Here is a 1074168-nt window from a genome sequence, read left to right as displayed (position 1 = left end):
CACAAAATATACAGAAGATCTCCCAAATGTGTGGGTATGGAAAAAGGCAGAGAGGATGCTCATGAAGACACGTCTCAGAAAAAGCAAGCAAAGTCTCCTTCTCCAAGGTGAAACCGTACCCTTAGGAGGTGTTATCTCAAAATCCTTCTCCAAGGTGAAACCACACCCTTGGGAGTTGTTATCTCAAACTGTGTTTGCAATAATGGACCTCGGTACGCCAATTGGTATTAGACACTCCCCTGAATGTCTCTTACTATTTTTTACATCAGGAAGGATGCCTACATGAGAAATCAGGCTGACAAATCATATTTGCAGGAAGATGTCTATCAATAAGACAAAGATGAAGGAAGAGACCCTGAATTGGAGTAGTAAATACTAGAACAAAACATGCTCTCCATTCTACTTCATAATGAAATATTGTCTGGCTTGAAACACTAACCCTACTATCTCCCCACACAAACTATTCAATATTTGCAAATAGCTGGCAAATAACATTAACACTGCTACCAAACCAACAAAGATTATTTAAGTGAGAATATTATAAGCCAACTTATTGAGGAATAGCATTGAAAAATACTAAACACAGTTAGCAAACATCAGAAGGGCCATGGAGAAGTAGGGGTTATTCCTGGAAAGCTAGGATGATCATATGTGTATTGCCTTGCATATTTTAATATAGGTGTATTTAAAAATCATGTGCATGTGTGGAGAAAAAAAACACATGATTTCCTAAAAATCCTAACAAGTTAACTAATTTTTGAAGAAAAAACTCTGAATAACATAAATATGTCCTTAAAGAATCAAATACCTCAACGTAAAGTCAGCCTGGGGCATAAAGGGGAAGCTTTAGAACTATTTCTGGCCAGACACGATGGCTCACATCTGTAATCCCAACACTTTGGGAGGCCGAGGCGGGCAGATCACGCGGTAAAGAGATCGAGACCAGCCTGGCCAACATGTTGAAACCCCGTCTACTAAAAATGCAAAAACTAGCTGGGCACAGTGGCTTGCGCCTGTAATCCCAGCTACTCGGGAGGCTGAGGCAGGAGAATCACCTGAACCCGGGAAGCAGAGGTTGCAGTGGGCCAAGATTGCGCCACTGCACCCCAGCCTGGGTGACAAGAGCAAGACTCCGCCTCAAAAAATAAAATAAAATAAAAAATTTTAAAAAAGAACTATTTCCATTAAAAATCAGGGACAAGACCAGGTTGTCTACTTTCACCTGCTGTTTATCGCTGTTCTGGAAATGAACAAAAAAAGGTATACAATGGAAAAGGATGAGGTAAAGTTAATTTTTATTTGCTGTTAATTAGATTATATGCTCAAAAAACAGACAATAATCAAACAACTATTAAAGATAATAATAGAATGACATAAATCGACTAGGCCAAAAACTAATATACAGAAATCAAGAACTTTCATGTAAACAAACAATACTCAGTCAGAAGATAAAATTGTGAAATATCCCCACTTAAAATAGCAAAGAAAAAATCCAAATAACATGGAATAAGTGTAATAAGAAATGTGTAAGGTCTATATGAAAATAGTTGAGAGACTCACAAAAATGGAAGGGCAATGACAATGCCAGTACTCTCTAAACAAATTATAAATTTAATATAAATTTAATGCACTCCAATACATTTAATGCAATCCAAATAAAAATACCTGCAGAATGTTTCGTCGGGGGAAGAGGGAGGGTGAGAACTAAAGAAGTTGACTTCAAAGTTTGAACATAAAAATAAGCAAGAATAGTCAAGGTTTTGGGCAGAAACGACTAGTGGAAAGAGAAACTGGCCCAATTACATTTTACGCATTAGAAAGTGACAGTAAGTGTTTGTAATAACAAAACATTGGAAATGTCTGAATAATGAAGTAACGTTTAGGCTTTAAAAGAGAAAAAACAGCTGGGTGTGGTGGCTCACACCTGTAATCCCAGCACTTCGGGAGGCCGAGGTGAGTGGATCACCTGAGGTCAGGAGTTTGAGACCAGCCTGACCAACATGGTGAAACCCCGTCTCTACTAAAAATACAAAAATTAGCCGGGCGTGGTGGCAGATGCCTGTAATCCCAGCTACTCGGGAAGCTGAGGCAGGAGAATCACTTGAACCCGGGAGGCAGAAGTTGCAGTGAGCCGAGATGGCGCCACTGCACTCTAGCCTGGGGGACAGAGTGAGACTCCATCCCAAAAAAAAAAAAAAGAAAAAAAAGAGAGAGAAAAAACAGGCCCTTTATATACTGATGTAGATGTACAACATTTTGTTAAGGAGAAAAAAAATCCATAAAAAGTTTCTATCTTTGTCATTGGGAGGAAAAAGGAAGAAAAACAGTGTTTATAGTACAGTCTCATTTATGAAGAAATGATGGCAGCATGATTACTGAATTTCTAGAAATTAACATACATAGAATATCTCTGGAGTCATTGACAAGAAACTGATTATTAGTTGCCTCTGGAGAAGAAAAACAGGTAGAATTTGGGATAGAGGAGAGAGAATTTTAATTGTTATTTCTTTTGGTTCTTTTGGATTTTGATGAGATGAAAAAAATCAGTCAATATAGAAATATTTTATAATTAATTTTGTGGAATTTATCTCATTTCAGATATCAAATGACACCCAGCTGGTCAATTCTGTTAAATCAAGGAGACAATACAGGTTGGGTGGTTTACGTGTTTCCACATCATGATAGCAGCTCTATCAGATGTCCTCTCCAAGGACAATCAGGACGATTCTCACTGTAGACCACTACAGAGAGCTATGTGTAAGGCTGGCAAGCCAATCTTGTTTCTCCGTTGCCAAAATGAAAAAAAGGTCGGGGTCGTCAGTAGGCCACTGGGCACATTTTCTCCTATGGTGGTCTGATTGTGACAGTAACATTGGCTTTTTATTTCACAATAGGCCCATTTTGGTTCTACTTGTGCAAAACTCCCTTTCAGCTCAATTTTGGAGTTACTTCATACTGCCCTCCCGGACTATGTAAATGTTGCTAATTTACAGCCCCACTCCTATCATATGCTCTAAATTTTTCCAGAGATTAACATCACTTTCTAATCCAGGCAATGGATCATAGGAGCAATTTACACTTTACATGTTGATCAACAATGAGAATTATCTGTTGGTTTCAGGCTTTTTGGAGTCAGAAACTGGCAATATGCTTAAACCATGTCCCAACAAGCCCTACGATAATGAAGTTCAATTAATCTAAATTGGGCCCCACAATACTTGTTATTTCCTATCCACATATTTTACCTTATAAATGCTGTCTGTAATTTGTCAGCATACCCTTAAATTAGGGTGCTCATATTTTTCAAGCAAAGAATGAGAATCAAAAAAAAAAAAAAAAAAAAGAGTATTTAGCTTACAGAATTTCAAGATAGATCTAGAAATAGACCCCATCCACAGAGTTCCTCCCAGCACAGGGAAAACCAGACTTGCGGTGCCAATGGTAACACAAATTGTATATTCTTTGGCTCCTCAAATAAAACAAAAATTAAAATATAGATATACCATGGTGAAAACAAAAACAGAAAGCAAGAAACCCCAGATGTAAATATTTGGATAACTCTCAAACCTTTTTGCTAGAGTTTCAAACACCAAATTTAAGTTTTCCAGCCTTGATTAGACACCCAATTCATAATCTGGTATCCAATATCTCCTTCCCACAAATTAGCAATTGCATCGTGTTGAGTAACTATGGTCTTGCTAGATGAAGAATGTCCGGGCAGCAGAATATGACAGATAAAGGTGGTGGTTTGGAAGGCTTCATGTGCGCCTGGTTTATTAAACACACTCTCCTTGCCTTCGGGAATGTGAGTTGGGAATGGGGCTCAGGCCATCAGTGCATCATCAGGAAGATGTGGCATTGCTCAAACAGCAGAGCAAGGAGGGTTGCCACCAGGAAGGTGAGGAGGAGCTGGAATTGTCTATGGCAACAGATACGCATGGGAGGAGGGAGGATTAGAAGCCTGTGTACAGCCAGAGGAAGGCAGTGAAATGAAGGATCAAAAGGTCCCACTTTTACATCAGGCAATGGGCAGACATTGCCTGAGGAATGTTACTCATTTTCTCTGATGTTTCTTCACCTCCGTACTCTTAAAAATTTGTTTTTTTTTTTTCGCTGAGACGGAGTTTCACTCTTGTTGCCCAGGCTGGAGTGCAATGGCGCGATCTCAGCTCACTGCAACCTCGGCCTCCAGGATTCAAGCGATTCTCCTGCCTCAGCCTCCTGAGTAGCTGGGACTACAGGCATGCACCACCACGCCCGACTAATTTTGTATTTTTAGTAGAGATGGTTTCTCCATGTTGGTCAGGCTTGTCTCAAACTCCCGACCTCAGGTGATCCACCCACCCCAGCCTCCCGAAGTGCTGGGATTACAGGCATGAGCCAGTGCGCCTGCCAAAAAGATTTTTTAATTGACAAATAATAATTGTACATATATATGGGGCACATAGTGATGTAACATATATAATGTATAGTGATCAGATCAGGGTAATTAGCATATCTATCGTCTCAAATTTTTATTATTTCTTTGTATTGGGAACATTCAATATCCTCCTTGTAACTATTTAAAATGATATGACATATTATTGCTAACTTCCTATTCTTCTAAAGAAGCATTTTCTAAGGTTACTTGGCCCCGTGTTCCTCCACTGTCCCTATTAGAAGTCTCATATATGGGCTGGGTGTAGTCCCAGCATTTTGGGAGGCTGAGGTGGGTGAATTGCTTGAGCCAAGGAGTTCAAGGACCAGCCTGGGCAACATCGCAAAACCCCAACTCTACAAAAAGAGAAAAATTAGCCAGGCATGGTGGCATGCACCTGTAGTCCCACCTACTCAGGAGGCTAAGGTGGGAGAATCGCTTGAGCCCGGGAGTTTGAGGCTGCAGTAAGCCAAGATTGCACCACTGTGGAGGACAGAGCGAGACTCTGTGTCAAAAAAAAAAGGAGAGAGTTGGAGGAGACTTGACTGATTGAGACCAGGGCCATGATCCCGCCACTGCACTCCAGCCTGTGTGACAGAGTGAAACCCTGTCTCACAAACAAAACAAATAAAAAAAAGTCTCATGTATGTTCGTGGATTTAGTTACGATCTTTTTGCTTTAACATCAGTTTCTCCAGATCTAGCTGCTCATATAAATTTGTCCTATTTCTTCAAACAGGGAAAAAGTTTCATTTACATAAATGTTTCACTATCACCACAGACCCAACATCTATAAAAACCTGCATCAGTATTTTCTATAACCGGATCCTCATTTATCTCGGGCTGCCCATCTGTTGCACTAACACCCCCCTTCCAACATCGAATTCTATGACTACTTCACATATTTGTCTTTTCTTTCAGATCCAATTCTATTACCTGGTCTGGCCCTAACCTTCAGTTTATGTTGTTGCAAGAGCCCCTGAGCTGGCCTATCTGGACCCAGATTCTGTTCCCTCCAATCACCCAGCATGTTGTGACTAGAATAACCCTTGATCCAATCTATCAGCGATTTTCTATTTCTTATGATGTCAGGTGGAACTTGCTCTGCCTCTTTCAAGGCCCTCCATGTTCTTTCTTCTCTGTCTCCTCCTTCCCCCCATGCTTCAGCCCCCACACCTACCCTTAACACACAGAGAAAAGTGACTATTCTGTTGCTCTCCCCAGATACCCTCTTCAGGGCTGATGTACCCTCCCATCTCACCATCTCACCTGGCTGCTGACCCTCACTGAAACTAACAGCTGAATCCTCACTGAGATTTGCCCTTAGAGGCAATACACGCCCCCTTCTAGGGATGGCTTGTGCACAGTGACTGAGGGATGTGGGCTACAAAAGCCTGTCTCTCTCTCTTCAATTTGGCACCACTCTAAAATTCGCCCCCCAGCTCTAGCTCCAGAGCTCCCCACAGGATCAGACAAGTCCTCAATTGTGACCTGATGGCTTTTCCCACTGCACAGTCCTCATGTGCTTACAGGTCTCTGTTCTGCAAGCATTCCCCCAATAAACCTTCTGCTCACAACCCTGTCTCAGAGTTTGGAAAACCAATCTGAGGTAGACAATTCCAGTTCCTAGAGAAGGATACTTGAACCCAGGATTGGGAGAAAGCTCAGTCGTTTGGCAGCTGCTGAGTATCAGTCCTGGCATGCTGTAGCTGTGCATTGTTAAAACCCTTCCCAGAGGTAAATTAGGATGGGATGCTGGTTGGGAGACTCACTGGCTGGTGCAATATTGATACAGGAACTCAAATGAAATTATTTAGACAGATAATCAGATAATGAGGGTAAGAGAGTCCTCAGTAAAGTTTCCCTTTTGATAAAAAGCAGTCCCCAAATCATTTTTTTTCTAACAAAGAGCAGCCTGAAATATCAAGCTGCAGATATAGAAAAGCAGCCAGAAGCTTGCACAGGGGAATGCCGGCAGCTGTGCCAATAGGAAAAGGCATCTGGGGGCAAAGCCTCTTCCTCATGGAGGCTCCATCTTGCCTTTTCTTTGTCACTTGTGTGCAATCAGGGAACAGGCAGCATGGTGCTGGGCAGGTAGATAACCCATCTGCATAATAAAAGATTAGGGTGGGGTGGCCAGCTTCACTATGTAAATGACACACCTAACCCAAACAATCCATTGCACCCTGTGTAAATCAGACACCGCCTCCTCAAACTCATCTATAAAACCAACTGCATCTCCCCACAAGTGGGGAGATCCCCTCAGAACCCCTTCCCTCTGCACAAGGGAGCTTCTCTCTTTTGCCTATTAAATTGCTGCTCTTAAACTCACTCCTGTGTGTCTGCATCCTTGATTTCCTTGGCATGAGTCAATGAACCTCACGTGTAACCCCAGAGGAATGATGCTGCTTTAATATCTTTGGTGCTTAGAAGTTGTGAGGGGCAGAGTGATTATAAGGACTTTGGGATCGGGTACCTGCTTACAAGTGGTATTGATTTGTTGAAGAGATAATAAAAGACTCAAAGTGATTAATCACCAATTCAGACAGAATGTAAAAGCTGTAGATAGGGTCTTCTAGGTAGCATTCAATTAAGCCCTAGTCTCCTGCAGTCATAAGAAGGCTCAATTGTAAAGAGGAGCTCTGTTTCAGAGAATTTTGTATTCTCAGCTTCAGCAAGTCTCTTGTCCCAAGATTAGAACCCTAATAGGGAAGTAGAACCCCTAAAATTGGGAGAGGAGTACCTGGTTAGATGCAGTTGGGACTCTCAAAGTCCCCTGAGCCTGCTAGGTCTGTTGTTAGACTCTCATCTCTGCTGGGGATCTGCTGGATTGGCTAAGGGAGGAAACGGACTATACGGTGAAATCGCAGCAGGAGCCGGGAGAAGAAGGATGGGAATGTGTCCCAAGGCTGCTGTATCAAGGAAGAAGAGCAGGACATTAAGTTGGATAATGCTTATCACCACGGGAGCAGTCTCCCATGATTCATAATTTGAGCCTGTGGAAAATCCCCCAGGAATGGTGATAATAAGCTACTAGGACAATTCTTGGAGTATCTCAAACGCTTTGATTCACACTCCATGAAACGAAAATATAAGAACTTCCATGGTGCGTGATGGACAAAACCACCCTAAGGCTCAGAGAAGTGGGTGTGCTAAAGTGGGTTTGCTCTGTAAAGCTATGAAAACCAAACCACTCACCAACTGTGTTCCCAGGAAGGTCTCTAGTTACCAAAGCTATGATGCTTGTGTTAGTGAGAGGGATAGCAGCTCTAGTGCTCAGTAGTGCCATCATCTGTATGCCAGGGATAACTGTAGGAAGAGATGCTGCTATAAAACTAGATTCCCTGAGGGACACGAGAATAGCAAGATCTCAAAATAAAATGAGCCAGATTGTAATGCTTAGCTTTCAGAAGTGGGCACAGTTATTGCAAAGAGGGGTAGGACTATAGTGGCGTCCGTGGACTCCCAACTTCAAGATGGTTACTAGAACATGATGTTCCTGAAGGCAAGATGGATGGGGGGTTGTGGGGGGAGGGCAACAAGAAGTATTGTTTAATTTACACAGTCAAAATAAATCAATAAAGGAAAATCAGAGACAGAGGGCAGCATCTCAATGAAAATGACAATCTCTTGTTCGGTTTCCAGATCAGACCTGAAACCCACTGGCTGAAGAAGTGGCTGATTCCTTATGACCCTGCAATACCAGGGCAAATCTATTCATTTGTTATTTCCCTACTTCTTAACCAGGGAGCTCAGGACCACTTTATTCAGGCAAATGCAGTTTGGGAGAGAAGAAGAAGACTCAGCATTTTTGAGAATTATTGAACACTGGGTCTGAACTGACAGCAACACCTGGAGACCCAGTGAACCACCATGGCTCCCTCCTAATGTGGGGGCATACAGCGTCTACTAGAGTCCTCCAAGCTCTGGCTCTCAGTGGGCCCACGGGTCCACAGACTAACCTGGTGATCCTTTCCCTCATTTCCAAATATGTAATTAGAAGGGACACTCTTGGTAGTTTGAAGAACCCTCACATTGACTCTTGAGTTCTTAGGTAAGAGCTATTGTAGTGGGGAAAGACAAATGGAAGCCCCTGAAGCTGCTCCCCACCCTAGAAGAAAGAGTAAATCAAAAATGATGCTGAATTCCAGAAGGAATCGGGGAAATTATGAACCCCTCAAAAGACTTTAATACTGTAGTAGCCCTGGCTATATTTTCATTTACTTTACCATGCTCGCTCCTACAAAAATCAAATGGAACATGGCAGGATGTTCCAGCAGTAGCCCCAGTTACACCTACTGCACTCAGTGTGAACTCTTTGCTAAAGTGGATTAAAACAACTTCCAGAACTTTACCTGGCAAGGGTGTTTTCCATCATCCTGGTAGGTGAGAGGACCAGAGGTAGTCTGCGTTCCAATGGGATGAACAGTTTATATTTATGGTCTTATACCCAGACAATGTAAGTTATTATGCTCTTTGTCAAAATGTAAACTGAAGGGACATTCTGTAAATCACTACACAGATTCATCATATGATTGACATCATATAATAGGACCAGATGAGAGATATGGCGCAAGTTATGCCAGAGGACTTGGTAAGCACACACTCCATACACCTTAGAAAGTGGGCAATAAACCTTATAAAAATTCAGGAAACTTCTGATTCTGGGTAAGATGCATTAGACATATTTTTTTCCTATTCCCTCCACTAAAATCTCCAGATGTTATGTGTGTGTAAGTGTATACACCATTCTCTCCTTTTTCTCGCACAATATATACACTATACACTATATATATATTGTGCGTATATACACATGCACACACACATATAACAAACATATGAGGCTGTAGAAGGTGGAGAAAAGAAGGCAGAGAAGGTAGGAAACTCAGGATTCAAGGAATGATACAGCAGTGATTTCCCTGGTTTTGTTTGTTTTGCCTTATATTCTAGACTAAATACTAGCTAAGTCAGTAACATCAATGGATACAAACAACAACAACAAACACTGCACGGTTTCCCGTATTTTGTTTTTGGTAAGCTGAATGGGCATCTGCTGTGTGTGAGAAGCAGGGTGAAGGGGTGGCAAGGTTGGGAATTAAGGAGAATTCAGAAAATAACATGATGAATAAGACATTTTAGGCTGCTCTGCCTATGAAGTAGGCATTCTTTATTCCTTTACTTTCTTAATAAACTTGCTTTCACTTAAAAAGTTTTCATTGCATTATTTATGACTTGGTCTTATTGTTATTATTCATGCAGACATTAATAATCAGTGGTGATAGGTCAATCATTAAATAAGCTTTCTGGGAATAAATACATTCTAAGTTGTTCACACAATAGCAAAAGTCATTCTCATTGACTTTATAACTTAAAAATCAGCTGGCCAACTTCAAAAACAAGTGAGTTAGAATATGTTAGCAGTGAAATATTCTGTCCCATTTAATAAACTAAGATGAATTATTTACTAGGAAGTTGAGTTTAATTTCTTTAAAGTCTACACAGTGGATCAACCATGTGCAATTTGATTGTGGATTTTATTTTTTATTGATTATTGAGTTTTCTTAAATGGCAGATTAAGTCAATTAATAGAAAAATGGAGATGCTGTAAACTAAGAAATATTTAAATTAAGAAATGTTGGAACTCATGAGGAGTAAATGTGAAAATGAACAAAACTCAGAACAAGTGTGTCCCTGGTGCTAACGGAGAGACTAATAGTGGACTTCCATTTGCTGCAGTTTCTCAGGGCTTCCTTGTTTAGTTTTTCTCATTCAGCCAGCACAGTGAGAATACTCTGTCTTCAGCTGGCAGGGGATCTGGAAGAGGCTTGGAAGCTCCCAAAGACCAGGATTGAGGGCTACCTCCATCACTTCTGCTCCTTGGATGCCTGATTCTAATTCTCTTAGAAGATTCCAGACCCCAAAGGAGGTCATGTGACATAAGCTAGAGGTTGAACTCACCATGGTTGAACAAAAACACTCTGAACGCACAGTGCTGCTTCACAGCTCACTGCAACAAGTTAAAAATTCCACTTTTATGGCACATCACACCGGGATCACATATAATCCTAGATTATCTTTATTTGTTCTATAATTTAATAGTATACCTATAAAATAATTACATTATACTTATAGCTTTTCTTCATTTATAAACAAAACAAAAAAATTAAATACAATTTGAGCCATTATAAGGTAAACTTTGTACATACGATAACCCCAGAAGGAGCTTCACACTGCAGCATATCATATTGCTTTCATTGCTACACCCACAATTGGGTTCGAAGAGAGTGTGCTCGTGTTTGCATTCTGTAAGTTCTTAGGTTAATCCCTCCCCTATCTGTGTGGGTTCCATGTTAATAAAATGATAGGGGTTGGCTCTGCAGCTGGTCAGAGACTCTCCTCCACTCACCTCCCAATCCATCCCTAGCCTCCATTACAATCACGTAAATTTCCTTCCTTCACAGCTTTTCTGCTGCATGTTCTGCCACCGAGTCTGACTTGAAGTTTTCCACTAAATGCAAAAATCACTCCTGACCTTGAAGACCCTTCTCTCCATTTTCTCTCTATCCTCAGGTTCCAGCCCTCAAGGATTTCTTTTGATTTCTGCCTCCTGAGTTCAGGCTGTATATACCCATTTATGAAACCAAGACCCCCTCTGCCACAGCACATTCTTGCTCAGGTCTCATGGTGTTGCAGAAGTGACAGAAATGGACCTTGCAGTGCTGTGGCCTGAGATAGATTCACCACCCCACCCCACCCCAATCCTTGCTCTTCAAGTGAATGTCTCTAGATCCACCATCACTACCTAGTATCAGGAAGCTAAGTCCCCACAGCAGCTTGCAGAGGGTCTCTCTCACATACTAGGGAAGTGGCCCCTCACAGGAGCACTTACCGGGGAATCATCAGTGAAAGGTTTTCAAAGTTTACTGATTCCCACCAATGGCAGCTCATTCACATTTGTCAGATTCCATAAGCATTACTCACAGGGAAGCCTTCCTGGCGCAACTAAGCAAAGGATCCCAGAAGAAGTATAGAATTTTGCTGGAAAATAAGTTATGTCTACTTCCTTATATCAAGAGACCACAGCATGGAAACGTCAACAATTCATTATAAAAACAAAAGGTGACCTAATGTTTGTTCGTCCCTTTTGAAGTCTATTCTTTGAAAAGGAAGCATGTTTTGTGCAGAACAGTTCAACTAGATTACTATTCTATATATTTTATTCCTTACTCCCTTCTATACCACAAAGCGACTCAACTCCTTATATTTTTAAATATCCTTTTCTTTTTCTCTTTCTTTTAACAGGAAATATTTTTTGCTTAGTGTCATGGCAATGAAAATAGTATACCGTTTCACTCCACATATGCATATTCCACATTATAGGGGCTCTCTAGTTTCAGGTCATCAATTTCCCAACAAATGCCCTTCCCTATACCTATCCAGCCCAAGCCAATTTCTACATTGTGCTGCAATGCTTAGTAACTTCAGTGAAATAATATTCAAAGTAAAAATCACGACTCTTCCCATCTCCCTGCCCAATCTGAAAATAGGTGCATGACAGTGAATTGCTGACCAGGCATTTTTTTTTCTGAGTAAAACACCTTCTGGGCAGATCATCGCCTGCTCTCATCCTTACTCAGAATGGTGCTGCAAGCCAGAGTCAAAACATGTGAAATAATACATGAATAGGTCTATAATACTTTTTAACAGCTCTTTACAATATACGGTCACTTATAAAACCAGCGTTAATATAGAGACCTTTGTGTGTGATAATATTCTAATTGCAGCAATAATAGCATGCACACCAGAGTTCATCTTTAGTCCACAAATAGGGGGCGGGGACAGTGAGGAAGAAGAGGCGGTGGGGACTGAGGGTGGGGGATTGTGTAGCCTGCTCTGCTCAAGGTTTCCCGGGAAGCCCACTTCGGGATCCAAGTGGCTCAAGTTGTCTTCTTGGTATCAGGTTTATTAGGAGACGCCCCTGTCCACCGACATATTTATGGAGGTTGCATATATCCTCATCACAGCAGCAACCGAGGGCAGCCTGCCAGTCACAAGAATGAACGCTCCCAGCCAGAGGTCCAGGGACCAGCAGGAGAGGTCTGAGGGGCGGCTGAGAAAAGTGACACATCCTTCACTTCGCGCGGGAAGGGGGCGAGCTGGAGTGCAGGACGGGGCCAGGGAAATCCTTGCTTTTCCACATGGTGGAAACATCAATGCCGGATTTACAGTGCATCACCTTGAAAGGTCCTCTCTGACTGCTGGGCTGGGTGGCGGGTGGTGGTTTTCCAGCATTTTCCTTCGGGCCTGATCCACCACCTGGTTTAGGGGGCACAGGTGGGACCCGGGGTCGGTCAGGAACACATCAGCAAAAGCTCCACTTGCGATCCACGTTTGTGACAAGGACACCGTCAGCCCTAAGAGACGTGCTTGCTGCTGAGGGGGAACACCAGGCAGCGTGAGAGTGGGCTCGGAGGGCAGGGGCAGAGGCGGCGGCGGCGGCGCCACCCAGCGGCCGGGCGCGTGCGGGGCTGAGCTGCGTCCGGCCCGGGCTCACTGCTTGTCCGAGTCGCTCAGGTTCACGGACATGCACCGGCACTGCTTCACCTTCTGGATTTTCTTGAGTCGGAAGGGTGGGTCCAGGCCGGGGCATTCGAGCTCCACGAGGACGGAGGTGACGCGCTGGGGCTTGCAGAAGGCGCAGGACTGGAAGGACTCCTCCTCCTTCTTCACGTGCCGCGGGATGTAGAAGGAGTTGCACTGGCCGTAGCAGAAGCGGTTGAGGATGGTGCGGCTCCGGCAGCCCTCCTCGCTCACCGTCTGCCGCAGCGGCTGCGTCTTGCACCAGTCACTCTTGAGGTACTTGCGCTCGGTGACCACCAGGGCCTCCTGGCTGGAGGCCAGCACCTCCTTGATCTGGTGCTGCCATCTCTCCGAGTTGTTGCTGCTACCGTCCTTGTAAGGCGAGGGGATGGCGCCCGCCGGCCGGTTCTTCCGGGCTTCCGCCACCTTCACCAGCACCGCCACCAGGAACAAGGACAGGGAAAGCTTCCAGAACATCCTGCAACGAGAAAAGAGAAGGACTGGCTGTGAAGGGCGGTAGAGTACGGGATCAATCTTTTATTTATTGCCTTTATTTTAGACATGGCTGGCTCTGTTGCCCAGGCTGGAGTGCAGAGTCATGTAGCTTGCTGCAGCCTCAAACTCTGGGATCCTCCTGCCTCAGCCTCCTGTGTGGCTAGAACTACAGGCTTGCACCACCACGCACATCTAATTTCTTTTTTTTTTTTTGTAGAGATGGGATCTCACCATGTTACCCAGGCTGGTCTGGAACTCCTGGCCTCAAGCGCTCCTCTGCCTCAGCCTCCCAAAGCCCTGGGATCATAGGCGTGAGCCACCAGGTCTTTTTAATGCTGTACGGTTTTACTAGCAGTGACAGTCAGGTGGGGTATGGCAGACTGATGGCTGCCTAGGGGCAGCTGGAGGTGAAAAGGGATTAAATGGTACACGTGTAGGCAGTTAGGACTGCACCCCAAATAATGCCTGGAAGGCAAGGAGGCGGGCAAAATGGCCAGTAACTTATGCAGTAAATGCAGTTAGAAAACACGCGTGTTGAACAGTTACAGAATTACAAAGCAAATGCTGGGAAGAGAGAACTCAAGCCAGTTTGCAGAAGTACAGATAATAGTTAATACTCAATATTTACTGTGTTTTACTCTGTGCCAAGTGCTGTCCTAAGAGTACATCTCATTTACATGTATATCTCATTTCATCCTAAAAATAGCCTTCAGTTGGAGGTGGTATTATGACCCCTTTACAGTGAAGGGGTCACTTTACAGTGAAGAAAACTGAGGCTGGGGCCCACAGAAGTTGAGTCATTTACCTGAGGTCACACAACCACTAAACAATGGCCCAGGATTTGAAGCCAGCCAGGCATCTACCTCCAGAGCCATCAGTGTTAACCAGCAGACATGGATATGATTACAAAAAGTGGTTAAGTACAAAGTAGAGAGAAGATGGGTGTCGTTCACAGGGTTCTTTAAAAATGAGTATTAAAGATAGAACTGGACAGAGGCTAGGAAAATTACTAGTTGCATCTGTATTATTACATATGAATAATAACATTAGCATTTAATGTCTGCATACAGATACTCAAATCATTCAAATGAGTCATAAATTAGAGTCTCCTAGTAGAAACTAATTCCCAGGTGTGAATTAAGAAATTTCCCTAGCTGACTTTGGGAGGCCGAGGCAGGCAGATCACGAGGTCAGGAGATCGAGACCATCCTGGCTAACACGGTGAAACCCAGTCTCTACTAAAAATACAAAAAATTAGCCGGGCGTGGTGGCAGGCGCCTGTAGTCCCAGCTACTGGGGAGGCTGAGGCAGGAGAATGGCGTGAACCTGGGAGGCGGAGCTTGCAATGAGCCGAGATGGCGTCACTGCACTCCAGCCTGTGTGACAGAGCAAGACTCTGGCTCAGAAAAAAAATAAAAATAAAAAAATGGAAATTTCCCTAGCTGTATTAAAACTGATGACAATGCAAAGTGTCATCTCATTTGTATTAAGAGACTATGACACAAATTCAATAGGAATGGCAATTGGAGAGAAATTATTTTTATGCTATCTAAAACGTGGCTTTCAGGGGGCAAGCCAAAGTCTGACTAAAGTGAAAGATAGACTTCAAAGTGTAATTCACATTTTAAATTTTTGTATTTTTAGTAGTAGCCCCAAGGAACACTAATACCCAGCAATAGAGAGGACTCTGATCTGTTTTTACAACGGTAGCTACCAATGTAGCTGTTACCAACATCATCATCATCATCTTTACGTTTACTCATTTTCTGTTTTACCATCTCTAGGACTCCATGAATTCCCATTCTTTTAACATGCATACCCTAAAATGGACATGTAACAATTATATATACATCATATGTATCATATAGTAATATAGTATATATCAGTTATGTTATATTTATCAATCATGAGTATATAGAAATGACTAAAATTGAATATTAAGTATGTTAAATGTTTGAATTTTTTACATGTCTTAAATATATCCATGCTAATGGTAATAGCAAATATTTATTGATTCTCAAAGTACATCAAACACTTACAGTTTACTTTCATGTATAAAGGTATTTAATGATCAGAGTTCTATGAAGTAGGTACAATTATTTTCTGCATTTTATGGATGAGGACACTAAGCCATTGACAGGCTGCCAAGATTCTACAGACAGTATGTGAAATATTTGAATCCAGGCATCCCGGCTCCAGAATCTGAGCTCTGGGTGAGTATAGCTTCCTCTTTGTTAAAAATATTTACGTTAAAATATCTATGCTAAAATTATTTCTCTGAGTCTTAGTCTAAGTCTAAACCACAAGAGGCCTTTGCATGCTACCTTGGAGATGATTCCTTTATTCATCAAGTATTCATGGAGCGTTTATTCTGGAGTAAGCACTGTGATAAGCTTTGTGAATTCCAGTATCTTAGAGAATAAGGCAAAGGTTTTTTTTGTTTTTGTTTTTGTTTTTGTTTTTTGATGGAGTTTCACTTTGTCACCCAGGCTGGAATGAGTGGTGCAACCTCGGCTCACTGCAACCTCTGCCTCCCAAGTTCAAGCAATTCTCCTGTCTCAGCCTCCCAAGTAGCTGAGATGACAGGCGCGCACCATCAGGCCCAGCTAATTTTTGTATTTTTAGTAGGGACAGGGTTTCACTATGTTGGCCAGGCTGGTCTCAAACTCCTGACCGCAAGAGATCCACCCTCCTCGGCCTCCCAAAGCGCTGGGATTACAGGCCACTGCGCCAGGCTAAGGCAAAGTTCTCACAGGGTCAGAAGAGCCTTTACAAGATCTCCCCACTTCCCTGCATCTCACCAGCCTCCTCCGTCCTCTCTCCCACTTGCTCACTCTGCTCCAGCCATACTGGAAACAGCCTATCTGTTTCTAGAATGAGCTTGGCATTCTTGTGCTGTAGAGCCTTACCTTGTCTTTCTCCCAGATGCCTACTTGGCCTTCTTCCTCGCCGTCTTCAATTCTTTGCTCGGTTACCACCTCTGTAGTGAAGGCTTAGTGTTACCTTCACCACCACCCTGGACGTCACCATCTCCTCCTTCCCTGCTTTATCTTACTCCAGGGAACTTATCATCTAATGAGACAGTATTTCATAATCGCACTTGTCTTTCTTGTCTGACTTTTCTCCTGGGAATGTAAGGTCCAAGAGAGAAGTCCTGCCTGTTTTGTTCATTGCCGTGTCTCCTGCTCTCAGAACAGTGCCTGGTGTACAGTAGGCACTCAATAAATGTGTTAAGGCCAGGCGCATTGGCTCATGCCTGTAATCCCAGCACTTTGGGAGGCCAAGGTGGGCGGATCCCCTGAGGTCAGGAGTTTGAGACCAGCCTGGCCAAAATGGTGAAACCCCGTCTCTACTAAAAATACAAAAAAATTAGCTGGGCATGGTGGCACACACCTGTAGTCCCAGCTACTCGGGAGGGTGAGGCAGGAGAATCGCTTGAACCCAGGAGGCAGAGGTTGCGGTGAGCCGAGATTGTGCCATTGCACTCCAGCCTGGGCAACAAGAGTGAAACTCCATCTCAAAAAAAAAATGTTGAACGAAATATGGATACTATATAAGTCATTGCCTTCAACAAGTCTGTAATTAAGAAGCTAGAGAAAGGCATGCAAATGACTGCGTGACAAAGGTATTTAGGAACAATGGCCTGGGTCCTTGTGGTAGTGATCCCCTGACCAACGAAATCCGAATCACGTGTGGTACTTTACAGTGCACATTCCTGGGCTCAAGAAGCATTCTTTTTTAAAAAAGTTTTAATTAAATTTTTTTTAATTTTTAATTTTTGTGGGTACATAATGGGTATATATATTTATGGAGTACATGAGATCTTTTGATACAGGCCCCAAAGCATTCTGGGTCAGTATTGTCAGGGTGGGGTTTCAGATCTGTGTTTCTAAAGATTGCCTTACCTAATTCTGATGGGATCCAATGGCCACAAAGGATAGTGAGGGCAAAAGGGAAAAGCACTGGTTCTACCTGGAGAAGGAGCAGGAGGAGCTTAGGAAGTCACAACTAATTGGGTCCCTTGAAATCTGAACAGGATTCCTCAGGGCGATGATATGGGCAAAAGCAAAGGGGTTTGGTACTGTTGATGACACTGGGCAAAGGGAGTAAAAAAAAAATTGAAAGCAGAAAGGAGAAAAAAAAGTTTTTTTTTGCAAAAACATTTTGTCCAGCACAATTATTAAAATTTTAACGCCTCATTTTTAAAGGGTTTTTCTCATGCCTCCTTAGTTGCACACATGAAATGTCATATGAAAATGGCCACGCTTCCAGCTGGCTCAGGTAAGTGTCAAGTATTGGACTTGCTCAGCTTACATAGCTTATTATATTTGTGGAATGATTTGTGATCTCAATAGCCTCTTAAAAAGAAAGTATTTTGGTTCCATTTTAATAATTTCCGAAATTATTAACATTCTGAGTAAACATAACCAAGAGTTTGCAAGTCCCAGCCAGGAAAGATTGACAGAGTCAGTCTGATCCTCAATTCCTGGTTCCAGTAACAGCTTCACATGCATGGTTGATAGGCTCAAAAATGCACGCTTTCCTTCAACAGGTCCTAGATCTTATCAGAGAGAACAGAGCTAAGACAGAGCTAACAGAGCTAAATCAGATCAATTTGAGGCAAAAACTCTTAGGGCCAATAGTATTAGATGTGGTGCTGGGCATTCTTTGAACTCATTAACACGTTTGCAAAATATCTGGCAATCATCCTTAGAAGTTAGGTCTCACAGGAAGCGAAGCAAAAATGCAAACCTTCAATTTTCAGGAAGGGGGAAAAGAGGTTGAGGAAATCTCGATGACTGGGGCCAAGTCAGTCTCTTCTCTCTTTCCTTTCCTACATCTCATTTCTTTTCTTCTTCACACATAGCAATAGTAAGATGGCCAAGGATCTGGCATCTCACTGTCAGACAGGTAAGTAAGCAAGAGGTGTTTGGCCATGGTGACCCACAGCGACTGTGAGGCTGTATCCTCCTACTTCAGAGCATTCAGGCAGTTGAGCCAGCAACTAACAGCACCTACACTGCTGGCCCTTGGCTGTGCAGAGTTCACCAGGGGAGAAAACGTGCTTGCCTCTCTGTCCGTTCGCTCACCATCCCTTCACAAGCATGTCAGCGGCCCCGCCAGGACTTGAATTTAGCAATTTATAGAAAGTCTCACTCTGTCCTGAACCACTTTGCTAATCAGAAAAATGGTTGGCACACAATTAACCTCTCAGGAATGTTGCCACCCCTGCCAGTAACGACAGCACGAGGATACTTCATTTTATTCTCACATCTTGTATTTGGCTTGTATCAGAAGAAACTCATAAATAAATCCTGTTGGTTTTATTAACCATCTTTCTGGCCTGACCATGTTCTCAATTTGCAAGGGGTGCCAGGACTGTAAATGCTGATGGTCTAAGCAGACTGGGTTGGCCAAAGTTGGTTGTGCAAAGAGAGAGGTAGTGGAAGTGCTTTCCTTTTAAGTGAACGCCCTCAGGCCTGGCCTCTGTAGATACCAGAATAAGGACTGCACAGGCCAAAGCAAGCCAGTATTTAGGCAGCTAAAGAATCCATCACAGGCCCCTTCTATCAGCCGTTCCTAAAAGTGGCAAGACCTGAACAGGGGTTCTACAACAGGAGCTTGAACAATAAAACTTCCTGATTTCTAGGAAAGAATACAGTAGTGCTGAGTCATCCTTCCTGACAGGCAAATGCAAGTGACCAATGGCAAAGGGTACAGCTAAGCTGATGAACTCACTCCCCGAGTGGCCTTCTTGAGTTTTAGAAGTCAAATAAAGTTAGCCCTGGGCTGTGCAGGAATGGTGAATGGCGTGGGGCTGAAACTTTTTCTACAACCTGAGGATTTTATGGCATTCTTGGAAAGTTGAAGGGAAGTCCCCAGGGCTGAATAGCAGAATACTGATAGGGACATCTGGGATAAACTTGCTCCCATTACCCAAGTGAAAACCATCGCAGAACCAAACAAAACTCCCAACAAGATTACACTTCAGAGGTCATTTTTATGAGGTTTAGTACTGCCACAGCCTCAACTACTAAAGGTATTTCATCGATGACTTGGATTCTTAGGCTGGGAGGGTGGTGGTCTGGCTCTTTAATTAAACCTTTAGAGACAGAGGTCGATGTTTCTTGGCCCCGGGATCAGGGATCATCCTCGCAGCCAAAGATTGCTTGCTTGCTGAAACCACTTACCTCCAGCTTCTATAAACTAAGGCGAACTATGGCCCACAGGCCAAACCCAACCTGAGATCTGTTTTGTAAATAAAGTTGTGTTGGAACACAGCCACAGCCACTCATTTAGTCTATGGCTGCTTCGGTACTATAAGGGCAGGGTGAGTGGTGGAGACATGATAATATAATGCCCATGGTCTAAAATATTTACTTTCTGGCCTTTTACAGAAACACTTTGCTAAGTCCTGCTCCAAACATTTTCTATCCAATTCAATCTTTGCCTTCTCTTCAGTGTTGAACTCTTTTGCCAGAAAAGTAGCTTTCAATTTAAAAATTTCTAGCTATGAAACATTTCAAACAGAGAGCAAAACAGAAAATATAACAATAGGTACTCACCAGAAAGATGAAAACAATACTGACATTTCCCATTTTTATTTTGCAATCTCTCTTTCAGTTTTGAAAACATAATATAAGTAAAGCTAAAATGCTCTCCTATCTCCTCATCCCTCACTGAGATGACCAGCATCCCGAAGTTGGTATTCGTCGTTACTGTTGATGCTTTTGCTGCTCATGTTCTGTGTATCAGAGTATGTTTGTGTGTGTGGATAATCTTTTTTTTTTTCTTTTTTTTCAGACAGAGTCTCGCTCTGTTGCCCAGGCTGGAGTGCAGTGGCTTGATCTCAGCTCACTGCAAGCTCCGCTTCCCGGGTTCACACCATTCTCCTGCCTCAGCCTCCCGAGTAGCTGGGACTACAGGCGCCCGCCATCACTCCCATCTAATTTTTTGTATTTTTAGTAGAGACGGGGTTTCACTGTGTTAACCAGGATGGTCTCGATCTCCTGACCTCGTGATCTGCCCATCTCGGCCTCCCAAAGTGCTGGGATTACAGGCGTGAGCCACCAGGCCCGGCCGATAATCTTTTTTTTTTGAGTCGCAGTTTTGCTCTTGTTGCCTAGGCTGGGGTACAATGGTGCGATCTGGGCTCACTGCAACCTCCGCCTCCTGGGTTCAAGCGATTCTCCTGCCTCAGCCTCCTGAGTAGCTGGGATTACAGGCCCGCATCACCACGCTTGGCTAATTATTTTGTATTTTTAATAGAAACAAGGTTTCACCGTGTTGGCCAGGCTGGTCTCGGACTTCTAGCCTCAAGTGATCTGTTCGCCTTGGCCTCCCAAAGTGCTGGGATTACAAGCGTGAGCTACCATGCCCGGCCGACAATCTTTACATAAACTACATCACGCTCTTTTGCAACTTTTTCCCCAAAAAATATGTGTTTGGGATTTTATGCACATGGATATTTGTAGAAGGAGCCTGTTTATCCCCACCACTGAATATTAAAGTGCAGTTTATTCATTCAGCTTATGGAGGAAGAGTTGTTTTGCTTCTAGTTTTTCACTATTGCCAATAGTGCTGCACTGAACATTTTTGCATGTGTTTATTTATGTCCATCTGTTAGAGTTTTTCTAGAGGAGACACCGGGCAGTGGAAATGCTGGGTCACAGGATACCTACAACTTGAGCTTGACTAAGTTGTGCCGAGTTGCTTTCTAAATGCTGGTACCAGTATCCTTTCCCCTGGGTAATATGTGAGTCCCTGCTGGTGCACATATTTGCTAATTCTTGGTGTTACCAGATTCATCTCCTTTTGCCTATCTGAAACATTTGAGATGGCGTCTTATGATGATTTTAATTTGCAGCTCTCTGATTGTACATCAAGCTCAAACGCCATGGCTGTGTGACTGAAAATAAATGATTACAACTTACCCAAAGTGAGAGAAATTAAAATATGAGGAAAGGAAAAATAAGAATTTCCAACTATAAATCTTCTGAACTGTCATGGAAATAATAGAAAGTGACTTGCAACTTCAAAGCAGAAAGATCAGGGCATCCCACATGACTCAGAAGTTTGAAATCCAAATGGATTCATTTACTTTTCCAAGTGACATTGCCTGAGTGGAACATTGACTATCATTTTGTTCCAGGAGAAGCTTAATTTCATCTGGAAAAATTATATTATGTTTTCTTAAAAAGGTTTTCAACAGAGAAGAAATGATGCTATCATTACTTACTTTGACTTCTGGACAGCAAATGCATCATTAGGGAATTTGTAATCAACGTTCTAAATCTTTGAAGAAATTGTTGGGATAAATTCAGGATAAGAAATGGAATGCTGAAGCAAGATGGCAGCAAAGCATTAAATTAAATAAGGAGATGAATGAGGAAGCGCTTGGAAAGCTGTGCGTTTATACACACATGGGCTGCTTCTGTCTAGGTCACATCCATGTGTGGATGGGAGGGAGAACGTGGTTTCTGGGCCCTGAGCTGCCCATGTTGTGACCCTGTGTGACTCACTCCCAGGCTTCTCTGGGTTCTCCCCTGTAAAATGGTGTTAATGGCACTTGCCACCCTCTGGACCCTGTTGCTGTCAGAAGAATGTGACACTGAAATCACATCAAAACCCAAAAACCCTCTGAGCAAAAAGGACCATGAGTTTTATTTGAAAGGAAGGAAGAAATCAGAAACTATCCATTAGAATTTTACAGCCAGTGACATTGTTCTCTGCAGCCATTAGGCAGTACCTAAATTTTTTTTTTCAGATAAAGATTTTAGGCTGCTGCCTGAAACACCAATCATGCTCTCGTGATTCCACACCCCAAACACCCCCTCTTCGACCTTCCTAGGACAGCATTCTGTGTCCAGTGAGAGCTAAAATAGCAGACGTCCACTTCCCTTGGAGCAGAGTATAGATTTTCTGTCTCTGTATACATAAAAATTCGAGAGGCCTGTCTAAAATGCTTTGAACAAAATCAAAAACATGCTGTCCATGCAACCCACCAACTTTTCCTGTTCACTCTTACTTCAAGCTACTTCATTATACTTGCTGTATGTTAGTTTGGAGGAATGGTGACAGAGCACATAGCAAAGCCTGACGAACATATCACTATGACCACTTTTTCCTCTGGAACTCTTGAGAAAATATTTTTAATTATTTTGCTTCACTCTTCCAATATCTTTTTATGATTTTTCTTTCTGTGCTCTCCTCTTAAAGGTTGGTGTTCCCCAAGAATTTTTCCATAACCCTGTCTTCTCATTCCTCACATTTCTACTAAGAATTTCATTCATGCCTACGACTTCAACTAGCTCTCTGCTCATGACTCATAGACCCTCTACTCAGCTGCCTATCAAACATTCCCCAAATGTCCTGTAGGCACCTCAAATTCTGTATGTTCCAAATCTTATCATATCTTCCTACTCATCTGCTCCACCTCTGGTAGATACTATCCCAATGAACAGAACAGCACTGATCCTTTCACCTCAATCAGAAAGTTGAATTTGAACAGACTCTGTTCACTTACTTCCTGAGAGTCAAGATCTCCATTCTTCCTTACTAACAGAACCATAATTTGTTCAGGTATTGGATTTCAAGTTCTTCATAGACCTTTCTACACGCTGTGGAGTTGAAAGTTGGTTGGTCCAAGCCAACTGGTTATTCCACTCTCCTTGCAAGCAATTGATTTAAACATGGGCAATAAGGTAACTGTGAGGCAAGGTGCAGCCTCCTTGGAAAAGTTTTTATTCCCTGATAAAAACAGACATGCCAGGAGAAACTACCGTTCAGGTCTTTATTGTGATTAGGCAAGGATGTGATGACTGAGGCTATAGCAGCTTCCACGAGGGGGCAAGCATGGGATGCAAGTCAAATCTTTGCAGTATAGAGCACAAAATGGAAAGCAACTGGATTCTTGATTATGTTATTAAGCCACTGTACTCAGCAGCCCTGGAACTGCTTACCTCTGGACTTTGTGTTCGTGAGTTAAATTCTTTAGTATTTAAATCACTTTTGCATAGCTACTGGAGAGTATCCTAGTTTATCTTCCCGTATATTGAGTCCATCAACAAGACCTCATTTTCTTTCATGCCTCACTTCTTAATCCCACTGTTGCCACTTTGGTTTAGATCCTCATCATCTGAACATTGTGATAGTCTCTTCACTGGCCTTCTTTCTCCCTTCAGATTCACACTCTCAGATCCATCTTCTCAACTCCTATCGGAGTGGACATTTTAACATGCAAATCTGTCTGTGTTATTCCTTCACATTAAACTCTTTAAAGATTTCTCATCACTTACAAACAAGTTCAAAGTCTTCGGCACAATGCATAGGCCTTCTGCAACCTTTGTCTTCTTCCTGTCCCATCAGATAGTATCCCTTTACCTTACAGCTTATGCTTGAAACGCACAAAACTATGTGTTCTATCTACCACATGCAAGGCTGCTTTCCACTCCCAAATAGCTATTGCTTTAGCCTGAAATATTATTTCTCTGGCCACTGTTAGTTACTTAGGCTTCATTAAAATGCTATTTCCTTTGTGAAACCATACGTGTTTCCTGTGCTCTTTATTTTTGCCATGGTCATGACAGACTGCCTTCATGTAGCCAATAGACGTGGTGTAGCTATTGTCTGCACATTTTCTCCCCCACTGGAGTCTAAGTAATTGGAAGAGAGGGGTATTTAATCTTTGTTTCCACGGTCACTTACAGTGGGTCTAGAGCATGGTTTTAAATATTTATAATTTATGAATGAATGAAGGACTGGATGATTGACTAGGTTTTACCTACACTAGTATAGATGTGACGTTTTTTTCTATTTTTAAAAACTGTAAAGAAGAGCTTGAAACTGGCTTAACTTCTCAATAGGGGTGATACTTTCTACATAAGCCTTTAATCACAATAATTTAATGCATATCTAGGTATCAAAATCAGAAGTGAACATAATTATTAAAAATGGAATATTTGAAAAAATGGAAAAAAACCTGTTCGGTACTAATAATTTTTGCAGGTCCTCATCTTCCTTTTATTTCAAAGTGTGTTCCACTCCTCTTTGCTCCTTCAATCACTGATCTAATATTCTTTATTATTTCTCATCTTAACTACTACAGCAATTCTGGGTAACTGGTCTTCAAATCAGCATATGTCTAGTCCTCGGGGGCTACACGTAGGCTTTCCAAGAGGTATGTGTACAAGGGTAGTTTTAGGGGAATCACTATACAAATCCTCAACTTCCGTTTGTTTCTTTCCTTCCACAAGATCTGCTTGAGGAAGTGCCTACAATGGAACGGACAGATTATCCTTTCCTGCCTGTCTTCTTGCACTTGACAGAAGAAAGTGATACCTCCCATCCAACCCACTCTTATTGTGGTGTACCGCCTAAGCTACAACAAAGGCTCTAGGGCACCAAGCAAAGGGACAATTCTAAATATTGTTACCCTCACTAAAAAGTAAATGACTAATCAGTTCCTTTTGCAAGTCAGGCTGTTTCCCATAATTTTCTTTAAACCAAAATTAAAGGAGAATCTAATTACATTAACAGCCAATATATCACCAAAAATAATTTTTTGATAATGATTGCTGTTAGATTTTTTTTCACATCTAAGTTTGAAGGATTTTAAGAAATCAAGACACTGCTATTAAGAAAATACATTGTATTATATTCTATTTATGTGAACACATTTCCTTAGTATATATTATATATATAATAGATGATATAGCTTGGATCTATGTCCCCGCCCCAATCTTATGTCAAATTATGATCTCCAATGTTGGAGGTGGGACCTGGTGGAAGGTGATTGGATCACGGGGGCAGTTTCTAATGGTTTAGCACCATTCCCCTAGTGCTGTGCTCATGATAGAGATGTCACGAGATCTAGTTGTTTAAAAGGGTGTGGCACCTCCCCTATCTCTCTTCCTCCTGCTCTGGCCATGTGAGAAGTGCTGGCTCCCACTTCAACTTCCGCCGTGACTGTAAGTTTCCTGAGGCCTCCCCAGAAGCTGAGCAGATGACCAACATCATGCGTCCTGTGCAGCCTGCAGAACTGTGACCGAATTAAATCTCTTTTCTTTATACATTACCCATTCTCAGATATTTCTTTATAACCAACTAATACCGTATATATTGCACATATAATTATACTATATAATCATACACACACACAGAAGAGAATGTCTGCTGAGCCCTGTCTCCTTTCTAGGAAAAAGTAGTATTCATATATGAAAACAAAAACAACAATAAAAAAACTCCATTCATGGGGCATCTACTTAAGAGACGAAAATAATTGAAATTTACCTTTTTGTATTTAATAATTATTTACTAAATTTATAAAATATTTATGCTATTTTGTCCTCTTTTTTCAGTGTTGCTGGGTATATTTATGCCTTTTTTATCAAATAATGGTCTTCACTCTAATGTGTAATCAATCCAAAGAGCCAAAAATATTAATCCCCAAAATTTAAATACTGAAATCTGACCACATAATTAAAATCAAAATCTACATGCATTCTTTTTGTCATAGAAAAGAATGATAGGAAAAAAAAAGAATGATATGGTGAAAAACCTTTTATATATAAAACCTATTATGAAATAGTTCTATGGGTAGAAGTACAATGAAACATGAATTAAGGAGAAAAAAGTGTAAAATTTCCTTTAAGGAGTATTTCTACACGTATTTTTCTTAAAAAATGTATAATAGTGGGTATAAAATAGCAATGGTATTTATATTCCTCTGGAGACACTTTAAAACGTGGTATAACCATTTTATTTTAAAAGATCCAGTTTGCGATACTCTTTAAATAATATCTACTGCAAATTTTAGATGTCAATTAAAAAGTGTGAGAGGTCATAGATTTAGAACTGAAAATGTTTGGAGAACAGTACACTGAAGTATATTAAAGTATATTATTATATTATTATTATTTGCAAGCATGAGAATATCATTAATGACTCTGGGCAAGAAGAATAAGTCATTCTGGAACTCTTTGATATGTAAAAATTTTATGTCCACATGAAAATGTTATAAAGAAAGACCTCAGGCTTCATTCCTCTCCTAGTCACTCACTCACGTCTCTTGAATTCTGCAGCCTCTCTTTCCTGACAGTTTTTCAAAACAGTCTATTAGCTAATGGGTCCATAGAGGACTGGAAAGTCCCGTATTAAGTAATCTAATTGAAACAAGAAGTCTGGTTTCGTCGGTGTTAAGTCTTACGCACCCTGCCTTTTTCAAGTTAGCTTTATTGACAACTGATGCTGAATTCAGACAAATTAGAGTGCAAATTCAAGGCTCTCGACCAAGGAAAACAAACATAATCAGAAACAATCAGGAGACTTAAAACACACCAGTGGATATGGAGTTACGGAAAAAGTGAAGAAAAAAAGTGTTGAAAACGGATTAAAAATGAATACCAATACCAAAAGCATTTTCCATTTATGAGGCTATGCTAGGCAGCACTTTTGTTAAAGTTGTGCACATTAATTTATTCATTCATTCATTTTCCATGTTCCATGCACCTTCCTAATGTTTGAGATACAAAGAAGAATAAGAGGTTGACTTCCTCCCTGGAATAAGACAAAGAAACCAAAAGGGACAATAAACCTGGACATTGGAGGCTAGGGAATTGGCTGTTTGAGTAAGCCATGAAAGACAATGTGAGCCTGGGCTAAGTGGTGATGGGGCTAGGGGTGAAGGAAACGTTTTAGATGTTTGGGCTTTAGCATGTTGAAGGGATTGAGTGACACAACAATGAAGAAGGGGGACATCTAGGTGGCTGCTTCAGGCAACTGGATGATGGGGCTGGAGCTGGGGCTGGTATGCACCATGTTAGAGAATATCAGAGGAAGGGCTGGTTTTGGGCAGGGCAGGGAGTTTCTATGGCACAAGGAATAAAAGATGTCTGGTAGAACATGGGCTTCAGAAAATTGCTCTGCAGCGATGCCCAGCTCTGTGTGGGTAATAAGATTACTGAGCGGTAGAGTAAGAAGAAAAGTGGGCTGAGAGTGAAACTCGGGGGAACACCAGCTTTTTCCTTCCCTCCCTTCCTGCCTGCCTGCCTGCCTGCTTGCCTGCCTTCCTGCCTTCCTCCCTCCCTCCCTCCCTTCCTTCCTTCCTCCTTCCCCCCCTCCCTCCCTTCTTTCTCTCTTTCTCTCTCTCTCTCTCTGTCTCTCTCTCTCTCTCTCTGTCTCTCTCTCTCTTTCTCTTTCTCTCTCTCTCTCTCTGTCTCTCTTTCTTTCTCTCACTCTTTTTGCCCGGGCTGGAGTGCAGTGGTGCAATCTTGGCTCACTGCAACCTCCGACTCGGGTTCAAGCGATTCTCCTGCCTCAGCCTCCCAGAAGTAGCTGGGATTACAGGCGTGTGCCACCATGCCCGGCTAATTTTTGTATTTTTAGTAGAGACAGGGTTTCACCATGTTGGTCAAGTGGTCTCAAATTCCTGACCTCAAGTGATACGCCCGCCTCGGCCTCCCAAAATGCTGAGATTGTAGGTGTGAGCCACCGTGCCTGGCTGGAATACCAGCTTTTCAAGGAAGCAAGGAAATCTGCAAAGGAAGACAAGGAAAAGCAGGAATGGCAAAAGCTATAAGAAGGCAGATGAGGGAAAGGCTGAAAAGTCTTCACTGGATGGAGAGAGGTCACCTCGGTGGAAGAATTTCAGAGACGGAAAGTGGGGGTGGGAGGGAAACAAGATTGCAGTGAGGAAGAAGTGAAGACGACGTGTACAGAATCCTATTGACTATGCTTTAAAATGTTGCTGATAAACCATAATTCATCTGCCCTTCCAAATATTTAAGGATCTACTCTAAGTGAAGTAAATGAAATAACTAGAGAGGATAGAAGGTGTTTTCTGACCCACAGCATTGGGAACCCAAGATACATCATCCTGAAAAGCTAAACAATGAGGTACATGCCGAGCTGGTGCCTGGGCTTGAAATTCCCTCTATTTTTTCTGAAATTTTGCTTGTTTCTCAAATAATTAACCTTCTCCTCCAAATACCTAACTTTACTAGCTCTCTACAATGGAAAACTTCATCAGGGTAGAGACTAAGTCTGTTTTGTTCACCACCGTATCTCTGGATTTTAGCACAGGTCCTGGACACATAGTAGATGACCAATACATATTTATTGAATGAAAGAACACACATCTAATGTTTCAGAGAAACTGTAGATGTTGTATTTGCTCATATTCAAACAGCCAGAATATAACTGATATTTGAGAAGGGGAATGTCTGGGAGGTTAGGAGAATCATTCCTTGGCCTTTTTATTTTGGAAATAAAGCAAATGTAAGTGCCATTCATGCAGCAAATATTTACTGAGTGCACATGTGCTCGTGATGTTTCGTGTCCATTCTGCCTTTTATAACTGTTTAGATCTTTCCTAGGATCAGCCTAATTATAAATAATGTAAATAAAAAGGACTTCTAGTGAACTTTTGAAGTATTTGTAGAGAATGTTTCTTGTTAACATCAAACAGAACCAGTTATACCTTAAGCCAAGCTTATCAAGTATTTTTTAATACATTGTTTCCAAACACAAGTATTGGCACATTTTTCCACAGAGCAAGTTCTATTAACAATCTATTACTTGTATGCAACACAAATTCAATAAAAGACTCTTTTTCTTTTATAAGTGGATCTCAGACTTCATTATGAACACAACACACCTGGGAATGCAGATTCCAGGTCCACGTACTTCCAGAATTCCCTGACTCAAGATCTGAGCTGGAAACTGAGAACTGATATTTTTAATAAGCACCCCATACTCTGAAAAACAAAGCCCAAATTATTTGTCTAAAATGTAATTATTTGGGCTCTGGTCCATTGCCTGGGGCAAACTTCATTAATTATATCCTCATTAATAAGGACCAGAGACTAATGCAGTGATACGTAGCAATCAGTGTTAGAGTTAATTGAAATTTAGATCTAACATCTCTTCTTTCTTTGAGCAATTTCCCCATGTTTAGAGTAGAGGACTTCTTTAATGATTTGTGACAGGAAGATGTGAGGGAAATTATTTGAAAGTAATTGTGACATGTGTTTCCAATTAGGATGCCTTTCTTCTCGAGCCTGTGTGCTGTGCCTTCTGCAGCTCTATGGAGGGTCATGTTGAGAGAGGCCCCTGCACCGGGCCCAGTGGACAGGGTGTGAAGCAGGGACCTGGCTCACACCAACTCAGGTGTAGTGAAGGTCAGCATGCTATGTCCAAGTAGAGGCCTGCCCAGGAGCCAGCTCATTTGATTTTTTTTTTTTTTTGAGACAGAGTTTCACTCTTGTTGCCCAGGCTGGAGTGCAATGGCACGATCTTGGCTCGCTGCAACCTCTGCCTCCTGGTTTCAAGCGATTCTCTTGCCTCAACCTCCCAAGTAGCTGGGATTACAGGCATGTGCCACCAAGCCCAGCTAATGTTGTATTTTTAGTAGAGACGGGGTTTCTCCATGTTGGTCAGGCTGGTCTCCAACTCCCAACCTCAGGTGATCCGCCCACCTCAGCCTCCCTATGTGCTGGGATTACAAGCACGAGCCACCGCGCCCGGTGCTCATTTGACTCTTATGACCTGCCTGCCCCTTTCTCGCCCCACTTTCCCATGAAGTTCGAATCTCTTTCAGTCAACACACACTGAATGGGAACTTAAGAAGCGGAAGAGAATCTCTAGGCAGGCATCTGTTATGGTAGAAGGGGTCATAGAAGGAATTCTGCATATTCAGTATGAAGAAGATCATATGTATTTGGTGGACGTAAGAACTGGAGAGGATAGTGATGGGGTGTCAAGAAATCATGATCCCTGAGAGCTGCTGTCTAATATTTGAAGGGCTGTCATGTGCAAGCTACGGTTAAGCCTTCCTGGGCTACTGTTGAGCAAAGCTGAGACCAACGAGCAGAGAGACTGGGAGAAGTATTCTTACTCAATACATCCATTTATAAAAATAATTATAGCTCTTTAAATAGCAAATGGTAGGCCGGGTGCGGTGGCTCACGCCTGTAATCTCAGCACTTTGGGAGGCCGAGGCGGGTGGATCACGAGGTCAGGAGATCGGGACCATCCTGGCTAACACGGTGAAACCCCGTCTCCACTAAAAATACAAAAAAAAATTAGCCGGGCGTGGTGGCGGGCGCCTGTAGTCCCGGCTACTCGGGAGGCTGAGGCAGGAGAATGGCGTGAACCCGGGAGGCGGAGCTTGCACTGAGCCGAGATCGCGCCACTGCACTCCAGCCTGGGCGACAGAGCAAGACTCCGTCTCAAAAAAAAAAAAAAAAAAAAAAAAAGCAAATGGTATCCGGAATATGTAAATCCACAGGGACAGATTGCAGATTGGTGGTTACCAGGGGCTGGGGGTGGAGGGAGAAAAGGAAAACAGCTCTTTAATGAGTACGGGGTTTCTTTTGGGGGCAATAAAAATGTTTTGGAACTAGATAGAGCTGGTGGTTGCAAAACTTTGCAACACTTTTCAGTACTAAAGGCCCCTGAATTGTACACCTAAGATGGTTAAGGTTATGTTACGTGAATTTCACCTCAATTAAAAGAAATGAATTAGCAGAGACATTAATTAAAGTGGTGATTTAAAAGTTTTCGATGAACAAATTCAGTTTGTGGTTAACATTTAAATTAATAAAAAATCAAATATTGTTCTCTTTTTCTCTGAGAAAATACATAAATGAAGGTTTTGTGATTATTCTTCCAGGAGACAAAAAAGAGACATCTGCATTAAGTAGAAAGTGGCACTAGGTATGAACCAAGTTAACCCGCTTTTCTTTTTAAAAAACTTAATCCTTTTGTCTTTAAATTAATTTTATTTTGATTACAAAAATTATTTGCTATTTGTAGAAATTTTGGAGAATTTAGAAAACATTAATGACAACTACAAGTAACTTTCAATGACTGTCTAATCTAACACATATGTGTGTTCAAAGTAGTTAATTATTCTTCTATTTAGGTTGTTTCCAGTTTTCAGCTTTACAAGTAATACTGTTTTGAACAGTAGTGTACATATTAATTTTGGATTATTATGATAAGTTAGGTATCTAAAAGTAGCATTAGTTTCTCACTAACAGACCTCGAACTCTAACATTTGGTAAGTTTGGGTATAGTCAGCCCTCCACATCCACAGTTTCCACATCTGCCTATCAAAAATATTCAGGAAAAAACCCAAACAATGAAAAATAACACAACAATAAAAAATAATACAAATAAAAATACAGTATAACAACTATTTACATAGCATTTTTGTTGAATTAGGTATTATAAGTAATCTAGAGATGATTTAGAGTACATGAGAGAATATCCACAGGCCATGTTTATGCCTTTTACAAAAGGGACTTGAGGCCAGGCCTGTTGGCTCACGCCTGTAATCCCAGCACTTTGGGAGGCCAAGGCGGGCGGATAACCTGAGGTCAAGAGTTGGAGACCAGCCTGGCCAACACGGTGAAACCCCGTCACTACTAAAAACACAAAGAAATTAGCCGGTTTTGGTGGTGGGCGCCTATAATCCCAGCTACTTGGGAGGCTGAGGCAGGAGAATCGCTTGAACCTGGGAGGTGGAGTTTGCAGTAAGCCGAGATCGTGACACTGCACTCCAGCCTGCAGCCTGGGCGACAAGAGCGAGACTCCATCTCAAAGAAAAAAGGGACTTGAGCGTCCATGGATTTCGGTATACTTGGGGGATTCTGGAACCAATCCCTTTTAGTTAGCTAAGAATGACTGTATCTGTTTAGGAAATCAAGTGTCTGTGGTCCAGGGAAAGATGAATGAGATAGCTGCTGAACCCCCTCGTACCCCAATAAGAGTAAGTGTGGAAACTGACACTTCAAAACTCCAGACCAGGCCAAGGAGCCAGCAGACCAGACAGAAGTTAAGCAGAAGCAGAGAAAAGAACATGTGCTTTCCATCTTCTCTGTACACTTGTCAAACCATTTTAATTGTAATTTTTGTTTGCTTGGGCAAATGGTTTTTAAGCATAATAGATTTATGTTGAAGATCCAGTTACCATTTCAATGCAAGGGAATAGTGAAGGACAAAGGAAAATTATTTGAGGGAGATTTTTTCTCAAGAAAAATACAAGAGAAGAATTTACTGGTGAAGAATAAAGAATATATGTGACTAGAGCATCAGTATGAAAACTTCTAATAGTGTGTTAAATAAATACCTATTAATAAGACAAAAGTCTCAGCATCAAATGGGACAATATCCTTCAATATTAATAGAAAATATACATTTTAAAAATAAAAAGTGACTTGTCTGGATAACTCAGCACCGGGCTAGTAGAATCATTCCAGAAGTTATAATTAAAATTCCACCTATTTTCCTACTTCTAAGGCCCTTTCCTTCTTTTCACAATGAATTACTTATTCATCTTGATCCGTTTCTTAAAGTGAGCTTCCCTGACCAGTAATATAAACATCATCCGAGAACTTGCTAGAAACACACATTTTGTGCCACCCCCCAGACCTACTAAATGAGAAACTCTGTGAAAGAGATGAGGTGCTTTGGAGCCCAGCAATCTGTATTTTAACAAGCCCTCCAGATAATTCTGGTTTTTCACACATGAATTTCTGTCACAGAACTTATAAGCAGAGGACTTTAATGAAAATAATTTTAACCACTGAATGCACTTTGCTCTACTTTTTGCTAATTGTAATACATTCTTACTTCCCTGACACATTGATTTAAAGAAAAAAAGGAGAAAAGCAATACGACATTTGAGATCTTACTTGTTTGAAACGCTGTATTCAAAAAAGTTTCCAGAATAATTCCATGTAAGTTTTCATGAAAAATACTCACATTCATATTTCAGTTTGTTGACAGAATTTGTTATACATTTCTTTTAAGTTATTAAAGTTATGGCCCTGATATTAGTAGAAATTTAATATCCTCTATAATCCCAATTCCTGTTCCTGAACTCTCCATTAGACAACACTACTTTAGCACTTTCAAGGAGACGTAAATTAATTCATTCTCAACACATACTTATTGTGAGCCTACTATGTGCCAGGTGCAGTGGTGGGCACTAGGAATACAGCAGATATGATCCTGTCTTTCCTAGAATCTACATTCTAGAGAGGATACACAGACAATACACTAGTAAATGTTATAAAATATTTTCAGATAGCAGGAAGTTCTACGAAGGACATAAAAAGAGATGATGGTAGAGAGAATGGTGTGGGGTACGACACAATTAAATTGAATGGTTAGTGGGCTTCCCTACAGCGTGCAACGTGAGACCTGAATAACAAGCAGGGATGATACCCAGATGTGTGAGAAGAGAGAACAGCTAGCATGAGAATGAACTGGGATGAGGACAAACTTTTCAGTTTCTTAGAAGAGAAAGGTGACCGGGCACGGTGGCTCATGTCTGTAATCCCGGCACTTTGGGAGACCAAGGAAGGCAGATCGCGAGGTCAAGAGATCGAGATCATCCTGGCCAACAAGGTGAAACCCCGTCTCTACTAAAAATATACAAATTAGCTGGGCATGGTGGCACGCGACTGTAGTCCCAGCTACTCGGGAGGCTGAGGCAAGAGAATCGCTTTAACCTGGGAAGCAGAGGTTGCAGTGAGCCGAAATTGCACCATTGCACTCCAGCTTGGGTGACAGAGCTAGACTCCATCTAAAAAAAAAAAAAAGAAGAAGAAGAAGAAGCGAAGAGAAAGGCCAGGATGGGTGGAACTTACAGTGCGAGGGGGCCAGTATCCAGAGATGGGGATGAGGCAGATGGGGACCAGATCATGCATGGTCTTATGGACTATGATAAATGTTTGGATTCTGTTTTTGGTGAGAAGCCACAACAGGGTTTACAGTAGCAAAGTGGCATCATCTAATTTTCATCTTGGGAACTTAACTCATACTGCTTTATAGAGAAAGGAAGGTATATTGGTGAGAATGGAAGTGGAAGACCATTTAAGAATTACTGGAATAATCTACAAATGAAAAATAATGACAGTTTGCACTAGGGTGGTAGTGGAGAAAAAGAGACAGAAATGGCTTTAAGAGTGTTTCAGAAATAGTCCGGGTGCGGTGACTCATGCCTGTAATCCCAGCACTTTGGGTGGCTGAGGCGGGTGGATCGCCTGAGGTCAGGACTTCAAGACCAGCCTGGCCAACATGGTGAAACTCTGCCTCTACAAAAAAACACAAAAATTAGCCAGGCATGGTGGCACGCATCTGTAATCCCAGTTACTCGGGAGGCTGAGGCAGGGGAATCGCTTGAACCCAGGAGGTGAAGGTTTCAGTGAGCTGAGATGGCGTCATTATACTCCAGCCTGGGCAACAATAGCGAGATTCCATCTCAAAAAAAAAAAAAAGTGTTTCAGAAACAAAAACAACGTGTCATATATTCCATGAGAGGTGAGAGTGAAGCAAAGTTTTTGAAGTAAGCAAGATTAGAGGAAGAAGAGTTTTGGCCATGTTAAGTTTGAGATGTCTATTAGATTTACATTTGAAAAACTCAGGTTTTCTAAAGTTTACGTGAAAGGTGAGAGTGAAATGTACACACTGGAGTAAGAACAATGCTTAAAGTCAGGGATATGGATGAACATATTTAGACAGAAACTAGAGAAGAACAAGAGGTAAGAAACAGCTCTGTGGTCCTCCAGCCTTAAAAAATACTATGAACTTTAACAAGAAGGCCAGGAGCAATAGCCCACGCCTGTAATCCCAGCACTTCAAGACGCCAAGGCAGGAGGATTGCATGAGGCCAGGAGCCCAAGACCAGCTTCGGCAACATGGCGGAACACCATCTCTACAAAAAAATTTAAAAATTAGCTGGGCTTGGAGGTGCACACCTGTATTCTCAGCTACTCAGGAGGCCGAGGCCGAAGGATAGTTTGAACCCAAGAGATCGAGGCTGCAATGAGCTCGATCTCCTCTGCACTCCAGCCTCTGTGCCTCTGCACTCCAGCCTCTCTGCCTCTGCACTCCAGCCTGGGCTACAGAGCAAGCCTCTATCTCAAACAACAAACAAACAAACAAAAAACTGAACAAAACAAAACATACTTTAACAAGAACACTTTCAGTGGAAATGTTTTGAAGATGAAGCCACATTAAATAGGAAAGAGGTGAGGATGTAGAAACCATACCGATAAGCAAGACTTTTTGGAGGTTTTATAAACACATAGGACAGAAATAGCAGCTGGAATGGGGAGGAGGACTGATGAGGTTAAGGAGGGGTTGTGTGTGATTTCAGCCCAAGTGATGTGCAATTGTGCCATTAAGCTTGCTCTTCAATAAAACAACTACAAATGATTCCAACAAATCCTGTAAATCCTCAATACATACACTTTTACAAGTCTAATTAATTGGGTACTAATTTCCTCCATTCATAGTTTTGATTATTTACTAAATGATTTTTATTAAATGGACCTACTAGTCCAACTTCTTTTTGCCTCACTTTCACTCTCCATAGTTAAAATAATCTGTTACTTTCTCCCCCTTTAATGAGATCAAAGTACATCAGAATTAGATAATATCTCAGAAGTGCTTTAAGCCTCTTGGAAGTATTCTATATCAGGGAGACTTTTATTATTTCTCCTCATTTACTCATTTCCTTTCTCTCTCTGGGAGGGCACTTTTGAGATTACATGAGGTTGGAATTTATGAGTAAAACAACACAAATACTTAACCCAAGTACTAGCACTTAAAGAAAAAGGGATAGGGGTCATTGCAAAATATTGTAAATTTGAGGACTAACAATTTGGTTTCGTGGGTTTTCTTCCTGAGGCTGTGTTCCAGAGAGGGCAATAAAGGGTAAAACTCATTAGTGCATCATTATCTTTTGTCTGAGGGAAACAATGTGTGGTTTCTGGCAGCCCACTTGGTGTTTGCATTGGTCCTGGAAGTATTTCAAACCAACTATATTGTTTGAACAATTCCCCCTCTTGAACATAAAAAGGATCACCACTAAACCACAGAGTTGATGCTAAATTACTAGGTGATGATTCCTCTGGCTCCTAAAGGTTTCTAGATCTCAGTCATTGAAATCATGGATCTTTCTTCTAATGAGAAAGAGCTAAGCCTTTATGGTAGACCTCCCATGCAGTCCCCCGCCCCATGCCCCAGTATACTCCATGGACTTCTGAGAAGTTTGGTTTGGAATCAAGGTCATTGAGTTCTCTCCAACCCTGACTTTTTTTTTTTTTTTTTTTAAGAGATGGGGTCTTGTTATGTTGCCCAGGCTGGCCTCGAACTCCTGGGCTCAAGCAATTATCCCACCTCAGCATCCCCAGTAGGTAAGTCTAGAGGTATGCACCACAGCACCAAGTTCAATCCCGACTCTTAGTGGTAATTCTTTAGGAAGTACGAAATGATCTTAGGTCAGATCTGCACATTCACAATTATGAGCAATTGTGTAACTGATTAATAGATTTGATGTTGAAAATCCAGTCTGTTTTCTCTTTATCAAAATGAGGCATTAAATGGATACTGGTGATTTTATTTGTGTTCTGTTGCTCCCTAAACTTATTTATCTGCCTTGGGGATTTCATTGGACTTTTCATTTTGAATGATATTATTAGAAGAGCATTTATGAGGATACCTTAAAAACACATTTGGGGGCATCTGGGAAGAAAACTCCTTTCATAGGGACTTCCAATATGTATAATACTATATACTGTGTCTCTCCAAAAGAATGTTATTTGATTTGCTGTTTCTCAGGTTGTAATCTCTTGTCTAGATTTAAACAACAACAACAAAAATCACCTACCTCCTGATTTGTATTATTTCCCAATTATGAGAAAATTTCAGGGTTTTAGAGACCTAGAAAATTGTAAGTGCCAGCAAGTGAGCCTTAATTCTGAGCCAGAATTGTGGGTTTTAATTTTTGTTACTACTGTTATCAAGTGCCCAGTATGATCCAATGATGTAACATGTATTGGAAGATGGGGGTCAGCCAGGCTGATTTCAGTCTGGGCCCTGGAGCTAGACTGTCTAGGCTCCAGCTCTGTCTCTAGTACTTGTCACTAGTGAACACTTGGTGAACACTTTAGGAAGTCTTAAAATCACTTTGTGCCAGAGTTTCCTCATCTATAAACTGGGGAAAACAATACAACCTGCTCATAATGTTATAGTGAGGATCAAATAAAGTAATACATATAAGGCTCTCACAATAAGTATTTGTCCAAAAAAAAAAAAAAACCATGAAGTCCCATTTTCCACATGAGAAAACTGAGCTGCCACTATTTTTAAGAACCAGAACTCAAACTTATGATTTTAAAAGTTCCCAAATATATCACAATTTGCTTTTCCCAAATATATCACAATTACCTCCCTTTACCTATTGATAGTTTAGCAGTGTTCCTTTCCAACTGTATCATTTTAAGTATCTAAAGAAAACCACTAAATTACATTTAACGATTGTAGCAACCCTTTGTTGGATCATCTTGAAATTCTTAGTAAATTTTGTACAAGGACTCTCACATTTTTGTTTTCCACTGGGTCTTATATATTACGGAGCTGGTCCTTTATGCAGTACTATTTATTTGGAAGTATCTCACAAATACAAGGAGAACTGAACTTCTCAGCCCTCTGAATGGGAATTATAGTTGTGATGCTATGATAAACCATAGTATGTATTCTTACTCCTTATTGGGCTAAGAGCTTCCTAGCATAATACTTTAAGAAAATGAACAATCAAATTACCTTAAATCTATTAATCAAGCCAAACTTACTTAACAGTTGATGTTTCGAGCCATGGTTCACAATTTTGTGTGTGTCATGGCATGCCTGTTCGAGCACACAGATACAAACACACACATCAAATAGCTCCTGGGGATAAATATATGAGTCTGAGCACACGTGGAGGCTTGGCTATTCCAGAACTCTCCTGGTCATCCTCAATTTCTGAGATTATTTCAACCCTGCTATGTTGTTTACCAATTATATTATCAGGAAGTTTATCATCTATTCAAGAGAAATTCCTTGCTTTTTTATAATAATGAATTTGTTAAAAATGATACAAATTTCAAAAAATGGCATTATAGCTAGGAACACACATAATGCCAGCAGAAAATAGGAGTCCTCCTACATAGACCCACTGCCTAATCCCCCAGCTTTCAACAGCCCGAATCCTACATAGCGTCAATCAAAGGCATTTCAGAGATGCTGAGACAGTGAAGGCAACATTGTACAAAGCAGCAGGTTTTGTCATTGACGTTACTTTTATTCATTTCCACAGTAAGAGCAAAATTTCATGATTCCTGCCAATCATGTCTGCTAAACTCCTTTTACGTCAGCCAAAAAGTTGTTTTTCACTTTCCTAAAAGACACCAATTTCTCCCAATTAATTTAGGCTGTACTTGACCCATTTATGCTCTGTGAAGGGCTATATATTCTTGAAATAGAGAGATGCTTGGCAGAAGCAAAAATTGCCGTTTTGAAATATTATCATCCATCAATCCCTATCATCAGTTGGAGAAATAGACCTAATTAAGTCATTCATATGTAAAAGGCAAAATCAACAACTTTTCTTGATAAATGTACTTGCTTTTTCTTTAAAGGATGGACACAAATTTTAAACAGAAAATACATCCTTGGTTTTTTTTCTTTTTTTAAACATTTTATCTGCTAATTCTTCTCATGTCTGAAAGTCAAGAGTTAACAACTGACATCTAAGAGTTTCTGGATTTGTTGTCTAGATCAATTAATAAGAACAGATAATTCTATTTGAAAATCATGTTCTGATCAAAGAATTACATCTCATTCAGAAACATCCACCTCACCAAAATAAACACCCGTTTTCATGGCAACGAATTTCACTGTGCTTCTACTTCAAAAGTTATGCCGTTGGTCAAAAGAGGCTTTGGATGAAAATCTGCACGCATGGCTTGGTGCTACTAAACATCACTAATGGGAAAACAAAGGCCCTCAAAGTACATATTGTCTTTACAAGTGACAGCATGTTTATGTTTCTTGATGAATTTATTTCTTGACAGACTTCAGTTATTTCTAAAGACTAGTGTTCTTGTGGGTTTTCAGGGTGTAATAAATAAAGAGACAATACTCTTAATGGAAACCAAATTTCAGGAACTGATTCATTACACACACACACACACACACACACACACACACACACACATATTAGGCTAAAAGTTTATAACTATGTGAAAGAATTTTACAATAGATTCTTTCAAAAAGCAAATATTTTTGGAAGGTGAAGAAACAAGTTTTCACTTGTTTGTTTTGGAAGGTTCACTTGTTTTGGAAGGTGAAGAAACAAGTTTTCACAAGTTTTCACTTGAAGAACACTCAAGTTTTCTAAGTGTTCAATTCACATATTAGTTTAAGGAAAAAACAAAGGGCAGTGATGTGTATGGGACCATGTGTCCGCACAACAAATTATAATTGGAAGTTTTGTCTCACCCTGCCCATGATGATACAGGTAGCTCCTTGCTAATGTCACTGTTTGAATTGATTCTACTATCACAACTTTCTCCTAACTTCTCAGTTTTTTTTTTTTCCTTTATTTCCTTTCTTTTTGCCACCTTTATTTTTTCATGCTTCATCTCTATCCTGGTAACAGGACTTAGCCTTTATAACCACTGTTTTCCAAAAATAAAATTCCCATATTCCCACTGATAAACCAATCAGTAATACTAAGTTTCAAAAATTCTTTTTGGACTCTTGATCAAGTTAGATATCAACATATACGGTATTCACTTAACTTTTTTAAAATCTGAAAGCATATTTGATTTGATAGAGATTAAATATTCTTTCTTCCTCCATCCTTTTCTTTCTCAAGTTTTCTGAAACCAATCCTTATTGTTTGTCTACTCTGTACTGGGAATAAAAGGATACATTTTTTTGTCTTGAGGGCATTATCAACTTATTTCTATCTTCCACAAAAGATATATAAAGCAAAATAAAAAGGACTTAGCAATGGTGTATGAAAAGGTCATCAAGGCCAGGCACGGTGGCTCACTCACGCCTGTAATCCCAGCACTTTGGGAGGCCAAGGTGGATGGATCGCCTGAGGTCAGGAGTTCGAGACCAGCCTGACCAACATGGAGAAACCCCATCTCTACTAAAAATACAAAATTAGCTGGGCATGGTGGTGCATGCCTGTAATCCCAGCTACTCAGGAGGTTGAGGCATGAGAACCGCTTGAACCCAAGAGATGGAGGTTGTGGTGAGCCAGGATTGCGCCAGCCTGGGCAACGGGCGAAACTCCATCCCAAAAAATAAAATAAAATAAAATAAAATAAAATACAAAGTCATCAAAACCATAATCAGGAATTGCTCTCCCACTTATAAAAGCCAGCTCAAACTTACTTCTTCAGTATACATTTTTTGTGTGTATGAGTATGCCAAGCGCGTGGTCAATTACCCTAATTTGCTCTTAAAGCCTTGAGCCTAGGAGTCATGTGTTAGAGTTGAGATGAGCCCTGGTGGTCAGCTAGTCCATTCTCTTTCAAACACAGGACTCCAAGCAGCAGAATGCAGGCGGACAAATAACCACCTCAACCTTGACTGTCTCTTTTCACAAAATGTTCATGGCTGAATGAGGCTTTGGGACAGTGTGAGTGGACTCTGCTCATAGATAAGTTACCTTGAGGAAAAGGACTAAAATAGATGTTTCATGAAAGTGTCTTTTTTTCTTTTTTCCTTATTCAGATTATAAATTCATTGAGTGCAGAAACTTTTTCTTTTTTTTTGAGACAGAGTCTTACTCATTACCCAGGCTGGAGTACAGTGGTACAATCTCGGCTCACTACAACCTCCACCTGGGTTCAAGCAATTCTCCTGCCTCAGCCTCCCAAGTAGCTGGGACTACAGGCACGTGCTACCATGCCCAGCTACTTTTTGTATTTTTAGGAGAGACGAGATTTCACCATGTTGCCCAGGCTGGTCTCGAACTCCAGACCTCAAGTGATCCTCTTGCCTCGGCTTCCCAAAGTGCTAGGATTGTAGATGTGAGCCACTGTGCCAGTCCAGGAATTAATGTTTTTACATATGTTTATCTTTTTAAGGTTTTTTTGGTATGATATTTTGTCTTCGTGGGCAAAAAAAAAAAAAAAAAGCATTTTAGTTTTTGTTTGTTTGTTTTTGCTAAATTTAGCTTAAAACCAACAATCTGGTTCAGTATCCCATCCTTTGGTTATTTTTTGGAAAAGCAGGACAAAATAAAGTACCAAAATACACTCTTCATATAACTGTGGTTTAGGTGAAATCTGATTTTGATGCCATTAAATTCTATCTGGGAGTCCCTTGCTCTGTTCCATTCCCTCTGCTGTCAGTTATGAAGACCTTATATTTTCTTGGTTCTGTCTTGTGAGTGATGGAAGCAGCTTATAGATGTCCACACACAAAGACATTAGTCTGTTCTCTCTTTCCCCTGCTTTCTCACTGTTCTATATCTTAAAAAATGAAACAGGAGGGCTGGGCGCAGTGGCTCACGCAGGCGATCCCAGCACTTTGGGAGGCCGAGGTGGGCAGATCACGAGCTCAGGAGATCGAGACTATCCTGGCTAACACGGTGAAACCCCGTCTCTACTAAAAATACAAAAAACAATCAGCCGGGCATGGTGAGGCGCGCCTGTAGTCCCAGCTACTCGAGAAGTTGAGGCAGGAGAATGGCATGAACCCGGGAGGCGGAGCTTGCAGTGAGCCGAGATCGCACCACTGCACTCCAGCTTGGGAGACAGTGTGAGACTCCGTCTCAAAAAAAAAAAAAAAAAAACCGGAAAAGGCAGTTAGTATACCAAAGGAAGCGCAAATGGGGAAATGGCAGGTGAAAATGACATCTGTTAGAATATTTTCTATTCACAGTAGAGAGCTTTCCTGGGGTCACCCATATTGTGCTTAAAATGGCCAACTCTTTCTACCTGTAAGGCCACCAACATTTCATACACATTGGTGGTCACATATGTGATGTATATTTTTTTCTGTGTTTTTAAAATATCATTTTATATGCAGGCCAGGGTCAGTGGCTCATGCCTGTCATCCCAGCACTCTGGAAGGCCAAGATGGGCAGATCACTTGAGCCCTGGATTTTGAGACCAGCCTGAACAACATGGTGAAACCCCATCTCTACAAAAAAAAAATTTTTTTTAAATTAGCTCGGCATGGTGGCACACATCTGTAGTCCCAGCTACTCGGGAGGCTGATGTAGGAGGATTGCTTGAGCCCAGGAGGTTGAGGTTTCAGTGAGCCATGATCACACCACTGCACCCCAGCCTGGATGACAGAGCAAAACCCTGTCTCAAAAAAAAAAACAAAAAAAAAAAAAACAAAAACTAAGACAATAATTGAAATTTCAAAGAAAATCCTGAAACAAAGAGAAAGAGATGAAAAAAGAGATTATACTGAAATGAAAGAGCAAATATAGAGCACAGACTTTTGAAATGTGATTGCCAGGGAAAGCCATGAATAATACTCTGGGCAAAGTCCTACCCTGACAACAATGTATTTGGCTTCTGGCACATTCAAGTCCCCATTGAATGCTTTACCTTGGCAAAGCAATTTTGGAGCAGTGGTAATTAAGACAGAGAGAAGAGATTTAATGGTAAATACAATTTTACCACCAACGTCTAGTGGTGAAATGGAGCTGGAGCCATTAATAATGAAAATTTACAGTAGATTTATAAAATGATTCCAGAGAAATCTTTAAAGGTCCTTAGAGAACGTCATTGTTGTCAGGAGTAAAAGGCACCTCTATGTTATCAGTTCCTTTTATAGGAATGTTTGCCCTTGCCCCTGAGAAAACATTGACTTACACATTTGTTAACTTTTAGTAATTTAGGTGACAATTTTCTCTGGTGTTTGCTAAGACCAAAGCCTGTTTGGTGAGATACAATACATTGCAACTTCGTGCTCCTGTGTCACTCTATTGTTTGGAGTTCCTTTCCAGGAAAGAACACTTCATCTATCTTGAAACAACCAATGTAGATGTCCTTGAGCTTTATTTACAAAAGAACAAGGGGCCACGAAAGAAGAAAAATCGCAGGTAAATCACAAGCAAAATCAAAGAGTTTTCTTCCCATCTGCATAAAACACCTTTTTAAAAAAAGATTCAACAATGACTTTAACCATGAAAAAAGAAGACAGCGCTATATATGTACTTTTGAATGGATAATACATGTACATACAGGTATGTAATTCAACAGTTACAAAATGGAAGGCAATGAACACTTTCAACCCATCGCTGTCCCTTAGCTCAATAGGTGTGCAATATAATCAGTTTCTTTTTTTTGAGACAGAGTTTTCACTCTTGCCCAGGTTGGAGCGCATTGGCACGATCTCAGCTCACTGCAACCTCTGCCTCCCATATTCAAGCAATTCTACTGCCTCAGCCTCCCGAGTAGCTGGGATTACAGGCATGCGTCACCAGGTCTGGCTAGTAATATAACCAGTTTCTGATCATCACTCTGGAGCAGGGTTTCTCAACTTCAGCACAATTGATAGTTTGGGCTGGATCATTCTGTGCTGTAAGGGGCTGTCAAGTATATTGTTGAACGTTTAGTAGCATTCCTGGCTTCCACCCATTAGATGCCAGTAGCAGTTTCTCCCTCCCTTTCCAGATGTGACACCACAAATATTTCCCAGACATTCCCAAATGTCCTCTGGGGAGACATTTAACAATATAACTAAAGAAAACTCCATAGCAATACACAAGGAGTGTTCTTACTGTTTTTTGGAAGCTGCATAGTCATTCATTAAATGTATTGTAAGAATTTATTTAACCAGTAACTTATTGATGATCCTTTAGTTTTTTTGTTTTGTTGTTTTGCTTTGTTTTTTCATGTGTATGCGTTATTTGCCACTCGGTGCAGGATTGCAATGAAAAATCTTACACATGGGTCACTTAAATACATGAAATTTTACCTTTAATATAATCTCCTAGAAGAAAAATGGCTACGTCAAAGGCTACCTGTATTTGTAATTTTGATAGGTATTTCCAGTCTTCCTTAGAGGCCATGGCAGTTTATACGCTCAGCAACCACATATTTTTGCCAATGTTGTATGTTGCTAACATTTAGTTTTCATTTCCACATTAAAAGGTTAAGTAACTTTTGATTTATTTAACATCTATTTATATATTGTCTGTTTAAATCCTTTACTCATCTTTTAATCATTTTGATTGATTTTTTTTTTAAGAGACAGAATCTTGCTCTGTCACCCAGGTTGGAGTGCAGTGATGTAATCATAGCTCACTGCAACCTCAAACTTGTGAGCTCAAGCAATCCTTCCGCCTCAGCATCCCAAGTAGCTAAAGCTACAGGCACATGCCACCTCGCCCAGCTAATTTTTTATTTTTTGTAAAGACAAATATTGCTATGTTGCCATGTTGGTATGAACTCTTTGCCTTAAGTGATCCTCCCATCTTGGCCTTCCAAAGTGTTGGAATTAGAGGCATGGGCCACCACACCTGGGTCAATGGATTTTTTAGAGGTTATTTACATATTATACTCTTTGTCTATGACACGTATTGCAATTTTTTAAATCTAGTTCATTGTCTTTTGATTTGCCTATGAGATAGAATAGGGAGTTCAGAAAAAAAAACATAGATACATATGGGAATTTAAGAAGTGATTTATGGTGGCATTTTGAATAAGTGCAGAATTATAGATTATACAACAAATGGTGTTGGGACAACTGACAAGTAATCTGTATAGTATAAGGTTGAGTTAATTGCTCAAAGTACACCAGTTCAAATTCCCCAGGGACCTAAGATATAACTGAAACAGAAAAGCATTAGAAGAAGCCATAGAAGAATTGCTTTTTAAGATAATCTAGTTGTGGTGAAGGCCTTCCCAAGTGTGACATAAAACAAAAAAAGCCATACTAGAATGAAATGTGTTTATTTTTTGATGACCTTTCTTTTGCACACTTTTTTCCTACCATGGTTTTTTGAACTACTTCCAAGACAAAAATAGACATATCAGCAGGGCCTCAGCCCCTTTAGCACGAGCCCAAAGTGACCTCATGATAATGATGTTGAAGCAATGGGATTTAACAGCTAGGCCAGTCGTGGAAAACCCAGGGGCTTTGGGGTCAGGCAGGCCTAGTTCTCACCTCCTGTCCCAGCTACTGAGACACCGTGACCTTGGGCAGTTCACACATTCACTGTGAGCCTTAGTTTTCTCTATTTCCTCGGGAACCTCAGCTACATTCGATGTGAATGTAAAGCACCTAGTGGGTGCAGGCCCTAAATGACTGGTGCTCACTTCCTTTCTCTCCCTTCTCCCTTTAACACTGGATTCTGTGCAAGCTTCTGACCATTTCCCAATGACACACTTACTGGGCAGGAAATGTCCTAATTTCTTTCCTTAAGATTTCTGAGCTCCGCCCAGTGCTGTGTCTCCATGTAGCGGTTGTGCTGCAGGTAGGTCTATTGCTCCTTGCTTACCTTCTCTCTGAAGAGATAGGCAGCAGGCCCTAAGGATGGATCTTAAGGCTCTCCTGGCTCTCAGCCTGGAGCCATGAGGGGCTTTTCTGGAATGAAGGGAAATGGGGAGGGCTCTGCCTCTGCAACCTGTAGTCCTCCTGGATTTGTTTTTATGGCAGCCATAGCAAAGGGCCACAAATTTAGTGGCTTAAGACTCCACAAATGTTAATTTCTTTTTTTTTTTTTTAAACAGAGTGCTGGAGTACAGTGGCAACCAATCTTGTCTCACTGCAACCTCCACCTCCTGAGTTCAAGCAACTTTGGTGCCTCAGCCTCCCGAGTAGTTGGGATTACAGATGTGCACCACCACACCTGGCTAATTTTTGTATTTTCAGTAGAGATGGGGTTTCACCGTGTTGGCCAGGTTCATCTTGAACTTGTGACTTCAAGTGATCCACCCTCCTCGGCCTCCCAAAGTGCTGGGATTACAGGTGTGAGCCACTGCACCCAGCTCTAATCTTACTATCTTAGAGTTCTGTCGGTTAGAAATCTGACATGGGTCTCACTGGGCTGGAATCAAGATGTCAACAGGGATGTGTTTCTTTCTGGAAGTTCTAGGAGAGAATCATTTCCTTGCCTTTTCCTGCTTCTAGGAGTTGTGTACATTGATTGGCTCCCGGTATTATTTCCCTATCTTCAAAGCCAGCAACATTGCATCTTTCTGGCCATTCTTTTGCAGTCACATCTCCTTCTGACCACAGCCAAGAAACGTACTCCTGCTTTAAGGACTCACGTGTTTATATTGAGCCCGCCTGGATTTCCCAGGATAATCTCTCCATTTTGAGGTCCTTAACTTAATCATATCTACAAAATCCCTTTGGCCAGGTGAGGTGACATATTCACAGATTCCAGGGATTAGGACGTGGGCATCTTTGGAGGGGGGCGTTATTTTGTCTGCCACGCCTCTCTGACGTGATTCAGAGACCCAGGTGGTGGGCAATTCATCCTGAGACATTAGGAGTCTATTTTATAATCATATCATGACAATAATTACAATGGATGGGTAGTTTGGGGGTGATTATTTTGTCAAAATTAAGGCATTTCTTACAAACAGCACACAAGCTTAACATGCTGGTTTCTGCAGAAATCAAAGCAGCTCAGTCTTCACTGTGCCTTCAACACTAATCCAGCAAGCATTTAAAGCTGTGTTCTCTCTGGCTTGCTCAGCCATCCAGTAGAGCCCTGGTGCAGCTGCTAGCCTCGGTGCCACGGCCGAGATCAGGTTACTCCTGCCTTCTTCTCTAACTTGGCTCTCTCCCAAGAAGTACTTTGATTTAAATATTCTATTACTGATCTCCCAGGCACTCTCTGACCCCCATCTGTCTTTGAGGCAATTCCAAATCTCCGTGCTTACGTGGACGTGCCTTCAAGAGCATCTCATAGACAGACGCACATTGTTCTTTTGCTGTTCCAAATTACAATGTTCCAAATTATGAAAAAAAAAATCTGTGCTTTAGTGAAAGTCCTTCAATATTTACACTCAGCAAAAAATGGAATTTGGATGTCGCCAGGTTAAAAATTTCATTTCTAAATGACTTTTCTGAGCATATGAAGAGATAGCTTAAGGGCACTGGCTGGAGAGAAACTTGAACCTCTAGGATGGGGTCAGTTATCTTGTTACCTTTTAACCCTATTAGCTGATGTTCTACCAGCTAAGCAATACTTACTAACAGCAATACTTACTCACCAGACTAGTGAGATGGCTGAGAAGTAAAGGAAGAGAAACAGAAAGAGCTAATGAGCAGGAAAAAAGAATTAAGTCCACTTCGAGCACAGGGTACGTTGTCAATGTCAGTAATTTGTATCCTTGACATGTTGATTAATCCTGTTCTAAATCTGGTGGTATGTTTTCTGCTTATCTCAGCAGCCCAGATATAAAATGCCATTAATTTTTATTAAAGAAAGGGAAATTTAATCTTGATAGATTTTACAAGATGCACAGTTGTTGATCATCATGTATCACTCCGTATTTGTAACTTGAAACTATTTATAGGACTCACTGGGAGTCTTTAAAATAATACTGCATAAAGATAATTAGGGCAATTTTATATCATTAAAGTAGATTAGTATTAATTTTAGTGTCTGGTTTTGAACCAACTTCATAGTGTGTACTCAGATTTTACAAAAATACCTTGTTTAAGGACAATCAAAGAGGACAGGGAGAAAATAAAAATATTTTATAATTCTGCTAAACAGGAGAAAACATTTTGAATGTATGTGTTAGTGTGTTTATAAGAGGTCTGAGGAAGGAGAGGGACAAGGGAGGTACGTAGGTGTGACAGAAAAGGAAGAAGGAAGAAAGAATTTAGCTGAAACAAATTCTCATTTATTCAATGTGTATTACACAGCTAGACTATAATGTTCATGATCTCTAATCTCTACCACAGTACACAAATGTGGTACTGTTATCCCTACTTCGTATACAAGCACACAAAGTCTTTAATTACTTGTCTAAGGTCACACAGCCATGGTGATGTGAATACAAAACTCAAATCCAAGTGTCGTATTTCTATCTTTGTTTATTCCACCACGCAGTATGTAAAATTACAAAACAAACAAATAAAAAATGTTACGGCCTCATGGTTGTGTCCTGGTTTTTTAACACCAGAGGAATACGAAATTATAGAAAGAAAATAAAAAAGGATTAAATAGAAAATCCAGATAATAATTTTCAGAGATACAGAAAATTTGGGTTAAAAAACACAACACTTATAATAGATAATCCTCAAAGCTTAAGCTATGTGCCCGGCAGTATGCTGACATCTTGACACACATTATCTCATTTAACTCTCACAATAAAGAATAGTAAACTTCTTATTCCTTTGTTATATTTGAAAAGACAGAGGGTCACAGAAGTTTGAGCTCCATTTAAATATCTATCTGAGTATCAAATTTTACTCAGAGAGATACAGTTGCCTTTTAAATAATGAAATTTCTTATGGGACTTTGACTTTTCTTTTTTTACTATGCCTCAGAGACAAGTTCAAGGGACTTTGACATTTCTGGGGCTGGATTTTACTATGTGAATTTCATGAAGCAGAGGCTCAATAATGTTTATTACATTAATCCATTTGAAACCCCAAATGGCCGTGATTCTCACCAGCCAGTCACTCATTATTCACCTGTCTCCAAACCCCAATATTTTAGAATCATTATTGGCCACAAGGAGAAAGTTGTATCTGGGTTGAAAAAAATGTATATGTATTTTAGGAATGGTAGGTACTGTTTTCTGTGGATAAACCCATAAGCCACAAAACAACTGCATCAAATTATTTAATTACCTAAGTAATTAGTACCATGCCCATTCTCACTGTGCTCGGTGAGCGGCTGAGACGAATCTGCACTTGAAAATATTTCTCACTGGCCCCTCCACTGCAGGTCCAAGCGCTCTGGCTTCTCAGTTGCAGCCATACCAAGGCCTTGCCAGGGAAATGATGAACAGCCTGCCTGCTGGGGTTTTATGACTTTCTAGCCTTAGAACAGTCCTTTATATCCGAGTAGACCTTTGGATTTAGCACCCAGCTTTGCCAAAGCCACATCAAGGAGACTCGCTTAACCTGAGTGGTTTTCCATCTCTGTCTCCTACATTCCCGAGAAAGGGCTCTCAGGGCTTTCTTGAAAGGAGCACTTGATGAATTCCTGTGTTCAACAGCCAGAGTTGCCCTAAGGTGAAACACGATGAAAACTGTTTGGATTGTATTTGCTTTATTATCTGACCATTTATGATGCTCACATGAAACTTCTTGCCTTCATTCAGTAGGTCTATAAAGGCCTTGGGTAGGAATTTTTCTGCAGGATTTCCTGGTGAGGCTGGGAAGACACATGGATGAGCTCTTAGGAAGTTTGGACCCAATGATGTCATTAAAATCCATCTTGTGCCTTCTTGATTGACTCATTTGAACCAGTGGATAGACTTTTTTTTTTTTTAGCTGCCTATGATTATGTTTTTTTTTTTCTTATAAAGTTTGTTAAACTGGTGATTGCACATTTACATCAAAGAATTTAGGAAATGACAACAGGGAATGGAAAGTTGGAACCATTTGAATGAACATAGAGGATAACAGCTCATTTAATAAAATCTCAGTCTTCCCATGTTGTCATTCTCATGACCCCAGCTAAAGAACCATCTCATTGTGAAATGACTTCCCAGAAGAACAACCTATGTGGGCATCTACCCTCCAGCAAGCTAATATAAATACATACCTGACATATCTATTATACAATATGACAAGTAAAGAGATATGTCAGATGAATAAAAAAACAAGAACAGAAACAATTTAAGTTTGCTCAAAAGCCTCTTAATCATGAAATTCCAAGATTATCAGAAAATCCTACAAATACATTTTTAATGATTTTTTTAAAAAAATGGTAATGGGGTGAGCATATTAGTGCTATAAGTTGCCCTAAATTTTCTGAGAGTAGACGCTTTGCTATTACACTCTCAAGCGATGTCAGCGTATCCTTAATCCCTTTAGATTCCCAGGTTTATTTCATATAGTCTAGGACACTGACGTTTATCATTGCTGCTTGAATAAGAATGACTTATTTAATAAGCAAACACAGAGGCAGCCCTTACTTTCACCACTTGAGGACTTTGAAAAGATATTCTTGGGACACCAGCTATCCTGAAATTCTGGTTAACATTTCAGCTCTATGTAGGAAATATTGGACTTGAAAGTCAGAAGACTAGGGTTCTAGTCTTAGATACTCATTGACATTTGACAACCTCATTGGGCACCCGGTTTTTCAAGAAAAGGTAGTACCTCAATATTCCCTAAAACATCCATCTCTAAATGCTAGTTTCGTGGAACAATAAGGAGTTCTATAACCATATGAATTAAGTCAACCAGGATTAAAAAGAGCTACAGAAGCCCCTTTTCTGGAAGACTTAAATGTGACTAATGTGATATGTGAGTCTCTAAAAGAGAGTTATAATGTGCAGATTTCCTGAATTCTCAGACAATGGAAACTGTGGAGAAGTAACTCACTGGACTAGCATTACAAGCAAGGGACATATTTTGGAACCTGCCAGATAAGATGATTTCTAAAAGCCTTTACTGCTTTAAATTCTCTCATCATTTTTGGTTCGCACACAAAAAACCAAGCTATTCTCCAGATACTTTCTACACACCTAGCTCTCAACATTCCTCTCTAAAATATATGACTCTGTTTACTAGTGTAAGGATCAAAAGGAACACATGTGGCTTCCATGAAAAGAAAGCTATCTTAAAATTGTAGTGCATAAAATATACAATTCAAAGGAATTACATAGAGTTATAAATAATAGTTATCATCACTAACCACTCTAAACTAGGACCATCGCAAATGAGACCATTCTTTTAGAAAATAAAAAGATCAATGGTCCATAAGGCAATGCAATGATAAACCACCAAAAAGTCCTGAGATTCTTTCTACACTAGCCACATATGAAGAACTCCAAGCCAAAGGCTATTCCTTAGGTTGTATTTTTCCTTGAATCTAAAGGACAAAAATAGGGCCTCACAGTTTGAGAGAATCATTCACTTTGTCTAGCAATCAAATGCTTCTGAAAGATAGTAAAAAGCGAAGGAATTGAATGGAAAATCACAATGCTTTCTTGAGCTAACTTTTGCAGTTTTAAAGAAATTACAGAGCAGGAGTAAACCATCCTATGAACTTTCAAATGATGACAGACATTTAGAAGCCTGTGTTATTAAAGGCTTTCTTTTATTCTGTTAAATCTTCAATCAGATTTGGTCACAAATAATTGGGATAATTGAACTTATTGCCAAAATACTCATGGAATTAGAAAACTCCCTTAACCAAGGAAGACTCATGTAGAAGATTCCATTTGGATTCCCATAAGAGGAAGAAATATTCTCAGCCATATAGCTTTTTCCCCCCTTTCTGGCACAAACTGATACTTTTATTTCATGCTCTTTCCATTGTGTTCATCTCTATTTATATGGATTTTCTTTCTAACCCGCTGGAGTACCTCAAACAAATTGGTGATATAATTACAACTTTAAATTTTCCTGGAAGATCACTTCATAGAGGAAAAGCAGTACAGTACAAGCTAGACAGAAATGTTGAAATTAAACATGATCAGAGCTGCATGTCAGCCTGGGAAATGTGTCCATCTCAAGTTAAGGTTTACAGTTGCTACAATTTGAATCAGATTTGTATGTAATAGTATTTCAGAATTTTCCACTGAGTGCTTCTTCTTTTCATTGGAAAAGAAAAGCTTCCCAAACAAAGGAAATTAGGAAACAGAATAGCGGAGCTGGTGTGTGGTCATGTGGCAAGGCCACTGCTCTGCCCATTAACTGTAAGGCATCTGCCTGCTCCCTGACATGGACTCAGCTCTGAGTGCTCTCATTTTTCTTTTCTTTTCTTTTTCTTCTTCTTTTTTTTTTTTTGAGACAGAGTTTTGCTCTTGTTGCCCAGGCTGGAGAGCAATGGCGCGATCTCGGCTCACTGCAACCTCCTCCTCCTGTGTTCAAGCGATTCTCCTGCCTCAGCCTCCTGAGTAGCTGGTATTACAGGCGCCCACCACCATGCCCAGCTAGCTCTCATTTTTCTTAAAATATAATTGTCATGTGAGTTTCTTCAGTCCAAACAATTGGAAATGATAGCCATTGGTAGACACTTTGTTTCCTGTCCAAGACAAGAAACAATTAGCCTCTAACAAGCTCTTTGACCTAGAACTTCATCTTTTAAGACCATGATTTCCCTATATAAAAAGTGAGGATTTGGAACTAAATTATTATTATTATTATTAATTTTTTTTTTAGACAGAGTCTCGTTCTTGTCTCTCAGGCTGCAGGCTAGAGTGCAGTGGCACGATCTCGGCTCACTGCAACCTCCGCCTCCCAGGTTCAAGTGATTCTCCTGCCTCAGTCTCCTGAATAGCTGGGATTATAGGTGCACGCCACCATGCCCAGCTAATTTTTGTATTTTTAGTAGAGACAGGGTTTCACCATGTTGGCCAGGCTGGCCTTGAACTCCTGACCTCACATGATCCACCTGCCTCGGCCCCCCAAAGTGCTGGGATTACAGGTGTGAGCCAGAGCGCCCGGCCTTGAACTAAATTACCTTAATTGTCCCTTCCATCTCTATAAATCTACGAGTCTCTAACTTAATAACAATTTCCCAAAGTTAACCAAAGTTATGCAATTGGTTTTCACTCTTGCAATCATTTCTAACTAAAAGACTAATCAATACAAAAAGTACAATTTAAAGCAATCTGCCAGATTTAAGGAAGAAATAGAAGTGACATTTACTGAGGACCAATCTTATGTCAAGTACTGGAATAACCACTTTATATAAGATATATATATATATGGCAAGAACCACCTCAGGTAAGCATCATCATCATCATCACCATCACAATTTCATAGAGAAGAAATACCTAGAGAAGTTAAGTCTCTATCTAAATATAGTTAATTAGTAAATAGCCAAGATAGGAGTCAAACCCAGTTTATTTCCCAAAGTCATGCACAGAACCTGGGCACTTTACTGGCTATAGCATTCTGCTTTGAAGTGTACAATGTTTCGCTTCGTATTCTTCATACTCTTCAAGTCATTTAAGTTTTCTGAGCTTTATTTATATTCATTTATTCATTCAACCCATAACAAGCAAGTCCTCATGTACAGCAGGTACTATGATTGATACTGCGATACAGAGGGGACTATGATACAGAAACTACCCACAAAGAACTCAGCATTTTGTTGAGGAGTTGGACAGGAAAAGGAACACTTACACACTTACAATACAATGTAGTCAGCATTATGAGATGTATGAGACAGGTATGCCTGAGGTGTGAAGAAGGGGGATCTGGGAGTAGAGACTGGGAAAATGAAAATCAGTTCCTGTGAGAATAATAAAAAGTGTCAGAACATCTGAATTGGTCCTTAAAGAACTAATAGAAATGAGCTAGCTGTGAAAAGGTTGGGAAAAGGAAAGGCATTCTAGGCAAAGAGAACAGATGAGTTTAGTGGTCTGTGAGGGCATTGCATGTTCTGAGAATTGAAAGTAGGTCTCTGTAGCTAAAGTACACAAGTCATGATAAATACTTCGAGCTGAATCTGGAAAACTCTACAATTGAGAAGCCCTTGGTATCTCATGCTAATGTTCTAGAACTCTATCCTGAAGAAACGAGGGAGTCTTTTGAGAATTTTAAGCATAATATGTTTATGTAATAAGGAACTCCCATCAGAAGCAGTGAGCAGGCACAACTGGGGAAAGGGGAGTAGATGGCTCTGCGTAGAAGTAGGACAAAGTGATTGGCATCTAGCAGTACACACAGCCCCCGACAAAGTCAAAGAAAGAATCAACAATTGGGATAGAGGAGCAGTTGGATCTGAGAGATATTTGGAGGGTGGGAGGGCAAGATAGAAAGGATTTTGATGGTTGAACAGATGTTGAGATAACATTGGCTGTGCCTCCAGGGTTCCGATTTGGCTGACAGAATGGATGGTGACTGCTTCCATTATTGGGAAACTAGTCTACAGAAAGAGGGGACAATTGTGATGAGAGCCTCAATTCCATCAGGAGCATGTCATTTTTGAGTTGCCCGTGATGTTTAGTTCACATGGAAAAATGTTACTACTATTAAATATGTAAAGTAAGACCTGGTGCTACTTTTGGATGATATGTATTTGTTGGAAAGGAAGAGTTGCAAACAGATAACTTGAATCAAATGTGGAAAATGCACCAAAATAGTTATGAATAGGCTAGTCCTGAAATTGAAATTAGCTTAACCTTATGGTGTTGAATAAGGAAGCAGGGGCAAACCTGAGAAATAACTTGGAGAACATGCAGATGATGGACAATTCAGGAAGAGAGGGGTGAAGCATCTCAGGGAGGAGGACAGCATGAGCAAAAAAAAATAGAGCATACAAAATGTGAGAAAAACAATCAGTTTTCACTGAAACATAAAAGGGAAGGCAGAGACAAGGTCATGGAGAAATCTACATATGTGCTACTCAATAGATTGGATTTTATGTCAATTATGAGGAACCCTGGAAGGGTTCTGCTCTGAGAAGAGAGACACCACATTTGCAGTTAAGAGAGTGCAATAGGCAGGGCGTGGTGGCTCACGCCTGTAATCCCAGCACTTTGGGAGGCCGAGGCGGGCAGATCACGAGGTCAGGAGATTGAGACCATCCTGGCTAACATGGTGAAACCCCGTCTCTACTAAAAATACAAAAAAAATTAGCTGGGCATGGTGGCGGGCACCTGTAGTCCCAGCTACTCGGGAGGCTGAGACAGAAGAATGGCGTGAACCCAGGAGGTGGAGCTTGCAGTGAGCTGAGATTGCGACACTGCACTCCAGCCTGGGCGACAGAGCGAGACTCCGTCTCAAAAAAAAAAAAAAAAAAATGAAAAAAACAGTGCAATAGTATGGAAGATGAACAGAAATGAGGAAAAGCGAAAATGCAGGAGACTAGTTAAGAGGCTACTGCAATCACCCTGGTAGGAAAAAGTGAGGGCCTGAACAAGGCATTGGTGTATGGGTGGGAAGAAGGGACAGAAATATGTTGAGGAAGCTAGAACCTTTGGGTTTGGAAAATTTGGTGACACCAGATACTTAGCTACCAACTGAGGGAAGAAACACAGCAGGATGAGTGGGTCTGGAGATGAAGGGAGAGATGATCTGTCTGTTTCTGTATGTTGATCACTGAGGTACATCTGAGTAGAGACATCTAGTAGTTATTATATAAATCTGAACTCCGAGAGAGGACTCTGTGTAAGATGATAGATTTGAGTCTATAACATAGAGCTATTAGTTAAATATAATTATAAAGACAATAACAATAATAAAACTATAGTTGTGAGCACTTAGTATAGGCATTGAGTAATACTTTATATTACTGTGTATGTTACATCCATTATACCCACGATAACAATCTGAGTTGATGTGAACACTTCCCTTTACAGAGGTAATAACTAATACTTAAAGAGATTATGCAACTTATCCATAGTTGTGTTGTTAGTAAAAGTGAGTGGAGAGCTGAGCTTTGTTTACGTTCTCAAAACCAGTTTTTTGTTTGTTTTTGTTTTTTAACTACAACATTTCTTTGAGTTTGTAAAGAAGAAAGACAGTACAAAGGAGAGATTGTGAAAAAAATTTTAAAAAGCCAAGAATGACATCCTTGGTAAACCAACGTTTAAAGGACGAATGTGAGAAAGAAATATTGGCCAGGCACGGTGGCTCATGCCTGTAATCCCCACAATTTGGGAGGCCGAGGCAGGGGGATCACTTGAGGTCAGGAGTTTGAGACCAGCCTGGCCAACTGGTGAAACCCTGTCTCTATTAAAAATACAAAAATTAGCCAGGTGTCATGGTGCATGCCTGTAATCCCAGCTACTCAGGAGGCTGAGGCAGGAGAATTGCTTGAACCTGGGAGGTGGAGGTTGCAGTGAGCCGAGATTGCACCATTGCACTCCAGCCAAGATGATAAAGGGATACTCCGTCTCAAAAAAAAATAAAAGGAAAGAAAGAAAGAGAAAAGAGAAAGAAATATTTATACCAGATACCCTAAGTAAAAAGAAAGACAAGCCTAGTCACGTCTCCCATGAAAACCAACAGAAAGACGATTCCAAGAAGTAGGGAATGAGCCAGCGTCAGCTGAGTCAAGTGGAGTAAGATAACAACTGAAGTGAGCCCTCTGAGTCTGGCAACATGTAGGACCTGACTGCAAGCAGGTTTCACTGGAGCAGGTGTCACAGAAGCCAACTTGCAAGGAGCTGAAGACTGGTAAGGACAAGAGGAACTGGAACCACAGTACCTTCAATTTCAAGAAATTTGATTAAGAAAAAAACCCCTCAATTATGGTGGTTAGAAGGAAGGCAGCTCCAATGGACATAATGTATTATTCATTCACTTACTTATTTGGATGGGATATATTTAAATATATTTTTAAAGCTAAGGATGAACACATAGCTGAAAGTGTGAGGTTTAAAACATATGAGTAAGGGAACATAACAAATCCTGAAGTAAGGTCTGATAATTAAATGGGAAGGAAGGGTCATGCAGCCAAGCACACAGGTGGATGCAGTGACCTTGAATTGGCCAATGGTTAATTTGTCTCTAACCCTAAAGAAAATGTGCAGGGATGGAAGAATAAATTGGTATGAAGAGGGATAAGCAGTTGCTATTCATACCTGGGCAGTTTGATTTTCTCATTCCAAGAGGGGGGTTGGTAATTATTCCTCGGATGGGGGAACATGACATGTCAAAAATATGGGTCAGGAGTTTAAGACAAAATGGCAGCGGGGACTGTAGATCTGGAAGCCATCTGTAGAGTTTGAGACAAAATGGCAGTGGGGGCTGTAGATCTGGAAGCCATCGGTAGCTATGTGCATGAGGATAAGGTCTCTGAGGCATAATGTGAGATTTAAAAGAGGCAAACGTTGGATCTTGAAGAAAACTGCTATTTGGGCTGAACAGAAGATAACAAACCTCCAAAGAAGACAGGGAGGTTTGGAAGGAGGAGTACTACAGAATCCGAGCAAAGCAAGAATACTAAGCAACTAAATTCTGACCAAAGTGAGATGCCGACATACTAAAGAAGATAAACTGGAATGACCAATTAATTCCTAAGACTTAGATACATTAGTGAAAGCACTTTTAGTTGTGCTGTAGTAAGATAAATTAAATACAGATTTTTTTCCCCAGAAGCCAGAATAGACCTGTAGCCTCCCTGCCTCCCTTCCTTTACCTTTAAACATTTTACACTTGAAATGGAAGCTATTTGAATATATTTAAACACTGTGAGCAAACAAATAAATAAATGAACAAAAGCAAAATATAGGGGAAATGTAAAAGTAGAGGAAGGAAAGAAAATGCTGGACAAAATTAGATATCTTTCTTTGAGATAGAAAATAAAGAGAAAAATATAGTTAGTTGTGGAGGGAGACGAGTTTTAAGGAGCAAGGAATTCCTGCCTGGTAGCCTCTCTGTTCTCTGAAGTTGTCTACCCAGAGAACACAGAGATGGACACTTAAAAAGTGTAGTAGATGCAAAAAACAGCACTGGTAAAAAAAGAGGGGGAAAGAAGTTGATGCCTAAAGAAACAACAAAAGGAGTTCAGGCCGGGCGCGGTGGCTCATGCCTGTAATCCCAGCACTTTGGGAAGCTGAGGTGGGTGGATCACGAGTCAAGAGATCAAGACCATCCTGGCCAACATGGTGAAACCCCATGTCTACTAAAAAGACAAAAATTATCTGGGCATGGTGGCACGCGCCTATAATCCCAGCTACTCAGGAGGCTGAAGCCGGAGAATCACTTGAACCCGGGAGGCAGAGGTTGCAGTGAGCCGAGATGGTGCCACTGCACTCTAGCCTGGCAACAGGGCAAGACTCTGTCTCAAAAAAAAAAAAAAAAAAAAAGGCTGAGTAAGCCCTGCAAAAAGTAAAGGTATATTACTCTGTTATACAAATAGAAAATATTAATCATATATATCAGGCAAAATATCCATCATTTAAACAATAACTTTTATAATGTCCTGTAGAACCTTGCTTCAGATGTTGAACCCTGAAAATGATTGGCAAAATGCCATGCCCATTTAAAAAACCTGAGTTTTGCTTTATTAAAACTAAAGAAACATTGAAGCTCATTAAATTTTATATGTTTGAAGCAATAGAATTCAAAGTAATGACAGTCAATAAATAGAGGAACTAGTCAAAGTAGGATTGTCTAGAAAGAAAAATTTCTTGACCACACTGATCTTAAATTTAGTTACTCTTATTATCTATAAGCTAACCTAAAACGTTCAGGAGTTCAGGTTAGATGCATCCCTCAAATGCTATGATTGGTGGCTTTGTCTTGACTCATACTTTTTACTCTTTTTAGACTTTCTTCTTAGCTCCTTCGTGACTGATTACTTCTCTAACAATGCCAACTCTTTCAGTAACATGGGAAAAGGTTTAAAACAGCATGGAATCATCCAGTGATTTCACCTGCCTGCATTTGTATTAAAGACATGTAAAGACTTTTTAGAGGCCAGGTGCGATGGCTCACGCCTGTAATCCCAGCACTTTGGCAAGTAGAGGTGGGTGAATCACTTGAGCTCAGGAGTTCGAGACCAGCCTGGGCAACATAGTGAGACCTTTGTCTCTCCAAAATAAATAAATAAATAAATAATAATAATAATAATAATACAAAAATTAACCAGGCATGGTGGTGTGTGCCTATGGTCCCAGCAACTTGGGAGGCTGAGGTGGGAGGATCACTTGAGTTCAGGAGGTGGAGGTTGCAGTGAGCCGAGATTGTGCCACTCACTACCCTCCAGCCTGGGCGACATAGCCAGATACTCTTAAAAACAAACAAACAAAAACTTTTTAGAACCATGTTTGGTAAACTGTATGTACTCAACTAATACCAGTTATTTACAAAATATTAAATTAAGTGAAATACTACGTGTGGGTGTCTCTCCCAAAATGAATCAGAAACTTGGCACATTGGCTACAAATGCTTTGAAATGTCTCTCAAATGAACAATTTCTAGATATTGCATTTTAGAAATGAAATAACAGCATCAGATAATTGGCAGCCAAGTCATTTTCCCAAGTACTGATGCCAAGTACATGGCAGACATCCACCATGGGTTGATGTAGATCAAAAGGGGCTGAGACACCATCTCATGCTTATAGAATTTCAGAATTAGAGACATTAGGAAGGGGAAAGTCAGCATCATTTGCCATGTTAAAGCCAAGCCTTGTGCACTGAGCAACTTTTCCTCACTAGCCAGGCCCCTGTCATTCCATTCTTATTTACCATCCCTTATGGATTTCTTATAAAAGCCCTACACATGCCAAATTGGTCAAAACCCTGCCTCGCTGCAGTTATAATGGCTGGCTTGGGGTCTTCCTGGGGTGACAAGTCTCTTTGCTATGGTGTGCCCAACCAGCAAGGATTTTGTCCCCTACTCAGGATCCGCTCCTTGAGCTTGCATGAGTGACCCATCTAAAATTAAACAAAAGAGGAAAATATGTACCTACTACTTTGAGATGAGAGGGGAGCCACACATCTCTTTCCCTTCCTGGACAGCCCCTTCCCAGAGCCCTAATTTTTCTTCTGTTATTAGATTTTACTATACCCCCTGATCATTCAGAACATCAGCCTTCTTAACAAAAGAAATTTCTGAGTTGAAATACAGTTTTTAAAATGCATGAGCACTTCTAGGACTTTGAAAGCCTCGAAATAATGTATCCAGGCTCTCTGTAACACATAATACATATACACATGAAGAAATGACTTGGAGCTAATAGTAGGTAGAAGGAGGAAAAGGGCAATTGACTCCTCATGTTCAACTCTGGGTAACACGGATAAAGTGGAGATTTTAAACTGCAATGTTATTGTAAATTTTCCAGTAATCTACATCTCTGAATTGCAAATACTGGAAACCAGTTCTGCCTTCCTGCTTCACACTGACAGCAACACTTTGCTTGCCCACATCTGAGACCTTGTGGCTTTTGATTCATTCTGTTGTTGATGCCTCCTCTTTTGTTTTCTCAAAATGTAAATATTTGTTCTGTCTGCATTCTAATTGCCAGTCTTGGTGTCTTATTGAGTATGAGGGCTGCGGTAACTCAGATGCCTCAGGATCCCTTGCTATGTGCTGAGATTTTCTGTCTTATGACATTAGCTTGGCATAGCTGACAGCCACTCTGTTCCTATGCCCCTGACTAAATTGCAGTTATGTCTTTAATTGAAACCTAGTATTATTTTATTCCTCTCTGCAGAGAGGAAACCCAGAACTATCATTCTGTACACACACCAAACCACAGGAGCCTGAGTGAGGGTCCGTAATGACAGAGCCTCCTACACAGCACATTTGCTAGCTTTCTACTAATTGCCCTAATTTTCTTTGTCTAGACTAACTTATTGCATTGAAGAGCTCCTTCTCCAAAAGTGGGGATAAAGGAACATCGTGAGTCCTTCAATTGCTGCCAAGTGAAGAAGGGAGAAAAACATGGCTAGGACCAAGAAAACAAACAAAACAGGATCAGGGGATTTGTCCTTGAATGGGCTGTTTCCTAGAGCACATATTGGTTTAAAACTAAACCGAGAGACTGTGTTCTAGTAAGACTGGAATCACTACCATTAACAGCAAAGAACACAGACAGCATATAAGTCAAAAGAAGAATGGTACTTCTTTTTTTTTTTGAGATGGAGTCTCACTGTGTCGCCAGTTTGGAGTGCAGTGGCGCGATGTAGGCTTACAGCAACCTCTGCCTCCTGGGTTCAAGAGATTCTCCTGCCTCAGCCTCCTGAGTAGCTGGGACTACAGGCATGCACCACCATGCGCAGCTAATTTTTGTATTTTTAGTAGAGACGGAGTTTCACCATGTTGGCCAGGGTGGTCTTGATCTCCTGACCTCGTGATCTGCCCTCCTCGGCCTCCCAAAGTGCTGGGATTACAGGTGTGAGCCACCACGCCAGGCCACATAATACTTCTTAAAAGAACACAGTTAGTAAGGAGAGAGATGGCACTTATCAATCAGTTTGTCGCCTTCCAGCATCCTGGACAAGAAGTCTCCTGTGTTTGTTCTTCTGCTTTTGTGGCACCTTCCTAGTTTGGCTTTCCAGATTGAAAGAATCTGGAATACCCTGTGGAATACCCTGCCTTCTCTTTGGCTAACACCAATGGTGAATACTAAGAGAAATTTAATATCTTGGCCATAAACCCTTTTGAAACTTCCCTGGGATAAAAGGGTGGGATCCGTTTGAATAACAGCAGGTTGCCTTTTCACCATTCTTAAAAGTCTGAGTCGAAATGAAGGTTGATGCTTCCAGATTGCATGGCCTCAGAACTAGGGAGAGGAGCCCCACAGGGTCCGTGGATTGACCCAGTGGATTGAAAGACCACAGGGCAAGGCTGGCCCCTCCTGGGCTGGAGCTGCCCTTCAGTTCAACATGCTAAAGTCTTGGGAACAATGGGACTGGCCAGGGGCCCTAGAAAAAGGGCCAAGAGTCCTTTGCTTGCAGGACATTCTCTTTAGCCAAATTCTCCAGTGCCTGCTGGCTAACTCACTTCCCACTTCTCTTCTGTTCACTACGTTACATTTTCTCCTGTACTTGCCATGTTCAAAGACTGATTGGTTTCCTAGAATATGATGATGGGTTTCATTTTACTGCTGTCTTTTGTGTCAACTATGTTTCCCTTGATGGATCAACTTTTCTGTTTGGTTGCATTAACTGTCAGTGGGCCAAAAATTTCAAGGGTTTTATTTCCCTTGGATTTTTTTTTTTCATGTTTACACATTGCACATGGTAAGAATTTTTTTTTTTTTTTTTGAGTAAGTATACTGATGAATTCTCAAACTGGGTATAAATTGAAGAACTGATGCAATGTATTCTTTCCAGCAAGACAAGGAAGTGGCTTGGATTTCTGTTTCTAAATCTGAGGGAACCACTCAGGCAAAAGTCATAAAGGGCCAGTTTGTGTCACTGGTCCTAGGCTGGGTGCAGAGAATCCAGAATGGCAGTGCACAGTTGGCTGCGAGCAATGCCATCACTGTCTTTATCACTCCTATCTCCACATCTCTACTCTGGACTCCATTTCTGGGAGAGGAAATGATATCTTGATGACATTAGTGGTTTTAAACTGGTTGTGATTTTGCCCCTCAGGGGACATTTGTCAATGTGTGGAGGCATTTTTGGTCATCACCACTATGACGGCTGCTACTGAAATCTGGAAGATTGAGGCCAAGGAGGATGCCAAACATCCTGCAATGCACAAGACAGTCCTCCACAACAAATCACCATCCTGTCCCTTGTCAATAGCATCAATATTGAGAAACCATAGATTAGATGTGCTACCTGATCACTTCTCTCCAGACCTGTGGAATTCAGAGGTATCTCTAACAAATCCACAATAATTGATTCAGCATTTTAATTTCTAAGGAGCTGGGCCAGGCGCGGTGGCTCACGTCTAATCCCAGTACTTTGGGAGGCCGAGGTGGGCAGATCACTTGTGGCCAGGAGTTCGAGACCAGCCTGGCCAACATGGCGAAACCCCATCTCTACTAAAAAAAAAATACAAAAAATTAGCTGGGTGTGGTGGTGCGCACCTGTAGTCCCAGCTACTTGGGAGGCTGAGGCAGGAGAATCGCTTGAACCCAGGAGGCGGAGGTTGCAGTGAGCCAAGATTGTGCCACTGCACTCCAGCCTAGCGACAGAGTGAGACTCCATCTCAAAAAATAAATAAATAAATAAATAAATGAAAATTTCTAAAGAGCTGATATATTTTTCTCAGAAGGCTTGATCACACTTTGGATTTTTTTTTTCACTCAGTTTTGACAGAATTTGAATTATCTGACGGTTTGGCATAAGAAGATTATGAATCAAGCTAATCTGCAGTAAAACTTTGCTATGCTTCTGATTTGAGACAAAGATACTGTAATGTTTTATGCTTGGCAGGTTTTTATCTTGCAAGGTATATTAGAGCCTCCTAGTACACTGAAGGTTCTTGGAAAATTATTGATCCTCTCTGAGAAAGAAAGAGCTCTCTCCGCTCTTAGAAGTTCTGTAAGATCCCACCAAAAAATATCACCTTCTTTGTGAAGCCTCTTACTTTCCTTCCTACCCATTGTCAAGATCCCACTAAAATATCAATTCCTCTGGGAAGCTTCCCAAAATGTCCTAGGCTGCTCTCCTTCTCAGGTTTTGAAAGCATTTCCTCGATCACTCTGTCATGATTATTTGACGATTATTTTACATCCCCCATCAGATTGTGAATCACCTAAGGCTAGCGCCAGGCTTGCTTCACTTAAGACTGCTCTACGGCCTAGGACAGTAATCAGAGAAAATGCACTGTAAAATGTGTTAGGTAATCTATTAGTCTGTCGTCATGCTGCTAATAAAAATACATACCTGAAACTGTGTAATTTATAAAGAAAAGAGGTTTAATTTACTCACAGTTCCACATGGCTGGGGAGGCCTCACAATCAAGGCAGAAGACAAATGAGGAGCAAAGTCACGTCTTACATGGTGGTAAGCAGGAGAGTTTGTTCAGGGGAACTCCCATATATAAAACCATCAGATCTGGTGAGACTTATTCACTACCATGATAACAGTAGGGGGGAAACTGCCCTTATGATTCAATTATTTCCACCTGGCCTTGCCCTTGAAACATGCGGATTATTAAAATTCAAGGTGAGATTTGGGAGGGACACAGCCAAACCGTACCAGGTAAGGAGTCTAACAATTCCCACAAAAAATTCTATTTAGTTTTAGGAACAAAACATACCTTTTAAAAAAATTGATGTAAACACAAAATATATCATCAAGGGCAACTTACTATATTAAACCTACCTTGACACTGATCTTTTATAGAAATTACTAAGTAATTATATTTCAAAAGGGATGGATATACAGGCCTAATGCTATTTTTGACACTTGATATCTTAAGAGAAAGGCCCTATATAATGTGAGACTATTATAATTTTAAAAGTATATTATTTGTTTTTCAACGGGAACAAGAACAGAACTAAAGGGTGACCCTCCATATCTATGGGTTCCGCATGCATGGGTTCAACCAACCTCAGATCAAAAATATTCAGGAAAATTCCACAGTTATAAAAAGCAAAACTTGAGTTTGCTGTGCCTCAAGTACTACCTTGAATCCACACGAATGAAGTGATGTATAGACACTGCACTAGGTATTATAAGTAATCTAGAGATGGTTTAAAGTAGAAGAAAGACTGTGCATAGATTATATGCAAGTACTAGGCGTTTTTTTTTTTTTTTTTTGAGACAGAGTCTCGCTCTGTCGCCCAGGCTGGAGTGCAGTGGCGCAATCTCGGCTCACTGCAAGCTCCGCCTCCTGGGTTCACGCCTTTCTCCTGCCTCAGCCTCCCGAGTAGCTGGGACTACAGGCGCCTGCCACCACGCCAGGCTAATTTTTTGTATTTTTAATAGACACAGGGTTTCACCATGTTAGCCAGGATGGTCTCGATCTCCTGACCTCATGATCTGCCCACCTTGGCCTCCCAAAGTGCTGGGAATACAGGCGTGAGCCACTGTGCCTGGCCAGTACTAGGCCATTTTATATGAGAGACTTGAGAATCTACAGATTTTGGTATCCTTGAGAGATGAGGTCCTGGAACCAACCCCGATGGATACAAAGGAACAGGTGTATTCAAAATGCTCCAACTGTGTCTTGAAAAACTCTTTATATCAATCAAGGCTATGTGATTCCTATTTATAAGAAAAACGATTTCATTCCTCTGTTTTTAACCCTTTTCAAAGCCGTCCACACCTCCTCACACATCTCTTTCACTTCATTTCTTTTGTGCTCTTTGGAGTTTCAAAATATGTGTTTTTAGTATCTTGACTGCTACTACTCTGTTCCCTTTCTCTATCTACAAAGCCAATGTTGTTTTATGTATAATCTACATATGTGTTTCAAAGAACTCAACTATCAGGCCTCTCTGGATCTTCTCATTCCTCCAGTCTGTGAAAAGTTATATAGTTCTCAAAGTTCAAAACTAAAGTTTCCTACACCAATTCGTTTCATAAAGAGAAAAAATAAGATCAAATGTTATTGTGATATTGTGAAATACATACTTGGTCTTCCTCCTAGTTTCCTGAGGCACAGCTCCTAAAATCCTTGGGCTCTCCAAAATGATAAGGATCTTTTTGTCTGCTGATGTTGTCTGACGGCTGGAGGCTCCAGACAACTGATGGCTGGAGGCTCCAGACATCCTGAAGGATAGCTTCAGGATGGTGGCTGGTCAATGGAAAGACCACAGCAGGATTAGAGGGTTGGGACTTTCAGCCCCATCCTCCAACCACTGGGAAAGGGAGAGAGGCTGAAGGTTAAGTTGATCTCCAATGGCCAGTGACTTAATCAATCATGCTTCTGTAATTAAGCCTCCGCGAAACCCCCCAAAAGGGGTTCTGAGGGCTTTCGGATAGTTGGACACGTGGAGTTTCCTGGAGATTGGTGCCCAGGGAGGGCATGGAAGCTCCACGCCTCTTCGTGCATGCCTTGTCCTATATGTCTCTTCATCTATGTCCTTTAGAATAAACCAGTTAAACGTAAGTAAAGTGTTTCCCTGAGTTCGGTGTGCTGCTCTAGCAAAATTAGTTGACCCCCAATTTATAAATAATGGGTCAGGAGCACAGGAGCACAAGTAAGACAACATAGGACTTAATGCTTGGCATCAGAAATGGGGTATCGTCTTGTGGGATTTTGAGCCCTCCCCTCACCCTGTGGGATCTGATGCTATCTCCAGGTAGACAGTGTCAGAATTGAATTGAGTTAGAGGACAGCCAGTTGGTGCTCACTGCAAAACTGATTGCTTGCTTGGTATGTGGGGAAAAGCCCCACAAGTCTGGCATCAGAGTATAACATTGAGCAACTGAGTGATAGTTGAATAGGAAGAGTGTATTTCAGTTGTTTTTTTTTCCTTTATCATCAGAATTATATATCCCTTTGGTGCATCCAGAGCCCCCCTGCTTTGCATAAAATGAAACAAAAAACCTAAGTTGTTTAATTAACCAAGTAATGCAGATTAGTTATTATTTTAAGGATGAATAAATAATATTTAATACAGAATGGATTAATTAACAACTGTTAATTTTCTTGCCAATTTCTCCACAAACTCTTCCAATTTCTCTAAGCAGAATTTGTTGCTGGCCAGGCACGGTGGCTCATGCCTGTAATCCCAGCACTTTGGGAAGCTGAGGCGGGCGGATCACTTGAGCTTAGAAGTTCAAGAGCAGCCTGGCCAACATGGTGAAACCCCATCTCTACTAAAAAACACAACAAAAATTAGCCAGGCATGGTGGCACATGCCTATAATCCCAGTGCCTTGGAAGGCTGAGGCAGGAGAATCTCTTAAACCTGGGAGGCAGAGGTTGCAGTGAGCCAAGATCGCGCTACTGCACTCCAGCCTGGTTGACAGAGTAAGTGTGACTCAGTCTAAAAAAAAAAAGAGAGAAAGAAAATTTTGTTGCTTACTCATTTGCATTAACCACTTTGTGTATGTCTTACAACTCCACGCACACCCAGTGCTACACTCACACCCAGCACTACACTCACACCCAGTGCTACACTCACACCCAGAGCTACACTCACACCCAGCACTAGAGGATGGGAACATGCACATGTCACTACAAGGTCATCACTCCTGAAGGGCAAGACTTTATCATATCATCTCTGCCTCCGCCATGTTCCTACATAGAGTTTTGCACATAACAAGCTATCTATACGTAGTTGTTAGATTGAACTAAATTCTGTAGAGGTATGTACTACAGAGAAGCTTGCAAATGATACTAATTGTATCTGTATTTGAAAGATGTACATCAGTTTCAGAGTTTTTAAAATATACTGCAATGTGTTGACACTGTCCATGGTATCTTTTGGGAATGAGAGAGAAAATGAAATTTTTATCTGATTGAAAGAGTTGTCAAAACAGGCAAGTGTATTAAACTTTACTAAATGCTAGCATCTTACATGTCAGTAACACGAAGAGGTAACTTGTTCTTCAAGGGCTTATCATTTAGTTAAAAAAAAAAGAATGTTCGCTTACATGTATAAAAATACATAGCAACATGGGATATCACATGCAAATTCCCAATGGAAGAGAATAGACGATTAGTGCTGCAGGAATTCAGACAAGAGAGAAGACACTGAAGACCGAGAACATTGTAGGTGGCCTAATAAGGGATGTGGTGCCTGGCTGGCCTTAACAGGAAGGGAGGGATTTACAGTAAAGGCTATGCTAGATGGAGAAGGGTATTCTTGGCGAGAAGGGTGAAGGAATGCTTTGGAAGCTTGAATGCACATAGCCCAGTTACAAAAGAAGGAGTAGATGGGAGAAGAGTCTTTTGATGTAAAAATACGAAAGGAGGCCCGGCACGCTGGCTCATGCCTGTAATCCTAGGGCTTTGGGAAGCCGAGGTGGGCGGATCACGAGGTCAGGAGATCGAGACCATCCTGGCTAACACTGTGAAACCCCGTCTCTACTAAAAATATAAAAAATTAGCCAGGCGTGGTGGCGGGTGCCTGTAGTCCCAGCTACTCAAGAGGCTGAGGCAGGAGAATCGCTTGAACCCGGGAGGTGGAGGTTGCAGTGAGCCAAGATCACACCGCTGCACTCCAGCCTGGACGACAGAGTGAGACTCTATCTCAAAAAAAAAATATATATATATATATAGATAGATAGATATATGAATGGAAGTTCTGAAGATGGATGTGAAGAGGGAGTAGAGGTGGAGAAGAGGAGATTCAAACTTTTAAGAATCTCCAATGCCAGACAAAGAAACTTGGGTTTGATCTTGATAAATGAAAAGCTTTTTAGCGCAGCATTGACGTGCATGAAGAGATGTCTTAAGAACATTAATATAGTAGTTTAGGGGGAAATCTGGGAACAGAAATATCCTTGGGAGAAAACTAAATCTCTCCATTTAATATATGTGTTAAAAACCACCCAGAAGAGGAAGTCAGGCACAAGCAGAGAAAATGCTGACTAGCCAGCTATTGAATAAGTAAGTAAATCATGAGAGAATACTAAATATGTTATCTGATGGGAGAAGAAAGAGAAAGGAAGGTAGGAGTGATAAATCAGTGTAAAGAAAGATGCGGCTGGGCATGGTGGCTCACACCTGTAATCCCAACGGTTTGGGAGGCCAAGGTGGGTGGATCATCTGAGCTCAGGAGTTCGAGACCAACCTGGTCAACATGGTGAAACCCCATCTCAACTAAAAATTAAAAAAAAAAAAAAAAAGCCAGGCGTGGTGGTATGCGCCTGTAATCCTAGCTACTCGGGAGGCTGAGGCAGGAGAATCGCTTGAACCCAGGAAGCGGAGATTGCAGTGAGCCAAGATTGTGCCACTGCACTCCAGCCTGGGCTATAGAGTGAGACTCTGTCTCAGAAAAATAATATAATAATAATTAAATAAATAAATAAAAGGCAAAGAAATAGGATCTTGGCTGCTCAATCTTACAAGACTCTAAAATTTTCTTCTTAAACAACTCCCCATGTCTTTTCCAATTCTTCAGATTTCTTAGTCAACCATATTCCTTAGAACTTTTGCACATAATCCTCTTATCATACTTAAGTATATATTGTACTATATTTGTGCAGAAAGACTTTGTTCAAAATCTTTAGGTTTGGGTTGATGGAACAATGATGTTTTCAATTATATCTATAAAGTATAAACTGCTTTTGGCTAAAAATATATGAGTCCAGTTTAAGATGTTGACAGTCTGAAGTAATCACAGGACTTTTAGTAAGAGGTATCTAATTGTGATAAAGATAAAGAGTGAGTTTGAGACTGACGATTTGGGAAAGGTGTTCTTTTGAGCCGTGAAAAGAGATGCAATTCCTGAAGGAGAAAAAAAGGGAAGTGGGGGAGGCTGTGAATAATGAATGCTCAGGTTGAAGGAAAGAATGAAGGAGAAAAAAGGAAAACAAACAACCTTGGTTAGAAAGAAAACTTCAAGGTAAAAAGAGAACTAGGTCCATGTAGAAGCCTAGAAACTAAATAAAGACAGGGATTTTAGGAGAAGCTATTGAGTAATCCAGAATAATAATGACTGAACAAAAGATCTGTGGGTTTGACATTTAAGAGGTCGTTGGTAACCACTGAAAACAGATCCAGTCAATGAAGCACCCAAAGTCAGATCAGACTGTTAAGAAGTAAAGCAAGGCCAGGCTCGGTGGATCATGCCTGTAAGCCAGCACTTTGGGAGGCCAAGGCGGGCGAATCACCTGAGGTCGGGAGTTCGAGACCAGCCTGGCCAACATGGAGAAACCCCATCTCTACTAAAAATACAAAAATTAGCTGGGTGTGGTGGCACATGCCTCTAATCCCAGCTACTCGAGAGGCTGAAGCAGGAGAATTGCTTGAACCTGGGAGGCAGAGGTTGCAGTGAGCCAAGATTGCACCATTACACTCTAGCCTGGGCAACAAGAGTGAACTCCATCTCAAAAAAAAAAAAAAAAAGAAAGCAAAAAGTGTGCAGATAGAGAATAGGAGTAGGGTGAAAATAATACATCAACTAATTGGTTAACTTAAAAAGAGATAAATCCCAGCAGAGCTAAGGAAAGGGACTTTTTGTTTTTAGATAGAAGGTTTGAGCAGATTTACAAGGTAAAACCCAATACAGAATCAAATATTAAAGACACAACAAAAAAACCGGTGCGTCTGAAAGTGTAGAATTTAAAAGAAGGTGGGGGTTCCATGGAACTGAGACATCTGGAAAGGCCTTGGTCTTGGAGAAGAGGAGCTACAGCTTCTTCTCTGAGATAACACTGAAGCATGAGAGATCCCTGAAGCTACCATGATGTGCTTGGAGACAGTGAGAAAGATGTGACTCTGAGTCACACAGAGTTGGCAAGGCAGAAAGGAGAAGGTCCAGATCTCCATGTATGAAAAGCAGTGTGGCCATCAGGAGTGTAATCACCTAGAACAGACTCTGTAGGCAAGATAAGGAATGATTAAGGGATGAATTAGAGCCATGAGGCGGGGCATAGACTGTTCAGCCGGTTCCGACACCTGCTTCTACCATGGATGAGGCAAGTAGGAGTTGAAAGGATGGAGGAAGAAGTCAAAAGCTTCTATTATTTATTCGAGGGAATGCCATGTCAGGGGCACTGATTGTTTTTATTTATTTTATTTTTTTTAAGACGGAACTTCGCTCTTGTTGCCCAGGCTGGAGTGCAATGGCGGGATCTCCACTCACCGCAATCTCCCGCCTCCCGGGTTCAAGCGATTCCCCTGCCGTAGCCTCCTAAGTAGCTGGGATTACAAGAATGGGCCACCATGCCCATCCAGTTTTGTATTTTTAGTGGAGACGGAGTTTCTCCATATTGGTCAGGCTGGTCTCAAACTCTCGACCTCAGGTGATCCACCCGCCTCGGCCTCCCAAAGCGCTGGGATTACAGGTGTGAGCCACTGCGCCCAGCCAGGGGCACTGATTACTAGGGGAACTAGCCATTTGCCGAAACCCCAATTAACTCAGGTGGATTTACAGATTAATGATTTGTTAAAACAAACAAACAAACTCCTGGCACAATGTCCTGCTTTTCTCCAACAATGCTCAGAAGACTGAGTGAATGTGAGTGTGACCCAGGATAGAGGATAGCATAACAAAAGGTAAAATGATCAGATTCTGTGCAGGGGTACTTGGGGAGTAGTGGGGAAATTGAGCAGACACAATGCAGCATCAATTGTTTTGCATTAAAAATGACAGGTGGAAATAGAACTCTATTAAGTATCTTCAGTAGTCAATTTATACTCTGATTTTTTGCTTTATAATGACATTTCCTTTTCTATATTCACATTGGCTACTGATCTGTTGGGACAGTCTGAAAAGATTTAAATATTTTTGTTACAAGTTGACTAATTCAAAATGTCTTTCATTGAATATTGCTATTACGAATGATCAAAAGCAAATACTGTGCTGACATATGCAATAAATGGACATTTTCAAACATCCCCAGCCTACATCCTTTAAAATACACCCTTCGTTATTTAGACAGATTGCAATTACTATAGCAAAATCATGAAGACCAATTAGGATGGAAACTTGGAATTAAAAGGAATAATTTTGAAAAAAGAATCTTTTATGGCCTAAAAGAACACATTTAAAGTTTTCTATCCTGGGCTAAATATCTCTGGATGTTCTTAAATTTGATTTATACTGTTTTATTCTGAAATTGAGCTGGTTTCTCGTCTTCCCCATGCTTTCTGTGGAGCTGATCCAAGCACAGAGTCTACTTGAGTACTGAAATAGACTCTGCACTTGGATCTTCTCCATGAGGGTTCAAAGTAAGATGAAACACTGGTTCTTGGGAATGGAATGACTGTGGATCTCAAACCCCTGACATCTGAAAACAAAAATTGATTTGCATGGAAACTAAGTTCAGTGGAAACTATGCATTTTCAGTATAATAGGTTTACCTTGTTTTTTTTTGTTTTGTTTTGTTTTTGTTTTTTTGAGATGCAGTCTTCCTCTGTCGCCCAGGCTGGTGTGCAATGGCGCAATCTCGGCCCACTGCAACTTCCGCCTCCTGGGTTCAAGCAGTTCTCCTGCCTCAGCCTCCTGAGTAGCTGGGACTACAGGCACATACCACCACACTGGGCTAATTTTTGTATTTGTAGTAGAGACGGGGTTTCACATGTTGGCCAGGCTGGTCTCTAACTCCTGACCTTAGCCTCCCAAAGTGCCGAGACTTCAGGCATGAGCCACATGCCTGGTCTAGTTTACTTTTTTTTTTTTTTTTTTTTTTAGTTTACCTATTTTCTAAATGAACTATTGAATGAGGTGCACTTAAAATGTAAGCACAAATAAGAATGAAAATCCTCACAGAAATAAGATCTTCTGTTTCTTTTCTTTCTTTTTGCCTTCTTAAATGCTGAGGCCGGCTTTCGGTGAGGATATTGAGGACAAAAATGTGTTGAATTAACGGAGAAGGCAGGAGGAACCTCAGAAAGTCATAGTTTCTTCGAGAAAGAAGGGATCCTAGAGATTATGCCAACCTTCCTTACAAATTTTATAGAAAGGGAGTGTAAATTCTGCAAATAAGAGGGTGTATCTAAGATTACACCTAATTGTAGTGACTAGCCCAGGACTATGAAGCCAACATTCTCCATTGAACCACAGTGTCTCTCATAAATTTCTCTTACTCTACGTACTTCATATACTGGATGACCTTCCACAGAGAACACAGATTTTTCTTGTAGCAGTAATATTACGATCCTTGGATATAAGTGATGGCGAGATGATACCGAATTCAGTCCTTTGCCTTCAGCAATCAGCTAAATCAAAGACACTCAACTAAAGGAATTTCTTATTGTTTTCTTTGAAAGTCATATCCAGTTTTTAGGGAGCTTTCATTTTCTAAAAAACACATTTCCCTATATAGAAAGACAGTTTCGGCTGGGCACAGAGGCTTGCGCCTGTAACCCCAATGCTTTGGGAGGCTGAGGTGGGTGGGTCACTTAAGGCCAGGAGTTTGAGACCAGCCTGGACAACATAGAGTCACGTGGTCTCTACAAAAAAATTAAAAAAGTAGACAAATAAAAATTAACCAGCCATGGTGGTATATGCTACAGTCCTAGCTGCTTGGGAAGCTGAGATGGGAGGACCGCTTGAGCCCAAGAGTTTGAGATTACAGCGAGCTGTGATCGGGCCACTGCACTCCAGCAGAGCAAGACCCTACCTCTAAAATTGTTTTAAATTGAAAGGCAGTTTTTGCTGGAGCATGAAAAGCTCTAGGGCAGGTGTCAGGAGATCTGGTCTTGTAGACCTGCTGTCTAGAGACGGATGCAAGACTCAGCCTTTCTGAACCTCAGATTCATTAGGTATAAATGCAGAATGATAATGTCCTTCTAACCGATTTTGGTGTGGGGATGCATCTTAGAAGATGCTATAGTTGAAAGTTTTTGAAACATGCTGTAAGGTGATAAAACATTAAAACATTCTTTCTAATTATTAAGCTCTTCTTCTCTTGTGTAGCGTTCCATAAATATTAAGAGTAGTTGATCACATCTTAAATATCTGAAGGCTCTTAATCTCATTTTAAGCCTTTCGTCCCTTTCTTTTACATTACTTGCCTGAAGTACCAGGAAAATATCTTTTAAGAAAGGAATTCAGTGGTATTTCTGGCAGAAACTCTGTATTGGAAATTGTATATGGCAACCTGATCTCAGCATGCTTTGATCAGGGACATCAGAATTCTATCAGAAATCACAAAGACTTTGAAAGTAAACCCAGAATTAAAAGTGAGACAGCTGGTCTTTTCAGACATTGGGTGAAGCTATGCAAAGTCAATGGGTTTTATCGAGAGTGTTAGCATAAGCAGAAGAAAGGTATTTCCGCCTCACCATTCTATTGCTTACAAGGGGAAGCTAGTCTGAGTGTAGAAAGCTAAGCTATTCTCTGATTCTCTTGTATTTGAGCTATGTGCAGTTTCCAAGATCATAGGGCAAATAATACATGCAATTTTTATTGCCATTTCCTCACTCCCTAGGAGTCAAGTTATACGAATTTCTTTTGATATCCTCACTCATGGTCCCTACATACTCATCAACTTGTCAGATGCGTAAAAATCTCAACTCAGCATGAAATATGGATGTTGACACAATATGACAGGTCTCCACATTTAATTAGGCACAAAATCCCATTAACAATCATAGAGAAGCTCACACACTTTAAACAGTTAACACTTCATGTTTAATGCAGTGTGAGGTCTCAAGCTTGCCGTGGCTTATTTATATAACGAACACTTCTGAGACCAATTGAAATGAAACATACGTGGAGAAATATAATGAAATCTTGTGCATGCATGTATAAATAATCCAAAGCAGAATTCATATTCCTCAATGGATAACATCTGAACTCTTATCTTTACAGACTTTGGTTATCTTAATTCTCCTCATAAAGTTCCATGGAAAATACTCCACACTTCTTATGGAGAATGAGAATCTGATTTAGAATACACAGACCAAGAATAAAAAAGTGAAAGTGAAAAGTAAATCCTAGGTATGTATGAAGGAAATCTCTAGTCAAGAGTGAGCAATCATCTGTGAGTGGCTGAGGGGCTCGTTGGCATTCTATGACCTCAGCAAAGCCTCCAGCTTCTGGGGTTGCGTGGATCATCAACTCCGGACTTGGATGCTACCTGCATTAGGGCATTGCCTTCCACTCTGCATCATTCTCTTTTCCTCTTTTATTATTTATTTATTAGTAAAGACGAGGTCTCTAGGCCAGGTGTGGTGGCTCACACCTGTAATCCCAGCACTTTGGGAGGCCGAGGCGGGCAGATCACCCAAGCTCAGAAGTTAGACACCAGCCTGGCCAACATGGTGAAGCCCCGTCTCTACTGAAAATACAAAAATTAGCTGGGTGTGGTGGCGGGAGCCGGTAATCCCAGCTACTCGGGAGGCTGAGGCACGAGAATAGCTTGAACCTGGGAGGTGGAGGTTGCAGTGAGCTGAGACCCCGCCACTGCACTCCAGCCTGGGTGACAAGAATGAAACTCCGTCTTGAAAAAAAAAAAAAAAAAAGATGAGGTCTCACTATGTTGCCCAAATATTCACAGAAATAATATGTATATACATATTTTTTGGTGGAGCCTACATTATTTGGTTGTAATAACTGTAGCTTCCAAACCCAGTTGAATTTATCCAAGTAAGCAATGATTTTTCATAAGTAGGTGTTGACATGAACAAACACATTTTCACAGGCAGAGTACCAGCAATTATTAAATCGTTATTTTAAAATTGTGATTTTTACATTGTCACAAAATAAACAGAACTGGGATTAAATTTCACAATTTGCACAATGGTTTTCATGTATGCTTAACAGTTTTTATCTCATTCCAATAATTACAGCATGTTTTCCTTCTTTGGGAATTTCAGTTGGCATTTCTTGTGCCTTTTCCTCTACTTCTCCCCATTAGTTATGCTAATGTTAAGATTCTATTGTAATTTAAGAATTGTGGGTGGGCGCGGTGGCTCATGCCTGTAATTCCAGCATTTTGGGAGGTTGAGGCGGGAGGATCACCTGAGGTTGGGAGTTTGAGACCAGCCTGGCCAACATGGTGAAACCCCGTCTCTATTAAAAATACCAAAAATTAGCCGGGCATAGTGGTGGGTGCCTGTAATCCCAGCTACTCAGGAGGCTGAGACAAGAGAATTGCTTGAACCTGGGAGGCATGGGTTGCAGTGAGCCGAGATCGTACCACTGGACTCCAGCCTGGGCAACAAGAGAGAAACTCCATCTCAAAAAAAAAAAAAAAAAAAAAGAAGAAAGAAGAAAGAAAGAAAAGAATTGTGACCATATTCTGGGAGGCCTTATTTTGTAATATTGAAGAATGAAGGGTTTGGGGGCAGTTTAAGTCCTGCTTTTATTACTGACTAATTAAATGACCTTGAGGAAGTTATTCTGCCTCCTTGGCCTTGGTTTTCACGTCTGTAATATTGGATTGCTGTAAGGGTTGAATATAGTTAATATACATAAAACATTTAGCACAGGGCCTGGTGCAAAGCATAAGGCCAAAAAGCATTAGCTATGATTATTGGCAATGTGGAAATGAATGAGTAGATTTGGCTTCTAAAATTGGTGTAAATAATTCAAATATTTGTAAAAAAATAAAAATGTTTAGGACAAAGTCAGAGCCGAATCAGATGAAATGAAAGTATAGCAGTGTTCAGTGTGCCCTCTTGCTGCCTCTGAAGATCAAAGTGAAAATTGTGCATTAACTAGTATTGAGTGTTCACACTGGGGAATGCTGGTATCGTGCATATTTTGGATGTAGATGATATAGTTAAGAGAAATTTATCAGGAGATCAAGAGATAAGTGAAAAATGTACCTTCAATAATTTGAGAGTTTAAAAAATTTGTACTGGAAAGATATTTAAAGTATGTTATCCATTAGTCACTCACCCCAGCTATCCTTGGAGAATAGCATGATTGCAAACAGATGCAAAAACTGCAGTCAATTCATAATTCCCACAGAGTAGGCAGATTTTAATTGCCAGGATATTTTAGTCACCTTTGATTTAATAGCCTTTGGCTCTTATTTTCCCTTTTGAATTTATTTTTCTAAGATATGACAAAAATTAGCTTTCTAACACCTCTTTACAGTTTTTAAGAGTTTCTAGTAGAGCATATCCTAATAATGTGTACTCAATAAATACTGAAAATAATGAGAGATTGCTGTTAGCCATCATTTATTATCAAACTCCATTTCTCTCTGTTATTAGATTCCAATACCCTCAAGTACCTTTATAAAGAATATTCACTTAGGCCGGGCACAGTGGAACATAGGACACCAGTTAAAAGGCCATGTGCTAAGGTAATTGAGCGAATGTTTGAAGAGTGAAATCCCCAGACTTCCTCCCCAACTCAGCCCCCAGAACTCTGCAGCTAGGCAGAGGATGAGCCTTCCTTTGGAAATCTATTAGCACCATGAGGGAACAAAAAGGCCTAATGATACTGGCTTTGGAGCCTTCCAGATAAAGAGCCAAATTAGATCACTCTGCAGTGCATTCCACAATCAGGAAGTCTACTTATTAGCCTTGCCCTTCAAGTAAGTTTTTGAGTGCTCTAATTTTGAATACAACCCACAAACTACCAGGCATCAACCAGCAAAACATCTGAGGAAATCCTCTAAGATTAGAGACAAAGCCCCAAGCAAGCTAACCAAAAGGCAAAACAACTAAAAGAAAAGAGAAATATTGAGGCAGAAAAAACTTCAAAATCTCATAAGAGATAAGAGAGGCATTATTCCTGTGAGAAAAAAGAAGACGATACTAAGAAAGCATTATTCAGAGAATAAGAAACAGCTCTTCGAAATTAAAAAATAAAACAGCAAGGAATAAAAAATAACGGAAATTGGAAGATAAACTTGAAGAAATCTCCACAAACTAAAAACAAAATGACAAAAATGCAAAACAGGAGAAAAATGCTTTTTTTAAAAGTAAGGGACCACTGCAAAAGGTCGAATATCTGATTAAAAGAATCATGGGATGTCTGGGCGCGGTGGCTCAGGCCTGTAATCCTAGCACTTTGGGAGACCAAGGAGAGTGGATTGCCTGAGCTCAGGAGTTGGAGACCAGCCTGGATAACACGGTGAAACCCCGTCTCTACTAAAACACACAAAAATTAGCCGGGCGTGGCTGTGTGCCCCTGTAGTCCCAGCTACTCGGGAGGCTGAGGTAGGAGAATTGCTTGACCCCAGGAGGCAGAGGTTGCAGTGAGCCAAGATCACACCACTGCACTCCAGCCTGGGTGACAGTAAGACTCTGTCTCCATTAAAAAAAAAAATAAAATAAATATAAAAATTAAGATAAAATAAAATAAATGAAAAACAAATAAAACGAATCACGGGAAGAGAGACCTGAGAAACCAGCAGGGAAGAAATCATCAAACAAAATAATTAAAGAAAATGTTTAGGTGCTGAAGAATTCACCAATATCCAGACAGTAAACTGAAATATATTCCCAAAGCACACTAATTTTCAGTAGTGGGGTCAAGGAGAAGATCCCAAAATTCTCCTGAAAAAGAAAACAACCACCAAAATAGTTTTTGTACAAAGAACCAAGAATGAAAACAGCATTGGTCCTCTCAACAGCCATCCTGAAAGCAGAAGACTACAGAGCAAGGACTTTAATTTCTGAAGTAAAATGATTTTCAAATGGAAATTCTTTTCCAAATCATGAATCTCTTTTTTTTGTTTATTCATTTCCTATGTATTAATCCATATATTTTTAGGCATATGCATTTTGGGAAGGCATATACATTAATCTTCCATGTACCCTTTTTGGGGAAGCTACTAGACTGTGTCTCATCAAACTAAGGAAGAAAACAAAAAAGAGAAGGACAAGGGGTCAGCAACAGAGGGTGAGTTCTGGTGAACAGATCCAAGATGGCCGCCACAGAGCTGCCTGGAGAGCAACCATGCAGACAGGGTGACTACCTCAGCAAGATGAAAATAAGAGAACAGCTAATGTGATTACAATATCACAAGCAGATTATGCAAGTAAAGAAAAGTTTGAGGCTGAAAAAAAGGTAAGTAGAAAGAAAATGAAAATTACTAATCTAGAGAAAACAAAAAAAAATGAGAAAGAAAAAATGCTAACTGTGCAACATGGTTTTATTGTGAATCATGCATACATATATAATAATGTATGCAGTTAAATTTTATCTAATTGAAAGGTTGGTTTGGGGAGAATGAGGACATGAGGAGTGTTTGGACAAGGAGAGGGCTGGTTTAGGGACCAGGAGGTGAAAGGAGCTCAATTCTCATCTTCCACGTGGGGAGTGAGTAGATAGCATGCTAACGATTGGAAAATTAAGACTTCATAACATACGTGTGTTATGGAAAGAGATAGAGGAAAATACCCCAAGAATCAGCTGGAAACTTTGATAGTAATTGCCTTTGGGGGCTGAAAACTTGAGGGTGGGTTGGCAGCTGAGAGAGATCCAATTTCTTTGTCAAGTTTTGTAGAAAATTTGCCTCAAAACTATGCGAAAACAATTTTGATGAATTTTTTAAAAATATTGAAAAGAAAAAAGCCTGCAAAGCATATATGACATTGAAATTAATTAATTAAATTAATGGAAAAATGAAATTAAATAAATAGAATGGAAAGGGAAATACATGACATAAAAATGGCAGACGGAGGAAGCTTAGCAAGTTCTGAGTAATAGTTGCATCCTCATAACTAGTAAGCTTCACTGATTTCTATTAATCAGAGGGTAAAGGGAGCACCTGAAATGTGGGAAAAGCCTTCCCTGGACGCCCTGTGATTGGTTAGACCAGCAGTTCTCAAACTTGTTGGTGTCAGAATCCATTTTGCCCTTAAAAACTTGATAAGGACCTCAGAGAACTTTAGTTTCTGTTGGTTCTATCAATCATATTAGGAATGAAAACTGAAAACAATTTTAAATATTTACTTATTTATTTTAAAATAATGATAATAAACTCATTACATGTTTTATGAAAAGAAATTATATTTCCCAAAACAACAAAAATATAAGTGAGAAGAGTAGTATTTTTTCTTTTACCTTTTGGCAGATCTCTTACATCTGGATTCCCCTAGCTGTCTCTGCATTTAATCTGTTGTGTTGTTATTTTGGTTGAAGTATACAAAGAAAATGTGGCCTCCCACATACAGATTATGATCGTCCCTTTCTACATAATTATTGTGGGTATTCTTTGTTAGTACACCAAAATTTGACATAAAAAAGTTTTTTAAGGGTTAGTTAAAATGTGACATTTAAAACTACATTAATGAATTTCTCAAACTCTGTTATATTGAAATTCATTGGTCTATAGTGCACTTGGAATGGATCTTTTACTTAAGCATGATTTTATAACCTCATACATTGGCTTAATGAATTGTGCAGGTCTACAGAATGTTGACACATCCATTGTACAATACATACTTTTTAAAATCAGCCACTAGTATCACCGCCAGTCTCATCAAAAAGCCTTTTTTTCTTTTATTTTATTTTTGAGACAGTCTTGCTCTGTTGCACAGTCTGGAGGACAATGGAGCAATCTTGGCTCACTGCAACATTTGCCTCCTGGGTTCAAGAAATTCTCCTGTCTCAGCCTCCCAAGTAGCTGGGATTAGAAGCACCCGCCATCAAGCCCGGCTAATTTTTGTATTTTTAGTAGAGATGGGATTTCGCCATGTTGACCAGGCTAGTCTTGAACTCCTGACCTTAGGTGATCCACCCGTCTCAGCCTCCCAAAGTCCTGGGATTACAGGCATAAGCCACTGTGCCTGGCCAAAAAGTCTTTAAGTATTTACAAGCTGACAAATTACTGGTGGCAAATAAATATTTCCAAAATTCTAATATTTTCCTAAAAAGTTAAATTTTTTAAATTTGCAAATACTGTCAGTTGCATTTCTCAAAGTGATAGCTTCATTTTGTTAAATTTTGAGAACATTTCTCCCAAATACTCATATTGGACTAACTGTAGTTTGGCATTTTAATTAAAATGTTCCGTGAAACATGGTGTTCAATGGTGCCTTGATATGTTCAACTCAAACAATGGCACAGGCGCCTTTATCTTGAAACAGTCACGGTGTTTCAGTGTGCAGCCGAAGTGCTTTATGCAGTGAGTCACAAGAAATATCAAAAAGACATCTGAGTCCCTGGAGCACGCCTGTAGTCCCAGCTACTTAAGAGGCTGAAGAGGTGGGAGCATCCCTTGAGTCCAAGAGTTCAAGACCAGCCTAGGCAACACAGTGAGACTTCACCTCATTTATTATTATTATTAAAAAGAGACATCTACTCAAAGGTTAAAATTTAATATTGTTAAGAATTTTTACGGCTGTATGGAGAACATTCTTAAGTAAAATTGGCAATTTTTGTTTCTGCCATTGCCTGGCCAAAGAATATGACAACCAGTACAGTTGGGTGATACTGCCGCCATGGGTGCTCAGGTGCCAGCCATTGTACCCACCCCTGCTTTTGTGCTATCAGGGTTTATGGCAAAATGGCAAATAACATATTATCATGACCTTGTGGACACCCAGAGAATGTCTCAGGACTTCTTCTGGGCTACACTGTAAGCTCCTTGAGAGGGTGGATTGATTCTCACTTTTTGTCTCTTTAGGACTGTGTTTAGCACATCATAGGTGGTCAAAAAGTATACGAATTGAACCAAACTGAATGAAGAGGACAGTTAAGTGAAACAGTCATTTGAGTGGGGAAGACAGTGGGTAAATTAATGGAAAAACAAGGCAAGAGGTGAACCCTCGAGAAACAAATTAAAATTTGTATATTGAATATGATCTTATTGTGTTTACTATTTTCTTCTGACCCTCTTGCTTTCAATCCTCTTTCCCCTAACTAACACCAGAATGGCTTACAGAATGAAACAGCATAAAGCCCAGCCTTGTATTCAAGCTTTTGTCATCTAGCTAAAGGCAGTGTCTCCAGCTGTACCTTCTCCTCCCTGATCCCAAATTAATCATCTAGCTCCTTATAAATATCTGGTGATCCAGTCTGCCCACAAGTCACATACTTTCACTATTTCACAGCCACTTTTTTTTTCTCCTTGCCTTTAACATCCACCTAAAATGCAAACATTTCCATGATGTAACTCCTGGTGACCCAACCCCTAGTGATATATCCCATTTCTGGCGAACTATTTAAGAAAGTTTAGGTCACATGACTTAATAAATAGATAAGCATCAATTGCTTGCTAATTGATTAAGGTGAGATAATCTTATTTCTCTGGACTTCAAGTTCCTAGAGTGTGGAAATTTTTTTTCAAGGTGAAACTAAGAGGGAAGGAGACAGGTTCTACTTGTGGTTTGTGAACCACTAAGTACTGTGTAATCTGTCATCATTTATTTTTCTTGCATACCCCATAGTGTTTAGTATGGCACAGTCTCAGTGGAAGTCTTTAATAAATACTTGTGGATTAATTGAATGCAGAAAGCTAGGGTTGTTATTTGGGAGAAAGATCACCCACGAGGGAGTTAAAAGACGTGAAGGATTTTATGTGGTAAGTTTGAACAGAGCGAAGCCAAATAAAATTTGTCGAATTCCAATTTTTCCATTAATTTCCACTACATTTTATTTGCCCAACTTAACAGTCCCAAGCAAATCGTGGAAATCTAATAGAGAATTCAGTTAAAAAGAAGAAGACCTTTTGGTTCCATAAATAAGCTACTTCATATTACAGAGCTCTTTTAAGAATAATAAAATTAAATATCCCCAGAATCAATCATTTTAATGCCTTGATAAGAGGCTTTCATGGAAAGAATTATTTGAGACCTTTCCTGAAAACTTAGGAAATTTTGTCATTAGTCACACAAAATAATCCTGCACACACACACACACACACACACACACACAAACTGCCATAGGAACTGTGAAATGGAAATATCTATTGTCTACTTATTATTTGCCAGATATATGGATAATGTTTATTTAATCCTCCCAACAAATCTCCAACAGAGGTATTATTTCTATTTAGAGAAAAAGTAACCGATACTTAGAATAAGAAGCTTTTCCAAAATTACAGAATCTTCAAATTGAGGGTTCAGCGTTGGGAACTACTGTCATCTGAATCTGAAAGCCATACTCTTTCCTTTTCACCTTGTAAACCACTTCTTGTTTCAACAAGATGCCACATAAGTAGGCTGATGAAGAATTGACTAATTAAATGCATTACAAGCTACTATGTGAATATTAAATAAAATACCATGCTTCTTCTGGTTACTTCAAAGATTCTTTACACAAAGGGGAAAAAATGAAACATTTTCAGGATGAAGTGTGTGCTTGGGGTGACAGTGGTTATTTGGAGGGGCAGATGATGCAATTGCCTGCTTGTTGCTGACTCAGAAATGTAGAGAAATGGTCAATATAAACAGATGGCCCCAGGGCTCCTTTCCTTTTGTGAACTGTATGGCCCTGATTCAACAAATCTACAGTCGTGGCACTGGATGCCCTTTTACTAAAGTCCTTTTACCTTGTCAGCCTAGCAAAACGACTGAAATTAAAAACTGACAGGGTCACTTGTGAACTTTACTAGCAGTCCCGCCTCTGAGCCATTTTGTGCTCTCAGCGGTTACGATTCTTACACTAACAGGTGGTGTCAGAAATCAAAACCTAATCCTCCAGGGGCTGCCTTGGTGTTCAGTTTCACCTTTCACCGAAGGTGTAATCCATGCCATTAGTTTAATATTTCTCTGTGGGAAAGACACCAAGAGACACGATCTTGGAGAATGTCCTGGGATTTCCAATATCTCCAGAGGAAATTATTTATATTTGACATAGGCTTTTCTCTTTAGCATTTACTATGTAGAAATTTGGAGCACTACAGGATTGCCGTGTGTGTGTGTGTGTGCGTGCACGCACGTGTGTGTGTATGTGTGTATGTATGTGTGTATGTAATGTGAGTGTGTGTGTGTGAGTGTGTGTAGGTGTGTGTGTGAGTGTGTGTGTATGTGAGTGTATGAGTATATATGTGTGTACGTGTGTGTGTACGTGCGTGTACATGTGTGTATGTGTGTGCAAGTGTGTGAGTATGTGTGTGAGTGTGTATGCACAGGAACATACTTGTTTTTAATTTAGTGTTTCTTTACAAACCCGCTGCAGTGTTCTAAAAAAAATATGAAGACTTGTGACTAGAGAATGCAATGCTCCTCAGGCTAAGTTCATGGTGGATGGACTCTCTGTTACTGCGTATGGAAGGGCAAGAAGTAAGTTAGCAAAAATTGCTGTATGAATACGTTCTGTAACATAATGGCATAACAAATTGATTTAGACAACAGAATAGCTGAGGATGGAAAAAATGTTCCGTGCCCAGCTATTAATCCAAGCATGGGATAGGGTTGCTATCTTTTGTCTGAGTTTCCCAGGATGTTTAGTCAATGGCACCCATCCACGGGAACCTTAGGCGGTCTCCATAGCAACTGCTTAGGTGGTCAGTGACTGAGTCAGTGGATGGAGCTAAGAAGGCCAGGTAGACCTGGGATCCTGGGCATTTTGTAAATCTCTGTGCTAGCAGGACCACATATCTAGATGACATTTCTAGTCCATCTCCCCATTTCTCACCTACTTGTTTCCTTTAACTTTCCTTTTTATGTTCCTGGTTAAATAAAACCTATAGGTAGACATGTATGTACCCAATGGCCTCTGAACTTTCTCTGTTTAGGGATGTATTAAAGGCAAGATCCCCATGAGTGCCCAACGTTGAGGTTTTTTAAAGTTACTTGTTTAGATCTGGCCTGGTGGCTCACACCTGTGATCCCAACACTTTGGGAGGCCAAAGTGGAAGGATCACTTGAGCCCAGGAGTTCAAGGCCAGCCTGGGCAATATAGTGAGACCCTGTCTCTACAAAAAATTAAAAATTGGCTGGGTATGGTGGTGCACACCTGTAGTAACAGCTACTCTGGAGGCTGAGGCAGGAGGATCGCTTGACCCAGAATGTGAAGGCTGCAATGAGCTGTGACCGTGCCACTGCACTCCAGCCTGGGGGACATAGTGAAACTCTGTCTCAAAAATAAATAAATAGGGCTGGGTGTGGTGGCTTACGCCTGTAATCCCAGCATTTTGGGAGGCTGAGGCAGGTAGATCACTTGAGGTCAGGAGTTTGAGACCAGCCTGGGCAACATGGTTGAAACCCCATCTCTACCAAAAAACACAAAAATTAGCCAGGTGCAGTCACATGCGCTTGTGGTCCCAGCTACTCAGGAGGCTGAGGCAGGAGGATCACTTGAGCCTGGGAGATGGAGGTTGCAATGAGCCAAGATTGTGCCACTGTACTCCAGCCTGGCTGACAGAGCAAGACCCTGTCTCAAAAAAAAAAAATTAAAATTAATAAATAAATAATAAAGTTACTTGTTTGAAGAGAGATGATGATTTTAAGTTATGTCAGTCTGTACTTCCGTGAAGTCCTCTCCCTTCTTTTTCTCACAGGTGGGGTTAGGAGAAAGCTAATGAAGCATTACCTCAGGGACCCCAGGGCCTGACAATATATACACAAGGTTATATGGTTCTGTCACCTGCAAAGGTATATTAACTGCAATAGATTAATATTGAATGTCTTTCCATTCCCATTTGCCTTCCTGCACAGTTTTCCTTGTGTCAGGTGGCACTGGTGTGGCCATAGACATATTTTGTACTTTTCATCTCAGGGGGACTTGAGTTGGAGCTACATTTTCTTTGGGTTGGGTATGATGTATTGATGCGGTTTACAGTTGCTCTTGACGGTAACTCAGCCTTCCAGGAATGGAATACCTTTCAGGAATACTGTGTTGACTTCCTTTTTGTCAGAGTTACATATTTGAAATTTGGGATTGTGTTCCTTAAGGAAAACCTTCAAACTGTATATGTTTTAGGTTCCAGCAAACCTGGATCTACTCTTGAATTTGTTTTGTGTCTCTGGCATTTACCTATGTTAATATTTTATTTTACATGGATAGGGGATACCTTATTGTTGAATGTGTGATTGTGAGGTTTGGAGATTAGCTTTATGGCACTTTCTATCATTATTACACCTTTTCTTTTAGGTCAGGACAAAGTTCTATTCAAGAGTTATGCATGGTTGTATACTATAATGTCATATCTTCACTTATGAAATGGTAACATCAAATTAGCAATATGAATCATTAAAATTGACAGCACTCTCAATTTGCCAAAATTTGACTGTAATATTTTTTCAGTGTACTTCATAAATTGATGTGAGGAAGGCTTCAGATAATAATATTTTACAAATGGTTTTGTAGGCTATGTTTTTATCAACTCCAATAAGCATCATCAATTAAAGCAATGTTTTAGGGAATTCATACCTTTACTTTGGTCTGTTGGGTACGATCATTCCAAATAAGTATTTAAGAAGTGATTCCCAATCAGCCTGGTGGCTCATGCCTGTAATACTAGCACTTTAGGAGGCCAAGGTGGGCAGATTGCCTGAGCTCAGGATTTCGACACCAGCCTGGGTAACATGATGAAACCCCATCTCTACCAAAAAATACAAAAAAATTAGCTGAGTGTGGTGGTGAGTGCCTGTAGTCCCAGCTACTCTGGAGGCTAAGGCAGGAGAATTGCTTGAACCCGGGAGGCAGAGGTTGGAGTGAGCCAAGATCGCACCACTGCACTCCAGCCTGTGTGATGGAGTGAGACTCTGTCTCCAAAAAAAAAAAAAAAAAGTTATTCAGTTATTCCTATTTATTGTATCTTCCATAAACTCAATTATTTTACAGTTCAGAGTACAGTCATCCTTAACTAAGATGACTGCATGGTCATGTAAAATTTTTTTTGCAGTGGTTTGCATTAGGGTCACAAACACTAAATCATTTAACTTCTGAACTTTTGTGTTTTTCTTTGAAATCAGGGGTCTTTATTTCTCCCATGTGATATTTATACCATTAAGCTTTAAATTACTGTTTAGAATGCTGAGACATATAAATATATAAAATCTTTCAAAAGAAAACGTAGACTAGTTTTAAAATAGGTTACAAATTAAATTGAGGACTTCTGTTTCTGGCCAAAGTGGAGTAAAGGGACTTAATTTATGCTCTTGCCTGAAACAGCTAAAACCAATGCCAATACCCAGACTAAACCAGAACAAACCAGACAAAATATTTGAAACCATGGCTTGCAAGACACCAAACACCAGGAAAGAACAATGATCTCTGGAAGATGGAAAATAAAGTGAACCTTATGATTGCCACCAGCTTACTGCTTTGAGAGAGTTTCTAGGTTGCATTGCAGGGAAGGGAGACTCAGGTGGAGCCTGACAAGCTTCTGAGTTGAGGAGACGAAACTGACTCTGGGGAGATCCAGGCAACTGGAGTTCTCAGGACAGAATTTGTGAGATGAGAGAGAGCTGCAGCGATCTTCAGAAAGCCTTCCTCTGGGATTCGGCTGAATCTGATTAAAGAATGTATGTGAGGAAACTATTCAAGGCCAGGAAGAGAATTAATCAAATGGATTAGAGACCTCGAAAGATCAAAATATTTTCAGGTAATGTCACTGCTCCCCAGAACAAAACTCAAGAATATTTACAGGATTACAAAAATATCCAGTACCCAACAGGGTCAAATTCACAATATCTGGCATTCAATCACAGATTACCAGGCAGGCAAAACAAAAACAAACAAATAAAAACACAAAACAAAAACCCAGGAAAGTATGAACCATAGTGAAGAGACAAAGCAATCAACTGAAATGAAATAAGAACTGACACAAATGATAAAATTAGCAGAGCACTACATTGAAAAGTCATTATAATGATATTCCATATATTCAGAAAGTTGAGACATGGAAAATATAAAAAGTCTCAAACTTCTAAAGATGAAAACTACAATAGCTGAGATTAAAAATACACTGGATAGGATTAATAAAATTATGTATTGCAAATGAAAAGTTTAATAAACTTGAAAACATAGCAACAGAAACTATTTAAAAAGAAACACAGAGAAAAGGAATTTTAAAAAATACAAAGATCATCAGTGAGATGTGGGATAACTTCACTTGGTCTAATATATGTATAATTGAAATCCCCAAAGGTATAGGAGAAGAAAAATAATTGAAAAAACAATAGCCTACTATTTCCAAATTTGGTAAAAATTATAAACCAACAGATCCAAGAATCCCAATGAACCTCAAACACAAGAAAACTGAAACAAATCACATCAAGGACATAATTGAATTAATCAAAATCAGCAACAAAAAATAAATCATGAAAGTAGCCAGATTAAAAAAACACATTATATACAGAGAAACAAAGAAAAAAGTGCATTACTCTTTGGAAAAAATTACAATGGAATAATGTCTTTAAAGTATTGAAAAAAAAAACCCTATAAACCTAGAATTCAATATTCAACAAAATGATTTTTCTAGAAATAAAGAGATATATATATATATTCAGATATACAAAATCTGAAAGAATTCATCAATAGTAGACTCACATAATAAGAAATGTTAAAGGAAATCCTTCAAGTCTAAGGGAAATGATATTAGGTAAAAATGTGCACCTGTACAAAGGGATGTAGAGCAACAGAAATGGTAACAAGTGAGTAAATATAGAAGACTTTTTTCTTATCATTTGAATCGCTTTAAAAGATAACTGACCATGTAAATAAAAATAAAAATAGGCCAAATGTGTTGGCTCAAGCCTGTAATCCCAGCAATTTGGGAGGTCGCGGCAGGCAGATCACTTGAGGCCAGGCATTTGAGACCAGCCTGGCCAACATGGTAAAACCCTGTCTCTACTAAAACTACAAAAATTAGCCAGATATGGTGGAGTGTGCCTATAATCCCAGCTACCTGGGAGACTGAGGCATGAGAACCACTTGAACTTGGGAGGTGGAGTTTGCAGTGAGCTGTGATCACACCACTGCACTCCAGCCTGGGTGACAGAGTGAGACCCTGTCTCAAAAACATAAATAAAAATAATGTACTGTAGCATTTATAACATATATGTAAATACAACATATGACAATAATCACATAAAGGCCAGAAGCGATGAAATGAAAGTATACTTTTTTAGGGCTCTTATGTTATGTATAGAGTTGTATACTATTGCTTGAAGATAGTCTGTAATAAGTTTAAAATATGCACTATAAATTCTAAAGCAAAGACTAAAACAGTAACAAAGAGTTATAGCAATATGCCAACAAAGGAGATAAATTGGATTCATAAAAAAATTCTCAATCCAAAGAAGACAGAAAATGAAGTAAAGTGGAACAAAGAAGAGATTGGAAAAATATGAAGCAAATTGTAGGATAATAGACCTATACCTAACTATATCAATAATCACATTAAATGTAAATGGCCTAAACAGCTCATTAAAAGAAAGATATTTATAGATTGGATTAAAAAAAGTATATGCCATCTATAATAAGTATACTCTGAATACAAAAACTAAAATAGGCTAAAAGTAAACAGATGAAAAACAATATACCATGCTAACACTAATCAAAAGAAAGCTAGAGAGGCACCTAGCCTTTCTTTCTTGATTGAAAGAAAGCTAGATGAAGAATTAACACATTGTCTGTATTCTCAAATGAATGACATAATTGTCTATGCAGAAAATCTAATGGAATTTATAAAAAGGTACTAGAAGTAACATAAATTTAGCAAGGTTGCAGGATAAAAGGTCAATATGTAAACATAATTGTACTTTCATATACTAGGAACAAACATTTGGAAATAAAAATTTAAAAAGCAGCCAGGCACAGTAGCTCACACCTGTAATCCTAGCTACTTGGGAGGCTGAGGCAGGACGATTGCTTGAGCCCAGAAGTTTGAGGCTGCAGTGAACTAGGATTGTGCCTCTTCTGCACTCCAGCCTGGGTGACGGAGTGAAATCTCTTGAATTAAAAACAAACAAACAAACAAAAAAATCACTTAACAATTACAACAGAAATATGAAACACTTTGGAAGAAAACTAGAAAACTGACAAAAGATGTACAAATGCATACATTAAAAACTATAGAATATTGCTGAGAGAAATTAAAGAAGACTTAAATCAATGGAGAGAGACATATCTTATTCATGAGCTGAAACACTCAGGATTGTTAAGATACCAGTTCTCGCCAGGTGGATCTACTGATTTGATTCAATTTCAATAAAAATTCCAGCAGTTTTTTGGTAGATATTTACAAGATGATTCTAAAATTCATGTGAAAATAAATGTAGAATAGCCAAAAACTATTTTGAAAAAGAATAACAAAGTTGAAAGACTAACACTGCCTGATTTCAAACTTCTTATAAGGCTACTATAATCAAGAAAGTGTTTAATTAGTGTCAAGATATATAAATTAATCAAAGAAAAAGAATAGTTTGCCCAGAAGTAGAACTACACATATGTAGACAACTAATTTTTGACAAAGATGTGAAGGGAATTTGTTAGAGAAAGGATATATAGCCAACAAATAGTATTGGAACAGCTGGCTATCCATAGATGGGGAAAAAAATACAAACTTTGATCCATACCTCACACCACATATAAAAATTTACTCATGGTGGGTAAGAGACACAAATGTAAAACTTAAAAATATAAAACTCACATAAGAAAAAGAAAGGAAAGGTTTGCGACCCTGTGTTAGGAGATTTCTTATATATGATACCCAAAGCACAAACTATGAAAGAAAAAATTGATAAATTAGACTTCATCAAAATTTATAGCAATGTGAAAATGGACTAATATACATAGTTTATTGTATGTCAATTATACTTCACTAAAATTTTTTAAATTGCATTAGAAACTTATGTTGATTCTGTATTGGGCTGTTGTTTGCCTCCTGCTGGATTTTTGGCAGTTACATTGATGTCCGATCTGCTATGTTTTTACAGTTCAGTTGAAAGTATCTTCTATTCTGTGGATGCTTTAAATGGTTGATATATAAACAGAGACACTTATTCGATTTTCATAGGCATTGAAATGTTTTTACTGAAAAGCTAGGTTGTTGGGTCCATGCTATTGTCTTTTTAAAACTAAATTAACAGCTGGGTGCAGTGGCTCATGTTTGTAATCCCAGCACTTTGGGAGGCTGAGGCGGGCAGATCACGAGATCAAGAGACCAAGACCATCCTGGCCAACATGGTGAAACCCCGTCTCTACTAAAAATACAAAAATTAGCTGGGCATGGTGGTGCATGCCTGTAGTCCCAGCTACTCGGGGGGCTGAGGCAAGAGAATTGCTTGAACCCAGGAGGTGGAGGTTGCAGTGAGCCAAGATTGCACCACTGCACTCCAGCCTGGTGACAGAGCAAGACTCTGTCTCAAACCAAAAAAACACACAAAAAAAAACCCCACCAAATTAAGTAGAATACGGAAGGTTTGTGAACAAGTTTCAGAAAGTTGAGGAAACTAGCAAAAAAACAATATGCCCCCTTTTAATAAAAAGACTGAAACACTTATTGTTCACATATGACAATATGACAGTGTTCTTTCGTAGACAATAAGAGAACCAATCAAACTGTGTTTTACACAGGCGGTCTTTAAAGTGAGAAGGGAACTCATTTGGTACAGACAATCCTGTTTTACAATTTCACTACTTTGTTCATTACCCCCAATAAAGTCATTCCAAAAATGATGGTATCATGCAAATAAGATCCAAGTAATCAGGTATTTATAGGCCATGTCATGAATACTTTTACCATCACATACAATATTCGATTCCTTTCTCTCTTTTTACATTAATCATCACTGTACGGAGCTTAGTGCTGCTTACCTTGTGGGCTGGAATGGACAGAGACTGACTCTGTGACTTAGGCAGGAAACAGTGTGTACAGGAGAAAACTGGCATATCCAGGTTAAATACCTACATATTGAAATCACATAATATTTCAACATTTGGAACACTTTAAAATGATCTTTGATAGGAATGATTTTGAAATTGAACTAGTATGTCTATAACATAAACAACCAGACACATTTTTCATCTCAAATTCATGCAAATAGTTTTTCTACTTCATGTAAAAAAGTCTTCCAATTTTATTCTGTAATTAACTATATTCAACTTAACAAAGAACATTCCCTACAACAGGCAGAATCAACTGGTAGAAATAACACCAGTCACTAATAGGAAGTCTATACATCTAGGTTTATTCTAAAAGACTGGATGACCTTGAACAAGTTTCATTATCTGTAAAACAAGAAAGGTTTGAATTGGCCAATTTCTAAGATTCCTCTAAAATAATTCTTTTTCTATAGAGTAGTTCTGATTGGAGCTACTCTATAGAAAAAGAAGCCAGGCACGGTGGCTCATGCTTGTAATCCTAGCACTTTGGGAGGCCGAGGAGGGTGGATCGCCTGAGGTCAGGAGTTCGAGACCACCCTGGCCAACATGGTGAAACCCCATCTCTATTAAAAATACAGAAAAACTAGCCGGGCATGGTGGCAGGTGCCTGTAATCCCAGCTACTCAAGAGGCTGAGGCAGGAGAATCTCTTTTGTACCCGGGAGGTGGAGGTTGCAGTGAGCCGAGATCGCGCCATTGCACTCCAGCCTGGGCAAGAAGAGTGAAACTCCAACGCAAAAAAAAAAAAAATAAAATAAAAAAGAAAAAGAAAAGAAAAAGATTTGGGTCAATTTCTTATCTGGCGTGTATGGTAATTCTTGCCTTATGATAAACTTTTCAGGGGTGCTTAGTGGACCTTCAAATGCCATTACCAGTCACTTCCAGCATTCAAATTGAGGAATTTGAAACTGCTGATTTTGTTTGAGCACCAAGGAAATAAAGAAGCCAAACGCCAGAGCTGGGCTGTCCATCAATTCTCCCATTTTGGAGACATTCTGGCTGCCAGGACCAGCCACCTATGTCAGCATGACCACTTGGAATTGGCCAATTCCAGCAGGGAGTTTGATTACACCCACAGGGCCTCATGAGGATTTTGGCACCTTTTGATCCAAGATGTAATTGACACTGAATGAATGATAAATAAGCATCTTCTTGCCTTTCTCTTGTTGTCTTCTCCAGCTTTAATTACAACTAGAATATTTCAACAGATTTATTAGGTCAAAGGAAGCCCAGCATTTTTTTTACATTAAAAAGATGCGTTCATGTCTGAATATTCGGTCAAATCCTTTACGTTGCCCATGGGTTGCAGAAGTGATAGCTAATCATGGAATCAAATTTAACCCACTGGTGTGTTCCCTTCATTTTAATCACCTCTAAAGTGATATTGTAAGCCTGTATTCCTGGAACAATAATGAAAGTAGTTGTCATTACTTGACAGATAAAACATAGAACAACTTTTTTAAGCCTTACTTGTTTGCATTCTATGAAATTAGACAAACCACTGGTAACTCAAATTACTTTAGAGAGTACAAAGTCTTCCCCGTCTGCTGACAAATTATATCCCTATGTCAACAGAGGGGAAACACTCCCTGTAACTAGTCCATTTTGTCCCCTGCTGGACTTGAAGCTAATGATTATAGGGAGTTAAAACCAAACTATTTTCTTCCAGTTGTGAGATACACATCTCCCACAATTCTTGTTCCTTATAGATAATGCTCCAGTTTTCTTAGTGGATTGGTTGTTTGGGAAACCACCAGTTCAAAAATTGTGATGGAATCGCCTAAATATTTCAGGCAAGCAGTTGACTGAAGTGGCTAGTGGTTGAATTGTCATTGGATTGAGCACTTGTTTTAACTACTTGTCAGTAAGGAATATGCAGAGAGAGGGATGCTGAAAAGGGATGATCGCTGTGATAATGCAGCCAAAACTAACCCTCAACTGGCTTTATAAGTAAAATAAAATGTTTTCCTTACCTGAATAATAAACTCTTTAATCTTATAGTAGAATTATTCATTGGCCTGTGGAATTAAAACTATCAAAATAATGCTAAATAGAGCTGAGACTGGAATGATGCAAAGTGAGGCAGTTGGCTTCAATTCAAATTTTAAGTGAGAGCAAAAAGTACTCAGTAATTAAGATAAATAATACTAATAAAATATTTTTAAAAGAAACAGCAAATCAATTTGAAAAAAAAATCACGATGAATAAAACATCAAAATTGGGCCAGGTGCAGTAGCTCATGCCTGTAATCCCAGCACTTTGGGAGGCCAAAGAGGGAGGGTCACTTGAGCTCAGGACTTAAGACCAGTCTGGGCAACAAATGAGACCTCGTCTCTTTTTTTTTTTTCAACTATTAAAAACATAAAATAAAAAACATCATAAATAAGGACAGAATCAGTATTACTGATTTTTTTTCTTTGGCTCAGGCTTCATATATAGAACTCTACACAGCATTACTGCTGCCACTGTCTTTATTTAAAAATTTGATATTTTGTTCACCATGGATTCTTTTGGCATTAATTTTGATGTTTTAAACCATTGCGTTTAGATTGTATTTCTCTTTACAACTTAGGTTCTGACACCCTCTTAAGTCCTACACCAGAGGCGCTCTGGTCTTGCCCTGGCGTCCTGCAATCTTGATGCCTAATTTGAGGTATAAAATTCCAGCCTAATTTGAGGTATAAAATTCCATAGTCACACAACCAATAAGTGGTGAAGTCTGGATTCAACACCTAGTCCTCAGGAGGCCTTCCTTTGAGGACTGTGCTATTAATGCTTTCCAAGTGACTGTGGAATCTAACAGCAGAAGTTGCTTTGTTCCCTTCCAGCCTGGGACCTTCCATATCCTGAGTTGCGGGTAGAGGATGGTAAACCCTGGGCTAGGGGTCTCAGAGCTGGGACTGGAATCCAGGAATGAGTTAAGGGTTTCAAATAAGATAATAAGAGATAGGTTTGTTTTGTTTTGTTTTGACGAACTCTCACACTCTCGCCCAGGCTGGAGTGCAGTGGCGTGATCTTGGCTCACGGCAACCTCTGCCTCCCAGGTTCAAGTGATTCTCCTTGCCTCAGCCTCCCAATTAGCTGGGATTACAGGCACCCACCACCACACCTGGCTAATTTTTTTGTATTTTTAGTAGAGACAGGGTTTCACCATGTTGGCCAGGCTGGTCTCGAATTCCTGACCTTGTGATCTGCCCACCTCGGCCTCCCAAAGTGATGGGATTACAGGAGTGAGCCACTGCACCCAGCCTGAGATAGGTTTAAAATTTCTTTTCTGTTGTATAGAATTCAATTTTAAAACAACCTCCCCACTCCTCAGAAAAGAAAGAAAAAAATCAGTAATGCAAAAAGGTATCATCTAAGAACTAAGTTCTTAGAAAAGAACCTACTAGTAATATAAAAATAACTTCTCTCACGTGGCACATGTGCTTTTACATGACCTCACCTATTTATTTATGTGAGGCAGTGAAGTTCTGAGACATGGGTATAGATCGTAGAAGAGAAAGGGGTGCTTTTACTCTAAGAAGGGACAGAAGAAGGAGGCCATTGATAAAAGTAAGGAGAAATGTTTGCAGAAAAGAAGAGGAATATCAGGCATTTGCAGATGGGTCAAGTAAACTTAAAGTAGCTCTTGGTAATTAGCCTAGAACTCAGCAAAGTAGGACCTGGAATTACTGGTGGGGAGGTGGGGGTGTCAAGGGTGTGGAAGAAGAGGGCAAAAATGAGTGGATGATTTTGGAACAGTCTTGGTGATCAGTATGGCCTGTAGTCAACAAGATATGGACACACACAGGAGTTCTCTAAAATGCAACAAGATATATTGACAGACAGGTCCAAAATTAAAATAATATTTTGATCTTGGGCCGGGAGTGGTGCCTCACGCCTGTAATCCCAGCACTTTGGGAGGTGGAGGCAGGCGGATCACAAGGTCAAGAGATCTAGACCATCCTACCCAACATGATGAAACCCCATCTCTACTAAAAATATAAAAATTAGCTGGGCGTGTTGGCGTGCGCCTGTAGTCCCAGGTACTCGGGAGGCTGAGGCAGGAGAATTGGTTGAACATGGGAGGTGGAGGCTGCAGTGAGCCGAGATCGTACCACTGCATTCCAGCTTGGCGACAAGAGTGAGACTCCATCTCCAAAAAAAAAAATAAATAAATAAAATAAAATAAAAATAAATAAAAATAAAAAAATTGATCCTTACACTGCTACCCAGCTCCACAATCTGTTCCTTGATGTGCCTTCTTTTTGTTTTATTTAACTGTGATAGTATTCACTCCTTGGCCTTAGCTAGTAGTATAGTCTCAGAGTAAATGTTGGTTCTACCTCCTCTTTTATCTTTCACAGCTAAAAGCACCAAGTCTTGTCCCTTTTATTTCTAGAATGAGAGTTGCAAAGCCAAATAGTTCTCAAGAATCAGGCAAGTAAAGCAGGCTGGGTTGGGCGGTGGGGGTGTCACTATGTAAGGGTAACTCTTACATTTAATGGGTTGCTGCATTTATATGACTAATGTGTTGTTCATTCCAAATACCACCGTAGCAAGATTCACTTTTTAATTTTAATTTTAGTTTTTTTTTTTTTTTGAGACTGAGTCTCACTCTGTCCCTCAGGCTGGAGTGTGGTGGCGCGATCTCGGCTCACTGCAATCTCCGCCTCCCGGGTTCAAGGGATTCTCCTGACTCAGTCTCCTGAGTAGCCGGGATTACAGGCGCGCACCACCACGCCCAGCTAATTTTTGTATTTATAGTAGAAACGGGGTTTCACCATGTTGGCCAGGCTGGTCTCGAACTCCTGACCTCAAGTGATCTGTCCACCTCAGCCTCCCAAAATGCTGGGATTACAGGCGTGAGCCACCGCGCCCAGCACAAGATTCAGTTTTTAACAAAGCTTACATAGAAGGAGAATCAAGAACAACATCAGAGCTTTGGTGTTGCGTGCTCTGCTGGAAAAAAAAAAGGTGGAGGGGGAGGGAAGAACAAAATCTTACCTGTTAAATTACAGAATGCTATCAGTGGTAAAACCCGAGAAAGAAAAGAGATGTGCCGAAAATAAGAAGAAAGATGAACTAAATTGCTATGCGTCCTGTGAAAGTAACTTTAAAAATATTTTTTCCAACTTTCTTTTATGGCAAACGACCACACACCTTGTAGAAAATGAATTCTCTGGAGGATACAGGCAATAAAGAAAACCTGTGAGCTCAGTGATGTACACCAGCTGATTCATGGAGACAGCATACAAGCTTAACTAGGAATTTAAATTCATAGATGATTCAGTTTCATGAACTAGGGCCAGCAATAGAATTCTCTATGTTTTCTTTGCACCTTGGTTTGCTGCTCCACCTCCTTCCTCTCAAACGTAGCCTCTTACTAATCTTGTAAGGGGATCTTCCTTCCCTCTCTTGACGAAGCTTCCTGGTCTCGCTTAGAGTGTGAGGAAGTTTTTGTGACAGCTGGTCACGTTACTAGCATCACCAGTCCATATTTCCTGTTCAGATTTCAATCAAGCCACAAACCCTTGAGAATCATAGCTTCGGTTTGGTTTCGTTTCGTTACAAAACTTTTTTTTAAGACACCATGAAACCACTCAAGGAGTCCATAATCCCAAAGGCTGCCAGACAACCCTGGTTGACCTAGTTAGTACTGTAGTGGGAAGTGGGGGAGGGGGCAGTCAGATAACATAATTCTAATTAAAATATTCAGAAGACTAAAACTTTTTAAACTTAACTCTTTGTTTGGAATAAAAACAACCAAATATTGGGGCCTGCCAGACACTATATCAGAAATTAAAACAATTTATTCTTTAAATTTCAGATACTCCAATTAGAATGAAATTAAACTCAATGAGTTTAAACTCTGAGTCGAGGTTTATTAAGCTCTGCCAGTTCCTTTTGCATTCGTTTACTGTATTTTATTTTTTAAACAACCACATAATTAATACTGCAGAAAGCAGTATATGATAAGAACTTACTTGGGAAGTTTTTTTATTTTGTTTCCAACGTGTATTTCTTAGTCAAGTGCTACATGGTTTCTTACCATTACTTATTTAAAAAGCAGATCAATGAGATTCATACTTGTAACATTTACACAAATTTTCCAAATTATTATTTGTCTCTACTTACAGTGGGTGCCAAAATAAATCTTGGATCTTTATATTTTCCTTTACCAAGTCATGCAAAGCAAGGATCTTTTCTTTAACTGAGCTTTAAAACCATTGCTGGCAGTGTCGAGATCAAAATAAATAGAAGTTCCATTCCTGAAAACTGACATGGAATTGAATCGACCATAAAAGTGATGTTGTCGCAACTTATTTCAACAAAGAAAAAGTCCTAAAATTAAAAACATGTTTCTTCTATCATGTGTCATACAAGGAAAAAAAAATGGAAAAAAAGGAAATCTTAGTGTGTTCCTAATTTAGATTCTTCTTTACTATAAACATAACTTTCTCCAACAATGACACACACAAATATGTTGTGCCACTCTTGAGAATTGAGGGCGTTTCTTTGTTCAGTTTGGGTTCTCACCATTTGGACATTAAAAGAATGAAAGTTATATATGCATGTAACAGTGATTGATGACGGGAGGTGAGCCTACAATTTACATGCATGTTTTCTGAACACAGTTCTGGTCTTAACTTGAAAACCTCAACTTGAAAAATATCATGAAACGTATTTCTTTGGGAAATTATTACAGTTTGGGATGTTAGTCTTAGTGTCAAGTTGAAGATGTTTTGGTTAATTCACAAATGAGTAAATTGCCTAGTTTACAGTATTAGCGATTTTTAAATCATAACTTATGGTTGCTTGTCTCTTCTGAATAAAATATTTTATAATTTTAGCCAGTAGGTTTATGGAAATTCACAATGAAAATAAATCAGGCTCAGACACATCTATGTGAGCAAATCTATATTTCTGGATAATTGAACTACATAAATCACTCATTAAAGACGAAATATCCAAGAGTTCAAAGTTATCCTTTCTTGAGAGCAGTTCATTAATCCTTGTAGATATGTGGCAATAAACCCAAAGGTCAAGAAGCTGAGAAACCTGGGCTGTTAGGTGTGGAGGCAATAGGATGACTGTTTTTTGTTGTTGTTGTTGTTGTTGATGTTGTTGTGATTGTTGTTTTCCACCATTCTACTCTCTGCCTTTATAAGATCAACTTTTTTTAAATTTTTTTGAGACTGAGTCTCACTCTGTTGCCCAGGCTGGAGTACAGTGGTGCAATCTCAGCTCACTGCAACCTCTGCCTCCTGGGTTCAAGCTATTCTCCTGCCTCAGCGTCCTGAGTAACTGGGACTGCAGGTGCCCACCACCATGCCTGGCTACTTTTTGTATTTTTAGTAGAGATGGGGTTTCACCGTGTTGGCCAGGCTGGTCTGGAACTCCTGACCTCAAATGATCTGCCTGCCATGGCCTCCCAAAATGCTGGGATTACAGGTGTGAGCCACTGGGCCAAGCCACAGCATACTCTTTTTTACTACACAACCTTTGGCAAGGCAATTCTCTTTTAGTTTGCTCATCTAAAAAATGGGTATAGGCTGGACATGGTGGCTCAAGTCTGTAATCCCAGCACTTTGTGAGTCTGAGGTGGATGGATCACTTGAGGTCAGAAGTTCAAGACCAGCCTGGACAATGTGGTGAAACCCTGTCTCTACTAAAAATACAAAAATTAGTCAAGTGTGTTGGCAGGCACCTGAAATCCCTCTACTCGGGAGGCTGAGGCAGGAAAATCACTTGAACCCGGGAGGCGGAGGCTACAGTGAGCCAAGATCACGCCACTGTACTCCAGCCTGGGTAACAAAGCGACACTCTGTCTCAAAAATAAAATAAAATAAAATAAAAATAGAAAAAAAGAAAAGCAAATTTCAAGACTCTTCAGTAGACCCTAATGAATGAGAAGCCCTAGGGCCAAGATTGGGAATCTGCATTTTGGAACAGCTGCAGGTGGGTCAGTGAATCTGATACTCTGCCTTATGAGAAAGATTGGGATTGAAAGGAAAACACCTTCTCATTCAGGTAGGGATTCCTGTGCGATTTGGCACTTTCTAGGTCAGAAGATTCTTTCTCTTTTCCCTTCAGACTCTCATTGTCAGGTCATTCTCCTTAAACCTTTAGGGGATGGGAGATGAGTTCTCCAGGCCACCTCTGTCAGATTCTACGTGGCAGTTACATTCCATACCCATTCTCCCTGTCGCCACTGTCTGTGGGGAAGCTTGCGGATTTGTGGAGAAGTCTAGAAGGTTGTGGAGAAGCCATGGAAGGTTGTAACATCAACTTTGCAGAAGAATCTCTGACCCTCCCCAGAATTGATTAATTCATCTTTTAAATTTGTCATTTCATTTAACAAATATTTGAGGGCAGATATGTACTAGAAGAAGCACAGATCTGGAGTCAGGAGACCCACAGTGGCGTTATGCAAAACGCCTCCTCAATCTTACTCTCTGATTCTTCATCTATTACAATGAGATGATAATCATTCCTATGTCACAGGGTAGAGGTGAGGATAGAGTGAGAGTTTTAGTGAAGGCAATTTGTAAACCGTAACAACAGAGCAAGTATTGTTATTTTCATGTGCAACACGCTGTGATAGGAGGTATGGGAACGCAAAGGTGTTTTGTTCATTTCTCTCACGAATTTGCAGTCTCATAAGGGTGTGAACATCTGTCTACATGAGTAACTATAATATGAATGTCGTGGGATTGGACAAAATGCTCAGGGAGTGCCAATGGATTCTGTCTGGGGTCATCAGGAAAGGTTCATCAGAGCTTGAAGGCGTAGCATTTGGGCTTTGAAGTGTGATGGATTTCAACTGGTAAAGCTAGAACAACAGGGCGTTTCTGGGGGAGAGAAGGACATGAGGAGTGGCAGAAAAATTAAAAGAGGGAAGATGTGCCTGGCAAAAGACACATAAGTAACTTTGCTCATGATTCTGTCTCTACCTTGGGCATCCCCTTGCATGGGGCAGTGTGAGGGAACAGATACTAAAGTGGAGTGGCTGGTGTCAGGCATACATATGTGTTTGTCCTCTGTGATATACACATAAATCTAAAACCAGAACACCTGTAGAAATGTAGACTCCTCTTCTGGATGCTGAAATTGGAGCAACTCTAAAACGTGATAAAAAGTACATGTCTGGCTGGGTGCGGTGGCTCATGTCTGTAATCCCAGCACTTTGGGAGGTCAAGGTAGGCAGATCGCTTCAGCCCAGGAGTTCGAGACCAGCCTGGACCACATAGGAAGACCTTGTTTCTATTTAAATAAAAAATTTAAATACAAATTTTTAAAAGTGCATGTTAATCCTTAAGTATTTCACAGTAGTATGTACACAAAATGAAACATGAATAACTGTTAGGTTTCTGTTAAATTTCTGTTCTTAACCAGTTTACAATAAAAATGGTTTGAATTTTCATAAGCTTTTCTCTTCATACCAATAATCAACTAATATTTTCATTTGCTGACATGCCTAATCAAGATATATGTTCTTGTTTAAATAATTGATGACTTGCTTTAACAAAAAGTTTATGGAGACACTTGACTAAACTTGTTAATTACTACTGGTAGACATTACCTTCTGTGCAACATTTAGTTGAAACATATCCAATATATCCTTCCTTCCTTCCTTCCTGACAGGGTCTCACTCTGTCACCCAGGTTGAACTGCAGTGGCACAATCATAGCTCACTGTAACCTCGAACTCCTGGGCTCAAGCGATCCTCCTGCCTCAGCCTCTCGAGTAGCTGAGACTACAGATGGGCCACCACGCCCAGTTATATTTTAAATTTTTTGAAGAGATGGTGTCTCACTATTTTGCCCAGGCTGATCTTAAACTCCTCACCTCAAGCAGTCTTCCTGCCTTGGACTCCCCAGGTGCTGGGATTACAGGCATGCACCACCATGCCCAGACTAGATATCCAATATATTGCCTATTTAATGTGAACATTTGTGTTTAAGAAATTGTAATAATGGAGGGTGTAGCTTGTTAGTTAAGAGCATAAACTCAGCTGGGCGCGGTGGCTCATGCCTGTAATCCCAGCACTTTGGGAGGCTGAGGCGGGTAGATCACCTGAGGTCAGAAGTTCGACACCAGCCTGGACAACACAGTGAAACTCTGTCTCTACTAAAAATACAAAAATTAGCCGGGCACAGTGGCGACGCCTATAGTCTCAGCTACTCGGGAGGCTGAGGCAAGAGAATCGCTCGAATGGGGGAGGCGGAGGTTGCAGTGAGCCAAGATTATGCCGCTGCACTCCAGCCGGGGTGACAACAGCGAAACTCCGTCTCAAAAAAAAAAAAAAGAGCATAAACTCAAGAAACAGCCTAAGTTTGTCACCCAGCTCTGCCATTCAAGTAGCTGTGCGATCTTGAGTCATTACTTAAACTCCCTGTCTCAGTTACCATCTGCAAAAATCAACTACTGGTACTCATCTTATATGGTTGTTATGAAGGTTAGCAGGGCTAACAATCTACTTTCGTAGATTGTAGCTATTATTAAGTTTGAACATTTTAAGTTAAAATAACACCTATCTAAATATTTAGATGGGGTTTTATAACTTTATAACAAAGTCATTAAAATCGAAATAACTTTTAGTTAAATTAATTTATACAAATCAATAAATAATTTCTATCAAAAGTAATTATTTTTCTGAATTGTGTTGCTTTAGAATTCAGCAAAAAAATTTTAGTATGAAATATTTTATCTAAGAATTGAACTTTCTGTTCACTTGGAATTAAGCTTTTCTATGCCTGTCAATTTATATATTTAAACAGCTGTTTTCTGAATATGGGTTCTAAAATAAAATTTTTCATACAGATATTTCTGCCTTTTAAATTTAAAGAAATGTTGATTATAGAATACACTAGTAGGTACACAGACTTTGATTTTGGTGGTTCTCCAAAATAAAGTAATATAAGTAACCGTTGAGTAAACTCTTCATTGGTTTCTATTTAGAGCCTGCGAGGCAACTCTGTAATACAGTGGTTCTCAAACTTCAGGATCTCCTGAAGCCTCATTAATGCAGGATTGCTGGGCCCCACCTTCAGAGTGTCTGATTCAGGAAGTCTGGGGTGGCAGCTGAAAGGTGCCTTTCCAACAAGTGTTCAGGTGATGCTGGTGATGCCAGTCAGGGAACCACGCTTTGAGAACCACGTGTTCAGGTGATGCTGGTGATGCCAGTCAGGGAACCACGCTTTGAGAACCACTGCTATAATTCATTAGAAGAATTTAGGATGGCCGGGCTCGATGGCTCACGCCTGTAATCCCAGCACTTTAGGAGGCCAAGGCGGGTGGATCACAAGGTCAAGAGATCAAGACCATCCTGGCCAACATGGTGTAACACTGTCTCTACTAAAAATACAAAAATTAGCCGAGCGTGGTGGCACATGCCTGTAAACCCAACTATTTGGGAGGCTGAGGCAGGAGAATCACTTGAACGCAGGAGGCGGAGGTTGCAGTGAGCCAAGATCGTGCCATTGCACTCTAGCCTGGACAACAAGAGTGAAACTCCATCACAAAAAAAAAAAAAAGAGTTTAAGATATTGAATTCTTATTTTCTGACCTGAATAAAATTTTATTAAGAAATTTGTTGACCTGGCCTGGTGGCTCACGCCTATAATCTCAGCAGTTTGGGAGGCCGAGGCAGGTGGATCATCCGAGGTGAGGAGTTCAAAACCAGCCTGTCCAACATGGTGAAACCCCATCTCTACTAAAAATACCAAAAATTAGCTGGGCGTGGTGACGTGCACCTGTAATCTCAGCTACTTGGGAGGCCGAGGCAGGAAAATCGCTTCAACCCAGGACGCAGAGGTTGCAGTAAGCCAAGATCACGCCATTGCACTCCAGCCTGGGCAAGAAGAGTGAAACTCTGTCTCAAAAAAAAAAAAAAAAAAAAAAAAAGAGAAATTTGTTGTATATTTTTCTCCTCTTTGATCCAAGGAACAAAAATTTTTTTAAGTACATAGCTATTAGATTCCAAAAGACAAATAAAGTATAGGAAAATTTACTTCTCAGAAAACTATTTCTGGATTCCATGGCTGATTTTACTTTTTTCATTTTAGATTTGCTTGACTAAAACCTCTTGTATTTTCATTCTCCTTTTTACCACACTTTCTTATTTTGATGGTAATGACAATCTTCTTTTACGGCATTTTAGGATTCTGTTTTGCCTGGGTGAGTCCTAAAAAAATCATTTCCTGTATCTGTCTGCACAGTGCCTTGTAATCTGTAACTACATCGAATCATCATTTGAAAGTAGTTTCTGGAATGTGACACTTTGGAAATAATCCTTAATTGCAGAAAATGTTGCTTATGTGGCATATATACGTTAATCTCATGGAGGAAAAAAAGGGGAAAAAAAATACTCAGCCCAAGGAGACATCTAAATTATCCAACCACATAAACATGCAGACGTTATTTAGGAAAAATATAAAGATGTGACAAATAGCTAATGACAAATGGCCAATTTACTTATGTAATTAACTTTGCTACTAGAAACTTTCCATTCATGGAATAGCACCAAATGTACACGATGTCAGTGCCTTTTTTCAAGGCAGTGTTGCATTCAGCCAGCTGGACTTGTCTTCTATAATTTGCTCTGATGACCAAATATGCTCTATATAAATTCTAGTTTCTAAATAACCTTCTTCTCTTCCCTTTCTCCCACTTTCTCCCTTCATCTTACTCATCTCTATCTTTTTTTTTTTTTTAGATGGAATCTCACTCTGTCGCCAGGCTGGAATGCAGTGAGGCTATCTCAGCTCATTGCAACCTCCACCTCCCAGGTTCAAGCGATTCTCCTGCCTCAGCCTCCGGAGTAGCTGGGACTACAGGCATGCGCCACCTTGTCCAGCTAATTTTTTTGTATTTTTAGTAGAGATGGGGTTTCACCTTGTTGGCCAGGATGGTCTCAATCTCTTGACTTCGTGATCTCTGCCCACCTCGGCCTCCCAAAGTGCTGGGATTACAGGTGTGAGCCACCGTGCCCAGCCTTCGTCTCTATTTTATTCTGTGTTTTATCTATTTCTGAAATTAGCCTCTGCTAGTTGAATCCTTTAGAGAGGTTGCTGTCCCCTTCCCCACACAGGGCTGGAACAAGAATAAGTGATAAGAACTGTAGGGTGTGTCTTTACAGTTGGGCCTCCATATCCTAGATTTCTGCATCAGTGGATTCAACCAAACTCAGATCAAAAATATTTGGAGAAAAAAAAAGAAAGCAATGACTACAACAATGGAAATAATACAAATGAAAACAACGAGCCTGGGCAACACAGTAAGACTCCATCTCTACAAAAAATTTTAAAAAATGGCCGGGCGCAGTGGCTCATGCCTGTAATCCCAGCACTTTGGGAGGCCGAGGCAGGTGGATCACCTGAGGTCAGGAATTTGAGACCAGCCTGACCAACATGATAAAACCCTGTCTCCACTAAAAACACAAAAATTAGCCAGGCATGCTGGTGGGTGCCTGTAATCCCAGCTACTGGGGAGGCTGAGGCAGGAGAATCGCTTGAACCCAGGAGGCGGTGGTTGCAGTGAGCCGAGATCAAGCCACTGGACTCCAGTCTGGGTGACAGAGCGAGACTCCATCCCAAACAAAAAAAAAAAAAAGAGAAAGAAAGTTCAAACCAGGTGGAGGGCCCCTCAAAAATTCACAGTGGAGACATGATGGTAACCTACTCGGCCCAAGAAGGCCAATCCTTGGTTTAAAGAACACTGAGTTAAGAGTATGAAGGGAAAGGAAGCTTGTGCATTTAAAAACAACTTCCATCTGATGAGTTGCATCTGATGAGTTGCATCTGATGAGTTCTTTCTCAGAACAATTTTCCCACTTGGGCCCTCAAAATAAAGAATTATTAAAAGAATCTTACTATATTTAATTCAGAACCCAGGATAGAAAAAAAAAAAAAGACAAAATTCACACACAGAGCAGAAAAGCCCTTTCTGTGACTTACTCTAGAAACTATTATGCTTAACAAGCAAATTTAAGAAAAATTTTTCTCTGCCTCAAAATAAGATTAAGACAAAGATTACTACATAGTGACAAAGCTAAATCATCTCTAGAGGATAGAGTTACTTGCTCACTAATGACTAGCATCTGCCAAGAACTAGTACGCTATTAATACTTGTAAAGCTCCCTGGACTAGAAATCCATTACTAGCAAAAGTACAAGTCCATTTTTATTCCAGGTAATTAATCTAATTTGACTTTCTCCTGATCACTACTTAGCAGAGATGGATGCTGACTCCTTTCTCTGTGAAGAACAAATAGATCTTTAGGGAGACTTCTCACTGAGTGACCTTAAAGGAATAGTTCTCCCTCTTGTTCCTGCTGCTTCTGTGTTTAGTGAATACTCCAAGTGAAGAAGCTTGTCCAGGACTAAGCTTATTAGCAGAGAAGAGACCCAGTTCCTGATGCTGGTATGTAAGGAAGGAAGTGGACCCTGGGAGAAGAGCCAAGGAGAGACACATGAACCAGGCTCCCAACCCCAACAGAAAACTGCAAATAACCAACGGCATGTACCCGTGATGTTTGTACACAGAGAATACAGAATAGTGGTCAATCAAGTGTCACCCTGGTACCTCGGTTACTTCCTTCAAAGAGAGTTGAAAAAGAGTTTATCTTAAAGAATGAAGTTCAAAAGTGTTGATTTCAGTTTTTTACCCAACCTCCACTTAAAGTAACTTTGGCAAAGAAACTCCGTGTTTAAAGATGCCTATCAGGGGTTCTAGTCAGTTCTACTTTTCTACCAAAAGTGAATTAAACTGGAAAAATGAAAGACTGCAGCAGAGCGAGGAAAGAATTTAATATACGTGTCGCCAAAGCAATCAGGAGAAAATTCTTGGAAATATGTATAACATACATTATAGACATTTCTGGATCAAATTGACTTTACCCTCTCGAAGGCTTTATTTGACTGATCCTGCTCTTGGGTCTGATTATTTTTTCCTATTCTGAAGTTCAGTCTTTGTAAATCATACAGATCAATTAGGGAAAAATGAGAAAATATAGATCAGCAGAAAATTAAAACCACTAAGAAGCCTACCACTCAAAGATAACCCCTGTTAAAACACATACCGTCTATATAAATATGTACTCCCAGATTTTTAGGCATATTTATATAGACATGCTTTTAAAAAAAAAATGTAACTTGCATTTTCACTTTCTTTTCTTTCTTTCTTTTTTCTTTCTTTTTTTTTTTTTTTTTTTTTGAGACAGAGTCTTGCTCTGTCGCCCAGGCTGGAGGGCAGTGGTATGATCTGGGCGCACTGCAACCTCACCCTCCCAGGTTCAAGTGGTTCTCATGCCTCAGCCTCCCAAGTAGCTGAGACTACAAGCATAAGCCACAGTGACTGGCTAATTTTTGTATTTTTACTAGAGACAGAGTTTTACCATGTTGCCCAGGCTGCTCTTGAACTCCTGGGCTCAAGTGATCCACCTGCCTCAGCCTCCCAAAGTGCTAGGATTATAGGTGTGAGCTACCATACCAGCTGTTTTCACTTTTACGAGCATGTTTTCATGTAAATAGCTTTAATATAGTGTTCTTATTAGCTGCATTATGTTACATTGTGTAGATATAACTTATGCATTGATTAGGTTGAAATATACTATAATGTGGCACTCTTAGCCATGCAGATAGACTACACAATGCTTAATTCTATGTTTTTATTGTGAAAGAACACCCTACCTATGCTAGATTTTGAACCCACTGAGGTAGTATTATTCTCTTTGGCCTGATTTGTAGGCCTGTTAGGGCAGATGTTTTCAGAACTCTGCCCTATTCCCTCCAGTCCTTTACCATTTCTGTGCCCTCCAGCCTGGCTGTCAAGGGCCAGCACCTTGCTCTTTGATGGAAAACTGCTGTGAAACGGCACATGGAACCCACAGTGCCTGCAGGCACAGGGAGCTGGAAGCGCCTAGGAATTCACGTCCTCACAGGGGCACTCCTTAACCAATGATTGGCAGATGTGGAGTACAAATATCTTGGTTTTGTTACCTCCTGGCAGGGACAATTCTGAGGTGTGCGTTTTGTACTGTTTTTCAGTGTTTTGCACTGTTTTTCAGTGTTTTCCCATTGCACTAACAGCCATTTGCCCATTGAGATGACTGGCTTAGAATGCACCTTTTATTGACTGTCTTCGCTTCCCTGGTCATTTCTTCCAACACCTACCCTTGTTCCTGGCACTTCTCACTACACTGCTTGCACTTGAATCCTTGACTCAGAGTTTGCTTCTGGGAATACCCGAACTCAGACACCTGTTAGTTATAGTCAGTTCAACAGCAGAGCTTCGGAGGTTGTGGCCTGTGTCTATCGCTGCAGAGGTATTGGGGACTTCATCCAGTCATCATATGGTGGCAACTCTTCTTACTCCTTGTCACCATAACATTTTAGACATTCACAGGAAAGCAGGCCAGCTAAGATCATCTTTATTTTTCACATGGAAAAACTGTAGAGACTTTTAGTCTCTAAGAGCTTTTTCTTGCAAGGTCACGCAGCTAATTAGAAGTAGAGCCTGAACTGGAACCTATGTTTGCTGACCTGACAATTGTACCTCTACAAAATGACACTAATATGTCAAAAGTGAAGTTGAGTTGGGATGAATATGCTGCTTGAATTAAGTTTCGGAAGCCTAAACCTTAAAATACAGTCTTTGAAGCATTTTCAAAGCATAGTTATTTATTTAGTAAGTTTGTTTCCGGCTGGGCTTGATGGCTGAAACCTACAACCCCAGAACTTTGGGTGGCTGAGGCGGGAGGATCTCCTGAGACCAAGAGTTCAAGACCAGCCTGGGCAACATAATGAGACCCACATCCCTATAAAAATTAAAATTAAAATTAAAAATTAGCTGGGCTGTGTGACATGCACCTGTGGTTCCAGCTACTTGAGAGGCTGAGGTGAGAGGATTGCTTGCACCCTGCAGGTCGAGGCCATAGTGAACTGTGATCACACCACTGCACACCAGGCTGAGCGACAGAGCAAGACCCTATCTCTTTAATTTAATTTTTAAATGACATTAAATTAGGCTGAGCACAGTGGCTCATGCCTGTAATCCCAGCACTTTGGGAGGCCGAGGTGGGCAGATCACCTGAGGTCGATAGTTCAAGACCAGCCTGACCAACATGGAGAAACCCTGTCTCTACTAAAAATACAAAATTAGCCAGGCGTGGCGGCTCGTGCCTGTAATCCCAGCTACTCGGGAGTCTGAGGGAGGAGAACCGCTTGAACCTGGGAGGCAGAGGTTGTGTTGAACTGAGATCGTGCCATTGCACTCCAGCCTGGGCAACAAGAGCGAAACTCTGTCTCAAAAAAAAAAAAAAAACCAAAAAAACAAAAAAAAGAAAAGAAAAGAAATGGAAAGAAAAGAAATTAAATGAAATTTTAACAATTTTCTTTCCTCATCCTACTCTTCACCTTTCATTGCCTTATGTTCCTTTCCCAGTTTCTCTTCTACTTTCTTTGGTACCTAAGGATGCCTTGCTCCTATGAGAACAATGGGATCTCCTGATCTCATAGGAGATCCCGTTGTTCATGATCCCATAGGAACAATGATCCTACGGGATCATAAACTGATCATTGCCACCTAGCTGAACTTGAGCAGGTTGTACTCAGGAGGGAAGGTGATGTGCGTAATAGGTATAGTTCAAGGCAGAGGGTGGTAAGCACTTTAAGAGAAGTGCAAAGTCCTTTGGGAGGACAGAGGAAGGAAAGAAAAATTCTGGCAGAGACAGAAAGGGAAGGCTTGCTGGAACAGGTGGCCTTTAAGCTGGGTCTGGACGGATGGGTAGAATTTCAACAGGCGGATGTTGGAGTGGGGAAGGAGGAGAAAGGACCAGCATTAGACTAGAAAAATGCAGTACGTGTTCAAGTGGAGGGGTGGTTGGCTCCCAGGACACATGGTGGGAGGTGGAAGAGATGTGGGTACAGTGAGATGGAGAAGGACCCTTTCCTCAGTGCCCGGGAGTTTCCATTTGCTTTGAACAGTGTTCTGTGAGCAGGAAAATGTCATAACTACAGCTGTATTTTAAGAACATTTATCTGAAGATGCACTTCTTTTGTTATTAGATGCTATTCATTGTGTTGTGTTCAGCCATTCTTTTAATGTAGAATAACATTCACATAGACTAACATCAGAGCTCTTTACCTTGGCTGTGGCCATGTGGTATCTTGATAGCTTTTGCCAGTTTTTGCACCTTAAATTCTTCCACTGTCATTTGCACACTAAGTTCTGAGCACAAGTGTCCTCTAGAAGTTCCTAGAAAACATCTGGTCCTGCTCTTTATGGATCTGAGGATTTTTTTCTTTTTCTTTTTTTTTTTTTTTGAGATAGAGTTTCGTTCTCGTGGTCCAGGCTGGAGTGTAATGGCGCGGTCCTGGCTCACTGCAACCTCTGCCTCCTGGGTTCAAGCGATTCTCCTGCCTCAGCCTTCTGAGTAGCTGGGACTACAGGCATGTGCCACCATGCCCAGCTAATTTTGTATTTTTAGTAGAGACAAGAGTTTCACCATGTTGAGCAGACTGGCCTCTAACTCCTGACCTCAGGTGATATATGCGCCTCAGCCTCCCAAAGTGCTGGGATTACAGGTGTGAGCCACCGCACCCGGCCTTGTTTGAGAATTTTGTGCTTGTTCTTCCCCAAGTCTCATGACCTTTTTTTTTTCTTTTTTTGAGGCGGAGTCTCCCTCTGTTGCCCAGGCTGGATTGCAGTGGGGCGATCTCAGCTTACTGCAAGCTCCATCTCCTGGGTTCAAGCGATTCTCCTGCCTCAGCCTCCTGAGTGGGATTACAGGCACGCGCCTCCATGCCCGGCTAATTTTTGTATTTTTAGTAGAGAAGGGGTTTCACCAGGTTGGCCAGGCTGGTCTCAAATGCCTGACCTCGTGATCTGTCCTCCTTGGCCTCCCAAAGTGCTGGGATTACAGGTGTGAGCCACCATGCCCAGCCAGAAATGACTTCTTAACTGCCTTCTCCTTAACTGACATTTATTTCCTCAAAGGAAATTTCCCTGTCCCACCCAATCAAAAGAAGCACTCACGCTGTTTTCTGCCTAGCAACTAACACAATTATTTATTATTTCCTTGTTTACTTTTCACTCTCTACCACTGTCATTGGCTCCATGAAGGCACGAATCATACAGTTATAATCCTCCAGGGTAGTCCCAGAGCTTGACAGAGCGACTAACATGTACAAGGGACTCAATAAACGCTTGTTGAAGGAACGCATTGAATGAAGTGGAATTAATGTTGTTAGAAAACTGAAAAGAGGTTACCTAGCTTAGAGATATACCTAAGGAAATTATTCAGCATTTGATGAAGGGGGCTGGTGTTGAGGAGGCCCATGTGTACAGAAGAGCTTACGTCTTTGGTATTCCTTCCTCACTCGTGTTAGTCGACGCTCACGTTTTGGTGGAATTTCCTCTTGGTACATTTATTCCTTCTTGCCCACATCTCCCACCTTCAACTTTTCTGGCCTTTATTTCAACTAAGTGCTAGGCTTGGTAATTTTCCTAATGATCTGGAAATGGATTGCTCTTTCACAGATGGCCACGGATTGGGTTGCCCAAGACCTGGTCATAAGTCATGACTTGCTGAAAAGTGAGAGAGTTTTTTGAAGTGGAAGGGGCCTTTGGAGGTCATCCAGCAGCTTTTGAAACAGCTCCAGCAGCTGAGCTAGTAGGCCCAGTACCTTCCCTGGCAATCTGGTTTCCTGATTTACTACAAGGTATGGAGCTGTTTATGATGCTTTTGATAGAAAATAAATGGCTCTTAATTCTACTGTAGGATGAAGTTTGTATTTGAAAGGTTTGAATAAGTTTTTCAGACCATGGTTCTACAATTGCCTATAAAATTTTACAGTCTTGTTCCAAGGATATAAAAGTCTGTGATGGAGCCTCCACTCCAGGCTACAAGTAGAAGAATTCTAAAGGCTGCAGCTACAGCTGAGAGACACTCCATCTTGGCACTGGAACCAAAAATACATTTAACAAAAAGTCAATGTAGACAGGTAGGTAAATTTGCTTTGAGACTACTTCTAAAATTTAATTTCATCTAGAAGGTGAGTGAAATATTACTAATTAGCACATCTCATGATTTTTAGAGTGAAATGCAATCAGACTTGTAAGACACAATTCATTTGTAAGATAAGTTTATATGTGAAGAGACTGACTTACAACTTTTTATTGTGCCAGTGGACACAATGAGATACCATCCTAACGGTGGCCTTTTGGGTAATTTGGGGAAATAAATAATAGTTTTTGAAAATATTTGCACCAAAAAATATTTAAATGTTTAAAAAAGCCATTAAAATGGTCCTTTTTAGTTATCTTCAGAATTCACTTAGGTAGAACTCCAACATTTGATATCCTCTGACAAATAAGGTTTGCTGAAGTCTTTCTTGATAGATTCCTTGACTGGATGTTTAACACAGAGTCTACAATCCTGACATGTGATAGAAACCACTTCCTAGGGACCATACAACTCTGCACGTGATTATGTATTTATGTGCCTCAAGAATGGTATCAAGTCGGGGCCCTTTCCTGCTCACTATCACAGAGACAGGCAGCCTTCAATACACAGGTCCATCGCTGCCCCTTACACATTGGTGTTACAGAGGAGAAAATTGCTCCCCTGCCCCATGCACTGGCCTGTGAGGCTTGGACTTGCCCTGGAATGTCTCCACTCTGCCTCTCTGCTCCCTGATGAAAGTCTAGGTAATCTTGGCCGGGTACGGTGGCTCAAGCTGGTAATCCCAGCACACTGGGAGGCCAAGGCAGGTGGATCACCTCAGGACAGAAGTTCGAGACCAGCCTGGTCAACATGGGGAAACCCCGTCTCTACTAAAACTACAAAGAAAAAATTAGCTGGGCATGGTAGTGTGCGCCTGTAATCCTAACTACTCGGGAGGCTGAGGCAGGAGAATCGCTCGAACCCAGGAGGCAGAGGCTGCAGTGAGCCAAGATCATGCCATTGCAATCCAGTCTGGGAAACAAGAGCGAAAATCCATCTCAACAAAAAAAAAAAAGGAAAGAAAAGAAAGTCTAAGTAGTTTTTAAGGCCCATCTCAAATGTCATCTCCTTTGTAAAGCTTTCCTTTCTCTTGTACTCCCCATGCATGACAGGAAGGGGGAAGAGGCTGCTTTGCAGGCCATTGTCACTTGGCTCCTATCTCGACCATGACATTTATCTTAGTGTCCTGTGCAGAGAAGCAGCAAAGCATGGAGCTATGAGCTCAGGCCTTCAGATTCCACACACTGCGTCCTGAATTCTGTTTCCACCAGTTATGAGTTGGGAGACCAGTGGAAGACCAACATATAACTTACCTCTCTGAGTCTCAGTATCCAGATTTTAAAACCCAGCACAATAAGTCTACCTAGTTTATAAGATTAGGTGAAGATTAAATGAGATCGTGAACAAAAGGCAATCAGCAATGTATGTGTCGTATGGAAAGTTCTCAATAAAAGTTGGTTAGTACCATTACTGTTACTCATGTAAGTCACCTTTGTGTCTTGCAGTAGACTCTGAGCTTCACGGCAGAATCCTTCACAGGGCCTAGCCTAGTCCTGGTGCATAGTAGTTTCTTAGTGTTTGTAAACGAATAGGCTCGATTGTTCTCAGTGTCTATTAAAGGACATATGTGATTTGCAAGGACTATGTTACCTAAAAGGGCTGACACTACCTTAGTGGCCAGACTTCACTCTTTCTCCTTGCCCTTTCTTTGCTCTGCAATGGCCTACCTTCTGCTTGCTATCTCAGTGTTAACAGCACCCTCTTTCAATTTGCAGTCCAGTTTGGGTGATTTATTTTATGGTCATCTTAATTTGTTTGTTTGTTTGTTTGTTTTGAGACAGGGTTTCACTCTGTTTCCCAAGCTAGAGTGCAATGGCATGATCATAACTCACTGCAGCCTTGAACTCCTGGGCTCAAGTAATCCTCCTGCTGCGGCCTTTCAAGTAGCTGGGACCACAGGCACACAACACTACATCCTGCTAATTTTTTGATTTGTGGTAGAGATTGGGTCTTGTCAAGTTGCTCAGGCTGGTCTTGAACTACTGGACTCAAGTGATCCTCCTGCCTTGGCCTCCCAAAGTGTTGGGATTACAGGCGTGGTATGAGCCACTGCTCCCGGCCTCATCCTGGTTTTGAGAGTTTTCATCAGCTTGATTCCCATAAATTAAGTTCCTCACTATGCGATATGCATACCACATGTGGCAGGCGTTGTGGGGAGCATTCAATCACTGCATGGAATTGATAAAAGAGTAAAAGGATAAAAATTGGTTCATTCTTAATTTGCTCTTTTCCCTGAAATAAACCAGGAAAGAATATTGGGTTGAACGTAAGATGGGAAAACTGGACTGAGAAACTCAACCATTTGGAGTAATGGGATAACCTTACATGGGTAGAACATTTGAGAATTTAGTAATAAATCCAAAAGAAGATATAAGAGAAAGACCCAAGAAAAACCAAGTTGAGTTTGTATATGTTCTTTGGCATAGATCTTCTTATAAATAATATCTTCAGGGGATACTACAGTGAAATTCAAAGCAAAAACCAAGTTTAGAGCCAAATATATATATTTATATGTATGAATATTTATATATGTATATATGTATTTAGTCATGTGTCACTTAACGACAGGGGACACATTCTAAAAATGTGTTTTTAGGGATTTCATCCTTGTACGAGCATCATAGAGCATGCTTACACAAAACACCTTGCCTATATGGTATAGCCTACTGCTCAGAGGCTACACACCTGTTCAGGACGTTACTCTACTGAATAGTATAAGGAAATAAACACAGTGGTAAACATTTGTGTGATAGGAATTTTTCAGCTCCATTTTAATCTTATGGGACCATGTCATATACACAGTTTGTCTTGACCAAAATGTCATTATGTGGCACACGACTGTATAATATATATAAACAAGGCAATCTAATACCCATTGAATTAGCCCATATAAAAAAAGTGAAGTATGGCTGGGCACGGTGGCTCATGCCTGTAATTCCAGCACTTCAGGAGGCTGAGGTGGGTGGATCACGAAGTCAAGAGTTGGAGCCCATCCTGGCCAACATGGTGAAACCCCGTATCTACTAAAAATACAAAGATTAGCCGGGCATGATGGTGTGCACCTGTAGTCCCAGCTACTCGGGAGGCTGAGGCAGGAGAATCACTTGAACCCGGGAGGTGGAGGTTGCAGTGAGCCGAGATTGTGACACTGCACTCCAGCCTGGCCACACAGTGAGACTCAGTCTCAAAAAGAAAGTGAAGTATGTGCTTTCTTCATTACCTCCCAGGCCTCCTTTTCTTAAGTTCTTTTGCTCTCTTGGGGTTATACTTCATCCCCTCCCCATGCACCCTTTTCCTGCACCCCCTCCTCCTGGGCAGCCCTTGGCAACCCAGAGCTCTTTGGGTGAATCTTCAAATATCCCAGCAGGATTTTGCTTTTCCAGTTATATTCCAAATTATGGAATGGAAGGTGTTATTCCCTAATAAGGGAATTTCAGGGGGAAGAAAAGTCACTGGGAAGGCAATTCAGGAATGAGGATAATGCCCTGGAAGCCATCTGGAGGCGGCATATTGAGTGGACAGAAAGCCTGGGCTTTGGAGTCAGGCCGAGTTGGGTCTGAATTCTGGCTCCTTGCTTTTGGCACTGGAGCTCTGGACTTTCATTTGTATGAAAAAGGATAATAATAATACCTGGCTTGTCTTGAGAATTAAATGAGACTGTGTTTATAAAACACCTAATAATGTGCCCAGGTCTTAGTCTAGCATGAAGGTTAAGAGGAAGTGTTTTAGAGGCAGACAAAAAAAGGGCCTACCTTTTCCTCCAGAGGGAGTGACCTGATGATCTGGTTTCTGGAGAACGGGGATAACAATGCTCTTGTCACAGGATTGTTGTTAAGGCTTAAATGCACTAGAAGATTTACCTGAGTCCTTGGCATATAACAAATCCTAAATAAGTTGTGACGACTATAATATCAGTTATTATAGTAGAATACTCCAAATAAGTGTTCTGCTATTGTGCAGGCTGAGTGATCGGTAGGCATTATTTTTGTTGTCATTATTATTATTGCATCATGAACATTCTTGAATTAATTTGGGAGATGAAGATCCTACTTGTTTAAATATAACTTAGAATCCTAAGTCTAATCAATCATCACATATAATAAGTGTTATGTAGGTCTTAGTCAGTGTTTAAGAGATCCATTATATTTTCCCACAGGGAAGTTAAGGAAATGCAAAACTAGAGAGGAATTACTCAACTTTTCTGTCCTAATGACTATGGACCAAAGGTCATTCATTGGTGTATGCAATCACCCTATAAAACAAGGTGGCTTGCCGGGCGCAGTAGTTCATGCCTGTAATCCCACCACTTTGGGAGGCTGAGGCAGGTGGATCACCTGAGATCAGGAGTTTGAGACCAGTGTAACCAACATGGTGAAACCCCATCTCTAGTAAAAATACAAAAATTAGCCGGTTTTAGTGGCGCGCAACTGTAATCCCAGCTACTCGCGAGGCTGAGGCAGGAGAATCGCTTGAAACTGGGAGGCAGAGGTTGTGGTGAGCTGAGATTGTGCCATTGCACTCCAGCCTGGGCAACAAGAAAAAACTCTGTCAAAAAAAAACCCAAAAAACAAGGTGACTCAATCTATTTCTAATGCCATCTCAGGCTGTTGAGAGCAGTTTAGAGCATTCCAGTTAAGCCTATGACATAGGATTTCAATTCAGCTGCCGTTAGTCACGTAGATGTACCCAAACTTATGCTCTGATAGAAAAATAAACATTTGGTTATCTCCTTGTGCATACTTGGGGGAGAGAAAAAAAAAAGATCTGACCTTTTGATAGTCACTTTCTCCGTCCTGCATTCTGGCCAGTGCACAAGTAAATAAAAGCTGGAAACTACTGGCCTGTTCTGTCCTTCTTTCTCATGAACTGAAATTCAGCCAATGCCAGATAGGAAACCAGAAACGGAGTATTACTACTCTACTGTGGCGCATTCCCTTCCTAGGATCATGTTTTTCCAAAGAACTACACCTGAATGTGTCTTGCTTGGATTCCAAGAATCCATTTTAATGACCGTGGTTACGATCCTTTAGAAGAAAGCCAGGAATGAGACCACTGTCTCTGGTGTGCAACAAAGCTCAGGAGCCAGGGCTCTCAGAGCACAGATTGCCGAAGGGCACTCCTGAGCTACAAGCAAGCAAATCAGCGGGGTATTTAGATGCCACAAACTGTATGCCTGTCCTTGTAGTTCCAGGAGCTAGGAAGAAACTTCACAGCAGAACTGCTGTGCTGTTACGACAACAAAACTAAACTGCTAAGAAAGTGATGTGAGAGCTGGGAACTGCTGAGAATAACAAGCAAATCATCTCTTCTAGTACAATATGTGCTCCACAGTCCCTGCTGAGCAAAACCAGTGTTTCAAATGTCCCTTTCCGCCTTGCTCCCGCCTCATTTTGCTCAGAGGTCACCTTTAATATTGAATGTGGCTGTTTGTTTACATGTTTGTTTCTCCTAGTGACCTGGGAGCTGCTGGGAGGCAAGGACTAGATCTTATGCTTTTTTATATTCCCAATGCCTGGCACGTTGCAGAAGCTCAATAAATGTTTGTCGAATACACACAAATCAGAACTCTGATGAAATAGGACTAAAGTTCTAAGCGGATGTCTGATTTGTTAGTATTATCTGTGTCTTTGTTAGATTTTTTAAATTAACAGATCCTTACTTTCAAATCTCCATGCCCAAGTTGCTCATTTTTTCATGCACCCCCAAAACATTTTCTAAGCAACTACCCTCTGCCAGCTACTGAGGGGTTTACACAGACGGAAAATATATTTTCCCTTCCTTTGGTGAGATTACTGAGTGTGTCATAAACTACACTCTATATATTCAGAAGCCACCCTAATAAATATTTTTGGATTTATTTGATAGTTTTGGCTGTCATTTGAAACAGAAAATCAGTTCAACACCACTGCAGTTAATATCGACTAAACAGCTCCAAACCTCAATTGGCCAATGTTTTAATCATATGGAGACAATTTGAATTTTACTGCCATGAAGAAACAACAGGAATATTTAATGCAAGAATTAGGAATGCATACTGGTTTTCACGGTGCAGCTTGGTAATTATGAAAGCACACTTTCTTGTTGTCATTAACGGGACTTTTGGTAGCCAAACTATTGTTCTGGTGTGTGGTGAGTCAAAAGACCCCAATGGCCTCTCTGCCTTTGATCTTTTAAATGTCTGAAGTTGTGGGATTTTGCATGCTACACTGATAATCTGGGAAAATGTACAATCACTATAAAAGGAAATTTTTCTATTAGTCCAAGAGTAATCATTTATAGCAAAACCACCTGACAGAAACATGTGGGTACATATCACCCTTATGAAGACCAAAGATATTTTTACAACTGAGGATTATTTTCTTCCCTTTGTACAAATCCATATGGTGCCTTTTCAGACATCAGTCATCAGCAGTGCTGTCTCATTCAACCCCAAGAATAGCGCTCAGGAGTTTTGCTCCAAATTTGGATAAAAAGAACTTGGTATTAGGAGTTCGTTTTTTTATCTTCCCTGGCCTAATTACTCAAAGTCAGTGGCATGTGAACTGAAGTGGAGTAGGATGGCAAGCATAAGTGAGTAGCCATGGAATATGGCTCTTCTGCCTTGGGCATACTGTGCTTGATCTATGCCCTGCACTATGCTGCTGTCTCTTCTGGAGTCAAATGTCTGCTTGTCTCTCCAAAGAATAATACTCGCCCCATAGTGAATAGTCCATCTGGCTACTGACTTTCATAGCGCTCTCAAAATACCACGGATAAGAGTGGCTGCACTTTATCCATTCACTTATCCACCCATCCATCCATCCATCCATCCACTGATAGATCCAATAAAGAGTAAGTGGTCGGGTGTGGTGGCTCATGCCTGTAATCTCAGCATTTTGGGAGACCGAGGCAGGCAGATGACTTGAGGTCAGGAGTTTGAGGCCAGCCTGGCTAACATGGCGAAACCCCATATCTACTAAAAACACAAAATTAGCCGGATGTGGTGGTGCACACGTGTAGTCCCAGCTACTTGGGAGACTGAGGCAAGAGAATTGCTTGAATCCAGGAGGTGGAGGTTCCAGTGAGCCAAGATCATGCCACTTCACTTCAGCCGGGGAAACAGAGTGAGACTCTGTCTCAAAAAAAAAAAAAAACAACAACAGTGAGTGAGGGCTGTGTCTACTATTTATTGGGAAGTCTGTCATCCCAGGTGGCTGCCTGGTTCTGTGCATGTGTGGTTCCAGACATAAAAAAGGGATGGGGTGAGCAGAGGAAGCATTGTGCCAACATGATCTGGCTAAAGAAGAACAGGATGTTTTCCTCCAGGGAGTGACCTTCCTCTGACAAACAGAAGGGAAAAAGCTCTGGATGGACACACTCATTTCTGTCCCTGAATCCGGTCCAGAGGCTGCATTTGTTGGTTGAAAGTCTAAGCATGACCAATTAAACCAGTCCAAATGGGGTATTTGGACTAGAGGAAACACTAGTTTGGGGAAGGGAAAAAACCATCGCAGAGAAGACCAATCTTTTGGTCCAGACAGAAGAGAAGAAGAGTCATAGCTATTACTTTGGTAAGTCAAAATGTACCACAACGCTTGAAAACCTGGGAAGGGTAGTCAATGGCCAGAGCTGCTACTTTATCCATCACACCAGCTGAAGGCATCACTGGGCTTCTAGAAATGATTAGGACTGTTTCAACAGACCTCGGCCTTGGAGCATCCAAGCTCCGGGATAATTTAGTACCATAGTGAGCACTAGGAAAAATAATCCAAATGAAACAACAACAACAAACGTTGTTGCATTTATATGAAATCATTCTATTGCTCCCAAAGCAAAATGATTTCTCCCCCAATCTGGCACATATCCTGCAGCTGTACCTTGGACCTTTGTGTAATCTATCTTGCAACACTTCATGTACTGTTGGTTTAGGATCAGCCTAATGGTGGAGGCTCAAAAGGGAGCATGGTGTAGTAGAAAGAAGGGTAGACTGGGAATGAGGAAACCTGGGTTCGAGTGCTAATTCGACAAGCTAGTTTGCAGTCTTAAAACACACAACTTTTTGGGCTATCACTTCCTTATGTGTAAAACTAGGAGATTACGTGTTTTCCTTTTATCTTGGAAACTCTTGAGTTGGAAGGCATCAAACATCCAACATGTATCATGGAGTGGAGTAAGCAGAAAAAAAATCGTGAAAAGTGGCACAATGTAATTTTCCCAGACCTTTACAGGAGCACTCAGACCATCTTCCTTTGAAATAACAGTTCACTAATCCAACACTCAAGGTACCTATGTGTCCATGTCTTTACCAGTTCTATCCAGTTTTTACCTTGTGTTTTTATTGTTTTCTTTTCTTTTTTCTTTTTTGAGATGGAGTTTTGCTCTTGTCACCTAGGCTGGAGTGCAATGGCACGATCTCGGCTCACTACAACCTCCACCTCCCAGGTTCAAGCAATTCTCCTACCTCAGCCTCCTGAGTAGCTGGGATTACAGGCGCCCACCACCACACACGGCTAAGATTTGTATTTTTAGTGGAGATGGGGCTTCACCATGTTGGCCAGTCTGGTCTCGAACTCCGGACCTCAGGAGATCCACCTGCCTCGGCCTCCCAAAGTGCTGGGATTACAGGCGTGAGCCACCGTGCCTGGCCGTGTTTTTATTATTGACATGCGTGTCTTGCCTTCCCCATGAACTATTAGCTCCTTGAAAAAGTGGTCCATCTTTTGATCTCCTGCTATTTCTAGCTCTGGTTCCATAAATAATTGTTGAATGAATCAATGGTTTTGTTTAGAGTGCTTGATTAGCTCTTCCTCCAAATAATTATTATTTCCATTTCAAAGATAAAATTCAGGCCCAAATACTTCAATTTGTTTATCTCAGTTCACAAAATTAGATTTGAAGCCTCAATTCCAAAGTAGTAATAGTAATAAACTGTTCTTCCAGCAACCTTCACAGAAACATTCTGAAGACCTTTGCTTCTCAGCCCCAGTTCACTAATATTGAAAGCCTGCAAAATAATAATAGTAACAATAACAATAATAATTGAGTTTTTATGCCTGTGTGAAAAGCATTATCCCACGTAATTCTTAAGACAGCACTATACAACTTCAGATGAGGATTTACTGATACAAAGTGATAGTTCCTCACAGATAGGAACAAAGCCAGGTTTATTTGACTTCAAAATTCATGCTCCAAACCAATGGTACACATCCCTCTGTTTGACTACCTACCCAACACAACCTACATAGAGTCTTATGCCTGTGTCTCCAGTTTGAAGCCTAAGATAATGTGAGGAGATAGAGCCAAAGTTATTAAGGGAAAAAGCTTCTTAAGCCCTCAATCTGAATGCTTATTTAGCCTCTATGAAGAGGCTGTGTAAAGTTAGGAAATTTACTGGACCTCAGTGAGCTTCAGTTCTTTGTTGGTAAAATGTGGACAACAGCATTTACCTCAAAAAGATGTTACAAAAGCTTATTAAGATATTGTGTGTTAGGCAGGGCACGGTGGCTCACACCTGTAATCCCAGCACTTTGAGAGACCGAGGCGGGCATATCACCTGAGGTCAGGAGTTCGAGACCAGCCTGGCCAACATGGCGAAACCCCGTCTCAGCTAAAAATACGAAAATTAGCCAGGCATGGTGGCACATGCCTGTAATCCCAACTACTCTGGAGGCTGAGGCAGGAGAATCGCTTGAACCCAGGAGGCGGAGGTTGCAGCAAGCCAAGGCCGAGATTGCACCATTGCACTCCAGCTAGGGAGACAGAGCAAGAATCCATCTCCAAAAAAAAAAAAAATGGATATTGTGTGTTAAAATACCTGGAACATATAGTAAATGCTCAATAAATCCTCCATTGCCCCCTCCCTACTCTTCCTTTCAGCAAAAGAAACAATACCTTCCAAAACTAGTTCCATAACCTCGTGGATATGAAGGATACACTTGTAGGAATATCTTGGCATCCTTTAATACAGAGAAGTTCTCAGCTTAGGTACCAAATAAAACACTTTACCTCCCTAGAAATTTTCAGAGCTTGCCCAGGCCCCTAAAAGCTATTTTCTGTCAACACTTCCACTAAGTTGAACAGGAAGAGAGGTTGCTTGTCTTACCATTAACAGAATTCTTTTCTGAGGTTTTTATTTGGGTACTTAGTGGGCCAGAATTTAACATTGTGACCCCATCCCATGATACTTAAGCTGAGTAAAGTCAGAAGTAGTCAGAAGTATTCTTTCTTATATGTTTTTTCCTTAATTTATTTTTTTTAATGGGGCCATTGGTTCTCTAACAATAATGACCTCTACAGGGACATTTATTCATTTATTCACTAAACACTAAGTATTGTGATTCCCTGTAACATACAAGATAAAAATAATTATGATTCCTTAAAGAGCTCACATCGCAGCAGAAGAGAAAAGAGCATGAAAAGAGAATTCCGGCCTGTAATCCCAGCACTTTGGGAGGCTGAGGCAGGAGGATCACGAGGTCAAGAGATCAAGACCATCCTGGCCAACATGGTGAAACCACGTCTCTAATAAAAATAAAAAATTAGCTGGGCGTGGTGGCAGAGCCTGTAATCCCAGGTACTTGAGAGGCTTAGGCAGGAGAATCGCTTGAACCCAGGAGGTGGAGGTTGCAGTGATCCGAGATCGTGCCACTGCACTCCAGCCTGGTGACAGAACGAGACTGATCTCAAAAAAACCTCAGCACTTTGGGAGACCGAGGCGGGTGGATCACAAGGTCAGGAGATCCAGACCATCTTGGCTAACATGGTGAAACCCTGTCTCTACTAAAAATACAAAATACTAGCAGGGAGTGGTGGCTGGCGCCTGTAGTCCCAGCTACTCCGGAGGCTGAGGCAGGAGAATGGCATGAACCCGGGAGGCAGAGCTTGCAGTGAGCCAAGATAGCGCCATTGCATTCCAGCCTGGGTGACAGAGCTGTGACAGAGCGAGACTCCTCTCAAAAAAAACAAAAGAGAGAGAATTCCAATGCGGTGAATGCGTGAATGCGGTGGGGAGCTATCAATGGGAACACAGACAGATAGGCTGTGACTCCAGGGCACCAGCCACACCTGATCATCAACTGTGGCCTTGAGCCATTCAATTCACTCATCCAACAAGTAATTACTGTTGCTTGAAACCATCCAGTTTCAAATACAAAGAGAGTGGCATGAGGTATGCCCTCAGGGACTCTTCCCTCTTTATAGAAGCCATTTGGCTCAAACTAGAGCAAATTCAGTAGAGGGAAGAGATACACATCTCCTCTTCTCTTTCTCTTGCGCCTAAAGAGCCTCAATGTTGGGTTTTACATCAAGGCCCAACTCTATATCTCATGCATGGCTCCTCTCTCATCCGTCTCCCCATTCATCTCCCATCCATCTCCCCATTCATCTCCCATCCATCACCCATCCATCTCCCATCCATCTCCCATCCATCTCCCCATTCATCTCCCAACCATCTCTCTGTTCATCTCTCATCCATCTCCCATCCATCTCCCCCTCCAGCACAAACCTCATTGGCTCACATGGCAACCCATCCCATTGAAAACAGCTGAAGGTGTTAGAAAGGTTGACATCAAATTTACTGCCCTACTGTGTGGGATTTTTTTACCTGTTCTTCCCCATGGACTGCCTTAAAGTTTGATGAACCTTAATGATTCCTTCTCAGAATAATGTTTTTAAATTCAAAAAGTATATAATATTACAAGGCAAACTATATATACATATATATACATACACACACATATGTTATTGTGTTATTATATATGTATTATATATATGCTATTGTGTTATATATGCTATTGTGTTAGTCCATTTGCACTGCTATCAAGGAGTGCCTGAGGAGGCTGGGTAATTTATAAGGAAAAGAGGTTTATTTGACTCACAGCTCTGCAGGTGTACAAGAAACATGGTGCTGGCATCTTCTGCTCGTCTTCTAATGAGGGCCTTAGGAGGCATCCGCTCATGGCGAGAGGTTAAGGGGAGGCAGGGGTGTCACACAGTAAGAGAGGGAGCAGGAGAGAGAGAAGGGTGGTGCCAGGCTCTTTTTAAAGAACGAGCTTTCAAGTGAATGAATGAATTGAGGGAGAACCCACTCATTACCATGGGGAGGGCACCAAGCCATTAATGAGGGATCTACGCCCAGGATCAAAACACCTCCCACCAGGCCCCACCTCCAGTATTGGGGGTCACATTTCAACATGTGATGTGGAGGGGACAAATATCCCAATTATATCAGCTTTATACGTGTGTGTGTGTATAAAATGTATGATATACAATTGTCTGGTCTTCTTTATAAGGCACTAAATAATGAGATCTAAAAGCAGGTATGATAACTTCCATAATTTTCAAGTAGTTTTAAGTACTAGGTAAGTGTAAGTGATATTTTGAGACACTGGTATCAACTGTAACATGATATGAAAGTAATTCTGATTTCTATTGGTGACAAAGCCATGATTCCATTGATATTACTGTGGTTTGTTACATTCATAACTAAAGAGAATGTGATATTTCAGTTACACGTAAGTGGAAATCAAGAAGCAATTTTTTTTCCATCAAATTTCACAGATTCCCCTCAATTCTTATAGAACACCAAAGTAGGCTGGGCATGGTGGCTGCCACCTGTAATCCCAGTACTTTGTGATGCCAAGGCAGGAGGCTCGCTTGAGCCCCCGAGTTCGGAACCAGCTTGGCAAACATGGTGAGACCCATCTCTATGTAAAAAGTAAAAGTAGATGTTCCTCTTCAAAGACTTTCCTCCCCATCTAATTAGGAATAAATAGTAACTTCTCTTAGAAGCAAAATTTATTCAAAGACCTGTGCTCCTAAATATTTGCTCTGGCGTGCTTATACTGGTCCAAGCAAGCATTAGGTCATAGCCTGTTCCTCCTCCTTATTTAAAAGTGTTTTTACCTTTCTCAGCATTCCACAAGCTACTTCCTCCTTCCTTTGTTCTCCTCTACCTTTACCTCTTTTAAAAAGTTCTAAGTTGCTAGCCAATCAGGACAAACACAGAATGTGGGTCCCGTTCCAGCCAATGGAAACCGGACACAGCAGTAGGGTGGATGCGTCGGGTTGTAAATGACCCTCTCTCCTTTGTTCAGTGTACTCTTATGGCAAAACTGCTGGCGAGTGTACCCTTTCTGCAGGAAGTAAAAATGGCCTTGCTAAATAAATTAAATTTATGTTCAAGTGCTATTTCTTTATGGCACCGAGGAACAAGCGTTCCAAACATCTACAAAAAAATTGAAAAATTAGCCAGGCATGGTGGCATATGCCTCTAGTCTCAGCTACTTTCGAGGCTGAGGTGGGGGGATCACTTGAGCTTGGGAGGTTGAGGCTGCAGTGAGTCGAGATCATGCCACTGCACCACTGCACTCCAGCCTGGGCAGCAGAATGAGACCTTGTCTCAAAAAACAAACAAACAAACAAACAAATAAAAAATCACCAAGGTAAAAAGTATCCTTGTAGAGATTTTTTAAAAATCTAACCTCTGAAAACCACATAGAACAAATTAGTCCTCTTAAAAACTCTCCTGCATCTCCTAAAGTAAATCTTCTAATCCAAAAATGACAGTGTTTCCAGAATTTTCATTAATCTTATCATTTTCTTCTGCTTGAGCAAGAATTTGTTAATTTCCAAGTGGAAGCAATGAGCCCAGAAAGTCAGTGTGCATTCCAGGTTATTATGAACAGCCCATCCCAGGGGAATGACAGATAAATTTACAGGAACACCTTGGCATTCTCTAATAATAAATAAATAAATTTTCTTTCACTTGGAAAAACAAAACCTGTCAAAATGGTTGATTTAGTATTTTAATGTCTAAGTAGTAAATTTTTAAAAAATTAATTGATTTTTCATGACATTTTTATTTTCTCACAGAAATGATCATTTTTAACAGTTAGGAGTCTGTAGCATAAGGGATAAATAACACAAGACAAAAAGAAAAAAAACAAAAAGTTCCCAGGACAAAAGACTGGGTTTGTCATTTGTTTAGCCTATGATAGATGTGTGTGTTAAGAATTTTTTGAAGACTGTGTCTTTCAGCAGATAAGCAGCAGTCTCTGATCCTAGCTCTAAATTAGCTGCAGCTGGATCTCAATAGATTCAGATCAGAAATAGTTCCTTAAGCATCAATTTTGTGCTGAGAAATAAAAAGAAGAAGAAGAAATAGCCTCTGCCCTCAGGGGAGCTTGAAAGTTAGTGAAAGATGTAAACATGTTACAAAAATAATTATACAAGGACGACTAAAACCATATCAAACTCCAGTGGAAAAAATGTCTGAAATGATGTAAAGAAAAAATTTGAGCTATTACAACGAAAAGACTTGTGTTGTCAAATGACTTTGTTAGTAAGGCCAAAACAATGCCATAGATTTTCAGAGGATCCTGGTTATAATACCCAACAAACACCACTGTAATTATTAGGTTATTCTTGCTCTTTCGTACTAGTATCGAGCTCTTTAAGGTACCTTAACTGTCTTCTTCACTATTATGCCCTATAATCTTGAACACTGCTTTTTGCACATAGTATCTTTTCAGTACCTATAAGTGAATGAAGGCACAACATACTAGAGGAAGTGTGGAAGAGTTAAGATTGAAACAGTTCTTTTTTTTTTTTTTTTTTTTGAGATAGAGTTTCACTCTTGTTACCCAGGCTGGAGTGCAGTGGCGTGATCTCAGCTCACTGCAACCTCCACCTCCCGGGTTCAAGCGATCCTCCTGCCACAGCCTCCCAAGTAGCTGGGATTACAGGCGTGCCCCACCATGCCCGGCTAATTTTGTACTTTTAGTAGAGATGGGATTTCACCATGTTGGCCAGGCTGGTCTCGAACTCCTGACCTCAAGAGATCCACCCACCTCGGCCTCCTGAAGTGCTGGGATTACAGGCGTGAGCCACTGAGCCCGGCCAGATTGAAATGGTTCTACAGCATGCTTGACTGTGTCGCTTTTTGAAAGCTCTAAGTCTTACTAATGTCATCTGTAAATGAGGATAATAACACTACTAGCTAAGATTTTTGTAAAGATTAGATGATACCTATAAAATGTTTAGCAAATAGTCATTCTTTAACTAACAACTGTCAGCCATTTCTCAGAGGGAAACATGTAGAATTGGTGTTTACAGCTGGAATGGAGCCCAATGAGCCACTTCTGCCTTCTAATTGTAAAGAGTGAACTCAAGAGAGAGTGTAGACTTTCCCCAAGGATGTGAAAAATGGAAACAGGTGCAAACCCAGGTTTCCTGAGTTTCTTAGGTTACATTTTTTTTTCATAATTACCAGATAACTCTCTTCTAGGTCAAAAAAAGTCTTAATACTATTTGACCCTCTGAAAGAAAGTGATGCTTTTTGCCTGTTTCCTTCAAAGTTTACATTCTCTGAGTTCATAGAAATGACATCGTAAGTGTGTTTTCCATACCATTGGTCAAGTTGAAGTCTTAAATACGGATGTTTGAAGACATATATTTCTGCATTGCTCCAAGTTTTCATAAGGAACCATGAAAGGTGGTCTCTGCAGGCCAGGGGATGGTGCCCCCAGACACTGAGCACGCTCTTAGCAGAGAAGTTAAAGTTTACACGAATCTATGTTGCTCTCAAGTAGTGGGCCTGAGGGTGCATATTTTTCATGTGTTTTTCGTCTATTAGATGGACGATAAACAGCTGATCAAATCCACTCCTGTGGATCTGAAACTAAATCAATCAATATTCCATCATGATTGAAATCATATATGTAAATTCAATCATTTAGTGATGGGCTAGTGCTATTGAAGATGTTTGCTGTTATTGTTTTTGCATATGTGAATAACTGGCAGGAATTAAATGCAAGAATGTGTGAAATAAACACAAGAATGTATGTGAAATACAGGAATTCAACACAAGAATGTATGTGAAAATATAATGTAAAGGACTATACTAGTAAAAGCAACCTTACTGTTGATGATTAATTATTATCTTATAATTATACAAAGGGACTCAATAGGTATCTGTTGAATGCACGCCTGTAGGACTGACTGACTGAAGGAATATGTTCTCAGCTCTCAGATGTTATGGTTTTAAGAAATTCTCAGTAAAACTTGCAGAAGATAAACTCCTGAGACTGTGGTGAAGACTGAATTAAATAATCTGTGAGATGTGTCTACTCTAATCTGGCACATGGTATGCATTCAGCAAATGTTAGAACAATCTTAATTTTTAAAAATTATTAATAAGGGAAAATTAAAGATCGTTTGAAATGCTGATGAGATTTAAATTACTAGCAAAGGCAGGGAAATCTCATTACAGAGCTGCTGGATTTTTATTAACTCTAAGTACAATGTCACACATCCATCAACTTTCCCAAAACATAGCTACTATAATTAGAAAATATAATGCATTATCCAGGGTTCGTGTTATAATTGCATAAAAGCAGAGAGAAGCAGCTAGTTTTCCATAGGTGATAAGATTAGCTTCCTCTCAGCCTTTAGAGTCACAGCTGTAGAGCCAGGTTGAATAATATTTTTAATGCACACAATGTTTGTACTAGACAAAGTCAACTTAGCATTTCATAGGAGCTGGTCAAGTGTTCCCCTGCTCAGCGTTCTCCTTTTTTCCCCCCTCATTGTTTAAATAAATTATAGAGAGAAGAATTTTAGCTTGGAATGGCTACTCATCCATAACATGAAAGTTGTGTTTGGGAATATTTGTGTTCTTGGCCTCATGTCCTTCAGAAACTGTCCTTTAAGAGGACTTTTCTACAAGTCATATATTTCTTTTGTTTCCAAATCTCTTGCATTCACAATGCAGACACAGTTTCTAAGTGAAACATACCCTTTTATTATGCCTTTTAATGAGGGTTGTGGTATCTGCCAGAATCTCACTCAACCTATTGTATTTCTCAAGCAGGTAAGCACCTTCAAAGAGATTTCTCCTTCAGTTATTAGATTTTTTTTTTTTAATTGGAAAGTAATCTGCAAAAGAGAGATGGAGCCTGGGGTTTTTCTGACTATCTTAAAATAATTGGTACGTGCTACATTAAAATCTGCAAAATAGCAGCAGAGACTCTTGGTCTTAGACTTTGGGTGATAAATTTTACAATTCCTCCTCACCCCAGCCTCTAGGACTTATTTTTCCCCTCATTTGTCAATACCCTACTATTATGGCATTGTGTTTGATTCCATGGAGACCCTGGATGAACGTCTCACACTCATCCGTGCTTTCCTTGCATCAGAGCACTACGTAGTTCTAGACAGCACATGGAAGTGCAGCAGAGGCTCATCTGGCTGACAATGGAGGAGACAAACAGTGACCTCCCTGCTCCTCCCAGATGCCAGGGAATCTTGACTTTGTCTTTGAAAAAACCTTTGCTTTGATTCAAGGCCACCACACCTCCCAGAATATGGTGGCACCAGAAAGAAGCGCAGATCTGAGATTTCAAGGCCTCATATATGCACACAAGCTGCTGAGCCCTCGATGGGCAGCCTCCTGAGCCTCCTGGAATCCTCCACACCCAAGCAGCAGAATCACTCTTTCTCGACACAGATGTCTTTACATCCTTGCCCCAGTGCGTCCATCCCCAGCCCAACATTCCTTTTGCCTTCTCCTCTCTCAGGAGCAACCACAGCTTTTTCCTCCAGAATGCTTTTACTCTGGCCTTCTCAGATGTTGTTTAAAAAGCCCCTCTCCGAGCTTCCTCCTAAGTCCCTCATATTTAGTAGTGAGTTGTGCAGCAGCTGAACCAAAGACAGCAAAGAGACAAGGATGCTCCTGAAGCTAACATCTCCAACCTAGCGAAATTGTGATGAACCATTCAGAAGTCATTTCTGCCAGTCACAGGACACCCACTTTAAGAGTGACTATTTCTCTCTTCTATGTGCAATTATAATTTGTCCCTAGAAGATGACTCATCTCTGATGGTAGCAACTGCACAAGGATACAGCCGATCAGCCATGAATTTTAAAAAGTTTTAACTGGCTGGGCATGGTGGCTCACACCTGTAATAATCCCAGCACTTTGGGAGGCCAAGGCAGGTAGATTTGAGACCAAGAGTTCGAGACCAGCCTGTGCAATGTGATGAAACCCTGCATCCACAAAAAAATACAAAAATTAGCCGGGCGTGGTGGCATGAGCATGTGGTCGCAGCTACTGGAGAAGTTGAGGTGGGAGGATTCCTTGAGCCCAGGAGGTCAAGGCTGCAGTGAGCTGAGATAGTGCCACTGCACTCCAGCCTGGAAGACAGTGTGAGACCCTGTCTCAAAAAAAAAAAAAAAAAGTTAGGCTAGGTTTACGATGGACTAGTTTTAATCGTTTTTGAGCTTCTAAAAGGTGGATACACAATTCTTATTTCTTAGCCTATGTCTTTTATTTATTTATTTATTTATTTATTTATTTATTTTACTTATTTATTTATTTATTTTTTTGAGATGGAGTCTCGCTTTGTCTCCCAGGCTGGAGCGCAATGGCATGATCTTGGCTCACTACAACCTCCGCCTCCTGGGTTCAAGAGATTCTCCTGCCTCAGCCTCCCAAGTAGCTGGGATTACAGGCACCTGCCCTTAAGCCCGGCTGATTTTTGTATTTTTGTAGAGATGGGGTTTCACCATGTCGGCCAGGCTGGTCTTGAACTCCTGACCTCAGGTGATCCACCCACCTTGGCCTCCCAAAGTGCTGGGATTCCAGGCATGAGCCACCACGCCCAGCCAGCATATGTCTTTTAGATTCTGGGTACAACCAAGAGAAGCTATTCCAGCTCTTTTGTTTTGAAACCAAATTTGCTAGGATTCTGATTGTCAGTGGACAAAATGGATCCTTGTGGCCCTGAACTTGTATTTGAGATATGCTTAAAGACTGGGTCTACTGAGAAAGCAGCTCATAAGCATTTCCCCTGGAGAACCAACTTGAGAAACTCCATTCTTTCTTGTCCTCTTTTCCCTGCATTCTCTTTCCCTTTCTCTCACCCATCTGCTAACAGAGTCAAGCTCAAGACTGCTTGAATAGGATCAAAGGGTAAAGCTAACTAAAAGAAAGGGAAATTGAGTTCACTGTGAAATATGCTGCTGCTTTTCTGATTTTGCCAGGTAGCACCAATTCTGGAGGCCAAAACAGAAACAAACCCTTCTGGATGGTGTGCCTTTACTAAGACTCTAGAGTTGGCTCTCCAAAGGGAAGAGGGCACTTGAAGTTGGAGGGACATTTTTTAGCCATTTGGAGACTGGAGTCTTCCTCATGGTCAGGGGGAGGTATCAAATCACTTTTTCAGAGTTTGCATGCTGCCCTCTCCTGGCCTGTATGGACAGGAGTGTTACAGTACATCAAATGCGATTATTTTCATCCCACACCTGTGTGGGATATACCTAAGAACACAAGAGAGTTTATTTAAAACATTCAGGATGTCTCATCAAAAATGTATACTTGAAGCTAATCAAAAATGTATATCTGAAGCTAATTAGAGGAAATACATTCATTTTCATTTTCCTTTGGCTCCAGGATTTATACTGAAGCATGTCAATCTTTATATCATCTCACTTTATACCCTTGTGGCTTCCACCTGCTCACTTTCCATGCCTTTAACATCCATGTGGCTCTGGGACTCTGTTCTACAAATCAGTGCCCCAACACCGTCTGGGTCCCATCAATGTGCTGGCCACTTAAAGACATCTTTCCAGCTAGAAGTGGTGGTGATGGGAAATCTGCTGAAGTCATTGGTCAGTGTTGAGTCTGAGGACCACATTTTAGCCTGACATGTGATCAAAATTAATTCTAGACATTATTAGGCCTGTTATACCTAATATTATTAGAAACAAAAGAACTATCAAGAAGCAGCTAATCCAAGAAGAAGATGGCACCATAGGTCTAATTTTTAATTGAACACCTTGTCCTTCAAAACAATGTCTTGTGTGACCCATTTAAGCCCAATGCTGGGCACGTTTTCCCTGGTTGAAATAATTCTTTTTTGTCCGTAGATATTTGAAGGACCCTGATACTGAGAACATGCCTGCAACCTGGCACATGGCACAGGGGCAATTGCTGTAGCAACACTGAAGTACAAAAGTGGCTGAACTAATCTGTTGCGTGCCTGTGCCTCTGCAGTGTCTCGGTGTCTGCCCTTGACCCAGACAGGCCAATCCTCTCCATATCAATAAGAACTGAGAGTCTAATACCATTCCTTTGCATTAGAAAAAGAGGTGTTTACTTTAAAGAGATTTAAAGGCATGTACCTTGTTTAAACTTTACCAAACTTATAACTCGAGGGTATGTAAAGCTCTGGCTGGCTCTACTAAGATTCATAGAGAATGAACTGTTGATTACCTGTCTCAGTGAAGAATGATAGCACAAAACAATGAATAATCACAGCATTGTTTATATTTATCTTTGAAAAGCCATCAGTGTCTCCTAGTCTATACAAAGTGAATATAATCCGTCTCACACTCACAAAGTTGCTACCAACACACCCAACATTGCTTTAGAGTTAGAAAGATAAGACAGAACTAGGTCCCAACTTATTGCAGCTATTTTATTTATAAAAGATTGACAAATGCTCACAATCATACAAAACAACTCTTTACCAATAGAATGTAGTTGGGTCGATTAACTTATATTTATTTGCACAGATCAGTTCTTCACAGTTTCTTTCTGACGTAGAAGGAAAAAAAATTTATCTATAAAATCAAAATGCCTTCTCCTAAATATAATATTCACTTGCCATGTCTATACTTTGACACGATTTCAAAAAACACCCTGTTAAATCATTCAGATCAGTCAATGGGCAAAAACTATGACGTTTTCCTGACTCCATGGTAGAGCTAAGCGTGCATTTCCTTTAATGACAGAAAGAACATGTTCATCTGATAAGAAACAAAAAACAAACAAACAAAAAAAGGTCGATATAAATTCCCCACTGTGATATACAACACAAATACCTTTCTTATAACTTTCTTATCTTCCTTGGTCAGGCACATGTCTTGGGACAAGGGCTACCTTGAAAACTAAGCACGGCTGAATGGTGAGTCGATTGTGAATTATCAGTGAATGGTTTGGATATGATCGACTAAGACTCCACTGGGAAGAGTGCTGTTTAGACTAAAGGTAAGGTATTTGATTGCCCCTGCACCTGCTGCAGAGCCATTCTCTGGCTGTACTGGAGTCCCAATCTGTTCCACTGCAGAAAAAGCGCTTTTCATAGGGATTCAGAGGCACATGAATACCAGCCAGCCCTTGCAGACTGCAAAGCAAGACCAATTTTTTAACTGAGACTTCATGCAGTCCCCTCTGGCTTTTCCCAGGAAAGACTGAACTCATTAAGCAATGCTAATTTAATCACAAGTCATCAATGGGTGGGGAGTTATATAACTATCTTTAAAATTTCAAATCAAATATGATAAAATCTCAGGAAATAGATTTTTTTTTTTTTAACAAAACCCACACCTCAAAATAAAACAGAAAAAGAAATAGAAGTTTATGAGTTTTAGGATCAAATAAAATAAAATGAAACATCAATATTTTCTTACAACTATCACATCTACTAGATAGTTCCAATTCATGACTTTTTAATGTAGTAATATGTGAGATCCTGGAACTGAACGTGCCTGGCGTGCAGAATACAAATGCATTTTTAAACTCGTAAGACAATGTAGAAATAAGTCAGGTACACAGGAAGGATCACTGACAATCACATTAAAAAATAACTACCTCCCTTCTCTCTTCTCCTTCAACCACAGCATAGTGACAATAGTGATATTTCACTCATGAGGCGAGTGCACCTTGGCCATATGCTTTAAGAAATCAAAACTCTGCCGAAGTCGGCTGTGGTTCCTATTCCTGTAGGAAGGATATTAACCTGATAGGTAGGTGGGAGAGGTTCATAGCCCGCTTTCTAACAATTGGATGGTGTTTGCCTCGCTATAGTCATAATTAGAATGGCGGTCACCAAGAGGTATTTATTGGTGGTATGACAACATATTGGTATTGATGTTATTTAAAAGAGAAAGAAAGAGCGATCACGGTCAAGTTTGAAGGTCCTTATTTTACACCCACGCATAATTCAATAGGTGAATAAACCTTGTGGCCCCCAAACACACGCCAACAGCTTGAATTACCCGGGGTGAAACCGGCGAGACATTCACTCAGGGCTTTCTGTCCTGACCAGCCACGGAACAAACAATGTCAATTCATTCTAAGTGCCTAGTGAAGGTAGAAATCAGAAACCGTGTCTGTGTCACATTAGTCGTGACAAGCTGCGTACCTGCAATGACGTGATGGAAGCCTCCTCCTCGGGTCCCTTCTCTCTCTCTCTCCCTCTCCCTCTGCCTTCTCTGAGTTGTCTAGTGCACAGCGGGGTCTAAGTTTGGTCTCCCGCCGCCGCTTTCAGTTCGACCGCAGCCGGACTGCAGCAGACGCCCATAAGAGAAGCGCGCCGGCTGAGGGTGCAGGAGAGGCGAGAGCGCGCCCCGCGCCGCGCGGTCCCAGGCTGGCTGCTCCTGCAGATGTGAAAGGAGCCCGGAGACTTAGCTCTGAATCCTCTCGGCGCTGCATGGGGATATTATCACAGTCTGGGATTTCTATTGGCTCTGAACACCAAACAAATCACACCAGCCACCCCCCTTCTCTGTTTCACTCAGCGCTTGTTTCTCATCTAACCCACAAACATTGCAGCCACACCACACACTTCAGTCGCTTGCAATGTTTCTCTTTTCCTCCTTCCAGTCAGTGGATTTACAACCCTGTGGTCAGCTCTAACATTTTTTTTAGCAGACTTCCAATTCTAACCTTCTTGTTTATGTAGAGAAATTCTCCCTCTATCTCCTAAACCAGAAAAAAAACAACAACAACAACACTCATTCCCTTCAGATCTTCTTCCTTTTGTTGATGGGTTTCCAATGTGAAGAATGTAGAAAGCCCGTGTGTGATATGTCTGACATTCTCATACACGTGCACTTACACACACACACACACACCAGGCTCCTTTTGTTTGCAGTAACTGAGGCCAGTGAAATAAAAAGCAAGCTGAGCCTAATAACCTAAGTGAGAGCTTAACTAATAAAATCTTGAATGAATTCAGTGCAAAACACCCATTGCTTGAATTTGTTTTCTGTTCCAAATAGTACTTTGGTCATTATTATCCTGATTTTTGTTTATCGAATGCAACGGTTTCTAATGCAAATCAGACTCTTCAACATCCAGAGAACATAAAACAATGACGCCAGACCAATTCCTGTGCTCCATGGGCTTGGTGCGTTATATCAGAAGCATATTGTGACGCCTAAGTGCTTGCTCTTTTTATTATTTTTTGAACTTCTCACCACTGATCATCTCAGGACTGAGACTCCCTTAGTGTGATTCACTAGCCAAAGAAGACTATTCAGACTCTGCTGATAGAGGTTCCTGGATGAAAATTTTTTATCTGTATGTGTCAATAGAGATAAACCTTTGGCCCTTTGGCAGGGAAAGAGCCCAAGAAAAATCTGAGATCTTACAAACTTGGCTGGGGAAATTCAGAATAAAATAAAGTTTTGGTGTGTCTTATAAAACAGACCCTCCCTTAGACTTTTCCCCAAAATCAATTTCACTGGTGCTTATGGAAATTTTAATGACAGTTATTCTTGACAAGAAGCCATTGCTTCTGAAATCTCTGAGCTCTGTTTTGATTTTTGACTTGAAATTTTTTTTTGCAGTGTTATCCCTTTTGTATACTATTCGGTATTTGATATTCTAGTTCCAACTCAACTCACAGCACATTGTGTTGCAAATTCACATGAAATAACAATTAGTTCTTGAAATATATTATCACCAAACAGACTACCTGCCTTCTTTCTTACGTGGGCACATTCCAGGAATTGTGAAATGCAGCCTTATTCTCAGAATGGGCCAGCCTGACATCAGCTGAAATTGACAAAGGAAATACAAAATAAAACCACGTTTAGCTGTTGGTTCCTGCTAACCACAGTCTAACCTCAAATGGCATATCCTTATTACTTTAACAACTCCAGTTCATTCCCTTTCTTTAGGTAAGCAGCTAAAAAAAAAAATACTGTCATAAATCTTTGAATATGTAGAGTGTAGTTCTTCTAAAGATCTCAACAGTCTTAGAAAAAAGAAGGAGTTATAGGTATGATATTCCAGATTTTCCAGGTGGAGAAATAGAGTGGAGGAATGATAAAGTGACTTGCTGAAGGCAGACAGCAAATAGAGCTGGGAGAGTGGATGACTGCCCTGTTTGTTCATACAAACTATTTGACTCAAAGGAAAGCAAAGGGTTAACGCAGCTGACTCATTCCTGCCTGCCTTTGCACAGAAGAGCTAACAATTCATGAAATCATCTGTCCAACTTGGTAAATAGTCATTTATGTTATTTCAGAACAGGTCATGATATTTTCAGATAAGTTACCAATAATTTGCCTTAGAATTGCCTTTCTAGAAAAGAGAGAAACAGCGACTGATAAAACCAAGCAGATCATTATATTTTCTGCTTGTTATTTTCAGGGCTCATTATGGCTCTTCATAGCACTGAAAAGACAGTGTAAGTGAAATCATGGATGCCTTAAAGTCACAGATCTATCTTAAACTTCATTTTAGATAATAATCCAAGCCCTCTGTCCTTCAGTTAATGAAGAGCAAAACTGGATGATTTAAAGGACATCTATACCCAATCAGTTGTGTGGTTAAGGGAAAATAAATCATCAGTGTTTATTCTTCTATATTTAGTCTTTTCGTCATTTTGCTACCTTTAAAAGAGTTTTTCAAAAACATTTCTTAAATCCTTTATAAATGACACAGACATTGGTAATAATAAAAACGCTTGCATCTCAGCATGCACAGCAGCGGACAGCTGGGCAGATTCATGACAGAACGGTCATTTTATTTTCCACTTATTCAGCCACATCAGGATCATCCTGCTTAGTTCAGTGTGGCACTTTTTACAGGAGATATTCACCAATTGGCATGTATCCAAAGGAGTTGATAAGACGATGATTCTGAATATTATAATTTATGAGATGCAAGAGAGAATCAGGCGTCTTGGAGTAGGAACTGAGGTGAAAATGATAACATTTTCAAACAGTAAAGGTAAAAGAGGAAATATGTTTATTATTCGTATAATACTTCAAATGTATTGTCATTTTTATAAACATTTTCTTTCTTAATTTTTTTAAACAACTCTATGAGGAATGCAGGATAAATGCTACTAGGCTAATTTTATAGATTAAAAAAGTTTGTATAGTAAAGTCACCCTGATGTAGTCACAGTTACGATGCCAGAGGATGGGAATAAGTTGAAGTGGACCCGAAACCCAGTGCTGTTCTGGAGAGAAAATAAGGGTGGGCAAAAATCAGGATAGCGAAAGACTTCTCAAAATTAAAGCTTTCGGAAATTGAAAGAATTTCCTGGTAAAGTGATGATTTGGAGATTTTTATATAGGTCAATGAAGTGGTCAAGAAAAGGACTCACAGTCATTTGCAGAGATTATGAAGGGATTGTTATAAAGGTCAGACTAAGTAACCTAGGGTTTACTTCAGCTCGAAATCATCTTTGATGCTATTATTGGCTTTTACTATATTACAGAATAATTTAGAATTTTATTGAATAATTTTCATAGTATGCCATTAAATTTTTTAAAAGATTATGATTATGATCTAAGTATATTTCTGAACTATAGATGACCGCAGATGGTGTTTTACCCTTCTTTTGACATATCTGTGTGTTCTATGATGAATATGTGTAATTTGTGATATGAAAAAAAGTAAAAAAAAAAAAGAAAAAGTAGAAGAGCTTATAATTCTTCCTCTACTATACAAAGATACAAGATTTCCATATGACTTGTTTGCTGAAGACTGACATTGCATTCCCAGTGTGATAAGCATAAGATCACATTCTTGATCTTGTCTGTACCTATTCATGTGTTTTCTTTCTAGCCTAGGTTGGACACCATTCTAATGCTAATGCTTTCCCCTTGGTTATCTCTTTATTTATCTTAATAGCTTCCTTTTAACCTATGGATTTATTGATAAATCCATAGGTGCCTGTTTTGTCCTTTTATAGCTATAATTCTTTCTTAGATTATCATAGTTTACTTTTTAAATTGTTAAAGTGCTTTTGATGCACAAAGTTTGTAAATTCTTCAATTTACTGATTATTCAATATTTATTCCTCCACCATATAAGAAACCTTTATTTTCTAGAAAGTCATTAACTTTGTTCATTAATACTGTATGTTTACATCAAAACCTCAAAATGAAATCTGTATTTATGATTCACTGATACATATGAATCTATGCTCTTACGGTTCACAAATTTCAACTGTTCATATGTATTAAATAACATTTATCTCTCTTGTGTCATGGTGATTCTACCCAGAATATATGAGTGATTTATCAGAGTTTTATAGCAAAATATATAGCTCTCACTGTGTCGCAGAATAAACTCCTTGTCCATGAGAGTGCCATCTGTCATGTTTGTGTCACCCCAGTGGAGCAGAGAGCACAACCCACAGATGAGCTGGGGAAATTAATAGGAAAGGGAATGACCATGTATTCAGCTCAATCCCTGTATTTTCCCTTAAGACCCAGGGAGCAGGTGGTTGTGGGTTTTTTTGATTCATTAGCCCATGCTTATTAAATATCAGCAAGGCCTCTGCGCTGTACTCTTACTTCTGAGATATGGATGGGTAGAGGTGAAGAGGGCAAAATGAGAGTGAAGAGAAGGCAGAGCCACCTTTGACCTGCATGTGCTTATGACATCATATAAGCGGTGAATGCAGGAGATGGTTAAACTAAGATTCAGATTGACAAATGTAGCTGAAGGAGCGGCCAGAATGGCTCCATCATGGCACCTGCCACTTCCTTAACTCTTTCCCAGACCCGATAGCCCAGATGAAGAAGGAGACCTAGATAGTAGTATAGATAGCTGTAGAAGTATCACATTCATCTGCCCCTACAGCTACAGACACCAGACTAGGAGAGCACGCTGGACTCAAAGGGAGCCAATCTGCCACCCATGCAGAGATAATGGGAGTTGGCTGTCCATCAGATTTCCCCTTTTGATGAGCTTGAACTAGGGTTATCTATCTATCATCTATCTATCTATCTATCTATCATCTCTCTATCTATCATCTATCTGTATCTATCTAACTTTGTCATTTGATAGCAATAACATAAGCTTAAAGAGTCAGAAAATCAAGCCAGACGTGGTGACTCATGTCTGTAATCCCAGCACTTTGGGAGGCCAAGGCAGATGGATCACAAGGTCAAGAGATCGAGACCAGCCTGGCCAAGATGGTGAAACCCCTTCTCTACTAAAAAGACAAAAATTAGCCAGTGGTGGCACGCACCTGTAATCCCAGCTACTTGAGAGGCTGAGGCAAGAGAATTGCTTGAACTCAGGAGGTGGAAGTTGCAGTGAGCCGAGATTGCACCACTGCACTCCAGAGTGAGACTCCATCTCAAAAAAAAAAAAAAAAAAGTCAGAAAATCAGAGAAGAGAGAGTATACTAGTTATGGTCATGGTTAGAATAGGTGTCTACGAAGATCTACTAGACCTCTAATGTATGTCTTACATATGAGCAAGAAAAGATGAGGTCCAGTTGTTTAATCTTTCTGAGCTTCCACTGGCCCTGCCTGTATTTCCTTTGTTTCTGTGTGTATCCATACACCAAATCTCTCAATGTTTGAGGTCATCTGTGTGACGTTCTCCTTCTTGAAGAGTACATAAGGAAAAAAGCCCAATAGAAAATCAAAGCAGATACCATAATTTAAGAAGTCTGAAACTTAGCCTCAGGCTAAGTTTCAGATGATGAACACTATTGCATTGTAGTTTGGTGCCTGGACTTCGATGTCAACATTGGGTTGAATCCTGAGTCACTTACTGCTTGGATATCCTTGCTTTTTTTGTTTGTGTTTTTTTTTTTTTTTTTTTTTTGGAGAGGGAGTCTCGTTCTGTCGCCCAGGCTAGAGTGCAGAGGTGTGATCTCGGCTCACTAAAACCTCCGCTTCCCAGGTTCAAGCAGTTCTCCTGCCTCAGTCTCCCTAGTAACTGGGACTACAGGTGCACACCGCCATGCCTGGCTAATTTTTTGTATTTTAGTAGAGACAGAGTTTCACTGTGTTGCCCAGGCTGGTCTCGAACTCATGAGCTCAGGCAATCTACCCACCTTGGCCTCCCAAAGTGTTAGAATTACAGGCATGAGCCACCATGCCTGGCCTCCTTGCTTTTTTTCTGGGGTTTCGGTTTTTGCATATATAAAATAAAGTTTACGTGACAACGATGTAGGTTCTAGGAGGATTAAATTAGATTTTCGTTTAGAAGGATTACACAATGTCTGGCCTGGAGAAAATACTCTACAAAATCCAGGATCCAAGCTCAATAGAGCAGGCATTTCACATGCCAGGAATAGCAAAGGCTACTGAAGCTCAGTGACCAGCGTTTCAATGTGGAGGGGAGAATCTATGTGTTCAAGATGGTTTGGGGGAGTGTCCTCTCTGGGATTGTTTTGGGCTCCCATAGAGAAGTATACTGATTTGGCTTTTAGAAATAAGCCCAAATCATTCAGAGCTATTCCTCACCAGGGAGACTAAACTGGCTATTTCCATTTTAGAGTACAATTAAAGCAATGTGTTATATGAAAAGTCTCTAAGCTCTCTAAGGGCAGAAACTGTATCTTATTTGAGTTTTTCTAACCAGTGCTTACCACTATTCTTGGTACAGAGCTGGCACTCAGTAAAGGTTAGTTGAATAACAATTTATAAACTGATCTATTAAAAAATTAACTACTGGGTGTGGTGGCTCATGCCTGTAATCCCAACACTTTGGTAGGTCAAGGTGGGTGGATCACTTGAGGTCAGAAGTTCGAGACCAGCCTGGCCAACATGGTAAAACCCCGTCTCTACCAAAAATACAAAAATTAGCCAGGTGTGGTGGCGGGCGCCTCTGATCCCAGCAACTTGAGAGGCTGAGGCAGGAGAATCGCTTGAACCCAGGAGGCGGAGTTTGCAGTGAGCTGAGATCACGCCACTGCACTCCAGCCTGGGTGAAAGAATGAGACTCTGTCTCACAAAAAAAAAAAAAAAAAAAAAAAAAATTAACTGATTGATGAATTTATTAAAGGAAAGATGACTTCCTTATGTGGATTGTAAACTGGCACAGAACATAATTCTAAAGAAGGAATCCCAGTCTGTTTCATCCAATAGAAATATTGTTTGAATTAAATGTTTGATGGTGGTTGATTGTATTATTGTCCAAAATATTCACTTCCCTGCCCACAGGACCCATTCCTGAGAAAGGATAATATAGGCCTACTCCCCTGACTGAGGCTTGGCACTTTGGCTTATTGTAGCCATTAGAATGTGTCCAAAAGTTCTGTGTGTGCTTCCAAAACAAAGCTTTAAAAGCCATTGTGTGGTCTACCACTTCTCTTTTTTCTCTTCCAGAAAACCGATGAGTTCCGTGGTTCCCTGAATAAGAATGGCATGAAGCAGAGCCACAGGTGATGTGAGGCAGACTCATCATATGGGAGAGAGATAAAACCTAGCTGTCATAAGCCACAGGGATTTGGGGTCTTTTCTTGACTGTAACGTAATGCAACCTAAACTGACAGATGCTATGCGTTTCTACAGTCACTTTTTTGGAGACCAGAACTCTTATTCATAGATAAGATCCAGCATGCTTGTTAACAGATACATGTACATTTATCTTAGTTATACTGGATATTGTATAATTGCGTATGCTATGTCATGAAATTCCCATCCAAAAAACTAACAAAAAATGTTTCAGGGTTGGCTCCTGGCTTCCTTTCATTCCCAGTTTGTCTTCACCCCAGTGCCTATTCTCTGAATATAAAGTTCTTCAGAACCCAGGAATCACTTGGTGACCGTGACCAAAGCTCACTTCCCAACAGGTGGCCACAGAGGACAAGGTGTGGAGGACACTGGAAGGAGCCCATGACTGACGGGCGTGTTGCCTGATGCTACAGAAGATCCATTGATCGCATCTCAAAGCAGTTTCTAGGGAAGCAGGAAGAATTTAAAATGCTCTGGAGAAATTATTTTCACCATTTGTGCTTTTAAAGAACAGGACGTATTAATTTTTCGTAAATTCTTGTTAACCATGGCAATACACAGTGCCATTATTTCTTAAACTCTGGTTCAGGTTATTTACAAAATAGGTCAGGTCACCCCTTTCCAGCCCAGAGCCAGAATTAAAATAAAACAATCCTCACTCCAACTTCTGTTCTCCCCCGCACACATTCCTGCCGTCTGGAAGGACCCGAAGCAAACGTTCCTGATATATTTGGAAGGGAACAAAAGTTAGTACGGAACAGCATTTGACCTCTGTCTTGTATCAATGTGAATCTTAGGCTGCCCTGCACGCACTTCCGAAAGCGACATATCTCCCTGTGGGATCAGTGACAGGGAGACAGCTGGCCGGCCTCAGAACGAGCTCCGCCCCATAAGGACTGCACGGCTGTCCAGTTAGAAAAGCAACGGTGAGGGGCTCCTCCCCAGCTGGTGCCTTTGTGGGGACTTTCTCATCAAGAGTCATTACACAGCCAGCGTGGTGGAGTGACATATCCATGGGGATTTGGTAACAACGAGATTCTGTACTGTAGGCTCATGAATTCAGGAATTCATGAATATTGAAGAAATGCACATGGCTCCCCGCAAGAAGATATCGATTAAACTTCTTTACCCAACTGTCAGCATACTAGGAGTTAATAAAGTGAACTAAATTGATAGGTAACATTGATCTCTGACTCAGGCAGTAGAATTAGACCTTGGGTGGGTAAATAAGTCAAAGCTAGTAGAAGCACCTGATGACCTTGTGAATAGCTCTGAAGTCAGTCTATTCTTTGGTTTTATATTATCAAGAAGACTCTTTAATTTAATTTTTATTTTATTTTATTTTATTTTATTTTATTTGAGATGGAGTTTCGCTCTTGTTGCCCAGGCTGGAGTGCAATGGCGCGATCTCCACTCACTGCAACCTCTGCCTCCTGGGTTCAAGCGATTCTCAAGCCTCAGCCTCCCTAGTAGCTGGGAATTACAGGCATGCACCACCACGCCTGGCTAATTTTTGTATTTTTAGTAGAGGCAGGGTTTCACCATGTTGGCCAGACTGCTCTAGAACTCCTGACCTCAAGTGATCTGCCCGCCTCGGCCTCCCAAAGTTCTGGGATTACAGGTGCAAGCCACTGCGCCTGGCCTTTTATTTCATTTATTTATTTATTTTGAGACGGAGTTTCACTCTTGTTGCCCAGGCTGGAGTGCAGTGGCATGATCTCTGCTCACTGCAACCTCTACCTCCCAGGTTCAAGTGATTCTCCTGCCTCAGCCTCCCAGGTAGCTGGAATTACAGGCATGTGCAACCACTCCTGGTTAATTTTTGTATTTTTAGTAGAGGCAGGGTTTCACCATGTTGAGCAGGCTGGTCTCGAACTCCTAACCTCAGGTGATCCACCCGCCTTGGCCTACCAAAATGCTGGGATTACAGGCGTGAACCACCAAACCTGGCCTCGGCCTTTTAATATTTATTTATTTATCTATGTATATGTATATGTATGTATTTATTAGAAATCACTTTTAAAGGATGCAAAACAGAGTCAAGCTTGGTGTGAGACCCTAAAGTCTTCACACAAATCACATCGTATAAGCCCGAGCACCTTGATCCTTTGCAATTCTCAGTGGTTGCACCACTCCTCACCTTATTCAACCAGAAGAAAACATTCTAGAGATTTTTAAGTTCCACCTCATTCCCATGCAGACTTTCCTATCTGTTTCAGGCCTTAGCGGTTTCTCTTCATTATGTCCTATCTTTTGGCATTACTTCATTTAAAAATACTTGGTATTACATAAACGTAATATTAGCATCCAACTCTGTCTGCCTTATTAGCCCAACATACCACGACTTCTGGAAGGCAGTGATCTCATGTGCCAGGTGGAGTCCTTAAGACACAAATTAATGAGTTATTTCCTAAATATTATGTCTACCAGCTGCCATCAGATGTCGAATACCAGCAACACTAAGACAGTTCCAGAGACAGGTTTCATGCTCTAGCTTCCTTTGGCCTATTTTACTTTCATTAGTATATAAATTTCCTGGCACTGCCATGACAAAATACATATCACAAGCAGGGTGTCTTGAAACAACAGAAATTTCTTCTCACAGAGTTCCCAAGGCTAGAAGCCCGTAATCAAGGGGTTGGTGGAGGCAGTGCTCCCTCTGAAATGTTAGGGGAATCTTCCCTTGCCTCCTCCTTGCTTTGGGTGGTGGCTGCCAATCCTTGGCATCCTTGTCTTGCAGCTGCAGCATTTCCATCTCTGTCTCTGTGGTCACATGGCATTCTCCTCTCTGTGTGTTTCTGTTTCCTCCTCTTCTTACAAGGACGCCAGTCTTATCAGATTAGGGTTCACTCTACTGGCCTCATTTTAACTTGATTATATCTGCAAAGACCTTATTTTTAAATAAGTTCACATGCACAGAAACCAGGGTTTAGAACCTCAACATGTCCTGAGGAACATAATTTAACATAATTTGACCTGTAACAAGCGGTAACTGATATTCTGTCTGTCACCATATCTCCCTGGCTTTTCCCAAGGCCTTTTCCAATCCAGTGAGCAACCTTCACTCACTCACCTCTCTTTTTTTTTTTTTTTTTTTTGAGACAAGGTCTTATGTCCATTGCTCAGGTTGGAGTGCAGTGGCAGGATCACGACTCACTGCAGCCTCAACTTCCTGGGGTCAGGTGATTCTCCCACTTCAGCCCCCAAGTAGCTGAGTCTATAGGGATGCACCACCAAGCCTGGCTAATTTTTTGTATTTTTAGTAGAGATGGGTTTCGCCATGTTGCCCAAACTGGTCTTGAACTCCTGGGCTCAAGTGATCCTCCCACCTCAGCCTCCCAAAGTGCTGGGATTACAGTCGTGAGCCACCATGCCCCACCCACTCACTCATATCTGATCCCATACCTTCATCTTTGAGTCATACAGAAACCTCAGATCCAGTAGTTGTTTAGTTGTTTCTTTTACTTTCTTGCCTCTGCTCTAATAGGGATGCTTCTTTTTTTTTTTTGAGACAGAGTCTCACTCCGTTGCCCAGGCTGGAGTGCAACGGCTCGACTCACTGCAACCTCTGCCTCCCAGGTTCAAGTGATTCTCCTGACTCAGTCTCCTGAGTAGCTGGGATTATAGGCACCTGCCACCACGCCAGGCTAATTTTTGTATTTTTAGTAGAGACGGAGTTCCCTATGTTGGTCAGGCTGGTCTCATGATCCGCCCACCTCTTCCCCCTAAAGTGCTGGGATTACAGGCATAAGCCACCGCACCCGGCAAGGGACGCTTCTTAGACAATGTCTGGGAGTTAGAAAACAAATGATCAGAAAACTATTTCATCAACAGAGCTAGAAAAATAAACAGGGATGACGGAAAAGGAGGTAATGGTGACGAGGACAGTTTCAATTGATAATAGATGTCACAAACTATTAAATTTTCAGTCCTAGTGATGGTAATAAAAAATCACCAAGAATATATCTTTTGTGTGAGAATGATTTTCTTGCATCTAAACCTGTTATATTGTGAGATTATTTTATTTGGGGGAAATCCCAAAAGACTGCAAACTTTAGGTTAGCCAATCCTGTGTAGATTGTAATATGATGTAATATGTTTCTTTAACATCATAAGAGTTTTGCTTGGTTTGTAGGCTATATCTCCAGTTTCATCAACAGTTGAACAGACGGCTTGAGGTGCTCCATGAAGGCATTTGACTTTGAAATTCAGCAGACATCTGCATTGTCACAGTTCTTTTTTTTTTTTTTGAGACAGAGATTCGCTTTTGGTGTCCAGTCTGGAGTGCAATGGCATGATCTAGGCTCACCACAACCTCTGCCTCCCGGGTTCAAGCGATTCTCCTGCCTCAGCCTCCCAAGTAGCTGGGATTACAGGCATGTGCCACCACGCCCGGCTAGTTTTGTATTTTTCAGTGAAGTCAATGTTTCTCTATGTTGGCCAGGCTGGTCTCAAACTCCCGACCTCAGGTGATCCGCCCACCTCGGCCTTTGAAAGTGCTGGGATTACAGGTGTGAGCCACCGCACCTGGCCTATAGTTCTTATATCATATGTGCAGCAGTGTATTTTGTAAAAGAAATGCATTCCAAGGCCAGGCGCCGTGGCTCACGCCTGTAATCCCAGCACTTTGGGAGGCCGAGGCGGGCAGATCACCTGAGGTCAGGAGATCGAGACCATCCTGACTAACATGGTGAAACCCCGTCTCTACTGAAAATACAAAAAATTAGCCGGGTGTGGTGGGGGGCGCCTGTAATCCCAGCTACTAGGGAGGCTGAGGCAGGAGAATGGCGTGAACCCGGGAGGCGGAGCTTGCAGTGAGTCTAATCACGCCACTGCACTCCAGCCTGGGCCACAGAGCGAGACTCGTCTAAAAAAAAATAAAATAAAAATAAAAATAAAAATAAAGAAATGCATTCCAAATCTCAAGTCCATCGATGTGTTGAAAAAAACAGGATCAAATGTTTTATTTCAGTTTCTATCAAATACTTACCTGGATTCAATGTCTATTAAACCTTTGTTCTATGGGAACATTACTAATACCTCCCTGCATCCTCACTTGAATGGGGATAAATTAAAAGAAAGAACTAGTATCCCTTTAAGGGTCTGTGGAGCCCTATGCACTCTCAATGGGTTAGCTCATTAAGTCTCACAACAACACTTTAACTTAGATATGATTTTTCTCATTTTGCAGGTGAAGAAACTGAGCCTTGTTCAACCAGTAAATTGAAGAACTAGAATATAGATTTGAAAGTTCCATACTCCAAAACTCACACTTTCTTACTAACAATAAACATTTTTCCCATATAAAAGTAATGTATTTTTGGGCCAGGCGCGGTGGTTCACGCCTATAATCCCAGCACTTTGGGAGGCTGAGGTGGGCGGATTACCTGAGGTCGGGAGTTTGAGACCAGCCTAACCAACATGGAGAAACCCTGTCTCTACTAAAAATACAAAATTAGCCAGGCATGGTGGCACATGCTTGTAATCCCAGCTACTAGGGAGGCTGAGGCAGGAGAATCGCTTGAACCTGGGAGGAGGAGGTTGTGGTGAGCCAAGTTCGTGCCATTACACTCCAACCTGGGCAACAAGAGTGAAACTCTGTCTCAAAAAAAAAAAAGTAATGTATTTTTATTGTAAAGAACTTTACAATGTAGAAATATATGGTTAAAAAATGCATGTTAGTTATTTCTAAAAGAAAAACATTAGACAACCTATATTTTGCAGAGTTTATTTGAGCAAATACCTAACTGGGCAGGACTCACAACTGAAAGAGGTTCAGAGAGCTCCTCTCTAAAATGTGGGCTCCGAAATTATTTAAATTTTTTGGTAAAGACAGGGTCTTGCTTTTTTGCCCAGGCTGATCTTGAACTCCTGGCCAGGTGCAGTGAGTGGCTCACACCTGTAATCCCAGCTCTTTGGGAGACTGAGTCAGGAGGATCACTTGAAGCCAGGAGTTCAGGATCAGCCTGGGCAACAAAGTGAGACCCTGTCTTTACCAAAAATTTAAAATAATTTAGGAAGGTGCAGTGGCAGGTGCCTGTAGTCCCAACTACTTGGCAGTTGAGGTAGGAGGACCCCATGAGCCCATGAGACCATGAGACCAAGAGTTTGAGGCTGCAGTGAGCTATGATCATACCACTGCACTCCAGGCTGGACAACAGAGTGAGACCCTGTCTCTAAAAAAACTGAATAAACAAAATGAGAAGCAGAAGAAGAAAAAGAAAGGAAAAGAAAGAAAGGAAGGAAGGAAGGAAAGAAAGAAGGAAAGAAACAGAGAGAGAAAATGTGAGCACTGAGTATTTACAGATAGAACATGGAAGTAAAGTACAGAAATGGCTTGACTAGGCTGGGTGCGGTGGCTCACTCCTGTAATCCCAGCACTTTGGGAACCTGAGGCAGGTGGATCACTTGAGGTCAGGAGTTTGAGACCAGCCTGGCCAACATAGTGAAACCTGGTCTCTACTAAAAATACAAAGAAGTAGCTGGGCATAGTGGCGCATGCCTGTAATCCTAGCTACTCGGGAGGCTGAGGCAGGAGAATGGCTTGAACCCAGGAGGCAGAGGTTGCAGTAAGCCAAGATCACTCCGCTGCACTCCAGCCTGGGCAACAGAGCTAGACTACGTCTAAAAAAAAAAAAAACAAAAAACAAAAAAAGAAAGAAATGGCTTGACTGGTTGTAGTGAGGTGTTTGTCTTACTTAGACATGGTCTGATAAGTTGGTCGCCTTTCCTTGGCTGAAGTTCGGCGCTAGTGTTTGGCTGAGACTCTTGCCGTTTGTTATACTCCTAAATTAGGTTTGCCATTTGTTTATGTTCTAAATTAAGTTGCAGTTTGTTACCTAGGAACTGAAGGTATAGATTCAGGCTCATGCCAAACTAAACAGCCACAATCCCACCACTACAAATTGAGCATCCCTTATCTGAAACGCTTGGGACCTGAAGTGCTTTGAGTTTCAATTTTTTTTACCCGGATTTTGGAATATTTGAATTTTACTGTTTGAGCATCCCTAATTTGAAAATCCAAAGGCTAAAAGGATCCAATGAGTATTTTATTTGAGCATCATGTTAGTGCTCAAAAAAGTTTTGCATTTCAGATGTTTGGATTAGGGCTCCTCAACCCATATTACCATTTTAGTATTCCCTTTTTTTCCTGCTTATCTACATGTAAATTTTCCATATTGCTTATTTAATATTATATCTAAATATTTTAATAAAATTAAATTATTTATAAATTATTTAATGACTATATAACCACTAAATTATTTAAAGACTATTTTAACCAACCCCTCTTATTAGACATTTCAATTATTGTCAGAGATGAACTATTATAAAGAAAATGTAAAAAAAATTATTATGTAAAAACATCCATATATTCTGAATATTTTCAAAAATAAGGCCAGTTATGGTGGCTCACATTTATAATTCCAGTACTTTGGGAGGCTGAGGTGGGAGGATCGCTTGAGTTTAGGAGTTCAAGAACAGCCTGGGCAACATAGGAAGTAGGGAGACCTCATCTCTATTTAAAAAAAAAAAATTCCGGTGTGTTGGTGTGCACCTTGGTCCCAGCTACTCAAGAGATTGAGGTGGGAAGATTGCTTGAACCTGGTAAGCCAAAGCTGCAGTGAGCCATGATCATGCCATTGCACTTCAGCCCAGGAAACAGAGGGAGAGGAGACTTTGTCTCCAGAAAACAAAACAAAACAAAACAAACAAACAAAAGATACATTATGAGGGGTGGCCCTAGATTTTTAGATATCCAACTTTTATATAATACTAATTTTCTCATGTTCACCTTCTTAGCCACCTATTCTAAGCTAAATTGGGAATTTCATACATCAATTGACAAATATTTCAAGGCATGGTGTGGTGGCTCATGCTTGTAATCCCAGCACTTTGGGAGGCCAAGGCGGGTGGATCACCTGAAGTCAGTAGTTTGAGACCATCCTGGCCAACATGGTGACACCCCGTCTGTACTAAAAATACAAAAACTAGCCAGGCATGGTGGTACCCGCCTGTAGTCCCAGCTACTCGAGAGGCTGAGGCAGGAGAATCACTTGAAATGGGGAGGTGGAGATTGCAGTGAGCCGAGATCACACCACTGTACTCCAGCCTGGGTGACAGGCTGAGACTCCATCTCAAAAACAAATTCAAATAACAAACAACAAACCCACACAAATATTTCAGGCTTCTTGGTTCTGGCAAAATCTTCTTGAGTTTTACATTTATTTGTTTGTTTGTTTGTTAATACCCCTCAGAGGGGGTACAAGACATATCCAAGCATAGTTTGAAACCACAAGGTCTTCATACAAATCACATTGTAAGCCTAGCACCTTGGTCCTCTGCTATTCTGCATGGGTGCACCATTCCGCATCCCCTTTGCCCAGAAAAAAAATTCCAGATATTTTCCAAACTCCAGCACATTTCCATGAGAGCTTTTATTCATCTCCATGACAGGAAGTATTCATGAGCGATTTAAATATTTTATGGAATTTATCCTAATTATTTTACTGAAATGCATAGAATGTAAAAAAAAAATAATATGGAAGGTAGAAAAAAGAAATTATTAGATACAGCCAAAGTGCCAGGTGGAGTCCCTAAGACACAAATTAATGAATTATTCCCTAAGCATTATGTCTACCAGCAATTTTTACCCCTTATTCTGATCCTTACGATATTTCAGTTCTTTGACTATGTGCTTAATAATAAAAACTAAAATCAGGAGACGTGTGAAATGCCGAAAATGCATTGTAAAAAATGTATCTAAAAAGTGAGGTGTAATTTAGGGGTGTTACATGATTTTAGCAACCTGGTAATAGAAACTTCCTCTCAGAACTATTTATTAGCATGGTGTCCTGTAGCCTGTCTGCCTCAGGATTACCTGTGGTGCTTTCCAAGAATGTAAATTCCTCTGCCTCAACAGGGATAAGGGCTGGAACCAGAAATGGTATTTAAACAAATTCCTCAGAGGGACCTTAGCCACTTTAAAATTTGAGAAATTGCCCTTAATATTTATTTTCCTAGGGGTCAGTCTTCACATGTTTGGCTTTTGAGTGGGTTTTCAGAAACGTGTAACAAACTCGAGGGATGTCTGTATAGTACGTAGCGCGATTAAAGGCTATTCATACACAGATTCAAATTGCTTGAAAATGTATTTTCCCATATTGCCATCCCATCATGTATGAGATGCCCAGTAGTATCATTCATTGAAATGGAAGTTTTCGTCATTCGCCCAATTTAGGGTTTGTTGTTGTGTTTGTCATAGTTGTTTTAATGAGAATGACTTGACAATTACGTGTGTGTGTTTAAAAGAAAAACAATGGTTGTGTTTTACCAATAGATTTGCTTATCAGTTCCTCTTGCCATCCACTCTTCCATCCTGGAGGAGTAAGAGTGTGGATGCTGAGGTTCAGATGCACACTCTGATATCCCAAGGGAAGACCCTGGGCAAACTGCCTCAAGTTAGCTGTTTGCATCCACATCCTCAGAGCATTTTCCGCAAAGTTTATCTTAGCCATCTGTTTGCTATTTTGCAAACTGTTTACTTACTGTTTATTTGTGTATGCTCTACTCCTTTAATTCTTAAGATCTTAGTATTTTTCCCAAATCTATGCAGTGGCTCTTTTTTTCTGAGACAGAGTCTCACTCTATCGCCCAGGCTGTAGAGCAGTGGTGCGATCATGGCTCACTGCAGCCTAGAGCTCCTGGGCTCAAGCAACCCTCCCACTCAGACTCCTGAGTATCTGGGGCTACAGGCGCATGCCACCATGTCCAGCTAATATTTTTATTTTTTGTGGAGACAAGGTCTCATTATGTTGCCAGGCTAGTCTCAAACTCCTGGGCTCCAGTGATCCGCCCACCTCGGCCTCCCAAAGTGCTGGGATGACAGGCGTGAGTGAGCCACCACTCCTGGCCATGCAAAAGCTCTTTATATCATAATATTAACCTTTTGCCACATGTATTATATTTTCCCAGTATATTGCTTGTCTATACATTTACCTATGCTGAATTGAAAAGATAGCATGAGGTTTTAAAGCATTTGTTGTCAATATATCAATATTTTTCTTTATTGTTTATTTTATTGTTTTACAATTTGGAATCAATTTCTCATCCAAGGTTGAAGTCAATTTGGGCCTATATTTTCTTCTATTTATTACTTTAATTATAGCATTTAACATTTTAATTTAATAAAAGTAATTAATTAAGGTAAAGTAGATTTTAAGTAATGTTTAATAAAACATTGAATGAATTTGGCCAGGTGCAGTGGCTCACGCCTGTCATCCCAGCACTTTGGGAGGCCAAGGCAGGTGGATCAACTGAGGTCAAGAGTTCGAGACCAGCCTGGCCAACTTGGTGAAACCCTGTCTCTACTAAAAATACAAAAAATTATTCGGATGTGGCGGCACATGCTTGTAATCCCAGCTACTCAGGAGGCTGAGGCAGGAGAATCATTTGAACCCAGGAGGTGGAGGTTGCAGTGAGCCAAGATCATGCCATTGTACTCCAGCCTGGATGACAAGAGCAAAACTCCATCTCAAAAAAAAAAAAATAATTTAAATGAATTTAACTTAAGTGAAATGTGTTTTGTTACTTAGTACAAGGTAATAGTGTTGTATCCTGAATAATACTTCACCACTGATTTATAGTTGATTAGATTTTTATATGTGTGCTAGATTATATATAGAATACATATAGATTATTTTATACACACATATATATATATAGATCAATACAATTTCCCTGCTTTAATCAGCCCTTATCTAACCAAATACTGATCCTGATCCTACTGGCTATGAGGACTTTCACAGTAACATTGACATTAGTAAGCAGCTTTGGTTGTTTTCCTCCTGGTTTAACGGTAATGACTCATTACCACTAGACAGTGTTTCCCCCATTAAGTATAGAGTGGGCTCTTGGTTTCATATAATGGATATTTGTGAATTATGATAAGACAACGTTCTGGTTTTGGGGGATAAGAGAATATTTTGAACATGTAGTCAGTGTGCTCTCTTTCTCACACTCATTCCGTAAGAGCCACCCCTGCTTTCGGGTAGGGTTGTAACAACAGGAAGAGGAGAGAAAGAATTTATTCAGAGCCCAGCTTTTGAGTTTCAAAAGAGATCTTCATTTGTCTTCCAAACCAGAACACTTTTGATTGTGAAAGGAGGCACCATTAATAATTATGCTGGGACAACAGGCGTAAACCTGGCCTGAGAGACAGTCACCCTAGCCACAAACAACAGAGCTGGAATAATGCATGAACACGCAAGAGGACGTTTTTCTTGCTGAAGAGAAAAAAATGATCAGAGCTGCGAGAGACAGAGTAGTCTGAGGAAAAGCAATGAAGTTGAGAATTGTTTAGCATCCCTCAGAACAGGCCCCCAAGCAGATATTGCAGTGGAACCCATGCTTACTCCTGGGTGGACTTAGGATAGCAAGCCCCCTCTTGCAGTTACTCTTATCCTGTTAGTATGAAGCTGACATGGCTGAGGGTGTTAGGCACAGGAGGCTCCAGCAGGCTCTTGAGGGCCAGTGCTGGGTGGCATCGGAAGCAACCAATGGAGAGAGGCCCAAGCATGCCAGGAGACTTCCAGAGGCTCCTTGGTTGGAGAACAGGAGGATAAGGTAGCAGATGAGCTTCTCTCCCTTGTTGCAGTAGTTCTTAATCTTTTGGTGGACCATGAACCCATTTGAGAATCTTTTAAAATCTATAGACCTCGGCTCGGCGTGGTGGCTCACTCCTGTAATCCCAGCACTTTGGGAGGCCCAGGTGGGCAGATCACCTGAGGTCAGGAGTTCCTGACCAGCCTGGCCAACATGGCAAAACCCCGTCTCTACTAAAAATACAAAAAATTAGCCGGGCGTGGTGGCGCGCCTGTAATCCCAGCTACTCAGGAGACTGAGGCAGGAGAATTGCTTGAACCCAGGAGGTGGAGATTGCAGTGAGCTGAGATTGCACCACTGCACTCCAGCCTGGACGACAAGAGTGAAAACTCTGTCTCAAAAAAAATGTATAGACAGCTGAGTGTGGTTGCTCTCACCTGTAATCCCAGCAATTTGGGACACCAAGATGTGAAGATAGGTTGAGCCCAGGAGTTTGTGACCAGCCTGAGCAACATAGAGAGTCCCCATTTCTACAAACAAAATATATAGACCTGCACTATCCAATATGCTAGCCACTAGCCACAGGTGGCTCTAGGGCACTTGAATTGTGGTGGGTCCAAATTGAGATGTGCTATAAGTGTAAGATACACAGCTGATTTCAAAGATCACATATGAGGGGATAAAAAGGGAATGTAAAATACATCCATTAATTTTTAAGATATTGACTGCATGTTGAAATAATAATGTGTTGAATATATTGGGTTAAAGACATTATTTAAATATTATTAAAATATATTTCATCTGTTTCTTTTTTTTTCTTTTTTGAGACAGAGTCTCACTCTGTTGCCCAGGCTGGAGTACAGTGGCACGATCTCTGCTCACTGCACCCTCTGCCTCCTGGGTTCAAGCGATTCTCCTGCCTTTGCCTCCAGAGTAGCTGGGATTACAGGCGCCCACCACCACGTCTGGCTAATTTTTGTATTTTTAGGAGAGAGGGGTTTTACCATGTTGGTCAGGCTTGTCTCGAACTCCTAGACCCAAGTGATTCACCCACCTCGGCCTCCCAAAGTATTGGGATTACAGGCATGAGCCACCACGCCCAGCTGTTTCCTTTTATTTTTTAAGTAGCTACCAGAAGGTTTAAAACTACTTGTGTGGCTCACATTATATTTTTGTTGGAGAGTGTCAGCACAGACTTTCTTCAGATAAATGCACAGTCACATACACGACTTAAATTTATATCTAATTGTTGGTGTCCATGACTCTATTTGGAATTATTGGAATGCAGGTAGAAAACCATAGCTTTCGTTTATTCTCCAGAAAGCCTTCTGACAGGCTGTTCAAAAAACAAATATAAAAATGTCATGGCTGTGGCTTAAAATTTTGAATGAATACCTCACTGCCTACAAGACAAGGTATAAATTTCTGTAACATTATAGTCAGAGCTCTTCTCAACATGACTCTAATTTACTTTGCCAGTCTTCTTTCCTGACACGTCCTGACCACACACACACACCTGTTCTCTAGCTCCTCCAAACAATTTGACCTCCTCTCAAACAAGCACACACATGGCTTCCGCCCTTTCCTCATCCTCTTCTCTCAGCCTAGGTATGCCCTCCGTCCAATTTTTCACCTGTCTAAATCCTCTTCATTCAACAAGGCCCTGTTCAAATATCATTTCCTCTGTTAATCCCTTTCTGTCATCAAAGACTGAATTGATTCCTCCTCTGTAGTTTGTCCCAAGGCAGTTTGCTCAGATCACTGTTATGTCAATTTATTTCCTATTGCAGTTAAATATACACATGCCCGTGGGTATTTCACATAGATGCATGCGCCTGTCTCCCGTACTCCAATATGAACGCTTTTAGACAATGACCTTATACGTTTTATTTTTGCTTCTCCAGTGCTTCTCCAGTGCCTTGTATATGATGGGTATACCAGAAAAGTTTGTAAAAAGAAATTATAGAGAAAGAATAACACATCAGATTCCTAGATAAATCAGTAAGAACCTAGACTGTGTCAACAGAACAGTAGAATTTTAAAAAGGGGAGAAATAAAGGAGATCTGTGGCATGGTTTGGATAGAGGAAATAAGAGAAACAGGACCCAAAAGCCCTTTGGTACCCACGATGGGACTGAATGGTGGCACTGGAAAGGAGATGGGAAAGGCACTGGGAGGAGATGGGAAGAGCAGCATTGGTGAGAGGGTCAAGATGGAGTGGGCAAAGGTAGGTGTGGAGTTCTGCTGGGTCTCAGGTGACAGCAGGGCAGATAGAAGAGGTCCCAGCAGATATAAAACATGTGAGTCTGGGGCTTGGGTGACACTGAGAGCTACCTACTTAAAATTTGTGCATGATGTCCTGGGAGATGAACTTAAGAAAGACAACATGTGGGAAAAAAGAAGGGAATTGAAGCCAGAGACTTGGGTGATAACATTTAAGGGTTGGAAGGAAAAAGTAAACCCAACAAATAAGATAAAGACAACAAAATCCGAGACAGAATTTCCTAAATTGTACCTAGAACTCTAATGATAATGGATCCTGGAAATTCCAGTTTGTATCCTTCAATCCCCTGAAATACTGATTTGGGGGGATGTAGAAGGGGAAAGAATGGATACCAAATGCCAATTGACCTATTCAATATTTTGGAATTAAGAGGTTACATTTGACCCATGAGAGAGCAGTTTTAGTAAGGTGGGAAGATGAAAAAGCAGGTTGAATAGGTAAGAAATGAAGAGTAAGAAGGAAGAGAAGCATTGGGGGTAGACTGTCCTTTTGCAAAGGTTGCATCCTTTTCTTGAAGAATCTACAGGATCTCCTAAGGATTAGGAGCACAGCCTATGGATTTCTTTGTTGTTGTTGCTTGTTTGTTTGTTTGAGACTGAGCTTCACTCCTATTGCCCAGGTTGGCGTGCAATGACAAGATCTCTGCTCACTGCAACCTCTGCCTCCCAGGTTCAAGCGATTCTCCTTCCTTAGCCTCCCAAGTAGTTGCGATTACAGGCGCCTGCCACCATGACCAGATAATGTTTTGTATTTTTAGTAGAGACAGGGTTTCACCATGTTGGCCAGGCTGGTCTTGAACTCTTGACCTCAGGTGATCCGCCCGCCTCGGCCTCCCAAAGTGTTGGGATTATAGGTGTGAGCCAACGCGGCCAGCCCCAGCCTATGGATTTTAATCTCAGCTCTGCCACTGATTAGCTGTGTGATTCCAAGCGAGTGCCACAAGCTCTTTGATTCTGTTTTCTCATTTGTAAAGTGAGAATAACAATACTGTTTGTAGGATCTACTATGAGGGTGAAATGATTCAATCCATGCCGAGTGCTCAGCACAGTACTTGGCACCTTGCAACATACAAAGGAGTTGCTGCTCTTATCAATTTTGCTCCATGCCTTTTTGAGCAAGCATCCATGATTAAGCACCAATTTCTTAATTTGGTGTTGTATACGTTTTATCTTAATTAGGTGAGGTATTGTATTAGCTGTATTAGTTTTCTGGGGCTTCCATAACAAAATACCACAGCTGAGTGGCTTCAGCAACAGAAATTTACTTTTTCACAATTCTGAAGGCTAAAATCTGAGATCACGGTGTCAGCAGGGTTGGTTCCTTCTGAGGCCTCTCTCCTTGGCTTGTAGATGGCCATCTGCTTCCTGTGTCCTCACATGGTCTTTTCTTCTGTGTCTGTGTTCTAATCTCCTTTTCACGTAAAGACATCAGTCATATTGGATTAGAACCCTAGTGACCTTGTTGTAACCTCATTAACTCTTTAAAGACCCAATCCCCCAATATGGTCATATTCTGGGGTACTGGGGGTGAGGATGTCAATGTACAAACTTTTTGGAGTTTGTCCCATGACAGATGTGTTTGTTGTTGTTGTTGTTGTTTGTTTTCGTTTTTGTTTTTTGAGACAGAGTCTCGCTCTGTTGCCCAGGCTGGAGTGCAGTGGCGTGATCTCGGCTGACTGCAGACTCTGCCTCCCAGGTTCAAGTGATTCTCCTGCCTCAGCCTCCTGAGTAGCTGGGATTACAGGCTCCCGCCACCATGCCTGGCTACTTTTTGTATTTTTAGTAGAGATGGGTTTTCACCATGTTGGCCAGGCTGGTCTCAAGCTCCTGACCTAAAGTGATCCACCTGACTTGGCCTACCAAAGTGCTAGGATTAAAGGCATGAGCCACCATGCCCAGTCCCATGACAGGTGTTTTTGACCAAGAAAAGGCACCCTATTTATATTTTATTCTTTAAGAAGGCAAATTTTGAAGCATGTTAAAGGACTAAAAGTTTCCGTTAGAGGAAAAACTCAGAAACTCAGAGTGATGAAACCCAGATTTGATTAGGTTTAGCTTGTTTGTTTGTTTGTTTTTTTCTGAGAGAGAGTCTTGCTCTGTCACCCAGGCTGGAGTGCAGTGGCATGATCTCGGCTCACTGAAAACTCCATCTCCCAGGCTCAAGCGATTCTCTTACCTCAGCCTCCTGAGTAGCTGGGATTACAGGCACACGCCACCACATCCAAATTTTTGTATTTTTAGTAGAGACAGGATTTCACCATGTTGGCCAAGCTGGTCTTGAACTCCTGACCTCAGGTGATCTGCCTGCCTTGGCCTCCCAAAGTGCTGGGATTACAGGCGTGAGCCACCACGCCAGCCGCTTGCTTAGGTTTAGATAGCTAATGAGTGGTAAGGAATTCCAATGAGTTCTAACCCAACATTCTTATCTACTTCCCCCCACCCCTATTCCTCAGCACCACTTCTGCATGTCATTCTAAGTTTGCACGCCTCTTCGTATATGAGAATGATTCTTACAGCTTCTGGTGATTGGATGCTTTATTCAATAGAGCTGTTATTTCTCTGGGGCTGAAAGGCAGAGACATAGGCAGTTTTACAAGAGAGATTGAAAAATATAACAACGACACAAAAGGGTGGGGCTGTCCCAGGAGGACTGCTTGCTACTGTGTGCTTGCTTCAAATCTCCACTAACGCCTCATAAAACCTGGGACTGGAACTCTCCAGGCCCCACGGCTGCTATCACAGCTGCCTGTACCACACATGTGCCTTCCTGATGTGGCAAGGGTGGCCATATGTGGCTTATTAATAAACTTTCTCTGTCATACAGATTGCCTCAAAGATGCCAGATTTCCCCAAAGACTCTGTTTGCTGGACTGTCTCCCTCATTAAGTTTCCAGTAGCTATAAACACAGCCATCTCTGTCTTAATTCTTAATGACTGGAGGTAAAAGATTCTGCTGCTCTAATACATTCATTCTAAACAGGTGATCTATTATTACAAGGGATTAAATTAAACAGTATATCACTTTGATATGGTTTGGCTGTGTCCCCACCCAAATCTCATCTTGAATTACAGTTCACCTAATACCCTCGTGTTATAGGAGGGCCCCAGTGGGAGATAATTGAATCGTAGGGACGGTTTCCCCCATACTGATCTCGTGGTAGTGAGTAAGTCTCATGAGATCTGATGGGTTTTTTGTTTGTTTGTTTTTTGTTTTTTGTTTTTTTGCCTGGGAATGAGAAAATTAATTTATTTCATTGTGGGGAGCAGGCCAATGTCCAGCCTCAGAGCTCCTGGAACTGCTTCTTGGTGCTGGTGGCCTTGGTGACCTTGAGCACATCGAAGCACACCGTCTTGCTCAGGGGCCGACACTTGCCCACTGTTGACGATGTCACTGATCTGGACATCCCTGAAGCAGGGGGACAGTTGTACGCACATGTTCTTGTGACCCTTCTCAAAACGGTTGTACTTGCAGATGTAGTGAAGTCTCGGCAGATGACAATGATCCTCTGCATCTTCATCTTGGTCACCACGCCAGAGAGAACCCACCCTCGAATGGAAACATTCCCAGTGAAGGGGCATTTCTTGTCAATGTGGGCACCTTCAATAGCCTCTTGAAGCCCAGACCGATGTTCTTGTAGTACAGCGCGGACTTCTCCTTGTTAGTTTCTCCCAGCAGGACCCTCTTCTTGTTTTCAAAGATGGTCAGCTGCTTTTAGTAGGCACCGTCTGTCTGAATGTCTGCCGTCTTCCTGGTCACCTAAAAAAAGAGTCTGACAGTTTTATAACAGGAAAGTCCTTTCACTAGGCTCTCATTCTCTCATGTCTGACACCATGTAAGATGTGCCTTTTACCTTCCGCCGTGATGGTGAGGCCTTCCCAGCCACGTGGAACTGTGAGTCCATTAAATCTCTTTTTCTTTATAAATTACCCAGTCTCAGGTATGCCTTTATCAGCCACATGAAAATGGACTAACATACACTTCTTTCTTCATTGTCTTCTGTGAGACAGTAGATTTTGGAGGTTAAGGGAATTTGATTTGGATTTCTGGCTCCGCCTGTTCTTACTAGGTGTATAACGTTTTGCAAGTTACCTAGCCATCCTAATACTGTTTTTCTTATCTCTAAAGTGGGGATAATAACAGAGTCTTCTCCTGAAGGTTATTGTGAGGATTAAGTGAAAAGATGTAGGTGACACTAGTTGTGTAGTCTGAGACAGAATATGTACTCAATAAATGTTAGCTATTATCGTTAGTATACATCTTAGAGGAGGATGGGAATGAACATGGGAAAAGTAACTGAGAATTAGCTTTTGGTTCCCACCAAGCAACTGGAGTTTGGGTCTTAAGTTTTCAACTTGATATGTCGTATATAAAATTCTTTGACAAACTACCTATCAGGTACTATGATTACTACTTGGGTGACTGGATCATTAGAAGCCCAAACTTCAACATCAAGCTATAGACTCATGTAATAAACCTACACATGTACCCCGTGAATCTAAAATTACAAAACAAATAAATAATTCATTAATTATTATTATTTTTTGAGACAGGGTCTCACTCTGTCTCCCAGGCTGGAGTACAATGGCACAATCTCAGCTCATGGCAACCGCCACTTCCCAGGCTCAAGCAATCCTCCCACCTCAGCCTCCCAAGTAGTTGGGACTATAGGAATGCACCGCCACAACTGGCTAATTAAAAAAAATATTTTTTTCTAGAGATAAGGTCTCACTGATTGCCCAGGCTGGTCTCCAGTGAACTCCTGTGCTCAAGCGGTTCTCCCACCTCAGTCTCCCAAAGTGCTGGGATTAGAGGTATAAGCCACCATGCCCAGCTGTGAATTTTTTTTTTTTTTTTGAGACAGAGCCTCACTCTGTCACCCAGGCTGGAGTGTAGCGATCTTGGCTTACTGCAACCTGTGTCTCCTGGGTTCAAGCGATTCTCCTGCCTCAGACTCCTGAGTACCTGTGATTAACGTCACCCACCACCACACCCAGCTAATTTTTTTCTATTTTTATTAGAGAAGGGGTTTCATGATGTTGATCAAGCTGGTCTCGAACTCCTGACCTCAGGTGATCCGCCCCCTACCCCTTGGCCTCCCAAAGTGCTGGGATTACAAGCATGAGCCACCGCGCCCGGCCTAAAATTCTTTTTCAGATGGCTCATCCCTTTTCCTAGCTCATCCTTATTATATGAATGTGTTTGATATTTCTTTCCCATTTTTGCCATTCTCTTTTTATTATTATGAAACAATTCTGACATATAAAAAGTATGGAGAACAGTACAATTAGTAAGCATGTACCCATAACCTACATTACGGGTAGGTTATGGCTACATGCTTTACAAAGCATTACAAAACTCATTACAAAACATAGTTAAAACCTGAAAGTTTCTATACACGATCCCCTAAACCTCTCCCAGGTCATCAATCTAAAAAGTCCTACACACCTTTATTCCATCTCAAAATGAAAATTCTGGCAGGGGCTTACCATTTGGACAAAACTTCAAAATGGTAGTTCTGTTTGAGAGCTAGTAAAGGAAGACGACAATGAATGAAGGATAGAAAAATTTATAACTGGGCCTCAAACTCTGAAAATTGTGTGTTCCTAATTGGGATTGTTCATCTGTTCGTTAGCTCAGAGAGAAAACTGCAGCCACCATTTTTCTCTCATCCACAATATTCAGAGCAATGTTTTCCAGACTCTATTCCCTGACCCCTTAGTAAATCATAAAATCAATTTGGTGGATTAGGATCAGCAAGATTAAAAATAACAAAGCAGACAAAATAGAACAAAAGAAAGGATAAGCAAGGAGAAAATACCAAAGTGTGTAAGGGGGGCCAGGCGCGGTGGCTCATTCCTGTAATCTCAGCACTTTGGGAGGCCGAGGCAGGTGGATCATCTGAGGTCAGGAGTTCAAGACCAGCCTGGCCAACATGGTGAAACCCTGTCTCTATTAGAAATACAAAAATTAACTGGACATGGTGGCAGACACCTGTAATCCCAGCTACTTGGGAGGCTGAAGCAGGAGAATCATTTGAACCCGGGAGGCAGAGGTTGCAGTGAGCTGAGATTGCACCACTGCACTCCAGCCTGGGCAACAGAGAGAGACTGTCTCAAAAAAAAAGTGTGTAAGGGTAAATTTTGTTGTGGAAGCTTTTGTTTCCTATTTGTATATGATTATGTATTTGTATATGTACACACAGTGGCTATGTACTATTATATTCCTCTCCCATGGGTTCTAGTGAAAAAAACCCTGAGGCCTGCTGTTGCGAAGACTTGACAATGTTCCAGAAGGCCTGATGTCCCGTCTCCAGCTTCTGGGTGAGAAGGAAGCGATGAGGTGGGAGGATAATGTCAAGGCATTGCTTCAAGAACCAAGGCTTTCGCCTGGAAACTTGCAGCATGAAATATACAGTCTCAGCACTTCTCTCTCCCTACCTAAACCGTTTGCTTCCTGGGGCTATACGTGGACAGAAGTACACCCTCCGACCAGAATGCTGAAAAATTTGACAGCCAAGCTTGAGTCTTATTTATCCTTGTGTTCTCAATCCTTCCTACTGCCCAGTGATTTTCAAAGCCATAGGCATAAATTAGGTACTTCATTAAAGGTGTTTCAGGGATACCTGAAATGTGTCTGAATCAGGTATGGTAAGGCACGCAGACATGGAAATGACTGTCATAAGGGAAGAAGTTATTTGTACTCACAGATCCCTGCAAATGGGCTACAGCAGGCCACACAGGGCCACATGGAGAAGCACTGGGGTCTGTAGGGACACAGAGGGAGCGAGGGGTAAACAGGAGCAAGAGACTTTACTGTGGTTCTGCAGGAAGGAACAGGCTAGGCAGGGTAAGTAGGCTGAGCAGGTTCAGGGTCAGCTGGTTTGAATAATTTCAGTGGGCCTTGGGGTTGGGGGTGATGCCCCTAGTTTTGGTAACTGGTCCTGAGGTAAACAGGACACATGGTGGCTAGTGGCCCTGAGTGTGAGAGCCTTGAGAGAGCCCAAGGAAGGAGGCGGGTGGGAGTCTGGGCCCTGGCTTGTCTGGTTTGCACATGTGAGGTGTGCTGCAAGGCAAAATGTTCCCTACCTCTAGGAATTTGTTAGCCCGGAGAGGAGGCCTCTTTCCAGGGTCAGTAAGGCCCCAAGATGTCAAAGCATCAAACATACAAAAAAGGATCGCTGGAGGCCAGGAGTTCGAGACCAGCCTGGGCAACACAGTGAGGCCCCATCTACACGAAAAATAAAAACTAAAAAAAAGACATGATTAAAACAGTTTTTGAAATGGAGATAGAGTATCTGACCAATACAGTTTTTCTGTGCTTGTTCTATTGTGAGGCAAAAGTAGAATATTTAGGCTGGGCGCAGGGGCTCACGCCTGTAATCCCAGTACTTTGGGAGTCCGAGGCAGGATGATCACCCGAGGTCGGGAGTTCATGACCAGCCTGACCAACATGGAGAAACCTTGTCTCTACTAAAAATACAAAATTAGCCAGACGTCGTGGTACATACCTGTAATCCCAGCTACTCAGGAGGCTGAGGCAGGAGAATTACTTGAACCCAGGAGGCAGAGTTGCAGTGAACTGAGATTGTGCCATTGCACTCCAGCCTGGGCAAAAAGAGTGAAACTCTGTCTAAAAAAAAAAAAAAAAAAAAAAAAAGTAGATATTTGCCCATAATTCGTATTCTCTCTCTCTCTCCTCTTCCTTCTCCTCTTTACATGCCTAGTTTGGTGCTTGGTACATAATGGGCATTCAAAAGTGTCCCATTTTCTTCCCTTTACGTTTAAATATAATAATTTTGGCTAGGTGTGGTGGCTCATGCCTGTAATCCCAGTACTTTGGGAGGCTGAGGTGAGTGGATCACTTGAGGCCAGGAGCCTGAGACCAGCCTGGTCAACATGGTGAAACCCTGTCACTACTAAAAATACAAAAATTAGCCAGGTGTGGTGGCGCATGCCTTTAATCCCAGCTACTCGGGAGGCTGAGGCAGTCCACTGCACTCCAGCCCAGGCAACAGAGTGGGACTTTATCTCTAATAATAATAATAATAATAATAATAATAATGGCAACACAATGAGACTTTATCTCAATAATAATAATATTTTTGAATCAGTAGATATAAATTAAGTAGTTTCTGTGTGAAAGTGGATTCATTAGAACATGTAATATTATTAAATGATTGTCTCTGTACATGTGGAAATTAGCATTTCTGGCATACTAAAGCAAAGAAATGTGATAATAGTGGATTGTATTTATTAGAGTTGTCAGGTAAAAGTATAGAATGGCCAATTAAATTTGAATTTCAGGTAAACAACAAAAATGTTTATGTATGTCCCAAATATTGCATGAGACATATTCAGGCTAAAAAATATATACATTTGTTGTTTTCTTGAAATTAATATTTAACTGGAAATTCTGTACTTTTATTTACTGACACCTTAATGTGGTAGGCAGAATTCTAAAAACAGCCCCCCAGGATTCCATATCCTAATCTCTGGAGTCTGTGAATCCGGGAAGCTACCACTCCCGTTGTTAAATTCTTACTTACAGCTCTGTAGGACACAGTTTACCTTAAGAGAGGAAGGTTTTCCGGTGGGCCTGATCTACGCAAATGGACCGTGAAAAGCAGAGAACTTTCTCTGGCTGATAGAAGAAGGGGGCAGAAAAGAGGGCCGAAGACGAAATCACAGAGACTCAGAAAGTGAGAAGGACTCCGTGCTCCACGGCTGACTCTGAAGATGGCAAAGGCTGCTGAGAAGAAATGTAAGCAACTTTGAGGAACCAAGAACAGCCCTTACCGACAGCTACCAAGGAAAAAAGCACTTCGGCACATCAATTGCAAGAACTCAAATTCTACCAAAACCAGGCTGATCTTGGAATAGTTTCTTCTCCAGTCTCCAGATAACAACTAACCCCAGCCAACATCTTGACCTTTGCCTTTGGCTATCATGTGCCTAGGACCCTGCTGAACCTCTCTGGACCTACAGAACTATGAGCTAATATTATGAGCATCATTTTCAGCTGCTAAATTAGTGATATCTTTTTTTTTTTTCTTTTTTTTAGAGACAGGGTCTCTCTGTTGCCCAGGCTGGAGTGCAGTGGCACAATCATAGGTCACTACAGCCTCCAATGCCTGGGCTCAAGTAATCCTTTTACCTCAGCTTCCTGAGTAGTATACGGGGATGCACCACCATGCCTGGCTAATTTTTAATTTTTTGGTAGAGATGGGGGTCTCACTATGTTGCTAGGCTGGTCTCAGACTCCTGGCCTCAACCAGTCCTCTTGCCTCAGCCTCCTGAGTAGTTAGGACTACAGGTGCCTGTCACCATGCCCTGCTAATTTTTTAAATTTTTTTCCTTTTTTTTTTTTTTTAAGAGACGGAGGTATCTTGCTATGTTTCAGGCTGATCTTGAACTCCTGGTCCCAATTGATCCTCCAGCCTTGTCCTCCAGAGTAGCTGGGATTACAGGCACAAGCCACCCTGCCCAGGTGTGCGGCACTTTCTTATGCAACAAGAAAAGGTGAATATGCCTAGTATTTATTTGGTTTTTTTTCAAAGCTTGTCACGTATTTTTTTTAAATTATTACTTGATTGCCAAATGTATGAGAGAAACCAGTCCATCAGTAAGATTTATGATGGCCAGGTGTGGTGGCTCACACCTGTAATCTCAGCACTTTGGGATGCCAAGGCAGGCAGATCACTTGAGGCCAGGAGTTCTAGACCAGCCTGGCCAACATAGTGAAACACTGTTGCTACTAAAAATACAAAAAAAATTAGCGAGGCATGGTGGCACTCACCTGTAATCCCAGCTAGTCAGGAGGCTGAGACATGAGAATCCTCTGAACCCGGGAGGCAGAGGTTCAGTGAGCCAAGATCATGCCACCGCACCCCAGCCTGGGTGACAGTAAAAAAAAAAAATTTTTTTTTTAAACCAACAAATGTTGAATAAAATACCTGAAGTAGGGCATGGATATTTCTGAAAACCTACATTTTTCTGCTTTTTCATTCCTTTATCTTTTCCTTCATATTCTGAATAAGGAAGCCATTCTGTTGGAGAGGGATTCCCTTGCTCAGTACTACAGAAGAGTTTTTAAAAGAAGTGAGCTTTCACAAAGGATTGAAAGCTAAAGAGAGAGTCAGTTTGAGGGCGTAAAGTTGACAAGATATAGAGAATTAAAGGTCTTCATAAAGATACAAGAAGAATCGTTCCAAAATGATTCTGTCACTTTGGCTATAGAGATAATGTAAAGCTTTGTGTGTGTTCCACAAACTCCTATCTAAGTAAGTACATTTCTTTTTTGTGTGTGTGAAGCAGGGCTAACCCATAGGCAGTGAGTCCAGAGCCAGCCTACCTTAGTAAATGTCTTTTTTTTTTTTTTTGAGATGGAGTGTCACTCTGTGGCCCAGGCTGGAGTGCTAGAGTGCAGTGGTGCAATCTCAGCTCACTACAACCTCCGACCACCCTTCCGGGTTCAAGTGATTCTCATGCCTCAGCCTCCTGAGTAGCTGGGATTATAGGCGCATGCCACCATGCCATGCTAATTTTTGTGCTTTTAGTAGAGATGGGGTTTTACCATGTTGACCAGGCTGGTCTGTAACTCCTGACCTCAAGTGATCCGCCTGCCTTGGCCTCCCAAAGTGCTGGGATTACAGGCATGAGCCAACATGCCTGGCCATATCTAAGTAAATTTGAAAAGTAGCCTGCCCCATTCTTCAGTCTACATATTGAGGAATAGGATTATCAAGAGAGCTGTAGCCAATAATCTGGTCTATGGGGCTTTTTAAAAGAAAAATCTTAGACAAATTAAGTTTAACAGACTTTGATTGAGCAAAGAACAATTTGAGAGTCAGGCAACCCCCAAGCCAGAATACCTTCAGAGAGGCTCTTCCACAGCCATGTGATGGAAGATTTATGGACAGAAAAAGGAAAGGACATGCAGAAAAACGGAAGTGAGGTGCAGAAACCGCCGGATTGGTTACAGTTCGGCGTTTGTCTTCTGTGAACCCAATTGGAACAGTTTGCTATCCTTCACTGACTGAAACTTAGTGATTGGCACAAGAGTAGGTTATAGTCTATTTATACCTCCATTTAGGGTATAGTTCACCATGTACAGATAAAACTTTAGGCTGAACTTAAGATATGTAAGGAGGCAGATTTAGACTAAATTTAATTTAACAGACTCTAAGAAATGTAAGGCTGGGCGCCATGGCTCACGCCTGTAATCCCAGCACTTTGGGAGGCCAAGGCAGGTAGATCACGAGGTCAGGAGTTCGAGACCAATCTGGCCAACATGATGAAACCCCATCTCTACTAAAGTTAAAAAAATTAGCTGGGCATGGCGGCACGTCCTATAATCCCAGCTACTTGGGAGGCTGAAGCAGGAGAATTGCTTGAACCTGGGAGGCAGAGGTTGCAGTGAGCTGAGATTGCACTCCAGCCTTGGTGACAGGGAGAGATTCCATCTCAAAAAAAAAAAAAAAAAAAAAGAGTGAAATCATAGGGCTATGGAAAGGGAACCCGCGTGCTGAGTCAGCCTCTGGATAGGGGCCACAGGACTGATCAAGCCAGGAGTCACAGGTCTGGGTGGGGTCCGTCAGTTGCTAGAATGCAGAAGTCTGAAAAAGATCTCAAAAGAGCAACCTTAGGTTCCACAATAGTGATGTTATCTATAGGAACAATTGGAGAAGTCTCAAACCTTGTGACCTCTGGCCACGTGACTCCGGAGCAGTAAGGGATCACAGAAAAACAGGCTAGGCCACATGACTGGTTATCATTTAGCTACATCTACCATTTTAGCAGAATTCAGGCTAATCCTAATCTTGTGGGCTTTCATTAGTCTTACAAAGGCAGTTTCAGTCCCAGAACAAGGAAGGGATCAGTTTTAGGGAGAGACTATGATCATCATTGCTTTAAAGTTGAATTATGGACTAAATTTCTCCCATGATTAGCTTGGCCTATGCACAGAAATGAGTGGGGACAGCCAGCCTGTGAGACTAGAAGCAAGGTGCAATCAGCCACACTATACTTCTTTCACTGTTAGAATCTTTGCAAAGGTGTTTTCACTAGAGGCCTTCTTGTGCTGGCCTAGGGACTCACACTACTCAGAGATGGTGGCGATTGAGCCATGCTACGTGGTTATCCATGCTGGCCACCCAAGTGGCTCCTCAGAGGAAGGTTCACAGCATTTACCCCACCCAGCTTCTTTTGATTCCACAGGCAAATTCCCGCTTATTTCCAAGATCTGGTTCATGATCCAGGGAGTCAATACCCACTTTTCTCTGTGCTTTCTTTGACCTAGTAGTTAAAATCATAAGCTCTAGAGGCAGATAAACTTAGGTTTCCTGGTTCTAGAGTTAACTGCCTCTCTAATTTTCACTAAGTTGTTTAATTTCTCTAAGCCTCAGTTTCCACATCTGTAAAACTCATAGTGTATTGTAATAATTAAATAACGTAGACTAGGCGTGGTGGCTCAAACCTGTAATCCCAGCACTCTGGAAGGCTGAGGCAGGCTGAGGCAGCCTGGCCAACATGGCGAAACCCTGTCTCTACTAAAAATAGAAAAATTAGCTGGGCATGGGCCGGGTGCGGTGGCTCACGCCTGTAATCCCAGCACTTTGGGAGGCCGAGGCGGGTAGATCATGAGGTCAGGAGATCAAGACCACCCTGGCTAACACAGTGAAACCCTGTCTCTACTAAAAATACAAAAAATGAGCTGGGCGTGGTGGTGGGCACCTGTAGTCCCAGCTACTCAGGAAGCTGAGGCAGGAAAATGGCATGAACCTGGGAGGTGGAGCTTGCAGTGAGCCGAGATCATGCCACTGCACTCCAGCCTGGTGACAGAGCGAGAGTTCATCTCAAAGAAAAAAAAAAAGAAAAAGGTAGCCAGGCATGGTGGCGTGTGCCTGTAATCTCAGCTACTTGGGAGACTGAGACAGGAGAATTGCCTCAATCTGGGAGATGGAGGCTGCAGTGAGCCAAGATTGCACCACTGCACTTCAGCCTGGGTGACAGTGAAGTCCCATTTCAAAAAAAAAAAATTATTAAATAATGTATAAAGGCAGTCAGCCTCATGCCTGGCATGTGTTACATTTTTAATAATTGCTACCCACTATCATTATTGATATTATCATTACTTTGTTGTATTGCTATTGTGTTCCTTGGTATTTCTTTCCTATAAAGCTCTGAGCAGCTTTGGAGAGCAGGGATCATATTTTATTTTTATTAATTTTCCTGAACATCTACCATGATGTCTGGCACATAATAGACACTCCATAATTGTTTGCTGAATGAATGGATCAATGAATCAGCAATTGCTTTGAAGTGTCCCTGCTGGAAAATGTGTTTGTATGCTTTTTTTTTTTTTTTTTTTTTTAAAAGGAAAAGTATGCAATGAGTTTGGGATAAGGCCAGAGGTTTTTCTTTCATGTAGGTCTGGGACAACAGGTTGTCAGCATCCCCGTGAACTTGGAGAGAGAGAACTGGATGACATACCTTCCAGATATATCACATTAGGTGACAGAAAGCCAGCCACGCTTCATTCCTATCCCTATGTACTTTATAAACAACAAGTAATCGCTGTGATAACTACCCTGTCCAATGTCTTGCCTTCCTTCTGCTCATGGTCTGTTTCTCTAATTTATCCCCACCACCAAAGCGAGAAGACTGCTCTCAAACTCATGGCTCTGTGGACATGCCATCATGGTGTTTAGTTCACATTTTGCCTGAGGTGTTACAGACATGTGGATTCACTTGAACAACAAGAAAGCCAAGCCGATTCCCAAAGGATTCCAGAAATGACTTTTGGAAGCACATTTAAAAAATTCCCAAATGGATGTGCCTGGAGTAAGAAAAGCCTGCAAACAAGTATATCCACCTTCACAGTGAAAATCTCTCCTATCTCAATCACATTCTTTTAGGGTTGGTATTTCCAAGTGTCGGGTAAGACCCCCTGAACTATGTGTGTATTATCACATCTCTAAATATTTAAGCACAATTCTCTATCTAAAAAATTTCCACATTTTCCATGGAAACCCTCCAGTTTTTCTAAATTCACATGTACTCTTTTTGCTGTGTGTCTGTGACAGAGTCTCGCTGTGTTGCCCAGGCTGGAGTGCAGTGGCGTGATCTCAATTCACTGCAGCCTCAGTCTCCCAGGTTCAAGTGATTCTCTTGCCTCATCCTCCCAAGTAGCTGGGATCACAGGCAGGCACCACCACGCCCGGCTAATTTTTTGCATTTTTAGTAGAGACAGGGTTTCACCATGTTGCTCAGGCTGGTCTTGAACTCTTAAGCTCAGGTGATCCGCCAGCCTTGGCCTCCCAAAGTGCTGGGATGACAGGCGTGAGCCACTCATACTCTTTATGAGGTGAGGTTCCTACACTGTTACCCTCAGAAAGGAAGTGTATTGGTTTGTGCATGCACATGTGTGTGTGAGGTGGGAAGGTAGCACTTATGGGTGAATTAGCAAAAGATTTCACGGATTCTAGAAGTAGGTCATGTATCTCATAATCTTCATTTAGGAAAGATTTGTTTGGTTCCTGAAAAACCAATCACTTATGCCTATAGGGATATTTGCTCACCAAATATTCATTGAGCACTGCTGTACACAGGACTCTACTAAACATTCTAGAAAATGAAAAAGGCTCTGGATGGGTAAGAGTCCAGTTGTGTACGATTATCCAAAATACAAGAAAAGACAGAAATGATGCTGGTTATAGCGTTTAATAAAGAGTGATTATTTCTGGCTTGAATGAGCTGGAAAGGCTTCAGAAGGAAGTGAAATTTGAACTGAGTCTTGAAGAATGGGGAGTTTTGTCATTAGTGGAGTAGAAGGGATACAGTGGAAGAACGTTCCCGGAAGGCAGATCAAGAACAAAGAACAGAGCTGGAAGGTGACTCAGGGATACACTCAGGCCTGTTTGTTCCAGTAGAGCTTTTACACTGGGAAGTAACAGGAGGAAATTTTGCAAAGTGGACAAGAGTGTCTAAGAAAAGACCAGAATGGCAGTAGTATTAAACAGGACTCATTAGTTTGTAGTGGGTAAAGATAAAACTAATGAATTAATGACTTAGCATCCTTCAGGAAAACAAAACAAAACAGAAACTCTCAAGCTTTAGGAAAGTAAGGGGAGGGGAGAATCATTTAGCGTGGCACACACTGAGGCAGTTCAAGGTATCAAGAGAACCCTGAGAGAGGGTGTAATAGGGATTCGGTGGCTCTCATACTCCAAACTGCCATCTATTTCTTTTACTTTCTTTCCTTTGTTTATTCATATTCTCTTCTAATATGCAAGTCTTTGCCTGTTTTTTAATAAATAAAATAAATAAAATAAAAATAAAACAAAAATAAAAAAATAAACTTTTTTATTTTGTTTGATTTTTAATATTTTATTATTTTATATTTTATTTGAGACAAAGTCTCACTATGTTGCCCAGGCTTGTCTCAAACTCCTGAGCTCAAGCAATCCTCCCGCCTTGGCCCCCTAAAGTGCTGTAACTATGAGTCACCTCACCAGACAGCCCCAACTTCATAGTCCTCTATTATTGTGATTTCAGAGGCGAAATTGCCTCTTGTACAGCTCCAAACAAAAAGTACAAGGGTGGGCCAGATGCGGTGGCTCACGCCTGTAATCCCAGCACTTTGGGAGGCCAAGACGGGTGGATCACCTGAGGTCGGGAGTTCGAGAACAGCCTGACCAACATGCAGAAACCCCATCTCACTAAAAATACAGAATTAGCCAGGCGTGGTGGCACATGCCTGTAATCCCAGCTACTCGGGAGGCTGAGGCAGGAGAATCACTTGAACATGGGAGGCAGAGGTTGCAGTGAGCTGAGATCGTGGCATTGCACTCCAGCCTGGGCAACAAGAGCAAAACTTTGTCTTAAAAAAAAAGAAAAAAAAAAAATACAAGGGTGGAGCTCTGATTTCTGTGGCTTCAGTCACACGACCACCCTAGTTGAATCACATGACGATGGGAAAGGGGCATTTTGATAGGCCAGCCCTGTGTCACATTCCTGCTCTGTGAACCATGAGAAAGCTTTGTGGACAGGCAGGTACAATAACCGCCAGCTTTCATTGCACCATGCTAAGAGTTTTATTCTTTCATGAATTAATTCATTCTTTCACATATTCATTTCTTCAGTTTTTTTCTTTTGAAAAAGGGTCTCCTCTGCTGCCCAGGCTGGAGCACAGTGATGCAATATGGCTCACTGCAGCCTTGAACTCCCAGGGTGAAGGGATCCCCCGACTCAGCCTCCTGAGTAGCTGGGACCACAGGCATGTGCCACCACACTGGCTAATTTTTGTATTTTTTGTAGAGACAGGGTTTTGCCCTGTTGCCCAGGCTGGTCTCGAACTTTTCAGCTCCTGCCTTGTCCTCCCAAAGAGCTAGGATTACAGGTTTGAGCCGTTACATCCGGCCTGACTTTCATCTTACAGACAATGGAGAATTATTAAAGGATTTTTCACCTAGTAAGTAACAGAGATTGTAGTGGTCTCCAGGGTGCATTAGAATGGAGAAGAGTGGTCTCCAGGATGCATTAGAATGGAGCCAAGTGACAACCATATAAAAAGTGACAAAGCCTGAGCCGAGGTAGGACAGAGAGGGAAGAAAGGAGGTGACAAATTGGGTATGTGAGAGGTAGGTCGTCACATCATGAAATTACCCAATAGCTCTTTCGTCAGCGAAGGTCCCATATATTGCGTAACATTACTGGAGCCTTTGCTGAACTCCAAAATTTGACCTCTGTACTGAGTTGTTTTAGGATCCAAAACATTATGTAGCAAGGAATGGAAAGTGTTTTATACAAATACTTTTTTAAATGTCCATAAATGTCTAATGTCTAATGCAGTGTACAGATTCATCATATGTCAGCAAATTAGTGCTGACCTTGTAGCCACAACACCCATCTCCTATCCCCATGCCAGGAATAGGCACAATCCTGGCTGGACTTTACCCAGCAGCGTTAAGTGTAAGCTGAAATTCACCACTCTCAGTATACCCACAATCAAGGATTTTGAGTTGTACTTGAGATGAGGCCAATATGATGGTGGAATTGTTAGGGAAACAGGGACATAGGAGAGCCAGGGTGACATCATTTTCAAATCAACTGCATCTTAAAACTAGCAAGACGCATTCCTTGCCAGCACGACCCACGGTCGTAAGATGTTTACCACCAAGGAAACAGCTTAATAACTCCTGCAAGGACAAACTCCTGTGACAACAAAATGCCCAGATGTCCCAATATTGCAAAACAATATGTGCTTTTAAGGTGCCTATAGTCGTGCTTTGATGTACTTACGCACTAAAATGCCAAGGATAACTTTCTTTAAATCAACAAGGTAATAAATGTCATTTTTTCGGCTTACCCGCATGTAGACATAGCTTAGCTTTTACATAGATAAGATCCCTATATAAGAAGAGTTTAAAACAAAGATGGTGCATTCCTCATCTTGCTTTCTGAGGACATTCTCGCTCTGTAACTGAGTAGCTTTCAGTAAACTATCTCTTCTCATTGTACTCTGCAACTCACTTTGAATTCCTTCCTGCGAGAGATCCATGAACCCTCTCTTGAGGCCTGAATCTGGACCCTTTTTTCTGATTGAAATGTTTTCTCTAAACATATGCATTTCCTTTATGAATGAAGAAATCCTTCCATAGTTTAAGCCTTAGGAAAGTGAATGTCTCTAAGACAGTTTCCTTCTGTTTTTATTCATGTCATTAGAGAATTACATGATAGGGAGGTGAAGGCTTTCTCCTGAGTTTTCTGCAAAAAGAAAATGTTTGTTACCACTTGCAATGGTGAAAGTCCCACAGCGAATGGGCACACAGTCCCACTAGCTATGTGACTGGGTGAGTCACTTCACTGCTCCAGGTTACAAGCATCTCTTACGTAAAGTGAGCATTAGATCATTTCTGAGCAGGTTGACCATATAATTAACTTTCTAGAGTGAAAGTGGGTGCCTTTGAAATTACACCAAGGCAACAGGCATAAATTGGGACTATCCTGGAGAAACTGGGACATTTGGTCATCTCTCTCTAAGAAGCTTTGAAGCTCTAAAACTGTATGGTTCTCAGGTTCATTGTCTGCACCCAAATCCAATCCTTAAGATGGTCTTGATGTTATAAACTTCCCTTTGGGCAGGATATGCTTATTCTGTTTTGGGGAATAGTTCAACTTAACAGAAATGTCTATCTATCCCTTAGCTACAGCAGAGGCAAATGCTTAGACTTGGGTTGCTGCTGGGGAATAGTCAGCTCTGCCATGTATTATCTGAGTGAAATCTAACTCCAGACATAAGCTTCTCCCACAAGGGTTGATATTCAAGTCCTGAGAGAGAATACTTTTTCTCCACAACTGGGGACCTGGCTGATCATGAGCCAGTTCTAATACTTTGTTGTTCTAGGAGTGATGTTCGCCAGGCATGGTGACTCACGCCTGCAGTCCCAGAACTTTGGGAGGCTGAGGTGGGAGGATTGCTTGAGCCCAGGAGTTTGAGACCAGCCCTACCAACACAGGGAGACCCTGTCTCAACAACAACAAACAAACAAACAAACAAATTATTTGAATACCAAAAATTTTTTTTAAAGTGTTTAAAAAGATTGTAGTGAAGACTGGTGCACATATATCATTGTCTTTCAATTGTGGCAATGACAATAACTGTGATCCTTGCTATCAGTTTTCGTCTCATTGAAGGGATTACGGAAGTAACCTATGAGCAGCTGTCTTTTTTACCTGCGTATCGATGGCAGGAGTTGTAATTTTCAATTTAGAGCTAACCTATTTCACTGATTAATACGTTCATTCAGCAAATATTTAATGATTGTAAACCATGCACCAAACATTGTGTGGGAGACCCAGAATGAAGTGGGAAATACAAATGAAATAAGTGATTAATTGATGATTACAATACATTATAATTGGTGGAATGGAAATCTCAACAAAACACTGGAAGAACACATATTTTGTGAGATAGTTGATTTCTGTCTTTAAATGGTTTTCCTGCCTACATCATTTAAAATTACCTCAATTCATGAAAATGCAGGGATATAGTTAACCATCTTGTCATCCAATTCTACTATGCTTTACAACCCAGAGGAGTTGGATTAAGATTGAATTTCTTGTTGGTGGTACTGGATTGACATGCAATGTAGTCACACCAAAGTGACATCATATATGTATAAATCCCCTCTTGCTGGAAAGAATCTCAGTCTCATCCATATTTTGTATCCCTCCTCATTTATTTCATTTATTTTCCTTCTCTGTTTGTTCACACACACACTTAGTCACACATCTGGTGTCTTTCTGGGACACATATTCATCCCTGCCTTCTTCACTGTCTCACACCCTCACTGTCCTGGGTACATTCACATCTCTATCACTCACTCTGTGGAAGTCTCTTCCACACTGAGTTTCTCACTCTTAAATACACATGACCTCAAGTTTGTAATTTCCTACAGATGCTCTCTGTCCCAGGAGACAAATTCTCTCTCCTTTGAGCACAGGGCCATTCTCCAACAGTCTCGCTTTCAAAGGCACACACCCACATCTGCAGGCACTCACGCTTTGTCGACAGCCCCTCCCACACCTCAGGCGTCTCACTGGTGATCAGAGTAGGGACAGGAGACAGGATGGGTGGAGGAGATACCAGTAAGTCATCTGTCCTCCACCCACATTTTCTTTCTTAATTTGTTTTCTTGAATTTCTTTCTTCCTTTCTGGTAAGCAGGGAGAGAACTTGCTGAGTAGCATGGTAGGACTCTTTGCAAGTGTCATTGTGGTGCTAAGGATGAATGAAGGGGAGAAGGCATGGCTTAGAGGGATATCACTGGAGGAGGCAGACAAATATTTCACTGTCCCCAAAGAGAAAGACCAGTCTCACTGAACAGCTGCTCTTCTAAGAATTGTTACCACTGGGACATTTTGTTGACATAAGGCACTGTGTCTCTATGAAACAAATTGGAACTCTAGCAGAGAAAACATATCAAATTATTTGAAAGATTCTTGAGTATTGATTTATATCAGGGGTTGGCAAACATTCTCTAAAGGGCCACATAGTAAACATTTTAAGCTTTGAAGGCCATATGATCTCTGCTGCAACTTCTCAGCTTGGCCATTATAGAGTGAAAGCAGTCATAGACAATACATAAATCAATGTGTGTGGCTGTGTTCCAATAAAACTTTATTTATAATGTTCATTCTTTAGAATGAATAAATTTTTTGCCATTTACTGAAAGTTTCCACGGAGAGGAACAGTGTGAGTTGATAATCAAATTTTTTGAGGTCTTGCTTAGGCAGGGCTAATAAAAAGTTTTTTAAAAAAACTTTATTTAGGGCAGGTGCAGTGGCTCATGCCTGTAATCCCAGCACTTTGGGAGGCCGAGGCAGGTGGATCACCTGAGGTCAGGAGTTCACGACCAGCCTGGCCAACATGGCAAAACCCCGTCTCTACTAAAAATACAAAACTTAGCCAGGCGTGGCGGCACATGCCTGTAATCCCAGCTACTTGGGAGGCTGAGGCAAGAGAATTGCTTGAACCTGGGAGGCAGAGATTACAGTGAGCCAAGATTGCACCACTGTACTCCAGCCTGTGCAACAGAGCAAGACTGTCTCAAAAAAAAAAGCAAAACTTTATTTATAAAAATAGGCAATGGGCTGAATTTGGACCATGGCTCTAATTTGCAGACTCCCGATCTATGTAAATGACATCATGTTTTGCTCAATTTTCTTCTTTTTTTGTGATTATGATTTAACTTGAAAATGACTAGATAACTTTTTCATCAAATTTGGAAGATTTATTTATAATGGTCAGACATAAAAAACTGGATATATACTTTGAGAAAAAATTCCCTTTTGGTGAGCCATGATGAAAGATAAGAGAGATAATTGTCTGACCGGGTCACCCGACCCCTTTCACGGCCGCCTCCGAGGGCCGGGGTTGAATGAGTGCCAGGGTTCTGCTGTGGGCTGCCAGGGACACCTTGTGTAATAGACCCAGGAGCTCTTTAGGGTCCAGGGAGGCGTAGGCGCCAGTGACAGCCAGGACATTTCAGGAGACAGGCTGATGTGCCAGGCGGGAGAGGAAGAGCCCAGCGGCCCTGAGCGGCCCAGGGATGTGGTGAACGTGGTGTTTGTAGACCTGTCAGGCTGGCAGATCCAGTGAGCTGCAGAGTCAGAGGACGGTATTCTCCACCTGACTCAATGCCTTGGGGTGAACCTGGAAGGCACCTGTGAAGCCTTCCTGGCATGCTCCACCTGCCATGTGCATGTGAGCAAAGACCTGGACCTTCTGCCTCCTCCCAAAGAGAGGGAAGACAGCATGCTAGACATGGCCTCCCTCCTCCAGGAGAACTCCCTGCTGGGCTGGCAGATCATGCTGATGCTGGAGCTGGAAGGGGCAGAATTCAGTCTGCCCTAGAATGCCAGGAACTTCTACGTGGACTGCCTTATCCCCAAGCCCCACTGACATGGACAGCCGGAACTTCCCAGATTGTCATGGCCTCAGGGCTAAGACTGAAGGAACAGCCAAGTGTCAGCCGAGCCCAGCTCACAGTACGTACAGTCCTGAGAGAGACAAGAAGCCTCCAAGAAGGACAAAGCCCCCTACTTGAGAGAGATCCCATGTCCAAGCTCTGGTGGGGACAGGACCTCTAGTGGGGTGGTCTTCCCCAAACCCCTGAGAATAGAATGTGAGTAGGGTAGAGTCAGATTGGAGCTGCAGTAAAACTATGTCATGGGCCTAAAACAAAAATAAAAAGAAAGAGAGAGATTATTTTCTAGAGTATGTAGTGACTGTATCACACAACAGGAACAGATAAACAGTTTATTCAGTTGTGAGCCCCAGCTGGATTTTCATCAGCATCAGGCTGCCGCTTCTTAGGTAGGCAACTCTCTGTAGGATGTTCCTGGTGTAAAAGAAGATAATGTACCATGGGAACGAGCCCCAGGACAGAGGAGTTGGGATGTTGGGAGTGGGTGAGACGTTGCCAGTGTGCAAAGCAAGATTGAGGAGCAACTACGGGTCTAGTTCTGACTCCAGCAATCGATGGTCCAATTAAGGTTTTTAATTTTTTTTCTGCTCCAGGAAAATTTCATCTGAAAGTGTCTGCTTCTTGAGCCAGCTAGCTGTAGGGTACAGAGATGGACACTAGAGAACAAATGCACTAGAGATACACAATATAGGTAGTTTCAGATTTGCATGTTGTTCTACTCTTCAATAACTTTGTTTTGCTCTTGAAATGCTGTTTAAGTTTGGTAACCATTTCTTTTTACTTTTTTCTTTCTTTTTTTTTTTTTTTTTGAGACAGAGTCTTGCTCTGTCGCCCAGGCTGGAGTGCAGTGGCGCAATCTCGGCTCACTGCAAGCTCAGCGTCCTGGGTTCACGCCATTCTCTTGCCTCAGCCTCCCAAGTAGCTGGGACTGCAGGCGCCCACCACCATGCCTGGCTCATTTTTTGTATTTTTAGTAGAGATGGCGTTTCACCATGTGAGCCAGGATGGTCTCGATCTCCTGACCTCATGATACGCCCGCCTCTGCCTCCCAAAGTGCTGGGATTACAGGCGTGAGCCACCGCGCCTGGCCAAGTTTGGTAACCATTTCTAAATAATAGAATAGAGTGAAGCTCTTTCAACGAATCGGGTAGCTATATGCATCATGAGATATTTAAACAATATGTTGTTAAATAAATGAGAAAAACAGATTGCACAGAAGCCCTTATAGGAAAATCTCATATTTGTGTGTGTCTGTGTGCACATACTTAGACACACATATGCATTTGCCTAGAAAAAAGTTCATAGAAATACTATACGAATTTTGAACAGTGATCATTTCTGGGCAGCATGGGACTACCAAGGAACTCTAGTTTTTCCTTACCCATTTTTCTTTCTCTCTTTTCTCTTCCCCTACATGAACAAGTATTATAATTATAATTCAAAAGGGCAATGAGGATTTTTCCATTTAAAATATTTATGAAAAATTCAGTAGTGATGACTTCAATTCCAAAAGGAGAAATTATCCATATGTTGAGACTAGGGAAGAGAAAGTCTTATCCTACCACGTCTTCTTTGCCTTTTCTGGATGGCTTATTTGGGGTACAGCACATTTTCCATGATGACTCAAAAAGTGTGTTTTATCAAGCAAAAGGATCACTTTCTCCTTGCAATATACATTAGCTATGAATGAACAGGTGACTCATCATTTAATTAAGGGGGAAAACAGATAGATTTTGAAAGCAGTGTCCTGTGCAGTTTTGGGCAAATTACTTAACCTTTCTGAAAACCTGCTTCCTGATTTCTGTAACAGGCTTAATAATACACACCTTACAAATGTATGAGGATTAAATGACAGTATATGGAAAACACCTAGCTGAGCTTGACATCTGGTAAGTGCTAAAAAAAAAAAAAGTTACTTTCTTTCCCATTCTCACTTTTTTTTTCTCCTCCAGCAACAGCTTTCCCAAATAAGAAGAAAAAGCCCCGGGCTATGCTGCCATCTTCAATAAGTCCCATTGCATATTCTTCCTCACATCCTAAGCCGTTTGCCTTCTCTTTCTTTCTCTGAGAAGGCAAATACCCAGACGGCAAGAATATACTGGAGTAGGAAACAGATGGCAATCCAGTCTGTGCTTTGAGTGGCCAATATAATTTTATTTTAAAATGAAACTCTGGAAATAACATTTGAAATAATCCAATTACTCTTGATAATACCATGTTCAAAAAGGAAATTTGAGTCAGGGAGGTCCTATTTTAAATCTGAAATTTGGCTTACTGCGTGTAATAGAATTTCCCCATTATTCACCAGTTTCCCACTGAATCACCACCCCCTTGCCAGGCGCTCCTGTACCCAAAAGACTGCCAAGATTTATATTAAGTCCTGTTTCTTTTATCAATGAAAGATTGTCATTTTGATGTGTGCATATTTCCTGATTCTCAGTTCTTTACACGTCACCGTATTATGGTGTGCATGGCATGTCATACCTCCCTACCAGGGATGATGGGACTTTAATTGCAGACAAAGGTATTATTACCAATTATGTGATGTTTCTTATCAAAGGGAAGCAGTTTCAACCTTAGCATAGCCCAGACTGAACTTAGAAACTTCCCCGATAATCTTTTTCTCCCCTCTATTTTCTCCTGTGGTGGAATTACATTCCATCATGTCACACAGTTGCGAAGGAGAACATTGTCCTTTATTCCTCCTTTGCTTTTCCCCATGTCCAAACAGTCATCTACTCCTCTCCATTCCTGCCACCAAGGCCCTAATCCAGGCCTTTATCCTCTCTTATTTGATCATTGCAAGACCAGCTTTCCAACTAGAGTCCTTGCTTCGAGCCTTTTTGACCTCAGATCCATCCTCCATTCATTCTGTTACCAAATGCAAATTTGACGATGACATTTTTTTTGTTTGTTTATGGGTGCTCAGTGGCTCCTCAGGACCTACAGGATAAACTTTAAGTGTTCTAATATAGCATTTAGGGCCCTTTGTAATACATTTCTAGATATATCTCCTGCCATTCTCTACTTCCAGTATTCCATTCCGGAAGCACTACACTGATTCCAAATTGCTGCAACAGCATGCTACCTCATGAATTCAGCTTTGGCTAATGGCTGTTTCTTCCTTGGAATACATTTTACCTCCTCATTGACTGATTCTCCTTTTTCTTTAAGACACAATGTGAGTATGATAGTTCTATGAAGTTTACCAAACTCTCCTGGATAAACTTTCTCGTTTTGCATGCTTTTTAATGTAACTTTTTCATTGCACTCACCAATTTGAATTAACACTATTTATGTATTTGTGTTCCAAATGATTCTGTTAGCTCCTTGAAGGGATATATTGTTTTATTACGGCACTGAAGTGTGTTACAGAGATTGAAAGACTGTAGACTTTAACAGGTACTTGTTGAATAAATGAATTAGTAAAAGAATTAATTCCCGGGTAGTCTATTAGTTATTTATTGCTTCATAACAAATTACCGCAAAGCTTAAAGGGATAAAACAACAAATATTTATTATCTCGCGTAGTTTCTGTGAGTCAGGAATTCAGGAGGAGCTTAGCTGGGTGGTTCTGCTTCAGGGTGTCCCAGGAGGTTGTAGTCAAGCTGTCAACTGGGGCTATAGTAAACTGAGGGTTTGGCTGGACTGGAGCATCCAATTCCAAGCTCACTTGGGTGGCTGTCGGCAGGAGGTTTCAGTTCGTTTCCACAGTGGGCACTCATGACACGGCAGCTGGCTTCCCCCGAGTAAGCGAGATAAGAGACAAAGAGAAAGTGCAATCAAGAGCAAGCTGTGGTGTCTCTTATAACTTAATTTCAGAAGTGACATGTCATCACTTCTGCTGTATTCTCTTGGACACACTGACCCACCCTGGCCCAGTATGGAAGGGAGTTACACAGGGTAGGAATATCAGAAAGTGGGGATCATTGGGGTTCATGTTGGAGGCTGGTTACTGCAGGCAAGTATTCTCAATGTTCCGAAAATCTTCCTAAGTAAATATTCTCTTTTACCTACTTATAAGGCCATTTCTGCTCATACAAGTTATTCAAAGAATAAACAAGAGTGAATCATGCAGGGTTTGGACAAAGCCTCTCTAATTTCTGGAAGTTGTTTATTTTATAATTTTTTTTTTAAGACAGTCTCACTCTGATGCCCAGGCTGGAGTGCAGTGGTGCGATCTCGGCTTATGCCGCAGCCTCCCGAGTAGCTGGGACCACAGGTAGGCGCCACCATGCCTGGTTAATTTTTTTTGTAGAGATGGGGCTTTGCCACCTTGGCCAGGCTGGTCTGGAACTCCTGACCTCAAGTGATCCACCAAACTCAGCCTCCCAAAGTGCTGGGATTACAGGCATGAGCCACCCTACCCGGTCTATTGATTTCATAATTAATGAGGAGAGAGAGAGAGAGACAGAATTTTATTGGTGAGAAAGATTAGAAGAGGGAGAGACACATTTCTATTAGCAGTATTGATTTAGTGGCACTGGATGTGTTGGTCCAACAATGAGGTATTTATTGTTACTGGTTCTAAAGGCTCACACTTGATATTTATGCATTTTTGCAATTTATGGATATCTGACATATAATCCAAGAATACCCTGAATGAATGGACAGGGAAGAAATGACCACTGCAACTAGGTTGGTTGTTATAGTCAGGAAAGTGTGCAAGCAATGGAAATAACAACAACAAAAACAGCCCAGTGAGGTTCCTAAATCAATGACGCTCAGCCCAGGGCTAGAAAGGAATTCAGTCAAGCACAGCCAGTGGATACAGCTTGCAACAGGCTCTGCTGACAGCAGTTCAGTGACCCAGATTTTTTTAAAAAATCAGTATTATCTGATAACCACGAATTCAAGAACATTTTAAAAGACTTATAATGATGATTCTTTACAGTAGCTATAAATAATTGCTTAACATGTGCCTCATTGTCTTCCACCGTAACATTCATTTATAAACACTGTGTCGACCAAGGCACTGTTTCTGGTAGGATCTAGGAAAACAAAAATGAATAAGGCATGATTTTTCTTTTATTTATGGAGTATCTCTTTCCTTTCTCCTTCCATGGTCTTTTAAAATATACATTTCTCCTCATTTGCTCACAAGGTAGATCTGAAAAAATGTACCAGAACAAGTATCATTTTAAAATATTAGTTTTTAAATCTAGTGTGTTTCTGATGCCTGGAAAAGCCACAATCTGCAGCTCCACCCCTCATGTCAGTTCTTGTATACTTTCCAGGGGTCGGCTTAGAGGTTGATTTCTCCCTGGCTACACGCATATTTCCCGTGCCTCACATTTCTAACAAGCGGTAGCACTCTCCCTTCCCAGAGGAGGAGGATATTTTTTCATTCAATTGCGTTCTCTATTCCTTACTGGCTTCCCTCCACAGGGGAAGTAACTTAGCTGGTTGAAAACTTCGGGATAAGGATGAGTGAGTGTGCAAATCTCCATCTCTGGCTTTCTCTTGTGTTACCAACCACCCACAAGATACACCTGTTCTGGATTTCTACTTTCTTCAGGCAACAAGCCCAGCCCAGGGAGCACTAATGGTGTAGCATCTCTGTTTCGACTGAGTGGCTAAATGTAATTTGTGATGAGCAGGAGTTGGAAGTCATTTTGCCTTTGGGTCCAAGCCACTTTCTCTGAACCAATATCAGCAACAAGGCTGACATATTGAAACCTATTTGATTTCTGTGTCTATTTTTCAATTGGTCCCTAACACTCCAGAGAAGCCCAGGTTCCATTAGATTTTTCAGTTATACACTCTCATTACGTCCCAAGTCTTCATGACTCTCCTTTCACCATTCTTTTTCTTCTCCTTCTGCTATTCCCATTACACACATGTTGCATCTTTTGAAATTGTCCCACAGTTCTTGGATATTCTGTACTGTGTCTTCCTTTCTTTTTATTTTTGCAGTTTTTTTTTTTTTTGCATTTTCATTTTGCAAGTTTCTATTGACATCTTGTTAAGCGCACTGATTCTTTCCTCAGCTGTCTCTAGTCTACTGATGAGCCCTAAACTCACTGATTCTTTCCTCAGCTGTCTCTAGTCTACTGATGAGCCCTAAGCTCACTGATCTTTCCTCAGCTGTCTCTAGTCTACTAATGAGCCCATGAAATGCATTCTCTTTTTTTTTTGAGATGGAGTTTCGCTCTTGTTGCCTAGGCTGGAGTGCAACGGCACGATCTTGGCTCACTGCAATGTCCACCTCCCGGGTTCAAGCTATTCTCCTGCCTCAGCCTCCCGAGTAGCTGGGATTACAGGTATGCACCACCACATCTGGCTAATTTTTGTATTTTTGGTGGAGATGAGGTTTCATCATGTTGACCAGGCTGGTCTCGAGCTCCTGACCTCAGGTGATCCACCTACCTTGGCCTCCCAAAGTGCTGAGATTACAGGCATGAGCCACCACACCTGGCAAAATACATTCTTTATTTCCATTATACTTTTTGATTTGTGGCATTTCCTTTGGATTCTTTCTTAGAGTTTTCATTTTTCTGCTTACAGGTTACCTCCCTTTCTGCATGTTGTCCACTTTTTCTATTCAAGCCTTTAGCATATTAATCATAGTTATTTTACATTTCCAGTCAGATAATTCCAGAATGTCTCCCATATTGAATCTGGTCTGATGCTTGCATTGCCTCCTCAGATTGTTTTTTGCCTTTCAGCATACCTTGAAATTTGTTGTTGCAAGCTGGACATAATACACCTGGTAAGAGGAACAGAGGTAATCTGAGGGTTTGTGTTTTCATGCTTTTCTGGCTCAGAGTTAGTCTATGCATATTGTTTCTTTAGCTCTGGTGTCAGAAGCTAAAATATCTTCCAGTGTCATTGTTTTTATCTCCTCTGTTAGCTTTGGGTTTTTCTAGAGACTCTTTAAATAGAGTTTGAGGCTTCCAGTTATTTTAGCTGTATTCCTCTGTTATTACACTAGAGCCTTATTGATATGGTGGTAGGGTGAGGAGGATGGAAAATATTTTGTAGTCTTATGATTAGATCTCAGTCTTTTGGGGAGTCTGAGTTGGCTGTTTTCTTTCCCCTATGTGGAAGTCTACTATGTACTACAATGTAGTCTGCAATGTACTAGAGTTGAATATTTCGCTTGTTATAGGTTGGTTAAGCTTTGGTAAAAACTCCAGTCAGAGGCTCTGGTAAAATAGTTTTCCTTTGGCTGGGCACGGTGGTTCACGCCTATAATCCCAGCACTTTGGGAGGCCAAGGCAGGCAGATCACGAGGTTGGGAGTTCGAAACCAGCCTGGTCAATATGGTGAAACCCCGTCTTTACTGAAAATACAAAAATTAGCCGGGCGTGGTAGCATGTGCCTGTAATCCCAGCTACTCAGGAGGCTGAGGCAGGAAAATCGCTTCAACCCAGGAGTTGGAGGTTGCAGTGAACCGAGATGGCGCCACTGCACTCCAGCCTGGGCAACAGAGTGAGACTCTGACTCAAAAAAAAAAAAAAAAAAGAAAATAGTTTTCCTTTGAGGGTAGCCCCCTTTTTCAAGAGAACAGAGGTGTCTGGTCATATTTCAAAATGGCCCCTCTTCTTCCCCTGCCAGAACTAGGAGAGGACTTTTTTTCAGATCATCACCGCAAGAACCTGGTAGAGCTCCTGGAGATAAACCTCACAGAAGTGTGATGGCTCCTTAAGACTGGGCCCCCTGGAAGCTTTAGGCCTCAAGTTAATCTACACTGAGCACCCACCAATTCATTAATCACAGTTTTAAGTGTTCCTGCCATATTAGGTCTAGCTGTGGGGATTTGGCTGGAAAGCTGTGATTCTCTGTATCCACCTGCCTGTCTTTCTAGCTTTCAGGGCAGCAGTTTGCCCCGTTGCCTCAATTCTCTGGTGGATCTAAGAAGAGTTGTTGATTTTTCGTTTACTCAGCATTTTTTTTTCTTGTTAGGAGGATGGAAATAATGACTCCTAAGCTTCTTACATTTGGGAACAGAAACTGGAACTTCATTCAAGTTATGGTACTTCAACTTTTTTTGTGCTTCATTTTCTTCGTCTGTAAAATGAGGATAACTATAATACCTAACTCACAGGATTGATGTGATGCTTAAATCAGTTAAGTGATGTACAGTGATTGGAATGGACCTTGGCATGTAGTAAATTCACAATGAGTATTATTATTAAGAGGCACCAGGGCAGGGGCCAGATCTGTCTTGTTCATCACCGCTCCCCAGTGCATAGCAGGCCATGACTCAATGATCTGAAAGCCTGGCTAAAATATCAGTAGTCTCTGTCATATCACAGACTTTCTCTGGCTTGTGGAATCATGGCACTCTGCTCATGTTTGTGGTCCTTTCACTCTAAATCACAAGCATGTGGGGGTGATTCCCAGATTGAGGACAGGGGCATCTTAGCTACTTTTTGTGTATGTTCATTAGGGATGAGAGACTCACAAGTGACTAAAGAGACTTACATTGTGATATCATTTTATATTTCTCATGAATCCAATAGAATCTACGATACAGGTCTGAATCGGCTGTCAACTCACTGCATAGGATGGTGGCTTCCAACATCAACTCTGTCATAAGTCCCTCTGGGATCTTTGGTTGATCTTTTTATCTTGCTGGTTTCTTATTTATCACCTGTAAAAAAGCAACATCACATCCTTCTTATGTGAATGTCTTGCCAGTCTAGGACATCATGGACATGACAGAGAACAAATCTAGAACTTCTTATCTGAATAAATTTGACCATGTCAGTGAGAGCGCTTTATGACAGAGGAAACTGGGTAGTTTCACAATTTCCATACCAATTATATAGTTTTGGCTTTACTTCATCTAGTGGTTAAAATCAGAAGTATTTATTTATTTTTCAATTTTATTTATTTTTATTGATATGTAATAGATGTACATATTTTCAGGGTACAGTGATAATTTAATGAATCCATGTAATTTGCGCAGATCAAACCAATGTACTTGAGATATCCATCACCCTAAGTATTTGTCTTCTGTTTCTGCAAGAAACATTCCAATTATTCTTTTCTAGCTATTTTGAAATATGCAATAGATTATTGTCAACTACAGCTACCTACTCATCTAACAATCACTAGGTCTTATTTCTTCTGTAGAACTCTGTATTTGTACTCATTCATCAACCTCTCCGATCAGCAGTATTTAAATTTAAATTGGGTCTTTGCTCCTTTTCCTCTCCTTCCTTAGTTTTGTTCTAGTTTCTTTAACAACTTATTTTCTCTTAGTCTTATGTCATCCAGTCTCCTCTATAAACGGAGGAATCATCTTCTTTTTTTTTTTTTTTTTTTTTTAAGATGGAGTCTTGCTCTGTCACCCAGGCTGTAGTGCAGTGGCACCATCTTGGCTCACTGCAACCTCCACCTCCTGGGTTCATGGCTTTCTCCTGCCTCAGCCTCCCAAGTAGCTGGGACTACAGGTGCCCACCACCACGCCTGGCTAATTTTTTTTGTATTTTTAGTAGAGACAGGGTTTCACCATGTTGGACAGGATGGTCTCGATCTCCTGACCTTGTGATCTGCCCGCCTCGGCCTCCCAAAGTGCTGGGATTATAGGCGTGAGCTACCACACCTGGCATCTTTTATAACAAAGTCATCCACCTTCTATAAATGGAAAGAGTTGTCTGAAGTTACAGATTTTTGGTTTTGCAACTGTTGGCCTTTTATTGGGATGCTTTCAAAATGGCAGACAAAATAAATGAACAAACACAATTTATGCTTTTTTTAAAGACAGATTTTGCTCCTGTCAATTAACAAAACAAAAGAAAAACAAACTTCTACCCATAGAGGGTAGGAAAGGTTGGCTACAAGAAAAATAATTAGCACCTGCCAGACGTGGTGGCTCATGCCTGTAATCCTAGCACTTTGGGAGGTCGAGGCAGGCGGATCACAAAGTCAGGAGTTCGAGGCCAGCCTGGCCAATATGGTGAAACCCTGTATCTACTAAAAATACAAAAATTAGTCAAGCGTGGTGGCGCGTGCCTGTAGTCCCAGCTACTTGAGAGGCTGAGGCAGAAGAATTGCTTGAACCCAGGAGGCAGAGGTTGCAGTGAGCCAAGATTGCACCACTGTACTACAGCTGGGAGACAGAGCAAGATTCCATCTCAAAAAAAAAAAAGAAGAAGAAAAAGAAAAAGAATTAGCCCTTATTCAGCATTTTATTCCATTTTCCTACTCTTACTGTTACTTGTTCTAGAAAATATTTAAAGTGGTTTACAAAGTCTTATAAACTTCAGTAATATCTCATGCAATAAAAGGAGGAAAATTTAAAAGAGGAAAGAGAAAAGAAGCAAGAGCGTAACATGGAGGTTAAGACACAAATGTAATCAATCAACAAGGGCCGCAGATTGTCTCTAAAGTTTCTGGTAGTAACTCCTAAAAGGAGTGCCTGATTAATCACAAACTTCATAATTAATAATCAGAAGAAAACAAATCAAATACTCTGAAGAAGCACAGCTGTTACAAACATTCCTAAGAGACTGGAATGAGATGTCTGCCTAGGATTATCCTAAAGATCGTCCAGTGTGATATAGTGAATCCTACCTGCAGCATCGTTCTTAGCATCAGTGTGTTCATGCAGGCCACAGAACTCTCTTTTGATACACCTCGCTCCCATTGGCGGTCTCACATGAACTGAAATTCAGTTAGTGCAATTCAGGCCAAGGTGATACAGCTCAGAATCCTTATCTTCTGGCAACCCTGCCTCCGTAAAGGGGTGAATTTCAGAGTAACCAGAGAAACGATTAAGTGTATAGTCTTTTTCTTTTTTCTTTTTTTTGAGACAGAGTCTCACTCTGTCGCCCAGGCTGGAGTGCAGTGGCGCAATCTTGGCTCACTGCAACCTCTGCCTCCCGGGTTCAAGCGATTCTCCTGCCTCAGCCTCCCAAGTAGCTGGGACTACAGGCGCACACCACCATGCCCAGCTAATTTTTGTATGTTTAGTAGAGATGGGGTTTCACCATATTGGCCAGGCTGGTCTCGAACTCCTGACCTTGTGATCCACCTGCCTCAGCCTCCCAAAGTGCTGGGATTACAGGAGTGAGCCACTGTGCCCAGCCACAGATAGTATTAAAACTACATACCTATCCTGAACATTGCTTCTCTCCATGGTCGTTTATAGATGTTGTGTGAGCTGAGATCTCTCAGGAGTGGGTTGAAATCAATGATGCAGTACCTAGTGACTAGTGACAATATAGTTGTCTCTGTACTCCTCACCTTATGCATATGTCTGTTGCCACCACCCCTGTGGAGAGCCACCTCTTCACACTTACTCTATTTCATTGGCTTTCTTGTGGGCATCTCTGCCTCCAACCTGTCTCACACACTCCTCCCGATGAGCCTCACAAAACCTCCCTTGATCAAGTCACTTCCTGTTTATAGTGCTCAAATAGTTTCCCTATTGCTTGAATAATAAAACGCATCAATCTTATCTTAGTATTTAAGACCTCACCATTACAAATGTATCTATTGCATCTCCCTGCACAAATGTTTGAGTCCTCTGAGAATAAATGCCACTGTTGGAAGTTTTCTTTTCATCACAGTGTTATTCATTCCCTCTTATGCTATCACGGCCTACGGGAAACATACCACGCCTTCAAATCTCATCTTAAAATGCCATCTCCTCAGGCCGGGCGCGGTGGCTCACGCCTGTAATCCCAGCACTTTGGCAGGCCGAGGCGGGTGGATCACAAGGTCAGGAGTTCAAGACCAGCCTGGCCAAGATGGTGAAACCCCGTCTCTACTAAAAATGCAAAAATTAGCCGGGCGCGGTGGTGGGCGCCTGTAGTCTCAGCTACTCGGGAGGCTGAGGCAGGAGAATCGCTTGAACCTGGGTGGCAGAGCTTGCAGTGAGCCAAGATTGCACCACTGCACTCCAGCCTAGGCAATAGGGTGAGACTCCATCTCAAACAAAAACAAAAACAAAAAAAAACACCACCTACTCTATGGTATCTTCTGGATCCTGCTTCATGCTTTGCCCTCTGCATTCTTGTGTAGCGTACACCTCTCAAGTGCTGATCTCACTCCAGTTTTCCTTTCATTTCAAGAGGTCTTTTCCAGTGCACTGTGCTCCAGCCACACTGGCTTCCTTCCATCTACAGGAACACCGTGCTCCTTTGTGCCTTGGAGCCTTTGATCACTCTCCTCTCTCTCCTGCCAGGCAGGAGCTGTCTCAGTCCTTGAGGGATACCACACATAGGCCTCCTTTAATAAAGCTCATAGAAGCAGATGTCCCTCTTCATTCTTCGTCTTCACCCTGTGTGATTCTTTTCCTAATGTGTAATTCAAGATGTCATTTGTTTGCCTACTTATTACGTCTTTCTCCTATAGATTGTGAATATCAAAAGGTAGGCTTGGGAGAAAGTTTTCTTCACTGAATGAATAACAGATATCATGCATGCTATTATATTAAAATGTTGAAATTGTTTTGTTTGTTTATTTTGTTCTGTTTTGTTTTGTTCTGAGATGGAGTCCCACTCTGTCGCCTAGGCTGGAGTGCAGTGGTGCGATCTCGGCTCACTGCAAGCTCCGCCTCCGGTGTTCACGCCATTCTCCTGCCTCAGCCTCCCGAGTAGCTGGGACTACAGGCGCCCACCACCACGCCTGGCTAATTTTTTTGTATTTTTAGTAGAGACAGAGTTTCACCATGTTAGCCAGGATGGTCTTGATCTCCTGACCTAGTGATCCGCCCACCTCGGCCTCCCAAAGTATTGGGATTACAGGCGTGAGCCACCATGCCCGGCTGAAATTGTTTTTATTAAGCATCACAACTCCTCTGTGCCTAGCCCAGTATGACAAATAGAAGATGACTGGTAAATAAAGATGACTGTTGAATTTAGTTGACTGTGTGGCTTGTTCCCCTTCATGATTTGTAAAACTCTGAGGACAGCAGTGGTACTTTAAAAAAAAAAAAGGTTTTATTTTGAGACAGAATCTTGTTCTGTCACCCAGGCTGGAGTGCAGTGGTGTGATCATAGCTCACTGCAACCTTGAACTCTGGGGCTCAAGGGATCCTTCTGCCTCAGCCTTCCGAATAGGTAGGACTATAGGCACACACTACCGCACCCAGCTGATTTTTATTTTTTTTAGAGATGGGGGGGTCTCACTATGTTGCCAGGGCTGGTCTCAAGCTCCTGCCCTCAAACAGTACTCCCTCCTGGGCCTTCTAAAGTTGAGATTACAGGTGTGAGCCACTGCACCCACCCAGTAGTACTTTTTTTTTTTTGAGATGGAGTTTCTCTCTTTGTTGCCCAGGCTGGAGTGCAGTGTGGCATGATCTCGGCTCACTGCAACCTCTGCCTCCTGGGTTCAAACGATTCTCTTGTCTCAGCCTGCCGAGTAGCTGGGATTATAGGTGGCCGCCACCACGCCCCGCTAATTTTTTTTTTTTTTGGTAGAGACAGGGTTTCACCATGTTGGCCAGGCTGGTCTCGAACTCCTGACCTCAGGTGATCAGCCTGCCTCGGCCTCCCAAAGTGCTGGGATTACAGGTGTGAGTCACTGTGCCTGGTCCCCGGTGGTACTTTTTATTTTTATGCTGTTCTATGTAACACGACTTTCACAAAATGGCACATATTATAGTGCATATTATTTTTATACAATCAATGGATAGAACATGGGATTATGGAAGACACTTAGCTTTTATTTCTTCCAAGAAACTAGTAGATCAAATATATATAATTGAAATTATGATATTTTAGGACAGATTATCATAGTGAGTAATTATAATATCACATATAATTAAAGCAACAAATCATAATGCACTATAAATAATAAGCATGTTTATAGAATACTGTATATATTTTTGGCAATTACTTTAGTTTGCAATGCTGTCAGACCAGTCATCCTCATTTACTTCTAAAAGGAGCATGTTGCCATTTCTACTCTCTCTTTTCTGGGATCCAGAGAGTATTATACTTATCGGCTATATATATCGTACCCACAAAAGTGTTTCTATAAAAGGTGTTATTTTGGTTATTTCAAGGTCCAAATTTGGACAGCAGCATGGTTAGTAGATCAGTAAAATGATGTATTGGAAAGAGCTTTTCCTTCAGCTTATGACTGAAGTAGCTTTAAGTTGTGGCTTCACAATAGACACATTTTGTTTTTGTTTTTTGGGGGAAACATACAATTTTGTTACAAGCATAGATTGCACAGTGGTCAAGTCAGGGCTTTTAAGGTATGGATCATGCAAATAACACATTGTACCCATCAACTAATGTCTCATAATCCTCCGCCTTCCACCCCTTCACCCTTCTGAGTCTGCATCGTCTATCATTCCACTCTCTACGTGCATGTGTACACAATTTTTTAGCACCCACTTAGAGTGAGAACAGGTGATGTGTGACTTTCTGTGCCTGACTTGTTTCACTTAAGACAATGACCTCCAGTTCCCTCCATGTCGGTGCAAAATACATGATTCCATTCTTTTTTATGGCTGGATAGTATTCCATTGTGTATATATACCACATTTTCTTTATCCATTCATCTGCTGATGGACATTTATTGTAAATAGTGCTGTGATAAATGAGGGAATGCAGATATCTCCTCCATATACAGAATTCCTTTATTTTGTATGTATGTCCAGCAGTGGTATGTATGAATCCCTTGGTAGTTCTATTTTGAGTTTTTTGAGGAACCTCCATACTGTTTTACCATAACGGCTGTACTAATTTACATTCCCACTGACAGTGTATAAGAGTTCTTGTTTCTCCATGTCCTCATTGGCATTTGTTATTTTTTGTCTTTTTGATAATAGCCATTTTAACTGGGGTGAGATGATATCTTACTGTGGTTTTGATTTGCATTTCTCTTAGTAGTGATATTGAGCATTTATTCACATACTTGTTGTCCATGTCTATGTCTTCTTTTAAGAAATGTCTATTCAAATCCTTTGTTCACTTTTTATTTTTCTATTGTTTTTATTTTTTATTTTTATTTCAGTAGTTTTTGGAGGTACAGGTGGTTTTTGATTACACAGGTAAGTTCTTTTAGTGGTGATTTCTGAGATTTTAGTGCACCAGTCATCCAAGCAGTGTACACTGCACCCCATATGTAGTCTTTTATCCCTCACCCCTCCCAACCTTTCCCCAAAGCCCCCAAAGTTCATTATGTGATTCTTATTCCTTTACATCCTCATAGCTCAGCTCCCACCTATATAAGTAAGAACATACAATATTTAGTTTTCCATTCCTGAGTTACTTCTCTTAGAATGATGGCCTCCAGCTCCATCCAAGTTGCTGCAAAAGATATTATTTTATTCCTTTTAATGGTTGAGTAGTATTCCATTGTGTATATAAACCACATTTTCTTTATGCATTGGTTGATGGGCACTTAGGCTGGTTCCACATCTTTGCAATTGCAAATTGCGCTGCTGTAAACATGCATGTGCAAGTGTCGTTTCCATACAATGAATTCTTTTCCTCTGGGTACATACCCAGCAGTGGGATTTTAGATGGAATGGCAGTTCTACTTTTAGTTCTTTAAGGAATCTCCATACTGTTTTCCATAGTGGTTGTACTAACTTACATTCCCACCATCACTGTTCCCTTTTCCTTTTTTTTGTTTTTTTTTCTTTTTCTTTTTTGAGACACAGTTTCACTCTTGTTGCCCAGGCTGGAGTGCAGTGGGCGACCTTGGCTCACTGCAACCTCCACCTCCCAGGTTCAAGTGATTCTCCTGCCTCAGCCTGCCGAGTAGCTGGGATTACGGGCACCTGCCACCACACCCAGCTAATTTTTTGTATGTTTAGTAAAGACAGGGTTTCGCCACGTTGGTCAGGCTGGTCTCGAACTCCTGACCTCAGGTGATCCGCCCACCTCGGCCTCCCAAAGTGCTGGGATTACAGGCGTGAGCCACCGCGCCCGGCCTAAGTGTTCCCTTTTCACCACATCCATGTCAACATCTGTAATAGACAAATTTTGACCCCTAGAAAATAACCTGGCTCTTTTCAACCACATTTCCCTTCTCCATCTCTCTTAAGGTTGTAGAGAAGACTACAATAATAAATTATTAGGAAAACTTCAAAATAGGAAAATAAATTATGATTTTCTAACAATCTTCCCAATAATCAGCAACAAACCAATTTGTATGGCTTCAGAGGTAACTCAATTATGTGCATGTTCATTTCTCACCTGAAGACAGTTATTATCTGCTTAGGTCTTTTTACTCAAATCTTGCCTCTGGCAATATGTTTTAGCCTAATACCTCCACTTTAAAGCAAATAATTCAAGGTGTTTTTTTTTTCTTTTTTTCTTTTTTGAGATGGAATCTTGCTCTTGTCACCCAGGCTGGAGTGAAATGGCCCGATCTCAGCTCACTGCAACCTCTGCCTCCTGCGTTCAAGCAATTCTCCTGCCTCAGCTTCCCAAGTAGCTGGGATTACGGGCACCTGCCACCACACCCAGCTAATTTTTTGTATGTTTAGTAAAGACAGGGTTTCGCCATGTTGGTCAGGCTGGTCTCGAACTCCTGACCTCAGGTGATCCGCCCACCTCGGCCTCCCAAAGTGCTGGGATTACAGGCGTGAGCCACCGCGCCCGGCCTAAGTGTTCCCTTTTCACCACATCCATGTCAACATCTGTAATAGACAAATTTTGACCCCTAGAAAATAACCTGGCTCTTTTCAACCACATTTCCCTTCTCCATCTCTCTTAAGGTTGTAGAGAAGACTACAATAATAAATTATTAGGAAAACTTCAAAATAGGAAAATAAATTATGATTTTCTAACAATCTTCCCAATAATCAGCAACAAACCAATTTGTATGGCTTCAGAGGTAACTCAATTATGTGCATGTTCATTTCTCACCTGAAGACAGTTATTATCTGCTTAGGTCTTTTTACTCAAATCTTGCCTCTGGCAATATGTTTTAGCCTAATACCTCCACTTTAAAGCAAATAATTCAAGGTGTTTTTTTTTTCTTTTTTTCTTTTTTGAGATGGAATCTTGCTCTTGTCACCCAGGCTGGAGTGAAATGGCCCGATCTCAGCTCACTGCAACCTCTGCCTCCTGCGTTCAAGCAATTCTCCTGCCTCAGCTTCCCAAGTAGCTGGGATTACAGGCACCTGCCACCACACCTGGCCAATTTTTTGTATTTTTAGTAGAGATGAGGTTTCACCATGTTGGCCAGGCTGGTCTCAAACTCCTGACCTCAGGTGATCCACCCACCTCGGCCTCCCAAAGTGCTGGGATTACAGGCATGAGCCATCATGCCTGGCCAAATAATTCTATTATTAGATAAAAAAATCAACACCTCTGTTTTCATGTCTAGTGGAGTCCATTCTTAGCCCATCAAATACACATGGAGCAATGGTTTGATCTGCAAACTAAAAATCTGCTTGATTTAAAAAAAATAACTCTTTGTGATGTGACCATTATTCAAAATAGTCTGCAAATATCAGATGTGTGGTTCAAGCTCTAGTCAAGTGAAGTGAGTAATTTTCAGTCACTTGTCCAGCAGTTGAGCCAGGAGTAGTAAATATTTATAGGTTTATCCTGGGGTGCTGGCTAACAGAGTGCCTGGACTGCCTTTTAGAGCAAATAAACAAGGATCTTCTGCAATGTTTAAACCCGTCCAGTATTTGTCAGCCAGCTTCTCTCTTTCCTCTTCACAATGATTATATACCACTCATTTCCAACCACACTTTGATTGTCCTGCTGTTAAATTATAACAATTAATTTACAGGGAACAAGGATTGTTTTCTTTTTCTCTCAACCACATGTTTAGATTATATGAGCCAATGTGTTTATACCATTTTTTGCTCCTTACTTTGCTTATTTCATCTCAATAGGTCACCACAATGTTTGCTTTTGTTCATTAAGCTTTTTGAACATCATGCAAAACATTGTAACAGACAAGAATTTAAACAGTAGAATATACAAACTGATCAAGTCATTTCATCTGAGATCAAATATCTAGCTTTCAAGAGGCTTGAATTTGAGAGACAATGGATTTTATGAGATTCTGAGAACTCAGAAAGAGTTTAACTTCCTGTTTAAATACTTCATTGATTATGTTAATAAAATCGTGTCTGTTGCAAGGATGTTATAACCATGTGTCTTGTTTGTTTATTTTATTTTTTTAAAGTTTATGTGTGAGTCTTCAATACTAATCCTACAATTTTACAGCTGGGAGTGATCTAAGAATTCATCTTTCTAGCCCAAACTTCTTATTTTACAGATAAGGAAACGAAGGTTCTGGGAGGTTGTAAGGGCCATACTCTGGACTTAGAGACTGTTAGTGACAATGTGGTATGTTTCTCCAAGATAAGCCTCTTAGCTTTTCTGATAATATTTAAGTCTTTGGCCTCATGAGCACTGGATTCATCATTTCAAAATAATGGGGCATGGAGAGGAAATGTTATTAATATATATTTTTAAAAATCCCTAAAGCATGATGTTTAACCTTCTTTTGGTCATAAATTGCTTTGAGAATCTGTTGAAAACTCAAACCCTCTTGATAAAAAAGACTCACATACACTCAGAAATTCACAATCCATTTTATAGAATCCATAGACTCCTGAACCCTTAATTCTAGATTCATTTATGTGTTAACAAATATTTATCAGAACAATGGTTGCCTAATTATATTTCTATATTTCAATCAATTTAGATAATCAATAACAGTTGAAATAATGTGATTATTCAATAAATGATATGATTTATTTATACATAAAGATGTATGAATACTATGAAGATGATTATAATTGTTATAAAGTAAAATAACTGACTTACAATAAGAGTAAAATTAACACACACTGCAAAATATTGTTTTTGATTCCTATTATATCACTGTCAAAAATAATGCAACTCTTCCTATCAATTTCTTCCTGTCTTTTTTTTTTGAGACAGAGTCTTGCTTTGTCGCCCAGGTTGGAGTGCAGTGTCGCGATCTTGGCTCACTGCAACCACCGCCTCCTGGGTTCAAGCGATTCTCTTGCTTCAGCCTCCTGAGTAGCTGGGATTACAGGTGAACACCACCATGCCCAGCTAAGTTTTTGTATTTTTAGTAGAGACGGTGTCTCATCATGTTGGCCAGGCTGATCTTGAACTCCTGACCTCCAGTGATCCACCCACCTCGGCCTCCCAAAGTGTTGGGATTACAGGCGTGAGCCCCCACACCCAGCCAATTTCTTTTCTTTTCTTTTATTTATTTATTTGTTTATTTATTTTTTGAGACAGAGCTGCATTCATCCCCCCAGGCTGGAGTGCACTGGTGCTACCTCAGTTCACTGCCACCTCCTCCTCCTGGGTTCAAGTGATTCTCCTGCCTCACCTACCCACGTAGCTGGAATCACAGGCATGCACCACTGGCTAATTTTTGCATTTTTAGTAGAGACAGGGTTTTACCATGTTGGCCAGGGTGGTCTTGAACTCCTGAGCTCAAGTGGTCTGTCCACCTTGGCCTCTCAAAGTGCTGGGATTACAGGCATGGGCCACTGCGCCTGGCCCTCTTTCTTATCAATTTGAATTCATTCATGTAAACAGGTTTTGTTTGACATAATGGGATGCTTTATAGATAACACAGAATATAGATTCAGGAGATTCCCTTACATGTATCTGAGAAATTTCAATAGCAAATGCTGCTTCTATACACTTAGGTATAGGAGTGCAACCGTAGATCATAGTAAGGTGTCATCTGCTCTTCAGTGGCTAAAATGAAGCTGTTACCAGGTTGTGAGGAGACTTCTTTTGAGGTTGGGAGGTTGGCTTGAATTTTTCATAGTAAGGCTATTTCTATCAAGTTTGCATTGATCAAATATTTGTGCTACAAATATCAGCTGTGGTATTGGTATTGTCAGGGCAGTTATGAGGGAAAATGTTCACACTTAAAGATAGGAAGAGAGGGCAGGGAGCAGTGGCTCATGCCTGTAATCTCAGCACTTTGGGAGGCTGAGGTGGGCAGATCATCTGAGGTCAGGAGTTCAAGACTAGCCTGGCCAACATGGTGAAACCCCATCTCTACTAAAAATGCAAAAAATTAGCCAGGTGCCGTCATGGGTGCCTGTAATCCCAGCTATGCAGGAGGCTGAGGCAGAAGAATCACTTGAACAGGAGGTGAAGGTTGCAGTGAGCCGAGATGTGCCACTGTACTCTAGCCTGGATGACAGGAGCGAGACTCTGTCTCAAAAAAAAAAAAAAAAAAAAAAGGAAGAGAGGGCTTAGGTTAAAAGGACCTAAATTAGCAGTCTCTAATCCAGCTGCTCCTGATGGTCATCCCATCAAGATGCCAAAGAAGAGGGACAAATTAGCATACCAAAAAAATACAATTCTGAATGGAATTGTTACCTGAAAAATCAACCACATTAAATTAATTGAAAAATGCCTAATTAAAAAATCATGCATTTGGGAGGCCAAGGTGGGTGGATCACTTGAAGCCAGGAGTTTGGGACCAGCCTGGCCAACACGGCAAAACCCCGTCTCTACTAAAAATGCAAAAAATTAGCTGGGCGTAGTTTAGCATCTGCATGCTTTTTATTTTTTATTTTTATTTATTTATTTTTTTGGAGACAGAGTCTCGCTCTATCACCCAAGCTGGAGTGCGGTGGCATCTCAGCTCACTGCAACCTCCACCTCCTGGGTATAAGCAATTCTCATGCCTCAGCCTCCACACGGCTGTAGTCCCAAGCTACTCAGGAGGCTGAGGCATAAGAATTGCTTGTACCCGGGAGGTGGAGGTTGCAGTGAGCTGAGACTCCAGACTGGGTGATGGAGCAAGACTCTGGCTCCAAAAAAATAAATAAATAAAAATAAAAAATAAAAAGCATGCAGATGTAGAGTTATTCTACCAAAACAGACCAAGACTGATTGCCTGAAATTAGGTCAGGAAACATTTTATTTCTCTTTTTTAAAAACAATTATTTTTTTTAAATGGACACATTGTAATTATGCATATTTATGAAGTACGACTTGATGTTTTGATACATATATATTATGTATAATGATCAAATTAGGGTACTTAGTACGTTCGTCATCTCATGCATTTATCATTCCTTTTTGGTGAGAACATTCAAAAGCCTCTCTTTAGCTATCTGGTAATATGCTGTCTCTTCTCTCAGTTCCTTTCTTTCTCCCTACACCCAACCAGGGACTCTCAGAGGAGAAGTAGGCAGAAAGATGAAGGCAGAGGAGACATCAGTGCATTAGGTTGCCTTACAGAGGAAGGCCTCCCATGCAAAGAGCAAGAAGTAGATGAAGGAAAATGTTGACGGATGTACTTGTTGAGAATTATGGTTGTCAGGTACTTCGTGTTCTCTCAGTTCACCAGGCAATATAATAGAAGATCCGCTGTCATTCCAGCTGAATGAAAGTTTTTCAGAGTTTGGAGCTGGTTGAGAGACTCTCACGTCAACCCACCTTCCCTCAAAAGATAGGAAAAGTAGATTCCACCAGAATCAACATGAATAGAATGAGCCAAGAGTAATCCAGGCAGGCCATTGACTTTGAAATGGTGAGATCTTTTGTCATTCTAGAGTTAAAGGGGATAAAACAGGGGGGATATGTGATAAAATGCTATAGGGTCAGGGACCAGAACTATTAGCATCTCTCTTTCTTTTTTGTTTTGTTTTTTTTTTTTGAGACGGAGTCTCACTCTGTCACCCAAGCTGGAGTGCAGTGGCGCGATCTCGGCTCACTGCAACCTCCGCCTCCTGGGTTCAAGTGATTCTCCTGTCTCGCCCTCCCGAGTAGCTGGGACTACAGGCACGTGCCACCACACCCAGCTGATTTTTTTTAATTTTTAGTAGAGACGGGGTTTCACTGTGTTAGCCAGGATGGTCTCGATCTCCTGACTTCGTGATCCGCCCGCCTCGGCCTCCCAAAGTGCTGGAATTGCAGGCGTGAGCCACCGCGCCTGGCAACTATTAGCATCTTAAAGAATTTGATTAAGAGGTGACCTCAGAACAGGCCTTACTCTAGGTCCAGGAAAAGTTTTTGGAAAACTGCTGAACAGTTTGGCAGAATGTAAGAAGATACAACCTGTATGTAACAGAAGCAGAAAGTCATAAGGAGAGAGTGATTTAAAATGAGCAGTTGCAGAATAAGATTAAAAAGCTAGGTGAGAGCACTAAGAGAGACAAGAAACTGAAGGTCCAATATTGGATTGAAATTTATATTGCAGAGAGAAAGACAGAAATGAGACTCCAGAGAAACAAATCAGTGATGCAGAGGACAAGCTTTTCCCTTCCATGAAGCAGAGAAAAATAAAATGTATGAAAATGATGAAAGAGAAGACGTTGTGAGACAGAGTACAGAGAGATAGCTGGGAATTTTGAGCGGCCCTGAGGAAAATGCGCCCCCGTACCCCAAATAATAAGCAGTACTCAAAGATGTATTTGAGGAAATCATCTAACGTGATTGAAATCTATGTATGTACACTTTTCAGTCTGGCTATGTTTCTAGGAAAAAAAACATAAGAGAAACACACTAGACAAATTCAAGCAAATTGTTTGGAAACGAGACAAAGGGAAAAAATGGTAAATAGGCAGAGAGAATAACATGTCTACTTTGAAAAGTGCTGTACATGTATTAGACTGACCTCAAACTTCTCCATGCAATGGAAGTATTTATAAATGTTTAATTAAAACATATTGTGATTTAGAGGCCAGGCGCGGTGGCTCACGCCTGTAATTCCAGCACTTTGGGAGGCCGAGGTGGACGCATCACTTGAGGTCAGGAGTTTGAGACCAGCCTGGCCAACATGGCAAAACCCCGTCTCTACAAAAAATACAAAAATTAGCTGGGCGTGGTGGCACACAACTGTAATCCCAGCTACTAGGGAGGCTGAGGCAGGAGAATTGCTTGAACCCAGGGGGCGGAGGTTGCAGTGAGCCAAGATTGCGCCACTGCACTCCAGCCTGTACGACAGAGTGAGACTCCGTCTCAAAAAAAAAAAAAAAAATTGTGATTTAAAATTTTATGACATTCATTCATTACATCATTAACTTTTATGTGGGAGGAAACCTGAAATACATTTTCAAATATACTATTAGTGTATTTGAAGAATACCTAAAAAAAGACATCAAAACAGACATGCCATGGCTTGAAAGATTTTGAAGTAAGTATTGAAAACCATGAAGTCTAGACGATTATTGTATATTTCATTACAAAAGGATGTATCATACTATTCAAAAGTATATAAGTATATAGCATAAGTATATATCAAAACTATATATTGTAAGTATTCTTGAAAGGTAAACTATTTTGTTAAGATAATTTAAAAAATAATCTTTCAGTGCCTTCAAAATTATTATGAATAGAATTTGTGAACAAGACAAATAAAATAAAACAGTCTTTGTTACAGAAGACACACACAGAAACAGCAGAAAAACATCAAAAATCAGAAAATGTTAAATCACATATTAATGTGTTCCTGATATGATATTAAGTGTAAACATCACAGCACAAATCTATATACACGCTATGAACTTAATTTCATTTAAAAATTATATACATACATAGATACCTAAATATATACACAGATACTTAGATGATAAAATTATAGGTTGTTTTTAGTTTCATTGTATATTTTTATATATCTTTCAATAATTAACAGGTCTTATTTTCATATCCAGAAAATAGAAAAAAAAACTTTTTTTTTCTTTGAGACGAGATCTCACTGTGTCACCCAAGCTGGAGTGCTAGGCTCAGACAATCCTTCCGAGCCTTCCAAAGAGCTGGGACTACAGGCGCGTACCACCACACCTAGCTCATTTTTTGCCATGTTGCCCAGGCTAGCCTTCAACTCCTGGGCTCAGGTGATCTGCTTGCCTCAGCCTCCCAAAGTGCTGGGATTACAGGCATGAGCTGCAACACCTGGCTGAAAAAAGCTTTTAAGAAGATTGATAAGAATATTAAGGACGGTGGGGCACGGTGGCTTACGCCTGTAATCCCAGCACTTTGGGAGGCCGGGGCGGGAGGATCACGAGGTCAGGAGATCAAGACCATCCTGGCTAACACAGTGAAACCCCATCTCTACCAAAAATACAAAACATTAGCCGGGCGTGGTGGCGGGCACCTGTAGTCCCAGCTACTTAGGAGGCTGAGGAAGGAGAATGGCGTGAACCCAGGAGGCGGAGCTTGCAGTGAACCGAGATCGCGCCACTGCACTCCAGCCTAGGTGACAGAGCAAGACTCCGTCTCAAAAAAAAAAAAAAAAAAAAAAGAATATTAAGTAATTGGCTGAGGTAAAGAAACTTGATCTCCAGCCCAGTTTCAGCCCCTTTTCAGCCCTTTGAGTCTAAAGATAAAGGCTGTAAAAATTGTCTTATATTTGACATTTTGCCTTTTGTTGCAGTTTGTATTGAGCACAGGGTGAGTACCTTAGCAGTTTGTTTCTTCTGAGTTCTTAGTAAAATTCACTTTCAGGTTGGGTGCAGTGGCTCACGCCTATAATCCCAGCACTTTGGGAGGCTGAGGCAGGACTGTTTCAGTCTGGGAGTTCAAGACCAAACTGGCCAACATAGGGAGACCCTGTCTCTTATTAAAAAGTAAAATACATCCTTCATGAACCTCAGTGCAAAAATCCTCAAAAAAACACTGGCAAACCAAATCCAGCAGCACATTAAAAAGCTTATTCACCTCGATAAGGTAGGCTTCGTTGATAAAGTAGGATGCAAGATTGGTTCAACACATGCAAATCAATAAAAGTGACTCATCACATAAGCAGAACTAAAGACAAAAAACCACGATTATCTCAATAGATGCAGAAAAGGCCTTTGATAAAATTCAATATCCCTTTATGTTAAAAACTTCCAGTAAATTATATATTGAAGGAACATATCTCAAAATAATAAGAGCTAGATATGACAAACCCACAACAAATATCATACTGAATGGGCAAAAGCTGGAAGCTTTCCCCTTGAAAACCAGCACAAGACAAGGATGCCCTCTCTCACCACTCCTATTCAACATAGAAGTTCTGGCCAGGGCAATCAGGCAAGAGAAAGAAATAAAGCATATTCAGATAGGAAGAGAGGAAGTCAAACTACCTTTGTTTCAGATGACATGATCCAAAACCCCATCGTCTCAGCCCAAAACTTCTTAAGCTGATACACAACTTCAGCAAAGTATCAGGATGCGAAATCAATGCGCAAAAATCACTAGCATTTCTCAACAACAGGCAAGCAGAGAGCCAAATAATGAATGTACTCCCATTCACAATTGCTGCAAAAAGAATAAGATACCTTGGAATACAGCTAACAAGGGAAGTGAAGGACCTTTTCAAGGAGAACTACAACCCACTGCTCAAATAAATCAGAGAGGACACAAACAAATGGAAAAACATTCCATGCTCATGGATAGGAAGAATCAATATTGTGAAAATGGCCACACTGCCAAAAGCAATTTATAGATTCAATACTATTCCCATTAAACTACCACTGACATTCTTCACAGAATTAGAAAAACTACTCTAAAATTCATGTGGAACCAAAAAAGAGCCCAAATAGCCAAGACAATCCTAAGCAAAAAGAGCAAAGCTGGAGGCATCACACAACCCAATTTCGAACTATGCTACAAGGTTACATTAACCAAAACAGCATGGTACTGGAACAAGAACAGACAAATAGACCAATGGAACAGAATAGGGAACCCAGAAATAAGACCAAACACCTACAACCATCTGATCTTTGACAAACCTGACAAAAATCAGCAATAGGGAAAGGATTCTCTATTTAATAAATGGTGCAGGGAGAACTGGCTAGCCATATGCAGAAAATTGAATCTGGACCCTTTCCTTAAACCATATACAAAAATCAACTCAAGATGGATTAAACACTTAAATGTACAACCCAAAACTACAAAAACCCTAGAAGAAAACTTAGGACATAGGCATGGGAAAATATTTCATGACGAAGATTCCAAAATCAACTGCAACAAAAGCAAAAACTGACAAATGAGATCTAATGAAACTAAAGAGCTTTTGCACAGCAAAAGAAACTATTATCAGAGTAAGCAGACAACCTACAGAATGGGAGAAAATTTTTACAATTTACCAATTTGACAATGGTCTAATATCCAGCATCTACAAGGAACTTAAATTTACAAGAAAAAAAATGCCATTAAAAAATTAGCAAAGGACATAAGTGGACACTTATTTATTTATTTTGTTTACTTTTTTTTAGGCTGAGTCTCACTTTGTCACCCAGGCTGGAGTGCAGTGGTGCGATCTCCGCTCACTGCAAGCTCCACCTCCCAGGTTCACGCTATTCACCTGCCTCAGCCTCCCCAGTAGCTGGGACTACAGGCGCCCACCACCGCGGCCGGCTAGTTTTTTTGTATTTTTTTGTAGAGACGGGGTTTCACCATGTTAGCCAGGATGGTCTCAATCTCCTGACCTCGTGATCTGCCCGCCTCAGCCTCCCAAAGTCCTGGGATTACAGACGTGAGCCACTGCACCCGGCCTCGGCATACACTTCTTAAAAGAAGGCATACAGGCAGCCAACAAACATTCGAAAAGAAGCTCAACATCAGTGATCATTAGAGAAATGCAAATCAAAACCACAATAAGATATCATCTCACACTAGTCAGTATGGCTATTGTTAAAAAGCAAAAAAACAATTGATGCTGGTGCGTTTGTGGAGAAAAAGGAAGGCTTTTACACTGTTGGTGGGAGTGTAAATCAGTTAAACCATTGTGGAAGACAGTGTGGCGATTCCTCAAAGACCTGGAACCAGAAATACCATTTGACCCAGCAATCCCATTACTGGGTATATACCCGAAAGAATATAAATCATTTTATTATAAAGATACATGCATGCGTGTGTTCATTGCAACACTATTCACGATAGCAAAGACACGGAATCAACCTAAATACCTATCAATGATAGATTGGAAAAAGAAAATTTGGTACATACATACCATGGAATACTATACAGTCATAAAAAGGAATAAGATCATTTCCTATACAGAGACAGGGATGAAACTGTAAGCCATTATTCTCAGCAAACTAAGTCAGGAACAGAAAATCAAGTACTGCATGTTCTCACTTATAAGTGAGAGCAGAATGATAAGAACACATGGACACATGCGGGGGGAACAACATACCCTGGGGCCTGTCGGGGTTGAGGATGGGAGGAGGGAGAGCATGAGGAAGAATAGCTAATGGATGCTGGGCTTAATACATAGGTAATGGGATGATCTGTGCAGCCAATCCCCATGGCACACATCTAACTATGTAACAAGCCTGCACATCCTGCCCATGTAACCCTGAAAATAAAAGTAGGAAATAAAAGAAATAAAAGTAAACTTAAAAATTAAAACATTGACTTTCAAAATGCTCTTTATTATTTTATAACAAGAAATTTTTAAAACAAATTGACAATTTATTAAACGTGCTTTTTTTACCCCCCATCAAACAAACAACAAAAAACCAAACCTATGTAGGCTTGTGTTTTATTGTTTGAATTTTTTTTTCAGTAAGTCCAAACTCAGGATTCCTGTGGGCCTGTTTTGTATTTGAAATCTCGTGCTTTGGCAAAAGCACTAGATTCCTTTGAGGAACACTGGGGCCTATTGCGAGCAATAATCTTTGTCAGGGATTCTATGATTGGCACACCTTGTCTTCAAATAGGAGATTGTTATGGTATTTGTGGTAACATTTAGTCTTTCCAATTCAAGAAACCTACTAAAGTTCAGTAATACTGTGACCTTTTTTTTACATATATATATCATGCCAATGGTGCCCTGTGGTTTCACTGGCTTGTAGGCAGTTTGCTATTTGCATTTACGAGAAACAACTATGTTTCAAGATAAGTCAGGCTATTCTCAGACATGCAATACGCACGAGAAGGTGTCCAGATTTTTGATTTGCATTTTTCCACATCAGTGGGCTAAAATTGGACTTGTGTTAACATAGTTAATCTCTATACATGTGGAATAAGAATTTTCTTACTATGGTAGGACAATAACTCTTCTCTTTTCAAAGTTAGCAGTACTAAAGATTGCCTTGCTGTCTTTTTGTCCAACTCATTTATTTTTCTAGTGTTATATAGAAGTAATGAATCTTGAATATTGAGTCCAGCTTTCTCCCTTTAGTGAGAACAAATTGATTAAAATGTCTGTGTTAGTATTTGTGTCACTGGAATTTATGCTGCCAAAGAATAATGCTTTCCAGTATTCAGAGAGAGAGAGAGAGAGAGAGAGAGAAAGAGAGAGAGAGAGGAACGGAGTGTGGAGCTGTCAAACGTGCATGTACCCTTGACCTCACTGTCCCCATTTTCTTTCTTTCTTTCTTTTTTTGAGGTGGAGTCTTGCTCTGTTGCCAGGGCTGGAGTGCAGTAGCACAATCTCAGCTCACTGCAACCTCCGCTTCCCGGATTCAAGCGATTCTCCTGCCTCAGCTTCCCAAGTGGCTGGGATTACAGACACCCGCCACCACGCCCAGCTAATTTTTTGTATTTTTAGTAGAGACGGGGTTTCATTATGTTGGCCAGGCTGGTCTCAAACTCCTGACCTCGTGATCTGCGAACTTTGACCTCCCAAATTTCTGGGATTATGGGCGTGAGCCATTAGGCCCAGGCAACTGTCCCCATTTTCTAAGATATGTTCACTGAAAGCTGATTATGCTGTAGGTGGGAGGGAGGGCAGTTATAAACTTTTGAAAGAGAAGTTCTGTGTATCAGTTAGTATTTTCTTCTTATTGAAATAATGGTACATAACATACACCCCCAAAATCAGTATCTTAAAACCATGGTAATTTATTTCTCCAGGACATGCTCGTTGGCTATGGTGACTCCCTGTGTGTGGCTGAGCTCATTCATGAGTTTGTGGGAAGGCTTGAGTTTCTCGATGTAGCCGGGGCACAGCCGGGCAGTTCTGCTTTAAGTTGTAGGTTTGTGGATTGGTCAGGAAGCGGCTCCACATGTTTCTCATCCTTCTTGGAGCAGCAGGCCAACTAGGCGAGCTCTTCCAATGGCATAGCAAGAGACTGAGAAGGCACGCTGAGCCAAGCAAATGCATCGAAAGTCCCTGCTTGCATCATGTCTGCTAATATCCCCAAAGCCAAAGAAAGCCACAAGGCCAAACTCAAGGCCAAGAAGGAAGGGAAGCAGCTTTCTCCCATAGCAGTTAGGAGGTTAAAAGGAGGAGAACTTTTTGAACAAGAATTGAATCTGTGACACTTCAGTAGGTTGGAGTGAATCTGTTGGAGTTGAATCTGTTGACACTTCAGTTTAAATGCTGGTTGAAGAAACTACTTCTGCCAGGCGTGGTGGCTCACGTCTGTAATCCCAGCACCTTGGGAGGCCAAGGTGGGTGGATCATCTGAGGTCAGATGTTCAAGACCATCAATGTGGTGAAACTCCTTCTCTACTAAAAATACAAAAAATAGCAGGGCATAGTGGCCCATACCTGTAAATCCCAGCTACTCAGGAGGCTGAGGCAGGAGAATTGCTTGAACCCTGGAGGTGGAGATTGCAGTGAGCCAAGATTGTGCCACTGCACTCCAGCCTGGGCAACAGAGTGAGACTCTGTCTCAAAAAACAAACAAACCAAAACAACAACAACAAAGAACAAACAAACAAACAAAAAAACAAGAAGAAGAAGAAGAAACTACTTCTAGCCATGAGGACATGGCTTCAATCAAACTAATTCCCATATTGGGAACTACTATAAAAGCTGGATAAAATTAAAAAGAAAACAACTGACCAGGCGTGATGGCTCACACCTGTAATCTCAGCACTTTTGGGAGGCCAAGGTGGGAGGATCACTTTAGGTTAGGAGTTCGAGACCAGCCTGGCCAACATGGCGAAACCCCATTTCTACTAACAATACAAAAATTAGCTGGGCATGGTGGTGCATGCCTGTAATCCCAGCTACTCAGGAGGCCGAGACAGGAGAATCACTTGAACCAGGGAGGCGGAGGTTGAGGTGAGCCGAGATCGTGCAACTGCACTCCAGCCTGGGGGACAGAGTGAAACCCTGTCTCAAAAAAAAAAAAAAAGAATATTGGTAAATAAGAAAATATTTTGAAATGAATGATAATGAGAAATGGTACTTAATGTAAGGGATGCATCTGAAGGCCTAGAGTGAAATACAAATGCACATATTAGAAAAGAAAAAAAAAATCTAAAAGATGTCTAATATTCAGCCAGGTGCCGTGGCTCACACCTGTAATCCCAGCACTTTGGGAGGCCGTGATGGGCGGATCACAAGGTCAGGAGTTTGAGACCAGCCTGGCCAATATGGTGAAACCTGGTCTCTACTAAAAATACAAAAATTAGCCAGGTGTGATGGCGGGTGCCTATAGTCCCAGCTACTTGGGAGGCTGAGGCAGAAGAATCGCTTGAACCCAGGAGGTGGAGGTTGCAGTGAGCCGAGATCGCACCATTGCATTTCAGCATGGACAACAGAGCAAGACTCTGTCTCAAAAAAAAAAAAAAAAAAGGAGGTCTAATATTCATCAAATAAGCTAGAAAAAAGATAGCAAATTAAACCCAAAGAAAAATAAGAAATGAAATAATGCTAATAGCAGATATCAAACAGCAAACATAAAAAGAAAATCAATAAAGCCAAAGCTGATTTTGAAAATTCTAATAAGATATGAATTACTAGAAAAACTGATATCATAAAAATAGAAAAACACAAATTGACAGATTGACCACAAAACCTACAGATATTAAAGCAGTTAATAAAAGAATCTAATGAGCAACTTACACCAAAATTTAAAGAGTTATTGTCAAATGGATACACTTCTTCAAATAAAAAAGATTATTTAATAAAATCAAAATAAGAAGAAAAAAACAAACCTTTCCACAAACTACTCCCATCCCTCCCCCCACAAAATTCTAGGCCAAGATTTTTTTACTCACCAATTCTTCTAACATTTAAGGAAGAATCTTCTCCAGGTAATAGAAAATGTGGGAACACTTGTCTTTTTCTATAGGGTAGTAAAGGTGAATAGACATGAGAAAGGTTTCGAAGGTGTTATTAATATTCTGTGTCTTGATCTGGGAGGTGGTTTCACAGAGGTATTCACTTTGTAAAATTCACTGAGCTCTGTATTGCCCTTAACATTTGTGCACTTTGTGTGAGTTATATTTCAATAAAATTTTGCCAAGATATAAGTAATGCAGTGATAAAATTATATATAATATAATTTCATGTATATATACAGATAACATTATTATATATTATGTATACATATATACATGTAATATAATCTGTATATATGTGTACATATATATAACATATAGCAACATATATCTGTACTTACAGACATAAAACATTATTTTAATATGTTTTTTTAAATATTATATATACACACATATATAATATTCCTATAAAGAGTAGCAGAGCCATTTTTTTTCTTATGCTACTTCAGATGATGTGATTTTTGTTCCCTTATATGACATCACTGCTAAATTAAGGGCCAGTCCCTAAATTAAAAAATATATACATTGTAAAAATATATATGATATATATAAAATATGTATATATAAAATAATTTCTTTAGAAATAGAGACGAGGTCCTGCTAGGTTGCCGAGGCTGGCCTCAAACTCCTGGTCTCAAGTGATCTTCCTACTCTGGCCTTCCAAAAGGCTGGGATTACAGGCGTGAGCCATGACACCCAGGCCAGTCCCTGAATTTGAAAGCACAATTCTTCCTATAGTCATTAGATAATTTGATTACTATCACACCTGTGTAGTAACAAAGTATCCTCTAGAAATATTTTTTGATTATAGCCTGAATATAAAAATTTGATCCTATATTCTTAGACATAACTGAAATCAGTGATGAATATGGATGCTATTTCACTTACCCATGTAATCCGTGCCCTTGTGCAGATCAACTCAGGTGTTAGTAATGACTATTGTGTGGACAGGAGCTCTGAGATAAGTGCTGGTAACAATTAATGTACAGGATTGTACCAAAAAAACAAGTTGTTCATGCTATAAACTTCACTGGAACACAAGAATTATAGGAATTGTCTCTTATCGTCAAACACATCACTGTCCTTTGAAATCAAGGGGTTCATTGTTTGATACCTGAATTGTTTATTCACCTGTATAAAAAGCAGGTCACAATTTTTTTTTGTAGTTTTGCCAAGCAACTGAGGGTCACTAAATTTCATAAGTACAGATCACCGCTGTGCTCTCTAAACAAGGCGGGGCAAGGCAGCCTCTCTGTAACACACAAAGGACATTCAGAGCTAAAATGATGCCCTCGTTACACTTTGGAATGAAACAAAATGTAAAAAAAAAGTCTCTATTCTGAAGGTGGTATACACACTTGGAATTCAGATCAAATGTGTTAGTCATTTATATATCTTCTGATAAACTGAATTTTTCACAATTTTGAATCAAATAGTTTCCTTAGGTGGTACAAGGAGAAAAGACTGGGAAATATCTCAGTTGGCAGTCAGAACGAGTCTCTGAATTGATCTGAAGGCCATGCTTTTTTATATTTCCAGCCAAACAAAAGATTTGTTTTTGTGTGCAAGCAAGCCTGTCAAATCCCAGCTATCCAGATCTACCATGCTACCTGTAGCTAGCCTTTGTCCTTAGTTTTAACTCCACAAAATGTCAAGATAACAGACACTACTCTTTTCGTCTCAGTTTTAATGTGAAATCTATGCCCACAAAATGCCCCTCTCAAATTTGTGTTATTAGCTGTTCTGAATCTATTCACCAATCTACAAATGATAAACACTCAGACCTAGTTACCTTTCTTGGGTCAAAAAGCATTCCCCAAGTACCATTTACACTGTAATCTGGAAATGTGGCTAAAAGTCTTTGTGTGTGTGTGTGTGTGTGTCTGTGTGTGTTTGAGGCTCACTATAGCCTCAAACTCCTGGGCTCAAGTGATCCTCAGCCTCCCAGTGGTCTTTGTAGACAGCCTGATGGAGTCTCATGGCACAGAAGATTAATTAAACAATGTCTTTTAATTTTAATAAATTTTTGCAATCCAAAACAAAAAAGCCTCATTCGGCCAGGGTGAGGAAAGGATGACAGGATTGTTCAGCAGCGTTTCTACTTGACTTTGTTGTAATGTCATTTAGGGTAAGGAAACTTGGAGAATCAAACAGCTGGTGTTAAATTGGCTAAGCATATCATTTTCGGAAACTGCTTTCTGATCTTCATTAAGGAAACCAATATATCGATGGGGAACTCATTCATAAGAGAGACGAGTGTTCAAGTATTTTATATTTTCAAGGATTTGGAGGCTGATGCCAACACTAGTGCATTAATTGCCTGACGTTCTGAGCTCAGGCCCACAACCTTTTGGTTCTGAGGTTTTGACTGATCTATATATTCTGGCTTTCAATAAAGGCCTGTCACAGCAGAAAAACAGAAAAGGGATGCTGAGTACAAAGTCAGTTATTAGCTAAGTGGTTCTTCAGGCTTTTGCTGCTTTGCCATGAAATTTGCATCTTGCAAAAACTGGATCTGTGCTCTCGGCACAACGGATGTTTCATATTTGCCAAATAAAGTTTCGGTACCTTTGCCTCTGGTTCACTGACTTCCCGTCTGTGACGCGCGCCTTTTCCTTTTTCTATGAAGGACAGTAGTAAGTCACAGTGCTCTTCCTGTTCAGATTACCATCTTCAAGTGACTGGCACTCACTCATTGGCTTCAGAAATGCCAATTTTTTTTCTCCTGCTTCTGGAATGTGACCAGACGAGATCATTCCTATGGCAAAATATGATTGAGAAATAATATTTTAGAGGCTGGGAGATATTGCGTCATGCCACACCAGGTAACTGTCTTAAGTAAAAGACATAAGAAAGACACAATGATATGATGCTTTCCAAGGATCTTTTTTTTTTTTTTTTGGGGGGGGGATGGAGTTTCGCTCTTGTTGCCCAGGCTGGAGTGCAATGGCACAGTCTTGGCTCACTACAACCTCTACCTCCTGGGTTCAAGGGATTCTCCTGCCTCAGCCTCCCAAGTAGCTGGGATTACAGGCATGCACCACCACGCCTGGCTATTTTGTATTTTTAGTAGAGACAAGGTTTCTCCATGTTGGTCAGGCTGGTCTTGAACTCCCTACCTCAAGTGATCTGCCCGCCTCGGCCTCCCAAAGTGCTGGGATTACAGGCATGAGCCGTCGCGCCCAGTCTCAAAGATCTTAATGATTGAAACAAATACAACCAATAAGTAGAGATGCAAGAAAAATGTCCATGTGTTTACATGCCAGTTTACATTGAGGAGCATTAAGAATTCACCATTCTTGGTATGTCATTGTAATTTCGTAGATATTTTATTTATCCAAATTTTTTCTTTGAGGTAGGATGGGAGAGAAATGATTCACCATAACTACTATTTATTTAGAACACAGTTAATCACCGTCCCTCACCAATAACCTTGCCTCACACTACCTTCCCAAGGTTTGCAAAACACATTACCAAACAAACCAAACAAGATGAAAAACAAAACAGAACAAAGCCAGAAACTCTATTCTGTGTAAGAGTTATTAACCTGTCATACGTGCAAAATAATTACGAGTGAAATTTCATGAACGGAATGGAAAATCATGTATTTATATTTGGGGGAAGAGGATGTATAGCATTTTCCAGATTCTCAAGGCAATTCAATGCTCCCAAAAGGTTAAAAGCCACTGCAATTGCAATTGCTTTTTCTTCAAACACCTCCAGTCTCCTTTTCCATGTAAAGTATTGAAGTTTTAGGCCTCTGCTGCTTGCCTACACTGCAATCATTTCTTTTTATTTTCTAAATTATCAAATTAAAGGGATTATGTTGTTCTACAGTTCTCGTTTTTACTTTATCCTTGTCTATGTCTGGTTGACTTTCAGAAAAGCAGAAATCCGTGTCTGGCCTCTCATCTGACTCTTTTAGGGCTGGCAGAGCGGTGTCTGCCCATCCCAGTTGTTAACAGGATTTTTCTTTTTCTTAACTCTTACCTGTTTCTGGGAAGCTTTTAAAATACATTTCCCCCCTTCTCTTTCAAATATCCTCAGCTTCCCTAGCTCAGGGGAGTTCATGCAAGTTGTGTGTTCTCTGGGGGATGCATGCTGGTAGATTCTGAAAACGTCTCAGCTTTTTTCCTCCCATTGTCAAATACAATGATAATTTCAGGCTTATCTTAAAGGAGGTTTTGTTTCCATAATTCACTTCAGTTGTGGAAGCAAAATATCCTTTAATGTAGAAAACATTAAATGTATAGAGAATTTGCTCTGCATCTCCAGAGAAGCTTTCAGGATGTCAGTAATTGGAATTGCTATATTCCATCTACTAAAGAAAGATCTAGTCTCCTTAATCTATCTCCCGATTTCAATCACATGAGACCACAAAGCCACCCAGGTAGCCTACAGTCTGGACATATTCGCCAAATGTATACTTGATTTAGCCAAAGACAGCAGCCTAGGGCCACCCATGGTTTTCTCACCAGATCCCCTGTGGTGATGATTTGTCAACAATTGGGCAGGAGGACAATGGACTGGGATAAAATTCAAACTTTGAAAGTAAGATTTTTCAAACTGTTTTAAAAACATTTTGAAAGACTGCAGTGGAACATCTCTCGGTGACTGGAAATTTTTCTTTTCCTTTTTTTTTTTGCCAGTGGGTTCACATTTTGAATTGGCAAAAATTGGTATGATGAGTATGATTTCATAATTTATGTATTAGAGCAGTTGGAGATTAATCATTTAGCTAATCCTATTCATCTTCCTAATCAGTTAATGTTTGCTAGTGGGAAACCAGAGGCAGCCAGATGGCTCATCCTACCAATGAGGCAGAAAAGTTGCTTAAAAGAACATTCTCGCTTACTCCCAAGTTTTGCTAAAACTTCCAGTGACTGTGAGCCCCTTAACTTTGCTCCACTTGAAAATACATTTGAGGCAAGGCAAGGTGGCTCATGCCTGTAATCCCAGTGCTTTGGGATGCTAAGGTAGGCAGATCCCTTGAGCCCAGGAATTTGAGACCAGCCTGAGACACATGGCGAAACCCTGCCTCTACTAAAAACACAAAAATTAGTTGGGTGTGGTGGCATGTGCCTGTGGTTCCAGCTATTTGGGAGGCTGAGGTGGGAGGATTGCTTGAGCTCTTGAGCCCAAGAGGTCAAGGCTGCAGTGAGCCGTGAGCATGCCGCTGAACTCCAGCCTAGGCAACACCGCGAGACCCTGTCTGAAAAAAAAAAAAAAAAAGAGAGAAAGGAAAAGAAAATACATGTGAAAGTTTTTCTCAAAACCAGTGTTCTTTCTATGAACCCAACATTTGGAAATCTGTTGGCCAGGTTTTTGTTAAGATGATTGCCCTGTTTCTGAGAAACGACAGCCAAAGATAGTCAAGGGTGATTGCACGCCAAGTCTGAACTCCATGTCAACGAACAAGCTAGGAGCATGTAAAGCTTACAAATGCCGTTCAGTATTGAAGTTACTTTAATAATCTTGAACTCTGGAAGTTAAAGTGTGAGGACCTGTAGGCCAGGCGCGGAGGCTCACACCTGTAATCCCAGCACTTTGGGAGGCTGAGGCGGGCGGATCACGAGGTCAGGAGATCGAGACCATCCTGGCTAACACAGTGAAACTCTACTAAAAATATAAAACTTTAGCTGGGCATGGTGGCAGGCACCTGTAGTCCCAGCTACTTGGGAGGCTGAGGCAGGAGAATGGCGTGAACCCGGGAGGCGGAGCTTGCAGTGAGCAGAGATCCCACCACCGCACTCTAGCCTGGGCGACAAAGCGAGACTCCGTCTCAAAAAGAAAAAAGTGTTAGGACCTGTAATCCTAATTTCTTATAGGGCTGATTTCATGAAAAATATAAGCTTACATAACCCAGCTTTGTAATATTTGACCACAAAACTGAATGATCAGCATAGGTACAATTTGCTGGTTATGAAAAATAAACCCGGTTAACAATCTGTTGAATTATGGAAAACACAAAAGAACAAATTTACCTTTTAGGTTTTAGCACAAAGGAGAAAGAACACAAGTTATCTAATAACTCAAGAAGATAAGACCAGCTACCTCACCTCGCACCCTCTGTTCCTGTTAAGCCACTGAAAACCCAAACCTAATCAAATCCCCAAATCCCCACATCACTGACAGTGCTTATGGCTTACTGACTTCAACATAGATAAATGGCCCCATTAATGTCAGGGTAGTTACGTTTGTCTGAAGAATATACGTCTGTATTTTAAGTTGTATTATCCAGTTTATCCATGGGATAAGAGTTGTTTACCTTCACAAATTCCAGGCTTCTGAGCTGAACTAAACAGGGCAAGTTTAAAGGCAGGAGCTCAGAGCAGTTCATAGTCTTTTGACAGCTCTGATGTGGTCTGCCAAGCCTGAATTGGTAAAATCCAGGCTTATCTCTCAGCACAACGCAGTTCACCCTCAGGTCTTTCCTGCTACCTGCAGCCCCCGTGAAGCCCCTACAAAGCTGGAAGTTGCAAAGTGGATGGAATAATTCTGCAAAATATTGTTTGGTGTTGGATTAGCATTCACAGATGTGGGTCCAAGGAATTGCTCAACAGCCCATGGAGGCCAAGGAAGATCTGCCACGACATCAATGCCACGCCTGACTAGGTCACTTCAGGCTTGAGTCCAGTTCAGTGTGTCCCGCCAAGCCCCAGCTTTTGTCTCTTCCTCTTGTTTCCAGTTTGCTCTGCTTCTGTGAAATGAGGTGTTTGCTTATCACTGGGCAGGGCAAAAAGGTAGACACAGAACAAGAGATGGAGGACGGGGGACTCTTAACAAATCCACATCCATCTTTGCCTCCATTCAACCTGCCTTGTGCTGGCTTGAAAACAGTTGCTAATCAAGGTTTGGAAAACGCAGCAGCTGCTTGCTGCCATCTGCTGTACTTTCTATTGCTAGCAAGCATGGGACCATGGCTGGCTGCAAAAGAGGAAAAAATGGAAAAGTGGTGGAAGCAAGAGACCAGCAGCCTCCTCTTTACCCAGGACACCCCCATGACAATGCAGCTACGGATTCATGTCAGAAAAGCGGCCACCTTTTCCAGCGTGAATGAACCACAGTGATTTTTCAGGATGTAGAATATACTTTCCTTTACACTAACGTGATTACGTCTTCCATATTGTAACTATGGAGGGAAAAATTGTGTATGCAAATAAATACAGATTAGGCTCAATGGAATTTAAGTTGTCTGCTCACTTGAACTACTTCTTAATCTTGAACTACTTCTGGATAAACATTGGATCAAAATACAGGGTAAAGAATTACCGGTGTGGCCGGGTGTGGTGGCTCACACCTGTAATCCTAGCAATTTGGGAGGCTAAGGTGGGTGGATGACTTGAGGTCAGGAGTTCGAGACCAGCCTGGCCAACATGGTGAAACCCCATCTCTACTAAAAATACAGAAAAATTAGCTGGGCGTGGTGGCGCATGCCTGTAATCCCAGCTACTTGGGAGGCTGAGGCAGGAGAATCACCAGAGCCCAGGAGGCAGAGGTTGCAGATCACGCCACTGTACTCCAGCCTGGGTGACAGAGTGAGACTCTATCTCAAAAAAAAAAAAAAAAAGAAAAAGAAAAAAATTACTGGTGTGTAAGATTCTAGGAGTGAGTCTCTAAGATATACATCGAAAGATGATCAAGACTTTCTAAAGAAACCATCACATGATTCTGCCTTTGTTCCAATAGCTCAATCTCTTTATTTTTGCTCATTATTAGACTCCTTAAGTGATCCTATTTCCTTTTGGTAAACTAACTTCCAGATGCCCACTCTAATGTGTCTTCCAGTATCAATTCTCAGATGAAATCCATAAAATGAAATTCACCCATGGTCTACTTAGCTCTTGACTTGGAAATAGTCCTTTTGGACTCATTCCAAATCCAATTTCTGAAACAACATCTGTTGATGGTCTTTTCAAAACTCTGATCTCTTCCTTTTTCCTTTAATGGCCTTTTCACTTCCTCCTTCCTACTAATTTTGGAAATTCAAAGGAAAGGCTCAATTTTTAAAAATTCTAATTGTAGGTAATAGGAATGAATCTGAGCTTGGCCATATGTAATTTGTTTTTCTAACTCAGAGCTTGTTTTGCTTTTTCCATTCATTTATTCAATTTCAATAATGACTTGGCTGGTGACGTCCATAGGAAATCTTAATTTTGCCCTTCTCATTGTTGGGTTTCTCACTCCCTAGCCCTGTTTCATGAGATAAAGACCATTTGTCCCATAATGTGTATAGCATAAACCATACAAATTCTATAAGAGAGACTACAGAGTAAGTTGAAGAAAATAACCATGCAGTGGTAGCATCTGACCTTTGGAGAATCATGATTTATATGACTGTTAGTGTTGGGTTAACATCCTCTGGCCACATACCCAGTATCTAGCAGCATCTGGCAGCACACTGAAAAGAATCATACCATTTTTAGATGTTTAACTTACAGCGAGGATATGTTCTTTTTATTCTCAGTCTTCCATAGGATGGTATAAAATATTTCTCTCACTGCATGTGGGACAAACTGAGGACAAGATACCAGTAACATAATGAGCAATTGATCTCTTTGTAAAATCTGGTAGACAGTGTTATGAAATGGAAATGAGAAACTATGCTGGGACTGGCAGGCTCCTGCAATGTGCGTACTTAGTGATAAGAAGGTGTAGCATGTGCCCCAAGCTATATATCCACATGTGTTCAATAAGGTACATCTTTAAAGACAATCTTTGGAAATTGCATATTGGGTTTCTGCTTATTTCAAAAAGTGCCAGCAGTATAATAGGTACTAATGGGAAGAGAATGATAAAAATCTAAACAGCTTTTACTTCCTTTGTGCAACTTTTACTTACTATGGCCGTTTCACAGTATAAACAAGTTCTCATTCTTCTGTGCTCCCATTGTGCTCTGTATAGACTTCCACTGTGGATATGTAATGATTATTGAACTCTTTGTTTTCACTCTTCTCTCACAATTAGACTGTAAACTCATGGAGGTGAGAGACTACTTTTGTCACCATGTATTTCCAGATCCTATTAACTTGGATATAGCAGATGCTTAATACATGTCCATTTAATTAATAAGTTAAGTTAATGGTTTCCAATCTTAAACTAGATGGTTAGAAAAAGATTCAAACACATATATTATAATAGAGGACAGCAACAAAGTGTGCCAAATTCTGTAGACAGTATGTGTCAAGATTGGAACCCCAAGGCAATTGCTATTATATTTTCATCTCCTGTCTGAGAGTCATTGAATCTTTTAGCAAGAAATAATAATCTGGTCTAATATCTTTATTTCACAGAAAGAGAGAGAAAGCCATGTAAATTTATTATTTCTTAAGTGCTAAATGTTATCTCTGCATAGTTATTCTTTATAAAGTTTAAAAGACTTATCCAAGATAAACAGATGCTTTATCTGTTTAGAGTTAGCACTCAAGTTTCTTCATGCTTCAAAAATTCCATGTACTTTTCATGTTGCTAATTGTGTATTTGCAATGTGATATTTATTATAGCTTTACCTCTATGATTTATTCCTTATGAATTTGTGTGAAGTGTGAATACATGTCATGATTAATTAAAATAATTACTAACTAATCATTAATTAAACATTGTTGTTTTTATTAAATTAAATTAAAATAATAAAATTATTGCTATGACATTCATTGACATAAAATAATAATAATTTACCTTATGGAGGGCTTACCTCTCACCATGTGCCAGGGACTCTTCTAAATGTTTTATATATATATGTGTGTGTATATATATATATATATATATGTGTATATATATATGTGTATATATATATGTGTGTATATATATATGTGTATATATATGTGTATATATATGTGTACATATATATATAAATTTATTTAATCCTCCTAGCAACTACTCAAATATATAAAGATGAGGAAACTGAGGCACAGAGCAGTTATGTGAATTGGCCGATATCACAATCTCATCAATGTCAGAGGAGGATTTCAATCAAAATCATCTAGCTCTGGAACCAAAAGAATTGACTCCTAGGATGTACCCTCCCTCAAATCAGACATAGTTTTCACCACCAAAATGAAGAAGGTGGTACATAAATGAACACAGTACAAGGCAACAAGTCCCAAAGTTTAGATATGTGGGAAGCCCAAGGAAGGAATAAATAAGTAATATTCATGAGGCCTCTAAAGGTGGCCATAAATCAGCATGGAGTTATGTATGCACTGCTATTCATGAAACTCTTAGGGTAATGACAGCCCTCGCTTGGCCACTCTCATGGGAGCCCACTCCTTGATCCTCTTCCACTTCACCAGGCTTGGTGTTGAAAATGTCACTAGATCCTGAAAGAAATGCCACCTGTTGAGTGTGCCCTTTACTCTCTGCCATACAGATTCATGTTCACTAGTGAAGAGCTCTAGCACTTGGAAACAAGGGGAAATTTGACTCTTTCCATTCTTTTCTGGATGTCTCTGTTTGAGTTTCTCTACCCATTATTATGCCACTTTCTTTCTTTTTTTTTTTTTTTTGAGACAGAGTCTCGCTCTGTGGCCCAGGCTGGAGTGCAGTGGCGCGATCTCGGCTTACTGCAACCTCCACCTCCCGAGTTCACGCCATTCTCCTGCCTCAGCTTCCCAAGTAGCTGGGACTACAGGTGCCCGCCACCATGCCCGGATAATTTTTTTGTATTTTTAGTGGAGACGGGGTTTCACCATATTAGCCAGGATGGTCTCGATCTCCTGACCTTGTTATCCGCCCATCCTCGGCGTCCCAAAGTGCTGGGATTACAGGCGTGAGCCACCGTGCCCGGCCTATTATGCCATTTTCGAAACTGCCAACATATCACAGTGATTAAGAGGTCTTCTTGGTGGGAGATCAATCAATATTTATAGGATTTTGATTTAGTGTACATTGAATTTAGCATCAATACTAATGTATTCTAACACATCTCAGAATTACTCTGTTACATAGTTGAGGTCCTGGTAACCTGTTTACCATGAGGCTGCTTTGAAATGTGTCCCTGAATTCTCCCATCAGGTGATGTCATTGTCAATTTCCCCTTCATTTAAATTTGCCCACTAGAAATTTTAATTCCTTATCAGTGCAGTCAGCTGGGACATTTTTAAAAAAGAGAAATTGTAATTCCCATGAAAACTTGAAATATGTCAGTGAAATGACTTTATATAACATAACTTCACCCTGTGTTGAAAGAACAAAGACATGTTATTGAAAAAAGCATTATTTGCTTGCTTGTTCTCTATCCATCCCTGAGTGGAATAGTGCCAGCAACAAGGTTGGGGTAAAGACATTGGCCTTGTAAGAAGTTGGGCTAAATGTATTCTAGATTAATGAGCTAAACTAAGAGTTGATATTGATATAAGGAATCAAGGCATCCCATAGCAGACACAATATGCTGATGCTAAACTCAATGTAGTACTTAGCCAATCAGATTAAATTAATTTACACCTCTAATTTTGCATTTTACAATAAAATAGCATCATGATACAATGGAAGAGCCATATAAATCTTTCTTAGCAATGCTACTCAGAGGCTATATGGCTTTGAATACATTATTTAACCTGGTTGTACATTATTTCCCTTTCCATCAGCTAAAGGTGTTGGTAAGGGATGATTTCTTTTTTTTTTTTTTGAGACAGAGTCTCACTCTGTCGCCCAGGCTGGCGTGATCTCAGCTCACTGCAAGCTCCGCCTCCCAGGTTCACGCCATTCTCCTGCCTCAGCCTCCTGAGTAGCTGGGACTACAGGCGCCCGCCACCACGCCCGGCTAATTTTTTGTATTTTTAGTAGAGACGGGGTTTCACTGTGTTAGCCAGGATGGTCTCGATCTCCTGACCTTGTGATCCGCCCGCCTCTGCCTCCCAAAGTGCTAGGATTACAGGCATGAGCCACCGCGCCCGGCCTGGTAAGGGATGATTTCTGAGGATTCTACTAGCTCTCAGATTCTTTATCAAAGGACATGGGGTGTTTAATAAAGCTTTCAGAGTAAAATATTAGGGAAATTCTTAGTGTTCTGTTAAAGACCCATAAATCGGCCGGGCCCAGTGGTTCACAGCTGTAATCCCAGCACTTTGGGAGGCCAATCACGAGGTCAGGAGTTCAAGACCAACCTGGCCAACATTATGAAACCTCGTCTCTACTAAATATACAAAAATTAGCTGGGCATGGTGGTGTGTGCCTGTAATCCCAGCCACTCAGGAGGCTGAGGCAGGAGAATTGCTTAAGCCAGGGAGGCAGAGGTTGCAGTGAGCCGAGATTGTGCCACTGCACTCCAGCCTAGACGATAGAGCAAGACTCTGTCTCGGAAAAAAAAAAAAAAAAGACCAATAAATCAAATAATAGAGAAATTGTGACTGATTTTCAATAATCCAACAAGTAATCGAGGTGACAGAGTGACAGTAGTGCAACTTTGATTCAAAGAAACCTGCGTTTAAGCCCCATTCTGCCACTTCCTAAGTGTATGAACTTCAGTGACAAACTTCAAATTCCTAAGCCACAGATTCCTCTATAAAATAGAGTCAGTCCCTTACGCAACTCTATCGCCATGTATATTAAATAAAGAATGCATGCATAGCCATTAACACATATGGATCCGACATATAATGAATTCCAAATAAACGATTGTTTCTCAGAGGCCCGGAGAGAGGTCTCTGCTGAGAAACAGCCCACTACATTTGAGAACAGCCTTTACTCACAATCCCTGCCTACTGCCTGCTAACTGTACAGGTAGTAACTCATTCTATTTTTGGCACGAGCATGACATTCATCCAGATCAATATCCAAAAGATATAAAAGAGCAGACAGTGAAGTCTCTCTCCCACCTCTGAAGGCTGGCTGGCTAATGTATCTCCCTGGAAGCAACCAATGGACCCAGCCTCTCATGTTTGTTTTCAGAAATGCTGTGTGTACATGGAAGTCAATTTGCATGTATATATAAATACATGGAAGGGGGCACACGTGATACACACCTTCCTGGGCTTTGTCTCATAGAAAAAAATTGCTAGGGGCCGGTGTGAAGTTTGTGTTATCTCAATTGATGATTCACAGTCAGTTACAGACTGAACTTCCTGTTCTATTCTTTACCCCCTTTTCACTACTGCACTTGACTAGTCTTTTAAAAAGAAAAAAAGTTGCTAAAAAAAAAATTTTCTTTTTTCTCATAAGCTCTTGAGCAAATTATTCTTCTTACAAATCTAGCCAATTATAGAGTCATCAACTAAGAGTCCATATCATTAGGTTTTATTTCTAATGACTGGAAAATATATTCTCTCAAGATTTAGGTATTTGTGTCTTTTGGTTATACAATTAATGCCATGACATCTGAACCAAGCAAGGTATAATGAACACAAAACTGAAAACTGTTACATAAAGAATATCATATGGATTAGTCTTATTATAATTTGTTTTAAAATATTTTATTATGAAAAAATTAAAGAAATAGAAATATTCAAATATTACAGCTAACACTTAGACACCCCCCACCCATGTTCTACACTGACATTTTAGGAAATTTTAATATATTTGCTTCTTCACATTTCTACACATTTCTATCTATCCACTTCTCTCTCCATTCAACTGATGGGATTTACTGCTAAATTAAAGTAAGTTTACTTTCATCAAAATCCTAAGAACAAAAATAATAATAACCAGTAGGTTGGTGCAAACGTAATTGTGGTTTTTGCCCTTGAAAGTAATAACAAAAACAATTATTTTTGCACCAACCTAATAGAAATATGCTTCTCCCAAGAACCAGACAAAAGAAATGGCAAGTTTTCAAAACTCCTTGAAAATAATAATGAGGTGCTCAATGTTTCATAAAATTTGTAAAACAAATATTTTTAACCTCTTTGATAACTACAATATATAGTAGGAGGATAGTGAGAACTGCAGAATTGAATGATATTGTAAAACTAGAGGGCTTAGCAGTCACAGCAAAGCACACATGTGTGTCTTATTTTTCTAACTTCGGAATCAAGCTAATTAATTACATACTTTCTATTTTGTAAAAATTATCTCTAAAAACTATTCTTGTATGAATTGAAAGTATCATCTTCCAAATGACATATTTTGACACTTATGTAATACAAATATTGGGTGAAATGATCTTCTGGGAAAGCCTTTCTCTGCCAAGTTCAGGTCCAAAGGGATCTTTCTGTTCAATTATCCTATTATAACCCTTTGAAATGAGTGCAGCTAATGAAAATTCCAATGGCCACTCTGTTAAGACATATAGCTGACCACGGAAGTCTCCACATTTCAGTTGGTTTTATTAAAAAACCCAGCTTTTCAGCCTCCGTGGCACTCTCTTGAGTCAAATATCCAAGGGCATTTTTTATTTTAGTTAAAATTGTCTAGGTGCACACATTGTTTCTACACAATACTTATTTTCTTTTCTTTTCTTTTTTTTTTTTTTTTTTTTTTTTGAGACGGAGTGCTGCTCTGTCACCCAGGCTGGAGGGCAGTGGTGCGATCTCGGCTCATTGCAACCTCCACCTCCCGGGTTCAAGCAATTCTTGTGCCTCAGCCTCCCAAGTAGCTGGGGCTACAGGTGGATACCACATGACTGGTGAATTTTTGTATTGTTAGTACAGATGGAGTTTCACCATGTTGGCCAGGTTGGTCTCGAACTCCTGACCTCAGGTGATCTGCCGGTTAATTTTTTGTATTTTCAGTAGAGATGGGGTTTCACCATCTTGGCCGGGCTGGTCTTGAACTCCTGACCTCGTGATCCACCCACCTTGACCTCCCAAAGTGCTGGGATTACAGGCATGAGCCACCGTGCCTGGCATGAAAATGTTTATTTTTATATGTGTGTATAAAGATGTATAAATACATATAATAATGAAATATAAATTGTTGAATATAAAAATGAATAGCAATCACTGGCCACCAAAGTGCAGTGATTTCTATGTAGCCTAAAGTGATGACAGAGTTGGTATTTTCTTTTCCAGTGGCACAGATAATAGGTTTCTTTGATATATAATGTATGTGCCAGAAGTAGAAATAGGAAAATACTTACACTTGCCAATGAAGTAACAACAAACAAGTTAGTATGAAGATGGAAATGGAGATCAAATAACTCAGAAACTAAGGAAAGGAGTAAATAGAGAAAAATCAGAATCCTGGGAAAATTCATGGAAAAACAGAACATTAATGGCAAAAGAAAAGAAGGAAGGAAATGCATACTACAGAAAGAAGAGACCACAAAACAGTCTGGCACAATGAGAGGAGAGAGCATGTCTAAGAGAAATGGAATGAAGCCAGTGGAAACGGGATTCACGAAAGAAAAACTACTGGAACAGAATAATTGGGTAAGAATAGGAAAACCAGTGAAAGCGGTTCAGAACAAGGATTAGAGGTAAAAAGACATTTTTAAAATATTGTGCTAATATAATAAACAGCCTTAAAGGTGGAAATTTAAAATTTTTTTTTAAACGTAGACTGTCAAGTGTTCTTTTTACATTTTTTTTTAAAAGAAATTATCTGGAGCCCCTCTGATGATGCACCTGGATGAAAAGTTAGATATAGTATTGTCATCCACAAACATTGTTGCTATTTGATGTTTGGACTCTCTTGAGGTCAGAGAGTTTCATCAATTTTTAAATTTTTGTTTGATAATTTGGACGTAATTAGGGTATTGGGAATTACTTTAGATCAAATTTGCCTGTTCTGATTTAATCTAGTTGCCAATGATTTCAAAAGTCCTTGACTGCCAAGAGGAGATGCCAGCACATTTTTCCTGGCTTGGCCTTTCCTGAGTTTATCCCTCTTCGTAGACATAAATCTGGGATGGAGCCAAGCACGTCAAAGAGTCACATCTCTTTGCTCTCCCCGTGCAATATTTAATCACTGGACTTAGTGAAATCACTAAGATGAACTTGTTGCAGCCAAGATCCAGAGACGGATGGCTGCTCCAAAGGGCAGTGCTTTGAAACTGTTTTTCACATGTCAGAAAGCGTTTTGACTAATGGTAGATTCTTAGAAGAGCATTCATTCCAGACTCTTTATAGCTCTTTACCTAATTTCCCCTCATCTTTCAAGTCTCAGTTTAAATGTCACTTTATCCAGGAAGGATTTTCTGGTCCCCCTTGGCTAAGTTAGGACCACCTGTTTTATGCTTCCTTAGCAGCCTGCTTTCTTAGTAATACACATCATTCTTATAATGACTGACTCAGCGTAGAACTTCCCAGCCCCCTTATAAGCTCAACTATAAGATGCATAATATCAGATTCCATGACTTGTTCAGTGCTGAAACCCCAGCACCTAACACATCTGACTGGCAGATGGTCAGTCCTTAATAAGTATTGATTTAATGTATGAATTAGTAAGTGCATGAGCAACTAAATGAATAGATACAGAAGAAAGATTTAATAGTGCTATGAATTACAAGGAAACTCTCCCATGTCCTTTTAATCACTTATCTCCCTGGCAGAGCTGTGAGGCTGATGAGATAGGCAATACATGTCAGTCTTACAAATAGGGACATGGTTAAATGACCCCATTTTTATGTGGATCATAGGCTTCCTACCTTTGTGAAAAGGAAAATGTTTATTTCACAGAATTCATGTCAGTTCATTAGAATATATGATGACTGTAAACTATATATGTTCACTTTTATGTGACTTCCAACATAAGAAAATCTCATATCAGTTCCTCATGATTGATTTGTCACTTTCTTTTTTTTTTTGGAGATGGAGTCTCACTCTGTCGCCCAGGCTGGAGTGCAGTGGCGCAATTCCAGCTCACTGCAACCTCCGCCTCCTGGGTTCAAGTGATTCTTCTGCCTCAGCCTCCCCAATAGCTGGGATTACAGGCGCACACCATCATGCCCAGCTAATTTTGTGTTTTTATCAGAGACGGGGTTTCACCATGTTAGCCAGGCTGATCTCAAACTCCTGGCCTCAGATAATCTGCCCACCTCGACCTCCCAAAGTGCTGGGATTACAGGTGTGAGCCACCGCGCCCTGCCTGATTTCTCACTTTCTAAGTTTAATTTGATGTTAGGTCAGGTATGCTGCCTTTTAACCAGCATACAAAGAAAAGAGGTCTGAACTTTCAAAAATCCCGAAGTATCCTGAGGACCTCCCAGATTGATACAAAGGACCAAGGTTTAGGATACTTGGATAAAGCCAGAGTTTATTCAGTGAAGCTTCTTTGAACACGAACAGAAGAGAAAATTGAAGAGATTGAGAAGAGTCATTGTTATCACCCAAACCAGGCAACCAATTATATTGCCTAGAAATCTTGACAGATGCCAGAATTTTCAATCACAAATAAATATCTGAATATCTGGTGGAAACCATCAACTTGACTATGGAATAAAGTCCTCAGCACAGTGTACAAGATGCTCAGCATCCTTAGAACTTACTTACCTTCTCATAATCAACTCATATTGATTCCAAGCATCCTGCAATCAGATCACACCAGATCAATACAACATGCATTTCTCTATTCCGAATCTTTGCAAGAACTCTCCATTTTCCCTTACAAATTGCTTTTTACAATATCCTGTTCTCCAGAGAAACTCAACGTCCTTTAAGATTCATACTGAATACCTGGGTGCTGAGAAAAGGGTCATTCTAGGATTATTGGAGAGGTGCAATTTTAATTGGTTTATAAAGGATGCGACATATTTTCAGAGAGGACAAGGTACTTCAAATGGATAATCAATGAAACAATGAGACAAGAATCAAGTACCATGAAGAATGAGAAGAAAGACAGGAGCAGAGAGGACATGATGAATGCTCAACTACAGAGGAATTGTTGTTCAGTAGCAAGACTTCTTAACAAACAGACAAATTGAAAAAACAAAAAACTGACCCCATCATGGAATGTCAGACCCTGATTAGAGATCTTTCTTGGCACTCTAAGCCTTGACTAGTAACACCTTTTTTTTTTCTTTTTCTTTTTTGAGACGGAGTTTCACTCTTGTTGCCCAGGCTGGAGTGCAATGGCGCGATCTCGGCTCACGGCAACCTCCGCCTCCCAGGTTCAAGCAATTCTCCTGCCTCAGCCTCCCTAGTAGCTGGTATTACAGCAAGTGCCACCATGCCTGGCTAGACTAGTAACATCTTGAGGTACTTAAAAGTGCTATAGCCAGGGACTTATAGTTAAAAAAAAAAAAAAAAAAGTCTTGCTCCTTATTCCCTGGAAAGTCAGTGGCAACTTCCCAGGATGGCAACCTCAGGATCCCTCATGGTACTGAATCACCAAGTCCATAAGATCTCTAGATTTAAACCTAAAACCTCCAGATCACCCCTTAAAAATACATAGCAACAAGTCTGAGAACAGGTGTGTGTTACCTACACACACCCTCCTCCCATCTCTCTGGCCTTATTGCACAAAAGCCCTATTTTATCTCCTGGATATGGGAGAGGGATTCAGGAGTCTCATTCAAGGCCAGTCCTGTGGATTGAAAGTCTTTGGTGAGAGCATAACTTAGAGAAGCTGGTGTCTGCATGGATAGCTGGGTGCAAATTGTCATATATCAAGCAACGACCTTCAGTTGTTATTAGGCGACAGATTCCCTATCTCCAAGGCCAAAGTAAATTGTGTTCACAAGATCGGAAAATCTCCTAAGTCAACTATTAAACCCATCTCTAGGGGGAAGAAGTTATCTGGGATAAGGTACTTCTTCTTTGGAAGTTTTTCTATCCTCAGAATAGACATGCAAGAAAAGCTTCATGTATTTTCACTTGATGGTGTCTTGAATAAAGTGAACAAAAGACAGACATAATTTTTAGAAGGCAAAATTTCCATTCCATTCCTTTCCAGACAGGCTTTTACTGAAAACATTGAACATGAAGGCACCAGCCTTAGTTTTCTAAACTTCAGAATTTAAAATAAACAACTATCAGTCTCCTCTGTCTCTCTTTTTACCCTTCCTACTGAGGAAAGTTAAATAGTACATTCTTTCCCACTAAACCAGAAGCAACATAACACAGAAATTCTACTCACAGCTTTAAAATAAATTACTGGATACAAAAATAACAATAACAATCCTTTGGTTCAGCCAACCAATCAAACGTTTTGCATGATTAAAACATGCACACTGCCAAATCCCAGATTTAAAAGAAACATTTAGATGCTATTAGAATTTCCATTTCATAAAGTAAATCCAGTATACTAGCTTTTATCTCCAGCAACTGAAGCTTTTCTCAACAGCCACTACTACGGATCTGTGCAGGGTCAGCCTCTCATCATTTCATGACTGAAGTATTGTTTTTTCATTCCAGTCTGGAGTCCAGTCTCCAATCTTTCATCTTTCCCATTTTTTTTTTTTAAGAGACAAGATTCCTCTATATTGCCCAGGCTGATTTTGAACTCCTGGGCTCAAGGAATCCTCCCGCTCAGCCTCCTGTGTTGCTGCGACTACAGGCTCATACCACCAGCCCTGGTTCCACTTCCACTCTTAGTTTGATGAATCAATACAGAACAATGGCTACCTACCTTAAATTTCATGAAGTCTGGATGTGAAGGCTATTCATTCTCTACTCTTCATTCTGTTGAACATCCTCACTCTGTGCCTCCAGCCCCCACACCTTCCTGTCCCCACACCAGTGCCTTTCCACATATCTAGGGCACAATCACCTACACACACCTGCTCATGTCTTTCTCTGGTCCACCATGTCTGTAATGCTCAGGTGTGCTCTGCCTCCACTCAGAAGCCTTCCCCGGGAAAGAAAGCCGTTCTGATCACTTCTTTCTTACTTCTTGTGCAATCGTTATTCATTCTTTTTTCTTATATTTTACTCAATGTCAACGCTTTTCTTCTCTCTTCCAGTCACTTTATGCTTATGTTTGCCACATGAATTAGTTTCTAAAAGTTTTTGATTTTTAGTTTGTGTGGGTACATAGTAGGTATATATATTTATGGGGTGCATGAGATGTTTTGACAGGCATGCAATTCATGATAATCACATCATGGAAAATGGGGTATCCATCCCTCAAGCATTTATCCTTTGTGTTACAAACAATCCAATTATACTCTTTTAGTTATTTTTAAACGTACAATTAAATTATTATTGACTATAGTCACCCTGTTGTGCTATCAAATAGCAGGTCTTATTTATTCTTTCTAAGTATATGTTTTGTATCCATTAACCATCTCCACCTCCCCCTTACCCCCACTCCCCTTCCTAGCCTCCGTAACAATTATGAGACCTATTGATTTCAAAATAGTTTTTTTTCTAAATATATAGTATACCGTATACCTTCTAAACATAAATTGGTTGACGACTCTGGCTTCGCAGCGATCTCCAAATCTCTTCTATGCCATTATTTTCAAACTTTACTGACGAACATCAAAGAACACCACAGACTAATTTTTCTCATCTCTCTTTTCCTATCATTCTCTAAAACAAATTTTAATAAGACAAATCAGATAAAAAGGAAGCACAACAACACACGGTGGAAATATTGAGGAGGAGATGAGCTTTCCACATTCCATGTCCTAGGATAAATTAATCCATAAATATTGAGCTCTAAAAACAAACGTTAGTCATCAGCACATTTTCCATGTTCTGATCCTCTGGAGTAGAGATTCCCACCTCCAACAGCTCTCAGGTGGAGTCTGTGATCACGCATCTTCACCCCACCCTCTCTCCCCATCATGTTTCTCCTTCCTGTCTGCCACCCTGAGCGCCTCCATCATGGCACCCTCATCTGTAGGTTTCTGCTGTGCACAGCGCTCTTTGCTGCTTGTTCGGGGGCTCTACCTCCAGCATCCTCTGACCCCTCGCACTGTAAGGGCAGGCACAAGGGGCTTTTGAGGGACTTGTCACTGTAGGGTTGAAAGGCAGTCAAGCATGGTATCAACCGAGAGTGAGTTAAGCATTCTACACACTCAGCTTGGATAATTGACGAAGAAGAATTTGTTGGGTCTGGATTTTCTTTTTGGGGGCTTGGGGACCACAAAACATATTTTTATATTGAGGGGCAGGAGCAGAAAAGAAAGCAGCCCCTATGGTGGGCCCTATTCAGTGGCAGCTTCTTGTTCCATAGGGTTAAGGAAGACTTTGAGGAAATAAAGGTTGTTTGGAAAAATCCTGGTGTGGTTGTTTTGCATGCTGTGATGGGTAGAAAGGATGAAGTGTGAAGGCCCCTCGCCCCCTGCATCCTGCCTTAGATTATGTTCTGGAACCCTCGGGTGGAGAAGCGCTATTTTCATCCCTGCTTCCTGGGATTGCTGATGGCCACAGAGCGATAGAGAACGACAAAGGAGAAGTGCGGCACGCCCGGCATGCTGGCCAAGATGGCGGGCTGTGCGTCCCTGGTCATCCTGATCAGCTTGGTGGGGCTCCCATGCTGTCTGCACACAAGCTCTCCATCTAGATTTTCTAACCAGTCTCTCAGTCATCTGGATGATGTCAAATAATTGTGTCAACATCAACTTGACTTCGAGTGGGAGGCACATCACTAGGTTGTATAGAGAGAGATTCTAGTCTAGTAACAAAACCCACTGCCCTTCTCCAAATCAGATCAGCTTCTCTGTCCATCTGCAGCCTGTACTATTTCATCCATGTGCCGCTATCACCATGAAGTCATCATGATTTCCCATCCTCCCGATTAGTTTGTTAATTCTGGAAAACTAAAGGAAGGGCAGTCTTCTTTGAGAAAAATTCTCACATTCTCTCCCTGGTCCTCCAAAAACCCATACTAGTGGACCTCTGTACAAGCTGCTTTTAATCATACTTCTCCCATTCCAAGCTTGCTTTATCACTTCCTTCCGTCTCCCAAACAACTTTGAATTCCGAACTTTCACCAGAAAACGTTCGGGTCAAATAAAAGATGTGATTACTTATTCTCATGCAATCTCATCCTGGTTCAATAAATGCTACGCTTTCATCTTTTTTTCCCATTCCACAAATGTTCTTTTACTTAGATATAAGTTAAGTGTAGCATTTATTTATTTCGTTCTGTGATCCATTCATAGAGTTCACAGGGAATTCATCTGTTTCAATATGAGTTCCCTGTCTTAGGTTACGGCAATATCCCTAGCAAAAAGGTATGCTATAATAAATCTTGAAAAACTGCTAAGTGCCAGGCACTGTACTGGCTGCTTTTACATATAGGCATTATCACCTTGGTTTCCATTGAATGAGACTATGTTCTTTTTTTTCTTTTTCTTCTTCTTCTTTTTTTTTGTGTATGTGTCATGATCTTACTCCGTCATCCAGGCTGGAGTTCAGTAGTGTCATCACAGCTTACTACAGCCTCAAACTCCTGGGCTCAAGCAATCCTCCTGCCTCAGCCTCCTGAGTAGCTAGGTCTACAGGTTCATGCTACTATGACGAAGTAACTTTCTAAAATTTTTTTTGTAGAGATGGGTCTTGTTATGTTTCCCAGGCTTGTCTCAAACTTCTGGCCTCAAGCTATCTTCCTGCCATGGCCTCCTTAAGTGCTGGGATTATAGGCATGAGCCATTGTGCCCTGCCCATGCATTTCTATTTACATGGTACCATGTTCAATAAATCACTGAGGACAGAAGTATACTCCATCCTCTTTTGGGGTAGAAAGAAAGTGATATGGTAAGGATGATGATACAGTTTATTAAAGCAAAACTACCAACAACAGCAGTCAAAACACAGCAATAGATCATCTCTTTCAGAATAAAGGAAGCATCTTTCCAGACAAAAACAGAAGTTCTTTTTTTTTTTTTTGAGACGGAGTCTCGCTCTGTCACCCAGGCTGGAGTGCAGTGGCGTGATTTCGGCTCACTGCAAGCTCCGCCTCCCAGCTTCACGCCATTCTCCTGCCTCAGCCTCCCAAGTAGCTGGGATTACAGGCATGCACCACCACGCCTGGCTAATTTTTTTGTTGTTGTATTTTTAGTAGAGACGGGGTTTCACCGTGTTAGCCAGGGTGGTCTCAATCTCCTGACCTCATGATCCACCAGCCTCGGCCTCCCAAAGTGCTGGGATTACAGGCTTGAGCCACCGCTCCTGGCCTCAGAAGTTCTTTTAAGTGACTAGGCTGTGAATATCCTCAGGAAATATTGTTTTGTTTACTTGTGACACAAGTAAAGCTGATAGAAGCCCTCAGCCCTCAGCCCTCACACACACACACACATGCAAATACACACACACGCACATACACACACACATTTTTTGGAGTCTCGCTCTGTCGCCCAGGCTGGAGTAGAGTGCCACAATCTCAGCTCATTGCCACCTCTGCCTCTCAGGTTCAAGCAATTCTCCTGCCTCAGCTTCCAGAGTAGCTGGGATTACAGGTATGCACCACGATGCCTGGCTAATTTTTGTATTTTTAGTAGAGATGGGGTTTCATCATGTTGGCCAGGTTGGTCTCGAACTCTTGACTTCAAGTGATCTGCGTGCATCAGCCTCCCAAAGTGCTGGGATTACAGACATGAGCCACCGCGCCTGGCCACATATATATATGTTTTTAAGGTGGGGGTCTCCCTCTGTTGCCCAGGCTAGTCTCAAACTCCTGGTCTCAAGGAATCCCCCTGCCTCAGCCTTCCAAGTAGCTGAGAGTACAGGTGCCCAGCTTTCCTCCTTGTTTCATACTCCTCACTGCTTTAAGCAAAACACAGAAAGGGGAATGAACAGAGCAATAGGCCTCAGTTTCTCACGGGCCAGGTACCCTCAGAGCCCCTGCCTTTGTGTTTCAAGGCTAACAGAGAAATAATTTTCCCCAAAGCCTTTGTTAATGGAATCATTTATGTCTTGTTCACCTTTCTTTTTTTCTTTTTTTCTGAGACAGAGTCTTGCTCTGTTGCCCAGGCTGGAGTGCAGTGGTATGATCTTGGCTCACTGCAACCTCTGCCTCCCAGGTTCCAGTGATTCTCCTGCTTCAGCCTTCCGAGTAGCTGGGATTACAGGCATGTGCCACCACGCCCAGCTAATTTTTGTATTTTTAGTAGAGACAAGGTTTCACCATGTTGGTCAGGCTGATATTGAACTCCTGTTCTCGTGATCCTCCTGCCTCAGCCTCCCAAAGTGCTAGGATTACAGGCGTGAGCCATCACGCCCAGCCTTGTCTTGTTCACCTTTCAACATGTCTTTCTTCTCCCTTTGCCTCTGCATTCTCCCCCTCTATCCTATTCACTCCTTTCTCTAAAGTTGGCCATAAAAGACTTTGCATCTTGTTTTTGGGACCGGAGTCACATCAATTCCTAGCACAGCAGGCAGGCTCCAAGCCTGTTGCCAAGGGGAGGCTGACAGAAACAAGGCAGTCTCTATGTAGGAGACAAGCACACAAGGGGAAGCCAATATTTCAGCCCTGGAGGGGCAAGAGTGTTGGCTCCAAGGTGACGGATGGCAGATTCCACAGCTGCTAAACACCACAGAGCCGGGTGGAAATTGTACCTGCTGCTTGGAGATGGCACTTTGCACGTTTCAGTTGGACCTTCGTTCTCCCCTTCTTTTGCCATTGAAGCCAGTGATCAGTGGTGGGATCCAGATATTTTAGATTTATGCAAGTGCTCTGTGGTCTCCGGGGAAGCTGATGCCAATTCAATTAAACCCATCACGTGATATTCAGCCTCTATGAGGCACTTGTAACTGAACTAAGTACATTGGAGAAGGGAAGACACAAAACAAGCAAATGATGCCATCTCTAACTTTCAAGATTACGATACAGATTACAGACAATATAATGAAATTCTGTGATATGCAACAGACACTCAGTAAAAAAGAGTTTGAAAATCTCAATGATATATATGTGAACTAGGCTTATTCACTTTTTAGATACAGAGGGAAATATTGCCATGTGCCCTACAAAATGTGTAGGTAGAAAAAGAGGTATAGGCCGGGCGCGGTGGCTCACGTCTGTAATCCCAGCACATTGGGAGGCCAAGGCGGGCAGATCACCTGAGGTCAGGAGTTTGAGACCAGCCTGGCCAACATGGTGAAACCCCATCTCTACTAAAAATACAAAACTTATCTGGGCATGGTGGCGCATGCCTGTAATTCCAGCTACTCGGGAGTCTGAGGCAGGAGAATCGCTTGAACCTGGGAGGAGGAGGTTGCAGGGGCTGAGATCAAGCCACTGTACTCCAGCAGTCTTACTCTGTCCAGTGGTGACAGAGTAAGACTTCATCTCAAAAAAAAAAAAAAGAAAGAAAAAGAAAAAAAAAAGAGGTAAAGGAGTGAGAACTAAGTTTCGCTTCCCAAACATGGGGGTGTGATTATAAGTACCTTTTACAAAAAACCTTATTCCAGATAACCCAATGCGTAAATAACAGGCAAACGGGGAGGAGGCCTGATGGAACTGCTTTCTGCCAACAGGAATACTTGGGATCATAGGCTTCGAAGTTGAATACAATTGGCTTCCAGATTGTGTCTAAATTACTTCACCTCTCTGAGGCTGTTTCCTCATCTGTGAAAGAGGTGAAAACCATACCTCATAGTACTGCAGTGAGAATTAAATGAAATAAAGGCTGCCAGGGTAGCCCATTGTCTGCCACACTGTGATTACTCTAGCAGTAACACGGCCCAGGAGTGAAAGAGGGATGAGGAGAAGCCCGGTTTAAGATGCAGCACTTCTACAAATATAGAGACCTGTGTTCAAGAGCTCACTTGGTGATCAGTTCATCCGGTGGCGGTGGGCAATTCACATCACCTCTCTGGGGATCAGTTTCTCATTCTGGAAAATACGGGATTAGTCTTATAGGATTAGCCTATAGGGAAGTGTCCTTTTCAGCTTCAGCCTTCTGAGATTCTTCAAGTTGATGTCATCAGCCCTGGAATTCTCCCCTCCAGCCAGGTGTCGATAGGGTTACTGGGGGAATCACCGGAAACTTTCAGAAATTGCAAGACTTCACTCATCTCCTGACTCTAGTAAGAATTTAGTTCTGTTTTCCTGAGGGGAAGAAAACACTGCAGTCTTTCCTAATCTCCTCACATTCTGCTGTGTGACCAGGCAAGCATTATTATTATTATTCTTTGCTGTCTCTGCATATTATTAAACTGATGCCAAATTCAACTTGGCATTTCCAAAAAAAGAGTTTCTGAAATGCAGACTGCTTTGGGGTGTAAGATTTTTATGCAAATACAAAACATTAATATATTTCAAAACTTAAAGCACTTTGGTCTCCAGGAGAGAAAGAAGCTTATTTTCAGATGCTCAATTCAGTGTTTACTTAATAAGTGTTTAATAGTTGTGAGGCAGATTCTTTAACTCCTCCCTTTCTGTGTAACAGTAGGAAGTTCGGTGCCAACTCTGAATCAGTCTTCTTGGATTTTGGTGGTGAATGAGAACAGATTTAGCTTTTTATTTTCCTTCCTTCCTTTCTTCCTTCCTTCCTTCCTTCCTTCCTTCCTTCCTTCCTTCCTTCCTTCCTTCCTTCCTCCCTCCCTCCCTCCCTCCCTCTCTCTCTCTCTTTCTTTCTTTCTTTCTCTTTCACATTTTCGCTCTTGTTGCCCAGGCTGGAGTGCAATGGTGTGATCTTGGCTCACTGCAACCTCCGTCTCCCAGGTTCAAGTGATTCTCCCGCCTCAGCCTCCTGAGCAGCTGGGATTACAGGTATGAGCCACCACGCCTGGCTAATTTTTGTATTTTTAGTAGAGACGGGGTTTCACCATGTCAGCCAGGCTGGTTTTGAAATCCTGATCTCAGGTGATCTGCCCGCCTCAGCCTCCTAAAAGTGCTGGGATTACAGGCGTGAGCCACCATGCCGGCCAGAATTTGCTTTTTCTAAAAGCTGGTTGTGAGGAGCAAGCTTCCATTTAATGGCCTCAAGGTAAAACTAATTATGGAGTATGGAGGAGGAGGTGCGTAAGAGCTGTGGTCCTACCTGTTACCATAGCAACTGCATATAGTCTTCTTTTCCTCTTCTTCCCCATCAACTGTATGAAATAGCTTTTTGATTTATGTTGCCAAACCTCCAGAAACATTGTGGCATTTTGCCTTGCCAGAGGTAGGTAAACAAACTCCATAAACCTGGAGAAGACTAACTTTTTTCCTTGAGAAAGTTGGAGAATGGAGCAAAAGTTAAATTAAGAGAAAACAGGAAATTTTATGTGTCCTCTGAGATTCCGTCAAAAGATTGATGCTCATCACCAACTCATACAGCTGGATGCAATGTGTGAGTGCAGAGGGGAAATGGAGGGAGGTTTGCATAAACTCTGAAAATTGGACTTGGGTTTAAAATTCAGTCCAAAATAAAATTGTACCTCGGAGTAACTCAATCTGAACTGGTGTTCTCGTGTAGTACAAAAAGTTTATTTTTTTGAGACAGAGTCTTGCTCTGTCGTCCAGGCTGGAGTGCAGTGGTGCGATCTCAGCTCACTGCAAGCTCCGCCTCCCGGGTTCACGCCATTCTCCTGCCTCAGCCTCCCAAGTAGCTGGGACTACAGGTGCCCGCCACCATGCCAGGCTAATTTTTTGTATTTTTTAGTGGAGACGGGGTTTCACTGTGTTAGCCAGGGTGGTCTCAATCTCCTGACCTCATGATCCGCCCACCTCGGCCTCCCAAAGTGCTGGGATTACAGGTGTGAGCCACCACACCCGGCCAAAAAGTTTATTTTTAAATAAAAGTTATTAATATATTTAATTAACTAAGTTTTTTTGTTTTTGTTTTTGTTTTTTTTTTCCTGAGGGAAACTCTCTCTGTTGCCAAGGCTGGAATGCAGTAGCCCCGTCTCAGCTCACTGCAACCTCTGCCTCCTGGGTTTAAGTGATTCTCCTGCCTCAGCCTCCCGAGTAGCTGGGTTACAGGTGCCTGCCACCACACCTGGCTAAGTTTTTTGTATTTTTAGTAGAGACAGGGTTTCACCATGTTGGCCAGGCTGGTTTTGAACTCCTAACCTCAAGTGATCCGCCCATCTCGGCCTCCGAAAGTGCTGGGATTACAGGCGTGAGCCAGTGAGCCCAGATCTTTTTTCTATTTTGTATTCTACTTTAACAAATTTAATAATAAATTTTGAACATTTACCCAGATACCAAATATTCTACTGTAACGTGGTCAGCAACTTTTTCTGTAAAGGTGCACATAATAAATATTTTTGGCTTTTCGAGCCACAAGGTTAGTCACAACTAGTTAACTCTGCTGTTGTTTTGAGAAAACAATCACAGATAATATGTAAATGAGTGAGCTTGGCTGCATTCCAATAAAATTGTATTTACAAAAACAGGCAGCAGGCCAGATTTGATCCTTCTACTAAAATATCATTTTAGGTGACAGCATAATATTTTATTTTGTGGATGAAAACTGATAAAAAGAAAAAACATATTATCGCCTATTGTTGAGCACTAGACTTTTTCAGCATAGTAGCAATGTATATTTTTGTAAATCATGTCTTTGTGTGTCTATAAAGTTCTTTCCTTAGAAAGGAAAGTGTAATTTTTTGGCATAGGGACTGTGCAAAACGCTTCTGATACACTCTAAAAGAGTGCCCTTCAAAAAGGCTGGGACACCTCTCCTGTCAGAAGAGAACAGTTTTGTAGAAGCCCAGGATTGACAGAGTGCAGAGCATTTGATTAAAAGAAAGAGGCTCACTACGACATGAGCAAGGAGATCAAGCACACAGAAATGTCAACACAGCTCACCAGTTCTGTCACTTTTGCTGCAAATATTTATTTGTGATGCTTTTTTTTTTTTTTTTTTTGAGACGGAGTCTCGCTCTGTCACCCAGGCTGGAGTGCAGTGGCTTGATCTCAGCTCACTGCAAGCTCTGCCTCCTTGGTTCACGCCATTCTCCTGCCTCAGCCTCCAGAGCAGCTGGGACTACAGGCGCCCCCCACCACGCCCGGCTAATTTTTTGTATTTTTAGTAGAGATGGGGTTTCACCGTGTTAGCCAGGATAGTCTTGATCTCCTGACCTCATGATCTGCCCATCTCGGCCTCCCAAAGTGCTGGGATTGCAGGCGTGAGCCATTGCGCCCAGCCAACGCATTTTTTTTTTTAAATGTGGGAAGCTTGCAAGTTTTATTTAGGCAAATGAATCAGTCTTTTCCTTCATTGACTCATGTTAGGAAAGTTGCCCCCAATATGAAAAACATACTCTCTTACACTTTCTTCAAACGCTCTTTAGTTTTAGTTTTCTTTTCTTTCTCTCTCTCTTTTTGTTTTTGTTTTTTTGAGACAGAGCCTCACTCTGTTGGCATGATCACGGCTCACTGCAGCCTTGAACTCCTGTGCTCAAGCAATCCTCCTGCCTCAGCCTCCTGAGGAGCTGGGACTACAGGCATATGCCATCACACTGGGCCTAGTTTTCATTTGTACATTAAAAATGTGATTGCATCTGCAATTAACTTTGTGGCTGATGTTAAAGTCAGACTTTCTTCCTTCTTCCTGCTCTCTTTCCTTCCTTCTTTCTCTATTTCTCCTTTTCCTCTTTTTCTCATTCTCATTCCTTTCTTTCTTCCCTCTTCTCTAATAGCCAGTAATTACACAACCAATGATTGAATAATTCCTACTTTTTCTACTGTTAAGAAATGCCACTTGCTATGATCTGAACATTTGTGTCTCTCCAAAATTCGTATGATGAAACCTAACCCCCATGGTGATGGCATTAAGAGATGCAGCCGGCCTGGTGCAGTGGCTCACGCCTGCAGTCCCAGCACTTCGGGAGGCCGAGGCGGGTGTATCATGAGGCCAGGAGATCGAGACCATCCTGACTAACACAGTGAAATCCCGTCTCTACTAAAAATACAAAAAATTTGCTGGGCGTGGTGGTGGGCGCCTGTAGTCCCAGCTACTCGGGAGGCTGAGGCAGGAGAATGGTGTGAACCCAGGAGGTGGAGCTTGCAGTGAGCTGAGATCGCACCACTGCACTCCAGCCTGGGCGACAGAGCAAGACTCTGTCTCAAAAAAAAAAAAAAAGAGATGGGGCCTTTGGGAGGTGATTAGTGCCCTTATAAAAGTGCTTGAGAGAGCTTGTTTGCCCTTTCTGCCACGTAAGGACACACAGAAGCACTAGGTATGAGGAATGTGTCCTCACCAGACACTTAATCTATCGAACTTGGACTTCCTTCCCTCCAGAACTATGAGAAAATAGATTTCTGGTTTTATAAGTTACCCAGTCGAAGTTATTTTATTATGGCAGCCTGGAACAAACTAAGATACCATCTTTATCATTTAACATGATATTAAATATACATGGATCTGTTTCTGAGCTATCCATGCTATTTCATTAATTTCTGCCTGTATCAGCATCAGTACAATACTGAATACTGTCTTGATAATTATGGCTTTATTTATGTCTTTTAATATACATCAATCTTCCTTTTTGTAAGTTGTCTTTATTATCATCAGGAATTTATTCTCCTGGAGTCTTGGCGAAATTAAGTTTAAAAACATATTGAGAATTTTACAATAATTGTATTAATTCATAGATTGATTAGGGAAGGCCCACCATGTTTCCAGTACTAATTCATTATCTCTAATATATAGTATGCCTCTTCACTTGTGAATGTTATCTTTTAGGAAATATATTTTATTGTGTTGTTGTTCTTATTTAATAAATATATTTTATTTCTAAAAGTTGTACATATTTTTCTTAAATTTATTCACAAGAATTTGGTATTTTTTGTTATGCTTGTGAATTGCATCACCTTGTCTTATATGCTCTATTTTTTTTTAATTAGAGCAGTTGTAAAGAAAAAAATCACTGAGATTTTAGCATATTTTTGTAATTAGCCAGCTTACTGAACCCTGTGTTATTTATTATAATAATTTTTAAGATGATTTTCATGGGCATTCTGTTACATTTCACTTCCTTTTGTATACAAATATTTTCATTTTTTTCTCATTGTATTATGACGTGATTTTCAGCAAAATATTAAGGTAGTAATATCAAGAACTCTTGTATTCTTCCTTATGCACTTAGGTTGGCTCTATTGCTTTTACTGTTTCATGTGAGCTTGGCTATTATTTAATTTCTTAATGCTTTATTGTATTAAGAAAATATCCTTTTGTTATGGTTTATGAAGATATATTTTAGAATTATGAATGGATATTGAATTTAATCAAAAGAGTTTTTTCATCTTTCAAAGTGAGCATATGATTTGTCTGCTTTGATTTATTGATGTGATGGGAAATAGGCACATATTAAATAATATTGCAACATCATTGTGTTTTTCATTAAATTATACTCACATTTTTATTATAGTACCTAATAATCCTGATGTTTGCATCTATGTTCATAAAGAATGCACAGTTCTCAAACATTGTAATAAAGTTAAAATGCCTTTTGCTCCTGCTATATTAAGTGAAAGAAAAGCAGATTGCAGGATGATTTATCTACTTATTATATGATCCCACTTTCCTTTTGAAAAAATCCCTGTAACATGAATATATGTGCATAAATCTAGGAAAAAGTAGGGAAGGATGCATATCAAACCATTAATTTTGCTTACCTGCAAAATTAAGCAAATCTTAATTCTGCTTGCTAAGAGAGAATTAGAAAGTAGAAGGGGGACTATATTCATGTATTTCATATACTTCTACATTGTTTGAATTAAATGAATATGTGACTTTGTATATTACTTCTATAATAAAAAAGCACAACATATTCATTTAAGAAGGATAAAATTAAGGCCGGATGCGGTGGCTCACGCCTGTAATCCCAGCACTTTGGGAGGCCAAGGTGGGCAGATCATGAGGTCAGGAGATCAAGACCATCCTTTCCAACATGGTGAAACCCCATCTCTACTAAAAATACAAAAATTAGCTGGGCGCGGTGGTGCATGCCTGTAATCCCAGCTACTCAGGAGGCTGAGGCAGGAGAATCATTTGAACCCAGGAGGCAGAGATTGCAGTGAGCCAAGAGTGTGCCACTGCACTCCAGCCTGGCAACAGAGCGAGACTCCGTCTCAAAAAAAAAAAAAAAAAAAAAAGAAGGGCAAAATTAAATAAAATACTCACAACAACTTCATTTCTCCCCACTAAAGTCTCCTAAATTCAGTTCTATTCTGACACTTCTTGCTAAAAAAAATATTTAAAATGAAGCTTATTTTCCTTCAATCCAAACCTCTAAGATAGGTGGTATTACCATCGTTTTACAAGTCAAAAAAATGAATTGTTCCCTGTGTCTCCAGCCATAGATGTTGCTGGCATTTGTGTTCAAGGTCTTCCCATTGCAAATCCACTTTCTGCCATTCCACACCACCTAGACAGTCCTGCTGTGTTTCTCTCCACCATATGTAAGCCAGATTTTGTTTCTATTAACTTTCTATGACTATCTTAGGTCTTTCTGTTTTATCTGTCTTTGACACCATGGCCTAATGGTTTCAATCAAACAATCACATCCAGCACAATTTTATGGATAAAGGACAGAAAATTAGTCATCCTTTGCCTTCAGGACACATAGAAAAGCAGAATATCTGTCCACATAACAATAACTAAATTATAAGGGGTTTTCATATTCGTCCTCTCTTACCTATCCCTGTTTTCTGAGACAGAAGCGATAACTCTAAACTATGAGGGATTTCCGTTCTTTCCCCCGACCCCCTGCTCACTCTTTCCCTTACTCCATAACTCCCAGGCTTTCCAGTGTGACCCTCCTTAATTGCTTTGACCTCACAATACCCCTCATTTGTTCCCTGGAGTATTGCCTTAGATCTGTAGATCACTTTGATTACTTCCACATCTGGGATTCGTCACATGCTTGTGTTAACCATGACCATGTGCAGAATTACCCAGCAGGATTTAGGAGACACTCAGTCAGAAGAATCATCCCTACTAAGAACAACATCTGGAAGGAATTAAGAGAAGATACTTTCTATTGAGAATCCTTTGGAAATATATTTATGATGTAGAGACAGGCAGACAGTAGTGCCCAGGCAGAAGCGGATGTCCTTTCTCTCCGGAAGGCTGAGGAAGAGTGATACATCTTCAGAAGATTCGCGAATTAATTATGCTCCATAAACATAAATGCCTGGCAAGTTCACTAATAAACAAGGGATTTTCTCACAGTCTTGTTTATAAGCAGGCGTCGTCTCCAACAGAAATGAACTTTTCTGATGCCATGTGTGTGAACAAATAAAGATTTTATAAAAAGGAGAGGGGAAGTGGGCCACGTTTTCTTTAGTTGGATCATTGAATGTCTCCAACTATTTTTCCAAAGCTTTGGGTTTGGCAAAAGCCAAAATTAGCTTTGCCAAATATTTTTCCCTTAATTTTTAAATCCCTGTGCATTAACGAAAATTTAATCCGTATGTTTCTGATTCATTTACACTTAACTCATCAAAATTTTGTTTGTTAGAGTCATTTGGCCCTCTCAACAAGACTTAGGAGTCCTCTTTGCAGCTCACAAATACTTACACTTAGATTACATGAGCACGCACACACATTTTTGGTTCTTTAGACTCCAGAGTCACTTTCTCTCTCTAAAACCAGATCCAAGTGGCTATGTCTTAGTAAATCGTGAGCATTTAATTGCATTTAGTCATGCAATTACGTTTAGACTTAAATAAATAAATGACTATGCAATTACAACATATACACTTCTTTGTATGATTTGGAATGAATCATTTCAGGCTTCCCTGCATTGGGTGCATATCTTGACTATGGGTGATCGTCTCCTTTAAGGAGTTGATGTCAGGCAGCTTAGTTTTCTATGGTACTTCAGTGCAATATACAATAATATTGCATTAATTTCTAAACAGTGAATTACAGTCAGTTCATAGGAGACCAATGATGATGATAAAGACGTAAGGAGAGGCAGACACGAGCATCTCTGTGGAGACTGGGTTGGAGGGAAGACGGGTTATGTACATAAAGGCACAGAATTTGGGGAGGTTGTGGGAAGGTTTTGTTATCTTCCCAATGCCTGAGAATGAAGAAATGATTTGCTTGCAGCCCTAGATCATGGTAAACATTTCAGTAGAATTCCTAACATTAAGAGTTGGAAAATAGCTAGGTGTGGTGGCTCACGCCTGTTAATCCCAACACTTTGGGAGGTCAAGACAGGAGAATAGCTTGAGGCCAGCCTGGGCAACATGGTAAGACCCTGTCTCTACAAAAATAAGTTTTAAAAATTAACCAGCATGGTGGCACATGCCTGTAGTCCCAGCTACCTAGGAGGCTGAGGCCGGAGATGGCTTGAGCCCAGGAGTTCAAGGATGCAATGAGACATGACCATACTACTGCACGATAGCCTGCGCAACAGAATGAGACCCTGTTTCAAAAAAAAAAAAAAAGAAAGAAAAGAAACGACAAGAAAAAAAGAAAAAGAAAGAGTTGGACAATATTAGAATGTATTCTTTTTTTTTTTTTTTTTTTTTAAGACAGAGTCCTGCTCTGTCATCCAGGCTGGAGTGCAATGGCACAATCTCAATTCACTGCAACCTCCACCTCCCAGGTTCAAGCGATTCTTGTGCATCAGCTTCCTGAGTAGCTGGGACTACAGGCATGCACCACCATGCCTGGCCAATTTTTGTATTTTTAGTAGAGACAGGGTTTGGCTAGTGTTGGCCAGGCTGATCTCGAACTCCCGACCTCAGGTGATCTGCTTGCCTCAGCCTCCCACAGTGCTGAGATTACAGTCATGAGCCAACGTGCCCAGCCACAATGTATTTTTTTTTTTTTGAGATGGAATCTCCCTCTGTCGCCCAGGCTGGAGTGCAGTGGCGAGATCTCCGCTCACTGCAAGCTCCACCTCCTGGTTTCACGCCATTCTCCCGCCTCAGCCTCCAGAGTAGCTGGGACTACAGGCGCCCACCACCACACCCGGCTAATTTTTTGTATTTTTAGTAGAGACGGGTTTCACCGTGTTAGCCAGGATGGTCTCGATCTCCTGACCTTGTGATCCGCCCGCCTCGGCCTCCCAAAGTGCTGGGATTACAGGCGTGAGCCACCGCGCCCGCCCAGCCAGAATGTATTCTTAAGAGATGTAACAAAGTATGTGAGGCTACCTAACAAGCTATGTCAAAGTGGTAGGACAAATTCCAGGATCTCTGCAGGCCTAGTGTCATCTGATACGTATTTTTAATTAGCCTCATTCTCTCATACGGCAGATGGGTTTGGAGTTGTAGTTAAGAAGGCAGAAGAGGGTTCAAATCGTTTCCTCTGTGGGAGAATGACGACTGTTTGTGTTGTTTTTTCTTTTTTTTAGAGACAGGCTCTCGCTCTATCATCCTGGCTGGAGTGTAGAGCATGATCATGGCTCATTACAGCGTTGACCTCCTGGGCTCAAGCAGTCCTCCCTCCCTGGCCTCTCAAAGTACTGGGATTACAGGTGTGGGCCACCTCGCCCTGCCCCACGGCAACCACGAGAGATTTGGTGAGCTCGACTGTCATGTTTTGCAAATCCATATTGGAAGAAACAGTCTGTGATGGGTGACAGCATCTTTTACAAAAGGACATGTCTTTCCTGTTGTTAACATGATGTCATCATTTGTTTTCCCTCACTTCTTCACGGTTACTAGTTTTCTCTTCTCAGGGAAATATCAATGGTTTAATTGTAGTTTTCCAATTTGACAGCAGGTAATCTTCCTTCCCGAAGCTGCCTTTTCACTGTAGACGATTTTGTCAGTCTAACAGATTTTAACTTTTTTGAACGTTTGTAAGTTTTTCTAGCTATTTATTTCCAAATGAAATTATGCTAGTTTAATTTTGCTTAGGATGAGATACTATTTCTATTTCTCTTCCAAAGCTTTGAAACAGAGTACGACATAATGGGCTTTATAAAAGGAATACATTTAATAGCCAATTAGATTAACTATCAAATCTGTTTCTGGGGAAAAAAAAGAAATCTGGTAATGGTTTGATTTCACCAAACTACTTTGTATATTTTGATTTTCTTTAAAAAGTCCTATTTCCTGAAGCTTAAGTTTTTCAAGTTTTTTTCCTCCATTTAATTGAAACCACTATTTTCAAGGGAAATGGAATTAAGGAAAGATGATATTTTCTCACTCAGTGGAAACTTGTATTATGTGAGTAAAACAGATTATCCATTCATATAATTTTACCCTTATTTTTAGTACGTGTGATTTTTTTTTGAAGCCATAGCATCCCCAAATCCTACCTTTCTTAAAGCAAAGATAATAAGAAATTCATTCAGTCTTTTTTTTTTTTTTTTTGAGACAGAGTTTCGCCCTTGTTGCCCATGCTGGAGTGCAGTGGCACCATCTCGGCTCACTGCAATTTCCGCCTCCTGGGTTCAAGCAATTCTCCTGTCTCAGCCTCCTGAGTAGCTGGGATTACAGGCACATGCCACCAAGCCTGGCTAATTTTTGTATTTTTGTATTTTTAGTAGAGACAGGGTTTCACCATGTTGACCAGGCTGGTCTTGAACTCCTGACCTCAGATGATCTGCCCACCTTGACCTACCAAAGTGCTGGCATTACAGGTGTGAGCCACCCCACCTGGCCTATGTTTTTTTTTCTTTTTTCCTTGAGACAGAGTTTCACTCTTGTTGCCCAGGCTGGAGTGCAACGGTGTGAGCCACCGTGCCTGGCCCAGTCTTTGTTTCTGATCTCCCACTCTTGCTCATCCCCAGTTGAGACAGCTATTTCCCCACTCGCTACACACCCGATGGCCTCAGGCAGCGTGGCTGGGCAGTGGAACCTGTAATTTCTTCCTCTGCTTTTCCAACAGCAAGTATCTGCTTACCCTATGAAGACTGGCTCGAAAAGTCTCACAAGACTTCTTTTCTCACCATTCAGAACGATTCACTTGTTCTTTCATGATAAACAACCATAACATCAGCTACTATTTACAGAGTGCTCAGCACACACCAGCAACTGATGAAGTGGATAATAATGTTTAATGTTCACCTTCTAATGGTCAAACACAACATATTTGTTAAATATATTTAAAATGGAACTATTTATGTCTGGATCTGTTTCCCCTAATAGATTTTGAACTCCCTGTAATCAGGGATGATACTTAATTCAAGGTTGTATACTGTGTTCTACTACATTGATATACTGTCTATTTTATATACTTACCAAATATTAATTAAGTTTAGTTGTCATTATAAAACATACAGCAAGTAAGTATTGAGATATTATCCTTTCAAAGTAGGGAAATTCATTCGTAAGTCCAAGACAGATTGATTCAACTTCACACATTTATAATGTAGTAAACATTGGGTTCCATTGTTTCATTGAAGAATGTTTGACACTTTTTTGTGGCTCATACTTTCAGGAAATATTAGTTGAGTGCTTAACTAGGTGCCAGGCACTGTTTCAGGTGCAAGAGAAACAGAGCAGAAGAATCCTTTGGCTTCATGGATTTTACGTTCTATTGAGCATCAAGATCAGGCACGGTGGCTCACACCTGTGATTCCAGCACTTTGGGAGGCCAAGGCAGGAGGATTGCTTAAGCCCAGGCGTTTGAGACCAGCCTGGGCAACATAGTGAGATTCCATCTCTACAAAAAGTTAAAAAATAAAATTTAGCTGGGCTCGGTGGTGTGCACCTATAGTCCCAGCTACTAGGGAGACTGAGGTGGGAGGATTGCTTGAGCCAGTAAGGTGGAGGCTGCAGTGAGCCAAGATTGTGCCACTGCACTGCAGCCTGGGCGATAGAACGAGATCCTGTTTACAAATAAATAAATACATAAATAAATAAAAGAGTCTAATAATTAACAATTGGACAATAAATAAATTCTATAGCATATGATAGTTCTTGTAGAGAAAAATAAAACAGGGAAAGAAGGAAACTAAATGCAAGGGCAAAGGGCAGGGGCCTGCTGTGTAGCAGACAAGGAAGGCCTCACTAATAAGGGGGATACTTGAATAGAAGCATGGAGGGGTGGCTGTCCTAGCATCTGAGGGCAACTGTTCCAGGCATAAGCACTGTGACAGCCGTAAGGTAAGAATATGCCTTCTGAGAAGGAGGAAGGAGAGAAGAGGATGAAACTTCCTTTGCAAAATTAAGACAGTAAGAGAAATCTGACATAGTTGTCTATCTTGCTTCAAACCTCTCAGCTTTCCTTGGTCATTTCTGGGTGTAGGACAAGCTAACTTTGGGAAGAATTTAATTTATAGGTTAACCTTAAAGTAAGGATGATGATAGCCCTTCCCCAAACTAAACTGCCTTTGTAAAACTAATAAAAGACCAGGAGATGAGGATTATGGGAGGAATCTAAGTTCTGCTAAAATGCAGGCTTAGTTTTTTGTTTTGTTTTGTTTTTTGATGGAGTCTTGCTCTGTCACCAGGCTGGAGTGCAGTGGCACAATCTCAACTCACTGCAACCTCTGCCTACCAGGTTTAAGTGATTCTCCTGCCTCAGCCTCCTGAGTAGCTGGGATTACAGGTGCGTGCAACCATGCCTAGCTATTTTTTTTTTCTTTTTTTTTGTATTTTAGTAGAGATGGGGTTTCACCATGTTGGTCAGGCTGGTCTTGAACTCCTGACCTCATGATCTGCCTGCCTTGGCCTCCCAAAGTGCTGGGATTACAGGTGTGAGCCACCGCCCCTGGCCAATGCAGGCATAGTTTTTGTAATCCCTTACTGCTCAGGAGTCATGTGGCCAGAAGTCACAAGATTTGTGACTCCTCCAATTGCTCCTGTAGATAACATCACTATTGTAGAACTGAAGATTGGTCTCTCGAGATGTATTTCAGACTTTTGCATTCTAGCAACTGGTAGACTCCACCCAGACCCTTGACTGATGACTCAACCGGTCCTGTGGACTCCCCAACCAGAGGTGGACTCAGTGCACAAGGACCGTTTCCCACACCCCGACAATTGCATTCCTGACCAATCAGCAGCACCCATTCTCTTGTCCCCACCCACTAAACTATCCTTCAAAAAAACCTAACCTCCAAGGCTTCAGGGAGACTGATTTGAGTAGTAACGCCATTTCTCACAAAGCCAGCTTGATGCCAATTAAACTCTTTCTTTACTGAAATACCATGGTCTTCGGTGAACTGGTTTTGTCCGTGCAGCAGGCAGGAAGAACCCATCAGGCAATTACAAGGTACAGAACAGTGGTTGCTGAGATCAGAGAGGACAGAGCCAAATCCCATAGAGATTTTTGATAGAATGTGAAAATGGACGGATGTGAACAGTGCAAAGATAGCATGCTCTGACACTTTTTAAAAGAATCACCTTGGAAGGTGTGTGGAGAACAGACTGAAGCAGAAGGAGGAATAAGTTGGGAGATCACATAGGAAGCTCATGCAATCTTCCCTGGGAGAGAAACAGATGCCTGCAGTGGGGAATTAGACTGGAGATGGTGAGAAGTGGTCCAATTCTGGGTTTGTTTTGGAATTTGAGTCAACAGGATTTAGGATATATTGGAAAGTATGGATTGGGTGCGAAAAGGAGGAAGCAAAGATGACTCCAAACTTCTGGGCTTTGAATGCTGGTGTTGCAATGTACTGAGATGGAGAAGACTGCAGAAGAAGGAGGCAGGCTGTGGGGAGAGTTGCCAAGGTCATAAGCCCAAGGCTGGCCAAGGTCAAGGCCTTGATTTGGCTGATCTTCCTGGTAAAGATACAATGAGACACTTTTGCACAGCTTGTTACATACACAGGTAGTGAACAGAGGAGTAAGTGAAAGAGACCAGTTCCCTCTGATTCTTGTCTCACACACACAAGTAATGACCTGAAACAAAAAGGGCTCAGTGACGGCAGCAGGAATGCTGCCTCCTTGTTGCTGAGGAGCCAATTCTTGACTATAGTACAGTGGCCTCTGCAGCTCTCTTCTGAGGGTGGTTGTCAGGACACCCCACATTTCATCAGAACTAGAGAGCCAATGAGTTATCTCCTGATAGCATCCAAGGGAAGACAAGGAGGCAAGTGAGGGATGGTCTCATAGCTGTGTAACTTGTAGACCTACCATCCTCATGTGTTCTGGGGAAATCACAAGGCATCTGCCAAAACTCAGATTTAGCTGTGGTTCAAGCCTTCGCCTACATGATGGATTCTGATAACTGCAATGTCAACATGGTGCAGGTGTTGCTCTATGGGAATCAAGAGTATGGATTTTGGATATGTTAGACATCTGCATAACGGTTGAGATTGGGATTTAGGGCTGGGAATCTGTCTGGGGAGTTTAACCAGGAATTCATATATTTGACTGTTATTGGATATAAATTTTTTTTAAAAAGATGGGGCCTCACTATGCTGTCCAGGCTATACTTGGAACTCCTGGGCACAAGCAATCCTCCCACCTCAGCCTCCTGAGTAGCTAGGACTACAGGCACGCACCACCATGTGCAGCTCGAATATATACTTCAAATGAACACCAGGAAACTTGGCTGGGCGTAGTGGCTCATGCCTGTAATCCCAGCACTTTAGGAGGCCAAGGCAGGAGGATTGCTTAAGCCCAGGAGTTTGAGACCAGACCGGACAAAATAGCAAATTCCTGTCTTTACAGAAAAAATTTAAAAAGATTAGCCAGGTGTGGTGGCACGTACCTGTGGTTGCAGCTACTCAGGAGGCTGAGGTGGGAAGATTGCTTGAGCCCATATGGTTGAGGCTGCTGTGGGCCGTGATGCCGCCACTGCACTCCAGCCTGGGCAACAGAGCAAGACACTGTCTCAAAAGAAAAAGCAGAAAAGAAAAGAGAAAAGAAAAGAAAAAAGCCAGGAAACTTCATGAGGTAGATCACCTAAGAATGAAACAAAGAGAAGAGAAGAAGTGCTCAGTTCAAGCTTATTCACTAGTTTTGTTTTTTTTTTTTTTTGAGATGGAATCTCACTCTGCTGTCGCCAGGCTGGAGTGCAGTGGCACGATACATTTACTTTCCTTATCAAAGGATATAAAACAGGATAAGATTCAAGCTGCCTTGATTCTGCAAATCTTAAATATTAGCTAGCAAAAATAGGAATTAAAAAAACTTAGAATGTATAAAATGAAGCATGAAGAAGGAGACACAAGGTAAAAAAAAAAAATGTGTTAAGGTCCTTTGTAGAAAGCAGAGAAAACTGGGGAGAAGTGGGAAGATAAATAAGACAAACCGTCTACAAAGATCTAGACCATCTCATTTATACTGTGCTGTCATTGTAAAGGGGAAAAAGGGATTACACCACAAGGGAATTTTTCAATTTATCTTGCTTTCTTCAAAGTATCTTTTTCCAGCATTTAGTCAGGGCCAGGGTCAGACATGCATGCCCCAAGAATAAAGGAATATCCCTGGTACTTTAAAAGAATGAAAATCATTTAAAAAAAAATCTCCAAGGAAGACAAATACATCTGGAGAAATATATTTTATACTTCTATTCCCCTCTCCTGAAAAGTTATTAGAGTGAAAAACTTCGGACCCTGAGGTTTTAATTCCTATTCCCCACCCAAGTTGGAAGATAAATGGTGATTAGAGTTGAAAACCTTCTCAACTATAGCTCTTCTGAGAGAGCTATGGACACAGAAAGTTCGGAGAGGTGGCCGGGCGCAGCGGCTCACGCCTGTAATCGCAGCACTTTGGGAGGCCGAAGCGGGCCGATCACGAGGTCAGGTGTTCCAGACCAGCCTGATCAACATGGAGAAACCGCATCTCTACTAAAAATACAAAATTAGCCGGGCACGGTGGCACATGCCTCTAATCCCAGCTACTCGTGAGGCTAAGGCGGGAGAATAGCTTGAATCCAGGAGGCAGAGGTTGCAGTGAGCTGAGATTGCACCATTGCACTCCAGCCTGGACAACAAAAGCGAAACTCTGTGTCAAAAAAAAAAAAGTTCAGAGAGGTGATATATCAAAGTAATTGATTTTTTAAGACACCTTGCAGGATTCTAACTATAATCCCGTTCACCCGCTTTAGGCATAAAATAAAACCTGCATCTACTTACATGGATATTTTTAAAGGGTCAGTCCTGGGTGTTACCCATTTTATTGGAGCAATGTCAGTGCTTTCACTGTTCTGGCTGTTGTTGCCACGTGGTCTTGCTGTTGAAACTATTGCTGACAGCCTGGCGGAGTCATTGTCCCCCAGGTTAGGCCGCAGGTGACCTGATTACGATGCCATCAAGACTTGGGTGCAGAGGCCCGACTGCAGCTGAAAGCCCTGGGTGTGTTCTGACACTACTGGGCCAGCAATCAATTCTCAGCATGTAGCGGATTAAGAAGCCCCTTCCGGCCGGGCGCAGTGGCTCATGCCTGTAATTCCAGCACTTTGGGAGGCCGAGGCGGGCGGATCGAGGTCAGGAGTTCGAGACCATCCTGGTAACATGGTGAAATTCCGTCTCTACTAAAAATACAAAAAATTAGCTGGCGTGGTGGCGGGCGCCGTAGTCCCAGCTACTCGGGAGGCTGAGGCGGGAGAATGGCGGGAACCCGGGAGGCGGAGGTTGCAGTGAGCCGAGATATCGCCACTGCACTCGAGCCTGGGCGACACGGCGAGACTCCGTCTCAAAAAAAAAAAAAAAAAAGAAAGAAAAAGAAGCCCGTTCCTATTGGTATTAAACTTGGCCGACACTGCTTGTTGACCACATGCCTGGGCTTCCAAACTTAGCATATCTGGTTACCCAGCTCTTTTAGCACATAGACTTCAGTCTTTGTCTACAATGCACCACCCTGAGAGTCAGGTGGCTTGTCAGCACCCAGAGTCCAACTCTTGAGTGAAGCAACATCCAGGCCTTAGACAAGAGAGGAAATCTGATCCCAGGCCTGTCCATTTCCTGCTCGACATTTCTTTCAAGGACAAGCAGTCCATTGTTTAATGGCCAATGACTGTTGTAAGCAGTGAGAGCATGCCAGCTTTATCAATTTGTGCATACCCGCCCCGCCCCCCAGACCTCATTCGTGTACATCACCATCCACTTTCTTCCTTGTTTTCAAGCATAGGAACATTTTCCTTTTTCTTTTTTGAGACAGAGTCTCGTTCTGTCACCCAGGCTGGAGTGCGGTGACGTGATCTCAGCTCACTTCAACCTCTGCCTCCCGGGTTCAAGTGATTCTCCTGCCTCCGCCTCCCAAGTAGCTGGAAATTACAGGTGCGTGTCACCACGCCTGGCTAATTTTTGTATTTTTAGTAGAGACAGGGTTTCACCATGCTGGTCAGGCTGGTCTCGAACTCCTGACCTCATGATCCGCCTGCCTCGGCCTCCCAAAGTGTTGGGATTACAGGCGTGAGACACTGCGCCCGGCTGGAACATTTTCTAGGTCACTTGCTTGGTGTGCTTTTGGATCACGTTGCCCCTAGAACCCTTATTCTAGCTCGATTCCAGTAGGGGTGTCTGACACAGACAGGGGATCTGGGAGCTCTGAGTAAGTGCCTTGTCATCTGGAGGATTCAGAGGAGTTCTTCCAGAAATTATGAGGTACAAACTGAATAATGTCCTAAGATATTTAGAGTGACACAAAACTTAGCCTACAAAGCAATGTAAAGTCCAGAAACGGTTATTGCCTGGGCCCTCTAATCTCTAAATTTAAAAATCTTTGAGCAGGTCACTGAATTTCTGAAGGCTGGGTTTAGGTTGGAAAGACACCTAAACCACTGTCCTTGGTTGAAAGGCTTCTGCAAGAGTGAAAGTTTGGTGGTGCTTCAAGCTATCCACGTCTATTGGGAATTTGTTCTCTGTCCAGAAAATGGGGATATGGAGGGAGTAAAAATCTCTTTGATTGCCCTTTCTGGTCTAATATAGTCTCCAGATGGAAATTATAACATTCTAAAGGAAAAACAAAAGCAAACATGAAACAGGATCAAAGAGAGTCCAATATGATTCACACACACACACCAATTGAATAGCAGAAACACTCAAGAATTCTGTATGATGCTTTTAAAAACTGGTCTTCAATGTATGGATGAATATGATGCCATAATAATTTGTCAATTCAGAGAGGATAAATTGCTTTTGCTCTCTTCTTCTGCCTGTTGAATAATAGAGACAATATGGCGTGGTGGCCTAGTTGGAATGTAAAAGATCTAGGATCGGCCAGGCACTGTGGCTCACACCTGTAATCCTAGCATTTTGGGAGGCCAAGGCAGGGGGATTGCTTGAGCCCAGGAGTTCAAGGCCAGCCTGGGCAACATGGCGAAACCCTGTCTCTACAAAAAATTAGCTAGGCATGGTGGTGTGCCCCTGTGGTCCCAGCTACATGGAAGACTGTGGTGGAAATATCACTTGAGCCCGGGAAGTCGAGACTGCAGTGAGCTTTGATTGTACCACTGCCCTCCAGCCTGGGTAACAGAGTAAGACCCTGACTCACATTAAAACAAACAAACAAACGGATCTAAGATAGTGATTTAGCTCTACTAAGTCTTGTTTGTAAGAATTTGGGCAACTCAGCAAATCACGTTGCTCCTCAGTTTCATCATTGATGACATGGGAATTATAATACTTACTTTTCAGTTTCTGGAAAGACAGCAATGTATGAAACATTTAGTGTAAGACTCATCATATAGTATCATGTCAAATAGCTATTATTATGATTATTATTAAGAAACATGCAAATATGCACTGCCTCAGGCTCATTCTTTTTATTTATTTATATTTTTTATTTTATTATTTTTTTTTGAGATGGAGTCTCGCTCTGTTGCCAGGCTGGAGTGCAGTGGCACGATCTTGGATCACTGCAACGTCTGCCTCCTGGGTTCAAGTGATTCTCTTACCTCAGCCTCCCGAGTAGCTGGGACTACAAGCGCACGCCACCATGCCCAGCTAATTTTTTTTTTTTTTCCAATCTCTTGACCTAGTGATCCGCCCACCCCGGCCTCCCAAAGTGTTGGGATTACAGGTGTGAGCCACTACGCCCTGCCTCATTCTTTTTTCTCTGTCTCCCTTTCCCTTGTGAAGTGATTACTCGGAACTCCCGGCTCTTGGTCCACTTCAATTACTTTGTCTTAGGTGTAACAAACATCGGAGTGGCTTGCGTAATAATTTCCATTCTTCCCTTTTTAACGCAGTCTCACTGACTCCGACAGTCAGAAGTACACTTCCAATATCTACACCATACTTCCATCACAATTAACTTGAATAAGGGTCAATCTGTCTCCTTTAGCTACCTTAGATACACCCGTTGACCACTAGATGTCAGGCTTGTTAAATAGTTAGGAATGTGTTACATCATCACCCTTAGGACTTGAAAACCACTTTTTTTTCCAGTTTTTTTTTTTGAGACAGGGTCTCACTCTGCTGCCCAGGCTAGAGTGCAGTGATGCAATCACAGCTCACTGCAGCCTCGACCTCCTTGAGCTTAGGTGATCCTCCCACCTCAGTCTCCCAAGTAGCTGGCACTACAGGCACGTGCCACCATGCCTGGTTAATTGTTGTATTTTTTTGTAGAGATGGGGTCTCACTATGTTGCTCAGGCTGGGCTCAAGCATTCCCCCTACCTCTACCTCCCATAGTGCTGGGACTACAGGTGTGAACCACCTTTCTTGGCTTTCTCTCTCCTTTGTAAGAAGCTTTCAGTGACTTTGGCAATGGTTCACCTATCACTGGTTTAGAATGTGCTAATATGTGGATCAACTTTGTCTGGGAGTCTGTGATTCATGCCAATATAATTTGTTTTGTTCAAAGATACATTTTTAAATTGTATTTTTTATTGATACATAATATATGTATATATTTTGGGGCTACATGTGATATTTTAATACATCCACATAATGTGTAATGATCAAGTCAGAGTAGTTGAGATACCCTCACCTTAAATATTCAGAGATAACATTTGAAGGATAGACTGTGCGGTCTTTGCACTCATGTGATGGCACTGTGGGTACACACTTCTCCGTGGATTCAGATTATATTGAGGAATAAAGACAACTGTTGAGTCCTGAGGAAATCAAGTGATGACAAGAGAAACCAGGCTTAGAGAGTGGTCCAATTAGAGTGATGATCCGAGGCTACATCTAAAAGAAAACACTGACTAAGATTTTTTAAAAAGTCACCTAACTTTGCTGTAATCCCAGCAAACTTTGGGAGGCCAAGGCAGGCAGATCACTTGAGGTCAGGAGTTTGAGGCCAGCCTGGCCAACGTGGTGAAAACCTGTCTCTACTAAAGAAAAAAAAATACAAAAATTAGCCAGGCATGGGGGCGGGTGCCTGTAATCCCAGCTACTCGGGAGGCTGAGGCAGTAGGATCATTGAACCAGGTGGAGGTTGCAATGGGCCTAGATCGCACCACTGCACTCCTGCCTGGGCAACAGAGTCAGACTCCATCTCAAAAAAAAAAAAAAAAAGTCACCTAACTTTGTGTCTTAGACATCAAGGCTCTTGGAATAAAAGGTCTCTTCTTTTCCTTTAATTGCACAGGGACTCTGAAGCTGGGCAGTAGGGATGTAAATTTGGAATTCTTAATCTGGTTCAAGAATTGGGTCTCAAAGTATTACTTACATAATTGCCTATGCTTAGCTACTTCAGTCCCTAGTTCAGAAAATCATTTAAATATGGACCCCCTCCACCAGTAACAGGGAGACTAGCCTTATTAAGAGGATGGTATCTTCAGTTTCCCATTTGCTTAAATGATGGCACCTCAATGCTGACGCCCTATGAATTTGAGCAATTTAAATAAATTGCAATATTCTACCAAATTAATCAAATTACTGCATGTAGAACATTGTTATTATTTGTTTGCCATCTGAATTGGTTCATTTTATGTGTCAACTGACTGGGCCAGGAGATGCCCAGGTAAATCGTCATTCTGGATGTGTCTGTGAGGATGTTTTGGATGAGATTAACATTTAAATTGGCAGACTCAGTGAAGCAGATTGCTCTTCCTGATGCGAGAGGACCTCATCCAGTCAGTTGAAGGTCTGAGTAGAATAGAATTGCTGGCCATCCCCTGAGTGAGAGGGAATTCTTCCTGCCTGACGGCCATTGAACTGGGACATCAGCTTTCTTCTTGTGGCTTGGGAATGAAACTGAAGCATCCATTCTTCCTGGAGTCTTGAGCCTATCAGCCTTTGAGCTGGAATTTTATCATCAGCTCTCCTGATTCTCAAGTGTTCAGACTCAAACTGGAACTATACTATTGGTTTTTCTGGTCTCCAGATGGCTGACTCACCCTGCAGATCTTAGGACTTGTCAGCCTTCGTAATCATGTGAACAAATTCTTTTTTTTTTCTTTAATTTTTTATTTCCAAAGGTTATTGGGGAACAGGTGGTGTTTGGTTACATAAGTTTTTTAGTGGTGATTTATGAGATTTTTGGTGTACCCATCACCTGAGCAGTATACACTGCACCCAATTTGTAGTCTTTTATCTCTCACCCCCTTCCCACCATTTCCTCTTGAGTCCCCAAAGCCCACTGTGTCATTCTCATGCCTTTGCATCCTCATAGCTTAGCTCCCACTTATCAGTGAGAACATACGATGTTTGGTTTTCCATTCCCAAGTTACTTCACTTGGAACCATAATCTCCAATCTCAACTGGGTTGCTGCAAATGCCATTAATTAATTCCTTTTTATGGCCGAGTAGTATTCCACCATGTATACATACCACAGTTTCTTTATCCACTCATTGATTGATGGGCATTTTGCTTGGTTCCATGATTTTGCGATTGCGAATTGTGCTGCTCTAAACATGCATGTGCAAGTATACTTTTTCATATAATGACTTCTTTTCCTCTGGGTAGATACCCAGTAGTGGGATTGCTGGATCCAATAGCAGTTCTACTTTTAGTTCTTTAAGGAATCTCCACGCTGTTTTCCATAGTGATTGTACTAGTTTACATTCCCACCAACTGTGTAGAAGTCGTGGGAACAAATTCGTTAAAATAAATTTCTTTTTCATGCATTTTTTTTTTATAGACGCACATTCCTATTGGTTCTGGTTTTTTGTTTTCCCTGGAGGGCCCTGACTAATGATACACCATCTGGCATTTACTTCTTCTTCCTAACAGTAACCTACTCTCTTTTTTGGAAATTACCTCACCCATAATACATGCAGTCAATCACAGTGGGACTTCAGGTGCCTGCAATCCTATTACCAAGACTAAACTGGATGCTTTTTTCATTAGATAATCGTAAAGGTAAAAACATTAACAAGATGAAAAATAATACCTACAAAACCCTGACTCTGGGCCAGGCACTGTTCTGTACTATTTGTATTCACTCTTTTAATCACACAGCAACCATTATGCTCATTTTTTACAAAGTGAAACTGAGACACAGGAAGTGAGATGCTAATGGTGGGGCCAGGATTCGAGCCGTAAACATTCTGACTCCAGAGATTGTGAAGAGCCAAATAAGAGTCTTGGATTTTTACCCAGAACACAGCTAGAAGCCATGAAGAGGTTTATTTTAGGAACCTCATATAATCAGATTAGGTATTTTTTGAAACCTCCCATCTATATTTATGTGGCTATGTTCACCTGAAGACGTGGCCCAGAAGCAGTGAAGGCAGCCCAGACAAGAAATATTATATTCACTGCTTCTGGGCAGCCTTCTCTGGTCAACATAGCCAGATACAATAGGAGTTGGATGGCTGGGAGCAGTGGCTCACACCTGTAATCCCAGCACTTTGGGAGGCCAAGGTGGGCAGATCACTTGAAGTCAGGAGTTCGAGACCAGCCTGGCCAACATAGTGAAACCCTGTCTCTACTAAAAATACGAAAATTAGCCAAGCATGGTAGCGGGTGCCTGTAGTCCCAGCTACTCGAGAGGCTGAGGCAGGAGAATAGCCTGAGCCTAGGAGGCAGAGGTTGCAGTTTGCAAAGATCACACCACTGCACTCCAGCCTGGGCTGCAGAGTGAGACTCTGTCTCAAAAAAGGAAAAGAAAAAAAGACTTGGAGGAGTCTTGACTGGGACCGGGACCTCATTTGGGCTACTCATTCTAGCAGATTTACCTCTTTATTTCCAAAAACACAAATTAAAGCCCAGCACCCCAAATAAGTGCTTTCTCTCATTAACTCCCAAATTGCCACCTGACAGTCTCGTGACTTCCGCTGAGGTTGTTGGAAACATTCCGCCAGGATCATGGTGCAGAGGGCTGGAGAGTGGGCAGATGGGTGGAGCTCTCTCTCATTGCCTTACAGCCAAGGTGCAGGGCCTGTGCTCCTGCTGTCAAGGCTGCCTAGTGGATTCAGATCCAACCTGATGTTCTAGTTTCCCCTCAGGTGTGTGAGTCCCGACAGGCTTCCAAAATTCTTTTTTTTGCGAGTTAACTAGAATGGGTTTCTTTGGTTGCAACTGAAGAATTCAAACTAATGTTCTGAGTTATTTGTTGAAGACTTTAGGATATATGTTTAAATATAACACAATCGGCCCGGCATGGTGGCTCGCGCCTGTAATCCCAGCACTTTGGGAAGCCAAGGCGGGCAGATCACTTGAGCTCAGGAGTTCGAGACCAGCCTGGCCAACATGACGAAACTGCATGTCTACTCAAAATACAAAAACTAGTTGGGCGTGTAATCCCAGTTACTCAGGAGGCTGAGGCAGGAGAATCACTTGAACCCGGGAGGCAGAGGTTGCAGTGAGCTGAGATTAGCTACTGCACTGTAGCCTGGGTGACAGAGTGAGACTGTCTCAAAAAATAAATAAATAAATAAATAAATAAAACAATGGATTAGTTCATATTTTTTCACAAATGACTTAGTGATTCACCTATATTTCTGTTTTCTCTGCTTTAAACAGAAAATTATTGTTAATATCAACTCCAACATTCAGCTGGCATAATGGACACATTTTCCTTTCCAATGGACACACCAATGGTTCCAAAATTCCTATCTAGCTGAAATAAACAGAAAAAGGATTTGTCAAAGTATATTTAAATTTAATTTCCTGCACCAGAATAGAAAGTAAAAATCTAAAAAGTCTGTATCATTTTTTGAAGAGATACACCATTAACATGGACAAATAATAACAAGGTAACTATCCAGTCCCCGCAATATATTTTTTAAAACTATCCTGATATCCTGATGCCAGTGTAGTGTAAAAGGGGAGCGAAAGCATCCCTGTATTCTGTTTCTGATACTCTAAAGCAGACTGTATTCTAACTTTCAAGTGTACGAGATGATGATTCACTTTTACAAATAAAGCCATTTGTGTTAGCCATAAAAACATTCTGCCAAGATACTTTTGAATATTTAGCCCATTTTGGTTGGAAGGTGACAAGGTGGGTCTCATGTACAGAAGTTCATCTCTTTCTGACTCTTGCATGTGAATCATACAGCCAATTTTTGTAATAATGGATAGAGCAATGGAAACAAAGACAAAGTCATAGTAATTCCTTGAAATATTATATATTTGCCTAGTGCTTTACATAGTGATTTCAAAATTCTGGCTGACTTGATACTCATTGAATAATTCTGTGGGTAGAGTAAGATAAATGTTATTATTATTCTCCCTGTAATACACCTGAGGGAGCTCAGATTCAAAGATATAAAGTAACAAGAATAATAATACCTAAGATTCACTGAACTTTCGCTAGGTATCTGGAATTAATTTCTTACAAAGGTATTTTCAATAACTTTGTATTTCCATTATCCTCATTTAACAGATGGAGAAATTGAATCCGTAGAAGCTTGAACACCTCGCCCAAAGCCCCATAGCTAATGAGTCACAGGGTCAGGATTAGAATGTGGCTTTCTTCTCACTCCAAATTCAGGGCTCGAAACACTTTTGCTCTCCTGCCCAAGATGACACAAGTGGAAAGCAGCAGATCCCAGCAAGGGCTCCAATACAGACATTTCCACCCGTATTTTACCTCTCTGAAAATGGGGCACATCTTGCAATCACTATCTCATACCCTAGCTGGCCCTGCCTGTACATGCAGTCGTCCATTGCTATTCTGGTGCAAGACTAAACCACCTGCATACTTCAATACTCGGGCCAATAGACCACTGGAGAACCATTTGAGGAAGTAATAAGATCATTGGTTGTTGCCTGAAAAACTTTCCACTGACACTTTCTGGTAAGACAAAGAAGAGATGGCTAGGTGTGGTGGCTCACACCTGTAATCCCAGGACTTTGGGAGGCCGAGGTGGGAGGATCACTTGAGACTAGGAATTTGAGAGCAGCTTAGACAACACAGTGAGACCTCATTTCTATAAAAAAATTAAAAAATTAGGGCGGGCCTGGTGGTTCACACCTGTAATCCCAGAACTTTGGGAGTCCAAGGTGCGTGGATCACTTGAGGCTAGGAGTTCGAGACTAGCCTGGCCAACACGGTGAAATCCTGTCTCTACTGAAATACAAAAATTAGCTGGGCATGGTGGTGCAAACCTGTACTCCCAGCTACTCAGGAGGTTGAGGCTGGAGAAATGCTTGAACCCAGGAGGCGGAGGTTGCAGTGAGCCAAGATCACACCAGTGCACTCCAACCTGGGTGACAGAGTGAGACCCTGTCTCAAAAATAAATAAATAAATAAACAAAAAATAAATAAAATTAAAAAAATAAAAGTAAAAAAATTTAAAAAATGGCACACACTTGCGGTCTCAGCTACTTGGGAGGCTGAGGTGGGAGGACGACTTGAGCCCAGGAGGCCAAGCCTGCAGTGATCCATGACTGTGCCACTGCACTCCAGCCTGGGCAACAGAGTGAGACCCTGCCCACCACCCACAGAAAAAAAGAGGCCAAAATCAAAACTTGTAGGATGAGTGCCAGTGTTCAGTGACAATAACATTGCCTTCTTCTAAGAAACTCTGCCCTACCATGCTCTTGATAACATATTTGGTGGGAAAACGAGGACATCAAAGAGTCTGGGTTGCAAAATCATTCTGAAGAATTGGATTCTGAATGAGAGGAAACTTTTGGAAACCTTTCATTTGTATCTCTCATATTTTCCTTTTTAATGAGTATGCAAGAATGAAATATGACAGAATTGTTTAAATATGTTCTAAAAAAGCTCTTTCAATAAGGCTAAGATAAAAATTCTGAATAATACAAAGGCACTGTGTTGGTTTAATTGGCAGTGGTTTGGGGACTTTTATCCTCCTTTTTTATGACGGTGCATGATATAATGGTTGATTTATGTTGATGCATCTTTGATGTGATGAAAAACAGAAGCATTCCAATGAGTCATTTCTCTCTCCATGGTACAAAGGCATTTGGTCTTACTTTTATATTGTATTTTCTTTGCTTTAGAAAAAAGCTGGGGCTCAGAATATAAGATCCAGATTAGCAGTTAAACAAATGGCTCTTTAAAGTATTACCAACCCATGAACAAGTGATCTTGGAGATTCCAATGCAGCTCAGGATTACTTAGAGCTTTTTAACTTATTAGCTAGGGCCAGGTTTCAGCAGGCCACTGAGTCTGGAAAACATGAGCATGTAGAGATGCTTTCATGGGTCCCAAAGAAGTCTTGTATACTTGGAGTTGCAGTTAACTTCAGATCCTAAAAAGCAGGAAGCATGGTCATACTCCCGAGATTGATGCATTTTAAAGTTATACAGGCGTTCCACAGCAGGTAAGTAGTTTCAAAACCTTCTATGCAGCATTCAGCGTATTCCAAGTTCTTTGCTTGATGCTGGATAGAGAAAGACAGATTAAATAGCAGTCCAAATAGAGAAACAGGCACTGAAAATAAATAATAGTGATATAGTGCATCTATGATGCTAAGATGAAGGAATGCCAAGAGCTCATTGGGAAGGACTTCCAAGGCCAAAAATATGTGCTAAATCCTCATGATCTATGAGGAAACAGAGGGAAATTATTGTTTTAACCAGAAAAAAGCAATTTTATTTCAGTAAGTTTGCCTGCATTCTTTAGTTACCCAAGTTGAATGTTAACTTGCCTAGTGAAGGTTTTTGCTTTGGTGAGAGTGATTTCCATTTGGAAATGTGTATGTATTTTAAAGAAGCTGGCTGCCCTATGTGAAATATAAGACCTTAAAAAATCTATTTCATTTAACCTTGGAAATTAACTAGTCTATAATCTTAAACATCTATTGGATAAGAAACAAGCATACTATTTCTTTTAAATGTTAAATTGAAGCCAATTCATTAAGTTAACTCTTCCCCAGGCATCACCCCAAACTCAGTCTTGTAAATGTGAAGTGGCTGTTACTGTCTGTGAAGTCAAATGCCTAGATAATGCTTGTTTCCCTATTTGAAGCTGTTCTTTAAATTCTGGGACTCCCATGAAGTCCACACTCTATTAAAAAAGTGATAATTCTCCAATCCGGATCTGTTCACTAGGATCTTACTCTTGGAATGCCCCTTGATTTACTGTATCTTATATGTTTCTCTTTCAATTTTTAATTTTTATGAATTAAAAATTGTAATCTGTTTGTATTTTCTCTCAATATATATTATTTAATTATTTATAAGGCCTCTAATAAAACTCTTTTGGATCATATACATACACTTGAGTTCCCTTCTATTTAATTTAGTAGTTATTCATACAACAACCATCTATTAAGCATATACCATGGGCAGGGACAGGGTTCAGTGCTATAGAAGGAGCCTTGTCTGAGTAAGGTGAAGAACATGGGCTTTGGAGTCAGCCGTACATTAATTTGAACCCTAACTTCTACCAATTGCTAGCTGTAAGGCTGGATTTACCAAGTAGCTAATAAAGCAAATATTTCTCCCACTCTGACTTTTTTTTTTTATTCTTTTAACAGTATCTTTCAAAGGGCAGAAGTTTTTAATTTTGATGAAATGTAATTAACTAATTTGTCCATTTGTGGATCATGTTTTTGTTGTCATATGTAAGGAATCTTTGCCTAACACAAGGTCATAAACATTTTCTTCTTCGTTTAGTTCTAGATGTCCTATTGTGTTAGTTTTATATTTAGGTCTATGAACACTTTTTTGAGTTAATTTTTGTGTTTGGATTGAAGTTTCAGTTTTGTGTTTTTTTTTTTTTTTTGGCTCATGAGTATCAAATTGTTCTAGCATCACTTGCTGAAAAGACTATAGTTTCTTCATTGAATTATCATTGTATCTTTGTTAAAAATCAGTTGTCAATGTATGCGAGTCTATTTCTTCCAAACCATGAACAAGATATATCTCACCATTAAATTAGATCTTCCTGAATTTCTCTGTCATATTTGAAGCTTTCACTGTACAGATCTTTCACATATTTTGTTAAATTTATTCTTATTTCATCTTTTTTATGCCATTGTAAATACCATTGACTTTAACATTCTAGTTTCTGATTATTGCTACTATACAGAAATATAATTAATTTTAGTACAACTTTTTTGAGTTATAATTCACACATCATAATGTTCATCTTTTAAAGTATAATGAAGATCTAACACTTGTGAAAATTATCAAAATCATTTTTTTTCAAAACTCTGCAAATTAACCAAAGTCTTACAACAATGGAAGGGCTTTTCCCTGAGAAGAGGCTCTTCCCAGAGGAGTTTATCACAGGTAGACAGAAAGCAGAGGAATCCTGGTCCTTGCCTTGGAGCCAAGGTATCTGCCAACAGTTTTAGTTTTTGTTTACCCTGATGCTCTTCTTCCCAGAGAATGAGGAGAGACTAAAAAGATCTGTCAGAAGCTGAAATTTCAATGATCCACATTTTGGACCAATTGAACCTACGTAAAAGCTACTGGTACCAATAAGGGAGTGTTGCAAGCTTATAAACCTGAACTTCAATCCATACACAACAATTAACTCAAAATAAGTCATAGACCTAAATATACAACCAACACAATAACACTTCTAGAACTGAACATAGAAAAAAATTCTGTGACCTTGGGTTAGGCAAAGATTTCTTAGGTTTGACAGATATGTCAGTTTAGCTATTGGTAGAACAGACAACTTGGAGTCTGCCATGAAGACCCAGCTCTTTTATAGACGTGCCACAGTGTGTAAATCCCATTTGGACTTTGAGTTTGGACTTACAATATCCTACTCTAGCCTAGGACTTTAGTCTTTTTCTACATTCTATCATTTCTCTGAAATTCCTGATTGCAGAGAGTTTATAGGAGCTTTTCCTGGTTAATTTGTTGGCCACTAATTCTTTTTTTTTTTTTTTCCTGAGATGGAGTCTCATTCTGTCACCCAGGCTGGAGTTCAGTGGCACAATCTTGTTTCACTGCAACCTCTGGCTCCCAGCTTCAAGTGATTCTAGTGCCTCAGCCTCCCAAGTAGTTGGGATTACAGGTGCCCGCCACCAGGCCCAGCTTATTTTTGTATTTTTAATAGAGACAGGGTTTCGCTATGGCTGGTCTCGAACTCCTGACCTCAGGTGATCCACGTGCCTCGGCCTCCCAAAGTTCTAGGATTACAGACATGAGCCATTGAGCCTGGCCCGTTATCTGCTAATTCTTTTTTTTTTTTTTTTTTTTGAGACAGAGTCTTGCTCTGTCGCCCAGGCTGGAGTGCAGTGGTGTGATCTCGGCTCACTACAAGCTCCGCCTCCTGGGTTCATCCCATTCTCCTGCCTCAGCCTCCTGAGTAGCTGGGACTACAGGCGTCCGCCACCATGCCCAGCTAATTTTTTTTTTGTGTGTATTTTTTTTTAATAGAGACAGGGTTTCACCTTGTTAGCCAGGATGGTCTCAAACTCCTGATCTCGTGATCCGCCCGCCTTGGCCTCCCAAAATGCTGGGATTACAGGCGTAAGCCACCGTGCCTGGCTGTTAGCTGCTAATTCTTAATAGGCAGCATTTCCTTTCCCTTGGTGTATATATAAGATAATCCTTGCATTTATGTATTATTTTACCCCCCAGAACTCTGGAGGTGAGAACGAGTGAGTCTCATGATGAAATTATTGTGGGAACTTTCCTGAGCAAAAGAAAAAAAACCAGGTTATTACTATTTCCCTGAGTCAGTGATGCAATTTTTAATCCTACAATGAAAAGAATGTTAGAAAGTCACGTGGAAAAGCTTTGAATGTTGACACCCTCAGGTGTGGTCACCGGAGAAAACTTTAGACCTTTGAATCTTGAAGTCATTTTACGAACAGCAAATTGATAAAGTTCAATCTGTTTTTGCTTAGTGTGTACAGCAGTTCGCACACAGGCCATTTGATGGTCCTGACTTTTTGCCTGTAAATACAATATTAGAAACTTGTGCTTCAAATAGGTGGTGGGTGTTGATGCCAGATACAGTGGGAAAATGAGGTCTGACTATATATAATATAATGTAGAATATATAATATAGAATACATATTGTTTGCACCCACAGATTTTCTGTTAGCAAGACCTGCCTAAGAATCCCATGAGATCCATCCTTACCAGCACATGTTCTCCCAGGAAGCATCACGTCTTCCAGTCTCTGTTCTATTTATTTGGTTGCCTAGATTTCATATACTCACAGTTAAAGCGGGTAAAGATGTCAGATGTTGTTCCTTCCTTATTTGCTGATCAGAACCTCCATCTCTTGGCTGGTTTGTTATGTCATAAATACTGCTTAGACATACAGCTTACATGCAGGTTTTCAGTCCTTGGAGCCTAAATCTAAGCACACAGACCTGGAGCTTTCCATTTTGGGGATATTGTTTCCTCAGTCAGTAATCAGGGAGCTCAGAATTCAGAGCTTTAGGCTTCGACTCTTAGGCAAAACCCACCAAAAGTTTTAAAAGGACCCTAGATTACTCTTAACTGACATGGCATCCCTGAGACTAATCTGCATTTGGATACACCAAGCTTTGTGAAGACCGTAAGAGGCTCTGTTGCTTTCACAATTAGTTTGCCACTCTTCTTTCAGAGCTAGAAGCCAAGAGCAAAATGGGCATTAGATTACTCAAAGATTTAGTGTATTAGGTACTCCAGTGCCAGGCATACGCTGTAAATGGATTAAAGAAACTTCAGGATACAATCCACCCTTATCTTTACTAGTTTAATTTGCTCCTCTATAGAAAGTACATTTAATAGATAATTGCCTCTATTCTCCTCCCCCAGTCCCTTGGAAACAGCATGCTTTCTTCTTGCAGCAGCTAATGAATTATTTTTATTAGTAATAATAAAGAATTCTCCCTTTTTATTCTTATAACTCATCTGAAATGCAATATATTTGAACACTAACATTCAGGCTCAAATTGATCTTTAGTGGAAGCATATGATAGAAAAAAAGATCCAAGAGAAATAGAATCTGTTGGTAATTTAGACTTTTGGTTTAATGCCAGGACTTAGAGAAATTTTGGGTTTCTCAGGGGATGACAAAATTATAAAATTATTTGAAATCAATGAATAATAGTACTTATGTATTTTTAATATGAGAAACTTCACTCCTACTGGAATAGGTAAAAGATTTCTTGTTGAAGTCAGACAAGAAAACTCATCCATATTGGCACCAGTTGGAATTAACCAGTGTTAAGATATTAGCATGTTAGCTTTTTGTTTTTTTATTATGTCTTAAAAAATTGCACAAGTTGGCCAGGAGCGGTGGCTCACGCCTGTAATCCCAGCACTTTGGGAGGCAGAGGCGGGCGGATCATGAGGTCAGGAGATTGAGACCATCCTGGCTAACACCGTGAAATCCCGTCTCTACTAAAAAAAAAATACAAAAAATTAGCCAGACGTGGTGGCAGGCACCTGTAGTCCCAGCTACTCGGGAGGCTGAGGCAGGAGAATGGCGTGAACCTGGGAGCTGGAGCTGAGGCAGGAGAATGGCGTGAACCTGGGAGGTGGAGCTTGCGGTGAGCCAAGATCAGGCCACTGCACTCCAGCCTAGGTGACAGAGCAAGACTCCATCTCCAAAAAACAACAACAGCAACAACAACAACAAAAAATTGCACAAATTATATATGAATATATGATAATTACTTTAAAAACTAGAATGTTATGGTTAGAAACAAACTCTTACTTTGACCCCTATCATAATCCATATTGACTCAACCTCCTAGCAGAAGCAATCACTATTATCAGAGTTCTTTTATATACTTTCACCCCCACACACTCACACACATATAACCAGAGAAAATACTCTCTTTCTGGGATTTTATACACATTGGTACACGTTGACAGCTTACTTGTTTACTCAATGTTATTTTTGGAACTATATATATAGATACCTATAAATATAGTTCATTCTTATAGCTATTGAATAATCACCCATGTGATTTCAATTCATTTGCTCACTTATTTACTCATTCCCCTGTTGAATTATGTGGTTACTTTCTACCTTCCTCCATTCCTCTCTTATAAAGAATGCTGTAATACTCAACTTCACATATTTCCATATCCACACATATTTAACCTAGAGACTGAAAAGAATCTCTGAGAAATAGAGTATGTATATTTTCACATTTAATAAATGCAATCAAATTGCCCTCCTCAATGGTTGTGGTGATTTCCATCAGCAACTTACCTGAACTTTATTTTGACCTCTCAACAATATGTAATACTGTTAGATCTTAAAATGTTGGCCGATCCAATGGGTGAAAAATGGCATAGCATTATTTTAATTTGTACTTTCCTGATTACTGGTGACTTTTATCATCTTTTCATATGTTTGTTGTGTATTTGGATTCTGTAAATTGCCCCTTTATATATTTTCCATAAGTTTTCTATTGAGTCATCTTTGTCTTTGTAAATTTTAGTTATTGTGGTATCATATCTTTATTTATTTATTAGAGATGGAGTCTTGCTCTGTCACCCAGGCTGGAGTGCAGTGACACAATCTCAGCTCATTGCAACCTCTGCCTCCAGAATTAAAGCAATTCTCTTGCCTCAGCCTCTTGAGTAGCTGGGAGTACAGCCATGTGCCACCACACCGGCTAATTTTTTTATATTTTTGGTAGAGTCAGGGTTTCACCATGTTGGCCAGGCTGGTCTCCAACTCCTGACCACAAGTGATCCACCCCCCTCGGCCTCCCAAAGGGCTGGGATTACAGGCTTGAGCCACTGCGCCTGGCCTGGTATCATATCATTAAAAGTAACTCTCCATTATATATGTTCTTCATCCTACATGTTGTCTCATCTTTGTATATGCTGTTTCTGATTAAGTAGAAGTTTAAAATTTTGACATAGCCACATTTATGACTTTCTATTCTATTGTTCTTATCTTGGGCTAATATAATTATTTTCTTTGTAACCCAAGGTCATAAACTTTTTGACTCAAACAGTTTACTTTTTCCATAGTTTTGTGTATAATTTATTGAGTTTATTTTATATTTCACATTTTTTTCCAATTATGTTTTTTCCATAGTGATAACTGTCTCCCTACCATTTGACTAATAGTGTACATTATCCCCCACTGATTTGTGATGCTTCCCTATCATACAACTATACCTCTATTTATGCTTCTGTCTGTATCTGGGCTTTTTGTCTGTTGCATTTACCTATTCATGTATTTCTAGGCTAATTTCACTCTCTAAAATTACTATAGCTTGAGAGAAATTAGGCAAAAGAAAGAAATAAAAGGCATCCAAATTGGAAAGAAGGAAGTCAAATTGTCCCTGTTCACAGATGACATATTCTTGTATACACAACACTCTTAACTACTCCACCAAAAAACTGTTAGAACTAATTTAGTAAAGTTGAAGAATACAAAATCAACATAAAATAACTGGTAGCCTTTCTGTAAAGTAACAATAAAGTATCAAAAAAAGAAATTAAAAAAAACTCTACATTGCTACGAAAATAATACCGTACTTAGGAATAAAGTTAATCAAGGAAGTGAAAGATCTGTATACTGAAAATAATAAAATATTGATAAAAAAATTAAAGAAGACATATATAAGTAAATGGAAAGATACTTTGTGTTCATGGATTAGAAGAATTAATATTGTGAAAATATACATGCTCCCAAAGATATATACAGGTTCAATTCAATCCCTATCAAAATTCCAATGATTTTTTTCACAGAAATAGAAAAGGCAATCCTAAATCTTGAGCAAAAAGAACAAAGCTGGAAGTAACGCACTACCTGCTCTCAAAACCTACTACCAGATATAATAATCAAAATAGCATGGCTGGCCAGGCACGGTGGCTCACACCTGTAATCCTAGCACTTTGGGAGGCCGAGGCGGGCAGATCACGAGGTCAGGAAATCGAGACCATCCTGGCCAACATGGTGAAACCCCGTCTCTACCAAAAATACAAAAATTAGCCAGGAGTGGTGGCACGTGCCTGTAGTTCCAGCCACTTGGGAGGCAGAGGCAGGAGAATCACTTGAATCTGGGGGGTGGGGGTTGCAGTGAGCGGAGATCGCGCCAGTGCACTCCAGCCTGGTGAGAGAGCGAGGCTCTGCCTCAAAAAAAAAAAACAAAAAAACAAAAAACAAAAAAAAACCCAGCATGGCTCTGGCATGAAAACAGATGCACGGACCAATAGAGCAATAAAGAGCTCAGAAATAAATCTATGCGTTTATGGTCAACTGATTTTTGACAAAGATGCCAAGAACGCACTATGGGGGAAGAAAAGTCTCTTCAACATACGGTGTTGGGGAAAACCAGAAATCCACATGCAGAAGAACGAGATCAGATCTTCGTCTCACACCATTTACAAAAACTAACTCAAAACAGATTAAAGACTTAAATGTAAGACCTGAAAGTAAAACTACCAAAGAAAACTTAGGTGAAAAGTTCCATTACATTGGTCTGGGCAATAATTTTTAAAATATGACCTCAAAAACACAAGCAACAAAAGTAAAAATAGAAAAGTGGAATTACATGTAAGTAAAAAACATCTGGACAGCCAAGGAAACAATCAACAGAGTGAAAAGACAACCTGTGAAATGGGAGAAAATATTTGCAAAACACACCTGGTAAGAGGTTAATATCCAAAATATGTAAGGAGCTCAAAACTGCTCAATAATAAGAAAACAAGTGATCCATTTAAAAATTGGATGAAGGACCTGAATAAACATTTCTCAAAATAAGACATACAATTAACCAATGAGTATGTGAAAAATGCTCAGCATTATTCATCATCAGGGAAATGCACATTAAAATTACAATGAGATATCACCTTACACCTGTTCACACCTGTTGGAATGGCTACTATTGAAAAACTAAAGATAACAAGTTGTTGTCAAGGATGTGGAGAAAAGGGAACCCCTGTACACTGTTAATGGGAATGTAAATTAGTACAGCCATTATGAATAAATGTATGGAGGATTCTGAAAAAATTAAAAAGAGAACTACTATATGACCCAGCAAACCTACCACTGGGTATTTATTCGGAGAAAATGAAAACAGTATGTCAAAGAGATATCTGCACTCCCAGGTTCATCTCAGCATTATTCACAATAGCCAAGTTATGGAACCAACCTAAGTGCCTAACAGTGGATGAATGGATAAAGACAATGCGGTATATATACACACAGTGGAATACTCTTCAGCCTTAAAAAGAAGGCAATCCCGTCACTTGAGACAACATGGATGAATCTGGAGGACATTATGTTAAGTGAAATAAGCCAGGCACTGAAAGACGAATACTGCATGATCTTGCACACACGTGGAATTACAAAAAGTTGATGTTGGCCAGGCGTGGTGGCTAACGCCTGTAATCCCAGCACTTTGGGAGGCCAAGGCGGGTGGATTACGAGGTCAGGAGTTTGAGAACAGCCTGACCAACATAGTGAAACCCTGTCTCTACTAAAAATACAAAAATTAGCCTGATGTGGTGGTGCGTGCCTGTAATCCTAGCTACTCACGAGGCTGAGGCAGGAGAATCACTTGAACCTGGGAGGCGGAGGTTGCAGTGAGCCGAAATCGCACCACTGCACTCTAGCCTGGGCGACAGAGTGAGACTCCATCTCAAAAAAATAAAAAAAAGTTGATCTTATGAAGGCAGAGAGTAGAATGGTGGTTACTAGAGGATGGGAGAGGGGAGGAAGGTGGGGATTGAAGAGATATTGGTCAGAAGATATCAAATTTCATTTACTTATAAATAATTTAATGAGATCTATTGTACACTGTAGTGACTATAGTTAATAATATATCGTGTACTTCAAAACGGCTATGAGAATAGATTTTCTGTTCTAACCACAAAAATGTATATGAGGTAATGTATATGTTAATTTGCTTAATTTAGCCATTCCACAATGCATACATGTATCAAAACATTATGTTGTACACCATACAATTTTGTCAATTTATTTATTTATTTTTTGAGACAGAGTCTTGTTTTTTTGCTCAGGCTGGAGTGCAATGGCGTGATCTCCGCTGACTGCAGCCTCTGCCTCCCAGGTTTAAGCGATTCTCCTGCCTCAGCTTCCCGAGTAGCTGGGACTACAGGTGCTCACCACCACACCCAGCTAATTTTTGTATTTTCAGTAGAGATGGGGTTTTGCCATTTTGGCCAGGCTGGTCTCGTACTCCTGACCTCAGGTGATCTGCCCGCCTTGGCATCCCAAAGTGCTGGGATTACAGGCGTGAGCTACGGTGCCTGGCCTTATTTGTTAATTTAAAAATAAATACAATTCTGTAGGGAATCTAGACTGAGAGAGAGAGAAAAACAAGATCTCATGTGGGTGGCATATATTGTTTGTTTATGTTTGTTGCTTGTGAAATGAAACTAGTTTTATTTCCACTTCTTGTAAATGTAACATATTTTCATTCTGAAATAAAGCAAATAGGTGTGTCAATAATATAAAATTACTATAGCTTTAATAAACATCTTGCTAAATGGTAGATTAAGTGGCCCTGTCTTGTCTATTTTATTTTTTGTCCCATTTATTGTTTTGCATTTATGCTTCCATATATACATAAAATCAATTTGAAAAGTTCTACAGATAATTTTAAGATTTTGATACTGCATTGAATTTATAAATTCATTTACAAATAATCAATATGTATATAATATTGAAAATTCCCACTTACTATTTATTATTTATGCCCTCCAACAAGATTCCTTGTTTTCTTTATGAAGTTCTTCCACTTTTTCTAACTTTATTCTTAACTACTTTTCAATTTTTGAAACTAATTTCCATGGTTTTTTCTAACTTTTTTTCTAACTTTATTTTTCTAACTTTATTCTTAACTACTTTTCAATTTTTGAAACTAATTTCAATGGCATGTTTTGTACCTCATTTTTCTTATAAATCATTGTTATTTAGAAATGTGTTCAGTTTTATATGTGGATCCTCCCATCGGCAATGTATCTAAGATAAATATGTGTTACCTGCTGAAATCTCTTATGAGTGCTAATAATTTGCTCATTGACATTTTTAAATTTTCTATGTGAAAGTGCTAACAGTCCCTCTCTGTTTTTCTGTGTTTTCTTTCTTCTGAGGATATTCTACATTCTTGTGAATTGAGTTATGCATTTAAAATACTTTTAAAAAATGTTATCCAGCATTTCTAGGTACTTCAGAAGAAGTTGTAGTTATGTGCTCTACCTAAATGCTCTGAATTACATTCCAGAAATTTATTCATTTTGCCCAGATATTAGAATTGTTATTTCTTTTTCTAAAAAATACTCCCAAACCTTATTTATCTCTATTTAAAACAATCATCTCTCTTTTCCTGTTTTTGTTGGAAACAATCTCAAATTGTTGCAAATAAACGCAAAGAACTTTTTCTCCATCATCTGAGAGTAATTTGTTAACACGAAACTTCACTACTCCCAAATAATTTAGTATATATTTCTTACAAACAAGAACATTCTTTTACATATCAACAATCAAACCATAAACATTAGGACATTATCACTGATTTGTTATTACAATCTATTTCACAACACCCATCAAGCTTTGCAAATTGCCCCTCAATGTGCTTTATAGAAAAAGGATCCAGTCCAGAATCATGCATTGCATTGAGTTGTGTTGCTTTGGTCTCCTTCAATTTGGAACAGTTCCTCAGCGTTCTCTTGATGTTTTTGGGCCTTGATATATTTGAAGGTTACAGATCAGTAATTTGTAGAATGTTCTTCAATTTGAGTTTGATGTTTCCACATGATTAGATTAAGGGGTGCATCTTTATCAGGAATATCATAGAAATGATGCTGTGTTCTTCTATTGCAACCTAACAGATGGGCACTTGATTTTGATTTGTCGTGTTGGGATTTGATTAAGGGAGTGTGATGGTCAATTTTATGTGTCAACTTGGCTGGGCTAAGGGATGCCCCAATAGCTGGTAAAACATTATTTCTGAGTGTGTCTGTGAGGATGTTTCTAGAAGACATTAGCATTTGAATCAGTGGACTGAGTAAGAAGAACCCACTTTCACCAGTGGGTGGTCCTTATCCAATCCACTGAGGACTGGAATAGAACAGATATACCAAGGAAGGGTGAATGCTCTCTTCCTTCCTGAGATGAGACATTCATTTTCTCTTACCCTCAACACTGGAGCTCCCGGTTCTCAGGGCCTTGGACTCTGGGGCTTTCACTAGCACGCTTCCACTCTCATCTGCTGGTTTCCAGGTCTTCAGCCTTGAATTGTTGGCTCCTCTGGTTCTCAGGCCTTCAAGCTCAGAATGGATTACAGCACTGACCTTGCTGATTCTCCAGCTTGCAATGGCATATAGCATGGGACTTCTCAGCCTCTGTTAGCTCATGAGCCAATTCCCATAATAAATCTCCTCTCCTATATTGAGATATATGGGTTCTCCAGAGAAGCTGCCCAATAGGATGTCTAGATATGTGAGACTAATGCGGGTGGTGTCTGCCAGGCTTATACATTGTAAAGTAATTAATTTTCTTTTTGTAATTAATACTATTTTGTGGGGAGGTGCTTTGAGAGTGATATGGTTTGGCTCTGTGTCCCCACCCAAAACTCATCTTGAATTGTAATTCAAATTGTAATTCCCAGGTGTTGAGAGTGGGTCCTGGTGGGCGGTAACTGGATCATAGGGGTGGTTCCCCCGTGCTGTTCTCATGATAGTGAGTGAATTCTCATGAGATCTAATGGTTTTCTAAATTGCAGTTGTGCCTGCTCACTTCTCTCCTGCCTCCTTGTGAAGAAGGTGCCTGGTTCCCCTTCTTCCATGATGGTAAGTTTCCTGAGGCCTCCCCAGCCATGTGGAACTGTGAGTCAACTAAATGTCCTTTGTTTATAAATTACCCAGTCTCAGGTAGTATCTTCATAGCAGTGTGAAAATGGACTAATGGACAAATACAGAGAACATGTAAATATTGCATTCCTTATCAAACTTTCCCTTTATGGATTCATTCAATTTGTATTCATTTATACTCAATGATTGCTATTGGTTTGTTTTGAGATGGAGTTTTGCTCTTTCGCCCAGGCTGGAGTGAAGTGGGGTGATCTTGGCTCACTGCAACCTCTGTCCCCTGGGTTCAAGTGATTCTCCTGCCTCAGCCTCCCGAGTAGCTGGGATTACAGGCTCCTGCCACCATGCTTGGCTAATTTTTGTGTTTTTAGTAGAGACAGGGTTTCCCCATGTAGCCAGGCTGGTCTCGAACTCATGACCTCAGATGATCCTCCAGCCTCAGCCTCCCAAAGTGCTAGGATTACAGGTGTGAGCCACCACACCCAGCCTCAATGATTGCTATTTCATTCACTAGGTTTTTATTTGTTCATTAGGGAATCTGTTATTACCATTAATTTCGATGCTCAAACTGGCCAGTGAGACTGCCTTTAAGCTCAGTTCTGTGTCCTTTTTACATGTCCCCAAAATTCTCTGTGTTATGTCCTTACTTTCTGGTACAGTCAGATGTTTCAGCTTCATCTTTCACTTTCCCTGCCCCAGTCCCAGAACTGGCCATTTTCTGTAGGTAGCCCTGGATCCTTTTGGTGAGTAGTGCCATTTAGAATCCATGACTTTGGTCCTTGTTTTTTTCATTACTACTCGGATGTGGCTTTCTCGTGGACATAGCAAGAGAATTTGATTAAGTGTGTGTATTTATACATTACATCTATATTTCTAATCCATCTCTATATATTAAAAATATACAAGTTCATACCGATATCTCCAATTCTAATCAAATGTTCCAGGATTCTTTCTAGTTTTCTCCTTCTCTGTTCTTTCCCCTTCCTCCGTCCCTCCCTCCCTCTCTGTCTCTATCAATCTCTCTCTTTCTTCCTTCCCTTCCTTTCTTCCCTTCCCCTTCCTTCCTTCCCTCCCTCCCTCCTTCCCTCCCTCCCTCCTCCTCTCTCTCTCTCTCTCTTTCTTTCTATGACGGAGTCTTGCTCTGTCATCCAGGCTGGAGTGCAGTGGTGCAATGTTGGCTCACTGCAACCTCCGCTTCTCTGGTTCAAATGATTCTAGTAGCTCAGCCTCCCAAGTGGTAGGAATTACAGGTACACACTACCACGCCCAGCTAATTTTTGTATTTTTAGTAGAGACAGGGTTTCGCCATGTTGGCCAAGCTGGTCTCAAACTCATGTGATCCGCTCCTCTCAACCTCCTAAAGAGTTGGGATTAGAGTGTGAGCCACCGCACCTGGCCCCTCTCCATATTTCTAAACTCCTTCTCCAACAGGGAGAAGGCTGGCCGCCTTTACCCTTAATATATTTACTGACTGAATCCTGCATGGTACTCTTTTCACTGCCTTTGCCCTTTCCTTTCTTTTCTCCTCCCTCCGTTAACCTGTGTTGATGTCTTTCTCACCTCTTTTGGGCTACGCCACCCTGCTACCCCCTCCCTCGGCATGAATGTCTTCCTCACCTGCCTTGAGCTGGGTCATTTCCTACATGGAAGCTCTCTTCTCCCATCTTGGGCTCTGACATCTCATGCCAGCCCTCTCACTGAGTGGACACTATCTTTAACCTGCTCAGGCCTCTAGACCCCCTGATGGGCCTTCCTCCTAGACAGACACCCCCTGCCCCCACTACCAGTTTTCTTTTTTTTAAATTAATTAATTGACTTTTTTATTTGAGACGGAGTCTCATTCTGCTGCCAGGCTGGAGTGCAGTGGCACGATCTCGGCTTACTGCAACCTCTGCCCCTGGGGTTCAAGCGATTCTCCTGCCTCAGCCTCCCAAGTAGCTGGGACTACAGGCGCCCGCCACCATGCCCAACTAATTTTTGTATTTTTAGTAGAGACGGGGTGTCACAATGTTGGCCAGGATGGTCTCGATCTCTTGACTTCATGATCTGCCCGCCTTGGCCTCCCAAAGTGCTGGGATTACAGGTGTGAGTCACCGTGCCCGGCCCCCCCACCAACTTTCTCTGGCTCTGATACCCTGTGCACCCTCCTCTGGGATGTCCCCTGGATGGAGGTCCTCTTCCCTCTGCTCAGTCTCCAGAAACCTGTACAACAGGCTCTGGCAATGTCCTCCTCAGTCTGCTTGGTTTCTGACGCCCTAGCTGTCTCCGGGTTATTGCAGATGGTGCGCCTCCTTGTGGACCCTCTTCTTGCCCTGCTCAGCCTTCGATAGGCCATATCGGGCTGCCTCCCTATGGGGACCCCTCCTCACCCTTCGTGGTCTCTGACACCTCATGCAGCCTCTGTGGCTCTCCCCACAACACCTACCTTGTTCAGCCCCAGCTACCGGCTTGTGGTTTGAATTATTCAAGAAGGAAAGAAAAAGAAAAAGGAAGAAGAAAATAACATAGAAAAGAAAGAGCCGTTCTTTAATTTTAATTCTTTTCTGCATTTTTCCTTTTTATGGCTTATGTCAAGATTTCTATTTTATTTGGCCTTTGTAAGAATAATAGATTTGGTTTGTTGATCGGATCTGTTTTCCCTGCAAGTTAATTCATTTCTTCTTTGATTTTATTTTCCCTTGTTCTTGCATTCTTTGAGTTTACTTTGTTATCCTCTATTTAGATTTCAATTGAACACTTTTTTGTTTGTAATGAATGAATTTAAGTTTATAAATTTTCCTTTATGTACCACTTCAGCATAATTCCATAAGTTTAATGGATAAGACTTTTGTTGACATTTGGTATCAAATATTATCATTTTGATTTCCTTTTTAGCCCATAAGTAGTATAACAGTTTCCTTTTTACATTCCTTTTATAATGGAGAAATGTTACTTATGTGTCATTTTATTGTTGATTTCTACTTTTATTGTATTTTGGCAAACAGTATAATCCATAGGATACTAGTTTTCATAATTTATTAAGCCTAGTTTGCATATAGTATTTGACCAGTATTTTAAAACATATTTTAACTGGGCGTGGTGGCTCACGCCTGTAATCCTAGCACTTTGTGAGGCCGAGGCAGGCAGATCACTTGAGGTCAGGAGTTCAAGACCAGCCTGGCCAACATGGTGAAACCCCATCTGTACTAAAAATACAAAAATAGCCGGGCGTGGTGGCATGCACATGTAATCCCAGCTACTGAAGAGGCTGAGGCAGGAAAATCGCTTGAACCTGAGAGGCGGAGGTTGCAGTGAGCCAATATTGTGTCATTGCACTCCAGCCTGGGCAACAGAGCAAGATTCCGTCTCAAAAAACAAACAAGAAAACCCCCCATATTTTGCAAGTGTTTGAAAACAAAGTTTATTATCTCTCCTATTGGGTATATCTGTCTATGTGGTCACAAACGTGTGTGTAACATAAACATGTGAATAACATGATGAACATGTCTTATTAATCATGTTATTCACATATTCTATAGCTTTAACAAGTTTTGTATTAGTTCTGGAAAGTTTTAGTTAATACAAGTTTTGTAATAATTAGTTTCCCACTGTAATTATGTCAAATTTGACAACTTTATATTTTGAGGCTATATTACTAGGTGAATATAGATTTATAATTATTTTAGATTCTTGATGGATTTTTTTTGTCATTTTATCCATATGAATGACCCATTTGAGTTCAATTAATTTTTTTCTTTTTTTTTAAGAAAAATCCTTTATTAAAACATGAAAATAATCTGAATAAATTCAAGCTATTGGTTTTAGTCTCTATTGCTTCATTATTAACAAATGCATATATAAGCATGCAAAATAAACTCCTTGATTCAGAGGAATTATAGGAAATAACAAGGATCCACGCAAGTTTCAACTCAAAAGTTGGGTTAATAATTGCTTAGAAATGCAGGTAGAAGCTCCACATCTATCACAATGCTGCTTCAGAACAGGGATAAGAGTCATACACAAAAATGTTAAAATTAGGACCACTTATCAGTTTTAAAAGGCTTATATGCAAATCCTGGTCCATCTGAGTAGAGAATGATGTACAAACTCTGGGAAAAGAAAGAGAATTGAGGGATGTACAGTCTTAAGGAGCTGTTAATTTTCTTGACAATTTACTGACAACTATAACAGGAGAGCATAGGTGGTTTAGGGGGATGGTTAAGATGCTCTTAGGCAGAATGGTTTCTTTTCTGATTCATGCTAATGAGCATTACCTGCATAGCTCCCTGGGGAAAAAATGATAAAGAGCAGGGCTAATACAATGTAAACTCAAGCTATTAATACCCTCAAATTTAGCACAGCCCTCTGCTTTTTAAAACTGTTCACCAAGGGATCCTTCCAAATAGGATATAATTAATAGCCAAGCAATGTTCATTAATAAACTAGAAGCAATCTGCTTGAACCAACAGTACCATGAGAATGTAAACTCCTGGAGGCCAAGAATCTCTTCATATTTTTGCATATCACAGATACATGAAGAGTCAACATGAGACCACAGTAACTTTGAAAAGTAATTAACTGCATACTCTTAAGACTATGAAAAACTCATAGTATATTTTAGCATTTAGATGTATTAACATGGCTGTTAAGGGTAATCTTTAATTGTTCCAAGTAACCGAACTGCTGACATCATTGTAATATGTAGCGCTGTCACCATATAATGCAGATGTCTGAATATTGCTTGGTTATTCCAATGTCTCTAAGACCAACTGACAGCATAGGACATTTCAAGAGGAGCTATAATCAACTTAACATAGCCTTTTCCCTGTGTGTCAGTTGTCATGTAAGAATTAAATATTCAAGAGGCACTATTTCTTAGCTCTACATCACTTATCTTTTCGTTTTTTCCCTGGGAAAACAAGGAAATGTAGACCCAGTCTTTTCAGGGATAGTCAAGGTGCTAAAAGGCCAAGATAGACATCAGGTGAAAGGGAGTGAAGTCACCCTAGTTCCACTATTATATTCTGAAGTGAGCTGTGTGGTTCCTCAGATCAAGAAAGAAACTAGTTTGCTGGGTTCTCCTTGATAAAGAATAAGCAGTCACAGGCCACAGGACACATCTGTATTAGACAAGGTTTCACACCTCGCCCACCTAAACATATTCACTGGCTATTCCTTTCAATCCTTCTGCTTTGCATCTTTAAATCCTAACTCCCTAATCATAAGCATGAGAGAAATCCGGCTTATCCATGTTCTTGGGAGTTTTTTAAAAATATTAAACTCACAAACTTCTCTCCCTTTAAAAAAAAAATGTACCCAGGAAACCAATGGAGAAAGATGAGGAGACAAAGCAGAAAGTATAGCATTCTACAAAATAAATGCCTGTTGCTGAAACATCGTAAGCAAAAAACCCACAGAGTGGCTTCAGTGGGGCCGTGGTACATTTGTTTCCAGGTTAAGCACTATAAAGGTTTAATTTCAACAGCTCTAACCCTCTGATTTAGGAACAAACAGGATCTCTAACCTTTAACTTACACAAAAGTTGATTATTTCTGAGACAAAGATAAATTCATATACATTCATACTGTTCAAAAAAAAGAAAGTACCTTTCATATGCTCTTTATCCAGAACATTTTTTCCTTTTGTGCAGCACTTTTTTTTTTTTTTTTGAGGTGGAGTCTTGCTGTCACCAGGCTGGAGTACAGTGGTGTGATCTCAGCTCACTGCAACTCCGCCTCCCAAGTCCAAGCGATCCTCCTGCCTCAGCCTCCTGAGTAGCTGGGACTACAGGCATGCGCCACCATGCCCTGCCAACCCCTGTACCTTTAGTAGACACAGTGCTTCACCATGCCGGCCAGGATGGTCTTGATCTCTTGACCTTGTGATCCGCCCGCCTCGGCCTCCCAAAGTGCTGGGATTACAGGCATGAGCCATCACACCTGGCCTTTGTGCAAATCTTGATTGCAGAGCCCTACAAACTCAAGTAGTATCACTTATTCTATTGTACAACCTTGCTAATGCAAATTACTATACATGTACAAACTTATTGCTACTAAAATTCTACCTCTTGAAAATTACTATTCATTTTATGGCTTTTTTTTTTTGGCAACAGGAAATATCCTTTCCTATATACTGTGCTATTCTGTATTCATTACCTTTTCAGTTTTTAAAAAAAATTTTTTTAATTTAAATGCTTTTCAGTAATGGATTCTCCCAGGCACTAAACTACGTAAGCCAAGAGTATAACTACACCAAATACACTACGAGAATCCAAACTTGGGTCTCTGGAGACCTGCTGCCAGAGTCTACTTGTTCTAATCTGTGTATGCACAAGATACACCACATTATAATACTTTTGCATGTGCTATCATACATCAGTTATGTAGAATCTGTGTCAGCAAATGCTGGACTCTCCCTAATACTGAAATTTAAAAATCACCTCAGAAAACTGCCACTTCTGAGCTCTCAAGGCAGCTTTTAGAGGTAGGAATTCCTTCTCTACAGAAAGCTATCTTATTCTTTCAGAACAAAACAACTGTTTTATTTCCACAAGTAAAGTAGATAAAAGTGGAAGCTGTCTGAGGTTTACTATACCCAAGAGAAAGAGTCTACTTATTACGTAGCAACCTAGGTAGGTGCCACCCAGCTACATTTCCAGTTCTCATGAAAAGGTCTGAAAATCCCATCAATAGACAATTCGGCGCATTTGGAAATAGGAAGAGCCCTAACAAATAATTGAATACTCCAAATTACTGAGTGTTTGCACACAGCATGCTGCAAACAGGAAATGTAAATGGTTTGCAGATTAGAAAAGCACTCACTGAAGCAATTAACAGCATCTCCATAAGACATGCAAAATGTAATTTCTTGACGTACAAAGAGTAGGAAAAGAATGAACCTAGAAGACATGCCATGTTAAGACATGAAACGAGCAGGCCGGGTGGATTACTTGAGGTCAGGAGTTTGAGACCAGCCTGGCCAACACGGCAAAACCCTGTCTCCAATAAAAATACAAAAATTAGCTGGGCATGGTGGCGCATGCCTGCAGTCCCAGCCACTCGGGAGGCTGAGGCACGAGAATCGCCTGAACCCAAGAGGCAGAGGTTGCAGTGAGCCAAGACTGTGCCACTGCACTCCAGCCTGGGTGACAGAGTGAGACTCCATCTCCCCGCCCCCCCCAAAAAGAGCAAAGCAGAATAATTAAATGGGGTCTCATTTTGACTTGAGGTTTCATAAGACACAAAGACAGCTGGTTTCCAGATACCTTATGGAAAGCTGAAATGTCCTCAAACATAGTATCTCAGATTTTGACCCCACATTTCTATTCATAAATGAGTCTTTTGGGCCTTAACCTCTTTTCCCCAGGGAGAATATAACATATTTAGACATTATGGAAAAAGAAAAGGTTTAGATTTTCCACTCTTTTTACACTATTTGTTATTACCAATAATTCATCCTGAAGTTTAAAATCACTAGGCTCATGCACTAACCCCTAACATGGCACTACAATATGCTACCAAGCACTAATGCTTACAAAACTATACACATCTTAAAGCGGAAGACACTGGTGATTTTGTTGTTCTTAAACAACTTTTAACATTTGTCCACAAGTATTGAAATATACATATATATATACCTTTCTATTGCACATATCTTGTTTTTGTTTAACTTTTCAATAGAAAAACTGCCAGCTAACATGGATGAGCAAGGGAAAGGAAGGAAGCATGGCTACAAATTGACGTATAGTCCTGCCTAAAATTATAGCTTTTCCTATCAAGGGGATCAAAATAGACAAGAAAAAAATGTAGATGTATTAAGTAAACACTGGGCAACTACAGCTGGAATATATCCACTTTGTTAAAGGCATCTTGTCTGAACCATGGAAGATACAGAAACAATTTCAAGAGCATTAAACACTGGTTCTCTCAACTGTGGAATGAAAAAAATATAAAGCATATAGAGACTCTGAGTCTGATAGCTATTCAAACAAGTGGGCCAGAGCCGGTTTCAATGGTGCCAAAAGTACAGGTACTCTACCCCCCGTCAAATGATCCTACCAAAAAAGATGTCAGAAGTACACAGAGAAGATGGGTTAACAGACACCTGGAAGGTACAAATTCTCCATGATATGACATTTTCAACATACTAGTGGAACTCATATATGTAGGCTCCATTCTGTCTTGAACAATTCCAAAATATTAAAGAAAAACATCAGGAAGTAGGTAGATTACTCAGAGAAAAATTTGAGTTACTTTTAACCGAAGATTTTTACTATGCTTTTATCACTCACTCAGTAGTTGCCCTCAAAAAAAGAAATATTTTATATATAATATGTAATTATTTTACTAAAAGTATTTTTTACCCATTTCAAATGGGTTGATTGACCAATCTCACTAATAGTAAGAGTGCTCAACATTTCCAATTTTGGGCCATTTTTATCACTCTCAAATTTTGGTGAATCTTCCCTGTTCCTAGCATCACAGCATTGATGGACCTGAGTAAACATTCCGGAAAACACAGAGATGTTCCAAAACTCTCTGTTCTTAATTTCATCTAATTAGTTTTAAAATTTATTCTCTACTCACAAAGAAGCATAAATAAAGGTTTCACTCTTATATAAAGACCTGACAATACATACAATGGTCCTCTGCTGATTTGGAAGCAAGGACAGTTTTCTACAACAGTCTGTTCTTTATAACGTATAACTGTTGTGGGAAAAAAGAAAATCAATTTCTTATTGTAATTATTTTTCTTGTTTGAGGTTTCTTTTCCACGATGACCCAACCACAAGTTTGGGAACATTGCTTCTGAGGCCCATTCTCTGATGAGAAAGTACAGTCCCAACTGGGGGAAGTACCTGAGTCCCAGCCTTTTCAGCCTAACATTATACCTAATATCTAGAGTAAGAAATCAGGCTGGGCGTGGTGGTGCATGCCTGTAATCCCAGCTACTTGGGAGGCTGAGGCAGGAGAATCGCTTGAACCCAGGTGAGAGGGACTGCAGTGAGCAGAGATCACACCAGTCACTCCAGCCTGGGCAACAGAGTGAGACTCTGCCTCAAAAAATAAATAAATAAAATAAAAAAATAAAACACATCCAAGTATCCACCTTGGGTTGCAGGAAGAGTTAATCTTATGTGTTTACAAAAAAATGTAACTGTATAATATGAAACACCATAAAGTCAAATGGCACTGCATGAGGCATTTTTGCTTCTTTTTCTTAAGGAAAAGGAGTTCTATGGAAAATTCTCTCATCCTCCCCTCTCCGCCCCTGACTGCTCTATGTCCAAAGTTTTTTTTTTTATTTATTTTTCTGAGATGGAGTCTCACTCTGTCGCCCAGGCTGGAGTGCAGTGGTGCAATCTGGGTTCACTGCCACCTCCGCCTCCCGGGTTCAAGCGATTCTCCCGCCTCAGCCTCCTGAGTAGCTGGGATTACAGGCATGCACCACCACCCCCGGCTAATTTTCTATTTTTAGTAGAGATGGGGTTTCTCCATGTTGGTCAGGCTGGTCTCGAACTCCCAACCTCAGGTGATTCGCCTGCCTCGGCCTCCCAAAGTGTTGGGATTACAGGTGTGAGCCACTGCACCCAGCCTAGGTTTTTGTTTAAAATTGGGTCTTTGTTCTTATTCAGTAAATCTATGTCACAGGATGAACCAGGATTTAAATATACAAATATAAATTTTTAGTATCTTTCACGTTAAATTAGAAACACATATTTGGAATTTACTGCTGTAGTCTCAGCTGTGCTTATCATGGCAGTGGCTGAAACTGGAAGACTTTTTTTTAAACCCTGAAGTCACCCATACTTGCTACTTCTTCAGTCTTCTTGCTTGGAATGAAAAGTATTCACAAATACCACCACCTAAGCACCTGTTTCAAATGAAACTCAGCCTTTAGCTTGCAAAATGATGTCTTTATAATTAAGCAAACAGCAGAAGACCCATGCGAGTTGCCTCTTTTTTCCTGGAGATGTTAGCAGTATAACTGGAATCCTAGGAGCTCCTCTGTGTTGAATTTGAGAGGCAGAACAAAAAGAAAAGTGGCCTTTTCCATTCCAAATCACGGAGGTAATGTGTAGAGAAGTGATAGCCACATTTCAAGAATAGGGAAAGTAACCGGGTAAAAGAAGCAGGACTACCCACTCTAGGAGCCAACATAGAGACACTTGCCAATGAGAGGTGACAGCGTGCTGGCAGTCCTCACAGCCCTGGCTCGCTCTCGGTGCCTCCTCTGCCTGGGCTCCCACTTTGGCGGGACTTGAGGAGCCCTTCAGTCCACTGCTGCTCTGTGGGAGCCCCTTTCTGGGCTGGCCAAGGCCTGAGCCGGCTCCCTCAGCTTGCAGGGAGGTGTGGGGGGAGAGGCGCCAGCGGGAACCGGGGCTGTGCGCGGTGCTTGCGGGCCAGCTGGAGTTCAGGGTGGGCGTGGGCTTGGCGGGCCCCGCACTCAGAGCAGCCTGCCGGCCCTGTCGGCCCCGGGCAATGAAGGGCTTAGCACCCGGGCCAGCGGCTGCGGAGGGTGTACTGGGTCCCCAAGCAGTGCCGGCCCACCGGCGCTGCACTCTATTTCTCGCCGGGCCTTAGCTGCCTTCCCGCAGGGCAGGGCTCGGGACCTGCAGCCCGCCATGCCTGGGCCTCCCACTCCCTCCGTGGGCTCCTGTGCGGCCCAGCCTCCCCGACGAGCACCGCCCCCTGCTCCACAGCGCCCAGTCCCATCGACCACCCAAGGGCTGAGGAGTGCGGGCGCAGGGCGCGGGAATGGCAGGCAGCTCCACCTGCAGCCCTGGTGCGGAATCCACTGGGTGAAGCCAGCTGAGCTCCTGAGTCTGGTGAGGATATGGAGAACCTTTGTGTCTAGCTCAAGGTTTGTAAACACACCAATCAGCACCCTGTGTCTAGCTCAGGGTTGGTAAATGCGCCAATCCACACTCTGTATCTAGCTAATCTGGTGAGGACGTGGAGAACCTTTGTGTCTAGCTCAGGGATTGTAAACGCACCAATCAGCGCCCTGTCAAAACAGACCACTCGGCTCTACCAATCAGCAAGATGTGGGTGGGGCCAGATAAGAGAATAAAAGCAGGCTGCCTGAGCCAGCAGTGGCAACCTGCTGGGTAGCCTACCACACTGTGGGAGCTTTGTTCTTTTGCTCTTTGCAATAAATCCTGCTGCTGCTCACTCTTTGGGTCCACACTGCCTTTATGAGCTGTAACACTCACTGCAAAGGTCTGTAGCTTCACTCCTGAAGCCAGCGGGGACCTCGAGCCCACCAGGAGGAAGGAACAACTCCAGACACACCGCCTTAAGAGCTGTAACACTCGCCGTGAAGGTCCGCAGCTTCCCTCCTGAGCCAGTGAGACCACGAACCGGCCAGAAGGAAGAAACTCGGAACACATCTGAACATCAGAAGGAACAAACTCCAGACGCTCCACCTTAAGAGCTGTAACACCGCGAGGGTCCGCGGCTTCATTCTTCAAGTCAGTGAGACCAAGAACCCACCAATTCCGGACACACCAAGTCCTGAGTTCAGAATTTTGTTTTTGAGATGAATATAAAAACACCTAAATGTCAAGGAAGATGTTCTTCCTGTGAAAAGGAACACAAAGCCTGTTTGGTGGTCTCTTCACACGGACGCGCATGACGCTTTGCTTTAGTGTAGATCACCAGTCCCCTCTGTAAGGCAGGGAGGAAGAATGTTCGGTTAGTTCCTTTCCTCTGCCCGATCTTTTTTTTTTTCTTCCCTGGCAGGGTCCAACAGACACTCCTGGCACTCAGCCTCCCGGGGGCTGCCCGCCCCCAGCCCAGAGGCCATTTTACAATGGCACACCTTACTCTGCCATCTTCGCAGCTTCTAATTCTTTTCACGTTAAGTTGTTTTTTGGAAAGATATATAAATTTATTTTGGTCAGTATTTGTCTTAATCTCTTTTTCCAAATTCTTTATGTTCCAATTTTTGGGGTAGTATTGTTTTAAGTGTCTCTTACATACTATATCTAGATATATCTTTACTCTGAGAATTTTTTAAGAGGCAGTTTAAAACCATTACCTGTACTACAACTGCAAATATACTTGAATTTATTTCTTTTATATTATTTTGTGTTTGCAATTTAATATTATCTTTGTTTCTCTTCTTATATCCAATTGTGTAGGTGAAGTTTTCTTTGTTTCATTTCCCTCTATTTGTTTAAAAAGTTATATTTTCTGGCCTGGTGTGGTGGCTCACCTGTGTAATCTCAGCACTTTGGGACGCCGAGGCAGGCAGATCACCTGAGGTCAGGAGTTTGAGATCAGCCTGGCCAATGTGGTGAAACACTGTCTCTACTAAAAATATAAGAATTAGCTGGGCATGGTGGCAAACACCTGTAATCCCAGCTACCCCTTTAGGCTGAGGCATGAGAATCACTTGAACCCAGGAGGAAGAGATTGCAGTGAGGCGATGCCACTGCCCTCCAGCCTGGGAGACAGGAGACTCTGTCTCAAAAATTTTCCATTTCTATATTTATAATATATAATAATTATAATATAATATATTTATATGTATAATATATACATAATATATATAATATATAATCTATATTATAATTTTCCATTTCTATATTTATATTCTATGTTCTATAATTAGAGTTAATGAAAATTTAAGATGTGTTTTTTTTCTAGTTAAACATAAAGCTATTCTGTACCTCAGTCTTCCTCACAAATATGACAAAATAGTTGAAATACTTTCTTTTCACTCTCATCTTACCTTCTAACTTCCAAGTTTATCTTCCAGCTCATAACTAATGATACTCAATTTTGTAATAATTTTTAATAATGATACACATTTAGATTCACTAATATTTGTTTACTAATTTCTTTGCTTACCATTAATTCTTTACACACACACACACACACACACACACACTCATTTATTTATTTTGACACAGGGTCTCGCTCTGTCGCCCACACTGGAGTGCAGTGGCGTGATCTCAGCTCACTGCAGCGTTCACCTCACAGGCTCCAGCTATTCTCCCACCTCAGCCGTACCAGTGACTGAGACTAGAGGTGTGCACCACCACGCCTGGCTAATTTTTGTATTTTTGGTAGAGATGGGGTTTCATCATGTTGGCCAGTCTGGTCTCAAACCCCTGGGCTCAAAGAGATCTGCCTGCCTCTGCCTCCCAAAGTGCTGGGATTACAGGTGTGAGGCACCATGCCCGGCTACCACATGTTAATTCATTCTTTAGACTTCTTTTTCTTTCTCTTGATAGAGTCCATTCTAAGTTGTTCTGTCAATGAAACTCTGTTTAAAACATGGCCTGTATGAAGTTGTCAGGAATCCACTCTGACACTTGGATGATTCTTCAGCTGGCTATAAAATTCTAAAATCAGAGTAACCATGTATTGACTTCCAACATTCCACATTTCCAAAGGTACATGTAATCTCAATCAGATTTATGTTTTTTTGTGTGTTCTCTAATAACTTTTGGGATCTTTTCTCTATTCTCTACCATTGATTTTGGAAGTTTCACTCTGTGTAGGTGTGAACCTAAAATATTTTTCCTGCTTCTTTTTGTTTTACATTTCCATTCCTAAACACTTTAAGAATTTTAAAGATACTTATCTTGGGATACTTTTCAGGTTGACTTCATCTATTTCCTTTGGTGTAAACTCTTCCATTCGCTGTTATTCATAATGTTTATCTTCTTAAACATTTTTAGGATTCTTGTTTTGTGAGCTCACATTCTGTACATTCCTCTTGTGGTTCTCTTTCATGGAAAGCCGCAGCCTGTTTCCCAGGTCCACGCCCGGATGCATTTGCTCAGAAATGCTCCTGCATAGTGTTGATATATTTATCCTCAGAAATGCTCCGGCATAGTGATATATTTATGCTCAGAATATGCTCCTGCATAGTGATGTATTTCCTCCCCGTGTCTGCTAATGGCATGACCTCACTCACCTTCATGTACAGGGGATCATACCAGAAACCATGGCCACTGCAAACCATGGCCACTGTAGTTCCTTTGTGGCCTTGGGAATGGTGCAAGGCTGTCCAGTTAGTCTCTGTTTATGGGAGTTCTGTGTTTCCCACCCTGAGCTCCAGGAAGATAGTGTTTATTGCGACTGCATTCAAAGAGATCTAAGAGATCCTGGCTCTGGCTTCTGAACTTTCTGCTTGAGATCCATGCCCTGTTCTCCCAGGCAAAGTGATTTTAGTCTTTGACAATTACCAAATACCCCCTTTGGTTATGTTCTTGTTAGAAAATAGTCACTTTTCTTCTTTTCCTAAGGAACTATGTGTTTGCTAGTCTTGAAATTTTAGAAATCATTCCCATTTGGAGAGAGTGAAGGGTTTAGAATATGTTTCATCTGCCTTTATAATTATATATATTTTTGTTTTATTATTATTATTATTATTATTATTTTATAGAGATGAGGTCTCACTATGTTGCCCAGGCTGGTCTCGAAACTCCTGAGTTCAAGTGATCTTCCCAATTTGGCCTCCCTAACTGTTAGGATTACAGGTGTGAGCCACCACACCTGGCCTGCCTTTATAAATATTATTATATAATGTCTTTAGCCTAGATGAAGCTGAAATTCTTTCCAGTGAATCTTGTGCTGTGGCTATTAAAGTTTACTATGAAAAACAAGCAGAAAGACATGCTCCTGTGCCTGAACACTGAAGAGGATTGCAAAGGCAGGAAGAAGTTCAGGGGATAGGATGGAGAATGAGCATAGCAAGTTGCTCCTGAACTTAGTCCTGTAATAAGTCTGCAGGGCAGACGGTTCCAGGGCACATAAACTAGGATAGGAACCATCCTAGTTTATATGGAGTGGAGTGATATAGTTTGTGTGGAGTGATATGGTAACTAGGTATATGAATACATTCCTCATAGCAACATCATTCCACACAGGCAATTCAGACTCTGTGGCCTGAAGGCAACAATTGTGAGTTTATTCTCTATTTCCTGAATTCAGTCTCCCTCAACCTGTGAATTGCAACCTCACCTACCAAATGTCTGCTGCCACTTGAGTGGGACCATCACCAGCCTGGATTTGAGAGTTCACCTGGCAATTTCTCCAGCCATTATATCATGGAATCAATAGGTTACAGGGTCTCCAAGACCTCCCATGCCAAATCATTCAGTCTTTCTATGGGGTTATGAGTACCCCTTCCCTGTGTAGTCCAGGAGACTGCTGGAAACTTGGTGTGTGTGGGTGCAGAGGGTGGCGAGAGAAGTTCCTATACTTGTAGGACAAAAATACTTTTGGAGCCAGACAAAAATAGCTTTGGACACCCTGGACTGGGAAAGATGGGATGATTTCATCCCTGCTACGTTATCAATCTCTGTCATCTACTCTCTTCTTCACCTCCAGCTCATAATGGCTAGGTTCCCATAGGATTTTCCATTCTACACGTCCTAGTCTGTTTTGTGTTGCTGTAACTGAATGCACGAGACTGGGTTATTTACAAAGAAAAGACATTTATTTCTTACAGTTTTGGAGGTTAGGAAGTCCAAGGTTGAGGGGTTGCATCTGATAGGGACCTTCTTGCCGGTGGGGACTCTCTGCAGGGTCCTAAGGCAGCTCAGGGTGTCACATGGCAAGAGGACAAGAAAATGCCAAACTGGCTTTTATAACAGACCCACTCCTGTGATAACCCATTAGTCTACTAATCTGTGAATGGGTTATTCCATTCAAGACAGAAGAGCAAATATAACTCAGCCACCTCTTAAAATAACCCATCTTCAACATGAGTCTTGGAGGACGCTGACATTCACACCATAGCATGAGGCTGTAGATGTCTTCAAAACAACCTCTGCCTTTGCCTTCTAGAAGTGGAGTTTCCAGACTCCAGTTGTTCAAGGATGCTGTGTCCTTGACTTAGCTCATTATCACCTTTTGGTCACCTTTTTCATCCTGGTGCTTTATGGACTCTAATTGATCGGTTTCCAACCCACCACCATATCTGACTGTGCTCTAGGTGTTTCCTGTGATCTCTGGAATCCTGATCCGCACCACTCAACTTTGGCCTCCTAAACTTCATCCTTGACCCCACCCAGGTAGGAAAGATGTGTGGATATTTCTTTTATCTTTCTGCAACGATGACCTTTTGGAGAAAAAGAAAGGAAGCAGGTAAGATAAACATTGCTTTATCCATTATGTATCAAGCACTGTGCTTGATGATTTACATTATCTTCATCCTTTCAACCAATACTGGAGGAAGATGATATTAACCTTTAAAAGATATCAAACATGCTCGGCTTTATTTCCCAATGAATGTGAAATGATTAAGGTCCTATAATCTGATTAAGATATCAAGATTTATTAATCAAATTTTTAAAACAAAATTTGCATTTTATTTAGATTGATATAAATTATAGTTTATTTTCTTCACCAAAAAATAACTGCAATATTTTCCATATCTTTCTAGATAAGCCAAAACACTTATATTTGTAGGTTTTCCGGGTTTTGCTTATAAATCAAGATGAGGCAGTAGGTAAGAGTCATGAAAAAAGACAGAAAAAAAAAGATAAATCAGTTGTCAGTATCCATAGCCTCTGATTCTGTCTTAACCATGAAACAGAGGTGTTCACCATATACTTACTAAAAAGCTTAGGAAGATGTAGGCTCCACAAAGGAATATAAACAGCAACAACTAGATGTGGAACAACAGCAGGCTGTTCCATTCAAACTTTAACTGTCATTTGTTCCTTTAAGTTCATTTGTGAAAGATAAAAATCTACCCTGAAATCCTCGTTTGGTGAGCTCACAAGCTTCTCTTTCTCTGGTAATTTCTTGTAACTGTCCAGTATAGATTTTTAACATACTTAAAACTCCTATTAGTCAAAGGTCAATTGTGGGCTTCACTGTAACATTTTATAAAATGTATTCCTTCCTCTCATACCTCTTCAAAATATGTTTCTTCAAAGAATTGGTGACTCAACACCCAAGGAGAAGAGATCCACAGTGATAATAAATGCTGTGTCTCAAATGACTTAAACAATTGCAGAGTGCCACCCGCAGAGATCATGCGGAAGTGAAAGATGACACTTTCAATGTTCTGTTCTGGAAGAATAGACAGGTCTTCAAAGCATGAGGGTTCAAACAGGCCATTTAAACAGGTAGATTATCAATGGCTAATGTATTCAATGGAGTCCTATAGGCAAAGATATTAAGTGATTAAGGCCTACATACACCTTATGGCTTTCCTTCCAAATATCAAATATAAGGAAGACTATTTTTAAAAGTCTCTTAGGTATTTTCCATGGTTTCTGAATTATCTGTGAGTTTAATATATGTGTCCACCAATAAATCCAGGTCATGTTTTATATCAAAATTTATGTTACTCTAAGCCAAGTTACTTGACCTTTGGTCTGTCAAAGCGTTCCTCAAGTATGCTTTAAGATGCTTTCATCCATTTTCATACTGCTCATTCTCAACCTTCATCACAGAAGGAATACACAGGACCTTTGGCAATAGGTCATTTAGCATACACGTTAGGAAAAAACTTGATGTCAGGCAGGTGGAGGGCTTCATAAATGGTGGACAGAAGCTCTATGTCTTTCCCCGTTTCCATTTGATTCTCCAACAATGAAGCTCGGCTGAGAGCATGTCAGGATTGGGTAAGTCATTTCTATACATGTCAGCATGCTGTTCCTCCGATGTATTGAATTTGAGTTGTCCCATGACTGAGGGTACCAGTGATAAGCATTTAAGAGCTTTGAGGTGCTGTTCTGAGGTTCTATCTTTAAGTTCCTGAATAATGTGCTCCACTGTTGGGACACTTAGGATTTCTTTATAGTAACTCTCAGAGGTTAGCTGAGATTCCAGGTTACCCTGGTAAGCTCTGCAAAATTTCCCAGGGAGTTTCATTTGAATATCAAGTTTGGTTGCTAAATTTGTGGCTTCCTCAAACCAAAATTCCTGATAAACTTCAATATTCTCCATCACTTCATTGAGTGAATGCAGTACTGCAGTCAAGCTACTGGCTGCAAAGAAGACATCAAAGGTTTGCCCCTGGAGATTTTTCCCAAAGGCTCTTGTAAAAGACAGGACATTTTTAAGAACAACAATAGTAACAATGAAATCAAAATCTGTTACTGCACTGCAGAGTACAAATGCTCGGCCAGCTACACAGTTATTCCATCTAATATTTGTGTCACTATTTATATCATCTAAACATAAAACAGATGCTTGCAGAAGTTCCACTAAAATTTCAAAAGCATCATGCCTGCCTGTCCACTGAGAATGGCAGAGTTCCTTCAGTTCTTTGCCCCTTTCTTTACTGTTCTGCAAAAGAACAGAAATTACATTGTCAAATTCTAAAAGCAGTTGTGGTGATTGATGGAAAAAAAGAACAAACTCCCTCAATTGTTCCTAATGCAACAGATACTCCCATAACAGGTACTGATTTTACCAACCACATATTTAAGACACAGGAAGAGCAGAGTGGGTAGATAACTTGGGGCTATTTCTCTAAAAGTCTAGAAGCAACAACTTTCATTTTGGAAGAAAATCCAGTAGACAAAACGTAAGCTTGGCCATGACAATACTCCATATTTAATCCCCAGTTCTCAGCTATCATAGTGTGAAATTTCACAGCCAAAACTTCTGCATCAGCTTCATAAGGCAAGAAGCCTACAAATTCCCTTTATGTTTTGAGACTCATCAACAAACCTCACCAAGACTCATCAACAAATCTCACCAACACAGGTAGGTGCCCTTCCCCTGCCATGTCTGCTACATCGTCAGTTATAATGGAAAAGAAGTGTGAGTCTCTCACTTCCCTGAGAGTTTCTTCCCGAATGCAGCTCTCACAGATCTCTAGCATCTGCCTCTGCTGTGTTTTTTAATAAAACAACGTGTTAACTGCTATTGTCTCAAACTGCTTTCTCAGGACCTCTTGACCAGAATTTATCCAGCACTCCAGCACGGCTTGAACGTTATCTGGAGTAAAGAGACCTTCTGGGATTTCATCGGCCCCCTGTCCATCCAGAGGTATGTTTTGCTTTCCCATCAGAATCAAGATTTCAAACAGAGATTTTAGGTATCCTTTGTTTTCCTTCTCTTCAAGGGTTAGAGGTAAAATGTCCTCATCTGGCCCTTCACCCCCTTCTTTACTGGGGTTCTGGGCATTGCTGTTGTTGGTTTCTGTATGTTTTTGTTCCTGTTCAGAAGTTTCATCAACAATTCTTTTATTCGTTTTCTGGGTCTACTAGGTGGGTTGTTCAAATGACCAGTAAGAGCAAATATTGTTGGTATCGCATTATCTCATAGATCTGTCCTCTAAGGACCAGTTCTACAGACCCTGGACGGCTCAAAATGTTTGGCACCTCATTGATCATGTTTATTTAGCTGATCAGGTGTTTTATCTTCTAAGTCTCCTCTCCTACAATTCACCCACTTCTGGCGCCTGGCCGGGTCCCTCGGCAATCCGAAGGCGGCCAGGTCGGACTGCGTGCTCTTCCGCGTGCAGTTGTGGGGAGCGCAGAAGTTCTGCATCGTCACCAGCCTGCCCCACCGGCCTGCTGGCCCAGCCCTCCCCTCCGTTGGGGCCAGAGAGAGCAGCCAGGCCGGCCAGCGCGCGGGGGAGAGGCGGGCGGACGAGAAGCCTGGAGGAGGCTGACGGGAGGCCTCGAGGAGGGGCACCGTGGTCCGAGGCCAGGCTGGGAACGCTGCTCCACAGCGCTGTGAGTGGCCGGGAGGACTTACCGCCGCCACCACTGCCTCTGGTGCATCTCCCACCCGCCCGGGACGCTGCCGCCTCCTTTCCACAATGCCTGTTAATCAATTTTTTAATCAAGAAGTATTCATGTCTACCCAGCCTCTAATGACCTTTTTGAAAATGAAGTTGCAAACACATTACACATTTCAGCTCCAGAAACTCCTCAAAATATTTAAGGGCATCTGCAAGTTTTTCTTCTAATCTGATTTTTAAATGGAAGCATCTTATGTTTGATACATAATTTGACGTCTCTTAAAAAAAGAGTTCTAGAGCACAACATTTTCAATAAAAAGTACAAATGTATGATTGTACAATAAAATGTATAAGATACCTATTTTTGTGTGCGTGTGTGTAATACATGAATGTAGTTCCTCTCTATTCTTTATGCTCTTTAAAGTCTTCATTATTATGCACTATTTCTTAAAATGGCGTAGGGAATGGATTGGTAGCTTTGGCTGTTTCCTGCTGACGTTTTAGAGGGCTACTAAAATGTGCAAAGAGGTAGTTACAGACAACAGTAAAACAACTAAATATTCAATGTGCTCTTTCAAATGTGTATTTAAGGACACAGAATCTTCTGTGTGGAGACAATCCGTGCATGCAGCTAGACTAAATTCGTGCTAGCAGCCAAGACTTGCCTCTCTCGGTAGACAAGAATTATTCATAAATCATCATGTAAAGAGAAGTGAGCAGTCAACCAGGAGAACCAAGGGCACAGCTGTGAGTCCTGAGTAGCAAGATCAAGTCTCACGCGCTCATTACGAAGAGGGAGGGTTTCTGCCTTCATTTATTTTCGGACACAGCTTAGATAAGGTTGCTGGCCATATTTCTATTATTTTGATTCAAGCAGAAAATCCTGTGCAGATCCATGGAACACATTATTGTAACATCGCTCAGAGGAGAATTGGGCCAATGCAATTTAGAGGATGAAAATAGCTCTGCAACGTGAGTGTAGAAACTCTGGTTTATTGGAGGATAACTTTTTTGATGATGTTCTCAAAGTTAAAAAAAAACTTAAAAACAATTTTATTAAATAGAAACTTGAGAGATTTTTATTCTATGCCTTATAGATCAAATGGTTTTAGCATGGGGTGGGTGGCAGATGCCAAGGGCTTACTGGAGTGAACTGCAAGGAACTCCAAAACTTTTCTGTGCTTCTCCTGAAATACTCTTGCTTTGTATGTGAGTCGTGTCTAGACCACATTAAATGGAGTCATTAGGCTTGAGTAACTTGAGTAACTTTTTAAATTAGGAATTCTTGACTTGGGGTTTCTCTTTTCTGCCGTCTTTTTCTACGATTGAAAATGGCAATAGGGACGAATTTTTCCATGATTCGGAATTACCAGGAAGGACGGACTTCTAAGGACTGATAGCTTGTGAAAGATAACCACTGAAATAACCAATCGTATTTGTGCAAGGCTTATTGTTTAAACACCATATTCTTCTTATAGGATGATTGTTTTCCTTAAAAGAATGTTTCTACTAACTAGACTTTTAACCTAACTTCAGTGCTGTCTGTCCAAGACTGTCCTAAATTAAGTGATTTTGAGGGATAAAATCTATCAATTTAATTTATTTGCATTTTATGGATTCTTCTTTTTTATTAAAAAAACATGTTTACAGTTTAGATTATAGCTTATATACAAATTTCTCCTATCAAGTCTCTTCCATTTTGTGACAGTTTTATTAAATAACCAACAGACTCCACTGCTGATTTATCACCAATGATAATAAATTTTTTCAGAATTTAAATTTATCTACAGTAAGTAACAGGCATTAATAACTTGGTTTCTTTTTTAAATAACTAGAGTCTGCAATGCCTTGGTTTATGCAAAAGCAGACACGTCAGGCCCATCTCCTGGCTGGGTAACCTTTTTTTGCCACTGATCCAGCCCTTACAGTGAGTCATATTGTTTACTTGGGGTCCATGGATGCGCTACAGAGATTAGTCTGTGAATGTCCTAAAATTCAGTACAACTGTAAGTTTATGTAAATTTTCACATAATTTTTATCAAAAGAAGTTTGTGGTATAATGGATAGGTGGGCAGTATAGTGTGCCTTGCAGTCAGACTGCCTAGATTTATATGATGATGGGGTTTGTGAGTTCTATTCCAAAATGCGGTACCTTGGCATATTGAGTATTTTAAGCTGAAGAAATTTGAGAAATGGCAGGTTCAGGAAGGACTCTCTGGCCTTCCCTTGAAGCAGGTCATAAGACCCTCCTGTGAGAGATGCTCTCCCTATACCCAAAGAAATGGAGTATTCTTCTCCCTGAAGATGGAGGGGTGCTGAAGGGAATCTGAATGAACTGGCCTTGCTCAGTTTCCCCCGATTTACTGCCCTTAGCGCCTACCCCTCTGCCCTATCACATTTTCCCACAACTCTTCATCAAACCTAGTATAAGAAAACACTCAGGTTTAATCATTTTTTAAGGTATTCATTTCTTAATGAAATCTCCCATGTCACATAATACTTTTTTTTTTTGAGACGGAGTTTCGCTCTTGTAGCGAAGGCTGGAGTGCAATGGCACGATCTCAGCTCACTGCAATCTCTGCCTCCTGGGTTCAAGTGATTCCCATGCCTCAGACTCCCAAGTAGCTGGGATCACAGGTGCCCACAACCACGCCCAGCTAATTTTTGTATTTTTAGTAGAGACGGGGTTTCACCATGTTGGCCAGGCTGGTCTTGAACTCCTGACCTCAGATGATCCACCCGCCTCAGCCTTCCAAAGTGCTGGGATTAGAGGCATGAGCCACCGCACCTGGTACAAAATACATGTGTTACGTAAATTTGTATGCTTTTCTGTTGTTGTTACAGAGCCACAGCTAAGAACCTAGAAGGGTAGAAGCAAAAGATTTTTTTCCTCCTGTATAATCCCAATCCACTACTTAGCTAGGTGACTTCAAACAAGTTACTTAACCGCTCTGTGCTTCAGTGTTCTCAAAATTGCAGAAATGATCTTATAGGACTGTTGTGATGATTAAATGTGAGAATTCTGAGGGCATGGAAAACTCTCAATGAAGTGGCAGGTACTTAGTAAGCGTCACTAAATTTTACTAATTACACCACACAGTCGGCCCTCCACGTCCACAGTTTCCATAGCTTTAGATTCAAGCAACCTTCCAACAATAAAAATAATAATGCAACAATTAAAGTTGTATGAATTAAAAATACAGTATAACAACTAATAGCATTTACATTGTATTAGATGTTACAATAATCTAGAGATGACTTAGTATGTGGGAGGATTTACGTAGGTTATATGCAAACACTACACCATTTTATATTAGTGACTTGAGCATCTGTGGATTTTGGTATCTGAGGAGGTCCAGGAACCAATTTCCCAGGGATGCCAAGAGGTGACTGTATTCTCAAAATAATCTGTAACCTCCAAAAAGTTAAGAGGCACTGAGCTATGATATTTTCAGAATTGAGTTTTAAAGAACAAATCAGTACCTGATTTAATAAGTCACACTCAAGCTTAATTCAAACATTCATCATGAGGCAGAAAGGCCTTTTAAATAGCTTTGAAAATGTGGAATTTCAATTTGTGTTGTTCTTCCACGGGAGAAAAAGAATCTACCAAGTCTCAAGTAAGCCTCCAAAAGATATTTCCATCTGCCCCTGGCTTCTGCACTATCCAAGCTTGTCTTGAAACCCTGAAATAAATTTCAAGGTGACAATCTAAATTTAACTCGCGGTAGTGGGTTGTGGATTTCTCAGCATTTTCCTTTTTAGTTAGCATGGAAGTCAAAAGTTACAAAAGCAATGAGATTCTGCATCTTTTAATGAAAGATAAAACAACAATATAAACATACACAAATTTACAGAGAAGGGATCAACTTTAATACATTTGGAGTAAAAGGTGTTTCTTCTTTAAATATGGTATAAAAATAAATGCAAGAAACATTAACGGAGAATGTACAGACAGCAGACGAAGACATGAGTTTGTTTCTGACTGTGGACACATTGGTGAAATGAAACTTTCTGTGTGAATTTATTGTTTAATAAATGTGAAGCCATAGGTATACTTATTGATATATACTTTTTTCTTTTACAATTCTTCCAGTTTTTGACTGACTGAATTTTCAGTGAACTGTGTGTCTAGCTGAAGCTTTGAGAGAGAGAGAGAGAGAGAAAGAAGGAAAAAAAGGTTTTACTTCACTTGAACTTGTTAAAAAGGAAAAGACAGATCCAGCGTAGTAGAAGGAGAAAGAAAGCAGACAACAATTTGGAATGGAGGCATTGAGATGGAAGAGTCCATTGGAGATGGAATGTACACACAAAAATAACAATTTAGGTCCTTTGCTCATGCAACATCTTGTTCTAATGTCCTCTGCTCCAGGTCACAACAGCGAGCTACAAAGTGTGTGCAGTGACTCCAGTCTGCATTCATGCTACAAGATGATCCATTTAGTAAGACTGAACAAGGCTTGTTAACCTCTTGGACGTGAGAGATTTCCCCTGAGAAAATATATAAAACAAGAAAAAAGAAAGAAAATCAAGTATGATCACTGAAAACCTGCTTAGTAGTAGCAACTATTTACTGTAGCTGATTTTTGTGCAAGGGTCAAAACTGAACCCTTTAAGTCCATCTTAGTTCAAACCTCAAGACCAACCTGCCTTCCCGCCCCCTCCCTCCACTGACACGTCAAACAAAACTATCCTCCCTCCCTCCACCCTCCTACCCCTCCCAAATCCTTCCTCCCCACTGCAAACAGACTGATGGTTTCACAGCACAGATTAGCAAATCATAAAACATATCCATAAATGCTCCATCAAGGCTTAGCAATGAAGCAACACCTAGATTCCCAACTGATTATAAACATGTTACAACGAATCTTAGTAAGCTGCTCTGAAAGATATTAATGTGAGTGCATTCTTGTTCAATGGCTGAAATTAATGTCACATTTATAAATATTAGAAATGTAGAGGATATGATTTAATTAAATAAAATGCAGTTTTTGAGGGTGTGATTCATGAAACTCAAGATTGAGTCTTTCCCCTATCTTACATAATAATGGATAAAAAGGTGCCAATTATACATCTGAAGATAAAAGTCTACTTATTCCATTTCCAGCTGCTGACGTCTTCCTGTTCTTTCCTACCTGACTTCTTCCAACCCTAATCCAAGACAAAATCTGATCTATTCTGATTCCACATATCATACGATTACATGAAGCATATACTTATGTTTTAGAAATCTTGTAAGTCAACACTGTTGCTGTTAATTACAAGTACTCTAGAGAGATAAGAAATTTGAGGCCGGGCGCAGTGGCTCATGCCTGTAATCCTAGCACTTTGGGAGGCTGAGGTGGGCAGATCACCTGAGGTCAGGAGTTCGAGACCAGCCTGGCCAACATGGCGAAACTCTGTCTCTACTAAAAGTACAAAAATAAGCTGGGTGTGCTGGCGGGCACCTATAATCCCAGCTACTCAGGAGAATCACTTGAACCCAGGACACGGAGGCTGCAGTGAGCCGAGATTTTGCCACTACACTCCAGCCTGGGTGACAAAAGCGAGACTCCACCTCAAAAAGAAATTTGAAATGTTTGATCGGAATACAAAACTGGTGGTTTTCATTTCATGTCTTATTTTATATGTTCTATTATAAAATTACATGGGCCAGTTATTTAATGAATTTTTGTACATCTCAGAAGATAAAATAAGTAAAAATAAAAAATTGGAAACATATATTTTAGTAATAAATTAGTCATAGCAATACTCTTGATTTGCTACCTAATGCGGCTCAGTTTTAGAAAGGGGTCAGCGGTGATGGGAGATACATCATCACTCATGGCCATTGCCTTAGTCTGTTTGGGCTGCTATAACAGAAAACCATAGACTAAGTGGCTTATAAACAACAGAAATTTATTTCTTATAGGCCTGGTAAGTCCAAGATCTAGACACTTATAGATTCTTTGTCTAGTGAGGGCCTTCTCCTTGGTTCATCAATGGTGCATTCTCATTGTGTCCTGAGATAATGGAAGAAGGAAATAAGCTCCCTGGGACCTATCTGATAAAGGCTCCTGTTCATAAGGGCTTCACCTTCATGATCTAATTACCTTCCAAAGGCCCTGTCTCCTAATACCATCACCCTTGAGATTAGGATTTAACATGTGAACTTGAGTGGGGAGGGATCACAAATATTCAGTTCATAGCAGCCACGTTTTTGGAAAAAGACAATATGTTTAAGAAAAGATTAATAATTCCATAATCAACCTTTCTTTACACACCATATAATTACTGATAAGGGCCCTTTTGCTGATATGAACAGCAGCAATGAAAATCATGCACCATTTTCTCTTAGTTTTTTCTTAATTGGGAAAAAGGGTCCACAACTTAGCTTTCAGCAACTGAGAGTAGAAGATATTAAAGTGGTTTTTGTTTTGTTTTGTTTTTTTTGAGACGGAGTCTCACTCCGTCGTCAGGCTGAAGTGCAGTGGCGAAATCTCAGCTCACTGCAACCTCCACCTCCCGGATTCAAGCGATTCTCCTGCCTCAGCCTCCAGAGTAGCTGTGACTACAGGCACCTGCCACCATGCCCGGCTAATTTTTGTATTTTTAGTACAGATGGGGTTTCACCATGTTGGCCAGGATGGTCTCGATCTCTTGACCTCGTGATCCACCCGCCTCGGCCTCCCAAAGTGCTGGGATTACAGGTGTGAGCCACTGTGCCTGGCTGATATAAAAGTTTAATGTTGGCATTTCCCACTAGGCTTATGTTTATTCACTTTATGGGAGAAACAACAATAAAAGAGAAAACAGTTTATTAACAAGAGACCCTGCTTTATAAATAAAATATGCACTCCTGCCTGCTCTGGTCTGACTGTCTGTCCCCCTCAAAGCTCACATGCTGAAAGCTTACTCCCCAGTGTGATGCTATTAGGAGGTGGGGGCTTTGCAGAGTGACCAGGTATGAGGGTGAAGCTCTCATTAATGGGATTAGTGGTGTGTGTGTGTGTGTGACAGTCTCACTCTGTTGCCCAGGCTGGAGTGCAATGGTGCAATCTCAGGTCACTGCAACCTCTGCCTCCAAAGGCCCCTACCTTTGGAGGGCCTCAAATCGCTTGAGTCGCTGGGTTCAAGCAGTTCTCCTACCTCAGCCTCCTGAGTAGCTGGGATTACAGTCATGCACCACCACGCCCGGCTAATTTTGTACTTTTAGTAGAGCCAGCTTTTGCCATTTTGGCCAGCATGGTCCCAAACTCCTGACCTCAAGTGATCCACCTGCCTCGGCCTCCCAAAGTGCTGGGATAACAGACATGAACCACCACGTCAGGCCTAGTGCTCTTATAAAAGAGGCCGAAGGAAGCTTGTTTGCCCCTCCCACCAGGTGAGGACACAGTAGGAAGATGGCGTCTATGAACCAGGAAGGGGGCCCTCATCGGACACTGAATCTGCCAGTATCTTATCTTGGACTTCTCAGCTTCTAGAACTGTGAGAGAGAAATTTATTTTGCTTATAAGCTACCCACCCAGTTTATGGCATTTTTGTTACAGCTGACTATAACGGACTGAAATGCTGCCTCCACTTCTATGCCTATTTCCTCATTTGTAAAATGAGGATAATAATAGTACTTATTTTCAAATCTTGTTCTGAAGACTGATACAAGTAAATTGCTTAAAACTACTTATGGATCATTTTGTGCACTCAGTTTATGTTGGCCATTACCTTATTATACTATCATTATAATTATTAATACTATCATTATATGCTCTCTTCATTAAGATACCCAAACCCAGAGTCACTATTCTGACTCTGAGAAGGACAGAAAGTTATAAATTAAAAGCTAAAATCATACTGCTTTTCCATCCCAATCCTGGGCAATAAGCTAATCAAATGATGTTGAAATAAAAAAGATTCAGTTCTTCAATACGATGCTATTTCCTGTGTTTGCTACTGTAGTCTCCGGGCTATGAATAGAATTGTATACACATGTGCATATATACCTATTCTGAGACTGAACGATTTATATTTAAAAAGTGCTTACTTGGCTGGGCATGGTGGCTCATGCTTGTAATCCCAGCGCTTTGGGAGGCCGAGGCGGGTGGATCGCTTGAGGCCAGGAGTTCAAGACCAGCCTGGCCAACATGGTGAAACCCCATCTCTACTAAAAATACAAAAATCAGCTGGGTGTGTCGGGGCACACCTGTAGTCCCAGCTACTCGGGAGGTGGGAGAATCATTTGAACCTGGGAGGCAGAGGTTGCAGTGAGCCAAGATAGGCCACTGCACTCCAGCCTGGGCTACAGAGTGAGATTCTGTCTCAAAAAAAAAAAGTGCTTACTCTTTGTGGGATGAAGGAAGGTACACATCAGTACATGTTGGTTGAGGCACAGGAATGAATTCTTATATAGTAGAAGACTAGGGGAAAGATGCTAATATAAAACTGTTTCTTTTAAAACTACAGATTAATGTGATTTGGTTCAAAATTCTGGGAAGAAGAGTGGGCCGGGTGTGGTGGCTGACACCTGTAATCCCAGCACTTTGGGAGGCCAAGGCAGGTGGATCATGAGGTCAAGAGATCGAGACTATCCTGGCCAACATGGTGAAACCTCATACCTACTAAAAATACAAAAATTAGCTGGGCATGGTGGTGCGTGCCTGTAGTCCCAGCTACTAAGGAGGCTGAGGCAGGAGAATCGCTTGAATCCGGGAGGCGGAGGTTGCAGTGAGTCGAGATCGCACCACTGCACTCCAACCTGGGTGACAGAGTGAGACTCTGTCTCAAAAAAAAAAAAAAAGAAAAGAAAAAGAGTGAAATAGTTATATTGAAATTGGAAGCCATTTGAAATTCAGATACAGTCATTTTTTTATTTGAACGATGACATCTACTGTTGTCTTTATCAATTTATATATTAAAAAAACATGGTTCTCTTTCTATGGTTTTGTTTTTATTTTTTCAAATATCCTCAAATCCTCAAAGCTACTACTACTTGGCTAGATATGGACTTCATTAAAAATTGGATGATGCAAGTTAAGCCTGACAAGCTCTTGTCCCAGGAAATAATCAAAAAACACTTTTTCACAGAAGCCCAGAGAGAAATACAGGCCCACAGTAAACCCGGGGCTTTGTGATATTAGCATAACAATGGGCAAAAATGAGAAAACATACAGGTGTATTTTAACAACAAAACTCTGTGTGGACCAGGCGAGGTGGCTCAGGCCTGTAATCCCCGCACTTTGGGAGGCCAAGGCTGGCGGATCACCTGAGGTCAGGAATTCGAGACCAGTCTGGCCAACATGGTGAAACCCCATCTCTACTAAAGATACAAAAATTAGCCAGGTGTGGTGGCAGGTGCCTGCAATCTCAACTACTCAGGAGGCTGAGGCAGGGAGAATTGCTTGAACCCAGGAGGTGGAGGTTGCAGTGAGGTGAGATTGCGCCCCTGCACTCATCCTGGGTGACAGAGCGAGACTCTGTCTCAACAAACAAACAAAACCTCTGTATGTGGTATAGATTTATCAAATGTGCAATAAGGATATTTGTTTTGTATATTGAGACAACTAAAAGGCAAATGTGGGTACAACTAACAGTTAACAGATCTTGGGCTGGGCGTGGTGACCCACGCCTGTAATCCCAGCACTTTGGGAGGCCGAGGCAGGTGGATCACTTGAGGTCAGAAGTTTAAGACCAGCCTGGTTAACATGGTGAAACCCTGTCTCTACTAAATATACAAAAATTAGCCGGGCGTGGTGGCGGTCACCTGTAATCCTGGCTACTCGGGAGGCTGAGGCAGGAGAATCGCTTGAACCTGGGAGGTGGAGGTTGCAGTGAGCCGAGATCATGCCATTGCACTCCAGCCTGGGCAATAGAGTGAGATTCCGTCACAAAAAAAAAAAAAAAAATCTTAAGTGCAGCACTAAGGTCAAAGCAGACAGCATGGATGCCCAATAGGCCATCTGGATTGGAAGATTTACACTTGGATCTATTTGTAAACCATGTGCAAATCCTGCCTTATTCACATACTGGAAAGGAAAATGCATAAGCCCTACTCTAGTGCACAAAGAAAAGATTGTGTGTATGCTTTTGGTTGCTCACTCTATTGCAATGTATTAAGTTAAAAAGAACACGATAACTTCCAGGGAAGTACACATGGTACGATATTTGCATGTCAGCCATTTTGGAACAATCATTTTCAGGGCAGTTCCTTGGATGCTGTATGGAACCAGCCCCTGCCAATGATCTCTTCCCAATTTTTCCAAATTGAAGAATCTGAGAAATGGTTTTTTAAAACTAGTTTTAAAATTTTTCGAGAGAGGGTCTTGCTCTATCACTCAGGTCGGAGTACAGTGGTGTGACCATGACTCACTGCAGCTTTGACCTCCCAGGCTCAAGTGATCCTCCTGCCTCAGTCTCCCGAGTAGGTGAGACCACAGGTGTGCACTGCCACGCCTCGCTGATTTTTTATTTTTAGTGGAGATGAGGTCTCATTATGTCATCCAGTCTGATCTCAAACTCCTGGGCTCAAGTGATCCTCCCAGCTCAGTCTCCCAAAGTGCTAGGATTACAGGTATGAGACACTGTGCCCGACCAAATCTGAGAAATTTTTATAGCTAAGTTTTAAAGTCTTAATTCCAGAAATTAAAAGGGCTAACAAACCCTATCAATGGCACTTTTAAAAAACCAAATTGCTTACAATAATTCAATAATTCTATGAGAATAATACTTATTTTTAACCCAATGATTACATATGTGTTACGTGATTTAAACTCTTCCTGTCAGAGTCTAAAGGAAACAGATTATAGTGGAAACAGAAATCTATAGAGAAAGACAAATATACTCAGAACATAACAAAAATGCAAGATCCTGTAAGATTTCATAATATCTAGTTAATGGAAATATGCTAGAAAAAGAAGCATATAATCAGTTTCAGGACAAAATAAACCTGAGACTTCAGCTGGCACATAAGTGAACAGAGAGCATCATCCTAGTCTATAATACAATAATTACATAAACAAAGAGAGTTCTCTAGTGTGTCACAATAAAACTTCCCCTCCACCAAACCAATTCCTTTCTGTCCTAAATGGTTTGTAGAGATTTTGTTATAATTAGGGACAACACTCTCAAAACAAAAATAACAGCTTATGTATTTGTCCTTAACTATTCCAAGTGAGCTATCAAAGGTATAAATTTTAACTGACTTTAAAAACATCATTTGTGGCCTGGGCGCGGTAGCTTATGCTTGTAAACCTAGTACCTTGGGAGATTGAGGTGGGTGGATCACTTGCAGTTATGAGTTTGAGACCAGCGTGGTCAACATGGCAAAACCCCGTCTCTACTTTAAAAAAAAAAAAAAATAGCAGGGCATGGTGGTGCATGCCTGTAATCCCAGCTACCCAGGAGGCTGAGACAGGAGAACTGCTTGAACCCAGGAGACAGAGGTTGCAGTGAGCCGAGATTGCGCCACTGCACTCCAGTCTGGGTGACAGAGTGAGACTCTGTCTCAAAAAAAAAAAAAAAAAAAAAAAAAAAATCGTTCTTGGTCTTAAAGTAGTAACAGAAAGTTGATGGTAAGGAGCTCTGAGGCAGTAGGACTGATAAAGGCCAGGCTCTTAGCTATAGCCTGAGAGCCCCGGGCATTAGGGAGATGGAAGCAACTTCCTACATTCTTCTCCTGCAATCCCTTCTTCACAAAGGAAATAGAGAGAAGCTATGTTTACTTGAGTTACTAAGCCCACTTATTTTATTGCTGTCATAAAAACACACAGAATGGCCAGGTGCGGTGATTCATGCCTGTAATCTCAGCACTTTGGGAGGCCGAGGTGGGCGGATCACCTGAGGTCAGGAGTTCAAGACCAGCCTGGCCAACATGGTGAAACCCTGTCTCTACTAAAAAAAAATAAAATAAAAATAAAAAAATTAGCCGAGTGTCGTGGCAGGTGCCTGTGATCCCAGCTACTCGGGAGGCTGAGGCAAGATAATCACTTGAACCCGGGAGGCGGAGGTTGCAGTGAGCCAAGATTGCGCCATTGCACTCCAGCCTGGGCTACAAAAGCGAAACTGTCTCGAAAAAAAACCAAAAAACAAAACAAAACAAAAAAACACAGTAGTCTTTTCTAGTCTACAGGACACTGAAGAGATTGAGCAGAAATAAAGGGGCAGATTTTTAGAGGGTGGCTATGAAACAGATTACAGAGAAGAGTAGAAAGTTATCAGCATCTTTTAGATTTTTTTTGAGGCCGGGCGCGGTGGTTCATGCGTGTAATCCCAGCACTTCGGGAGGCGGAGGCAGGCAGATCACGAGGTCAGGAGATTGAGACCATCCTGGCTAACACAGTGAAGCCCCATCTCTACAAAAAAATACAAAAAGAATTAGCCAGGCGTGGTGGTGGGCTGTAGTCCCAGTAAATCAGGAGGCTGAGGCAGGAGAATGGCGTGAACCCGGGAAGTGGAGCTTGCAGTGAGCCGAGATTTCTCCACTGCGCTCCAGCCTGGGCGACAGAGTAAGACTCCGTCTCAAAAAAAAAAAAAAAAAATTTAACCTCCATTTTCGCTATCCTTTTGCAATTCCTGCTTGTTTGTCTCCAGCCACTGCCTCCGAGTCTCTCCCATATGTTGCTGTAGACTCAGATGGATATTCTTGAGTGCCTTGTAGGCTGCAGAGACTATGGAGAGGGACTGGGAATAAGAAAGGTAAAATCTTGTCATTGCCTTTCCACTGGTTTATGTGATCCAACTGTCTCACCAGATGCTCAACCCCACAGCTATGTTAATAAAAAGAGCTGACCATATGGTGGTAAAATGAGGTGCTATTGGATCAGAGATAGGGGATGTTTTTAGGAGAGTCTGAGCTAAAGGATGTTATCTGTTTGTTATTTTACTCTCATGTTGAAAAATGCCTTTTTCCACTTATTGAACAAGGGATAGGGAGTGCTCTTAGCACTCTAAACTAAGGGATGCTAGATGTTTGTTATTTTACTCTCATGTTGAAAATTCCCATTTCACTTATAAATATAAACATCTTTGCCTGGATTTCCAAATCCTTCACTACCTGGGTTCCATGGCGTTTCAGACTCTTTACTGTTACCCACGAAGTGGTTCTTTGGCTGTCCTTTGTGCCTGCTGCTCTCTCTGCTAGTCACCTGTTTGTGCATGTACCTGTTCAGACCCTATCCACTCTTCAAAGATGAACTTCTTATCTATGTCCTTGCTGAAGACTTCTAACTATCCCTAAACTATGCCAGTTCCCTCTTTGAATTCTTCTTGCTGGTAGAACCTACATTAGTGCTTTCATATGCCTTCTTACATGATTTTGTAAGTCATCTGGCGTGATGCAGTGATAACGGACAGCTGTTAAACAACATTAACATTATAGCATTCTCCAAATAAGTACTTGATTATTTGCAAGAGTTGAGCTCCTTGGCTGCAAATCTCATTAATGGAATAAACTTCTAGAAATCAGGGTAATGAGATTCCAAAGTCTTGGGAAAATTAACTTTTAATTTGGGGGAGGAGAGACATGGTGGAGAGAGGGATGGAGGTCACTGGTCACACACTAAATGTTAACAGATTGACTAATAGAATCAGAATATTTTCAAGTAGGCAGGTGCTAAGAAGGAATTCAAGCTAGGCTAGGTGTTTGGGAAGCTTTTGCACGATTTAAATGAAATAAGTTCTTCCAGGTAAACTTACAAGTGAGTTTACTGAAACACAGTGAATAATTTTTATAAAACTGTGGAGAGTGGGTGAGTTCCTAGAATGTTAAATATAAGCTCGCATTCTTGAGATTTAAGATGGAAAGGATAAGAGGAAGAGGATTCTGTAGTTAGTTTTGAAACTGTCATATTTAACGTTGAATGCTGAAAAATATTCTAGTATTATGTACTAAAAAGAGATAGCTTATGAACACATATACATTTAAGTACTGGTCACTAGCTTCCTAAGAGAATTGAGAAAGAATAAGTATAGCCAAATACTTTCATTTTCTTAAAAATATTTTTCCATAATAAAACCAGTATATGTTCACTAAAGAAAATGAAGAAAACATAGAAAAAAGAGAAGAAATAAATATTACTTTAAATATGATCATTTACATTCTATTATGTCTTTCTACCTTTTTATACACAGATACATGTTTAAAATTTTTTTTACAAAACTGAAATTATACTGTGCATGGTACTATGTCATATTCTGAGTAACATGTATATTAAAGAGATTACATTTTGTTCAATTACCCATGTTATGGATGTTTCTTCAAAAATAATATTGTTTTACCAACTAAATGCATTAGTTGGTAAGGAAATCAATTTAGAGAGATGCAACCAACATTTAGAAAAAAATTAAGTACAGAATACATTTTAAAAATCAGATTGCATTGCACATAAGGGAATGTATTGTTATTTCAGTTCTATGTACATATAAACACACACAAATACAGTTTACACAGTAACCATATATATGTACACACACACACACGAATACGCACAAACACATGTATGTGTTGATCAAATGTGGCTACTCTGGGCACACTGCCTATGGATTAGCCCTTCTCTGCAAGGAACAATAGAAAAATTAATATTTTTTAAAAAATGTGTCAAATATGGGTATCATTAAAAGAAACAAAAGCCAATGCTTTAAAACATAATTTTTAATATTTGTATAACATTCCAACAGTAGATATGTCTTGATATAGTTAAGAAATTCACAATTGTTGTACTTTGAGATTGTGTTCTATATTTGACAATTATATAATGCAACACATATTTTTTATATGTGGGAACACCTGGGTTTTTTTTTAGGATTAAACTACTAGAACTTGAATTACTGATTCAAAGTGAGAGATTTTTGACCTTCTGGCACATTCTGTCAAATTCTATTCGACAAAAGTGATAGCAATTCAGACTTTTATGAACACTGTATGAGATCACCTATTTTCTTAACCCCTTTCTAATACTAGATGTTATCATATTAACAAAACAAATCTATTTGGAGGAAAAAGTGATTGTGCTGCTTTCTGAATTTTACTTGGGTATTAATAACAATAGGTTTTCTTTTTTGTTTTCTCATATATCAATTTACTGTTTGTATTTCTTTTGTTAAAAGTGCCTAAGTCCCTCCCTCATTCTTCTAATGGTGTGTTGCTCTTACGACATTATGTTTGCAAGGAACTCCCTGTAGACCCTATATTACATTTTTGTCTGTCATAGAGATGCTCATTTATTCATTTTTAAAAGGAGTTTACCAGATTTGAGCACAGAAACTTACTTTAAACAAAAGATCTTCGGCTAAGTAAGGCATGCAGCAGTATTTGCAGTATCTCTGTGATTGAAAAAGAGAAAGATGTGCTTCATAACTAAACAAACAATTACCTTCAAAGTGTGCTATTAGGGCAGTGGAATTCTGTCTTCCTCTCTGTTCCTTATGGCATTTTAATCAGTAATTTGAATGATTAAACTGATGAAATTCTGATAAAATGTATGTATGATCTACATATGATAACTTTGGTTTAAAGACTGAGTAACAAAGAAATACTTCAAAAAATTATGTAAAGCTATAAAAATGAGCTATAACTCACAAGATAAATTTAGTAGAAAGAAGGGTAAAGAGCCAATGTACACTAAAGTGAATAAGTAAACAATGAACAAAGAAACCTAGCAGCAAAACACAAAATTAGGGACATGTAATCTCAGCACATGAGAAAAAAAATCCAATTTTTAAAGTATTTTATTTTAAGCCCCAAATGACATTACATGTTGCTCTGATTGGGGGCTACAGTGGGGAAGCTGATGCAATTTTTAGGTTAGATTTTAAAAGTTATAGTATATGCTGGCTGGGCCATATCTCAAATATTGTGTTTGGTTATGATTATGAGGCCTATTGATGAACTGGAGCACATGTACAAAGTGAGCAAACAGGAGGATGAAAGAACAGGAAATTATTAAATGGGACAACATTAGAAGCTCACTTTCCCATTTTAAGTGTCACTCAGATTTAATTTGCTAGCAACATTTAAGACATCTTTACTTTATCAAGTCTTTTTGTGTTCAGCTTAGTTTTCACAGAAATATCTTTTTCTTTTTATACTCAAATTTCAACAGGTTTATTTTAATAAAGTACTTAAATGCAATATGTAATAAATTTAATTATAAACAGCTATGGGAACAAATGGAACAAAACAAACAAAAATGGACTCTTATACTATACAGTTCAACGGGTGGTTGCAGAAATGTGAGGACCTAATTGGACAGCAGCCTCTCAGCTGTGACATTTGTGTGCTCTTGACATTCACCGTGGAGGAAGTGGAGAGAATTGGTACGTCTAGGGCAGTGGTTTTCAAAGTGTGGTCTTAAAATCAGCAGCATCAGTATCACTGAGAATTGGTTAAACATGAAAACTCTTGAGTTGGATCTATCAGAAAATGACTTACATAGAGTTTCTGAAAGATGGAGTCCAGCAATCTGTGTTATCATGAGCACTCCAGGTGATTCTGATGCATCTCAAGTGAGAACCACGGATGTTTAGTAAGGAGAGATCAGCTGGGAATACTTCTATTTGTGTGATGATTTTTAAACTGTATGGTTTGGGGATGCTTGTAACCAATGCGGAGCAGAGAAAAAGACAGAATAATTCTAATGTAATCAGAGATGAGGTTACAAATCTGCATTTGCCAAGCCCCTGGTGATTTTTGAGGTATGGATAGTTGGACTACACTTAGAAAAATAATGAAGTAGGCAGGGTGTGGTGGCTCACGCCTGTAATCCCAGCACTTTGGGAGGCCAAGGTGGGTGGATCACTTGAGGTCAGGTGTTTGAGACCAGCCTTGCCAACATGGTGAAACCTCCTATCTACTAAAAATACAAAAATTAGCCGAGGGTGGTGGCACATTGTTGCAGGAAGTCAGGGACCCTGAATGGAGGGACAAGCTGAAGCCATGGCAGAAGAACATAAATTGTGAAGATTTCATGGACATTTATTAGTTCTCCAAATTAATACTTTTATAATTTCTTATGCCTGTCTTTACTGCAATCTCTGAACATAAATTGTGAAGATTTCATGGACACTTACCACTTCCCCAATCAATATCCTTGTGATTTCCTATGCCTGTCTTTACTTTAATCTCTTAATCCCATCATCTTCATAAGATGAGGAGGATGTATGTCGCCTCAGGACCCTGTGATGATTGCATTAACTGCACAAATTGTTTGTAGAGCATGTGTGTTTGAACAATATGAAATCTGGGCACCTTGAAAAAAGAACAGGATAATAGCAATGTTCAGGGAACAAGAGAGATAACCTTAAACTTTGACTGCCGGTGAGCCAGGTGGAACAGAGCCATATTTCTCTTCTTTCAAAAGCAAATGGGAGAAATATCGCTGAATTCTTTTTCTCAGCAAGGAACATCCCTGAGAAAGAGAATGTGTCCCTGAGGGGAGGCCTCTGAAATGGCTGCTTTTGGGGTGGCTGTCTTTTGAGGTCGTAGTGGAGGGATGAAATAAGCCCCGGTCTCCTGTAGCGTTTCCAAGCTTATTAGGACAAGGAAATTCCCGCCTAATAAATTTTGGTCAGACCAGTTGTCTGCTCTCAAACCCTGTCTCCTGATAAGATGTTATCAATGACAATGCATGCCCAGTGGGACATGATACCTCATTAGCATTTTTAATTTCACCCGGGTCCTGTGATCTCGCCCTGCCTCCATTTGCCTTGTGATATTTTATTACCTTGTGAAGCATGTGACCTCTGTGATCCACACCCTATTCATATACTCCCTCCCCTTCTGAAAATCACTAAGAAAAACCTGCTGGTTTTGCGGCTTGGGGGGCATCACGGAACCTGCCGACATGTGATGTCTCCTCCGGACACCCAGCTTTAAAATTTCTCTCTTTTGTACTCTTTCCCTTTATTTCTCAGACCAGCCAACACTTAGGGAAAATAGAAAAGAACCTATGTGAAATATCGGGGGTGAATTTCACCCAATAGTGCATGCCTGTAATCCAAGCTATTTGGGAGGCTGAAGCAGGAGAATCACTTGAGCCAGGGAGGTGGAGGTTGCAGGGAGCCGAAATCACACCACTGCATTCCATCCTGGGTAACAGACTGAGACTCTGTCTCAAAAAACAAAACAAAAACAAAAAGGAAAGAAAGAAAAAATAAAATGAAGTAGAATTTTTTTTTAATTTATAAATTTGTTTTTTATAGAGACCAGATCTATTTTGTTGCCCAGGCTGATCTTGAACTCCTGGCCTTAAGTGATCCCTACAACCCCTTGCTTCGGCCTCCCAAAGTGCTGGGATTACAGGCACGAGCCACTGTGCCCGGCCAACATAGAGATTTTAACTAAGGGAAAGAAAAAGAAAACTTGGGGGAGGTGATGTAAATCACACCTTCAAGCAATTCACTAGTTGTCATCTAGAGGAAGGGCTTGTATTATTCTGCAGTGGCTTCAGGAAATAGAACTAGGATTAATAGTTGGAAGTTACAGAAAAGCGGATTATGGAAGGGATTTCTAAGAGATGGAATGGTCTGCTGTCTATGGGTACCATATCTCAGATACTCAGGAACTGCCAAATGCTGAATACCCATTTGTTGCTGAGCCTACAGAAAAGATTCTTGCAATGGGCTGGGGATTGGACCCAGGGAAATAGGGACCTCTAAGTTCCTTTTCAATTCTGAAACTCCAAAAATTTTGTCATTCCCCAGATCTCCTGAAAGTACCTTGAAGATTTATATTTTACAATCAGAAAAGAGAAAGCTCTCCCAATAATCTTTTCTATCTCATGTCAGGAATATATTCTTGTTAGATATTAATATGTCTATTTCAGGTGAACAGTGTTGATAATAGGGACTTGTTATTCTCCTTTGCAGTAACTGAGCCCATGTCTATTGGGTAATCTGGCTGATGAAATAGATGAAAAACTTCTTTAATACCAAAATAAAATCTGCATGACTCAAAGAGGCAAAAAACTGATGGATGAACTTTTTTTCCCCGCAGGAATAATAGAGCATTCTAGAGAATGTGCTTTAAATTTCCAACAACTGCCACAGCCTATTTTAGTAATGGCTTCTGCTGGTTGAAATTACAGGTATAAGTGGTGTATTTAGGATTGTCCAATGTGTGTTCCTATTATTCTTAGGTACTGGCCATTGACAAAAACAATGACAACAGCCATCAAAATATGGTGCACAATGAAGAGGGCAGGAGATTTTGCCCAATCTGGGATTGTGTACAGTATCAGCCAAAAACATATGAAAAATGCACCAAGGTGTCTGTAGATATACACATAATACATCCGTGCTTATAGATGGATGCAATTTAGATAAAGATGTCTAATGTATTGCTATTTTAAATTGTCTATTTTAATGTCATTGCTTTCTGGGTACTAGCAAAAATTATGGAAAAGAAAAAATTACAACCACAGCTTGTCATCAGTATAAAAATGGCTTTCTTTTCTGAAAGATGTTTCATAAAAGAATGTTAATGAATATATATGATGCTACATGTGTCTTTAGAATAAGCAAGAGAAAAGGAGTAAGAGATGCCTTGTTGATGGCCCAGGGCTGCCTAGTAAGTGGCCTCACAACTAGAAATAATTAATATATGACTCCACTTTTGGTGGAAATTAAATTTGGACATCATAATAAACCCAAACTTTACATCAACAACTTACATTCATCTTTTTCCTAGATACTTAAAACAAATTTATAAAAATAATGTGCAAATATTACCCTTTAGACCATTGATGGAATTCTGCTTAACTCTTTTTCATTCTATTCAATGCTGTTTAATTCAATGACATAAATTGAGATTGAGAGTTGACCATCTGCAAGGTACTGTGCCAAATGCTGAAATGCTAAGATTACATTATATATAAGATATAAGTCCCATATCTCCTTGCTTTACTGAGCTACAATTTTGTACCATAATATGAGATTCAGATCATTTTGAACAATAATTCAAGTTCAAATATCATCAAATAAAAGTGATAATGCAACATAATGAGCTAATGGTCATATATAACATGATTTTAAAGTGAGACAGTGTGACATTTATTTTTCTGCTGTCAAGTCTTCCAGTAAACTTGGTTCAAAAATGTTCTGAAAAGTTTATTGGTGCTACAAGTCTTCTTCTTCTTTCATTTCTTCTATTTTACCACCCAAGTTTTTGTTGTTATCATCTGTTGTGCAGATGACTACAGTAGCTGCTGATGCTGCAAACACATCCTCCTATCTCTAGATTTTCCTAGCTTGCCCTCATCTGCTGTGTAGATAATGATGGCTCATATGTAAATCCAGAGCACAGGATATGTTCTTGATTACCTTCTTCTGTACTCTGCTTCCCTAACTGGAAACCTCCACAGTAGTCCTTGCCTGAATTTGCCATCTTCAGACCCTCTTTCTTGTGCCACCTTTGCTCTGTCTCTCTCTCTCCTGCAGGGCCCCACTGTTTAGTGGGCAGGTCTCTTGCTTAGGCCTTAACTCTTCCTCTCCCTGCCTACTCTGCACTGTTTTAAGAGAAGCTATCACAATTTATATTAAGGAAGTTAGTGGAAAGCCAAATCTGTTCACTGAACAGTTAACTTGCATGAGCAGAATGAACCAACTTAGGTGCAACTGTTAGTAGTATCCCCAAAGTAGTAATTTGTGTCCATATCTGTCCTTTTGCAAAGTATAAGCTTCCTATGAGCAGGGGCTTTGTCTTATCTATCCATTCTCAGAACAAATTGCCTGGCCCACAGTAGGTTCCCAATAACTGTTTTGTTGTTGTTGTTGGATATAAGAATCTAGTAGTGCTTGAATACATGGGTGCTCTTGGTTTGTAAACTTATCATACAGAGCTCCCAGGATGGTCTCTGGCTGAAGCCTCATAGCTACTGGCATAAACCCAAGACTTCATATTCATTGGAACACAATACTTTGGGAAATGCTGTAAAAACTTCTGCCCCTGGCATATGTAGCAGCAGGGGTGACATTTCCTACTGTGGAGAGTGTCTACTCAGCAGCCCCACAGCATTCCTTAGGAACCCCCAGGGCTGTATCAGACACTGACAAAAACCCATGATACAATTCAGAGCTCACAGAACTTGAGCAGCAACTTAAGAACTAACGATGCTACCAAGGGAAAATGAAGATATATTGTCTGAACTCAATTAGGCTACAAGGTCTGATACATAGCACACCAATCAATTTACATCATGCTGCAGGGAAACTAAAATTGTTTTCTCAGGCAAGTTATCATCACCACCAGTTTCAATAAAATAAGATGGATAGCCATATCTGCCAACTACAAAATGACAAATGAGATGGTTTCAGGTCCATAGCAGAAGAAAGACGAGAAAATAGTTCATCTTTGAGCAGATACACTTCATATGCTTGCTGGTAATATCTATGGTGGGGAAACTCAATGGCCAGTTTATAAATTATTTTCACTGAAGGTGTAGTAGGAATATATATATATATATATATTCCTGTATATATATATATATATATTTTTTTTTTTTTTTTTTGAGACAGTCTTGCACTGTCGCCCAGGCTGGAGTGCAGTGGTGTGATCTCGGCTCACTGCAAGCTCCGCCTCCCCAGTTCACGCCATTCTCCTGCCTCAGCCTCCCGAGTAGCTGGGACTACAGGTGCCTGCCACCATGGCCAGTTAATTTTTTTTTTTGTATTTTTAGTAGAGATGGGGTTTCACCGTGTTAGCCAGGATGGTCTCAATCTCCTGACCTTGTGATCAGCCCGCCTTGGCCTCCCAAAGTGCTGGGATTACAGGCGTGAGCCACCGTGCCTAGCCATAGTAGGAATTTTTAAGTGTAGTTTACCTATATTAGTGTATCTGTAATCCCAAGCAACAGAATCCATAGCACTCGACCCTAAAATAATATGCACAAAGGCTTTCTTTAAGGCAAATTCACAGGGCAGAGATGTAAAATCAAAATCTTCCTTCTCGTAGGTTCCAAGTCTGCTTGTGTCCTATGATGAATGTTTTGTGAACCAGATAATCTGCCTCATTATGATGGGTGTTTGTGTCAATTGAGGATCTGACTCACTCTATAGAGCTCTTACCATGCCCACAACTTCATTAATATATATTTAATCTAGAAAATGACCTTTCTGAATACTCTAAGGCTTGTCTCTACTTTATTGTGGTAGAAATTGACACCAAGGGAAGTGAAAGTAAGGACAGCCAAGCTGTCTTTTTTAACCACAAAGAGTATCACATAACCTGACACTTAGTCAAAACTTACTACCTGTTGATGAATGAATGATTTAGAAACTAGTATAGTGGTATATAAAAACAATGGTATAAATGTAGCAGATGCATGGACCCCAGGCCACCAGGTCGATTTTCTCTATTGGGATTATTTATGGGGAACAAATCCAGTGGCAAGTTTATATGTTTTCTTTTTAGTTGTCCTAGGACCCTTTCCAAAATAGCCTGTTTACACTAATGTGCATGTAGGTCCAATCAATAAAGTCCAGAGTGTTCAGCCAGGAGGGACATGGCTCAATCCCGAACAGAACCAAGGTCCATCCCAAACGTGCCAGGAACGGGCAGTTGAGGGACTGCCCAAGTAGATTCGACACTGTACTGCACTGCTCCTACCCGGGCTCCATAGCTGGGCTGGGGCTGTGATTCCCAGACGTGGCACCTGTGTTATTCACAGGTTTACACTGTATGCAGAGGGGAGTTCCCAGATTATAGTTTTATAAGTTTTATAGGTTATTAGAATATGGAGGGAAATCTCACACTAGATTTTACATTTAATAAAACCCAAGTAAGGCCGGGCATGGTGGCTCATGTCTATATCCCAGCACTTTGGGAGGCCGAGGCGGGCGGATCACCTGAGGTCGGGAGTTTGAGACCAGCCTGACCACCATGGAGAAACCCCGTCTCTACTAAAAATACAAAGAAATTAGCTGGGCCTGGTGGCGCATGCCTGTAATCCCAGCTATTTGGAGGCTGAGGCAGGAGAATCGCTTGAACCTGGGAGGCGGAGGTTGCAGTGAGCCAAGATCACACCATTGCACTCCAGCCTGGACAACAAGAGCAAAACTCCATCTCAAACAAACAAACAAACAAAAAAACCCACCACCACCACCACCACCACCACCACCACCAACAAAAAACAAATCAAGTTAAAAATCATTTGACCAGGGACTAGAAAGTATCCTTCGAGTTTTCAACAGTGTCTTAAAAAAAAACAATATAAGTTTCCCAGAAAGTAGCTACAGTTCTCCACTGACTGAAGACTAATTGGTGGTGGAGGTCTGTCATTAATGTGTAACACACTGGATTTGGAAATCAGGAATACAACATCTGATTCCTGCCTTCCAGAATAAGTTATTTTTCCCTCTAGTGTATGCTCTTGCATGAAGGAAAAAATAAAGATACAAAAGAGATAAAAAGAGATAAATAGATACCTCTTCCCTTGTAAATTTACATTCCATTTAACTAAGCAGTTCAATTTTTTATGAAAAGAAAATCAATATATAACTTGGATTTTATTGTACTTTGACCTATAAAAGCAACGAATAATAAATAAGCAACAACCTAAATGTCCATTAATAGATGATCAGAAAAATTACAGGGCATATCCATTCAAAAGAATTTGCGTGGTTAATAAGTAGAATCATGTAGAAGAATAGTCAATTATTTGGAAGACATTTACAATGCATTTTAAGTGAATAAAGAATGTTTCAAAAGAATATTTAAATATAATTCAAATTCTTAAATATTTATATTTATTTGTGCAAAATGCTAATTGGAGCTGTGTCTGGGTACAGAGAGTCGTCTAGAGGTGAAGAAACTGAGGTTCAGCAGTTTAAATGATTTTTTCTTTTATTGTTATTATAATTATTATTATTTTTGTAGAGACGGGGTCTTGCCATGTTGCCCAGGTTGTTCTCGAACTCTTGGCCTAGAGCCATGTTCCCGCCTCAGCCCCACAAAGTGCTGAGATTACAGGCATGAGCCACTGCACCCGGCCTTAAATGATTTTTTTAAATTCACATGGCTAGAATATATAGGACTAGGTTTCAAACCTAAATAGAAACACATCAAATTCCTTGGCCCTGGCTCTTTCTACCATGTTACCACTTATATATAATCTGCATAAAGCTGTATTAACCAGTGATTCCACAGTGGGCTTAGATAAATCATTTAATTTTATTTAATCCAAAGAACATTCTAAAAGAACTAAGTATTGTATCTTCTTTGTTTTCTATTTCAAATAAGAGGATTTACATTTACATTTGCTCCTATCAACATTTAAACAATTGAGTTACAGAGTTAAAAACAGATTTCGGCTGGGCACAGTGGCTCACACCTGTAATCCCAGTAGTTTGGGAAGCCCAGGTGGGCAGATCACTTGAGGTCAGGAGTCCAAGACCAGCCTGGCCAACATGGGGAAACCCCATCTCTACTAAAATACAAAAAATTAGCCAGGTGTGTTGGCGGGTGCCTGTAGTCCCAGCTACTTAGGAGGTTGAGGCAGGAGAATTGTTTGAACCACGGAAGCAGAGATTGCAGTGAGCTGAGATCGCACCACTGCACTGCAGCTTGGGTGACAGAGTGAAATTGTGTCTCAACAACAACAACAACAACAAAACAAAACAAAACAAAACAACAACAACAAAACAGATCTGATCCTAAAGATCAACTAATTTCAGAGCCCACCCAGTCCTGTTAAATTTCTCTCATGCAGTCTCCACAACTTCCGGTCATTCCTTGCGGTCTCCAGAGCAAAGTTAGGAGCTCAGTGCACCAGCACAAATACACCAGGACAGAGAGAATGGGATAGCCAAGAAGGCATCATCTTTTTTCTATGGATTCTTTTAAGGCCTCTATAGATAATTGTCTTCATTAAGATAGGGTGAAAATATTTCCAAAAAGAGATTAGATTAGGTGACTCCCTGGGCGTTCAACATCAATAATCTCTAATATTCATTTTTATTTTTCTACTTTTGTAGCCCAGAGCCAGGCTGATTTAATTTCCACTTCACACAAAGACAAGACAGAAGGTGAGTCACACAGTCGGCACTTGATTATGAATCTTGATTGAAGGTGTGGCTAATCAGTCATCCTACCCTGTTTTTTCTTTGTTTTCTATCTGTCCCTCCTTAATGTTTGTGTAGCAGACAGATGCTATGGTTTTTCTTATCTTATCATGTTATCTTTTCTTATTTTTTGAGACAGAGTTTCACTTTTGTCACCCAGGTTGGAGTGCAATGGCATGATCTCTGCTCACTGCAACATCCGCCTCCTGAGTTCAAGTGATTTTCCTGCCTCAGTATCCCAAGTAGCTGGGATTACAGGTGTGCACCACCACGCCTGGCTAATTTTTGTATTTTTAGTAGAGATGGGGTTCCACCATGTTGGCCAGGCTGGTCTTGAACTCCTGATGTCAGGTGATCCACCCGCCTTGGCTTCTCAAAGTGCTGGGATTACAGGCGTGAGCCACCATGCCCAGCAGATGCTATGATATTTTAATGGCTGAAAAAGTGGTGTCAGATTTGATGATGTTGATGAAGAAAATAATTTCCATAATTCTTAAAGCATATGAACTTTTTTGAAAGAGAATAAAGTCAACTTAATAACATTTAAAGGTATGAGAGGACATAGTAACCCTTGGAAGACCAACCTTAAGAGACTTCTCTGATAGCAAGAAAAATAAAGAAATAAAAGAGTAAACAACAAGAAATGAAAAGGAGCTTTCTTGAGACAACAAACCACAATGCGGGCATTACACAAATGTGAGTTATTTTTATTCTACCCATTTTGGGATTAATGAAAAGAATAAGAATAATCTATAAAGAGTAATGCATTTAAAGTAAAAGAAAAAGCGTGCTTCCAGTTCCAGCTCTAACGCTCAACAGCTGAGAGATATTGGTGAAGGTGACCTCACTTCACTATTTCCCCATTTTTTTGTCTGTGAAAAAAGGTGATACTTGCCTGACTACCTCCCAGGATTGTTGTGCATGTAAACAATGACCAAAACAACAACAAAACACACAAAAAGGAGACTATATTTTTTGGAAGACTGAAAGTGCAATGCAATCCTCAGCTGTTTATTATAATTTTTCTCTAAAGTGCTAGTAAGTGTTTATGAGTCTGGGTAACTAACAAAAACTCCCCTGCAAAAGCTGGCTAGCAAAATATTTTTGTCTCTGGGGTGAAACAAAAACAACAATGCCATTTTTCTAACCTCGGTTATAAAAACTCTAGGCTAGAACATGTAAATCAACTTACTAAAATAGGCACACATTGGAAACGGACTCAGACTGGGGAGGAGGGTATTATCAGGTGGCAAGATTTATTTATTTTTTGTCAGTTGGGAGAATGTCAAAGAGCAGGGTGGATCCGTGGAAATAGCATTGGGGAACAAAATCTATTTGGAGTCAGTCCCAGCTCCTCTGCTAACTACGTGACTCTGGGCAAATTATGCACCTCCTTTGACCCTTTAAATTTCTTACCTATAAAATGGGTAAAATAATGGCTATAATAATACCTACCTTACAGAGTCAGTATATGAATTAAATTAGATAATATTATAAAGCGCCCAGTGCAGAGCCTGGTACATGGCAGATATTCAACGAATGTGAGTTTTTCCCCATTATTTTCCTAGACTACATACTTGTTTACTATTTTCCCCTATTCCATTTCTTTCTTGGATACTGTTGACCTTGTAGCCTCCCTGTATGTACCAGAGCAACCTGTGTAGAGGATTCCTTTAAAATATTTACATAAATTCCATCTTTACTCCAGTAAGTCTATCTGATTATGATAAAATCACTCATTCTTTATCTTCCATTAAATTATTTTATTGATCCTATAAAGGTGTCTCATAAAATTTAGTATGTAAAGATCTAAGATGCTTGATACAGCTGCCGACCCTTAAGTTGTAAAATACGGAACACTAAACCAAGCGGAAATTCAGAGAACCTTTCTAATTTCCTTACTCCATTTCTTCAGAATAACACCCAAATAAAAGTATTAAATAAAAAAGATTGCATTTTATTTTCCTGGATGGAAAAGGATTAACACTAAGCAACAGTGTCTGAAAGTTATTATTATGATTTGTGTGTGTGTGTGTGTGTGTCTATGTGTGTGTGTGTGTGTGTGTGTGGATGGTATTCAACTTTTTTCCTTCAGTAATTCCAGTTTTTTTTTTGCTTTTTTTTTGCTTCTCTTTAAAAAGGTGGTTGCTCTTCTTGGTCTAGTGAAATCCTACAAATTCAGTTAAATGTAACTTCTGGGAATTCTCAGATTACATATGGGCCCTCCCTCCTCACCCTAACACCCAGTAGAAATTGTTTATCTTTCCCTTGTACATCCTAACATTTTGTCTATACCATTGGGTACCTTTGAAATCAAGCTCTACCATGGATATCCAACCTTTTGGCTTCCCTAGGCCACGTTGCAAGAAGAATTATCTTGGGCCACACATAAAATACACTAACAGTAATGACAAATAATCTTAAAAAAAAGGTCTGTGCATAATTTTTATAACATCTACCACCACAGATAAGCAGAAAAGTCCTTGCATTCAAAGGGTTGGACATGGCTGCAAGTCTATACTTTCTACATGGTCCCAAGACATAGCGCACGGTTTAGAATAAAGGTGGCATTTGTGTGAATTTTGACTGAAGGTGTGGATGATCAGTCCTCCCTTCCCCTTATTTCCTATTGGCCCTTTCTTAAAGTTTGCAGTGTGTGACCACATGGTACTATTTTAAGAGTTTGAGAAGTGGGTTAGTTATGATGTTGGAAGAAAGACAACCATTTCACTTCCCCTTTCCATCTTCCCCAGGTTACATCACTATTTTAAATTATATCACAGAAATTTCCATTGTAATTTCAAGAACAGTATATTCTGTCAGCATTACGTTTGAAAAGGATTAACTTGAAATGCTTCTTAAACAATACACAGAGTACCTTACATTATCTGATAGTCACTTTCTCCAGCAAAATCTTGGAGAATTGTTTGACATTGTCTTTATTGCCCCATGGTGACTTATGAAGCATGCTTCAGAAAATTCTGTATTAAAGAACAGAGGTTCCAATAGTGCCAGCCAAAATTTCATAAAGTTTATTTACAATGTGATTAATTCCTGGAGTCCGTCATTCTCCATCCCTTTAATTCATGCAATCACATTGAATGTGCACAGTATATATTACTGTTCAAATTCTTTCAAATACTCTGTGTACCGTTGCAATGGTAATTCACAAGTAGAAATGAATAACATTCCCCACCACAAGGATCCTTGAAGGAAACTGAAAACAAAAGCCATATCTTTGTTGAATCCAGTTTGCTCACATTTCAACACACATAACTCCACTGAACTGGCCATCACAGCAAAAGCCACAACACACACACACACAGCAGCATGGAGCTAAACCACACAACTCAACAGACAATGCAGACAAACTTGAGTATAAACCAAGATTTTTCTACCTCTTTTCATAACAGGTTAGTGCTGGCCCTCAGTGTTGGTGTACAGTTTTTATGGCATGGGAAAATAGGGATGTTTCTGCCCTATAAAAATAAATGTGTTGAAGGCTTTAGTTTGAGCTTACACAATGTCAGAAAGTTCCAAAGGCACTGGCACAATACAAAAAAAAGAATCTTACAAACAAATATATATCATCAAAACACATGGCAAGATACTAAGAAAACACTGGTAGGAAAACTACTGGTTTCTCAGGTGATTTATGCAACAGTTTTCAACACCTTCCTGAAAAATAAGGAATAAGAAAGGCAGGCTAGTGGGTCTTCGGTGGGGCATATCTTGTTACCAACCAGCACTCATATAAAATTTTTAACTTTAAACTGCTCAGTAGATCATTTTCTCTCTGCAGAAGTAAAACACATAGAACCCTCATTGTTCTTAATATTTTAAGCCTCAGGAAGGGCTAAGGGAAAGAGCATAGAAATACATGCACTATCTTTAATAAAGAAAGGAATACAAGGAATAAAAATAAAATATAAAGAATAATTATTCCTTCCTTTTATATGTTGTAATATAAACTTCTTTCAAACTTTAATTCTGTACAGATACTTGTTCATATATAACATCTTTTTCTACTCTGGAAAGGGATGGGACAGAAAGATAAGCAGAAAACATGAAGTTCTGAATTTGAATAAAAGAAAAACTTTTGCTGTTACATCAAGAATGCAAGGTGGGTAACAGGGCTAGAAATAGGGAAATTGGAAAAATTTCATTGGACTTAATGATTCATAATTCCTCAAAAAATTAAACTTACCACATTCTGTGCAAATTTTTCAAAAGATGTTCTGCGATCCATTGAGTTTCCAGACTTACGTATGTGGGGTAGGATAGGGTGAAGGGAAATAAGGGAAGATTAAAAAAAAGAAAGAAAGCAAGGAAAACAGAGCAGAAAAAGACAGGATAATGAAATGATGCAACACCAAATCCATGTTCTAAATCAGAAGGCCCATAGAGGTTGGAGAGCTGCTGAGGGAGGCTTCTTCTCACAGGACATGGGCTCTGCTTACACCAAAAACTTTCCTTGTACAAACAAAATGGTGTGATTCAAGCAAAATCAAATTCAGCCAAAATGAAGTGGATATGTGAAGCCTTTATACTGACATTTGCAGAGCCTAAATATTTAAAAATCTAGCAGCATATCCTCAGAATTTCCTCAAAACTTTTATCAGAAAAAATTCCTGTTGACAACATCATTAATTATATAGAGCATTAATGTCTAATAGAACTTTCCAAAAGGATGGAAATCTCATTCTATGCTGTCCAATACAGAAGCCCCTAGCTGTGGTTATTGAGCACTTGAAATTTGGCTAGAACGTTATATAATTTTAACTAAGATTTAAACAGTCCCACGTGGCTAGTGACTGCTGTACTGGGTAGTGTTACTACAAAGTATCCATTTCTAGTTGTAAAGGCAATGGACTTTTAAAAATCTTATTAGCCTACATGATGATCATGAACTACACAAAATTATAATTTAAACTCAGAGTTTCAAGAAGCTATGAACTATTTTAACATTAAAAATAATGAATGACATTGATGTTTATGTCCAGATTTTCTCTTCCCTGTTATATAGATTACATAAGGAGTTATGAACAGAGAGATGTTGATTATTAATATTGTTGAATAATGAGGTCTACTACAATACTCCCATAATGTGCTTGGCTACCATGCTAGGTGTATAAAATTCATCACAGGGATATTAAGTGATTCAGGATAAATGCCAAATAAAAATATTCAGAAGCAAACATTCCTACATTTTGTCATCTATTATTGAAAAAGGTGAGTCTACTTTCAGTTATGAGGCCTGTGGTTCAAAACATACATTCTAGCTTAATAAACAAAGAAATCTCTCTTCAAGTTTTTGACCTAATGACTTTGTTACTTTCTTTTCTTTATTGTAATTTTGATTCCATGAAACTAGGCATACAGAAGACTAACATGAAACATGAAAACCGCTTCTAATAAATTTTGCAAAGCATGAACATTTGCAGAAACAAACAAACAGAAAGTAATACAATAAGCAATAAACAAACAGAAACAACTTAAATGGCCCTTATAAAATGCAAAGGTTTGGGGGAGGGTCTTGGAGTATGTTCACTTACCATTAGTCCAATACCCTGGATTCAGCAGAGGTAATTACTCCAAATAATTATAACTGAGAACTAGGTCAAGAAAAAACAACTCACAAAAAAACCAATACCTTTTTCTTTGCCTGTAGAAGCTCCTGATAGGCACTGGATCTTATAAAACGTGGGTATGAATCACTTTTCATCAGTTTGTAAATGTGCTCCTAAAAAGAAATAATGGTTGAGGTGCTTCTTTATGATTTCTTGGGAAAAGTAAAATATCATGATGTCACACATGGCTAAAGAACAAATCTAGTAGCAGCTAAAAATAGTAATAACAATGCTGATTAGAATACCTTCTATTTACAGGATATTTAGATCTTCAAATTCATTATCTCATTCATGGATCATTGTTTAAATTGGTTTAGGAACTACTGAGGAGGCAAATCACATCCAGTCATCAAAAAAATGGAATTTGATTAATAAAATGTCATAAAATAACCTCAACTCACATCGTTGACTTATATAGATCACTAGAGAATATAACTAAATTTGCTGTCTCTTAAAATTACTCCAGGCCTGAAGTGGGTAATGTTAACTCAGACTGGGTAATCATCCTGGATACCTTTGGCCTCAACATTTACTGGGAGGGTGCCAACTGCCCAGAAGAATCAAATCATCTCTTTGGTACAAATTGCAAGGAAAATTGTCTTCCACACCCACTTTGGGTCAGAGCACAAGTCCAAAAATAAATTTTATGATATTTAATTGCTAAATCTCCAAATTTGTGTGTTCTTTCTTATTACTTACTCAGTGACAGATTAGGTAAATATTTGATCATTTGCCCCTAAGAAGTTTGCAATATTCTGTTTTGATGATGAATTTTGGTAGACAAAGAAGTCAAAAAAAAAAGGAAAGAGGTACTCATTCAATTCAATCTTGACCCAATCTAGGGAGGTTCCACTCTGGTCTACCACAGCTCAGGGAGCTAACATGTGCCTTATCTTCCCACTCTAGTAAAATATCAGTTAGGTGTAGAGCTTGGAACTATTGGAGAGTATTCTGAATGTCCCAATTTTCTTTTCTTTTTTTTTTCTTGAAGAAAATACATGTTTCAAGAAATGACTCCAGTTCTCTGGTCTTAAACACAACAGCAATAATTTGAAGTTACTTTAAATTCATTTAAAGACTTTCAGGATTAAGTCTCAAGACTTAGCCCAAGGGTGATCTTCAAAGAATGTTAAGTTTGGAACTGTATGGGAATTTGTTTGAAAAGTAGAGCAATGGCTGGTTTTGGAGTTAAGCATTTTGAGATTCAGATTCTACCTTGCTCAAGAACTACCACCTACAAATAGGATAAATATAGGCCAACTTTTTCATCTCTCTGATCCTTAATTTTCTAATCTATAAAATAGCGTTGTTGTGATGATTAAAGGAATAATAAATGTGTAGCGAAGCATGGGGTGTGGATAGTAAGTGCTCAAATATACTTGGGTATATGGCAGGTACTCTTTTAAGTGCTTTCCTGTATTAGTTAATGTAAGCCTTACAAAACCCCTATGGGGTTGGTAACCATTATGTCCATTTTACAAGTGAAGAAACTGAGGCGTGGAGAAGTGGTCACAGAGCAGAGCTGAAATCAGAACCCAGGCAATTTACCTTACGATCGGATTTTTTTTAAAAACCACAAAAAAACTAGAATTAAATATGTGAGTTTAACTGAAAAAGAAATCTAGGGCCAAGTGGTATTGTTTTCTATAGAATTTTTTTTTTTTTCTGTAAGAAAAGAGGATCCTCTTAGGTAAGAATATTTTTAAATGACACCGATAACTAAAAAAATGTTCTATTTTAAACCTCAGGAAGGGCATTCCAAACATTTTCCACATTGTTGGCTCTAGAAAGATGCTCGACATTTTATCTTGGACTGAAAGAAAGAAAAATCAGCAGAGAAGTGAGCAGCAGGGCCAGAGTTTCCAGCCTGCTCTCTGTCCTGTGTCTCTCTAGAGTGTAATTATTTCTACATCGGAGACCATGGCTGAACCACATGGGATAGGTATCCAGTTAGCTGTTAAAATCCTTGTTAGTTTACTACACAGTTGCTGATTTCTTTAAATGAAAGCCAAGGAGAAATATATTTTCTACAGAGAGTGGAAATAAGGACGGATATTCGTGTATCTCATTCTTCATCTTCTATATTTTATTTTAGTAATGTGTGTTTTTTAAAAGGTACTTTTTAGAATTAATATTCTTCTCCAAAAGAAGTTTAAGAAGTTATGAAGTATGCACGTTCTGATTTAAAAACCAACTTCAACGCATCATTAGGGAGTGGGTGCAGTGGCTTATGCCTGTAATCCCAGCACTCTGAGAGGCTAAGGTGGGAGGATTGCTTGAGCCCAGGAGTTGAAGACCAGCCCGGGCAACATAGGGAGACCCACCCTGTTTCTACAAAAAAAATTAAAAAAAATTAGCCAGGCATGGTGGTGCATGCCTGCGGTCCCAGCTACTTGGGAGGCTGAGGTAGGAGGATTGCTTAAGCCTGAGAGGCCAAGGCTATAGTGAGCCATGATCATGCCACTGTAGGTAACAGAGAGAGAACTTGTTTCCAAAAATAAAATAAAATAAAATAAAATAAAATACCACATTATTAGGAAACACTATCCCCTCATTACAAGTTTATTTTTCTTCTTAAGTATCAACATTTTTTGAGAGAAGGCAGAAATTCAAGTTGTTTCTACAAAGGGAATTAAGATCCAGTTTGAGAAAAGATGACTAAAAATTTGTCTTAGGAAGTTAGAATCAGTTTTCTTTATTTTTTCTTTCTGTAGGCTAAAAAATTAACTTGAAAATTTAAGAAATGTCAGAATCTAATGTTTGATTTTTTTTCACCAGAGATAAAACTGGTTTGAGTTTGACATAACTTTAAGCTAATTCAGTTTGAATAATTTATAATAATGAATAATGCAGGAATGTCAGAGTCTTAGAATCTCTACATTGAAGATGCCTTAAAGATTTTAAATCTTTTTAAAAAGAGTTTTAAAAAATCTTTTACTGAGATGGAGTCATTATTAGATGGTGTTTGCTCACTTATTGGGGGGACAGAGTAGAAAATGAAGTAAAAGTTTAAAAATATTTCAAATATGCCCCTTCATATAAAAATATTCAAACGTAGAAAATATTCCCAGGTTTTAAAAAACTGTTCAGTTTAATGTGTCTTTGTTCCTTCCTAGATCAGTTAGAGTTATTTTACAGTTATCTAAATTGAAAATGTTAGAAACAGCTGCCATTTATAATGAAAATAAAATGAATATATCCAACGATCAACTTCTCAGAAGCACGTTTGTGATGTGAGGCTCACCGTATACCCACCTGAGCATCTTCAAATGTGTATCGTCCAGGTTCCTTCACGTTCTGTGTGGTTTTGTCATAACTCTTGGAATCCAAGTTAATAGCACTGGGGGCTCCAGGAGCCAGAAACTCTTGCCATATTTCCTGAACCCTTGAGGGCACTTCTTTAATAGGCCTCTTTTTCAGGTCCTCCACTGCCAGCCAGAATCTATGCAAAATGTGAGATCAGGTGTTTACTCTGATGGCCCATCATCTGCAAATTCTTGTGACATTTACGGATCATGCAGTTCATCATGATGACTCACAGCCAACTCACTTTCTCTGAGGGCTTCCAATATCAGGGTGGCACCAACTGTATTCAAAAGTATAATCTTCTTTGGAAGGAATTATGAAAAACTATCTCTTCTAAGTGTTTGTTGTTAAAAGCAGATCTGTCAGAGCCCTGTATAACATTGATTTTACCTAAGGAAAGTAGCACTGCTAACTGTTTATTGAAAACGAAGAGGAGTTTGAAAGGAACTAAAGGTGTGGGACATGGAGCCTCCAATTGGGAGACAAAGCCATGCATTACACTGTGTTCTTTGGATGTTCTGTCCATTTGAAAACTGGGGGCTAGTATGGAGAGGCTTTTCTGTTCTAGCTGGTAAGGGAATTACAAAGAAGCTTTGCTGGAGTTAAAAGAGGCCTGGACATAAGATCAGAAAATGCTCTGGCTGGAAAAATAAAAACAATTAACTAATGTTAAGCTAATTTAATTGAGAGAGTTATGGAATGACCAAAGCAGCAACCTTTCACATGGAATTATTTGAAAAGTTTAAATGTGTAGAGGCATCATTGCAATTCAGAAGCCACGGAATAATATATACTGACTTACTTCTGAATATAGACTTATTTATACCATATGTATACTGAAAGAACCTGGGAGTGTGTTTTGGTTGATAATAGCAAGTGGTAAAGTCTAGTGAGAAGGGGCCATATTGTATTAATCGGTTGCATTTCTTCAATATTTTGCTCTAGGCTAGAGCTTGCTGGTTAGATCTCCAGAAATAATGTTTAAAAGATAAATGAGTATATCATAATTTGTTAATAGAAACAAACACTCTACTAGAAAAAGGAGCTGCTAGGACTGTGTTATCCTCCATAAACACTCTTACTGCTCTAATAGTAGACGAAGTCAAAGAAAGGCAAAGACGGCCACCGAGACAGCAAACTTCAGGCTACAGAGTCTTAAGAGAGGCACAGGTGATCAGCAGTACCTGCGTAACCACTAAACTTTAACTTGACCACTAATAAATAATCAGAAATCAGTCATGAAGTGCATGAGCTAGAATCAGAATATCAACTGCTACTCAGTCTAGTGATGTTTGAGTTTTCATTTCCAGATTTTGTTTTTTTATAAATATATGTAACATTGGATAATCTAACTTTGACAACGCCTCAAACAGGAAACTACCACCATGACTTTTAGAAAGGAAGGCTCAAGACCATTCCCTCTTAAAACACAGATTTAGACACTGTGCACTCTAATAGGAATACTATGCGAGGCTGGGCACGGTGGCTCACGTCTGTAATCCCAGCACTTTGGGAGGTCGAGGCGGGCAGATAACCTGAGGTCGGGAGTTTGAGATCAGGCTGGCCAACATGGTGAAACCCCATCTCTGCTAATAATGCAAAAATTAGCTGGGTGTGGTGGCCGATGCCCATAGTCCCAGCTACTCGGGAGGCTGAGGCACGAGAATCGCTTGAACCCGGGAAGTGGAGGTTGCAGTGAGCAGAGATCATGCCATTGCACTCTAGCCTGGGCAACAAGAGCAAAACTTTGTCTCAGGAAAAAAAAAAACAAAAAAACAAAAAAAAAAAAAACAGGAATACTATGCGTAATCCGAGGGAGCAGGAGTGTTGAAATTAACATACGCTCAGTCAAGTTCATTCCAGCACACTTTGAACACATCAATCAAAACTAAGTCTCTGTCCTCAAAGAATGAGTAGAGAAAAAGATAAACCATTTAAATGGCCATAACACCAGGAAGTACATGAATGGCTCTCTAGGAAGAGAGCGAACTAGACCGTCTGGGAATGGCAAGCAGGAAAGAGCCCCTCTGCTGGGGCAAGTGCTGGATTGGAAAAGGGGGATCTAGACAAAGCTATTCTAAATCCAGTGACATCTGAAATGGGCCTGGAAATAAGCATAAAATATAAAAGGGTTGAGAAGTTAATAACCACACCCACACTGATATGTAGGTGCAGGCACTGCTGTAAGTGATTCACCTATATTAACTCATTTAATTCCCACAGTAATTCTATAAAGCAAGTTCTATTATTTCCCTCATTTTAGAGAAGAGGAAACTGAGCATATGAAGATTAAGTTGCTTATTTAAGGTTGCTTACTATTAGTGTCACAGCTGAGGTTTGCTCCCAGAAAATCTGCAGCAGATGACATGCTCACAACCACTCCCTTACACGGTCTTTCTAACAGCATCATTGCCTTTCTTATTCTCACCATTACTGTAGTTATTGTAATAGCTTAATAGCATGGAGGAGCCGGGTGCAATGGCGTGCACCTGTGGTCCTAGCTACTCAGGAGGCTGAGGTGAGAGGATCACTTGAGCCCAGGAGTTCAAGACTGCTGTGAGCTATGACAGTGCCTCTGAACTGCAGCCTGGGTGTCAGAGAAAGATCCCATCTCTCTTAAAAAAAGAAAAAATCCCATATCCTTTATATCATGGTAGCTGGAACCTAAGTAAGTATTTTTAATGTCTTTGATTCTTGATTTCCTCCTCAGTAAAATGGGATGATAATGCCTATTTCACTGGGTTTCCATTGGAGTAATTGGTTTCCATTGGATTAGTTGATTCAATTAATTCCATTAATGTATACTAATGATATAAATTATATAGAAGGCACTGAAAAGTACCTGGCATATTTTTAGTCACTCTAAGATAAAAACTTGTGATATTACTACATTTTCTTAGCACTTGCTCTATGCTATGTGTTTTGCTCGAAAAAAAGAATGAGGGAAATCCATCATAAAATTTCAAGTTTCTGCTCTCTGTTAGGGAGAGCAGAGGGTATATTTGAAGCATAAGTAGTTATCAAGAAACAGTGCTTCTTATTTTTTTCCTGTCCTAATATTTGAAAAAAATGCTCAGATGAGTGACACACTCTCACTGATAGCAGGAGGGCAGCTGTTTAGGTAAGATGCACGGAGCGTTATTTTATTTTAAGTGCAATTCACAGCCCTGTTGACCACTGGACCATTTTGTCTCCTTCAGCGTGTGACACAGATATGTCAGTGGAATCAGAGTAGGACTCAGATTTGGGGAGCAGTGGACAGTAGCTTGGTACTGGTTTGTAGGAAACCAAGAATGCCACTTACACGCAATCTGACCTCCTTAGCCATACTTTCTCGGCTTAACCTTCCTCAGCCATCCTTTTCTCATCTATAAAATGAGGCAATATTTACATTTTATGTTGTTTTGGTGGTTAGATGTGTGATGATCAGAAATAATGAATGCAAAATATAACATAGCATACTTATAAAAGTAGTAGATATAAAATATATTCTGGTGTCTTGTAGGTATTCAAGAATTAATCTACATCTTTCATTTATCTACTGATCTATACTTACTAAGGAAACATATGATAGGCATATAGTAGATACTCAAGAAATACATATATGTGTGTGTGTATATATATAATGTGTGTGTATATATATATAAGATAATCTAATATTTCTTAGATATAATTACTTAGCCTAGAGTCTAGTATGGCATAGAATGATTAAGGTAAGAAATGATTAAAGCTTGAACTAAGAAATTGGCAGGAATTCAATTCATGCCTGAAACCTAGTATCCACATGCTATCCTCTTCTTCCAAAAGCATCTTCTCTCTTCCTGTTTCGATGGTTTATCTCCTCCCCATTGTCCAGCTCTTAGCCTAGAAGCGATTTCCCCTAGTATCCCTTTGCTGATCTCTAACTCTGGGCTAGGCATCCCTCTGTGCTTCTCCCAGCTAAACACCCATGTTTTTGTGCTGTGATTTGTTTTCTTGTCTGTATCTACCAATAGACTGTAATTTTAATGAGAGAAGGAGATGTTTCTATTTGGCTAGGCGAGGCTGGTAAGGCTTATTACTTGTTTATTTACTCATCATGATACAAATGATATCAGCATGTTTTCAAAAACTTAGAAAATGAGAGGAACGTCCATCTCCCCAGCCACTAAAATACCTCAAGTATCCTTTATCTCTGCTTTATTTTTAATGCATTCTTTTTTTTTTTTTTTTTTTTTTTTGAGACAGAGTCTTGCTCTGTTGCCCTGGCTGGAGTGCAGTGGTGCAATCTCGGCTCACTGCAACCTCCACCTCCTGGGTTTAAGCGATTCTCATTCCTCAGCCTCCCAAGTAGCTGGGACTACAGGCGTGTGCCACCATGCCTGGTTAATTTTAATTTTAATTTTTTGTAGAGATGGAGTTTGCCATGTTGGCCAGGCTGGTCTCAAATTCCTGGCCTCAAGAGAGCCACCTGCCTCGGCTCCCAAAGTGCTGGGATTACAGGCATGAGCCCCCGCACCTAGCCTTTTAATGAATTCTTACACTCAATTATTGACAATGTGACCTAATATAGAAAATGTTATTAGTAGGCTCAATACGGAACTTTAGCAGCAAGATCTTGCAAAAGCCCAAGCATGAAGGGTTCCCATAAACTGGAAGGAGAATAGGAAGCTGCATGCCAGCAATCCATGCCAGGCACACATAGAGAGTTACACTCCTCTGGGTTCTGTCTGTGGTCATCTTGCTTCATCCATGCGACATGTGTCAGTGTCCTACATCTTTCTGAATGGTTTGGGATTCCTACGTGTTAAATCTCCTGAAAAGAATGTGACCATGCCTGGCACTGCTTCGTTCCAATGAACATAAATGAATGCAGAGAACTTTCAGTAAATGAATTTTACAGGACTGCATAAGTCATGGAAAAGTAAAAATTGGGCATCAGCTTTCAAAAGAATAATGAATGAAAGAGCTCATGAAACAACAGTCTTATATAGTGGAAAGTTATCACTCCCTTCAATGATGTTAAATAGAGCTATTAAAATCCACTCTAATGTCTTATATTTAAAAATGCAATTTTCAGATCCTCCTTATGTTAGCAAGTTTTAAAAATATATAAAGATGATGTTTACAACAGATGGGCAGAACGGGTGTCGCTCTCTCACGAACAGCTCAATGCTGTGCTGCTCTCAATTGCCCTGTGGCTATTATTTAAACATGCAAAGAGAATGAGACAGCCCAATAGTTTGGTTTCAAGTTATTTGATATAGCTGCCCAGTCTCTTCTTCTCTAACTTGCTTGAGAAGTGATACGCAAAGATAGTCAACAATGACAAATAGGTGATATTTTAATTGAACTTCATAAATGTTGTTGGCCAATCTCCACTTTGCCAAACATTGTTCTCTGTACTGCATTTCTTTACAGAGTCCATTTCAAAGCCACCAAATTTGTATAGTTAAAACATCTGGAGACACAGAGACGGTATAAAAATAAGTTATAAGAAATTGATACGTTGGACAGCCTTTGCCTTGCTATCTCTTTTCCCTTCATTAGGTGGCAGAAATTCAATCGGTTCATGAAATCATTATGATGTTAGTGGAAGAATAATTGATCTATTACCTCCAAAATAACCAGACACATCACAGACAGTATTTCTCTGGCTTATAAGATCCAAGCAACCTGTCTTACCTTAAATTTTCCGAGCTGAATTCTGACTCTAGAAATTTAAGGAACTGTTCTCTCCCAACTGGGTCTTTCAATGCCTCGTCCATGCCAAAACCCCATCGTTTTACCCTCTGCTGGCTCGGTTCTTTGCTATAGAAGATAAAACAAAGGCAAATACATTCCTTTAATTAGAATTCCCATTTTTTTGTTATTACATTCCCCTTCAAAATCATGTGTGCCTCGAAGTTCCCATCTTTACCTTTTCTTTAAAAATATATATATCTGATTAACAGCTCTGCATGAAATCATCGTGTACATTAGTATTAATAATAAAGTCTAACATTTATTGAGCATTATGTGCTAAGCACTTTACATAAATGGTCTCTTTTAGTTTTTGCCAGCCACTTTATGAGATAGGCACTATTAATCTTATTATTTTCTAGATGAGGATAGTGAGGCACAGTGTTATCACTTGCCAATGTCAGGCAAGTCATAAGGGGTAAAGATCCAGATATTCTGACCCCAATGCCACATTTCTTTCTTTCTTTCTTTTTTTTTTTTTTTTTTGAGATGGAGTTTTGCTCTTGTCACCCAGGTCGGAGTGCAACGGCGTGATCTTGGCTCACTGCAACCTCCACCTCCCGGGTTCAAGAGAGTCTCCTACCTCAGCCTCCCGAGTAGCTGGGATTCCAGGCACCTGCCACTATGCCCGCCTACTTTTTGTATTTTTAGTAGAGATGGGGTTTCACCACTTTGGTCAGGCTGGTCTCGAACCCCTGACCTCAGGTGATACACCCACCTCAGCCTCCCAAAGCGCTGGGATTACAGGTGTGAGCCACCATGCCAGGCACACATTTCTTAACCACTATGCCACACAGGGTCATGCAGGTATATTGAACTGGGGAAAATGTATTGGTAACCAAAAGATCTCAATACTAGCAAATGATTCTGGTGTCAATTAAATCTGTGACCTAATCCTAGCTGAGTCACAACATTTTGGGGTTCCAGCTTTCTCGTCTATAAAATCTTTAGCTTGTGGATGAAGAGTTCTGGGCATGTCCAGTGTTTGAGATTCATGGCTGGATGCAAAAGAGAGATAGTCCAGAAATGCAATCTAGAGAACTGCTGGAAGTGTGACAGAGTACCAGTCTTTTCTTTGTAAAGTGATATGCCATGGTCTTCTTATGACTCTGTTAAGACTGATGATGTAATTCTTTCCCTAGATAGCTCATGAAAGAAACTAGGGAGTCCTAAGTGGTGCTTTGCTTTTCTTAGGAAGTGTCTTGCCAGTTTCTCTTACAGTGTTTATGGTAAGCTCATTCTGTCTTAAAATTGAATGTATAAAGACATACTTGTGTTGGGCTTAAGTATGTATGGCTTTAGCATTCATTTTACTTGACTACATGAGACTTTGTGGCTATGTGGATTTTCCAGGAAGATAATAGCAATGAGCTAAATTTCAAGAGCTGAAGATCCTAACTCTGACAATTGCACTTCTAATTTTGGGACAGTCTTTCCAGCAATGCAAATCTTAATGCAAATGCAAATGTCTAAGGTTCGAAAACCATGATCTCGAACAAGAATGTTAGATATGGGCCAACGTAGATAAAGAACAAAATTACATTCACAATTAGCCAACAATAAAATCCTTCCCATTTCACTCAGACCCTGAAATAAAGCAACATATGTGCGAGAAAGATAAAATGCCACCTACCTTGCCTCAAGTTCCCAGAAAGTGGTGTCATCGGACAGCCATGGGTTAGAAGGGTCAGGTGGCAAAAGAAACGGGTCGTATTCTAAATACTGTTCCGTGTAACTTAGTAGACTAAGGAGAAAAAACATTTCCAGTTTCTTTAGTTTTCTGACTGGGGTTGCAGCCAGTCCAAAACAAGGAAAACAATATAAAAATGTGGGACCAAAGAATCCGTGTTCACTTGAAGAATGAAATCCAGTGGCAACCTTCACGCTTCAGTAACTTTCATGCAACAACTTATTGTGCTTCTCGGCAGACAACTGTGGCTAAAGATTCCATCTCTCCCCATGCCTAAGCCATATAAATCAGTATCCCTTGGTTAACATGAAGCACTATGGAAGAGGTCAGTGTGTGAAGGGCACCGCTAAGAATCAGTTCCGATCTTTGGTTAATCAGTCCACCCACAGCAGAACAGATTTTAGCCAACTTAGAGAAGGGCTTAAAAGAGAAATTTTGTCAAAAGTATTTACAGGAATAAAGTAAAATGGGAGCCACTGACAAGTTTTTTAAATGTATATACAAATTTTAAAAAGGGAGAAGGGAAAGAAGTTGGGGAGGTAGGATTTGGCAATGCCCAAAAGTGAAGAATATGAATGGCATTAAGAATAGATTTAAATGAAGAAAAGGAAAATATCTAAAATTTGAGTTTCATTCGTATTCTGAAGTCAGGCAGGAACAGTGTCAATTGTTACTATTAAAATAAGTTTATAGAGAGGCTCCAGGTTGCCCAAAGGTCATCGATAAATGGAAAGTTTCATGTCTTCCGGCAGGAGTGAAAAGGCTAGAATCTGCGAATTATCCTCTATATCTGATTCTTAGTTGAACAAGGACTGGATGTCTAGGCATTTAAGACAATTATAATCATTCTGTCATTTAAACTACATCAAAAGAGTTCTTTGAAAGTTTTTCTATGTGCAAAAAGGAAAACAAAATCACATTACTTATAGGATTCCAATTATCTGTCCCAACTCCTGTCCCAACAGTTCTCTTTCATTTTTAAACACATTTCATTGTCATATGAAATTTTAAAATTTATATAGACACTTTGAAATACTTACCTGTCAGCGACTTTTGACATTTTTAACCGATGTCTATCTAACTGTATTTGCCAATATTTTATCTGAAAAGAGGGTTAGAGAAGGAGTTACATAAGTAATGACATTTTGACAATTTTCCACTCTAAATCATGATCAGCTGGGCAATTCTGAACAAGAGTATTGTCTACGTCAGTACAATTTCAAAGTTGGTTAAAAAAATAAAAGCAGAGGGCTCTTAAAGAGTTAACAAAATGAAATGTTGGAATTTGAACACAATTAATATCACTTTAGAACAGCAATGAGTTTGATCATTCTGCCTACTTTAACAAAATGTAATTTTATTTTAAAATTATAGAGATTTTGCTGGGTGCAGTGGCTCATGCCTGTAATCCTAGCACTTTGGGAGGTCAAGGTGGGTGGATCACTTGAGCCCAGGAATTCGAGACCAGCCTGGCCAACATAGTGAGACCCTGTCTGTAAAAAAAATATACAAAAATTAGCCAGGTGTAGTGGTGCAGGTACTATAGTCCCAGCTACTCTGGGGGCTGAGGCAGGAGGATCACTTGGGACTTTGAAGCAGAGGTTGCAGTGAGCTGAGATCACACCACTGCACTCCAGCCTGGGTGACAGAGCAAGACTCTGTCTCAAAAAAATAAAAAATAAAATTGTAGAGATTTTAAACATTCATTCATGGTGAATACCTAAATCCCTCCAAATTTAGAAAATAAATGTATTTATTACCATCATTTCAAAATAAATCCTATCTCCTAATACCAAGAAAGTATCAATGATATGTGTTTTGAGAATAATTTTACCAACAATTCATGACAAATGCTCACATGGAATAATCACACACAGAAAACTTTAATTAAAAACTCTCTGAATGACTTTTCCTTCCTGATTATTGTAAATATACTAGAAAAGTATATTTTACACTCTTGATAAACTATATTATAATAAAATATCAGAGGAAAAGAGTCAAAATGAGAATAAAGCCCCATGACTGAACCAATCATGAGATTATTTGATTTCAGACACTGGAGTTTGCTTTGAAATATTACTTGGAGCCAACACTATTGATCAAATGCTAAAAAAAAGAGGTAGTGTATAGCATAACTCCATGACTGTACGCCAGTGTTGATAAGAAAAAACTTCAAGAGGTAGAGAGAAATCAGCACCGCAGAAAGCAAGAATAAGCACTCTTGTGAAGAAAATGTCCTATCATTGGATATGGGAAGTGTGACAATGTTCTCAACCTCTTGTCCTCTTACTCTTTAAAACAGAGCTTTGGAGTACAAAGTAACTACTGATGATGGAGTCACTTACAAATCAGCATATGTGATTTTTACAATTGGTTAGAGGAACAAGGATTTGGGTAAATAAAGAGTGAGAGGTTTTGAAAATCATTACCATATATTGATACATTTTCAAGTGATTACAATACTTAAAATTACAACATTTTATTATCTTTTAACTGCAAATCTTCCACATGAAACAGTCAGTCATACAAATAACCTATAAAAATACCCACTATTAACATTTACCCTCTGGTTTTCATAGCTGTTACTCTGTAAACCTTTAACAGGTCATCTCATAGGTTGACTCACCTGTTGTTGTAACTCATCTTCTGTTGGAGGTTTAGTTTCTGGTGTGGGTGTGTGGGTAGGACTGTGACTTCTAATATCATTTTGTAAACCATAGACAGACTATATTAAAATAAAAAATAAACATTTTAGGACAAAATACCATTTATAGTCACAGACTTTCTAAAAAGTAACTCTAGCATAAATTCAATAAGGTTGCTCAAAGTTTATTTGATTAAGCTTCTTAACAAAATTCAAAAGGCACTGCTATGATAAATATCAAATGCATATAAAATAGAAGCACAGCTCGGAAAAAATACGTAGTTAGATTATTAACTTTGACAGAATAATTGGTTATATGTAGAGAACAAGGTGCATGTGATAAAATTTGAGAGCAGGCTGGGAATACCAAGTTGGAGAATGTCAACACTAACTAACATTTCATAAGCATTGATTTAAGAAAATAGAGAGGTGGATGCAGAATAGAATAGGAATGTAATAACTCAAAAGAAGATTTAAAAATAACTTGATATTTTACATAGGAATTAAATGGGGCGCTGAGGAGAGTGACAAGTCAAGAATTCTATTGCTGATTTGATTTCTGATGGCGCAATAGAAGACACCAGGGTACTCCTACTCTCCATATCAACAGTGGGTTATTTACTTCACAATACTAGCTTTGCCATCGGGTGCCATTTGCAAACATCAGTGACCCCAGAGGCATCATGCATCTTTGGAATTCTCAATACCCTTGTACTTTTTTATTAACTTGTCAAAAGGTCAGACCTACTACTTAGGAAGACTCTTTTTTGAGAAAGGCCCATTGCTTAGTAAGTATAAATAAAGATCTGGTGACTAAAGGGATAAAAAACTATCTGTAACTGACTGTGAGACATCTCACGTGTCAACTCAAGGAAGAAGCCAAATTATTTTTTCTTGGATATCGAAGTATTATTCCTTTAAAATAAAGAATTTAATGTGTGTTATTGAGCACTTTTTCTTTGGACATGAGCAAGAAGGATGAGGGCATAATAAAACTGCATGAGCTCCACAAAATTAGTACCAGATAAAGTTTACAAAGACACTTTTGAAATTAGATGAGGTTAGATCCAGATGCCTAATGATGCCAATTTTCAGGCCGGTCACCAAGCTTGCCAATATCTCTAAATTCAATGTATTTTTGTTCCTGAACTGCTTTCACTAGGACCTTACATCCACTTAACACTATGCCTTGACTCTGTATCTGTCTTGACTCTGTATCTGCGCCTTTTGGATGTGGTTTTGCCCTTTTGTCTCCTGCCCTCCGTCCTTTTTTTTTGAGAAAGAGTCTCATTCTGTCATGCAGGCTGGAGTGCAGTGGCATAATCTTGGCTCACCGCAACCTCCGTCTCCTGGGTTCAAGTGACTCTCTTGCCTCTGCCTCCCAAGTAGCTGAGATTACAGGCACGTGCCACCACGCCCGGCTAATTTTTGTATTTTTAGTAGAGATGGGGTTTCACTATGTTGGCCAGGCTGGTCTTGAACTCCTGACCTCAGGTGACCCATCTGCCTTGGCCTCCCAAAATGCTGGGATTACAGGCGTGAGCCACCGCGCCTGGCCGCCGTCCTTTTTTTGGTGCTCTTATCCTTTCTTTAATAGATTTTAACTTGGATTTAATCATTGGAATAATCTATTCCCAGACTATCTTGGGTAGGGCTCTTCAATGTCCTTCTCTTGCTCTACCACCAGACCCTTGGAACCCAATTCCCACCACTGAGGACATCCATTTCTTTTTTTTCTTTTTTTATATTGCCAAACAAGAGGCAGGAAATGGCTATCCATTTCAACACAAGGATTTGCTCATATGCTTTGAATTTACTCTGAACAGGATGGAGCTGAATGTCTTAAACTAGCCCTTTTATTTCATTTATTTTTTCACTCATTCATTCATTCATTCAACATTTATTGAACACTTACTATATACTAAATATAGTACTAAGCATTAGGGAAATACAAATGAACAAAATAGATGTGCTTCTTTCTGCACTGGAACTCACAATCCAGTGGAAGGGAAAGAAGTTACACAGGTAATTGTGTAATTACACAAATAAACATATGACTCAAAAAGGGATCAGTATTATGAAACAAAAAAGAATAACAAACATAGGGCCTGAAATATAAAGTGATTTAATTTACACTGAAGGAATGGAAATGGCCCAAACTGATACTAGCCATATTTGAACATGATGAAATAAAACAATCTTCTGAATTCTGAAATAACAGTAGAGGTTGATTTTTTAAAAATTATGTGGTATATATACATAATGGAACACTATTCAGCCTTTATAGAACAAGAAATTCTGTCATTTGCAATAACATGGATGAGCCTAGAGGACATTATGTTTAGTTAAATAAGCTAGGCAGAGAGGTATTTACCATAGAATTACACTTATATGTGGAATATAAAAAAGCTGAAGTAGAGAGTAGAGTGACAGTTACCAGAGGCTGGGATGGGGGTGAGGAAAAAAAAGCTCTTGGTCAATGAGTACAAAGTTAGTTAGTTAGGAGGAATAAGCCCTGGTGTTCTATTGGACAGCAAGGTGACTATTGTTAATAATAATGTATTCCATATTTCGAAGTAACTAAAAAGGATTTTAAATGTTCTTGCCACAAAAAGGATAAATATTTGAGGTGACGAATATGTTGATTACTCTGATTTGTTCATTCCATGGTATATATGTTTATTGAGTATTACCCCATAAATATGTGCAATTATTATTTGTCAATTAAAATTAGGCAACAGAAAGATCACCACTTATATAATAGTTCTACCTTTCAGTATCTGCTATTTTTTCAACTGTATCACCTTAATTTTTGAGAAGAAAAATAAAAAGACTCTGAGACTTGAAGTTTCCATTCTTTTTTAACTTGGTTTAATTATTTAAAGTTTTTAAATAATAATCTACAGGTCATGTAAACAGTGCTTATAAAAAATAGCTGATGGTTTTAACAGTAAGTTTTTAGGCGAAGATTAAAAAAATAACGTAAAAGACTGCTAGAAAAACAGCAATTTGTGGTATCATGAAAGTAAAATGATCTATAAATTATCTTTTATCTCTACATTTCTATAATGATTTCAACATTTATGCATTTCCTGTAAACTTCATAGAGGTCCGATACGGGGCCAGGCGTGGTGGCTCATGCCTGTAATCCCAGTACTTTGGGAGGCCGAGGCAGGCATGTCTCGAGATCAGGAGATAGAAACCACTCTGGCCAACATGGTGAAACCCCATCTCTACTGAAAATACAAAATTAGCCAGGCATGGTGGCATGTGCCTGTACTGTAGTCCCAGCTACTTGGGAGGCTGAGGCAGGAGAATCACTTGAACCCAAGAGGCAGAGGTTGCAGTGAGCCAAGATCGCACCATTGTATTCCAGTCTGGCAACAGAGCGAGACTCCATCTCCAAAAAAAAAACAAAAACAAAAACAAAAAGGTCCCATAACAGACCATGACCCAAACCATTGGGAGGTGTTGCTTAAAACATCTTCCAGGAGCCTGGCTACTTGCTCTGAAGTTACTGCAGAGTTTCCATTTCTTGTCTTACATAAAAGTCAACATCAGGAAGTCTCGCTTTCACCAATCTGAGTACTGTTCATTTCCTGGGGATAGTGATAGCTTTTAACTTTGATTGTTGGCTACAATGAAAACATCCAAGAAGAATATAATTTTATATATGGGGATTATTTTATGGACAAAGGAGGCAAAGAGATTTATCCTATTTTGGCAGGCAAGTTATGAAAATTATTTGCAATGTAAAAGGCTTTGCATGTTTTAGAAAAAAATGTATTCAAATCGTGGTACAGGGTGGTGTGGCATGGAGCTAGAAACAGGTAAGGTTAGAGAGGAAGAGAAATAAAATCTCTTAATGTCTTAATATTTGCAGCTGGGGAAAATCAAATTAACTAATTGAGATCCATTTTTAGTTTTAATAGCAAGATCATTTATTTGCAGTGCTTTGGCTTGATTAACATGTTCCTTTATTCCTATGGTGCTAAGACAAGCACTTTTTCATATGCAGTGCCATCTATTTATTCATTAAATAAAATAGATTTGGCTTCCTACATAAATCTGTTCATGTGTGATTTCCCTTGACATTTTAGAAGAGAACTAGAAAAATTATCCCCTGTTTTTTTTTAGACAGGGGTGGGGGTTTGCTATGGTCTGAATGTTTGTGTCTCTCCAAAATGCATATGTTGAAATCCTCAACCCCTAATGTGATGGTATTAAAAGGTGGGGACTTTGGGAGGTGACTAGGTATGAGGGTGAAGCCCTTGTGAATGGGATTAGTGCCCTTATAAGGAGGCCTGAGGGAGCTCGTTTGCCGATTCCACGATGTGAGGACACAGTGAGAAGGCACCATCTTTGAAGCACGGAGTGAGCTCACGAAAGATATTAAATCTGCTGGTGCCTTGATCTTGGACTTCTCAGGCTCCAGAATTGTGAGCAATACATTTCTGTTGTTTATAAATTACCCAGTCTAAGATATTTTGTCACAGCAACTCAAACAGACCAAGAACTAAGTCAGAGACTGTAAAATGAAACCACAAAGTACAAGAAGACTTTCTGTGTTTCTATGTGAAATGTAATTTCTGGGGCTTTTCTGACTGACTGGTGTGGTAATATTTCTCTTTCTTTCAAGGTTGTTCAGCTGAGCTAGAGAACAGATTGTGACCATATCTGACACAATATGGAGAAAGTCAGTACACAGAAAGAAGCAGAGAGAAGGCAACCAGAGAGACAGATCATGAGAAAGCTGGGTCCACTCACACCCCTGGGCCAGCTTGACCTCTGCCTGCCACAAGGTTTCAGACCATGAATCAGAAAAGTCCCCTCTTGGCCGGGTGTGGTGGCTCATGCCTGTAATACCAGCACTTAGGGAGGCTGAAGCAAGTGGATCACCTGAGGTCAGGAGTTTGAGACCAGTCTAGGCAACATGGTGAAACCCCATCTCTACCAAAAATACAAAATGAGCAGGGTGTGGTGGCACATGCCTGTAGTCCCAGCTACTTGGGAGGCTGAGACAGGAGAATCACTTGAACCTGCGAGGCAGAGGCTACAGTGAGCCGAGATCCTGCCACTGCACCCCAGCCTGGGCAAGACAGAGTGAGACTCCATTTCAAAAAAAGAAAAGTTCCCTCTTTATTCATTCTCATTTGAGCAGTTTCTATTGCCTGCACCTTTACTATACCCTGTACTCGACACACTTTTGTGTTGCTCTAAGATACGAGTAGTTTATTCTGTTCAGTAACACATTAAAATTTAAATGTACACATGCTGTATATGGAGTTGAAGACATGTCCATATTTTATGCAGAAACAGCTAGAACCACTGGATTATTAATAGCAGGAAAACCAGACAGATAATTATACATTTGCTGTTGTTTTTCTAGGATGTGCACATTAGCTTTTCACTGATGCTGTTAACTGTAATATTTAGTGCCATGATGTCCAAATGAAGGTGACAGAGGAAAAGGAGAACAGGATAGGAAATAGCTTACTGTTATTTTGAAATATGGGTGCTAAAGTTACAGGAGGGAGCCCAAAGTGTGGGTTCAGTCACACACACATGCAGATGCTCTTATCATTTCCCTCAGGTTTTGTGTCCTAGGACCCCTCTAGCTATTGTCCTACAGAAGGATACAGCCTGTGATGGTGAATTTTGTGTCAACTTGGCTGGCTCATAGGACTCAGATATGTGGACAAACATTACTCTGGATGTTTCTATGATGGTGTTTATTGGATGGGATTAACATTTAAATCAATGGACTTTGAGTAAAGCAGGTTGCCCTCCACAATGCGGGTGGGCCTCACCCAATCAGTTGAAGTCCTTAATAGAACAAAGGCTGACCTCCCCTGAGCAAGAAGGGATTCTGCCTCCAGACTGCCTTTTTTGTTGTTGTTTGTTGTTTTGAAGAACAAGGATATTTACTCTTAAAAAAGAAGTGCTATCCTACAAAAAGAGGTACAGATTTGAAAAACACTTATTTTACTGTATTTAAAAAAAACAAACAGCAAAACAGGCAGGGGACGTCTAGATGACAGAATTGAAGCAGCTCTGTACAAAAATAAAGACGGTACGATGATGTGACTTCAAAGAGAATGACTAAACAAAATTTCACAAACATCTTCATGTTTCTAATAATAATGCACAAAATATCAAAATTACAAAGTCTAGGTTTCTTCCCTGTAGGTTTATGATAAACTATTAAACTTCTATTTAAGGCATTTACTTTTATAAGCCTTCTCTGTTTAGAAGTACAAACTATGCAAGTACATACATGCTGGTATTTTACCATGAAAATTTTAGTTTTCATCTCAAACTAGTGATTTGTCTTTTTACCCATACTTATATACATTTCACTTCCATCATAAGACATGTAATACATTTCTAGTGGTACATTTTAATCAATATATATTTTTTAAATATTGATTTTTAAAAGAATCTTTTTAGTGCCATGACATGATGGCCTTAATTTAAGAGCTGAAGCATGATATGGTAACTACATTGTACTGTTTAATTTGCAGCTGTAGGAAAACATTTGAGTTTTAAAATATAACCAAGATAAGGCTGGATAGTAGTAAACACTGAAATACTAGAAAACAGTGAATGAATAAATAATATGTTTTTTTCATCAGGGGCTATTCATTATTTTGCTTTTAGAAACCTGGAAGAAATTGTCTTGAGTTTCAAATGTTCTGGTAAATCTAGTCGTTTCTTAGCCTCCTCAATGTCGCCTGGAATTGCTGAAATAAGTGACTCTAAAGAATCAAAGTTCTTTTCTGGTCTGAGGTAGCCAACAATGGCCGCATTGGGGATTTCCCCATAGAAGTCCTCTTTGAAGGTATGCAGGATAAGCGTTTCCATGGACTTCTTCGTATTCTTGTGGCAGAGGGTCCATCCTATGCTCACCACCACCTAAAGGCCATCTCCACTTCCGACACTGGCGCAACCATAATAAATGCCAATGGATACATCAACTGGAAGATCAGCTACTACTTGTTCAGGAAAATTAGCTGCGGAGATGCCCAGCTGCCTGCAGCCACGGCCGAAGCCCCGCACCATCTGGGCCCGGCAGAAGCAGGGCAGACGCCTCGTTATAGTCCAGTCCTCTCAGGACACGGGCTGCGGCCGGGTCCGCGCGTTCTACGGAGCCGCCATCGACGCGGTGCCCGGACCCTGGATCAGCACGGGGTGGGGTGGGGACATGGCCGTGAGCTCTGCCTGCTGCGGGGGCGCACCAGGGGCCTGGCGACAAGACGACACGCCGCGGTGGGTCCCTGAGGCTACCAACCCAACAAAAGCTTCCCGGCGACTCAAGAGCTGTGTCTCCCCAGACTGCCTTTGGATTTGAACTGTCAGTCTTCCCTAGTCTCCAGCCTGGTGGCCTCCCCCATCAGATTTTGAACTCGCCAAGCCTCAATAATCCTGTGAGCCAATGCCTTAATATAAGTCTCTGTCTCTGTCTCTCTCTCCCCTCCCGCCCCCCACTCTGTCTCTGGTTTGGTTTCTCTGGAGAACTCTGGCTAATACAGAATCTATTACAGTAAAAATTTTAGTATCGGACTCAAGAACATCAGACAGACAGTTCCCCCTTCAAACTTACTTAGATTAGGCTGATTTCTTTCTGGCTATGCTACATTATCATTCTTTCACAGATCCTTGAGATAATACATTTTTACCTATTTCCTTATATTGTAGTAAAGTATATTCTAATTAAAAAGAAAGACTTGAAAATGGACTAATTTTAGATTCTTAACATATCTCAAATCATGCATACAGCAAAGCCTTCACTTCCTATATTTGATAAACATGTCAAACATTCAACAATTAGATACAACATTCCCAAATGAAATGTGAAATGATTCTGATATTCTTCAGGCACCTATGCTAGATTGTCACTTTAGGGATTTACTGGGTCCTTTATTCTTGTTACGGCACGTAATCACAGGAAAAATTATTATAGCTCACTCCCAAAGAAATGAACAGCAGCTCTCCTTGCTACGAGCATTATCTGCTTTCAAAGATTAAGCATGTTCCACAGCTTCCACTTCCTGAGCAGCCACGGTATAAAGATGGAGGCCGACCACACAGCCAGGAGGAGGCGCTACAGAGACGGCTCAATTATGGCGGAAGGGAAGGGTAGCTTCCAGGGGCGACTGGCTGGCCTCTCCCATTTCTGTGGTAGGGTCACCTGCTTGGCAGACACAGAGCTGTGGACCCCTCAGAGGGTGGTGAAACAGCTTGCTTATTGCTGTCAAGGTATTCATTGATAAAATGCAATGGCAATCACAAGCACAAATCACTTACACTCCCTTTGTCATATGTCATGGACGGAGTTGTGTCCCCTCCCCTAAATTCTTATGTTGCAGCCCTATCCCCCAACGTAGCTATATTTGGAGATCGGGCCTGTGAAGAGGAAATAAAGGTTAGGTGGGGTTATAGGGTGGGAACTAATACAATAGAACTGGTGTCCTTTTAAGAAGAGGAAGAGACCCCAGAGTTGGTTGTTTTGTTTTGTTTTTCTCTCTGTCTCTACGCACACACAGGAAAAGCCACTGAGGATACGAGAAGAAGGCAGCCATCCTCAAGCTAGGAAGAGACACTCCACAGGAACTGAACTTGCCACCACCCTGATCTCGAACTTCTAGTTTCCCTAACTATGAGGTAACAAATTCCTACTGTTGAAACCACCTGGTCTGTGGTATTTTGTTAAGGCGGCCCCAGCAGACTACATAAAGCTTAACAAAATCATATATCCATGTACAGACATTTATCTCCTTGCTCAATACCTGCACCCTTATGAGACCATGAATTAGGGGAGCAAGACCCTGACTGTCCCATTTACTGTGGAGTACCTAAAGCCCAGGACATGTCTGGCATAGAGTAGACACTCCTTAATTTTGCTAATTCAGTGGATCATTACAGTTCCTAAACAACTATGAGCTAAAGTATCAGTGGTGATACTTCTAAAAAATATTAGTATGTGGCTTGGAGTCGGATAACCTTCCATGTAAAATAATATTATCATCTGCGAAGATTCTACCAAATTGAACACTTCTGACTGTGAGAAGCTATATTTATCAAAAGGTGAGAAAAATCAGTTTTCTCCAACTGTGGAAAATAAGGGTATACCTGTTATTTGCTGTCAGATTTTTCAGGACTTTTGTTTTCTTCTGGCAAATGTTAGCACTAGACAGCTCTGGAGTGAGGCCCTGTCATTCTATCATTACTAATTCACAAGAAATTAGATGTTATCGAGACAAAGAGAGCTAGATCTCAATGATTCTGTTTCTTCACAATATTTCACCTTGCAATGCCTCATGGGCTTTTCATCATTAAACGAGGGCTGATGGTATGTAAAGAACAACATTGTAAACTAATGCTTCTCAAATGTTCAAAAAGAAGGGTGCCATGTGAAACACGAGAAAGATGATCAATACTGAATATGGTGCCGAAGACAGAGTATAAATGATCCCTTTATTGTGTCTAAGTGCTATCTTGTTAATCCACATGCTTTCTCTTCTGAATCACAGCATGTCTGGGTTAGTGTCTGTTGGGGGAAACAGGACACCCAATAAAGTATTTCAAAGAGTAATTTCACTATTCAGAAAGTGGAAAGAGGTGGCTTAATGCACTTTTTGGAGAGCCGATAGCATTTTTGAATCTTGTTCTGCAAAAATAGTTCTTGGTGCCCTCAGGATGTGCTGTGAGCAGAGGATGAAAGCAATTAAGTAGGGCCAGCCACCAGAGAGAAGACCAGAAAGGCTTGCTTTGGTCTGGCTTCGCCTCTCTCTCGGAGAGTTCCTAGGGGCAGAAGCATTTGAGCACCGCATCCGAATTGGTTTTGTGGTGCTTTGCTTCGGCTTCTTTATGCTAACATCAAGGTAAACTGCCTTAAAAGAAAGAAAAGGTACTTGGACCATATTGGGGCCTTTGAACATGATGCTATGTTTCTACGGATGGGAGAAAAAGGCAACACAAAATAAGACTAGAAAAAAATATTGAGTGCTTACTACAGGGACACAGACTCTGGAAAACACTATGGCTAACGAAATACTAAGGAAATGGCCACAGAAAAGAAGACCTTGAACTTTGTGGAATGTATTAATCCAGCAGCACCAATCTATAAGCTGTATTCTCAGCTTACAGCAACTGCTACAGGCCAGAAATTCTTGGGTACATCAAGCGTGTTTTATGGAATGAATAAAAATGCCTTCTAGTTGTACGTGTTGCTTTAAAAAATATGTAGAAACTATTGCTGTGCATTTTCAAAGGTTTATTTAAAATGTCACTGAACTCGGAATAGCTTCCCCCACACCCTGCACACCGATATTCTCTCAGATAACAAACACTGAAATACAACCACTGTCTTATAGTTGTGTCACAAAATTCTAGTGTTAAGAGGGGGTCCCTGCACTCTCTCTGTAATTAAATATCTTTTAGATGTCCCCCTCCCCTCGGGTTTTAAAATGCCCTTCTCTCATCAGTATCAGGTTTTCTAAGGATGATTTCTATCAGGTTTTCTAAGGATGATTTCTAAGGATGATTAGGAAACCTCCATCTTCTTTTCCTCCTTTCCTGGGCCACACCCTTCTCTGGGAGAGGAGGGGGTCCTCCGCTTCCTGTTCCTCTCCTGTCAGTCAGTACCACCGCTCTGTCTTGGGCCCTGGTGTGCTTGAGCATCAGGGTGGGGCTATTCTTGAGGAAGGGAGGGCTGTGGAAGGCTGGGAAGAGTGGGGAAGATATTCCATGACATGGGAAGAAAGTGTTTTTATGGCTGACGTCCTGTAAACAATGCAATTCATCACCAAGATAAGCACAACAAATGACAGTTTTACCTTCCGTGTTTTGTGGGGGTTTCTCATTCTGGATGACTTCTTAATGTCCACTTCAGTCGTATTTACACATCCAGGCTGGGAATGGAAAAACAGAGAGACAAATGAATCTTTGGGTGTGAAATTTCTGACCAGGACAATCATGAATGACTCACTCTCCAGAGCCCGAGCAAATGCCACAATGACACAAATCAAGGAAAGTGTTTTCTAGATGGCCACAGCCAGTCCCATCAGCAGTAGCCAGTCATAAAAGACATGATACTTCTTAACTCTTTCACACTTAAAAGCCTTCAGATGCCATCCTCAAATAACTCCCAGAGAAACAAGAAAAAGAAATACTCGGACTGCACATGTGAAAGTGGTGTCAATATGTATAGCGACAAACCCGACAGACAGAGTGAGTACGCTCCTGGACAAACGGGCCGATACCCCTTGCTGGTTATCTGCAGACAGCCTCTTGCAGAGTTCTCTCTTTATAAAAAGTGAGGCTGGGCCGGGCGCAGTGACTCATGCCTGTAATCCCAGCACTTTGGGAAGCTGAGGTGGGTGGATCACCTGAGGTAAGGAGTTCGAGACCAGCCTGGCCAATGTGGTGAAACCCTCTCTCTACTAAAAATACAAAAAATTAGCTGGGTGTGGTGGCGGGTGCCTGTAATCCCAGATACTCAGGAGGCTGAGGCAGGAGAATCACTTGAACCCGGGAGATGGAGGTTGCAGTGAGTCAAGATCACACCATTGCACTCCAGCCTGGGAACAAGAGAAAAACTCCACGGCAAAAAAAAAAAAAAAAAAAGAAAAAGAAAAAAGAGGCTGTTATTAGATGGGTGGCTTGCTTTTCCCAGGCGGGAAGACTAAAACGGCATTTAGTTGAGCCAGCTCACCTCCCAGAATGAACTGTCTTACAGGGATTGTGAAACCCAGCAACTAGGAATCTTTGTTTGCATAGACAGAATGTGCAATGGAGTTCATGGTTAAAATGTGAAAGATGGAGAAAGAAACTGGTAAATAAGATGCCATGCTTCTTCTGATAAATTCCCAACCTTCCTTTTCCTTAAGGGCAGGTGAACCCCTTTAAAACAGAGGGGTTGATGAAGTATAGGCAGCCTGCTGTTAGCTTCCTGACAACCTCAGGTGTCTCATCTTGTCAGATTTATTGTTCTGTTGTACAGAAACAAATAGCTGCAAGCTTCTTGTATATTTGGAGGAGGAGAGGGGAGGAGGGGGGAAGAAGAGGGGAAGGGAGAGAATATGAATCATGGAACAGAGAAGATAGGAGATTCAAAAATACATAGCAGCTTAAATGTAGAAAGGGCTTAGACATCACACATCCTTTAGAAGTGATGAGAAGTTAATGGCTACATGGACTGGGTTTCCTTTACTTTTGGTGCAGGATTTAAGGATCTCTGGTATTAGTAAAAACATCGGCCAGGCGCGGTGGCTCACGCCTGTAATCCCAGCACTTTGGGAAGCCAAGGTGGATGGATCATGAGGTCAGGAGTTCAAGACCAGCCTAGCCAACATGGTGAAACCCCATCTCTACTGAAAATACAAAAATTAGCGGGACATAGTGGCAGACGCCTGGAATCCCAGCTTCTCTGGAGGCTGAGGCAGGATAATCGCTTGAACCCAGGAGGTGGAGGTTACAGTGAGCTGAGATTGCGCCACTGCACTCTAGCCTGGGCAACAAGAGTGAAACTCCATCTCAAAACAGACAAACAAACAAACAAACCATCAAGTTGCATGTCTCTGCTCAATTTCTCTATTTCTTCCCACAGACTGCAAGAAATTAAAGCATTAGATGTCCTTAGAAGTGAATCCAGAGAAACTGTGAGTGTGGAAAAGTCTTCTGTGGAGTTGGGATGGGGTTGGGAAGGAAGTGCAAAAAGGCAGAGCTGATGTGATTGGCAGACTCAGCTGTTCACTACAGTAATGGGAATCAGTTCATTGTGTAATGAGGACAGAAGACACTTTCCTTAAAGAACCATCTCCTGCTAGTATAGCCACTGGGCCAAAACTCCACCATATTATAATAGATAAGGAAGTAAATGAGGAAAACATTTTTTCTTTTTTCTTTTTTTGTAGAATATGTATATACTACACATACACACACACACTGTACTACAAACATTAAATAAATTATGAGTTTGGTTTGCATATCTATTTAGGAATAGAAATAACTGGTTCAGCACAGTGGTCAGCTTGGCAGTGTAGGAGGGAGGAAGGGCACCCAGCTGGGTGGGACTAATTTCCTAAGTGACACTGAGCAATTCACTAAACTCTCTCAGCATCTGGTTGCTGAGTATCTGATATTCTGGTTTGATTTTTTTTTTATGGTTGGTCTAAGCATTTATTTTTTTAAAAGACCCCCGGGGATTTTAATATGCAGCCAGAGTTCACAACCATTGATCTAGGTGTAACAAAGACAAGGGTTTTAAAACATTAAAGGATCAAGTTTTCATTTTCGATTCAATTTCTATTTCTTTGCAGCCTTCCATCCCTAAGCCTGAGCCATAACGGAAGGGAAAGCAGTAAAATTCTTTAAACTCCTATCAGCATATCAGGAGCCAAGCACAGTGCCAGGTGCAGCGGCTTATGCCTGTAATCTCAGCATTTGGAGAGGCTGAGGTGGGAGGATCACTTGCTTTGAGGAGTTTGAGGCTGCAGTGAGCTGTGACTGAGCCACCACACTCCAGCCTGGGTGATAGGGTGAGATTCTGTCTCTCTCTCTCTCTTTTTTTTTTTAAAGAGCCAAGTATGATAAGATACGTCATGGAGATTTTCTTCCATATGTTAAGGGGTGGGAAAAACTAGGATATAATATCCAGGAAAAGGAAAGCATGTTTCTTCACGACCTGGAAGCAAAGAAAGATAAAGGTAAGATACTGAGCTCAGCAGATATTTCATTTTTCTCCTCTGTGGAAGAAACTTGAAGAAGAAGAGGTGACAGGGAGGAATAAAAAATCCCAGACAAGTATGAGGAAGCCTGTGAAGTAGTCAGTCCCATTCCCATAGAAGAAGCCCCACATGCAATCAGAGCCAACATGAATTTTATATCATATGGGTGTTAGCAAGAAAGATGAGCTTAAGAAAATGCTTCCCAAGCCTCTTATGTGGCAGTCAAGCCATCCAGAATTTCTTGCATGCCACAGTAGTAAAAGGCACAGAAGATCTAAGAATAGTGGGTGGATGGGAGCCTGAAGTTGGGACAAAGGCCGCAGTGTGCAGGGATTTTATGCTGGAAGCAGATGTCTGAAACACAGACTTCAGCAGTGAGTTCCAGGTGATGAGATGGTACCTGTTGCAGCTGTCCTGGGAGCAGCCCATGCCAACTTGTCTATAGCAGAAATCAACAAGGATCTGGAAGATGTTCTGGGGGTGCTTGGCCCTCTGTCCCCACTGCACAAGACTGTATACACAAAACCTCTAGACCTCAAACTCCCTTCCAAAACCAATCCTGGATAGCAGCAGAGAAAGGCCGAGAAAACTGAAAATGTGATCATTTATCCACAAATGACCGAGTCATCTAAACCAACTATTTCAATTATGGTGGCATGCAGAGCACATGCATTGAAACCTACACTTCAAATAGGTTTCTGAGAAAACTATGTCAATTATAGAAAATACAGAAACTGTATTTTCTTTATACATCTGAGGAAGCTGAACTAATTTGAACTCTAAAACTCCTTCCATAACGAGCTAGGATTCCAAATCAATTTTACTTCATACCGGGGGGATAATTAACAAATGGCCCTGGAAATTGTGTCAACCATTGAAGGCATAAAGTGGAAAGATTCCCCTCCCCAGAGGAACATATCTGTCAGTCCTAAAGGAAATTAGAAGTTTCATCCTCATATTTAAAAGATGATGGCCTTTTAAATGTGATTAATGAACCATTAGCTTACATCTGAAATTCCCACTTGAGCCAATTATTAACACCACTAATCAGCAAATTAATAAGAAAGCATTGGTTTTAAAAGTAAATGTCATTAGAGACTGAACTGTAAGATATGTTTTATAACCCGGCTCCCATCCTAGGAAAATGAAATCTGCCAGTTCAAAATTTGTTACTAATGACTAAATGGTTAAAATAGTAAGCTGGATCTGGGATGCTTGTCTTGGAGGCCCTGTAATTTCTAAGGAGGCCTCATGGGACAGCTAATGGTTCAACAGATCTATGATATCTAAGTCAACTAGGAAATTCTTGAAGATTAAAAAAGCTTAGAGGCCCAAAGTTGTCTGGTATACTTCTGAATAATTAAGGTCATGACCCAGTGCTGATAACCCCTCAATAGCTGCTTTCAGAAGTCATGCACTGTGGCAAGTGAAATATGGCAATAATTTTTCTTGAATTCTCTTATGTATTCAATAAATATTTCTTTCTGCATCTAATTGTCGGATCTTGTGACAAATGGTGAGTTACAGAAATGAAGGCATGAGCTGTATCCCAGTAACTTCCTGATACAATAAGAATGACAGACACATGAATAATCAGAATATGGGAGCATAATGACTACGTGGAAGTTGGCACAGAGCATTATATGACAACAGAACATTCCAGACATCCTTTTTTTTTTTTCCTGAGATGGAGTTTCACTCTTGTTGCCCAGGCTGGAGTGCAATGGCGTGATCTCGGCTCACTGCAACCACTGCCTCCTGGGTTCAAGTGATTCTCCTGTCTCAGCCTCCTGAGTAGCTGGGATTACAGGTGGGTGCCACCACGCCCAGCTAATTTTTTGTATTTTTAGTAGAGACAAGGTTTTGCCATGTTGGCCAGGCTGGTCTCGAACTCCTGACCTCAGGTGATCCACCCGCCTTGGCCTCCCGAAGTGCTGGAATTACAGGCATGAGTCACTGCGCATGGCCAAGACAGACATCCATTTTTATGCACAGTCTGTTGGTTCTCCTCAACATGGCAAACAATATTCCTTTAAACGTTATTTTTAAGCAATTTTTCAATCTCGATGAGACCATGTTGTCTTTGGTTATTTAAAAAAAAGTCAATTATCTTTTTGATGCATATATAATAGGTACCACTAGCTGGCACCAGACCTTCATGAAATTCATAAAATTGGTTTCTGCAGAGCTAAACAAATCTATCTTCCCAATAAGATATAAATAACATTACCATTACCAAGTAGACATTCCATTAAAATGTTCAAATATATACTATTTGCTGGATACAGTATTAAGCACATAGTATTGTTGGATGTAAGGAATAATGAAATGCTATTTACATCAGCCTGGAAGAGAATTGTGTTATTTCTAGTGATTCAAAGATGAATTTCTTTTCAACCGAACTAAGCTGGGTTGTAACATTATTATAACGTTATTTATTATAAAGTAGGATTTAACATTGTGGAAGCCATTCCTGAGGGAGTAAATGGAGCATATCATTGAGAAATACTACTGTCATAACATTTACGTGAGTGTCCTCATGAGGTGCAAAAGAGAAGCTGGAGTTTTTGGTTTCATTATTGATATTTTAAGTAAAAGTGTCTAAATGCCATTTAGTTCCTTTCATGCGATAGTACATTTTTGTTAGTTATAGCAGAAGGCATACTTGTGTTCAGGACAACTCGGCAAAGCCTGTGGTGAAGAGCAACAGTGAGAGAGAGGAATACAGAACAGCTGTGTTTAAGTTCCATCACTGCAGCTGATATGTACCTGGGAGAACAGTGTCCTAAATGACAGGGGAGTGGAGGATTAGAAATGCACCATCAAATAGAGCTGATAGCAAGACATCAAGTGCACCCTAGAAAGTTTTAAAAAAATCATGATTCTGGGAAAATTCAGGTTTCAAATATGCATAGTCCCCCCTTGGGGGATATGTTTTACTACTGCCCACCCCCACAAAAGAGATGCCTGAAACCACGGATAGTACCAAACCCTATATATACTGTTTTTCTTATATATACACATGCTTATCATAAAGTTTAACTTATAAATTAGGAACAGTAAGAAATTAACAACAATAACTAATAATAAAATAGAAAACAACAATAAGTAATAATAAAATAATAAAATATGCCAGCCTCACTATGCTTGGGCTTTGGGGTCATTCTGAAGTAAAGTAAGGGTGACTTGAACACAAGCACTGCAATACCAGGACAGTCGATCTGATAATCTAGAAGACTACTAAGTTCCTAACAGGTGGGTACCATAGACAGCGTGGATCTGCTGGACAAAGGGGTGACTCATGTTCCAGGTGGGGCAGAATGGGATAGACGAGATTTCATCATGCTACTCACAATGGCACGAAATTACAAACTTATGCATTGTTTCTTGAATTTTCCACTTAATATTTTTGGACTGCAGTTGACTATGGGTAACTGAAACCTCAGAGTGCAACCATAGATAAGGGGGAGCTACTGTATTTAGATGATCCCTGACTTACTATGGCTCAACTTAAAATTTTTCACCCTTACTGTGAGTTTATTAGAGTATTAAATGCATTTTTGACTTACTATATTTTTGGCTTACAGTGGCTTTATTGGGACATAACCCCATTGTAGGTCAAGGAGCATCTGTATATATAATTATTAATTCAAATAGAAGTAAATTAATGAAAAAGAGTCACCGCTTTGTAATACAGTACAAGTTATAAAAATTGCATGCATGATCCATAGTACCCCAGTAAAAATGATCCCTTATTCTTACATGAAGTAATTATAGATTTTAAAGTGTTCACTTACATGAAGTAACTATAGATTTTAAAGTGTTCAATCTCAGGACTTTTTTTTTTTTTTTTGGCCCAGGCTGGAATGCAGTGGTGCAATCACAGCTCACTATAGCCTCGACTTCCTGGGCTCAAGCAATCCTCTTGTCTCAGCCTCCTGAGTAGCTGGGACTGCAGGTGAGTGCCACCATGTAATTTTTACATGATTTTTAGTAGAGACAGGGTCTTGCTATGTTGCCCAGGCTGGTCTCCAACTCCTGGCCTCAAGCAGTCCTCCCATCTCAGCCTCCCAAAGCTCTGGTATTACAGGTGCGAAGCACTGTGCCTAGCCAGGATTCTTTTTTTAAAGATCCAATTCAAGCTTTTCTTCATTTTCTTAGCCAGTTGTCAGTTGATTCAGCCTCTGATCCTTTCAGCCCTCCTCCTCCTGACCCATCTACCTACTAAGTCCTACACACAAACTGAAGAAAGTTGTTTGAGGAAATTGCTCCAAATTTCTTCCATTCACTCTTCTCTATAGTATTTACTCATTTGATTCCTATTAGGCCTCATTTGCTAGCTACAGATTCTTGGGTATGATATCGTGCTTCAGTGTATGCTATGAATGAACTCCACACGTCCAAGAGGCAGAAGGAAACAGAATCATATGAAGTCAGCCTGAAGCTGTGGAAAGTGGTCAGGTTGAGTAGAAATCACAGACCATGATAAGGTGGTAAGGACTTTGGTTTAATTCTTTATTCTTATTTTTAAGGTTTTTTTTGTTTGTTTGTTTTGAGACGGAGTCTCGCTCTACCGCCCAGACTGGAGTGCACTGGCGCAATCTCGGCTCACTGCAAGTTCCGCCTCCCAGGTCCACGCCATTCTCCTGCCTCAGCCTCCCGAGTAGCTGGGACTACAGGTGCCCGCCACCATGCCCGGCTAATTTTTTGTATTTTTAGTAGAGATGGGGTTTCACCGTGTTAGCCAGGATGGATGGTGTCCATCTCCTGACCTCGTAATCCGCCCGCCTCGGCCTCCCAAAATGCTGAGATTACAGGCTTGAGCCAACGCGCCCTGCCCGACTTCGGCTTAATTCTAAACATAATTGGAAGCCACTGGAGAGTTTTAAACAGGAGAGTGACTTCATATGATTTCTTTTTAAAAACTCATTCAGACCTTACACTCTACACACACACACACACACACACACACACAAACTCAAAATGAATCATAAACCTAAAAGTAAAATGCTAAATTATAAAATTTTTAGAAAATGCCAGGAGAACATCTAGGTGACCTTGAGTTGGGTGATGACTTTTTAGATACCATATCGAAGGCACAATCCATGAAAGAAATAATTGGTAACTTGGATTTCATTAAAATTAAAAACTTCTGTTCTGTGAAAGACACTGTCAAGAGAATGAGAAGACAGGCCACAAACTGGAAAAAAAAAATGCAAGGATATTATCCAAAATAAGTAAAGAACTCTTAAAACCCAACAATAAGAAGATACCACAACCCAATTAACATATGGACAAATGATCTGAACAGGCACCTCACCAAAGAAAATATACAGATGGCAAATACATTTATACAAAGATGCTCCACATCGTATGTCACTGGGAAAACGCAAATTGAAATAACGAGATACCACTACACACCTATTAGAATTGCCAAAATCCAGAACGCTGAAAACACCAATTGCTGGCAAGAATGTGGAGCCACAGAGATTCTCATTTATTGCCAGTGGGAATGCAAAATGGTTCAGCCACTTTGCAAGACGGTTTGGCAGTTTCTTACAAAACACTCTAACCATTCGATCCAGCAATCATCCTCATTGGCATTTACCCAAATTGAGTCGAAACTTATGTTCACACAAAAACCTGTACACGGATGTTTCTAGCAGCTTGTTCTTCATAATTGCCAGAACTTTAAAGCAACCAAGATGTCCTTTAGTAGGTGAATGTATAAACTGTGGTACATCCAGACAATGGAATATTATTCAGCATTAAAAAGAAATGGGCTATTAAGCCTCAAAAAGACACGGAGGAACCTTACATGCATATTACTAAGTGAAAGAAGCCAATCTGAAAAAGCTACAGATTGTACGATTCCAACGATATGACATTCTGGAAAACGCAAAACGATGGAGACAAATAGTTTTGCCTTTTCCAGATCAGTGGTTGCCAAGGGTTGGGAATAAATAGGCCCAGCACAGAGAAATTTTAGGGTAGTGAAACTATTTTATATGATACTACAATAGTGAATACATGTCATTATACATTTGTCAAAACCATAGAATGTACAACATCAAGAGTGAAGTCTAATGTAAACTACAGAGTGCAGGTGATAATGATATATCAGTGTCGGTTAATCGATTATAACAAATGTACTGCTCTGGTGGGGTTGGGGGCGGGGGGTTGATAATGGGGGCGGCTGTGGGCTGGGGAGAGGTTGCTGGGGAATTCGGTACTTCCCACTTAATTTTGCTGTGAACCAAAACTGCTCTAAAAAAGTAAAATTGATTAAAAACCAACCAAACAAACAACTCATTCAAGAATATTGAGCACTTTGAGAGTGGATTATCAGGGTGGGAACAGGGCAAAGTGGAAGCAAGGGGCCCAGTTTGAAGGTTACTGCAATTATCCAGGCAAGAGATTACGGTGACGTGGGTTTGCATGCCAGCACTAGAGATGGTGTGAAGTGGTTGCATCTGGGATGCACTTTGAAGCTATAATCAACAAAACTTGCTGATGGGTTGTGTCTGTGGGCATGCTGAAGAAAACAGAATATCAAGGATGACTCCCATGCCATCTGCTGAGATGGGAAAGCCTGTAAAAAGAAGAGAAGAATCCAAAACGATCCCTGGGTTATATTTACATACAATGTTTGTATTTGCTGAAGTCTCCAAAGGGAATGCAGCGCTTTATGCCGTCTCTATGAAGATCATGAATCAGAGCATTTCCAACACAAATGCCCGTATAATCATTTGCCCTTGGCCTGTCCTTTTGTGCCATTGCATTTTTGCATTATCATTGGTGGTATGAACATATCATTGAATCTGCAACATTAAAACATGATGATCAATTCCTGAGAATTTGGTGGAGCTGTCTCATTACTCAGAGTCTCTGTTACACTTTCCTAAATTCTTCTTCTGTAGTCCTACCACATTCTATTAATCTGCTCTAATTGAAATCAGACCACTTCAGCCTCACATCTAGGAACTATCTATGCATCCTTCAATGATATTCCCTTTTTATAGACTAGGAATTGCCTTGCAGTTACCATTCTCAAAAGAGCAACCAAGAAGACTCTAACCAGTACATTTGCTATAGCTTCTTTGTGGTCACTGGGATTACCTATGTTTAATGTTCAGCTTTAAAATACTTAAAATGTTCCCAGCTAGAACTGCTTTGAAATTTAAAAATCACTGGGCAGAAGCTAAGTTGTCATAATTATCTTTAAAATAGGGGCTCCTGCAGGAAGAAACAAAAGGCCTGAGGCAAGTGTGTGTGGACACTTTTCTGTGACACCTGGCCTGCTGTGCACACATGAGCGATTGATCTCCTTCACTTTCTATGATTATTTCCCTACAAAAAGCTGGCTGCAGTGTGAGGACATGCAAAGATTTTCAATTGGATGAGAAAAAAAGTCCCTCTTAGATTTGAGACTGAACATGTGTGCTCCAACTTGTTCTATATCCTGGGTTGGCATATTGGGTACTTATATACCCATAATTGAAGTGGCATTTTGATTTGCATTATACTGTTCCTCTGGTATTTCATTGGTGGGAGGGTGAGTAGCAACACAGAATTTTAGGATTCCTGGTCCGTGGGCTTAAATGGGTCATCAAACACCTTAAACATTTTTACTTTAACACTTAACATGTTTCTTGAATGCAGAAATTAAGACATGAAATCTAGACTATGTCTCTGATGACAACAATAAATTTCCCCAGTGTAAAAGTGAGGTGCCAAAAAGTAGGAAAACGAACTAGCTACTGAACTGGAGAAAACAATCTTTATTTTTTTACACGGTGCTATTGTTAATACTGGTGACTTAAATGGTATGCTGTAAAGGCTAAAGAGAACCAAATAAAATTTCGTATAGCATAAATAACTCACAGTAAGTTCAAAGGCTTACAATAATTTTTACAACAGATAGCAATGGGACAACTAGGAAATAAGTTTGTGAAAATCATCACATATTGGAATTAACCTTGAATTACAATAGCTGCCTTGAATTCAATAGCTTTGAATTACAAAGGATATGGGGGGCTCCTAAATCGTAAGTTCCCAAATAGAAAAGGGGTGCACCTCCCTGTCTTAGTCTCTTCAGACTTCTATAACAAAATACCATAAACCAGGTGGCTTATAAACAATAGACATTTATTTCTCACGGTTCTGGAGGCTGGGAAGTTCAAGATCAAGGCAGTGAAAGATTTTGTGTTGGGTGAGGGTCACTTTTCAGTTCATAGAAGGTTCCTTCTTGCTGTTTCCTCACATGGTGGAAGGCATAATAGTTTTCTCTTGGCCTCTTCTATAAGGGCACTAATCCCATTCAAGAGGAAAGAACCTTCATGACCTAGTCACCTTCCAAAGATCTTACCTCCTAATACCACCACCTTGGAGGTTAGGAATTCAACACATGAATTTGGGGAGGACACAAATGTTCAGACCAGAGCCCTCCTTTTACAGGACACACATACAGAGAAAGGCCATAACACATACCTCGGTTTAGCAAAATCTCTGTAAAGAAGATTAATTTCAAAGATATACTCTGTTGCATTCAACTTGATTTCCAAAAAGAGAAAAAGATGTAGTGGTGTTAGAAAAGAGAGTTTTACATAAAGTTCTCTTCTAGATTTCGTATTTATTGCTAAGAGCCAAAATTTTATTTTCACTGCTAGGGAAAAAATATCTTTTAAAATAATTCCCATGCATCCTTGCATTCTTACGTAATCATATCCAAAACAACACAGTCTTTCCTTGATGATTCGAGGTCATGATTATTTGAGGACAATGCTTATTTTGCTGTCTTTTTTTTTTTTTTAGATAGAGTCTTGCTCTGTCACCCAGGCTGGAGTGCAGTGGCGTGATCTCAGCTCACTGTAAGCTCTGCCTCCCGGGTTCACGCCATTCTCCTGCCTCAGCCTCCCGAGTAGCTGGGATTACAGGCTAATTTTTTTTGTATTTTTAGTAGAGATGGGGTTTCACCATGTTGGCCAGGATGGTCTCGATCTCCTGACCTCGATCCGCCCGCCTTGGCCTCCCAAAGTGCTGGCATTACAGGCGTGAGCCACTGTGCCCGGCCTATTTTGCTGTCTTTAAGCCAGCAATGCCTGTGAGGCTAGATGATCCCAACTCCTAATGCCTTTTGAGCTTTTATGTGATTTTATGCCATTTTTAGTTCCTCTGCCTTATCCAGTTAGCAGTTAGCAGTCACTTTTTGCTGCTCTCAGCATCCTTGACTCCAGCGCATCTCATTATTCTCTAATTCGTTGCTTGCTTCTGATGTGGATCAGGAAACTATACAAATGCTCCTTTGCCACAGGGTCTCACATTTTAGCAAATGAACCGATCAAGGCACGTGAGTTAGAGTGTGAGAGTTGAAACAGCTACTTCGGTTAAGACTTTTTGAGTTTATTTCTTGGCTGAGTTTTGGATAGAATTAGACTTGGAGATATGAGAGGTAAGAAAAAGTCTCAAAACTGTAACAAATAAAATGTGGACAAGTTCTCATGATATATTTAGGAAAACTTATCGGTACATACATATCATAGAAGCCAATTAAAGGGGGTCAGAAGTAGATGACATCAAACATTTATCTGGAGTTCTAAGAAAGAGGATGGCATATTGAGAGCTAGAAATTTGTTCTGTGCTCCGAGGGGTGGGGAGAAAAGCTAACTCAGGTGAAGGGCAGCATTCTTCGGTTGCATCTCCCCAGATCCTGAGTGAACAATGATGCACTCTCTTGTATACACCCAGATTCTTTCGGAAAAAGCCTGCCAGATTCAGTGCTAATTTTGGTTTAGTTTCCTAAAAAGGATAAAGTGTCCAAGCCAGAACTTTTAGTTTCTCTCCCCTCCTACCTATTCTTTTCTTGGTTTTCTGCCTTTCAGTGAGTGCCTCCAACCATCCATCAAGAGGCTCAAGCCATCACCAAGGAGGCATCGAGTCCTCTTTTCCCCTTACTTCCCACACTTGATTCATCAGCACATCATGCAAACTTTACCTCCAAATACACCCCGAATCTACTGGCTTCCCTCCACCCTCACTGTTACCACCCTGCTCCAAGCTGCCATTATCTGCCATCTGGACTATCACAACAGCCTTCTTATTTGTTCTAATTCTTTTCTTGCTTTGTCCTCCCTTTCCCCAAGTTATTCTCCACACAGTAGCCAGAGTCACCTTTTTAAACTACAGCAACATCACATCACTCTCCTCGTCAAACCTCCAAAGGGCTCTCATCACGCTTAGGATAAAAGGCAGACACCTTGCCACACTCTACAAGGTGTTACACTTTTCTTTTTTTTTTTTCAGACGGCGTCTCGCTCTATTGCCCAGGCTGGAGTGCAGTGGCACAAACTCGGCTCACTGCAACTTCCGCCTCCTGGGTTCAAGCGATTCTCCTGCCTCAGCCTCCTGAGTAGCTGGGACTACAGGCATGCACCACCATGTCAGCTAATTTTTGTATTTTTAGTAGAGATGGGGTTTCACCATGTTGGCCAGGCTGGTCTTGAACTCCTGACCTCATGATCCGCCCGCCTTGGCTGCTCAAACTGCTGGGATTACAGGCGTGACCCACTGCGCCCAGCCTCACTGGCCTTCTTTCTGTACCAGGCCCTTTTCCCTGTACTAGCTGCTACTTCTTTCTCCAAATACTATGTAGTCCCTCTCGATCACATCACCTTGCTTTTATTTTTATCATACCACTTACCTCCACCTGGAGGGTTTTTGCACATTACGCTTGTTTGTTTTCTCTGTCTTTCACCACAGAGGGGTAAACTCCTCAAATACAGGGACTTTCTATGTCTTGTTTAGTATCTGTCACTGGAGAATGAAATTTCCTGGTACCTAGTAGGTGCTCAATGAATGTTTATTGAATGAATGAATGTGAAAGACTTCTTGAACACTACCCATCTATTAAAAATACAAAATGAGTTTTATTTTCTTTTTGCTTGTGTGTATGTGTGCGTGTGCATTTGTGTGTGCTTGAGAATGTTGGTACCTATAACTTAACCTCTTGGCCAACTGATCATCACCTCTCATTATTATCATACATTTATTTAACAAGAAACAAATACTCCAATTCTTCAGTTAGCTTTAAAAGAAACACTTCTAGTGCAGAAAAATTTAGCTCAAATGTTCTTTTCCTGTGCAATGTAATTAGCCCATCAGTTGATAAGTGTAAATAGCAGATTGCTTCCAGATTTGATGGGGGTTAAGTAGTTAAAAAGCAGGAAGACACTGGGAACTTTACAAAGGCTCCGTTTTACAGAAGTCAAGATAGAATACAGCAAGCCTCTCTGTCCCTGCCTTTATAACTTTGTTTAAAGCAGTTTCCATCTTGACCTACAATTATCCAAGGACAAACGAAAGCTGTGCCCCTATGCATTTCTTTACCTGGGTGTGCAATGACACAGCAGAGTTCAGACAACACAACTGAGCCATATTATACAACCAGCACATCTCCACTGGGCCGTATTATGAAGCTGAAGATTAAAACCCCATATGAGAAAAACCTGGATTCAAGATATAAAGCAAGAAAAAATAAAGCTAATAACGGCTCTTCTATTGTGCAGTACTTTGACATTTTTCAACTATAACCATCATCTAATATGAGTTTCATAAGCATTCTCTAAACTATATAGATTAGTCACTATGAACCTAATTTTCACTGAAGCATATCAAAGATTCATACCTTGGAAGAGAATATAAATATTATCTGATCTAACCTAGCATCCAATTCATGATTTCTTCTGGCAACTTCTACAACAAGAGTCATTCAACCTTAGCTCGAATGCTTGTTGCCTCCTTTCCCCTAAAATACCTCCATCTGCATCACACTTTAAAGAAAATTTTTGAATATGTCACTTATTTAAAGGGCCATGCCACTTTTAAAACATGTTAATAATCATACCTAAAAAAGACAAATAACATGATGATAAAAGAGTTAAGATTCTTGGAAAAGCAGCAACTTCTTTAAGCTTTGGTGTCTCTTCTCTCAGAGCGAGTGCAATAAAAATAGTTCCAACCTCCTCAATGTATGAAATACTGCATGTAAAAGGGGTCAGCACAGTTCTTGACACACAGAATATGCAAAGCACATACTAGTTTCCCATAGTATTAATACTATTAGCAGTATAATTTGACATCAATAAAATAATCCCATAGAAGCAAGGGACTGGGTCTTCTATGCTTTCAGATTATGTTTGTCAGGATCTTTTTTTTTTTTTTTTTTTTTTGAGACAGAGTCTCACTCTGTCACCCAGGCTGGAATGCAGTGGCAAGATCTTGGCTCATTGCAACCCCCGCCTCCCGGTTTCAAGCGATTCTCATGCCTCAGCCTCCCAAGTAGCTGGGATTACAGGCATGCACCACCATGCCCAGCTAATTTTTATATTTTTAGTAGAGACGGGGTTTCACCACGTTAGTCAGGTTGGTCTCAAACTCCTGACCTCAGGTGATCCACCTGCCTTGGCCTTCCAAAGTGCTGGGATTACAGGTGTGAGCCACCATGCCTGGCTGTTTGTCAGGATTTGAGGAAGTTGCTAATTGAAAGTAAATAAGGTGAACTATACTGAATGGAGGAAAAGCAAAAAGCTAATAAATTTTAGTAATTTTAGGCCAAATATCAGATTTAACTTTTAAAAAAGTAAGCATTTTCGGGGGAATAAATATAGGGTAAGTGTGGAGGCAAGAGTGTAAAACTCAGTTCATTTCAAAGTTCTTCTGATATATCAAGCCAGACCAATACATTGGAGTTGCGTTTGCTTCTCTTTCTTTTTTTTTTTTTGTTTTTGTTTTTTGAAGTTCCATTTTCTCAATGGCAGTTTTCCTTTTTTTTTTTTCTCATAAGGGGTAACTGCTAACATTTGAAAATATGTGGCCAAGCGCGGTGGCTCATGCCTGTAATCTCAGCACTTTGGGAGGCCGAGGCGGGTGGATCACCTGAGGTCAGGAGTTCTAGACCAGCCTGGCCAATATGGTGAAACCCCATCTCTACTAAAAAAATACAAAAATTAGCTAGGCGTGGTGACAGGTGCCTTTAATCCCAGCTACTCGGGAAGCTGAGGCAGGAGAATTGCTTGAACCTGGGAGGCAGTGGTTGCAGTGAGCCGAGATCATGCCGCTGCACTCCGGCCTCGGGCACAAGAGCAAAACTCTATCTCAAAAAAAATAAAATAAAAATAAAAAAAGAAGGAGAAAGATAGAAAGAAAGAAAAAGAAAGAAGAAAGAAAGAACGAACATATGTAAGGACAAATATCTTTTTTTCTTTTTTTCTGAGACAGGGTCTTGCTCTGTTGCCCAGGCTGCAATGCAATGGTGTGATCTCAGCTCACTGTAACTTCAATTTCCTAGGCTCAGGTGATTCTCCTGCCTCAGCCTCCCAAGTAGCTGAGACTACAGGTGTGTATCACCATGGCTGGCTGATTTTTGTATTTTTTGTAGGGATGAGGTTTTGCTATGTTTCCCAGGCTGGTCTTCGACTCCTGACCTCGAGTGATCCTCCTGCCTTGGCCTCCCAAGGTGTCAGGATTACAGGCATGAGCCACTATGCCCGGCCTGACACATATCTTTATGTTGAGTTTTCTCTTAATGAAATGTAATTTGTTTTGAAAAAATCCAGTTATTGATTGTGAGGAGGTATATGAAATTATTGTGAGGGAAATAGCAGAGCTGAGGAGAAATCTAGAGTTTTTTGTATTTGAGAGAGGATTTGCTATCTTTTAAATTAATCTAGATTGCTTTTAATTTTAATTTAATTGTCTTTCTCAGGAAAGAGAAAATTCATTTGAAGAAGACAGCTGATGTCCTATTAAGGGAAGACAGCCTGTCTTTTCTTTCTTTCTTTTTTAAAAATACAATTCGTGCATCTGGGGAAAAGCAAATGAACAGGAAAAACAAAACAAAACAAAAAACAAGCTCAAATAATGACCGCTCCCTGTGAAATCAGAGTCCATGCTGGTCCCATCAGGGTTTTGGCAGATTGAGCCCATGTTGTTAGCTCAGCCAGCCCCTCAAAGCCTGTGTGCACGTGCATGCCTGAGTGTGTTTGTACACATTTTAAATCTTAGTTTCGCTTTGATATGATTTCAAACCTACAAGGATTGCAAGAGTGTTTTAAAGAACTCCCATAGACTCTTTATCCAGGTTCTCCAATTGTTAACATTTGGCCCCATTTTCTCTCCTCCCTTGTCTATATTTAAACTACTGGCAAACAGAAGTTCAGCTATAGTAGGAACGGCCTAAGAGGCTGGCTTCTCAATAGAGTATCAGGGTTAGACGCTCCCCTTCCCTCCCCGACACCTGCCCAGACACCCACAACTATGCAAGATACCATCAGTACTTGAGATCAATACTATCCTCTATCCACTTCCCTGAGAGTTAGCTGTTGGCTCTCAAGACCTTCCTGCTAGCATCACCCCAACCCCTATCCACATCCTCATCATTTCAGAAGAAACAGGACAGAAATCTGGGCTCATGATTTTGAAAAGTCGCCAATCCACAAGGGATAAAAGCACCAACTTAATAATAGGGGAAGCAGTTTTTATTCTCATTCTACCCGTGGCTCACATAAATAGCATCAGATATTACATAATAATAGGACACTGTATCTACAAATCTATTCAGGGATAGAAAGAGCAGACAGAAGATGAAAGATATAGCCAGGAAGCAAAAAAGAACAGTTTCACTCATAGCGGCTTGTGATAGCCAGATTGTCAAAATATTTTTCAATCCAAAGGAACAGATGGGAATAATAGACAGAAACGCTGTTCCATTTTCAGAGCACAAAAGAAATATTTAAATTTGGATGAACACATTTTGGATTTTCTAAAACAGCCCAAGGTATCAGTAATGAGATCATGGACTATTGATAGGAAAGGCAGCATCATGAGTATGGGCTGATTTGAACTTAAGAACAAAAAACTTGCACAGTTCCTATTGATTTCAACCTAATTTGTTTCTCATGAACACCACAAAACTGACAATGCCAAAGATTAAAATAGGTATGTAACTGATATCTTCCAAGGGAAATATTAGGGAAAATATTAGGGTTCTGCTATAGCTTAAGCTCCAGATGAGCACATGGAATTATGCATGTGGATTGCACATCAGTTACAAAATTGAAAAGCAATCTCCCTGAAATCTCTAGAATACCTGCTGGCTCAAACCCAGAGGCAGACATGAACATTTCTAAGGGATAGTTATACCTGTTGCCTTTACATGACACAATCCATGCTGCAACTCCTTTCCAGCAGCCTAACATGGCTGATAATATGCAGCCGCCTCTCGGAGATGTTGGGACAATGGACATACACTGCCCTTTGCCTGTCTCAGAGTTCAAGCAGACACGCAAGGTGCAGTAGACCATCTCATACATAAGAAACTCAATTAATCATTTCACTAATATGAAATAACAACTAGTTAACATGCACAAAGCCAGTCCTGGCGCGATATAATAGCCTGCTGTGCCTTATGAATTGACAAAGCTTGCATCCTATGCAATAGAGATCGCGTGGGGTTTTGGAGCAAACGCTAGGTTTTTAGTCATCATTAGGGATTTGACTCTTAACCATATCAAAACCAACAAAACCCAACTCTTCAGAGTCTTGCTTTCTCTTATTTGTTAATTAAGGAAAATAGTTACCCACCCCACGAAGTCATTGTAAAGAATAAGTGGTATGATAAATCTAAAAAGCTTTTGCCGCCAGAAACTGCTATACAGGCAATCAATGTTATTGTCATAGATAGTAATCCACATGCATTACTGTTCTCTTACACTTTGTAGAAAGGAATCCAGGTGGCATGCATTTAACATGTGTTTTAGAGTAATGTAATCTGAACAGAGAAGTGGCTCGAACAGTAAAAGGGACAACGCTGGAAATTGACAACTGACAAATTGACAACTTCTCAATAACTGACAAAGTCCTGTTGCCTCATCTCTGGCCACTGCTGTCTTGGTTGGTTCAAATATTGGAGCCCCATGGAAAAGAAAAATCTGTGTGCTTTTGAAACTAAGTAGTATGTGTTTAATGTCATCCAAAAGGATGTAGATGGGATGAGGGAAATCAAGAATTATTAATTTACTCATGAATTCAAAATCTATCCATTGAGTGTCCGCTGTGTTCCTGGTACTTGACTGAGGCCTAAATACAGAGTCAGGGACAAGTGAAGCTTTGTCTCTGTCTTCTTATGGGGAACAGCTACTACCTCATATTTACCATGTCATTCCCAGTATAAAAATCATTCATAGAAAGTACCTTCATGTTCATCTCAAAAGTTTTTTTTCCTTAATATTATGAAAGAGATGATTAGCTCTGCTTAAATATTGTGGAAGTTAGCCTAAAATATAAATGAGTGGTGAGAGACATTCTTTAGTTTGGGAGGGAGATTCGGCAAAGAAATCACGCACCACAGCTGTGAGGAGTATACAGGATTATCCCCTTATTCACCTCTTGATCTAGGGCTTTGTTCTATTCCTCCTGCTTACAGGTTACTGTAAGATGGTTCCAGCAGCATCTGCGTGGGTCACCCTTTTCATTGGGAAGGGTTTCATTCATGCTAGGGCTTAACCTAGTTTTATTTTTTCCACCACCCTTTCCAAATTCTATTTTCCCAGATTCTACTGTGCGAGTACCCTCCATAACAGTCCCTATTGACCTCCTTCTCCTGGTATTCCCATTCTGTGTGGTCCCCTCCCACACTGCACCAGGGTTGGTTTGTGTAACCAATAAACTATGACAGAAGAGATGACATACGACTTATGAGATTAGGATATACAAACATGAGGTTTTGACATGGGGCTATCTTTCTATTTTGGGATGACATGGTGGAAACTGTCTTGGACATCCTTATGGAGAGGTGCGTGTGGCCAGGAACTGAGGCTGCCTGCAAACCACCATTTGAATGAAGTGAACCATCAGCCCCTTCAGATGACCATAGCCTTGGCCAACAGCTTGACTGATGCCTCATGAAAGAACCTGAGCCTGCATCACCAGGAAAACCACTCCTGGATTCCTGACTCTCAGTTGCTATGTAAAATAGTGAATATTTGTTGTTCTATTCTGCTAAATTTTGGGATAATTTGTTATACGGCAATAGATAACTAATATACTTAACCTTCAAACTTCAACTCCAACTCTTCTGATCCCCAAAAGTATTTTTCCTGATTATACCAGGTCATAGCTATCTGCTAACCTTTTTACCCACTTCCTCGTCTCCTTTTAAAAGCATCATTGCTAAAATAACTTCAGCTACCAATTACTGAACAACGGCTGTGTGCCAGGTACTGTCCTAAGCAATGTACAAATATTATTTCCATGTGTTCTCAAGGGTCGTGTAGGGTAAGTATTTATTTTTCCCATTTCAGATGAGAAGCCTGAGACTTGGAGGCATTTAGTAAAATCTCACTCAAGAAGGAAGTTGGTGTTTGAGCCAAATCTTTTTAGCTGCAGTTGCATCCCTTGAACACTACATCACATAAAACTGTCATAGCTGTGCGAGTTCTCTTGAAGTCTTTGTATCTGAGACAGGGAAAATATAAATGGAGAGAGCCTAAGCACAGTGGCAGGAGTGGGAAGAGAAGTGAGAATTTTTATGTAATCCATCATTTGGGCATTTAGCTCATGACACAATGTTGCCCTCCCCAACTTCTGTCTCATTGGATATCTTTAGATTAAAGAAATAACATAAATTTTGCATGAGGCTTTTCTAAATCATGGAAGAGTATGCCAAAAATCAATAACATTACCCTTCTTTATAGTCAAGTTTTTGTTATAGAAATCAATAAGAAGCCTAGTACAAGCCAATTTCACCTTTGAATATGCATGTCAAAATTCTAAATCAACATACAAACAAAATCCAATATCACATTAAGAAAATAACACAACATGACCAGTGGGGTTTATTTATTCTGGGATTTCAAGGATCACTCAACATTAGAACATCTATTCATATAATTCACATATTACTAATAGATATAAGGACAAAAATGTATAAAAAGCTTTAGAAAATAGTTTTATCAATCATTTCTACCTGTAAAAGTAAATATACCACAATAGTGGTTCTTATTCAGGAGTTCTGCAAGATCAAAATTATTTCCATAAAGATAGGAAGACATCACTGCCTTGTTCTCAGAAATATGCAGTAGATTTTCCCAGATATTGTGATGACATGTATATAGTAAAGGAATTGAATGGAGAAAGAGATAGGTGAATGGAGCTTCCTTCTAGTAAGCTTAAGATTAAAGTAATTTGCAAAAGTATGGAACAGTTCCACTCTTCCTGCTAATTTTCCTTTGGAAAATGTGCCAATTTTTCATGAAAATTACACTGATTATTTTATTAAGTGATTGGTGTCTTATTGCTACCTTACATGAAAAAATAAATATTTAAACATTCCTTGGTTTTACTGTTGAGTCTGATAAATGCTAATAGATAAAACTTGTATAAGCGAAGACACTTCAGGATACACAATAATTTTTAGGAGTGAAAAGGAATAATAAGACCAAAAAATAATAAGACCATTTTCAAATTTTCAAAATTTGAAAATGATAGCTATGTAAGATACAAATGTAAGGTCCAGTTTCTTAATTCTATACATAGTTCCTTTATAAAAGATACAACAGAAAAGGAACTCTCATTTATAGCAAGAGTTTTTTTTTAAGAAAGAAACCTAACAAGAAATGCATGAGACATGCCCAAGAAAAATCTAAGATGCTCCTGAATAACACAGAAGTTGGTAAGAACAAATGCTTAGGATGACTCAGCTTCAGAAAAAAACTCAATTCTCCCAAGTTTTCTATAAATTTATAACATTCGAATGCCAAAAAGGTTCTTTTCTGGTGCTAGACAATTGATTCCAAAGATCACACAGCAAAATAACTAGGAAAAACCTAAAATGAAGAGCAACAAGTAAAAGGTGTATTGGGATTGAGAGGGTCTAGACTTATGAGACATAAAACACTAAAATCCAAACAGTGATGGGCAGAACATGATATCTCCAACCCAGATGATGCCTTTGAACCATTTGTTGCCTGTGTAAGGAAGTCATCATCCATTTCCTAGTACAGGCCTCGCTAGCATATTTCAATGATAATTCCCTAATTCTTCCCTCCTTTCTTTCATCCTAATTTTTTCCAGAATAATTCTATCATGTGGTGTGAGATTTCCAGAGAGGTGTATCTCTTAAACAGATCTATTCTACTTCACCTTTAATTACATGTTTCATTCAACAAGTTATCCCCTTCGTTTTTCTTGGTTTATTGTAAGTTCTACCTTACTCATCCTAATGGCTTTCCTCTGTGATCTGTTATGTTAACCTCAGGGCCTGGCTTTGAGCAGCATCCTGAGTTAGTGGAAGGAATCCTGAGCTGAAATTCAGAACACCTGGGTTCATTCCTGGCTCCTCTCAAAGAAAAATAAGTCCTAGGGGGAAATAAAACAAAACTCAGTCTTCTCTACACTTCAGTTTCCTTATTTATGAAATGAGGACAAAATGAATGCCAACTGATATGGTTTAGATATTTGTCTCCTCCAAATCTCATGTTGAAAGGGAATCCCCAGTGTTGGAGGTGTGGTCTGGTCAGAGGTGTTTGGATCATGGGGGTGGATCCCTCATGAATGGCTTAGCACCCTCCCCTTGGTGATGAGTAAGTTCCTGAGAGGTCTGGTTGTTTAAAAGTGTGTGGTGCCTCCCCTCCTCTCTCTTGCTCCTGCTCTCACCATGTGACGTGCCTGCTCACCCCTTCGCCTTCCACTCTGATTGTAAGCTACCTGAGGCCTCACCAGAAGCAGATACTGGAGCCATGCTGCCACAGCCTGTAGAACCATGAGCCAATTAAGCCTGTTTTCTTTATAAAGTATCCAGTTTCATGTATTCCTTTATAGCAATGCAAGAATGGTCGAACACACCAACCTAACAGAGTAATGTGAAATTAAAAAGAAAGTTTATATATGATCACATTCCACACCTGTACTGGATTTACCAAGAGGCAGGAAGGTGTTGTGATAAACAGTATGGGTCCTGGGACCAGAACACCTGCCTTCAGTAACAGCTTCCTCATTTAGTACTTGTGGAACTTTGCACAACTTAAATGTCCCATGTCTGAGATTCCTTATCTGTAAAGAGAAAAGATAACAGTAAAGGCATATCTCATTTTATTGTGCTCTGATTTATTGTTCTTCACAGATATTGTGGGCTTTTTGTTTTGTTCTTTTTACAGATTGAAGGTTTGTGACAACCCTGTGTCCAGCAAGTTTACTGGTGCCATTTTTCCAATAGCATGTGCTTGCTTTGTATCTTTGAGTCAGATTTTGGTAATTCTAGTAATATTTCAGACCTTTTCATTATTATCGTATCTGCCATGGTGACCTGTGATCAGTGAGGCTTGATGTTATTGTCGTGATTGTTTTGGGATGCCACAGGCCATTTCCCATTTAGATGGCAAACCTAACTGATAAATATTGTGTGTGATCTGACTGCTGCATCTTCCACTCTTCAGGCTTCCCTATTTTCTGAGCTACAACAATATCAACGTCAGGCCAATAATAACCTTACAATGACTTCTAAGTGTTCAAGTGAAAGGAAGAGTCCCAAGTCTCTCATTTTAAACAAAAAACTAGAAAATATTAAGCTTAGTGAGGGAAAGCATGTTGGAAGCTGAGATAGGATAAGAGCTAAGACTTTTGAGCCAAACAGCCAAGTTGTGAATGCAAAGAAAAAGTTCTTCAAAAGCACTTGAAAAGTGCTACTCTAGTGAACACACAAATGATAAGAAAGCAAAACAGCCTTACTGTTGATAGGAAGAGGTCTGAGTGGTTGGTCTACATAGAAGATCAAAGCAGCCAAAACATTCCCTTAAACCAAACCCTAATCTACAGCAAGGCCCTAAGTCATCAATTCTATGAAGACTGAAAGAAATAAGGAAGCTGCAGAAAAAAAGTTGGAAACTAGCAGAGGTTGGTTCATGAGGTTTAAGAAAAGAAGCCATCTCCATAACATAAAAGTGCAAGATGGAAACAGCAAGTGTTGATGGAGAAGTGGCAGCAAGTTATCCAGATCTAGCTAAGATAATTGATTTTTGATGTAGACAAAAGAGCTTTCTACGGGAAGAAGATGCCATCTAAGACTTTCATAGCTAGAGAGGAGAAGTCAGTGCCAGGCTTCAAAACTTGGAAGGACAGGCTGACTCTCTTGTTATCAGGTAATGATGCTGGTGATTGTAAGTTGAGGCTAATGTTCATTGATCATTCTGAAAACTCTAGGGCCCATAAGAATTATGCTAAATCTACTGTGCCTGTGCTCTACAAATGAAACAACAAATCCTGGATGACAGCAGATCTGTTTACATCGTGATTTACTGAATATTTAAAGCCCAGTATTGAGACCTACTGCTCAGAGAAAAGGATTCCTTTCAAAATATACCCGCTCACTGACAATGCACCTGGTTACCCAAGAGCTCTGATGGAGATGTACAAGGAGATAATGTTGTTTTCATACCTGCTAACACAACATTTAATCTGTAGTCAATGGATGAAGGAGTAATTTTGATTTTCAAGTCTTATTACTTAAGAAATGCATTTGTAAGGCTACAGCTATTGTAGGTGATCAGATTCCTCTGATGGAACGGGGCAAAGTAAATTGACAACTTTCTGGAAAGGTTCTGGAAAGGGGTCAACATTCTAGATACCATTAGCAACATTTATGATTCATGGGAGGAGTCAAAATCTTAACACTAACAGGAGTTTGGAAGAAGTTGATCCCAGACCTTAGGGATGATTAAGGGATTCAAGAGTTTGGAAGAAGTAATCGCAGATGTGGTGGAAATAGCAAGAGAACTAGAATTAGAAGTGGAGCCTACAGATTTGACTGAATTGTTGAACCTCATGATAAAACTCGAACAAAGGGGGAGTTGCTTCTTATGGAGCAAATAAAGTTGTTTCTTAGATGAAATCTACTTCCGGTGAAGATGGTGTGAACATTGTTGAAATAACAACAAAGAATTTAGAATATTATATAAACTTAGTTGATAAAACGAGGACAGGGTTTGAAAGGATGTATTCCAATTTTCAAAGAAGTTCTACTGTGGGTAAAATGCTATCAAACAGCATCACATGCTACAGAGAAATCTTTTGCCAAAAAAAGAGTCAATTGATGTGGCAAAGTTTATTGTTGTTTTATTTTAAGAAGTTGCTACAGCATCTCCAACCTTTAGCAACCACTGCCCAGATCAGTCAGCAGTCATCAGCACCGAGGCAAGATCTCCCACAAACAAAAAGGTTACAACTCTTGTAAAGGCTCAGATGATTGTTATGATTTTTCAGTAATAAAGTATGTTTAAATTAAGGTATGTACATTGTTTTTTAGACATAATGCTATTGCACACTTAGTAGACTACAGTATAGTGTAAACATAACTTTTATATGCACTAGGAAACCAAAAAATGTGCATGATTTACTTTATTGTGATATTTGCTTTATTTCTGTGGTCTGGAATTTAACCCCAAATATCTCCAAGGTATGCCTCTACTTCCTGTAGTTGTTGCAATTATTATATGGTAATTTATATAAAGTGCCAGGAATAAAACCTGGTACCTGGTGAATGTTCTCTAGGCACTAATAAACTAACTGTTATTATCTACTGCCCATCTTTTTCCCCAACTTGGTGAAGACAGAAGTATTGATTCTCCAATGTTGCCTCTGCTCTGTGGAAAAGAACTTCAGGGACCCAAGAATATAGAACCTCACCCTTTCCTCTCACAATCAAAGGTAAGTAAGAGCCAAACAAGACAAAAAGGAAATTATCAACATAAACATTACCTTCCCCTGGCTCTAAGGCACACAAGCAGCAACTCAAGCTAAGGGATTCCTGGGGGTTTTGTGTTGCTCTAAGTGGCACTTTTCTGGACGGTGAAACTTGATGAAGGAAAAGACTAATTTTAAGTCATCTGGATCACAAGCAACATTGTCTGTGATTACCCTTGTCAGCGTGTGTTAAGAACTGGTGGTGAAATACCAAGTATTAATGAAGGTTGCTAAATAACCACACAATTACATAAATCTTTTCAAGTGCATTTTTGAGTATTTTTAAATAATGAGGTAAAATGTAGGACATCATATGAATAACTAAGGTAATGCAACTACGTGCATGTTTAAAGAAATTTCTAGGCCTGATTTTCTCAGAAAAAAATAAATACATCATTTCCCAGGGAAAATATTGTCTGTCTTGGAGAATGTATCAAAGTTGCAATCACTTCTCTTAAAGTAGTAAATAAAGAATAGTTTTATCAGAAACGACTACAGTGGAAATACAGACATTTTCAGAGGAATTGCTTCTTCAAGATAACCAAGCATGTTAGCAACAGGAAATAATTATAGCAAAAATTCTATTATTTACATTATGATAACACTCTCTCAACGACAGCATAAGATACAACTTCTTGGTCCAGATTAATACGAAAGCTACATTCCCAACATTTGAGATAATGAAGCCAATGATGGGAATCATTTGAAAATTTAACACCACTCCTCACAGTAACAATAGTCAGAAGAACAGACAATATCACTTGCAAAAATTGGTTCAATCTGTGAACTGATAAAAGGCAGCAGTCATTCATTACATGTACTACCAGATTTCAAAGCATGTTCTGGCTGGGCGCAGTGATTCACGGCTGAAACCCCAGCACTTTGAGAGGCCAAGGCGGGCGGATCACGAGGTCAGGAGGAGACCATACTGGCTAACACGGTGAAATACCGCCTCTACTAAAAATACAAAAAATTAGCCAGGCGTGGTGGCGGGCACCTGTAGTTCCAGCTACTCTGGAGGCTGAGGCAGGAGAATGGCGTGAACCCAGGAGGCGGAGCTTGCAGTGAGCCAAGATCGTGCTGCTGCATTCCAGCCTGGGAGACAGGGCAAGACTCCGTCTCAAAAAAAAAAAGCATGTTCTTCATTTTAGAAATGGCAAATCTATGAAAATCCATGCTGATTATGAAACATACAAAAAACATTCAGGAATGTTCTCTTGGGAACACTTCTGGAACCTCCTTTCTGGAGCTATTTAAGAGAAATGTCACATATACATTTTTGAGGCTGAACAAAGATAATAATTGATAGAGACAATTTAGATGATTGCTTTCACTGTGTGAAAGTCACACCCTGGTCTTATTAAATACCACATCACTGGCTAAAAGAGAATCAGGCATTAATTGCACGTGCAAAATCATGGACTTTGATCATGGGAAAAGACGGTCTACCAAGGAGCAAGCTTCTCTCTTGATAATACAACTAGAATTTAAATCTCAAACTTTTTTTCTCCCCTCTTGGTCATCTATTCCCAGTTTGCTTAATGTCATATAAATCTGTAATGTATCCAATTTAAAAATTTGAATTCAGACAAAAGCGTTATGCACCATCTCTTTTTATTAAGTTGGCTGGAATATGATGCTCTCAAATTTCAATCCGAGTTCCTTTAATCAATAACACTCCAATCTCACCCTCTCCTAATGCAAAGCACTGAATAGTAGGGGAGAAGATCCAAGTAATGACTCAGGAGAGGAGACGCTACGCCTCGTCTGGACTTTTCAGACGGCAGAGATCTCCCTGCCATGTGATGCCATCCACTGGACAATTAGAAGGATGAAAACAGTTTTCATTCAGACAAAATCTGCCTCCTTTTATTCAAAGTAAAGCAGGCTAATCTTACTCCTTTTTCCAGTGACAGCTGCTTAAATACTTGAAGACAGATGAGTAACAGCATCTAACTTCTCTGCCTTAAGCTTAATTTTTCATGTCCTCTCACTTACTTTAGTACTTCACATCCCCTCCCCGGCCCACACCGGTTGTTCTGTTCACTCTGCTCAAAAGATGGGCAGAGTTTCTATATGTTATCCCCTGGAGTATGCAGTGCCTGGGATGGGATACCATACACTCTGTGTGTTCTGACTATTTCCAGGCATGGCAAAAGCATGCCTACCTTCATCTCGGAAGTTATGGGCCAACCATGAGGATTTAAGGATATTTTATCCACAATTTTTCAGAGTATAAATGTGACATCTTCTCTTTATAGAAAATTAAAATTGCCTATGATATCAAATATCCCAGAATAGTTACAATCAATATTCAGTATATTGTCTCTTAACTGTTTCTCTAGGTATCTATTTTTATGAACAAAATTGGGATCATATTACATATAATTTTTTTTTGGATGGTAGAATCATTGCAAACAATATAATATTTATTTAGTCACTCACTTATTTAACAAGCACATCCATAGATTACACATGCCGTTGCATTCCAAGCCTGGGCGACAGAGTGAGACCATGTCTCAAAAAAAAAAAAAAAAAAGAAGAAACAAAGAAGAAAAGGAAGAAATTATCTAAATTTCTTATTTAATTTCTTAATATGTAATTTCTTAAATTACATATAATTTTATATTTAGATAATTTCTTCCTTTTCTTCTTTGTTTCTTCCTTTTTTTTTGAGACATGGTCTCACTCTGTCGCCCAGGCTGGAATGCAACGGCATGGTCACGGCTCACTGCGGCCTTGACCTCCCGGGCTCGAGTGATTTTATTTCACGTTTCAGCACAGTTTTTCTCCACATCTTTCCAACTCTTTAAAATTCTCATTTTGAGTTATACAATATACTGTCTTGTGGCTATATCTTATTTAACCACCCCGATAAGTTGAATAGCTATGCAGTTTCAAATGTTAGCTACCCTATGTTTAACCACTCTAATTTTATTGTATAGCTCTGGACAAGTTAATCTACTTGTGAAAAAGATCTTAACTTTTTAATTCATATTGTCAAATTAATTTTTATACAGATAATACCAATGCACACACTCACCATAGCATTTAGAAACACTTGTCTTTCTATTGTTCTTGCCAGGATTTCACACAATTAATTTGAAATTTTAAAATAAAATACATTGAAAAAAATTGTCATCTCTTTGTCTTAATTTATGACTAGAAAGGTTAAACTCTTTTCCCAATTTTTAATAGCCATTTATATATTTTCTTTTATACATGGTCAGTGTAAGCCCTTTATCTATTTTATGTGAAATCACAATATTTCTGAATTGTTTAATTATTTTATACATTCAGAATATCAAAATTTATATATCTTGCTCCAAGTATTTTCAGATTATCTCTATGCCTTTCAATTATATTTTTAAACACAAAAACAAGTTTTTAATAAAATGTATTAGCCGCTTATTTTGTGATTTATTCTGTCGTCTTTATGCGTGAAAAGTTCTCTAGATCCTAACATTAGCTCAATGTAAACCTCTGTTTTAAAACAGCTATATTCATAGCTCTACTATAGATCTTATTATAGTATTTGCATAATAATTATTCATTTACACCCCCGTTCTACTTATTCTGGACTCTAAGTATCTTAGTCACTGGGGCAGTATTTCTCATCTTTTTGTCTTTAGCCTTTAGTGTGGGAAACTATAAATGTTGGTTGAAAGACATACTAAATGAATGAATCAACTGTGTAATGCACAGATCTTTTTCAGTGAAAATCAAAGAAATGTACCACTTTACTTCCCTTATTCCTTTTTTTCTTGCCAAACTATTGTATTAATAGTATAGTTAGAAAAATGTATTCCACAGGAATAACGATATTTTATCATATACTTGTTTGTTTAAAGCACACAATTAATATACAATCATGCCTCAGAAAAACATGTGGGGTGTCCATACAACCGTGGTGCAACTAGTCCTTCAAAAGATAATTTTGAATTTTTAGCATTCTCTGAAGAAATATTTTGCATGTATCAATTCTCATCCAGGAGAAATCACTGGCAGGAGTTCTCATAATAATCATAAGGAGAAAAATATTTCTCTTATGATTAGTGTGATTTTTCAGAGAAAAAAATATCTGAGTCATTTTTGTGGGACTCTGCTTCTTTTTCAATTGCATTGATCATGTCAAGAATGAATCCACCAAAGAAGACAAACCAAGCCAAGCACACTGAGTAAAGTAGAGAACCAATACATGGGCTTTGGATTTTACTTCAAGGTCTTGTCTATATGGCATACAAAGACACACAACGGAACAACCATCAGCTTTTCTAGATAGGTGGACCTGATGTTAGGCAAGTAAAGTTCACTTTTATCTGCTGGTATCACCACATGACACTGTTTTGTTCTTGTGGTCAGATATTTTGTTGAGTTCATTATACTCTCCTATGATGTGCCCTCTGTTTCACTTTGTAAAAAAGTTATATCTCTATTTTTTTTGTTATGTCATGGACTTTGTTTTTGAGTAGTTTAGGTTTACAGAAAATTGAGTACAGACAACAGAGAATTCCCGTATGTCCCCTCATCCCACCCCAAAGTCCCCTGTATTAACATCTTATATTGATGTGGTACATTGTTTCAGTTGTTGAGCCAATATTGATAATTAATAGTAATTAAAGTCCAGAGCTTGCATTGGGGTTCACTCTTGGTGCTACATACATTGTATAGGCTGTGATAAATGTATAACAATATGTATCCACCATTAAGGTATCTTACAAAATATTTTCACTGTCCTAAAAATCTGTGCTCTCCCTCTTCATCATCCCTGCTTTCCCGTCAACCCTTCATTTTTCCTGGCTCTGTGGTTTTGCCCTTTCCACAGTGTCACAGAGTTGGAATCATATGATAACTGGCCTTCTAAGACTGGTTTCTTTCATTTAGTACGATGCATTTAAAGTCCTTCCATGTCTTTTTGTGGCTTGATAGCTCATCCCATTCTATCACTGAAAACATTCTGATATGGTTTGGCTGTGTCCCTGCCCAAGTCTCATTTTGAATTGTAGTTCCCGTAATCCCCACGTGTTGTGGGAGGGACCCGGTGGGAGGTAATTGAATCATGGGAGTGGTTACCCCCACATTGTTCTCATGATAGTGAGTGAGTTCTCAGGAGATCTGATGGTTTTATAAGCGGCTTCCCCCACTTTGTTCTGCCCTTCTCCTTGCTACCACCATATGAACAAGGACATGTTTGCTTCCCCTTCTGCCATGATTGTTAAGTTTCCTGAGACCTCCCCAACCATGCTGAACTGTGAGTCAATTAAACCTGTTTCTTTTATAAATTACCCAGTCTTGGGTATGTCTTTATTAGCAGCATGAGAACGAACTAATACACCTTCCATTGTATGAATATACCATAGTTATTTTTTGAAGGACATCTTGATTATTTCCATGGTTTGGCAATTATGAATAAAGTTGCCATAAACATCTGTAGGTTTTTGTGTGGACAGAACTTTTCTATTCATCTGGGTAAATACCAAGGAGTGTGAATGCTATATTGTACAGTAACAGTTCATTTAGTTTTATAGGAAACTCCCAAATTGTCTTTCAAAGTAGCTGTACCATTCTGCATTTCCACCAGCAGAGAATGAGAGCTCCCGATGCTCCACATCCTCACGAGCATTGGATGTTGCTAGTGTTTTGGATTTTAGTCATGCTAATAGGTGTGCAGTGGTATCCAATTGTTGTTTTAATTTAGCCCTAATGACATGTGATGTTGAGCGTCTTTTTGCCCTCTGTGTATGTTCTTTGGTGCAGTGTCTGTTCAGATCCTTTGTCCATTTTTAACTGGCTGTTTTATTACTATTGTTGAGTTTTAAGAGTTATTTGTATATTTTGGATACCAGTCCAAAACATCAGTTGTTTTGCTAATATTGTCCCAGTCTGTGGCTTGAATTCTCATAACAACACCTTTTATAGAGTAAAAGATTTTAATTTTAATGAAGTCCAATTCATTAATTTTTATAATATGGATATATGATTTTTTCTTTTTAGCTTGTAGAAGTAATTGATTATATCAATTGATTTTCAAATGTTGAACCAGTCTTGAACACCTGGAATAATTCCCACTTCACTGTGGTGTAAAATTATTCTTGCACAACACTGGACGTGATATCCCAATAATTTGTTGAGGATTTTTGCATCTTTGTTCATGAGAGACATTGGTGTGTAGTTTTCCTTCCTTGCAATGACTTTGTTTGCTTTGGGTATTGGGGTAATGCTAGCCTCATAGAATGAGTTAGGAGGTAGCCATTCTGCTATTTTCTGGAAAAGATTGTAAAGAATTGATATAATTTGTCCCTCCTTTGCTAGAATTCATCAGTGAACTCATCTGGGCTGGTGCTTCCTGTCTTAGAAGGTTATTAATTATTGATTCAATTTCTTCATTTAATTTAATGTTCTTTAAATTTTTGAGACAGGGTCTTGCTGTGTTGCCCAGGCTGGTATTGAACAACTGGGCTCAACTGATCCTCCTTCCTCGGCCTCCCAAAGTGCTGGGATTACAGGCATAAGCCATCATTCCTGGCCTAATTTCTTTAATTGAACAGGTTAATCTTTAATAATAGATGTTAAGATGTAGGCCTTCTCATTAATATATATAGGCCCATATATACTATCTATTTTCTTGGTAAGTTTTAGAACATTGTGTTTTTCTTTCTTTCTTTCCTGTTTTTTTTTTTTTTTCTTTTGGTTCATTTCATCTAGGCCTTCAAATTTCTGGGCATAGAGTTGTTTAGAATATTTCATTATTATGCTTTTAGTGTTCACAGAATCAGTAGATATAGACTCTTTTATATTTCTGATATTAGTAATTTGTGTCTTCTCCCTTTATTCCTTAGTTAACCTGGCTAGAGGTTTATTGACTTTATTGGTTTTTTCAAAAAAAAGTTTTGATTTTATTGATTTTCTCTATATTCTCTTGCCATTCTCAATGATATCTGCTTCAATTTTTATCATTTCTTCTCTTCCGCTTACTTTGGATTTAACTTGTTCTCCTATTCCTAGTTTCCAAATGTGGAAGTTTAGATTACTAATTTTAGATCTTTCTTTCTTCTAGTACATGTACTCAATGCTATAAATTTCTCTCCAAGCACTGATTTCACTGGATCCTGAAAATTTTGATAAAGTATATTTTTATTTTAAACTAGTTTGAAATATTTTTACATTTCTCTTGAGACTGCTTCTATGACCCACGTGTTATTTAGAAGTGTGTTGTTTAATCTACTAGTATTTTGAGATATTCTAGCTATTTTGATTTCTAGCTTTATATCATTTTGGTCTGAGAACATACTTTGTGTGATTTCTATTCTTCTAAATTTGTTAAGGTGTGTTTTTTGACACAGAGTGCAATCTCTTCTAGTGAGTGCTCCATGGAAGCTTGAGAAGAATGTGTATTCTACTGTTGTTGTATTAAGTATTCTATAGATGTCAGTTAGATCCAGTTGATTGACGGTGAACTTCAGTTAAATCTTGTTCTTAGTTCCTTACTGATTTTCTGCCTGCTTGAACTGTAAATTACTGATAGAGGGGTATTACAGTCTCAAAATAAAATAGCGTATTTATCCATTTCTCCTTGCACTTATTTCAGTGTTTGCCTCATACTTTGATGCTCTGTTGTTAAATGCATAGACATCAAATATTATTATGTCTTTAGGAAGAATTGATCTTTTTATCATTATGTAATATTCCTCTTTATCTTTGATAATTTTCCTTGCTCTGATGTTGGCTTTGTCTGAAATTAATCTAACTACTTCAGCTTTCTTTTGATCACTGTTAGCATTTAACTTCATATTTTAATGGATTTGTACACACACACAGGCACACACACACACACACACACACACTCTTGCTTCGCCAGGCTATTCTATACAAATTTATTTGAAGAAAAAAAGATATGTAGGGACATTTATGGGACTACAGGCAAGATAGAAGAAAGACAAGAGACCTTCCAAACGAATAACAAATCCTCTTTCACCCTCTATGCCTTCCTCTAACAAACTGACCTTGTATCAGGGTTTAACTATCACCTTTAGCTTAATGAGTTTCAGAATCAATTCTATATCCCAAAACATCCCTCAAATTTTGGTCTCATGTCTACAACTATTGACAAGATCTCGCTCCATCTGAATGTCATGTCATCACACTCAGCATGCCCTAAAACAAACTCACTGCTCCAAATCTGCTACGAACCCTTAGCAAAATCCTTTGTAAATTTCATATGTCCACGATTTTCTCAACTACTCAGACTCAATATTTTGCATTAAGTTGTATGCTACAAAATGTTAGGTTTAGGATAGGGAATTGAAGACAGACTTTCTGCTCTTCAAGAGATCGTGGTCTGACAGATGTTAAAACAAGTGCTCTGGTCAGTGTCAACAAAAATACTACAAAATGCTGATTATATATGGGTTTTAAAAAGCATAAGTAAATCAACTATTCTCACTACTTTGTGATTCGGATTTGCTTAAATTGAAGTCAGGAAGAATTCAATGATTATTGTTTCTATATTGAATATCCTGATGAAGTACATTTCCATTTCTCTGCTTAAGTATTTTTATCCGTGACATCTTTGTTGAATGCTTGGCATGCATTCAACCCTAAACTAATAGACTGGGGAAGCAAAGAAGGTGATCTAATTCTTATTGCTTCAGTGCTGGAAAGAACTCTAAAAATTATGAATCTCATTTTCTATCCCAGTGATTGCCTTTTCTCCATTCTATTTCTGGCTCATGACTTCTAATCTATACTTGAATTTATCATTTGCATCATTAGAAGTTGGCAATGACCTTTAGATAGCTTTGAGTATTAGGAAGCTTTTATATTGATATTTTATTTTCCAGTCGTTTTCATAGTAGTCATACAGAACCCAATGTGTGGTAAACCAATAAACTTTATTCCAACTCTGTTTAATAACATTTCAAAATAGGAAGACACTTTCCATGGGACTTCTCATTCCTAGGGTCACTAATCTTATTAATAATTTCACAATTTTTTTTTGCTCTTGCTTTTTTTTAGTTTGCCTCCTTACCGTCCATCCATTCACCACTTAACTCCAGCTCATCCACATTCTTTTTAAAGTATGGTGTAGAGGATTGGGCACAAAATGCTAAAGTTGAGTTTCTTCAGCACTTTGACAAGTAGAAGTTTCACTGCAATTTAGCTAGATGTTAAAATCCTGTTAATACAAGCTACTAATGCATTACTCTTTGTGTGTATATATGTGTGGGGCTTCATTAAATTACTGAAACATTAAATACACAAGTCAATCCAAATACTATATTATCTTTGTCATACTACAATTTGGTGTATTTTTCCCACTATATTCTTCAGTAGTTAGTTTCTGGCAATTCTGTCTGGAGTCCTTAGTAAGTGAAGAGTCCTTTTTAGTGTTATGATCTTAATTTTTTTTTTCTGGAGTAAATGCTGACATACTTAGGAGGCTACTTTATTTTATAGAGATATTAAGTACTAGAATGATTATTCTGTGTCAGTCCGACCTAAAAGTGACCTCACGGTTTTTTGAAAGGTAAAAAATCATCTTATGTATATTTTTTACACTCCAGGTAAAATGCACATAATATATCATATTTTACATTAAATTGACTTTAAGTATATTTTAAAGATGCTGAACTGTTATTTCAAATTTCCCCTTCCTCACTACATTTCTGGCTAATGGCTTCCAATCTGTTCTTGAGGTTGGAATAATAAATGCTCGTGTCAAATCGGATCAAATAAAAGTATTCAAAAGGCAAGGCAGCATATCACCTTTACTTGAATTAAAAGTTTTATAAGGATCAGATGTGATCTTTTTTTTTTTTATTGAAAGGTGTAGTAGCAGAACTGTGAAAGGGAAAACAAAATGAAAAACATTCAACAAAAATGCTGTTAGGATAACTCCATTTCTGGCTTTTGAAAATAAAGATACTTTATATACTTATGAAGGCAAATCGATTCAGGAAAATATAACTACATAACTTAAAAGTCTTTCAGTTAGATCGTGTCACAGATCTGTGACATTTAAGCATAGAGCTTTTTATTCTAATGGGAATATCAATCTCAAGACTTTTAAAATTGATAGTGATTGCTTCATGTTTTTTCAATTAACCTTCTGAAAAACCATAACAAAAATAAGACCCTACTTTCTTATCTCTTTTTTTTTTTTTAACGAATAATTTCTGTAAACTAAATACGTGTGTGTGTGTGTTTGTGTGTGTATTTTAGAGACAGGGTTTCACTCTGCTACCCAGGCTGGAGTGCAGTCATATGATATAGCTCACTGCAACCTCGAACTCCTGGCCACAAGGAATCCTCTTAGCCTCAGCCTCCTGAGTAGCTAGGATTATAGGCATGCACCATCATACCTGGCTAATGTTTTGTAGAGATAGAATCTCACTAACTCGCCCAGGCTTAAATATAGTTTATATATTTTAAAAATTTTAGGCCGGGCACGGTGGCTCATGCCTATAATCCCAGCACTTTGGGAGGCTGAGGCAGAAGGATCACCTGAGGCCAGGAGTTTGAGACCAGCCTGGCCAACATGGTGAAACCCCGTCTCAACTAAAAATATAAAAAATTAGCTGGGCGTGGTGGCACGCGCCTGTAATTCCAGCCATTCAGGAAGCTGAGGCAGGAGAATTGCTTGAACCGGGGAGGTGGAGGTTGCAGTGAGGCAAGATCGCACCACTGCACTCCAGCCTGGGTGACAGAGTGAGATTCCGTCTTAAAAAAAATAAATAAATAAAAATAAAAATTTAGATCCTTTTTGAAATAATAACGTATACAGGTTGTTACACAATATTATCATATCTAAATATTGAAGATAGGACTTACCAGGCAGCCCTGTTGGCAATAGCCCTCTAGGGTGTATATTGTATAAACATCCCTGGCAGGGGTATTGTACACGTGTTAGTTGGATTCCCCTAGGTCAGGGGTGTGTGGTCCACAATATATGAAAAATGCCCTGAACTCTGGACTTTTAAAAACAGCAAAAGGATATAGGAAAACCATTTAAAAATACAACCAGACACCTATAAATACAGCTATTTTTTAAAAAGCAAAAGGATACATGAAAACCACGAGTAAAATATAATAAGACACCTATAAATACAGCTATATCCTCTGCGGACTATTGCATTCTAACTATTTATTCTTTCTTTTTGCAGGATAGATACATAAAGTCAGGATCTCACTCTTGCTGGAGCTACTTATCTGCCTGGACCCACCCCACCCCCTAGTTCCAGGCCTGGCTCTCCCACTGCTAGCTCTGAACCTGAGCATGTCCTATAAACAACATGAGCATCTGTATCTCCCTTCAGAAAACAAATGGTGCAGTCATACTCATCCTGCTGTGTTAATGACTGTGTTCATAAAATGCGACACTGGACTATGAGTTTTAGGAATCAAGAAGTGTGTTTTAGTCCACTTTTTATGACTGGCCTTAGTATACTATCCGGCACATATTGATACAGAATAAAAGGTATCATTACGTGATACCTTTCCATATTGTATCCACATGTATCCCATGATCCATGTTCCATATTATCGGAAGGGTGGCAACGCCCTGTTTCACGAGTTTCAGATTCAACTTTTGAAGGAAATATGTTTTAGTCATTGCATTGGCAGATGGCTCCAGGACTTACATATTTAAATAACAAAAATGTTGGGGATAAAAGTATTCCTCACACAGTTCAAAAAGTTCCATAGGTGGGTAAAGGAACCATCCCTTTGAAGAGGAAAGTCAACACAGTCTGAATTATTTCAGGTAAACAGGTTGATAAAGACAAAGAAAGGCTGCTTTGTTCTAAGTCTTACATTCCTGCACCTAGAGGACAGATTCCACATTCCAGAATAAAGGCTTAAATAAAAATGCAAGCATACAGGAAATAAAAGAGTTCAAAAATAAAGGGTACTAAGAGACAGGGGTCATAGATTAGCAATTAACACCATGGTGACCACATCAGCCTTAAGTCAAGGTCAGCCTATTTCATGCAAGGTATCCCTAAATGGAAGAGTGGAATGATAAGGCTGGAGGAATAAAGAGATGGCTATGAGAGTGGTCTTCCGAGTTATTCTGGTTGGGACCTCAGAACTGAAGACAAAGGTTGTGACGCTCCTTGATTGTACTCTGCAAGATTCACAGATGTCATTAAAACCATGAAGCATAGGAGCTGCATTTGCACTATCTGTTTCCATATTCCATTTTTTTTTTGCTCTATCCTTTTTTGTGCTACTCTCTGTTTCTTTTCACAAAGAAAGCTGAAAATGTATTGTCTTTCACCTGTCAAGTGAAATGCTAAAGTGATCTGCCAGCTGCTTTTACCCATATAATCTCATTTAATGTTCAATCAACACTGCAAGGGAGGTAGATATATATCCACTTTATAAGTAAGACTGCTAAATCTCAGAAAGGGCAAATCACTGTGCAAGGTGGGCCTCGTAAATAACGGACTCATGTCTATCTGATTCCAAAGCCCACCTGCTTCCCACTCTGCCCCAGGTCTCCCTATTCCCTTTTTTACTGGTTGTTGGCTGACATAATAAAAACTGGAAGTGTACACAATAGGACAGTCTCTTAGATATGGACATCTTCTGGTGAGGGGCGGTATGCAATATCAGGCCCCAGGACATACCAGATTAAGCCTCTGGACAGTTTGAGATACTCTCTGGTATTTTCCTACACATGGTCTGGGATTCTACGTTGCTCAGGTGGCAATAATTTGGTGTTAACATGGAAGACCTAGCTTCCTAGCTTCACAGATCCTATCTAGAAGACCCTTGAATTTTACAGTGAATCCTACAAGGTACAAGGAGTCTTTCATTACAGCCACAGTCAGGACAGACTATGAAGAAGAAACTGAGCCATAGAAATACCTGTTCACTTTAACTCTGGGATATAGGATTTAGGGTCTAAACATATTAGAATTGATTATGACAACTGCAGAATTCATTTCTAGGGACAAATGTAAAAGTGTAGACATTCTTAGAAATTATCACAATATTGCTGTTTTCTCCTATGCCACTTTTTCTTGAGGTGGCCTAGTTACCTTAGAAAGTTCTTGTCATTGCTTAGCTAACACTACAGCCAGCAAATAGAGATAGAGCTTATGTGTTTGGCTGAGAAAATAACATAGGAGCTCTCTTAGGAGAACCTTTCTGTTAATGTCCCTGTCATCATCATCTTTGTCTATTAACTCACAGTAAGGACCCAAAAGGCTAAAAACAAGATAAACACCAGCACCTGTATGGCAGACACGGCCTTTGGACAAGTGTCAGCATTTCACAAGTGCCTGAGATCACTTCAAAATGTTTAAATTTTAAAAATGCCAAGAGGGATTACCTCTAAAGTAATACAGGAAGTTATAATGTAAGAAAAAGAAATGGTTGAAGGTAGGATTGGTTTTAGGCGAATGCCATTCTCAGAGGCTCATGACAACCCGAAGCTCTATTTTCCTCTAGAAAATAAGTGATGACGGCCGGGCGCGGTGGCTCATGTCTGTAATCCCAGCATTTTGGGAGGCTGAGGTGGGTGGATCACGAGGTCAGGAGATCAAGATCATCCCTGCTAACACGGTGAAAACCTGTCTCTTCTAAAAAACACAAAAAATTAGCCAGGCATGGTGGTGGGCGCCTGTAGTCTCAGCTACTTGGGAGGCTGAGGCAGGAGAATGGCGTGAACCTGGGAGGCAGAGCTTGCAGTGAGCCGAGATTGAGCCACTGCACTCCAGCCTGGGTGACAGAGTGAGACTCCCATCTCAAAAAAAAAAAAAAAAAAAAAGTTCAACAAGGGAGATGGAGCCAGTGGCTTCTGGGTGGTTTCTGTCTCCAGATCCTCCTTGGGATGACTTTCTAGTTGGAAGCCTAGTGAAGGATGTGGTAGAGGCCTCTTGAATAACATTGCTCCTTGCTGGTGGGAGACACGAAAGACTAGTGCCTGACTTGCACTGGATAGAGGGAAAGACAACTGTGATCAGATTCTGCCTCCAACAGAGGCACACAAAGGGCTGAGGCAATGGAGCAGGGGAGTGTCTGAGGTGGGATCATGTGTCATCTCTGTGAGCATGAGAGTCTCAGAGCATGAAATAGATGTGGGCAGTGCAGGGGAGCTGGCGTGGTGTGAGTCCTTTTAGGTTGCCAGGAGGATCCAGGCCATGGAAGCTAAACGAGGCTAGAGATGAGCCACCAGATGTCCAGGGGACAAAGTGGATAAGCACAGGAACATAACACATTGACTGGTTTCTAGAGGTTGCTTAAAACAAACAAAAAAATAAAAATCCTACTTAACGTCCTTGCAATAGCTGTGCACCTGACCTCATAATCCTTTTTCTTCATGAACAATAAAACTCACACTGAATTTTCAGTAGCAAAGCCAGTTAATTCTCAATTCTAATCTTTCCAGAATTCAAAAGAGAGAACAAATTCAATATAGCATTTAACAATTGCATTGCTATCTGAAGCTGAAATATGTACATATATAAACAAACCTTTGGAGACTTTCTATTTTGGTCTGACTCTGAAGGTAGTTGAGAGAAAATTGTAAGGTATTCTTATCAATCTTGATTTGTCTTTCATGCTATGAACCTATTATTTATTCTAATAATACTTATATAAATATTATTCTCTACTGCCTTGTCTGTATTTAAATAAATCTACAGAAGAATACGATACAGCATCAAAATAGAAGGAAATATATGAGGTTGTCTTATAGTTGCTGGTAACCACTGTTTAATTTCATCCATAAAGTTTTCTGGTATTAATTAAGGATATTCATTAATATTACTCTGAGGCACGTAGTTTAACATTAATAAGGAAGAAAGCCAGCTAAGTTATTAGAGATCCAATGTTATGTCATTAAAAGTGTGAGCTGATTTGAATTTGAGCCACAGGAAATGTAAGTCTGTGAAAGTCAACAACCAAAGCAGGCTACTAATAGGTTTTAAGAAAGAAAATCAGGCTGGGCACGGTGGCTCATGCCTGTAATCCCAGAACTTTGGGAGGCTGAGGCAGGCAGATTGTTTGAGCTCTGGAGTTCAAGACCAGCCTGGGCACCATGGTGAAACTCCATCTCTATCAAAAATACAAAAAATTAGCCAGGCTTGGTGGCACATGCCTGTCATCCCAGATACTTGGGAGGCTGAGGTGGAAGGACGGGTTGAACTGGGAGGCAGAGGTTACAGTGAGCCAAGATCATGCCACTGCACTCCAGCCTGGGCCACAGAGCCAGATCCATAAAAAAAAGAGAGAGAGAGGAAGAAAGAAAGAAAGAAAAGAAAGAAAGAAAGAAAGAAAAAGAAAGAAAGAAAGAAAGGAAGAAAGAGAGAGAGAGAAAGAGAAAGAAGGGAGGGAGGGAAGAAGGAAGGAAGGAAGGAAAGAATGAAGGGAGAGAAGGAAAATCAGGGCAGGAATAACACTTGTACTATAAAGCTAGAAAAATGTAAACAATAAAACATGAAAAACTGTTTTGTTGCAGTAGTTTTTCTTTCAAATGTATACAGAAGCATCAGATACCTTCAAATAGCAAGAGAGTAAGCAAGCGATATCATGGTGGGAAAATGCATGGTTTTATAAATTAAATATGATGCTATTGAGATCTAGTCATTCTACGCAAAAGTGGTGATCTTTTCTTAACGAATTCACCAAGATACCATGGGGCATGCATGGGGTCACTACGGTCTTTCCCTTACTTTGGCAGGGCACCCCTCACTTCCCACAGACGGAGAAGATGGATTTAAGACGAGAGTGCCATGCTTGCTTACCACGGGCCTGTGCACGTCCCAGAACGCTCTCTCTTGGCTGTCAAGGATCTTCCTTTCAATCTTGTCTCTCTTCTTGTCCACTCTGTCAACACAGTAACAATAGATAACATTTAGTATTAATTGTAGTGCCTCTCTGGACAAAAAGGCCACAACTGGAACAAATCTTCCAAAAGACTCACAAGGACTCACTTTGCTTGTGCTTCTGCTTGCATGAAAATGAACTCCCATTTCCGGGCAAACGCTCTCTGCAGCCTGGCCAGGCTCTCCTGAAAAACATACCCCAGGTGAAGACATTCGGTGTTCATCGTCACTGCTCTCTTCTAGCTTAGTTACCACTTGTATTTGTCAAGGAAACAAACAGTTTCTAAAGTCTTAAGTGTACTGTGGTTCGCAGTGATAAGTCATGCTCCCTGAATTCAGCTCATCTTCATATTGGCAGTCTTAAAGGAAGCAGAAAAACCTGTTACAAATATCGATTTTTTGAATTACTGACTTCAGAGAACAGGACTAAAAATCCAATATGTATCTGCAAAATACTAAAATTACCTGGTACATAAGGAGGTGTTCCAGATGAACCCATTGGATTTTTCTGTACCCACTTTATAGGGGAACAGATCATCAGTGCATTCCTACTACGCACGCAATCAGCCTATTCAGTTCCTGACAATACATGGAACACCCTGGCGGCCCACAACCTATTCCTACACAGTTCTTTGAATTCAGAAAATCTAACAGAGCAACCATCTGCACAAATGACAGCAGATGACTTTTATCTGCTGATGATCACCGTCAGCAGATACAATTTTGGCAAAACCCACTCTTTCCCAGGGTAAATGGTCTTTAATCCTCAGAGTTTGGATAGCTTCACGATGTAGGATGTATCTGACATTTCGACAGTTAAGTCGATTTTAGAAAATAAGATATGCTTCCCTTTTATACTTTGAGTTTATGTATTTAGAGTTTTGTCATATGCAATGTGAATGAAGAGAGGAAGTAAGCAAACAGGCATTCATGCACCCACTGTGATGCCAGATCCCTAGAAATCTGACCCTTCAGATCCATGAATGAGGCTGGGCGTGGTGGCTCACGCCTGTAATCCCAACGATTTAGGAGGCTGAGGCGGGTAGATCACCTGAGGTCAGGAGTTCAAGACCAGCCTGGTCAACATGATGACACCCAGTCTCTACTAAAAATACAAAAATTAGCTGGGCGTGGTGGTGCACGCCTATAATCCCAGCTACTCCAGAGGCTGAAGCAGGAGAATCACTTGAACCTGGGAGGCAGAGGTTGCAGTGAGCCAAGATCACGCCACTGCACTCCACTTCACAAGAGTGAAACTCCACCTCAAAAAAAAGAAAGAGATCCATGAACGAAGAGTTAACAGCCTGCCCAGAAAAGACTGTGGGCCTTACTGCTGTGTATTCTATGACTATCTTTGCCAGAAGGTCCTTGGTACTTACAGCTTCATAGTCTGCGAGCTCCAGTCGTGCCTTGTTTTGCATTGTTCTCTTGCAGAGGTAAACGGCTAAAAAAAAAAAAAAAAAATCAATCATTTTTTGCCTGCTTATCAACACCATGGCACTACAAGTAAAAGTACAAAACTACAAATCAAGGGACTTGCACTTTTTTCCCAAGTTGTAATTTTTGATCATTTTCTTAGACAAAAAATAATTATGTAATAACTTTATTACTGAAATTCAAGCATCATAGTATTTATGGTATCCTAATAAAATAAATATGCTAAGAAACTTGGTAACTTTTTTTTTCAGAGATGGTCTTACTCTGTCGCCCTGGCTGAAGCAAGTGTAGTGGTAAGATCCTTGTTCACTGCAGCCATACACTCCTAGGCTCAATTGATCCTTTCGCCTCGGCCTCCTGAGTAGCTGGGACTATAGGCGTGAGCCACCAAGCCTAGCTAATTTTATCATTATTATTATTATTTGTAGAGAGGCTTCTCGCTTTGTTGCCCAGGCTGGTCTTGAACTCCTGGGCTCAAGTGATCCTTCCACCTCAGCCTCTCAAAGTGCTGAGATTATAGACATGAGACACAATCATTTAAAAATTTTTATTAAATGGTCATCACAGTTTTTAGCATCTTCAACAAATAAGAGGAGAAAATAAAACCTTCTAAAAGGGTCACCAAATGAACTTTAAAATCTATATATACAAATAAAATCATTTTGCGAAAAGGAAATTATGAATTAGTGGCACATTCAATGATGTCCAGACTCTACTGTCAACTGAAACAATCTGTTCATGTACACTGAAGACTTCTTGGCATCTTCTTGGCTTCATTTCACAAGAGCCAATCTTCCATTGTTTTGTCACTAGGAGAAGGGTATAACGTCTTACCTACCTTCCACAGTATTTCCATTTTCCTGAGGAGTCGATGGCCTGGGCTACCATGGAAAGTCCATCTGGGCAGCAGATTTATAGAAGGTGGTGACAGCAGTGTTGCAATTGAGCAAATGTCTTCAGTTATTTCAGGGTATTCTAGTGACTCTCATGACAAACTCAAGGCATTCACAGCCCTCTGGTAGAGTCCCAATTGCCAGAAAATTTTTGTCATTGTTTTTCACTAAATATGCATGATATTTGAGTCTCATGAAACTCAAGATACATTGTGTCTGTTCTAGATGCTGAGTAAATGCATTGGATGAGGACTGTCAAATATTACTTATTGTAAGGCTACCTCTGTGAGGTTGCCTGGGAAATATCACCTTTGCACTACACTGTACCACCCCTAGTTTTGGATAACGACGTCCAGCTGTTATCATTAAGGAAACACACTACACAGAAAATTTGAGACCGGTGCAAACAGGAATACTATTTACTCAATTTCTGTAAGGTTTCTTGTATGAAAGTCAAGACGAAGGAGAGAGCCAACCACAGATTGATGCTGACATTCCTACAAATGCTAAGAACCCAGTATATAGTATTAGAACACCTCTTTGTACAATCTACCATAATAATTTTATTGTTCTACTAATATTAGTAATTTTTGAAAGTCAGACTTCATAAACAAAAGTGACATGATGTGTTCATTTCCTAATTCATCATAACTGATGCTCACTCCCGAAGGATCTCTTACTATAGAGGCCACTGTGACTTGAATAAAACATCTAAAATGTTCTAAGCAGTTGTAAAAGAAATTGAAGCGTAAGTGAAATACCCCTGAGGGTGTCTCTTCATGAGAGAAAGATCAAATCTTCTTAAATATCTATTTGAATAATTTCAGCTTTCCTGCGGAATTACCTCTAATGAAATTTCAAGCCCCAGCTATGCCCTCCATCAGTCACACCTCCTGTGTCCTCCTGCACCAGCTTCTCCTTGCTTTATTGGTTCTACCCATCTAATCTTTATTATTTGCAAAATCAGCTCCCTTTGGGGGAATGTTTCTCACCATTAGGTACCCTAATGCATTAAAGCAAGAGTGGGATGATTTTATTTTTTCCATGACTGCTCACAAACACATTATGTATCTTGTAATACAGGTGTCCTATGATGTGATTGTTCTTTAATTCTCTAGGGAACAAAATGAAGGTGTGGGCAGACAGTGCCAGGCATAAAATATTGGTATCACAAATATTTGTTGAATGAGTGAATTAATAAATGAAGGAACAGGATATCGTCAGAAGGAGATATTTCGAGGTCAAATCAACTTAAGTGATAAAATCTCCCTAAATGTCTATTTGATTCTTTGGTATAAAGAAAGACAGGAAGTGGGGCATGGTGGCTTATTTCTGTGGTCTTAGCCACACTTGGGAGGCTGAAGAAGGAGGATCATTTGAGGTCAGTAGTTCGAGGCTGCAGTGAGCTATGATTGCACCACTGCACTCCAGACTGGGCAACAGAGCAAGACTCTGTCTCTTAAAAAAATAAAATAAAATAAGAAAGAAAGAGGCAAAAGGTACAAGTCTGAATTAGCAGTGTAGAGAATAATCTGGTAACTGTTGAAGACACAGCAAATATGCTCTTGACTGGATAGGCCTAGACCTCATCAGTCTAGTCCAGACACAGTTGCTGTATGTTGACAGGTACAGATAATACTTTTTATTCTTTATTAGCAGAGAGTACCAGCATTGGTCAAGATGTGGATGAGGCAGAAGGTCCAAGCACATCAAAGAGGATTCCAATTCAGGAAATTTCCCAATTCATTGAAGATTGACAAAATGAATGCACTTACGCATAGTCAAAACTACAGCTCAGGCTGGGCGCATTGGCTCATGCCTGTAATCCCAGCACGTTGGGAGGCCGAGATGGATGGATCACGAGGTCAGGAGTTCAAGACCAGTGTGGCCAAGATGCTGAAACCTCGTCTCTACTAAAAATACAAAAAAAATTAGCCAAGCGTGGTGGCGGGCACCTGTAGTCCCAGCTACTGGGGAAGCTGAGGCAGGAGAATCGCTTGAACCTGGGAGACAGAGGTTGCAGTGAGCCAAGATCATGCCATTGCACTCCAGCCTGGGTGACAGAGCAAGACTCTGTCTAAAACAAAAACAAAAACAAAAACAAACAAAAAAACTACAGCTAAGGCAGGTGCTTTTGTGCCAATCCTAATTATTTTGGCGCTGAACATGCTCTATATGGTGCTAGGTATAGACCTAGGCCCAGATCCAAAAGAATGAATCTTTTATAACATAACTCTGAATATTTCCTGCTGTGACAAAATATTGAAAATATCAACTAATGATGCCATTTTTGGGGTTCCATTTAAAATATTTTCTATTATTAAAGATGTAATTGCAATACCAAGTTTAAATATATTTCCCTGCAGTAGTTTTCTGGGAGATCATCAGGAGACAATTTGGAAGACTTGGGAGGTCAAACAAATAATTTAATAGGAGGCTATGCCACTAAGTGGGAGAAAGTTTGGGCAGGCCTGAAGTGCTACTCTGGCTAAAAAAGCTGCATAGATAAGGCATAGATTTTGGCCCAAATGCAACTTAGAACTTAGATGGGAAAGTCAAAGTTTCTGGATCACATCTTTGAGTAGAAATGGAATAGAAAGTGAGTGCTGATGTCAAATCTTCCCCTTTAATTTATAAAGCTCTAGAGAAGCTGGAGCGGTCTCTTAGACAACACTGATGCCCATGACAAAGGTGTGAAGGCACATCACACAGGTCAGCGAGAAAATCACTAAGACCCCAGTATCACAATGTGGAAAGAGTAGGAATATATCATTCACCAAGACTAGAACTACAAAAGTCCAATAAATATTTTTAAATTACCCAACTTACAACCCAGGTAATGCAAATTAACTCACATTGTCATGCTATTCTTTTTTTTTTTTCTCTTTTAATATTTAGTTTGTGGCTAATTCTTCCCTTGTTCCTGAATTTTAAACAGTCAAGCTGTTTGTACAATCTTCCTTCTAATGCTTGGGTAATTCAAAGAGTCCCAAGTTATTTGAGAGGTGATTGGGTCATGAGGATGGAATCTTCCTTAATGAGATTAGCGCTTTTATTAATAGACTCAAAGGAGCTGATTCACCCTTCTACCATGTGGGGACACAGCAAGACGGTGCCGTCTATGAACCAGAAAGTGGGCCCTCCCCAGACATCAAATCAGTTGGCACTTTAATCCTGGACTTCTCAACCTCCAGCATTGTGAGAAATAAACGTTTGCTGTTTATAAACAAAACAAAACAAAAGGGTACCAAGTTATTAATGAGAATGTTCATCTCAAGTAATGATCAAATAATCACGCAAATTGTCGGTGAGAAGTGTGAGTGGCTTCTTTCCCCCCGCCCCGACTCCCTTTTGTGACTCTCACCAAGAACCATGAACCGAGGCCTCTGATCCTCCTGGGGCTGCAGTGTAGGAGAGGAAAGGGGAAGACTGACATTTTTATTACATTTTTCATTGGAATAGAACTTTATTATATTTGACAGAGATTCTGAATTTTATTGCTGAGATAAAAAATTAAATCTGGTATGTAACAAAAATAAATATGTGCTTCACAGGAGCTTTCCTTTATTATTTTAACATTAAAATTTTAAATATTTTAGTTGATAAATGAAAAATTGCATATATTTATGTTGTGCTATGTGATGTTTTAATATAGGTTATATGCTTTGCTATGACTAAATCAAGCTAATTAACATTTCCATCACTTCACATTCTTACCACTTTTTGTGATGAGAACTTCGAAAATCTACTCTTGGCCGGGCGCAGTGGCTCATGCCTGTAATCCCAGCACTTTGGGAGGCCGAGGCAGGCAGATCACTTGAGCTCAGGAGCTTGAGACCAGCCTGGCCAACATGGTGAAACCCTATCTCTACTAAAAATACCAAAATTTAGCTGGGTGTCGTGGCAGGTGCCTGTAATCTCAGCTACTTGGGAGGCTGAGGCAAGAGAATTGCTTGAACCCGGGAGGCAGGGGTTGCAGTGAGCTGAGATCCCACCATTGCACTCCAGCCTGGGTGACAAGAGTGATACTCTGTCTCAAAAAAAAAAAAAAAACCAAAAAACCAAAAAAACAAAAAAAAACTACTCTCTTGGCAATTTTCAAGTATTAATGGTAACTATCATCATTCCGCTATATAACAGTCTTCTAGAACTTAGTCCTCTAACTGAAACTTTGCACCTTTTAACCAATATCTCCCCGCTCCCTGTCCCCAGGCCCTGGTAATCACCATTCTACTCTCTGCTTCTATGAGATAAACTTTTTTCAGATTCCACACAAGTGACATCACACAGTATTTGTCTTTCAGTGCCTGACTTATTTCACTTAACATACTGTTCTCCACGCGCATCACGTTGCTGCCAACACAGGATTTTTTGTATTTTTAAAGGCTGAATAGTATTTCATTGTGTATCTATCCCACATTTTCTTTATCCATTCGCCTGTTGCTGGACACTTAGGTTGATTCTGTATCTTGGCTATTGTGAATAATGTTGTAATGAACATGCAAGTTCAGGTATCGCTTCAAAATACTGATTTTATTTTCTTTGGGTAGATCCCCAGAACTGGAATTGCTGGATCCTATGGTAGTTCTAGGTTCATTATTTGAGGAACTTCTGTACAGTTTTCCATAATGGCCGTACTAATTTACATTCCCACCAGCAACAGTGTATCAGAGTTCTCTTTTCTCCACATTCTCCCCAACGCTTGTTACCTTTCATCTTTCAGATCAAAGCCATTCTTACAAGTGTGAGGCAATATCTCACTGTGGTTCTGATTTGCATTTCCCTGATGATTAGTGACGGGGATCACCTTTTCATATACCTGTTGGCCATTTGTAGGTCTTCTTTTGAAAAATGTCTTTTTAGGTTTTTTGCTCATTATATAATTGGCTTATTCGTCTTCCTGCTTCACTGATACCACCAGGGTGATCTAGCTTGCCACTCTCTAGACTTGGCAAAAGCTTAAAGCTCCTTATGATTTTTATGGTACCTTTAGCCTCTCTCTATGATGCTGTTTGCCCCTCCAGTCTGTCATGTAGGACAGGACTGTCTCACACAGGGTTTAGATGGTGCCTAAGAGAAACATTCACACATTTTATTTTTTGCCTTAATAGAAGGCTGCAGAACACAGCCACCTCCCTTTCAACTCTTCCACCCATAGCTAGACAGCCCGCCTCTTGCCCTTCAGAATCCCAAGGCCTGCAAGTCTGTGGCCTATTGTGTTCCCAGGGGTGCATGACTCTCATCAAGCACTCTCAGCAGCCCCTTGAAGTCTCTTATCAGGAGTGAGATAAGGGGCAGTCACCCCTGGCTCCATCCACTCAGGGCTGGTGGAAGCAATGGCTCCCAACATCCTATGGACTACAGAATCGGTCTTCAAGACAATGCCTTGCCCTTAGACCCCTGATGTGAGCAGAAAGCAATTACTGGGATCATGCGTATGTCAGTGGAACACAGCCCCTTTACACCTGATCTTGACCCACTTAACACTTTGGCTGGGTTTCCATGTTAACATCCTGTTACAGAAACCATTTTCCACTCAGCAAAACAGCAAAGAGTTTAAAGAGGAATAATCCATTCTGGCAAAAGAAGAGTGAAAGAGAGCTGCTGGTGGGCAAATAAACAGGGAAAAGTCTCCTTGGAAAGGACGTGAGAGTGAGTAATAAAGCCTTAAAACATTCATGGCCGTAGGCTGGGTGTAGTGGCTCACACCTGTAATCCTAGCATTTTGGGAGCTGAGGCAGGCAGATTGCTTGAACTCAGGAGTTTAAGACCAGCCTGGATAACATGGTGAAACCCAATCTCTACTAAAATACAAAAAATTAGCTGGGCTTGTTGGTGCGCACCTGTGATCCCAGCTCCTTGGGAGGCTGAAGCAGGAGAATTGCTTAAACCCAGGAGGCAGAAGTTGCAGTGAGCCGAGATCAGGCCACTGCACTCCAGCCTGGGCAACAGTTGAATGAGACTTTGTTTCCAAAAGCCCCCAAAAAATTCATGGCCATAATTTTAGGACTTGCTTTTCTAGGAGTATTACCCAAGGGAATAACAGGAAAGCTAGAGGGCTAAGAATCCACTATATTAAATACAGAAACACAAAGGAAATTGCGAGAAAATCATGAATATCTGTTAAACAAGATACTAGATCATCATTCAAAATGATGTGTACAAATTGTTCTACCTAAAAAGCTGAAATAACTTGATTTGTAAAACTGTTAATTCCTCCTCATTGTAAAAGTCCAGAAAAATATATAAAGTAAGAAATACACAGTAAATATATATTTCTAAAGTATTTATATATTTATATATGTAAAGTATTTATATAAATATATAAAGTAAAATATATACACAAAAAATATATAAAGTAAAAAATCATTATAATACCATTTCTGTCATTATTTGGTATATAGTCTTGATTTTTTCTTTTATATATATATCTGCTAATACACATATGAATATCTATTTATATACAAAATCTATATGCATATATTTATTTTAAGTGTGCTCAAAACTGTACCACACATGCTGTATTATAAACTTTTTTCTTTAATAGTCTGTTGTGGCTAACTTTTCATATCAATGAGTGCTGGTCTATAATATTTTTTAAAAAATTATTTCATGGTAATCCAGTGCTGAGATGTAATTTATTTAAATGAGTTCTTATTATTGGACATTTGGGTGATAGCTATTATTTTGCTATTATATGTTAACAGTTGTGTGAACATATACGCATGTATGTATATGTGTCTTTATGTACACATCTTTATTTGTTTTTGAAATTGCCAGTTTCCGGAAAGGGTTATTGCTGAGTCAGGGCCCATGCGCCTTTCAAGACTTGTGATCTTTATAACCAAATTTCAGAAAGTTTAGACATGAGAGTATCTCAGATGCTTTTCAACTCTGGAGAGTCTATTTTCAGTAAAGCCATCAGAATTATTCTGTGAAGACATAAGTCAGATAGTCAGTGTACTCAAAACCCTCCCTTTTATCAACTACTTCCCGTCTCATCTCTCTCTAGGAAAAGCCACAGTCCTTGCTTCTCCATTAAGTGACCCTCTGGGTTTATCTCCCACTCACCTTCCACCCTGCCTGAGCCTCACACCAGATGTCCCCTGTGTCTTGTCTCCTCTCCGTCTCTGGAGAGCCCTACCCCAGAGCTGAACTGAATTCTCTCCGGAATATCTTCCCCCTTCTCCACCCAGCTCCTTTCCCAGTTTTTCTCCACACAACTTTTCATCTCCTAATGTACAACTTATGCATTCATTTATGTAGTTAACTTCTTAGTTTTTTTCCCCCTATTCTTCTTCCCTCCACCGACCCACCAGAATGTCACCTCCACCAGGACAGAGGTTTGCCTATTCTGTTCACCAATCAATCTGCATGGCTAGAAGAGTACCTGGCACATAGTAGATGCTCAAAACATAGTTGGGGAGTGAAAACATTTGTCTACTGGTCATTCGAGGTTTTGTGTTTTCTTTTCTTTCTTTCTTTTCCTTTTTCTTTCTTTCTTTCTTTTTTTTTTTTTTTGCTTAGGTGAATTAACTATAATTTGCTGATTTTTCTATTGGGATATTTAACATTTTTAAATTAGACTTAAGGACCATTAATACGTTAGAGATAAAAACTAATGTTAGGTATATATGAGGAAATACGTTTTTTCCCCAGGTTTTGGCGGAAAAGTTTACTAAACAATGCAGACAATATTCAGCATACTTAAGAGAATACTGATTTGGTGTATACACACACACACACACACACACACACACACAGAAGATCAACAGTACATGGTCTGCAATCTGCTTTTTTTCACTTAAAATAACATTACTGAGATTTACCCAGGCTGTTTTCAATAGATGTAGCTCATTTCCCTTAATTGCTGTAGTCTATCCTATGAATGTAGCTCATATTGATTAGTCATATCCTTATTACTAAATACACAAGTTTTTTTTCTTTTTCTTTTTTCCTTTTTCTATTACAAAGAATGATCCAGGGAAAGTTTCTCTAAGCATATGTTCCTAGAAATGGTATCAAGGGGTTGTGGCGATTGGCACAGTTTGAATTTTATGACACTGCCAAAATTGTCCCATAATACTTGTCCAGTAATGTACAAATATTCCTACCTCCATTCCAGACTTGAATTTTTGCCAATCCGGCTTGAGAGAGGTGCATTAAAGTCTAACCCTTTCAGTAGATTTCTGTGTCTGTTTTCTTGTATCTCCAACAGTTTTCATATCACAGATTTTAATTTCAAAAATGTCTACGAATCGATTGTCTCCTTCACTAATCTGGCTCAATTTAATACTTTTTACCTTGGATTATTTTTTACTTGACCAATATTGCAAGTTCAAATTTTATTTTCTACATGTATTTGCCTGGTATATCTTTGCCTCACCATTTATTTTAAATGAGTCAGTGTATTTTACTTCTCTTTCCTCTGGAAAGACATTCGTGGATTTTATTTAGGATCTAACCTAAGGATACTTGTTCTTTTTACAGATGAATTTGAAAATCCCCATTCATTTTTGAAAGTTGTTTGTATTCCTTTTCTCAAGTCTTCATCACTCTCCCTCTCTCTGATGGTATTTCTTTTGTTTTCTACCTTTTGTTAGATGGAGTGAGTTTTCTTTAATTCCTACTTTTACAATTGGAAAGTGACAAAATTTGTTACCATTCCATTAGTGGCCATGCTCATAACTTTGTACAAATGCTTAAATATGTATTTCTTGAATTTTAATCTCAGAAATTGAACACTGCTTATTATTGCTTCACTCCATAAATGATGGAGAAATTAGCATATCTTCACTCCCTCCAGTCTTTCCAACTTTTTTAATTACTAGAATTTATCATAAACTCTGTCATAGTTTTAAAAAATAATTATAGCATTCACATTCCATTCAGCAAATATTTTTATCACAATTATTTAGATTCTGCAGGGCATGCAGAGAAAGCTGGTGCCTTGGAAAATTAAGGCTGAAAATTTTGTCTTGGAACAGTGGTTTTTTTTAAAAAGTCTACATTTGCTGAAATTATTTTATCAAATCTCAGATGCTCCAAAATTGGGCACTTCCTATCTTATTTTATTATTTTATTTGAGACAGGGCCTCCCTCTGTCACCCAGACTGGAGTGCAGTGGTACAACCATTGTTCACTGCAGCCTTGACCTCCTGGGCTTAAGTAATCCTCCTGCCTCAGCCTCTTGAATAGCTGAGACTCACAGGCACATGCCACCACGCCTGGCTAATTTTAAAAAATTTTTTGTAGAGATGGGGTCTCCCCATATTGCCCAGGTTGATCTTGAACTCCTGGGCTCGAGCAATTCTGCTCTGGCCTCCCAAAGTGCTGGGATTACAGGCATGGGCCTTCGCTCCTGGCCCTATTTTAAGTTACTCTTATTTCTGGTCTTTGGAGTTTGCTTGCTCATTTATAAGTGAGGCTGCTAAACTGGTGAAGCTGAAATAGAGACTAATGCTATTAATCTTGGGTTTCCCATTACAGCTGCTGACCAGCCACTGCAACAATCCTTCAAGGCCACTGCATTGCTCTCCTCCCAGTGTCTCCCCTCTACCCTCGAGCTTGCTCCCCAGTGTCTGAGAGAGCCTGTGCTGCTCTATAAACTGAGGTCACGGACAAAGCTTTCTCCTCTGGTGCCACGCTCATGCCTAAGAAACCTTGCTCCAAGATGGGGAAAGCCTTTCTGCCCTCCCAGGACCCACTTATTTCCAGCCCTCATGCATCGATATGGGGAATTCCTACTGGGGCTGGTCAGAATTCCATCCAATGCTAATTTCTCGAGAAAGTCTGACACACCATATCCCTTCCATTTGGCTACATTTTATTGATTCCAGAAAAATGTTAATTTTTCAAATGAGTAGTGTGTGGTACCATTCTAATTTCCACTCTGTTCTAATAATTCCTTTTCCTCTGGTTTTGCTTTCTTTTTATTCTTTGCAGGAAGAGGGAGGGAAAAATTTTGGTAAACTTCTGGAAAGTGTCATGTGTTAGTCAACTGTTACTTGTAACATCAACCCCAAGACTCAAATATATTTTGTAATTATATTTATGCTGAATAGACATATATTTAGAACCACAGTGATTTTTGGATTTTAAAAAACACATACTACAATTATTCTTATTTTCATGCTAAAGAAAAAGATAATTACGTGCTTTAAAAACAGAGTTTTCATGGAATACGATGCAGCCATAAGAAAGGATGAGTTCATGTCCTTTGTAGGGACATGGATGAAGCTGGAAATCATCATTCCGAGCAAACTATCGCAAGGTCAGAAAACCAAACACAGCATGTTCTCACTCATAGGTGGGAACTGAACAGTGACAACACTTGGACACAGGGAGGGGAACATCACACATGGGGGCCTGTTGTGGGGTGGGGGGCTAGGGGAGGGATAGTATTAGGACAAATACCTAATGTAAATGACGAGTTAATGGGTGCAGCAAATCAACATGGCACATGTATACATATGAAACAAACCTGCACGTTGTGCACATGTACCCTAGAACTTAAAGTATAATAATAAAAAAAAAACAGGGTTTTCAAAATAATTCTTCAAATAAAGGTATTTTAAATTTAATGTTAATAGAGTACTTTAAAATCTAGCATTTATTTAAAGATTTAGACGTTAGCAATGCACTTATAAGAATGAAAAGTTAAAGAATAATTTGGAGAATTTTATTTTAAAATTTATGACTCAACAGCAACTGAAACATTTATTAAGTGCAAGGGAAACTGAATCTTAATAAAAACAACTAGAGATAATATTATAAAAATTATTTTTAATTATTTAATTTTCTGATACATACTAATAATAAAGACTGTGTTGTCATAAAGTAAGAGTAAGAGTTAACTACTATATGGGATCATATACCTTGATAAAAGCAGATTTACTAGGATAAGAAAGGTGTACTATGAACATTGAATACCTAGACTATAAAAATCTTTTTTTTTTTTTTGAAAGAGAGTCTTGCTCTGTCACCCAGGCTGGAGTGCCGTAGCGGCAGGATTCTCCAGCCTCAGCCTCCCGAGTAGCTGGAATTACAGGCATGCATAGCCATGCCCGGCTAACTTTTGTGTTTTTAGTAGAGATAGGGTTTCACCATGTTGGCCAGGCCTGTCTCGAAACCCTGAGCACAAGTGACCCACCCGCCTTGGCCTCCCAAACTGCTGGGATTACAAGCATGAGCCACCGCGCCCGGCCTGTGCAAATCTTTAAATACCCTCCTAGGAGGTGGTGTCCTTAAGGAGAAAGAATTCCTTTAGGACAGTTCTGGAATAATGGCCAGGAACTATTAATATGAAAAGAATTAGACCTGTGAATTTCTGTTTCTCCCGAAGAAAAGGGAAATGTCATTGAATGATTCTGCCATGAGCCTACTTACGATTCTGCTCTGTCATAAGGTGGTTACATGTATTATCTAGAGCCTTAAATTAACAATTCAAGAAAGAAGCTACTGTCCTGTTTATTTAATTGATGGTAATGATGAAACCCAGAGAGCTCAAGTCCTCTCTCGGGGCCACATAGTATGTCGGCAAGTCGGGGGTTCTTGGGTCTCAGCGATCACAAAACAGATACGACACACAAAACGTGAAGGCAGTGGCAATGAAGGAGACAATTCCACCCTGGCTGTCAGTGCTGAAAAGGGAGAAATATGCTTCTGTTCTTTGAAGCGTCCATTTTTCTTCGTTTCTGAGAATATGACTTCTCCTTGTAAGAACTGCTATTGTCTTTCTCAAGGTTTACTGATTGAAGTCAGCTCTCTGCATTCATCCCTAAACTACATTAGATTGTATGTTACTCCCACCATGGAAATTGCTGACGGAACAAAATAGAGCCATTTAATTTACCCTTTTGTTGTAAATATAACGATGTCACCGGTGTGTGATGTTCCCCTTCCTGTGTCCATGTGTTCTCATTGTTCAGTTACCACCTATGAGTGAGAACATGTGGTGTTTGGTTTTTTGTCCTTGCGATAGTTTGCTGAGAATGATGGTTCCCAGTTTCATCCATGTCCCTACAAAGGACATGAACTCATCATTTTTTATGGCTGCATAGTATTCCATGGTGTATATGTGCCACATTTTCTTAATCCAGTCTATCGTTGTTGGACATTTGGGTTGGTTCCAAGTCTTTGCTATTGTGGGGTGGGGGGAGGGGGGAGGGATAGCATTAGGAGATATACCTAATGCTAAATGACGAGTTAATGGGTGCAGCGCACCAACATGGCACATGTATACATATGTAACAAACCTGCACGTTGTGCACATGTACCCTAAAACTTAAAGTATAATAATAATAAAAATTAAAAAAAAAAACAATGTTACTATAACAAATCTGAAAGGTGTGGCTGCTTTTCTCACGTTCATGCGTTTTGGCAACTTGTAGTTCCTTAAGGTGTGGTGGATACTTTCTTCTTCCCAAATGTACTTTCTTCATCTCCTTTAAACCTCATATTAAATCCTCATTATTTGCTGATTCCCTGCCTGGAAATTGCCTACTTACTAAAATTTGTTTGTAGCCCTCAAATCAATAACTCAAGGAGCTTTCATGGTTATTCATGGCCATTCACAGAGTGGCAAATTCTCAAGTCACCTGACAGTCACATGACCAGCTGATGTCAACCAAGACAATGCTCAGCCTCCTGTTCCAGCTCTCATACTGTAAACAAACGTCCTTTTTGTGGGACATGTAGTGCCACATTTTTTGCATTTATGCTTTTGGTTGACAATATTGCTATTTAAAATGGCACCTGGGCATGGTGGCTCATGCCCGTAATCTCAGCACTTTGGGAGGCTGAGGCGGGTGGATTACCTGAGGTCAGGAGTTCAAGACCAGCCTGGTCAACATGGTGAAACCCTGTCTCTACTAAAAATACAAAAATTAGCCAGGCGTGGTGGCACACGTCTGTAATCCCAGCTACTCAGGAGGCTGAGGCAGGACAATCGCTTGAACCTGGGAGGCGGAGGTTGTACTGAGCTGAGATCACGCCATTGCACTCCAGCCTCGGTGACAAGAGCAAAACTCCATCTCAAAAAAAAAAAAAAAAAAAAAGGCCCCGAGAGTAGTACTGAAGTGCTGTCTAGTGTTTCTTAATCAGGGAAGGCCGTGGCCTGCCTTACAGAAAAATTAATGTGTTAGATAAGCTTCATTCAGGCATAAGGTATAGTGCTGTTGCTTGTGAGCTCAGTATTAATGAATTAACAATATATATTAAATAGGATGTCTTTAAACAGAAACACACACGCATGAAGATTGTGTGTTGATCCATTGACAAAAAAATGTGACCAGGGGCTTGCAGGAAGCTTATCCTGTATTTCCCCCAGGATCAATGATTCAGTATTCCCTAATTCAGTGTTCAAGGTAACTTTATAAAACATTGCTACTCTGGATAAGAAGAATCAAATATGTGTTTGTGTCTTATTCCCTCTGTTGGAGAACACTGATGAATGTTTTTGTATACTGCAGGGCTACAGTAACCAAAACAGCATAGTATTGGTACAAAAACAGGCACAAAGAGCAACGGAACAGAATAGAGAGCCTAGAAATGAGGGAACACTCCTGCAACCATTTGATCTTCGACAAAGCTGACAAAAACGAGCAATGGGGAAAAGATTCTCTATTCAATAAATGGTGCGGGATAACTGGCTAGCCATATGCAGAAGATTGAAGCTAGACCCCTTCTTTACACCATATACAAAATTCAACTTAAAGATGGATTAAAGACTTAAATGTCAAACCCAAAAGAGACAACCTAGGCAATACCATCCTGGACATAGGAATGGGCAAAGATTTTATGACAAAGACCCCAAAACCAACTGCAACAAAAGCGAAAATTGACAAATAGTATCTAATTAAACTTAAGAGCTTCTGCACAGCAGAAGAAATTACCAACAGAGTAAAGATACAACCTATAGGAGAAAATATTTGCAAACTATGCATCTGACAAAGGTCTACTATCCAGCATCCATAAGGAACTAAATTTACAAAAGCAAAACAAACAACCCCATTAAAAGTGGGCAAAGGACATGAACAGACACTTTTCAAAAGAAGACATACATGTGGCCAACAATCATTTGAAAAAAAGGCTCAATATCACTGATCATTAGAGAAATGCAAATCAAAACCACAACGAGATACCATCTCACACCAGTCAGAATGGCTATTACTAAAAAATCAAAAATCAACAGACGCTGGCGAGGTTGCAGAGAAAAGAGAACACTTGCACACTGTTGGTGGGAGTGTAAATTGTTCAACCATTGTGGAAAGCAGTATGGCAACTTCTCAAAGAGCTAAAAACAGAACTACCATTTGACCCAGCAATCCTATTACTGGGACTATACTGAGAGGAACAGAAATCATTCTCATATAAAGACACATGCGAATGTTCACTGCAGCACTATTCGCAATAGCAAAGACATGGAATCAGCCTAAATACACATCAAGGACAGATTGGATAAAGAAAATGTGGTGCGGCTACATTATGGAATATGATGCAGCCATGAGAAAGAATGAGATCATGTCTTTTGAGGGAACATGGATGGAGCTGGAGGCCATTATCCTTAGTAAACTCATGCAGGAACAGAAAACCAAATACCACATGTTCTCACTTATAAGTGGGAGCTAAATGATGAGAACTCATGGACACAAATAAGGGAACAACAGACACTGGGGTCTACTTGAGGGTGGAGGGTGGGAGAAGGAAGAGGAGCAGAAAAACATAAGTATTGGGTACCAGGCTTAATACCTGGGTAATGAAATAATCTGTACATCAAACCCCTGTGACACGAGTTTATCTGTATAACAAACCTGTGCACATACTCCCAAACTTAAGATAAAAGTTTTAAAAAGGACGTTTTCTGTAACAATAACACATACAAAACTCTCATATTCTATAACTCCTAACTTCATTCTTTCATAGGTAACATTATTTGCTCTTTTGCTTATAGTATTATTTTTAAACCAATGCAATATCTATTTTTAAAAATGTAATAGAGTAAGAAATACCATACTTTAACTATTATGATAATTATAATTCTGAGCCACTGTTCCAAGCAAAATGGTTAAAATATTTCCATGTAAATGTTCATGTAATACTTTCATGTAAATCTCCCATAATACTAGGTCAAGGGTTCTTAATTTCTGTGTCTCTTATTTAAACGTATCAACCAAAGTGACAAGTTCTGAGAGTTTGCACCTTTTTAAAGTACCACAATAATCCATCCAGTGGAACACGACACCCAATGGATAAGCCCAGCAGAGCCGTGTGACTTTCAAAGGAAAGTTCTGTCATTCAAATCTGTGTTCATTGAATCTGGACTAAAAGAATCATGGTTGAATTATTTGTTGAATAATTTGGCAAATGAGACACTAAAATAACTGTATCCAACCCTGTGGCATCTCGCTTAATAAAATAACTGTCTATAAAAATGTAAACCCCAAATGATCTTCAAACGCATATTTCATTGAATATCTGAACCTGTTTCCACTTGATTCCTTCCCATTCCCACTCCTCACCACTCTCTCTCTCTTTTTCTTCTTTCTCAAATAAAAAGAGAGAGACATAAGCAGAGTGTTAAAAATAAAGGATGATCTAACCAATACGAGACTAAGAGTCCCAAACTGCTAGCTAAATCACTCAGGACATTAGAGTCAGACTATGCCTAGAATAGAAAAAGGGTAATTTTCAATCTTTTTCTCCCCCAAAGGCCCAGCAACATGGGGAAGAAAATAGTGATCATTTGCTTAATCGTCTGATACTCTGATCACTAATGTGGAAAGACACATTCACAGATACTCTAGAACATGCCATGTGGTGTAGTAGAAGGAACAATGGCCCATGAGTTTGAAGACCTTGGGTTCTGGCCTTCCTGTTAACTGTGATATTGAATGAGTCTCTAGACCATCCTGATTTGCTCACCTGTGTAATGAGACTAAAGATACTTGGTGTGTCTATTCCATAGGCCTGAGGTAAGAATTCTTGGAGATGATGTGTTGGAGAGTTCTGTGTTAACTACAGAGGGAAAGTAATGTATGGAATTACTAGATATATTGTACTTTTAGGTCACTGCATAAATTTCTACTCAAAAGAAAATTATAGCAAGTTCTTTTATAAATGAAATATCCTTTTGAAGATCATTTTGAGTATACAGTTTTGTTTTGTTTTTGTTGTTGTTGTTGTTTTGGTTTTTTTTTTTGAGATGGAGTCTCCCTCTTTTGCTCAGGCTGGAGTGCAGTGGCGCGATCTCGGCTCACTGCAAGCTCTGCCTCCCGGGTTCACGCCATTCTCCTGCTTCAGCCTCCCGAGTAGCTGGGACTGCAGGCCCCCGCCACCGCGCCCGGCTAATTTTTTGTATTTTTAGTAGAGACGGGGTTTCACCGTGTTAGCCAGGATGGTCTCGATCTCCTGACCTCGTGATCTGCCCGCCTCGGCCTCCCAAAGTGCTGGGATTACAGGCGTGAGAGTATATAGTTTTATAGAGAGTTATTTTTTAAGTGAGATACCACAGGGTTGGACCTAGAGTTATTTTAGTGTCTCATTTGTCAAGTGTCTCTTCCTTGTAGAACTGCAATAAATTTGCACTGCCAAGATTTGTAAACAATATCGATTAATTACATGTGTCTGTTGCATCTTGAATATACTGCCCAATCATTTTTAAATATTTTTAAAAAATTATCTCAAAATATATTTCAAGTTAAAACATGTAACTAGTTTTATTAAGTGTTTAATGGATACCTCAGTGTCATTAAATTATATTTTTAATTTTCTATTTAATTATTAATTCTTTCTGTTCCCTCATTCCTTTTATTTGTGTTGTCACTTATCTTGCTACCCAAACGTTGCATACAATTAATCAGCTGATCACTATTTTCTATCAGTAGCTTCCCCATGTTGCTGGGTCACTTGGGGATACAAAAGATTGAAAACTACTCTTTTTCTATTCATGTATTTATTCAACAAACATGCACTGGGTGCCTACTATATTGGTGATGGGATTGGGAATATAGACAAAGCTTCTATCCTCAATGAGGTTACATTATAGAGAAATACTAAACAAAAAAATGTCTTGGACAGGGCAGAAAAGACAGCACTTCAGTTGCACCCCTACAGGTGATGTCCCTCAAGAACGCAGTTCCTGGAGCTGGGACCACGTTAATTCTTCTGTCTACCTGCAGAGGGCGCCATTGCACCAGGTACTCTTTCAGTCTCACCTGGTAAAACCAGAAGATGGCCCCTTTACAAAGAATTTTAAGAATCCTAAAACGGTAAAGGGGTCTTATGTGGGCTAATTGCATGAGGTGGTGAACTTAAGTATCTTCAGTTGCTGGAGAAAAGCAGAAATTCTGCGTTTAAGGGGAGAAAACAGAAGAAGGAGGAAAAGTGAGACAGGTGTGTGTGGATACTGGATGTATTCATTTGTTTCACCTTGTGCCCAGCTTTTCCTAAGGCCTGGAGACCCAGCGATGAACACAGTCGGCTATCATTGCTCTCAGAGGGCTTACTTTGTACTGGTCTGTGGTATGAAAATTGTAGAATAATATGAATAAAGTAATAACAATGTCCAAAATTTGTTGAATGCTTTCCATGAGCCAAGAACTATTCAAGAATTTCACATACATTATCTTGTTTAAACTGCACAGCCTCGCGTTGAGAAGAGGTGCTATCAACTTTCCCATTTTGCTGATGAGGCAATTTAGGCAGGATGAGAGGACGAGATTGAGTACTTTCTTGGTGGAGGCGACAGTCAAAGCCAGGCATTAGACCAGAATCGACGCAGTTAACCACTAGGCTGTGTGTGTGACAGCTGGAGGTTAGGGAAAGGGGAGGCAGGGAGAGGGAGGCAGCGGGTGCAAAGGGCAGAGCTACTTCAGATTTTATGACAGTCAAAGGCCTCAATGAAGAAAGAGGTAACATTTGTTTTTGTTTTGTTTTGTTTTTGAGACGGAGTCCCACTCTATTGCCCAGGCTGTAGTGCAGTGGTGCAATCACGGCTCACTGCAACCTCCACCTCCTGGGTTCAAGCGATTCTCCTTGCCTCAGCCTCCCAAGCAGCTGGGACTACAGGTGCCCGCCACTACGCCCGGGTAATTTTTGTATTTTTGGTAAAGACGGGGTTTCACCATGTTGGCCAGGCTGGTCTTGAACTCCTGATCTCAGGTGATCTGCCCGCCTTGGCCTCCCAAAGTGCTGGGATTACAGAGGTGAGCCACTGCACCTGGCGAGAGGTAACTTTTGAATTGAAATCTAAATTGTAAGAGGGAATCAACTCCAGGAATATCTAGAGGCAGAGAGCACCATCGATACAGCAAGGGCGACTTCCCTGAGCAGAAAATAAGCAGGGAATGTTTCAGAAAAAGCCCAGGAATGGGACACCAGCAGCAGGGTGGCCGGAGCTGGAGGGAAGGAAGAGGTTATGTCAGGGCTGAGCCAGGAGCCTAGGGAACCCTGGCTAGGGGCTCAGGTTCGCTACCGCAATGGAAATTCCTGGGAGCTGTAAGAGCAGTGACATGATGGGATTTACATGGAATTATTTCTCTACTTCTGTGAGGTGATTGGATGGCAAAAGCAAGAGCAGGTAGCAGACTTTTAAATAACAATAATAATCATGGTAATGATACAATAGGAAAACAACACAGCATTGGTGTTATCTTGATCGGTGAAAAACATTAGTTTTTTGTTGTTGTTCCAAATCAGCCCACCTGGTTCTGTTACTTATCTAACTAGAGATCAGTCTGATATGACGAGTGGTGATTTTGAAATACCAGCGCAGAACATCCCTGAGATGATGGTGATCTGAAAAGAGCCCTGGCCCTGTTCTTGTAGTGTCCCCTCCTCCATCGCGTGTGCACATTAGAGGCTGATGGTGGTTCACGGATGCTACCAAGAAGGTACAAAAAGCTGATTTTACAGGGATTTGTCTGACCCGTGTACAATCCTCTCTCAGGGTTTCCATCTTTTATTTCTTCACTCCTCCTCTTTGCCAAAACAGTCACTGGTTTGCAGAGACTTCCCTCCCCACACTCTGCCCTCCCATATTCAGTCCTGCAAAATGGAGCTTGTGTCAAATGAAACAATCTCCGTTTCCTGGTGGACATACTTCCATGATATCTGGGGCTTCTGCCCTTTTTTTTTTTTTTGAGACGGCGTCTTCACTCTGTCACCAGGCTGGAGGGCAGTGGCGCAATCTCGGCTCACTGCAACCTCTGCTTCCTGGGTTCAAGTGATTCTCCTGCCTCAGCCACCTGAGTAGCTGGGCCTACAGGTGTGCGCCACCACACCCAGCTAATTTTTGTATTTTTAGTAGAGATGGGGTTTCACTATGTTGGCCCGGATGGTCTGGATCTTTTGACCTTGTGATCCGCCCACCTTGGCCTCCTAAAGTGCTGGGATTACAGGCGTGAGCCACCATACCCTGCCTTGCCCTCCTTTTTAGAAGAAGATTATGATAATACTAACAATAGCTTGAAGATAATAATGAGAATAATGAAAATAAATATTGCTTGAAGTTAAAAATAATGAAAATAAATAATGCTTGAAGAGAATGATAATGAAAACAGTAACAGCAACAATAATAATAATAGTTAACATTTCACTAGCATTTGCCATGTGCCAGGCACTGTGATAGTGCTTTATAGATTAATTATTTCTCCAAACAACCCTGTGCAGTGGGTGTATTATTGTTACTTCTATTTTTCAGATAAGGAAACTGAGGCACAGGGCGTTTACAGGATTTGTTCTTGTTGCACAGCTAATAAATGGCTGTGTTGGAATTTGAACCCAGTTGTCTGGGAAGAGTCATTCTAATTTGGAGAAATATTTAGTACAATCTCTGATCAAGGACAAATCCTAAAATGTAGCTTGGAGAGCATTTAATATCCAATGGCAAGAACCACCATTAATTTTGCACCAACCTAATGCATACTCCTGCTGAAAAAAAGAGGCCTATGATATTCTTGAGAGTGCAAGGAAAGAATAGTGACATCACCTGATCAATGCAGAAAGAAAGGATTATAGTGAGACAAAACTTTCCAAGACTCTTAAGAAACAGTGGCTTTAACTTCATCACATTTGCTACCTGCTCTTAGTTGAGTAACAAGCAAGTCATCTGTCCTCTCTGAGCCAGATCCTGAGAAACAGGTATTTTAATTATTTTTTTCCCAACATCACTGGGGTGCTTATGAAAATTGAAGGAAATTATCAATAAAAAAGCTTTTTGAAAGCTTGTAACATATTATGCAAATGTAAGATTAACTGTATCTGCAATGCAACTGATTATCAGCTCTTTAGTGAAGTGTAATGATAATTCTAAGTGTTACTTCAGATTCAAATGAACGTATAATTTTAGAAATAAACTAGAATTTGGCCTCATGGCCTTGGTCATAACTTTCTTTTTAATAACCAACCATATATTTATGTTCAGAATCTCTCTATAATGCATCTATTTCTTCAAGCTATATTTAAAATACATTAAGTAAGAAATTAAAATGAAGTCTTTTTTTTCAAATGTAGGATGTAATTTTATATTAAATTTTAAAGCTAAATGCATTCATTCAGTGATTAATTTGTTTAATGTGCCAGGCAATATTCCAGGCACTAAGATAGAGATATATACTTCAGACCAACATTCTTAGTCTCCTAATTCCTTGTGTTAAATGGAGGGAACAAATAAGTAGGTAAACAATAATTAATTTTAATATTTTGCTATACATTTCACAGATAAGTGGATAACCCCCATGACTTTGCAATTCAAATTTAGTGTGTCAGACACTTCCATATATGTTATCTCCTGTGAAGTTCAGAATAGCGGTGTGAGTTAAAAGAACCACACGTTCAATTTGTTGCTTTGTTATTAGATGTGAAATGTAAGGCTCAGAATGGAAAAGGGTTAGCGGAAGTTTTCAGAGCTAGAAAGTGACAGAGCCAGGGCTGGAATAGAGGCTTTAGGGCAAGAAGTTCTGAGAAGACCCCAGAGACTCTGAGAGGATGGGAGGATCTTATCATCATTGAGCAAGATACTGCCCCAGGGGTGGTAGTTTGTGGTTTTTATTCCTCACACTGCTTCCTTATTTAGTGTGCATGTAAGTTAATTATATCAGAGTATGTATAATGCATCATATAACTCTATGCTAATGGTTCCCTTAGCATATCTTATGTTTCTCTTATGTACTTTGCTTGCATTCTCTTCTGAGGCCCCTAGTAATGGTGTGTCCTTTTAGAATATGAGATTAAAACCAAGTATTCTAAATTGCTTTCATCATCTGGAAATTTTGATGTATTTTTGACATCTTACAATTATGTCCCTTAAAATTTCTCTAGAGGTTCTAGAACAAGGGCTATTTTTTTGTATGCTCACTTGACTGTAATTTCAAGCTGTGGAAATAAGTGATCAATATTCTCCCAAGCCAAGAGCCCTGTAGGACAAGCATAAAGCTCCTCAATGAAATTCAGAAATGGTCATCTAAAATGTTGCTTTTCACAGCCCTGCATTTTTTTTTCTTACTGTTGTTAAGTTGAGCCTAAAGCTGTCTTCTTACATATTTTAAGTTGGGCCTAGGGGTTTCTCCATACATAATAAACTGGAACCTAACTGTATGTGTAAACAACCTACTCTTGTACCAATCAATGAGTTTTGGTCAATCAAAGGCAGCTCACTGTTGAAACTGTGTCAAATAAGGAAAATGTCAAGCTGAACCAATCTGGCTGTTTCTTTTCCTTACTTCTGTTTTCCGTGAGCCGTGTTCTGTTTTCTGTCCATAAATCTTTTTCAACTACAGTCTTTCTGAACCTATTCTGATTTGGGGCTGCCTGATTTGGAAATCGTTCTTTGCTCAATTAAACTCTGTTGAATTATTTCTCTAAGATTTTTCTTTTAACTATCAATTTGAGTATAGATAGTTGGTGTCTTTAGAGCTAAATGTTTTGCAACTAGATCACATAATAAATTTCAAGCATCAAGAACATTCATTTATTCATTCACTCAATACATCTTTTTGAATATCTAGTTAAGTGATAAATACTGTCCTAGGAACTAGGAACACTAAGATAAATAAGATGTAGTTCTTGAACTCCCAAGAGGATCAATCCAGTGAAATAGACAGCTGACTGACCCAGTCCTCATGACCATCATCTACTGTGGGGCCAGCGAAAGTCGAAGAAGGCTTTCCTAAACTGGCAATACGGTTGTTGAGTCTTAAAGGATGTAGAGTGTTAACGTAGCCATAAACTTTCTACATGACTCAGTTTTTCTGTGATTATCTTATCCATGGCATTATCAAGATAAATCCATTAATAACGAATAGTTGCAGTAAAGACATCTTTAAGAAAACGATTTCACTTTTAAGTAAAGCAGCAGGTGAGTTTTTATATGTAAGAGCTCGGCAGGAGTTAATATTCTTTCTCTTCCCTGATTCATTTAGCTTATGTTAAACCAGGCATATTTCTCCCATAGTATTTAAAAACAAATATTTAACCATATTTCTCTGAAAATTATTTAGGAATAGGTCTTAATATCCTTCTATTTGAAATGAGAGCCTTCCCTTAATAGAAAAATCTTCATGATGCTTAGAAAGGCTGCATTAAAAAAAAAAAAAAACTTCAAAACTTGAGAATATATAGTCCCTTAAATCTACAGTTCCACTGAACAACCTAAAAAATTCTGTGAATACCCACAGAGGAAAATGAAACCCAGTTCTATTTTGCAACTTCCATTGCGATTTCTTCCTTGAAATTTTTAATTATTTTGAGTGAGATTAAAAGTTATTAAGCATATGAGATTGAAGAGTTTTTCATAACTGATATATTATTGTTGTGTGTCATTTTAATTCCACTTTGGCTTAAACTTCAAAATTAATCATTTTAAAACAATCAATGCTTATTTGGGCATTGATCAATTTATTTTATCCAAACTGCTTCTCAAATCTCATTCCTTTTTTCTTGGTTTAATTTCCTTCTTATAGAAGGCTATTTTTAGTAGATCTCTTAGTGATGGTCTGTGAATGGAAAACTCTTTCAATATTGGTTGTCAAATTTAAATAATATCATATCTGGCTATACAATTATAAGTTAACCGATATTTTCTCTCAGTGCCTTGAAACTATTCTTCATTTCTGAACTTCATGAGTGCTTATACAATTTTGGAGATAGGGTATGTATTTATTCTTTTGCTGCTTTAAAATCCTCCTTTATAAAAGTAAAATCTCTTGTTCCTTGAGTTTCTTCAGTTTGGGGAGGTGCATCTATTGGCAGACTTTACATTTTCACCAACTGTAACTAGCACTCAGTGTCTTTCAAAATTTGAGGATTTATGTCCTTGTTCACTTCTAAAAACTACCTCAACTATGATTTCAGTAAATACTGCTTGTTTCTTCTGCTCTCCTACTGAAACCCCTCTAATGTGTTCTCTTCTGGGTCTAACATCCTTTTCTCTATGCGTTTTAACCTCTCTTCCATATTTTCCATCTCCTTATGCAACTGTGCAGCATTCTAGACCTTTCTTCCAATTTACTTATGCATTGAAGTTTTAATTATAATGACCATATTCATTTGTGTAATATTTGTATTATTACGAGGCCTCTTTGGTTGTTTATCAAATCTTCCTGGAATTTTTCCTGATTTTTTTTCTAATATTATCTAGCTCTCATATCATTTTTTTGTGGGTAATTTTATATCATTTTAATGGTCTAAAAATATTATTTAGATTATTCTAATATAAATTTCTTGTCAATCTGTTTACTTTTCTTTATGATATAGTGTTTTCTTGGGTGGTTTCTCATTTTCGTTGCCAGCTCACCTTCAGCAGAATAGGTTTTCTTATGGGAATTACGCGTGCAATGGACTAGGACACAATGTTCTATAGCAATTTTAACTTTACTTTTTCCAGGTGATATAGTTTGGATATTTGTCCCCACCCAAATTTCATGTTGAATTGTAATCCTCAATGCCAGAGATGGGGCCTGCTGGGAGGTGTTTGGACCATGAGGATGGAACGATCCGTCATGGCTTGGGGCTGTCCCATAATAGTGAGTTCTCATGAGATCTGGTCATCTAAAAGCGTGTGGCCCTTCCCCCTCACTCTCTCCCACTTGTTCCTGCACTATGTGACATGCTTGTTCTCTTTTCATCTTCCACCATGATTGAAAGCTCCCTGAGGCTTCACCAGAAGCCAAGCAGATGCTAGCACCATGCTTCCTGTACAGCCTGCAGAACCATGAGCCAATTAAACCTCTTTTCTTTCTTTCTTTCTTTGTAATTATACTTTAAGTTCTAGGGTACATGTGCACAATGTACAGGTTTGTCACATAGGTATACATGTGCCATGTTGGTGTGTTGCACCCATTAACCCATCATTTACATTAGGTATATCTTCTAATGCTATCCCTCCCCCCTCCCCCCTCCCCCCACCCCATGACAGGCCCCGGTGTGTGATGTTCCCCATCCTGTGTCCATGTGTTCTCATTGTTCAATTCCCACCTATGAGTGAGAACATGCGGTGCTTGGTTTTTTGTCCTTGCGATAGTTTGCTCAGAATGATGGCTACCAGCTTCATCCATGTCCCTACATAGGACATGAACTCATCCTTTTTTATGGCTGCATAGTATTCCATGGTGTATATGTGCCACATTTTCTTAATCCAGTCTATCATTGATGGACATTTGGGTTGGTTCCAAGTCTTTGCTATTGTGAATAGTGCCACAATAAACATACATGTGCATGTGTCTTTATAGCAGCATGATTTATAATCCTTTAGGTATATACCCAGTAATGGGATGGCTGGGTCAAATGCTATTTCTAGTTCTAGATCCTTGAGGAATCACCATGCTGTCTTCCACAATGGTTGAACTAGTTTACAGTCCCACCAACAGTGTAAAAGTGTTTCTATTTCTCCACATCCTCTCCAGCACCTGTTGTTTCCTGACTTTTTAATGAACGCCATTCTAACTGGCGTGAGATGGTATCTCATTGTGGTTTTGATTTGCATTTCTCTGATGGCCAGCGATGATGAGATTTTTTCACGTGTCTGTTGCCTGCATAAATGTCTTCTTTTGAGAAGTGTCTGTTCATATCCTTTTCCCACTTTTTGATGGGGTTGATTTTTTCTTGTAAGTTTGTTTAAGTTCTTCGTAGATTCTGGATATTAGCCCTTTGTCAGATGGGTAGGTTGCGAAAATTTTCTCCCATTCTGTAGGTTGCCTGTTCACTCTGATGGTAGTTTCTTTTGCTGTGCAGAAGCTCTTTAGTTTAATGAGATCCCATTTGTCAATTTTGGCTTTTGTTGACATTGCTTTTGGTGTTTTAGACATGAAGTCCTTGCTCATGCCTATGTCCTGAATGGTATTGCCTAGGATTTCTTTTAGGGTTTGTATGGTTTTAGGTCTAACATTTAAGTCTTTAATCCATCTTGAAATAATTTCTGTATAAGGTGTAAGGAAGGGATCCAGTTTCAGCTTTCTACATATGGCTAGCCAGTTTTCCCAGCACCATTTATTGAATAGGGAATCCTTTCTCCATTTCTTTTTTTGTTTTTGTCAGGTTTGTCAAAGATCAGATGGTTGTAGATGTGTGGTATTATTTCTGAGGGCTCTGTTCTGTTCCATTGGTCTATATCTCTGTTTTGGTACCAGTACCATGCTGTTTTGGTTACTGTAGCCTTGTAGTATAGTTTGAAGTCAGGTAGCGTGATGCCTCCAGCTTTGTTCTTTTGGCTTAGGATTGTTTTGGCAATGTGGGCTCTTTTTTGGTTCCATATGAACTTTAAAGTAGTTTTTTCCAATTCTGTGAAGAAAGACATTGGTAGCTTGATGGGGATAGCATTGAATCTATAAATTATCTTGGGCAGTATGGCCATTTTCACGATATTGATTCTTCCTCTCCATGAGCATGGAATGTTCTTCCATTTGTTTGTGTGCTCTTTTATTTCGTTGAGTAGTGGTTTGTAGTTCTCCTTGAAGAGGTCCTTCACATCCCTTGTAAGTTGGATTCCTAGGTATTTTATTCTCTTTGAAGCAATTGTGAATGGGAGTTCACTCATGATTTCGCTGTTTGTCTGTTATTGGTGTACAGGAATGCTTGTGATTTTTGTACATTGATTTTGTATCCTGAGACTTTGCTGAAGTTGCTTATCAGCTTAAAGAGATTTTGGGCTGAGACGATGGGGTTTTCTAAATATACAATCATGTCATCTGCAAATAGGGACAATTTGACTTCCTCTTTTCCTAATTGAATATCCTTTATTTCTTTCTCCTGCCTGATTGCCCTGGTCAGAACTTCCAAGACTATGTTGAATAGGAATGGTGAGAGAGGGCATCCCTGTCTTGTGCCAGTTTTCAAAGGGAATGCTTCCAGTTTTTGTTCATTCAGTATGATATTGGCTGTGGGTCTGTCATAAATAGCTCTTATTATTTTGAGATACATCCCATCAATACCTAGTTTATTGAGAGTTTTTAGCATGAAGGGCTGTTGAATTTTGTCAAAGGCCTTTTCTGCATCTATTGAGATAATCATGTGGTTTTTGTCTTTGTTTCTGTTTATATGATGGATTACGTTTGTTGATTTGTGTATGTTGAACCAGCCTTGCATCCCAGGGATAAAGCCAACTTGATCATGGTGGATAAGCTATTTGATGTGCTGCTGGATTCGGTTTGCCAGTATTTTATTGAGGATTTTTGCATCAATGTTCATCAGGGATATTGGTCTAAAATTCTCTTTTTTTGTTGTGTCTCTGCCAGACTTTGGTATCAGGATGATGCTAGCCTCATGAAATGAGTTAGGGAGGATTCCCTCTTTTTCTATTGATTGGAATAGTTTCAGAAGGAATGGTACCAGCTCCTCTTTGTACCTGTGGTAGAATTCGGCTGTGAATCTGTCTGGTCCCAGACTTTTTTCAGTTGGTAGGCTATTAATTATTGCCTCAATTTCAGAGTCTGTTATTGGTCTATTCAGGGATTCCACTTCTTCCTGGTTTAGTCTTGCGAGTGTGCATGTGTCCAGGAATTTATCCATTTCTTCTAGATTTTCTAGTTTATTTGCATAGAGGTGTTTATAGTATTCTCTGATGGTAGTTTGTATTTCTGTGGGATTGGTGGTGATATTCCCTTTATCATTTTTTATTGTATCTATTTGATTCTTCTCTCTCTTCTTCTTTATTAGTCTTGCTAGTGGTCTTTCAATTTTGTTGATCTTTTCAAAAAACCAGCTCCTGGATTCATTGATTTTTTTGAAGCATTTTTTGTGTCTCTTATTTCCTTCAGTTCTGCTCGGATCTTAGTTATTTCTCGCCTTCTGCTAGCTTTTGAATGTGTTTGCTCTTGTTTCTCTAGTTCTTTTAATTGTGATGTTAGGGTGTCAATTTTAGATCTTTCCTGCTTTCTCTTGTGGTCATTTAGTGCTATAAATTTCCCTCTCCACACTGCTTTAAATGTGTCCCAGAGATTCTGGTATGTTGGGTCTTTGTTCTCATTGCTTTCAAAGAACATCTTTATTTCTGCCTTCATTTTGTTATGTACCCAGTAGTCATTCAGGAGCAGGTTGTTCAGTTTCCATGTAGTTGAGCGGTTTTGAGTGAGTTTCTTAATCCTGACTTCTAGTTTGATTGCACTGTGGTCTGAGAGACAGTTTGTTATAATTTCTGTTCTTTTACATTTGCTGAGGAGTGCTTTACTTCCAACTATGTGGTCAATTTTGGAATAAGTGTGATGTGGTGCTGAGAAGAATGTATATTCTGTTGATTTGGGGTGAAGAATTCCATAATGTCTGTTAGGTCTGCTTGGTGCAGAGCTGAGTTCAATTCTTGGATATCCTTGTTAACTTTCTGTCTCACTGATCTGTCTAATGTTGACAGTGGGGTGTTAAAATATCCCATTATTATTGTGTGGGAGTCTAAGTCTCTTTGTAGGTCTCTAAGGACTTGCTTTATGAATGTGGGTGCTCCTGTATTGGGTGCATATATATTCAGGATAGTTAGCTCTTCTTGTTGAATTGATCCCTTTACCATTATGTAATGGCCTTCTTTGTCTCTTCTGATCTTTGTTGGTTTAAAATCTGTTTTATCAGAGACTAGGATTGCAATCCTTGCTTTTTTTTGTTTTCCATTTGCTTGGTAGATCTTCCTCCATCCCTTTATTTTGAGCCTATGTGTTGTCTCTGTACATGAGATGGGTCTCCTGAATACAGCACACTGATGGGTCTTGAGTCTTTATCCAACTTGCCAGTCTGTGAGTCTGTGTCTTTTAATGGGAGCATTTAGCCTATTTATATTTAAGGTTAATATTGTTATGTGTGAATTTGATCCTGTCATTATGATGTTAGATGGTTATTTTGCTCATTAGTTGATGTGGTTTCTTCCTAGCATCAATGGTCTTTACAATTTGGCATGTTTTTGCAATGGCTGGTACCAGTTGTTCCTTTCCATGTTTAGTGCTTCCTTCAGGAGCTCTTATAAGGCAGGCCTGGTGGTGACAAAAATCTCTCAGCAATTGCTTGTCTGTAAAGGATTTATTTCTCCTTCACTTATGAAGCTTAGTTTGGCTGCATATGAAATTCTGGGTTGAAAATTCTTTTCTTTAAGAATGTTGAATATTGGCCCCTACTCTCTTCTGGCTTGTAGAGTTTCTGCTGAGAGATCAGCTGTTAGTCTGATGCGCTTCCCTTTGTGGGTAACCTGACCTTTCTCTCTAGCTTCCCTTAACATTTTTTCCTTCATTTGAACTTTGGTGAATCTGACAATTACGTGTCTTGGAGTTGCTCTTCTCGAGAAGTATCTTTGTGGTGTTCTCTGTATTTCCTGAATTTGAATGTTGGCCTGCCTTGCTAGGTAGGTGAAGTTCTCCTGGATAATATCCTGAGGAGTGTTTTCAACTTGGTTCCATTCTCCCTGTCACTTTCAGGTACACCAATCAGACACAGATTTGGTCTTTCACATAGTCCCATATTTCTTGGAGGCTTTGTTCATTTCTTTTTATTCTTTTTTCTCTAAACTTCTCTTCTCACTCTATTTCATTCATTTGATCTTCAATCACTGATACCCTTTCTTCCACTTGATCAAATCAGCTACTGAAGCTTGTGCATGTGTCACGTAGTTCTTGTGCCATGGTTTTCAGCTACATCAGGTCATTTAAGGTCTTCTCTACACTGGTTATTCTAGTTAGCCATTCGTCTAATCCTTTTTCAAGGTTTTTAGCTTCTTTGCAATGGGTTTGAACATCCTCCTTTAGCTCGGAGAAGTTTGTTATTACCGATCATCTGAAGCCTTCTTCTCTCAACTCATCAAAGTCATTCTCCATCCAGCTTTGTTCCGTTGCTGGCGAGGAGCTGCATTTCTTTGGAGGAGAAGAGGCACTCTGATTTTTAGAATTTTCAGCTTTTCTGCTCTGGTTTCTCCCCATCTTTGTGGTTTTATCTACTTTTGGTCTTTGATGATGGTGACGTACAGATGGGCTTTTGGTGTGGATGTCCTTTCTGTTTGTTAGTTTTCCTTCTAACAGTCAGGACCCTCAGCTGCAGGTCTGTTGGAGTTTGCTGGAGGTCCACTCCAGACTCTGTTTGCCTGGGTATCACCAGCTGAGGCTGCACAACAGCAAATATTTCAGAATAGCAAATGTTGCTGTCTGACCCTTCCTCTGGAAGCTTCGTCTCAGAGGGGCACTCAGTCATATGAGGTGTCAGTGGACCCCTACTGGGAGGTGCCTCCCAGTTAGGCTACTCGGGGGTCAGGGACTCACTTGAGGAGGTGGTCTGTCCGTTCTCAGATCTCCAACTCTGTGCTGGGAGAAGCACTACTCTCTTCAAAGCTGTCAGACAGAGGCGTTTAAGTCTGCAGAAGTTTCTGCTGCCTTTTGTTCAGCTATGCCCTGCCCCCAGAGGTGGAGTCTACAGAGGCAGGCAGGCCTTCTTGAGCTGCAGTGGGCTCCACCCAGTTCGAGCTTCCTGGCGGATTTGTTTACCTACACAAGCCTCAGCAATGGCGGACGCCCCTTCCCCAGTCTTGCTGCCACCTTGCAGTTCGATCTCAGACTGCTGTGCTAGCAGTGAGCGAGGCTCCGTGGGTGTGGGACCCTCCGAGCCAGGCATGGGATACAATCTCCTGGTGTGCCATTTGCTAAGACCACTGGAAAAGCGCAGTATTAGGGTGGGAGTGTCCCAATTTTCCAGGTACTGTCTATCACGGCTTCCCTTGGCTAGGAAAAGGAATTCCCCGACCCCTTACACTTCCCAGGTGAGGTGATGCCCCACCCTGCTTTGACTCATGGTCCGTGGGCTGCTCCCACTGTCTGACAAGCCCCAGTGAGATGAACCTGGTACCTCAGTTGGAAATGCAGAAATCACCCGTCTTCTGTGTCACTCATGCTGGGAGCTGTAGACTGGAGCTGTTCCTATTCAGCCATCTTGGAACCAGAACCAAACCTCTTTTCTTTATAAATTACCCAGTCTCAGGTATTTATAGCAATGCAAGAATAACCTACCACACCAAGTATTCCAAGGTCTCGAAAGCCTGAACCCAGTCTTTATGTTTATTTATTGGCTTGGTGATTCCTGACATCATACTTATGCATAGCATAGGCTTGGGGTTTTACTTCTCCTAAGATACTAACTTGTTTCTCTTTCCACTTCCTTATTGCTTCCCTGGGACGGTTGGCATAGTTATAATGGCTTGACGTTGAGGTCCTGTTTTTCTTCTGGGGTCTCAGTCACTGCTCCTCACTATGTATGGTCTCCAAGTCATTTTCACTGTCACTTTGGGAGCATTACTCCTCATTCCCACTCCTAGTGGAATATTAAACCCAGTATTCTCCCAGACCTCTGCAGGCTTTCAAACTTATCACTCTTCATTTAAATTCATTCTTTGTTTCTCACATCTAGTTACAGATTTTCTCTGATACACCTAGTAATGTATTGTTACATTTTTAGCCACCATTTCTTTGTGTCTAAAGAAATAGGGCATTTGTTTTAGTTCTGACAACCCTTTATGTTAAGGGTCAATAGAGCCATCGAAATGTTTTTCTCTCCAGATTTTATTCATCAGAAAGGCTGCTTTCCCTTAGGAAGTTGTCCCACAAAATGGTTTCCATAAATTCAATCAATTGGTAAGACAGAAGGTCTCAGTTGAAAACTATTTCAAATGCAAACTACTAAAAACATCAGGGAGGTAAAAATCTAATGTTTCTTGTCAACTATATAGAAAAATATGTTTTTGTAAATAATTGGTTGAGTTTAAACTACAAAAAACTACAAATAAGAAGCATTACAACTGTTTAGATGTATCTCTACTTACTATAGAACCTTTGCTGTGAAGAGCTAATCTCATGGTAATATTTTGCTAAGATGATGAAATAAAATATTAACTTAAAATAAATATATATTATTTGGCTACCATTGTTATTTCTTTTTTTTTCTGGAGTACACTATCATTACATTTCTTTGCACCTTTAACAGGGAAATTTTAGGACATGATTATACGCATAAGCCCTGGGTCACATTTTAAGCCACAAAACCAGAAAGACAAGATGTTTCTATGTTTGATGCTGTCCCTTCTATTCAACTGCCATATATGCTCATATATTTTTATTTTTTTAAAATACAGACAAACTTCCACTATGTTGCCCAGGCTGGTCTTTAAATCAGACAAATGCAATTACTTGATTCCAAGATGGTCAATTACTGGTTTGTTTACAATAGGGAGAAACTAGGAAACAAAACTAAATATTTAAACAACTATGGGACATCTAAATGAGACAATGTTATGCAACTATTAAAATGATGTTTTTGTAGAGAATTAAATGATATTAGTAACTTATCATAACATAATATCAAGCAAATAATAGGACATACAATTGTATTTTGAAGAATATGTATATGTGTTTAAAAGTAGCAAAATGCAACATACTATAATTTTAGAAATGCTAATAATTCCTAGGTAATTTTAGGTTGTCTTGTGTTATCTTGTATTTTCTTTCCATACTTTGAAAGTTTTCTACAGGGAATAAAAATTACTTTTATAATAAAAATCCAAGAAAAACATATTGGTGTTCTGATAGCAAAGTTTAAACAATCATAAAGGCAGAGTTCAAACTTTTCAAGACTATGCTGCACGGAATTATGAGTGATAAGAACATGGGTTATGCAACAAAGAATCAGCTGTCAAAAAGAAGAGGAAACAAATATATCAAAGTAGGCCAGAAAATTTGCTCATCAGTGCTGTCTGCTAGAACTTTCTGTGATAACAGAAATGTGGTATGTCTATGCTGTCCAATATGGTAGCCATTAGCCACATGTGCCTATAGAGCACTTGAAATGTGACTAGGAGATGAAAGAACAGAATTTTTCATTTAATTTAAGTGATATTTAAATTTTTAAATTTAAATAGTCATATGTAATTAATGTCTTCCATGTTGGACAGCACAAATCTACTTGGTCACTTAAGGGTTATTGCCTATTCATTAGTAGGAAGAACAATATATTTATATCAATGATATGTTAATTACATATGAAAAATAAATAATTTTAGATAATTATAGTTGGCAGAACTGGCCTAGTTATTTTCCCCACAACAATGCTGATCTTCCTATGATGAGTCCAAGATTTCGCAACATTTGGCTTTTGCTATGGTTTGGATATCTGACCCCTCCAAGCCTCATGTTGAAATTTGATCCCCATGATGGTGGTGGGGCCTAACGGGAGGTGTTTGAGTCATGGGTGCAGATCCCTCACGAATGGCTTGGTGCCATCCTAGTGGTAATGAGTGAATTCTCTTTTCAGCAACCACAAGAGCTGGTTGTTAAAAAGAGCCTTGCACTTTCCCACCTCACTTGTGCTTCCTCTCTTGCAATGTGATCTCTGCACATGTCAGCTCTCCTTCACCTTCTCCCATGAGAGGAAGCAGCCTGAGGGCCTCACCAGAAGCAGATGCTGGTGCCATGCTTCTTGTACAGTCTGCAGAACTGTGAGCATAATAAACCTCTTTTCTTTATAAATTACCCAGAGTCTGCTATTCCTTCATAGCAACACTAAATGAACTAAGATAGCTTTTCATTACAACGGTGGCATCAGTTACTACTCTGCATTCTCATCTTCATTCTAGGTAAGTAAATTTTAAGTTTTGGCTTCTCTTAGTTCCAAGACACAACATAAGTCATTCCCTGTTTTTGGGAGGAGAGAGTCAGGATGGAGAAAAGAATAAAATTTATTGAAAATTATAATTAAGATAATTAAATATGTGAACTAAAAGTGAGTAATATAATACCTTCTCCCAGAAAAGATCAGGACGGGAGTGTTACAAAGCTTTGACATTTCTTAAAGTACACTCTGCTGCATTTTGTGTGTGGTCTATGTGTAATAGCTCATCTTCAACACACACACACAAACACACACTCAAGTGAGAATAAAATTAACTCATTTTCTTATGTAATTTTGGCGTAAGTTTATTTAGAGTCGTATGTTTTGTATTTTTATTGAAATATATGCTTGTTACCTGCAGTTTTGTAAAAGGATAGCATTTATTCTCTCTCCCTTCCTCTGTCTCTCTCAAATTGCCTAGATGGATTAATCAACAGAAGAAATCTAAATTTTAGAAAACCTGCTTTAAAAGAGTACTTTTTCTCTATTTTGAGTTTATGGGATAAATGAAACTGTTCTTTCAATGGGTGTTTGCAAAGTAGGTCTGGAAAAGTTTATATGAATTGCCAAGCATGGACTATTGATCATTAGCCAATCAAGCCGGATGATACTGGACATTATACTTAGTCCACAGAAGAATAATATAGGTATATGGATATAAACATATTTTTAAAATGTTGAATAAGGGACAATTCAGATCTTTTTCAATTTCAGTTCACAATGCATGGTATTTTCAATGTTCCATGCATGGCTAAATATACAAACATCATAAATGATTCTAAAGCATGATAGGGTGCTTGCCCTTAAAAATTACCAGTAGCTAACACTTTTGCCGGTTCAGGGTACAAAAAAAAATAAAGACCAGGAGATGCTGAAATGATCCATGTCACTATGGGTATAAACTTTGAAACTTACAATGTACACCTTAAAATCAACTTAAAGTTTCCAAGGAAACCAATGAATATATTTTAAGATAAGAATAATATGATTTGCAAATCAAAATCCATTTAAGACTGTTGCCACAGCACTATGTGTTAATTGGTGCTTGCCATATTTTTTTAGGAAGTCAGAAAAAAAAATCTTATGTTCCATGAATCCAGCAATAACTAAGACTGCAACTCTGATTTTCTTACCCGTCTGCCTTGTTAACATGATATATGTCAAACATAATGAAGAATATGTAAAAGAACTCTTGTTACCAACAAAGATTTTGCAATATCTTCAATAGAGAGAATAGAAGAACCAAAAAGAAGCACCGAAAGGTAGGCAGAGAGAGGAAGGGAGGAAACTACTGACTGAGTAACTATGTATGATTGGGTATAAAATGGGATCTCAAAATCAGAGAAAACTGAGGCTCAAAAAAGTGAAGTCATTGACACAAGGTATCGACTATTAATTGCTGAGTCAGGATATGAAGCCCAGTTAGTCTGATTCCAAAACTTATATTCTTCCTGGTGGATCAGACAGAAGGAATGGGAAAATGCAGTGCACTCAGGGCACTCAGTGGAAGCGTTGGAGTGTGGAGTTCCAAGTCCTGAGTGAATATATTCCTGGATAAAGAATTAGTCATCAGGGAAAGGTCATGCTGGAGCTACGCTGAAGTGTAAAGTTTGTTTTTGGACTCTACCTATTTCCTCTCCTTGGCTCTAAGATGACATGCACCATGGATCTTACCTCTAATCCCGCCATTGCATGAACAGAATGCCTTGCACATGATTAGATGCTCAACAAGTATTTGTAAATGTGCATTTTAAAAATTGGTCATGTCAATTATGATGTGAAATTCATCAGTGAAAATGCTAGCTGGGGCTTTGAACCTGGAGCTACTAATTTCCCAGGTTCCATCTCACACCATCTGCCCAGCATAGTCCTACCACCCATATTGCCACACTGGTTTTAGCAGGGCAATCCTCTGTAAGTATTTTTGCTACAGTGGCTTGAGGCATAGTAATACTAGATGGAGACTAGGAACTCTAAGCAAATATCTATAAAGTTCACAACAAGGCTGTGTTAATCACTCTGGAAAGAGGTGGTGAAACTATTCTCTTTGATAACTCCTCCTGTGTCTGCGTATCTGTGCTTTGGATAGCCCGCACAGGTACATCATTAAATGCCCTCCCAGGGTACTGCACCAGCCTTTGAGCAGGATTTAACCTTCAGAGTGCACTCAGCAATTGCAAAGTAGTGTGCTGGTGAGTCCATTCCCAGACACCCCTCTTGACACCTTTAACTCTAGAACGTTTCATCTCTTGGTTTGAACGAAGAATTGGAATAGTCACTTGGGCAGAGGAATTCTAGGTCCTCCGTATAACCTAAGCAAAGACATTTTTCTTTTCCAAGCTAGGAAAACATGCCTAAAACAGAAATAAGTATAAGCAGTCTTTGCAAGCCTTGCCATTTCTACCTCCCTCCAGGGAATCCAACCTGTGGTATAGCACTGGACCTTGACAAATAGCACAGTGATCTAAGAGTACAATGTGTTATCACTGTTGCTTTTATTATAACAGCTGGGAGCTGGCCAAAGCTTTGCAAAGAAACCAGAAAGCAACAGCAGGGCACTGGGCTGCCTCAGAAAAACATTTCTTGGCTCAAAGAGGAGCCTCTTTAACAAGAACCTGACACCTCAAACCTAGCAAAAAAGCATAGCTCAGGTCAATCACATAAAACACAGCTTCACAAAATCTGTCCCACAACAAAGCTAGAAATACAACGGTGTAACAAATTTGGTACACTTAAGAGCCTGAGAAAAGGTACAGCTGCTTAAGAATAAGTTATAGAAAATCTTTGTTAAATACTCTAGGGAAGGATTCAGGCATCTTCCTATTTATCTAACTTTTTAGTGTATGCTACACTTGGCCAGGAAGGAGAGGTGTGATCTTGGCTTGGAGATTCCTGTAGATCTCTGGACTTTGGCTGCCTCACCTTTACCTGAAACTGTTGAATGGGATGACCCCCTAGATTCCCTTCAGCTCTGACATTCCATGGCTAAAGAAAGTCAAGGTTTAACACTGACCTTGACATCCTGGGGCAACGGAGAGTTTTAGTGTATGCAATTGTCATACCTGAAAAAATGTCAAAACATGGTTAGGGTTCCTCAGGTTTAGTCTCCCTTGTTTAGGAGAATAAAATAGTACATTTTAAATATGCTAGTATAAATCTTACAAATAAAATAGTATAAATCTCCCTTCTGTTAAGAGAATGTAGAAATAAAATAAAATACTAAATACTAAATAGTATTAGTATAGTAAATAGAAATAAAATAAAATACTAAATACTAAATAGTAGAAATAAAATACTAAATACTAAAATACTAAAGTTTGCTCAAGGAAAAGATGAACTTAGATATGTGTTTCCTTTTAAGCAGGTTCTCATGAAAGAATTTTTTTGGCAGGTCACTTGAGCTTAAAAGCAGTATTGTTGTTTCAGAAATAGCACAAAAAGCTGTTCCCTAACAAGGGATGCAGCAGAGGTAGAATGTTTACCACCTAGGGTGTTAGTGAAAGGCCCTGTCTCTAAACATCCCACGTTGAGATAACTTCAATGTTTGATCAAAAAGTAAATCTTATCCTGTAATAAGTGAGCAATGTTCTGTTTCCCCTCACCCCTCAACATTGAAGCAATGAAAAGATAAGTCCTCTCCTGTAGACACATTTACCAATCAAGTTAAACATGGCGTCTTGTCAGCCTTAACTGCTAGACTTTAGAAAATGGAATTTTCATGAAATAAGAGTGCTGATTCATAAAATACCTGCCATTAGTTTTGATTTAAATTATAAATAATCTTACCCATGGTCTTCTTTTATTTTTACTTTTTGATTTTCCCTTCCATTCTTTGATTTTTAAGGAGTCTCCTTACGAAGTCAGAACAGTTTTTGTTTTTACCATAGCCACCATGGTTAACTTTTTCCTTAGAAAAATGTTCAGTGGGGGAGGAGCCAAGATGGCCGAATAGGAACAGCTCCGGTCTACAGCTCCCAGCGTGAGCGACGCAGAAGACGGGTGATTTCTGCATTTCCATCTGAGGTACCGTGTTCATCTCACTAGGGAGTGCCAGACAGTGGGCGCAGGTCAGTGGGTGAGCGCACCGTGCGCCAGCCGAAGCAGGGGCGAGGCATTGCCTCACTCGGGAAGCGCAAGGGGTCAGGGAGTTCCCTTTCCAGGGGTGACAGACGGCACCTGGAAAATCGGGCCACTCCCACCCGAATACTGTGCTTTTCCGACGGGCTTAGGAAACGGTGCCCCAGGAGAGTATAGCCCGCACCTGGCTCAGAGGGTCCTACGCCCACGGAGTCTCGCTGATTGCTAGCACAGCAGTCTGAGATCAAACAGCAAGTCGGCAGCGAGGCTGGGGAAGGGGCGCCCGCCATTGCCCAGGCTCACTTAGGTAAACAAAGCAGCCGGGAAGCTCCAACTGGGTGGAGCCCACCACAGCTCAAGGAGGCCTGCCTGCCTCTGTAGGCTCCACCTCTGGGGGCAGGGCACAGACAAACAAAAAGATAGCAGTAACCTCTGCAGACTTAAATGTCCCTGTCTGACAGCTTTGAGAAGAGCAGTGGTTCTCCCAGCACGCAGCTGGAGATCTGAGAAATCTGAGAATGGGCAGACTGCATCCTCAAGTGGGTCCCTGACCCCTGACCCCTGACCCCCGAGCAGCCTAACTGGGAGGCACCCCCCAGCAGGGGCACACTGACACCTCACACGGCCGGCCAGGTACTCCAACAGACCTGCAGCTGAGGGTCCTGTCTGTTAGAAGGAAAACTAACAGAAAGGACATCCACACCAAAAACCCATCTGTACATCACCATCATCAAAGACCAAAAGTAGACAAAACCACAAAGATGGGGAAAAAACAGAGCAGAAAAACTGGAAACTCTAAAAACCAGAGTACCTCTCCTCCTCCAAAGGAACGCAGTTCCTCACCAGCAACGGAACAAAGCTGGACGGAGAATGACTTTGACGAGCTGAGAGAAGAAGGCTTCAGACGATCAAATTACTCCGAGCTACGGGAGGATATTCAAACCAAAGGCAAAGAAGTTGAAAACTTTGAAAAAAATTTAGAAGAATGTATAACTAGAATAACCAATACCGAGAAGTGCTTAAAGGAGCTGATGGAGCTGAAAACCAAGGCTCGAGAACTACATGAAGAATGCAGAAGCCTCAGGAGCCGATGCGATCAAATGGAAGAAAGGGTATCAGCCCTGGAAGATGAAATGAATGAAATGAAGTGAGAAGGGAAGTTTAGAGAAAAAAGAATAAAAAGAAATAAGCAAAGCCTCCAAGAAATGTGGGACTATGTGAAAAGACCAAATCTACGTCTGATTGGTGTACCTGAAAGTGACGGGGAGAATGGAAACAAGTTGGAAAACACTCTGCAGGATATTATCCAGGAGAACTTCCCCAATCTAGCAAGGCAGGCCAACATTCAGATTCAGGAAATACAGAGAACGCCACAAAGATACTCCTCGAGAAGAGCAACTCCAAGACACATAATTGTCAGATTCACCAAAGTTGAAATGAAGGAAAAAATGTTAAGGGCAGCCAGAGAGAAAGGGCGGGTTACCATCAAAGGGAAGCCCATCAGACTAACAGCGGATCTCTTGGCAGAAAACCTACAAGCCAGAAGAGAGTGGGGGCCAATATTCAACATTCTTAAAGAAAAGAATTTTCAACCCAGAATTTCATATCCAGCCAAACTAAGCTTCATAAGTGAAGGAGAAATAAAATACTTTACAGACAAGCAAATGCTGAGAGATTTTGTCACCACCAGGCCTGCCCTAAAAGAGCTCCTGAAGGAAGCGCTAAACATGGAAAGGCACAACCGGTACCAGCCACTGCAAAATCATACCAAAATGTAAAGACCATCGAGACGAGGAAGAGACTGCATCAACTAATGAGCAAAATAACCAGCTAACATCATAATGACAGGATCAGATTCACACATAACAATATTAACTTTAAATGTAAATGGACTAAATGCTCCAATTAAGAGACACAGACTGGCAAATTGGATAAAGACTCAAGACCCATCAGTGTGCTGTATTCAGGAAACCCATCTCACGTGCAGAGACACACGTAGGCTCAAAATAAAAGGATGGAGGAAGATCTACCAAGCAAATGGAAAACAAAAAAAGGCAGGGGTTGCAATCCTAGTCTCTGATAAAACAGACTTTAAACCAACAAAGATCAAAAGAGACAAAGAAGGCCATTACATGATGGTAAAGGGATTAATTCAACAAGAAGAGCTAACTATCCTAAATATATATGCACCCAATACAGGAGCACCCAGATTCATAAAGCAAGTCCTGAGTGACCTACAAAGAGATTTAGACTCCCACACATTAATAGTGGGAGACTTTAACACCCCACTGTCAACATTAGACAGATCAACGAGACAGAAAGTCAACAAGGATACCCAGGAATTGAACTCAGCTCTGCACCAAGCGGACCTAATAGACATCTACAGAACTCTCCACCCCAAATCAACAGAATATACATTTTTTTCAGCACCACACCACACCTATTCCAAAATTGACCACATACTTGGAAGTAAAGCTCTCCTCAATAAATGTAAAAGAACAGAAATTATAACAAACTATCTCTCAGATCAAAGTGCAATCAAGCTAGAACTCAGGATTAAGAATCTCACTCAAAATCTCTCAACTACATGGAAACTGAACAACCTGCTCCTGAATGACTACTGGGTACGTAACAAAATGAAGGCAGAAATAAAGATGTTCTTTGAAACCAACGAGAACCAAGACACAACATACCAGAATCTCTGGGATGCATTCAAAGCAGTGTGTAGAGGGAAATTTATAGCACTAAATGCCCACAAGAGAAAGCAGGAAAGATCCAAAATTGACACCCTAACATCACAATTAAAAGAACTAGAAAAGCAAGAGCAAACACATTCAAAAGCTAGCAGAAGGCAAGAAATAACTAAAATCAGAGCAGAACTGAAGGAAATAGAGACACAAAAAACCCTTCAAAAAATAAATGAATCCAGGAGCTGGTTTTTTGAAAGGATCAACAAAATTGATAGACCGCTAGCAAGATTAATAAAGAAAAAAAGAGAGAAGAATCAAATAGATGCAATAAAAAATGATAAAGGGGATATCACCACCGATCCCACAGAAATACAAACTACCATCAGAGAATATTACAAACACCTCTACGCAAATACACTAGAAAATCTAGAAGAAATGGATAAATTCCTGGACACATACACCCTCCCAAGACTAAACCAGGAAGAAGTTGAATCTCTGAATAGACCAATAACAGGAGCTGAAATTGTGGCAATAATCAATAGCTTACCAACCAAAAAAAGTCCAGGACCAGATGGGTTCACAGCCGAATTCTACCAGAGGTACAAGGAGGAGCTGCTACCATTCCTTCTGAAACTATTCCAATCAATAGAAAAAGAGGGAATCCTCCCTAACTCATTTTATGAGGCCAGCATCATCCTGATACCAAAGCCTGGCAGAGACACAACAAAAAAAGAGAATTTTAGACCAATATCCTTGATGAACATTGATGCAAAAATCCTCAATAAAATACTGGCAAACAGAATCCAGCAGCACATCAAAAACCTTATCCACCATGATCAAGCGGGCTTCATCCCTGGGATGCAAGGCTGGTTCAATATACGCAAATCAATAAATGTAATCCAGCATATAAACAGAACCAAAGACAAAAACCACATGATTATCTCAATAGATGCAGAAAAGGCCTTTGACAAAATTCAACAGCCCTTCATGCTAAAAACTCTCAATAAATTAGGTATTGATGGGACGTATCTCAAAATAATAAGAGCTATTTATGACAAACCCACAGCCAATATCATACTGAATGGGCAAAAACTGGAAGCATTCCCTTTGAAAACTGGCACAAGACAGGGATGCCCTCTCTCACCACTTCTATTCAACATAGTGTTGGAAGTTCTGGCCAGGGCAATTAGGCAGGAGAAGGAAATCAAGGGTATTCAATTAGGAAAAGAGGAAGTCAAATTGTCCCTGTTTGCAGATGACATGATAGTATATCTAGAAAACCCCATCGTCTCAGCCCAAAATCTCCTTAAGCTGATAAGCAACTTCAGCAAAGTCTCAGGATACAAAATCAATGCACAAAAATCACAAGCATTCTTGTACATCAATAACAGACAAACAGAGAGCCAAATCATGAGTGAACTCCCATTCACAATTGCTTCAAAGAGAATAAAATATCTAGGAATCCAACTTACAAGGGATGTGAAGGACCTCTTCAAGGAGAACTACAAACCACTGCTCAAGGAAATAAAAGAGGATACAAACAAATGGAAGTACATTCCATGCTCATGGGTAGGAAGAATCAATATCGTGAAAATGGCCATCCTTCCCAAGGTAATTTACAGATTCAATGCCATCCCCATCAAGTTACCAATGACTTTCCTCACAGAATTGGAAAAAACTACTTTAAAGTTCATATGGAACCAAAAAAGAGCCCGCATCGCCAAGTCAATCCTAAGCCAAAAGAACAAAGCTGGAGGCATCACACTACCTGACTTCAAATTATACTACAAGGCTACAGTAACCAAAACAGCATGGTACTGGTACCAAAACAGAGATATAGATCAATGGAACAGAACAGAGCCGTCAGAAATAATGCCACATATCTACAACTATCTGATCTTTGACAAACCTGAGAAAAACAAGCAATGGAGAAAGGATTCCCTATTTAATAAATGGTGCTGGGAAAACTGGCTAGCCATATGTAGAAAGCTGAAACTGGATCCCTTCCTTACACCTTATACAAAAATCAATTCAAGATGGATTAAAGACTTAAATGTTAGACCTAAAACCATAAAAACCCTAGAAGAAAACCTAGGCAATACCATTCAGGACATAGGCATGGGCAAGGACTTCATGTCTAAAACACCAAAAGCAATGGCAACAAAAGCCAAAATTGACAAATGGGATCTAATTAAACTAAAGAGCTTCTGCACAGCAAAGGAAACACCATCAGAGTGAACAGGCAACCTACAAAATGGGAGAAAATTTTTGCAACCTACCCATCTGACAAAGGGCTAATATCCAGAATCTACAATGAACTCCAACAAATTTACAAGAAAAAAACAAACAACCCCATCAAAAAGTGGGTGAAGGACATGAACAGACACTTCTCAAAAGAAGACATTTATGCAGCCAAAAAACACATGAAAAAATGCTCACCATCACTGGCCATCAGAGAAATGCAAATCAAAACCACAATGAGATACCATCTCACACCAGTTAGAATGGCAATCATTAAAAAGTCAGGAAACAACAGGTGCTGGAGAGGATGTGGAGAAATAGGAACACTTTTACACTGTTGGTGGGATTGTAAACTAGTTCAACCATTGTGGAAGTCAGTGTGGCGATTCCTCAGGGATCTAGAACTAGAAATTCCATTCGACCCAGCCATCCCATTACTGGGTATATACCCAAAGGACTATAAATCATGCTGCTATAAAGACACATGCACACGTATGTTTATTGCGGCATTATTCACAATAGCAAAGACTTGGAACCAACCCAAATGTCCAACAATGATAGACTGGATTAAGAAAATGTGGCACATATACACCATGGAATACTATGCAGCTATAAAAAATGATGAGTTCATGTCCTTTGTAGGAACATGGATGAAATTGGAAATCATCATTCTCAGTAAACTATCGCAAGAACAAAAAACCAAACACCGCATATTCTCACTCATAGGTGGGAATTGAACAATGAGAACACATGGACACAGGAAGGGGAACATCACACTTCGGGGACTGTTGTGGGGTGGGGGGAGGGGGGAGGGATAGCATTGGGAGATATACCTAATGCTAGATGACGAGTTAGTGGGTGCAGCGCACCAGCATGGCACATGTATACATATGTAACTTACTTGCACATTGCGCACATGTACCATAAAACCTAAAGTATAATAATAATAATAATAATAATAAAATAAAGTTTCTTAAAAAAAAAAAAAAAGAAAAATGTTCAATGATATCCAAGGACAGAAAACCAAACAACACATGTTCTCACTCGTAGGTGGGAACTGAACAATGAGAACACTTGGACACAGGGTGAGGAACATCACACATCGGGGCCTGTCGTGGGGTGGGGGGACGGGGGAGGGATAGCATTAGTAGAAATACCTAATGTAAATGACAAGTTAATGGGTGCAGCACACCAAAATGGCACATGTATACATATGTAACAAACCTGCACATTGTGCACAAGTACCCTAGAACTTAAAATATAATAAAAATTAAAAAAAGAAAAATTTTCAATGAAACAAATGCACTTCCTGTAGTTACTAAGCCCACAGAAATGAATGAATGAATGAATGTCTTTCCTGTAGTTCTTAAGCCCACATGAATGAATGAATGAATGAATGAATCAATGTCTTTCCTATAGTTGTTAAGCCTACATTTACATAAAGGGGAGTTGCTCTTACACTGACACTGTCAAAACCCTCTACCTCCCTTCCACTCCCTCCCTGCCAGGTAAAAGCTCCACCTAAGACAGAAGGCAACCCAGGTTCCAAAGTAATTTCTCCCTCACCTGTGAATGACCAGAATTATTATCCTCTAAGTGCTTCTCTTGTCACTTGAAAAAGGTACCTGCTTACCTGATTCAATTAATTCACAAGAAAACTAGGAGGACCGCTTGGTTTACCCAAGGAATTGGGACTAGGAAAGTTTGTTAATGCGAACAAGCCACCTAAATCTGTGATTCTCAAAGAAAGACCTGAGGTCCACTGCTCTGAGTACTAGAAAACAGCCCAGGGCTGCAAGTGTTTCCTTCAGGTTGCAGGGAAACAACATGCAAAAAGGTTATGCTATCATTTGGAACGCATGAACTAAATTCGCTTGTTAATAAAATTTCCTGAAGCCTCTAATTCGGACTTTCCTAGAAAGTCTGCCTGTCACATCATATTCAGCAGAATCACAAAGTTGTGAATGCACACGTCCTTGGATAATTGGGATCCCAGTAATTTTGTATTCCAAGAGGATGTTTTATTACTGCTCCTCAGTGTTGTGAGTTGGTCATGATTTTCAGAGACTGATGTTTATGAATTTAAGTTGAAAATTTATGTTTATGTCATCCTCATCAATTTAGTTTGTTATAAGTTGTTTGGTGAATCCCATACAGTACAATGAAGCATATTTGCATCAATGACATTTCTAGACTATAAACTTCCAATTATTTCACCAATAAAATATGTATACTTTATAGTACAAATGCAAGTTATCCATACCCCATCTTCTGAAACAAATATGTCTGTTTTCCTTGTATATTCCCACCCCAGTCTACAATTTTGCCTCTATAGTGTCGCTTTATTATTATCACTAAGTTATTTTTCTACCTATAACTTACCTAGAGTAAGATAACACAGCCATGGAATCTTTTATCCTACCTAAATGTGTCATAATCAGATGTCTTCGAAACGCAGCTCTAAATGCTAGCGTGGATGGAAAACTATGGTCCAATTTGCAAGGCTGGCTTACAGAGCACAAGGAGATACAGTTATGAAAGGGCTGGACTACAATAGTAGGCCAATAGATCTGTAGAGTCAGGTTTTTGTCATGTAACTTACTAACTATGATAGAAATGCATTTAAGAATATCAAATATTTCTCTGGCTCTTGACACAGTTGACTTAACCTTTTGCTGTCTAAGGAACTGAGGCTTTCCTGTTCTGGGTGCTACTGGCAAATGTTCTGGTACGTGAAGTCGGGATGCACAGCTTCAACCACTGACTTATCAGTGCAGCCACCTGTGTATCGCAACTGGCCATTAAATTAAACACCGAGCCGCCTGGGTTTAGTTCAGTCACTTCCGTAAGTGTATTTAGCATTGGTAGCCCTGCTTTATTAAAGTGCAGCAGATGTGCTCTTCTGTCCCTTCTGTTTGTGGTTCTTCGGGAAAGTTCTGATATTTGCTTTTGTTTTGTGCTTGCTTTCGTATTTTTATATCTTGTATTTATCCCTGAACATATTTTGAACATTTTTTTAAGGAAAGAAATTCTTTTGTGTATATATAGATACTTGCATGATATACTGTCATCAAGGTTCCGTTCCTCAAAAGGTCTTGCTGCTGTCAGGTGTGATGTACTCCATCCATCAAAGTTCTATGGAACACGGTTTGTATGTAAATAAATGTGGGGCGTTTGGCCCTTGAAACCGGAGGACATTACAGTAAGTGAAATAAGCCAGAAACAGAAAGTTAAATAACGCATGTGCTCACTCATATGTGGAAGCTAAAAAATAGTTGATCTTACAGAAGCAAAAAGTAGAACAGAGGAAACTAGAGACTGGGATAGGCAGGAGGAAGAGGGGTTAGGGAGAGATTGGTTAAAGGATAGAAATTTAGAGCTAGAGAGGAGGAATAAGTTCTAGAGTTCTGTAGCACTGTAACATGACTATAGTTAACAATAATGCATGGTTTCAAAGAGCTAGAAAGAGGATACTGAATGTTCCCAGCACAAAGAAATAATAGTGTTTGAGATAATGAATATGCTAATTACCCTGATCTAATCACCGTACATTATATGTATTGCAACATCACTATGTACCCTATAAATACATACAACTATTATGTGTCAATTAATTTTTTTTTGAGACAGAGTCTCACTCTGTGGCCCAGGCTGGAGTGCAGTGGTGTGATCTCAGTTCACTGCAACCTCCGCCTCCCAGGTTCAAGGGGATTCTCATGCCTCAGCCTCCCAAGTTCCTGAAATTAAAGGTGTGTGCCACAACGCCCAACTAATTTTTTTTATTTTTAGTAGAGATGGGGTTTCTCCATGTTGGTCAGGCCAGGCAATGATCCACCTGCCTCAGCCTCCCAAAGTGCTGGGATTACAGGCCTGAGCCATCGTACCTGGCCAATTAAAAAAAATTTTTTTTTAAAGAATTCTCTAGTTCATTCCTACTGTATCCTGGGCAAAAGCTAAACATCTGTGCCAGATGCATTTATTGTCTTTCTATCTCTCTCCTTTCATTGATGCTTCCCTTTAATTCCCAAATAAATCCAACTCCCTTCCATATTGAACACCATACCACTGACTCAGCATCATTGACATCTTGCAGGGAGGTTCTTTCTTTCTCTTTTTCCCCTTATCTATTCATCCATCCATCCATCTCTTTCTCTCATTTCATTGCCAAATATTTGGGAAAGCAGTCCAAGGTTACTGCTGCCTTTGCTGCTTCACCTCTTATCCTCTCCCTGAAATCTGATCTCCCTACATCTCTCATTTTCTCTCTTGGTTCTTCTTCTGGTGATTTCTTCTTAAATGTTAATGTTCTCTAGGTTCCAACTTGGGCCCTCTTTTTGTCTTAGTCTACATGTCCTCTCTGAATGATCTCATCCACGACCATGGCTTTAACTATAACCTGACTCTAGTGACTCAAAAATCTTTCTGTCCAACACCAATCTCTTGTCTTTACTTTAGAATTGGATAGCCACTGCATACTGGGTGCCTATAGCTAAACATCCAGCTATCTGTAAGTCTTGTAAACACAATGGTATGGAAATCCAACTGAAAAACACTCATGCCCAGTGGACCATGAATTTAAGGCAAGTCTGATGGAGTGAGAAAAGCATAAAACCCAGTCAGAAACCTTGGGTTCCAATCCAGGCTCAATTGTTTTTAGTCATAGGGCAGGTCCTCTATCTATCTGACTGTGATTTTCACTTGTAGAGTACGGCTTACTGTACTTTAAAGATTTCTGGCTGGGCGCAGTGGCTCACGCCTATAATCCCAGCACTTTGGGAGGCTGAGGTGGGCGGATCATGAGGTTAGGAGATGGAGACCATCCTGGCAAACACGGTGAAACCCCATCTCTACTAAAAATACCAAAAAAAAAAAAAAATTAGCCAGGCGAAGTGGCAGGGGCCTGTAGTCCCAGCTGCTTGGGAGGGTGAGGCAGGAGAATGGCGTGAACCCATGAGGCGGAGCTTGCAGTGAGCTGAGATCGCGCCACTGCACTCCAGCCTGGGTGACACAGTGAGACGCCGTCTCAAAAAAAAAAAAAAAAGATTTTCTGTGAGGGATTAAATCAGATAATGTATGTAAAGGTGTGATGTAAGCTGGTAAGTGTTATTCCAATTTCTGATATGCTATTGTTTAAAATGTAGTTGGACAAGCAGGAGTAACATTTAAAATGAGACAAAAAGTACAAACCACCAGAAATGCAAATATCAAATTAATTTGTCCCAGTAAACTAAATATACAATGGTTTTTACACTTTAATGAACATCTGGAAGAGCTTATTAATAATGTCAATGCTTGAGCTACAGCCCAGATTTAATTGGTTGGGAAAGAGGCCAGTAATCTGTACTTCAAAATCATCCCGATTGTCACAGGCAAGTCAGGGCCACACTTCAAGAAATAGTGAAATATAATGCACTTGAGAGATGGCCAATCCTCAAAATATTCTAAAGACTGGTAAAGGCTTCAGAACTAGTTCCTTCTTGGGAAGCACATTGCTTCTTTCTCTGAGTTCAAATTGTAATGAATTTCATTACATATTCTGGGCTTTATACATTTCATTCCAATTCTGGGCTTTATACGTAAAGCAATCATTCCTTCCTCACTCCCAACACACACACATAATTTTTAATATATAAATAAATATATATATTTACATTTGCATATTCTGTTTTCATTAATGGAATTTTTTTCCTGTATACTATGTAATAATGTAAAGACACAAAATAAAACAGACACTAATTAGGCATGTTTGAATATCTGTTGCTACCAAACATTTTCTATTTCTCCTTTCATATCTCTGCTGATGGGTTTAGACGAAAAGACTACAAGCCTGCATACTTACAGGGAGGAAGGAGCCAAACTGGAAACCAGTAGCACAGGTCGGTAGGAATTAATCTCAGCAGGCTTGCTTCAGCATTTGGAGAGACAACCAGCAAAACACTTCAAAGCTGTTGGCTCAGTTAATATGTGAAGCTATTTTTAGTACAACAGAGAGCCTTTCTAGAGATTGAGATTATAAACCAGGGATACATCCCAAACATATTAATATGGTTTTAATTTTATTTTACAGATACTATGTTTCAGAATATTTTAATCTCCATGTGAACAACTGTTTTTATTTTGTATGTATGCATGATATAAGTATGCATATAATACAGTTATATGCACGAGCATTACTCATATACATGCATACCTACATGTAAAAATCTGGGTAAGAGAGTAAATCAGATGTTTTAGTCCTTGTATAAATGAGGTAAAAGCCAGACCTTTTAATGACTTACACATTTGATCAGGAAGTTTTGTGTTTTGAAATGACAAAAACTTGGAATATTTTCGAAAGGAGTAGAATACTTTCGGCCATAATTTTCATTTTTAAGATGCCTTAAATGTTTTAGTTCCTTTTAATAAATAGTCTTACACAATGAGTTGGTTCTCACTGTCGTGTTAGGTAAATGGGTTTTGTTGTTGTTCGTTTTTGCTAAAATGGGTTTTGTTGTTGTTCGTTTTTGCTAAAATTAGCTCCTTTTTATTAAAGAAGTTATATGAAAGTCCATCACTTCCACAAATTAGGAGACTACACTACTGCAATTTGGCTGAATCAGTGGATATTTTTAATGTTGCTTATTTTGTGCTTTAAAATTGCAGTTATCCCAGAGCATCTGTAATTTTGAATGACGATGAGATATTCCTGGTAAGATGTAATGTTTTATTTTTCTTCCTGGATCTATCTCTGATCTTGTTCCAGGGCACATCAATTTAGAAACACTCATCGACTATGATAGCTTTGAGAACAAACACTGGAACATTAACATGCTAATTTTGTTCTTTACAGGTTGATGGTAGAAAATGTATAAAGTTTAAAAACATGCAAGTCTTATTAGCATTCTGCTTAGATAAATACAATCTTATTTTATTTCTCTCTCCTTTTATCCATGCCCTGCCAATTGAGAGTGCCAGGTTTCTCTCCTTTTCTGTTTCACAGCAACTCCAAAGCTAAAGGGAAACCAAGGGGGAAAATAATTACCTCAAAAGAGACATTTTCCATGACACTAATGGCTGGATTTCAGATACTTTCCAAAGCTCATTGGAAAGGGAGAACTCATGGAGAAGAAACAATCAACTTTAAGTATCCCATTACTCTCCGAGGTTGACTCAGAGACTATTCCATGTAGAAATACTGAAGGGGGTGTAAAAAAGAAAGAAAAGCAGAAACAAAATAAATAAATAAAAACAACATAGTCATGCTTTGTTTATCCTTCTTTCCCTTGCAAAAATCTGCTCTCTGGAGTCTGCTCTGGCATTTAAGGAGCTTGGAAGTCATCCCTCCCATCCAATCTCACAAAGAAAAAAAAAGCTAAAGTAAAAACCAACAATTCCTCTTAAATCCCTCAGAGGACTGATGTCAGAGGGCAAACCATTGACCCCATGATTGGAGACGAAGACAGGAATGTACAGAGAATCATGACCTAGTGTAACAGAAACCTTTGGGAAAACCAACATCGGGATAGAAAAACTTAAACTGCAACTGATTAGTTGTTCGAGGCTCAATGTGGATTAATTTGAGCATTAAAAACTCCTTTGAGGATCAGGGAGCAGTTTTAAGGGGGCTAACACACATTTGTGACTTTTACTTCCAGGAGCCCTACTAGGTTTGCACAATGAGAGTCAGGGAGAAATTTCCTGATGCTTCCAACAAGGGAAAGGGAAAAAGTAAACATTCTGAAATACACCCAGGTCACTCTGTTCTTAACAATGACCTGTCTCAAAAGAAACTATATTACCCAGAGCCCAACAGACTGAGATTATAGCAGAGCCTAAACCACCTGGGAGTAGGGAAATATCCAACTCCAGCCCCTCTGTCCTTCTCATTGCACCTAAAGAGGAAAAACCCCAAAAACCCAAGGAGCACATGTGGAGATCACAGCCCAGGGGTAGAGGCTCACTGTGGGACTGGGTCCTAATCATCAGATTATACAAAGCATCCCCCTTCACCTGCACCTTACCACAATACCAGTAGGGCTCCTGTATAATAACAGATGAATGCAACGGAAAGAACTGTATGACCCATACCTTATTTAAGAAGTTTCTAGGAAAACCCAAAGACAACAGCGGGGAATAAAAACAAGGACATCAGAGGAGATGTTAGCCTCTAAAGCCTCTAGCTACAGCAAACAGTAAACACAGCTCAATTACCAGCCGGATAAACATAAAACCTCACAGTAATGGCCTGTATGCCTCATTTATTTAGTACATCACATCCTACTGTCAACAACAAAAAAAATTCCAAGGCACACTAAAAGACAAAAAACACAGTTTGAAGAGTCAGAGCAAGCATGAGAACCAGACTAAATATGGAAAATATATGGGAATCATCAGATATGAAATGAAAAGGAACTATGATGAAATTCAAGAAATAAAAAACATAATAGAAATGAAGAATGAAAAATTAGTTCATCAATAGACTGGACACGATTGAGGAAAGAATCAGTAGAGTTTGGACATGTGTCAAAAGAAACCTCCAAACTGAAATACAAAGAGAAAAAAATGTATAAAAAAGAGAGGACATGTCAGGCACAGTGGCTCATGCTGTAATCCCAGCACTTTGGGAGGCCAAGGCGGGCTGATCACTTGAGGCCAGGAGTTCAAGACCAGCCTGGCCAACATGGTGAAACCCTGTGTCTACTAAAAATACAAAAAAAAAAAAAAAAAAAATTAGCACATGGTGGCGCATGCTTGTAATGCCAGCTATTAAGGAGGCTGAGCATGAGAACTGCTTGAACTCGGGAGGCAGAGGTTGCAGTGAGCCAAGATGATGCCATTGCACTTCAGCCTGGGTGACAGAGTGAGACACTCTCAAAAAAAAAAAAAACAAAAAAACAATAGAGAGAGAAAGAGAGGACAGAACAGAATGTCTAAAAACTGTGGGGTAATTATAATATAAAAGGCATAACATACACGTAATGGGAAAATCAGAGAAGAAAGAGAGAAAAGAACAGAAGACATATTTGAAGCAATAATAACTGAGATTTTCCCCAAGTTAATGATAGATATTGTTATGAGCTTAATTATGTCCTCCTTTTCCCCCAGCCTCAACTTATGTCAAAGCCCTAACTCCCAGTAACCTCAGAATGTGGCTGTATTTAGAGATAAAGCCATTAAAGAGGTAATGAAGGTCACGTGAGATCATAAGGGTGAGGTCCCAATCCAATACGACAGGTGTTGTTCTAAGAGGAAGAGACTCAGGAGATGGGCCTATACAGAGAAAAGGCCACATGAGGACACAGGCGAAGGTAGCCTTCTGAGAGCCAAGGAGAGAGCCTCAAGAGAAATCAATCCTGCCAGCACCTTGTTCTTGGACTTCCAGTATCCAGAGCACTTCTATCCTCACATTTATTGATGAGATAATAAATTTCTATTTTCTAAGCCAAACAGTCTGTTATATTTTGTTATGGAGGCTCTAGTAAATGAATCCACCAAGCCACACAACCAGGAAACTCAAACAACACCAAACACGATAACTATCAGAGCACCCACAGACATACTGTATTTTGATTTTAGAGAACCAAACATGAAGAGAAACTTTGAAAGGAGCAAGGGTGGATGGGATGAGGGAAACCTTACCTGGAGAGAAAAAATAGAATAACTGCTTTGAATTTCTCATCAGAAACCATGCAAGCAAGAAGAGAGTGGGGTGATAGATTTAAAGTCTCTAAAGAAAAAACCCATTAACATAGAATTCTATATCTTGTGGAATTATCAAAAGTGAAGGAAAAATAAAGACTTTCTTAGAAAAACAAAAACTGAGAGAATTTGTTGACAAGAGACCTGCCTTGAAAAGAATGTTTAAAAACAGTTCTTCAGAAAAAGGGAGAATGATGTAGGTTGAAACTACATAAAGAAAGGAAGACTATTAGAGAAGGAATAAATGAACATCAAAAAAAATCTCTTTATAGAAAGTTTCTTAATTGATCTGATGGATAAAAAAGTGTTCAAAATGATACCAGCAACAATGCAATCGGTGGTTATAGACTAAAGGAAAGGAATGACAGCAATACTATAAGAGATAAGAAGGAGAAAGTAGGAATACTCTGTTACGGGATACTTGCATTACATGTTAAGTGTACAGTGTTACCTAAAAATGAACTTGGATTCGTTGTAAATGTATATTGCTAACTCTAGAAAAACCGTAAGACATTTAAAAGGAATTATAATTGTTACTGGGCAAAAAGGGAAAACAATTATATAAAATGTTCATTTAAAATCAGAGAAGGCAGAAAGAGACAGGAAGACAAAAGGAAATTAATATAAAACAGTTATAAACATTAATGTAACAGTTATAGATATTAAACCAACTATATTAATAATCACTTTAAATGTGAATGATATACATCAAGTAAAAGACAGGGACTATCAGAGTGGATATAAAACAGAACCAACTATATTCTGTTTACAAGAAACTCGCTTTAAATACAAAGACACAGATAGATTAAAAGTTAAAGGATGAGGAAAGATATGCCATGCTAAAACTAATCAAAATAAAGCTAAATTAGATAAATTAATTTCAGACAAAGACTCTAGAAAAAAAATTTTTCAGGGATAAATTTCTTTTATCACATAACAACAGAAGGTTCAATTCTCCACAAAGACATAACAACCTTAATGTGTGTATGCTTAACGACAGATCATCAAAATACTTGAGGTAAAAACTGACAGATTACAAAGAGAAATGGATGAATAATTACTATCATTGGAGGCTTCCACACACAGATATCTGTGGTTGACAGATCTAGCAGGCAGAAAATCAGGAAGGACAGAATCAAACTGAGCAGCACCATCAATCAGCTGAATTTAATGGCCATTTATAGAATAATTAATGCAACAGCAGCAGAATCTATAATCATCTCAAGTTCTCATGACATGCACCAAGATAGACCACATTCTAGGTCATAAGACACACCTTAAAAATGTAAAAGAGTAGAAGTCTTTCAAAGTATGATCTCAAACAATAGAATTAAACTAGAAATCAACAACAGAAAGAAGCTGGAAAATCTCAAAGTACCTAAAAATTAAACAGTACACTTCTAAATAACACACGGGCCAAAGAAGAAGTCTCGGGAGAAATTTTAAAGTATTTCAAGCTAAATGAGAATGAAAATACATGTTATCAAAATTCACAGGATGTAGTGAAAGCAGTGCCTAGAAGGAAATTGAATGCATATATTAGAATAAAGAAAGATCTAAAATCAATAATCTAAACATCTTAGAAAACTAGAAGAACAAAAGCAAATTAAATCTAAGCCAAATAGAAGAAAACAAATAATAAAAATCAGAGCAGAAATCAATAAAATTGAAAATCAATAGAGAAATTCAACGAAACCAAAATCTGGGTGCTTAAAACAATTAATATTGATGAGCCTCTAGCCAGGCTAATTAAGAAAAAAAAAAGAAGACACCAATGACTAGTATAATAACTGAAAAGGAGGCCATCACTACTGATCCCCTTTATCCTAAAAATAGTAAAAGAATATTACGAACAACTCAACCCCAAAAATTTGATAACTTAGGTTAACATGAACCAAGTTTTTGAAAGATACAATCTACTGAAACTCACACTAGGAGAAATAGATAATCTAAATAGGCTTATACTTATTGAAGAAATTGAATCAACAATAACAACTTACCAAAACAGAAAGCCACCAAGCCCAGATAACTTCACTGGGGAATTCTACCAAACATTTGAGGAAGAAATAATACTCCGTACAATCTCTTCCAGAAAAGAGAAGCAGAGGAATATTTTCTAACTAATTCTACAAGGCCAGCATTACTCTAATACCAAAGTCATTAAAAAATTACCAAAAAGGAAGACTACAGACCAATACCTCTCATAAACATAGATGCAAAAACCACCAACAAAATATTAGCATATTATATCCAACAATGTATAAAATATTATACATCATGACCAGGTGATATTTATTCCATATATGCAAGAATGGTTGACAATTTGTACATCAATTAATGTAACCCATCACATCAACAGGCTAAAGAAAAATCATGCAATCATATCAATACATGCAGAGAAATCATTTGCCAAAATCTAGCACCAGTCATGATAAAAACCCTTAGCAAACTAGAAATATAGAGGAATGTTCCCAACTTGATTAAAAAAAAATGCCTACAAAAAACCTACAGCTAATATAGTACAAATGAAAAGTCTCTCTTCTCCCTGCCCTCATGCCTAAGTCAGAGTCTCCTAAAGAACCGAACAGCTGAGGAAACTCTTCCTTGGAGGGCTGAGCTTTGAAACAAGGTAAGAGCCTGAGGGGCCATTTTGAGCAATGGGGAACACTCATGGACTGTGTGGTAATGAGAGATTCAAACACCAAGTGCTCCATGGGCTCTGAGTTTGTCACATAGGCCACTGTGGAGAATGGGGATGTGGCCATGAATGGAAGGCCACACAAGGTGGATGGGAGAGTTGTGGAACCAAAGAGAGCCGTCTCAAGAGAAGATTCTCAAAGACCAGGTGCCCACTTAACTGTGAAAAAGACATTGTTGGTGGCATTAAAGAAGACACAGAAGAACATCACCTAAGAGATTAGTTTGAACAGTTTGGAGAAATTGAAGGGATTGAAATCATGACTGACCGAGGCAGTGGCAAGAAAAGGGGCTTTGCCTTTGTAACCTTTGATGGCCATGACTCCATGGATAAGACCGTCATTCAGAAATACCATAGTGTGAATGGCCACAGCTGTGAAGTTAGGAAAGCCCTGTCAAAGCAAGAGATAGCTAGTGCTTCATGCAGCCAAAGAGGTTGAAGTGGTTCTGGAAACTTTGGTGGTGATCGTGGTGGTGGTTTCGGTGGGAATGACAACTTTGGTGGTGGAGGAAATTTCAGTGGTCATGGTGGCTTTGGTGGCAGCTGTTGTGGTGGTGGATATGGTGGCAGTGGGGATAGCTATAATGGATTTGGTAATGATGGAAGCAATTTTGGAGGTGGTGGAAGCTACAATGATTTTGGCAATTACAACAATCAATCTTCACATTTTGGACCCATGAAGCGAGGAAACTTTGGAGGCAGAAGCTCTGGCCTCTATAGTGATGGAGGCCAATACTTTGTCAAACCATGAAACCAAGGTGGCTATGGCGGTTCCAGTAACAGCAGTAGCTACGGCAGTGGCAGAAGATTTTAATTAGGAAACAAAGCTTAGCAGAAGAGGAGAGCCAGAGAAGTGACAGGGAAGCTACAGGTTACCACAGATTTGTGAACTCAGCCAAGCACAGTGGTGGCAGGGCCTAGCTGCTACAAAGAAGACATGTTTTAGACAAACACTCATGTGAATGGGCAAAAAACTTGAGGACTGTATTTGTGACTAATTGTATAACAGGTTATTTTAGTTTCTGTTCTGTGGAAAGTGTAAAGCATTCCAACAAAGGGTTTTAATGTAGATTTTTTTTTTGCACCCATGCTGTTGATTGCTAAATGTAATAGTTTGATCGTGATGCTGAATAAATGTCTTTTTTTTTAAATGTACATGTAAAGTTAGTCTGCTCTGAAGCCATCTTGGTAAATTTCCCCCAACATTGTGAAGTTAGAATTCCTTCAGGGTGATGCCAGGTTCTATTTGGAGTTTATATCCAACTTGCTTGGGTGGAGAAGCCATTGTCTTCAGAAACCTTGGTATAGTTGAACTGATAGTTACTGTTGTGACCTGAAGTTCACCATTAAAAGGAATTACCCAAGCAAAATCATAAAATTATTGGTTATAAAAATGAGTGTTGGCACATCCTATGCAATATACTAAACTGAATAATGGTACCAGATAAAATTATAGATGGGAATGAAGCTTGTGTATCATCCATTATCATGTGTAATCAATAAATGATTTAATTCTCTTGAAGAAAAAAAAAACTAGAAGACTTCCCACTAAAATAAGGAAAAATGCAAGAATGTCCCCTCTCACTACTCCTATTTGCCATTGTACTGGAGTCCTAGGTAATGGAATAAGACAAGAAAAAGAAAAAAAAGTATACAGTTTGAAAAGGATGAAATAAATCTTTGTTCAGGAAGACATGTTTGTCTAGGCAGACAATCTCAAAGAAACAACAACAACAAAAACTCTTAGAACTAAGTGATCATAGCAAAGTTGCAGGGTACAAAAAAAGTCAGTGTTTTCCTATGTACCAGCAATGAAAAATTGAAATATGAATTTCAAAACACAATACTATTTACATAAGCAGCAAAACTTAGGCATACATCTAACAAAGTATATAGAAGATATATATTAGTAAGAGTACAAAATTCTTTTAAAAGAAATCAAAGATCAAAATCAATGGAAAGACATACCAAATATGTGAATAAGAAGACTCAATAATATTAAGATGTGAGTTCTTTCCAACTTGACCTGTGAATTCAGTGCAATCTCCGTATAAATCCTAGCATACTTTGAGGATATTGACAAACTGATTCCAAAGTTGAAGTGGAAAGCAAAAGACCCAAATTAGACAACACAATACTGAAGAAATGCAATGACAGAGAGTTGACACTACCAAGCTTCAAAAATGACTATAAATCTATAGTAATCGAGGCAGTATGGTATTGGCAAAAGAAGAGAAAAAATAAATCAAGGAAAAAGAATAGAGATTTCAGGAAGAGACTTAGACAAGGTGGAAAAGGTAATCGAATGGAGAGAAGATCCTATTTTCAAAAAATGGTGCTGGAACAACTAGACCTCTACATGCAAAAAAATAAATATAGACTCCAGATTTTACTAATTTCACAAAAATTAACTTAAAATAAATTATAGACCTAAAAATAAAATGTAAAACTATAAAACCTTTAGAATATAACATAGGAGAAAATCTAGGTGACCTTGAGTTTGGCAATGACTTTTTAGAGACAACATCAAAAGCACAATCTATGAGAAAAAATTGTAAGTTGGAATTTATTAAAATTTAAAACTTTGAGTCTTTTAAATACACCATTAAGACAATGAAAGACAAACTACAGACTGGGGGAAAATCTTTGCAAAACATATCTGATAAAGCACTGATATCCACACTATACAAGGGACTCATAGAATTCAACAATAAGAAAACAACAACCCAATTAAGAAATGGGCAAAATATAATATCTGAACAGAAATCTCAACGAAGAAGATACACACTTGGCAAATATGCATGTGAAAAGGTGCTGAATATCATGTTATTAGAGAATTGTAAATTTAAATAACAATGAGATACCATACCTATTAAATGGCTAAAATCCAAAACATTGAAAACACTAAATGCTGGTGAGGATGTGGAGCAACAGGAACTTGCATTCATTGCTGGTGGGAATGCAAAATAGTGTAGCCAATTTGGAAGACTGGAAGTTTCTTACAAAGCTAAATATACTCTTACCATATGATCCACTTTCCTAGGTATTTGCTCAAATGAATTGGAAACTTATGTCTTCAAAAAAAATCTGTACATGAAGGTTTACAGCAGCTCAATTCGTAATTGCCATATGTGGAATCGATTAAGATGTTCTTCAATGAGTGACTGGATAAACTATGGTATATTCATAAAATGGAATATTCAGTGATAAAGAGCAATGAAATATCCTGCCATGCAAAGACATGGAGAAACTATAACAAATCTTGTTAAGTGAAAGAAGAAAAGGCTCTACACTGTGTAATTCCAACCCTATGACATTCTGTAAAAGGTAAAACTGTGGAGACAGTAAAAAGATAAGTGTTTGCCGGGGTTAGGGTAGGGGTATGGATAAATAGGCAGAACACAGAGAATTTTTAGGGCAGTGAAACTAAATGGTCGATAAATGTTATACATTTCTGAAAACCCACAGAATGTATAACACAAAGAACTAACCCTAATATAAACTATGGACTTTTGTTAACAATTATGTATTAATCTTGGCTCATTAATTGTAACAAACGTACCGTATTATGGTAAGTTTTTAATTATAGGGGAAAGTATAGGTGGTATTGAGACATTGTATTGGAACTCTCTGCATATTTTGTTTAATTTTCTGTAAACTTTGAGCTTCTCTGAAAAAAATGAAGTCTATTAATTTTTAAAACTCTGCTCCCTAGAACATGATTTTAGGAGCCACTAACACCTGGCTTCAAAAACAGACATGCAGGGATGGATTCATTAAAAGTGAATGACAAAGGCTTGGAAAGTTCTTCAGAGGACAATAAAATAGAACTGTAGAGGCCCTCTTAAAGCTCTTATAAAACAAGCAACTGTGTAAATTAAATGCCAAAGGGAATCCAGATGAAAAAAAACACACACACACAATCTGTGTTAACGAAATGGATATATTTGAAAGCACTGCAATGTTTTAGATAAAGAAATAAATAATGTCTACTTTTAGAAAAATGAACTTCTTTCATTTTCCCCAATATCTTAAATTCTCAGTTTTCTAATATTATAGATAATGAAATTATTAATGGGTTATGCAGATATTTAAAGCACTGTTATTTTATCAGCTATTCAAGGTTCAAGACACAGTTCTAAAGTCATATAGGCTATTAATTTGGTTTTGTTTTATGTGTTTATTTCAAAATTCTTTTAAATTAGTTCGCCGTGTATTTGATCTCTTTAGTTGGTCATAAATCCCTTGTCATCTCTTCCCCAAAACAAAACTTTGGATATGGCAAGCTTTCTACCAATGGTAACTGACCAACTTAAAATCTGTCCCAATCTGCTATAATTATTTTATGTCAGCCTACAATTGCTGTGGTTGGCCAGCTAGAATACTTTCTTTTTTCTGGCCTCTTATTATCATGTATGAAAGATGTATTGATTCTCAACATCCTTTTATTATTAGTTTAGTATGGTTTTGGCAAGTGGAACTTCATCTTGTCTAGTTGTTTGGGAGCACTAAGTACAATCTTTCTCCATGGGTCTGAAAACCTTCACAACATACTGGAGAAAAGACAGGCCTTCGGTTGAATATTTACTGAGGCATAAATCATCACCCTACAATATAATGTGACATTTTGAACAACTTTAATTGTTTAAATTGGGAGGTTCTTATGTGGGGAACAAATTTTTCCTTCTGCAACTGTCATATGTTGGTTTTGCCATACACACCAGAAAGTCTGCATTTCTCCCACACACATCTCTCCCTTCCATACTAAATATATATTTTTTCTGGCTAAATATTCCTTGTCCTTCAAATTCAAAATTTAATCCAATTCAAAAATTAATGTGGTTACCATGATCTTGACAAAATCTACATTGTCATTGTCTTTTAAGATAGCCCAAGAACCAAATGTAATATTAATTGTATTACCACTAGGATGGCGTGAGTGATGCAGTCACCTCAGGTGCAAAATCTAAGGGAGTGTCAAAAAACTCGGTAATCAAAATAAATAATATTTTAATGCAATATTTGAAAAAATAACATTAATCAAAAAAATAATATTTTAGTGCAATATTTGAAAAAATAAAAATGCAAAAAGTTCAAATGGACAAGGATTTGGGTGTGATGGGTGAGATGAGTCATACAAGTAAGTACAAGGGAGGCTCCTGTCTTTATTGGACATTTCAATTTCTTGGAGTTGAAATCCTATTTGGATATTAGAGATTCAATCCTTGAAAGGAGCCAGCCTAAAGACATTGTTCCATTTGTACTCATTTCTTTTTTTATATAATAATTTTAACTTTTAGTTTAGATTCAGGGGGTACATGTGCAGGTTTGTTACATGGGTATATTGCATGATGCTGAGCTTTGGGGTATGACTGATCCCAACACCCAGGTAGTGAGCATAGTCCCCAGTAGGTACTTTTTCAGCCCTTGCACCCCTCCATCATTTCCCCCACCAGTACCTGCCAGTGTCTATTGTTCTCATCTTTATGTCCATGTATACCCAATGTTTAGCTCCCTCTTATAATAAGTGAGAACATGTGGTATTTGGTTTTCTTTTCCTGTGTTAATTTGCTTGGGATAATGGCCTCCAGCTGTATCCATGTTGCTGCAAAGGACATAATTTTATTCTTTTTCATGGCTGTGTAGTATTCCATGGTGTATATATATTACATTTTCTTTATCCAATACACTATTGATGGGCACCTAGGTTGATTTCATGTCTTTGCTGTTGTGAATATCACTGTGATGAACATACAAGTGCACATGTCTTTCTGGTAGAATAATTTATTTTCCTATGAATATATATCCAGTAATGGGATTGCTGGGATGAACAGTAGTTCTATTTTTAGTTCTTTGAGAAATCTCCAGACAACGTTCCACAATGACTTATCTAATTTACATTCCCACCAACAGAGTATAAACATTCTGTTTTCTCCATAGTCTTGTCAGAATTTGTTATTTGTTGATTTTTTAGTAACAGACATTCTGAATTGTGTGAGATGGTATATCATTGTGGTTTTGATTTACAGTTCTCTGATGATCTGTAATGTTGAGTATTTTCTTGTATGTTTGCTGGCTGCTTGTATGTCTTTTTTTGAGAAGGGTCTGTTCATGTCCCTTGCCCACTTTTTAATGGGATTGTTTCTTGCTTGTTGTATTGTTTAAGTTCCTTATAGATTTTTGATATTAGACCTTTGTCAGATGCATAGTTTGCAAATATTTTCTCCCATCCTCTAGGTTGTCTGTTAATTCTGTTGATAGTTTCTTTTGCTGTGCAGAAGCTCTTCAGTTTAATTAATTAGTTTTATTTCGTTTAGGTCCCACTTGTCAATTTTTGTTTCTCTTGCAATTGCTTTTGAGGACTTAGTGATGAATTATTTACCAAGGTCATCGTCCAGAATGGTATATCCTAGGTTTTCTTCTAGGATTTTTATATTTTGAGGTCTTATATTAATCTTTAATCCATCTTGAGTTAATTTTTGTATATGGTACAAGGTAGCGGTCCAGCTTCATTCTTCTGCATGTGGCTAGCCAGTTATTCCAGAATCATTATTAAATAAGGAATCCTTTCTCCATTGCTTATTTTTGTTGACTTGGCCAGAGATCATATAGTTATAGATGTGCAGCTTTACTTTTGGGCTCTCAATTCTGTTTCATTAGTTTATGTGTCTGTTTTGTGATGTATATAAAATGGTCATTTCTAGGACCCTTTGTGTGCAATGTGTGTGTCCAGAGGTACCAGTAAAAACCCTGCCTTGGCTTCTGTTTCAGTTTGCTACAACTGACACTGTCTCTACTTCTTACCAAAGCTCTCTTGAGCTTTCCTGTGCCTTTGTCTCCAGCCCACAGTGCAAGTCCTTAGTGCTGGATCTCTCTTGATGAGCAAATACATCTGGGAAAGCCCATTTCTGACTCCACTTTAACTGGCTTGAATTAGAATGCTTTCTGTATTTGCACACAAAATATCAGAAATCTTATCCAACTTGATTTTCAAAGAATGGAGTTTATAAAGATATAGGCCTTTTAGTCCGTATTGGCTTGTCTTAGTTATGAACAGAATCAAAACATTCCATTTTTCTATAAAACCAAGATAATTATGAAAAAGTAGTTTTTCATATCAACTGATCTATTGAGGCTTATGTTCAGCAGAACCTACTTGGTAAGTTTAAACTGGGGATGGAAACAGGTCAGGATACTAACAAAATGAAATAAACTTTTTTTGTTTTGTTTTGTTTGTTTGTTTGTTTTTTGAGATGGAGTCTCAGTCACCAGGTTGGAGTGCAGTGGTGCAATCTCAGCTCACTGCAACCTCTGCCTCTCAGGTTCAAGCAATTTTCCTGACTCAGCCTCCCGAGTAGCTGGGACTACAGACGTGCACCACCATGCCCAGCTAATTTTTGTATTTTTAGTAGAGACGGGGTTTCACCATGTTGGCCAGGATGGTCTTGATCTCTTGACCTTGTGATACGCCCGCCTCAGCCTACCAATGTGTTGGGATTACAGGCGTGAGCCACCACGCCCAGCCAATAAACTCTTCTTTAACCTGCCTTATGCAATAAAGTCCCTGTGCCCCAAAGTTGTCTTAGAAAAGACAGCCTAAGTAGTTACTGTGCTTTGGACTTCACAGCCCAAGTACATCACACCATCAATATCCTCTTTAAAAGCCAGGAGTGAGGTTTTATAAAAGTATGCTTTAAACAAATGGCAGCAGGAAATTCAAAGTTGGGTAATTCATATTGCTGCTATAATTTGTTTGCACCTAAAAAGAAAAATCGTAGAAAATGAAGCATCATTGCCTGCAGGTACAGACACGTATGGTGTCTGAGATCATTGTTATTCTCTTCCTCTCATTTTTCTCACATATTCTCTTAACGGAATAATTACATTATTGTAATTTACTTGTATATAACTCAGGCAAGCTAAGCACAACCAATAATATGTTTCTTCAGAGGAAAAAAACCCAAACATAATAATTAAAGAATAAATTAGTTACTGTAAGTAGCAAGTATTCCAGGTTTGGGGAGAAAGTGTAGGAGATGATCCCCTCGGAAGTGGACACCAATGGATGGTAACGTGTGTGGGAACAAGAGTGATTCCATCTTAGATGCTAATCCGCCATGTTGGCTCCTGATTAACCCTGAGTCTGGGAATGCCTCCAAGATGTCTAGTTGATGATTTACTCTCTATGTAGAAACACTTATTTACTCTGAGTTACACCTTTCCTCCACAACAACCCTTGATCTTGTTGCATACATCACCCGTAGCTCTGACACCCATAGCATTCTCTCAGCCACCCACTCATTCCTTCCACAGCAAATATACTTTTCCTTCAGGATATATAAACCCTGGGTCTGGAAGGTTGTAGTGCAAAGGCCTACCTTTCTTGGGGCCTCCCAAGACCACGCTTCTGTCTGTAAGTTCCCCAATAAATCACCCTTTTCCAACAAACTGGATTTTTCTGCTCTATTCTTTGGTTTCTTGGCTCCTTCTGCATTTGGTGGACACTTTGCATATATGGCCCTTTCATGGAACAATGTGAAACTTAAACATTCAGCATTTTGGGACGATCTACTTTAAGAGATGTTCTGTAAATGATCTGCTGTGTAGGCCATGACATTTCCTTAGGCTCACCACTAAAACAACAACCTACTATAAAATGATAAAACATGAGCTTTAAATGTGAGCACTCTAACATATTTATGAAAGACACAACAGATGGGCAGAAAGAAACACTGAGAATGGGAATTTTATTTTCTTTTTAAATTTTTTTTTTTTTTTTAGATGGAGTCTCACTCTGTCACCCAGGCTAGAGTGCAGTGGCACGATCTCGGCTGACTGCAACCTCTATTTCCCAGGTTCAAGCGATTCTCCTGCCTAAGCCTCCCAGGTAAGCTTGGATTACAGGTGCGCCCTACCACACCTTGGCTAATTTTTGTATTTTTAGTACAGATGGGGTTTCATCATGTTGGCCAGGCTGGTCTCGAACTCTTGACCTCAGGTGATCTGCCTGCCTCAGCCTCCCAAAGTGCTGGGATTATAGGCGTAAACCACTGTGCCCAGCTGGGAATTTGCTTTCCAACAGGGAAAAGAGGCAGTGTATCTGCCAGGCAATAATGACGACAAGCACAAAACACTAATTTCAATGTATTGAGTATGTGAGAGGACCAATACTAGTTTCCTTAGGTGTATTTATTTGAATTATTTTAACAACTTTAGAAAGTCAATATTATGATTTCTGTTTGAAAAGTGAGCAAACTGAGGCTCAGAGATGTTGCACGTCTAAAGTCACACAGTTGGTATGTGGTTATGACAGTACTTATGTTCAGGTCTGTCTGCCTCCAATGCCTGGGTTTTTCTCTACGAGCTCCCTCTTAGCTGTTCCAGTGTTCCTCCACCAGAATTTCATATTCTTTAGTGAGACAATCTCCAGGCATTATCCTAGGTTGAATAAAATGCTCCAGAAAGTTCTCCAACTCAGATCTACAAATCAGTAGTTGTTTTGTAAAATAACTTCTTTCTCCAAGGACCTCAGTTTTGAGGAATGTGTGCCCTGGATGAAGAAGCTGGCATTCTCACTACTGGAAAGAAAGAATTTTGTCTCCGTATTAATTTTTCGGTATTCTGGTTTTTAGATTTTTTTTTTCATGAGTTATGTTAGTTTTGACTCTTTTGACTAGAGCCTGACCATTCTTGGATGATCTACTAAATTCAAGTTTCTGAAATGACACACATGAGAGATAGCTTTATTGATTTTCTATGAATTTTCTTATTTTTTTTTCTTACAAAAATGTCTCTCCAGGAGCAATACCAAAGAAAGCCAAGCTGCTGCAAAGCTTCCCACGGCCTTTGTATATTATGCTGGCTCCTCTGCCTCAAACACTTGCCCTGCCTTCTCATCTGAAAAATCATTCCTCTTAAAATCCAGCTCAAATGCTATCAGTTCCTTTGAAAATCATTCTGGAAGACCCCAGGGAAAGTCAATTTCTCATTCTTTTAAACATTCATATAATTTTGCATATATCACTCTCCTATTCACTTGATACTCCACAGTAACTCCTTCTGTATAATTCTACTTTCCCATCTAGCCTGTGAGCTACCCAATGGTGTCAATGAACTCAGTCACCTTTGCGAACCTAGCATCTTCTACTGCACTGGCAAAGGAAGAAAAATACTCAATAAACACTTGCAGAAATGACATTTAAAAACCATGCAATCTTGTCTTTGAAAACTGTGCTGTTCAGGAAGATCTAAGAAGATGAATGCTTACTAGGGGCTCTTTTTCTCCTTGAAGAGCTTGAGTGAAATAATGGTTGTTCAACCAAGTTTGTTCTAAGTTCACTGAACTTGATTTATTAGCATTGAATTTTCTTTTTTAGCTTTTTTTTTTTTTGCTTGTAATTGGCCTCTCCATGTTTAACACAACCCTCCACTTATAAAAATCATAGGATGCTTCATAGAACAGTGAGAAAAGCGGACCCTTGGGAAGTCAAGGGACTTACTAAAAATCACACAGCTAAGTGGGAGAGTTGAACTAGAACTCTGGTTCTATGGGCCTACCTTTTATTCTTTCTAGTAGGCCAGGTTGCTATGACAAAACAATAACCCCTTTAAGCTTCTTTATAGCTCTTTAACCTAATCAGAAGGCTTTCTTTAATAGTTGCAGAGGGCACCATACCACAGAGAAAGTTGTCACGAGGTTTGATGACTTTCCAAAGCCGCTTATCAATCCAATGCTAAAAATATTGGTCCCATCCTGAGAACTGTGGTTTCCTTTTCTTAATGAAAAAAGCAATAAAACGCAAGTACACATCCATCTGGACATGCAGGCTGTCAATAATAAAATAATGAGAGATGGCACTGACCATAATCTGTGTTTTCCGGCTCCCAACAATTTGACGGCCAAAAATAGGGCGTCTGTGGAATGAAAAGAAGTGGAACCCAGGTTAGACAAATAAAAAATTAGTGGAGTTTCTGGCTGGCGAGCTGCATTTATCTTCCACAATTCTCTATATTAGTTTGCTATATGTTTTATAATACAGATCATGTTCCAAGAGAGACATTGAAAACTCTTTGTCTACATGTACTTTGCTGACCAATTGCTCAGCTTCTAAATATGTGTAGTACCAGCAAGCAGGTATTTAGAATGTCATCCCTTTGCTGTAATTTTACACCAACTGACATAAAGGCAAAAAGGTCTGATTGTATATTCAAACAAAAAGTATTCATCCACAGAGAGGACTGAAAGAGTATTTATGTTCAGCAAGACTCAGGATGAAATATATTTAAATATAACAAATTGTTTTCTATGAATCATGTATCTCACCACTGCTTTTAGTAGCTCCAAAAAGCTCAACCAACCGATAGACTCTTTCTCTGAGATCTGACAATGATTTGCCTGGCTCCATTAGTCATATAATTCAGTTCTCAGCATTGTCCAATGAGATTAAAGCAACTTTTTACTCTCACTTTTAAAGACATTTCCTAAATTCCTCTTGTAACTAATTTCTACCATTTAGTAGTGTAACAAGGTGACTCCAGTCAATAGTAACTTAATTATACATTTAAAAATAACTAAGAGTGTAACTGGATTGTTTGTAGCACAAAGGATAAATGCTTGAGGGAATGGAGATCCCATTCTCCATGATGTGATGACTGCATGTTGCATCCTTGTATCCAAACACCTCATGTATTCCATACATATATATGCCTATTATGTACCCACAGAAATTAAAATTATAAAATTTAAATTAAAAAAACCTACAAAACATAAATAAATAAAAATAGAAACATTTCCTTACAAAGACACCTGTTGCTCTAAAGTTTTAAACCGCACAAATCAGAGATTTTTTTTTTAAAGGAATAGTGTCTTAATTGAGTGATACAATCTATAATAGGCAGAATCCAGATTCTGTAGAATTCTAGAAACTGATTGACTAAACTACAAAGAAAATGTCTGACCGAGAAAAACTTTATTATTATCATTAACATTTATATTTTCTAAAAGGACTTTCCTAGCCCTGCCAGCTGAACATGCTTGGCTCCTGACCACGAAGAAACCTGATGATCACTTGTCTCCTTATCAACCCCTAGTTCCTGGAATGATGAGGCCTGCAGGACTCACTGTAACAGTGATGGCAAGTATCAGTGCTGTGGGTTTAATTCTATCTGTTAGCTAATTATACTAACTACCATGTGCAATGAGCATATTTGGAGTCATCTCTGATTCTCTGATCATTTTCCCCTCTAGAAGGGAGACTCTAAAGAAGGGAAAATGGGTAGATAGGGAGAACTGTTTGAATCTCTACAGAAAAGTCTTTCCAAACTGTCTCAGAGGCCCCCTCGACCACCATCACCCAGGGATTTCGACTTACCCTCTGTTCTTTCTTGGGAATTATAGTAGTAAAATAAAGAAGGTTACTAATAGTAGTTTTGTGAACATGAGAACAAAATCATCGTAGGAATTCTGAAGAAAGATAAAAAGACTGAACTGCTACACAAAAGAGGATAGTAAGACTTTATATGGGTCACCCTCATCACCCCAATCTCACTTGACTCCATGGGAGATGAGGCTTTGAGAATTCGATTTCTTAAAAATAAAATTGAATCAGGATTCTAGGATAGCCCTAGGGGGACAAAGTAGTTAAAACTTTGCTTTCATGTAGGCTGTCACTTTTTTTTTTTTTTTTTTTTGAGACAGAGTCTCACTCTGTTGCCCAGGCTGGAGTGCAGTGGTACGGTCTCAGCTCACTGCAAGCTCCGCCTCCCGGGTTCACACCATTCTCCTGCCTCAGCCTCCCAAGTAGCTGGGACTACAGGCGCCCGCCACTGCACCCAGCTAAGTTTTTGTATTTTTAGTAGAGACGGGGTTTCACCGTGTTAGCCAGGATGGTCTCAATCTCCTGACCTTGTGATCTGCCCGCCTCGGCCTCCCAAAGTGCTAGGATTACAGGTGTGAGCCACTGTGCCCGGCCTAAAAATGATTTTCTGATGTGCTATCTATTTCTTAGGTTTCATAAGAGATATCTTTCTATAAGAGATATCTTTCTACTTTGGTATCTTTCTTTTTTTTTTTTTTTTTTTTTGAGACGGAGTCTCGCTCTGTCACCCAGGCTGGAGTGCAGTGGCACCATCTAGGCTCACTGCAAGCTCCACCTCCCGGGTTCATGCTATTCTCCTGCCTCAGTCTCCCAAGTAGCAGGGACTACAGGCGCCCGCCACCACACCTGGCTAATTTTTTGTATTTTTAGCAGAGACGGGATTTCATCGTGTTAGCCAGGATGATCTCCATCTCCTGACCTCGTGATCTGCCCCCCTTGGCCTCCCAAAGTGCTGGGATTGCAGGTGTGAGCCACCGCGCCCAGCCGGTGTTACTTTTTGAGATGCTTCTTATGGAGTGCGCAGTTCCCTTTGGGTAGTTTCTATATTTTGGGGAGTATGTATGTGTATGTATAGGTGTGTGTGCAGGCATATCTATTTATCTAACCTTAAAATACCTATTCTACTCAGACCAGACATATACTTTTTTTTCCACAAAAGCAGAAAAAATATTCTCAACTGCATTCTTATATTTTTATTCATTCTTCATCATTTACTTTAATGAGAATTTAATGACTGTAAAATTAAAGCATAATTTTTTATTGTGATATTATGTGGAAATGTCACTAAACCAATGTTCTTCACTAATATTGGAAAATTTTTTTCTAAGAAGTAATGTTTTGATTTGTAGTAAACAATAATATAAGAGAATAACAAACTCTTATAGTTTTTTGGAATTTAAATACATACTTTTATAGTTCTACCATACTTTAGGACATTTTAATGCATAAGTTTCTTGATTTTTCAATATTGGCTTCCTTAGCTAGGATGAAACTCATCCAAAACTGTTCAACTGTTGTTCAATAACTGTTGGAGCATATACTAATGTATTGAAAGTCACGAAAGAGAGCTACAGAATCACATCAGATCTCATTTTCAATTAGCTAAGAGAGGATGATTAGACAATTGTGACTTAATGGTAAATTTTAAAAATCACATGATTAAGACATGTACTACAAATTTGAGACAAATATATAAACTGTCATGCCAATGAAATAACGATTTCTGTTTGTCTCAAATTAATGCTTTGAAGACTCTTTAGATTATTTTATTATTATTATTTTGAGATGGAGTCTTGCTCTGTCACCTGGGCTGGAGTGCAGTGGCGCCATCTTGGCTCACTGCAACCTCCACCTCCTGGGTTCAAGCAATTCTCCTGCCTCAGCCTCCCAAGTGGCTGGGACTACAGGCACGCACCATCACACCCAGCTAATTTTTGTATTTTTAGTAGAGATGAGGTTTCACCATGTTGGTCAGGATGGTTTCAATCTCTTGACCTCATTATCCACCTGCCTCTGCCTCTCAAAGTGCTGGGATCACAGGGGTGAGCCACTGTGCCCAGCCTAGATTCTTAATGATGGTTAGATTCCCAATTATTCACTGGAGGATTTGTAAACACGGCATCCCAACTTTTCTACTTTAATTTATGATTTTAAAATATCCTTCCAAGGAGTTGAATTTCACTTCGGTGTAATAGAGAACTTTCACTGCTTGGAACCAACGTAAAAATAGAAGTAAAGACCCTGAATAATAATTTGTTTTCTATTATTAGAACTCTTCAAATATGGACTGGTTAATGACTTGGTAGACATTATAGTAGAAATTCAGTTACCTCTGAGTTTTCTGGTGTTTTTTAAAATCTTGATTTCAGAATTCTAATATTATTAGATTTATAAATGTGTTATATTTAGATACTATTTCAAATATGGATGTATCATTAAAATATGTAACATTTACTATTTAGCACTAATGTAATTTTAATGTGTATATGTATAGATAATGTTTATTTTATATCTGCCTATCTATCTCAGCACACTGAACTTGACAACTCTCTGTCTATCCCTAGTGGTTACATAATTCATATGTCATTTGTACCCATTCCCTTGCTTTGTTCTAAAGCTCTTTTAAAAATTCTCTCCTTTTCTCCTGTGTGTATGGTGATCCCTTCCTTCACATGGCTTTTTTTTTTTTTTTTTTTTTTTTTTGAGACAGAGTCTCGCTCTGTCACCCAGGCTGGAGTGCAGTGGCACAGTCTCGGCTCACTGCAACCTCCACCTCCCGGGTTCAAGCGATTCTCCTGTCTCAGCCTACTGAGTAGCTGGGATTACAGGCACATGACACCATGCCCAGCTAATTTTTTTTTTTTAGTACAGATGGGGTTTCACCATGTTGGCCAGGCTGCTCTCAAACTCCTAACCTCAAGTGATAGCCCGCCCTGGCCTCCCAAAGTGCTGGGATTACAGGCATGAGCCACTGTGCCCGGCCTCATGTGCCAGTTTAGACCCATGAGCATGACTAAGACATGTAAACCTTGTCTGTCTTCTACTTTTTTTCTGGGAAGAGAGATTTCTTTAAAAAAATCAGGAAGCATTAGTCACATAAAAACAATTTATTTGCTGATCACCAATAATTCCTAGTTATTAAAAATTTAACCTTGGGACCAGAAATTACTTTAATAATATGCTATTTTAAGCTGCCGTTAGTGTAAGTTTTGCTGTATAAAGAATAAAGCTCCATTAATGTAAAGCTTTTGTAAGTTAAGTAATTTAGCTAAGCGCTTGAATACTTAGGTCAGTATCACAGTTTCAGGATACAGCTTTATTTCCTCCTAGCTCTTAAGTCCAAAACTGTCCTACGATTATTTGCCTTGGAAGAAATGAGTCCAAGGAAGGGGCAGGGAGACTGTTCTATGAGGACAATAATCTTTAAAATGATTTTTTAAAGCAAATGATTAAAGTGATTTTTAAAGCATATTTCCTCTTTGTTCTCAGTTTTCCCAAACAAATTTTAGGCACTCTGATTACTATTCAGTCATTTATATAGACATAGAGCATTTAATAATACTTAGAACAAGTGAGAAGAAGGCTCCGAAGTCTGAAAGTTGGACTATGGGGAGAACCTCTTGGAAATGGGTTAGAGTTTGACATTGGCATTTTATGTGCCTTAATTTTACAGGCTAGAATCTGCTAGTCAGTTATTAATGAGCCATAATGTCTATTGAAATGTAGAATATACTTTAGGTAAATCAATGTGAACTCAAGTGTCAAATATACTTACAATGACTGAAATTAGAGTCCACAACCATTGCCAGAAAGAATAATAGCATCTGTGTCATTTGCAAATGACCTAGAATGACTCTTATCAGTTTGCAAGTTATCTGAGGTGTCCTGTTGCAGTTGAGTGCACACACACAATATATCATCATGTCTGTCTTCACAGATTTGTAGAAGAGCCTCGGATGCTGAGAGTTTATTAATTAGCTGAATCCTATCTGGAGCTTCAAGCATTCCTGTTAAAATTTACTTGGGCTGACGATGGTCTGGATCACAGGCAAGGGTCAGACAGAGGAAGACTCTCCGGTCCTCCCGAATGCCATTAAGTCACTTTCTGAATTTCCCTTAAGCTTTTCATATAAAATAGAACTTCAATCATCACACAATTTAGCTTTCACACATCATCTTGACTAAGCATACTTTATCTTTCTCTGTGTTTATTGCTTTTTATGTCTAGTTTAACGTTAATCAGTTTCTAACTAGCCTAAGTCAAAGTAAAATAAGTCATAGTTTTTAAAAGTTCTGTTCAAAAGAAATCTAACTAACAAATGAAATGTGGGCTTCTAGTTTACTGTGAAAGAACATTTCTAATAAACTTACTTGAAACCGGTAAAAGGTGCCATCATCCTTGAGTGTGAGGACATGATCTGAGATTGGAAAGAAGTAGCCATGGGCAGCCATTAACGTTCCCAAATGGAGCGCCTCCACTGTTTTATGAAAACAAACAAAGAACATAAAAAAGCCTTTTAAATGTATTCATTTATAGGAATGTAACGTTTTTGTGTGGTTCCTTTTGTCAGATACAGTAAGTTCCTCTTCAAAGATTTAATTTCTGACTTCCTTGTTCTTTGTTCTCGAGATCAACTTCCTTGTCGCTTCTCCTAAGCTACCTGCTCTGTAAACAACTTCTCCTACCAGTTCCAGTCTGTAACTCACATCTCTTCCTTATTTGGAAACAGTCCTCCTTTACTCCTGGCTACCCATTCTGTAAACTGCCCCTCCCATTGAAACAGGTCTTCCCGCCAAAACTACGCTTCCTGCCTTTGCCGTGCCCTGACGTGCCCAAACATGCCTTGTACTGAAACGGACAGCCTCTCCCTTCCCACCTAGTTAGCCATATTCAATTTTAAACAGTAGCCAATCGGGTCAGTTTAGATTGTGTGGTACGACTCCAGCCAATGGGGACAGGACACAGAAGCAGGGACTAATAGCATTAGGGATAAAAACCCCTTCCCTCCTTTGTTCAGTGTGCTCTTGCAGTGGCCAGAAGTGCGAGTGGCACCCTTCTGCAGAAGTAAATTTGCCTGGCTGAGAAATCCTTTGTTTGAGTGCTCGTTTTCCTCACGACTCTGAGCTCTTGTTTCTAACACTTTAGATTACATTCTTGGCATTCTGAAAACCTGGCTTTGTGCTTTTTCTTCTTTGTTCAGCTCTTTCTCACAAGATACTAAGATGGTTCTAGTTCCTGGTAGCAATTGCCATGACCAGCCTCATCCCATGACAACCAGTCCATGAGAAGATAAAGTTAAGAAACGTTAAAATGGGAAGGCTCTTCTGAATCTGTAGAGTATGTCTCCCTCATTTTATAGACATGTGTTGGCCCATGTGTTAATGTTCTCTCACAGGCAGTTGCATTTAGCATTTATATAGCACTTTAAACTTTTAAAAGTTTTCACTTGCATCACCTCATTCTCCATATCATAGCTATCTAGTACCATCAGTAATGTTTCTAATGATATGGACCATTATTTTGTGATGCTATGAGGGAATGTTAAGGCATCAAGGACCATGTATGCTGCACTATTGAATCTACAGACTGGTGATTGTAAAGATTGTTCTAGCTTTTACTATTCTATACAGTGTTCTAAATATGGAGTAGGAAGAGATTTATTGGACAATGGAAACATATAGTCTGAAACTAAGGCTGTAATACTCATACTGTCTATAGCTGCCAACAATTTCTTCCAACAAAAGGGTTAATAAAATTTGGTCAATAGTTATCACTGCATTTGTGCAGAGATGACATAAAGTTTTCTAACTTAAAGGCTAGAAAATATGAAATTATGCAAAATAGTTTTCTACCCCAACAAAAAAATCTACGTACAGTTGTCCCTTGGTATCCTCAGGGGATTGGTTTGAGGACCCGCACAGATACCAAACATCAAGGATGCTCAAGTTCCCCAGTTTGCCCTCCCACATCTGTGGATTTTTGATCACGGGTGGTTGAATCCACAGATGTCGAAGTCATAAATAGAGAGGGCCTACTGTATGTAGAAAATACCAAAAAAGTTAGATTTATTTATCTGTTTATGTATCTTTATGTATAATTCATTTATAAATTTATTTCTGTTTCTTAGTCAAGAAGCTAGGATTCTTACAGCAGTTCCAGGACAACATGGATCTATCTATATCTCCAGCCATCAACTATGGGCAGCTTTTACACCTCAGTAAGAACTGAGTAACTAAGCAGCTAGCTATGGTACAGCAAAGCATAAGAATCCCATCCTTTTACCCCTCACACCTACATAAATAAACAATTTGTTGTTAAATATTTATCTGTTATGGGGTACTATGATGCCCCTTGAAATTGTTATCTAGCATTTTGCAAACATTTCGATTGATAACTTCTACCTCTGATCTCTCCCTGCATTGTTCTTGCTGATAATAAAGAACAACTGCCAATTATTCTTCATTCTTTGCCCTGGCTTTGGAAGACTGTTACTAAGTGCTCCAGCCATCATCTCCAAACTCCCAGTCAAGTCTCTCTGTATAGAATGTTGTTTTCTGTACAGATGAGCATTTTTTTTTCATCAATTTTGTGCGTGTGTGTGTGTGTGTGTGTATTTCCATCATTTCAACATCTTTTCAGTTCAAAGTCAAGACCTTCTCAAAGCATGCATTGCTCATAGCAACATGCCTACCTATCCTAGTTAAAACTTTAGTGCCAGGGTGTCATTGTGGAAAGAACAGGAACTTTGGAGACACCCACTGTCTTCTGTTACTTTCATTCTCTGTGCCTCCCCCATCTATTAATAAAGGTCATAAACGTACCTGGCAGGATTGATGTGAGAAAGCACACTAGTAATGAAATTGGAATCACACTTCCAGCCTAGTAGATACTCTGTATATGGTAGCTACTGTGCTTCATTATTTACACACAAAATAATTTTTACTTTTCTACAAACCACCTTCAGAGAATCTACTACCATACATTTGCCTTCTACTAGGTTGAGTGAATATTTCCAACACAAAAAAAAAAATGTTTGAAGTGATAGATATGTTAATTATTCTGATTTGATCATTGCACATTTCATGTATTGAAATATTACTCTGCACCCTATAAATATGTAACAAAAGTTTTAAAAAGCTAGGCTAAGTAAGGGAACCTGACAGTCCTAAGCAGCCATGTTCATCAACATCATCTTATTCTCTTTTTTTTTTGACTGTCTGTAAAATTAAAATGGTAAGAGGATCTATAAAGATAGTTGGCCCATAACAAATGAGCAGGTGCTTATAGTCCTGGTTAAATTCTGAGTCCCTAAGTACCCCTGTGGACGAGTGAAGAACATGCCATCCCAAAATACCCCAGATTGTTTCAAGTTGAAAACACTGGAGAAATTGTAATTTCAGAAAGGGCTAGCTGGCCTATTTCTTCCTATATGCAGCAAGCCATAAAGATTCCTCTGGGAGGAGTATCTTCCCTCTGCCAGGGCAAGAAAATAGCTCTTATCACCAGAGACTAGAAGCTGGGGCCTGCAATGAACCTAATAAAGGGCTGGGTGCAGTGGCTCATGCCTGTAATCCCAGCACTTTGGGAGGCCAAGGCGGATGGATCACTTGAGGCCAGGAGTTCAAGACCACCCTGGCCAACCTGGCGAACCCCGTCTCTACTAAAAAAATAAAAAATAAAAAAATTAGCTGGGCATGGTGGGGGGGCACCTGTAATCCCAGCTACTTGGGAGGCTGAGGCACGAGAACCACTTGAATTCGGGAGGTGGAGGTTGTAGTTAGCAGAGATCACACCACTGCACTCCAGCCTGAGTGACAGAGCAACACTCTATCTCAAAAAATTAAATTAAATTAAATTAAATTAAGAAATAAACTTAATCAAGTAACCCCTACTTTCCACTAGTTTTATGCCCCCCATATATTCCCTAGTGATTCTGCTAGAAAATTCATTGCCTTCAGCCAGATTTTCTTTGTTCTGTCATTTTTTTCTTAAATTTACTATTGTTTGTCTAAAAAGTATAGAAGTGTCTTGCTTTGGCCATTTCTTCAGACTTCACTCTCTTGTGAAGATCCCCATGTACATGTAAAACTAATAAAATGTGTATGATTTTCTCTATTAATCTGCCTGGTATCCATTTGGTCTGCAGATCCACAGAAGAGCTTAGGGGGGTTGCAGATGATCTCTGACTTCCTTACACCTGTTAAGGAATATAGGGTGGGGCAACATGTAACATCCTTTGCAGGTGGCCCATCTGTCTTCGTATAGCCATCTTTATTATTTTAGTCCCAGCAGTCTGTGGCCTGGGAAGATAGTGTTAGCACACTTTCCCGGAAGAAAAATTAAGTTATGGCACATAAGGAAATCTGTGGAGTATAGATACAAGAAGGGAAAACTGAGATGTCCAGGAAGATAGACAGTAAGAGGAGCTTCTGAGTTCTAAGCATAGGAAAGAGTGTGACTAAAACCAAGCCAAGGAACAACAAAAAGCAATTGGGTGTTAAAGTGTTGATGAGGATTAGAAAAATAGAGTGAAAGTAAATATAGAGATGCTACAAAAAAGAAAAACAGAAGTGAATGATCATAAGACTATTCTTGGCTCCTGCATCTCATTAACTACTAATTTACAAGTTATATACTTATAGAGTGCAAAGTGTATGTTGGCAGGTTCTTCTTCATGTAATACTACCATAATTAGTCATTAATAAATGCTTGCAAATGAGAATGAGTGAATTAGTAAAATTCTCCTTCCTTTTTTGAGGTACAATATTTTCATTTGATTTGATCATATGCATTCTCATTTTACTTCTCTTCCGAGTGATACTTATGTTCCATAATTTTACAATTGAGGAAAATTTGTTTTGATACTTTTGCATCATGTCATGAATTTAGTAGAAATATACTGGTGGTGATACAGGTAAGAACTAGATTTAATTTCTATGTGAGTCACACACATTTCATATGTCAAGGTGAAACCAACCTTTTGACTTAATAGTTAAGAGGATTGATCTTCTAACAATGCTTACAAATGGTTTTAAGATTTTTGGTCCAATAGTAATCTAGAGGTACTGAAATAATAATAGACATTTTGTGTTCATTACAGGATCTCCAGAAAATATAGCTCCAGAGCAGGATAAATGCCTAGATGAAAAATCAGAAAGTTGGGGTGAATTTTTTTGCTTCATTTAGGATGACAAGTTTAGCACTCAGCATACCCACAGCAAAAGTAGCAAGTGAATCAATATTTGCTGAATCAATGAACAAGGACATTTATGGGTAAATGACACACCAAGAATATTAAAAACCTAACACTGCATAGAAAAACACCAGACTAATTATTGTGTGTTATAAGCTGTTGAGGTGGGGCTATTGTAGCTATTTTGTTGTGAGAAAAGATAAGAGTGATATTAACAAGATAAATGCCAGTAAGAGTGGACTTGTGGCAGTATTCTCAAGATAGACTTGTTTATTGTTAGGGACAAACATGGCGCCACACTTCCCTGTGGTTCCACTGCTCCTAAATCTTAGCACCATCTTAATCTAGTAAGAATCCGTAAGACCGCTGACAATCTTGGAACAAAGTGTTGAAAGAGTTTAATGAGTAATCTATCAAAATCACTCTCCCAATAACGGCACACCAGATGGCTCAGCAGCATCACGCTTCACGGCAAAATAATCACTAATTAATCTTCTCGTACGTGTGTTATTCTCTTCACCCACACAGCTAAAGTTCAACAATAAACCTACTAAAAAATTCCAGTTTATTTTTTTGTTTGGATATTCAAGCCATGAGCAAACTGAGAAACAAAAATCAATCTCCAAACACCTCTGATGTGAACAGCCTAGAACAGCTTTGATACCAACATAGGATGATTTCACCCCAAACTCTAAAGGAATGGTATTATCAACATCCTCTGATAGCGAAGAGAATTCTCCACAGCATAATTTGCTTTTGACCACAACGACTTCAAAAAGTTAACAGGACGAAAACCACAGCATAAAAGAGGCTTGTGGAACTCCAGTGGTGCAATCGGTTAGCTCACGGTGCTTATAAAAGAGGCTTGAGTACTTGAGTGTAAAGTACTCTATATTTACAATGTAATTTTAAAACTCAGTAATATTTTTCTTACCCAGAGGCTCAACTTCTTGCAGCCTCCTCTTCTTTTAAATACAGCGCATAATTTTGAAATGATTAATAAAATGCCTCTGAGTCAAGAAAATAAAAACTTCACTGAATCCTGTATTTTTATCACTATCATGTTATTTACTCTTATTTATGTGCATGTATTAAAATTTTTTCATTTCCAACACAGTATAAGTATGATTAGTGTGTGGGGAGAAATATTTTAAAAGAAAATCTAAGAAGAAAAAAGATGGCAGCTGATTATATTAAGGAAACAGAGATGCTAAAATGAAGACAAAGGTAAGTTACTTAATGATAAAATAACAGGCATTCATCAGGACAATTCTGAGCCATAAAAAGAAGATATGTTAGACTTGTTATTTTCTGTTTAAGAAGACATGGAAGTGGTCATTTTAGAAACCCTTCAAAATATTATGCTTTATTTTTTAGAACTGGCATTTGGAAAGGTAAGATTAGTCATGTAGAAAAATCTCATACGCGGAACATTTTATTCTCCGACAAAACCAAGTAAAAATGGACTATTACCATATTTAGAAATTTCTGAAGTAAGTTTATTTTCTCAACAGTAGGAGTTAGTAAAAGAAGTATCTGGGCTTTCATCTTTTTTAAAAAAACATCATTTGCATGTAAGAAAAATCAAGTGCCACTTTCTCAACAGCAATCATAATTCGGGATAGAGAAGTGAATAATAAGGTGACATAGAATAGATAAGCTAAAAGAGATTCTATTTGGGAGAAATAAAAACAGAATCATTATTTATATCGACATTGAGGAATGCAATAGGAAATTAATATAAGTAAATGCTATTTCCAAAAAAGGAGCAGAGTACAAAGGCTATGCCAGCCCCCTGCCTAGGTTCACATCCCAGGTCCCTCATTTGCAGGCTGTGTGACCTGAGCAAGAGACTTGGATTCTCTGGGCCTTGGTGTCCTCATCTGTAATCATCTGTAAGAAGTTGACAAAATACTAATGCCAAAGATTAGTGGTAAGGATCCATTGAGATAACATGCACAATGCACTTAAAACACAGTCTGCCACACAGACATGCTCCTGAGATGAGAGTTATTATCAGTTGATACTTCTGAAGTGTCATATTGAGGAGCACTTAATCTAGTTTAAGGGGCGATGGGAAACATGAGTAGCTAGTGTTGCTCTGGGCTTCCCAGTCATGTTAAACACTTCCAATTCAACTGTATTTTAAACACCCCAGGTGATCAAACCAGAGTCTTTTGTGTGCTGAAATATGCCTGTTTTTCCCTACAGCAAAGAACACTAACAAAATCCCAAAAAGAAATTAGAGACAAACTTATTATATTTCACGGGGATAGCCACAGATTTCCAAAGGCAGCATGCTCCGCACACTAGGTTTACAAAACCATACTGTGAATACCAGATGCCAATGAGAGACCTGCCTGCTTTAGAGGAGGACTGATGTGAGAACACCCTGAACCTGACAGTAGAAGAATAACAGGGACAGAGAGAGCACGGGGACAGCAATCAGAATGGGAGATGAATTCTTAGGGAAGCATAATATTTGCCTAGGACTAAAAAAAGAAAATCGACATTAAAATAATAAAGCAATTGGCAGTGAGAGCAACAGATAATCATAAGTCAACGATCTTTTTTACATACACAGAGTAGACCAGTCTAGCTGCCTAATGGCAGTTATGACACCTTAGGCATTCTGCATAGATGAAAAATCATGCTGAAATTTGAAAAAAATGATCCATGTAATACTGGTGTGAATAACTGGTTTCAGATCTACATTATACAGCCTATATGATATTAGCATGTTCATTCCCCAGATTTAGATAGATAGTTCCATCAGCCAATCCTTTAACAAGATTCTATTATATGTGTATATATATATATGGGTTACATGCACAGAATAGTATTCAGATGAGATAAAAATCATGCTTACTTCATCTAAGTACAGTGTGAGGAAACCATCACAATTGCAAAAGCCAGGGCAATAATAAATTACAGTGGAAAACAACATTCCATCTAAAATTCAGTATACATTCTGCAAAATTTCCATTAGTTAATCTGGCTGAATGAGCTGGAAGAAAGTAGGGCACTGAATTAACTTTTTAATAGGCAGAGGAGTTTCTACAGCATGTAGTTCTTCAAACCAGAGGGAGCACACACTGCCAAACAAGCACATGTGGAAATCATGGGAAAAAAAGGCTCAACTGCAAGTCATGAGGCTTAAATTCTAATCCTAGTGTCTGTAACTGCATGTCAGGAGTAAGTCACTTCCTTTCTTTTGTTCTGAGATGGAGTCTCACTTTGTCACCAGTCTGGAGTGCAGTGGCGCGATCTCGGCTCACTGCAACCTCCGGCTTCCAAGTTCAAGCGATTCTCCTGCCTCGGCCTCTCAAGTAGATGGGACTACAGGCATGCGCCACCACACCTGGCTAATTTTTGTATTTTAGTAGAGACAGGGTTTCACCATGTTGGGTAGGATGGTCTCTATCTCTTGACCTCGTGATCTGCCTGCTTCGGCCTCCCAAAGTGTTGGGATTACAGGCGTGTGCCACCGCGTCCAGCCAAGTCACTTCCTTTCTTAGAGCTGGCATCTGTAAATGCAGCCGGGATCACTAAAGACTTTTTAGTTCTGAGTCCATGACAAGATGTGCAGTCAAAACACTAGCTAGGAGTTGTGGCAGAGTAGCCGCCATCCTTATTTTTGCCTCCTTGTGTCAAAGGGAAATGGATTTTTCTTTATTTCTCAGACATTCTTGCCATTTCCCATGTCCCAATACTCTAACACGAAAGAGAAAAATAGCCCAAAATGAAATATAAAAGCTGACTTTAATTTCAGTTGCTTATAACTCAATCCTGATGATTCTCAAGGGCTGCTATAGTATAGAGTTTTGTGTACACAGAGCAAATGAATGCTTATTCCAAATAGGAACTGGTTTTATGCGTGTGTTCTATTTACACATTTCCAAAAACTAGTTGTAAAAACGCACACATGCCTTGGGATTAGCCAATAACACATCCCACGTGCCAAAATATCCTGAATGCATTTTGTTTGAAAATCAATTATCACTCCCAAGGAATAAGCAATATAGTCTTCTCATAATACCTGCTAATGGTATCTCTTTTAAAAATCACTATTCCTTAATATTTGAACCATAATGAATGATAAGTCTAATTTCAAAGCCACAGCCTTGGTCACTGAAACAGTCACAGTTTTTATGAAATTTCAAAACAAAATCAGATGGAATGCACTTTGATCTGTATTTTGCAGAAACAAATGCTTGAATTGAGAAAAGCGTGTAGGACATCAGGACTGATGTTTGCAACTTTTGAATAATCTTTACAGCAAAGTATCATTTTAAAAATCCTAGTTTACATAAGCACATGTATTTATCAATTTTTATTTTTAAAATCTCTGTGTGTATATGTTGGTGTATGAGTTTTAGTAATTAAAATAATCTGAAAATAAGAATTTTAGGTTTTAGAATACCTAAAATCTAATACACAAGCTTTCCATGAACCTACTGGATAGAGATCATCTTTCTCAAAATTAGTTTGGAAACTAGATATGGGTAAATTTGTTAAATAAGATGTATTAAAACATTTTTTCTGTTTGCTGTTTTAAAACCAGCACAGTCTTTCATAAACAATTTGATTGTAATTTTAAATATCACAATTAAAATTATAACTACTGCCTAACAATAACAATGAGGCAGGTTCAGAATCCATAATGAGTAAATTCAGATGAGTTATTAAAAGTATTAACAACTCCCCTCAAAAATCCCCCCCTCTTTTCTTCACCATTCTGCTTCCCAATTTCACTATTTTGTGTAATGAGCCAGAATTTAAACATCAGATGTTTTTAAAGAATTAAAATCAGGCTGGGCATGGTGGCTCACACCTGTAATCCCAGCATTTTGGGAGGTCAAACTGAGAGGATTGCTTGAGACTAGGAGTTCGAGACCAGCCTGGACATCATAGTGAGACCCCATCTCTACAAAAAGTTTCTCAAAAAATTAGCAGGGCATGGTGGTGCACGCCTGTCGTCCCAGGTACTTGGGAGGCTGAGGTGGGAGAATTGCTTGAGCCCAGGAATTTGAGGTTGCCGTTAGCCATGATCATGCCACTGCACTGGGTGACAGAGTAAGACAAAAATTAAAAAAGAATTAAAATCAATTAGCTTCTAAGAAAATATGGTTTCATAAGGTTCTTTTAATAAAGTACATAGACAGCTTTATTTCCAGAATTCAAAGAAATTCTAGGGGAGGTGGGGGACTGGGGCAGGCTGGTCAATGGGTACAAAATTACACTTAGGCAGGAAGAATAAATTTTGGTGCTCTATTACACAGTAGGGTGACTATAGCAAATAACAATGTAGTGTATATTTCAGGATAGCTAGAAGAGGAGATTTTGAATGCCGTTACCACAAGGACATGATAAATGTTTAAAGTGATGGATACGGTAATTGCCCTGATTTGTTCATTATATTATATATACATGCATTGAAACATCACATCATACCTTATAAATATATACAACTATAAGGTGCCAATTATAAATAAGAAAAGAAATTCTAGATGCTGTAGGTAATATTAACGAGAAGAAATGTCTGGAGCCTCAGTGGATCAGTAATCTTGGTGGACAACACACACATGCCCCCTGGTGGAAGGAGTACTGCATTATATGGGGCAATGGTTATGAGCCTGGCCTTTGAGCCAGACTGCCCTGGCCCCGCTGCATCTTAGCAGTTCTTTAGTCTTCAAAATTCAAATTTTTACCATTTTCATTATGTAATAAGCTTTCCTATAAATGTGATTATCATTCTTAGAACACGTATGTTCAGACTGGCTTCTCTCCTAAATTCGTGTATGGTATTTTGAACAGCCTTTGTGACATCTCCACGTGAATATTGAATAAACATCTCAAATTCATCATGTCAAAATTGAATTGTTGGCTTTCATCTGAAACCCACTCTTCTCGCAGTCCTTCTCATCTGAGTTAATATCAGTGACTTTCATTCCACTGCTTGGACCAAAGCTTGGATCGTCTTTGATGTCTTTCTCCCATTCACCGACTCCAGTCCAGAAGCACATTCTGATGATCCTGTTTTGCTCTATGTTCTTAGAATCTGCCCACTTATCAGCCACCCACCTCCACCACCTCCACCACCCCAGTCCAACCTCATAGCATCCTGTGGCTGAGTCACTGCAACAACATTCAAACTAATTTCATTCACACTTTGCCCTTTGCTATGATGATTATCTTAAAACATACATCAGATCGTGTCGCTCCTATGCAAGCCCTCAACAATTTCCCCTATTTCTCAGGGTAGAAATAAAATTCCTTGTCATAGGCTTTACAAGATCTTATATGATCTGGCCACCCCAGTTACTTCTCTGTCTCCCTTTCCTATTTCCTTGCCCATCTTTACACATCCTCCTCTAGTTCACAGACCTCCTTGTTGCTCCTCAAACATACCAAGCATGTGCAGGCCTTGGGCTTTGCTAGTCTCTCTGCCTGGAGTGCTCAGAACTCTTCCTCCAGAGAGCAGAACACCCCACTTCCTTCCTTCAGTTGGATTCTAGCCAAAGCCACTACATCAGAGACACCAGCCCTGACTACACTGGTGTAGAAGACCGCATATCTTTTAGTTGGCTTTCATAAAAACCATTTTTATTTAGTACTCATCACCACTTACCATATAACATATTTACCTATTTTTTATTGATTATTATCTTGTCTAGTGAATATTTTAAGCTCTAGGTAAGTATGGACATTTTTGTTGGTTTGCTTGGTTGGTTTTAGTGGTTTGTTTGCTTGATCTGCTCTCTGACCATGACTTAATTTCTGAGATATTGCAACCAACTAAAAAATATGAGAGTGGAAATGGATAAAAGGATCTTACATTATTTCATAGCACAAATTCTTAGAAATAAAATAGAGGAGCCAAAAGATGCACATATTTCTTAAGTGTTGCTATTTTATTTATTTATTTTTTTTTTGAGATGGAGTCTGTGTCACCCAGGCTGGAGTGCATTGGTGCGTTCTTGGCTCATTGCAACCTCCCCTCCCTGATTCAAGCGATCCTCTGGCCTCAGCAGCCTGAGTAGCTAGGATTACAGGCACGTATCACCAAGCCTGGCTAATTTTTGTAATTTTAGTAGAGACTGGCTTTCACCATGTTGGCCAGGCTGGTCTCAAACTCCTGACCTCAGGTGATCCGCCTGCCTCAGCCTCCCAAAGTGCTGGGATTACAGGTATGAACCACCATGCCCAGCCTATGTATGTCTATGTTATTTAAATGTAATATTGTTCCATCTCCAGATGGCATTATTAGCAATAATACATATATAGTATAATATACATATATATTATATACATAATTTAAATTCTCACCAAAAGGGTATAAATGTGTTGGTATCCCTGTAAAGTAGTTAACCACCTGGAATTATTATTTTTCTCATTCTTCATTTGCTGGGAAAAAATGGTATTTTGCTTTAATTTGATTTAACTGGAGTTATATTATATTGAATTTCAGCTAAAATGCAGTCTTTTAATACACACTGAGTGAAAGAAAAGATGTTTCAAGTTGACAGGGAAGGTTTCACAAAAGGGTAGGTTAGACTAGGAATGGAAGGATTTTAGACTGTTGGTCAAGAGGGAGGTCCTTCAATTTCTCCCCAATTCTCCTAAAAATGCTCTCTTTTCTTATTTTTTCACCCCTCAATTTTGATTTGTTTCCTAGGCTTATCTTACGTAATTAATTAATAAAAATGCATTCCCTTTTTATTTTTCAAATTCTTTGCTCCATTATTTACTTATACCAGGTTTTATTAATTTACCCTATTAGACTTCATTTCTTGAGCCATTCATCTGTCATCCATCCACTCATCTGCTATCCATTCATCCATCATCCATCCACCCATCTGCTGTCTATCTAACAGATAACTATTCACTGTCTGCTTGGTTTTAGGTGCTTAACTACAAGCCACAGATGTAAAAGTGAAGATGACACTCTCCTTCCCTCTACCCTCAAGAGACTCACAGTGCCGTGGAGTATCCTGTGCTTTAAAAAGCCAATGATGGGCCAGGTGTGGTGGCTCATGCCTGTAATCCCAGCATTTTGGGAGGCCAAGGTGGGCGGATCACCCGAGGTCAGGAGTTTGAGACAAGCCTGGCCAACATGGTGAAACCCCATCTGTACTAAAAATACAAAAATTAGCTGGGTGTGGTGGTGCATGCCTGTAGTACCAGCTGCTCAGGAGGCTGGGGCAGGAGAATGGCTCGGACCCAGGAGACAGAGGTTGCAGTGAGCTGAGATTGGGCCACTGCACTCCAGACTGGGTGACAGAACAAGACTCTGACTCAAAAAAAAAAAAGCAAAAAAAAAAAGCCAACAATAACTTCTGGTTTTAACAGACATTTAAAAAGCTTAGAAGCTGTCACTCTCATCCTTTCAACAAAAGAAAACTGAACAAGCTGAAACTCAACTATTTTTCCTGGACCATTCAGGGAAGTAAAGTTGTAGGACAAACCTCCATTCCAAGATCTGCACAGACAGGCTCATCCAGAGACATCACCAAGATCTACTTACTTGGAGCAGAAGCTTTTGGATCCATAAACTGATAGAAACATGAAAATGGCTCTTCTGACAAAGAACTTGAGACTCAGTGTGAACTAGCTTGACAGTGAGGAACTCGAGGGGCTCATAGTGTTGGTGAGGAATGGGGCACATGCCTTCATGAGCTACATTTCCAGAAATCCCACCAGATTCTCATGGTGAAGATCCAAGAAAGATCCCTCACGGCTCTGGCAGAAGAGGGAAAAGTAATCATCGCGAAAAATGCCCAGAGCCCTCTCTATAACAAAGGCCTCTACCCCAAAGGAAAGACATTGTCAGACATTATTCTCACTAGGGAAAAGGCATTTCTCCAACTACAGTTCCCCTCTAGACTTTGTCTCTCACCGAAGGGAGGAATAAACGCAAACAACATTAACAGGGGCAGAGCTTCTACAAAATAGTTTGGGAAAGCTACAGCTGGGAAAGGAAGATAGTGATGGGAGACAGGGGATCTATACCTCTGGAGAACACTTGCAAAGGTCACAGCTGCAAGGGACAGACTCTGAAATGCTGAGATTTCATTGAAATATTATATAATTCTCTCATTCCCTAACAACTATCCACCATATCTATAGGCTATGGTATAATAACAGATTACAGCTGAAAGAGCTGTTAAGACACAAACATTCTCTGAGGTGAAATACTTAGAGGAGCTCAAAATCACAGAAGAATAAAAATAAAAGCACTAGAGGAATTTGAAGCTTCTGTCATTTATAACCACAGCAAACATTAAGCACGGTCCAAGTACTAAACCATAAATTAGCACACTGAAGGCCTGAGTTCCCATTATCTAATACAAAATGTGCAGCTTTCTTTCCTTTCTCTCTCTCTCTTTTTTTCTTTTCTTTTTTTTTTTTTTTGAGATGAGAATTTCACTTTGCTGTCCAGCTGGAGTGTAGTAGTGTGATCATGGCTCATTGCAGCCTCTACCTCCCAGGCTCAAGCAATCCTCCCAACTTAGCCTTTCGAGTAGCTGAGACCACAGGCACGTGCAACCACACCGGGCTAATTTTTTTTATTTGTAGAGATGGGGTCCCACCACATTGCGCAGTCTGGTCTTGAACTCCTGGGCTTAAGCTATCTGCCTGCCTTGGCCTACTAAAGTGCTGGGATTACAGACATGAGCCACCCTACCCGGCCATGTTCAGCTTTGAATGTAAAATTACAAGGCAGGCAAAAAAGTAAGAAAAACACAGTGTAAAGAGGCAAAACAATCATGAGAACCAAATTCGAATCTGACACAGAAATTGGAATTATCAGACAGGAAGTTTAAAGTAATTATAATTAATATGTTAGGGACTCTAATAGAAAAAGTGCAAAATGGAAGAGTAGATGAATAATGTAAGCAGAAAGATTCTAAGAAAGATAATTCTAAGAAAGACTCAAAATGAAATGTTAGAAATAATACTAAAAAAGAAATAAAGAATACCTTGCTGGGCTCATTAGCAGGCTACACAACTCTAAGGAAAGAATCAGTGAGCTTGAAGATTAGCCAATAGAAACCTCAAAAACTGAAATTCAAAGAAAAAAATAATAAGGAAAACAAAAAGAACAACAACAACAAAGGCATCCAAAAACTGTGGGACAATATCTAAAAATGTAGCGTTAACATAATTGGAATACCAGGAGGAGAGCAAAGACAGTGCAGCAGAAGAAATATTGAAATGATAGTGGCTGAAGACTTTCCAAAATTAATAACAAATGCCACACCACACTCAGAGAGAAAGAAAAGTAAATAACAAAAAAACTAAATCTACACGTATCTTATTCTAACTGCAGAAAATCAAAGAAAATAATCTTGAAAAAAGCCAGAAAAATATCCTTACCTATAGAGAAACAAAAATATGAATGACAGTGCACTTCTCATCAGAAACTATGCAGGCAAAAAACAGAATGCAGTGAAATATGTAAAGTGTTGAAGGAAGAAAACCCACTAACCTAGAATCTTGCATCAAGTGAAATTACCCTTCAAAAGTAGAGAAGAAATAAATATTTTCTCAGACAAACAACAACTGAAAGAATACATCACCAGTGGGCTTGCCTTGCAAGAAATGTTACAAAGAAGTTCTTCACAGAGAAAAAAAAAATAATATAGACCAGAAACTTGTATATACATAAATAAAGAAAGAACATCAGGGAACAAATAAATAAAGGTAAAACAAAATCTCTTATTTTTCTTATTCTTAGTTTATCTAAAATATAACTATTTGTTTAAATAAATAACAGTAACAGAGTATTAGGTGATTATAAAATATGGATAAGTGAAATGAACAACAGCAGTGTTGTAAGGGAAGAAAGGGATGAATTGGGAATATTCTGTTACAAGGTACCTTCATGGCATATGAAACAGTATAGTGTAATTTGAACACAGAGTTAGCTGAATTAAAATGCATTTTGTAAACTCTGGAACAGCTGCTTAAAACTTTAAAAAATAAGTACAATTGATATGCTAAGAGAAGAGACAAAATGGAATTATTTAAACTGCTCAATTAAAACCAGAGTTGGCTAAAAAAGAAGGGGGGAAAGACATAAATGAACAAATGCAATGGACAAAATGCATGTTTTGTCCAAATGCATTGCAATACAATGAACAAAATACATACAAATATGTAATAAGAATCCACATATCTCAATAATCACCTTAAAAATAATGGTCTAAATACACCAATTAAAAAGCAGCGATTATCCAAGTGGGTTAAAAGGAAAAAGACCTGACTATACATGTGTATAATAAACTAACTTTAAATACAAAGACTCATATATGTTAAAAGAGGGAGGAAAAGAGGGAAAAAGAGATATCATGTTCACACTAATCAAAATCTTTTGAAATAGTATCTAATACAGAAGCAATATTAAGTTTAGGCAAGGCGGACTTCATAACAAGCAAGGTTATCAGGGATAATGGAAAGAATTATCTAAAAAGATCAATTCTTCAACAACAATAAATTGATTATGAAGATCAGTTTTCTATTACAATCCTAAATGTGTAAACACTTAACAACAGAATGTTAAAATACATAAGGCAAAACTAGATAGAACTGAAAGGAAAAATAAACTCATTATTACAGTTACAAACTTCAACACCACTCTTTCATTAATTGACAGACCAAATAAGCAGCAGAGAATCAAGCAGTCAGAATATAGTTGACCTGAAAAGTACTATCAATCACTTGATATAAATTGACATTTATATAATGTTCTATCCAATAACAGCAGAGTAACATTATTCTAAAGCATACATGAAATATTTATCAAGATCAAACACATCTTGTGTCATAAAATAGATCTTAACAAATCTAAAAGAATAGAAATCATACAAAGTATATTCTCAGATGCAAAGGAATTAAACTAGAAATCAATGAAAGAAAGGTAGTTGGAAAGTCTCCAACTATTTGGAAATTAAACAACATAATCTTTAGTAACCCACAGGTCAAAGAAAATGTCTAAAGAGAAACTGAAAATTATTTTTAACTAAATTAACATGTAAATGCAGTTGATCAAAACAGGTGGACTGCAGCAAAGGCAGTGGTTAAAGGGAATTCCTATCATTATTAAGCATTAATGCATTTATTAGAAGAAAGATACAAATTAATAACCTAAGATTATATGCTAGCAATATTAGAACCTAGAGAAAGAACAGCAATTTAAACCTAGAGTAATCAGAACAAAATAAATAATAAAATTACATCAGAAATCAATAAAATTGAGAATAGGAAAACAACAGAGAAAAATCAACAAAATTAAAAGCTGGTTCTTGTAAAAGGTCAACAAAATGAACAAATCTCTGCCCAGGCGAACCATGTGAAAAAGAAAGAAGACTCAAATTACCAATATCAGAAATTAGAGAGTGGTCATCATTAAGGATCCATATAATTAAAAGGTAATAAAGGAACACTATGAGCAATACTATGCCCACAAATTTGATAACTTAGATAAAAAATGAACAAATTACTTCAAAGACACAAACCATCAAAACTTACATAAGATGAAATGGGTAGCCTGAATAGCTCTATTTCTAGTAAATTATTGATTGAATCAATAATTAATAACTTCCCCCTCAAAAAAGCAATGGGCCCAGATAATTTTACTGGTGAATTCTATCAAACATTTAGGGAAGAGATGATTCCATTTCTCCACAATGTCTTCCAGAAAACTGAAGCAGAGGTATCGCTTCCTAGCTTATTCTAAAGCCAGCATTAACTTAATACTAAAGCCAGATAAATACAAGAAAGGAAAACGACAGACCATTTTCTCTTGACATAGAAACAAAAGTCCTTAACATATTATCAAATGAAATTTAACAGTTAATAAAAAGAATTATACACCACAACCAAATGGACTTATTCCACATACGCAAGCCTGATACAGCATTTGAAAATCAATTAATGTAATTCATCATAGGACAAGCTAAAGGTGAAAACTCACGTGATCATATCAATTTGTGCCACGAAATCATTAGACAAAATCCAAAACTCATTCATGTAAAAGAAAAAAAAAACTCTTAGCAATCTAGGATCAGAGGAGAACTTTCTCAACTTGATGAAAACATCTACAAAAACACTACAGCTAACATCATTACTAATGGTAGAAACTGGACAGTTTCTCTCTAACATCAGAAATAAGGCAAGAGTGTCCTCTCTCACACTTCATTTCAACATTGTATTAGAAGCTCTAGCTAGTTCAATAAGGCAAAGAAAAAATGTTATACACATTGGAAAAGAAGAAATAGTTAAATTTGCCTTTGTTTGCAGATGATGTAATTGTCTATGTAGAAAATCCCAAAGAATCTACAAAAACACTCCTGAAATTTAAAAGGTAGAATATAAAGTTTATAGGATACAAGCTCAATAAATAAACGTTAATTGCTTTCTTATTTACCAAAAATCAACAATTGGAACTTGAATTTAACAATACCAGTCACAATAGCAGCAAAATTGGAAATAGTGATAAATCTAACAAAATATATACAAAATCTATGGGGAAAACTACATAACACTGATTAAAGAAATAAAAGATTTAAAAATGGAGAGTCTATGTTCATGGACTGGAATGCTCAATGTTTTAAAGATGCTAATTTATCACAACTGAACAACTGAACTATAGACTCAACGCTATACCAGTCAAAATCACAGAAAGCTATTTTATAGATACTAAAAAATGATTGTGGAGTGCACATAAAAGGAAAAAGATTCAGAATAACCAACATAATAATGAAGGATAAAAGCAAAGTTGGCTTTCGGAGGCCTAGGTGGGCGGATCACGAGGTCAGGAGATTGAGACCATCCTGGCTAATACGGTGAAACCCCATCTCCATTAAAAATACAAAAAATCAGCTGGGCGTGGTGGTGGGCACCTGTAGTCTCAGCTACTTGGGAGTCTGAGGTAGGAGAATGGCGTAAACCTGGGAGGTGGAGCTTGCAGTGAGCCGAGATGACGCAACTGCACTCCAGTCTGGGTGGCAGAGCAAGACTCCGTCTCAAAAACAAACAAACAAACAAAAAAACACCATAGTTGGAATATCCACACTGATTTCAAAACTTACTTTAAGGCTGTAGTAATCAAGACAGTGAGTACTGGCAAAAGAACAGATAAATATATAAGTAGAACAGAATAGAGAGTCCAGGTATAGACCCACAGAGTCAACTGATCTTAGACAAAGGAGCAGAAACAATTCAGTAGAAAAAGGATAGTGTTTTCCATCATTATTTGTTGTTTTAACACAACATAACCAATTGTTACGTAAAAAAGAAAACCTGACTCTACATGCAGGCCTTATTAATTTTCACAATAATTAACTCAAATTGTATTATAGACCTAAATACAAAATGCAAAATCAGAAACCTACTAGAAGAAAACATAGGAGGGAATCTGCCTGACCTTGCAGCCCACGATGGGTTGTTAGGTATAGCACTAAAATCACTAGTGCAACATGACCTTACATACCATGATGAGTTTGTAGAGATAGCACTAAAATTTAGAATTACCAGTATTACAAAATGAACCCTTATATGTATGTATTTCATTCTTACCAGAACAGTGGAAACACTTGCACAAAGCTAACGCAATTGTCTTCATTTCACTTGTTGCACACACTCTCTACCTTTGGCTCCCTGATGAGTAAGCAAGGGCTGCAAACAAAAGCAACAATGGGTTGCCCTATCTGCCTTTCCTGTGGTAGAGAAGCAGGAGCCAACTCCAAGAGTTCCCAATGGCCAAAGATAAAACCATTTCAGAAAAAAAAAAAATTGTATTAAGTAATTTTATACTTTGAGATTATATCCCAAAGTACCAAAAAAAAAAAAAAAAAACCCACTATGGGTTCACGCTGATGTAAATAAATAATTGAATAAATAAATAGAAACATCTTTCCTGCCAAGAATTCCAAATAATTTACATAGATACTTCACCCTGAATGAGGTGGAGCATAACACTCCACTCCTTCAGTGGGGGCCACATTTAGTAACTGTTTTTCCAAAAGGTATACCATGACAAAGGGAAAAATATGAGTCACTTTACAATATATTTTACATCAGCAGTGATGCCATGTTTATAGTGTACACACTTAAATGTATATTATTAACTGAAAGAAGCCACTCTAAAAAGCCTATGGAGTGTATGACTCCATCTACATGACACTCTGAAAAAGGTAAAAAGAGATGGTAAAAGGATCCATGGTTTTCTGATGTGACGACAATAGCACTTTACCTCTGTGATTTTCCTCCCCCAAACCCATAACCTCAGACTAATTAGGAGAAAAAAAAATGTTAAACAAACCCTAATTCAGGGGCATTTTACAAAATAACCAAGCAGTGCTCCTCAAAACGGTCAAGGCCGTCAAAAACGAAAGTTTGAGAAACTGTCATAGTCTAGAGGACCAGAAGAGGTGTGATGGTTGATAATAAGTGTCAATTTATTGGATTGAAGGATGCAAAGTATTGTTCCTGAGTGTGTCTGTGAGGGTGTTGCCAGAGCAGATTAACATTTGAGGCAATGGACTGGGAGAGGCAGACCACCCTCCATCTGGGTGGGCACCATCCAATCGGCTGCTAGTGCTGCTAGAAAAAGCAGGTGGAAGAAGGTGGAAGAGCAGACTTGCTGAGTCTTCCGGCCTCCATCTTTCTCCCATGCTGGATGCTTCCTGCTCTCAAACATCAGACTCCAGGTTCTTCAGCTTTTGGACTCTTGGATTTACACCAGTGCTTTGCCAGGGGCTCTCAGGTCTTCGGCCACACACTGAAGGCTGCACTGTCAGCTTCCCTCCTTTTGAGGCTTTGGGACTCCGACTGAGCCACTACTGGCTTCCTTGCTCCTCACCTTGCAGATGGCCTATCATGGGACTTCACCTTGTGATCGTGTGAGTCAATTCTCCTTAATAAACTCCCTTTCATAGATACATCTTTCTATTAGTCCTGTCCCTCTAGAGAACCCAAGGCTACAAAGCTGTGCAGCATGTGACTGTACCGAATACTGTAGGCAAGTGTAATACAATGATATTTGTGTATCTCAACATATCTAAACATAGAAAACGCAATGCATTACTCTACACCATTATGATAGTTACAATATCACTAGGCACTAGGAAACTTTCAGCTCCATTATAATCTCACAGGACCATTGTCATACATGCTGTCCATTGCTGACCGAAACATTGTTATGAGATACATGACTATATATAATTTTTATGTAAGAATTTTACATTTATTTTCTATTTTAAAAAGGACACTGTTCACCATAACATCTTGATAATTTATTAAATTGCAAATACATACGAGGATAAAAAATTTCAAATGTCATCTTCTCTATTTTTAATTAATGCCTAGTGAGAGCATAAACATTATTTCAACCTACCAGTCCATATTTTAAAATACAAGTTCACACTTAAATACATTTGGAGTGAAAAATGTCTAAAACACCCTAGGCATGGTGGCTCATGGCTGTAATCCCAGCACTTTGGGAGGCTGAGGTGGGCGGATCACCTGAGGTCAGGAGTTTGAGACCAGCCTGGCCAACATGGTGAAACCTCATCTCTACTAAAAATACAAAAATTAGCCAGGTGTGGTGGCACGTGCCTGCAGTCCCAGCCACTATGGAGGCTGAGGCTTGAGCCTGGGAGGTGAAGATTGCAGTGAGCCGAGATCACATCACAGCCCTCCTGCCTAGGTAAAAGAGTAAGTGAGACTCCATCCCCCTACCCACTCCCCCCACAAACAAAAAGGCCAAAATATTGATTTGCTTTTCTTCTTCTTCCTCTTGTTTTTTTGCTTGTTTTGTTTTGTTTGTTTGTTGTTGTTGTTGTTGTTGGGGTCTTTTTTGAGACAGGATCTTGCTTTGTCACCCAGGCTGGAGTTCAGTGGTACAATCATGGCTCACTTCAGTCTCAACCTCCTGGGCTCAAGCCATCCTCCCACCTCAGCTTCCCAAGTATCTGGGTCTACAGGGGCACAGCACCATGCCCGGCTAATTTTTGTATTTTTTGTAGAGATAGGGTTTCACCATGTCACAGGCTGGTCTTGAAGTCCTGAGCTCAAGTGATCTGCCCGCCTCCGCCTTCCAAAGTGCTGGGATTACAGGCGTGAGCCACTGAGCCTGGGCTGGTGTTGTTGTTGTAGTTGTTGTTGTTTTCAGAAGTCTTCGAATCAAACTTTAAAAGCCAAGTGAAAAGCTCAGAAAACGAATGAAGCCTGAGATGAGACTCATAGAACTTGATTCCTTACCCAAACTACTTAGATGACATTCCTTAAACTATGCACAGTCCCTTAATTCTGCCCATGAAAAGCAATGCTGCATTTCCTCACAGCTGAAAACACTTTTAAAAGAAAGTAGCTATAATAAATTCTGAAAGTGAAACTTAATTTATAAAAGCAATAAAGTTTGAGACCTAACTTTGTAGGAAAAAAATGCAGGTATCTTTTTTCACATTAAAAATGTTACTAATGAACTTTAGTCTGATCACAAAGCTATCTGAAGGGAATAGCATGCCAAGTGCAATTATGAATATAGATAAGTTGGATACCAGAATCTGTTGTGATCAAGTAAAATTATGAAACTGGGATAAAAGGACAAAAGCTCTGAAAAACAAATGGTTGATTCCAGAAATTTTTATTCAGATAATGAATAAGACAGCTAATTATTTGGATCATTTAGTTCTTATTGATTAAAATGGTAAAAGTAATAAAAATTATCTGTAAAGTAATGCATATAAATGTAGCTAATTAGGAAAAAAAAGAGCAAAGTTGCTGGAAGAAATAATGCCATCAAAAAAATTAAAATATTACCATTTCTTTCAGCTAAAGATTATGCAATGGTAGAAAAACATACTATAACAGAGAAATGAGTTTCACATCAATATTTTACTTCCTTTTTTAATCTCCTCTGCCATCTCCTCCTCCTTACCAGATAATCCAAAGTGATGTCATGCAGGGGTGCCAGTTTGTACATATGGATGAATAACATCAATGTATCCACCTTATGTAAAATAATCTATTATCAGGGAGCTCAATTTAGCCTTATTGGGGTCTTTAGAAATTTACTATTAATATGTGCATGTTTATTTTCACTTCAAATGAAAATTGCTTTTCAAACTATTGAGGTGCCAAAATATACCAGAAATAGACCAGAAATATGTGAAGCAATTTGCTACCTATTGTCGTACTCTAGCTAACTTTAAATTTCTAACAACCCCTGTGAGGTCTGCAACGGCAATGGGCAATGGGGAATGCAAAATGGCTTAAATGGCATTTGGAATTGAACTGGTATCTTTCTGAGGATAACAGTTTATAGGGGGAAGAACATTTTCAAGGACATTAAGAGGCAGCAGAGAGTTGCAAATTCAGAAGTTTTATCAATATTGATTCTGAGATTCCACATTCTATCTTTAATTGATGACTGTATGGTCCAAAACTTTTCACTTTATGCAAGCTCAGAGAGAAAAAGAGAGAAGAAAGTGAGTAAGGGAGGGAAAAAGGAAGAGAGGAAGGGAGGGAGGAAGGAAAATAAAGAGAGAGAAGAAAGAGAGAGAGAGAAGAAAAGAAACTGCCCTTAATTTTGCTACCTTCCTAAGTACGACCTTATCGCAATTTGCTCCCCTTCCTTTTGAGTTCTTTCCTCATGAAAGAGTATTACACACGTATGTTCCTTACTTTCAACTCCCAACCCCTTCCTTAGCTCACCGTACTTGTCTTCTTCTGGCAGAAGTCTACTGAATCTGTTCTCTCAAAGGTCACCAATGACTTCCTAGTAGAAAACTTCTACCACTTCCCCACTCTGTCCCAGTCTTCTCTGCTTAAGCTCCGGTGAATCTCCCTTCCTGGAGCCCTCTATGTGGCTGCTGTCACACTCTATCTACTCTGCTATCTTTCTCTCTGGCTCCTGACTTAGTTTTCCCTACCTTCTGACTCCTGCTGTCTATGGTTAAAAGTCTCTTAAAAATCTATCTCCGCTGTAGCTCCCCCTTTCCTTTGTTTCTTTCTATATTCTTTCTTCCTTGGCAAGCTCATCTAATTTAAAAGGTCTGCTTACCAAATGTGTACCTCAGTCATCATTTATTCAATGTATGGGAAAACAAAACCCACTAGACAAGGTGCCAGCTCTGTCTATAGGAAGTCAGTAGTCTATTTAATAGGTCAAACTGGCAAATCAACAGACACTTAACTACACAGTCTAATAATTTCAACAGGGAAAAAAATGCAGTGTGTTCTGAAAACACATTAAAGGAAGATGCAATCTAATCTTGGGAGCTCAGGGAGGTTTCCTGGAGGAGTTGACATTTAATTCAAGTTCTAAGTAAAAAGACAGGAGTATGAAGCAAGAGAAGATTCCAAGCAAAGAAAGCAGCATATGCAAATTATTGTGATTAGGGATATAATGTCATTTGAGAAACCACTATCAGTTGGGTGGCTTGAAGACAAAGCATGGGTTGAAAAGTGATCTGAGCAGATGCAATGATATAAATATGGCTATATCAAAAAGGGTTTTAAATTTAAGCTAAAACGCTTGTTTGAACTTTATCCTGAGGAAAATGGGGGGATCCATTAGTTATTGAACTTCAGAAGAGACATGATTAGATCTGAGTTTTGAAAAGATCATTACAGATGCAGTGAAATGAATTGACTGGTGTGGGACAAGAGGAAAAGGAATATGAGGCAGAAAACAGTGGCAGTTCCTAGTGAGATGTGTTGATGGTTGGAATGAGGAGTGAGATAGTGGGAGTAGAGAGAGGTGGACAGATCTGATATTTAGGAGGCAAAGTCTGCACAAATTTGGGGATAGAAGAATTTGGTCCATTTAGATTTGTTCAATCTATGAGATGCCCATGAAACGTCCAAGTAGAGATCTGTAGCAGACAAGACAGTTGGCCAGGAGCTCAGAAGAGAGTCCAGAGGTATATTTGTAGTGGTTATCATACCAAGGATGGGCAAAATAAGGAAGTGCATAAACTGTGAAGAGCCAAGAAATCAGAAATCCCATGCCTGGGTCTCCAAAACCCTGAAAGTTAAGAGGCAAATAGAGAAATCTGTGAAAGGTACTAAGATGGAGGGTGATGAAGTTATGGCACAACAGAGAAGAGAGTAATGGAAGTTAAAAAGGAGTGAAAAATGCTGTAGTGAGACCAAATTGAGGACTGAGAAGTAATCATTGAATTTAGCAACAAGAAAAAATCAGTGATCACAGCAAATAAGGTTTCAGTGTATAAGTGGGGGATACACACCAGATTCCAGTGAACTGAGAAATAAACTTGAGAGAGAGGAATTAGAGACAGTAACATATGCAGCTGAGTTTGTGAAAATAGGAGAGACACAGGAGAATAGCTAGCGTGGACCATGAATCAATGTAAGAGTGTATTATGATGGGAGAGAACTGTGGTGAGTAAGCCTATACAGATATGGCAGGTTAAGATACAAAAGTGAAATATAAGAATGAAATGTTGGGCATGGTGGCCCACGCCTGTAATCCCAGCACTTTGGGAGGCCAAAGCGGGTGGATCACTTGAGGTCAAGAGTTCGTGATCGGCCTGGCCAACATGGTGAAACCCTGTCTCTACTAAAAATACAAAAAAAAAAATTAGCTGGGAGTGGTAGTGGGTACCTGTAATCCCAACTACTCGGGAGGCTGAGGCAGGAGAATCGCTTGAACCCAGGAGGTGGAGGTTGCAGTGAGCCAAGATCGTGCCACCGCACTCCAGCCTGGGCAACAGAGCCGAGACTCCATCTCAAACATAAAAAGTGAAATATAAGGAATGAAATGCTGGGTGTGGTGGCTCATGCCTGTAATCCCAGCACTTTGGGAGGCTGACGCAGGAGGACGGCTTAAGCCCAGGAGTCTGAGATCAGCCTGGGCAACATGGTGAAATCCTGTATCTACAGAAAATACAAAAATTAGCCAGGCATAGTGGTGTGTGCCTGTGGTCCCAGTTACTCAGGAGGCTGAGGTGGGAGGATCACTTGAAGCCAGGAGTTTGGTGCTGCAGTGAGCTGTGATTGTGCCACTGTACTTCAGCCTAGGTTATAGAGCGAGACCCTGTCTCAAAATGAAAATAAAAATAAAAAGGGATGAAACAACACTGAGGTGGTGAGAGAGGATGGGGTAAGAAGTACAGGGAAGCTCAACACAGGCAGCAAGAGAAGCAAGAATGGGTGCACACAGAGTCAAAGTGTATTTGTAAAGCAGAGCGAGTTAAAACATTAGAGACATTTCCTCCTTGCTTTCTATTTCCCCTGAAAGATTATGGTCTGATGTTGAGAATGACTGAGAATGTAGCATGCCAGTAGAGGAAGTGGAGAAAGCTTTGAATAATCATCCCGCTAAATAGGAGATAGATCTGATTACAGAAAGGATTGCCAGGAAGTCAGGAAGGCCTGATCGAGGTTGGGAACCATGACATCTTGGTAGCAATAATTTATAGGATTGAGTGACTTTTCAACAGCGACGTGCACAATTTCAGATAGACACAGGAATACAACAAGATTGATCCAGGATCAGAAACTCTCTTGGTGGATGCACTGGGAAATCAAGATTGGAGGAAGTTAAGAGCATTTGTGAGTTGTAGTGTCTGATCGTCTTTGCTGTTGGTGTAATGATTTCTTCAATGTCACTCTTGCCCATAAGAGGGGCAGTGATGTGTTTATTAATCATGACTGCACCTCCAGTGCAAGGATGGGGACATTTTTTGTGTGCATTAACAATTTATTAAACGCATCACAGTCCTATCTGCAAACCTGATTTATTTTATTACTATTTTATCACTCTATCATATTGCAGACAGAATTTCTAGATTATTTACCTCGTGACCAACCAAAAAGTGCATTTTATTCGAACTTAAGGCAAAACATTTTGACATCAGAGATGAAGAGATATCAAATCTATTTTTCAAAGAGGTCATGAAAAGAACATCCCTTTGTCTTTCCTGACACTCCATTTATAATACATACATTTTCCTTTCAGACACTTGTTCTGTTCTGTTCTCTTGGGTAAGTGTCATGTGTGGTTTAAACCCGGCGCTCTTCCTTCTTTGTGGAACTTTATCAGATACATTGATGGTGACTAATTAGATGTTTCAACTTCAAACAAGTTAATGTTTCAACTTCAAGTTGAGAAGATTATTGCATTGAACTGTACTCTTTACTTTTGCTTCTCTCAAGAAAATGTTTATAGCCCTATTTCCTTATTCTCAGATGTTTGCTTCTTAACTCTTTAATGATGTCACTGCCTCTCAATCAACTCTCTCCTAGGCCTCTACTGTCCTCATAAATTGCAGAATATAATTCCACAGAGGCCCCGTTATGATGCTGGAGAATTTTCACATAATTTGTATGATAGAGTGTAAGTAATACCTATGTTTCTGTCCCACTCTTTATTTTGAAATTTTGCACCTCCCTGCCAGTTTGCTTGCATCTTTTTCTCTGACTTTGCATGCTTGAAATTGATTATTTGGTAAAATGCCTTACCTTCCAGGTACAGAAGTGTCCCTAATCGCACAACATTATTTGACTTTTAGTAGTAGTTCCTTAAGACATGTCCCCAGTATTTCCTTACAGCAAGTGCTCATGTAAAGCGAATGAATATTTGACAAAATCTGCAGGAGACACCGGTGGAGAGTGAACAAGGCTCACAAGTGGCTGCCATCAGCCCTTCCTTCCCGGCAGCAGTGTGGAGAGGCTGTCAGCTGCCAGACACTTCACACTCCACTGTTTGCTCCCATTTCTCTTGTAAAGGGCTCAGTGGGACAGCAGGAGTGTGATGACGTGATTCCCAGTGACAGAAATCTTAGCTCCTGTTGGCTCTAAGCTGGACAGACAAGACACTGGATAAAAACTCTTTTAATAATTTGTTTCCGTTTACAGTACCACATCAGTGACCAAAAATTTATTAGGCTGCTCTTGGACATCTGTTAGTAAATCAGGCACATTCATCAACTGTGAGGCCCCAGATGGGAGCTGGAAAGCATTAATAAAACGCAGCGAATGTTCACGAAAAGGCAAGGCAGTGGAAATTTACCTATTGTAGAGGGAGGAGGTGCTCTCTGTCCTTAATAGCTGTTCATTGTATACCAGACTGAGCAGAAATATCTCAGTGGAGCAATTCTGGGATTTATGTGATGCAACCACCTACCATCTTTGTCTTATCTCTTACTTTTCACAGGCATGAACCTGTCATTCTAGAAACACTAACCTACTCATTCTCCCTAAACTATATTAAAAAAAGGTCTAGAAATGCTATTTTTCTAAGCTGGAAGTAAATGATTTGACCTTGAATTGTGATTAAAAAAAGATTATCTGCAGGATGTCATGACACTTTACAATGGCTTAAATTTTTGAAAAAAAATCAAAGTATAACCAAAAGCAGTTGTTTCAGCTACTATGACATTATTTTAGGTTTAGAGATAAATTTCCAACAGAAGAATTTGTCTCTTTATGATTTGTATGAATTCTTGTTATGGCCTTGCTGTTCCTTTGCTTGGGTTTTCCAGAACGCCACACCATTTCAGTCAACAAATGATGGTTTGTTTCTAACAGGAGCTACTATTTGCTCATAAAACTCATTTTCCATGGAATAAAAGCAGCCTCTTTAGGCTGATTCAGAACCTTTAGAACATTTTCCTGTAGTTGGGCAACCTCTCTCCTTGCTTTTACTTAGAGAAAAAATAGATTAATCGAAACCTATGGATAATAGCTTTGGGAAGTTTCATGTTCTATTTGTAACTAAACATTTTCTGTGTCATGAAGGGTCATGGAAACCTAGGGTTTTTCACTTTAAGGTAAACCTCTACTTACAGCTTAAACTATGAATGTGGAAATGTCTCCCATATTGTTAAGTAAAATTAAGTAAAATATGCAAGATAAAACGATCTATGTTTTTAATGTTAATATTCTCTGTTAAGTGTATTCAATTCAACAATGTTTACTGGTTACCCAATATGTGTGAAACACTATGTAGGGGTTAGAGACAAAACAAAGAACAAAGTCCTTCTACTTATAAAGCTCATATTCTACTGAATATGTGGCTCAGGCTTCGGGAAATGTCCTAAGTCAGACCGTGATGTGTCAGTGTGGGACAGCCCATGCCCCTGTCAACAGGGGTGGTGTTTGTCATGTCAAGATATCCTTGGATGTGGTCAATCTTAAAACGTTCTTGAGGTCAATCTGAGAGTCGGATATGAGACTTTAGAAAGTGTGGCTAAGAGTAAAATGAAGAAACTGTATACTCTTTTTCTTCCAGTAGGAGTCAGTTGAGCCCAGACTCTGGGCCTAAATATACCTAGAAGATTTTAGTGATATTGGTCACTGTCCTGAGACATGAGAAGAGCCTCAGAGAAGTAGCTTCTAAAAGACACAAGGATAGATCTGGGCTGGGAAAGGGTCATAGTTACCCTGTGTGCTGTGTTTTTCTTCTTCTATCCCTGGAGCTCAACAAAACCTTGTGAAAAGTTAAGAGTCTGAGAGATCACGGAGGAAGTCTGTGAAGTGGTACAGGCTGCATAATATCCCAGGCACAAGCAGTGCCCTTGGCTAGGGTCAAAGTGATTGTGCCAAGAAGTGGGAAATCTCAAAAAAAAAACAAAAAAAGGCTGTGGCAAGAGCATGGGCTTCACAAGCCGGTGGGGGCAAAGAGACATGAGATACTGGTTCACGAGAGGTCCAAGAACATGATCACATATGGGGAGTAGGAAAGACACTGAGTGGGGCTCGTTCCAGGGATAAAGCCAGAGTGGGCTCAGGCCTTCAAAGAAGACTGGACAGACAGATGTGCTAGAATTTAAGCTATGGCTATCTCAGGGAGCTTTTTATGAGTGCTTTTAATTTTCCTCTTTTTATTTTTTCATGTTTCCCAAATTCCAAATTACAAAAAGCAAATTAGAGTTATTGCTTTTAAAGAATCCAAAATGTTTTAAGAAAAATGTGTACATTATAAGTAACTACATGTGACATTTGACTCCTGTCCCTAGGCAGGGGCTGCTGAAACATCTACCAACCAATATCCATATCCAAACTTTCAATACCCAAACAACCAATATCCAATATCCCAGGAAGACTTGGTGGATCAGTTCGTGAGGGCCAAGGGTTCACTGATGGTGCTACCAGAAGTAAGAATAAAGATGGGGTGCACCCATCACTTCTCACACAAGAAGCCCATGACTATCCAGACACACCCGTGTTCACGGATGAACCCCAGCAGAGGAAGAGGTGAATGTCGTGTTTGCTAAAACAAATGAGTAAGCCTCAGTCCTTTGAAAACCAGACACTCCCTCTTCCTATGGGCATTCAGTAGAAGCAAAATGCTACTGATGCCTGGCAGATCCCTTCCAAGATTTGGTTTAAATCAAAAGAACAGTTATTACCCGAAAATAACACAAATCACAATCTGAGCATGTGCCTCCTGTGAAATGGAGATAATCAGAATTCAACATGGTGCGCATAATGTACTGTAATGGGCCTCAAAGCCCAGGTATTAGTGAGCACAGCAGGAAGCAGGAATTCTGGATAATTCAAGAGGCCCCAATCACTTGAATTTAATATAACTGCAAAATTTAAAAAAAAAAAAAAAAAGCATTTTAGTCTTATTAGACTTGCAGCCTCCCTCACTTAAAGGGGAATTTTCAAAATTTGAAAATCACATCAGATGTTAAAACTGAGGATTTTAGACTCATTATTTTTAAAAGGGTGACCTTTTACTGTACAGCAGGAACCTCTCTGTGTGGTTTGGGACAAATGACAATGAAGAGATGGATATGTTCCTAGGATCATATTTAGGCTATAAAACATCTATCAGTGCCCTTATCACACTTTTTGTACTGCTGTAGTTAGCATCTCCTATCATTATTAGCTGTGATAAAGGAAATTGCTTCATGAAATATGACATAAAAATAGAATAAGCAACATTGTTCTCAACTGAAATATAGGAGGGGGAAAACCTAACTCATTCCTCATCTGGGAAATAAGAAATACCATGTTATCTTTAATAAAAGATAAAGGGATCTGACTTTTCAGACAGCTCTTACACAACTATCTTTGGCCCCTTCTGGGTAACAGATATAATCGTACATTTCTCTGTCATTTTCTGAGTGGCTACCCTGATGAATAGGCATATCCTTAGATGATATCTTCTGCTCTAGGCCTTATTAGCTTTATCCAGTGCTTTTTACTTTTCTTTTCTTCTATTCTTCTTCCCTTCTTCCTTTTTTAGGAAAGTTGCTTATGTCTTATTTCTTTGCCAAACAAAATTCAAGTCGGCTTATAAAAGGAACACATATATGCAGAAAGGAAAGTGAGGCTCTAAAAAGAAGAAGAAAGCAAAGAGGCCAGCCAGTTACTGGAAGAATCAGACAATGCCACAGGACAATTGTGCATCATCCATTTGGTCTGTGTAGCAATCTTCATTTTTGTTTTTTCTAGTGGATAGTGTAGAAATATCAAGCTCTGCTGTAATAGGAGATGTTCCTATGTGTAATTAAACACATCTTCAAATGTCCATTGAACCCTGGCCTCATTATGTTTGTTCAAGTTCTACAAGATAAAAGACAGAAATTCTAATTAGATTTCCAGCTGCCTTTTGTATTTTCCTTAATAGCTGACAACTCTAATAAACAATATATATTTAAAAAACCAATCAGATAAAAATGAGAGAGGTCACAAAACTCTGGGACTGGCATTTATAGATGCATGTGCTGTCCAGCAAAAACCAAAAATGGAATTACGACAGACAGATCACCTACTGGTCTCTAACAAACGTACTGTGTTGGCATGATGCCGACACACCAGGTATGAATCCCAGCTCTGCTCCTCAGTTCTGCTGGGAGTCTCAGGGGCTTCATCTGTGAAGTGAAGCTGACATCCCTCGCCTGGAGCAGTGTTCATGCTTTTAAATCAAATGTATCTGGGTTTGAATACTGGTTATCTCTCCTATTCGCTTCATGATCTGAGACTTACATTTTTAAATGTACAGTCTATTTCTTCAAATTTTCTTTCTTTTCTCTTGGAGTTCAGAATAACATATATCAAGTTCTCAACATGATGTTCAGCACATAGTTGATGCTCAGTAAATGTGAGCTTTCTTGCCCCCTTCCTACTTACAAGAACTAAATGAGAGGAAAACATCCAGCATGGTACCTGGGGGGACCCAACCGATTAATGCTCATGTGTGATAGTTCTTTTTTGCTGTAACTGCAATATAGTGATAGAGGTGGGAAGTGAAGGCAGCCAGAAACTCAAACCTGAAAAAGCCTTTATCAACGGGAAAGATGGTCTGAAATAATGGCAGACATCCTGGGGGAAATACCCCCTACTTTGGCAATGAAAACTTCAACGTATGGCCTTCATGAAGACCTTTCAGTACATTCTAGGTTTGGGGACTTTGTTGTGCAGAGCAATTGGATAATTATACAAGTCAGTGGAAACAACAGTCACTTGTTGCATTACAGAATGCAGTATTTAAATGCAAATGCAACACCAAAAACAAATAAGGTGAGGAGTAAAAGAAAAGAGTGCGGCTAGCTTCTAGGTTAAATAAGACAGTTGGTCCCAACAGGTTGGATGTGACAGGACTGCACTGGATGGCATTGATCACTTTGAATGGCAGACATCATAGAGGAACATGTGCAGACTTCTCACTTTCTGTATACTAGAGCATTCCCAAGGGGCAAGAGGCCGCCAAAAGAGAGATTCCTGGTGTTATTAAATGTGTAAGATATGCCGGGCACAGTGGCTTACGCCTGTAATCCCAGCACTTTGGGAGGCCGTGGCGGGTGGATTATTCAAGGTCAGGTGTTCAAGACCAGCCTGGCCAACATGGTGGAACCCCATCTCTACTAAAAGACAAAAATTAGCATGCTGGTGTGCCCCTGTAATCCCAGCTACACAGGAGGCTGAGACAGGAGAATTGCTTGAACCCAGGGGGCAGAGGTTGCAGTGAGCTGATATTGCACCACTGCACTCCAGCCTGGATGATAGAGGGAGATTCCGTCTCAAAACAAAATAAAATAAATAAATAAATAAAATAAAAATAAATGTACAAGATACCATAATTTTGGTGGATCTGCTGTAGACTGAATGTCTGTATCACCCCCAAATTCATACGGGAGGTGATTAGGTAATGAGGGCACGGCCCTTATGAATGGAGTTAGTGCTTTTATAAAGGAGGCTCCAGAGAGCTCGCTCTCCCCTTCTGCCATGTGAGGCCACAGCGAGAAGACAGCCAGCCATGAACCAGAACGCAGACCCTCAGCAGACACAAAGGCATGAGCATCTTGACCTCGGACTTCCCAGCTTCCCAAACTGTGAGAAATAAATCTTTCTGTTGTTTGAGCCACTCAGTCTACTGCATTCTGTTACAGTACCCTGAATGAACATAGATAGGGTACCAACAGAATATAGGCAAAAATAAATTCCTCCCTTCTAAAGAAAAGCTCCTAATACACTGAAATGAATACACAAAGAAAACTATAGTTCTTGCTCCTCTCACATGAAATAAGTAGAACTACATATAAGATTCCCCATGTACACAACTATGAAGCTCTGGCTGCAGTAGCCAGGGTGTGGGATGAGAGCAGGTACCCAAAGATATGAGGACTTTGTTTGTTTCTTAAGCATTATTTATAATATAAAATGCACGTTTGCAAGATGAATGCTTGGGTAATATCTATTATCTTGAAACTAGGTCAAATCAATCAATCTTGTTACATTTATACTTAATGGCTCCAAACTATGACTTCTTGCATATTATCATCAGAGTGTTAAATATATCTCAGAAACCCAGAATGTTTTTATATAGTGGTTTACTAGCACTGGAACAATAATAAAGTGGTCATTTTTATTTATTTCCTATGGACATGACAGCTTGCTCAGTGGACAATAAAATATATATTTTATAGGTTTATAGGTTTGTAAGGGTCTTAATGGTTATTTGCAAGGGATATTTTAAATGCTTCTACCCCTTCCCTCTACTGAAGCAAGATTGTTGTTTGAAACACTTTGAAGAGCATACAGAAAAGACCTGTTTTTATTGACCTGTAATATACGAGTTGAAATACATAGGAAATTGCTCTAACAAAATGGTGTACCCAGAATGCAACAGGTAAATATAATATCAAATCCAAGGAAATACAATACTTTATTCCAAAAGACATTATGTAATGTGCCTTTGGGTCAGTTGGGTCCATGCCTCTCTTATGGTTGCCCACCATTTATGCAAAAGCAGAATCCAGCTCTGAAATAGTTGTTCAAAAAGGTGCAGGAGTCTGCTGCAGTGGCTCATACCTGTAATCCCAGCACCTTGAGAGGCCAAGGCAGGGAGATCCCCTGAGACCAGAGTTTGAGGCCAGCCTGGGCAACAACCCCGCCTCTCAAAAAAAAAAAAAAAAAAAAATTAAAATCAAATAACTAAACGAACAAATATCAGCTGAGTGTGGTGATACATGCCTGTGGTCCCGGCTATTCAGGAAGCTTAAGCGGGAGGATCACCTGGGCCTGGGAGGTCAAGGCTGCAGTGGGCCCTGATTGTGCCACGGCACTCCAGCCTGGACAACAGGAGAAAGACTCCAAATAAAAAAAAAAAAAAAGGAGCAGGCACACAGCATAGAGGTTGTACCTACTGTGCTTTTATTTCAAGGTTTTTGTGTGACTTTAGATATTCACAAGTTTCTCTCCTGTTAATTTTCCGGTTGTAAATTGATGAGATGTCTGCCTGGCTACTTCATGATATTGATATGATAATCAAATAAAATAATCTAATTAAGGCTGGGGCCCATGGCTCACGCCTGTATTCCAGCGCTTTGGGAGGCCGAGGAGGGTGGATCACCTGAGGTCAGGAGTTTGAGACCAACTTGGCCAACATGGTGAAACCCTGTCTCTACTAAAAATACAAAAATTAGCCAGGCGTGGTGGCTAATCCCAGCTACTCAGAAGGCTGAGGCAGGAGAATTACTTGAACCCGGGAGGCTGAGGTTGCAGTGAGCCGAGATCACGCCACTGCACTCTAGCCTGGGTGACAGAGCAAGACTGACTCTCAAAAAAAAAAAATCTAATTAAATGATTTGGAAAAGCATAAAACACTTTGTAAGTCCAAAACATTATCAAAGATAACAAAGACATTCCTTTTTTTTTTTTTTTTTTTTGAGACGTAGTCTCGCTCTGTCGCCCAGGCTGGAGTGCAGTGGCGTGATCTCGGCTCACTGCAAGCTCCGCCTCCCAGATTCACGCCATTCTCCTGCCTCAGCCTCCGGAGTAGCTGGGACTACAGGCGCCCGCCACTGTGCCAGGCTAATTTTTTTTGTATTTTTAGTAGAGACGGGGTTTCACTGTGGTCTCGATCTCCTGACTTTGTGATCCACCCGCCTCAGCCTCCCAAAGTGCTGGGATTACAGGTGTAAGCCACTACGCCCGGCCAGAGACATTCTTTACTTTCTCAGTTCTGATGCACCCTCATGTTCTTTGGGCTGTAATTTCATTGGCAGTTTAACTAAATTCCTGGAATACAAAGGCCATTTGTAATGGAATTTTATTAAATTAATTAACAAGATTTAGAGCACTTTCTTCTTCAGAAGACTTGTGGCAGGCTTGGGAGGCAGATGACAGACTCTATATAATGGTGTGCACAATAGATTGATTTAATTAATTCAGTGATAATTAAGTTACTTGATCCAGTTGTTTGATGGTGTGTAAGCAAAACATCTGGTTGATTTGCCTGAATCTTGATTTTCACTGGTATTTTTACAACAGATATTGCTTCTAGAGGAAGAAACTTTGCAGGTATTTGTCATTAAGTTTTTATCCTAGATAAATTATATTTATCCTTAATCTTATTCTTCTATCTGCATTTTAAGCCATTTTGTTTACACTGGGTTTTGTTTAGATAAAGAACAATTCATTTAAAATTTCTTTCTGTTCACTTTCTCACATCCATTTAAGAGAGCACAAACTGAATCATCAGCTACCATAAATCTGATGCCACTTCAGTGAATTCCCATTAATCAAAAAAACAAGTGATTATTGAGAATTGATTGACTATGGCACTTCATTTGATGGCTGGAGAGGGTTTCTGTCCTCTGCCATTATGTTGCTCAGATTCAACTGAAGTGATGAGACCAACATACATAAAATAAAAAATAAAAGATAATTAAACTAAGCAACAGATGAAGTAGTATCAAATGCAAATATTCTTTCAGCTCATGGCAAAGAAAAGCCACTGGGGGCTGAATTATGGAAGAAAGGCTCATGGAATAGGCTGTATTTGAAGACTAGTATAAAAATTGTATGCATTTTAAAAAAATTCAATTCAGTTAAATGTGCTTGCACATATTCAGAGTTTTAAAAATTTGGCCTACATAAAAATACAATTAAGATTCTGGCCCACTTGCATGTTGATTCTTTTAAGTATCACAAAACATGGTATTAAAAGCACTTTTCAGAGGAAGGAAAAAAAAAAAAACAGAGAAATTAATTTGCCCAATGCCTGTAACCAGTAAGTGCTTGAAACAGGATTGAAGCTCAAGCATGTCTGCAAAGCTCATGACCCTCTTCAATGCCAGGATTCCTCTCAAGGAATGCTGAAAACTCAAGAAGCAAGGGATGATGGAGAGAAGGAAAAAAGATGGAGCAAATAGCTGCCACTCAAAGAACACAGAAATGTGGCCAGGCACGGTGGCTCACACCTGTAATCCCAGCATTTTGGGAGGCTGAGGCAGGCGGATCATGAAGTCAAGAGATCGAGACCATCCTGGCCAACATGGTGAAACCCCATCTCTACTAAAAATACAAAAATTAGCTGGGCATGGTGGCGTGTGCCTGCAGTCTCAGCTACTCAGGAGGCTGAGGCAGGAGAATAGCTTGAACCTGGGAGGCGGAGGTTGCAGCAAGCCAAGATCACACCACTTCACTCCAGCCTGGGCAACACAGCAAGACTTCGTCTTTAAAAAAAGAAAAAAAAGAACACATAAATGCATAACGTTCCTTGATACCCAGGAGTGGCAGCAAGACTCATTTCAAATCTTAGCCACTCATTAGATTGAGGGTCTTAAAGTACTATTCACCCTGGTCAGCAACACTAGATAAGCTTAGTAAGGATGACTCTTACAGTGAGAGGCAGCAAGGGGCACAAATGAGCAAGGTCATGTCAAGGAATTATTGATATCTGTCAATAATTTTGTGAAGGATCCAGACTTTCTTGAAGCTTTTTATTTTGATAAATTTGCTCAAAATATTATCCATAATTAATATGACATGACATTAGTCATAAAGCATGTTTACTAAGAAAACAATAAATCTGTTCTGGAAGATAAATTTTGCAAACTCAACCCGAAGGACAGTAGGACTTACCACAGAAGGGCAGGTTTAAAAGGCAGAGGAAATACGAACGTGGAAGAATGTTGCCAGTAACGGCCCCAATTTGTTCACACAGTCCTGCGTCTGTGCATTGTATAGTCCTTCCTTACAGTGACTTTGGACTTGTCCAGGGGATTTGTCTTAGTGGATGAGGCAATAGCAAATGTGACACAAACAGAAACTCACGTTGTGCTTGTAACCCTGAGAATACCATTGTAAGAAGCCAGTGCTAGAGGCTGAAGGGCAAGAGAATGAAAAATATTTAGCTGACAGCTTACCAAGTTCCAGATATGCCAAAAATCTAACAGAGCAATGGAGTTACTTTCATATAACTGAGAGTAAAATAGCAAAATAGCACAGGGCTTTCAGAAGCACAGCACAGTTTCCTACTTTGAGGTCTGATTAGCTGCTGTGCCCCCAGAGTGAGCCTGGCTAAAGCAAAGAGTGTCAATAGATAGGAAGGGGCTCTGCCAATGGGAACATGTAACAACATGGAAGCAATGGGGTGGACTGTCAACAGAAGACATTAGTGGTGGATGGTATGCTTCCTAATGGGTGCTGTAATGATTAACTTTATACGTCAACCTGGCTAGGCCACTGTACCCTGATATTTGGCCAAACACCAGTCTAGATGTTGTTGTGAAGGTATTTTTGGATGAGATTAATATTTGAATTAGTAGACTTTGAGTAAAGCAGATTACTCTCCGTAATGTGGGTGGGCCTCATCCCATCAGCTGAAGGCCTTAAGAGAAAAGAAACAGATTTTCTCCAAGGAAGAGGGAATTCTGCCGCCAGACATCCTTAAACATGAATTCATGCCTAGGTCTCCAGCCTGCTGTCCTGCTCTATGAATTTCAGAAGTACCAGTTCTTAAAATTGTGTGAGCAAATTCCTCAAAATCTCCATCTGTCTATCTATCTATCTATCTATCTATCTCTCTATCTCTCTATCTATCATCTATCATCTATTATCCATCTATCATCTATCTATCTATATTTTCTATCATCTATCTTTTATCTGTCATCTATCATCCATCATCTATCTCTTTATCATCTATCATCCGTCTATCATCTATCTTTCTGTCATCTATCATTTATCTGTCATCTATCTATCATCTATCTATCATCTATCTATCATCCATCTATATATATCTATCTATATCTTCTATCTATCGTCTATCATTTATCTGTCATCTATCATTTATCTATCATTTATGTATCATCTATCTATCATTTATCTATTTATATCTATCCATCATCTATCATCTATCTATCCATCTGTATACACACACACACACACACACACACTGCTTTGTCCTGTTTCTCTGGAGAACCTTAACTAGTACAGATTTCAACAATGTAGACGTATGTTCACCAAGGACTAAATTCTTCCTTCCAATCCCCCTGCCCTTATCCAATGATTGCCGCACATTAATTTTCCTCCCTATGAAATCAAAGTAGCCATTTTATTTAATCTGTCAGCCACAGTCCAATTGTAAGACTAATGCAATTTATTCTGTGTTTTGCATTTGCATGTGAATTATATACATATACACACATATATGTGTGTGTGTATATATATAACACAAACACACACACGTAAATACACGTCTTTTAGATTCTTACTGACATGATTGAAAGGTACAAATCAAAATATAAACTTTCGACATGACGGCAACATGAAGTTTAACTATCAATGCCACAAACAAATAATTGACACAAATAAAAATCTGCATTGGCACTATAAATTAGGGCAGCACGTAGTCTGAAAGTCTAACCAATATTCCATATACAAGACGAGATTGCAACATTCTCCTGAGACAGCACCACAGTACTAAGTAGAGAAGACTCTAGGAGATTACTCATAAAACCCTCAATGCCAGGGTGGAAACAGCAGAATATATGTGAGAAGGCGGCACAACACTTTGAATCCCATTCATTGTAGTAGATCAACAGTACCCAAAAACAGCTGCAGTGGGGCTGCACTAAGCAAACCACTGCAAATATGGACAGCTTCTCTCCCCGCAGTGGAGGGCAAACACCACAGAAGAAATCAGCCATGGCCATGTCTTGGAGGCAGCTTGGCAATGGACAATGTTGAATATAGGACAGAAATGTGTTCCAACGAAGTAAGTCCATCACACTCAGTGACAATATGATATCATGATGACATCCTGAGGCAAGGATTACTCCCAGGTCCAGCTCGCTCCCCACCATACTTAGTCTGTCAAAAAGCTAACTTATTAATGCAAATTTATATTAACCACAATACCAACTCCAGCTGCAAAGTGGAGACAATCCCACTGACATATACATACATTAAGTAATCTAAGAAGAATCCATCTACCCTGTCAATAACTAAAGATCAGTTCCATGTAGAGTCCTTCATGCCAGAGACAAAGTAAATGAGAAAAATTCACAAAACAAATTCACAAATATTTCTAAGACATGCAATGACATAAAGTAAGGTTATAATAGTATCTATATATACCTAAAATACTCAACTTAAATGACATGATGTAATAAAGCAATCGACGAAAGATAACTTACGAGAGAATTTAATGCTTAGAGTCTATGATTAGAAGAGAACTTTCTAAAGGAAGGTAGAAATAGAGAACTAGAAAAAAATAAGAAAATGATGAAAAGTTAAACATGCGATAATAGATATATTTTCTATTAGCATCTGTAAAGGGCTGAATCGGCAGTGAAGAAAATTAGAATTAATGCTATGATGTAGAAACGTAAAAACTTAATCTGGAAGGGAGAAGGCAGAGAGAAAGCTAAAAAATGAATTTTAAAACAGAGAAAATAATAATTGAGATGTAGAAAAGAGTGAAGCATATCAGTAAATGCTGTTTCAAAACAGGAAATGAGAACAAATAGGCAGGCAAATAATTAGTTACAATTATTATAAAAAATACAAAAATACCTACAATTGCCAATCAACATTTTCTGAACTATTATGTAAGAGATGTGGTAATAACTGCTTTACACTGTATGTAATACTTATTAAACCCTCAGGAAAGCACTAAGTAGTAGATGTTATTATTATATGCATTTTATAAATGTAGAAAATGAGCTTAAATAACAAAACAGAAAAAAATTTTCTTCAACTAGGAAAAACCTGAATCAACAGACTTAAATCAGTCACCAAATTTGTAAATACATCACAGAACAAGCAAGGAAATGGCAATGGCCCATTTATATTTTGAATTTCAAGGGAAGAAAAGGCATTACAGGGATCTAGGCAGGATAAAAAATCAGTTTTAAAAAACAGCATATGCACAGGCAACAAAACATTCTGCCAAATAATTAAAGGCTTTGAACAACTACATATAATCCTAACAAACTGCTGGGAAAAATACTGTAGTTTTCCAATAAGTTAGTTAAGATTTCTCTTAAAAAAAGACAGTGTAGCAAAGAAATGACATATTAAATTAGCATATATAAATCAATCATTTTCATATATGTAAAAAATAAAAAGTTAGTATATATAGGAAGAAAAGACCCACATATAATAATAACACATGATAAAATAACCGAAATAAGCCTAGTAAGAAAAGTGCAAAGTCTATATTCTAAAAACTTTAAAGCCCTCCTGAAAGACCACATATCAAAATTGAAGACATGAAAAGATAGAGTATATTCTTGATTAGAAGACTCAACTCTGTAACTGAGCTTGGGATTACAATAAGGAGTAGGTTTGAGAAGTGGAGAAATCGGGGTTCCGTTTTGGTTGTGTTGAGTTTGACCTTTCAGGGGAGAGGCCTTAGGCACTGGAGAAGTGAGTATGGAGCACTGTGGAGAGGTCAGCATGAAAGTTATGAGTTGGAGTGTTCTCAACATATGTCACTTAGCAATAGCGTGTAGAGGCAGAAAGGAGAGGAACCTAGGACAGAAATCTGAAGCTTCCAACATTTACAGATTAGCTGAGAGTGAAAAGCCAGCACAGAAGACTGAGACCAAACCAAATGGCCAGAGAAAAGGATGGAAGAGTCTGAGTGTGATATTCTGGAAGGAAAGGACAATTAATTTGTTCAAAGAGAGAATATTCATTCTGTATTCCCAGTGCCTGGCCCATGGTAAGAACTCAATAAATATTTGTTAGATGAATGGAAGTGTGAAAGAAGAAATGGAATTTTCCTAGAAAGATATATTTTATAAAAGTGTACTCACAAAGCAGAAGAAAAACATTTTAGACTAATTCTGTATATGTGTATTATACATATATATGAACTAAAAAAATCCTAAATTTTAACATAAAGTTCAAATCCATCTGTATTTTAAAATAATAACAAAATATGACTACATGTCTAATGGTACCAAAATCTCTGGTAAAATATTCAGCCAAATGTGTCCTGGATTGCTGTAATAGAAATGAGTTATTAAGTGCTCACTGATAAAATACTGAATACTAAGTGTGCAAATAATATAGACTCATTGGTCTTAAGCATGGTCCTGAAGATCATTCAACCTTCTCGTCCTGTCTCCAAATGGGCCATCAGAATCTGCTCCCACACCCAGAATTAGTCTCTTCTTCCATCTTGCCACAAAACCCTCTTTCAGCGAATTACTGACTTCTGGAACATCAAACGATCCCTAGAGATTTTCAAACGACCACTTGGCTACCAGACAGCACACAAGACAGAAACTAGGCATGGGTTTCTTTCTTATTTTTAAACATCTTGAGGGAGTTTTTGATAGAGTTAAAACTAGACTTAGCATTATAACTACTTAGTCTCCCTTCGTGACCAGTTTCAAAAGGCATGATTGGTTTCACACAGGCAGCCATCAAAGTAACTTTCATAATATCAGCTACATTATTAACCACATCAAATTGGGATCAGAATAGCCACCAGAATGATTCATTTTCCATGTGCACAATCTGTTACATATTCAGAACAATCATTAATGCCTCTTAACTCTTCTTGAAACCAGTACAGAGCCTTGGATTTTGTCTAGGGTGAATTACTTCATTCAAAAAAACAAATCAACAAATCAGAAACTAATTTTTCAGCCTGTCATAAATATGACTAAAGAACATGTATGTTCCTTCCTGGATACATTTGACTTTATCTCTTCATAACAGCTTCTAATGAATCTTAAAAACTTCCTCAAAGTGTTGAGCAAGCAAATAAAATCAGTTTTCCATACACATTATAGCTAAAACAAGATCCTACCTGTAAATTATAAACAATGACTGTTTCTTTACTAGCTTATGATATCTGTGAAGATTTTTCCTGTTTCTTAGATTTTTACTGAACTACACCTTCAGGTTTTTTTGTTTGTTTGTTTTGAGACGGAGTTGCGCTCTGTCGCCCAGGCTGGAGTGCAGTGGTGTGATTTTGGCTCACTGCAACCTCCGCCTCCTGGGTTCAAGAGATTCTTCTGTCTCAGCCTCCCGAGTAAATGGGACTACATGCGCGTGCCACCACACCCAGCTAATTTTTGTATTTTTAGTAGAGACGGGGTTTCACTGTATTGGCCAGGCTGGTCTCGAACTCCTGAGTTCGTGATCCACCCGCCTCAGCCTCCCAAAGTGCTGGGATTATAGGCACGAGTCACCGCGCCTGACCCAGTCTTTACCTTACAGAAATAATACTCTTTTAAATCAACTTCACCTCTGATCCTTAATAGTCTTTGCCAATCAGCAGTTTCCTGATAGCCATGACTGTGTCAATCTATTTTTAGCCCTGGGATTATTTGTCTGGTCCTATAATTTTAAAAAAACAGGCATGCCACTGAGGTGAGGCTGAAACGCGAACTTGGTAAGACTGTAGCTTCCTTTCCTATTAATTATCTCCCCTTTTCACCTGGTGATAATATGATGCTGGCAATAGCTGCTTTATCTTTACCTAATTGTTTTAATACCATTTAATCTTCAACAATGAGTATTTTAAAAGCTCATGTAGCAAATGAGCTGGGGGTGTACATAGGCCTTTATGGACAGAATTTGAGCTGCCTCTTTTGATGATATTGCTTTATAAAGCTAGCTTAAAATGAGAAAAAATTAAAACCTTGCATCTTCATATACTGTTAATTCTAAACCATTTTAAGGCGATAATTACCAGAGGCAGGAACCACAGCCATGCCAAGTTCCTCTCTATCGATGGAAGGGTGTGTTACATAGGTTGGCATATCACTGACCTTTTCTGCAGTGACTGTAATGCCAGCTTTTCATAACTATTGTTTTCTCAGAATCTTCTCTGAACAATATGCATCTTATTTTCTTTCAGTGATGTGAATTGTTTGCCACGTGTGAAAGGTTTTACATATTTTTAAAAAGCCACTAAATGTAGCTGGGCACGGTGGCTCACGTCTGTATTCCCAGCACTTTGGGAGGCCGAGGTGGGTGGATCACCTGAGGTCAGAAGTTCGAGACCAGCCTGGCCAACATGGTGAAACCCCGACTCTACTAAAAATACAAAAAAATTAGCCTGATGTGGTGGCACGTGCCCATAATCCCAGCTACTCGGGAGGCTGAGGCAGGAGAATTGCTTGAACCCAGGAGGCAGAGGTTGCAGTGAGCCGAGATGGCACCATTGCACTCCAGCCTGGGCAACAAGAGTGAAATTCTGCCTCAAAAAAAAAAAAAAAAAAAAAAAAAAAGTCATTAAATGCTTTGCATATGTAGGATCTTGTTCCAGGCAATGCAAAGTGTGAACTCATAAAAATTGTTCCCTTACTTTGGAAATTAGTTTTCTGCTACAGAATAGACATAATGTCCAACACGGTGAAAAGGTTTATGACTTAAATAGAGCATTTCTCACACACACACACACAGACACACACACACATCATGTAGGCACGATAAAAAAAATCAGAATTACAAATAAAATACTGATTTCAAACTGCATTTAAAGATGTAGTTAAGGCAAAATTATAAGTTAGTGAGATGTATGTGTCTTATAGAGCGAAAGTTCATTAATTCATAATCACTTGCCATAAATTATATGTACAATTATTTTATGGACATGTATACAAGTGATCCAGTCTAACGATCACCGATGACCTGAATCAAATAATACCTCAGAATTAAGGATGTGAAAAATTGTCCAAATATGCTAACTTTTAGTGAAATATGTTTTGACTACCATAAAATTTATATAAATGTTAAAAGCACAGTTCAAACTGAATTATAATTTTTCAGGAGGTTTGTTTGCGTGCCATATTAAAATATCCCTGAAGAAACATATTTCTTAAAACCACTAAGAAAAAAGTTCTTGCAATGGGAAAATGATTTATTTACCTGGATCTTCTATAGTTAAGTTCTTTATCAACCATTGAACAATGTCTGAACCTAGAAAAAGAAAAAAGAAAAACACAAACAGAGGTGAACATTTTGTTTATACATATTAAGAATTCTCCACCTTTGGTGCTCATATTAGAAATAACTTTTCTAATTGTTACAATAACAGGTTAAGGATCTACCCCAGATGGAATGCTGAAAACACAGAGTATGGATACTTAGCTGTCCGTCAATAAGCCAAGGTGTAAACTAGTAAATTATTAAATATGAAATATTTAAATGTAAATAAAATTTACTGTACTAGTAGAAAGTGATTTGTTTACTAAATAAGTGTTTATTAAGCATCTCCTATATTTCAGGTACAAGCCTTAGCACAGCATAACCAGTACTTTATAAGGTGGTTCCTGTAGCATTTTTGGTTGTACCCACCTCATCCTTGTATCCCCTCTCAAGTCAAACCAAATTTGTTTTTGGTTTTCAAACCCTCTTATGTATTTCAAGTCTCTGTGTCTCCATAGCAGTATTCTCCCTGACAGAAATGTCTTCCTACTATTTTTAAGACACTCAAGATTCACTGACATGACAGAACTTGCCTTAGCCCTTCCCCTTGTCCACTGAGTTTACAGTACTGTCCATGAAACCTCATTGGAAACCATGTAGTCTTTTATTGTCATGTTGATCACACACCATTGCCCCAGCTGTTTATTTGATGAATGCCCCAAAGTAAGAACCCTGAAGCAGGGTGTCACATTCATCTTTGATTATTTGGAGCATAGTAAGTGCTTAACAATGTGTGATGAATACAAAGTATGAGCGAATATGTTTCTACTTCACACAGAAGAGACAAGAGAGGGTCTGCAGAAAACATAATGTTTGAGCTAGATTTTGAAGGATATATTTTTATCTATGAATAAGAGAGAAATTTAGTTGCTGAAGGGGCCTACGTAAAAATTAAAAGGTGGAAAAGCAGTCAACAGAAATAATTTACTGTACACTGTCTATATGTAAGTGCTGGGAATAATAGAAACTTGAAAGTAATAATGGAGTGCACAGTATATTCAGCAGGTCTTGAATTCTAGGCTAAAGAATTAAATTTTCTTTTTCCCATAAGGAAAGCAGAGAAAGAGACATGCAATAATTTTGAGCAGAAGAATGACATTATCAAAGGAAGTTTGAGGAGTATGACTGGCAATATATATGAAATGCCTTGTAGTCAAAAAGAAGGCAAGGCAGTCGACATGTCTACTAGTTGCAATCCAAGAATGAAGGAAAAAGGTCTTAGTTCAGTGTACAAAGGAATTTCTTAAAAAATTACAGACTTGTTTCAGGACTTTACGACTAATTAGGTATAAAGGATATAAGTAGGAGAGATTAAGAAAGAAGTCAAGGTTTCTAGCCCGGAAGCATAGATGAATAGAATGATGAAAATAAGAGCAGAAATGGGAGATTTAGCAACTGATTTGCTTGAGACATTCATTTGTATTTAAAATTGGTTTTCTGCATAACTCTTTTCTACATAAAATAGGAAAAATATGTATGTGAATTGTTTGCATACATAGTAAACCGTGTTATGCCTGCGTGAATTGAATCAAACTTCAGTGTGAACCAAGATTCCATTTCAGCCTCTCCTGGAGGCTGGCTAGAGTTGCTGTCTACCCACCTCGGAGATTTGGCAAATTAATTACATTAACATTGGCAAAATAATTCCAACTGCTTGAATTAAACCAGTTCAAAATCAATTTAAGAATAAATTTGATTACTAAACTTGACAATAAAGTCCCAAAAGTTATGCGAACATTCATACTCAATGTCAATTTCAGCATGCATGCATTTAAAAAACAACTCCAAGTATTGACTTGAACTTGTGTTCCTTTTACAGCTGCCATGGATTTAAATCATTTGGGAAGACAGATTCATCCAGATCCTAAAGGAAGTTTTACTAAAACAGCTCTGAGGGTCAAAAGGAAAGGAGATCATTCTCCAGAAGGCAGTTGACCGTGTCCCGGTGTTGTGTTCATCCTTATAGTCTAAGTTATCTTGAAGCACAATCTTCCCATTGAAAAAGAAAAGGAGAACTCAGCTTTTCACATATACATGTAGTGATCCTTGACCAATGTCGATTCCCAGATACACAAATCCGCACAAGCCCCAAGCACCCTGCTCATTTTTCAGAGTTGAGCATCTATTTGTGGAACATATGTGAGCAGCCACTGGAAATTTTCCATTCTTTTGAAGACAGCCAAACATTCATTCCAGGACTATACATATTTTTTATTGTGAAAAATGACTTGAAATATGCTCTTAAAGACTAAGTTTTTAAAAATATTCTGTTCTGTTATGCTTTCTTTCCTTTTCTTTTTTTTCCTGGGCAGAAAGAAATACAAAGAAGCCTAATTTAAAAGTATGTTTAATTCAGAGAATAGGAAACTTACTTTCTTAGCCTACTTTTGAGTATTTCTGTCACAAATGTATTCTCAGTTCAGCTCTGAAGGAGTCAATTTAATTGGCCTTGACCAACTGTTAGTGTCACTTAGCAGATGCTGTAGTAGTTTTTTTATTGTGTGATCACCTCAACATATTTATGGTTTTAGGTTACGGATTTTTAAATTGTTAAATTCATACCCAGACTCACCATGTTAATCTATGCTGCATCTATAAGACCTCAACTCCTTGAAGAGATAGGTAGAGAGAGAAAGAGGGAAAAAAATCCAGTATCTTATTGGAATCAGAAGACTGAAAGAGAAACGTGCTCCTATAGAACCATCTTGAGAAGCATGACTCAAATTTAAAATGGAGCATTACAGTCCAGAGAAGTGTAGTAGGAATGCCACCTTTACAGCAATTTCCCAGCTTTATATTAAATAAATAAATAAATAAATAAATAAATGGCTGGGTCTGCTAAAGTTTTTCACATATAATGTATATGTAGAATATTGTAGCATTCTATTTACCTTGATTTTGGAGCCCTCAAAGTAACCTGTGGAATTTTTTGAAATCACACTTTGACTGTAGCCTATGGAAAGTTTATACAGGCACATGTCACTTTCAGAGTTGCAGAGCTTTGTGCTCCGTCTGCTCAGCAGAAGCAGTAGAGGTTTTATTATTGTCGAATCCTAGCAGTTTATTATTTAAAATGAAAACAAGCAAAAACAGACAAGCAGAATTCTTCCTCATCACACTGCTCATAGTTTTCTACCTGCTATACTGTTTCTTCCTTCCATGATTTTGCTAACGCTGTTCTATCTTCGTCTCTTTTTCCTGTGGTGAATCCCATCTGAGGCCAAAAAGTTCAATTCAAACATTATTTACTCCAGGAAGCCTGTTGTGCCCACCCCACCCTATCTTACTAGGGAAAGTGGTTTTTATTTATGTTCTATTAACATCTTTATCATTCTTTTTACTTATCAATGGTTTTATCATCCTGTCTTTATTTTTCTCTGTCTTCCTCTTTGCAATGTAAGTCCACTGAAGACCAGGAGCATGTATTATTCATCTTTGGATCCCAAACACCAAGACCAGTGCCTGACATGTAAAAGATGATCAGTAAATGTCAACAAAAGATTGGATGAATAAATAGCAAGACTCCCCTCCCCATATTCTATTTTGAGAGAGTTTAAAAAGAATAGTATCCTTCACGCAAAGAATATTCTATTGGCATGTAATTTAAACACCAATATTATTAAACATGATGTTAAATTGATCTTAAATTTCAACATTATTTTTTCACCCATGCCACAGATCTGAATGGCAAACGAACTTCCTTACCTGTGACCCCTGCAGAGTGCAAAGGCCTGGACCAGGCTCTGTCCTAAGCCTGTATTACTTCCATTACAGTCTACGTCCGCCGCGCCCCCACCCCCCGCCCCAGGATTAGAGCATATCTTCAGCTACAAGTGTCACCTACAGCTATCCACAAACTAAATCTGAATTACAGGTGCACAAAAATATTAAGCATTCATGAAAAAAATTGCAAAATATTTGTAAATATAAGATATGAGGACTTTGTAAGCAAGCAAAATAGAACACATTTGATTTGTATCCTTCACAAAACTAAAGTATTTTCATAATTTTCAGCTAAAGACATTAGTGAGAACTTTAGCTCTTAATCACCATTGAAGGTGCGCAAATTATTCCTGAGGCAAAGACGCTGACCTTTGCAATGTTTCTCTTTCAGGGAAATGGAAAAGCTCTTTGTACTGCCCAAATACCTTTGCTGAAGCCTCAGAACCACATAGACACAGTGCTGACAATACAAATATTTGTATTTAGTGAATATCATAAATAATCCATAATCCATGATTTTTGATGTTATAACTATTCTTCTTCTTTTTTTTTTTTTTTTTTCTCCTTTTAAGATGGGTCTCACTCAGGCTGCAATGCAGTGCAACAATCACCTCATCGCAGCCTCAACTTCCTGGGCTCAAGCAATTCGCCCTGCCCCAGCCTCCCAAGTAGCTGGGATTACAGGTGTGAGCCACCACTCCTGGCAATTTTTTTTTATTATTATTTTTTGGAGGATGGGGTCTCACTATGTTGCCCAGACTTGTCTTGAAATCCTGGCCTTAAGTGATCCTCCTGCTTCAGCCTCCCAAAGCACTGAGATTACATGGCATGAGCCACCATGCACAGCCAACTATTCTTAGAACCTCTCACTAAATAGAAGACTTTCTATATACTAAAAATCATTTTTCCAACATTATTCTTGGTTCCTTGAAGTAGGCACAATAAATGTTTATTATCATCAAATAGCATGTAATAAGCATCTACTGTGTTTCTGTAGAAGTTTGGCTGAGGATCTGCAGTTTTAGGAACAAGAAAGAAAGAATGTCAAGCGAAGCACATTAAGTGATCTATCAGTCCCTTGAGAGAAGAAACGACATCATACTCATCACATTTCCACCATTCTCTTCAAAGTGCCTCAACACAGATCATCATTAAATGTTTACTGAAGGCATGAGTCACTATTTATGGACATATACTCTATGCAGAAAAGACTCAAAATGCTGAAAACGTCAGTTCTAATGGGGACTCCATCTAGTATGTTATGACACCACAGTGTATCTCTCATTATCATAATTTAAAAAGTTCTTCATGCAATTATAATTTTAACTCAATTTAATTTAAAACACTGCAGAATTTATTTAAATTAAACTCAATTTAATTTCTTTAATTTTTAAATCAAACTCAGTTTAGAACACTGCAGAATTTCTGTAATTTAAAACACTGCAGAATTTCAGTTTAATTTAAAACACTGAAGACTTTCTGTTTGAGAAATGAAGTGATTTGCTTAAAGCTAGCATATTACCCTTTTGTAAAGCTGAATTAATGAACTAAATTTCTCTGCAATCTTTCAAATAAGTAATTGCTAATATCTAAGAATAACATTTTGTTTATTTAAGTACCTGTGTCCTGTCCAGAGCCTTAAATATGATTGCATAGCCATTGTCACATCTGAGGGTTCAACAAAGCAACCTGCAACCAAAGGAGCAGGAGAGATGAACTCCAGGCCAGCTACAGACTATGTTCTCTAACCCCTTGATCTAAGAAATCTCAGCAATGGCAAAAATGTGGATATCACCAATTAATGGCCGGTATCCTAGTTCTGTCTGCCTTTGGCCAAAAGCGGGTACTGAAAAAAGAGAAAAGCAGCCACTGGCTTCCAGGAACTGGCTGGGCACTCACAGCTATGTCTTGGTGCTTCCCTGGTAAATATGAACAATTTCATAATATGAAATTGAACAATTTCATAATATGAAATTGAACAATTTCATATTATGAAATTGAACAATTTCATAACTTAACATTGGACAAGGCCGCTCTAGAACCCTCATAGGTCAAGATAAAAACAAGACCACTCTGTAATCAGATGTGAACACAAACAAAACATGAACATGGGCTGAGCCATAAAATATCAAATTCCATCCTGGATAACATGAGCGACTGCTGCTTCTTTATCAATATCATATTTAGTCTTGTCTAATCTGTCCTCCTGTAGAAAAAATGTATTAAGATACCCAATCAGGCCAGCCGCAGTGGCTCACGCCTGTAATCCCAGCATGTTGGAGGGCCGAGGCAGGTGGATCACGAAGTCAGGAGATGGAGACCATCCTGGCCAACATGGTGAAACCCTGTCTCTACTAAAAAAAAAAAAAAAAAAAAAATTAGCTGCGCATGATGGCGCATGCCTGTAATCCCAGCTACTCGGGAGGCTGAGGCAGGAGAATCAAACCAGGGAGTTCGAGGTTGCAGTAAACTGAGATGGCGCCACTGCACTCCAGCCTGGTGACACAGCGAAATTCTGTCTCAAAAAAAAAAAGATACCGGATCATGGAATTGTCCCTACTTCCCGACAGCATCCAATCTAGAGCAAAGGCCCACTTCCTCAGATCCTCTCCATGACTACCAATGCCAAAATCCTATAATAGATTCTTCCTAACACCCTATTACTGAGACACCCCGTGGTTCCCAATGGTGTGCATTCTCCCTACCTTCAAGAAAGAATAAAGTTGACTTGTTCGACTATAGGCGTGTTCCTGGTGGTTTTGGGCTAGAGGAATTGACATTTTTTTAATTTAAAAAAATTGCTAATATCTATTAAGATTAATATAACAACAACAACAACAACAAAATTTAAGTTACTTCATCAGGGCACTTTTGGTTGTAAAGAGTGATCTTTGAGGGAAGTATAAAAACATAAACTTATCAAAGAAGGAATTTGCAAAAAGGTATCCAGAACTAAAGGGAAAGGATGTATTTGAGCCTCAAGGACTCCTGAAGGCAGAGACTGTCATCCTTGTTCCTTTCTGAACATCTTCATTTCTCTCTAGGAAACAACCTTTGCTATTTTCCATCCACAAAGTGGGTCATGAAGGCTCATGGCTCCTGGGTTAAAATCTATGCCACTGAAGACAGCAAGCCATTTGAGGCTGAAATCTTGTAGTCCTAAGTCTTAACTCCTGATGAAGGGTCTCAGCTGCAGGGAGGTGCTCATTCCTGTATCAGCCAACTGTGGCAAGAAAAGATGGATCACTGTGCATAAAAATGGTCATGCTGGCGAGAGGTATCGATGGAGGCATTTTCCAGAATGAGTGCTTTGCAGACATAACAATGGGTGTAAACTACAGCTTCCTTCCAGTTTGTAAAGCTTTTATGTTTCATCATTAAAAAAAATGCAGAAAAGAGAGTAAAAGTGGAATTCAAAAGCAAAATGTCAAATTTTGAATGAAATGAATATATTATTTTGCCTTGCTATGAATATAAATGTGTTTTGTTCTATGAACTTATTATAGTCCTGTAAAGCAGAGTAGGAATACATTGTTTTTGTGTATGTGAATGAAACTACACTTTATGTGCACTAAAACAGCTATTCAAAGAAACTTCGTGATGTGTATATGATTGTGTATTTTTATGAGTGGGTATATTTTTAAGTAAATAATTCACTTTCTAAAACGAATAACATGTAATTGAGTATTGTTACTTCTGGATTTTTATACATCAGGTATATCTAGAGAAAATTATTCAGTTTTCATAGAATTAAAAAGATTAACTTCTGCTCACAGTTTGAAACTGGATCAAACTTATGATATAAAGCCCTTCTTCCAATATTCCATAGCTAATAACACCTATGAAATCTCAAAGGTCAGTGGAAACAAAACAATCAAAACAGATATGTTTCCTTTCAGTAAACCTGAGATACATTTGAAGCATTTGCCTATGAGACTTTAAAAATGTTGTTCAGCAGTCATTTAAATGCATTTGCAGATGTCATGGCAAAAAGCAAATTATCTGGTTGATTACATTTTCTTTCTAGGTTGTTGCTCTTTAGAGTTCTCTGCCCCTTGCCCTAAGAGCAGAGTCACAGAAAATGTTGGGTTTTGTTGATATAACCTGAATCTTCAAATCAACAGGATAGAAGCCCAATATTCATTGTAATTACTACTACTGTGTTCTCAGGATAGGAAAAGTAAAAATATATTTCCCTACCCTCTGGCAAGGTACAATGAAAACAAATTAGAGTTCTGTGGTAGGGCTCCTTGGCTGCTCCTTGAGCAGACATTTTCTCAAGATCATGGGGATTTAACTAGATTTTTAATCTTTGTTGTGTAAGTTCCAGAAATCTTAAAAATCTCTCTTCAGACGCAAAGCAGACATTTTGTGTCTCTTCAAAGCCTAAGAAGCTTTAAACATAGACAGCGAAAACAGCAAGGCAGCAAAGATGACAATAATGAGGAGATAAAAGGTAATGGAGACCACCCCCAGCATTATCTCCTGCCCTCTGCTGGAGCTCAGGAGGATTCCTCACCAGCCAGAGAAGCTTTTCCCAAATCGCATTCAGAGAAACATCACGTCTGCCTCTTGTGTGGGATGGTGACAGTAAGTGTGGGAAATGCGGAGTTAAGAGAAGGAAGGAAAATAGGGTTCCTTGATGTGCAGCCTTTATTTTGATAAAGCAAGTTGTAGAAAAATCAAGAGAAGACTAAGTCCGCAGTGTTTCCTTAGGATGGGGATATTGGATCCCTTTTTAAAGAACATTGTATATTTTTATGTTTTAGTTCTATGGTTCTTTAGACTCAAAGAAAATAAAATAAGTAATAAGTAAGTGTGTAAAATGTTCAGATATAACTATGAATTTTGGGTCAGCTAATATATTGGAACACATTAGAAGAAATTATTTAGTAATCGATTAATCAATTCCATATGCTAGCTGGTAGGCATAAAGAAAATCCTAGTGGATCATTCTTGCCCTCAACACATTTTTTTTTTCCAGCTACACACAGGCCATGTCTAACTGTCTAACTGCCTCTATGAAGGACATATGAGATAAAGAAAATGTTTATTGATTGATAAATAAAAAACTTGCTCTTGACTGGATAGGCCTACACCTCATCAATCTAGTCCAGACACAGTTGCTGTATCTGTTGACAAGTAGAGATAATACTTTTTATTCTTTATTAGCAGAGAGTACCAGCATTGGTCAAGAGGTGGATGAGGCAGAAAGTCCAAGTAGATCAAAGAGGATTCCAATTCCGGAAATTTCCCAATTCATTAAAGATTGACAAAATGAATGCACTTATGCATAGTCAAAACTACAGCTCAGGCCGGGTGCATTGGCTCATGCCTGTAACCCCAGCACTTTGGGAGGCTGAGATGGGTGGATCACAAGGTCAGGAGTTCAAGACCAGTGTGGCCAAGATGCTGAACCTTGTCTCTACTATTAATACAAAAAAAAATTAGCCAGGCGTGGTGGCGTGCGCCTGTAGTCCCAGCTACTCGGGAAGCTGAGGCAGGAGAATCACTTGAACCTGGGAGGCAGAGATTGCAGTGAGCCAAGATCACGCCACTGCACTCCAGCCTGGGTGACAGAGCAAGACTCTGTCTCACAAAATAAACAAAAACAAAACCAAAAAAAAACTACAGCTAAGGCCAAGTGCTTTTGTGCCAATCCTAATTATTTTGGCACTGAACGTGCTCTATATAGTGCTACGTATAGACCAAGGCCCAGATCGAAAAGAGTGAATCTTTTTTAACATAACCCTAAATATTTCCTGCTGTGACAAAATATCGAAAATACCAATTAATGATGCCATTTTTGGGGTTCTATTTAAAATGTTTTCTATTATTGAAGATGTAATTTCAATACCACGAGGTATTGAATGATCAACAGGTCAGGAGTTCAAGACTAACCTGGCCAAGGTGCTGAAACCTTGTCTCTACTAAAAATACAAAAAAAAAAAAAAATTAGCCGGGCATGGTGGTGGGCACCTGTAGGCCCGGGTACTCAGGAGGCTGAGGCAGGAGAATCACTTGAACCCGAGAGGCACAGGTTGTAGTGAGTCGAGATTGCACAACTGCCTTCCAGCCTGGGTGAAAGAGTGAAACTCCATCTCAAAAATTAAAATGAAATTTAAAAAAAGAAAGAAAGAGGGAGAGAGAGAGAGAGAAGGAAGGAAAGAAAGAGAAGGAAGGATGGAAGGAAGGAAGGAAGGAAGGAAGGAAGGAAGGAAGGAAGGGAGGGAGAGAAAGAAAGAAGGAAAGAGAGAGAGAAAGGAAGGAAGGAAGGGAGGGAGGGAGGGAGAGAAAGAAGGAAAGAAAGAGAGAGAGAAAGGAAGGAAGGAAGGAAGGAGAGAAAAGAAAGGAAGGAAGGAAAGAAGGAAGGAAGGAGAAAGAGAGAGAAAGAGAGAAAGAAAGAAAGAAAAGAAAGAAAGAAAGAAAGAAAGAAAGAAAGAAAGAAAGAAAGAAAGCCAAACTATTTTCCAGAGGGCCTGAGCCATTTTACATTCCTACCAGCGAGGTAGGAGTGATTCAGTTTCTTCTCATCCTTGCTAACATTAGTGTTAATATTTTTTAGTTCAACCATTCTGATATATGTGTTGATTTTCATTTGTGTCTGCCTGGTGGCTAATGGTATTGAACATGTTTTCATATGCTTTTTTGGTGTAGGTACATCCTTTTCTGTGAAACGTCTCTTCATGTCTTTTGACCATTTTCTAATTAATTTTTTTTGCTATTGCTTTTTCAGAGTTCTTTTTATGTTCTACATACTAGTCCTCTCTTGGATATGTGGTTCACAGATATCTTCTTTTACTCTGTAGCTTGTTGTTCCACCCTCTTAACAAGGTCTTTTTCAGAAAAAAAAAAAGTTTTTAATTTTGATGAGGTCCAATTTATCAACATTTTATAGATTATAGTATTAAATCTAAGAACTCTTTGCCTAGACCAAGAAATCCAATAATTTCTCCTACTATTTTCCTAAAATTTCTTTTAATTTTCCATTTTGTATTAGTGTTTGTATAAGTTGTGAGACTTAGGTCAAACTTCCTTTTTGCCTGTGAATGTCCAATAGCTCTAGCACCATTTCTTGACAAAGCTATCTTTCCTCAGTTGAATTGCTTTTCCATGTTTGTCAAAAATCCATTGTGTCTATTTGTGTGGATCTATTTCTGGATTCTCTATTCTGTTTTATTGATCTACATGTCTATCCTTCTACCAATACCACACAGTTCTGTTTACCGCAGTTATATAATGTCTTGAATATATAATATAAACATATAATAAATTCCTCCTATATTATTTTTCTTTCAAAAATTGTTTTACCTGTTCTATTTCATTTGCTTTACTTATAAATCTTAGAATTATCTCTATATCTACAAAAAAAGCTTGCTGGGGTTTTGAAAGGAATTTCATTAAACTTGTGTATCAATTTGGGGAGAATTGGCTTTTATATAAGGTTATTCTTCATGGATTTGAAGTATGTCTCTCCATTTATTTACATCTTCTTTTATTTCTTTCACCAGCATTTTGCAGTTTTCAGCATACAAGTCCTGAACAAACTTTATTTGATTAACACCTATTTAATCTTTGGGCAATTTTAAATGGTATTGTGTTTCTGATTTCAGCATCCACATGTTCATTGTTAGTATATAAAAATGTAATTTACTTTTGTATATTTATTGCATATCCTGTAATCTTTCTGGACTCGATTCTTAGTTCTAGAAGGTTTTTTTTGCAGATATTTTGGGATTTGACAGGCAAATATAATATCATCTGCAAAGAGGGGAAGCTTTAATTTCTTCCTTTCTGATCTGTGTATCTCTTATTTCGTTTTCTTGCTTTATTGCCCTGACTAGAAATTACAACATTATGTTAAATAAATCTTTGTCTTGTTCTCAATTTTAGAGGAAAACATTCAGTCTTTTACAACTACATACAAAGTAAACATTATTATTATTATTATTTGAGACTGTGTCTCCCTCTATTGTCCATGCTTGGCTAATTTTTTAAATTTTCGTAGAAATAGTGTCTCACTATGTTGTCCAGCCAATGATCTCAAACTCCTGGTCTCCAAGTGATCCTTGCACCTCAGCCTCCCAAAGTGTTGAGATTAAAGGCATGAACCACAGCACCTGGCCTAAAGTTTTTGTAGATGTTCTTTATCAAGTTGAGGAATTTCTCTTCCATTCCTGTTTTTTGAAGGTTTTTATTATGAATAAGTTTTGAATTTTGTCTACTAGCTTTTCTATATTGGCTAATATGATCATGTGATTTTTCTATTTTATCCTGTTAATTTGCTGGATTACAAGGTTAATTTTTGAATATTTAACCAGCCTGCATCTCTGAAATAAACCCATTTGGTTATGGTGTATAATTATTTTTATATATTGCTAAATTCTATTTGTGATATTTTGCTAAGGAGTTTTACATCTTAGTGAAGGATATTGGTTTGTTGTGCTCTTTTCTCTACGTTATTTTTCTAGTTTTGACATCAGGGTAATAATAGCTTCACAAAATGAATTGAGAGATATTCTCTCCTCTTCTGTTTTCTGGAAGAGACTGTGTATAATCGAATTTTTTAAAAGTCTGGTAGATTTTTCCAGTGAAACCATGAACCTGGAGATTTCTTTTTTAAAAATTTCTAAATTATGAATTTAATTTTCTTAATAGTCATTGATTGGGCTATTCAAATTATCCATTTCATACAGGATGAGTTATAATAGTTTGTGGTTTTTGAGACACTGATCAGTTTTGTACAAGATGTCAAATTATGTGTTTAAGTTTGTGGTATTCTTTTATCCTTTAGATGTCTGCAGGTTTTGTAGTCATTTCCCCTGCTTCATTCCCGAAAATGGCAATTTGTGTCTTTTCTTTTTTTTTTTTTGTCTTGTTACAGAATTGTCAATTTATCCATTTTTATAAAGAACCAGCTCTTTGTTTCACTGGTTTTTAAATTATTTGAATGTTTTCAACTCCATTGATTTATGCTCTTTATTATTTTCTTACTCTTGCTTGCTTTGGGTTTATTTTGCTCTTCTTCTATGTTCTAGAGTTTGGAGTTTAGATGATTGATTTGGAAATTTTCATCTTTTCTAATGTATACATTTATGTTATAAATATTTCTCTCAGCCCTGCTTTAGCAGTGTTCCACAAATTGACATGTTACATTTTATTTTTATTGTTTATTTTTTCTTATTTTCCAGAAGATCCTTCAATGATATTATTTAAAGTGTGTTGTTTAATTTCCAAATGTTTGGAGATTTTCCTTTTAGTTTTTCCTTATTGATTTTAATTGGATTCCATTATGATCAGAGAACATACTTGGTATAATGTCTATTTTTTAATGTGTTTAATGGCCCAAAATATGGTTTTAGGGAATATTTCATGGGAACTTGAGACCATGAAAAGCAAAACAGATCATGCTTTTTGCTGTTAGTTGGAATATCCTGTAATCAGGTCAAGTTGATTGATCATGTTGTTCAGGTCAACTACATCCTTACTGATTTTTCTGCCTGCTTGATCTACCGATCTATCAATTACTGATAAAGGAGTGTTAAAGTCTCAGCTCTAATAATGGAATAGTCTAGTTCTTCTTTCAGTTCCATCCATTTGCCTCATGTATTCTGAATCTCTCGTTACATACATACACATTTAAGTTTGCTATGTCTTCTTGGAAAAATGAGCTCCTCATTATTATCTAATGATTCCCTTTATTGCTTCCACTTTTCCTTGTGGTGACATCTGCTTCATATGAAATTAATGTACCTATTCCAGATTTCCTTTAATCAATTTTGCACAACACATCTTTTTTCTATTCTTCTACTTACAACCTATGCTGTTATATTTGAAGCAAGTTTCTTGGGGATAGCATGTAGTTGAGCCATGATTTTATCCACTCTGCTTGCCTCTGTCTTTTAAATAGTATATTTAAAATAATTACTTATATTTAATGTAATTACCGATATGTGATGGTATATTTAACGTAATTACTGATAGGGCTTAAGTATGCCATTTTATTTTTTGTGGGTTTTTTTTCTTGTTCCTGCCTTCCAGTGGATTGCATTAATATTTTTAAAAAACCATTTCAATTTTCTAAGTTTTGTTTGTTTGTTTGTTTGTTTTTTACAGTCTTGCTTTGTCACCCAGTCTGGAATGCAGTGGCATGAAAATGGTTCACTGCAGGCTCAGCCTCCTGGGCTTAAGTGATCCTCCCAGCTCAGCCTCCTGAAGAGGGAACACAGATACATGCTACTATGCCCAACTATGTTTTTATTATTATTATCATTATTATTATTACTGTTGTTGTTATTATTTAGAGACAGGGTCTTGTTATGTTGCCCAGGCTGGTCTCAAACTCCTGGGCGCAAGTAATTTTCCTATTTCAGCCTCCCAAAGTGCTAAGTATGATTACAGGTGTGAGCCACTGCACCTAGCTCTAAATATTTTTGAATGCATTATTGTGTAGCTCTTTTTAGTTGATGATAAAATTATATTCACACAACTTATTATAGCCTTCCAGTGTAATCACTTTACCAATTTGAGTAAAGTGAAGTATGGAACCCTATGTCTCTTCATGTTCCTTTACTCTCCCCAAATTTTAATGTTTTTTAGCTAATTCCTCTATGTACATTTAGAATCACATCAGAAGTTGTTACATTTTTTCTTCAACAATCAAAACAATAAAAAAAAATTCAGAAGGCTGGGTGCAGTGGCTCACACCTGTAATCTCAGCACTTTGGGGGACCAAGGTGGGCAGATCATTTGGGGTCAGGAGTTCGAGACCAGCCTGACCAACATGGGGAAAACCCGTCTCTACTAAAAATACAAAAATTAGTCGAAAAGGGGGCACATGCCTGTAATCCCAGCTACTCGGGAGGCTGAGGCAGGAGAATCACTTGAATCCAGGAGACAGAGGTTGCAGCGAGCGGAGATCGTGCCACTGCACTCCAGCCCGGGCAACAGAGCAAGACTTTGTCTCAGGAAAAAAAAAAAAAAAAAATTCAGAAAATCAGAGAAGATAAGTCTATTGTATTTCTTACATGTTTGCTTACCACGTTTTGTTCTTATCTGATATTCTAAGGTTCCTTTTCTTATTGTTTCCCTTTTATTTAGAAAATTCCTTTTAATCATTCTGTTAGAGTTCGTCAGCTGATGACAATTCTCTTAGTTTTCCTTCATCTGAGAATGTTTTGATTTCCCCGTTACGCCTCAGGAAAAATGTCTGCTGGGCAGAGGATTACGGATTGACAATTCTTTCTTTTCAGCAGGAAAGGAAAAATTTTGTGGCACTTTCTTCTGGCATCCATGGTTTCTCATGAGAACGCTGCTGTGGTTTGAATCATTTTTCTCTTCTAGTTAAGATGTCATTTTTCCCTGACTGCTTTCAAGATGTTTTGTGGTTGTCTGCAGTTTCCAAATGTTTATTAAGTGGCTTGGAATGCATTTCGTTGGGCTTATTTATCCTATTTGGGCTTCTCTCAGCTTCTTCAACTGAAGGTTTATATCTTTGCTATGCTTGTGATGTTTTTAAGCCATTATTTCTTCAAGTACTTTTTTTTTTTAAAGTTCAGCTTTTTATTGAACATATTATAAAAAAGGTTTGGTCAAAAAGACCAAAGCCCATGTCACCATCAGACTTCTCGGATTCTTCCTTCTTTGCTTCCACTTTCTTCTCCTCAGCTGGAGCAGCAGCAGCGGAGGCGGGCAGAAGCTCCTGCTGGTGCAGAGAGAGCCAGCTGCTGGAGCAGGTCCACCAGCCCCTACATTGCAGAGGAGGCTCCCCATGTTGACTTTGGCCAGGCCTTTGCAAACAAGCCAGGCCAAAAAGGTTCAACATTTACACCAGCTGCTTCAATGAGGGCATTGATCTTATTCTCCGTGACAGTCACCTCATCGTCGTGCGGAATGAGGGCCCGTAGATGCAGGCGAGCTGGGAGACGAAGGCCGTGGTGCAGGCAAGTGTGGGGCTGGCACTGCCGGAGGCGGATGGACCGAGCACCTTGGCGGCAGCTGAGGAAAGGTTCTTCAAGCACTTTTTTAGTCCCCTTATCTTTTTCTTATCCTTTCATAACTCCGGTGACACCAATGTTAGATCTTTTGTTATAAACCCACAAAAGATCTCCATCCCAGAGGCCGTGTTCCTTTTTGTCAGTCTGTTCTCTCTCTGCTGTTCAGATTAGGTAATTTCTGTTGTTCTATCTTCTATTTCACTGACTTAGTGGTTTCTTCTGTCTTATTGATTTTGTCATTGAGCCCATCCACTGAGTTTTTCTTTTTGGTATTGTCCTTTTCCATTTTTTCCAGTCCTAAAGTTTCCATTTTTTTTATAACTTCTATTTCTTTGCTGAGAATTTCAGTTTACTTCCTGAGGCCTTCTAGTTTTTAATATGCTTAAAGCATATTATTATTATTATTAAATAATTTTTATCATAGATCAGGGGTGTCCATCTTTTTTGGCTTCCCTGGCCACACTGGAAGAAGAATTACACATAAAATACACTAACATTAATGATAGCTGATGAGATTTTTAAGAATCACAAAAAAAAAACCCACCCTCATAATGTCTTAAGAAAGTTTACGAATTGCTTTTGGGCCATATGCAAAGATGTCCTGGGCCGCAAGTTGGACAAGTTTGTCACGGATACTTCAAAATCTTTGTAAGCTAATCTATTATCTCTGTCATCTCAATCTTGACAACTATTGATATATATATTTTTTCCATTTAGTTTGAGGTCTTCCTGGTTCTTGGTATGATGAGTATTTTGTTGTTGTTGTTGTTGTTAATACAGCGTCTCACTCTGTCACCCAGGCTGGAGTGCAGTGGTGTGATCTTGTCTCACTGCAACCTCTACCTCCCAGGCTCAAATGATTCTCATGTCTCAGCCTGCCAAGTAGCTGGAACTACAAGCATGTGACACCATGCTCGGCTAATTTTTTTTTTTTTTTTTCAGTAGAGATGGGGTTTCGCCATGTCGGCCAGGCTGTTCTCAAACTCTTGGCCTCAAACAATCCACCCACCTCGGCCTCCCAAAGTGCTGGGACTACAGGCGTGAGCCACTGAGCCTGGCCTGATGAATATTTTTTAAAATTGAAAGCTGGACATCTTTGTATTTTGTTATGCGATTCTGGGTTTAATTTAAACCTCTGTTGTAGTTGGCTTTTGATGACACCACTCCTCCAGAAGAGGGAAATGCTGTTTCATGACCACCTGCTGAGGGCAGAAATTTGACACTGCAGTTGAGGGTGGCCTGGTCACCACTGTTTGATGGCAGAAGTCTTGATGCTCCCTTAGGCTTCTTCTGACACCACTCCAGGGTGGAGAAGTGGGGTGTTATTACTACCAGGTTGGTGCAGGATATCCAGTCTCCTCTCGTGATCTTCACTGAAATGTGGATGGGGGAAAGGAGGTCTCATTCCCGACAAGAAGCAGACCAGTGGTGACTAGGGATGGGGTGGGGTGAGGGAAAATGAAGAAAAATGGGTTTCAAAAAGGCACAAGGAAACTTTTGGGGAGAATAAAAATTTCTACTATTTTGATTATGGCTATGGTTTTAGGGATATATTCATGTGTCCAAATGCATCAAAATTTTATACTTTACAGCTATCCAGGTTGCATATTAATTATCCCTTAATAGGTATAAAACTCAAAACATCTGAAAACAAAGAAGGAAATATTTTAAGTCTCCTTACTCATGTCTTCAATGTGAATTAGTTTGTAAGATGGTAAGACTTTCTTTTTTTCAGCACTGAATGGTCCAGAACTGTATTGTTCAATATGTTAGCCACTAGCCACATGTAGCTAATTAATTCCTCATTTATTTCTTTTCTTTTCTTTTTTTATACAGAGTCTCCCTCTGTCACCTAGGCTGGAGTTTAATGGTGCAATCTCAGCTCACTGCAAACCTCTGCCTCCTGGGTTTAAGTGATTCTCATGCCTCAGCCTCCTGAGTAGCTGGGATTACAGGTGCGTGCCACCACACCCAGCTAATTTTTTTTTGTTTAGTAGAAACGGGGTTTCACCATGTTGGCCAGGCTGGTCTCGAACTCCTGACCTCAGGTGATCCACCTGCCTCAGCCTTCCAAAGTGTTGGGTTTACAGGCGTGAGCCACCGTGCCTGACTAGTTTCTCATTTTCACTAGCTACACTTCAAGTGCTCATTGCCCGCATGTGGCTAGTGACCACCTTACTGGACACTGCAGATATAGAACTCTTACATCATTAAGAAACTCTTGGACAGCATTGGTTCAGGTATTACAATATTATGGGAATAATTATCTGGATATGTGTGTGTGTGTGTTTTCACAGGCTAATTTTTACTTTTTCAAAATGAAATTATGAATGTGAAATTGAATAGTACAGGACCTAACACAATATAGCCATACAACAACAATAAAAATGTTAGCATCTCTTCCATCCAGTTTGGAAAATCTTTTATTTGAAATAAGAGTAAGAAGTCAATTGAGAGAATTCCAAAAGGTGTACCAAAGCAAAAACAAAAGATTGAGGTTTAAATGAACTGTACAGTATAAAAAAGGAAACAATTTTAAAAGTAAGATAGAAATAGTAAAATAGTAAGGCTTTCTAATTAAGATACAAAACCTAGCAGCCATAAAACAAATGGCTGATAAATATGAATTCACATAAATTTAAAAATTTCTATACAGAAAAGAAGAAAAGGCACTATAAACAAAACAAAACAAAAAATAAATAAATGACTGGTACACCCAGACAACAAAACATCATTGAGTGCTAAAAAGAAATGAACTACCAAGCCATGAGGAGTCATGGCAGAACCTTAAGTGCATATTACTAAGTGAAAGAAGTCAATCTGAAAAGGCCGCACACTGTACGACTCCAACAATGCGACTTTGTGGAAAAGGCAAAACTATGGAGACAGTAAAAAGATCACTGGTTGCCAGGGGTGGAAGAGATGAACAGGTAGAGCATAGAGGATTGTTAGGGCACTGAAACGACTCTATATGATATTCCAATCGTGGATTCTTGTCATTATAACCCATAGAATGCACAATACCAACGATAAACCCTAATGTATACTATGGCCCCTGTGTGATAATGATGCGTCGGTACGATAATGATGGCCCCTGTGCGATAATGATGTGTCAGTGTAGGTTCACTGAACCGTAACAAATGTACTACTCTGGTTGGGATGTGTTGGTAATGGAAGAGACCGAGGTATACGGGGGTAAGAGGTATACAGGAAATCTCTTTACCTTTCTTTCATTTTCCTCTGAACCTAAAACTCCTCTGAAAAGCACAGTATTAAAAAAAATAGGCCGGGCGGGATGGCTCATGCCGGTAATCCCAGCACTTTGGGAGGCCGAGGCGGGTGGCTCACCTAAGGTCAGGAGTTTGAGACCAGCCTGACCGAGATGGTAAAACCCCATCTCTACTAAAAACGCCAAAAAAAAAATTAGCCGAGCTTGGTGGCTCATGCCTATAATCCCAGCTACTTGGGAGGCTGAGGCATGGGAATGGCTTGAACCTGGGAGGCGTAGGTTGCGCTGAGCCGAGATCGAGCCTTTGCACTCCAGCCTGGGCAGCAAGAGCTAAACTCCGTCTCAAAAAAAAAAAAAAAAAATGTCTGTGAAGACATTTTTGCAATCAACTGAAAATGGAAAGCGTATTCTTCCATGTTGTCTCCCCAGCACTCATCATTTTACTGTCACATTTTATATTTACTGATATTAATTAGATTTTATGTATCTTTGTTTTAATTGCCCACTTAGACACAGTTCATGAGAGCAGTGATTTTATTTGTATTGCTTATGGCTGTATCTTCAGTGCCCAAAGTAGTGCTTGGCATATGATAAGTGGTTGGTGAATGAATGGAAAAACTTTGAGAAATTGACAAAGAGACCAGAAAACCAATAGCAAAGCAGGCAGAAATGTAAACAGGATGTTCATGTAAAAGTCAAATACAAATGATTCATATTAAATGATGAATAATCTCATTCATACTTCAATAAATTCTAATTAAAACATATGAACACAAGTTTTCACTCAATACATTGGTAACATGAAAACAAAAAATTTATAATCCACCACTCTGAAGAAGAGATAGGCAACAAGAGTTTTCATACACTTGTTAGTTTCTTTGTAGGATACTTTTACAATACTTATAAATTTATAGTTATCACTTATAACTCAGCACATGCACTATTTTAAAAATTTACACTATTGGTATACTCGCAAATAAATGTGCACAAAGATATATACTCACACACATACACAAAGATACTTATTTTATCTTTGCTTATAATGACAACAAAAAAAGTGCTGTGCCAGCTGGGCGCAGTGGCTTACGCCTGTAATCCCAGCACTTTGGGAGGCCGAGGCAGGCGGATCATGAGTTCAGGAGATCAAGACCATCCTGGCTAGCACAGTGAAACCCCGTCTCTACTAAAAATACAAAAAATTAGCCAGGCATGGTGGCAGGTGCCTGTAGTCCCAGCTACTCGGGAGGCTGAGGCAGGAGAATGGCGTGAACCCAGGAGGCGGAGCTTGCAGTGAGCCGAGATCGCGCCACTGCACTCCAGCCTGGGTGACAGAGTGAGACTCCGTCTCAAGAAAAAAAAAAAAAAAAAGTGCTGTGCCAATATAATGGATATCATGCTATTCTGATGATGTGAGCACTTCCCTAAGTGCCAACCTTACTATCAGAAGAGGACTTGGATGGGAAGGATAATGGAATTCCATCAAGTGTTTTATCTTCACTAAAGATTTTGAGTTTGCATCAAAACCTAATTACTGCAAAAAGCATCAGGACCCATTTCCAAACCCTCATGAAGGGGCTCTCCCACTCCTGTATCTGCCTCCAGCAAAGCACTACTGGGATCCACTCACCTGATTATTTATTTATTTATTTTTTGAGATGGAGTCTCGCTCTATCACCAGGCTGGAGTGCAGTAGCACAATCTCGGCTCACTGCAACCTCCGCCTCCTGGGTTCAAGCAATTCTCCTGCCTCAGCCTCCCAAGTAGCTAGGATTACAGGCATGTGCCACCATGCCCAGCTAATTTTGCATTTTTAGTAGACACGGGGTTTCACCATGTTGGTCAGGCTGGTCTCGGCCTCCCAAAGTGCTAGGATTACAGGCCTGAGCCACCGTGCCCGGCCACTCACCTGATTATTAAACCAGATTCATTTAGGACTCTGCTGGGCACTGCGAGGGAATAACACAACAGAAGCATCATTTCTACCCGGAAGGACTTCACCACCTACTAAGGCAAGCTGTGTATAGAGGAGAAAGTTAAATCATTCTGACTACTGCCTTTAATCCAAGACTAAGGCCTGAAATCCTGAAGAATTTACAAAATGCTTAGACCTCCATTATAAACTTGCAGTTGCCATCCCCAGCCTTTCTTACTGCTGCTTAGTAATTCATTTTCCACCAATTTGTTCTCTCCTTTTGTTCATTCCACAATAATGAGCACACATCATGTAATAATGGGGATACTGGCACTGTGGAGAGACATGGTAAAAAGAATGGAGGAGTCACTCTTAAGAAACCTATTTGAACAGTGTCTGAAGCAAGGAAACAGATAAATAGATCATATAGGCATGAAGGAAAAGCTTCTCCTTTGCCCTCTGAAGGTTCATTGAAAATCACTGACAAGAGGCAGATTAACAGGAGAAAAAGCACACGAACTTAATGTGTATATGGAAGCCTTCTGGATGAAGACCCAAAGATATAGGGGAAATTGTCCATTTTTATGCTTCGATTCAACAAAGTCTGGAATATGACTGGACAGAAAGGTAATGATCTAATGCTACTAGACTAAGTGGGGAAGCCCAGCAATGCCTGTCCCTCTAGATTCTTCTGGCCTCTCTGAGCAGCATTCCTTCCTTCTGGGTATGGGGCAGGGCCCTCTCTGGACTGGGGGTCTTATGACCTACAGTCCAACAAGGCAGGTCAGATAATTTCTTTATGACTACTTTTACGGCTGGCTTTGAGGAAAAGAGGTTCTGATTTCCATGACCTGCCTCGGGGCAGAGGGATTCTAGTCTCTGGGGAGAATGGAATAGGTCAGGAGAAGGTCAGAGAAAAAGTTTGCTTCTGAGGCTACTTCAGGGTATTGCATTCTTAGTCCAACAATTCCAATGTGGTAAGTGCTAGGACAGACTTAAGAACAGCCGCCTACAGGCTCACATACATGAGGTGCCCAATACAGACTGAGAGAGAAGGAAAGGGAGGAAACACTCAGGAACTTGAGTTTATGGTCAGCTTCCTCCTCCATTCTTTATGGTAACTGTTCCAATCTTTCACCATGGTTCAATTTCTCAATCACTTCTATGAAGTTGCTCAAAATAAAAGCAATATACAGAAGTTTAACTAAAATGTATAGCCCTATTTGACAGAGGGATAATTTACATATACAGTTTCGCACAGATTATATGCACAGAATTTTAGTCCAAAACTTGCAAAGTTCTGACAAATGTATGCACCACCTCAATTAAGATACAAAACATTTCCATTGTGGTAAAAATGTAAATGCCCTCCTGATCTGTTCACACCAAGATTACCCCATGCCCTGACAAAAAAAAAACTAGGATTCTGATTTCTGTCACCATGTTTTAGTTTTGTTTTTATGAAATGAAATCTCACACTATGCGCTTGCTAGCGTCTGGCTTCTTTTTATTTATTTTTTATTTTTTGAGATGGAGTCTCGCACTGTCACCCAGGCTGGATTGCAGTGGTGTGATCTCGGCTCACCGCAACTCTGCCTCCCAGGTTCAAGCGATTCTCCTGCCTCAGCCTCCCGAGTAGCTGGGATTACAGGCATCCATCACCATGCCCACCTAATTTTTTGTAGTTTTAGTAGAGATGGGGTTTCACTTATGTTGGCCAGGCTGGTCTCAAACTCCTGACCTCGTGATCCACCCGCCTTGGCCTCCCAAAGTGCTGAGATTACAGGTGTGAGCCACCGCGCCTGGCCACGTCTGGCACCTTTTGCTCAACATACTGCTTTTGATAGTCATCCATGTCATTACCTGTATTCGTGTTCCAAGTTGCTGAGTCACTTCCACTGTATGAATCTACTACAATTTGTATATAGACCTTCAAATTTTTTCCAGTTTATGGCTCTTATAAAAAAATGCTATGAACATTCTTGCACAGAGCTTATTGTAGACATATATTTTCGTTTATTTTGGTAAATCCCTTCCCTCTGCCTTTGGTAGACATAGAACGTAGTATTCTGAGTCTTAAAAGTTAGAAGTTTAGGATAAAAAAAACCCAGTGGTAAAACTGTATCAATAGTTCTCACTCTGATTTTTAGGTGGCCTCAATTATAATCTTCCCTTGTCTGTCACTTCAATTAGAAAATGAAGGTTAGCAAATATTAATGCCATCAATATACAGCCTCCATACACATTTATCTGTCTTTATAGCTCCTTTCTCCTGTTTTCTGTCAGACTTTGAGGAAAAGGTTTCTGTTTTCCTGTCCAAGGCAAATCCATCTTCACCTTATTTTCTACCATCTCCTCAGGAGCTTTACTGTACTTTGGCCTCAAGTCTTTTTCATATTAAAGAAATGTCTATATCAAGCTCCCTAGACAAGAACATGGCACACACAATCTGGTAAACAAGAAATACATAAATAATCCTACAAACAGTTACATAAAGTGAAAAGTTCTATAAAGGAAAACTAGAGGGAACAATGAAAGATTAAAACAACAGATCCTGATTTAGTTTGGAAGCTCAAGAGACTTCTCTGAACACTTGGATAGAAAACGTTGAAACTACAGATGAGAGAGAATTATAAATAAGGAAAGTACTTCAGGAGATAGGACAGAATTAGAATCAAAGTACAGTTGATGCTTGAACAACACAGGTTTGAACTACACGAGTTCCCTTATAGGTGGATTTTCTTCCACCTCTGCCACGAAAGATAGCAACACCAACCCTTCCTCTTCGTCCTCCTCCTCAGCCTACTCAACCTGAAAATAATAATGCGACCTTTATGATGATCCACTCCTACTTAATGCATAGGAAATGCACTTTCTCTTTATTATTATTATTTTTTTTTTTGAGATGGTGTCTTGCTCTATTGTTCAGGCTGGAGTGCAGTGGTGTGATCTTGGCTCACTGCAACCCACATTTCCTGGGATCAAGCGATTCTCCTGTCTCAGCCTCCTGAGTAGTTGGGATTACAGACACATGCCACCATGTCCAGCTATTTTTTGTATTTTTAGTAGAGACAGGGTTTCACCATGTTGGCCAGGCCGGTCTTGAGCTCCTGACCTCAAGTGATCCGCTCATCTCAGCATCCCAAAGTGCTGGGATTACAGGTGTGAGCCACTGCACCCAGCCTTCTTTCTTTAGATTTTCTTAACACTATTTTCTTTTCTCTAGCTGACTTTATTATAAGAACACGTTATTGTAAGAACACAGTGGTACTTTATTACCACTTCAAGTATGTTGAATGCTCTCTTATTCTTGGATATATAATAATAGGGCGTAATATAAGTAATGCACAAATATATGTTCATCAACTATTTATTAGTGAAGCTTTTGGTCAACAATAGGTCATTAGTAATTAAGTTTTTGGGGAAGTCAAAAGTTACAGATGGGTTTCTGACTGCATGGGGGATGGTGCCCCTAAACTCCACGTGGTTCAAGAGTCAACGGTGTAAGGAATTTGATTTAGGTAGAAACAGAGTCAAAACCCTTTTTCTGAGATAGAAAGAAAGAATTTCACTAGAAAGTGAAATCAGTTTAAAAGTGTGGTATTAATATGTCTATTCCTTATTTTTCCTATGAACCAGGAGGCCTGACAATCTTTTGAGGCAGCTGAGGATGGTATTTGAAATTTGAAGGAAGTGGTGAGAAGTTAGAAGTGCTACTATAAGAAATGAGAGAGGCTGCTGGCAAGGAATTAGTAAAAGGTTTGCTGAGAGGTCCTGAGGGCCCAGGTGAGGGTGGAAAGCACCTGTGATTAAGGCTCTGCATCTTGTACCTGCGACACCCAACTGTGCGGACACACGCTCACAGAGACAGCAGGTGGTTTTAAGGTGTGTCTGGCAAAGGCCCTGGAGTCTATTCAATGGGAGGGGGAAGTAAGAAAATTGTTAAAAGAATGAGGACATTTAAAAGTCTTGAAGTGGAAATAAAGTTAGGCAAATTCTGCCTTTTCTGCCTCCACACCTCAAATATACAAATATGTGACCTGTATGCAAAGATGCATCCCTGCTTTATATGGCAACAAAAGACAAACAAACAAACAAACAAACAAAAAAACAATAACAAAAACTGTCCTTCAAAAAAGACCAAGTTTCTTTTAAGGCCAAAAATCTAAAAAAAAATTCTAAAAAGAGACTGAGCCTGTAAAAGAGTTTCTATATATAGCAAAGATTCAGCAACTGAGATAAAACTCTATTTTTTCTCCTCTTAAAAAAATGGAGATGCCAGAACATTACCTAGACATGAACTTCTCACATTTCAATGTGCATATAAATCACATTGTTAAAATCTTGTTCAGATGCAGATTCTGATTCAGTAAACCTGGGTTGGGAGCCTGAGATTCTGCTTTTTATCAAGCTCCCGGGTAATGTTGCTGCTGCTGGTCCTCCTTGAGTAGCAAGGATTTAGATCACCTGAGGAGTGTAAATCAACTCTGAGTGACTCAATGGGGCTTCTATGTTTGAGAATTATAAAAATAAATAATTCAAAACCAAAGCTGTCGAAACTGTAAATTTTTTTCAGCCTTAATGGAATGTGGCTGTGTGCAGTGGCTCACATCTGTAAACCCAGCACTTTGGGAGGCTGAGGTGGGCCCATCACTTGAGGCCAGGAGGTTGAGACCAGCCTGGCCAACATGGTGAAATCCATCTCTACTAAAAATACAAAAATTAGCTGAGCATGGTCGCACATGCTTGTAATCCCACCTACTTAGTAAGCTGAGGCAGGAGAATTGCTTGAACCTGGGAGGCAGAGGTTACAGTGAGCCGAGATTGTACCATTGCACTCCAGCCTGGGCAACACAGCAAGACTCTGTCTCCAAAAAAAAAGAAATGTGATTATGGGACCTGAGTCATATGACAGACAGCTGTAACCTAGGCAGCTGAAACCTTTGTTTCTCTAATTATAGATTGGCCTTTACTTACATTGTTTGGTAAAATGTAGCAAAGGATTAAAGGGCACCAGAGAAGACCCCTTGCCTCTTCACTGTTGGATCTTCATTATAGATTAACTTCCCTTTTACTTCTTTTACACAAAGACCTCATCATGACTATCACACAGTCTGAAACATTAAATATACTCTTCTAAATTGGAAAAGGGAAATAAACAAGCTGTAACTAATCAAATTGCTGTAACTCATAAACCAGCCTTGTATGGAAAATATTATAATCCTGTTAAATTTCTTTGTTTTCTGCCTGTATAAGCAAGACCTTAACTTTTCAGCTTGGGAGCACTGACCCATTCCTTTGGAATCTGGGTTACTTAGATGACCATTCTCAGCTTTTCACATGAATAAACACTTTTAACCTGGATTCTGACTCTTTCATTTATTTCAGGTTGACAGAATGTAGGAAGAGAATCTGGCAGATCTCAGATAAAGAGCAAAAGGAAGAGAGAAGGTCCTTTGGGTCCCTGTGGTGAAGGAGTCTACAGTGATCTGAATTATGAAACTGCCCCATAGCCTTGGAGGTTAGAGTTCAAATAGGAGGTGCCATTCAGATTTCTCAGCCATTACTGAGTTGAAAACTGGTGGCATCAACTGGTACCCTGTAGATAAACTGACACACGACTGTAAACCCAGAAATCGGAAGTGAACACTTCTCTCACTGTTATAATTGAATGGGCATGTTAGAAGGCATACTGCAAATTGTTGGAAGGAGAGTCAACAATGAGGGACAAACTAGAAAGTGGAAGAAATAGGTCAGATGAAAGTTCAATAACAAAACATTAAGTTGAGATGGTATTTGGGGTAGTACCTAGAAAGATGACTTAAGAAACATGGATGAAGCTGGAAACCATCATTCTCAGTAAACTATCACAAGGACATAAAACCAAACACCGCATGTTCTCACTCATAGGTGGGAGTTGAACAATGAGAACACATGGACACAGGGAGGGGAACATCACACACCGGGGCCTGTCAGCGGGTGTGGGGATGGGGGAGGGATAGCATTAGGAGAAACACCTAATGTAAATGACGAGTTGACAGGTGCAGAAAACCAACATGGCACATGTATACCTACGTAACAAACCTGCACGTTGTGCACATGTATCCTAGAACTTAAAGTATAATTAAAAAAAAAAAAAAGAAACATGGTATGACTTTCTGGGCTTGGGTATCTGAAGGAAATGGCTCTGAAGTGATGGCTGTGCTGGTGCTGTGAATGAACACCTGATCATGGTACCAGTCCACAGTCTGGATGCTTGTGGTAGAGCCAAAGAATTAGAATTTCTCTATGGATTGACATTTCCAACATAATACACATGGATTTAAACAGTTAAGGCAAAAGCGTTTAGCAACATATGCTTTCACGTCACTAACCTAAATACACCAGGAGAAAGCCCCAAGTGGATCAAGAACGCTGCTCTGTGATGATCTCTCCCGGACACATTCAGCACACAGAAAGGAATCATTGCTGATCGTTTGTAACATGCCAAGAATGAAACTGCATTTTAGGATACTTTATTTTGCTCTCCTCCTTAGAGGCCAAGAGAGAAATTAAATTAAAGTCCATAGATCAAAAGCATAACTTCTCAGCTGAAAATGCAGCTTCACATTAGTTAACATTCAGAAGACCAGGCCCTTTGTGGTTTTGTGACTTTCAAGTTAACGTCTTCTCAGCCAATGCACTAATTTCCTGCTGATCCTATCAACGAGTCTCATCTGGGAATCACAGCACCTACAATGTCAACAGGGAGAATATGCAGATGTCTCTGGTGGAAGAGGTGATAAGCTCCATCAAAGGCTTGATCCTCTCATCAGAAAGGCTGTCACTATTTTTCTTCCTACATGGGTTTTCCCCTCTGTCAATATGGCCCCGTGCCTGGTAAATCTGCATAATGGGATGGTTTTTGTAAATCACGTGCAATCAACACACAGATTTTTTTGGACCTCTAACCAAGACTATATGTGTTTTATTTTAACTAAACTGAATACATAACTCTAGTGAAATAAAAAGAAAGTTTGTCTCAAGCAGAAAGTTCCTGTGGCCCCTTGAGTGTTAGAAATGAAAACCAAGTAAAAAGTAAGAATTAAGTTGTCTGCTGGGGGCTCCCCACAGTGCGGACTGAGGGACCTTTAGATGATGGTGTCAAAGGCGTTCGAACCAGAGCGACTCCATCTTGAGTAAGGGCTAGGAAAAAATGAGGCTGGGACTTGTTGGGCTGTGTTCTCACAAAGTTAGGTATTCCTAGCCTCTAGGTGCTTACTGTTAAGAAAACAGATTGATAACATTTACTAAACAGACCCCTTCTTAGGAGTGTCCTGATAGCCCCATACCTTGAGAACAGAAGCATTATTAATTTTGCTTTAAAGGTAATAATATCGATTCTTGCAAAACATAGTAATTAAGAAATTAATCCTATATCACAAACCCATGTAGCAGAACACATGATCTTTTGATATATATATATATATCTGTAAACTAGTATTGTACCTAAGGTGGATGCATTCCTCCCCTTACTTTTGGGAACGCTCTACTCTGTCTATGGAGTAGCTGTTCTTTCTTAATAAAGCTGTTCTTTCTTAAAACTTGCTATTGCTTTGCACTGTGGTCTTGCCCTGAATTCTTAAGTGAGATCCAAGAACCCTTTCTTGGGGTCTGGATTGGGACCCCTTTCCGGTAACATCACTAGCCAGTTATAGACAACAGTAGTAATGGGGTGGTGTGGAGGAAGGGAGACCTTACATTGACTATACCCAGAGAACAGACTGTGAGCTATATCAACGCAGGAATATTGAAGAGTGAATGCAAATAGGGCAGAGGGCAACACGCAGATACACAATAGGACATGACATCTCAATGAAGATCGGTGAGACCGGAGGACCAAATGAGGACCAGAAGCCAGGGAAAGGACCAGAAGCCAGGCAAAGGTCCAAGGTCCCTCACGCAAAGGCACGAGGGCACACAACCTACCTGCCTTACACCAGAGTGCTGTGCAAGAAAAGGAAGGCAGAGGGAAAGTAGATCTGGAAAGAAACTTTCCCCAGATGACAGTAAGTCACCAGACAGTGGCAGAATAACAAGGAAGTGTTCAGTTATACATAATAGGCAAGATTAAACCACATTTCCAAAATCTCTCATTAACCCCCTTCCTGGCCCTTCATCAGTCAATAAAATAGGGCTCATGAGGACATTCGGGTCAGTTATACAGTGAAGGGGACCAAAATATGTCACCCAAATATACTTCTTTGGCATATTTCAAGATGGCTATTCCGAAAGGCTGCAGACAGAAATAGTCTTGCAAAGCTGCCTTTTGTGCTGCGAGATTTGCATCTGTAGAGAAAATCTACATTGGTGAAATAAACACCCAGGCTCTCTCTGAGTCCCCCTTAACCAGCTCTAGGAAAGATTAACTCACAGTAAAAGGAGACTAAAAGTCTGGGACTTTTAAAGGTCTAGCAGAGAAACTTTTACCACTGGCTACTAACTGTTCTTTCTAATGGCTGGGCTGGACCCGTGAGGTTTCATCTGCATAACAAGATAGCCTTTGCTTGCAATGCATTCCTCTCTCACTCTTACATAACCTGTGATGCCACCTTCTTCCAGAAGCCCTAAGCCCCTACTCTTCTGTAACTTCAGGCTGGTATAAAAATGTCAGTCATCTGACCCCTCCTTTTTTTTTTTTTTTTTTTGTGAAATGGAGTCCCACTCTGTTGCCCAGGCTGGAGTGCAGTGGCGTGATCTCAGCTCACCGCAACCTTCACCTCCCGGGTTCAAGCGATTCTTGTGCCTCAGCCTTCCCAGTAGCTAGGATTACAGGTGTGCACCACCATGCTCAACTAATATTTGTATTTTTACTAGAGATGGGGTTTCACCGTGTTGGCCAGGCTGGTCTTGAATTCCTGACCCCAAGTGATCTGCCCACCTTAGCCTCCCAAAGTGCTGGGATTACAGGCATGAGCCACCGCACCTGGCCCTGATCCCTGCTTTGAGTCTCACACTTTGTGTATGGCTCCTGTGTCCACATGAATGTTAACACATTTGAATACCTTTTTCTTCCTGTGACTATGTCTTTTCTTCCAAAGGTGTCCCAGCTAAGAACTTGCAAGGGTTAAGAAAATAAATTATGTATTTTTTCTCCCCTTCAACAGAAATAAAAAGATGTACCCTCTGCTAGTTGTCATGGTGTTGTTGTAGTCAATTTTAAACAAGCTGCACTAGGGATCTGAAAGGGCCCCTCCTCCATTTCATAGCTCAGAAAGCTTGACTGTTGCCTTCACTCTGCTGGTGAGAAAATCAGCTCAGCAAATATGTCTCTTCCCACGCAGGCAAAGCAAAAAGAAATGACCCCTGTCAATGAATTTAAAAAGCTGTTACCTAAAAGGGGAACAATAAGGACATTACCTATCTCCATTCTCTTAGTGTTAGGCTACATAATTAAAATGACTCCACCATATCTTGTTAGTAAAAGACATAATGACAGGAGGGGACAAAGCAAGGTAATGTCGCTCCCAAGAGTCAGCGTATTAATGGGGCCTTTCAGTTTGATAATGTAATTAACCTTCTTAAATTCTACTCTCAGTAAAATTCCAAGGAGCAAAAGCTATAAGAATAATGTCCTTTTCAAGTAACCTTACTAGCATCAGGGCATTCACTTGAGAAATGGTGGTGATGGTCAATTCCTGATAAAAGACTTTTAAACAGTTTCTAAAAAGGTCTGAGCTGTCCAAATAGCAGATTTACATGATCAAGCCTATGTTTTCATCTTCTTCTCTTGATGAAAATAATTTCTCCTTTCTTTCACAACCTTTCATTTTCTACATTTTATTGAATTTGAAGTCTTGAAATGCAAAGACTAGAGAGTCCCATGGTCGATTCTATAAAATCCAAATGATCTCCTTCATTGGATGCTTTATGTCTACAACCAGCCTTCAATACATAAAATATGAGTCTGTCCAACAACCAGGTAGCATTGGTTCGATAGTATCTCTATATATTTACAATATTATTCCTTTTATGCAATGTTACTTAAAGGCCAAATTTTAAACATTAATAGTTCAGACAGCACTTCATCAATTTGAAATCCCCTGGAATAAGGCACTCCGTCTACAGGTATCTACAGAACTAAACTTTTGCAAGCTCTCTCCAGTCATTTTGACTGTGGCCCAATGATATCACAGGACTGTTGAGACAACAGAAATTACTGGATCAGTCATGTAACTAACCAGTCATTCCCTAAACATGGAAACTGCTCAACTCATTTATTATCATCCTTTGAATATGTATTATGTTCATTATGTTCCAGGAAGCACCATGATACTTATCAAGAGAGAAGTAAAATATTTCCATAAATAACTACAGTTAAAATTTCCACATAAGTGGTAGAAACAACTATGAAAATCTTGAGGACAAATACATCATTCCTGGATCTGGTGATCAGAAAAGGCATTTCAGCTGGCCATGAAGAATAGGCTGGTTTCCGTCAGACTGAGAGACGAGACTCTTACATAGAGAAAAGGATTCTCCATCACTTACATCAAAGGAAAAATTTTTCATGGGATTGACAAGTCATCCAGTTCAGCCTAGATACAGGGAAATAGTGTGAGGTAACACTAAAAAAGTTGCCAGGTTTCAGAAAACCCCTTCAGTCTCCGGTGCGTTTATGAGCATTGAATCACAAGTTGAAAAATTCTCCCATTTCATATTCACAATTAAGGTACTTCTAAATCTAAAGTTTCACAGTTTCAAAAAGCTTTAGTTTTCATCTCCAGGCTGTCAAAGAAAGTCCAAGATCTTCTAAGATAATCCTTTGGAAGCTGAGAAATAGCTATAACTTCCAATGACAGATTTTTATTGTACCCGAAATTTCAAGTTTCATCATGTTCATCTGTCATGTACTTTCTGGGCTAATTGTTCTGCTGTAGCTTAGAACAAAAAATATAATGCAGAAATTATTCAATAAAACCTCTCATTTTCACAGTTAGGGTTCTTACCATTTTTTCTTGGTTGCTAATGTTTTCAATTTGCCCATTTGTTTAAATTTGCAATTTGTTAGTAATTTGCGTAACTTAAAAATCTAATATATAAACCTTTAACCTATTGACAACTATAGCTTGATTTCATAGAAGCATTTATAAACAAAGTACATACTAGAAGCTGAATTTGCTCCCCCAAAAGTTTACAGTCTTGTGCATTTTAGAGTAAATGATTGGTCTTGTGCTGATTGATGGTAACAAATAAATGTCAACCTCAATTTTTTATTCCAATTTTAACAAAATTTTGGTACACTGCTTTTACCATTACTATCAAGTGAATTTATGTAAGTTAATCTAAGAAATGGCAATGATATTTTAGGATAATTTCATTTAGATATTTCATTCTTTTAAAAACTAAGTATATTCTCTTTCCAGTGATCAATATAAGATAATATCTATTATAAGAATCAAGTCAGATCAAAGTAAGGCATTGACTTTTTTCTGATCTCCCACATTTTAGTTGTCTAAGTTGAATATTTGCCAAGTTCTGTGGCTTGCACTGCAGAACTGTACTACATTAAGATAACTCCCATTAAACCAATTCACTTTAGTGTGTAATTTAATTAAGCTATTTGTTCAGTTTGCAACTAGGTCTTAATTTGTTGTTTAATTCGTAGGTTACTAGAAAAATGCTCACCTAAAAATAATTAACCTAGAATCTGGCAAACTTACCTTATAAGAATATTGGCAAAAATCATGTGTGGGGTGTGAGGTACGATGGGATAACATGGATATGAAAAATTATGAAGATTTGGAGCCTGCCTCACACCAAACCAGGTTTAAATTCCTTAGAAAAAATTTTACATAAAAACTCATGGCTGGGCACGGTGGCTCACGCCTGTAATCCTAGCACTTTGGGAGGCCAAGGCAGTCCGATTATGAGGTCAAGAGATCAAGACCATCCTGGCCAACATGGTGAGCCCTGTCTCTACTAAAAATACAAAAATTAGCTGGGTGTGGTGGCATGCGCCTGTAGTCCCAGCTATTTGGGAGGCTGAGGCAGGAGAATCACTTGAACCCAGTAGGCAGAGGTTGCAGTGAGCCGAGATTGCGCCACTGCACTCTAACCTGGTGAAAGAGTGAGACTCAGTCTCAAAAAACAACAACAACAACAACAACAACAAAAACCAACCAACCAAACAAAAAAAAAAAACCCATAACGACGTGAGAACAAATAAGAAAACAAGTACCAGAAAAGTGACTGTGTAATCTATATCAATTTAGGGTGAGACCTGGGACTAGAGTATAATGTCTCTACTGTAATACTTCCGTCATGTAGCATTTATCAGAGTCTAAATTTGAAGTGGGTTTTTCTGGAGACAGCATATTGTGGTCTAATTTTTTAGTGCAATCTGCCAGTCTCTACCTTTATGTAGCATGTTTATACTATTCACATTTAAATTGATTATTGCTATATTCAGATCAAAATCTATCATCTGTCCACTTGTTTTCCACTCATTGCATTTGTTGTGTATTTTCCTCCTCTTTTACTGCCTTCCATTGATTTACCTGAGCATTTTATATGATTCTATTTTATCTCCTCTTTTGGTGTATAATTTATGCTGATTTTTATAACTTTTTAAGGAGTTGCCATAGATCAACAATAGATATTTTTAAATGACCTAAATCTATCCTCAAATAACTCTGTACTCGTTTATTACAAGTGCAGGTACCTAATAAAAAAGACTTCCTAATTCCTCCCTTCCCTTGCAGCATTGCTGTCATTCAGTTCACCCAATACATTGCTACTACTATTGCTTTAAATATAGTTATATTTTAGGTTAATTAAGTGGATTGCTTGAGGTTAGGAGTCTGAGACCAGCTTGGCCAACATGGTGAAACCCTGTCTCTACTAAAATACAAAAATTAGCTGGGCGAGGTGGCACATACCTGTAATCCCAGCTACCAGGGAGGCAGGAGAATTGCTTGAACTCAGGAGGTGGAGTTGCAGTGAGACAAGATCACACCACTGCACTCTAGCCTGGGTGACAGAGCAACACTCTGTCTCAAAAAAAAAAAAAAAAAAGAGAATATTTAACTTTACCTTCAATTATGCCTTTTTTTTAATGTTGCTTCTTTGTGTATATACTAGTTTAGTCTTTATTTCTCTGTCACCTTTGAAACATGTTAGCCAGACATAGAATTATAGGTTGGCAGATTTTTCTTTGAATTCTTCAAAGATTTTTCCCCATTCTCTTCTTGATTGCATAGTTTCTGGTGAAAAGTCTTCTGTAATTCTTATGGATGTTCTTCTATAGTTTAGGTGATTTCTATCCCCCTCTGGTTTTCTACAAGATTTTATCTTTTTCTTGATATGTTATACTGTAGCTTGAATAGGATAAGCCTAAGGTTTTTGGTTTTGTTTTGCTTTTAATCCTATTTACCCTTTTGGTCTTTTATGTTGTGTGTTTTTTTCATCAGAGGCTTTAACATGGTAATCACAGTTATTTTAAGTTTCCTGTCTGTTAATTCCAACATCTCTTTCATATGTTAGTCGGGTTCTGATGACTGCTTTGTCTCTTTATTTATTTCTTTCTTTTTTTGAGGTGGAGTCTCACTCTGTTGCCCAGGCTGGGGTGCAGTGGCATGATCTCAGCTCAGTGCAACTTCCATCTCTCAGGTTCAAGTGATTCTCCTACCTTGGCCTCTGGAGTAGCTGGGATTATAGGCATGCGCCACCACGCCCAGCTAATTTTTTTTTTTTTTTTTTTTTGTATTTTTAGTAGACACGGTGTTTTACCATGTGGCCAGGCTGGTCTCAAACTCCTGACTCAAGTGATCTGCCCGCCTCGGCCTACCAAAGTGCTGGCATTACAGGCATGAGCCACCATACCCCACCTCGCCTTGTCTCTTTAGACTGTGTTTTTTCCTCGTGTTTTTGCATGCCTTGTAATTTTTTGTTGAAAGCCAGGTATATCATGTCAGGTAATAGGGACTAAGGTAAATATACCTTTAGTATGAAATTACCTTTATTTATCTGGCTAGCAGTTGGGTCATGTCTAATGTTTGTTGCAGCTATAGGTACCAGAGGCTTTAAATTCCTCTAGTGTTTGTTTTGTTTTTGTTTTTGTTTCTATTTTTTTGTCTTTTTTCTTGATTTGGGGGATATTCTTGGTACAAGTCTTCAAGAATGTGTCTTGCAGGTCTTTCAGCTGTAATACATTGTTACTATACTGGAGGCTTATTGGTGTGATGGTAAGGTGGAGCGGAGGTGGGGGGCATTCTATAAACTTCTGTATAAGTCTCATTTACTGAGACTTTTTCTTGGGGCTGTGGCCTTCACAGGTGTTTCTGTCCCTCCCTCCTCAAGGGGTAGAGGTTTTTCCTCTACTTTCCCTACTTCCATTCCTGGCTTCAGTGTTCTCAATCCATTTCCTGGATGTCATATACCCTGATAATTAGGATTTTTCTTTTTTCTTTAGGTGAGATATGCTCAAGTGGGGCAGAATTCCACTTCACAAGCTGGGATAAGGTTTCAAAATTGCCCTCAGGAAAATTTATTCCCCTGGGGACTAGGCCTTTGTTAGGCACAGAGTATAGAACACATTCTCTTTCCTTTCCCCTGTGAAGGCCAAGAGGGGATTTTTCTCAGAGCCTAACCATGAAAATCTGGTGCTGTTTTTAAAGGGAAAGCCTACAATATGTGAGGCTATCCCATGACCAGGGCCCCCAGGAGTGACTCATTCTAATGCTGGTCTGCCCTCAGCCTCCAGAAATTCATCACATTTACTATTTAAATGTTCCTGCTAACTTACGGTGTCTAGCATCTTCATTTAAATGTTCTTACTAACTTCTGGTGTCTAGCATCTTCTGCTCCAAGTAAACAATTCTTTCTGTACTGTATCTCTCTGAAGGAGTCTGTTGCTACAGACTTTTTTCTTTTTTTAGAAGAATTATAACTTTATTTATTTATTTATTTAAATTATACTTTAAGTTCTAGGGTACATGTATACAACATGCAGGTTTGTTGCATAGGTATACATGTGCCATGCTGGTTTGCTGCACCCATCAACCTGTCATCTACATTAGGTATTTCTCCTAATGCTATCCCTCCCCCAGCTCCCCACCCTGCAACAGGCCCCAGTGTGTGATGTTCCCCTCCCCGTGTCCATGTGTTCTCATTGTTCAACTCCCACTTATGAGTGAAAACATGCAGTGTTTGGTTTTCTGTCCTTGTGATAGTTTGCTGAGAATGATGGTTTCCAACTTCATCCATGTCCCTGCAAAGGACATGAACTCATCCTTTTTTTATGGCTGCATACTATTCTATGGTATATATGTGCCACATTTTCTTTATCCAGTCTATTATTGATGGACATTTGGGTTGGCTCCCAGTCTTTGCTATTATGAATAGTGCCACAGTAAACATGCATGTGCATGTGTCTATAGTGTTGCTACAGATTTGAAAATGATTGTTGACCTATGACTTCAGTTCTCTTATGGGTAGAAGAAAAGTCATTGAATTTTGGTTTGTCCAGATTTTTCTTGCTGTAACAAAGACTTCCAAGTGATGACTTAAAAAGAGTGATGACTTCTAAGTTCTTTACATATTGGAAATAAAAGTGGAAGTCTCAGCTCTTCTAATCTGTGAGAATGTCAGCAAGTTACTAAATCTCTATGTGCATTAGTTTTTATCATCTGAAAAAATGGGTATAAGATGCCTTACCTAATGAAGTTGCTACAGGGGATAACTTCTAAAAAACATCTACTGCAAAGTCTGGTATGAAGTAGGGGCTCAATCAGTGCTATTTGTCTAATAAAACACAAACATATTCATTTCCTAGGGCTGTCATAAAAATTATTGCAAACTTGGTGGATTAATAAACAGGAGTTTATTCTCTCAGAGTTCTGGAGTCTAGTAGCCCAAAATGTTGACAGGGTCATACTCCCTTCAAAAGCTCTTGGGGAACACCCTCCTTGCCTTTTCCAGCTTCTAGTGGCTGCAGACATTCCCTATGGCTACATAACTCCCATCTCTGCCTCAGTCTTCACATGGCTTTCTCTGTCTTCTCCTTCTAAGATTTATGGCCCACCCAGATAATCTAGGAAGATCTCATCTTGAGATCTTTAACTTAATTCCATCTGCAAAGATAGAATTTTCCAAATGGGTCACATTCACAGGTTCTCAAAATTAGGACATGAACATATTTTTTTTCTTTTTTGAGGGAAAGACCATTCAACCTTCTATAATGCATTAGTTAAGTCAGCTGTTGACTGAACCCAACTATCAGTTTGGCCAAACAATTAATCTTAAAGTTCCATATAAACTTCTATATTGCCCTAGAAGAATAGAGAGTAGTGTTTTAATTTCTTTGTCCAATAAAATAGATTCCACAATACAACCGTCAGTGCCAGACAGTCAAGCAAACATGATCAACTGTATCAACTTACTGTTTTTCCTTCAAGGAGATTACAATATTTTATCCACAAAAGCAATTTGGGATCATTCCTTTGAATAGAGAGGAAGCAAATAATATGGTTCTTATGTTGTAAATGGGAAATTAAGACAGAAGGGTAATGCAGTTAATGTTTATGGTTTAATTAAAAATGCTGACAGAAAGACTCGCAACATTGGTAGAGCTTCTTATTAGTGTTGTCAACATAGCTGTACTGCCTCATCTTCTTATTTTCTTTCTCAAATTTCAATCCCCAGAATCAAAGAAGCTCTATTTTGCATGCATCAGTAACAATGAGCAATTTACACTTAGCGATCCTCCTCTGTCACACAGCAGCTGTCTGTGAGTCCTCATTCTACTGTGAGAAGCAGGTTTGCTGTTTTATTCCTCTCTGATTCAGTGCATATGCAAGGGGTGGGGTGGAGGGCTGGGTAAAGAGGACAGCAAGGAGACAATAATTTATCATTTCCAAACAAACAACAAAGGTTGTTTCAAAAATCCAGCTTACTGTTTTTATTTTCATTCTGTAATTCATTTTCAAAATGTTTGGACATAACCCTTTGGCTTTGCTTCTGAACATATATGTGACATCTAGACAGTGAACACATCTCCGATTGGTGCACAGCTATGGGCATATGGCACAGCTTACTGGAAACACGGATTCACAAGAATACATATCCAGTTTCAGAATAAGAACCAAGTATTTGCTGACTGAGTGTCATGTGGACTGTTTTAAATTCTCTATCCATAACCTTCAAACCTATTCTGGAGGGCGGTCAAGGGGAGGAGGTGGAAGGGTAAACTGTTGGCTGGAATCTAATGCCTTTCCTTTACTATTAAAAATCTATGTGGAAACATTCCTAATAGGTATGGTAATATACCACTTTTGTACCTTATAAAAACAAATTTACTTAGTTTACTCAGTTTACAAGCTGAGATTTGAAGCACTAAGCACTCGGGGTCCTATCTTGATAGCCCTGGCTTACTTATCAATATAGGAGAATGTGTTCTGTTCAACCTGAGAAAAATGGTGGGAGAGGACCAGCAGTTGAACACCTGGCCCATCTAAAGTGAGGATGGTAAGAATGATAAAGGAAAGTGACCAGTTGCCTCCTGGGTTCTCTGATCACTGCATGTTTAGCTGTGCTGTTAAGACAGCAGATTCAAACGCAATACAGGGTCCTACAATGACAATATTATCTGCCATTGATTGAAAACTGATTATATACAAGGGGTTTACTATTCAAAACCTCATTATTCCTCATAATAGCCCTATTAGGTAGGCCTTTTCAATCTCTCATCATGTATTAAAACCGCCTTTGCAAAAATTATAACTGATAAAATTATTACAGTGAAAGAGGTCTGACCTAACCAACTTGGTCTTGCTTTTAACCTCCAAGCTGTCCTCGTTCATTCCTGGGTGTAGGGTGAACTAACTTTGGGAGCAACGCAGTTTATAGTTTAACTTTGAAACATAAAATAACAGTCCTTTCCCGCAACCAACCCTCTTCTTGCCTTTGTTAGACTGCCTTTGCAGTACTAACAAATTAGCCAGAGGACTAGAAATTATAGTTTAGGAGTCACTGTTGTAAAACCTGAGATTAGTGTTTGAGATACTTTGCAGAGTCTACATTCCAGTGCACCAGCTGATGCCACCCAGATCTATAAACTGCCTCATCTGGTCTTATGGCCCCCATCCAGGAACTGACTCAGCGCAAGACAGCTTTGACTCCCTATGATCTCTTCTTTGACCTGTCCAATCAGCACTCCCGACTTTCTGACCCCCTACCCATCAAATTATCCTTAAACACCCTGATCCCTGAGTTTTCAGGAAAATTGATTAGAATATTAACTCCATCTCCAACATGGCGTGGCCAGCATCGCGACACTTAAATTCTTCCTTTACTGTAATCCCATGGTCTTAGTGAGCTGATTTTGTTTGTGCAGTGTGCAGGAAGAACCCATTGGGCAGTTACAATATGATCAAAGTGAGGCTTAAAAGGTTAGGTAACTTGCTGGTGGCCTCACTAAACCTCACTAACTCCATGCTCTCTACCATGGAGATACTACTACTAATAATTAATGATAATGAATAACAACTATAGTTGTTAAAATGATTAACTGGGTAAAATCGTGTAAAATAACAACTATGAGATATAGTTGTTACAATGATTAAATGGGTAAAATTGTGTAGAATAACAACTAAAGATATGGTTGTTAGGGCTAAATGAATAAAATCGTGTAAAATAGGTAAAATCGTGTAAAATAACAACTATGAGATATAGTTGTCATAATGATTAAATGGGTAAAATCGTGTAAAATGCTCACCAAAACAGCCTTAACATTTTCCTGTTTGACTAAGCTTTAGTTCAGCTTCTTCTGGACTCAGGCCCCTGAACTCCCTCGGTTTTACAACGTTTACTTTAGAAAACTTGTAGTTGTACATTTTCTCTCTGCTCCTTTAGGTGTAAATCTTTTTAAAAGCCTCTTGCCAGTTTTGTAACCCAGCACTGTCTTTCTCAAGGACCTGAGAACCATTCCTTTGAAAAGTCATCATCAGTGAAGACAGTGCTTCCCAGTCTCCCAGGGAGGGCACAGGCTTAACTTGTCCAAGTTGTAAAACTACCTCCTGTCACAAAGATATGAGAAAATTAACTTTGTTTTGGGATCAGGCCAATTGGCAAACATGGATGCCCTGTGATACACCCACTCCAGTTCTTTTTTTTTTTTCTTTTTCTTTTATTATTATTATTATTATTATTATACTTTAGGTTTTATGGTACATGTGCCCAATGTGCAGGTAAGTTACATATGTATACATGTGCCATGCTGGTGCGCTGCACCCACCAACTCGTCATCTAGCATTAGGTATATCTCCCAATGCTATCCCTCCCCCCTCCCCCCAACCCACAACAGTCCCCGAAGTGTGATTTTCCCCTTCCTGTGTCCATTTGTTCTCATTGTTCAATTCCCACCTATGAGTGAGAATATGTGGTGTTTGGTTTTTTGTTCTTGCGATAGTTTACTGAGAATGATGATTTCCAATTTCATCCATGTCCCTACAAAGGACATGAACTCATCATTTTTTATGGCTGCATAGTATTCCATGGTGTATATGTGCCACATTTTCTTAATCCAGTCTATCATTGTTGGACATTTGGGTTGGTTCCAAGTCTTTGCTATTGTGAATAATGCCGCAATAAACATACGTGTGCATGTGTCTTTATAGCAGCATGATTTATAGTCCTTTGGGTATATACCCAGTAATGGGATGGCTGGGTCGAATGGAATTTCTAGTTCTAGATCCCTGAGGAATCGCCACACTGACTTCCACAAGGGTTGAACTAGTTTACAGTCCCACCAACAGTGTAAAAGTGTTCCTATTTCTCCACATCCTCTCCAGCACCTGTTGTTTCCTGACTTTTTAATGATCGCCATTCTAACTGGTGTGAGATGGTATCTCATTGTGGTTTTGATTTGCATTTCTCTGATGGCCAGTGATGGTGAGCATTTTTTCATGTGTTTTTTGGCTGCATAAATATCTTCTTTTGAGAAGTGTCTGTTCATGTCCTTCGCCCACTTTTTGATGGGGTTGTTTGTTTTTTTCTTGTAAATTTGTTGGAGTTCATTGTAGATTCTGGATATTAGCCCTTTGTCAGATGAATAGGTTGCGAAAATTTTCTCCCATTTTGTAGGTTGCCTGTTCACTCTGATGGTAGTTTCCTTTGCTGTGCAGAAGCTCTTGAGTTTAATTAGATCCCATTTGTCAATTTTGGCTTTTGTTGCCATTGCTTTTGGTGTTTTAGACATGAAGTCCTTGCCCATGCCTATGTCCTGAATGGTATTGCCTAGGTTTTCTTCTAGGGTTTTTATGGTTTTAGGTCTAACATTTAAGTCTTTAATCCATCTTGAATTGATTTTTGTATAAGGTGTAAGGAAGGGATCCAGTTTCAGCTTTCTACATATGGCTAGCCAGTTTTCCCAGCACCATTTATTAAACAGGGAATCCTTTCCCCATTTCTTGTTTTTCTCAGGTTTGTCAAAGATCAGATGGTTGTAGATAAGTGGCATTATTTCTGACGGCTCTGTTCTGTTCCATTGATCTATATCTCTGTTTTGGTACCAGTACCATGCTGTTTTGGTTACTGTAGCCTTGTAGTATAGTTTGAAGTCAGGTAGCGTGATGCCTCCAGCTTTGTTCTTTTGGCTTAGGATTGACTTGGCGATGCAGGCTCTTTTTTGGTTCCATATGAACTTTAAAGTAGTTTTTTCCAATTCTGTGAAGAAAGTCATTGGTAGCTTGATGGGGATGGCATTGAATCTGTAAATTACCTTGGGAAGGATGGCCATTTTCATGATATTGATTCTTCCTACCCATGAGCATGGAATGGTCTTCCATTTGTTTGTATCCTCTTTTATTTCCTTGAGCAGTGGTTTGTAGTTCTCCTTGAAGAGGTCTTTCACATCCCTTGTAAGTTGGATTCCTAGGTATTTTATTCTCTTTGAAGCAATTGTGAATGGGAGTTCACTCATGATTTGGCTCTCTGTTTGTCTGTTATTGATGTACAAGAATGCTTGTGATTTTTGTGCATTGATTTTGTATCCTGAGACTTTGCTGAAGTTGCTTATCAGCTTAAGGAGATTTTGGGCTGAGACAATGGGGTTTTCTAGATATACTATCATGTCATCTGCAAACAGGGACAATTTGACTTCCTCTTTTCCTAATTGAATACCCTTGATTTCCTTCTCCTGCCTAATTGCCCTGGCCAGAACTTCCAACACTATGTTGAATAGAAGTGGTGAGAGAGGGCATCCCTGTCTTGTGCCAGTTTTCAAAGGGAATGCTTCCAGTTTTTGCCCATTCAGTATGATATTGGCTGTGGGTTTGTCATAAATAGCTCTTATTATTTTGAGATACGTCCCATCAATACCTAATTTATTGAGAGTTTTTAGCATGAAGGGTTGTTGAATTTTGTCAAAGGCCTTTTCTGCATCTATTGAGATAATCATGTGGTTTTTGACTTTGGTTCTGTTTATATGCTGGATTACATTTATTGATTTGCGTATATTGAACCAGCCTTGCATCCCAGGGATGAAGCCCACTTGATCATGGTGGATAAGCTTTTTGATGTGCTGCTGGATTCTGTTTGCCAGTATTTTATTGAGGATTTTTGCATCAATGTTCATCAAGGATATTGGTCTAAAATTCTCTTTTTTTGTTGTGTCTCTGCCAGGCTTTGGTATCAGGATGATGCTGGCCTCATAAAATGAGTTAGGGAGGATTCCCTCTTTTTCTATTGATTGGAATAGTTTCAGAAGGAATGATACCAGCTCCTCCTTGTACCTCTGGTGGAATTCGGCTGTGAACCCATCTGGTCCTGGACTTTTTTTGGTTGGTAAGCTATTGATTATTGCCACAATTTCAGCTCCTGTTATTGGTCTATTCAGAGATTCAACTTCTTCTTGGTTTAGTCTTGGGAGGGTGTATGTGTTGAGGAATTTATCCATTTCTTCTAGATTTTCTAGTTTATTTGCGTAGAGGTGTTTGTAATATTCTCTGATGGTAGTTTGTATTTCTGTGGGATCGGTGGTGATATCCCCTTTATCATTTTTTATTGCATCTATTTGATTCTTCTCTCTTTTTTTCTTTATTAATCTTGCTAGCGGTCTATCAATTTTGTTGATCCTTTCAAAAAACCAGCTCCTGGATTCATTTATTTTTTGAAGGGTTTTTTGTGTCTCTATTTCCTTCAGTTCTGCTCTGATTTTAGTTATTTCTTGCCTTCTGCTAGCTTTTGAATGTGTTTGCTCTTGCTTTTCTAGTTCTTTTAATTGTGATGTTAGGGTGTCAATTTTGGATCTTTCCTGCTTTCTCTTGTGGGCATTTAGTGCTATAAATTTCCCTCTACACACTGCTTTGAATGCATCCCAGAGATTCTGGTATGTTGTGTCTTGGTTCTCGTTGGTTTCAAAGAACATCTTTATTTCTGCCTTCATTTTGTTATGTACCCAGTAGTCATTCAGGAGCAGGTTGTTCAGTTTCCACGTACCTCAGATGGAAATGCAGAAATCACCCGTCTCTGCGTGGCTCGCGCTGGGAGCTGTAGACCGGAGCTGTTCCTATTCGGCCATCTTGGCTCCTCCCCCACTCCAGTTCTTAAAACTCTAAAAACTCTACCATCCTTTATTCCTTGAGCTCTGTCTTAATTCTGATTTATCTTCCTTATTGCAATAGCCTTAAATAACATCTTCCTTGCCTGTTTACATTGTCGAGTGCCATTTTTGTTTTGACAATGCTTTTTATATTTATTTATTTATTTATTTATTTATCAAGATGTAGTTTCACTCTTGTTGCCCAGGCTGGAGTGCAATGGCGCAATCTTGGCTCACCGCAACCTCAGCTTCCCGGGTTCAAGAGATTCTCCTGCCTCTGCCTCCCGAGTAGTTGGGATTATAGGCATGCGCCACCATGCCCGACTAATCTTGTATTTTTAGTAGAGGCGGGTTTCTCCATGTTGGTCAGGCTGGTCTCGAACTCCCGACCTCAGGTGTGGTCGTCCTCCCGCCCGCCTTGGCCTCCCAAAATTGCTGGGATTACAGGCGTGAGCCACCGCGCCGGCTGACAATGCTTTTTAATAACTGTTTCAAAGATGAGAAAACAGAAGCACAAAGAAATAAGCTAATTTATCCAGGACTGTAACCCAGGCCACCTAGCTTTAGCGGTCATGTCTGAATCATCATACTTCAAAGGGAAATAATATATTCACACAGTGATAAGGAGGCATGTGAAGCCTAGCCCCTTCACTTAACAGGTGCTCAAAAGCTGGAAGCTGTGATAATGGAGAGGAAGGAGGAAAACACGACTCAGGACAAGCAGATCTATTTTGGATCCAGGCAATACCTCTTAGTAATCCTGTATCCTTGGGAGATTACAGTAATAGTACCTGAGATTTGTGCTTATGCTATTTCCCTGTAGCTGAATAGAAGTACAAGTGTTCTCATTGTCTAGGTGGGTTTTGCACCCACTCTTGATTATCCAGCAGGAAGCACAAACATCTTTGAAGGATGATGAGCTAGTATACCAGTGACATTCTGGAATAATATCTCATTATATTATTATTAAGGGCAAGAAAGAAATGTGAATTGACTCTTTTAAAGACAAATCAAATATAAATGTCATTAAATAGACTTAGGGACGCCAAATGGAAGAATAAATTATGGAGCAGAAAGTCAAGGTTAGTCACAGAAACTAACACACATAGGGAGAACAAAGGAAATTGTGGAGAGAGATGTATATTGATGCTCAAAAAGACACTGCAGATCATTGATTTGAAACACTTATGTATTAATATTAACTATGGATAATTTAGGCCTGTTTTGTATTGTGCCCACATTAGAAAAGCAGATGTGATTCTCCCACCCCTTTATCAAGAACGAGAGTAAGTCAAAGAGATTGCTGATTGCAAATTAAAATGTTAATTTCTATCCATTTTAATTTTTGATAAATTCTTATTGAGAGCTACTAATTTTAGAAACTTTCAAGTACCGTAATAGCTTTCAGTCTATTGAGTCCCTGGGAATTTGCCTTTGGGGCCAATTGCTTTCTGCCTCCATTATGAAGAAATATTAAATGCTATCAGGAAAAGCAAAAGCCACCCTTGGTAGAGAGGACAAATTTCAATTTATGAAAGGCAAAGTATTTTAGGTTATGTAATATGCTCTCCAGTGCAAACAAGGAGATGAGGATACTGGCTTTCAAGGAAAGTACAAAATACACAATGGTGTTGAAGAGGACAGGTCAGTGGTTAGCAGAAGTAGTGGCAGCAACATCAATAGGGGGGTAGTGTAGTAATTAGATAGTGCTATCTAAGCTTTACTGAATGCTTATTAAGTTCTTATGACAGATCCATGGGCTTTATATGTATTAGGCATTTTAGTCCTTACAAAAATTCTTTTAGATATTATCATTATCTCTGGTCTACAGCCAGGGAATATAAAACAAAGAGAAGTTCAGTCATTTGTCCAAGGTCACAGAGCTGAGAAGCTGAGATCTGAAGCCACACTGTGACCACCACCTCCAGATTCAAGCTCTAACTACGTGGCATGCCTACTGCCTAGGGGCTGTGCAGGGAGCTTTTCATATTCCACATTGCTGAGAACTGATGAAACTAAATATGGGGAGGGAAGATTGTCTTTTTGCTTTATCCATGCCTCAAGAACCACAGAGATGAAACATGTACAAAAATGGGAAATTCTAGAAGCTTTTTTTTTAAATGAAGGATATTACAGTTCATAAGAACAAAGCTACCACAGGAATCATTTTCAATGGATTCAGTTACCTGATGAAGGTACTGGAGGGAAATGCAGAATCCAAATTATCTAACAGATAATTCACAAAATATGATTGACAGTGGACTAACTTTCTGGAAGTTAGGGCAGGCTGGTGCTAAACTGAATCATAATGGAATGATATATTCCCTCAGGTGAAATACAGTCTAAATCTTCATGCTGTTTGTGCAGCACACAGCATTAATAGAACATAGTAATGTAGACATACTTTCTAAAGGCAGCAATATGAATGTATATTGGCAAATTGTCTCTTTAATATATTGTTTAACTTCTCCATAGCACTCAACACAATGTGTATAATTAACTGAGCAATTATTTATTTAGTGCCTGCTTCCAGCATTGGAATACAAGCTCTGCATGGCCAGCAACTACACATTTTTCTTACTATAGTTTGCCTTCCCAGTGTCTAGTGGTGTGCCTCACACACAGAGGGAACTCAGTAACATTTGTTGACTGAATAAATGTAAGGTATTTTCTACATAATGCAGACTTGTTAATTTATTCTGCTATTAATAATTTATTGCCGGGTGCGGTGGCTCCTGCCTGTATTTCCAGAACTTTGGGAAGCCAAGGCGGGTGGATCACCTGAGGTCAGGGGTTAGAGACCAGCCTGGTCCAACATGGTGAAACCCTGTCTCTACTAAAAGTACAAAAATTAGCCAGACATGGTTGCACATGCCTGTAATTCCAGCTACTCAGGAGGCTGAAGCACAAGAATCACTTGAACCTGGGAGGAGGACGTTGCAGTGAGCCGAGATCACGCCACTGCACTCCAGTCTGGATGACAGAGTGAGACTCTGTCTCAAAAAAAAAAAAAAAAAATTATTGAGTGCTGTTTATCTGCCAGGCACTACACTGGGCACTGGACAGCTAACAGTGAGCCAGGCAGGAAGGGCCATGCTCTGGGGGTACTTACATTACAGTAAGAAAGAGACACAACCTTGACCAATGCATAAATCAAATCATTCTAGATATTGTTAAGTACTGTGTAGAAAATCAAAGAGTCTGGTGAGTGAGAGGGACTACTGGGTGAGCGGGGTTGGGGACATCCAGTTTTAAACTGAGTGGGCTTAGAGGATCTCTCTGAGTGATCATAAGAAGACATCCATGATGTCTTCAAAGGAATCAAAGGAAAGGGTTTTGTATGCATAAGAAATGGTAAGAGGAGAGGTACTGAGGCTAGAATGAGCTTGGCATGTTTTAAGAAAAAACAAAGTTCCAGCCTCGGCAACATAAAAAGACCTCATCTCTACCAGAAATTAAAAAAAAAAAATTAGCCAGACGGGGTGGCACGCGTCTGTAGTTCCAGATGCTCAGGAGGCTGAGGCAGGAGGATCACTTGAGCCCAGAAGTCCCAGTCTGCAGTTAGCTATGATTATGTCATTGCACTCCAGCCTGGGTGGCAGAATGAGACCCTGTCTCAAATAAATACAAAAGAAAAGAAGAAGAAGAAAAAAAAGAAGGTTCATGTAGAGTGTGGTGGCAGGGGGTGGGGAGGGAAACTGGAGGAGAAACTTGGGAAGTGAGCAGAGATTCTGTAATAAGATCCTGTAATAAGATCCTATAATAAGAAAGATTCATAATAAGAAATTCGTTTTAATTCTAACTGCAGTAGGAAGTTGGTGAGTGATCATAAGTAGGGGAATAATGTAATGTGATTTGCATTTTTAAAAGATGACTTTGGCTGCTATGTGGAGAATGGCTTGAGGAAGAAGAATCAAAGCCAGGAGACCCACTGGTGCCCAGGGTGCATGGTATATGTACTTCAGGGGAAACATGCTGGTGGCTTAGCCTAGTGTGATGAAAAGGGAGATGAGAATGAGCCTGGTTTTGAGATTCTTCTAGTGACAGAACCAATAGGACTTGATGATGGGTGAAGCGAGGGAAAGAGAGACAGATGGAGGAGACCCTAGGTTTGTATTTTTACAACTGAATGAGAGGAGGAGCCAGCAGTTGAGAAGGAGAAGTATGGAGGAAAAACAGGTGGAGAGAATGGGAATCAAGAAAATTGGGTTTCGTGAAACTTAAATTTGCAGCACATATTAGATAACCAAGTAGAAATGTCAAGTGTGTAGGAGAATATAGAAATACTGAAGTAACTAGCATCAAGACGGCATTTGAAGCTACAGGATTATATTACCTGTGACAGGAAATATGTGATTTATTAATTTAATGCAAGTGTAGGCTAGCTGGCTCATTTTGAATTAAGATGAGAGGAAATAGCTTTACCTTGTGGAACCACTGGAGAGAAACGTGTATCAGCTCTACAAGCATGACTACTGGGCATCAGCCATGTTGAGTGCTGGACTTCAGAAAATGAAGATTGGGACAGCAGAGGACCAAGAAGCCAGTGATGTTCACTAAGCAGGCACCAGCCTTCCCTCCATTTCAATGTTTGGATGTTGTAGTTACATAAATTCCTGGCCATATAGACTCAACCACAGAGTTCTGAAGAGGATGCCGATGGATAGAGTTTTGAATTGGATTGGGAATGCAAATAAAAAATACAGGAAATCCGCTTGTGAATTGAATTTACCTGACAGTGTCAACACTAAGTTGTCTGCTAGGAAAGAGTTTGGAACTCATATTCAGTTTGTAGAAATAAATACAATTATAGCTTGTGCCTATCCAAAGCTTTACTGTTGCAATGGTATTATGCAGTGAGAGAGGACACAGAGTTAGAGACAAGACGCACAGTACACAGCCCCATGCCACTGGGTTCACGTCATCATTAGATTTTGTTGGAGAAAGAGACTGAGATGCTGGTGAAACAGGGAGGAGGAGAGCCAGGAGAGCACGGGATGAAAGAAGCCCATCAAAGAATGTGTTTCAGCTGAGGGATGCTGCTGAAGAGGCAGGCAAGATGCAGGCAGAGCCATGGAGATCAGCGAGGGCCCAGGGAGGTGCAGGGACTGGAGCTGAGGGCACAGACATCCTTAGGATAGGTTGAAAAGCAAAGGACAAGTCAAGAGACACAAAATAATCGCAACAATATTCTTATGCTTGAGGGGATCACCATCTGGGTAGTGAGGCAGGATGAGCTACATCATAATGACATAAATCATAAAACCGACGCGACGATGACTACCAAGTCCACTTGTTGACACAGGAGACCCAAAGGGAATGCGAACTGGGGCAGCCAGAAAGGGCTTCAAAAGATACTGTGTTCGTATTTTGAAGAAACTAAGAATAAGATGAATGGTGAGAGGAAGAAAGGATGTTCCAGCCAAGAGATTGGACCAACGTGGGCAGGTGGGAGAAATCAATACGATCGAAGAGGCGAAAATCAAAGGGACAAAGAGATTTCTGCAGGCTGGCTCGGTAGGGTTGTAGGTTGAGGCTGTTAATGTAAAAAAGAAAAACAAAACAAAAACAGAAACTAGAGGAAGTCCTTCTATAAAGCAGAACAAATCCAAGTATTTCCTGACACAAAATTACCATGGGGGGAGGGGAAGGGAAGTAGCCATCTAGCAAAGTACATTACACCCACTTTCTTTTAGCTTCAGGCACAGCCACCAATACTTATTTTCAGCACCCTTTTATAAAAATTTAAAACCCCATGTAATTATATTCATTCATTTTAAACATAACCCCTCAAAATCTAGCTTTGTAATTAAAAAAAAATCTGACATGGGGTTTGGAATCGTGGTTATAGATGAGTTTGGTGACAAGTCAAACATTTTGGAAATGAGTTTCCACACATCTGCTAAAGAACCTTTTGTTGCCCTTTGAGCAGAATATTCTGGGTGTAGTGACATGTGCAAAATAAGAAATTTAATATTTTTAAGCCTTCAAGATGAATGTTACAACATCTGAACAAGAATAAATGCCATGCTTATTCAATTACCTTGCATCCCAGGGTCTTATTTACCATCAGCTTTCTCAGCATGCCGATCTATTTACTGCTAAATTGAATAATTCCGCCTAAAGGAGATAACATACTCTTACTGACAGCTTGTCCCTAAACTCCCGGATTTCACAACATCGGTACACAAATATACAATATAGAAATGGTTGCTTATGTGCATTAGATCTGATGTAAACAACAGCTGCCAAAAAGACTGAATTAGCCTGATCTTATTTCATTTCTCTTCTTATTTCATTTCTTTTCGGTGATATTTGCCTTTTTAAAAATAATCAGTTGTGGCAATAAGTAAAGCAGAGAAGCACAGATAACAGGCACCTCCATTACACCGATGACGGTTCTGCAGTTTTCTCCTAAAGCCTTTCTAGAATGACGCACAACACATTATAGCTTCCGTGTTTGTTCAAGATTATTTGATTAAACTATTACATTGAGAGTAAAGATTACTCTTTTTAGGTTGTCACTTTCTCACTGATGCTTGGCAATTTACTTAAAGGAATAAACTAGGTGTAGGTTTGCACCCCTTGCTCTATCAAGACAATGGCAAATATTGACTGGTAGTAAGTAAGGCTTAGAAGTGGTTTCCTTTTTCTTTTACATCAGCCATGGGCTGTTGAGATACAATAGGTGCAGCCAAAACTGACTGATAAATATGGATTTCTACCCTCCCACAGAGCATGGAATAAAATGATTGAGTTGCTTTGTTTTTTCCAGAACTTATAGCACATATATATATATATATACACACACATATATACACATATATATACATATATACACATATATACATATATACACATATATATACACACATATATATACACATATATATACGCACACACACACATAAAATATATAAATATATATGTGCAATATATATACACATATACAAACATATATATGCCTGGTATGTATATAGATGTATACACACACACACACACACACATCCTCTTTTGATGGCTCCACTTCCCATCCAATTGCTCAATCCCAAATCTAGAATTGCCTTGATCTATTTCTCTTTTCCTCTGTTACTCAAAGAATCTTAAAACTTGGCTCATTCTCAACTCTCCTGTCGACCATTCTAGTCTCAGCCACTATCATCTTGCCCCTGGACTACACCACTGCAATCTGGGAACCGATGGGTTTCCTGGCTTCCATTATTCCTCCTCAAGCTTTTCTCTGTATAGCAGCCGAAGTAATCACATAAAAACACTCCTCTTAAAAAAATCCTCCCCACATGGTATTACAGATGGAAACTGACACTCCAAGGCTGTGATCAGGCGATAGTAGGCTCAACTGGGCCAGTCCAAGTGACATCCCTTTGAAAGGAGCATAGGGAATGCCCTGCCCCACAACACCCGCAAACACAAAATATTCAACAACTTCTTTTAAAAATTATTTGTATAAATTTAGGGAGTACAAGTGCAGTTTTGTTACATGGATATATTGCATAGTGGTGAAGCCCCAGCTTTTAGTAGAACCATCACTCAAATTAGGTACATTGTACTCATTAAGTAATTTCTCATCCTTCACTCCCCTTCCTGCTTCCTCCCACCCTTCTGAGTCTTTGATATCTATGAATTCTATAGTCTTGTCTTCACATTGTTTAGCTCCTACTTACAAGTGAGAACATGTGGCATTTGACTTCCAATTTCTGAGTTATTTCACTTAAGACAATGGCCTCCAGTTCCATCTGTGTTGATGTAAAAGACATTATTTTATTATATATTTTTATGGACCAGTAGTACTCTGTGTATATTTTATAGTATACCACATTTTCTTTCTCCAGTCATTCCTTAATAGATGCTTAGGTTGATTACATATCTTTGCTGTTGTGAATTGTGCTGTGATAAACATACAAATGCAGGTATCGTTTTTATATAGTGATTTCTTCTCCTTTGGGTAGATGCTCAGTATTGGGATTGCTGGATCAAATGGTAGTTTTATTTTTTAGTACTTTGAAAAACCTCCATACTGTTTTCCATGGAAGTACTAATTTGCATTTCCACCCACATTGTATAAACGTTCCTTTTTCTCTACATCCTCGCCAACATCTCTTATTTTTTTGACTTTTTATAATAGCCATTCAGACTGGTGTAGGATGATATCTTATTGTGGTTTTCATTTGCATTTATTTGATAATTAGTGATGTTTAGCATTTTTTCACATGCTTGTTGGCCATTTTTATGTCTTCTTTTGAAAAATGTTTGTGCCCTCTGCCCACTTTTTAATGGGGTTATTTGTGTTTTCTTTGTCATCACTGAATTATTTAAGTTCCTTGTAGATTCCAGATATTAGTGCTTTGTCACATAGTTTGCAAATACTTTCTTCTATTCTGCAGGCTGTCTGTTCATTCTGTTGATTATCTCTTTTTCTATGCAGGAGCTTTTTAGTTTAAATGAATCTCATTTGTCCAAAATAGTTTTTGTTACTTGTGCTTTTGAGGTCTCAGTCATTAATTCTTTGCCTATGGCAATATCTAGAAGAGTTTTCCCCAGGTTTACTTCTAGTATTTCTATAGTTTCAGGTCTTACATTTAAGTCTTTAATCTATCTTGAGGTGACTTTTGTATATGGTGAAGGATAGAGATCCAGTTTCATCCTCTTGCATTTGGCAACCAAATTTTTTAGCACCATTTATTGAATAGGGTGTCCTTTCTCTAGTGCATAAGTTTGTCAACTTAGTGTAAGATCAGTTGACTGTATGTATGTAGCTTTATTTCTGGGTTCTCTACTCTGTTCCATTGACCTATGTGTCTATTTTTATACCAGTACCATGCTGCTTTGATTATTGTATCCTTGCAGTATAATTGGAAATCAGGTAATAGTGATGCCTCCAGCTTTGTTCTTTTTGCTTAGGATTAAATTTGGCTATTTGGGTTCTTTTTTGGTTCCATATGAATTTTAGAATTGTTTTTTCTAATTCTGTGGAAAATAATGTTGGGATTTTGATAAGAATTGCATTGAATCTGTAGATTGCTTTGGGAAGTATGGTCATTTAAACAATATTGATTCTTCCGATCTATGAGCATGGGATAGTTTTTCATTTGTTTGTGTCATTTACTTGTGTCAATTTCTTTCATCAGTGTTTTGTAATTTCCTCGCAGAGATCTTTCACATCCTTGGTTACATATATTCCTATCTATTTTATTTTATAGTTATTGTAAATGGGATTGACTTCTTCATGGGTTCTCAACTTCATCATTATTTGCGTATAGAAATGCTACTGACTTTTGCATGTTGATTTTGTGTTCCGCAACTTTACTTAATTCATTGATACAATCTAATAGTCTTTTGGAGGAGTCTTTAGGATTTTATAGGTATAAGATCATATTGTCAGCAAGCAGAGATAATTTGACTTCCTCTTTTCCAATTTGGATGCGTTTTATTTTTTTTCTCTTGACTGACTGCTCTGGCTAGGACTTACAGTACTATATTGATGAATTCTTCTTATGGAAAAGTGGAAGTTCTGCTATATCAAAAAGAAAAGGGGGCTGGGTGCGGTAGCTCACGCCTGTAACCCCAGCACTTTGGAAGGCCGGACAGATCATTTGAGGTCAGGAGTTCGAGACCAGCCTGGCCAACGTGGTGAAACCCCATCTCTACTAAAAATACAAAAATTAACTGGGTGTCATGATGCACACGTGTGGTCCCACCTACCCGGGAGGCTGAGGCAGGAGAATCTCTTGAACCCAGGAGGTGGAGGTTGCAGTGAGCCAAGATTGCCCCACTGCACTCCAGCCTGGGTGACAGAGCGAGAGTCCATCTAAAAAAAAGCTGGCTGGGGGAGCGGGGGAGGAAAGTTCCACAGGCAAAAACAATAAGTCTCTATTATATATTCATGATGAAATTCTCATTGGTCCGAAATGAAATGAAAAATATAAAAATGATATATTAAAATTTTTATAAAATTCATTATGAGTTTTTATATTTTATATAAAAAATGATATTTTTAAAATTTTTATGAAGCTAAATAGGGTTAATTTTTAAATATTTATTTTTTACTGCCCTTTACTATTCTTTTTTAGTTTTGGTGATAAAACGTCCTTTCATTTAATATGTTATGATGATATCAGTTTACAGTTATCTTTTTATGTCTTTACTTGGCAAAGTAAGGTTAACAACTTTATGACAGTTTCCTAATACATTGTTTAAATTTATTTGTTCAGAATATCCAAACCTTTGGGAATCCTTAATCTAGAGCACATTTTACCAAAATGCCACCTGAGTTGCAATAGGGATTGCTTGCAGGAAAGGAAGGTGGGAGAAGTTTACTGTCGGATATACTCAGGACGCTGAGATAAGAAACTTAAAAAAAAAAAGGAACCTTACCACAGAACTTCTCACAGCCTTAAACATGCTAATGTACATGGTGAATCTCCAAAATGAAGACACACTATACAGCATATCCCACAATTATTTGACCAAGGAACTCTTGCACGAAGAAGCATCTTAGAGACTTGTCCTGGGAAGTGTTAATCTAGAGACTCACAAAATACTTCCTCAAATATTGAATATTGGCTGGCAAACAGAAATGCATAATTACACTTCTGTAGAAAGTGGAATCCAAGGGACATAAAAGAAATTAAGATGAGAATTCAGAGATTTGTACCATGTCATCCTCGACTACAGCCTTAGTATTTTCAACTTACTTGTTTCTTAGCTTGGTCTGCATAGTTATGAAAGAATAAGCCCCATTCATATGCTTATATTTTCCCAAATGACTTTGAAATGTCAAGCCATTGTATGAATTTGAAACGGCATCTTTAGACCTTTACTGAAGTTATGTTACTGTTGCCAGAGTAACTAACAAGTATCACAGGGCAGGGGAAGGCAGAAAAATATCCTCTCAGTTATCAAGCACTGAATAAAGCAAGAGGCTTAGAAATGTGCGATGGAACACGATGTTACAAAGCTATTGTTCCTGTACCTGTAAATTAGAGGTAACAAGGTCCATTTGATGACAAAGAGTCATGAGACAGCTATACAGCTCTTCTTCAAAAGGAAACAATGAAAACTTTAAAAAATACCAAATAACATTACACTTCTTGCTCTAAAAGTATGCTGGTTATATAACAGAATGCAAGTAGATTTATAATTAGCACTTGTTTATAGATGTCTTATACTCTGCCATGCATGGAGGGGCAAAAGAGGTTCTGATGGCTATTCATTCAGATAGAAGTTATCGAGGCCATATTGTAGAAGTGAGAGCGCCATCATACTAATGTTAAATAGACTGAATAATGGGAAATTTACAACCTGCACAAGGATGAATCAGTTCATGAATATCACATTGTTGATAGAAAATGATTTTGAGAGAGTGGAGCAAAACTTATTTAGGAAGTTAGAGGCATCCGTCCTATTCTCTTCTTCCAACCCTCCACTTTTTCTCGTATTTAAGATTAATAGATAATTAGGGTAGAATGGATGCTCTTTAAAAGAGAAAGCACTGAACAGGAGAGATTGTGAAGGTTTTTTCACGCTGTGGACTCAGGATGCAAGAGGGGCTGTAGGTCTCAGGATACAATGAGAAGAGGCATCATCCTTTCTGGGGTAACATTGGCAGTATAGAGCTAGAATAGCAAGATCAAGGTTAGCAAGATTAACAGCAAGAATACAGGGATCAGAAAGTCTGAAGCTCGAAAATGCTCTGAAATCAAGTGAAGTGATGTAAAAGGAATATCTAAGTTCATTTCTATAATTTCTAGGCCAGATAATTTGTTAAAATATGGAAGAATGCAGGGATGCAAAATTTCTCCAGGTATATAAACAGCATAAGGAAGTTTAAAAAAAAATAAAGTACTCTGAGATAATTTCAAGGAAACATCTATAGGAATTCAGAGAAGGGAACATCATTTCTGGTTGGGATAATTATGAAACATTTCGGAACTGGGATATAGCTCAAAATACACTCAAAATAATTATGTGGTGGGCTTTCTCAATGACATCTCTCAGAGTGGCTGAGAATTCTAAGGTGTGTCAAAATTCTGTACTAAAATTTACGGCCAAATCAACTTATTTGACCACTAATACTGCCATTACCATCACCATCACCATCACCATTACCACCCGAACACTGCTATCACCTTCATTACTACCACCACTTCCACCCTTATCAGCACCACTATCACCATTATCTCCATCACCACGACCATCATTATCATCATCATTACAGCTAACATTTGTTGAATGCTTACTGTATGCTTAACACCATTCTAACCCCTTTACATGAATAACCAAATATAAGCTTTCTTCAAAATTCCAGGTGAAATGCTATTTTCTCTGGATATGCCCCACTTCGTTGAGTTATCTTCTCTTCAATGAAATTTTCTCTTTCTCTGTAAAGTTCTTTAATGGAAAAATCACTTTCCACATCATTATACTATAGATATAAGTTACTTATTTACCTTCTTTAAGGACAGATTATGCCTGATTCCACTTCAAGCCTCTCAAAGTACCCAGCCCATTGCTTACTACTAATTGCTCAATAAACTTATTTGTGTTAATGAACAAATAAAAAGATAATTCCCAAGGATACATTATTTTTAAGATTGACACTCATTTTGGAATACAAACATGACATTGTATACAAAGCAAGAGTTTATCTACCTTCATCCATGTCAAACTATGTCTTTAAAATTCACAGAAAATAAAAGAAAGACAAGTTATACATAAACCTTATGTCAGTTGTGATGCAAAAATATCAGATGATCATTTACACATTGAAAGAAACACAAGTATAGAATAATTGCATTATCAAATATTTCTACAAAATATTCTTGATTTATAACAGATTTTATTCATAAGTCCTGCCACTGCTGGTATAAAGGCAAAGAAATATCACCTAGGAAATATTTCGGCTGTAGTTGTTGGTTGCTTGCTGTGGTGGTGGTTGTTGGCCTTAGCTACATTTATTACATCCAAAATATAGAGCAGTGCCAAGATCTGTCTAAGTCCCATGCTTACAAAATTAGCATGGTTCTCATTCTAAAAATACCTTTGTCCAGTGCTGTTTGAGAAACCAGCAGAGTTTTTCTAATAATCTTGTTAAATTACATGATAAGTAATTCATTACTTCACTTTACAAAGGGATAGTTAGGAACAAGGATTAGGTGATTTGCCTAAGTATGCTGTAGTAGAGACTAGCTGAAACTATCTTCTTGGATGCACAGGCTGCATATGCCTAGCTTGCCTTGCAGTTAGATGGGGCCATATTACTGAGTACCAGCCAATGTAAGGTGAACAGAAATGTTTAGTCCTTCTCTATAAAAAAACCTCCAATGTGTCAACCTCCAGTCATTTGCCTGTTGCACTCCACTAACAAGAATGGTGATTGTGGGAGCTACATACTTAAGTTGAAATGATCCACAAGATGAAAAAAGCTTGAGCCCCTGAGTCACAACCTGGAAGAGAACTGACTAGGGACATAGGTTTAAGACTTTATATAAGTAAGAAATAAGCTTCTGTCATAATAAATCACTAAGATTTGAGGATTTACCTATTAAAGTAGCTAAGGCATATTAACTAATATGGACATGATTATCTTGAAGTAGAATGTTGCTCTAATAAAAGCCTTCAATAGGCTTAGTCATTATGGAGTAGATGGCTAGGAAATATGTATCAGAAGCTGGTAAGATAGAGATGTGTTATTTGGAGACAAAACATTTGTTAAGTCTATCATCTGCAATACATGTTCCTACATGTATTGACCAACTAAATCTTCAATTAGCCTCTAACTCCGGGGGAAGTAGATAGGGAAAGTTAGAATATCCGTTTGTATGCATATTTATAACAGCATAATTCACAATTGCAAAAATATGGAAACCACCTAAAATGCCCATCAATCAACAAATGGAGGCTGGGCCCGGTGGCTCACGCCTGTAATCCCAGCACTTTGGGAGGCCGACGTGGGCAGATCACGAGGTTAGGAGTTCGAGAGCAGCCTGACCAACATGGTGAAACCCCATCTCTACTAAAAATACAAAAAAATTAGCCAGGTGTGGTGGCAGGCCCCTGTAATCCCATCTAATTGGGAGGCTGAGGCAGGAGAATCTCCTGAGCCCAGGACGTGGAGGTTGCAGTGAGCCCAGATCATGCCATTGCACTTCAGCCTGGGCAATAGGGTGAGACTCCATCTCAAAAAAAAAAAAAAAAAAAGTGGATACAGAAAATGTGGTATACATACACCATGGGACACTATTCAGCCATACAACAGAACAAAATAATGACTTTTGTGGCAAATTGGATGGAGTCGGAGGCCATTATTTTAAGTGAAGTAACTCAAGAATGGAAAACCAAATATTGTATGTTCTCACTAAGTAAGAGCTAAGTTATGAGCACACAAAAGCATAAGAATAATACAGTGGACTTTGGGGACATGGGAGGAGGTGGGATTGAAGGATAAAAGACTGCATTTTGGGTACAGTGTATACTGCTCGGGTATAATGGGTATACCAAAATCTCAGAAATCACAACTAAAGAACATATCAATGTAATAAAATGTAATAACCACCTGCTTCCCAAAAACTATTAAAATTTAAAAAAAAATCAGTGTGTATTTGTTACAGTTGGCTGCTATTGGTATGTTATTGCCATAAAAATAGATAAACGAAAAATAAAGATGTTCTTAGGAAAGAATTGGCTAGTTCTCCAGTTAGGTTAGAAGTGATTGGAGACCAAGCCCCTTGTAGGGTTAGAAAATCCAGACTGTTTATATATATCAAATAGCAAATAGTATCTTGGAGTAAAAAGGTATTTCAGTTGAAAGAAATGATTCAGCCCTGCAACAAAGACTCATGTAAAAACGTTACATTCCCACTCAAGCTTGTACTTTCACAAGGCCACAACATATCCATAATTAAGTTGAGAAAGAGAAGCACTGGGCAAAAGAAGCAATGAAAGCAGATTTGACAAGTATAGTTAATAGAAAGTTTGGGTATAATTGCTGACATATGGAGCTGATTGAAAGAACAAACATCAGAAATTCCTAAGTTCTTGAGATAATTATGCTGTGAGAAAATCCCTGAGCCTGGATTTTCAAAGCAGTTGACTTCTTGAACTCTAAGACAACACTTAGGTCTGCCAATTTGTACCAGCCTGAGAAGTGGGCAATGAAAATAGGGTAGCCAGCCTGATCCACGCATGCCTGTGATCCTAGCACTTTGGGAAGCCAAGGTGGGAGGACTGCTTAAGACCAGCCTGGGCAATACAGCGAGACCCTGTCTCTACAAAAATAAAAAATTAGTTGGGCATGCATTTGTAGTCCTAGCTACCCAGAAGGCTGAGGCAGGAGAATCACTTGAGCCCAGGAGTTTAAGGGTGCAGTGAGCTGTGATTGCACCACTGCACTTCAGCCTGGGAGACAGAGCAAGATCCTGTTGAAAAGAAATAGAAAGAAAAAAAAAAGGAAAGGAAAGAAGAAAAGGAAAAGAAAAGAAAAAAGAATGAAAGTCAGGCAGCTCGTCAAGGAGAGAATGTACCACAATGCCCACTTCTGATGTTGTGACCATAGAGAAGGACAGACAAAAGAATACATCTGCGTGTGAAGATCTAATCAACAGATTTCCCCCATTTCTGAAGCTGACACATTCAGGACACCTGCCCAGCAAGAACCTGTAGCTGCACTGGTCCAGGGAATGCTGTCTCCCTCCCATTCTTCACTTTTCTTAATTGGAATTTATTAGTTTGCTTAACCTTTCTCTACTGTGGGATCAAACACTGGGCATGAGGTGTGGGTTGTGAGGAGAGAGTAACTAACTTGTCCTTCTGTGTTCATAGATAAACCACAAGGAGCCATATCTCATTCTGACAGACAGCTGCACATCCCTGGGAGGATCCTATTCGTTGAATTAGACACAGAAGCAGAATGGGAGTTGGGGTTATCTTTGGCACATGGGTGGTTTATAGGTGTGTTCTACGTGTGAGAAGAAAAATGAAATAGATATATGGAAACCAGAAGGTAGATTTAGAAGAGATCGGTCAGTTGATCACTGAACTCATTTCCTTTTTTTTCCCCCTTGGCATGCAGCAAGACAGAACTTCTCATGCTCCTTCACAGTTAGTTGTGATGTACAACCGAGTTTCAACACTTGGAAGTAAGTGAAATGAAATGGGCTGCTTTCTAGGCCTGGATAGGAAAATCCCCTGCCCACGATTCTCCATGCTCTTTCCCCGTTTAGCTTGATGCAAACAAGCCAGAGACCTTGAAGGCTAGCTGGTGACGATGGCACAGCCATAACATGGAAGGACGTTTGAGCTATGAATCGCCACTTGGAGAACCGACGTGCTGTTCAGGAACACCCGCTTTGGAAATTACATGTTCAATAAATAAACCCGTGTTAAGACACTAAGATTCAGGGACTTTGCTGTTAGAGTTGATGGGAGTACCTTAACCACACACCCACACCTGGTTTAATAGAAGATTGAATGTAAAATGATTTCAAGTGCCCAACTGCTGAATTTCTTAATATGCTATCCTAAGTCTCATCATGATGATACACTAGGAATGACAGAGATCAGTCATATGGACTCTTGAAGACAGTTTTTCCCTGCAGGGAAACTGGGAAAAGTATCACCTGCGGTGGCCACATCTCCTTTAGACCCCTCTCAGCCTTTCAGTTTTCTGTAAATAAACTCCATTCTTCAGAAAACTTTCAACTAAACTTTGATGAGATAGAGCCACCAGAAAAGAAAAATCATGTATGCTCTAACCACTAGACCAAGGTTCTTTTCCAAAGAGGTTTATCGATTTTGATAAGTGTACTTCTAAATATATTTGACATACATAGGCATCGGGTGTTTAATGAACAGATTTTCTGCTAAACATCATTTTTTCCAAGGTTCTCTTACAAGGAGCTTGACAATGTGTAGATGATTATGAGAATATATGTAGACTCGCTTTTTACTTTTCTTTTTATTTATTTATTTATTTAAGACTGAGTTTCGCTCTTGTTGCCCAGGCTGGAGTGCAGTGGCGCGATCTCGGCTCACTGCAACCTCTGCCTCCCAGGTTCAAGTGATTCTCCTGCCTCAGCCTCCCAAGTAGCTAGGATTACAGGCGTGTGCCACCATACCCGGCTAATTTTGTATTTTTAGTAGAGACAGGGTTTTACCATCTTGGCCATGCTGGTCTTGAACTCCCAACCTCAGGTGATCCGCCCACTTCGGCCTCCCAAAGTGCTGGGATTACAGGCGGGAACCACTGCACCCAGCCTTCTTTACTTAAAAACAAACTAACAAACAAACAGCTTTCTATTCTCAGAAGTGCTCTTCCCCTGGCTATTATAAATCTTCCCTGTTCTATCCAACCAACAGAATGTATTACTCTTCCATGGGAACATGCACCTGCAACTCTCTCTTATGTAAAAATTGCCGTATTATCCAAGAAGAGTGTGTATGTGTGCATAATTCAATTAAATATGTAGTTCAGAGGCAATAGTAAATATAAGATTGTGCTAAGGTCATGAATTCAAAGTTTAAATAGTGAGACTCTCAGAAAATGTAAAATGCTTTTAAATGTATATATTTATTCTGACTATTACCTTTTGAAAATGAACTGAAAAAAGACCTACTCAGGAAATAGAAATACTTCTGAAATATTGACAAGCGGCTTATTATTTTTATTGCTTCAATTTTTAGTTTTATGAATTACTCTCAACCACAACATATTACTGTAAAGTAAGTTTTACTGCGATGATCTTTCACTAAAGTCTAATTCATTCCAATCATTTCAAAATTCAGAGTTTGGTGGTCCATGTTTTTGTCTTCCTTGTCAGTTCATTTCGTATATTATTTACTTGATAAGCTGAGGCTTGAAAGAAATACTCGCAAAAGCTTGTCTGTACTTATGTCCCTGGACAGGAGTACAGGCACTCTCTCTCGTGAGTATTTTACATAGGAATGATCCAGAGAAGAGATGTGGCCCTGTCTCTACCTTAACAGTAAGCTCCAAATGCTGACATTTTCTGAAGTAAAAATTCTCCCTGTCTAGTGGCAAAGGTGCCCCCATTCCTTTGACCCCAAAACTCCCACTTCCCCCAATCTTCCCATGCAGATGTTGTCTGCAGAAATGAAGCCATCAGGCATCAGACCCCAAAGCAGACTTAGGTCGCATTTACACATTTTCTATCACAAGCAGGACAAACAGGGACTCAAGTTACCCATTACATTTAGGACCTGGGGCTCTTAGCACCCAGGTTCAGGGTTTTAACTCAGGACTCTTACAATGAACTAACTCAGTACTACTTTTGGTAGTACCACCTTTGAGAACTAGGTTCCCTGCTAGACTTTGAATTTCTTGAGGATGGGGGGCATATCTTATTTGTTGTTGTGTCCCTGGAACCTACCAAGTACTAGAGCATCGTGGGCTGGCTGTAAATGTCTGTGGGATGACTCAGTAAATGAGGAAGGCGAGACATCCTTGACCAACCATAGTGACTAAGATACTGCAATGGAACACCTGCTGTTCCTAAGTTAACTAAGTAAATATGGATCTCCCATAGTATGTAGAGAAAGAATAACTCTAAGGAAGAAGGGGATAATGGCTGTGGTTTCTTCCAAAAGAACCCTGTCACATGTGTGGGGTTCCTGCACATATGTATCATCTCTTAATTACAATCTATGCATGTAGTTTGTTTACAGAGATATTTCATGCATGCTGTAGAAAATTCAGGTAATATAAAAAGGGATTATAATAAAGCTAAAATCCCCTAAAAGTTCACCACTCAGAAAAACTCTCCCATCAACATTTGTATGGGGATCATCCAAGGTCAATCTTTCTGGGTATGTCTGTGTTTATGCTTCCTATAATTTATTTTGATTTATGTTTTTGCTGTATCACTTCTTTTTCTCACCCTTTATGACATGATAGAGATATGCCTCTTTTTTATTTTACTTGTAGTCACTTTTATAACTTTAAATAGCATATTTTAACAAAGTTCTTAATATATTAAATACAGACATAAAATAATACATACAGAAAAAAAGGCACATAAAAGACCAGGAACAGCTTACTTTCTCTCATCTTCATTTTATTGGAGCATGCTTCAAGATTATGTCCCTTGGCCAGGTGTGGTGGCTCACACCTGTAATCCCAGTACTTTGGGAGGCCAGGGCAGGCAGATCACCTGTGGTCAGGAGTTCGAGTCTAGCTTGGCCAACATGGTGAAACCCTGTCTCTACTAAAAATACAAAAATTAGCCGGGCATGGTAGCACACGCCTGTAATCCCAGCTACTTGGGAGGCTGAGGCAGGAGAATCTCTTGAACCTGGGAGGCGGAGGTTGCAGTGAGCCGAGATCACAGTGAGCCGAGATCGCACCATTGCACTCCAGCCTGGGTGACAAAGCGAGATTCCGTCTCCAAAAAAAAAAGGATTATGTCCCTTTATCCTAGTGTAATTATTATTACTTTATATTGTATGGTATACTTGCTTTCTTTTGTATAGCCAATATTTCCAATAGATATTGTGAATAATTGTTTGCTCAAATGACTTTAATGCTCATTAATAGTCCATTCATTCTACACATGATGGGTTTTTAAAATTATTGTCACTTTCCAGTGCAGTAGGGTATATCTGATCTAGTTCCTGAGTCTTTAAAATGTTCTGAATCTTTGAATATTTATTCATGTATTTCTATTTTCTTTTTATATGAGCTATAACTTAACTGGTTATATAATACTTTTGTTACACTATTTTGCCTCAAATTTTGTAGCTGTTGCTTCATTGTCTTTGGGACACAGTGCTGCTAAGGAAAAGGTCTGGATCCAGGCTAATTTTTTTCTCTATGATATTGTTGACCCTATATTGTTACTTTGTATTTTTGTTATTTGTATTTTTCATTGTTGTGTTCTTATTTTTTCCCTAATATTTTCAATCCATGGTTGGTTGAAACCTGCAAATATGGAGGGTCAACTATGATATGGTATTAATGTGTATATAGATATATATTGTAATATTATATGGTTATATTTTATATAATATATATTATATTAGTTATATTTTATATGTTATAATATATAGTTATATTTTATATAATACATATTATAATATATAGTTATATTTATATAATATTATATATTATATCTATATATAGATATGAGAAAAAACAAAAAAGAACACAATTTAAAAATATAAATACAAAAACCTAGTACAGTATAACAATTATTTATGTAGTATTTACATTGTGTTAGGCATTATAAGTAATCTAGAGCTGTTTTAATGTATAAGGGAAGATGTGTGTAGGTTATCCACACACATTATGCCATTTTATAAAAAGGACTTGAGCATCCACAGATATTGGTATCCACCACGGTCCTAGAACCAATCCTGTGCAGATTCTGAGGGACGATATATATTCTTTTGCCTGTATGCTTGTAGAAATATTTCTAAATCCTTGCATTTCAACAACCTACTACAATCTTTGTGCTACTTGCTTTGTAATACACATGCTTAGAACATCTTGCCTCATCTTGATCTGCAGATTCGGGTTTGAATTCATTTCTTTCTTTTTTTGTTTGAGATGGAATCTCACTCTCTTGCCCAGGCTGGAGTGCAGTGGTGCGATCTCGGCTCACTGCAACCCCGCCTCCTGGGTTCGAGCGATTCTTGTGCCTCAGCCTCCTGAATAGCTGGGATTACAAGTGCACACAACCACGCCCAGCTAATTTTTGTATTTTTAGAAACAGGGTTTCACCATGTTGGCCAGGCTGGTCTCCAATTCCTGACCTCAAGTGATCTGCCCGCCTTGGCCTCCCAAAGTGCTGGGATTACAGGCGTGAGCCACTGTGCCCTGCCCTGAATTCATTTATTTGTTTGTTTGTTTTGTTTTTGAGACAAAGTCTTACTTTATTGCCCTGGCTGGAGTGCGGTGGCACAATCATAGCTCACTGTAACCTCAAATTCCTAGGCTCAAACAATCCTCCCATCTCAGCCTTTTGAGTAAGTAAGACTACAGGTTATGCCACCACGCTCAGCTAATTTTAAAATTTATTTTTTTTTTTGTAGAGATAGAGTCTCGCTATATTGCTGAGGATGATCTTGAACTACTGGCCTCAAGTAATCTTCCCACCTCAGCCACCCAAGGTTCTGGGAGTACAGGTGGTAAGCCACCACACCTGGCTTGTTTCTGTTGTTGTTTTGATATTATCTTCAGGTACAACAATGATCCATAAGCTTGATATTTACTTCATGCCTCCATATCTATAATCTTCTCCCTTATTAAATAAGTTAACACAAGAATTTAGAGCATTGCTTTACACAGAATAAATGTTCAAAATATGAATTATTATAATTGATTAATTGTTTAACTCTTTTTTCCCTAAACTCTGGCTGATTTTCTCAGTCTTCTCCTTCCTATCACTGACTCAGCTCTGTAGTGCTGATTCTGTACTTCGAGTTTCTAAAGAGCTTTTAATTTCCATGATGGCAATTACTTTCTCTTCAGTTTCATTCCTTAACATGGCTAGCTCCCCTTAAAGTGAATTCACTTACATTGTCGTCTCATCTTTGATCTCTTCATTCAGAACAGTAGATGATACACTTTAAATTTTATTAAATTCCTCCATGTTGGAAAACACTTGTCTAAAATTTTCTTCTAATTCCTTGAGTGTGCTTTCCTCCAAAATGTGTTCCTGAATTAATCTTTTGCATGCCAGACTTTTTTTCTTTTACCCTTGGGATACCTTCTCTTTTGCATAAATTTAACATAGACAAGATATTTTATGTCTAGGTGTCTTTGTATTTACCTATTTATTTATTTATTTATTTATTTTGAGACAGAATCTCACTGTGTCGCCCAGCTGAAGTGCAGTGGTGCGATCTCGGCTCACTGCAACCTCCGCCTCCCAGACTCAAGAGATTCTCCTGCCTCAGCCTCTCCAGTAGCTGGGATTACAGGTGCCTGCAACCGCACCAGGCTAATTTTTGTGTTTTTAGTGGAGACGGGGTTTTACTATGTTGGCCAGGCTGGTCTCAAACTCCTGATCTCATGTGATCCTCCTGTCTCAGCCTCCCAAACTGCTGGGATTACAGGCGTGAGCCACCGCGCCTGGCCTGTCTAGGTATCTTTGAACAGTGAACACTATTCTACGCAGGCTTGCCTTTTGCCCAAACATAAAATAGGTGGATTCTTCTTGCAACTCCTCCTTGTTTTCCTGTACCTTGCTTGAAAAATCTCATTTGAACAGGACCAGGAAGGCTCCCTGTGGTTTCTATTCTCTTTAAAGTATTTCAACAGAGAGGTTGTCAGGGAAAGCAAAGGAGCCCTGGAGTTCTATTCAGGGGATTCATCTCTTCTCTCCCCTCCATCAATTGGTCTGAATCCCCAGTAACATGGGCCAGCTTCACACAACTGAAGGTGTGCCCTGGTCTATGGAAAGTACCTTTGGCATTTAGACTTTTTTTCTCTTTGGAGTAGGGCTGTTATGCTTCCTGTGAGATCCTTGTGGTTTATGAGTTTTTTTGTTTGTTTGTTTTGTTTTTCATATTTCCTACCAAGCATTTTTTTTTTCTGCTGAGATCTGGGGTACAGCCATTTTTCAAAAAATCTCAACTTTTATTTCAGGTTCAGTAGTACATGTGCAGGTTTGTTACATGGGTATATTGCATAACACTGAGGTTTGGGGTACAAATGATCCCATCAACCAGGGAGTAAACACAATACCTAATAGGTAGTTTTTCAGCTCTGACCCCCTTCCTCCCTTTTCTAGTCATCCCCAGTGTCTATCATTCCCATCTTTATGTCTATGTGTACTTAATGTATAGCTCCCACTTCCAGAAAACCAAATACCACACGTTCTCACTTATAACTGAGTAGAGCCATTGATCCTCAAAGATTTGTCTATTTCCTTAGTTGGCCAAAAGGGAAAAGTGGCCAAACTTTTGATATCATTCAAGTGAAGGCCTTGAAAAACCATTTGTCTTCAGTGGGGAAAAAGAACTGCAAGTGGGTTATTCTACATCTTTTTTTCAACTGCCAACATCTCCATTCTTGGTCTTACAAATTTTGAGAATACCTGTCAATGATGATGAGTATTTGAATATATGTGACTCTCTCATGGGCAGGAAAACACCCTACTAATCTTTGTACACTTGGTGCCCAGGTGCTATGCGTACAGATAAATTCTCCCTTAAAGGGTAATTTGAATGTCGTATACATCATCTGTAGACAGAAGATTTTTCTGCTTGTCCTTAGCCTCTTACGTTTTGTCTTTTCTTCTTCAATCTGGCAATTTCCTATACATGAAATGTACACCAGCCAGTAGTGCAATTTCAATTCATAAATGTTATGTTTTACTGCCCACATATCCCCAAATGAGCTCATGAGGAACTTAGAGTGAAGGGAAATGCCAATGGACCTCCTCCAAAGGCTTGTTCCTCCAACAGCAGCAAATTTTGTGAGCAGTCCATGAACCCCAAGTCTGAGAGATCAGTCTCAGATCTACCTAATTGCAGGGGGCTGTAGAGACTTAAAGCCTGTATTTATTATCTTAATTACCTTTTGGCTAGGGCAAAAGGAGATGTTATATAGACAACCAGTTGCTTTGAGGTTTGCACTGAATCCACGTATCTCCCAGGTTGCTCCCAACCAATGATGAAGCACAGCCCAATGACTAAAATGGGCTGTTTCTGGGAAACATAGGATGCTCCCATGGTGATTTTAGCTTCATAGTTTCCCCATAGCCTTGCTGAAGTTCTCCTGGAGCTGTGCACAAATCTAAAATACTTCCATCCAACTCCCCTTCTTTTCCTCTTTGTCTTTCCCAGCTTCCTGTTATCTTTCTTTCCCTCCCACCTTTCTTCTCTCTTTCACTTGGGGTTAGAACTGCAGGATCACCTGTTAAACATGTTTAAACATGCTTTTATGACAATACAATTCAAATGCTTCCGATATCTACATTATAATCTTTATTATACTCTCTAATGTACTTCAGCATTATGAAATACAACATAATGTACTTCAACAGGGAACTTGACTTTCAAATGTCACTATTAGTACTTACTAAATTGAAAGGAAATGTTCTCCTATCAGCAAGTAAACATGATACACTTGAATATTCATGCCATTGCAACCACGCACTATTCAAACCTTCTCTGTCAAACAATTGTTTACGATTCTTTTTTTTTTTTTTTTTTTTTTTGAGATGGAGTCTTGCTCTGTTGCCCAGGCTGGAGTGCAGTGGCGCGATCTCGGCTCACTGCAACCTCTGCCTCCCAGGTTCAAGCAATTCTCCTGTCTCAGCCTCCCTAGTAGCTGGGATTACAAGCATGCACCACCATGCCTGGCTAATTTTTGTATTTTTAGTAGAGACAGGGTTTCACCATGTTAGTCAGGCTGAGCTTGAGCTCCTAACCTCAGGCAACCCGCCTGCCCCAGCCTCCCAAAGTGCTGGGATTATAGGAGTGAGCCACTGCACCTGGCCTGTTTACAATTCTTAATTGCCTGTCAGTGGTGTAGATGTGTATGTATGTGTGTATGGCGGGGTCACGGGCATTATTACCAAGTTTAAAAGGAAAGAGTCTAAAAATACTTCCCATGACTCAGGAGGAAAGTGTCCCTGTGTTGTCACCTTATTTCCACTTTAGATCCGTCTATGTTCGTAACCCTGGGACAGGATCAATGATCTGCAAACCAGGCTCAGCCTCCCCCTGGTGAGCCTAATGAGGCACAGAAATAAAATATAAAAGTAAGTTCAATACCAAATCTTATACCCTCCTAAGAAATAGTAAGAGTTGGAAAAAATAAATACTCTTTTACAAAGAGTGAAATGAATCTGTTTTCTTCATATTTCCCCCACCCCTAACCTTTAGTAGAAGCTGGCATAAATCTGGGGAGAGAAGCCCTCCATGAGTGCTGGGCCTTCCAGCCTCTCACCCACAGGACACGGTGTCACTGTGACTATAGTTTTACTAATAATACTATGTGACGGCTCATTTTTCTATTCAAACTCTCTGGAAGATATTAAATAAATCTGTTTTATTTAATAGATAAATCAGGGCTGCGATGTTCTCACCAACCAATTAAGAAGCCCAGGGAAAATACTGACGCTCTTCTTCTGAGGTTCCTCTGTGCCTCCTGAGGATGGCGTATGTAAAGTTTTGTTTCCCTGGTCTTTTCATTCCATTCTTATGCACTGTATGAGCTTTCTAGGGTTGTCATGACAATGTGCTACCAACTGGGTGGCATAAAACAACAGACATTTATTGTCTCATGGTTCTAGAGGCCACAGGTCTGAGACTAATGTGTCAACGGGACCACATTGCCTCTGAAATCTGCAAGGGCAATCTCCCTGCCTCTTCCTAGATTCACTGGGTTTGCTGACAATCGTTGACACTCTTCGGCTTGCAGCTGCGGCACTTCAGTGTCTCTCCCTTTGTTGTCACACAGTGTTCTCCCCTCTTCTGTCTGTGTCTTCATCTCCTGTTTGAGTAAGGACACCTAGCTTATTGTATTATGGTCCACCCCGGTGATCTCATCTTAACTTCATTACGTCTTCAAAGACCCTATTTCCAAGCAAGGCCACACTCACAAGTACTAGGGGTTAGATCTTTAACATATCTTTTTTGGGGACCAATTCAAGCCATAACACTAAGATTGAAAACCTGGCAACATTGACTTAAATACATTTGAGTGTGTTCGTGCAAACCTGGTTTTGGTGCCTTTTACATTAAATTGGACATTACTGGTGTTATCTCATACCCCTCTTTACAGAGTTCTGAGTTGTCTTCATGAATTCTTATTTACAACATAGATGCATTAGACACACACAAAAAAACTTTATTTTGTTTGAAAATCCTTGACCTTTGGAATACATTTAAAGACGAAAGAACTATGTAGTCAACTCAATCTCTAGTGATCTTGTAGTCATTATCTTTTTGTTAAACTTTCCTCATGACTTTGCTACAGTGGGTAGTCAAGAGAAAGGGCTTTCCCCTACATTTAATCACAATTGTCTGTGGACAACTTTTGTAATATATCCCAATGTTGTAGGAGCCTCAGCTTGACCATAAATAAGATGCTAATGGGTATGTTGGACAAACTATTGGTGCAGACCCACCAGGAACTAAGGGATCTTCCTGTAAGAAATTCTTGCAAGGAAAGATGGAATTTGGCATCATGGACTTATACAGAAGTCAAGCTTTGGTCATGTAAAAGCTGAGGAGCTGTTGAACATCTCAATAAGTTTAATGTATCTGGTTTGTCTCCAGGCCCTTGGGACAGATGCATGAAATCTGTGGTAGTCAGAGTAGGTCACACTGTACTAACCCAAAAAGGTTACAGCTATTCTGTAAACACCAAGAGATGCTCTACAAGACAATAAAACATAGAAAGTACTTATTATTTGAGTGCCCTCAGTACTTTTCTCAAACCTGGCCAAGACCTACACTTTGTAGGGCCTTTTCTAGCTTCCTCTAGTTATAGCCTTCTCCAAAGGTTAAAAGTTCTACATAGCTAAGAGGCTGTGTCCACCTAGCATCTTTGCCCCCAATTCTCGCACACACTCTTGGAATCCAGAAATTTCCTTCCTTAAAGAACATGATCCCATTATAAAGAATTTCCAGGTCCTTTCCCCAGGTTTTTTATCCTGAAGATAGACGGCTCAACCAGTATGTGTAGATCAGGCTCAAGGGGTGCCTGAGGGGTGCCTATTAGTGGGGATGGTGTGAATAGAGCTTGGGCATGCAGACTGGAGCATCCATACACTTATCCAAGAGGCTGCTGGGCACACAAGGAAAATCCTCAGGTGGAAAGGGAAACAGGAGTGGGCTAGAGGCTGGGGGCAGGTACTGGAGGCTGGCTCTCCCAGGCCACCATGTTCCATCATGGGACACTGAGGAGTCCAAGAATTCCAAATATGAATGTGATCTTTCTTGTAATTATGAAGGTAGGCTTGTCAAAGAGGGAAGATAGTACATATATTATTGAACATTTTCTTAGCTTGATTCATAACTCTGAAGTACAAGTGACCCTTGAACCACATGGGTTTGAACTGCACAGGTCTGCTTATCCCTGGATTTTCTCCCACCTCTGCCACTCCTGAGACAGCAACACCAATGCCTCCTCCTCCTCTTTCTCTTCCTCCTCCTCCACAGCCTACTCAACATGAAAATGAAAAGGATTAAAACTGTTATGATGATCCACTTCTACTTAATGGATAGTAAGTATATCTTCTCTTCCTTTTGACTTTCTTAATTTTATTTTTTCTAGCTTACTTTATTGGGAGAATATAGTATATGACACATATAACATATAAAATATGTGTCAATCAAATGTTTATATGATTGGTAAGGCTTCTGGTCAACAGTAAGTTATTAGTAGCCAACCTTTTGGGGAGTCAAAATTTATATGCAGATTTTTGGTGGTGAGGGAGATTGGCACTTCTAACCCCCACATTGTTCAAAGGTCAACTGTAAAAACCTAGGTTATGAGGGTCTCTACTTGTACTCTTGCCCTACAAATGTTAGGGGTGGGTCTGGGTGCCTGTCCATCAAAGTATATTTCCAGAGGCCAGGTGGGAGGGAGGCAATAGCTGCAGATCCAAGGAAGCACAGAGAAGAATAGTAGAGAAGCAGCCAAGATGAGACACTGGAAGCTCAATGAAGTTATGTCACTTATTTGTCTGAAACCTTAATTCTGCCTTGTCATGGAAACTGGCATATTCACAGGTTCTGGGGATAAGGAAACAGACATTTTGGAGGGCCATTATTCTCTCTGCTACAGGCTGTAATCACCTGCAACTTGGTTATAAAAACTCATTTTAGATGCTTTATCAGGTAGCAGTGATTTAAATGAATTACACTCTGTAGTTACCTTGAAAGGAACCCCCGAAAAAGGGATTGCAGAAGCCAACCAACTAATAGTAAAGCACAGACTTCATGTCTTAGCTTTTTCCCTTGACTTCTTTATTTGGTCAAAGAATCTCTCTCTCTCTCTCTCTCTCTCTCTCTCTCTCTCTCTCTCTCTCTCCCCCCGCAGCCCCCAACCCGCCCCATCTCTCCTCTTCTCCTCTGCCTTTCCTCTCCTTCTCTTGCTTAACAACTGATTCACACTGTTTAAATAACTTCCGTGGGTAGAGAGAACTTGAAGTACAAAAACTAAATAGATTTTCTAAGTCATACAAAAAATCTGAGAACCAAGATGCATGCATTTGCTTGCATCAACAGATAATGGCTAACTTCCATTGAGTGTTTCTCTGTCTGAGATACTATACTAAGCACTTGACATGTGTTGTCTTATTCACTCCTTCTAATTGCCTTATTTGGTAGGTGCTATAATTATTACTATCTCATTTCACAGAAGAAAAAACTGAAGCTTGAAGAGGTTAAAGAACTTGTCCACAACCATACACGTATCATGTGGCGCAGTCAGTCCTCAAACCCAGCCTCTATAGTTTTGCACTGAGCCCCTTCACCACCATGATCGTACCTAGGAATCCTTGCTAAGCTTCCCCAGAGATGTGAACACCTTCCATAAACATGTTATACACAGCGGACATGACCACAGCTTGTTCAAATCAGTTGAACATTTTCCAAGAGCCTAACATGTGTTGGGTCCCGTGTTCAATGGTAGGGATACAAATATAAATAACAAAATGCCCATGCCCTTCAGAACCTCAGTTTCCTGGAGAAAATGGAAATAGGAAATGTTAATGCAGCAAGTGAAGTGCTATGGTAGAAGGCATTACAGAAGCCCAGCAGAAGGCTGCAAGCGATCAAGGTTGTTAAGGAGAAAACAAACAGGCTAGGAGGGGAGGATTAAAACATTTGAAGTGGACGTTAACAGATGAATACAAATAGGCCAGATGAAGAGGGCAGGGAAGGTATTTCCAGTCAGGGATAAGAGCAACGTGAAGGCCAGCAGTATAGGAAGGCACGGCCCATGAATAGCGTCATGTGTCTATTTACACCACACCCTACTACTCTGAACGCTTTGCTGTAATACACTCTGGAATGCTGTATGCCTTAGCTTGACCTTCTCTATTTCTATAAAAAGCGAAATCACTCCTCCCTCTGATGACCCATGTCAAGGTTGAAAAACCGTCTACTGTATTTCCAAATTTTCTGAGTTGATTTGGCCTTAAGGATTCTCTAATGAGCCTGATATAATTCTTAACAATTCCCCCCCAAAGTATTGAACTAATAGCTATTCCCTGATGCAAAGCAATTTTCTCAGAGGAAATGATCTTAGAATTTTTCTGCATAGCGTGGATGCTTTTTTTTTTGACAGAACACTGATTTCTGAAAATGAATAGAAAGCAGCTGTATAGCTGAGCTTAAATGTAGCCCAATCATGTCATCTGTGTGCCAGAACAAGATAATTTTTCCACCCTAATTCCCATCATCCTCTGCTTGATTTGAAAGACACCTACATATACTTGACTAAGTTCTGGGTGCTTCAAAAATGTATACTGTTTCTTCCTAAAGGAATATGAATTTGGAAGGGGAATCCCTTATCCTAAAGCAATCACACTGAAAATATCTCTTGACATACATTTAGACTTTCAGGAATAAAATGAAAATTGATGTCACAGTGAAGTGGTGCACCAGAATCCAGTAAAACTTGGGGCCAAGGAAACTTTGCAATCAAAAAAGCCTATCCAGCTCTTCTTGTTCTTAGATGTCCCTCCTCATTTCTTGGCCATGCTAAACAAAATCTCAGCTGTTATCTCAAATATCTGAACAGAGGTTATTCTGAACAGACACCCATGCTGTAAGGCAAGCAGGCCCTTACAGGCCTTGCACTCTTTATCGTGGCCTTGTAGATCTTTGCTTAATTTGCTTTAGTAAATATTGTAAATACTGACCCTCAAAGTAGGAGAGTTTTCCTAGAGTTTCTCCTATGGAGGGGGAAAGTCACAAAGCTAATTTTGGCAATTTGAAAACAAAATTTTCATCACTATCAACGAAGAATATAGCAAATTTTAATAATATTACACTGTTTCATTTGACCACCTGTTAACTCTAGATGGCAAATATATTTAAATGATTCCACTTTCATAGATCTTACTTAGCAATAAGGTGCTCACTATTATCATCGTAAGATTTTTAGTGCAGAAAGTATATACTAGACATCTGATATGGTTTGGCTGTGTCCCCACCCAAATCTCATCTTGAATTGTAGCTCCCATAATTCCCACATGTTGTGGGAGGGGCCCGGTGGGAGATGACTGAATCAAGGGGGGCAGTTTCTCCCAAACTGTTCTCATGGTACTGAATAAGTCTCCTGAGACCTGATGATTTTATAAGGGGTTTCCTTTTTGCTTGGTTCTCGTTCTCTCTTGTCCACTACCATGTAAGACGTGCCTTTCGCCTTCTGCCGTGATTGTGAGGCCTCCTCAGCTATGTGGAACTGTGAGCCCATTAAACCTCTTTTTCTTTATAAATTACCCAGTCTCGGGTACATCTTTATCAGTAGCGTGAGAATGGACTAATATAACATCTACTCCTCTGTGGTCAGAAGTGCTCTATGACCTATGGGTGTCACGCCCAATAAATATGCATGAATTAATGGCCTGACAGTAATAAAATAAGTAGAATAGAGTCCTTGATCTCACTAGATTTATGATGAAGTTAAGGAAAGAACATATAACACTGAGAATTCATAAACAACCCCAGAACAATATTAAAGGCAACTAAGTGTTAAACTATGATAGTTTGGCAGAGGAGGAGACCAGTGCGCAACAGAAGAGTCAAAAGGAGCTACACTGAGAGATGGCTTTGTCTAAAATGCGAATCTCATAACACAGAAGGCAGCAAACTCCTGTGCATCTCCTTCCTTCTCAGACAGACTTTGAATACTTTAAAGGCTGGAGTTTCCCAGGGTTTGATTCTCATTTCTCTTTTCATCTCCATCTCCATTGTCTCCTCAGGTGATGTTATCCAGCTCCATGGAGCTCATAGAATGAATGGTTCTCAGTTAATGTCATGGATACCAATCTCCCCTTTGAGCACCTGATATAAAGATCCAACCACCTACTTGACAACTCAACTTCCATATGTAATAGGTAATTCAAATGTATAACATGTCCAAAATAGAACTTTTATACCCTGCTTCCTGACCTGCTACTTCCTCAATCAACCACACATCCATTAAGAGTGCCAATATTCACTCAGGTGCTTCGACCAAATCCTAGGAATCATCCTTGACTCTTCCATTTTCTTTCTTGCCCATATCTGATTTGTCAGCAAATCCAATCATGTCTTATCCTTTCCACTGTTTCCACTTTTGTATAAGCCAACATCCTCTTTCTCCTGACCAACAAGTAGAGTTATCTTCCTAAAACTTATATCATTACTCTACTTAAAACACTCCAGTGATCTTCCAGTGGTTTTTCAATGCTTATGGAATAAAATCCAAACTTTCTTACTATGGTCTGAAAGACCCAGTCTAGTAAATCAAGAACCATTAATCATGCAGTTTGGTAGATCACGACAACATTAAAAAAATAGAGTGGAATAAAAATTCCACAGTGCACCATATGTAGTAAGGGGAAGTAGTTTGTGATGCTTTTTAATTTTAAATATTAAGGTGTAAAAGATAAGAAAAACCAACACCACTCAACACACGACTACTGACACCAGATTCTCCAGCAGACATCAGTTGGATGTCCTTTCAGTTCTCACACTATGTACCTGGTAGTAGCCTCAGATCCCACAAGACTGCCCCCCACTTCTGATGGCAATCCCAAATGCCAGGTTGTGACTTGGGCTTCTGACTAATGGACTATAAATTGGAGTTCCTACAACATTCTTCTTAGGTTTGATTAACTTGCTAGCACTGCTCACAGAATTCAGGGAAACACTTTCACTTACGGTCATTCATTATTATAAAAGATATTACAAAGGATACAGATGAACAGGCTGAGGTAAGAGATGCATAGGGTGAGACAGGCAGGAAGAGGCATGGAGCTTCCATGGCCTCCCCAAGCATGCCACCATCCAGAAAGCTCTGCGTATTCAGTTATCCAGGAGCTACCCAAACTCAGTCATTTTGGATTTTTATGGAGGCTTCATTACATGGGCTTGATTGACTACATCCCACAGAAGGGGGGAGTGGAGATGAAAGTTCTAACTCTCTAATTACTTCTTCAGTTTCCCCGGAAACCAGCCCCCATCCTGAGGCTACCCAGGAGCCCCCAGCCGCCAGTCATTTCCTTAGCATACAAAAAGATACTTGTCACTTTGGAGATTCCAAGAGTTTCAGGAGCTGTGTGCTAGAAAACAATGGGAATGCCAAATATATTTATCTTATTATAAATCACCATATTAAGTTAGGCTATGTGTGTATTTGTTTGCAACACAAAACATTTTTCTTAATATGAGTTACGTTCAAAAAATGTTTGCAAGCCCCTGACCTGTATGATCTGGCCCATGACTACCTCTCTGATCTTTTCTAAAACCACACTATACCTTGTTCACTGTGCTACAACCTCACTAACATTCACTCTAGCCCTCAAGCAGGCAAGCTCACCCCTGCCTCAGGACCTTTGCATACATTATTCTCTCTACTTGGAATAATTTATCCTTAGACATTTTGTATGTATGCTTCTTTCTTACCATTCATATCTCAATGCAAGTATTACCTCGTGCCAGGCATTTATCTCTAAAGTAACACCTTCCATACTGTTCATCTCACCACAGCTATCCCACCACCCTGTTTCAGCTTCTTCTTAGCACTGTGCCCATCTCATCTCATTTATTTACGTTTTTGTGCGCGTCTTTATTTTCTACATATTTCTCTTAGAATGTAAACCTCCATGAGTTCAGGGACCACATTTCTCTGGTTTACTACTGTATCTTCAGTGCAAAGAATAATGTTTATCACACAACAGGTGCTCAGTAAGTATTTGTTGAAAGAATAAAGAAAATTGAAGGCATAATTCCCCTCTGTTGAGGTATAATGGGAAATCTTTGGTCTCTCCTGGGCTTCTCAGGGCCCTGTGTAGAAAAGTCAAGGCTATAAAATTAGTATTCAAAATTCCTCCCTTTGGCTTTGTGTTCAGTCCAAGAGACCATTCATTTCAGCACATTAAACTGTTAATTATGGAGTCTGGCTTCTCCTTTCTTTATGTGGAAAGAATAAATAGTTATTACTAAATAGTCATTTAATAGGCAGTGGTTTCTTTTAGGGCAACCATTATTAAAATTGCACAAACACGTCCATAAATAAAGCCATTTATTTAAAATTAGGACAGACCGACTTAATGGATTCCACTTTTCTTACTGTCCTGGGTACTACCTGCTTGGAATACACAGTCCTTTTTTGTCCTTCCTCTCACTTTATTTCCCAGCTCTTGCCAATATGCACACCATTGATATATGATTATTTATTCATGGTGATTTATTTCCAAGACAGTTATTTATTTTTTTTCTGGCGTTACTGATTTAGTTAATAGTATTTAAAACACAAAGTAATTTTTTTTAGCTGGGGAGAGATAGCCAAATTGATAATTTTATATTATGTATGCTGTATGAGTATGGCTTTCCCTGAATTTTCACTGAAGATAGATAGATAGAACATTGGTAAGAAATAGGAACACCAGACTAGAAGTCAGTTATTTAATGTTCCAGTCCTACCTCTCACCTTAACCAGCTGAAATATTTGGATAAGTCATTTAAATTCCCTGAGCCTTGGGTTTCTCATTTGTACAATAAGAGGGCCAGTTTAGGCTTTAAAAATTCCTGTTATGTATTCAGACTTATTACATTCAAAGCATTATTATAAATTAATTATCAGTTAATCTTTGCAAAAAACTTACAAAGTCGGTACTATTATTTCTTCTATTTTACATATGAGGAGAATGAGGCAGAGAGAATAAATAATACACATTTTAAGTGATGGAGATGGTTTGAATCTAGGTAGTCTAAAGCCAGAATTCACACTCTTATTCACCTGTCTTACTGTAGGATCTCTGTTCCTATTCATCTCTAAAAGTTAAATTTATAGCCGGGCGCGGTGGCTCACGTCTGTAATCCCAGCACTTCGGGAGGCCGAGGTGGGTGGATCACTTGAGGTCAGGAGTTCGAGACCAGCCTAATATGTTGAAACCCTGTCTCTACTAAAAATACAAAAAAAATTAACAGGGCATAGTGGCACGCGCCTGTAGTTCCAGCTACAGTGAGCTGGGATCACACCGCTGCACTCTGGCATGGGCGACAGAGTGAGACTCAATCTCAAAAATAGTAATAATGAAAAAAAAGAGTTAAATTTATAGGTTGTGAATCCTTGGACCTCACGTTGTTACAGTAGGTAGCTAGCCAGGCATGAGTAGGGGAGGTGAGGCTTCCCCTCACCCCACTAGGAATGTCAGGCAACCATCAGGTGATGGCCACATAGTTGTCACGCTGCCGCTCCAAAATAATAATTGGTCGCAGCCAGCACCAGGAAAGGCAGGTTCCCTATAGATAGACAAAGCACCTGAAACTGGTTATCATCAGTTTCCTGATGAGATCTCAGGAGTTGGGCAAGTGGGCTCAAACATGTGCATTAAGAGGCAAAATGGCAGAGTTTCACTGGTATGTCCATCTGGGGGCATTCCACCAGTAAAGGGAAGAATGTGTCAGGTGAGCATGCGTACAACTCCAGTAAACAAACTGCGCACGTTCACCTCCCAAGTGCTAGCAGGCCATTGTGTATGTGCGCAGCTCACCCCAAGGAAAGAAGCAAGGGAAAAGGGATGCAGGACACCGGGAACATGCCAGCATAGAAAACCCTAAGTCCAAGTTCAAATAGGGCACTTGTCCTCCGAGATGCCCTTTTGGCCCTCTTCTAAGTGTACTTTGCTTTCTTTGAATTCATTTGCTTTATTTGAATTCTTTCTTCAGAGGAGGGAATAATCGAGGTTGCTGCAAACCTGTATGGATTTACAGCCGGTAACTCACGTACCCGCCACAGCTAACATATTTTGTTGCCATGTGACTCGGATAACTTCCACCTATAACAATGTTAGCTTGTCTGTATCTTGTTTCACCAGCAGGCTGGAAACTACTTAAGTGTAAAGACGATGTCCATCTTTGAATAATCTGAGACAATTAGCTCCACGCCTTGCAGGCAGTAGGCATTCAATATTTACTTTTAAAATGATGAGGAGTTGAGATGGATTCATGCAACAATTTTGACATTAACCAGGTGAAATCTAAGGTCCTTTCTGAGAGTGTGTGATTCAGGCATTGATTGAATACTCTTCTTGAAGGAATTGGCTGTGTCTGCACAGATTCACCTCTGATTTGCTCCTCAACTTACTGCAATCTGGTTTTCAGCCCCACTGATGCCACTGAATCTCTGCTTGCCAAAGTCAACAACACACTTCAAAAGGCATTTCTTGTCCTAATCTACTGCATCTCCTGAGAACATCTAATATTGTTAACTATCCCCTCTTCCTTAAAGCACTCATTTCCCTTGAACTGGGTAACACAGTGCTGCTGACTTCTCTCCATCTATCTCTCAGGGTACTATCCTTCGTTTTTATTTTAGGATCTGCTTTCCTTACCTAGATCTACAATGTTGGGATCTCCCAAGGGTCCGTCACTGGTCCTTCTCTTCTCGCTTTCCACACTATACTCCTTGGGCTTTCCCATCCATATGCTAAGGATTTTTAAATCTATAGCTCCAGCCCAGATCTTTCTGTTGAGCTTCAGACTTGGTATAGTGGTAAAAAGTGATAACTTACTTTAAAATACTTCCATATAAACAGTATATATATTTAGAGTATATTAGTCAGCATTTGAAATATCTTAATCTGGAATCCACACTCTAGGAATGGATAGGAATTTGCAGTACCTAATCAGGGATCCATATTCAGAGGTGGCTTCAAAACTGCTTCATATTGTGTTAATAGTCTCTCCCAGAAGGCCAAATTAGACAGCAATGTTAGATATAATTTTCTGTTTGTGGATGAGTGATGCATGAACTATATGTTTGGCTATAGGAAGGGGGTGTAAAGACCCAGGAAGCCCAGCAGCCTATGCCTTTGAAGCACCACTGAGCACCTGGCTTCCTGGTTATGTGTCTCTCTCTTCACAAAGAACTCTGCTATCTGTGGTTGATTGGTCCTATCACACGCAAAGCTCAAGGCTCATTGTATCTTGAACATCTATTGGATAGCACCTTACACATCAAGTTCAACAGGTCCAAAATGGAACTGATCCTCTTTGCACAAAATTGATCTTCCTTCTATGTTCTTTTATACAGTAAATGGATCTACACTCACTCAATGGGCCAAGTCAGAAATCTGGACGTTAGTCTTAACTTCTCCCATTCTCATCATATCCACAGTCAGTCAATTACCGAATTCCATCAACATCATCACCCAAGTCATTCTCAAATTCACCCATTTCTCTCCCACTCCACAGGCACCTCCCAAACCTAGGCCACCAGTTCCTCTCTCTTGTCCCCAGTTGGACCCCTTCTTCTCGATTCTTTATACATCAGCCAGAGTGACTCAGGAAATGGAAATCTGTAGTTTAATTAATATATTGTAGTTACTTATAGGAAAAAAAGGCTGATAGAGAAAATATCTAACAACTATTAAATAGTATTAGGTACCAACAAGTCAAAACAAATGCCAAACCACTTACAGTGAAAAATAGTTATAAAACACCACATTAAACAAGCCAGGTTATTGCTGCAATTATCCTAACTTTGTTATGTTGTAGATTGGGCATATCACTGTTAACCTTTGTTTCCTCTACACCAAGTAATGCTTGACAGACAGCAGGCTCTTACTGAAAAAATGAAAGAATATGAATGGGAAAAAATTCAATCAATCAACCTTTTTTTCTCCCCCCAACTTCCACTCCCAGTTTTCCTCTTAAGGATGGAGTACGCCTGAAACCAAGAAACTGAGAAGTTTCCCTAAATCCTATTGATTGGTACCCTGGACCTAGAAGCAACTGACTTCTTGATTTTCTACCAAGGTTTAGTTAATTCCACATAGTATAGTACATGAGACGTATCATTGCTATAAGGTTAATGATAGTTATAGGGCCAGTCACACTTCTCACAGGCCCTATATTCTGTGTCACTTAGCAGTATGATGCATCTTGGCCCAGGGATTTGCAGCCTTGGCCTGGGAATTTCCAGGAGACAAGACTTCTTCAGCACAGATGCAGTTCTCATAAACCTTAAAACAAAGCTTAGCATTACAAGAATAGCTTAAACTCCCTTTGTGAAAGAAACACCTTGTAACTGACCCAGAAGGAATACAGGTATAAGGAAAGGGGAAGAATCCCCAAAACTCTAAGAATGGTCTCTGGATGGAAACTCTCCTGGTCAATGGGTCACCTGCCCCTCAGGCTGTGCCAGGCCCATGCCACCACCTGCTCCCGCTACCTGTCTTGTAAGGGTTCTGCCAGAATAAACTGCATGAGCATCAGATGGTGCCTAAGACTCAGCTTTGATGGGAATCAAACCAATGGAAAGAAGTTTCCACTAGAAAAGCTGGTTACCTAGAGTCAGCCAAGACCCCCAAGACTGACAGTCCAGCTCAACAAATGTTCATTGACAATCTTTAGCAATTATAATGATGAATGAGTCACACCCTCTTTCTCTTGTAAAGGTCACTGTATTTTGGTGGAAATAAACATGCGTTTGAGTCATTTAAGTAAATAAATGTTGAAGCTGTGTTATCCAACAGGCAGACTAAACTCATATTTAGGATATCAGCATAGCAGGACACTGAGGACATCAAGAAAAATGTAGAAGAGTTCGACAGAATTGATATAAAAAAAACAAAGCAATCACCAATGGACAAGTTCAGAGCTTTATGATCTCCTTACCCTTATGTTATAATTTAATATGATTTTTATTATGTGGGGTTACACAATAGTTTGGTCTCCCCAATAAAAAGGACCTCTTAAATCTTAATCTATTCCTAATAAGTGCTAAAATAGATACATAAATAGGGTGCTTGGGAGCACACAGGAGGACAATTAAATAGGCTAAGGTGGGGGAAAGTAGGGAACAGGTGAGGAGAAGGCAGTGTCAAAAGGAGGGATGCCTGAGCTAAGTCTTGAGGGGCAAATTAACCAGGTGAAGGTTTGGGAAGCTAGGAGAGGTATACTGTTCCTCCAGTGGAACCCACTCACCCCTCTGAGCTAGACCTCCCAATACTTCCTGCTAGCCTAGACCATCATCTGTTAGCTCCCTATTATCTATTACATCTGCCCCATTGAACCTTCACTGTCTGTGAAATTCTGAGTCTGTACCTCCTAAGAGGTCTACCTAGCCCCAAGCTCCATGCTTGGTCGTATCTCAACATTCAAGAATCACAACATATTTATTCCATTCCAATAAGGCTAATTCGCTCATGGTTTCTATTTTTGTTTTTCCTTCAGTGATCACCTACACTTCTGTTAGTCATTAAACAAATGGCAGCTGGCATCATCACCAACTTTCAAAACCTTATTCAAAAGTGATCTTCTATAGGAAATCTTTCGAGTGGTTAGATACCCACATGGAAAGGGCTTCCTTCTCATGAAAAGTGACCAATGCACTTTGTTTAGCATTGTGTATTCATAAATATTTATCCATTAAAAACAGGCATCTGTATGGCAAGTCCCACAAGGATGATTTAACCAAGACTGCAAACTCCTCAGCTGACCACATCCCATCTCTCTTTGCTTCACATCATCCTGCTAACCCCTCAAATGCTTGGCCGGCCAACAACCATACTGTACAGTCACAAAGATTCATCAGGTCCTCACTTAGTTTTTATTCAACCTTATTCCATCACAATTTCTCACCAACATCAGATTACCAGTGAAAATTTGATCAGAGAGACTGAGGTAGGAGAGACGCAAATTATTTAAATCTCTCAATGGAAGTTAATGGTTTTGAAGAATTGGAGCATTTCATATGGGAGCAATATCAAAATAGATGACCTAGAACTGAAGTAGTTTTCCCCAGACTCTGCAGTTACTGAATTGACTCCCGAGGTTGCTCATATTTTCCAGCTATTTCTGAAAAGAAAAATAAATAAATGCAATACCCCTTTTTTTCCCCAAAGGTCTTTGCTTCCCTATAAATACTAAAGTGTGCTCCTTAACCCACCTACCCTGTGAGATGCCTAAAAATGGCTTTTTGGATGAAATAACTTCGGGAAACACTGTAGAGTGTAGCCCTGGTTTGAAAATTCACTATGAACACTAACGTGTTAAAGACCCTATTACTTCTGTAAATAGCCTAGTTTTACTTCGTTAACTCTTCCTTTCACAAGTGTATTTGGGCACAGATCAAGTTTCCTCTTCCCGCAATATTATCAACACCACTCCATACAAAGGTGAGTTGGAAACAGCCATGTTACTCCTCCACTGGATTCACACACATACGGTAAGTCTTGTGTAGTCTGAGGCATTCATTTCAACCCTGGATAGTAATTCAAAGTAGCAAACTGCTTTTTGATGTTTGCTTTGTTTGGTTGCAGAAAATAAGCTCAGGGTAGACAGTTCTTCAATGACAGTTCTTTACTTGCATAAAGCTAGTATGGATTATCCCAACTTTTATAATGACAGTAGTTACCACTGGGATGCAAAAGAAGCAAAAAGAAAAATAGGACTTCTAAGGAGCAGGAGCATTAGCATTGCACTCTAATGCCGCAGTCTAAGCAGGCATTACATTACTGGGTTGACGGTGAATATAAAGTGGAGGTTCAATCACTACACACACTTACTCAATAGTCTCCTCTAAAAAAGGCAGTAAATGTCTTGTTTTTGGCTTAGATGAAGGCCTATCAACTGTCAGGAGAAGTGCAGCCTTCCAAACAGAGATTCAGAGCAGCACTACAGCCTCTCAGCATGTGAATCCCAAGAGGCAGGTGATTTAGTCAATAGGCCCCAGAGCAGCTATTTTAAACATGGGGCCTGTTCTCTTTAAAGGTACAGGATCTATTTATTTGAGGGCCATTTAAAATTTCCTGCTTTCACTGGCTTTTGATGGACTCAGGTATTATATCTTGTCCTATTTTCCAACATGTAACAATTCCTTACAATTACAATATTCACCCATCCATCCATTTGGCTAACATTATTGACAACCTATTATGTACCAAGCACTGCTCTGGTTTTTTTTCTTGCATGTAAAAATGATGGTGATATTATAATGAATGAAATAAGCATTTGTTTTTGCAATCCAAGTAAAATTTACCTGTATTGAAGAATGTAGAGGATCTTGTCAGGAAACTAAGGCCACTGCCACATGAAAGAAATCAAATAAAGCCAGGCGCGGTGGCTCATGCCTGTAATCCCAGCACTTTGGGAGGCCAAGGCGGGCGGATCACTTGAGGTTGGGAGTTCGAGACCAGCCTGACCAACATGGAGAAACCCCCTCTCTACTAAAAATACAAAATTAGCCGGGCGTGGTGGTGCATGCCTGTAATCCCAGCTATGAGGGAGGCTGAGGCAGGAGAATCGCTTGAACCTGCGAGGTGGAGGTTGCGGTGAGCCAAGATCGTGCCATTGCACTCCAGCCTGGGCAACAAGAGTGAAACTCTGTCTCAAAAAAAAAAAAAAAAAAAAAAAATCAAATAAGAGAAAGGTGCTGTGCTTTTTGTAGGTCAGTGTTTTTCACAAGACACCTATGTTGAAATCCCTGGAAGCACCCATTTAAAATGCAGATTCTGCTGGGTGTGGCAGCTCCCATCAGTAATCCCAGCACTTTGGGAGGCCGAGGTGGGAGGATTGCTTGAGCCCAGGAATTGGAGACCAGCCTGGGCAAGATATAGAGACCCAGTCTCTACAAAAAAAAAAAAACAAAAAAATTAGCCAGGCATGCTAGCTCACACCTGCAGTCCCAGCTACACAGGAGGTTGAAGTGGGAGGATCCGCTTGAGCCAGGGAGGTCAAAGCTGTAGTGATTGCACCACTGCATTCATACCTGGCAACAGAGCAAGACCCTGACTCAAAAACAACAACAATAAAAAATACCAAACATTTGGCCAGGTGAGGTGGCTCACGCCTGTAATCCCAGCACTTTGGGAGGCCAAGACAGTAGGATGGCTTGAGCCCAGAAGTTCCAGACCAGTCGGGCAACATAAGACCTCATTTAAAAAAAAAAAAAAGAGAGAGAGAGAAAGAAAGAAAAAGTCAGAACCCAGGAATCTGCATTTTTAGCAGTACTCTGGATGTTCTTTGTGCATCCATAGTGCCATATCCATCCCTTTCATGAAGAAGGAGAAAAGACGCACACATTCTCTCCAATAGAAACACCTCCACATTCATGTCTTTTATTTATTGGGTTTCCTGTATGATGTCTTCAAAAAAAAAAGGATGCAAGAAAAATATCACTTCTTTTAAGTGTAGCATCATTAGAAAGTCACATCTATGAGACTCTTTAGCTGCCCCATGATTGTATTTTAAATGTGGCCTCACAGAGAAACCACGGATTTTAGAATCGGGAAGATACACCTCCACCACTTACTAGTTATGTAAATTTGACAAGCTAATTTGTCTGTGTGAGTCTTGATTTTCTCAGCTATAAAATGGGGACAATAGCAAAAAATAATGATAAGATAATCAGATTAAAAGATATATTATAGATATAGATATAATAGATATATTACAGATATATTATAGATAAACACCTGGCAAATGAGTGGGCTTACACTGGGTACTCCCCAGAATTTACCCCCACCCCTTCCAAATTCTGCCAAATTTTATAGAGTAGCTATATAAAAATTATTTTTATGTGTTTTCTTAAATGCTCTTCTTAAGACATTGGCCCTTATGTTGTAGGAAACACCTTGATGCCAGGTTGAAGTTCAATACTTACGTTAACACACTATCTTTCTATTTTATATCAGTGGGAGTTATTTAAACCACAACATTTCTTTTCAGCTTAAATTATCAGAAAATTTAGATGTGAAATTAATGCTCAAAATAAAAAAAAGTTTCTCCTCTCTATATTATTTATAGTTATTTTTAAAAACAAATCATCCATTTACTTGTTCAACAAATCACTTTGGCCATCCAATAAATTTCTTGAGAGGGTATATCCTCAAGAGGAAGAGCTAAGTCTTATTGCCTGCATGTAATACACTTTATTTATTAACTGAGTGATGATGGACAAGATATTTCTTAGCCTCAAACTCCTCAAGTGTTAAATTAGGCTAATAATAGTATCTCACAAGATTGTTGTGGGGATTACATAAATCACATACTTAGAACAATATCTGGCATTTGGCATGCACTATAGCAATGTTATTTAGTATTATTTACCAAAGAATAGTTACTGAAGATACACAGTAAAAAAGCATCTTAAAAAGGTAAAAAGAGTATATAAACTTACCTAAGTGGAAGTTAAGTGTAGTATAAAGTATATCTTATAAATGAATAATGGAGTAAATGAAATTCTCATTCATCTCATCTAATGCAAGAAAACTCAACTATCAACATTATGGAATTTTGATTTGATATCACTCCTAACTCTATTTTCACTCTCCCTGAAGGTGTTCCTCATTCTCCCTCCTCAAGTCTGTCTATATGCAAGAATGGATGAGCAATCAGAAATGTGTGCTCACTGATATGTGGATATAGACCTCTGAAGCATCTACCCCATTCTAAGATGGCCCCCGCTCAAAGGGATCATGCTGAAGAAAGGAGACCCTTCCAGCTCAGGTTTGCTCTGATCTCCATAGCATAAGCAACACAAAGAAAGAAACTATAGTCATAGGACTTTCGTTAAATGCTTATTTGAAGATCTCAATTTCTGTTTGCTTCTCCTTAGCCATATTCCAAGTTCATTACCATTAAAAATAAAACAACATGTAATCTTAACTTAATATATACAATTAGCAACACCGTGTGCTCAACGTATCTTTCTTAAGTTCTTGCAGACTTCTTTCTTTTTTCCTAAGAAACCCCATCTCTTTAGATGAGCCCAACTATTCACACTCTTTCCTCTCGCTCCTCAAATTATAATCACCATCACATCAAAGACCCACTAAAAGGCACTCACTGAAGCTTTTAAATTAAGGTACTTGAATGACTTAGAAATAGGAATCACAAAACAAATCTATTTAGATGCATTTGTGCAGAACATTCCTAGATGTTCAGGTGACACTGACCTACTTGGCCCTTTAGCTTGCTATGTGAGGAAATAAGATAGAATCTTCAAAGAAGCTTGGTTGTCAAGAAGCCTCTGGGACCAGTGAAACAAATAATTAATTTATAGTGGAAAGAGAGGACAAGAAATGTTTCCCTCTGGGCCGGAAATACAGTGTGCCCTAGTTTGCATAAGTTAGCATCGGAAAGGTTGAATTTTCCAAAGGGCTTAGTGGCTAATTAGCTGTGTGAAGTTGCCCATAGTGTGTCCTTAAGCCTAAACATTCCCATTTCTCATAAAAAGCTGTAATAGTTACATGACGCAAAAGAAATTATCTCTACTATGTGTTTGGGGCTTGTCTTTCTTGTGGCCTCCTTTTTACTTCTATTACATCACTTACGACACGGTGCTATGAAGATCAACTCTCTCTTCCCCACTACAATGGAAGCTTTTGAAGTATAAGGATTGTGCCTGACTTAACTCTGTATTCCACGATCCTAGCTTGACATGTAGTAGGCATTCAATCAATAATCAGTGTTTGTCAGATAAGTGGGCTAGTATGAAGACCACCGAGACCTATCTTTCCAGGGCTTTAAACATCTCTATACTCATCTAGTAGAACATTCAAGTAAAATACAGAAACCTACTGAATAATGAGATTTTTTTTTTTTTTTGAGATGGAGTCTCAATCTGTTGCCCAGGCTGGAATGCACTGGCACGATCTCAGCTCACTGCAATCTCCACCTCCCGTGTTCCAGTGATTCTCCTGCCTCAGCCTCCTGAGTAGCTGGAACTACAGGTGTGTGCCACCCCAGCTAATTTTTTATTTTTAGTAGAAACGGGGTTTCACCATGTTGGCCAGGCTGGTCTCGAACTCCTGACCTCAGATGATCCGCCTGCCTCGGCCTCCCAAAGTGCTGGGATTACAGGTATGAGCGACTGCACCCGGCCTACAATGAGATATTTTCTAAGAATAATACCTGCAAGTAGATTAATTATTATAGGCATAATTTTAATCAGAACAATAAAAATTTATGTTTTCTAACTAGTTTCGGGACTAATAGTTTAGATGCACAAGGAATTGCTCCCATCTGAATGTAGACAGAGAGTACGTGATGGGCTGAGTCCAAGAAAATGAAACCATAAAACCAAAGTCTTACATTTAAAATTTTAAAAAGCAGCAAGACAGAAGGGAACAGAGCGACTGAAAAGCATGAGTTTTCCTGCTGACCACAAGCACCCTAGCAGTCAGAAGTGGGATGAAAGCTAATAACACAATACTCCACTGCATTAATTCAGTGGGTCGGTATTTTTATCAGGGAGAGTAAACTTTACTTTGCTTTTGGGTTCTATCCATAAATTTTGTGTGTGTGTGTGTGTGTGTGCATGTGTGGGTGTATGTATATTATATATAATATTGTATATATATAATATTACTTGTATAATCATGTTTTAAAGACCTATATTTAGTTGCACTAAATAATCAAAGCTAAGTAAATTTGGATCTTGTGAATTTCCTCTAGCTTCTTCTCCTTATTCTGCTCTATGATAGCTCATAACCATAGCTAAAACATCCTGAGCATCTTCTATCAGCAGTCAGGTACTACAGTAATACATTACCTATATTAACTCATTTAAGATGTATAACAACTGTTATTACTCTTTTTATTGCAGATGAGGAAACAGAAGCACCATAAAACTGGGGAACCAGTCCAAGATCAAAAAGTTTATGAGTGGAGGAGCTGAGCTTGATCAAGGGAGTGTGGCATCTGAGTCTGAATCCTGATCCCTGCCTCACATCATCTTTTCTCGAGAGAGACTTGGAAATGGAAGACAGAGGAAAGCAGTGTACTTTATTTTAAAGTCTTGGTGAGTGGGAGAAAGATGTTTAAAATATAGATGCAGCTTAGACATTGATATAGTTTGGATGTTGTCCCTCCCCAAATCTCATGATGAAATGTGCTCCCCAGTGTTGGAGGTGGGGCCTGGTGGGAGGTGACTGGATCATGAGGGTGGATTTCTCGTGAGTGGCTTAGCATCATCCCCTTGGTACTGTTGTTGCAGTAGGAAGGGAGTTCTCATGAGATTTGGTTGTTTAAAAGTGTGTAGCACCTCCCCCTCCTCTTGCTCCTGCTTTTCACCTGTGTGTGTCTGTTCCCCTTTTGCCTTCTGCCATGACTGGAAGCTCCCTGAAGCCTCCCCAGAAGCAGATGCCTCCGTGCTTCCTCTACAGCCTGCAGAACTGTGAGCCAATTAAATCTCTTTTCTTTACAAATTACTCAGTCTCAGGTATTTCTTTACAGCAAGAATGTCCTATAGAGATGTGGATACTTTTTTCCCCCAATCTTGGCCACTGTTATGTCCTTTAAGTTATCAGAGACATATAGGTGTTTTCAAACTAGTAGCATATTTTTGTATAAATAAGAAATCAGTAATTGATTCTCACTTACTCCATTTCTCCAGAGATACAATGCTGACACATCCCTAATTTAAAAGCACTTTACCACCTAGTGGTGGGTACCTTGAGAAACTGCCAGATACTCCAATAGCTCAGAGCAATAAAGAAGAATGGGGGAAAATTTGCTAATAAAAATTATAAGTGGAACCATTTACATCTTGGTAAATCTTCCCTATATAAGTCAATAAAAGAAAAATAAAAGCATTATATGAATAATAATCATAATGAGAAGAAGTTATACAGTGATATCAATCTCCTTGGGGAGGGTGGATAGTAGCATAACACCCTTCTCATTTATTTAATTTTTCATATGTGGCTTTTTGTACTACTGAAATGGTAAACCATCCATGAGGGTGTGGCTGAAAGGGATGTTTAGTTTATGTACAAAAATGCAGGAGAAGCACACCCTAGTCCTTCGCTGACATATTTCCGAAACATCAGAAAATATTCTAATCAAAACCGCTGTTGACTGGAACAGGATAATAGAAAATTCAATTGAAACAAAAGTAAATGAAAGAAGAAAAACAATCGGAGTCTCTACTAAGAAGAATTTGTATGTCATGAATTCCTTCTATTTTACTGGGTACCTTATTTGATCATTTAATACTTGCAACAATGTTGTGAGAAAGGTATTGGTATCCTCATTTTACTGATGAGAAAATTGGGTTTCAGATACTGTAGGTGCTCAATGTCACACACAAGTTAGGCAGGTTTCAAAGAGGTTCAGATGACAAAGCCTCTGCCTAGGATGTCACCTCATCTAAGAAGGACAGCAGTCACCTGCTCACAGAGGTGTGATCCGCACTTGTGCTCTGATGCCAAGTGTCAGGTGGACAGAGGTGAAGAGGACACAACAACTGGAAACATGAATAGAAGAAAGTCCACCAGGAGCAGCAGAGCTGGTTACTTTCGTGAAAGATAAATTGATGGGTTGCTTGCTGATAGCTTGCAGTGCTATTCCAGATAGGCTGGTAACCCAAATAACTTGCGGAATTCTCCACAGCTGAGGAGAAATGGAAAAAAAAAAAAAAAAAAGCACTAGCCAAGAAGTCATTCGTTTATGCTGAACAAAATCAATTCGTTTATGACTTTTCACTTTCATAAGCTGGGGAATGAGTGGTTTCTTAATGTTCATCCAGCAATTGTTTTCTAGCCTCACTGCACGACTGCTTTATAAGTTCACCTTGACCTAAAGGCAACCTCACAAAATGCTTTGCAAAGTTGTGAAAATGTTGCATTCCACATGTTTGTGAATAGAAAGAGCTTCTTGAGGCCTTGATTAGGGCTAGGTGGAGCTAAGCCTGAAACAGATGATGGCTACACTACACTGCAGGCCCAGCTGCCCTGCCCATGGGCACAACAGCAAACCCAGAGACAGTGCAGGGAGGCTGGGAATGGGTCAAGTTTAAATTAGGCACGTGATTTGGCAGGCCACTACATAAAAATACGACAGCCCAACAGAAGGCCACGTTTGGGTAGCCAGCCGTCAAGTGCAATGTGGGAGGTGCCCTGTCTGGAAGAGAAAATGGGAAAGAATCCACCATAAGAACATGACTCAAAGAGGTCAGTGATGGGCATAAAAATATATCCATTGCTTCTCAGAAATCTTGCCAAGAGGACTGGGTTTCTAATACCAGCAAGCACCAAGAAACAGAAGAAGAAGAACATGATTGTCCTCCTTTTTCTGATGTTTACTAAACCTCTATTTTCTAACTATCTTGGTGGCGGGTAGCATTTTCTATAAAAACCTAGCTTCCTCTAGTATTTTTACTTTTTTTCTGCCTCTATAGAAATTTCACCTTAGTTTATAGCTGGAGGAACACACTCTTCATTTAATTTTCCTATCTGCCTTGCTGGGCAGGTGGTTTTGGACTGAACTGATTACATTTTAGGTAACGGGATATTTCTCAGAGCCAGCATGTCTTGCTGGGTATTTTGAGATTCATCGAAAATAAAAAGAAAAAATGAAAAGAAATCCATTCACCTTTCATGGCAGTAATTTAGTAGACATTCTATGGTCTCTGTTAGGAACTGATCTGAATAGAAAGCTCAATCAGCCTAAAAAAATACAAAAATGTAGAATCTGGTTTACCAAACGCCTCAGTTTCTGTTTTTATGCCTTAGAGAACATGTATGAGTTCAAATATCATTACAAATAAGTAAAAATATGTCAGGCCTATATTTAAGTATTTTTTTGTATTTACTAGCAGTGATGTTTTTGTCAAAACACTTTTATTCTCTGATCTTTAGTCACTTTACTGTAAAATGAAGATAAAGTCAGCTCTGCTTATCTCACAAGTCTTTTGAAAGACTCCAATAAAACACCGTGTAGAATCTTTGTTAAGCCTTAGGTGTTCAGTTAATTTTAAGGTATAATTTTACTATCTCTACAAAAAAATAAAAAAAATTAGCTGGGCATGGTGGTATGTGCCTGTAGTCCCAGCTACTTGGGAGGCTGAGATGGGAGGATCCCTTGGGCCCAGGAGTTCAAGGCTGTAGTGAGCTATGATCACACTATTGCACTCCAGCCTGACAGATGACAGAGCGAGACCCTGTCAAAAAAAAAAAAAAAAAAAAAAAAAACAAGAAAGAAAAGGAAAGAATATACTATGTGATAGTTGTTAATTAGAATTTTATTTTGTCTTATTGAAAAATTTCTTCTCACTTTCAAATTTACTAGAGTAAGTTGGAATTATTAGTTTTTCAGAAACAGAGAGAGCTAGAAAGCCATCTTTATGACATCCCTCATTATAGATCAACCACCAAGTGATCTAACTGGTACATATACATTGAAAGACATCTGATAAACACACAGCACATCTGATGAGTTAAGCCAGGTGGAGGTAAAAGCTACATTTTTCATTAAAATACCACAGTGCTAGAAATTTCTAAAAGACCTTGAGTGGTGATAGTTGTAGGGGATGGCCCGGCCAAAGTGGCCTGTGGCGTTGCATGCTCCCACAAAAGCCATGTAGGCAAGACTCAGTGGTGTTGGAGCCGTGTCTGGGCAGAATGCTCTGTTTTCCTTTCTGGGACATGGCATGATGAGCAAGCTATCCATGGCTGTCACAGGCCATTTCACATCCACCTCCCTATCTTGCAGTAGGCTCTGTGTCCTGCCGAAGGTTGTCATGAGGCTCTTTCCCATCAACATACCTGGTACCAGTGAGGCATGGAATTTTCCCCCTCGCCCTTCTTGGATACAGCTGCAGACTGTAAAACCATGCAGCTCTAGTATGAAATTGACTTCTTAACTACAGAGTGGCTCACTCCCTGTGTTGTGTGTCTTCCGGTCCCTCCAGGTTGATGGTGTCCTGTGGGAACAGGGATGTGACCCTGAAGAAGTATATGCTGGGTTACTGAAGCTGAATCAATGCTTTTCTCCAGGTGTGTGTTATTTATGCACCTGTCTTTTCTCGAGGGGACTCCCTAAGCTCCCAGCCAGGTAATATGCACATGATAGCACCAGAGGCAGGCTGGAGAAAGGAGGTCAAGCTCTCCAAGTTCAGTAATATAGGCATGTATTTACATACGTTTTCTATCCCAGGTCTTGCCACTGTCTGGTGTTCTCAAGTCAGGAGCTTCTCAGTATTTTCAAGTAATAAACCTCTGTGGCCTGCCTGGGAGGCTGCATGGAGTAGGGGAAGACCCTGGATATCTAGCTTCCTTTAGATCCATTCTTACAATAAATCCATCTGTTTCCAGCCCTGTTCCTCAATCTCATTTCTCATGGTGCTGAGTTCCATGGGGCAAACTGGTTCATTAATCACAGGTATCTCCATGTTGAGAGCTGGGTTGTAGCTCTATCCTTTCTGCTAAGGCAATTACTGCTCTTCCATCACTTCCCTTCCCTTATTCCAAAAAAAAAAAAAAAAAAATCCACATCTTTCATTCATTATTTCCTTCTGTCCCCTTCTCCTTGTCCTTGTGGATTACTACCTTTTGAACATTTCTTTATTGCAGCTTCTATGGGTTTGGGGAAGAACAGGAGACTAACTCTATTGGCCAGTTTTCCATCTGTAATGATAAATTCCCAGCACAGGTGGGTGGAATATGCCTCCTTTTTGTATTCTTAGAGCATTTCACAGAACCTGACTACAGAAGGTGCTCAAAAAGAAATCAATATTGAAGAGGTGGCTACATACAACAAATGTACACTTTGGCTACAAAGTTAGATAAACTAGTTTGTTCAGCAAGCATTTTCAGAGTATAGTATTCTATACTAGGATCCTTGACACTGGATGCCAGGGCAGATAAAACACAATTCTTATTCTTTATTGTCAGTAATGTGTTGAAACTCCCTTGGAATGGGGTGAATCTGCAAAATTTCAGTGGGAACAAGAGCATGTACTACCCAGGCTTATGTTCTAGTCTTTCCAGGATCTGGGAGTAAGAAAAAGATACAGAAACCTGATTATAGTCATACAGTTAATAAGTTAACAGACAACACCCTGTGGAATTAATTCACCTTTCAATATTCATTATAAATGCCATCTTCCTTCTTTGAATCTCTGCAATTGTGGCAAACCAAGTTTATGCCGTAGCTTAGCGATAAAAGTAGAGATGATTAACTGTCTTTCTGTCTTTGTCTCTTCGTTGTTCTTTTTTTTTTTTGATAGAGTCTTGCTTTATTGCCCAGGCTGGAGTGCAGTGGCACGATCTCAGCTCACTGTAACCTCCACCTCCCAGGTTCAAGTGATTCTCGTGCCTCAGCCTCTCGAGTAGCTGGGATTACAGGCATGCGCCACCAGGCTTGGCTAATTTTTGTATTTTTAGTAGAGATGGGGTTTTGCCATGTTGGCCAGGCTGGCAAACTCCTGACCTGAAGTGACCTACCCGTCTCAGCCTCCCAAAGTGCTGGGATTACAGGCTTGAGCCATCATGCCCTCCTGTCTCTTAGTTCGTTTTAATTTTAAGAGGAAAAACGGTGCTTTGTTTCGGTTTTTGCCACCCAAAGAAATAGAAGTATGCAACTTTAAAAGAAAATTTTCAGCCAAGGGTAAAAACATAAAAATAAAAATAACCAAATTGGTGTCAGATGCAAAGAATCCCTTGAAAATAGGTGAGGATTGAGGAATAGAGAAGGATACTTAAGAGGGATCTATTATTCAAAACTCAATTACCAGAAACCCAAGTTAAACTAAAGGAAGTGGGAATTTAATGTCTCAGTAGCTGTAAAGCTTCAGGTACAGCTGGAGCCAGGTATTCAAACACAATTGTTAGGTTCTTCCGTCTTCTGTACTGGCTTCACATTGAGACAGATTTCATTCTCGTGTTTACACCTCATAGCTTAGCAATCAGTGCAGAAATATTCTCTTTCCCCAACAGTTCTAGCGAAAGTACTGGCCACAAGTCTCTGACTTGCCAAACCTGAGTCACATTCCTCCTCCTCACCCTCACTCCAGAGGACTGGGTTGCCCTGCTCAAACCATATGAACCGAGAGTCAGGTCAGGTTGTTACACAAAGGAAATCCAAGGAAATGGTACCAGGAAAAGGGCAGAAGGCTTTTAAGCCAGTATATGCGGTAGCTACAATTAGTGTAAGATAATACTGGCCTTGGAGTTTTGGCTGCATCACCACTTAAAAAAATATTTAAGTTTTGAGACAAGCCAAATTGCTTAGCACAGAGGGCTGGTTTGGAGTGTAGCTATTTTTGAATTATTTACTGAGCTTCCCACTGCATTTGCCCCCCACAACTCTTAGCATCCATCTCTTGCTAAAAGGCCACCTGACCAGAAAGGTTAAGAGAAACATCCAACAGCCTCTACAGAAAGAGCAGAATATTTATTTTTAGCTTGATGATATTTGTTCTTAAATGCTTTTCAGCCTGGAATGACTTCAATGAGATTTGTACATTTAAAGGCTGCCAAAAAAAGAAGGGGGAAAAGTCGAATATTAAAGAAAATCTCACTCACATCCAAAAGTGGAAGATTCTTTAAACTTTTAAAGAAAATGTTAGTTCTATTTTTAACTCACTTTTGGGTTGTCTAAGGCTTAAGACTAACATAAGAAGAAATAGGTCAAGCAACAAAAACTTGAAAACCAAAAGATTTTATACTTGGGAATGAACCTTTTATTAACATTAACCCTAACCCCCTTTTGACGAGGAGAAAAAGAGAGAGAAAGGAGGCCCTTCTGCGTGCAATTCAGGGTTCAGTCATCTCAGAATTTTCCATGTACAGGCCCTAGATCAGGGGTGTCCAATATTTTGGCTTCCCTGAGCCACATCGGAAGAAGAATTGTCTTGGGCCACACATAAATCACACTAACACTAACAATACCTGATAAGAAAAAGAAAATGCAAAAAAACAAAATGCTCTACATGTTTTAAGAAAGTTTTCAAATGTGTGTTGGGCATCCTGGGCCACATGCAGCCTGTGGGCCGTGGGTTGGACAAGCTTGCCCTAGATGATTTTTCTAAAAGGAAATTTGTTCTGAAAGACACTAGTCAGTGATACCTTTACACAATTTCATGAAGATGTCTGGGTTATGAGAATTGTCCTACTAGGAAGAGCTACCAATAGCTCATCACCTTAAGGTACCGTGGAGTGAAAGTGACCAGGTGCTTTACATCAAGTTTACACCAAGCTTTGCTTTCCAAACTTTTTAAACTGTCAGTACAACTCCTTTTGAACGTATCTTCTAGGTTGGCTCTTGGAGTGATACATCCATCACCCCATTCTACTCCAAATTCATTTGAAATTGGCAATTTTCAGGTTCCAACTTGCCATGGCTGAACACTCCAGGCCTCCCTAAGATGGCACTGAACATAGGGCAGCCCTCCTGGAGGACCCCACAGAGAGGCCATGGAGCATGAGAGTGAGCTGTACCTGGCATGATGTATGCAACGTGGCTTATTCTGTTTGATTCAGGTTTTACGTTTCTCAGATTGAGCCTCTTCTAGGATGCTATCCATTTACTTCCACGTCTCTCTCTCTCTTTGCCTTTTCCTGGTTGAGTCCTTCCCGGGTTAACCCAGCCCTCCTGATGGCTTCCCTTCACTTTGAAATCCACAGACAGGAACAACTCTGGATTTAATGATAAACTGTCTTACATTCCTCCCTAATTAGTTCAAATGGAAAGTTTGCTCTCACATTTGGAATTTTAGTATGGCTATGATAAATACTTGTGGGCTCCTCACTCGGAGCAATCTCTGAACAGACGATCTGAAGCTAGATATACAGCATTCTCATATAGTGTTCAGTTTGAATCAATATCAAAGTTTAAATTCCCAGTGATATTAATAAAAGAGGTGAGAATTCGTTGCTCATATCAATAAGAATTAGACCTAAAATCACACTAGTGATCTTTGGACTTAATTTAGTGTTCATTCATTTAGATACAAACTGAGTGTATAGTTTCTGTTTAAAGGAAGAGTATTTTGTCCGTGATCACTGCTGCACCCAAAGGCCAATTGATTTCTGTTTACATTCTGATAATTCTTTGCTTAGTAGATTATTTCATATAAGAATCAAGCCCTCTGCAATAAGCAGTGGGAAAAATTCTAGTCGGTGAGAAACTCCAATGCCTCAAAAGAAATAATGTAGCTTTCGAAATTGTCATTTTTGTTCTCATGGTAAAAATCTGACTTTGTGTCAATCATTCCCTAAATCTTCAGTTGAGGAAAGAGGTCATGCTCTACATTAATTACAGATGACAAGCTAGAGACAAAACTAAAAGTCCAACCTTATAACTTTGCTTTTCTGCCTCTCCCTGGTCACAACAAACTCTCTTATACCAACTATTCTTTTTTATCACTTGAGTGCTATGTACAGGGTAAAAGTAGGATTACCTCAGAATAATAATTTTACACATAATTTTTTAAGAAAAGGTTTCAAGATAATACATTTAAAAATAAACAGCTAGCCCAAATATTCCTCCATAACAGAATGTGACAAAAGGAAGTTAGAACAAAATCTTAATTTACACAGAAAGTAAAACTGTTTCCCTGCAAACAAGCTGGGCTGTCATGAAAATGGATAAGGGTTCACAGAAATTTGACCCAAAGAATAAAGAATGAATGGATGACACAAAAATGGCTAACTGGATACAAATATGTTCTGTGTGATCAATAATAAGTCTCCAAATCATGGTATTTGGAGAGAAGGGATGGGCATACTACCATGGAATTCAGGATGTGTCAAGATCTGGCCTGGGTTCTGGGAACACTGGATCTTTTTGTTCCTCTCTGCTGTTCAGGGACAGTGGAAGGGGAGGAAAAAGGGATCATGGTCCAGTGTACTTGGCTCAGGAATTGGGCCTCTGGAAGCCACAAGGACCAGCCATAGTCACACTTCTTCAGCCCTGCAGTGATTGTTCTCTGTTTTTGTTCTGTTTTCACACTGTTATCCTTCAGCACAGCTCTGTATGCTGTCTGACTCTCCTCCACTGATGACTCCTCTCTGCTAAATAAGCATGCCACTTGTTCACTGGGTAAAGTGAAAAAGCTGTTGCTTGTAAAATAATTGAGTCTCCAAAAAAAGAAAAGAAAAGCTTCTTGATCACTATCCATGTCACCCCTACCCTGAGAAGTCTCTTACTGGGGTCATTTCTCTTTAAAGAAAAGAGCATTTTCCAAACTAAGTGCAGAATGAAGCAAAAAACAGTAAAGAACTCAGATTATTTTATGACGTCACATGATGCTGAATTACAAGGTGGAAAGAAACAGAAACACAGACCACTGACTTATTGGAGAGAGAGATATATACACCATGTATATATAATATTATATATCATATAAAATATATTTAATTATATATAATATATATTTATAGATCTCCATGGCTGTGCTTCTACGGAATCGAATTGTTGTGTATGCATCTATGGGCATATATAGAAATATTATATATTAATATATAAATAATATATATGTTGTTTAGATGGAGAGACCAGAGGAGCACTGACCATGGAAATATAGATAACATAGAATATATATAAAAACATATAACATATATTTCTGTGATACGTGCTTCTGGTGTGTGTGTGTGTGTGTGTGTGTGTGTGTGTGGCATAAACTGATACTACAAAAGCACAGATCACCAAAATAGTTATATAAAATATATATACGGCATATTATATATTATATAATATGTGGTCTGTGGTCCTAGATATCTATACACACATAACGCACACACACACGTAAGTTATATGTGTGTGTGTGTGTGTGTGTGTGTGTATATGCATATACACATACATATACATATCCTAATCTGGTAGCACTTTTGTTGTTGTTGTTTAGATTCAGGGGGTACATGTGCAGGTAATCTGTATTATTTATTCTTCCTTGTTCCATATATATCAGATTAACCAAGATTTAAATATCAGCTCTATTACTAACAGTAACACCTGGAACAAGTTATTTAACTTCTCTTTACTTATAAGACCATAAATATATAAATTAATACATTTAAGGAATACTTACTGAATGCTGGTAGAGTGTAAGCACTTAATAAATGCTAGCAGTTGCTGACAGCACTTACGACCAAAACACATTCACAATCATATACGCATCAGAGCCAGGGCTGCTGTTTAAAATATAATGTTCTCATTTGCAGCAGGAGAAATGGCACGAAAATCCAGGCCCCTCTACCACCAGTATGTACTCTTAGCACTACTCAGACAGAGGAATACTTACATTTGAATGACAATATCCAATCTTCTAAAAATTAACTGTAAACCAAATGATAAAATTTAAATGGAGATTGTCTGGGGGGCTCTGGAGGAATTTGAAACTTGTATTTAATTTCCTGGCTCTTCATCCTGAAATGCATCTAAGCTAGTAACAGACAGCAAAACCGAGTTCCTATCTCTCTAGTGTTCCCTGCTGAGATAAAAGTGACGTGCAGCACCGGATGCCAACAGAGCAAATAATTAGACTGAGTGCTCTTTCCACAGCCAATGAATCGGAAAGTGAAATTTGTTGTGGATGCACCTGAGTGCTGGGGACATCAGCTGTCCTATGAGAAGTCATTAACATTTGCTGAATGTCTACTGTGTGCCAAACACTGAGTACTAAAGAGGATGCAAATTGAAATGAGAGATTATTCTTGTACTCCAGGTGCTTAAAGCCGCTATTAAGAATCATATCACATGTCCATCGAGAATAAAATGTCAGGTAAGAAAAATTCCATGAAGAAGAACAGAGTGCTAGGAAAATGAAAGAAAAGGAATGATTAATGCCAGCTAGCTTGGGGAGGGGGCTATGATGAGAGAAAGGCTAAGGACAGGGACAGTGAGACAGGGACAGTTCTCTCTCCTAGAATTATTAGCAGGTAAAAATTTGGAGCTCTTCTACTCGTGTTTAAAGAGAAAGAGGCATGAGGAGAAAACCAAATGATGTCACCAGAATAAAAAGGCAGTGCAAAACAGTAGATTATACATGCACCTTGAACGTGCTGTGTGATAAATCAGCATTTTACAAAAACACATCCGGACTAGAATTCAGAAGAAAGCAATGTTAATGCATTAATTCAAAGAAAGCAAGCCATCCCCACCCTCACCCCATAGGCTTTTATTTATTTATTTATTTATTTTAGCAGCCTATAATCTCTAGGATTTAAAAAAATAAGTCACCAGTGAACAGGATTAAACTTCTCAGGTCTGTTGCTTTAAAGAATAGCCAATATTTGTGAGAAACAATTTCAAGAGAAGATTACTACAAAATGAAAATGTAGTATGTCTGCATCTGTTAAATCTCCCAAAACAAATTTGTAATATTGCCTCTGACTTTGATGATTTTATTCTTTCAGTAACAGTCCAGATGGCATCCAATGAGTATTGACATCATCATCATACAAAAAGGCTATGAAAGTCAAAATGGGATTTATTTAGGACAAAAATTAATATCAATAGACAATGATCTTAAATTTAAAGGATGAGGCATAAAAAAAAATTAATAAAACTTTTATCTTCCTAGAAGATTTCCATTTGATATGTATAGTCATTTGTTGTGAGGAATAAAAAAAAAAGTGACACATTAAAGAGTGTAAAAGGCTATACGGTAGCTTGAGAATGTAGAAAATAATTATTATTTAATGAAAATGATAGCTAAGCATTCAAAAAATACCTTTTGGCTATCTGATAAGAAAACCTGTGCCGATACTATAGCAAATGTAACATAAGTAATTTTTTGGCCTCGCAATAGATTAACTACCTAGGACGTAAGAAAATGTCTAAATCTGGGCCTAATCCAAGCCTCTGGAGGTGGTAATAAAGTCATTAATAATAATGGTAAAAACTATAATAATCTTTTCAGTTTTTGCTCACCTTCTATGTGTTCCATACACCAGTTAGAAATACTGAATTGTCCAGTGACATCACCATAAAAAATAAGGATAAAGTCCAAATATACCACTTTTTTCTTGTTCATCTCTTGTGTATGAGTTATCCAGAGTCACTCTTTTAGAACCATATATATTTTTAACACATGACTGGTAACAAGTTCTACCTTTTAATTACATAAGCTAAGTAAATTGCTAACATCTCTTTTATGTCTGAAAGCTTCCTTTTCAAGGAATGCCTTCTTATGGAACCTCTCAAGCTCTGTGAAGTCTGCCTGAAGACTGGATTTAAAAATAGCATAAAATGGTCCTAATTTAATTTATGGTCTGAGGAGCCCATATTCACGTGGTTTCGAATATGGGTAGGATTGTTTTCTGTTTCTGTCCAATATCCTCCTACCTCACTCAAGACCTTACGTGCACTTATTGACCACGGGAGCACACTGGAGCGGTGACTTTATGAACTAGGCTATCTGCGACCCTTGGGTCCCTTTAATGGGCCTTAACTGTTAGTGCTGAACCTGCCCTCCCAAAAGTCACCTTTGCATTATTTTTCATAAATGTATTATTTTCTAGGTGGGTCAACTGGATCTCTCTTGATAACTTTCTGTTCTTCACATATCTCAATGTTCTCATCTTTTTTTCTTTCTTGGCTTAGATCCCCACTTTTTAGTACAGCCTGACATAATCTGCAAGTTTGAAAATTCCAGATGCCTATAAAGATAACATTTAAATGCTAAGATAAAATTCAACACCAGCTGGGATTCCCCAAACTTCAAGAAAGTTGTTTGTTTATGCCTGCACTATGTTTGCCGCCTTTTATGCCGCTCCTTAGCCATGCCAAAATAGTCCCAAACACTGCCATGGAGAGGCCTATTTGGGGTAGAAATGTATTAGAGGTTTGGGGAAACACTAAATAAAGTACATCGATTTCCCCTTTCCTCAAAGTCAAGAAACAAAGTTACAATCTTAGTGAAGTTCAATATTTCTTCATAGACTCTTGGCCTTGTGCCTACACAATGAATGGATCACGTCAGGTTCCCATGTAGGGATGTGAGAACAGGAAGTTCATTCCTATGGTTCTTGGAATCTTTTTCAGAGAGTACTTAAGGATAGGCAAATAGTATTCTGTAGACACAGTGATATATGTTGCAGAAAAATGTGCATTTTGGTCCATCATTAATGATTTACTGTTGAGTACAGTTTACAATCTTAAGTAAAATAATTCATCTCCAGAGATTTATTTACTGCTTTTGGCCACACAGCAATAAAATGATTTGGTTGTACTGAGAAGAATTTCCCTTTACCAAGGCCATCACAGGGAGAAGGTATGGTGTTCCAGGTAAAGGATAGCGTAATAGAACCATTTTAGTCAATCAACACAGTTGGTAGTCAGAAAGAAGGCTTCTTTGTAGATGTTGATAAACATATTTATGTATTTGGAAAGAATTTTCAGCTAAGTTTGGGAATAAGTCGATATACCGGAGTTACTTGCACAGAAATATCTCAAAGGAATTATTGTAATCATGTAATTATTGTAATTCCCTTGAGATATTGTAAGTCAATGGAAGCTGTGAAGGTTTTATTTTCCCAATCCAAAATCACCTCCAGTCCCAATAGTATTCACTCCAAATATAAAATAGCAAATTCACATGTTCAGAAGGCACTACACAGAAGCAGCACCACAAGCAACAGCTATCTAGGAAGAGAAAACAGTCCCTGGGACTAGAATACATGGCTACAAAGAAAACCAAAGCTCACATCAAAGCATTTAGATATTCCCAATTTTGCACTGTTCCTTTGAACATTCTGGTGAAAATAAGTCAGAGCTTGTTTTTCATCTTGGTCATATCACATGGATCCAAACACATTTAAAAACAAATGATTTCTCTAATTAGTATGATGGTTACTAGAGGCTGGGAAGGGTGGGGGGTGATGAAGTGAAGTTGGTTAACAGGTACAAAAATACAGTTTGATAGAAGGAATAAGTTCTAGTATTCAATAGTACATTATTGAAATTCCAGTTAACAATAATTGTTGTGTATTTCAAAATAGTTAGAAGAGAAGAATTGTAATGTTCCTGACACAAAGAAAAGATAATGTTTAAAGTGATGGATATCCCAATTACCCTGACTTGATCATTACCCACTTTATATATGTATCAGTATATCACATGTACTGCCAAAATATGTACAACTATGATATAAGATAAGATAAATTATTTCTCTACAAATACAATGAGAACTTTGTCATTGCCCAGCAGGATTTAGCTATTAGAAAAAGAATTATATTAGGCTGGGTGCAGTGGCTCATGCCTGTAATCCCAGCACTTTGGGAGGCCAAGGCAGGCGGATCACTTGAGGTCAGGAGTTCAAGACCAGCCTGGCCAACATGGTGAAACCCTGTCTCTACTAAAAATACAAAAATTAGTCAGGTGTGGTGGTACCTGCTTGTAATCCCAGCTATTTGGGAGGCTGAGGCAGAAGGATTGCTTGAATCTGGGAGGGAAGAGGTTGTAGTGAGCCAAGATCATGACACTGCACTCCAGCCTGGGTGACAGAGCGAGATTCTGTCTCAAAAAAAAAAAAAAAAAAAAGAAACAAAACAAAAGAAAACAAGACAAAAAAAGAAAAGAAAAGAAAAGAAAAAGTATTATGTCAGAGCCCAAGTGGTTGAGATTAACATTCTTTACTATTTCTAACCACTTCAAGGTGCTAATTTACAATAAGGAAAGAGTAACAACCAATAGGGGAATACAGACTCTTTCATAGCAAGGTTAATCGAAGTGTCTATTTGACTATGTGACACCTCACTTTCCCCTCTTGTTCCGCAGCTCGATTGGCTATGTAGTTATTATGTGCAAGCTGCTTAGTTACTCAGTTCTGTCAGAGAGGATGTGTGAAGAAGATGAAAAAGAAGGGATTAGCTTTTTGCAAATTGGTCATGTCTCTTGCGGATCTAGTTAACATTTCCTGTTTTCTGCAAGAATTAATTTTTTTTACTAATGAACTTTAAGAACTACCAATATTTTTAGTATACTCTTTCTTTCTCATTTATTTATACATTATCTGTTTGTATCCTTGAATTTTCTCTGGGATGTTATAAAATAAAAATATTACAAGCATAATTTCTGACACAATGTTTTATAACTGTTTTCAAAAGCAATCTATTTCTCTCTTAATTTCTATAGAACCCATTTTAGTCATTCCTATGATGAATGAAAAAAAATCTCACAATTAGTTGTCAGTTTCAGCAAGGAGTCTCTTACTAGAGTCTCAGAAGCATCTTAGAACTACCTAGGCGGTCTTATAGGCATCACAGAAAAATATTCCACCTTACTTATTCTTATCTTCTTCAAGCTGACTCCAAATATAATAAGCAGGGTTAAGTTATATAAGGTTCCTTAAAAGTTGTTCTCAAAAACAATTAAATTCAGACTACATCCTCAGTAAAACTTGCATTGGCCCAGTCCATTTGACCAAGTTTGCTCCTTCTTACGTGTACGACTGCCCGTATGACAAGATTAAGCCTACATTAATTAATCATCTTTCCGTGACACTGAGACATATTCATACCACCCTGAGAGGGATAAGGGGTAACAGGCACCATATGTTCAAATTGTGACATTTAAGGTCAACTTGACTTTAAAACTCATATACTGCTCAGTTTTCATATACGTGGCTGAAAACAAGTCATCACAGAGAACTGTTCACACTGTTAGAGGACCAAAATAATAAAATATGAATAATTCTTCCATATTTAATGATATTAAATATAACAGTTCCTATGTCTATGTAATTGAAGTCAACATGTCACTAATTAGGGCTTCCTTTGTTATCAAACTTGCTGAGAAGAATAGAACAGTGAGGAAAAAATAGCAGGAATTGAGCTCTACAGAATTAAAGACATTCTTATGAACCCTAAGACTTAAGGTCAGTCACACTCACATGACATGTGGACTATTAGACAACTCTTCTGACCACAAATTTTGCTCTTGCCAGTTGGTGATAACCCTTTGGTAAGAGAGCATGTTAAAAGCAACCAAATCAGATAAGGACTAGAAGTCAAATTTCAACAGAAGAGGGCAAAGAGACTCCGTGTCTTAATTATCAACATTTTTATGACGAAGAACCTTCCTAAACTAATGAAAGATACAAGACAGAAACAGATGAAACACAGGAATGGCTGACAAGAACTCCCTATTAATTTCTGACCATTTTTTTCCCTATTAACAGTGCTTGATGATCTGGAGTGAACACCTGCCTTTTTGGCTCCTGCCAATTAGTTCAGGAAGTTCCATCTTCAAACACATTCAGTTACCTGATTTAATAGGGGCCTTTTTATTTGATCGCTGCCAACAGGCAGTCCCACAGACTTTTATAATCACAGTGGGCTGCTTTACAGGCAAGTCAAATTCAAGTTTAATGAAAACCTACATCATTACAAGGAACTGAGAAGGGAATTCTGGTTTCTTTTCTGCTATGGCTTACATTGGAAGCATAGTAACTTTCCAGTGAATCCATGCAGGAGAATGGAATTCATCCAATAGGGAAAGCCTCATTTTTCTCTGAGGTAGGATGGTAGAATTAATGAATATCAAGAACATGAGAACATTTTGTGACATCCTGCTGGTAAGTACGTTTCATTCCTAGCTAGGTTAATATGGATAGGCTGGGGGCAGTGGTGGTGGATATTTCCAGAGATATTACCTGAAGTTTAACGAAACATTGGTTTTAAGCTTGTACATCATGAACTCGGGGACAGCTTCTCCCTCACACTTTATTTATTTATTTATTTTTGAGACAGAATCTCTCTGTCATCCAGACTAGACTGCAGTGGCATGATCTTGGCTCACTGCAACCTCCACCTCCCAGGGTCAAGCAATTCTCCTGACTCAGCCTCCCGCGTAGCTGGGATTATAGGCCGGCACCACCATGCCCGGCTAATTTTTTATATTTTTTAGTAGATACGAGTTTTTGCCATGTTGGCCAGGCTAGGCTGGTCTCGAACTCCTGACCTCAGGTGATCTGCCCACCTCGGCCTCCCAAAGTGCTGGGATTACAGGCGTGAGCCACCACACCCGGCCTCCCTCATACTTTCTTACGCATCAATCATGACCCATTTTGAACGAGGCAGACTGGTGGAAGGTTTGGACTTCATGTGCTGACTGGTTCTCTTTGTTAAGACTCAAATAAAACCACTGGAGTCCTATCCACTGAATGCTAGATCTCAAGACACAGCAAAACGGGATTCCTGGTTACTTACAAGCGGTCTTTATGGTTCCCCAGAACATCTTCTCTTGAGCCTGCTTCCCTTGCTGCTCCAAGTGAACTAAGGCCAGAAACTAACAGCAAGCACATAGGAACTGTGGGCTTTGTGCTCCCCTCGGTGTTTCTGTTCCATAGAGGCTCATCATCTTTACCTACTTGATTTTCTCATTCCACACACAACTCCAACAGGAATCTCATGTATTCATTGGTTTTAAATATGTGTGTGAATAAATCCCTCTAAATTTCAGACTTGTATATCCAACAGTTTCCAGGGCATCTAATCTGGTTGTTCTATGTACGTTGCCTGAAACTGAATATAGCCAAAACATATCATGCCTTCGTCATTCTCTCCACGAAGAAAGAAAGGAAGTGAGAATCTCTTGTGTTTCCCAATGTGGAAGGCATAGTGGTGCATTCACTGTCAAAGTCATACATATGGGTGACATCATTGTTGGTAGGGCCTTCTCCCTTAACTCACCTGCCCCCTCACTTCCCGCACCACCACCCCTAATCCTCCCATTGAGTTAGTAATGAAGTCCTTCCTACGTCCCGAAAGTCTCCCATGCATCCTATTTTTTCTTAAATCTCACTGGCTTGCCTTGGGTCAAGCCTTCATCATCTCTGCTCTAGACTGCAGCAACAGCCCCCAGCCTTGTCTCCCTTTTCTACCATCTGATGTTTATTCTCTACATTTTTCCCCCCTAGAGGAATCTGTTTGGAAAAAAAAAAGAAAAACAAATACTGCTATTTCCCTGCTCAAAATTTTCAACGGCTCTTTACTCTTTTCAGGATGAAATTTGAACTCCTCCAGATTCTAACTGTTGTCTTCTGCCTTCCTCTCTGGAGTCATCTCTCTGCACTTTCCAAACACCTCATCCTGTGCAAAGGTCATGCGACAATATTTGGAGTTCCCAGAGCTCGCCAGACACTTTCACACCTTCGAGCTGTTGCACAGGTGCTCCTCTTTTCTCTGGCTAAGTCTGACTCAGGCTTTACAATGAAGCTCTGACGTCACCATCTCCAAGAAAAGCCTCTGACCCCGGGAACCTGAGTGAAATTCCACACACTCCTGCAGCCCTCTGGGTTTACCTCTATTGTGGAAATTATCTCACTTTCTTGATTTGTCTCTCTCCTCCCTAGACTGTGATCCCCTCGAGGACAGACAGCATGGCTTAATTCTCTGTATCGCTAGGCCTGACAAAACACTCACACACAGTAGGCTCCTGAGGCATGTTTAATTTATTATTAACACATAGGATTCTACAGATCCTGAGGTACAGCAGACTTCAGATACCCACTTCAAAGAAAACAAGGGAGTAATGCCTAGGTTCTTGTTCCTATGATTTATACTGTGAATAAAATAATTTCAGAGAAGTTCCTTTATTCACTTGAACAATATTTAAAGGGCAAAAAAAATTAACAAAAGGTCTTTTTAAAAATTCAAATAATTTACATTTGTTGATAAAGCTATACAATCACAAAAGTGACCATAGGAATGCAAATATTCCTTCTAAAAAGTATAATTATTATTCACCCATCTAACAAATATTAATGAACCCCTCTGGTGTTAGATGCTCTTTATGGTACAGGGGTTAGCAGAGTGAAGCTTCCTGTAGTTTACACTATCATCTGGAAGGTGATTAATCAAATACTACTTACTGTTCATGAGTTTATAATTATAAAATGGAGGGAAATACTCTGAAAGAGAAGAGTGTGGTTTTATAAAACCATATAAGAGGCTGGGTGCGGTGGCTCAAGCCTGTAACCCCAGCACTTTGGGAGGCCAAGGTGGGCAGATCACTTGAGGTGAGAGTTTGAGATCAGCCCGGGCAACATGGCAAAACCCTGTCTCTACTAAAACTACAAAAATTAGCTGGGTGTGGTGGCACATGCCTGTAATCCCAGCTACTTGGGAGGCTGAGGCAGGAGAATCGCTTGAACCTGGGAGGCAGAAGTTGCAGTGAGCTGAGATCGTGCGACTGCACTCCAGCCTGGGCCACAGAGCAAGACTCCATCTCTCTCTCTCTCTCTCTCTCTCTCTCTATATATATATATATATATATATATATATATATATATAAACTCTCTCTCTCTATATATATATAAACTGGCTTAGACCTAAGGTGAGTGGGTCTCAACTGGGCATAGCGGAAAAGGAGGGAAAGCATTTTAGATGGAGGAAAAAGCAGAGCAGGGATAAGTCTCCATGACCAGAGTGGCCATGGAAAAGTCACCTCTACCGCTAGAATCAAGAGAGCGAGAGAGGAAGTGATACCATATGAGGTCTGAGAGGCAGGGAGGGACTGATCCAGGTTGCTGCTTAAGGGTGAAGAGAATCAGAACATGCCACCAAAAAACATACCATTTTGGCATATTGATTATTCTGAGGTAAAGGCAATTGAGAAACAGAAAGTGCATGAAGGGCTCTCCACCTTTCCCTTTTCTGCCTAAAAGTAGGACATAGGTAAACGTACCCTTGCCAAACCCCAAAACCCAGAGACTAAAATGAAACACAGTCAGAGCCCAGAAATCATATTCTAACCATGAACACCCCAACAATTACCCCCGATTGACGTAATTTTCCTAAAAATCTTAAGACCCTCCAACTAAATTAATCTTCCATTTTGTATAACAAATATAACTAAACTTCTACCCTAATACTAATACCTTCAGCATATCCCTCTGAAAATGTGTATATGTTTCTCCTGTTAATCTGTCTTTTGTTATCTTAATTAGTAAGAACCATAAATAGACCATAAGAGAGAACAGGAGCACTTTGGGAGGCCGAGGCGGGTGGATCACGAGGTCAGGAGATGGAGACCATCCTGGCTAACACAGTGAAACCCCGTCTCTACTAAAAATACAAAAAATTAGCCAGGCATGGTGGCGGGTGCCTGTAGTCCCAGCTACTTGGGAGGCTGAGAATGGCATGAACCCGGGAGGTGGAGCTTGCAGCGAGCTGAGATTGAGCCACTGCACTCCAGCCTGGGCGACAGAGCAAGGCTGAGACTCCGTCTCAAGGGAAAAAAAAGAGAGAAGAGGAAAAGTTTTTTTCTTCCATAGGGATCTTGTTTGGAATTTTGGTCTCAATCCTAAAATCAAAGATGGATTTTAATTGGCCAGATTTGCAATTTGAAAATAGCAGTGTGGCTGCCCTTTGGAGAAAGACAGGATGAGGTGCAGAGTGAATGCGGAGACTAGTTAGGAATCAATGAGATAGTTCAGGTAAGCGGAGATAATATTTTGCAGTAGAGAAATACAAGCATATATGGTCCAAGCTAAGCTGACAGCACTTGTGGATGGAACAGATATGAGAAGAGGGGGATACGAAGAGTCAAGGCGACCCCAGAATTTCCGGTATGTGCAATTTTTACTGAGGCAGAAACCAGGGAAGGGGCTGAGGGTAAGACAATGACTCTCATCTTGGACATGTGCAGTCTGAGACTTCTTTGACATACCCAAACGAAAATACTGTATACACAGTTGAATTTACTGGAATTCAGAGAAAAGGTCTGAATTAGAAACATACATTTAGAAATACTTAATTTAAGCCATGAGACGGATGGCATTGCCTTGAGAAAAAAAAAGTAGAGTGAGATTTCCATTGATGTGTTGCTATTTCAATTACCTTGTAAATAGTCTAGTTTATTATTATCTTATCCTATTAATTGTTCTTCCACTCTTTCTCCTTCACTGGGTTCTCTGAATTATAGAATTTATGCAGAAAGCAAACTTGGAGATCATCAGATATAATCTCCAAATTTTACAAGTGAAAAAACTGTAGTGGGTTACTCAGGGTCACAGTGCTCCTCAGAGGTAAAACGAAGACAAAAGCTCAGGTGTTTTTGATGAGTACCCCATAGGACTACATCTGGAACAGGAGCATGTTGGGAGATGAATGTTAAGAGTCCCAGGTACCCGGAATCCTACCGATTCTGACATGTGTGTGCTTGTCATAATGAAACAACACAGGACATCATGTGAAGGACAACTAACATGGGGTTACCCATGAGGTGGTGAGAAACAGAATGGGATTTTGCCTCAGACCCACTGTGGTTTACATAGTAGTAAACTGTTCAAAATGGGGCCAAAAGCTTGAACTCTCTGACCCTCTATTTCCTTCTCTAGGAAATGGAGAAGAGCAATAATTACCTTGAAGTGTTGAAAGGAATAAAACTAATGTATTTAAAGCCACTAACCATATAGTAGGTTTCCAAATTACTAATATTTTCCTCCAAAGTAAAGAAAAAAAAATAGATGTCATCAAAATAATAAAGCCGGCCAGGCACAGTGGCTCATGCCTGTAATCTTAGCACTTTGGGAGGCCGAGGCGGGCGGATCACGAGGTTGGGAGATCAAGACCATCCTGGCTAACACAGTGAAACCCCGTCTCTACTAAAAATACAAAAAATTAGCTGGGCGTGGTGGCAGGTGCCTGTGGTCCCAGCTACTCGGGAGGCTGAGGCAGGAGAATGGCGTGAACCAGGGAGGCGGAGCTTGCAGTGAGCTGAGATCTCACCACTGCACTCCAGCCTGGAAGACAGAGCAAGACTCTGTCTCAAAAATAAATAAATAAATAAGCTGGCCGGACACAATGGCTTGCATCTGTAATCTTAACACTTTGGGAGGAAGAGACGTGAGGATCTCTTGAGCCCAGGAGTTTGAGACTAGCCTGGGTAACACAGTGAGACCCTATCACTACAAAAAAATTTAAAAAATTAGCCGGATGTGGTGGTGCATGCCTGTAGTCCCATCTACTCGGGAGGTTGAGGCAGGAAGATTGCTTGAGCCCGGGAATTTAAGGCTGGAGTGAGCCATGACTGTGCCAGTGTGCTCCAGCTTGAATGACAGAGTGAGACTCTGCCTCAAACAAACAAACCAAAAACCAACTTTGTTATTTAAAAAAATCTCAAGGACTCATTGAAATTATTTGGAAACATTAAAATATTCTTTAAAATATTAAAAAAGCAATTATTCCAGTCATCAGGATTTAAAGCCTATTTACTATATAATGCACCTAAAATTTATAAAGCACCCATGACTATGAATCAAAACATCTATATCCAAATAGTACTTGATATTATTATAATGTAATATATTTTCTAGAATAGAGCACACAAGAAACCACGTGCTATTTCAATATCTTGTTAAGCAACTGAAAACCTGTGTTGTCAGTTTTAATTCATTCAAATATGCCTGTAGCCAAGGTAAATGGTACAGTTTAAAACAGTATCACAAATGAAGCAACTGTCTTACAAATGTAAAATTAATCATTTCCTCTTTTATTCATAAACTTTCATGCTTCATCTGGATTTGGATCTCTATTCTTCTAAAATTTAGAATTTTAAGTACAAAGGATTTTTAGCTGGTATGAGTGTTAATAGTTTGCTTTACCAAAGATTTTCAGATGAGAGAATGAATAAACATTATAAGTTACAGGATATGAATTCCAGGGAAAGAGCTATCACGCAAGAATAAGACTTATGGATTTCATTTACAGAAAATCTTCAGCAAAATCTACAAATATATTTTTAGCTATATAGTTATTTTTTCAATATGAAGACATAATGGTATTAACAGTGACTGAGCACTTTTATGAAACGCTCATGGAATAATATTTGAACTTCATCTTTTATTTTCTATTGTGGTAGAGCACTTGTTCAAAGCCAAGATGTATCCCCACTTGAATGGGGCAGATTCCGGGCAAAACCACTCCTTACCACAAAGCAGACACTTCTCAGATGCCTCTTCAGGATTTATTCCTTACCTGCCTTCAAAATATGACTTGAAGCAATTTACAATATAGCCCCCCAACAAACTTAAAAGAACAATAAAAGATAGAAAAAAAACAATTAGAAGACAAAGAAAGGTAGATATGTCAGTGATGAATCACATGAGAAAAAGAAAGAATGGAACATTAAATTTAGTAGTGAACTTGGCAGCTACAGAAAAAAGGAAAAGGAAAATACAGGTTATACATTATGTTTTTAAAAAGGAAAAAGTCAAGTTCATCTTCAAAGACACAATTTTTTAGTAGTTTATTATAAAATACATTTATTTTATTGTTTTTTTATTAGAAACTTAGAGAACATGAAGGAAATGTCTTTTAGTATAATTTTGCAGAAATCACAAAATAAGATACAAATAATCATCTATCTGCCTGCTCTAAAAGCTTTGATACTATTATACTCAAACTTCTTAAAGGTATTTTTTTTTTGTAGTTAAGGACAGACAATTCAAGTTCTTTGTTGAAGATGAGATTACAAAGTGATAGCCTTTAAACAGTTCTGTTCCTACACCTGACTTTTTTAGCCTCTGCTAAAGGAACTTACCTTGGTTCCTCATACAAGTTAGTTACACATTTATTGCTAATGTATATGTCATCTATTTCCCCAGCAATGGTAAAATACTAGCCCACAAAACCCGGTATAGTTACTGGAACATAGTGAGTATTTGATCAATGTTCATTGCATTGAATTAAAAATATAAAGAAAAACGTAGTTAGCATGCATCTAAGACCAGCAGACACAAATCCTATATTTTTAAAATCAGCTTAAAAATACATATTTCTATAATCTGAGCTTAATATTTAATCAAGGGAAAAAAGAAATAAAATAAAGTAAAATAAAAACAAAAATTATAGATTCCCTGGTTCCATCTCAGCACTAATGAATTAGAATATCTGTGGTTTGCATTTGAAATCTGCATTCCTAAGACCCTCTCCAGAGAATTCGTTGCAGCCATACTCCAGAGTGGCATTTCATCAATCCCAAATATTCTCCTTTTATAACATTTTTTGTGTATACTCCTTTTTTTTTTTTTTTGCAACCATAAGTACTTTGTGTCCAATACATGTGCTATGGGGGATGACTCCTAGGTATAATTAGAAGAAATATTGAGATGGGAAAAGTTTAAACTAGAAAAGGGAAGTTGAAGTCGAAAACATAGTGAAACAAAAGGTAGATGTTTTACTGTGGAGGATTGAAGGAGATGAAGAAATCAGAAGGAAGTTTGTGCAGATTGCAGGACTGTGCCTGAGGACAGGGGCAAGAGCTGCAAAGCTACCAGTAACCCAGTACTCTCTGCCTCATCTTTTCTGCTTCTCCTTCCTTACATGTTTCACTGTTCTCAACTGCAGACAGGCTTCCTTTGCTGCTCTCTGCACAGGGGCATTACCCAGCTCCTAGGTTACATTGCCTCAGTGCCAGACACACACAAACACACAGAGTCACACACACACTTCACCAAAGTTCTGGGAATCTCAACAGAATCCCAGGGGAGAGAGCTATTAGCCAAGTTCTATAGTGTACATACACCACTGATCTCATTCCCTGAGCCTGAGTCACCAGGTCACATACGACCTTTGCAGGTCACATACGACCTTTGCAGCTGCCTGAGCTATCTCTGCAGCTGAGAAGGCACTTCTGGAGAAAAAGGCAATGCTGTGATTGGATCTACTCAAGGACATTTCTCATCTCAGAGTTCAAGGAACCGACATAGAGGAATTATCCAAAGATACTGTCCTATGGTCTTGGGACTATGGAAACCAGGAGGTTGAAATCAACAACTCTAAAACCGAAAAAAAAACAAAAAAAAAAAAAAACAAAGAAAAGTCTTAGATGTTTCACTGGACAAAATGCATTTAGCAGGAAAAACAAAAACAAAACACAAACCCTATTATTAGGTAGATTATATTTGTCATAGCATTCTTTGACATGATCTGGGTCTGGATTGCAGATGTTGCAGGGGGAATTGGATTATAGCATCACTTTCTCAACACAGCTGTTTTCACTTGAGGTGGATATGGGCATTACTTGGCCACCATGACCTATGTTTTCCTTTGAAGCATGGGAGTTGTCTGGTGGAGTTGGGTAGTGTTCATTCTCCCACAAAGCTGTTGACAGCTATCAATCTTACGGGCAACAGAGACTTTCAGCTTGGGAGTAAAGGAAGGAGAAAGAACTAGATCATTCTTCCTAACTGCTTTCTCCTTCCCCAAGTAAAATTTCTTTTAAAAAGTCATTAGATAGACTGGGGTGGCCTTGATTGAGGCCAGACTGCAGAGATGATTAGAGCCCTTCAAAGAAAAAGATCGGCACAAGCAAGGTGGCCACTGATCCTAGAGCTCTCAATAAAACAAGCAAGCTCCCCGGAGCTGCCCAGCTTCTCTGGGTGCATTTTAAGGCAATATGTCTTAAACTTTAGTGCACAAATTGAGGTTCTAATTTAGTACATCTGGGGGTGGGTCCAGATACTATATTTTCTTTTAAAATTAACAAATAATAATTATACATATTCATGGGATACGTAGTGATGTTTTGATACAAATAATGTATGATGGCTGGGCTCATGCCTATAATCTCAGCATTTTGGGAGGCCAAGGCAGGAAGATCACTGGAGCCCAGGAATTTGAGACTAGCCTTGGCAACATGGTGAGATCTTGTCTCTACCAAAAAAAAAAAAAAAAATTAAAAATCAACCAGGCATGGTGGCACGTGCCTGTGGCCCCAGCTACTTGGGATGCTGAGGCAGGAGGATCGCTTGAGCTCAGAAGGGTGAGGCTGCCATGTTTGCACCATTGCACTCCAGCCTGGGTGACAGAGCAAGACTGTCTCAAAAAACAAAACAAAACAAGAAACAAATAATGTATGGTGACAAATAATGAAAAGTGAGAAATGATAAACATTTATCCTTTTTGAGTAATTAACATATCCATTATCTTAAATATTTATCAATTCTTTCTGTCAGGACGGCTCAATGTCCTCCTAGCTATTTGAAGCTACACAATATATTATTGTTAACTATAGTCACTCTACAGTGGCATAGAACACTGGAACTATGTGGCTGTAATTTTGCATTCCTTAACACATCTCTCCCTGTAAGTTTCCAAGTGATTCTGATACTGATGGTCCATGGAAGTAATGAGGCTTTAAGGAGCACAAATTGGTAACTTGAGAAAGTTAGGTTTACAACATTTGAGATCCTTCCTTCCGTGTGGAACAGTCCATAGCAAAGATGGACTCTAGTCCGCAACAACTGCACTACCCTCCTTTCACATATGGCAGGACTCCATCACAATGGTTTCTGGTTCTAACAAGGGCCATAAAGTCAGCGGATTCCTTGTTTCATTAGAAGCTCTGCAGTAGACCATGAAACACGCTCAGGAAGAGAAGGGGGAAGCTGAAAGAGCTGGGAAAGCCAGCAGTCGGTTGCGAGTTGGGCCACAAAAGAACAGAGGAATTAACAATCCTCACAGATTATAAGAAAAATCTGGGGAGGGATATTAACTAGAAAAGACTGAAAACTTCTAGCAAAGTGAATGGAGTTGAGAATATTACAATTTGGGAATATTAATATGAAGAAGCTGATAAGTGCTAGACATAATACTAGATATACCAATTAAATCCATGACGAAGCATCTAATTGAACCTACGAGGCAGAGCGCGCCTGCAAAGTTTCCAGGGAACATAAAATGATTACTTGGACTTAATTACATTAATGTGAAAAATGTCACTGATATTCTCTTTATTTAATAGCTACCACTGTTATTTTACAGCAGTGAACACTAAAACAATTATCAGAGATTCCCAGGTTAATTCTCAATCTATATGTCCAATCTTATTTTTCAATTAAAATCTTAATGTTGTCAACCAAGAATTCTTCCAACAGCTTGCTGTTGAGATATTTGCTATCTGAAGAACTCAATCAAAAATTTTAGACTCCACTAGAGTTGAGATCACAAAATTGCAGCCAAACTTAATCAGATGAGCAAAGGTTTTTTGTTTAGCCCATGTATTTTCATAATTCCTGAATTAGAATGCCTCTAAGCAGGTCATACACAGTTGCACTGACCACAATTCCCAGTGCAGGATGACAACGTAGTGCATTTATCTGCCTGAATTCTAAAGGAGATAAGTTCATCCCTTTCATTAGCTCATCTATATATATATGAGTAACATTTTTATATGTGTGTTTAGATGTGGAGTTAACTCTGAATCCTTGACCAAATGGAGCTTAAGGTTTAGCTAGGGATATAAGACATAGGCAAAATAACTCTTAAGACAAAGTGGAGCATATAAGAGATGCAAAAACCAAGGTCTTTGAGAGCACAGAGACAAAAGGTTCAGGAGAGTTTTCACCAATGAGCTCTCTGAACTGACTACTGAAGAAGGGATGGAATTTAACAGTCAGAATGGCCTGTAAGTGGGACGGTGAGGAGAAGAGAAATGGAGTGAAGCCACAGATGTAAAAAGTACAAGGCATCATTAAGAAAAAGCAAGAATCTAGAACAAAGTGGGCATAAGAGGGAGTAACAGGGAAAAAAGAAGACACATTTTGTTAGAGCAAAATGTCATTCCACAGTAGCTGTCCTCAGCTCCAAGCTCCCTCTCTTCTCTCTGAGAGCAACACAGATCTCAAACCCCAATGCGGAGGCCTGCTTCCCTGTTATTCCTGTCCTCATCTCTACCCTCTTCCCAGGCTTGACAGCTTCCTGATCATGAATCTTCTCTTGATCCTGGTCATGAGGAAGCAGCCTGCAACCCTTGTACAGGAATCCCATGAAGCACCCTTCCCACCCACACTCAGCATCAGCCACCTTCTTCTCCCTCCTCGCTGCTGAGGCTTCAGGCTGTCTGATCTTACCTCTTCCCTAAGCTGTGCTAGGCCATGCCCCAGCACATCCCAGGCCCCAAAACTGGCACTTTCACTGCCTCCTGGAGTCAGAGCACAGATGCTTAGCTTATTACTCTTCCTTGTGTCTTGCGTTTCTCCAGTCATTGCCAATCAAACCCGCGGGGGTTCCTCATTTTGGATAATGATTCTTTTATCTCTCAGTCTCCCCATTTTAAAATAAACCAACAACAACAAAAAAATGAAATCCATTGGGCTATGTCTTTTACTCTGCATGCCTAGTTATTCACTAAACCCGCACGCTCTTTCCTCTCTATTCCTTCAGCCCTTGGATATCAGGACCTGGGCACCCAAACCTGTTCCTGCAAGAGCCTTACCCTTGTCACAGTGCTATTGCCCTTACTGAATGCCAATTTATCCTGAGCACTTTCATCACAATATCCTCTGCCAAAAATTTTAAATGTCTCCATATTTCCCCTTTTATCAGAATTAGATTCTTTGGCTAGCTTTCACAGACCCTCATAACCTGACCCAAGTTCTCTACAGTTTGGTCACTGTCGAGTTTGGTGAGCACAGCTGGTGGTGACAGCAGTCTTGAGCGAGTATGGCTCTTCCTCATCTTTCAAACAGCTCACCACTGCTCTGTAGAAACCCTTTCCTGACTTCCCATCAGTCAGGAAAAAGAAATCATTGATTTTTTTCACCCTCCTAATTTCCATATACAATCTTCATAACATTGTTTTTATATGTCTTTATTTATTTTAATATTGTTTTACTTCACATTTGTTCATTCTGTCTTTACAAACTAACCTAGAGCAGGGTCGTGATTTTTGGTGTTTTGTTTTACTATCATTTCAAGTGTTTCACATGATAAACATGCCACAGGCATTTTATAAGTAGTTACTGAATAATAGATTAGAGAGAGAGTTTCAATAGTGAACAGCTGGAATCGGTTTTAAAGAGTTATCTAAGAGGTACAGGAGAAAATAGAACTGTGCTCCATGCAGACTTACCAGAGAAGACGCTAGGTATCTTGGAAAGAAAGCTTTTGACCGTACGAATAGGAATTCCATTTTTTTCATCTTGCATCCGTGCTATGACGTCTTCCATCTAAACAACAATAATAACATAATTAAAACCTTTATGAAGTTGAACTTTTTTGAAAAAAAAATCGCTCTCATAACAATTTTGTATTCCAGTTTTGCCCAACTAAGAACAATGCCGTATTCTTGCCTTTCTAGTTTTTGCCACATTAATAGTTTAAATTCTGTTAAAAAGAGATGGAGGAAACAGCAAGAAAAACAGCCATGTTAGGGTCCATTAAGCTACCAATAGGAATTTTGTGGTTTGAATATTGCATTTCTCCTGACTTCATGTACCTGGTTATAAAGGTTAAGATCAAAGAGTGTTTATTTCACAAGGTTTTAGAAACCATTGTCATAGCACATTCATGCTTCATTAATGTTACCTCTACTGAAATCAGTGCAAAAGCAAGTAGAGCCTTAAAAGCATCTGCTTGAATTGCTTCTTCAAGCAAGAGAATTGCCGTGATTTTGTTTTACAATAAAGTTCTAAAACCTGCCTAGAAATCCAGGACTGATTGCCAACTACTATTACATCTCTTGCCCGGGTACTTACTGAAGTGTGTTATGAAACAAATACACACACATACACACTCTCATGCACACACACTCATGCATGTGCACATACACTCCACACATGCACATGTACACACACACATATATGCACACAAGTACACATACATGTGCATGTACACACACATGCACACACACACATATATATAGAATAAAATGAATGTAACACCACAGCCTTCTGCCCGTTTACTAGATTCCCCTTTATCTTTGTTTCAATCTCATTAGTACACTCTCTTTTACTTTTACAAATTGCTGGTAATTCTAAAGGGCTGTGCTTCACAAAGTCAATGTGGAATTTAGTTTCGAAGAACATTCATTCATTCAAATCATAGCCACAGACTTTACTCATGTGCTTCTAAACCTGGGAGATGCAGAGACACACAAACATACCCAAGTGGTAGTATGGGACTTAAAATCCATTCATCCATTTACTCATTCCACAACCACTTATCACTAACTCTAGACCAGATATATGACTGGGCACCGTGGATATGAAAATGCATATAATACAGTTCCTACCCTCAAAAAATTCAGTCAATAGTGACAACCAAGGTGAAATCTGAGTAAAGTATGTAGTTTAGCTAATAGTGTTGTACTAATGTTAATTTCTTGTTTTGATAATTATGCCATGGCTATATAAGATATTAACATTAAGGGAAGCTGAGTAAAGGGTGTATGGGAATTCTGTTATCTTTTCTTTTTTTCTGTAAGCCTAAAATTATTTCAAAGTAAACAGTTTAAAAAAAAACACAGTCTAAACTTTATATTAATGAATTATCAAATTTCCATTGGCTGGGCGTGGTGGCTCATGCCTGTAATCCCAGCACTTTGGGAGGCCGAGGCGGGCGGATCATGAGGTCAGGAGATCGAGACCATCCTGGCTAACACGGTGAAACCCCATCTCTACTAAAAGTACAAAAAATTAGTTGGGCACGATGGCAGGCGCCTGTAGTCCCAGCTACTTGGGAGGCTGAGGCAGGAGAATGGCATGAACCCAGGAGGCGGAGCTTGCAGTGAGCCTAGATAGCGCCACTGCACTCCGGCCTGGGCGAAAGATTGAGACTCCATCTCAAAAAAAAAAAAAAAAAAATTTCCATCAACACAGCTTTAGAATGGTTTTCAGCTAAGAAATCTAATGTGCTTGGTATCAACGAATGTATTACTATGTTGTAATCACACTATGAACAGATGTATTACTATGACAAATAACTGGAGATGTGGAAAGAATGGGTTTTAATGAAACACAGGTTTGTATTTGACTCTTAGCTTTTCTAATTATTATCTATGTTCTTTGAGTAAGTTAAATAACCTCTCTAAGGCTCAGTTTTCTGATCCATAAAATGGTGATAATAATACTTGTAATAATTTCTTCATAGCGTTCTTCATGGGATTGCATTGGGCCTAGGGTGGGGTAAAGTATTTTAAGGGCAAATGATACAACATATATAAAGCCTGGTACATATATAGAACAACAAATATTAGACCAAATGTCCATGCACACCCATGATATCTGGGGATGCTTATTCTCCATCTTCATGTTTCTTTCCATGTGGAAGGAGCACCGTTACCCTAATCCCGTTGCCTGTCTCTGCCCCCTAATTTACTCCAGGGGAGCTGAGCTGACTTATCAGATAGAAGAGCTGGGAATGAGAAACTGGCCTGCAGGGCCCATTCTTTTTCTCTCGGCTAGAAGCCCACATCTAACTCTGCTGATGTAGAGATGCCTGCCCTAGTGGGTGAGCAAGTCTATTCAGGATTGTGTTTCAGGATTTACAGTGACTTGTGCACAAACATTCTTCCATAATACCTTTATCAGCAATCAGGGTGACGTTGTGACCCCTATGTGCCTGTCTTTATGGTTATGGTTCTCAGTTGGCTCAGAATTCAAGTATAAAAAGAACATGAGGCTGGGTGTGGTGGCTCACACCTGTAATCCCAGCACTTCGGGAGACCAAGGCAGGCGGATCACCTGAGGTCAAGAGTTCCAGACCAGCCTGGCCAACATGGCGCAACCCTGTCTCTACTAAAAATACAAAAATTAGCTGGGCATGGTGGCAGGCGCCTTTAATCCCAGCTACTTGGGAGGCTGAGGCAGGAGAATCACCTGAACTCCAGAGGCAGAGCTTGCAGTGAGCCGAGATGGTACCACTGCCCTCCAGCCTGGGAGGCAGTGAGACTTCATCACAAAAACAAAAACAAAAAAACTAAAAGAAAAAAATGCTTTTATCAGGCCTGTAAAAGACCCCAACAATAACCAAATACCAAATACCCCACTTCTTTTGTAATAAAGATCTGTAATAAAGATCTCTAAGTATAGAAACATGAAAATAGATATACTCTCATGACTTTTTATTTTGTTACTATTTGTTCATGATTGACCTGCCACGATGTTCAGAAATGCAGAATAAGCTGCTTTGTCCTGCCTCATATCAGCCTCTAAACCCTTGTATTATCTGCTTAATGGTTTAAAGCAGGCTGGATTAGAGGGACATAGAAACCTCTCTGACTCACACTTTCATCTCAGTACCTAGAGGTGTGGAAACAGTCACCTCTGCTTCGGGCTGAATTAAGGTGCGTAGCTATGAGTGGCAGTGTTTTCTTTGTACAGTCTCATCCCCTCTCAGTTCATGGGATCCCAAAGGAGTGAGAATAGGAGGCTGGAGAGTAAAAGTGACTTCTGTGGTTGTATTTCAAAATATTCCATTTTTCTGAGTCATAATTTCCACAAGAGAACAATATTTTAACTCCAAGTAAAAATAGGATTGGTGTTCTAGACTGAAAACGTGAACATGTACATGCATTCAGCTGTTTTTTTTTTTTTATCCAGACATAATTTATCCATGTTTTTATGTTTTTATCCAGACATAATTTATCCATGAACCTTCCCATGGCCTAGAATGAGACAAAAACAAACAAAAGAAAACAACAACAACAACAACAAAATAAAAAAAAAAAGACATGCGAAAAAAAAAAAAAACCTGCTTTCTAAAAACTAAAATCAATTAAAAAAGAAAAAGAAAATTCTAGCACTCAAATGACTGAAGGGACCACCTCTTGGCTAAGGGGACCCCAGGGAAACCCTGGAAGCTAAGTTCATGGCCATGATGGGATGGGGGGTGGGACACACCTCGTTGTACCCCTTCCTCACTAACCACTATTAGGCTTTCTTCCCTAAGGGGCAAACAGAAACTGACCCTTTTGAAAGGCTCCACATTGATAATGTTGATTAATGACTTATCTTCCCGGTACAGAACAAAGCTAAAATGAGATTAGTCATTCCTCTACTCCTCCCTGGGATGTCTGCTCCCTCCGTTCCCTTTTTCTTCAAATATTCACCTTATCTTACGTAAAATGTAAACTTAAAGGGCACTAATTAAAGTCTCGCAAGTATGTAATCATTCCTCTCACTGTTGCCTCCTCTTTTTTAAGGAAAATGTATAAATACTAAACCTCCTAAGAACCTCTTTGGGAAAAACAGCCAAACAGGCATCTGTAACTTGTCCTCAAGCTGGCTCAACAAGCTTCAATGATTGAGATTTATGTCTCAATCACTCATTTTGGTTGTCACAGTCACCAAGGCCACATAAAAAAAACACATGCATCTTATCTGTTGACGTTTCCTCAAGCATTCACTCAGAGTCTATTAATTTTTATTTTAAGCATGAGTTGAACATGCTTGATGGTCTGTTTTCTCACTATTAGCAACAGCAATTGGATGAGAAGAAAAATGCTAAAAGCAAGCAAAAAAAAAAAAAACAGAGCAAGTTAGACAGTAAGAGGTATGAGGGATAGTAAAAAGCAACTCCAATAAATATGAAAATATTTGCGGCAATTTAGTCTAAGGCCAAAAGACTCAGGTACCTCAAGTATCCCATATATATATGTATGTGTGTGTGTATATATGTGTGTGTATATATATATATATACTTACACACATGCATATATATGCATGTGCATATATGTGTGTGTATACACATATATACATGCATATATTCATTAAAATGCCATTGAGTTGTGTGTTTTCACTTCCATAAGCCTGTTTCTGAGGATGAGGAAACTGGGCATGGGAGAAGAGAACACTAGACGATGGACATGGACAGGAGAGTTGGCATGCCTTGGGTCACTGAGGATTTTTCTGAAGGCTATTTTCTTTACTCTTAAGAAGTTCAAAGCAGATGATCTGTAAGATTTCTCCTAGCTACAAAATGACTGAAGTCTGGAAATAATCATCAGCATTCAGAAGGAGGTAAGTTTCCACACTAGGTCAAAGAGCCAATTCCCTGTTACAGACAAATAGATGAAGCTATTAAATTAAATAAAGCCAGGCCAGGCTCGGTGGCTCACGCCAGTAATCTCAGCACTTTGGGAGGCCAACGCAGGAGGATGACTTGAGCTCAGGAGTTTGAGACCAGCTTGGGCAACATGGCAAAACTCCATCTCTTGAAAAAAAATACGAAAATGAACTGGGCGTGGTGGCAAGCACCTGTGATCCCAGCTACTCAGGAGGCTGAAGCGAGAGGATCTCTTGAGCCCGGGAGGTCAAGGCTGCAGTGAGCTGTGGTCCTGCCACTGCACTCCAGCTTGGGCTACAGAATGAGACTCTGTCTCAAAAATAAATAAAATAAAATAATAAATCAAACAAGACCTTATACAACTGTATTTGCTTCCAACTGTCAGCACATTTTAGTTTCAATGCAAGTCGTAGTTATTAAAAGCCTGCATTTAGGCCCGTTAGACCTGAGTTTGAATCCTGACTGTACTACTTACGAGCTATCTAAACAGGTGAGTTAATTTAACACTCAAAGATTCGGTTATCTCATCTGTAAAATGGAGACAATCATAAATTGTACACATCTTATCAAGGGTGAGAATTAGTGAAACAATGCTAATTAAATGCTTACTATGATGCCACCACCAACACCATCATCATCATCATCATCAACATAATTTTCTTCCTTCATCATTGTACTAGGAAAATACGGACTCTTTTTCTTTTATAATTCAGCTGGCAAAGATGCTGTAGTTAAGTGCAAATACTTATCAGATGCAATAAATTGTCAAGCAATAAGTAGTCAGAGCTGCTTATACATAAGCTCTGTCTTTGATGTCTTGTAAAAAACTGAGTTCATGTTGGCCCCTACAAGACAGGAGATTTGATTTGAAGAAATGTCAGGGGAAATATTTGTGCATATAAGCAAAGGCTATGTAAGCTATGAAAAAATCATATTTAGAAGGGGAAATGAGATTGTATTCACTTTAAACAAAATGAAAATGTCTTTGCTCTCATCTTTTCTTGACAAATTTGCCTCTTGAAGTTATTTAGAAGATTAAAAATTGAATTAAATTGAGTGCTGTTTGCAAGACTTAATTTTTTAATGCAAATTGATTCACTATGTATGATAAAAGTAAAAGTTAAACAACTGTATTTTGCAAAGTAATTTTCAGAATATGTATTGCTGAACTCACTCAAAACTTTTTTTGCTTCTATTACAGAACCCTCCATGTTTCATTAACTAGTAAAACTATCTATTTTCCCTTAGATGTAAACTCTGGAGGAAAAAATTCTTACCTTACTCATCTTTGCATTCTTAATATATAAAGTGCCTGGTCCATAATGGAGGCTCACTTTAAAAAGAGGAGAGGGGATTGATGTATTTTTGTTTAAGGCATATGTTTGCTTTTTCTGAGAGCCTCAAAACAAAAGTGGAAGTTAACTTAAGATTTGGTCTTGAGATGTTTGATATGTTTTTTTCTTTGTATGTAACTTTTGTGAAAAAATACATTATCAGCATCAGAAATAGTGACACAGAGTAGTTCAACGCAGTGCAGGTTAAAACACTCTTTTCCTTCTTATTTTTTGCGCAGAGATTCTTCAGCTTACTTGTTAGAGGAATTTCTTCCTTTAATGCAACGGAGTAAATCAGTGGCTGTTGATGAGGCTGTCTTCTTGCTTGTAGATGTGACACTCAAGTTCATCGCCATGTGTAAGCCCTCAAGATGAAAGGCACTATTGAACTTCAACACCCTGCTCTTTTCCCAGGAATTCATAATTAGCATTTCCTTTGGAATAGTTTAGATGTCACTTCAAGCTTGTGATGTATTTCAAAAAGGCTCAGGTTAAACAGTCCCCACCCAAACGCTTGGCGGAATGAAAGAAGGAGCATATTATGCAGGTCCATCTTCTTTGAAGAGAGTTACTAATTATTCAAGAGGGGCTGCCAGACAGGGCTCCCACATATTGATGAAAACAAACTCACTGCCTTGAAACCTTTCCAGTTCTCTAATGTTCTAAACAATTATGGGAGTTTAATTAAATTAACTTGCAGCTATATTTGCCTGAACTTTACCACAATATCATTATTATTGATTTCATTAAGCCAATCGCTTTACAGAGACACCATGACTGTAGGCAAAACATTTGTATGAAGTAAAGCTAAAACGTTTTGTACTCTGTAATTCTGAAGAAGAAATGAATCAATCAAAATTTCAAAAGAAGTTTTCCAACTCTGCCTTACAACCACCATTAAGCACAGGCATTTGGAGATATAAATGGGAGACTAAATGGGCAGATTGAATGGCTTTTTTCTATGTGCACATACTTTCAAATTATGGTGTGTACTGTCATTTTAAGTGCTAGCTATGAAAATGGGAGAAATGATCACTAAAGTGCTTCTTGGATTTCTTGGGCAATTAGGTGGTGGCAGGTTTTCATAATTTAAATCCGCCTATAATTCTTTTTACTTCAGAAAGCCTTTCGAATGCAGAAAATCATTTACACTTCTGAATTCATCAGTGAAAACAGAGAAAGTGGAGTCAGTCTCTAATGAAAGTTAAATTAAGAATAATGAGATTAAAATTTGCAACACAAACTGTTTTCTGCTGTAATAATTCAATTAAAGCTGCTTCTATTTGATATGATTTTTCCCCATGTTATAGTTGATTGCAGTCAGTATCTTAACTCAGAATTAATTACTCTTTTCATATTAAAAAACTGCCATTTTCATGAATAATTGACTAAAAATAGAAACTAGTAAAATCTTATTGCATGTAAATCTGTCCTAGTTTATCTTAAATATAGATTTATTTATTTAAAAAACAGTAACTCAGTGAGGCGTGGTGGCTCACGCCTATAATCCCAGCACTTGGGAAGCCGAGGCCAACGGATCACCTGAGGTCTGGAGTTTGAGACCTGCCTGGCCAACATAGCGAAATTCTGTCTCTACTAAAAATACAAAAAAATTAGTCAGGTGTGGTGGCGGGTGCCTGTAGTCCCAGCTAATCAGGAGGCTGAGGCAGGAGAATCCCTTGAACCTGGGAGGCAGAGGTTGCAGCGAGCCGAGATCGCGCAACTGAACTCCAGCCTGGGTGACAGAGCGAGACTCCGTCTCCCAAAAAAAAACAAAAAAAAAAACCAAAACAAACAAACAAAAAAAAACACCACCACCACCACACACACACACACACACACACACAAACACACACACACACACACACACAAGAAAACATAACTCATTTGAAAGCTTAGAAGCTTAGAAATTTTATCCTTTTGTGATTTTGCAGAAATAAAGTAGAGGTATTTTTTTCTAATTTATAGACGTTTCTGCTTTTTTTTTTTAAATAAAGCATTTCTGTCATTCATCTCAAGGAATATAACCTCTACTGAAAATAAATAAACAGATAAATAAACAACTATGCTCACTGTGTTTGTTGGGATTACTTGGGTTGACAGAATCCCAAATTCAATTGTCATGAACAAAGAACTGTGTTGTAAGTACTGTGGGATGTTTTCTGGAACTCGAAGACGGGCACATGAGTGGGTCTCATAACCAGCCTGCCTTTAGGGCATGCTTACTGTCCCCTCCACTCTGCCTCTTGTGGTGATCCCACTTTTTCTTCTCGGTCCAGAGTCCTCTCTTAGTTCTTCAATGCACATAACAGCAAAAATGGCTGCCCTTACTGCTTGAGTTTTACAGTTTGTAAAATTAAATAATTCAAATTTAAAGCTGTTGGAACTTTAAATTATTTGAGCTTTGAGAAAAATGTGACTATATGGCCTGAGTCACATAGCATGCAGCTGCAACTCCTGCGTCTCCGATTACAGATTACAGTATGTTACTCTTGTGCTGTAGAGGATTAGGAAAGGCTGAAAGTTGCCATAAATAAGAGTCCATTACCCCTCCTTATAAAATGTCGAATCAGTCTTCCTTGGAATGTAGTAAACTATAACCAGTCAAACTCCTGTAACATAATCTAAGAATTGGTCTTGCATGAAAAATGTTGCAACTCTGTTGCATTTCTCTGTCTCTACCTATATAAGTGAAACCTTACCTCCACACTTGGATGCACTAACCCCATTCTTTTGGAGTCTGTGTTACCCAGGTAGTGACAGCCTCAAACTTTGTGCTTAAATAAATTCTACACTTAATCATATTTTCTGAATCTCATTATTTAATGCTGACAAGTTTACATGAACTCAAGGAGAAATTCCTCCTCTAATTTCCATACCTGAATTTTGGGGCAAAAACTTTGATTTATAACACTGGAGGTGGGAGTTGGAAGGGGTGCTGGGCAGAGAAACTAAAGGCATTCGTTGTCACCTTATTCAATATGAAAACCCATTGAACAATACATGGATAGAGTTATACAGCAGAAACAAAGTGTAAGAAAAGCAGTCTCAAAAAAATAAGAGTGGGTGGTTGCTGAATAATGAGAAAGAGCCCAAGGGCCAGGTGCGGTGGCTCACACCTGTAATCCCAGCACTTTGGGAGGCTGAGGCAGGTGGATCACGAGGTCAGGAGCTCGAGACCAGCTTGGCCAACACGGTGAAAGCCCGTCTCTACTAAAAATACAAAAATTAGCTGGGCGTAGTGGCGCGTGCCTGTAATCCCAGCTACTCGGGAGGCTGAGGCAGAAGAATCGCTTGAACCCGGGAGGCAGAGGCTGTAGTGAGCCGAGAACACACCACTGCACTCCAGCCAGGGCAACAGAGCGAGACTCCGTCTCAAAAAAAAAAAAAAAAAGCGCCAAAGAAAGACAAAAATTGATGCAGAAAAAGAAAAGAACGTTGGACAGACAAGCCAAACAACTGAATGAGATTTCACAGCTATGAAAGACAGAAAGACGGAAGCAGCATGACCAAATAGGCCACCTGGTTAATTACATTGTACTCTTCGGCCATGGTAAGTATTTGCCCCAAGGTAGAAAACGCCAACGGTGCTAAATGTGTGTGACAGAGCAACTTAGGTTTCCAGATTTCTTTTTTGTTCCTAGGAGGTATCACATCTTTAACTCTCAAAAGGAGCCTCATGGCTATTTTTTATTGCAGTCAAAGTTCAAATAGGAGAGTTGTCAATGTCCCCTGAACTATTTGGGAAAGGCTCATGGGAAAAGTCAGATTAAGCTGATCCTAGAGGGTAGGCAGGATAGAGAGCTATAAAGGAAAGGAGGAGGCAGAGCACATGAATACTTTAATCAATTGCTTCATCTTCGGCGTCAAGATGGAATGAATAAGACTCCTGCACAGAATAATGAATTCTGTCAGAATCCTTCTCCTTCTGCCTCTCCAACTTGACAATTTTAACCTCTCTGGAAGGTGTCACTGTAGTCATTCTCAAACACAATTCCACCTTTGCTATCAACTTACTTCACATACTGCCTGCTTGAAATTATCTCTTATATGAACTCCTTACCTCCTGATCCCACTTGAGCTCACATCAGTTCGCTCAAGTAGCAAACCCCAGAATTAACTTGGGAACAAGTTTAAATATTTCATCTCTTGTTTAAAACTTTCATTGGCCTGACAACCCCATGAATTTTCTGTAAGCGAAATGACCACTCAAATTTGTCCACGATATGACGCCCAACTGTCATTCTAGCATTATAACTTGCTTCCCACATGCTCAGCAATTGCTCCTGCCTGCCTCACCTTCTCACATACTCCTCCTCATGCCAGTTGCGCCCTTCCCTTTTCCATCTGTGCCTGTGGAAATTCAGTTATACTTCTAGGATCATTCCAAATTGTAATTTCCTACTGATGTCTGTCTTTATCCCTCCCCTCACGTCTCTCATCCCAACTGGATATGATCATAGTCCCTGTTAAACTACATGAGATCTTTATTTTTAGTTTAAATTTTTTTTACCCTACCTTACTTTACATGACTTATATATAAGCTACTTATTAACATAAATATCATTCTCTTTAGATTATAAAGGCTTTGGTAATTTGCATTAGTTTTGCTATCTGTGGCATGGTCCTTGAGGAATTATCATCCCCCATTTTTTACTTTACATATTTCTTTGCTGTGTTTGTATGTTCACCAACAGGATGTATGACTTTTATAATTAATATTATTTTCTATTTGAAATAATTAAGAATTCCGGCCGGGCGCGGTGGCTCACACTTGTAATCCCAGCACTTTGGGAAGCTGAGGCAGGTGGATCGCCTTAGGTCAGGAGTTTGAGACCAGCCTGACGAACATGGTGAAACCCTCTCTTTACTAAAAATACAAAAATTAGCCAGGCTTAGTGTTGGGTGCCTGTAATCCAGCTACTCAGGAGGCTAAGGCAGGAGAATCGCTTGAACCCGGGAGGCAGAGGTTGCAGTGAGCCAAGATCATGCCACTGCACTCCAGTCTGGGCAACAAGAGCTAAACTCCATCTCAAAAAAATAATAATAATAATAATTAAGAATTCCCACTTTAATAGTATTAAAATATTAAACGTTAAGTTCTTTATTCAAATGTCTGTTGTAACACATTTGAGGGTTAAATATCGCCAGCTACTCTTTATAATATACTCCCTGTAAACATTCTGTATAATTGCTATTAACTTTCAACAACTAAACTAGTCTACCCCCAAATTATCTCTTTTTTACAATCTTTTAAATTCAGAGTTAATGAACGAAATTGTTTACATTCCCTTTTTTCTTAGTCACATCTCCAATAACCCTAGAAGTCCGAATCAATAGTCTTATCATCAACCCCCTTTCAGATGGAGAGACCACAGTTCCCGACAGATGAAAGGCTTCTCTTGGGACTTTTTTTAATTGACGCAGGTGCTTGATTTCAGACAAGCCCTTCTATTCTAGCTTCCAGAATCAACTTGAAATTCAGCAACCTCCATGTGTAACAAAAATGGACCAATCATTCCTCTAAAAAATAAATGAACAACGATATTTAGCAAACTAAATACCTAAAGACAGCCATTGATTTGGATGAGTGAAAAAGGCAGAGAATGCAGAAGATGCCTGGGATTTAGCTAATCTCTGAGATTCTGGCAGGAAGGACATAAAAAAAGTCAAAGGGCTCTTGGCTGAGTTTGCCATTTTATTTTATTATTTCATTTTTATTTTATTTTATTTTATTATTGAGACAGGGTCTCACTCACTCACTTTTTTTTTTTCTTTTTTTTTTTTTTTTTTGTTGAGACAGAGTCTCATTCTGTTGCCCAGGCTGGAGTATGATGGTGCGATCTTGGCTCACTGTAGCCTCCACCTCCCAGGTTCAAGTGATTCTCCTGTCTCAGCCTCTCGAATAGCTGGGATTACAAGCGCCCGCCATCATGCCCAGCTAATTTTTGTATTTTTAGTAGAGATGGGGTTTCACCATGTTATCCAGGCTGGTCTCAAATTCCTGACCTCAAGTGATCCACCCGCCCCAGCCTCCCAAAGCTCTGGGATTATAGGAGTGAGCCACCACACTTGGCCAAGCTTGCCATTTTAAAATATTCTTACTAAAGGAAAGGGGTCTCACAATAACTCCACGGAGTACGACAGATTTAAAATAGCTTTGGAACATAAGAATTACTCCAATGTTTCAATTATTTGATTTAAATCCCAGCTTCTCTTTGTAGCCATTTATGTCTTTGTTGTTTATGAAGTCATACAAATATTATGGAAGCCACTTAAGTTTCCCAGCTTCTTGGGTAATAAATTCTGTATGTAAATTATCTGCTAGTTGAATTCATACCTAGTTCCTATTATTTAATTCTTGCCTCATTCAAGCTCAAAAGAAGCCCCACCATTTTACAGTATGAGAATTTAGTGACTAACACCTTGTTTATCCTATTCATGGTATTCGTACATCCATAAATGTTGATCCGCACCATCTCATCCTCCTTTTCGTGAGCAACAGACCCAGTCATTCTCATAGTTCTGTATGGAGCACATCCTTCTACAATTGTCTGCCCCACTTGATATTTGTAAGGGAAACCTGGCCGAGGCCAGGTACCATGGTTCACGCTGTAATCTCAGTGCTTTGGAAAGCTGAGGCAGAAGGATTGCTTGAGGCCAGGAGTTTGAGACCAGCCTGGACAACATAACAAGACCCCCCCCTCTACAAGTAAAAAAAAAAATGAAAAGACAAGTGTAAAAACAACCCAGTCTATTGATGGCCACTGGGCATCACAGACCCGTTTCCAGATACCTGTGTTACAGATATTCTCCCTCCAACACCTTCACACAACTCCAGGACTGATGGTGGGAAGAACAGCTTTATGCATGCTTACTTCCATCCTAATCCTACACTGCAAACCAAGAAATAAGACTGAACATGCACTATGGACTAAAAGCATCTCTGTTATTCCCATAAACTGATTGAAAACAATAAATGTACCCATTGTTGAAAATAAGGCTCTGTCATCACGTGTTCAGTGATGCAGAGCCTAGAACATTTCAGAGTATCATGTAGGTGATTCTTCTCTCAATTCTTTCAAGGTTGGTACAGGACTAGTGGCATTCCAAATGCATAGGAGAGAAGTTTATTTATTACACACAATAGATGCCTCAGGTCATTTGAGCTTAATAGTCTCATGAAACCTGGGCAGGACCTGTCAGAATATGAAATGCTCTATCTGAAAGCCACAAGAGACAGCAGTACTCTGCTTCCGCTAAGATGAAACATGAGGACTTTGGATTAAGTGTAGGCAGAAGGGCTAAAAATATATATTTTTAACGACGTGATATCAAGAAATGTTACTTAAGTAATTTATTTTTATGATAACATACTTATAAAATGCAGCCCAGAGATGTCTCTGGGATGGTCTTAGTAGAGTTCTTCCGGGAGTAATTAAAGGGATGACCTCACAGCCACCCCCACCGTATATATGATAGTGCTTTGCCTGGATCCATCCAGCTGGCTTAGTCCATGAAACAATACCATGTTTCTAACTATCATTTTCAAAATGAAATTAAAAAGGGATTATAACCTGAAGGTAGGGCAAAAGCACTTTAAAAGGATGAAGGCATCCTCATGCCAATGAAGAAGATTTATTTCAGGTGTACACACTAAAAATAAATATAAGTATGGTGACTTATTTGTCTTAGGTGTTTCATGGTTTTCAAAGTTTTAAAGTGGTTTCTGCAGCTGCTGAATCTGACCTTTTTCTCTGTGTAACACTCTCGGTTTACTTATTTTGTACAATGATTTTTAAATTTCCAGTTCCTAGAATTCTTTTAAGATCAATGAGTAAACTGTAAAAGGGCAAAAGGAAAAGATTTCTACTTTAATTGTACCCTTGCTAGTGTTGCTGATTCAAGGCACTACAACATTAAGATGGATTTTATTTTTCAGAAGTATTTGAACAGCAATATTGATCTTTCTAACCCACCGAACGGTTAGTTTTAAAGCAGGGAAAATTCATTGTGACTTTTCTGACTTGCCCTTTATATGGGGATTTGGAAAAAACACCTCCTCCTTGCTAGTCCATCTATGAAAGAAGGTTCTGCACAGGACCTAGTTTCAACTATTCGTTCATTCCACACTGTTCTCAAGAGAGAAATTAGGATGAATGGTGGACGAATTCATACAAAATCCTAAGGCAAAGTAGGTCGAAGCCTTGGCACACAAACATATAACTTCTACTCCAATAACTGGCTCTTTTATATCCACCACAATTTTGTTTTCCCCATGAGTGCCAAAAAATCAGAATGTCTAGTTGCCTTCTTCCTGACAACAATTCTTAATGATCCTATGAAGAAATGAATGAAAAATAAGAAAGTGTGCCTTACTTATTACTAGATATCTGTGACTATTATCTTATGTCTAGAACACGAACACCAGATGGTCATGGCAGTGATGTTGAATTATTTAAAACTATTTCCCCATTTGGTAATTGTTAAAGTCTCATAGAGACACCTAGGTAGTTTGAAATGCCCTGCATTGAAAACCAGCAATTTCTATGTGTCTCCACCAGCCAAGAGGACCCTGTAGAGCTTTACTTTCTAAGGCTGGAATAATGAAAAACAATAGCTTTGTTTTTTATTGTTTTAAAGAAAAAATTAAAATACTGACTGTATTTTTAAAACTGCACCTGCTCCCTTAACATTTTGATACTCACATGGATAAACAACTTTGATAACCTCTGGTGTAAAGAATGTGGCCTTTGTTGCTTAACAGAGCCATGTGCAAATCTCAGGTCTGTCATTTGATAAATGATGTTAGGAAAATAATTTAGCCTCTCTGGGCTAGGTCTTTGTACTCCTTCCCTATAAAATGAGAATGCTACTTCCTTGATAAAACATGTACTTTACAGCATATGTTCCCCTTCCTTCTTTCTGTGCAAACTCTGAGATGACGCTATTTCTAAGAGTGCAACACTCGGAAATGCGGTGTCTTCTTTTCTCTGGAGCTATTAAGATTTTCTTTATTCCCTACTTATGACACACTCTGTATTACATTACAGTCATATGTGTATATGTCTAATTTCTTTTGTTCTCTTTTACTGAAAGTTTCTTCAGGATTAATATTAGTTTAATTACACTGGTTTAATCACTGTATCCTGAATAGTACCTTTTGGGAAACTGAGTATACAGAGACAATGGCTAGACCACATATGAGCACAGAACTCTGACCCACAGCCCCTGCAACCAGCCTGGGAAGCCAAACCACAAGCTCAGCAGTAGTAAGTCCAAAATGGTCAAGACTCAGGCAATGACAACCAGCTTCCCTAATTTTTGCCTCTGCCTGTAACTCTGGACAAACCAGAGAAAGCTAGACACTCCTCAATCTAGTTACATTAGATACCCACTTTCAGCTTCCCCATGCAACAACCTCCAGTCAGAGCTTGCTCTCTCTTTCTCTCTCTCTCTCTCTTTCTCTCTCTGTCTTTTTATTATAAAGCTTTCCCATTCCTCTGCCTGCCTTTGAGTCTTTGCTAGACACAAGTGGTGGTGGATGATTACCTTGCTACAGCAAGCGCTGAATACATAGCTTTTCTTTGTTTTCATTTTGGTGACCTTCATTTATTTCCACATTAAAAAAAAATTCATGTACATCTCACTACATTCCCAAGAAGAATTTGGGGTAAATCCTTCTCCAAAATTATGTCTTTTATAGAAGCAAAGTCTCCTTCCAGTTCTAATATTCTGTGACTAATAGATGTTGAGGTCGAATAAAATGCTGAATTGGTAACTAGTTGAACAACTTCTCAGAAATAGATTATTCCTGTGTATAAGAATTGTCAAAATAAGTAATTCAAAATCTAAACTGTTGAAACTTTCCCTTATTTTGAGCCCTAAAAGAATATGATTATGGGGCCTGAGTCATGTGACAGGCAGCTGTAACCTAGGCAGCTGTAACCTTTGTTTTTGTGATTATAGATTAGCCTTCTTCCTATATTGTTTTGTAAAATGTTGCAAATGACTGAAAGGCACTAGGGAAGACCCTTTCCCTCTACACTGCTGATCTTCATTACAGATTGACTTTCTTCTTACCTTTCTCACACAAGGACTTTACTTGACTATCACATTGTCTAAGATGGAATGCCAAACATACTTTTAAATTGGAAAGGAAATGAAAACAAGCTTTACAGAAAAGAAAACAAACTGTAACCAACCATTACATTGCTGTAACCCATAAACCAGCCTTGTATAGAAAATGCTGTAATCCTGTTAAATTTGTTTTCTGTTAAAGTAAAAAGTTAAGCAAGACCTTAACTTTTTACTTCTGAGCACTGACCCCATTTCTCTGGAGTCTATTTTCTGATGGCCATTCCCACCTTTGCACTGGAATAAACTCTTTAAAACTAGATCTGATACTTGCAGCTATTTCAGGTTGACAGAATGGTTCATGCTGAACCTTCGAATTAAGTTGTTGGTTTAAATTTTTGTACAAGTTCTAAAAGACCAAATTAAACTCCCACCACATCATACCCAGCAATATTATACTGCCCAGTTAAGAGCCATGGGTATAAAATTACATGATTTCTTTCAGGAGGCATTTATCCTTCTACTAAGTATAAGTTCATTTTTTCAAAAATCCACTTGTCCAGCTTTGTGGGAACTGAACACTAAGAATTCTCAATAGGGGAATAAACAATTGTCTCCCCCACTGTATGTGTATTGATTTGTAACATAACGTGGGGTGAATGGTTTGAGCCTGGCTTCTCCTTCTCTTCTTGCCAACCCTGGTCCCTTGTTTTGGGATCCGTTTCCCTTGGAGAATATAAACATTCTTTATCCCACTTCTTGAAAGGCCATCCTTGTCTTTCTGGTTGATGTTAGGAATGAACTGACATGGACGACAATGACTATGACCTATGTGGGAAATCTGTGAACTGAGGAAGTCGTCATATGAAACCAAATCTTATGTGACCTATTGATATGGTTTAGATTTGTGTCCCCACCCAAATCTCATGTCGAACTGGAGGAGGGGCCTGGTGGGAGGTGATTGGATCATGGGAAGGGATTTCCCCCTTGCTGTTCTTATGCTAGTGAGTGAGTTGTCGCAATATCTCATGGTTTAAAAGTCACTTCCTCCAACGCTCTTGCTCTCTCTTGCCACCATGCGGAGAAGGTGCTTGCTTCCTCTTTGCCTTCTGCCAAGACTGTAAGTTTCCTGAGGCCTCCCAGTCATACCTCCTGTTCAGCCTGTGGAACTGTGAGTCAACTAAACCTCTTTTCTTCATAAATTACCCTGTCTCAGGTAGTTCTTTATAGCAGTATGAGAATGGACTAATACACCTATATTTAGACTACTCTAAAACTTGCATTATACATGTAATTTTAGAAATTTTTATTGTGGGAAATCTTAAACAGATACAAAAATAAACAGAATACACTGAGCCACAGGTACTCATCACCCACCTGTAAAAATCTTCAGTTTATTATGCCAATTTATGTTTTAAAAGGAATACCAACTCTCTCTATGAAAAGTATGACTTGGGAAAAGGTACCGTATATTGGTTTTTCTATTAGTGTGAATTTCCACGCATAAAGTGGTTGCTCTTTCCTAGCAGGCTCTGGGTGCTGGCTTCCCAGCCTCCCTCAATGCTGTGGATACGTGTGACACCAGACCTGGCTTTCCTTAATGCCTGTCTAACTTCTTTATTTCCTATGAGACTCCAAACTTATGAAAAAAAGACAGTGAGAGACAACAGTTCATATACTAATAAAGTAAAATTTGACCTCTATTTTTATATACATTCTTTAAAATTTTTTAGTTGACAAATAATAATTGTACATAGTCATGGGGTACACAGTGATGTTTCAATACATGTAATGTATAGTGATCAGGGTAATTAGCATATCCATCGTCTAAAACATTTGTCAGTTTTTTTGTGTTGGAAATGTTCAGTATCCTCCTTCTAGCTATTTGAAATTATATGATATATGTTATTGTTAACTATAGTCATCTGACAGTGGTATAGAACACTGTAACTTATTTCTTCTAATACACATTATTTAATTTACTCCTAACCACCATGTAATATAGATAATGCAATCATTGTTAATTCCTTTTTAGAGATAAGAGAGCTAGGGTTCTGAGAATTAAACCGATAGATTTAAGGTTACACAGTTGGTAAGAAGGGGGCCCTCTACGAGGTAGTATACGGGGGCATACTTGCAAAGCATTACAGTGGAAGATTATATTTCAAAAAAAACACGGCAAAAATGCATGTCAGCTTTCTTTTCAAATAAAACATAAATGTCCTTGAACACAGTCTACTCTCAGGGGAAATTTGAGGAAAAGACATATCATACTGACTATATTCCATTTGATTGCACACAATGATACAATCCTTTACATTTCAACCAAAACACTGAAATGCTCCTACTTCAAGTTCTGATTGTTCACATGCACTCTCTGGGAACTGCTGCCTGGGTGTACAGGATTTTTTAAACTATGCAGAACCTACATCATTCATTCTGTATGGCAGTTGTTGAAATAAACGTTTAGTGATTCTAAATACCTCACTAAAGTAGCTAGTACTTATTGTGAATCTACCACGTAGAAGTGCTGAATGCCTATTGTGGATTGTGGATGGAGACAGGAAAGGAGGTAAGGAATGACTTCCCCTGGGAGGGAACTTTGATTTGTGCTTTGAACACTGAGTGCAAATCAGATAAACTGAGTGGAGGGACTTAAGCAGAACTGCAGCAATGAGAAAACTCCTGGTTAATTTGACTGGAAAAATTGTTTGCAGAGCGGTATCTGTGGGATAAAGTGGAAGAGTGTAATGTACAGGCTTGAGTGGAAATAGAACATGGATAACAAAGAAGAAACAACCCTAGGAAAAAGTAAAGCTGCAATATAATTCTTATCAGATTAATCTAAGATCAGTGTGGAGAAGCCAACAGAGACATAAAGAACCTTGTGTAAGAAATCAGACAATGGCACTGGGGACAATAGCCAGTAATGCAGAGAATCAAGCAAGATAAGCATGAAGTCAGAATCCAGGCATAGGCTGGACTAACACAATCCTTTCCTGCAAAATCTGTAAAACTTCTGATAGCAATCTGCACTAAAATAAACATTTTTCATCATGACCCAGCACATACATGTGTATTCCGACATACATAGATTTAATTGAAACAAAAGTTTTACAAAACAATAGATATTCTTCCTATGGTAGTGAAGCCTACTATTTTTATTCTATTCCATTAAATAAAAATTAAAATAGGTTTTACAACCTTCTTAAATGTTTTTACAACCCACAACTGGAACATGATTCAACCAGCAGTTCGTAAGAGACTATTGGGTACATTCCATGAGGAAATAAACATACGCAAGAAGTTCCCATCCTTAAGATCCACCCAATTAAACAATTCAACAAACCAACCAATCACAGTCCTCCTCTGGCAACCATCTTATCTCATGTTATTTAATGCCAAACCTCTTGCCTTCTGCAAAGAGCTGTCTAACCTCATAGTTTTAAAACTTTTTCATCTCAGGACACCTTTACACTTTTAAAAATTATTGAGAACTCCAAAGAGATTTTTTAAAAAAAATCAAATAGGCTGTACCTATTAATATTAACCAATTTTGACTAAAAACAAAACTATCATTTGACCCTGCAATCCTACTACTGGGTATTTACCCAAGGAAATCATTTTATAATATAAAAAAGACACTTGCGCTCATAGGTTCATCACAGCACTATTTACAACAGCAAAGTCATGGAACTAACTTAAGTGTTCATCAACAGTTGACAGAATCAAGAAAACGTGGTATATAAACACCATGGAATACTACACAGTCTTAAAAAAGAATGAAATTATGTCCCTCACAGCAACATGGAGGAGAGGGGGCCGTTATTCTAAGTGAACTAACTTAGAAACAGAAAACCAAATACCTTTTGTTCTCACTTATAAGTGAGAGCTCAACAATGGGTACACATAGACATAAAGATGAAAATATAATAGACACTGAGGACTCCAAAAGGAGGGGAGGAGGCTGAGGGTTGAAAAATTCCCGGTTGAATACAATGATCACTCTTTGAGCCATGGGTATACTAGAAGCCGACTCTCATCAGTATGCAATATACCCATTTAACAAACATGCACATGCTCCCCCTGCTCCCCCAAAATGTAAAATAAAATAAAACAATTAAAAATTAAAAATTTACCAGCTATGAAATAAAAAATTAAAAATAATCAGTAAAAATATATATTAATTACTTCATTAAAATGATAATAAGTACATTACATGGTAACATGAATATCTATCACAACTAACTATATTTCTCAAAACATATTTGGTAAGAGGAATGACGTTATTTTACAGTTTTGTAAGTCTCTTCAATGTTTGGCTTGGAAGACAGCTGGATTTTCCCATCTATTTCTGCATTCAATCAGTTGCAATATGTTGTTTTAGTTGAAGAAAATCCATCCTTGCACAGAAAATGCTTTGAAAAGGAAGGGATTTTTAGTAGCCTTATCAAACAATTAATGATACTCTTCTCTGCTACTATACCAAAACTCCACAGGTAGTAGTCAGTGATTACTTAAGATGTAGAATCTGAAACTTTTGACAATGAACTTTTCATACTCCTACTGTATTAAAATTCATTCTCCTATTTTGGACTTTGAATGGATCTTTTTACCCAGGAATGGCATGTACTGATGACTTGGAAAATACTGATTCACTGAGTTATGCAGATCTCTTAAATGCTGACACAATTCATCATACAATATCCAAAATGACATTTGTTAATATTACCACTGATACATTAAGAAAAGCCTTTTGCTATTGGAAAGCTCCCAGGTTCATCGTGACAATTACAAGTTTTCCAAAATCATAACTTTCACTCACAAGTTTGTTATTGGCAACTAATACTGTCAGTTGTTTTCCTTGAAATGACAGTCTTATTTTTTTCCATTAAAAAAAAGTCTGCCAAATATTCATGTCTGAAACAGCAGAGCTTGTCTTTCAGTTATTCTTTCAAGTAACAATGACTAGCTCAGTTTGCAACTCAAATAATAGCACATCACACTTTCGTATGCAGCGCCTTGATCTCTTCAAAGCCGTCTTCCACACCGTGGTCTGAGTGGTGTGTTGTAAGTAAATCTCCTCATTTTTCTCTCTTATTGAAAATACTTTGGTTTTCTCTTTTGACTTTAGGATAAAGCTCAAAGTACTTGGCATATTATGAGGCCCTGTCCATCCTCAATGCAATCCCCATCCTTCCCACACTGGAGTTTTTAATCATTTTCCCAGGTGAGCCATCCTCAGGCCTCCAAGGCATTGCCTGCCTACCTGGTGAAAATGGGCTTACCTTCCAAGATTCTGCTCAAGTGCAGGGGCTTTGAGGAGCCTTTTCTCACACACCTTGCTCTCTACATACCACTATCATCATAGGTCTACTTATCAATTAATGTTGTATTTGTAATTTTTTTTGTTTTGTTTTAGAGACAGGGTCTTGCTCTGTTGACCAGGCTGGAGTGCAGCGGCACGATCACAGTTCACTACCGCCTGGAACTCCAGGGTTCAAGCAATCTTCACGCCTCAGCCTCTCGAGTAGCTGGGACTACAGATGTGCACCACCACGCCTGGCTAATTTTTATCTTTTGTAGAGATGGAGTCTTGCTATGTTGCCCAAGCTGGTCTCGAACTCCTGGACTCAGGTGATCCACCTGTCTCATCTTCCCAAAATGTGGGAATTACAGGCATGAGCCACCGTGCGTGGCCTAAACTGTGAAATTCTTACAGGTGGAAATTTTGTACTGTACAGAGATCTTTTTACCAGTACACATATGTGTCCAAAATGATCTCAGGCCTAGAAAAGCCACAGCCTCTAGATAGAGAAGAAAATAGGGAAACTAGCTGACAAGTAAAGGGTCACTCCTGATAACACAGCAGCAGGCTATGGAGTTTGGTGTCCATAGTTTAAGAAATGGAGGATAGAGGGTTTAGAGTGGAGGTGCACAAGTGAGGCACATTTTAAATAGGTTAAGTAAGCCTGCTTCACACTACAATTTGGACTTTGGAGAAAGACTCAAGGCAAGGACACCGTACCTATATTTAGACCCCAGAAGAAAGCTTTGCTCCAGGTCTAACAGGTTATCTCTCCATGAGATAGCCTCCACTTCTCTCTGGATTATGATCTCACTTACTCCTTACTCCATTCCTTGCCTGGGCTCCTGACTCTGAAGATTGCTTCACAGATTTCAACAGTAAATAGATGATATCAGGAAAAAGAATTCAGAGGCCAAATTGTAAAATATTGGGTGAAAAAAAGTACCGGACAGATGTCAAAAACCTTTCAGAGATTTTACTTTTCTAACTTGCTCCAAATATCTCTAAAAAGGAATTATGGTTTGCAGTGCTTCCAAAAGAGCATAGCTGCAGAACCTTGTTTTGCAGGAGAATTTCAAGGGCTAACGTTTAGTGCAATACACCTGGGAGAGACCTTGAGGTATGCATGCGTCTAGGTTGAGCGACGAAAGGACAACAAAAGGAAAAGGAACAAAAACAAAGTCTCTAAAGAGCAGCAACAATAAAATCATCACTTGAAAACTTGTTTGAATATGTATGTTATAATTGATGCAGCCTTACATAAAAGGTGACAAGCTATGATTCCAGTATATGTCTGGGAGTGAGGGTGGATGACAGAGAGGGTTGTTTGGAAGCTTATAGGAGAATATACTGCTCTAAATTTCTTATCATGATAAACTTGCAACTTTGAAGTTTAGAGAAGAAAGAGTTTATATATATGCTAGTCTATCCACCTGTGTTGCAATTGTTCTTTTTTTTTGAGACAGGGTTTCACTCTGTCACCCAGGCTAGAGTGCAGTGGCAAGACCATGGCTCACTGCAGCCTCAACCTCCCAGCTCAAGCAGATTCTCCTCCCTAGTAGCTGGGACCTCAGGTGCGTGAAACCACACCTGGCTAACTTTTAAATTTTTTGTAGAGATGAGGTCTTTGCTGTGCAGGCTGGTTTCAAATTCCTGGGCTTAAGCAATTCTCCCGTCTTAGCCTCCCAAAATGCTGGGATTACAGGCATGAGCCACTGTGCCTGGCCTTAATTCTTTTTCTGAAGGTAATTATTAAGTTCTGTTCCAAGACTGCTTTATTACTTTTTTGAAAAATCACTTATACATTGCTTTTGTTATGAAAATGCAGCTGCTATCTTCAGTGACATTGTTCAATAGGTTCACACAAAAGTAATTCAACCCTTGGCAGTACATTCATCCTGTTGGCAAGCTGAAGGAGTAGAGAGTGAAAAATTAAATGAATATGTGATCTGTAGTTAGTACTTATACCTTCTATTTAGCATTCTCGTTACTCTCCCCAATCTGGATGCCTAGTGTGTACCACAGATGCTCCTTGACTTAACCACAGGGTTAGGCCCTGATAAACTCATCATAAGTTGAAAATATTCTAAGTAAAAATGCATTTAATACACCTAACTGTCTGGGCATGGTGTCTCATGCCTGTAATCCCAGCACTTTGGGAGGCTCAAGCTGGTGGATCACCTGACATCAGGAGTTTGAGACCAGCTTGACTAACATGGTGAAACCCCATCTCTACTAAATACAAAAAATTAGCCAGGCATGGTGGCGCATGCCTGTAATCCTAGCTACTTGGGAGGCTGACGCAGGAGAATCACTTGAACCCTGAGAGGCAGAGATTGCAGTGAGCTGAGATCGCACCATTGCACTCCAGCCTGGCCAGCAAGAGCGAAACTCCATCACAAAAAGAAAAAAAAAACACCTAACCTACCGAACATCATAACTTAGCCTAGTCTTACCTTAACTGTGCTCAGAGCACTTACATTAGCCTACAGTTTGACAAAAGAATCTAAGACAAAGCCTATTTTATAATAAAGTGTTGAATGTCCCACTTGATTTATTGACTCCTATGCTGAAAGTGAAAAACACAGTGATCGTATGGGTAGTCAAAATACGGTTTCTACTGAATGTGTATCTCTTTCACACCACGGTATAGTTGAAAAATCCTAAGTCGAACCACATTAAGTTGGGGACCATCTGTAAACATAGGTGCTTGATAAGTGATTGTCAGACACATGAATAAATGAGGAAAATTTCCTGCTTTTGTGCAATCACAGAGACCTCTGGAATTCAACATAGCTACTCTCACAAGTGCTCAGGAACCCTAGAGGACATCAACAGGGGTGGTGTCAATCAGGGCTTTTTGATGACTTGCCCCAGAGCCTGCCCTGCTGCAGACCCCAGGTCCTTAGCCTCAGCAACACCCTTGGCTCTGAGGCCTTCAGTCTGGCTGGATCAACAGCTCCCTCTTTTTCATCACTCATTCATTATTTAATCAGCCTATCTACCTCACCAAGGCCTCTCCAACCCAGCTGCTCCTTTCTGTCTATAAAATAACTGCCTTAGTTCAGGCAGTTATGGCTAGATGAAGCAGAGACGATGCCACTATTCCCACCATTCTAATTATGACCCACACCCTGGCAAGTGGATTCTTCCTAAGAAACAATCAATCAAAGTCTCAGGGGCAAGAAAAGAGAACATGGGCCGGGCACGGTGGCTCACGCCTGTAATCCCAGCACTTTGGGATGCCAAGGCGGGGGGATCACCTGAGGTTGGGAGTTTGAGACCAGCCTGACCAACATGGAGAAACCCCGTCTCTACTAAAAATACAAAAATTAGCCAGGTGTGGTGGCACATGCCTGTAATCACAGCTACTCAGGAGGCTGAAGGAGGAGAATCGCTTGAACCCGGGAGGTGGAGGTGGTGGTGAGCTGAGATTGCACCATTGCACTCCAGTCTGAGCAATGAGAGTCAAACTCCATTTCAAAAAAAAAAAAGAAAAGAGAACATGGCTTCAGGTTTTGGCATCAAATAAGCCCAGAATAATGCTCAACCCAGAATTATGCAGACCTATGTCCCAGTCATGGTAGCACGGGACTGGGCATCCCCGCCATGCTGTCCACCCTCACCTTGGAAGAGGGCCTGCCCCTGGAGAAGCAGGAGAATGTGTTCCCTTTGGGGAAAGTTTGACCAAAAGAGGAAGAAAAATGAACCAAACATACTCAGATATTTTTCTGAAAGTTACTGATGAAATGAATCACTCCAATTTCCTAGGTCAAGCGTTAATAAACGGGGGGTGGGGGAAAAGCCGGGGATGTGCTTAGAGAGTATCCCTCTTAAGAAGAACGAGGATGGGCATGGTAGTTCAAGCCTCTAATTCCAGCTCTTTGGGAGGCTGAGGCGGGAGGATTGCTTGAGACCAGGAGTTCAAGATCAGCCTGGGCAACATTAGTGAGACCTTGTCTCTAGAAAAAAAAAAAAAAATTAGCCAGACATAGTGCTGCATGCCTATAGTCCCAGCTACCTGGGAGGCTAAAGTGGGAGGATCACTTGAGCCCAGGAGGTTGAGGCTGCAGTGAACTCCATTGCACCGCTGCACTCCAGCCTGGGTGACAGAGAGAGACCCTGTCTCTTTGAAAAAAATAAAAAAGAAAGAAAACAAGAACCAGAAAATGCATTTTTGTTTTCCTCTATCAAGCTTTATAAAAGCATTGGTCAACAGATGGAATAGTGGTTTTGAGGATAGCCCTATTCCCTCTTAAGGCTGGGATAGAGGGTTAGGGGTGGCGTTCAAAGGAAAACTTCTACCTTTAGTACAAGGCAGTTCTATTAAAACTGTGGAGGCATTAGATGGAAGCCAGCAGTAATGCTTTAGAACCATTCTGGGCTTCCTGCAGAGTGGTGTCTGCTGGGACGTGAATCGCGGCAGGAGATGCCCAGTGCACAGGGCCCATTTGGTCACCAGCAGAAACAGGAAGGGCCCCCTGGGAGCTGAGCCAATTGTGTGGACACGTGAGACATATCTCGGGACCTCCCAGGAGAGCTATGGAAGTAGTGATAGGACACTGCAGGCGCTGCAGGTAGGCAGAGGCAAAAGCCAGCGAACTTGTTACTCGTCAATGGATTCTCTCTGTACTAACTGCTGAGGCCTGAAGAAACTTGGTTATATACAGAAGTGTGAGGCCTCCCTTGGAGACTAAAGCATTTGCTCCCTCCCAAGACATTAGGCAGAAAATACTACTTGGGATGGCAGGTTGTTTTGCATGGTCATGCTTTTTACTTCATGAGCTGTAATCTAGATGTCAGCTGGGGACTCTGTGTCCTCATGGTATATGTAGGATTGCTTTGACCCTCCCATTGGACAGTGTGAAGAACTCTTAAGCCAACTGGAGATTCGTGGTCATTCTTTTCATGGCTCAGCTCTATCCACACAGGCGGTCATTTTCTGTACCTGCACCGTGCAGAGTCCAAACTCAGTTCTTCCACCATCTCCATAACAATGCTACTCGCTCTAAGCATTTTATGAGGTTTCCTGGAATTCATGTAATATTTAAGGGGATAACAATGAGAGGGCTATATCTCATTGCACAGTATTCCAATTTCTCTAGGTCTTTGACCCTTTTTCCTCCAATCATCCAGATACCCGACATGCACAATGACATGGGGACACACACACACACACACACACACACACACACACGCATACGCTGAATTCATCCTCCCTTTGATCCACAGAAAACCAAGGGTTCCTCCTCTGCTCTCCCATGGAACAGCATCCCTCCCACTCAGCTTTCAGCTTCTATCCTAAATATGCTCTGCAAGGAATTTTCCCAACAAAGGCACTTCTCTAGTTAGAAAAAAATTATCATGCCAGTTGCTAAAACAAAAAAAACACTCTCTTTTTCTAAACTAATTTAGACACATAGTAGGTGCTTAGAAAATAATAAGTGTGTAAATATTTATTACTCTAAGTAAGGTCCTCTTCAGGGTGACCCTGTACAGAAGCAGCCTGGGGCTGAGATACTCCCCATCTAATTTATAAAGGATCAGGGCAGGCATACATTAAATCTCTTTTTCTACCTCGATCTTATTTCCTCTTAGGAACTGAAAGTGCTTTCAGACATTATTTCAGTAATCCTTGCAGCTTCCCCCGATGAGAGGAAAAAAATGCCCTTATCTCCAGTGCGCAGATGGAGCCCAGAGAGATGGAAGTTAAGTGACTCCCAAAGTTGCCCACAGGGAGCACAGAGAAGCAGCTAAGCTGGGACCTGGAGTCTTGGTGACCCCGTTCTAGAGTTAGAAGATAATGTTGTCTTACAAAGAGTTTTCAAATGTGACAGCTTTTGCTCTTTAAAATGGGAATAATCGAGGTTTCCCATTTATATTTATTTATTAATTATTATTATTATTATTATTGTTATTTTGAGACAGAGTTTCGCTCTTGTTGCCAGGCTGGAGTGCAGTGGTGCAATCTCGGCTCAACGCAACCTCTGCCTCCCGGGTTCAAGCGATTCTCCTGCCTCAGCCTCCTGAGTAGCTGGGATTACAGGCATGTACCACCATGCCTGGCTAATTTTGTATTTTTAGTAGAGATGGGGTTTCTCCACGTTGGTCAGGCTGGTCTCGAACTCCCGACCTCAGGTGATCCGCCCGCCTCGGCTTCCCAAAGTGCTGGGATTACAGGTGCAAGCCACCGTGCCTGGCCCCATTTATATTTATCGCGCAGTAATGGGGCACGGGAGTTCATGCAACGGGCTCTAGATCAAGCCTGCTTGGGTCAAATGTGCAGCTCTGCTACTCTCTAGTTACTGACCTTGGGAAAGTTACTCAGCATTTTGTTGCCTCAGCTTCAGCATCTGAAAAACAGATGTGCTAAATACAACAATATCCTTCTCATGGAGTTATTATGAGGATCAAATGAGTTTACCCCTCCTACCTCCAGCCCCCCATACACCCACTAGAGAGGTTAGGAAAGTGCCTGGTACAGAGAAATGCTACATAAATGTTAGCTATAATTATTTCTCCTTTTCGAACTGCGCATTCTCTATTTAGCAACCTTAAGTTGATTTTTTTTTTTTTTGGTCTAGGTGACAGCATTGCCTAACTATAGAAACCAACCTTATAGAGTCCTAAGCATATAATTAAACCTAATATATCACCATACTATTGTTCACTTCTTTCTTTCCTTCCTTCCTTCATTCCAGAAACACTTTCCAAGTGCCTACTATGTGAAAGGTACAGTATTAGATTAGGTACAGTAGTTAAGGTAATTTAGAAGATAAATTTGGCCTTAGCATCTTACGGTCTAAGGAGAATATGCACATAAACATTTAAATTTCAACTCAATGTCAAGGTAATATCATAGAGACAGTCCAGAAGAAGCAACATCTAATTCTGCTTGATACTATATCAGGAAAGCCTTACCTGAGGAAGTAACTGAGTCTTGAAGTATAAATAGGAGTTATTCTGACAAATAAAAAATCCTTGAAATGTTTGGGCAATTTTTTCAGAATACATATTTTTTAAGCTCACATACAACAATTATAAAAAGTAACCATATATTAGTAATAAAGCACGTCTCAACACATTTTAAGGATTGAAGTCATACAGAAAGCACAATTCTATGAAGCTAAAAATAAATTACTAAATCCGTCAATAATCCCTACTCGACAGCCATCATTCTCAGCAAACTATCGCAAGGACAAAAAACCAAACACCACATGTTCTCACTCATAGGTGGGAATTGAACAACGAGAACACATGGACACAGGAAGGGGAACATCACACTCTGGGGACTGTTGTGGGGTGGGGGGAGGGGGGAGGGATAGCGTTAGGAGATATACCTAATGCTAAATGACGAGTTAATGGGTGCAGCACACCAGCATGGCACATGTATACATATGTAACAAACCTGCACGTTGTGAACATGTACCCTAAAACTTAAAGTATAATAATAATAAAATTAAAAAAAGAATAACTTTCCATTTTATCAATTGAAATTAATAGAAGTAAAAGTTTAAATAGTGTTGACTACAAATATTAGTATATAGATGTATGTATTTGATGTAAAAACATAGTTTTGGAGATTACTCTCTACAAATGATTTAGCATATTTCAGAAAGATAAGAGGATGATAAATTTCAACCAAAAATAATAACACTGAGCTTTTAAAAGTATACTTGAAAAAAAAGTACAGTTGAATAGATTTGAAGAGGAATATAGAGCAGTATGTTATCTAAAAAGTTCAGAAAATGGGCCAGGCGTGGTGGCTCACGCCTGTAATCCCAGCACTTTGGGAGGCCGAGGTGGGCAGATCACGAGGTCAAGAGATCGAGACCATCCTGGCTAACATGGTGAAACCCCGTCTCCACTAAAAATACAAAAAATTAGCTGGGTGTGTGGTGGGCGCCTTTAGTCCCAGCTACTCGGGAGGCTGAGGCAGGAGAACGGCGTGAACCCGGAAGGTGGAGGTTGCAGTGAGCTGAGTTCACGCCACTGCACTCCAGCCTGGGCCACAGAGCAAGACTCCGTCTCAAAAAAAAAAAAAAAAAAAAAAAAAAAAAAAAAAAAAAAGTTCAAAAAATGGCCAGGTGCGGTGGCTCACGCTTGTAATCCTAGCACTTTGAGAGGCCAAGGCAGGCAGATCACTTGACATCAGGAGTTTGCGACCAGCCTGGCCAACGTGGTAAAACCCTGTCTCTACTAAAAATACAAAAATTTACCTGGCATGGTGGCAGTGCAAGCATGTAGTCCTAGCTACCAGGGAGGCTGAGGCTGGAGAATCACTTGAACTCAGGGCGGAGGTTACAGTGAGCCGAGATCGTGCCACTGCACTCCAGCCTGGGTAACAGAGTGAGACTCCGTCTCAAAATGAATAAATAAATTTAAAAAGTTCAGAAAATATTTTATAATGTCAAAAATATAAATTACACAGTATATGTATATATGTAAATATATACAGATAATTTACATCTCTATAAAATATTTCAAAATTATTTTATAAAGCAACTTCCCAGAAATTGAGTATTTAAATGCTATTTGGACATGCAGAATAATAGGCAAAAAAAAAAACTCTTCAGAGTAATAAGTAGGCAATTTCATATAAAGGGGTGATAACTCTTAAGATATTTCAGCTTTGGATTAATTTACATTTCCCTACCCCATAATGATATGCTCCCTTGGGGCTAGAAAGAAAGCAAATTAAATACCAGTTGAACAACTAAATTGATTGTTATATTGATATTCCTTCTTCAAAATGTTAACAGAAGGACAACTACTATTTATATGCAATTAGCATGGAGGAGAGATGTAATTAAACATAACTTTAGATAATTTCTCCAAATTAGACTTCTCTAACATTTTGAAAAAGTTTTTAAAACAGAAGTGATATAAAAACACGTGAGCTTCTTACCCTCAGTCTCCATGCTATAAGTAACACTGAAATACACCATAAGATTTTCTTGCAAAATGCTATAAATGACCTTGCGTGTTCAAGTGTACCACTGAGGGGATACTGGCTACTAGAAACAAACAAACAAAAAAAACGGAACTCAAAACACTTCAAGCAGTAAAATGTTTTTTGTTTGTTTTTAAATTTCACAAAATGAAGTAAAGTCCCGAGGCAGGATGATTTCAGATTTGGTTAAGTCAGATTCTTTCCATATTTTGACTCTACATCATCAGCATGGGACCTTCCCAGCCACAACATTATCACATTTTTACACGCGGGTGCCCAAAGGCAAAAATAGCAACCTCTTACTTTTCCTTCCTTTAAGTAGCAAAAAAGCATTGCCAGCACCCTCACAGAAGAAATCTCTTTAGGTCACATCAGCTAGAATTGCGTTAAGTATATTTTATAAGCCAATAATCACTGGCAGAGAGAATAAAACAGACATAATCAACCCCCTAAAGAGCAGTAGTTCTCAAACTTGAGTGAGCACCACAGTTACTTGGAGAGTTTATTAAAAGAGATTTCTGGGTGGAGCCCAGAAATCAGTAGGTATAGGGTGGTGCCCACGAGTCTGTATTTCAAAAAAACTTCGACGTGTTACTGATGCTGCTGGTCCTTCTACAAACCCCCTGCACTGCCCTAAAGCACATGGGGAGCATCTTAGCAAAGGGGTGGGGGACGTGGCTCAGGTAATCAACCAAAGTGCATCTGAGATCTAATATTATTTTAAAATTGCTTTTCAATAATTCCTATTACATCAAATTAAAGATGTAACTGAATGTCTTCTGAGTATTTTAGAATTGCAAATTTTGATATTCTATCATCGCTATGCTCCACCTCTCTGAAGCCATTACTAGGGCAAGGATATAGTGAGAAAGTTTCTGTCACTGCTAAGCAAGTGCATCCTTTAGACTGCCAATGTGTCGTTGTAGATGGAGCCATTAAACTTCTATGTGGCATGAAAATTGTTTGGCTAACTTTAAAAAGGAGAAAAAAATGGAAGTGGAGGTTAGAATTTTTCTAGCCCAGCAAGAACCCACTTGGTAACCACTTTTAGATAAAAAGCCCAAAAATAATATACTTCACCAGATGTTCCTTTAATTTTCCAGGGATTAATTTGAGAGTCAATTACCTATTTTAAGTGATTAACATCAATTTAAAAAAAAAAAAAAAAAACACCAGGCTCTGAACCAATGCTTTTAACTGTATGATGGACCATCGTTCATTTCCGATACTTTTAAAAACTAGGATGATTTTGACAGATTAAAAAATGTCCTGGAATGAATTTGCTACTCTGCTTGGCAACATTTGAGGAAGTAAATACTGCTACAAATCCTTTAGGTAGCTTTCAATTGTCCATGTCTGTTAGTGAGAAGAGGCACAGTAAGAAAAATGCCAAGGTCAAATTCACTCATGGCTTCATGCCGAAAAAAAGGTATTTCTGAGTTGATAACTCTAAAATCTTCTTTTAAGTAGGGACAAGAACTACTAATAACAAACAGTGGAAAACGTACTGAACTAAAACACAAAATACCTGAATTTTACAGGTCACTTAACTTCCCTGAGCATTGCTTTCTTATCTGAACCACTAAGGGTTGGATTTGGTGTTTGGTTTCTTTTTTATTTTTTTTAACATCCCTTCCAGATATAATCTAAAGGTGACAACTCCTTTCTCTGTCCTATCCATCTTTGATGATATGTGTTAATAACAGTTAAATGCAAAATAATAGGATAAAAGGCTTAATTACAAAAAAAAAACAAAAAACCAAGAGGCCAGATAATTCTACTCTGGAAGAATTGGCTGTAACATCATGATGATGGCAGCAATTTAGAAAGTCACATTAACTTTGTTACAGAGATTTATTTAACGCCAGTTTGAAGAATGACGTCTTTATGCCGATGACATGATTCATTTTTTTTTAATGAGTAAAATATGTTTTTCTCCATTAGACTTTACTCTCTGTACCTTGAAAATAAAAATACCTTTCCAGTGTCATGCATGAGTCATACTGATTCTCGAATTAAATGCCCATAGCACATAGGAAAAAAAAGCCAAATGACAATTTAGAAATGTAAGGGAATTTGAATGTCTACTCATTTACTTGAATCTAATCATTAAGATGAGGATGTTATTTCACTCTTTCTAGAACAATAGTTTTCCAACTTGAGTTTGCATCAGAATCACCAACAGGGCCAGTAAAATCAGACAGCTGGACCCAACTTCCAGAGTTGCCAAGTCAGTGGAACTATGTAGGGACTGAAAATTTGCATTTTTAACAATTCCTCAGGCTACACTGGCTGATGTTGCTGGTTGGGAACCACACTTTGAGAACTACTGTTTCTAGAAGACTGGTAAAAATTGGTGAGTGTAAGAAAGAGATTATTTTACGATATATGTCTGGGAGTTGGGGGCAAAGTAGAAAAGCATTTAAAAAGCAAAAATGAGAGACACCTGAACTGTTATGCATTTACCAGAATTTTCTCTCATAACGTCGCAGCCTTCACTGTACTCTTTCCTTTTTACTATTCTAAATCAAAACATTACAAATGTACAAGCTGGAACTGATTATGCATAATAGCTGATGTTACTTCACTGATTAAAAACAAAAAAGCAATAAACTTTGGCTCCCTCTGCAAGCTGCCCATAATAAAATGCAGAGGAAATATTTATTAATCAAGCAGAGACTGAAACACATTTTGTTAATGGTCTGCCTCATCACATCAGCTTGAATCACATTACACATCCTGTTAAAAAGAGATGATGCTTAAAAATACAGAAAACTAAATGTGGCATTATCATCCATCCCAACTGGAAAATGTGATGGATTGTCCTTAATAGAAAGAGTGGTAGTCTATTCGTGTGGTATGTCTCGCAAAGGACCGCCAGGCTCCAAGAGTCAAGTATTCTGATCACTTTTTCCTTAAAGAGAGGCTCCCATAAACACAGTTTAATCCTCTTTGAAAACCTGAGGGCAATTTTGTATTTATGTGGCATACACAGAGATCATTAAAACGTAAAAGAACTGGGCAGGGAGGCCCAATTTTTTTCCAGGTGGCCATGCATCAGAATTTTGTTAGAATGTAACACGGATTTGATTGAATGATTCTCCCATTTCCACATGAAGAGTGGAGCCCAGAGAATTGTTTAATCATGTATCCATGATTCGATATTCATTTATGGAGCACCTATGCTGGGCCAGAGGTACTATGAGTGGGGATGACAGGATGGATGTGACAGACAGGACCCCTGTCCCCATGCAGTTTACAGGCTATATCAGTAATTAACAAGAACTAAAATACTTGACAAAGAGGAATGCTTCCATCAATGTTTGTTTAAGGGAAAAAAACAAATCCCACAACGAAATAATCAATACAGTTGTCACAAGTGCAGGACACCATGAAAGCCCATGACACGTATTTTGGAGAAGAGGTGCTTCCATTTTTTAGTGGGGGAGATACATTAGCCTCAAATTTCATAGAATACATGCAATCTCAAAGTTAAAAAATGGGTTTTACTGTTAAAGTCTGTCAATAATTCAACTTATTATTTATTTATTTATTTGTTTGTTTATTTTAGATGGAGTCTCGCTCTGTTGCCCAGGCTGGAGTGCAGTGGCACCATCTCAGCTCACTGTGAGCTCCGCCTCCTGGGTTCACGCCATTCTCCTGCCTCAGCCTCCCGAGTAACTGGGACTACAGGCGCCCGCCACCACACCCGGCTAATTTTTTGTATTTTTAGTAGAGATGGGGTTTCACCGTGTTAGCCAGGATGGTGTCGATCTCCTGACCTCGTGATCCGCCTGCCTCAGCCTCCCAAAGTGCTGGAATTACAGGCGTCAGCCACTGCACCTGGCAATTCAACTTATTTATTTATTTATTTATTTTTTTTTTTTTGAGACAGAGTCTCACTCTGTCGCCCAGGCTGGAGTGCAGTGGCACGATCTCGGCTCACTGCAACCTCCACCTCCCGGGTTCACGCCATTCTCCTGCCTCAGCCTCCCAAGTAGCTGAGATTACAGGTGCCTGCCACCACGCTCGGCTAATTTTTTGTATTTTTAGTAGAGATGGGGTTTCACCATGTTAGCCAGGATGGTCTCAATCTCCTGACCTCGTGATCCGCCTGCCTCGGCCTCCCAAAGTGCTGGGATTACAGGCGTGAGCCACCGCGCCCAGCAATTCAACTTATTAATACTAGAATACATTTTCTACAGAAAAAGTTGTGAAAAATAGTGATATAATTGTATTGTAGTACATTGTAAAAATTACAATACAACTGAAATTCTTTTTATTTACATTCACAAAGAATAGAAAATGTAATCATTAGAAATAAAAGAGAAAAATAAAACCATTTTTACATAAAATTGAATATAAACAGCAATAAATGAAATCGACTATATATCAATTTGATAAACCACAGAGAAAAAAGTTATTTCAAATAATTTTTGAAAATAGTTCTTTGACCCATTTTAATGGGATGTGTAAGTCTAAGGGCAAGAAAAAAGAAAAGGTCTGAAAGCATACCTTAAATTTATTAATGGGTTTGTTAGTAGTGATATTCTAATTTTGAGACAATATTGCAAAAAACTAAAGAGACATGTTGATAATATTAGCCACCACGATGTTTTTTTCTAAGGGAAAGGAGATACAAATATAAAAAAAAGAAACTAAGAAAAAGAACACTCATAATATTAATTTTCTCCCACTTAATTTTTCTGTAATATTAAATTTGAATTGAAAAATATAGTGTGAACTAAAGATTATAAACGTAATTTCCCTTAGGGTTTCTACTGAAAGGGTTTAGAAACATTGACACAGTAGCAACAAGCAAATTTAGTTCCCTGATCCTGGTTTCTAAATACCATTCCTTACCAGAAACAACAAACAAACAAGAAACAAACCAGTTAATACCAAGTCTAGGTTTGGTCAAGGTGAACTGGTGACAATTTGTTGTGCCAAACACTAATTTAAATCAAACTATATGAAAGAATTCAAAAACTAGCTTCAAAAAGCATTCATGAGTTCACAATAAGAAACAGGGAGAGAGAGAGGCAGAGGGAGAGAAAGAAAGAGAGAAAGGGAGACAGAGAATGAACGAGATGCCCTCCAGCAAAGGAAAGCAGTAAGTCCACGACATCATCTATCCTTGCCAAAATGTCTATCCTGGATCTAATAAAGCATCCCATCCTGCACTGCCCAATATGGTAGCCATTAGCCACATGTGACTATTTAGATTTAAATTTAGAATAATTTAAGTTAAATAAGTTAGAATTTCTTTTCCTCTATCATCCTAGCCCTCTCACATATGGCTGGTGGCTACTGTATTGGGCAGCACCAACGAAGAACAGCCATCCTCACAGCAAGATCTGTCGGGCAGTGCTGCTCCAGACCTAACTTCCAAATTATATGGAAACCAAGAAACCAAGTTAAATGACACTACGGGGAAACCATATGACAAATCCAGACTGACAGAATGCTGTGGGACTTCTACTAGACTATTAACCTAAACTCTTCCAAAAGTAAATTGTGTTTGTGTGTGTGTGTGTTGTTTGAACATCTACATATGCATATAAAATGCAATTATTATTGTATACTACAAAGATGCAAGAGATGTAACAACCAAAGGTAATGCGTGAATCTTGACTGAATACTGAATTAGGAGGAAATCTGGAGAAATGTGAGAATAGAATGGATATTAGATGACTATCCCCACACCTACGCCGTAGAAGCAGAAGTCACTCTTGTGTTTATAAAAGGCCCACAAGGGAAAGTGCCTTACTTTTTCCCAGAGAGGAGAGGGGCTTGCGGGAAATGAATGGCAGAGAGTTGAAGCAGAGTGCTGAGAAGAGGGAAAGATTTACCATAACTACAAAGGAAAAGGAGTTTTACTAGCTCCTCACTGAAATATTGTCCCCGGGGCCTGAAAGCTTGAAGGGATGAGTAACTCCTCCCCTTTCAGGCCCAGTCCCAAGGCGCAAGGCCACTTACATCAGCAATACAGCAGAAGCAGGACGACAGCCGGCCGAAGACACCTACCCTGGCTGGAAGACACGTACCCCTGCAGATGGAGAAGGAGGCCGTCCGGGTACTACGTAGCAGTCAGGTCTGGGACATTTCCTGTTTACAGAGGACTATAAAACCCCTGTCCTGTCCTCATTTGGGGCTGACGCCATTTTAGGGGTCAGACCGCCTGCACCCAGGCGCTCATTAAAACAGCATGTTGCGGCCGGGCGCGGTGGCTCACGCCTGTAATCCCAGCACTTTGAGAAGCCGAGACGGGCGGATCACGAGGTCAGGAGATCGAGACCATGCTGGCTAACACAGTGAAACCCTGTCTCTACTAAAATTATTTAAAAAGTAGCCGGATGTAATGGCGGGCGCCTGTAGTCCCAGCTACTCGGGAGGCTGAGGCAGGAGAATGGCGTGAACCCGGGGGGCGGAGCTTGCAGTGAGCCAAGATCGCGCCACTGCACTCCAGCCCGGGCGACACAGCGAGACTCCGTCTGAACAACAACAACAAAAAAAAAAACAAAAACAAAAAAAGCAGCATGTTGCTCCACACGGCCTCATGTTGTCTGTTGGCATGCTCTTGGGTTCTAGCCGAGAACCTGACACTCACCACTTCTGGGATGCCTCTCCTACCTTTTTGCAACTCTTTTTTGAGGGAATAATGGCACTGTGTTTACCTAGGGAGAAAGGATACTAAACTCTGGGGCTCCCAGGTTTGGCAGGCTCTTGTGGAAAAAACCTGCCCTTGGAAAACCCCTATCCAAAGAGCTTTGAACAAGATGATCTGAGTGGGAACTCCATCTCCCACGTGGTGTGGCCGGCCTCGTGTCTATTAAACTCTCTACTACAATGTCAGTGGCCTTTTTTTATTTTTATTTTTTGAGACAGAGTTGTCCAGGCTGGAGTGCAATGGCGGGATCTCAGCTCACCACAACCTCTGCCTCCTGGGTTCAAGCAATTCTCCTGCCTCAGCCACCCGACCAGTGGCCTTTCTTTAAGCAGTGACAGGACGAATCCCTTGGGTGGTTACATGATAATGACAAAAAAAAAAAAAACCTAGTTTGTTTTTCTAAAGAAAGACATATTTGAAAAATGAGAAAATTTGTTGACTGTGGACAATAAAAGACAAATAGAGAGTGTTACAAACAATATGAGTCTTTTTAAGGGGAAATAAAATGTATCAAATCAGATCTATCGTCCACCAAATCCCTTCACTAGCCGGTAAGTGAAGCTCTTTCGAGTGGGTGAGGGTGGATGGTGGAGGAAAGATAAGTTTTGTTCAATTAAAAAACATGTATAGACAGTCTGCAGTGTCACAGTGTGCTGCGCTCCTCATTACTTCAGGAGCTTGATAAAAATACTGATTTCAAGGCCCAGCTCCCAGAGATTCTGCCTGAGTCTTTTTCTAAGTTGGGGTCCAGGAAGCCTCATGTTTGAACATCGGTCTTCACCCACTCCACAGGGAATCACAGTGGAGACTTTTATTGGATGGCACCTTGTGAAAACCTGCTCTAGTGTTTTGGAGATAAGGGGAAGGGGATGTTCATGGCGTAGAGGGGAGTGTCACTCTGGAGCACTCTCCTGCCTTGTGTGGCCACAGCACAGTCCCACAGTGAGGGGCCACGTGGCACTGCACACCGATCTTGAGCTATAGTCACAAAGCTCCTAGGCAGCACCCACGAAAGGCCGGGTGATGGCAGAACAAAACCATCTGGAAACCCGAAGATGGCTATCCTCTCTTTTGTAGAGAACAAAGAAGATTACATGTTTTGTTCCTACCTTGATTTCATTTTCAGTTCTTTTGGACACTGCCTTAGTTCAGCTCAAGTGCATTTGTGATTTCACATGTAAAAAAAATTGCAAATGAGCATCATATTATTCTTGCTTAGTGTTCGCAATGCTTTGGCATCCAGGCTATGTTCCCCTTCCTTTGCATTAAAAAGTGTATGATTTTCATATGTTAGAGCTAGAAGGGCATCAAAGAAGCCATGAAGATGAGCTTTCTGTTAATCTGCTGGTGGCTTGCGTCATCATTGGATGATGCCTACTGAAGCAAATGCAAAATTCTATTATAAAGCTAATTCTTAAACAATGTGCATTACATTCAGCTACTGTGGCCACCTTAGCTAAGGAAGACATTTCTAAGGGATGTATGGTCCCTGAGGGCTGTGTTTAGGCATCATATCTTCAGGAAGTTTATCCTTATTCTTTCCTACTCCTTCCTCTCTCCCCTCAACTCTGGGATCTATGTTGTTCAATGTTGTACCATCAAAGACTGTATTTTATTGGCATTTCTTTTTCCTTTTCTTTCTTTCCTGCTGTGAGCTCCTTGAGGGAAATTTATGTTTCCCAGGTCTTTGCATTTCTACGGCTTCAATCAGAAAGTGACACAAAGTCTACATTAAACAACTTTAATGAATTATAACCAAATTAAAAACACTGAACCTATTATTAATGATTTAAGATATGTAGAATGTTATTGATATCTTTATTTATTGTGTTCCTTTTATTGTTGTTTTAGGGAATATAAATATGTAAGAGCTTACCTGTGGTGTTTTATGACTTTGAGCTCCAAATTTTATATTCATTATCAGATCCTGAATGTTCAACTGCCACAACTTCCATCACAGGCCAACTCAGGCTGTCCCGGCAGGCTGCTGGATGCCAGTCACATTAGGCTCAATTCGGGATGCAGTATGTGCTGGAGTTGGCACACACCTGCTCAAAAGAGCTGGTTCTTAAATTTTCAGGAATTATGTGAGAAGCTGTTAAACAATTGATAGCTTGAAATTGTCAATGGCAGGAGTATCTATACCAAAGCAACTGGCAAATACTACAAATCATATCACTGCTTCTAATGAGTTGCAAAGGTGTGTGCTTACATGCTACCCAAAAGGAACTTGAAGGCCTTCATGTGAAAAGATCGTATGAATAAACACAAAGAAATTAGGGAATAACGGCCGGCCACCGTGGCTCACGCCTGTAATCCCAGCACTTTGGAAGGCTGAGGCGGGCAGATCACCTGAGGTCAGGAGTTCAAGGTTAGCCTGGCCAACATGGCGAAACCCCATCTCTACAAAAAATAGAAAAATTAGCTGGGTATGGTGGCAGGTGCCTGTAATCCCAGCCTACTTGGGAGGCTGAGACAGGAGAATCACTTGAACCTGGGAGGTGGAGGTTGCAGTAAGTTGAGATCATGCCACTGCACTCCAGCCTGGGTAACAGAGCACGACTCCATCTCAAAAAAAAAAAAAAAAAAGAGGAAATTAGGGAATAACAAACTAAACTATAATCAAGCCCTAAATTTAATATAATCAAGAACCAAAAGTTATAACACAGATAAGTGATACAAGTATCAGAAATGGGAGATGTCACAGTCAACCAAAATTATGGGGAGATCTTCAGTGAGGAGGTGGAAAGGATGCAGGAAAGAGAGGAGAGGAATGTCTTCAGGATCAGGAACCAGCTGAACACAGCTGAACACATGGAGCCAAGCACCTCACATGTGTATAGGGGAGAGTAAAGAGGGCAACACGAATGCCACACAGCACAGAGCATGCAGGGAGAGTCCACTGCACACACGCCTGGCTTCTGTGGAACTTGGGTACTGGAAGTACCACATCTGTTGACTTGGTCCAGCTGTAGCAGAGCCATGGATACTTAGAGTTCGAGAATTAAGGTGATTGCATAGCCGGTGCCTCCTCTATTTCACCTGTCTTGCTTGTTGTCTATATCCTCTGTTTAATCCTCATCTCGACCCTTTCCACTTATGATTAGAAGTTCTCTTCAAAAATATTTCTTTAAAAGCTTTGGGGGCTATTTCCATTTTTTGCTATCTTCATTTTTGTTAATAGCTTTCCATGTTTTTCCTCATAATATATGCTTTTTTTTAAAAAAAATAACAAATCCCCATAATCCCGATTAAAGCTAAACAAACGCACCAGGCATTAAGCAAATTACAAACTCCAGGCTTTTTTCTGTAATACATGATACAAAACAATCAGTAACACTCAACTCCAGGACCAACGAGAAGGGAGACATTATAAAAAATTTAAAATGTCTCAAAATTCGGTCTCTACAGATTGGCCTTTTCTGGACATTTCATATAAATGGAACCATACAATATGTGTCTGGTTTCTTTTACTTGGCAGATTTTTTTTTTAGGTTCATCTATGTTGTCGCATGTGTCAGTAGATTGTTCCCTTCCTCATTCACACCCATCTTCCTCCCTTCCTTCCTCTCTCTCTCCCTTCTTCTCTCTCTTTCCTTCCTTTCTTCCTCCCTTCCTGCTTCCATTTTCTTCCTCCCACTCTCCTTTCCTCCCCATCTTTCCTTCCTTCTTTCCTTCCTTCCTTCCTTCCTTCTATTCTTCCTCTATTTCTTTCCCAGATAGCATTGCATTGTACTAATGTACTACATTTTGTTTATCCATTCACCAGTTGTGACACACGTTAGGGTTGTTTCCACTTTAGAAATAACTGTGAATAATGCTTCAGCCAACATTAATATTCTATTCTTTGGATACAAATATGTTTTTATTTCCTTTGGGTAAATAGTGAATATTTGGAAGTGGAATCGTTGGATCGAATGGTCAACTTAGGTTGACGTTTTTAAGAAACTGCCAAACCATTCTCCAAAATGGTTGCACCATTTCATATTCCCATCAGCAAGTGTGAGGGGGTCTTATTCACATCCTGGCCAACATTCCTTATTGTCTGTCTTTTTTATTATAACCATTGTTCTGAGTGTTTAGTGGTATCTCACTGTGGTTCTGATTTGCATTTCCCTAACAACGACTGATGTTCATCGTCTTTTCATGCATTTATGCCATGCTTTCTAATAAAGCATTCATTTCAAAATACATTCATTTGACTATTCGCAACTAATCTTTTCTTGTCACTATAAATCCCCAACTTAGAAAAAACTCTTCTGATCTTAAGAGTATTGTCTCAGTGTTTATAACCATCACCTTGGTGTCAGCCTGCACGGATTCTTTTAGAGAACAGCACCCAATAATTGTCCTGTTTCTGTGTGCTACCCCTTTATGTGAATAGCCCTGCAGAGGAAAAGCCTGCTGGATGTTCCTGATGGCCCTCCAGACCTGCTCTTCTCTCTTGTCTCCCCTCATCTGTGCTCTGGAGGCCGACTTTGTACCAGGATCCCTTGTGTCTGGCAGGTAGACAGCAACATTGAAGAGCATTTCCTCTGCTCCCTCACTGTGGGCTGCAGTTTGGAAGTAGCTACTGCTTTTCCCTGCCTAGTTTTCAGTTCTGGCCAAGCAGACCCTTTCCAGGGGCTGAATACCCTTGAAAGCTCCTACCAGGAGCTCCCTCCTCTCATACCTTCAGGGTTAGAGATGGTAAGGGCTGTTTTGGGTGACTGGTCCCTTATTTTTCTCCACCCACTGATGGGTCCCTTAACCTTGTCGACCCTTCTGGAGAGAGCTTCTTTTTAACTATTTATTTATTTAAATAGAATAGAGATAGCATCTCACTTTGTTGCCCAGGCTGGTCTCAAACTCCTGGACTCAAGTGATGCTCCCGCCTTGGCCTGCTGAGTAGCTAGGACCACGGGCAAGTGCCACCATGCTTGGCTAATTTTTAAATTTTTTGTAGAGATACGGTCTTCCTACTTCTTATGTGACCTAGGCTGGTCTTGAACTCTTGGGCTCAAGCAATCCTCCTGCCTTGGCCTCTCAAAGTGCTGAGAATGCAGGTATGAGCCACTGTGCCCAATCTGGACAGAGCATCTTTAACTCTCATTTTTCGAGTGTGTCTTCTCCTTTTTGCTGGGACTCTGATACAGGGGATAAGCAAAACTCCTTTGTGAAACCTAAGACCAGCACTTTTATGCATAAAACAAAGGGTTAGTGCTAATGATTAACTTAAAGTAGTTCCTTCAGACATATTTGACACAACGTTACCCACTAGTGTCTGTTCACCTCTGATCTTATAGCACTTTGGGCTTTTCACAAGGACTTGTCACCCTCTACCTTGCTTTGTACTCACTTGCAGTAGAAGACAATTCCCACCACCTTCACCCCAAAGAGCATAAAAATGTAAAAGCTTTTTCCAGTTTCCCTAAAGTCATCTGAGCAGCTCTCCCTAACCCAGAGGAGTGCAATTACTCTTAAGAGCCTGTCCATAGAGGCATTTTTTAGTAGATGTTCTTTATTCAGATTGGAGTTATGAATTGCTGTCTAAATTCTCTACTGATTGGGAGAATGAGATGAGGAGTGAGGGGAAGAAAGGAATAACGACTTGTGTAAAGCTTCCTAAGAGGGCCAGCCCAGGAGAAAACAGCCATGAGGCAGTTCAAATCTGCCTAGCCAAGCCAGGGACAAGGAGCTGTGAATCCCCAAGTGCTGTAACTGTCACAAATGCCACACTCAAATGCAGATCCCTGGGCCCCTACAGACTCACTGTATTAGTCCATTCTCACACTGCTATGAAGAAACACCTGAGACTGGGGGAATCCCCAAGTGCTGTAACTGTTACAAATGCCACACTCAAATGCAGATCCCTGGGCCCCTACAGACTCACTGTATTAGTCCATTCTCACACTGCTATGAAGAAACACCTGAGACTGGGTAACTTATAAAGGAAAGAAGTTTAATTGATTCATGGTTCTGCATTACTTGGGAGGCCTCAGGAAACTTACAGTCATGGTGGAAGACAAAGGAGAAGAAGGCACCTTCCTCACAGTGTGGCAGGACAGAGTGAGTGTCATGCAAAGGGGGAAAAGTCCCTTACAAACCATCACATCTCTTAAGAACTTACTATCACAAGAACAGCATGGGGGTAACTACCCCCATGATTCAATTACCTCCCATAGGGTCCCTCGCACCACATGTGGGAATTATGGGAACTACAATTCAAGATGAGATTTGGGTGGGGACACAGACAAACCATATCATTAAGCCCCTGGCCCCTGGGAAATCTCATGTCCACACATTTCAAAACCAATCATGCCTTCCCACCAGTCCCCTAAAGTCTTAACTCATTTTAGCATTAACTCAAAAGTCCACAGTCCAAAGTCTCATCTGAGATAAGTCAGGTCCCTTCCATCTATGAGCCTGTAAAATCAAAAGCAGGTTAGTTACTTCCTAGATACCGTGGGGGTATAGGCATTGAGTAAAGACAGCTGTTCCAAATGGGAGAAATTGGCCAAAACAAAGGGGATACAGGCCCCATGCAAGTCCAAAATCCAGCAGGGCAGTCAAATCTTAAAGCTCCAAAATGATCTTGTTTGACTCCATGTCTCACATCTAGGTCATGCTGATGCAAGAGGTGGGTTCCCATGGTCTTGGGCAGCTCCACCCCTGTGGCTTTGCAGGGTACAGCCTCCTTCCTGGCTGCTTTCATGGGCTGGCACTGAGTGCCTGCAGCTTTTCCAGGTGCACAGTGCAAGCTGTCAGTGGATCTACCATTCTGAGGTGTGAAGGATGGTGGCCTTCTTCTCACAGCTCCACTAGGCAGTGCCCCAGTATGGACTCTGTATGGGGGTTCTGAACCTACATTTCCCTTTTGCACTACCCTAGCAGGGCTTCTCCATGAGAGCCCTGCCCCTGCAGCAGACTTCTGCCTCGACATCCAGGCATTTCCATACATCTTCTGAAATCTATGCAGAGGTTCCCAAACCTCAATTCTTGACTTCTGTGCACTCTCAGGCTGAACACCATGTGGAAGCTGCCAAGGGTTGAGGCTTTAACCTCTAAAGCAATGGACAGAGCTCTATGTTGACCCCTTTCAGCCATGGCTGGAGTGGCTGGGATGAAGGACAAGTCCCTAGGCTGCAGACAAGCCCTCTTTTTAAACGGCTTTTCTGCCCTCTTTTTAAAACCATCAGATCTCACGAGACTTATTCACTATCACAAGAACACCACGGGAAAGACCTGCCCCCATGATTCAATCACCTCCCACTAGGTCCCTCTCACAACATGTGGGAATTCAAGATGAGATTTGGGTGAAGACACAGCCAAACCATATCAGCAAACAAGGAGGGATGTACCTTTAGTAGAATTAAACCACTTATTTATGTGAAATACTGCCACTGCTATGGTCTGAATGTTTGTGTCCCCCCAGAAATTCATATGTTGAAATGAAATCACCACTGTATTTAGAGGTGGGGGCTTCAAGAGCTGATTAGATCATGAGGGCAAAGCCTCATGAATGAGATTAGTGACCTTATAAAGGAGGCCTGAGGGAGATTGTCCTTTCTGCCATGTGAAAATACAGCGAGAAGGAACCATCTGTGAACCAGAGAATGAAACCTCACTGGTGACTAAATCTGCCAGTGCCTTGATCTTAGACTTGCCAGCCCCCAGAATTCTGAGAAATACATTTCTATTGTGTATAAGCCACTCAGCCTATGATATTTTGTTATAGCTGCCTGAGTGGACTAAGGCAGTAATGTAAAGATTTTACTAGCTTTTATAGTAAAAATCTAGCTTTTCTAGTTTGTTCTTCATATATATATATATGAGCATTTTCAAACAGAGTACTTCTGGAAGCTGAACAACAGTGTCTCCTGTTAAAAAAAATTCAAATCCTCATCCAAATTGACATACATGTGCTGGCGCATATGTTGTTTATTTCTCTGCTGTTTATACCAAACTTTTCCTGCAAACGCATCCATCACACACACATGTGGACATGCACACGCACACACATCCAAATACGCTGCAGGTAAGACCCACTACTACTATTCTCACAGTTTCACAGTGATGTTGGGCCAAAAACCTGATCCATTATTACTTACTGCGGTTCACGGAAGCAGCTTTGTAAACCTATGTAAAGACTTCCCCTTCCTTGGGAAGCCATAAATGCAATGTTTCACTGAGCAGCATGGAGGCAGGGTGTTAACCTGCTGTGTGACTGCTTTCAAAGAGCCAGCACTCCTCAGCAGAAGCCTAATCATCTCTGTGGATGTGCTGTCCTGGGCCTGCTTCAATAAGTGCTGTTTATCTGGCTGTATTTTCAAGATAGCATGGAGGGATGCTAAACTTGGTATTTGAAATCTGTTTTTCCTCACGGCAGAAACAAGCCTGCAGCACAGAGCTACCAGCCAGCTAGCCAACCCCACAGCCGCCTGTTGGGCAAAGGAACCCTGGAACTCGTTGAGGTTGCAGGAACATAGAGAAGATCATTTCTCCTCTTCATTTTCTTGCTGCCTTTTCTTTCTTAAAATCTTAACCTCCCAAAGCAACAACTGATGTGAGTCACTATGTGTTGGCAGGGCAGGACGGTGTGTGTGTGTGTGTGTGTGTGTGTGTGTGTGTGTGTGTGTGTGTGTGTGTGTGTGTGTGTGTGTGTGTGTGTGTGTGTGTGTGTGTGTGTGTGTGTGTGTGTGTGTGTGTGTGTGTGTGTGTGTGTGTGTGTGTGTCATTCTTCCTCCCTGTTCCTGTTTTCCCACCTCAGCCTTGGGTGTCGTTGATGAAACTCTTTTTTTTTTTTTGAGACGGAGTCTTGCACTGTCGCCCAGGCTGGAATGCAGTGGCACGATCTCGGCTCACTTCCACTTCCGCCTCCCGATTCTCCTGCCTCAGCCTCCCGAGTGGCTGGGATTACAGGTGCCTGCCACCATGCCCAGCTAATTTTTTGTATTTTTAGTAGAGATGGGGTTTCACCATGTTGGCCAGGCTGGTCTCGACCTCCTGCCCCTGTGATTCTCCCGCTTCAGCCACCCAAAGTGCTGAGATTACAGAAATGTTTTATATACCTATTTGCTGCAGGCAGAGTTTGAAGGCAGAGACTTATATCAGTTAAAGATCCATAAAAGACAGTGAGGTGACATGAACAAAAGCATTCCCACCAACACTGGAAGTATTCAAGCCAGATTTTTAAACATGAGATTTCCACTTTAGGATCAAGGTTGGATCAGATAACTTTGAAGATCCTCTGCCATTTAAAAATTCTATGGGCCAGATGTGATGGTTCACGTCTGTAATCCCAGCACTTTGGGAGACAGAGGCGGGAAGATCACCTGAGGTCAGGATTTCAAAGCCAGCCTGGCCAAGGTTGTGGCACATGCCTGTGATCCCAGCTACTTTGAAGGCTGAGGCATGAGAATCACTTGAACCTGGGAGGTGGAGGTTGCAGTGAGCCGAGATCACGCCCCTGCATTCTAGCCTGGGCGACAGAGTGAGACTCTGTCTAAAATAAACAAACAAATAAATAAAATAATAAATACAAAAATATTCTATGATGCCATGATCTTACTCCCAGTTTAATGAACAGTTCTGATGGTGATTTTTAGAGTGAAACTCATAGTTTCCTTGAATATTTTCCTACTTTGCATATTTCCCAAGATGCTTTTTCCATTTTGAGGAAGATACAAGATACTTCTCACTGAAAGTTCTCCTTTAAGGGGAGAAGCAATGGCATCTGAATCTCAAAGTTTGGAAAAAATAAACCGTTTTTCATCTCTTGGCTGAAGGCAAAGTGAAGAAGTAACCACAGCTCAGCTCTGTGGAGAGTAGGGGTGGCAGATGGGAAGGTGAAGGAAGGAAAAGCAAACACAGTCAGCCCTCCCTCCACACTGGCATCCATGCATCCATGGATTCAACCAAACAAGGACCAAAATATCCCCAAAATAAGAAATAAAATTAAAATGACAGTATAATGAAAAAAACAATACAATCTAATAAGACAATAGAGCACAACAACTATTTCAATAACATTTACATTGTGTGAGGTATTATAAGTAATCTAGAGATGATTTAAAGTATATGGGAGTATGTGCATAGGTTATATGCAAATCCTATGCCATTTTATGTAAGAGACTTGAGCATCTCCAGATTTTGGTATCTGAGGGGATTCTTGGAACCAATTCCCTGCAGATACTGAGAAATAATGCTATGCTTTGGGCATAAGTACTTCCAGAAGAGCCACACAATTTTTCCCTTATCCTTGCTCAACAAAATGCCAGCATCAGAAGAAACAACGGAAAAACCTGATTCTTTCACAAGAGCTGACCTCTGACTATAAAGGATTTAGGGACAAGATTCCCAACCTACTCAACATGGCAAAGGAAAAAAATAAAGTATTATCTTCTTTCTCCTCAGAAGTCACTCATTGCTTTTCCTCTCCAAAATATGCTTGTCTTAGTTCATTCACCTATAACAAAATACCATAGACTGAGTGTCTTATAAACAACAGGAATGTATTGCTCACAGTTCTGGAGGCTGGGAAGCCCAAGATCAAGGTGACCGTGGATTTAGTGTCTGCTGAGGACCCACTTTCTGATTCATAGATGATGCTTTCTTGCTGTGTGCACTAATCTCATTCACGAGGGCTCTACCTTCATGACCTAATCATCTCCCCAAGCCCCAATCTCCTAATACCATCATATTGGGGGTGAGGATTTCAACATGTGAATTTTGGGGACATAGAAACACTCAGCCTATAGCAATGCTCTTTTTATTTTGCCTTGCTGATAGCTAAGGTCACTCTGTGTGCACATTTATTTCACACTTGAAGTATCCCTGGTGTTTATAATAATCACCTCCAGCCTGTCACATGAAATTAATAACACACACACACACACACACACACACACACACACACACGACTCCATTTTTCATCAAGGCCATCTTCCAGAAAGAAATTACTCTTTGACTAGTCAGAGAAAGGTGCAGAGATTATTATAAAAATCAGGAAAGGCAATGAATAATATGAAGAAATTCAGTGTCCCAAGTTCTTTTCCTCCCACACTTATTTGTAGCCAGTGTGATCATTCCTTATGCACCTAAACTGCATAATCTAAATTAATTCCAACGTGTTGTAGAGTTTCACCACCATTACAGTTTGCTGTGATTAGCAAACCTTAACCTAGTGCCTTCATGTGGAAGTATGACTATTTTCACGGTTTTGTATGAATGTACTTGCTATATGACCTTGGGTAACTCACTTTACCTTCTTTGTCTTGGTCTTCTACCATCTGTAAAATATAGTACAGTTTTTCCTTCTCCATATTTTATGATTAAGAAAAAATAGAAGATGGTTAGAAAATAATAGGCACACATGATTCATGCAATCATGCCAATAGTACCAGTAAATCGCAGTTTCAACATGTAATTTTTATGCAGGTCATCAGTAAAGCACATCTTTAAATCACTTTCAATCAATTCACAAGGTAACAGAATTTTGATTTTTTCCCCCTTTTTAGGTGCAGATTACATATCCCATCTAGATTAAGTTATATATATATAATATATGTATATGTAAGAATCAATGCAATATCATATAGGGTTTCAAAATATGTTATTTTCTTACTCCTTGTTTACATTCTTCTCATTATGTCATTTTTTCACTCAACAGATATTTATTGAGTGGCTATTATATTCCAAGAAGTATGTTAGGCATCACAGGCTCTCATTTCATCTATATGCCTGGTGACAGGATAGCTTTGCCTTGACTATATGGTTTTTTTCAAATTTTCTTTCTTTCTTTTTTTTTTTTTTTTTTTTTTGAGACGGAGTCTCACCCTGTTGCCCAGGCTGGAGTGTAGTGGCACTATCTTGGCGCATTGCAACATCTGCCTCCCGGATACAAGTGATTCTCCTGCCTCAGCCTCCCAGGTAGCTGAGATTACAGGTGTGTGCCACAATGCCCAGCTAATTTTTGTAATTTTAGAAGAGACAAAATTTTGTCATGTTGGCCAGGCCGGTCTTGAACTCCTGACCTCAAGTGATCCACACGCCTCGGCCTTCCTAAGTGCTGGGATTACAGGCATGAGCCACCATGACTGGCCTCAGATTTTCTATTGACTTCATTTCTATATAGCCAGACAGTAATGAATTGGTTCTGCTGATAATTATGGTCAGTATAAGTTAGAAACCCTTTTGTTTCCTTATGTATGTCTTTCTAAATTTCTGCTGGGCTATATCTTAATACCTTATTCCCAGACCTTAGCTCAGTGCCCCAGTGTCTGACACAAAATAGGCTCAAATAACAATTAGTTGAAATATAAATAATGATAATAATGCTAAATGACAAACAGCCTTTCTACTACGGGGTGACCTCGGGCAAGTCACTTCATCTGATGTTTTCTTCATTCATAAAATAATAGACAAGGCTGGTGGTTGCTAACCAGCTGAGTCAAGACTGGTGTTATTGTAAAGATGTGAAAATGCATATACATTCTATAATAAGTCCTACACAGAAACTGAATATACTATTTGTCATATATATATATGTATGTGTGTACGCACACCACATGTAAAACAAATAACAGTTTTACATGTATGTAAGTTACTGCGTCTAAGAAAACCAGTATCATTTAAAAGCACTGTAGAGTTTATAACATCTTTTGGCTACTATGTATTTCCTTAATAAGCACACATAAAAATGTAAAATTACAACCATTTTGACATTCTAAAACACCTTCACACTCCAACAGGGCATCACTGGATTAAATGGTCTTCAATGTCCTATCTAGCACAAATATCTGTGGTTCCAATTCAACAGCAAGCAGAAAATTCAACAGCAAGCAGAAAATTCAACAGCAAGCAGAAAATATTTCTCAAGGGTTAGCTCTATACACAGCAAACAACCAAGTGGAAAGCAGAAAATACAGCCAATGAACTCTACAAGTAGAAAATGTGAGCATTTTCTTTTTTTTGTTTGTTTTTTTGAGACGAAGTCTTGCTCTTGTTGCCCAGGCTGGAGTGCAGTGGCGCGATCTCGGCTCACTGCAACCTCCACCTCTCAGGTTCAGGTGATTCTCCTGCCTCAGTCTCCCGAGTAGTTGAGATTACAGGCATATGCTACCACGCCCAGATAATGTTTTTGCATTTTTGTATTTTTTGTAGAGATGGGCTGGTCTCAAACTCCTGAGCTCAGGTGATCTGCCCACCTTGGCCTCCCAAAGTGCTGGGATTACAGGCATGAGTCACTGCACCCAGCCTCATTTTCTTTTTTACTAAAGCTGCTGCCATGACTGGCTTTATCATGACACTCCCACTCCCCTGTCCCCAAGGTACACTGGCATCGTCCTGCTCTCCAGAGTAAGTTTTACACATGAAAGACCCTTTTCCCTGTGTCCAGTAAATGGCTGGGCCATGTCCTTTAAACCAGCAGTAGCTGTTAACTCTTGGTTAACCACACCCCATACCCACAATGTCATGCAATAAATGTTTCTGGGAGATGACTAAAGAGGCTGGTGGAAACATTTGCTGCATGTTCAATAGTGACTGACAGTGGAGAGGAGGGAGTGATAGGCATTTCTTTTATTTATTTATTTTTTTGAGATGGAATCTTGCTCTGTCGTCCAGGCTGGAGTGTAGTGGTGGGATCTCAGCTCACTGCAACCTCCACCTCCAGGGTTCAAGTGATTCTCCTGCCTCAGCCTCCCGAGCAGCTGGGGTTATGGGTGCATGCCACCATGCCCAGCTAATTTTTTGTATTTTAGTAGAGACAGGGTTTCACCATGTTGGCTAGGCTGGTCTCGAACTCCTGACCTCAAGTGAACTGCCTGCCTCGGCTTCCCAAGATAGGCATTTCATAAGAATCATACAACTTGTCCTCCCTGTACCTGGGGCATACACGGACCAAGGGTACAATGCTCATGAGCTAAAGAGATCCTGGCTGCAACGTATTTGAGCAAAAAAATAATAATCATTTGTATTATACAACGAAGAGAGATGATGAAATGGTTGCGATTTATTTGAGAATATAAACTATAGTGATCAATAAAATCACATTTGGTGCAGTATTTAACCCATTCATAAAGATGTATATTTTTACTCTATGTTAATTTGCAGGGACATTTGAGAGGAAATGTCTGTATCATAAATACATTAAAATAGAATTATTTCAATCTCAGTTTTGCCTGAGGCCCCAAGTCCTTATTTATCAGGATTTGAAAACAAGATAACCAGAAAAAAAAAAAACTTTATGACTCTGAGTCCCTCAGTCATCTTGAGGATATAAATCTGATGTGTATATTAAGGGTTCAAAATGGTAGGATTAGAAATTAAAATAAGGCTTATTTGGATAAATTGTTGTATAAACCCCCTCCCATAGGGAGTGTGGGGGAGTTCGCCTCTCACCTCAATCCTAGAGAAAGGTTTTAGACATCTTGATATGTAGCCCCTGGGGTTTGGAAACTGTATTAGTCAGTGTTTTCCAGAGAGACTGAATCAATAGAATACAGATATAGATGTAGATACAGATAGATGGAGGGAATTTATTAGGGGAATGGAGTCACACAATTATGGAAGCTGAGACATCCCTCCCTCATAGGCCTTCTGCAGACTGGAGAACCAGAGAAGCCAGGAGAGTGGCTCAGTCCAAGTCTGAAGGTCTGAGAATCAAGAAAGTTAATGGTGTAGCTCTCAGTCTGAGGCCAAAGGCACAAGAACCCAGAGGGCCACTGTTGCAAGCCCTGGAGTCCAAAAGCAGGAAAACCTGGAATCCTGATGTCCAAGCCCAGGAGAAGAAGGGCATCCCAGCTCCAAAAGAGAAGGTGAGCAAGAGTCTGCCCTCCTTCCGCCATTTTTTTTCTATCTGGGCCCCTAGCTGTTTTGCACGGTGCCTGTCAACATCAGGGTGGATCTTCCCCACTCAGTCCACTGGCACACATGCCAGTCTCCTGCATACATACCCTAACAGTCGTGCCCAGAAACAACGTTTCACCAGCCATCCAGGCATCCCTCAATCTAGTCAAGTTGACAATTAAAATTAGCTATCACGCAGACTGATGTCTGATTTGTGCTATAACATCTATGGAAAGAGAGACGGTGGCGGATACGCAGTTCTGATGGTGGCCTGAAGAGAGGGCAACAACCTGTCCCCACAGAGAGTCAGAGCAAAGAAAGCCCAAGTTCCTTAGACTCTGCTCAGGAAGCCTGTCCAGCCATGCAAGGAGACTCCAGCAGAAGGAAAATGAAGGGGTGCCACCTGCATGCGGGGGGTGAAGGGCTGAAGATGGGATCGTAAACAACCAGGAGAGGAGAAACACTCAACTCTGTCAAAGACACTGCAGATAGGAGATGTCAAGTGAACTGACAGGGTGGATTAGGAATTCTTTTTTTTTTTTTTTTTACTTTAAGTTCTGAGTTACATGTGTAGAACATGCAGTTTTGTTACATAGGTATACACATGCCATGGTGGTTTGCTGCACCCATCAACCCATCACCTACAACACCAGGCTGCCACAACACTTGGGTTACATCTAATGAGGTGACTCCGTTTCCATCGTATTGCTATTCTGGTTAGTGAGAAGATGCACTATAGTATAAAGTTTGCATTAGAAGAGCCAGGAAAATATGAAGTAGAATTCCTCTTCAATTAATGTTAAAGAACTTAATCACAGAGGGAGAAATAAATGTTCACATTGGCACCCATCGATATCATGAATGGAATACGAGCTCCATGGTACTACGTGATTCCTCTCTTGTAGGATATGGACTGAGCCACCTCGGCAAACTATGCCCATGGTATATTCACTTCATCAACAAAGCTAGTCCAGAACATTCTAAGCATTTGCTTCTTATAACCTGATTCTTGGCCACTTAAGCAGCATTCTCAATGCTTCCAATGAGTGAAAATGAAAAAAAGAGGACAAAATAAGCCAATAATTCTAGCTCATTAGCAGCCAAAAAAAAAAAAAAAAAAAAGATCTTTGGGCAAACCAAAGTTCTAAGGAGAAGGGGAATAACGAGCTAAAGACCAGTGCCATGTATGTTTGATACTCTTAACTGTAACTCTGGAACAACAACAACAACAACAAAAAACCCCATCCAGGTTTAAAAATATGTATAAAACACCATATTATAATATAATCTTGTGTTTATTATTTTAAAGTAGGAAAATGCAGATAGTGTGTCTTTTGCATCACTGTTGACAATATGATCATTCATTGAAGATAGAGCAGTGGTATCCTAGTTAAAACTCTTTCAAGTTATTCAACAATAATTGAGCGCTTCATCAATAGCAATTGCTATTTTCCATCACTGAATGCAACTCATTCCTGAAGCCCATTGAACACTCCAGAATATTGTGCGGGCATAGGTCTTGCTGACTCAGTTGTAGCCAGCAATAGTCAGTCATGCTCCTCGTCAGGTACTTCTGGCTCTCTATGATGTGGGGAAATGCTAGGAGGATGTCATTTGGACCCCCTGTGTTCAATGGAGCAATGTGGTTGGTTCTGGCCAATGAGCTGTGAGTGGAAGAGACCTGCCGCTTCTGCCGAGCATTTCATATATGTGTGGGTGTGAGTATACTCTCCTTCTCCTCCCACGGTGGCCAGCAAGGCTCCAGGGGCTGAGCACCCTGAGAAGCAGTGCCCGCATTTGCCAGAGTCAGCCACGTGGTATGAGTGAGGAAGAAAACTTTGTTTTAAGCCCATGAGATTCAGGGGTTATTTGTTACCACCTGTTAACCTCCCCTGACTGATACAAAGGTCTTATTGTCTACCTCCTTACTGATATTGACTGATCAGGTCACTTACTGAATATGCCTGGACTGCAACTCAGTGCCCATTTTTATTTATAAAGATCGATGCGCTGTTTTATGATTGGAACTTGGGGTAATATAAGTAATACATTTCCCATACAAGCATCACTAAGAGTAAACATGGACTGACAATGAATAGTCATTGTTGATTTGCACATAAACCCAAAGGTAGGTTTTGTTCATTTTGTAAGATAGAAATTAGATGCATTTGTCAGGCTGATGACTGAGGGTGGGAGCATCATGGAGCGTCACATTAGAAGTGGTGACACCTGCCACGAGGACACAGCATTCGTGCAGGTACTGTGAGATCAAATGCACTGCCTTCAAGCTGGATGCAATGCAATCAATCCACTTTAACATGAGTAATCATTGCTGAGCATTTAACATGAAAATCATATTATAACATATATTATGAGGCACTGAAAAGTTTGGTGAAGAGGAGAGTTATACAAGTTATATCTATGAGTTCAGATGATGTAAAAAAAAAAAAAAGTGGTTAGATTTACAAAAGGCATGGAAGGAAAATGTGTAAAGGGAAATACTCTGTGCTGCTCCTCCAGGAAGACCTTCCCCAACCGAGCGGGGCTTGCCCCAGTCTGGTGCCACCTGTGTCCGGCAGGTAAGCCCATCTCTTTGGGTGTTCAGCATTGGATAACACATTTACCTGCAGATCTAAACCACATCCCGCAGCATAGCCTTTTTCAGTAATAATGGTGGAAACCTGATCTCCTTGGCCTTACTACTTTGTTCTGTGTTTCAATTTGTCCAGAAAAGGGACAGAGAAGCAAGTGCTGTTGATTGGTCTCTTCAAATACAGCAAGGGAAAGTCCTAATGGAGAAGCCAGTCTTAGGCTGAGACGGGAAGGAAGGAAGAAATGGGGTTTGGACGTGAGGAGGATGGGAAGTATTCCAGGATACAGTACTATGGCACAAAATCAAGGACTAAATGCTTATCTGTCTATTTTTTGAGTTCTGTAAAGTGCTTTCACATACATGATAAAAATGTGTAATGGCACTGATGGTCAGTGTAAATCCTGTGCTCTCTTCTGTACCCAAACACTGGCAGCCCTGGACTCCTAGTGAAGGAGACAGACATGTATCCTGTTTTTGTGGCGAGATTCTAGTGGGGAAGTTAGACAGGAAGCAAGTAGTACATATATAAAGTATTTTTAGATACTGATTAGTGCCATGAATGAAAATAAGGGAGGGTAAGGAGACAGGATAGTGGAGGCTTGCTCTTTTGGGCAGTTGGTTAGGTCTGGTCTGTGAAGATGGGTCTTTGAGCAGAGTCCTAACTGCAAGGAGACAAAGAGCCCCAAGGAGAAACGGGAAGGGAAGAATCTCAGGCAGCAAGAAAGGCAATAGTACAGACCCTGAGGGGAAACGTGTTTGGCTGTGGAGGAGGCCAGTGTGGCCCTAGGGGATCAGGAGGGGTGAGTCCAGGGGAACAAAGTGATAACATGCAAGTAGCAGCTGGAGGAGGACCCCAATGTCTAAGGTCAGGGGCTCTGAAATGAAAGAAAAGGCCAGCGAAAGCCAGGACTGTGCCCAGAGAAGGCGAAGTGATTAGAACACTCTTGAAAATGAATCTGCTGTTGGGTTAGGGTGTCTCCCCGAATGTCGGGAAAACTGGCCAGAGGTCATTAAAATATTGCAGGTGCGAGATAATTAGAACCTAGCCTTGGGCAGTTATTACAGGTGCTAAAATCTGAAAACTCAAACTGAGGAAAATTGGCAGAGCTGGGAGACATATTGGATGACAAGGGCAAAGAGGAGAGAGAAATGACAGACAATTCAGGGTCACTGGCTGACTTTCACTGTCAGCGATGGCAGACATTGGAGGGGAGGCCATCTAACAAATGCTCACTTCCAGGGGTTATGTAGTCAACAGTGACAGCAACTTGCAAAAAAAAAAAAAAAATACTGTTCCAAGAGCCATTTTTTAAAAAAAGAATGTCATGCAGACATGAAAAATAAAATCAAGAAAAGGGATTGTATTACAAACTCACTATTCTCAAGATAAACTGAAAAAGGCAAATTTCATGCTTAGTAATGAGAACAAAATAAACCTTTCTTTTTTTTTTTTTTTGAGACAGAGTCTCGCTCTGTCGCCCAGGCTGGAGTGCAGTGGCTCAATCTCGGCTCACTGCAAGCTCCGCCTCCCGGGTTCACGCCATTCTCCTGCCTCAGCCTCCTGAGTAGCTGGGACTACAGGCGCCCGCCACCGCACCCGGCTAATTTTTTGTATTTTTAGTAGAGACGGGGTTTCATGGTGGTCTCGATCTCCTGACCTCGTGATCTGCCCGCCTCGGCCTCCCAAAGTGCTGGGATTACAGGCTTGAGCCACCGCGCCCGGCCTCAAAATAAACCTTTCAATTGGTTAATATTGCAATACAATCATTTTGATTATGTGTCTTTATTTTAGTTATTATTTTTCGAGTCAGGGTCTCACTCTGTTGCCCAGGCTGGAGTGCAGCGGCAACCTCTGCCTCCCAGTCCAAGCAATTCTCCCACCTCAGTCTCCCAACTAGCTGGGATTACAGGTGCACACCCCCCAGGCCCAGCTAATTTTTGTATTTTTTGGTAGATATGGGTTTCACCATGTTGGCCAGGCTGGTGAACTCCTGACCTCAAGTGATTTCCCCTCCTCTACCTCCCAAAGTGTTGGGATTACAGGCGTGAGCCACCTCACCTGGCCAGACTATGTGTCTTTAAAAAATAAAAATGAAGACCTGCATAAATTAGTATAGTAGAAGGGGAAAAGAGATACGACATCTTTTATCTTTTTTAGGGATCAATGAAAGGACAAGAGATTTGAGAACTGTAAGAAAGCCCTGAGAAGCACATTGTTCAAAATTTATGCTCATTTGAAAAAAAAAAGGAAACGACCTAGACTGTTACGAAAGTTAAACCCAAATTGAGCACCTTTTAAATAAGGTTGTCAAAGGTAAGTATATTTGAGGTAAAATTATTTCCCCAGTCTCAAAATGAAATTTCCAGTAGACTTTTTTTTAAAAAAAATTATGGAAAACAAACATACACAAAGAAACTGCATTTTACAACTGAACATTGGGTCTCAAGTAGAGTGATTTTTTAAAATCTCATATTTAGATACTGTCTGGTTTTAAAAATAGGCCAAATGGATCATAGGCTGAGAATCAGAAATCCTTCTTTTGGGTTGTCTCTTCTCCGTAAGCCTCAAGTACTTCTTAGTCCTTTCTTTATGACTAGATAAAATTATAGTAACTACCACAGGGATTATGATTCCTAGTCAAACATCAGTCATAGTTAGTCCTACACACAAATGATGTCAAGTGCTAGGCACTGTCTAGGTTCTATAATATTAGAGTTCCTAAATTTACACACGCACATGCACACACACACATACACTTGAGATAGAGGATAGAAAGATAGATAGATAGATAGATTAGATAGATAGATAGATAGATAGATAGACAGACAGAAAGATAGATGCTAGGCTGGGAGTGGTGGCTCACACTTGTAATTTCAGCCCTTTAGGAGCCTGAAGCCAGAGGATTGCTTGAGCCCAGGAGTTCAAGACCACCTGGGCAACAAAGCAAGACTCTGTCTCTATGAAAAACAAACGAACAAAAAATTATCTGGACATGGTAACACACACTTGTGGTCCCAGATACTAGGAAGGCTGAGGCAAGAGGATCACGGGAGCCCAGCAGGTCAAGGCTATAGTGAGCCATGATTGTGCGACTGCACTCCAGCCTGGGCAACAGAGAGAGACTGTCTCAAAAAAAAAGAAAAAAAAGAAAGATAGATGCTAGATAGATGATAGATGGAAAGGGGAAGGGAAGGGAAACGGGAGGGGAGGGGAAGGGAGGGGAGGGGAGGGGTGGGGAGGGGAGGGGAGGGGAGGGGTGGGGAGGGGAGGGGAGGGGAGGGGTGGGGAGGGGAGGGGAGGGGAGGGGAAATCCCTTCACTAAAGACTTGTAGGTCAGGTCTCAAAGAGCAGCCAGCAGTCAGCCTTCAGCTGTCAACTACATCAGGGATTGACCCAGCTGCAGAGAACTGCCTCATACAAGGTCACACCCCTTCCTGGGTGACTCACAGTCAACTGACACAATCAATAAAACCTGTCTGTCTTGAGCCAAGTTGGCACAACTCTGAAGATCCATTCTGATTGTGGAGTTCCCTGTGAGGTCTGTGTGGTTGGGCCTGCATTGCAGCTCAATTTCTCCCCCTCCTCACTACTGTTTCCTCTCTTCCCTTCCAGATGTCATTACCAAGGATCCTTTTTAATTAGCATCCTATATTCCAAACTCTAACCACAGTCTGCTTCCTGTACTTGCATACATTCATTACATACATATGTGTGAGTGTACATATATGTTTTAAAAATCCCTAGCAAGAGTAAGTATGTTATTTGGTCAGTCAGCTGTTAAAACTTCCACTTTCTCCAGTTGTCTGGTGGAATTAAAAAAAAAAAAAAAAGACTTTCACTTTTATTGGTGCAATTCATATCAATGTGCCACTGGTAGCTCTTGGAAGAGAAGGAAGAGACAGCTAATATGGAACCTGGAGACAAGTTCCACTCTGCTCCTGCTGAATGCCCTCCTCCTTTGCTTCTACCTACCTCCAGGAGCGCTGGCCAGTGTCAGCTCCTGAAAAGGCTGATGCTCTGACCTGTTTCAGTGAACGGGGAGAGGACTTGAGGCTGGGAAACCTTTAGAATAGGCAAGGGGTCCCCCTACATAGGCTTGCCTCCATGACTCATAGTGTGTTCTTTGGTTCGCTCCCTGTGGTCAACCACCTGCTGCGAAAAGTCGTTCACTGCTGGTGTGAGAATCATTGTCATCTACACTCAAGTAAAAATGTGTATCAAAGGAACAGATACTTCTCTTCCGTGTAACCTGAATATAGATCTATCAAGCAAATTCAGACAGCTGCTCTAGATGCAGAGACCATCATCTCTGCTAGGGGTCAGCAAACACTGACCATGGCCCAAATCTGGCCTGCCATCAGATTTTGTTGGGCCCAGGAGTGAAGAATGTTTTCAGGTTTTTCAGTGGTTGAAAAAAAAAAAATAAAAAGCATAATATTTCATAATATGTGAAAACTATATAAAATCTAATTTGTAGTGTCCATAAATAAACTTTCTCTTTTTTTCTTCTTTTTTTTTTTTTTGATACTGAGTCTCGCTCTGTAGCCCAGGCTAGAATGCAGTAGCGCCATCTGGGCTCACTGCAAGCTCCACCTCCCGGGTTCACGCCATTCTCCTGCCTCAGCCTCCCGAGTAGCTGTGACTACAGGTGCCCGCCACCATGCCCGGCTAATTTTTTTTTTAATTTTTAGTAGAGACAGGGTTTCACCGTGTTAGCCAGGATGGTCTCATCTCCTAACCTTATGAGCCGCTCGCCTCAGCCTCCCAAAGTGCTGGAATTACAGGTGTGAGCCACCATGCCCGTCCCCATAAATAAACTTTCATTAGGACATAGCCATGCTAATTCATTTAGATATTGTCTATAGCTGCTTTTGATCCACAATAGCATAGTTGGGAAGTTGTGACAGATACCTGAAAGCCAAATATGTTTACTATCTGGCCCTTTGCAGAAAAACTTTGCCAACCACAGAGCTATGTGATTTAGGATTATACAACACAATATCACACATTTGCTTATTGATGAACATCCAATGGGTGGATATTCACACAGATAGACTTGTTACCTATACATGTTTGTAAGTATCTAGCCTCTCACAAAACACTAAACACCTTCCACAGAAGTGCACAATGATGTAGAGACCCCAGGTTATGCTCAAACCCAAGTGCTATCTTTCTTCACATCTTTTTAGTTCAAAATATCTGCCTTAAAAAAGAACTGGAAAAACAACATTTGTCAAGTAAGTGCAGCCGTGTAAATGTTAAATAGATGAATGCATGGATGGATCTTTTAACACACAAGCAATGGAGAAGATATGCCAGCAACGATAATACTTGTGTTAGTGTGAAGGGTATTTTAGATCTGCCCCAAACTCAGGTATAAAAAGTTTCCCTGACCTTTTCCCTACCAGTTTAGAATTTTAATTCATCCCAGGGAGTCAGTGGCTTTGACACAATAGCACTTACTCTTCAGATGCCTAAAATTTTATGGTCAAAAATATCAAAAGATTAGAAATGTGATTTTCAATCCCAAAAGCCACATTGAAGTTCAATTAAACAAAAATGCCTGGGGTTTTCATATGCACTGAAAATCATAAAAATCAATTTTATTACAAATCTACCCATGAAACCGTCTATCTATCTATCCATCCATCAATTTATTTTTGCAATATGTCTCAAAATAGCACCCAAGAGTTTGTGCCAATTCTTATTTTTCAAGATATATTGAGCTTTTTCAAGTTCACAAACTCCATAAACTTCACAAACTCCATATGGTGTTCACAAAGGTATAATAAATATTTTTTATTTTTTGTATTGTTTATGAACACATAAGTCATTTTTACTATATCAATTGCTTGCCTAAGAAGTTACAATGCTTCCTTTTCTGCTTATTCTGGCTTAAAAGCCTTTCAGAATTTAATCTTACCTGATCTGTTCAATATTACATTCTACATTACACACCCAATTTCACTGTATCTCACCCACCTGTCTTCCTACACACTAAAGCCCTTACTCCTCCTAATCGCCATGTTTTCATTAGCTCCATGTTCCTTTTATGTGTTGTTCTTTCTACAAAGAAACCCCTTTTCTCCTCTTTTTGAAAAACACCTACTTATCCTTCTAGAACAACCTAAATGTAGGAACTTTCCAAATTCTCCAGGGAAATATAGCCCTTCCTTCCATCCATCCATCCATCCACCCACCCACTCACCCACTCACTAATTTATCCTTTACTGAACAAACATATTGAGCATCTATTAGATGCTCAAAAATGTGTAACAAATAAGCTATTTCTGCTTGGTTTATAAGGACACTGAGATATCAGCAAAGTGTTATGGACCAAAGAAGAAGAAAATAAAAGAAAGACATCTAAGTCAAACTGGAAGTAGGACAGTTTGGAAAGCATTTCCCAGAAGAGCTGATACTGAGTTAAGTATACACAGGACAAGAATTATGCAGCCAGGTGGATGAGGGATGGGAAGAGGAGAAAGGGAGAGGGTGTTCTAAGCCAAAAACACAGCAGGTAAGAAACTGAGTCACCACTAGGAAAGTTAAATCAATATGGCAGAAAGAAAACCTGCTCCTTGGGCCATTTCATCATGCGTTTGGTAGAGCACTTACAACTTTATATTAAGTAATATGGGCTTGAGGTTCTGCTTTAGATAATATGGACTTGAGGTTCTTCTACCTTTTATTACCTGTCAGAAATAGGGTTTTAATCCCTGGGAGGCGAAGCTTGCAGTGAGCAGAGATAGCACCACGGCACTCCAGCCTGGGTGACAGAGCAAGACTCCGTCTCAAAAAAAAAAAAAAAAAAGAAATAGGGTTTTAATCTGGAAATATTTGGGGCTAAGTGTTGTCCTGAAAGGAACTTTGGAAAAGAAATATTCCATTACACTTGCTTTGTCATCTTGTGATACAGACTCAGCCCATGAATCAACAAAATGCCTTCATTCTCAACAGTCCAAAGAGCTCTGGGTAGGATCTCACCTTCCTTATAAAATTCATGTCAGATGTTGAATAATAGACATTATTCTGTTCCTCTTCCAAGTGAGAAACAATGAGTGGCTCATCCCCTGAACGGTGTGTGGAATAAGGTGAAACACATAGCAATCAAGAACTGGACTCATCCCCTGAACGGTGTGTGGAATAAGGTGAAACACGCAGCAATCAAGAACTGGACTCATCCCCTGAACGGTGTGTGGAATAAGGTGAAACACGTAGCAGTCTAGAACTGGCTGCAGAATATATGTTTGGATTTTGTAACTTTCATGCTTCCAAAACTCAGAGTCATTTTTCTACATTGGCTCTTTCCCTGTATTATCAATTGTACCCTTCACATAAGAACTGTTTCATAATGGCAACCAATCAATTCAGAATTCAAATGGCGATTCGCCAGTTTGATATCTACGTTGCCCTGGGGTTATGGAGAAGCTGCAAATTTTGGGGTACTGTTCCAGCTTATTAAATCTTTTTATTGAAATGATTCATCTTTTCCTGACCTTATCAAACCATCCAGGCCTTGTCATCTACAGCAGGACTTTGCAAAGTGGACTCCTGTCGCTTGCTGCATTTTACTGGTGTGAAATCAGGAGGAGTATGGTGGATAATGCATTTTGAATCCGGTTAGACATGAATTATTCGGTTGGGGCAAAAGTGATAGTGTTTTTTGCCATTAAAAAACCATGATCACTTTTGCCCCAACCTAATAACACCCAAACCACCTGTAGAAATCATTAAGAAATCTTCAACTCAAATGCCTTCTTTCAGGAGGAGTTTTAAAATAGAAATTACATCATTCCAAGGTTGAGTCTGCATATGCAGTTGTATCAAAAAACTTAAATGTAATTTTTGAGGGAACTAAGCCAGGAGAAAGGGCCATAGTGATGAATGTATCCAAAAGTAGCCATCAGAGAATCCGTGAGTTCTTACACTGACACAGGAAGACCACTGTGTTTGACAGATGCAAAATTTCCATTCAGATCTGGTCAGCACTCTTCACCTAACTGGTGTTTTTAAGAGATAATTAAAACTGTTTGCACAATGGCACAGTCTATGACACATTAATAATAATAACTAATATTCAATTTAATTCTCATTTCTATAAGTGCCAGGAAATTTGCTAACATTGTATATATACACGCAATACATGTACATTACATCTCATGTAATTGTAACTGTTTTATTGCTTTTTTTTGAGACAGAGTCTCACTCTGTTGCCCATGCTGGAGTGCAATGGCACCACTTCGGCTCACTGCAACCTCCGCCTCCCAGGTTCAAGCAATTCTCCTGCCTCAGCCACCCGAGTAGCTGGGATTACAGGCGCCTCCTACTACGCCTGGCTAATTTTTATATTTTTAGTAGAGATGAGGTTTCACCACGTTAGCCAGGCTGGTCTACGAACTACTGACCTCAGGTGATCCACCTGCCTTGGCCTCCCAAAGCGCTGGGACTACAGGCTTGAGCTACCGTGCCCGGCCAACTGTTCTATTGTTAAAGCAGGTAGCTAGGCGGACATGAGCAGGGCAGGAGAGGCCCCCCACTCCCTCCCCAGGAATGCCAGGTGACCACTAGGTAATGGCCAGGCGGTTGTTAAACTATTTCTCTAAAATAATAATTGATTGCAGCTGGTGCCGAAGAAAGACAGTCTCCCAACAGATATAAAACACCTGAAACTGGTGATCAGCAGCTTCCAGATAAGATCTCAGAAGTTGGGCGAGCAGGCTAAGCATGAGCACTAAGAGGCAAAATGGTGGCGTTTAACTGGTATATGACCTTCCTCTAGGAACACTCAGCTGGTAAGGGAAAAACGCCTCAAGTGAGCATGCACACAACTTCAGTAAACACACTGCGCACGCAGCCCCTTCCAAGTGCTGACAGGCCACTGTGCATGCGGACAGCCCACTCTGAAGGAAGAATCAGGGGAGAAGAAACGCAAGCCCAAAAACCATGCCAAGGTATAAAACCTCAGTCAAGGACCGGATGGGGCACTGGATCTCTCAAGTCACCCACTTCGTCTTCTGGCAAGTGTACTTTGCTTCCTTTTGTTCCTGCCCTAAAGCTTTTTAAAAAACTCTGACTCCTGCTCTAAAACTTGCCTGTATCTCTCCCGCTGCCTTAAACCCACTTCTTCCCCTTGGCCAAATTCTTTCCTTTGAAGAGGCAAGGATCGAGTTTCTGCAGACCCATACAGGTTCTCCGCGGGTCACACCATCAAGTAAGCATTATCATCATTATTCCCATTTTACAGAAGGGAAAACTGAGTCTTAAAGTTATAAGCTTTCTTCCCCGAGTTCACACAGCTAATAAATACAAGAGGAGAATTGGAAGTAAGGCAGTCTGACTCTGGTTCTAAACCACAGTTTATAGTCTATTGATAACTGTTGCCATTGTTAAAGCCCGTGACATATTTAGAATACAGATATAGAGTTGGCACATTGGAAATGACAGTATTACTTTCAAAAATGTGTTGAAGATGGAAGTTTAATTGTTTTGGAATTTGCCACTACATAAACTATATAATAGGGGCAGATAGGAGCAAAGTCAGATTAAACAGAGACAGGCTCCACGGCCAGGAAGGCATAACCATTTGCGGCTTAACACAGACAAAAGGTCAGAAAGGGGGTTAATTAGAGGGAGCCAGGAAACGGGGGGCCTGAAGCAAGCCTTGGCAGTGACCTCCTAACTTTATCAGTGAAAAGAAGGTGATTTCACTCAGCCTGCTCAGTCCTAGGGCTAAGAGTAGCTTTTTGTGGAGATGACTGCATAGCAGCCCTCTTTTCAAATACAGGGTGAAGGAAATCAAAATATCTCACCCCAAAACATCCTTCTTGGACATATTTTGAGATGGATGTTCAGAGGGCCAGCAGATAGAAGTAGCCATGCAAAGCTGTCCTTTGTGGGGGAGATACACATCTGCAGAGAAAATCTGCATTGATGCAGCCAGGCTTTCTCCGAGGGCCTCCCTTGTCCTCTTGCAGATCTAGGAAAGATTAACTGAGAGTTGACACCTTTGAAGGTCTGAAAGAAACATTTACCATCTATTCTCTCTGAGGGCGGCTACCTGTGAGATTTCATCTACATAACAAGTGATCTTTGCTAGCCAGGGCTCCTCTTCTCCCATAATCCCATAATCACAACCTGTTTTGCCACAATCCAAGCCCCCATTCTTTCTGCAACGTCAAGATGGTATATAAGCTTCTGAATCCCACTGGGGAGTTGGGACAATCACTCTGCGGTTTTCCCCCATGCACATGTTAAAAAATTTGTCCGCTTTTCCTCCAATGAATCTGCCTTTTGTCCACTGTTTTTTTTTTTAGCACACCTTCAGAGGGCAAGAAGGAAGTTTTCTCCTGGCCCCTAAAAGGGTCACCAACCTGCTTGCTTCTTAAGTATTTTTTTCTGCAGAGACAGTTTGACTGAAAGACACAAGTTTCTGGCACCCTTGCCAATTACTTTCTTTACTCCAAATTAATATGTTCTGCTCTGCTTTAGAGCAGAGCTGGGATGATATGATTATGAGCTGGGATGTGTATTTACATGCTGAGGGATGGGATGACTCTCAGTGTGTTAACCAAATCAGGGGTCTGAGTCTGCAAGGCCAGGCCAGGCCCTGGAGCACTGCAGGTGGACCACAATGAAGCCACACTCACTAACTTCTTGGGAGGAAGACAAACCAGCCCCTGGCAGCCCCAGGCACTCTGCTCTGCCTCCCATTCAAATCTTCTGAAACCAATTCAAATCAAATTGGAACTTTTATTTGAACAAGCCAGAATAGATATCTTGAAGGTCAATGATTTTTTTTTTTTTTTTTAACCAATGACTTTGCTATTGGTAGGGTTTGCTGAAGGCTTACCTTTCTTTAAATAAAATACCATTTTGGTCAGGTACCAGTTACACGTGAACTGGACAACAGAACATCAAATAATACTGGCTCCTTTGGAAATTTAAACACAATGGTCGATTCTAGTCATAACAGTCCTTCCAGTGTGCTGACCATAAAAGAATGAAAGGCACAGGAGGACTTTGAACAACACACTCAGTGGGATCTCCTTATCAGATTGACAGGCTCCCCGGTTCTCAGGGCACCGAGACACACCAGATATCACTAACTCTTAAAGCAATATGTTACATCAAATGAGTGTACACTGCCTTGAAAATGTTAAGCACGAAATAATGCTTGGTACTTTCCATTTTTCAAGAGCTTGACTTTGCAGAAATATTTGCCATACTTTTCTGAAGTTTTAAGGGATGGTCTCTACTGAACTGATAACAATAATCTAATAACAATATATATTTATTTACTGGCCTTTATTAGATTCTTATTGTTATCTTCTCACATAAGAAAAAAATGATTCTTTTTATAAAGAAAAAGGGACATAAAGCAAAAATAACAAGTATTCATGACTAAGAGAATACACTGGCTGAAGGTATAAACAATGACTAATGATGCAAGGAAGTTAAAAAAGTCGAGAGACACTTTCGTGTAGGGGGGTCTGAAGCACAGGCAGTTAAGAGACATACAAAATCAAGAAGATGGCATGGGTAATCACTTTAAGAATACATCGAAATGCTTGGACCCTAGGAATTACACTTAATATCTTCTTTTCATTTTGGTAAAAGTTCTCTGTTGGTGGGCCTGTTGATGAAAAGAGTCAAACTCTGTAAAATATTTTAAGAGATTTATTCTGAGCCAAATATAAGTGACTATGGCCCGTGACACAGCCCTCAGGAGGGCCTGAGAACATCTACCGAAGTTGGTCTGGGTACAGTTTGGTTTTATATATTTTAGGGAGGCATGAGACATCAATCGAATACATTTCAGAAATGCATTGGTTTTGTTCAGAAAGGTGGGACAACTCAAAGTTGGGGCTTCCAGGCCACAGGTAAATTTAAACATTTTCTGGCTGACAATTGGTTGAGTTTATCTGAAGAATTGGGATCAAAGGAAGTGTTCAGATTAAGACAAAGGATTGTGGAGACCAAGTTTTATTGTGTACAGGAAGCTCTCAGATAGCAGACTTCAGAGAGAGCAGGTTGTAAAATGTTTCTTATCAGACTTAAAAGGGTGCCTGGCTCTTGGTTGATTATCTCCTGGATCTGGAAAGGAAGAGACGAAAACAAAAGGGAAAGGGAATTCTCTGTAGAACTTCGATTTTTCCCACAAGAGACTTTGCAGGGCAATTCCAAGGTATGGCAAGAAAATATATTTTGGGGTAAAACATTTTGATTTTTTCCCTTGCTATGCCAGAGTCAGATTGAAAAGTAAGTCACTATATAAAGGGTTAAATAAAACCCATCTGATGAGAATTTATGGTTTGTAGGGCATGACTTCCCAGACCCCTTAGAAAGGAATTTGGGCAAGATAAAAAATCAGAGCTTAGTCCTCAGTTCCCTCTCTCGGCCAAAAAGCATTCCATAGAACACATGTGCAGGCCAACAACAGCAGCACGTCCGATGGCGCTAGGAAGGCTCATTCCTAGAGTCGTCTGACTTGGCCATCTGGTAGGGTCCCATGTGCTAGGAAGACTTGTTCCTAGAGTCCTCTGATTTGATGGTCATAGTTTTAGATATTAGCAATTTGGATAATGCGGGGAGAACATTGTCTGACCTAATGTCATAGCCAATTGTTTAAGGGGTGAGATGGAGTCAGGCCTAGGGTTTAGTCTAAGAAAAAACATCCCAGATCAGATCTATTTTCTGAGCTATCATGATCCAGGTCTTTAATTGTCTTTCCTTCTGCTGTATCTGGTATAATATTTACAAGAAATATCTAATGTTACATAGTAACAAATGTCATAAAGATAGTGAAGATTTGGGCATCCAAGGTTATAGGTCGAATCAGAGGGCAGTAAACAACCCGATCAGCCAGAAAAAAAAAAAAAATCTGCATGCATCATCATATTCTTTGATCAGACTTAATGTGTTTACCCTCCTTATTAAGGGTTATTTGAACCCTATGAAAAATCCTGGAAATTGTGGGACCAACATTAAATTAGAATTTAATAAATGTAATCTCTTATGGCCAATTTATCTCTATAGGTATAGCATCCAGAGGGGGGTGTAAATTAAATGTGAGAAACACCTGGTCCTCAGTGTTTAAATTGTTATAAACTTGTTAAAATAGACAAATCTATTTTTGCCACCACTTTTGTATTGCACTATATGCTGGTATTTGGGAGGGAGGAGGTTTTGTCACAGGACAAGTCATCTAATTCTACAGTGTCATTTTTTTTTCCCTGGCAGGACTCCCTATGGCTGAGGGCCGTCAGAGTCAAAAGACTTATAGCCAATTAATTGTTCGAGGCCAGATAGGAATGGATGTGGATAGGCATTTGTAGTAACAGAATGTACTTAAAGTAAGAAATACCTATAATTATTATTTTAAGTAAGAAGGCCAACAGAAAAACCAAAAGGAAAAGTTACAAGATCGACTTATTTTACCTTCTATGTGTTGAGCTGCTGTGAGCTTGGTTTTTGTTACAGACTTAGAGCAATTAGCTATACAAAACATAACCATTGTTCTGAAAAATTAAAAAAAATAGACAGATTTATCTTCACAACTCATAATTGGGAGTATTATACCCAGGAGGCTTTGTTACAAGGTATTTTATCCTGTTAGTAAATATTTTCCTTTAATTTTATAATAAACAGGAAATTTTTATGGTTGGGGTGGAGGCAAAAGTGACACATAATAGTTTAGAAAGCAACTAAACTTGTTTTACCGCTGTTTAGGCTTTTGTTGTACCCCCTTCATGATTTGGAGGGTTTGATCGTGTCTTAACGTTATCCTTCAAAACTGGCCCTTACAGTCTTACACGCCCATCTCTTCTGCGATAGTCCCTGGGCCTAGAGGGAGGCAGCTTGTATAGTTTTAGCAGCAAAGCATTAGCAGTGAAACAGATTCAGGCCCAGTGGGATGCCCAATGAGGGAGATTCACATCTCTGGTCTTCAGAATACCATGATTTTTGTTTCCTTGGAAGTATAACAAAAAGAGATAACTAATATTTATACTTTGACAATTTTAAGAGTAGTTTGTATGTCAGAACAGAAAAAGGAACTATTCCATTCGGGCACCAACTAAAAATATGATGAAAAATTATAAACTGGCACTTTCTAGAGGATTATTGTTGGCAAGAAATAATGCTTTAATCTGCACTCAAAAAGAGCTGAAATCTAGTATTAAGTGTTACGCTTTATCCTTGAAAGAATATTTTTAGCTGCCTTTTTTATTAAAGGGAATATGATAGCAAGGTCAATTTGTGTGCAAGGTTAGTTTTAGGCTTATTATGCTTGCCTGATTATTTGCATAAAATGCAGCAAGAAACTGGCCATATAGATTCCTTTTAAAGTTGGTTTTGCTGGAACTTTACCTAAAAATAGGCTATTTTAGTTTCAGTCTTGGCGAAATAACCAGCGTCTCCACTTGTTTAAAAAAACTATTATTGAACTTATGCAGACAACTATATTGCCATAAAATTACAATCTGAATTTTGGAGGACTCAGAAAGGTAAATTTGCTTACTAAAACATACTTTACCCAAATTAACTTAAAAAGATTTCCTTGACCCTTCTTTAACCAGAGCAGCAGCTTTTAAAACAAGATGTTTGTTTACCTTGGAAATGCCATTTAAGTAGAATTTAGCAGCTCCTCACAATTAGTCCTACAAAAGAGGTTCTCTGCTTATTAGGTAGCAAGATTTTATGTAAACTATTTTTATTTTATCATGGAACCTTTTGGGAAACATTATTTCCATTAGTACAGGGGTAGCTTCAGTTAATATTCTATAACAAGGCAGTAAATGCCCTATCAAGTAGAACTTCCCTAGCTCAGTCATTGTTATTGAAAAGCACTCACAGTTTTTGCCATCAGCCCCGATAAAAGCTTCACACAAAAGGCTATGCAGTGGAGGATTTCCATGAGCAGATTTACATGTCCTCAGTTTTATAGTACCAGAAAGGGGAAAGCATCCCCCAGTTAGATAGAGCACCCATTTTCATAAGACATTTAGGTAAAAGGGTTTACAACTACCTTGCATAAAGCTTGTTTAAACATCTCACATTTTATAATTTCATTAACTTGTATATTTTCATGTTCTGGTCCCAGGAAGCCTTTTTTACCCCAAGACCATTTTACCTTTTCTGGTGAAAAGAGTTTGGTTCCCAGCAGGAAGCTGTATCTGTAAGATCTGTGAGGGACAGCAGATTTGATAAAGCTTCTTCAACAGACCTATGATTCTGTGGGAGGGGCACCCATGCAAAAGGGGCTCCCTTAACCTCCAAATTTACTAGGACCTGGGTAATGGACATTACTTGGTGGGAGTGTTCCTGGACCAAACTGAGGGTTGGGTTGCTATTTCTTGTGGCCCAATAATGAGATGCAGATGAACTAGGAGAGGAAGAGAATTTTTGTTTTCTGTAACTGGTTACAGGGAGAAGGCCTGGAAATTATTGCCAGGCCAACTCAAAATTACAAAGTCTTCCAGGGCTTATATATCGTCTAAGCTATATGTCTGCGTGTAAGTGTGCACTCATCTAAAGACATAAGTGATTAACATCTTTTAATGTACAACTAAGGTCTGAGTCCTGAAGATCTTCTTCTGGAGCCTCACTAAATTTACTTAATCTAAATGGGTCTAGTTGCTGGGGTGATTACCCCTATCTTGTCACCTGCTAAATTATAAAGGTCTGGGGAGTTCCTTTAGACCCCAATAAACTTGTTTGCAGAGGCCTGGGGAGTTTCTTCAGACCCCCAATAAAACTTGTTTAATCCTAAAAGGGGCTTGTTAAGAATTTCTTCGTTATCTTCTCATGCTACAAGGCCCAGGAAAAGCCTAGGCGAAACGCTTGGTGAACTCTTTGTTACATTCCAGCCTTTGTATGAGGACACTGGCTCAATCAGCTTTTGATGTTTAACCTAGCTGCTCAGTCAGTGCTGGGACAGTTGTAACGGAGGCCTGTGTTAATGAGGCCTGGCCTGCCATGGGAGGATATGCCAGTTATCAAAAAGCTAGTCCAACATGGCGTGCATATGAAACATGCATCATCTGTGGTACTTCACTTGGTATTTTATAGGGAGAGTTGGGCAGTCCCCTTCTCAGGGCAAACAGTCCTTATAATGGCATTATCTGGCCCACCAGGCTGATTGCTTTCTCAGGGACAACCCCCTGTGCATTTGGATCACATATACTGGGTGACTGTTTAGTATTGAGCTGTGGGCCCTGCATTAATTCAAACAAGCTCTTAATTCTGTAGAATTTAAAATTAAGAATTTTGTCCTTAAAGTGGTTATTTTTATAATCCATTATAGTAAGGAATTTTTTTAATGAAGCTGAATGATACCAACCTACAAAATGGAGCAATTCCTTTACATTACACCCTTTGGTTTTAAATAGTTACTTGTTTTTATCCTTCCTCCATAGCGACTATTTTCTTGGTAACCATAGGACTCAGAGTTAACTTCTGTTGCTGCAGCTTTTTTTTTTTTAAATCCATTTAGGTTTCTCTGTATAATTTCCTTCATTATAAAGCAACTCTTAAACAGTTTCTTAACTAAAAACATTACTTTTTTTTGGAAAAGTGACATCCTTGTGTTTTATAAAATTTTAACAAAAGCCTATTTTATGCTTCTGCTATTTTAACTTTTAGTAAGCCAAATTTCCAGTGAGGGGGAAAAAAGACCTGAGGGTTTCAAACGTGACTTTAAGATTTTTAAATTACTGGGGAGTTGTGAGATTAAGTTTACCAAATAACTGTTTACCAAAGATTACCAAGGTTATGTAAATTAAAAAGCATCTGAGCTAGCTTTTTCCAATCTGATAAGCACTTACATTTTCTAAGTTACTTCATTAGAGCTCTTTTATGTATTTTGGTAGTAAAATATCACTTCTACATGACACATATAAAGACAGAGATATAACAGGCATGCAGAATAAAAGGCATGTTCAAAAGATACTTTCTTTGCCTGTTTTCAAAAATAATTTTCCTCCCTTACTTTAGATACGTAGTAAAAGTTACAGGAGCCAAGAAAAGGTGAAGGAGAGAGCCATCATTTAAGGCCTTTTCAAAAGACTGAAAGAGTGTAAGATGTCAACCTGTAGAATGTTAAAGGAAACAGATTATAGATTTTTAAAATTTAAGAACTTTTTGCATTAAAAATAAGTCAATACCCGGGCACGGTGGTTCACGCCTGTAGTCTCAGTACTTTGGGAGGCCAAGGCGGGTGGATCACCTGAGGTCAGGAGTTCGAGACCAGCCTGGCCAAGATGGCAAAACCCCATCTCTACTAAAAATACGAAAATTAGCCGGGCATGGTGGCAAGCGCCTGTAGTCCCAGCTACTAGGAAGGCTGAGGCAGAAGAATTACTTGAACCCGGGAGGCTGAGATTGCAGTGAGCTGAGATCACACCATTGCACTCCAGCCTGGGTAACAGAGTGCGACTCTGTCTCAAAAAAAAAAAAAAAAAAAAAAAAATTCAAACTTTGTAATAAAATCTTGTTTTAGCCAATTATTTAATTTTGTATTAGTGCATTTTTCTAAATATTAAAGACCCATCTCTAGAAAGATTATGATTTCCTTTAATCATGCCCAACCAAATTATACAACCGTTTTAAAAATTCCTTCTTGCCACCCTTATTATGACTTACATAGACTATTCACAATGGTTAGACTCTGTGTTTTACCTTAAATATCTCTCCTTCTTGAATAACCCAGTTATCTTATTTTAGGGCAAAAATTCACTATACAAGATTCTTTCTTATATAAAATTACTTTCCTTTTACCTTTCTTACCAAAAATACCTCTTTATGTCTTTAACTTTCTTTACATCTCTTATTTCCTGATTTCTTTACCTTGTTTTATACATGACGCTTAAATAAGCTTTGAATTAGACAAAGATATTTTACCTTTAATAAGAACAGTTTTTAAAAAATGTTTTCCTATAATTATTAAATTGGAAATTGCCCAGATACTTAATATCAATTAATAACCTTAGATCCTAAATTATAACAAGTTTGTCTAGAAGCATTTATTTCATTACATTTACCTGATTAATTTAGTAGTCTACCTAGATTATTTACCAAAAAAAAAAAAAAAACTGTGATAACTGATGTTTACAGCTATTTTCCTAATTAGCATTTTTATAGTTGGTAATTTCAGGTACTTAAGTAATAAAATTTATGCTCAAATTTAAGGGTACTTATACCAATAACTCAGTATTTAGCTGTCTTCATTTAAGCCAATAATATTTCATAAGCATATCCAAGCAAAGATCATTCTGTCTGGGGCTGGGTTTTATAGTTTATAACCCTTATGGCAAATCGTATAGTATTCTGTGGGAATAAAACATGAAACTACTTGATCAATAGATGCAAACAAAATGCTAACAACTCTAAAGACATTGCTGATATTATTTTACCAATAATTTTAAAGCCGGCTTATTTGGTAAAGGTTTGACTTAAGTCACATGAATTTGAAAAAGCATTTGCCGAGTCTTTTAAGTATCTGACTTTAAACACTTTTATATATTTTTAAGCCCATTATTTAGAGCTCTTTATATATTTTTAGTATTGAAAATATTATGTACATGCATATAAACATACAGACGTATTAGGCATGCCAATAGAAGCACATCACAGGGACTGATGAAGACCTCTTTTTTTTCCACTTTGTTTTAAATCTTACCCTAGGCAGTTGTCAGCTAAATAGCCTTAAATTTGCAAATTAAAGGCAACTCAGGTGAAAATCAGATAGCAAGATTACATCATAAAGTAAGAAGAGAAAGTCTGGTGAGCTAGAGGGAAATTAAAATGAATTCAATTGCCAATTGAACATAAAATTGTATAAGTCTATTATAAAGGCCGTTAAATATACACACACACACATACACACACACACACAAAGTTCTCATAGCTATTACTTCAGTACTTTAGCGATGAGACAAATACCAGCTTGCCAAAAAAATCACTGTTAGATAACAGTGGTTTTTTAATCTCAGTAGAAAAGTAACAACAGATTTAAATCAGGCAGAAAAGAAAACAGAAAAGAAATAGAACCTAGGAACTCTATAGTTTGCAGGTAGACCTTACGACTTTTTCCCTTAATGTAAATGTGCACAAAGACCATATTATTTCAATTTTATATAAACTATGGCAAGTAGAGGTGCCATAAAACCTACAGAGTACCTGAAAGGGGGACATTCTTCTTGTTTTCTCCTTATTCTTAGATTTGTTTCTAAGTAATGTCACTATTGTAAAACCTAAGATTGGTACTAGAAATATTTTTCAGACTCTATACTTGATGGATCACCTGGTGCCACCCAGATAGATAAAGTGGCTCATCTGGTTTTGTGGTCCCCACCCAGGAACTGACTCAGCACAAGGGGACAGCTTCCACTCCCTATGAATTCATCTCTAACCCAACCAGTCAGCACTCCCACTCTCAGGCCCCCTAGCCACCAAACTATACTTGAAAAACCCTAGTCTCCAAATTTGACTTGAGTAATAATAAAACTCTGGTCTCCTGTTCAGCCAGCTCTGCATTAATCAATTTCTTTCTCAATTTCAATTCTCCTGTCCTGATAAATAAGCTCTATCTGGGCAATGGGCAAAATAAACCCACTGGGTGGTTACACTACCATATTGCTCAAGATATCCTCAAGTAGAAAAATCTATTTGCATAACATCCAAAGACTTTAAGCATCCTGAGTACTTCTAAGTGATGGTTCTGGTGCTTCATCCTTTTTCCATCAGTAACTCGCATAGATAATCAGGTGCATTATTTTAGAAGGTAATGACTATTCCTTTGGGCAGAGGTCAGAAGCAGAAAGGAGCCTGATTATCATCCTAAATTACAGTTTTCCTACATGTTCCTATATGCACCAAATCGTACATGAAATAGTACTTCTGTCATAATTACCCAGGTACTTGTCATGTTTCAAACATTCAGATTAAAAACAATGATCCTGAAAAGGAAAACAAATAGTTGATGGAGTGTCTCGTAGGTCAGACTCAGGTAAAACAAAAACAGTGTTGGCCAAATATAATTCTTATTGATGACGGTGGTGGTAGTGCTTTGTTTCTTCAATTTTTTAAATTATTATTTGTTTCTGTGACACTCATAAAGCAATAATCTGAAACAAAATAATGTATCATGTGCTTGACACCATGAAGAAAGAAAAATAACAGAACCGATAGCCTTGTTATCTTATTGCAATACTCGTTGGTAAAGATAAAGGGGAGCAGAAACTAAATGTTTTCAATATGCAAGATACCTACTTTTAAATAATTTTAAAATAATAAAGAAAAAGCCCAGTGGAAATCATGCACTTTGCTAAGACTCATTCTGTATTTTTTATCTTCCCTCATATTTATGATATCTCATCTAAGAAAACATAAAATAAATCTTTGGATCATTTTTTTCTCTCCTGATTCTTTGCAATAATTAATTAGCAGTAACTTTCATAATACTTTATGCAAATCTCCATTACAGTGCTATTAACATTATAATTATTTGCTTCACTGCCTGTCTCTCCCAATAGACTATATGCTGGTGGAGGGCTAGGATTGTCTCAATCTACTCCTCATATCCAATTTCAGTTCCTGATACACAGCATGTGTTCACTAATGTTTATTATGCAACACAATGACAGCTTGAAAACTCAGTTGTCTACAGGAGGGCCAGACAAGAAACAAATTAATGAAAGCCAGGAATAAGATGAGGAGCGGGGTGACTGTCCCTCTGAGAAGCTGTGAGTGGAAAAAACACATGAGAAGTGTTTTTTTGTTTGTTTTTTGTTTGTTTTTTTCTATTCTCTCACTCAACAACAATTAACACAGATAACTTCTTTGATCTAATGTATGGGAATTTCTCCTCACCAACAAGCAAGCCATCAATTTTGCAGCAGACTGAGGCTGGATGTCCTCTAATTCAGTTCCATTCTGACACTATCTTCCTGGAGATAGCGTCAGATCCCACAGGTTGAGGCCTCAGTCCCCAAGAATGCCCCTTGCTTCTGACGTGAATTGCAAGTCCCAGTTTATTTCACCTGTGCTTCTGACCGACCAGCTGGAAATCAGAAATCCCATGATCCTCTGCTTGAGTTCAATTAATTTGCTAGAGTGGCTCTCTGAACCTAGGGAACACTTAGGCTTACTGGTTTATTATAAAGGATATTACAAGGGATACAGGTGAAGAGATGCATAGGGTGAGGTATGGGGGAAGGGTTGTGGAGCTTCCGTGCCCTTCCTGAATGGCTCCACCCTCCAAGAACTGCCACATGTTCAGCTATCCAGAAGCTCTCAGAACCCTATCCTCTTTTTTTTTTTTTTTTTAAGCTTCATTATGTAAGCATGATTGATTAAACCTTTGGCCATTGGTGATCAACTTAACCTTCAGCCCCTTTCCCCTCCTTGGAAGTTGAGGGGTGGGGCTGAAAGTCCCAGCCCTCCAATCATGCATTGGTCTTTTCAGGGTCCAGTCCCCATCCTGAAGCCACCTAGGGACTGCCAACCATCAGCCAACTCATTAGCATACAAAAAGACATCACTTCGGAGATTCTAAGGATTTTAGGAGTTGTATGTTAGGAAATGGGATCAAAGACCAAATATATATTCTACAATATCACAGGAGTCCTTGACCAAACTAGATAGGCCAGGTCTGGCAGACTATTGCTAGCTTTACCTCATCTTTCAACTTTTCTAGAGAAGTCAGATATCTGAACATTAATGTGAAATTTTCCATGTTTAAAAAATACTGCGCAGGCCAACAAAACACATCCCCTACTCAGATTCTGCACATAGGCCACCGGTTTGCAAGTGGCATGTGCTCATATGTACTTCGGATCAATACATTCTAATACCGAGGCAACTTTTTTCTCAGTAATCTAAATTTAGGGAACTATTCTCAGAACTGCCCATAAGGTCTTATATAATCTGAACATCACAAGAGAACATCTATCTCAAATGACTATAACCATAATCGTAGAACTGAACTGTGTCATTCACATGCTGTCATATCCATCACATTTCCAACTCATTCCAAGTAAATCCTCAGCTGATCCTGTGTAAGGGCTCACTCCTTCCCTATGTGCTTTCTCATCATTTGATGAACTTACTTTGGCAAGGAGCTAGAAGACCTAGCTCTTGACACCACATCATGAGATGGGAACTAAATTGATATATGACTTGATTCTTGGGCACAGCAGTTTATGTTTTTAACCAACACTTACTCCAGAAGTAGACTACATAAGATAAGTAGCATACACAAATATGCATTTCTTAAACTACCGATTTAATAATTCATTCCCCAAATACTTAATGATTGCATACCATGTTACAGAATCTATGCTAGGGGTCGAGCACACAATATTGAAAAAGACAACCTGGTACCAAACCTCAAACGCTTTTACCCAACAGCAGTAGTTCTCAAAATTTGGCCCCCAGATCAGAAGCATCTGCATCAGCCACTGAGAAATTGTTAGCAACACAAATTCTTAGGCCCCGCCTCAGAACCTCAGATCTACTGAATCTGAGAGTCTGGGAACCAGGCTCAGCAATCTGTTGTAATAATCCCTCCAGGTGATTCCGATGCAAGCTCATGTCTGAGAAGCTCATGTCTGAGAAGCTCATGTCTGGAGAACAGTTGGGGGTGGGGAACAGGGGTAGAATTCAAATAAAAAACACAGGAGACTGATTTACACACAGTGGCCAGAAAAGCATCTCTTAATAGGTGACAGTTGAACCTGAAAAATGAAATGGAGTCGGTCCTTGAAGGATAGGAAGAAGAAAACAGGACGAGTGGGGAAAACATTTCAGGGAGAAGCGGCACACAGCAGTGAGCTTGTGCAGACAAAGAAGTCAGCGAATGCAAAGAACTGATCAAAAGACCTTGTGGCTGGAGCCCAGCAAATGAGAAGAGAATGTAATAAGATAAGATTGAATCAATGAATCTGGAGTAGGTCTGAGGTGCAGAGATGGCAGGAGGTGAAAGGATGACCCCGACTGACAAGAGCTGAGGCTGAGAATGGGGAAAAGTTTATGATTTCAGAAGGAAGAGAGTCACTCTGTAGCTGACCGAGGCTAAGATAGGCAGAGCCAGAGATTTTGGGTGTAAAAACTTCCTAGAGAGTGCCTTTAGCTATAGTTATTTGCAGATGGAATTATCGTGAATAATTAATCAGAAGACTTCTGAGTTTTTGAAAGACTGTATTATCCAATAAACCACATTTCCAAGCTTCGAGCCCCTGCCAGTCTTCAGATTGCAAGAGAACCCTGGGCCCCAAAGCTTATGCTGACTATGCAGCGCCAAGAGCGGCATATTCTGCAATGTCCTTTTTTGGGTAAAGTCATGAATAATGTGCTAAGAACAATCTCTTGAAGGGATGCCACAGAGGGCACAAAGATAGTGAACAATGGAATTCCTTCCAGAAGGCAGAATCAGGCCCCATGGAGTAAACTCCATATTCTCTACTGCCAGCGATGGGAATCTGTTATTCTTGACCAGTAAAATGTGTTAATTGCTATGAAATACTTTCTGGTCTGTTTCCCATCCTCTTCCTCTCCAAATGAGAGTTTTTATTACAGTTGCCTGTGCCACTGCTCCATTGAATATGGGGTAATACAGGCCACGGATAACCTGTCTTTTAGTTTATCAGTCACCAAAATAAGAAAAGCAATACACAGAGCTGGGGGAGAGGATGTGAATGACACAGGCATTCTGGACTTCAGTTCAGATGCAGTAACTGGTTAGATCTTCGGGCTTGCCTCCTTTTGGGAGCAGGTGAGTGTGTTATGTGTGGGGTGAAGAATACATACAAATACGTGTTTGGCCAGGGGCAGACTGAAGCAGATGGTTGGATTTCCTCCAGTATTCGTTCGTCTCATCTTTCAATGTAAATAAAGTCACCAACTTCTGACTGAGCATACGCCACCTGGGATAAATGCCGAATTTCTCAGCCTTCCTTGAGATTAGGTGCGGTCATGTGACCAAGATCTGGCCAATGTGGTAAAAACGAATGTGTCATGTGGCATCATCTAGGAGATTTCCACAGGGACAGCTGTACTCTTTGGTCCTCCTCTTTTTTTTTTTTTTTTTTTTTGAGACAAGAGTCTCGCCCTGTCACCCAGGCTGGAGTGCAATGGCACAATCTCGGCTCACTGCAACCTCCACCTCCTTGGTTCAAGCGATTCTCATGTCTCAGTCTCATGAGTAGCTGGGATTACAGGTGTGCACCACCATGCCCGGCTAAGTTTTTGCATTTTTAGTAGAGACGGGGTTTCACCATGTTGGCCAGGCCAGTCTCAAACTCCTGACCTCGTGATCCTCCCACCTCAGCCTCCCAAAGTCCTGGGATTACAGGGATGAGCCACCACGCCCAGCCTGATCCTCCTTTTATATTTCCCCTTCCTCTTTCCTGCTGTCAGTTACCCAAATACTACCTCGGACAAAGAGCCAGGTCTGTACTCCTGGGGTGGTATGGTCATGGAAGCTGGAAGGGGCAACTGAAAACATCTTGGAGCAAAGCCTTCAGACTGCATGTCTTCAAGACTCTTGTGAAAAAAATGAAAACTGTTTATTTGGAGTTTCTGTTATTTGCAAATTACCTTATCTTAACCAATACGGACTCTTGGCCACTAAAAGTGCTTCAATTTTACTCCAAATGCACTAGCAACCCATGAGAGGGTTTTGCGCATTGAGCACAATAGGCTCTGCTGTGTTACAATACTTTTAACTCTGCAAGGAATGATGAGAAAGAGGATGGGTGTATAGGCCACGTGGAAAATGGCACTGGCAAATATGGTGGATTCAGGAGGGATGAAGGGGGGACATTTTTGATAGGTTTTAGGCGTAACATAGTATTTTTTGATAAATTTGATGAGATTGAAGAGAAGAGAAAATAAAATATTATCTATATCTCTTGGATAATACAAGTGATACTTTATTTTTATCAAGTTAGTTGACAAATAGAAATTTCTCTGGGAAATTGGAAATATATGCATGGCAGATACTCACTAGGGTGGCTCCCATGATTCCCGCCCCAGCATCAGTATCTTTGTGCAATCTCCTCCCCTTGAGTGTGTACTGGACCTGTGGCCTGCTTTCAACAAGAGAATATGGCAAACTTGACGGGGCTATCACTCCCTTGACTATGTTATGTTATATCACAAAGGTTAGGGGATTTTGCAGATTTTGTTCGAGCCCCTATAGAGTTAATAAAAAGGAATATATACTGCATGGGTCTGACCTAATCAGGCCCTTTAAAAAGCATCTTTCTCTCTCTCTCTCTGTCTCTCTCTCTCTCCCCCCACCTCCCCGTCCCCCAACACACACACACACACACACACACACACACACACACACACACACAGAGAGAGAGAGAGCACTAGGCCAAGAGCCCAATGAGCAGACGTAGAAGTCAGAGACTGCAGGCAGCAGATACTCTCTCTCCATTGTTGGTTTGGAGGAAGCAAGCCACCACGACTTCTACAGCTGCAAGGAGATGAACTGTGCCCATAACCTGAAGAAGCTTGGAAGTGGATCGTTCCTCTCAGAGCCTTCACATAAGAATGCCACCTGGTTGACATCTTCATTTCAGCCTTGTGAGACCCTAAACAGAGGACCTAAACTGTCCCCAGACTCCTGACCTTCTGACTCACAAAAATTGTGAAGTAATAAACGGGGGTTGTTTTAAGTCACTAAAAAGTTTGTAGTAATTTGTTCTGCAGCAATAGGATACTATACATGCATATATACACACATGTAATATATATGTTATATACATTAACATGTAAATGTCAATGTAGAAAACTATATACATGTATCTATATGTGTATGTTCCTTAAGTTTATCCTCCTTAAGAAAATCAAGTCATTTTTTCATCCACAAGTGCCTGTGAATGTGACAATGTATGTCTATGTATGTGTGTTTCTTTCTTTTTTCTGAGATAGAGTCTCACTCTACTTCCCAGGCTAGAGTGCAGTGGCGCGATCTCAGCTCATTGTAACCACTGCCTCCCGGGTTCAAGCAATTCTCTGCCTCAGCCTCCCGAGTAGCTGGGATTACAGGCGCCCGCCACCACACCCGACTAATTTTTTTGTATTTTTAGTAAAGACAGGGTTTCACCATCTTGGCTAGGCTGATCTTGAACTCCTGACCTCGTGATCCACCTGCCTCGGCCTCCCAAACTGCTGGGATTACAGGAACCACTGCACCTGGCCTGTATGTGTGTTTCTTTAGGCTATAATTGAGAACAGAATATTGCTACTTTGACTTTACTGATGGCTAGTATAAGATGAAGTCATTTCTTAGCTATAAAATTAGGAATTTACCTATTAAACAGAAGAAATTCAATTGTGTTTCATATATGTACTTGTTTCTTTGTAAGAAATCAGTTATGCTTCTTCCTATGTATGTTTGTATGCGTGTGTGAGTGCATTTATAACGAGCATCCTCAATGCTTAGGAGGGTTCTCAACCAGCCAATTTCTCGCATTACCTCAACTGAGAACAGAGAGCTGCAGCAATAAAAGAATATACTCAAATCTCGGTGGGTCTCTTAGAGACATCCCTGATGAAATCTCACAATGACTCTGGGATAGCCACCCTGGGCTCTCTTTTCAGAAGGGCCACTGTCCATCAGCATGGCGGGAGATCACTATGGCCATTGACTAACAGAGACAACAGCAGCAATCTCACATGCTGCTTTTGAAATTCTCTTGACATGCTAATTCCATATTATCAAATATATCACGGGTATCATTTAGACTTTTCTGTACAATGTGTTCCAGTCACCACTCTGACTTTTGCTTTCAATTATTTCCCAAAGATTTGAAATAACAAATAAACTTAATTTTCATTTATATGCCTTTCTCTACTGCCTACTTCCTTTTATTTGTCAAATGGATGATAACTCTTTAAAATTAAAAAAATACATATTTTACAAGTAAAATTTGCAAGAATCAACCTTGAGTTTTATAATTAGGTACAATCATGATTTAATATGTTTGGATTCTAGATAAGTTCTCAGTCATCCTAAAGAGATACACATTAGCCTTATATGGAGACAGAAACAGAGAAAGAGGGCCTGCAAATCTCTTATGCATTTATTTTTATAAACATACGTTATAAACTTACTATGTATCTGAGGCACCGTGGTGGGGTGTATAGTCTATGACCTCAAGGCTACCATGTGGTCATGGAAGAGGCAGCCTGGCAGAGCGATGATGCAATTACAAATAAGAGCTGATGTGCAAAAGGCTGATGAAGATCTGGGGGGAGCAGTGCAAAAAGTGACTTGCTGGGCAGTAGGAAAGATTTCACTCTATTTTTGTAGCACAAACGCAGAATCACCCCAGTTCCTGGGGTAAAAATTATTTATGTTGCATTTTAGGTAAACCAATACTATTCTTAACAGGCTTTGATTTCTGTTTTCTTCTTTAAACTCTATTGCATCCAAGCCTACAGAGGACTCAATGGTAGAAGTAATAATATCATCATTTTAGGATAGTGAGACATGATTGGTGATACGAATAATCTAATTAGAAAAGCAAAACACTATGGAGTCATTTAATATTTCAATGTAGGAGCCATCAGTCCTATAAACTTTAATCATCAAGAAAAAAATTATTGCTTTGCTGCACACTTTGTGATAATAGCCATGAGTCATTAAAGTAAGGTTAAATTATGTTCATTATGTTCTATTTAAAACAGAAACATGCCATGTTTAGAAATGTTTCTGTCCAATGAGTTATCTTTAAATACTACCTAAATAGGTGACCATTTCAAAATTTCATTCATCAAATATGTCATTTGTTCATAATGTTGGAAAAATAAAATGCCAACATACTAAAAAAAATCACATTACATTTAAATAGTTGATAGTGGTCTCTAAAGTTTTTTCCTAATTTCTCACCATAATTCCATAAGGCAGACATTGTTTCCATTGTGCCATTGAAGCAACTAACACAGTCACTTAACCTTAGTCATGTAAGTCACCCAGTTCTTTTAACTCCTAAAAATGCTCTTTCATTTATCCATCTATTAATTCAATCAACTCATTTACTGAGCATTCATATGACCCACGGTTTCATAAAATAAAATGGCAGACAGTTTAGGTAAGCCTGTAAATCTACAATTATAACATGATTCAAAATTTTTCTGGAGGTGGATTTTATAGTAACAAGTGATTCCTAGAGGATTTTAACTCACTTTATAATGAAATACTACCTGCCATTGAATTACACCAGGGAATACTTTGGGTATTTTGAGAGATAGATGGATTAAGTCTGTACCCTATCCGTGAGTGACACAGGTCCACGAATGGGAAGAACTCCAGCTTTCTCTCTATGTTCCTCACATAACCAGATACTTTAAATGACTTTGTAATTTTTTGTTCATCTCTCAGTTCAGCAGGTGAAAAAACAAAACAAAACAAAAAAATCAAATCAGTCAGACCTAACACATCCTGTAGAGAAACAAAAGGATTGACTCTTTCTTTCTTCAATGGGCTGTTTGATATTGTGTAGATTTAGTGTCTATGCTCTTCTTAAAATATTCCACTTAACGACCCAAAAAGAAGAGCATTACTTTCACAATTTAATAAATGGAAAATTGTGGAATAGAAAGGTTAAGTGAGCTGATTATGCTCAGACAAGTCCTTAGCAACACAGGATTTCTCTACCAGAGATTACATGAGAAGCTGCTTTTCCATGATTCCCATTGTTTATGCAGTCACTCTGTGTTGTCAAGGCACTTTTTGATTTTGTCTTCTGTTTCCTAATTCTGCCAAGTTATTTTTTTTTTTTAAAAAAAAGGCACAGCACACGTGGCAATCTAAAATCCAGAGTTTTTCTTGGCATCACCGATTATGCTTTTGGATGAATGAACAAACCAACTTGGATACGGAAAATGCAAAAGAAAAATAGTAAAATGGTAAAATAAGAGAAGTATTATGTTCAATATTTGAAATAATTAAAGTCACTCAGGAAAAAAATAAGAGCATCTTAAAATCCATTAGCTAACAGGACTAGGAGGGCAAAGAACAGCATGAAACAGCTATTGGAATTTGTACCTTTTTTTTAAACTCACAGACTAAACTAAGATACCATTCATAGTTTAAGGCTAGGGGGATAGGAACTTGGACTCACATTAGAAAGAATTGTCCAGGCTTTGAACTGATAGCCCAAAGACAAAACAAATCTGGTTGTGTGTCTAAAGTCAGCCTTGATTTTGATGTCAGTTAATTTGCTTGTGACTTTGAAAACTTTAAAATTGTTGCCATCTTTAACCCTTGAGAAATGAGTCATCTGTTTCTGTAAAGTAGAAAAGGACAAAATCAGCAAGAAAGAAAATTTTATTTTCAAAGTTCAAAGAGAATGCAATAAGTACTGGAGATGATTTACCAGTAACGGTGCTATTGTTTTTCTCAAGAGTTTGAAGTACTCTCTTAAGGAACACAAAAAGCAAACAATTTTAAGAATACGTGTAGAAGTCAGGTTTTCTTTCTCTCAAATTTTTGCAACAAGAGAAAGCCGAGGAATTTGCTTGGCATAACTAGAAAGGAAAGCATAAAGCAGCTATTGCAGTTTTTTTAAAGACATGATTAGACCACCTTGGTATCGTCAATAGTTTCCAAATTATTTTTCTTGTAATACATAATTCATGATGAATATTATTATCCTAATTTTTCAGGTGCATAAACTGAGGCCCATAGGTTTTCATATTGCTTGCCAAAGTGACTGGTTTCCAAGGTGAGGGTCTAGGATCTGAGCCTTACTCTGTGACTCGGTAAACTCCATCCTCTGACCTCTAGCTCACTTCTTCCAGTGAATCGTCATACTTTCATTGCCTGCACTGTACAAATAAAGATGCCTTGCCTGTCTTACTCAGGTCATGGAGTTGTTACAAATATCAAACATCATAATGTATGTAAACATGGTTTAGGAATTTAATAGTGAAGAGTTTTTATTTTAATGCATATAGAAAGCATGATTGATTAGTCTGAAACTGGTTGTTTGGATTTAGAGCAGCTATTTTAGTGGTAATCTGAAAACTACCTGCCAAACACAGTGGCTCACACCTGTAATCCTATAATTTTGGGATATTAAGGCAGGAGGATTACTTGAGCCCAGGAGTTCAAGATCAGCCTGTGCAACACTGTGAGACCCTGGTCTTTACAAAAAACGATTAGCTGGGCATGGTGCTGTGTGTCTGTAGTCCCAGCTACTCAGGAAGCTGAGGCAGGAGGATCACTTGAGCCTAGGAATTTGAGGCTGCAATGAGCCATGATAGCACCATTGTACTCCAGCCTGGGCAAGGAGCAAGACCTTGTCTCTAAAATAAAAAATAAAAAGAAAATTACTAACCTTTGCTTCCTGCCCCTACCACCACTTATTGCCCTCCCATAGTTAAGCTGGAGAATTCCAGAGATTTATAGTAAATCTTCCCTATATTCTCGTTCTTCCAGGACACACTCAGCTACCACGCCTACCCATACTTTACCTGGAAGAAGGATGAGTGCAAAAGCACCATTCATGCTTCTGATTGCATTTTAACCTAACACTCATGATATACAGAGTTTGACCAGTCAAAGATGTAAATCATTCCCAAATGTGCTGGGTTCCTGTGTTTAATGAGAATTATAGGACTTGCTATCCACCTTGAGGTCTGCTGGAGATAAACCAAAGAAAAATACGAGCAACAGCTCTTTTTCATGAATAGGTTGAAAGCTTGCCCAATATTTCTTGGCAGTTCTAGGACAAGACCCAATTTTCTACTTGCAGCCTTGTTTGAGGTCCCAGGTTGAAAAAATTAAAAATCAGATACTGAAGCACCCCACCACCTTGATTCACAAATGCAGTTTCTATGTGTTACAACCAGAATCAGGATGCGAGAAACTTCAGGACAAGAAAACTTGACTTTGTCCAAAGTGTGATTTTGTCAGAGGTTAATGCTTCTGTTCCCAATACCGAGTAAGAAATTGATTGGTTCAGATCCACAGAATGAGAGTGAGGAGGCACTGATGCTGCTGAGAACTCAGCGCATTGCATGTCACACCTAAAGCACACATTTATTTTTAAAGATCTCAACTCAATCATTCTATTTGCCAGGCACTGGGCTGTGAGCTTTCTATGAAGTATTTTAATTAATCCTTAACAAACACTTTGTTATGTGGGGGCTATCATTTTACACATGAGGAAACAGCTAGTGTATCCAAAGCTAGAACACACCCCAACACTGGGCTATTTGCAAAAAGTTAGCAAAAAGTGCATACCTGGGGACAACTCCTTCCTTCTCCCGTATGCCTTTATGGTCAGGAGTACTTCTATGAGAGGTGGTCCTGTGAGCGCATGATGAACACTTAAAAACAAACTGTAAAGCTCCTTTTAGTGTGTTCAGAAGCGAAAATGTTTTCTGTGTTACTAGACTCCAATTCACAGAATTTTTTTTTTTTTTTTTTTTTGAGACAGAGTCCCGAACTGTCACCCAAGCTGGAGTTCAGTGGCACGATCTCGGCTCACTGCAACCTCCGCCTCCCAGGTTCGAGTGATTCTCCTGCTTCATCCTCCTGAGTAGCTGGGATTACAGGCGCCCACTACCATGCTTGGCTAATTTTTTGTATTTTTTGTAGAGACACAGTTTCAATATGTTGGCCAGGCTGGTCTTGAATGTCTGACCTCATGATCCACCACCCTTGGCCTCTCAAAGCGCTGGGATTATAGGTATGAGCCACTGTTTCCGGCTCACAGAAAATCTTAGAAGGGAGATATATGAGAAAAGAGAAGGAATCCTTGTCTCCTATTACACATTGGAAGCATATAACATTCTCTAGCATTTTTATATCATAACTGAAAGCAAAGCTCAGAAGTCAGTGGTGGGAGATGAGTTCGCTGCTGCAGTGTAGATACTTCAGCCATCACAGATTTGGATGGGACTTGTCTGGTTCTCTGAGTGACAGCTTCCTTGGTCAAGGCTCCATGAATAGCCTCCCAGGACTCCACACATACAGAAGAGGTCAATCACTACAGAGGGAAGACCAGGCTTTATTCCAAGGTTTATGAGTTGTTGCAGGCCTCAAGATGCTTGGAGACTAGGAAGGGGAGTGGACATCTGTGTCAATGCCAATGCCATAATGCTAGCCAGACCATGATAAATACCATAAAAGGGCACTAGGGAAATACAAGCATTCACAGAAAGGAGTGTGCAGAGCGACGGTGGAGGGAAATCCATCACAGAGCAGGGAGAGGGGCTTCAGCTGTCACTCAGAGTTAAACCTGGGAAAATCAGATGTCTACGAAAACTGAACTTTATTTAGCAATGGGAGCAGCAATAGTTGGGGAGGGGGAAAAAGCATTGCAGGAAAAAGGAACAGCTACAATCAAACACATCAAGACGGAATGTATGGGACAAGTGCAGAGGCCCATTTAGCTAAGAAGAATAGTGAACGAATAAGAATGGCTAAAAATTTAAAGAGCAGTGATTCTTTCTGCAAGTAATTTACATGCAGTATCTTATTTGGTCTGCTATAAAGTAGGTGCTATCAGTATAAGGCAAGAACTATCACTATAGCCACTTTACAAATAGGACCTCAGACTTAACACCTTTCTATGAGAGGAGGTCCTGTGAGTGTATGATGAACACTTAAGTCAACTGGCTAATGTGCCTAGACAGTAACAGAGCAGATGCAGCCTGCTCCCAGGTCCCCTTTGTTATTATGACTTCCTTTAAAGTACAATATGGGAGATAAGGTTGTGAAGGGGAGTTGTGGCCAGAAGTCAAGAGTCCTGGAACATTATCCTAAGATAGGATCGAGAAGCATAGAAAGCCTTGAAAGTGTTCAACAGGAGTTAGATATGATCAGAGCTGAGCTTTGGAAAGACTGAAGCTACCCAGGACATTGTTTTAAAAACTGAGTTACTGGTTTGCTTGCTTGTTTAAGCCCCCACTTCAAGGATGAAGGGAAAAGTGCTAATAGTTATTTCTGAGTCAGTGTCTTCTGAGCCAGAATCCTCAAGCTCATTTCCTCACTCCCTCTAGACTCATTTTAGTTGCCTAGAAGAGTTTTATCAAGTTTTCTAATTGGCTGAGGATCCTAAACCCAGAAACAATAAATGAAAGTCTGAGATTTGGGCTCAATCAATGTCACAGGAAAAAAGGCACTGGGGCTTATATTTTTACATAAAGATGCTGCATTTGGGGTAGTCAAAGCTCACACATTCTGCAGTCACCCCGTTACAGGAAATGGTGGGCCTTGGATATGGCTGACTATAATATTAGCTTTATGAGGAAACAGACTCTGCTCTGAAGACTTATGACCTGAGGGAAAGATGGACAAACAGAAGACCGCGGCCTCATGGTGGGCTCCTCTGATAGCCTCCTGTACTGCTTTCCTCTTCAGAAATACTGAGGTTGGATGTGAGGCACTCTTCAGCAAAAGGACATTTCTGCCTTTCCAGCACTAAAATGGCCATGAGTAAAATTGATATGTCACCATCTCACCAAAGAAGTGAAAAACTGAAGAGGACTCCTAAGGCCACGCATGGAGTGAAACTGTTTATGCAAGAAGCATTTACTGAGCACCTGGTGTGTGCTCTGCTTGATTGATGTGGATGAGAATCATGAACGATATGAACAAGTGCCCTGCCCTCAAGGGTCTTACATTCTAGTGCAGAAGGAAAGACAACTATAACAATCAAGAGATAATAAAATGCCTGTGAGAGTAAAATCAGATCAGGTCATAAAGTAACAGAGCAGTAGGCTACTCCACAGAGCTTGCCAAGGAAGGCCTCCCTGAAGAGGTGACGTGTGAGCAGACACCAGAGTGACGAGAAGAAGCCAGCATGCAAAGGGCCAGGCAAGCGCATCTGATGGAGACAGTTCAGCAAGTATAAAAGCCTCAAGGCAGGGAATGTGTTTCCCATGTTCAAGGAAAATAAGGAACAGGAGCCTGGAGCCTAGACAGGGATGGCGTGTACAACAGAAAACGGAAGTAAAGGGGGCCCCACTGGCCAGACCATCTAGGGCCATATTTATAAATTTGGGCTTTATTGTAAATAGAAGAAGCCCCTTGAAGGTTATAAACAGCGATGTAATTAATGGTATTAGTAGTATTAAAATAGCACTGTGCATGTTGAGTGCAGAATGAATAGCACAGAAGCAAATGTGGAGACAGAACACTCAACTGGGTACTGCAGAAGTTCAGGTGAAAAAGCCTGGTGGTTTTGAATAAAGGTGGCAATGGGGAGGTAGAGGAATGAGCAGATTCAAGATACATTTTTGGAGACAAAGACAACAAGACTTCCTAGGTGGCTGAAAGGGAGGTGGGAATGGAGGAAGAGAGAGTGATTCAAGCCAATTACTAGGTCTTAGTCTTAAGCTTAAACAACTGATTGGAGAGTGTCATTTGCTGAGTTAGGGAAAAGCGGGGAGGAAAAGGAGGGTCGAGAAAAATCCAGAGGTCCAATTGAGTTGCCTTATGTTTGAGATGCTTACTGGTAAAAAGACAGATATGTGAATTAGGTAGTTGGATACATAAGTCAAGAGCCTAGGACAGGAAAGGCATGGTGGCTCATTCCTGTAAGCCCAGCACTTTGGAAGGCCAAGGCAGGAGGATTGCTCAAGGCCAGGAGTTCAAGAAAAGCCTGGGCAATATAGTGAGACCCTATCTCTACAAAAAAGATAGAAAAAAATTAGTTGGGTGTGGTTACAGGCATCTGTAGTCCCAGCTACTTGAGAGACTGAGGCAGGAGGATAACTTGAGCCCAGGAGTTTGAGATTGCAATAAGCTATGATGCTGCCACTACACTCCACCCTGGGCAACAAAGCAAGACCCTGTCTCTAAAAAAATTAAAAAGTAAAAAAGAAAAAAGAAAAAAGATTCTAGGAGACAGTTGAGATCGTTGAGGGTTAGAGATATAAATTTGGGAATCATAAAAACTCGGATGCATTTGAAGCCATAGAACCAGCTGTGACCACTCAGGGAGAGATTAAACATAGAGAAACAACCAGGCCCCAAGAGCAAACCCAGGGAGTTCATTCAGCACCTGTAGGTTCGTAGAAGGTGAACAGTCAGCAAGGGCCCAGAAAGTAGAAGGAAAACCAAAAGTGTACAAGAACACAGAAGCCAAGAAAAGAAAGTGTTGTTTAAGGAAGGAGGACATGGTCAACAGGGTAGAGAGAGTGATTAAAGCCAATTACTAGGTGACATGTGGCCTAAGATAAAGGCAGTTTTGAGCTCCTCCAAAGGTATCTGTTTCCTTTGTTTTGATATTGTTTCCAAAAACTACATATCAGGTTTGATACGATACCAGAATCCAGTTAAAATGTAATCAGTTTATTTACCCAAGATGTGTGTGATTATAGAAAGAAACATTTTATCAATTACCATTTCCATTTATAACTTGTGCATCAGTTATAGATCCTATTGTAAGATTGATATGCGGCCAAACTGTGCTATATACCTTCAATGTTCACTGTGTAAGATACTAAAGGGCTTATTACACTGTAGCCCAGCCTCAAGACACATGCTAATTATCTTCCATCATGGTGCCTGCACTGGCTGTACTTCTACTGAACTATAAGCTCTATCATGGTGGGCATGTGCCTGATATGTTCAATCAACAATAGTTTAATGTTTAGTAGTTTTGTTTTTTGTTTTTTGTTTTTTGAGACAGAGTCTCACTCTGTGGCCCAGACTGGAGTTCAGTGACGCAATATCAACTCCCTAGAAACTCCACCCCCAGGTTCAAGCAATTCTCCTGCCTCAGCCTCCCAAGTAGCTGGGACTACAGGCATGCACCACCATGCCCAGCTAATTTTTTGTGCATTTTCAATAGGGACAGGGTTTCACCACGTTGGCCAGCCTGGTCTCGAACTCCTGACCTCAAGTGATCCTTCCACCTCACCCCCCAAAGTGCTGGGATTCCAGGTGTGAGCCACCAGGCAGATTTTTAAAACTTTGGCTGATAAAGTGATTTAATCATTAATCAGTCAGTGTTAAGAGATTAGCCCTCCCATTTGACATGCTGAAAAAAGGCAGCTGGCGACTAAGCAAAGTCTCACAGGCAGAACATCTCCACTAAATCACAGTCTAGCTCCAAGGACCCTTTGTTATTCATAATATTTACTGCATATTTAGTCCCCACAAGCACATGATTAATTACTGCACAGATTCAGATGGACAACATGTGACCTACAGTTTTCCTCTGCACAGTAATTGTAGAGGGAAATGTAATAATACCCAGTCAATCTAAAAAGCCTGTTAGTCCAATTCTCCACAAAATTCCATGAAAATATAACATCACAGCCTGTTGACTTCCAAGAAATAGTTTACCAAGAGTTTCCATAAACATTAGTACATTTTAGTTTTAGTGATAGGGTACTTGGCAAATATACATAAAATCATACACACGAGGCACTTTGATAGGCACTGAAAAATATAAGACATACTTCCTGATCTTAAAGAGTCCTAAAATCTAGTTCGGTAGATGCTGTTCATAACATGAGAAGCTAACTAATAGTTAGACATTGAAATGAGAAAAACGAAATGTTATGAGGTTCTATAGAATTGACAGCTATTGATGTGGGCCAGGTATGAGGTGGATATGAATCTTTAGTGGAATCTTTGATAAACACAGAAAGTGGGCCGGGCGCGGTGGCTCACACCTATAAACCCAGCAATTTGGGAGGCCAAGGCGGGTGGATCACGAGGTCAGATCCAGACCATCATGGCTAACACAGTGAAACCCTGTCTCTACTAAAAATACAAAAAATTAGCCGGGCCTGGTGGCGGGTGCCTGTAGTCTCAGCTACTTGGGAGGCTGAGGCAGGAGAATGGCGTGAAACCAGGAGGCGGAGATTGCAGTGAGCCGAGATCGCGCCACTGCACTCCAGCCTGGGCAACAGAGTGAGACTCCATCTCAAAAAAAACCAAAAAACAAAAAAAACCAAAACAACAACAACAACAAAAACACAGAAAGTGAAGGATAAACAGAGTAACATAAAGTGTGTGTGTGTTTTGTTCTTCCTCAAAATAAAAAATTATCAGTCCTAGATTATTTTATGTGAGAAACCCACCTTGACACCTGTTTCTCATTGTATGGCAACTACAAAGAAGTATAATGCTGAACAGTGGATCTCTAGAGAACAGCTTCCATGTGGGACAGTGTTTCCAAACAGAGAATACATTTTCCATCCCTGTAATTACTCTTCTATTATAGTAAGATGTCCTTTGACACATAGAATGGCGTTGTAGAGGAGCACTAGATCAAGAGTCAAAGGGTTTCAGAACTCCTGACTCCGCTGTGAATTTGATGTGTGTCCTTGCCATGGATAAAACAGCAGGGCATGTGAGTCAAGAGGTCTCCAGACATACCTGTCATTCACTATTTGTGTGATTGTAGGCAAGGCATTTCAGCTTTCTCAGACTTTATTTCATCATCTATAAATTGGGAAGAACAGTGTCTCCGGAAACTCAAATGCATGTTAGTAAGTGAAGGAAGCCAATCCGAAAAGGCTACATACTGTATGATTCCAACTACATAACATTCTGGATAAAGGCAAAAATATGGAGACAATAAAATGATTAGTGGTTGTCAGGGGTTAGAGGAGAGGGATGGATGAATCGGCAGAGCACAGAGGATTTTTAAGGCAATGAAACTACCTCGTATGATTCTATAACAGTGGACACACGTCAGTATAAATTTGCCCAAACTATAGAATGTACAACACCAAGAGGGAACCCTAATGTAAACCATGGACCTTGGGTGATAATGATGCCTCTATGTAGGTTCATTAATTGAAAAAAGTGTACCTCTCTGGTGGAGTATGTTGTTAATGGGGGAGATTATGTACATATACGGATACGGGGTATAGGAGAAATCTTTATAACTTACCCTGAATTTTATCGTGATCTTAAAATTGCTCTAAAAAATAAAATACATTTAAAACAATCATAAAAGAACAGTACTTCGGCCATAGAGTAGTAATAATTAAATGCGATAAATATGTAAAGGACAGCACAGAGCTCCCTAAATAGTCAATGTTCAATAAATGCCAGCTATTACTCTGATCCTGTTTCTTAGCCTACAGCAGATCAAAAGCTGCTGATTGGAATTAAAGGTCAGAGCTGCTAGAAGTTATACTGATGGTGGCCAGATGTTACAGGAGGATACAGAAGAATGCTAGGAAGGAAGCATCAGAACTCAGGAAACGTTTCTTCCAAGGCTATACAGGGAGGGAGCAAATAATGGTCTCTTTGTTTTTTGTTTTAGACACTGGTTCTGGCTCTGTCACCCGGGCTGGAGTGCAGTGGCACGATTATGACTCACAGCAACCTCCACCTCCTGGGCTCTAACAATCCTCCCACCTCAGCCTCCCAAGTAGCTGGGACTACAGGTGCACACCACTATGCCGAGCTAATTTTTTAAATTTTTCTGTAGAGACAGGGTCTTGCTTTGCTGCCCAGGCTAGTCTCAAATTCCTGGCCTCCAACAATCTTCCTGCTCCCCAAAGTGCTGGAATTACAGATGTGAGCCATTCCTGGCCTGCTCTCTATCTTAACAGATCAGGAAGCATTAGTACACTGCAGAGCCACAACCTATAGCATTGTGATGTAAGAAAAGCAGGAACATTTGCCTAAGAAGGGTTGGGTTGGAATTCTTGCCCTCTGTTGGCCCCATGCTAATTTTGGGTCCTTGACTAAGTCCATTAATGTCCCCGAACTGGGTCCCTGCCATCACCATGCGCAATAGGCACAGCTCAGCTACTGTCCACTCTACCTTAGCAGACAGGATTAGGACCTTTCTGGCCCAGCCCATCCTGTTGTAAATAACTAAGCATGCCCAATAGGACTCCAAAGAATAAAAAATCATACTCCATTTGTCACAGCTGTGATAATCACTCACTTTAACTCTAAAAATGGAGACAGTATGCACCTCACCAGGCAACTGAGAGAATTGAATGAAGTCATGGCTTACAAAGCATTTGGGACACACAACCCCCAGCTCCATCAATGTTAGTGTGACTATGAATGTTTTCTAAATGATAATTCACACGCTCAGGTGCCAGCATAGAGCTACACTTGCTACTATTCTGACCTGGGTATTGTGTCTCCATTCTGAAAATTGAGTATTCATCCCGTTCCTGAGCCTTAGTTTTTCCAGGTCTTATGAACTGGCTTCTTCCTAACCCAGTATCTCACACTTTTTTTTTTTTTCAGACGGAGTCTCGCTCTGTCACCAGGCTGGAGTGCAGTGACGCGATCTCAGCTCAGTACAACCTCCGCCTTGTGGGTTCCAGTGATTCTCCTGCCTCAGCCTCCCAAGTAGCTGTGATTACAGGCACATGCTACCACACCGGCCTAATTTTTCTGTTTTTGTTTGTTTGTTTGTTTTAGTAGAGACGGGGTTTCACCATGTTGGCCAGGCTGGTCTCGAACTCCTGACCTCAGATGATCCACCCACCTCAGCCTCCCAAACGGTTTTGTTTTTTTTTTTCTTAAAGAAAGAATGGAAAAATGCATACATACCGTGCTCTGGTCCACATTTACTTGCTTTCATTTTGGTAATCCTCTGGGTTCTGCTGTGTGCTTGCTAGTCCCTTATCCAGAGCCTGAAGCCCAGACTCAGAACAGAGTCTGCTGGCTGGGTTCTTCTCCTCATTAGAGATCGCCCAAATACCACTCCCATCGCTTGGACATACAAGTAGACCATGTCCCACCTCTCAATCCTTGAACTTCGTTCGTATGGTAAGATACCCTATTACACTATTTCTTCTGAAAATTTCCATTACTAATTGTTTCCCCGCATCAATGATTGCAGTATGATTTGGTTGCGTGCCTATCTGTGGCACTCAATTTCCACTATCAGCACCTGCAAAAGGCTCAGCTCAGTCACCACGTGCTCCATCTGAACAGGCAGGACTAGAACCTTTCTGGCCTGGCCCATACTATTGCAAATAACTAAACAGGCCCTGTAGATACCCAAAGTACAATAAATCATGCTCTGTCTCACAGCTGACATGACCCCTGGAATTCAACAGTCTAGATATATCAAGTAGATGGGTGGGTCAGGTCTACAAGAAGTCTATCTACATATACATGGTATTGAAAAGTCTCCTGTGCGGAAAAATCACTCTCAAAGAAAAAGGAGTCAAACTGGGTCAAGTACAAAACTTACACTACAGAGAAGAGACATGCTTCTATGAGTTCAAATCTGTTTTCCAGTCTAGGCCTCCCACATATTCCCACCTGAATTCTAGTAAGAGAGTAAGAGAAAGAGGCTCTATGTAGTAAAACAGTGGAATGCACTGCAGGGCCACATGGGAAACATTTGGAAAAGTAACCAGTAGGGAGAGAGGGGTATTCCCTCTACTTCTGTACCGCCTTGGCACACGAAAGACATCAGAGAACCTGGCATCTCTTAGGCATTCAAAACACATTGGTGGCATTATCGTCAGGAAAGAGACAGCAGCAGCTAAAAGAAGTGAAAGCAGCACCCTGTTGAGGCAGATGGACAGAACAGGAGTCGATGGGAGTCAGAACTACCCTCTGAGAGTAGCTCACCTGTGGATCCTGGAAGCAAAGGCGAGGCATTTTCATGCAACTTTGCATCCATCAACAACAGAGAAAGGAAGATTCTACCAGGAAAAGTGGAGAAATAATGAATGTCACTTATTCAATGACTGGATTATTATTGCACTCAGTGATAATAAACATCCTGCCTAATTGATCAGCAGGAAAAAAAAATGAGTGAAGTAGTCTAGGGATCATGACTCCACAATTATTAATTGAGGTCAAGAGCCAATAAAAACATGATTACCTAGCCACTCTGTTGACGATAGCAGAAAAATTATATTCATTTATTCATCTATTCATCATTTAAAAATAACCTGTAAGTACCTAACTGCACATCAGGTTGCTATGACAAGCAATGTGGAAACAGATGATTAAGTTATTCTCCGAAGGCATCTCATAGGTAATGATATGCAGGTTGAGCATCCCTAATTTGAAATTCCCAAATCGCAAATGCTCCAAAATCCAAAACTTTTTGAGTGCTGACATGAGGCCACAAGTAGAAAGTTCCACTTTATTTCCTGTTTCACACATAAGTACTTAACACAAACTTTGTTTCATAAGTATGTAACACAAACTTCATTTCCATTTATTTAAAATATTGTAAAAATTATTTTCTGGCTATGTGGGTAAGGTGTATACAAACCATCAACGAATTTTGTGTTTGGATTTAGGCCCCATCCCCAAGAAATCTCATTATGAATGTGCAAACATTCCAAAATCCAAAAAAAACCCAAATTCAAAACACTTCTGGTCTGAAGCATTTTGGATAACAGATAGGCAACCTGTACAGTAGAATTTCAGGTTCCATGATAGAAATATATTTGAAGAGCTATAAAAGCTTGAATTAATCTACTGAGGAAAACAGCAGTTCATAGTTTGACTGAGGAAGCAACCTTTGAATTGGACATTCTCAAGCAGAATAAAGGCAAAAGAAAATATTATGGAAGTGGATTTTGTAGGAGGTAATATTCTAAAGTATGTCCACAACAGAAAAATCAGGTAAAGTTTATTCTTGTACATTCCTTAAATCATCCATGAAATATACATGAATTTGGGTGTATAACCTTATAGGATTTTTAACATTAAAATTTGAGAACCACTAGTCAGGTCTAAGGACATCACAAGAAACTGTCCACATGGTCTACGTATAAAGATCATTCTGTTTTTAAGATAACTTCTTAACAAGAAATAAACAGAAATTTCTATTGTTTCTATTTGTCTGAAGGATTTACTCTATTTTATTTTAATATGAAATCTCTATGGCCACCTAACAACGGAGGTTCAAAATTCATGAAGCAAAAACTGATAGAACTGAAAAGAGAAATAGAAAAATCCAAAGTGATGACTGGAGATTTCAATTTCAACCACAACTTCTCGGCGGTTAATAGAACAAATAAAAAATAGGTAAGGATATAGAAGACCTGAACAACAGTACCAATCAAGTGGATCTAATGTCTATAGAATATTCTACTCAACAAGAACAGAATATACATTTTTTTAAAGTGCTTTTAGAACTTTCACCAAATTAGACCATATTCTGAGCTATAAAACAAACTTTAACAAATCATGAAAACTAAAAATCATACTAATTATGTTTCCTGCCTGAAAGATTAAAATAGAACTCAATTACAGAACAATAGCTGGAAGGTCCTCAAATGTTATGAAATTTAAAAACACGTTTCTAAATAACCATAAGCCAAAGAAGAAGTCATGAAAAAAATTAGAAAATATTTTGAATTAAATAAACACAAAACCACAACATATTAAGTATTGTGGTATGCATTCAAGACACAGCTTAGATGAAAATTAATACCACCAAATGCCTAAATTTTTAAAAGAGCATCTAAGTTTCCATCTTAATAAACTAGAGAAAGAAAAACAAATTAAACCCAAAACAAACAGAAGGAAAGAAATAACAAAGTTAACTGAAGATATCAATAAAATTGAAAGCAAGCAAACAAAAGAACCAACGGGAAAATAAAAATCTGGTTCTGAGAAACAAATGAATAAAACTGACAAACTTCTAGCCAGATTGACCAAGATAAACAGAGAGAAATTACAAATTATCAATATCAGGGAAAAAATGGGAAACATCACAAAGACATCATCAATATTTAAGGAATAATAAAGGAATGTCACAAACTAGATACTTAACCACTCTGACTCACTCAAAAAAATTTTATGCTCACTCAAAAACCTGCTTATGAAAGTTTATAGAGGCTTTATTCATAATTTCCCAAATCTGAAAACAACCCAAATATCCTTCACCTGGCAAACAGATAAACAAACACTGATACATTCATAAAGTAAAATAGTTTCAAATTTTGATTAAGTCCAATTTATCAACTGATGCAAAAGACCACAAGAAACAACATTTAAGATTGTTTTTTTTCTAGCATTTTTACCTGATTGCTATGGTTCTTCTTCAAACTTCTTTTCCCCCAAATTACATTTCCTAACCGTATTTTTTTTTTTTTTTTTTTTGAGATGGAGTTTTGCTCTTGTTGCCCAGGCTGGAGTGCAATGGTGTGATCTCAGCTCACCACAACCTCCGCCTCCCAGGTTCAAACAATTCTCCTGCCTCAGCCTCCCAAGTAGCTGGGATTACAGGCATGCACCACTACGCCCGGCTAATTTTTTTTTTTATTTTTAGTAGAGACGGGGTTTCTCCATGTTGGTCAGGCTGGTCTCGAACTCCCAACCTCAGGTGATCCACCTACCTCAGCCTCCCAAAGTGCTGAGATTACAGGCGTGAGCCACCGCACCCAGCCATCTAACCGTAATTCTTATCCAGTACTAGCATATGGCTATGACAATGGATTCAGTGTTGGATAAGACAGAAATGTAAGCAGATGATGGGTCTTGAGGTCTTTTGCGTCAACTGTTCATTTGCCAAGTAACATGATTCACTCATATTATTCTCATAGAAACTTCAGCTCCCTTAATAACAAATCCTACATACTTCTCCAGAATGCCAAACAAGAATAGATTTTCTAGTTTAGAAATGAGAAAATTGTGACAATTTTTGAAGTACTGAAAAGGTTATAATCAGAGGAAAGGACCCAGTATAAACCTCTGTGATTTTTTTTTTTTTTTTTTTTTTAAGGCAGGCGAAAAAGGAAAGGCAGATGTTGTGAAGGAGTGAAAAGAGAAAAAGGGAGAGTGTAGTGTTACATAAAATCTCAATTTAGGCTGAATATCCACCAAGATTCTACTGGAAATCAAGCATTTTACTCTCATTTCATTTCCCTAGGAATCCTGTGAAGCAGGTAATAGCTCTCCATTTATAGATGAGGAAAATTCAGTTTAGAGTGATAAATGACTTGTCCAATGCTATATTGCTAGTTAAGTGAAGGAGGTAAGATTTACTCTCAGAATTAGAGATTATACACTTTTTTTCAAGTGCCACTTTTGGGAGAAAAAAATGATTAAATATCAGTATAAAAGTATTATTTTGAGGAAAGAAGGCTCCTTAAAAAGGTACTCCAGTTGTTTAGAATAATTGAAGTCTCGTTTCAGTCTCAGCTCTATATGCAGTACAGCTTAATAAAGGTGGAATGCTAAAGTTCTAATCTTCTAGCCTCATGGCTGTTGTCCCACTTAAGGGACACAAAATGGCTTTATAAAGAAATTAACATTAACCAAGTATATACTGCCATTTATCTCTCTTGCCTCATTTCTCAATAAAGAAACCTGAAAGTTACTTTCTATGGCTAGCTTCACCTTGAAGCATGTTTGTTTTATCTAATAAAGGAATTGTTTAACTTAATTCCATTACTGATTTTGGTGTTAGAGCACAAGATACAAGCTAACAAAGATCTACGTCATTGATTGCATTGCAACATTATCTGAAAATGAAAGTGGGGTAGGAAGGGAAGGAGAAGGGGGAGATGAAGAGAGGATGGTAAATGGGTACAAACATAAAACTAAATAGAAGGAATAAGTTGTAGTGTCAGCAGAGTAGGGTAATGATAGTTACAAAATAATTTACTGTATATTTCAAAATATCTACAAGATTTGCAATGTTCCCAACACAAAGAAATGATAATGTTTTGGGAGATGGATATCCAAATTACCATAACTTGATCATTACACATTGTATGCATGCCATCAAAATACCACAGGTACCCCTTAAATATATACAATTATTATGTGTCAATAATGAAAAAAGTTAGAGTTTTATATAACTTCTATTATAGTCCTTTTCTTTTATCCTCTCACACACACACACACACACAAAACAGACAGACCTTAAACAATTATACAGAAAGTTTTCTACAAAGATGTTAAGATTAATAACCAATCTACTTTTTAAATAGTTGAGTGGGTTTTCAGAAAAAAAAGTATTCAATAAACAGGAAATATGTGCAAGAATAAAAAGAGAACCTTAATTATAATTATATATTTCTTTTCAGCAGAGTGTTAAACTATGGTAATAGAAAAAATACAATTTTTTTCTTTTAATCCATGGACATTTTATTTACAAAATCTTATGATCATAGGTTTATTAACGATCCTCAGACGTTTTACTACAAAAAAATGCTTGAGATTATAAATCATGACAGAAACAATGAAAACCACCTCATAATAGTCTTGGAACACTAAGAAAAAGTCCTAAGACTGATATTAATTGACTTCTATGGTCAATGGTTCTGTGACATTATTGTGTGACCTTAGGTAGTAAATTAGCCACTCCACAAATTTGTTTACTTATTTAGGAAGAGAAGTAGTAAGAATTCCTTTCCTATTACCACCTCAAATAATTATTGCCAAATTATATGAGGAAATACACACCAAAATACTTTGAATGCTTGGAAATTCAGCAGAACTTCAAACTATCAACCAAACAATATACAAGTGCTCCAGTTCCCCTACATTCTCACCAACATTTGGTCTTGTCACTTTTGAATTTTTTTTGAGACAGGGTCTCTCTCTATTGCCCAGGCTGGTGTGCAGTGGTGCAATCATAGCTCACTATGGTCTCAAATTCCTGGGCTCAAGCGATCCTCCCACCTCAGCCTCCCAGGTAAGTGGGACTCCAGGCACATGCCACCACACCAAGCTAATTTTATTTATTTATTTATTTTTTTGTAGAGACAGAGTCTCGCTACATTGCCCAGGCTGAACTATTTCTATTTTACTGTTCCGATAGGTAGGTATGTAGTGATATATCATTGTGATTTTAATTGTTATTTCCCTAGGTGTTGGACATCTTTTTATGTGCTTATTTACTATCTGTATAACTTTGGTAAAATGTTTATTTATATCTTTGCCCTTGGTCTAATTGTTTGCATTCTTACTGTTGTGTTGAAAGTTCTATAGTCTATATTCTAGATACTAGTCCTTTGTTAGATATGGGGTTTACCATTATTTTCTTCTGGTCTCTAGCTTGTCTTTTCATCCTTACTTAACAGAGTCTTCCACAGGACAAAAGGTTTTAATTTTGATAAAGTCCAATTTATTCACTTTTTTCTTTTATAAATCATGCTTTTGGTATCAAGTCTTAGAGCTATTTGCCTAGGCCTAGATTCTGAAGATTTTTTTCTTTTTCTTTACACGTTATATAAAGTTTTACATTTTATATTTAAGTCCATGCTCAATTTTGAGTTAATATATTTAAAGTTTGTGTAAAGTGTGAGACTTAAATTGAGGTTCATTTATTTTAGTCTGTGGACATTTAATCATTCTAGTATCATTTGTTGAAAGGTGATGTCTCCTCCACTGAATTGCTTTTGAATCTTTGTCAAAAAAATCAATTGGTCAGGCCAGGCGCGGTGGCTCACGCCTGTAATCCCAGCACTTTGGGAGGCCAAGGCGGGCGGATCACAAGGTCAGGAGATCGAGACCACGGTGAAACCCCGTCTCTACTAAAAATACAAAAAGTTAGCCTGGTGTGGTGGTGGGCGCCTGTAGTCCCAGCTACTCGGGAGGCTGAGGCAGGAGAATGGCGTGAACCTGGGAGGCAGAGCTTGCAGTGAGCCAAGATCGTGCCACTGCACTCCAGCCTGGGCGACAGAGCGAGACTCCGTCTCAAAAAAAAAATCAATTGGTCATATCTGTATGGGTATACTTCCATACCATCTATTGTGTTCCAAACTATCTATTCTGATCACTAGTGGATTTATGTGTCTGTTCCACTGATAATCTGGATACTATAGTGACATAGTAAGTCTTGAAATGAGGCAGATTTATTTTTATCACATTATTTTTCTTTTCAAAATTGTTTTAGCTATTTTAGTTCCTTTGAGTTTTCATATGAATTTTAAAATAATCTCAATATTTATAAAAATTTTGCTCATATTTTGATAAGAATTATGTTAAATCTGTATGTCAGTTTGTGAAGAACTGACACTTTACTATGTCGAGTCTTCCAATCAGTAAAAATTGCATTTATGTCCATTAATGTATATTTTGTATGCTTCCTTTGGTCAGTACTGTAGTTTTCAGCACACAAGCTCTGTACATTTTGTAAGATTTCCACCTATTTACTTTAAAATTTTTCTGATTATTGTAAATGGTGTTATAATTTAAATTTTGATTTTCATGTGTTCATTGCTATGATAAAGAATACAATAGATTTTTGTATGTTTATCTTCTATCTTATGAATTTGCTGAACTTATTTATCAGTTCTGTGGATGTTTTTGTAGATTTTTTTCATTTTCTACATAGACAATTATTCCATCTGAAAATAGTTTGTTTTTTTTCCTTCCTGGTTTGTATGCCTTCCCCCCACCCCCATCTTATTGCATTAGCAATACCTTCCAGCACTATGTTGAATAAAAGTGGTGGAACCTGTTTCTAATTGAAGGTTAAAAGCTTTCAATCTCTAGCCATTAAGTGTAATGTTAGCTGCAGTTTTCTTGCAGAGGGGATAGATGTTCTTTATCATGTTGTGAAAATTCTCCGCTACTGCTATTTTTTTTTTTTTTTTTTTTTTGAGATGGAGTCTTGCTCTGTTGCCAGGCTGGAGTGCAGTGGTGTGATCTCGGCTCACTGCAACCTCCACTTCCTGGGTTCACGCCATTCTCCTGCCTCAGCCTCCCAAGTAGCTGGGACTACAGGCGCACACCACCACATTCAGCTAATTTTTGTATTTTTGGTAGAGATGGGTTTTCAGTATGTTGGCCAGGATGGTCTTGATCCCTTGACCTTGTGATCCACCTTCCTTGGGCTCCCAACGGGCTATTGTTATTTTTATGAGAATTTTTATCATAAATGAGTATTTAATTTTGTTAAATGCTTTCTCTGAATTAGTTGATATGATCATGTAAGCCTTTTTTTCTTTAGCCTGTTAATACAATTAAACACATTGACTGATTTTCAAACAATGAATCATCCTTGCATTTCTAGAAGAAATCCCACTTTGATTATGATATATAACTCTTTATATGTTGCTGAATTCTATTTGCTAATATTTTGTTAAAGATATTTTTATTTATATTTAGGAGATATATGGGACTTTAGTTTCCTTTTTTGAATTGCCTTTGGTTTTGGTTCAAGGTAATACTACTTCGTAAAATGATTTGAGAGGTGTCTTCTACTCTTTTGTCTGGAAGAGATTGTGTAGAATTGGTGTTAATTTTTCTTTAAGCTTTTGGTTGAATTCTCTGGTGAAACCATCTGGACCTAGATATTTCTTTTTGGGAAGTTTTAGATTATAAATTTAAGTTGCTTAATAGTCAGAGGGTCATTCAAATTCTCTATTTCGTGTTGGTTTACTTGTAATTTGTTTGGAATTGGCCTGCTTCATCTAAGCTGCCAAATTCATGTGTATAGAGTTGTTCATATGCGGGCAGGGGTGCCTCACTACCATCTGGAGCAGAGATGTAAATTCAGGCTCCTTCCTGGGCTTCCTCTGTCATCACCCTGGTGAGGGTGTTTGGTCTCATCAGAGCCTCACAAGGGTCAAAGTCTACGTTTTCTACTCAGGCTTTGCTAACATGAGTAGAGGTGGGGTCACACTTCTTTCTGTGGTGTTTGGCTGGAATAGAAAGGTTATTGTCTAAAAGCTCTCTATCTTGCCAGCCTGTCCCTTTCCTGATCATTTGGCTAGAGAAAACAGATGTGTGAGTGTGTGTGTGTGTGTGTGTGTGTTTGGTTTGCTTTGATTTTGATTTGGCTTGGTTTTATTTTCTGTCTGCACCTGTCAGCATTTCCAGGATTCTAGTTCTTCAGCATTAAGAACTCACTGCTATTTGGTTTTTCAGGTCCCAAAGACCCCAGCTTGAATGTTTCTTTTCTCCACTTTTCAGAGTCTTTTATGTATGTTTTATGCATAATGTTCAGAATTTTTACTTAGTATACAAAGTTGTACTTAGTAGGATGAAAAAGGAAAAGAATGTCTACTTCAGCTTCTAGAAACAGAAGTCATTCAAGGTTTAGTTTTAAATGAATTGGTCAAGATGAATTTCTGGTACATAAAGTAGGCCTAATCAAAACATGAATATTTATCCATGAAACAAATTCCTTTTTGTGACATTTTCCCTTGGTGGACCAATCTGCTATTCTCCATCAGAAAATAGCCCAGGTGAGAGAAGAAGAAAATAGAAGAAAACAGAAAATCAGGAGGACTTTCTGTTTCTCACTCCTCACTTCATTCCTGCCTCACTCCCAAGGCAAGTTCAGAACCCCACAGTACCAAGAGTTTAGGAAAATCCAAGGGCTGAATTCAACATCCATCTAGCCAGTAGAGATATTGTAAAAATCATAAATATATACTGACTTGAAAAAATATTTTAAGCACCTACTTTTTAAGTACTCTTACGCTAAACACAATGGAGAAAATTAAGGTACAAAGGCATAGCCTCTTTCAGAAAATCCATAAAACCTGTATCCAAAGAACTATAATAATGGGCAGGTTCTGAAGATTGACATAGAATGGGCCACACATCTCTAGGACAGGATTTAAAATGCCATTTAAATATAACACAAACGTTTGTATTGGGAACTCTAAATTGTCCTTGTCTAAGGCCTTCTTGCTTCCCTTTCTTACAACCTATAAGATCAGACTTAGGTAAACTCCTAAGCTAATTTTGAGTCATTTGTCCTCCCTAAGCCCATAATCCCATGGCTAAGCCAAGAATTACTCTAGCCTAATTCTCCCTCAAGACCTCATCCATTGCTTACTGCTCCTGAAGATGGTCCTGAGTATCCCCCTGGACCTGGGCCTCAGACTCTCTTTGCCACCCTCCTGTGTTAGCACATGGAGTTGGTCCCCGCCATGTTTGGTCAGGTCTCTTAGAATGATAACTTCTAACATCCTGGATCCTGAAAACTAGCTAATGTGATTTCCAACTACTGTGTCTCATCTAGCTGATATTATCAATCAATTCATCCTGCCTGAATTTATGATACCACATTTGGATATAGTGTTTAGTTGTTTAACATATGCTCAATAAGCATAAATTAAACACATATAGACAAATGGTCTAGAGCAGTCTTCATCATGCTTCTCCGGAAGGACCTAGAGTACTTACACAATTTGAGAAGACTGGGTTTCATACCAAGTAGGGGCAGGGTCTGGAAACAGGCAGTATACAAACACTTGAATGTATGTTAAGACTGAGACTTCTGCTACAGAAAGTCAGAGGAAAGAACGTGACTTTCAGGTGAGATCAGCAAAGAAGGATTCTCTCTGCCACAGAATAACACTGTCTTTCCAAGAAACTCAGATTTCCTTTGATATAATTCACTATTAATTTTCACTCTAGGAGAAGAAGCATCTGAATGAATGTTCCTGGAATATGCTTGGAACATGTGAGTAAATCATGCTAGTTGATATGGAAGACAAATACAACATTGCCAGCAATACTCTCTTAGAAGTTCCCTCATCACCATTTAAATTGTTGATTTTCCGCTGTTATGTAGAAATCTCTAGTTCTGGATGAACATAAGCACTGTCTATATTTGTTAGACAGCACAATACATATCAGTCTTTAATTCATTTCACCTACACCAAACCTACATTTTTTCTTCTTCTAACTTTATTTCCTAATTTTCTTTACTTAATTTTGTCTACATTTTCGTCATCACTTTCTCTTAGATTTTTGTTCAGCTTTCCTTGAAACCCAACACAGGCAAAAACTACATTGAGAAAAGACAAAACTTCACATCCCACATTCTACAGCTTGCTACTTCTGGGCACCAATGGGCATTCAACTGAAACATGATTTGTTAAAGAATTTTATCAGTATAATAGACTCTTGGACTTGAATTATGAAGCCTAACAACTGGTGCTAAATCAGATGAAATTGTGAAGAAATGTCTGCAGTGTAGCTCTAACTAAAAGCTATATTCTAACAAGTCGGCAATGGAGCCTCCAACTTTCTCATGCCTCTGGATGTAATTTATTCCCTAAACTCAGTAATGGAAATTTAAAATGAAGCCATTGACTTTCAGAAAGTGAATAATCTAAAAAAACTGCAAAGGCAAGGGTTTTGTTCTTTAAAAAAAGAAATGAAGCTAACTTCTGCTTATGGCAATGGAGATCAGTTTATTTTGCACCAATTTCCTACTGAAAATAACCATAAAGGCTGAACAAAATGTCCAAAACCCATCTGTTTGAAGTCATCAGAGAGCCATCAAGGTAAAGAGGGGCTTCAGGGCAAATAATCTGAGAGAGGGAAGTCAAGAGATGTTCACCCCCAAAGCAGTTACTAAAGGCTTGGAGGTTGACAGGAGTATTTAAAAGTCGCACTGAGAAGGACAACACAAATTTGAGTTTAGTGCCTTCCAGGAATGAAAAATCCTTGGATAAAGACTTAGGATATCAGTCTGGAATCTATAGGGCTTCACCCTGCAAGTGAGTGTAAACAGAAAATAGAACAAGCCTTATAAAGATTTAAGAAAAGTTTTAGGTCAGCTCAATTCCTAAAGGATTAAGGTGATTGGCATCTCACTTAGCTGCCTGGTAGAAGCAAGTTGAAGTCCCACCTGGAGAAAAACATTCATTTAAGCCTCAAAATGCCTTGCAAGTTTTCATCTAAAATGTATGACACTCAGTGAAAAATTAATAGCATATTAAATAGATTTGACCGGCTGGGTGTGGTAGCTCATGCCTGTAATCCCAGCACTTTGGGAAGCAGAGGTGGGCAGATCACCTGAGGTCAGGAGTTCAAGACCAGCCTGGCCAATGTGGTGAAACCCCATCTCTACTAAAAATACAAAAATTAGCTGGGCATGGTGGCAGGCACCTGTAATCCCAGCTACTCAGGAGGCTGAGGCAGGAGAATCACTTGAACCCGGGAGGCAGAGGGTGCAGTGAGCCGAGATCGTGCCATTGCACTCCAGCCTGGGCGAAAAGAGCAAGACTCCATCTAAAATAAATAAATAAATAAATAAATAAAGATTTGACCAGCTAACAAGAGGGAAAGAAAACAAGACAGTGCAAAAATATCCATGAGAAAAGCAGTTGTTGTATTTATCTGATAGGAACTTTAAGATAACAGTGATTAAAATGTTTAAAAGATTAAATAAGGCAATACAATTCAGTGAAGAACAAAAAATTATAAAAACAAAGAAAATATAAATTCTAGAACTGAAATTAAGAACTTTCCAGGTAGATGTAACAATAGGACATACAGGACTATGGAAAAAAAGAGTGAATTGGAAGACGGGTCAGAAATAAATATTGAGAACAAAAGAGGGAGAAAAAATTACAGAAAATAAAGAAAAGAGCACGCAAAATTTATGGGACAGGCACAATGAAAAGATCTAATACACATGTAATTGAAATTTCAGTAAGACAATGCAAAGAAAAATGGGGCACAAGCAATATTTGAAAAGGTAGTTGCTGAGGATTTTTCCAAACTGATCGAATACTTTATTCAAGAAGTGCTATGAGCCTTAAGAAGAATCAGTACAAAGAAAACCACGTAGCTAGATGCATTATAGTTAAATTTCTGAAAACCAAAGTCAAAGAGAAATCTTAAAAAAAGAAAGAGATAGAGAAAAAAGTGTATTAACTTCAAAGGGGGAACAATAAGAATGACAGCTAATAGCTGACTTCTTAACTGAAACAATGGAAGCCAGTAGAAAGATATCTTTAGAAAGGGGTGGGGGCAGAGGTCAACCTGTAATTATGTATTAGTATTAAATGCAATACAAAAAGTCACAAAATAAAAGCATTTTCACACAAATAAAAACTGAATGCACCAGCAGCAGATGAACAGAGAAAATACTAAAGGATATTCAAGAAGAAGTAAATTTGTACTAAAAAATGTGTAAAAAAACCCCATCTGTTTGAAGTCATCAGAGAGCATGGAGAAAACCATTCATTTAAGCCTCAAAATACCTTGCAAGTTTTCATTTAAAATATATGACACTCAATGAAAAATTAATAGCATATTAAAAATATTTGACCAGCTAACAAGAGGGAAAGAAAAACCAGACAGTGCACACAAATATCCATGAGAAATGCAGTTATTGTATTTATCTGATAGGAACTTTAAGATAACAGTGATTAAAATATTTAAAAGATTAAATAAGGTGATACAATTTATTGAAGAACAAAAATTTGACGATGCAGAAAGGAATGAAGAGTAACTAAAAGGAGTAAATATGTGGATAAACACAAGTGAATATTGACTATAAAACAATAATACTAAAGTCTTATGGATTCTTAAGTATTTAGAAAATTGTAACACATAAGAACATAAATTAGAGTATGGGTAAATCAGGCTAAAGTGTATTCTAACTTTTGCATTGAGTTGGTGTTGGTAAAAATAGTAATTTATGTTAGACTTGAATTTCAGGGATGTATTATATTTCATAAGCTAGGGTAAGCACTAATACAATGGTAAAAGAATGTGTATCTGACCAGCTAGTACTGGGGAGAAAGGGAAAAATAAATAATATTGAATCCATCCAAAAGAGTGTAAAAAAAAAAAAAAGAAAGAAGGAATATGCTGGGTTAATTAGAAAATAAATGTAAAGTTCTAGACTTTAAACTTAATATATCAATAACATTAAATGTAAATGGACTAAACACTCCAATTAAATAACAAACATTTTCATGCTGGATTTAAAAAATAATTATATGACACAAGAGACTCACCTTAAATATAAGAATATAAAAAAGTTGAAACTAAAAATAGAAAATATATATACCATAAAAATACTAATCAAAATATCTTAATCTCAAAGTAGATGGTATAGCAAGAAGCACCACTAGATGCTTTCCAAAATGATAGAACAGTCAATCCATGAGGAAGACACATTTTAAAACTTGTGCACAGTTAATAAATAGTGTCAGAATATACAAAGGTAAATTATCAGAAGTAAAAGGAGATATATATAAATTCAAAATTGTAGTGAGAGATTTCCATACATATACTTATTAACTGATGGACCAGGCAGAAAAAAACAATCAGTAAAGAGATAAAAGACCAAAAAAAAAAAAAAAAAAGATTGCAAACTTGATCTAGTTGAAATATTCAAAACATTACTACTGTATAATAATATTCTTCCAAAATGCATAATTTACCAAAATTAAACATTATCTATCTATCTATCTATCTATCTATCTACCTACCTACCTACCTACCTACCTAGTTTCAAAGGTTTGGAAATGTGAAGTATATTTTCCAACCTAAATGGAGTTAACCTAGAAATGGGTGAGAAAAATAAGTAGAAAATATCATGGACTTGGAACATAGACTATTTTTCAATAATTCATGAGCAAGAGAAGAAATTACAAGGGAAATTTAAAAATAGTTTGAATGAAATAATAATGATAAGGTAACATCTCAATACTTGTAAGGTTCAGATAAAGTCATGCTTAGAAAGAAATTTATATTTAATATATACATGAGACAAAGGCTGAAAAATCAACGATTAAGCACTAAACTCAAAAAATCAACAAAGAGCAAATTAAATGCAACTAAAGTGAAAACTAGAAAACAATAAAAAATAAGAGTGGAAATCAATATAACTGAAGCAAACACATAATAGAAGAATAACTAAGAAAAAAGGTGGTTCTTTGAAAAGGCTAATATAGTTGTTGATAACTTGTCAATACTGATCATAAAAAAGGCAGAAAAAAATCCATAATGAACGATGAGATTATTACAGATCACATAGGCATTAAAAAGGTAATAGAATATTTTGAATAGCTGTATGCCAATGCATTTGAAAACTGACATAAAATGAACAAATTTCTGAAAAAACACAAGCTAACCAAACTGACACAAGAAAACTTGTATCATTCCTAAAAATATGAATATTTCTATATTTGTGAAAGAAAATACATTTATAATTTAAAAACTTTTCATAGGAAAATCTATAACCTCAGTGTTGTTACTGGTAAATTTTACTAAACACATTTGGAAAAACAAAATACCAATCTTACATAAGTTCTTTCAGGAAACAGAAAAAAACGTGGAACATTTTGCAGCTGTTTTTTTGAGGTTACCATAGTCTTCATACCAAACCTGACAAGGATTTTACAAGAAAAATCAAACACCAATCATTGTCATAAACCCATATGCAAAAACATTAAAAATGTGTGCTAACCAAATCTATTAATATAGAAAAAAGATAATATATCACAACCTAGTTTGGTTTATTCCAAGAATGGAAAATTGGTATAACATGTAAAATCAGTTAATGTAATTCACCATCTTAAGAGAATAAAAGGAAACAATCATCTCAAGAAATGTAAAAAAAAAGAAGTCATCTGATTATTTATCTGATTTATTTATGATAAAAGCCCTTAGCAAACAAAGAATAAAAAAAGGATCTTATTGGCCAGGCTCATGCCTGTAATCCCAGCATTATGGGAGGCCAAGATGGGCGGATCATGAAGTTAAGAGATCAAGACCATCCCAGCCAACATGGTGAAACCTCACCTGTACTAAAAAAATACAAAAATTAGCTGGGTGTGGTGGCACGCCTGTAGTCACAGCTGCTCGGGAGGCTGAGGTTGCACTGAGCTGAGATTGTGCCACTGCACTGCAGCCTGGTGACAGAGTGAGACTGTCTCAAAAAAAAAAAAAAAAAAAAGGACTTTATTTAGTAAACAGTATCTAGAAATATCTTCCAGCAAACATTAGACAGAATGGTAAAATATTAAAAATTTTTCCTCTAAAATCAAGAACAAAGTAAAAAATGCCCGTGTTATTTACATTTGACATGTACAAGAGGTCCTAGTCAATGCAATAAGGAAAGAAAAAGCCAAAACATGTGAGGATTTTAATGGCATGAATGACAGAAGTCTAGTCCTCTTCCCTTTCAAAATAAGCTGTGGCTTCCAGAAAAAAAAAAAAAAAAAAAAAAAAGAGAGAAAGGATGATGGGAATGAAAACAACAGCAGATATCTACTATGTTTCTCTAGATGAAAATAAATATAGTTACTCTGTTTTTAGCTGACAACTAGTCAGTGTCAGGATATTGATGAACCTCAGTCCATCAATCAGAAAACCTACTGCTATCATCACACAGAAGGGGTCAGAATTCAAGCTGTACTGCCTGCTAGCTGTAGGACCTTTGGCAGGTCACATAGCATGTCTAGCATTTAGATCTTTCATCTGCAAAATGTGGGTGGCAGAAGTACTTGCTTCCTCTGCCTGTATGAGGATTAAATAAAATTACACAATGTAATAACCCTAACATACAAATATAAAATAACCATTAGATAAATTTTATTGAAATTATTAGTCACAACTCCAAAGCCTTGGTTCCTTCAGTTAAGGTGACCACTGAAGTTAATCTCATGTGAAAATAAATTATACCTAACCTAGAGTCCTGGTCCTTCTGGACTCTGGTGTGAATGCGCCGTGGCCATGCCTGGGTGTGGTCATGGCCCCTCTACAGCTGCCAGTCAGAGAACTACCCAGGAGCTCCCACTCCTCCTCTGAAGACCCCAAATCCCACCACTGACCAAGATAGTCCCCTGACCACAGTGGGCTCCCCCAGCCACCACGATGGTTCCCCAACTGCTATGAAAGGTCCCCTGACCACAACAGGCACCCTGTCCACCATGATACGCTGGCCACCCATCTACTCTGACAGTCCCCTTCCCCGACAGCCCTACCCAAGGCTCCTGTACCCCAAATTTAACACAAGCAACGGTAACAGGTGATCTGGAACCGAAAATAATAACAAAAAATTAATGAAGCTTACAATAATGAGATATTTAAATATTACCTTACTTTTTTCACAAAGTGTTCCTTTTCTGTCTCTTTCCCATGATTTTTTTAAAAAAGCTTTTAATTGCTGCAAACTGGCAGAAAAATACTTATTTATATCTTAAAGGTACAGCTCAACGAATTTTCACAAACTAAACACGTCCATGTAACCAACACCCAGATCAAATTCTTCCCATGACTTGATCATACAGAAAATCTTTGACAAAGAGGCTGACAAACTCAAGCTGGAGTCAGACAACCCAGATGCTAATTCTGGCTCTAATAGGGATGCACTGGTTGACTTAAATTAGCTCCTTCCCTACATCCTTTGCATCCTAATTTTTCTCATGTGGAAACTAAGAGCAACACATTCCCCTGCCCCTCCAACCTCTGGTTTCACAGTGGAGTTCCAGGACCATAACTGTAGGCAACCAAAACCGTCTTCCTAAAGCTCCCTCTCCTTTAGCTTCCATGCCTCTAGACCTTCCTGAATTTCATCCACTGTCCCCGGATTATTGCTTAGTTTAGTTTCTGTTCATCTTTGAATGCAGACATTTCCCAAGATTCTGTTCTGTCCCCAACTCTCCTCAGTTTCTCATTAAATTTCTCACTGCACTTTCTCATTCAATTCCTGGTTAGTTTCATCTGATCACTTCCATGTCAAGACTTCCAAGTGTAAAATCCAACCCTAATTTTTCTCCCCAACTCCAGTCCAAGATTTTCAACTACCTGCTGATATCTTCAAGTCCTGTTGATACACCAGTCCCAATCTATTAAAAGAGAAATCATCTTTCCTCCCCATACCTTCTCCCTATGTTATATTCCTTACTTTGATTACCACTTCTGATCACCTCTGTAAGACATCTGGGAATCATCAGCTTTCTCTGGTTCACTTGCCAAATCCTGTTAAATCTACCACCCCAATATCCTTTGAAATGTCCCTTTGTCACTATGCCTACCCCACTTCTCTAATTCAGTTCATCTTCTGCCTGAGGGATTTCAAGAGTTTCCTGACTGATCTGCTTGCTACTCATGGATCTAATTTCTGCAATGCATCTTTCATTCTCTAGTGGACTTCTTTTCCTAAAGGTGTGTCAGATCATGAAAATTTCCTGCTTTTAGTCATCCTACATAAAAGCAGAATAAAGAACAAACTCCTTTGCCTGTCAACCTGAAAGGACGGTTCCTTTCCAGAACCATCCACCACGAAATAGCATCATACAAATTACACTGGAGCCTCACCAGAGGGTGCACCGTTCCTGCATTTCCATGAACCCATGCTTTTCTCTCTAACTTTCTGCCTCTTCTGTACTCACCAAAGTGGTATGTATCCTTAAATTTCTTCCCCGGCCTTCACAATCAGAATAAAGTAGCCCTTCATTTCAGAACCAACAGCACTTATTTTAGTACATATATAAGAACTTAAAAATTAAACTACTTTTGTCTACTTTGTGTCAAGCCTTTGAATAGGTACTTTATATGCTATAATTCATTTAATCCTCATTAGTTTAATCTTCACAGCAACTTTACATTTTAGAGATGAGAAACTTGGTCTAATTAAGACTGAATGATTCACCCGAGGTTTTACTAAAGTGAAGTTAATGTAGGAGCCAGGATCAGAATCCAAGACTTTGGGGTTCCAAAGTCAATTTTCTTTATACTTTGCAAAATAGTTTCTACAGCTAATTATTTATACGTGTCTCCCTAAAAGATTGCAAGCTCTCAGCTGAGAATGTGAATAATCTATTTCAGCCCACTACCTCAACCCTGCAACCACACACACACACACAGAGAGAGAGAGAGAGAGAGAGAGAGAGAGAGAGAGAGAGATACAACAATTTGACTCTGTAAATGTTGAGGAGGTGAATGAATAAATTATCAAGGTTCTTACATTAATACCTACTCAGATCTTATGACAGCTATTAATGACAGAAGAGGTATTTCTGTACCTGTCTCTGTGGGACTTGCAAACATAGAAAAGAACAATAACAAAATAACATCAGTTGTAGCATTTACTAGTCCAGAAATAGCTCACCTATGAAACAAACACAATTTTAATTCATTTTCCCCATCCCCTAATAGGAAAATAGTTCTTTCTGTGGAGGCCAAGGGAAAACTTCCCTGTCACACTCTGAAGGTTCACTGAAAATCACTGACAAAAGGCAGATTAACAAGAGAAAAAGCATACGAATTTATCTGGTCATAGTTTTGCATGACACGGGAGCCTTCAGAATGAAGAGCCAAACAGACAGGAGAAATTGTCCATTTTTATGCTTAGATTCAACAAAGGATGAACAGCTGTGTAGAAACACGACTGGGCAAAAAGGAAATGATCTAATGGTAATAGACTGAGTGGGGAAGCTCAGCAACGCCTGTCTGTTTAGATTTCTGGGCCTCTCTGCAGCTTTCCTTCCTTCTGGGTATGAGGCAGGCCCCTCTCTGGAATGCGGGTGTTACGACCTACAGTCAAACAAGTCAGGTAAGTTCTTTACGGCTAGTTTTTATACAGAAGTGGGGAGGAGTGTGGGGGGCAGTTAGAGTAGTATTTTTAGGTTTTATCGCTGGCTTTAGGGGAAAGGGGTTCTGGCTTCTATGACCCGCCTTCAGGAAGGGGAATTCTAGTTTCTATGCCTAACCTTGGGGGAGAGTAAGAGGCCAGAGACAGGGTGGAACGAGGTCAGAGAAACATGCTTCTGAGTCCCTCATACTGAGATATCATTTTCTGAGCTTTAACATTTCTGTAAGAATCATGACAACTAATTTGAGGTGCAGCACTAAAAATAGAAGGAATCTAGCAGCTCTTGAGGGGTCCATCCTGAGTTGCTTTGTTCTGATCACTTAGCATGTGATCTTGCTACCTAGAAAATTATTTCACCTGTGTTTTTTCCTCACTGAAACCCAGGCCATAAATTTCATCCTGCACTATCTTCCTTTCACTCGATCACATGTGCGTTTTTTGGCTGCCACGAGACTTACCTTGAGTTCTGCTTCTTTTTTGATTTTTCTTTTTTATTTTTGAGATGGAGTCTCGCTCTGTCACCAGGCTGGAGTGCAGTGGCGTGATCTCGGCTCACTGCAACCTCCACCTCCCAGGTTCAAGCGATTCTCCTGTCTCAGCCTCCATGTAGCTGGGACTACAGGTGCCTGCCACCACGCCTGGCTAATTTTTGTATTTTTAGTAGAGACGGGTTTCACCATGTTGGTCAGGATGGTCTCGATCTCCTGACCTTGTGATCTGCCCATCTCGGCCTCCCAAAGTGCTGGGATTACAGGTGTTAGCCACTGCGCCCGGCCTGAGTTCTGCTTCTTTCCAAGACAGATCCTCTGGTATTCTGTTGATTCTGTGAGCACCAGGTACTCCAAAGAATATCATTTCAACAAACAGTTTTCTGTTTAAACCAATCAAAGTAAGATCCTATGGCTTGAAATTAAGAATCCTGCCTGACATAATCCCTGTCTCTTGATAAACACAAATAGGCAATCACCAAACCAGTGCCATAACCCCACAACTCAATTTTTAAAAATTAAAATATAATAAATCCCCTCTCTTTTCATTTATTCATTCGTTCATGGCAGGTACATTTCTAGATAATGAAGATACAGTTATAAATTTTGATGGATTTTACAATTTTCGTATCTTTGTTATTGGCAACCAAAGGGTGTAACATGTACAGTCCCGATAAGGAAGTTAATTGGAAACAGTTAAAACTTATCTTCCCGAAATGATAACCTGAAGGTCAAATACAACAGGAGCTACTCTTGCCCTTTCAAATGGCCAACAATCTGAAGATATCAACTGAATGCCAAATATTACCAAAAGTAAATACTACACGAGTTGCCCAGTTTGTTAGGTGAGAGTTTAAAGGAAACTTTAGAAAGAATGAGCCTGAAATGATGGGAGGAACACAGGTGTGTATAGAGGAGGAGAAATGGAACCATTTATGGTGAAATTTTCTCAGAAATGGCACAAAGAAAGGAGCTCAAGAATCACAGTCAACACCCAAGGAAGAGGGTAATTCATTGGATTGAAAGGATCCCAGAGGAAGAAAAGACCAAACTGTTGCATTTGCTCACCAAGCTCTAGAGAATTATTTTATCCTCTAGGTCACAGGGATGGGCTGGAGGGGGTGTGTAGATGAGATGTGGTGTGCAAGTTCTTAAAATATGTACTGCATATCATATATTTTAGGTGGGTATTGTACAATTTTCTTAGTGAATAAAGATGAAACTCATTTAGCAAAAATCAAAATTAAGGTAACTCTAGCATTCTTTTTCCCTTCTCTCTGAAAAGGTAATAATTGTGATATCTGCCAATTTATAATAGAAATGTTTAAAAACAAAAGAATTAAATTTAGAGAGTTCTCTTTAAAAGTCAGACAAATTTATCAACAAAAGAGAAGAAACCATTGTCTCAAGTGTCTTTGTTGTTTCTTTATTCTTCTTATTTTCTGCAAAAAAAAAAAAGAATGAGCCTATGAAAAGCAATGTTAACGATGGCACACTCTGGGGTTTTCACTAATGTTTTAAATAGGCTTTACATAGAGCAGCAATTATGTGAGATGATATAGTTAAACAGTATCGATAATAAAATATTCCATTTGAGCACCTCAAAATACTTTGGACTAATTCATATTTGAACATCTTGCTATCAGAACTGTTGAGTTTAAAATAATATACACATATGTATATGTATACTCATATAAACACATAGTTACACAAAAGTAAATTTATTTATTAATAGATTCATCCCTTTTTATCTGTGGTCATAAAATTCAAGAATCAGTAATAGAATCCATAGATCCCCTAAATTCATTTGTGATTTTTTTTTTTTTTTTTTTTTTTGAGATGGAGTCTCATTCTGTCAACAGGCTGGAGTGCAGTGGCACCATCTCGGCTCACTGCAACCTCCGCCTCCTGGGTTCAAGCGATTCTCTTGCCTCAGCCTCCCAAGTAGCTGGGATTACACCACCACGCACACCACGCCCAGCTAATTTTTGTATTTTTTTTTTTTTTTTTTCGGTAGAGACGGGGTTTCACCACGTTGGCCAGGATGGTCTTGGTCTCTTGATCTCATGATCCGCCCCCCTAGGCCTCCCAAAGTGCTGGGATTACAGACGTGAGCCACTGAGCCCGACTGCATTTGTCATTGTTTTTTAACATTCTTCTTATTCATAAACCAATTAGCTAGTGGGGACAAAACTAATTAGCATTTGTAGGATATACTTTTTTTTTTTGAGACAGAGTCTTGTTCTGTTGCCTAGGCTGGAGTGCACTGACACGACCTTGGCTCACTTCAGCCTCCACCCCCCAGGTTCAAGTGATTCTCCTACCTCAGCCTCCTGAGTAGCTGGAACTACAGGCATGCAACTACCACACCCAGGTAATTTTTGTATTTTTGTATTTTTCGTAGAGACAGAGTTTCGCCATCTTGCCCAGTCCAGTCTTGAACTCTAGACCTCAGGTGATCCACCCACCTCAGCCTCCCAAAGTGTTGGGATTACAGGTGTGAGCCACTGCACCTGGCCAGGGTATACTATCTTGATTTTTTCCTAATCTTAACTTTAAAGATGCTCCCATGAATAATAGTAATAAGGTCCCAGGTAATGAGAGAGAACAAAGGGTAAAGAGTCTTGGTAATTCCCAGGCTAGACAAATATTAATAGACCTATGGAGAGGTACAAGACAGCTGACTTGTTAGAACTGTGCAGTTTGTTACTTAAGCCAAAAATTTGGCAGTAATTTCTAGACAGTAATTTCATAAGTGCTTTTTTTTTTACATTTATGCCCCCATGTTTAACCCACTAGCAAATTCAGTTGATTCAGCCCCCAAAACACACCTGAGATAATCTATTTCTAGGCATCCCCATTATAATCACCCTGGTCCCATGGACCACTATCTCCGGCCTGAACTAATGCAACAGCTTCTTAACTGGTTTCCCTGTTGCCATTCTTACCCAGTTACGATCCATTTGCCCCGTGACTTAAAGAATGAACTTTTTTTTTTTTTTTTGAGACAGAGTTTCACTCTGTCGCCAGGCTGGAGTGCAGTGGCGCGATCTCGGCTCACTGCAGCCTCCGCCTCCTGGATTCAAGCTATTCTCCTCCCTCAGTCTCCTGAGTAGCTGGGATTACAGGTGCCCACCACCACACCTGGTTAATTTTTGTATTTTTAGTAAAGACAGGGTTTCACCATGTTGGCCAGGATGGTATCAATCTCTTGACCTCGTGATCTGCCCGCCTCGACCTCCCAAAGAATGAACTTTTAAATACTTAACCAGAGGGCTTCATTCTTCTTTTAAAAGTTTCTCATTAGGTTCACATTGCTATCAGTAAATTAGGAACTTCTTTCGTTGGCATACAACGTGAGAAGATGGAACTGCCATCTATGTGCCCAATCTTATTCTTTGTCACTGTCTTTTTCATGTACCATACTCCCAGCTGCCCTTCCTCAGTTCCTCAAACACACCAATCCCATTTCCTCCTTAGGTCATTGGGGCTAGCCCTCACATGATTTGAAACTCTCTTCCTGCTCACCTCTCCATGTTAACCCTAACTTAAATGTCACCCCTTAGGCCATGTGAACGCCCAATTTAACATAATTCTTCAGCCACATTACATGGCTCACCTTTAATTCTCTCGATAGCTCTTAGGGCTGTCTCAATTTACCTTCTTTCTTCCTCCCTCCCTCCCTCTTTCTCTCTCTCCTTTTCTTCCTTCTTTCTCTCTCTCTCTTTCTTTTTTTTTTTTTTTTGAGACGGAGTCTCGCTCTGTCGCTCAGGCTAGAGTGCAGTGGTGCGATCTCAGCTCACTGCAAGCTCCGCCTCCTGGGTTCACGCCATTCTCCTGCCTCAGCCTCCTGAGTAGCTGGGACTACAGGCGCCCGCCACCACGCCCAGCTAATTTTTGTATTTTTAGTAGAGACGGGGTTTCACCGTGTTAGCCAGGATGGTCTCAATCTCCTGACCTCGTGATCCACCCGCCTCGGCCTCCCAAAGTCTCTTTCTTTCTTTCACTCTCTCTCTCTGTCTTTCTTTCCACCTTTCCCTTCTAAAGATCAAGAATTATGCATGCTTTGTTCATCACTGTGCCAGGTATGGAGTATGCACTTTAAAATGCATATATATATATATACAAAAATATGTGTGTGTGTGTGTAAATATGCAGGCATGTACATATAGTTTACATGTTGATATCATACAGACAGATAGCTATGAAATCTGATTATTCATTCGGTGAAGGTTTACTAAACACCTATATATTCCGGGCACTGGAATATGAGACAGACAAGACTACTGTCTTCAAGCAGCCCACATTTAGCTCAGGGAGACAGAGAACTAACAAACAAATGAGCAAACAAAAGAAAATTTCAGGCTGTAATAACTGCTAGGAATAAAATTAAAAAGGTAATATCAAAGAGAGTTATAATGGGCTTGTTCAAAAAGCTTCATTAACCAAACGCACCAAAAGAATCAATTGAAATGTTCAAGTAGAAGACATTTTGCAATTTTTAAATATCTTATTCTCCAAAATCTTCCACACGTTTGGAAGCAGTTGTCCATAAACTACCTTCGAATGAAACATCCACTAAATTGCTGCCACTGGAAAAAGAAAAGAATGGCTCTATGCTCAAGATTAAAATGCAGGCTGACACTTTCTGCTTTGTTTTGGGGTTGTGTGGAGAAATGCTGACATCTTTGCCTTTTTTTTTTCTTTGAGATGGAGTCTCACTCTGTTGCCCAGGCTGGAGTGCAGTGGTGCGATCTCTGCTCACTGCAACCTCTGCCGCCCAGGTTCAAGCGAGTCTCCTTCCTCAGCCTCCTGAGTAGCTGGGATTACAGGCACCTGCCACTGCGCTCGGCTAATTTTTGTAGTTTTAGTAGAGATGGAGTTTCACCATCTTGGCCAGGCAGTCTTGAACTCCTGACCTTGTGATCCACCCGCCTCGTCCTCCCAAAGTGCTGGGATTACAGGCGTGAGCCACCGCGCCCGGCCCATCTTTGCCTTTTTTGAAAATAGAAAGAGTAGTAATTCTTGCATTGAGAATGTGACATAATCCCAACCCCATACCATGAGTCTCATGCCCGTGTCTAAGCCACACCCTGACAATAGGGCTGGGATGACTACACCAGGCTTAGTAATGCATATGGATGGACAGGAGGCATTTCGGAACCACACCACTATACTGCTGGCAAAAAAGATGGGAAAACGGCAGCAATTCTGTCTGCTGTGCTTTGTGTGTGTGTTCTACCTGGCTGATTGAATTTCCTCCCAACACCTACTTCAGATGTGTTGTCTAGGTAAAAATAAGCACTTCAATGAGCTGGTCTAATTTTAATCCTCAGCCCTTCTCAGTCAGCCCCACCCCCATGTAGTTACCTCCATCATGACAAAGAGGAACATCCCAGACATCCCAGGTGCAAATCTAATGCAGTTTCCCTATTACACCTGTGTCCCCCTCCCCATCTTCACGCCAGCATCAGAAACAAGAGTCCAAACATCGTCGGCAACACTGCAGAAGCTGTTCAAACAATCCCTGTATTCCTTCTAATTTGCCGATGTGGTCTGGCAAACAGAGAGATTTCTCTTAAGGTTTCTTAAGAGAAACCTTAAGAGATTATAAACACAATTAACAGAGAGATGGCTAGGCAAGGTAAGAGAATGCTTGACTGTTTTAACTGCTTATCCGGTGCTGTAATAGCTTACCTAAGAGATGTCAGAGGGACGGACAGAAACCTATCAGCGCTCAGGCAGAACAGGTGCTCCAGTGGAGGTAAGGACTGCGCCTGCATCTGTCCATGCAGAAACTATGTTCTCATGGATATAGGCTGATGATAGTAAATTTCGGTGGGCTATTTACTGGTGGAGTGTCTGTTCCCAAAGAAAATTAATTATTAAATCAGTGTCAACTTAGAGAGATGTCTCTAGTGGTCTGCCGCAGGGCACTGTCTGAGGCACTGTCCACTCTGCCACTTTTAACAGTGCTTTGATGGCCTGGGGCACACAGATGACACACTTATCTATGTGTGATAACGCTCAGCCTAGAAGAACACAGAATGTATTGAATAAAGGGATCTGATTCAGATAAGTGGGCATAATGGAAATTTAGCAAGGTGATATTTAACAAACCCTGAGCTTAACTTAAAAATAAAAATGAAATCCCCATGAGAATGGATGGGGAGAATGTAATAAACATTAGTACAAATAAGACTTAGGAGTTTTAGTTTATCATTAATAATAGTAATTATAATAATGATAATAGTAGGTAGCACTTATCAAGAGGTTATCATGTACCAAGCACTGTTCTAATAATTTAAAACATATAATTAGAGGCTGGGCGTGGTGGCTCACATCTGTAATCCCAGCACTTTGGGAGGCTGAGGCAGGAGGATCACTTGAACCCAGGAATTTGAGACCAGCCTGGGCAACATAGCAAGACCATGTATGTACAAAAAATTTTAAAAATTAGCTGGGCAGCCTGGCATGCACCTGTAGTCCCAGCTGCTCAGGAGGCTGAGGTAGGAGGATTGCTTGAGCCTGGGAGACTGAGGCTGCAGTGAGCTGTGTTCATGCCACTGCACTGCAGCGTGGGTGTCAGAGCCAGACCCTGTCTCCAAAAAATCAAATAATAAAATAAAGAAAATTAAAATAAAATATATTATTAACTCATTTAATCTCGACAGAATCTTTAGCGTATCTTATTGGCATTCCCATTCTATAGGTGAAGAACAGATGTAAAGTAACTTAAAATGAATCAATAATGTAATGTCATTGTCAAAAAGTATTAATGTGATCTTAGATGTTAGAGAATAGTGTCCAGAACATGAGAATTGATAAAGCTCCTCTAACTGCACTTAAATTACTGTACTCTGTTTTGGGCAAAATGGAGCCTTGAGGAAAAAGGTTAGCATGACCAGGAACGCAACCACATATATATTTTTTTCTTTTTGAGATGGAGTCTCGCTCTGTTGCCCAGGCTGGAGTGCAGTGGTGCTATCTCAGTTCACCGCAACCTCTGCCTGCTGGGTTCAAGCAATTCTCCTGCCTCAGTCTCCTGACTAGCTGGGCTTACGGGTTTATACCACCATGCCCAGGTAATTTTTGTATTTTTAGTAGAGACAGGGTTTCACCAAGTTGGCCAGGCTGGTCTCGAATTCCTGACCTCATGATCCACCCACCTCGGCCTCCCGAAGTGCTGGGATTACAGGCGTGAGCCACCTCACCTGGCTCCAGGAATGCAACCATTTTTAAAGAGGAACAATGAATGGAAAAGTCTGATAGATTTATGGCTAAATAACAGAAAGAAGGGTAGAACATGAGAGTTTGAGTGAGGACTTCAAACCCTTAGTAAAGTTCAGTTTAAATAGCATGAAACATATGCCCTGCTGCTTTGGAGTGTGGCCATGAAAATAATAGCAAACACATTCCATGGAATATTTACTATGACTTCCCCAGATTACAAAGTACAAGGATTAGATGTGAAAAAGAATAAATAGAAGCTCAATAAAAAGCAAAGCTTTCTAGTGGGATTGCTTTGTGAGATGGGAATCTTGCCTCACTGAGGACGTGCAGGCAGTGGCTGAAATCAGATGACACAGGGCGAAGGGACCTCCCCGGATCTCTGCTCTGAGAGTCTATAAGGAATAAACTGCAGACACTATTTTGGTAATAGATCAACATAAGAAAATTTAAGGCTAGAGGTCAATTGTGGTAACCAAACTAAATGTCCTCTGAAAAGGCCTCCACCTGTACTTCTAAGTGTTTCCATAAAATTTAGTAAACATTGGCCAGGTGTGGGGCTCATGCCTGTAATCCCAGCATTTTGGGAGGACGAGAAGGGTGGATCACCTGAGGTGGGGAGTTCAAAACCAGCCTGGCCAACATGGTAAAACCCCGTCTCTACTAAAAATACAAAAATTAGCTGAGTGTGGTGGCGCATGCCTGTAATCCCAGCTACTCGGGAGGCTGAGTCAGGAGAATCACTTGAACCCGGGAGGGGGAGGTTGCAGTGAGCTGAGATGGCGCCACTGCACTCCAGACCGTGTGTGTTTATTCAGTAGGCTATTCCCTTGCCCACCCAGACTCCATCATGAAATGAAAGGCAGGCATAGCATAATATCAGTCAGATAAAGTCTCATATTATGTGGGAACCATGCCATTTTATTTCTGAAACAGCAACTTCATTGTGAGGTTTAGAAATCCCTGAGCTTTGTGGCAACTGAAGACCCGTCACCATCACCCTAGCTCGAGTAGTGAGCAACACGAGGTGGAGGGACAAAAGCCATTCCTTTAAGTGTCCTCTGTACCTGACAAAAGAAGACATCACCAAAGACCTAGTATATAGTTGGTACTCATAAAGGTTGGCTGAATTGAGGCTAATTTTCTAGCTGCGGCACCAGTCCTGTTTATAAAAACCAGTCAAATCAATCTTCTACGAGGAATTGAACTTCGAGCACTTCGAAGTTTCTAAAAGGAAGTCTGTATGTTTCATCAAGCTTAAAAAACAGTCCAAGGCATTGATGTAGCAAGGCGTTACGGTATCATAGAAAGGAAACTGGACAAAGAGTTAAAACAAAAACGGATTTGAATCATGGTCTGTCTCAATGCCTCAGTTTCCTAATGTGGAAAACAATTTTATTTTTCACAAGATTCTAAAAATCCAATATAATCGTGTTAGGTGAAAAGCATTCTGTGTACGGTGACAAGTTATACAAGTATAAATAATCAACATCATTACTAACAATTACATTATTATTAGTTGAATGAGTGTATTCACCCATTAATCATTAATTACCAATCATTATTAATTATTACATGTGTATTATGATTATTATTCAATTATTATATGTATTCATTTATTATACATGTAATAATTGAATAATAATAAATTATTCAATTATAATTAATAAATAACAGTTAATTATTACATGTGTAATAAGTGAATATATGTACTAATTGAGTAATAATAACAAATACACATGTAATAATTGGATACACTGAAGGAAGTGTATTCATTTATGGTTTATAAATATTCCAACATCAGATATGTAATATTTGCCTCTTTGTCATTTAGAATAATCTGTATCACTAGTCAAGCGTTTGTATCCAAAACCCAGGAACAGGGTCGACTTCGTGGGAGTGTCACCTGAGCGGTGACACAGGGTTCCAAGCTTAAAGGGCCTTGTGCTTGGTTTAATGCTCTGCCGCTTCTATCCTGAAATTCTTATTAGCGTATGAATAAGGGGCTCCGCATTTTTATTTTGTGCTGGACCTCACAAATTATGTAGGCAGTCCTGTGGTGTGAATAAAAGCTGAATCTGAAGCTGCCAGGGTAGGAGAGTTGGAGGAAAAGGTGGGCTTACAGGAGGAAGCTCCTAGCTGTCTGCACAGGAGGGCAGTACTCAGTTGCATCTGACTGCAGCGCTGAATCAGAATCTCAGGGACCTTGGATATCATTCAGACCCATCTCTCATTTCAACTGAAGAAATCAAGAGTCCCAGAATTTCGGCCATTTGCCCAAGGTGCCCAGCTCACCAGCAGTGTGTCCTCTACATTCTGTCTAATGAATGAATGTCCTGCCCTGGAACATAAGTAGGGCTTACATGTTGTTGCAGGACAGCTTTGTGTTCCAGATCACAGATGTCTCTTTCATGATCAACACCTCCTCCCACTGCTGTGTGGGCCACAGGTCCGGTTAGATGGTAACTCTTTGACTTTTTCTCAAAGTCCCTGAAATCAGTCACAGAGAAAATGGACTGATCCTTTACATCAGTCTGAGTGTCCTTGTGCGTGTGTTTCATTTTGCTTTCTATTCATCCTCAATGATTGCCAACCTGCTTGTGAAATGTTCCTGAGAATAACCTTCAGACAAACGCAGTGGGCTCTGCATTGATGGTGCTGATTCAGAACACATTTGGGGTGTTGTGTCATCTGTCTATTAGAATGCTTCCAAAGGATGACGACTCACTGATAGATAATGTCTTGTTTACAAGCATGTCCTTGGTTATGAGACTCTGCAGTGTCATGACTGACCGTAAATCTCACTGGCAGTAGCACAGCATATGAAATGCCTTCTGCTCTAGTCATTACTTTATGTTCATCGCAAACAAATCAGAACAAATTCTGAATGCGAATCTCCTTTCAAGTTAGCTGACTCAGGCTGTCGGAACTCATGTAAAAGCGAACCAAATATGACATGAGGTGAAAGCTGGCCGTAGAACTGGAAACGGGAGAACGTCATTGAAGTCTGCCTAAGAACTAGTCAGCATCCCACCTGCTTACTCACAGTTGTACTCAACATCTCTATGGAATTTTTAGTGCTCTTTTTTGTATTAGTCTTTTAGTTGTTACCCTAGTGACTATGATATGCATTCCTAACTTACCAGTTTACTCTGAATTCACATTAGACCACTTGATATATAATGTAACAACTTCTTACAGTGTAATTTCACGTACAGACTTCACAATCCTTTTGTTGTAGCTAAAGTTTACTTCTACCTAGATTATAAACGCCACAATACTTTGTCATTAATGTACATTATCAGGTATGAAGATTCAGTTAATTTTAAATCATTTTTTAAAAAGAAAAATACTCTTTTTCACTCTGATGCCCAGGCTGGAGTATAGCAGTGCAATCACAGCTCACTGCAGCTTTGACTTCCCAAGCTTAAGCGATCCTCCCACCTCAGCCTCCCAATTAGCTGGGACTACAGCTGTGTGCCACCATGCCTGGGTAATTTTTTCTACTTTTAGTAGAGACAGGGTCTCACTATGTTGCTCAGGCTGGTCTCAAACTCCTGGGCTCAAGTGATCCTCCCGCACGGGCCTCCCAAAGTGCTGGAATTACAGACATGAGCCACCATGCCCAGTAAGAAAAATAGCCTTTATATTTATCTATGTATTAACAATGTCTTTTACTTGCCTCTCCAGTAGATCTAATTTTCTATCTGGTATCATTTCCTTTCAGCCTGAAGACCCCCTCCTTGAGCATTTCTCATGTTATAGATCTATCAGCAACAAATTCTCTTGGTTTTTATTTATCTTAATTTTTTTATTATGCCTTCATTTTAAAAACATTATTTTCTTTAATATAGAATTCAAGATTGACAAGGTATTTTTTTCAGCCCTAGAAACTTATCATTCCATGTTGTCTGGTCTCAATTATCCAATGACATGTCAATTGTATAAGCTAGCTTAAACAATTCTTGTCATTTTTATTCAATATATAATGTTTCTTTTTTCTTTGGCTGACTTTTAAATTTTTCTTTCAACATTTGGACTTCAGCAGATCTGCTTAGGTATGGTTTTCTTTATTGACTGAGATTCTTGAATCTGTGGGTGACTGTTTTAGGCCAAATTTGGAAAATTTTCAGCCAAAATTTCTTCAACTATTTTTTTCTTCTTCATTTTCTCTCTTCATCAAGGACTACAGATAAAAGTATATCAGATCACTCTACACTGTCCCTCAGATCATTGAGAATGTGTTCATTCTTAAAATCTTTTTTTAAATTTGTGACTCATTTTAGGTCATTTCTATTGATTTGTGACCAACTAAACTGCTCTTTTTGTTGTGTCTGGTCTGCTGTTAATCTCATCCATTTTTTAAAGCATTTTTTAAAGCTTCACCTATTATATATTTCAGTTCTTAGATTTACATTTGCTTTATTTTTATATTTTTCTTATTTTTCTTGAAGTTCCCCAATTCTTTATCCTAACTATGGATACTATAACTTTAACCATTATATCTATCTTTTCCTATGGATTCTTTATGTGCTTATCATAGTTAATTTAGAGTACTTGTCTGCTGACTCCAATATCAGAAATATTTCTATAAAATTATTTTTTCTTGACTATGTCTAATAATTTTTAGTGTGCCCTGGTCAAAATAACTTTTGATTGTATAGTGGCATTGTGGATGATTCATTGTAAAATTTTAGAATCCATTATCTCTCTTTGAAGAGTATCGAGTCTTGTACTAGCAGGCAATTAAATTACTAATGAATCACCCTGACTATGTTGAGACTTGATGTGTTTCATGAGAATATGTCTATTTTAGTTATGCCCTTAGTTTTAGGGCAAATCTCTCAGTCTTGATACATGGTATTTATTACTAGGAGTGGCCCTTATAGGTTTTCAGTGAAAAGTTCAACATAGTTATCAATGCCCTCTAACTTGACAGGATTCAAACTTCAAACACTGGCTCTTAACACCAGGAAGTAGTTGAAATCTCTGTTAGGCTCTTTCAGCCTTCTGACTGTTGGTTTCCTCTAGGGCTCCTTGAATATTTCCCCAACAAATGAGCAGGTCAGGAGTCAACCAAGGACTTGAGAGGAGTTTACGTTCATATTTTGCACCCCCTCCTTCTATGTCTCTCTCTTCTAGTATTTCTTCCCCCAGTTTCCAGCTGCTCTGGCTGTTCTAAACTTCCTTTCTGACTCCTCAGGCAAATATGACTTCGAAATTTTTTTTTGGCCTCAGTTCTAGCCACCCAAGAGATATTATTCGGGAAGTCCTTGTAGGGGAAAACAATGTGAATCTTAACCAACGTCATTCCCTTGTTTGAAGCGTTAAATGCCCTCTAATTCCATCTGCATTTGGTTGCTTTCAGTAACTTGAAAATTCTTTTTCTATTTTTCCCCAGAGTTTATAATTGTTATCAGTAGAAGGCTTAATCTTATACAAGCACTTCTACCATCTCCAAGACCAGAGTGCTCCATTGGTTGAATGTGTAACCATGAGTGAACAAAATTATTTCAAAAAATAGACAAATCTCACTGAACCTCAATGAACACTGAAAAATAAGAATAAAGGCCGGGCGCGGTGGCTCACGCCTGTAATCCCAGCACTTTGGGAGATCGAGGGAGGTGGATCACGAGGTCAGGAGATCGAGACCATCCTGGCCAACATGGTGAAACGCCATCTCTATTAAAATATAAAAAAACTTAGCTGGGCGTGGTGGCATGCGCCTGTCATCCCAGCTACTTAGGAGGCTGAGGCAGGGGAACAGGCTGAACCTGGGAGGTAGAGGTTGCAGTGAGCCAAGATGGTGCCACTGCACTCCAGCCTGGGTGACAAAGCGAGACCCCGTCTCAGAAAAAAATAAATAAATAAAATAAAAATAAGAATAAAAATAAAAATAAAGAAAGAAAGAAAAATGAGAATAAAAAGAGGTAAAACATGGTGTTTCATCTTATAAATTTAAAATATACCTGATTTGGTACTGATTATAACTAAGTTTTTAAACAGTGTTCATGATGTGACTCTAAATCCAGCTCACTTTTAGAAAAACATTTTTACCAACCCAAACGGTATCCTACTCAACACCAGTTATATTTGTGGGAAGACAGATAGAGTTTTCTGGGGAAAGGCCCACTCTTCTAAGAAAATATATGGTTTTCTTTGCACTACTTTTCCTTCTTTATTCCCTATTCGTGCTATTGAACATGTCTATCCCAACCCTTTTTCTGGTCACATAATCCAGGTCTGACCACTTGGCCTTCTTCTCAATGTAATTGATTTAGGAATGAGTTTGTGGCCCAAACAAATGGAAAGAGATATAATCCTGGGAATCTGAATGAAATAATTGGTAAGATAAAGTTTTCTTTTCACTGAGGTAGACAGTAGAATATAAACTTGGAACTGGTATGGCCATCTTGTCACCTCTTGAAGACAGCCTGCCTAAGAATGAAAATCAATGCTGAGAAATGTAGAAGGACAGAGTCCTGACAATGTCAGTTAAACCTGAATCCAGCAACTCTGATAGCTATCCCTGATTGCTTAGTTATTTGAGCCATTTCATTATTGTTAATTGCCCTTACAGCATTTTCAGCTGAGTTGGTGTTGTAGAATGAACATTTGTGTCCTGCCACAAATTCATATGTTGAAGTTCTAACCTCCAGTGTGGCTGTATTTGGACACGGGGCCTTTAGGGAAGTAATGGAGGTTAAATGAGGTCATAGGGGTGGGGCCCTGATCCAACAGGATTGGTGTCCTTATAGAAAGAGCCACTGAGCTTGCTTTCTCTCTCCAGGTGCACATATTGAGGAAAGGCCACATGAGGACATAGTGAGCAGGCCACCTGCTATGAGCCAGGAAGGGACCCCCTCACCACAAACAGAATTTTCTGGCTCCTTGATTATGGACTTCTAGGCTTCAGAACTGTGAGAAAATAAATGTCTGTTGTTGAAGCTACCCAACCTGTGGTTTTTGCTGTGGCAGCTGAGCAGACTAATTCAGTTGGGGTCACTTAAAACTATGAGTCTCCAGTCATCCAGGAAGTAGGGGTGCAAAGGCAGATTTATACTGTGACCCTGTCATGGCAATTCACTCTACTGGCAAAAATTTCCCTCAATTAAAACCCAAATGATTTCAAAACACCCCATAATAGGATCAGCAAGAGACTCCACCAAGACTGAAAATCCACGGTGCCAACAAAAGCCTCCTAAATGCATGTTTTAGACTTTCCTTTTACCTTTTCAACTGGCTCACTGGCAAAATCAAGGTTCTAATTAAATCTGAAGGGCTATCCAATCACACAGTTGGCACCAATTACTCATTTAACTACGTATGTGTGAAGCATAAGCTAATTGCCTTTCTCTCAAACCAGAGCCAGTTCAGATCAGGCCATTCAAGAGCATTTAAACTTGGCACAAGAGGGTAGCACTGAAAACTGACAATAAAGAATTCTCTCTTGCGGGAGAAGCTTTCAGGAGGCTTTCAATCAATTTTTGCAGGTTCCAAAACTCAAAGGAGCAAAGCTAACTATTTAGCTGGTGTATTTCTTTCTAGATCTTGAAGCATTAATAAAAAGATGGACTCATTTGAGAATCAAATATCTGGTGAAACTATACATAAATAGATATATTTGTGTGTCTGTGTTCGTGTGTGTGTGTGTGTGTGTGTGTGTGTATAATTGCATGATGTTCTTCCTCACCCTCAAATTCTGACAGATTCTAAGGAGGAAGGGCACAGATGTGTTTCCTGCAAAAGAGCCCCGAGTATCTTTTTTCACCTCTCTTCCTTCCCTTTGTCCAGAGGAGAATCTTTGTTTTAGGGGAAATGGGATTTAATATGTAAAATTTATTCTCAGTGAGTTTCACCAAAATAGGAACCATATCTCTAACCTTATATTATTATAATCTGTACAATACATGTCAAATGGAGCCCCCAGTAAATGCTAAAAGCACTTCACACCCATTGGGAAAGTGAGTGCATTTCCCTAACGTATTTTAGAGTATCATTAACACACAGTGCCTAAGAGAGAAAATCATTTTTGTGTGTTCAGCTAAACACTGAACTCCACATAAGTTGCATTTGATATCGGGTTCACTCGGAGAAATGGCTCTCACACTTGAGCCTGCGTCGGAATCACCTAGAGGGGCTGTTGAAACAGACTGCTGCTCTGGGTCCTTTCCCCTTCCCCTGGGTTTCTGACTCCTTAGACTTAAGTGGCGGGGTCCCAGAATTACAATTTTTTTTTTTTTTTTTTTTTTTGAGATGGAGTCTCACACTGTCACCCAGGCTGGACAGCAATGGCGCAATCTCGGCTCACTGCAACCTCCACCTCCCAGGTTCACATGATTCTCCTGTCTCAGTCTCCCAAGTAGCTGGGATTACAGGCACACACCACCACACCTGGCTAATTTTTTTTTTTTGTATTTTTAGTAGAGACAGAGTTTCACTATGTTGGCAAGACTGGTCTTGAACTCCCATAATTAGAATGTTTAACAAGTTTTCTGGGGATGCTGCTGCTGCTGGACTGGGGAACCACACTTTGAGAACCATTGGCTAAGAAGCTATAGGACAAGAGAGGCAGCTTGCCAGCAGGAAAGGCATTAAGTGCTCTGCTTTCTGGGGGAGTTTTGCAGTAGTTCACCCACTGTCCAGGAGCTACAAGGCTCACATCCAGCTGGTGTGAGGGCATCATGACTTAAAAGCTACATGCCTCACATCTCTTGTAATAATTTCATAGACATAGTGATGTGGTTTGGCTGTGTCCCCACCCAAATCTCATCTTGGATTTCCACATGTTGTGGGAGGGATCCAGTGGGAGGTAACTGAATCATGAGGGCAAGTTTTTCCCATGCTGTTCCTGTGGTATTGAATAAGTCTCATGAGATCTGATGGTTTTAAAAAGAGGAGTTTCCCTGCACGAGCTCTCTCTCTTTGCCTGCTGCCATCCATATAAGATGTGACATGATCCTCTTTGCCTTCTGCCATGATTGTGAGGCTTTCCCTGTCACATGGAACTGTAAGTCCAATTAAACCTCTTCCTTTTGTAAATTGCCCAGCCTCAGGTGTGTCTTTATCAGCAGCATGAAAACGGACTAACACACAGAGCTTGCAGGGACCCCACTAGAGATGTGCCAGTTACCTGAGTCACAGTCTGAGAAGGCCAGAGTTATGGCTTCCTTTCAGGTATTTATAGGTCACCCAGTACAGGAATGACACCCATTAGTACCAATCAGGGGTCACTTTACAATGTTGCCTAGTGACAAAGTAGAACCATACCACCTTTGTATGTTTGCAGAGAAACAGAGCTAGAAAGATAAGGTCAAATTTTCATGCAGAAGGGGAAAGAAAGCATTCCTTTGTTAAGCCTTTATTCACAAGGTACATATCTTTACTCACATTATGCCCCTATTTTAAAAGCTTAAGAAATGTAAACATTATGTCAAAAAGGTCCTCAATTTTTCATTCTTGGTTTAGCTGAATCTCAAAGCCACCAGTTGGAAGGATCACGCCAATCAAGGAAGTAGATGGCTTGCTTTGGGCCTCTTAAAAAAATCACCTAGATCCTAAATTGCTGTTTCTGTGACAATCCATATTGTCTGTTTCTGTTGTACATGATACCACAGGACTTGCTAATCTCTAACCTAATTTGTAAATAGGAAGTAAATTTCTACTTCAGAGCTTCTATCATCTAGTTTTTCTTCACCTGACTGCTATATGGTCTGCTTCATTTTGTTATGTTGCTTACTTGAAAAGACCATGGAGAAAACGTATTTGTTATTTAAATAAATACCCAAATTTGCAACTCCAGATTTTAACTCTGCTAATAAAAGAAACTTTTAAAAGAAACAATCTTGGCCTAAGTAAGGCATTCTTACTCTTGTTACATAAACCTAGAGATCTTAAAGAAGTAATTATTAGCCCTGGTTGCATTCACTTAAAGATCTTTTTAAAAATACCGAAGCCTGAACCATACTGCAGGCCAATTAAATCACAATGTCTAGAGAGATAGGGTCCAGGCGCAGAACGTTCTTAAAGCTCCCCAGGTAATTCTAATGTAGAGCCAGTGTTAAGAACTTTTGAAACTAAAGTCTATCACTGAGAGAAAATTATTTTTCCTTCCTGTCACCCTTCCTCCCCTTCTCCTTTTTTTTAAGAAAGAAAATACTGGGAAAGAAATCCGAGGCTGTAATTATGAGGGTTTGTTATAGCTTTCTTTACAAACACTCCTGGGTTATCAGAAGAACTGCTCTAACCTTGGGGCAGGTGGACTCTTCCTATAATGACATGTAATTATTAGTATTATTAATACTTTTACAATCATATTAAAAATTAAGGTTCTTTTGCAATAAAAAAGAGACATGGGCCAGGCAGGTTGGCTCACGCCTATAATCCCAGCACTTTGGGAAGCTGATGCAGGAAGACTGGCTTGAGCTAAGAAGTTCGAGGCTGCAGGGAGCTATGTTTGCACCACTGCACTCCAGCCTGGGTGACAGAGAGAGAGAGAAGAAAGAAAAGAAAGAAAAAGAAAGAAAGAAAGAAAGAAAGAAAGAAAGAAAGAAAGAAAGAAAGAAAGAAAGAAAGAAAGAAAGAAAGAAAGAAAGAAAGGAGGGAGGGAGGGAGGGAGGGAGGGAGGGAGGGAGGGAGGGAAGGAAGGAAAGAGAGAGAGAGGGAGAGAGAGGGAGGGAGGGAAAGGAAGGGAGGAAGGAAGGAAGAAAGAAAGAGAAAGAAAGAAAGAGAGAGAGAGAAAGAAGGAAGGAAGGAAAAGAAAGAAAGAGAAACAAAGAAAAGAAAAAAGAAAAGAAAAGAAGGAAGGGAAAAAAGAAAGAGAAAGAGAGAAGAAAGAAAGAAAAAGAAAGAAAGAAAGAGAAAGAAAAAGAGACATGAATCTAAGCTAAAAAATTAGAGAGACAAAGATTAGGTTCTGCACTTCAGTTTAAAAAGGAAGAAATAAGTACACAAATCTATCATTTAATGAGAGCAAATATTTATGTCTCCATGTCTTAAAAATGCAGATGTGGCACAGACTGGCTAGATGCTCACCCACCTGTTTCCTTTCTTCCTGAGCATGTGCCTGAATATTTCCCAGCTTCCTTTGTCCATGGATACAAGGACGTGACTGAGAATAGTCAGTGGAATATGGGCAGATGTAAATATCACATCCAGAGCTGGTTAATGAAGCCTACTCATACATGACTGTGATAGTTAATTTTATGTGTCAGCTTGGCTGGGCAACAATGCCCAGATAAGTAGTTAAACATTATTCTGGACATTTCTGTGAAGGTACTTTTGAATGAGATTAACATCACATCAGTGGGCTTTGAATAAAACAGATTGCCTACAAGAATGTGCCTCATCCAATCAGTTGAAGGCCTGTATATAACAAAAGACTGACCACCCCCAAGCAAAAAAGAATTCTGTAGGAGATGGCCTTCGAACTTGAATGGAAACATCTACTCTTCTCTGGGTTTCCAAAGTTCTGGCCTAGTCTATAAATTACAGACTTGCTAGCCTCCATAAACATAAGCCAATTCCTTAAAATAAATCTTTCTTTCCTTTCTCTCTCTCTCTGTCTTTATACACACACACATACATTTTATACTCACACATATACACTTTATACACACACACATAGACACACCCATATTCTATTGGTTCTGTTTTTCTGCAGAACCCTGACTAATACAATGAATTTCTAGGAACAACTCTTAAGAATGAGGAAAGAATTGGGTTTCTTTGTTGGAAGTCCTCTTGCCAACCAGGGACATCCACATGGACTTAGCATGAATGGGAAATAAACTTTCATTGTGTTAAGCTACTGAAATTTGTGGTTGTGATTGTTATAACTGCCAGCATTACTTGATCTAACTAATGTAGCAGATGTTGAATGAGATGGTTGTTAATTTCCCTTTATCGCTGACATTCTAAAGCAGTGGTTCTCAAACTTAGCTGTGCATAAAAAAATCTTAAAGCTTTGAAAAAGTACTCATACTTGGTCTTCACCCCAAAATTATGATTTCATTGGTTTCTGAGGTATAGCCCAGGCACTGGAATTTCTAAATTCTCTCCAGGTGATTCTAATATGCCGATAATTTGAAGAACTACTGTTCTACAGGATGACTGAGACCAGAGTTAAAAGTTCATGGATAAGAGAAACCAAGAGGGTTCTGTTGGTGAAAGCCTTCATCTGGATGAATGGTATGATTTTCTGGCCTCAAAGCAGAGCTCTTGAGCTATATAATTATTGTTATTATTAATAGTACCAAGAGGATACATGCATTATCTTACTACCTTGCTAAATTCTCACAATAAAACTCTTCCATAAATATTATGATTCTCACATTTTAAATGAAAGAAGCAAAGCTCAAACAGAGATTAAGATAACTTGCTCAAAGTCACACAGCTAAGGAGTAGAGCCCATGCTCCCAACTCTAACCTGTAATACCTCCCATTATCCTAAAGAAAATGCTATCCCACCCCCAGCCCCCCACCCCCTGACAGGCCCTGGTGTGTGATGTTCCCCTCCCTATGTCCATGTGTTCTCATTGTTTAACTCCCACTTATGGGTGAGAACATGCAGTGTTTGGTTTTCTGTTCTTGCAATAGTTTGCTGAGAATGATGGTTTCCAGCTTCATTCATGTCCCTGCAAAGGACATGAACTCATCGTTTTTGATGGCAGCATAGTATTCCAAGGTGTATATGTGGCACATTTTCTTTATCCAGTCTATTATTGATGGACATTTAAATAACATATAGTTTCCCAAGCCATTTAGCAGGAGAACCTGCTACAGATCGAGAACCACTATAATTGAGAACCACTGCTTTAGAATGTCAGCAATAAACGGAAATTAACAACCATCTCATTCAACATCTGCTATATTACTTAGATCAAGTAATGCTGGCAGCTATAACAATCACACCCACAAATTTCAGTAGCTTAACACAATGAAAGTTTATTTCCCATTCATGCTAAGTCCATGTGGATGTCCCTGGTTGGCAAATGTCCTGATTTGCCAAGATTTGTCCTGATAAAGAAAATGTCCTGCTCAAAATAAGTAAGAATCACACTGTGCAACTTGCTGCTCAGATACCTGAAATATTGCATTCAATTCCAAGAGTCCCAGTTCAAAGAAGAAGATAGTAAAATTGTGTTCAGAGAGGAGCAAGTAGGTTGTTGGAAAGCCTGGCAAGCAGGAATAAGTGGAAGAGAAAGGAAGTGTTAGATCCCAGAAAGGCAATGCTAAAAAAGAAGGAATGATTAAAGAAAGAGAACATAATAGCACCTTCAAATATTGTAAAGGTTGACATGTGAAAGAGGAATTAGCCTGTTCTCCCTTTGTCCAGAGGGTTAAATCAGATCATAAATTAGACATTGCAAAAAAAAAAAAAAAGAAAATTCTGCTTGGTATAAAGAAGACTTTCTAATAATTAGAGCTTTTCTGAAGACTAGCAGGGTTGCTAGAATTTAATGAGAAAATATGTTCCATAAATGCATATAAAACACTGAGTATTTTTGTTGCTATTATCATGTAGGTGAGTGTTCCATTCATTGAAATGTTCAGGTACATACTGAAATGGTGGTTTTGCACAAGATAGGAATAAGTTAGATGGTCATTAAGGTCCATTCTAATCCTAAGATTTTATCCTCACATATCTTGGGTCCCTCCAAAAAAAAAAAAAGTGTTTTATAAAATGCCTTGTCTAATGACTGGTGACCAATATATATATATACCATATATATATACCATATATATATATTTCTTTAATTTATTTTTTAATTATACTTTAAGTTCTGGGGTACATGTGCAGAACATGCAGTTTTGTTACATAGGTATACACGTGCCTTGGTGGTTTGCTGCACCCATCAACTCGTCACCTACATTAGATATTTCTCCTAATGCTATCCCGCCCCCAGCCCCCCACTCTGCAACAGGCCCTGGTGTGTGATGTTCCCCTCCCTGTGTCCATGTGTTCTCATTGTTCAACTCCCACTTATGGGTGAGAACATGCAGTGTTTGGTTTTTTGTTCTTGTGACAGTTTGCCGAGAATGATGGTTTCCAGCTTCATCCATGTCCTTGCAAAGGACATCAACTCATCCTTTTTGATGGCTGCATAGAATTCCAAGGTGTATATGTGGCACATTTTCTTTATCCAGTCTATTATTGATGGACATTTAAATAACATATAGTTTCCCAAGCCATTTAGCAGGATATGCAGTCTCTTTCTTCCCACCATAAAAGTTAAAGAAAATCTACAGCAATAATTTGGTCAATTGTGGTTTACTGAAAACTTACTAGGAGGCTAACTTTGAGATATTCACTTTACTTGAATATAAATATCATAAAGTACATACAGTGGATAGAGTATATCCACAGGGGCCTTCCTGAGACAGCACGAAGGCCCATGTCTGTCCCCTTTAGCCCCTCCCATAGTCAATCATTCTGTTGAGTTGTTCAGTCTGCATTGTCTCATCTTCTCCATGGCAAGCTTTTCTGAACAGGCCCACTACGCTTTGGCATTCTCTCCACAGTATAGCGCACTGATTGCCACACCATAGATGCTCAACAAAAGTTTGATTTGGAGATGACCTAGACCCTACAAAAGTTGTTTGTGGTCCTGCACTCACAGCATGATAACTGAGGGATAATGTGCAAGGAAAAATGTGGTTTTTTTTCTTTTTAAAAAAAGTTTATATAAATGTAAGGGATGCAAGTGTAGTTTTGTTACATGGATATATTGCCTAGTGATGAAGCCTGGGCTGTCAGTGTACCCATCTCCCAAATAGTGGACATTGTACCCGTTAAGTAATTTCTCATTCCTCATCCCCCTTGTACCCTCCCACTTTTTCAAGTCTCCAATGACTATTATTCCACTCTCTGAATCCATATGTACACATTATTTCACTCCCACTTATAAGTGAGAACATGTGGTAAGAAAAACACATGTTAGATATATCTCTGTAATGAAAGGAAAAGTAAAATAATCAGTCTTAAATTACTGGAATAATTTATGCATTTCTTCCACATGTGGCAAATATATCAACTCTCTTTAGGTATAATATACCTGACCTCATTGCTGATAGCATAAGAGCTTTAAACAAATATTTAAATTCAATACTTAGCTTTTTCTCTCATAAAATGGAACAAGATATACTAGGGTAGGGAGGACCCTTCTCACGTTCACTGCTGTATCCTCAGCACTTGGTACATAGTGTTTGCATCACAAATACTGGCTGGATGAATCAGTGAATGAATGAATGAATGGGGAGGCTGTGGATGTGAAATGTTTGATATGCCTTTTAGAGAGATATTACAGGCCTTTGAGTGACTATGGTATTTTCACCAAGCTTCTCTTTGAGCATATGACTTAGTAAGCATCTTAAAGTTCATGTTGTCAGACAGGGTGAAAGTATGAATACTTTCTTGAGCTTGGTTATTTCTAACTTGTTAGGTACAGTTATCAACAGTGATAACAGTCCAGCCTGAGCTAGATATAAACAAGAACTGTATGCCAGCTTTCAAATTGCAGTTTCCATGATAAGCTGGCTCTGTTTTGCTGCCACTGAATAGAGTGCCATTTAGCAGTGGTGAGAGTAAGAAAAAGTTGATCCTTTGGTACTAAACAGTTGAGACCTACTCAAGGGAGCTGACATTTTCAACACCACTTGAAACTTGGGCTTGGAGCCAGGAGAAAGTTTACACACAATCAAGAGGGCACTGCTGCATCTGCAAAAGCAGTTTCCTGTAGCTAGATGGTAAACCAAGAGTGATGGAGATGAGAGCACCCAAGTTCATAAAAATTCCCTAATATGTTCATTTGTAAAAGAAGAAAACAACATTGGCCAAAGAAAGATGTTCTCCTAGAAAAAGGAAAAGAAAAAAAGGAAATCCATCTTACCCTCTAGGTGAAAAACACAAATAAAATGTCTGCGGGAATATTAAATGCTTTTCCAAAATGTGCAAAACAATAAGCTTCCTACTGTCCTGGTGTGCAACGTTTGAGAGGAGGCTGGAGGAAGGAGCATCCTTGTCTATGGGCACCTGCTTCTGCCATGCTGGAGAGAAGGCAAATCTCAAAGGGTCTGGTGGTTAGGATGATTGGATAGAGAGATATCTCTATCTCAGTCTAAAGGATTGGAAGTACTACACATTCTTCCTTCAAACAGTCCACCTTTTCTGAGCACCTGTTAGCAGCCAGGCAGTGTAGTAGGAATGAGGAGATAATCAGTTAGCCAGACCACCCCTGTACTCATGGATCTTATACAAAAACAGAGGTAAAAGACAATCAACAATGGACTGATTCCATTACAATGAAGATAAGTGTTAGAAGAAGAAATAGTACTAGGAATTTACATAGTGGTGAAATCTGACCTACTTAATTCCATGAGCAGGTGACACTGAGCTGAACATTGATGTGTAAGCAGAAATTGACAAAAGGAAGCCATTGCCACCATTGATAGGAATAAGAAATAACTATTTCCCAAATTCTTTACGTTATCAAATTATTCTCCACACAGGTGTTTTGGCTTTGCTTTTTTAAATTCTGAAGTCTGAAGTTTCAGAAACTACATTGTAATTGAAAATAGGTACTCCCCTTTTTTCTTCTCTGATCCTTTCATTAAAAATTCTCATGATCTTTTTATGTTACTTATTTGGACCTTAAAATATATAAAAATATGTGTGGTTTTTGCTTGCAGAAGGCACACTTGGGATCTGAAGCAGCAATAATTATGAACTAACAATACAAAGGTTGGTTGGCTCTGATGAGGAACTCCAAGGACCTTAAAATTCACTTATGTCAAGAGGGGAAAAGGAGGAATCTACGATAGCAAAATAAAACCCTTGTACAGGATACACGCACGTGCACACGTGCACTGAGAGAAAATGAGAGTTGTAGGGGGCTGTAGGATCCTGACCATCTCCTGCCTACAGTGAGAGGTTCATAGAGATTAAAGAGATTGCTCAGGTTGTCCAGCTTGGAAGTGACAAAGGCTAGGAGTGCTGAATACTGGAATGTAATGGAATCCATCTACAGGTAAAAAGCCTATGGCAACAACTAGAGGGAGAGGTAAGGTCTCTGAGGTGGCAGGCAATTGGTATGGAGCCTGAAAGCCCAGGACAGAGTTTTATTTGCTTTCAAGAGCAAATAGGCTCACACTTATAATCCTAGCACTTTGAGAGGCTCAGATGGGAGGATGGTTTGAATCCAGAAGTTCAGAGCCAGCCTGGGACACACAGTGAGACTCTGTCTCCACAAAAAAAAAAAAAAAAAAAAAAGTACAATTAGCTGGGCATGGTGCTGTGCACCTGTAGTCCCAGAGGCTGAGATGGGAGGTTTGCTTGAGACCAGGAGGCTAAGGCTGCAGAGAGTGAGCCATGATTGCTCCACTGCATTCCACTGCACTCCTAGGTAACACAGCAAGACCTTGTGTCACCTCCAAAAAAAAAAAAAAAGCCTTAACAAACAGAAGTGAAGGTACCCTGAGGGAATATTCTATTTGGCTGGGGACTCCTTATCATTATTTTACTTAGTGTTGCAGCAGACTGTGTTTTCTGAAGGTAGGTGTTCCCCCTCAATCTCTCTCATCCCACCGGCCCTTCTCCAATGTGACCTTGCCATTCCTCCATCAAGAGGGGAACTCTAACTTGCCTCCCGCTTCGGATCTAGGCTACCTTATGAGTTGCTGGTCGCCAACAGGAGGTGGTGGTGGAAGTGGCACTGAGTGACTTCTCAGGCTATGCCAGAAACGCCATGGGGCTTGTGCTTGATTCTTTTGGGACACTGGCTCTGGGGAAGCCACTGACCACGGCAGGTGACTCACTAGCCTGACGCTGCTATTTTGAAAAGGCCACATGTTGATGCTCTAGTCAATAGAGCATCAGGTGAGCCCAGTGTTCTGTCCACCCCGGCCACAATGCCAAAACACGTGAATGAGGAAACCTCTGTAGAAGTGATCTCCTTCCAGCCATTTACGTTTCCACCTGAGCCCCCAGAAATCATGGAGCTAAAATAACATGGCCTGTCTAAATTGCTAACACACAGAAACCTACACATAACAAAATCACATAAATACAGATAAAATCCACTAGGTTAAAAGGAGTTTGTTACACAGAAGAAAAATGACTGAAATAAATGTTATATTATGTTTCTATAAAGGTTACTATGGGCATTGAGCCCGCTGAACAGATGAGAAACCCAAGGTACAGAGAGATAAACCCAATTAGATGATAGAATCATAAGTAGAATCTTACAAATGCAGCAATAAAATGATCATAAAAGTACATGTGAGGACACTGACATTCATAGAAAAATGACTTGGATCCAGATGCACAGTTAATAAAGGCAGATCCAGGAAAAGAACTTAGATTTCCTGAAGAGTGCTGGAGTCTGAAGCTCTTTCCAAAATATTAGATCAAGCACGGGGTAGTTAAAAAAAAAAACCACATGCTTTGGCATCAGATCTGGGCTGATTATATCCCTGAGGTAAGTTTACTTTATGCCTGGGTGCCCCTATCTTTAAATAGAAAGAAAACAGAGAAAGAAAAATATGAATAAAACAATGAAATTTGGAACAGGCTTGTAGTTTAATAGGATCGTACTAATGTTAATTTCCTGGTTTTGATTATTCAACTATGATTACATGAAATGCTAATAGCAGCAGCAGCTGAGTGAGGGGTAAATAGGAAACCTCTGTACTATTTTTGCAACTTTTTGTAAGTCTAAAATTAGATCAAAATAAAAAATTAAAAAGAAAAAAAAAGAAGGAAAAACCATACCTAACTTGTGGGGTTTTAAAAAACAAAGTTGGAAAATGCAATGCCTGGTACTTTAAAAAGATTTCAGATATAATTCTCCTCTGCTACCCTCATTCCAACTTTCTGATAAAGCCAGAACCGATGGCCCACTGACTTCTGGTTCAGGCCTTGCTCCCCAAGAAAAAGTCCCCTCATACTGCAGGTATATGCCAGCACTTTGCAGCTAGAACACTTCTGAGAAAATGAATTGAGGAAGCAGATGATGGGAAACTTCCCACGGTAGTGAAATCTCTAAACCTCTTCTCTGACCTTTGAATTCTTGGCAGGCACAAGCTACGTTCTTGCCAAGAGTCCTCACGCGTGTAGCTTCCACATCTCCTCGCCCTCATTTACAGGGTAGACTTCCTCCACACTCCAGTCATCCGGTGCCATCTGTCTGTGGCCATGAACTAGCTGAAAGCTCTCCGAAACCGCCTTCTCAAGCTAATTGAGCTGCTCTAAATATTTGAAGAGACAGAAATGGGGTTATACCAGAGATGGTTTAATAAAATATTGAAAGAGCTTTTTTCTAATGGTGTAGTAGTCCACTTCCTTCTTTCCTCCCCCAGGGAAATATGCATCTTATCAGTTTATTATCCGAATTGAACTTAACTGGTCTGGGAAATCGGCCACACCGTAGGGAGTGAAGGAGAAATTTCCGGGAACTGATCAGAACTATTTTAAAATCATTTTGCCAGTGCAAATCTTGAAATTCCAGGAACATTCATAAAACTTATCTATGAAGATAAAGACTGAATATAAAGAATAGCAATGGGCTTGGCCTCCTACCTTAAAACCATAGAGATTGACTATGTTAAAATATATTATTGAGGATCTATAACAGGAAACAGATAACCTTGGAAGCTACTGCACCAGTCAGCTTCTGGCTACAAGAGGATGAGTCCATCAGTTCACAAAACCAATGACTTCCATCAATTTATATTTAAGTTTTTTTTTTCACTGAATAATTCTGTCCTTCTAATATGAATCTGACTTTTCTAACCTTGCCTTATATTTCTTGGAAATTCCTACTTAATATGAGTCCATATAATCAGAAAACATGATTAATTTTGGGGCACAAAAACTCACTTTTATTTATTTATTTATTTATTTATTTATTTATTTATTTATTTATTTATTTGAGACACAGTCTCACTCCATAGCCCAGGCTGGAGTGCAGTGGTGCGATCTCGGCTCACTGAAACCTCCGCCTCCCAGGTTCAAGCGATTCTTGTGCCTCAGCCTCCTGAGTAGCTGGGACTACAGGTGTGTGCCACCACATCTGGCTAATTTTTGTATTTTTAGTAGAGAGTGGGTTTCACCAAGTTAGTCAGTCTGGTCCTGAACTCCTGACCTCAACTGATCTGCCCACCTTAGCCTCCCAAAGTTCTGGGATTACTATCATGAGCCACCATACCCGGCCAGGGCACAAAAACTAATTTTTCTACAAACAATTGCTGGGTATGCCACGGGGCCCGTCAACAAGGAAGCCCACTTTGACTCACAGTTCTGTGCTCTGAGTGAGCAAAAACATTAACCTCAAGGCCTGTACAATGCCTGAGCATTTTCTGAATCATTAAGTACAATGACACAGGCAAGGAGAGGACAGGAAGAAGGCTGGCACCAGGCCCCCTTCACCCTAGTGTTCTGTCCTAGGACCGTGAGTACAGCTGCAGTCTTAGGTGTGCTTGTAGGTCGGGAGGAGGCAGGAAGCTTGGGAAGGAAACAGACACTTTGGTTGTCCCCATATTGCTTCTGGACCCCTCATGGTGCTCTAAGAAGGAGAGAGCAAATTTGTCTACTGAGAGGGACATTGTAGTGGACATCAAGATGCAACTTATTGCTTTATAAATTTATATTTCCTCATCTTTTCAAGTTTTACCTCTGATCATGATAACTCTGTTGGTTGTTGGTCGCACTCCCTCCTATTACCCTTGACTAGTCTAGAAATCACTCCTCCCTAAGTTCTCTACCCTTTTCTCCTTTTCTTTAGGCCAAAATGTTCTCAAGTTGCCTTTGATGAAACTAGATCTGAAATGACTTCTAGTTGATTAATTTGTTCATACAATATACTGTGAAACTGGGCAAGAGATGATATAAACACTCCTTGAAGCTAGCTGGGGAGGACTCTGCCACTGTTTTTTCATTTTACAAAATGAAAGAGCATCTATTTATAGCTTTTGATGACATAGTCTATTTGATAAAAATTAATAGTATCCCCTAGTTCTAATAAAAAATTTATTTATTATGACAATATCTTTATAAATGTGGAGCGTCTTCCTCTTAATGATTTTCTGGAACTCTAGTGGTAAGATCACATTTTGATTCATGCTAACCCTGGGAGATCATTGAAAACCAGAACAGAGCAGCTTGATTAGGTGATTGTTTATAGTGTAGACCAAGAATATGCCTTCTGAGAGTTATTTCACATCTTAGGGAGACAGTAAGATGTGATCTACTTTTACAAATAATATAGTGATTAAATAAAGACAGGTATAAGAGAGAGAACATGCTACTCAGAACAGTGCACAATTGAAAACTTATGAATTGTTTATTTCTGAAATTTTCCACTTAATATTTTCAGATCACAGTTGACCACAAGTAACTGAAACTGTCAAAAGCGAAAGTGCCAACAAGGGACTGGGGTTGTGGAGGGTCAGGGGGACTACTGTATCTGCTTTCTTTTCCTATAGATTTGTCTGTTCTGGCCATTTCATATAAATGTAATAATACAATATATAATCTATGAAGTCTGACTTCTTTCACTTAGAATTATGCTTCCGAGGTTCCTTCATTTTGTAGCACACCAGATAGTTTGCTCCTTTTTGTTGCTGAATAATATTCTATTGTATGCATATGGCCCATTTTGTTTAGTCACTCACCGCTTGATGGACATTTGGATTGTTCGTATCTTTGGCGACTGTGAATAATTCTGCTATAAATATGTTGGTACATATATTGGGGTGGATATATATTTTCAATGCAGCTTAGGTAAATGCCTTAAGGATTCATTTTTCTCTACATCTTCACCAACATTTGTCATTGCCTTTCTGATGATAGGTTTTCTAGTGGAGGCGAAGTGGTATCACACTATGGTCTTAATTTGTGACTCCTTAATGACAAGTGATATTGAGCATCTTTTCACGTGTTTATTTGCCATCTGTATGTCTTCATTGGCTAGTATCTGTTCAGGTCTTTTCCCACTTTTTAAAAAAAGTTTGTTTGTTTGTTTGTTTCAGACACAGTTTCACCCTGTCACCCAGGCTGGAGTGCAGTGGCACGATCTCAGCTCACTGCAACCTCCACCTCCTGGGTTCAAGTGATTCTCCTGCCTCAGCCTCCTGAGTAGCTGGGATTATAGGTGCACACCACCATGCCTGGCTAATTTTTGCATTTTTAGTAGAGACAGGGTTTTGCCATGTTGGGCAGGCTGGTCTCAAACTCTATAGGCATGCACCACCACGCCTGGCTAATTTTTGTATTTTTAGTAGAGACAGGGTTTTGCCATGTTGGGCAGGCTGGTCTCGAACTCCTGACCTCAAGCGATCCACCCACCTTGGTCTCTCAAAGTGCTGGGATTACAGGCGTGAGCCACCATGCCTGGCCTCTTTTCCCATTTTCTAATCAGTCATTTGTCTTATTGAGTTGTAAGATCCCTCTGTGTATTCTGAATACATGTCTTTATCAGATAAATGATTTGCAAATATTTCCTCTCAAGATATGGCTTGGTTGTTTTCTTAACAGTATCTTTTGAAGAGCAAAAGGTTTTAATTTTGACAAAGTTCAGTTTATCAATGTTTCTTTTATAGATTATGGTTTTGGTGTTATATCTAAAAACTCATTGCCTAACTCAAGATCACAAAAATTTTCTACCATGTTTTCTTTTAGACGTTTTATAACTTTTGCTCCTCTGCTTAGTTCTATTAGTCATTTTGAGGTAATTTTATATATAGTGTAAGGTAAGGATTTAAATTCACTGCTTTTTGTATGGATATATAATTGTCCCAGCACTATTCGTTCAAAAAACAATGCTTACCCCCTTTGAATTGCCTTTACACCTATGTTGAAAACCAACTGACCATACATATAAAGGCTTATTTTGGGATCTCTTCTGTTCCATTGTTGTGTATGTCTATTCTCTCTCTCTCTCTCTCTTTCTCTCTCTCTTTTGAGATGCCAGAGTGCAGTGGTGAGACAGTAGCTCACTGCACCCTTGGACTCCTGGGCTTAAGTGATCCTCCCACTTCAGCCTCCTGAGTAGCTGGGACCACAGGCTTGAGACACTGTACTCAGCTAATTCAGCTAATTTTCAATTTTGTTTTGTTTTGTTTTGTTTTTTTGTCGAGAAGGGATCTCATTTTATTGCCCAGGCTGGTCTCAAACTCCTGGCCTCAAGCAATCCTCCTGTCTCAGCCTCACAAAGTGTTGGGATTACTGGTGTGAGCCACTGCACTGGGCTTATATGTCTATTAAGCCAAAACCACATTGCCTGATAAATGTAAGCTGGTCATAAGTTTTGAAACGAGTGGTGTAAATCCACTAACTTTCTTCTCTTTCAAAGTTGCTTGGCTGTTCTAGGTCATTTCCATTTCCATATATATTTTAGGAGCAGTTTGTCAATTTCTGGAAAAAAAAAAAAAGGCCTGGGGGGAGCTTAGATAGGGATTGGGTTGAATCTGCAGATCCGCTGCAGAATGACAGTCTTAACTACATAGAATCTTCCTATCTGTGAACACATAATGTCTCTCCATTTCTGTAGATCTTTAATTTTTCACATCCATGTTTGTAGTTTTCAGTGTGTACTTCTTGCACTTCTTTTCTTACATTTATTCCTAAGTGCTTTGTACTTTTTGATGCTATTTTTATTGTTATATTGTCCATTGCTAGCATACAGGATTAAATTATTGTAGTTTTGTAGGTCATTGGCTTATATAAAAAATCTTATAATCTTTTTACAGGAATCATATGGTGACATGAAAAGGGTTCCATAATATAGTCCCCACCTGCTACTCCAGCATCACTCCCCAGCACCCGTAACTCAGAATGTATGTTTCCCTAGCACTGAACTTCTAAAAATTGATCCATGTTAGATGTACATATTTTCAGGGTCCATGTGATAATTTCATACATTTACATAATCAAATCAGGGTAACTTGGATATTCATCACCTTAATTATTTATCATTTCTTTATGCTAGGGACATTCAAATTATTATCTTCTAGTTATTTTGAGATGTACAATCAGCTAATATTAACTCTAGTAACTTTACTGATCTATGGAACACCAGGTGTTAGGTCTTCTTTCAAGCTGTGTATCTGTACCCATTAATCAACTTCTCTTCCCTCCTCCACACTACCATTCCCAGCCTCTGGTAGCCACCAAACTACTCTCTATCTTCATGAGATCCACTTGCTAGCTCTCATAGTCTCACATATGAGTGAAAACATGTGATATTTGTCTTTCTGTGCCTGACTCACTTCCCTTAACATAATGACCTCTAGTTCTATCCATGTTGCTGCAAAGGACAGGATTTCATTCTTTTTTTATGGCTGGGTAATATTCCATTGTGTACATCTACCACATTTTTCTTATCCTTTCACCCACTGATGAACACTTAGGTTGACTCCACATTTTGGCTATTGTGAGCACTGCTGCCAAGTACATGTGAGTGAGGATATTGCTTCAATATATTGATGTCATTTCTTTTGGATATATACTTAGTAGTGGGATTGCTGGATCATACGGTAGTTCTATTTTTTAGTTTAGTTTTTTTTTTTTTAAGGAAACTCCATACTGTTTTCCACAGTGGCCGTACTAATTTACATTCCTACTAGCAATGTAAGAGGGTTCCCCTTTCTCCACATCCTCACCACCATCTGTCATTCCCTCTTTTTTATTTTAACTGGGATGAAATTATATCTCACTTTGGCTTTGATTTGCATTTCTTTCATCGTGAGCACTGAACTTTCAGCAGTACCCTGCAACCTTATGATGTTTTTACTTAAATTTAATTTCAGCCTCATGTCTCAGTTTATGCATTACCTCATCCTAGAAGCCTTTCCCATTTTCTCTCTACTTGCGCTATGCTGCATACACTGGGGAATGCATGTGTGCATGGACACTGTCATTTCTATACCAAATTTTAACTAATTACTTACATGTTCATCTGGAGAAACCTGTGTCACCATGTATAGCAAAACCTGCCAGTTGTTTATCGATATCCATCTTCTCTTTCCAAAACAATAGAACCGCTAATTTTTTGTTAGGCATAAAGCAAAAGAAATAAAGACCATATTTCCAGCCCCCCTTGACATTAAATGCAGTGGTATGATTATCTTGCATCCAGTGAGAGAAGCTCATCGGGCAGCTCCCAGAAACCTTCCCTCAAAAACAGCCAATGCATATCTTGTTTTTCTTTTTCTTTTCTTTTCTCCTTCTTGCCAGTTAAACCAGATCTGCTAAATGAGGCTAGACCAGCCAAAGTGAAGTGACTGTGGGAACAGAGACCCACATGGGGCAAAGCAACAATGGGAGGGCAGCTTGGGTCTCCATATCCCACCCTGGTCTGCCTACTTCTGGGCTTTCCATGAGAAAGACACATAATTCTCCCTGCTTTAGGCTGTTATTTTCATGGGTCTCTCTTACCTGTTGCCAAACTTAGTCGAAAGAGGTTTATACCACATCCTATTGCATCCTCAGTACCTGGTGCTGTGCCAAACACATAGTAGTTACTTAATTGATGTTTGCTAATTTACTGCAAAGGGATAGCAAAAGTTAAAAAAAAAAAAAGGAAAAAAAAAGCTTTATGGAATATTACCTTCGAATCCATCCTGCTCCACATGGTTACCAAATCTCTTTCCAGGGTAATAAAATCATAACATTTTAGGCATACAATTTGGCCTTCAAAGGCCTCCCAGCTTTTTAAATCCAATTTCTATTCTAATTTATTCATCATGATGTTAATAAGATGTTTGGTTTTTCATGTAGAAGGAAAAGCAAATTTATACAATGATTCCATGGATATTCAAGAGACAGAAGGCCTGTAATTGACTATAATAATAGATCTCACAAAATCATAAAACTGATAGTAACAATGGGGTTCAAGCAATTAAACAATTTTGATTCCACAGATGAAAAAGCTGATGTTCAGAGAGGTGACACAACTAATTCCAGGCCACACAAACATTGAATGGCAGATCTGATGTCAGAACCCAGATAATCTGACTTCCAACTTGGTACTCTCAGAATCAGTTAGAGTGCCTTTGGTTGTCAAGAGCAGACTAACTAACACAAGCAAAAATCCTTTTAAAATCTTAGAATTTACAGGATCCAAAGCTTGGAACAGGCAGGAACCAGGCAGCTCTGTTCCTGCCTGGTTTCCATGGCAATATCAGCTACAGAGCTCATACTGATTTAGCTGACGGAATGAATGAATAAACTCCAACAACGGTTATTGTTCTGTTTTTCATTCTGATTGTAGAATGCTTTTTCTTTTCTATTCTTTTCTTTCTCTTTCTTTCTTTCTTCCTTTCTTTTTCTTTCTTTCTTCCTTTCTTCTTTCTCTTTTCTCTTTTTTCTTTTTTTCTCTTTCTCTCTCTCTCTTTCTTTCTCTCTCTTTCCCTCTCTCTCTCTTTCTCTCTCTCCCTTCCTTTCCTTTCCTTTGCTTTCCTTTCTTTTCCTTTCCTTCCCTTCTCTTTCTCTCTCTCTCTCTCTTCATTCCTTTCCACCATTATTCTTTGCTTACTGAATCTGCTTCCCAGAACAGTGGCTGATGAGAAGCCTAGGCACCAATTTTCTCATTCCCATTTCCCTCAACCTAATATAGGGAGTGAGATACAAGGGCGAATCCCTAGAAGATGCACTTTGAGAAAGAGAGAGAGAGAGAATGAGAAAGACAGACAGAGACAGAGGAGAGTAGAGAGTAAGAGTTAGTTCTCTGGCTTTCCTGGCTTCCTCTCATTTTCTGTTTTTTATATGCATTTTATTTGTTTACATGATTTTAAAGTCTGCAGTTCGAGACTATGAGATGACAAGGAGAGAACTGAAAGCCAAACTTTTGAGAATACTTGAAGGGAAAGTTACCAAGTGCCTGAGTCTTCTACGATATCACTGAGCAAATGACGACGCCCCCCCCCCCATATTTTAGAAACAAATAACTGAATGCATGCATACCATAAAGGAAGATGAGTACACACATGTAAGCACTTAGAGAAACGAGAAACCACCTTGTATTTTTATCTGGAAACTAATAAAAAGCAAAATGCATCCAGGAATATTATATGACATGCAATTTCACAATTCAAGGTTTTTCTTTTTCAGTGTGTAGAGTTAGCCATAAAGCAAATTTACAGATACTGAATGACCTAGTTAAATCTTCCACGGATGCTAATATCTCCGTTAACACCTTGTAGCTTGACTCTAAGGACTTCTGTGCACCCATCACATGTATAGTATGGTGTTTATTTCTTGATTTTATATTTTTAATATATAAACACATTGGTTATAGACAAGAAAGACCTTCTGTCTTATTAAATGACTCACATGATTTGCCTCGAAACCACAAGCTAAGTCAAACTTGTGCTAAGCATGGTTTAATCTGACAGAATATAAAGATTCTAGGACAAATCAAACCCAAGTGAAAGTTTCCAGTTTTACTGTCACACCCAAGTTCGATAAAGAAGCAATATGAGCTTGAATTAAACTTGCAGCTGAGAACGGTTAAAACTTGAATATAGTATTGAGCAGAAAGAAAACTTTCCATGGATCAAGGACTCAACATAATTCTAGGATCTATAAAAAAAAATCCATCTGATCTTCAATGTGTGTACATTCTAGGAGTAAAACCTATGCTTTGTTAATATTACAAAGTAAAGCAATCTTCTTTCTTCCCAACAGCATTGCTTTGCCCATTTTAGTCTGTTACGTGGCATTATCCATGAAGAGCAGGACAAGGGAAATGTACAGCAAGCACTTGTTAATGGTCTTTGGAGAAAATGATTTAAGTGCACAGACAAATGCTGGGTCAAAGGTGATTGTGCAAGCCAGAGAAGGAAGAAAAGAAAATATTTTTTAAAATTAGCCAATAATCCATTTATAAGGACAACAAAAAATAGAAGCTTAATAACTTTTTGCCATATTACTAAAACATGTAAGAATTACACGTGACTTCTGGAACACAAAATTCTTAATCCCAGGTCAGAATAATTAATTCAAAACTAATTTGTTTTCAGAGAACATATCTAAGAAATAATAAAATGTAGGGTCTCAGCTCACATCCACCCTTGCTCAGATGAATGATCATAAAAATGGTCCTAGGCAGGCCATAGGTTCTGCCTGGCCAAGGGCTTTGTGCACAGGACCATATACCACAAGCAGTGAGTTATTTCAAACTCCAGCTATGGGACCAGAAACTCCTTAGGAGTCCGCACCAGAATGTCTAGAGGGGCAAGTATATTTAAGAAGCATATTTTACGCTTAAAAAAAAATTAACCACAGAAACTGAGATTCCACCAAACTTCCTTGATACGAGGGAATACACAGAAGATAAACTGTAAAAGTTTTATTGAAGGACTTAATTTTTTAAATTAAGCCATGTAATTTAAAAAATGAGACTTTTAAAATAATGTTGAGAAACACACCCTTCACCAGAAGAAGAAAGGGGAGTGTGGCCAGGGAACCAGAGCAGTTCCACCTGTACCTGGTTTATGCAGTGCATTTCTGAATATTGTCTTCGAGGAAAGGTTAGGACAGGAGAAAGCCTCCAGACACCACCGTTCAAGTATAATTTGAACCAGGAAAGCTGTCAGTGCAGCTTTTTACTGTGTTCTAGAATCCTTTGGGAAATAAATCTTTTCTTGGGTTCCTCTGAGAATTCCGACTGAGGCAAAACCAGATTTATCAGGGGTTTTGCAGATATCCTGAAATAAACAGTCTCTCAGCATGAGTCTAAAACTCCATCCGCCAAGACCGTCCCTGGGACTAAGCCCTGAAGCTGAGCGATCACTTGCTTCCTCTGCTCCTCTCTCATAAGAATTCCTTCCCTCAAAGGCCTCACAGGCTAGATAGGGAGGCAGACACACCAGAGAGACAACAGTGAAGCATGCAAAGTGCTGTGAGGAAGTGTTGTGCAGATATTGTAGAAGCTCAGATTGGGAATGCCCAGGGCTGACCAACCCAGACAGTCTTTTATACTGGACATGTGTGTGGGTACATGCATATAGAAATTTGGGGAGGAGAAGAAAAAGAAATAAAAGGAAGTAATAGTGGCTGCAACTTCTGCCTACAGATACTATGACTTGTATAGGTAATGCTTTTGTGACTATCACTTGGCCTTGCTTGCAACCCACCATCTGAGTCCTGCTAACTGAGGACCAACTACTTTGGAACAAGCTACACTGTGCCACCAAAACAGACCTCAACAACACCTTTATTACATACACAATTGCCCCAAGAATTTTTATAAATACTATTTTCCTTTGCGGCAACTTTACTCGCCCTCTCTCTCTTTTTCCTTTTAAAATTTTTAGGGGAGTTTCACTCTGTCACCCAGGGCTGGAGTGCAGTGGTACAATTATAGCTCACTGTAGCCTTGAACTCCTGGGGTCAAGTGATCCTCCTGCCTCGGCCTCCTGAGTGGCTAGGATTACACATGTGTGTCACCAGTCCCAGCTACTAAGCTACTAACCCTCTCTTAAATACAATCTACTAAATCTATTGAATGATCCAGGAAGAAACAATATGAAAAATAAAATAAAATTAAGAATTTCACAAAGCAAATATATGTATAATGTCTAGAAGAATCAAAGATGGAAAGACAATATGGTAATTTGACACTAAAGAGCCTGATGAACTTTTTGATTTGTTATAAAACATTTTAAAATTTTCCTTCAATATTTAATTGGCCAATGAGTCTCCAAATAGCTATTGCCTCTCTCTCTCTCTCTTTTTTTTTTGAGATAAAGTCTTGCTCTGTTGCCCAGGCTGGAGTGCCCTGGTGCGATCTCAGCTCACTGCAACCTCCGCCTCCCAGGTTCAAGCTATTCTCCTGCCTCAGCCTTCTGAGCAGCTGGGACTACAGGTGTGTGCCACCACGCTCGGCTAATTTTGTGTATTTTTAGTAGAGACGGGTTTCATCATGTTAGCCAGGATGTTCTCGATCTCCGGACCTCGTGATCTGCCTCCCACGGCCTCCCAAAGTGCTGGGATTACAGGTGTCAGCCACTGCGCCCGGCCCTCCCTCTCTCTAACTCTTAATCCACATTGCCATGCATTGGTTCCCTGCTATTAACCTCTTTGGTTCTAATCTAGATGACGGCATCTGCTGGTCGGTGTCCTGGTCCAATGCGGATCCCATCCAGCATGCTCTCCACCCTACATGCAGAGGAGTCTTTGTAAATTACAAATCTCATCATGTCCCCGCTTCACTCAAACACTTAGATATCTTCCCCAAACAGCCTTTCAGGATAAAATCCAAACTTTTTAGCCCTCCATAATCTGACTCTTTTCTTGTTACTTGCTCAATTTGGGACATGTACTCTGGACAAATGAACTGTGTCATACCCCAAGCACGTCATGGTCTTGTGTGCCTTCATCTTTTTTACTCTCTACTCCTTACCAGGGATGAACTGCCTCCCATTCTCAGTCTAGATCCATGGTTCTCAAGGTTCTCAAGGGAACAGTGGCAACAGCAGCAAATGGGACATGTCAGAAATGCAAATGATCAGGCTTCATCTCAGATCTCCTGAGTCAGAAATTGTGGAGAATGGACCAGCAATCTGCAACTAAGGACTGTAGATCTTATACCACAGAAAAGTTACGCAGCGTGCAAAGAACTAGCGTGCCATCTATGACTTCTTTGCCTGCAGTTCAGCAAATATGCAGCAGAAGTGAAGACCACTAGGTCACTTAGTCAACCTATTCATAAAACAGAAGTGGCTCAAGGAGAATAAATGGAGTATACGCAGGGACCCCTGTAGCTTGAGGAGTCAGATAGACATTATAGAAACAGAGACTGTCAGTGACCCAGGGGTCCAGGAGGTCAAATAGTCCAGTCTCATCAAGTCACAGAGGATAAACAGGAGTCCTGGAAAGGTGAAATGACTTACTCAGTGTGAGACAGATGGCCAAGAGAACACTGAAACCAAAGTGTTTTAGAAGGAAAAAGCTGCATGGTAAAAACAGCTGAGTCATCTGATGGACACTGACACAGGCAAGTGCCTCGGTGGGCACCCAGGCAGAATGAGAAGCACGACATGTTTGTTCTTAATAACTCAGTGGACTGATCCTGCAGTCTAGGCACCCTGCTGACAGGAAGAAGCAACGACTCAGTTAGACTTACGTGGATCTGACCAGCACTGGACGTCAGCAGTAGATAGGTTTGATGGAGCTGGAAAGTTTATCCTTTAAAAATGGCCACAAATATTACACTTATAAATATGTATGTGTGTGGGTATAGAAACATTACTTGTAAAAAATGAAACCTGTTAGATTAGATCAAACTAGGTTGCTGCTTCTAAGGTAGTGAACGTGTAAGAGAGTAAACCTCATAGAAACATGAGGCTGCCCAATGCATGTGTCCCTGTTGGTGTTGTGTGCATATATTTCATCATATACATATAGTTAGAAATTGTATGTATAATTAAAAATAGAATCAATCATAACATTAAACAGTGAAATTATTACATCATAATGTTAATCATAACATGGAGCAATTAAACTACAGTGTTTTATGACATATAGTTTTAAATTATAACATTAAAAATATAGGTAAAAAGGGCTAGGATCGGGGAGCAAATATTAAAGTAAATAAATCACTGCCCTACTCCCTGAGCCCTTTCTGCTCATATTTTGCACTCTTCTGAGGACTGGTGTTGGCCTCCCAGGCTTCGGGACAACCCGACATCAAGATGTCTTTAGGTTCTTTCTGATAGCTGCTGTTGCTTCTTCATCACAGAGAGTTCATTTGCCCTCCTCGGGAGGCCAGAGCTAATTAAGAAGAGAACAGCCCAGGTTCACTCTCCCCACCCTCCTCATCAGCTAGAACTGCCTGTTTGCTGTCCTCCAGGTCTTCTGCAGTGACACCCCCTGCCTTCCCCCAGAGAGTGAGGAAACCATCACTAGAGGGTGAGGTCTCAGCACAGACATATTTATCCAACAGGAGCAGAACGTTTCCATTTGACAATTCCACTACAAGAAGCAGGCCTTCTTGGACCTCTTGCCCAACTTCTGGCCTTCTGATTCTAAGTAGAAGTTGTCATGTTTTTCTATGACTACTATTAGGTTGGTGCAAATCTAATTGTGGTTTTTGCAATGAAAAGTAATGACAAAAAACACAATTACTTTTGCACCAACTAGTGTTAGCAATGCCTTAAAAAATAAATTGGGCTCAAGATTTCTTGGGGCATAAATTGTTTTGTGCTGTTTTCCGTTTCATCTCCATGTTCCACGGGCTTAAACACCACAGAGCAAAGGCAGCATGTGTCTGTGGAGCTGCCCCCTTTCCAAGGAAGCTGCTTTGACCTTCACCTTCTGCCTCCTGGGAGTGTGTGATGATCACATGGAATAGTAACCAGAGCTGTGTCACACTTCACAAAATACCTTGGGGATTTTGTGACCTTAAAGTATTCTCTTCACTTGGCAGGTGGCATGAGCCACAGGAGATCCCTACACTCCCAACTTTGCTACCAATGACTCAGATAGAGGGACACATGTATACATGTGTCCATGCACATTAATGGACCACCACTCACCATGTTTCTATGAGGCCTTTTCTTTTACATGGTTACCACTTAAGAAGCAGCAGGTGAATCTAACCTATTTTGTTTTCTTACAAGTAATACTGTGTTCGCTTTTTGAAATTTCTTTTCTGAACATTTGTAAAACCATTTGCTACTCTTTCACTCTCTTTTTGTGTTTTTATTTAATTTTTAATTTTTATTTCCATAGGTTTTGGGAAACAGGTGGTATTTGGTTACGTGAGTAAGTTCTTTAGTGGTGATTTGTGACATTTTGGTGCACCCATCACCCAAGCAGTATACACTGAACCCAATTTGTAGTCTTTTATCCCCCACCGCCCCCCACCCTTTCCCCTGAGTCCCCAAAGTCCATTGTGTCATTCTTACGCCTTTGCGTCCTTATAGCTTAGCTCCCACTTATAAGTAAGAACATAGGATGTTCGGCTTTCCATTCCTCAGTTACTTCATTTAGAATATGGTCTCCAATCCCATCCAGGTTGCTGCTGCTGCAAATGCCATTATTCCGTTCCTTTCTATGGATGAGTAGATGATAGATAGATAGATAGATAGATAGATAGATAGATAGATACAATTTCTTTATCCACTTGTTGATTGATAGGCATTTGGGTTGGTTCCACATTTTTTGCAGTTGTGAACTGTGCTGCTATAAACATGTGTGTACAAGTATCTTTCTCGTATAATGACTTCTTTTCCTCTGGGTAGATACTCAGTAGTAGGATTGCTGGATTCAATGGTAGTTCTACTTTTAGTTCTTTAAGGAATCTCCACACCGTTTTCCATAGTGGTTGTACTGGTTTACACTCCCACCAGTAGTGTAGGTTTCCCTTTTTACCACATCCCTGCCAACATCTATTATTTTTTGATTTTCTGATTATGGCCATTCTTGCAGGAGGAGTAAGGTGGCATCACATGGTGGCTCTGATTCGTATTTCTCTGATCATTAGTGACGTTGAGGATTTTTTTCGTATGTTTCTTGGCCATTTTTATATCTTCTTTTGAGAATTGTCTACTCATGTCCTTAGTCCACTTTTTGATGAGATTGTTTGTTTTTTCTTCCTAATTTTTGGAGTTCCTTGCACATTCTGGATATTAGTCCTTTGTCAGATGTATAGATTGTGAAGATTTTTTCCCACGGGTTGTCTGTTTACACTGCTGATTATTTCTTCTGCTGGGCAGATTTTTTTAGTTTAATTAAGTCCCATCTATTTATCTCTGTTTTTATTGCATTTGCTTTTGTTTTTGTGTGTCTTTTGTTTTTCTCCTCTCCCACTCTTATCCCCCAACCCAACTCTGATTTCTCTCTTTATTCTCTAGAATGGGAATTAACCAGAAGCCTGCACTTCACATTTAACTGAAGAAGCAGAATTGATGAGTGTCACCTGAACTATCTTGAACATTTCATGTCATATTGCATGTCAGATATTTAATCTTGACACCTCCTCTCCGTCCAGAGCCAATAAGTCACCAGAAATGAAGAATTCTTTCTTCATCATATAGAATTTTGTAGGCCGTGGAAAGCAATCTAGACATTATTCTAAGTGCTATAGAAAACTATGTTTGAGTTTTGAGCAGGAAAGTGATATGATTTGAATTTCACTTAAAAACTCAGGCTTCTGGGAAATAGAAGAATGAAAGCAAAGAGACCAGTAAAAGGATTTACTGCAAGAATGACAGGGTCACATGACTATGGGGGAGAGAAATGGATGAATTTGGGATATATTTTGTGTGCAGCCAACAAGACAAAAATTAATGGCTTGCAAGGAGGGGAAAAGAGGCATGAAGGGAAAGAGATGGATCAAAGAAGATTCACAGGTTTTCACTTGAGCAACTAAATCCTTGCAGCTGCCCTTTAACAAAACAGGGTACAGAGGGATAAAGGAAATTTGGAGAGAGAAGAAATAAAAAGTTCTATTTTGGCCACATTATGTTTCAGATACCTACTAAACACACAAATAGAAATGAAGGAAAGTGGTCACCTTATTTTAATGGGAAGGCAGCAACCTGAAAACCTAGTCATCTTGGAACATCCAGCAGAGAAAATTTCTATTGCAAGAAGTAAACACTTGATTTTGCCTTACAAACAGATCATTTCATTATTCAAAGAACTTTTTTTTTTCAGAAGGACCATGAGATATGCAAATATACAGCAGAGATTTTTCAGGGTACACAGGTGTTAGAAGCTAAAAGTAATGGAGCAAGGTAACAAAAAAGAGATCCTTTCTGGTGGGCAGTGAAATGCCTACATATTATTTTCTTTAGAGCAAGATTCCCTTTCCAAGTATGAACTTAAACTGACCTATCCAGGTACATATTATTATTTTCTTAGAAAACTGTGTGTGTGCACAGCAAAAGAAACTACAATCAGAGTGAACAGGCAACCTACAGAATGGGAGAAAATTTTTGCAATCTACTCATCTGACAAAGGGCTAATATCCAGAATCTACAATGAACTCAAACAAATTTACAAGAAAAAAATAAACAACCCCATCAAAAAGTGGGCAAAGGATATGAACAGACACTTCTCAAAAGAAGACATTTATGCAGCCAAAAGACACATGAAAAAATGCTCATCATCACTGGCCATCAGAGAAATGCAAATCAAAACCAAAATGAGATACCATCTCACACCAGTTAGAATGGCCATCATTAAAAAGTCAGGAAACAACAGGTGCTGGAGAGGATGTGGAGAAATAGGAACACTTTTACACTGTTGGTGGGACTGTAAACTAGTTCAACCCTTGTGGAAGTCGGTGTGGCTATTCCTCAGGGATCCAGAACTAGAAATACCATTTGACCCAGCAATCCCATTACTGGGTATATACCCAAAGGATTATAAATCATGCTGCTATAAAGACACACATACATATGTTTATTGTGGCACTATTCACAATAGCAAAGACTTGGAACCAACCCAAATGTTCAACAATGATAGACTGGATTAAGAAAATGTGGCACATATACACCATGGAATACTATGCAGCCATAAAAAATGATGAGTTCATGTCCTTTGTAGGGACATGGATGAAGCTGGAAACCATCATTCTCAGCAAAGTATTGCAAGGACAAAAAAACCAAGCACCGCATGTTCTCACTCATAGGTGGGAATTGAACAATGAGAACACATGGACACAGGAAGGGGAACATTACATACCAGGGCTTGTTGTAGGCTGGGAGGAGGGATAGCATTAGGAGATATACCTAATGTTAAATGCCAAGTTAATGGGTGCAGCACACCAACATGGCACATGTATACATATGTAACTAACCTGCACGTTGTGTACATGTACCCTAAAACTTAAAGTATAATAATAAAAAAAAAGAAAGCTGGACTTAAGAACTGTAAAAATGCAAGGTGATATAATTTGGATTTGTGTCCCCACCCAAATCTCACATCAAATTGTAATCCCCAGTGTTGGAGGAGGGGCCTGGTGGGAGGTGATTGGATCATGGGGATGCTTTCTTATGGTTTCGCACTATCCCCCTAGTGCTGTCTTATGACAGAGTTCTCAAGAGATCTGCTTGTTTAAAAGTGTATAGCACCTCCCCGCAGCCCCCTCCTCTTGCTCCTGCCATGTAAGTGTGCTCGCTTCCCCTTCGCCTTCCACCATGATTGTAAGTTTTGGTGATGCCTCCCCAGAAGCAGAAGCCTGCACAGCCTGCAGAACCATATGCCAATTAAACCTCTTTTCCTTATTAAAAAAAAAAAAAAGAAAGAAAGAAAATATGTGTGTGTTCGGGCCTGGCATAGTGGCTCACGCCTATAATCCCAGCACTTTGGGAGGTCGAGGCGGGCAGATCATGAGGTCAGGAGTTCAAGACCAGCCTGACCAACATGGTGAAACCCCATCTCGACTAAAAATACAAAAATTAGCGAGGCATAGTGGTGAGTGCCTGTAATCCCAGCTACTCGGGAGGCTGAGGCAGGAGAATCACTTGAACCTGGGAGGCGGAGGTTGCGGTAAGCTGAGATGGTGACACTGCACTCCAGCCTGGGTAACACAGCGAGACTCCACCTCAAAAAACAAACAAACAGGCCGGATGTGGTGGCTCATGCCTGTAATCCCAGCACTTTGGGAGGCCGAGGTGGGTAGATCACGAGGTCAGGAGATCAAGACCATCCTGGCTAACACGGTGAAACCCCATCTCTACTAAAAACAGAAAAAATTAGCTGGCCGTGGTGGCGGGCGCCTGTAGTCCCAGCTACTCGGGAGGCTGAGGCAGGAGAATGGCGTGAACCCAGGAGGCGGAGCTTGCAGTGAGCTGAGACCACGCCACTGCCCTCCAGCCTGGGGGACAGAGTGAGACTCTGTCTCAAAAATAAACAAACAAAAAACCGAAAACGTCTGTGTGTCTGTGATGATGGGGTGTGGATGAAGACTGGGCAAGCTATCTCGAAGGCAATCAGAAATTGATATTCCCCCCAAAATCCAAAAATAGCAGGAAAGGTATGTAGGCCACAGAGCCTGCTTGAGGGTGAGATATAATTATAGAAGGGAAGGAAACCTGGACTGATAAAGTCTACCTGTCTTTTTCCACTTGTCATATATATACCAATGCTTCACTACTAAGGTAGTGAACCATGATACAGCATGGTTCTGAAATTGAAATCCTGGGACCAGACCATGTCCCTGTGGATAGAAGGTAAAATTCCTTCCAAAGGAAGTAGATATTTTTACTGTCTGTGTTCCAATGGAGAGATCCATTCCAGTACTAATACGAAGTTTAAGAAGGCATGTGTTAAACTAGAAAAAATTGAAGATGAAAAGAACACATCTTCCTCCTAAGAGACTTAGAGGAAGCATGGCTCTGGATTTCGATTGAGTGCTATCTACCTGTGAGTAGTCCTTCGGGGGTAGGCAAAGTGGATTCTGCAACAAGGCATTAGGCTAGAAGCTAAGGGTCTGGGTATGTTGGCTTTAATAGTTACCATATCTAGTTGCTATTATAAGTTGTCCTCTTTGTTGTTTTTTCTTCTATTATTGAACATACTGTAAATCTTGTAGAATTAGAGGCCCATGCTTGGATGAAGCATCATGGGGGAGAGCAGTAGCAATCCAAAGGGAGCCATTTCAGGAAGTAGGGGATACATGAACGTCAGCTGTGGCCCTTGCGCAGAACTGACAGTGCTGGCTAGCTGAGGAACATAGCAGCAAGGGAAGGAATCAATTTAACGGTTACCATCTCCTAGAAACTCCCAGAAATACACGGAAAGAAAATTTTGCAAAAGACTAAAATTATTGCATTCAAGCAGGAGGGAGGCTGGGACCATTGTACATATGTTCTTTAAAAGGGAATATGTTCTCATTTTATCTAAAAATGAGACACACCTGGCACATTTGTCTGTCTCCTTCTGTAGGCTATAAGCTCTTTCAAAACAAGGACCTATCATGTCAGAAAGACTTAATAATTATTTACAAATGAAAGAATAAGGGTATCCTTGTATCAAGCCTTTTAATTTGAATAACTCGATTTATTTTACAGTAGCACCAAGTTCCACTTCCTCATTTACATATTGTGAATTACAATGCTATTATTATTTGGAAGTAATGGCTTTTAAATGAGCCTGGAGTTGAAATCGTAGGAAGAAAGTAGTTCTGTGTAATAAATTATTTGGTTGATGAAGGGGGCCTGCCGCTCCACACCTGTGGGTATTTCCTGCAACGTGGAGATGAGAGACTGAGGGGAGTCTGATCTCTCTTTCTTTCCCCCACAGGTTGAAAGAGATGGTTGCATGCTGTTGTTTTTTACCAATAATGCCAGGGATAACTAGCCACAGAGGCCCAAAGGGTAGTAAGGCTTTGTAACAACTTTCTTAATGTAATGCAATCATATAGGTGGTATGCATGGCCACCAAGGAGACGCAGATTGGATTTAACTAGAATAACCTGGGGACTAACCAAGGTTCCTTTTCTCAACTGAAAAAAAAAAAATAAGTATAGTGATGCTAAATCTCTAAATACTCTTAGAAAGATTAAGAAAATAATTATAAGATATATGTCCTTGTGATGGAATTAAAAATGAATGTATTAATGTCTTGTATTGATAGATTTGTTTTATGACCCAGCATATAGGCTTTCCTGATAAATGCTTCATGTACACATAAAATGAGTACGTAATCTGCAGTAATTGGATGATGTAAATAACTCTCTATATGGTCAACCTGATGGACAGTGTTTCCTGAGTTTTCTGTATCTTCACTAATGGTCCATCACTTGTTCTATAAATTACTGAGAGAAGAATGTTAAAATGTCCAAATATCTTTGTGAAGGTATATCTTTCTCCCTTTCCATCAATTTTTGCTTCATGGATACTGAAGGTATGTTATTAGGTGCATAAACATTTAGGATTGTGAATCATTATGATTTTACCCTTTTTATGTCTGATAAGACTTCTTGTCTTGAAGCCTATTTTGATATTTATACAACCATATACACCTTCTTGTGCTTAGTGTTTGCAATGATGTGTATTTTCCATGAATTTACTTTCATTTTTTTAATTGGTGTGCATCTTTGTATTTAAATTATATATGTGCAGAATCCTATGGCTGGGTCCTGTTTTATATACATATACATATATATATAATCAAATAATCTCTGCCTTTTAGAAAAATATATTTTGTTCATTTACATTTAATGTAAGTATTGATATGACTGTGGTTAAGTCTCCCATCCTGCTGGATTTTTAATATTTGGCATCTCTGATCTTCGTTACTTTGTCCCTTATTTCTTCTGCATTTCCTGTATTCTTTTGTGTTAAGTGGTATTTTAAAAAAAATTTCTTTCTATCTCCTCCACTGCATTTTAAGCTACATCTCTTCGTATTTTTAAATTCATTCCTAGAATGAACATATGCATCCTTAAAGTGTCACAATCTACTTTGAGCACCAATACTAAATCTTAGGGATTCAAACATGAGCAAGGCATATCCCTCCTTTCCAGATGAGTGGAGAAGACAGACATGTAAGTAATAAATACAGCAAAACCTCTCACTATTCAGAGGACCTTTTGGATGGCCACAAGGCTCAATCTTATCATTCAATGAACTTGCTACCAGTATTTCTTGGTTGTACAGATTATTTTTTCCTTTTCAGTCATTGGATTTCATATTTGTCTGAAAACATTTTGCCCTATTTTTAACTAAATTGTATTGAGTCATTTGTATAGTCTATATACAAGTGCTTTGTTGGATATGTATTTTGAAAAGATTTTCCCCCAATCTATATCTTGTCTTTTCATCCTCTTCACAGGGTCTTCCACTGAGCAAAAGTTTCTAATTTTCATGAGGTATAACTTATTGACTTTCTTTCGTTTATAGATTGTGCTTTTCATGTTGCATGTAGGAAAACTTTGTGAAACCTAAGGACTCTAAGATTTTCTTCTATAGTTTTATAGTTTCAGGTTTTGATTTTCACTATATGATTCACTTTGAGTCAATTTTTGTTTGTGGTTTATGGTAAGGGTCAAGATTTTTTTTTTGGCATTTGACTATACCTAATTTATCCTTTCCCCATTGAATTGTCCCAGCATTTTGTCAAAAGTCATTGCTCATATATGCCATCTATTTCTAGACTGCTGTTCCCTTGAAATATTGGTCTGTTTTTATGCCAATACTACACTGTTTTGCTTACTTTACAATAAGTCCTGAAATCAGTAGTATAAATTACTTAACTTTGACCTCTGTTTTCAAAATTATTTTGGCAATTCCAGACCTTTTTCATTTCCATATAAATTTTATAATCAATTTGTCAGGTTCTACCAAAAAGCCTGCTGAGATTTCAATTGAGATTGCATGAATCTATAGATCTTTTGGAGGAGCACTGACATACTAATCATATCACCTCTCCTGAACATGTGCATTCATTATGATCTAGCAATCTCTTTCTAAGTATGTCTTAGAAACTCTTGGACAAGTGAACAAGGAGATATATACAAGGATGCTTCTAGTACTGCTGCTTGTAACAGAAAGACACCAGAACATTTTCCTTATCACTTGAGAAGATAGAAAAATGGTGGCATATTTATACAGAAAAAAATTTTGGAATTTCATATGGCAATTAACAATGAATTGACTCATAAACATAACAGTTACATCTTAAAAAAGGAATATATATATTATTATCATATCAATATTACATTAAGAAATATGTAAAACCAATGACATCTTGTTTGAGAAAGCAAATATATGTGCTAAGACTATACAGAAGAATTAGGAAATTATAAATACGAAATTCATAATAAAATTAATAATGAGCTTTTTACTGGATGGGGAAAGCAATAAACTTGGGAGGGCCACAAAGTTGTATTTCTTAATCTTGATGGTGAGTACACAGAATGTTATCGAAGTGTTATTCTATACAGCATATATGTATTTTAGTATATCCTTTTCTATTTAATATTTAATATCTAAATCATTTTTAAAAGGAAAGATAGAGAATTTTATTGAGGGGGAGGAATCAGAGCAAACGTAAATCTTACACTAGTGAAACAGGGCACAAGCATTTATGGTTCAATTGTGTAATCGATTCTTCATTTATCCTATTCCACTTTCAGCTTATGAACTGCAAAACAGTGTCCTGAATAAATACTAGGAGTCACCAATGTAAACCTGTTAATATTGTGGGATTTTTTTTTTTTTTGACACTCACCTTCTGCAAAGTAACAAAAGCACTTTAAAATGTGAGAATAAATGTTGTTGATTGCAGAAGAATACCAGGGAAAATAGCACAGGCCACACATTTCTCTCTTACTCCTCCCATTGGGTCTGCAGGCCTTTCGCTTGCATGAGTCATCCATACTCAGGTAAGCACTGTGCCTTTATTCTTTATTGCACTAGGCCTCTTGACAAATGACTGTTTAAGGAGTGTTTGCACACCTGTCAATGGTTCCTGTCATTTGTCAAGTAACAAATCTAAAATCTGATAACTAAACAGGAGAAGACCTGTACAAATCAAGAAATACTGGTACCATAAGAAGTTCAACAGATGATAAGGCTAAGCCCTGTGGCTCTCTGGAAGCCCCTCCGAATAGTGAGTGGTTCTGCTGTATTTGTTATTTACATGTTTGTCTCCTCTGCTCATTTAAAAAGTGGGGACTATGACTTGCTCATCTTTAAATCCCTAACACTTAGCATTGGTGCTCAATAAGTGTCCTTAATCGATGGAAAATGATACCTATTGATCCCAAATAAAAACAGGTTAAAGCCATCTTTCATGGTATATTTTCAAATCGTCTGTTTTCACATTAAATCGTGAATCTTTTGAAAGTATCTACACACTTTTAAAATATTTTGGAGGCATTATTCAAATAACTATTTTGATACTGAAAAAATACTACCAGTGGCATAGATACAAATTAACTCCTGGATGCTTTTAATTAATTTTTGTGTTTAGTGCTAATGAAAAAGTACCTGAAGCCTTTAACTTTGAAGCCCGGGCTTCAAAGACATGATTGCTCAGACGTCTTGCTTTATTGTTGCAGTTTAGCAAGACAAGAAACTCTCCCAAAACGTCTTACTATTATGTACTCACTGTAGAGAAAATATGACTGTGAGGAAGAAAGTAAAGAAGGAAAGCAGTGTGAGAGTTAAGCACCTGAAGTTTGCCTGGAGTGAAGAAGGTCCTACCAGTTAAGTGGTTTGGATTTTTTCTTTTCTTTCTTTCTTTCTTTTTTTTTTTTTTTTTTTTTGAGATGGAGTCTTGCTCGATCGCCCAGGCTGGAGTGCAATTGCGCGATCTCGGCTCACTGCAACCTCCTTCTCCCAGGTTCAAGCAATTTTCCTGCCTCAACCTCCTGAGTAGCTGGGATTACAGGCGCTTGCCACCACGCCCAGCTAATTTTTGTACTTTTAGTAGAGACAGGGTTTCACCACCTTCACCAGGCTGGTCTCGAACTCCTGACCTCAGGTGATCTGCCCACCTCGGCCTTCCAAATTGCTGAGATTACAGGTGTGAGCCACCACGCCCAGCTGGGATTTTTTCAAGAATGTATACTCAAGGTCCAAACTTTTAGATCATTTGAAGGAAATCCTTTTGCCACTCTGAGGTAAATCACTTTGGAGCTCTGTAAAGAGTAAAACAGCCCTCCGCAGCCACACACAGATTTGCATGGTGGGGCTGCGGAGCCTAGAAGTCCAAGCATGACTTACAGTCCCTCATAAGCAGAGGCCAAGAAGAGGCCAGCTTTTGGCTTTCTTTTTCTTTCTTTTTTTTTTTTTTTTTTTTTTGAGACAGAGTCTTACTCTGTCACCCAGGCTGGAGTGCAATGGTGTGACCTCAGCTCACTGCAACCTCCACCTCCCGGGTTCAAGCCATTCTCCTGCCTCAGCCTCCCAAGTAGCTGGGATTACAGGCGCCCGCCACCACTCCTGGCTAATGTTTGTATTTTTAGTAGAGATGGGGTTTCACCATGTTGACCAGGCTGGTCTTGAACTCTTGACCTCAGGTGATCTACCTGCCTCGGCCTCCCAAAGTGTTGGGATTACAGGCGTGAGCCACAGTGCCGGGCCTTGACTTTCTTTCTTGATGACTGTAAAAGCAACGGAAACAGATGATGAAAGAAGAACTCACTACAATGAGCCAGAGCCCATAGTTCTCAATAACTCACCTTGCCCCTGAACTGACACCCTCCCACACCCTGCAACAAATACATGTGGTTTTCTTTCTTTGAGAAACATCACTATATTTGGGCAACATGTCACACACAGCCCAGTGTATTCTCGGTTTCCCAAGTAACCTGTAGAGAAAGTCTATGATGTGATGCCCTTTTTCCTGGAGGACCATAGAATTCAGAGGGAGAGGAGGCCTTGAGACCATCCTCAGGTCTCCTGCCTGAATGTTGCTAAGCCTCAGGACTCCCTCCACCCACATGCAACCACACTTAGCTTTCACAAATAAATTAAGAGTAAGTTTTTTGCGGGTAGGTATTATGGCATTTTCACCTCCTCTAGGCAGAAGTAGTGTGGTGCCTTTGTAAGGAAGGGGAGGTTGCTTTGCACAGGCCTGGAGGCAGAAGACCTAGTCATCCATATCTCCCCAAAGCACACTGCCCCCCCTATCCTCGGACTTGCTTCTAAGATTTGCTGTCTTACTGATAAGTTAGCAGTACTCATTCTCTGAAGATGCTAGACTTTCCAGATATTTGGGGAAAGCTGATGTAATACATAGCATCCTAGGTCAGAAGTATGCCTTGAGACAGAATTCTACAGTGATTACATATTTTCTTCCTAGTCTGAGCAGCCAAATATCAACTATCAAGAAGGTTTCTACCTATTCTTGATGCTACGCCTATGCAGTTTAACTCCAGAATTTATGAAGACACACAATACTGTTAATAGATTGGATGAGAACTATTATCATTTCCCCAGATTATCTACATGTAGCATGCTATTAGTAGGAGATAAGCAGTAGATTATGATGTCAGTCTGTGTACATGTCTTCTCACTAAGAGAGGTGAGAAATAAAAGCCAGTGGGGATAGAAGACTGGTTTTGGTCTGGCTTAAACCTCCATATTGTGGGTTTTTATTCTATGTAGTTTGTTGTAAACGTGTGCCCACTTCTTGCTTCTTGAGGGCTCCCTGGTGGCTATAGATCTCTGTGACATGAAGCTCCTTTGGAGTATTCTGATGATAAAAGGGAGAATTTCAATTCCTTTTGACAGGAAGAGTCACTCCCTCCTTGAAGTGGAAATGAAAATGGATCCCTAACTGTGCAAGAGGCAACGATGAAATAGCTCTCCCTCTGACCCTCCATTAAATGACAGCAGGCAGTAGAATTATTATTTGGTACTTTATGTCCACCGTTGTGTCAGCTGTACACATGGGCCAACCACACATTTCTCTCCTTCCACAATTCTGACTCATGCTGCATGGGCTTGAGAACAATGTCGAAAAGTTCCCCCAGGGTTTCTGATTTTACAGTCCCCTCCCTTTTCCCTGGTATTCAACTAATGATTTAGAAGCTGGAAGTAGAGAAGGCTCTTCTTATTTCTGTCAAAGAAATAGAAAAGGAGCAGTCAGAGATAGATGAAGAAATCATGATTCTAGCAATGGAATGTCCCATTCTAGAAGGACAGTGTTCAATGCGGTGAAGAAATTGGGGAGGAGAGCAGTAGGTAGAGGTCATTGGTTTTGATGGTGATAGATTCTGTTAAGAAATTAGTGGTAAAATCCTGGCTAACACGGTGAAACCCCATCTCTACTAAAAATACAAAAAATTATTCGGATGTGGTGGCAGGCGCCTGTAGTCCCAGCTACTGGGAAGGCTGAGGCAGGAGAATGGCGTGAACCCGGGAGGCAGAGCTTGCAGTGAGCCAAGATGGCGCCACTGCACCCAGCCTGGGCAACAGAGCAAGACTTCATCTCAAAAAAAAAAAGAAAAAGAAAAGAAATTAGTGGTGAAGCCATGCTGTAAACAGCTGAGAAGAATATGGGAGTAGTTTGAAGATGTGGCAAGGTCTTGTTTGTGAACAATGGAATTCACAGAGAAGAAATTTTCTTGAGCTGTGATTTAGTCAGATTGGGATGCTAGAATACCACAGACTGGGTGGCTTAAACAACAAAATTTATTTTTCACGGTTCTGGAGGCTGGGAAGTCCAAGGTTAAGGTGCCATCATGGCTCTTCCCAGTTTGCAAATGGCGTCTTCTTGTGGTGCCCTCACATGCTGGAGAGACAAAGAGCTCTGGTTCCTTCATCTTCTTATAAAGATACTAATCCCATGACCTTATCCAAACTCAATTACCTTCCAAAGGTCTTACCTCCAAATAACATCACCTCGGGGATAACGGTTTCAACATATAAATTTTGGAGGAGACACAAACATTCAGTCCATAGAAAGATTTTTTTTTGAGGTTTCAACTGTATAATTCTTATGAATAAGTTACAAGATGTCAACTATTTAGTCTCATAATAATGTTTAACTGAGTAAATTGCAAATCTATAATGATATAGTAAAAACCACATTGTTTGGGATTTTACCACCTGGAAAGTGCTAGAAATCAACATTTCTGACATTTCCCAAGAAATATTTAATTTATTCCTGAGGCTGATGCCAAAAGTCACCAACCAACTCTATCCTGAAACACCCACTACAGAGCATCACAGAATTTCAGAACTGGGCAAGTATCCCATCCAACTCTCCTTTTACAGATGAAGAAACATAGGCCTCATGGAGAATAGAAGATGACTGTTGAAGTCCTTTCTAACCCTGAAGATATATAATCTCAGAAACTACCTTGCTAAAGTTCATACTGTTCTTTTAAATAAGGGAACACCATTCTCTGATCCTGATTATGTCATTACTAGTGGGCAACTATTGTTTTTTAATTCATCCGGGTGATAAATGTGAAATAGTACAAGCAGACTATCGCCAGTTCTGAATCAGCTGAGTCCTAATTTCTGAGGTATAAATACATGTATTTTGAGCTTCTCCTGGGAATGAGAGCCTATCTATAATGTTTCACTCCTGAAACCAGGTTTTATAGAACAGAGACTGGCATTAATCACCACCTAAAATCCTTCCAACTCATCATTGACAGGTGTAGTTAGTGATACCCATGGCTTTTACACAATGTTGTTTAACCAGGACCAAATAGAATTCTAGGAACTGATTGTCCATGACAGGAAATCCTACCTAAACAAAAGGCATTCTAAGGTCACACAGAAAAATGAGCAGGCCTGAACTTGAGCGAACACAAGAATGACAACAATTCCTACATTTAAACCAAGTGAGGGGGGTAAAGAGAAACTGCTGTCAGCATTTAGGGAGCCCACCATCCTAGTTGAAGCAGACAGGGCTTGATTCCCGAGAGATCTGCAATGTATTTCCTTCTTTAGATAAATGTGGAGAGAATTCTGAATTCATATGCAACTGGAATTCTGAATTCTGCATTCGTATTCAACTGGAATTCAGAGAATTCTGAATTCATATTCGACTGGAAATATGGTGTTTCCTACCTCGATGTACTTTCCTAAAACTCCCAAACGGGTGTTCACTAAGTAAACATGCATTTCAAAAAGAACTTAGGTAATTCCCTTAGCAAGAGAAACCAGAAATTCTGACTGGGGCTCCACAATATGTTTATGAAAATAATCTATGTTTCTGGAAATTTTGGGACACCAGAGGTAAAGAAAGAAATAGACTGAGAAGTCCTTGAAAATGACAAACTGAAAAGAAGAGAGATCTGGAACAATAATAAAACTGCACATAGATCAGGGAAAGTTTCAAGATCTTTGAAGATACCAGTTAACTAATTGGGAATCCCTGTTCTGTAATTCTCTAGCCACACCTCCCCCAATAAAACAAATTCATTTCAGCAAGACCGAACCATCAATTTCCTATTTATGTAAGAGGATATAGAAAATTAGGGTGTCAATATTTTAAAATTTATGCATAATTTAAAATTATACATTTTTTAAAAGGCTCTGGGTGGTTGTAAAAATTTAAATTCCCTCTGAAAAGATCTTTTTGGAAATTATAAAAAGAGTATGCTCTGAAAAAAATGTTTGTCTACACCTGGCATGATTTCAAAGAGTGATCCTGTACAGGAAAGTACCAAACAGCTGATATCCACAGAAACACTTCACTGTCAATCATTGAGGATGAGGATCCACCGTAACGGTGAGGTATTCCTGTTGGTCACTTATTTACAATTTCTTCAAGCGACTGTCACACTCAGCTCAGGTTGCCATAACAAGAATACCATAGACTAGGTGGCTGACACAACAGAAATTTATGTCTCACAGTTTTGAAGGCTGGAAATCCAAGATCAAGGTGTTGCCATATCTGGCGTGTGGTGAGGGGCCCCTTCCTAGCTGGCCAATGACTGCATTCTCACTGTGTCTTCACGTGGTGGAGAGCAGACGGACTGAGAACGAGGTCTTGTGTCTCTTCTTATAGGGGCACTAATCCCAAGCAGGAGGGCTTCACGCTCATGATCGATTTACCTCCCAAAGACCCTACTTCCTAATATCTCATTTTAACACATGAGTTTTGGGGAGACACAAATGTTCAGTCCATAGCAAGGACATTTGTCAACTTCCCCCATAGGCCAAGACCCCAGTTATTCTTAAACTATCACTAGAAATACACACACACACACACACACACACACACGTGTGTGTATATATACATATTATATATATGTGTGTATATATGTGTGTGTGTATATATACAATATATATATTGCATACACACACACACACACACATTGCTCTTCTAAGACTACTGTCTTAGTCATTTGGGCTGCTATAACAAAGTATCTGAAGCCGGATAATTTATAAGCAACAGGAACTTATTTCTCTCACAGTCCTGGATGGTGGGAAGTCCGAGATCAAGGTGCCAGCAGATTCAGTGTCTGTTGAGGGTATAATCTCTGCTTCATAGATGGCACCTCTTTATTCTCTGACAGAGTCCCCCAAACCCTTTCATAAGAAAATTAATGCCATTCATAAGGGTAGGGCCTTCATGATCTATTCACCAACTAAAGGCCCTGCTTCTTAATATTATCGTATTGGGGGTTCAAGTTTCAACGTAAATTTTGGAGGGACATAAACATTTAAACCATAGAAATTACTGTCTCCTAATAGACACTTAGGAATACTTTCCAAAAAACTTAAACCAACCGAGATTGTGCCAAAATGAACCAGTTAATGAAATAAAAATTTGCAACACTGTGCCCTGCACAGTCTTAGGTAATATGGGGAAGGTAGAGTCTCTGCCTTCAAAATGTTTTTATCTAATTTAAGGGGAAGCAAAACATTTCCCTTTGGGGAATTAAATTCTGTTCAAAGTGTGAGTAAAACATCAAGTTTTAATTCAGAAGGCCAACGGTAAGGAGATTCTATCTCCACCTTCTCTTCTCTCACCTCTCATTCTCCTACCCTCTTTGCAAGTACACACAAAGGAAAAAAAAATTGTGGTCTACATTGCCTCATAGATAAGGAACCAGAGGCACAGAGGACTGAAATGCTTCACTGTATTTCATGCAGAAAGTGTCTGCTAGAATTAGAATTCACTTTTCACTCTAGAAGACCAAACACGAAATAGACTATATAGTTCCTTTATTGTCAGTGAAGATTTAAAATCTATATCACAAGGCAGGTAGAATGATGTGAATTATGTAAAGCTACTCATATAGTATAAAGATATTATAATGTAGCATGTAGACACTATGAATTCCAACCTCCTAAAAATTTAGATCTCCTGAAAACCTCAGAGTAAAGAAAAGTCTATTGACTATATAATGAGACTATCTCTGATAATTCTTATATATAGTATTCTGGATTGGCAAGAAGTTTATTTCTTTTTTTATTTCATCACATTCATTTAGATTTATGGAAGCTGGAAAGATTTCCCTTCTCTTATGGAAATGGAATTAATTGCAGCACTTCAATAATCTCAGTGAAACCCATTTCCCCTGGGGAAATGAGGAAAGAGACCTAGACATAATGTAGATAAAACAAATTGACATGGGACGTGAATGGGAGAGAAATGAGAAAACCATTCTAGACTAAAGGTCTTACACATTTCAGGAATGAGAAGTAATAGAGGGATTTTTATTGGCAGAACTTATTGAATTTCATAATTTATAATGTTTAAAGCTATTGGTGACCTTTTCCAAAGCAATTAATTCAGTTACATATTTACTGGGAGCTACATCAAGCTTTCAGGAGGAGTCATGCACGCATACCAAGGTCTTTAAAGAAACAGAATTAAGTAGATAAAAGGAGGAAATCATTAATTGTAACATCCTTTCCCAGGTAGCCACAGCTTGTTCTTATTCTATGCTTCTATTAGCAAAGACCAAGGTCACACAAGTCAGACCACTTACAGTCCTAACAAGGAACAGACACCCTCGTAGGTTCTAATTGAACTGATTTGGGCTAGAAACTCTATGAACATCACTGAAGCCTGAATTTTAACAAGCAAAAATTCAGGAGGGAAAAACTACTCAGATGGTCTTCTACAGGAGGCAAAATACAAGGAAACTTTTCTACACTAACGAACTTTGCCTAGCAACATGATAATTCACAGAGTACTATACTGCAGGCTTCAAAGACAATAGACAAGTAGCCTAAAAGTTACACCTTTGCTTTTAAATTTCTTCATATAACTAGGAATACTGGTGTAGCAATGTCAGTTACAGCAGGGGGCCATATTTCACAAGCAGGAAAATTGTAGAGAGATAGAGGTATGCGCCCCAGTTTCTGCCCCTCCCTTTCCCACAATGGAAAGACCACCTTTCCCTTCTTTGCTCACTTCCCATACTTCCAGTTAATAGCATCAATTTCAAATACTACTACAACTTTCACATGTTCCAAAAAATTGACGAGCACATGAACATCCGTTCAATTTTCTCTGGCAAATATTTATCAAGCAGCAAATAATGTGGCACTATACTAGTCATGGTATTAATTAGGCATTATCCTATCTTCAAGAAGTTCACTAGTTAATGGACCTTTGGGTGTGGCATATAAAGGTATGATAAGTATAAGGGCCAAAAAGACACCACAAAGAACAAAATTAGGAACAAATTATATATTACTGGCCAGGCATGGTGGCTCACACCTGTAATCCCAGCACTTTGGGAGGACAAGGCGGGTGGATCACCTGAGGTCGGTAGTTCAAGACCAGCCTGACCAACATGGAGAAACCCTGACTCTACTAAAAATTCAAAATTAGTCAAGAGTGGTGGTGCATGCCTGTAATCTCAGCTACTCAGGAGGCTGAGGCAGGATAATCTCTTGAACCCGGGAGGTGGAGATTACGGTGAGCTGAGATCGCACCATCGCACTCCAGCCTGGACAACAAGAGTGAAACTCTGTCTCAAAAAAAAAAAAAATGTGTATATATATATACATACATATACACACATATGTATATATGTATGTATATATGTGTATGTATGTATGGATATATGTGTATGTATATGTATGTATATACATATATACATACGTATATACACACACGTGTATGTGTATATATACACACGTGTATGTGTATATATACACATACATGTATATGTGTGTGTATATACACACATATGTGTATATGTGTGTGTGTATATATATAAAATTACAATATTAATCTAACAGCAACAACAATATTTTTTGATGCTCGAGAACATGTCCAGGACAAATCCTGCAGGACATGGGGTCCCTGTGCCACCTGCATCTGTCACTGCATCATTGATTCTCATGACATGTTCCAGCCTCAACTGATGCCACTATACCTAATTGTCACAGCTTAAAATTATAAAATATTAGCAGTAAAAGGGACCTTAGTGATCATCTAGGCTTATTTCTTCATTTCAGAATCCAGCCTGGAGATTAAAACATTGGTTTTTATCCTCATAATTAATTTGTTGAATCATCAAGACCAGAATGAATGAAAGTCATTTACCTTCCAGTCCTATATTCTTTAGCTACACCACACTGTCTGCTATCCATATGGAATTTGTCCTATACCCACCCAAATTCTCACTGCTTCGTCTCAGAAAGTCTTGCCTTCACCATGGAGCTCTTCTAACCACTGTCTCTACTGATCTCACTCTTCTTTGAGCTCCTACAACACTCACAGGCTAAGCCACAATTGTCCTATCAATTACTTTACTGCTTCTCGTAGGAAACTCTCCCAAGCGCACAGTAGGTCACTTGAAGATAGAGACTGATCCTCAATAGTGTTCTTCTGATCCTAGCTTCTGTCGGGCATAGTCAAGGCAGCTCTAAATACCTGCTCAGTGGTTGAATCATCATTTAATGTAACCTCACCTCCATTTACTATATTGGGTATATCAAATACTTGCTATTACATGAAAAAGCCATACCTGTCTTCAAACTGACACACCTGCTTTACACAGGGCAGCCAATTTGTGCTTTAAAATTCTAAATAAATTTAGCTCAGGTGAAGATAAGGAAAAAGAGTAAAGTGTGATTCAGTTGCTTTTTTCACATATTTGTTTCTCAGTTTTTGTGTGTAGACCTTGGATAAGGCATTTACCTTCACTGAATCTTGAACTCACCTTTACTATAAGGGTAATATTATCTACTTTACAAGTACACATGCTTATTGTGAAAATTAAAGAAAACTGTGAATGGAAAGAGCATACCACACTAATGCCCATTTTTTCCATCCTACTGCTCTAGCCTCTAAAACCCAAACCCATCCTTTGTCTCATTCTGCTAAATCCTGGGAAGGTGCTAGCAGATATCTAAGGAGCTGGTTAAAACAGACTTAAGGTGAGACTCCTCCCTAAGACAGTTTTTTAAACAAAAGGCAGTGTTTTTAACAAAAGGCTTCTTCGAACCTCAAAGGATTGCTGTTCTCACAGATGAGGACAGGCACTGGGGAAGAGGGCCCTGCCGGCGCCTCCTCAAATCATCCCCAGAAGCAGTAGCCTCGGAGTGTCTTGGTAAGTGGATGCGGCTGGGAACAGAAGTGCATGCAGCTGGGACTAGAAGCCCTGTGCTCTAGTTTCAGCTCTTGCTACATTTTAAGTTGCTCTTCTTAAAAACGAGGGCAATGACACTTTGAGAGGCCAAGGCAGGCAGATCGCAAGGTCAGGAGATCGAGACCATCCTGGCCCACATGGTGAAACACGGTCTCTACTAAAAACTACAAAAAAAAAAAAAATAGCCAGGTGTGGGGGCATGTGCCTGTAGTCTCAGCTACTCAGGAGGCTGAGGCAGGGGAATCACTTGAACTCGGGAGGTGGAGGTTGCAGTGAGCCGAGATCGTGCCATTGCACTACCGCCTGGGCGACAGGGTGAGACTCCATCTCAAAAAAAAAAACAACAACAACAACAACAACAAAAATGAGGGCAATGATTTAGATGGTCACCCCAATCCTTTCCAGCTCTACTATCATATTCTACCTCTTCATACCAAGAAGACAGATGCTAAATAAGGATCAGGAGCCATAATGTTAATTTTAACCAAAAAACCCATATTTATTCATCTGGTGATACTAGAGCTGAAGAAAAACCATGATGATTAGTAAAGCAAGAAATAAAAAATGTTATTTCCCCAGATTTTTTATGGTTGGTTGCAGATAGAAAAATGAGGGAAATTTGCTGATGGAGATTAAAATAATAATAAATATGTATTACATATATACTTTGTGAGTGGCCCAGGAAAAACAGGTTTTTTGTTTGTTTGTTTGTTTTTTGTTTGTTTGTTTTAAGAACAGGTGGAAAAAAGGATTTTTTAAAGTGAAATGAAATTTTTATCAACAGGAAGACACAACTCATATGTATGTCCTCAAAGTCTCAATTTCAGACCCTCACATGAAAGGCTGGAACTGTTCCACCCTACCCCATTCCCCATTCCCCCTTGCAAGGTCTTGGCGATTCACAGTGTGCCAGAAAAGGAAGAGAAGAAGGCCTCTCTGTATGGGTCCCAAATACTGCAGAGGCTACAGAAGAGATCCACGTGTCTACGGCTAACATGCCATTGTTGCAGTTCTTAAAATAGGTAGGGCCCCATTTCAGCTGGTGGGGACCAAGGCATTTTGTGACACTTGGATGAGAACTGCAAAGTATCTCACTGTCAATCAAGTAAATGAATATTTCATCTTCATAGCATCATATCCAAGGCAGCAACAGCTTTCAACAAAAAAGATGCCAGAAGTTCATGGGCACTATCAATAATCTCAATAAGCCTCATGAGAAAGGTTGTTTTACCTGTCCTTAATGCACAGTTCTGTGGGAAGAGAGATTTGTTTGTGAGCTTTGAAGCAAAATGGAAAATTAGCTCAACCTCTGAATCAATAGTTCAGAATTGTGGCCACATCTCACATTGTTACTATTGTTCGTAGCAACATAATTATAATATCACAGTTTAAAATTTGTGTGTCAAGTTATTCCCAAGTGAAGCCTCCCTAAGTCTTTATTTCCCAATTTCTAAACAGAGATACTGCACTTCTTCAAAAGAGTCATGGCTACAGGTAGCCTCTGCTTTTGGTGTTTCTATCTGCATTTCACTAAGAAAATATCACAATACCTCATCTATTTAAAATATTATCAGCCAGGCGTGGTTATTCATGCCTGTAATTCCAGCACTTTGGGAGGCCGAGGCGGGTGGATCACGAGGTCAGGAGTTCGAGAGCAGCCTGGCCAACATGGTGAAACGCCGTCTCTACTAAAAATACAAAAATTAGCCAGGCATGGTGGCGGACACCTGTAATCCCAGCTACTCAGGAGGCTGACGCAGGAGAATCCCTTGAAACCAGAAGGCTGAGGTTGCAGTGAGCTGAGATCACGCCACTGCACTCCAGCCTGGGCGAAAGAGCAAAACTCCATCTCAAAACAAAACAAAACAAACAAACAAAAAAATTAGCCGGGCATGGTGGCATGTACCTGTAATCCCAGCTACTCGGGAGGCTGAGGCAGGAGAATCACTTGAAACCGGAAGGTAGAGGTAGCAGTGAGCCGAGATCGCGCCACTGCACCCCAGCCTGGGTGACAGAGCCAGACTCCACCTCAAAAGAAAAAAATATATATATAAAATAAAATATTAACAATAGCTTATAATGGGCACACTTCCTACAACTCCATCAATCTGCTTTCAGCCAACAGCCCTGTCTCTGGGGAACATGCAGTGCCTGGTTAGGAATTTATATTTTGAACTGCAGTCGCTCCAAAGGGTACAACTATAGCATGGTGGATAAAACCAACAGGGCTCGTCTCTGGAGCTTCTCTGGCTTATTTTGGCAACAGGTGGACCTGTGTGGAAACCACTCCTTATTGCATCATTGTTCAGCAGGCATTTATTTACAGGGTGTCTGGCATATGCGAAGTACTAAGGTTATAGCAGAGAATAAATGATAAATGTACGAGGTGACAGACAAGCTAAGTACCCTGACTTGATCATTATACACCATTTATATGCATGAAAACATCAAATTGTATCCCATAAATATGTACAATTACAATGTGTCAACTTTAAAAATAATCAAATTTTTAGAAAAGAGTCCAAAATGCCGCCCTCATGAACCTTTCATTTACCAAATTGTTGCATATCCTGACATTGCAAACTCTGGGAACCAGAAAGAGGAAACCAGGCCTGGGTGCTCTTATATCCCTGGAAACACAGCAGGAACTACTCAGAAGTCACAGAACTTCATGCCAGTGATTATTCAAATAAATGGCACCTCTGTGGTTTTAAATAGAAGGTAGGAAAATCACTGTCATTTCCAAATTATAAGAAATAATTGATAATCCAGAAGTTGTTCATGTTGCTTAATAGTAACCACCGTGCACCACCCTGACTTTCTAGAGGTCTTAAAACCTCATCCAATATATAGCATTATTCACTGAGCAATTAATATTCTAACTTATGTTTTGAGTATTTTTTAAATTTCCAAATAATTTGAACAAATAAATTCTCACAAGAACATATCTCCTTTTAAAAATATGACATTAGGCCAGGCGCAGTGACTCATGCCTGTAATTCCAGCACTTTGGGAGGCCAAGGTGGGCAGATCATTTGAGGTCAGGAGTTCAAGGCCAGCCTGGCCAACATGGTGAAAGCCCATCTCTACTAAAGATACAAAAATTAGCTGGCTGTGGTGGCATGCACCTGCAATCCCAGCTACTTGGAGGCTGAAACAGGAGGATCGCTTGAACCTGGGAGGCAGAGGTTGCAGTGAGCTGAGACAGTGCCCCTGCACTCCAGCCTGGGCAACAGAGTGAGACCCTGTCTCAAAGAAAAAAAAAGACATTAATTCTACGTATTGATGAAAAACCTTGAACGTCATGTTTTCAAGAACGCTCTTTCTGGTCATAACTAGCTACGTGACTGGGCTCAGGGCATTCAATAACCTCAGCTTCCTCAGCTATGAAATGAATGTATTCAGGTGAATAATCATGAAGTCTCCAGTAAGCTACATGATCTTTTAATGCTAAATAGATCAGTGCAGTTGGTGTGGATTGACTCTGCCCCATGATGCAGTAAGAGATAGAAGGCTAAATGCAGTGGCTGGAGCAGAAAAGGAAGAGATAGACATAAACACACAAACAGGTCAGGAGATAGAGGGAGGACTTGTGGTATGAAGGCCTAAAATGAAGCCTCAATATGATATGTGCCTTGACATCTTGGAAAAACCAGGAGAGCCTCCAGTGGCCTAACTGCAAGTTTCCCTCTCCATGGGGCTCCCATAGATCCCATAGCCAAACAACCCTCCTTATTAAGAAGTGCAGGCCCAGTTCCTGCTTTTCTCTGAGTGGCAGCCTTCAGTTCCCTTCCAGCCCATGGAGTTATTCAACTAAGCCAGTCACATTCTCCCATGGAACCAGGGTTCACCTCAACCTCTTGTTGCTACAAAGCCTGCCTCCTACATCCCCTGATTGTTCACTGTGTTCCCAAGTGCAGCCTTTGTGTGGCTGTTCCTGCAGTGGCCTCCTCCTGTAGGCTGTGAATGTATGTGATTAATAAACTGTTGTCAATGTTATCTGTCCAACAGCAGGTGCCATTTACTTGGCCATCTCCATAATCCCTCCCTCCTTCAACCAATGGGATGCAGAGAAGGCAATCAAAACAAACTCGTTCATGGGTCAACTTGAAACACACAGTTGATTCTGAGTATACAGAAAATAGTAAGGTAAATGGCATCCAAGTGAGTGCAAGGCAACAGAGAGACCAAGAAGACACAGAGGAAGGTTTCTGTAGGCAGGTGGAGGACAGCCACAGGAGGTGTAGGTAGCCAGAGGCAGTCTTATGAGATCAACATCTAACCACAGGATGCAGCCTCCAGGCAAGACGGCTGGGGCTGGGGACAGGGCTCCAAAGTTTACATAGGTCAGACAAGCAAACTAAAGGAAGGAGTTGGACCAATTATCAAGACAAAGACTGAGCCACAGAGGGCAGATACAAATGAGTCAATAGATGCTCAATCTAAGGAAAAAAAACAGAACTTTGATTACTCAGATTGAATCAGTGGATAAAATATTAGCAGCCAGGTCACCTTGATCTCAAGTTACTGCCCTTTTCCTCCTCTTTTTTTTTTTTTGAGACAGAGTTTCATTCTTGTTGCCCAGGCTGGAATGCAACGGCGCAATCTCGGCTCACTGCAACCTCCGCCTCCCGGGTTCAAGCAATTCTCCTGCCTCAGCCTCCTGAGTAGCTGGGATTACAGGCATACACCACCATGCCCAGCTAATTTTGTATTTTTAGTAGAGACAGGGTTTTTCCATGTTGGTCAGGCTGGTCTCGAACTCCCAACCTCAGGTGATCCACCTACCTCAGCCTCCCAAAGTGCTGGGATTACAGGCATGAGCCACTGCGCCTGGCCTCCCTGCTTTTTAGTATTCAAGACAGACTTGTTTCCAGAGGCTGAATAGAGCTGATCTGTCCAGGAAGTTTTAGAAGAGCTCAAGGGGAATTGTGAGTCACAAAAAAATCAGAACGAGGGCTACTTGCCATTTTCATCTCATTTTAATCATGTTATTGTTCCGAGGATTAACACCAAATTTTCAAGACTGTTATTCACCTATTTTTAAAACTATTTTGCAGCTTCTGTGTAGCTCTGGCATCATGCCAGGTTTTTGTGATTTTCAAAATAATTGGGTGCCTCATTAAATCTGTTAGCTAACCCCCCTAAGATCATGGAGTTGGGTATCGCCAAGATCACACACTTATTCCATTCTTTAATTTTTGAAAGTGGCTTTTATCAGGATTATCTTGGCTCCATAATTGGCTAAATCTCTCCATTCTATTTCCTTTAATTTAAAATCTCTATCCAGTTCTTAGTCTCTATAGAACACATTCATTGCTTGAGCTTTTCCATGTGGGGCCAGGCCTATTCCACTTGTATTACCTTTCCTCAATGTATTTTATAAAGATTTCTGGGAGGTCTTCCGTATTCTTCCACACTTTGTAGGACTAAGATCCATATTTGAAATATTCATTCATTCAACTAACATTTACTTGTGGCACACCTAAAACTTGCTAAGAATTGGATAGAAACTTCAGGAACCTAGTGAAGAATGCAGTTTTATTTTACGGAGTGTAAGTATTCCTTTTGGATACAAAATGTGACAACAAAACCAAGGCAAATTCTTTTTCTTCCTTTCCCTAAAACCTCCTCGGATTCTGGATCTAGGATTGTACTTACAAGACCAATCCTATAATTCAGACATTTGGCCTCTGTATGTACCGTGATTAAGCAAGTAAAGTCTGGGTCTGCCTGAGTTAAAACCAGTGCTTTACTAGTCCTACAAATCCGGAAATCATTCAGTTTCATTTTTCTTTCCTGGAGACCCCTGCCTTCTAACCTCTGCCTTTATCTCCAGGTGAGACTGGGCACTTGCCAGGCTACCTGCACAGGTGGTCTGTACCTGTCCTCAGACGTGCCCTGAGATTGGGTGTCTTACTTCAGGATCCTAGCTCCATCTCTCTCAGTTTTTCCCGCTTCCCAGTGTATTCCTCAAAAAAGGACGCATACAAGGTAGATTTAGGTGCTCCTGGCTGCCTGAGATGTCTTGTTCCTTCCTCACCTTGTATGGAGGGGTCTGAGTAAGTGTAGAATCCTTCTTTAGATGACTGCACCTGATTACTCCTTTGCTCTTCAGGACTCCGAAGAGACTACTCTGTTGCCTTCTAGGGTACCAGGATGCTGCAGAGAAGCTGGAGCCCATTCCTATTTCCAATGCTGTTTGGACTTATTTTTTCTCTTCGATGTTCTAAAAATTCACAATAATTTGCCTTTTTTTCTCTCTCTTTCAATTTTTGGGGCTGGCTACTTGGCAGCCCTTTCCCTCTGGAGGTGCATATTCTTTGGTTTGAGGAATTATTCCTGCATTGTTGCCACTGATTTCTCCCCCTTATTATCTCTCTCTATACATAGAACTTCCAGTAATCACATGCTAGAGCCCCCCATTTTCTTACCTTTTCTCTCCTCCTGTCAATTTCTTTGCCTCTTATTTTACTCTCCAGGCAATTTCAACTTTATTGTTAAATTCTTCTATGTATTTTTTTAGCACACATATTTTTAATTTCACATAGCACTATCCTGTCCTCTGATTTCTCTCTTTAGCATAGAATCTATTGAATCTTTCGTTATCTCTCCAAGGATATTAACTACGAGGTTTTTGAAGCATTCTTTTTTTCTATACTTTTTAATTTTCCTCTGTTTACACTTCTGAAAATTTAACTTCAGTTGGTTTATTTTAGAATATGCCTTTCCTTTTAGAGGTCGTTCTAAAATGTCTGATTCTAGAATGTTTCTGAAATTCTTTCTAGTCATTCGTATTTAAAACAAAGCCGTTAAAAAGCTGACTGGAGCTTTGAGTACACTAGGGGTCTTGCTAGCTGGTGGACCTTAATGTTGGATGACTGGGCAGTGAGAGCTTTTTTATTGGGACACACCCAAAGTCACTGTCTAGAGGACTTTTCTGCTTTCTGGTGGAAAAGAACTGCCCAAGCCCACCTGCCATTTAGCATTCTGGGAGCAGAGCTGGGAAGAGAGCTGAGGCTTCCATAATTCAGTGCGTAGACCTCAGCTTCATCTCCTGCATTCAGCCCTGTCTGTTTCCTCACCCTAGAACAGGGTTTCTCAACCTCGGCACTATTGGCATCCTGGGCTCTAGCCCTGTGGGAGACTGTTCGGTGCATTGTAGGATGTTTAGCAGATCCCCGGCATCTACCCACTACACACCAGGAGCACCCCCAAGTTGTGCCAATGAAAAATGTCTCTAGACATGGGCCAATGTTCCCTGGGGTGCGCTACTGCCCTGCAGGGTGCTTGGGTTCCCTGAGGTCTGAGTTCTTCCAACTGTTTCTCCAGTTACAAAGTTCTAAGCTCCTCTAGAAGCAAAGGGTAGGTGTGGTTGCCTGAAGCTAGGAGATACGGGAGGGAAAGTGGGGCTGTAAATGCAGGAAAATATGAAGATTTTCCTGCAATTTTGCCTGGTGTTATCCTTGCTCTCCGTGGTATCTGGAGCCCCCAGTCATGTGCCATTATGGGACTCTAACAGTTGCTGCTCAACGACACCTGCAGACACTGAGTTCAGCTTTGTCCCTCCACTGGATCAGTCTCCACTCCTCCAACCCCTACATATTCCAAAAATGTGTGGACACCTCTAGCCCACTCCTGACTCCTCACCTCTTCACTATTGGCCTTGTCTTTCATGACTTTTACTGGCATTTACATGGACTTGTGAAAGGGGGCAGAGAGAAGCCACACGCCCAGTGCCCCATGTTTAACTAGAAATCTGTACTGTTACTTTACAAATGTGATTCCTCGTTTATTGGTTTAGGTAAGTGTATAATGAATTCCTTCAGTAGTTATTCTAGAGATTCTGATTGACTATACAGAGCGATATTGATCACTTATATCATCTTTTCTTCTCCCAACTCAGATCAACTATCTCATGCTTCCAGGAGATTAGTTTTAACAGTTTAAGAAGTATGGAAGAGTTGACAGACTCGTGGTTCTCTTTTTAAAAAATCTCTTTTGTAACCAGCCTAGACGCCTTGGCTGAACACGATAGGAGGACTATGGAGGTGGCATAAGCTCTAGTCCAAGCCTCCCTTTTGTGGAAACGTGGGTAGACGCCTCCTGGCGGATGCCTACAGCAATACCTGGAGCATGCCAGCAAGTAAAAATAAACCTAGAAGAGCACTGGGTTCAAACCCACGTTCCATCCATCCCAGAGGGCCCTCGAGCAAGGCCTCCTGCCCAGTCACATGTTTTTATCATAATAGATTCTTCTAGGTGGTAAGGGCAGTAATACAGTCATCACACAGTTTGCCAAAGCATTTTCCAAGAATAATTGCCAGAAGTGTGCATTCAGCTTGTGTGTCCATATGCTCCTGGTAAGATTTAGAAAGCAGGGAAAAGGGATGAGAAAAGATTAAGTCAGGAAAATTGAAAAAGAAGGAGACAAATTGAAAAGGGAAGAAATTGAAAAAGAAAGAAAGGTGATTCCACTGATGAGTGGGCAATCTGCTACTCTTTGAAACATAAATACATTTCCTCTATCTAAATGCATCATAGGTATTCTCAATTCGATGTATTGGTTTTCCACAACCTAATCTATGAATTTTCAAGTGTAATTGTACACTGCTGTCTGAACAACACAAGAGCAAGTCCTTCAGCATTGTACATAGTGTAGCCATTTAGGACTGTGCACTCAAAATCGGTTGGCAAACATAGGGCATTATGAGCCTGAAATAACTGTAGCTCATTCTTCCTGAACCTCATTACTTTTGGCAGTGCCTCTATTGGTAAGTGAAATGACTTGGGTAGTACAGGAGCAGATATATGTTTTTAAGAATAAACTCAGGGACCTTGAGTATCACAAAATCTTAGTTAATCCACCTCTTTTCCTTTGGAACTCTGCTTAAGCCTCACCCCTCTGAGAGACCTGGTGCCAGCTCTGCCCGCCTCCACTGGCTCCATTTATTAATGCTGGCCCCTGCATCCCTGATCCTCTCACTAATCCTAAGCTTAGAGTGGCTTTTCCTCTCCCATGGGGCCAATTCCTATTGAACTTCAGTTAGTCCAGGTAGAGTGGGGCTCTCAGTCTAGGACAAAAGCAAGCTCATGCCCTTGGTCTGACTAACACTGTCTTTTAAAATCGGACCCAAGAAACAATAGAAATACATTCCTTCCATTTACCTTGGGATGCAGAAATACTCTCTTTTAATGATCTTGAGGTCATTTTGTTCCTTGCATTGCAGATCCTACAAAGATAAAACTTTTATCCTAAATCTACTTACTTGAACTTTTTTTTTAACAAGACAAAATTTAAGCCATACTCCTGTGGCTGACATGAAAACTGAAGCGGTTTTCTCCATCCTGATGTCCTTGGAAATTGAACTTGTAATTCAGAGATCAAGTATCTGTCTTTGTTTAAAGAAAATAAGCACCAATTGGAGCTCTAGTAAGTTTTCTTTTCTCTCTCCAGGGGAGGTTGTTGCCCTATGTCATGAGAAACACAGAGGACCTGACATGTAGAATATCTATGAAGCAGTGTTCATAGAAATAAAACCCCCTGTGCAGACACATCCCATCCCTTTTTTTTTTTTTCTTGAGATGGAGTCTCACTCTGTTGCCCAGGCTGGAGTGCAGTGGCACGATCTCGGCTCACTGCAAGCTCCGCCTCCCAGGTTCACGCCATCCTCCTGCCTCAGCCTCCCCAGTAGCTGGGACTACAGGAGCCCGCCACCACGCCCAGCTAATTTTTTGTATTTTTAGTAGAGATGGGGTTTCACCGTGTTAGCCAGGATGGTCTCGATCTCCTGACCTCGTGATCCGCCCGCCTCAGCCTCCCAAAGTGCTGAGATTACAGGTCCCATCCCTTTTAATTTCTGCATGGGTCCTACTTTAAGTATCGCTGCAGTGGCTAAAGCATTCATCATTGCCGGCCTGTGTGGAATGTGAACCTGAGTATTTTCTGTTAGCGGGAACTTACGTGGCTAAAATGTCTCCTTTATAATGTGGAGCTAAACAGTTCAAAATCTTGAACAGATCTTACCACCTTTAAAGTATTATGTAATATGATCCTCACCCAAGAATGACCTCCAAGTTTCCTGACATACTTGACGGGGGAGACTGGTGTCACATGAGGACCAGTAAAAAATCTGTACTGAACTGAAATTTTTATGCCTCAACATTTTTTTACAAAAGGAAATCAAATGTGAAAATTTATCTGGATGCTCCATAGTTCAAACAATTCCCATTAAATGCATTAAGACTTTCCAGGGGCCTCCCATAGCGGGATTCGTCCAATACTTCTGTGACGGTTCATTTTACTGTCAACTGGACTGTTGCACAGAAGTGCCCAGGTATCTGGTTAAACATTATTTTTGGGTGTGTCTGTGAGAGGCTTTCTGGAAGAAATTAGCATTTGAATGGTGGACTGAGTAAAGCAGACTGCCCTCTCCACTGTAGGTGTGGCTTATCCAACCTGTTGAAGGCCTGAACAGAACAGAAAGGTGGAAGAAGTAAGGATTCTCTCTCTGCTGGAGTGCTTGAGCTAGGACATTGGCCTTGGAGTGGGATTTACACCAGCACCGTTTCTGGTTCTCATGACTTTGGAATCAGACTAATTACACCACCAACTTCCCTGGCCTCCAGCTTGCAGATAGCAGATTATGGGACTTAACCTCCACAATCAGGCAAGCCAAATATTTCTAACGTGTAGGTGTGTGTGTGTGTACACACACTATTTGTTCTGTTTCTCTGGAAAACCCTGACTACTAGAATTTCTTTTATTTATTTTATTTTATTTTATTTTTTTTTTTGAGATGGAGTCTCGCTCTGTTGCACAGGCTGGAGTGCAGTGGCGCAATCTCAACTCACTGCAACCTCTGCCTCCCGGGTTCACGCCATTCTCCTGCCTCAGCCTCCCAAGTAGCTGGGACTACAGGCACCTGCCATCACACCTGGCTAATTTTTTGTATTTTTAGTAGAGACGGGGTTTCATCATGTTAGCCAGGATGGTCTTGATCTCCTGACCTCATGATCCACCCGCCTCGGCCTCCCAAAGTGCTGGAATTACAGGCGTGAGCCACCGCGCCCGGCCTGACTACTAGAATTTCTTATAATGGCCTACCCAAGGTCACATATGATCTCACTCCTGCAGACCTCCCCAAATTATTTCCTACAGCTTCCCCCTCCCCAGCTTCCTCCTGTCCTCAAACATTCCAGGATTACTACCAATTTAGGGCTTTTACACTTGTTTCTTAAGCCTAGAGTGCCTTCAGCTATATTTTGTCATGGCTTTTGATTTCTGCTCAAATTATGGCATCTTATATGTGCTTTCCTTGAACAGCCAATTTGAAAAGAAGTTCCTAGACCCATCTGTATCCAGGCTCTCTCTAGCTGTTTTTCCAGTGGTTGAGGTCTTTAAGTTCTTAGCCACTATCTCTTCAAATATTTCTTTCTTCTCAACTCCCATTCTCCTCTCTTCTAGACTCCAGTTACCTGTGATTAGATAATTTGATATTATCCTCAGGTCTCAAGTAGCCTTTTTCATTTTTTCACTCTTTTCCTCTCTATTTTGCAAATTGGATAATTTCCATTCACTTGTTCAAATTTACTAATCCCTTCCTCTGCTATGCCATGTTTGCTATTAAACCCATCAAAAAAATTCTCTATTTCTGATATTGTACTTTTTTTCTAGCACAGCTATTTGATTCTCTATCATTTCTATCGCTCCAAGATTTCCTTTACTTTTTTACTTTTTTATTGTCCATTTTTCTGCTGATCTTTAACATATATACATATGTATGTGTGTGTGTCTGTGTGTGTGTGTCTGTGTGTGCGTAATCTGTCCAATAATTCCATCTGGTCCATCCCTTGGTCTGCTTCTGTTGACTATTTTCTCTCTTGACCTTATGTTTCTTTACATAATTCATCAATTATTATTGTGGTTCAGATATTATAGGTAAAGTACTATTACAGACTAAAGTAAATAATAATGAACACCCCCAAAAGCCTTCTCTCAAGGCTGAGTTAGCTAATCTGCAGCTGAGATGTGTCTGAACTTAGTCTAGCTTTAGTTAGATTCAGTTGACCACTAACTGTAAGTTTGAAGACATGATAGGACGTTCTCTTTAGCAAGATTGGGTATCTGCACATTGTCAAGACTCTGAAAATATTGTTCTCCTTAACAGCCCAGCCACCAAACTTTTAAGCTCTGGAAATCTCTATCTACTTGTCAGTCCATTTGTTAGCTTTTTTTTTTGAGGGAGATGGGGTTCTCAGGGAATTGTTTTTTGTTCGTTTGTTTGTTTGCTTGGTTTTGGTCTAGTACCACTTCTAGCTTTGTGTGCCTCCAAGTAGTGCTCTCTCTTAGCATTACGGTCTGACTGCCAGCCTTTAGGGTCTCTATGGTGTGTTCTGTGAAGACCAATATTACTTTGGTGGAATTACTCTCAGTTTTCCTGCCCAACTCTAGCCCTCATAGGACTTCTGCAGTGTACTTGGTGAAGGCCTAAAGTGCCTCAAAGGGATTTCTTTCCTCTCTCCTGCTCTACCCCTAGACTTCAGCAGCCTTCTGCCTTGTCCTTAAAAAAAAAAGTCCCTCATACCTCAGGGTAAATTAGTTCAGCAAGCCTGCTCTGATTCCATCATTTGGCACTGTACCCCGTGCATTTAGTGAAGGTCCCTGGAAAAGAGTGGGCAGACAGATGCAGACTTTTTGTGTCTGGAGCTCCTTGAGATTCTAATCTTTCCTGCCAGCTCACATGCAGCCACCGAAAGTTGGGCTGGTTTCTCTTCTCCTATTAGTCCACCAGGAATAAAAGCAACTGTGGATCTCTTCTCTCACGGAAATGTCTTGCCACTTTCTGGAAATTAGTTAATTGTCTCTTTTTGCATACTCAGCTCTGATGGGGTTTGAGATGTTACAATGCTGTAGAGTGTCTGGCTTGCTATTAAGGTTAGAGTGGAAGTGATAGTCTCTTGTACTTCCTACATCTATCCAGATAGAAAAGTTCCCACCACATCTTTGTCATCTTTATATTTTCAGCATCTGTACTGGTAATAGTACTTGGTAGTCACTCAATAAATTTTTTGTTGGATATGTAAAAAGAGAACAGTGATATTAACTAGATACCTAATTGGTAGTATTAACCAGACACCTAACTGGTAAAAGATTAGTTAAACCTAAATATGCCCAGAATTTTTTGAAGAGGCAAAGATTACACAAATAAAAGGATTTTAAAGCAATTTATAGTAATGCTGCCACTCTAACACAACTATGTACATGGAACTAATATTATTTATTATGATCTTATAACACTGATGCCTATCTGAATTGTGCAGATGAAGAAAAATAATATAATCTATGGAGATATAATTATGACATTAGCTGAGGCAGGAAAAGTAAACTCTAATGTATTTAAGTGGAAAACACACAAATTAAGTTAAAAAAAATTTTAATGGAAGAGTAGAACTGGTTCACTATTCATGACTTTTCCAGGTTTAAAATGAATACAATTATATTACTAGTAAAACCTCATTACGGCCCATGGAAATGCCCTGTGGTTACACTCAGTATTTCCTCCCAATCTCATGATTGACTATGGAAAACTGCAAGTCTAGGTTTTCCCTGGTTCATATTAGGCTGAGAAATTAGACTGAATTATCTGTAATATCTCCCTTTTAAACATGTGCTTTCAGATAACATCACGACCAGACTACTGAGGAGATATTTCCTTATCCAGGATGGACTGATTATTCAAATTAACTTTGGCAGAGTAAACATGCTTCTATATGATCTGAATAGCTACTTGGTTTTACTGACAGAAATGAGGAACAGGGTCAGAACAGTCAGTGTACTATGAGTGCACTTATGGCATCAAATACCACAAGCAAGCCAAGGCTGGTTCAGCAGAGCAATTTTGGAGACATCCCTCCCCATAAAGACTGAATATAGCTAGCCCCTGTTCAGCTCTGGTTGGGGGAAAAGTGGATTATTAAGAAAACACTTCAGATGTGGCCACAGCCCCATATTAATAGCCACAGTCCAGCAATAATGCTTTGACCTGAGGCTGATAAAACATGGGGGAGTACCTACTAATTTAGATTATGAGCTAAGAAAGTTGTCTATTTTTTCACTGCGAGGAAAGGTAATATTTAGTAGGAACAGTTTGTGCAATGAGTCATTTTCCTCCATAAAAATATGCACTATAGAACACCCCTAACAGGATACTTGTTTAGACGTTCTTAGACTTGGTCACCTTGGCTTCCTTTTTGCATCCTATGGTAGGATCCTATGACTTGATTCTTTAAAATCCTCTATGGTAGGAAACGCTGGTAACCCTGGAGGCCGTCCTTCTCTCTCTCATAGCAATTAAGATCAACTGGTAGATCTTTACTAATGGATTCAGATGGGAAAACAGGAGTTAAGAGCAGGCAGGATATTTATTCATATAAGCATGTCAAGGAACTTCTTTTTCTAATGATTCCACAGAGCCCTATTTTGAACAACAGCTGGGAGAGAATCAAGCAAGCTCTTTTAACAAGGTAGGCTGCAAGCATTGCCATTCCAGGAGACATTTTAGATGCAACTATTCACTCATCTCTAACCATCACTTGTATGAACATTACTCAAAGAGATACAGCAACCAAAGAAATCAAACCAGTAAAAGAAAGGTTTATTTGTTTAATAGTGGTCTGGCAGCTGAGGCAAAAACTACCAATAATTCTGATGAAGACTCAATCATTTATTTGGAGCTTCTAATGAATCTAAGTAGGTACTTTATACAGGCTTGTGTGGGTTAAATCACAGCTGTAAAGTGCCATGCTAATAGATGAGAGAGTATGTGATTGTATCAGAGATACTAGGGCATCCAATTATATTTATCATCTGCCTCCTATTAAAGCTTTTTTCTGTTCTTAACTTTTGTGTTGGTAGTGGCAACATAGAGGTAACAGTGAGCTTTGTCCTAAAGAACCTGGAAATAATCGAAGTATGAGTCAGACTTTAGGAGATTAGCTCAGAATGGATCAGATCTCAGAAGAACCTTGGGACCTCATTCGTCCTAATACAGATCAACGATCAAAACAGTCTATCAAGGGTTCAGCCTAAACACAATTAACATGGAGCAACTCTTGCCATTAGTATATTTAGCTCTTGAGAAAGCCTGAGAGGTTAATATGATTCTAGACAACCATTCATAGGCAGAGATATATCTTCCTAGCCAAAAAGAAAAAATATAGTTCTTAAAGAAGAGTAGGAAATGGCTTAGAAGTGATAGTTTTATTTTCAATTCTCAATTCCCTGTCTCATTTTGCTAAATGGGTTTAAGGAGCAACGATGACAATCTGCTAAGATTTGCATACTCAAGCAACACTATGAATCATTGCAAGCGTCCTCTTTTGTTGCTTCATTTTAGCTTAGTCAACGTCCAGACAATCAGGGTGTATTAAGCATCTTCTCTGATAAAAGTATTTTGAAGAAAAACAAAAGAATGTAATGTTCCTTCTCTCCCAAGGGACTTAAAATGTACTACCTGGCATACAAGTATTTACATCTTAAAATGAAAAGCAGTGAATAAAATCATAGACCAAAACTAATGGTGAATTTCCAGGCTCCAGTAAACAATTTTTCTTGAATAAACAAGCCTATTTTATGTCTTTTCGTTCTTTTTAATTTTAATAGTACAGGCGACAGTTAAAAATAAAAGAGAGAGAAAGGAAGAGAGAAAAAAATGGATTGATTGATTCAGGTATCCTTCGTACCTCTGCCCAGAGACAATCTCCATCATCAGCTTTTAAAATACATCCTAAGATGTGCATACAAAATAGCATCCTACTGCTTTTTACTTAAAATATATCTTTACTTAAAATACATTCCAGATCACTCCTGTTAGAGTTGCTACGTTTTTAAAATAGCTATGTACTCTCCTATTGTATGCATTACTCCAATTTCTTCTATTTCTGATCTACATAATTCTGTTGAAAGACCAAAGGCTGAGCTCATCTTTTTCATCTTGTTATACCCAAAGAATTATTTTTTCAATTTTTGAAGTCAAATAAATTTACTGCAATATACATCTGTATTTTGATCTTTATGTAAACATTAGTTTGGCACTCACAATCAAGCATGCAGGCCACGCACGGTGGCTCACACCTGTAATCCCAGCACTTTGGGAGGCCGAGGCGGGCAGATCACGTGGTCAGGAGATTGAGACCATCCTGGCTCACACGGTGAAACCCTGTCTCTACTAAAAATCCAAAAAATTAGCCGGGCGTGGTGATGGGAGCCTGTAGTCCCAGCTACTCAGGAGGCTGAGGCAGGAGAATGGTGTGAACCCGGGAGGCGGAGCTTGCAGTGAGCCGAGATCACACCACTGCACTCCACCCTGGGCGATAGAATTGAGACTCCATCTCAAAAAAAAAAAAAAAAATCAAGCATGTACTTTGAACAAGCCAGGGTGTAAGCATTGCCATCCCAGGGGATATTTTAGCTGCGACTTTTCACTCGTCTCTAACCATCACTTGTACGTACGTTACTCAAAGAGATACAGCAACAGAAGAAATCAAACCAGTAGAAGAAAGATGCATTTGTTTAGTAGAGGTCTAGTAGCTGAGGCAAAACCTACCGATAATTCTGAAAGAGACTTAGTCATTTATTTGAAACCTTTTATGAATCTTCTGGTTCTGTAAAGTTTTACTGAGTTGCATCTTTAGTTTTTCTCCATTTTGTTATTTGATTCTCTTCTTCAGAAATAGCAAATATCTGTTTGTCGATTCACTTTGTCTTCCATATTTAATACCATTAAAAAACTCATTTTAACTCTTTGCTCATGTTGTCTTTGTTTTGCCCGCTGTTCTCAGTGCTGTCACAGCGATACCTCATGCCATATTTTCAATAATCTTTAATTTCCCTCGGGTTATTTCCAAACAGGACTTTATATTTGATATTTGTATTTTTTTCTTCTACTTATTGCCTGAGCTTGATCAGCTCATGTTTAATCTTCTTCCATTGCTTCACCACATCTTTCATGACCTCTTATATGCATGGCTTAAGTTTTTGTTTTCTGGAAATTATTGCTTTCTTTAAAAAACGAACATAAGCCAGTATTTTAAACACAGATATTTTGCATCGGGAAGATTTTTTAGGTGCATGTTTTCTATCTGCCATTTGTTTTTGGTTTTTCTAATCTATTCTACACTACTTCCCGGCAGGACCTGTTCTTTGTTCTCCTCACCCTACCCCACCACTCAATTTATCACTTGTCTTTGCACAAAGTGAGTTGTTTCAGGCGCAGCCATTGTTGTTGTTAGTGAGGTTCTTTGTGGTGCAGAGTTGGGTGAAGACAGCAACAGGAGGCTCAAGGGCAGATCCTCTTTCACCACAGAGCTCACAACTATGGCAATGGCTGTGTCCTTTCTCATTCACCCAAACCCACTGAGTATCCCTTTTCCACCAGCCCACACACCTCACCACTGCTCCCAACAGTGGGTGGTTGTTTTGCCCCTCCTGTTGCGCCACCAGCATTGAAGATCTACGTTCTGTTGGCTTTGTCTACGAACTGCCACGTGGCGCATCCTGACTCGGCATCTCTGTGCACCTCCTTTTGACTTCTTTCACTGCACTTGCCCACTCTTGTTCAGACATTGACATTTAGGATGGCACACGCCTTCTAGTTCCACTGAAAATAAATCTTATGTTTCCTGTTTCTAATCTCCTTATTTTCTGGAGAAAAGAATGGAAGGAGGATCCCTTTACCATAAAAGGAACACATACCCACAACTATTCATCTGGGGACTTCCAACCATATACACACCTTCCCCATAGTTAAGTGCCCACTTTAAGTGGTTCCTTCGCCATCGAAGACGATAGGCAATGTGAAAGGCAGAAAGATCTCATAACTTCTTCATAATATAACATATATAATATATGTAATATAACATGTAACTTTATAATGTAACATAATATAATTACACAGTAATACACTGGAGAACACGGAAAAGAATTAGAAAAAAGATTTTACTTCTTTCAGTATCCACGAGAGCTCACAGAGCATCATTTAGGGCTCGGAAAGATGGCCAGAGCTCAGTTACAGTGAAAAATGGGTGTTGGTTTCCCTTGATTTTCCTACTGTTTCTATGTTCTTTGAGGGAAGGTAAAGAATAAATGTATTTTGTGTAAACACGCTCAGTGTTGAAATTGTATGACAAAAATAGTCTTCTAACAAAGATAATAATAACATCTGCTGAGCACTTAGCTATGTATCATGTACCTATGTCCTGTATATTTTTTGCATTAAAACTTTATTGTGACATAACTATAGATTGGCATGCAGCTATAAGATATGATACAGAGGGAGCGTCTGTACTCTAGCCAACCTCTTCCAATGCTAACATCTTGCAAAAGTATAGTAAAATATCAAAACCAGGATGCTGACATTGGCATAGTAAAGAGAATTTTTCCATTACTACAAAGATCCCATTTATTGCCCTTTTTATCACCATACCCACCTTCCTCTACTTCATCCCCTACATCAGTCCTGAAAGCCACTAATCTGTTTTCCGTTTCTATAATTTTGTAATTTCAGGAATTTTACATAAATATAGAATTATATGACATGTAAACTTCTGAGATTAGTTTTTTCACTCAGCCCAGTTTTCTAGAGATTCACCCAGGTTGCTGTGTGTATCAACAGTTTATCCCTTTTTATAGCTGAGTGGTATTCTATGGGATGGAGGTACCACAATGTGTTTAACCAATCCCCTGTGGAAGAACATCTGAATTCTTTCCAGTTTGGGGTTTGTTGTGGGTTGAGTTGTGCACCAAGAATTTACATGGTGAAGTTCTGATTCCCAGTTTCCCTGAGAGATCACCTCAGAACATGATCTTACTTGGAAATAGGGTTGTTGCTTATATCATTAGTTGAGATAATGTCATACTGTAGTTGGGTGGGCCTCTAATCCAGTGTGACTGGCGTCCATATAAAAAGGGGAAATTTGGACACAGGTGGGCACACAGGGAAAATGCCATATGAAAATGAAGGCAGAGATCACGGTGATGCACCTACAAGCCAAGGAATGCCCGTGATTGCCGGATCCCTCCAGAGGCCAGAAGAGGGGAATGGAACACATTCTTCCTCATGGCCTGCTGATACCTCAATCTCAGGTTTCTAGTCTCCAAAACTATGAGGCAATATATTTCTGTTAATTAAGCCACCCAGTCTGCTGTACTTTGTTTAAGTAGTTCTAGCAAATGAACACAGAACTATTGCCAGTAAAGCTGCCACACATTTGTGTACAAGTTTTTGGTTTTTGTTTTTTGAGACAGGGTCTTACTCTGTCACCTAGACTGCAGTGCAGTGGTGCGATCACAGCTTACTGCAGCCTGGACCTCCCATGCTAAAGCAATCTTCCTGCCTCAGCCTCCTGAGTAGCTGGGACTACAGGTGTACATCGCCATGCTCGGCTATTTTTGTTTGTTTGTTTGATAGAGACAGGATTTCACTGTGTTGCCCAGGCTGGTCTGGAACTCCTGGGCTCAAGGAATCTTCCTGCCTCAGCTTTCCAAAGTGCTGGGAGGGATTACAGGCATGAGCCACTGCACCTGGCATGTGTGCAAGACTTTTTGTGGATATATGTCTTCAGTTCTCTGGGCTAAATGCCTAGGAGTGCAAATGCTGGGAGGACAAAATGATAGTTGCAAGTTTACTTTTGTAAGAAACTGCCAAACTGCAGCTGATTCTTGAAACACAAGGTTTTTAACTACTCAGGTCCATTTATATGCAGATTTTTTTCAATAAATATACTACAAAGTTTGTTAGAGATCTGTGACAATTTGAAAGCTCACAGATGAACCACATAGTCTAGGAATATAAAAAAAAATTAAGAAAAAGTTAGGTATGTCATAAATGCATAAAATATATGTAGATACTAGTCTATTTTATCACTTACTACCATAAAATATACACAAGTCTATTAAAAAAGTTGAAATTTATCAAAATTTGCCCACACAAACACTTACAGATGGTACGTGGCACCATTTTCAGTCAAAGGAAATGTAAACAAACTTAAAGATGCAGTATTAAATTATAATTGCATAAAATTAACTGTACTCCATACTGTACTGCTGTGATAATTTTGTAGCCACCTTCTGTTGCTATTGTGGTGAGCTCAAGTGTTGTGAGTATCCACTTAAAATGCTATTTATCCCCACACAGGCAGTTCGTCTCTCCAGTAAATTGCCTATCACAGCAAAAAGTGATAGTTTCTGGTTCTTGTGTATTTTTCATCATGTTTAGTGCAAACTTAAACCCTGAATAACACCATGGGACCCACATGAAATATCACTAGTGATGTCAGAAGTGCTCCCAAGAAGCAGAGAAAAGTCATGTGAGTTGCTTGATATGTACCATAGATTGAGCCCTGCAGCTGCAGTTGCCAACCATTTCAAACAGACAATTCATCTTGTAAACAGACAACATAAACTTAAGGCATTGATATATACAGCATGGCACTGTAAATGTACTTTTTCTTAAGATTTTCTTAGTAACATTTCCTTTTCTCTAGCTTACTTTATTATAAGAATATAATATGTATTATATATACAAAATATGCTTTAATCAACTTTTATGTTATGAATTGCATTCAACTTACATGTCAGCTTGGCAAGAATTGACATCATTACTATGTTCTCAACTAATCCAAGAACATGGCATGTCTCTCCATATATTTATATATTTAGTTAAATATCCATATATTTAGTTAAACATTCAACTACTTATGTTATCAGTAAAACTTCTGGTCTATTAGTAGTTAAGTTTTGTGAGAGTCAATAGCTATACTCATATTTTCTTTTGTTTTCCCTCAAGGAGTACATGTGCAGGTCTGTTACATCGATAAATTATGTGTGCTGAGGTTTGGTGTACAAATGATCCTGTCATCTGAGTAGTGAGCACAGTACCCTATAAGTAGGTTTTCAACCCTTGTCTCTCTCCCATCCTCCTCCCCTAGGAGTCCCCAATGCCCAGTGTCTATCATCCCCATCTTTATGCCCATGCATACACGATGTTTAGCTCCCACTTATAAGGGAGAATATGCAGTATTTCGTTTTCTGTTCCTGCATTAATTTGCTTAGGATAATGGCCTCCAGCTGCATCCATGTTGCTAAAAAACACAATTGTAAGTGGTATGTATCTTTAATTTTGGTGTCCTCACATTCATTACTATAATATAGAAATAAAATTGATTTTTGGATGTGTATCTTGTGTTCTGTGACCTTGCTGGATTCATTCGTTAGTTCTGAGAGTTTTTATGTATATTTCTTGGAATTTTCTGCATAGACAATCACGTCATCTGCAAATAAGGATCTCTTCCTTTCTGATCTAATTGTCCTTTCTTTTTCTTACCTTATTGCACTGGCTAAAACCTCAAGCACTCTGTTGAATAAAAGTGGTAAGGATAGACATAGTTGCCTTGTTCCCAACATTAGGGGGAAAGCATTCTGTCTTTCACCATTAATAATAATGCTAGCTGTAGGGTTTCTGTAAATGTTCTTTATTAAGTTGAAGAAGTTCATTTCTATTCCTAGTTTCTTGAGAGTTTTTATCATAAATGGGTGTTAAATTTTGTCACATGCTTCTTTTGTATAGATTGATAAGATCATGAGCTTTTTCCTCCTTCGCTTTCTAAACAACTCCTTTGTTTCCTTTAACTAATATGTGTATAAAATTTCATTTTCCATCCTTCACCTCTTATCTGCTTATCATTATATTCGAAGTCAGTTCCTTATAGAAGTAATACTGTTGCTTTAGTTTTTACATTATATATACATAATTTATGACAATCTACTAGTGTCATCATTTTACCGGTTTGAGTGAAGTACAGAAATCTTACCTCCCTTCATGTCCTTTTATCCTGTCCTTTTTATAAAAAGCTGTCTTAAATATGTCCTTTATATACATTTAGAGCCACATCAGACAGTGCTGTAGGTTTTGCTTCAACTGTCAAACATATGTAGAAAACTCAAGAGGAGAAGGAAAGGTTATTGTATACTTTCACTTACTATAGTCTTTGCTCCTTTTTCATGTTCCAAGGTTCTGTCTTCTATCACTTCCTTTCTGTTTAGAGAATTTCATTCAGCCATTCTCTTACAGCAGGTCTGCTGGCAGTATATTCTATTAGTTTTCCTCCATTTGAGAATGTCTTGATTCCTCCTTCATTCCTGAATAATATTTTTGCTGGATATAGTGTTCTGAGTTGTCAATTCTTTTCTTTTAGCACTTAAAAAATGTGTCATTTCCTTCTGGCTTCCAATGTTTCTGATGAAAAATCTAATCTTTCCCCCAGTAGGTAAGATGTCACTTTTTAATGAAAATTTCTAAGATTTTTTCTTTAATATTCATAAGTTTAATTATGGTGTGTTTGACATCAATTTCTTTGGGTTTCTTCTGTGTGAAGTTCACTCAGCTTCTTGAATCTGTAGGTTTAAGTCTTGCCAAATTCGTGAATTTTTCAGTCATTATTTCTTTGAGTGTTTTTCTATCCAACCTCTTTATTTTCCTCCTTACAGGACTCTAATGACATAAATGTTAGATCTTTAATTGTAGTCCCACAGATCCCTGAGTCTACTTATTCAATTTTAGTCTATTTCCTATTTTTCAGATTGGGTAACTTCTATTGTTCTATCTTCCAGTTCACCGATTCTTTCCTGTGCCTTCTTCATTCCACTGATGAGCCAATCCACTGAGCTTTTTCTTTGGTTATTGTATTTTTTAGTTCTTAGACTTACATTTGGTTCTTTTTTGTACCTTATATTTCTTTGAGAAGACTTTGTATTTATTTACTGAGGCTTTCTATTTTCTCATTTGTTTCAAGTGTGTTTGCATTGCTTATTGAATCATTTTTTTCATGGCTTCTTTAAAATCTTTGTCAGATAATTTTAGCATCTTTGTTATCTTGGTGTTGGCATCTATTGATGGTCTTTTCTCATTCTTTTTGAGATTTTTCTTGTCTTCCATATAAGTGATTTTCAGTTGAAACCCAGACTTTTTCTGGTCATATGTTATGAAACTTTGAAACTTATTTAAACCTTATGTATTAATTGGCTTTTCTAATACTTCTTTGGCAGGGAAGAGAAGAGGAACCACCCCATGACTACCAGTTGGAGGTAGAAGTCTAGTTTTGCAACATGGCCTCCAATGCCACCTAGGGGTGGGGGGAGTGTTTGGCAGGGGTGGTTGTTCGGGTTCCCTACTTGGTGTCCAATGATACCAGAGTGGTGATGTCCTCCTTAACCTGGGCAATAAAGTCCTGACTCTCCAATAAGTAACACCCCAGGAACAATGGTGAAAGTCCTGACTTTTCTCTGACAACACCCCAGCAGGGAGAGAATGGGGCATCTTGCTACTGTCAGGTGGAGGTTCAAGTCCAGCTATCCACATGGTCTCTACTGACATTGTGGTGGAAAGTGAAGGGAGTCTCAATGCCAGTGACAGGAACAAAAGTCCCAGCTCCCTACTTGGCCTCTCTGACATCACCCTAGTGAGAGTGCTGGGGAACCCCATTATAGCCTGTGAAGGTAGAAGTCTAGCCTCCCCACTCAGCCTTTGCTGATATGGGTAGGAGTGATGCTACAGTTTTTTCTGTGGTGTTTGGCTGGAGTAAAGTGGTTATTATCCAAAAGTTTCTGTCTTTCTTTGTTTTTTGTTTGTTTGTTTGTTTTGTTTTGTTTTTGTTTTTGAGACGGAGTCTCCCTCTGTCGCCCAGGCTGGAGGGCAGTGGCGCAATCTCGGCTCACTGCAAGCTCCGCCTCCTGGGTTCACGCCATTCTCCTGCCTCAGCCTCCCAAGTAGCTGAGACTACAGGCGCCCGCCACCATGCCCAGCTAATTTTTTGTATTTTTAGTAGAGACGGGGTTTCACCGTGTTTGCCAGGATGGTCTCCATCTCCTGACATCACGATCCACCCGCCTCGGGCTCCCAAAGTGCTGGGATTACAGGCGTGAGCCACTGCGCCTGGCCAAGTTTCTGTCTTTCTATGCTGCCCTTTTTCCAGGGCTTTGACTAGAGAGACCAGGCTTTTGTTGGGGATTTGTCTTGTCTGTGCCCACTGGCATTGCTGGGTTGTGGATTTCTTCTACTCCAAATCTGGGATATGAGTTGAAAAAAACACAGGGAACTCATTAGCATGTTATTCCTCATGTCCTGAGTCCCTACTAATCTGCCTTCTTCTCTTCTTCTTTCATGGCCTCCCTGTATTTGTTTTATGCAATATATAGTTTTTTATTGTAATTAGAGGATCTAATAGAGGAAGCTATTCCTACTCCATCTTCTTGGAAACAGGAGTCTGTCTTAGATATTTTACACTTACTCATTTAATTCTCACAATAACTTTTTAAAGTAGAATTATTAAGGTCTCCATTTTACATTTGAGGAAACTGAGTTACAGAGAAGTTAAGTAGCTTGTCTATGGTGACATGCTAACAGTAGCAAAGCCACATTTCAAACCCAAGAAGTCAGCCTCCAGAGTCAGTGCTTTCAAAGAGTATATTAGAACTGTTTTCGAGTAATAAATGTTCACAACGAAGCTCCCCATTTGTCTTGGTTGATCTCTCCCTGCAGGGCTGGACTCCTGATTATTGTACAATAGTTGAGAGTCCCCTCTGTGGAACACAGTCCTCAGGTTACATGCCCCACCTTTTCCCCACTTCTTACCCGCAAGTATATACCTAGTTTTAAAGGTGCAGGGTTATAAGCATAAAAATGATCAGTCATGATCAACCACATCCCTTATTTTTGAAAGTCCATCATGAGTGCTCATAATAACCTCAAAATGAGAGCCGTGAAGGTAATCATAGTCCCTGTGTTTATTAATCAGATCCTTTTGAATTCAACACTTTTTATTTTCTGCCAACTTCTTGCTGCATTATCTACAAGGTAATCATTCTTTCAAGGGATCTTCTTTAAGTCACTTCCATTCTCTCAGCCTTTAGCCCAAGTCACCTCCATCCCTTTCAATAAAACTTCACCAATTCTGGAATGTTCTGCTATGGCAAAAGTCACAGAAGCATTCAGATGAAAAGAAACTTTAGGGATCATTTTGCTGGTGATAAGAGAACTAAGTGACTTGGACAATGTTACACTGCTTCTTCGTGACAAACCTGAGACTGGAATACTACTACATATGACATCCTACACACTGACTCCCTTCTTCAGCTCTGATAAAGGGATGAGAGATTGTTTCTTATTATTACACATACATGCCACTTCCATTCCTTCCATCTAAACCTACTTCAGAAACACCGCTAAGAATTCGCACCTCAAAAAAAAGTGCGGATGGGGGAAGAGAAGGAAGTGAACAGTGGTGTCATCCCATCAACAAGCCTGACTGCACAAACTATCTGCCTGTTCCATAACAAAGAGATTATATCAAACCTGCCTCACCAGGAATCGGTCTGATTCAACCTCGGAACTCCTCCTCCTTTCCATTTGGCCCAAACTACAGTTTTTCTCTCAGGTCTTTTGGGCTTTCTGAACAAGTGCCAGCACCCTGTGGCTTGCTGCTGCCAGCCCAACTATAGTAATTTTCCAGAAGTCTCTGGTTATGCCACATTGCTCAAGGAAGAGGAATATCATTAAAGTGACTTCACAGTCCCATAAACATGCCACTTGCAGCCCTCTTATTCTGTCTGGTGGCCTACACCACACACTACAATCAACAAGGGACATCTAGATTTCAGGGCCAAATCCCTGCAAAGACTCTGTCTGAACATACTTTTGTGAAAGCCTGCAGAATATAGATTTCTGTGTGTCATAAGGAAATAATCGGTCCTTAAAGCTCAAAGTACAACTGGCTGCAGTATTTAAAAAGCCCATGGACAATGACAAATATAGACATCACAAAATTATTCTAAACTGATCAATGCTGAGAAAAGTCATGATGTGTCAGGAGTCTCAGCTCCAAAGGCAGTCTCTGCCCTTTAACATAATGAACTTCAGTAAAAGTAGAAACCATTTCTGGGGCGTAATTGACAAGTGGCAATGAGGTCATCAGTAGAGTTTATGACATTTAAATCCCTGTGATATGGTTTGGCTGTGTCCCCACCCAAATCTCATCTTGAATTGTAGCTCCCATAATTCCCATGTGTTGTGGGAGGGACCCAGTGGGAGGTAATTGAATCATGGGGGCAGGTCTTTCCTGTGCTGTTCTTGTGATAGTGAATAAGTCTCACGAGATATGATGGTTTTATAAAGCAGAGTTCCCCTACACAAGCTCTCTCTTGCCTGCTGTCATTTAAGACATGACTTTGCTCCTCCTTTGCCTTCTGCGATGATTATGAGGCCTCCCCAGCCATGTGGAACTGTGAATCAATTAAACCTCTTTCCTTTATAAATTACCCAGCCTCAGGTATGTCTTTATTAGCAGTGTGAAAACAGACTAACATGCCCTGGCTCTACTTTTCCCGGTTTTATTTTTTTGTAACCCACAAGCTGTCCTGCCTCGTGTAATGGTCTTAGGCAAAGGAAGACCTCTCTGGTTATCCTTAATTCTATAGATACCTACTTCACACACACACATTCAAACACACACACACATTCAAACACACACACACGACAGAGGGACTTCTAAGTAAATATCATATACATTATGAGGAATCAAGATCTTGCCCTTTTCTAAAGCAAATAACTGTCAGGCTTGGGCAAATGCAGTGGCCATATTTTCTAATGAAAAAATAAAAATATATGACACTGGACAAATTATTTAAAATGTAGGTATACATTATAACTTCCCTTACTTTTGCTTGCTGACAGATAACCTTGGGCTCTGCAGCAAAGTAATTTTCCCATCTGGACTATCTGGGGATCAGACAGAAGACTCTTTTTCTTTCAAGGTGTCCTAGAAAATTGGGGACACCTTGTAGCAAATCAATTAACATTTTATTTGATATAGAACCTTATGACAAATAGTGAGAATTTCCACAACACAAAAATTGTGAAGTTTTTGGCAATGCATAAGAAATGAACATTGGCAGATCATATGTTTCACGTGGCCAAGAAATTGATGTTTCTTCAGCCATGAGGTTGGTAGTGTCTCTATTTTACACGTGTGAAACATGGGCTAAGTGAGGTAAAGCAAGTTGCCTGAGATCACGTGGCTTGTGATGAGAAGATTCAGGATTCGACTCCAGGGCTGTGCTACTCCAAAGCTTCTGTTCTTTCTCACATATCTAGTTCAGGCTCCTTCATCTCCGAGTGGGTATGGAGACCAAGTATGCCTGTTACTGTTCCTCAGAGAAGGATTTCTGGAGGACATGAGTAGTCTGACGAGTTCAGCAAGTCCTCCAAGTTCCACCCAAATCTGATAAATGTGCTGAAGTATGGGGTGCTGTTACTATACAACATGGTGAGTAAAGGGAATCTTCTCTCTGATCCCCACACACCCGAGATGGGAAAAGGTGCTTTGCTGCAGAGCCCAAGGTTATCTGTCTGGAAGCAAAAGTAAGGGAGGCCACAAGGTCTACTTCCATTTTCAAACTGAGGGCGCCTAACAGTTGCAATCCTGTAAAGAAATAAATTCATTTCTAGAAAGTTGAAAGTTGTCTTCATTGTGCCCTGCCCAAAGCCTCTGGTCAAGAAATTGAGGACTTGCAGAATAGGACTCCTCCTCAAACTCAAGCTTTTGTGTTCCATGTTCGATGAGAGATTCTGGCCACAGAAATGTTCCCTACCTGCTCCAGCAGGAACTAAGCCTTCCTGGAACACGATTATCACAAGGATCCCTCCCAGTGACCACATTTTCTGACATCAGCCTAAACCAAAACAACTCGCCTGCTCAGTGATTATATAAACCCATTCAGTCTCTGCAAATGCCCAGGCTTTTGTTACTGCTACTGCTGTTTTGGCTGTACAAGGCTTAAAACGCAAAGTAAGTCACTATACTAACCTTTGCCTCCAGTAAGGAATGCTCTTCCTGGAGCAGCCCCCATACCTGGGACAATGCAAGTCAGCCTTTCAATGAGATGCTTAGCACACAAGCCTTCTGTGATCCAGCTCCTGCCTCTCCATCACGCCTCAGTGTCCAACACTCTCTCTTCTTCAGTCAATTCCAACTATTTGTAGGTCCCTAAGCACAGTTTCCCCTCTTTCTGCCCTGCAGACCTGCTTTATCTAGCAAACGCCCACTCATTATTCAAATTTAGTGCAATTATCCAGTCATCTGGGAAACTCCCCTTGATCCACAACCTTGATTTAGTGGTCCTCCCTTTGTGCTCCCTGAATAGCATGTCCATGCTTCTCTGATAGTGCTCACCACATTTTATAGTAATAGCTGATGTATCTACTTGTGTCCCCCCAACCGAAAATCAGGTTCTACATACCTTGGGGAAGTTTTCTCATTCAATTTTGTATGAGAATTTATGGAACTTCCAATTCTATAACATAGTTGTTAAATAAATGCTTAACGAAAAGGTACACCCGGTTCACTCACCGAACAAATATTTACAAAGGACCTACAAGGTATATTTAGAAAGCACATGAGTTCCTGAGCACTGACCCTAAGTTGAAGAAACCCTCCTCACATCAATCTCTTGGGCACATGAGAGGTCACCTCACAGACTCTCAAACAATTGGTGCTTGAAGAGAGGTGGGAAGTGGTACGAGGGAAGATAGAGGGAGAGCATGACTGCCTGCTGCTACCTGAGTGAGAAGAGGAAAGATGGAGATGAGGGCAAGCAGAAGCACGTGGTCCACAGCATCACCTAGTGCCCCCATGTGGGAAGAGGAAAGTCTTGGTTCCATCACTCATTCTAGCTTAGAGTGAATCTTCTGTTGCAAACTTTCTTATCGCTCTAAGAGAGATCATCAGAATTGAGGCAAAGGCTAAAGCAATACTACACTCTCTCTCTCAGTATTTTTATATTCTGGTTAGTGGTATACGTGCATGCAAATCTCCCTTTAAATTCAAACGTCATGTTAGAAAGTAGGGTTTATATGTACAGGTGTTTGTAAATAAGAAGTTTGTAATTTAGGGAGTACCTATGTAATAGTGTCTCACCCAGAACTGCTATAGGCAAGATGATCAGGAGGAAAAACAGCAGCAGCTGATGCCAAAATGTGTGATTCAGATGATTTGGAAATTAAGAGACATTCCAAAGAACATGTGCGTATTTCCTTCAGACATAGTCTACTAGCTAACAGATTGAATTTTTAAAATATATGAATAACTTTTCTGACAAAAGCTTACCAAAATACAGCAATGACTTAGAAATTTAGCATGGTTATATGCGATCCGTATATCTCTCCCATCATCCCACTACCTCAGAGTACAAAATAAAAATCATTCGTTTCATTTTTCTTTATGCTAAGTAGAAAGGAAATTGTGTCCTGTTCTCATTTCAAGTTAGGTTGCTTCTTGATTAAATAAGAGAATGAACTCGCCTAGAATAATAAACAATCCTCTCAATTGCACGTTAACTGAACACTCCAGCATAAATTAACAAAGCAGGGAGATCAGGTGGAAGTATAGCTAAAAGACTTTAAAATTAGTTTGGCATGGGTTTGGATATCAGTTTTGTCACTCTGTAGCTATGTAAGTTTGGACAAACTACATAAACTCTCCAAATCTCAATTTTCTCAACTGTCAACTCTGTTGACAGTAAACATCTCATGAAATGGCGAGACAGATTTCTAACTTGTCATTTACAAACACCTGTAAATACGAACTCTACTTTTTAATACGGCATTACAGCTTACAAGATTTGTATGTATGTATGCAATTAACCATGATACAACGGCAGCATTAAATGGCACCAGTAAAGTGTCAGGCACACAGCCTATTGCAGAGTGAACACTCACATTTTGTTTCCATGTGCCCCACCTCTTTTCTCGATTTAAAGAATTTCTACTGGGCAAATGATAAGAGAAACGAGATACTTTTCTGTCCTTAAGGAACTTAGACTGGTAAAGAGGATAAAATAAACACAGACTAAGCCAGGCAGGATATACATTTTGAGAGCAGAATGAATCCAGGTGATATAAGAACACAAAGGAGGAAGACCATGTGCCAAGTTCCCTGAGGACATCAGGATCAACTTCATGCAGAGACCATTTTAAATGGGTCTCACAGAATTCGTAGGGACCTTGTCAATGTGTGGTTTTTATTTCCTAAGTAAGACTCACAGTTACAATACACATGTAAACACAGGAGAAGACAGAAGTTAAGGCAGATGATACTCTGGTTTAAAAATCCTTAGAGGAATTTTCACTGGTCACCAACTTTTAGATCTACATTGAGGATGACAACTAGGGTGGAAAACAGTATATTGTCCAAATATACTATTAATATAAAATGGGGCAATGTTGCCTACTGAAGGGAAGGGAGGGGCAAGCCTTATCTTTCCCTTTGTGGCTCAGGGAATTCCCAGCTTTTTTTTTTCTTTTTTGAGATGGAGTTTTGCTCTTGTTGCCCAGGCTGGAGTGCAGTGGCATGATCTCGGTTCACTGAAACCTCCGTGTCCCAGGTTCAAGTGAATCTCCTGCCTCAGCCTCCCGAGTAGCTGGGACTACAGGTGCCCGCCACCACGCCCGGCTTTTTGTATTTTTTGTAGAGACAGGGTTTTGCCATGTTGGGCAGGCTGGTCTCGAACTCCTGACCTCAGGTGATACGCCCGCCTCAGCCTCCCAAAGTGCTGGGATTACAGGTGTGAGCCACCATGCCCAGCCAGAATTCCCAACATTTTAACCAAAGCACTAGGAGCTTTCCATTTGTAGTACAATCACCGAACAAGCCAGAAACTGTGTCATGGCCTCTTTAATCCGTACTATTCCTTCTACAGAGACTAATTCCCTTAAAAACTAAGACACAAATGCAGCTCTAGCTTCGGCCTACACAGGGTCCAGATCATCCATATCACTGTTTCCACCTCCACATCTTGTCCCACTGGAAGGTCTTCAGAGGCAGTAATATGCATGGAGCTGTCATCTCCTATGACAACAATACCTTCTTCTGGAATACCTCCTGAAGGAACTTCCTGAAGCTGTTCTATAACTAACTTATTATATACTTCTACTTACATAAGTAAAAATACACCTACATAATGATAAAAAGAATAGTATAGTAAACGCATAAACCAGTAACATACTCATTATCAAGTATTATGTACTGTATGTAATTGTATGTACTACACTTTATTCAACTAGCAGCTTAGTGTAAAATAAAAAGAGAGGACTCAAAGGGGATCATTTAGGAAATAAACTGCTCCCGGGAAAGGGACACAATCTCAACAAGCAATAGGGCAGCTTGTGTAGTGTAGTGGGCTTTGGAGAAGAGCCCTGGTAGCACTGGAGATTGGAAGTTGTGGTTTTCACGTACTTAGTCATTTAGTCAACCAGAGAGACAAACAGCTGGGATAAAAGAGGATCCCATGAATCTAACAGAGTACAGAACACAGAGCTTAGGCTGTTCACAGCACCACCTCCTGGGAAAACACTGTGAGCACTCAGGTTAACAGCGGGTAGATCTGTGCACAAGCCATTTACCCTACTATGGCCAAGCAGCCTAACCTGTCGTGAACATTCCCCTTCCCCCCAGAAATAAAGAGGAAATAAAGAGAAGGGAGAAAGGGAGGGAAGAAGGAAACCATGAGTCTTAAAAAGATAGCACAGAAACAATTATTCTGAAAATGTAGAGGAAAGCATAGCTCTTTAAAATTGTTTACAACACAAATCAGAAGAGTTTAAATAAATTACAATGCATTCATATATTTTGCAGATGTTCACTCATGTTCTCAAATACCATTAAACGCATCAGAAAATTCGTAGAATGTAATATGAAGTGAAAAGAGATGGGTGCAGAGTGTATATATCAACTTTACGAAACTTTGCACATGTGGTGTGTATAAAGTCATCAATTGCCTAACAACATTTCAGTCAATGACGGACTGCAGATATGACAATGGTTTCATGAGATTATAATGGAGCTGAAAATTTCCTATTGCCTAGCGACACTGTAGCTGTCATAATGTTGTAGCACAATGCATTAGTCATTGTTGTAAACAAACACACTAAGCTGCTAGCTGAAAAAAGTGTAGCACATACAATTACATAAAGTACATAATACTTAATAACGACAATGACTATGTTACTGGTTTATGTATTTACTATACTATACTTTTTATCATTATTTAGAGTGTATTTTTACTTATGTAAGTAGAAGTATATAATAAGTTAATTATAAAACAGCTTCAGGAAGTTCCTTCAGGAGGTATTCCAGAAGGCATTGTTGTCATAGGAGATAAGAGCTCCATGCATATTACTGCCTCTGAAGACCTTTGTGGAGGTGGAAACGGTGATATGGATGATCCGGACCCTGTGTACGCTGAGGCTAAGGCTGCATTTGTGTCTTAGTTTTTAATAAAAAAAGTTTTTAAAGAAAAAAATTAAAGCACAAAAAGGCTTATAGAATAAGAATATAAAAAAGAAAATATTTTTGTAAAGAAGAGTCAAAAAGTTAAGAAATTTTAAAATGCTCATCATCACTGGTCATTAGAGAAATGCACATTGAAACCACAATGAGATACCATCTCATGCCAGTTAGAATGGCCATCATTAAAAAGTCTGGAAACAACAGATGCTGGCAAGGCTGTGCAGAAATAGGAACATGTTTACAGTGTTGGTGGGAGTGTAAATTAGTTCAACCATTGTGGAAGACAGTGTGGCGATTCCTCAAGGATCTAGAACCAGAAACATCATTTGACCCAGCAATCCCACTGCTGGATATATACCTAAAGGATTATAAATCATTCTACTATAAAGACACATGCACATGTATGTTTACTGCAGCACTATTTACCATAGCAAACACTTGGAAGCAACCCAAATGCCCATTGGTGATAGACTGGATAAAGAAAATGTGGCACATACACACCATGGAATACTATGCAGACAGAAAAAAGAATGAGTTCATGTCCTTTGGTGGGACATGGATGAAGCTGGAAGCCATCATTCTCAGCAAACTAACACAGGAACAGAAAACCAAACACCGCATGTTCTCACTCATACGTAGGAGTTGAACAATGAGAACACATGGACACAGGGAGGGGAACATCACACACCGGGGCCTGTCATAGGTGGGGGGCAAGAACAAATACCTCATGCATGTGGGGCTTAAAACCTAGACGATGCGTTGATAGGTGCAGCAAACCACCATGACACATGTATACTTATGTAACAAACCTGCACATTCTGCACATGTATCCCAGAACTTAAAGTAAAATAAAACATAAAATAAAATAATTTTAAAAATGTAAAAGTCAAAAGCTACAGTAAGCTAAGGTTAATTTATCATTGAAGAAAAGGAAATTTTAAAAATAAATTTAGTATCGCCTAAGTGCAAGGGTTTATGAAGTCTACCCTAGGGTACAGTAATGTCCTAGACCTCCACATTCACTCACTACTCACTCACTGACTCACCCAGAGCAACTCCCAGGCCTGCAAGCTCCATTCATGGCAAGTGCCCTCTATGAGTGTACCATTATTTTCCTCTTCTATACCGTATTTTTACTGTACCTTTTCTATGTTTGGATACACAAATACTTGCCATGGTGTTCCAATTGCCTGTAGTATTCAAGAGAGCAATATGTTTCCAGGTTTGTAGCCTAGGAGCAGTCTATACCATATAGTCCAGGTGTGTAGGAGGCTACACCATCTAGGTTGGTGTAAGTACACTCTATGGTGTTAGTCGACTAAAGAAACAAATAGTGGGGAGAGAAGAGAAATCACCTATAGGTGCACTTCTCAGAACATACTCTGGTTTTCAGCAATGTATGACTATAAATCAGCAAAAATAAACGGAGGTGAAATAATAGTTCCTCTATCTGAGTGATGTGATTATGTAAGAATTTTAGTTCCTTCCTACTATTTTTCTATTTTCTTCCAACCTTTCTGTGAAGTTACTTTCATAATTTAAAACTTGTAACGTTTTACTAAAAATAGATATGTTTATGGCCGGGCGCGGTAGCTCACGCCTCTAATCCCAGCACTTTGGGAGGCCGAGGTGGGCGGACCACAAGGTCAGGAGTTCAAGACCAGCCTGATGCACATGATGAAACCCTGTCTCTACTAAAAAAAATACAAAAATTAGCCAGGCGTGGTGGTGCCTGCCTGAAATCCCAGCTACTGGGGAGGCTGAGGCAGGAGAATTGCTTGAACCTGGGAGGTGGAGGTTGCAGTGAGCCGAGATCGGGCCTCTGCACTCCAGCCTGGGTGACAGAGCAAGACTCTGTCTCCAAAAAAAAAAAAAAAAAAAAAAGATATGTTTACAAATATACAGATATTAATAATGGAGTCTGAGGGTAAGAGCCTTCAAAGCAAAGGGGAAATGTCCCAAAAGACAAGTCGGTAAGAAAACGCAGGCCACGTCCTAAAGGCATTGGAGAACTGGGATGTGTGAGAGCAAAGAAAGGGCCTTGAATGCCATGTTTGGGGCAGAGATTTTCTTCTGTCTGTAGCACATATTTTGAATTAGAAAGGGCTGTTGTTGGAGCTGTCTTTCTAGAGATTACTCTGGCAAATAGCATCTAAAATTAAATGGATTAGAGGTGAGTGGCTATTGTGATAGTCCAAGTGTCAAGCAGTGTCAGCCCAACTATGTGGTCTCAGTGACAAAAGAGAGGACACGGTAGATGTGAGTGTTGAATACAAGACTCAGCCAATGGTTGGGTATAAACCGCCTGGGAGAAGACAGGACTGAAGGCGGCCTTGAAGGCTAGATTCTGGGTGATGAATCGGAGATCAATATTAGTCACAAAAGTTGGAGGAAGAATATGTGCAGCTTATTTTGAACACGTTGAGCTTAAAGTGTCCATGGAGTATCTTGAGAAGAATCTGAGAAGTTGCAACTTAAGAGAGAAGCCTGGGCTGGTGGTATGGATTTGGGAATTATCTGTATAGACAAGAGAGGTGGTCAGATAATAAAGGAGGAGACCAGGAGAGGAAGAGCAGGAGAGGAAGGAGGAAGAAGAAGGGGAAGAAGGGATGCACATAAGACAGAGAGAGAAGATAGGAGAAGATACCGGAGGACCACACTACAGAAGAGAAGTAGCCGCTGACACAGCCAGAAGCAGCAAACAGAAAGAGGAGTGCATATTTCAACACTGCAGAGTAGGAACCAAACACCAACAAGAGAGTCACCCTCGATGTGAAATGTTGTGCCAAGTTCAAAGAGGCTGCACACTGACAAGTCGCTACTGGAAATAGTGATTAGGCGCTCAAGTGACATAAAAAAAATTTCAAGTAAAAAATAAGAAATAAAATCAACATGTCCAATGTCATTGCAATAGACACTTTCCTGTGGGAACTACCGTTTTAAAAACACATCTGGAGTCCAATATCCTAAGCGTCAAGTCATTCCTCCTCTGTCCAGATGGACGGAAGACGTTCATCTCTTGAGTGCTAACAGTTTGAGGCCATCACCACGGCAACCAACAGAGCAACTGTTGTACTTTAACTCTGCCCAGCACTAACTACATTCTAGTCTGTGGCCTGCATGGAAATGAAGTTGTTCTTTCAGACACTGCTGTGTGGGACTCAGTCTGGCTGCAGGTGCCTGCAAGCTCTGTCTCATTTGAGATATTTTCTATAATTACTGGAATGATGAAATCTGTCATGCGGTAAGGTAGCAGGCAGGAGACACAAATTCATTCCTAGCTTCCTGAATTAAAAATAAATAGTTATCAAGTCCAATTGAATTTGTTTTAATTAGCTGGGTTTTTTTTTTTAAGTCACAATTTTCGCAGCTCCTTTATCAAACTGACTCTTCCTTAATATTAAAGAGGAAACTTTTCACACCTAAAATATTCCTGTAAAGACAAACTCGCTGGGTCTTGTTCATGTCCCTGTTGGCCCCTAAGTATATTTTACTTATTTGTCTTATCCATTGCCTCATGCCTTTCCAATGTGAACTCCATAAAGAAAGTGATTTTTGTGCATGTAATGGACTGCTGCATCCCTAGAACTTAAATCAGGGTCTGGCCATAGAATGAGCTAAATGGATGCTTGTGGAATGAATTTATGGAAGAATGGATGGAAAGAAAATATACATTATAAGAATAAATCCTCAGAAGGATAGCAGCACCATTACAGAATCAGGTGAAGGTGAGTAGATTGAATATGAAGAAGATATGATGAGTGTCCCACCTATGTGAGGAGAAGATGTGAATTGCTGTAATGAGATATAGGAATATAATTAATTAGCTTTCTTTATAACCAGATTGGATGCAGCTTTGATTCTTCAGCATTACTGTAAGGGGATGGGGAGGGGAAAATCCATAATAAGCTCTGTGATCCTACAAATTTCATTTCAGAAATTTAGAAATTTATTAAGCAAATAAGACAGGCCATGTCACCAGCGGATCAGCATCAGGTAAAAACCCAACAGCGTAATTGGCCAACACTCGAAGAATGACATAACAAAGCTTGGGGTTGCCATGAGATCTACATGAAAACAATTTCAGTGCTGAACCATAGGTAGCTCTTGAGCTTATAAACCCTCAAGTCTCCCATTAATCCAGTCTTCAATAACTGGCTGATTTAAGGAGTTACAGTATTTTTAAAAACCTTAATCCTGAGAGCTAAGTATTCAATCGTTTTCTAAAGAAACGTAGCAGAGAAAGTAAAATCAAACAACCTGCCTCAAAATGGCAGCATGTCCACACACTGGCTTCGGTCTGGAGGCATCGAATGACCTGGGCATCCTCTAGTATGTTGCAAAGTTTAATCACCACTAGATCAAAACTAAATACCAGAACACAGGTGTGCATCACTAAAACTGGCAAATCAATACATTAATACTTTTTTTAAAAGTCAGTGAGAAAACCACCAAAATCATTTATTAAAGGGAACTCAAGTGGCACAGGAAGATCTTCAAGCCAAGTCTCATTCATTTCCCATTAAATCTGCTACAAGAACCTTAAATTGCTCCCCTCAAAGAAAAAGTTAGTTGGACAGTGACCAGTGAGATACAAAAGAAGAATCACAAATAACGTCCAACTAATAAAACCCACGATGGTTTTTTAAAAAATGAATCCCTTGATTGAGGGTTACCAGGGAAGACAGATATTAACTAATCGCAGAAAGAATTAATTAGAAGCTAGGAGGAGACCAGTATTCCAAGCCAAAGTAGTAATCTGTGTGAAGACTTTGCTGGAGCTCGTATTATGTCTGAAAGATTGAAATAAAGTGTCTTAATCCAAACTGGGATTTTCCTGACTGACACCTACTAGTTCTTCAGGTCCCCAGCTTACACATAACCACTTCAGAGAGCCCTTCCCTACTTTATCTTTTCAACTAAATCACGTCTTCTGACACTACATTCCCTGATGACACCTTCTACCGTTGCTTCACTGAACTCAAAGAATTATCTGTACCCTCGGGTATGATTATACAGATGCTTAGTCTAAATGCAAACCAAGATACAACTTTAGAGAAAATTCTGGAGCCTACAGAGTAGACCAGAGAAGCATCTCACAATGAATCCTCCCCAAATAAGTCTTATTCTTTCTCTATATGTCAAGCATTAAGTAAACACTTGAGCAGCACAAGTCACAGGAGATCCATGCTGGCCATTAATCGGCAGTGGCAATATCAGTAAAGTCAACGCTCTTCCAGCATCTCCTGGACTAAGATCAGTGTCCAATGTTTTTATTTTTATTTTTCACAGTATTTTGACTATCTCAAGATAAGCTTCTAGTGAAAAAAAATACAAAAACAAATGTAACAAGGTCAATTGAGCTGTGCCTGCTATGTGTGGAAAAACATGTGCCGTCACATAATTTAGCACCTAAAGAACAAGAGGCTGCAAAACTGCATCCCCAGGGAAGCCCAGAGCTGGCAAAATAATCTCTGCAGACATGAGGAACTCTGCTCACCCACTTTAATTTTAACGCTACTGTGTACAAGCTTAAATATAGAATCAATCACAAAGAAATAATACATATTTAAGCAGACACGGGGCTAACGAATCTGAGCCAGTACAATTATGAAAACTTTAAAGTTTCCCTTTCTCACTCTGACATTTCTAGGCTTGCTAATAGTCCTCACAACGTCCAGGAAGATCCGTGTTTCCATTATTCCCTCCTGTTATCATACACTGCCCATATCTTGTGTGCCTCCTAGATGATTCATACATTTTCTTAGCTCTAAAAATACTACAGTTTTAGTGCTAGAATAAATGTAGAGAACTTAAAAGTAAAAAAAATGTTTTGAAGGTGAGATACGAAAAAGCCAACTATCTTGAACAATTCAAAAGACTTTCTTAGCAAATCTCATTTCTGAGAGCTTTGTATAGAAATTTCATCATCAGCTTTGGCTGCTATGGCAACTAGAATATTTCGGAAATGATTTGAAATGAGTATCACTACATATCCAGCATCTTTTGCAAGAAACAGAAAAGACTATGAAATCCAATCCACTGTAAATTTCAAAATATAGCGTTAATTTTCATTTTTGAAATCTATTTATGCTTCTATTTGCAAATCAATAGATAACCTAGTACGATTACATATGAGCATGATGGAGGAGTCTTTCATTTTAGTCCTTAATTGTCACATTAAAGCATCATTTAGGTAGTCTCTTCCCAGTTTTATTAGGCCTTTAAAAAAAATAAATAAAAGGCTGGGCACAGTTGCTCATGCCTGTAATCCTTTGGGAGGTCATGGTGGGAAGACTGCTTGAGTCCAGGAGTTTGACACCAGCCTAGGTAACATACAGACACCTCGTTTCTACAAAAAAAAAAAAAAAAAAAAAAAAAAAGTAAAAATTAGCCAAGAGTAGTGGTACACACTTGTAGTACCAGCCACTCAGGAGGCTGGGGTGGGAAGATCGCCTGAACCCAGGTTTTCAAAGTTGCAGTGAGCCGTGATCGCGCCACTGCACTCCAACCTGGGTGATAGAGCAAGACCATGTCTCAAAAAAAAAAAAAAAAGACAATTTTTTGGGCAGTTTTAGGTTCACAGCAAAATTAACTGGAAAGTACAGTTTCCATATAATCCTTGTCCCCTCCCCAACCTACCCCACTATCAACACCCTGCATCTAAGCAGTACATTTATTACGATCAACAAACCCACATCGCTACATCATATCACCTGAAGTTCATAGTTTACACTAGGGTTCACTCTTGGTGTTATATATTCTGTGGGTTTGGACAAATTTATAATTACATATATCTACCATTAGGGTATCAAAAATCAAATCCTGTGTTCCATCTATTTATCCCTCCCACTCTCCTTAAGCCTTGGCAACCACTAATCTTTTTACTATCTCCATAGTTTTGCCTTTTCCAGAATGTCAAGTAGTTGGAACCATATAGTATGTAGCATTTTCAGATAGGCTTCTTTAACTTAGCATGCATTTAAGGTTCTTCCATGTCTTTCTATAGCTTGATAGCTCATTTCATTTTAGCACTGAATAATATTCCATTGTCTGGAGGTACCACAGTTTATCTATTCACCCACTAAAAGACATTTTGGTTGCTTCCAAGTTTTAGCAATTATGAACAAAGCTGCTATAAACATTTGTGCACAAGTTTTTGTGTGGACATGTTTCCAGCTCATGTGGGTTATACCAAGGATTATAACGTCTTGACTGTACAGTAAGAATATGTTTAGTTTTGTAAGAAACTGCCAACTTTTCTTCCAAAGTGGCTGTATCATTTTGCATTTCCACCAACAATGAATGAGAGTTACTGTTACTCTACATTCTTGCCAACATTCGTTGTTGTCAGTGTTTTGGAGTTTGGCCATTCTAATAGGTGTTAATGGTATTTCATTGTTACTTTAATTTGCAATTCCCTAGTGACATACATATTGAGCACCTTTTCATATTCTTATTTGCCAGGCCTTTCCTTTTAGCCATATCTAGGCCAAAGCCCAAGTCCCACCGAATCTTGTGCAACAGAATAAAAACAAGCTCTTCAATGATGAGTTAGTTCTGATTTAATCAATGAACCAGCCATGGTTTTCACATTCCACCCTGCAGAGCTACTATTCTTGGGTCACTGAAATAGCTCATAGCAAATAAATGCTAGAGCAAAGAAAGCTGTGTAGAAATGTAAAGTAATGCAATGACTGGATAATTTAACACAGCATTTACACCCATGCACCTCAACTACATATATGAAAAAGCATCAGACGAGTTCTCAAATTCTCTGCTTAGGTCATGACATTGAGGGGTTCACATAGAATCATCCGTGTTTGCTTGAAAGTCCACAAAGCAAGGAGATTTATTCTTGCTTGAAGTTTTCACAGCATGTTACCCTGAATATTTAGGGATGATGGTTAAGGGTTATGGAGGTCAAGATGAACTGGTAGAGAGAGCAGCATGTTAAGTTGTGTAAGTGTTTGCTGAAGGACAATGGGGAAATGGAGTGAGAGACATTCTGCAAGTGTGCTACAATTCAAAAGAACCAGCATCCTCATTAAAAATTGTGAATTTATTAAAATAATGGCAAAGTTATTTTGGAAGTAAACTGATCCAACTATAATTCTTTTTCCTCTTGAAACTTACCAATTTTAAGATACTTACGATAGCATAATCTCTTAAAAGTTTTCTACCTCTGCACTTCAGTGTAGAAACAAGCTTATGTTGACTTTTTGAATAGAATCTAAAGCAATGTGCACTACCTTTATCAATTCTAAAAGGCATTTCCAACAGCTCAGTCTTCCAAAAATATACTTTAAATGTAGTAGTTAGTGCAGATGATATATCAGAAGTATCGAGTAAAGAAGAAAAATACTATGACATTCACAGACGTCAAATATGTTAGAAAATCATCAGCACTGTGGATCAGTTCTGGGCCAGAGCTGTGGGCAGAATGGGACATTAAATGGGGCCCTTATTAGGAAGTTGACATCTGAGCAAAGACTTGAAGAAAGTGAGGAAGTAATATTCATGGTTTATCTGGGGGAAAGTATTCTGAGCAGAGAGAGCAGCTAGTGCAGAGGCCCTGAGGTGAGAGCAGGCCTAGCACATTGCAGGAACAGCAGGAGGGTGAGTGGAGCAAAGTGAAGGGGGAGGATCAGCTGCAGGCATCTTAAAACTTTGGCTTCGGCCAGCCGGGCGCAGTGGCTCACACCTGTAATCCCAGCACGTTGGGAGGCTGAGGTGGGCGGATCATGAGGTCAGGAGATGGAGACCATCCTGGCTAACACAGTGAAACCCCGTCTCTACTAAAAATACAAAAAATTAGCTGGGCGTGGTTGCAGGAGCCTGTAGTCCCAGCTACTTGGGAGGCTGAGGCAGGAGAATGGCCTGAACCCGGGAGGCGGAGCTTGCAGTGAGCCAAGATCACGCCACTGCACTCCAGCCTGGGCAACACAGTGAGACTCTGTCTTAAAAACAAAAAACAAAAAACAAAAAACAAAAAAAACTTTGGCTTCTACTCAGATAGGGAGCACCTTGGGAATTTTCAGTAAAAGAAATTACTTACTTTGAAAAATTTTTCTTATCATACAAAATTTTAAACATGAGCAAAGTAGAGAAAAATGATAATATACTCTAGTGTTCCTATGATTCAGTCTCAAAATTACTGATTCATGGTCATTACTGTTTCATTTACACTCTCTACCCTACCCTCACACCAAATCATTTTGAAGAAATCTTCCAACATCATGTCATTTCAACCATAAGTATTTCAGTAGGGATCTCTAAAAGACAGGCATTCTTTTCTTTTCTTTTTTTTTTTTTTTTAACACCACTGTAATACTATTATCACATCCGGTAGGGGTTAAAGCAGCTCATACCTGCTCAGCCAAAGAGAAACAGCGTATGCCATTCTTCCCACTCAGGGATCCATGACTTCATGAACGTGGCTTGAAATTGACCATGAAGGGAGTGTCTACACCATGAAAATCCACAAATACTAACAGCAGGGCTTTTATTTCTAGTAATAAAATTGTTAATTCTTTACTATCTGATATGGTTTGGATTTGCATCCCTGCCCAAAGTTCATGTCAAATTGTAATCCCCAGTGTTGGAAAAGGAGCCTGGTGGGGTGATTGGACCATGGAGGTGGATTTCCCCCTTGCTGTTCTTGTGATAATGAGTGAGTCCTCATGAAATCTGGTAGTTTAAAAATGTGCAGCACCTCCCACTGCTCTCTCTTCCTCCTTCTCCAGCCACGTAAGATGTGCCTGCTCCTCCTTCCCCTTCCGCCATGATTGTAAGTTTCCTGAGGCCTCCCTAGCCATGCTTCCTGTATAGTCTGCAGAACTGTGAGTCAATTAAACCCCTTTTTCTAGGTGAATTACCCAGTCTCAGGTAGTTCTTTATAGCACTGCAAGAACGGACTAATGCACCATCACACCTCTGATTCACACGTAGAAGATTAACAATGCTTACTTAATACCATTAGATGTCTACTCTAAACAATGGTCATATTTCCTTGTTAAACCTTTTTTTTTTCAGTTTGTATGTTTGAATAGCAATCAAAATAAAATCTATACTCTGTGACTGTTTGATATCCCTTAAATCTATTTTAATCCATAGGATCCCCAACATCTCTCTTTTTTCTGGCATTTGTTTTTTATTGTTATTAAGGGAACTGGGTTGTTTGCCCTGTGGAGTTCTTCACAGTCTGCAATTGCTAATTGTATGCCTATGGTTTCATTTAACATGTTCCTCTGTTTCCTATAAATTGGTCATTAGATTTAGTGCCTTGCTGAGATGCAGGATTTATTTTGGAGGGCAAGACTCCTTCATAGGTGCAGGTGGTGCATGTCCATCAGAAGGAACCGTCATGCTGGTTGTGTTTCATTTTTGTAGTAATAATAGCCTACTGATGATTCTTTCAAAATGATAACATTTTGCATTCTATCACTTATTCTTCATTTACTATTTTAAATACATCTATAAGAGAAATTTATATTAATCAATCATTTGGCTAATTTACACTTTATTTTATTTATTTTTTGAGAGATGAGATTTTGCTACGTTGCCCAGCCTGGGCTCAAACTTCCGAGCTTAAGTCATTCTCTATTCTCCCTGGCTCAGACTCCCGAGTAACTAGGACTACAAGCCTGTGTCTAATTTATATTTTAACAGGATCACTCTGATTGCTGTGGTAGAAAAGATTCTAGAGGCAAGTATGCAAGTGTAAAAATAGAGAAATAATCTAGGAGGGTGTTATGGCTACCCGGGAGAGCCATGGTCATGGCTAAAACCAGAGCATAACTCTGGAAGTAGGGAGAAGCAGAAGCAAGTAGGGAGGTCCAAGGACTGAGCTGACGCACAGCCAACAGGAGTTGTGAGTGTACTGGAGTTATAGATTTTTCCACTTGCAAGTGGCTCAGTAGGTTCCTGATGGTTAATAGGTTTTATCATAGCTGAGACAGGAATTTGGGCTCTGGGTGCTACAGCTGGGTATAAAAGCAAATCACTCAGCAGCAGGGTGAGGTAGGGGCCGGGAGCAGGTGTTGTGAAGAGAACTGATCATACAGATTTCTTGTCTTAACAAAGCTCTGAGTTATATACTTAATGCTAAACAAGCAGTTAGTTAAAATTCCAGTTATGTACTTTTGAAAGACTGCAGTGGACATCAATGATAGTTACTGCGCTGGCTTAAAAATAAAGAAAAAGTACAGAAGTCTAAGAAAAAATATATTTGCACATATGTGAGGTTTGAGGAAGTCATGAGATTACCATGTTAAAGACCTACTTAACACACTTTCATCAGCACTCTGTTATTACCTATATTTAGGTGGTTCATGATTAAATCACAATTACTAATTGTAGTAATTATAATCTGTTGTAACCCTCTTGATCTGTCAAAAAAAGCTGTTGTATTATTTAACAACCTAATTTGACAAGAAACTTCAGCTAGTATATTATTTCAAGATTTTAAAATTTTCAGACCATCTGTTTTTAAATGGTACATGCTTCATTTCTTTGAAGACATCTCACATTTTCTCAGGTAGATTTTTTTACGAGTTTTTAACTGCTTTCACTGGCTAATTTCCATTCCCAAGTTTTTATGAAATAATTTACAAATGTATTTTCTTTTCCAGTGCCTCTAACGCCACTGACTAGTTTTCTCTAACTTATGAATAGAAAACATGTCGATGGAGAAACACATTCAGAAAAACACAAATTCTGAACTCCACATCATATTGAATCTCCGGTTTCTTGATGGAGTTTAATATCGTCGGTCACCCATGCCCTCGTGAGTTCAGGCATCAGCAACGCCACTGTTGCTAATGAGCATGTCAGCTTCTTAGGGAAGGGATGCACAGAATCGGAGGACACGTTTCCCCTGAGACACTTATAAAAAGAAGAGCATAATCTTACAGCTCGGTGGGCCATGAAGGTTTTCCAACAAACTACTCTTCCCATCTTTTTTTTTTTTTTTCTGCAAAGGTTTTCTTATGCAAGGGGGAAGGGGCTCAGTCCCTGGCAGCTGCTTTCCTCAGGGCGGGGCCAGAACATTGCACAGGCTCTCTCACTTTCTCTTGGGGGGGATGTGTGCCCCCCTCCCTTTTCCTGATGAACTTGAGGGCCTGTTTGTCCTGGGAGAGCTTGAGCAACTCCACAGCACACCGCTCTATGGGACAAAGCCACACACCTCTCGGGACATGTCTTGCGCGATTTTGGTGTTTGCTGAGGCGCCCGCAGCCTTGGCTGTGCCTCGGTTTCCTCACGTTTTTGATCACCTCGTGGCCTTTGTTGAGGCCCACGGCCATGGGGTAGTGCAGGACCATGGCTGCTGCTCTCCGAGGGCTGCCGCAGGGGACCCACCTTCTCTTTCGTAGAAGGAAAAAGGTGCAGAAAGGTGAAGTGACTTTCTCTAAAGTAGAGAGTAGCCAGTAGAAATGAATTTGGAAAGGTTTATGGGTGCTGAAGCACGGAATTCACATCAGAGTAAAGAGAAGAGAGGTTAATATATTTTCCATGAAACCATGAGTAGCTATATTCTTTCTCTCTTCTTTTTCACATACACACACACACAGACACACACACGTCCACACACATTCACGCACCCTCCCATGCACAAATACACACAGGTCCACACAACACATGCACACACTATTACACACCCTCACACATACATAAGCACACATGTCCACACACATACACACATATCCTCACATGTACATATATACCCATGTCCACACCCTTACACACACATCCTCACATGTACATATGCACACATGTCCACACACACGCACACACCCTTACACCCTTACACACACCCTCACACACACACACGTCCACACACCCTTTACACACACACCCACACATGCACATATGCACACATGTCCACTCACACACACATGCACACATTGTTACACAAACACCCTCACATGGCCATATACACACATTCACACACATATGCACACACCCTTACACACATATACATATGTCCACACACACGTACAAACCCTTACACACACCTTCACAGGCATATATACACACGTGTCCACACACATGCACACACCCTTTCATGCACAAATACATGTCCACACAACACATGCACACACTCTTACACACACATACACACATGCATACACCCTTATACACATACCCTCACACACTTACGCACACATGTCCCCACACTCACACACATATGCACACACCTTTACACACACATCCTCACACATGAACACACCCTCCTGTGTGCACACACATACACACACATATATCCACTCACATACACACAAAACCCTAGATACCTAGTTTGGAACAGAGGCAGTTAACTGGCAAAACATGTTATGTGAATGGTGTCCCAGTATTTTCTTTCAAATCACACTAACAACCAGGTAATGAGATAGTTTGCAAGGGAGAAAGGCTGTAAAAATGAAAGAAAAGTACTTGCAGGCAAATCAGTATTTGTTCACCTGTTGAATGTGTTTTGTTTGAATAGATTTTTATTGAAAGATTCTATTGTGTTTCCCATGGTTTAGATATTTTTCCAGCTTTGCTATAAATGACCATAGAAAATGCTCTTCTTCCCGCCCAATCTCTATTTGCAACTTACTGAATGAGTCATTTACAGAGAGGATCCTGAGACCATCCAAAATACTACGAGTGAGCCCTGAAAATGCACCCTTTCTACTCCCTCCTAATGAATTTAAGTGTTTGAAGAAAAACTTACTAAATTCGTGCGCCTATTAATAGTTCCACAATGAAGAAGAATCTAATGGGAGTTCAATGTAACCACTGTCAAGGCAGAGAAATAACAAATGCATATTATATTTTTAAAAATCAGGCTTTTTGAGTGCATCAACTATCCTGGTACTTCCCACTTAGTAAAAGCAGTGAGTAGGCCCTTTAAATCTATTTATTAATTCACTGAGCGATCTCAACAAACTGTTAAAAAAGCTTTAGGTATTCATTCAAGCCAACTAAAATACATAGGTATCCTTTAGAAAATTAAAATCTAGGTAAAGAGAAGATAAAAAGAGGATACTGATTATTGATCACCCATTCTACGACGGGCCTTTTATTAGGCCCTATTTATAAGTGAGGTCAACACATGAACGTCTCCACCATGAAACAGAAATTTGACAGGAGTAAGAGCATTGTTTCTCTGATGTATCGCTCAGCACCTGCAGTATCTGACACACAACAGATGCTCAGTCAATACTTTTGAATGAATGACTGAATGAATGAATGAATGGGATGTCTTCCCAGAGAAGTGGTTAGTCCCAAGCTCCATAACATTGGGTGGGTGTCCTCAGCCAAAATCACATCGCCTCAGGGTACAGAAATAGGAGACAATAAGGAAATGTGTTTAATGAGGATTTCGGTTATATGTTGATACTCAGCTCTTCACCTCATTCCATCGACTGACTTCATTCTTATGATTTTATACTTAAAATGTTTGTGCATTTGGATGCAAACAGCCTTACCAAGGGGAAATCAGGTATAACTCTGGAGACAATGATCTTCATTCTTTTTTAAGGGCCCGTTTCAGGCAATGATACCACATAGAAACGGTTGGCTTTGCTGTTGCTAGGGAGATACGGAGAATGTGGGGGGAATGAGGGGGACATTGAGTGTTTTCTTTAGCCTGCAGGCCAGGGCACAGTGACCAGAATGGAGAAATAGGGCCAGCCTGTTCTCTCAATCAAATCCCTTACAGTCCATTGAGAATAGAAGTAGTCATGATTACGTTTTGGTATTTAGCCTTGAACCACCAAAAATATCAGCCTAAAACAACTCTATTCCAAATATTGCCATGTTATTTAAGTTGTAAATTGTTAGGAAGCATGGGGACAATTTTGTGTTTTGACACGGATATGGACTAAGCACCTGGGAGAAGCATCTGCTCTGCAAGGTGACAGCAACAAGCCTGACAGAGAACCAGAGCAAACTGTCTTTTATCAGCTGGTCTATTACCTGAGAGACCCAGAGAAGACTGTGCCCAGCTGTGTGAATACTTCAGCGGGCTTGGGCTAGACAGCTGCTGAGTATTCTTTGAGGTTTCCATCATGGCCTGGATACAAGTGCTCTTAATCTAGCAGATTTGACCATGAGTCTGGCTGCTTTTCCCAGCACGCTCTCCAGGCCTGTTCATTGATTCACACTGCAAGTACTTACAGTGAGTCTACTGTGCAGGGGGCCCTCTTAGCTTAATACACACAGGAAAGACACTTGGTTCAGCAAAGAAAAGAAAGGAGGATTCATTAATAGAAAGCTAGCTAATGCAGAGTTTTTTCCCCCCAAAATGTTTGAATTTTTTAAAAAATTGCAGGAACTCAGTTCTTAGCACATCAGGTCTCCCTTGTCTTTTTGCCCTCTGTCATTGTCTCTAAACCAAGGACAGCGATCAGCTACGTGACAGTGGTATTCATGAATGAACGCATGGCCAAAAGAGGAACACACAAACTGGTCATGGTATTTTCTTTGCATCTCTCACAATAACCTCTCCCATAATATTCAAGGAATGCAAGTCGTCTATAGAAAATGACACGAATAAGTCCAGGCATGGTGGCTCACACCTGTAATCCCAGCACTTTGGGAGGCCGAGGTGGGTGGATCACCTGAGGTCAGGAGTTCGAGACCAATCTGGCTAATGTGGTGAAACCCCGTCTCTACTAAAAATATAAAATTAGCCAGGCATGGTGGCAGCCACTTGTAATCCCAACTACTCGGGAGGCTGAGGCATGAGAATTGCTTGAACCCAGGAGGCAGAGGTAGCAGTGAGCAGAGATCATACCATTGCACTCCAGCCTGGGCAACAAAAGCGAAACTCCATCTCAAAAAAAAAAAAAAAGGAAAAAGAAGAAGAAAATGACAAGAATAAACAACATAAGGTGTCTACGAGAAACAGAAATCACCCAATTGCCCTGGCCATATTGTAGGCTGCTGTAAAGAAAGTTCACTACCAAAAGAAATTCTTCAAGTGCTGTGGCATCTGGTGTTAAGATTCCAGGCATCTGACATTTGCCACTCGACACGGAAGATATAGACAATAAACTCATCCTTTAAAGCGTTACTAGAATGCTCTACGTAAACTTGGTAGAATGTAAAGGTCTGAGGAACATTGTGTTATAATGTTATACTTTGCAGTACCTTTTCCTATAAAGAGAGTCCTGGTTTATTGAAAATTTAGGAAAGGAATGCAGATTGTGACATTTGCTTCTCTGGCATAGGAGGCAAGGCAAAATGCAAATGTTAGAATTAATCTCATTTTACAGCATTGCACTTAACACGTGCATTGAAGTAGCACAGATTCAAGAATCACCATGACTGCCTTCGTTCAACAGCTTATGACACAGTGCCCAGATTCCTTTTAATTTAATGTAAAAGAATCAATTTGTCAAACTGGCAGAGTACCCTGAATAACTCTAGTGAGTGGCATTGGAACACTATGGTCGGTGCTATTCACAAGACAGCATTCCAGAGCAGGATAAGAAATGTGTCAGCTCAAAAACGACATTAATGCTGTTTTGTAAGTAATATTCCATTACAATAAGGTATATTGCCCAGGAAGACAACATGTTTGCTACTTCTAGATGTCTAAAAGGTCATTTTTTTCCAGTCAAACTTTCATTACAAGCAGACAATAAACCAATACTTGTGGTCATCTTTCTCTTTATGAAAAAAAGTCAAGAACTTGAGAAATTGACTCTAAGTAGCACCTTATCTTCTAATGTAGTCAAGTCTACCACGTTCTGTTAAGTATATTTATCTTAGGAAACAGTGTATATAAAGACCTAGAGAAGAAGGTGTGAACGTGTGAGTGTGTGTGAGTGTGCATGTGTGTGTATGAGTGTGTGTGTCTGTGTATGTGTATGAGTGTATGTGTGTCTGTGTGTGTGAGTGTGTGTGTGTGTCTCTGTGTGTCAGATTGTGTGTGTGTGTGTCTGTGTGTGTGTGTGTGGTGAGAAGAGGAAAAAAATATATGCAACACAAGAAGACAGGATTATGTCTTTTTTTTTTTTTTTTACCAATGTACTGCCCACTACAGTCATGGAAGTGATGAAAATCCAGAACAATATGATGGGTATCATAAAATTACCAGGGAGTCAATGACTGCCCATGTAAATGAGCTTATAGCAGTGAGTGATGAGTGAATCATTCTCAGCCTTAAATGCTTCTCTTACCCAATTCAGAGCTGTCCTATTTCCTATTAAATGTGTTGTTAACCTGCAATTTTTAAATCCTTAATTTAAGATCCTTGTGTTGCTTTTTAAAATTCACTATTCAATCAAAGGGGTTCACTCGGCTATCAGGAATATTTTTCCGCAAAGAAGGCTATGCAATGCACATTTGCAAGACAGTGGTCAAAGAAATTAGCCAGGATCCTCTCATCTCGATCCCTGGAGTTGGTGGAATGCAATGGAAGACAGAGCATTGAATCTGACTATGGTTCTGAAACAGACTAATTTTTGACCAACAAGGTTTTAATCTTCTGTCATCTTTTGATTCCTCGCTTATAAAATATCTTCCTCAAAGCAGTTATAAAAATTTAAAACGAGATAAAAATGAAACTATAGGTTGAAAAGCATAAGACAATTAAAAGTATTGTTACTGTTAGATATTTTGTTAGCACCTTTTGAAAACACAATTTGTTTTCTATAATAACTTAGGCATTCCTGAAAATCACACACCACAGAAAATTGAGCAATAAAAACCACAGAGCTTAAGAGAAAAGAAACGGTGCAACGCTCTAAAAATTTTATCTGTGCCACATAAAAACAAAGATAGGAACCTAATAAAAACGGTAGCACGGTGTTTCACTAGTTAATTGGCTAAGAAATACACACACACTACAATAGTTTTGTATTTTCAAGACAATACATAGTTTCTATCCTGACAAAGACCTGAAAGTTGGCTCATGGAAGTGAGCACCGGAAGAGCTAAAGCTTGTGAGTTATTGGAAAGTGGTAGAAAGAGGATTGTCTGAAGCTGGAGAGCTGTAATGCCAGTAGGAGGTGCTATGATCATATCCAAGGCCTGAACTGTGAGGTAGCCGGTAGATGTTTGAGAAATGGGCATTTTATGTATTTCTATAGGGCTCAATTCAGCTGGGTGCAGTTTTTTTCATTCACTCACAAATGAAACCACGCATAAACAATCACGAAATTCACATTGCATGAGAATTGCTCCCTAAGATATCAATTGTGTTGGAACAAATTTGTGTTTTCAAATGAGCATTATAGCAGAACTGACTATCATGAAATGTGTCCCCAAATTGGAAAACAAAACCCCAAAATAATTACATGAAAATCAGCTGGTTCTCTTTGTTCCTGCTACTTAAAAGGAGTATATACACGGAAGAAGCACTTCAGTGCAGCTCTGAGCTTCTCTCTTTTTATCAGCAAATAGATGAACATTTGATGGTTTGAAAAATCAATGGCTTCAAACATGAATTTCATCACACCTCTGTCTTCCTCAGCATATTATCTGAACCTCACAAAGGACATTTGATTAGAAAATTAAGATCAATAACTAGTAGATTACCAAATATGGGGAGATTTTACTTTCATTCTCCAATCATTCATCAAATTTTCATTTCCAATCTTGATTCACTCAGTAAATATTTAGTGCACATTTGTGATGTGTCAGGCACCATTCTAGGCACTGGAGATGCACTGGTGAACAAAACACAAAAAGGTCACTGTCTTCACGCAACTTACATTCTAGTGAGAGAAACAGACTACAAACAATGACACATTGATATCTATACAGGCCTTGTGCTTGCTTTAATGTACTTTGTAGATATTGCATTTTTTATAAACTGAAAGTTTGTGACAACCCTGCACTGAGCAAGGCCATCAGTCCATTTTCCAACAGCAGGTGCTCACTGTGTGTCTCTGTGTCAAATTTTGGTAATTCTTCCAATAGTATTTCAAACTTGTTTCCATTATTATGATACCTGTGACGGTGATCTGTGATCAGTGATCTTTGCTGTTACTATTGAAATTGTTTTAGGGTACCAAAACCCACACTCCTTTAAAATGGTGAACTTCATCCATGAATGTTGTATGTGTTGTGACTGCTCCACCAACCAGCCTTTGCCCTGTCTCTCTCCCACTCCTCGGGCCTCTCTATTCCCTGAGACGCAACAACATTAAATTTAGGCCAATTAATAATGCTACCATGACTTCTAAGTGTTCGAGTAAAAGGAAGAGTCACACATTTCTCACGTGGAATCAAAAGCTAGAAGCATGAAGCTTCATGAGAAAGGCATGTAGAAAGCTGAGATAAGCCAAACAGTCAGCCAAGTTGCAAATGCAAAGGAAAAGTTATTGAAGAAAACTAAAAGTATTACTCCAGTGAACACATGAATGATAAGAGAGTGAAACGGCCTTATTGCTGACATGGAGAAAGTTTTTGTAGTCTGGATAGAAGATCAAACCAGCCACAACATTCTCATAAGCCAAACCCTAATCCAGAACAAGGCCCTAACTCTCTTCAATCTTATGAAGGCTGAGAGGTGAGGAAGTCACAGGAGAAAATCTGATAGCTAGCAGAGGTTGGTTCATGAGGTTTAAGGAAAGAAGCCATCTCTGTAACATAAAAGTACAAAGTGAAGCAGCAAGTGCTGATGAAGAAGCTGCAGTAAGTTATCCAAAAGATCTAGCCAAGAGAATTGATAAAGGTAGTTACACTAAATAACAGATTTTCCATGTAGATGAAACAGCCTTCTGTTGGAAAAAGATGCCATTTAGGACTTTCATAGCTAGAGAGGAGAAGTCATTGCCTGGCTTCAAAGCTTCAAAGGACAGGCTGACTCTCTCGGTAGAGGCTAATGCAGCTGATGACTTTAAGTTTATGCCAATGCTCAGTGACCATTCCAAAAATCCTAGGACTCTTAAGAATTATGCTAAATCCACTCTGCCTGTGCTCTATCAATGGAGCAACAAGGCCCAGGCAATGCTCACAGTCACCCAAGAGCTCTGATGAAGATCTATAAAAAGATTAACGTTTTCGTGCTAACACATCTACTCTGCAGCCCATGATCGAGCAGTAGTTTCTACTTTAAGTCTTATAAGTCAAAAACAAAATACATTTTGTAAGTCTATACCTAGACAGATGTATAATAACATCTATCTATGTAGATAGTAATTTCGCTGATGGATGTGAGCAAAGAAAATTGAAAACCTTCTGGAAAGGATTCACCATTCTAGATGTCATTAAGAACTTTCATAATTCATGGGAAGAGGTCAAAATAACAATATTAACAGAAGTTTGCGTGAAGTTGATTCCAACCCTCATGGGTGACTTAAAGGAGTACAAGACTTCAGCGGTGGAAGTCACTGCAGATGTGGTAGAAATAGCAAGAGAACTTGAATTTTAAGGGGAGGCTGAAGATGTGACTAAATTGTTGTAATCTCATGAAAAAACTTGAACAGATGAGGACTTGCTTCTTATGGACATGCAAAAAAAAGTGGTTTCTTGAGATGGAATCTACTCCTAGTGAAGATGCTATGAACATTTTTGAAATGACAAGAAAGGATTTAAAATATTACATAAACATAGTTAATAAAGCAGTAGTAGGGCTTGATAGAATTGACTTCAATTTTGAAAGTCCTACTGTGGATAAAATGCTCTCAAACAGCATAACACGCAAAGGAGAAATCTTTAGTGAAAGAAAGAGTCAATCAATGTGGCTCACTTCACTGTCGTTTATTTTAAGAAATTGCCACAGCCACTCCAACCTTCAGCAACTACCACCCTAATCAGTCAACAGCCATCAACACTGAGGAAAGATCCTCCACAAGGAAAAAGATTTGCTGAAGGCACAGATAATTGTGAACAATTTTTAGCAATAAAGAAGTTCTAAGTTAAGGTACGTACATTGTTTTTTTAGCCATAATGTTCTTTGACACTTATTAGACTACAGTGTGGTATAAACTTAACTTTTATATGCACTCAAAAACCAAAGAATTTGTGTGGCTCACTTTATTGTGATATTCATTTATCAAGGTGATCTGGAACCAAACCTGCAATATATCCAAGCTATGCCTATAACACATAAATTATATATAATGTTAGAAAGTAATAAATGTTATGAACAAAAGTAGAGCGCAGTGGGTATCAGAAATACATAAATCCCCTTCCTTGCAAGGGATTTGGTAAGAGAAGTAGAGCAGTGGTCGGGCCCAGACACCATAGGAATTTGTAGGCCAAAGGAAGGGGAATTCACTGATAATTTTGTGTAGGCTGTAGCATGAGCTAACTCAAATGTTTAAAAGATTATTTTCACTGTACTGTAGGGAACAGATAGAAGGTAGGAACTATGAGAGCCACTTGGGAGCCCTTTGCAATAGTCTGTGCAAGAAATGATAGTAGTAGCAGTAGAAATGGTTTAAAGTGAATAGAGTCATGATATATTTTAAAGTTAGAGCCAGGGGAACTTGTTGATGTTGAAAAAGGATGGCATCAAGAATAGCTTCAAGGTGTTTTATTCAAACAATGAAACAGTAGTAGCTTTTTTTTTTTTTTTTTTTGAGATGCAGAGAATGGCAAGAACTGACTTGGAGCTGAGGGACAGAGGAGTGCCAGAAGTCAAGATAGTCTTAATAATAGCCAAAGATCAACCTAAGAATGAAAAGGGAAGCTTCACCTTGAATTATTTGAAGTTGAATAGTGGTCAATTTTTGTTTTTTGTAATTAATTTAAAGTGGACCTCCTACACCTTGCATTTTCCCCAGCCATGTTCTCCTGTCAACAACTGTCTGATGTCTGATAATAGCTAATCCCTATAGCCTTGAAATTTCAGAATAGGCGGAAAATACATTTTAAAAATTTAATGATTAAAAAAAAAGTGATAACCAAGCCACTTTCTTGTGGTACTAAACATTTGAATGTAGTCTGTAATGTTATTACTTTTTACTAATTTTAGCTAAATACATTCCATAATACCAACAACTCCCACTTATTGATTTTCCTGCTCCAAGTTCTAATAATTTTTGTGAAGTTTCTGGGATCTTCTATAAATAAGGTCATGTCATCTGTGAAAAGAGAGAATTTTACTCCTTTTCTGATTTGGATGCATTGTATTTCCTTTTCTTGCCTAATTGCCCTGGCTAGGACTTCTAAGTGCTATGCTGAATAGAAGTGTCAACAGTAGGCATCCTTATCTTTTTTTCTGATCTTACAGAAAAAGCTTTCAGTTTTTTACCATTGAGTATGATGTCAGCTGTGGCCTTTTCATATATGACCTTCATTATGTTGAAGTAAATTCTTTCTACACATATATTATTAGGCATTTTTATCAATAAAGGTTGTTACATTTTATAAAATGCTTTCTTTGTATCTTTTGAGATGATTGTGTGATTTTTTTTCCTTCATTCCGTTGACATACTGAATCACATTAATTGATCTGCATGTGGTATAGAAGTAGAAAAACAAACTTAGTTTCTCCCACTCTACTTTCATAACATGCTTCTGACACTCATTGTGGGGGGTTCTTCCCCACACATCAAGCAAGCAATCAATTCTTGAGTAGACACTAGCCATCCTCCAGTACAGTCCTGCCACTATCTCCCTAGAGATAGTGTTTCCATGCCCTCTGCAGGCATGCCACCCTCCAGGAACCTCCAAGTGTTCACCTCTCTCTGAACCCAGGTTTTGGGGGTTTGGGGAGAGTGTTGTTACACAGTCATGGTTGACTAAATCACCGGCCACTGAAGACCAGCTCAACCTTCAGCCCTTCTCCTCTCCCTGGAGGTGGGGGAGCAAGGACGGGGCTGAAAGTCCCTACCTTCTAATCATGTCTTGGTCTTTCCAGTGACCAGTCCCCACATCCTGAAGCTACATAGGGTAGCCAGTCATCAGTCAACTCATTAGCATAAAGAGATACTTAATACTTTGGAGCTTCCAGGATTTGAGGAGCTGTATTCAGGAGACTGATGGAAGACCAAATGTATGTATTTCACAATACCAAACATGTGGTGAGGCATTCTTGCATCCCAACGATAAATCCCACTTGGTCCTGGTGTATGATCCTTTTAATGACCTGGTGAAGACGGTTTACTAGTATTGTTTTGAGAATTTTTGCATCCATATTTATCATAGATATTGGCCCGTAGTTTTCTTTTTTTGTTATATCTTTGTCTAGTTTTTGTATTGGGTTAATGCTGGCCTCATAAACTGAGTTTAGAAGTGTCCCCTTTTCTTCAATTTTTCAGAAGATGAATGTCAAAATTCCATTTGTTTATCAATGATGTGAGCCACTTTTTTGTTGTTGAGTCAGACAGTTTAATAGTTTTCAAATACAGAATAATACATGTGTTTACTATTATGTAAAGTAATATGTAATAGTGAAAGGCATTATGCACTTCTAAGTTTATATTTGCAATGTTAACATTTTCTCCATCACTTTCTGAAGTCTTGACAGCTAATAAAATAATCAATCACGCACTGACTTGTAGTGTTTGCTGATTTCCCTGGGGTAAATACAAACAAAAGTATTTGCACGTTTGGAAGCTGATTTCAAGCTTCCAATGTTTGATATGGAACCCAGAGATGAGAAGAAATAAGCAGTTTATTTACAAGATGTAAACAACCTCAAAAGCACAGATAATTGTAAATGGAGTAAAAAACTAGAAAGTTACAAGTTTTGAGTATTACTTCCATTTAATATAACTTGATGAACTATAAGTTTATATAATTGAATAGTTAATACATACTGTGTTTAACAGCCAACACGTGAATTCCTGAGAATTTAGCAATTGGCTCCTGTGAAATAGTACAAGCCAGCTCCAGCACACCATTGTAGCTTGGACTCCAGAAAACAACTTGTTAGAATTATTTGGAGCCAAATATGGGGAAAGGACCTTACCCTTACTTTCTGCATTCCTCTTTTCTTACATCTCCCTATGTGCATGAAGGAAGCTACTGTCAACTCTTCAGCTGAATCAAACCCCACATCCTGAGGCAGGCTTCTTAAAGTCTCACTGAGAACCCATGACAATCAGGACTCCATTCCCAGCCACCCAGGATTCCAGTAATGAATTTGGGGAGGAAAGATCATCAGTGGTTACCTGCACATCAAAAGTATGCACCCTTTTAAAACATCATGGAATAAACATCTCTGTTGCTGACATCATTAGATGTATCTTTTTGGATTATCAAGGTTTCAGACTTCAGCTTCTTGGCCACTCATCAGTTGCTGCTGTTGGATATATTTTTAGGTTCTAAATATATCTTACAGGGACAATAATATCATCATCTCCTTTGCCAAAGCAGAAGATAACATTTGGCAGTAAACACTGAATCATACGCCTTCCCAGTTCTTCCGAGATTTCCTTTCAAGGCCTTGGCTTTTCCATATAAACAAAATCCTGTCTTGGGTTTCCCACATGAAAACCATCTCCTGCCATCTTGGTGCCCCTCACTCACTTCACCTTCTCAACTGAGAGGTTGAGCATAATACTTACTCCTTGAATAATACATTTGTCTATGTGTTATAGACATATCCCCTGTCACTCAGAAGGTCCTAACCAGAGAGTAATCATTCGGATAGAAATGGGCAAGTGAAGACATATATAGACAAAACATTAAAATCGTTTGGTCAATACTGGAATCCAGCAATCACACACTAATGGAAGTATCTCAGTTTTTAAGATAATGGTAAAATTATAGACATCTATAATATTTCACATTAAATATAAAATGAGACTTGGTTGGACTCTATCACGTAGATGACATCAAAGAGCTCTCCACTGTAAAAAGTCATTTCTCATATTTGACGTCATTTTAAAGCATTCTATGTGCATATATGCCCTTGCCGGCTTCGAAAAGGCTTCTATCCTGAGAAATTTCTTTCTTTTTTCTTTTTTTTTTTCTCCAAGACGGAGTTTCACTCTTGTTGCCCAGGCTGGAGTGCAACGGTGCAATCTTGGCTCACCACAACCTCCGCCTCCTGGGTTCAAGCGATTCTCCTGCCTCAGCCTCCCGAGTAGTTGGGATTACAGGCATGTGCCACCACACCTGGCTAATTTCTTTTTGTTGTTGTTGTTGTTGTTGTTGTATTTTTAGTAGAGACAGGGCTTCTCCATGTTGGCCAGGCTGGTCTCAAACTCCCGACCTCAGGTGATCCACCTGCCTCGGCCTCCCAAAGTACTGGGATTACAGGCATAATCCACCATGCCCAGCCTATCCTGAGAACTTTCAATGTAGAACTATTGTTTTATACGCAAAAATGATCAACATTTATATTTTAATCATTATAAAGCAATACATATTCGATTTGCTTCATTTACAAAACGCTTCCTGGACTTAACCCTTTAAAAATGCATGACACTTAATTTTTTTTTAACAAAAAAGTAGGAAAAGATGATCAAACGAAGGACACTGATCCATCAATTACTCCTCGGGAAGACATGTGGATCATGTGTGATTTTTCAAATGTTTCACCAGATTGTTAAAATGATTAAATGAACAACCTGAGCTCAACCTGAAATCCATACAGATGTGATAGCACCATAACCATTTCTTACCCTCTCGACATTGTAGTATGGTTGCCTCTGGCATCTTTAACTTGGTTGGCTGATAATATTTAATATAAAAATCTTCATGGGGTGTCAATAAATGTTAGCTTTCTACTCCTTTTCTAAAATAAAAGCCATTAAATCATGATTTATTACAAAAATGTGACTTGACTGATTTTCCCATGTTATACATCCATGAAATGTAAACATGAAATGCTAATATAAAAGAAAAATACAAGAATATAGATTTTACTGTTAATGGTGCCTGTTAAATGTTGGTATAAAAATACCCTAAGAAAATACACCAAAATATTAATGGTGGTAGTGCCTCTAAATGGAGGGATTAAAGGTGATGTTTCCAAGTTTACATAATGATTGTGAAATACTCCTGGGATGGAGAAATCAAACCTTATTAATAATATTATTATTTTTAGAGTCAGGGTCTTGCTTTGTCACCCAGGCTGGAGTTCAGTGGCACCATCATAGTTCACCGTAATGTCAAATTCCTGGCCTTAAGTGATCCTCCTGCCTCAGCGTCCCAAAATGCTGGGATTACAGGCACGGACCACCATGCCTGACCAAAAAGTTTATTTTTAAAAAGATACATAATCATATCTCACTTTACTCATTAAACATATTCCAGAAAATGTTTTATAATTTAATTTTTGTTTTTAAAAAGTTTGACGGCCAGGTGTGGTGGCTTACACCTGTAATCCCAGCACTTTGGGAGGCTGAGATGGGCAGATCACGAGGTCAGGAGTTCAAGACCAGCCTGACCAACATGAGGAAACCCCGTCTCTATTAAAAATGCAAAAATTAGCTGGGCCTGGTGGTGTGCGCCTTTAATCCCAGCTACTCAGGAGGCTGAGGCAGGAGAATCGCTTGAACCCGGGAGGCGGGAGGCGGAGGTTGCAGTGAGCTGAGATTGTGCCACGACACTCCAGCCTGGGTGACAGAGCGAGACTCCATGTCAAAAAAAAAAAGTTTGAAAATGTCCAAAAGAAGCTAACTACTCTCCCTGTGTTTTCCCAACCATGCTGAATTACTTGTAGTTCCCTGAAGCATCATGCTAATTCCAACTCTGTGCCCTAATAGGTGCTGTTGCTGATATATTAGGCCCCTTGCTCTATGTTCCTCATGTAACTATGAGTTTTCCTTCAAAACCTTCCCCAGGAACACTTTCTGAGTTCTCCACTGCAATATAAATGCTCATCCTTCGGAGACAGCCCTCAATGCATTTATCAACAGTAAGCACTATCACACTATAATAACTGTGGAAAGTGATTTAACAAAGCACAGTGCCTTCTGAATAAAGAAATGACTGAATGGATAAGCAACTTTGACATTTCCATAATTTAAACAAATGGTTGACCTTTTTGTTTTCTCTCACTTAAGTGAGTGGCTGTTTGACTAGAGTAGTAAAAACAAACTAGGTGTATTGACACCCTATAAAGGGTGAGTGTTATCTACATAAATTCAATCTATACATTTAATTAAATAGTATCATTCAATAAGCATTAACTGATGGCATTGTAAGTGCCAGGTTTGGTGTTAGGCACTAGAACGTGGAGAGGAGGAACAGCGCTTCTTTCCTCAACAAACTGAGACTAAGAGGAATAGTCAGGCAAATCCACAGTTGCAGTAGTGTTATGAAGTGCAGTGTTGAAGCATGCACTTTCTGTAGCAGGAACAAAAAGGGGTGCTGTGGGGTTGTGGGGACAAGCCTTCTTGGTTCCAACAATGTGTTAAACTAAAATGTAGTTGTATTTACAATACAAAGCATAATAAAGGCTGCACTGGACAATTGACTAATATCATCAATGTAAATACCCAATGTTATGTGATTAGAATGGGCATAAAAAATAAGAAAATCTGCTGTTATTAACAATGATTCCCACTGGAATATTGAAAGACACACTGACTGTCACTCACTACAGAAAGGATAGAATTGGAAAAGATAATTTTATGAAGATTTAATAAACTTTTAAAACTGTTGTGAAAGTATTATTTCCCAAATTCAGTTTGTAGCTGGGGTGGGGGGAGTAGGTAGCAGAAATTTCTTCTTAAATTGTGTCATGACAGAGAAGCGTTCCTTAGGGTTCCATTGTTGTGGACTAACAAAGTCACTTTTAGATATCTCAACTTTGAACATTATTGCTCTTCCTATCTTCCAAAGAAATGCATTGCAGAAATAAAATTGTCTCTCTACATAAGAACCAAAAAGCACAAGTAGTTTTTTGTTTTTTGTTTTATCCTCACAGCTTTCTGTTTTCAAGCAATTTGGAGTCCCCAGGTGGATTCAAATTCGATCTCCCTTCCACCTCACTCGGGCTCTATGCACTCCCACAGATACGAGGTTGGGTAAGCACATCAGATTCACTTTCCAAAGGCACACCGAAAAATCTTCATGCAGATTAAAAGATTTTTTAACTATTTCAGCTTCCATATCTTCCAAACTTCTCTTTCTCAAACCATAGAACACTATTATTTGTGCAGAACAACATGAAGATGGGAGGTTATGGTTGCTTCAATTATATCTGAGAATTAAGACATATGTTATATATTTACTACCAACCTTAAAGAATAAACTGCACCTAGATCTAATAACCATAATTCTAAATAACCTTCTATAATCTATTACATACGTAGTAGCCAGACAGACTTCTAAAAACATAGCTCAGTCAGGGCTCAAAAATGTGGCACTGATTGACAATGTATAATTCTCACTCATTAGTTGTGGAATAAAGTCCAAACCGCCGTTCTAGAATTCAAGCTCCTCACAAACTGGCTCCAATCTGCCTTCATTGTTGATTAACCACATGTCCCTTGCAAAATCTACACTCCATCCCCAAGAGACTCTGTGTTATTCTCTGAGCATTCAGAGAACTCTTCCACCTCCACGTCTGCCCTCTCACGGTTTTTCCCACTTGACTAACCTTCCTCCCATTTCATCTATTCAAACCTAACTCATCAGAAGCCCTCCTCTCTGAAGCCTGTCTAGATTATCCCACCTGAGAGCAATGTCTCTGTCCTCTACGTTCTCACTCTGCTGGCATATATGTCTCTTGCCACCTCTACCACATCTTGCCCACCTTTATAAGTAAACCTCACCTTGCTCACCTTTATAAGTAACTGTTGTTAGCACATACTAGGTGTACAACACCACACCTATAAGTGAGTGGCTGAATCTTTTTACAAAATGATTCAGAAGGCATTTCAGGATTATTTCATTTCTCCACATAATCACACATATCGACTACCATTATTTGATGGATTCAGAGTTTGCAAGATATTGGTTGACTATATATTCACTCTTTAACTGATATTAAAAGTTGTTTTAGCAAGTTAATCTCTAATAGCAGCTTATCTGCCACTTATTTGATTCTCATATAAGGAGTATTAAAAATCTGATGTTTGAATATCCTACTTACATAAATTCAAGAAAAGCAGGGGTTTAGCATATCTGCCACCATGAATTCAATTATCTACTGCATGTGTTGCCCTCATGTGTAACCTGGGCCTTGATGCTAAGCCACCCCTCAAAGATTCTTTAAGTTCCAATGTCAGAAAATTTGAGGGTCCTATGGCATAGAATGGTAAGTACCAACATGGCTTATACTGAAGATGTTAGTTTGGAAATACTTTTAGATCGTGGAGTGCTTAAGTGCTACACAGTCATATCACCAATAGCCTTACCTTTTCCACAAGATTTTTTTAAACAAAATGTAAAATACAGGTACTGTAATTCATGAATTCTCACATAAAGGACAAATAAAAATAGGATCATGAATATTGCCCAGACTTTGAATTTTTATACTGTAATCTAAGAATACTCTGAAGGACAGAAATCAAATTGGTAGGGCCAGGAAATAAAATAATTTCTAAATTCTACTAAGAGTAAAAAACAGAAATATAAATCTTATTAAGGCAGAAAATAAAAAACAAGAGCATTATTTAGTTTAATCGTTTAAATATCATATTTATTATCATACACTGCAAACTCCCCAAACTGCTTTGATATTTTCCCTTAAAAATAAGAGAGAAAACATGAAGGCATCTGATTTTGTGATAATAGAAAATTTCTTGGTAATATGTTTTTGTGGCTATAAGTGCCAATGAATATATCAAGTTCTAAATAATATGCAATGTTTTAAATACCAATGAATGTTGTGACAATTTTTTCCATTTAAATTGTGATGTATGTTTGCAAGATACAGTCTACTTCCTTTAAACTAGAGAGACACCTGTCAGCGCCTGTGCAGGCCTAAGAGGAGAGGGCTTACAACTGCAGTCTTCTCCTTCCTCCCTGACCCCGTTGTAGGAATAAGAAGTAAATCTTCACTCAGAGTCAGCCCATGCACAGACAAACCAGTGGCAAACCTCTGCCCAAGTATTAAAGGATAAACTGGGCAATCAGATTCGAATGTCAAAACTCTGGATTAGGAAATCAGAAGAATGAACTAGTGTAAGTCAATGATATAAACGAGTCCAAGAGACGAAGTAGAGGGGGAAAGCTAATCAGTAGAAAACAGGCAAATGAAGATGCCTGGAGAGAAGCAGAGCTGCCAACAGACAACAGACGCGAGAGCTGTCCGAGGTCCTGATACCCTGAGGTTCTGATTCCAGTCAACCTGCAGGCTTACATCTATCCCGAAATGCAACCCAACTCCAGTTTCACAGAGTCACAACGTACCTAAATTATTTGGACAGACACAGAAGTCATAATAATATAATTTAACCTACTGATAGGCCCTGTGACAAAAAAGCCTAGGCAAACAGTAATTTTTAAAAGCCCAGGCTGCCTGAGACTGAAGCCCAGCTCTGTCATTTACTACCTTTGTGGCCCTAAGCAAGTTAGTCTCTCTTAGTCTCCAATTTATCATGTTTAAAATGGATATAATAGCAATGCCTCAAAGAGTTATTAAGAGAAATGCATGAGATGATGAATGTGTAGTGGTTAGCACAGACAGCTCCAATGTTAGATGATGATCATGAGCATGATGATGACAACAATGATGATAGTTTCCTTTTCCACACTGGCATAGTAGCTCAATAGAGAAATAAATTAGCTTTAAATTTAAGCTAACTCTAGTTACTTATTACCAGCTTGTTCACTTAAGAAATAGGTAGACTATTATAGTTAAGATTTTAAACCTCAGATGTTTTGCCTTGGAGACAGTTTGGGATGAAAGAAAAATACATAAAAGAAAAAAAAACTTTTTACTTAAAACCTAGATGCTTTATTTTTCTTTCTACCACTACAATGGATTCTAAATCTCATGTATAATCCATTTTCTCCGCAAAAAGTATAACTCATGCACTCATTCCCCTCATGGAGATTTTATGAGGGCCTCTTCATTGAACTTTCTGTCTTCTAATATGTGTACCCTTTTTGCATTGCATCAGAAGAAAAACTTCTAATTCACAGTCACCTCTAATTAAATACTCTTCTGGAACACACAACTGTCTGCTGAATAAAGACCAGATTTCCTTAGAATGACCATTGCAACTTTTTACAATCTGATTTCAGTTCCTCAATTCATCCCCTACTCATCCCTACCAGCTTTTCATGGTCCTTCCTCATATCTATTCATTTTCTCTGGCTTTTTTCCTTGCCTGGGATCTTTTTCTGACTTACAGGTCTGGATAAAGACAAGTTTTTGGCCTAAGTCTTAAGGTTCAGTTCAAATGCTCTTTTTTAATAAAATGCCTCTTATCTTTATACTCTGACCTAATGATTTTCTTTTCCTTGGTCATAGAGTATTCTGTATTTCTATTAAAAGACATCACATTCTACTATAAAGCTATGGACACATCTTTCCAAAAAAGCAGTAGCTATATTTTAAATAAACTGATAAAAAATAATTGTGAAGCTCATAAACAAGGTAACCCTGATATGGGAAAATTGTTGGTAAACACATTTGAAACTATTCTGTAGGATGTATTTTAATTCCTCCATGTCCCTATCCACGACCTGACTCTAAGGAGATAAAACAGAATCCTGTTGCTAAGGGAAAAACCCAATTATTTAAACAACAAAGATTTTCTCTAGTTCAAGGTGAAAAACTTCCTAATAAGTTAGTGCTCTTGAGCACAAAAAGATGAAATTAGATATAAGGGGGAGGCACTGAAACCCTTTTCAATGAATTCTTATTGAGCGATCACAGTGATCCAAACTACCAGAGGATCCTTGTGCCTATTAGTTACACAGAACTCATAAGCCAGGTACTATTTTGCTGATTGAATCTGCAGTTTGGCTCTCCACAGTTACTCACGCTAAGCTATAAATATAAAAATGAAAAATGACCATAGGACAGTAAAGGGTATTCACATTGATGATATGAAAGGCATCTTTCATGTATGCCTAACACACTGCCAGACACAGGTGCACACACTTAAACCTGCTTTCAAATAAATCTCTACTGACTTTCACTTCATTCCTGTAGGAAAGGAGAAACATGTGCCTGTTGGCAAGAGGTTCTCGCTCCATTTGGGTTACTGGCAACCTTTATATAGAGACCATTTGGCAGACTCCATGACATCATGCAGAGATTTTAGATCTGAAACTTGTTGTGCATGCATCTCTCATGTTTTAGGACAACATTCTGATCGCAAACTATTCTCCTTTTTTTCAATTATCATCAAATATTGAGACACATACAGAAGGGAAAGAAGGAGGAGGAGGAGGAAGAGGAGGAGGAAATAGAATAAAATATCTGTAAGTCTCTCACAGGAAAATGTAATTTTTCTCACTTTTCCAGGCAAACAGGACGACTTGGAACAACCGTTACTTTTTTTTTTTTTTTTCACTATGCTCCTCTGCTCTCTACTCAACAGGCTACACTGTTAAATAAACTAAAATACAGAGTGAACGGATCTACTGATAAAACAAAGTAAGCTCTTTGTTGCTTCACCCAGCAAAGGTCACTTTCCCAGTGGCTTTCAGTTTCCCCAGGAAAGTCATAATACTTTCCAAAGCACTCACGTTCCCCCGCTAGGATGTGTACTCAAACAGAGGTGTCTCTAGGAATCTCATCTCCGGTTTCACCACTAATTGGAAAAGACTGAGGGACAGAAGAAATCCCTCAGCAGTTTCCTCCTGGGATCCTGGTTGTGTACGTACATCAGCTCCTTAGTGAGAAGCAAAGGAAGACCACTGTTAACCTGGCTTTCTCTCAAGATCCTCCAGAAAGAATTGGATAAACCATAGGCTACCTTCTTGCTCTAAATAACCTCTTCTTCATTTTCACATCAGCTTATTAAATGTAGAGAATCCTCCAGCTATATCACCTGCTTTCTTTGTTTCTCCATGTATCAGTAGGCCTGTCTACAACAGCATTACCAAATTGTGTGTCTATTTATTGTCTGTACTGCACCTTGTTCTTTAAAACCTGTGTTTAATATTTACCTACATTATTATTTGCCTTACGTTTTATCTCTTAAAAACATGGAAGGCCAATTAGAAAGACACATTAAATGTTAACAATTAGCAAATTTCAGAGAATCAAAAATAACAGTAGAAAAAGTAGGATTAAGCCAGGTGTGGTGGATCACACCTGTAGTCCTAGCACTTTGGGAGGCAAAGGTGGGCAGGTTGCTTGAGCTCTGGAGCTCTGGAGCTCAAGGCCAGCCTGGGCAACATGTTGAAACCCATCTGGCACACACCTGTAGTCCCAACTACTCAGGAGACTGACGTGAGAGGATCACTTGAGCCCAGCAGGTTGAGGCTGCAGTGAGCTGTGATCATGGCACAGCTCCCCAGCCTGGGTAACAAAGTGAGACACCGTCAAAAAAAAAGAGAAAAAAAATTAAGAAAGAGAGAGAGAAATAAGCAGGAAGGAAGGAAGGGAGGGAGGGAGGGAGAGAGAGCAGACAGGAAGGAAGGAAGGAAGGAGGGAAGGAGGGAAGGAAGGGAGGGAGAGAGAGAGAAGAAAGGAAGGAAGAAGAAAGGAAGGAAGGAAAGAAAGAGAGAGAGAAAGAAAGAAAAGAAAGAAAGAAAGAAAGAAAGAAAGGAAAGAAAGAAAGAAAGAAAAAGAAAGAAAGAAAGAAAAAAAGAAAACTAAGATCAAGCCATAGGTATAGGTAGGTAACTAGAAATTAGAATACCTGCCATGTAGGCCCTTATACTCTGTTAGAGGCAGGCCATAGATACCAACTTCTGAACCTCCTGGTGTTTAAGGAAACATGCGTATAGGAAATATAGCACCTGAAATAAACTTCATAAAACTGTTTATTATGAATGTTTTCATACTGCAATGATGAAGGCAATGAACTAAATAGCCTAAAGAGTAAAAACATGTTTCTATGGGATTCCTTATTAAATAATACATAACAGGCAAGAAGAAAAGCCAAGAGCATAAGTTTTCATAATTCAACCAAGTATAGGGACATCAGTTGTTACTTGAGCTCCATCATGTGTCATTATTCTAATGACAGAAGTAGCAGCATCAAGAACTAGATCCCCACAACACATCTGTCTGAGAGCCTGTATCATTCATTGCCAAATGTGATAAGAATGTGAAAGAATGCTACACTGATAATAGTTTTCATGGTGGAAAGAAAAGACAAGCCATTACTCCAGTGCAAAAGTTAGAAATAATCAAGAATAAATGTATGTAGGTAGGTTAAGGTTTTATGACTATACATTTACAGATTTTTAAAAAACTCTTAGTATTGAAATTCCTACAGGAAAAATAGCTATAATTACAGATCTAAAACTCCTTACTATCCTTTTTCCCAATAAAATAATTATGCTTAAAACTCAATTTTTGATAGAAAAAGGCTTCTTAGAGTACAGCTACCACATTCTAGTACAGACTGTAAAATAAAGTAACCATACTTTCAAAGCAGAAATAGCATGTGGCTTGAAAAATAATACATGAATTTGGAAGTTTGTTTTTATAAAAGTACAATTTATGTACATATTAAATTACATTTGATTTTACATTTAATGGCTTTTTGGAAAATTTTATGAAGTCAGGATTGTTACAGAAAAATCTGGAATGTATATTTCGCTAGAGGTGGATGCTCTTAAGGACTGTTAAAAAAAAGTCTCACCCAAGTTTTTCATAGGAATCTATTCCTGTTCACATTTTCTTTTTGATATGTGGTAAGGGATTGTATTTGGAGTCTTGGCTTTGCCACTCGCCAGCAACCTTGTTCCAATCATTTAGCTTCTAGAAAGTTTTATCTCCACATGTGTAAAATAAAGGACGACCTGGTCCACTGCATGCCCTACACTTTTGTGACTCTGTGGACTTTTGAGAAGAACACTGCTCACTTGTCCACTTTCAGCCACAGTACAGCTGCTTAGCTACAAGAAACTACAGGCCCAGCTCCACTCCTAACATGGGATTCATATCTGTCCTAGTGGACTGGAAATCAAGTCTTTGTGCCAATGCAAACTCACATAACCACACTCTGATGACCAGCACTTTGACCAGGTTAATTTAATCTGTCTAAATTTTATCCTTCTGCCTGCTCACTCCTCTAATTTTCACCTTCCCATGACCAGTTGGTATCACGGCTGTCTGTTTGGTGACTGACAGCTAGGGACTCCAGCATGGTTTTTTATCTCCTAGGCACAGCTACTATCTGGGATGCTTGCTCTAATACCTTACACTGTCATCTTGTAACACAGTTTCTTAAGGCTTGTGTCTCTATAGAAACGTGTCAGAAAATGCTATCTTAACTTGCTATCCCTACCCCCAAATAAATCTACAGTGGGGTCATTTCATTTACAAAAATACTCTGGAAACAAAGTTGATGCTCAGGCAACTGGTCTACCAGGGATAGCATGATTTTTTTTTCTTCTCTACAATACCTACGCACAAACTTGTATCTAGAAATCAACAATAAATGTGAAATAGGTCATTACCACTCACCTTCACACATAATGCTTTCTTTCATTTTCCATATGGGCAACATAAAGGAGTGAAAATAACCATTGCTGTTATGCACTTGGTAGGTTCCATCTAATAAAAAGCCTTCATATCTGTAAAATGCCAATAACATTCAGTCTATCCTTCCTCATTTCCAACTTCGAGATCTCATTTATCCCCTACTGTTTCCAGGGGTTGACTGAACTTGTATCCACACCAAAACCTTCCATACCCAAGATACTAGTGAGTTACAAACAACCAATAGGTATTAAGAGAATTACAGAAATTTTGCATATTTACTTTGACAGGATACAAAGATACTATCATTAGAAAAGTGAGAAAAGTCTGTTTGAGAGGGAAGAAAAGCATTCTGTCAATAAGATCAGAACATGTACAATAGTCAGTTGGTTGCTTACGGAGTTTAAAGTTTCCAAATGCTTTAGAGCCCAGTTATACTGCCTGGGAGTCTTCATAGATGGGATACCCATCACTAATATTAATATTGATGGTAATAAAACCTGTCTCCTTCCAGCATTATCCTACACAAAAGAGTTCTTCTTGTGATAATGCAATGAAGAGCTAATCCTCTACAAAGGGCTCGGTGATATCAGAATACCATATGTTCCCTTTAATGTTATTCCATAATGACCATAAAGCGCCTAATTGTCAATAACCACTTAAGAAACAGGTTCTCTTGGGTCCTTAAGTGCTGGATAATGTGGTGCTGTCCTCAGTACCAGGTAAAAGGAAGATTTTTTTTAGCTCTAGGAACTTAGGTGAAATCCTGGAAAACATTTGACAATGTTTCTTGTGTGCTGCTGGTGGATGGATTATAGATATAAAACATACATGATGGTTTATAACCAGGCTTTCCCATTGTATAGCAGCAAGTGCTAATCAATAAGTCAATAAAAACTTGATGGCAATTTTTCTTTATTTTTTTGAGATGGAGTCTCACTCTGTCACCCAGGCTGGAGTGAGTGGTGCAATCTCGGCTCACCGCAAGCTCTGCCTCCTAGGTTCAAGCCATTTTCCTGCCTCAGCCTAAGTAGCTGGGACTACAGGTACCTGCCACCACACCGGATAATTTTTTGTATTTTTAGTAGAGACGGGGTTTCACTGTGTTAGCCAGGATGATCTCGATCTCCTGACCTCGTGATCCACCCGCCTCAGCCTCCCAAAGTGCTGGGATTACAGGTGTGAGCCACCCCGCCCAGCCCTTGATGGCAATTTCTAGCTCAAGTGAGGGCCCATAACTCTCTCATCTGATATGACCTGCTATTAGTGGTAGATGTCACATATCTGAGGGTGAAAGGGAATATATCACATGATCTATCAGATTCAAGAAACAACATGATGAAAAGCCAAATTGAATTTAATAACATGTAATTAAGTAGATTTATATATAAAGCCAGTGTGTGGGTTTAAATAACCCATCACTTGAAGACATACCAGTTATACAGAAGCTTATCTGAAACAAACCTGAAGTTTCCCTTTGACTGCAAGCTCAGTGTGACCTGAAAGTGTAAAGGGGACAATAAAACAATGAAGCTCTTGAAAACACTCATGCATTAGCAGAATTAGAGTATCCAGAAAGCGGGTTGTAAAAGTTCCACTGTACACTCTATTAGTCAAGCTACCCCTATAGTTATATTTGTTTATGGAAACTCTCTTTCACCCTAGAATCTAAAGGCATATATTCTTCCACACCACACAGCAAAATAAAACCCTGTTTCTCAACAGACTCTGGGGACTCCAACAGCGGGGAGGGAGGTGTCAGGGGCAAGGGTTGAAAAACTACCTATTGGGTACTATGTTCACTATTTGAGTGATGCTTTCAATAAAAGTCCAAACCACAGCATTATGCAATATACTCATGTAACAAACCTGCACCCATACCCCCTAAATCTATTTTTAAAAACCCTGTTTGTATTTACATGCAGCATTGATTTTCATTGATCCATTAGTACATCTCTATTTAGCTTGACTTTTCCATGATTCCTATATTAAATGTGTTCTTCAGTAAAATTTTCCTTCTATTTATTTAAACTGTTTGCTCCAGCAAATGTCAAAAGCCAACTAAGGAGGCACTTTAAAGATGCTGCCAACTTCAGATCCTCTCTATCAAAAATGGAAGAAAGTCTAATTTAAGAAAGAGGGTATTTCCACTCACTCACCCATTGTGCTGTTGATTATTGAATTGGAAGTAACCACAAGGTCTGCAAAACCTCTCAACTTCATTTTGAGGAAGAAGAAATGCTAATCAAAATTTACTTAGAATCTATTAAATTTAAAGTATTATAATATAATGATTGAGAGAATGGGCTTAAAAAAAAATCTAGGTTTGAATCCTGGCTCTGCTACATGCAACTTAGCTTTGGCATGTTCCTTAACTTCTCCAAATCTGTGAGTAGTTTAAGGATTAAGTTATTAATATATAGTGTATGTAAAGTGCTTAGCACAGTGACTCACATATGATAAAGGTACAATATAGTTTCACTATTATGTTGCTGCCATTGATATTATATTATTATTATTACTTATTCACTTGCATACTGAGACAAAGTTGAGACTTGAGATTTAGCAATTGTGTTTGTTACTCTAGTTCTGTATTTACTTACTAGTTACACCTAATGCAGTATTTCTAACAGGAGAAATGTAAATAAGCCACTCTTCAGGGGTAGAGCTCTTGGCAATTTTACTGTCAGCTGGAAATTTGACCAGGAATGTTTCAGAGAGAAGCAAAATGAGCAATACAGCTTCTATTCAGATATCCAGAGTTAGGGAGGCGTAAGGTGATTATTCATTCATTCACAGCAGAAAGATGTATGGTAATGCAGAGATGAAAAATATCAGTGTCACTAGAGAAGCATCAATAACATGCTGAGGGATTTCAGCAGATGCAGGAGGAAACCTGCTGGCCTGGGAATGTTTAACTTGTAATGGACTAAGAGAACAATCCAGTTTCCAGAATTGTACTTTGGCTACTTTCATTGCTGAATCTCCTTTCCACCCACTGCCCCCTCGACCTCTGTTACAGTCTTTACATTTTTATGAGGTTGACTTTCAAACATTTATTCCAAAGAGCACCGTGTAGTTTTTAAAAGTAATCATGCAAGGAACAGTAATGGAAATCGTAAGCACAGGACTGGAGTTAAGTGAAGCATCAACCAGTTAGGGGCTGTCTAGAGGAGGCCCACAGGAAGGATAATGGATCTGCAAACCATATCATGTGACATATGATTAAATGAAACAGAAACATTAATCCTGGAAAAGAGAAGGCTTAGGGAGGCCATGATTGATGTTTTGGTGTAGGTGACGTGATCTTGTGTGAAAGGAGATTAGATATCCTATGTAAATCCAGAAAGGTACATTAGAACCATGGGAAAGAACGCCAGAAAAATAGATTTTATATTAATGGAAGGAACTAATTTATAATCGTTTGAGGTGTCCAACCAAGACTTCCTCCTGAAGATGTGGACTCCTTCCCACTAAAAGAAGTCATAGAGAGGGAGAAAATTCTGGCACGTGGGGGAGGGAGGAGAGAATGAGACAACTTCCATAGCCGCCTCACAGTCTAAGAGTCCACGCAGTATCTAACACAACGAAACATTTCCTTTTTAGAGAAAACCTAATTAATTGTGGAAAGCTGTTAGGAAAACTTGATTGTGTTTTATATTTCCCATTTGCATATCTGTAAGCAAACCAAAAGCAGAAACTTACTGGCAGCTTCACTTTCTTTGGCAAGTTTAGTATTGTCAATACAGTAAAGCCTCTCAATTCTGCATGCAATTTGACATGAACAGAAGGAAGAAAAAAAATTAGAATTCCACCTTCAGAACCACCTAGGAGGCTGTCTGACATTGAACAGGCAATGAACAATGAACAGGCCCATTTCCCCAGTAGCCTTTGTTTTCCCTGCTACCTGCAAGGGATGGAGAGTTTTATTTCACAATGATGAACAGTGATGTCAGGCTGAGCCCTCCACTCTGTCTCAATTCACTCCCCACCTGGAGGGAAAGGGATAACAAATACAAGGTCTTATTTTGCTTTTGAAGGGTCTTTCACAGACAGGAAAAGCAGTTGTTGTAGTTTAGAACAGACTTCAAAAGCAGATCAATAGAGAGCCAGACCCAGGTGCTCCTTAAAGGCATCGACTGCTACAATATTGTCATTTGCCCCCCTTAGCTTTCTCTACCACTTTTCCTCTCAAGCCCTGCTAGACTACTGGTTTTGATAGAGTAACACTCTGTTGTGAGATAGGATTGTTTAAATGAGAGAAAGTTCACATGTGGAAATCGGCCATGGTGAATCTAGTGGTAACTAGATATGTCCCATTTGGGTCATTCCAATTTTTATTTCAAGTCTGTTAGAACAGATGTATTCAAAATGACATCTAGATAAGGCCAGGTGGATAAGAAGAGACTTCAGCTGGGACAAGAACTACTTTGTGAGTTAGAAAATTAGGTTCATGTTTCCATATTTATAACCTTGGCTAAGTCTGTAAATGATATTCCTCATCTACCATACACAATGAGGACTGCTGCGAGGACTAAAAGGAAATGATATCTCTGGAAACACTATGTAAAGTCCAAAACACTGTGTAAGTCTTAGATACGGCACTCTTTTGCTACGCATAATGGTCATGGTTTGACTGAAATCTCAACAATTTTACAGCAAATTAAGGGAATTCACTGTATTTTCTTATTTTCATTAAGGATATTAAAACTCTTTGTATAGATAATATACTCTATTAGCAAGATTATTTAAAAGCAATTTTGAGCTTTAGATATCTTCTTCAGTACAAAACTTTTCTCTTTATTTTTGCATCTTAGTTGTCTCTTCTTAACAGAAAAATGTTCCTTTGTATTTCAGTATGTTAATAAGTTTCTGTGAAAGTTAGATGACTTCCTTACAAATAGTAATTAATATTATTGTAATAGCAATTATAATATTATAGTTTTATAAACATTGTTTGGTTCTGTGATGTTAAACCAAATTAATACATTGATCTATATATACATATATAGCATATACATACATATATAGTATGTGTATGTATATGTATATGTATGTGTATATGTACATGTATACTCTTGAAGGTGTTTTAGTACTCCATCCCTTCTCCAAAAAGGTAAACTAGATATCAAATCTCTACCTAGGATAAACAGATAATGGACAAGAAGAGTAAAAGCTTTTTCACAATTCTTAGCTTCTGCACTGAAGTTATGAAGATCGTGGTTAATTAAAAAGTTAAAAATCTTTTTCCCATAAAGAGTAATCAAGATTTCCACTAATCACAAGGCCAGTGGTTGAAATAGCAAGATTCATCCTCAGGCTTGCACTGTCTTGTTGCTGGAGAGCAATGGGGAAGGGGAAACTCTCAGTACTAGGGTCCTGGGATTGGCTGGGTCATAAAGATCATTCCACTACATGGGATTCTTTGATCATCTCAAGGATACTCCCCCCAGCCTAAATGCTCAGGGCCTCTGAGCCAGTCCACCTCTCAGAAGAGGAAACCTACTATCCCGCAGGGGCCCATTCCACAGTGAAAGGCTGTTAGTTGGAAAGTTCTTTTTACCTTGCAGGGCAATACAGTGGGAAGGGACTATCCAGTGAAACTCCTCCAAAACAGTAGTACCCACTCAATTCATGAAGTTCTCTTTCTATACTGTAGTTTTCTAAAGTAACATAAAAATATCCATGGATTTTTCACTTTCCTTTGAATGCAGTGACCATTCCTTACCTTTACCAAAGAAATTGCAAGAAAAAAATGGAAAAAAAAAGAGCATCTCTTGGCAAAAGGTCCCATCAGTAATTCTAGTTATAGAATCCCTTCAAGAATCATTGTGTTACACAGACTTTTTAAATAAATGCGAATACAGAATAAACCAAATATTTATTTCTGCAAGCATCATTAAATTATGACATATTAGAAGTCATTAACAATCAGCAGGCAAGGGCACTGGGTTCTGCCAGTTTAATGTTCTAAACAATCAAAAATAATATCCATGGGGCAATTAATTTCCTGCACATTGATTATTCCAATCTCCACACTAATAAGTGGGCTAAACCAAGTAAAATCAAAACAGCACAGCACAAAACTACAGACTGCTCCCACTTGTAAAGGGGAGTCTGTAACCTTGAGAGATAAACTGTATTTCCTAAGTTACGGGGGGAGACGCGGAAATTATTCCAGCACCCTAAATGGTATCTTGAGAATCTAGCATGATCCTTACATCCACTATACGCCTTTAACACACAGAGATACATGCACATTTCACAAATGTAAGAATTAAGATTCAACAGATTGTCCAAATCAAGCCCCTAGTAATAATGTCAGGACCAGGATCTTTGGATTAGTCCTATGTACTTTCCACTCTGTGGGCAATTCAATGGATGTTTAATGATTCTGGAATTGGAGAAAAAACAATTTCTATTAATTCAACAAGTTCCACAGCAAACTGCAAAACTGCCACTTTTCTCTGGGTTTGAGGAACTACTTATTAATAAAATCTTAGTCAACAAATGTATCAAATCTGTTGTTAAAATGTTATCCACAATTCTAACCCTTTCTTCCTTCATACATTCTTTAATCTGTCAGGCATTTAATAAATATCCACTGAATTTATCAAGTGATGTGTTAGGTCCTATTGGAACACACAAAAATCACAAAGCAATCCTGTTCTTAAAGAGCTCAAAAGATTTTAAAACACACACACACACACACACACAAGCAGAGTGATGTGCTGGTAGATGCTCTTCATCAACCAGTTTTCCAGGGGCTGGAGGAGGAGCCTTGATTTACAGCATTTGCCAATTCCCATGATACAAATACTCCAACCACGGCTAATTTCAATTTTTCAACATCAATGTGGGGTTGTGGATTCAGGGAGATATCTAAACTGGCTCTAGTGCACTACTACTGATACACTGCTGATATAAGTGTGTGTGTGTTTCACTATATAAAAGAACTAATCAAATATTTTAGAGTTGTTATGTTAGAGTAGTGTGATTATGATTGCTTCTTCTTCTTTTTCCTTTTTTTTTAATAGCATCCAACATTTTTTATGAAGAAGATTTTTTTTAAAGATAAGCATCGGGGAATCTGCTCTGATATTCACATAGGTTCTTTTCTATTTTCCTTAAGCATCGCCCAGCTTGAGAAATAAAGGGACAGAGTACAAAAGAGAGAAATTTTAAAGCTAAGCATCCGGGGGGGACATCACATGTCGGTAGGTTCCATGATGCCCTACAAGCCGCAAAAACCAGCAAGTTTTTATTAGGGAGTTTCAAAAGGGGAGGGAGTGCGTGAATAGCTGTGGGTCACAGACATCAAGTACTTTACAAGGTAATAGACTATCACAAGGCAAATGGAGGCAGGGCGAGATCACAGGACCACAGGATTAAAATTGCTAATGAAGTTTCGGGCACCATTGTCATTGACAACATCTTATCAGGAGACAGGGTTTTGAGATCAACCAGTCTGACCAAAATTTATTAGGTGGGAATTTCCTCTTCCTAATAAGCCTCGGAGCACTATAGGAGACTGGGGTCTATTTCACCCCAGCAGTCTCGACCATAAGAGACAGGCGCACCTTGGGGGGCTGTTTATAAGCCTATACCTCCAGGCATGTATTCTCTTTCCCAGGGATGTTCCATGCTGAGGAAAAGAATTCAGCGATATTTCTCCCATTTGCTTTTGAAAGAAGAGAAATATGGCTCTGTTCTGCCCGGCTCACCAGCGGTCAGAGTTTAAGGTTATCTCTCGTATTCCCTGAACAATTGCTGTTATCCTGTTCTTTTTTCAAGGTGCCCACATTTCATATTGCTCAAACACACATGCTGTACAATTTGTGTAGTTAACGCAATTATTACAGGGTCCTGAGACGATATACATCCTCCTCAGCTGACAGGATTCAGAGATTAAAGCAAAGACAGGCATAGGAAATCACAAGGGTATTGACTGGGGAAGTGATAAGTGTCCATGAAATCTTTACAGTTTATGTTTAGAGATTGCAGTAAAGACAGGCATAAGAAACTATAAAAGTATTAATTTGGGGAACTAATAAATGTCCATGAAATCTTCACAATCCACATTCTTCTGCCATGGTTTCAGCCGGTCCCTCCGTTTGGGGTCCCTGACTTCCCATAACAGATAAGTACTAGTAGCAAGATTCTTATCCCAGACCACTTTTTCTACATAGCCTTGGTATAACCAAAATTATCTGAGGAGTAGAGAGGCTAAAATATTTTGATGGCACATCAGATTAGCTTTAGAGCCACATGTCCCAGTAGAACTAAGAAAGGAAATGCTGCAGACAGTGTCCAACTTCTAAGAGGCATCATCAGACTTCATTTAGCACTAAGCCTTCCTGAGCCCCACCTATGTAACCATATGACTACCTAGATCTTACAAAATATATTTGCAGAGCATGCCACCTCCACACATTCTTAAGATTTTGAAATATTCAATCACAGGATGCATGTGAAAGAAGGGGAGGAAGTAGAGACTAAGAGAAGGATAATCCCTAAAACATAGGAATCCAGACAGAAATATTATTGCTTCTGCAGAAACCCTAGGACAGGATTGAATGACTCACCACCTGTTTGGTTTTATGGTTAAATTTCAACAGTGTCTGCAGCTGTAACTCGTGCTTCCTCCTTCAGCTTTCTTAACACGCAGATGCACTCTGTTTTGGAACCAAACATCTTTGTCCCATTCCAGAAACTCTTTTCTTTCTTAGAACTATATAAATGAATTAACCCTGCAATCTTCAAGGTTATTTATTATCATTTTTAATGTAAAGAAGTGGAGTTTTGTGGAGGGAAAATAAAACGCCTTATTGCTTGCATAATGTTTTAACATTTATGAAGCCATTGTATGTAACTTATCACAGTTATCACAATAATCCTCTGGAATAGGATATTCCTGGCACCTTCATACATGAAGATAAAGAGGCTCAGAGAGTTTAAAAGACTCACTCAAGTTCACAAAGCCACAGACTGGTCACTCACTGCCTTAAACACATGGGCTTCAGAATCCATATTCCAACCCAGTAGGGAAGTAGCTTGGTATAGTTTAGAGAAAAACAAGATGTGGAGTTAGGCAGGCTAGATTTCAAATCTTGACAACACCATTTTCCATCTGTGTGATCTTGGGTAAAATCCTTACACTTTCTAGGCCTCATTTTCCTCATTTGTAGCATGGAGAGATGACACTCACCTTACTGGACTGTTAGGAAAATCAAACAAAATAAAATTTGGCATAAGATAGGTTCTTAAAATATTTCTTTTCTCTTTTCTACCATTCTGTACTCCATTGTTCATGCCTCTTGTCCTTGTACCATCCTTAGTTCAAACACACTCATTTTGTTTCTTGCCCTGACTCGAACAGCCTCTGCAGTTGAACAACCAGAAGTTGAACAGTCATTTAATGGACAGTGTGTTCTACCAGAGTATATTGCTGTAGCAAGAATTAGACCCCACACAATTGGGAAATCAGGGAATCACTGCAGTCTAACATGGAAGCCCCACTGGTTCCCACACAATTTTTCTTATCATACTGTATGTTGTGCCACCAAGACACAGCAGCTGAACGCAAAGCACACACAGCTACGAGGATGGACAAGTCATGCAGAGATACAGTACTGAACGTGCTGCCCATTATACCACGCTCTTCCTCTTGGCTCCATCTTGCTAAATGCATGGTTTCCAAAGTATTTATTGCACACTTCAATGCACAAAACAAACAAGGAGCCAGAACCATTTGATACTAAACCTGTCACTGCTCCTCCACCTGCAAATTCTGGTACCAATTCCCCTCTGACTTCACTTTCATAACTCAGGCAACTCAGTACTTCCGTACATACTCTTCCACCAACCTACCTTCCCCTTCCATTTGAAAGGTAAACTCTTTTATTTACTGGATTATTTATTTGTAGGGACATTAACATGTTCTTATAATTGTGCTAGTATTTTTCATAAGCTTGCTATTGTTTTGGTTAGTGTTTAATTATAACATTAAATGTTTTGAGTGTTTAAAATGTTTTGAGTGATCTGTTCCAATTCTATTTTCCTCAAAACGTCAGTTATTTTTAGTGAGTGATTTTTCAGAATGTGAGATTTTTAAAAGGAATACATGCATTATGTGATGGCAGGAATGCTCATATTTTGCTTTGTTGTGTAGCTATTTTTTATACATTGAGGTGCCACAAATTGATGTGCTTATTTGACTCTGTTAAAATCCAACTCAGGAGGAACTCATCTCCATGGTTAAGAATGTACAATTTCCACCAAAGATAGTACCGAGGGGAAAAATTCATACTACTTTTCATAAATATGCTAAACCAAATGATTCTAAACATAAAATAGTGTATCCAATATAGCATTGAAATAAATCTATCCAGTACTGGCCTATCTCTACAACTTTAAGCAGCTTTTGCTTTATTATGTAAAAGCATTCCATTTTTAAATCAGCTAAACTTCCAAGCAAGCAAAGACATTACAAGAAAAGATTCTTCAGCTACAGAACCTGTCACATGAGGAACCAATTTCCAGGGTAAGAAAATAAGCTCAAATATTTTAAAAAAATGTTTCCTCTTACCCCTAGCATACTGAGCTGGCAGTATAATGAATCAGAACATTTTCATTTGCACTTATTCTCTGACATAGGCAAATGACAACCTTTCCAGGCTTTCACTATAGGAAAATGGCAATTTTAAAAACTTGAACAACTATCCTATTAATTTTATGAGGTTGTTATAAGATATATATATAGTATATTATATACAAATATGTTTATATCTTATATATTAAATATATATATATATATATATATATATATATATACTGGAAATTACTTGTAAATCTGTTTACCCTTCAATCTTGAGATTGTACAGTACTCTGATAAAGAACATATTATCATCATCACTGATTCCTTATCCCCAGCCACTTTTAGCAAATCGCCTTGCACATAATTTTTTTTTAAGTTCTGGGATACACATGCAGGATGTGCAGATTTGTTACATAGGTGAACGTGTGTCATGGTGGTTGGCCGCACCTATCAACTCATCACCTAGGTATTAAGCCCAACATACATTAGCTATTTATCCTGACGCTCTCTCTCCCCCGACCCCAACAGGCCCCAGTGTGTGTTGTTCCCCTCCCTGTGTCCATGTGTTCTCTCATTGTTCAGTCCCACTTATAAGTGAGAACATGCAGTGTTTAGTTTTCTGTTCCTGTGTTAGTTTGCTGAGATTGATGGCTTCCAGCCCTATCCATGCCCCTGCAAACAACATGATCTCATTCCTTTTTAAGACGGCCTAGTATTCCATGGTGTATACATACCACACTTTCTTTATCCAGTCTATCACTGATGGGCATTTGGGTTGATTCCATGTCTTTGCTACTGTGAATAGGCCTTGCATATAATAATTATTCAATAAATGTTTGCTACATTAAATTGAACCATATGTATAATCAAAGTCAGAGTCTCGCTGTTAAGTTGTTTAAAGGACTAGACTTATTCCTAGAGAGCAAATAGATTGTTCTTAAAAGGCACTGGCTATGGCTGTTGAATTGGTTAAAATTCAGTTTGGATGCAAGTGACAGAAAACACAGATTGTAATATCTTAAAGAAAGTATAAGCTAATTTTTCTGTAGCAAAGAAGTTTATGTAGGCAGGCCAGGTATGGTGACCCTGTAATCATCAGGGACCATTGTTGTTCTACTGTCATAAACTCTCAGCTTTTATCTCCTGGCCAAGATGATTGCATTCTTGCCAGCAAGAAAAACAAAAGAAAAAAAAGAAAGGTGCATGCCCTTTTTTAAAGAGCACTTTCTGAATATTACATCCCAGCTGTTTGCATCCCATTGGCTGGAATATATTATCTTGCCATGCCTAGCTGTGTAGGAGCCTGGGAGCTATAATCTTTATTCTGATGGCCATGTTCCTAGATAAATGGTGAGTGCCATTACTACAGAAAAAGAGGGAAAAAATACCAAGGACAGAAAGGTTTATCACAGTTTTATAAAATTGACAGTGAGCTTTGAGTCAAATCAATACAGAGCAAGTAAATTAATTTGTTTCTAATAAACTTTCAGGGCAAGACCATCACATGTGTTTTAAGGATGTAGATAATTCTAGTTAATGAGGAGAGTTAGAACCTATTTCCAACAGATAAACTGCTTTTGTTGGAATCCATTCAAATTCCCATCCCTAATGATCTATACTAAAACTTAATACTAAGCCACACCACATCGATTAAAAGAAATATTATGAAAAGAATGCATAATTGCCTGAGACTAAGATTTCAGGTGAAAAGAGAGAGCTGGTTGAAATAATCTTTTCACACAAAACTAAGTGAATGGTAACTTTTTTGGTTATAATCAAATACATCTCTCTTCTTACCCTCAGAATAGAGGGAATGCTGTATAGTCACTAATGCTGTCCAAACTTAAGTGCATTGGGAATAAAAGGATGGGGAGACTAAACAAAGCCAAAGAAAGAAAATAATAATAATAAAATAATTCTGAGAGCATCTGGGATATTCCTTAAAGAATTTATAAGATTCTTCAGGAGATATGGGTAGCTTGCCCCATCCGAAAACTCCAAAAGCAGTTATTTCATAGATCTAAAACAACTAAAACTGAATTTATTTTCACTGTACTATTATCTTAGTATTTTTCTTAATTACGCTTCATCACTATCATCACCCAAAAGGGTCAATTATTGAGGTTTCATTCAAACTAAAACCCTGAAAACTAAGGATGGAAAGATAAGAATAAGCAAAAGAGAAGAGAAACATTCAAATGGAAAGAAGATAAAAGAAAACTAAATTAGAAGAAAAAGAAAATACTAGATAGTGACTCAGAGAAGTAGAGGGTGAATTTGGAGGAAAATAGGAGAAGTAAGAAAGTAAAGGAGAGAGAGATGAAAGCAAGAGCAAAAACACTAGTGACAGAAGGAGTTACACACAAAGAGAACAAAAGGCAAAGAGGATATTTTAGCAGGGAGATAGAAATCCTCTTACAGGACTGGGACTGCCATGGAGATCTCTGAAACGGGAGGCACCATCTAGGCAGCATTATTCAGTAGGAGAAACTGTATTCAAATTTAACCATCGTTTGGAGGACATTAAGCCCTATTTTTGTGTGACCCTGATTTTCCATATTAAAACACAAAAGCTCATGGAGATATTCCACCCCAGTTACACAATCACGAAACGGTAGAAGTGGTTTGGTTTCTTCTGTCATTGAATTTGATCCTTACAACACCATTGCGAAGCAGAAATTATTATCCCTACTTCCCATGGAGGCTCAGAGAGAGAAACTGACTTGTCTAAGATTATCTTGAACAATGTGAGTCCCAGGTCTGCAACTTACTCGGTGTGTTGTGGAAAAGTCACTTAGCCTCCATAAAAATTGTCTGTAAAGTGAAAATAATTAATAATGAGTCCACAGGTTTTCACATATAAATGGGAATATATATACGTACATGTAAAAATACTTGGTAAAATGAAAAACATAATTTGTCATATTTACTAAAACTAAAATGTTCAGTGTAAAAGGCTACATGGAGATACATGCTGCTAGTACTTTAAACTATTAGGATTGAAAATGATGGAAAAGGAGAAGGAGAAGAAGGAAAAAGAAGGAAGAAAGGAAGTAAAAAGGAAGGAAGGAGAGAGGGAAAGAGAGAGAAAGAGAGGAAGACAAGGAAACAAACCCAGTAACAATGGCTAACATTGTGCATTTATTGTGTGCCAGGCCCTGTACTAAGTCTTTGCTCATTTAATCACCGTGGTAACTCTAAGAGGCAGGTACTATTATTACCTCAGTTTGCAGATAGGGAAAGTGAGCCTTGAAGAGGTTTAGTAACCTGACCAATTTATACAGCTGGTTAGCAAGAGAGCCTGGATTCAAATCCACACAGGTAGAAGTAGATACTCTTCAACTCTTTTTTTTTTTTTTTTTTTTTTTTTTTGAGACAGGGTCTCACTCTGTCACCCAGGCTGGAGTGCAGTGGTGCAATCTCAGCTCACTGCAACCTCCGCCACTCTGGTTCAAGCAGTTCATCTGCTTCACCCTCCGGAGTAGCTGAAATTACAGGCATGTACCATAACGCCTGTCTAATTTTGCATTTTTAGTAAAGATGGGGTTTCACCATGTTGGCCAGGCTGGTCTCAAACTCCTGACCTCAAGAGATCTGTCCACCTCGGCCTTCCAAAGTGCTGGGATTACAGGCATGAACCACCACACCTGGTCTCTGGTACTCTTCAACTTTTATACTGCCTGGATATTAGTCAGCTAGAAATAACAGTCCTATGGGAAAGAGTGAATTTCATAAAAATCTCACTATAAAAGCAGGAATAGGAAAACATTAGGCCCATCGGCACACCAGCAGCTAAAAATATTATTACCCCCAGGCAGAGATTTAGCACATGCTATTTTAACGTTCAGTGGCAATGGAGGAGATCTCAGTACATGAAAGTAACATCAGTTACTCTAATAAGGTCAAACAGTGTTACAAGAAGAGAAAAAACCTCCATGAGATTATTTCAATTGCTAATGAAATTACAAATTAGCCTTTGGAGCTGAGTTCATCTTTTCTCAGTGGATAGTGAGCTAATAAGTAAATGTAAAAAGCAATTACAAAATTTACACAGACTTTAAAGACCTCCCCATGATGAAAAAGCTAGCTCAGAAGTTTCAACAAAAACAACAGAGTTTTGGTTAGACAGAAATCTTAGTGGTTGTATAGTCCATAGGCCAAAGCCCTTCCTAAACTGTGGACAATCCGACCTGCCTTTTAAAGCTGATAGATTGTCTGAAGAATATATATAAATGCCAATGAGCACTTGAAAAGATGCTCCATCATTAGGGAAATGTGAATCAAAATCACAATAAGATACCACTTCACACCCATTAGGATGACTATTACCAAAGAAATGGAAAATAACAAGTGTTGGTGAGCATGTGGAGAAATTGGAACCTCTGTGTACTGCTGGTGGAGACGTCAAATGGTGCAGCCACTAGAGAACACAGTATGGCAGTTCCTCAAAAAATTAAAAGTATAGGCTGGGTGTGGTGGCTCACACCTGTAATCCCAGCACTTTTGGAGGCAGAGGCAGGCAGATGATGAGGTCAGTAGATCGAGACCATCCTGGCTAACACGGTGAAACCCCGTCTCTACTAAAAATACAAAAAATTAGTCAGGCATGGTGGTGCGCACCTGTAGTCCCAGCTACTCGGGAGGCTGAGGCAGGAGAATGGCGTGAACCTGGGAGGTGGAGCTTGCAGTGAGCCCAGATCGCACCACTGCACTCCAGCTTGGGCGACAGAGCGAGACTGTGTCTCAAAAAAAAAAAAAAAATTAAAAGTACAATTACCAGGTGATCCAGCAATCCCACTTTTGGATGTAAACCAAAAGAACTGACAGCAGAGACTCCACACAGATATTTGTATATCCATGTTCAGTGCACTGTTATATACAGTAGTCAAAGGTAGAAGACCCAACTACCCATTGTTAAATGAATGAATAAACAAAATGCAGTAAATACATTCAAAGGAATATTATTCAGCCTTTAAAAAGGAGAAAATTCTGGCACATGTTACAACATGGATGAACCTTGAGGACGTTATGCTAGGGAAATAAGCCAGTCACATATAATACAAGTGAAATAAGCCAGTCAAAAAAGAATAAATACTGCATGTTTCGCTTATATGAGGTACCTAGAGCAGTTTAATTCATAGGGACAGAAAGTCAAATGGTGATTGCAATGGGGCTGGCAGGGGAATGGGAAATCATTGTCCAACAGGTGCGGAGTTTCAGATTGGGAAGATTAAGTTCTGGAGATGGATGGTGATAATGGTCGCACAGCAATGTACAGTGTACTTAGTGTCATTAAACTGTGCACTTAAATATAGCTAAAATGGTACATTTTATGATATATATTTTTACCACAATAGAAAAACAAAAAAAGAAAAAGTAAAGAACAAAAGACTTCTTTGTGTAAATATGAAAAAAAATTAAAGCACATTGAGTAAGATGTGTCCCTAACCTAAGGATCCAAGACAAATAATAGAGTAATTTTATTTACATTTTTATATACCTTTATCTTCTTTAAAAGTGCCTTATGTACATACTAAAAAAATTTATATCCTAAATGATATACGGGATTTGCTTCAAAATAATCAACTGGGGCATAGAGGAAGTGGGGAAGTAGAAATGAAACGAGATTTACCTGTGGTGAATCATCGTTGACACTATGTGATGGGTGCATGAAGGTTCTTTATATTATTTCCTCCACTCTTGGATTCGTTTGAACTATGCCACAATGAAAAATTTTAAATACTGCTTTATATTTACCATATACAACAGTTTTAAACAAAATATCAAGCCACTGAAGAGCAGCGAATTCTAAAATAAGGTGAAGAAAATTTTTAAAAGAAAATATTCCTTAGATGTCATCACTTCCATTGGTAGGAAAATCCATGTCCCTTTTCTAGACAATTACAGTGAACAGTTAACATACACTGAAGAACTGTTACTTATACTAACAATATACCGTTTTACAGATGTGAAAATTCAGACTCAAAGAGGTAAAGTAACTGGATTCACGTTAAGTGCATTTTAACCCAGACAGTCTGGCTACAAGCCCTTCAGCTTAACAAGTACATTTCTTGAATTACGAGGGTATTTTTTTCTTCTTTCCTGCTAGCCAATTTAGACAGCCTCAATAATCCTGAGTTGCCAGAATTAGAAAAGCCTGATTGAGAACCCATGAAAAGAGGTATTTTGTTTTTTAAGGGATATGATCAATACCTTTGCCTCATCTGTCACAGTAAATCCCTGAGGAGTTTCAACATTAGCTTAGGTCAATTTAGTTCAGTCACTAAGCACCTACTAAGTGTCAGAGGCTGTTAAACCGTGGGCACTGTGCTAGGCACACAGATTTGCAGAGGAATATAAATTATTCTATTATAAAGACAGATTCATGCGAATGCTCATTGCAGCACTGTTCACAATAACAAAGACATGGAATTAACCTAAATGCCCATTAATAACAGTTTGGATAAAGAAAAATGTGGTACATACATACCATGGAATACTATGCAGCCACAACAAAGAACAAGATCATGTCTTTTGTGGGAACATGGAAGTAGCTGGAGGCCATTATCCTCAGCACACTAATGCAGCAACAGAAAACCAAATACTGCATGTTCTTACTTATAAGTGGGAGCTAAATGATGAAAACACATGGACACATAGAAGGGAACAATACACATTGAGGCCTATCGGAGGGTGGAGGATGGGAGAGAGGACAAGATCAGGAAGAATAACTATTGGGTTATAACTATGCTCACTACCTGAGTGAATAAATAATCTGTACAACAAACCCCCATGATATGGGTTTACCTATATATCAAACCTGCACATGTACCCCAGAACCTAAAATAAAAGTTTAAAAAGGTAGACAGTGAACTACGACATGATACTGTATCGAAACTAAAATATAATCATGAAGGTGGAATACTAGAATTCCCTGAGAAGAGTTTTTATAAAGGTAAAAACCAACATATTAACATGATTGTATATTTATCTGGAAATACCTACATTTCTCAATGCCTATTTTTCTATTATAAAAATGTGTAAAATGAATATTGCTGCTACTTAAAAGATACATTGAATTAGAGACTATTGCAATATAAACTGCAAGGCCTGGTATGGCATCTTGGAGAAGAAAAAATTACAAATTCCGATTTCCAAATCAAAGAAGCAACAAATGACAATAAAAAATTTAATACTTAAGCCCAGGCACACCTGTAATCCCAGCACTTTGGGAGGCCGAGGTGGGCGGATCACAAGGTCAGGAGATTGAGACCATCCTGGCCAACATGGTGAAACCCCATCTCTACTAAAATATAAAAAATAAGCCAGGCATGGTGGTGCACGCCTGTAACCCCAGCTACTCGGGAGGCTGAGGCAGGAGAATCACTTGAACCCAGGAGGCAGAGATTGCAGTGAGCCGAGATCGCACCACTGCACTCCAGCCTGGTGATGGAGCGAGAGTCCATCTCAAAAATAAAATAAAATAAATACTTAAATGTTTCTATTTTTCAACTTGCAGAGTTTCAATACAAATGTAAAACATACTTAAAATATGTGCTTCTATTACATTATTTGCTATCAGAGAGCAATAAAAATAAAATTTGATAAAAAAACAACTGCCAACAGAAAATAGAGGTTAACATAGTATTTATTTTAGAAACCAGAAAACCGAAACTAAATAATTTATATCAGTCAGTTCTTCCTCTTTCACGGTATTAATCATCCTATGATGAGTTGCTTGACATCTGTGTTTGCCATGGTAAAACAAGCTCTGTGATGGTTCAGACCTGTCTGCACTGTCCAAAACTCTATCTTCAGCACTTACCATATACATAGCTGCCCCATACACAGCCAAGGCCAAATGCATATGTAATGAATGGACTTGAATTCGAATGTCCTGTCCATTCACTCATTTATCTAGAGAGCAACACAGTAAAGAGGCAGGAGTAGGGACTTTGGACCAGGCATTCATTCACTATTTTATTCATTCATTCATGCATCTATGCAACCAATATTCGAGGACACCTATTTTGTGCCGTTGTTCTAGGTCCTGAGACACTGCAGTGAAAAACAGGTGTTTCCAGCCTCATGGAGCTCTACAGTTCTGCCACTAATCTTGGGAGGTCACTCAGTCTGCGTAAGTTGGTTTTCAGCTTTTTATTTTTAGAAAAATAGAATACTAATAACCAATATGGAAGATTATTTTAAAGAAAACAAGTCATATACATAATGGACCTGGCACACGGTAAGTAAACACTCAATAATTAACAATCAACCAAAAGCCTAAAGACAAAATACCAAATATAAAATTTAGAACCAGTGACAAATGACATTGATTTCCACAGCGAATGCACCTAGAAAAGTTCAGAGAAAAAACATTGTAATAATATTAATTATGTGTTAATAGCCATATTAGTATGAATCTATTCTCTCTATAGGGTACCAAATTTTCTTCAAAATCCCTTGGCATACACCATCTTAAGTATTAACAATGAAAAAATGTCCATAGATTTCTGTACTAGAGAAAAAAATTTCTACGAAACCAGTTTGGCTGACATGGAGAGCTTTGTGTGGACAATGAAGGTCATGTAGATTTGTATTGTTCTTGACATCTTCTAGCAATGAGTAAATAGGGGAAATCATGTCAACTGGGCTTCTAAATGACCTACAGCCATGGGGACACACAGCAAGCAGAGGAAGACTTGGTCAGGAAGTGTTTTGCAAAGATGGCTTTTGCAAGGACACTAAGGGAAGTTGAGACACTTGCCCAAGCTTGCATAGCTACTCAGGGGTGGGGTGAGAATTCACATCCAGCTCTTCTGACTCGGGGTCCTTTGACCCTTCCTGACTACTACCTCTGCATGGGCTATCGCCCTCCTTTAAAAGTTCAGAGACATAGACAAGAGAAGACAGATTATAAAAAACAGATTCCTTTTATACTTCAATTTAAAATTCTCAGAAAGGGTTCTAAACACTTTAAATCCCTTTTACCCAGAAGCTTCTGGTTTTTGCTCAGTCTTGTTAGGAATTGGAGTGGCTGTGATACATCTCTGAGATGCTATGAAATAGAGATGAATTGAAATACTTTCAACATCAGCAAATCATCTGAGGCCCCATAAACACCCTGCACAGTACATTCATGGTACATGCAGGCCTTTGTCTTACTGAAAGACAACCCATGTCATCTGATGTTAGGAGAGCCACTCACTTCAGACCACTGGAAGTTTCAAAAAAAAGAGAAAAAAAGTCATAAACCAAGTAAATATTCAGTGTCATTTACCATGATATCTACCATTCCCTTATGAGGCCATGGTCTATGGTCTTCCTTTAAAAGTTTTGTTGTATTCTCTTGAAAAAAAAATAACTTGTTGAACTCTACTTTGTTTTAAGCACTGTATGCAACTGTTTAAGTACAGCATATTATTTTATCTCTTGTCTTGGACTTGATGCTATTTGTTCAAAGTCCTTTACTTCCTGCCACTGTGCTGTCCAATCCAATGGCCACTAGCCACCAAGACTATTTAAAGTTAAATTTGAATTAATTAAAATTAATTACAATTTAAAATCCAGGTCCTCAATAACACTCACCACATTTCAGGTGTTCAGTTACCTCACGTGGCTGGTGGCTACTATATTAGGCAGTGCACATATAGAACATTTCTGTCATGATAGAAAGTTCTATTGGACAGCATCGCCATAGGGCATCAAATCCAGGACTTCCAGCTAAGATCAGATATGAACAGAACGACCCCCAGAATAGGTCAGACTAAGTTCCCAATCTTATAGTTCCTGGGGTTCCAAGAGCTAAACTACAGGTCAGAGGAAAAAAGCATCTAATCTATTTAGAGGGGTTGACTAGACATCCTGGTATAATCCACGATGTCCATGAAGCAATCAGGACGCTGATTATTCACTGACACTAAATTACAAACACAAAGTCTTAGTGGATTTATTGACAGAGAAAGAAAGAGAGGCCATAGAAAGACAAATAAATAAAGACCTGAATTCAAGCTGTGTGACTTCAGGCAAATTGTGTTACTTCTCTGATCCTAAATTTCATAATCTGCAAAATGAAAAAGTAGATAAACTCTGAGTTTCCTTTCACTTCTGAAATTCCTGGATTCTAAGGCTTTATATAGTTTGCATAATATCCAAGGAACTGTGCAGACTTCCAAGATATATAAGACAAGATGCCAAAGGCTTTCCCATTAATGAGTAGAGGAAGCTAGCTAGATAGGGCTAAACAATATAAGACAGGACATTGTAAGTATCATAAAAATGGTATTACCAACGCATCTTACAGAATCCTCCTCTTTATCTTACCAGAAAAATATGACTGGAGGTAGTGGAAACATTCACTTTTCTTTCATTATCAAAAAATATGGTAACATAGGGTACCCCACCTGGCACATATCGGATGTTTAATAATTTTTGTTAAATAATAGTAATAAGATACAATGATAATAATAATATTAATTATACTAGCAGGCATTTATTGGAAACCTAATATATACTAAGTTCTATGCAAGACATTTTCCCCAGGCTATCCCATTTTAGCATCAAACAGCCCTATGAAGAAAACATTAAAACATTTTTTATTTTTTTATCACTTTATAGATTTAAAAAACTGCAGTGAAAGGAGTTAGGTTGCCAAACCACAGCCACACGATTAAACAGTGGCAGAGCTGAGATTTAAAACCAAGACTTCCCAATTCTAGAGCACATGCTTCCTCCATTTCCACCCATTGTCTCCTTAAGAAAACTTTTACTTGACAAATCTGAGAAAAACAAGAAATGGGGAAAGGATTCCCTATTTAATAAATGGTGCTGGGAAAACTGGCTAGCCCTATGTAGAAAGCTGAAACTGGATCCCTTCCTTATACCTTATACAAAAATCAATTCAAGATGGATTAAAGACTTAAACATTAGACCTAAAACCATAAAAACCCTAGAAGAAAACCTAGGCATTACCATTCAGGACATAGGCATGGGCAAGGACTTCATGTCTAAAACACCAAAAGCAATGGCAACAAAAGCCAAAATTGACAAATGGGATCTAATTAAACTAAAGAGCTTCTGCACAGCAAAAGAAACTACCATCAGAGTGAACAGGCAACCTACAAAATGGGAGAAAATTTTCGCAACCTACTCATCTGACAAAAGGCTAATATCCAGAATCTACAACGAACTCCAACAAATTTACAAGAAAAAAACAAACAACCCCATCAAAGAGTGGGCAAAGGACATGAACAGACACTTCTCAAAAGAAGACATTTATGCAGCCAAAAAACACATGAAAAAATGCTCACCATCACTGGCCATCAGAGAAATGCAAATCAAAACCACAATGAGATACCATCTCACACCAGTTAGAATGGCAATCATTGAAAAGTCAGGAAACAACAGGTGCTGGAGAGGATGTGGAGAAATAGAAACACTTTTACACTGTTGGTGGGACTGTAAACTAGTTCAACCATTGTGGAAGTCAGTGTGGCGATTCCTCAGGGATCTAGAACTAGAAATTCCATTCGACCCAGCCATCCCATTACTGGGTATATACCCAAAGGACTATAAATCATGCTGCTATAAAGACACATGCACACGTACGTTTATTGCAGCATTATTCACAATAGCAAAGACTTGGAACCAACCCAAATGTCCAACAATAATAGACTGGATTAAGAAAATGTGGCACATATACACCATGGAATACTATGCAGCCATAAAAAATGATGAGTTCATGTCCTTTGTAGGGACATGGATGAAATTGGAAATCATCATTCTCAGTAAACTATCGCAAGAACAGAAAACCAAACACCGCATATTCTCACTCACAGGTGGGAATTGAACAATGAGAACACATGGACACAGGAAGGGGAACATCACACTTTGGGGACTGTTGTGGGGTGGGTGGGGGGAGAGATAGCATTGGGAGATATACCTAATGCTAGATGACGAGTTAGTGGGTGCAGCGCACCAGCATGGCACATGTATACATATGTAACTTACCTGCTCATTGCGCACATGTACCATAAAACCTAAAGTATAATAATAATAATAATAAAATAAAATAAAATAAAAATAAAATAAAATAAAATAAATGTCCCTGAAATATAGGGAGAAATGTCAAGAAAAAAAAAAAAAAAGAAAGAAAACTTTTACCTGTTAATCACCAGAAAGGACCAAAGAAGGCTCTCAAACTTTTTAGGAACCCAGCTAATTTCACAAAGCTGCCATTTCCTATATATTTTTCCAGATGACAAAACAACAATGTATCTTTCCAGATAGGCCACTCAGCCAAAATATTTTCTAGTCTAGACCAGGTGGCAATTTCAGTGCAGCTAGAATTGAGTTCATGATTGCCTGTTAGTGTTCCAATGTCCTGAGACTTTTGTTAATTAGACACAAGACAAAGGGCGTTAAAAAGAAGCCAAGTTAAATTTGCATGGCTGTGGGCAAATGGCAGAAAGAAGTGGGCCTTTGTTTCCTAAGGAACTGGGCACCCACTCTATCATTTATAATTATTTTATAATTAGGTTGATATTTTGTAGGATAGAAGCCTGCGTAACCCTGACATCCATATGCCTCCTTATCACTGTCATGAAGTGGAAAGCAAGGGCCAATTATTTGTGTTGCTTGTTTTCCACAATCCTGTTTTCAAAGAGACTGAACATTAAAGTCACTAAACTGTCCAAATTCAAAATATTTCCACATTCTCTGCAGTGATCACATTCTGTCACCCACACTTCCTAAAAATACCCTGCTTTCCATCACTCACTAGAACCACAGAGGCTATTAGAAGGTAATAAAATCCCTCGAGGACTTCTCTTTTGCACGTTTGCACTTTCCTCTGATCAATTAGATTCAGGGAGATTGGAAGTGGGAAATAAAAGAAATAAAATTCAGGCCACAAATCCTTCTCATAATCCCACAAATAGCACTGACAAACAACAACTGGCGAGGAAAGAGCTCAGCCCTGGAAGACTCTCCTGCTCTAAACTCAATTATTACCCAAAATGCATCATTAAATGATTACTCATAAAATCCTTCTATCTACTTCTCATCAAGAAATACCATCATGGAAATATCAATGATGGTCCTATCTTATCTCAGGGTACATGTCAGTATTAGTATCACTGAGGAAAAAACAGGTCTGAATATGTTTAGGGTAGACAACATCTCTCAGTCCAGAAAGTTTCTTTCAAATAATCTGATTTACAAAAGACACTCCATTTAAAAACTTTTCAGAAATGGCAAGATACTTCTCTCAGTGCCTGCCTCCCATCTGAGCCCTTAATTTAGAAATCTGAGGGCTTAAAAGGACCATGCCTTTCATAATGATCTTTTACACACATTCCTTCGTTGTCTAGTGGGTCTTTGTCTTGTTGTCCCTTATATATATTCCTCACTCTGCTAACATGCATGTAGTAAACCCAGACGGATTAAGAAAACTAAGGTTCAAAAATATTAAAGATCAACTGGGCACGGTGGTGCACACCTATAATCCCAGCTACTAAGAAGGCTAAAGCAGGAGGATCACTTGAGCCCAAGAGTTCAAGACCAGCCTGGCCAATATAATGAGACCCCATCTCAAAAAAAAAAAAAAAAAAAAAAAAAGCCAAAGATTATTTTTCACAACGGGGATTTAGGCGAGAAACATCAGCACTCTCAGGGTTGACCAGATGGGCAGTCCTGCACTGACAAATCCACCGAGTTAATGTAGAAAATGTCAGCTAGCTCAACGCTAAGAGACTAGTAATGTCTGTGGCCCAGTCTCTTCCAAAGAAGAAATGAAGCCACTCCTCCTTCTGGCAAGTATGTCTCCTCTCACAGAACAGGCTGACTTCAGAAGTAGCTTTCAAAGACAATGCTTAGGTCAAGCCAATCAGCATAAGTACTCTTCCTGGTTGGGTGATAGCTCTCACTGTGACCACATATAAGAAAAGCCAGTGGTCTTGTTTTGCTCTTCAAGAATGGAGCAGTCATGGCTGGGTGCTGTGGCTCACCCCTGTAATCTCAGCAGTATGCGAGGCTGAGGGGGAAAGATCGCTTGAGCCTAGGAGTTCAAGACCACCCTGAGCAACATAGTGAGACCCCATCTCTAGAAAAAACAAAAAAATTATACAGGCATCATGGCACCCACCTGTAGTCCCAGCTACTTGGGAGGCTGAGGTGGGAGGATAGCTTGAACCTGGGAGTTCAAGGTTAAAGTGAGCTATGATTGCACCACTGCACTCCAGCCTGGTCAACAGAGCAATACCCTGACTTTATTAAAAAAAAAACAAACAAACAAACAAAAAAACAACAGAATGGAGCAATCTTAACCCTAAAATAACAACCTTTTGCCACTACCACCATATGATACCATATTTGAAAGATTTATTCAGGTACCTGAGCTTCACAGGTAACAAGGCTGGCATCTATTCTCTTCTCCAAAAGGCATTGTTTCCTCCTTTACAACTAAATAAACAGTGCAAATTATGTCCTCAACTTTAAGTCAGGTTTGAAAAGAAAAAATAAAAACAAACGAATGCAAAGCAAGAGACTATATAAGGATGAAGAGACAGGACAGGAGAATGGGGGAGAGAATGGGCGTAGGAGAAGGGTGAGGCGAAGTGGGAGAGGGGTGAGGAACAGTGAACTTGGTAAGTTTGCTATTTCCAAAACCATGTTTACTGCAGTAAGATAATGAATGAGGAAAACATTTTCATTTTCTTTTCTGACAGCTTGAGCATAAATGATAGCTGCAATAATATCAGAAATTATTGGGCATTTTGAGGAGTCTTGCTAGTGAGAAGCCAGCATTCCAGCCAATTTGAAGCTCTGGCCCCAAGGTGCCCTAGAAATTTTGTTTTTCAAATGCAGGAATGTCAGCTGCTGGACTGAAAGTGATGTATACTGTCTAGTGGACAGCATGCTGGCCAGACACCAAATTTGGAGTGTCTCTCCCTGTACTCAGTTGTTCTTTACGGCCAGTGCTGTCCCCACAAAGGAGAGTTTTATCCAAAGCCGACCAAAAATGGGGGTAGTGTTTAAGATCCATCAACACCAAATAACACTGAGTTTTGACTTGTCACCTCTACAGATTCTTCAAGAAGCTGATCTGAATCCAACACCTCTTGGAGCTAGTTGGGTCTCTTCTTCCTAAGGCAGTTGATTACTACTAGTTCTAATCTAGTTAGGGGCCTGACTGAAGGAGGCCTAAATAGTGCCAGGAATAAAAGCAGTCAAGCCTCATAATTTTATGTGTTTTTAAACAAGACGTCCTCAAGTACATAAAACACCATAGCCATTGTAATCTAATCATCTGCTTATGAAAAAGACAGCACTCTAAACAGAAGAACTGATAAGGCAAATACTTTGCCTACACGGATTTTTAAAATGTGTCTCTGACATCAAATTAACTCTACTGAGACTCCCTGTATTATGCCAAAAACCTACTGGCCAACATCCAAGACTGACTTGCAAGTACCAACCCTAATCCGGATCATGAAGCAACATTACTATCGCCTGTACCTTTCAATAGGGTGATATCCACTCTACCTTAACAATCAGAGTTTTATCCGCTGTACATTTTTTCCATAAGATTCCTATGGACTTCTCCATGGAAAACAGATCCCTGGAATCTTTCTGTGATTTGGAGGAACTCCTGTAATTTGTATGAGGATAGTGATAACGAGAGAGACATCAAACAAACACAAGAAATTTACACATCCCAGCTTTTCTGTGTATTCCACTTTGGAAACCAACAGCCTATGAAGATAAAATGGAAACAGCACATACATATCTTGAGTGTGTGTAAATCATCAGAGTCATACGCAATAAGTAAACAGGAGGTGTCATGAGGAGGGAAAACACCACGAATGCTCCCGGTTCAGAACACACTTTCAAGAATGATGCTTCAATAGTGAAGTAGAAGGGAAAATGGGCATGAGTCAATAGAACAGCAACTTCTCTATCCTTTCTCTCCAGTGTTACTAAGCAATGTCCTATTGGAACCGAAGTTTTTTTCTAAGTCTTCGATTGACTTCCTGATTAATAAGCATTGTAATCTAGTGTTTATTCTTTTATGAAGGCGGAGCAGTTGAAATATCCTAACACACATATTCAACCAACACCCCTCTCCAATTATTGTGTTGTTCTTCACATTGAAATTTGGCCTCTACTGAGAAGATATTGAATGGAAAGCCCACATAAGATAGAAAAAATAGAAGCATAATGGACACACGAAATATGTGATGTCACAATCTATGTCTACACATAGATAAAGACCATTTGACCTGACAACTAGCGAATGATAAGCAAGGGCGCTGTGTCTCTTTATACATTATCTGATATTATTTATATATTGTTATTTCTATCACAAAGAAAAACAAAAAATATATGCTCAGAGAATACAAGAATAGACAGACAATCCACAGGTAAGCATTAAGAGTAAAATGTACTGAAAGGAGTTACTTTTTCCAATAATGACTTATCAGGAAAATCTTTCTTTGAAAAGTAAGTTACATGTGGTCACTAATCCTAAGCAAAGAGCTAATAAAAGAAGGGAAAAATGAGTAGCACAAGCAGTTCCAAGCTTAATCAACAAAATAATCATGCTTTAAAAAATGAGGTAGTACATTCTCTTCCTGAAATCATTACAGTCTGTTAACTTAAAAGTAAAATTAATGGCGATTCGATGCTATACAATACTGTGTAGAGTAAACCCAAAATTACCAATATGAGGCTCAGGTACACTAAACAGTCAAATAACTATTTCTGAAAGCCCCGTCTTCTTATTTTTTCTTTTTTTGTTCTCAAAATAACTGACTGAATGACATACACTAGTTGCTGCATATTTAGTTTATTTCTAATGAAGATAATTATTAGGTGTCCAATCTACTCAGTCCTTAATCTTTTAAAGGGAAACAGAGAGGGAATACAATTGTTTAGCCTAACAGAAATAGCTTACTACTATAATTTTCCAACCAAAAGTCTAACTCTTCACATTGTATACACCCATAAGATAGAAGTCAAAATTCTCACAGCTTGCATATTACAATATTCAGAGTCTTACCAAACAACACAAAATATTATGACTTATTTGAAACCATCTAACTCCCCCCAAAATATTTCTTCTCAAAACCAACTCTAAATGGAATAGACAAGTATCCAGTTATTTCAATTAACTTAAAAATACAATACTAATAATTTAAACTCAAGTGGATTACTTTCCTGATTTATGCAGTTGGAATGCTTTAAGACTAACATAGAAAACTAAGTTCTGATTTATCTTTCCCATCATACTGTTTTATCTCAGACACATATAAATGCACTCATAGGTACACAATATAGTACTGTTCACCAAGGCTAGAGAATAAAAGAGCTAGCATTGTACTGGGATGCCTGTGCATCTTTCCATTAAAGCCATAGCAATATTCCCTCAAACACGTATTCATCACTACCTTTTAACGATTCTGGGCTACACAGATGAAAAGTTTTGATTTAGTGCAGGTTAAAGTAGCACATAGTCTTTCATCTTTACTCATAATCAGCTGTGATCCCCTTGTTAAAAAGAAAGAAATGCAAACATCTTGAACTCTTCAATAGGCTTTTCTCTAATTAAAGCCTTTAACAATTTTGGGGTGTTTCAAAGTATGACTTCCTTTTTACCATCGTTAGTGTTAACTAAAGAAATATTGCCCAATAAGCACTCCAGATAATATACTTAAAAAATCATCTATAAAATGCAATAAAAATGATTGGGGCAGAACACTGCATCCTTAATTTTAGTAAGATTGTTAATGATAACCAGAGTGAAGCTGCCTAAGCAATCACTCAAAAGCACATGTAATATTTAAATGCATCTTTATGATGGTTGCTCAGTGTCTAAAAGTTTGTTGCCAGTAGCATTGCTATTAAATGTATAAGGCTGTCAAACCTATTTGTGGCCAAAAAAAAGCAATTCTGCAAGATAAATATTATTTAACGATTTCATAGGTGTACGGCACTAGAATATAAATACCCATAAATACCTCAAGTCATAAAAATAACAGAAAGTAAAAAATAATTTAGGCTAAGATAAAAAAAGACTAGAATTGTTTAGTCAAGAACAAAATTAGTAAACCACATACATTTACACAGACACAGTCTCTCTTGCCACAAAACTGCAAAGTGGTCTATTTTTATTTCTAAAATGTGATATGCTTATATCATTATTATAACCTAAATGTTTAGAGGGGGTATAAGAAAAAGCTTCTAAAATTATTACGGATGCTACTAAATCATGTGTATAACAACCAAAATATCTGGAATGCCCAAACGTGCTGTTATTGCTCAGGACAGAATAATCTATTCAAAACCAGCAGGGAACACGTGAGGAGGCCTCATTTACTTCAGTGTGTTTCTCCACGTATGCATCATTTGAGAACGTCAGATCACTTTCACGTATACTGATGATCTGGGAAATCCACAAGGCCACAAAGTTGATACATACTCTGATCTAGAGGGGGAAAAAATCGAGAAAGCCAGAAGTTTCCTGTTTTCCAAGAAACCGAAGACATTCTTACCTTTCTGTACACCAGCATGTTGGGTGATTCATCGGCCACCCCGTTGCTGGTCTGCCCATAATTATTCCCCTGGGCCATGTCACCCAAAACTTGGTCCACTCTCAAGATACAAGAATTATCAGTGTGCCCTGCAAAGGGTTAGAGAGACTTCAGTGAGATCCCAGTGGGACTCCCCTGATTCATCGTCATCATTCACAGCACCCACCCCACATGGCGCGTTCTTACAAACTGGGGCTGGCTGGAGAAAGTGACACAGGACATGGATTTTTTAAAAAGTGAATTGACACCTACAATACCCTCAAGGAATTGTAAGAAATTACAATCTTCCAGGTAGAAATAGCCATTTGGTTATTGTTTTAGCTGACTTCATTTTCTGGATACTCATTTTGAGAAGTGTTTGATGCTCACCCTAAAAACTCATGGGTAGCATTTTCCTAGTACAGAGTTCTCTTCTCTCCCAATACTTGCATCTGCACTTGGTGATGTTTTCCCCAAAGGGTGGAAAGGCAACACCTGGGGGAGGGGGTGGGCGGGCGGGGGGGCGGGTTAGCACACTTTCTCCCAGGTATCTGTCTAGTGTCCCCACCTGCAGCGCATCAGAAAGGCCCACTCTCGGTGTCATTCTCCAGCGCATGGGCTTCCTCTCTATTCCCCCGGGTCTCCCACACAGAGCCGGAGTATATGCTTCGCCTACTTTCACCTGCCTGCGCTGCCAGCCACCGGCTGCTCTCCTTTCTCCCCACTTCGCTTCAGAAGTCCGGAGGTAATCCTGCCTAATTTTTGCAAGAAGACACCAGAATATGTCCCGGCAACAAGAACTAGTGGGAGGTCAAGCCTTCAGGCCATTTTACCCGGGTCACCGTGGGTAAAAGCCTAACTGCAGAAGCCTCCAGAGCAACCAGCCAAAGAGGAGAAAACAGGCAAGCCCCTGCTCCCCTTCCTCGCTCTCACGGCAGCAGCAAATGGCAGGCGAGCCTGTGCCCCGCGCCGCGGCGGCCGCCGGAGCCGGGCAGCAGTTTCAGCACCGTGGACCGCGGGGTGCGCGCGGCGCCCGTAGCCCAGCCCCGGCGCGGGGCTCCCAGGGGCGGCCGCCCTGCGCCCGCGGACGCTCCGGCTGCGCAGAGCGAGGGCTGGGTGCGGGCCGGGGGCCGGGAGGGCTCTGGGTGGCGCTGCCTCCTTCCCGCCCGCCTCCCCTATTTACCTCCTCCGCCAAGGTCACGGCCCCGCGGCGTCTCCCCTCCCGGGCGGGCTGAGTGCAGGCGGTGTCAGCTGGCGGCAAGCGGAGCAGCGAGGCAGGGTAGCTTCATCACACTCGCGGCGGATGCGGATTCCGCGCCGCCCCGGCTCTAGCTGCTCAGGCGACCGCCACCGTCGCCTCGCCGCCGCCCGTGCACAGGCGGCTCCGGCAGCCGCCACTCGCGCCCGCTCCCCTGGGCCGCCTCGCTGGCTCTCTCCCTCCTCCGCTTCTTCTCCCGGGGACTGGGACCAGCCGAGCGCGCGCGGGAGTCGAGACGCCCGGCCCGTGCGCGCGACTGGGAGGAGGGAGGAGGGGACAGTCACGTGGGACAGGGGCGTCCGAAGGTGCCGGCTCGGATGGGCTCGGCTCGGCCGCCGCCACACCGCCCGGGCCTCCCGGGCCTCCCCGGCCTCCCGCCCTCGCGCCCCTCGGGAGGCTGTAGTCCTGCCCACGGCGCGGCCAGCCCGCGCTCCCGCACACCCCGCCCGCCCGCCCGCGCGTGTGTACGTGCGCCGGAGGCCTGGAGAGACCGGAGTTTAACGCCCAGTGTAAGCCGGAAAGGGAGGAAGGCTTTGCGATGGATGGGTGGGTGGTAGGTGGGTGGGTGGTCTAGTGAATGGATGGACAGATGGACGGACGGATGGACGGATGAATGGATGGATGGAGCCCGGTGCACCAAGGTTTTATCACGTGCCTAACGACTCCGCTTAAAGTCCCAGGGAAGCAGATGATTTATTATTATTATTAATTATTATTATTATTATGCTTAAATAACAGAGTAGAGAGATATTGAGACATCCTAGGAATGAAGGAAATGGCCAGGACCAAATGAATCATTCATCCCCGTTTGCCTGCGGTTTTCACAGCTTCTTCCTAAGTTGGAGAAATGGGAAACGATTTGAAAGCTGCCAACCGGAGGTGAAAATCTTGCCACTTGTGAAACTGAAGGAACATCCCCAAGGCCTGGCTTCTCCTTTTAACAGAAGGTGCTCAGAGGAACTTTCCTCTTGCCCACTGCCCTTATCCTGTAGCAATTTTCAAAGAGCTTCTGAGGTGCTGATCCTCCTAGCTATAGTCTTCGTATTGCTGCCACAAATTCTTCTGTAAGGATTAGAATGACATAAAGGAGACAGATCACTTTTATCTCGGTGGTAGTAAAGCAACCCGTGCCTCTGGCTTTCAGGCGGAAGGGCTGAGCAGCTGTAAATCTAGTTTTCCTTCCTCTGCTGGGCCAGCTGTGGAGGAGAGGGAGGGACAGAAGGAGAAGGTAATCAAGATCAGCTGTAAATCTAATTTTCCTTCCTCTACTGGGCCAGGTGTGGAGGAGAGGGAGGGACAGAAGGAGAAGATAATCAAGGTCAGCCTTTCCTGACCCCTTGGTCTAAGCAGAGTAGACCTTATTGGAGATAACACTTCTACTCAAACAGGGGTCCATGTGGACCAATGTATTACCCCAGCCCCATGCAGGTCTTGTCAGGTTTCTCTCAAGGAACAAATATTTATCTAGCCTAGCCCCTGTTCCAAGTACTACAGGAGAAATATCATTGTCCCAAACTACACACACTGTAGTCTGACCTGTCTCCCACTCCAACTCCCCACATCTTTCCGCTGTAGCCTCTGGAACTTAGAATCTTCTTCAGCAAAATTCTCTTCGTTTTCAACTTCTCGAAATATGTCTTTAATGTTCTTGCTCTCGCTGAAATCTACTTATCCCTCCTTTAACCCCTCTCTCTTCCCTTTTGCTCAGTCTGCTCCTGAGAAGTTGATGTGACTTGCATGACTTGGATTAATAAATCTGCAAATACAACTGGGCATGCTCACTCAGTTTGACCATTTTCCTCTTAAGAGACAACCGCCTGAAGGAAGCAGTCTTCCTCCTCCTTTGCATCTCTGGGTAAAGTTTCCATCCTCATAGGAAGCTGTACCCAAGCTCTATATATAGAGAGCCTATATATATATATATATATATACACACACACACACACATATACACATATATATACATACATATATATAGCTCTATTTATCATATATATAATTGGCTCTATTTAATTTATATATATAAATAATACACACACATAAACATATATATATAAAATATCTCTTGACACCCTTTCCACTTATTGCCACCCTATTTTCCTTCTTCCCTTTATGCCAAAATCTTTCCATTCCATATTGAACCTGTTCCATTTTGGCAAATGACCTCCATGGTGCTAAGCTCATGGTCAATTCTCAATTGTCATATGAATTGACTTTTCAGCATAAATTAACCTGGACACCACTCTCTATTATTTCTCTTTCTGCGCTACTGGCTGCTTTTTCTCACTCTCATTGCTTGTTCCTCTTTGTCTTTTTGACCCCCAAATTCTGAAGCGTCTTGGATCTTAGACATTAAGCCTCTTCTCCTCTCAATTTACATGCACTGTACCTAAAGTGACCTAACTCAGGCTCATACATTTTAGTATTTCATTATTAAACACTAATAACTTCCAAGTGTATATTTTTAACCAGGACCTATCCCCTGAAATCCAGTCTGTCAAATGCTCATTTTACATCTCCACTTGAATATCTAATTATGTCTGATTCAGCTTGAAGATAGCAAGGATATTGTCACTGCCTTGGATCCTAGGCATAGTATAGTTGCTGGTGCATAGTAGATGCACAATAAACATACATTAGTGAAATGAATGGATGTATCTAGTAACAGTAATCTGATAGGTTCTTTTGTATTTTGCAATCTTTTTTGTTTTTGTTTTTGAGATGGAATCTTGCTCTGTCACCCAGGCTGGAGGGCAGTGGCGCAATCACCGCTCACTGCAACCTCTGCCTCTCAGATTCAAGTGATTCTCCTGCCTCAGCTTCCTGAGTAGCTGGGATTACAGGCACGTGCCACCATGCCTGGCCAATTTTTGTATTTTTAGTAGAGATGTTGGCCAGGCTGGTCTCGAACTCCTGATCCCAGGTCATTTGCCCACCTTGGCCTCCCAAAATGCTGGGATTACAGGCATGAGCCACCGCATCCAGCTATGTATTTTGTAATGGATTTTTTTGCATTATCTTATTTAATTCTTACTAATGACCCTATAGTTATAATAGTTATCTCATTTACATCAATACAACAATAGGGAAGGAGAGGATCAGAAAGGTTGGGTCAACTTCCCAATACAACCAACATAGCCAAGAAGTGGCAGTGGTGGTTTGTACTCTATCGACTGCATTAGCTGGAACAATGTTTCTCAGGATCCTCTTGCCTGTATGCATGTAAGTACAGTTGGCCCAAAGAGGAATTTTTGCAAGATTTGAGAAACGGAGTGAAACAGTATCTATTCCTCTCTCAAGATCTTTGTAGTTTGCTGTGACAACACATGCAGAGACCTGGAGGGTTCTAGCATGTCCTGGCCCTCCCCCACTTCACACCCAGATCTTCCAAATTTCTAGCACAGCTGATCAACAGTAGCCACACACCCATCACAAGGGCCTTAACATGGATCCAAAGAGGCAGGAGCCAGGCAAAGACAAAAGCTTTTCACTGAGTATTCTTCCAGCTTTCTTTCAGGGTCCCCCTCCTGGATGTGGCGGGCCTCCCAGATTCCCCTGGAAGCTCTGACTTGCCCATCCACACAAGGACCTCAGGAAATCCAATAGTGACTTTTCTCAGATCTGTGAATTCCTTCTTCTGGAAAATAACTTTCTCAACAATTGTATAAGTTCTCATAATACATCCCTCATTCCATTATATTCATAATGGTTCCACTTTCATGAAAGAGTGGCTGGCAGAGCTCAAATCCAGACTTCTGGGTTCTTTTCACTATTCTACAAGAAATCCAACTTAGGTAGATAAGATCTTGAGACAAATAGCTGCATGAAAGTGAAAAACTGAATGACAGTGTATGAACTGCTGAAGGAGAGATTGACATTCAAACTGGGCTCTTCAAGGACTAGCAGGATATCTACTATATGAAGGGTGAAGGAGTTTCTGTTCAAACACAAAGGCAAGAAATGCTGAAACCCATTAGGAAAATTACTAGTAATAAAAACATCATGTATTGAATTCCTGCTATCTCTAACCATATTAAAAACAGTCTTACCATAGCTGACAAAACTTCCCTATAAGGTATGTAAAGACACCAATGTCCTAGTTAGGAAACTTGGCCATGGTCACACCTTCTAAATATCAGACTCTTGACTCAAATATGCCTGTGTGTGACTGTAAAGCCCTGTGAAAAATTATGCACAAATGCCTCCTAGCAACAGTACGAGTTTAAAAAAGCTAGAGTTCTCCCATCAAGGTGCCTCTCATTCTATTTTCTCCCTCATCTGCCATCCTTCCACACACCTACCTCTCACCTGCTCTCTGGGCAGTTATGACTCAAGATTGTTTGTGGCTAATTACTGTTGCCAAGCAAATATGAAGAAGGAAGATTCAAGAAATAGCATATTTCACAATTTTTCTACTGTTATTTGTTAGGCCTCATTAGACAACTCAGAATTTGTGTTACTGTGTATTGGAAACACAATTATGTCTATCACCTTAACGTTTCTACGACTGATATTTTTCAAATATAAACTTAGTGAATTAGACTAGATCATCTCCAAAAACCCATCATAAGATTCAACATGTTCTCTTTTGTGCTTTCTTTCTAGATAATGGAGACCTTTATGTTGTAAACAAGAATAAAAAAGAAAGTATAGATATTGTGGAGTAGTTTTTTTGTGGGGGGCAGTTCTTTCTTTAAAAACTGTGTGAATATATGATTCTCAATCATTATATCCAAAGCATGTTACTATTTTTCTTGTAAGCCCTGTATTTTATTAGTATTTTTGTCAAACAAATTAAATGGTAATAATACATCCATTTTACATGCCAGGCAGAACTTCTAAATAGCAGATAAAAGACCTGTTACTTCATCAAGGTAATGAATTCCAGCCCAAACAAAGACATTTCAAGATTTTTTTTAGCTTCAGTAGCATTACCTTGGGAAAAATAGTCAATTTTTTTTTTGCTTTAAATTTAATTTAATTTAATTTTATTTTATTTTTTTATTATTTTATTTTATTTATTTATTATTATTATACTTTAGGTTTTAGGGTACATGTGCACAATGTGCAGGTTAGTTACATATGTATACATGTGCCATGCCGGTGCACTGCACCTACTAACTCATCATCTAGCATTAGGTATATCTCCCAATGCTATCCCTCCCCCCTCCCCCCACCCCACAACGGTCCCCAGAGTGTAATGATCCCCTTCCTGTGTCCATGTGTTCTCATTGTTCACTTCCCACCTATGAGTGAGAATATGTGGTGTTTGGTTTTTTGTTCTTGCGATAGTTTACTGAGAATGATGATTTCCAATTTCATCCATTTGCAGAAATACAGGAAATAGTGTCTATTTTTGCAAATCGTTATGGGTATAGGAACCCCAAGTCTATTGATATAGACTTGCTTTTTCCCTCTTTTTTTCATTTAACAAAAACTTAGTCACGTATTTATTGTGCATGAAGCCTTCTTAGGTTTCTATAAAGATCATAAAGAAATATAACAGGTGATTTTTGTCCTGAAGGAGCTCCCAGTCTCATTCAGAAGATAAGAGTCCTTCCTTTCTCTCACAGCTCACATAGAGTTCCATCAGTGAGTCCCATTGGGTCTACCTAAAAACTGTATCCAGAATCTGGTCACTGCTCAACATCTCCTCTGCTTCCTCCCTGCTTTGAGGCACCATTGAATCTCTCTTGGTTGAAGGCAGTAACGTTCTAATTGGTCTCTGCTTGCATCCCTTCCCACCTATGTCTGTTCTCAACATAGCCGCCAGAGTGATCACGGCCCTTCTCTACTTAAAATCCTCCAAAACACCCCATGTTGCATAAAGGGCAAGATGTCTTTAAAATGTGAAAGAGGCACTTCTGGAACACTCTCTGCCACATCTGACCTCAATTTGTGCCCCTTTCCGTCTTATTTACTCTGTTCCAGCCACACTGCCCTCCTGGATTCTGTAAAACATTCCAAGCATGCTGCCACCTCCAGGCATTTGCACTGGCTGATCCCTGTGCTTTGAATGCTCTTGCTTTACTCCAATGGCATCCTCTCAGTGAGGGCTACTCTATCCACTTTGTAGAAAACCATGTACCTTCCCTACACTCTGCTTTCTCCTTACACTAATTTACTTGCCTTTCAGAGCATTTGTCTCCTTCTAACATACTGTACAATTTATCTATGTTTGATGTCTGTCTCCTCCTAGAAAAATTTGAGTTCCATAAGGTCATAGATTTTTCTTCTGTTCACACTGCTATATCCTCAATGTCTAGAATGGAGTCTGATATATAGTAGGTATCCAGTAATTATGTGCTGAGTTACTGGGTGATTGAGTCCATTAGCATGATTCTGTTTGAAAACTGGGTATACTGGAAGAATCCAGTCAACAACCTCAAACCGAACTGAATTAGCATCGAGTTCCCCTGTGGATGGAAATGATCTGCTCTTCCAAGCTGTTTCCTATGTGTCATAATGGGAAAGACTAATTCCTCTTCCTAACACACACCCACTTCACAGAGGAATGCTTTGAGACATAATTAAACGGTAACGTGGAGAAAGCATTTTGATTTTCTAAGAGAAGCACTTTATTAATTTGAGGTTTTATTGTGCGACAGAATTATAAGTGACACAGGGGCAAGTACAGAGATGAGAACAATGTTAAAGGGATTATAGTGTTCACAATACTACATTGGAATTGTATGAGATAATTGAGTTAAGATTGATATAAGCATCATGGAATAAAGCAAAATAGTTTGGGAAATATTACCCCAAATGACAGGTTTTAAAGAAATATCTTCTTTTTTGTAATCAACTCTCAATTATTTACAGCACAATGTCCTCATTAATGAATTATTCTTCGCTTTTACTATCCTTTTGTCCATTTCGTGGCCATTTTTCTTCTAATTAGAAATTCCATACTAATGTCAGAGAGTTGATAAAGAAAAAAGAAATAAAAATTAAGATTTGTCTTCATCATGAGTTTATTCCTCGCTCATTCCAGTTGACATGTTTAAATTCTGATCTGGAGTATTTCCAAAATTACCCAATTTTAAAATGTCATATACTTTTTAATTAACTGGCAAATTAATTGAGCACATTTTATTTATTTACTTATTTATTTATTTATTTATTTTTTTGAGACAGAGTTTCGCTCTTGTTGCCCAGGCTGGAGTGCAATGGCATGATCTCGGCTCAACGCAACCTCCACCTCCCAGGTTCAAGCAATTCTCCTGCCTCAGCCTCCTGAGTAGCTGGAATTACAGGCATGCGCCACCACGCTGGCTACTTTTGTATTTTTAGTAGAGATGGGGTTTCTCCATGTTGGTCAGGCTGGCCTCGAACTCCCAACCTCAGGTGATCTGCCCAGCTTGGCCTCCCAAAGTGCTGGGATTACAGGTGTGAGCCACCGTGCCCGGCCTCATTGAGCACATATTATGAATGAGTTGTGGTATAATGTTTGTGAAGGAATACTGAAGATGTTGAAACTTTGTTCCTGCCCTTTTGACATGATGGAATGCCATTAGAGAAGGTGTCAAAATGTCTGAGCTTTAACCTGTCTCCACTGCTTAAAATCCAGGTAGCATTGGGCAAGTCATTTGACCATTTTAAGCTTCGGTTTCCTTAGCCATAAAACAAAATTTGTATTATCTGCCTTGTCTTGCTCTGCTGTGAAAATCTTTTTATTCCAAGGCATATTTGGAAAGACGGTCTGGCAGTAGTCATGTTGCCCATATCGAGAGATGCAGTGACCTAGAAATTAACCACCAATTCTGTGGAGCAGATATTGGGAGCAGCTGTAGCTACAATGATGGAAAACAGTCCATCCAGCAAGTAGTGTTTGGTGTCCAGAGTGTAGAAGTAGGCCAGATGACTGGATCTGAATGACACCGTGAGAGGTGAGAGAAGCAGTGTCCCCATAGGAGGGCAAGGCATAGCAAGAACAGGCCGTACCTGGGGCTTTTACCAGGCAGCTTATGGGAGCAGAGCTCTAGCAGCTGGACGACAGGAGTCATTTCCCCTGAAGGTGAAAAACCACAGAGGAACTCATCTCCTATTTGGTTTCCAAATTCCTAGCCAAGGAGGACAGTCTAGATTGAAGATGATAGAAGACATAATTAGAATAATAAAATATAAAAATGAAGGGGATTACCCTCAAATTACAATGAAGAAATTGGGCTTTGGTGAAGCGAATTTACTTCCTCCGGGTTACACACTGAGACAGAATTAGAGCCAGGACCTAAAACCCTAGTCTTTAGATTGAGATATGGTGTTCTTCACATTATGTGAGAAGAGGCAACTCTCTCAGAGGCAACTGAGACCCCAAATAAGGGAAGAAATAGTAAAAGGGTGCTCAATGGTGTTCATCACCAGAATCAGAGCAGTCCCAGCCATTGGCACTGAGAGAATTTGGAAATGAAATCCTTAGCAATTTTTAAAGCATGGTGGAGAAAAAAGATAGCAAAATAGAGTCAATTTGCCTGAAATGAGGGAGAACATGGATGCACAAACTGGATTGGTGCCCAGAACCCATCCATGGGAAAATTCTATAACAGAATTCAACAAATGTTTACTGAGCTCCCGCACCACACCAAGCATCGTGGTAGTCTTTGATGATGAATGAATGGACCTTTCCCATGGCAGAGGCAGGTAGGAGAGACAGATCTATAAATCACTGTAGTGCAATGTGTTAAGTGCAGGTGCATACAAAGTGTTAGAAAAGCACATTTTCCATGAAAGGGGACATTTTGGCAGGGTCTTTAAAAATTGATCAGGGACCTTCCAGATGGACTACAAGGAGGAAGAGCGCAGCAGCATTTCAGGTAGGTGGAATAACATGTGCCAAATCACAGAAGCATGAATAAAGGCAAAGGCTTGATGGACTGCAAAATTTTGGCATGGCTGATTTCAAAGAGAAGTGACATATGGGAATTGGAGGATGGAAATGAAGGTGGTCTATAGCTTGTGGACAGATTATGCAGGACCTACAGCCTATGCTGGGAAGTTTGAGCTTCTTTTTTTTTTTTGAGACGGACTCTTGTTCTGTCACCCAAGCTGGAGTGCAGTGGTGCAATCCTGGCTCACTGCAACCTCCACCTCACAGGTTCTAGCAATTCTCCTGCCTCAGCCTCCCTAGTAGCTGGGATTACAGGCACACGCTGCCATGCCCAGCTAATTTTTTGTATTTTAGTAGAGACAAGGTTTTGCCATGTTGCCGTGGCTGGTCTCGAACTCCTGAGCTCAGGCAATCCACCTGCTTTGGCCTCCCAAAGTGCTAGGATTACAGGCATGAGCTACTGTGCCCAGCCAGGAAGTATGAGCTTTAACCAGTCAGTAATTGGATGAGTTTTAAACCCTTAAACAGAAAAGTGGTGAACAATGAGCCACTCTGAATGTTCACCAGTCACACCTCATCTCAGACTAACCTCATTTCCTCTTTAAATATGGTCTCTAAACTGTCAAATGAGGGCTATATTAAGGCAATATATATTATTCAGCAAGGCACTTGACAGGACATTTTGCTTTAGCTTTGAAAACGTACTGGTAAAACAGGGTTGAGTAACAGTTCATTGGACTCATAACAGGCTGAGTGAGGCTGGCAAAAAGAGCACTGATGAGCTGAGCAGGACACACTAGAAAGGAGAGCTCCATGAGGAGGACTCGAAGCACTGCCCTCAGAATGCCCCTGTCCTACCTGGGCCTGGGCACAGTGAACTCACGTGGTCAATCAGATGTATAAGTGGCACAAAGCTATGAGGAATAGCTAATGGCATGGGGACCCAGGAAGATCTGGGCAGGCGGAAAAGATGAACTGAAACAAGTAAGATGAAATTTAGCAAGAATAAATGTTAAGACTTATACTTCGGTGGGTGCATGGTCTGAATGTTGTATCCTTATAGAAAGTATATGTTGAAATCTTAATTCCCAAAGTGATGGTATTAGGAAATGGGGCCTTTGGGAGGTAAGCAGGTCATGAGGGTGGTAACCTCATGAATGAGATTAGTGCTCTTATAAAACAGACCCCAGAGAGCTCCTTTGCAACCTTTCTACCACATGACGACATAGCAAAAAGATGGTCATCTATGAACCAGGCATTGGGCCCTCACTAGTCACTGGATATGCTGGCAGCCGGATGTTGGACTTCCCAGCCCCCAGAAATGTGAGAAATAAATATTTGTTGTCTATAAACCACCCACTCTATGGTATTTTGTTATAGCAGCTGGAACTGACAAAGACAAACAGAGAGGGCTGGATTAGCACTAAGAACAGCATGGACAAAATATAACTGAACATCAGTTTGAATGACAAAAGATACTGGGTTTTTGTTTGTGGTTGAGAGCAAACTCAGTATTGTTCAAAAAGAGCACACATCTACCAAAAAAGATAATATAAGCACAAATTGCATTTCTAGAAATATAGTGATGGAGAAGTACCAACAAAATGAATGGAGGTGTTAGAAAATGGGCCCATCAATGCTTTGTGCAGACATGTCTAGAACATCCTGGATGGCACATGCCAAGGATATAAATCCTTCATTTATGCTCCGACCCCACCTCGGTGATGTAAGATCCAGGAGCCTAGAGATTTTGTGCTGTTTCCACTACTTATTGCACCTTTCTTGTACACTCAGTGCCTAGATCAGTGCCAGGCACACAGCGGGAGCAAAGTAGGTATTCACCAAAGGAGTGACTTAATGAAGCTAAAGGAAAGCAATAAGGATGGCAAAGGTGCTCAAAGTCACTCTGATGACTGGAAGAAATAAAAGATATTTTGTCCCTGAAAGAGAACACTTGGGTGATTTGCAATCATTTTCTTAAAACATTAAAAGACTCTTCTGTGGGAAAAGAATCAAACATAGCAGCCAAGCCCCACAGGACAAATTTAAATTTAATAGATAAAAGTTTAAGGCAGACAGGTTTCAGTTCAACAGAAGGAAGTACTGTCTTACAATTAAGGCAGTTCAAAGTGGCCTTAGTTGAGGAGTGCACCGATGAGTGCACATCGGTGAAGGTGTCTGAGGGAAGTTGAATGGCCCCAGTTTGAAAAGTTGCAGAGGGGATGTTCTTACACTAAGGATGCTTGTCTAGGTGCCCACAAAAGTTACCTCCAATTCTTATATTCTTTGACTACAAAATGAGATGACATACGAGAAAATCATTTGAAAACTGAATGCTACCGGCCGGGCACGGCGGCTCACACTTGTAATCCCAGCACTCTGGGAGGCCAAGGCAGGTGGATCACGAGGTCAGGAGTTCAAGACCAGTCTGGCCAACATGGTGAAACCCTGCCTCTACTAAAAATACAAAAATTAGCTGGGCATGGTGGCGCATGCCTTTAATCCCAGCTACTCATGAAGCTGAGGCAGGAGAATTGCTTGAACTGGGACCCAGGAGGCAGAGGTAGCAGTGAACGGGTTCGCACCACTGCACTCCAGCCTGGGCTGCAGACAGAGACTCTGTCTCAAAAAAAAAGAAAAAAGAAAAAAGAAAAAGAAAACTGAATGCTACCATTTTCCTAAGAGGACTTAAAATATGATTTTAATGTAAATTGGGACAAGATTGGCATGAAGTAGGAAAAATGACAGATAACTGATACCAAGAATAAATTCCCTCATTGAGTTCATTTTGAGTTATGGTGGTACCAGGGAAGACCTCTGTCGCAGAAGGGACTTATTGAGCTTGGAACATTGGAGAGACAGAAGGGGCTATGGTGGTCATTGCTGAAGTGTGACTATGAGAAAAGCTGCTTTAGCCTTCATTGCACACCAAGAAACATTTAGTATGTGTTATCATGGATTACCTATCACGAGGTAGGTCTTTGTCACATGGTGTCTTAAATGTATCTGCTGGTCAGCACCTTGAAGTTCCTCAGAAGATGCAAAGTCTACCTTGTTTAGAGTAAGAGGGCATCTGTTCATGCCAAGAAAAGAAGTCATTTATAGTTATTTTATTCTCCATGTATTTGATTCTCCATCATTTCTACTTATAAATATTTCTGAGCTCTTCCAGTTAATCAAGAATTAGCACTACCGAATTTCTACAAGCCTAACACTTGCTTTTAAAAAGAAACAAATAGCAAAAAGAAAAAAAGAGGAAGGAATGAAAATGTTTATTTAAATTACTTAATTTATAGAATTCTGAAATTTATAGAAAAACATTTGGGAACTCGTTCTTGAATTAGTTAATTATGCCTATCAACTTTGCATTTTATAAGAAGTCACCACCAACACATAACTCTGTAATTGAAAGGCTATACACAATCTGTGGTAAAGAGCTTAGGAACTTGAGTTTCTATCTGCACTGTGTAAGTTTTCTCTCATTGTACTTTATCCAACCATTCTGCAGCTTTCAATCTTCTTGACACAGGTGGTGTTTTCCAATATCCTTAAATATTAGACTCTCAGAAAATACTTTTTTTTTCTTATCATGAGTAATTCCAGGGCTAATTTTTCAAGGTATAAAAATCAGTGTTATTTATCTTTGACCAATAGAACCAACCCATTAACAAGATATTTGGAAGACAAGATGTCTTCTCAAGATTTTTTCAAGGTTCTTAGGCTAGCCTGGGATTCAACCCTGCAGCATGCCAAAACCCTGGAGGTATATCTTTTGATCATTTTGAGCAGCTAAACACATACCACTGAACTCCCCCAAACAGCCCAGCTCTTAAATCCACCATCTGTCTATTCCCTGATTGACAAAAAAGCTTTTGCTTTTGTTTTGGTTCAGCCAACCAGAATACTTTTTGTTGAGAAAGAGCTGAAAGCACCCGAAAGATCAGCAGAAGGAATATTGAGACCGATTAACCATCCCTTCCCTGGGCGAGGGATATGATATTCAAGGCCTTCAGATTTGTCCTGGCCTGAGGCTTCCTCTCCCTCATGGGACCTGTATGTGATGTGTACCAGATGCAGTCCTGTTGAATACCCAATTCCCTACCCCTTATAAGCATGATATGGACTCCCAAACATGGATGACACAACTCTGCCTTGACCACAAGCAGAACATTTAGGCCAGGATATACTTAAGGGAAGAGGACCTGACATCTCCCTATCGAGCCACTGCAGAGAGAGAGAGAGGCCAGGGAAGTTGTCTATAAGAGCTCCTGCTGATTCCAAAGCATCTGCCCCAAAAATAACAGTATTTTTTATGAATCAATCAAACCTTTACTTATTAAGCACCAACATTGTGCCTAACAAAATTAACAAGTTTCTGAATGCTCACAGCCCAAGTATGTGGAGAATCATCCAGACTCCAAATAGGAATACCAGAGAACAACTCAAGTCCTATGGAGGATGAGCTCTATCTCTTGTTGGCTCACCTTCTTTTCCTGCCCCAGGGACCTCTTCTCTGTCTCACCTCTCTCCTTTGGTGATCTCATCCACTTCCATGACTTTCAATGCCATCAATAGACCTATGATATCCTGATTTCTCTCCTGAGCTCCAAACTCAAATTTCCTTTAATAGCCATTTCTATTTATTCAGTTCTGAAACAGAACTACTGGTTTCTCTACCCACACTCCCAAAATTATTCCTTTTCTAGAATTCTCCATATAAGCAATTAGGACATTCTCTACCCAGTTACACAGGTGAAAGCCTAGGTTTCATTCCAGCAAACTGTAATCTCTCCCTTTTCCTTACTCTTTTATATAATCCATTAACAAATCTTGTCAATATATATTTAAATAAATATCACATCAAGACAATTCAATTCTCCTACCTCATCTGTCACCTCTTAGCCCAAGCCACTGTCATCTCTTACCTCGACTGCTTAAGTAGTCTTCTAAATATTTCTGCTTTCATTGTAAACACCCTAATGCGTTCTTCAGATAATGGACACAGTGATATAATGATATTATGGTCAATGACAGACTGCATATATGACAGTGGTCCCATTAGATTATAACACCATAGTTTTACCGTATCTTTTCTATGATTAGATACACAAAAATTTACTGTTGTGTTACAGTTGCCTACAGTATTCAGGAGAGTAACACGCTGTACAGGTTTGTAGCCTAGGAGCAATAGGCTATTCCATAAAGCCTAGGTGTGTAGTAGACTGTACCATTTCGGTTTGCATAAGTACGTTCTATGATGCTTGCACAACGACAAAATCACCTAACAATGCATTTCTCAGAACATATCACTATCATTAAGCAATGTATGACTGTATTTAAAGTACATAAAAGAGCATAATGCTGTTCAGCAGCTTAAATTCTTCAATAGCTTCCCAATGACCTTAGAATAAAATCTGAAATTTTTATGGTGGCCTTCAAGACCCTAAATTATCGGGCCCCTCCTCACCTCTCCAACTTCATTCTATGCTACAATTCCCCTTTGCTCAAAACTCAAGGAATATGCCATCTCTATCTTAAGCAATCTGTTTCAGAGAATAGAAAATGAGGAAAAGTTAGCCAATTTATGAATCTAGAATAACAGAATATCAAAACGGGACAAGAACAGGCCAAAAAGCAAATGATAGACCAATCTCACTTGTAATCTTAGAGTCAAAAATAGATGAAATATTAGTTAATTAAGTGTAACGTATATACATATATATATCAAATACATCATATATATATATTCCTATGCCATAATATAAAGGCTATCTCAAGAATGCAAGGATAACTCAACATCAGAAAATCTTATATCATAATATAATAAATACATTAAGAGAGGAAAAAGTACATAATCATCTCAATAGGCACATGCATTATTTAGGACAGACAGGTAATGCTATGATGACAGACAAACCTCAAAATCTCACTGGCTTAAAATAAAACAATTTATTTCTTGCTCAAGAAAATTTCACATTAGTAAAAATGATATGTGTAAAATAGATCATATATTAGATTGAAAATAGAAAAATTATAAGCCATTTACCATTCCACAACCTTGAAATAATTGTGGTGTCATGGAAAGGGCATTGGACTAGAAGTGGGGAGTCTTAATTGCCTAACTTTGGGCAAGTCACTTTATCTCCAATGGCTCAATTTTTCCATCTGAGAAATGAATAGATTATGCGGGGTGATCTCTGAGCTCCCTTCCAGCTCTGGCAGCTGTGATGGGTCAGTCCCAGCACCATCAATGAAGCTGACGTGATACAGCCATCAATTTCCAAGACAATTTCCAAGACATGCTTGGCTTTCTGTCTTCTATTTTGACCTCAGCTACTCCTGTATTGCTCTCTCCTACTCCCATTCTCTGCTCATGCTTATAGAGCAGCATAAAGCACAGCTTGTCCTTGAATGAACATTCTAGTCTGGGATCCATTTTTAAAGAGTGAAATGGCTCAAAAATACCATCCGCAAGTGATCCATGGTAATCTCACTTATAACAGGGGCTTCTGTCATGGTTAGCCTCTTCTGACAAAAGACCCATTTCCTGTGAACCTGGCTAGGAGTGTGAGAAATAAATAGCCTTTGTTCTAGAAAACATAAAGTTATTGAAAAGCATTTTCTAAAACCTTATAGGGGAAAACAGGCCCTTTGGCATATAATAGAAGTGTGATCGTATGAAACAGGAGTCTCTTGAGCCAGCCAAACCTTATGTCACCTTTTGGGTATCCTGAGTTAGACTCTTCATTCAGCCTCCATGAAGGTGGGATAGTGAGTGTGGAAGACGGGGTTCAGCCTGTGAGTTGGACCAGGACTCAGAGCCCACTTCTGTCGTGTCAGAGCTGTGTGATCTTAATCTCACTGACCCTCAGTTTTCTTATTTTAAATAGGGGGGAATAATAAAACCTACCTCACAGGACTGTCATGGGATCAAATGCGATAATACCTGTTGATCATCTAGCACAGTGTCTGGCACACGAGAGGACCTATACAGAGGTTAGTTCCTCTCTTTCCTCAATTTCTGGAAAAAATAGCTGCAGCCATACCTGAAGTAACTCTTTTTCTCTGAAACTACTACACGGAAAATGCCTAGAGAACGTGGTTACCCAGAAATGCCAGATATCAGTACTGTCTGCCAATGGCGCCAAAAGCACCATTAAAATGCTTTTCTGAATTCGGTGCCACTTCTGAGTGATGCTGAGATGATTCGCAGTGACATGTATAAAGCTGGCCTCCTTTGGCCTCTTTAGGAGAAAGATGTTAAATCAAAATGAACAAAATTTCATTCATACCATCCTCCAGCAGAAATGCCACATTTAAGCTCTGTAATGTATGACTTTTTTCCTTATGGCATATCCCAAGGGGTGGGTCTTTAGCCATGTTCCGCAAGACTGTGCCTGTCACCAAAAATCATGATGGGACACCATCCAGGACAACACACGTTAAAGAGGTGAGAGAGACTGGACAGATGTAAAACATGAGCTGCTCCCAGGGACAGATTTGAAGAGACAGCAGCAGGCTCTTAGAGCAAACTTGCTTAAAAAGCATGGTCATCTTACCTTGCTCATGAGTTGAATTTAATTATGCTGTAATGCCACTGCCTTTTTCATTTCTCTAATGCATTATCAAGGACAGTCAGAGCCATTTAGCAATCTACAGAGCCCTTCAGTGATCAAGAATTGAATAATGGCCACTGGCATGGAGAGCCAATTTGGAGTGAATGAAAATGGGCCCTTTCAGCACCCCAGGTGAATAGAATAAGAGGTCTTCATATTTTGAACAAAAACCCTCAAAGGCCTGTATTTGTAATCTCATTCCTACCATAGTTGAGAGAGCAGCAAAATCACTGACCACTGACCCTTGATCAGTATGCAAGATGGCTGCTATAGCTTGGCTATTTGTCACTCCCAAACCTCATGTTGAAATTTCATCCCCAGTGTTATAGGTGGGGCTTAATGGGAGGTGTTTGGGTCCTGGGGATGAATCCCTCATGAAAGATTAATGCCCTCCCTGGGTTATGGGGATGAATGAATTCACTATTAGTTCCCCCAGAGTGGTAGTTGTTAAGAAGAGCCTGGACCTCCTCCCTCTCTCTTGCTTCCCCTCTTGTCATGTGATCTCTGCACACATCAGCTCACCACCTCCTGCCATGAGTGAAAGAAGCCTGAGGCCCTCCCCAGAAGCAGATTCCTATGCCATGCTTCCTGCATAGTCTGCAGAACCATGAGCCAAATAAACTTCTTTTTTAAAATAAATGATCCAGTCTCAGGTATTCCTTTATAGCAACACAAAATGGATTAAGAAAGTGGTCCCTGTCTGTCATTGGATGCCCTTGTGGTGACACTTCATTTTCTGGCATTGACACATCCAGGAGCTATTTGTTTCCCTAACCAAGGCATGGCTATATACCTAAGCTATTTTCTTCCAAGCGACATGACCGGGCTAAATTTAAGACCTATAAATTAGAGGTAGAAAATTGGATAATACAAGAGAAGCATAAATAATTGTAAGCTCATATTAGATAAGAGAAAGAGAGAGACAACACACACAAAACTAAAGAAAATTCTTTCAAAACAGAGAAGACAAGAATTCTACAAATTATCTGCATGAAGAACAGGGAAATAAAACATCTGAAGAAAAATAATACTGATAGAAAAATATACATTAAGAATAAATTGGTAATCTTGTGAAATGACTTTCTTTCAAGGATGAGTTATCTGGCTATTTTAAGGAAACTTATTTTTGAACATTTTTCAGTCCATGGATATTTCAATAAATACCACTTTGTCTTCTGAGGAGAGGGAAAAAAAAGTTTAGAATTTCTTTTTCCTGTTAATTTAAGTTAATTGCTTAGGTCTGTTTGTTTCAAACACATATTCTCTATCATAACACCAGTGCACCCAATCCTTTTGAGGGGATCGTGGAGAAAAGTGTATATGAGTCAATATTCCAATATAATTATGAAACATGCCCATCCCTCTAGTCTTGTTTCCAAACATAATTTGAGTGGTACAAGAACAGAACTGGAACTGACACCCACAAGAAAAGAGCCAAATATATGTAAGTTCCTAGTTTAGAAAAAGAAAAGCAAATGGCCTTAAAAATGTGTTCTACCTAATTCATAAATAGATACAGTTTAAAACTACACTGACTATAGATTCAACACAATTCCTATCAAAATCCCAGCTGCCTTTTGCGGAGAAATTTACAAGTTGATCTTAAAATTCATATTGAAATTCAAGGGGCCCAGAATGTCCAAAACAATCTTGAAAAAGAGAAACAAAGTTGGAGGACTCACACTTCCCTATTTTAACCTTACTACAAAGCTACAGAAATCAAGACAGCATGGCAAGGGCATAAGGATAAACACATAGATGAAGGAATTAGAGTTGAGAGTCCAAAACAAAACCTATATCCCTATGGCCAATTGATTTTTGGCCAGGGAACCAAGATCATTCACTGGGAAAAAAACAGTTTCTTCAACAAAGACAACTCACACAATGAAAGACAATGTTTCAAAATCATGTATCTGATAAGGGATTGCTATCAAGAATATATAAACAGGCCGGGTGTGGTGGCTCACGCCTGTACTCCCAGCGCTTGGGGAGGCCAAGGCAGGAGGATCACTTGAGGTCAGGAGTTTCAGACTAGCCTGGTCAACATGGCAAAACCCCGTCTCTACTAAAAATACAAAAATTAGCCAGGTGTGGGGCGCATGCCTGTAATCCCAGCTACTCGGGAGGCTGAGGCACAAGAATTGCTTGAACCTGGGAGGCAGAGGTTGCAGTGAGCTGAAATGGTGCCACTACACTCCAGCCTGGGCGACAGAGCGAGACTCCATCTCAAACAAACAAACAAACAAAAAAGAATATAAAACAACTTTTACAATTAAACAATGAAAAGACAAATAATTCAACTAAAAAGTGAGGTATAGGTATTTGCCAAAGAAGCTATGTCAATGGCCAATAAGCACGAGGAAAGATATGAAAATGATTAGGTCTAGAGAAATGCAAATCAAAGCCACTGTGAGATAAAACTTTGCATCCTCTAGGATGTCTGAAATTAAAAAGTATTGGTGAAGACGTGAAAAAATTGGAAACTTAATATATTGCTGAGCGATTATAAAATTGTGCTTCCATTCTGGAATACGGTGCATTGGTTCTTCAAATTGTTGGACATGGAATTAATAAATGACCCAGAATTCCACATCTAGGTATCTATCCAAGAGAAATGAAAGTGTATGTCCACATAAACTTGTTTACAGATGTTCAGAGAAGCATTATCCATAATAGCCAAGAAGTGGAAACAACCTGTGTCCACCAATTGATGAATGAAGAAATAAAATGCTGTATGTTTATATAATGAAAAATTAGTAACATAAAGGAATAAAGTACTGATACGTGCCACGATGAGGTTCAATAGATGGACCCTGAAAACAGTATGCAAAGTGAAAAAACCCATGATATTTCATTCCAATTATGATGACATCTCCAGACTCTGCAAATTCTTAGAGAAAAAAGTAAACTCATGGCTGCTGAGGGATAGGGGGAGCGAGAAGGAAAAATGACTAATATGAGTACAGGATTACTTTTGGGGTGATGAAAGTGCTCTGTAATTTATCGTGGTGATGGTTGCCCGTATGTGAATATTCTAAGACCTACTGAGACGTACATGTTAGAAAGGGTAAATTTTATGATAAGTGAATTATATGCCAACGTAACTGTGGTTAAAAAACAAAACAAAATAAAAAGAGTGACAACATCAACACTACGTTATTTTCCACCAGACTGGAAAAGATTCAAAGCTGGGTAACACAGAGAGTTGGCAAAAATGTGGTGATATAAACCCTTTCCCATACTGCTATTGGAGATGTGTATGGATACAATGTCTACAAAGAAGAACTTTGCAATATTTAGCAAAATTAAATATTTGTCTTTGGAGCCAACAATTCAACTTCAAGGAATTTATTTTGCAGATAGAACTTGCATTTATGCAAAATGATATATGTATGATATTACTCATTGCAGTAATATTTGTAATAGCGAAGTGCTACATATGATCAAAATGTCCATCAATAGAGAACTGATGAGTTACATCATAGACATCCATAAAATGAAATACTGTACAGTTATTTAAAAATTTTAAGTGTTTATATACTAACAGACAAATATCTCCAAGATATGTTAAACAAAAGTGCAGAGTATACAGTTTGTAAGCCCATACTAGGTTAATAATCAGCATCATTAGCCATCAAATAGTCACTCCTCCAACTACGCTGTGGGAGGAATATGCTTTTCTACCCCATTAACTCTTGACTGGGCCATGTGATCTGCTTTAAACAATGACATGCAAGTAGAAATGAGAGTGTGCTAATTGCAAGGAAAGGATTTAGAAGCAGCACGTGCATTTGCTAGTCCCTAGGGCACCCTCACCATCTGTTATGAGATGAGCATGACCACGTAGCTGCTGCTCCCTCAGTTTGGATCCCAGAAAAAACAGGTGGAGTAGACCTGACTTGAACACAACTGAGCCCAGCTGATTCCCACTGAACCCAGCAGAGTCACAGTGAATCCACAGACCCATGAGCAAAAGTACCTTGGTATCAGACATTGACATTGGAGGTCTTTATTGTCACAAGAAAAGTTGTTACTAAAAAGGGCATTAAAAGAATATATAAAATTTATTTCCTTGTATATTCATAAAATACATTTGCAAAGCTACATGAGAATCTAATAACACAGGTAGCCCATAGGGAGCTGAATTGGGTAGCTGAGCGAGTGACAGGGTGACATGGAATATCTTCACAGGACAGTTTTCCACATGTTTTGTTGCAAATTATTAAATATGAGAGCAAAGTATTTCTTCAAAAAATTATACAACAAGGTATCATCTCTAGGAATTCTTCTGAATAAAATAGTGTTATCAATTTGAGTCACTTACAGCATATGGCAGAATTAGTCCAAGAGGCTATTAAGAACATAAAATTAGGGAAAAACAAGAAGCTGATAGAAGAGGTAGAAACTTACGTAGCCACCCAAGAGCTGGTGTCACAGGCCAGGTGATATAGAGTGGAAAACCCCAAACACAGCTTTCTGGTTCCCAGCCTCTCCACCAATCACAAACCAGCTGTGTATCTTTTGGTAAGGTGTTTAACTATTTTTGGCCTACTATCTTCAATTGTTAAATAAATGGGAGTTTTAGATAAATTTTAAGGAAGTAGTCATCTCAAATCATTTTTAAAATTCTATTGATAACTAAGTGATTGGAAATAAATTACCACAAAATGTATTTTAACTAGGGTACACAAAGCTGAAGTCAACCTACAAAATTTCAGAAGTATTTATCCTGTGGTCTAGTTGTAAGAAGATAATTTCACTAAGCTGCTTTCACAAGATGAGAATGTTGAGGTATTTTTCTTGGAGTAATAATGAGTTTGCCTCACATTTGTGTTTTTGCCTTCAGGTTTCCCAGAAACTACCACAAAATCATTAACAAAAATTCAATGGAAAACAATGGAACCAATGGAAACCAGTGGAATGTATGCATTTGATACACTAGGCAGCAGCTGATAATGAATTCTGAATATTGGGATTGCCTCTTTTTTTTTTGGATAGACTCTTGCTCTGTTGCCCAGGCTGGAGTGCAGTGGCACGATCTTAGTTCACTGCAACCTCTGCCTCCCGGGTTCAAGCGATTCTCCTGCCTCAGCCCCTGAGTAGCTGGGATTACAGACGCCTGCCACCATGCCTGGCTAATGTTTGTATTTTTAGTAGAGACAGGGTTTCACCATGTTGGTCAGGCTGGTCTCGAACTCCTGACCTTATGATCTGCCCACCTCAGCCTCCCAAAATGCTGGGATTACAGGCGTGAGCCACCACGCCCGGCCTGGGATTGCTTCTGAGTAACTTTTAGGCTTATACATTCAGCAACAAGAATTTTAAATCTACAAATGGACTTCAATCATGCTGAGTTTCCCCTCCACCTATCCCCCGTCCCCAAAACCAGTCTCCAGTAGCTCTCTCATTTACTCATATCTTAAAAGCCGGAAATTGTTTTTCTCAAGGCAATGGCATTAAAATCATCCATTAATCTGACACCGAGAGCTATTTCGGTCATTTAGGACTATACTTTTTCCTGGTGAAGGAAACCAGAAAAGAGAGTTTCCATTGGTGAAGGGAAATGGAAGAGAAGCAAGGGACCATAAATTCATTTCTTTCCACCTAGGGGAAGTAAGAGCAGGTGTCAGTCATGGCATCAAATCAGATCCATCTCCCACTCCCATATGTAACCAAAACCACAAATTCTTAAGACCAGTGAGCAAAGCTATCCTTACATATACCAAGAGAAATTTGAAGGGCTACCGAGTACCAAAAATTCCATCATCACAGAGGTTTTCCTTTGCACTACCTTACCTGTAAATGTCTTTATAAGATAAACACTCTTAAAAGGCATTACCTATGGAGCAGCAGGAAACCTAAGTGAGCTCTCCTAATGGGAGGCTTCTCCAGTTGGATTCTTGCCACTTCTCTGAAGTAACATTCTACTGCTATCCCCATGTCCCAAAGGACTCAGTAGGGTGAGACCATTAATATTTCCTGCCTGATCCTTTACACTGTCTTGTGGGATCCCCTCCTATATCGATAGTCCAAAGGAGTCTACACATTTAAACAACACTTATTCTTATATTTCAAAGGGGTTTCATAATACAAGCAAAAATAATGAGGCTATTACAAGTTTTGAAGTTTCATGTCATTCATTTGGTATTATTAAAATTTACAGTATTTTAATATCTAGTCCATGTGTTATGTAGCTCTTTCTCCTTTTACTCAAAACAGTTTTCCCTGGACTCAGAGTCTGAGATCACTTTCCTTTCTTAAGTGAACTACTTCACCATTCATGCTCAAGTGTGATTTCTTGGTCCTTAGGAAACACAAAGGTCTTCTTGAAAACATCCTAGATGGACATTTTTCACTTCAAACAAGGATAACCTGGATTTCTGTTGCCGCATTAGATAGAGTAGTTTGCAGCAGACTCATAGTCCCTATGAGAATTACTAGAAAAATGCAATAAAATTTTCAAAATATTTAATGGCATGAGACAGTTGCCAAAGTGTCAGAGGCATTAGAAGAAGAACAACTCCATCTTGAATAGAGGCTGGATAAAATAAGGCTGAGACCTACTGGGCTGCATTCCCAGATGGTTAAGGCATTCTAAGTCACAGGATGAGATAGGAGATTGCCACAAGATACAGCTCATAAAGACCTTGCTGATAAAACAGGTTGCAGTAAAGAAGCTCACCAAAATCCACCAAAACCAAGATGGTGACAAGAGTGACCTCTGGTCACCCTCACTGCTACACTCCTACCAGTGCCATGACAATTTACCATGGCAACTGCCATGGTAACGCCATGGTAACTGCCATGGCAACGTCAGGAAGTTACCCTATATGGTCTAAAAAGGGGAATCATGAATAATCCACCCCTTGTTTATTATTTATTATTGTTTATTTCTTGTATATAATCAAGAAACAATCACAAAAATGGACAGCCAGCAGCCTTTGAGGCTGCTCTGCCTATGGAGTAGCCATTCTTTTATTCATTTATTTTCTTTTGTTTGTGTGTTTGTTTTTGGAGATGGAGTCTCGCTCTGTCGCCCAGGCTGGAGTGCAGTGGTGCCATCTTGGCTGACTGCAAGGTCCGCCTCCCAGATTCACTCCATTCTACTACCTCAGCCTCCCGAGTAGCTGGGACTACAGGCACCTGCCACCAGGCCTGGCTAATTTTTTTGTATTTTTAGTAGAGACGGGGTTTCACCATGCTAGCCAGGATATTCATTTACTTTCTTAATAAACTTGCTTTCACTTTACTCTGTGGACTCGCCTCAAATTCTTTCTTGCGTAAGATCCAAGAACCCTCTCTTGGGGTCTGGATTGGTAGCCCTTTCTGGTAACAAAATGAGCAGACATTAAAGAAGCCAAGATTCTGGAAAGTAAAAAAACTGCAGAAACGTAAGCTGATGTTCAGCAGCTTTACTTTGCAACTGAGGATGTTTGTCAACTCTATTTGCAAACTAAGAGGCTGAAAATGTGAACTTTTCCCAAGCAGAGGGCCACAGCTGGAGGACAGAAACCAGAGAGTGTGAAAGTCTCACAGAACTAAAGAGATATAATTGGAAATTTAAGGAGGCAACATTTCAGTGAAAGAGGAAGAGTAGAAGGTTGATCCTGGGGGAGAGCCATTGTTCTCTCTAAAGAATCTGCCAATTTCTGAAGCTGCATGACTTGGGAGGCTATACAACTCAGCAGAAGTCATCCTAAATGCAAAGCATTGCTTTCTGCAGTCCTACTGTGATATCGATATACAAATTTGAGTTCAGGATTTGCCGAGGGTAAGACCCTCAGTGAACAGAAGAAAACACTAACAATATATCCCAGGATTGTAGATGAACCAAAGGAAGACAGAACTTTTCAACAAGTAAAACATGCATATGTCGGAAAAATAAATAAATAAAACATAGTTTTGATTCAGCACAGCTTCTGGGGTTAAATTACAAGCCCCTCTGTATATGCCCAGCAGAGAGAAAACATAATGCCGCTGGAGAAATATTAACTGGAGTCTCCACAATTTTTTTTATATATAACATCTACCTTTAAGTAAAAACATTTACTAAGCATGCCAAGAGACAAGAACATATGATCGTAAGCCAAGAGAGGTAAAAAAGACAATAAACAGATCCAAAAGCAATCGAGATAGTAAATTAGCAAACAAGGATTTGAAAGTAACTAGCATGTGCAAGAACATAGGCATATGGAGAAAATGGATTAAAAGATGAAGACTTTTTTCAGAGAATTGCAGTTTATTTAAAAATTACATTTTATAACAGATCAATAAAATAACTAAAGTTAAGAATTTTAACGGGGGTGTTAACAGCAGTTTTAACATGGCAGAAGGCAAGATTATTGAACTGAAAGACATATCTACAGAAAATAATCAAATAAAAACACTGAGATGAAAATGAATAGGAAATATAGAAAAGGATGGAAGATACTTGTAGAGTACAATGAAAAAGGGATGGGAAAAGATATACTGTATTAACACAAATCAAAAAAAAACTGGAGTAGCTATATTAATTTCAGACAAAGCAGTTTTCAGAGCAAGGAAAATTATAAGGGATAAAGGGAGGCATCACATAATGATACTCTTATGTTCTCTTCTCCAAGAAGACATAACAATTTTTAATATATATGCACCTATGAAGACAGCATCAAACAGCATAAAACAAAAACTGAGAGAATAGCAAGGAGAAATAGAAAAGTCCATTATTATAGTTACAACTTTTATACCCCTCTACCCATAAATAACAGATCCAGCAGGCAGAAAATTAATAAGAATGGAGTTGAACCAAACAACATCATCAATCAACTGGATCTAATTGATGTTTACAGAATATTTCATCCAACAGCAGCAGATACACATTCTTTTCAAACTCATGTGGGACGTTCATCAAAGTAGATCACATCCTGGTCCATAAAACACACCTTCCCAAATTTAAAAGAATAGAAATTACCCAAAGTATTCTTTCAGACCACAATGAAAATAACAGAATGGGAGCTAGAAAATCCCAAAATATTTGGAGGTTAAACAACCCACATATGAATAACACACAGGCCAAAGAAAATCCCTCAAGAGAAGTTTAAAGGTATTTTGGACTAAGTGAAAATGAGAATGCAAATCATCAGCATTTGTGGAATGCAGCAAAAGCAGGGATTAGAGGAAAATTTATAGCACTGAATATACGTATTAGAAAAGAAGATATAAAAATCATTATCTAAGTTTTCACTTTGGGAAATAAGAAAAAGGAGAGCATATTAAATCCAAAATAAACAGAAGAAAAATAGTAAATATCAAAGCAGAAATCAGTGAAATTGAAAATAGGAAATTAATAGAGAAAAACAACAAAACCAAAATTGAAAAATGTCTAACCAAGCTAACCACAAAAAGAGAGGACACAAATTTCTAATATCAGAAATGAAAGGGGGACCATCACTACTGGTGCCACAAATATTTTAAAAAGATAATAAAGGAATATTATGAACAATTCTAAGCCCACAAATGAAACAATTATTTGAAAGAAACAATCTACTAAAACTCATACAAGAAGAAATAGATCATCTGAATAGGCCTGTATTTATTTTATTTATTTATTTATTTATTATTTTTTTGAGACAGAGTCTTGCTCTGTCACCCAGGCTGAAGTATACTGGCACGATCTTGGCTCACTGCAAGCTCTGCCTCCAGGGTTCACGCCATTCTCCTGCCTCAGCCTCCCGAGCAGCTGGGACTACAGGTGCCCGCCACTGCGCCCAGCTAATTTTTTGTATTTTTAGTAGAGACAGGGTTTCACCGTGTTAGCCAGGATAGTCTCGATCTCCTGACCTCATGATCTGCCTGCCTCGGCCTCCCAAAGTGCTGGGATTACAGGCAGAATAGGCTTGTATTTATTAATGAAGTTGCATCAACAATGTATAACCCTCCAAATAGAGTGCAACCAAGCCCATATAGTTTGACCAGTAAATTCTACAGTATATTTAAAAAATAGATGCTATTGATTATCTACAATATAGTCCAAAAAATAGAAGCAGAGGAATACTTCCTAACTCATTCTATGAGACCAGCATTACTCTAGCATCAAAACCACACAAACACATTACGATAAAGGACAATTAAACTAAATATGGAAATCCTTAATCAAATTGGGAGATTTTAACACATTCCTTTTTATAAGTGCTAGAATTAAGAAATAAAATAATAGTAACAATATGGAAAGTGTGAACATTACATGCTTCACATACAGATAACACCATACTCAAGAATGAGAGAATACACGTATGCATTTACCAAAACTCTTCATATGCTGCATCAGAAAGCAAGTCTTGGCACATTTCAAAAAACGGAAATAATTGAGATTATTTCTGTAATTATACAATAAAGATAAAAGTCATTTTTAAAAAGACAACTGGAAATCTCCAAATATTAAGAATATCAATCAACATACTTCTAAATAACATATAATTCAAAAAAGAAATTAAAATGAATATCAGAAAATATTCTGAATTTAACTTCAATGAAAATAGAATACGACAAAACTTGTGAAATAAAGCAGAAACAGTGCCTGCAGAAGGAAAATATGTAGATCTAAATATATGTATTTAAATATACATTAAATACATGTGTATTTAAATATACCAAAAAACAAAGCCAGAAAATAATCTAAGAATTTATTACAATAAATAGAAAAAATAACAAATCAAAACAAATAAATAATAAATAGGCTGGGTGTGGTGGCTCAAGCCTGTAATCCCAATACTTTGGGAGGTCAAGGCAGGAGGATTACTTGAGCCCAGGAGTTCAAGACCAGCCTGGGCAACATGACAAAAACCCATCTCTAAAAAAAATACAAAAAATTAGCTAGGCATGGTGGCATGCTCCTGTGGTCCAAGCGACTTGGGAGGCCGAGGTGGGAGGATCACTTGATCTGGAAGGTTGAGGCTGCAGTAAGCCATGATTTCACCACTGCACTCCAGCCTGGGTGACAGAAAGAGACCCTGTCTCAAAATTAATTAATTAATTTAAGAGCTAAAATCAATAAAATGAAATCCAATATACAACAGAAAGAAAATACAATTCAAACTACAGGGTCTGGCCAGGCATGGTGGCTCGTGTCTGTAATCCCAGCACTTTGAGAGGCTGAGGCAGGAGGATTGGCTTGAGGCCAGGAGTTTGAGACCAGCCTGGCCAACATGGCAAAACCCCATCTCTACCAAAAATACAAAAATTAGCCAGGCGTGGTGGTGCACACCTGTAGTCCCAGCTACTCAGGATGCTGAGGCAGGAGAATCACTTGAACCCGGGAGGTGAAGGTTGCAGTGTGCCAAGATCCTGCCACTGCACTCTAGCCTTGGTGACAGAATGACACTCTGTCTTGGAAACAAAACAAAACAAAAAACCTGAAGAGCCTCTAGTAAGACCGATGCAAAAAGAAAAAAGAAAAAGGAGACAAAACATAAATTACCAATATCAGGAATAAAAAAGGAAACATTACTACAGATCTTATGGACAATAAAATAATAGTATATTATTAACAGTTTAAACCTAATAAATTTGACAATGAATTGAAAACAGTCCTTGGAAAATAACAGCCACAATCATAAAACCATTACTAAAATTGAACTCGTTATTAAAATTTTTCTCAGAAGAAATACACAGATGTAGATGGTTTTATTGATGATGTTTTCCAAATATCCTTATTCTATTAGTCCATTTTCACACTGCTGATACCTGAGACTGAGCAATTTACAAAGGAAAAAGATTTAACTGGATGTACAGTTCCATGTGGCTGGGGAATCCTCACAATCATGGCGGAAGACAAGGAGAGCAAGTCACATATACATGGATGGCAGCTTGTGCAGGGAGACTTCCATTTTTAAAAATCAACAGATCTCATGAGAGTTATTCACTATCATGAGAACAGCACGGGAAAGACCTGCCCCCATATTCAATTACTTCCCAAGGGGTCCTTCCCGCAACATGTGGGAATTCAAGACAAAATTTGGGTGGGGACACAGCCAAACTCCATCAAATACGGATATGCCATATTTAAGGCATAAATATGGATTGCCATAATAATGCCAATCTCACACAAAACCTTTCAGAGATTAGAATAAAAGGAAAATACCCCCTCCCCCCCACTTTTTTGAGGTCAGCATTAACTGAATACCAAAATCTGACAAAGACATTACTAGAAAGGAAAGTTAGGGTCAGTGTTTCTCATTGATAGATATCAAATCTTTTTTTTTTTTTTTGAGACGGATTCTCGCTCTCTCATCCAGGCTGGAGTGCGGTGGTACAATCTCAGCTTACTGCAACCTCTGCCTCCCAGGTTCAAGCGATTCTCCTGCCTCAGCCTCCTGAGTAGCTGGCATTACAGGCACCTGCCACCACACCTGGCTAATTTTTTTGTATTTTTAGTAGAGACAGGGTTTCACCATGTTGGCCAGGCTGATTTTGAACTCCAGGCCTCAGGTGACCCACCAGCGTTGGCCTCTCAAAGTGCTGGGATTACAGCCATGAGCCACCATGCCTGGCCTAGATATCAAATCTTAAACAAAATAGGAAAATAAAGTCCAGTGATATGAAACAAAAATATATCACAAAAATATTGGGTTTATTACAGGAATGTAAAGGTGTTTTGAAATTCAAAAAGCAATCAAGATAATTCACTACATTAACAGAAAAAAGAAAAATTAAATGATTTTGGTAAAGTCAGAAAAATAATTAAAATTCCAACATCCATGAATAATAATGATGATAATAGAAATAATAAGAAGAAAAATTCAGCAAACTAGGAAGAGAAGGAACTTCCTTAAACCTGAAAAGATACACCTACAAAAAATCTACAACAAACATCATAGTTAATTATGAAATATCAAAATATTTTCTTCTAAGATCACGAGTGAGATGAAGACATTACCCTTGTAAGAAAGGTCCCAGTCAAAGCAATAAGGCAACAAAAAGAAAAAACATATATAAGGATGAGAAAGGAAGGAAGATGCCTCTCATTAAGTACAGACAATATGATTATATATGTAAATACAAATGAATTCACAAGCCATTAGAATTAATAAATGCATTTAGCAATATATAATTAATACATATATTTACTTCACTTCTGGGAGTCAAATGCTAAACATGGTCTCTGACTTTCCAGAATCCTATCACACCCATTGATAGAAAGGAAGCCAGTTCCATGCCAGCATCTTCCACTCTCAAGCCTGGCCTCAGAAGAAAGCACCACCAAGTTTTGGAAAGACCCTGGTTCCTCCCCTCCTTTGCCAGCACATTCTTGATTGCCTTGGTGAAAGGAGCCTCCACTGACTTTCCTTGGGAAACTGCCAAGTGGTGGGTTTTGGGTTTTACATACAAATCCATCCTAACACTCCACATTCATGAGCCATCTGACTCTTTCCTCAATCTTAGGCCAAGGAGATTCTGGCATCTCCATCCTATTAATTCTAGCCCATTGCCATGTCCATGCTTCAAGCTGTTCCAACAAAATTTAAGACCCAGTTTCAGGCAGGTGTTATAGCTTAATTTCACGAATATGCCAGGATCATGAATATTCACCAGGTTTATATCCTACACGTGTCTTTCCAGAGAAAAATATGAAATCCCAAGCCATGAGTGAGTCCTTCCCATGTCAATAAACTCATCTCTATTCATCATGCTCCAGCATGCTCACCACCAAGTCTAACACCCTCAGTATTCCCTTTCACACATATTCTCCCACTTTCTGCTGGTACATGTTAGTCTTGCCCTGCAATTCCTTTGGCATATTTTGGCTACTTTTTTTTCTGAAACAGAGGTTGTATTTCCTTGCTCAGGCTGTGCTAAGGTCTGACCCTGTTTATTGGCCTGAAGTCAATGAGATGTCGAGAGAGTGGAGCTTGGGACCTAAAATCATATTGCAAGTGACCTCATTTATATCAGGTTTTGTACAGTTTCCAGTCAAGGAAAATCTATTCTTCTTCGGCGAGGGGAGGAAAGTTGCTTTTCCTGCCAGAACGACTTGGAGTTAATTTATAGGTTTGAGATTTAGGCTAGTCTTCCCAATGTCTCCATGCCAGGTCTTGGGGTCTACTATTTTCCTATCAGGGCCTTGACTTTGACATAGGAAACTTGTCAAAGCTATGCATTCAGCCTCCTTTGCAATTCAGCCACACTTATAATCAGATCGTAAATCTGAAATTTCAACAGAGCGTGCCCTCAGGCTGCAGATGACAATACTTTCCTTTAAAGCTGCCACAGAAATCTCTAACTGTACAGTATTCCTTAAGTTGGCAGTTAACTACTCTAGACTTACTGTTTTTTATATTTTTGTAAGATCTTCAGTACTGTCAAAAATACTCACCCCATACCACAACTCTTACCATTATTCTTGCCCTTATATCAACCTAGCGCGGTGCTCACTTGGTCTCTCATCTCCTTCCCTTTCACCCGCACCTTGCCCAATTAAACAAATGGGACAGCTTTACTATGTATCATGTTCTGTATGCCAGAGGGGTTTTGCCATCACACTTACTCCAGCTTTTTATTGCCTTTAGACAGACAGGAAAACCACTCTCAAAACCCCATGCTGAGAATCTGCTTTCTGGAGCCATTCCTTGTACACATTGTCATAACCTAATTTCCCTGGAAAACAGAATCAAAGGAAAAAGCTGTAAGCTAATGCTTTGTTTAGGTAGGAGGCACAATCCAGGAATCTAGAATGAAAGGAAAAGAAAAACAGGGGAAACAAATATTAAGTTTTACACATCGAAGTTGGCTACAGCCTCCAGGAAAGGGCAGCTCTTTTGTTCTCTCACACAGGATGTCTCCAGGCAGAATGCTAGCATCACTGTGCTGTGAAACAGTCAATAGTGAAGAAGAAAGGAAAATAGATCTACTGCCTCTCTTCATCTTTTGTCTTTTATCAGTCAAATTTCACCACATAGAATGTTTACTTCACTGTGTTCCAGGATTTGGGAGACTGGACAGCTTATCTCCCAGGGTGGCTCTTTATTAGTCCAGAAGTGATGGGAGAAGCCAGAGCCACTGGTTCCATTTAGGCCAGATTTGGAGGCCAGAACTGCAGTGACTTTCTCTGTGCTGGGGATAATGGAACATGCAAGAGCCTGGTCTTCTCTAGAAGTGGCTGAGACTGCAAGTATTGTTGACAGTCAGGGTGGCAACAGTTGGGGCTGTCCACCAAGGAAGTGGCCAAGTGCTTGGAAGGTGGGAGTAACCAAGCAAATCTGAAGAAATGCAAAAACAGGAGGGATTAATACATTTACCATTTAGACAACTGTCTACTGAACACCTCCACAGGAATAGAGGTACAACTGGCACGTCCAAAACTGAATCCACGATCTGTACCCAAACATATCCCTCCTCCTGTGTTCCTTATGTAAGTGACTACCACCATCATATACTCATTTACCAAGACACGATGCAGGTGTCATCTATCTCAACCCTCTATCTCCTGCATCTTCTACATCAAATTCATTTCCATGTCTAACTTTTCTCTTCCTAATATTGCAATCCACTCCCTCTACAGTGCTACTCCTACCTTAATCCAGTGTGGATTTTTTTGAAATAAACAATATAACAATTACAACAGTGTCTTAACTGGTTTCATTTTCTTTGTTCTTACTTCCAGCTACTCCATTCTGCGAATGGAGATACCGTGGAAGTAGGGTAGGGATTAAGAACCCACACCTTGGGCCAGGCGCGGTGGCTCACGCCTGAAATCCCAGCACTTTGGGAGGCCGAGGCGGGCGGATCACAAGGTCAGGAGATCAAAACCAGCCTGGCTAACAAGGTGAAACCCCGTCTCTACTAAAAATACAAAAAATTAGCTGGGCGTGGTGGCGGGCGCCTGTAATCCCAGCTACTCGGGAGGCTGAGGCAGGAGAATGGCGAGAACCCGGGAGGTGGAGCTTGCAGTGAGCTGAGATCGCGCCACCGCACTCCAGCCTGGGAGACAGAAATTTGGAGTCAGACCTCATTAAGTTTGGATCTAGCTCCTTTACTTTTTGTCTGGGTGAACTTGAGCAAGTTAATTAACCTTTCTTTGCTTCAATTTCCTGTTGTCTTTAGGATTCCGCCATGGCCATCTTAAAACGATCTCCAAAGGGAAGGAACATGATCCATGACTAGATCCAGTTTTGAAATGACCAAGGAGCAAAGAACTTTAGGGGTAAAAAACTGCTTTATATTGTTTCAACTTTGCTGTTTCCATGATGAGAAGATGTTAATCCCAGCCTTGTCTTTTGAAAGTTTAAAGGAAACCAATCACACAGGCATTGTCTCTGCTGTAAAAAGTGCTGCACTTTTTCAGCCTTTTTCAGGTGATTAATATGATCCTCCACTTCTGAGAGACACGTTCTCTCTAGGGCCTAGACATTACTGACACAGGCCATTGGGAAAAAAAATGACTAATTCAGGCAAATCTAAATGCTCGCATTAACCTCTGATGCTGTCATTTGTGCTCTAAGTGCCTGGCTCGGGAGGTGAACAAACAGCAAGAACGAATGAAGGGTACTTTCAAAATTGAAGTCACTTTAGACTGCATTTTATTTAAGATTTTTGTGGGAGAAAAGCCATTTTAAAAAGGCATATGTAGGAGCTGGGTAACCGCCTGGTCTTAACGAATGTGACAAATAGAATAGCTGGCACCAAGATTGTGTTAGGGAATGGCACGATTTAGGATCAAAGGTGAAGGGCTCCTCGAGGTCATGTAGACTGAAAGCTTCATTTTGTAGAAGAAATTGGCCCTGAGAACAAGAAAGCCAATGGTTCCCAGTTTAGCCATTTCTATTTACCTTATTATTAATTTCCTAAGTCTGCCATAACAAATGACTGCAAATATGGTGGTTTAAGACCACAGAAACTTATTCTTGCACAGTTCTGGAACATAGAAGTCTGAAATCCAAGGTTAAGCAGGGTCATACGTTTTCTGGTCTTTAGGGAAGAACGCTGTTTTCAGCTTCTGGTGGTCCCAGGCCTTTCTTAGCTTGTGGCTGCCTCGCTCCAGCCTCTGCCTTTATCTCATATGGTCTTCCCTCCTGCCTATTTCTCTGTGTCCTCCACTAATCTTTTAAGAACACCAGTCACTGGATTTGGGGCTCAACCTACATCCTGGATGACTTCATCTTAAATCATATCTGAAAATACCCTATTTCCAATTAGATCACACTCTAAGCTTTCAGATGGACATAAATTTGAGCGTACACTATTCAATCCACTACAAACCCCATGGCTCCTCCTTAACACAAAGGGGTCATTCCTGGATCTAAGGGAGCAGGTATGGATTCTGCACCTCTCCCAGTGCCTTAGACCATAATTTATGCATAGATGTTAAGAGTCATACTGCCTGGATTCAAAGTACATTGACCCTTAATAAATAAATCATTTCAAAGCTTCAGTTTTCTCAGTTACAAAATGGAGAAAATACAGCCCTCTACATGGGAACCTCATCGGGTTGCAGTGAGAACAAGGTGGCATAATCCATGTGGACCACTTAGCCCAGCACGTGACCCATGACTAGGGCTCAATAAATATTAGCTGCTACCAATCAAAGCCAGCACTGATGCTTTGGAAGGGTTTGCATATCATACAAAATAAAATTCAATCATCCTCCAGGCTACGTGGGAAGCACCTTGTGGCAGCTAGGTAATTATTCCCACCCACCCATCATGGGAAAGGCCCTGACCTTCATACCAACACTTTCAGTGGGGCTTCCTTTGTCGGCTTCTACCTGAACTGTCTGGTGATTGGCAATTTTTCAGATTTGAGCCAGATTCACATTTAGAGATTAAGCTCCAGTATCTAGACTAAGCAGAGATGAATAGTAATGGACAAAGATGTGCAAGATAAATAACTCTAGAACCTGAGCTCGAAAAGCTGGTAGCTTTCAGGAAACTCTCAAAGTCTCTGAACTGACTGGCTGGGTCTTGCCTGAAAGACTAGCAGAGAAGGAAGCTGGGGCTGGGACCAAGAAGACAGAGGAAGCCAAGGATGGACCCCGACAGTGGAAGCTTGAAGTCCAATTACAACATCTTAAGGAAAAGCACAAGGCTCTGAGAAGGAGAGGTAAGGTAAGGAGGTATCTACTGAATCATGCAGTGGGGGGCATACCTGCTCTAGTGGACACTGTGGGGCACTGCCTAGATCCCCCTTCAAAACTGAAACACTCATTCCCCAAGCCCTTGGGGAATCAGCTCTCAGGGAATCTGCTTAAGCTAAGGAGAGCCACCCAGCCCAAGGTCACACGGCCTCCCTGGAAGCAGCTCACATCCAATGTCTGATCCATAGTGGAAAAGCATAAAGGCTTGGCCACAGGCAGGATTATCCTGAGGGCTCATCTCATCTCCAGAGCTCTTACAGCATCAGATGAGGTTTCCACTGTCATTGCATAACAAGCCTTAATTTTCCCCTCCCCTTGCAGGTGTCAATATTGAGAACAGCTCAATAAAACTCTTACGTGCAAATTGCCATCTCATCACGTTTCCCAGAAAACCCATCCCAGACACCTACATTCACAAAATCCCTGAAAGACGCTGTTCTATCCATCTCATTTTCCTGATGAGAAAATTGAGCCTCAGAGATCAAGCAATGTCCCCAAAGACATACAGCTGGTAAATGGCAAAGTCTGATTTTAAACTCAAGTATGTGCAGCCCCAAAGCCCATGGTCTTTCCACTTTAATCTCTGCCTTCATTGAGTCAGTCAGTAAGAATAAAGCAGAAATTAAACATTCTCAGGATGAGAAAATAGGAAGACAACCACAGCGCTATATGGATGACATTCCCTTTATGCTCTCCCCGGCTTGCTTTAAGCCCTATGATTATAGCTGTGATTATTTTTCTTGTTATCTCATTCAGCGCTGGTTACTAAATGTTTGTTTTCTTTTATTAGCCCACTGTATGCTTAGGACCAGGCTCCAGTTTCCTAGTTGTGTTTGCCTAGCTCCTTATAAGCTTGAGCCATCTGTTCCTCTCGAAGTGGACTGGAAGACATTTTTTTCCCCAGTTTCCCTACTTTGTATTTTATAAGGGAAGCCAAACTAGGTGATTCATTGTCCTTCTCCTTCTCTTCTTCTTCCTCCTCCTCCTCCTCATGAATAGGAAAACACTGAGAAGCAGCCTTAAGGAACAACACAGTGGCGATATCCAGGGACTTGAAATTATGTCACGTGCTATCGGCAACCAATATATGATGTTTGGATTGAGAACTATGATCAAAGTGAAGCAGTGGAACGTTGCAATTAATCAAACAGGAATTTTGAACCAAAAACCCACAAATGTGTTTCAACACACTCGAGCTACGTAATCTTGGGTGAGTTGCTAAACTGCTATGTGCAATTTTCTCACCTGTCAAATGAGGCTAATGATAGACTTACTATTTTGTGTGTGAGGATTTGCTGATCTATATATAAAGGTTTTAGCACAGTGTTATAAGTATGGCAAATACATACTTAAAGTTATCTGTTAATGCATGGAAATTAGAGGTGAACGAAGTTGGGCTCTTTATTTACAAAATATTGTATGATGTTTAGAGCAATTCAACCTGGGATAAGCTGAGTTCCAGAGGCAGACAGGTGTGAGAGAGCTTCTGACATGAACATTGCAGGCAGGCAAGATAATCACCAGCATCCATTCCTTCCACATATTAATATTATATTCCCTCAAAGGTTGTGACATAGTTGGATTTCTTGAGACCTCTTCTCAGAGAGACAAGAACTTTGTTGTTTAAATGATCCATCAAGATCAGCTTAAAAACAGCACCTGTAGTTTTGTGGTATCCCCAACTCTGAATCTGAACAGATCATTTATCAGGAAAGTCTAGAAAGATGTTTCGTTTTGAAGTTTAAGGATAAATTATTGAATTGGCCTCTGATATGGGCGACTGGTTGCTCAATTCAATAGGACTGGCTGTGTAAACATATAACAGGCTTTCAGAATGTTTGTCCAGGGTGGGATAAAACGGGTAACTATTAATCCATCAATTCCTGTCCCCCAGTGGTCAAATTTTCACCCAAAACGGTGGCAGCTCCTTGCACTTCCAGGTTGCATATCTATGGGCGCATTGTGACGTGGAGAGAGAAGTCTTGGGTCTGGACACATATAAAAAATGTATAAATAAATCCTGCAAATTAGTAAGCAAACATCAAACAACCCTCCAGAAAATTGGGCTAAATACTTGAATAGGCGTTTTACAAAAGGAGATATTTAAATGGCCAGTAATCATATGAAAAAGTGTTCATCGTTTGTCATCATGAAAATGAAAATTAAATCACAAAGAGATATGATTATACAACCACCAGAATGCCAAAATTCGTAAGTTGGGGTGGATGGATGTAGGGCAACTGAAACCCTCCTATACCGGTGGTGGTGAGTGTAAAATGGTAAAATCTTTTTGGAAAACTGTTTGGCCATATATTCTAAAGCTGAACATGTGCCTATTCTATTACCCAGAAATTATATTTCTAAGTATGCATCCAAGAGAAATGCATATATAATTCACCAAAAAACACATACAATGGTGTTTGTGGTAGGATTACTGGAATTGTCCTAAACTAGGTTTCTCGACCACAGCACTGTTGACACACTGGATTGAATAATTTTTGTTGTGGGGGATTTCCTGTGCTTTATAGGATGATTGGCATCATCGTTGGCCTCTATTCACTAGCTTCCAGTAGCATCCCCCAGTCATTACAACCAAACATGTTTCCAGACATTGCCAAATATCCCCTGGGGGCAGGAAAATCATCCCACTGTCCTAAATTGAAAAGAAAACCACCGTCCTAAATTGAAAAGAATCCAAAAAACCTATCAACAATAGTATGAAAAAATAATGGGAAGCATGTTCATTCATTACAATATTATACAGCAGTGAAAATAAATACATTAATGTTGTACTTCATAACATGTACAAAAGAAGCCAAACACAGAAGGGCTCATACTACAACATTCTCACATGTAAAGTTCAAAAGCAAGTAAAACTGACTTCTGGCTGTAGGAGTCAGAATGGTAGCAAACTTTCGGGGGAATAGTAGCTTGAAAGAGGCACGAGAGAGCCTTCAAGGATGTCAATCATATTCTTGATCATGGTATTATATTCAAAATACCAATTATAAAAGCTTTAGAGCAATAGATTTACAGTTGTTGAACTTTTCTGCATATAGATTATATTTCAACCAAAAATGTTTCCCCAAAACAAGGCTGGGCATGGTGGCTCACGCCTGTAATCCCAGCATTTTGGGAGGCCACCGTGGGCAGATCACTCGAGACCAGGAGTTCGAGACCAGCCTGGCCAAGATGGTGAAACCTCATCTCTACTAAAAATACAAAAAGTAGCGGGGGCGTGGTGGCACATGCCTGTAATCCCAGCTACTTGGGAGGCTGAGGCATCAGAATCACTTGAACCTGGGAGGTGGAGGTTGTAGTGAGCTGAGATCTCGCCACTGCACTCCAGCCTGGTAGACAGAGAGAGACTCTTGTCTCAAAAAAAAAAAAAATTCCCTGAAGCAGATGTTTTGTATACTTTTATTAGTTTTCTACTAGGAAGTTTTATATAGAGATAATCTCTGATACATTGCCAAAAATGGAAAGTTTATAGACACCCGTTTTATATTAAAATATGTTACTTTTTCCACTTTCCAAAATAGCATCTTGCTCCTTTCACTGAGTGTGATCTCAGTCCTAGTCTCCTTTGCTCCTGATTAGCAAACAACCTAAACAAACCATCATAGTGATCTCAAATATCATTCTCTTACTGTGCTCCCCCCTCCCCAGAGTTTTCTCTTCTGAAGAGTATCATAGGGCATATATTTTTCAAGTTAAAATATGTTTTTTGAGAATGTCACACACTGTTTGAGATAATTAGTACCTTCCTGGGTCTGCATTACTGCATTAAAATAACCGATAAATTCTATCTCCATTAAAGCTGGCAATTGTTCAATTGCATTTGATATTCTAAGGCCCAACTTTGTATAATTCTGTGTACTTGGGACATAATCCCCATATTTTGACATTTCTACATGTAGTTAGCTACATCCTGTGTGATTTCAGTCCTGTCAGCTTGTCTTTTCAAAAACATATTCTTCACAAAGCATTGTTCTTAAAAATTAAGAACTATTCAAGCTGTTCTTTGAGTTCTGAAATTCCTCTCTAATATTTTGCTTTAAAGAAGCAACATATTCATTCGTCAGTGTTCACTGAATTAGTTAAGAAAAATTTCATTTATCAGTTGAAAGAGGAATGGAACACAAGGGATATAAATTATGGATTGCCTATAAGGGGGCGAGGGAGAGAGAAGGCAGTAAAATTGATGGGAAAGGTCATGTGGGAATTTCAAATCTTGTCCGCAAATTTGTTGACATTGCTCTAATCGAAAGGTAGGGGCTATCTCTTCTCATCTTGAATCTGGGCTGATCTTAGTGACTAACTCATATCAATAAAATGCAGTGGAAGTGACATCCAAGGTTGTGTGACTTTTAGTGCCAGGCCAGAAAAAGCCTTGCAGTTTCCTCCTGGTTCTCTTGAGATGCTTGCTGGGGAACACCAGCCACCATGGATGATGTCTGGCTATGCAGAGAACACCAGGCTGAAGAGGCAGCAGTTCTGTTGACAGTCCCAGCTGAGTTCCATCCATCCTACAGACAGTATCAACTGCCAGCCACGTGAGAGCACCATCTTGGATGGCCATCCTAGTCAAGCCCTCAAATGACTGTAGTCAACATCGGACTACAATTACCCAAGAGACTTCAGGCCAGGTGCGGTGGCTCATACCTGTAATCCCAGCACTTTGGGAGGCCAAGGTGGGCAGATCACAAGGTCAGGAGATCGAGACCATCCTGACTAACACAGTGAAACCCTGTCTGTACTAAAAATACAAAAAAATATCTGGGCGTGGTGGTGGGCGCCTGTAGTCCCAGCTACTCGGGAGGCTGAGGCAGGAGAATAGCATGAACCCGGGAGGCAGAGCTTGCAGTGAGCCAAGATCTCACCACTGCACTCCAGCCTGGGCGACAGAACGAGACTCCGTCTCAAAAAAAAAAAAAAAAAAAAAAAAGAGAGAGAGACTGCAAGCAAGAACAGCCTCACCTCACTCTTCCAGAATTATTGACTCACAAAATCATAAGGAAAATAGAATGGTTATTTTAAGCTTCTACTTTGAGGGATAATTTATTATGCAGTGATTTCAAGAACAGAACACTCATGAGTTTCTTCTAAAGACAATAGTTCAGTCTAGTTGGGCTCAACAAGCCTGTATTGAATTCTTACTACATGTCATGCACTATTGCAGGATTGGAGATACCAAGATGTTAAAGTCACAGTCTCTTCCTGGTAGGATAGTGAGCCATGTCAGGAACAACTATAGCAGAGTGCCATAACAGGTGTAGTAAGAGTGGTATCTGCAAGAAACAGAGCTGTACAAAGGAGTTGGTGATCAGCTATTTCTTAGAGGCCTCAATGTACAGTGGCTTTGGAGTGGTTCAGCCCAGATTCAGAATCCAGCATTAATACTACCTAATGCTACGATCTTGCACATGTTACCTAATTGTCTGAGCCTAATATTTCCTTCCCCTGGGAAGGGGTTTCCTTGGTGTAACACTCACTCCTTCCCAAAAAAGGAAAAGTCCCTTCATTTAATTGGTGAATTTGGGACATAAGGAAGGTGTTTGCGCCAGCCCCTCCCTCTTTCCTTTTTCTTTGAGTTCTGTTTGTAGGAGCCAGGAATTTCCACTACTTCCTGCCATACGGTGACAGAGGTCTGTCCCTTTTGATTTAGGAGTGGGAACTGCAGTGGACCAGCATGGTTTGTAAAGGCGAAAGTTGCTGTAACTCATTATTAGAAGACCACAGGTTTATGCCATATTATAAATAATAGCTTCACAAAACTGATATGTGTTTCCCATAGACCCTATTTTTTCCTCTCAATTGGTTTAATTGGTTCTCAGTTGGACAGGAGAGAAGATACTGTGTTCAGTATCCATCATACTGGGCCAGAAATCTGAGAATGAGACTGAAATACCACATGGTGAGTCTTTACTTTAGGCCAGGATACAGGAATTTAGACTTCAGTAAGCACATAGCTTTGACCTTGACAACCTAGAGAGGCTACCTTGAGCCACACAGCTCTTGCCTACAACTCGGTATTTATTTAGCTTTCAGCTGACCTTACCAAGGTAGAAGCTTTAGGCTTCGGGCACAGCCATATGGGATTTTTCACCTTGGTGGTTTACATCAGCTTATGGCAACTTTGTCCACAGTGAGTGGCTGTCTCTATAGAGACAGAGCTGCAAGTACGAGAGCTCTGGAAAAACAGTACAAATGCCTCAGGAAAAATACCGTGTGCTGTGGGGTGTTAGTCACCGCAGCTTGACCTTAAACTAGAAGGTATGATTTTTCTAAGCAGTTGTAGCTGAGGTAAGGATTCCATTTTAGGATAAAGAGAACCTTTACATACTCAGCCTGTTAAGGCATTAGTGGGCAAAAAATAATAATTATTGTTTTTTAAATTTTGAGGCAGCTGCACTCCAGGTATGCTCAAGACACGAGGGAGACCTTGCCTTTAAATTATTAATGTCAAACCTAGGTGAAAAATGCAAGATCTGGCTGCCCATAGTCTATCCTATTTTCTGGATCAAGGAGCAAACTTGAATGATTTTGCTCATTGGATAGCCTTGGATATGCGTAGCTTGTCCAAAGACTTATGTTTTAAAATACTTGAAGAGTTGCTGAATGAATTTCAAGGAGGTGTAGTCATCTTGGGGGCATTCAGATATTTTCTATGCTAAAAGGGGGCTGTGAGTGTTTTTTAAGAATGTCACACACTGTTTGAGATAATTAGTACCTTCCTAGTTCTGCATTACTGCACTAAAATAACCAATAAATTCTATCTCCATTAAAGCAGGAATGGATAGCCTTGAATACATGTAGCTTGTCCAAAGGCTAAAGTTTTAAAATACTTGAAGAGTTGCTGAATGAATTGCAAGGAGGTGTAGTCATCTGAGGGGCATTCAGGTACTTTCTGTGCTAAGAAGGGCCTGTGAGTTTTAGAGAAAGAAAGGGACAGATTAAAGCAGTAAGTTAAACCATTACAAAAACTGGATTGGTTGTAAAAAGAAACGAGAAATGCCAGAGCTGTCTCCCACTCCTGCAAGAAAAGGCATAGCAGAAGGAAGTGCTACTTAGAGCCTGGGTTATTGAAGCAACACAGCAGAAAATTTGGTCCTTGTTATACTCCAGAACTTTGAAATCATCTACAGCAGCTGCTGAGCCATTTATTCTCCAGTGGAAATGAAAGACAGGGGATGAGGAAAAACTGTTGCACGGCAGGTGGGATTCACAGACTTAACTCCATAGAGAGAGGAGTGGCAGCAGCATGTGATGAGTGACCAGAGACACCCCAATGAGGCCAGACCACTGAGCAGAGCCCACCCCTAGGTCAGCATTATGCTCAAAACCATGGGCTTCAGAAAGGAAATGAAAATGAAGACCTAGGGAATAGGCAAAATAGTAATAAAAGCACTTCAAATAAGACCTGGTTACTTGATGGTCACCCTGGCAAATTGCTCAACTTTGCATAAATGTAGCAATGCCTCAAATGCTACTCTTGCTGAGAGAGAAAAATGGCATGCACGGAGGTCTATCTGTCCCAACTTCAGTCATGGTAAATGCCTTGGACCAAAATTAAATACTTGATGGGTAATTTCTTCCAACTCAGTTTAAATTTACCAGTTTGGGCTCTAAACAACTGGGATGTATGAAAAGGGCAAAATTTGAAATTGTTTCCTCCACCTACCTTCTTTTCTTTAGAAACTGTTGAGCATTTTCCCTGGTCTTAGACAACGCTGAGAATGGAGTTCTCAGAAAATAATTTTGTCTGGATTAACTCTTCTCCGAATTGGGGATTCTTGTTTCTAAATTTGGAGGTGGGCAGCAGAAGAGTGGACTTCGGAACTTCCTGCACTTATGTCTTGGCTTGTTCCTAAACCAGTTGAAGCATCTTGGGCAAGTTCCTTAATTTCCAGGCTTCAATTTTTTTTTCATCAAAAATGAGAATAACACTATGTAAAGAGTTAATGTAGTTATAGTTAAATAGCATAATACATAGAAAAATGTCTAGAACAGAATTAGTGACTAGATATTACTATTATTATTAGCTTTTTGTCCTCTTTAATAAGTAGGTACATCGAAGAACTGATGTAAAACTAATGTAGTTTCTGAGGCTTTAAAGGATTGAGTTCAGTAAGAGACAAGTTGGCTTACAGCTGCCGAGGCTGTCCCAACCTTGCCTGAAGCCCATCTAGCTGAGGCAGAGCAGAATAAGTGGTTGGGGAAAAGGGACTTTTGGCTTTTATTTTCTTGGTTTTTCACTTATCAGGGCAAGGGAAAGGAATCTATCAGCTTTAATTATGCCCTGCAAATGTGATAATGGAAGGGAAGTTATATCCATATGTAAGACATCCCTTTGTTGACATTTTGTCATTAAAGTGTGATAATGTTGTCATCCAGTCTTACTGTAGAACTTCAAAAGTCTGTTTGAAGATATGGCTGGGCATGGTTTGGGGTAGCAAGTAGAGCAGGGAATAGAATACAGAATAGGGAATGGATTTTCTGCCTTAGAATGTGGGTTTAGAACTCATTTGATTAACGATTTGTTCTGGTTCATTTCAAACTCCCTTGAAGTTAAATAATAAACTGTCCACCCATGATCCTAAGAGGATGCACAAAGGGACAGTGCTGAGAACACAACTGTCCTAAAAAGCCACTGCTTTTCTTCATGCACTGAGTTTTTAAGCCTTGTGGGTTTAGAAAATAAAAAACTTGAGAGGTTGGTGAACGAATGCTTCTCCTCTGCTCTTGGTGCCTCCCTCCTTGTGAAGGGAGCTCCGCAGTGAGCCACCTCTGGCCTCTCACTCACCAATCAAGGGTGGTAAGCATGGGATAAAAAACTGTGAATGTGCCATCCAGACACGTGCTTATCTATTTCTCTTTGGAATGGGGTTGCCCGAGGAGACATTTCTGCTCAGTATTCTGCCAGAAAGTGAAAGAGACCACTCTGGTGATCCCCCACTGCCTGTGACTGAGTAAGAAAATCTGGACTGGGAGCAGTGGCTCACACCTGTAATCCCAACATTTTGGGAGGCCAAGGCAGGCTGATCACCTGAGGTCAGGAGTTTGAGACCAGCCTGTCCAACATAGTGAAATCCCATCTCTACTAAAAATACAAAATTACCCGGGTGTGGTGGTGGGCGCTTGTAATCCTAGCTACTCGGGAGGCTGAGGCTGGAGAATCACTTGAACCCAGGAGGCAGAGGTTGCAGTGAGTGGAGATCACGCCACTGTACTCCAGCCTGGGCAACAAGTGCAAAACTCCATCTCAAAAAAAAGGAAGTCAGCTGGGGCCCCAGCCATGATACCACATTACAGGCAGGACTCAGGGGACTGGGACAGGGAATAACAACTGAAGGACAAGAAAGCTATGTTCCAGCCAGCTCCTAAATAACTTTCCTGAGAGCCACACTCAAGAAGTTCCATGCCATGTCATTGACAACCCCTAGACACAAAGATAGCTGAAAATGTAGTCACTATGCTGAGCACAGTGACACCCCAAATAAACTTGGGTTCCTATTGGAGACTGGGGGAAAATAAATGTTGCATAAGCAACCATAAATCTCTGCCAGTGAGCCCTTAGTGGAAGCCTGAGGGAGGTTTTGAGAGGCTTTTGTTTTTCTCCTAAAGAAGAAAAGTTGCAGCCCGAAGAGAGGCCCTTGTACTTTTCTCTCCTAGCTTTGAAAGTGGGTTGACACCAAGAGGTGGAATGGCCATCTTGCAACCCAAGGGAATGAGCATGGGGAGGAAGGATAAATGCCAAATAAGTCACAGAGGTTTCTGGTCTTGCCATTGTTGAGCCATTGAGCCAACACTAACAGCTACTTGCCTTCAATGATCTTATTCTGTGAAAAACTTTTATGTGTTAAATCACTAGTGTATTAGTCCATTCTTGCATTGCTACAGAGAACTACCTGAGACTGGGTAATTTATAAAGAAAAGAGGTTTAATTGGCTCACGGTTCTGCAGGCTGTACAGGAAGCATGGCTGAGGAGGCATGGCGGAAGGCCAAGGGGAAGGAGATTCATCCTCCGTGGGTGGAGCAGGAGGAAGAGAGCGAAGCGGGAGGAGCTACACACTTTCAAACAAGCAGATCTCATGAGAACTCACTCACTATTATGAGAACAGCAAGAAAGAAATCCATCACCCCCCACCAGGCCCCTCCTCCGATATTGGGGATTACAATTAGACATAAGATTTGGGTGAGGACACAAATCCAAACCATATCACCTGCAGTCACATATTTTGCTGCCCTATAAGCAAATATATTCATAACTGATATAAATCTTAAATATCGGTCATTTGGTTTGGTTTTAGCTTCCTTTCTGCATGTGTGTATGTGTGTGTGTGTGTGTGTGTGTGTGTGTGTGTGTGTTGGTGGAATGTGGTGAAGGAATTAGAGCCTGTCATTTTTCTCACAGAAAAGATAGGAAGTTTGTGAGATAATGTCAATATAAAAGTTTTCCAAAGGATCAAAAAGATTTCTAGAATTCACTTAATCCATTTCCATATCTACATTGTCTGTATTTTCTAAAGAAAATATCTTCAGACATACTTCCCATCACTTCAAAGCTCATATACATGACCAGAGATTTTTAGTATTTAATTAGCATCTTGCTGAATTATAAGTCATTTCCCCTTTGTCCTGGCCTCATTGAATAGGGTGAACAGATATTCTACTTCCCTTGACAAAATCTGTTCACTCCTCAATGGCAGTAACTAAATGCCTCTTCAGTCTTCTCATCTGGACAAATTAATTCAATTTCTTGAAATCTGGACCCTAACAGACTTCCACCTTTTTGGTCACCACTGTTGCACCTCTCTGGACTCATTTCAAGTCCAGTATATCTTACTTCTGTAACTTGTCAGATGCCAGGAAGAAATATAAAAATAAAGGCCCAGAATTGGAAGTGGGTCATCTCAATCTCCTTTCCTGATATTCTAGCCTTGAAAATATTCCTCACCCATCAACATTGCTGATAAGGTTAGATATGTCTTATTTGTTTGAGGAAGTTCTAGCTATATACTGAAGTCATCTGGAGAACTTTTAGAGAATATTCATGCTTGGGTCCCATTCACAACAATTTTGATTTCATTGGCCTAGAGCAGGGTCTCAGCATTGTTGTTCTGTGAAAGTTTTCCAAATGCATCTAATGCACAGCCAGACTTGAGAACCAGAGAGCTATTTCCTCTGGCTATTCTTTACATTTCATTATCTCCTGTCTCCATTTTGTTTCTACTCCATAAATCTTCCCACAAGCTCTTAGGAACTTGCTCTCCATGGCTTTACCCTGTCTGTATACAAACATGCTCACTTCTTCCCCACCTGTAACAAAATTAACAAAGCAAACAAACACACTAAAAAAAATGTTAGCCTTCTGCCATAAGAGCGCCTCTAGCTAGCCTGTCTTTATTCTTAATAGCCAAGTGCTTTGGCTTGAATGTTTCTCCCCTCCAAAACTCATGTAGAAATTTAGTTTCCATTGCAACAGTATTAAAAGGTGGAACCTTTAAGTGATTAGTCCATGAGGGCTCTGCTGTCTTAATACCCTTTAAAAAGTGTGAGTTCAGCTCTGTGAGTTTAGCCCCCTTTCTCTGTTTGCATTTTCATCTTCTGCCACGTGAAAGCGAAGCTTTCCTCCCCTCTGGAGGATGTAGCATTGGAGGCACTATCTTGGAGTCAGAGTTGGCAGACCTGCTGGTGCCTTGATCTCGGACTTCCCAGCCTCCAGAACTGTAAGCCAACAAGTTTTTGTTCACTATAAATTACTCAGTCTGTGATATTCAGTTATAGCAGCACAAAAGGGACTAAGACACCAAGCTTCTGGAAAAGTCAACCTACACACACCCTTTGTTCATCTTTTATTCATTCCTCAATCCACCTGGCTTTTAAAATGTATCTTCCTATCCATGCTGAAAACTATTTCAATCATCAAGGTGCTGAATCTAAAAACTACTTCTTGTTTTTATTTTACTTCACTTCTCTGCAACTGTTGACATTATTGTCCACACTCTCCTGTCTAAAACACTTCCTTCTCTTGTCTTTAAAGTGCTACTCTTTTTACCTGCCTGTCTTTCCCATTGGTTTCCTTTGCCCAATAACGTTCAAAATGTTGGTGTACCCCAGGCACCATGCTAGTCTCCCTCTAAAATTTCTAAACACTCTCCCTGAGTAATCCCAATCTCCTCCTTTCTTCAGTCTTCTTGTTGATGTGTTATAAATCTATATATCTCAGCTCCAGCTTCCTGAGTTTCAGATCCATGCATCCAACTACTTTCTGGCATTATAATATCTAGCAAGTACTTCAAGTTTGATATGTACAAAACATAATTGTTTTCTCCTCCACACCAAATCTACCTGGTCCTGTATTCTCTTGTCTTTAATTAATTCCATTGTCTTTATTAGTGGTACCACTAATACCTAGAAACCCCAAGAATCACCTTCAGCCTTCATTTGTGATCTCCTCCCATATGTTGGACACCAAGTCTCTTTAATTCTACTTCTAGAAGATCTCTTGAAATTTCCCTCCACTGCTCATGCCTTAGTCCAAACTCTTAACTCAAAAATTAACATACATAATAGTTTCTAATTTGTCTGTAATCCATTTCCACAGATGCTAGAACTATCTTCATAAAATAAAAATTTGATTACATTACAACCCAAAATAAAATACTTCAAATGCTCTTTATCTTTTACAGTACATCATTCACTCATTCAGGAATTTTTATAATTTAGCCTCCTCCTATCTTTTTATTTTCACCTTCTGCCCCTCTCCCAGGTGCACTGAAATTATTGGAGTTTTCTGAACAAATTAATGTCTCCTATCTTAGCACATTATTGTTCCATTGCTAGGAATGTCACTAGCCAACGTCTATCTAACAAACCCCTCCTTATCTTTTATGGATGATAAGCTCTCTCAGGGCCATCTCATCTTTACTGTACTTACAGCCCTCTGCATAGTATCTGGAACACGGTAGGTACCCACTAAATATTTACTGTGTGAAATCTTTTCTGTCTGCCTACATCCCACTTCAAGCAGAGTTAGATCTAATAGCTGTTGTCTCATAGCAACATGTACATACAGATATAATATAGTAGTGTTCATCCCATTAGATTGTAATTACTTATTTGTCTGCATCCCCTACTGAACGATGAGCTCTTTGATGGAAGAGGATGTGTTATGTTTGCTTTTGTATTTCTACCATCCAGCAGTGTCTAATATTTTGCAGATACTGCTGATTTTTTGGCAAGTTCGTTAATACATTCATAGAAGTGATGAGATGGGTAAATTGAATTGAGAACTTAAAAACTAAAGATTGTGCAACTTCCAAAAAGCGAAGAGATACCCAGACGTCAAACTATCTTTGTAATGTATATATCATAAGGTTTGAGTATATACATATTAGAAAGATGAAAATTGTTTACAAAAAGAAAATTACAAGATAAATTTTCATTTACATATAATGGGTGTGAAAATATATTTCTGGTATTCTAACAATATGTACTATCATTCTCTTTTTGTCTCTTATTTAGGAAGAGAAATAAATAGTTTTATGACTCAATTTTGGCGTAGCTCTATGAAGAAGTTTAGCAAATAGTTTCTGGAGTTGGAATTCCTGGGTTTGAATTCCAACTCTACCACTTAGGATCTTGGGAAAATCATTTAATCTGAGCTTTAGTTTACTCATTTGTAAATTTAGAGTTGTTATAAGGGTTAAGTAAGATTATACACATAAAACATTTAGAACAGGGCCAGATAGAGTTAGAACTTGAGTCTCTGATTCATAACAGCCAACAGCCTATTTCTATAAATCATAAATTACTTTGCCTGTGACATGAAAGACATGTGACATACTGTTGGCATTAAGAAATGGCCTCAGTTTGGAGGATCAAATTTATTTTCCAATCCAATTTACAGATTTTATAAGAAATACACAAGTGGTTTATCTACCTGAAATTTGTAAACAGGGTAATTGATCCAGTTATAACTATGTTGTTGGGACTCTGTATTTGTACATTACCACTGACATCTGTGTACTAGCAGAGATTTGAATTTTCTGTTCTGTCTCCTGGTGAGCCCCTGACTGACAGAACATTTGAATGCTGTGATTATATGGATCCAGTGATCATATGAATCACTGGATTTGTTTCATTTTTATCATAAGTAAATGAAAGAAAAAGGATCGTAGAACGTTAGGATCCTAGAATTCTAGAAACCGTCTTAAAGACTATATTCTATAAACTTCATTTTATAGATGAGAACATTGAGAATTTGAAAGGTTAGATAATTTCATGAGATCACATGACTAGGAAGACAAGGTTGCAATGAGTCTTTGGCTGGACTAAAAGGAATTCACATAAACAGATGAATTAGCTAGACAAAGTGAGATTTAATTTGTCAGTGTTGGTGATGAGAAGGGGGTGCTTCTTAAAGCTTTGTGAGAAACCCCTCAGTTGCCTTCCTAAAGAGAAAGGCATTCCATTAGTATAAGTAAAGGAAGATAAGATGTATCTTGTAAAGTATAGAATGTTTGTCATGAGAACATTTTGTAAAGTTTCAAGTGATTAACAAGAAGTACTAGATACAGTGAGTAGAAAAATTAAGAATCAGTATATACGTGATCCCAGACTTGCTGTGGGATGGAGGTTGTCTGAGTCACCTCCACAGGATGTGAGCTTTCTGCTCTGCCTTATGGCCAGGTGTATTTATGTGGTGGAGGCAAAGACATTCCAAGGCTATAGAGAGATAGCTCCTTTAAAGCACATGCTCCACTCTATTTTACTGCCTTACTCACCAAGTGAGTTTTTGATAGTTATTTTATTCTCCAGGAAAGACTTTCATTCTTTGAATAGCATTATCTGATGAACTGACGTTAAGTATTTCTTTTATTTTCTTTCTTTGTTTCTTTTGAGACAAGGTCTTGCTCTGTCACTCAGGCTGGAGTGCAGTGGCCCAATCACGGCTCACTGTAGCCTCGACCTCCTAGGCTCAAGTGATCCTCCCACCTCTCCATCTCCCGAGTAGCTGGGACTACAGACATGCACCGCCACACTTGACTATGTTTCTCTTTTTAGAGATGGGGTCTTACTGTATTGCCCAGGCTGATCTCAAACTCCAGAGCTCAAGCGATCCTCCCACCTTGGCTTCCCAAAGTGCTAAGATTACAGGAGTGAGTGACTGCACCCAGCCGTATTTGTTTTCCCTTACCAGTTACATGTATGGGATGGAGTCATACGTTATTGCAGTGGATGCTATGGCATGCTACCAAGACCTGCCCTCCACAGCAAAACCAAAGCAGTCATTCTCCCAGTTGCCAGGAATGTTGACAGCTGGCATCTCCCAGCGAAGTCATTCTTTGAGATTTTCTTTTATCAGAAGAGAGTCACCCTTCCCACCTCTTTTCTGGGAAACCTACAGCTAAGAGGAGAATATAATTGCTTAGCCCCCATTCATAAAAGAGCATCCTTGATCCAGAGCTTCCTGTAACACCAGCTAAAGACCTTTTTTGGTGACTTCATTACATTCAAACTTTTTTTTCTTCCCACTCTTACTTTCTTCACTCCTCTGCAAATGTGTTGAGATAACTCTTCAGTAAATTTCTTGCACACAAGTCTCTATTTCAGAGTCTGCTTCCTAGGAAGCCTGAGGCAAATATACAAATCAGTTTCCAATAGGTTTACAGGGATTTAAAACCAATGGCGTGATCATGTCTGCAAATACTGTTTCTGAACCTATCAAAATGAAGATCAGACTCTTAAAAGGTGGTGACCTTATCAAGTTGCAATAGATATTTATTGCATGAGAATCCCGAATATTTATTGTTTGAAGTTCTCTCCTGCCATTCACCTTTTTCCATTACTAGTACTCTAGCTTTTGTTTCGAGATCCACTGCTGTATCAGTGGGCGGGGCTGACCACCTGCAGTTCCAGGACCAGGTGTAAGAAACAGAGTTGAGACAATTATTATATTCTATTATTTGCAAGATGATTATTTCAAGGATGAACATCTTAGCCAAATTGGACCAATGGTATTCAGACCAAGAACGTTCCTTCACTCACTTCGTAAAAGAGAAGTCCTTCTTTCCATGGCTGTTAAGCATGTAAGAATGTAGATTTTGGGAGCCATGCCACTTCCATGCAAAGCTTGAGACTAAAACCAACATAATAGAGACCAGACGAGAGATAGAACAGATCACAGTCACAGATGGCTCTATTTATGTGCCTGAATCAAGCTGTACAGATGAATCTTACCCTTAGCTTTCCAGTTATGAAAGTCGATAAATTATTTCGGTTTAAGCTAGTTTGAGTGAGATTATTCTGTCACTCATACTAAAGAGTCCCACTGATAGACAAGTTATAGACATTCTATGAGGTTTAGCTAGAAAGAGACAAGGAGTATTTTAGTTTACTGTCGTTTAAATTTAACGTAAATCAGCTGAGCCACTTATAGACTGATCAGTCAATTGAAATATGATATATGATGTTTTGAGGTTTCATTTTACTTTCCCCAAGTAAGATAGACCAAAATTTAATGTATAATGATTTAGTTAAATGATGGTAAATGCTTTCATTTTAATAACTGTGAAGAAATTATGAAAAATGAACATTTTTAATAATTGGAAAGGCCCAGGCCATTCCAAATCTGTGATTAACTCATCACCTACACCAGAGATTGAAAATGCATATGTCTACAAATGCCTGGAAGGTATCATAAAAGAACGGAGTATGTCTGGTATCAAATAATAATAAGTGGGTAAGATCTAGGACAAACTGGAGATGAGATAGCCTATTAGAATCATCTGGAAATAAAAGCCCAACATAGCCCAATATTTTAAATGTTTTCAAGAGAAGACAAGTCCATATTTTAGGCAAAATTCCCTCGATTTTTAAATATTGGTAATGAGAAAGTGAAAAATGGCTCTGCTGACAACCAGACAACAATGTTCCCAAAAGATCACAAATAATGCTCAAAACAACACATAGATAAGGTCACTCCATAGCCATATTTAGAGAAAGACAGATAAGGCCACCCTGTGACACAAACATGACTCAATATCCCCCTCTTCTGACTAACGTCACCAGTGTGAGTGGGTAATTCTTCCATAACAATACCCCTAAACCGACTTTAATACTCTCATCTCTTAGATAAAACTTATTCAGATACCCAATCTCTGCATTGACCTACCTTCTTAGTATAAGTAAAGGAAGATACAATCTATCTTGGAAAGTATAGAAGGTTTGTCCTAAAAACGTTTTTGTTTTTTTTTTTTTTTTTTTTTTTTTGACTGAGTCTCGCTCTGTCACCCAGGCTGGAGTGCAGTGCCGCAATCTTGGCTTACTGCAAGCTCGGCCTTCCAGGTTCACACCATTCTCCTGCCTCAGCCTCCCAAGTAGCTGGGACTACAGGCGCCCGCCACCTCGCCCGGTTAATTTTTTGTATTTTTAGTAGAGACGGGGTTTTGCCGTGTTAGCCAGGATGGTCTCGATCTCCTGATCTCGTGATCCGCCCGCCTTGGCCTCCCAAAGTGCTGGGATTAACAGGCGTGAGCCACCGCGCTCAGCCAAAAACGTTTTGTAAAGATAGAAGTTTGGGCTGATTAGCAAGAAATACTAGATAAAGTGAGTAGAAAAATTAAGAATCAGTACATATGTGATCCCAGACCTGCTATGGGAAGGAGGTGGTCTGATTCACCTCCTATCTTCTTAGCAGTCTGAAATCTAATACTAGTCTCTGTGTCCTAATCCCTCCTCAAATCATCTAACATAAGCCCCAACGCTAAAAGACCCCTTTAACAACTCCCTCCTGAAATGCTCCTGGGGTTTCCCCAAAGTGAGACCACTCTTTCTGAAACAATATAAGTAAAACTATTTTTTTTTTCACTACAGATGTGTTCCTGGTAGTCTCTGATCCACTGGTTTGACAACAAGTAATTTAAAACAGTTTTTAAAAACACTGACTTCTGAGCTAGATCTAGGCTATAAACATCTACTTTTCAATCTCAGTTAAGGTGTGATGGCTAATTTTATGTATCAACTTGACTGGGCCATGAGGTGGCCAGATATTTAGTTGAACTTTATTCTGGGTGTGTCTGTGAGGCTGTTTCTGCATGCAGTGAACATTTACAGTGGACTGAGTAAAGCAGACAGCCCTCCCTTACGTGAATGGGCCTCATTCAGTTAGTTGAAGGTTTGAATAGAACGAGAAGGTTGAGAATGGGGGAACTCCTTCTGACTAACTGCCTTCAAGCTGAGACATTGGTTTCCTCCTGTTCTTAGACTTGAATTAAAACATTGGCTCTTCCTGGGTTTTAAGACTTGGGTTTCAGACAGAACTATGTCATTGGCTCTCTTGGCCCTCTAGCTTGTGTGAGCCAATTTTCTACAATAAATCTCAATCTCTCTCTCTCTCTCTCTCTCTCTCTATATATATATAGTATCTAAAATTTAAAATATTTTAATTTAATTAATATGTTCATCAAATCTAAAAATATTCATATATATTTATATATTTATGACATATATGACATCTATATGTCTACATTTATCTCTCTATATATATCTATGTCTCCCTATATGTCTATATCCTATTGGTTCTGTTTCTCTAGAGAACTGTGGCTAATACAGAAGCAAAAGGGTGATGTAATATCAATGGGCAGATTTTCCCATTTTCTTACATCATTTTGTGTTTTCTTTCCAGTAGATTAAAGGCGGGTGGAAAATTACAAAATCCAGTGCATGCCACTTAAATTAAAGGTTGCGATCATTTTTATTCATGCCAGGAGGAAGGACTTTATTCTCCTTGATTTGAGCAAATCCATTATCGGAGCTTTCAATTTCAGGCATTCCAAATTTAGGTCCACTTGAGGCTGGGATGACTGCTATGTCTGAGAGGGCTTCTTTCTTTGCAGTTTCTTAAAATGCAAGAACAGAAATCAGGAAACATTAGAGAGACCAATAAAATGATTCAGATATTTATATAGGTAACTAAGATGCTGTTGCTTTTCTTGACTAGAATTTCATTATAGCTTCATTAGGCAAAGAGACTCTATTCCTAATAGTGCATCTGATCAACAGAAATGCAATTAGCAAATCAAAAAATGTATGAAAGACAAATAAATGGCTTCCCAGGCTGAGAAGAGCCAAACAGGTTTAACTGTGGATGATTTTGGAGGCCTGGATAGTGGCTTCCCTGAATCCCTAAGCCTAACTTTTCTCTAATTTACCAGAAGTGAGAAACAAATGCATACCCAGACAGCTCCTCTCAACAGCAGGCACCCAAGCCTAAACCCAGATGGTTCTTCACTATGAATGACTGTTCTCATGCTTGTTCAGCAAAAAGACAGAACAGGAGGCCCATGATACGATCAGCTGCACATCAACTCAGACATGCTTCTACACAGGATAACAGGAAGGTGAGGGAGTTGTCCTTCTGACTCTTCCATCTATGGTTGCCAACTTGCACTAAGGGATGTTTGCTAGAATGGAGCTGAGCTACAGTAGAGTGTGTCTTGCTGGAGACAGGTCCTAGTCTGCCCTGAGGGTCTTTTAGCTAAGAGAGCATTACTGCCCCCTCCTTGGCCTTATCTATCCTTTTGACCATCATTCCTGCCTCTCAATTGCCATTTTGACCCCAGACACGGTCACATTCTTCTGCCTCCTCAACTTGTCTAGGCACCATACCCTCTACCTTCTAAACTTCACATTTGCCTCCTGTACTACCACACTGCCATCTCCATCAATTCAGTTACTGCTTCCCAAAATAAGAATATTTGACCTTCTTCTCTTTTTCACGACCTCTGATTTTACTTGGCAACCAAGCCATGGTTTGTTAGAATTTGGTCACGAACAGGTATTTACACAAAAATTCAACTTCAGGGAACTAAAAATGTTTTAGATGGCAAGGAATCTAGAAGTTAAGAGTCAGTCCAGAGCTGATGAAACTACTCAAGGAAGTCATCTGGAACCAGATTCTTTCTAGCTTGCTTCTCCTCCATCATCCTTAGCATGTGGCTTCTGTTTTAATGATCTCCAGGATGACTACTCTGCACCCAAGCAAATTTTAATTCCAGAACAGAAAAAAAAGAAGAAAAAGAAGAGAGAAAGGATGAAGGACAGGTAAATGAAGCAAATGCTACCTGGCTACCTGGCTGCACCTACTAATAATGCACTTATCCTGCTCCTTTTCAACCATTATTTAATATTTAATTCGGAGCAATACTAACCCCTGTTCAGAAAGGAGAACAACGGAAGTCACATAGGAGAGACAGTGCCAAAGTCAACACCAAACATTGCCAGGCAGGAAAACTCAAGACTCCTGTGCTCTGTCAGGGGTGCTATCCTCGGTTACCCATTCTGGCATCCTCCCATCCTGCTTTTGGGGAGATTATTCCTTGTCTGTTTTCATCCATGGCCACATATGAAATGGATATTATAGAAGATCACTTCCTTTGAAGCCACAGATATTTTTGGCCCACTTCCTATTGGTCTTAATTTGAGGTAAGGAATAACCTTAGAGGTTTAACAATGACAGGCTCTTATTAGCCTCCGGCAATACAATGTCCTCAAAAGTTTACAGAATTTCCAGTGTTGGAATAATTTCTCAATTAATTCCATACGCAAATAACCACAGACTAAGATTTCACTTAGACATGGTGTTTAGCTGGAAGATTCCTTTCCTTTACCTTTTGATATGATTTGGCTGTGTCCCCATCCAAATGTCATCTTATACTGTAGCTACCATAATTCCCATGTGTTGTGGGAGGGACCCGGTGAGAGGTAACTGAATCATGAGGGCAGGATTTCCCTTGTTGTTCTCGTGATAGTGAATAAGTCTCACGAGATCTGATGGTTTTATGAAGGGGAGTTCCCCTGCACATGTTCTCTTTCCTGCCACCATTTAAGATGTGACTTTGCTTCTCCTTTGCCTTCTGCCATGATTGTGAGGCCTCTCCAGCCATGTAGAACTGTGAGTTCATTAAATCTCCTTTTCTTTATAAATTACCCAGTCCCAGGTATGTCTTTATTAGCAGCGTGAGAACAAACTAATACACCTACTGATCTCTGGGTTTTTCCCAGTCCTCTATTCCATAGCTTAATGGCCAATGCCTTGAGGTCATTCAAAATAATGATAGAGAGATAGAAAGTGTAATGCCAATGTGCATTTGTCTAAAGAAATCCTAAGAGCCTGGATAGAAAAGTCTTAAGTTACCAATCTATGAAGGCTGCAGACTTCCTGTCACTGTCCTTGTCTGCTCAGTTTAGTAGGAAAAAATTTCTTTTTTAAAACTCAGCAGTACCCAAAATATAGGATTTTCAGTGAATTTAGAATGCAGGCCACAGGTAAGGCATTGATCTCTCATTTCCACTTGCAGACTGGCTAACTTGGATCTAAGTACAGACCACTCCTTCAGAAAAAAAAAAAAAAATCTATAGCCATATGCCAGGGTTCTGAATTTTTTCCACTATTTATCCTAATAGCAAAGCTGCCACGGCACATGGTCTGTATCCCAAAGAACAGCGGGTGACAATCTGACCAAATGTTCGGCCACCACATAAGAAGAGTCACCAGATTTGTAGCCTGAAATACCTGAGACCTCACTATCCAAAGCCCCACCTCTTCCACTCAGCCAATTCCACATTTTAGAATCTTATTTGCTGCATCCTCTTTCAGGTAGAAAGTCTACTTCAGGTATAATGCATTCAGCTGCAGCTACTAAGTAAATCTGCCAGAATACAGTGCCCTATAACCCAGCTCACAGAAAGGTGTTTGAATGCAGATTTGCCACTGATAATTCTATCATTTCTTACACTCCAATCATGATATTGTCCATGAAGAATAGCTTGGGTACATGATCTAATTTATTCCTCATAATATTGATATGGGATGCGACTATGATATATATGGGTATATGATAAGATATGGGTATATTATCATCCCCATTTTATGATGAGTAAATTGAGGCTCAGAGCCTGGGTACTTTGCTCAGGTTCTCACATTTGCTGAGCTGTGGAGCTGAGATTTGAACCTAGATCCGAGTGACACAGAAGTTGGTCCTTTTTATTATTTAACCACTTTAATCATTTAATCTATTATTGAGGTAAAACTGCACCACAGAGGACCAAAAGGAGAACTACAGTGCAAGTCCAGGTGCCTGTAGTCATGGCACAGCTGTGGCATAGTGGTTCCCATGTGGCAAGCAGCTGTGTCCTTCTGGTTGTCTTGGTATGGAGCCACAGCTCCAGTACTGAGTTACAATCACATGCAGATGCCACCACAGAGCATGTGATATTTTAGATCTGAGTCGACGGTTTAACATGTAAACATTATCAGAAAATAATGAGTCAGGCTCTCCCGAGCCATATGCCTCATCTCAGAGCCAAGGCTGTGTCATCACTGCCAAATGCTCCTTCAGGCCACTACACCACCACAGTAAGATCATAGCTTCAGGACCCAAGTAGTGCCCGGGGATCTGACTGAGGTGGTTGATGGGATTCTTACAGGTAAGTCAAATGGGTTTTTTCACTTGCCTCACCTTGGGGACCCATTCAGCAGTGCCCTTGGTGGAGGCTGAGAGACCAGGTCCTCTAAAATTGTGACACCTGCTCTCTTTGGAAACGAGGCACTCTCTCTTGGTTTAAATATTTTGTTACTGTTTTTCCCCTACAATTCCCTTCAGTTAAAAGACGATGTGTGGCATTCACGGGATAAAGGAAGTTGATGCATTGTGAGCATTTCGTGACCTCTCACATCCTGAGGGGTCCAAGCCGGGCTGGAAGTCTGCAGGGAGGCATACCTTTATTCAGGGCTGAGTCATGCTGGTCGCAAGGGCCCTGGAGCCGAGTGTGTTGAAGACACAGACACCTGAGGGGCACTAGCTCCACAGACGCCTGGACCTGCAGGTGGATTTTTCAGAGAAAGAGCTAGGCAGGGTTGTTTCCTTCCAAATGAAGTAAAAGCATGAAAAAGAGGAAAGGGAAGTGTCTGCTTCTGGACACTGGTGATAAAACTGGTTTGAGGGTATTGCTACTTGGAAATACCAAGACATCCAGGCACCGGCTCTCACCTGCTGTGCCCTGTGTCTTCTGTTTTTTTTGCAGACAGAGCAGCTTTATCTGAATCTAGCCTTGTCAAGCGATTAGATCACGTATTTAGTTTTTGTCTCATCAATTGATGATAAACTTGAAGAAGGCAGAGGGGTGTGTGTGCGTGCATGCCCGTACATGGCGTGCTTATTTCCTGCAGTCTCTAAGACAGCAACAGTGGCTTTGCCATTTCATTTGTTGAAGTGCCCTAAAATGTGATATATGGAAAAGTGGAAGAGACCCATAATCATCTTTCACTTTTGAAGTGATGTATGTGTTACAACACTAGATTGCAGTGTGGGCTAGAATTAGAAATGGATAGATTTCTGGGTAAAATACATATCTTGAACAGAGTTTTTATGCTGTATATATACACAAAGAGAGATAATAGATGCAAATAGATAAAATTATACATTAGTAACATTTACCACAAGTATGTTTATCTATTTCATACACAAAAATGAACATAATCACAGAAAATAGGAGAGACCTTAAGAAAATACAGTATCATCTAAAAGCTGTCCCTTTTGTTGGAGGAAGTGGAAAAGTACAGCTCCTTTTTCTTCGCAGTGTGCCCTTGAGGAAGAACAATGAATTTCTCCTTGTCTGCCTCTATATGATACAATGCACTGCCTTCAGTCTCTGTGATATGGATTTTATATTCATAGAATCTTCAATTTCAATGCTGTTATCTTTTGACTTTGCCGAGCTAATAGGAGTTAATACTATATCCCAGGTATAACTATACCTCTCTCTAATACCTGTATCCCTAGAGAGGAGTGTGTCCATTATGAATATTTAAAGGGTTGAATCATATTTTTTAATGCTTAAGAAGATCTTGTCTCAGAGTATTCATTTATGAATCTTTTGGAAAAATGAATGATTAGTTATTGAATTATTACTTAAATATGGATTTGTATGTACTGGGTTTATTCATAAATCATTCAAATATATAAGATAGTCCTGCAAGTTGAAATTCCAGTAGGATTTTACAAGATCAGGATGATCTTGTTAAAAAAAAGTCACCAAGAGTGAAAGGTGACTCCAAGCAATAATGTATCTAGACATGTAAATATTTCTAAAGTCTTATTTCACCTATTTCTTAATACCGGTGCAATAAGGAGAGGTGGTTAATGCTCCTTTCATATTCAGTTAATTCTGCAGGACCATGCTATAGGTTAAATAATTAGAAAATCCCTTTAACTAGAGTCCAGTGACAAAGTTCCCACTGGCGTGAGATTACCACTGGCTTTTGAGCTCTTTGAACTCAGAGGGTATGCCTGCCAATGTTCATATTTCTTTTCTTTTCTTTCTTTTTTTTTTTTTTGATGGCTTTTTTCTCTGTTGCTCAGGCTGGCCTTGAACTCCTGAGCTGAAGCAATCCTCTTACCTCAGCCTCACAAGTAGCTGGGACTATAATGTGTGTCACAGTTCCTGGCTCATGTTCATACTTCAATCTCCAACGTGGTGATTTAAATGTAATGGGTGCTCATTAAACATATTTTTAATTTATATTTAATAAATATAGGAGGAGGAGCCAAGATGGCCAAATAGGAACAGCTCTGGTCTACAGCTCCCAGCGTGAGCGACGCAGAAGACGGGTGATTTCTGCATTTCCATCTGAGGTACCGGGTTCATCTCAATAGGGAGTGCCAGACAGTGGGTGCAGGTCAGTGGGTGAGTGCACCGTGCGCCAGCCGAAGCAGGGGCGAGGCATTGCCTCACTTGGGAAGCGCAAGGGGTCAGGAAGTTCCCTTTCCAGGGGTGACAGACGGCACCTGGAAAATCAGGCCACTCCCACCCAAATACTGTGCTTTTCCAATGGGCTTAGGAAACGGTGCCCCAGGAGATTATAGCCCGCACCTGGCTCAGAGGGTCCTACGCCCACGGAGTCTCGCTGATTGCTACCACAGCAGTCTGAGATCAAACAGCAAGGCAGCAGTGAGGCTGGGGGAGGGGCGCCCGCCATTGCCCAGGCTCGCTTAGGTAAACAAAGCAGCCGGGAAGCTCCAGCTGGGTGGAGCCCACCACAGCTCAAGGAGGCCTGCCTGCCTCTGTAGGCTCCACCTCTGGGGGCAGGGCACAGACAAACAAAAAGACAGCAGTAACCTCTGCAGACTTAAATGTCCCTGTCTAACAGCTTTGAGGAGAGCAGTGGTTCTCCCAGCACGCAGCTGAAGATCTGAGAAGGGGCAGACTGCCTCCTCAAGTGGGTCCCTGACCCCTGACCCCCGAGCAGCCTAACTGGGAGGCACCCCCCAGCAGGGGCAGACTGACACCTCACACGGCCGGCCAGGTACTCCAACAGACCTGCAGCTGAGGGTCCTGTCTGTTAGAAGGAAAACTAACAGAAAGGACATCCACACCAAAAACCCATCTGTACATCACCATCATCAAAGACCAAAAGTAGATAAAACCACAAAGATGGGGAAAAAACAGAGCAGAAAAACTGGTAACTCTAAAAACCAGAGTACCTCTCCTCCTCCAAAGGAACGCAGTTCCTCACCAGCAACGGAACAAAGCTGGATGGAGAATGACTTTGACGAGCTGAGAGAAGAAGGCTTCAGACGATCAAATTACTCCGAGCTATGGGAGGATATTCAAACCAAAGGCAAAGAAGTTGAAAACTTTGAAAAAAATTTAGAAGAATGTATGACTAGAATAACCAATACAGAGAAGTGCTTAAAGGAGCTGATGGAGCTGAAAACCAAGGCTCGAGAACTACGTGAAGAATGCAGAAGCTCAGGAGCTGATGCGATCAAATGGAAGAAAGGGTATCAGCCCTGGAAGATGAAATGAATGAAATGAAGTGAGAAGGGAAGTTTAGAGAAAAAAGAATAAAAAGAAACGAGCAAAGCCTTCAAGAAATGTGGGACTATGTGAAAAGACCAAATCTACGTCTGATTGGTGTATCTGAAAGTGACGGGGAGAATGGAAACAAGTTGGAAAACACTCTGCAGGATATTATCCAGGAGAACTTCCTCAATCTAGCAAGGCAGGCCAACATTCAGATTCAGGAAATACAGAGAACGCCACAAAGATACTCCTCGAGAAGAGCAACTCCAAGACACATAATTGTCAGATTCACCAAAGTTGAAATGAAGGAAAAAATGTTAAGGGCAGCCAGAGAGAAAGGTCAGGTTACCATCAAAGGGAAGCCCATCAGACTAACAGCGGATCTCTCGGCAGAAACCCTACAAGCCAGAAGAGAGTGGGGGCCAATATTCAACATTCTTAAAGAAAAGAATTTTCAACCCAGAATTTCATATCCAGCCAAACTAAGCTTCATAAGCGAAGGAGAAATAAAATACTTTACAGACAAGCAAATGCTGAGAGATTTTCTCACCACCAGGCCTGCCCTAAAAGAGCTCCTGAAGGAAGCGCTAAACATGGAAAGGCACAACCGGTACCAGCCACTGCAAAATCATGCCAAAATGTAAAGACCATCGAGACTAGGAAGAGACTGCATCAACTAACGAGCAAAATAACCAGCTAACATCATAATGACAGGATCAAATTCACACATAACAATATTAACTTTAAATGTAAATGGACTAAATGCTCCAATTAAAAGACACAGACTGGCAAATTGGATAAAGACTCAAGACCCATCAGTGTGCTGTATTCAAGAAACCCATCTCACGTGCAGAGACACACATAGGCTCAAAATAAAAGGATGGAGGAAGAACTACCAAACAAATGGAAAACAAAAAAAGGCAGGGGTTGCAATCCTAGTCTCTGATAAAACAGACCTTAAACCAACAAAGATCAAAAGAGACAAAGAAGGACATTACATAATGGTAAAGGGATTAATTCAACAAGAAGAGCTAACTATCCTAAATATATATGCACCCAATACAGGAGCACCCAGATTCATAAAGCAAGTCCTGAGTGACCTACAAAGAGACTTAGACTCCCACACATTAATAATGGGAGACTTTAACACCCCACTGTCAACATTAGACAGATCAACGAGACAGAAAGTCACAAGGATACCCAGGAATTGAACTCAGCTCTGCACCAAGTGGACCTAATAGACATCTACAGAACTCTCCACCCCAAATCAACAGAATATACATTTTTTTCAGCACCACACCACACCTATTCCAAAATTGACCACATACTTGGAAGTAAAGCTCTCCTCAATAAATGTAAAAGAACAGAAATTATAACAAACTATCTCTCAGATCACAGTGCAATCAAGCTAGAACTCAGGATAAGAATCTCACTCAAAACCTCTCAACTACATGGAAACTGAACAACCTGCTCCTGAATGACTACTGGGTACACAACGAAATGAAGGCAGAAATAAAGATGTTCTTTGAAACCAACGAGAACCAAGACACAACATACCAGAATCTCTGGGTGCATTCAAAGCAGTGTGTAGAGGGAAATTTATAGCACTAAATGCCCACAAGAGAAAGCAGGAAAGATCCAAAACTGACACCCTAACATTACAATTAAAAGAACTAGAAAAGCAAGAGCAAACACATTCAAAAGCTAGCAGAAGGCAAGAAATAACTAAAATCAGAGCAGAACTGAAGGAAATAGAGACACAAAAAACCCTTGAAAAAATTAATGAATCCAGGAGCTGGTTTTTTGAAAGGATCAGCAAAATTGATAGACCGCTAGCAAGATTAATAAAGAAAAAAAGAGAGAAGAATCAAATAGATGCAATAAAAAATGATAAAGGGGATATGACCACCGATCCCACAGAAATACAAACTACCATCAGAGAATACTACAAACACCTCTATGCAAATAAACTAGAAAATCTAGAAGAAATGGATAAATTCCTCAACACATACACCCTCCCAAGACTAAACCAGGAAAAAGTTGAATCTCTGAATAGACCAATAACAGGAGCTGAAATTGTGGCAATAATCAATAGCTTACCAACCAAAAAAAGTCCAGGACCAGATGGGTTCACAGCCGAATTCTACCAGAGGTACAAGGAGGAGCTGGTACCATTCCTTCTGAAACTATTCCAATCAATAGAAAAAGAGGGAATCCTCCCTAACTCATTTTATGAGGCCAGCATCATCCTGATACCAAAGCCTGGCAGAGACACAACAAAAAAAGAGAATTTTAGACCAATATCCTTGATGAACATTGATGCAAAAATCCTCAATAAAATACTGGCAAACAGAATCCAGCAGCACATCAAAAAGCTTATCCACCATGATCAAGTGGGCTTCATCCCTGGGATGCAAGGCTGGTTCAATATACGCAAATCAATAAATGTAATCCAGCATATAAACAGAACCAAAGACAAAAACCACATGATTATCTCAATAGATGCAGAAAAGGCCTTTGACAAAATTCAACAACCCTTCATGCTAAAAACTCTCAATAAATTAGGTATTGATGGGACGTATCTCAAAATAATAAGAGCTATCTATGACAAACCCACAGCCAATATCATACTGAATGGGCAAAAACTGGAAGCATTCCCTTTGAAAACTGGCACAAGACAGGGATGCCCTCTCTCACCACTTCTATTCAACATAGTGTTGGAAGTTCTGGCCAGGGCAATTAGGCAGGAGAAGGAAATAAAGGGCATCAATTAGGAAAAGAGGAAGTCAAATTGTCCCTGTTTGCAGATGACATGATTGTATATCTAGAAAACCCCATTGTCTCAGCCCAAAATCTCCTTAAGCTGATAAGCAACTTCAGCAAAGTCTCAGGATACAAAATCAATGTACAAAAATCACAAGCATTCTTATACACCAATAACAGACAAACAGAGAGCCAAATCATGAGTGAACTCCCATTCACAATTGCTTCAAAGAGAATAAAATACCTAGGAATCCAACTTACAAGGGATGTGAAGGACCTCTTCAAGGAGAACTACAAACCACTGCTCAAGGAAATAAAAGAGGATACAAACAAATGGAAGAACATTCCATGCTCATGGGTAGGAAGAATCAATATCGTGAAAATGGCCATACTGCCCAAGGTAATTTACAGATTCAATGCCATCCCCATCAAGCTACCAATGACTTTCTTCACAGAATTGGAAAAAACTACTTTAAAGTTCATATGGAACCAAAAAAGAGCCCACATCGCCAAGTCAATCCTAAGCCAAAAGAACAAAGCTGGAGGCATCACAATACCTGACTTCAAACTATACTACAAGGCTACAGTAACCAAAACAGCATGATACTGGTACCAAAACAGAGATATAGATCAATGGAACAGAACAGAGCCATCAGAAATAATGCCACATATCTACAACTATCTGATCTTTGACAAACCTGAGAAAAACAAGCAATGGGGAAAGGATTCCCTATTTAATAAATGGTGCTGGGAAAACTGGCTAGCCCTATGTAGAAAGCTGAAACTGGATCCCTTCCTTACACCTTATACAAAAATCAATTCAAGATGGATTAAAGACTTAAACGTTAGACCTAAAACCATAAAAACCCTAGAAGAAAACCTAGGCATTACCATTCAGGACATAGGCATGGGCAAGGACTTCATGTCTAAAACACCAAAAGCAATGGCAACAAAAGCCAAAATTGACAAATGGGATCTAATTAAACTAAAGAGCTTCTGCACAGCAAAGGAAACACCATCAGAGTGAACAGGCAACCTACAAAATGGGAGAAAATTTTTGCAACCTACTCATCTGACAAAGGGCTAATATCCAGAATCTACAATGAACTCCAACAAATTTACAAGAAAAAAACAAACAACCCCATCAAAAAGTGGGTGAAGGACATGAACAGACACTTCTCAAAAGAAGACATTTATGCAGCCAAAAAACACATGAAAAAATGCTCACCATCACTGGCCATCAGAGAAATGCAAATCAAAACCACAATGAGATACCATCTCACACCAGTTAGAATGGCAATCATTAAAAAGTCAGGAAACAACAGGTGCTGGAGAGGATGTAGAGAAACAGGAACAATTTTACACTGTTGGTGGGACTGTAAACTAGTTCAACCCTTGTGGAAGTCAGTGTGGCGATTCCTCAGGGATCTAGAACTAGAAATTCCATTCGACCCAGCCATCCCATCACTGGGTATATACCCAAAGGACTATAAATCATGCTGCTATAAAGACACATGCACACGTATGTTTATTGCAGCCTTATTCACAATAGCAAAGACTTGGAACCAACCCAAATGTCCAACAATGATAGACTGGATTAAGAAAATGTGGCACATATACGCCATGGAATACTATGCAGCCATAAAAAATGATGAGTTCATGTCCTTTGTAGGGACATGGATGAAATTGGAAATCATCATTCTCAGTAAACTATCGCAAGAACAAAAAACCAAACACCGCATGTTCTCACTCATAGGTGGGAATTGAACAATGAGAACACATGGTCACAGGAAGGGGAACATCACACTCTGGGGACTGTTGTGGGGTGGGGGGAGGGGAGAGGGATAGCATTGGGAGATATACCTAATGCTAAATGACGAGTTAGTGGGTGCAGCGCACCAGCGTGGCACATGTATACATATGTAACTTACCTGCACGTTGCGCACATGTACCATAGAGCCTAAAGTAGAATAATAATAATAATAATAAAATCATAAGCTTTTTTTGAGGGTCAGTTACTACATTATCTGGGAATATTTGAATGTTGAGTCGGCATGAAATAGAAGGTGAATAATAGGATGTTCTTTTGAATTTGGTTTTATTTCTTTCGGGTACTTTAATCAACAATCCAGGTGATCATTATTCAAGCTTTATCTGTTAAATTGCAATTTTATGCAATTCTTTATAAAAGAGGCAGGAGTATGTTTGGTTATTGCTAAATAATTAAAATAAATTAGCAAACACACACACACAAAAAAAAAATATAAACAAGATTCATCATTTAAATAAGAGGGAAACTAGCATCAAAGCAATACGTCTGGCTATTCAAGAGAGAAACATCTCTTATTTCACTCTCTGAATTCTAAGTTGAAGGAAAGGGAACCGGCACGATCGAAAGAGGACAAGAGAGAAAATTCTCAGATTTATTTGGAAAGTGATTCTATTCATCTTATGTCGGATTCTTTAAGTGAAACTAGTTAAGTGAAAAGAGAAGGAAAACAGTGACTACAAGAGAATCAATCAGCAGATATCGAAAGACTTTCATGTAACTAATGGCATCTGCTTAGAAAATATGAATTGGGCCCAAAGTGGTATTCCTTTTGGTCACTTATATTGGAATTTAAATGTGTAACTAAAAATGAAATCTTTGGAGAAAATTTCATTTCTTAAGCTGAACTCTTTCCACAAGTTGGAGAAAAGAGAGATGTACATCCAGGAAATCAAACTGAAAAGACAGGCTGAGATTATAAATTGAGATTCCCCAATCAGAGGCCACACTTTTCTTTCCTAATTACTGTTCTTTTCCTTGGATCCTACATCCATCACTACATTAATTCCAGGCTTAACTTACAGCCAGCTCTTCTCCGTGGCCCATCTCAGCATAATGAACTTTTGCCATTATCTTGATCTTGTTAAATTCTCTGTAATCTTAACCTAATGAGATACAGTGAATGTGCAACCATAAATTAGATGTTCAGACAATCTCAGTCTGTTCTCAGTGCAGCAATCCTTTTAAATTACATCCATCTCTCTTTTGCTCAAGCACACTTAGTGGCTCCCTATTTTAGTAAAGTAAAAGAAAAAGCCCTTTCAAAGGCCTTCACAGGCCGGTGTCTCTGTATTACTCACCGTCCCTCCCCCTAGCACACATGGCTCACTCTCCTCCAGTCACACCAATGTCCTTGGGAAGTCTTCCACCAAGTCTTTGTTCAAATGACATCTTCTCAATCACCACTCTGTTTAGAGACAGAATCACCTCCTAACCCACACCGTTCTCTGCTCTATTTCTGCTCTCCAGTCCATTTATCACTTTTCAATATACTATACAATTTTCTTTTTTATTATTGTGTTTATTGCTTATTTTCTATTCCTCACACACTAGAATGTGAGCTTTGCAGGCATTTCTGCCATGCTTTTCATTGAGGTATTCTAAGTGCTTAGTTCAATAGTGCCTGACATATAGTTAGTAGTTAATAGATATTTGTTGAGTGAATGAATGAGGAAAGGAAAGAATATGCCCAATATTCATGATCATTTATTAAGCGGTAACAAAAATAATGTGAAACGTAAGTTTAATTATATTTGCTTCTCTATACTTTGGACCATATGTCTATATATTAGAATTAAGTGTTCTAATGAGGCACTGAGATAGAGAGAGAAGAAATAGGCTTGGGAATCAACTACAGTGATGTTCAAATTGTAGTTCTGCCCCTTGCTAGCTATGGAAGAGTTAAGTCAATTTCTGTGAGCTTCAGTTATCTCCTTTGTGAAACGGCGGTGTTATAAGTATTCAATGAAAAACAAACACAGCTTTTGGTGCAACAGGCACATGATAACTGTGAGTTTCTCCTTTTGTCTCTCAGCCCTTGTCAGGCTTCAATTTGCAAAGCTCCATAGTGGATCCTTAAACCTCTCTACGCAGGAAATTGTGCAGGAGACTGGGGGAAAGTTGATAAGGCAGGTATCAAATATTTTCTAGTTCTTTGCTGGAGGCTCTGGCCAGTGGGCATACTTGAGAATGAGGATAAATGAAAAGAGCACCTCTTACCCATGATTATGGTGGATGGAGTCAGAGACCAGGCATGGACAAGATGCCAGTGGAGAGTGCTGGAGGGTGAGAACCATGGACACGTAAGTCAACATATCAAAGCAAAAACAGCCTGAACCTGGAGTCAAAAGCCAAGTACTAAATCAAAGGATTAGAAGGATAAAGAGATCAAGCACAAGAAGGTTGGAAATGGCTAGAGGGAACATGGACTTGGTGAAGGCCATTACCAGTGGCCAAGTGGCTATGTCCTATGGCTGGTCTGAAAGGGTAGGATGCCATAAAGTGCTTCTGGAAGTCCCCTAAAAGTCCTGCACAGAGGCCGGGTGCGGTGGCTCATGCCTGTAATCCAAACACTTTGGGAGGCCAAGGCAGACGGATCACCTGAGGTCAGGAGTTCGAGACCAGCCTGGCCAACATGGTGAAATCCCATCTCTACTAAAAATACAAAAATCAGCCAGGCGCAGTGGCAGGCGCCTGTAATCCCAGCTACTCGGGAAGCTGAGGCAGGAGAATCACTTGAACCTGGGAGGCGGAGGTTGCAGTGAGCTGAGATCGCGCCACTGCACTCCAGCCTGGGTGACAGAGCAGGACTCCGTCTCAAAAAAAAAAAAAAAAAGAAAGTCCTGCACAGAATGAACAGAAGCTACCATGGTCATGCCAGGGCCTTCTCTGGACACCTGGGGACTTTTGCCTTGACTGACACTCTGCTGATATTTCTAAAGGAAGCTTTCAGCTTGGGAAAATTGTGGGCGGGGGTGGCGGGGGGGAAGAGGCAGGACTGGGGAATATCACCTCTCCTCTTCCTTGAGTCAGAGGGAGTATTACTGCATACTCTGAAGCCAGAATAAAAATTGAAGTGAAAAAATGTGCTAGTGTAAGTTTAAACCAGTGCTTCACTGTTTATATGAACACAATGAACAATCAACAGCAAGTCAGTAAATGAGTGTTTATTGAGCAAATGCTCTCAAGATGCACAGCCGTGCTGCCCACCTTTCATGCAAACAGCAGCACCAGCTTTGACCTCTCAACTTCCCCATTAGGAGTGATTTTGATTGAGAAATTCTCTCAAATTTTTAAAAAACCAATGGGATATGTGGACTGCTACTAGATTTCTTTACCTTAGATATGAATGTGACATCTTTCATATTTTAATAAGTAGCTGACCTGTTAAGTTATCTTAAAGGCATTTACGAAATTATAAACTTGGTGCTCTTGGAGGTGGTAAAACTAGGCACGGGCATGCTGAAAAGGTAGGGCTCATGATATGGTTTGGCTGTGTCCCCGCCCAAATCTCATCATGAATTGTAGTTCCAACAATTCCCATTGTTGTGGAAGGGACCCAGTGAAAGGTAATTGAATCATGGGGGTAGGTCTTTCCCATGTTGTTCTCATGTTAGTGAATAAGTCTCATGAGATCTGATGGTTTTATAAAGGAGAGTTTCCCCACACAAGCTCTCTTCTCTTGGTTGCCACCATGTGAGACGTGTCTTTCAGCTTCTGCCATGATTGTGAGGCCTCCCCAGCCACGTGGAACTGTGAGTCCATTAAACCTCTTTCTTTTTTAAATTGCCCAATCTCAGGTATGTCTTTATCAGCAGCGTGAAAACAGACTAATACAGTTCACACGGCACCAATATGCTCTCCTGGAGCCACTGGGGCCTACAGTCTGGCTCTCATTTTGATTCCATAGAATCATTTGGAGATGTCTGATTTCTGCTAAAGAAGTTCATAATACAGACAAAACCAGACTTCCAGATTTGGAAAGAATCTAAGAATGCTCCTGAAACACTGGTTCCCCAGGATGTTAATCATTTTCCCTTGGGGGAAAAATGTCCATGACCAGATAAGTTTAGGAAATGCTAGGATGAATAATATTAAGCATACTTCTTTTACTGCAGAATTTTCCAGTCATACCTGGTATTCTATATGAATCACAAAGAAAATCACAAACTATAGGAAGTGTCTCCAAAAATTACTTGGCCATAAAATTCTTTTTACATTGAGCACCTTTTAAAAAAATTAATAGTGTGTGTATGTGCAGTTTTAGATTTACAGAAAGTTTGGACAAAAAGAACAGAGTTCTCATATATCTTCTTCTTTTTTTTTTTTTGAGACAGGTCTCACTCTGTCACCCCCAATTGGAGTGCAGTGGTGCGATCTCCATTCACTGCAACCTCCACCTCCCAGGCTCAAGCGATTCTCCTGCCTCAGCCTCCTGAGTAGCTGGGATTACAGGTGTGTGCCACTACCGCCAGGCTAATTTTTGTATTTTTAATAGAGATGGGTTTTCACTATGTTGGCCAAGCTGGTCTCAAACTCCCGACCTCAAATGATCTGCCCGCCTCAGCCTCCCAAAGTACTGGGATTACAGGCATGAGCTACCGCACCCAGCCTCATATATCTTCTTAACCTTCCACCACCCCTAGTTTCCCCCTATTATTAACATTTTGCATTAGTGTGGTACATTTGTTACAATTGATGAGCCAAGATTGATGCATTATTATTAACTCAAGTTTCATAGTTTACATTAGGGTTCACTCTTTGGGTTGTACATTCTATGGGTTCTGTCAGTTGCATAATAACATGTATTTACCATTACAGTATCATATAGAATAGTTACAGAATAGTCACACTACTGCAGGTGGATGTCCAGTTGTTCTAATAGATTGGCCCCTTTGCTAAGACTTTTGTTGTGAGAGGGACAGTTGGGGGAATACTGACTGAATTTCATGTTGTAATTGTACAAGAGAAAAAATTGATTTTCTTCATAGAGAATTGATTTTCTCAAGGTCACACAACTAATGCTGGCTAAATTGAGAACAAATACTGATCTACAAAGCAGAATTTCAATTTTAATTTTTAATGGAAGCTGTCTTTTCAATGACCAATGTGCTTGTATGTGTTGCCTTGTACCTTCTAAGTTAGAAGATTTTTCCATACAGATTAAATAATCAGATGGTTATTTGGTGAAATAAAGCAAAGAGATTAAGAGAGTCTTGGAAGACATTTCATCTAGGTTGTGAGGTAACCTGAATATTTTTCCTAGTTTACTATGTAGTCCACTTTTCTAGTAACATAAATTCTCATATCTCTTAGGGATGGTGTCTTTTTTTTAGTCACTAGATACACACACACACACACACACATATGCACACACATACACTCTTTAATTTTCTTTGTCCTTGATTAAACATATCACAATACTTGTATATTCTTATAGCCTGAGGCATAACATCATTAATAGGCTAACAGTTTATCTTACATTAGTCTTTGTTAATGCTGATAAATTCAACATTCAGTTCTAAGCCCCTGTTCTTTGACAGGTACTGTAAGAGGGGTGGAAATTTCAGGAACACCTGAGCTGTTTTTGATAAATGTTTCAGAGATTCTCCCATGCCTTTTATAAGCTTTTGGAAGCTTTCATAATTTTATCTTTTATGTTTGGTTATAGAGAGTTAGTATGTTTAATTTATGTTAATTTTTCTGACATTGTACCTAAATTCCAGAAGTTACTACCATTTGGGGCCAGGTAATCAATAGGGACTGTCAAGAGAAATAATTTAGCCTTCCGTTGGTTCTAACCACCTTCCCCAAATACATTATCTCTATGAAGTCTATGCATGCAATATCCCAAATGTCTTATTATAGGTGATTCTATTTTCACTGGTAGCAGGTAATATAAAACATTCTAAAACTGTTTCTCATTCTTTCTATTCCATTCAAGATTTTCAAATAGGTGAAGCAAGAATTAGGACTGGCTACTTCAGTGAGTATATTGCCCTTTGATGGGCAGAATTCACCCAGGTCATCTTAAGATAGAGTAAATCAGCTTTACAAAGTGAGACCTTGTTGTTAGAGGGTAGCAATGAATTACTGCCTCTACTGGACATCGCTTCATGTTACTCATTACTTTTTTCAAAACCTAATTATCTTACCACATCACAAAGTATTTTACTTAGTCATTAGATGTTTTGAATTACAGAGGTAAAATTTTCTATTATTTACAGACAAAATGCAGGAAGAGCAGATAATCTAGAGAAAGAGATAGAACAGAATGTTTCTAAATTTAGGCTATTGACAATAATAAAAGTTCAGGGAAAAAGAGCAAAAATCATGAAATTTAAAACAACAACATGAATACCTGCTTCAACCAATGAAGAAACAAAGAAATAAAAACATGTAAAGCATCAAGACAAAACCCTGCCTTTCATTGATGCTCAATCAAAATTTGTGAAACTGAATTGGCTTTGTTAATTCATGGTGGATTTATGTAATGAGACACTCGAGGGCTGCTATTGTGTCTCTTTAAAGATAGGTAGTTACACTTTAGACAGCAGAAGGTGGAAAGTCAGGCTTATGTGGTTGTTTTTTGTTGTTGTTGTTGTTTGGTTTTGAGACAGGGTCTTACTCTGTCACCTAGGCTGGATTGCAATGGTGCGATCACAGCTCACTGCAGCCTCTAACACCTGAGCTCACTGATCCTTCCGCCTCAGCCTCTGGAGTAGCTGGGATCATAGGTGAGTGCCATGATACCTGGCTAATTTTTTTTTTCCTAATATAGAGATGGGGTTTCACTATATTGCCAGGCTGGTCACAAACTCCTGGGCTCAAGAGATTCCTCTGCCTTAATTTACCAAAGTGCTGAGATTCCAGGTGTGAGCCACCACTCCCAATGCTTTTGTTTTATCAATTTTTAGTATTAAATTCTAATAAACTTTTTCATTATGAAAATATTCAGGCATGCATAAATGTAGAAGAATTAGTAGAATGGGCCCCTGTTATAAATCAGCCAGCTTCAACAATTGTAAATACAATGTCAATTTTGTTTCATCTATTCTGCCTCACCTACTCACTACCCCTTACTGTTTTTTTTAATGTATATATAACTTTATTGAGGTAGAATTTACATACCATAAAATTCACCCACTGCACTGCACAATTTAATGATTTTTAGTAAATTTATAGTTGCACGGCCATCACAAAAATCTGATTTTAGAACGTTTGTATCATCTACCTAAAAGTTCCCTGTGTTCATTTGGAGTCAATCTCCCTTTTGACCACATACTCAGGTAACCACTGATCTGCCTTCTGTCTCTATATATTTATTTGCCTCTGGGGGACATTTTATATGAATGCAATCATACAGTATTTCCTATTTTCCACATGCCTTTTTAATTTAGCATGTATCTGAGTATCATCATTTTCATGGCATGTATTAGTTGTTCTGTCATTGCCAAATAATCTTTCATTGTAAAATTAGCTAGATTTGTTTATCTAGTTAACCACTACTGTACATTTGTTTCCAGTTTTTGGCTATTATGAATAATGCTGCTAGAAGCATTAACGTCTTTTTGTGAAAAAGTACTTTCGTTTCCCTTCTAGACACCTAGAAGTGAAATGACTGGGTCATATTGATATGGCAGCAGCAGGCAGTCCTGAGCGGCCGCTGCCATCGCGCCGGCTGCAGCGGAAAGGTACAAGCCGTGGCGGCAGGAGCGGCTGTAGGAGCAGCAGTGGCGGCAGTGGGACCCCTGTGCCACGCGTCCCCTGTGCGCCGTGTCCCCAAGGCAGTTGACTACACCTCCGCCACCCTCTGCAGCAGGGTGGATCCCACCTAGCGGGACTCCCCACCCACCCCTCCAGGCCCGGAGCCTTCTCCACTCCGGACTCTGGCCACTTGCCACCGTTGTCGCCCTCCGCCGCTGCGGGGAGGGTGTACGGAGGGAGCAGACCGTCTCCGGAACCCGCCGCCCTGGGGGCTGCAGTCATGGGGCCGGGCTGAGTCACCTGCCAGCGGAGTAGCAGGGCAGTCGGGCACCGAGGGGCGAGCCTCCAGGGGACTTCAGGGGGAGCCGGGCCTGGGGCGGTGCCGCACTTGCACATGGAGTGTGGGGGGCCAGGCCTGGGACCTGGAGCTGGGGCCGGGCTTCGGGGCAGAGGCAGGAAGAGGAAGCGGCACCCGCTTCGGGGACCCAGCCGGCGGCCAGGCCACCGCGCCCACCCGGCCGATGGCACCGTGTTCCTGCGCCTCGGGAGGAGGCTCTGCGCGGGACTGCAGGGTCTGCCCCGCATCGGAGTGATCGCCGAGCCTGACGCTGTCGAAGTCTGGGCCTGGGGCCCGCAATCTACTCCGGAGGCTTTCCCGCTGGGCAGGGCTGCTAGCAGGGTGAGAGAAAGCCCCGGGCCACCCCCGAGTGGCAGGGCCACAGGAAGAACTTGTGGCGACATCATCCCTTCCCCAGGTGCCACCCGGGTGCAGTGAGGACCTGGAGCCCCTGCCCCAGGCTGTGAGGAGACTTGACCGGAGCTGCCTGAATGCTCCACGGAGCAGGTGGGATCCCACCCTCCCAGGTGCAGGACCCGGGAGCCTCTGCACTCTGCACCCTCAGGGGCCCAGCGGGCCCCCCTTGCCCTTGCAGGCTCGTGGGTATCTGCTCCCGCCGCCTAGCCTCTCCCCACTCCTGGTGCCTGCTTGGATCTCGGAGCAGGGTTGGGGCCAAGCCCCAGCACTGACAGCCCGGCCAGGTGTGTGCACACTCCGGGCAGTGCTGATATGCCAGTCACCTGCCACCTCGGCCGCCTCCGGACCTTGGGTACCAAAAAGCACTTTTTAAAACATACTTTAAGTTATGGGATACATGTACAGAACGTGCAGGTTTGTTACATAGGTATACACGTGCCATGGTGGTTTGCTGAACCCATCAACCCGTCATCCACATTAGGTAGTTCTCCTAATGCTATCCCTCCTCTAGCCCACCATCCCCTGACAGGCCCCAGTGTGTGATGTTCCCCTCCCTGTGTCCATGTGTTCTGAATGTTCAACTCCCACTTATGACTGAGAACATGCAATGTTTGGTTTTCTGTTCCTATGTTAGTTTGCTGAGAATGATGGTTTCCAGCTTCATCCATGTCCCCACAAAGGACATGAACTCATCCTTTTTTACGGCTGCATAGTATTCCATAGGATATATGTGCCACATTTTCTTTATCTAGTCTATCATTGATGGGCATTTGGGTTGGTTCCAAGTCTTTGCTATTGTGAATAGTGCCGCAATAAACATACGTGTGCATGTGTCTTTATGGTAGAATGATTTATAATCTTTTGGGTGTATACCCAGTAATGGGATTGCTGGGTCAAATGGTATTTCTGATTCTAGATCCTTGAGGAATCACCACACTGTCTTCCACAATGGTTGAACTAATTTACACTCCCACCAACAGTGTACAAACTTTCCTATTTCTCCACATCCTCTCCAGCATCTGTTGTTTCCTGACTTTTTAATGATCACCATTCTAATTGGCGTGGGATGGTATCTCATAGTGGATTTGATTTGCATTTCTCTAATGACCAGTGATGATGAGCTTTTTTTTCATGTGTTTCTTGGCCACATAAATATCTTCTTTTGAGAAGTGTCTGTTCATATCGTTCACCCACTTTTTGACGGGGTTTTCTTCTTGTAAATTTGTTTAAGTCTCTTGTAGATTCTGCATATTAGCCCTTTGTCAGATGGATAGATTGCAAAGATTTTCTCCCATTCTGTAGGTTGCCTGTTCACTCTGATGATAGTTTCTTTTGCTGTGCAGAAGCTCTTTAGTTTAATTAGATCCAATTTGTCAGTTTTGGTTTTTGTTGCCATTGCTTTTGGTGAATTAGTCATGAAGTCTTTGCCAGGACCTATGTCCTGAATGGTATTGTCTAGGTTTTCTTCTAGGGTTTTTATGGTTTTAGGTCTTACATTTAAGTCTTTAATCCATCTTGAGTTAATTTTTGTATAAGGTGTAAGGAAGGGGTCCAGTTTCAGTTTTCTGCATATGGCTAGCCAGTTTTCCCAGCACCATTTATTAAATAGAGAATCCTTTCCCCATTGCTTGTTTTTGTCAGGTTTGTCAAAGATCAGATGGTCATAGATGTGTGGCATTATTTCTGAGGCCTCTGTTCTGTTCCACTGGTCTATATCTCTGTTTTGGTACCAGTACCATGCTGTTTTGGTTACTGTAGCCTTGTAGTAGAGTTTGAAGTCAGGTAGCGTAATGCCTCCAGCTTTATTCTTTTTGCTTAGTATTGTCTTGGCTATACAGGCTCTTTTTTGGTTCCACGTGAAATTTAAAGTAGTTTTTTCTAATTCTGTGAAGAAGTCAATGGTAGCTTGATGGGGATAGCACTGAATCTATAAATTACTTTGAACAGTATGGCCATTTTCAGGATATTGATTCTTCCTTTCCATGAGCATGGAATGTATTTCCATTTGTTTGTGTCCTCTCTTATTTCCATGAGCAGTAGTTTGTAGTTCTCCTTGAAGAGGTCCTTCACATCCCTTGTAAGTTGTATTCCTAGGTATTTTTTTCTCTTTGTAGCAATTGTGAATGGGAGTTCACTCATGATTTGGCTCTCTGTTTGTCTATTATTGGTGTAAAGGAATGCTTGTGATTTTTGCACATTGATTTTGTATCCTGAGACTTTTCCAAAGTTGCTTGCCAGCTTAAGGGGATTTGGGGCTGAGACAATGGGGTTTTCTAAATATACAATCATGTCATCTGCAAACAGAGACAATTTGACTTCTTCTCTTCCTATTTGAATACCTTTTATTTCTTTCTCTTGCCTGATTGCCCTGGCTAGAACTTCCAATACCATGTTAAATAGGAGTGGTGAGAGAAGGCATCCTTGCCTTGTGCTGGTTTTCAAATGGAATGCTTCCAGGTTTTGCCCATTCAGTATGATATTCGTTGTGTTTTTGTCATAAATAGCTCTTAGTATTTTGAGATATGTCCCATCAATACCTAGTTTATTGAGAGTATCATGTGGTTTTTGTTATTGGTTCTGTTTATGTGATAGATTTATTGATTTGTGTAGGTTGAACCAGCCTTGCATCCTATGGATGAAGCTGACTTGATTGTGATGGATAAGCTTTTTGATGTGCTCCTGGATTCTGTTTGCCAGTATTTTACTGAGGATTTTCGCATTGATGTTCATCAGGGATATTGGCTGGATATTTTCTTTTTTTGTTGTGTCTCTGCCAGGTTTTAGTATCAGGATAATGCTGGTCTCATAAAATGAGTTAGCGAGGAGTCTCTTTTTCTATTGTTTGGAATAGTTTCAGAAGGAATGGTACCAGCTCCTCTTTTCACCTCTGGTAGAATTCGGCTGTAAATCCATCTGGTCCTGGGCTTGTTGGTAGGCTATTAATTACTGCCTCAATTTCAGAACTGTTATTAGTCTATTTGGGGATTTGACTTCTTCCTGGTTTAATCTTGGGAAGCTGTATGTGTCCAGCAATTTATCCATTTCTTCTAGGTTTTCTAGTTTATTTGTGTAGAGGTGTTTATAGTATTCTCTGATGGTAGTTTGTATTTCTGTGGGATCAGTGGTGATATCCCCTTTATTTCTTATTGTGTCTATTTGATTCTTCCCTCTTTTCTTCTTTATTAGTCTGGCTAGTGGTCAATTTTGTTAATCTTTTCAAAAAAACAGCTCCTGGATTCACTGATTTTTTTGAAGCATTTTTTGTGTCTCTATCTCCTTCAGTTCTGCTCTGATCTTAGTTATTTCTTGTCTTCTGCTAGTTTTTGAATTAGTTTGCTCTTGCTTCTCTAGTTCTTTTAATTGTGATGTTAGGGTATAAATTTAGGTCTTTCTCACTTTCTCCCATGGGCATTTAGTTCTGTAAATTTCCCTCTAAACACTGCTTTAACTGTGTCCCAGAGATTCTGGTATGTTGTGTCTTTGTTCTCATTGGTTTCAAAGAACTTACTTATTCCTGCCTTAATTTTGTTATTTACCCAGTAGTCATTCAGGAGCAGGTTGTCCAGTTTCCATATAGTTGTGAGGTTTTGGGTGAGTTAATACTGAGTTCTAATTTGATTGCACTGTGATCTGAGAGACTGTTTGTTATGGTTTCCCTTCTTTTGCATTTACTGAGGAGTATTTTACTTCCAATTATGTGGTCAATTTTAGAATAAGTGTGATGTGGTGCTGAGAAGAATATATATTCTGTTGATTTAGGGTGGAGAGTTCTGTAGATGTCTATTAGGTCTGCTTGGTCCAGAGCTGAGTTCAGGTCCCGAATATCTTTGTTAATTTTTTTTCTTGTTTATCTGTCTAATATTGACAGTGGGGTGTTAAAATCTCCCACTATTATTGTGTGGGAGTCTAGGTCTCTTTGTAGGTCTCTGAGAACTTGCTTTATGAATCTGGGTGCTCCTGTATTGAGTGCATATATATTTAGGATAGTTAGCTCTTCTTGTTGCATTGATCCCTTTACCATTATGTAATGGCCTTCTTTGTCTTTTTTGACCTTTGTTGGTTTAAAGTCTGTTTTATCAGAGACTAGGATTGCAACCCCTGCCTTTTTTTTTTTTTTTTCATCTGCTTGGTAAATCTTCCTCTATCCATTTATTTTGAACCTATGTGTGTCTTTGCACATGAAATGGGTCTCCTGAATACAACATACTGATTGGTCTTGACTCTTTATCCCATTTGCTAGTCTGTGTCTTTTACTTGGGGCATTTAGTCTGTTTACATTTAAGGTTAATATTGTTATGTGTGAATTTGATCCTGTCATTATGATGTTAGCTGGTTATTTTGCCCATTAGTTGTTGCAGTTTCTTCATAGTGTCAATGGTCTTTACAATTTGTTATATTTTTACAGTAGCTGGTACCAGTTTTTCCTTTCTGTATTTAGTGCTCCCTTCAGGTGCTCTTGTAAGGCAGGCCTGGTGGTGACAAAATCTCTCAACATTTGCTTGTCTGTAAAGGATTTTATTTCTCCTCCGCTTACTAAGCTTAGTTTGGCAGGATATGAAATTCTGGGTTGAAAATTATTTTCTTTAAGAATGTTGAATATTGGCCCTCACTCTCTTCTGGCTTGTAGAGTTTCTGCAGAGAGATCCACTGTTAGTCTGATGGGCTTCCCTTTGTGGGTAACCCGACCTTTCTCTCTGGCTGCACTTAACATTTTTTCCTTCATTTCAACCTTGGTGAATCTGATGATTATGTGTCTTGGGGTTGCTCTTCTCAAGCAGTATCTTTGTGCTGTTCTTTGTATTTCCTGAATTGAATGTTGGCCTGTCTTGCTAGGTTGGGGAAGTTCTCCTGGATAATATCCTGAAGAGTGTTTTCCAACTTGGTTCCATTCTCCCCATCACTTTATATTACACCAACCAAACATAGGTTTTCCTTTTCACATAGTTCCCATATTTCTCGGAGGTTTTGTTTGTTCTTTTTCACTTTTTTCTCTAATCTTATCTGCCCACTTTATTTCATTCAGTTGATCTTCAATCTCTGATATTCTTTCTTCTGCTTGTTCAATTCGGCTATTGATACTTGTGTATGCTTCACGAAGTTCTCATGCTGTGTTTTTCAGCTCCATCAGGTTATTTATGTTCTTCTCTATTCTGGTTATTCTAGTTAGCAATTTCTCTAACCTTTTTTCAAGGTTCTTAGCTTCCTTGCACTGGGTTAGAATATGCTCCTTTAGCTCAGAGGAGTTTCTGATTACCCACCTTCTGAAGCCTACTTCTGTCAATTCGTCAAACTCATTCTCCATCCAGTTTTGTTCCCTTGCTGGCGATGAGTTGTAATCCTTTGGAGTATAAGAGGCGTTCTGGTTTTTGGAATTTTCAGCCTTTTTGAGCTGGTTTTTCCTCATCTTCATGGATTTATCTACCTTTGGTCTTTGATGTTGGTGATCTTCAGATGGCGTTTTTGTGTTAACGTCCTTTTTGTTGATGTTGATGCTATTCCTTTCTGTTTGTTAGTTTTCCTTCTAACAGTCAGGCCTCTCTGCTGCAGGTCTGCTGGAGTTTGCTGGAGGTCCACTCCAGACCCTGTTTGCCTGGGTATCACCAGCGGAGGCTGCAGAACAGCAAAGATTGCTGCCTGTTCCTTCCTCTGGAAACTTCCTCTGGAAGTTTCGTTTCAGAAGGGCACCTGCCAGATATCAGCCAGAGCTCTCCTGTATGAGGTGTCTGTCGACCCCTGCTGGGAGGTGTCTCCCAGTCAGGAGGCATGGGGGTCAGGGATCCACTTGAGGAGGCAGTCTGTCCCTTAGCAGAGCTCGAGCGCTGTGCTGGGAGATATGCTGCTCTCTTCAGAGCCAGCAGGCAGGAACCTTTAAGTCTGCTGAAGCTGTGCCCACAGCCGCCAGGTGTGGCGGCTCCCTGTCCCAGGGAGATGGGAGTTTTATCTATAAGCCCCTGACTGGGGCTGCTGCCTTTCTTTCAGAGATGCTCTTCCCAGAGAGGAGGAATCTAGAAAGCCAGTCTGGCTACAGCGGCTTTGCCCAGCTGGTGGGCTCCACCCAGTTTGAACTTTCTGGCAGCTTTGTTTACACTGTGAGGGGAAAACAGCCTATTCAAGCCTCAGTAATGGCAGATGCCCCTCCCCCCACCTAGCTAAAGCATCCCAGGTCAACTTCAGACTGCTATGCTGGCAGCGAGAATTTCAAGCCAGTGGATCTTAGCTTGCTGGGCTCCATCAGGGTGGGATCCACTGAGCTACACCACTTGGCTCCCAGGCTTCAGTCCCCTTTCCAAGGCGGTGAATGGTTCTGTCTCACATTCCAGGTGCCACTGAGGTATGAAAAAAAACTCCTGCAGCTAGCTTGGTGTCTGCCCAAACGGCTGCCCAGTTTTGTGCTTGAAACCCAGGGGTCTGGTGGTGTAGGCACCCGAGGGAATCTGCTGGTCTGCAGGTTGCAAAGACCATGGCAAAAGCATAGTATCTGGGCTGGAACGCACCGTTCCTCATGGCACAGTCCCTCATGGCTTCCCTTGGCCATGGGAGGGAGTTCCCCGACCCCTGGCACTTCCTGGGTTTGCTTTGGCTCACCCTCTGGGGGCTGCACCCACTGTCTAACGAGTCCCGATTAAATGAGCCAGGTACCTCAGTTGGAAATGCAGAAATCACCTTCCTTCTGCGTTGATCTTGCTGGGAGCTGCAGATGGGATCTCTTCCTATACGGCCATCTTGTCAGCCACCTATATGACATTTTTTTCCCAGTCATCCGTTGATGGTTGATGGACCCTTAGGCTGATTCTTATTTTTGATATTGTAAATAGTACTGTGAGAAACATATGAATGCAAGTATCTTCTGGATATAATGACCTCTTTTTAAAGAGCTTGTATCTTTGTTTATCCTACTTTGTCAAGAGCCAGATCTTTGCTCTACCAAATTTATATTCTGACTGAAGTTATCTGATACCCCAAAACTGGTTATTTCAGTAACTAAAAGTTAGTAAAATTCATCATTTAGAGGAATGTAGACCAAATTTGATTCTTTTCATTTTTCAAAAAGTCACTTTGTTGATCTCATGTAGGAATCTATATATTAATGTTATTAAATTAATTTACTGAGGAAGTTTATTGAGACACACTAAAGGCTCTCTTCAGTGAAAGACACTTATTTGTCCTCATAATGTCTGTGCATCTGTGCTTTCTGAACACAAAGTCTATGAAAATTTTATCCAAGCTTTTAATGAAGAGGCAAGACATTGTCTCCAAATGTGCAGTCTCTGAAAATGATCATCTTCTCTTTCTTGAGAGGAAGAGAAATCTTGAGTAGTATTAACTCAAGTTTTATCCCAAGCCACTTTAACACAGCAAGCAGTCATTGAGATCTAATAAGCATCAAGTTGATTTGCTTCCAAATCAACATACTTCTGGAGCTAAAAATAATGGGGACAAAAAGATATTGTCGTTTGTTTTATCTAGTCTTAGTTATTTTACAAATATAGAGCAGATAGGATTTATCACCACACAGATGTAAACATAAGCAATAATCCATTCACCCTATTTATTGGATTATCTTAATAATAGTTTATAGCTTTTTATAGCTTAAATGTCATTTTTACATTCGTTATCTTATTTCTTATCATAAAAAATACTTTGAAGTCAAAAAGGAAAACATTCTTTTCTTTACTTTAAAAGTCAGCACCTGAATGAAACCCAGAGCAGTTTAGCAAGACGTCCAAAGTCAGAGAGCTGTTAAGTGGCAGAATGGAAATTCAGATTCAGGTCTCTGAATCGCCACATAACCTAGAATGTTGTCATTCTAATAGATGAAAAATATGACTCTGAATGTTTGTCATTACTTAGCCTGGCTCCTAAAATGTAGATTCACTTTCTAATCCTAATAAAATGAGTACCTTTAGACTGTTTATTAAGGAACCTTCAGGGGCATCTCAACAGTATCCTGGATTAGAGGACAACTGAGAAACAAGTTCCAGGAAGAATTATCTTAGAGTCACAGGAGCCAGAGGTTCAAGGAATGGCAGCTCTTACTGCTTTTGCTAAGTATGTCCATGGAAGGCAGGTTGGGTTTCTTGAAGGAATGACTGCAGTTTACCCATTGCCTCCCAATTGACCATTATTATACAACAGTTTGCAGGAAAACAGACATATGTCTTTTCAGCCAGATTACTATTTGTATTTCCTATCAGCATTAAAGTAAATAAATGCCATTTAGATGGCTTTTCATGAGTGACACCAATAATTTGGCTCACATAGTGAAAACAATAACATCATAAAAATAGAAGTCAAACAACTCAGTTGGAAGAGTAGAAAGAGGCTAGAGATGAAAACAATGAAGATCCTCTTTGAAATGCTTGAAATGTAGTTTTTGGTGATGAAGGAGTTAAGAATACACCATCCCCAAAATATGCTGCTCTGGCATCATGATTATTGCTGTTCAAGGTACTTAAAAAACAGTAGGTGCAAAAAAATCTCTCTGACCATTTTTGTGTTTCTTAAAAGCAGGAGGCACCATTCCCATGTGAAAGATGAGCTCCCTATAAAAGCAACGCTCTTATCATCGAGAACAGAAAGTTGAAGCCAAGAGAGAGCTCCACAAGCTGACCTTGTTAAACTAACCCTTATATTCTTAGTCGCTTCTTTACCCAATTAACTACCCTAGCTGAAGCCCCTTTGCCTTATTACATTTTGCAACAGTGTTCGTTGTCCAATTCAGTATACAAGTGAGTGGCTCTAGATGCATTTTGGGGTCTTTATTTCCTTATGAGGGCTTCTGTGCCATGTAAAACTTGTATTAAATAAATTTGTATGCTTTTCTCCTGTTAATCTGTCTATACCGATTGAACTTTAGGGTCCAGCCAGAACCCAAAGAGGACGGAGGTGGAGTTTTGACTCCCCTACAGCTATCTGAATAATCAAAATTGAAGATATTCCATGTTCTTTCTGAGTTTCTTAGAAATTAAAAATGCAGACAACCACTCAACTAATATGTCAGTGAGATACGTTTTCTGTCCTTATTGTCTTACTGATGAAACTGCCTTTATTCATAAAAAATAAATGTGGGAGTCTTGTTTATTTTTTTCTAATGACATTAACTTGACATTAACCTTGGTGCTCTTGGGAACCATAAATGGGCCCTGTACTACTTGTTACAGAGTATAAATTCCCAGAACTACAAGTACATCATATTCCTCAAGTCACTGAAGAATTTCATGATCCATGTGTCAGGCCTCTGAGCCCAAGCTAAGCCATCATATCCCCTGTGACTGGCACGTACACATCCAGATGGCCAGTTCCTGCCTTAACTGATGACATTCTACCACAAAAGAAGTGAAAATGGCCTGTTCCTGCCTTAACTGATGACATTGTCTTGTGAAATTCCTTCTCCTGGCTCATTCTGGCTCAAAAGCCCCCCCACTGAGCACCTTGTGACCCCCACTCCTGCCCGCTGGAGAACAACCCCCCTTTTTCCTTTACCTACCCAAATCCTATAAAACAGCCCACCCCATCTCCCTTTGCTGACTCTCTTTTCAGACTCAGCCCACCTGCACCCAGGTGATTAAAAGCTTTATTGCTCACACAAATCCTGTTTGGTGGTCTCTTCACACAGACGCACATGAAATTTGGTACCGTGACTTGGATCAGGGGACCTCCCATGGGAATCAATCCCCTGTCCTCCTGTTCTTTGCTCCATGAGAAAGATCCACCTACAACCTCAGGTCCTCAGACTGACCAGCCCAAGAAACATCTCACCAATTTCAAATCCGGTAAGCGGCCTCTTTTTACTCTCTTCTCCAGCCTCCCTCACTATCCCTCAACCTCTTTTTCCTTTCAATCTTGGCACCACACTTCAATCTCTCCCTTCTTTTAATTTCAATTCCTTTCATTTTCTGGTAGAGACAAAGGAGACATGTTTTATCCATGGACCCAAAACTCCGGCACCAGTCACGGACTGGGAAGGCAGCCTTCCCTTGGTGTTTAATCATTGCAGGGACGCCTCTCTGATTATTCACCCATGTTTCAGAGGTGTCAGACCACACAGGGCTGCCTGCCTTGGTCCTTCACCCTTAGTGGCAAGTCCTGCTTTTCTGGGGGAGGGGTAAGTACCCCAACCCCTTCTCTCCATGTCTCTACCCCTTCTCTGCTTTTCTGGGGGAGGGGCAAGAACCCCTCAACCCCTTCTCCTTCACCCTTAGTGGCAAGTCCCGCTTTTCTAGGGGGCAAGAACCCCCAATCCCTTATTTCTGTGCCCCGACCTCTTATCTGTGCCCCAATCCCTTATTTCTGTGTCCCAACCTCTTATCTCTGCACCCCAATCCCTTATTTCCATGCCCCAACCTCTTATCTCTGTACCCTGATCCCTTATTTCTGCACCCCGATCTCTTATCTCTGCGCCCCAATCCCTTATTTCTGCGTGCTGACATCTTATCTCTGTACCCCAACCCCTTGTTTCCACACCCCAACCCCTTTCCCACTTTTCTGGAGGGTAAGAACCCCTGAACCCCTTCCCTCCATGTCTCTACTCTCTCTTTTCTCTGGGCTTGCTTCCTTCACTATGGGCAACCTTCCACCCTCCATTCCTCCTTCTTCTCCCTTAGCCTGCATTCTCAAGAACTTAAAACCTCTTCAACTCACACCTGACCTAAAACCTAAATGCCTTATTTTCTTCTACAATGCCGCTTGACCCCAATACAAACTCGACAGTAGTTCCAAATAGCCAGAAAACGGCACTTCCATTTTTTCCATCCTACAAGATCTAAATAATTCTTGTCCTAAAATGGGCAAATGGTCTGAGGTGCCTGACATCCAGGCATTCTTCTACACATCAGTCCCTCCCTAGTCTCTGTTCCCAAGGCAACTCGTCCCAAATCTTCCTTCTTTCCCTCCCGCCTGTCCCCTCAGTCCCAACCCCAAGTGTCGCTGAGTCTTTCTAATCTTCCTTTTCTAGAGACCCATCTGATCTCTCCCCTCCTTGCCAGGCTGAGCTAGGTCCCAATTCTTCCTCAGCCTCCACTCCTCCACCCTATAATCCTTTTATCACCTGCCCTCCTCACACCTGGTCCGGCTTACAGTTTCATTCAGTGACTAGCCCTCCCCCGCCTGCCCAGCAATTTACTCTTAAAAAGGTGGCTGGAGCTAAAGGCATAGTCAAGGTTAATGCTCCTTTCTCTTTATCCCAAATCAGATAGCGTTTAGGCTGTTTTTCATCAAATATAAAAATCCAGCCCAGTTCATGGCTTGTTTGGCAGCAAACCTGAGACGCTTTACAGCCCTAGACCCTAAAAAGTCAAAAGGCTGTCTTATTCTCAATATATATTTTATTACCCAATCTGCTCCTGACATTAAATAAAATTCCAAAAATGAGATTCTGGCCCTCAAACCCCACAACAGGACTTAATTAACCTCGCCTTCAAGGTGTACAATAATAGAGTAGAGGCAGCCAAGTAGCAACATATTTCTGAGTTGCAATTCCTTGCCTCCCCTGTGAGACAAACCCCAGCCACATCTCCAGCACACAAGAACTTCCAAACGCCTAAACCACAGTGGCCATGCATTCCTCCAGAACGCTTGCTACAAGTGCCAGAAATCTGGCCACCAGGCCAAGGAATGCCCACAGCCTGGGATTCCTCCTAAGCCATGTCCCATCTGTGTGGGACCCCACTGGAAATCGGACTGTTCAACTCACCTGGCAGCCACTCCCAGAGCCCCAGGAACTCTGGCCCAAGGCTCTCTGACTGACTCCTTCCCAGATCTTCTCAGCTTAGCAGCTGAAGACTGACGCTGCCTGATCACCTCAGAAGCCCTGTAGACCATCATGGATGCCGAGCTTTAGGTAACTCTCACAGTGGAGGGTAAGTCCATCCCCTTCTTAATCAATACGGAGGCTACCCACTCCACATTACCTTCTTTTCAAGGGCCTGTTTCCCTTGCCTCCATAACTGTTGTGGGTATTGACAGCCAGGCTTCTAAACCTCTTAAAGCTCCCCAACTCTGGTGCCAACTTAGAAAATACTCTTTTAAGCACTCCTTTTAGTTATCCCCACCTGCCCAGTTCCCTTATTAGGCTGAGACACTTTAACTAAATTATCTGCTTGCCTGACAATTCCTGGATTACAGCTACATCTCTTTGCCACCCTTCTTCCCAATCCAAAGCCTCCTTTGCATCCTCCTCTTGTATCCCCCAACCTTAACCAACAAGTATAAGATACCTCTACTCCCTCCTTGGCGACCGATCATGCACCCCTTACCATCTCATTAAAACCTAATCACCCTTACCCCGCTCAATGCCAATATCCCATCCACAGCATGCTTTGAAAGGATTAAAGCCTGTTATCACTCTCCTGCTACAGCATGGCCTTTTAAAGCCTATAAACTCTCCTTACAATTCCCCCATTGTACCTGTCCTAAAACCAGACAAACCTTACAAGTTAGTTCAGGATCTATGCCTTATCAACCAAATTGTTTTGCCTATCCACCCCATGGTGCCAAACCCATATATTCTCCTGTCCTCAATACCTCCCTCCACAATCCATTATTCTGTTCTGGATCTCAAATGTGCTTTCTTTACTATTCCTTTGCACCTGTCATCCCAGCCTCTCTACACTTTCACTTGGACTGACCCTGACACCCGTCAGGCTCAGCAAATTACCTGGGCTGTACTGCCTCAAGGCTTCACAGACAGCCCCCATTACTTCAGTTAAGCCCAAATTTCTTCCTCATCTGTTACCTATCTCAGCATAATTCTCATAAAAACACACATGCTCTCCCTGCCGATCATGTCCGACTAGTCTCTCAAACCCCAACCCCTTCTACAGAACTACAACTCCTTTCCTTCCCGGGCATGGTTGGATACTTTCGCCTTTGGATACCTGGTTTTACCATCCTAACAAAACCATTATATAAACTCACAAAAGGAAACCTAGCTGACCCCATATATTCTAAATCCTTTCCCCACTCCTCTTTCTGTTTCTTGAAGACAGCTTTAGAGACTGCCCCCATCCTAGCTCTCCCTGACTCATCCCAACCCTTTTCATTACACACAGCTGGGATACTACAGGACCGGGATCGTGTCCTGTAGCCATTTTGTCCAAATAACTTGACCTCACTGTTTTAAGCTGGCCATTATGTCTCCGTGCAGTGGCTGCTGCCGCCCTAATACTTTTAGAGGCCCTTAAAATCACAAACTATGCTCAACTCACTCTCTATAGCTCTCATAATATCCAAAATCTATTTTCTTCCTCACACCTGACACATATACTTTCTGCTCCCCAGCTCCTTCAGCTGTACTCACTCTTTGTTGAGTCTCCCACAATTACCATTGTTCCTGGCCCGGACTTCAATCCGGCCTCCCACATTATTCCTGATACCACACCTGACCCTCATGACTGCATCTCTCTGATCCACCTGACGTTCACCCCATTTCCCCACATTTCCTTCTTCCCTGTTCCTCACCCTGATCACACTTGTTTTATTGATGGCAGTTCCACCAGGCCTAATTGCCACACAGCAGCAAAGGCAGGCTATGCTATAGTACAAGCCACTAACCCGCCTCTTAAAATCTCTCGTTTCCTTTCCATGGTAGAAATCTATCCACAAGGAAATAATTTCTCAGTGTTCCACCTGCTATTCTACTACTCCTCAGGGATTATTCAGGCCCCCTCCCTTCCCTACACATCAAGCTCGGGGATTTGCCCCCGCCCTGGACTGGAAAATTAGCTTTACTCAACATGCCCCGAGTCAGAAAAACTAAAATACCTCTTAGTCTAAGTAGACACTTTCACTGGATAGGTACAGGCCTTTCCTACAGGGTCTGAGAAGGCCACCGCAGTCATTTCTTCCCTTCTGTCAGACATAATTCCTCAGTTTAGCCTTCCCACCTCTATACAGTCTGATAACAGACCAGCTTTTATTAGTCAAATCAGCCAAGCAGTTTTTCAGACTCTTGGTATTCACATGAAACCTTTATATCCTTGCAGTCCTCAGTCTTCAGGAAAAGTAGAACAGACTAAAGGTCTTTTAAAAACACACCTCACCAAGCTCAGCCACCAACTTAAAAAGGAATGGACAATATTTTTACCACTTTCCCTTCTCAGAATTCAGGCTTGTCCTCAGAATGCTACAAGGTACAGCCCATTTGAGCTCCCGTATAGATGCTCCTTTTTCTTAGGTCCCAGTCTCATTCCAGACACCAGACCAACTTGGACTGTGCCCCAAAAAACTTGTCATCCCTACTGTCTTCTGTCTAGTCATACTCCTATTCACCATTCTCAACTACTCATACATGCCCTGCTCTTGTTTACACTGCCAGTTTACACTGTTTCTCCAAGCCATCACAGCTGATATCTCCTGGTGCTATCCCCAAACCGCCATTCTTAACTCTTAAAGTAAATAAATAATCTTTGCTGGCAAAGCTATGCTGAACCTCCTTAGGCACTCTCTAATTAGATGTCCTAGGTCCTCCCAATTCTTAGTCCTTTAATACCTGTTTTTCTCCTTCTCTTATTCCGTTTAGTTTTTCAGTTCACACAAAACTGTATCCAGGCCATCACCAATAATTCTAAATGACAAATGTTTCTTGTAACAACCCCACAATATCACCCCTTACCACAAAATCTTCCTTCAGCTTAATCTCTCCCACTCTATGTTCCCACGCCACCCCTAATCCCACTCGAAGCAGCCCTGAGAAACATCGCCCATTATCTCTCCATACCATCCCCCAAAATTTTTGCCGTCCCAACACTTTACCACTATTTCATTTTACTTTTCTTATTAATATAAGAAAACAGGAATGTCAGGCCTCTGAGCCCAAGCTAAGCCATCATATCCCCTGTGACCTGCACGTACACATCCAGATGGCCGGTTCCTGCCTTAACTGATGACATTCCACCACAAAAGAAATGAAAATGGCCTGTCCCTGCCTTAACTGATGGCATTATCTTGTGAAATTCCTTCTCCTGGTTCATCCTGGCTCAAAAGCTCCCCTACTGAGCACCTTGTGACCCCCACTCCTGCCTGCCAGAGAACATCCCCCCTTTTTCCTTTACCTACCCAAATCCTATAAAACGGCCCCACCCCATCTCCCTTTGCTGACTCTCTTTTCAGACTCAGCCCGCCTGCACCCAGGTGATTAAAAGCTTTATTGTTCACGCAAAGCCTGTTTGGTGGTTTCTTCACATGGACGCGCATGAAACATGTAATACAAGGTTCTCGAGAACTTGGGCTTTTTTGACTTGACGGCTTGACTGATGAATATCTCACTAGGAAGCAATGTTTGTTTAAGGCAGTTTCCCTGATCACATAAAAATATCAATAACCCCTGCTGGTACTATGTCCTCCAAACTCAGCTGCCTCTGTGGGAACAGCTATTTATATGCATTATAGTTAATTTGCTTTTTAAAGGGAGAGTGAAAATTGTCCTTCTGATCTGTGCAATTCTAATCCTTGGGCCTGGCAACCAAGAAGATTGTTTATGAGAAGTATTGCTTTCAGATACATATTTATGACAAGAAACATCCCTTTGGAAGTGTAAGATGTTGATGTGAAAATTATGGCTTTGCCTGTAGAAGGCTTTCACCCAGTCATCTCCTCTGCCACTTTCTTCTCACTGGAACTAGAAGTGGAGTGTGGCACCTGAACTGTAGGTGTACCAGATACTCCAGATGGGGAAAAGGTACAGCTGATGTGGGAGGTGTTTTAGAGCCAGCCCCTCTTCAGCCACATAGACTAGGCAAGTGGGTGGTTCTATCTATGGCTCTAATGTGGTGTTTGTCACTGCTTGCCTTGTGTTCTTGTTCTTGGTGATGTGTCTAGATTCCTTTCGTAAAGCAAAAGTTGTGTCCGGCAAATCTCTGTATTCCCCCAAACACATAGGACAGAAGCACTATGGGATATGTTCAGGTCTATAGAAATGGAAGAAAGGAAAGGAGGAAGAGAGAGAAAGAGTGGTGGGGAGGGAGGGAGGAAGAAAGAGAGAGAAGGAAGGATTCTATTGCTGATAGAGCTACAGTTCCACTTTGGTGCCCATACAAACAAATATTTCCCAGAATTTTTCTAACCTGTCATAATTCTTGGGTTCATAACTGAGAAGTTCATATATTCCAGTGTGTTAGATTTTTAGTACAATTTAATAATTTTTAACATAGGTAAAAAGAAAAGATAGAAAAGTATACTTTATTTCTACAAATATTTATAGAATGGCACTGTGTGGTGGATGCTGTACTAATAGTGCAAAGATACATTCAATCACAAATAAATTTGACAAACATTTCTTGTGCATTTAATGTGTTTACTGCTCCTTTTGCGGAGAATACAGCAGTTAGCAAAACAAAGTCCCCATCCTCATGGTCAGGCCATGTGGTTAGGCTCACCAATGCAGCCTTCAAAGAAGTGATGCATAGGGAAGAGGTTAAGATGCACATGTTCCCTCTACAACCTGTCTTCTCTCCCTACTGGATGTCAATGAGACATCAGAAGGTGTCTGTGCCAAAGATGTAGACCATCTGTCAGCCTTGATCTCTCAATGACTTTAGGGACAGAGTCTCACACCCATCCTCTCAACAGAAACCTCTGCATCAAACTCTAACATAAACAACAAATAAACCTTTACTATGTTGGCTACTGAACTTTGAGAGTTTATACATTACAGTATTTATTGACCCTTGTCTACTGTACTCACTTAACCCCACTCAACCCCACCCAGCCAGGTGAACTCCTTTGAGACTTAGTTTAGATATCTCCTCCTCCAAGAAAACTTTCTGATCACTTTACCCCTTCACTCACCAGACTAGTTTTAGTATTCCATTTAACACTTCCATATTTCATTTATGAGTTTTATTTGGTTTTAAAAAATGTGTATATTTTTTGCCTTCACTAAAATGAGAGCTCCTTGAAAGAATAGACTATTTTATTCTTCTTTGCCTCTCCAGAGCTTAGGACACAAAGGACACAAAGAGGTGCAGCAGAAATATTTGTATAAAATGTAATAGATTGTATTGAGGACATAGTTTATGCTGGAGGATATAGTTTAGAAGACAGATATCTGAAGGGCATATTTGAAAATTTAGAAGTCTGTCCCCTAATATAAAAACTGGGAAATGCTGTTCTAAACTGAAATGTGGAAATAATAATTGCTCAGAAATTTCTTATGGATCTGAAGCTCCATATAAGACTTGGAGGCCAAGATTAAAAGAATATTAAATCATATGCATAGATTTGTCCAACCATACTGTTTTGAAAGGTACATACTGTGACAAGAAGCCTACATTTCCAGGAGGTGCCTGATGATAGTCTTTGAAGTGAAGCAAACTTACCTTCAAATCCATTTGCTATCTACACCTTGGGCAAATTACATTCCTTTCTGAGCATTAGTTTCCTCTTTTGTAAAAATAGATATAACTAACTGACCATGTGTATTAAGTCATTCTTGCATTGCTATAAAGAAATACCTGAGACTGAGTAATTTATTAAAAAAAGAGTTTTAATTGACTCATGGTTCTGTAGACTATACAGGAAGCATAATGCTGACATCTGCTTGGCTTCTGAGGAGGCGTCAGGAAATTTACAGTCATGGCATATATTAGTCTGTTCTCACATTGCTGTAAAAAATACCTGAAACTGGGTAATTTCTAAAGAAAAGAGGTTTCATTGGCTCACAGTTCTGCAGGCTGTACATGAAGCATGGCAGCATCTGCTTGGCTTCTGGGGAGGCCTCAGGAAACTTACAATCATGGTGAAGGCAAAGGGAGAGCCAGAACTTCACATGACTGGAGCCGAAGGAAGGGGGCGTGGTGGTACACACTTCTAAACAACCAGATCTCATCACTATCATGATGACAGCACCAAGGAAAATGGTGTTAAACCATGAGAAACTGCCCCAATGGTCCAATCATCTCCCACCAGGCCCCACCTCCAACACTGGGGATTCCAATTTGATATGAGATTTGGACGGGGACTCAGATCCAAATAATAACATGGCAGAAGGATAAGGGGGAGCAGGCATGCCACATGGCAAAAGCAGGAGCAGGAGAGAGCAAGGTGCTTCACACTTTTAAACATCCAGATCTCGCAAGAAGTCATTCGCCATCACAAGTGATGGTAGTCTCGAAAAGTGGTGGTCATTTTTGCAATACACATTATGTAACCATCAATCTAGTAGTAAAAACCACAACCACAAAGGAAGGATTACATGAATGTGACTACTGACCCTTAAGTCACAGCCCAGCTGACCACTCAATCACTATGCATATACCACAGCAAGTGTCTTAGACTGTGTTTCCCAGAAGTCTAAGATGGGGACTCCTAACACTCAGAAAGCACTCAATAAATGTAAGATTTTTTTCCTTCATTCTGCCATATAAATTGTTTACCTATTATGTAAGTTAGTGGTAATTCCAACATTTATCTGTCTAAATATCAAGAAAGCACATTGATTTAAAAAGACATTTTTGCAGCATATATATGTGTGTGTGTGTGTGTGTGTGTGCATGCTTATATTTTTAATGCATACATCATGTTCCATATATTTGCATGGCAGCAATTTGAGCCTAAAGTAGCTATCTGCAAAAATGCATAAAAGAATATAATCCATCCAACTTATTATACTGTATCAATCAGCATATGCTACCTAACAAACAAAATTTAGTGGTTTCATATAATAAACATTCATTTAGCTCATGATTCTATGGGTCAGCAATTTGGACTACATGGTTCTGCTGATCTCAGCTTCCTCATGTATCTAAGGTACAGTGCTGTTTAGTTGAACAGCTTTGCTTCTGGAGACAATGGGGATAATGGGCTTGTGCCTCTCATCCAGCAGGTTAGCCTCACATAGTAGCTCTGGGTTCCAAGAACAGCAAAAGAGCAAGCTCAATGTGCGCATGCTTTTCCAAACTTCCTTGTTTGCTAATATCTCATTAGTTAAAACAAGTCACTTGGCCAGTCCAAACTCAATAAACAGACAAGTAGATGCCATCTCATGAAGTAAAGAGAGAAAGTGGTGGTCATTTTTGCAATATACCACATATAACCATCAATCTAGTAGTAAAAACCACAACCACAAGGGAAAAATTGCAAGGAGCTGACCACTGACCAATAAGTCACAGCCCAGCTGGCTGGCCACTCCATCACTCTGCATATACCACAGCAAGTGTCTTAGATTGTGTTTCCCAGAAGTCTGAGATGGGGACTCTTGTGCTGTGATTTATTGTGGGATCCTCCTCAAAAAGACCTTCTAAAGAAATGAGAGACAAAGGATTGGGCAGAGGAAAGAAGTTCAGTAAAGATGTAGTTTCACCTAAAGTGTAACCCCAGCCTGATCCCATGGGCAGACAGGCATATAAATGGCACCACAGAGTTGTCCAGACTTGAGGCAATAGTATCAAGCTTCTATTCCTGTCCCCTCACCATATCAATCAGTCAATTCTCCTGGAAGTTGAAATGTGTGAATGCCTTGGCCTGAAGGACAGGCTTCTCCTCTGGGTGTATTCATCCCAAGACCTAACCTTGGCAACCTTCAACTCTGATCCTTTAACTGAGAAGTGATTCCTTTATAGAGCTGCATTTTCCACTCAAAACAGCATTTATTTTTGCAAGCACTTTTCTAACATAGATGGTAGGCTTTTCCAGCAGTTTATATTGGTCTGTATTTATCACATAGCTGCCTATTTTCTCTTTCTAATTTGACTAGCATTTATTACATAGAAAGAATAATATAAATAAAAAATTTAAAATACACTTATAAGAGAAACCAAGGCATGCTAGAGATGCTCTTTTCTAGGTGTATATGCTAGTAGTTGGGGAGTTTGATTTAGAAGAGAGAGGAAAACTTGGAGTTCATGGTCTCAAGTGAATGAGTAGGAGGTATATGGTAAGGAAGAGGAACAATGAAAAGAGAAAGAAATTGGGCAACTGCCATGTGGAAAGCAACTTTAAATAAAGAGCAAAAGTGGAATATTTTGTGCAATGTCCTTCTTCAATTTCCTCTTTCGAACTTAAAAAAAAATTCCAATACTCTGACTGCTTTGAGACATAAATACGGGTGGGGGTGGGGGAGTATGCAGTGGACAGAAGAGATGGGCATTTAGGATGGGACAACAGCTAAAACTTTACCTAAATCAGGTGCTGGCAAGAGCAACAGCAAGTGTAAATGCACAGAGAGTCAGAGATATTTGGGTTACATATGCACGAGAAGAAAATCCAAATCACCCTTTCTCATAAACTCGAAGTTTTACATTCTAGTCTGGTCTACTTCTTTCACTTCCAAACAGGAAATAAGTGGTAGAACAAAGGGTTCTGATAGAAGAGTAAATCACAGTTCTGTGCTTTGAATGTGTGATCAAGACAGATACTGGTACCAGAAGTGGGGTGTTATCTAGCAAACACCTGGAAATGTGGAGCAGCTTTGAAAGTGGGTAACGCATACAGGCCGAAAGTGTTTGAAGGTACGTGCTAAAAAAAGCCTAGATTGTTGTGAATGAAGGGCAATTCTAATGAGGGCTTAGAAGAAGAGAGCTGTAGGAAGAGCCTAAATCTTCTTAGAGATTTTCTAAGTGGTCGTGATCAGAATGTTGGTAGAAATATGGACAGTAAAGTCCATTCTGCTGAGGTTTTATTTGAAAATGAGGAATATCTTATAGGAAACTGGAGGAAAGGCCATTCTTGTTATAAAGTGGCAAATAACTTGGCTGAATTTTATCCATGTCTGGTACTCTGTGGAAGGCAGAATCTAAGGACGATGGACTAGAATATTTGATGAAACGACTCCGAGTGCTGCATGGCTTCTCTTGACTACTTATAGAAAAATGCAAAAAGAGAGAACTTAATTAAAGATGGAATTTATTATCAAAATGGAAACACAACTTAAAGATTTGGAAAATTCTCAGCCTGGCCATGTAAAGAATGAGAAAGTGTGTTTTGGAGTGACTATTAAGGATGTGGCTAAGCAACTGTTTGAAATGGAGGTTAGTATGGATAGAAGGAAGCCAGGTGCTATTCACCGAGACAATGGAAGAATGATCCCAAAGGCATTTCTGAAATCTTTGTGAATACCCTACTGTCACAGGCCCAAAGTGCCATGGCCTTGTGGGCAGAACAGTTTCAAAAGAGGGACCAAGGTGCCTGTGGCCTCACTGCCCAGGGCCATCTCAAATCTCTGCTCCCTGCATTCTGGTGCAGCATTTCTTGGCTGCCCTAGCTGTTGCTCAAGCCACTCAGAAGGATACAAGCTGTATTACATGGTGGCATCCATGAGATGCTAACTCTGCAGGCACACAGAGTTCATGAGCTGTAGAAGCATGGCTACCTCCATCTAGATTTCAAAAGATGCCTTGGAGAGCCTTGGAGAATAGGCAGAGAACTTCTACCAGGAGAAGACTGCCACTGAAAATTCCCACCAGAGCAATGCCCAGCAGAGGCATGATGTTGGAGTGACCTGTGAGATCTGAGACATGTAGGGCCACCAGTGTTCAGTGACAGCCTTGGGGAGCCACAGGCACTTGACTCTAACCCATAACAGCTTCAGCATGAGCTGAGCTCAGACAATCCATGGGAATAGGATCCCCTGGAGTCTTGGGGACCCAATCCCTGCCCCAGTGTGTCTGGAATAAGGGACATGGAGTCAAAGAATATTATGCTCAGGCCTCAAGATTGAATGTTGTTTGCCTTGTTGAGTTTTAGACTTACTCAGGATCTATTACCCCTTTCTGCCTTTCCATTACTTTTTCTTAGAATGGGAATGTCTATCTGATGCCTGTCCCGCTACTGTATATTAAAAGTACCTTGCTTTATTTCACAGGCTCACAGCTGGAGAAGGAATTTGAATCAAAGAAATCATACCACAAGTTTCATCTGTACCTGATTTAGATGATATTTTAGATGATATTTAGTTTAGAATTTGGACATAGATTTTTCAGTTGATGCTGGAATAAGTAAAAATTTGGGGGGCTATTGGAATGGAATGAATGTATTTCACATGTGAGAAGGACACAAATTTAGGGGAGACTGGGGCAGAATGCTATGGTTTGAATTTGCCTGTCTTTCAAAATTTATGGTAAAATGTCATCCTCGTTGTTGTAGTATTAAAAGATGGGGCCTATGGGGAAGTGATTGAGTCATGAGGGATCTGCTCTCATGAACGGATTAGTGCCTTGTAACAGGGATGGAGGAAGCTAACTTAGGTCTCTTTTGTCCTTCTGCCATACGCAGCAACAAAGCACCATCTTGGAAGCAGAGAGCCGCCCTTACCAGAACTGAATGCAGGCACCATGACCTTGAACTCCCAGCCTCCAGAACTGTGAGAAATGAATTTCTGTTCTTTATAACTCACCCAGTATCAGGTATTTTGTTACAGCAACACCAGTGGACTAAGTCACAGTCTCAGGAAGAAACATGCATTCCTCTTTTCTCCCAATTAGTGCTGCCAGGACCTCCAGAACTCCAGATGGATTCCCCTGGCTGACACTTGAAAGATTTTTGCTCTAACTTAATAGAAAGGACAGACTGGCAAAGCCATAGTTAAATCAGTTGGAGGAGCCACAAATCAAATCATCTTTACAGAAAGGTACAAAGCTAACAAGTCCAAATGGTAATGAGGTTTGGGGAATTATTTTTCAGTTGGGGGGTGGGCATTGTTGTTGCTGTTTGGCTTTCTAGACCAGTAAGCCTGCCAGCAGGAATTGCTTACACACAGCTGTCATTTGGGCTCAGAGTGACTCAGAACACTCATAAAGAGATATAAACCACACGTGCCACCACATGCTTCTGGGCCACCCGTGACACACAGTGTATCATTCATTTTCTGACACTTCTTATTTGCCATCTGCTCAGGGAAACCTCCAGAGCAAATTAGTGTAGCCCTCACTTTCAGACATTAAAATCGACAGTTATGGGCACAGTAGCTACCATGTGACAAGCATAGTGTTGGGCATTTAACAAATGTTTTCTCATTTAATTCTCACAACATCCTCAAGCAATGCTCTCCCTTTATGCAGATGAGTTTGTCCAGAGGCACCAGGCACCAGTGGCCAGGGAGAATCTAATCTCAGATTTGTCTGGAGCCAAAATTCACACATTTTTGCAATATCATGATGAGCTAAGGAGAAGTTTGCTTGCAGGTCCCTCCCCCAACCCCACCTCCTGGCACACCTTTCCCTGTCCTCTCTGCAGCCTTTCCCAAGCACCCAAGGCCCAGGTGTCCACTTTTTGGGCCTTGACTTAGGTTTCTATAAAACAGAGTTTTTCCTAGTCCTGTCTTCTCTCATCAGGGATTTATCCCACAGACCATGACACTATGATATCAGTATCTTCTGTATCCTTGCAGGTCTCTCTAGGTACATGAGATGAGCCACAATAACCAGATTCATATCATGGTCTTGATACTTAGCATAGCTTTACATTCAATGCCTCCCATAAAATCTCATTGTATTTTAAGAGGAGCCATTATTAATAACTCAAAACAATGAGTTATGAAAGCACAGCTTTATCTAAAATTAATACACCATAAATGAAGGATTTATTTAATACACTATAAATGAAGGATTTATTTATAGTGTATTAATTTACTATGGTTTATTAATTAATTATAGAAAGAGGAAAAGTTACAAATGTAGACTTTTCCTCTTTCTATAATTTCTCTTATCCTAATCTGGAGGCCCTATCCTCACTTATAGCAGCTGGTAAGAAATCTTGGAATTTTCCTGTATAAGGTCATTTTATTTTTTCTGGTAAATAGCATTTCATATCTCACAATCTAAGTTTTAACTTCTTACCTATAGTGTTTCTTTCCTCCAAAGTATCTGCCTTCCTTATCTTTCCCCATAGATGTGAGTGCACATGGAAATTTATGGAGTCTCTCAGCATTGTAGAAGAGCCTCTGTTTCTTCTCACTGGTTCCTGTCCTCCTCAGCTTGGTATATAACTCCTGAGGGCTGAACACGTGGTTGCTGAAGGATCCAGTCCCTGCCCTATAACCCAGGAAGAATTTCTACTTCCCCTTCCTGTCCAGAAGTAATATTCCCAGGGATCACCTTTTTCTCTCCTGCCCTATGGACTTCAGATATATCTATCTGCCTTTCACTATGACAATAAATGTCACTGATTTGCTTTAATGGTAGAAAAGACTACAGAGAGAGAGAGTAAAAATAAAAAATGTATTAATATGGGAGAATATACACCCAGAGGAATGTTTGGAAATAGTTTCTCCATCACAGAAGCAAAACTAGAGCTGGGTGGTTTATACTGGGTGATATAGTTTGGCTGTGTCCCTACCCAAATCTCACCTTGAATTGTAATAATTCCCATGTGTCAAGTGTAGGACCAGGTGGAGATAATTGAATCATGGGGGTGGTTTTCCCCATACTGTTCTCATGGTAATGAATAAGTCTCATGAGAGATGATGGTTTTATAAATGGGAGTTCCCCTGCACAAGCTGTCTTGCCTGCTGTCATGTAAGACGTAACTTTGCTCCTCATTCACCTTCCGCCATGATTGTGAGGCTTCCCCATCCATGTGGAACTGTGAATCAATTAAACCTCTTTCCCGTATAAATTACCTAGTCTCAGGTATGTCTTTATTAGCAGTGTGAGAACAGACTAATACTATCTCCTCCTGTAGATAGCAAAGGAGTGATTCTACTGCATTAACATTAATCTCATGAATTTAGCGTCATTTCAGTCCTGGTTTTAGCTCAAGTCTCATTGGAGAAGAGTAGATAGCCACCAGCTATAATACAAAAAGCAACCATTTGGAGTCAGAGCTAGATTCAAATCCAAGTCTCATCACTTCATACAATGTTACCTTTGGGCAAGTTATTCAGTCTCTTTGAGCTTCAAGTGGCCTTTCAAAAATGTCATCTACATCATAAAAGTGTTGCTGATATTCAGTGAAATGCTCCATATGAAACCCCTCACAAAGGACTGGGAACATAGTAAGTCTAAATACATGTTTGTTTCCATTCCTCTACCATTTTCCTTTATAAGATGAAGTGAGAAATTATATGCTCCCTGGGAAATGGCTATCTGCAAAGACTTGTGGCATTCTAGTTTCTGGATATATTGCCTTATGTCTGGCAAACTGTACTGATTAAAACTTACAACAGAAGAAGGAAAAACTAATTTGGAAGGGCTAATCAAGACTCTCCATAGTCCAAAAGGGATGATTTCCCAGTTGTACAGAGAACCAATAAACCTCCATCCTGAAGACAAAAGTAATTTTATGAAACTGCATGAAGTTTCTCTAGAGAGAGAGACTTCACAAAGCCCAGTGGTCACAGCTGTGCAGTGGAACTGAACTACTTTGAATCTCTGCCATCAAAGGAAAGAATCTCAGGATTTTTCTGCTACAGAAGCATGATCGTGTTTAAATTCTTAAAATGCTGCGTTAGCAAGAATTCTCCACAGAAACAGACTCTCTCTCTAGAGTTGAGAGAGAGAGAGTTAATATAGGAATTGGCTCATGGGACAATGGAGGCCAAGAAGTTCCAGAATCTGATGTCTGCAAGCCAGCAAACAAAGAAAGCCAATGATGTAATTTAGTCTGAGTTCAAAGGCCCAAGAGTGGAGGTACTGATGGTATAAGTCCTGATCTGAGTCTAAAGGCCCAAGAACCACGAACACTCATGTTAACAGAAGATGAATAGGCCAGGTGCGGTGGCTCACACCTGTAATCCCAGCATTTTGGGAGGCTGAGGCTGGCAGATCCATTGAGGTCAGGAGTTTGAGACCAGCTTGGCCAACATGGTGAAACCCTGTCTCTACTAAAAATACAAAAATTAGCTAGACATGGTGGTGTGTGCCTGTAGTCCCAGCTACTCAGGAGGATGAGCCACAAGAATGAACCCAAGAGGCAGAGGTTGCAGTGAGCTGAGGTTGCGCCACTGCACTCCAGTCTGGGTGACAGAGCAAGAAGAAAAAAGAAGAGAGAAGATTAATGTCTCGGCTCCATAAGGAAAGAGAAAATGTATTCTTCTGAAGTTTTGTTCTATTTGTATTCTCAATAAATTGGATGGTACCTACTCACATTGGTGAGGGTGATCTTCTATACTCAGTCTGATTCAAATGCTAATCTTTTCTGGAAACACCTTCACAAACACACCTGGAAATTATGTTCTGCCAGCTACCTGGGCATCCCCTAGTCCAGTCAGGTTGACACATAAAATGACTACCACAATTCCACCTCTTATCAATCAACCCATACACATCTTTTTAAACCATACTTAATCTTCAATTAAAGACACTAACAGGGTCATAATTCTGCCTAACGTGATACAACTTTCCTGCATACAACTGAAAACACACTAATCCCTTCCCCAGAAGAGGAGGTAAAGTATTTGAGTGATGTTAACTCTTCCCCTTGATATCTTATAACTTTACTTCTATGTAAGATTAATAATACTTAAATACTATGATATAAAGTCAGTGCATCTTATGTTACATAAGGGAATAAGAGAGTGAAAAATATTTGCTTATATGTATATAAATTAATTTATAAATATATAATATATATTCCATATATATTCAAATATAATATATATGTACATATATATCCACACAAATATATTCATTACAAAACAAGGAGAAAATACTCATGGCAGTTATAGCCCTCATTTCTGTAACTGGTCACTTATTCTTAGCTGGTATTTATAAATACCTTCTACTATTTATTCTGTATTCCCTTTGCCTTCAGCAAACACCTCAGCTGGTCATGGTTTTTCACCTGGCAGTGTGATCCAAATATGAAGGGCCTGGTCATTAGTAGCCCTTGAGTCCTGGTCATTGAGTTGTTATAGTTTTGTATTAACCATAATCACAGCGCATGGTGACACTAAAAGATACCTGAAGGATCTCCTGTTTTCTGGACATACTCTTCTCTGTCTCCATTATGGAATAATAGTCCAATTCCTCTTGGTGGTCTGAATCAATCACCTCAGTCAATACCATACTTCCATTCTTTACCTGTTGACTGAAAACCAGGAGGAGCCCAAACTGACTGGGCAGCAGTCTTAACTTTCAGTTCAATGGAATCATCATTATGTCTCCTGGTGAAAGCATTTCTCCTTTAGCAGACCTTTAGGCTGGCAGAGTATAAAGTCATAGGAATGGGAAGCAAAAATTTTGCTAGCTTGTCACTAAGGGTAATGCTGAGTGGTTCCACTTCCATTTCCACCCTTTGATTCTTCGACCCATGAATCCAGTCTATGGAAGAGACAACACCAAATATTGGACACTGACTTAGAGCACAGAGAACCTTGCCCCAGCACTCAAGGTATTGCCACCTAACTGGCACTATATCTGACTCTTCACAAAGGTATTGCAGAATTTTATCAAGCCATCTGCTTCAGAATAGTGGGGAACATGGTTAAACCAGTGAATTACATGGGCGTGCATTTATTGCTGCACTTCTTTTGCTGTGGAGTGAGTTCCTTAATCACACGCAATGCTGTGTGGAATGCCATGATGGTGGATAAAGCATTCTGTAAGTCCACAGATGGTAGTTTTGGCAAAAGCACTGTGTACAGGGAAGGCAAAGAGAAGTATCTATTCCCGAACAAAACACTGGCCCTTTCATAATGGAAGCAGGCCAATGTAATAAACATGACTCCAGGTAGCTGGCTGATCACCTAGGGATGGTGCCACAGTGGAGGCTCAGTGTTGGTCTCTGCTACTGGCAGATTGGACCTTTAGCAGTGGCCATAGCTAGGTCAGCCTTGGGAGTGAAAGTCCATGTTTCTGATCCTGTGAATAACCTCCATGTCTGCCACCACGGACACTTTGGTCATAAACCCATTGGGCAATGACAGGAGTGGCTGGGGAAAGAGGCTGAGTGGCATTCACAGAAAGGGTCATCATATCTACTTGATTATTAAAGTTCTCCTCTGCTGTGGTCACTTTTGGTGATCATTCACATGAAATATAAATATCTTCACAAGTTTTGCTGATTTGGAGACATCATCCACATTTCTCTCTCCTAAATTTATTTGTCACCAATTTTCCAATTAAGTTCCTTCCAGGTTCCTGACCATCCAGCCAAACCACCACTGGCTACAGCCTATACATTAGTATTTAATCACACATCTTGCCATTTCTCCCTCTAAGCAAAGGGAACAACCAGGTGCACTGCCCGAATTTTTGTCCACTGTGAGGAGTTCCCTTCATGACTGTCCTTCAGGAGTGTCCCAGAGAGTGGTTGTAGTGCTATAGCTGTCCACTTCTGGGTGGTGCTGCATATCATGCAGAAACATCTGTAAACCAGGCCTAATTCTTCTGTTCCTCTGCCAACTGATCATGGGGAACTCTCCATGAAGCCATAGGTACAGTCTGGGAGAGAGAAAGCAGTGTAGCAGAAGGGAGGATCATGGGCAATTGGGCAACTTCTTCACGTAAGCTACTTATGCCTTCAGAGACTGTTAGAGCTGGATCACATATATACCACTTCCATTGAAGATGAAGTGCTGCGTGCATGCCTAACTTTATGGCTTGGTGGTCAGATAACACCCAGTTTATTATGGGCAGCTCAAGTCACATGGTAACTTGGTGTCACATGATAACTTGGTGCCACATGGTTGAACATTCAGTTTCTACTGATGCCCAGTAGCAGGCCAAGAACTGTCTCTCAAGAAAAAAAAAAAAGTAGTTATTTGCAGAAGATGATGGCAGGGACTTGCTCAAAAATCCTAAAGGCCTGCACTCCAATACACTTATATGGACCTGCCAAAGGCTTCAAACAGCATCTCAGTTCACCACTAATATATCAAGCATTATTGGATATGTTAAATCTTATGACTCAAGTAGCAGAGCAGTTTGCACAGTAACCTGGACCTATTGCAGAGCCTTGCTTTGTTCTAGGCTGCAGTCAAAACTAGAAGCTTTTCAGGTCATTTTGTAAATGGCTCAGCAAAACACACCCAAATGTGGAATATGTTGCCTCCAAAATCCAAAGAGGCCCAATATGTGCTGTGTCTCTTCCTTGGTTGCAGGTGGTGCCAGATGCAACAATTTAACCTTCACCTTAGAAGGGATATCTCCATATGCCCCACACCATTGGACACATAGAAATTGCATTGAGTTAGAAAGCCCTTGAATTTTTGTCAGATTTATTTCCCAACTTCTGACACTTAAAGTTCTTATCAATAAGTCTAGAGTGGTTGCTAATTCTCATTCACCAGGTCCAATCAGCAAAATGTGATTAATGTAATGGGCCAGTGTGATATCTTGTGGGAGAGAAAGGTGATCAAGATCCATGAAAACTAAATTATGACATAGAACTGTAGAGTTGACATACCCTCGAGGTAGGAGAGTGAAAGAATGTTGCCGGCCTTGCCAACTAAAAGCAAACTGCTTTTCTGGTCCCTTCTGCTGGTTCCCATGGACAGGGATGATGAAAAAGCCATTTCCCAGATCAATAGCTGCATATCAGTGCCAGGAGATAGTTGATTTTCTCAATAAATGGAACCATATCTGGTACAGAATCTGCAATTGGAGTCACTACTTGGTTAGGTTTATGATAATCCACTGTCTTTCTCCAAGACCTGTCTGTCATAGGCCAAACAGGATAGTTGAATGGAAATATGGTGGAAATCACCATGCCTGCATCTTTTAAGTTTCTGAGAGTAGCACTAATTTCTGCATGTAGAATTGCTTCTGATTTGCTATTTTTCTAAGTAGAGGTAGTTCTAATGACTTCAATTTGGCCTTTTCTATTATAATAGCCCTCACTTCACAGGTCAGGGAATGAATGGAGGAATTCTGCCTGCTGCTAAATATGTCTATTTTAATTATGCATTCCAGAACTGGAGAAAAAAAAACACAGGATAGGTTCAAGGACCCATTGGACTCACTGTGAGACAAATCTGAGCTAAAATTTTATTGATCATCTGACTTCCACAGGCCCCTACTCTAATGAGAAGACCACTGTGATGTTTTAGTTCTCCTGTAATCAGTGGATAGACAAAGCCAGTGTCCAGTAGACCCAAAAGGTCTGATTATTTGCTTTTCCCCAGTGTACAGTTATCCTTGTAAAAGGCCATAGGTCCCTTTGAAGAAGGATAGGAGAAAGATTTAACAGTATAAATTTTTAGTATTATGCTGTGGTTCTTCCAGGGGACCTAACCTCCCCTTCACTCATGGGGTTCCAGGTCTATAAACTGGCTCATCTGGGAATTGATTGAGGGGCCACATCTCTCTGTTTTTATGATTTGAGTTAGACTTTTGTTTTTTGGCCTAGAAATGTTCTGCTTATACAGATCAATTAAGAATTTAGTAGGCTTCCTATCTATTTCACTTTGAGAAACATCATGATTAACTGGCCAACACCATACATCTCCTGGAGTCAGACTATTCTGGTTGCTGCTTTGACTCTGCTGTTCATTATAATAACCATGCCCACTTTGCCTTTGGTGGTTAAGTGCCACCGCCACCACTTGACTCCTGCCATATTCTGGGATCTAATTATTCCCATTGCATTTAGGTTTTCCAGCTGAATGACTGTGGTTCCCATTGTAAGGTGGGGCCTACAAAAAAGAGCAACCACAAAGCTCGACAAAGATGCTGGGTATCCCCTCAACATTTATTTATTTATTTATTCAAAGTATTTCTCAAAGTATTGGTGAAAGGTATGTCTTCTGGACCCTTCCAGCATAGATGAGTAAGGTAAATGACAAATCCACTCCAATCTTCCAATCTCCTTTAGCCTTTGAATTTCTGCCTCTCTATTAAACTAAGGGAGGTCAGGCTTTTCCAATTCATTTATGGTGGACCATCTTTTCATCTTTGCTTCATGCAACCAGTTAGAGCCCTTTCTGCCAAGCCACAACACTGAATGCAGAATCTCTGCTTTCTGAGCCCATATCAATAAATTCAACCTGCTCCAATTTTATGTTCCTTCTACCACTGTTCCACACCCTTAATTCCCACACATGTTCCACATCCATAATTCCCATACATGTTTCCTGGATTTCTGCTTATAAGAACTAATAACCCCAAGTAGTTCTTTTGGAATTCAGTGCACCCTGTTATGGGTCATACTTTGTACCTCACCTTTAGGGCCCTGCTGGGACTTGAGTCCAGTTATAGGTCTAGAAGCAAAGAGGAGTGGTCATGGTGAGTCCTGTAGAGAATCAGAATTGTCTTGCATGGCAGTTCTCTCAGGGAAGGCCATTATCATTTCCTTAAGCAATGCAGGGTTAAACCCCTCAGACAGAGGTGGACAGGCCAATACCACTGACACTGGGGAGGCTGCTGTCAGTAGAGCTGGGGAGGCCTCTTCTACTGGGGCTGGGGAGATATCTCCCTCTGGCAAAGAAGGTTCATCAGAATTTAGGGGCTCAGTATCTCCAGGTTCATCAGGGTCTTCCCACATGGCCCCATCTCAAATTACAGGATCCCATTCTTTCCCAATCAATGCCCTCACTTTAACAGTAGACACCCTGGGAGGCTGGGATTTCAACTTGTGCTGTAATTTAGCCAATCATCAGATAAGGTTCTGCATTCAGCTTTCAGCTTTTTCAGCCCTGTAACTATTGGAGATAAGGTTGTCCTTCGGGGCACACCTGGAAGCTCTTAGGTCATTTGTGATTCTTCACCTGGGAATTCAACTCCCTGAACTGAACTTATTTCTTTTTTTTCCACCACACATCCAGTAACATTAGGAGCAACCAACCAGCATCATTATATTCCTTATTTTTCCATAAATGTTCATATAGAGAGTCACTCAGCTCACAACACAATACCTACTAGTGAGCAGTCTTTAGCACCATGTACGGTACAGAAGATCCTACTTCACCTCTGGCCTCACACATTGGACAGGGAGAGGGAGAGGGTACTTCATCTACTGGCAGCCAGTTTATAGATTGAAAAGCTTGCTCTACTGAGAAATCTTCTCCCTAAAGATAGTTGAAGGGGGAAAAAATATCACTTTTATTATTGAATAAGTATTGGCAAAAAACAGAACTTCAACAAATTTAGTTTAAAGATTGAATTGGCTTTTATTAGCAATTCATGAATCAGGCAGCATCCTGTCTAAAAATAGAGGAAGCTCTGTTGGGTAAGGTGGAACAGTTGGTTTTTGTAAGGTGCTATCTTGCAGAATAAGGAAACAGAATAAGACAAAAAAGTGGATTGGTTAACATCAGGTTACTTTAGGTTACTTTCATTCTTTCCTATAGTGCTGGCTCAGGTTGGCTGAGCCCTTTCTGACTCGTTGCTGTGAATCTCTTGTTTGATTATGTGGCGCTTAGCATGAATGACTCCATTTTGGTTTGGTCTGTTGAGGCCGAGTGCAGAAGCTCAATCCAAACCTACAGACTTCCATAAATTTTATTTAATAGCATTAAACCAGAATGTAATGTGCACCACTAGGAGATTGCAAAGACAGAAAGAAATCTCACATTTTTATATAGCCAAGCAGCCACAATCCGTTACGTATGTGTTTTCAAGGTAAGCAATAACTGGTCCTCAAATAAGAGGACTTGACAGCACCAACTGTCACACAAAGTTCATCCTAACTTTACCTAGGCATGGGGCTGACCACCTGTATTAGCTAATTGGCTTTATCCAAAGGAAGAAACCAACTTCTCATGTCTTATATTGGGAGGCAGTTTTGCAACTTGGAGCAAGATACTCACTGAAGTCAGACTTCTACCCTGACACAGAAACTGGGAGATGGGGGTGCTAAGTCCTTTGATGTTTACATTTCAAAGAGATGGCTGCCAGGTCCTTGGGAAAGACATTCCAGGATAACAAAGCTGAGGAAAGTCCTACGTAATCTTCAAAAGGATTTAAATACATTTCAAAGGGAGAAGAAAATACTTACAACTAGAAGTTTTCTAAGGTAAATGCTTAAAGAAAAAGGAAGAGAGGAAAATCTCTTTTCTTATTTTTAAGAGGAATAATTAAGCCTTTTAATTTTAGTTTGTGCATAGTAAGTTCTCAATTAATGTAGTGGATAGGTTCTTGGAAACTGACTTTAAGCAAAATGATAATAAAACCAATTTTACCATAGGCTAATTAATATAAAAAAAGAGTTAAGTTTCTATGACATTTCTGGTCACAAAAACATTACCAAACCTCTAACAAAAGACTGAAAATACTTCTAATATTAAACCTTGAAATAAATGTACACACACATTTAAGAAAGATCAATAAAAACAAGTAAGATAATTATTTACCCAATTTCTGGAATCAGTGAGTGAAGGCAGTCATAGGTAGTTTCAGTCAAGGAATAAATGTTTTCACAGCTAAAATCATAAGGAGCACCCCCAGGCACCACGTGGCTTAAAAAACCAACAATCACACATATGGTGGCTCACTGAGTGCTTTATTGCTGCATCCTTTATTGTTGTGCCTTTGTATGATTATTGTATACTTTACGCATTTTTATTTGGCAATGATTTACGTTTACTCATTTACTCATTTTCCAACCCATTCATTCCAGTTCAGGGTCATGGGTGGCTGTGCAGCCCATCCCAGCAGCTCAGGACTCAAGGCCAGAACCAGCTCAGGACAGGACACCATCCCATTGCAGGGTACACTCACACACACACACCCACTCTCACTCACACTGGGACCACATAAACACACCGTTTCACTCCATGATGTGAGAGGAAACCCGAGTATCCAGAGCAAACCCATACAGACATGCGGAGAATGTGTAAACTTCACACAGAGAGTGGTCCCAGATGGGAATCTATTTTTTTCTTCCAATGTTAAAATGAAACAAAGTTATGCTAGGACCCGCTGCATTTTCATGAAAAGGTTCTGTTGTAGAGGCTGGAGGGGTCATGAGAAACCTGTGTGAGCTGGAGTTACGTGGGAACACAAACAACGAATAAGCAGAAACTATAAGGTAGATAGAAGTCACCTATCTCAAGATCCATATAAAGATCTATAATTGAGAGAGTGCTAATAGAGATGCGTGAGAAGCAGGCATGTGGCAAGCCACTGAGACTGAGCAAATTCACCACTTTGCTGTTGCAGTTGCCTTCAATACGGAACCACCACTTTCCAGGCTTGGCTGTCCAGATTTCCCTGAGCTCCCCTGTGTATATATTATTACAACAACCACCACTCCCTTCCTCCCTATACACACCATTACTTGAAGTAGCATGAGGTGGGTCTTCATTTCATGGCTAAAAAAGTGTTTGCTTAAAACATGATGGAAATAGCTTTTCCTGAAGGGCTTTCTGGAAAACCTGGGATGCTACTGTGCTGAACACACTGTCATCCAGATAAAATTGACTCTTCCTGGGGAGCCTTGACATCCGGAACATGGGAAGTTCATTCTGTGGATTCAGGATCACTCTGACCATACTAAAAAGGGCCTACACCGTGTTATATGCATGCAAATAATTGTCCTCAGGTGAATGAAGGATCACAAATATAGTAGCTCTGGTTTGTGAAAGGCAATCTTTGATTGTCTTAAACAAAGGGTTTTTTGTGTTGTTGTTTTTTGTTTTGTAAGATTCTTAGAATCTGCAACTCTAAGCAAAATGACATGTGATGACCTTGGCTATATGCTGTTGGTAAGACCTCCTTGGTAAGAATTTAATAGAATTAGCCTTTGTGCAAGATATTCATCTGTTCGTCTGTTGCTTTGCTTATTTGTTCAACCAACCAACAATTACCAGGCCATGCAGGGTTCTACGAACTGAGAACACAACGGCTGATAAGCTAGACCAGGGCCCTGCTGTTGAGGCACTTATATCCCACTGGGAGACAGAAAACAAGCAGAGGCATATAAAGACATAATATATCAGCTGTGAAGTTCAGGGGGAAATAAAGCAAGGGAGGGTGGATATTATCTCAGATACTGTTCAGGGAGATCACATATTATCTTGTGTTCATTATCACTTAGGCCAGCAGTATGAGCTAAAATGTGGCAAATAACATTTTTCCAAGGGTCAGAAAGAAAGAAAGCACTGTAGATGACTGGAGTTGGTTTCTCTAAACAAGTAAATATGAAAATTTCCTTTCTGGGCTACAGAGGTGTGGCAGCTTTTAAGAACCTTTTCTCTAGCTTCCCTCAGAGATCACTTAAAGAAGCTAAGTGAGGTATCTAGTCTTTGTCATTCCTATTAAAGATTTCATCACTGAAGGACCCCTGACACATCTTTCAAAAGTGATCCAATCATAATGCCCTATAGGAGGGCAGTGCTGCCAAATGGGGAGAGCATCAGTCTAGCCACCCAGAGACCCCAGTCCTATTCTAGATTGATGCCAGATACTTATTTTTATCCTTATCTGATGTGTCTAGTCCACCTGAAGTCTCAGTATCAGTCTCAAGTAGATGAGATCAGGGAGTTAAATGCTGTGCTTTGTGTGAACTTCAATACAGTGAACACAAAACCACTTCTGGGGTTGTAATGCAGCTGATTTCATGCATGCCTGCTTCATATATGTCTGCTTAATAAGTAAGATCAAATCAAATCAAATTATTTGTAACAGCACTGACTTCCTTGTCCTTGATAGGCTTCTCTTTGAGGCAAACAAAGTGGAAGAAATGGTGATATAATTTCTGTTATAATCTGTCTTGTACTATATTTGGTGAAAGTGAACTGCTTTTTATAAAATAAATGGCTAGGGCTGGGGAGTTTTAAAATAACTCTTAAAGGTAAAGGTTTTGAGTCCCTGGAATGAAATGCTCAATAAAGCAATTACTCCCCTTGGTGGCTTTTCAGAGTCCTGTACCTTTGGGATTCACTTTCCCTTTTCTGTGTTTGCACAGTAGTCCTTGGAGGACTCTTGCTGAGGACACTTAGTGATGAGACATTACTTGTTCAGGCTCATACTCCCTTCTGGGAGAAACACTATACCAGGCTTCCAACTCCATCTCATCCCACACATGGAGACTTCACCTCCTGGCAACCTTACTGTGCTACCTTTGACCACAAAACAGGTAAGCACTCAGGGCCAGACATAATAAATCTTGTATGGTGAGGATATCTACAATGTTTGGCACAATGACATTGTTTGAATTTATAAATGATTAGAGCAACACTTTGTATTGTTCATATTAAAGTGAACTCACAGAATCATTGGAAGTTAGCAAAAAATAAAACAAATGCCAAGTAAAGTGATAAATATTAAATTTTGGAGTGTCCAGACACCAAATGTGAGTACAGTCAAATGCAAACTCCAGTAAAGAAAATAGGCCGTGCGTGGTGGCTCACGCCTGTAATCCCAACACTTTGGAGGCCGAGGCAGGAAGATAACCTGAGATCAGGAGTTCAAGACCAGCCTGGGCAAAGTGGTAAAACTCTGTCTCTACTAAAAATACAAAAATTAGCTGAGCATGGTGGCAGGCACTGGTAATCCTAGCTACTCAGAAGGCTGAGGCAGGAGAATCTCTTGAACCCGGGAGGTGGAGGTTGCAGTGAGCCAAGATCGCACCATTGCACTCCAGCATGGGTGACAAGAGTGAAATGCTGTCTCAAAAAAAAAAAAAAAAAAGAAAAAGAAAGAAAGAAAAAGAGAAAAGAAAAAGAGAAAAGAAAATACATCTAAGTTGAATTGTGAGAAACAGGCAGCCCTCTATGGCATCAAGTGAGCCGGGGGTGGTAACAATTGTCCAATGAAAGCAGATGTTCTCTGTCAAGAAAAATTGGGATTAAAGAGGATTTGGGCCTGAGTCATCCAAACAATTACAATAGCTAGAGCACTCATTTCTCATACTCTGTCTTAGTCCATTTTCTACTGCTATAACAGAATACCATAGACTGAGTAATGAAAAAAAAAAAAGTGTATTTGGCTCACAGTTCTGGAGGCTAGAAGTCCAAGAGCATGATGCTGGCATCTGGCAAGTGTCATCCTATACCAGAAGAACGGAAGAGGAAGCAAGCTTGCAAGACTTGCAAGAGAGAGAAAATTGGGCCAACTCACCCATTTATGGGGAACCCCCTCCCATGACAATTAACCTGCTCCCATAATAATGGTATTAATTCATTCATGAGAGGATCTGCCTAATCACCTCTTTATGGTCTCACCTCTTAACGTGGTACAGATTAGGACACCAAAGCCCATTGTGTCCTGGCAACTTGTCCATAATCACACAATCAATAAAGGATTCAGTGAGACCCTCCACTCTCCTCTGATAACTCCAGATCCTTTCCAATGCCACTCTACTGCCTCTTGGTCAGCCTCAAACCACCACATTCTATATCACATTTCATATCATGCTCTTGGCTAGAATCCCAAGCCTGGTTTCAAAGACCTACCCCTCTCAACGGTAATAACCTCAGACTGTGAAGGGTGCTATGGTTTGAACGTTCCCTCCAAAACTCAAGTTGAAATTTGGTTGCCATTTGCACAGTCCACAGAGGGTAATAACTTAGAAGAGTCATCATTGCAAGATTAAGTTTATGGGATGTAGAAGATATTCTATTAGAGTATGAGAAGAAATAACTTATATTTCTATTTGCATTTTTATCTTGTTCTCTTTTTCAATGTCTATTTTTGTATATATGTTAATGTACATGGTAATACAGTGGTACATAGATAATTTAAAAATTGTGTGGCCAAAATAGTGTGAAGACCACTGGTTTAGAGCATTATGAGTTGGAAAAACATGTTCAAATTTCTACTCTGTTACTTACTTATTGCCTAACCTTAGGCAAAATCTTCAAATTTCCTGAGCCTCACTTTCAATGTATGTATTACAAGGACAATGATAGCACATACGTCATAAGAGTGTTGCAAGGATCGAGTAAGTGCTCACCATGGTGCCTGGCAAGAAGTAAGTGTGAAATAGATAATAGCTTTTATTACTCATCAACAAAATGGAAATTATCATTTCTTTCTTGCCAAATTGTTGTGAAGTTTAATGACATGGTATATTTAAAAGCATATTGTAAAGTATAAATTCCAGACAAATGTAAGGCACTATTTTTTACAGTTTGTTGAAAAACAGTTATTTTCAGTGCTAGAGTATGAAACCATTTCAATTTAACCTTTGTTTTGTGGGACTACCTTACTTTTCTTCATACCTTAGGATTATCACAGGGACACCTGAGAAAAAATGTTCCTAGGGCTAGTACCCTGAGATTTTTCTCTATAAATAGAGAACTTGGACATTATCTGGGTTGCTGAGTGTGGGCTCTCTGAGGCCCTTCTGCTACAAATGTTAGCATTTTCCAGGTAAGACCAATATATTCTAGTATTCCCTAAAGTTCTTGTCCTTTAAAATCAGAGTAAGAACTTGAGGTGGTTTGTTCACATAAAGCAGTGCCTTAGAATAAACAAGATTTATGTATTTAATAAGATCTACAGAATACTGGAATTCAGGACCAGAGTAAGTCTAGGAAACATAACAGGCTCCCAGAGCAAGCTATTTAAATGAAAGAAAACATAATCAACTTAATTCTAACCTTCTTTGAGGATAGTAAATTATTTATAAGTGAAATCATTTCTGTTTCATCTCTAGTAATATCATATTATATTGGTTGGCAGAACAGTGAATAAAGTAAGAACCATACATTCTAACTTTCCCTATTGAACCACCTTTAATCTCTGTTTCAATGACCCAGAGGAACAGTGACAACATGAGATTCAAGACTCTGTGAGCTGGACAGCAGATGGAGGCACACTGACAGCAGATGGAGGACATAACTCTAACAGTTAAGAGACATGTGAATGGGTTGATGGGGAATGATCTCTTTGTGAAGTCTGTTGTTGACAACACATTGTGGCAGAAGAAACAGCTCAGTGATGGTCCCCACAGCTGCCATTCTCCAGTCTTGAAGTTGGTGTATGACCTCACTGTGACCGACCCCCTATGGGCTAACAATGTGGAAAACAGTAATGGTCAAGAAATCCTTCCTGTCCTTTTGTGTTCCAGGCAGAGCCACCCTTCCCCATGTGACTTGGAGAAGACTCATGGATGATCTCCTTGAGAACCTATGATGAAGCCAGACACAACCCCTCCTAGGGTCTGAAAGTTTATGTCCTTCCAAATTCATATGTTGAAATCCTAACCCCCGAGGTGATGGTATCAGGAAGTGGGGCCTTGGGAGGTGGTTAGGTCATAAGGTTGGAGCTCTTATGTATGGAATTAGTGATTTTAAAAAGGCCCCAGGGAGCTGCCTTGCTCCTTAAGCCATGTGAGGATACAGCAAGAAGGTGCTGTCCATGAGAAAGCTGGCCCTCACAAGACACCAATCCTACAGATGCCTTGATCTTGGACTTCACAGCCTCCAGCACTGTGAGCAATAAGTTTTTGTTGTTTATAAGCCACCGAGTCTATGGTATTTTGTTATGGCAGCTTGAACAGACTAAGCCAACCCTCCAAATTTTCATTCTTTGGTCCTCACTGACTAATCTGAACAAATTGCTCATCAACTTAACTTGTTCAAACTTAATGAGGCTTCTCTCCCACCCCCAGGCCATTGAACTTTGGCTAGCCCCTGAGCTTAAGCAAGCACTAAAACACAGAACATCTCTCCTCAGTGATCCTTCCCTGTTCAAATTGTCTTTTCACACCACCTGCTCATCCCACTCCCGCACAGCCACTCCTCTCTAGTGTTCTCTACTCCTTCATATAAATAGAGAAGCCCTTAGCTGGGCACAGTGGCTCACGCCTGTAATCTCAACACTTTGGGAGGCCCAGGTCAGTGGATCACCTGAGGTCAGGAGTTCAAGACCAGCCTGGCTAACATGGTGAAACCCCGTTTCTACTAAAAATACAAAAAAATTTAGCCGGGCGTGGTTGTGTGTGCCTGTAAACCCAGCTACTTGGGAGACTGAGGCAGGAGAATCACTTGAATGTGGGAGTCAGAGATTGCAGTGAGCCGAGATTGCGCCACTGCACTCCAGCCTGGATGACAGAGTGGGACTCTGTCTCAAAAAAAAAAAAACAATAAACAAGAGAATCCCTTTTCTGCCTGAGCTTTGAGACACTTGCGGAGGCTATGGTCAGAGCATTCTCCGTAAGGCAATAGTGACCCTCTTCCTTTTGCAATAGAATTTATGAATGGACTGTCTCTTGACTTAAGTCCAGATTTGTTTTTTCACTTGACAGAGGAAAGCTACACATTTTATTCTATCTTTAGTCTTAGAATTCTAAGTATGATTTTATTCTTGTATTCATCTATTAAACAAATACCCATATATCAATATATATCGAGCTCACTCTTCGTGCTGGAGATAAAATAAGAACAAGCTTTCTCTTCCATGAACCATTACCCTATTAGGGGAGTGGGTGGGAGACAGATAAGGAAAAAATAAATGTCAAATGATATGAAGTGCTTTGGAGAAAAGTAAAGCAAAGTACAGTAGTGCCCCCTATCCACGGTGGTTACATTCCAAGACCCACAGTGGATGCCCGAAACTGTGGATAGTGTTGAGCCCTATATATATATATATTCTGTTTTCTCCTACACATATGTACCTGTGATAAGTTTATTATATGATAAACTTGATAAGATTTACCATACAATTACTTTTCTTTTTTTCTTTTTCTCTTTTTTTCTTTTTTTTTTTTTTTTTTTGAGATGGAGTTTCACTTTTGTTGCCCAGGCTGGAGTGCAATGGCACGATCTCGGCTCACTGCAACCTCCGCCTCCTGGGCTAAAGTGATTCTCCTGCCTCAGCCACCCAAGTAGCTGGGATTACAGGCATGCACCACCACGCCTGGCTAATTTTGTACTTTTGGTAGAGACGGGGTTTCTCCATGTTGGTCAGGCTGGTCTCCAACTCCCGACCTCAAGTGATCCACCCGCCTCGGGTGCTGGGATTGCAGACGTGAGCCACCATGCCCAGCCACAATTTCTTTTCTTTCCTTAAGTCGAAGACTTTCTCTTTTTCACTTAATAGAAGCAATTTATGGCTTCTCTTTGGCATGTGCTGATTGTCGGCATCACTACTGTTGCACTTTGGGGACATCATGAAGTAAAATAAGGATAACTTACCACAATCACTACAATAATGTGAAGTCAGTCTGACAACCCAGACAACTATGAAGTGACTAATGGACAGGTAACATAGACATCGTGAACACACTGGACAAAGGGATGGTTCACATCCTGGGGGGACAAAGCAGAAAAGTGTGAGTTTCATCATGCTGCACAGAACGGCACAAAATTTAAAACTTATGCATTGTTTATTTCTTCTTTCTTTGTTGAGACAGGGTCTTGCTCTGTTGCCCAGGCTGGAGTACAGTGGCGCAATCTCGGCTCACTGCAGCGTCAACCTTCTAGGCTCAAGCAATCCTCCCACCTCAGCCCCCCAAGTAGGTGGGACTACAGTTGCATGCCACCACACAAGGCTAATTTTTGTATTTTTTGTAGAGACAGGGTTTTGCCATGTTGCCCAGGCTGGTCTCGAACTCATGAGCTCAAGCAATCTACCTGCTTTGGCCTCCCAAAGTATTGGGATTGCAGGTGTGAGCCACTGCGCCTGGCCTGAATTCTTTATTTCTAAAATTTTTCATTTACTATTTTCAGACCACAGTTGACTGCAGGTAACTGAAATCATGGAAACCAAAACCCTTAGTGGATAAGGAGGCACCACTGTAAGAAGAGGTATCTGGGCTTGGGGATGAGTTGGTATTGTAAATATGGTAATCAGATAAGATTTCGTGAACACCATAGACCTTGTATTAGTCTGTTCTTGCACTGCTATAAAGAAATACCTGAGACTGGGCAATTTATAAAGAAAAGAGATTTAATTGGCTCACAGTTCTGCAGGCTGTACAGGAAACATGGTGGCTTTTGCTTCTGGGGAGGCCTCAGGAAACTTACAATCATGGTGGAAAGCAAAGGGGAAGCAGGCACATTTTACGTGGGCAGAGCAGAAGGAAGAGAGAGAGGGAAGGAGAAGTGCTACACACTTTTAAACAACCAGCTCTCACAGGAATTCACTCACTATCATAGGAACTGCACCAAGGGAGAAGGTGTTAAACCATTCAGGAGAAACTGCCCCCATGATTGGATAATCACCTTCCACCAGGCCCTACCTCCAACATTGGAGATTACAATTGGACATGAGATTTGGGCAGGGACACAGACTCAAAACATATCAGACCTAAAAGCAGTCATAGAGACCACTAACAAGTGCAAAGCCCCTGAGATGTGCGTTCGGGGTGTTCACAAAAGAGCAAAGAGGCTGAAGTGGCTGGAAGATAGTAAGCACGGGATATGAGATAAAATCAGAGAGGCAGTGTGTTCTAGGTCACACAGGGCTTGTGGGCTATTGTAAAGACTTCAGCTTTTACTCTGAATGAGATGGAAAACTAACAAGCATTTTGAGTAGTAGTGCTATGATCTGACTAACAATTTAAAAGATCTACTCTTGATTCTACGTGGAGAATAGGCTAGAGAAAGACCAAGGACAGAAGCACAGAGGCCATTTGGGAATCTACGGCAACAATATGTGCAAGGGAAGATGGTGACCAGGACCAACATGGTGACCAGGACCTTGCGGAAGGGCAAGGTGTGGAAGATCAGAATCAGGACTTGAGTTTGGAGCACATTATGCTTTTTATGCTTATTACACATCAAAGTGGAGATTTCTAGTTGGAAATTAGAGAGATGAGAGAGAGAGAGAGAGAGAAGTTGTGACTTTGGGAGGGAGATCTTTACAGATTTTTGATGTTAATATCTCTGAAAGGACTCTTTCTAATTATTTACACAATTAAGACAATTAACTAAGTCAAACGATTATTTCATTAATGATTGACTATTGTTAAGCCAAATATTATTTAGCTTTGTCTACTTGATCTGTTTTGCCTGATATGCTGACTATGCTTTTGCCTCAAGCTTTTGCACTTTGTTCCCTCTGTCTACCAGAGTTACTCAAAGTGCAACCAGATGAAAGGCAAGAGCCAGGCCGTGCATGGTGGCTCATGCCTGTAATCCCAGCATTTTGGGAAGCCAAAGTGGGAGGATCACGAGGTCAGGAGTTCAAGAGCAGCCTGGCCAATGTGGTGAAACCCCGTCTCTACTAAAAATACAAAAAAAAATTAGCCGGGCATGGTGGCACATGCCTGTAGTCCCAGCTACTCGGGAGGCAGAGGCAGGAGAATCACTTGAACCCAGGAGGCGGAGGTTGCAGTGAGCCGAGATCGCGCCACTGCACTCCAGCCTGGGTGACAGAGCGAGACTTTTTCTTGAGAAACAAACAAACAAAAAAAGAGCAAGAGCCAGAGTGCAAATGAACACAGTGCTTCCTTCATCAAGAAAGTCTTGCAATAAAAGAGAAAAATGTCAGCTGCAGTGAACAGTGTCCTTCATGATGGAGCTGGTTTGCGTTCTGAGGAAATTGCAACCTCCTCACCACTAACTGGAACAAACATACTACAGACCATACTTTGAGAAGTAAAATTCTAGAGCATCACTGAAGCAACCCCAAGTAACTGCACGGCTCTTCTTCATTCCCTTCAGGTCCCTGAACAAATGTCATGTCCTCAGAGAAGCATACCCTTCTGAAACAGCTGGCTTCAGTCCCTCTCTCTTTTAGTTTTCTTTGTAGCATGTATCATTATTTAACTTTATATTATGTAATTATTTGTTTAATATCTCTCCATTAAAGCAAGCTCAATTAGAGTTGCAACTTGCTCTGTTTCATTCAGTTATATCCCCAGCACCTAGAAAATTGCCTGGCACATAGGAGGTATATAATAATGAAAATGAATGAATAGTAATAAAAAGGATGAATATAGGTATACTAATATCAAAGTCCCTGCTGTTTAAAATGTTGTGTTTATCTAATAAATCTGTGACCTTTAACAGCTCATTTTCCTTATTTTAGGTTTATTTCTTATAAGCAATATAGTATGGGATTTGGGGCTATTTGGTTTTGTTTTTAACCAATTTGAAAATTTTTCTGTAGTCATGGAATGTAATCCATTTACACTGTCAAAACGATATGTTTAAGTTAGACCAGTTATCATATTTTTGCCCCCTTTCTTTTTGGAAACAATGTCTATGCTCTTGTCTTTTTCATATACTGCTATATAGACTGTGATTTGGAAACTGTTTCTGCCTCAGAGGTTCTATAGTTTTTTTTTTCCTAATTCTTACATCAGAGAGGGAAGACTAACTTGGTTTCTCTCCCTATTATCTATAATTAATAAATTCATAGTTTTTAGTTTGCCTATGTTCTAACCACCTTTTGTTTTTCAATATTTGTGCTTTTCATCTCCATGTAATCCGTCCTGTCCTAAACACATCTTCACTCCACCAATACTTATTGTAAAACCATACATGCAATGAGTTCATCATTTTGTTAGGAGTCAGAATTTCTTTTCTTAATCAGGCAGACACTCTTCTTCAGAAGAAGGCAGTGGATATAATTATTTTTCAGTGATCCATTTTATGTGAACTGCATATTTTCATAGATCCTACAATATTTCAGTTTAACTCATCTCATGGTGAAATTTTGAGTCAAGCAGGAATTAGGATGAATTATTTCAGTCCCAGTCCCAACTATTTACTGGACAGTCTACAGATTCAAACGATTTTCATTATCTAATAGCCTGCGGCATGGAATAGAGAACATTAATGATAGATTCTCCTTTAGTGGACATTTGTCTATGCCACCAATATTGTCAGGTCACTAGAGAGAAGTCCCTGTCATTTTTCTCCTCGTAGTCTCCCGAGTTTTAAGGAGCAAATTTGAACTATATCTGCTCTCTACTTCCTAGGCCCCATGAAACAGGAGAAAATGGGGGACCTATGGGCTTACTAGTGCAGTCCAAATATTGTTGGTGGGAAATGTTAAGGGGGAGCTTAAAGCCTCAGGGCCCAATTCTGCCTCCAGTTCTTGAACTTTCTAACTTGTCAGGGAACTCTTCAAGGCTTTCTTCTCGTTGACTTCCTTAACATTCCGATCTCTGGAAAGCAGACAATCAGGTTAGCTTTCCTCCAAACCAAAATGTATAGTGCATGGATGATATTCATCTCTAGTTTTCAGCTGTTTTAAAAATATATTTGCATATTTTACTGGTCATTTAAGGGAAAATTTGAGAGGAGAAACAAAAATGTTTTTTCCTCATGCCACCACCTTGCTGAAAAGTAATTTCTATGTATTTTACTCAGTGGCAAGCATGCTAGAAAAAAAACTCGGAGAAGCAATTCTGGTAGCCAGTTTACTAGTTGATGCTTAACATATTTATTGAATGCTGTTATCAAATTGATTTGGGTTGTTGTGAATGCACAAATATCATGACATGCTTATTGAAATCTCTGTAATTATCTGAATCTAAGAGAGTAATTATGGATATGGACCAGATGATGGGAAAGAAAGAATGAAAATTAGAGAGAAGTGAGTGATCATATTTTATCTGTTTAAACTGTCAAGGGCTAGGAGTGTGGGAGATCTGAAAGTAGAAATAATAAATAAATAGCTTTCCTCAATATCTATTGTCCTCCAAACACCAAGATAGTAATAAGCATGAGATTTATAAAAATAATAATAATAAGCTGAAGAAGAAGGCAAATCTGTGTATCTATCCTCAAGTTCCGATAAGAAAGCAAATGGCAGGCTTTCATGTCTTTGGTATTTCAAATCATGTATTAATTTTTGTGTCACACCATACGTGGGCAATTCAGCAAAGCAAAAGTGGTACAATTTAAATTGTCCCAAATTTCCTCTTTTGATGCCTATTCATTATGTTACTCATCTTCATTTCTGGCCAGAACTGTGGGGAGACAGCATCCCAGCAAAGTAAACAACAGTTCTGTGTCACATAGACAGCTGTTAGGTTTCAGTGATGGGTGAACTGATTGATTTGTAGAGATAACTCTGGCCACTTAATGAACAGATTTAGGCAAAATTAAAGACTAAACTAATGACCTTGTGGAGTTCATCTGAAAGAACAATTGTTCATTACCATAACAAAATACATGATTATCATTAACAAATAATATAGTTACGTTATTGACAACATGCTCATACAGGCAAGAAGCAAAGATTAGCAGCCCTTCTGGGTCTATTAATTTGCTCACGAATCACAACTATTGGAAACATAAAACCCAGGCTTTCAAAATCAGCCCTAAATGTGGCTCACTGGCTTATGACATTAGCTACTGTGTTGTGTTTGGAGTGTAATTCGCAAGCTTACATGGAGTATTCAGAAGGATGGAGTCTACAGTGGTTTTGCGTGGTGAAGGTAGTTTGTGGCTACAGACCTGTATGCAGAGACTGGAGCCTTGGGGAGATGCCCATGGGAACAAAAGCCAGTGGGCACTGCTGGTGGAATAGGCGCACAGAAGGTGTTGAGGAGGCACGGGGGTGAGCAGGCAGATGGAGGGTTGGAGGGTGTCTTGGAGATTTAGCTAATTTTCCCATATTCCTAAGTATAATTCAGAGGCAAATCAAATCTGAAGCATTTTACTTTCAAAAACTAAAAAGTCTTTGGTTTCTATTCATATGAAAGTCCGAGGTGGTGCCAAATATATAAAATGTGCGATTGCAGAGCCCGAGTCCTGCAATTCTGCTGCTATTTCCTCACTAAGCTTGGCTGGGACATTTCTTGCTCACAACAATCACTAAGCTGCATTTTCTATTTGGAAACAGCCCAGGTGCTTCACAGAGAGAGAAGAGCAATTCAATTTCATTTGTGTGACCCCAGCACCGTCCCTGCCCTACTCTAGCAAGGTGGCCTAGATTCAAATGCTGAGTTGGTGAGAACCTAAGGGATTTTTTAACTTCTACCATTTTACAGATAATGAAACTTGGAATCAGAACAGTTAACGGCCATGGCCAAGGTCAACACCCAGTTAATGAGAGGGCCAAGACTAGGAGCCTGCTCTCCCAGATCTTTGAACAGCTCTCTTTAAGTTGGAAGAAAAAGCTCGCTTCTAAGAGACTACAAGAAGCAGACACATTTTATTGAATTCCAGGATGTCATATATTTTATGTACCACTAAGAAAAAAAAGTTGCCAATTATAAAATGCCATTGATTGTAAAATGCATACAATTGTAGACATGCTAAATAACGTATTTTTAATTGTAAATGTATATAATTTTAATCTTAAAAAATATATTTTTAAATCTTAGAATTGAGAAAATGTGGTAATAAAAATTTTCATTGTTCTTAAATAAATTGGAAGCTTATCCAGGCAAGATATTTTATTCTTTTTTTTTTTTTTTTTTCCATATGGAGTCTCCTTCTGTCACCCAGGCTGGAGTGCAGTGGCGCAATCTTGGCTCACTGCAACCTCCACCTCCCAGGTTCAAGCAATTCTCCTGTCTCAGCTTCCCGAGTAGCTGGGATTACATGCACATGCCACCACGCCTAGCTAGTTTTTGTATTTTTAGTAGAGATGGGGTTTCACCATATTGGTCAGGCTGGTCTCGAACTCCTGACTTCAGGTGATCCACCCGCCTCAGCCTCCCAAAGTGCTGAGATTACAGGTGTGAGCCACTGCGCCTGGCCAAGATATTTTATTCTTACTCTCAGATGATATCAAGAGCCATGCCAAGCTCAATAGCTTTGATCACCTCCTTTAATTAGCTGCTTATTCTATAGTAAGTCTTCTATATTAAGCTTAGTCTATAGTTAATGATTCTATAGTATTTACTTTGTGAAAATCCATTAATATAATCCATTTATATTCCATGAACTTATCATCTATATTTTTAATTAAAATATTAAACTGCTCTATTTTTAGAGCAGTTTTAATTTTACAGAAAAATTGAGCAGAAAGTACAGAGTTTCCATATACCCCTCTCTCCCATGCCCATTGTTTGCCCTAATTAACATGTTGCATTAGTGTGGTACATTTGTTACAATTGATGAGCTAATGTTGACATATTATCATTAAAGTCTATAGTTTACATTACAGTTCACTCTTGGTGCTATACATTCTATGGGTTTTTAAAGATGTCCTGTATCCACTACTACAGTATCATACAGAGTAGTCTCACTCCATAAAAATACACTTGTGCTCAGCCTATTTGTCCCTTCCTCCCCACAAAACCTGGGAAACCACTGATCCTTTTGCTGTCTTCATAGTTCTGCCTTTTCCAGAATGACATATAGTTGGATTCATATAGTATGTGGTATTTTCAGACTGGCTTCCTTTACTTAGCAATGTGCATTTAAGATTGTCCCGAGTCTTTGCATGCCTTGATAGCTCATTTCTTTTTGTCATTAAATAATATTCCATTGCATAGATGTACTAGAGTTTGTGTATCCTATTGAAGGACATCTTGGTTGTTTCCAATTTTTGGAAATTAGGAATAAAGCTGCTGTGAACATCTGTGTGCAGACTTTTGTGTAGACATAAGTTTTCAATTGATTTGGATAAACATGAAAGAGTGCAATTACTGGACCACATGGAAATCGTTACGTTTAGCTTTGTAAGAAACTGCCAAACTGTCTTCCAATGTGTCTGTACCATTCTGCATTTCCACTGGCAATGAATCACAGTTCCTGTTGCTCCACATCCTTACCAGCATCTGGTGTGTCGATGTTTTGTATTTCCACCATTCTAATAGGTATGCAGTGGTATTTCATTGTTGTTTCAGTTTGTGATTCTCTAATGATGGTACTATATGATGTTGAGCATCTTTTCATAATTTTCCATCTGTGTATCTTCTATGTTGAGGTGTCTGTCCAGGCCTTTGCCCACTTTTTAGCTGGGTTGTTGGTTTTCTTATGGTTGAATGTTTACAGTTCTATATATTTTAATTTTCAAATTTTTCACGGTAAGTAAAAACATTTTAAATAAGTCACAAAGTGGTATAAATCATTCACAAATAAAAATCCGTAAATAATTTTTATCAGAATCAGAAATTTCCATTACAAATAAAAATAAAATATCTAAATTTTAAAAATTTGTTTTCTCTATTGTAAAATAATATTGATTTAGATAAGATTTTCTCAAGCATCAAAAAACTTCTTATAATATTAAGTAGAGACTTAACCAGTCAGATAAATTATTTTCCTCCCTCCAACTTTATCTGCTAACCTTAATAATCAGAACTAAGTAAAACAATACTTGCTCATTAACAATTTATCTATACACAAAAAATGGAAAGAATTCTGAGACGTGCATGCACATAAACAGGTAAAAAGTTCCATCTTATATGTCATAATAGTATATCTACAAAAAGGCCAAAGCAGTTGGCAGGTTCAGTCAATTTCCTGAAAAACAATGAAAACTGATCAAGTGAACTAATTGTTTAATTGGATTAAATGGCGAGTTTTTTTCTAGATAGCCTGTCTTTGGGGGTCTTTTTCAATCTCTCTATGTGCAATTTACATAGAATAGCACTAACTGTTCTTTGTAGAGTTTCGATGAGGACTTTTATTTTAACAGTTTCTAAAGCTCTTTAGTAAATTAAAATGTTGATTACTTCTGAATCCACCTAAAACTAAAATATTGCAACAAAATAATACCAAAAATAAGATTATTCAAAGCCCAAAGTAATGTTAATCTAGACATCTGACACCACCAGTCTGCAGATACGGGGGTGGGAATGTGGACCTCCTGTTTGATGGAGCAAAGTGAAAGTGCATATACCACCTCCTTCCCACCACCAACCCTGCAGATGCAGATGGAGGTCAGCGGTGAGCTGGGGTTTCATTTTACACATATTTCTTGGTTATAAAATAAAACTAAGGACATATGGCTTATTTCTTAGGCAGCTTCGAATACCCATGAATCAAAATATTATGTATCAAATACGACTATGTGAGTAATATTGTTTGAGATTATTTCAATTATTTATGAAAGGTAATTAAAAGCAAGTAAAACAACAGAAATTATAGTAGATATTTTACTACTTAATTTTCTTTTTTTAAAGTGAAGCTCAGAAAAATGATGGTGTGCACTGGCCTTCATCCTAAGGCAGTTGCCTCTTCCTTGCCCCTCTGGCTTCATTTCCCTGTGCCAAGCTCAGCCACTGGGATTCTTTCCAGAGCTCCAGAGACTATAGTTAAGCTGACCGAGTTGCCTACGTACTTTCTGGGTCCTCTCACCCTTCTCTTTGACCTAAGTCTTCAGATCTGGCAAACTCTGAGTTGGTGGGGGCCCTTCCATCTTCTTCCCCCTAAGAAGCAAGCCTGGAGCCCCTCTCCTCTGGGACAAACTATATTAATTCTTTAAGAGGTCTAGATCTTGGAAAACAAGGATCTGTATAAGATTCATCTTTGGGGTGGTTTAGTCCCACCTCTCTGCTTTTCTTTGTTAGGCTTTTGTCCACAAAAAGACTGTTTTAGCTCTCTGGGATCAAAGTTAGCCTAGAAATTGAGAGCACAAAGCCTGGCTATTCTTTATTAGCTGTGCAGAATGGATGCAATTGATTTACTTAGTCACCTTACTATCTAACTGGATTCATTAATCTTGTTGACTCCAACCACCTTACACATTTTGTATAATCAGTAACTCTTTTATGATCATTACTACCAATAACTAGCAACTGTTGTCTAATACTACCAACAAAATTTCTTTAAAAATGAAAAACACCACCATCACCACCAACAACCAACAACCCATCACCACCACCCCAACCACCATGATCACCACTCCCATGGCTGAATCACCCAGCCCCACGATGTTACCCTACCTTCCAACCTCAGCTCAAGAAAAGCATCTCCTTCACTGCACTGTGCACGGTTCATATCAGCGCCACAGCAGAATCATAGAACTCAACCTCACTTGGGCTGTCATGACTCCTCTGAAATATTTGGCATCTCCTATTTTGTCCTTTTCCCATCCTCCTCAGCAAGTTTTCTAAAATTTTGCCACTCTTCTCAAACCAATTTCCCCAGGGCAGCCCCAGAGCCTCATGACCAAGGTGTCTCTTTCACAGAGATAATTCTTTCATCTTAGCAGGTGAGAAATTCCACAGTTTTTCATACTTATCGAAACAAATTTGCCTATTGTGCATCCAGCCCCACCACTTTTGCACTAATCACAGAGAAAGGGTTTTTCCAAGGGTTATTCCTCTGCTGAGCTTTTGAACAGTCACCCTCGCATCTCCGTTCGCCATCAGTTACTGTGCCTGGCAACTGCCTTTACTTTCTCCACCTCTTCCTCCTCTCCTTCCTGTCTCCTTCCTCCTTCTTGATCTTTGCCCTCATATTTCCTGCCTGTCTCCCCACAACATTCCTCCTTCTCCCATTTCCCTCCCTATCTGACTCCCATCTTTCTGTGTTTAACCATTCAGTATCCACTGGTTGGTTCCTTCCCTGTAAGGACATTATACTCACGTCTCACCATATTCTCTTTTTAGCCCATGCTAAATTGTGTTCCTGCCCTATCACTTTCCTTCCTTTGGCAACTAAGGTCCTCAAAATAATGGCTTATTGTTTCTACTCTACCCACATCTGCTGCACTTACATGCACACTGAAACTGTGTTTTCTGGGGTCATTTAAGGTCATATTTGTCAAATTCAATAAACTATATTAAGTGCTAATATTTTAAGTCTACACTGATAAGGTTTGGCTGTGTCCCCACCCAAATCTCATATTGTAGCTCCTGTAATACCCACGTGTCGTGGAAGGGACCTGGTGGGAGGTAATTGATTCATGGGGACGGGGTCTTTACCTTGCTGTTCTCATGATAATGAATAAGTCTCATGAGATCTGATGGTTTTATAAAGGGGAGTTCCCCTGCACATGCTCTCTCTTGCCTGTTGCCATGCAAGACGTGACTTTGCTCCTCCTTTGACTTCCGCCATGATTGTGAGGCCTCCCCAGCCATGTGGAACTGTGAGTCCATGAAATGTCTTTCCTTTATAAATTACCCAGTCTCAGGTATGTCTTTATTAGCAGTGTGAGAATAGACTAATACGTATACTTTCTGAGGAATCCAATACTGTTGAAAATTCCTTTCTCTTAAAACCCTCTTTCCATTTGCTTTCTAAGATGCCACTTTTTCTCAGTGTTCTTCCACTCCTCTCTGGTCTCTATCAGCTCCTTTGCTGGCTCCTCTGACCTGACTCTCTGATGCGTGTGCTCCCAGGAAGCTCTGGGCTTCTCTTCTCCTGGTGCAATCTCCAGGCAACCTCTTCCACTTTTTTTGGTTTTTGTTACCACCTACATATGACTGATCCTCAAATCTCTCTCCCCAACCCTGAGCAAGTATCAAGCTTACACATATCTAATTTTCTGTAGAACATCTTCACCTGAATTTCCCCAAAACCCTTATACTCATCATGTTCAAAATAGAACACATTCGGCAAGGTTACAGGAGACAAGATCAACACATACACACACAAATATTAATCACATTTTACATGCTAACAATGAACATGCAGAAACTGAAACTACAAATACAATACTATTTATAATTGATTACAAAGAAAATGAAATACTTAAGTATACATTTAACAAAACATGTGCAGGATCTCATGATGTAAATTACAAGATGTTGATGAAAGAAATCAAAGAACACTTTAATAAATGTAGAGATATACCAATTCCAAGCATTGGAAGACAACAGTAAATGTATCAATTCTGCCAAAATTTATCTATAGATTTAATGCAATTTTTATAAAATCCCAGTAAGGTGTTTTGTGCACAGAGAAAAATTTATTCTAAAATTTATATGAGGCTTGGTTGGCATGGTGGCTCATCTCTGTAATCCCAGCAATTTGGGAGGTCGAGGTGGGCAGATCACCTGAGGTCAGGAGTTCGAGACCAGTCTGGCCAACATGGTGAAACCCTGTCTCTACTAAAAATACAAAAAAATTAGCTGGGTGTGGTGGGGGGCGCCTGTAGTCCCAGCTACTCAGGAGGCTGAGGCAAGAGAATAGCTTGAACCCTGGAGGTGGAGGTTGCAGTGAGCCGAGATCGTGCCATTGCACTTCTGCCTGGGCAACAAGAGTGAAACTCTATCTCAAATAAATAAACAAATAAATAAATAAAACAAAATAAAATAAAATTTATATGAGAGGTCACACACTCTGGAGTAGCTAAAACAATCTAGACAAAGAAGAGTAAGGCAGGAGGAGCCATTCTACCTGATATTAAGCCTTAGAAGATACCTACAGTAAACAAGGCAGTATGGTATTCGTGGAAGGAAAGACACATAGATCAATGGAACAGAATAGAGAATCCATAAATAGACCCATGAAAACAAGCTCAACTGATTTTTGACAAAGGGTTAAAGCAGTTCAAATGGATAGTCTGTCCTACAAATGGTGCTAAAGCAATTGAACATTGAACATCCATAAGCAAAAACAAGAACCTTAAGCTAAACATCACACCTTGTACAAACATTAACTCAACTGGGCACGGTGGCTCACGCCTGTAATCCCAGCACTTTGGGAGGCTGAGGTGGACGGATCACGAGGTCAGGAGATCAAGACCATCCTAGCTAACATGGTGAAACCCCATCTCTACTAAAAATACAAAAAAAATTAGCTGGGCGTGGTCATGGGTGCCTGTAGTCCCAGCTACTCGGAAGGCTGAGGCAGGAGAATGGTGTGAACCCAGGAGGAAGATCTTGCAGTGAGCTGAGATATCACTGCACTCCAGCATGGGCGACAAAGCGAGACTCCATCTCAAAAAAAAAAAAAAAAAAAAAAAATTAACTTAAAGTAGACCATAGATTTAAATGTAAAACATAAATGATAAAAATATTTTAAAAATAAGAGAATATCATTGGAATTGGGATCTAGCACTAGGCAAAGTGTGCTTGGATTTGACACAAGCACAACTCATAAAGAAGCACAACTCACAAGCACAACTCATAAAAAAGAATCCTTTATAAATTGGGCTTCATCAAAAGTTAAAACTTTTGCTGTACTAAAGACCATACTTAGAGGATGAGAAGATAAGCTACAAATTGGGAAAAAATATTTGCTAACCACATATACAAAAAAGGACCAGGCATTAAGAAGGAGGAAACTCTTCAATTGTATGCTTTAAATAGGTCCCAGAAGAAATAGACGCTAACTCAGAATTCTATAACCATAAAAAATATTGGCCAGGTGTGGTAGCTCATGCCTGTAATCGCAGCACTTTGGGAGGCAGAGACAGGCAGATCTCGAGCCCAGGAGTTCAAGACCAGCCTGGGCAACATTGTGAAACCTCATCTTTACAAAAAGCAAAAAAAAAAAAAAAAAAGAAAAGAAAAATTAGCCAAGCGTGGTGGCGTGCACCTGTAGTCCCAGCTACTTGGGAGGGTGAGGCGGGGGGATCACTTGAGCCCAGGAGGTCAAGGCTGCAGTGAACCATGATTGCACCCCTCCACTCCAGCCTGGGTAACAGAGCAAGACTCTGTCAAAAAAAAAAATTCAAAACTGAAGGTAAAATAAACACATTTTCAGATAAACAAATGCTGAAAAAATTCATCACCAAGAAACTTACAAGAAATGCTAAAGAATGTTCTTGAGACTGAAAAGAAATGATAGAAGATGAAAAGTTAAATCTACAGGAAATAAAGGAAAGTGCCCATCATAGTCAATAAATTGATTAATATCACAAAAAGCTGTTTCCTTATTATCTTAAAAGACAATTTCTTAAAAGGCAATTCACTGTTTATATCAAGGTGAGATTTATAATACATGTAGAAGTAAAATTTAAGACATAGCATGAAGCATAGGGAAATTACATTGAGTTACACTCTTCTAAGATTGCTTTATTTGGGAAGCGAAAAATGGGAAGTGCATAGTGGTAGAAGTGAGGTGAGAAATGAGCAATATGAAGTAGGAAGTGTCAGGTGAGAAGTGTGAAGTGGTAGATATTGATTCTAAAGAGACTTTGATAGATTAAAGATGCATATTATTAGCCCCAGAGCAGCCATTACAAACACAGGGGGAGACATAGGTAACAAGTCAGCGGAAGAAATACCACGAGATGCTAAAATATCCAAACAATCCAAAAGCACACAAGAAATGAAAAACAGAGGAACAAAAAACAGAAAAGAGAAATTTATAAAACAGTGAGATGGAAGAATTAAACCATGCCATATCAATAGTTACAATGCATATAAGTGAACTAAAACACTAATGTAAAGGCAGAGAGCATCTAATTCAAAAAAGGAGGATGCATCTATATGTTGCCTACAAGAGATGCTCTTTGAATCAAATAATACAAATAAGTTAGAAGGTATAAGAATGGAAAAATATATACCATGCAGAAAATAAGAAAGCTGGAATAGACTTCAAGACAAAGAATATTACAAGAGATAAATGGGATGTTTGATAATAAGCAAAGGAGAAATTCATCAAGAAGACACACAACTCTAATGCACATAATAATATAGTTTAAACACTTATGAGGAAAAAAACTGAGAAAACTAAAGGAAGAAATAAATTCATAATCAAAGTTGGAAACTAAAATCTTGAACAAATAAAGTAGACAAGAATAGATGAAAGGTCCGAATACTGTTATTAACCAACTTGACCTGACCAACATTTCCAGAACACTACATCCAATTACAGTAGAATACACTTTTTGAAGTTTTTTTTTCTTTTAACTTTTGCTTAAGGTTCAGGGGTACATGTGCGTTAGGTATGGTATATAGGTAAACTTGCGTTATGGGGGTTTGATATATAGATTATTTCCTCATCCATGTACTAAGCATAGTACCTGATAGGCATTTCATCTGATCCTCTTTCTCCTCCCACCCTCCACCCTCAAGTAGACCCTAGCATCTGTTGTTCCCTTCTGTGTCCATGTGTTCTTGTCGTTTAGCTCCCATTTATAAGTGAGAACATGCAATATTTTGTTTTCTGTTTCTGCGTTAGTTTACTTAGGATAATGGCCTCCAGCTCCATTTGTTGCAAAGGATAGAGATGGATGATCTCATTCTTTTTTATGGCTGCATAGTATTCCAAAGCATTTATGTACCACATTTTCTTTATCCAGTGTATCATTGGTAGGAATTTAGGTTGATTCTAGGTCTTTGCTATTATGAATAGTGCGGCCATGAACATACTCAGGCAAGTGGCTTTCTGGTAGAATGATTTGTATTTTAGGGGATTTATATCCAGTAATGGGATTGCTGGGTCCAATGGTAATTCTGTTTTTCATTCTTTGAGGAATCACCACACTGCTTTTTTTTTTTTTTCAAGTGCACATGGAAGTTCACCAAATTGCACACAGATAAGGCAATAAATTTCGAACAATTGAGGGGAAAATAAACTTGCCTTGTCTTGTCTTCTATGCATATCTAAAAAGTTCTACAAATGGGTAGCAAGATATGGACAGGTGATACTTTGTCCCACTCATTTTCTGTCCATCTTTTCAAACTCCAGTAAGCCCAAGAGTCACTACTCCCATGAAGCCCTAATAAACACCACCCAAAATTGGCCCCTCGATTTGTGCCTACCTTCAACCTTCCATATTCTTTATGACACTCACAATGCCTTATCACACTTTTTTTGCACATTTTGCTGATTATTGGTGACCTTTCCTAGACCACTAGACCCAAGAACAGGGATCATGTATAATTTGTGTGTGCAGACCCAGTCCCTAGCACAGTGCCTGTCACAGAACAGGCATTTTAATAGTTGTTGTTCATCAATGAATGCTATTCTTAGTAATGGTTGGGTCCATTTTAAAGCAAGTATGACTGGCTTCTGTGCCTACCACCTGTCCCCCTCAAATAAAGGAAAATTTCCAGGGAAAGACAGCATGATGAAAAATAGGCCTGAAGTAAAAGATTAAAGGAAGCACATTTTGACTGATAAGAAGAAAGAGAAGTTTCCATAAGAATGATTTTCTGTGCCAGCAGAAGATATTGCTTAGTGACAAAGTCAGAGTAAATGACCTTAGATCACCAAAACAATTCAGAGAGAAATAAGAAAATAATCCCTGTACGAAGAAGATGGAAGCAGCAAGCTCTGCTGAAAAGTTGTGGAATTTTGATACTTGATAGTTTAATAAAGCCAACAAAGACCAGTTATTTTGAACAGTTAAATGTGGGTCCAGCAGAAGGATGACCTATTTGAGGATTTTTCCAAACAACAATTTTACCTATGAGTAAATAGAGACACTGCAGGGAAATGTGAAAATCACTATTAGTGTATTCTTTGCCAAGAATATTTTCCCCTCACTGTTTTTGTGTCCCATAATTCCCTGACCAATTATTTAGACTTTAGATCGAGGCTGTCTCTTTTATCTCTTGAACCTTAGGCCTAATGGAAAGCCAAAGACAAAGTAAAGACTAAATACTAATTGTTGAAAGAATGTTTGTTAAATAGCATAGATATTATTCACCAGTATCTCTGAGTTTGAATTTGTTTATTAATAAAGGAGACAAGTTTACAGCATTGACCATTCAGGTCATCTTTCTTACCTATTATCAAATCCTCGGCCATCCCAGTTCTGTGAAATAGTGAAAAAAACAGTCAGTTCTATGTGTTGTTCCACTTGTAATTCATTGTCACACTGAAAAGTGAAAGTCACAATATTGTGTTATATTTTGATGTGTTGTAACATCACTAGGAAAGCTACCTGCTTTAATTCTTACACAGCAACTTTTGATTTTTTATATTTCTTACATACATCATTTCTTATGTATCCTATCTTCTTACACATGAATTATTTTATTTATATTTGAAAACAGATCTTTTATTTAGACTTTTCAACAGTATGCAATGCTTTACGAATGCAAATGCCTTACTAATCAACCAATATTCAGTGTCTGTCTCCTCCATGTGAAAGTTTATAAGAGCATTATTATTATGAGTTTTATACTTCAGCTAGGGACTGAACCACATAGCCTGCAGAGGTGCTCTATCTTTATGTTTCTATGGTACAACAGAGCACATCTGGGCTTACATCAATGGCTGCACTCAGTTCCTGCAGAATAATACTCCTAATCCTCATTCTCCATGCTTATAAAAAGAAAATTCAATTATGAAACCACAGCATCCAAACTACTTATCCCTGCAGCCCCAAGACTTCATTCATCTGGAGACAAGCTAATGACAGGCAATTTAGCATTGGGAAATTTGAAAATTTACTTCAAAATAAATTTGCTTTAAAAATGTGGGTAATAATTGCAACTGTAAGATTAAGCCAGGTTTGTCTCATTGTGTAGATTTCTTCCCATATCCTGTCCCCCCACTTTATGACAGTAATGATTTTGTGACTAAGACTGGTGTCACTATAATGTTCTTGGGACAGAATGATAGTCCAATGACTCATCAGACAGTAGAAAGGGAAAATATTCAAGAAATTTAACATCATTGGTATTTGAAATATTTCAATACTGTGAATCTCCTCCTAAAAATAAGGACAACTAAATAACTTTATTCACTAATAAAAAGCCACAATCAAAACAACTGTGACAGAGTGTGGAACAAATTATAATTACTTAAAGAATCATTGTGATTACTCATAAAAACCTTAACATTTGCCAACCAATTTTTCTTGTCAAAATACATTGTTTCTTCTGGCGTTGATATCCTCAATTTGCCCAATTAGTCTCCATAATTTTTTTTTTTTTTTTGGTGGCTGAGACACAAAATAGTATGCAGATTCTAAAGACTTCTATCTGTAAGTACAATATTTGAGAAGTAGATGAGTACCTTTCAAAGACAAATGTTGAGATTTGTGAGTAGGAAAGATAGGAAAAAAAAAGTGTCATGAGGACTTTGGCCTATACCGAGAAGTTTTTGAGTCAATTAGGAGCTCTGGAAACAAATGACATCAACTCTCAGCATTGCAGGTGTCTCATTTTTCTCTTTATCTCTCTTTTCACTGCTTCTCTTCTTCTTCCCTGGATCCATGTGTCTGTCACTTACCATCCTCCACTCCCTCTCCTCTGTCTTCCTTTTCTTGTGCTGCTGTCTGCACACAGCAGCTGTCCAAAGACTGTCCAGCCTTCAGAGATAACTGGGTTGTGCAGTCTGCAAAAATGGGTGTCTATCCCTTTCTCATGCTTTTTTTTTTTTTTTTTTTTTTTGAGACGGAGTCTTGCCCTGTCACCCAGACTGGAGTACAGTGGTGTGATCTTGGCTCACTGCAAGCTCCACCTCCCAGGTTCATGCCATTCTCCTGCCTCAGCCTCCCAAGTAGCTGGGATTACAGGCGCCTGCCACCACGCCCAGCTAATTTTTTGTATTTTTTTAGTAGAGACGGGCTTTTACCATGTTAGCCAGGATGGTCTCGATCTCCTGACCTCGTGATCCACCCAACTCGGCCTCCCAAAGTGCTGGGATTACAGCCGTGAGCCACTGCGCCCGGCCTTGTCTATCCCTTTCTATAGCACCTCTAGGAAATATGAACCATGTCCAAGATACAATTAATTCCATCATATATTATCCCCAGCAAGATAGAGCTTCATTTAGAGCTTCATTTACATGAAAAGTTGTATAGGCACAGAACTCATCCTTAGGAAGTTGTCCGTGTTTGTTTTAAGTGACCATATTCATAAGCCCTCTCTGAGGTTTGAGTGTTTCCCTCCCAGTGCATTTAACCTCTTCTGACTCCCTACTGGCTGTTTGGCGACCACCTGCCCCAGCACCTTAGCCGTGCTCTCCTTACTCAACAATATCCCATGCTCTAAACCTCCTTTCATCAAAATTATGCCCCATTCCCTTGGGATACTGCTAAGTGAAGTTAATTTGATTGATTACTATAAACCAAGACATTAATGATTTAATAGATATTTGCATTTATCAGGGATTGTTTGATGAGAACACTTAACATGAGATCTATCCTCTTAACAAATTTTCAAGTGCACAACATAGCATTGCTGACTCTAGGCACAATGTTGTACATAGATGTCTAGAACTTATCTTCCATAAATGCGTTCAACTGAGGTTTTCTCAAAGAAGTTGTTCAAATAATGTCTTTATATAGCACTTACTGTATGTCAGGTACCCGGTAAAATCTTGGATATTCAGAAGTAGACAAAATACATGTGTTCCGTATCTTCTTGGAGCACTATAATGTAGTGGATCTTTGAGTCAACGTTGCAGAGTGGCTGTCTCCACACCATTCCAGTCACATCAGGTAGGGAGAGCATCTACTATGTCATCACACTGACTATAAGCAATCTATAAAAGTTCATTCTGGGTAGCATTTATGTTCCGGGACTCAGGATGTAATGTTGTTGGTATTGTTTTAGCACCAACAATAACCATGTGAGTTAGACAGTTCTATTCCCATTTTGCAGAGAAGACTGGCTTTACAGAACTAAATCCTCTACCTATGGGTCATGGGACAAGCAAATAACAGTATCAGGATCTGGAGATGACTTTGAACTCCAAGTCCAACATTGTCCACTCCACCACAGGTGCCACCTCAGATTCTCCCCAAGTCCCCTTGGATATGGAGTGAGTAGATTATCAGGATTTGCATGCCATCTTCAGCTTCTCATTGGATGCCCACATGCTGGGAGGAATAGAATTGTAACGCAGGTTTTAAGGTCTTACTTCTATAATAGTCCTATGCTAATAATGTATCATTCTTACTGTGTAAATCAAGATTGACAAGCTGCTCAGCCATCCAGCTCACCTTTAATAATCATTCATTACATTCCTGAAACTGAGAGTTGATGTAGCATGAAAAATCATAGTGCTACTTTATGAATGTTATATAAATGAGTCAACAAATTGTGTTGTTGCATCTGTGTATTGGGCCCTAGATTGTTTATTTCTTCACTGCAGGCAGAGACCAGCTAACTCAAAAATCTGACAGCTCCAAATTCAAATTTTTACACATCCAATTGTTAGATCGGTCCAAATAAGCAGATAGTCGAAATAAGCATATTTGTAGCCACTTAGAGCCTGTCTGTATTGTGTACTCAGTAAAACTGCACCAAACATCTGCTAGCAATAGATAAGTTCTGGGCCCTAAAGACCCCAAGCTGCTGCTGCCCTTTGGAGCTGTCTGAGTCAGACTCTTGCCATGCTGCTAATGACGTTATCTAGACACATAGCCCTCTATCAAATTTCCCTCTTCCCTGGAAGTCCCCTTGCCCTCCACTCTTTCTGAGTGGTGGCTTCCCGTACTTTAAACTCCGGAAGACCTCATGCTCTGAGGGACTTCTCCTGCTATGAGGGACTTCTCCTGCATGCAAACCTGTCAAAGGGAAATAAAGCTTATCTGTGCTATTGCCACCTTGTGGTCCTGTATTGCTTTTTAAAAAATCAGCCCCATATCCCTCGAAGCATCTACAACAATCTAAAATTTCCTTGGTTCACTTGAAGACACACACAACATACATACAATTCCCCAACCAAAAGCATGAAGTCAGCTTATTGTTTTTCATTTGTGTGTGGTATTTGGCAAATATTCAGCCACGACTAGTATGTAACAGTAGTAGGCACAGGTGATTCTTATTTGACAATTGTGTAGCTTGCGACACAGAAGTGAACTAATTCACAGAGTAGATACTACCAGTCACATGAACTCATTAGCTTACCACTTCAAAGTTCATAGAGTGCCTCATGGGATCAGTCTTATTTTGGAAATGTTTGGAGGTCATAGGAACAGAAAGTAAAGAACATCTTATGGTCCCAGAAAATAAAGGAAACACTAAAAAAAAATCAATAAAAATAAAAAATAATTAAGGCTTGTTTAAGCACAAGTGCCCACTTGACTGGCTAATGTTAGAGCAAATTGAGTCACAAAGTAAATAATGGTAGTACTGAACACATAGAATAAAATAAATATCTATGGTTCCAAAATGTTATAAATAATAAAATAAGCAAACAAAAAGGGAAAGAAATGGCTCTTCCTCATAGTAGAATTTAAATAAATGTAGAAGATAAAAAACCATAATCACCATTAGGCAACTACCACAATAGTAACTGTCACAGACAGATAAGGTACTCTCATGGATGCAAAAATTTGTGGCTGAAAGTTTGAGAATAGATTTTGCACAGTTTCAACATATTTCCCTAAGATACATACTAACTACAAAGGGAAAAATGTTAACTTTACAGTAAAAAACATGGCAGACACCCACTTAACCAAAGCAATCAAAGTAAATATCAATGATAAGACACAGAGATTATCAACCCCTTAGTATGATGCCCTGAGGACACCACAACATCATTTCTGTGGTATTCTTGCCAAAAATCTATAACTTCATTCCAATTATGAGAAAGTATCAGAATAATTCAAATTGACAGACATTCTATAGAACAACTGATCCAGCCAGACATGTTGCACTCTGTGGTCCCAGCTACTTTGGAGGCTGAGGCAGGAAGATGTCTTGAGGCCAGGAGTTTGAGGCTGCAGTGAGCTATGATCACGCCTGTGACTAGTCACTGAACTCCAGCCTGGGCACCACAGCAAGACCTCATCTCTAAAACAAAACAACAGATCAATACTCTTCATAAGTGTCAAGTGATAAAAGATAACCAAGGGCTGAAAAACTGTTACAGACAGGAAGAGACTAAGGAGAATTAACTAAATGCAATGTAGGATCACAGGTAGGACCTTGGAACAGAGAAAGGATGATAATGGAAAAATCGGTGAAATTTGGGAAAACATCTGTAATTAATATTATACTGATGTTAGTTTTCTGTTCTTGACCATTGTGCTATGGTTATGTAAGATGTTCATATAAGGGTAAGTAAGCTGGTGAGACATAAAGGAATTTTTCGTACAATTTTTCCAACTTTTCTGTATGTCGAAAATAGGTCAAAATAAAAAGTTTAATAAAACGAATCAAAATTTAAAAAGTGGTTGGTCAGTGAGGCAAACACTAAGGTGTTAGTCTTATAGCTGGGAAAAAAAAAACTGAAGTTAGGTGACAGGAAGTCTTTAATCCAGTTTTTCAGTTCAAAGAAATTGAGAAAGAGAAATGTTCCATAATTTAATGAAAGCAACCCAGACACAAACACACACTCTAGTTTTCAGCTCAGGTTGTCTTCCTAGACTTCTTAGTATATCCTAAAGTCATAGGCAGGAAGTTCAATGCCAAGGACAATTACACAGAATAGGAAATCTTATGTGATATATTTACTGTGTTTTAGTTTTTGAACTTATACAGTTAGGTAATTTTCTGAAATGCATGCTCATTTAGGATTGGGGAATGTTGAAAGGGATATTGATGAATAATCAATAAAATTCCATCTAATGATTATGAAAGTATAAAGTCAAATATTGCTTACATTAAAATCAGAATGTCAGTAGAGAATATTTGCTAACAGTATGTATGTTGAAGGAGGGCTTTATTATTTTGGGGAAAATAACACAAAACTCCAGGAAATTATGATCTTACTATTCTCACCACAAGACTGTTAGTGATACAGGAAAATCACTTTTGAAACAAATGTTTGATTATTAGGATAAAATGGCAATGAAGATTTTCCTTCTTAATAATCAAAGTTTTTTTAAGACTTCAAGGAAATAATGGAGAAATAACTAGAGAACTTAAAAGAACAGAAGAGACTGACAATGTGAAATTCTGCCCAGATGATCTAAATAGCTTCATAACAAGAATGATACAATGTACATTCATGAGATGTACCAAAAATGGTTACCATTTTATCTTGAATATAGTGAACTGCTAATTTATGTATTAAAAAATTACCATTGTGTTACACAGATTTCTGGTTCCCAGTCCTGGCTACACCACATAAAAATCACTTGGGGAGCTTTTTATAAAAATGCCAGTAGCTGGTCCCTCCCCTCAGAAATTCTGACTTAATTCACGACAAGTGAAGCTCAGTATCAATGTTTTAAAAGTTCCCAAAGAGATTCTAGTGTGTCCCTCTCCAACAACTAGGGTGAGAATTACTGTTACAGGTGCTTTTTATTCAAACATATCTGTCACTGGATATACAAGATAAATATTATAATCAAAATTACATTTTGGCAAGATATATAATTCAGTCCTTGAAGCAGAATTCTTAATCTTTAATAGAAATGGATGCCAGAAAATACACTAAATAAATTGAATCTGAATAATGATAATTATAAATATAACCAAAAATAACAAAATCAGAAGGATTTAGTTTATTGTCATCTCATCCCAAGTAGAATTAAAATTCATCTAATTTCATTTAAGATTATTTTGGTGTAAGAAATGTTTTTGGTTTAATTTTTCTTTCCCCCTAAAAAGATGACTACAAAGTGTAACTCTAAACCTGTATTTTTGTTTTGTGTGTTTACTCACACACCAGATGAAACCATATATAGCTGTATCGTCAAAAATAAAAAATTTGTAAATTACCCTGACAATTTTCTTGATTAATGCATCAGTGTTTTAAAAAGCAAACAAAAACCAATTCTCTATTGAGATACTTTCTGGTAAAGCACTTTCCACCTTGTAAAAACTGTGAAATGTATTTGAAGTTGTTCTAACTAAAATTAACACATCTTGGATCATGAGGTCAGGAGTGCGAGACCAGCCTGACCAACACGGTGAAACCCCATCTGTACTAAAAATATAAAAATTAGCTGGGCTTGGTGGCATGCACCTGTAATCCCAGCTACTCAGGAGGCTGAGGCAGGGGAATTGCTTGAACCCGGGAGGTGGAGTTGCAGTGAGCCAAGATCACGCCACTGCACTCTAGCCTGGGCGACAGAGCGAGACTCCGTCTCAAAAAAAAAAAAAAAAAAAATTAACACATCTTTAGCTACTATTGTGAGAAGGCGACCATTTATATCACCTTCACTGGTTGGTCTGACAATCACAAGAACATACAAGTTTTATTCAAACAAGCATCCTCCCTGTACACCACAAAGCATTGGTTGGTATGATAAGTCAATCTGGCTTGATCCACAAAAATTCTGGGTTGCGGTTTTCTCAGCAATTCAGTCTTCAATACAGTTTTCAACACAAAATTAAAGTCCTTTAAGTTAGTTTCTGACAGGAAAGGCAGTTAACTTTCTGCCATTGAGCAGACATGGCCTAAATAGAAGTGTTTTCCTTCATTCTTGATTTCCAAAGAAAATTTTAGGAGATAACAATAGAGACCAAGACTCTTCGTATCACTGGGCTAAAGGTGTACCTGTCTATTATTATGTTGTTTCAATCAGAAAAATACTCTTTCAGATATGTACTGGTAAGGCATGGTACTCAAAGAAACTAAAAGTTCATTGTAGTACATTAAAAAAAAGAAAGAAAGAAAAGGTGTAATAAGAGAGGTTTTTTTGGTTTGTTTTGAGACAGAGTCTTACTCTGTCACCCAGGCTGGAGTGCAGTGGCAAGATCTCAGCTCACTGCAACCTCCCCCTCCCAGTTTCAAGCGATTCTCCTACCTCAGCCTCCCAAGAAGAGAGTTCTTGATTATGATCCCAGCTATGCCTCCAAATGTCAGCTACTGAAGAACTGTTGAGCACCCTCCACACTCCAGGCTCTCTGAGGCACAGCAACTACAGAAGATAATAAAATACCTATCCTTAGGTCACTTCATTGATCCTTACTTCAGCATCCCCAGTTTAAAATAAAAGTCATGCTTCTTGCTGAATTGAAGTTAAGTTCTCTGTGGTAATCATTCTTGTTTCTTCTGGGACATACTCCACCAAACATCCCTTCTCTTCTCTCTTCGGTGTATTTTCACTTCAAGTCTCTTTGTCAATAAAAAGTTCAGCATTTAGTATCTTTTTAAAAAAGGAAGAGAAGGAAGAAAGGAAGGAAGAAAGGAAAGGAAGAGAGAAAATAAGCAGGAATAAAACTTTCCTGGACTTTCCTAGTCCTTCAAGCTAAAGACCTGCCTCTTTCCTTTCTTTCCAAATATCATGAAAGAGCTGAAGGAAAAATCTGATGGATTTGAGGATGCTACAAAAAATGCAAATTTTCTGCATGCCAAAACATTCTGCACACCCAGTTATAAGGCAAACAGAAAACTGGGAAAGAAATATTTACATGAAATATGTCACAGGGTCTATGAACTTGACACATACAAAATTCATTCAAATGCATATAAAAACACTAACATCCTAAGAGAAAAATAAAGTTGAGGAACAGGAAATTTATAGAAAAATAAATGACTGATAAGTAGGTAAATAATTTGTCACTACGATAGTAATCAAAGAAATTCAAATAAAACCGTAAGGTACTTAAAATTTTAGTTCAGCAATTTTTTGAAATGACAATGATAATCGTTGGCTGAAAAAGAATCCTCATACAATTGCTAGTAGCACCATCAATTTATACCTGTTTCTTAGAAAAGAGCTCAGTAATACAATCAATCATCAAAATTTGCAGATTCCATATTTGCTAATTCACTTACAAAAATGTTACCCCGAAATCAGTATTTCTGGCGCTTTTGCAGTCATTTGTGAACATGCAGAGTGCCAAGAAATGCGGGCCATTTGACGTGCACACTCCCAGCCAGGGTCAAGCAAGGCGAGGCTCTGCCCTTTTATGTCAGCTTTTAGACTACAAATACATGTCCTGTTCATGGTCTAATTCATGATGTTTTACTCATTAGTAGAAGAGTTAAATAATGCCATCTTTATATCAGTCATCACGTTTCAAACAGAAAGTCAATAATTTCCAGTAATATCTGGAAGTTATTTTTGTTGAGGTGTTGAAGGTGAAACAATATCGTGAATGTTATTGTTAAGTTCTATTAAAAACTTCAACACTGAAGATACTGAAGATAAAGTAATTTGATATAGAAGTAATATAGAGACTTATTTTGGTGGAGCACACAGTTGTTGTAAAAGCAATGTTTTTACTAAATTAAGAAGCCAGTGGAACAAAAGTGTATTTGGAACTGGTTGTGGTCCAAACAATTCAAACAAACTGTGATATTTTCCCAGTTGAAATAGAGACTGTCTTTGTCAACGTGTATCACTATTTTTATATACAATTTTAGAGTAACTGAATCAAAAAGCTTTGTGATAAAGCTGATGTCAAAAATAAAATAGGTTGGTGGTACACACATTTCCTCCAGCTTTTAGAATTACTTCATAACATCTTAAGCATCCTACAGTGGAATAGTTTTGTGAATGTATCTTCTAAATTTTCGTTTTGTGGGGTTTTTTTGTTTTGTTTTGTTTTGTTTTTTTGAGACAGAGTCTTGCTCTGTTGCCCAGACTGGAGTACAGTGGTGCAATCTCGGCTCACTGCAACTTCTGCCTCCTGGGTTCAAGCAATTATTGTGCCTCAGCCTCCCAAGTAGCTGACTACAGGTGCACACCACCTTGCCCAAGTAATTTTTTGTATTTTAGTAGAGATGGGGGTTTCACCATGTTGCCCAGGCTGGTCTCGAACTCCTGAACTCAGGCAACCCACCCACCTCAGCCTTCCAAAGTGCTAGGATTATAGACGTGAGCCACTGTGCCCAGCAGTAATTTGTTTAATATTATTTAGTGTATCATGCTAAATAATGGCTGTCAAAGATCCATAAGTCATAACTCCTAAAAATTGTGAATGTTACTTTATATGGCCAAAAAGGACTTCACAGATGTGATTAAGGATCTTGAGACTGGGCAATTGTCCTGTATTATCCTAGTGGACCCTAAATGCCATCACATGTGTCCTTATTCTTATAAGGGAGACAGAGGAAAATTTGACACAGGCAGAAGAGGAGGAGGCAATGTGACATGAGATCAGAGACTGGAGTGATAGAGACATGGGTGAAGGATTGCCGCAAGCACCAGCCCTGTGCAACTGATTTCGGCCTTTTGGCCTCCAGGACTGTGAGATAATAAATTTCTGTTGTTTTAAGCCATCAAATTTGTGGTGATGTGTATGGTAGCCACAGGAAACTAACACAGTTGGAAATCTTTAATCTAGGTATTTAACAAATGTAGCACCAAAATTTCAGGGGTTTTTTATCTCTTAAATTTGAATTGCAATGATTGAGAAAAAGCTTGCAAACAGGAAGACATTGAAATCTGTCTCAACAAAAACAAGAACTGAACAAAGTAAATGATGAGAGGTCAAATCACGCATGAGATTTAACTTGAAAAATCTCTACGTTTGAGAAAAATTATTTGATGAAATTCTGACTTATAATGTTGTGCAAGTTTGTATTCTCTATTGGAATAGAATCACTTAAGAAGCCCTACAATTTTGCAGCATTTCAATATGGCAAATTAACCATAAATAGGAACACTTTATTTGACAAGTTCTGGGTTTTTTTGTTTTTTTTTTTTTTTTTAGTTATCAAATTAAGTTAGTCTGAGTGGAAGTAAAAAGAAAATATTAAGTTATTTATACATTTCAGCATAAAAAATGGTACTGGAAGTATCTTTCATTTAGTAGAATTTTCTCTGAGGTTTTCAGGTACATCAGCAACTGTAGAGAGACTAATTGCCCAATTAAAAATATTGTAGTCTACAGAGGAGTTCATTGAAAATATCAACATTTTACATTTATTAACCATAAATGCAACTTCAAGAAGATTGTAGGCAGTTTTATGGAAGAAGTGAAAATATTAAGACCCAATTGGAGAGAAAACTGGTGTTTTTTGTTGTTATTTTTAGAGACAAGGTCTCCTTCTGTCACCCAGGTTGGAGTGCAGTGACGTGATCATAGCTCACTGCAGCCTCCAACTCCTGGGCTCAAGCAACCCTCCCACTTCAACCTGGAGATAATTATTTTTGAAATTAGCTTTTAAGCAGCACTATTTAGAGCACCACTAATGTGATAAAACCAATTTTTTGGTCAATAAGTTTCAAAAATTATACAACTTGAATTATTCTTTTTTATTCTTCAAAGGCTTCAAGTTTGGATGATAAATTATATCGTTAAGTAATATAACTATAATTCTCTTGAAGAATTATATAGTCTCTTCTTGAAGAAAAAAAAATGGCCTAATCCCATTTTACCTGTTTCACCCTCTTAAAATCAATTTAGCATTTAGCAATTTTGCCCACTGTCTCCAGGGAATTGAAAGCTAACTGGGGCAGACATTGTGCTGAGTACTTTAGATATACATAGGAACTTAGGAATATGAGTATGAAATATGTACCCATAGCTCTATTGTGAGGACAAGGAAACAGGTTTATAGGCCTAAAGTGGTGCCCCAAATCATAACTAGTAGGCAGTAGAGGTGGAATTTAAGTCCACTGGATTTACCAGCTTTTGTTTTTGTTTTCTGAGACAGTCTCACTCATTCTGTTGCCTGGGTTGCGGTGCACTGTTACGATCATGCCTCTCTACAGCCTTGACCTCCCAGGCTCAGGCAATCCTCCTACCTCAGCTTCCCAAGTGGCCGGGACCACAGGCATGAGCCACCATGCCCAGCTAATTTTTAAAATTATTTGTAGAGATGGGGTCTCTACAAATGGAGATGTTGCCCAGGCTGGTCTTGAACTCCTAGGCTCAAGCGATTCTCCCACCTCAGCCTCCCAAAGTGCTGGGATTAGCCAATCTACCAGCTCTTTCCCTGTCTTCTCTTAGCATCTAGAATATGAGCCACTCCAATTTAACCTCCATGGCCACGTCTTTCTCCTTCAGTGGTTATCTCTCACCTCCCTTCTGCCTCTTCCTTGGCCATTCTTTTCACCTTCAAATCTCACCTGTGTCTGAAAGTCTTGATATAATGAATCACCCTGGGTTACTGATGGAAACATGTAGCTCTCATCAAGAACTTGGCTTTCTAAATTCACTTCCTCACCTGATTAAGATTAAGGCCCAATTAAGCATGCATGACCCCAAGTTCTTAAGAGAAGGCTCATCTATGAGAGAGCAATGTTTGCTGTAGGAGCCATATCTCATTCTCTTCTATCTCTTAACCATAAGGACCCAGGGCTTCTCATGCTCTGGTTCCAAAGGCTTATGTTTGATGCTGAAACAACAGCGGGGATGGAACGAGCTGTTGTGGTACCTGTCTGAGCACCCTGGCCTGTGGCTGGAAGCCTAATGTTAGTCTTTTGGGGAAAGCCCTGAAAAGCAAGGTGAAATCTCAGCAGGTATCTCCAGGATGATCAGAAGATACCAATACAAGGGTCTCTCACCTACCTGGCCTGACACAGATGACCTCAGCGCTCTGCTTCTTAACATCATAAATGGCAGACGATAATCAGCCAGTTTCTTTCTCCTAACCCAGATTGCATGTGGAAGCTCTACGTCAATTGCTCAAAAATTAATTGCTGGGTGGCCAATTCAATAAATTTACTCCAAAAAGAAAAATAATTCACTTTACCAGTTTTAATCTTGTCTTTATAATACCACTCTTTTTCTATTATTACATTTGCCTCTCCCAGATTTCTTTCTGCTGCAAAGACCAAAAGCACAATGAAGAGGAAGAAAAGTAAAACATAGCCATGCACAAAAGCATAATCTTGAGAATGAAATATTCTCAAAAAATTTTGTGTATGTATATATGTATGTATGTTTTTTCCTTTTTTTTTTGTTACCAAACTGAACCATTAAAAAGAAGAGTAAATTTGGCTGGTGGCTTTCTATGAATGCCCTGCTACTTGTGTGTGGAGTTGGGTGTAGTCCCAGACCAACCAGTTCATTCATAAATCCCAAGACTTTCCCCATTTGAAATCTGTCTGCTCAAGAAAGCCCCTGGTCCTTCAGGTTTGCTTACAGGGATCCATGAATGATCTTTGTCTCCATCTTTAGCATGACATTTTTCAAGGCGTTGACCCCCATGGAGTTTATCTGGCACAAATCTGCTGGGAATAAGTCATTCTAAGACATGAGCACCATGATAGCTAATATTTCACTTGCTTGTTCTTGCTCATTTCTAAGACACCTTAGAATTTCAATGAATAAAGTCACAGCAACTCCAGGACAGTCCCCCTGTCCCTACTCTCCCTACAAGGAGTGAAGCCTAACTGAATGGCATTTACAGAGACATACTTTTTGGTTTTAAGTTTCTCAATCTTGGCATTATTGACATCTTGAGCCAGAAAAGTCTTTGTTGTGGGCAGGCGGGGCGGGGGGGGCTCTCCTGTGCATTAACGTTTAGCGGCATCTCTGGCTTCTGCCCAATTAAAGCCAGTAGCACCCCCCTCCTCTGTGATGACAACCAAACATGTCTCCAGACATTCCCAAATGTCCCCTGGGAGACAAAATTGCCCCTAGTGAAAAAACATGGAAGTTGACTTTCAGAACAACCCTCCAACAGGGAATTCTAAAAGCCTTATTTAGATTGCATCATAAAGCAGTTTCACTTCACTAACATCACACAAAGATGACTGCCAACTCAAAGGATTCCATGATGCCCTGTAATATGCTGGGATACATCAGACAGCTGTGCAAAGACTGTCTGAGGCTAGGAACTTGATCTGCTGTAATCTTTATTACATAAGTCATTGTGTTTCTAGTGACCCTCAAATGACAGCCTATTTAGACTGAGAATGCCTGCTAAGGCAAAACATTCAGCATCATAGTGGATAAATTGTTTCACAACTACAGATCAGTTGCCAGTCTGGTTGTTGGGGTCCAGGCACAGCTATGCAGTCTAATTGATTTTATTTTCCAATAAAAATCTTTTTCTAAAAAAAACCAAACAGAATGGGCCAAGGGAAAGCATGCTTTGTTTTAAAGCAAGCTACACAAGCATCATCGCATCACCCTCTGAAAAACACTGGCAGAAACAGTATTGCATGAGCTAAAAAGTGGATCCTATAGGTTCTCTATAGTTCATTTTTCAAAGTTTGAACCCCTTTTAATAGTGACCATTCACGCTTAAGAAATTAGAAAAATATAAATTTCATCTTTCATCACAATGTTTCTAGAACTTTTTAAATTACACTTTTAAATTCTGTATAAAGCAACTACTTCAAACTACGACAGAGGAGCTGGTGTTAATGTGACTGACTTCCCAAGAATATTAGGGGGTAAATATCCCATTTTTTTAAATTTTCCTGATAGAGTAATACTTACAGATGAGATGTTTTAGTTAATGAGAGTTCCTCTTATGATCCTGTTATTTATTATACGAGGTAGAAGAAAAAATAAACCAAATACCTGTTCCAACTCCCTGCATAGTAGAGGTTGGTTCTATTTTAAATACATTCCTTAGCTTTGGATTTGGGTCACCCTATTCTGCATCTCCCTGTAACTGCTAATTCAAAATCCCCTAAGGTTGTTTCAAATGAATTTCTGCTAAAGAATCTCAGCACTTGAGATGATGAACAAGACTCACTTTCAGGACATCTTTCCTTTCTTTCCAATCTTCCTGCCTGCTCCCTTTATCTTTCTAACCCTTGTCCTGTAATTCTTAACCCAGTCTTTTTGTTGCTTTTTTGAGACAGGGTCTCACTCTGTCACCCAGGCTGGAGTATAGGGGTGCAATCTTGGCTCACTGCAGCCTCAACTTCCTGGGCTCAAGGAATCCTACCACCTTAGCTTCCTGAGTAGCTGGGATTACAGGCACACACTACCAAGCCTGCCTAATTTTTGTTTTATTTTTTGTAGAGATAGGGATCTCACTATGTTGCCTAGGCTGGTCTCAAACTCCTAGGCTCAAATGATCTTTCTGCCTCAGTTTCCCAAAGCACAGTCTCCTAAAGTCGGTGTCCCTGACCCACCACGCCTGGCCTTGATCTGGTCCCTCTTTGGTAACAGAAACAAGGTTGGAGGGATAGGTGTGTGTTTAACACACAGGATATGTATGTCCCAATTTTCTTAACCTATTCTATCACACACACACGCACACACACACACACATGCACACACACACACACACACACACATATACACATCTCCACTCAGAAGGGCTTGGTCACTGTGTCTCCAAATCAAAGGAAAATAAAAGACGGCTAAGGACATGGTTTGGGAATGAAATAATAAGATATAATCGGGCAATTTTTTAAACCACCAATAACCTCCAAAATTAAAACCCTTTAGAAATTGGTAACTTATGAAGTCACAAAGACAACAGGCACAAATATCATGGATTCAACTATAATACAAGTCAATTAACATAGGAGAAAATTTAAGTCTGTTTTCCTTTTTATTTTATAAATGTATTTTATTTTACACTTGTTTAATCCACCTCAGACCTAGCACATCCTAGGGTTTTATATACTGATCAAATTGCTCTGCTAGAGATACTTAAGTTCAATAGCAGTTTCCTTTCAAACTTATCCATTTTTAAGAAATGGGAGTCTGTTTTTTTAAATTTTATACATGTTTATTTTCATTATAAATTTATTTAAATCACTTTGGACCCAGCATGTCCTTAGGTTTTACCCATTCGTCAAACTGCTCTGCTGTGAGATAGCCAAGTTCAATAGCAGTTTCCTTTAAGGTTGATCCATTTTTGTGTGCTGTCTTAGCAATCTTTGCTGCCTTGTCATACCCTGAAGAAAAAATAAAAAGATGACATATGGGTTAGTAGTGATATTTGGTTTCCTAAAGCAAAAGGTGACATAATTGTTTACTTGATATTGATGCTATATGGGCCTCTTAAGTGACATTTTTTTGTTTTTAAAAATAGTTAACAGTGATTATCTCAATAATCATTTTTTACATAGAACATTTACTTTTCTTAAGAAATAAACACTTAAACATACCTCACTTTCTCCAAAAGATTTGTTCCTAAGTTGAAATTTTCCACTAACTTAGATACTTTGAAGGGGAAAAAAGTAGAAATTATAGCACCAAGACATAAAAATATACATCTGGGTATATTTTTCAAACAACATGTTTAACTAGAAACAATTATCTTTCTAAAGAAACATTAACAAGCTAAATGCTCCAGTCCAGCAGAAAATATAGCACTGCACGTCTGGCAACTGTGGTGAGTGGCTGAGAGGGCAGAAGTCCTCGCAGTGAGGCAGGGGCAGGCAGGGCCTGGGGAGAGGTGCCTCCAGAGCTGCTTCCAGTGGCTCTTCTCTATGTGGCTCTCCACTGCAATGTCTTCTATACCCTGGCCTCTTCCCAGATGTTACAGGGACACAAATGGGGAGTCTGGGCAGAAATACAGACTGCACAAAAGATCACAGGCATACTGTTTACTTCAGAGTTATTTGCTTTTCAAATTAATAAAAGTGGGGGCAGGGCAGTTCTGCAAGCTGTCTTGTCTTAACATATATATATTTAGTCAAGAAGAAAAAGCACGAATGAAAATGAAACCAATGAGGGAGAAAAAAAACAAGATCAGAGAAATACGACCAAAAGGAAGAAGCTTGCTGAGGCAGTATACATCATCAACAAGATGGCATGTGTCAATATGCAATTATTAATCAGCTATAAAAGAAAGCATGCGCATAGTTACTTTTATTACTTAACTGAATTTGTGAATGCTAAATATGTTGAAAAGGGCATTTATTGATCTGAAAGGGCATTTATTGATGCCATTTACTGAAAAGGGCATCTTTCTTAAAGCAGAAATGCTTTGAGAAAGAATTTGCATGTTAAACTCTTGAGATCAATATATATCCAGTACTTTTATTTTAATAATGGCTTTAAAGTCTAAGCATTTCAGTTGTCAAGTCCAACAAGACATTATTGGCAACCAGCCTGGTCCATAATGAGAATATAGGGAACCCATGATTCAGAGGGTTGTAAGGCTCACACCAAGTCAACTAGTGAGGTGGTGTTGACCCATCTCATTCTCATATGGCCTCTAACAATTCTTTTTATGTCACAATAAGTTGATTCCAATAAAGATTTACCAATCATTCAACTTTAGGAGACACCTCTAATTTAAAAGTTTTGGCAACACATTCTGAAGTAAAGATCTGATGAAAACTGCTCACATGAGCCTCTGGGTTCCCCTTTGTGTTTTTCCAGATGTAGTTGATGTACCATAATTTTAAATGGATCAAACATTATTACCAATCTCAATGCCATACCAAAAAACTGATATCATACTGGGCTCAGAGCTACCTAAAAGAGTCAAGTGAGCTCTAATTTTAAAACACTGAAATTATAGCTTGATGTGAAACCAGGAATATAAAATTTGCCTTGAAAGTTCAAGATTACAGAAGAAGCAATAACCATATTATGCCAAATAAGTGAATCATAACTTGTTCTATAATAGAAAGTCAGAAAATATATTAACCTCTGCTTAGCAGAAAGGAAGAATGGGTAAAAGGCTTTTAACACATCATAATATACTGCAACATAATGCCTCAAAATCTACAAAAGTGTAAACAGTTTATTTAATGGGGATCTCTATGGTCAGTCTACTACCCAAATCTGTACGTTTGATTCTACATAATGAAATATTTACAGTTCCAAAAAAGACTTATAATACAATAGCATGGTTTTAGACAAAATATTTGCACTTTCCTTCCTCCCTTTCACTATAAGCAATGAATACATAAACTTTTTAATTGTAACTTTCCATTTCTGAATTGAATAAAACAACAAAATTAAAGCATTGTAGAGATCTAGGGAAGGTAGAAAAATGAGTTCATTCAATGTTGCTAATCAGCAGTGCCACCTAGTGACACTACCCACTGAAGGTCTTACAAATAACCTTCCCCAATGGTCTGCATAGAATATTTGGCATCTGAATTCCATTAAAATTAAAATAAGTTTGAACTACTACTTCTCAATACATTTCAAATAAAATGAGGCATAATAGATCAAGTTTTGAAAGAACTATGACACCATACAAGTTATATAGTATCTTTCCACATGGTTTCAAATATTTTGAGATTTTACTAAAACCATATTCAAAAGAAATTCGCTGTTCTCAAACATTGATCCACTTGTCTCTTAAAAATGTTTTAGCTTTTTAATTTTGCATTCAAAATGATATTATTATTCCTTAAACACTTACCTATATGAGGATTGAGAGCTGTCACCAACATTAGAGACTCATTCATCAGCTTGTTGATCCTTTCTGTATTGGCCTGGATTCCCACCACGCAGTTTTCTGTAAAGGAAACTGAAGCATCCCCCAGCAGCCTGGCTGAGTGTAACACATTTTTAATCTTTGAGTAAGTGACAGAGAGAGAGAGAGAGAGAGAGAGAGACATTACTAAGGCAACATGTTTTTTGTCCAATAACATATTATTTTCTGGTTGATAGTAAATATACAATTCAATAAACATATAGATCTCCTACAAATTTTAAGGCACTATACCCAAGGAAACAAATGTGAAAGAAATCATGAACATTTGAAGGCACAGAAATCTAAAAAAGGTGAAAAAGACATAAATACAAATGACTAAAACACAAAATAGCCCATAGCAAGTATTTAGAACAGAGGTCTGAAGTGTTAGAGACCATAGAGAAAGAGAAATTAACTCCAGTTGTTGGAACTGGTGAAATTCTATTTTATGGAGAGGACTTGGCCAGAGAAGGAAAAAGAATCTTCCACGCAGAAGGAAGAGGAGCAAAGATGCAGAGGTTCGAAAGTTCAGCATGAGTGTGAGGCAATTAGTAAAGTCAAGGCAAAATCTAATGATCACCAAATTTCTAGGTTTTCTATGCTTTAACAAATACTCCAGTCACTGTAAAATAACTTTTCATATAATATTAAAAAACAGTATAAAATCAATTAGCTTGTTTTGGCTCTTTTTTTTGGGCAACATTTCCAATATTTATTAAGATATATCCACATCCTAACGTCCTCTGGTCTAAAACTCCACAGTCTGAAAACTAGACTTCCAACAATGGACTCTAAGACACATAATCTAAGTTTTAATTTGCTACTAATGACCTTGTAATAAGGCAAATTTTGATTATCTTTATTTTACATTAAAAATAAAATTTTAAAAAGATTAACAAGCCATTTATTGTTATGCACCTATAAATGCTGGGTATCTCATGTTAACTGTTTGGAATCTGACCTGAGAGCAAAATTTTAACAGTCTGAATTCTGCTCTGGCCTGTGTTTTTATTTACCACTAGAATATACATTCCATGAGAGCAAGAAATCTGTCTTTTCATTGCTCTGTTTCTGTTATGCATCCAGTACAGTGCCTGATAGAAAATGGTACTCAATAAATATTTAGTGAATATATTAAATATACTCAATATTTGTCATTTGCATATTCTTATAAAATTAAAATTAGAATTTGCAACAGATTCCAAGAGAAAGTAAGCCCCTACTATACTTTAGCTATAACACTTTGTCCAAATGAAGGACTCTAAATTATGGCAACAGCTCCACTATCTGAAGCTGAGGAAACTGATGAGAAATGACGCGATGCATCTAACGATCTTTGTAAAGATGAAAGAAAAAGAACAGTTTGGATGGACACAATGTTTTCAAGTATGTGGAAAGGTAAATGAAAGAAAGTCTGACAGGGGGCAGAAAGAGAACTGGTGAAAAAATGTTCAAGCAAGCAGGGATGAAGAATGTTTCAAGGAGGGACAGTCAACATCAACTATTAGTAAGGGAAGAAGTAACTGTGCAATGGCAGCTGGACTGAGGTAGTCACCAATGACTGGGAGAATAATTCAAGCGTGGAGGCGGCCATGCTGGGCTGTGGTGACTACAGCATAAATGAAAGTGAGTATGTGTTATCCTTTCAAGAAGACTGAATTTGAAGAAGAAAGCAGCAGCATGAGAAGGAGACAGGCTTGTAGGGAGGCGTTTTATTTTTCTTAAACTGGGGCTATTAAAAAAACATCAAATTGCTTAGGTTAAAAGTCAACTAATTTCTATTATCTAGGGTTATTCTGGTAACTTCATAAATGCTTGACTTCCAACTGCTACTTATGTCACCCAGCTACCCAGTGTGGAATCACTAGAAGTCTTTATGAAATACAAAACCAAGATAATAAGCCTTTGGTCAAAAAACATTAAAAATCAGATTTAAAGCTTACCATCATTGGCTTGAAAACATTCAACTCAAAATGTCCATTGCTGCCTCCAACAGTGACAGCAACATGGTTCCCCATGACTTGGGCTGCAACCATGGTCATTGCTTCACATTGAGTAGGGTTCACCTTGCCTTCAAGAAAACCACCAATGACAGAGTAAGACTAGAATTTATGCAAATAATCAGGAGAATAAAGAAATCTAATTTCATTAAATAGAGTAAGATATACAATAAAGCAAGGCCCAACCATCAGTGTAATTTAATGAAACAAATCAACCAAGGAAGGCGGGATGGATAGCCACAAACTGAATCATTCAAAAGCTAACGAGTAGCCACAACTACATATCATACATAGTTCTCCGCCTTCATAATTTTCATTCATTCTATACATATTTATGGAGCCAGTATATTCACTCAATATACAACAGTGAATAAGAAAGATGCAGGCCCTGCCCTCGCAGAACTTAGAGGCTAGGGAGAAAGAGCTGGCAATTATAAGGGGTAAATACAGAGAAGGGCATGCTGCTATCAGAACACTTATAAAAGTGACCCTTCACTAACACTTGGGAGGCTTCCTAGGGGAAAGTGATGCTAAGCTAAAATTTTCCTATTTATCACATGAGTCTCTGGAACCCCACTACCCTGTTCATACTCCTTGGACAAGCTCCAAGTTTGAATCAAACAACCCAGATTCCTCTGACCAGTACAAGTTAACACACTGGAAAGATTATTGGGTGGATTATTTCCTTTATCTGTGACTCCCCATTTCTCTTTCTTTTGGCAATCACCCTGGATTTGCAATCAACTAAACCCTTACATCATTTTTCAACATGAAATACTTTAAAACAAAATTTCATCCCTTCTTATTCTACAGATCCATAATTTTTATAAAAATCTAGAGTCAGGCCTTTCTTTCCCACTATTAAAAGTTACCTTGTCAGTTTTAGCCCAAGCTACAATGGCCTTTATGGATCTCAGTTCTGTCATCCACAGTATTGCTATCTCAACTCTGTTAACTGCTAATATGATTAGCATGTATTCTCTTCCTTCACCCTCAGTCACCAGTAAAGTGTTGAAGGGCAGAGCCCTTCAGCTTGTTACCAATATATTCTTCTAGACTGAAGTCACTTCATTAGTCACTTCTGAAATGTCACTGTTCACCCAGCTACATTCATCTGCCAGCACTGCCCACGCTTCTCCACTGGAATCAATGACTATCATGCGAATCTATCAAATGACTTGCTGAAATCCAGACATACACTGTTGTGTCACTCGCTATATCTAACAGTCACATAACGCAATGCAAAAAATAAGTGAAGTTTGGTATGACTTCTTTTTATTCAACCCATGCTGATCACTTTAACAGCCTGTTCTACATTTTCTAATGTGGGATTCAAAATACTTGCTGCTAAGTCAGACTCTTTTTTCCTATCTTGTTACGTGATGTGCCCAGAAGTCCTGATCAGAGGACCACAGACATGCTCAAACAGCGTGCCTTGCGTATCCAGCTTTGGGATAACTTTAAACAAAAAGAGACATGTTCCATAGCTAAGAATGCCTAGGACCTAGTCAAGTTCTAGCTCCAACATTTACTAGCTATGTGATTACCTGGCATGATACTGCTTCCTGGTTCATTTTCAGGCAAGATCAATTCTCCGAGACCTGACCGAGGACCAGAACCCAAAAATCGAATATCATTTGCTATCTTCATCAGACTGCAGGCAGTAGTGTTCATGGCTCCACTGAGCTCAACCAGAGCGTCATGAGCAGCCAGAGCTTCAAATTTATTTGGAGCAGTGACAAAAGGCAAGCCTAAAGAAAAGAAAAAATATCCTATATGGGTGAACAAGTTAAATTAAACATTTTTCTACTATTAGCAAGTTAAACAGAAAGTTCCAATATATGAAAAAATAAAAATTGTACTTCAGAAAAAAATGTTTACTTAAGACTCAAATTTTGTCTACATTTTTAAAAGAAGTCCTAAAGGAGTAGAAAGAATCTGGTATTACATTTTTTAAGTTTTTTCAGACAGAGTCTCACTCTGTTGCCCAGGCTGGAATGCAGTGTGGCTCAATCACAGCTCACTGTAGCCTCAACCTCCATGGCTCAGGGAATCCTCCCACCTCAGCCTCCAGAGTAGCTAAGACTACAGGTGCACACCACCACGCCCAGCTAATTCTTTAATTTTTAGTAGAGATGGGGTTTCGCCATGTTGCCCAGGCTGGTCTCAAACTCCTAGGCTCAAGCAATCCACCCACCTTGGTCTCCCGAAGTGCTGGCATTACAGGTGTGTAATTCCACTGTGCTTAGCCAGGCACTACATTTAAAAGGTGAAATAACAAGTACAATAAATGTACTGAAAGAAAAAACACAATCCTACTGCAAACACACATATATGACGCCTGACTATGCTTGAGTAAAAAGTATATGGGAATTCATTCTAGTTTATTCCGCACTCCTTTCCTAATACTTTTTTTTTTTTTTTGAGACAGAGTCTTGCTCTGTTAGCCAGGCTGGAGGGCAGTGGTACAATCTCGGCTTGTTGCAACCTCCTCCTCCAGGGTTCAAGCGATTCTCCTGCCTCAGTCTCCCGAGTAGCTGGGGTTACAGGCGCCCGCCACCATGCCCGGCTAATTTTTTAAAATTTTTACTAGAGACAGGGTTTCGCCATGTTGGCCAGGCTGGTCTCGAACTCCTGACCTCAAGTGAACTGCCCACCTTGGCCTCCCAAAGTGCTAGGATTACAGGTGTGAGCCACCATGTCTGGCCCCAATACAATTTTTTAAAGTTTCTTTGTCCACTTTACTGTGCTTCATCCTCTCCCCTAGCCAGGAGCCCACAAGATCCCCTGTAAAAACAGGGTGCTAAAATGAGTCAGATGTTCTCAGTTAACCCCCATGTTAAAAATTTTATAAATCTACATTTGCCAAACCCTAAAAGTAGAGTTCTTTTCTATTAAAATATGGTTTAAAGACAAATCAGCTGGTAAGCTATCATGTGCAGTGTATAATTATCTCTATCCTAACCGTCTGGTAACATCTACATCTTAATAAGAGTTCTGAAGATGACAACTTGACCCTAATAACAGTTATCATTATCTAAAGTATAGTACTCTCTCTACTAAAGGAAAGACATAGTTAAAAAAGGTCAATAATTCAAAGAATTATCACAGCATGACATAGGAAAAAAAAGAAATTAAGTCTGTCTACAACATATTTACTATTCAAATAACTTACTCAACGCTCAGTTTTTTTCTGCCTATTTTGAAAACTGCTATTCAAAACTTTAAAGGGAAAATAATTGAAAACTAACTAGTAAACAAAGCTAACACTGGTAGATTTTAATGGCATGCTGTATAAACTCCTATACGGAACATTTTTTAAAAGGCAAATAATTAACATTATAACTTCAGAAACGACTTAAAACACATGTTTGATGGAAAAATATCATTTCTAACTTTAAATTCACAAGAATTCAAGACAGGAACACTCAGAAAATATACAGACCACGTATAATGAGAAATGAAAATGAGAAATCATTCACGTGATCACTAACCTGTAAGTGCAGCCACTTTTGCAGCAACCTTTTCTGCAAAGCCAATTCTAGTATTTAAACCTGTACCAACAGCAGTGCCTCCAGCTGCGAGCTCATAGATTCTTGGCATGGCAGCTTTTATTCTTGTCATTGCATATTTTACTTGTTGAACATAACCACTAAATTCCTGAAAAGAAAAGAAAATTAAGGTAAGAATAAGTAATTCCTAATAGCTTACAAGTTACTCTAACTGCATTAAATAGAAATTTTTAAAAATGTCTTTCAGAATACTAAATTACAAGCTAATCAAGTTTTATTTATACTACTTCAAATCTTATGATGAGCAAAGTATACGGAAGGATGAGGGTTTATAGAACCATAAGGTACGACAATGCCATGATAACATGCAGCCTATTTATTATAATCTAGTCTTTTAATAGGAAGCAAAGAAAAACAGCACAGGAAATACACTTTAAAAAGAACAACTTTACTACACTAAATTATTGGTTTACTTGCAGGCTACTAAAGAAACTGAAGTGATTTCTTATTTTTGGGGGATGTCTCAGACAACTTTGGTAGAAGAAAAAATAGTAACTCATCTCCCCCCAAAAAATGCAAACATAGAAATATTCTCCATACAATTTCAGTGCATAAACCTTACAGGAAATATGAAGACATTCTACAGAGACTTGGGAAACTAAGGACTCACTGAATAGCACAGGAAGGTAACAGTTTGCATTCAAGGACCTTCCAAAAAGAACAGGAGGTAACAGTGGAGTCGGATCGCAGCATCGATGTGCCAGTGCCAACGCTGGCTCCAAATTGTGACAGGCCTTAATTACGGCAACCACACAATGCATGTGTTGTGACAGGCCTTAATTACGGCAACCACACAATGCATGTGTTGTGACAGGCCTTAATTACGGCAACCACACAATGCATGTGTTGAACACAGAAAGGGCTCTATTAATAGTTACGCAGAAACAAAAGGCATAAACTGGGAGTTCACTGGGCAAGCCAAGATACATGGTTACACTAAATCTATCCTTTTTTCCTGCCTGAAAACAGTAAAAAACCTTCAGTGATAGGAAGCCATACTGTTCTAAAGAAAACATTTCAAAAGATATAACTCATTATAGGTAGACCTGATGCATTTGATGTAACATCACTCATATACAGTCATGCACCACATAATGATGTTTCAGCCAACGAAAGATCACATGAACAGTGGGACCCTAAGATTATAAAGCCATATTTTTACTGTACCTTTTCTACATTTAGATATGTTTAGATACACAAATACTTACCATTGTGTTACGATTGCCTATTGTATCCCATGCAATAACATGCTGCACAGATTTGTAGCCTAGGAGGAAAAGGCTATGCCATATAGCCTGGGTGTATAGAAGGCTATACCATCTAGGTTTGTGTGAGTATACTCTGTGATGTTCACACAACTATGAAATTGACAAAGGATGCATTTTTCAGAACATATCCCCATTGTTAAGCAACACATGACTGTGTGTATACACACACAAACAAACACACTAGATAGATTCACTTATAAAATACACTTTGACAGGGAACAATGCACAAACTCAAAAGACAATCCCAATAAAAGCAAGTATAAATGCTTCTGATAAAGTCAAACAGAAAAATATAATTTTGTGTCTTAACAGGAAGAATGATGATTTTACACAGGAGGCTGAGTCATGGCCCAAACGGTATTTAGTATTGTGGTTTTCAACACCAAAAAAAGGTTAAAATTAGAAACTTGAGGAATATTCAAAAGTTTCAAAACACACATACTGTTCCTCCTTAGAAATTATGCATGGTCCTAAGTACTAATGATGCAAAGAGAAATGAGACACAGCCTTAAGAAGCAACTCAATCCAGTGAGTTCAATTTAGTCCCATCATTTGTTTTTCAATTACTCATTTCAAGTTTTTCTCATTCCTTCCATAAGGAAATTAAGCTACCCCAGTTGGAGTGTGAGTTTACTAAGACAAAAGTCATTCCTTGTATTTCTTTACATTTCCTTCACAATGTATACTATTAGATATTCCTTAAAGCATTGAAAAAGAAACATGAAAATGCTTTCTAATATCTTGGAGAAGAGAGTAGTATCTCCTTCACATGCGGCCAGATCCATCTTAAAAAGATCTACCTTATTTAATCACTTTAAGATTAAATTTTAAATAATCTACTAATTTAGGTAAGAAAGACAAAAGAAAAACCATGATGATACTGATGGAGATGACAGCGATGACGGTGGTGATGATGGGAGCTAACGTTAACGGGTACTTACGTGTGCCAGGCATGCTTCTAAGCACTCTACATAAATCAACTTATTAGAGCTTCACAACTATGCTATGAAAGAGAAATTATTTTCCTCATTTTGTAGCTCAGAAAACTGAGGCACAGAAAGGCTAAATGATTTTCCTATGGTCCTGTAGCTTGTACACGGCAAAGCTAAGATTTGAACCCGAGCAGTCTGACTGAATCTGACTTACAGCCAGTACACTCTGCTTTTCTTCTAAGTGGATGTCAATAAAAATTACTGATTGGTTGGACAGAACAACTTCTGTCACTGAAGTTGACGGTTACAAATTTGGCCTTTCAAGGATTTCAAGGATGACACATTGGCCATTTGTACCAAGCTCTAAATTGAATAAAATTAGTCAAACTCCTATACCTGCCCAAGAGTAAGTGGAACAGCATCCTGAGTATGAGTACGTCCAATCTTGATGATCTGCTCAAACTCTTTGGATTTTGCATCAAGAGCATCATGTAACTTCTGTAGTCCTGGTAACAGTACTTCACGAACTTCTATTGCCGCAGCAATGTGCATTGCTGTGGGAAAAGTATCATTTGAGCTCTGTTGGAAATTTTTCAAAAGAAATATAAAATGTTAAATCAGAGGCAAGAAAAACAAACTTCTGAATTAAACTTCTCAATTAAAAAACTCTCCAACTAACTACTCAAAACCCAGCTCAGTTACATTTATGTGTGGCATGTCATAGGTAAGTTATTATAGAACCAAATAAGCAGCATCCTGGTTTCTAACACATACTCAGAATTGTATTATACACATTAAGTATACTGAATGTATTATGTATTATATAGAATACATATTATATCTGCCTGCTAATAAATGACAGCAAAATACAGAGAAGTATTGTTAACAACTACACTTGAAGACAGCAGTAGTACCTTCAATGTAGTTGAATATCTTATATCAAATTACATCAATTATTGAATTATATATTCTTATAAAATCTTATAATTGAATATCTTACAATTATACAGTGCATACAGTCTTTCATAAACAGCTCTTTATTAAGTTTAGAAAAATTCTGTGAGGTATATTACCACTTTAAAAATAGGAAAGCCAAGCCCTCAAAGAGACTGTATAAATGCCAAAATATTTAGCAACTGGCAAACCTGAGACCTAACCAGGTAGTATACACTCAGTGCTCTTTCCTCAACTGTTGACCCTATACTTTTAAAACATAATATCAAGCTGGGTGCAGTGGCTCATGCCTATAACCTCAGCACTTTCGGAGGCTGAGGCAGGAGGATCAATCGAGGCAAGGTGTTTAAGACCAGCCTGGGCAACACAGAGCAATATTCTGTCTCTAAAAAAATTTTTAAAGTTAGCCAGGCATGGCGGTGCATGCCTGTGGTCCCAGTTGCTCAGGAAGCTAAGGCATGAGGATCCCTGGAGCTCAGCATTTCGAGGCTGCAGTGAGCTATGCTCACTCTACTGCACTCCAGCCTGGGTGACAGAGTGAAGCACCATCTCTAAATACACACACACACACACACACACACACATACACGCACACACACAGATATATGTAAAAGTATACTGTCATTTAAAAAGATACGTTATTTATATATTTTGACGTTTACTATGCAAAATATAAAGTACTTACAAAAGAAGTAGGATGAATGGTATAATAAACACTTATGTACCTGTCACCTGAATTAAAATAGTTTACATAATTATCAACATGTAGCCAATCACGTTTCATCTATAACTCTACCTTTCTGAGGCAGACTTCAGACTTCTGTATACACAAAACATAAATTCATAAGGCAAGTATTAGATTGGGAAAATCCCTTATACAATGAATGTATATGAAAAAAACTTCTTCCTTACTACTTAAAAATATATTAAATTATAGCTAGCACCCAGATCTCAGTTTCTAAATATCATTTTCCAATAAAAATTCTCCAACAGTTCCTTGAAAAATGGCTGTTTCTAGGGCTGGGGCAGAAACAATACAAGACAATGAGCTTGGAGCATCTTAAAATACCAGAAAGTCAGAACACACTTAAGAAAAGTAAAAGGATGGTGGCGTGCCTAAAAGGACACAAGAGCCAAATGAATTGGGTTCCCTGAGCTGAAAGAATTTAAGCAACAATATAAACAAAAGTATGGGATTATAACCTGAAGAATAAAATAAATAACCATGAATCCATACTGATATACACAAATAATTGAATAAATAAATAAATGGGACAGAGAGAACAAATCTTCCTTGCAGAAAAATTCAACTAACAAATGTAGAACGAATAAAGAAAACTGAAAATCACTATTAAAATACCACAGCAGTAACTGCTGTAGACAAGATTCCCTGATGAATGCTAAAAATAGTGGGAAAAAGTTTAACGAAAAAGAAGATGTTTGCCTAGCCTCAAGGTAGCACTATTAATTACTACAGTGATTTTAATGTAAGCCCAAAAACTTTTTGATACTCCTCTCTCTAGAAACTGAAATACAGTGCCTGGAATGCAGGCAGGGTTTAGTGACCTATTTCTAACGAACAGGGCATAGAAGAGGAAAAATTATAATTTTACCATAGAGAAAAGTGGCAAGTTACCAGCTTAACCAAGTGATTAAGGTTAACATCACCAGTAAAAGTCATGTTGCTATCATGAACCCCTGATATGACGCATTGAGAAGGGCCCTTTATTTCTGTGATAGTTTTCTCAAAAATTCAAAAGTCTCAGTCTAATGAGAAAACATCAGACACACCAGAATTGAGGGACATTCTACAAAATACCTGACCACTGCTTTCAAAGTGTCAAGGTCACTGCTATGTGAAATCCTAACCTCTAGGGTAATAGTATTAGGAGATGCGGCTTTGCAAGGTGATTAGTTCATAGGGTAAAGCTCTCATGAACGGAAGTAGTGTCCTTATGAAGAGACCCCAGAGAGCTCCTTTGTCCCTTCCACCATGTGAGGACACAGAAAAGATGGCCATCTACAAACCAAAAAGTGGGCCCCCACCAAGCCAATGAATTGGCCAGTGGCCTGACCTCGGACTTCTAGCTGCCAGAACTGTGACAAATTAACTTCTATTGTTTATAAGCCACTCAGTCTATTGTATTTTGTTACTGCAGCCCCAAAGGACTAAGACAATCGCAAAAGACCAAGAAACTGTCACAGATTGGAAGAAACTAAGGGGACATGTGACTAAATGTAATGTATAGCATTGATTGGATCCTGAAAAAGAACGTGAGTGGAAAAACTGAGGAAAGCCTCAGTTTTTTTTTTTTTTAAGTCTGTTGTTTAGCTAAGAGTACTGTATCTATGTTAATTTCTTAGTTTTGATAAATGTACCATGGTTACATAAATGTTAACATTAAGGGAAGCTGAGTGAAAGGATATAGAAACTATTTGAACTATCTTTGCAATTCCCTTATTAATCTAAAATTATTTCAAAATAGAGTTTTAAACAATAAAAAAATACATATACTAAATTCAGGTGTCCTAAAAGTAATTTTTATAAGGATTGAAACATAAAGCCAAGATTCCTTAAAGAAATAAGAACCATAAGAAGCCTTATCCATTAAATAATGAACTCTTCTTGTCAAAAAGTGAACGCTTCTTTTACAAGAAAAATCTCAGGTATGCTTTTCAATTTATAACAAAAAAAAAAGCAAAGCTCACATACTGACCTGGCTTTTATTAACATGATCATTGGGATGCACAGGTATCTTGCTGCCAAGTTCACCTCCTAACATTTCAATTGCTCTATTGCTAATGACTTCATTTACATTCATATTTGTCTGAGTTCCTGATCCAGTCTGCCATACCACAAGAGGAAAATGATCATTTAATTTACCTTCAGCTACCTGCAGAAAAAATGTTAAAAATGAGTATTTTAAAAAAGGAAATAATATTCATTCCACTATTTTAGTCAACCATAATTAAGTTCCATTTATAAAACTATTTTAAATATGTTCATTGTTTTCATATGCTAAATGACCTGCTGATTATGCCACAGAGTCTGAATACAGTTGACCCACATATCTAAGCTTCTGAAGCATCACTTGCTCCAACCACAGATACTTTAAAAAGTGAAATATTATCTATAGTGAATGGTATGACAATTCACTGGTTTCAAATGAAAAGGGAATCAGAGCTATCTTTCTTATTTTTCTCCAACTGCCTCCTCTAATAGAGGGCCACCTGTTAGGGCTGGCAAATACGTTTAGTCTTTAGATATATTTGTTGCTGGTGCTCAGCAGGAATATCCAACAGATGTTATTGCCAGAGTCAGCATGATAATGAGCTAGTGACTTGAAAATGTGAGTTCACTAATAGCTACTTCATTGCACAGATGTCCAATGAGCAGTAATCACCAAATGTAGAAATAAACACTGCCCAGATTTGCCCCTATTTTTGTTGTATTTTTATACTTTCAGCTTATGTGTTAGTTTTTGGATGGTGTGCTTTGTAAAATGTGGGTGGTTAACAATCTTCTGGAATGATTTTAGCTTAAAAAATCAGAATGCACTTGAGAAATCTATTACCTTGAACAACTGGTCCACTTTAAAATAAAACTTTTTTCTAATTATATAAAAATATGTGATTAGCGTAGAAAATTTTGAGAACTGAAAAAAGTAAAACAGTCACTATAGTTCTACTGCTCAGTAATTATGACTATTAGCATGTTGGCATCCCCAGTCTCTATCTCATGCAATGAGGGGTGTGTGTGTGTGTGTGTGTGTGTGTGTGTGTGTGTGTGTGAGAAACACACATTTCCTGTTCATTTTTTCCTAAACAAAATTAGGATCGTAAAATACATATATTTTTGCAAACTTTCCTCCCTATTTCTCATAGGCTAGGCTTTGTTCATGCCAATCTTCAAAAAAGTAATTTTCTATAATTTACCATATAAATATAATTTATATAACTAGCTATTATAGTTACATATTGTCTAATTTGTTTTCATTATTATAAATAGTGCTGTAATTAACAATACTATACATACAGTTCTGTTACCTCTGATTGCTTCTTTAAGACAATGTTATTAGCATATTAGTAAAATTACATTCTCAATATGCACTATCAAATAATCAACTGGTTTTAAAAAGATTTATATATAAAATAAAAAATCAAGTAAAGTTCAAATGATATCTTTTCAAAAAATTTTCTTAAAACTATATAAATTAAGGAAAGTCAAAAGGCTTAAAAACAAAAGGTATAAAATCATCCAGAAATTTTGTCACAATGTAACATTTTAAGCACCATATCATCACTAAAAATAATGCTACCACCCTCCCCTGAAATTCATTAATTCAAGAATTCACAGTTCCCCTTTCCTTCTGCCAGAGCATATTGTCATCCAGAGTATGGCATGGGTCTGATGTTATTAAGTAAACACACTTAGCACCTCCTACCTCATCTGCTGCCTTCATTATTGCATTAGCAATCTTTGGATCAAGACCATAATCCTGGTTTACTTCAGCGGCTGCTCGCTTCAAGATGCCAAAAGCTTTAATAACTGGGGTCTAAAATTAATCAGAAAAATATTTCAAATTTGCAATTTTACTTAAGCATGGAAGTTTATTATTTTGGAGGATGCAAAAGCTATACATAAAACAATGAAATAAAACAGCAACACTATAGCTCTAAAATGTTTAGGTTATAGAGAAAGATTATAGACAGGAATTTCATGAACCAAGAATCAACATTATCATAGATCTATTTGTTTAAGGAACCAAATAAAAACAAATACATTGACTCTTCATATATATATGTGTGTATGTCTCCTACATACATATACATATACACACATATTCACATGTATACAATCCTATGCACAAATACACACAATAAATTATATGTGTTTATTTCATATACTATAAATAAAAACAAATAGTACTCAATCTTTTCACCAGCAAGAGCCATTATTTTCTCACTGGATCCCACGTTACATTATAATTGTTTCCTTCCCCTCTTAAAAAAATAAACAAATAAGGGATATATTTAACTGCCAATCAGTATGAGACTACCAGTTACTGACTGGGTTATCATTTCACCCCAAGTCCAAAAAGCAATCTATTCTACTTAGCTAGTAAAGCCTTAATACTCAGTAACTCCCTGGACATTTCTCTCAGAAGAATTATTTTTTTAAATCCAAGATTCTCCAGACCTAAAGGTGACAGCTTCCGATACATATAAAACCCCGTTAGTGCAGATCTTTTCATTGTCTATCCCAAATCACCTCATCAAGCTTGAAAAGGATAAACTGAAATGAAAACCTAGTTTTTATAAGACAAGTTAATTGTGAGTTCTTGTCAAAATTAATAATACAGTTTGTTGTACAGATCCCACACCAGGTTTGAATGTGGAAAGAGCAGAAGGGAGAAAGGGAAGAAAGGAAGAGAATGATGAATGTATAAGAGAGAACCTGTCATCTCTGGAATCAAAGTAGAAAAAACAAAGAAAAGTAAGAAATAAGACACATTAAAAACATAAACCTGGACCAGAGTAAGTATAAGCTGAGGGGCAAATAGAAAAGGAAAACCAGAAAATTTTAAATTTCAATTTTAAGTAACTAAAATTAAAACATTAGAAATGTTTTACTCAAACGAAATGGGGACAGATGGCACACAGGATTAGAAACTTCAAAACTTTAAATATGAAAACAAATGGGAATTTAAATCTCCACAGTAACAAACACTGCGGTAGTGGGCTGAACCACTACCAAGGGCAAAGGTGAATGCCAATCAACGCTGGCCATCTGAATGGAGTGAATGACCCCCAGTGTTTACGGACTATAAAAATAAAAAAGGGTCATTCACAGCAGGAAGAGGTTCAACGAACACCATAAAATGGCAAAATGTATCACTAGAAAGAAAAGACAGGTCACCTTATTCTTAATTTATTCACATTAGATGTTCATAATCTTTTTTAGCTTTGTTTTCCTCTGGACCTCAAGTAAAAAGGATTGAGTTTAATCATACTACTCAGTTTAGAGTACATACAGACTGTTTTACATGTAATAAAGTTCAGGAAATATGACAAAATCAAGACCCCAGGTGTCTGCCTTTCACAGGTGTGCAATCCCAATGGTTGTGCTGTCTCTGGAGCAGCAGCAGCAGGAATCACGCCCCACCAGAACTACAAAACATGCTGGTGACACAGATCAGTGAAAACGGCAGCCATGCTCGCTCCCACCAACACTGGCTGGGGCTGACCTCCTCCTTAGTCTCTGGAGTTGAATAAAATGAGATTATTTTAGGATTGGTCACTACCCTTTTTCACCCAACCACACAGTCAAACTATGTTTACCTCACCACCAAGAAGGCTGTAGATGGCAATGACAAAGATATTCTCATCAAAGATTCAGCTGCCTGTTGTAAAGTTCTATATACCTGTCAAGAGGCAGTCTTGAAGGCTTAGGAATGACTTAAAATTACTGAAAATAAAAGCATATTTATAAGATAAGTGTTAAACAATATCTTACGGGATGAAGCCTGGCTACTTCTAGGCTTACTAGCCTATCCTGCATTGATTATTTTTCATACTCCGGTTGGGCTCCCGTAGAATATGTTATGCATTTCTCAATTCTTTTCACACTTTAACATCTCTGAAATCAAGATGTATCTTGTAATCAATGGTAAGTCACAACCTTAATTGGTAGCATTTTTCTTTCTTAGTGGTGCCTATTGGTGCATCTTCTAATTGATGGCATCTTAAATTTAATTGAATGTGGTAGAAAGTTCTATCATTTAATCATTCATATGGAATTGAATAAATACTTATATATTATCTATTATATGTCAGACATGGTTAAGAGTAATACTTTGATGTGTTTGTGTACTATATACTTTTTAGGAAACTGAAACCAAAATACAAAGTGTAATTTTAAAAAATCCCAGTTTTAAATTAGTGGGGGAAAAAAGAATGAGTATTGAAATAAAAATGTTTACAAACTGTAAAATCCTAGTAAAAATCTGTAAATACCCAGCAAGAATGAAAAGACAATCATTTAGTTCTGTCAAATAAAAATCCAAAATAACTATTCACAATAGCAAAGACATGAAATCAACCCAAATGTCCATCAATAAAGGATAAAGTTGTACATATCCACCATGGAATACTATGCAGCCATAAAAAAGAATGAGATCATGTCCTTTGCAGAGATATGGATGGAGCTAGAAGCTGTGACCCTCAGCAAACTAACAGAGAAACAGAAAACCAAACCCGAATGTTCTCACTTGTAAGTCGGAACTGAACAATGAGAACACATGGACATAAGGAGGGGAAGCACACAGGGGCCTGTGGGGGGAGGGGGAGCAGCAGAATGAATAACTAATGTGGGGTTTTAATATCTAGGTGTTGGGTTGAGGGGTACAGCAAACCACCATGGCACACATTTACCTATGCAACAAACCTGCATATCCTGCATGTGTATCCCGGAACTTAAAATTAAATTTTTTTTTTTTTTTGAGACTTGAGTCTCACTCTGTCGCCAGGCTGGAGTGCAGTGGTGCGATCTCAGCTCACTGCAACCTCTGTCTCCCAGGTTCAAGCAATTCTCCTGTCTCAGCCTCCCGAGTAACTGGGACTACAGGCACGTGCCACCGTGCCCGGCTAATTTTTGTATTTTTAGTACAGACGGAGTTTCACCATGTTGGCCAGGATGGTCTCGATCTCTTGACCTTGTGATCTGCCCACCTCGGCCTCCCAAAGTGCTGGGATTACAGGCATAAGCCACTGTGCCCGGCCTTAAATTTTTAAAAAATCCAAAATATTCAAAGCGATGGCTCAAAATAATAGCATGCTAAAACTTCAAAAACTTCTTTAACATTTTAGTGAAAGAGAACATCTTATTACTCATGAAGCCATCTTTTCTAATAACTTTACATTTTAACTCTGAAAAATATTTATTTATAAAGTAAAGTGACTCATGAATACAGCCTACTTCATCCAAAATAAGCCAACATTTCCACAAATGCCACTTACTGGCATGCGTTCTGTCACACCTCCAATCTTAAAGTTCATCGTAGATCTCACCGTCTGGGCGCCATAATACTTATCATTTGGCACCTTTAGTTCACCAAAGGTATCATATTCTATCCGGAAGGAATTTTGGCTTGCCTAAAGACAAGAATACAACACTGTTACAAGCTGAAAAGAAACCCAGGATCAAAAGTAATTGCATCTTATCAGCTGTTAAAGAGAAAGAAACCTGAATAAGTATCACAAAGACAAAAAAATACTATTTGGATTCTCATTCTCTTCCTCACTTTCAGGTCTTTCCTTGAGAGCTCTTTGTCACACAAACTTATTAATTCAGGCGTTAAAGACAGATTGTAGAACTAATATACTATGCTGGTGATAAACATAAAGACTTTGAAATACAAATAGTAATCTTTTCCATTTCAAGAGTATGCTTATTACTGGTCAAGATTTGGCCAATTCAATGTACTTAGTTTAATGCTTATTTTACTGGGAACTTTTGAAAATGGTCTAAGAATGATGATTTGAAATTTATAAACATTATTTATATATAAACATTATTCATATATATTACATATGTATATTCATTTATATGAGAAACGTATAAACATTATTTATATATATAAACACTATTTATATATATGCCATCATGCTACCAAGTCAGTATCACAGCTGGTCTGCCTGTTAAATATTCTCATTCTCAATGCACATTTTAATGCATTTTTAATAATTAATGATCACACGAATTATTCATGTGTGATTTATTTGCTTATTTAACTGCTTTGCTTATTTAATCTCCCCTAAACACAAGAATAAAACACTGTCTGTAAAACCCTATCCCCATAGGGACTGTCTTATTTACAGGTCCTGATAGTGGAAGGCACTCAATAAACAGTATCTTACTATTGAATGAATTTGTATGTGTTCTTTTAAATAAAAGGTAACTTAGGGCATCTAGGGTTATGTGAAACTCTCAACATTAGCAACAGGAAGAACTTTTAACAAAACCAACAGAGATTTTGGACCTGAGAATGGTTAGAGGGCAAAAAATATCAGAACTAGAAAAAACAAAAACTACCTCCATCTGATTTTAGCTAACATTACAATTCTAAGAGCAAGGTAGTGCTATTTTTTGACATTTGCATCAACAGGATAGATTCAGATGTTCTCCAGTCTGCTTCCCTTTACAAAACACTAAATGAATAATAAATAAATTTAAAAATATGTAAAGGTTTTAAAATGCCCTAAAATTATTCGAGCAGGGAGTTCGAGGAATACAAAACATCTCTGATTCTGTAGTATAGTGGTATATCGTAGGTATAGTGACCCAATCAAATTATCTTCAAGTTTACAGTCCAGAAAAAGTATTGGCCCTTTGAAATACCCTAGATGGAGCATTTATTTAATGAGCACTCACTACATGGTATTTTCACATGTGCAGTTTTGCTGAGTAGCTGTTAAGTATTTCAACTTTGCATACGGAAACCGAGGCACAAAGACAACCTGCCCAAAGTCTCAAAGAAGAAGCAGAGCAAGATTTGAAATCACGTCTCTTAGACTGCAAACCTCATGCTACACCAGAGTGCACAACTGTTACTCTTCAACTATCATTTCTCAAACGTTTCCTAACAATATACATATGTATTTAAAGCTTTTTAAAAGCCTGCATTACTAAAGGTGACACTCTAAAGAGCAAAAGGACTTACGTAAGCATGTCATAACCTGAACTTGGATCTTTAAGTTCTTAGCTGTCTTTCTGAATAAAAAGTACTGATTCAGCTCCTAGCCAATCTGCTCAAACATGCTTCAGAATACTATGCCCGCGGTATTCGGAATTGAAGAGTTTTACAAAAGTTACGGGTGAAACCATAGTCAGCCTAACAAACTGAACATGCAATTTCAAAAGAAGTAAAATCTTCGAAGAACCTTCTACCCCACCTGGAGGGCCTGAAAGCAGTGCAGTGCCCCTTGGGGAAAAAAACCACAGTTCAGAAACCACTAGATGCACAGACGGCCAGTGTCCGGCCAGCAAGGCCCAGCTATGGGGCAGGACGGTGCGGGAGCTGCCCCTCTCCCAGCACCCTCCGCCCACGCCGGCACTGTCCTTGAGGGCAGCGCCCCACGGCTGGGGGCCTGCGCGCCAGCAGCAGCGAAGTTACCCCAAAACGCCCCGGCCTCGGCCCGCCATGGACGGCTCCGAGGAGGCGCCGGGAGCGAGCCCAGTAGGACCCTCTCTGACAGCCGCCGTCCCTCCCCAAGCGCTCTCCCGGGCTGCGGCTCCATCCCTGCGCTGGAAGAGGCGTCCCGAGGCCGGGAGGCCAGCCACGCCGGCGCGGGCGCTGAGCCCAGAGTCTGGCGCGGCCCGGACACCCGGGGAATCTCTCCCGCCAAGCCGCGGGCGCCCGGGTCGGCAGGCAGGAGGGCTGAAGGTCACTGCGGGGAGGTCGGGGGATGGCGGCCTGCGCTCACCATTCGAGCCGCGTTCGGGGGCCAAAACGAGGGCACAGCCGCGCCACCCAAGCCAGGAGCCGAAGCTAAGGCTGAGGCTGGAGCCCGCACGAGACGACGCGAGCGCGCGAGGAGCCGAAGTGCTCGGTACATGGTGCTGAGGCAGCCTGGGTAGAATTTCTGGGCGGCTGTGGCCACGCCTCCACGCCGGCTGTCAGAAGCCGTTCCGCCCACCGGCCTCCGTCTTATCCAATCAACAGCCTCACACCAACAGGTGGGGCGGGACCAATCGTGAATGACCAGTAAAGAATGAGGGGGCGGGTTAACTTTCTAGTAGTAGTGTGGGGTGTAAGGCCCTGGGATTCATGGGAAACTAGAAAGAAGGGAATTATGGGAAAGAAGGCTCAGGTTATTCTCGGAGCCGGTCTGATTTTTACGTGTTTGGTTGATTTTTACGTGTTCGGTCTGATTTTTACGTGTCAGGTCGTGTTTGGTTGGTGAAATAGCCTAGAAAGAAATATTTATTCTTTTATTTATCATGTAATCACTCATTACACGTTCTTGCTACTGAAATCCTTTTTCGTTTCTTCCAGATTGTATCTTCTGTGTAGAATTTTTGGGAAGTGCAGCAAAGTGTAGATAATGAAATAGTAATTATTCATAATCCCACAACTGAAAAATAAGATACTTACTTATTTCTTTTAACTTATCATTCTGAGATCTCTACAGTTTCCTTTCTCTTCTTAGCCTGTACCCTCAGAACTCTTTTTTTTTTTTTTTAATGTATTGTGGAAGATGTACACAATTATAGGGAACCTCGGAATTTTTATTATTTGCATATAGTTTTCCCAGTTTTTTGCATAGCTAATTTATACATTTTCAAATTAAAGGCATATTGTTTTAGTATAATAGTTGATTACAGAAGAGCAGGAATTGATATAAAATTGCATCTGAACCACAGTTTTAACTTTTCTCTTTTCTATTGCTTGGAACCAGATGACAGTAAAGAGAGAGCGATCGGATGTTCTTAAAATCAAAAGTCCAGAACCTGCAAAGCCAAATTTATGAGTCAAACTTATAAACTTGCCAAACCTTTTGGTAACATTATGTTATTTTGTGACTTATAAATTTGACACATATTTAAAATATAAAAATTCAAATGAGATTGTAATAGTTGAACTACAATCAAAACACACTAGAAAACTGAATGCAAATTCTTTACAACATTGCTAATAATGGAATGACATTTTGTTTTTGTTCTCCACCTTCCCAGCAGGTATCATTATTGTGTATATCATTATTTTGATGCATCCTTTCAGTTCTGTGTATTTTTTGCTTCGTACACTAATATACAAACAATGGTTTTAATATTTTACTTTAAAGTTTTACTGTTGTATAATTGAACTCTATGCTTTTAAGATATAGCCATGATCTTTTAAAATTAATCATATTGGATCACATGAATACGAAATATTTTATTTATCCAGTTTCTTAATAAAGAACATTTTTCTTTGCTATTACACAAAATTCTTTAATGAACATATGTTTATCATTTCTTCATAGATCATCTCTTTCTTCATTGGATAGTGCCCCTCTTTATTGTTATTGTTGCTTGTCATTTTAAACTTTTTAAATATTGATATTTCTCTACCAATTTTGTATTGGCTATTATTTGCCTGATGTACATTTCTCGTTTTATTTTATTTTTTGTTTCATTTTCTTTCGAGCATGTCTCATATTCCTACCATACAGTTTAACTGTAACCCAAATTAATAGCCTTTTTATAAATAGGTTATTTTAATCCCTTTTGAAAATCACCTATGACACATATTATGTTCTAGAATATTTCAAAGCACTTTACATGTATTAATTCTTGGAACACTCAAAAACAACCCTATGAGATAGGTCCTATTATTATTCCTGTACATAGAAGAGAAAAATTGATGCCCAGGAACATCCAAGTATTTATTTGTGTGTTTTACTTCGATTTATTAGTGAAACTGATTTTCTATCTGCAGCAGTAATAGAAAGTTCCATTTTTAATTATTCATTTTATTTGAAGTAAAATATTCAGTATAATATGAAGATGCTATACAAATGACTAAAATTTGGGAAATGTTAACTTAGCTAATTTATTTTTATTAATTAGTAATAAAATGTACATAAAGACTTTAAATTAATAAAGGCTAGACATCTTCATTTTAGAATGACTTATGTTGTCTATTTGAAATAATGTTTTTACTTTGCTTAGAGTTTGGGTGTTTTTTTTAACTTTGGACTTGTCTGATAATAATATTGACCTGCTTTCTTCTTGTTGATACTTGCCTGGTTTGTTCTTGTTTGTTTTACTTTGCTTTCTGTTTAAGGTAGGGGATGTGATTGGTGTCCTGCTGAGGGACAAGGGAAAAGTGCAATGGTTTTTTCTTGCCTGTGTTCTAAATCCCAACACCTGGCTGACAAAATTGATTGCAAGGTTCAAATCGTATCAATCAAAATGTTCTCCTTATTCAAAATAAAGACTTTTTCAAATTCTAATTTAGGATACCTCCCAGCCTGGGAGATTACCAGAGGGTTTCCTAGAGGAAGCTTAATAGAAAGTTTGCAAGATACAGCCATAAAAGTCTCCCAGAAAGTAGAGCAAACATTCAAAGAGAAGGAAAATAAAAGAAGTAAATAAAATTAGAGAAACAGTTCAGTATGTCCAACATGTGAATAATGTAGGGGAAACATTAGGAAAAAATGGAATAAACCTTAAAAAAATAAATTCAAAAAAATATATTGTAGAACTAGCAGATATGAACTAGCCAGAATGAGTTATGTCAACAAGAAACGTTAGAATACCAAGGGCAAAGAGAAGAGATTGGAATATTTCAGAGAGAAAAATAAATAAGCAAAGGACTAGAAATCCTTAGACTTCACAACAACAATATCGGAAGCCAGACAACAGTTGAATGATGTCTTCAAATTGTTGAAGGAAAATTATTTCCAACTTTATATTCTATACCCAGAGAAATCAAGTGTGTGAAGAGAATTAAAATGTTTTCACATGATCAAGATGTCAAAAAATTTACTTCTTTTCTACACTTTTCAAGAAAACGCCTCAAGTAAGTGCTCCACCGTAACTAGGAGTAAACAAAGGAAGAGGAAATTACGGACTTAGAAAATACGGTCTTCAACACAAGAGACAGATGTGGCATATTGCCTGGAGGAGGCTATGACAGCTGTGCACTTACCTTAGAGAGCAACCATCTCAGATGGAAGCAGGTCACAGCCTCTGGAATAGATTTACTCAAAAAGATAAAATTGCTAATGCCTTGAATATATTGAGAAGGAATTTAGCTGATTGGGGGAGAGTTTGAGGGTTAAATTTATGATAAGTCTTAGAAAAGTAACCAAAGGGAAAAACCATGACAGTTATTAAACTGACAAATAAAGATAGTTGTATTTTGCAGGAAAGGAAAAATAATCATTATCAAATTTGAATGGCCATAGTTATAATAAATCAAACGTTGAATATTGATCTAACTGAAATGTTGATGTAACTATACTGAAAGGATAGGGAGATGGAAAGAATGTGGAAGTTTGGAGAGATTCAGACACGGTGAAGAAAAAACATTAATCTTCGTCTTCAGTAGTGAGAAGTCATGATCTAATACCTAAAACCATAAACTGGACAGACAGAAACAAAAACCAACAGGTAATCTTTAGAGATGTGGAAGTATATACCCAGGAACTGGAAGGGATGCCTCTGTGCAAGGATAAGTGGCAGAGAGGTAGCAAGGGTGATGACTGTTTAGGTTGGATGTCTTGCAGAACTTTTTTATTCCTAAGTGCACATACAGAAACTTTGCAAAACACTAAAATTACCAGCTCAAAAAGTTAACCAACCTCTCTCTCAATTCTCCAGAAAAACATCAATTCCTCAATGTGCTGGATTCCATTACCCCTCAAAGACACTACCCACTCTTTTTCTTACTTCGTCTGGTTATTTCTCTTAATTGACCCATAGAATAAGTTAATACTGTAACTTTGCTGTCTCAGCTCTCATGTTAAAAACAAACAAAAGCTGCTCTGACTTTGCATCCCACTTCAACTCCCTCCTCATTCCCAGGACATATTTGATCACCATCTTCACTTCACTTCTCATTCTTTCTTCATCCTATTACAATCTGCCTTCGGTACATGTCACTCCATTGATACTGCCCTTTCCAGGGTCACCAGTGACCTGCAAGGTGCAAATACAATGAACAATTAGTTTCCTATGTTTGCAGCAGCATTGACACAATTGACACCCCTTCTCCTTGGAAATACCTCTTTCTCGCTCTTTGAAATATCAAACTCTCCTTATTTCCCTCTCCCAAACTTCCACTTTGTTTCACTACCTACTCCTTCACACTGTTCTTTGACAGATTTTCACTTATAAATAGGGAAGGGCCTCAGGGCTCACTCCTAAATAGTCTTTCCTCTTTAATTCATTTTAGAAAATATAGTGGGACCTCAGGTACAGAGTGTTGAGTAAATACACTGACCTTATGACATGTTGTGGAGTATAAGATCCATTCTTGTTTTATTTAAGTATTTCATTTCTATTCCTATTTTCTATTCATATTCTTACTCTCTTTTTTTATTTCAGTAGTTTTGGGGGAACAGGTGGCTTTTGGCTACATGGATAAGTTTTTTAGTGGTGATTTCTGAGATTTTGTTGCACCCATCACCTAAGCAGTGTACACTGTACCCAATGTGTAAGTTTTTCATCCCTCACCCCCTCCCATCCTTCCCCTTGAGTCCCCAAAGTCCATTATATGGTTCTTATGACTTTGAATCCTCATAGCTTAGCCTCACTTAGCTTCTTATTCTCCTATACCCTTTCTCCTTTCAAACCCCTAGAAAACTATTATAATGTGTTTATTTTGTATCCTTTTGTTTAGATGTATTCTTGTAAAATTTGTACAGTTGTCTGGTGCAGTTTAAATTTTTATGTAAATGGTATTGAATTATGCATGCTATTCCCTTTCTTAACTATCTTCTCAATCAGTTATCTTTCCGTAGGTGAAATCTTCATTCCCATGATTTTCAGTACCATCTTTATGTTGATATACTGATGATGCCAAACTTATTTTTCCAACCTAGGTTTCTCCAAGCTCCAGATTTACATTTCCAACTGTGTGCTTAGTATCTCTATCTAACTCAATACTCACATCTCAAACTTAATATACCCTAAATGATAAATCTTAGTTGGCACCCCACCCTAGTCTTTCATCCTCAATAAACTACTACCAGTTAGTCAAGCTAGAAACCTGCAAGTCTTCGTTGATTGCTGAACTCTGCCCCCATTTCCCAAACATATGCGTACACTATGCCAAATTTACCAGCAGATCCTGGTCATTTTACCACAAACTTATGTCTTGAATCCATTCACTTTCCTCTCTTTTTACTTTCACCAATATATATTTGTTTAATAAAACAAGTAAACTAATAAGCCTGGTAGTTTCCTAGAATAGTGAACACAATAAAGGAAACAAATAAGACGTTTAGAGAATGATTGAGAGGTTGCTTCTTTTAGATAAGGTGATCAAGCTAAGGATATTGTATCTGAGCTGAGAACTAAGCAATGAGAGCCAGCTATACAATGATAGAAGAGTATTCTAGGCAGACAGCTGCAAGTACAAAGGACTTGGTTAAACGAATAAACAATTGTTGAGCAAGCCGATGTCGTCAAAGGGAGATAATATTCTGTCAATTTCAACAGTCTGAGAATGATGAAAACATCGGAGTAAATGTTGTTTTAATTAATCCTTTGCTAAATTTTAATTTCTTTTCATAAATGTTTATTATTTCCAATAATGCTGATTTGTTAAATATATAAATATGTGTAAAGTAAAGTGGAAATATTCAGTGTCTGATGTAAAATATTCTCCTCTTGGAGTCATTGTATTGTAAAAGTGCCAGTTTTAGGGATTAACAAATAGCTGAATCCCAATGAGGATGAATTGCTTACTGCTATTGACACAAATTGCCCTATAAATCCCTACTTATCCTACAGTCTCAAGTTCTTCAGGCTCAGAGAATGGGGGAAGCTAGTCTATCAGTTCTTCTGTCCCTCAAGAACATCATCCAAAGAAAGAAGTTATTGTGATTTTGAACCTTCCTGAGGCTCCTCCAACACAATGCTTTCTACCTGACTTTTAGGAAGAACAGAGGGATAAGTAGCCATGGTCAAAATTGTAAGTTTAAAATAATTAAGCTTTGTTCAAGCTTTTGCTGCCCTTTCTCTTTCAGGCACTCTGGACTCTCATGTTATCCTACAATTTCTAAAAGTCATCAACTGGATCATTCTACTGAGATCTGTTTTCTCCTGCCTAATCTTATACAAAAGTTGATTACCTCTTCCTTCCTCTTCCAACTCAAAGATCATCAAATTCAAATTATTCAGATATTATAAAATGTAGCTATCCAGAGACATGGAATCAACCCATCAGTGGCAGATTGGATAAAGAAAATATGGTGCATTTACACCATGGAATACAGTGCATCCATAAAAAAACATGAGCTCATGTCCTTTGCAGGAACATGGATAGATCTGGGGAGGCCATTATCCTTAGCAAACTAACGTAGGAAGAGAAAATCAAATACTGCATGTTCTCACTTATAAGTGGGACCTAAATTATGAGAACACACGGATACAAAGAGGGGAACAACAGACACTGGGGCCTACTTGAACGTGGAGGATGGGAGGAGGGAGAGGCTCAGAAAAAATAGCTATTGGGTACTAGGTTTAGTACCTGAGGGATGAAATAATCTGCACAACAAACCCCTGTGACACAAGTTTACCCAAATAACAAACCTGCAGATGTATCCCTGAACCTAAAAGTTAAAATAAGATAAAATAAAGTTAAAAAATAAAATATATCTATCAATTTAAGTTTCATTTAGTTTGGATTGTCAAAAAAAAAGCAACATGAGATATGAAAATTGTCACTTTTTTGGAGAAACAGTCATTTATTACTGACTCTCCCTATAACAGAAATTGAGGACATTTCTGAGAGGTAATAACAAAATTATCTATTCTAAGAATGAACTGAGAAAACCGGGACTTACTATAAAAGTAATAATAATCATTACTTATCAGTCTATTAGCATATTGTTTACATGCTGCATAGACTTCATGATTCATTATTAATCTCTTTTATCTCAACTATTGACTTGACATAATTTTTTGGCCCATAAATGGAGAATTATTTGGCCCACTTAATAAGTGATGTAGAAACATAGAACAATAGTTATCAGCATCCTTATAGTCAGTTTTAATGTCATAAAACACTGTTTTAGTCAGATGATTTGTGAGGTGGGTCACAATTTGTTATACATAGGAGTTAAAGTATCAAAATTTGAAATTTATTTTAAAAATAAGTAAAGCAGGTGCAATACTTTTTTACTCAGATAATATAGTATTAATATGTGTGCTTCTTTGAGTCAAAGCAGAAGGGTAAGTTTCTAGCTATTAAGCAGGGAATTGTATGTAAACTTCAGGCTATCTTATCTGTGCCCAAACTGCTAATATTAGTACTTCCATGAGAGTTCATCTTTCAGATGAATAACATTGAAAATGAAATGTGTCATGTGTTGTGGAAAAGGCTTTTGAACTTCTAGGCTTAAAGAGAGCAAGTAGCATGACGATCTCTAGTTTTGTCCCATATGGGCTATGTAGATACCAAAGGAACAGCTATTCCTAAGACAGACCTCACTGATATTGCACACGGAGTGAGTGCTGAATCACCCATAAGCACAAAGCAGAAGCAAAAATAAATATTCTCTAAAGCAGTACACTGATGCCTGAAGCCTCAAACTACTTACAAATTGTTTTTTGTTTTTTTTTCAACTACCATTTTAAGCACTCAAAGTTTAAAATGCTCACAGGGAAATTAGATGACATAAGTATCTATAAAAGATAAATAACTATCAAAACAAAGCCACAGTAGAAATTATCAGACACGGACCGTAAGACATTCATGTTTATTATGTTAAGTAATAAACATAAGCTTGAGGATTTTGGCAAGGGTGCTGGAAACTAAAAATATTGTAGTACATATGAAAAATAAAATAAAAATTCCAGAACTAAACAATTACAATAATCAAAGTTAAGAACATAATGGATGAGTTTATCAGCTGACTAGACAGCAGAAAAAAGAATTGGGAAATTGAATAATATGTTAAAATACGTAATGCATTAAAATAACTATCCATAGTGAAGCACAAAAGGACAAGCAATGAAAATACAGATAAAAGGATAAGAGACAAGGGAAGAAACCAATCTCTACTTAAGCAACCCAATGATTTCCTGCTAGGATCTATAAAAATAAATTTTTGTATAGATACATCTTAGTGAAACGACAGAAAGCTGAAGACTCAAGTTAAAAGATAAAGATTAAAGACTAGACTGGATTTTAAAATGTTCAACAGAATGCTGTTTACAAAGGCCACATAAGAATAAAAGAAAGTTGAAACCAAAAGGTTGGAAATGATATAATATGTAAATGCTAACCTAAATGTAAAAGCTAATAGTACTATCAAATAAACTTTAAGGCAAAAATAATTATTTGCTTCATAATAATAAAAGCTTTAGTTTACTAGTAATGGATAGCAGCTTTAAATGTGGATTGTTCCATATAGATAGGAATGCTGAAGAAACAGACAAATACCAATCACAGCGTGAGATTATTTAACATACCTTTTTCAGTAACTGACAAAACAAGTACACCAAAAGTTAGCGAGAATACAAAAGTTTTGAACACATGATTAATAAACTTGACCTAATGGATATGTGTAGGAAAATATATACACTAATTTCAGAATATATATATATATATTTCAAGTACACACAAAGCACTTACACAAATTTACCACTTTATGGCCATACAGTGAGTCTTAACCAGTTTCACATGTTTGAAAATCTATAGCACATATTAGCTGGCCTCACTGGAATTTTGCTAAAAACCAATAACAATAAGAAAACTAGGGTGTCCCATGCATTTGGAACTTAAGAAATAAACCTCTATTCCACCCTGTACTGGAGGTACTAGCCAGCACAGAAGGAAATCATTCAATCAGTCAGTAGCAGGGGGGAGAGAGAGAGAGAAAAAAAAAAAAAAGAGAGAGAGAGAGAGAAACTACCATGATTGTGGTGGAGAGAAAAATCCACCATTCAGTCAATAGGAAAGAAAGACAAAAAGGAAGAAGGAAGGAAGGAAGGAAGGAAGGAAGGGAGGAAGGACGGACTATCATTGTGATTGGGTGAAAAGAAAAATCAAAAAAATCTACAGACAAAATTAATAGAATTAACAACTTTTGCAGTGCTGCTGGATACAAGCTCACAAAATGGAAAATAATGTGTTTCTAAATACTATTAAGAGTAGAAAATAAAATAAAAGATATTATTTACAATAAAATTTAAAAAATGAATTACCTAAACATAATAATAGGGGATCAAACCTCTACAGGGAAAGAATATAACTTTGTAAACCTTGGAGATGACAAGCAGATGGCGGGGAGGGGCATATCATATTCTGAATGGAAAGACGCAGTAGTCCAAATAGTTATTCTTTCCAGATGTATAACTTCGAAGCAATCCCAGTCAAAAATCCCAACCATATTTTTATTTTAGGGATTTTTAAAATGGAATTAACAGGCTGATTCTAAAACAGATGGAAATACAAAGCACCAAGAATAGTCAATACATTATTAATGAGGGACAAGGTGAGTGAGTTGATGAAGACATTAAAGATTGTATTAAAGCTATTGTAATTTGGCTTTGGAACTGGCATTAGTAGGTATGGTATGGGCAGTATAGACTATATGGAATGAAATGGAATAGAAACCTGGAACGAGACCCACACATATATGAACACTGGACCTACATCGAAGGCAATGCAGGAAAAGGAAAGTCTTCATTTATTGGTACAGGGGAATATTGGGTATTCATTTGGAAAACAAATAAAATTTTGACATCTATATCACAGCATTCCAAAAACAAAAAAACTAACTCCATGTCGATCATAGACCTAAAAATGAAAGGTAAATTATAAGTATTTTAGAAGACAACATGGAAGAATATCCTCATGACCTCAAGATTATACCAAAAAAAAGTGATAAAACATGACATGAAAAACTCTAACCACAAGGGAAAAGAATGTATTAAATGAAAAATATTCTTTCATCAAAAGATACCACTAGGAAAGCAAAAAGGCAAGCCACAGAGTGAATGAAATGTTATTTGCGACATATCTAAATACTAAAGTTCGTATGCAATGGGACTCAAAAAAGGAAAAAAACTTCCCACCCACCCCTGCAAAAAAATTAACACTATCTATACAGAAGAAGAAAAATAAGTTGTGAATGAACAGGTAAAAATGTGCTCAACTCCATTAATAATCAAAGGACTGCAAATTAAAAGAACAATGAAATATAAAGCACTTCTACCAGACCGGCAAAAATTAAAAATTCTTGGCAATACATACATTGGTGAGGATACAGCAGAAGAGAAATTTTACACATTGCATCAAGTAAAAGCTAATGCACTACTTTGGAATGTAACTTTCGTTTATTCAGAAAGCTTAAAAATATGCATAAACATGGCCGGGCGCAGTCGCTCCCATCTGTAATTCCAGCACTTTGGGAAGTCGAGGCGGGTGGACCACGTGAGGCCAGGAGTTCGAGACCAGCCTAGTCAACATGGTGAAACCCCGTCTCTACCAAAAAAATACAAAAATTAGCTAGGCAGGGTAGCAGACACCTGTAATCCCAGCTACTCGGGAGGCTGAGGCAGGAGAATCACTTGAACCTGGGAGGCAGAAGTTGCAGTGAGCCGAGATTGCACCATTGCACTCCAGCCTGGGTGACAGAGTGAGACTCCATCTCAAAAAAACAAAAACAAAAACAAAAACAAACAAAAAAGCATAAACAGCATGTGAAACCTAGAGATACCCATACATATGTACACGACATTGTATACACAAGACTGTTTATGGCAACACCATTATTCATGATATTAAAAATTTGGAAACACCCCAAATGTCCATCAACAGTACAATGGATAAATAATATATGATGATAAAAATGAATGAACTGGAAAAACATGCAACAACACAAATGGATCTTAAGAGATATAATATTGAGAAAAAGAAGCAAGTTGTAAAAAAATAAACCATACAAGTTCATTTATGGGAAAGTTCAAAAAAGTCAACACTAAACTATTCTAGGGATGCGTCTATGATGGTACAATTATACGTAAAAGCAAAGAAAGTTGGTATGGCAGTTACCTCTATGAAGGAGGGGTGATTAACACAGGGCATGTTAGACTTCTGGGATTCTGGCAATATTCTCTGTCTGCACCTAAATGGTAGTTACATGGATACTTGCTTTACAGTAACTTACTATACTGTTCATTTATGTTATAGTTCATAATTTTTAAAAGATTTTTTAACAACGAT

The 1074168-nt window shown here is 39.6% G+C and overlaps 4 protein-coding genes, 1 non-coding gene and 5 pseudogenes across 17 annotated transcripts; 3 read left to right on the top strand and 7 right to left on the bottom strand.

The window, feature by feature from the left end:
- Nucleotides 1-10476: 10476 nt before the first annotated feature.
- GREM2 (gremlin 2, DAN family BMP antagonist) lies at nucleotides 10477-133719 on the bottom strand. Its single transcript, XM_054451978.2, has 2 exons — nucleotides 133328-133719; nucleotides 10477-13474 (listed from the first exon to the last, which is right to left on the bottom strand). Exon 2 carries the CDS (start codon nucleotides 13471-13473, stop codon nucleotides 12967-12969), a length of 507 nt encoding a protein of 168 aa, XP_054307953.1. The 5' UTR covers nucleotide 13474; nucleotides 133328-133719; the 3' UTR covers nucleotides 10477-12966.
- A 24075-nt stretch (nucleotides 133720-157794) lies between these two features.
- Nucleotides 157795-186603, bottom strand: LOC129016696 (small ribosomal subunit protein uS17-like; annotated as a pseudogene).
- On the top strand, nucleotides 174700-174814 carry LOC129022936 (U5 spliceosomal RNA). The gene has a single exon (XR_008496606.1). It is a non-coding gene; the product is annotated as a U5 spliceosomal RNA (small nuclear RNA).
- A 100821-nt stretch (nucleotides 186604-287424) lies between the features above and the next one.
- LOC129041641 (52 kDa repressor of the inhibitor of the protein kinase-like) lies at nucleotides 287425-290846 on the bottom strand (annotated as a pseudogene).
- A 3992-nt stretch (nucleotides 290847-294838) lies between these two features.
- On the bottom strand, nucleotides 294839-894899 carry RGS7 (regulator of G protein signaling 7). Of its 12 annotated transcripts, none has more exons than XM_063670677.1 (19): nucleotides 894433-894897; nucleotides 893232-893359; nucleotides 622664-622760; nucleotides 539259-539369; nucleotides 505419-505469; nucleotides 460984-461090; nucleotides 455098-455149; nucleotides 388790-388854; nucleotides 387519-387595; nucleotides 387330-387411; nucleotides 345895-345969; nucleotides 335039-335137; nucleotides 333453-333514; nucleotides 332356-332466; nucleotides 330666-330791; nucleotides 324951-325137; nucleotides 321719-321808; nucleotides 320273-320326; nucleotides 294839-295533 (listed from the first exon to the last, which is right to left on the bottom strand). In XM_063670677.1, the coding sequence occupies exons 2-19, from the start codon at nucleotides 893307-893309 to the stop codon at nucleotides 295483-295485; spliced, it is 1575 nt and encodes a 524-aa protein (XP_063526747.1). In that variant the 5' UTR covers nucleotides 893310-893359; nucleotides 894433-894897; the 3' UTR covers nucleotides 294839-295482. The 12 variants fall into 12 exon arrangements, with proteins under 12 accessions (XP_063526747.1, XP_063526745.1, XP_063526755.1 ...); XM_063670675.1 differs by lacking the exon at nucleotides 320273-320326 and adding an exon at nucleotides 306280-306333; XM_063670679.1 differs by lacking the exon at nucleotides 320273-320326 and adding an exon at nucleotides 319464-319544 and having other exon boundaries at nucleotides 295502-295533.
- On the bottom strand, nucleotides 341688-343384 carry LOC129009372 (riboflavin kinase-like; annotated as a pseudogene).
- On the top strand, nucleotides 444091-445164 carry LOC129041680 (heterogeneous nuclear ribonucleoprotein A1-like; annotated as a pseudogene).
- On the bottom strand, nucleotides 520740-522602 carry LOC129009365 (large ribosomal subunit protein P1-like; annotated as a pseudogene).
- A 56544-nt stretch (nucleotides 894900-951443) lies between the features above and the next one.
- On the top strand, nucleotides 951444-994021 carry LOC134739958 (uncharacterized). 2 transcript variants are annotated; one of them, XM_063668477.1, is made up of 9 exons: nucleotides 951444-951554; nucleotides 953665-953761; nucleotides 963861-963978; nucleotides 965468-965509; nucleotides 966164-966260; nucleotides 967126-967909; nucleotides 977601-977757; nucleotides 990191-990278; nucleotides 991805-993883. In XM_063668477.1, exons 6-9 carry the CDS (start codon nucleotides 967625-967627, stop codon nucleotides 991899-991901), a joined length of 627 nt encoding a protein of 208 aa, XP_063524547.1. In that variant the 5' UTR covers nucleotides 951444-951554; nucleotides 953665-953761; nucleotides 963861-963978; nucleotides 965468-965509; nucleotides 966164-966260; nucleotides 967126-967624; the 3' UTR covers nucleotides 991902-993883. The 2 variants fall into 2 exon arrangements, 1 of the variants encoding a protein (XP_063524547.1); XR_010127128.1 differs by lacking the exons at nucleotides 951444-951554; nucleotides 953665-953761; nucleotides 963861-963978; nucleotides 965468-965509; nucleotides 966164-966260 and having other exon boundaries at nucleotides 967274-967909; nucleotides 990191-990545; nucleotides 991805-994021.
- A 46617-nt stretch (nucleotides 994022-1040638) lies between these two features.
- Nucleotides 1040639-1062914, bottom strand: FH (fumarate hydratase). The gene is made up of 10 exons (XM_054448793.2): nucleotides 1062704-1062914; nucleotides 1060238-1060372; nucleotides 1056664-1056774; nucleotides 1054936-1055112; nucleotides 1051661-1051843; nucleotides 1048987-1049152; nucleotides 1047040-1047243; nucleotides 1045436-1045563; nucleotides 1043439-1043592; nucleotides 1040639-1041006 (listed from the first exon to the last, which is right to left on the bottom strand). Exons 1-10 carry the CDS (start codon nucleotides 1062833-1062835, stop codon nucleotides 1040864-1040866), a joined length of 1533 nt encoding a protein of 510 aa, XP_054304768.1. The 5' UTR covers nucleotides 1062836-1062914; the 3' UTR covers nucleotides 1040639-1040863.
- Between the last annotated feature and the right edge of the window lie 11254 nt (nucleotides 1062915-1074168).

This window comes from Pongo pygmaeus, chromosome 1, assembly GCF_028885625.2.
Source record: "Pongo pygmaeus isolate AG05252 chromosome 1, NHGRI_mPonPyg2-v2.0_pri, whole genome shotgun sequence".
Classification (NCBI taxonomy): domain Eukaryota; kingdom Metazoa; phylum Chordata; class Mammalia; order Primates; family Hominidae; genus Pongo; species Pongo pygmaeus.
This window is presented reverse-complemented; position numbering and strand designations above follow the sequence as displayed.

Coding starts and splice junctions, on each gene's coding strand:
- RGS7 (XM_063670672.1), bottom strand. CDS start 893,309: ATGGCCCAGGGGAATAATTATGGGCAGACCAGCAACGGGGTGGCCGAT. Junction 332,467..333,452: donor ATGTCAAAAGTCGCTGACAG/GTAAGTATTTCA, acceptor TTTTCTCCTTAG/TCTACTAAGTTACACGGAAC. Junction 325,138..330,665: donor TTCAGCTCGGAAAATTTAAG/GTAAGACAGGTT, acceptor CATTTTGCATAG/ATTCTGGCTGGCAGTGGAGG.
- GREM2 (XM_054451978.2), bottom strand. CDS start 13,473: ATGTTCTGGAAGCTTTCCCTGTCCTTGTTCCTGGTGGCGGTGCTGGTG.
- FH (XM_054448793.2), bottom strand. CDS start 1,062,835: ATGTACCGAGCACTTCGGCTCCTCGCGCGCTCGCGTCGTCTCGTGCGG. Junction 1,056,775..1,060,237: donor GTGTGACAGAACGCATGCCA/GTAAGTGGCATT, acceptor GATTAATTTTAG/ACCCCAGTTATTAAAGCTTT. Junction 1,041,007..1,043,438: donor AGCTCTCAATCCTCATATAG/GTAAGTGTTTAA, acceptor TTTTTTCTTCAG/GGTATGACAAGGCAGCAAAG.
- LOC134739958 (XM_063668477.1), top strand. CDS start 967,625: ATGGAGTGTGGGGGGCCAGGCCTGGGACCTGGAGCTGGGGCCGGGCTT. Junction 977,758..990,190: donor TCTCACCAATTTCAAATCCG/GTAAGCGGCCTC, acceptor TGCCATACGCAG/CAACAAAGCACCATCTTGGA. Junction 990,279..991,804: donor AACTCCCAGCCTCCAGAACT/GTGAGAAATGAA, acceptor CTTTCCCCATAG/ATGTGAGTGCACATGGAAAT.